The following is a 1,153,433-nucleotide window of genomic DNA, read 5'->3' as shown; positions in this document are numbered from 1 at the left end:
GCAAATGACAAAAATCTACTGTAAAGTAGCTTAAACACAAAGGAGAGCCGGCTCACTTAACAAAGTACTGTAGGCTTTTGCCATAATAGGATGTGGAGTAAAATGTGATCCTCAGGTCTTTACCTCTCAGCTCTGTTGCTCTGAGTGTTGACTCAATTCTCACTTGACAGTGGGCCTTCCCAAGTGTGGTAGGGAGAAGGCCCTTGGCAGCCCCCAAACCTACAGCATCCAGGTATGGACATCCATTAGAATGAGAGGCATCTGTCTCACAGCAACCAGTTACTATTCCATGAAAAGTCTCTGGCTGGCCCTGATGGGTCATATGCCCAACCCATGTACTTCCACGGCTGAGGGTTGAGTGACAGGACATCTGCCATGACCATACGAAATGAAACAGAACATTCCTCCAAAGAAGACCACATCCTATTGCTAGGATAGGCATGGAGCAGATACAAGGAAGAGAAAAATGACACTGACTGACTTCCTTCAGGCTGAAATTCCTAATCTAACACATGTGCTACCTTAACTGAGAACTTGACTTTAGGGTCCACACAACTCCTCAGTTCATTTAAAGAAAAATAAAGATAGAACAATGGTTGTGTTGCTCACACTCATGAAGATGTCTGATGCAGATATGTAAGGAGATATATCTCCATCCATGGGATCAGGACTAGGGAGCACTAAGACATGGTGTCCACCATGGCCTCCTATACGCCTGAAGTGGCATTTTCCCAGAGTGCTATGTTGCCAGACACAGGGACGACAATGTTGATCTTTGCAATCCCTCCACTCACTTTTGGAGTGACCCTGAAATTGTGAGGTTCAAGTTCAGATGTTCTGCTGAGAGGCTGGAGTCAATAGGGCAAATATCTCCATTCAAGTCTACACCAGGCTACAGCTTCTGTGTGCAGGATCACAGAACAAGTGCAACTTGAGGGACAAGTTTTATTATAACAATGGGCTCACGATGGGCACCGCAGGGCACAAGCCCTGACTGCCAGACACAGGAAGGTACTAGAAGGTCAGGACAAGTGGTTTAGGACTAAGGACATGAGCAATGCCAGTCTTGAAAGCTGATTCTGTGTAGTTCCTAAAATTCCCAGGGAGGATGGGCTTGAGGCTGAAAGAAACTGGAAGCAAAATGAGTGCAGCGGACTGTGTGTTGAAGTCACCATCTAAGCATTCATTTGTTTTACTTTAAGAGTTTTTTTTTTTGCATATTTTGTCATTATGATTTTGAAATGAAGAAAGTATATCTTGCATAATGACCTAGCATATTTTGCCTCAAGGCTATGATATTGCTTATTTTTATATAATTGGCATTCTAAACTTCATAGATTTACTTTCAGAGCACATAGAGCTCTATAGAGTATTTATCCAGTGGTTTTTCACTCTCATTTATTTTTTGGTCAATGAAAGAAACCTTTTTCTCCTTCCAAATAAAACCTTACAAGAAATTCCAATCTGTAAGCTGCTGTCATTCATTCAACAAATATCAGTGTTCCAGACACCATGCTAAGCAGTGAACAGAGTGATACTCAAACAAACTCTATTGGGACCACTCTCATTGAAGCCAGAGTGGAGCCTGTAGGGTCCTGGGAGCCACCAGTCACCTACTGCAACAGTTCTGGGGCCCCTGCGGCACCATGAAGATGGATTGAGGCCCCTTCTCTCACTCAGAAGGAGGACACCGAGGCCAGAAGGTAAACCACTCATGCCACATTTCATAACCAAACCATCAGAGTGTAATTGCATTTGTTGCTTTCCTCTATTGCTATAAAATAAAGAGAACAGCAGACGTTGCCTACTTCCCTCTTCTTCAAAAAAGAAAACCCTACTCCTCCTACATCTGCCTTTAAAATTCTTTTGCTTCAGATGGAGGAACATGATCTTTTTTTGTTGTTCTTTTGGTACTCGCTTTATGCCGTCTTTTTGTTTCTTGAAGGAAGTCGATGTGGGAGGATGAAAGCAGAGTTAAGTTGGCAGAGTTAAAAAAGCAAATAATGGTCCCTGGGGTGGCAGAAATCTTAGGTAAAGGAGTAGGAGGTGACAAGATGTAATTATAGTAAAATTATGAGAAGAAAATGTCTGAGAGTTGAAGATCAAGAGGAGGGTCACTCACTGAGGATGCTACATGGGTAACCAGAGTGTCCAAGTTGGAAGAAGAGCACTCTCAATGAGGAATATGTTGAAGAGGCCATGGTTTTACTAAAAGAGATTTATATAATAAAGAAACTTCCTTGGCGTGGGAACACATTTATTTTTTTTTTCTTTTTCTTAAGATCTATTTATCTATTGAAAAGTCAGAGCTACAGTCAGGAAGAGAGAGAGAGAGTATATGAGAGACCTGCCTTCCATTCATTGGTTCACTCCCCAGACGGCCACAATGGCCAAGGCTGAGCCAGACCTAAGCCAGGAGCCCAAAGCTTCCTCCAGGTCTCCTACATGGGTGCAGTGGCCCAAGCACCCTGGCCAAACTCTGCTGCATTTCCCAGGCCATTAGCAGGGAGCTGAATCAGAAGTGGAACAGCTGGAATATGAACTGGCACCCATAAGGGATGCCAGTGCAGCAGGCAGCAGCTTTACTCGTCACACCATGATGCTGGCCCCTGGGAACACATTTTCTTCATGGATATTTTCTTGTCTTGCCACTTTTGTGATCAAAGAAGCACTCAAGATACAATCGCTGGTCAAACTGGTGATCTATCTGTGACTCTGAAATGGAACATAATGTCATTCAAAATATACTAATAGAACCTCTAACCACATCACATACTGTGGGACACAAGAACAGACTAAAGGACTTACAGCCTTGCCCCTTAGGGACCCTCTAGATGCAGAGAGAGAAAAACCCAGAAGCAAACAAATATGACAGTGGCTCATTTGTTCCACCACTGTGTGCTCGTTACCCACTGTAAGCTAGCTGTTAAGCTGGGCAACTGGAAATACGTGCCAGCAACAACAAAAGCATTTCCTCAATTCCTGGCACACACAGAGGTAGGACAGGCAGCCAAACAAATAATCACACGAACAATTGCCTCTGTGCTGAGGCTGTGAGGAAGGGACCCAGGGAGCTATGCAGAAATAATATGAAGACTTTGATGTAGTCACAGAACTCAGAGAAGGCTCTCCCCAGATAAGTCTCTCCCCAATAAGAGGAAAGATCAGCCAGGAAAGAAGAGGAGAGAGGGCCTCCTGGGCAGAAACAGCATCTCTGTTAAGGTCAAGGAGAGATCGTCGGTATGAGACTGGTCAGGAAAGGTGGGAGCAGCCAGGAACTTGAAAAGCACATTGGGATTTCATCTTTATGCTAACAGTGATGGGAAATCCCGAATTCTTCATAAATGTTCTATGTGAGGTGTGCTATAGACATAGAGAGGATTTAATTCTCCCTGAGGGGTGGTGGAGTCTGAAAATGCTACTGAGAAGACGTGGCCAAAGGGCTGGGATGCCAGATGAGTCACTATTTTTCCAGGTGGTAAAACTGGGTAAAGCAGTGCTCACTTCAGCAGCGCATATGCTAAAAACCGGGTAAAGCCTTTCCTGGCAAAGCCCAGGAGCCACCTGTCACCTCGGTTCCTGAAAAAGGGAACACGGGAAAATAGGACTTGGACACGTTTGAAAAACATGGGCAAGTCATATGATACTCTGGTTGCATTGGCAAGTGTCTTCATGCGGCTGGAAGAAGGGCTCTTGGGTGTTGCTGAATGAGAAAGAGGAGTCAGAAATGATGTCAAAATGTTAAACTTGGACAGTTGAGGCATATGTCAGACATATGGAGGAAAGAAAGAAAAACAGATACGGAGGGAAAGACAAAGCCAGTTAGCCCAGAGAGACAGTGAACTGGACTCTCAGTCTTCTACCTGTCAAGAATTGTTTCCCCTCCCTCCTCTAGATAGCCAGGTCGACAAAATTGCCTCTGCCCTCAGAAGCAGACTCTTTGCTTTGATGCCAGCATTTGGTAGCCTAAATTATTTTTTCCAGGGATCTTGAACCTAAGTCATGTGGACTCCTTCCTTCTTGCTTTCATTTCCAATGTTCTCATCCTGGGTTTTTGGTCATCCTGCCTGACTTCTCTACATCCTTGTCTGTCACTTCCTCACCACCAAATCTGACCTCTTTAGGCTGTTGAGACTTCATGGAGCCACCAGTACCATTTGGAGCCTTTCAATGCCCTCTCTACTACTTCCCCAGCCAATTCTTCAATCCAGTTCATCCTTGTCAATTTCTCCCTAGTACCACCAAGAATCTTGTGATATGGTACCATGCTCAAACCCTGTGGTTCTTAACTGGATTTCTACTAGTTTATAACCTGAGTTTATACTATACCAGTAGTGGTTCATACTACTCTCCAGGGATCCCACTATGACCCCATCCTATGCTATATTAGCTCATTTACCTCTGCCCTTTAGACAGTTGAGGGGAATGCAGCATCTGAAACATTTCAGACATACATCCCCTACACACACCAGGTTCCCTAGCATCCAGTCAGTAACTGAATCAAATGAACAGAAACCTGATGCTGACATACATTTCTCAAGTTTCATGATTCTGGGAAAGCACTTTCAGTCAAATACTTTCTTTTTCAATCAAGATGGGGCACCGTCAGGGTTTCATGAGACAATGTAGGTAACATATTTAGCCCGGTGGCTGACACCCAGAAAGCACTCACTGTGGGATTGTTGCTATTAAATACTTTGGCAACAAATATACACATTAATGTTCTTCTCCTTCATATTTTCCTGGGACTAGGTTAGATGGCAACTGATTAATCAGCCAAACAAAAAGTGAATTATTTACATCAGGAATGAACAACCTTCTTTTGTAAAGGGCAAGATAGTAAGTATTTTAGGCTTTTCAGGCATTATAATCTCTGACACAATTACTCAATGCTGCTTTTGTAGAAAGAAATCAACCACAGGAGATAGTAAACAACTGGGTCTGTCTGTGTCCCAATAAGCTTTATTTACAAAACAAAAGGACAGACTAGGTTTTAGCAAGTGACAATCCACGGTTTGCTAACCATTGCTATCCTGAGATGCTCTATGATGAGCTAACAAACCAATTATAAGTTGAAAATATCATAGGTCAAAAATACAATCGATACCCTAACCTGCAGAACATGATAGCTTAGCAACACAGTGCACTGTAGAGCACTGATTATTTCCTCATGATCTCATGACAGACAGGGAAAGCTGCAGTTCTCTGCCACTGCCCATCATCATGAGAGAGTATCCTACCACGTACTGATAGTGCAGATAAAGGTACCAATTCAAAATTTTGAAGAATATCTTCTACTGAATACATAAGGCTATGACAAGAATGTGAAGTCAAAAAAATCATAATTCAAACCATCCTAAGTTGGAGCCCATATGCAGATGTTTGCCTGTGATACCACATTGATAAACAGATTCTTTAACAAATATCCATTGAGAGCATAAGAAAATTGAGTACTGGGGATATAACAGTAAAATAAATGGACAGGAGTCTATCCTGGAGATGGAATCTAAGTGGGGGAGGTAGACATACATGAGATAAGCACAAATTTAAAGTTCAAAAGGTAGTTATGGCTATGAAGAAAAGATAACGTGATGCTATGAGAATACTTCACAATGAGATTCTTGCTTGATTATTTGTATGTCTGGTGGAAATTGGCTGAAGAAGTTTCTCTAAGGAATTGGTGCTGGAGCTGAGATCTGAAGGATGAAAATGATTTAACCACATTATTGAAGTTTTGGGAGGAAACATGGAATAGCCAAAGAACTGAAAGTTCTTTGCAGCAGGTACACGTAGTCCCAAATGTGATGGAGACTGGCAGGGGCTTTAGTAAGGACAAAGGTCTTTAGTTTGAGACAAGGGGAAGCCAATCACAAGCTTATACCATGACCAGATTTGCATGTTGAAAATGTTATACTTCCAGATAGTGTTGAAAATGTATGGGAGGAGGACATACAACATTGAAATGAAAGAAATTTCCAGTAACGGATGGATTGTTCTTTTGAAAAAGGGAGATTGATTGATTTGATGATTTGCAAGTAAAAATTACTTTTCTACATCATGGAAAAGTCACTCAAACTCTTTCTGATCTATGGAAAATGAAGAAAGAAAAAATATTTGTATTTCATCAGTGCCAACCTTTTGATCTTCTCTGTGTTTCTCTTTAAGTGGCAAGATGCAGATAAATTTGCATAAAATTTATTCACACCTACTGACTCAACTTGTTTTTCAACTTGACTTATTTTCCACATGTGCAACATTTTGGCTCAGTTAGCAAACAGGTTGGACAATAAAATATCTCTCTGGTTGCCTGAATGAAAACACCATGAACCAATACTGTCTAGAAGTAAATTAAGCATTTTCCAAGATTAAAAATCAATAATCCGGCCAGCGTCACAGCTCAATAGGCTAATCCTCCACCTGCAGCGCCTGCACACTGGGTTCTAGTCCTGGTCGGGGCGCCAGATTCTGCCCCACTTGCCCCTCTTCCAGGCCAGCTCTCTGCTGTGGCCCGGGAGTGCAGTGGAGGGTGGCCCAAGTGCTTCAGCCCTGCACCCGCGTGAGAGACCAGGAGGAAGCACCTGGCTCCTGCCTTCGGATCGACGCAGCACGCTGATCGTAGCAGCCATTTGGGGTGTGAACCAACGGAAAAGGAAGACCTTTCTTTCTGTCTCTCTCTCACTAACTCTGCCTGTCCAAAAAAAAAAAAAAAAAATCAAGAATCCAACTGCTGCGTTTGTTATATTTAAAATGAGGTTAAATAAAAGAAATAATCTGGGGCCGGCGCTATGGAGCAGTAGGCTAAGCCTCCCCCTGTGGAGCCGGCATCCCATATTGGTGCTAGTTCGAGTCTTGGCTGCTCCACTTCCAATCCATTTCTCTGCTATGACCTGGGAAAGCAGTAGAAGATGGCCAAAGTGCTTGGGCCCCTGCACCCACATGAAAGACCTGGAAGCAGCTCCTGGCTCTGGCTTTGGATCAGCTCAGCTCCGGCCATTGCAGCCATTTGGGGAGTGAACCAGTGGATGGAAGACCTCTCTCTCTCTGCCTCTGCTTCTCTGTAACACTGCCTTTCCAATAAATAAATAAATAAGAAAGAAAGAAAGAAAGAAAGAAAGAAAGAAAGAAAGAAAGAAAGAAAGAATCACTAAGGCAGGTGTTTTGCAGAGTGGTTAAGATATCACTTGGGATGCTCGTATCCCATATCAGAGGGCATAGTTTCAGTCCTGGCTCCATTTCCAATCCAGCTTCCTGTTACTGTGTACCCGGAGTAGACAAGAGATGAAGTGCTTGAGCCCCTGCCGCCCACATGTGAGACTCACAGGGAGTTCCTGGCTCTTGACTTTGGTCTGGCCTAATCCTGGCTACCACAGTTATCTTGGAAGCGAACTACTGAATAGAAGATTCTCTCTCTCTCTCTCTCTCTCTCTCTCTCTCTCTCTCTCTCCCCCCTCCCTCCCTCAAATAAAATGAAAATAAATAAATAAAAAGAAACAATTTGTCCATGTTCCTTTATGGTACCGAAAATACAGAAAATCTAGAACAAAAGCTCCCATCAGTAGGTTGTTTTGCCTCCCCAGGGGAAATTTTTGGTTGTCACAGTTTTAGAGAGAGGAGAAGAGGAGTGTACCACTGGTATCTGGTATAGTGGCAGTAATATATCTGCAACATATACAACACACATGCAAGTAGCCTTTTAGACATATATACAACACATCTCCCATCCCCCCAGAAACAAAGAGTTACCCAGAGGCCAGCTGTAGCATAGTAGATTAAGTCTATGCCTGCAGTGCTGGCATTCAATATGGGCACCAGTTTAGATTCCCTGGCTGCTCCTCTTCTGATCCAGCTCTGCTTGTGGCCTGGGAAGCAGTGGAGAATGACCCAAGGGCTTGGGCCCCTCAACCCACATGGGAGACCTGGAAGAAGCTCCTGGCTTCAGATCAGCCCAACTCTGGCTGTTGCGGCTGTTTGGGGAGTGAACCAGTGGATGGAAGATCTCTCTCTCTCTCTCTCTCTCTCTCTCTCTCTCTCTCTCTCTCTCTCCTTCTCTCTGTCGTAATTCTACCTCTCAAGTAAATAAGTAAATCTTTTTTTATCTTTTTTTTAAAGATTTATTTATTTATTTGAAAGGCAGAGTTACCCAGAGAGAAGAGAGGCAGAGAGAGAGAGAGTGTGTCTTCCATCCGATGGTTCATTCCCCAATTGGCCGCAACAGCCGGAGCTGCACCAATCCGAATCCAGGAGCCAGGAGCTTCTTCCAGGTTTCCCACGCAGGTGCAGGGGCCCATCTTCTACTGCTTTCCCAGGCCACAGCAAAGAGCCGAATTGGAAGTGGGGCAGCTGGGTCTCGAACCGGCGTCCACATGGGATGCTGGCGCATCAGGCCAGGGCATTAACCCAGTGTGCCACATCTCCCGGCCCCTAAATAAATCTTTTTTTAAAAAAAGAGTTATCCAGGCCGGCGCCGTGGCTCAACAGGCTAATCCTCCGCCTTGCGGCGCCGGCACACCGGGTTCTAGTCCCGGTCGGGGCACCGATCCTGTCCCGGTTGCCCCTCTTCCAGCCCAGCTCTCTGCTGTGGCCAGGGAGTGCAGTGGAGGATGGCCCAAGTCCTTGGGCCCTGCACCCCATGGGAGACCAGGAGAAGCACCTGGCTCCTGCCATCGGATCAGTGCGGTGCGCCGGCCGCAGTGCGCTACCGCGGCGGCCATTGGAGGGTGAACCAACGGCAAAGGAAGACCTTTCTCTCTGTCTCTCTCTCTCTCACTGTCCACTCTGCCTGTCTAAAAAAAAAAAAAAATTTAAAAAAAAAAAAAAAAGAAAGCAAAAAAAATTAAAAAAAAAAAAAAAAAAGAGTTATCCATTCATAATGAAGGGGAAAGGGAGCGGGAAAGGGGAGGGTTGCGGGCCGGAGGGAAGTTATGGGAGGGGGGAAGCCATTGTAACCCATAAGCTATACTTTGGAAATTTATATTCATTAAATAAAAGTTTAATAAAAAAAAAAGAATATAATTTCAAACATAAAAAAAAAGAGTTATCCAGACCAAAATGTTAATAATGTTGAGGAACCTCATTGAGAATGATGTTAATCTACAAACTACCTTCAAGTCTTTTGCTCCTGGTGAACCCCACAGCCCCTGCTTTCTCTCTGCTTCTCCTCCCCCTTCCTTTCCTCCTCCTCCTCTTCTTTCCCATGTTCTCAACTTCCATAGCATATAATCTAACTCCTGTGAGCATCTCTCTTTATGCACTTCATGTAACCCCATTGCATTTACTCTCCTTCTTTCCATTAATGTGTGTTGTCTGTGGGAAAGCAAATCAAACTAAGGTCTACTAAGATGTTGGTTGAATGAGAATAGCTCTTGGAGCTCCTGCTTTGTGCAGAGTGTTACCCAGTCAAGGATATACTCCAGAAATATCATTGAAAATTATCTTACAGCCCAGTGCAACAGTACCTTCCACTATATCTAGCAATTAGCCTCTGCCACAATACTCCTAATGAGCTTGGTTTCTCTACCTCACTTAGAGGCATTTCCAACTGTTAAACACTTCCTCTACATTTTGTGTCCAGATCTGCAGTCTTAATGGGTGACAGTTTATCTGTGTTAACTCACCTGTAGGCCATCATCTGTAGTGAGACTATTCAGCTTTTTCAGAAGTCATCAACATATCCCATGGGCACAGATCACTTCCACTTTGCTATATATTAGAATCCGTAAGTGATTGGCTCAGCTCCAATCCAGCGACTTGTGTGTTCAGGATGCCAATCTGTATCTCTCACTGTGACTCACTCATCTCCTTGCATTCATTCCTATCCACTCTCCTCTGCCAATTAACCTTTTAAACATGAAAATTTAGTCTTGTCAATCTCCTGTTTACTAAAAAAGAGAGTTCAATGGTTTTCCAAAATATAGTTTACATTTTTAATGGCCTATGAGACCCTTCATAATCTCTGTTCCACCACCTCTCTCTCTGCCAATTTCATCTAATGCCATTCTTCCTCATGATAACCATGCTGAATTCTCTCAGTTCTTTGAGCATGCTCTGCTCTGGCTCAGCCATGTCTTACAGTCTCTTCCCTCTGCTTAGAGTGCTATTCCTTTTGTTTACTTAGCTAGCTTCTCCTTAATCTTCAAGTCTGAATTTCACCATAATCTCATAATTTCTTAAGCTTCCCTGTATTCAATATTAGATACATTAAAACACTAGAGAATATTTAAAAATTAAAGTATCATACTTTTTCTTGTTAATGTTGGCCCTCTTCACCAGACTACAAAGCAAACCAGGACTGAATGTTTAAAAGAACCTTGCTTTGGGGGCCAGCATGACCTTGCATTGGGATTAATAACAGGTTAAACAGGTTAAGCCGCCTCCGGCAATGCCTACATTCCACATAGGCACCTATTCAAGTCCCAGCTGCTCTGCTTCTGATCCAGCTCCCTGCTAATGTGCTTGGGAAAGCACTGGAAGATGCCCAAGTGCTTGGGCCCCTGTACCCACATGGGAGACCTGGATGAAGTTCCTGGCTCCTGGCCCAGCCTTGGCTTTTACAGCCATCTGGATAGTGAAGCAACAGATGGAAGATCTTTCTCCCTCTTCTCTCTCCCTTTCTCTCTGTAACTCTGCCTTTCAAATGAAATAAAGTAATTTTTTAAGAAAACTTTGCTTTTCAGTCAGTTGCAAACATTTTTGATCTTTTATTTGTAGCCATATATCAAGAAGTTAATGTTCCCTCTAAGAAAAGAGTAGACTTCAGCAAAATTTGCAAATAATCCTGGCACCTCACAAGAGCACTGCACAGTGAGCCACATTTATCAATCCCAATGCAAGGTCATTCTGTAACATTAGCCTTGTTGACTGTGTTACATAGTTAATGTGAGCAATCTCATTTTATTCTGCACCACTCTTTGCTCTAGCCATGGTGACAGCAATTAATTGATGTAACCTTACCTTAGCTGCTTAATACCTCTAACTTTCATCTCTGGATTTTCATGGTATATCATGGGATGCTTGAGGGAACTTGCCTTAATTCATGAATATGCAAGAGATTTAGCACCCTGAAGGCAACTCTTGGTCAATGGTTGACTGAGCTACTGTTCTACCAGCCCTACTACCTTGGGCAAAGTATTCTGGAACAAACTCTGTCTTCTTCAGAAGATAATGGCTGGATCAAACTCTAGATGCCTACAATGACAATCAAGCCAACAATATATCCTTTAATTGGTTTTTCTTCCTTTCCTCTTGTCTAAAGTCATCATCCATGTGCTCAGGAACCATTTCCAAAATAAATTGCAGACACGTAAACCCTTATCTTGGGCTCTCATTTTGTAAGGAACTCAGTGCAAAACAATGGCATTGAATGTTGTATGAGTTTGTAGGATCCACATAGCAAATGAATTCCACTTAATTCCAGAAATCCTGGATCCACCTCTGGTAGGCTAAATGATGACCTCCAAATCTGTCCACATCCTAATTTCTGGAATGTGCTGTGCTACTTTACATAATAAAAGGGATTGCAGATGGGATTAAGGCAATGATCTTCCAGAAGAGAGATTAGTTTGTATTATCCAAGTGGTCCCTAAATGTGACCAAATCCTTATAAAAGAGACAAGAGGTCAAAGTTAAGGAGTAGGGCAGGTGATGATGGAAGCAGATACTGAAGTGATGCATTTTGAAGATGGAGGAACCCCATGAATGCTGGCCACCACTAGAAGCTAGAAAATGCAAGGAAATGAATTCACCTTTGATGACTTTAGAAAAAAACCTTGACTTTAGCCAACTGTATCTGACTTTGGACTTTTGGCCTCAAGAACTAAGAAAATAAATTTGTGTTCTTTTAACCCACTAAATTGGTGTTAAATTTGTTAGTAGCTTTAATAATCTAAGTAATCTTAGATTACTCTCAGCTCCGTGCTCACAGTTTAACAGCTGACCTTCCACATACTCTATTAATACTGCTTAGACTCTTGAGACATGAGCTGCAGCATGGTTGGCTCTTAATCATCTGTAAAAGAAGATCAAACATGTCATAAGTGATATAACTGTATGCCCCTATTACTAAAAATAATGGTAGATGCTAATATAAGCCAATTGCTTACTTTGAGTCAAGTTTTTTGCCAATCATTTCTCCATTCTTTCCTTATCTTCACAGCAACCCTTTAAGGTTGGTTTCTTCCATCCACCATGGTGAACATCTTCCTTATGAACCTCTAGATCAACTCTCTTCCCCTCTCTGCCTTACACAGTGCCCCAAGAGGCAGATCCCCATAGACAGCCTCAAGTGGCTCCATTTAATCTCTAGTTTCCAATTAGGTTTGGCCCAGGAGAGGCAACAACAGGAGATCTGGAGGGAGGTAGGGGTGCAAGCTCCAGTACTCTCCCTCCAGGGATGTCAGAGGTTAATAGCATCCTCTCCTAATGTCAAGGAGTGTGTCAGGCAGCTCCTACACACAGCCTGCTCATAGGCTCCTACTTCCTGCTTCCCCTGGGAATCGACCTATCACGTGTTGCCTTTCCAGAACACTGTCCAGACCTGTGTAAATAGCCTCTTATAGACGCCCAGTTTGCATGTGCCTTTTGATTTCCGCCAGAACCCTGCCTGATAATCTCCACTTTGCAGCTGTGAAAACTAAGGCTCAGAGTGGCTAGCACACTCACAGATATCATCTGAGTATAAAGCAATCAAAAAGTAAGGAAGGTTTCAGCTGCTTTTGCTGCAGTGGGCTAGCATTGCTGATCTCCCAAACTTGAAGGAGAGAATCAAAGATATCGTTGTTACTACAAGGTCTATCATTCGCAAGCGCATTTCATCTGTCCACATTTTTATCACAATTGTTTCCCTTAAAGACTGTGTTCTCATTTCGTAAGTGCACTCTCTGATATTTTTAATAATATATGCAAATTTTGTAAAAATATATAATTTCCTATCTTGTTTTGATCATCTCGACACCACATTTTCCTGTTACACAAACATTTCACAGTGTGGTTTGTCCTCAAAGACTGTGCCAATTGAGAGGAAACGTTTCTGTGAGTTGTCTGAGTTCTCTGCGGCCATTTTTGATGAAGTCTGCAATTCTAACAGCTGTGCCCTAAATTAAGAAGATGGGCATTTCTCCAGAGATGAACCAATTCATCAAGAACCCATCTTGCTCATAATACAAAGCTTTAATAATTCAGCCCCTACTGGGGGGCTGACCAGACTGAAACATGTTGTTTAAAGAAATTCAGTTTGATGTCTTTGAAATACAAACAAGAACATGAACTAGGTAAATAGAATGTGACCAAGCAAAGTTCTCCAGAAATCTGCTTGAGTGAATAGCTAAGAAAGATTTATAATTGGTGTATCAATTATTTCTATGGGAGTGGATGTTTTTATGAAGCTTGAGGGTACTTAAAAAGTTTGTTCTCATAAGTAATTTAAACATTCCTCTTGAAATACTGTTTGCACTATTAATTTATTTAGCAAATTAATCATAGAATCATAACATTTTAGAGCTGGAAGAGGCCTCGGAGAAAATCCAGTGCAATTCTTTTTGCAAACAGATTCTTGGATCACTCTTCATTCTGTACTCATAGTACAAGACCCAGCCCTCTGCAACCTCCACCTCAATCAAGCTTAAACTTCCAAGACACTAGCTTTGGCACAACTGGGTCCTTCTTGCCTACAAAGGAAAACCAGTTATAAATGATACCAGACAACACTCCTCTCCCTATCCCCCAAAGCCTTTATTCTGTTCTACTCTCTCCTACCTATCTTTTCCACCAGAAGTGACATGTCTCCAGGTCTTAGGTTTCTTCCCAAGGCTTCCCTCAAGTCCACTATAGAAGTCTCAGAGGAGGAACAGTTTTTGTGTCTTCCCTTGCTAAGTCTTTTTCAAATCTTCAGCCCTCTGAAATTCCCATTCCACTGAAATGACTTCTGCTGAGGTCATTGATAACAGTTCTCAAGACTCATCTTGACTTAAGCACTCTTTGGTGATACTTAAGATGATTGGCATCTCCCTTCTTGACGTTCTCACCTCCTTTGACTTTTATTGCAGTAGCTCCTTGCCACTCTGATCACTCCTTCCCAGTCCCTTTTGTTAGCATGCCTGTTTGCCATTGTCTATTCTTCCCTCCCATCAGTCCCTCTACCAGTAGTCTGTCCACTCTCAGATTTAAGCCTCTGACCCAAATCTTTCTCCTGAGCTAACCACCTGCTGACACCTCCCGAAGTTCTACAGGCTCCCCAGACTCAATAGATATAAGACAGAGCTATTACTTCCCACAAATGTGTTCTCCACTCAATTTTTTCTGTTTGAGTAACCATAGCATTCTACACAGGTACTTAAGCCAGAAGTACTGACAGTTAGTAGATTCATATATCAATGGTTCTCCTTTTCTCCCAATACAAAACCCAAATTTGTCAGTATCACATATATAGGAGGCCTATTAAGATCTGTTTACTGCCTACTGTAATAGCTTCATTTCATAAAGCTCCTAGTCAGTCCCCATACCCACTCCAGCTACATTGTCCCTTCCATAACACTTAGACTAACCCTGACTCATATCTCAAGTGTGATTTTGAGTATTATCTCCTTTTTAAAGTTTGTGGGGCAACAACCTCCCACTCCCATCCCACCCCACCCCTGCTCTGGAAGATTCAGCCTTCCCTGTGTGTTTCCCTCTAAGACACTGAGCTACACGTATTGCTCCACATGTCTCTTTTTCTCTACAGGATTAAAAGCATCTTCAAGTTGGAAACTTGCATAGCTTGTTTTGATGCCCACCAGATTTAACCTAGTTGTTTGTACTATTTCTTCAAAAAATGTTTCTGAAAAGACAGTGACACTAAATGGATGAATGAACTGATTGCTGGATAGATGGATGACTAATCGGACATAACTGGAGGTTTTTAGCTTCCTGAGATTTCTACCACAGATCCCACTGAGCAAGGCTTTTGTTCCTAGAATTTTTTTTCTTCTCATTTTTTCAACTTTTATTTAATAAATATAAATTTCCAAAGTACAACTTTTGGATTATAGCAGCTTTTCCCCCCATAACCTCCCTCCCACCTGCAACCATCCCAGCTCCCGCTCCCTCTCCCATCCCATTCTTCATCAAGATTCATTTTCAATTATCTTTATATACAGAAGATCAACTTAGTATATACTAAGTAAAGATTTCAACAGTTTGCACCCACACACATACACAAAGTATAAAGTACTGTTTGAGTAGTAGTTTTACCGTTAATTTGCATAGTACAACACATTAAGGACAGAGATCCTACATGGGGAATAGGTGCACAGTGACTCCTGTTGTTGATTTAACAATTGACACTCTTATTTATGACGTCAGTAATCACCCAAGGCTCTTGTCATGAGCTGCCAAGGCTATGGAAGCCTTTTGAGTTCACCAGCTCCGATCTTATTTAGACAAGGCCACAGTCAAAGTGGAAGTTCTCTCTTCCCTTCAGAGAAAGGTACCTCCTTCTTTAATGGCCTGTTCTTTCCACTGGGATCTCACTCACAGATATCTTTCATATAGGGTTTTTGTTTGTTTGTTTGTTTGCCAGAGTGTCTTGGCTTTCCATGCCTGAGAAACTCTCATGGGCTTTTTGGCCAGATCTGAATGCCTTAAGGGCTGATTGAATTTTAAATGTCAATAGCTGGGGCCTGCGCTGTGGCACAGAGTGTTAACACCCTGGCCTAAAGCGCCGGCATCCCTTATGGACGCCAGTTGAGACCTGGCTGCTCCACTTGTGATCCAGCTCTCTGCTAGGGCCTGGGAAAAAAGTAGAAGATGGTCAAAGTCCTTGGGCCCCTGAACCCACACTGGAGACCTGGAAGAAGCTCCTGGCCCATGCACCCACATGGGAGACCTGGAAGAAGCTCCTGGCTCCTGGCTTTGGATCTGCACAGCTCGGGTCATTGCGGTCAACTGGGGAGTGAACCATCAGATGGAAGACTTCTCTCTCTGCCTCTCCTCTCTCTGTGTAACTCTGACTTTCAAATAAACAAATAAATCTTTTAAAAAAAAAATGTTGGTAGCTTGGCTCCAGAATTCACCTAGGGTCTGGTGTGGGGAGAGGGGAAGGGAAGGGAATTATGATGACTGAATAAAGTTTGTGGAAAGAAAGTTTTTTAAATGTTGAAGAAATAATGAAAAAAGTCTAGAAAGACAGTTGCAATTAGCCTACGATAAATCTTGAATACCTGGGTAAAGTATATGAATATTGAGAATTCATTCTAGGCTGATAAATAGCAGAAGAGCATGGCTCTGTTATTGGTTCATGAACAACAAGAGCAATAATACAATGAAAAGCATATCCCAAGAAATTTAATGTTGCCTCATTGTACGGAGGAACTAAAGACTAGAGTCAGGAGGAGGAGAGGCATGTGGTGGGGGTGTTTAAAGCCTAAAGTAAGATTCTAGATGAGGTTATTTCATAAGATCCAAGTCAAATGAAGAATCAATAGTTTGGGGGAAATTAAAGTTGTCTCAATTAAAGTAAACTATGCTTTACTTTAATTGAGACAACTTTAATTTCCCCCAAACTAAGTAAACTATGCAATGGGTGGCAGGCCTATTAATGGCTGATCTATACAGTGATCTGCCCTCAAGGAGACCCAACAGGCCAGTCCACTGCAGTGGCTTTCAATGTGGTAAGCCTGGGCTTCAGCAGAAGTCAGCTTGTGAAGAGCCCTGGCAGCTCTGCCAAGAGTTGGATCACTGGAAATGGACCTGCCCTGGAGTCGAAGGATGCCCAGGTCAGAGCCACAGATCTTATTGGCTCTAAGCTGAAAAGCCCTTCACTCAGCCCAACTTCCAAAGTGACCACTGCAGCTGAGGGTGAGGTCAAGTAGGGTCAGCAACATTGCAGGCAGAACTGTAAATTTCTTGTTAGAGTTGCCACCTGCCTTTACCTGGCCAGCTCTCCTCCCAGGCCAGCCAAGTAATGAAAGTCAACAGAGTGCCTTCCCCTAGGAGGTTCACACCTCCCTTAGGATATACCCCATGTGAAGAGATAGATAGGTCTGGGCCTCTTAACTTACAAGGCCTAAAGCCCACCAGATTATTATCAAGCCCCTTCTATCAGGTTCTATTTGCCTCTCAATCAGAAAACTTAATTGTAGCTTAGACAGCACCTTTCTTAGCTCCTCTAAGAATGACTCTGTCCTTTGTTCTAGACCCTGTCTAGCGTACTTGGGCCTCATTCCTTTGTAATCATAACCTCTACTCTACCACCAATGGCTCTACTCCCAACATGTGTGTACTGATGGTCCTCTTCCCCACTTAATGCTGTATAATTGTTCAAACCTGGTTAATGCCACTCTTAGGATCATTGGTTACTATCCTCACTCTGTCTTTTATGACCTTGTCTAAATATGATCAGAGTCGGCAAACTTGGAAGGCTTCCATAGCCTTGGCAACTCATGACGACAGCCTAGGGTGGTTACTGGTGCCATAAACTAGAGTGTCAATTTGTTGGGTCAACAACAGGAGCCACTGTGCACTTGCTCCTCATGTGGGATCTCTGTCCTTAATGTGCTATACATTTTGATTTGATGCTATAACTAGTACTCAAACAGTATGTTTCACTTTGTGTGTCTATGTGGGTGCAAACTGTTGAAACCTTTATACTAAATTGATCTTCTGTATATAAAGAGAATTGAAAATGAATCTTGATGCAAATGGAAGGGGAGAGGGAGCGGGAGAGGGGAGGGTTGCGGGTGGGAGGGAAGTTATGGGAGGGGAAAGCCACTGTAATCCATAAGCTGTACACTGGAAATTTATATTCATTAAATAAAAGTTAAAAAAAAAAAAAAGAAAAGAAAAAAAAAAATAAAGTAAACTATGCTAAGTAACCAGCTTTAAAAATGAGAGATGTTTAAAATTATTTCCTTAATGGTGCCTTTTTTTTTTTTTTTTAACTGAAAGTGAAATGGCTCTATGGCTCTGTTTCATAACTGTGGTTTCTTTTCTTTGGCTACTGAGCTCTGCAGACAACATCTTTGAGTTCTGTTAATAACAACCCTGTTAGTAGGGAGGAGATAGGAAGGATGTAGGTTGGGGACGAATAAAGATATGTGTTTCCCTATCTGATGTCTTCAATCTAAAAAGGCTAGACGCGTGGGAAGAAGCACATTGAATGACAAAAGATGCCAAGAAATCATAGGTGCAGAAGAGGGAATTTCATAGAACCAACTGCCCAGTGAAGGATAAAAGTTGGTATGATGAAGTGGAGGAAAGGATGTTTCTTGGCCGGCGCCGCGGCTCACTGGGCTAATCCTCTGCCTTGCGGCGCCGGCACACAGGGTTCTAGTCCCGGTCGGGGCACCGGATTCTGTCCCGGTTGCCCCTCTTCCAGGCCAGCTCTCTGCTGTGGCCAGGGAGTGCAGTGGAGGATGGCCCAAGTCCTTGGGCCCTGCACCCCATGGGAGACCAGGAGAAGCACCTGGCTCCTGCCATCGGATCAGCGCGGTGCGCCCGCTGCAGCGCACCAGCTGCGGCGGCCATTGGAGGGTGAACCAATGGCAAAGGAAGATCTTTCTCTCTGTCTCTCTCTCTCTCTCTCTCTCACTGTCCACTCTGCCTGTCAAAATAAAAATAAAAATAAAAAATAAAAAATAAAAGAAAGGATGTTTCTACAAAGAAACACGCTGTCTACAAAGAGCTGGGATGGAGTTGTCTGTGATGCTTGTGCCCATACTGTCTAATCAAATATCCAGACATCAATGCAATCTGCAAAGATTTTGCAAGTCACATCATTCTTTGCTTACTGTTTTCAAATTACTCTCAAGACCTCAAAGAATCATGGCTACTGCAGTCAGAGTTCTGAAGCCTGGATATAGCAGTCAGACCCCATGCCACACTTTCTATGTATACATGGGCATCTTATATTCTATCTCCTTGGTATTAAAATATGTCACATGGTTTTATCTGACTCTTGTATAACAGTTTGTAAAAGTGGGCATCCCATCTAAAGATACTTGATACATGATATCTGGGTTGGAAATAGAAATGTAAGGAACTCCTGAAATCTAAACTGGAGAAGCAAAAGCTTTCACTGCCATGTTTACCTGAGCAAGTCTTTTGGAGGTTTCTTACACTAAAAGGAAGGATAATAAGTGAGCTGCGAGAAAATCAACAAAAGCCCTTGGAGTTGAGGAGAAAGGAGGAAGCTCCTCCCTCAATTAACATCGCACAGTTGAATTGAGAGTTTCTGAATGATTAAGAAACTAAACTTGACTAAGTCAGAAACCATGTGGTCTATAACAGAGAACCTTCTAAATGAAAACAACATAAATTTACAGATGAAGCTAACAGATGAGTTCTGTAACCTCATAACTAAGTCCAGAACTCCTGTTTGTTCTCAGTTCTGGATAAAGTCCCTGAACTGAGGTCATTCCAGGACAAGGGGGTGAATTCTTGGAAAGGGAAACATTATCTATTGAAACTGAATCCTCTGAATTTTTTAATCGTGTCCCTATTTCAGCCAGCTGAATGAATGTGAAAAAGTGAATTTTCAGTTGCCTGCTTGAATAGTATAAATGGTTTGTAACTTGCATTTTTCTCATGAGAAGGAAAAACATGCAATTCTCATTAGAGGAAACAGTCCTAACCTTTTCTTGAGTCTGCCATGGGCTAGATGCTTTAAGAAAGATCCTTTTATATACAGTCTCACTTTTAGAAATAGTAACAATGATGGAATCTACTGGTATAGTTATCACTGATTAAAAACTTCCCGAGTGTTAGTCGGTGCTGTTGTCAAGGTTCACCATGTAGTAGCACGTATCAACCCTTCTTTCCTTTTTTTCATTACCTTAACTTCACATAAAATTAATTCACACTGTGAATGTCTTCTCCCATTGTAGCATCATTAGCACCTCTTGTAAAGAATGGTTTCCAAACAATCTCAGCAGCACTCATGTGAGAACAACCATATTCTCATCATTCATGTATATAAATGTATGTATATATTAGAAGATATACGACACTGTGCATCTTTCATTACTTTCTTTTTGAGCTCCCAGGTTAGTTGGTATATATCACCCATTTATAAATAAAAAACTTAAGAACAAAAAGATTCCACGTCTATCATAACTAAGAAGGGACAAGAAGCCAAATAAGGGGAGTCATTTTGTTTAATGTCTGTTGGGCCATGTGTATTTATTGCCCCCTGCTTATCAGGTATTTTGCTCTAGGAACACCAGTTCCAATTCATGGAAATTTGGGACTCCCACAAATTTCCTATTTTGATTCAATTATCTGACCTTTTTTTTTTTTTTTTAGATCTATTTATTTGAAAGGCAGAGTGACAGAGACAGAGTGTGATCTTCCATCTGCTGGATCACTTCCCAAATGACAGCAACAGCCAGAGCTGGGCGAGGCCAAAGCCAGGCAGCTCCATCTGGGTCTCCCATGTGGGTGATGGGAACTCAAGTATTTGGGACCATCATCTGCTGCCTCCCAAGTAAATTACCAGGGAACTAGATAGGTAATAGAGTAGCCAGGGCTCAACTGGTACTTCACTATCAGATGTCGGTGTCCCAGGAGGCAGCTTAACTCACCACGTCACAACACTTGCCCCATCATTAACTGATCTTACTGGTACAAAAATTCACATCAAGCAGCCAGATTAGAACTGGGCTTTTTTCTTTCACCTTCGTTAGATAATGTAGTCAGAAGGACTCATAGTGTTGGTGTGACCTTGGACAACTTTAAGAGGTCTATCAGAGTCACACAGCCAGTTTGTAGCCAAGCCCAGGGTAGATCCAAGGGGTCAGGTGATTTTTCTCTCATTGTTTCTTTTTTACTTGCTAGATCAGTTTTAGTTATTTAAAATAACAATATTTTTGGAATTTAGATAATTTAAATGAATTAGCATTTAACTATTAAGTTCTTTTCAACAACAAAACCTTTATATAGCGTGATGACAAAGATGATATGGGAAGTACTAACACATTGATATAAAGTTTGTAATTGTGGTTGTCCATTTGAGAAAAATTGTGCCATTGGCAATTCTGACTTTTCTTCATTTAAGGCTCTGAGTGAGAAAGATGAGGTCATTTTTCTTGATGAACAGAAAGCAACATGAATGTTCTTCAGAGTCAAAAGATCTAGCTTTGAATCTCCAGTCTGCCACTTCCTAGCTATTGGAACTTGCACAAGTTATTAAACCACTTCAAGTCTTTTCTTACCAAATACTGCACTCATTCAAAGTCTAAGTGCTCATTACGTGTTAACCACAAACTTCTTCAGGTTCGGGCACTTTGATTTTGGACTTTGAGAGGTCCCTCCCAGGTAGTTGGCCAAAACCCCCAGCTTCTGAAGGTTTCCTCCACTTCCAGAGCAAGCACGCCGGTGGTGGGCACTCAGATCACTAGGGCGATGCCCTTTGGTGAGTTGTAACCTAGGTGTCAGGTTTCACGTGCAGAACATGCAGTGTGAACAGAAGGAAGCCCATCCCGGAGACGCTTCATTTCAGTCCTGAAATCAGCAGTCATCTCTACCCCCGATGTGGTTGCTACACCCTGAGAAACTCTGGTAGACTCCTGGGAAGTATTTTTAATAGAAAATAAAAGTTTATTGTTCCCACTTTATGATTCCCGAGGGTGTTCATGAACCCAGAATGTTGCCTAAATGCTCTCTTAGGCCCCAAACACATTACACGATCATATACAACCCACTCCTTGTAATTGAATCATATTACAGTCAGTTTTCCCATTACAAAATATTGTCTTAATTTTCACTAACATGCTTACTCCTCAAGAATCTAACTAAAAACTTTTCATGCTACTAAAATACGCTAGCCAAATAAACATACAGGCTCTATCTTGCAGTAATGTTTCTTCCAAACTTTCTCCTTTTTCATAGGTGATTGACCCGGGGTACTTTAACATGCTGCTACTTTCCCAGATGTGAGTCTGATTGATGCTGAACCATATTTTCCTTAACTTGTGATCCTTTGCCCCTCCATTAACAGGGCTACTGCCCTGCTACTGTTGTTCCTCTTAGAGCTCTTCAGTGATAGTCCAGAGCTTACTTCAAAACTATTTGCCTTCACCATACCTCTGCTTCAGTCACACAGAAGGGGAAAAAAGGAAGCAATATCTATTGACAATCAACTATGCAACTTTTGAGGTGCCTATTACATGTGAAAACTGAACTAGATCCTGGCACTTGAGAGGTGATCTAGAACTAACTACTTAACATTTCTAGGCTTCAGTTTTTTTATATGAAGAATGGAGATAGTAATAATATCCATCATACATGGGATGGTTGTCCAGTATGAAGAGAGGACATGAATGTACAAAAGAGCTTGGGTAGGTTTCTGGCACATGTAAGGATCAGTACTAGAAGGTAAAGAGGGGTCTGGCACTGTGGCATAGCGGCTAAAGCCACTGCCTGCAGTGACAGCATCCCATATGGAGACGGGTTCCTGGCTTCTGATCCACTCAGTTCTGGCCATTTGGGGAGTGGAGCAGCAGGTAGAGGACCTTTTTCTCTTTCTACCTCTGCCTCTCTGTAACTCTGTCTTTCGAATAAATAAATAAATCTTTGGGGAAAAAAGTTATTGTTTTCATTAAACAATGAGTAATACAAAGATACTTAAGATATATTTCTTAACCTCGAGAGCCTTATAAAGATACAGAAAGTGACAAGACATAAGCATGTGATAAGATGACAACTCGAGAAATACTTGGATAAGTAGTGATACTGTTGTTTGTTAGATGAGTGAAGGATACAGTACTTTGGGCTGGAATAAAACCTGGGAGGCTACAGGAGCAGACTGATCAAGAAGTAAGGAGCTGGGTCGACAGAAGAATTGGTGGTGAGGAAGATGAGAACACTCCAGACAGATGAAATAGCACTAAGCAACATAAGAGATGGAAATGTACATTTGGCTGGAAGACCATGAGTGACAGAGTAAGTGGAGAATTCATGTCAGTATAAGCTTAAACCAGATTACAACATGTACTCAACATCAATGCACACTGGCCTTAGCCATTTAAAATATCACACCACAAAACTCTGGAAGCTTAATATGGTGACATATATGGAAAGGGTTTAGGAGAGGGAAACTACAACCGGAAGTGAGTATCTTATTGCAATAGTCTCATTTTTAAGGTAAAGGGCAGAGATTTGGGTGACTGTCTGGAAGTAGAAGGGAAGCCAGATCAGAAATACTTTTCTGAGAGGGAAAAATTGTGTCCTAATTTAATAGATAAGGACAAGATGGGTGGGGGTGTTATACAAGGGGAAGGCAAGCACAGAATACACGAAGGCTTTAATCCCAGGAGAGAGGGAGGATGGGATAGCATTATTAATGAACTATGAATATCATTCATTCAGTCATTTGTTCAAAACCATTACTTCTGCATTCTTTACCCCAGACCCTGTTCCAAGTCCCTGGGACCCAGAGACAAGTACAGTAGTTGCTATCTTCAAGAAACTAACAGTCCAGTCGAAAGCAGACACTCGCTTAGAGAAGAAAGATAAATATCTACTCATAAAATGATAGGTCTGAACAAACCTAAATGTCCTCTAGTGCAGTCTTCACCATGTCCCACCTGAAACAGACTTAAAAGGTGAGAAACTGCTGTCCAAAGTCAGGAACTGGTTGCCAAAATTCACACATCTAGTTACTGTCAGCTCAGAAGGTGAGCCCAGAATTCTTTCTTTCATACTATGGTGCCATTTCTCCCCATACGCAGCACTGACTACTGGGGCCAGATGCTTGACACTTGATCATGTATTCACTTGTGACATTGGCACAGGGTGTCAAACAAGGGAATGGAAGCCATGGCAAAATGAAAATTGGGAGGAAGGTAAACTACTAATAATTCACTTCTCATATGCTATGCTTTCCACCCAAGAAGAGCCTAAGTTACTCCCAGGGCCAATGCAGTCAAAGTTTGTGGCAATAAGGGTACCATGCCCCATCCAGAGGAAAGCCTGCCTCTCCCTCTCCCCCAATGCCTGTACCCAGATATTCCTGGAGTTACTTCACCCTGTCTCTTCAACCTTGTCCAAGCTGCCTATTTTGTTTATATGACTAACACTATTACCCGAGGCCAGGTCCTCATTAAAATTGTCTTCCAAGTTTGCCACCCCCACTATAATCTGCTTTTTACAATCTGCCATCAAACAGCCAAATATACCACTCCTCTGCTTAAAAACCAGCAAAGTTGGGGCCAGGGCTGTGGCATAGCTAGTAAATCTGCTGCCTGCAGTGCTGGCATCCCATATGGGTGCCAGTTCAAATCCTGGCTGCTCCACTTCTGATCTAGCTCCTTGCTGATGTGCTTGGGAAAGTAGCAGAAGATGGCCCAAGTCCTTGGGCCCCTGCACTCACATGGAAGACCTGGATGAAGCTCCTGCCTCCTGGCTTCAGCCTGACCCAACCCTGGCCATTGCAGCCATTTGGGGAGTGAACCAGTGGCTGGAAGACTTCTCTCTCTGCCTCTACCTCTCCCTCTCTGTAATTCTGCCTTTCAAATAAATAAATAAAATTTTTTAAACAAACAAAAAAAAAACATTGAAGTTTATTGATTGACTAGAAGATAAGGTCCAGTCTCCTCAGTATGACCAAAAGATCTCTCCCTTTCTGAAGTTCCTTGTTACTCCTATGCCTCTAAAAAGCTAGCCACCATAGCCACCGTGATCTCGACAGCCCAAGTTCTTCCACCTTCCTCTGCCTTTGTGCCTGCTATGTATTTTGTCTTTTTTCTCCTTCTTGCCGCTTTATTTCCTACACCTTCTCAGAATATAGATTTCTATTCATCGTATTATTCATGACACACACAGTGACAAAAACAAGAGTATATATTGTCATATACAGAGATACGAACTATAGAGCCAAGTAAAATATATGCAAGTTGGCAAGCGATAGGAAAGTAAGATGAAGACAGAAGAGATGTTAGGGAACTAAGTGCTTCTCATCAAACCCTCCACATCTGCTGGCCTTTTACTCTTATTCTCTTAAGCTTTGGAGGCCTTTGTGCATTTATGGATCTTGCTCCTACTCTAGGCTGCGAGTTCTCAAAGACAAAAAAAAAAAAAAAAAGAATCATTCACTTACCCCACTTTCTTAAATAATGCCTGGCACTTATTAAGCTCTCAATGGAAAGCTACTGAATAAATGAGTAAATGAATTAATAAATAGATATTGTACACATCTTTATGTCTTCCCATATTAAATATTTTATATATAATGTGTCAAATAATAGAAAGTCTCAGAAAATAACTAGTTACTGAGAAACAAGTCACCCTCTTTGGGAAAACAGATTAATCTTTGGGAATACATCGAATTAAGTACCAAAAGGGAAAATTTCTAAAGAAAAAAAAAATGGAGAAAGGAATCTGTGAAAGGGGGAAAAAGAGAGCATTCAAATAGGAAGGACAGAGGGAGGCAGGAAAGATAGGCAGAGTGATGGCTTAATAGCTGTGCATCCTCAAGACATAGAAGCTCTTCTTGAGTTTTGCATTCTCTGTGCCCTGCGTAGAGTAGATGTTAAGCTAACATTGTCATGTCGGGAGTTGACCAGTGGGACTTTAAGCCTCCAGTCAGAAGCACTGCCAGTCGAACAATTTCCTTCCCTCAGATCCAGTTTGGGCCTCTGTGTGAACCCATCTTCTTACAATATTCTGTACTTGGGTTTACTTCCGTTTTAACCCATTCCTGGCTAGCTGTTCTTCTAGGTTCTAAAGCTCTCAGAAGCTAATCCTTTATCTACATGTACTCATCTCGATTAATAATTCCATTTATAAGCACTCCTTTTAAACGTTCAAATATGGAGGAAATGTTTCATCTTGCCTGATTTACATAGAGGTAGCCTGAGTGTATGAAAATAAGTAAAATGACCACACACTTCCAGAAATAAGAAAAACGATGCACAAAGGTTTGAACTAAATGGAGTCGGGGCCTCATTAGGACGAGATGTAGCAGCCTGACCTGCAACAACTCGAGGCTTCAGTTGGGAGTCACCTACAGCACACTCTCCCCCTGTTCCCTGTGCCTGAGTACAGAGAAGTTGGGCAACATGACAGCAGTAAAGAAAGAAACCGGAAGTCTCCAAGCTAGTGAGAACTGGAAAATGGAGTAATGCGAGCTGCACAAGCCAAAAAAACTCATGCTAATGACAAGAACAGCACACGTACTAATCTTAGACAAATTATTACTGTAAATTGTACGACCACATTATAAACTCTCTTTCAAGCATGTAATTGAAAAAAAAAAAGTCCTACCTTATTTTTTAAAAGAAAGTGTCATTTTAAAATTCATGTTTGTCCTTTTTTTTAAGATTCATATGTTCATTTGAACTGCAGCAAGGCTAAGTGCCACTTGTTCAGAAAAGGAAGTTACACTATGGAAACAAGGGCTTAGCAAGAGCTTCAGTTTTGTTCTTTGTGGGGGTGGCGGAGTTTCTAGATTATAGGCATCAGAACTTAGTTTCTTTATCTCTTCCGAGCATCATGTCCTATCTCTACTATGCCTCAAAGTACGCATGGCTTTTGAACGTCTCTACAGCCAGAGCAGGCTGAAGGCCTTTGTGAGAACAGCATGCAGGAAGAGCTTGAGTTAGGTGAGGTGCTTGCAGTTTTAATAGTCAGTCCTTCCAAGCACCAGCGTTCGCTTTTGATGATGAAAATCATAAAAGGTATGTGGGGGAAACCCAAACAATTTCAAATAAACCTAAACTTCAAAAGCTTGCAAACCCAGAAGCTGGTAATTTGAGTTAAAGATCTTTTGTGGGTTGAGCTTGACTTAATTAATGCAGCACCCCTGCCTTTACCAACACTGCTCTTGAAAAAAGGAACCATGTAAAGTGTCTTTGGGAAATCATATGGAGGAAAATATTGGGTCCGTCTGGCCAAAGAAAAGAAGGTGGAGAAGAGGTCTTCCAGCCATCTTCAAGGACAAAACATGAAACCGTGCGAGAACAATGGGCCTGCTGCTGTTTTGTTTTTTTTTTTTTTTAATCGCCCTGTTTTCTTGACTTCACATTTTCCTTCTGCCTTGGCTGATCATTTCTTTGTCATGTTCATCATTTATCCTTCCTCTTCTTCATACTCTTCAAAAATGGAGACGATTTCCATTTCAGTCTTCTTCACCGGTTCTTACCTAGTTATTTTTCTCTGGTCGTGTAAATAGTACCTCTATATATGAATAATACATCCCTGACTTCCTTCAATATCAAATTGCTAGCTAGAAATCTGTAATTGGTCCATCTGTCAGTACTTCAAATCCATCATTTCTAAAAGTAGATTCTACACTATCCAGACTGCCTTTGTGTTTTCCCTGTGTGTCCCTACATATACCTCTATTCTTTTTTTTTAAGATTTATTTTATTTATTTGAAAGATAGAGTTACAGAGAGAGGTGGAGTTAAAGAGGACTTCCATCTCCTGGTTCACTCCCAAGATGGCCACAATGGCCAGAGCTGCGCCGATCTGAAACCAGGAGCCAGGAGCTTCTTTCGGGTCTCCCATGTGGGTTCATGGGCCCAAGGAATTGGGACATCCTCCATTGCTACCCCAGGCCATAGCAGAGAGCTGGATGGGAAGAGGAGCAGCTGGGGCTAGAACGAGCGCCCATATGCAATGCCGGCACTTCAGGCCAGGGCTTTAATCTGCTGCGCCACAGTGCCAGACCCATCCCCCTATTCTATATATAGTTTATGTTGATCAAGGTTCAGTCAAGAAAATGAAAATTCCATCAACTATTTTGATAGAGAGAATTAATATGGGAAATAATATGATTGGAAAATTGAAAAGGGAATATTGAGGTATAAAAATATAATAACTGCAGGAAGCAGCTTCCCCTTTTAGGGCTGGTGGAACAGAAGGAAGAGGGTAGAGTGATTAGAACCTAGAATCTTGCACCTCAGAAGAGCGCACTGCCTTGCTGATGCTGGTGCCTCAGGTACTTAGGGAGGAGCCTCACGGTGCCCAGACTCAAACTTCTGAGAAGTGGGCACCAGCCAGCGGGCACTGATGCTTCGGAAGCAGCTTCATTATGACTGGGTTCTGGGAATGCGAGAACAAGCTGGAAACCAGAAGCAATTGCATCTGCCAAGGTCAAAAATCACTATCATGATGACTCTGATAGGAACACCAAGCAACATATGAAGGAATATGCCCCTTTTCTCAGCTCCAGACCTTATAATGAGCACCTGGAAAAACAGAAATGTGACGTCTCGGCTCCAGCAATCCTGAGAAGCGACAAGAGCAAATTTAGAACTCAGTGGTGATACTTTCACAACTGGCACTGGCATCATAACCCTCTACACCAGGATTCAGCAAGTCACAGTCTGTGGGCCAGATGTTTGATAAATAGTTTTATTGGGATACAGATTTGCTCATTTGTTAAGATACAATCTGTGGATGCAGTCATGCTAAAATGGCCAAGTTGACTAGTGACCATGGAAATTGCACATCTCACAAAGCCTAAAATAAAAATCTGACCCCTTAAAAAATAAGTTTGCCTATCTTTGCTTTAAACTTCCAAGGTTGTATAACTTCATTACTTTGACAACTCTCTTCCTTTGACCCTCAACAGAGAATCACCTGTCAAGTTCTCCTGGCTACATCTCTATGATGTTATTTTTTCTTAACCTTGTTTTTTCAGTAGTTACTTCTCCTCTTGGCCATCTCCTTTCACTCTACTTACATGCTTTGCCAGATTATTCTTTGGAAAACCCACCCCTAGAAATGTCTCCAACCTATTCAAACACCTCAAGTTCTCCCTGTATTTAGTGAAAAGAAAAATTAAATTTAAAGCCCTCATCCATGTTTTTCCCCATTTCTCATCACTTTCATGCACACTTATCTCTAACAAACTCTATTCTTCACTATCTATTTTGCATTGGTTTCCTTTATTTGAGAAACTTCAATAATAATAATAATAATAATAATAAATTCCTACACATACCTAAGATAAAATCCAATTGAGAAATAGACTATTAAAGGGAGACCAAAAAATGGATATCAAGGCATAGTGTTTATTACTATAAAATCTAGAATGCAATATGTGGCTAATTTACATAATAAAAAGTGCATTGATATTCCCTATAACACTACCTCCCATTCATACCACAAATCATAGGAAAGCCCATCCAAGGGAAAAATTTGAATCTACAAAATAAAACATTGTGCAGACTCTCTGCCTCACACTGATAAAGAAAATAAGGGACTAACATTCTATGCTGGGAAGTTAGTGATAAATTATCTCAATGAAATAGATAGACATGGAACAGTGGATGCCTCTGACCAGTAAGACAGGGTGGAAAAGAACGAAGGTGGGTAAAAGGCAAGAGTGTTACTTAAGGATCCTCACATTTAAAAATAAATAAATAAAAGAAATGAGACTGATGAGGACATATTGTTCCCTAATCATATCTTTTTTTCTCTTATCCTATGGGACTATGAAGATTGTAAACCAAGAGTGTGACTGTCCTACACAAGACAGAGCAGCTAGGCATCAAACAGGTGGTTCTCACCTTCAGACAGTGCTTTCTCAATACCTCCTGCTGTTCTTTCTTACCCGCCTGTGACCACTGGCAGGAAGCATAAAATTGCTCCCTGACAGCACACTCCAAATCCACACTGTATCCAACGCTGAGAATTTACTCCCTTTTCTTTTTCCCATCCCAAATTATGCCCAACTAAACCACCCAATACAGCTCACCAGAGGTTATGCAATATGATTAAATGATAACACTAATATATTCCACTAATAAATTCTCAACAACATAAAGATGCCCAAAATTTGCATATAAACGCCCTCACATTGTGAAATTCCCTGAAGAAATTGAAGTCCAAAGATTAAATTCTCTTGCAAGTTATAGAGCAAATAATTTAACGTGCAAAAGCATTAACATCCTTAATTCTTCCTCCCCAAGTTATTATTCTACTTAGGCTCAGCTAAAGGGTTTAGGCTCAAACAGCTCAAACAATTTCAGAGAGAAGAGGTCTCCAGTCCAGTCTTGCCAGGAAGCCAGTCAGTTGATTAATTATCCAAAGTTCATGGCTATGAACATAAACCCAATTGGGAGAAATTTATTACATCTGAAGGAAAATCCAAGTATCTATTATCTCTTTTCTGAGAGACATACTGAAGACATTGTAAATTTCTTAGAAAGTTTAGAAATAGTACCAGTCACAGGTCTTACTTCCATTTCCTCTTCAAGTCTTGTTTTTCAGGTGCCCTGGTGCCATATCAAGTGTGGTATCTATTAAGACTATAATTTCTTCACCTTCTACTGAGTAAGCATTTTCAGTCCTATTACACAATGGCTGCTCCCTCTAACAGAACTGATGCAATAGAATTCCTTGAGCCAGTGGAACCCATTTCCTGGAAGATATTACTCTCCTCTCTAAATTTTTTCTGGGGTAGTTTCAACCTCAGCACACCTCTGAACTGAAGCTCCTGCTGATCTTTCTGAGTATTTTCCTCCTAGGAGTGACAGCTGATTTTCCTTCCCTGTATCCTCAAAGCACTTACTGTCTTCCATCAGCTTTAGGGTGCTCCAGGCTTTGCATGGCTTTGCATGGCTTTGCATTCTGCTCCATATTTTTCTGCAATAATAGAACACATTTCTGGTTGTTCACGTTGTTCTTCTGTTCTTTCAGAAAGATTTAGTTGTATTCAACCTGATGCTTCAATGGATATTTTCCTATGTATCACAAGTAAAGATATCATGACAGTTGGACCTTATGTCTTCTCTCCTTTTCTCTTGGCTTTTAGCATAGACTTTTTCTTATTTGCTTGCTTGTTTTAAATTATCTCAGATTTGAGACAAGAAAATAATCAGTAAATTACTGATCTACCAAAAGCTCTCATTGCTCATGTCTTGCTTACTTTCATCTACCTGACTTGGATAATTCCATTCCCTGGAGATATTTGCCCACAAGACCAATATTGAACCCAGGTCATGATTTAACCTATAACTTTCCTATCTTTATTTTTTATTTATTTTTTTTTTGACAGGCAGAGTGGATAGTGAGAGAGAGAGACAGAGAGAAAGGTCTTCCTTTTTGTCGTTGGTTCACTCTCCAATGGCCGCTGCGGCCGGCGCATCTCGCTGATCCGAAGCCAGGAGCCAGGTGCTTCTCGTGGCCTCCCTCGTGGGTGCAGTGCCCAAGGACTTGGGCCATCCTCCACTGCCTTCCGGTACCATAGCAGAGAGCTGGCCTGGAAGAGGGGCAACCGGGATAGAATCCAGCACCCCGACCGGGACTAGAACCCGGTGTGCCGGCACCGCAAGGCGGAGGATTAGCCTATTAAGCCATGGCGCCGGCCACTTTCCTATCTTTAATAGACCTCACCTTGCTAGGGCCTTCCTTAGAATCCTAATTTCACAATCCAAAGCCTTTGATGTCTGTTCAATCCAAGAATGGCAATGCTATCTTAAAATTTATCCAATGATCCTTTGAGTATTTTATGATGATATTTTGGGTCTTCCCCATCCACATACATCCGAATTCTGTTTGGTTAGAGATTGTCAAGCGACAATCTTCTGATAATTCCAACCATGAAATTTCATCCCAAGGTTCTAAGGAAGCCCATAAATCACATAGCATTTAATTTTTACCTGGCTCAGATACTGACCATGTTTTATAGTCTGTTTTATCTCCCTTAGAGTTTGCTAGATCCTGGAAACTTCTAGATAATCATTCTGACAAGTTCTCTGAAAGATTGCCTCCTTTCTTCTGTTTGATTACAATAGGTTACCGGCTTGTTTCTGACCTATTAACAAATATAATGCCTTCCATCTCTTAATTTACTGTTTAGGAACAGTTAAACCTAGATTTATCGCCTTTCTCCTTTATAACTCTTTCCCGCCTCCATATTGCCATCATCCAAAATGTCACCTTTTCCATCAAGGAAATATCTTGTCTCCTCCAGCTTAATAGACTGTCTTCCTCTATGATCTTCGTTCATCCATTTGTTCCATTTCAAAAAGGGAGATCAAGGCATATTTTTCAAACTACTTCAGTTTCTTCTGAATTTCTTGAGAAAATGTTATTCCTAGAGGCAGAGTGTCATAGGAGGAGATATTTTTAATAGCCTTCTTAGCGTTGGGTTTGCAATAACTTTGGTGAACTATTTCATCAATCATGTGATGAAATAATCTCTTTATAATAAAAATAACATTTTCTTCTTTAATATCTTCATTGAAGTATAATTCATATACAGTAATATGCACCAATTTTTGTGTTAAGTTTCATGAGTTTTGACGAATCAATGCCATTATGTAACAACCATTGCAATTAAGATGCAGAACATTTCCATAACTCCAAAAGCTTTCTCATAATTTGCTCTTTACTCCTGGGTCCAGGAAACCACAGGTTTTCTTTCTGTCACTAAAGCTTTGCCTTTTCTGGAATGTCATATAAACGTAATTACACAATATATTATCTTTCAAGTCTGGTTTATTTCAATGAGCTAAATGTTTGGAGGATATGTTCATGCTATTTCATACATCGGTAATTTTTCCCTCCATTTAATCAAGTATTATTTCATTGTATAGATCTTCTGTGATTAATTTATTCATTCATTAGTTGATGGACATTTTGGTTATTTTCAGTTTTAAATTATTATTAATAATGCTTTTATGAACATTTACATGCAAATTTTTGTATAGACATATGTTTTCATTTATTTTGAAAGGATTTTCATGAGAGGAATTGCTAGTTGCATGATAAAATTATGTCAAACTTTATTTAAGAGATTTTCAAGCTGTTTTCAAAAATGACATTACCATGTTGAATTCCCATTAGCAATCTCTGAGTGCTCTAGTTGCTCCATACCTGGCAACACTTTATTTTTAACCATATTTAACAATATATAGCCAAATGCATATTGGCATTTGTTTTTAATTTTTTTGTTATTGTTGGTTTATAAGAAGTCCATTGTCAGAAGGGGAGAAGGAGCGGGAGAGGGGAGGGTTGTGGGTGGGAGGGAAGTTATGGGGGGAAAAAAGCCATTGTAATCCATAAGCTGTACTTTGGAAATTTATATTCATTAAATAAAAGTTAAAAAAAAAAGAAGTCCACTGTCGGACATATGTATGAAATGTATTTTCTATGGTGATGGAAAATGTTTTGATCTTTAAATCCCAAGAAATCCAATCTAGGTATTCATCCTTTTAACAGCAATTTGTTTGGAATGATACAGAGAAGATTAGCATGGCCCCTGCACAAGGATGACACGCAAATTCGTGAGGCATTCCATATTTTTTGATTCCAATTCAATCCCATCAAGGTGGCATGTACCAATGCCATCTCACTAGTCAAAGTGATCAGTTTCAGTTCACAATTGATCCTAATGAAAGGATCAAGAGTCAAAGGGATCACATAAATAAGACTAATGTCTGCTAATACTAACTGAAAGAATTAAAAAGGAGAGAACGATCCAACATGGGAAGTGGGATACACAGCAGACTCATAGAATGGCAGATGTCCTAAACAGCACTCTGGCCTCAGAATCAGCCCTTAAGGCATTCGGATCTGGCTGAAGAGCTCATAAGAGTATTTTAGGCATGCAAAGCCAAGACACTCTGGCAAAAAAAGAAAAAGGAGACCTAAATGAAAGATCTCTACGAGTGAGATCCCAGTGGAAAGAATGGGCCATCAACGAAGGAGGTACTTTTCTCTGAAGGGAGGAGAGAACTTCCACTTTGACTATGACCTTGTCTAAATAAGATCAGAGTTGGCAAACTCAAAAGGCTTCCATAGCCTTGGCAACCCATGACAAGAGCCTTGGGTGATTATTGACACCATAAACAAAAGTGTCGATTGTTAAGTTAACAATAGGAGTCACTGTGCACTTACTCCCCATGTAGGATCTCTGTCCTTAATGTGTTGTACAATGTAAATTAATGCTATAACTAGTACTCAAACAGTACTTTACATTTTGTGTTTCTGTGTGGGTGCAAACTGTTGATCTTCTGTATATAAAGATAATTGAAAATGAATCTTGATGTGAATGGAATGGGAGAGGGAGTGGGACATGGGAGGGTTGTGGGTGGGAGGGAAGTTATGGGGGGGAAAAGCCACTGTAATCCAAAAGCTGTACTTTGGGAATTTATATTTATTAAATAAATAAAAGTTTAAAAAAACAGCAATTTGTTATAGAAAATATATGCAGATTATACTTCACAGATGTGACAATAATAGGTGTACTTCTGTCTACCTACAAAATAAAACACAAACTTTTTAAAAAAAATTATTACCAGTCTATGACTTGTCATTCATTTCCATCATAATATTTTTCAAAGAAAAAAAATTAAATTTACTATGTTTAATTGATAACATTTTTCTTTCTTGATTTCTACATTCTTTGGTTAAGTGCTCTGACAGGGTTGAGGATCTCTCATGGCTCATGCTTACTAAAACCCAAAACTTAAAACTTCCAAATCAAGGGGCTTCAATACTCATGTATTATTTATTGCTCAATAAATGTCCCAATGGCCATCACTCATCAATCAGGTTAGGAACATGTGGCTCAAAAGCTAGGAATATTACCATCATAGATTTCCCTACACATGCAATAAGAGCAAAGTAGGCTAATTGTTTCCTTCTAGGCTTCTCCACCTGGGACACCCCTTCTACACAGTGTATGTACTGAGACCACCCTCTTTCCTTGTGCAAAGTCCTATTCATCCTTTAAGACTCAATTCACATGTGGCTTATTATTTAAGATTCCTGCTTTTCTTGAATTTCCCAGTCTGTCAACAATATAACATTTAATTTTCATCTGCTTTGTGTATTTTCCATGTTATATATGGTCATTATATCTCCACTAAATTATAGTTCCTTGAATGCACAAACTGGGATTTCCACTTTTTAAAATTTTCCTATGGCATCTAGTAGACTGCCTTGCACAACAGATACAACAGATGTAATAGTTTTTTCCTTGAATAAACAAGGAAATGGAAGGAAGGGATAAGGACGAAGAGATGTATAGGGCTATCATAAGGAAGGAGGTTTGTTTTCTGATTCTCACTGAGAATTATTTGGAATTGTCATAAAATGGAATAGGTCCTCATGTTAAGGTGAGCTCTCTGTCACTAACTGTGCCCTAACAAAAGCTGAATGGCTCTTTCAAGGTTTATTTTTTTTTTCCTTTTTGCAGGATTTTAATAGAGAAAAGTTGGCATTGACTAAGAGGTCAGACCAGGATAGATGACACATACATTTCCTCCCTATTGAACATTCACTGTCACTCACATGTTGACTACTCAAGCTTTTGATTATCCTAGACCTGTGTTGTCCATTTCTCTTTTACGTGTTTATTACTTTAAGCCTGATCTTCCTCAAACTGAATGTGGTTTCCCACCTTCTCCCTACTTGTTATCAAACATCTAACTTTCACTTGTGTCCTTCAGTTACTCAAAATGACAGACTATTTCATCAACATTTGAGGTATAAAAAAGCAGACACAAAGCAATAGCCATCAAGAAATAGCAATTATTTCATGATACAATTATGCAATGAGAAAAGCTTTTATGCATCTCTACTTGGATCAGGAAACAATCCAAACTAGGGGCCTATATTATGATTGGTTTAGGTAAGCAAATATCACCTGATGGAGTTGTGATGGTAGAGGAAAATATTGATTCTGATTAGGCTACACTTGAGCTCTGAAACTTTATGGCTGACAGCATCCACTCATTTTACTCACAATGCTTACCAGAAGAAACCCTAGGCTGAAGGTTGATGTTAGCAAGTTATTTCTTGCTCGAGGGATGATGGTAATTGCATAACTCTCAGGTCTTAGCAGACCTGAAAATTAACTCAAAGGACATCATAGGGAGTAAAACGGTAGGGTGTGAGTCCCAGAACTTGGAGATCTAGTCTTCATTCCCATAGTCTCTTTCATTCAAAAGACATTTGTGTGGCAAGAACTCGGATGAGGAAGGGACTTACGTGAGTATCTCTTGGGTGAGGGGCAGGGTGGGGACTGGGGAGAACAATGGCCCTGGAGAGCACGGGTGTTCGGAGCCTCTGAGAAGCTTCTCCCAACGTTGGCCCTTCTCTACCTGCCGCTCTCCCAGAACCTTTTCCCCTGGCTTCCTTCTATATCCTCTTCCTAGTCTGCTCCTGTGGCTAGAAGGATGGAAGATAGAATAGAAGTGTAGGGAGAGGACATACACTATGTGAAGTTGGATTGAGTAGGAGAAATGAAGTGGAGAAAGAGAAAGGCAATACTTTCTGGTCTGCTTCTGACACTCACCAGGAATGCAATCATGGGAAATCATTTCACTTATTTGGGCCATCTACGAAGTTTGGTTGAGGATCCTTGGAGAATCTGTGCTTGAGGAGCCTCTGCCTTGTTGAGATTTATAATTATAGTAGTATTTTTAAGTCTTTGTGGAACAATGTTTTTAAAAGAGAAGATTTAGGATCAAAATCTCCAAATCTATACATAGTATATTTATAATATGCATTTCCATAAACTTTTTGAAGACCCCTACCTTGACATGGATTCAAATGGTGCAATATTTTTGCATCAAAATAGACAAATCTTCTAATTCCATTTTCATGAACTTTTTGAAATACTCTCATATCTACAAAGCTCAGCAGAAAAGAGACTGCTGAATCACCAAATCTCTAAGGATCGCAGACCCCTCCTACTTTTTTCCTGTGATCAGATTTGATGTCTCAGACCTTTCCTTCCCTCACATCTAATTATTCTAGAGATTGGAGAACCTAGACTATTGGATTTCTGTAACATTTTGATTAAATGGATCAACATAATTCTTCCTTTAGGATGAGAGAATGGAGTTAGGCAGGGGAAAGTAGTTTGATTATTTTAAATCATTCCTTTGATCATCACACACCAATGAGATTTATTCTCAAATCTTTGTTTGAGAAATGTTAGACTGGATCCAGGCTTCAGTAGGAAGGGAGTCAATGGTTCCCATACTTATGTTCATTCACTTGGGTTTCTTTCTGTAAAAGAGGAGAGCTTCCCAGAAATAGTCATTTTTCTTGATTGTTGCTAGGAAATAAACTCAGACACCATAGAATTTAATACAGATCAGGAGATGGAGAAAAATAGATGATACTCAACCTGATTTCCATTAGATGGAAAACTCTGACCCAAAATAATTGAATTAAGGGTAGCCCTCTTGCCGCTTTAATAAAGTGAACAAGCATTAAAAGCTAATGTCAACTTCTTTTAGGATTTTGGCAGGCTCTGGCCTGCCAGATGAAAACAAGAAAAAAAAAAAGTCTTTATATCATGATGATGGGGACCCAATGACACCAGATGCAGGGCAGGCCCCTGGAGAAGTATGGCGGTGGAATCTTTTCTAACATAGGCTCAGACTGTACTGAATCTCAAGTATAGTTTTCTGCTGAGAATGTGCTTACTTTGGTAGGTTAACAAGAAAATGAGCCACTGGACCTTCAGGTTCTTTTGGTAGAAATAACGAAAATGCAACTAGAAATGAAGGAGTTGAGTTCTCCATTACCCAAGGGACTGAAGGCCACACCCCCTGTCTTCCCTTTACCCATTCTAAAACTGAAAGTAATGAGCTTCAGCTGGAACTTAAAGTTCTGTTCATAGACTCAGAACCTGAACTTCGAATACTGCCCACTGGACAGAGAAAGAATCTAAAGGGGATAATAATCAGAGTTCCTTCAAAGAAGGGTATGGAGCTTGAGAGCAAGAGACTTAGCAGAAGGGGTGATGAATCCCAAGTACAGAAACTCAGGTTGGAGTAGGAGGAATAGTACTCAGGGCATTCCCCCACCCACCCCCAAAAAGCCTCAGTCTCTAGGTTACTTTCTTTTTGAAGCTCAAAGCATAACATAGTAGACAAAGTTATTCAATAGAAACCAAACACAAGGTGGGAAGTACAATACTTTCTCAGGAAGTTCTGGCAGAATGACCATGTACATTACGCACAAGAGTGTTTAAGGAGAGTGGGAGGAAGATTTTGAGAGGAAGCCTGATGGTTAGGGAACTCTGGTAGGCTGGATAAAGCTTGCAAAAGATCTACAGGTCCTAGTCCCTTGAAGCTGTGAAATACTGTATATGGCAAAAGGGACTTTATAGATGTGATCAGATAAGAGACTCGAGATGGGGAGTTTATTTGTGATTCATTGGTGGGCACTAAATATAATCACGAATGCCCTTATATGAGCAAAGCAAAGGGAGATTCAACTACAAACAATTAGGTAGCAATGTGTCTATGGAAACAGAGATAAGAGTGATGTGGCCACCAACTTAGGAATGCTGGCAGCTACCAGAGGTGGAAAGGGCAAGAAAATGGGTTCTTCCCTAAAACCTCAAGAAGAGCCAGCAGGGCTGGTCCTTGGACTTCAGCCCTGTGAAATTGATTCTGCACTTCTGATCTCCAAAATCATGAGAGAATAAATGTGCATTGTTTTAATCCACACACATTCTCAAGTTTATGGTAATTTGTCATAGCACCTACAGAGAACCAGTATAGGAACCATGTGAATAAGGGCGAGAGAGCATTCTAATTTATTAGCTGCCTTGAATAGGAAAATGTAGGCAAGAAATTCAACAGGTATGTAGACTACTTGGAGAAGGATTTAGAAGACAGTGACGGAGAAACTACTACAAGAACTGCCTCAAAGTGCATAAGAGGTATTCAAAGAATAAAAAAGAGGTGTTGTTTTTTTAAATTTATTTTTGCTATGTTTTGATAAAGAAATGTCCCCATTTTACCATGTTCTCAAAAGACTAGGAAAAATACACTCTGCAATGAATGTTTATTTCTGATTAACTGCCATTTCCTTGTAATCAGAGTGAACTCAGAGGTACCTGGAGCTTTTATTGGGAATGATAAAGGAATTTATGTGACATTTTAGACTTCCAGTCGGGCATTTGGCCCCAGGAGGACATTTTCACCATGGCTCCAAATTACTGGAATGGTGATGGGAGAGGCTACCACCTTCATTAGACATAAGTTGTCATCCTTTTGGATTACATTCACAAAGCTAAAAGAATGGAATAGAAAGAGAGCACATTAAGAAGAAACCACATTTTAGGATTCAGTATTTTTGTTGAAGAACTGTACTTAGATGCCAGTTTTCTATTTGTTATTCTATTTGTTAAACTCTCTTCCATGTCAAACTAGATATTCGTTTTTAAACTCTGCTTCTTGCATAGTCCCCTCTTGAGAAAGGAGATCAGATGTCCATAGCTTAGTTGAAGCCTTTGCCCAACTCTACTCTCAGAGACCAGATTCTTGTGAACTTCCCAGATCACAGCTTGCAACTTCTGGGGAACGAAAAACATTCATGGGAGGCACTATGCCAAGGAGACGAAGGGAGAAAAGATAGGTTTTAGTCATGGTTAAAGCATGTCCCTGAAATAATATAAGCATGGAAACATTTGGAAAGACCAAAAAAATAAGAGTCCACAAGGGTTGTTGTTGACTTATTTATAGGTTGGGCCACAGACCGTCTCACTGCCTTAGAACATATGGCAAAGTTGTGAATAGTTTAAATTCATATGCTAACTTCATAAGCACTCATCAACAAGGTAGAAAGAAATAAAACATGGCATGGAGTGAAAGACATACAAGCGTAAATGTCTTTTGGTAATAAAGACAGCAAATGCGCAACATTCTTCACCTTCCTAAACACAGACCCCTGCAGAGGGGATTAAATGTTAATACAGAAGCATTTATTCTCCTGGAAGATAGGTTTCATACTGGAGGACTGAACACATAAATTAGTGTCGAAACAGATGATCAATATTCCCCTTCCATATTTGGAGCCTATCAGCTCCTCTCCTTTAGTTCTTTATGTAGCATAAAATACAATTTTTAAAAAGATTTATTTATGTACTTGAAAGTAAGAGTTACACAGAGAGAGAAGGAGAAACAGAGGAGAAAGAGAGAGAGGTCTTCCATCTGCGGGTTCACGCCCCAATTGGCCGCAATGGCTGGAGCTATACTGATCCAAAGTCAGGAGCCAGGTGCTTCTTCCTGGTCTCCCATTTGGGTGCAGGGGCCCAAGGACTTGGGCCATCCTCTACTGCTTCCCCAGGCTATAGCAGAGAGCTGGATCAGAAGTGGAGCAGCTGGGACTTGAACCATGCCCATAAGGGATGCTAGCATTGCAGGCGGTGGCTTTACCTATTTCACCACAGCACCGGCCCCATAAAATACAATATTATGATCTATAGTAGACCTAATTTATATTATGTTAAAATATTACACTGTATGCCAAAAAGATGTGCAAGTATTACATATTAATCAACATTTAAAAAATAAATACTTGCCCAAAACACATAAGGTTCATACAGTAAAAAATTTTATATATAATAAAAATTATATATAGAGAGAATATGAGTCAGTTTTTTCATTATCAGAAGGACAAATAAAAGAAAGGATATATCTAGAATCAATCATGTAGCATTGCATGAATATTAATGGCATGAGTGCGAACTCATGGATTTATAAATTAGATAGATGGACATATATATATTCACACATACATTTGTATACACATATACATAAATATGCATGTATTTTCATCTATGTTTATATCTGTATCTATCTAATCCAGCTGGATAAACACATGGTCTCAGCTCTGTCCACTGACAGTGCCTGGGAGCAAGGAAATCTCAATATAAGAAAACATAACTCTTAAGAATAACTGTGTAATAATTACAGAATTCAACCAATAGTATTAAGTAGAACAAACAAAAAAAAATACTAGGAGGGATAAAGTATTAAGTTGTTCATCAACAGTCAGGGCAAGGGCTGATCAAGTCACCGTTTCTCATAGTGTCCATTTCACTTCACCAGGTTTCCTTTTTGGTGCTTGGTTAGTTGTCACCGATCAGGGAGAACATAGGATATTTGTCCCTTTGGGACTGGCTTATTTCACTCAGCATAATGTTTTCCAGATTCCTCCATTTTGTTGCAAATGACTGGATTTCATTGTTTTTTACTGCTGTATAGTATTCTGTAGAGTACATATCCCATAATTTCTTTATCCAGTCTACTGTTGATGGGCATTTAGGTTGATTCCAGGTCTTAGCTATTGTGAATTGAGCTGCAATAAACATTAAGGTGCAGACCGCTTTTTTGTTTGCCAATTTAACTGAAAAGTGATCCCTGTTAAATATAAGAGTGGGAATAAGAGAGGGAAGAGATGTACAATTTGGGACATGCTCAAGCTGACTTGCCCCAAACGGTAGAGTTAGAAACATACCAGGGGATTCCAATTCAATCCCATCAAGGTGGCAAGTACCAATGACATCTCACTAGACGAAGTGATCAATTTCTGTTCACAATTGATCATAATGATAGGACTAAGAGTCAAAGGGATCACATAAACAAGACTAATGTCTGCTAATACTAACCGATAGAATAAAAAAGGGAGAGAACGATCCAACATGGGAAGTGGGATACACAGCAGACTCATAGAATGGCAGATGTCCTAAACAGCACTCTGGCCTTAGAATCAGCCCTTAAGGCATTCAAATCTGGCTGAAGAACTCATAAGAGTATTTCAGGCATGGAAAGCCAAGACACTCTGGGGAAAAAAAAAAATGACCTAAATGAAAGATCTCCACGAGTGAGATTCCAGTAGAAAGAACAGGCCATCAAAGAAGGAGGTACCTTTCTCTGAAGAGAGGAGAGAACTTCCACTTTGACTATGACCTTGTCTAAATATGATCAGAGTTGGTGAACTCAAAAGGCTTCCATAGCCTTGGCAACTCATGACAAGAGCCTAGGGTGATTACTGATGCCATAAACAAGAGTGTCAATTTGTTAAATCAACAACAGGAGTCACTGTGCACTTACTCCTCATGCAGGATCTCTGTCCTTAATGTACATTGTGATTTAATGCTATAACTAGTACTCAAACAGAATTTTACACTTCATGTTTCTATGTGGGTGCGAACTGTTGAAATCTTTACTTAATATATACTAAGCTGATCTTCTGTATATAAAGAGAATTGAAAATTAATCTTGATGTGAATGGAAGGGGAGAGGGAGCGGGAAAGGGGAGGGTTGCGGGTGGGAGGGAAGTTATGGGGGGTGGAAAGCCATTGTAATCCATAAGCTATACTTTAGAAATTTATATTCATTAAATAAAAGTTAAAAAAAAAAAAGAGAACATAACTCAGGTCTAGATGTTGGCTTCTAAGAGCATTTTCCACTCAAAGAACCTAGAGCTCCCTAGGCAGCTTGATTCCTGCACTGAGATGGAAAAAACTCAAGCTGAAGCTGGAACATTTGTTCTGCCAAAAAGCAAGGAAATGCTGAAAGAATGATGAAGACATGATGGAACGAAACATGACCCAGATAATGGGGCTCCGCTGGCCAGGGTTGGGATCATGTTAGCATTAAAACAGAAAAATAATAGTGATAAAGTTTTATTCGATGTTTAAGATAGGACAGCATGATGCCATACAGACATAAATGAACAACTGAATATAATAAATTTTCATGAGGAACAGAAGAATTCCAAAGCCTCAAAGTCCTTTCCCTCAAAATCTTTATTAACTCTGCACCAGGGAAGCTTGAGAGACACCACCTTAGTCAAGCGATTTCAAAGAATATGAAGAGTAGTGTAACAAATCAAAATTATGAGCTACCCTAGGACACAACCAAAAAAGTACCACTACTTTGTGCTATTTCTGCCAAAGACGAATAATCTGATTTAATCATGAAGAATGCAAAGACTCAAACAGGTGATATTCTACAAAATAACTGTTTGTAATGTTCAAAATTACCAAGGCCATGAAGTCTATTTTTTTATTTTTTAAGGATTTGTTTATTTTATGTGACAGAGTTACTGATAGAGAGAGGAGGTACAGAGAAGGAGAAAAAGAGATTTTTCCATCTGCTGATCCATTTCCCAAATGGTCACAATGGCTGGGGACAGACCAGGCCAAAGCCAGGAGCCTGGAACTCCATCCGGGTGAAGGCCATGAAGTATAAATTGAGGAACTGTCCAGACTTAAGGACTGTTGCCGTTGATTTCTCAACAATGTTGCAGTGGGTTCGTTTCTGAGAGGAGCAGCTTGGTGGGGGCAAGAGGCGCGGAGTCAACACACAGACTCCGGGAGTCGGGTGAAAGCAGGCTTGAGGCGAGCAGCCCGCAGACTCCTTTATTACAGTTGGTACAACAGCTTATATAGCCAAGACCAGCCAATCTGGTCAAGGGGCGGTCTATGCCCCAACCAATCACAGCCTGTCGCCAGGCAGTTTCCAAAGCCATCCAATCACAGCCTGTTGCCAGGCAGGCTCTGTTGCCAGGCAGGCTCTGTTGCCAGGTGGGTTTCAAAGCCATTCCTGAGTAACTGATGCTCGCTTGCCAGTGGCCACCTCAGCATGGCCTTCTCATTCCACTACAAAGGACACTAGAGACATAGCGACTAAATACTAAGGGAGATTCTGAAGTGAATCTTTGGCAACAAAAGACATAGTGGAGACAATCTGTAAGTCTCAAATGCCATCTGAGGGTTAGAGGTAGCAATGTGTCAACATCGATTTTCTGGTGTGGATGACTGTATAGTAGGTACAGAGGACAGTGTACTTGCAAGTACTTTTCAGAGGTGAAAGGACATTTAGTCAGAAACAGGAAAAGCATCGTCCTTTGGCTATGCTTCCAACTGTTTTATAAGTTTGTGGTTACTTCAAAATGAAAAAGTCACTGGTTTAATCCATGTAACTCTCATCGAGAACAGTCAAATTCACAAGTGCTGGCTAAGGTAATCCGCTCCCTGCCTCAAGAAAACACTGTGACGTATTTTCAGTTGCTGAATATCAGACGTTTATTCTTTCATTTCCTACTATTGCTAAAATCTACTCCGTAAGTGGCTCCTCTGACAAACAGTTTCCATTTCACAGAAATTCTGTTCTGTAACAATTCACTTGGAAATGTCCAGTGCTGGGGATGAGAATGCTTCAAGGCATAGCTTGGGATCATGGGATGCCAGGGGCCACCACAAAGGTTGTTCTCCCCACCACGCAGCTGCCACACAACAAGCTGCAAGTAACACAGGGACCATCTCTGCAAGGCCACCCAGGTTGAACAGAGAACATCACACTTGATTCAAATTACACATTCAGTACTATACTGTACACATCTAGCATTACACATGCTTAAAATAATGTAAGTATGCATAATGACATATCGGGTCTCACTTTGAAAGTAAATTATTAGCAGGCAAGTACGTAGTTGAAAACTCCTAAATAACACCATTTTATCTGAAGTTTACAGTGTTGCTCTGCACACCCATAGGCTGCTGCAGAAGCCCTGGGCGTGCAGAAAGTGGCAGAGAGAATAATCACATGTTAACATGGATGTAGGAAGCCAGAGCCAGGTTCCAGGCTGAATGGGGTTCTATGGGAGGGAACTGTGCTTTCACAAAGGCAGACAGATGCACTCTGATTCCCAGGGTAACTGTGGCCTCGGGGTGGGGGAGAGGGCAGAGGAGCTGGCTGCCCCTTGCTCAGGGGTGTCTGTCAGACCTTGCAATTCCACCCTGGTCTGCAGGGCTGTGTTGGGCTGAATGGGATCCTTTGGACCTGGTAGGCCCAGAGGCACCGCAGCTATAGTTTGGCAGTAACCTCCAGTTCTTGCAGCTTTCAGACTAAATGGATAATTCGGTCTGCCCCCAGGAAAATGCTTGCCAATTAAAGATGTTTTTATTTGTTTGTGATTTTAATATGATCTACAAAAATAGCAAACTTTGTAACTAATAGGACCATGAAAACATGCATCATGGTAGAAAACAAGATAATAAAATGAATTGTTTTTGACTCAGGGCGATGTTCCCTGCCACTAACGTCAACAAAGTAAATCATTTTAACTGAATTTGGGGGAAATTAGATAACTTTTTGGAGCAAAAAAATATCCTTGTAGGGAGAATATAACCAAATTGGATCATGTATAAATAGATGTATACATATACAGGGGCAGTTTTAAAAGGTGTGGCAAATGGAAATAAAAGATGTGTTTATTTTGGTTGAAAACCAAATGTTGAAACCCATGCAAATGAGTTGCTCTTCAAAAAGTTCATGAAAAATGCACACAAGGAAAATACCACGCATGGGTGTAACAAAATGTTTTAACAAAATAAACTTGTCTTTTGTTTCCCACAAACTTTTTGATGTATCCTCATATATATATATACACACTTCTATTGCACATCAAAGTGAAAAAGTGTAGGTATTTATAGCTCCCTATTCATAGTGACTGCAGGCTTTCAAGTAGTTATGGAAAACTATTTACAGAAAGAAAATCAGGGGCAAAAGAAGGCATCTAACTCTTACTGATTGGTCAACTGGGTTTCAAAAATCAGGGGACAGTACTGTGTAGGTATTACTGTATTAGGACAGTAGAGCCTATGTGAACACCTGAGAGAGAAGACAGCTGCAGTTTTGAAACATCTCTTCCTATTGCCTGACTTTTAAAAGGAATGCCCAACCCCACAGAAAGAAGAGGATCTGTTAGTGAAGTGCAGACAGATGCTGGCTCTTCGCTGTCCATTTTCTTTGCAGATTAAGTTCATTTTTGGCATCTTTAAAGAAAAAAAAAATACACTTGTTTTACTGAGTGGTGCATTGCTGGGAGTGGGCCTGGACACAGGGATTCGTTCCCAGTGAGGTGTGTTTGTTGAGCGCACATGAGATGGGCTTTCTACAAAGCTAGTTGCAAGAAGGTGTTTGTTCTGAAAGGAAGCAGCAGCACCAAGGAAATCTATGCAAATCCCGCTGGCTTTCTGAGTCACTGGCCCAGACTGAACAAAACACCAGCAGGAGATGGATGTGGTCCAATCAAGTCAAGTCGAACTCTGTAGTCCAGGAAACAAGGGACTCTCTCACTTCAAGCTGGGGGGAACCGGCCAATGTGTGTCACGCACGGGTGCCAGAGAGTTCTGTACAAAATAACGATAACAACAAATTAGCATAAATGCTTTAAAAGCTCCATATGCCAATTCTCTTTACCAAGGGTGCGCCTTCTCTTTGCTTCCTGTCCACACACACACACACACACACACCCACATACACACACACCATCCAAAACTCATCTTTCTGCTTTAAGACCTAGCACTAATTTCATGTTCTCCACGGTTTTACCTAGCCCACTCTCTACTCCTTATCAGATATTCTCTGATTTCTGCCCACCTCTGACCCCAGCTGCTGCACAGTCTCCCTGTGCTGGCACAACCCCACCCACAGCTCAGTTTTTCTGCCTCTGGACTTTCTCTGAAGACTTCAGAGTGAGCTTATCCTAAACACAGGGCTCAGCTCAGTGGTGAGCAAGAGCTGATGGCCCCTGCAGGCCGCCTCAAATGAGTGAGGATTGAGCAGTGGGCAAAAACTCCACCAGGCTCTCTTCAGGGGAACAACTCGGGGAGGCACTGGAACACTTCTCAGAGGTCTGGGGCATGCAAGGACCTCCAGGCCTCTGGGCTCCGGGGCCTGGAGCTGAGCCCTTGGTATCACACCTTCATTTGCTTTTCCTTCTTGCTTGCCTCTCTCTCCCTGCCCTCATCCCTTCTTCCCCGGGGTCACCGCCCAAATAAATGACCTGCCCTGAATTGCCTATTTGAGGTTCTGCTTTGAGGGATCCAGACTAAGACAGAGCACAGTACTCTCAGCACAGGTGTGGAGAGAAAGAATGTAGTTTTTCAACAGCAAAGTAATAAAACACCAGCTCATTGCAAGGGTCAGGACAATGGGATGGGATTAACTGGGGAAGCAAACGAGTCACTAAATTCTCTGAGCATCAACTTCTGTCACCCAAAAACTGAAGAGCTGGAATAAAAGAGCATTTCTGACACCCTTCCCATGCTATGATTCTGTGACAACAGAGATTGTGTTTCCCTTCTCTGCAGTGGCCTTAACCACTGATGGTGACAAAAATGCAGTGGCTTCTGTCTCATTATGCGCCTCACATCAGGCCAGCCTCAGAGGTCTAAGACTCAGAAACCTTCCACAACAGACGCCTCAGACTTTCCAGGCGCTCCTCGGACTTGACAGTGTGCCTTCCAACACTGATCAAAAAAAGGTCAAAGCCCCATCCAACGGCCTTTTGAAACCACCCCAGTATTCTAAACGTGTACACTCTTTACATGGAAGTATCTGGACTATTTCTCTTTCTTTCCCCTTCATGCCAGCCCAGATCACTCTTCCTAATCTCAGTCCCAAATTCCCACACATCCTCCCAGAGTCTCACTCGGTAACTTAACACTTAACTGATATCCAGTAATGACTTAACGAACCTTTCAGCAAAGAAAACTTACAATCATGCCAGTATTAGAAACATAAATTAGAAAGCTGCCTTGATACAATCATGGTTTATGACCTTTTTATTTGTTTTTAATAGTGTTTATAAACATGGTTGTTTATTTTGAATATAGTGCAGAAAGTACGAATTCAGTTAAAGTGAAAACCCAGATTTTCCTAGAAAACAGGAAAATTAGGTTTTGTTTTCCTTCCCTTTAAAATAAAAAAACTGAAATTCCTGAATTAAAGCAAAACAACTTCTTCCCTACTCAAATTTCCACATGGAACTGTACCTGGTGGTGCAGGTTTTTTAGCTGTGTTCACTGCTGCCATGAACATGTACTCACTATTCGGGTCATGCACACTGGATTGATACTTCTGAAAGAAAAAAATCAGAAACATGGGTTGTCACCTGCTCTTCCCCATCTTCATCCCTGCCTTTTGATAGTCTGTGTGAAAGGCTTCTGACTTTATGCTAAGTAGGAGAACAACCAAAAAAAGACTTTAAATTAAAAAGAGCTTGCCAATCAACTTCCTTCCTCATTTTCACCATTTTGTTACTTCCCCAGCCATCTTAGATTGTGGGCCCAAACTCCTCCCTCTTCTCTATCCCTCTTTTCAGTTTCCAACCTGGCACAGTACACACACTGTCTGGTCCATGACCTCACTGTGGATATACTGAGTATAGCATCCTCACACAATATGCACAATGATACTGAGAACCTGTACTGGAAAAGACTGAAGAGAATATCCCATGACACAGGGTGATTTTTGTTGTCCATGTTTTATAATTGTTGTTTAAGTTTTCATCTATTTGAAAGACAGTGGAGGAGGGGGTGCAGGGGGAGAGACAGTCAGTTTTCCATCTGCTGATTCACTCCCTGAAGGGCTGCAACAGCTCCCACACATTCCTAAATGGGATGCAAGTGTCCCAAGAAGCTGCTTAACCCATCCCCCTGGCCAATGCTTTAACTTTCTAAACAACTTTTTAGTGATGCGATTTAAAAGCAAGGCGTCTAAGAATTTATCATGTAAAGAAGTTGGCCATTTGCTTCTCAGCTACCACTAGAAGCTCATTAAGACTTTCTCATTGGTTGTTTTTCACTTACTAGTTGAATGAAATTTTACTAATCAGTTGTTTTATCTTTTCCCTGACTCTTAGGAAGCTGGGACTCAAATTCACAACCTGCACCTAATAATTTTTAAAAGTCAGAGTTGGGAAGCCGATGCTGTGGCATAGTAGGCTAAGCCTCCACCTGCAGTGCCAGCATGCCGTGTGGGCGCTGGTTCCTGTCCCAGTTGCTACTCTTCTGATCCTGCTCTCTGCTTGTGGCCTGGGAAAGCAGTAGAAGATGGCTCAGGTCCTTGGGCCCCTGCACCCACATGGGAGACCCAGAGGAAACTCCTAGCTCCTGGCTTCTGATAGGCCCAGCTCCAGCCATTGCAGCCATTTGGGGGGTGAACCCATGGATGGAAGGCCTCACTCTCTGTCTCCCCCCACCACGGAACTCTACTTCTCAAATAAATTTTTAAAAAATAATAAAAATAAATTAAAAAAATTTAAAACCAGAGTTATTTTTATGCATTGACCTTTCTCTTGACCTTTTGTCTTCCCTTGGCCCTAACTGACTTTTTAAAAAATAATAATGGTAATAATAATAATAATAATAATAATAAGCCTCTTTGTAAGCAACAGTCTTTTTTGGAATAAGGTGGTCAACAAAATAAAGAAATAAATAGGCTTCTGTTCTGCATTATTAGTTAGGTATTACTTGGGGAAAGTGAGTTGTCTACCTTTTGACCAAATTATAGTGAGAGCATTATGTTATTTTGATGAATAAATAACCATTGGCTTTCCTCAGTAACTCATATATATGAACAGATAGAAATTGCTCACCTTTTTTGTAAGCCAAAAAATAAATACACATCCAAAAATGTAGACTACCGCAAAAGCTGCACATCCTATGGGTAACCAGAACTTCAGCTGGCAACAGAGCTGTGATTCTGTGTTGGAAAACAGCTATGTTAATAAAAACTCTGCGAATCGAATCCCCCCCCTTCAGAGCTGAATCACTAGTTCTTTCACCAAATTGAAAGGAGCTATTGAATCAAATCAAGCTTTCCTTCATTAAGATCACAAAATCCAGGAAATTGTAACTAACAGCATCTCAGTAGCACAGAAAAGATCCAGAAACTAAACTCAAAAGACTATGCACATACAGGTTTACAAAGTGCTTAATACAAATGGCTTTTCTGCCTGTATTTTCACAAAAAGAATAAACAGGAAAAGAATGGTATAAAACTATGACTTTCAATCATTTTACTTAATCACCAAAGCCCTGCACAAAACCAAACTTTAAACCTTAGGAGAATAGAGAAAATAGGCATTAAGCCTTGAGTTAGGGTATTTTTCTTAATTTTTTTCCTAATTCCTAATGGTATATGTACTTTAAAGGTAATAAGACCTATTTCTAACTTAGTAGCCTTTGTAATTAAATGGCACATCACTGATTCACACTAATTGTTATTATTAATGATAAATTTTATATTTTCATAAAAAATGTTTCCAATCAACTACATGTAAATGAATTTTGGCATGAAACATATATATTTGTTTAATTGTTTTCATTAGTGAGAAATGTTGTCAAAATGTGAAGGTACTCTTGAGCCAGAGAGATGAAAGCAATGTCTTACCATAAATATGCAAATATTCTCCTCTAAGAATCTCTACTTGAAAAGGAGGAGGATCAAAAATTGATAGTTTGCAGAAGTAATAGCTGGCATGAGAACTGTCCAAATTATACAGAAAAAAAGAGACGCTGTTGTTGAATAATTGATATTGACAGAATTTCAGAGCCTTAATGGACACCGTGTTTCCACTTTCCTTTGTCTGCCTGAGGTCACAGAGGACTTGTTTCCCTTTCAGCAGCTGCATTTTGAATTGCTGGACAATCTCGGGGTATTTGCATAAAATTTGAACACCTCCATTGTGAAATGTAAACATCTCATACTTGGCAGAGCCATTGATTTCTCCTGGATAAAAAGAAGGAAAACAAAGCAGGGGTGACATTTTATAAATATATGGCCCTAATAATGATATTTAAACATAGAAGTAATCTCTTCTCTTCATTAAGTCACCTCCAGTGCACTCAAATGAAAGAATTTCATATCCAAAGAACATAGCAAAAAGTTAAACCGTCCTAGAAAAAAAAAAAAAAAACTACCCAGAAGCTTGCCTGTCATACATGAATATATAATTTATAACACATTAAGCACTAACCTGTCATACATGAATATATAATTTGTAACACATTAAGCACTAAGTAACATTTACATCGTATGCATCAACTAGTATAGTGTTTGCCCTTTGGCATTTTGCATATTATAGACTAATAATAAGCTAATAAATGTGGGCTAGGAATGGGGTAAAATTCTAATAAAGGAGGTGCGGTGAGGATGGGTTGCAATTTTGATTAGAGGATCAGGAAAATCTCACTTTGAAATACTACTTTTAAAACTGAAATTTAAACATGAGTAGCACTTAGCCAAACAAGGAGAGATTTTGGAAACAAGACAATTTAGGGTAGAAAGGCTTTTAAAAAGTACCAAATACCTTAAACTCAACACGAAGGGTCATATATAAGTGTGTATTTCAATGATACCCTATTGTAAGACAGCAAAGAAATGGAAATCATTTTCAAATGATAGAAATATGTCTTCTCTGAACCTCATCCACTGAGACCTGAACCAAAGGCTCATGATAAAAGGCCTTAGATTTATGTTTATACTTTTTCACCTTTTGAGATATATGTTAAGCTTATAGGAATACAATATTGCTTTCCTGAGGTATATGTGGATGACAGAAGGAAAAAACTGAAATTGCTTTGGCTTGGTTGCAGATTCCGAACTATTAGACTAGAAATGCTAATTCCTCTGGGTCCAGCATTGTGGTATGGCAGGTTAAACAGCTGCCTGCGACACCAGGATCCCCTGTGGGTGCCAGTTCAAGCTCCGGCTGCTCCACTTCTGATCCAGCACCCTACTAATGTGCCTGAGAAAGCAGCAGCAGATGGCCTAAGTGCTTGGGACCCAGAAGAAGGTCCTGCAGCTATCTGGGGAGGAGACCAATATATGGAATTTCTCTTTCACTTCTCTCTCTCTCTCTTTCTCTCTCCCTATCTCTCTCTCTCTCTCTCTCTGTATGCCATCTTTCAAATAAATAAAAATATATCTTAAAAAAATCAAATTGCTCTTGCTTTTCTGTTTTTTTTTTTTTCCTTTTTGCTTATTGTGATAAAGTTGTATACTGAAACTGGGAGGAAATATTAGTATGATGATTTCTTATCTGAGTTTAAAAAATCTGTGTTTATTCCAGATAGATAGATAGACAGACAGATTTATTTGTTTATTTGAAAGGCAGAGTTACAGGTTTGGGAGGAGAAACAGAGAGTGCTCTTCCATCCATCTGCTGGCTGCAATGGCCAGGGATGGGCCAGGCCAAAGCCAGGAGGCAGGAACGTTATCCAGGTCTCCCAAGTGGGTTCAGGGGCCCAAGGACTTGGGCCATCTTCTTCTGTTTTCCCAGGTGCATTAACGGGGAGCTGGATCAGAAGTAGAGCAGCTGGGACTCAGAACCAGCACCCATATGGAATGCTGGCATGACAGGAAACAGCTTTACCCACTATGCCACAACACCAGTTCCTTGCCTTTATTCTTGTGAAGGCTAGAGGTTAATAAACTATGCAAAACATTTTTAAGGAAACGCCAGTAGCCAGTGGTCCTCTGAAATGGAAGTACTATTTGTATAGTTTTGCTTTTTATGTTCTAGATCACACTTATATACTAACAAATTATGTGGTGTTCTGCTATTATCATTTAATATTATATCATAAACACTTAATTTTTTACAAAGGCATAATAATTATCCTTGAAGACTATGTAATAGACCACAATGCTAATCTATCATAATTTAAAACTAATTCACTAACATTGAATATTAGGGTTATTGTCAGCATTTTACTTTTGTGTAAATATTATGACATCTGGCTAAAATGTGTAAAACTGTTGTAACAAAATGTATCACTACATTACTTTCTTAAGGAGCTGCTCCAATTTATAACAGGATAAGCATTAAGCAGGAGGATCCATTTGCTGCAACTCTGCTTGAATTAGTTGTGTTAATTTTATTTAAGATTCACCACAATTACTTATTTTTTTTAAAAATCTCTTTAGTTTATAGCTAAATTTAGTTTATAGCTCTCACATTACCAGGAAACAGATTATCAAGTTGGAAACATGATTGCAAAATTGAGCACAAATGTTCTAGTTTTCAGCAATGACAGTCTAGATGATTCAAAATAATTCAAACAACCAAAACAGCTAAAAGAATTAAACAATGGGTACAAAGAGAAGGAATTTTCAGGTGAAATTTGAAGACAAAACCAGAACCCAGAGATACAGCTTGGAGCTGCTTTTGCTCTATGAGCATATGTTGCTCCGCTGAATTCAATCTTTTTTATGTCTTATCTCCAAGAGTTTGCAAAGTGATGAATCTAAAAGACTATCTCAGAGTTAAATTCCTAGAGAACAAGTAACCCAGAAGTAAACCAGCCATCAAGGACATTAGAGCCCACCTTCAAATCACTCCAATTGTCCAGAAAAATCTCAATCCTTGAACCTTAAAACCTAGCACACCTAGGTTTTTTAATGTAAACTATTCCAAGGAGAAAATATTTATATCCTAAGTCTCAAATCACATCTATACATATTTATGTTACAATGATATGTAGCAATACTACAATGACAAGCACACCATAAAAATACTAAGACACAATGAAAAAAGGTCAGCAACAGAAATACCCTATAGAAACAAATCCAGGAACAATTTTCTTTTCTTTCTTTCTTTTTTTTCTTTTTTTCTTTTTCTTTTTTTTTTCTTTTTTTTTTTTTTTGACAGGCAGAGTTAGACAGTAAGAGAGAGAGAGACAGACAGAGAGAAAGGTCTTCCCTCCATTGGTTCACTCCCCAAATGGCCTCTATGGCCTGCGCGCTGCACCGATCTGAAGTCAGGAGCCAGGTGCTTCCTTCTGGTCTCCCATGGGGGTGCAGGGCCCAAGCACTTGGGCCATCCTCCACTGCCTTCCTGGGCCACAGCAGAGAGCTGGACTGGAAGAGGAGCAACCGGGACAGAACCCAGCGCCCCACCGGAACTAGAACCCAGGGTGCCAGTGCCACAGGCAGAGGACTAGCCAAGTAGGCCATGGCACCAGCTGGAACAATTTTCACATATGAATTATCAAATCCCCAAAATAAAAAAGCTGTGCTTATTATGTTTAAAGAAATAAAAGATAGGGTTGGCATTATGGCATAGCAGATAAAGTTGCTGCCTGTAACACCAGCATCCTACATCGGCACTGGATCGTGTCCCAACTGCTTTACTTCCAATCCAGTTCCCAGCTAATGTCTCTGGGAAGGTAGTGGAGCCCAACTGCTTGGGCTCCTGCACCTATGTGGGAGACCTGGAGGAGGATCCTGGCTCCTGGCTTTGGCCCGGTCCAGCACTGACCATTTTGGCCATCTAGGGAGTGACTCAGCAGATATATATATCCCTATAACTCTCTCTCTCTCTCTCTCTGCATCTCTTTGCCTGTCTTTCTCTGTAACTCTGGCTTTCAAAAAAAAAATCTTAAGGAAAAAGAAACAAAAGACAATCTTGTAAGAATATCCACAAAGAAAAAAAGTAAGTCTTCACTAATTTGAATAAGAACCAACTAAAACTGGCAAAAAAAAATCATGCACTAACAAATTAAAAATTCAATATACAGGTTTAATAACACATTAGCACTAAAGAGAAAACTGATGAACTGAAAGGTGGGATGTATAACGTATCAAGGATCCAGCCATTATCCACAGACTCAAGAAGCTCAACAAATCACAAGTATGGTAAAACAAACAAACAAACAAACAAAAAAAACAGGCCAATTTAGTAAAAATCCTAAAAGCAGCCAGAGAGAAAAAAAGAGCTCACTTTCAAAAAAAAGCACCTACTAGACTGACAAATGATGTTGCAACATAAACAATAAAAGCCATGATACAGTGAAATTATATATCTTCATTGTGTGTCAACCTACAATATATTGTCTAAGAGGACAGTAAAGCAAAGTGGGTCTGTTGTGATTTCTTGAAGAATCACTAAAATATTACAAATAGAACATATAACCAAATGAATATCACAAAAGTCAATATAATATTTCATCTGAAGAGAAAGTTTTATTCAGGAAGGCAAACACAAAGGTGGAAAGGCTTCAGTGTGCTGACAATGTTGTATTTCTTGACCCACAGTGATTGCAGGAGTGAGGTAGTATGCTTTAATCATATTCAGTAAATTGTACATTTATGTTTTATTCATTTTTCTGTAGAGATGGTTCGCTTTATAATGAAACTGCTTTTAAGCATACAGAAAGAAAATAATGCTCATTTCATTTTTTTAAAATAATACAAAAGGCAAAAGGGAAGAGCACTGACAGCATGAGAACAGGTGCAGTCTGCATTAGATTAAAATGCAGGGAGCTTGCGTTGGGGACTTATTTGAGAGTGAACTATGTTGCACTACTGTTGTTCTGGTGCTTCAATCTTCTACTATCTGCTGTAGCAGATAAAATCAGTGGACTGGTTCTCAGTTCCTTCAGAAATGTTCAGAGCAAATTTCCCAGAGACTTTAGAATGGTAACAAGTAAACCACAAAGAGATATTGGGGCAGAGGTGTCTGTGGCTAGTACGTACACGCACAGGCACAGATATGTTGACTTCCATTTCCCAAAACTATTTTGTCAGCAGCTTTTTTCCTCTTTTGCATTCACTCTATGATCTATAACCCAACACAAAATGAAATAAGATGGCTGGGCAGTGCGGCGTGGTAGAAAAGAAATGCAGTGTTTCCAAAGGAAAGCAGAAGCAAATCCTGGCTCTGCCACTGGAAAGGTTCTGTGACTACAGTACCCCTCTGGACTGCAGTCTCCTCACCTATGAAATATAAGACTGAAACAAAAGCATATGAAAGTTCTTGCCTACATTTACTTGCTGTGAATTCAGTACCCAAACATATTCAGGTAAGTCTACAAACTGCAAACAACGACAAAACTTTGCTGTTGGATGATTATTCCTTGTGAGGGAGGTCATGTTCCCATAATCCTCCTAGTGCTCCAGTATAGTAATGGGCTATTCCAAAAACTCAGAAGATATTAGAATGAATGAGACTGTTTTTCTTGCCCACAAGAGTATCTAGGTAGGGCTAGGAGGGCTGTGCCTCAGTTTATCTTGAATGACAATGTTGAAGGTGTTATGCCATTGATATCAACTGGGGATCCCAACACGTTATTCTTATCAGACACAATTAACTATTCATATTTTCAATTTTTGAAATATTTTAGTTATTTATTTTAAATTGGAGTTACAGAGAAAGAAGGAGAAACAGAGAAAGAAAGAGATCTTCCATCTGCTGGTTTATTCCCTCAGTGGCTGCAAAGGCCAGAACCTGAGCCAGACAAAAGCCAGGAGCCAAGAGCTTCCTCCAGGTTTCCCATGTGGGTGGCAGGGGTCATCATCCACTGCTTTTCCTAGGCCATTAGCATGGAGCTGGATTGGGAGTGGGAAAGTCAGGACACGAACCCATATCGGATGTCAGCACTGCAGGTAGCAGCTTAACCTGCTATGCCACAACACCGGTCCCTATTTTTTTCATTTTTAACCTTAAAAGCTGCTGGGTTCACCTTTTTATTATTAAATGCAGTAATAGGAAGGCTAGTTCAGATTTTCATATTCCCATTGTTGGTGCATTCCATCTGGAAAACTATTTGACAACTCTAACATTTCAATTTGAATGCTTTCAACTATGGTATTTAACTAGGCACTTAAAACTTACTTTGGCATCTATAAAATAGGTATGCTCAAATACCAAATCACAGATTCTCCTTAGCTTTTGGTAACATTTGACAAATAGTATCAAAGGAGACTATCCCTTATTCCCATTTAATGAATAGATTATTTAAAGAAAATCTGAATACATTAGTGTTTTATAACTGCAGAAGCTGCTAGCTACAATCTTTTTTTTCTATCTTCTCTGGGTGTTCTTAACTCAAAGAATAATATTCAGCTTGGAATAGTGATATGAAAGCACCAATTTTATAGCTGTTGTCTGTTCTGAATTGTTGGGTTTCAAATCTGTTTCATCAATTCCTCTGTCATACCAATAATTTAAAATTATTAGTGTCCCCCTAACCAATCTCTCTCATCTTGCTCTTTGTTTCTCTCATGTTTACATTTTCTTCACAAACCAGCTCTTAGAGTAAAATCCTCCTCCAAAGCACCATCTCTCACACTATTCTTCAACATGCTCCTCACTCTTCACTCCATTAATTTCTCACAGACGCTATCTGTCCACATTTTGGGCATCTGTAAACATCCTCATCGCCACACTCTTTGTTTTCTGTAACATGATTCAGTCACTTCCCATAATCATACATCATCACACCTTGTAGACTTAGAAATCATACAGCAAGTCCAATTCTTTTTTTTCTGCAGGCAAATGAAGGCTCAGTCAGGTTAAATTATTTGCCTGACGTCACACAAGCTTTGGATACATAAAAGATTTATAGGTCAAACCACAGTCAAAGAGCTGCCAGCAACAAGCGATGGAAGTGTAACAGAAGCAGGCAACCACATGAAGTCAGACAGTGGTAATTTATGATTGAGTGTTACAGGATCACTGCTAAATTTTCTGTCTGAGGGAAGAAGGCTTGATTTCCTATACTTCTGTTTTACATCCAACAGAATCTACTCACTGCCCCTCCACCTCGGCTGCAACTGGTCCAAATCACCATCATCTTTTGGACCACAAGAGTTCATAACTTTTTGCTCTCTGCCTTGTCCATTTGCAATCCATTCTCCAGAGAGAAGACAGAATGATCTTCTAAGAATCATAACCATATAGTGTCATTATCCTGCTTAGAAAACCTCCATGGCCTTTCCATCTCCCTTAGAATAAAATATAACTCCTCACCCTGGTTTCCCATAACCTATTTGACCTAACCCAATCCCTCTTGACATCACTTTACAGCATTCATTGATTACACACAGTCACACTGCCATCCTTCAATGCCTCAAACATGTAGAGATGCTTCTCAAGGTTTTGAACTTGATGGTTCTTTGCCTGGAATATTCTCTCTCATCTTCCCAGGGCTGCTTCTTTCTCAATGTTCAAGAGTAATGACACTTTTTCAGTGACCACCAGCCACCCAATCCAAAGTACACACTCAAGTAATAATTCTTTCTTCTACATGAGATATTTGCCACTGATTTATCAGTATTTAAAATCATCGGATTTATTTGTTTGCTTACTTATTTATTGACTTGCCACAACACTATAACATAATGTTTAAAATCAGGGACTTTGTTGGTCATTCACAGACTCATCCCAAGTGTCTACACAGCCCTGCCATATAGCAAATTGCAATAAATATTTAACAGATGGTTGGGTGGATGAATGGATTCATGGGTCGACAAATAAGTATGTAGATCTTGGTATTGTCAATCTAAGGAAACAAAGCATGGAATATAGAATATAAGAACCTAAAGTTCTCTTAGAAATAATCAAGTTAGATTTTTCATTTTACCTCTTGCATTTACATTTTTAAAGTTAAAACTGGAGCCATCAAAATGAAAACTTTGTCCAAAATTACATAGCTTGTAGCTGGGACATGATCCTAGGTTTAGGTAAACCATACTGTTTTTCTTCTGGAAACAAGTTAATCAAGATATATGAGTATAACCATGCCTACAAGACACCATCCCAACTGTGATATCAAGTTCTAATGAGAATCATCCATTGGAGCTTTTTTTTTTTTAAAAAAAGATTCATTTATTTATTTGAAAGTCAGAGTTACAGAAAGAAAGGAGAGGCAGAGAGAGAGAGAGAGAGAGAGGTCTTCCATCCGCTGGTTCACTCCCCAACTGGCTGCAATGGCTGGAGCTGTGTCAATCCGAAGCCAGGAGTCAGGAGCTTCTTCCGGGTCTTCCATGTGAATGCAAGGGCCCAAGGACTTGGGCCATCTTCTACTGCTTTCCCAGGCCACTGCAGAGAGCTGGACTGGAAGTGGAGCAGCTGGGTCTTGAACCGGCACCCATATGGGATGCTGGAGCTTCAGGCCAGGGCTTTAACCAGCTGTGCCACAGCACTGGCCCCTCATTGGAGCTTTAAAAAGGATTCTTTACCAGCAAATATCCACCAGGCTCATTAACACTTGTTTAAATGGTTGATGACTCTTTTGGCTTTTTTAATGCCCAAATAGGGGAGGAGAGTTTTAAACTGATTGATTCTCTAGATCTCCCCAAGTAAACAAAATTTGCCTACTATATGGCTACAGGGACCCCCGGACCAATGGTTGTTCTAATACACTCAGAGGTTTATAAACCATAGCATTTTAGTGATATATGGTATAAATACCTTGTTTATTATTTAGCATTTAATACACTGTTAAAATATGAATAAGAATATATTCTGCTGAATCTTGATGATGAGTAAAACCACAATATTTATATGGGGTGATTTCTTTAGGTTTTCAAAATGTTTAAAGGATAAGAATATTTGCATATTCTTTTTGTGGATGGAGCTGAAAGAAAAGCTCTGAAGAAAAATATTTCATCTAAGTATTGCGCTGTGGTTCAGAACAATTTATTTCCATGTTGATTCTAATAATATCTGGACAATTTCATTTCTCCCATACAAGATGGTCTTTTTAGGGCACATCCTGTTAGGACTATGGCTGAAAACCCTTTAGAGAAAGCATTGAAAGAACCCACATAATCTAGGGAGTATGAAGTGAATCAACAATGTGATTTTATTCTCTTTAAGGAGATTCCTAACCACAAACCTCCACAAAGATCACCAAGTGATAGAAAGATAAGATCTCCTGAGTTGGCAGTTGTTGATAGTGCTTATTAACCCATTCACTGTAGTCAAACAGTGATAAGCTCTAGCTTAGCATAGCACATGAATGTAGATAAAGTTGAATGGAGGTAAAGTTCTAAAAATTGCCATATCTATACTAAGCTTTAGTTACACTGATTTATTTGAAAGGCAGAGTGACAGAGAGAGAAAGGGGAGACAGAGAGAGATCTTTCATCTGCAGGAATACTCCAGAAATGCTGCCCAATTGTCAGGCGTGGCCACGCTAAAGCCAGGAGCCATGAACTCCAAGAACTTGGGCATCATCTGCTGCTTCCCAGTGGCATCAGCAGGAAGATGGATCAGAAGCTTGGAGCAGTTGGGACTCCTGGTGATATGTGATGTGGGTGACCCCAAGCAGTGGCTTAACTCACAGCCACAATATCTGTGCCATATTTAACGTCTCAACTAAGAAATTCTGGAATTTTCTAAAATGTGTGCTTCCTACCACTTTTTTTTTTTCAATTTTCTTAAAAGGCAATGTCATTTTTTTATTTATTTGACGGGTAAAGCTACAGACAGTGAGAAAGAGAGACAGAGAGAAAGGTCTTCCTTCCATTGGTTCACTCCCCAAATGGCCGCCACGGCCGGCACTGCACCGATCCGAAGCCAGGAGCCAGGTGCTTCTTCCTGGTCTCCCATGTGGGTGCAGGGCCCAAGCACTTGGGCCATCCTCCACTGCAGAGAGCTGGACTGGAAGAGGAGCAACCGGGCCTAAGAACTGGGCACCCATATGGGATGCCGGCGCCGCAGGCAGAGGATTAACCAAGTGAGCCACGGCGCTGGCCCTGGCAATGTCATTTTTAAGTAATTCTACTTATACTAGCTATAACTTTTAAGATCTCCATACTTAAATTACTCTTCAAAGGAACCCATTATCTAAAAAAGAGGTTGGAGTCAAAGAGGACATAGAGGGTGGGCAAGATAAACTCAACCCAATATAAATTCCTAGCTTGTGGGGGAAAGAAAGCCAAAAAATGTGAAGAAAAGTGAGGAGAAATCCAAAAAGACAACAAAGTACACATGAACACACATACATACACATACACAAGATGTATGTCATTATTACTCTCTGAGGAACTCTATAGGAGAGACAAAACAGCCCTTTGTTCTCGGGAAAGTTTGATTTTTCTCCTAGTTAAAACCTGTTTTCTTCTAGAAAACAGAAAAATCCCAGAGGTGTTATAGAACTCTGTAACAATATTCACAGAGTAATTAATTTGCAAATAAGTTACTTTATTAGTTATTTCCTTGACGCTGATATGAAATTATCATACAAGGCAATCACATGAGATTAAACAAAGCCAACTTTGTCCCACAAAGGGAGAGAACTTTGTCAACATCCCTGAATGTCCACAGTGCTGCTCACTCATCGGCTGTGCAAAGTTCTGTGAGCACATGAACAAAACTGATTTACACCTGTGGCTGCAGCTCTCATTTCTGATTCAGTAACTCGCTTCTTTATCTCCAGTCCTCGTGTCCAATTTCCTTTCTGGCATCTCTATGAGGATATACCCTTAAACATCAGTGTGTGCCATTTGCACACCAGACTTAATATTCACTCAGCAAACTCAAACACTAGCTTTTAGGGAGTCACTAGTCTGATCCTAGAACCTTCAGAATCTTCTTTTCTACGTCTCTCTGACTTTCCTCACCCAGTTGGCCTATGAGTCCAGTTGATTCCAGGTTTTAGATATTTCTTGATGTTGATCCTTTTCCCCCATGCATATTGCCCCAATACATACCATTTCCATGTCATCCCTCACCTATAGAAGTATCTTCACACCAGTCTTTCTCCCCTCATTCCCTCTTCCATACTTCTCTCAAAAAATCACATTTCTGTGTTTCTACAAAGCATTTCACTCTCCACCTTAAAAGTCTCCATTAGTCCCCTGTTGCTTTTAAGAGGAAAGAAAGAAAAAGAGAAAAGAAGGAAGAAACTAATTCTTTGGCAAAAGACAAAAAATGCTTCCACAATCTTGTAGACCATTCATTCAAACCACACTAAAAATTTAAGTCATCACTTTCACTTCATTCTTCTGTTTCCATAAACTAACCTATTTTGCCTTTATCTAACAAGAAATCTTCATTCATTCTTTAAGAATCATTTGAAATGCCAACTAATCTCTTGGGGAATTTCTGAGACTCCCAGATAAAGACTCCTATCTCTAGAATCTCAAAAATAATTTGTTTAGACCAAGATATTTATAATACATATTATCTTAGATCATAATTAATGTTATCTACATTCCTCATTTAGCTATGACTTCCCTAATAAAACTGCCATCATGGTTGCCTAAATAATCCTAAAACCTGGAACATAGAAGAATCTCAATAATATTAAATGAATGAATGTTTAGAAGAATTAAGCATAGCTAGCAAATATCCTTGGAATGGGTCGAAGAGAGGAGTGAGAAAGTAGATCAAGATGCTATGTGCTGAATATTGGAAAACTTGCTTCCCAATCCAAAAGCAAAGACTCAGACTGAATGATCCTGGCCAATTATCTGAAGCTCAGTAGTTATCAGGGGTTCCCATGGAACAGCAGCAGCAGCCACTTACAAGTGGTAAGTACTTATACAGAGCAGAGAGTGCTGGGTTAAGCTAATTATACACAGTGTATCATCTGACTCTCATAACAATCTTTTTTTTTTTTTTTTTGACTGGCAGAGAGAGACAGAGAGAAAGGTCTTCTTTTTTGCCGTTGGTTCACCCTCCAATGGCCGCCGCGGCCGGCTCATCGCGCTGATCCAAAGCCAGGAGCCAGGTGCTTCTCCTGGTCTCCCATGCGGGTGCAGGGCCCAAGCACTTGGGCCATCCTCCACTGCCTTTCCAGGCCATAGCAGAGAGCTGGCCTGGAAAAGGGGCAACCGGGATAGAATCCAGCACCCCGACTGGGACTAGAACCCGGTGTGCCAGCGCCGCAAGGCGGAGGATTAGCCTGTTAAGCCACGGCGCCGGACATATAACAATCTTTTAAGTCAGATTTTTTTTTTTTTTTGACAGGCAGAGTGGACAGTGAGAGAGAGACAGAGAGAAAGGTCTTCCTTTTGCTGTTGGTTCACCCTCCAATGGCCACCGTGGCTGGTGCGCTGCGGCCGGCAAACCGCGCTGATCCGATGTCAGGAGCCAGGTGCTTCTCCTGGTCTCCCGTGGGGTGCAGGGCCCAAGCACTTGGGCCATCCTCCACTGCACTCCCGGGCCTCAGCAGAGAGCTGGCCTGGAAGAGGGGCTACCGGGACAGAATCCGGCGCCCCAACCGGGGGTAGAACCCGGTGCGCCGGCGCCGCAAGGCGGAGGATTAGCCTGTTGAGCCACGGCGCCGGCCTTAAGTCAGAATTTTTTTTTAAGTTTGAATTTTTCTTTTTAACTGACATAAAAATTGTACATATTTATGGGGTATTATGGGATATTTCAACACGTGTATGCATTGTGTAATGTCCAATCCAGTAAATGTAACTAACTCCTCAAACATTTAACATGTCTTTATGGTGAAACATTCAAAATGTTTGCTTCTAGTTATTTTACTGAAATCTATAGTATATTAACATTATTTATAGAAAAAGACAAAAGACATCAAGTGCTGGTGAGGACACAGAGGAAAAATGGACTCCTCACACTGTGGGTGGGAATATAAATTAGTAGAGCCATCGTGGAAAACAGTATGGAGGGTTCTCAAAAAATTAAGAACTTTCACAGGACTCAGCAATCCCAGCACTGAATACATATCTAAGGGAAATGAAATCACCATAAGAGAGGAGACATCTTCACTCCCATGCTTACTGAAGCACTATTCACAGTAGGCAAGAAATGAAAACCTAACTTCATCAACTGATGAATGGATAAAGAAAGTGTGGTACCTATACACAATGGAATGTCCTCAACCATAAAAAAGATAAAAGGATGAAATATTGTCATCTGCAACAACATGGATGGAACTGGAAATCACTAGGTTAGGTAAAATAATCCAAACAAAAGTTGCCTATTTTTATCCCTATTTTACAACCTGGAATTTAAATAACTGGCACAAGGTTATAGAGTCAATGTGAGGTAGGTCATCATTTCAACCTAGATGTTCTGACACCAGAGTCCACACACTTAATGAATCTCTTAGTCTAATAATCAAATCCAACCTCCTCATTTTAGAGCAATTAAAGCAAGGAGCTAGTGAGACTTGCTGAGAAATAAGAAACAAAAATAAGCTTTTAACATTAGGCTAGATATGGAGATGATTTGCAGATACTCTTTTCCTTCAATATGTGTTAGATGTGTTATTGCCATAAATCCTTAAAATAGCATTCCCATTGATAGCACATAAGTATTCTGTGTTTCAAAGCATTATCATACACCAGAAAATATTTTAAAATTTCTTAGAGGTGAAATTACATTATGCTTAACACATTCATTTCCCTGGACATTTTCATTTATCAACCACTGTGTAATAAGCTGTCTTGTGTATTTGAACCAGCAGCAAATTCTGGGTCCTCGCTCTGAGAGTCTAAATTCTTAATGATTATCCTATAACTTATCTGCCTACAGAATAGGTAAGTTACAGAAATTGAATCATATATATAAGAAAACATCATCCTCATTAAATAAGTGCAGAGACTAATAAGAGATTTTTTGCTTTAGTCATAACTAGTACAAAATAAACAGAACTTTGTGAGTGCAGTAGAGGCACTGTTGATGCTATATGAAACTGATTCTTTAATGCAGAGTCCTAGAAGGATATAAACACTAACTGTAAAGTTGATTCTCAGATTCAAAAGTTACTTTTAAATGATCTTTAATTGCTAATTGAAAGCTCTGTGCCTCCATCAACATGGCTGGAACATATTATATCAGCACTGGTGGTCAACTGAATCAAAACTCTTGAGTCCATTGCCCTGCTTAGGGAGAAACCTATTTCTTCTTTGCTTTTTCTCAAGCAAAACAGATCTATCTTTATGTTAGGTGAGACCCACAGAAGTCCGTATCCCCACTTTCTCCCTCTCTCATTAAAACAGTCTTTGTTTTTGTTCAACCTTAAAGGCCAAACCAGTGAGGGAAAAATTATTTTTGACTAACAACTTGAATTTCTGTGTTATATTCTCCACATACTTATGTTCTATTTTCCAAAATATAATTTTTGAATTCTTATTTTTCAAATGCCAAAATTCTCATTTAGAATGATCAAAAATTGTCATTTAACAGCTTTTTCTCCAGTAGCACTGAGGTATGGTTTACAGAAAAAAGATGACCTCCTCTTTAGTTTTTGCAGCCTATAAATTTGTTGTTGTTGTTGTTGTTTGTTTGTTTGCAGAACTATACATCTTTATAGTTACAAACTTCATACACTTCATAATTACAACTTTAGGAACATGAGGATTCTTCCCACTATGCCCTCTCACCCATACTCCCAAACCCTCTTTAAAATACATTTCTGTTACAGTTACAAAGCCCAGTAAGTGATTTTATGTAGAAAACTCAACAGTCTTAGATTAGGGAGGTAGCATAAGTTGTAGGGTTTGGTCACTTTATGAATACCAGAGTGAATTTTTTGTTTATGACTTTAATTTTATTTCAAAGATAAAGTGGCAGGCACGGAGAAATGATCCATCTGCTGGTTAACTTCTCAAATGCCTACAACAGCCATGGCTGGGCCACACCTAAACCAAGAGCCTGGGTGGCAGGGATCCAAGCACTTGAGTACTTATCTGCTGCCTCCCAAGATGCATTAGTAGAAGGCTGGATGGTAAATGGAGGAGTCAGGACTCAAACTGAAGGTAATGACTTAACCTGCTATACCACAAGGCCCACCCCCGAGGGTGAATTTCTTAGGTCATATAACACTATGGGTATTACTGTGAGCAATTTCAGATGAAAAGTTAGAGCCTCCCTACACACCTACATTTTGTTTCTACCAAGAAATGGGAATATGATTGTAGTCATTTTAAAACTATGTTAGTCCATTTCATCTGAAGGTGCTGTGGTTAACAAGCACGGGCAGATCATGAAAGCCATTTTGTTCACTAATAATGAAAAAAACAAATGACTCAAGATTTTACCTGAGAGGAACAGGCATTTCTAGAAAGGGTGAGGTGGGTGGAGGTTAAAAAAAAAAAAAAAAAAGACTAAAACAAACAGCAGGGAAGGGGAATGCCTGAAATGAAGAAAAAAGCTTAAGTCCAGAGAGAGAAGCCTTACTCACTCCTAAGGATTATTAGTGAAAATTCACGTGCAGAGAAATAGAAAGGGAGAGTTAGGCAGACACTAGTGGGGTTCCTGAATTCCAGTACTAGACTGAATAGTTCTCAAGAATACACGATGCTAAGGACTAGCCACAGGACAGAAAAAGGAAGCCTACACCCAGAGAAGATATCAGTTCCCTGCAGGGTTAAAACAAAGACGTCTTTACGTGTGCTGGACTTCAGAAAGCTGGAGGAATTTGAAGAAAACAACATAAATCTTTTGACCACTGGATCAGAAAAGAAATGTCCAGCATGATGTTATCACTGAAAATATCTGATGTGCTCTAAAGAAAGTTATTGAAACAGAAAAAGAAAATACTGCAAGAGGGAACCTAGCAATTACCTGCAACTGCACGTTTCAAATTAAGTCAACAGAAACCAGGTGTGGGGCCGGAGTGCCCTAAGTGGGGGAAGCATGAGAATGGGAAGGGAAGAACATTCTGGAGTCCCCGTATCAGTGCAGGGGTCAGGGGTTAGACATACCAGGAAGGGCATCGTCATTATTTATTTTAACACAATAGCAAGTAAACAGACATTCAATTAGTATTCCCTGAACATAATGGCTTGGTAAATTAAGGAGAGTAGAGGGGCCAGCGCTGTGGTGTAGCAGGTAAAGCCGCCACCTGCAGTGCTGGCATCTCATATAGGTGCTGGTTCGAGACCCAGCCGCTCCACTTCCTATCCAGCTCTCTGCTCTGGCCTGGGAAAGCAATAGAAGATGGCTCAAGTCCTTGGGTTCCTGACCCACGTGGGAGACCCAGAAGAAGCTCCTGGCTCCTGGCTTTGGATTGGTGCAGCTCCAGTCGTGGTGGCCATCTGGAGAGTGAACCAGTGGATGGAAGACTTTCTCTCTCTCTCTCTCTTTCTCTCTCTCTTTTTATCTCTGTAACTCTGCCTTTCAAATAAATAATTAAATCTTAAGGAAAAAAAGAGTAGTCGACTGTCCAAATTCACCAAACAGCTCAAAGAAACTATCAAACCAACACAAATTAACAAAAGGACTCAACAACAAAGGAAAGTAAGTTGTAAAGAAATGTAATAATGAAGGAATAAAATCAAATACAGGCTCATGATGCTGAGTGGGAATGGCCTGGCTTCCTCTGTCCCAAGAAAGGACCGACCATCTGGACTTCTTCAACATCCAGCATGCATACTGGAAGGAGACCTTTCTGCGGCATCTGAGAAGCTGGAAGCTCTCAAAGGCCAGCCCGCCCCACCCAGCAGGCCTCTCTGAGCTCTGGGGGAGGATCAGGTGCTGAGACACACAGGAGTTGTTATTCCTCGGGGGGGGGGGGGGGGGGGGGGGGGGAGGGGAGGGGATCCAGGCATCCCCACAGCCATACTGGGTGAGAAAGCAGGGGCCCTTCCCCCAGGACGCATCACAAGACACACACGTTTATTCATTCCCCTCTGGTGCATTCTCACAATGCTTTCAGAGGGCGTGTTCCAAACTCAGACCGCAGGAGGACCCCCACAGGGCCCACAGCATCTAGGAGAGTCTTCTCAGTGCGGTCAGAGGTTCAGTTCTCCCAGACCCTGCTACAAGGAAGAGCCTCCAACTGTGCCAGAATCATTAAAAGAATAAGACTTTACGAAATTTTGCATTGAGATCCATAGAAGGCTGGAAATCACCAAGATTTCCCACAGCCTTTTTCAACTTTTTATTTCAGAATAAATTCACAGAAAAAAAAAAATGTGAAGTAGTGATGAGAGTTTTCAAATACCCTGCACTCCACTTCGCCTCTTGCTAACATCTTAGATTAGGGTGATGTATTATTTGTCACAGTCTGTAAACCAACAGTCATAATCCACCAATCAAATAACAAAATTGATTAGAATGTCCCTCCCATAAGATATTTGTTAAATCACTGCTATTTCAATGCTGTGGAAAAAACATGGATGCTGGAGTCCCCACACATTAGTGTTTAATTAATGTGTAACAAATCACTTAGCCTTTCCTACTCAGATTCTTCTACCACTGACTGAAGATGAGAGTGCCTACATCTCTACAGCATGGGAAAGACTTCAGAGTTCATAGAATTTAAAATATGACAAAGAAGATCTGCAGGTGCTTAATTGACTTGAGTTTGATTCTTTGTGTTGATTGCTTTTTAAATGGTAGTTGCTCGATACGTACAATGTGTTGGTACTTTGAGCATGATGATTGTTTGATTGTTAGCATACTTATTATCAGCCAATTGAGTCATTCTCGCCTCAGTTCTGCCATCTGTCACACAGGAAGATGATATGCCACATTCCATGATTTCCCATGTGATAAGACAAAGTATTGGTTCTATTCATATAAAACTCATGATGAATATTATTCCAGAAATACAATCTTTATAAGCTTATTCCTTTGTACTTGCTCTTTCCACACTAGGGACTGCTCTTCCCCAGCCTTCATACCATTCTCCCTCCTGACTGCTTCTCATTCTTCCAATCTCAGCTCAAATGTCACTTCCACAGCAAAGACAAGGAGCCCCCTGCTGCCAGTCTCATTTCCACACCTCCTCCGTCTGGCCAGCCTTCGTGGTTACATTCTCTCATAGAACTGAATTCTGCCGGTAATGATCACTACTTCATGGGATGACCCGGTAGTCCCATCCAGTTAGTTTCAGGAGAGCAGGGCCTGACCTGGTTTTGCTCAATGCTGTATACACAGCAGTTGGCACAGTGCCTCCTGGATGGCAAGTGCTCAGTGCTCAATAAATGAATGGATGAATGGATAAAGAGACACCAAGTCCAAATCTATCAGTGTGCTGCTTATGTTGCTAAAGGACTTTTATGAGGTGGTAGAAAAGATAGAAACAAGCAAGTAACCCAGAACTGTCCTTGGGACATTTACAAGTAGACCCTAATACCTTATTTAATATCACCTCACTTCTCCCAGCTTGAAGAACAAGGCTCAGACTTAAAGAAAATGAATTTAATGCAAAATGTACAGAGTGAGAAGGAGCAGAAACATGTTCACATGTGAAGTTACCTTGTAGGTAGCATCATTTAAATTGTTCAGATAGAATCTGATATATACCTTCTAAGAGAAAGAATCGAAGACTCCAGAATGATTTTTTTTTAAAAAATGTCCATGGGGGCTGGGGAGTATTTTTCCATAATCCACTCCGCCTTGGCCTTTTAGGGTGACCCTAATACTTAGTGTCAATAAAAACTCCATAGTAGCCTAGGCATTTCAGAAAACAGATCATCCAGGCAAGATTAAAATCAAAATCCTTCTTTTCAAAACCCTTCCATTTTATTTTCTACCACAGAAAGAATCCCCAACCCAAATGGCAGGACTATTTAATTTTCATTCTGTTGACACAAGTCATTTTGCCTTTCATCTTTCTCTGAGAACAGTAAGCTGGTCTTTTACTTTATTCACTGACAGGTAACTCCAAGCAGGTAATTTAAAAATGCAGTGGTCCCTTGAAATATATTGTTTCATCTTAACACACGGTATCAAAGGCAGCATGTATACGCAATGCCATCCACGGTGACACGGGTGACATGGTGCCCTTAGCCGTGATCTGAAATTGTTCCTACTTGCAAAAAACAAAGCCATTTTATATTTGGTGCCCAGTTCTTCTACCTTTGATTTTCCTTAATGTTCACATGGATTCTAAGTTAATAAAAAATGTTCAGTGGGCCACTTACCCATTAGAACTTCAACTTGGAAGCAGAAGAGAAAGAAATACCAAAGGTCTGACTTCATGTTTGCCAGAAGCACGCACCCTCCTCCTTCAGTCTTCAGAGCTGACAACGAATTCATGTCCTCGGTTGTTTTCTATTTGCTGGAAAGGAAGTGGGTTTTGTGGGAGTTGATGTAGCGTGACACTGCCAATTCAGGGGTGGTGTCTCCTCATTGATATAATTGGCTGTACAGGAGGCATCACTGCTTATGGGGAGTAGGCACTTAATCCAAGGATTATTGATAATTTTGCACATAGGAAAACTTTGCTCTTCCTCTGGTTCCAACAAAACAACTTAAAAAGACAATGCCTACTCTTTCAGAACCACCCTACTTCTCTGATTCAGTAGTTCCTGGGGATGATGACAGGATTGAAAAACGCCCCCAAGGTGAATAATGCATATATTTTGACACATGTCTATCTGGTGTTATTTACTGCAGAGAACAGAAAGCCTTTGGAATAGGACGAGAAATGCATGAAGTTATTAGAGAAACTGAAATGGAGAAATTTACAAGAAGACTAGCATAGAAATCTGATAAATAATTTTTATGTGGCCTTTGTTACAGATTGCAATTTTCCAAAGGATGGCATCATTTTAAACTACTTCAGCGCTGCCTTGCCTGTTTCAATGGTCTCCAGAAGAAACTGGGATTCTGCCCCTACAGACTGAGAAGAAAGCAAGAAAGTTAAAAATTCTGGAGCTGGTGTAGTGGCGCAGCAAGCTAGGCCGCAGCCTGCAATGCCGGCACTCCATATCAGAGCCCTGGATGGTGACCCAGCAATCTGTTTCCAATCCGGCTCCCTGCTAATGTGAGTGGGAAAGCAGCAGAAGATGCCCAAGTGCTCTGCCAACCAAAAGGGAGACCTAGAGGGAGTTCCAGGTTCCTGGCTTTGGCCTGGCTCAGTCCTGACATTTGCAGCCACCTGGGGAGGCAAACAACAGACAAAAGATCTCTCTCTCTCTCTCTCTCTCTCTGTCATTCTGCCTTTCAAATAAATAAATCTTTTAAAAAAAGTTAAAAACTCTTTCATAGCCTCTCTATACCTCTGGGGAGATAAAGTAGACAGTAACAACAATAAAGGTTTTATATGTACTTAAAGGTTTTATATACAATAATATATTTAATGCAATACATATATAAAATAAAATGTACATTAACATACATTTAATATGTATAAAATATACTATGAATCTAGCAAATATTACATTTGTGTTTTACATGGTATTTAATTGGATTACTATTTGTATAGATTTATGTTATTATACTTTACACATGTATTAATTCATTTCATCCTCTGAGGTAGGAGACCACTAATCTCTCCACTTTGTGGATGAGGAAAACTGAGGCACAGAGAGGTTAAAATACATGGCTTAAGTCACAGTTAGTAAGTATCAGTGCTAGTGTTTTTACAGGCTGCCTCCCACAGCTCCCTCTTAACTAAGCAGATGGATCCATCCACTGATGCTAAGGCGAGCTGCTCCTGCCATCCAGAGGGTCTGCCCCAGCTTCCAGGACTCTGGGACCAGGTGTGGGCTACCTGGGAGTGACCAACTCTCAGTCCACAGAGACAACATCCAGTTGAGAAGTTGAAGCCAACTGGGCAAGGCAATCAAGGTGGAAGTCCACAGCAGTTAAGATACTAGACCAGGGGCCTGAACTGTGGCATAGTAGACTTAGCACCTGCCTGTGGCACTGGCATCCCAGTTCGAGTCCCAGCTTTTCCACTTCCGATCCAGCTCCCTGCTGATGGCCTGGTAATGCAGTGGAAGATGGCCCAAGTGCTTGGGCCCCTGCACCCGCATGAGAAACCTGGAAGAAGTTCCTGGCTCCTGGCTATGGATTGGCCCAGCTCTGGCTGTTATAGCCATTTGGGGAGTGGACTAGCGGATGGAAGATCTTTCTCACTGTCCCTCTCTCTGCCTATAATTATGCCTCTCAAGTAAATAAATAAATCTTTAAAAAAAAAAAAGATTGGGGCCAGTGCTGTGGCATAGTGGGTAAAGCCACTGCCTGCAGTGCCAGCAACCCATACCAGTGCCAGTTCGAGACCCAGCTGTTCCACTTCCAATCTAGCTCTCTGCTATGGCCTGGGAGAGCAGTAGAGGATGGCCCAAGTCCTTGGGCCCCTGCACCCGTGTGGGAGACCCAGAAGAAGCTCCTGGCTCCTGGCTTCGGTTTGGCACAGCTAGGGCCGTTGCAGCCAGTTGAGGAGTGAACCAGCGGATGGAAGACCTCTCTCTCTCTCTCTCTCTCTCTCTCTCTCTCTCTACCTCTCCTTCTCTTTCTGTGTAACTCTTTCAAATAAACAAACAAACAAAAATATTAAAAATATATATATATATACTAGACCAAGGCCAAAGAGTTCTTAGAGTGATTTCCTAAGTTGCCCAGGTTCCTTCCCCTTCAGTATCTTGTTTAGGGCTCCTGAATCCCAGAAGTGGATGTGATGTAAGTTATTTGAAGCGACTAAGCTAACCTGAACAGCACAAACTGGGTCACCAGGATGAAATGGGAACTCTCGCTACTCCAATTTCCTCCATTTCCCTTCCACTGTACTCCCCAACCCCCCTCAGCGGCTTCAAGAGAAGGAGCTTCTAGACCTGTGGGCATCATGCTGGGGTCCTTTAACGTCATGGCATCAAAGCTGCTGCAAGTTCCAGAGTTCCAGAGGTGAGCCAAGCTGAGTCACAGCCAGGAAGCAGCAGGGCAGACGCCAGCAGGGAAGGGCCACCTGCTGAGCACACACTGTGTGCCAGACACTGTGCTGCCCACGCGGCATCCCGCTCTACTCACGCTCCAACACAGGTCCCATCCTTAGCCTCCTTTCATGGATGAGCAAACTGAGAGCTACAGAGATGAACTACCCCAGGGGCGTGTAGCTGATAAGTCATGGAACCAGGTCAAACCCAGCCAGTGAGGCTCTGGGTTTCAGAGTCCTGGTTTCCACTTCCAACTGTCACACCAGTCCTCCTTTGCTAATCAGACATTACTGGTAACACCTCACATTTTTGTGGTGGAAGGTACTCAGGTCCCAGAGGAAGTTCCAGTATACTTGAATGCAAGGAAAATAAGCTTTCCTAATAAAATTTAGGTGCAGTAGTTCCACCTCTAAGGAGGAACTACTGCACAGGTTATGGTTGAATTCAGCATGAGCTCAGCAGGCTGTATGTGTTTTCATTTGATATGAATCTGTTCGCTTTTTCCCAACCATCATGCTTCTTGGTTTGCAGGACACTGGGTGGTAACTGATCTTAAAGTGGAGCAGGCCTTGCTTCTCTGTAAACAGCGGTTTACATCAAAATCCCCTACATCTGATCTTTCTCATCTTCTCAAAAATCTCAGTTAATACAATTACTTATGCTTTGAAATATTCAGAACTGCTTTCCCTGTGCCTGGAAAATAAACTGCCAAAACTTTCCATTCACCCCACAGGAAGCACTTTTTGGTTTGCTTTTAGTTTATCACACACTTTTCATTCCATGACTTAAGAGGGTTTGATTTATGTGTGCAGATGCCTGGGGTGAGGGTGGGAAATGGAAAGTTTGGTACATTAAAAGTGGATGTTTATTATTTCTTGCTTTGTGGGCAACCAGTTTTGAGGCCCCAGGCTCGCTTTTCTGAAGCTCTGCAGGTGAATCCTTCTTTTGCTTTGCTCAAAACCTATTGAAAGCAACATTTGTGTGGGCAGAGCTCATCCAGTAGGTCACTGAGTCTAAACAACAGGGTTCAAAAGCACCCCACACATGCCTATGCTTCACCTAAACTTGGTTTGCCATTCTAGATGGACAGGCACCCAAAAGGAATTATCTTCCCTTAATCAAAATTGTTGCTCCTCCTCCATCGTCTGTGGGGTGGAGTGGCAGCTCCAACCACCCAAGCATTTAGCCAGCCCTCTACTACCTTCCACTGATTTCACCAATAAGCCCCAATTATTCCACTTCCCAACTGTGTCCCAGGTATTTTTGGTTCCTATCCTCTCAGGGTCACTACCTTAGATGAAGCCTCCAGCACCTGCCTCGTAGTCGTTCTGCTCCCATTCCTGTCCTATTTCAGTCTGTCGCCCCACTACAACCAGAGTAGTCCTTGTAAAACATAAATCAAATTCTTCTCTGCCCCGCTGAGCACCTTCTACTAGCTTCCTGTTGGTCATAGATAAGGCCCAAATCTTCCTAGTTCCTTTACGAAGGGCAGCTCCCTACCCAATCCAGCCCCATCTCTCGCCATATTTGCTCTTTCTTCCTCCTACACTGAAGGCATTAATCACATTGAATGACATGGTTCTCCAAATTCCCTAAGTTAACTCTTCTTCCCACTTCCAGAAGCCTTCTTACTGTGCACAATTTCCCTCCTGACCCACGCTTCCTTCTCCTGCAGAAATCCTACTGTCCTTGCTTATATACCCAACAAGTCAGTGAAGACGGCATCCCCAACCCATCTCACACATCATCAACCACTTCCATAACCACTGACATTTGGTGGCTTTTCTGCACCCTGCTATGTCGCTCTGTATCCTCAATCCTTTTTTTTAAGAGATTTATTTATTTATTAGAAAGACAGAGTTACAGAGAGAGGTAGAACCAGAGAGAGAAAAAGAGAGGTCTTCCATCGGCTGGTTCACTCCCCCAGATGACCACAATGGCCAGAGCTGCACCTATCTGAAGCCAGAAGCCAGGAGCTTCTTTCAGGTCTCTCATGTGGGTGCACGGACCCAAGCACTTGGGCCATCTTCTACTGCTTTTCCAGGCCATAGTAGAGAGCTGGATTGGAAGTGGAGCAGACGGGACTCGAACCGGTGCCCATATGGGATGCCGGTGCTGTAGGCCAGGGCTTTAATTCACTGTGCCATAGCGCTGGCCCCTGTATCCCCAATCCAAATATTCATCAAGCTACTGTCATGGCCTGTTTGCTCTTCTGCAGCCCCTCCAAGGCTATAAGCAACATCAGAACAAGGACTGAAGATCCATTCTTTACAGCTATATCTGCAGGACCTAGCACAGTCTTTGGTCACAGTGAACGCTTTGTAACTATTTGGTGAATGACTGGGTGTTTCAAGAATCCTTGACTTTTGAAAGAACCATATTACCTCGGGAATTCTCACCAATGACTGTTTTGCTCTTTGAATGATAATGCAAGTGCAGAAATCATCAAAATGTAGTTGTATTTCACATTGAAAGTAATTCAATAAGTATAACAATTCATCATCCTGATTCATCTCTTATCTGATCAGTTGTTGATTCTTAGTCATCAAACAAAAGAATATTTGATTTTAATAGCCAAAAGTTTTCTCATTTAAAGTTATTCATTAATCCACAAAGCCCAGAAAACTAATTGTAAACTTCCATGAGAGATAAAAATTATTGTCAGATGTGACTATAAAACAACATGATGGATATATTTTTTTTAAAATATCCCTTCAGGGCTGGCCCTGTGGCATAGTGAGTAAAGCCACTGCCTGCGTTGCTAGCATCCCATATGGCTACCGGTTTGTGTGCTGGCTGTTCCACTTCCAATCCAGCTCCCTGCTAATGCACCTGGGAAAAGAAATGGCGGATGGCTCAAGTGCTTGGGCACCTGCCACCCATGTGGGAGACCTGGATGAAGCTCTTGGCTTTGGCCTGGCCCAGCCCTGGCCATCGCAACCATCTGGGGAGTGAACCAGCCAATGGAAGATCTCTGCCTCTCTCTCTCCCTTTCCTTCTCTCTCTAGAACTCTGACTTTCAGATTAAACAAATAAATCTCTTTAAAAAAAAAAAAAAACCTCCCTTCATTCCAGGGATCCCATTCCTTTCAATGTCTCCAGGGTTCTTGCTCCCTTAGTCCTATCAGCCCCTGGATCACCATCCTTAGCTCCTTCCCTTTGGTTTACAAGCATACTAGAATCTTCCCAATCATTCACACACACACACACACCCTGCTATCTACTTCTGTCTTAGTAAAGAGAAGTCCACGTTCAATCTCTGCTCTTCATTTTTTCCCTAATTGCTCCTTGACCCACTGTAGATTGGTTTCCATCTGTCATTCCAATGGAAGTGCTTTTCCTAAGCTCACCCATGAGCCCCACACTGCCAACTCCAGTGTTCACTCTCTCCTTACTGCTCTTGACCTCTCTGATTCATCTGATGTTCTACCTTATGTTTGATGTTACACTTACTTTATGGAAATAGTCCCACTCACTCCTGACTGAGTTTTCAGAACTAAGAGATATCTGCTAATTTTAGGCTCCCTTGCATGCCTCACTAGTTATTCTATTCTGAATTTAAAGTCCAACTCTCAGAAGGAAATCTTTCTCCTCTCATCTCAAGCAACACTTCACTGAAGCCCCCAGGCTCTAGAAATGGGCAGAATCATTGCCTTCCTCTTTCTTTCTTCCCATCTCTCAGGTCCCTTTCTCTGTGTGGACTCTTTTGCCAGTTCTTTTAATTCTGCTCTCTTTCTAAATGGTGATATTGCCATTCCCCAGAACTCAAACTCCAGGTCTCCTTTTAACTCTGTATACTCCATTTAGTTCTATATACTTCTCTTGAGTGACCAAGCAGATGAGGCCACTTGCCAATCAAAAATAAAATGGGCTAAAATACTGTCGCCACTTGTCTTCTGTGTGACTCTTAACCTGATTCTGAAAGCTGTTCCAAACGTGTTTTGAACCACAATAGAATAGCTGGAATAAGTACACAATCATTCCCAAAAGATTTTTAAAAAACCCTCAAAACTTATAAGGATACAGGGCCACATAGACAGGCCTAATGAACGAGGTAGAGTGATGAAGGGGCAAGTTGAACAGCTCACAGGGGAGGCACAGTCAATCGGCTCCAGCTATACATTGCCACAGGGAATATCTTCTGACTTTTTCTGAATACACACAAAGTCTAGTTTCTGTTGTTGGAAGTAATGTGATTTTTAGATCTGCAACTCATTCAACAGAATTAAAATACAATGTAAGTCAACATTATGAAAAGCAAACAAAATATATCTGAAGATCCACTTTGGCCCATGGACTATTAATTTTCAACCTATGCTTTCGAGGATAACACTTGCTATGCAGTACATACTTACCCATATTCATATAAAGTCAGGGGACCCTTGCTCTAGACCTGACTCTCATTTGCTGGCTGTGTGGCCCTGAATCAGATGCCTAACCTCTCTGAGCAGAACTGCACTCATATGTAACCTCAGAGGATTCGTCTGAGGATCAAGTCATGTATATGAAAGTTCTTGAGAACTCCTACACGATGCCAAAAATCTAGTGATGATGGTTTGAAAATTTCATGACACTTTAATATGCTTTGATATTAAAAAAAAATCTTTTTACATTTGATTCACCTTGACTTTTCATATGCAGGATGAAGACTGGTGACTCCCTTGCAAAAAGCAGGCTTTTATGTGTGTTTTTGGTGGTCACATGACAACAGCCTCACTGGCTTCCTTCGGGTGGTCATCCAATAATTTCTCCCCAGTTGTCAATGTGTTTTTTTAGGATATAAAATGATAACTTCAAACTTAACGAAATTCATTCCATTTCAAAAATGCTTTGTTTTCTTTCTTTGCAAGAATCTAAAATTGGCAAAAGAAACCTCTTCTTCAAATAATATTTAGAGCCTAAGTGTCTTTCACTCGAGGGGCTCAGAAGGCTGGAACATATTATTAGAATACAGTGCAAACTACAGAGGTTAAGTCAAATCACACGGAGTTCCTCAGGCTGTGCTTTGTGTGAATGGATGACACCTACTGGTAAAAACTGAAAATCCACTTTCTCTCTTTAAGATGAAAAAGAAGGCTGAGAAAGAAATTCACACTGAGCAGAATCCAATACCGTCAAAAGCATCGTGGCCAGAAGTGCAAGCCAAGGATTTCATGGAATCATAAGAAAGTGTTTACGACACAGTAGTGGAGAAGCCAAGGTGTACGTCTGCCGTATCCCTGAGCTATTGCTTGAAAGTGCATATAAAAAGTTAGAAAGAACGCATTCAAATGATACATTAAAAAAGTAAAACGATAGGCATCAGAATATTTATTTAGTATTTAATTGGCAAGTATTAATCAGCATTTTTTTTGTTTCCATTTTTCTGCACTTTTGGTATTTTCTCCCAAAACCATGCATCATTCTCGTGACAGGAGAAATAAACACTCTGTGTGGGATGTTGTTTATTCTTCCTTAAAGTTTGTTATCTACATGTGAAGAAGTAAAATGTCTAAAGCACAAAGGTAGAGGTGATTAAACAGCTTAGGGGCCAGTGCTGTGGCACAGCAGGTTAATCCTCCGCCTGCGGCACTGGAATCCCATATGAGCACCAGTTCCCCGCTGCTCCTCTTCCAATCCCGCTCTCTGCTGTAGCCTGGAAAAGCAGTGGAGGATGGCCTAAGTCCTTGGGCCCCTGCACCCACATGGGAGACCAGGAAGAAGCACCTGTTTGGATCTGTGTAGCTCCAGCTGTTGGGGCCATTTGGGGAGTGAACCAACGGAAGGAAGACTTTTCTCTCTGTCTTTCCCTCTCATTGTCTGTAACTCTACCTCTCAAATCAATACATAAAATCTTTAAAAAAAAAAAAAAAACAGCTTAAGAATAAGCTTTAAACCATGGCCAGCCAAGGCCTCTGTTCTTGCAATACCCACTGTAACCGAATATTTCACAAATGAACCTGAGGGTCACTGTCAAACTATCAAGGGTCCTCTCTGCCCAACCTCACTGCTCCCCGAATCCACCAGGACTTTTGATTCTCTTCAGTACCAAATGCCTAGAGCTCTGTTACTACTTCTAAACCCCAGAAGCATCCCATAGCCTAGTAATTCACAGATTTCATGAGCCATTTTATTTTTAAAGGCAAATGGAGGATTAACAGATGCAGTTACAAGTGCTAGGAGAACGTCTAGATGTAAAACTAATCTCATACTTGCTATCAATTTCCATCTCCATTTCTTAATCACTACTTCACCTGTGAAGGCAGACTTTTTTTTTTTTTTTTTTTGGGGGGGTGGCTGTAAGAAAAGAACATGTAGCGAGAGTACTTCCCTTTAGTAAGTTCTGAGTCACCTGAGAAGAGAGGTGCGAGGGTCTCACAAAGGCTCTGGGAATTTGACAGAATATGAACAATGATAGCTGAGATAGGTCAACAGGTAGCTGTTTTGGGATCTTGTTGCATCAAGAGATGTCACAAATGTCTAAGAAGTTCGATGAAGAAGATGGAGTGACAGACCAGAATGTTTTTTTTTGTTTTTTTTTTTTTTTTGAAAGGCAGAGTGGACAGTGTGAGAGAGACAGAGAGAAAGGTCTTCCTTTTGCCGTTGGTTCACCCTCCAATGGCCGCCGCGGTAGCGCGCTGCGGCCGGCGCACCGCGCTGATCCGATGGCAGGAGCCAGGTGCTTATCCTGGTCTCCCATGGGGTGCAGGGCCCAAGGACTTGGGCCTCCTCCACTGCACTCCCTGGCCACAGCAGAGAGCTGGCCTGGAAGAGGGGCAACCGGGACAGGATCGGTGCCCCAACCGGGACTAGAACCCGGTGTGCCGGCGCCGCAAGGCAGAGGATTAGCCTAGTGAGCCGCGGCGCCGGCCAGACCAGAATGTTTTAAGAGATCAAGGCCAGTAAAAGTGACGATAACAGAAAAGGTATGGATTCACAGTTGCACAGCCTGGTACAGTGTGCAATGACTCATTCCCATTGTGTTAGAATGGAAGCCAGAGTCTCAGAGAAGTCCAATGTTTAGCCCAAATGTAGTTGAGACAGAGACAGAAACAGAACCAGAACTCAGACACGCTTGCTTCTAGATTAGTGCTGTTACACATGCCTCGAAAGAAACAGAGAAACAAACGTGTGGGGCTTACGGGCCTTTATCCTGAAGGCTCTACCTCTGTTTCTCACAGTTCACATTTTCCTGGGCCGAACGACAGCCACTATAAATAATTCTGGACTAGGCTTCCCCTCAGTTAACCATTGATCATTCCCCATGTCTTAGATGCACTGAAGTGTCTAGACTTGCCTGATGTTAGTTTTGTATAAGTCATTTGACATAAATTTGGCAGGTGCAATTTTAAAGCCAAGTAAATAAAGGTCACATTTTAGTTTCCAAACCCCTACCTTAAATTTTCAGAATCACTTAATGACAGATACACTACGTTTATTATCAAGTCATTGGGAGCTCAACCCTGGGGCTGGAGCTCAAAGGACAAGAAGCTTCTCTGAATGACATACAGATCAAAATCCCCAAGGAACAGGAGGCGGGTAGAGTGAGAACTATGAGAACATTGTCAGAGTGATAGCAATGTTCATACAGAGGAATATCTTTAATAAAAAAAGAATAAAGATGACTACTCAGCTTGCACATGTTAAACCATATTATAAAGTTATAATAATCAGATCTTTTTATACGTGGCACACAGGTAGACAACTCAAACAGAATACACATACAGAATTAGGTACTTCTGCATATAAGAGGATAAAGTTTGATAAAGTCAATATATGAGGTAGATTTAAGCTGCAATTCTCTCTAGTTCACCCCAAAAGGGATTTGTTACCAGGTACTATAAAATCTTTGGAAGGGCTGAAGAAGCAAATTCTACTCTTTGCTTCCAGAAATAACTCCCAGCCCCAGACTTATACAGGTTTTAGCTTGACTGTAAAATCTGCCATGGCTACCTTTGGGGGTTTCCCTGTCAGGAATCTACTTACACTGGGGCTTTCTCGCTTGTGCCATAATGTGTTATCAAAATACACATCTCCCACTAATGCAGTTCCAAAAGCAAGTGTCATATTGGCACGGATGATGGGTGGAACCAAAATTACTTCTGAACCACAGCAGCAAGAGACCCTGGGAAAGGCAGCTCTTAGATTGCTAGCCTCTGCATACAGAAAGCCTCACCCGGAGGAGGGAATGGAGCCGGAGTCAGCCAATTCCAGCATCCATCAAAAACAGCATTTCACACTGGCTATAAGGAAAGAGTGGCTTCATAACTGCTGCCAAAGCATTTGGGGAAGTCGTTGGAGAAAAGTTCATTTAGAAATAAGCCACATTCAAATGTAAAGGTTAGATTATAAAATTCACATTTAAAAAATGAAAGAATATGGAAAAGTATTTCCTGAAGACAAAAGCAATAAAAGAAATCCCATATACACATTAGTAGGTTGGATCCAAAAATAATTCTCTTCACATAAAATAGAATGACTGCAATTCAAACAAATTAGGAACAATATTTACAAGTCAAAGGATTAAAATTCTTATATTTAAGATGTTTACACAAATTGAAAGAAAGCATTAAGAAACCAGGATAAATAGGCAAAGCACTTGAATGTAAAAATAAAAATATAAAAATGCAAACATGTAAGAATGTATGTATGATAAAAAGTAACCAATATAAAGAAACGTGAAGTACAAATATTAACATATTGAAAAATTAAGCTAAAAATAGTCATATATTATTGGTTAAAAGTATAATTCTCAATAAAGCTTAGTAATTATACATTTTTATATTTGCATAATATTTAAATATGTAATGTAAAAGCTACCAGAAATATATGGAAAATTGACAGAAACACAATAGTTATGAGAGATATCTCTAAGTCTTTGACAGTTCTAGTAAGCCAAAAGTATTAAGCAGAGGGAATTTGAATAAAAATGTAAAAATTAAATTTATTAAATACATATTAAATTTTAGCATATTAGAGACTACATATGCTTTTCCATCACATATGGAGCATCTCTGAAAAGTAATGGTGTGCTAAGACTCAAATACATCTACAATATAATTCAAAGGCAGAAAGTATCTCTCTTGACCATTATTCCATAAAACCAAAAAATGACAAAATTTTAAATGTTAAAGCATAGCTGCTTATAAATTTTAAAAGTCACTCTCTGAAATGATTCTTTGACTGAAGACTCAATAATAAATTCCAATAATAAAGTATTTGGAGAATATGACAATAAGATGCAACTTACCAAACATTAGATGTGGTCAAAGCTACCACTGGGAAAAAATGAATTCACACAACTTTGATTCTTTTCACTACTAAACAAGAATGAAATGACACTAACAAAAAAATCAATGAAATTAATAGATACAAAAAAGAAAAGTGAAATAAGGTTTTCCAAAGCCTAAACACAGAAGCAGGCCTTTGCCTAAAGGCAGATCCACCCATGTCCCACTTCAGTACTCAGCTCCAGCCCTGACTCCACCTTCTGCCAGTGAAGCTCACCGAAGACAGTGGCTACTGTTCAAGTGACTGAGTTCCTGCCATCCACAAACGAAATTTCAATTTAGTTCCCATGTCCTGGTTCTGAGCCCAGCCATTGCAGGCATTTGCAGGTTCTGTCTCTCTCTCTCTCTCTCTCTGCATTTCAAATAAAATAAATATAATTTTAAAATAATAAATAGTGGTGGTGAAATAAGTTTATGTTTCAAAATTAAATGTAAAAAAAAGAACCATAAAAAAGAATTTGAAGAAAATTCATATTAGAAAAGTAGATTCTAACTGTCAAGAATGATAAACTCCTTCAGTTACTTCCCAGGCATTCTCCTTATCTGTATTGTTATTTTTGTTAAAACAATGATCATGTGCTTTAAAATAACAAAACATTTTTGAGAAAATACATAGATGAATATTTGCCTGATAGGGGTAAACAAATAACTCTGAATCTGAAAACAAAGGAAAAAACTGTGATACATTTAATTCATAAAAACTCACAAATTTCCACACATCACAAATTTATAATTAAAAGTAAAATGGTGAAGAATAAAAATATTTGCAACTCATATAACAGCAAAAAGCCAAAGAGATCAATCTAAAAACATCTTACAAGTCACTAATAATAAGATGGGCACTCTAATTTTGCAAACTGGCTTAAAAACTTCAATGGCTAATTTACAAATAAAGAAGGGCAAACCTCCAAAATCCACATTAAGAAAATAAAAATTTAAGCTCACTAGTAAGCCAAAAGAAATGATATATATGAAATCTGGAGACACAATTTTCCCACAAAGTTGGCAAAAACTTTTCAATGTTATTTGAAAGGTACTCAACGATGTTTAAAAGATATTAAATAAAATCTAGCGTTCTGTTTTGTTCAGGAGATAGGTAATGGGCACTTTCACCCACAGCTTGTAGGAGTCAGCACTGATAAAACTTCTGAGGGGTAATAAACAGGAGAAGTCTTTTAGTAAGTATTTTGTATTTATTTATTTTGAGAGGCAGAGAGAGAGAGAGTGGGGCAGATCTTCCACCTGCAGACTCACTCCTCAAATGCCCACAAGATCCAGTGCTGGGTCAGCCTGAAGCTAGGAGCCAGGAACTCAATCCAAGTCTCCCAAGTGCACAACAAGGACTTGATTACCGGAGCCTCCCCCTGCAGCCTCCCAGGATGCACATTAACAGGAAGCTGGAACGGAGAGCAGAGCCAGGACTTGAAGCCAGTCCTCGGATATGATGTGAACTTCCCAAGTAGAGTCCTAACCACCAGCCCAAATGCCTGCCCCACATTACACTAAAGCGCACCACAACACGGTCTCCTAATCCACCAGCACTCTCTCAGGAGGCTTGATCTATGGCTCTGCCCGGCATTTCCAAGCAGGCCAGACTCGCCATTGGCACTCAGGTTAGGACTCCAAACCCACTCACATGTATACGTCTCCATTATAAACAAACCTATAACTGCACAAACTGTAAACACGGAGACGCTATTTTATCTTCTGTCTAGCCATTTGGAATATTCCAGATGGCTACATGAATTTTATTCTCTTAATTGTTTAATAATAGAGAGACAAAGCCTAAAGAGTAATATGTCAGGGTATGTATCTATGTCAGCTTTGGGAAGTTTCCATGGAAAAGCCTTATTAACACACAGCCTGAAAAAGAACAACAGCAAAGCAAATAGGACATGTAATTGTTAAGTACCCTTTATCCTTCCTGGACTGAAGCAAAGATTCCCCAGAATATTTTCACAATAACTTAAAGATATATAAGCAACAGCAACTTCTAAATGTGCTATATTTTTCATTGCTCCTGTAGATTGTTGATATTACACAAATTATAAATTAATGTTACATGTTCCTGTGGATGGCCATGGATAGGTAACATCTATTCCCCAAAAATTGCCAGCTGACAATCTATAAAGAATTTCATTTTTCTGTTATCAAATGTATTTTCAACCATGCTAGTCTTTGTCTTATAACACAAATCACATGAAGGAACATGTAATGATAAATAAGATGTATAGAGAACAAGATAAAGAAAGATTGACTTTAAGACCACATGAATGTATTAGTTGGGAATTTCTATCCTAAGTCACAGAAATCCAAACTGGCTTAACAAAGAAAATGAATCATTGTCTCATGAACTAAAAAATAAGTGTAAGAGGATTTATCTTTGGGCGCAGTGAGATCCAGGAATCTCTTTATTTGTATCTTTTTTGCTGTTTTCTGTGTTGGCGTCATTCTTAACCAGCTTCTTCCAAGAATTTCTATGTTTAAATCTCCCAGCTTTGCAAATACAACAACTAATAGAGTTTTTGGCGTTACCTGAAGACCTAGCTGCACTATAGGTCTCATTCCTATTTTTCAGCAATCACTGTAGCAAAGGAAACGCAGAGCCCTGATTGGGTGGACCTGCTCATGTGCCCATCCCTGGAGCCAGAGGTAAGGTGAACCTTAACTACATGAACTAAGAGTTGCAAAAAAGTAGTCCCTTAAGAAAAACCAAGGTACCATTACCAGAAAAGAGGGAAAGTAACGTAGCACAGACAAAAATGCCAGAAGTTTGCACAGATGGGAAGACGCTTTCTTTATCTGCCATGGGAGATAAAATAAATGCTCGATACAGTATGAAAACTCATGGTGGTAGATGTATAAGGAAACTTTTAGACTAATGCGTAGTGATCGGCAGAAGCTTTTCCACAGTCCCTCCATCAGCCAAAATATTTGTAGGGAAGGAGAAAATGGGAGACTGCAATTAGCACTCATTGTTTTGACATGGGCTAGGCAGGCAGCAGTGAGGAAAAAGAAGCTAAGAGACTTCCAGGTGTCTCCTAGTTGCAGCCAAGCCCCACCGAAAGCCCCACCTCTGTGTCGATCGAACATGCCACCAGCTGGGAACAGCCACTTCCCATCATGCACCTGAACCTCCCTTCCCCATCCCCGCCCAGATGCCATTCTAACCACATGTGCGCTGAGCTCCAGGTGGGACCCCTCCATACCATCCCAGAGATCAGCGCTCGCACCGAAGCCAAGCTCTGCCCTGCTTGTATATTCAATTAGGACAGCAGTCCTTACCTCATTAAGGGGCAACCCGAACTTCTGTGGGCACAGCAGCAGCAGATGCCACCCTTCCCTCAAGAGGAGACACTCCCACATTCAAGTCTGTATGTGTACTAGCTCTTTAAATAAATCCTGCTCTCCCATTGCACTTGATCTAGGTCTCTGCTTTGAATTCCTAAACCCAGAGGGAAGCCTGTTCCTCCAACAACAGTTTGGTCAAAGGCCTGGCACAGTTCGTGCTCTGGTCCTCAGATTCAACAAGAAAGGAAAACCTTGGAGTGAGCCCTTTTCCACCCTGCTCTGGACTCTGGGAAGCTGACCCTTCCACCACCGGACCTCCCTAACTTCCTCAACCCCTGCCTTCCGTTTCCTTCCAGCCATGGGAGCTCTGGCCAGAAATTAAGAGACAGCAGGAGGAAAGTGAACCATAGTATTTACTCCCTGGGCTATCTCCTTTGGAAACCTCAGCTCCTGTAAGGGATCGATGCCTTCTCTCTCTCTCCCTCTCTCTCTCTCTCTCTCTCTCTCTCTCTCTCTCTCATACACACACACGCAGCGACTCCTACAGTTCTACAGTAATCCTCCTCCCCTCATCTCCTCCCCTTGACCTTTACACCTAGACAGCGCTGGTCATGATTTCCTGCTGCTGCTTGCCCTGGGAGGTTTCTCCATCTCTTGTTTTTCTTAGTCCTGTTCACACCTCTGCAGTCTCTTAATTAACTTTCCAGTTGCCCCTACTGGAGTTTTCCGCCCATTTCCTTCCAGGAGGGTAGGCGGTGCCCAGTTGATCCAAGGACCAATTCTGTAAGGAGATGAGTTTGGTAAGTGCCTGGCTCCATATTATTATTTCTGGGGTGAAGCCAGGAAAAGGCCTTTACTTCACTGACCCTTACCTACTAAGCTACGCGCTGATGCCTCAATTTCCTCTAAATGCAACCAAAACCTTTCATTACGCTGTCACAGGGAGGACATAATATGTGAATTTCCCTGACATAAAAACAGCTTTGCTGTACTAATGACTGAAAACAGATTCTTTCTTAAGAAATAGCTTTGATGACAGAGCGAGATAGAAGAGCCAGGCTGTCTGACTCAAGACAGTGGTCCCACCCCAAAGAATAGCCGCCTAGAAGAAATGAGGTTACCCACTGGGCTGACTCTGTCTCTCAAAGATCAGTTGTTGACATCGTAACCCCCAGTACCTTAAAATGTGTCCATATTTAGTAGGGCCTTTAAACAGGTAATTAAGGTAAAATGAAGTCATGTGGAGTGAGCTCAACCAGTAAGACTGGTGTTCTTATAACAAAAGGGTGGGACACAGACGCACAGGAGTAGAACTGCGTGATGATGTAGAAGTCAGCCATGTAAAGCCAGGGGTCCTGGCACAGATCCTTCCCCTGTGGTCCTCAGAGGATAAACAACCCTGACAACATCTTTTTTTTTTTTAATTTTTTTTTCTTTATTTTTGACAGGCAGAGTGGACAGTGAGAGAGAGAAACAGAGAGAAAGGTCTTCCTTTTGCCGATGGTTCACCCTCCAATGGCCGCCGCAGCTGGCGCACTGCGGCCGGTGCACCGCGCTGATCCGATGGCAGGAGCCAGGTGCTTCTCCTGGTCTCCCATGGGGTGCAGGGCCCAAGGACCTGGGCCATCCTCCACTGTACTTCCTGGCCACAGCAGAGAGCTGGCCTGGAAGAGGGGCAACCGGGACAGGATCGGTGCCCCGACCGGGACTAGAACCCGGTGTGCCAGCGCTGCAAGGTGGAGGATTAGCCTAGTGAGCCGCGGCGCCGGCCCCCTGACAACATCTTGATCTTGGATTTCCAGGCTCCCAAACTCTGAGAAGTTTCTGTTGTTCATACCCAGTCCACAGTAATTTACTGGGGAAGCCCTGGCAAGTTCATACACCCACTCCCCATTTCCGAAGGTAAAGCCTTCTCTTCTTAAAGGAAAAGTGAAGAAGCCTTCTCTCTCCACCGGACCAAGAAAACCAAATCAATCTATTTTATCAGCAAGATGAAGCAACAACTGGTGTATATAAACTCTAAAGTAAGGGGATTATTTTCTTACCTACCCTTTCATAATTATATGCTATCTGATCCATCATTTTGAGCAAATTAGTGCATTTATTTGGTTGGCTGTTTGGGGAATTAATGCTCAGCAAATACTGGTGCATTTGGGGGGTCACTTCCTATCCTACCAAATATTGGGACAAAGCCTTGAGCAAGAACTTGGCATTTCAGGACAAATGTGTCATCTCTTCTCACACAATGATATTATTCAAGGACCAACCACCCAGCAAAGAGGTATAAAGTCTCCAGGAAATTTTACTAATGTGAAAAGAGTAAAAAAAATTTAATGAATGAAATAAATGAGATCCCTGGATTGCAGAGGTCAATTCCCTTCCTGAGTCCTAGGTATTAGTACTCCAACAAAAGCTATTTGATAAGCACCTGGCTCCTGCCATCGGAACAGCGCGGTGCGCCGGCCGCAGCGCGCTACCGCGGCGGCCATTGGAGGGTGAACCAACGGCAAAAAGGAAGACCTTTCTCTCTGTCTCTCTCTCACTGTCCACTCTGCCTGTCAAAAATAACAAAAAAAAAAAAAACCAAAACAAAAAAAAAAAAAAAAAAAGCTATTTATATAGCCTTACCTGTGAGTGCTGGGTCTCTTGGAATCCACACTCTGGCCTAACTCAGACACCTTAATTTGCAGGATTTGCTTGCTAAGGATCAGTCTATGCGGTTTGTTGTCAGGCACTGCCCTGTCTGATCAAGGAAAGTCACAACAGCTACAGAAAGCCAAGCAAAGAAAGAGCCCCAGGCAGGCATAGTTATTTTTCTCTCCCTAGGGATAAATGCTCTCTGGATACCTTTGTTTCTATTGCAATTATTAAAAAGGAATGAGATTCGCTTCTGAAATTCGTGCTGGGGAACCCACTGCCTTAGAATAAATGTAAAAGCATCAGGTACGTTTGGCGCTGATTAAAAACTAACTCAAAATCAAAACCAAATTGTTACGGTTTTAAAGGTCTCCGCCTCAAAAACCAAATGTCAAAGGTAACAAATGCCACTAATGGAATCACTTGTTTTATTCTATCTCACTTTAGTTTCAAGTTCCAGAGCGGCTCATTTTTACTAGATTTACTGAGGTGTCATGCTCTTAACAATCGTTTACTCGCGTTTTCCCTTCAAATATACAAAATTAGAAGTGTTACTGCGTCCCTAAATGTGATTTTTATTACATTCCGTGCCCAGGAATTTTTCCAGCGAAACACAACTTGGTTTCATAACAGAAATGCTGGATTCCCTTCACACACTCTTGCTTGGCTACAAACTTTATGGGAGCAACAGTGTTCATTCAAAGAAGCTGGCTGGCTGGCTGGTTGGCTGGCTGGTGCGGAGGTTAAGTGCTGGCTGCCAAAGCAAGGCCTTCTGGGTTGGCATCCTGGCTTCCCCACCCTACCAACTGATGGTTCCATTTGACCATGATCCCAGATCCCAGCCTTCTCATCCTGTAAAATGAAGATAGTGACAGCCCCTACCTCATTACTTTATCCCAGGAACTAAGTTAACACGAGTGAGGCACGTATCTAGCACCTAATCTGTTTTATTTGCTCAAGAAATATTAGCTGCTGTTGTTGTCAAGGAAGAAGAAAAATTGTACTTCTCATGCTACTCATCAAGGGCACGTCTCAACCCCGCCGCCTACGCCATGCATTCAGCCAATGAGCAGACGGGGGCCGCCTTTGTGAATGAAAGGGTGACCTTACGTGGTTTGCCAGCCAACACCCCCAGCCGGCTGTCAGCGGCTCTGAGCTGGGGGTGTGTTGTGGTGAGGTTTTTGGCCTAAGCTTTCTTGGTGGGTTTGGCTTTGACGCAGTTGAGGTTGTTTACTGTTTTTAAAAAAGCACTTCAGCATTTTTCGTGTTCTGCCTGTAAGAGTTAGTAAAAACCTAAAGCTATTCCTTAATGGCTATGCATTACCATCTGAATATAGAAGTACGACAACTAATGGGAAGAGTGAGAAAGGAAAAGAGGAGCGAATGAAGCACAATGCCGAGCTCGACATTCAGGTTGGAGGTCAAACAAGTTTTCTTAGACTAATGGATAGTGGGAAAAACTCCCTTAAACCTTTCCTTCCTTTCCAACTCCATCCAGAACATTGGTGGAAGAGAAGGAAATCATAATTACTTTTTAAAAAGAGTTTGCAAAAATTACTGTATGGGATATGTTTATGTAGAGTCTCACATCGGCAATGTTCTTGCTAAATAACCCAGAATTGAATGCTGTAACAGCAACCCGTCAAGAACATAAGCCTGCAGTGCTAGCAACTCATATGGGCACCGGTTCAACTCCCAGCTGCTCCACTTCCCATCCAGTTGCCTGCTGATAGCCTGGGAAAGCGATAGATGGCCCAAGTGCTTGGGCCCCTGCACCCACCTGGCTCCTGGCTCCTGGCTTCTGATTGGGCCAGCTCCGGCCTTTGCAGCCATGTGGGGAGTAAACCAGCAGATGGAAGACCTCTCCCTGACTCTCTGTGTCTCTGTAACTCTGCCTCTCAAGTAAATAAATAAATCCTAACAAAATAAAACAAAAAATGAATGTAAATTACCTAAGTCAGATTTTAGAAAATTTCGTTGTACTCCCGCATTAATGTATAAAACAGGCAAAATGGCACAAACCTTGAAAACCCACCCTCTCCAAGGGCGTCAAGAACAAAAGCGTCATGGGAAGTAGTTCCCTCTGGTCACTGTTCACAGCCCTGCAGCTGTGCAGAATTGGAACCGGAAATTGCGAACGTTACCTTAAAGAGATTCCAACACCGGGAAGGAAGGGTCCAGGTGTCCGGGGTCCTCCGCTGAAGACCTCGCTGCCAAGCCCTAGGCGGTGGCTGCCGCTCCCGGATTGGTCGACCGCTGACGGCCAGCTGAGAGACGAGCCGTGATTGGTGGGTGAGGAGAGCCGGAACTGACGCCAGAGGGTGCGAGGTGAAAGGGCAAAACGTGCCGGGTGCAGAGGGCTAAGATGTGGGGGACGGGCCGAGAGACCGGCGGCGGCGGAGGGAGAGAGAGCTGTGAGGAGACGGGCAGTCCTTGTGGGGAAAGACGTGACGGGGAGGTTTCTGGAGAGCCCGGTCGTCTCCCCATCTTCCAAACCTCCTGGAAGGTCCTGGGTGGCTTTGGGTTTTAGCTATTTCCCAGTGCCACTTGGGCTGGGAGAATCTTCATATTTATACTTTTAGTAAACTTAGTTCAGATAGTTTTTATCTAAAGGTTAAATAAGTTCAATTTCATAGTAATCATGAAGTGGAAAGCCACTGGTGTTTGCCGTGAGTAAAAGGTGATGACAAAATAGTAACAGATAATTCATGAAACCCTAGCCAGATACTGTTGGGGTGGGGGAAGCTTACTTGGTGTTAGGGAGGTGTTAAAGGTATCAGGGCACCAAAGTGAGACCTCGTCTTCCGTATAATCAAAAGAAGCGAGATAGGAAAGAACGCGCTCCTTGTGCAAGGCAGTGTCGAAGTCACTTCCACTGGGACCGCCTGACACTGGTGCTGTCCGCTCTACCTTAGTGCTTCATTCTCCTAGAAGAGCTATGCTTGTGTAAATTAACCCAGTTTTCCTAGTGCAGCCGTCAGTGTTACTAGAATCTCGTTAACCTGAGGCGCCCGCCCCCCACCCCCCTTCACCAGACTTAATCATTTCCCCGGTTCTGAAAGGTTTACAGTAGAAGGCCCAGGACTAGAGCTGGGAGACCCCAGAGAAATGCCAGGGAGGCGCTGGGCCCCTGGATAACAGCCCATCGCTGCACCAGCCCCTGTGCCATCTGGGGTGGCAGGCAAGAGACACGTGCCCTGGAGAATGACTGGTCCAAGTTGAAATGTGCAGTGTAAAATACGCACCAGATTTTTAAAAATAGTACAGAACATTATTCTCATCAGTTTTATGCTGGTGGAATATTACTTGTTTTATTTGTGGAAGTTAATATAGGGAGAGTATACAAATTATGTGGATGTCATACCGTTTGATATATAGTTATAAATGTTACTTCACTGAATTATACCGTGTACATAAGAATGCACCCTTGTTTCCCCATGCTATGATCATTGTTATGAATCCCTCATTTGGTGATATTAATATTCCTGTTTGCAAGATACTCCTGTTTGCAAGAAAAAAATGGTATATTCGTGTACATATATAATACCTACATTTAAAGTGAATGTGGCAAAATGTTAATAATTGTTAAATTTTCAAACTAAAAACTTTAAAATAATTATCTTTATGCTGATTACACATGTAAATGTTAATTTGGATATATTGATTAAATGTACTAGTAAGATTAAATTCACTTCTTTTTAATTGTTAAAGTGTTTTATTTGACCAATTTTAGACTTCTTACAGAAAAAGGGCAAAATTGTAGAGCACTCCCACATGCCTTTTACCTAGCCTGCCTTTAAGTTACTATTTATATAACCACAGCAAAATTATCAAAACCAGGGAATTAACAGTGATATAATCCTATTAACTAGACTACACTCGAGTTTCAAATTTCACCGGTTTTCCCACTCATGTCTTCCCCGCCCCCGACCCCCTGTGCTGGTTGATACCATACACAGGTAAAATAATTAGTATGTGACTTAAAAGAGCATGTTCATAACAGAAATATATGGGTTTAATCATCTACACTTTTCTAGGCTCTTTGATGTATTTTGCTTTCAATACCAATGACACCAAAGGTTTATTGAGAACTGCTCTGTTAATCGCTTTTCTAAATACTTCGCATGTATTCAGCAATTTAATCCCTGTCTTATCTCTGCTTTGCAGCCAAGGATCCTGAGGCATGAAAGCTGTGAAGTGCACAAGACCCTCATTGAGCTCGAGAAGTGGCAGATCCAGAATCTGAACACAGAGGGAACTCCAGAGCCTGGACTTAGAGCCACTACGCTCTTTTAAAGGTACAGCATCAGTTAGTTCCCATTCTACAGCTCAGTCGTTACCCACTGTCAACTCTCTCTCTTCATTTTTCTCTCTTCCTGCATGACAGAGAGTGGGAGAATGGATGTGGACTCAGTGAGTATCTGTCCACTGCACTAAGAATTTCACAGCACAGTATCTTGTATAATGCTCACACAGTTCCATTTTACAGGTAAGAAAACTGAGGTTCATAAATCCCAAGGGGCAGTGGCTTGGATTCCCTTCTTTGACTGTCTGGCTTTCTGTTCTATGCACTTACCCCCAGTTAGCTGAGCAGCATACATGTTTTGAGTGCTTACTAGCTTTGAGAGATCAGTGCTCCCAGGGATTCTCTCCAAGACCCTGATGCGCCTTTGCAGGCAGCAGAAGGGGAATATAGCATCCCTTTAGCACAGAGTACAAAACTGGGTAAGTGCCAGATGTCGGTAGCCCGGTCACCTATGTAAAGGATGTGAGATAACTCTTGTTAGCCACACTGTCTGGTGGAGAAACTAGAGCGTTTGACCTATTTGTAACTAAGCAGGCTACTTCCTTTTACAAGCAGTACAAAGACACAGCCTAGAAAGTGATATTACAAGGGGTAGGTGCTGCAATGCAGTGGGTTAAGCTGCTGCTTTGTGCTTCTGATCCAGCTTCCTGCTGATGCGCCTGAGGCACAGCGGATTGTGGTTCAAATACTAGGATCCCTGCCACCCATGTAGGAGTTCTGGCTGGGGTTCCTGGCCCTGGCTTTTGCAGGCGTTTGGGGAGGGAGGCACCAGATGGAAGCTTGCTCTCTTGTCTCTGTTTCTGTCTGTGTCTCTCTGTGTCATTCTGCCTTTCAAATAAATAAGTACATAAAATCTTTTTTTTAAATGGAGCTGCTTATTGTTGAACGTGGAGTCTGTTATATTAATCAATGCTCACGCCAGTGGCTGAGTGACAGAATATTCTTTAATAAAAGGGTAGAACTGGGCACCACTTCCTGGGACTGTGCCTTCTAAGTGGAGACTGCCAAGAGTCTTCCAGTGACTCCTGAAAGCATACCAGTGGGGCTGCCTCAAAAAATATTTTAAATGGTGATGTGATTGAACGATTGAAAGGAGTTATATGCAACTAAGCCTACTTTGATAAGATGCAGGAGTGAGGTCTCCTTTTATTATCTATTAAAAAGAAAAAAATTTCTATTTCTAGGGGTTCGCTGCTCTGTAATCCCATTTCCTTCACATTATAGAGCCTTCTGTAGTTCCTAAAGATAGCCACTAGATGGAGCTCCTGAACCACATTTAACTCCCCAAACCCACAGCTGCACAAACGTTTTTGTTCCTTTTTGGAAGGAAACAAAAAAAGAAAAACTAACTCCCTAAGCCTGCATGCAATGCACTGTAATGGACAAGATATTCTTAAATTTTTTTTAAAAAACAGTTCTAGGAATAGGCCCAGGGAACAAAGAATTCCGTTACCAACAGAAGCCATGACTTATTGCCTGGTGTACCCTGACACCTGTCCCTTGAATTGTTCTCTTGAGAGAATTTTGTGTCTGAACTGAAGGAGAGGACTGCCAGGAACACTGCCTGTTCTGTTTTTGCTTTGCTTTGGGGGTGAGGGGTACACTTCCATGCAGACCGGAGAATGAAAGGGGAGTTCTGGGAGGTTTATGCTGGTGAGGGCAGTATTTTGCCCATCTTCCTGCACACACTCCACCATCCCAGAAGCTTGCATGGCCAGCGGCGGATCTGCACCCCAAAGGGCAGGATGAGTGATTTTGAATAGACCATGCATCCACGCCTAGGGCAGAAACAAGACAAGGTGACAAAGACTGCTAAGTACAAAGCAACAAGCATGGCCCCGGCACCCTCAGGGACCTGGCCTGAGCCACCTGAGGAGAATGAAGAGATCAGATGGAGGCTTGCACCAGTCAGTCCAGTCCATGCTTGGCATTGAGAGAGCACAAAGGATGGTGAGAGTGTGAGGCTGGCCAGTCAGTGGACCCTGAATTTACAGGCTGGGTTGCAACACTGGCAGGGGACCAGCCTGCGCTGAGCACCTGCTACACACGGGGACTCCCGAAGCTCTTGGAAAAATGGAATTAAAAGACAATGGTCATTTTTCATGAACTTTTTGAAGACCACCACACATCCATTCAGAAGATAGCTTATTTTTTCTCATTTAAAATTTTTCATTGATGTATTTTTATTTATGTAAAGGGCAGAAAAAGAAAGACATCCCCCATCAACTCATTCAGTCTTCAGATGCCTGCAGCAGGCTGGGCCAGGAATGAAGCTGGGAGCCTGGAACTCCGTCGAGGTCGCCTATGTGATTGGCAGAGAGCCAGCCAGCTGGACCATCACCACCGCCTCCCAGGCTGCTCATTCACAGGAAAGCGGCATCAGAAGCAGAGCTAAGACTCAAACCCAGGCCCTCCGATATGGGATGCTGGTGTCCCAAGCAGTGTCTCGACCACTGTGCCGGATGCCTCCCTCTTACTTTGCTCTCAAAGCATTTCCAGAATGAAGACTGGAATCTAGATGGCTCACAAGATCTTGCTCAGAGTCCAGCAGGTAGCGAACGGCAGAGCCGGGCCAGTTCTCAAAGCCAGTACCCATCCACTTCCGGCGACGTCACCTCAGTGCTTTCAGTGTACCCGCGTCAGTGCATTGTTGCCTTTACACCCAGGACAGGTGTGACAAATCGGTGTTACTGTGATCCCCACTTTGAGGATGCAGCAGCTGAAGCACCCAGAGGTCAGGAAGCTCATCTAATAGAACACAGCTAGGAAGTTACGGGCTTTAGATTCAGAACCAGGTCAGGGGGTTCTGCACTGTTGCTCTGAACCAAACCACCGCCCAGAGTCCCTCGGCCTCGCTGCAGGTGCTAAGGCTTTGGCCCAGTTACAAAGCCTTGGCCCAAAGGTCTTAACTGCCAGAAGGGAAAGGAACAGGGTTTGCTTTCCCCACGCTGGGAGTGAGACTAGGTAACACTTGCCTAGAGCCTCCTAATGGCCAGTTTCTGTGTTTCTGCTTTATATGGATGACATCATTTGGATCTCACAGTCATCCCAAGAGAAAAGAATCATTACCCTCACGTTTAGGTGGGGAAATCTGCACCAGAAAGTTTGCTTAACCTACCCAAGGACAACAATTAAAAAACAAATAGAGGCAGAATCAAAATGTAATGACTGTTTAACTTGAAGGAATTTCCATGAAATACTGTTGAATGAGAAAAGCAAAATGCAAAAATATATAGACAATGTACATGCATATAAATATACTGCCACGGAGAAAAATATAGGATGGTACATATCAAATTGTTAATCTGGCTTTTAGGGATGATGTGTTAAGAATGCAAAAACATTTATGCATCCATGAAATATACACAGATGTATATTTAGCCTAGGGATTGAAGCACTAGTTATGATGCCTGTTCCCCAGGGCCAGCACTGCAGGTATAGTAGGTTAAGCCTCCGCCTGCAGCGCCAGCATCCCATATGGGCATCGATTCAAGTCCTGGCTGCTCCACTTCCCATCCAGCTCCCTGCTAATGGCCTGGGAAAGCAGCAGAAGATGGTACAAATCCTTGGACCCCTGTACCAACGTGGGAAACCTGGAAGAAGCTCCTGGCTTCAAATTGTCTCAGCTCCGGTCGTTGCAGCCATTTGGGGAGTGAACCAGCAGATGGAAGACCTCTCTCTCTCTCTGACTCTACCTCTCTCTGTAACTCTTTCAAATATAAATAAATAAGTAAGTAAATAAATAAATATTTTTAAAAAGTCATGAAATACATACAAAAGGGCAGTATACAGAAATTAATTTAAACCAGTTAATTGATAAAATTCAGTAGCCAGTCTAATAAAATCTTTTGGTATATACTTCGTTATTGTGGATGAGTTCTTCTAATGCTGTATTAGAAATGAAAGTAAGCATTGTATTTTAAGATAGAAACTCCAACTATTTTCAAATTAATGTCAAACAAGATTGGGAATCCAAATACCATTCTCTCCTACTCAGCATTATTCTAGAAGTTCTAGTTAATGCAATACAATTAGAAAAAGAACTAAGAGGTAAAATCTTTAGAAAGGAAGACATAAAATTGCACATGAAGATAATTATGTTATAAAAGAGAAAATAAACATAAATACATCAACATAACACAGCCATCACATAACTTAGGACCAACCCTAGCATGTTAGTCAGGATTGTCTGGACAAAGAACAATAGAGAAAATGATTTATTATAAGAAGTTGGCTGGTGTTATTATGGAGACTAAGAAATCTCACAACCTGCCACCTGTAGGAGGCATAGGAAAGATGCCAATGTAGTTGTGGTCTAAACCCAAAGGCTGGAAAGCTAGCCAAGCCAGTAGTGTCGGAGCAGATCCAAGTTTGAAGTCTGAAGAGCCAGGAGCTCTGATGTGAAGGGCTGGAGATGGCTGTCCCAGCTCAAGCAGGGAGAGCAATCCCCCACCCTCTTCCACCTTTCTGCTCTATTCAGGCCACAATGGATTGGGTGATGCTCACCCACATTCTTGAAGGCAGTCTTCTGTGTTCAGTCTACCAACTCAAATGCTAGCCTCTGCAGGAAACACCCACATGGACAAACCTAACAAGTAATTTTTTAAAGATTATTTATTTTGAAAGAGCAGGATAGAGAACAAGAGTTTTTTCACCCACTGGTTCTCGCTCCAAATGGCTGTAAGGGCCAGCATTGGGCCAGGCCAAAGCCAGGAGCCAGGAGCTTCATCCTCACCTCCCACTTGAGTGGCAGGGGCCCCAACACCTGGGCCATCTTGTGCTGCTTTTCCCATTAGCAGGGAGCTGGATTGGAAGTGGAGCAGCTGGGACCTGAACCAGTTTCCATATGGGATGCTGGCATTGCAGGCAATGGTTCTACCCACCCATGGTGGTCACATGCTGGCCCCCATCAATAATGTTTTATCAGCACACTGGGCATCCCTTAGCTCAGTCAAGTTAATACATAAAGTTAACCATCATATTAGATACCATTTTTAAGTTGGCAAAACTTACTGACACTGTTTCACCTCCTCTGTTACCTACCACTGACCATATTTCTGCACTGCTACATTTCCCTAAGCCTTAAAATTACCATATTCTTCCTTTCTCTACCCATAATCATCAATTACTTTTTCCCTTGGTAGAGGGAAAAGGAACCCCCTCCCCCCACCCCTTATTTTGCTGAAGTATGACTAACCATTAAAATTCCCTTACTATGCCAAAATGTTTCCCTTTTTGTTGATAAATATTTTTAGAGCAGCTTTAGGTTCCCAGTAAAGTTGAACATAAATCACAATAAGTTACCTTGTATGAGTGTCCCTACAGTCCACACCACAGAGCTGTATTTTTTACCATCAGTGAACTTGCGCTGATGCACCAGCATCAATCAAAGTCTATAGTTTACATGGACTCCCTCTAGGTGTTGTACATTGTATGGGTTTGGACAAATGTATGATGACATGTATCTACCATTTTAGTATTATACAGAAGAGTTGCACTGCCCTCAAACTCCTCTGTGTTCTTCCTGTTCCTCTCATCCTCTCCCCATTCCAACTCCTAATCCTTCTCCTGTCTCTATCGTTTTGCTTTTTCTGGAATGTCATATAGTTGGAATCACATGGTAGGCTTTGCAGATTGGCTCCTTTTGCTTGTGATATGTGTTTAAGTTTCTTCCATGTATTTTCCGAGGCTGATGGCTCATTTCTTCTTAGTGCAGAACAGTATGCCATCACCTTAATGTACTATCATTTATTCATCCATTCACCTACATCTTGGTTGCTTGCCGGTTTTGACAGTTATTACTAAAGCTGCTATAAACATCTGCGTGCAGGTTTTTGTATGGATGTTTGTTTTTTATTAATTCTGGTAGATGCTAAGGAGTATGGTTGTTGAGTCATGGTAAGAGTACACTTGGTTTTGTAAGAAATTATCAAACCGTCTTCTAAAGTGGATGTACAATTATGCATTGCAACCAGCAATGGGAGTTCCTGTTGATCCACAACCTCGCCAGCATTTGGTGTTGCCAGTGTTTGGGATTTTGGTCATTTTAATGGGTGTTTGGTAGTATCTTGCTTTAATTTATAGTTGCCTTATAATTGACATGTGGTGTTGAACATCTCTTCACATGCTTATTTGCCATGTGTATATCTTCTTTGATGAGGTGTCTATGTAAATTCTTGCCAGTTTTTCATTTTCTCATTGTTGAATTTTAAAAGTTCTTTGTGTATTTTAGAAACAATCCTTTGGCTGAAGCCAGGAGCTTCATCTGGGGTTCCCACATGGGTGCAGAGGCCCGGGGACTTGGGCCGTCTTCTACTGCTTTCCCAGGCCATGGCGGAGAGCTGGATCAGAAGTGGTGCAGCCTTGAAATTGAACTCCAGTGCCCATATAGGATACAGGCCTTACAGGGAGTGGCTTTACCCACTACGCCACAGTGCCAGGCCCGAGACAGCTATTCTAAAAAAACAAAAAAAAAAAAAAAAAAAAAACAAACAACAACAACAAAAAAAAAACAATCTTTTATCAAATGTGTCTTTTACACATATTTTTCCCAGTCTGTGATTTGTTTTTTCATTCTCCTGATGTTGTCTTTTGAAGAGCATTAATCTTAATGAGGTCTAGTTTATCAATTTTTTTATTTGATGGATGATGCTTTTGGTGCAATACTTAATTTGATTTTGTCCAGAACAAATACTTAATTTGATTTTACTTTATGTTATATTCTAGGGATTTTATAGTTTTATATTTCATATTTACATCTATTATCCATCTGAGTTAATTTTTGTGAAAAATGTAAGGTCTGTGTCTAGAATTTATTTATTTATTTATTTGACAGGTAGAGTTACAGACAGTGAGAGAGAGACAGAGAGAAAGGTTTTCCTTCCATTGGTTCACTCCCCAAACAGCCGCCACGGCCAGCACTGTGCCGATCTGAAGCCAGGAGCCAGGAGCTTCTTTCCTGGTCTCTGACGCGGGTGCAGGCCCCCAAGCACTTGGGCCAACCTCCACTGCCCTCCCGGGCCACAGCAGAGAGCTGGACTGAAAGAGGAGCATCCAGGGCTAGAACCCAGCGCCCATATGGGATGCCGGCGCGCAGGTGGAGGATTAACCTAATGCACCAGCGCACCGGCCCCTAGAATTTCTTTTTTAAACAGGTGAATGTCTAGTTGAATTGGTTACAAAAGACTATCTTTTTTTTCCCCCCCACAGGCAGAGTGGACAGTGAGAGAGAGAGAGAGACAGAGACAGAGAGAAAAAGGTCTTCCTTTTGCCGTTGGTTCACCCTCCAATGGCTGCCGCAGCTGGCGCGCTGCGGCCAGCTCATCGTGTAGATCCGAAGCCAGGAGCCAGGTGCTTCTTCTGGTCTCCCATGCTGGTGCAGGGCCCAAGGACCTGGGCCATCCTCCACTGCACTCCCGGGCCATAGCAGAGAGCTGGCCTGGAAGAGGGGCAACCAGGACAGAATCTGGTGTCCCAACTGGGACTAGAACCTGGTGTGCCAGCGCCGCAGGCAGAGGATTAGCCTATTGAGCTGTGGTGTGGGCCACAAAAGACTATCTTTCTTCCATTTATTTGCCTTTCCTCTTTTGTCAAAGATCAATTAACTATATTTAGGTGGATGTATTTCATTTATGTGAGTCTATTCTTATCTGCTCATCTATTTGTTATTATTTCATCTACTTCACCCTGTCAATATCACCAGCTTCATAGTCTCAAAGTCAGGCAATGTCAGTCCTCTGACTTTGTTCTTCTTAAATACTGAGTTGGCTATTTTGTGTCTTTTGCCTCTCTGTATGATATTTAGAGTCAGTTTGTGGTTATTCACAAGGTAACTTGGTGACATTTTGATTAGGACTGTGTTGAATCCATGTCAAGTTGATAAAGAACTGGAATCTTAACAATATTGAATATTTCTATACAGGAACATGGAATATCTGTTTAGTTCTTTGCTCATATATTTTGAGTTTTGTAACATTGCATGTATAGAATTTGTAAGATAGTTTATTATATTTATACCTAAGTATTTCATTTTGGAAGGGTGTTATGTTATATGGTAATGTGTTTTTAACTTCAAATTCCACTTGCTCATTGATGGTATCTAGGAAATCAGTTGACTTTTACATATTAACCTTGTATCCAACACGTTTTACAGTAAATTCCTAGATTTTTTTTTCAAATCTTTCAGATTTCTACCTGGACTGGCATGTTGTCCTTGCATAAAAACAGTTTCATTTTTGCCTTCTCGATATATAGGCCTTTTGTTTCATTTTCTGTTTTATTGTATTAGCTAGGATTCCCGGAATGGTGTTGAAAATAGTGATAAAGGAGACATTCTTGCTTTGTTCCTGGTCTTAGTAGGAAAGCTTCCAGTTTTTGACCATAAAGCATAACAAAAAAGAATTTTTGTAAATGTCCTTTACCAAGTCTAGGAAATCCTCTCCTTCCTAGTTTGCTGAGTTTTTAATCACAAATGGGTGGTGAATTTTGTCAAATGCTTTTTATGCCTCTATTGATAGGATCATGTGATTTTTCTTTTTTAGCCTGATGATATGATTTGTTAATATTGAACCAGTCTTGCATACCTGCGATGACTTGCACTATCCCATGGTCATGTTGTATAAATCTTTGCATACTTTGTTGGATTTGATTCATAACATTTTGAAAGTGTTTGCATGTATAATCATGAGATATTGGTCTTTTTTCTTGTAATATCTTAGTTTGGTTTTGTTATTAGGGTATGTTGATCTCATAGAATGAGTTAGGAGATATTTCTTCTGCATTTATCCTCTGGAAAAATATGTAAAGTAGGGTATCATTTCTTCCTTAAATGTTTGCTAGCCCATCCCAATCTATTCTGTTCTGGAATGTTATTAATTATTGATTTGATTTATTTACTAGATAAGCTCATTCAAATTGCTGCTTCTTATGTGAGTTTTCAGAGTCTTTCTTTTAAGAAATTGGTCCATTTCATCTAGGTTATCAAATTTGTGGGAATTTGTTAGTAATGGCTTTCTTAGCCTTTTAATGTCCATGGGCTCTGTATTGATGTCATTGTGTTATCTCTTTTATTTCTTAGTTATCCTGGCAGAAGGACATTGAAGTAATTGATCTTTTCAAAGAAACAGCTTTCGATTTTGTTGATTTATTATTTTCAACCTCATTGATATATGCTCTACCTTTTATTATTTTTGTTCTTCTGCTTACTTTACATTTAACATCTTCTCTCACTCTCTCACTCTCTCTCTCTCTCCTCTCCTTCTCTCTCTCTCTGGCGAAAGCTTAGACTGTTGATTTTAGACCTTTCTTATATGCATTCAGTGCTATAAATTTCCCCCGGTAGGTAAAGCTCTGAGAAAACTCCAGTTGGTTAGGCTCTGATAAAATAGTTTCTCCTAAATGTAGGCCTCGCTAAGATCAGAATGCTCTGATAAACTTCAAAATGGTTTCTTTTCCCCTCTCGCCTGCTGGAAGCCTCTAGGGAGCCTCCAGCAATTACAGTTCAGGTTTTCCCACTCCAGCACTGGTTCCCATGGAAGTTTCTGCTCTAGCTAGTTAACGATTCTCTGAATCTGCCTCTCTGTCTCCAAACTGGGGACAGCCATTTGCCCTGGGACTTCAGTTCCTTGATGGATCCAAGAGGAGTTGTTAGGTCTTCAATGTGTTCAATTGTTCACTTGTTACAAGAAAGGAGTTGTGACTTCTAAGTTTCTAGTATGCTGGACTGCAAACCAGAAGTCTGTGTATGTGTCTGTGTGTGTATTATATTTTCTTTATATTTTTAATATGTATTTTAAATCTTGTTAAATTAGGCAGCAATTAATAGAATTTCAGTGAATGAAGCAAAATCAATGTTTAAAAAATACAGATAAATGTCAAGTTGGTCACCCGTGTATTAGCCATGATTCTCCAGAAAAATAGACCCGATAAGGTGTGTGTGTGTGTTATAAGAAATTGGCTCACATGGTGAGAGACACCAAGTCCCAAGATCTGTAGTCAGCAGTCAAGGGAGCCAGCACAGCCAATGGTATCACTCCACTCCAACCACTGTCAGACCCAAGATACAGGAAGAGCCAATGTTTCGTCTAAGAGTGAAGGCAGAAAAAAGGAAGGTCCAGTTTGAAGGCAGTTGGGCAGAAGGAGCAGTTCCCTGTGACTGAGGAGTCAGTTTGTTCCAGGGAAGTCTTCAGGAAGTTAGATGAGGCCCGTCCACATTGGAGAGAGCTATCTGACTCACTCAGTTCACCAATTCAAATGGTAACATCATCCAGAAACACCTCACAGATACACCCAGAAGAATGTTTGACCAAATATCTGGGGACCCTGTGGCTCAGTCAAGTTGACATATGAAATTGACCATCACAACCACATGGAAAACTGGAAGAATTGCCCTTGCTAAGAATTGAACTTCTGAATCAGCTCTAGGTTGTTTCATAGCATCTACCCTTCCTGTGCAGATTATTTAAAGTTCCAGATGGTTTTTCAAAGTAGATCCTAGGGTGACGGCAGCAACAGCATGGAGCTCTCACCTCAAGATGAGGCAGGGATTGGTATTGCCGGATGCTGCCAGGGTGAATCCTTTCTCTGTAGGAACAAGTGGTGAAATAAAATAGAAAAGCAAGGACTAAGTGGAACATTAACATTTTCATGTATATACATATGTTTGTGTTTCATGAAATATTGTTCAAAGTCCCACATGGGAGGCCCAAAAAAACTCCTGGCTCCTGGCTTTGGCCTGGCCTAGCCCCCATTGTTGGAGCCATTTGGGGAGTAAACCAGTGGATGGAAGATCTCGCTCTTGCTCTCGCTCTCTTGCTCTCTCTCTGTAACTCTGCCTTTAAAATAAAATAAATGCATCTTTTTAAAAAAATAATAAATAAAGACTGGGACTATGGTCTTGAAACTGCTCATCACAGAGTCAATGCCTTCACACAGGTCCCTGGGTCACTCGGGGTATTGAAGATGGAAGGAGTAGGTCAGATCCCAGCTCATGTACCCACCTCAAAAAAAAAAAGAAGCTCCACTTGAAACTGCTTCTTATGTGAATTTTTATGGAAGATTTCATTTGAAGAAAGAATTCTACAGTTTTGAATCACTGGGAAGTTTCTAGACTGCAGAGTCTCTAAAGTCCCCCAGGCTCCAACATTTCCCAAATCTATAAACACCGAGGAGTTTAATCACACACCATTTGTTGAAATCTGCAGTGCCAGAGCCCAGTTTCTACAAATGAAATCATAACATCTTTCATCAAGACTGAAAAAGCTCTTGAAGGTGAGCTGTAATTTTTCTCACCTAACTTGAGTCTTTCTCTTTAGAATTGACTTTTAAGAGCAAAATTCTTAGGAAGACAATTTGGTGCTGTAGAAAGAATAATGGTTTGTAAGTCAGAAAAACCTGACTTCCAATCCTAACTGTAGTATTTTGTGTGAGGTAGTTAATCTGTATAGGTCTTCACCCCTACCCTTGCCTAAACACAGAGTAGAGAACTTTTTTGGCTCAAAAACTGCAAAACAGAGTGCCATTCAGAGCAAGAGAGTCACTGCTTTGATTCTAAATCCAGTGTTGTAAAAAACTCTTGAGATACTAGTACTATTTATTTCACAGTGAAGATAAAGGAAAAAATATGCTAGGCTCTCCAGAACTTTTGCCAGCGTCTATCATCTTGAATAAATATTCATAAAATAACTGAAGTCAATATGACATTAAAAATTAAGTAATTCCAACAGTGGATACACTTGTCCAAACCCACATAACATATAACACCAAGAGTGAATCATCCCAGTGTTAACCGAGGCCTTTGAGCGATAATGATATCTCAATGCAGGTTCATCATTTACAACCAGTGTACCACAATGCAGATCATGGAGGAGATTCTGCATGTGTGAGGATGGGGTATATGAGAGCTTTCTGTACTTCTCAATTTTGCTGTGAACATAAGACTATTCAAAAAATACAGTTTATTAATAAGTATTTGGAATTGCAAAATAAAATGTTGTCTTTAAATGAAGTAGTTTGGACTCATACCATGGGTGCTATTCTTCTTTGTCAGATTTGCATGGGTTGAAGCACATTTTTCTAAGGCCATGGGACAGGGTTGATTTATAGACCATGCTTAGAGAACTTGGAAAGTTCAAGAGCACGCACTGATGTGAAAATCATATGGGGATTTTGGGTAGGTCATCAAAATGTTTTGTAATCCAATAGCTGGAATAATCCTCCAGAGGTTACCAGGGCCAGCCTCAGAGTTTGAATCATGGGCAGATGTGAATTGAGTTGAGCAGCATTCCAGAGACAGAAACTCGAAGCCAGATCTCAGTAGGCTGTTCCAAGGTTAATTAACTGCTCCATGTTATGAATTCCTTCTTGTTGCTCAATCAAATGCTCAGCAATTTTAAGCTAGTTCTTTCTATTTTGATCACTAAAAATATTCAAGGTCCATGCCCTTCACATTACAACCACTCTCCTTTTAGAGATGATACTGGGACTTCAAGTAAAGCAAACCCAGATCCTTCAGGCTGTCTTCTACTTCTTCCCCTACCACATTTTTCTAGTTCATATCAAGATAACACAGTCGAGGAGACAAGCTTGATAGACGAACGAAAGAGAAAAAGAGAAACTACAAGATAAATAGAGATACAGGCAAGGTGAAGCTAGAGAGCTAAAAAGCTTTGTAAACACAGCTAATGTACCATCCATCTGTGGTTTCCAGAGCCTTGAATTTCCCAAGATGAACTTTCAAGGTTAAATTAGTTAACCAGTAGGGAACTCAGCTTTTCACTTTACCAGTAATGACATCAAATAACTAAATTTTGAAAATCAACTGTAAACTACTGTGATGAATTCATAGGCAGAACATTTGACACCAAAAAAGTAGGGAGAGTATATTCCCAAAATAATGGCATGTTCTCTACACTGATTTTGAGGCTCACTACTTCCAACTATGTTTTTCTCATTTCATCGCAGGCAAATGATACTTTGCCAAAGGAAGTACTCCAAGGCCCTGACATTTGAAGTGTACTAAACTACTCCGTTCTGAACATGCAATTGAACAGAAAAGCCCCAAAGGCTGCAGGGAGAGGATGGAAATACCCAGGCACATGTAATTCTGCACAGTGGGCAGAGTCTTCTTCATCTGAACCCTCTTCAGAAAGTGAGTGCTTCAGTGAAGAAGGGCACCAACCAACCCTCGTTATGCTTGCAGTAGATACAGTTGGTTTTTCACATTGATCTTGCATTCTGTACTCTTGCTGAACTTAGGAATCAGTGCTTATAGTTTTTGTGGTGTGGATTCTTTAGGGTTTTCTATATAAACAATATGTCACCTGCAGAGTTTTTTTTCTTCTTTTCCAACATGGATATCTGTATTTGTTTTTCTTGATGACTTACCCTGGCTAAAACATTCTGTATAATATTGATTACAAGGGGCAAAAAGAGACATACTTTTCTTGTTCTTACGGAAAACATTTTTCATACTTTCACCACTGAGCAAGATGTTAGCTATGAATTTTTCACAGATTTTTTTTTTTTATCAGATTGAGGAAGTTCCTGTCTATTCCTAGTTTGATGAGAATTTTTTTTTAACTTGAAAGAATGTTGTGTTTTGTCAGATACTTTTGCTCTGTCTATTGAGATGACCCTTTGTTCTGTTAATAAGGTACAAGGTGTTGCTTGATTTTTGTATTTTCAACCAACTTTGAATTCCTGGGATAAATTCCATTTGGTCCTTGTGTATAATTCTTAAATGCTACTGAATTCAGTGTGAAAGTATTTTGTTGGGATTTTTTTTTTTTGCATTTGTATTCACAAGGGATATCGATTTGTAGTTCTCTTGTGATATCTTTATCTAGTTTTGATATTAAAATGATGTGGGTCTCACAGAATAAGCTAGAAAGTATTCTTTGGGGAGATACTTAATCAAGAAACAATGGAGAGAATCAACAGAAAACTCTCAAAATGAGACACAAAAATCAAGAGAAGCTATTCTTTATTAAAGAAATAATTTGCTACTAGGCATTTTGTATACTATCCTGTGAACAAATATATTTTCAGAAAGTTAGAATTTTATACAACTGGTAGCTACATGGTAAAGCTAGACACAAGGAAATGACCATTGTCACACAGAAAATACCTGCATGAACCAATGACTAATTCCTAATGGGAAAAGCCTGAAATTTACTCCTAAAATCCCACTGTAGGTTAGAATTTGTTGAGTAAAATTGTGTTCAAGTTTACGTAAAATGTGTATAAAATGTTCAGTCCTTAATCACAGTTCAGTTGTTTTCAATGAGTGTGGCAGAAACTTCTAAGTGTCCATCCATTTTCTGTTTTTTTGCTTTTCAGTAATAGAAAAATGGAGAGGGACACATAATTATGCAAAGAACACATTTCTCAATCACCTTTGCAGGTAGATAGGGTATGTGTCTGGATTCTAGCCAATAGGAAGTGAGAGGAAGTCCTATACAACTTAAAAGTTGTGTCCTTAAAAAGATAAGAATATGATCATCTCTCTTCCTGTTCCTACTTGTAGGAATGTGAAAGTCAGGGTGAAAAGTGAAGGAGCAATTTTAGACCACAAGACAGAAGCCATATGTGGAGCATGGCAGAGCAAGAATCTTGGATCCCCAATATCATTAATTTTCTTGAATCATTTTACTCAGGTCATTAAATAAGAGAAAAACAAATTTCCATCTTGTTTAACTGGCCTTTGTGATAGGAGCCAAATTAGTGTCCTAGCTAACACAATCTTTGTCTTTCTAACACAATTCCAGGATAAGACAAGAAAACTTTGATCTATTGTTGAAGACTAACATTGTAATCTAGCAGACTTTCAATTCTAGTCACGATTTTGATATTATAAAAAAGTGAACAAAAGAAAGATAATATCCTTTCAGAATTCTGCCTTACCAAGGATTTCTTCCACTATTTATTTCTCTCTTCTCGCCCTTTCTTGAACATAATTTAATCAAATTCCTTTTCCCTCCCTCCCCCTACAAAAACTGCTTTCATCAGAATCAACAATGACCTCCAAGAAAACAAAATTCGGTGGCTTACTCTCCACCCTGTGTGTACATGGCCTGACAGTGTCTGATGCAACTGTGTGTTTTCTCCTCTTTGAAACATCTCACTGTGTTTCCAGAGCACCTTTCACTCCAGGATTTCCTGCACCCTCACTGACACCTCTGTCTCAATTTCTTCCGCATCTCCCCCGCCACACAGAGTGCTCCTTGGTGCCGCCCGGAAATCTCTTTTCTGTCCACATGCACTTTCTTGGTGGTATTATGCAGTCTGGTGTCAGTTAGATGCTGCAAATCCATTTTCATTTCTGTCCAGCTAGAATGTAAACGTTATGAAGGCAGGGATCTCTATCACCTTCTTCTGTGGTACGTCTCCATGCCCAGAAGTAAGCCGGGTGTGTTTTGATGCAGCATATAAATTATTTGTTGAATGAATGAAGAAATAGATGCCACTTTGCCACCTAAGTAATCTCCTTCAAGTGTGTAATATTTACCTTCTCCTTGAATGGCCTACTGAAGGTCAAGGAGAACCCACATGCTTGCTCAGTGTGTGAAGTACGTGCAGAATAAATTTCAACTCTGTTTCTGGGGGCACAGCCAGACTGTTTCATTAGCATTGCTTTTGCCAGCTATACAGAGGGGGTAATGATGATGATTTCCTAAGTTGGTTCTAAGAATTTATGGCACTGCAGAATACAGAATGGCCTGCCAAAGTCAAGAATAGGCTTTACATAAAATGAATGCTTGTTAGTACTCAGCTCTTCTTGTCTGCAAATTCTAATCCACAATATGAACTCCTAGGCCCATAAACAATGCTCTAATGACGGCACTTTCAAAGCGTGGTTACAGGGTCTCCTTTTCTTCTGGGTAGAGTTAACAACCAGTTGCACTCAGTAGGATGCTAGAGCCTTCAGGAAAGAGCACGCTTGTCTAATTAGTTACATGCAGGCTCAGTGAGTCCTAAAACAACCTGTGCTTACCCACAATGGAGCCAGGGACACCAGTTGGCTCTTCCCTGTACGAGCCAAGCTAATAGTGTACCCAAGTTTAATGCCTGGTTGTTGTCTGAGTGAGCAGCTCCGAGTATATGTCCTCATGCACTCATATGTGTGTAAATGTGTACCTGAGAAAGTGTGTCTATGTCTATGTTCTGAAAACACTTTGTTCAGATCTCCAGGAAAAGCAAAAGCTGATGGACTATGATCTGAAAATCTATAAGTAAGCATAAAAGCAATATATTCAGAAAGGAAAATACTTCCTTTCTGGGAACCTAAATTCTCAGAAACGGTATCTTCAGGGCTTGGACTTCATATCTCATTGCCAGTGCTGCAAGTTGGCAGTAGAGAGCTCCCACTCACGTCGGAGAGAAATGGAGGGGATGAGAAGAGATAGTTTTGGGGACCCTATTGGTTGTCTACCCAAAAAACACGTTTCCTACTTCCAACAGATCTCAGTTTCTGTGCATATTTCCAAATCAACCCTACATACAGCTCACATTCTACTTAGCCAAATACCACACACTTTTCCTTCAAAGAACCAGATAGTAAATATTTTAGGGCTTATAGCTACCTAGGTTCCTGTCACATATTCTTTGATTTTTTTTAAAAAAAAATTGTTTGGCTTTGTTTTTAATAACCCTTTTAAAGTGTAAAAACTTTTTTTTATCTCATGAGTCAGACAAAGATAGGGCATGGGCAACTGGATTTGAGCCACAGACTATAGTTTGCCAGTCATGTCTATTTCCTTGTGCTAGCTCCATTCCCCTTCTGAGTAGATACTTTAGAACAGAACAGCTGATCCAATTCCAGCTAATGAGATGGGATGGAAAAAAAACCTGCTTGATGACTCTAGGGAAAATTTTTATTTATGTATATTTAATGTGTACAACATAATGCTTTGAAAGATTTATACATAGAAATGGTTACTGTAGTCAAGTAAATTAATATATCCATCATCTCACATAGGTACCTGTGTGTGTGTGTGTGTGTGTGATGGGTAGATGGGTGTGGGTATACATGGTAAGAATACCTTAAATGCATTCTCTTAGCAAATTTTCAATTTACAATACAACATTGTAACTATAGTCCTAACATTGTACATTTCCTCTTTACATTTACTCATCCAAAATACCTGCAGCATCGTACTTGAGGGCTTTTGGAACTAAAATAATATTAGTTCAGGTAATCTTTCTAAATAGCAATCTGAGAGGGGGATGAAGGGGTTAAGGGGAGGGCCAGGGTACACAAGGCTCTGAGGAACTGCGTGTTGCCACTTTATCATTTAAGTATTCTCTTTTCCCCTCCTCTTTTCAGTCCTATCCTCCTTACTTTCTGAATCAGTTACAAAGCTCTGGGATGCAAGTAACTGAAAATATCGATTCAGATTGGCCTGAATAGTGATAAAAGTTACTATCTCACAACTGTAGCTGTAGGTTCAGCCGCAGGATGGGCTCCCGGCATGGGACAGGTACTGCTCTGCTTTCACTTCCTGTGAGCCTCCTTGTCCTGCTTCCTCGTCATGTTAGCTAACTGGCAGATAGCTGCAGCAGACAGCTAACTGGAGGTCCAGGAGAACCAATGGTGAAGCTCCAACCTGAGCAGACGGGCCTGGGACTCAGGAGAGCCAATAGTGTCGTTGCAGTTTGAAGACCAGTAATCTCAAAACTCAGAAAGAGCTGACGTTTTAGTTCAAATGCAAAGGGAGGGAAAAAAAATCAGTGCCTCAATTCCAAGTCAACCAGGCAGTAAGAGTCCTCTCTTACGTGGGACAGGGTCTGTCTTACTGTGCTAGGCAGCCCTTCAATTGATTGGGTGAGGCCCACCCAAGCTAGGGAAGGACATCTGCTTTACTCAGTCTAATGCTTTATCCAGAATAACATTTAACCAAACATCTGGATACTTCATGGCAAATCAAGTTAACAAAATTAACCATCACAAGCTGTCATCCTTGAATTCCTGGGTCTGCATATGCAAAGCAAGCAGAGTTGCATGTATAGCCTCCAAACTTATCTTTGATCTTTGCTTCTGGCCCAGAAACTAGGGAATATTGGAATGTTAGGGGAAGCAGAGGTCATGGCCTCCTTTCTGAGCCTGTTCTTTTAGCACTGGGGAGAGCATGGAAAAATTAGAGTTAAAGATGATATTCCTGTTTACAGTAGGATTAGAAATTTAAATCCTAACATTTAAGAGTAAAACTTTAAAATAACAAAAAGACTATGACTTATAAACTTTTACTCTTCAGTTTTATTAGTTTATTAAATGCTACAGAGTAAACAGCCTTTTAGGCCCTTATGCTTGATCTTTATGTCACCAGATGAGCCAGGTAAAGAAAAATGAGACTTAAATGTACAATTCCACATTAAACTAGAATTTTCAAGAGTGGCATGATTTGGGAGTAAAGCATTTGTGTCTGAAAATTTACATGTGGCTGTGTAATTTTAAATATATATGAATTTCTTCTACTTCTCATTTTTGTGTGATAGGAGCCGTGTTTATAGGGATCTGAGAGTTTAAATTATTTTCATAAAAGAGTATGAGCTACCTTTATAAAAGGTGGAGCATGTATCTGAGTGAAATGAAATGGACATCTTTTCATTTGATTATCGTATAGCCCCTGCCTATATTCCTGCTGAACTATGGTCTCTTTACTTTTCCCTTGTTGAACTCTTCCTTTAGTGGAACATTGAGCCTTTGACTATAATGTAAATTAAAAATATGTTATCTCAAAAATTAGAAAAGATAGACTTTTAAATCATAGGAAGATTTTGAAAGACAGGAAGGTTTATGAGGATAGCATTGTGTCTGTGGTTTTTCTAGAAAGGGTCTTCAAATGTTGGTAACAAGGAGGCATTTTTCATTCTCCCAAAGCCTTCTGCTCAGGAGTATAGGGGAGCATGGAGCAGGGAAAGCCACAGTTAAAACAGTGCAAAAGATAGGACCCTTCTCTACTAAATGGAATTTTGGAAAACCACAGAGCTCTGTGCTGGAAGTTATAAAGATCTTGGCACCCCAACAGGGGATGATTAAAGAGCCACTGTTGGACTCATTGGTTTGGACACCTGACACCCTGTAAATATTCAAAAGTAAAAATAACAAGAAGAAAAAATAAAGAGCTCTATAGAAGTCACACAGCGTAATAAGAGCACAAAAAACATTAGAAGTAATGTCAGCACTTTCTAATGGGAAGTGAAAGACACATGAGGAACTCTATTTCAAGAAATCAAGCAAAGCTCTGTGAAAATGAGGGTACTGTTCATGAACTTAAATATTTTTTTTCTGGGGCTTTTGGGTTGTGAACAGGAATTATTTTTAGACAAGTGCATTTTGCTATTTCATTGCTCAGGCTGCATACTTAGTGAATTTTCAGGCCATCAAGCAGATTACATAGCCTAGAAAGCCCGAGAGGCAGGAAAGAACCTTAGCCATTACACAAGAATGTGATTATATAGATCCCACCAGCACGGTGTCAGCACCAATAATACCACAAGAGTAACACACCTAAGTAACAATATCCTGTTTTTAAAAAATTTAAGAGAAGACAGTTAATTGCCACTCTGCAGATCAAATCTAGTTACACCCTTCTAGACGGAAAACTTTCTTCCTACCAAATAATGCATCTAGAAACCTTCTAAAATGGTGTGTGTAAACCCCATCCTACCTAAGAATTCATTTCTTCACCTCCTGCCAAGTCAAAAGAAGTAACAACCAGTTTCTGATTCTTTCAAGGCCCACAGAAATAGTCCAGTGAACAGAACAAGTGAACAGTGAACAAAGGTTCACTGATCTTCAGAACTATGGCAAGGGGTAGGAACATGGGAAGCAAAATATTTGGAATTGGACAATTTTTTTTAAAATTTTGGTGTTAAATAAAAGAGAATAAAAATGCTCAGTATCTGCTCACTACCTAGGCCATAGTCAAGGAACTGGACCATTATCTGCTTACCAGGGGCAGGCTGTCAATATTCTCCCTGTTTGAACGCCTTCTCAGCACCCCAACGGGGTCCCCTCTAGAGACCTCCATGAGCAAGCCAATGGGAGAGTGGTCAGAAGGATCAGAAAGCTTAGCTAACAGTTTGCCAAGCCAGATTCATCACATTAAAATAGATAGACTGTATATTTTAATGTCAGATATAAGTTTTGGCTGTTTTTCATTGGTGGTTGTGTTTTTGGTTTTTGTTGTTTTTTTGTTTTTGTTTTTGTGTTTTGTTTTTCCAACAAGAATGAAATCTTGTGGGATTTAGAGACTTATTCTATAATTAGTATATGAGAAAAATATCTTTGTGCTCTGGCTTCTTAAAATGAAACTATTGGTAAGGACAAAAACAGGATCACATTTAAAACTCACAGCTACATTGAGAGGTACAATGATCTTCTGTCTATCCTTTATATATGTGTGTGTATATGTATATATGTATGTATATATATATATGTGTGTGTGTGTGTGTGTGCATATATATAAAACAAAAACCCAGTAAGTAAGACTCATAGAGACAAGTCAGCTGCCCCTGCACAATGGTGATTTAGAGCTCTGGCTGGGAGGCAAGTCTGTCCTGGGTCCAAGAGAGGTCATTTTTTTTTAGTAGAGGGAGAAAAAATATAAAAACTTTGAAAGAGATTCATTTCTTTTTAACTTCGTTGTTTCATACAAACTTTAAGTCTCCTGGACCCTTGGAAAGTGTGACATGTTGTAAATACCAATAGCTAATATGTGCATTAGCAATCTAGTGCTAAGGAGATATCACATTCTTAAGCAAACCCTAAAATAGATGCTTATTTGTCAAGTTTTCTCTTTTCAGGGTGAAATTGACAGAGAAAAATCATGGGAAAATAAAGCTATTGTTCTTTTTTGCTTTGCTTACAAATGTGTTCCACTGAAGATGAGTTTAAAAGACACTTCTTGCCTGGATCCCATGGGTTTTCATGATAGCCAGTAGGAAAAAAAAGTCATGTGGGAGAGACCGAGTTAATAACCCTCAGCGGGAAAGGGGTTGTGTGCTGCTTCTGCTGTGCACTTGCTAAGTCCAGTGTGTTCTGTGCTTTGAGCCAGTGCCAGTTCTGAAAAGGGCAAGAAGTATCTGAGGCTTGACCAGAGAGGTTCACTTGGTGGGTGGAGATTTGATGTCCTTTTTCAGCAGACAAGTTAAATGCCAGTGGACAAAAGGTAGTAATATAGCTCCTCAGGGAGGTATAGGCAAAGTCTGCTGAGGAAGGAGAGTCTGGATGAGTTCAAACTCTGCTTGCGTACTGGTGAGATGGGCAATGGCACAGTCAACACCCCCGTGTCTTAGGCTTCCAATCATGAAGTATTGTAGATGGGCTAGAGAGTGTAACCATTGCACCCTGGTTTCCTCTTCCAGCATGCCACCCTCATCTTAAGGAGTATGCTCATACTAGGAAGATGGAGACTGCCTGACCGCGTTCCTCAGCAGTGGTATGAGAGGGGACAGTTACCTCCTCAGGTAAGCCCTGGTCAGAAAAGAGTGGGACACTGGAGTGGAAAGACATGGACCAATCTTTGTCTTCAGTGACCCAGACCAAAGGCTTAAAAAGCCCTCAGCATTCTTGCCTGGCCCCACAGAAACTGACTGTGTCCACCCAAACTGTTGGTAAGGAATCTCCAAGAGCTGAGCCCGCATTCTGACTCATCATAGTTGTTTCCTGATCAATAATTTTTTATTTTTCCTCAGATTTCCATGAGTACAAGTGCCCATTCCTTAGTGTTCTGCCTCCTTCTTTTGATAGGTCCCATGTATGAGGCCAAAGAAACTCGATCAAAGGCCATCCACCCTCCACCACATTGCACCATAGCAGACAGCGTTATTCAGACTCTGATGCTGTAAAATGAAATACATTAGGCTTCTTTCAGATTCACCCAGCTCAAATTCTACAATGAATTACTTTAAGAGTCCCTGAAACTTGAGGTGGGGCAGCAAGCAGAACTATTTCCCTGCCCTGATTTTATCACACAGTGGGCAATGACAAGAGATGTCCAGTTCTTCAGTGCATGTTTGTTCTGATCTCATGCATTATCTGTGTTTCTCAACTCTGACTTGTTAGAATCCCCTGGGGAATATTTTCCAAAAATAATGTTGGTGTCCCAGCCCTGGTGGTTCTGATTCAATAGTCTGGTTGTAGTGAACAGTTCAGGTGGAGAACTGCAAATCCCCAAAGTAGTACATTCTCCATTTTTTTGAAGGATTTTATTTATTTATTTGAAAGGCAGAGTGCCTCTGCCTCTCTGTAATTCTGCCTTTCAAATGAATAAAATCTCTTAAAAGAGAGGGAGAGGCAGAGGCACAGAGAGAGAGGGAGAAAGAGAGAGAGAGAGAGAGAGAGAGAGAGGTGTCTTCCATCCCTGATTCACTCCCCCAAATGGCCACAGTGGCCAGAGCTGGGAAGAACTGAAGCCAGGAGCCAGGAGCTTCTTCTGGGTCTCCCATGTGAGTACAGGGGCCCAAGCACTTGGGCCATCCTCCACTGCTTTCCCACGCCATAGCAGAGAGTTGGATCAGAAGTGGAGCAGCCAGGACTCAAACCAGCACCCACATGGGATGCTGACACTGCAGGCGGTGGCTTTACCACCTATGCCACAGTGCCCGGCCCCTGAAATCCATTTTTATAGTCAGAATTCTGTGGCCGTGTCTGAGGGAAGTGGCTTAGTGATGTTTCCTGCTCTTGCCTCTTACATACATCTTCTTTATATTTGACTTAGAATGGTTCAATGACTTATTTCAAAACTCAGAAAAAGTCCAAATTCCATTTTAGGTAGATCTGAATAACTACAGTCCTTTTCATCCTGTTACAGTTGAAAAGTGCCCTCCTGATGTACATCAGATGTTATTTTTCCCATTTTAAAGATGAGAAAATCAACACCGTAAGAGATGGAGTGATTTTCCCCAGGGTCAAACAGGGGGAAGTGGCAGAACTGGTAGAACCCAGGTCTTGTCTCTATTCTTCCTACCCTAGGCTACTGTCAGGGTTTCTTTGCAATCCTGTCAAACCAGTACTGCAATCTGATACTGTTTTCTGTCATGCTTTTTATCTTAAAATACATGCAGGAGTCTTGTTAAAATACAAAATCTAAGTGATTAGGTTTTTAATTTTAACTTTAATTTCTATCCTCCTGCAAATGATACCAAGTCATTAAAAAAATCACAATATATGTCCTTTCAAATACCACTGAGCATCACTTGTCTTCTGGAAGCCCCTGATATAACACACATGTCCTGCAGTAAACCATCAGATCCTTGGCATGTCCCCCTGCTGGGATATGTATTACTCTTCCTGCAGCCAGACTATCATTATACTCATATCTGGAACTGGACCAACAGCTGGAGTTGCAGCAGCCACTGGCTGTAATTTCTCTCTCTCTATTCCTCCCTCCCTCCCTGCTTTGCTTCTGATTCTCTCAGGCCAGCCAGATAAGACCCATGAGGGCCACTGGGCCATCTGGCCATGCAGCTGGCCTGGGCTTCTGATTCTGAGAACATTATTGTGATTCACTCTGTGCAATCCAAATCCTTAGAGGACATCTTCAGTTCCTGGAAATAAACTGCCAAGGCCCAGTTACACTGACAAAGAGTTTTGTCTTTGAAACCCATTAAAATAGTGTTTTACTGACACTAATGGAGATGTTCTTTTTCCATTTCCCCTTATTCTTAAAATAACCAAATTGCTAATTATATGTGTAGTATATACAACATCCTGGAGAGTACCATGGACAGAGACCCCAACGATGGATTCGTTTCCATTCTTGCTATGGAGTAGACAATTTGGGACAAAACTTTTAGCTTTCTCATCCTTTAAAAATTTAGAGGATGGAAGCCTGCACTGCTCTCCAGCCGTCTTTTCCTGGTACTAATGTCCTTGACAGTGGCTCTATCTTTACAAAGTGAAAGAAGAAATTCTTTTAGAGAAAAATTTTCTTTCTTCCTACTACTTACTTACTTCCTACTACTTAAGTGTTTCCTCCTGCCCAATTGTTCTACAAGTCATTTGAACATTACCCATTGTACTACAGAGCCATCCAGTCTTAACCAGTCATGTTTAAGAACTTCTCACTTGTATGGCATCCAAATTGGAACAGGCATCATTGAGAATGCAGTTATGTCTTGAAATTCCAGAGTCCATCTCAATTCCTGAGTATCAGTTAGAGTCTTCTTTCTTCCTGATTATCTTTGCTCCCTCATATTGCTGGCATTTTGATGAATATGTAAATCCACATCCATGGGGATGTTGAAGAATACTAGTTTGAAATAATCAGTTTTTCCCTCCTAGGGTTACTCTGTTTCCCTTCTCTCAGACAGTCCCAATCCCATGTTCCCATAATTTGCCTCTGTCTTCATTGTCTTGAAGGAAGAACATGTTTGAGAAAAAGGCAAAACTATCCCCCAAGAGTCTTTTTTACCTTTACTTAACAAAAGTCCTTAGGATAAGGAAAGTTTCAAAGAACCCAAATAGCCCCTAAAGACTGTCCCAGGTGCCAGGGAGAAGAGAGCTAGGACAAGAGACAGAGAAGACCCGTGCCTCAGTCCTAGTACCACCATCTGAAAGGCAGCAAGCCCTCAGAGGAGAAAGGAAATTGGCTTTAGGGCACACAAAGACCTGTGGGGCCAGAGATGCCTCACTCCAAATTCATCTTCCCCAAGCTGGGGAAGTGACTGAGAATCAGCATTCCTGAAAGGCCAAAAATATGGAAAGATAGCAGTAGAGAGGTGTAGGGGCACCTGACAGAACCCTACCCCCAGGGTCTTAACATTGCACAAGATCCAGAAGTGTGACACAATCCTGGGGAGATGTGGGAAAACCCCAGTCAGGACTGAGGTTAAGATTTCTTTCCACTAGCCTAGCAGAATGAAGCTCACAGCCAGAAATTAAAATCTGTAGTTGAGTTACTAAAATGAAGAAAATTGTTAAACACATGATTCCTCCCTTACCCTGCATGAGCAATTCTAGTTGGAATCTACTCCAAAACAGGGGGAACTCAATGATTGTCCATTGAATGTGCTCCTTGCAAGTTAAAGAGTCCGTGAAGTAACGCATGGCACACAGTAGCCTCTTTGAACGTCAGCTGTCTGGTTCCCTGCTAGTCTGAAGAGCCAGCGTATTCAATAAAGCACTGAGACAGCTCCCTTCCTATATTTCATAGTCCAAGTTTGAATACAGAAAGAAAACTTTTTGACTCAGTAAAATGTGAGTGAAGAGTGAATCCTTCCTAATAGTTTTTCTTCTAGATCCATTTTCTCAAATTACTCCATCAAAGATCTAGCATGAAAGAATTCAACTCTTTTTACCAGAGAACCAACGCTGGCAGGCAGACAGCTGCTATCTGTGGTTTTACAAGGACTGTAGAGGCGTTAACAGTTTTGAAGCCCTAAGACCAACTGTGAAATCTGGAATGCTGGGGTTCCAAGTGAGAAGTTTGCCTTTGGCAGCTGTGCTATAACCAAGCATGCCCAGGTGTTAACTGAAATTGAAAACAGCCTTTCAACAGCCTGGGTCCTCATTAATTTTTGCATTATAGTTCATGTTGCTAAAAATAGTCCTAAGCCTCTCCCTTTTGATAATTTGGGAGGGGAGGTATTATACTGAGAAGCAGCCAAATAATCACCACCTTCCTCACAGAGTTCAGGGCACACCATAGAGAAGGAAGCAGATTCCCTCTGGGCGGCAGCCATATTGGACTGTGTCTGTCACAGCCATGATCTTTCTCCCTCTGCTAAGACGCACTTCAAACAGCAGCTTCTAGATCTCTTCTTGTCTGAAAGTGACATAGTTTCACAGTTTAGAATCATTAGTAGTCACTGCTTAAAATTACTAACTCATTACCCGCCCACCTATCCTGTTTTGTCACTTTCTTTCTCTTCAAATATTTTTAAATAGGACTTGAAAGTTAGGATATAAAGCAAGAACTACAAGGAAGAGATGCAATTTCGATACTCAATCACAAATGGCAGAGTTGTTACCTGAAGCTTATTCTAATATCAGCCTTCATACCAGATAGGAATGCCTTCATTAATGATGTTTTGAATCCCAGCTATATTTAGCTCATGGGGTGGATGATTTTGCTGGTTACTGTCTACATTAAACACCAAGCAACAAGGAAAAAGGCATGAGATGAATTTTTTCTGTCCTCTCCTAGTACAATTGCAAAGAGTCTGCAGATACTCAATGACTAACAAGAACCTCACATCTCTACTTCTCAAAGACAATTAGAAAAAGGAAGTCAGGTACCCACAAGTTTCTAACAAGTTAGAAACATGAAGGTACAATATAGGGAAATTATAGAAATGCTCTTAGTCAACCCAGACCAGACACCCTTCTTCAAACTTGGTTAAATCACTTGAAAATAAGTTGTTCTGTTGTTCTGTCTCTGAAATATTTCCTGTTGCTGAATGTCCACACAGTCACACAGTTCTTGGCTGTTTGACACTTGCTCCCTAGTTCTTAACTCCAAATGCAAAGAACACCCTTCAACATCTTTTTCTCTTGCCTGATGTCTTTACTCAATCACCTTTAGAATCCCCCTAGCTAGAATCAGCCTGCCTCGTTTTTCTCCATCTTTCCAATTAACAGTGAACAAATCACTAATATATCTCAATTTTCTCATCTTACAAATGAAGGTAATATTAATTTCTACCTCAAATTATTCTTATGAAGATAATCTAAATTCAATTCTAAAAGTTTAAGATACTTCTGCTACATGCAATCCCTGAATGTAAGTATTATCCATGGAGATTCCAAAAGATTTTCTCTCTCTCTCTCACACACACACACACACACACTCACACACACACAACACACACAAAACCACTTGCCAAATTATATAAATGTCATTTTAATGACTGTATCATGATTGTGCTAGTGCCTATAGGCTAATTCCATGGTTCTTGTCTGTGTCTTCTCTCAGTGTGGTTATGCCACTACCATTCCCCTAAAGTTCCTTGGACAAGGTGGCCTTTCTGATTCACCAAACTCACTTATAGTTTCTTCATAAAACAGTCAGTAAAAAACTCACTGGCATCAACATTGAATATAAGCTTGACCCCATTGACCCAGAAGACATCCCACCATTTCAAGTCTGAGAAAGTACTCTCTGTTGGCCTACCAGGGACAGGAGAAAATTCTGAGTCTGCAGTTGGACAGAGACAACAGAGGACTGTTGTACTAGATGCATAACCAACAAGGAGGTAGCTGGAGATTTTTCAGATTTAGCTTTTCTGGTAGAAGCTGTCCCAGAGAATCTTAAAGTATGGTTACATTGCAACAGAACCAACAAATGCTCTTTTCCTCTCTCTTTGCCCTCTTCTCCAAGACTATGATTTGAAACCAGACAGACTACCAAGGCTTATGTCAGTATAAATTTCTTTAGCAAGTAGACAGTAATTCTCAGATAAAAGTTATTGTTAAATAAACAAATAAGCGGAAAATATATAAAGTTGGGGAAGATACCACAGTTTCAAAGTAACTATAGAATCAGCCTTGTTCCTACTAAAAAATGGCTTCAGCGATATTGAACAGTCTCCTTATTGGTTCCCAGTCCACATTTTCAATACGCTTCCAAGGACTCCAGCCAACAGGCAGCCAATTCATTTCTCACAAATGTTTGATCACATTCTTTCAGCATGGCCTATCCCTCAACAGTTTCCAATCTTGAATTCAGAGCAATTCACCTTATTGTTTTAGACTTGGACTAACACAGTATGTCAAGATTATAAATAGTGATTTAGTTCCGACCTCTTCTTGAGCAGCCATAAATTAACAAATGATCTCTACCTGTTTCCTCTCTTCAACATTTCTCACCTCTCCAGCCTTGATCTCAATTCTTCTCTTCTGCCTCACAACATCTCATGCCCATGCTTTTCTTTTTTACTTAATGACTATCTGTGGTAAATGACTAGATTCTATGTAAGCCTCTAAGGAAGATAGGCTATGAAGAATGTTAATGCAAAATGCCCTTTTCAAAAATAATGAAGAATTTGCTCTGTTATCACTTTGCTAGCTACTATGAGAGGTTCAGCAGAAATATGTCACACAACCTTGATCTCAGAGAACATATAATGATTATTTATCTTCTGTAGTGCACATTAATCCTCACTGTATCATGTTCTAAGAGAATGGTTAGTAAATCCCAGACAAGGAGAGTGATGTACGGCATCATATGGTGGCAATAAGTGGATGCTAAATACATCCCCATTTTCCAACCCAACAAAAGCATTAAGTATGCCTAATAATAAGTGGGTTTTTGAATGAGAAAAGCTATCACATCATATGCTAGAGTTATCAATGCATGTATACACAGGAATGAGTTAGGGGCTTTTCTCTAAATCCATGAATTTGAAGTTCTTTTGCAAATTCTCGATAAACAGGCCAAGTTCAGGCTATGTGTCCTTTACAAAAAACTTGACATCTGTTTCTTGTAATTTATTAAGTGGCAAAATGCCATTCTACTAATTCTATGCAGCTATTGTTTAACTTGGCTCTGTTTTCAGCAGTCTGAATGGTATTCTTTCAGCTGGACAATGTGTTTATTCATGTAGCCATAGCTGTTCTGTTATTAGCAATGTGTTTCTGAAACAGACATCATGTCTGGGAGAAAAGAAAATGTCCAGAAGACAAAGGTAAATGTGTGTTATTTTTTCCTTAGTGCTCTTTGCCACTGTAAAATCTAAACATACCATACTCTCCAGGACACCTTTATAGAAGTCTCCTATAGCTTCTTTACAGAAGACAGCAATAAAAATAGAAGGCTATCTGAAGATTAGACCTAAATGGATGAGCTTCAATTCTGCATTGCTCAAACATTGATATCAGCTTTTGTGAAATGTCTCTTCCATATGGAAAACAAAATAATGTTTCTACTCATTTTGCAATGGCAAAAATGCCTAAATAAATCCTTTAGCTTATATCATATGAAACTTTTGGTTATAATTTTTGGTACAGCTTCTGATTCAATGCACCATTTTGTAGTGTGGGAGCCTAAGAGTTTGAATAGTAGTCTAGAAAGCAATTACAAAGAACTTCCTGTGAAATATTTCAACAGAGATGAGAGGGATTCTTGGATCCACCCGCCAAGAGTTTGGCATGGGAAAAACTGAATGACTGCTCCTGAGAGAATGGACTTAAGCTAAATGATGCCTGAGACCCTTCATGCTCTAATGTTGAGTGATTCCATACTAATGATATGACTGTGCTTTTAAAAAGTATTGTGGTGACAAGATTTTCTAAGGCGATAATACAAAGCAAATCTGAATAATGAGTGAAGCTGCCTGTCAATCATAATGTAATTCAATAGGTGAAACAGAAAGAGGACTCTTGAGAAATGGTTGGCCACAAGGTACAACACCTCATCAAGTTTCTTGCTGGCAAAACCCTCTTGCCTTGCTGAGAAGGTCTCATCTGCTGAGCTTTCACAGATTTAGAAATATGGACTCAGCAGTTTGCAAAGCCAATATGCAGTTTCAATCGTGTCACTTACAAGAAGAATTCGATAATCAATTCAGAAATGAATTGTACTCCTTTTCTCTCTTAATTAGCATACCTCACCAAACCCATTCTGACTGTTCCAAGTGTGTGGCCTCAAGTCTTATTTGTTGTGGAGCGTATTTATTGAATTCTTTCCAGATAACAACACTCTGAGGTCTTGAGGGGAGGGAGAAGGGAAGGACATCTATTAAAAAAAAAAAATCAAATGACTTGCCTTTCATTCAGTAACAAAAATTAACATTCTAGAAGGACCTAAGATTGAATAAATTTTATTTGCCCATTTCAAAACTTACAAAGCAATAATTTTATTATTATTTATGCTTCTTCTCAAATGGATCACAGAGATAGTACCATGATAAAAAATGAATCACAAAATAGATTGAACCAGTAAAAACATTCTGTAAAAAAGTCTTAAGCCAGTGTTGTGGAGTTGCAGGTAAAGCCTCTGCCTACATTGCTAGCATCCTATATGGTCGCTGGTTCAAGAAAATCATAATTAATATCCCTAAACCTTGATTTTGTCATACTCTTCCTGTACAACATACTTCTTATTATCATTACCTTCAACTACTGATGATGTACCTGATGTACATGAAAATACTTTTGAGATAGCAATGTGTTTCTCAAATGGAAGATAGTGAGAAATTTTGAGACCAGAGAAGTTTCCTGAAAGTCATGAAAGACAGCTAATTAGTAATGGGACTGGTACTCATAGCTTCCAGCCACTTGAAGAACTCCTTTAATAGAATTTTATGCTTGAGACTTTATCTTAAATATGCAGAATTCCATTCCACGGCTTGATAATTATCTAGGAAGTAGAATTCAGTTCCCTACCTAGTGAGTAAAGGCACATCCTTTGAAACTGTCTCCTTATACTGATCTCGAGTTCATTCAGTGGTGATCTTAGCCTTGTTTCTATATCCAGCCAGGCACTTATTTCACTGAAGGTATTCGTTGAAAACCTGTTCTCTACCAGTAATTGTTCAGAGTTCAAGCCATCACAGTGGGAAAAGTAGTCATAGTGAAAAGAAGTTTTCCATACACCTCAACACCACCAGTAACAAACTATTTAACAGCCTACAAAGTACTGATCATTGTAACTTATATCTAGGATTACATATATGATTAACCAACATGCAGCTTGCAGAAAGCTATGCTTTGAATATGGTTTGTCCTCTACTGGTTTGTGTGCTGAAGGCTTAATCCTCAATGTGATATTGAAAGGTGATGTAATCTTTAAGAGGGAGCTCATGATGTCACTGGGGGGTACTACCCTTGGAAGGGATTAGTGGTTCTTTTGAGGGAGTGTGTTAGGTCTCACAGGACTGGATTAGTTACAATAAGAGCAGGTGGTTATAGAGCATGTCAGCCTGTAAGTTTGGTCTCTTCTGCCCATACCACTCTCACATACATTCTCACCATGTGATGCCATCACCATGTCATGATTCAGCCTGTGCATACTATTTCCTCACCAGATATGGCCAGCTGAGGTCACTATATCCTCAGCAGGTATGAACACCTGAGCTTATAATTTCAGATTTAAAAACAGTGAGCTAAATAAAGAGTTCTTTGTAAAGAATGTAGTCTCTGTTATTTTGTTATAGCAACACAAAATGAACTGAGACAATCAACATAGTTCATATCCAGGATATGTAGAGTTGAAATATCCCTTCATATGAATGAGAAATACTCCTTAATTCTTCAGGCCCTTCACAAATGGAAGAAGGATGAAAAACAGAAGAAAAGGGCTTTTCTGTAAGCCTTTTCCAATTTCAGTTTAACTTTAGGTCTCTTTTCTCTTAAGTTTCCATCTTTCAAGTTACTAAACCACACAAATCATAGCACCCAGGCCCGTAGTACATAAGAATCTTCAGGGGATAGCCTTGTACTTCCTGCAGGTCACACCTCCTTATAGCGCCCTCCTTATTTGTTCAGTTAGAACAACATCATACACTGATTACTCATCTCTGTGTCTTTTGTTGATGTACTCATACATAACTGGGCATTTATTGCTGGTATTTTTGTAACTTGTTTTTCCTCCCAAAGAGCACTTCTCTACTTGTTTTTAATTGAAATTTGGCTTGTTTATGTCTGAAAATCTCTGCAGCTTATCAAGGTCACTCAAAATTCTAGTGATAGCTCTGTAGGCTCTCAGATCTAGACGGAACCTTAGAGCTAGCAAGTCTGACCAACACCCTTACACTATGGAGAAAAATGCAGATCCAGAAGTACAAAATGACATATCCAAGGATATGTGATGTATCAGTTCAGATATCAACAGAACTCATTCAGATGATCTGACCATGGAAATTTAAATTAAAAAATCACAAAAAGGTAAATATAAGAGTGGGAATAAGACAGGGAGGATATGTACAATTTGGGACATGCTCAATCGGACTTGCCCCAAATGGTGGAGTTAGAAACGTGCCAGGGGATTCCAATACAATCCCATCAAGGTGGCATGTACCAGTGCCATCTCACTAGTCCAAGTGATCAATTTCAATTCACAATTGATCACACTGATAGGTCTAAGAGTCAAAGGGATCACACAAATAAGACTAGTGTCTGCAAATACTAACTGATAGAATCAAAAAGGGAGAGAACGATCCAACATGGGAAGCGGGATACACAGCAGACTCATATAGAATGGCTGATGCCCTAAACAGCACTCCGGCTTCAGAATCAGCCCTTAAAGCATTCGGATCTGGCTAAAAAGCCCATGAGAGTATTGTAGGCATGGAAAGCCAAGACACTGTGGCAAAAAAATGACCTAAATGAAAGATCTCTGTGAGATCCCAATGGAAAGAATGGGCCATCGAAGAAGGAGGTACCTTTCTCTGAAGGGAGGAGAGAACTTCCACTTTGACTATGACCTTGTCTAAATAAGATTGAAGTCAGCGAACTCAAGAGGCTTCCATAGCCCTGGCAACTCATGACTAGAGCCTAGGGAGATTGCTGACGCCATAAACAAGAGTGTCAAATTATTAAGTCAGCAACAGGAGTCACTGTGTACTTACTCCTCATGTGGGATCTGTCCTTAATGTGTTGTCCAGTGTGAAGTAATGCTATAACTAGTACTGAAACAGTATTTTACACTTTATGTTCTGTGTGGGTGCAAACTGATGAAATCTTTACTTAATATATACTAAATCGATCTTCTGCATTATATCCCATAAACTGTACTCTGGAAAATTATATTTACTAAATAAAAGTTTTTTTTTTTAAAAAAAAAGTACATCTAAATAAATAAATAAATCCATCCTGGATCAGTACAAAAAAAAAAAAAAAAGAGAGAGAGAGAGAGAGAGGTAAACAGGATTAAAGGAAAATAGTGCATATTGAGACTCCCAGTGGCCAGCAACAGCAGACATTCCTTACTTTCCCTAGGACTCTGTAAGAAACAGAAAAAGTGTTACTAGAGCCTAATGAAAGCAGAAGAGGAAGAGTCTCCCAACAAGAGCTACAGTGAAGAAAGATGAAACTAGTGCCAAAGTAGAGATGAGTAGAAGTAACCTACCACCTTGTCTTCCCACTCTTCCACTTCCTGCTGGCACCTTCCATGGATCAACTGCCAGATGGCAGAGCAGGCGGATGATTTCATCCATTCAAGTCAGCTTCCCCAGGCACAGAGCAGAGCAGGGAGAGACTGGAAAACAAGTTTACAGGGGCTAAGGGAGAATAACCAACAGAGGTAGTGAATTCAAATGTCCAGCCTTACCATACATCTCCATTTTTTTTTATTTGGAATAGCAAATACTAAAGGAAAAATGAAGGAAAGGTGAAAAAAAAGCAGGAAAAAAGATAGAATTTCCCTAGGCCAGGCAATGTGTACAAAGTATAGACAATGGTGTTTGACTTACAATGATTCTTTTTAATGATTTTTCCAACTACACAATAGTGCAAAAACAATACACATTCAGTAGAAATATTGACTTCTTGTCATGTCTTGGACCAAAGATATGTGATAAAATGCTGTCTCATGATTCTGGGCAGCAGCAGTGAGCACAGCTCTGAGTCAGTCATGCAATCAGGAAGGGAAAACAGTTACTCCTCTGCAATGTACTATGTTACTAAGAATGATGCTCGATAGGGTAAGTGTATTGAATGCTTCATCCACTCGTGATAGAATCAGCTTACAATGGGTTTATCAGGTCATAATCTATCATTAGCTAAGGAGTATCTGTACTCTGTGGAGTCATGAAGAAATGATAAAAGTATATTACAGTAATGTAGTCAGTTCCCTATATCCCTGGGTTCCACATATGTATAGAGTTGACAACTTTGGACCAAAAATATTCCCAAAAAAGTTGTGTCCATACTGAACACATACAGATTTTTTCTTGTCATTATTCCCTAAACAATATAGAATAGCAACTTTGTTTTTCATTTTATTTGAAAGGCAGAGAGATACAAAGAGGCAGAGAGACAGAGACATAAGAAGACAGATCTTCCATCTGCTGATTCCCTCTCCAAATATCCAACAGCCAGGACTAGGCTAGGCTGAAGCCAGGAACCTGGAACTCCATCCAGGTCTCCAAGGGAGGCAGGAACACAAGTACTTGAGCCATCATCTGCTGCCTTCCAGAATGCACATTAACAGGAAGCTGGATCAGAAGGGGAGCAACCAGTACTCAACCTGGCCATTCTGATTTGGGATGCAGGCATCCAAAGTGATGATCCAAAAGCTCACCCCTATAACAACTATTCATACAGCATTTACATTGTATTAGTTGTTATAAGTAATCCAAAGTGATTTAAAGAATGTGGGAGGATGTGCATAGGTTAAAGGCAAATACTTTTATATAAGGGGCTTGAGCATCCACAGATTTTGGAACCAATTCCCCCAGGGTATTGAGGGACAACTTACTACATTTATTACTATATATTTAATGTTGGGCCCATCCTAAGCCCTTTATATACACTAATTCTTTTCATCTGCAATGTCATGTTACAGATGAAGAAACTAAGGCATAGAGTGTTATACAGGACAGCCCTGATCCTGTGCTGCAGAGGCCATGCTTTAACCTTCACTCCACACTGTCTCCGTAAAGTAAAATGAGCTCGTTATGTATTGGGAAGATAGTAACATGAATGCAGGAAAACTTACTTATGAGAGTTAGGCAATCACAAATTGTCTCATTGTAAGAGAGCATGAGAACGAGTTCAGGGGCAGGGAATTCCTCTTGGGCTGCAGCAATCAAGGTGACTGTATTTGTTAGCTATTCATTACAACAATGTAATACCTAAGACAAGCTACTTATAAAGGAAGGAGGTTTATGTATTTGGAGGTAGACCCTCCAAACCTGGTCAGGCCCCATTGGTTTGGCTGTCTGGTGAGACCAGAAGATGACAATGACAGAGGAACAATCACATGGCAAGCCAGAAAGCAGAGTTGGACCCAACTCAACTCATGAGAGCTACCCTCTAAGGGTGTGTCCCAGTGAACTAAGGATCTCCTATGAGACCCATTTTTCACTCTCTCTGCACTAGTACCGTAAGACTCTGGGGTTTAAACTTTAAGTGTCTACTTGAGTTCAGGAACTATGTCCTACTCAAACCATGGAAGTGACTATTGAAAAGAGCCTAACCCAGAAATGGCTGCAGGTAACTGAAAACTTGCTAGACAGAACAAAGAGCAAAGCTTAGGACTCCTGGTTCACCAAACAAGCCTCCTTGCCCTTGACAGTTCTCTTTTCAGAGCTCCACAGAAGGGTTCTCATGGGAAGGGTTGCCTGATGTGGGACTTCACAGTGCTCCCAGCTCAGGAAAAATTATCTGTGCTTTTGTCAAGTGATGAAACTCTCCTATATTCGTTTTCTGTCTTCTGTAAGAAGGCCAGTATGAATCATTTTTAAGGAACTAAACAGAGACTTGTAACTCTGTACACAGGAAAACATTCAAGCCATTAAATATAGGAAAAGTAAGATTAACTTCATGTATTATGTTTTTCCCCATTATGTCACTCTTGAATATAATTTAGACTTAAATAGATGATTACATTTACTCTTTTAACTATCTTTCTCTGAGAAGTGCACAATATTTAGTGAAAATATTAACAGTGTTTTTTTCGTTCAAGGACAATTTGTGTATATTTCAACCTTGAAGAGAATAAGCATCCCCTTTGGTATTATGATATTGCTGTGTGGTTTTCAATTACATTTCTGTTATGTTCTACAAACAGAAAAAACAGCCCATGTCTAATTTAATACCTACAAATTTCCACATATGGCCACAGAATATTGTAGAGGCCAGTGGATAAAGATTTTGTTGCATGTTTTCCAATTCTGACTTAAAACTCTGTTTCTACCACACTCTTTTTTATTAAAAATTTCCATTGACTATTTTTTTTCCAGAGAGGGTGATTATAAAATAATTTTCTCAGTTTCACTAGGCTAAAAGATGTTTGATTTGAAAGAGTCTACAGATTAGGCAGCCAAGTTAGACTGAAATGTTCAGCTGCAGCTGCATAAAGGCGAGAGTGTTGGGACTGTTGTCTAAAGTCAGATTCATCGAGACTAGTTTGATCCCAGTGTATATAATGCACCAGTGAAGATGGAAATGTCTGAAGTTGGAAGAGAGCAGCTCCACTTCCAGAGGAGCAATGAAGTTCCTTTTATGTCTGTCCAAACTCACAAATGCAACCTCACTGTCTTCTTAACCTAAGTCTATGCCAACACACTGAAAGGCACACAACAGAGTACAGGATTTAAGGAAAAGAACCCAGGGTTTGAAATCAGACTGACATCAATGCAAACTCATCTCTACAGCTTGTAATGAAGAGACCTTAGGCAAATTATTTGACAAAAGTCTAAATAATATCATTCTGTCAAAAGATTAGGATAGACTGGCTGGCTCTGTGACTCACTAGGCTAATCCTCCACCTGCGACGCTGGCACCCCGGGTTCTAGTCCCAGTTGGGGCGCCGCGTTCTGTCCCAGTTGCTCCTCTTCCAGTCCAGCTCTCTGCTGTGGCCCAGGAGTGCAGTGGAGGATGGCCCAAGTGCTTGGGTCCTGCACCCGCATGGGAGACCAGGAGGAAGCACCTGGCTCCTGGCTTCGGATAGGCGTAGCGCACCGGCCATAGCGGCCATTTGGCGGGTGGACCAACAGAAGGAAGACCTTTCTCTCTCTCTCTCTGTCTAACTCTGCCTGTCAAAAAAAAAAAAAAAAGATTAGGATAGACACACACTTCCATGGAAAGGACTCTTTCATTAGCCACAGTGAACTTAATCTTAAGAAGAGGTTAAGTCCATAAACAAACACTGAGACTGCAGAGTGGTCAGAGCCAAAAGAGTAAAGACAAAATGCAGTGAGAATAACCACACGTGAGAGTTTAGGAAGGCATGACAAAGGAGGGGACATTGGAGGTGGGTCTTAGAAAAGGTTGAAAGTAGTTAAAATCCCTAAGGTTGTCAATAACATCTTGAGTGCCAGCTGTGATAACTGCCCATGGTTCCTTTAGAGAACTGTGTTGAAAAAGAATCCAAGGATATGGTAGTGTACCCAGGCAAGGTGTCCAGGAGAATGTAGCCCTCCCCAGCTTACTGAGTTCAACTGAATATTGGTCTCAGTTAATTTACCCAGATTTCTAATTCTCACTGACACACTGCCTAGCCTCCGCCTAACCACAGGATCCTATTCTCTGTACCTCCAAATGTTGGCAGGAATCCTAATGTGAATCAACTGACCCACCAAAAGGTCAATAGTCATCTGGCTTTGAGTATTTCCTACCAGGTCCTTTCCTGCTATGGTACCAGCCTGCCAAGTTAGACCTCTGTAACAGTGATGCCTACTTGAATGGAACATGAACCTATTGTAAGTGCCTTCATGGAGGGAACCAGTCCTTCAACCAGGTCCATTTCCCAGTCCCCTTTACTACCTTGTTCCCTGACTCCTTCCCTTCCCCACTAGCTCATGTTATGATGTAGATGAGAATCTAGCAGACTTGCCCTGAGCCAATCTGGAATCTTGGACAATCCCATGCAGTCTCCTTGGCCCTGAATCCACGCCAAATGTAGGAAGAAAATGATGTTAACAATATCATTATCACCCCATTCCATCATATGCTTTTGTGGATCATTAGAGCTGAGCACTCCAGGAAGCCCACAAAGCAAATCTAATCCATCTTTCCTAGGATAGCCCTTAACACATTGAACACAGGTATCATGCCATCCTGGAATCATCTCTGCCAGGCACAAAAATTCAAACACTATAAACCCTCTCACTGGCTCAAGTACAGTCTGCCACTCAGATTTGTGTGGGCTTAAAGCACTGAGCAGTTCCTTGGTGATACTCCTGACTCTGCTCCCCCGTAACCAGCTTTCACTCATGTTCACTGCCCATCCAAACCCATACAACACACCTGTTACCAATACCACAGATCCAGAGTGCAGCCCTGGTTACATGGATCCAAAATGGAACCATAGCCACCATGGAACCAGAGTCAAGGCATCTAAGGATGAAGAGTAAAGCCATGGCCACCACAGAACCAGAGTGGGACCATGCCATGACAGATCCACAATGGAATAGTTGCCACCATGGACCCATAGGGGAGACAGAATGAAACCATTTCCTGTTAACGCTCATTCCCAACAGAAAATGTCTTTGGTTTTTACCCCAGATATTCTCACACTCCAACTTCTGGTAGAATTTACTTCTACATAGCTATCTCCAACATAGTCTCAGCTGAATGATCCTTGGTTCTGACTTGAGCCTCTCTCAAGTTTATACATGGCCGGTGCCATGAGTCCTGCTCTAATTTTATTCACTGAATACTAGTCCACTGAATTTGCCATTTTGTGGAATCTGTAGAACTCTGTCTTCTGCTGTTCTCTGTGTTTTTATCTCAAGGAGACTACCATTTCTCAACATCTCACAACTTCAACTCAAAGTCCCCATCTCCTCTTTACCCTCCACACCCTCATCCACTGCTCCAGGCTCATTATCATCCTTTTACAAACTAGCACCACTCCCAGTTATAGGTTGACATGCAGTGTAATGCCCATTGGCCATTACTTTTTATTATCTCCAGCCTGGTTTGAATGGGGAAATCACCCCCACATGCAGAGAGTGTGCTATAGGTTACATGAGAGTGTCAGCACCTCACTGGCTGTATTCATTATTTCTCTTTTCCCCCATCTCTGAGACAAGCACCAGTGTGGGGGCCAGAAAATCATGCCAGCCAGCAATGTGATATTTGACTTCAATGCCAGTGCACGGAAAGTAGATACTGGTGAAACTGTAGACTGGAACCAATGGTCCATCATTAAGTGTCCCAGCTGAGGCAAACATTTGGCATAGCAGTTAGGATGTTGATGGGAATGCTCAAATCCCATATTGGAGTACCTAGGTCCAAGTCCCAGCTCCTCTCCCAATTCTGATTTCCTGCTAATGTGCACAGGTGGGATCTTGCTCTCTCTTTTATATATATATGTATATGAATTTATATATATAATTTATATACATGAATTTATATATGTTATATTTATAAATATATAAATATAGAAAATAAATAATGTAATAATATAAATAATATATTATGTATGTGTTATATTGATAATATAATAGTATAATAATTTTACACTATATACTTTTTATATTTTATACTATAATATAATATTATAGTATATTAATTATAATCTAAATATAAAATAAATGTAAATATATATATTAATATAGTGATTTATATTCATATATATATATAAATTCATTACAAGAATTTACTCTAGGGGCTGGCACTGTGGTGCAGCAGGTTAAAGCCCCCATCAGCAGTGCTGGCAGCCCATATGGGCACTGGTCTGAGTCCTGGCTGCTCCACTTCTGATCCAGATCTCTGCTATGGCCTGGGAAAGCAGTAGAAAATGGCCCAAGTCCTTGGGCTCCTGCAGCCACATGGGAGACCCAGAAGAAGCCCCATGCTCATGGCATCAGATTGGCACAGCTCCAGCCATTGCAGCCATCTGGGGAGTGAACCAGCAGATGGAAGATTCTCTCTCTCTCTCTCTCTCTCTGCCTCTCTGTAACTCTGCCTTTCAAATAAATAAATAAATCTAAACAACAACAACAAAAAAAGAATTTACTCTAAACACATTCTCGAAGCATGCATTCAGATTAGCAGTTAAGATGTGCATACCCTCTATCTGAGTGCCTGAGTTCAACTCCTGGCTCCAGCTCCTGACTCCAATTTTCTGCTAATGTGAATCATGAAAGCTACTACTGGAAGAAGTCGTAATGCCTCAAGTAATTGAGGGCCTACACTCTCATGGGAGACCTGAACTCTTAGTTCCCAACTCCTGGCTCTAACCTGGCTCAGCCCCAGTTGCAGGCATTTGGGCAGTGAACCAGTGGATGGGAGATATTTCTCTCTCTCTCTCTCTCTCTCTCTCTCTCTCTCTCTCTCTCTCTTCTCCACTTTCTCTGCCCCCCCACACACACACCCTGCCATTTGGCATTTTTGTGACTTTGGCAAGTAAGAAAACCTCTCTTAACCTCAGTTTTCTCATCTGTAAGGTGGAGCTGATGGCACAATCCCTTTTTGCAGGGGCACTGTGGAACTGCTTTAGCTACTTCACATCCGTGTATGTAGTATTTGGGGCTTCGTTAACGGATGTCCTTTCCCTCTTCATTCAGAATAAGGAAAAGAATACAAGAGAATCATAGTCTTAATCCACAAACCCAAGCTTCCTTTCCTTAATGTTTGGCTGTGCTTAAAGAAAACTTTGAACTGCTAAGGGCAAAAAAGATGCTTGCAGGAGACTCGGAACTGCACTCGAGTTTCCAGCTAGCTGCAAAGAAGGAAAGCAGAACTCATTTTCAATAAGTTGAGGGAAATCAGCTAACAGAGGAGTGAATGCAGCATACACTAAAATGTTGTCAGGGTACAGCAAAAAGGAAAAGACAAAGTCCTTCACAAAAGTACTGCGCATAAGAATTCATTTGTGTTGCTTTCTAAAATTTGAACTTGCCTCCTGAGATATAGCTTGCAATTCCTCCAAGAGAGAGTCTCTTCTTTTTGTTCCAGTAGATAATAGCACACTTTGTGTTACTAATATCATGTTTTTGAAACACCATTGGTTGCTATGGTGACATGATTGTGTATGATAAAAAGAGCATGTATCATCTCCATGGTTGCTACATGACTTCCAGCAGAACTGAGAAACTTTCCCAGGGTTCTGCAGGCTTTGCTGACAGACTGCTGACTGTCATGGTCTGTTCTGTGTTCCCAGGAGTGTTTTCCTGTAGGATTGCTGAGGCCAGGCCAAGGACATTGCTAAGGTCATCTAAGACTCTTGCAGAAAGTCCTGGAAGGTTAAGAGAGAGAAAAGATGGAACCAGTATCAGGCTGGCAGCGGTGGTGATGATCACACCACAAACTTAACAGGAGCCCTGGGGTGGTGGTGGGAGTGAGTGGGTTCTCTAGGGGAGATGTGAAGGGGTGGCAGTGACCCTCTAGAAGCAACCGAAAGGTTCAGAGCATCACCCACTGCAGAGCCCTGGGCTGAAATCTGAACATGTGACTTCTCAGCTCAGTTCAAATACTCCGCAGCTCTGTGAACTTAGACAACTTTCTTGATGTCTCTGATCCTGATTGTTTTTCTAAAATGTGAAGATAATTTCCAAGATTCTTTCTCTAATCCAAATCGTCCAGGGTGATTGGATCCTGAGTGAAACCTGGGCTGCTGAAAGTATACTCCAAACACCCACTGAAGAATGGGGGTCCCCAGGCTCAGCTTCAGGTTCTATAAATGAGAAGCTCTGGGTCTGAAGCACTTTCTAAATGCTCCAGATTATTTTTATGCACAATAAATATAAAAACACCCATAATAAAGTGCACTCTTGAAAGCAAATATTTCCAGGAAAGGTCTGAATGTCCAGCTCCCCGCCATAATCACTAGAGTGGGTTGAACAACTTCTAGGAAAGTTGCTTACAAGACAAATGATTGCCTCCTCCTCAGGACCCGTTAGCCCCCAGTGCTACAAATCAATCCAGATGTACCCAGGAATAGGAACAAGACTTTGTGTTAGATCAGAACAGTGGTCACAGTCTTCATTTCTTCTTGCCCAGAAACTTCTGAGGAGGACCTCCAGCACAGTCTTTATGCATACCGCATTAGATGTATAAACTGTCCTGCTGATAGGGTTGTCAGAGTTAAATACAGGGTATACTGGATTTTTTATTTGTTTGTTTTTGTGGCATTTCTTTGAACTGAACCTTGCAAAACTATCTATCTACTAATCCCTATCCCAGTTTAGAATCAAGGAAACATTAAAAAAAGAAAAGAGGAGCCTTTGCTTCATTTCCATCAAGAGGGTGTGTCATTTTTCTGAACTGGAGAGAAATTTGACCTGAGACATCAGATAAACACATGTGAAATAAAACAAGGCCTCACAGGAACCTGAGTCATGGCTTTAACCAGGCACAAAAGAGAAGTGAGGCAATCAGAATAACTTTCAGAGCAACCCTTTTTCTCTCCTGCTTTGAGACCTGCCAAACAATAACTCAAATTTATAAATTGTTGAACTTCTTCATTGGCTTTGTTCCAGTTAACTAGAGCGTGACATCAACATTTGCAAGTTCAGCTCAACTAAGTTAAATTAAGTGTGTATCACCAGTGGATATGGAAAAAGTCCCAGACTGGATATAAAAAAGATATGATCTCTGTCCTTAATGTGTTTTACTATGAAACTTAAAAACACTACTAGTTGAACAGTACCCTATATTTTGTGCGGTTGTGTGAATGCAGCCTGTTGAAATCCTTGCTTAGTATATACTAAGTTGATCTTCAGTATATGAAGGTAATTGAAAATGAAACTCGATAAAGGGCGGGATGAGAGAGGGAGAGGGAGAGGGGAGGGCCACGGGAGGGAGGGAGAATGGGTGGGGGGGAAGCCACAACAATACAAAAGTTGCACTTTGTAAATTCACATTTATGAAATAAAAAAATAAAAGATAGTTGATTTTAGCAACAACCCACAGTTCAAAAGAGAGAGAATGAAATTGAAAATTTAAAAAAATATATACTGGAAGTATTTAAAGATAAAAGAGAAATGTGTGGGGCAACATAGTCACCTGTAGTTCACATTCCAGAGTCTTTTTTTTTTTTTTTTGGACAGGCAGAGTTAGTGAGAGAGAAAGGTCTTCCTTCCATTGGTTTACCCCCCAAATGGCCGCCAAGGCCGGCGCACTGCACCAATCCAAAGCCAGGAACCAGGTGCTTCCTCCTGGTCTCCCATGCGGGTGCAGGGCCTATGCACTTGGGCCATCCTCCACTGCCTTCCTGGGCCACAGCAGAGAGCTGGACTAGAAGAGGAGAAACCGGGACAGAACCAGCACCTCAACCAGGACTAGAACCCGGAGTGCTGGCGCTGCAGGCGGAGGATTAACCTAGTGAGCCCTGGCACCAGCCACACATTCCAGAGTCTTAAAGGCTTAAACCCAAATGTAGATACGTGTACACACAGTTCTGCTGACTGAATAGGGAAGAGATTAGGCTGAAGCTGCCTAAGGGAATACAGCTAGGTTATGCAAAGAAAACAGTTATCCTTCCCATGGTCTAGGATGTCCTAGCTCCTCAACTCAAGTAGCTCATTCTGTTCCCCTAACAAACACTCGTGCCTAGGACATGTGGTGCCTGGGACATGTCATCCCAGGGACAGGTGGTTCTGTGCAGGAGGGTGACAGTGCACGGGCTCCCCTTCCATGGTAAACTGAGCCCCCATTGAGAGATATGGAGCCTTTGGGCTTCCCCATGACCCTGATCTCACAGGTGACTATGATGATGGTTAGAACACCATGCAGCAGTTGTCCTCTGATTTGGTGCAATGAATTCTCTGAGTACTGCAGTCAAACAATATATGCCCACAAGCAAAATGAGGACTAAGCTTTCATTTGGCGTCTACCCTCATATTTTCTTTTGCCCTTGTCAACAGAACCCCAGATCACAATCTTTCTTGCCTAATTCTTCTGCCATAGGGGAAACTTCTCTGAGCTTCCTATTTTATTTTTGCAAGACTGAGACTGAGTGAAGAGGACAATACTCAATGGCAGAATCTCAGGAAATGCAGGAGACACTAAGATTATGTAAACTGGTCTGTTGTCTAACGGTGTCTGAAAGGAACCTCTGAGGGCCCTGTCTGAGACCTTCTCCATCTGACCTCTCTAAAGACATTTGCAGGAATGGAAATGGGATCGAATTCTACACAGGGGCTACCAAATTGTGCATTTCTTCCCAGCTGCCAACAAAGGCCGACAGAGCAAGCAGCATTGTCTTCCACATAGTAGGAGCTCATTCTAAGTAATAACCATTATCTTATTTAGAAAGACCTACTCATTTATGGAATGATAGATTTTGCTGTCTCATTTGCTTATTGGACCTGCTGGAGAAACTAAGAAAGATAAAGAGCAAGAGAATGAGAGTGCAAGGAAAAGAGAGATTGAGAGAGAGTGAGTTGTCCAAGCATCAGTTCTCTAAACTTGATGGATACATGAACACTAGGAAGCCTCTTGAAAGTGTAAATTCATAGCCTCACCATCCAAATATTTTTTATCAGTGTACCTGGGGTTAAGCCCTTGAATCATTGTTTTTAATAAATTACCTAGTGGATTCAGTTACAGGTGGTCCATGACCACACTGAGAATCACTACCCAAGATAATAACAGGATGTTGAGTGCAAGAATATAAAACCTTAAGTGGAAACCAAGCAGGCTGAAGTTACGGATTGGCAAACAAAAAATCAAGAATGCTCAGTGGGCCAAGCCCAAGTTTGTCAGCTGATAGCAACCTAGGACCACAGGTGTGTTTTCCCCACATTTGTGACACAGTCCATTTGGAAACCGCAAAGAAAACCTCCATTTGCCACAAAGGCAGACCACAATGGCTACTAGGGGTGCAGCTGACAACCTCAGGGTTGCCATGGCAACCCTAGTAGGTGTGCCTATTGAGCTGAGAAAGCTGTAAGAAAGAGGAGGTGTTAAACAGCTTGCCACATGATTATAAGGGACTGCCACATCTATGTGAACTCACATTATGTCTCTAGCAGTTGTGAAGAAATTAGAAGGAAGGAGGATGTATTCTTTCCAAGAATGGCATGTAGGCAATGGGCTGGGATATAGCTGATTCATGAAGCATTATTTTGTGTTTTTCCTGTTTGTCTCCAGTATTTCTGATATTGGAGACTCTACCAACTACTGAGTAAATCAATCAAAAACAAACTCAAGCACAAGGATGATAAAGATGTATCTGATATATGACCACCACCGATTTTTATTTAATTAAAAATATTATACATGTTGTTGCATTTTCACGGAAAATATTGAGTTAAAAAACACCAACAGTGTTAGTTTTCAGAAACCATGCACACATTCTGCCACCTGCTGCTTTCTTCCGTCCATGACACTAACCATGTGTGTGTAAGGAATCGAGCCCATGGAACTGGAGCTTCCTATTTGGTTCCACTTCCAAGTCTCTTGGATTGAGCCATTGTCTTGACCACAGTGTTCTGTTGAACAGATAATACCAGTGTGGGCTTCCTTGCAAACCACTGGAAGGAGCTGGCATAACAGCCCAAAGCTGTGTCAATTTAAATTACGTTTCAGTACAGTTGAGTATTCCAGTGACCTCCTCCAGTTTACAAACAAGTTAGCAGGTGACCTTGTATTCTACCTCATGTATTAGTGTCCTGAGCACCTCCACAAAACTTTCCCAGAATCCACAATGGGAAGACACTGCCATATAGTGTTTGTATTCAGACGATCAGCAAATACGCAAAAGCACATGTGACCCCCATGCACAATACTATCAGATTAAAAAAAAAAAAACATATTGGTACAATACAACCTTTGCAATCACAGGCCAAAACAGCCATGTGAGTATTTTTAAAGTCTTCATGTATTTATATATTTGTTAAGAAAAATAACATGACATAAAATTTAACTTGAAAAGATCATTTCAGCTGTAAATGTCTCACACGTCAAAAACAAGGTGTGGACAATATAGTCTCCCTCACTCCCTTCTGCTTTTTCTTTGAACTGTGCCATTCCTTAACTTATTGACTTGACCTTACATTGTAATGCTGCATCCTCATTTTGCTCCCAAGTGATGTTTTAATAAAACTAGATCAGACATGACTGAACTCTGCTTTCCTGCTCCTTTGCTTTAAATTTTAGCATGCTTAATTTGGATTCTGCATCCATCTTTATATTAAAGAGAGATGAATTGCCCCCAAAATACACAAACAAATAAAAATAGCTGGATTGCCAAAAAGTTACAATTGCCTCAGCTCTTGGAAATTGGAACATGGTCTTTCTTCTTCATAAATCGCCTCTCAATTAATAGGAATAAAATAAGGCTGGAATTGCTTTTCACACTCGGGCTCTGTTGGGGGCATTTTCACATAGACCCCTGTTGTGAGAGGGCTTCTTTTCTTTAGCTGTCAAAGACAAGAAGAAACAGTCATTATTATGGAAGAGTACAGAAGCCTAAGTAGAATAGAACCCAACAAATATTGTTGCAGTCCCCCTTTGAAAATGAATGTTCATAGCAAACAATTATAAACCCCAGGATGCTTTCTTGATTCAGCTATTAATTGCATTTTAGATAAATCGCTCCATGATTTTGATGTAAAATAGCTGTCATTTTCCCTGACTAGAAGATAGATGAAAGGGAATTGGAGAAAACTTCCCAAAGAACACTCATTCAGAATGCCTGTGATACTTGACTGGATCTTGTCTGTGAAGGACCAAGGTTGATGGTATAATAAACATTTGCTATTTTGTTTGAGAGCTGTATTTCTTATCAGCACCCTTCATATTTTCTTTATCATTTTTTCTCTGTCTAAAGTAGTTCCAAGTATTTATCACCTCAGTAAATTGAAGTCTAGTCTACTAGCCTCTGATTAGGTAACAAAAAAAGTAGGAAGAACCTACAGCAATATAACATCATTGTCAGACTAAGAGGAGGCTCGTACTAGAGAACGTGTCTTTATGCATGTGAGAGAGACAGAGAAGTATAGAGGAGGAGGAGAAGGCCATGGAGGAAGTGGAGGCGGGGTGAGTTTACAGTGGCAAAGCCAGTCTTAGCCAGGGTTGACTGAGAGAGACTGTAAAAAAGAAATTCTAACAGGCACCCTGATTCCATACCTCCGCCTTTTCCGTCACCAAAAATGGCAGTAAATAAAATCTAGGTCTTTCATTTAATGAGCAGGAGGGGAAGGCAAGATACCCTCATCAAGAAGATCACATAAAAGGAACAGGTGTCAGGTAGGCAGTGACAGCTTAGATAGGGAATCCAGAGCGCAAAAGCAATGGTTTCTAGGTGAAGTAGCGGGACATTTAAGAGAACAAAATCTATCCAGGTGGACCTCTCTAACAGTATTTTGCCTCAGCCTATCCCAATGTTTCAAGGGTTATTAACTTAAGTTCAGTCATCATGCAGACAAAGAACAAGACAGCTGCCCCATGTTGTTCAAATGCTTACTCAAACTGAAACCCTGTTCAGGAGCACACAAACATTCAATGCCAAACACATTCAACTAAAATATTAGTCATCCTGAAACCTCAAAAGTCAATACCTAGGGTTCTAGTGTGTTCTTTACTACTGTCCTTCCTCCTCTTCATTTATTGCTTTGTCTCAAGAAAACTAAGCTGAACACCATCGTTTGGTCAATTGATGCTACTAAAGGCATTCCCAACAAACATGGGACATTGTCAGCAACGCACTCACCATTTTGCTCAAAGAAACAGCTGTGATGAGGAAGCTGTAAAAAAACAACCCAGAACTAATGGCTGCAAGGATCCAGAGGAGGAAGTCAGAATCTGGACATGGTTCTGGATCTGCACAAAAGACAAAGCAGAGCCTCCCTGTAAATCTTCATTAAATCCTAGGGCCTTCATGCCCCCTCAGTTGGTGATTGATTCTTCCCCTAAATTATATTGGTAGCCCAAAGATAAGTCTGGCTGAGACTACTTCCATAGGAGTGTCACATGGAAGGAACGAGGCCAAACTTCATGAAGGCTAACACTCCAGGTGAGTTCCCAAACCTGTCAGGAGAACTCACTTTATCTTATAGTCACAATGCTGTTTAGGTTGCCATCCATGATAAGCAAGACTACTAGGTGGTAAAGAAGTTATAGAGAATTTCCATAGTCTTAAAAATATACCATGTCAAACTAAGGAACAAAACTGTTTCCATGCAAAAAAAAAATGCAAAATGTATCAATTAAGAGAAATGGCTTTGCTCACCAATGACATAAATCTGGGTTCCATTGCCCATGCCCACATAGTACGGTGGCGGATACATGAGCTCCACCTTGCAGATGTAGAGCCCCATGTCCATGGCACTCAGCCCTTGGATGGTCAGGTTCACTTTGTTTCCGTGGGAGATGCCAGTGCAGGTGGAATCATCAATGAAGGTCAACTCATTCTCCATGGTGTACGTCATGGCGCATACTTCAGTCATCTGGCTGTTGGCCTGCCGCAGCACTGTTACCCGGACCTCGGTGGCTTTGTGAGAAGATGCATACTCACACACAAAGCTGGCGACACCTCGGCTGCTGGCCAGAACCACTGCAGGCTGGGATACATGCAGTGCTAACATGAAAAAGCCAAAGGGAACTCAGTGAACTTGTGCTCATTTGTGGCCAGACGCAAGCAAAACCTTCAACTGGGGAAGGGTTACCTTTGATGAGCACCCTCCAGATTCTCCTTAAAGCCCTCCCCCTCCCTTCAGCAAACCTATCATCCTCTTTTACCCCTTCACCTCTCCACCCATCCCAGCTTCCCCTCCATCTCTTAGTGTCTTTCAGCTACTGTCCATAAATATGTTTCCCTGTTGGTAAATAGTTTCCTTAAAAATATTTATTGGTATTTATTTGAAAGGCAGAGTATCAGAGAGAGAGAGAGAGACAGAGACAGATCTTCCATCCACTGATTTACTCCCCAAATGGCTGCAACATCTGGGGCTGGGCCAGGCCAAAGCCAGGAGCCTGGAATTTCATCTGTGTCTCGCATATGGGTGGTAGGATCCCAAGTATTGGGGCCATCTTCTGCTGCTTTCCCAGGTGCATCAGCAGGGAGCTAGATCAGAAGTGAAGTAGCTGGCATGTGAACTGGCACTCCCGTATGAGATGCCAGTGTTACAGGCAGAGGCTTAACCTGCTGTGCCACAACGCTGGCCCTGGGAAATAGTTTCTTGAAGATAACTGGTTATGGCAGGAAGAACGCTGATGTGACAGAGGCCTTGTTCTCATTCTTTGATCAAATATATGATTTTGGGCAAACCGTGCTCCCCTGTGGCCTTCATTTTTCTCACATACAGTAAGAGATTAGATCAGCTGATTATCAAAGGGCCTTCCACCCTGATAGTCTAAGATTATGATAGAACTACAAGAACTATATTCAAGAACTACAGTGAGTAATGGAGGAAATTCTAGAGGTTGGGTACAGAATCTTTTCTTTTCTCTAAGCGCACCTCAGCAACCTCTGCTGGCCCTGTACCTCTGTCTCGGCAGCTGAGCCGAGGTTCACTGTGCCAGCTAGGCCCTCTCCAGTGGGAGATACTGTTAGATGAGGGAAGCCACAGAACTGAGGGCACCGGGTCGTTTCCTCTCTAGGTTGAGGCAACCCTGCTGTTAACTTCTGTGGGCTTCCCCTTGCACCGCCACCACCGCCTCTTCCGCCCTCCTTGTCTCCTTCACATGAACACTCTTATGCTCCTTTGTTCTTTCTTTTCCTTTTGACTTCCACAGGGTAAGGAGACCTGTTCTCCATACAAAGAGGTTTGCATCATCTACAAAACTATGGCTTCACTTCAAATGATCTTCCTGTAACTAACCTGGCCCTTCTCTGGTCAGCCTTCCAAGTCACACCCAAAACATGAATTAAATGATTTATTCATCTGTTGAAACCCTTTGACACTTCACTAGCATTGATTAGGAAGACAAATGAAATAAATAGCATCCAGTGTCCTCCATATTCAATCCCAATGCATCCCTCCAGTCTGAGTTTAAAGGGCTCCTTTTCCTGTCTATAAATCATCCTAAACAAAGGACATTAGTCCTTTCTACCACGCACTTACACCAGGCAGCATCTGCCATTCCAGCGGCTCTGGCTGGGTAGACAGCAGTCTCCTTTGCCAACCCTCGTTTATACTGTCAGAGGAGCCCTCTGAGCATCCTTTGCACTGTGATGACTCCATTGCATAACTAAATCAGCTTCTGCCCCGTATTAAGCTTCTGTGAGCTAGTCCTACCTTCCCCATCTTCTGCCTCTGGCTCATAAACTCTGGGGAGCTGTAGTTATACCCTGCCTAATCAGTGGCTTCATGGCAGATGGGCAGGATATAATCTTTATTGGAGGTGGTCATTCAACCTAATAGTTAAGACATCAGTTAAGATGTCCACATTCACATCAGTTTCTGGGTATAATACTCAGCTCCAGCTCTTGATTCCAGCTTCCTGCTAACACAGGCCCTATGAGGCCACAATGGATGCTCAAGTAATTGGATTCCTTTCACCCACAAAGGAGGCTTGAATTGAGTTCCTGGCCCTGGACAAGATCCAGCTATTAAAGGCATTTGGGACTTGAACCAGTTGATAGGATCTCTTCCCCCCACCCCCCTCCCCACCCACCCCCACCCCCTCACCCCCCGCCGACCTCTCTCTAATAAATAATCTTCTTGTATTGACTCTAAGGAAACCTAAATTTCCTGTCCTCCCTCTCGGTCAGCCTGCATGTGCCACACTAAATTAGTCACACTCCGATTTTCCAGGATCCACTGTGGGAGGATCCTAGTTACCAGTTGAAATAAATTTGCTAAAAAGGAAATCTGAACACTTCTACAGGTATGTAATCTTTGCATGTTTAAAACATGTAAAATAAGTTGTATGAGAATGTTTCTTCTCCAGTAAAATTTGTATCATCAAATATCTTTTGAGCATCTATTTACTTCATAAAAACCACATGGTTCCCTAATCCAGAAGGTCTAGAGAATCCAGAAGGTGGAGATTCAGTGGGAATGCTTAGCATTTTAAACTGGATTGATCGCAAATCAGGTACAAACTCTAAAGAGTCTTATTTCCTTTGAAAACTGGGTATTTGCATCTGAAATCCACATGGTCAGGCAGCAATTATGTACCTTGTGCCAGCAAGACTAATAGCTTCTTTCCTTTTTGTTTTGCAATTTCAAGCTACTTCATTTTAAAAATAATTGGCTAACTTGCTTTTAGAACTGATTAAGGGTCCTTCAGAACCTTGAATTAGCTTTAAAAGGTGTTTATAGCATGATTTCCTTAAATTTTAAGCAAGCTGGCTTATTCATTTATAAAATGAATTAGAGAATGTTAAAACCTTGAACTGTAGAGGAAAGGAACTCTTTCTATGATTTCTGTAAATCAATGTTTTTAAAAGTAAAATCTTGATATCAAGATCAAAATTATTATTCAGGACTGCAGATATCTTTTCCCTTTTAAATCTCTTACCTTTACAGTGTTTGCTTCCACTTTTATTAAAGTGTCTGAAATTGCCTGTGTCTCCCAAACCAACTCACACATATTCATTATACTGCTGCTAAATAACTGGCACTGTGCAGTGAGCTAGGTCTCCACGCATTTACTGCTGCCAGCTGCCCCCTGCTTGCCTTGGAAGACAGTCATCCAAGCCAGGAGACTGGAGTCTTACCTTTAATTTCTGGTGTTATCTAAATCACTGTCCTTGATTGCTGAAAGAAATGAAACCCAGGTGGGAGAAACACCTCCTCCACCTTCATGCTCCAAGAGTCTCACTCACCTTTGGAGAAGACGGGGAGGAAGAGTAGAGAAAACAGGGCAGCGCAGGACCAAGTCCTGGAAGCCAGATCCAGCTGAGTCTTCTGCCTCTGGAATCCAAGGCAAGCCATGGCTTTATGGGCGCCGTATTGGGTCTTCAGGAAGCAGAGCGAAACCTTTCAGGATCCTGAAGCTTTGAAATGTGTTTGAACCCACACAGAACCAAGGACTTTATATAGTCGGCTTTGATCCCAGATAGGTACTACACATGTGCACACACAGAAGGCACCTGAATAGAAAGCCTTTTTGTTTTGGTTTTACGAGAAAGGAAGCCGTGGGTTTAGCTGTTACGTCGAAAAGACAACCTCAAACACTCAAAGTAAAACTGAACAAAACAAGCCAATCCATGGATGGAAAATGTACTCAATTTGAAACTGAAGATTCGTGTTCATTTTGAAGATCTGGATAACTAAGTGGAGACTTGGAGAATTTCCTGGAGTACAGGGGTCCCCCTAGATCTTAGTTTTATCCAAATGTCTGGGCATCTTTACCCACCCAATTCATTTTGTTGACATCCCCAAAACAGCTGAACTGTCAGTTCTCTGAGCCCTTGGGCTAAAGACAAAATTAATCCATGGACATCATTATTAAAAGTTCTGTGTTCTAAGGCACCATGCTTCTAAGGGTCCCTTGGCATGCTTTACAAAGAACAGTTTATTTCTCCTAATTCATTCAGCATTTTGTTGAAAGGAAACACAAAAATTCCAATAAATAAACTGAAAAAAAATGAGCAAGAAAATTTGCATCTGGCTTCGCAGATTAGGAAAGAATCAAACATTCTTAAAAAGACTCAACTCAACAAAGACAAAACAGAGTTGGAGATGGTCCAGGAAAAGTCAGCCAAAATGATCCAAGAGAGTCAAAACTTCCATAAGGAGACATATTTGTCTCCTAATAGAAATTTTTCAGACAGAAAACTCCAAAAGCTATAGTTAAAGATCATCAGAGTTCTTAAATTTATGGAAGCTATAGATGGGACGAATGTTTATTCAATAAAAGAATACTAAACCTCAAGGAATTTCTTCAATCTGGAGAGTGTTCAAACAATGAAGGAAATATTTGTTGAGAATCTATATTATATCAGGAATTCTGTGTACTTGGGAGTTAATGAGGACGAGACAAAAACATAAGTGATGCCTTAAAACGCTTCTAGAGCGCTGACATGTCAGGAATGTGAGCACGGAGTGGCGTTTGCCTGCTCCAGTCCCTCCTGGTATCCCGTTGTCCATGCATCTCAGCACATCAAAGGAGGCTCTGCGGATGTGGCCCTAGGCTTTCCTTTGCAGCCTGTCTTCAGCACTCCTTCATGTGCTCCTTTTTCTGCTTGTCATTTCTCTTAACGTGCCTCTCTCAGCTCTTACCACCTTTACCCAAACTTCCTACTGCCTTTTTCCTCCCATTATCTCATTTTATCTTTCTTCTCCTTCTTCTCCAGGACTGAGCTAAGTTGTCAGCTTCTCCAGGGAGCCTCTCCTGAGCTGCCATATAGCACCTTACAGAGACCCTCAGCCCCCAGCTCAGCAGGCGATAACTGCCTAGTGGGCACTTACTATGGTACAGATCTCAGACTGGGCACTGGAGAGTTTTAAAAATGAAAAGTATATGTTCCTGCCTCTCAGAGGAGTCCACAAAAGTGGCAAGGACAGACAGATAACCCCTTGATCCTGATAGAGTGAGATAAATGCTGGGATAGAAGTTTATCTGAATCCATGGAGGAACAGAGCCCCTGGTTCAACCTTCTCAGAAGGGAAACATGGGATTATTATTGAGTACAAGAGCAAGGGGTGGATATTCAGACAGAAAGAACAGTGTGTGTCAAGGGTTTTTAAAAAGGACATGAGGAGCTCATTATGGCCAGAGGAGGCTAGTCTGGGTTTCAGCAGCAGGTGGAAGCTGATGCTCCTACCAGTGAGGGTCAGCGAAGCATAAGGAGGAGATCGACATGAGTTCACCTTTGATGGAAATTCCTCCTTACACAGAACAAAAAAGACTGGGGAGCATGGGTTCAACAAGGGACAAGATATAACCAGGAAAACCCGGATAGAGACTATTATAATACCCCAGGCATCAGGAATTGGAAAGTTGTTTCTGTGGAAGGTCAGATAGTAAATACATTTGGATTTGTAAACTAATCAATCTTTATTGACCCTACTCAGTAACACCACTCTAGTGTGAAAACAGCAATAGATTATAAAACAAATGGTTATGACTAAGTTTAAATAAAACTTCATTTGCAAAAACAAGTGGAAGCTGGATTTGCCCTTCCAGCCACAGTTTGCCTGTCCATGGTCTAGAAAAAGGTAACGACAGTTGTAGAGTCAAAGCCCCTAAGGACCCACTCCACAATCAGCACATGGAGGCAGATTAGAAAGACACCAAATTTGTGGTTTGGGAGATATTGTTGTGCTTCTAGGAAATGTTTGTTTCATCTTATTTAAGTCTCCCAACAATCCTATAAGGCAGGGGTTATTATTTTTCCCATTTTATAAGGAAGAAAACCAAAGCAAAGTAAGTGCTAGAGCCAAGATTTCAAGCCAGTGATACTCTTAATCACTACACTCAGGCAAAGCTTTATGAATTTGAAGCCACTGGATTTGGATCCTAAAATGAAGACTTGCAAGCTGTTGACCTGGAGAACTTAATATCCTCTAGATAATGGCATCTGATTCTCAAGGTTATTGCAAGGATCGATATAATGAATGCATGTAATATGTGTAAAATCTTTATTATGATGGTTGGCCACTCAATAAATAGGAGTCCTTTTTTTTTTTTTTTTTTTTTGACAGTGTCACCAAAAGACAAATGCAATTTACCATAAATAAAAGAATTGGAAGGGCAGGCAGATCAGGAAACAAAGATGATGACTTCCATGTGGACATGCTGAGTTTATGGTAGCCATGGACATTAGTGTGGAGACATCTGAAAGCAGTAGCTAGTAGGGATCTGGAGCACAGGAGAGGGATATCATCTGAAGGCATTTCTTTGTGCCACCATGATGCCACTCATGAAAATCTCCCAGGCCAAGGCACCAATTGAGCAGTCCAAAAACATTTGTCAAATCAATGAAAACAGGTTAACACAAGAAGATATGAGGATTGTAATAGGTACTTTCAAGGAGGTCTCACCAGGTTCCCTAATTATGCTTTTATGAAACTATTTCTGTCATCACAAGAAAATTCAATGATTGTAAAAGCCACAGGGTGAAAGAATGTTGGTGAAAAAAATACATATTCCTATAAGTCACCCCACAGTTTACTTGATAATTATAAAAAGGAAAAGATAATTGATAAGTCTAGAAGATACTTCCTTAACCAAGTAATCCAACTGAAGATCACCCACAAGGGAGTATGCTGATATCATGCACTTCCAGATACCGTGAATTGAGAAGGAAAGACTCCTCTGTAGTACTATTGCCAAACTTGCTTAAACTGAATCAGTCATGAAGAAATAATCAGACAAATCCATATTCTGAGAAACTGGCTAGGATTCTTCAAGAAGTATTAATATCATGAAAGAATAAACAAGGAAAAGCCTGGAAAACCATTCTACATTAAAGAAGAAGGAGATATGACAATGAGAGCCTATGTGTACTCCTGGCTAGAAAAAAAAATACTCTAAGGCACATTGAGACAGTGAGGAAAACCTGAGTCGTAACGTCAGATTTCCTGAGTGTGATCATCGATTGGAGTTCTGTAGAGAAATGTCCTTGGTTTTTCAAGTGATACTTAAATATTCAGAGTTTAAATCTCAGGATGTCAGCAAATAATTCTCAAATGGCTAAGGAAAAAATTTTGTGTATGTTTGTGTTAGTAAAGAAAGAAGAAAAGAATAAAGCAACAGTGACAAAATGTCAACAGTTGGTGAAGCTAGTGAAGAATATTGTGTGTGTATGGTACTATTCTTACAAATTCTTTGAAGTTTGAAGCATCTCAGAAGAAGCTGGAAGTGAAAACGATAAAGCCAGCTATTACTATGGTGGCACCATTCCACAGATCAGAAAATGGAAATTTAGGGAGGGAAATTGACTTGCTCAAGGTTGTTCTACATCACTTGTCCTCACATCCTTGGGAGACACAGCCCCTTGGACAACATCTCCTGCATTCCCTGGCATGGTCACTTCGGGGAGGGCTTAGCTGGATCAGCAGCAAATCAGAAAGCACAGGGATGGAAGTCAGGGTATTGCTTTCTTTCCTTTTCCCAGATTCGAGGCCCCAAATCTAGTAGCAATAATACCTCTCCACACGTACTGCCATTATAAATAACCCCCCTCCCCCATTCTATGATACCAGTTCTCATTGAGATCTGATAACTCTCTTTTCCTTTCTCTATCCTTTCAGTCCTAGGGCTGCTGTTATGCTTTGAATGCCCCCTACAAAATCTCATGGGGCAACCTAATCCCCATTGTGAGGTATTAAGAGGTGGGATCAGGAATAGGTGTTTGGTGTAGCAGTTAGGATGTCACCTGGAACACACCCATCCCCTAAGTTCCTGTGTTTGAGTCCCAACTTCATATTAACGTCCACCTTGGGAGGAGGCAGCAGGTTAAGGCTCAGGTTGTTGAGGTCAACCACCCACATGGCAGTCCAGGATTGATTTCCTGGCTTCTAGGCATTTGAGCAGTGAGCCAGATTCATTCATAGTCTCTCTCTCTCTCTCTCTCTCTCTCTCTCTCTCTTTCTGTCCCTCCCACCCCCATGTCTCTGTCTTGCAAATAAAATAAATAAAGAAAAAATGAAATGAAAAAAGAGGTAGGATCAAGTGGGACCTTTAAGGGCTCTGCCTTTGTGAGTGGATGCATCACCTGAAGATTAGTGGAATAGTGGAATGTATTATCTCAAGAGCAGATCTGTTATAAAAGCTAGTGGGCTGTCTCCTGTAGGTGTTCCTCTCATCATGTGATGCCCCGTGCAACCTCCTGTCTCTGAACAGAGGCCCCCCCAGCGAGAAGGCACACAAAAGATGCAGCCCCTCGGCCTTGGACTTCCCAGCCTCTGGAATAGTGAGATGAGTAAGATATTATTTTTTTAAAGATTGATTTATTTATTTGAAAAGTAGAGTGGGGGAGGGAGAGAGGGAGGAAGGGAGGAGGAGGAAGAGGAGAAAGAGAGAGAGAGAGAGAGAGCTATCTTCCATCTGCTGGTTCACTCCCCAAAGGCTGGCCATAGCCAAGGCTGGGCTAGGCCAAAGCCAGGAGACTGAAACTTAATCCAGGTCTCCCATCTGGGTAGCAGGGACCCAAGTGCCTGAGCCATCATCTGCTATCTCCTAGGGTGCACATTAGCAGGAAGGTGCATTGGAAGTGGAAGAGCCAAACCAATATGAAATGTGGGTGTCCTAAGAAGAACCTTAACTGCAATACCAACACCACCCTTCCATGAACTTTTTGAAGCACCTTTATATAGCTGACTATGGTAACTATCTTACAGGGTTATTATAATGATTCAATGAACTATGCCAATACATTGGTGAACACTGTGCCTGTAATATACTGGATACTCAGTAAATGTTAGTTTATATATATATATAATATATTATATATATATTATATATATGTATGATTTATTTATTTATTTGAAAGAGTTACAGAGAGAGGAGAGGCAGAGAGAGGTAGAGACAGAGAGAGGTTTTCCATCCGATGTTCACTCCCCAGATGGTTGCAATGGCTGGAGCTGCGCAGATCCGAAGCCAGGAGCCAGGAGCTTCTTCTGGGTCTCCCACATGGGTGCAGGGGCCCAAGGCCTTGGGCCATCTTCTACTGCTTTCCCAGGCCAAAGCAGAGAGCTGGATCAGAAGAGGGGCAGCCAGGTCTCAAACCAGCGCCCATATGGGATGCCAGCACTTTAGGCCAGGGCTTTAACCCACTGCGCCACAGTGCAGGCCCCATGTTAGTTTATATATTAAACAGAGAAGCTGAGGATTTCAAACTTCAGCTGTTAAATCCTTCTCTCACTATAATCTCTAGTAAATAGATGATGCACTAAATTAAAATCCGGTAGTAACTATTTGAATACTCATATGCCTACTGAATCTCTGCCCATCCTTGTTTCCATCAGTATCCAGAACCAAATAACTTACTGTTTTTTTACATGTGTTAGTCTGAAAACTCCCAACTCTAGATTTCTTCTAAAACTACACAGTGTGAGCTGTCAGTTATTCAGTGGGTTGCATATTCAGATGTCTGAAGATGCCACATTTTTGGATATTTGCAATTTACATTAGGAAAGGGAAATTAATTTTATTACTTACTTTCACCACTCCAATTCTTTAAAAAGGTTGATGGTAGAGGAAAGGAAAAAAAAAATTGGCTAAAATGAGGACTCTGAGATACACTGTGATTTCATTCACATACTATCTTTCTGTATCCCAACAGCTTGAGTAAAACCCAGATTGCTTTTATAGGACTCCCATTGGTAGTGGATTTGAAAGGCCTCTCACGATTTGCATAATTCACAGTAGTACCTACAGTGAAGTGTCTTCAGAATTCCAGATAAGATATAGTCTGGGAGGGGTACATGGGTTGTTTCAATTAATTGTGACATTTCTCAAGTTTTAAAGCTCATCTGCCCTTAATGCAATTTTTCAGATTTTGAACTTTTTTTGTCATTTCTAAACCCCCTCTTCCTAGCCTTTCCCCAATAAGCACACTCAAAAAACCAACTTTTGTTAAAAGATGTGCACCTGGCATTGACTGTGGTATATTCTGCAAAACATCCTTTGCTTGATGGTTTCAGATGTAATGGGAAGAATGAAAAATCTAATATTTGCATAGCGTGCAGTTTCAGGACATCCCGTGACGTTGAGCCTATAATCATGCCAATTAAGGTTATAGTCTCTGTGTTTTTGCACTAATTAGCTCATCACCATACAGCTCCTTTCAAAATCAACTTCAAAGGAAAAAGAAAATCATCAACCAAAGTAAGTGATTGCTGAAGAATAATCTATCAATCATCTCACTTCGAAAGAGAGTTAAAGAGAAAGGAAATGATATGCAAAGTGACTGGAAAGAAATGTCAGCTTCATTACCATTAAAGGGTGAAAATATGGGCTGGGCAAGAACCCACTTCAGTCAAGGTAATAGATTGATTTTCAGTCCCAAAGGAACTTTAATCCACATCCTAACATCAGGTAAAAATGGCTGCTTCTGAGCTGTGGGCTTTTGGGCAGTCCTCCAATGGGGACATAGAGTAGATTCCTGATGATCTTCCACTGTCCTGGGCTGGTGATAAAGTAGAAAGGGTTGTCAGAGAAGCAAAGCATCAATGCACTGCAGAGGTTGCTTCAGTTTATTTCTAGCCTGTCAGAGCTCTACTGATATAAAAATGAAAACAAGTATTCGGAATAAGAAAGCAATGTCAACTGCAGTCACAAAGCAATGTCCTGGAAGAATCTGTGTTCTAGTTGCCCAAGCTCCTTGCTTTACAGGATAAAATCTTTTTAAATATCTTTTCCTATTTATGGATGATAGTCTGTTTCTGGATTTCCAGTTATAGCCATTATCAATTCTGACTGTCCCAATCTCCTAACTTCTCACTCCTAAAAGTAAAATTGTTGTATGTTTTTCTCTCAATCCTTCAGCCCTGTTACAACACAACCAACAATGGATAAATTTAAGTAAGTGACTTTCTCTTTTTTTATTTATTTATTTGACAGGTAGAGATATAGATAGTGAGAGAGAGAGACAGAGAGAAAGGTCTTCCTTCCATTGGTTCACTCCCTAAATGGCTGCCACGGCTGGTGCTGCGCCGATCCGAAGCCAGGAGCCAGGTGCTTCTTCCTGGTCTCCCATGCAGGTGCAGGGGCCCAAGCACTTGGGCCATCTTCTGCTGCCCTCCTGGGCCACAGCAGAGAGCTGGAATGGAAGAGGAGCAACCGGGACTAGAACTGGTGCCCATATGGGATGCTGGCGCCACAGGCGGAGGAGTAACCAAGTGAGCCACGGCACCGGCCCCAGTAAGCGACTTTCTCAAAAGTCAATAGATACTTTTAAAATAGGCAACCCTGTCATTTTACAAATTGGAAAACTGATGCCAATGGACTTGCTGTAGGTCATACATTTAGAGCTTACTCCCTCATCATCATGGAGAGATGGGGGGCTGGTGCTGTGGCATAGCAGGTAAAGCCGCCACCTGCAGTGCAAGCATCCCATATAGGCGCCAGTTCAAGTCCCAGCTGCTCCACTTCTGATCCAGCTCTCTGCTATGGCTTGGGAAAGCAGTGGAAGATGGCCCAAGTCCTTGGGCCCCCACATCAATGTGGGAGACCTTGTGGTCATTGTGGCCATGTGGAGAATGAGCCAACAGATAGGAAGATCTCTCTCTCTCTCTCTCTCTCTTTCTCTCTCTCTCTCTGTAACTCTGACTTTCAAAATAATGAATAAATCTTTAAAACAAAAAAGGAGAAACAGATACAAAGAAAGGATAAATAGTCCCACATTTGCAGCCAATCACCCCACATGAATGGTACACTCAGAATATACCTGACTCCCACTTAGAACGAGTACAGATTACCTAGAACCACTTCCATTTCACCAAAAAAGGAAACTTTACAAGTCACTAATATTTTCTTGCCTTAGTGCAAGGAGGAGGAAACCTTTGAGTGTGACTCAAATGTTTTTGTTAATGGTAAATACATCACTCAGCCACCTACCCCCAAAAAAGCTGCAAGTGGTCTGTAGAGAGAGACATTGGCAGTGCCAGGTCTTTGGTGGAACCCGTTTCTCACGTGACACTTCCGGCTGCTGTAATTCCAGCCCTGTCCCCAAGAACGACTTCAGTTCCTTAGTCACAGGAACAGTCGCTCTTTTCTTACTCTGCCCTGTGTTGTTTAGGACCCTGCTGCCAGCTGGAGCATTTTAATGATTTGGGGGCCCTGACCTCCTTCACGCTCCCAGTGTAGGAAGCTGTTGTGTTCACACCTTGGGCATGGAAAGAAGCACCCTGAGCACTTTGCAGCGTGAGCAAAAGCAGCTGTGGTGGTGGAAAAGCTGTGTGAGGTGGTGAGGAATATGATGTGTCTGCTGAGCCTGTTGCAGGCATTCCCGGAGCTAGAATGAGTGCTAGTGAGCTCCACTCTCTCAGATGACCAGGAGGTGAAACACTCCACCTAACTTCACACCCATAGCCTGGAGGCAGCAGAACCAAGATGAGAGCCTCAGGGCCCTTGACTCTAGTTTCTGTTTTCACTTTGCCTTCGCCATCATTCAGCATCTTTCCAAGAACCCACTGAACTGTCATGGCTGCTGACTGCAATTTCCTGTCAGGTTGCGACTCGAAACAGCCTGCTAGGTCTTCAGTACCCACAAATACAAATCAGCAGGTTAGATTTTATTTAAGTTTAAAAAACGATCTCACGGGGCTGGCGCTATGGCATAGTAGGTTAAGCCTCTGCCTGCAGTGCCGGTTTGTATCCCAGCTGCTCCACTTCCAGTCCAGCTCACTGCTATGGCCTGGGAAGGCAGCAGAAGATGCTCCAAGTGCTTGGGCTGCTACACCCATATGGGAGACCTGGAAGAAGCTCCTAGCTTCTGGCTTTGGCCTGGCCTAGACCCAGCTATTATGGCCATTTGGGGAGTAAACCAGCAGATAGAAGACCTCTCTCTGTCTCTACCTCTTTCTGTCTGTAACTCTACCTCTCAAATAAATAAAATAGATAAATCTCTTAAAAACTTCATAGCAGTACTCATCACAGAATATCCAAAGTGAAAACATCCCAGCATCCATCAATTGATGAATGGATAGACAAACCATGATCTAGCCATACAACAAAATTATATTCAGCCATAACGAGTGATGGAATTGCATGCTACAACATAGGTAAACCTGGAAAACATTATGCTGAGTGAAGGAAGCCAGGCACAACAGAGCTCATATTGTGTGCTTCCATTTATATGAAATATCTAAGACAGGCCAGTCCACAGAGACATAAAGCAGAGCAGACTGCTGATGCCCAGGGACTGGGGAGAAGGAGAATGGTGAATGACTATGTGATGGAAATGAGAACATTCTGAAACTAGATAAAATGCTGCTATTCGCCTGATATTGGGAATGTACTAAATGCCACTGAATGGTACACTTTAATATGATTAAAATGTTAAATTATATGTTACATACACTTTTCCAGACCAAAAATAAGTGTTATAGATAGTATATAAACATACATATTTAATATATACTCACACTGACACACTCTTAGACATTCACCGTCTTCAAAAGCATACAGCTAGCCTTTCACTACATTTTGATCATATGTTCTATTCTCTGAAGGCAATCTGAACAGAACCTGAAGCTGAGTTCCACTCCTTTCTCTGGCTCTCTGTTCTCCTTTCCAAATGTAAGGAGAATGAACTGGTAGATACATCCTTAATGTACTGAGGCCAGGGAAAAAGATTCTGTTTCTCAACATCTGTAATTCTAACCACACATCACACTGAACCACCAGCAGCCAGAACGAGAGTCTGAGATATGGATCATTTGGCTCTGCCTTTCCCAGGACAGTTTTCAAACAGGTTACTCAGGTGTGCAGTAACTAAATGAGATGGAGGGAGGCCATGTTAGACAACTGTGCTTCAGTCAGCTCTATTATCCAAGTGTACTTTTGGAAAATATAATTTAGAAGAACTAATCACATGTAGCAGCTTTCCTAAGCAGGCACTATGTTATGGATTAAATCTCTAGCCCAGAGCTTCATCCATAATTAGGAAACTAAATCATTGCACTTACATGGTCACATCAGGGCCTGCTGAAGGCAATAAGAGTAATGCACTAGAACTAAAACCCAAAGTCTTTAGGTTTTGTCTGGCACATATACACAACCCAGTATCTGTACTCCCCTAATAGGATCATATTACTGCAATGGCACTGTCTATTTAGGAATGCATTGCTTATATTTTTACTTCTCAATATTATTCAAAGTCAGTCTGACCACATAAAGTTCTTGCCACGCGTCAAGTCTGAATTTTGCCGTGCTGGCCACCTCTGTTCCATTGTTTAAGAAATGCTGACAAGTAGAATAGACCAGAAATGTTTGTTTCCTGTCCTCTCAAAATATAAGCAGGTCAAGAAACTTCAGTCAACTGCTTCCTCTGCATGTTACCCTTTGGAAAAGACAGACAACCATGAGCTTAAGAAAAAATAAGATTCTTAGGAATTTTTAATTCACGATATAAAAAAGTGGTTAAAGGAAATTACTATATTTAAAAATTTGTGTTTGCTCCTGGAATTTATTATCCTGATTTATAGGATAAATTTAGTAGCCAAGTAATACTGTTGAGTAACTGCAATTTTTTTCTTATCATTTGGAGCCACTGTTTTCATTTGAGAAAATAAATCACTACCAAATTCTCTGGCTCTCTGTTCAGATATCCAGTTCTTCTTTTAATTAGCATCATAATATGTCTGTGTAACTGAATACCATTTGTGTAATCTAAGAATATGCCATGATTTCAGTATCTCTTGTAGCAAAGAAAGCTAAAAAACATAAAACCCTCAAGATCTGTCTTTTAAGAGAATGGGAGGAAAGACAAAAATGAGACAAATGAGAAATGAGAAGCAAATGGAAGAACAACAAAACCTTAAATGAAATATAATATGCCTGTAGTCAAAGAAGTGTCCATTCTGATCCATCTGACAGAATTAATCAAAGATAAGAGAACATTGGTTTTGATTGTGGGTGGAACTTTCATAAAATTCCAAAAACCTTTTGCTATCACAACACCTCCCAAAAGATGCCCTGTTAGAGGTTTTTATGCAAAGAATGCATGGACAATGTCACTCTTGTGCTAAAGTTAGCAAATAGAATTGTAATTGACAAGACTCAGAACATTTTAGAGAGTCTTTAACTGAAATTACAGCAGCACAAATGTTTTCTGTAAGTCCCAAACCCAAGCTATTACTTATATTTAACCATATGTCAGTTGATATTGGTTTATATAATAATTTTTTTGAGATTTATCACAATTTGAGATGTCACCAACATGCAGTGCCCAAATTCTATTGTTCCCGCAAAGAGACCTGTTTGAAACTTTAAAAAGCAACCAGTGAAATTCACACATTATTTTCTATAAAATACTTTCAATAAATTCTGAATTAATTGGTCTTTCCCAATGTGTTTCCCAGCAACCATTTGGCCAAGCTAATACATGAGCAGAAGGTAAGAACTCCTTTTGCTCTCTAATCCCAATTTTTTTTTAATTTTATTTAAGGTATACAAATTTCATATAATTCCTATATACAGATTCCGGAACATAGTGCTACTTCCCACCCTACCCTCCCTTCTGCCCACATTCCCACTCTTATTCCTCCTCCCTCTCTTATTCCCATTCTTAATTTTTACAAAGATCTGTTTTCTAGTTTCCTCAACAGTGGAGACAAAGGCCATAAACAATTGAGTCTCAAAATGTCAATTTCACACCTATAGATTACCTTTTAGGTACTCTTTTAGTTACCACAGATCAGGGAAAATATATGGTATTTGTCTTTTGGGAACTGGCTTATTTCACTAAGTATAATGGTTCCCAGTTGCATCCATTTTGTTGCAAAAGACAGGATTTCATTCTTTTTTACAGATGAGTAGTATTCTATAATATATATATATACACTATAATTTCTTTGTCTAGTCTTCAGTTGATGGACATCTGGGTTGATTCCAAATTTTAGCTATTGTGAGTTGAACTGCAATGAACATGGGAGTACAGATCACTCTTTCACATGCTGATTTCATTTCATTTGGGTAAATTCCCAGGAGTGGGATAGCTGGGTCATATGTTAGGTCTATATTCAGATTTCTGAGGTATCTCCATACTGTCTTCCACAGTGGCTGCACAAATTCTAATCTCAATTAATCATGTCAGATTAAGCTATAGTACATAGTGTAAGTAAAGTCACATGCAAAAGGTATAATGTTGTTCCCTGGGATTTAAGACTTTTTAGTAACAGGCCAACTCTGATGCTACCTAAGTGGAATCATTTTATTTATATATTCTCTGTAGAGTTTAATTTTCTTACCTCTGAAGTGAGGAGACTCAATTTAGAAGGATCTCTAACTTTTAGCTCTAAATTATTTTTAATTAAATTTATATTTTCCATTCATGATATGTAAGTGAAGCATGTTAGAAAATAGAGTATTTGTAAAACTAAAGTGAAAATATATTCAGAATTATATAAAGGGGCCAATGTTGTAGCATAGCGAGTAAAGCCACCACCTGTGATGCCAACTTCCAATCTAGCTCCCCTCTAATGGCCTGGGCAAAGTAGCAGAAGATGGGCCAATTGCTTGGGCCCCTGCCATCCAGGTGGAAGACCCATTTCAAGCTCCTGACTCCCGGTTTAGGTTGGCCCAGCCCTGGCCATTGCAACCACTTGGGGAGTGAACCAACAGATGAAAGATTGGTCTCTCTCTCTCCTTCCCTCTCCTTCTGTAACTCTTTCAAGTGAGTAAATAAATCCTTTTAAAAAATAATTACAGCAACACATTAATGGTGAGTATATAATTTTTACATAAAAATTTATTTTCTTATTTTATATATGTATATTTTCTGTTTTGTGAGTATATATGTATTTTGTGGTCAGAAAAATAGAAAACATTTTATAAACAAAACATTAAATCATTTTAACATTTAAAGATCAGTAAGTATCCTGTTTTTGGAAAAGTTTAAAGGACATAAGATGGATTTAGTTGCTCTTTCTTGCAGAGATACGCAGTCCAAGATGGTTCTATATGAAAACTCCAATTTCTAGAATATCAACTAAAGGAACAGTTTGTCCAGCACAACATACTGTACCATCAGGTTCTCTGCTTTTTAAAAAAAGATTTATTGATTTGTTTGAAAGACAGAGTGACACAGAAAGAAGAGAGAGAGAGAGAAGGAGAGAGAAATCGTCAGAGAGATATCTTCCATTTACTGATTCACTTCCCAAATGGCCACAGTAGACAGGGCTGGGCCAGGACAAAGCCAGAAGCCAGGAACTCTATCTAGGTCCCCTACATGGGTGGAAGGGGCCCAGGGACATGGGCCATCTTCCACTGCTTTCTCAGGCATATTTGCAGGGAGTGGGATTAGAAGCAGAGCAGCTGAGACTTGAACCAGCACTCTGATATGGGGTGCCAGTGTTGCAGATGGTACCCTAACCTGCTGTGCCACAACCCTGGTCCCAGCTTCTCTACTGTTGTTGCCCGATCATCATCAACATTGTAATCTGGAAGTATTTCTTCTGTTAATTTTGCTAGAACACTATAAAAGATAATATACACACTAAGAAACACATTCTTTTCCCCCAAAGATAAATAACATTATTGAATATGGTCAACTGAACAGGCCAAATAAAAGAATTATGTAAGCACTGTAGGAACAAGACGGTAGTGGAGGTAAAATGTAGTTAAGCTTTCTTAATATATAATTGGTATACCAAAAAGCTGCACTCAATTAATATATACATCTTGATGAATTTGGGCACATGTATAACCAAGGTATGCATTATGTAGAGAAAGTTTTAGAAAAAGGTGGTAAATTCATTTAATGTAGGCTTAGCTATTCAGGTCCTAATTCACTGAAAACTTGAATATAGGACCCAAAATGTTTTTAGACTTTTTTTTAGGGTTTTTTTTTTTGTTTGTTTTTAAAAAGTTTATTTGGGCCGGTGCCACAGCTCACTAGGCTAATCCTCCGCCTGTGGCGCTGGCACACCGGGTTCTAGTCCCAGTCGGGGCACCAGATTCTGTCCCGGTTGCTCCTCTTCCAGTCCAGCTCTCTGCTGTGGCCCGGGAATGCAGTGGAGGATGGCCCAAGTGCTTGGGCCCTGCACCAGCATGGGAGACCAGGAGAAGCACGTGGCTCCTGGCACAGCACCGGCTGTAGCAGCCACTTGGGGGGTGAACCAACGGAAAAGGAAGACCTTTCCGTCTCTCTCTCTCTCTCACTGTCTAACTCTGCCTGTCAAAAAAAAAAAAAAAGTTTATTTGAGGGGCCAGCACTGTGGCATAGCAGGTAAGGCTGTTGCCTGCAGTGCCAGTATCCCATATGGATGCTGGTTCAAGACCCAGCTACTCCACTTCCAATCCAGCTCCCTGCTAATGCACCTAGGAAAGCAATGGAAGATGGCCCAAGTACCTGGGCCCCTGCACAAACATGGGAGACCTGGAAGAAGCTCCTGTTCCCAACTTCAGATCGATCTAGCTCTGGCTGTTATGGCCATTTGGGGATTGAATCAGTAGGTAGAAGATTTCTCTCTCTCACTGTCTCCCCACACCCCCATAACTCTGTCTTTCAAATAAATAAATAAATCTTTTTTAAAAAAATTGAGAGGTAGACACACACACACATACACACACACCACAGAGAGAGGAAAAGAGAGAGCTCTCATCTGCTGGTTCACTCTCCAAATATACACAACAGCCAGGGCTGGGCCAAACCAAAGCAATAAGCTGGAATCAGAAGCAGGAGCCTGGTATCTAACCCAAGGACTCTGGTAAGGGACCACAGATGCCCTAACTGGTGGGTTAACTGCTCTGCCAAACATCTGCCCCAGAACCAGAATTTTCAGATCCCTTAATGGCTGTGATAAAAAAAAAAAAAAAAAAAAAAAAAAAAAAAAAAAAAAAAAAAAAACCCTGAACCTCACAGGCAGACAGTTAAGTGTGGCTTCATATTAGCTGAAGACTTTATGTTTTGAGTGTATGTCATTGGTGTCTAAATTTACAGAAATCAAACAAGATGCACTCAGCAGGTCAAACAGATTACCTTCATTTAGATTGGGGTCCCTGAGGTGTTAGAGATAAAAATTGTCACAATCGGATACCAGAGGATTCCTAGAAATTCCCACATTCAGTAATATCAACTGGACATGACCTTAGGCGTACCGTGGATTGAAAATTGGGAGACCCAATATTAAGCAATTTTAGAATAATTTTCTGATTCTTGTATATTTTTTTAAAATATAGGGGTGTAGTCCGAGGCTTCCAACCATGCCAGTCTCTTTCTGACAAGAGACTCATCTTTCCTTAGCACATGGAGCCCTTCCAATGACACAATGCAACAGCCAAGGAGACTCCGTGGAAATGTAAAGAAGGCCGGCTGCCCACAGCTCAGCAGAACTCCAACATCCCTCAGTGATGAAAGGCTCAACTTCTTCATCTTCATAGGAATGTGAGCATACAGCTGCAAATCCAAGTGAGCACAGTCCTTCAAACACAGCATTTTGGAGGACTGTATTTTTCCAGTGATGCTGTCATTGTTTGGAGAACCCTTAGGATGCCACTTCTGAACTACACATTTATGGAGAAGGAAAAATGCAGTATCTTCGGTATCTTATTACTTTGGAATCATGTCTCGTTTTGACACAAAATGATCAACCTTCCTCAGTTAATTAGATAATTGTTGGAGGGGAAGTCAAATTCATACTCAAACAACAAACAAGTTTTGCCTTTGAAAATGTTGCAAAGGTTGGGCAATAGGCTTTTGAATACCAAGAACATTTTCAGTAAAGGCAACATCAGTAGGATAAGGAGTAAGAAATCACATCTTGGATTTCAGCAGGACATGCAATCCTGCCCCACAGCCACACCGAATGTGAAGGTGGGGAGGATGGACATCCTCGTGTTACTGCCACTTGTATAGCACCACAGCTGAGCACCGGGCTGCCAGGAGCTCAGACTGGGAGTTATATCAAAACTTCACAAGGTGTGGTGCAAGTAACAGCCTTGGGACCCAAGGAAAAATCACATATAGGCAGGTTAGAAGCATGCAAGAAGTAGGAATCCAGGCAGGTAGAAGCCAGATCCTTCCCCTTCAAAAGGTCTTCCCACAAACTAATGAGCCTGGGGCCCTGGGATGGGAAGATAGAGTTCAGGTCAGTGCTTCTGGCCTCAGATAAAAATGCTGGGCTTTTTTTTTTTTTTTTTTTTTTTTTTGTGGAAAGCCAGGCCCTCTCTGAGTCTGGAGGGGGTCCAGTGGCCATTCCCAAGGCCAGGAGCTGTGTGAGTGTCCAGCGATCTGAAACTCACTGGACAGTGTCTAAGGCTAAGACTCATTTATTGAAGGACCAAGACATTCAGAACTCGTAACTTGCATTAGGACAGAAGTGAAACTGAGCCTGTGGGTGAGGCAAGAGAGGTGGGGGAGCTGAGATATTTGGGAACACAGATGAAAGAAAGGGATGAAGACAGAGATAAGAAGCATAAATAAGGTCTGCTTGGATGCCCATGACCTCTCTGAAGGGACCAGCACCCTGATATGTTTATTTAGAATATCTGTCACTTTAATCTATTGGCAAAACTCACATGGAAAATGCTGTACTTCCTTTCCTCCTGAGCTTGTCACCCTTAAAAGGGTGCTTTGTATTCCATGGATTCCTCGGATTTGCCAGTCTTTACTTTTTTTTTTTTTTTTTTTTTAATTTAGCTATCCAGTTTTAGTGGAGTTGAAACCAGACCGTGGTTTTCAAAGAGCAGATAAACTGAGAGCAGACTAGATTCTGACTTCCCCCACATTCTGGTTTCATTACACTCTTGAAACCCAAATCAATTTTATGAAAAAAAAAAAAAAGCTGATAAAACTGGGCTTGATTCTTAGCAAACCTGACCCAGTTAGAACCCAAAGTTGAATGGAATCCAGCTTTTAATTTAGGGGGCCTTGCTAGCAGAAATGAAACTAAATGTGTAAGAACTGAAGAGAAGGAAAAAATTATTATTATGTGATAAATTTATTAATGCAAATCTCTGAGCAATGAGTGGACAGATGGTAAGAAAATATTTCCAGGTCTAAAAACCCAGAAATTACTCTAAAGTCATAATTCTAAAATAACTCTTCTGATTAAGTTCAAACTTTCCAAGAACATTCATCTTTTATTTGAAACGAACCATGAGAAATCTAAAACTAAAAGTCATTGTAAACTGCTTGCATGAGAAGAATTATATTTTCACAATGGAACTATAGAGTAACCATTGTCAATTACTAACTACGATATTAAGGCAAGAGACAAAATATCATTGGGTCCAAGAGAGAGACAGAAGAAGAAACAGGAGAGTTAGAGGGAGGAGGAGTAAGGGGATAGGGAAGAGAGTGAAGGAAGAAAGGAGAGAATAGTGATTATACTGACTGATTCTCAGAACAAGTAGTTGTGACTAACAGGGTACTGGTAGCCTTATTATAAATACCTCTCAGATGTCTCGTTTTCCATGGTAAAGCATCTCCCTTCTGGGCCAGTCCCAGAGAGCTCTGTCTCCAGGGAATCACAGAGTAGCTAAGTCAATATTTAAAACCAACTCTTACTGTTATTCTCTCTCTAGGCCAGGATTTCTCGACTTCATAGCAATTAACAACTGAGGCCAAAATGGGATTAAACTTGAAAGAATTTTGTTGGGGAAAAGTCTGTGAAAGAAGATTGGAAGGCAGGTGGAGAAAGGTAGAACCATCAGGTCATGTTGTAAATTGGACCTCCAAGTAAAGGATGGAGGGGAGGAAGTTTGGGTGGAAGCATTCTAGGCCCCAGTGCAGAATGGAAGGTTTGGCAACTCTGTTGGGGTCCTTGAGCTGAATGAACCATCTGGAACAGGCTTACTTTAAAATTCCTACCCTACTCACTCATTGACTAGGAGCAGCCCATGGGAAGCAAAACTTCAGCATGAATAGTGTGCCATAGACTAAATGGGCCCCCAAATTTGTATTTCAAAATCTAATTCCCAAGGTATTTGGAGGCAGGGCTTTTGGGAGACTATTAGATCTTAAGGGCAAAGGCTTTATAAATGGGATTAGTGCCCTAATAAATGGGGCCCTGAAACTTCTTTTGCCCCTTCCACCATATGAGAACACAGGGGGGAAAATGGTCATCTATGAATCAGGAAATGAGACCACTGCAGATACTATGTCAGCCAGTGCTTTAATCTTGAACCTCTGAGCCTCTGGAACTACAAGAAATAAATATTCAGTGTTTATAAACCATCCAATCTGTTGCATTCTGTTGGTTCATCCAGAAGGGACTAAAACAGAGAAATGAATGTCACAGTGCAACAGCTTGTGCCTTTGGTCCCTTATACTCCTTAAAGTAGCAGATCTGTGAGGCTCATTCTCATGAATGTCTTAGTCCACCCCTTGTGCCATGTGGATCCACTTATAGATTCAAGCAGCTGCCTTTTCACAATTCTGGTGGATCTTTCTACCTAAAGGAAAACTCAGAAGAGGGAGGCTAATGAAGTGAACAGCAGTCTCTCTTGCAGCGATTGTTCTCATCCTCCTCTTCCTCCTCCACTGTCCATTCTAAATCCCTCACCCTCAGTCCTTAGCTACCACTTCAGCAGGTCTTGGAGGCTTACCTGATAGTTTGACCAAAACCATAATTCCTGAGGTCCGAGCCCTTGGTAATTCATACTTTTCACAGTCTTGATTGATATCCATGTTTGTTTACAATTACAAAGGGGCAAGAATACCAGGAAACACCCGAATGGATGACCTGTATTCCTTGCTGTCCCCATTGTGTAGAAGTAGCCCTACTTTGCCTTAATCAGAGTCATAATAGCAGTAACTAGATCTAGCTTGCTAAGTGAAAGCTCAGACTACTGGGCCAATATGCCATCTCCATCCCTTCTACTACATTCACCGTCAATGGCACTAGTTCTAGAGCAACCAGTGATGAAGCCTGGCCAATATCAACTGACCAAATAATTGTATTCATTTGGTTGGTTAGTGCTTCTTCTACACTCAGCAGTTTCTGGTGAGCATTAATATGACATACAAAATCTTTGCACTTTGTGCTTACTTCTAAATGTCCATCCAAAAGATTATCCTAGACCTCTTTTTCTCTAATATTCCCATCCTTTTCCTTCCAGATCTTTGACCAAATTGACAGCCATTGGACACCTCCCAGGATCAATTTTCTCTCTCTCTTTTTTTTAAGGTATTTTATTTATTTATTTGACAGGTAGAGTTACAGACAGTGAGAGAGAGAGAGAGAGAGAGAGAGAGACAGGTCTTCCCTCCTTTGGTTCACTCCCCAAATAGCCAAAACGGCCAGAACTGCTCCAATCTGAAGCCAGGAACCAGGTGCTTCCTCCTGGTCTCCCATACAGGTGCAGTGGCCCAAGCACCTGGGCCATCCTCCACTGCCTTCCCAGGCCACAGCAGAGAGCTGGATTGGATGAGGAGCAACCGGGACTAGAACTGGCGTCCATATGGGATGCTGGCACCTCAGGTAGAGGATTAACCAAGTGAGCCACGGCGCCGGCCCCCATATTCTCTTTTCAGGCTACCTCTTCTCCCTCTCCAATGGATGACTGTATGCATGACACACAGCTCTGCCCATCGGTAAGATGTTTCCTCCCCACAGTCCAGGACCACACATGAATGTGGATATAATACAACCACCATCAACTTTTAACTTGTACCCAAGTGCAAAGCTGAGTCAGCTTTAAAGAAAAACACCTCTGGATTTTCCTTCCTCATCAGGGGATTATACTGGAATATCCATTTGGCCATAGGTCCAAAATGGTGGAGGCACCCTGATGCAGCTGTGATAGGTAGCATGGGGTTATGCACCACCTGCTCGTGTGGCTTACTCATACTCTTTTGTTCTTTTGGGGCTTACGCCAAGATTTAGCTTTTACATTTTATGATAGTCTGATTTTAGGTCCATATAACTTTATGGTTTAGTGGATCCAACTCAACCCAGTTCAAAATGAGCAGTTTCAGATGTATAATCACTTGGAGTCCTTTGACCAAGAGTTTTGCATCTGTCATGGTCTAGTAACAAACCAAGTGCTAGTTTCCCAAAGGATGTGTTATTCCCTGCTGCAAGTGGGATGGCCTTAATCCAGAATCCCCAAGACTAGGTATGATTCCCTGTTGGAATTTACCATAAACACTGTATCTTTTTCTACCACTGGCACCTTTGTCACAATAGGATCTGCTGGATCATAAAACCTGAATGGCAGTGCTGGTTGCGCCACAGCATGGATCTTCTGCTATGACCTTTCCTGCTTTGAACTATACTCTTTATCACCTGGAGCACCAGTGGCAGGAATAAGTCTACACATGGGGCAGTTTGCCTCCAGAATCCAGAACTACAGAAGCCAACCAGAAACTGTTTCTTTTGTGTGTCTTTTATAAGGGATACAAGATGCAGCGATTTGTCTTTTTCTTTGGTGGAAGGAATATCTTAGCTTGCCCATGACCTCTGGATCCCTAAACATTTTTAATGAAGTTGGTGTCTTGTTGCTCACTAGAGTATATATGGTTTCCCAAGACCCAGCCTACAAGTCACCTCTCACTCAACCTGTCCAATCCTTATGATATTGTCAGTGTAACAGATCAGTGTGGTGTTCTGTGGGATGTCCAAGCAGTCTAGACATCTTCAAACTATACCTTCATATAACAGACTGTGGTAGAAACAGACTTGAGGCAAAACAGTAAATGAATGTTCTTGTCCATCCCATGTGAATGCAAACTTTCTGATCCTCTTTCCTAACTGGAATTGAAATGAACATATTCACTAAATAAATTCCTGCCTACTGTTAGCCTGAGTCCTTACTGACCTGCTCTAGGAATGAAACTACATCTGCTACAGTAGCTGCACATGGGGCTGCTACCTGATTAAATAGCAAAATCCATCCAGTTTCTAAAGTAACTAGACCAGTAAACTAAGTGAAGATACTGTAGGAACCATCACCCCTGCATCCTCTAGATCTTTTATTTTTCAAGATTTATCTATCCATTTGAAAGAGCCACAGAGAGAAAGAGACAGAGAGAAAAAAAGATCTTCCATCCAATGGTTCACTCTCAAGATGGCTGCAGTGGCTGGGACTGGGTCAGGCTGAAGCCAGGAGCTAAGAGCTTCATCTGGGTCTTGTACATGGGCCACATGGGCCCAAGCACCCAGGCCATAAGCAAGGAGCTGGAACAGAAATGGAGCAGCCGGGACTCAGACTGGCACCCATATGGGATGCCAGTATCGCAGGCAGCAGCTTTACCTACTATACCACAATACCAGCTCCTTCTTTTTTTTAAGATTTATTTGTTTATTTTAAAGGCAGAGTTACAGAGAGGAAGAGAGAGAGAGAGAGAGAGAGAGAGAGAGAGAGAGAGAGAGACTTCTTCCATCTCTTGTTCACTCCCCAGGTGGCCGCAACAGCTGAAGCTGGGCTGATCCAACCAGGTCTCTCACACACAGGTGCAGGGGCCCAAAGACTTGGGCCATCTTCTACTGCTTTCTCAGGCCATAACAAAGAGCTGGATCAGAAGTGGAGCAGGCAGGATTTGAACTGGTGCCCATATGGGATGCTGGCACTGCAGGTGGCAGCTTTACCCACTATGCCATGGTGCTGGCCCCAACAATCCCTTTTTGAGAACTTTAATGATGACATTGATCTCCTCTCACTCTAAGGTATGATTATTTTAATTTATTATCTTAGATGGGGAAAGAGGGCATCTGGAGAATATCAAAGGTTTTCATTTGGCCTTCCCTTTTATGACAGCTCTTATTCCACAAAGCAGGAAACCTATAAAGGGATTACTATAGTTTCCAAACATATCAGTCCTAATTGTGTATGTGGGACTGGGAAAATGGCTACCTCTTGGTGGGTCTTTCAGGATTCCATTTATTAACTGGCTCCCATAGACTCTCATGCTAACAGAGGGTTCTGTGGTGATACTTTGGGTCTGAAAGTAGTGATGTCAGTTTTGTGTCCACTGATCCTGGCTTTTATTCTCTCACATCTGAGTAAGTGGTCATATTTCCCTTGGGGAAGGATTGAGGGACTTGTCACAGTACATTCTTACCATGGTGCTGAAGAGTCCTCACTCCTAAGCATGAGCCACATCTCTCTTTTTTTAAGATTTTCTTTTATTTATTTGAAAGAGTTACAGAGAAGGAGAGGCAGAGAGAGAGTGAGATCGTCCATCCACTGGTTCAGTTCACAAATGGCCACAATGATCAGGGTTGGGTCAGGCTGGAGGCAGGAGCCACATGGGTGCAGGAGCCAAAGGACTTGGACCATCTTCCACTGCTTTCCCAGGCACATTAGCAGGGAGCTGGATCTGAAGTGGAGCAGGTAGAACTAGAACCAGTGCCATGTAGTATACCAGCATTGCTGGTGGTGGCTTTACTCACTATACCACAATGTAGGCCCTGAGATGGTGAGATTTTAATGGGGCAGTTGTCCTCAGCCTTCTGACGTGCAGCTGTTACCTTTGCTTTTTCTTGCAGTCAGTCTCCTGGTTTCCCAGAGCTCCAGCATGCTCATGGATGTTAACAAACCCAGCTCTCTAGCCGCCTCTCCATCATAGTCCCTGACCCACAAAGGTGGAAACCACTGAGATTTTTTTTTTTTACAGGGGAGAGTGCAAACGCAGTCCCCCACTACCACAAATTATGCAGTCAAGTTTCCCACATTTGGGGAAATTGCAGGGGTCAGCACATCCGGAGTGCAATGGATAAGCCTCGCCCTGGGAAAACCACCTTCGTGATCATGGTATCTCCCCTGCCAGGTAAGTATACCACTGAGATGCTAATTCCCCTCTCACTAGCTTATCTGTTAGACTATTGGTGAATGGAACATCCTCTATCCTCTATCGGGCTTTCTGATCTTACCTCGGACATCCATTTCAACATATTTACTTCTTCAGTTCCCTTGTTGCCCCCTCTACCATATTCCAGAACAACTCAGGCATTTCCTTTTCATGAGTGTTGGCTGTTATCTGTCGAGCCTTCTAACAATCAGCCAGCAGTGAGTTTGTCCCAACACCTAACAACTTGGCTATGATGTTAAATACCATGTCTTGAATATCCGGACTTACATTCTAGCCTCCTTATTCAATCACCCTCAAAAACCAATCCCAGGAGTACTCTCTCAGCTCCTGCCAGTACATGTTAGCTAATTACTGCAATTATTTGGACATAGAGTTTCTTTTTAAACCTACCAGGTCTAGCATCTCCTCAGTCATGGTATACTGGGGGTTAGCCCTAGTTAACGATTTGGCAGGCAGGATGGGAGGTGGGAACATGTCCTGAAGGTTGCACCTGTTATGGGCTTGAGATTTCTACATCATGCAGCACTGTAGAACTTCCAGCCCTAACATGGAAAGTAGGTTATCTCTTCAGGTCCAGATGGCTTGGAGAGGCTGAAAAATCAACATCCCCAGGCAGCATCCAGCTATCCCAGTCTCATGTTTCTATATTCTGTATTTGTCCACCAGGTCTCTAAGCTTTGCATAATAGAAATGGTTTGGCTGAGCATTCAGACATCTCTGGAGCTTTGTAATTCTAACAGATACTCAATCTACCCCCAAGCTGTATCTTTCCTACTGCAGGGAATAGGGTTAGGACTGGGATTAGAGTTAGGTGGGTCTATTTGAGAGATACCACAGCCGTTCTAAGGTTCTCATGCTTTGTAATAAATGGTTCACGAATACTCTCCAGTCTGCCAATATCCTTCTGTAGGGCATTAATATCACTTAGGAGTAACCAGTCAATCCCACAAACTCATATGCATTAATCCCCCACCCCTTCCATTTTTTCAGTAGCTTGGGTCATCACATCTTATTTAGCACTTCTTCTGTCTGGACATTTTCCCAGGCTACTGCTGGTGAAATATTTAGCAACTGAGCCTCCACATTGTGCCATGGAGTATTTGTGCTCATCTACAGCCAGGACTGTGTCTTTTTCACCTGCTGGTTGGTAGGAAAGCCAGTTGGGACAGCTTACAGCCTGTTTTCTCGGAAAAATAAATACCAAAATGAGACTGAACATGTAAGAATGTTTTTAGGGGATATGTCTTGAGACAAAATTATGAAGGAGTTGGGGGAGGCTAGGTGAACCATCTGACTACTGTGCAAATCTAACCTGAGCTAAATGGAGAAGGGAAGAAGGCTGGGTGGAAGTGGCCCCAGCTGCCAAGTAGTATCAGGGAGGGTCTGTAAGTCTGCTGGAGGAATCCTCATCCACAAACTGCCGTCAAAGGAGAATCCAGTACCCTGCTGCACTCAGTCAGTGGGAAGAAGCAATCTGGGGGAAGCATCAAAGATTGCAAATTTGGTAAAATCACAGTGATGGACTTCAGAATGCAGCATCTGGAGGCCTGGGTCAGTGAGGTTCTAGTAGGTGGAGGTGTGGAAGCCTGGAAGTGGGAACCTTTGTCCAGTGTTGGCATGCCAGGACATTCAGGTGCAGAGACGTCCTCGTCAGGCAGTTTCTAGCGTGCCTCTGTGGCATCTTCAGGTCTTCAGCATTTTGAACAAAGCATTTCAGGATTATCTCTGAGAAGAGCAAATTGTGGCATAGCCTTCCATTTATGTTTCTTTCTCTTGCGCTGTCTGCCCTCTCTGCATTTCTTTTCTTCAGCCGTTCAGCACACACATTCACCTGGGCCACCTGCCATTGTGATGGCTTCTCCAAGGGAACAGCAAAACTTTCCTAAAAGTGTAAACAGTCTGAGTTCATAAGTTTTGGAGGTGTCAGGTGAGTGTCAAAAATCACAAGGAAAACTCCAAAAGTCAGTCAGAAAGGCAGATTAATAACAAGTGTTGGTGAAGATGTAGAGAATGGAGGCCCATTGACTGCTAGAATGTTAAATGAAATATTAATACATGTATGACACAGATAAACCTTCAAAGTGTTGTGCAGTGTGAAAGAAACGCATCTCAAAGGATCACATTCTGCATGATTCCATTGATACACAATTCTCAGAGTAAGAAAATTGATGCAGAGAGAAAGTAGACTGGTTGCCTAGAATTGGGGCAGATAAGGGGATGAAGGAATTGGAAGATGACAGCTTGGAAGGCAAGGATTCCTTTTGGGATACTAAAATGTTCTAAAATTTATTTTGTGATAACTTACAACTCTGTTGAGTACATTAAAAGCCCACGGTGGATTCCACATCTTAAATATGTGAGTTGTGTGATATGTGGCTATCTTAACAAAGCTGTGTTTTTGTAAAAGAAAAAAGATAAGAATAATTTCAGTAAGCACTTAGATACTTTTTTAAATCCAACTATGTAGTGTTAAATTGAAAAATGTGGATACCAGATCAGAACTTCCCATTTTAATCTGAATATAGCCCTTTCCTTATTAGGAAGCTAGAAGGAATGTTGTTAACACTCACCGTTGCTTTTATGAATTTGTGACTCCCAAATTGCATTATAGTCAACTGTACTTGGTGAGCCTCCAGATGTCCAAGGAGGGTTTTAAATGATTTCCAGATGTCCATGAAAGACACTTTCAATGGCTTTGGGCTGAGAAGTTGAGTAACCAACAATAAAATGCTATTCTTAGGATTCATTCATTATAGCCTCTTTTGCTTTAGGTGAAGTTATAACCATCATGAACACACACACCCCTGGTCACACACAGAAAAGGCTTTAGTCATGTTCTCTCTCATGCCTGGGATAGTAGTAGCATAACAGAGAGCATGGAAAGAGGAAGGCAGGTCCCAAGGAGAAGACCTTCATCCTTCTTCCCTCCTACTCTTGGCATAACCCTTTCAAGGTGTATCTGTGCCATATATGCATCACCGTTTAATTGATTCTCCTGAGGCTGTAAGCCCTCACACTGGCCTGGAAGAAATGAAGGCTTCTCCTGTGCCTCAATGTGGACCTTCCTTTTTTTTTAAGATTTATTTATTTATTTGAAAGTCAGAGTTACACAGAGAGAGGAGAGAGAGAGAGAGAAGAGAGAGAGAGAGAGAGAGAGAGAGAGAGAGAGAAAGAGAGAGAGAGAGGTCCTCCATCTGATGGTTCACTCCCTAATTGGCTTCAACAGCCGGAGCTGCTATGATCCAAAGCCAAGAGCCAGCAGCCTCTTCCAGGTCTCTCACGAGGGTGCAGGGACCCAAGGACTTGGGCCATCTTCCACTGCTTTCCCAGGCCATAGCACAGAGCTGGATCGGAAGTGGAGCAGCCAAGTCTCGAACCGGCACCCATATGGGATGCCGGCGCTTCAGACCAGTGCATTAACCCATTGCGCCACAGCACCGGCCCCTCAATGTGGACCTTCCTAAACACTAGAAATACATGGGGCATTAGATCTCCCGGGAAGAAATGAAGCAAAAATGTCTGTGAGCTACAAATACATTGAAAACATAATTACCTAGAGTTTCTGTGGCTTTGCTAAGCCATAAAGAAGGAAAAAAAGAAAATACGTTTCTCATTTCTAGATTTGCATCACCTGGAGTAACTGAATATTTCCCAGCTGACCTCCTTAGGTCTCAGGTTCCACCTAATAAAGTTGAATTTAAAAGAAGTTGTACCTGCTCATTCTTCTCACCATTTATGAAGTTATACACCTATAAGGCAGAAGAGAGTCTGGAAGCCAAGTCCAGTCAATGGAGAAGAGGAAGGCAGGAAAACTGCTGAATGAAATTCCTGCTGCTCCCCTCTTGCCCAACAGCTCCTCCCTCAGAAAATACAGCTGAGTTCACAACGTGTCGCTGTGAAAGTCACTTGACTGACTGTAATTCCTATCCGGCTTTGTTTAGTGCTAGAAGAGGAACCAGTCAAAATGACCTAAAATTGCAGGGCACACTCACACACTACAGTAATGCCTGAAATACACTTGGAAGTATTGTCACTGACTCCTGCTTTCTTTACCAGGAATTATTACTCACTTGTGTACCAGTAAGTGCGAACTAGAAAGCAGCATTGGAGTGGAAGACATTACCCAAAATGTTTAGGAGAGGAGACAGATGGTCGTGAACAACATGTATGAAAACAAGAATTTCTACACTCATGCCTAATAAATGAGAAATGTGTTGGGGTCTTAAGCCTGAGACTGGCCCCTGACCAGCAGGAGACAGTACAAGCACTCCCCGACAAGGTGAACAGGAGAGGTAAGGTCGACGGGTCAAGCACACTGCAGCAAGCACCCATGAGTTCTGTCGAAGCAGGAAATACTTTATTGTGGAAGTGTACAGGTTTATAAATCTTAAGAAAGACATGCACAGTAGGGGAGCCAATCAGTGAAAAGGTCATGCAGGCATGGGTGGCCACACACAGGGGCATCTTAAGCGAGGTATAGGGATCATGCACGGTCCACGTGTCCGGAACTAAATCAGACCTATCCCTGCAGGTGGTCGGATCTCACGTGGTTTAACCACAGTGGCCGCAGACACGCCCCCCAATCATCTGCCAGGCGCCATGTTGTTAGGGACTATTTTAGGCAATGCCCAATAGAAATGAATTAAGTGAACTTGATTCTTCTTCATACAAAGATAGCGGGATAAGACTGATGGATATAGAAAAGAAAGGGCAGACCATTACCAAAAGAAAACAATGTAAAAGAAAATGGGGACAGAAAACTGCTGTTTTTTTTTTTTTAAAGTACCTGCAAGGAATATGATTCACACAATCAAAAATGTAGGGAAGGGTGTATATTCATTTTTTATTATTTTAATTGTGAAAATCTTCGTATGTTAACTACAGAATGGGAAAACTCATATAAGCTATAGAATGTCTATATCCATAAATAATGTGCTATCACAAAGATATATGTATGTGTACTAGATCTTGAGCAAAGGATCCTATCAATTTTTCTATGCATTTACACATCCAAAATGGTGCATATTATTCCACATACATTATTTTGCATTTGAGAGCATCATATATCTACATGTATTTCTATCTCAATATTATCCATCTACAGGATTTGATTGTTGTCTTAGGGCATGAACATTCCATAATTTACCTGACTGATTCCTCCTGTGTCTGGGCCCACTGGTTGGAGGCCTTTCTCCTGTCCTCATTCACTATCAGGATTACCGCTCTCTCCTCTGTCCCTCCTTTTTATTCAAGCTCTCAGAAGCATTCTCTTAACTGTCATGAGTATCAGTTTCCTGAAGAACTTGTTAAAGAGTCAGATTTCTGATCCCCACCCCAAAACTGAGTTCATTTGCTTGAAATAGGTCATGGGAAACTGTATTTCTTAAAAAGTATCCCAAATGATTTAAAAACTTTAAAAGGACCTGCACAGGGTGTGGGGAGACCGCTGTGTGAATCACTATTTTCTTGAACTTCAAAAGACTGTGGACATATTTTCCCTCCTTCTCACTATTTGCAGCCCTCCATCCTCAAGAAGTCTTGACCCAGTTCTAAGAGGAATTACAAAAGAGCTTCAAAAAGCTCATGGAGGACAGGTGGCCTGGCAATTACACTGTCACTTAGGATGCTGCATCTCATATCAGAGGGCATCAGGGTACCTGGACTCAGTGGCCAGCTCCACTCCTGACTTCCACTCCCTGCTAATGCAGCAATGATGCCTCAACTGGTTGTGGTCCTGCCACCATGTGGGAGATCCGAGTGGAGTCCCAGCTCCTGCGTTAGCCTTGACCCTGTCTCAGCTGTCTTGGGCATTTGGAGAGTGTGCCAGAAAGTGGGAGTTCTGTATTCCTCTCTCTTGTCTCTCAAGTAATTATTTTAAAATACAAAAATTTTAAAGTTCATGGAAAATGTGCATTATTTCTTTATTTCACTTTCTTCCATGAATTTTTTAAGCCTTCATGTATAATGTGAAGATCCCAGATCCCACAGATCCAAAATGAAAGACTTACATAGTCTTAGCCACAGGATAAGCCACATATATAGTCAGTCAGAAACACACAGTCTTACCACCCCTGCTGCTTCTGAAAGCAGCAAGCATTTGAGACAAACCAGTGAGAGAGGGACCCTTCCCAGGATCCTGATAAAATAAGAAGCTTTTGGAAGTGTGTTTGTTCAATTATACTTTATCCTTGATTGGTCCACAGAAAAATCCAGAAAGACCATAAAGCATCCAGAAAGACCATAAAGCATCCTCTGTCACTTGTTTCACTAACATATCCTCTCATATCTTACCTGACCCTCCATCACTGCCTATCACTGTTGTCTCAGTATTGGATGGCAAGGGGCTGCCATGTCACTTACAATAAAGTCTTTAAGTCGGTTCCTCTTTCACAGTTAGGCTTGGAATCCCAGGGCTTAGTGGAAGTCAAATAACAACTAATTCTCCCAGCATTTTGTGAACAAAAAAATCCCTGTGTTAATTCACACCTTATGGAAGTTGGCAGGAAATAGGATGGAAGAAGAGAAATCTGATCCCTGTAACAAGAATAGTGATGGAGCTGGAATCCTGGGACAGGAAGAGTAGCAACCAGCTAGCTCTAGCTGCCACCACCTCCCCTGGCACAGCCCAGTAACCCTTCAATGGACGGCTGCCTTCCATGAGCCCTCCACCTCTGTTTCAGAGGCTGGTGCAGATCTGATCACCTGAGATGCTTCTTAAAACCCTTTCATGACTCGCTGAATGAGATCCAAATGAGACTGCCTGTCATGGTCCCTCATCCTCTAGCCAGTGTCTTGACCTCTCCCTCTCTTCCTGACAGACCTCCTGCACAGCACGTGTTTGCGCACACATACACACACACACTCACACACACACACACACACACACTTAGGTGCTCCAGTCTTGGCCACACTCCATTCAGATTCTCAAATTTACCACAGCCTTTCCAACCCAGGGCTTGGCCACACATTGATTCCTCAGTATAGAACATTCTGGACTACTTCCTTCATCCTTACATAGGTTGAAAAATGGCCACCCAATAAATATTACATCTTAATCCCTGGAACTTGTAAAGGTTACCTTACATGGAAAAAGGGACTTTGCAAATATAATTAAGGATCTTGAAACGAGAAGCTCACCCTGGGTTATCTAGCTGGGGACCCTGAATGCCATCAGAAGTGTTCTCGTGAGAGGAGGCGAAGCGAGATAACAGAAGGGCACACAGAGGAGAAGGTGATGGGAAGCTAGAGGCAGAGATTGGAGTAATGTGGCCATAAACCCAGGACTGCTGGGGCAGCCGCCTGAAGCCAGAGAGGAAGGTACTGATTCTCCTCACAGCCCCCGGCGGGGGGGGGGGGGGGGTGGTTCTTCCAGATTTCCAGCATCTGGCACTGTAAGAGAACACATTTTGTTGTTTTAAGGCACCATGCTTGTAGTAATGAGTTCACAGCCTCAGGAAAGGAACACAGCTTCAACCTGGAGGAATGCCTCCTTTTCCCCTTCACCCAGGGCTTTTATACAGCTGGACTATGATCCTCTGCTTATTTCACTGTAGACTCCATGAGGTGGGGATTGAAGGACTGCCTGTTCTGTTACCCATAATAGTACAGCAGTCTCAGTGCCTAGCACAGGGCTTTTCACACAATGCTCAACAAATACTGGGACAATCAATCAATGAATGACCATCTATAGGAAGAATGAGGAGCAGGCATTTGGCACAACAAGTCGCCACTTAGGACACCCACATCCCATATTGGAGCTGCTGGCTCAAGTCCTGTCTTCTCTGCTTCTGATCCAGTCTTGTTAACACAAACCCTAGGAAGCACCAGACAATGACTCAAGTACTTGGGTCCCTGCCACCCATGTGGGAGATTGAGTTCCAGCTGCTAGCTTCAAGCTGGTCCAGCCCTAGCTGTTGCAGGTATCTGGGGAGTGAACCAGTGGATAGAAGATTGATCTCTCTCTCCATTTCAAGTAAAGTAAAAATAATTTTTTAAAAAATTAAAAATAGATTAATGAATGAATGTACAAGGAAAGCTTTGTTAGAGAAAACAGGAATACCTGTTTCTAATCACTATTAGAAAGGCTGTTATTTAAAGAAAGGGAGAGGAAATGAAAACACATTGAATGCCTAATGTTGAGCCACTATACCAGATGGTTAATGTATTTTATCTCATTAATACTTGGAACACCCCTGAAAAGCAGTTATTATTGCTCTGGTTTTACAAAATAAGTAGGCTCAAGAAATGAAGTAATTCAACTATGGTCACATAAAATGGAACAGACATCTGTGAGGACCGTGGAGATGTTAAGAGTCCCCAGGGGTAGAAGTCGCAGGGAAAGCAGAGCTCAATTTGGAACATGGCATGTCGCATCAATAATGAGAGGTATCCAACAGTGAAATAAGTTGCCTCAAAACTTGGAAAGCATCAACAGATAAGTTCAAGCAAAGGCAGGAATATTGTTTATCACCCAAAAAAATACCTGAATTAGAGGGAGTTTGTTGTAAATCATGAGATGACCTCTAAAACTTGTTGCAATTCAGAGTGATTTGATTGTGTGCAGTGAATTCAGTGAATGAGCAGCTTCATAATCACAGAGATTTTCCTTATGTGATGTAAAATCTAGGGAGGATTAGCAGCCTACAGTCCATGTACCAAACCAGAGGAGGGAGTAAACAAAAGAGCACAGGCCCTGTTGGGTCGCCTCTCCTGGATAGGAGCCCGTGACTCACTTTCCATTTCCTCCCTTTCTGAAACCTCACTCTTTCAAGGACCAGTCCTCAGCCCAAACCCCTCTCTCTCTTCTGATGCTAGACCAAGATTGGTTCAGAAAACCACTTTTGAGAACTCTTTGAGCCCTGTGCAACATTTCCCAGAGTGGTTGTAGGCCCACTAGACATTCCATGAAAGCATTCTTCCCTGGAGATGCTGTTTACTCTATGAGGACTATAAGACAGCCTATGAATAATTCTTTTTTTATTTTTAATAAAATGTCTAAAATTAACTTGTTCTCTCAATTTTATCTCTTCTTCCCAGAGGCAGACTACAAAAAATAAGATCAGTAAATCAAGAGTTCAATTGCACTTCAAATTCCCAGTCTGATATTAAACTCTCCTTCTGTTCAACACCCAGGGATATTTTGTGCTTTTTTTAGCATTCTTGTTGAATTAAATTCCTCCACTATGATGTATTATTGTTATTTGTCTTCCTTTCATGCTGTTAGTATCCCTATGAGATGGTAAGGTAAGCTCCTTGGGAACTGAAGTGATAGCTTGTCCCTAATTCCTTGCAGCATCATCTGCAAAGTAAGTGAGACTCAACTGAACAACTCAAAGCTTTGCTATATTATATTGTTTAATTTATGTAAATCTGATTATATTTCATGAATAGATTAGAATTTCTTGATGATAATTAGTATTTTGTGAATTCATATTCAATATGATGAACTCCCAGTATGGAAAGATTAAAAACTTACCACATGCAAAAATCATCAGAACCAAGATTTCAAGTTTTTTTTTTTTTTTTACTGTTTATCAATGTAAATATTTGCTTTTTTTCCCAGAGACACACCAGCATGTTTGACTGTTACTAGGTTTTTAATTTTATTTTTAAATAAATGCACAGAAAAATCTTTTAAACATGATTATATATTTTAAGACATTATTTGAAAGACATGACAGAGAGATAAGGCACAGCAAGAGAAAGAGAGAGAGAGACAGAGAGAGAGATCCTCCATCTGCCTTTTACCCCCCAAATGGCTGCAACAACCATTCATGGCATAGAGCCAGGAATTCCATCTTGGTTTCCAACGTGGGTGTCTGGGAGCCCAAGGATTTGGGTCATCTTCCCCTGATTTCCCAGGCACATGAGCAGGGAGCTGGATTGGAAGCAGACACTCTGATATGAGATGATGGTGTTGTAAGTGGTGGCTTAACCCACTGGGCCACAATGCTGGCCCCCAGTTCTGTGAATTTTAACACATGTGTAGAGACATATGCCTGTCACTATCAGAACACAAAACAATTCCATCATCCCCCAAACTCACCCATACTATCCTTTTTTAATTACCCTTGAGCCCTAAACTTAGTCACTGTCAACACTTTCTCTATCACTAGAGTTTTGTTTTTTGGAGAATGCCAATTAAGTGGCATCATATAATATTTAACCTTTCAAAACTGGCTTCTGTTAATAGCATAATGCCTTTGAAATTCATCCAAGTTGTTATATGCAATTGCTAAATGGTAATCCATTGGATGGATTTACATTGTATTCATGTAGCTACTAATGGGCATTTAAATTGTTTCTAGTTTTTGGTGGTTATAATTGAGCTGCTGTGAAAATTTTTGTACAGATTTTGTGTGAATAAGTTTCATTTTCCTAGGGTAAATACACAGAATTCAGGTTATGAGGTCATATGGTACATTTGTATTGAACTTCAAAAGAAACTGTCAAACTGTGTCATTTTGCTTTGTTACAATCAACACAGGCAAGTTGTCCTTGCTTTTCATCCTCATCAGCACTTGGTATTGTATTTTTTATTTTAGCCATTCTTTTTTTTAAAATATTTACATTAGTCAGATACATTTTTTAAAAATTTATTTATTTGAAACCTAGAGTTACAGAGAGGCAGAGGCAGAGGCAGAGGGAGAGAGAGAGAGAGAGAGAGAGAGAGAGAGAGGTCTTCCATCCACCGGTTCACTCCCCAAATGGCTGCAATGGCCAGAGCTGGGCTGATCCAAAGCCAGGAGTCAGGAGATTCTTCCAGGTCTCCCACACAGGTGCAGGGGCCAAGCACTTGGGCTATTTTCTACTGTTTTCCCAATCCATAACAGAGAGCTGGATGGGAAGTGGAGCAGCCGAGACTTGAACTGGCACTCACATGGGATGCTAGCACTAGCAAGTAGTGGCTTTACTCTCTGTGCCACAGCACTGGCCCCTATTTTAGCCATTCTAAGGATGTGTAGTTATATCACATTGTTGTTTAGGTTTTGATGAAATTTATAAATGAGACAACTCTATCAAAGTTGGGGATAGTATTGTCCACAGTATATGGTCCCATAGTCACATTCCATGTATGATTTTTCCAACACCTCCAAAGGTGTAATGAAGTCATTGCTTTATAAAACACCCATAGTTGAGCTAAGACCATATCATTATTTTCCCAACTATAATCTTTTTTAAATTTTTACTTAATAAATATAATATTTGAAAGTACAACTTTTGGATTACAGTGGCTTTTCCCCCCATAACCTCCCTCCCACCTGCAAACCATCCCATCTCCCACTCCCTCTCCCATCCCATTCATCATCAAGATTCATTTTCAATTATCTTTATATACAGAAGATCAACCTAGTATATACTAAGTAAAGATTTCAACAGTTTGCACCCACACAGACACACAAAGTATAAAGTACTGTTTGAATACTAGTTTTACCATTACTTCGCATAGTACAACACATTAAGTACAGAGATCCTCCATGGGGAGTAAGTGCACAGTGACTCCCATTGTTAATTTAACAATTGACACTCTTATTTATGACGGCAGTAATCACCTGAGGCTCCTGTCATGAGTTGCCAAGGCTATGGAAGCCTCTTGAGTTCACAGACACCAACCTTATTTAGACAAGGTCATAGTCAAAGTGGAACTTCTCTCCCCCCTTCAGAGAAAGGTACCTCCTTCTTCGATGGCCCATTCTTTCCATTGGGATCTCACAGAGATCGTTCATTTAGATCATTTTTTTGCCACAGTGTCTTGGCTTTCCATGCTTGAGAAACTCTCATGGGCTTTTTAGCCGGATCCAAATGCTTTAAGGGCTGATTCTGAAGCCGGAGTGCTGTTTAGGGCATCAGCCATTCTATATGAGTCTGCTGTGTATCCCGCTTCCCATGTTGGATCGTTCTCTCCTTTTTATTTTTATCATTATTAGCATACACTGGTCTTGTTTATGTGATCCCTTTGACACTTAATCCTATCTTTATGATGAATTATGAACTTAAACTATTATGAACTTAAGCTGGCGCCGTGGCTTAACAGGCTAATCCTCCACCTTGTGGCGCCGGCACACCAGGTTCTAGTCCCGGTCGGGGTGCCGGATTCTGTCCCGGTTGCCCCTCTTCCAGGCCAGCTCTCTACTATGGCCCGGGAGTGCAGTGGAGGATGGCCCAAGTGCTTAGGCCCTGCACCCGCATGGGAGACCAGGAGAAGCACCTGGCTCCTGGCTTCGGATCAGCGAGATGCGCCGGCTGCAGTGGCCATTGGAGGGTGAACCAACGGCAAAAAGGAAGACCTTTCTCTCTGTCTCTCTTTCTCTCACTATCCACTCTGCCTGTCAAAAAAAAAAAAAAACTATTATGAACTTAAATTGATTACTTTGATTAGTAAGATGGCATTGGTACATGCCACCTTAATGGGATTTAGAATCCCACGTCACGTTTCTAGCTGTACCATTAGGGGTAAGTCCGAGTGAGCGTTCCCAACTGTAATTTAAGTTTCACTGTTGGTATATAGTAGTAGCACAACTGTGTGCTCCAACTGTACCTAAGCATCAGTCACATACAGAGGAGAAAATGCTAGTAGCCCTTCCACAGGGAAGGGACAACGTGGTGCACAGTGTGGAAGAGGCAAGCCAGCCTTCCATGCCATCGTCTCAGGACTGGGCTCCTCTTCCCATGGCCCTCCATCCCAACACTGCAGCCACGCTTGACTGAATTCATTCCCACAAATGAGCTTTAGCAATACCTTGTCCCTTCTGTCTGCAATGTCCTTTGCCCATAAGACAGGTTCCTTCTTGGTAATCTGATTCCACTTAAACATCATCTATCAAAGACACCACTGACCACTCATCTCAATAGCAGCCTCACAGGTCACTCCCTATTTTCCTCATGGTGCTTCTCATCTGACATTATCTTGTTTATTTGTGATCCCTCTCTCTCAGTATCAACTCAATAATTCGAGTACCAGAAACAATGCTTCACACAGAATACACTCTCAGTAAATTTGAGTTGAATAGGCATGTGACTACACAGATAAACACACATGTAAGAACCTTTCTTTTTGATGACACTGCTGGTGGGATGTGTTACTCATGACATGTCAAGCATAAGCCCTGACTGTAACTTATCCTTCATATCTTTGAAGCATGGATGGAAAGGGTAAAAACTGGAACCATCTCTTCAAGGCTGTAAACCATTTTCCATCTTGTGAGGTGGAACCTCAAATGAATCTTTGGTACCAGTCAATCTGTCATTCCAGGAAAATCGCTAGAGTAGGCCTTTTGTTCATACAGCAGAGACCCTAATTATGAATACAGATATCTGAGACAGTGGCACTCCAGGAAAGCAAACTCCTTTTCTGAGAATGTAGAAAGCTCTCTGTAGGGTGGGAAGATCATGCTTCCTTTGAAGAAATGTTTCTTTTCTAAGAATGAACTCGGATGGTGCTGTACCCGCATACCTGCTTGGGTTCCCATGGAGCAGTGTTTTGTACGAGGGGAGGCCTGCAGCAAATCTGTTGCTAAGATCTTGAAATTACAAGATATACAGACTTGATTCTGTGTCATGTAATAGTGGACAGACCTAGGCTTAGGAGCACATGAGCAAGTTGCTGCCATTAGCGCCCTGCTTGCAGTGCTATTGAAATCTGAGTGACTCAGACTTTGGGAAAAGGTACAAATAAATGAATTAATACATAAATAAAGCTAACATTTACTTTTGTAATTTAGAATGGGAAAGTGTAAGACCTTACATATGCACTCCACAAGCACTCATTTACATACAAATACCTCTGTATGTACCTTGTCTATACCAGTACTGACTTTATTACATTTTGTTGTAGTCATCTGTAAGCAGTGATCTGGACAGGGGTAAACATCCCAGAAATAGTCCAATATGGGAAGGAAAAAGAGCACTGGAAAACTGGGCCTTGGAATGAGTGGCAAAGGAAATGTCTACCACTATGCAGGGACTCATTGTCTTGGACCTGGATCCTGAAAACTCAGCATGTTCTCAGAATGCTCCTAACAAGCTAATTCCTTTTAGTAAAGTGGCAGTACTTAACGACAATAGCATCCTATCACACTCTCACAAAATAAGTTGGCCAGCTACTACATCATGTGATAAATATTTGTTGAGCACCTACCACATGCCACACTTTGTAGGCACTAAGGAGACAGCGGGGAGCCAAACACCCATGTTACTCGCAGAACAGCTGGGAACCAGATACCAATCAAATACAACAATGCAATTACAAATGATGAAGAGTGCCAGGGAGTCATGAGAACATTTGTCAAAGAGGCATCATCTAGTCTAGGGACTAAAGGAAGCTGTCCTGAGGAAGTAATTACTCTTGAATCAAGACCTCAACAATGAATAGGACTAAGCTAGGCCTAGAGAAGGGAAGAACATTCTAGGAACAGAGAGCAACAGGTGCAAAAGCCTTGAAGTGGGGGACGGCACTGTGGCACAGTGGGTTAACGCCCTGGCCTGAAGCACTGGCATCCCATATGAGCACCGGTTCAAGACCTGGCTGCTCTACTTCCCATCCAGCTCTCTGCTGTGCCCTGGGAAAGCAGTGGAGCATGGCCCAAGTTCTTGAGTCCCTGCACCTGTGTGGGAGACCTGGAAGAAGCTTCTGGCTCCTGGCTTCAGATCAGCGCAGCTCCAGCCATTGTGGCCAGTTGGGGAGTGAACCATCAGATGGAAGACCTCTCTCTCTATCTCTGCCTCTCTTCTCTCTGTGTAACTCTGACTTTCAAATAAATAAATAAATAAATCTATATAAAATAAAATAAATTAAATTTAAAAAGTCTTGAAGGGGAAGGGAACAGGACACATTCAGGAACTGGAAAGGAGGCCAAGAAGGCTATGGAGAGAGAGGCAGACGTCCAGGATGCAGACTGAAACGTGAGCAGGGGTCAAACCACACTGGGCTTGAGGGCTGTATGAAGGCTCTGGGCCTTTAGTCTGAGAGTTGTGAGAAGCTTTGAAGATCATTCTGGTTCCAAGTGGAGCATCCACTAGAAAAGGCAAGCAGTGATTCAGGACATATGTAGGAGGTGTGCCAGTTATCTGGTTATGGTCTTCTCCACTCGGATTGACACTTCTAAACTATACTTTCTGATGCTGGCACCAGAAGTCCATGAACTACATTTCCCTCTTTTAAAAAAGTCCTATTTTTTCCTTGTAAGCTGACACATAATAATTGTATAGAGGTATGGAGTACAGTGTGATAATTCTATCCATGTTCACAAGGAAAAATGACCAAATAATGATAATTAGCATTTTCAACTCCTTATGACTTCTTTGTGTTTGGAGTCTTTGAATTCTTCTATTTGTTGATAAATAACATATATATATAGAGAGATCTACCCCAACGGCAAGGGCTGGGTCAGGTCAAAGCAGGAGCCAAGAACTCAGTCTGGGTCTCCCACGTGCATAGCAGGGACCAAACTACTCAAGCCATCACCTGCTGCTTCCCAAGGTACCCATTAGCAGGAAGTTAGAAGCAGAAGCAGAACTCGAACCCACTTGCTCTGATATGGGATGCCCAGTAGCATTTCAACTGCTGCACAAAATGCTCACTCCTTGTTAACAATTCTTGATGTTAAAATCTCTCTCTTTAAATAGGTGGTGTGATTTCTGTCTCCTGACTTGATCCTGGCAAATACAGGGAGCATGATGGCACCACAGCAAACAGGTATTGAGGTAGTTGGGAAAATGAGGAAGTAGAGTTTGTTTGTTTGTTTTTTTGTCTGAAGTTTCTATTTGAAATTAATTATATTCCATAATTGAGACTGTGAAGAAGGGGAGAGTGGGCATTTAGCCTAGCAGCTAAGACATCCTTGTCCCACACTGAAGTACCTGGATTCAATTTCTGACTCTAACTTATTAATGACTGCAGACCCTGGGAGGCAACAGTGACGGCTCAAGTATTGGATTCTTGCCACCCTCAAAGGAGGTCTGGATTGCAATCCTGGCTCCTGGATCCTGGCTCAGTCAGGCCTCAGCTCTTGCAGGCATTTCGGGAGTGAACCAGTAAATGGTAGCTGGCTCACTCACTTTCTCTCTCTCTCTCTCTCTCTCTCTCAAATAAATAAGTAAAAATTTTTAAAAAGATTACAAAAAAAGACTGTTTGATGAGTAATTGGTGAAAACTGAGTCCATAACATATACCTAATAAATATTTGTTAAATAAATTAAAATGAGCTCTACAAAGCTTAAAGAGTCTTAAGAGACATATTTATAATTTATTCTACCATCTTGAAACATAATATATACCCACATATGTTTAGAGATAGGTATATCTATCTAGGAATCAAAGTCTTTTTTTTAAGATTTATTTATTTATTTGAAAGAGTTACACAGAGAGAGAAGGAGAGGGAGAGAGAGAGAGAGAAAGAGAGGGAGGGAGAGAGAGAGAGAGAGAGAGGTCTTCCATCTGCTGGTCCACTCCCTAATTGGCCACAACAGCCTGAGCTGCGCTGATCCAAAGCCAGGAGCCAGGAGATTCTTCCAGGTCTCCCACACGGGTGCAGAGGTCCAAGGACTTGGGCCATCTTCTACTGCTTTCCCAGGCCATAGTAAAGAGCTGGATCAGAAGTGGAGCAGCCGGGACTTGAACCGGCACCCATATGAGATGCTGACACTTCAGGCAGCAGCTTTACCCGCTATGCCACAGTGCCAGCCCTGGAATCAAAATCTTGTAAGATATAAGAACTCAGTCCACTGTGCTAAGATAACATGGGTATATTAGTTAATAATTTTAATTCACAGTTTTACAAAATGTCCTTTAACCATACTGGTTGATACGAGGTAAAGCGATTTTTCCCAGCTTGACAACAGACTCACTTTCATAGATTCTTTCCCCAGCTGCACTGAAACACGCAGCTGCTATCTGACTTGAGGATACAACTCTAAATGTCTTGGGAGAATAAAAGCCATGAGCTTCCATTTATCTGGGTTATAAAAAAAGCAGACTTACATCCCCGGTGCTATTAATAAAAGACTTTAACTGCTCAATAAATCTTTAAGAAGTATTCATTATTTTTCAAAGAATGTAACTTTCATTAACTTTTTAATTAAACTTAAAATTATAATAATGTCTTTTAATGTTTGTTTCACTATACTAATCAAGGCAATCAATTCATAGAACCACTACTCTATGTCCAGCTAGTGAATTGTTTTCTCTTGAAATATGTGAATTTTCTATTTGACAATTAGCCTAATAGACTCTGGCCCATCTTCTCCATTATTGCATTTTAGGACATGTCATTTTTTCTTATTAGATGTCAACTCTTATTAATTTTACCTTTTCAATTCTTTTGCATCCATACTCTTCTATCAATTTCCCCTACATCACTCTGGTTAGTCCCTTACTTGGACCACTGCAGCTTTCTAACTAGAATTTTGAGATTTAGCAAATAAAAATATAGCACACTCAATTAAATAAAATTTCAGATGACCTACAAATACCTTTTTAGTGTATGTCCCAAATACTGCAGGGGACATATTATACCCCCCAAAATGGACTTGTTGTTTATCTAAAATTCAAATTTCAATTAGGCTGCCTGTATTTCACGTGGCACGGCTACTCCAACTTATGTCTTTATCCTCTCTTTGTTCAAATCTGGCCTTCCTATATTTCCACATATATCTGAAAACTACACTTCTGATCATACCACACCATCACTACAACCCTGTACCTGCTTTTAATTTGTCAGGCGGGCAAAGGAAAATCATTGATGATTTTAAAATACATGTACCATGTCCTAGCATTCAAGGTTATCACAAAACCTCCTAAAATACCACTTGACATTTTCACTTAATCAATCTCATATGACTTTCTACCATTCACCGACAGTATTGCTCAGCCCATGCTTTCCTTTCTTGTCCATATACAACAACTTCTAGGACATATTTTCTTCTTTTATATTAATTTATCTATTTGAAAGAAAGAGAGAGAGAATCAGAGAGGGCTCTTTCAGCCACTGGTTCACTCCCCAAATGCCCACAGCTTACAGAGCTGGGCCAGGCCAAAACCAGGAACCAAGAACTCAGTTCAGGTCTCCTGTGCATGGCCAAGTACTTAAACCATCACCTGCTGCTTCTGAGGGAAGCATTAGCAGGAAGCTGGAATTGGAAGTGGAGCAGGAACTCAAATCCAGGCACTCCATTATGGGATGCAGGCATCCCAAGCAGCAGCATGCTTAAAGGTCTGCATCAGAAAGAGAAATAATATCTATACAGAAAGCATTTTGTGTTTATATTTTTAATTTTTTAAGTTTATTTGCAGGCCAGAGAGAGAGAATCTTCGATCCTCCAGTTCACTACCCAAATGCTCACAATAGCTGGGACTGGGCCAGGCCAAAGCAAGGATCTGGGAACTCAAGCTGGGTCTCCCACATGAGTGGCAAGACCCAACTACTTGAGCCATCACCTGCTGCCTCCCAGGGTGGACATTAGCAGAAAAGCTGAATTAGAAGTAGAGCTGGGACTCCAACCCAGCCACTCCAATATGGGATTTGGGTATCTTAACCTCTCAGCAGTGTTTTCAGACTTCAAGCCAAGAAAAAAAAGTAGAGGTAGGCACTGGGCATAGTGGTTGGGACATGGCCTGGGATGCCCATATCCCATATCAGAGTTCCTGGGTTGGTGTCCTAACCCCACTTCCAATTCCAGCTTCCTACTGACACACACCCTGGGAGGTAGCAGATAATGGCTCAAATACTTGGTTCCTTACCACCCACGTGGAAGACCAGGATTTAGGTCTGGGCTCCTGGTTTCAGGTTGGCCTAGTCCTAGCTGTTGCAGGCATTCGGGAAGTAAACCAATTGAATGGAGGTTGATCTCTCTCTCTCTCTCTCTCTCTCTCTCTCTCTCTTCCTCTCCCTCCTTCCCTCCCTCCCTCTGCCTTTCAAATAAATAAATAAATAAATAGTTTTTTAAAAGGAAGTGGATGAAAGAAAAATATTGATCAAATTCTTCTTGCACATTTGCTATCTTGAACCCAAAGGCTCCAGCCTAGGGAAGGATATAGATAACTTATGTTAAAGTTATTGTGGTAACTAACAATGCTAAATCCTTGACACATGAGAAACCAGTTAGAGTTGTCTAGAATGTATAAACTTAGAAGAAAATTCCAGGCACCTATGCATTAATGAAATGAGAGCAGTCCCCCATACTTGTGCTGGCTCCAGAAATACACTGCAGTTGTTTTCCTACTATCCTTGAGTCTTAACTTGTTCTTTTTGTTTCTATTTTAGAGTCATTTTGAAATTTTAGAGTTCGGCCTTTATTGCAAAGCATGGGGTATTTCACTTGAATTCACGTTAAATACATGTTTTAATTTTCCAAATGTGGAAGTGTGGTTAAAGAATGAATTAATAAAATAATCTCAATTATCCCAAGTAAATTGTGTAAGTTTATCCACCATGAAAAATGCCATCAGTACCAGCTTTTAAATTAGATTCCAGTCAGGTACAGTGCCAAGCAGGTATATATTACCTGCATCTTTAATGGGACTTGCTACACCCTAGTCATGACAGTGCTTGAATTGTGCTCTTTTCCCCTTAATATCATCTAATATAGAGACATAACCCGAGAGAAAAGACTGCCTTCTGAGAAGTGATATGAAGCAACTTACAGTTCAGTGACTCAAGACAGTGAGGCAGACAACCTGCTTCTCTTACGTGTTAGTTTTACCAGTTTACACATTTGCAAATACTGCACATAGAAATTTCTCAACCTGCTTCCTTTGACAGCCTTTAAAAAAAGGGTTTTCTTACTTTATAACATTTCAAATGTTTTCCTATTAAGAATACTAGATGTCAGTCAAAATGGAATCCCCAGTGTCATCAAAGTGCCCTGTGAGAACGAAGTGTGGCCACGGTTAGGAGATGTGACCTCGCACAACGGGGAAATGACTCCTGTTGTCACCAGGGTCACTGGTCCCTATGACAATTAATGGATGAGCCAGCACCTTCCGCTTCTGGTGTTGCTGAGTGGGCCTCCAGGAAATGAAACGTCTCCACCGACATCAAAGCCCAAACCAGCGAGAGGAGCAGCATTTCTGGCCTTATTCATACCCCACTCAGTTCTATGGAAACAAGACTGCTGGCTTGCAAAGAAGCCAGAAATCACACTTCCGCTACTGCTTCAGGCAAAAGCTGAGAGATACTTGAGAGGTTACTGGGTTTAAGCTTCTCTACCTGGAACCACATCGTACTTGCTACATACTTTGGAGACTCGCACTTTTGGTCGGAGAAGGGAGAAAGCGTAGAGAGAGACTGTAAGCCCCATTCATACTCATCACTGTCTCTAATGCAGAGCACTGTGTATGGCCATAAGAAAAGCTCTGTAAATGATGGCTAAAGCCAGCTTGTCCCTGCTCAGGAGAGCCAGTTGTTAGCATCTCATCCCAAATCCTTTTAAAGGCAGGGCCCTGTGGAAGCAATCAGATCGGACTTGGTTTTTAGGTGGAGGTCTCATGATCGAATTGTGGTGGAGTTGTAAGTAGGGACTTAGAACATGCGCATGTGCTCTTTGCAGCCGCTCGGGACTCTGCCAGGAGGAGTCCAGCAGCAGCAGACGTTCGGCCAGGGGGGCCACCCGATCCTGGAACGTCAATCTCTAAAACTCTGTGACAAAATAGACGTCCTTCTTTCATAAGTAGCATAACACAGACCACATAGAGAGATTAGCCTAGATTATCCTGGTGGGCCCAATATCATCGCGTGACCCCTTCAAACAGAAGTGGGGAATGTCCAGCCCATGGGCTGTACAAGGCCCGTGAAATCACTTAGTGTGGTCCTGCCAAGGCAGCCACAGGCGGGACTTGAAATTCAATAAGTCCACAGCAGGCTGATTTTTAAGTTGATAACTTTGTATGGCCTGCAAATGATATTAAAAATACCCATATGGCCCTTAGCAGAAAAAAGTCTTCCCATCTTTACAAAGCAGAGAACTCTCTCCAACTAGAAGCAAAAGAGAAATTGAGCAGAGGTAAAAATCAGAGAAATTCAAAGCATGAGAAGATTTTGAGCCAATGCTGCTGGCTTTGAAGATGGAGAGAGGGGGTCATGGTCCAAGGAACATGAGGGCCTCTGCAAGCAGAGAACAAACCCTGGAAGACAGCCAGCGAGGAGACAGGAACTTCATTCTTACAGCTGCATGGAACAGAATTCTTCAAACCACCTGAATGACCTTGACAATGGATCCATCCGAGTCTCCAGAAAGGAACATAGCCCTGTCCCCACCGTGATTTGATCTGCTGAAACTTGAAGCAGAGAGCCAGGTGGGCCATGAGTGTGGACTTCCGACTTACCTGGCAGCAATAGAAACCCTAGAGACTCCACCGTGGCCCTAGGGCCTGAGCCCGTGTATGCAGGTCCATGCCTGGGTCTAACCTGTCTGTGCTCCGACCGCAGGGCTGGCTCTGGTTACAGCACTCAGGGAAGCAGGAGCAGCGCCAGGCATTCTACCTCCTGCCCCATCACTAACACCCCCATCACCAACAAGCCCTTCTAATCGATGTCCTCTCGCTGTCACTTGATGTGGTGACATCATGCTCTCCCCGGTCAATGTTAAGCTGTAGCCACATCCTTTATGCAGATGAGACCCCCGCCTATCCTCCCTACTCATGGCTGTGAGTAAAGGGTCGGGATGAAATTACCCCTGTAGGTTTACATTCTGGGAACGCAGAGATTTCTACCTTAACAACATCAAAAGAAGACACGATGGGAAGATCTCTTACATCACAAGTGTCGTAAAACTCTAAACGTGGCCAGAAAACAAAGCGGCATTCATGCTGCCCGCATGCCCTGGAGAAGGCTTGTGGCTGTGGTCATGCGCGAAGCACAGCAGCAACGTTCGGGCTGAGCATCGGAAGTCAGTACTCACAGTCAGCCTCATAGAGGAAGCAGGATCAGGAACGATGCTGAAAGCAACATTAAAATAAATGCACTTAGGGAGGGCTCGGCTGTGGCAATGCAAACAAGTTCTCAAGGGCTGTGGCACTGTGAGTGAATGACAGCGTTGTTAACTTTTCCTCCTGGTGGAAGTTGCACAAGTAACCAGCAACAGAGTATCCGGTGATAAAGGTCGCAAACTGATGGTTCCCAGACCTGAACAGGAATCTTCACGTGCACTAACTGGACGACAAATGAATGCATGCATATGCCTTCTCTACCCGTTGTTCTACATCTTCATTAACAAACTATCTGAGCCCAATATGGGCCCATGAAATTTTTAGTATATTTTTATCAAGTTTCTTACATAGACAGGGGCACAGCAGAAAATGCTTAGGATCCTGCAAACCAAGAAGAGGCCTTGATGCTGGGAAACCTGTCAGCAGCTGTGGTGGTGGCCATCTGGTTGTTCTTAGTGACATATTTGATGGCAAACCCTCAACCAGGATTCTCATGCCCTAGTCAGTGAGTAGAAGCCATTCATCCTCTCCCAACCCGGCTTTGGTTGAGGGAGTAGATAGACAAATTGTTCAGCTGAAGCTTCTCAGGCCCCACTCACCATCAGCTACGTGTAGCTTAAGGTTCTCCATGCCCCCTGCCTACATAAACAGGGAGTGGCAACTTCTGGCTGACTGTCATGTAGAGCTGAATGCTACACCCGACTGATGGAGCCTAATTCAGTCCAAATTCAGGCGTCAGATCAGAAAACACTAGAGCCAAAAAGTCCCTTAGAGAATCTTCTCCAAATACCACACTTTGCACATTAGAACATGGCAGCCAGGGAGCACAAATCGATTCCTCATGTCTCGCAGGTCATATCCAGGCGTCTGTGCCCAGTCCTAGCAGATACAGGTACAGGAGTCACAGAACACATGCGTAGGGGGCATCAGCTCTGGAGTCAGATCACCCGTGTTTGAACCTCTATGTCACTTTCCCCATGAAAAAAATGAGCATAATAGCACCTAATTTGTGATGAAAACTATATGGTTATATATATATTGCATATATATATATAAAATGGTTGGTGCTGTGGCTAGTGGACTAAGCCTCTGTGTGTGGTGCCAGCATCCCATAAGGGTGTCAGTAAATGTCCTGGCTGCTTCTCTTCTGGTCTAGCTTTCCACTATGGCCTGGGGAAGAAGTAGAAGATGGCCCAAGTCCTTGGATCTCAGCATCAACTGGAAGCCCCAGAAGAAGCTCCTGGTTCCTGATTTTGAATCAGCTCAGCTCCGGCCGTTGCGGCCAAGTGGGGAGTGAACCAGTGGATGGAAGACTTTTCTCTCTGTCTTTCCCTCTCTCTTTTTTCTTTCTTTCTTTCTCTCTCTCGCTCTCTCTCTCTCTCTCTGTCTCTGTAACTCTACCTTTCAAATAAATAGTAAATTAAAATATTTAAATATATATACATATATGTGTATATATATATATGTGTGTGTGTGTGTGTGTATTATGTATGTATAAGATTTAGCACAATGCCAGGTACCTAGAAAACACTAAACAAACGCTGCTGACATTACCATATTGGACAGCTTCATTACTCCAATGATGTTCATCTAACTCAGCACTTGAGACAGTGCTTAACAGAGTAAGACCATTCAGCAGGTGTTATTGGGAACTGACTGTGTGTCCCATGCTGGTCCCTGAGGGAGTGTGCACCAAGGAGTTCCCCTGGGATTACAGACACAGATGGCGGAGGCTAGGGGCCATGCTGGACTGTGAAACAGGATCCCTCCTCGTCCCGTGTGTGCGTGCAAGCCTTGAACTCACTCGGGTCTGACCTCCAGCCTCAGCACCTCCTTGTTCTGGCTCTTGCCGAGGTCATGAGGCTGCCGAATTCAGGGGCCCTTTATCTTTGTTGACATTGGTATTTTTTAAAAATAGTCTTTGAAACTCTCTCATCTCTTGGTGTACATCTGCTCAGGCTGCCATAACCAGGCTCCACACTGGCTGGCTTCAAACCATAGAAACTGATTCTCTCCCGGTTCTGGAGGCTGAAGTCCAAAATTGCCAGCAGGGATGGTGTCTGGGAGGTTTCTCTCCCTGGTGCCTTTCACTACGTTCTCATTTGGCCTTTTCTCTGTGTGCACTCAAAGACAGCCTTCGGATTCTTCTTCCTGTCAACACGGGATTCCAGTCTCACTCTGACTTCTTCCCTTCCACTTCCCTGATAGACCTTCCCAGAACAATCACACCCACATGCACAGTTTTCACTACCACATCCGTCAAGATAACATCCAAACCTCTGTCTCCAATGCACATGTCTCTCCTGGTTCCATGTCTGCAAATCCAGTGACCTGTTGGCTGTCCAGCAGAGTATCCCACAGAAAAGTCAAACTCAACACTTCCCAAGACTGGACCTCTGTTCACATGAACCTGCTACGTTTTCTGTTTCCAATTCCCATCATAAACTAGAAACTCAGAGTTATCTTTGATTCGTTCCTCTGTATACACTCAATATATGACCCATGAGAAGAGATGACTGTGCCCTGTACTTCCAGCACTTACTATAGTGCTTAGTTTAAAGTAGGTACTCAAGGGACCAGTGCTGTGGTGTAGCAGGTAAAGCCACTGCCTGCAGTGCCAGCATCCCATTTGGGTGCCAGTTCGAGTCCCAGCTGCTCCACTTCCAATCCAGCTCTCTGCTGTGGCCTGGGAAAGCAGCTGAAGATGGCCCAAGTCCTTGGGCCCCTGCAACCATGTGGGAGACCTGGAAGAAGCTCCCGCCTCCTGGCTTTGGATGGGCCCAGCTCCAGATGTTGCGGCCATTGGGAAGTAAACCAATGGATGGAAGTTTCTCTGCATCTCTGTAACTCTGTCTTTCAATAAATAAATGAATCGTTAAAAAAAAAAAAAAAAAAAAAGCAGGTACTCAGTAACTACCATGAATGAGGGATGAATGCATCCTTCATTCCCCAAATCTGATCAGTTACCAAATTCTGCTGAGTCTATCCTTGAGTAACTCTCAAATCATACCTTTTCTACATCCATACAGCAATCCATCTCTCCCCTGCCTTTTCTCTCTCTTTCCCTCTCTTCCTCCCTGGCCCCCTCCTCCCCTCCTCACAACTTTGTGCCTGTACATATAGTCCTGATGTACACAACTTGGCCATCCTTCATCACTCAACTCAAGTTTTACCTCTGAAAAGAAGGCTGCCAGGGCCTCTTTCATGCAGATCTTAGGCCAGGTTGGATACCACTCCTCCGGGCACCCAGACTATAGGAAGGATCACACTATAGACTAATGTCACTTCTCTTGTCTGATGGCCTGCCACCACTGAGGCTAGAAACTGTCTATCAGCCATCTCAGTGTTCACAGATCTTTAGAGACAGGGGCTGGAATCACAGACTTTGGAGTCAAAGAATTGTCGATTCAAATTCTAGTTCTGCCTCTTAAGCTCTTTGAGCTTCAGTTTTCCTACCTCTCAAATGGAGAGCAGGGTGGCAATTAAATATACCTCACAGGTGGAATTACTTTTTAGTATATATTTTTATAATATAAAAAGAATACAATTCATGTATTTCTTTTTTTTTTTTTTTTTTTTTTTTTTTTTTGAGAGGTAGAGTGGATAGTGAGAGAGAGAGAGAGACGGAAAGGTCTTCCTTTTTGCCGCTGGTTCACCCTCCAATGGCTGCTGTGGCTGCATCTCGCCGATCCGAAGGCAGGAGCCAGGTGCTTCTCCTGGTCTCCCATGCGGGTGCAGGGCCTAAGCACTTGGGCCATCCTCCACTGCACTCCCGGGCCATAGCAGAGAGCTGGCCTGAAAGAGGGGAAACCGGGATAGAATCCGGCGCCCCAACCGGGACTAGAACCCGGTGTGCCGGCGCTGCAAGGCAGAGGATTAGCCTGTTAAGCCACGGCGTTGGCCAGAATTCATGTATTTCAAAGATACAATTCTAAAAGCATAACGATACTTCCTTCCTTCTCTCCTTTTCTTTTTTCTTTTAATTTTTGTGATAACATATGTTCAATTTACTTTATAATCACAAGCTTAGTACTCCACTAAATATAGTGTTCACCAAGTAGAAAGTAGAAAGACCACTGTTCCACAGGTATATAGCCATGACCTATAATCAGATCTCAAGATGTTAATTTCACTCATATAATCAGAATTTGGGTTTATTTTGGTACTCTATCAGCTACCAAGATCTATGTTTCAGCTACCAAAAATCAGAGAAAACATATGGGAGGGGGCAGTGCTGTGGCATAGTGGGTAAAGTCACCACCTGCAGTGCCGGCATCCCATGTGGGCGCCGGTTTGAGACCTGGCTGCTCCACTTCTGATCCAGCTCTCTGCTATGGCCTGGGAAAGCAGTGGAAGATGGCCCAAGTCCTTGGCCCCCTGCACTAGCATGGGAGACGGGAAGAAACTCCTGGCTCCTGGCTTTGGTTCGGTGTCACTCCAGCAGTTGCGGCCAATTGGGGTATGAACCAATGGATGAAGATCTCTCTCTCTCTCTCTCTCTCTCTCTCTCTCTCTCTCTCTCTCTCTCCCTGCCTCTGCCTCTCTGTAACTCTGCCTTTCAAATAAATAAATAAATCTTAAAAAAAGAGACTAACGCATTTAACTTTGAAAAAAAAAATGCAATACTTTTCAAAAAGATTTATTTATTTATTTATTTATTTGAAAGGCAGAGTAACAGTGAGGCTTGGGGGAGAGAGTGAGAGACATTTCATCTACTTGTTCACTCCCCAAATGGCCTCAACAGCAAGGCTGGGTTAAGCTGAAGCCAGATGCCAGGGGACTCCATCAGGGTTCCCACACAGGTACATGGGCCCAAGTATTTGGGCCATCATCTGCTACTTTCCCAGGCGCATTAGCAGGGAACTGGATCAGAAGCAGAGCAACTGGGATTCAAATCGGAGCTCCGATACGGGATGCTTGTGTCGAAAGAGGCGGTTTAACCTGCTGCACCATAACAGCAGCCCATGAAGAGGGATTATTGCATAAGGTAATAAATGCAAAACACTTAGCACAGAGCTTAGTACACAACAGGGTCTTAGTAAATAACTATGAATCAATCAATTAACGAATTAATTAAACAGTGCTGTGCGGTAAGTATATGGGGTAATTTTCTTCTCCCTAAGCTTCCTGGGTCAGAACAGGCTATGGTCAATGGGAAAAGGGGATATTGCAATGACCCCCCCAAGCACTTGTTGCAACAATATTGGGCGAGGTGGAACCGCTGTCAGGAATAGCTAGGCCATCATCATCAGGCTTAGGCTGGGAGACTGCTCTCTAGAGGGCAAAATGGCCTGTACGGTGTGACTCAGGAAATTCTATTCCCTGCCTTCTCACTCCCCCGCCACACCACTCTTCTCTCCTCACCACTATGGCACGTGCCCTGTCCTCTGAGACTGCACCTCTGTGTAAAAGTGAATTGGAAGCCATGGGTGACAAAATGACACAATGCAAATCTAGCGAAATACGACACCTTTTTTCTCCTACGAAGTGACCCAGTGGCTCTATTTACATTTTTTTTTAATAAAAAATAAGGTGTTTGTTAAATTGAGTTAAGGAAGAAATATCCTCACAGTTGTGTTAAGGACGAAAGCTCTGTGGTTTGGATATTTCTAGAAACTTAACCTCAATGTGCAAATTAGAAATCATCACAGATGGAAAATATTCCGTTCCCACCCAGTACCATATCGTGCCAATAATGTCGGCTTCTGGAGGCAAGGGCAGAGAAAAAGTCCTTTCAAGAAGACATTTGGGTGAACCTGAAACTCTAGTCCAGTAAACTTTAAACAATTACATTTGAAATAACTCTTACAGTATTGAGGATTTTCAGAAGTAAACAGAAAGGGGATGAAATATCTGTTTGCTACCATGGTTACTACTGTCAGTTTTCTGTGTGGTTTGGTTTGGTTCTGAATCACTGGTGTGCAGCAAGGTTTTTAACTCCCTTTCTGGGGGCAAGAGCTGGTTCAGTCCACACCATGGGCAGCTGTCATTCCTTCTGGCTGCCTGCCATTTGAACCTCCTGCCTCTGTGGACAATCGCCTCTATTAGGAGTCTTCATGGGAGGCGGAACCCATTTTTCACCACAAAAGCTAACACGCCAGATACTACCTTTCCCAGCATCCCTTGCAAGTAGTTACAGACACAGGAGCCAGGATCCACTGATCAGAAGCACCCATTCTGGAATCTGAAGCGGCCGCTGGTGACCAAAGCAGCAGTGACTGCGAGACCCACTGTAGAGGTGGCGGCAGTTGCAGCAAAGCCAGATCCTGTTTCCATGGCGGCAGCAGCTGCAGTGCTGTCCCCATCTGCACCTGGAGTGGTTATTCTGTTGTGTCAACGGCAGGGCACAGCACCTGGCACGGACAGTGGGAGTGGCATTGTCACCAAAGCCCTGTGCGGTGTAACTTGGGATACTCGCCCTGCGACTGATGCTTCAAGCCTGGTTCCCACACTCTCCTAGCAATCTTAGGAGTACGCCCAGGGTTCTTTTCATAAATAAGTGTGAATCAGCTGGAGGCTGTGCTGCCTACAACTAGGAATTCTGATGGATTCTGAGAGCCTAAAGGGATGAACAAAGGAAAATTCAGAAAACTGGAGCCAGGCTGTCCCCACTTCAGAGAAGTCTAGGGCCAGTAGTGGCACCCCCTCCTCACCCAACCCCCACCACCACCATCAGAGAGCTGGCTGTGTATGGGGGACTTGAAGCACCTCTGTCCCCAGGCGAAGCAGTGGGAGCCAAGTGAATGGTTAGGATGTATGGGTGCATACATCCACGTGCTGAGTGAAGACAGAGGAAGCCATTCTCCGTGCCATCCTGAACATGGACGAGTCAAGGGAAAGCAAGCAACAGGCACTCAGAAGTGGGGATGTTTGAAGCCACAAATTGAAAACCCATGATCCCCTGGGTCTTTCTCTCAGTCTGTTTTGAGTAAGGCTCCCATTTCTGTCCATGGAACTCCACGGATGTTCAAATAAGTGGCTTATACTATTTACTTTTAAGAAATTAATTCAACAGAATTTTAACAAAGATATGTCACCTACAGAGTACAAGCGTGGTTGGTTAGTATCCGTATGTGAATTATATGCAAGCCTCAGAATCTGTATATTACAAAAATGTTATGTGCTCCAGTTAACTCCGTGTTACATTCTTTTGCTGTTTCCTACAGCACTTCTCATTCACCAAGTAGTCTTTTTTTGTTCTTTAAAACACTAAGTGCATAATGTTTATTCTCTTTTAGAATTTTTTTTATTTGATAGATAGTGAGACAGACAGAGAGAAAGGTCTTCCTTCTGTTGGTTCACCCCCCCAAATGGCCACTACGGCCGGTGCGCTGTGCCGATCCAAAGCCAGGAGCCAGGTGCTTCCTTCTGGTCTCCCATGTGGGTACAGGGCCCAAGCACTTGGGCCATCCTCCACTGTACCCCCCCGGGCCACAGCAGAGAGCTGGACTGGAAGAGGAGCAACCGGGACTAGAACCCAGCACCCATATGGAATGCTGGCGTCGAAGGTGAAGGATTAACCAAGTGAGCCATGGTGCCAGCCCCCAAAGTGTTTATTCTCATACACAAATAAAATACACCCGTGCAATCTTGTATGAACTTAGACAATTAAGTTCCAGACATTCTGAACAAATCAAGTATTCTGGACTTAGAAAATCTCTATCTGGCCCATAGTTTACAAACTTCCCAAAACAGAAAATAATAAAATGTGCTATCCCTTAAAATATGTGTTTCTTAGAGGAATTAGAAAAAACGTCTGCCTTCAAGACTCCTCAGGGAGTGCCTTTGGGGTGACATAATGGCCTCTGAAAAAGATGTGTCAATGCCAAAAGAAGACAATGAAATCATTCATTCTATGTGTTTAATACAACACCCTGAGAGCACAGTGTGAAGTCGGAGTTGCAGATTACACACTGTGTGCTCCAACCGTGGGGGTGAGAGTAAACAAGATGGCACTGCAAGCTGTGGGAGTGTGGCCGGCTGGTTCTGGTGTCAGCCTGGCACACAGGGAACCCTCCCAGCAGGACAGGCACAGTGCAGCCACAGGAACCCACAGCTGGCTTTGGCCCTGCGTTCTCCACACTGCCACGTAACATCAGTGCCTTGTTCCCACCAGGAAATCCTGGACAAGATTGACCACAGCCTCACAGGAATCTGAGAGTCCCGATCAAGTCCCCTGACCCTCACCCTTGCTGTTCCTGTGTTTCTGGTGTCTGGATCTTCGGCACCTGGCTTGCTCCCTGCCCATGGCTCCTTGGAACAGGTCAGTCATGAGAGACCACCACTGTCTGAGCGCCGCCAGACCCCAAACAGGAAACTCTTAAGAGAAGATACTCAGAGCGTGCTCTGCTCACCTCCCAGCTCTTTGTCCTCTATCTAGGTCTCTGAGTGACAGTGCAGACCTTCCCTTCCGGAGAGGAGTGGCTTGCAGTCCACTTGTCCCACAGTGGCCCAATCTGCCCAGCACCCTTACAATCAAGGTGGTTCAGCAGATGCCCCAGACAACTCCCTTAGTCTGTAACAATACCTTTGCAAGGTTTCCAAAGCCAAGGCTTGCTCAGAGAGCGGCCCCCATGGATCCTTCACACCCAAGACTGAAAAATGACCCATGCGGGCCAGTGAGGTGCAACAAGAAACACACTTGGATGGGACCAGCGCTGTGGCGCAGCAGGTTAAAGCCCTGGCCTGAAGCACTAGCATCCCATGTGGCCACCAGTTCTAGTTCCGGCTGCCCCATTTCCCATCCAGCTCTCTGCTATGGCCTGGGAAAGCAGTAGAAGATGGCCCAAGCCCTTGGATCCCTGCACCTGCATGGGAGACCTGGAAGAAGCTCCTGGCTCCTGGCTTCAGATCGGTGTAGCTCCAGCCGGTGCAGCCATCTGGAGAGTGAACCAGCGGATAGAAGACCTCTGTGTCTCTACCTCTCTCTGTAATTCTGTCTTTCAAATAAGTAAATCTTTAAAAAAACAAACAAACAACAAAAAAACACACACACACACACACTTGGTCATTGTCTGCTTTTCCTGGCACAGAGCTCCTGAAGCCCCCAGCACTCCCCGAGTAGTGGGAACTGCTTTCATAATTCATGATCAGCCCCTTCTGATTTGCCATAAGGTGACCAGGACGGGGCCACTAGGTAGCCTCAGGGTGGAGCCAGTTGCGGAAGGGCCAAGTGCTTAGAGGGTTGGCCATTTCAGCCCCACCCATCAACCTGGGGGGAGGGATGGGGCTGGAGCTCGGGATATGAAACCTCTTGAACAAGGAGGCACACTGAGCTTGCCGGGTTGGTGGGCACATGAGGCGCTGGGGCCAGGCACACCCAAGCAGGGCCTAGCAGCTCCATGCCACACACCCATACCATGGCCTATGACTCTCTCCCAGTTGATTGTTGCTGACTTGGACCCTTTATAACACACAAGTGAACATAAGAAATATGTTCCCCTGGGTTCCGTGAACCATTCCAGAAAATTACCAAACTTGACGAGGAGGCCGTGGGAACCCACACTTTATAGTTTTAAGGGCTATGAAGTACAAGGGAGCTGGGACAAACATGTGATTGGCATCTGAGGCAGGGCAAGCCAGGTGGCACTGAGCCTTTGCCTTGTGGGCACACACGCTAGCTCCAGGTAGGAGGTGTCAGAACTAAGCTGAACGGCTGGACATGCAGTGGTGTCAGAGAATTGGTTGGGTAGCAGATAAGGCTACAAAGACACCCACAACCCTGCCCTGGCAAAGACCTGGCCACTGGGGCTTAATAGACACAGCCCTGAAACTTCCAAAGCAGGGAGGGCCTTCGTTTCCAGGATCCGGTTTACTGTACTATTCTTTTGCCAATGAAAATGTGAGAGGCAGACTGCCCCAACAGACACAGACCATAAGTCATAGTCTCGCTCTTGAGGGATGGGGGAGGTGTACTGGTCTGCCCAGGCTGCTGTAGCAGAACTCCATAGGCTAGGGGCTTCAATAGCAGTTTTACTTCTTCACAATCTGGAAGCTGAAGTTCAAGATCAAGGAACCAATGGGGTTGGTGAGGGTTCTCTCCATGCGTTGTGACAGCCACCTTCTTCCTGTGTCCTCACATGGACTCTCCTTTGTGAAGACAGTAGGGAAGAGAGAATGGGGGGTAAAGGGAGAGGGAGGAGGTATGGGGGGAGGGAGGGAAAGATCTGCTCTCTCTTTTTATAGGGACACCAGTGCTATCAGACTAGGCCTCCACACACAAAATCTCATTTAACTTTGATCTCTTCCTCACAGGCCAGATCTCCAAACACAGATACTTGGGGATACGTGGTTTCAGTGTAGGAATTTGGGGGAAACATGATCCTGTCTATAGCAGGAGGCGAGCTTCTGTGTGTTTTCCACCACCAAGACCACAGGATGTTCAAGATAGGAGGAGCATTAGCTCCTGCATCTCATGGGGAGGAAGTGGGGTTCCAGACAGGAGAAGGGCCTTGCTTGTGGATAGTTCCAGCCCGGGAGGCTGGGAGTGGAACCAGGCTCTCTCTCTCCTGCCTGGCCAGTGCTCCTCTGCCTTGGGCAGCCTCCTGCAGACAGCTCTTGAGAGAAGACAGTTCTGGGGGCCATACTTTTGAGTTATTGGCAAGGGATGTCCTTAGACTATTATCTGTTGCAGGGAACCACGGAATGCGGTACAGCCAGAAAAATCCCAGCACGTGGCCCTGTATGCCCACACCACAGGGGGGTTTGCTCCTGTGGGTATAAGGGTCATGGTGTCAGCCAGCCTGGTTTCAAAGATTGCAGCTGACTCTGTGAGTTCAGCACAAGCAACGTGCTGTGAGCCAGTGAGGGTCTTCTACAACTTCCTGGACCCCAATCCTCAGGAACCTGACTTCTCCCTTGGTACAGCCACGGGGACCTAAATGACCAGGTACGCCCACAAATGCCTGCACCTGTTTGTGTCCCAGCTCTGCAGAGCCAGGTGCTTCCTGCTGTTTCTCTTACAAGCCACAAATAATGCTGACGGGACACTCACGGGGGCCTGGAACATATGAAGCAACAGTTTTCTGAATAACTCTGCGAATAGTTTTCCAGTACCTTCTTGACAGCGGCAGCTGAGCCGGGGGCCCTGATAGCTCAGCTCCTCCACAGGGGACCCTCAGTGCTCTGCACACTCTGAGCCCCAGGTCTTCCTCCAGACCTGCCTTGGGGATGCTGCTTCAGTCTTTCTCCTGGCCCCATCTCCAGCTGCCCCCAAACGCTGCAGCCTAATTAGCCTCCCAGAATATATTTTCTATTTCTTACCTTGAAAAACATTTTTTCTTCTTATTTTAAAATATTCCAATCATACAGAAAATTATAGAGAAGTTTGCTGAGCACACATAGATTTAATGATTTTTAACATTTTGCCATATTTGCCTCATGTGTAAATACTTTATACACACACACACACATGCATACTATTTTTCAAACAAGGGTGGATATATTAACACATAATGTGGGACTCATTACAAAGATCATGAATGGGGACAGAAAGGTACCTTATGGTACAGGGGTTACAGTTTGGTGAAGACAACATTCATAAATATCTATACAACAAATAATATGGCCTCCACACATTTTACCTATATAAACTTCCACGTATGACAGAAAACATATGGTCATTGATGTATGTGTCCTGGCTTATCTCACTTACATGATAACCTCCAATTCCATCCATTGTGTTGTGGATGTCAGGATTTCATTCTTTCTCTGGCCAAGTAATATTCCAAGGTGTATAGATACACCACATTTTATTCATCCATTGCTCACCTTCAGAGTTGAAAGAAAATTAAGGATTGCAGGGTGGCCATAATTAAGCTTTTCAGTTCTGCCCTGTACTCCGGGAGACAGCTTTTCTCCATTAAAGGAAGGGGAAAAGACTGCCCCTCTTCCAGATTCGGCGATCTTGGCATGTTCCAACCAGTGGTGTCTCCACACAGACACCATCTTGCTCCACCCAGAGGCAGAAGGGAAGACGGAGCTTCCGGCCCAGCATGCTGTCCTTCCTCTCCCCACCAGACCAGGGAAGGTCGGAACATAGGAGCCCACCCCACTGATGTGTTGGGCAAACTCTCTCCCCTGCCCTGCCATGAGGTGGGGTACATTGGTCATCTTTAACTTAGCTTCTAAAAGTAACCTCCAAAGAAAACTTTATCACGGACTACGTCGAGTTTTGCTGGACCAGAAGGGAGAGGGAGCTCAGCACAGAAACAGGCAGGCAGGAGGCACCGACTGGGCAATGCAGAGGCGAGCAGCCCCACAGGAAGCGGCCTGGGCCTGCAGAGGCCCTGTGTCCACTCTGCGAGGACACTCCTGAGGAGCAGAAAGCACAGGGTGTCTTGTCTGCCAGCCCAGCCCCCTGTCCTGCAACCCACATTTCTTTGAAAACCCAGAACCCACTCATCCCCTCCAGAAAGTTCCCCAACTGCCCATGCCTTTTGCCCACCTGCCGGCCCTGCCCCGCCCCCATCACTTCCAGATTCCCTTTGTCTAAATCAGGGCTTCCCCTGTCCCACCTGGGGCTAAGAATAAACCATTAGGACAGCAGGAAGCAGACATCGCGCCAACTCCTGGTCCCCCTTTCCAGCAAACTGTGGGAAAATGCAAGCTTCATGGGATTATTCTTAATGACATCTTGGTCATTTAATGCAGAGTGAAGAATTTCTGGACTATCAATGCATCAGCAAATGGAATCCAGGCATCAAGGTCCTCCCTCAGGCACGCCTGTATCTCAATGCAAAATCCCCCCTTATACTAAAGAGAGGATTTCTGATAATCATAAAAAACACTGCATCTACCAAAAACAAGATAATGAAAAAAAAAATGAAAACAGTATTCATGGATAAAAGGGGGGCAGGGGCGCGGAACCGGCAGCATTGCATCTGAGCTTAATCAGTCTATGCTCCTGTAATTGCAATGAAACACATTGGCCCATAGATGGCGCAAGGTGACTGCTAAATAAACACCTAAGGCCCACCTTCAGAGTCAGGTCTAAACCTCATGACTGGCCTAGGCGCACCACAGACATACAGCTACACACCACCCCACCACACACACACACCCACACTGGCCTCGGCGCACCACAGACCTACAGACACACACACTGGCCTCGGTGCACCACATACAGACACACCCCGCTGCTGTAGTAGCTTCCACGCCTCTTTTACAATCATGGAAGAGGACTCACATCCCCCAATTTCCAAGAGCCCTTTCTCGCATTTTAAATTCCAGGCTGATGAAAAGCAGCTCAGGTCCTCAGGCATGAGTGTTGGTCGACCCATTCCCATCTCCAGTGGCCAGTACTGGCGCAGACACCACTTAGGAATTCTAACCCTTCAAGTCTGTCCGTGGCCTGTGAACCTTCTAGATCTTTTCCACATTGTCCCTCATCTGCTTGCCAACACCTGCCCCTAAACACCCAGCCTGTCCGGGCAGTGACAATCAGAGCTGCAGGGCTGCTGCAGGCTGTGGGCTACGTCTTGATTTATCTGTTTAATGATAGTTAGGTTTATCAAACCTGACCTTGTCTCAGTAAATCCTCACAATGATGCAATGAACTTGGTAGAATTATCCCCAGTTTGGAAGTGAGGAATTTGAAAACTCAAGAGGTTAACATTTTCTAACCTTAGGGCACTGAAACAAAGATAAAATCCAGGGAATTTTCAACCCTTCTGACTTTGTATCTCCATACTTGGCTCATAACTTTGTTCTATTTTGTTTTCTTCAGAGTTACAGTGGTTATCTACAGTCAGTTTGCTATTAGCAATTGTATGCATAATTCACACTTCTTAGGTAGAATCCTAATGTCCAAACCACTGGCCCTGTCCCAATTACAGAGCACTATGGGCTGTAGGCGCCTTTCTATGGCAACTCCTTACACCTGTCAATGCATAAGATTCCCCCCCCCCCCCCAACAATCACAGGAAGTAAATAAAAGTGTTGTTACTCATCCCCAATTCACAGATGAGGACGCTGAGGCACAGCCAAGTTCAACAATTCCAATAAAGATGGAAGAGCCAGGACCTGAACTCAAAGCACCTGACTCCCGGATAACTGCTATCCTAAGGCTCACAAGCACAGACGAACTGAATTCCTCTTTCCTGTCCCCACTAACTGCAACAGCTCGTTTCAAAGTGTGTGTAATAGTGGAAGCAGCGCCTGCCACAACCACCTCAGGTGGTCTTTGAGAGGCCAGATTGGTCAAAGGGTCCAGGGTAGACCCCAGTATGGCTGCCCATAAGAGTTAGACAGTGAGAGACACAGAGAAAAAGGTCTTCCTTCCGTTGGTTCACCCCCCAAATGGCTGCTACCGGCGGCGCGCTGTGCCGATCCAAAGCCAGGAGCCAGGTGCTTCCTCCTGGTCTCCCATGCGGGTGCAGGGGCCAAGCACTTGGGCCATCCTCCACTGCCTTCCCGGGCCACAGCAGAGAGCTGGACTGGAAGAGGAGCAACCAGGACAGAACCAGTGCCCCAACCAGGACTAGAAGACAGGGTGCCGGCGCCGCAGGTGGAGGATTAGCCTAGCGAGCCGCAACGCCAGCCTTCTCATTTCTAAAATGGAGGATCAGTCTGGTGTGCTCAGTTCAGCACATAGAAAACAGGAATCCCCTACAGAACCCATGAGCAGCATCAGGCGGCTGAGGAGGTGAGGACCCCTCCGCCCCAGTGGTGATGTTTGGTGTCAGTGGTTCCAAGTCTGAAGGTAAAATAAAAGACAAAAGTGAGAGACGCTGGCAGCCCCTTCAAACGTTAGGTATAGCATTCCACACGAGCCAGCATCTCCACTCGTAACTTTATACCCCAAAGCCTTGAAAGTAGGGACTCAGGTACTGTATACCAATGTTCTTTTCCTCTGGCTGCAAATACAACCTGCGGGGTGTAGGCGCCTTTCTACAGCAATTCCTGACATCTGTTAAGTCGGCCGATGCCCACAACCAACGTTTGAAGTAAGTAAAAGCACTGTTGTAGTAGTGGGTAGTAGTGTTGTAGAGTTGGGTAGTGAGTGGAACATTCTGGAACATGGTTTGTGCGGACCGCTGCCCCATGCTAAAAGTGCAAAGAAAGCCGAGTAAGATCTGCCAAAATTAGACTTCTCGTGGCATTGTCTTTTCCCAAGAACACGCACTGTGATTCCCGCTGCCATTGCTTTTACTGTCAAGCAAGGGGCCCCAGGCCACGTCAGAAACACTGAGAGGACTAGACGTGGAAAGCGATTTCCCCACCGGCCTCGCGGATCTTCTCCTGAGCCGCAGGATCTGGGCAAACAGCCCTGCCTTTCCCGAAAGCCCAGTGCTGGCCCCTGAGGCCGCCATGTTGATTGACCGGCTGGCTCCTCAGCTGGGAAGAGTTTTCGCTCCACGGAGTTAAAAGGACCAGAGACGCCGCGGCTCCTCCCCTGTGCGGGATTCAAAGGGCAGAGCCGGCTTCTGTAGACGCGAGTCACAAGCTCAGATGCCCAGGCACTGGCCCGCGCTTTCGTCATCCGGGTGAGTCACCCCACCACCACAGGGCGCCTCAGCTTCCTGTGCTCCCGTGACCTATGCCCGCCCCCGCCCCTGCCAACAACTTCCGGCCGCAGCCACACCCACCGGATGTGCCCCTGCTGGCTGCCCCACCCCCCAGCAGTCTGCTGCCTGCGCCACTTGGGCTCCGTGGCCTCCCCACGGTGGTCAGTCACGTGGGAGTGGCAGTGGGCTGTGGAAGCACGAGCCTTTTGACCCCTCCGTCCGCTCCCTAGGTTTTTGTCCTATGGGTGACTGGAGTGTGCTCGCTACTTAGTTCAGGGGAAAAAATTTTTTTTGAAGACTACAAAGGACATATTGTGGGGATTTGCTCCGTGGCTAGGTTCGGTCCAGGTGCTTGTCTCCAAATGAGAAAGAATTCGGGAAGAGATAGATGAAGGTAAGCAGCGAAGCAAGGTTTATTTAAAGTAGAAGTATTAAAGTATTTAAAGTAGCAGTATTAAAGTAGAAGTACTTGAGGAATAAATGAGTTGCCCTCCACGAGGTGTGGGGCCAGCCTTTTATATGGTCTGGAGGCATAGGGGGTGGTGCCTGGGACAAGGCTTAATTAAATATTCAAGTGGGGGGGGGGGTATGAGAGGGGGCTTGAGTTTCCATGGGCTTTATTGGAAATCTCAGACGTGCCATGGTGTCAGGTGCGTGATGGGAGTGGGCGTGCCAGCCATTGTCATAACGACATCACAGGGACACAGTCTGCAGCCATATTGGCTATGCCTAGCTGGCACCAGTTCTAAGCGGTAAAACCCCCCACAGCTGAGTTCTGCACAGAAGGGGGTGGAGTTTGGGCGCTGCACGTGGGGCTCTGAGACGTGTGCTGGGATCCTCAGCTCCTCTTCACCACCTCCCTCCCTGCCTGCATCAGACTCATTAAATAAATTGTAGGACAGCCACAAAATTGAATGTCATGTGGCCAGTTAAAAAAAACTGAGGCAAATCCATACCCAGTTATATAAAATCTTTCCCAATATACACTTGTAAAGGGGGCAAAATAAGTTGATTATAAATATATACACACATTTGGAAACACATATGGACATGTACATGCATTATACCTTTAATGTGTATACATATGCAAAATATCTATGCCTAGTATGTATTCATATATAAATAGGGACATTGGAAAAGTTTGTGAAAGTGTGTATTAGGAAAATCTCATGCATGGATTTCTATTTTTTGCATCAAAATTATTTTATTTCCATTTCCTATAAGCTTCTTGAAGCATCCTATATACCTGTCCCTATATTTCAACACACGTACACTATTACGAGAGCCCATGACCTTAGAGGAAAAACCACTTAGCATGCCAATTCATCCTCCTCAAATTTAGTGTTTGCAATCTTACGCTAACTTCTCAGTGCTCCTCAAAATTCTAATCTGCCCCTTTCTCCTTTCCTTAAGCAGCACTTTCAAACTGTCACCGTTCAGCTCAAATCCAGTGTCCTCTGTCCCTCTTCAGAGTCACCATCTAGTCTCACTCGGAAAGGAAACTCCTGGTGACTTCTGCATCTCTGAGCTTCCCTAATGCTTACTGGTTTTCTGGGGCAAGTTTTCCGCTCGGAGCATTTCTTTTGTGCATGATACAGAATGACTCTATAACCAGACAACGGGGTCCACGTCCTGTCTCCACCACTCACTAGTCTTCGGACCATGGGTGATTGAGTGAATCTCACTCATCTATGACAGAAAGATGGCAATAGTCCCTACCTTACACAGTGGTTTCAAGAGTGAATGAACTAATACATGTAAAGCACCTAGGCCAGAGCCTGAAGGATTGTAGATGTTCAGTGTTAGCAGTTTAACGTGTTTTCCAAATGTTCTATAATACTTGTTATTTTTAGAATCAAAAAAGGATTATATGTGTATGCATGTGTTCATATTTCTATTTTGCAATTCGAACTGTTGCCTCCTTTCTTGGAAGACAAGAGCCCTCTTTCCCCTGGCTGACTCCTCCATCTGAACCCACTAACCTAGCCACTAAGACTGAACTATTGACTCTCCCTTCTGTCTTCAGTCTTTCGCTTTCCACTGAATCAGCCTCAAATATTTCTCACCAAAAACAAAGGCATCCTTCTATCTTGCTGTCATATAAAGTTAACTCTTTTCTTATTTCTCTTTTCTTGCTGTCTACCTTTCTCTTACTAGCCACCCAAATGAGACTTTCACCCTTACCATTCTGATAAATTCCTCTAACAATGGCATCCCATGACCTCGTCATTACCAATTTGTTCTCTTTTTAAAATTCTCTTCTTCTGGATCTTTTTCTGTAGCATTTGACAGTGTCAATGACTGCCTCTCTCTGTTGATTCACTCATCATGATTTATCGAGCATCTTCTAAAAATACTGCTTTATGTACTGTCATAGACACCAGGAGTACAGCCACAGATTTTCTTATATTGGGTTCTCCCACGAAGCAGACCCAGGGACAGATTTTATTTGGGAATTAATCCCTAGAGGCACTAGGAAGGAAGTGGGCAAGTGGAGAAGAGGGAGTAAGAGACCAATAAGGAGAGCTTCCTGACCTCTAGGGTAACTTGGCCCAGTCCTGCTGAGCAAGTCTCAGACATGGTAGGAAGCAGACCCCAGCAGTCCCCCCCCCAGGGGTGAGGAGGCTGGGGTATTCCTCCATCATCTCTCAGCTGGCATCCCGTGAGAGTGAGCATGCTAACCAGAGCATCAGACGGCAAATTGCAGAAGCTGCAGTGAGAGGCTGCTGGTATCCATGGTAACGGGGGATATGTCAGGGACCCTGGCAGGGACAAGTACGGTTCTGTTCCGCAGAGCTTCCAGAGACAAATAAGATGCCATCAAAAACTGAACAATGTGATTTCAGATGGGGATCCACATGGTAGAAGATGAAACCAAGTGATGTGATGGTGGTTGAGGATGTTATGAGTTGTGTTGTGCACCCACCCTGCCACCATGTCAAAGTTCTAACCCCCAAGACCTCAGAGCATGCACGGCCTTCTTTAGAGATAGGTTCCTTATGGAGATAATTGAGGTAGAGGAGCATCACTGAGGTGGGCCCTAATGCAGCGTGACTGATGTCCTCATCCAAAAGGGGGAATTGGGACACAGATGTGCATAGGTAAAGACCATCTACACACTGCTGGCCCTCTGCACACCAAGGAGAGGGGCCTGGAACTGATCCCCCTCCATCCCCTAGAGCCGGCCTTTCCTACCGACCCTGTCCTCTCAGATTGCCAGCCTCCTGAGCCGTGAGCCTGTCAGCCAGTCAGTGTGTGGTATTTTGTTACAGTGGCCCTAGCAGGCTGATAGAGTGGGTGGCTGCTAATTAGCTGGGATGGTCAGTGACGGCCTCTCTGAGAAGGTCATTTTGAAGCTGAGACCCGCCCTGGGAAACCTGGGGCAACCATTTTAGCCAGAGGAAGCTTGGAGGGGAATGGCTTCAGTTTGTTCAAAGAATAAAGGAAGGGGGTGAATGGTGCCTGCAAGGCTTGAGAACTTGGCAGGAGCCACATGGGTCTGTGTAGGCTGTGGTCAAAAGCTCGAATTTTAGCCAAATTGCAATGAGAAAGCATCAGATTTTAAGCACTGTCTGTTCAATAGCAAGTGGTCTAGGTAGCTGGAACAAAGATGGAAGCAGGGAACCCATTGCAGTCATCCAAGGGTGAGGTGTGGCGTCTGGGCCCCAGGGTCAGTGGCAGGGGAGGGAGCAGTGGAAAGTGAAACAAGTGAATATGTGCAAATATAATTAGGAGTTGGGTAGATAAGATTTGCTGAGATGGGGGAGGGCTGACCTGAAAAACACCTGCCTGCCTGATTGAGCCGAGCGGCCAGTGGTGAACCATTTACTACAGTGGAGAAACCTGGAGAAGACAGGTTGGGGTCAGAAGGGAGGAGAGGGGCAAGCATTTGATGCAGCTGTCAGGACATTAAGAAGACACTTAGGATGCCCACATCCCATTTGGGGTGCCTGGTTTTCACAGTCCTGGCTCCCCCACTTCCAATCCAGCTTGATGTTAAGACACACCCTGGGAGGCAGCAGGTGATGTCTCCTGTAGTTAGATCCCCGCCAACCACTTGGAGACCCAGGCAGAGTTCTGGGGTCTTGACTGAAGTCAAGCTCCTTCTGGCTCCGCCCTTCTATGGGTATTTGGGAAGTGAACCACTGGTTGGAAGGTCTTTCTGTGTCTGTCTCTTTGCCTTTCACAATTAAACTGAAACTGTGTAGGAGAATCTGTTCCTTCCTTTGGCTTTGAGGATACTGCTCTCCCTAGCATGTCTCTCTCTTCTCTTCTCTCTCTCTCTCTCTCTCTCTCTCTCTGGCTCTTCTTTCCGCACTCCTTGGCTCCTCTTCTACAGCAGTGCTGGCATTTTGTGTGCCTTTCACCTAATTCTCCATGCTCTGGGGTGATTTTATGCAGCGTGAGACTGTGGTATCCCCTGTATGCCAATCCGAACCAAATGTGCATGCCCAGCCCACCTGTCTCCGTCTCCAGAACCCCAGAACCGAATTTCCACCTGCCATGTAAATTTCACACCTAAAAATTCAAGCCAGTGTGTCCAAGCCTGTCTAAGCCCACGCTTGCCAGGCCCACCCTCAGATCTAATCCTAATGGCACCTCCAGCTCGGTCAGTGATTCCAGCCTCCCTCTGAACGCCCTGCTCTCACTTCCTCTCACTCCCACCTCACATAGTTCTCCAAACTCCACAGCTGTTAAAAATAGTAATGAAACTGTCACTGGGGGAACTTAAAAAAAAAGGATTGGATATTAAATAGCATTAGTAATGTAGCTAAAATAGAAAATCCTGTTTCCAGGACAATATTCTTAGGTTATGTGAAATATTGTGAGGTTATCTAAAATAGTGGTGGGATATTCACTTAATGAAAACACAGATATCCTAGAGGAGAATAGAGGAAAAAATGTCGAAACAGGAGCCAAACATTTACATCTTAGCTTTCTGCTTGTTTGCCATTTGTTCTTGAACAGCAGGTCATTTATCATCTCTGTCTCAGTCTTCTAATCTGTCAAATGGCTGTGAAAATTAATACCATCCCTACCCAACTCACAGGGCTGAAAAGGCAAGATTATCACCAAAATTATTAGGGAGCAACTAGATAGAATCAAATAGAATAATAATAATAAAAAAAAACAGTTCATCATGATCACGCATCACTTAAAAAGTAAACAGGTAATTTGGTATTTGGATTGAATATCACTCACCACATTAACAGAACAAATAATAATACAGTCTTTGAGAAAGACGCCTAAAAACCTTTTGAATAATTCAACATTAATGTATGGTTTAAAAGACTATCAAATCCAACAATTTTTCTTTTAATTCCTGCCTTAATTACATTGGCTGCATGTAGACATTGTTGTAGGATAAAGACTTTCAAACACCCTGGCTTTTAAAAAGGCTTTTTCAATTTTTTTTAGAAAAAGCCACAAAAAGTACTTTCCAGTGATAACAAGCATGAGGGAATAGAACTTGAAGTAAGATTTTGTTTTTTTAAATTATCTTTTTTTAAGATTTACTTATTTATTTGAAAGTTGGAGTTAAAGAGAGGTTGAGAGAGAGGGAGGGAGACATAGGGATACCTTCCATCTGCCGGTCCACTCCCCAAATGGCTGCAGCAGCTGGAGATGAACTGGTCTGAAGCCAGGAGCTTTATCCGAGCTGCCCATGTTGGGTGCAGGGGCCCAAGCACTTGGGCCATCTGCTGCTGCTTTCCCAGGCTCAGTAGCAGGGAGCTGGATTGGAAGTGGAGCAGCTGGGACTCAAATCCTCATTCATATGGGCTACCAGCACCACAGGCAACGGCTTACCCCTATACCACAGTGCTGGCTCCTTTTCTTTGAAGTAATTTTAAGACTTGTGCTATTTCCTTTTTGTGAATATTATTAATTATGGACTTAATTTATTAATATAGTGTCTTAAATCAGAAATGCCGTCTTCAGTTAGTAACTGTGTAAAAGAAAACCTGCTCTGGAAGTAGGGTGGAGCTCAGCAGACTAGAGGCAGAAGCACAACATGAATTTATGGCTATATTTTTTACATGTAAGAAATTGATTGCAAACATTCCTATCTCTATCTGACAACTCCAACTGACCATGTCTAACTGGAACACAAAGACCAGTCATTCAGCGCTCCCGTCCCGGCCTTTCCCACTGCTTCCAAATCGCCAAGCAAATGCTGGCAGCCCTGAATCATTTCCAAGTGGCTGGGAATGCGGTGCAGTCAGCAGAGCTTGTATTTCTGTCCACTTTCTTCAGTGTGAAAGTCATTTGCCTGTGTTTTCAGCCATAGAATCATCGCACATTATTACTGAAAGGGGTCTGGACAACCCAGGCAGACCCATGGTCTTCAGTCTCGGCTTCTCATTAGAATAGTTAGGAGGCTTTTAAAGAAAATGATGCCCAAGCTTCACCCTCCGAGAATCTGATTTACTTAGTCTGGTAAGAGATCCTGGCTTTGGTGTTTTTGAAAAGCTCCCCCTGATGATTCTAAAACATGGGCATGGTTTAAAAAACTACTCTGGTTTAATCTTTTCAGGGAGTAGGCCTGGAGTGGCCAGTTAGGTAATGGCAGATCTCATTGACTTATGAGGAATTTTTGTGTTGAGCAAAATGTTCCAGAAGTTGGAAATAAGGCAGAAAGAGGACTTGAGTATACTTCATGCCTCATTAGAACACTGTCGTAAACCCGCTCAAGGGCCATCTGACTCTTAGGGAAAGCAACTTTTATTTTTCTTGCTATTATCATTAAGGTTCAGACATTTTTAAGTCTGTAAAGGTTAAATGTTAACTTACAGAAAGCAAATATGATGCAAATGAATTGTAGATAAAACTGTTTCTGTTCAGCTGAAAAGATAACCCCAAAGTTTATGATTTTATTGCTCTGTGAGATGTTAACCCGTTTTGTATCTAATTTATTAATCTTATTTGAACATATTTTCTCCCTGTCTCTCTCACTCTCTTTCTCCCTCCATTCCTTCTTCTATAGGTCATTTGCTTTGTTTTTTCTCTGCTTCCTCATTGACTTTGATATTCTCAGTTTACCTCATCAATGAGGAATAAAACTTTGAAACTGGTATTTATGTGAAAACTGTGAGGATAAAATTTGGACAATTATGTTTGACACTTGAAAGTCATAGCAGTTTTACTAGGGTGTCTTTAATCACTCAGAAAGCTTTAAGTGATCATTCAAGGTGTAATTTATTCAGTTCTCCAAATATGTCACTCAGCAACCTTTAGAAGCCACACAGTTGGAGACTTTTACTTCAGTGACAAAGACCTAATTGACCATTGCCCTTGGGGGGGGGGGGCTAAAAATAAATGGCAAAGTATATGAAATTGCAGGTTTTAGGTATTAGGTAGCAGGCAGCATGGGACAATGATCCCTGAGAAAGGAAATAAATGGAGTGAATTATATGGTTGGAAAGTTTCTAAGATACAATGCATGGAGCTGAACCCCCAAAGTTGAGGACAAGTCTGGGAGACCAAGGCAGTTAGAATTTACAGGTTAATACATAAGAGAGAACAGAGCTGCACAGGGAGATCTACAGACTTCTGAGGGACACCCCCTTGAATCTTCAGCTGGGAAACATCAGTATACACATGGAGGAGACCACCTGAGGCCAGGAAAGAATGAAGGGGAATAGTAGTCGTCACTCACAGAGGAATGAAAATAGCTCCTGTTGCTATCAGCCAGAGTGGAAAGCTTCATATTTCATGGCCCTTTGGACAGAGATTCAATAGTGAGGCAAAATGAGCCCTAAAGATTGCTCTGGCTCTACTTAACAAAGTTTAATGAAAAATTTTAAAAGAATCAACTGTTTGCAAGTAGTTTACTGTATCCTAGAGCCAACATTGATAATTATGTGAATATAAAAATAACCAGCACCATCATGGTAAAATTCACAATATCTGGCATACAATCCAAAATTAACCAGGCACATAAAGACGTAGGAAAACGCAATCCATATGCATGAGAAAAGTGAATCGATAGAAATAGGCCCAGGAATGGCAAAGGGTTGGCAGTGTGGAACAGCAGGTTAAGCCACTGTTTGTGATGCTAGAGTCTCATATTGGATTGCCAGTTCAAGTCCAAGTTACTCTGCTTCTGATCCAGCTTCCTGCTAATGCACCTGGAAAGACAACACATGGAGACTAAAGTATTTGGGTTCCTGTCATCTATGTGAGAGACTAGAATGGAGTTCCTGGCTTCTGGCTTCACTTCAGCCTGGCACAGACCTGGCTAGCGCAGGCATCTGGGGAGTAATCCAGCAGATGGAAGATCTCTCTATCACTCTCTCTATCATCCTGTCTTTAAAATTACTAAGCCTTATTTTAATATTCTTTTTTAAAATTTTAACAGATATTAGAATTAGTAGACAAGAACATTAAAACATAGAGTTATTGTAACTATATTACATATATTCAAGAACATGGAAGAAACATTAAGCATATTTTTGAAAGCCATAAAATATATAAAAATGACCCAAATAGAACTTCCAGAAATGAAAACTTCAATGTTGAATTAAAAATATATTAGATAGGATAAAGATTGCTTCTCGGCCTTTTGGCTAAGATCAAGTGCAGATAGGATAAAGAGTAAACTAGACACTAAGTAAAATAGAATTAATGAATTTGAAGGCAGAGTCATAGAGACGCAAACGTCAATGACTGAGATAAAAAATGTACTAGATAGGATAAAGAGTATATTAGACACTACATAAAATAGAATTAGTGAACTTGAATACATAGTCATAGAAATGTCCAGGAAGTAGAGCTCTGGGACTCCTAGATCTAGAGAACATTGCTTTACATCTCAAGTAGAGTTCATAATGCAAAAAGAATTTCCATTGTGCACAATGAATTTTTTCCCTGTGTACTAATGTTTCTCCTTAGCTGGGCAGGAACTAAGATGAAGCAACACACCAGGTATCAGCTTTAAGGGATGACATAAAACTTAGTAATTAAGATAAGTAATATTTTTGTAATATTTTTAAGAGTCAAAATGAATGCAGGAAAATCCATGATTAAGGGCAGGCCTTTGGCTTAGAGGTTAAAAAGCCTGTGTCCTCCATGAGAGTACCTTAGTTGAACTCCTGGATCTGGTTTCTAATTCCAGCCTCCTCTTATGTGGAACCTGGGAGGCACCAGTGATGGGTCAAGGAATGGGGTTTCTGCTACCCACATGAAAGATCTGGATTAAGTTCCCAGTACCACAGGCATCTGAGAAGTGAATCAGCAGAGTCAATCCATCTCTCTCTCTCTTACTCTAACACTCACAATCTCCCTCTCAAATAAAAATAAATTTTAAAACAAAACTCATGACTAACAAAATGTCAACAATATGATCACAAACAGACAGGATCTGACCCTGTATGTACATGACTTGCTTCCCTGTCCGCAATCCCAACCCTACTCTTTGTAAAGAGTTCCCACATCCCTCCCACCTAGCATCATAAGGGAGTAATCTTCGTCAAGGGCAGAATACCTTAAAATGCTGACCTCTATACTAGAAAGGGTGAGCAAAGGAAATGAAATATTTTAAGAAGGTGTTCTTAATCAAATGGATTAAAAAGCAAATAAATACATAACATTGGCCAAAAAGTATGATTTTGTCAGTTAAGTGCAGTTGACCCAGATATTTGTGTTTTAACAGGGCTGTTACGTTGCTATGGTTGCAAGTTTGCAGTGGCATTTTCACTAGGAAATGGTGTGGTCTGATCATTTCTCCCACTTTTCACATCTGCCCACATATTCCAGACAGGGATTTGGTAAACTGGCTTCTAGCCCTGGCCGCCTCCATCACCCCCAAGGAAGGCACATTTTTCAGAAATCTTCTTCTCAGAAAATTTGAACTAATCTGAGATGTGCTGACGTGAGGCCCTGGCCCTTGCTCAGGGTACATGTTGTCAAACCCCAGGGCGCTGATCAGCGTCCCTTGCGAGGTTCAACAACCTTTCACCTCGTTGGCGTGGTGTGTATGTATGAGATCAGTATGAGATAGTTCATTTATTTTAATAATGAGTTCTTTTAAATGCATTTAGAAATAAATGTAATCACTAAAGAAGAAATCCAGCTTGAAGATTCTGGGTGTTTTCTAAAAGCAATCCTTATGGATTATTTTTCCAAGCAAAGAATAATCTCTTGATGATTCTCTTAAGTTTTAGACATTTGTGTGTGTGTGTTTTTTTTCTTCCCCACTCCCCTTTTTCTCACCTCTCTCCTCCTCTTACCAATTTTTCTTGTAACACTTACACTTGTCATCCAAGCCTGTGTGTGAAATCTGATCCTCAAGTTTATTCAAAGACACACTTCCCAAGAAGTAAAGAGATAGTAGGCTAAACAGCCCCAAGGATAGGGCTTCTGGAGGACCTGCCTGGTGGCAGAAACTGAAACTAGTTGTCCTCAAGCTTGGAAAGAGCTCTAACCATGACCTTGCTTCAGGCCTTCTCCTTCCTAACTGGTCTCTGTTCCTGCACCCCTTTCCCACTGTTCTTCATATCCCCACCTGAGTGATGATGCTCCTAAATCACAGTGGGTCAGCACCGCACCCCCAGTGCTTCCCCATTGCCAATAAAATGATGTCCAAGTTCCTGACAATAGTATTTGGGGCCCTTGGTGTTCTGGAATCTGCCTCTCCCACTCTGACCTCATTTCTTTTTTTTTTTTTTAATTTAACTTTTATTTAATGAATATAAATTTCCAAAGTACAGCTTATGGGTTACAATGGCTTCCCCCTCCCAAAATTTCCCTCCCACCCACAACCCTCCCCTTTCCCGTTCCCTCTCCCCTTCCAATCACATCATGATTAATTTTCAATTCTCTTTATATACAGAAGATCAGTTTAGTATATATTAGGTAACGATTTCAACAGTTTGCCCCCATATAGCAACACAAAGTGAAAAAAAATACTGTTGGAGTACTAGTTATAGCATTAAATAACAGTGTACAGCACATTAAAGACAGAGATCCTACATAATATTTTTTTTAAAAAATTAATTAATTTTTATGCCATTTCCATTTTAACACCAGGTTTTTTTTTTCATTTCCAATTATCTTTATATACAGAAGATCGATTCAGTATATAATTAGTAAAGACCTCATCAGTTTGTACCCACGCAGAAACACAAAGTGTAAAAATACTGTTTCAGTACTAGTTATAGCATCACTGCACATTAGACAACACATTAAGGACAGATCCCACATGGAATGTAAGTACACAGTGACTTCTGTTGCTGACTTAACAATTTGACACTCCTGTTCATGGCGTCAGTAATCTCCCTAGGCTCTAGTCATGAGTTGCCAGGGCTATGGAAGCCTTTAGAGTTCGCTGACTTTGATCTTATTCCGATAGGGTCATAGTCAAAGTGGAAGTTCTCTCCTCCCTTCAGAGAAAGGTACCTCCTTCTTTGATGGCCCTGTTCTTTCCACTGGGATCTCACTCGCAGAGATCTTTCATTTAGGTCTTCTTTTTTTTTTTTTTCTTTTCCATGGTGTCTTGGCTTTCCATGCCTACAATACTCTCATGGGCTCTTCAGCCAGATCCGAATGCCTTAAGGGCTGATTCTGAGGCCAGAGTGTTGTTTAGGACATCTGCCATTCTATGAGTCTGCTGTGTATCCCACTTCCCATGTTGGATCTTTCTCTCCCTTTTTGATTCTATCAGTTAGTATTAGCAGACACTTGTCTTGTTTGTGTGATCCCTTTGATTCTTAGACCTATCAGAGCCATCGAATGTGAACTGAAATTAATCATTTGGACTAGTGAGATGGCATTGGTACATGCCACCTTGATGGGATTGTATTGGAATCCCCTGGCACATTTCTAACTCCATCATTTGGGGCAAGTCTGATTGTGCATGTCCCAAATTGTACATCTCCTCCCTCTCTTTTTCCACTCTGAAATTTAACAGGGATCACTTTTCAGTTAAAATTTAAACACCTAAGAATAATTGTGTGTTAATTACAGAGTTCAACCACTAGTACTAGAACAACAACAACAACAAATACTAAAAAGGATAAAGTATTACATTGTACATCTAGAGTCAGGACAAGAGCTGATCAGTTCATTGTTTCTTATAGTGTCCATTTCACTTCAACAGGTTTCCCCTTTGGTGCTCAGTTGTCGCTGATCAGGGAAAACAAATGATATTTTTCTCTTTGGGACTGGCTTAATTCACTCAGCATGATGTTTTCCAGATTCCTCCATCTTGTTGCAAATGACTGGGTTTCATTGTTCCTTACTGCTGTATAATATTCTATGGAGTACATGTCCCATAATTTCTTTATCCAGTCTACTGTTGGTGGGCATTTGGGTTGGTTCCAGGTCTTAGCTATTGTGAATTGAGCTGCAATAAACATTAATGTGCAGATGGCTTTTTTATTAGCCAAATTAATTTCCTTTGGGTAAATTCCAAGGAGTGGGATGGCTGGGTTGTATGGTAGGGTTATATTCAGGTTTCTGAGGAATCTCCAGGCTGACTTCCATAGTGGCTTAACCAGTTTGCATTCCCACCAACAGTGGGTTAGTGTCCCTTTTTCCCCACATCCTCTCCAGCATCTATTGTTGGTAGATTTCTGAATGTGAGCCATTCTCACCGGGGTGAGGTGAAACCTCATTGTGGTTTTGATTTGCATTTCTCTGATTGCTAGTGATCTTGAACATTTTTTCATGTGTCTGTTGGCCATTTGGATTTCTTCTTTCGAAAAATGTCTGTTGAGGTCCTGGGCCCATCTCTTAAGTGGGTTGTTTGTTCTGTTGTTGTGGAGTTTCTTGATTTCTTTGTAGATTCTGGTTATCAACCCTTTATCTGTAGTATAGTTTGCAAATATTTTTTCCCATTCTGTCGGTTGCCTCTTCACTTTCCTGACTGTTTCTTTTGAAGTACAGAAACTTCTCAATTTGATGCAATCCCAAATGTTAATTTTGGTTTTGACTGCCTGTGCTCCTGGGGTCTTTTCCAAGAAGTCTTTGCCTGTACCTATATCTTGCAGGGTTTCTCCAATGCTCTCCAATAATTTGATGGTTTCGGGTCGTAGATTTAAGTCTTTAATCCATGTTGAGTGAATTTTTGTGTAAGGTGAAAGGTATGGGTCTTGCTTCAAGCTTCTGCACGTGGAAATCCAATTTTCCCAGCACCATTTATTGAATAGGCTGTCCTTATTCCAGGGATTAGTTTTGGATCTTTGATCAAATATAAGTTGGCTGTAGATGTTTGGATTGATTTCTGGTGTTTCTATTCTGTTCCATTGGTCTATCCATCTGTTTCTGTACCAGTACCATGCTGTTTTGATAACAACTGCCCTGTAGTATGTCCTGAAATCTGGTATTGTGATGCCTCTGGCTTTGTTTTTGTTGTACAAGATTGCTTTGGCTATTCGAGGTCTTCTGTGTCTCCATATGAATTTCAGCATCATTTTTTCCAGATCTGAGAAGAAGGTCTTCGGTATCTTGATTGGTATTGCATTGAATGTATAAATTGCTTTTGGGAGAATAGACATTTTGATGATATTGATTCTTCCAATCCATGAGCATGGAAGATTTCTCCATTTTTTGGTATCCTCTTCTATTTCTTTCTTTAAGGTTTTGTAGTTTTCATCATAGAGATCTTTAACGTCCTTGGTTAAGTTTATTCCAAGGTATTTGATTGTTTTTGTAGCTATTGTGAATGGGATTGATCTTAGAAGTTCTTCCTCTGCCGTGGCATTGCCTGTGTATACAAAGGCTGTTGATTTTTGTGGATTGATTTTATATCCTGCTACTTTGCCAAAATCTTCGATGAGTTCCAGTAGTCTCTTAGTAGAGTTCTTTGGGTCCCCTAAATAAAGAATCATATCATCTGCAAAGAGGGATAGTTTGAGTTCTTCCTTCCCAATTTGTATCCCTTTAATTTTTTTTTCTTGCCTAATAGCTCTGGCTAAAACTTCCAGAACTATATTGAATAGCAGTGGTGAGAGTGGGCATCCCTGTCTGGTACCAGATCTCAGCGGAAATGCTTCCAACTTTTCCCCATTCAACAGGATGTTGGCCGTGGGCTTTTCATATATTGCTTTGATTGTATTGAGGAATGTTCCTTCCATACCCAGTTTGCTTAGAGTTTTCATCATGAAAGGGTGTTGTATTTTATCAAATGCTTTCTCTGCGTCTATTGAGAGAATCATATGGTTTTTCTTCTGCAGTCTGTTAATGTAGTGTATTACGTTGATTGTTTTGCGAACGTTGAACCATCCCTGCATACCAGGGATAAATCCCACTTGGTCTGGGTGGATGATCTTTCTGATGTGTTGTTGCATTCTATTGGCCAGAATTTTATTGAGTATTTTTGCATCTATGTTCATCAGGGATATGGGTCTGTAATTCTCTGACCTCATTTCTCAGAGTTCAGGCACCCCCCCAAACACACACACACACACATTCTCTCTCACATACTCCTTAACACCAAACTCCTATCTCCCAGTCGCCCTAATGTACCAGGCTGGGCTTTCTTATGCAACCATATGAGGCCTTCTCTGTCTAGAACCCCCTTGCCCCTCACCCCAGACCAATAGTATAAAATTATAATATGGTTTCCAGGCAAATCTTTTATATCTGAAGAGTGCACATAGCACTCCATCTCAGACCTTGCACCGTCTGTCACTGTGCCCAAGTAGATTTATAACTATACTGACTGGGTTTTGGAATGCTCTGCAGTGTGGAATCATGTTGTCAGATGCCAGCAGGAAACTGAACACTTACAGTGGGGATCCACATGTTTGAAAATATTTGAATGCTTAACACTTTGTAGCTCTGGTCTAAAAAGATTAATTCATGTGACCTTGGGTGACTACTCCCTGAAATCTCCAGGTGCTTGCAAATATCCTCACTCACTGGTCTTCCGGCAGTGACCATGTAGCTTCATTCCCATTCTGGTGCTCTGCACAAGAGGCAGATAAAAACTCTGTGCAGCAACAGTGCATATTTTGGTGGTCTGCACCATGGGCAAGTGTTTGGGTTGGTTTAATGCTCCCTGATATATGGTCTACTGCTTCCCTGGGAACACCTGAGCTGTTCTCACCCATGTATATGAGAAAGACTATGAGGTAGTAGAAAGAACATAAGATTGCCAATGATGAGACCCAAATTTAAATTTCTACTCTATTCCTCTGCTTCTATCATGTAACCTCAAGTCACTTCTACTCTTTCTGTCTGAGATCTCATCTACAACTAGTAAGTTGAGCAAAACCAGTGTTTTTCCAACTGGCACCTTAGACTTGCCCACATTAGAATCCACAGGGCTACTTTCTATTTTTATTTAAGAGACAGAGTTCTTCTGTCCACTCATTCACTCCTCAAATGCCCACACTGACTGGGGCTGGGCCAGATTAAAGGCAGGAGCACCAGGTTTCCACATAGATGACAGAGGCTCAAGTACTTGACCCATCACCTGCTGTCTTCCACCGTGCACATTAACAAGAAGCTGGAATCAGGAGCTGAGCTAGAACAGTGGAAAGCTAGAATGAGATGCAGGCATCACAAGGACTGTCTTGACCTTTGCACCCAAAGCCTGCTCCCACCGAGGCAGACACATGGGACCCTCTTCTGTCCTACTGAATCACACTCTTCTGTGGAGGAATGAGAAGGAAGTTTAGAGAGTAGGAGGGATCCAGAGTCAACATTTCTTGATAGATTCTAAAGTAAGTTTTGTGCTTACCAAAATTTTGGATCCGCTGAAATAGATGATCTTCACCATGTTCTCAACACGTAGTTCTAAGTACTATCATGAGATGGGTCACGAAGAAACGTTCGTTAATTTTCCTTTTTAGTTTATTTTTGAATATTTAATTGAAAGAGTTTCAGAAAGAGGGAGAGAGAGAGATCTTCCATTTGTGAGTTCAATACCCAGATGGCCACAATGGCTAGGGTTGAGCCAGGCTGAAGGCAGCAGCTTCATCTGGGTCTCCTACATGGGTATGGGGGCCCAAATACTTGGGCCATCTTTCACTTCTTCCCAGTCACTTTAGCAGGGAGCTGGAGCAGAAGTGGAGCAGCTAGAACTCAAACCAGCACCTGTATTGTTGCCAGTGTGGCAGGCATCATCTTAACCTGTTTGTCACAACCCTGGCCCCATAATTTGGATATATTTTCCTAATACTACAAAAGCACAGAAATATACTAGGATTTTTCCTGAACTACAGATAGGATGTACTTCACAATTATTTTGAATATTCAATTTCCTCTTCATTGCTGTTTTTCCTTTTGTTGTTTTGTTTGTTTTTTTAAATGCTTTATTTATGTAAAGGGAACAAATTTCATGTATTTCAGATATACAGTTTTAAGAATATAATGATACTTCCCACCCTACACTCCCTTTCTTACTTATTCCCACACTTCTTTCTCCTTGCTTTCTTGTTTTTCTTTTAATTTTTGCAATGAGATATTTTCAATTCACTTTATAATCACAAGATTAACATTCCACTAAATAAAGAACATAGAAAGCAGTAAGTAGAAAAACCACGATTCCTCGGGAATATAGACAAGGGCTATAAGTAATAATCAAATCTCAAATGTCAGTTTCATTCACATATATTACATTTCTTGTACTCTGTGTATTACCATAGGTCAGGGAAAATATGATACTTGTCTTTTGGGGACTAGCTTATTTCACTAAGCATAATGAGTCTCCAGTTGTACCTATTTTGTTGTAAAAGACAGGATTTCATTCTTTTTTTATGGGCAAGTAGTACTCTGTAATGAATATATGCCATAATTTTTTATCCAGTCATCAGTTAGTGGAAATCTGGTTTGATTCCATATCTTAGCTATTATGAATTGAGCTGCTATAAACATGTGGGTACAGATAACTCTTTCATATGCTGATTTCATTTCCTTGCATAAATTCCCAGGAGTGGAATGGCAGGGTCATGTGGTAGATCTGTTTTCAAATTTAGGAGAAATCTCCATATTGTCTTCCATAATGGTTGTACTGCCTTTTACATTCCCATCAGCAGTATATTAGGGTACCTTTTTCCCTACATCCTCACCAGCATTTGTTATTTTTTTATTTTTGAATGATAGCCATTCTAACTGGGGTGAGATGAAGCCACATGGTGTTTTTAATTTGTATTCCCCTCTATACTAATGATCCAGAGCATCTTTTCATGTGTCTGTTGGCCATTTGTATTTCATCCTTTGAAAAACGCCTGTTCATATCCTTAGCATATTTCTTAACTGGGTTGTTTATATTATTGTTGAGTTTCTTGAGCTCCTTATATATCCTGTGATATATAGTTTACAAATATTTTTCGCCATTCTTTTTTTTTTTTTTTTTTGACAGGCAGAGTGGATAGTGAGGGAGAGAGACAGAGAGAAAGGTCTTCCTTTTTGCCGTTGGTTCACCCTCCAATGGCCGCTGTGGCTAGCGCATCTCACTGATCCGATGCCAGGAGCCAGGTGCTTCTCCTGGTCTCCCATGCGGGTACAGGGCCCAAGGACCTAGGCCATCCTCCAGTGCCTTCCCGGGCCATAGCAGAGAGCTGGCCTGGAAGAGGGGCAACCGGGATAGAATCCGGTGCCCCGACTGGGACTAGAACCCTGTGTGCCGGCGCTGCAAGGTGGAAGATTAGCCTGTTAAGCCAGGGCGCCAGCCACTCCATTCTGTCAGTTACCTTTTCACTTTTTGTTGTGTATTTCCTTTGCCAGGCAGAAGCTTCTTAATCAACACCATTTGTTGAAGAGCCTGTCCTTTCTCCGGAGAGTGATTTTAGCTTGTTGGTTGTAGATGTGTGAATTAATTTATGGGGTCTCTGATATGTTCCATTAGTCCATACATCTATTCTTGTGACACCAGGCTGTTTTGATTATAAGTGCCATATCTTGAAATTTGGTATTGTGATGCTTCCAACTTTATTATATAAGATGCTTTAGCTATTCTAGGTAGCTAGTAATTCCATATTAATAAATTTAGGGTCATTTTTTCTAGATCTGAGAAGAACTTAGGTATTTTGTTTGGGATCACATTGAATCTGTAAATTTCTTTGTTTAGTATGGACATTTTGTTGATATTAATTCTTCCAATCCATGAACATGGAAGATTTTCATTTTTTGTGTCTTCTATTTCTTTCTTTAGTGTTTTGTAATTTTCATTGTAGAGATTTTTCATGTTATGGGTTAAATTTATCCCAAGGTATTTAAATTGTTTATAGCTATTGTGAATGGAACTGATCTTACAAGTTCTTTCTCACCATGGCATTGTTTGTGTATATATAAAGGCTATTGATTTTTGTGTACTAATTTTATACCTTGCAATTTTGCCAAGCTTTCTTATGAGCTCCAATAACCTCATGGTAGAATCTTTTGATTGCCTCATGTAAAGGATTCTGTCTTCTGCAAACAGGTAATTTGAGTTTCTCCTTTCCCATTTGTATCCCTTGGGTTTCTTTTTCTTGTCTAATGGCTCTGACTAAAACTTCTAGAGCTATATTAAATAGTGGTGTTGAGAGTGGACATCCTTGTCTGGTTCCAGATCTTATTGCAAATGCTTCCTGCTTCTCTCCATTCAGTATGATGTTGGCTGTGGGTTTGTCATAAATTGCCTGGATTGTGTTGAGGTATGTTCCTTCAATACCCAATTTGCTTAAGGTTTTTATCATGAAAGGGTGTTGTATTATTAAAATGCTTTCTCTGCATCTGTTAAAATAATCATATAGTTTTTACTCTTCAGTTTCTTAGTTGGAGTTGTCATATTTATTGATTTGCATATGTTGAACCATCCCTGCATACTAGGGTTAAATCTCATTTGGTCTGAGTGAATGATATTTTTATTGTGTTGTTGGATTTGATTAATATTTTATTGAGGATTTTTGTATCTATGTTCATCAAGGATATTGGTCTATAGTTTTCTTTCTTGTATCTCTTTCTAGTTTTGGAATTAAGGTGATAGTGGTATCATAGAAACCGTTTGGGAAGGTCCCTCCCTTTCAATTGTTTTGAGTAGCCTAAGAAGAATTGGAATTAGTTCTTCTTTAAAAGTCTAGTAGAATTCAGCAGTGAAGTTATCTGGTCCTGGGCTTTTTTTTTGTTGGGAGGGTCTTAATTACAAATTTAATCTCTGTTTTCATTATTGATCTATTTATGTTTTCTATGTATCCATGACTCAATTTTTATAAATTGTATGTGTTCAGAAATGTATCCATTTCTTCTAAAATTTCCAATTTGGCAGTATATAGCTGTTTGTAGTAATTCCTGAAGATTCTTTTTATTTCTATGATATCCATTGTAACATCTTTTTCATCTCTGATTTTGTTAATTTCGATCTCTCCTCCCACCCCACCCCCCTTTTTTTTTGTTAGTTGGGCTAATGGTGTATCAAAAAATTTTTTTTTAAAAAAAAACCTTTTTTTCACTTCAATGATCTAATGTGGGATTTTTTTGTTTTTGTTTTTGTTGTTTGTTTCAGTTTTGTTCCCTGATTTTTATTATTTATTTCCTCCTACTAATTTTTCTTTAACATTTGCTATCCCTTTGAAAGTCAGAGCTACAGAGACAGAGAGGCAGAGAGAGAGAGAGAGAGAGAGACAGTCAGTCTTCCATCCACCTGTTCACTCCCCAATTGGCCGCAATGGCTGGAGTTGTGCCGATCTGAAGCCAGGAGCCAGGAGCTTCTTCTGGGTCTCCCATGCGGGTACAGTGGCCCAAAGACTTAGGCCATCCTCCACTGCTTTCCCAGGCCAAAACGGAGAGCTGGGTGGGAAGTGGAGCAGCCAGGACTTGAATCAGCATTCATGGATGCTGGCACTGCAGGCAACTGCCCCACCCACTACGCCACAGCTCGGCCCCCCATCCTACTAATTTTGAGTTTGGTTTCCTTCTTGTTTTTCTAGATCCTTGAGACACATTGTTAGATCATTTATTTTATGCCTTTCCATTTCTTTCTTTCTTTCTTTTTTTTTTTTTTTGACAGGTGGAGTTAGACAGTGAGAGAGACAGAGAGAAAGGTCTTCCTTCTGCTGGTTCACCCCCTAAATGGCCGCTTCAGCCGGCATGTTGTGCTGATCCAAAGCCAGGAGCCAGGTGCTTCCTCCTGGTCTCCCACACGGGTGCAGGGCCCAAGCACCTGGGCCATCCTCTACTGCCTTCCTGGGTCACAGCAGAGAGCTGGACTGGAAGAGGAGCAACCAGGATAGAACCAGCACCCCAACTGGCACTAGAACCCAGGGTACCGGCACCGCAGGCAGAGGGCTAGCCTAGTGAGCCGGCCTCCATTTTCTTGATGTAGGCACTAATTGCTATAAACTTTCCTCTTAAAACTGGTTTTACTGTACCCCATACTTGTTCATATGTTGTATTGTCATCTTCATTTCTTTCTAGGAGTTTTTTGATTTCTTCTGATTTCTACTATGACTCACTGTTCAATCAGGAGCATATTGTTCAATCTCCATGTGTTCACATATTTTCTAGAGTTTCTTAAGTTGTTAATGTCCAGCTTCATTCCATTGTGTTCAGAAAAAATACATCGTATGATTTCACTCTTTTGGATTTGTTGAGACTTATTTTATGACCTAGCATATTCCTAAAGAAAGTTCCATGCATTGATGGAAATACCATGTATCCTACAGCTATGAGATGTAATGTTCTATAAATTATCAGTTAGATCCATTTGGTCAATAGTGTAGATTAGCTCTGTTGTTTCTTTGTTGATTTTTTGTCTAGTTGATCTGTCCACTGATGAAAGTGGAATGTTGAAGTCCTCTATTATTAATGTATTGAAATCTAAGTCTCAGGGCCAGCACTGTGGTGCAGTGGGTTAATGCCCTTGCCTGAAGTGCTGGCATACCATCTAGGTGCCAGTTCTAGTCCCAGCTGCTCTACTTCAGTTCCAGCTCTCTGCTATGGCCTAGGAGAGCAGTAGAAGGTGACCCAACTCCTTGGGAACCTGCACCCACATGGGATACCCAGAAGAAGCTCCTGGCTCTGGATCAGCGCAGCTCCAGCCGTTGCAGTCAATTGGGGAGTGAACCAGCAGATGGAAGACCTCTCTCTCTCTCTCTCTCACTCTCTTTCTCTCTCTCTCTCTCTGCCTCTCCTCTTTCTGTGTAACTCTGACTTTCAAATAAATAATTAAATCTTAAAAAAAAGAAAGAAACCTTTGTCTCCCTTTAGATCCATTAACATTTCTTTTGATAGCCCTGTACTATATTGGATGCATATACATTTTTCTATAATCACACCTTTCTATTGAATTGATCCCTTAATCAATGCATAATGTCCTTCTTTTCTCTTTTAATAGTTTTTGTATTAAAGTCTATTTTGTCTGATATTAGGATGGCTACTCCTGCTCATTTTTAATTTCTATTAGCATGGAATATCTTTTTCCATCTTTTCTCTTTCACTTTGCATATATCTTTGATGAGGTGAGTTTCTTGTAGGCAACAAATGAATGAGTTTGTTTTTTAACCCATTTGATCAGTCTGTATCTTTTAATTGAATGATTTAGGCCATTTACATTCAAAGTTATTATTGATAACTTTGCTATTTTTCCATAAATATTGCTCCTGCTATTTTCCCATAAACATTTCTATCATTTGTTTTGGCTTTCCTTTGTACTTTTACTAGCAGATTTTCTGCCTTCTCATTCTTTCTTGTTGCTGACTGTCTTTAAGGTGGGATGAGTGGTGACAAATTCTTTTTTTTTTTTTAAGATTTATTTTATTTGAAAGACAGAGTTAGAGAAGGAGAGGTCTTCCATCTGCTGGTTTACTCCCCAAATGACCTCAACAACCAGGGCTAGGCCAAGCTGGAGCCAGGAGCTTCTTATAAGTCTCTCATAAGAAGTGCAGGGGCCCAAGCACTTGGGCTATCTTTTGCTGCTTTTACAAGGCCATTAGCAGGGAACTGGATCAAAAATGGAGTAGCCAGGACTCACACAAGTGTCCATATGAATGTTGGCATTGCAGGTGGCAGCTTTACTCTCTATGCCAGAATGCTGGCCCTGACAAATTCTTTTAATTTCTATTTGTTTTGAAAGGTCTTTATTTCACACTTCATTTATATATGAGAGCTTCACTGGGTACAGTATTCTGGGATGAAGGGTTTTTTTCTTTTAGGGCTTGGACTATATCTTTCCATTCTCCCATATCCTTTAGGGTTTCTGGTGAGAAATTAGATCTGTCAATCTAATTGGAAATCCTTTGAAAGTAATCTGGCATTTCTCTGATGCACATTTTAGGATCTTTTCTTTGTTTTACTTTTGAAAGTTTGGATATAATGTGTCCTAGAGAGGATCTTTTCAGATCATTTCTATTAGGAGTTATATGTACTTGGATATCCGTTGTTTTTATCTTTCTCCAAATTAGGGAAATTTTCTCCTATTATTTCATTGAATAAGTGTTATAATCTCTTCTATCTTTCCATACCCTCAATAATTCCAAAGACAAGTGTGTTGGTTGTTCAGTGGCATCCCATAAATATTGAACACTATTTTCAGTTTTTCTAGGTGTTTTTTTTTTTTTGTCTCAGTGAGATAGTTTGGAAGATTTGTCTTTCAGCTCATATAGTCTTTCTTCTGCCTCACCAAGCCTATTGTTAAAGCTTCCCACTGTATTTTTATTTGACATACTGAATTCTTCATATCTAATATTTCAGTTTGATTTTTCTTCAATATCTCTCTATCCTGCCATAATTTATCATCCATGTCATGTATGGATTTAATTTATGTATTTGCTTCTCTGTTTTTGAGTAATCTTTTGAGAATTCTTTTGAATTCCTTTTCAGACATTTCATCAACCTCTTCATCTTCACATTGTTTTTTTTTTTTTGTTTTGTTTTGTTTTTTGTTTTTAGATTATTTTATTTATTTATTTGAGAAGTAGAGTTACAGATAGAGAAAGGTCTTCCATCCACTGGTTCACTTCCCAAATGGCCACAACGGCCAGAGCTGCACCAGTCCGGAGCAGAGATCTTCTTCTGGGTTTCCCACATGGTTGCAGGGGTCCAGGGACTTGGGTCATCTTCTGCTGCTTTCCCAGGCCACAGCAGAGAGCTGGATCAGAAGAGGAGCAGCTGGGACGTGAACCGGTGCCCCTATGCAACACCAGTGCCACAGGCAGAGGCTTAGCTTACTATACAATAGTGCCATACCCTGTCTTCACATTCTAATATTGAGTGTTGTATTACTTTTGGGGAGTCATATTTCTTGTTCATGTTTCCTGTATTTATTTTTAGGCATCTGTGGAAACACTTGGTTTTCTCCTCTGAGGGCTTTTATTTTTTGAAATATACCTCTGTGGCTTAGTGGAATGTCTGCTCCTTCAGTGAATACCCAGAAGTGTGTGCTGGGTTGGCCCAGGGAGCTCTGGCCAGTGCTCAAGGGTGGGACAAGAGTCCAGAGTGACACCCAAGTTAGATAGATCTCATCTATTGGCAGTATGGGCGAGGGTGTGATCATGCCAACTGGCATGTTCCAGCCTCAGCCACTCTGTACCCAGGTAAACCAGCTGCTCAGGGTTAGTCCTGAGTGTCTGCAGGGCCCACCCACTCAGGTGCATGAACCGCTCAAAGGATCTATGTCAGTCCTCAATGTGAGCTTGGAGTCCTCAGCAATGTTCCCCCCTGGCACTCAGGGAACTCTGAGCTTCTGGAACCAAACCCAGTGACTGCCCAAATATCGAACCACACCTCACAACCTATTGCACAGTGACTGGATTCCTACAGTCACAGAGCATGGGGCTCCCACAGTCACAGGGAGCAGAAGATCCACTCTCAGGTCTGCAAGCCTCTGCGTCCATGGAGAGAGCTGGGGCATTCCTGGAGCCAGCTGCCTGTCCAGCAGAGGTCAGTTGGTGCTCTACCTTGGCAAGTTGAGTCCAACACCTTGATAGGGAATCTCTGCTTTGTTAGCTATGTGGTCAGCTAATAATTGGACAGAGATTCATTTAAATACCTTGAACCCATGAGTCTTCCAGCCTTTGCTGTGGATTCAACATGTGCTGGGACACACCTTCAACACTCCAGCAGGCTTCTTCCAACTCTTTGCCTTTGTTTTTATGTCTCATTTATGCACAGCTTTAGGGTCAGCAAAGGTGAGAGTGTTGGGGGCGGGCACCTTCTAGGCCCCTCCTGAGCATGTGCACAGCCCTGGGCATGCATATGCCTTCTAAATTTGTGGAAACATGGCAAACTTTTCAGAATACCCTGTAGACATCCAGTGCACCCGATATTTCCTCTTAAGTTTACAAATCAGTCTCTTTTTAACCTGAATTTGCAATGGTGTCTCAGATAATGCAACATTTTAAAAAATTGCCTCTTTTTTATTATTGGTTAATGTCCTGTGTTTTGGGCATTAGGAATAGATGTTCCAAAAACTATGATTTCCAGGACAGAAAAAGAACTATTAGCACATGGAGTTGGTGGCAAGGACAGTATATCTTTGTATGGTATAATCCCTGTGCTCCCTAAAGCAGATTTGGTAACTACAAAAGCAGTCTCTTTGCACCAAGTTCATTCTGCAGTCAATTAAAATGAGGCAAGAGCTTTTTAGTTGAGCCCTCAGGGCAGTGATAATGATGAGTTAAGGTATGACAACAACAGAAGCAATAGTTAGTTAGCGTTATTGACTGATGACCACACTAGGCACTTTGCATGCATTTTTCTCACCAAGGCCTCAGCACAGCCACTTGAAACTTAGGACTACTCCAGCTAATGAGTTACCACCTGATGGGAACATGCAGCTGAGTTGCCTTCCTTTCGCAGGTGCCAGAAGACCATGATGTTTGTCTGAATTGAATTTGAATTTACATAAGGTGCGTGAGACTCGTCAGATTCCCAAATGTTCTCTTAACTATATAAAACCTCATTTGCAGCATCCTCCCATCAGCAGATCTTGTTGCTATTCCAAGCAGCCCTAAGATGCATTTGCTGCTGGGATGCATGGTGACTGTTACCAAGTTTTCAGAGAAAACTGGCACCTTGCAGTTTCTACCAAGAAGCCTGGAAGGATCCAAGGGGTCCATGTCATTGCCTCACATCTAAGGAAGCGGGTGACTTGCCTACAAGCAAGGAGGCTTTCAGCTGTTACTGGACAAAGAGTTATGGCCTGTCTCAGTGGCAGAGCTGATGAAAATGTTGATCATGATTCATGGACCTAAAGGCATCTTTCAATTAAGTTTTCAACACAAACAGCAAAAAATTAGTTTTAAAATTATAGAGAAATATTGAATCTACTTTATGGGGTAAAACACATCCAGTTTTCCCTACTGTTAATTACTCTGATAGCATCTGACACACTATAGCACAAATTCATCCTCAATAGAATAATTGTGAAACCTTTGCCAAAAGTGGTTAGCATGGAACAGGATACATAATAATAATAACAATGTATAATAATAACAACAACAATAGGTTCTAAATTTTGAGTACCTATTAGGTCTAGGGACTTCACATTCCTTTTCCCTACCTTCAGAAGCACCCTGAAGGTAAGGTAACTCATGTGCCCAAATTGTCCCCATTTTATACACCAGGAAATTGCTATTCAGAGGTGGTAACTCACCTGGCTTATGTGATATTTGGTTGAATGAGTATTAGTAGGCAAGAATAAATGAGAATGCTGAACAGAAGTTAAATTCTTCCAGACTGGGTCTGTTAATGCTTCTGCTTTTCTCATATTAGTAATGAAACTTCTCTTTCTCCTCCTCCCTCTCTTCCTCCTCCTCCTCTCCTTCCTTATCCTTCTTATCCTCCTCCTCCTCCTCTTCGTCCTCTTAGTCCTCCTTTTCTTCCTCCTCTTTTTTTTTCATCATTTTTCTCACCTCCCTCTTCCCCTTCCTCCTCTCATTTCTTTTTTGAAATTTTGCTGCTTTTCCATACCTCATGCCAGGTTGGTAGCTTCTTAATAATGGTTCCAAAATGGTGATTTCACAGCATTTTGGTATTTTCCTATCTGCAGCATCTTCTCTACTGATTTTTGAATACAGAGAGTCTTGACCTAATTAAAAACATAGTGTGCATTTTTGCCCTTAATAGTTCACATATCTATGTAATGACAGAATGGTGGAAAGAAGGACTTTTAAAACCTCTAGAACATGCTTACAAATGCTTTTTGTCAAAACAAACTTGAATTTTTTAATTTTAATGGCTTCTTTTTAAAGTTCATTGGCTTTGCTTTCCTTTACAAAAATATTATACTCATTACAGAAAGTTTGACAAGACATAAAATAGTAGAATGGAGTATTTATTTATAAAGACATATGATACCATTTTTGAAAAACAACAGTTGGTCGTTTTATTGTTACTACATTTTCTTCCTGTCTTCTTCCTATGTATTGTTCTTTGAGATGGGGAGTATTTTTATACCTATCGTTTGTTTCTCTTAACCTTTAGTCTTAAAAGAGGAGTTGACTATTGTAAGGAAAAAGGGGGGTGCAGATTAGTGGCTCCTCACAGGGCACAAAATATAAGAAAAAGAGGCACAGAACAAAGAGGAGGCACGGTGCAAATTTACAGCCAGATTGAATTTATTTAGAGAAAATAAACTTGGAGAGATCGACCAACTGCCAGCATGTACACAGACCAAAAGAACACGTGGCAGAGGCCCAGACCCCAGCTGGCTGGGCCCTTTTATATCTTAGGTGGGCTGAGGTGGGGGTGGGGGCAGTAGGTGGAGATGAGCTTCTCCATACTGGTTCTTCAAGTTTGGCCCCCTGGCTCCCAAACCTGGGGAAGAAGGCAGGATGTGAGACTGAACTGGTCTCTTGAAAGAAGGTGGAGCAAACAAGAACCTAAAATGGCTGAGGCTTCTGTTCTTGTTCCATCAATCCTGACTCTGAGTATTGAAAAGGAGATGGGGCACCAGTTTCCTTCTGGCCACTTGCTGCTGATATGGGGCATTGACACAGGGCAGGGTATCTCTACTCTGGAGTGGATTGATTGAAGAGTGGTCATGTGTTGCTCTTGCAAGATGGCTTGGGATATAGCCATCATTCGTTCCTGCAAGAACTTTTGGAATAAGTTAATTATACATGGTAGAAATATGAGCACTATGTGGAAGGTGTTCGGTGTGTAACACATTTTCCCAGTCAGATGAATCAATTAATTCACAAGCTTTTATTGGAATTCCGCTCCCGGGCAAGGTTCACTGGTCCCAACAGAGTGGGGGCCAGAGAAGTCACGCGTCAGAGGTTGGAAGGGCTCCTTTTATAGATACAGAGAATGGGGGTTAAAGGTTGAGGCAGGTCTGATCCTCACTGGTTGACCTTTAGGCACCCGCGGGGACTTTGACAAGGACTTTTCTTCCCTGGTAGTGTGGGTAGGGACTCTCCATTGCTGGAAGTGTAGGCCTTCTCTCCTTGTGGATCCCAAAACTACCACTATGATTATGAGAGTAAAGGGAGATATTAGAGACATTACCCATGGTGGAAAAAGATGAGGAGGATAGAGGGGAAAAATAAGAAAGCAAGAGTCCTGTCCAGTTATCAGCAAGACAGATGTATGCATGGTTGCCACAGAGAAAGAACACTTCCATTTTGTTTCCAAAGCTAAGGAAAGAGTCATTAGAGAATCTAAGAAAGGTGCTGTCCAAGCCAGGAGGGAGTTTTTCCATTGAGAGGCAAACAGAAACTGACAGGAGGGGCTTGATAATAATCAGGTGGGCATTAAAGCCTGGCCACGTATATATGAGGTCCAGAACTATCTATCTCTTCACATGGATGAGACATCCTAAGGGAGGGGTGAACTTCTTAGGGGAGGCACCCTGTCAACTTCTATTACTCAGCTGGCCTCGGAGGAGATCTGGCTTGCACAGGAGGTTAGTGTTGAATAGGTGGCATCTCTAAAAGCAAGCCTACAGCTCTGCCTGGATTGTTACTGACCCTGGGCTGCCCCCCTGATGGCGGTGGTTACTTTGGAAGGGCGTTTTTAGCTTGGGGCCAACAGAGTCTGCGGTTCTGACCCAGGAGTCCCTTCAGTTCCATTTCCAGTGGCCTGGCTCGTGGCAGAGCTGACAGAGCTGACAGCTGCTTTCCCAATGCTCAGACTCCTCATATTGAAAACAGGTGCCATTTGCAGGTGGACTGGCCTTGTTGGGTCTCCTTGATGGCAGATCACCATGTAAAGCAGCCATCACTCAGCCTGCCACCTGTCCCTACATTGCTGCTGCTGCCTCAGTGCTCTTTCTCCTGGTCCCTATTAACGTAGAACACAGAGGGAAGCCTTTAGAAATGTTAGCCAAGGGGGCGCTCAATCCCATCACTAATCTTGGTGGCCTGAGCCAGAAATCTGTGGTCACAGGCATGTTATGACAGAATTCTTCCTGTGAGTTAAGACAATGCCCATGAGGAACACTGTGTACTTTCATGTAAGATCAAACATTAAGACTACCTTATCCAAACTGTCTTATGTAAGGTCTAAAGATCAAAATGTACATCCTGATGCAGAGTCCTTCAGAACAGAGTGAATTTTCCATCTTGATGAGAATCGAGAAACAAGGGAACAAGTCAGGCTTTGCAGATTGCTTAACATCAAGTGAAGGGCCAGTGCCGTGGCTCATTTGGCTAATCCTCTGCCTGTGGCGCCGGCATCCCAAATGGGCACCGGGTTCTAGTCCCGGTTGCTCTTCTTGCAGTTCAGCTCTCTGCTGTGGCCCAGGAGGGCAGTGGAGAATGGCCCAAGTGCTTGGGCCCTGCACCCGCATGGGAGACCAGGAGGAAGCACCTGGCTCCTGGCTTCGGATTGGCGCAGCACCAGCCGTAGAGGCCATTTGGGGAGTGAACCAACAGAAGGAAGACCTTTCTCACTGTCTCTCTCTCTCACTGTCTGTAACTCTACCTGTCTAATAAAAAAAAATCAAGTAAAAACTTAGTAAACAATTTTAACTTTGAAATGACCTACAAAAACATTGACCAAAAGGTCCAATGCCTTGTGTAAGTTTTAAGAGTACATGTCAGTGGAAATGTCTCTTGAATATCTAACCCAAGTGTAAGCCAGTTAAAACAGAGCTGTAATAAATTTTCCCATGTAGACACACAGTATGTACGCATGTATAATACATTACAGGAGAACAACAAAACAATTTCAGTGATTAGCAAAGAGATTTTGGCTGCCACTAAACAAAGCAGGGGGAAAGATAGGAGACAGCTGGGCATGGAGCATTCTTTGGAGTGAAGTTGCTCAGGACTTACCACTGTTCTGGAGTTTTTCTTTGCTAGCCCTGCCAAATATATGACTGGAGATGGCTGGAACAGCGATTTCATCTTCATGTGAGATGTGGTTCCATTATGTTAAATTTTAGGATTTTAGTGTTCGTAGAAGAAGAGGAGGTGGCTAGTTAAAGACAAGACAGAATGGATGGGGAGGTAAAGGGAGAGTAGGGGCTGAGCTCACCCGGACAGTGGGTGGGGGTGGGGCTGGGGGTGTAGAAGTCAGGCTTCACTGCATTTGAACAGCAGGCAGAGTCCTTTCTGGAGCTGCTTGTTGGGGGAGGTACAGAGCACCGCAGGGGCCTTGATAAGGTGGGCAGGCTGGAAGATGTGAGAAAGGCTCCTGGGTGAACTTTGTAAAGTTGCATTGTCTCAGGAGTTTGGAATGTCCCAGGTGCGATAAACATTCTGCTAGCCTTTACACTATCTAGCCTTTACACTATCTTTCTGCACCCAGGAGGAGAGAGTGGCAGGGTGGTGGGGGGAGGTGGCTCCCCCCCAAGAGCAGAGAGGCAGTGAGAGGGAGTGGGGAAGAGCCAGACAGAGGGGCAGGGCAGTCCTGTTCCAGAGGCGGCAAGCACCCCTGAGGAAAGAGCGAGAGTGGAAGAAGGGAAAGTCGAGGGTTCAAGAGGAATCCCCAAGCCTTTCTCCTGGCCTAGGGCTTGGAATGAGCAAAGTTGACCTCCTGGATGAAGGCTCAGATAGGGGAAGTAGGTGGGTCTGCCAGTGAGGAATCACCAGATAGAGGCTTGGGAAGGTCAGTGTCACAGAGGGAGTGGGGTGAGGGGGAGAGTGCTGGGGTGGAGGGCCTGCAGAGAGCCTTTTCCTCCTTGGAGGGAACAGGGTAGAGAGGGTTCAGGGGAGGAGAGTGTGGAGGGGTGGCAACTGCCCATGCTGATGTTGGCCAGATGCTGGGGGTGGGGGTGGGATGGAGTGAGTGGAGGGCTGTGGGTTCCTTAGATGCTGGCTTCTTGGGTGGAGAGGGAGAAGGGAGAGGTGGGGAGGTAAAAGATCTAAGGGTGTTACCGGAGAAATTGCAGGGTTCTTGTCTTCGCGCAAGAAAGAATTCAGGCGTGAGACAGAGAGTAGTGGAAGGTAAAAGTAGCAAAGTTTATTAGGGTAGGGACATCCGTAAAAACGGATGGGCACCTCTCCAGACAGGACCTGAGAGAGAGTGCCCAGTCGCTCAGACTGGGGGAGAGCGGGGCTGCATGGGTGAGTGGAGTACACCTGGCCCGGCCAGGCGGGCGGCTCAGCAAAGATGCAGAGAGCTGAGCGTGCATCTGTCTCACGCCTGAATTCTTTCTTGCGCGAAGACAAGAACCCTGCAGTTTCTCCGGTAACAAGGGGAGGCACCAGACTTTCTTCTTCCATGAGAACTTGGGTGTGGGAAGTTGACCCTGGAGGAAGAAAAGGGCTTGGAATAGAGGACCTCTGACCACTTGCCATTTCTCTGTGTATTAAAATCTTAGAGAATTTTGAGATGAAAATACCAAATTAGAGTCATTGTCCACTTCATATTGAGGCCATGTTTTTAGTGCAGAGATAGATTAATCACCTCTGCTTTACCTCCCCCTTTAGGACCCGCTTGCGCAAGTCTTTGAAGAGGCAGGCGAGAGAGGTGTTGAAATTTGGAATCCATGGATTAAGCAAAATTCAGCATGAGGGAAGAGGGTTCTTTCACAGGGAATCCCCCAGGAAAGAATCATCTCAACCAAGAACGTAAGTTCTGAGTCCTCTAAGAGGAGAGAGCAAGATTCCCCATGCTTAGACCAGCGTCCCAGTTCTGATCTGTGGCAGATGAGCATTGCACCTGTTGCATCCACTCGTCAGCTAAAACAAAATGTTACAAAAGCTAGTGACAGTCACACATGAATTTTATTGAAAATGAGAAGCAAATGAGAGACAAATGAGAGGCAAGGTAACCGATCAGGACCGGCCACCGATCGGGACCAACACTCCTTACCAGAGTGCGGCCCCCAACGGTGGGTTATACAGCTTTTTATAGTATTCTGTCCACTAGGGCTCACAATTTTGAACCAGACCCCTGGTATGCAGTGAACAATAAAGAGGAAAACCAGAATATCATTGTGAGATAACAATTAATAATAACAAACCCAATAACAGATCCAAGATATGGTTGTAGGATAACAGTCAAAGACACATTTCTGTCAACCTAGTTCCTGGGAATTTGGGCCCACTTAGTTTCACAAGATACACCCTTAGCCCTTAGCAAGCAAAGCTAATATGTACAGAAGCAAGAGATCTGCAATTAGCTTTTAGCCACACTCACTCCATTTTGATTCTGATTCTCCACACCACCCCACAGTGAGGGAAACTGACCCCGGGCCCTACGAGGGGGGACAAACCAGTCCTGAGCATTGCCCCAGTGTGCTGGAGGTGACAGAGACCTCTCTTACCAATCTGATGAGTTGAGAATTAGATCCAATGTGAGCATATAGTGATGAAATCTGGCAAAGAACTCTGGCTGTGAATTCACTGAGTAATGAGAAGTACAAGTGGTAGTGAGAAAGTTTTCTGGAGAGATGGCTGTGCAGGTCAGAAGAGAGAGACTGTAGGAAAGAGAAGGGTGGAAAGAAACAGTAAAAAGTGGAAGGAGTTCAGAGAGGAAAAGAGAGATGGGAGGAAGGGGGGGTGGCACAGCTCTTACCCAGAAACGGGTCCTCCACTCCCCTCCTCACACAGGGTGCCAAAATATAAGGAAAAGAGTGCAGATTGGTGCCACCTCACATGGGGCCCCAAAATATAAGGAAAAGAGGCACAGAACAGAGAGAAGGCAGGGTGCAAATTTACAGCCAGACAAAAGTTATTCAGAGAAAAGAAACTTGCAGAGGTTGACCCACCACCAGCATGTACACAGACCAAAAGAACAGGTAGCAGAGGCCCAGATGCCAGCAGGCTGGGCCCTTTTATATCTTAGATGGGCTAGGGGTGAGGGTGGGGGGCAGTAGGCAGAGATGGGCTTCTCCATACTGGTTCTTCAGGTTTGGCCCCCTGGCTCCCAAACCTGGGGAAGAAGGCAGGATGTGAGACTGAACTGGTCTCTTGAAAGAAGGCGGAGCTAACAAGAACCTAAAATGGCTGAGGCTTATGTCCTTGTTCCATCAGCTATGCTATGGTCCTTTGAAATATTTTTAATGATACCATGGTTTATTGCATGATTGGAAAATAATCTGTACATCCAAAAATTGTAGAACAGTTAGAATGTATCTACTTGAAAGCATTTAGTGCGAAGTATTCTTAAAATTTAGATTCCATTCCTTAGGATATGGAGATAGGTACATAAAATTCTTCACACCGAAATTCATGAGCTCTTTCCACTGTTGCTTTGTGGTGCTTTAGACTGTTAAATATTATCTTTAACAGGTTTTCTAAAGAGCTGTCCATTTATTTCCTCACTAGTTGTTTGCTATTTAACTTTTATCTTTATAACTGCTTAAGCATGAAGGCTTGAGAGAAAAGATCACAAATATTACTGAATGCTCTTCCAATTCCAACGTCCACCAGATAATCAAATTGCCATTTTCCAAGCCTATTGCAATGAGTGAAACAATACAGTTTAAAAATATATAAAGGCGGGGCTGGCGCCACAGCTCAATAGGCTAATCCTCTGCCTGTGGCGCCAGTACACTGGGTTCTAGACCCGGTCAGGGCGCCGGATTCTGTCCCGGTTGCCCCTCTTCCAAGCCAGCTCTCTGCTATGGCCCAGGAGTGCAGTGGAGGATGGCCCAAGTGCTTGGGCCCTGCACCCGCATGGGAGACCAGGAGAAGCACCTGGCTCTGGGCTTCAGATCAGCACGGTGCGCCGGCCGCAGTGGCCATTGGAGGGTGAACCAATGGCAAAGGAAGACCTTTCTCTCTGTCTCTCTCTCTCTCACTGTCCACTCTGCCTGTCCAAAAAAAAAAAAAAAATATATATATATATATATATATATATATAAAGGCAAAGCTAATTATATCTCTCCTTCCACTTCCACCTGCTGAGGTGGCCAGTACTAACAATCTAACATGTGTCTGCAACCTTTTCTATTTTTATTGGTTCATAATACTGGTCTCCATCCACAAAGATATGTGCTGGAAATTCTTACAGAAATGCTTCCGGATAAATTGTATAGTATTTGGGATTCACTGAAATTTTTATTTGTTTAATATTGTTGGCTTAAAATTTGCAAAAGTAGGCACTTTGACATAAATAAGATTATAATTTATATGCTGGATTCTTGTAAAAGAGCCAGTCTAATTTCTATGTACTTCTCTCTCTCACCTCCATCCCACTTTCGTCACCCTGACCTCTCTACCCTATACCCTCTGCTAACAACGAATATGTGCCTTTTTCTACTTCTCATATGCACATAAAAGCATATTTTTGCATATATGTATGTTTGTATTCATAAACTTTCACATGTGCGTACATTTTGTATATATGTTTTTTTTTAAGATTATTTATTTGAAAGGTGGAGTTACAGAGAGGCAGAGGCAGAGAGAGAGAAAGAGGTCTTCCATCTGCTGGTTAACTCCCCAAATGGCCACAATGGCAAGAGCTGGGCCAATCCAAAACCAGGAGCCAGGAGCTTCTTCTGGATCTCCCACGTGGGTGCAGGGGCCCAAGGACTTAGGCAATCTTCCACTGCTTTCCCAGGCCATAGCAGAGAGCTGAATTGGAAGTGGAGCAGCCGGGTCTAGTTTGCTTTATAAAATAGGGCCACAGTGTGCATATCTTACTTCTCATCTGTGACAGGACTTCATGGCAGTCCCTGCAAATGGATTGTTTTCATTTATTTTAGAAACTGATATTCCATGATGTGACTATATTTCCTTACGTTTAGGCATTTACTTTATTTCCAGTTTTTTGTCACTACAGCAATAGAGCACTAAATATCTTGTGCTCATATTCTTACCTATTGCCACTTTTAATATAATGTAAGTTCTCTATAAGGGGATTGCTAGGTTGAAGGGCATATGAATTTTTGGTTTTAAAACATGTATCCAGCAGAGCAATGCGGGGCCACTTGTGCGTGGCGGCCCGCAGGCAGCCAGCCAGGCCTGGCACTCCAGGCTGCCTGGTTTAAAAAAAAAAAAAAAAAACATGTATCCAAATTGCTCTCTTCAAAGGCTGTAAGAACTCACCACAGTGGATGAACATTTGTTTATCCTTGTGTCTCCATCAATGGTGGGTGTTTTCACACCCTTTATACTAACTGATGTTAGTTCAAGGGAAAGATCTCTTATTTTCACTTTAATTTGCATTTTCTGCTAGCTGGTGTGAACATTTTTTCACATTCTATGTCTATTTAGATTTACTTTTTTAAGAAATCTTTATTCATATCATTTGCTCATTTTTTTCAGTGAGTTGTAGATATTAGCCATCTGAATTGCAAATATTTTTCTAACTTTGTCATTTGCCTTTTGAGTTTGTATATTGTATCCTTTGCCTTGCATAGAGATTTTCTAATTTTTATACTGTCAATTATTTCTTTTTTTTTTTTTTTTTTTTTTTTATAGCTTCTGTGCTATCTTGTTAAGTCTCCCCCATCTTCTAAGTTTCAAAGCTAAGGCTCCTAGATTTTTCTAACATTTATTGCTTTTTAATTTTTTTACTTGTACATCTTCAATTCAACTGCAGTTTATTTTTGTTCACATTGTGAGATAGATACTTAAACCTTATTTTCTTCCAGATACATATTTAGTTGTTTCAGCCCCTTTCGTTAAATAACTTTTTCTTTTCTACTGAACTGAAATATCATTTCTGTCATATATGATCTATTCAGTTTCATTGATCGATTTGTCATTCATCCATCAAAATCATGCTGATTTAATTTCTCTTGTGTAGCAAATTCTACTATCTGGAAATAAGACCAGTGCATAGTGATTAACAATGGTGGCTTTGGAGTCAGACTACTTGGATTCAAGTCACAGCTCTACCATTTATCAGCTGCCCAATATTGTAAGAACAGTGATATCTCTAAGCTTCAGTTTCCCCATCTGTGAAATAGAAAACTAAAACCAACTTCATAGAATTGTATGAAAATTAGCCAAGTTAATGCATGTAAAGTGCTTACATAGTGTTCAATTAATAGGAGTTACTGTTTTTTTAAACTTTTATTTAATAAATATAAATTTCCAAAGTACAGCTTTTTCCCCCATAACTTCCCTCCCACCCACAACCATCCTATCTCCCACTCCCTTTCCAATCCCATTCTTCATCAAGATTCATTTTCAATTATCTTTATATATAGAAGATCAATTTAGTATATACTAAGTAAAGATTTCAACAGTTTCCTAACTACACTTAAAATTTCACTCTTCCATAGGTTTTCTTAAGTATTTCACACAATTAAAAAAAAAACTTATAGGTATTATAGTTGGAATTGCATTATATCCACATATTTATATATGTAGTTTGGGGCTTGATTTTACACTCAGAATTATGATGTCTTTCCATTTATTCAGATCTTGTTTTACACGATCCAGTAAGATTTTAGTCATTTGTGGAGATCCTGTGCTTCTGTTGTTATTTATTCCTAGGAATCTTATAGAGTTTTTTTCTGTAGTAAGTGGAGCCTTTCTTCTCAATTCCATTTTTAAATATGTATTGAAATATATAGGGAAATTATGCTTTTTATATTTATCCTTTCCCATTAGTTTACTAAATTATCTCCATAATTCTACTGGTTGCTTATTTTTATAAAAGCTTTTGGGTTTTCTAAGTATATGATTATCTCATCAGCAAAATTTTATATACTTTGTCTGCTTTTCTAATACTATTTAGTTTTGGTTTCTCAAATCTTATTCCATTTGCTAGTACTCTAAGATAATGTTAAGTAAGAATAATGCCATTTGGCTCAGTGGTTAAGAAACCTCTTGATATGTCAGCAATCCATATAGGAGTGCCTGGGTTTGACTCCCTGCTCCACTTCCGATCCAACTTCCGCTAAATGCACATCCTGGGAGGCAACAGGTGATGGCTCAAGCAATTGGATCCCTGCCACCAGTGTGGATGGAGTCGGGGCCTCCCGGCTGTTCAGGGCCTTTAGGGAGTGAACCAGCAGACAGAGGTCTCTTTGTCTATGTCTCTTTCTCTCTCTTCCAAACAAGTAAAAATGTTTAAAAAATAATAATAATCATGGGCCAGTGTTCTGGTGTAGCAGGTAAAGCTGCTGTCTGCGATGCTGGCATCCCATTTGGGCACTGTCCTGGCTGCTCTACTTCCAATCCAGCTCCCTGCTAAGAGCCTGGGAAAAGCAGCAGAAGATGGCCCAAGTGCTTGGGACCCTGATACCCTTGTGGGAGACCTGGAAGAAGCTCCTAGCTCCTGGCTTTGGCCTGGCCCAATGCTGGCTACTGCAACTACCTGGGAAGTGAACAGCAGATGGAAAATCTGTCTCTCTTTTTTTCTCCCTCTTTCTCTGTAACTATGACTTTCAAATAAATAAATCTTTTTTTTTAACTTTTATTTAATGAATATAAATTTCCAGTGTACAGCTTATGGATTACAATGGCTTCCCCCTCCCATAACTTCCCTCCCACCCACAACCCTCCCCTCTCCCGCTCCCTCTCCCCTTCCATTTGCATCAAGATTCATTTTCAATTTCCTTTATATACAGAAGATCAATTTAGTATAAAGATTTCAACAGTTTGCACCTACATAGAAACACAAAGTGAAACATCCTGTTTGAGTACTAGTTATAGCGTTAAATCACAATGTACAGCACATTAAGGACAGAGATCCCACATGAGGAGCAAGTGCACAGTGGCTCCTGTTGTTGACCCAACAAATTGACACTCTAGTTTATGGCGCCAGTAACCATCCTAGGCTGTCGTCATGAGTTGCCAAGGCTATGGAAGCCTTCCAAGTTTACCGACTCTGATCATATTTAGACAAGGTCATAAAAGACAGAGTGAGGATAGTAACCAATGATCCTAAGAGTGGCATTTACCAGGTTTGAACAATTATACAGCATTAAGTGGGGAAGAGAACCATCAGTACACACAGGTTATGAGTAGAGCCATTGGTGGTAGAGTAGAGGTTATGATTACAAAGGAATGAGGCCCAAGTGCACTAGACAGGGCCTAGAACAAAGGACAGAGTCATTATTAGAGGAGCTAAGAAAGATGCTGTCTAAGCTACAATTAAGTTTTCTGATTGAGAGGCAAATAGAACCAAATAAATAAATCTTTTAAAAAATTATAACTGGCATCTCTATGATTTTTTATTTTGATGGAAAATGTAGGCATATTGCTACTTGTAATTAAATCTGCTATTAGCTTTTAAAAGCAGATTTTGTCTATTTAAATTTGCTTTTTCATATTATAGTTTTTAATTAGGAATGACTATTCACATGTTATCAAATGTCTCTGGCATCTATTGATATGATCATGAGTTTTAATTTTCAATGTATTGATGCAACAAATGGTGCTGATACAGTCTTGTTTTTAAATAATTTTTAAAACATGGAGTAACTTCTGTATGAGGATAGTATATTACTTTGTTATGCATTTCTGGGTTTTATGTACTGTTTATTAGATTGTTTCTTCTATGGTGGCTTTATGTTTGTGTTTTGTCCTGTATCAAGTTTTGATATTAACATCATCCTGGTATCCTAAGAATGCTTCTATCACTTCATATGAGCTGAGATAGATACATGGCATTGAATTTAAAGGCTAAATAGAACTCAGCTGTATAAACATCAGATCCTGAAACCTTTTCTTAAATGGTAAGTCTGCAGTCATCTAACCTGTATCTACCGTGGTAGCATTTCCTTCCTTCAATACTGATAATAGGAATTAACTAGACTTTTTGCTAAATATAAAATTACTAGACCCTTACCCTGACGATCTGTCACTGGGAAAAGAGCAGTGGAAGCCATGGGGTTCTTGTCTTCATGCAAGAAAGAATTCAGGCATGAGACAGAAGCAAAGTAATAAGATTTTATTAGGGATAGGGCATCCATCAGAACAGAAGGGACAGATAGAGTGCCTAGTCACTTGGACTTGGGGAGAGCGAGGTTACATGGTTGAATGGAGAGAATACACCTGGGCAGGCCAGGTGGGTGGCTCAGCAGAGAGCAGAGGACTGAGCGTGCCCAGTCTTTGTTTAGACTGGGGCTTCCACAGTAGGTGCTGGTCTTCAGGCCCGTCTCACACACATAGACTAATTTCTAACTTCCTGCCTAACAGATCCTGAGTCATTGGATCAGGGTTAGGGTAAGATAAAGGAATTTACAGTTTTAGCCAGTACAGGTGATTCTTATCACAACTCTATAATATTTAAAGTAGTCAGGTTTTCCAATTAATTTAGGTAATTATATTTTGTTAGAAATGTCTATTTCTTCTAAGTTTTCAAAAGTGTTGCTGTTGGGTTAAATACAATATTATCATCTTACAGTCCTTTTAATCTTTTTCATCTCTACAGTTATGTTTCCTTTCCTTCCATATTATAAAATTTTGTTGTATTTCTTTCCTTAAATCCTCGAGGAACTTACTATTTTATCAGCTTTTACAAAGAACCATTTTTCAAATTTTTTGGCTTTTGTACTATTCTAAAATTTGTAGCTCATTAATTTCAGCTAGTTTCTGTATTGGTTTTCTCTTAGGTTATACACATTACAATGTGTTATTCCTTTGCCTTAACTTTATACTCTTTTTATTCTTCATTTGTTTCCAAAATTTTTTGATTTTTTTTCTACGACCCACTGTTTCAGGAGCGTGCTGTTTAGTCTCCATGTGTTTGCCTATATTCTAGAGATTCTTGAGTTTTTGAGTTCCAGCTTCATTCCATTGTAGTCCGGGAAGATGCATGGTGGCCTGCCAGATTCTGTCCCGGCAGGTCAGCTCTCTGCTGTGGCCCGGGAGTGCAGTGGAGGATGGCCCAAGTGCTTGGGCCCTGCACCCGCATGAGAGACCAAGAGAAGCACCTGGCTCCTGGCTTTGGATCAGCGCAGCACGCTGACCGCAGCAGCCATTGGAGGGTGAACCAATGGCAAAGGAAGACCTTTCTCTCTGTCTCTCTCTCTCTCACTGTCCACTCTGCCTGTCCAAAAAAAAAAAAAAAGATGCATGGTATGATATTGATTTTTTTTTAATTTGTAACTTTATAGTCTTAAGTAAATATGTTTATCCATTTTGATTTAACTATATGATACTTCAAAATGTTCATGGATATGGAATTAGAAGATAAGTTTACTTTGGTGCAAAAAGAAATTTAAGGGGCCTGTGTTGTGATATGGCAGGTAAAGCCATCACCAGCGATGCCAGCATCCCATATGGGCACTGGTTTGTGGCTCAGCTGCTCCGCTTTTGATCAAGCTCCCTGCTAATGACCTGGAGAAAAGCAGCATAAGATGGCCTAAGTACTTGAGCCCCTGCCACCCATGAGGAGTCTCATATGAGGCTCCTGGGTTCAACCTGGCTCAGCTCTGGCTGTTGGCGGCCACCTGGGGATTGAACCAGCAGATGGAAGATCTCTGTCTCTGTCTCTGTCTCTCTCTCTCTCTCTCTCTCAAATAAATAAATAAATATTTTTATGGATATTCAATCCATGCAGGTTTTTCATAATGTGCATTTCCCACAAACTTTCTGAAGACTCCTCATACATATTGCAAGGTTGCTTTTGTATCACTGCTTTCCCCCTTGAATATCTTCCCCTATCTTGAGGTCTTTATAGTTTGCTTAAAATCTTTCCTCAGAGAATTCCTCAGGTTTTGTTAAGGTCTGCTCTCATTGCTCTGCTCTTCTCCATGGGCTCTGGCCTCTGAAGAGCGGTGTTGTTTTTCTTTGTCTGCTCCTGAAGATGAGGTTGGCAGTAGCAGTGTTGATAGTGGTGGCAGCACACTACTCTGGTGAACGGATTTCCAATGCCTTGCAAAGAAATTGGGAGGATGTCTGTGTTCTCCATGGGCCTCTGAGGCTCTCTTAATTTCAAAAGTGAAGAGGAGGGGCCAGCACTGTGGCACAGCCAGTAAAGCCACCACCTGCAGTGCCAGCATCCCATAGGGTACCAGTTCAAGTGTTGGCTGCTCCACTTCTGATTCAGCTCTTTGCTGTGACCTGGGAAAGCAGTGGAAGGTGGCCCAAGTCCTGAAAGAAGCTCCTGGCCTTAGATTGGCCCAGCTCTGGCCATTGCAGCCATTTGGGGAGTAAGTCAGTGGAGGGAAGACCTCTCTCTCTCTCTGCCTTTGCCTCTCTATAACTCTGCCTTTCAAATAAATAAATAAATATTTTTTTTTAAAAAAAGGCGAAGAGAAACCAGCCTTCCCTTTCAGCTTTGTAGAGGCCAAAAAGCAAGTACATTCATGCTGATCAATGTCAGCCTCCGTGAGTATCCTGGGATATTCATGGGCAAAGCCCTCAGAAACTGTGTTCAAGTTTTTCCCCAAGCTTTATCTGGATTTTATCTGGTTTAGGGTGGGAATGGGAAGGAACCGGTAGCAACAGGTCTCTGACCTACCCACTTCCCATTCCCGGTACCTGCTTACCCCTGTGAGGTTTGGGAATGGAGTTACCAGTGATTAAAGAGAAAAGAAGGGGCCGGCGCCGTGGCTTAACAGGCTAATCCTCTGCCTTGCGGCGCTGGCACACCAGGTTCTAGTCCTGGTCGGGGCGCCGGATTCTACCCCAGTTGCCCCTCTTCCAGGCCAGCTCTCTGCTATGGCCCGGGAGTGCAGTGGAGGATGGCCCAAGTGCTTGGGTCCTGCACCCGCATGGGAGACCAGGGGAAGCACCTGGCTTCTGGCTCCTGGCTCCTGACTTCGGATCAGCGCGATGCGCTGGCCGCAGCGGCCATTGGAGGGTGAACCAACGGCAAAAAGGAAGACCTTTCTCTCTCTCTCTCTCTCTCTCTCTCTCTCTCTCTCTCTCACTATCCACTCTGCCTGTCAAAAAATATAAAAAAAAGAGAAAAGAAGGTGTAACACTGTGACCCATCATCTTCCCATCATGCCTCATTCCATGTTTAATACACACCTTGATTATGCATTACAGAGATTTAAAGTTGTCATTCACCAATAGGATATGTGCCTTGTGCATTATCCAGCTCCACCTCGTTGGAAAGCATCCTGCTTGGTTGATGCACCAGTAAACCTAACTTCAGCGGACCTGGTCCAAAAAGCCTCCTGGACTTTTTAAATTTGAACCTATTTTCTCTCGCATATAACTCCCCACTGTCTAGATTTTGAAGTAGAAGCCAAAAGGACCCAATAATTTGCCACCACCCTGATAAATAATGTAAAGGATACAGGTTTGGCTACTCTGACACTTTAATCGGGGACTTTGACTCTTCCAGTAGTAACAAAAAGATCTAGGGATGACTGCACCAGCCTCATGAGTCTAGTGAAAATGGGGTCAGAGGTGGTGAAATCCTGGCCATGTTTGCTGTAGCCAAAACATCCTTGATTCCTGTCTATTTTCCAAGCCTAATTTTTCCAATCACCCATTAATTTTTTGTTTTTTAAATTTTTAAAAAGATTTGATTTATTTGAGAGGTAGAGTTACAGAGAGAGAGAGAGAGAGAGAGAGAAAGAAAGAGAGAAAGAGAGAAAGAGAGAAAGAGAAAGAAATGCTTTTCATCTGCTGGTTTACTCCCCAGATGCCTGCAATAACCAGAGCTGGGCTGATCTAAAGCCAGGAGCCAGGAGCTTCTTCCAGGTCTGCCAGGTGGGCACAGGGGCCCAAGCGCTTAGACCATCTTCTGCTGCTTTCCCAGCCATAGCAGAAAGCTGGATCAGAAGTGGAGCAGCCAGGACTCAAACCAGTGCCCATATGGGATGCCAGCACTGCAGGCGGAGGATTAACCCACTGCTCCACAGCGCCGGCCTCAGATCACCCATTCTGTAAGTTGGCTGGCAGTTTCTTTTTCTTTCAATTAGCTGGAGTCAATTTCTTTTAAAATTTATTTATTGATATCTATTTGAAAGGCAGAGAGATGGACACATTTATAAAGAAATCTTCCATGCACTGGTTCACTCCCCAAGTGCCCGCAATAGCCAGGCAGGGCTGGGCCAGGCTAAAACCAGGAGCCAGGAACTCAATCTGGGTTTCTCATGTGAGTGGCAGGGACTCAGGCACTAAAGCTATCCCCTGCTGCCTCCTAGAATGCATATTAGCAGGAAGCTAAATAGGAAACAGAGCCAAGACCCAAGCTGACATTTCAATATGGCTTGTGGGCCTCCCAAGCAGTTTCATAACTGCTGCACCAAAAACCAACCCCAATTTTGCCCATATTTCTATTTTAAGATGAGGGTCATCTAGTTTTGTGAGAACACCCTTTGGGATATACACCATATTAAGATAATAAAGATTCAGGTTGAAACTGGATAAAGCGACCTGATAGATGTTGTTAGAAGTCACTATATTAGTAAGAAAAAATTTTATTTGGTCCACAAATTTGGGGGGGGGGGCTTGTCTCCTGCTATTAAAACCATAATTCATTCACTCTCAGCAGAGTTGTGTTTTCTCCCCATATAAACCTATGCTAAGAAAATAGCAAATATCAAGCAAAAATATCTCAGTCCCAAAAGTGTTAGAAAGTGAGAGTTAGTAAATTTGTTAATTTCGTATGTGAGGTTTCTCATCCTACATCACAACAACATAAACCAAAAGAATTAGCTTCCCTAAAGATGTTTAACTTGATTAGGGCATATGAAGTATATTCTGTTTTCTAATTATATACCCATAAAATACATGGATTATAGAATATCCAGTTTTCCATCTGTGCTGGTTGTTGAACTTCAATCTGTTATGGCTTTCAGGGTGACAGATAAATCAACAATCAGGGTAAATTTGACCAAACTTTGTCAACCTCATGGGACTGCCTTTAAGTTTTCTGGCTCAAATGATAGAAAGCTCTTGTTTTATTTGGCTTCCTGGAAAAGTAGCTAGTATTTTTCTTAACACTTATATCACCTCTGTTAAATCACAGTCTATCTTTCTGAATATATGATAATTATTTGATAATCTTTTAACTTTTCTCTATTCTACCTCTGCCTCTACAAGAAGTCTCCCAAAGCATTTTCAGGATCAGTGCATTCCCATTGGTGGCCACACCTGCCTCTTGCAGAATATTTCTCCTCCTTTATCTTTTTCATTTTCATCCTTAGGTTATAGAACCAGATCATAACTTGTCTTTGCGTAAGGATCAGGTGTTAACTCTGATCCTGATGCTGTACAAAGCATTTGATGCAAATTTTATCATGTGAGCTGCACAAATCTATTAGGTAACTATTGTTGGTTTTTAATTTTTTTTAGAATGTTATTTCCTTAAAAAAAAAAGATTTGACTTATTTATTTGAGAGAGTTAGACAGAGGGAGAGACAGAGAGAGAAGCCTTTGATCTGTTGGTTCACTCCCCAAATGGCCACAGTGGCCACAGCTGGGCCAATTTGAAGGCAGGAGCTTCTTCCTGGGTCTCCCACATGGGTGCAGGGGCCCAAGGACTTGAGCCATCTTGCACTGCTTTCCCAGACCATTAGCAGAGAGCTGGATCTGAAGAGGAGCAGCCGGGACACAAACCAGCACCCATATAGGATGCAGGCAGAGGCTTAGCCTACAATGCCACAGCGTTGACCCCAGTTTTTAATTTTGTAGGCAATGGTCTGAAACTGATAATTAAGCGATTGCCCAAGGTCACATAGTAAGTTACTTGAACTGGGACTAGAACCTTGGCCCAACTGCATCTGTGCTTTAATCACTGTGCATGTTAACACTTTTGCCTGAGCTGGAGACTTCTCATTCCCAGCAGAAAGGACAGAAAGTGAGCATTCTCATTTATTTAATTACTTGGCTTTATTGTGATAATCTAGGAAAGGCCTCAATCAAGCATTGGAAATATTTTTCAATTGCTGTTCCAAAGTAAGGCTAAGTTTATACCAAATCAAAAAATCATCATTAGCTGGGAGATGACTGCTCTTTCCCCAGTATTCAACAGATTGACTAACAACCTTACAAAGCAAGTCGAGATAGTTAGAGTATTCGCTTTTGATTATGACAATGGAATATCTGAAGCAAGTAATTTTATAGAAAGCAAAGGATGATTTAGTTCACAGTCTTGGAGATTCAGCTCCAAAATCAGGCCTCTTATGAGAGGGTAGAAGCAATAGTGGAGCGCATGCACAGAAAGAATCACATGATGATCCAGAAAGCATTTGTTACTCTCTGTGTTTTGGATTTTAGCCATCCTGAAAGGGGTGGGGTGATATCTCATTGTAGATTTGATTTGCATTTCCCTGATGACTAGTGATGTTGAGTATTTTTTCATATATTTGCTGGCCACTTGTATTCTTTTCAGAAGTGTCTATTGAAGTCCTTTGTCCATTTCTTAACTGTATTGGTTGTTTTCTTGTTGTTGTTAAATTTTTTGAGTTGCTGGTATGTTCGGGATATCAATCCTTTGTCAGATAGATGGTTTGCAAATAAATTTCCCCATACTATTAGATGTTCTCTTCACTCTACTGATCATTTCCTTTGCTGTGCAAAAGCTTCTGAGTTTGATATAGTCCCATTTGTTTAGTTTTGCTTTTGTTGCCTATGCTTTTGGGAGTCTTGTTCAAGAAATCATTCTTTATACCAATGTCTTAGAGTGTTTCCTCTATATTTTCTTCCAATAAGTTCATAGTCTTAGGTCTTAACTTTACGTCTTTTATCCATATTGAGTTAATTTTTTTACATGTTGAGTGATAAGGTTCTAATTTCTTTCATTCATATATATATATATCCTGTTTTGCCAGCACCTTTTGTTGAAGAGACTATCGGGTTCTTTGAGCTAACTTGTATCTGAATATCCATGTCTATTTCAAGACCTAGGAAATTTGCTTTTATTTTTAAACATTATTTATTTGAAAAGGGGGGGGTGTAACTTCCATCCACTGGTTCACTCTGCAAATGGCTGCAGTGGCTGTATATGGGGCAGGCTGAAGCCAGGAGCTTCTTCCCTTTCTCCCACATGGATTCAGGGGCCCAAATAATTGCGCCAACTTCTGCTGCTTTCCCAGGTGCATTAGCAGGGATCTGGACCAAAAGTGGAGCAGTTGGAACTCAAACCAGCACCCATATGGGCTGCTGGTGCTGCAAGCAGTAGTAGCTTTACCTGCTATGCCACAGTGCCGGGCCTGACCTGGGAAATTTTCAGCTATTATTTTGTTTAGCAACTTCTCAATGCCCTTTTTCCTTTTCTTTTCCCTCAGACATACCTATAATATGAATATTTGGTCATTTAATAGTTTTCCATATTTTGTGTAAATTTTCTTCGTTCTTTTTCATTCTTTTTTCTTTATTTTTGTCTTATTGGGTTATATCAATAATCTTGTCCTCACAGTCAGAAATTCTTTGTTCCACTTGGTCTAATCTGCTGTCAATGCTCTCAACTGTATTTTTTATTTCATTGACTGAAGATTTCATCTCCAAAATTCCTATTTGGTTCTTCTTAATGAATTCTCTCTCCTTAGTAGTATTTTAATAGTTCTCCTGCATTTCATTGAGTTTCCTTACAATCATTATTTTTGAATTTTATATCTGCCATTTCACAGATTTCCTAGTTCTGGAGGAGTATTGTGTTCTTTTGGAGGCGTCATGCTACCTGTGTCCCTGCATTGGTGTCTGCCCTTCTGGTGTATATGCCCCTTCTTTATCGAGTAGGTTTTATTGTAAAAGAGTTGTTGGCTTAGCGGGAATGCAGGATATCACTTGGCTTGTTGATTTGGTTCTTGGTGAGCCTGGAAGTGTAGTCTCTGAGTGATTTCTTTTGTCTTAACCAATGTCTGTCAGTGGCACAGTAGCCTAGTCTGCTGCAGTTCATAGGTATAGAAGTATGGCTTTGAGATGAATAAGGGTTTCCTTGGATGTGTCTCTTTGGTCCACAGAGAGTTCAGTGTCAGCCTGGCAAATGTGACAACCAGGGCCTTGTTCTTGTTGCCTAGGGAGACAAGGATATCGTCCACCTTGTCCTACTGGCAAGCCTAAGTAACACTAGGGTTTATGGCACCAGCTAATACAGTCATTTGGGGAGTAAACCAGAGAATGGGAGATCTTGATTTCTCTCTCTCTGTAACTCTGCCTTTCAAATAAATAAATAAGTCTTTTAAAAAGCAAGTTTATAAATTACTTCTGCTCACATCTTACTGGCCATAATTTAGTCACATGGTTATTCCTCACTGCCTGCATTCTGCCAGTTCTGCACCCAGATAAAAATTCTGTTGCTATGGAAGGACTGAATAAATATTGGTACAACAGAAATCTCACCATAGTTGATGGATAAAATCTACTTCCTATGGAAAAGTTTCCTATTTTTAGCAGCTTTCTGCACTGAAAATTTTGAGTGTAGTTTTTATGACAAACATTCAAAGCCTTGAGATTATAAATTAGCAGTCTTTGAAAGTATTAAAACTATTAAAATATTAATGTTTAGAGAAAGCCTTGGCTCTTTTTTATCAAAGAGCCATAGACAGAAACAGAATATAGATTATATTAACCCCAAATTTATAGTACCTGATATTCAAACATTTTCTTTTTTTTTTCTTAGCTTTTCTTAGCTTTCATAGATATTAGGAAACCAGATCAGAGTTTTTATTTTTCTTCCCAGAACACACTTATCAACGATTTTCTATTTCAAATTGCCCATTGCTGACTATTTCCAATTTCTGATTTCAGCCTGATTCTAGTCAAGGCTGAATCAATGAATTTGAAACATGCTCTTTAGGTTTTATAGTCATCAGTTCTTTTCTGTACTGCAGTCAACCTCTGCTAGTTGCACAAGAGCATCTAGAAGCTTTCTCTGCTGACCAGTATTCTCCCTCAGCACATAAATGGCAAATGAGGATGATTCTGTATTAAGATATAGATCTTCTTTTAATGCATTAAAGGCAATGACCAGCATAAAATATCTCCACTTACCCAAGTAGATAACCTAGAATTCACTGCTATTCCAGAAGTAATATTTGTGAAGGGCTGTTTTATTGCATTGACTACACTAAAAGTTTATCCTCAGATTAAATCAAACCATAAGAAACTTGGCTTATAGAATTAGTTTTACGGATATGAACTGCAGCATTATGTCATAGTCAAATATTAAAGTGTGTTGTAAAGACTGGCCTTATGAAACTTGTTATTGTACTTACAGATTGTGTCAAGGGTACAGTCAAGGATGTTATTTATTGACTTGCCCTATGATTCATAAATTATTACTGTCTTCTCATAAAGAATAGCAGGTGGAATCCAAGGTACGCTAGCCTTGGCTGCCCTAACACCTGGGCCAAAGGGCAGTTGTCAGGGAAATGAGTTTTCACACTGCCTGCAGTTCCTACGTTTGGAAAGTATAACCTTCGTCCCCAGGATATCCAGAGCATGGCTCCAAATGTTGAAATTACCTCTGTGCAGAGAGCTCCAAGTGTGTTTTGGGAACAGAAGAAAGAAAGAGATCATGATCTGAAGTATACAGATACATACATACACACACACACACACCAAAGAGGAGAAATAATAGCCATCCTAGTGCAGGAGAAAAATATACACCCCCCCCCCAAAAAAAAAGCTCCATTCCTATGAGAAAACCTGGGCACTGCTAATTATGCGAAACCCAGCCCACCTTCCTGTTTCTGTGAGACAACCTAAGGGAAAAACTTACTTTGACCATAATCATAAGCCTGATAAAAGCGTTCTCAACCCTTGGTGTTGGCAATGGACAGAAATAAGCACTGGACTGGTTTTTGATTTTTAGCCACTGCTACAACTGCAGACTGAAGGTCAGCCAGTAAAATGGAAATAAAAGAATTATATTCAGACTGACATACATACAAAAAGAAGAAGAACATTAGTATTTATAGAACCTACTTCCTGGAGATAAAAAAGCTAAACGACATAATAAACGTGAAACCTTTGCCCAACACATGGTAAAGCTGGTGATATGGGGAAAGCGTTTGGGAAGAAAGCATAAGCAGATTTCCAGAGGGAAGAATTTCTTTCCTGGGTATGGGAAGCAAGTGAATTGGCTGGGCTAAAGCAGAAAAACCCTGCTGAAGCGTACAAAGCTCCAGGTTCCTTATTGCAGAAGGTCAGAGTCTACACATCCAGTCGATCCCCACGGTACCCAGCTCAGGACCTGTTACGAGCAGGTAATAAATAAAGTCTGGTTGCTTCACTGAGTCAACCTGATTGCAGAGGAAGTGTATGTTAGCAGACGCTCACTCACTCAAATAAGAAATGAAGCTGAAGAGGAGGGGTACAGAAGTGAGTCATAGTGTGGAGGAAACAGTGTTGGCCTTCAATTCTGAGAAACGGGAGAACTGAAGCTAAACAATCTAAACCAATTCTTCCTAGTCTGTTTATTTGGGCCTGTCGAGTAAAGGGTGTGAGTTACCCAGAGAAATTGTCAGAAGATTCTGAATCAGAAAGACACCAGTGCCCTCAGTCCGCGCCTCTGCACCCATTCCTTGGACTGTTGATGCAATGTGCAGTCAGTCTCTCCTTTCCTACCTGAGGAGGGCGATGGCACACCCATGACTTCCAACTGGCTCACGGAGAGCCTCTTATTTTCCTCTCTTGAAACAGGGAGTTAGCTCCTGTGCAATTGGTTCAAGGTCATAAAATAACAAACGACATGTTTGTCCTTGATCTTTAGATTAAACGTGAACGTGTTTACATTGTCATTCACCTTTGTTGTTCTGCATAAAATGGGGTTTTTGAAGGAAGCCTCAACCTGTTAGTCATCAGTATATGTTCATAATTGATTTAACTTTAGAGGCCCATGTTGGGGCTCGACTTCCTGAAAACATACACAATTCCTAAAAATATCAGTTTGAATTATGAGTAATATCCAAAACAGATGTAAAATTGCAGAGCGTGACTAGATTCACGGTCTACAAAAAGCCTTTTATGGGTCTTCCCTTTTGACACAAATGCAGTAACACTGTGTTGTAATATAAAATGGAAACATTCCAGAAAAATCATCCTCCAAGTTGATCCAAACTGCTGGTTTAGAATTCAACTATTTTCTCTCAAATACACCCCAGAGCACCATGAATTGCCATGGGGCTTTCCATACTAAAGAAAGTTTCAAAGCGGCAGATTGAAAACCTCCATTGAAACAAATGTATTATGTCACTTGACAGAAGCGCATCTGTAAATACTTTGCAAAATGATTTTCTTTGTTCAGCAGAGGAAGGCCAGATGCAGCAGCATCCCACTCCAGCTGCACTGTCCTCACTGGTAATTCAGCCTCCCCTCTCAGTGCCATTTGAAAGACTTCTGACCACTTACTGTGCGGTTCTGATGATGTGCCTACAGAGTTCCCCAGCTCATCACTTAGAAGGAAGAGGGAAGAGAAATTGTAGGAGAGTACATGTGTCCACCAAGCAACGGAAAGATGGTTATCTTCCTCTCGGGCATTATTTGTTAAACACAAACCGTGCCAAAGGAAGGGGGAAATCGGTCAGAGGCCTTGGGGGATTCAAACTGCAGGAAATCCTTCCCCAGGATGGAGCTACACACATCCTATAGCAAGTCCATAAACACCACGATAAGCTGGAGAGAATTATGATTTCTCTGAAGTTTTTCATTTTCCAAGCTCTTTAAAACCATTCATTGTTTTATTCTGCCAAAATAGATGAGCTAAGAATTTGGCTGCTTGCTTTTAGGAGCTTAAATGACAAGCAGAGGGAAAAGTCCTCTGAATAAAACATAACTGAACTGTTTTAAAGATTTGTTTATTTATTTGAAAGAGTTACAGAGAAAGAGAGAGAGAAATTGATCTTCCATCCACTGGTTCACTCCCCAGATGGCTGCAACAGCCAGAGCAGGGCCAGGCTGAAGCTAGGAGCTTCTTGGTCCCCACATGGGTGCAGGGGTCCAACCTCTTGGGCCATCTCCTGCTGCTTTTCCCAGGCCATTGGCAGGAAGCTGCATTGAAAGTGGAGCAGCCGGGACTTGAACCAGCACCCATATGTAATGCCAAAATCACAGGCAGTGGCTTTACCTACTATGCCACAAGGACAACCCCAATTTATTTTAATTGATTTAAACATATTCTTAGCATTTTGAATTGACAATATTATCAGAGTCAAATGTTAAAAAACAAATAATCAAAGACTGTTGAGTTGAAACAGCTGTTTAATCAGCCATTTAGTGAAGTAAAAAAATATTTCAATTACTTCCTGCTGTGACAAAACAAGTATCAGATAAAACAAATGGCTGGTAAGATGATCTGACTTTTCACATTGGGGAGTGGGAGCGTATGGTGTACGGACTGCCACTGGGCAGCCTTTGGGCAGGCTTTTTCTATGTTTCTCTAACTTTGCCCTCAGGATACTGTCCTGGACGGTGGCAAAGGGAAAACATTGAAAAATCAGTGAAAAAGATTCATGACTCAGGAATGTCTTCTGTGCACCTTCAGAGCTTTTCAAGCATCCCACTGTTGCTAGGATGTGTCCTTGGCTCAGAAGCCCAGAAGCATTTGTGGATTTCTCACACCCCATCGAGAATAACCGTGAACATCAAAACCAGCCCCAAAGTTAATCACTCTTGACAGAAAGAACCATGTGGGTCTTTGCTTGTTTGTTTTGTTTATATTTTCAAAACTGGACTCCACCTGTGGATGGCAGAAATGGGAAGAGCAGCGGGAGCACCCTGATCTCGCCCCAAGCCTCCCTGGCCCTCCCCGGCCAGCTCCAGGCCCACAGGAATAGGGTGATGAGCTCTGGCATGCCTAGAGTTAGTGGATGTAGAAAGAACTTAAAAGCATGAATTCTTTTCAGGGACACAGGATTGACGCTCTGTGTTGTATAATTGTGAGCAGTAGAAAAACATGGAACCACTTAAGGATATACTTAACATTTTTTGGACTCTGGACCTACCACCATGCTCACATTAATTCTGTAGCTAGAATGGTTGAGTAGGCTTTTTGCTAGAAGCAATTCATGACAGGTACTTTAACCAGACATCTAATGTTCTTATAAAGAGCAACACTGTCTGTGGCCCCTTGATTCTTAAATAAATCAATATATGCACAAGGCATCTAGCACAGTCCCTGGCCCACATTAGATCTTAAAACCTTCCCCTTCCATTTGAGGGTCAATGTCCCTAGCCTCCAGCTGGTTTCCCACCCAGGGTGAACAGCCCATAGTCCTGCATGTGCTGAAAGTCCACTTACGTCACCCATCCATGTTTCTCAAAATCAAATCCAGAGCAGCCTCCATCTCACACAGTTGGTGGGATGAAGGCTAAAATGCAGAGCTTTGGCCCATTTGTCAGACCTACTCTATCCAAAGCGCCGAGGAAAGGGCCTAAGAAACCACATTTTAACCAAGCTTTCAAAGTGATTTCTCTGAAGCTTAAGAGTTCTTGGTAGATTCACAGTTTATTAACTTAGACCCAGGAAAAATAATTTTTGTACTATATCAGCAGAGCTATTGCAAACATGAATTCATTATTACTTCTTAAAATTATGCCCTGTATATTGGGTGACTGATCAAAAGAACCACCCAAGGTCTCATTTCAGTATCTTTTATTCTAAAGTTTAGATTCTGTTCAGTTGATAAGTCTTTGTGTTTTATACATGTCTGTTTTATACAAGAATGCCATTCATTCATGATTTGTTTGGGATGGGGGAGATCTGTTTGATGGATTGATTTGCTTCCTGTTGTCAGAAAATAAAAAATATATAACTGGTTTTCTCTTATAGCTTTTGCAACTAGAAACCACATAGCCATTTTCTTGACTGATTTTGGCAGTCAATTCAGCTCAATGGGATAAATATATTTACTCTTTTTCCTTCTTTTAGGTGAACTCTGTTTTGTTTTACATTTAAATGATGTATTGTAACCATTGTGGTCTGTGGTGACCTCTGAACCACTTTAGACAGAGTATACATTTTTTTTTTAAACTAGAGAATATATATTGTCTTGCAATGTTTAATTCTTAGCATACAACAATTCCAAATGGCCAATTAAACCAAGATTAAAAACTTGCTTGTTATAGGGTGTGTGACTCTTAGTACTATATTTTGTCCAGTTGAGTCTCTTAATTGTTTTGGATCCTTGGGTCCAGTTGTATTTGCTTTACTCAAATACTTAGACAAATGCAAACCAGAGACAGGGAGTTATGATGTACTCCTGACGCTTTCAAAACCCATTCCCTCTTTGTAAGCTATGAATTTCTGAAGCAACACAGTGTCTCCCCAGCTATGTGACAAAACTACTAAAGTTTCCAAAGCTTATTTCTTTCTTTTTTTTTTTTTTTTAATTTTTTGACAGGGAGAGTTGACAGTGAGAGAGAGAGACAGAGAGAAAGGTCTTCCTTTGCCGTTGGTTCACCCTCCAATGGCCGCCGCGGCTGGCGCACCGCGCTGATCCGATGGCAGGAGCCAGGTGCTATCCTGGTCTCCCATGGGGTGCAGGGCCCAAGTACTTGGACCATCCTCCACTGCACTCCTGGGCCACAGCAGAGAGCTGGCCTGGAAGAGGGGCAACCGGGACAGAATCCGGTGCCCCGACCGGGACTAGAACCCGGTGTGCCAGCGCCGCTAGGCGGAGGATTAGCCTATTGAGCCGCGGTGCCGGCCCAAAGCTTATTTCTAAGTGACTGAGTGTGAACTAGAATTACTCCATTTTAGGTTTGGCATCTCTAAGCCCAGTAGGGGGAGATATTAAGCATTCAACTAAAAGCCCAGTATACACAATTCCTGGCAGTGGCTGTATCAAGGTAACAGCCAAACCCTCATGCATAGAAATAGCACCATGGGGTCATTCAGCAAATATGCCACTCAGCCTCCCTCACACTTTGATTGGCGCCATATCTACATTGCTGGGAACAGAAATAATGTGTGTCACTTCTGGGCTGAGGCGGTCAAGAGCCAGAAAGCCTCGTTATTCCTCGCTTCCTCTGCTGTAGAGAGCTTGCGGGACGCAGTCTACGTGAAAGCAGCCATCTCATTAAATTTTGCATAACTAAGAACTAAACACACATTGTGTTAAAATCCCTCGGTTTGTCTGTTATGACATCTAAGTGTAATTAACCTGACTCCACAGTCTGGTGCTTGTGTAATTCCCCTGTTTACACTTTAATTCAGAACTTTATATTTCTGTTAAATTTTCAAAATTTTGTTCATGAATAATTCAACTATAATGAAGTACCATATCGTAAGTGAATTAACAATTCAATGACTTCAAAAACTGAATTCCCACGTGTAAATAACCAAAAAGAGAATATTACCAGAACCTCAGAAGACCCTTCAGGTCTCCTTTGAGCCACTACTTACCTAAGAGTGTAACCAGCACCCTGGTTTCTAAAAGCACAAATTAATGAATATTTGTGTTTTCATGTTTTATAGAAGTAGAATCATATAAAGTATACTTTTTTTGTCCAGTATTATATTTGTGAGGTTCATCCATGCTGTTGTGTTGGATACTGGTGATTCTATCTTATTGCTAGATAATACTCCATTATGTAAACATACTCCTCTTCATCCTCTTGATGGTATAGTTGATGAAGCAATTTCTTGATTTTAATATAGTACAATTAACCAATTTTTCCTTCATGCTTAGTACATTTTGTGTTTTAAGAAATTCTTGCCTACTCCAGAATGATGAGATTGTTCCATTACATTTCCCTTTAAAATTTTTGTTGTCTGTTTTTTTAAATTTAGATTGGCAACTCATCTAGAATTAACTTATGGTATGAGGCAGGGATCGAGATATGCTTTTTCCATTTGAGTATTCATCTGACTCAACACTACTTACTGAAAGGCCTGTTCTTTCTGTATTGCAGCGAATGACTCCTTTGTCATGAATCGGGTATTATGTACATGTGGTTCCTGTTTCTAGACTTTCTATTTTGTGTCTTTGGTCAATTGGCCTCTCTTTGGCTAGTTCCACACTTTTAATCAACCTTAGCATATCTGCTTGATATGTATCTTCCAACTTTGTTCTTCTGCTTCTGAAATGCCTTTACAATTCTTGATTCTTTGGGCATCATGTATATTTACTTTTATTCATTTATGGTGGGGAGAGGGGCGGCTCTCCATCTGCTGGTTCACTCACCAAATGTCTGGAACTGGATGGAGGCTGAATCCAGGAACCAGGAACACAATCCAGGTCTCCTTCATGGTTGGCGGGAACAATTTCTTGAGCTATAATTGCTGCCTCCCTGAGTCTGTGTTAGCATGAAGTTTGACTGAAAGCCAGAATGGGATGCAGTCATCTTAACTGATATTTTGACTCCTAAGCTAAAGGTCCACCCTTCCAAGTGTATTTTAGAATTATCTAGACAATCTCCAAATAACAATCTATTGGGTTTTTGTTTATTTTTATATGCTATTTTATTTTAAAATGTCTGGTTATCTGTAAGACATTTTTCTGGGGCACTGTACAATATTTCAACACATATACATAGTATAGATCAGAACAGGCAACTAGCCTTATCTTTTCCTTCAGAATTTTATCGAATCTGTACATTAATTTGTGTAAAACTGTCTACATTACAATATTGAATCTTCTATTCCATTAGCCTGTTTCCTTCACTTTTTCAGGTGCTTTTACATTTCTCTCAACAATATTTTGTGGAGTTTAAGGTAAAAGTCTTGCATATTTTTGTTAAATTTATTCCTGAATAGTTTTTGTTTTCTTTTGTTTTACTGCAAATGACTTCTTTCTTATTTTATTCTCATGTATATCTTATATCCACAGATCTTGAGGAATTCACATATCAGCACAGTTTATCGATTCTTTTGGACTTTATACATATGCAATCATGTTATCTTTGAATAATGACACTTTACTTTTTCTAATGTTAATGCCTATCTCTGTTGCATTTTATCTTTCATTTTTAAGTGTAAAATTCTAACTGGTTGAGATAATTTCTAATCATTATTTTGTAACAGAATATTATCTGCTTCTCCAGAAATTTATCAGATTTGTTGATGAGAAACATTCATTCCATGTACTCATTCAAATCAGTGTCCAATAGACATTTGTTAACTACAAAAAGCTGAAAAACAAAGCCAGGCTTATCCCCTAGGAGACTCATTTTCCAGTTGACACTAACTATGATATAGTACTCTTTGGATGCATCTATTCAAACTAGCATTTGACCCACCTAAAGATGTGTCAGCCAGCTACATCTCTTCACTAGAATATCACAAGATATTTTGTCAAACTTTACTGAAAATCCATATATGTTGTGGACCAACAGTTATCTGTCTCTGTAGACTGAAGATTCCATGTCAAATGTAAAAAGCTTAGCTCTTTATCCAGTCTATGCTGGTTCCTTAGGGATGTCCAGTTTTCTTTGTAAGTAATCATGAAATATCTTTTTAAGAATTCATTCCAGCTTTTAAATGGGAGCCTGTGTTTTCATGGATACAAATTTTCTGGAAGCCAATTTTCTGTCCTTGGAACTTCAAGGGCTATGACTGGTCTAGTTTCTATCATTCCTCTTTCAACCACAATTTTTTAAAAATTAATGACTCCATGCTAAAGCAAATGACCTCAGTTCTATGCATTATACTCTCTCAGTGAGTGGTTGAACAGCAAGGAGAGATGTCTTATGGTAGCCTCATGTTGTAAATCGGAGTCCTGGCAGGACAGAGTTCCCTCCTTACCCAGAGGGATGAGACTTCAACAGAAGAACTTTAATAGAGATTTTTTAAAAGACTTATTTATTTGAAAGGCAGAGTTATAGAGAGGCAGAGGCAGAAGCAGAGGCAGAGGCAGAGAGAGAGAGAGAGAGAGAGAGAGAGAGAGAGAGAGACCTTCCATCTGTTTCACTCCCCAAATGGCTACACAGCCGGAGCTGAGTGGATCCAAAGCCAGGAGCCAGGAGCTTCTTCTAGGTTTCCCCTGTGGATGCAGGGGCCCAAGGACTTGGGCCATCTTCTACTGCTTTCCCTGGCCATAGCAAAGAGCTGGATTGGAAGTGGAGCAGCCAGAACTCAAACTGGTGCCCATATGGGATGCCCGCACTGCAGGCAGCAGCTTTACCCACTATACCACAGCACTGGCTCCTTTAATAGATATTTTAATAGAAGAAGTACTCACAGGGATATGGGCAGAGTTATATAAACAGACAGGGATGGTGAAGCAGTGGGAAGCTAGTAAGACCCTGAATTAGTCAAGATACTAGCAGCAATTAGATGATACAGTTAAACTAGGTGACTGTGGGAAGAAACCACTTACAAAGCTGCAGGTGATATTTAGCATAAATAAGAAGCTATAGTACAGTGTCTTGGGGCTGGTAAGAGTAGAGGAGGGGAATACCCCTGAGCCTGAATTAGTAAGTGGAGGGAGCTTTTGCTAGAACCCAGAGAGACTGTAGTAGGAGGTAGCCCTCACAGCAGCTGTGTGTGACTTTGATAAGGCCTACAGCCAGCCCAGCATGGTGGAGGGTAGGAGGGTGGGGGTATGGAGAGAGAGGGGGACAGTGGAATAAATGCTCCAAGCTCACTCTCTCCACTCCAGCTCTCTGACATCCTGCTGATGCATCTTGTGAGGTGACCCCACCTGGAAGCCAAGGGAAACTGAGTTCTCTGGTGAAGTCCATACAAGTTAGCCTCCTGATTTGTGCAAGGTGGAGGTTGGGAGTGAGTAGATCCAGAAGAGTAAAATACACCAGTACAGAAACGTAAGCCCAGAGGGCAAGAGGAAGAAACGTGACTGCTGGAGCCCTCTGCAATCTAGAACTGGAGAGGAGGGAGGGACCTCCTGGAGGAAAGCCGCTGTTGGGAAGGAAGGAAGCACAGAGAGAGGAAGGCGTAGGGAAGAGGTACCCCACTCTCTCCTCCAGCTCTCAGCTTCTCACCAGTGCCTCCCCCTGGGCAAACCCAACAGACTCAGTTAGCAAGGGGACTTGTGTGATGCAGAGCAGACATGAAAACTAACCAGTGCATTTACCCTGGGGAATCCTCTTGCCTACGTTGATAGAGTAATTCTGTCTTCTTAGTGTCGTCCGATACACAAACTGGCCAAATGGTTCTGTCCTCCTTTTCCTCCTTTTGATTAGGAAACTCTTTAGACAGTTCTTTTTGTTATCCCTGAATTCCTCACAAGAGAGTGCATCCTACGTTTCAGACTCCCCCCATGTAGTTAGCCTTCACCAGGTAGCAAACTCCATGCTAGAAAATTGTGGGATATCATCTAGGATGAGCACAGGCAGAGAGCAGTAGAGGGTTCACTTCTACGAACCACCAGTCCCTCTGCCACCCTGGGGCGATCACTTTCTAACCTAGGAAAGTCACACCCTCCCCAGGCACTCTGCTGTCACCCAGGAAAGCTCTCCTCCTTTTTGCTTAGGGACTCAAACCCTTGGGAACAAAAGCCAGAGAGTCTTTTAGATATTCTACCATACCGCAAATTTCTTTGCAGACAACAAACCGTAGAGTCACTTTCTTGAAGAGAGAGAGGAGAATGAAAACAAAAAAATGGGGATAAAAATTAGTATCTCAAAATATGACCAAAGTATACAAAGGTACTTTAAAAAATCATGGAAAATTTGAATTTAAAGATAAGTCTATTGGTGCAAAACATTTTGAAATCCATGCATCGTTTTTTCATAGTAGGCATTTTCTAAGAACTTTTAGAAGTACCCTTGTCTATGGCTGTTTGCTCCTCTGTGATCTGAGAGTGGCTTTTTAACTCTGAGCTCCTCAGCAAGGCCCCGAAAACCATCCATTCTGTTAGTTGTTTTCACTTCCCATTGTAATCATTTTACAGCAGTCTCAATGTTTCTTCTTAAGAGCTGCCTACTGGCTTCGTGTTGTCCCCTTTTTTGGGGGACATGGGAAAAGCTCCCAAATAGTTTAAATCAGTTTTCATATCCTAGGATAAACCCAGTATTTTCTTTATTGACCATTGTACGAGCTCTAAAATGGCATATAGTCACTCGAAAATGGGACATAATCATTTTTAATCCAATGTTGGCTTGACTTTCACTGTTTCTTCAGTGCTGATCAGTTATTCCAGGGTTATGATTCTTCTCGTTTTATTCTTTGTCCCCCGAAGGATTGAGTCAGCAGTAAAGCATGTTTTTAAAAAAGACAACATTTCCGTTTTTTTAAGGACCCTGCGACTTCCAGCCAAAGTCCAGTGGAGCTATTGCATGTATTAAAGTAAGCAGACATATACCTGATGATAAACGATGGCATAATGAACCTGCCAGTCTGGAGGTCTCAGATTTGCCCATCAGGGAGTCCTGGATCTTGTGGAAGTAGTCCTGTATTTGCATTCTCATGCTGTAAAAAGCAGCCCAAGAGAACTTTGGCCTTGCCGTGAACATAGGAACATAGCGCTGGATCAAGTAGAGCAGCATGTGGGGCTATCGGCCAGTTATGTTCCCTGTAACAGGAAATCTGAATACCACATTTTCATGGCCATGGACTAAAACTGAAAAAGCTATAACATTAGTTTTAAGATATGAGGAAAAAGAACTTGCTTTAGTTCGATGTGCATTTGTGATTTTTAAGACAATCCTTAGCAAATAGGAAGATAATTGAACATACTAGAGAAAATCTCAAATTTAATGGTGAATGTCAAGGCCATTTCCTTTTAAATAAGGACCAAGACAGGAATACCTGTTCTCATCACTTCTATTCAATATTATATCGAATCTCCTAGTTACAGCAAAAGTTAGGACAAATAAATAAAGCAGTTAGGATTAAAAAGGAAAAAGAAGCTGTCATTGCTCATATGTGATATGATCATCTACCTAAATAACACAAAAGAATAGTCAGAAAAGTTTACCACAGTTACAAAGAGGGTTTGTTGAGCTTGTCGGATATAAAGACAATGAAAAGGGGAATGATGGGGTGGGTGTTTGGCCTCATGGTTGGGAAGCCCGTGTCCCACATCAGAGCGCCTTTATATGATCCTTTGCCTCCTGATTCCAGCTTCCTGCGAACGTGCAACCTGGGAGGCAGCAGCGATGGCTCAAGTAATTGAGTTCCCGCCACCCATGTGAGAGACCTTGCTTCTGGCTTCAGTCTAGTCCTGGCCATTGCAGGAATTTGGGGAGTGAACGAGTAGATGCAAATTCATTCTGTTTATCTGTCTCCCTCTCTCAATGCATCTCAAAAAAAAAGTCAATTACATGACTGTAGCAAAATATAAGAAAAATATCTAATAAAATTGGTTTTCTTCTTCATTATTGCAAATATTTTCCAGTTTTCCTTAGATATTATATATAGATATACTATCTATAGATACTATATATATTCCTTGATATTATTTTTAAAGAATTTATTTATTTATTTATTTATTTGAAAGGCAGAGTTGCAGAAGCAGAGGAAAAAAAAGGCCTTCCATCTGCTGATTCACTCCCCAAATAGCTGCAATAGCTAGAACTGGGCCAATCTGAAGCCAGGAGCCTGGAGCTTCTTCCAGGACTCCCACATGGGTGCAGGGGCCCAAGGACCTGAGCCATTTTTTACTGCTTTCCCAAGCCATAGCAGAGAGCTGGATCAGAGGTGGAGCAGCCAGAACTCGAACTGGCACCCATCTGGGATGCTAGCACTGCAGGCGGTAGCTTTACCCACTACGTCACAGCATTGGCCCCTTTATGTTGTTTTTAAAGTGGCGTATTTTAGAGGATGAAGTTGATGCTGATATATGCCATGTATTTAACCATGTTTAAATATGTTAATTCTCCCCTGAAATGACCTTCAAATTCAATGAAACTCCAACCCAAATGCCAGCATGATTTTTTTTTTCTTAGAACTTGGTAACTGAAGTCTAAAATTATACAAAGTGGGACTGGCATTGTGGCACAAAGCCACTGCCTGCAACACAAGCATCCCCTGTCAGCACCAATCCTGGCACTGGTTAAATTCACGTCCTGGCTGCTCCATTTCCCATTCAGCTCCATGCTAATTTGGCCGAGGAAGCAACAAAAGATGGCCCAAGGCCGGTGCCGCAGCTCACTAGGCTAATCCTCTGCCTGCGGCGCTGGCACTCCAGGTTCTAGTCCTGGTTGGGGCGCTGGTTCTGTCCCTGTTGCTCCTCTTCCACTCCAGCTCTCTGCTGTGGCCTCGGAAGGCAGAGGAGGATAGCCCAAGTGCTTGGGCCCTGCACCCACATGGGGGACCAGGAGGAAGCACCTGAATCAACGGAAGGAAGACCTTTCTCTCTGTCTCTCTCTCTAACTCTGCCTGTCAAAAAAAAAAAAAAAAAAAGATGGCCCAAGTGCTTGGGCCCCTGCCACCTACATGGGAGACCTGGATGGAGTTCTAAGCTCCTTGCTTCAACCTGGCGCAGTCCTGGCTGTTGCATCCATTTGGGAACTGAACCAGCAGATGGAAGATTCTCTCTCTCTCTCTCTCTCCTTTTCAAATATTCATTAAAAATTAATAAAATGAAATTCACAGCAAAAACCAGATAACCAAGATGCTCCTGATGAAGAAAACTAGCAATCAAGATTTATTATAAAACCATAGAAATTAGAAGTCAGTTTTAATAAACAGCTAAACAAGTGAAACAAAATAGACTTCCCAGAAATAGAACCACACCAAAAAATTGGTACTAAGTATTGGTGAGATGGTAGAACAAATGAAGATCTATGTGGGGGTGAGGGCACTATATCTCAACTTCATATTATGTTCAATATTCAATTTCAGAAATATTGTAGACTCAAATGTGAATGGTAAAATTTAAAAATCTTCAGAAAAAAATATGATATCAAGTGAAAGATTTTTGAGACACAAAACACACAAACCCCAAAGGGAAAAATATCTGAATAGAAATTGTTAATTTTGTCTTAGGTTCTGTAGAAGACTGAACAAGGTTTCTATAAAAGTAATTCACAAAAGAATAATATATGTTTGTAACACATATAAATAACAAAGAACTGGAATTCAGAAAATAAAGAGAAGTCCCTAAACAACCAATAAGAAAGATAAAACTGGTATAAGACTTGTACAGATATTTCACAGACAATATAAGTAGCCAAAAGAAAGTACACACAAACTTCATTTGTAATCTGAAAAAAAAAATTGTATTTTATTTTACACTCATCAGATATTAAAAAATTACATACAATTGACATATAAAGAACTATACATATTTAATGTGGATAGCTTGAGTTTGGACATTGCAAATATACCTTGATACATCACCCCGGTGAAGTGACAAGACTTCGCCAGCTCCCCAGAGTTTCCTTGTGTCCCTCTGTTTTTGTTCATTTCCTTTTACCTTCATCAACAGACGTTTGGGTTCTTGCCATATTTTGGCTCGTGTGCTGAGTGCTGCAATGAACATGGGAGTGCAGATGTCTCTTTCAGATCCTGACTCCAGTTCTTTTGGATCTATGCACAGGAATGGGATTGCTAGATTATGTAGGGGTTAGTTCTATTTTTAATCTTTTGAAGGAACATCTATACTATTTTCCGTAGTGGCTGTACCAACCATGTACAAACATTCTGATTTTTCCACATCCCTGCCAATACTTATTGTCTTTTGTGTTGTTTTTTATGAAAGTCATTCTAACAGGTGTGATGTGATATCTCATCATAATTTTTATTTACATTTCTCTGGTAAATTACTGATGTTGAACATCTTTTCATATATTGGCCATTTGTATATCTTCTCTGTAAAAATATCTGTTCAAGTCCCTTGCCCACAATTTTTAATTGGGTTGTCTATTTTTATTTTTGCTCTTGCATTAGAATTATTTATAATATTTTGGAAATTAACTCCTTGTAAGATAGATGGTTTACCAATATTTTATCCCATTCCATTGCTTGTGTTTTCATCCTGCCAATTCTGTGCAGAAGCTGGGTAGCTTGATGTAGTCCCACTTTGCTATTTTTGCTTTGTTGGCAGTGTTTTTGATGTGGTAGCCAAGAAATCATTGTCAAGGCCAATATCAAGAAGCTTTCCTCCTATGTTTTCTAGGAATTTTCACTTGTGGGTAATATTAAATGTCTCTGATTAGAAAGCAAATTGATGCAATAGCTAGAAAAAAAATTGTCATTCTCCAGAAAGTTGAAAATTAATATAACCTACAATGCAGTGGTTCTACTTCTGTGTATATGTCTTTTAAAGAAAATCTTCCACACAAGCAGAAAGAGGTATATAGTAGTCTCATCCCTTAAAATGGGGAGAAAAAAATCATAAAGTAAGCTCAAATTGGATACAGGACTGGAATATATTCAAATAAGGGAAAAATCATGACTTACTGAAAATAAATATCATCAATGTGGATAAATATCTCAAATCTAATATTGAGTGAAAAGCAGGTTGCCGATGGAAACATTCACTATGACTCTTTATATAAGAGTCAAAAAACATCCATATTTAACAAAATATAGTACTTGGAGATTCATATGAAGGGCAAGTGTTTTTCACCATTTTAAGATACCACTTGGGGGACTGGTGCTGAGGCAGAGCAGGATAAGCTGCCACCTGTGATACCCGCAATACATACAGACACTGGTTTGAGTCCAGGCTGCTCCACTTCCTATCCAGTTCCATGCTTATGTACTTGGGAAAGTAGCAGAGGATGGCCCGAGTGCTTGGTGCCCTGGACCCATGTGGGAGACCCAGAAGAAGCTCCTGGCATTGGCCTGATCCAGCCCCTGCCGTTGCAGCCATTTGGGGAGTGAACCAGTTGATGGAAGTGGATGCTGTCACTCTGGCTTGCTCTCTTTCTGTCTCCAACTCTGCCTTTCAAATAAATAAATAAATAAATCTTAAGGAAAAAATAAAAGATATCACTTGGCATATCTACATCCCACATCTGAATGCCCGGGTTCAATTCCTGGTTCTACTTCTAATTCTAGCTCTCTGCTAATGTGCACCCTGGGAGGCAGCAGATGATGGTTCATGCACTTGGGTCCCTGCCACCTGTGTGGGAGATCTGGATTGAGTTCTCAGCCCCTGGCTTCTACCTGGCCAAGTCCTGGCTGTTGTGGGCATTTGGGGAGTGAACCAGTGGATGGAAGATCTCTCTGTTTGTCTCTATCTTTGTCCCTCTGCTTTTTAAAATAAAGATTTATAAATATGTGATAAAATTAAAGAAAAGCCAGAAAGTGTTTAAAAAGCAGTGCTTTTCTCTGGTGAGGAGAGAGGGAGAAGGAATAGATGAGTGGCACAAGGAACCTTCTAGGTTACTGATCAGGATTCATTTCTTACTCTGACAGGCAGACTCAGGTTTGCATTATATTATTTCACTTTGAACCACATTATTACACATGTATACATACACAAATATTAATAGTATTTCGACTCTTTTGTTTGTGAAAAATATGGTAAAAAATGAAGAAAAAATACAGAAGCTCATGCAGTCTTCTCACCCTTCCGCCTTCTTCAGTGTTACATAGATAGGATTCCCAGAAATGAGGCAGACAGTATGCCAGCTCTGAGAACAGCCATCTGCTGAGGATGTTGACATGGGAATACAGGAGAAACTTGGGTTTTGATCCATGTGTTGAGCCCTGTAATCAGCCCTGGGCAGCCTACCGCACTGCTTGTGATGGGCGCAATTTGTTGCCTCAGTACTGCTGTTTCTTGCTTACTTTTTTTTTTTTTTAATTTTGACAGGCAGAGTGGACAGTGAGAGAGAGAGAGAGACAGAGAGAAAGGTCTTCCTTTTTGCCGTTGATTCACCCTCCAATGGCCTCCACGGCTGGCGTGCTGCGGCCAGCGCACCGCGCTGATCCCAAGGCAGGAGCCAGGTGCTTATCCTGGTCTCCCACAGGGTGCAGGGCCCAAGCACTTGGGCCATCCTCCACTGCACTCCCGGGCCATAGCAGAGAGCTGGCCTGGAAGAGGGGCATCCGGGACAGAATCTGGTGCCCCGACCGGGACTAGAACCCGGTGTGCTGGTGCCGCAAGGCGGAGGATTAGCCTGTTGAGCCATGGCGCCGGCCATTACTGCTGTCTCTTACTCTCATATAAATGAAATTTTTAAAGATAAGGTATCAATCAAAATCTTAGGAGGCTAGTCCCGACTACATTTTAATGTCAAAATTTTCTGATTTGTGTCAATGTGATATGTTTATCCACATCCCATTCTGGTATGAGACCCAACAGCAACAGACCAACTCCAAAGTACTTGACTCTGCTGCTGGAAGTCCCATTGCAAAGCACACTTTCTAATTCAACCACGTGTTCCACTAACCAAATACCATTGTAGCTCATTGTGCTCCTATCTATTAGTATATAGATCCATGCCAACGCTGAAATTGAATAAATGCAAAGGTCCTCTAGGGAAATGTGTTCTAGAATGCTATCTGTAAATGTCTCTTACAGAAGACTGTCTATGAAGAACACATTTTTAGAGATTGCCTTCCATTTTTAAAAATATTTATTTATTTATTTATTTATTTGAAAGGCACATCTATGAAGAGAGAAAGAGAGAGATTTTCCATCACTGGTTCACCCCCTAAAGTGGCTGCAGTGGCTGGAGCTGGGCCAATTTGAAGCCAGGAGTTTCTTCCAGGTCTCCCACATGGGTGCAGAGCTCATGGACTTGGGACATCTTCTGCCGATTTCCCAGGTACATTAGCAGGGAGCTGGACTGAAAGTGGAGCAGCCAGGACTTGAACCAGAGCCCATATGGGATGCCAGCACAGAAGACAGCAGCCTAGCACGGGCCCCAAGAGATCTCCTTTCGTGAGGCAGCAAAAATGTATGGCTTCTGGGCAGAGAGTGACCTGAATTTCTCCCCTCCATTACTCATACGTCTTTTTTTGACTAGTTTTTTTTTTTAAATGATTTATTTATTTGAAAGGCAGAGAGACAGAGGAGGAAGGAGATCTGGAGAGAGTGCACGAGTGCTCTTCCATCTCTGGTTCTCTCCCCCCGAAAGCCTGTGATGGCTAGAACTAGGCTAGGACGAAGCCAGGAGACAGGGACTTCAGCCAGCCCTCTACCTTGGGTGTCAGCAGCCCAAGCACTTAGGCCATCATCCTCTGCCTTCCCAGGTGCATAAGCAGGAAGCTGGATTGGAAATGAAGCAGCCAGGATTCAAACCAGCACATGCGTATGGGGTGCCAGTGTCACAAGCAGCAGCTTAACCCTCTGCACCATAACACTGGCCCCTATGGTTGTTTTTTTAAAATCACCCAATGAAAATCTATCCTTGAATTCAAAGGCTTGACTTAAAAACAGTGTTTCTTGACTCATCAAGGTCTTGTAGTGTTGTTATGCTAAGTTTCATAAATCTATACAAACACACATGTGTATTAGAGATTAAACCTCTTATTGAGAACATTACTGTCAAATTTTAAATCACATGATAGAAACATTAGAATTATTGTTTAGAAGTTTTGGTTATGATTATTTGGAAATCCTTTGGAGAACTATCAAGTCTTGCTGCCTATGTTTTGTCAGTGGTCTAATTAGCAAATACAGGGATAAAATAACTGCATTTCAGTAGTTTTTGTGTGTGTTCTTTCTTCTTAAAGTGTTTATATTTTTAAACTATTTTTAAAGATTTATTTTTATTTATTTGAAATGCAGGGTTACAGAAAGGGAGAGAGATCTTCCATCTGCTGGTTCACTCCCCAAATGGACATAACAGCTGGGGCTGGGCCAGACCGAAGCCAGAAGCCAGAAGCCAGGAGCTTCTTCCACACCTCCCATCTGGGTGCTTCTGCTACTTTCCCAGGCACATTAGCAGGAAGCTTGAGCAGAAGTGGAGCATCCAGGTCTCAAATTAGCACTCATATAGGATGCTAGCATTGCAGGTGGTGCTTCAACCACTATGCCACAGCACCAGTCCCTTTTTAAAAAAACTTTTAACTGAATAATTTAAATCATGATAGAAAAATAGTTATAGTAGAATCCAAGTAAATAAACAAAATGAAATATTTTTTCTAATGTCCATCAGAGATCTTGAAGATAATGAGGTTGTGCAGCCTGTGTATGATCAGTTCTTCCAGGGTAGCCCAGCCTACCTTCCATCCTTAGGCTACTTTGATCTTTAGGGCAATTCCCAGACCTGGATACCAGCCTAAGGAGAACAGCCCAGCCAAAAACCTTGTGGAAAAGTGGAGTTAAGAGATAATGTGCATTTTTCATGAACTTTTTGAAGACCCTTTTTACATTCAGTTACATAACATCACACAAAAACACTTTCAGCAGTTCTACCAATGTAGGTTTGCCATTTAGATGCAGCAGTCTAGGGTTCATTGCCATTATCTTCTTTATGTGTTGCCACCACGACCACTGAAACTCTGTCTTGATTTCCTTTTCTGTGAAATGAGAATAATAATGTCTACCTCAGAGCACTGCCATTAAGATCAACAAAGAAAATATATGTTATAGTATTTCATAAACTTTACATGAGGCGGCGTTGTGGCACAGCAGGTTAAACCACTGCTTGGGACACCCACGTCCCATGTTGGAGCTCTGGTTCAAGTCCCGGCTTCTCTGCTTCCCATCCAGCTTCCCAATAATGCACCTGGGAAGGCAATATATGATGGTCCAAGTGTTTGGGTCCCTGCCACCCATCTAGGAGATGTGCATGGGTTTCCAAGCTCCAGCCTCACCCAGGCCCAGCCCCAGCTTTTGCAAGTATTGGGGAGGTGAACCAACATATGGAAGATATCTGTGTATGTGTGTGTATCTATCTCTGCCTCTGTTTCTCCTTTTCCATTTCTGTCACCATGCCTTATAAATAAGTAAATCTTATTTAAAAATAGGCTGTACAGGAGCCGGCACTGTGGCGTAACAGGTTAAGTTGCCATCTGCAGTGCCGGCATCCCATATGGATGCCAATTGGAGTCCCAGCTGCCCCACCTCTAGTCAGTTCCCTACTAATGCACTTAGGAAGGCAACGGAAGATGATCCAAGTGCTTGGGCCCCTGCGCCCACGTGGGAGACTCAGGTGAAGCTCCTGGATTCTACCTGATCCATCTCTGGCCATTGCTGCCATTTGGGGAATGAACCAGTGCATTGAAGCACCCTCTCTCGCTCTCTCTCCCCCCTCTGTGTGTGTGTGTCTCCCTCTCTCTCTCTCTAATTCTGACTTTCAAATAAATAAATAAATATTTAAAAAATAAACTATTTTTATCATTATGTTAATTCTTAGCTTCAAATTGGGTGTTAGCAACCTTCAGTAGAGGTCAAGAAGAGTTTAACAAAGAAGGGTCCCTAGCAACTTCCCAAACTGTGATACAGAATACTAGGTCCATGAGTTATTAATAGATGTCATGGAAAAAATTAAAATTCAAGAAAGGAAGAGATGAGATGGAAACTATTGATTTAACAAGGTTGAATGAGTTTCTTAGTTATAGGACTTTTCAGGATCTTCAGCGTGCTCAGGTACACAGTGACAATCTGAAGAGAATGTCATCCACAGTGTTTAACCATCCCTAATCTACTTACTTTTGTAAAATATCTCTCTAGCAAATACAACTTTATCTTTTGCTTTCCATCTTTCATTTCTTCATCTCTGCTTCCTATTATCTGATTCTTAAATCATTGTCTCTTTTTGTTATGTGGGGCTTCTGGATATAGTCAGGAAATAAGAAACAGTGTTTTATTGGAGCAAAACAACTACACAAATAACTTCACCCTATACAGTATAATATAGTAAATAGCAGCTCAAGGAAACGAACTATTAACAAGAATCCAAAGCAACAAAAACCTTAATTAAACTGCAGCAACACTTCGCTCTTCCCAATCTACAGAGCAGATTTTCACAAAAATAATATGTTTATGAAACAGTTCTTTCACATGAAGTCTTAATCACAGTCATTTTACATAAATGTTCAAACCCTAGCATCTCAGAGCTGGCACTGTGGCTCAGTGAATTAAAGCCCCAACCTGCAGTGCCAGCATCCCATATGGCTGCCAGTTCAAGTCCCAGCTCCTCCACTTCCAATCCAGCTCCCTGCTAATATGCCTGGGGTACAACAGAAGATGGCTCAAGTGCTTGGGCCCTGCATCCATGTGGAAGACCCAGAAGAAAGCTCCTGGATCCAGGATTCGGCCTGGCCATTGCAGTCAGTTGAGGAGTGAACCAGTGGATGAAAGATCTCTCTGTCTCTGTCTCTCCTTCCTTCTCTCTGTAACTCTGCCTTTCAAGTAATAAATCTTAAAAAAAAAAAAAAAAAAAACCTAACATCTGAACTACATATTTTCAAGTTGCATAGTAGTTTCAGGTGTTGGTGGTCTGTATAAAGGTACTTTTAAAAATTAATGGAAAATTGAATTAGAAGATAAATTTATTTTGGTGCAGAAAAATTGAAATCTGCATGTTTTTTCATCACACACATTTTTTTATGAATTTTTGAAGGCTCTCTGTATGAATGGATTTCATTTTGTTTACCAAAATAAGCTTATCTTTAATTCCATATTTCACAAACTTTTTGAAGTACCCTCATATAACATGGGACTGAACCTTCATTGACTTGTGTGCTATTATAAAATAGAGCACAGAGTCAGCTTTTTGACCTGGCATATTTGGGACCTAGGTGGCACTACCTTCCTCATCTGGGTTCTGAAAATCTCCAGTGCAGTCTCAAAAGCACATATTTGCTGTCATGGATGTGTGCTCACATCATCCTGAAATCTACACCTTCCTCCTCTTGTCAATGTTTTCACATCTCTGTGAGTCACACCACAAGTTCTTGGGCTAAATTCAGCTCCCTTGCCCCTCTTTTTTTCCTTTCTCACAATCCTCCCCAAACACCCAGGGGGCCACGCAGGTGTAGGCTACTTCTGTCTGTGTTAGCTGTCTTTCTAACCACCAGCTCACCCTCCCTCAGGGCGACCCCCACACTCCCACAGTCAAGCCTGGCTCATTTTCTCCACCCTAGCTAGAACATCCACACACAAGCTCCACCTAATTTATAAATGACTACATTCTGCAAAGGCAGGCCTAGGATCAGAAAACAACCTTGGGTTTGATTTGAGTGTGAAAACCACCATGCCCCCTAGTGTGTTGAAAGAGTTGTAATGTGTTACTCTTCTATTTCTGGAACCCCTCCAAAAAAAAAAGGCGGGGGGGGGGTGGGGGAGACAAAAAAAAACAGCTGAGAGGGCTGGCACCACGGTTCAATAGGCTAATCCTCTTCCTGCGGCTCCGGCACACCGTGTTCTAGTCCCGGTCAGGGTGCCGGATTCTGTCCCGGTTGCCCCTCTTCCAGGCCAGCTCTCTGCTATGGCCCGGGAGTGCAGTGGAGGATGGCCCAAGTGCTTGGGTCCTGCACCCGCATGGGAGACCAGGAGAAGCACCTGGCTCCTGCCTTTGGATCAGCATGGTGCGCTGGCCACAGCGGCCATTAGAGGGTGAACCAATGGAAAAGGAAGACCTTTCTCTCTCTCTCTCTCTCTCACTGTCCACTCTGCCTGTCAAAAAAAAAAAAAAAAAAAGCTGAGAAGGAAACCTCATGCAATATTAGCTCATCCTCTTTTGCTACCATGCCTTGAAGCAAAAGATGTATAGAATCTCTGAATTAAAAGGAATCACAGACAAAGCAGCAGGTTGGAAAAAAGCACCATTTCTACTGCCATGACCATAGCACAAGGAATGGAGCAAACCATAGCAGAGGCTAGCTCTGCTCTGCCCCAGCAAGGACAGCAAGCTAATCTGTGCTCATATATGTGGAAAGGGATACCAGAGAAGTTCCTGAAGGGGGAGCCCAAAACTCTTAGAGTTGTGTAGATTATGATTGTTGTGATGAACATGAGCATTGGAATAACTATGATGTGTCACATTGCCATTTTGGGGCCATGTCCCAGTGCAGTGTTCATCTGTTACACAGTTTGGGGGTCAGTGATGTTTATTTTGTCAGGACCCTTCTCAGTTGCAGCAGGAACTAGAACAACAAAAGGTCTGGTATGAGGTAGCCTAGGATTTAACATTGCCAGTTATGTCTTGGCTACATCCCAGATCTTAGTGCATTGAGCTTGAGTATTTGTTCATTCCATCATCCTTACTGTAACTGTACTAGGGGACAAAACAGTTGCTTCATGACCATTTCTACTTTAATGGGTATGGATGGTATTGTCCTCCTTTTAAGTGTGCCGGAGTTCTGCATTGCTGTGTCCCTCCCTGCCTTTGGATGTAAAGTAATCTGTTGTAATCCTGGTGGGGTTGTACTCATTATGCCAACAAATTCACATGTAGCAGAAGTGGTATCCCCTGCACCATTTAAAGGGGATTTGGTGCCATCAACAGAAAAATTTTCCAGAATATCTACCCTGATCGTAATGCAAGAATCCCACTTTGAAAAGACTCCAGTTTAGACATATCTGTAAAATACATCCAGAAAACAAAAAGATTCTTAAGCTCAAGATGACTTAAGCATCTACCCCAGAATTAAATTGAAATATATACAGGTGAAAAGAGATCAGGCTTTGAAGCAGGACAAATTAGGATGGCTTTTCCACTTCCTGGTCACACCATCTTAAACATGTTACCTTCTGAATCTCAAGTCACACAGTAAAAACTGAAAATAATACATATGGTTATCATAAAGATACGAGGCAATGTATCTAAGATGCTTGACATTATCCCTAGCACCAGATAAATGGTAGCCATGATCTTATTTATGGGTTTACTTACTTCCTATATACCTGAAAAGTGATCACGCAGCTGTAGTGACTCCTCTTGAGTGATAATACATTGTTTCTGTAGTCAGACCAGTCCATCTTTGGAAAGCCTCCCAGAAGTTACAAAGTGCATCCTTATTGTTGGGAGTTCCAACTGTACAAGGAGTAAGATGCTGAAGGTGGATAATATCAAGGGCTCTATTAATGACTGATAGAAGATGCTATGGATTCAGATAGACAGGAAGGATAAATAAAAATTCAGGTCAGCATCTACTGATTCCTACTCATGCACACCCTTTCCTGGTTTAGAAAATATTGAAATAATGTGTCTAGTTGCTAGCAAAAGTGTGAAGGTTGGAGGTGGTGAACACTTTGGAAAAAGTGTCAAAGTGTCTGAACAATGTATATAAGCCTGTAATCAATGAAAATTAAAAGTAAATGTAGAATATATTAGCTTGGTTTCCACAGAAAGCAAAGTGGGAAACTAAGATTCCATATGAATGTTTTACTAGGGAGTGGGATCCAGGAAGCAGGAGCAGTGGCCAAGTGACATAAAACTGCAAAGTGTGGAAACCCAATTCAAGGATGAGTTACTAACTTACCACTGTATGTGTCCAGTTGCTTTATCCCACAGGACTATTTGGGACATTGCATAAATACTGGGAGTAGAAATGAGGAAGAATTTAACCATTGTCTCCCAATTCTCATTGGTTGAAAACTTATCCCCCGGGACATGGCACCTCACACTTCAAGGTTGGCCATGTATCAGTCAACTGTTGCTGCACCAATGCTGCAAAACAGTTCCAAAATTTCAGGGATTTGTGAAAGAAACACTCATTTTTCCCATTCATGGATCTGTAGGTCAGCTGGCCATGTCCTGCTTTAGGCTGTAAGTGGATTGAGTTCAAGTGTGCACTATATGTCTCCTTTGTGGACCAGAAACTTCCTGGCACATGCTCTCTCATGGTAAATGCTGGAAAATGAGACCACGTCCAACTACATAAAGATTTAAAGCCTCTGCCTTCATCCCATGAATTCACATTCCATTCACCAAAGTAGATCACATAGCAAAAGTAAAGTCAACGAGACAGAGATAAAATCTTCATCTGTTCTACTGGGAGGCACTAAAAATAAAACTACTTGACAATGAGTTTCAACGTACAATTCTACCAAGGGGTGGGAGAGCAGATCAAGGGCCATAATCTAATCTCCCAAGCATGCGTGGGCTCCACATGTGTTTCTGAGGAATTTACACTAAGGTATCAGCACAGGAGCCCCAGCGCAGTCCAGAGGCACTCTGAGGGCATCTGAGATGGCAGGCAAGCAAGATGGAACAGCACAAAGCTGCCTGCCTCAACAGAGGGGGTGGAAATAGACAGGCAAGGTTGAGAAGATTTCAAGTGATGCATAAAAGATGTTCAGGACATGCGTGTCATCAGCTCTGATATCAGTTAGAGTTTGTAATGTGACAAGGATAATTACTTCATCGTGATACATAAAAAGTGCCAGCTCTACTGGGAGTTCACTCTTCTGCTATTTCTTGAGTATTTGGGAGGGAAATAGTATGAACTGAAGCAAGGGATCATCATTTCCCCACACTGCCATCTTGGGAAGTTTGGAAGTGGAGCGAAGGAGTGGCTGCCTGCGTCACTTTTGTAAGAAACAAGTTGTTACTCAGGGCCCTGATGTCAGTAAAGGAATGCATTGTGGGAACCACATGCCCATTAAGCAACCAGGCCTCCCTCCTTACCTCTTAGACCTGGAGCGAGGAATTTGTGGACAGAACACCCTGGTCCCATATTTTATTTTATTTATTTTTTTAAAAGATTTACTTATTTATTTGAAAGTCAGAGTTACACAGAGGGAGGAGAAGCAGAGAGAGAGAGAGAGAGAGAGAGAGAGAGGTCTTCCATCCTCTGGTTCACTCCTCAGATGGCTGCAATGGCCGGAGCTGCGCCAATCCGAAGCCAGTAGCCAGGAGCTTCTTCTGGGTCTCCCATGTGGGTGCAGGGGCCCAAGGACTTGGACCATCTTCTACTGCTTTCCCAGGCCCTAGCAGAGAGCTGGATTGAAAGTGGGACAGCCGGGTCTCAAACTGGTACCCATATGGGATGCCAACGTTTCAAGCCAGGGCGTTAACTGCTACACCACAGCACCAGCACCACCTGGTTCCATATTTTAAACAATTCACTCCTTCTGAGTCTAACCACAGCAACTTATTCTTCCTTAAATACATCTTTCTTACAATTTTGAAGGAAAAATAGAGGGACTTCAATCTTAAATTGATTTTTCCAGATTTCAAGTCATTGGTCCTTATTCTCTATCTTTGGACCTTATAAAATGAAATTTGTCTGTCTCTTTTACCCAGAAGGTTTCCAACAGTGAGAATAAGTTAACAGTCAAATATGATATTAGAGTTTTTGTTTTGTTTTGTTTTGTTTGCCTGTAGTGTATCAAACACATGATGTCTGGAAGTACATAAGCAACTAACTGAATTTTTCCTTTTGTTTGAATGAAAATGTATTCAGACTTGTGTATCTTCCTGTGAATTGGTTCAACATGATGGATCTACAATGATAGACCCTTTTACATTTGTTAAGATGTCCAAATTTGCAACATCATTATGGTGCACAATTTTTCTTCTGAAAAATGCAGCCAGGTGTGGGTGCTATAGCACAGTGGTGAAGCAACCGCTTAGGATGCCCACATCCCATGTCAGAGTGCCTGGGGTCGGTCCCATCTGCACTTCCAATGCAGCTTTCTTTTAGTTCAGTGAGCCAGAGGATGGAAATATCTCCCCACCACCATCTGCAGCTCTGCATTTCAAATAAATGAAAACAAACTTTTTTTAAAATTTATTTGACAGGTAGAGTTATAGACAGTGAGAGAGAGAGACAGAGAGAAAGGTCTTCCCTCCGTTGGTCCACTCCCCAAATGGCTGCCATGGCTGGCGCTGCACCTATCCGAAACCAGGAGCCAGGTACCCCTTCCTGGTCTCCCATGTGGGTGCAGGGGCCCAAGCACTTGGGCCATCCTTCACTGCACTCCCAGGCCACAGCAGAGAGCTGGACTGGAAGAGGAGCAACCGGGACCAGAACCCAGTGCCCACATGGGGTGCCAGCGCTGCAGACGGAGGATTAACCAAGTGAGCCACGGCCTGCCCCAAAAACATTTTTTAAATGCAGATTTCATGTTGGCTTGTTCAAGAGTACTTCTCCACAAGTCTCTGAACTATAATACTATAAGATAATAAGAAAAAATGTACAAATTTGTGTTTTTTTTTTTTTCTGGGAAGAAGTTTTATGACTTTGGCAAAGGTGGGGGAAGTAGACAGACAGAGATCCTATTAGCTGGTTCACTCCCCCAAATGCCCACAACAGCCAGGGTTGGGACGGGGCCAGAGCCAGGAGCCAGGAATGCAATCTAGGTCTCCCACATGGGTGGCAGGAGCCCAATTGAGCTATCATTGCTGCCTCCCAGGGTCTGCATTGGCAGGAAGCTGGAGTTAGCAGTTGGAGCTGGGAATCAAATCCAGGAGCTCCAGTGTGGGGTGTGGAAATCTTAACCACTGGGAGCAATACCTGTCCCTCTCCCATGACATTTAGGTGATTCCCAGAAGAATCCGCACTCCATTAAATGGTCCAAACGCTTGGGCTTGGTATTGTGGTATAGTGGGTAAAGCCACCGCCTGTGACGTCAGCATCCCAAATGGCATTGGTTAATGTCCCAGTGGCCCCATATCTGATCCAGCTCCTTGCTAATATGCCTGTAAAGCAGTGGAATATGGCCCAAGTGCTTGGGTCCCTGCCATCCATGTGGGAGATTCAGAAGAAGCTCCTGGCTTTGGGCTGGCCCAGCCTTAGCTGTTGCAACCACTTGGAAGGGGGGTGATCCAGTAGATGGAAGATTCATCCTCATCCATTCATATTCTTTCTCTCTCTCTCTCTCTCTCTCTCTCTCTCTTTCTCTTTCTCTCTCTTTCTTCACCCCACCCCTCTTACTTGCAAATAAATAAATAAAATATTTTTTTAAAAAAGAGTCCAAACACTTGAATGTGGTAGTAGCTCAGATATATAATAAGAAAAAGTGCACACACAGTATTCCCTGTATGGAAAACAAACCAACAAACACGGAGCAGGATTCATGAAACTTTGCCAGTGAATGAGATGGTGTGACCTTCCAAGATCTCTATTTTCTTATAAGGAACCAGACATTGTTTAAATTCGTGTTAGATACATGTTAGATACATGTTAGCTAACAAAATTTCTCCAGAAACCATGCCTGTACTCTGCCTCTCTCCTTCCAACAAAAGTCTCCTTCCTTTGGGTACTTGATCAAATTGCACAAGTCAGAATAATTTACTGAGGTTTTTCAGGCAGAAGCTGAGAGAATCTTTTCTTTTCCTTTGCTTAATCTCCTGAAATGATGTGAGCAAAACAGGCAGTGTGACTGTGCAGTGTCTCATCTTACGGAGAAGAGAGGAGGGGAGAACGGAGCTTATATCCGGTAGGAAGCAGAAGCAAGGGATGGAGAGAGTCTAATGATATGGGGCCCTTGTTCCATCATCCCTTCTGTATCACAGATATATGAACTACTCCTCATTCACTTTTCTACTTAAGCTAGTTCAAGTCATGTTTCTGTCACTTGAAACCAAAAGAGTCCTGATCTCTATACTCAGCATTGGATGTAGCAGATATCATCATTGGGGTCTTTGGAAACAAAGACCCAAAGCAAATGTTTTTTGTCATATCACAATAAATACTATAGAAGCTACCTTATAAGAGGAGGCCGTCTGTCCTGGCCTCTCAGCACAGCTCATTCTCCAGAGAAGTGCTTCCTTCCACACAAGAGCCTCACAGGAAGAAGACATTTCATATTCATACCTATGAAAATTACAAATAGCCATAAATTACGGGTTTTGTGGCTGTCAACAAATTTAAAGAGATTATATAAAAGAAAATGATTAAGGATGTGGTTTGGGGGTTAGGCATTTGGAACAGATGCTGGCTGAGGCACCCACATCCCATGTCATATTGCTTGGGCTCAGTTCCCAGCCTTGCTCCCAATCCCAGATTCCCGCTGATATACACCCTGGGAGACACCATATGCTGGCTCTCAAGCAGTTGGGTCCATGTCACCCACATGGCCGACCTGAATTGAGTTTCCTGCTCCAGGCTTTCGCCTGGCCCAGTGTTACCCTCTACTGCCACCACAGGGGTGACAGGTACTTGGAGAGTGATGCAGTGGATGAGAGGTCCCTCTCTCCCTGCTTCCATTGCCTTCCTCCTTTTCAAACAATCAGTAATTTATAAGAAAAGCATATGGGCTACAGAAATACATTCTGTGGGTTTGAATCCTTGGTCTATGTTTAGACAGGTCGTTTGAATTCTTTAAGTCTCAGTTTCCCTGCTTATAAAATTACTAATGTAATGAGAAAATCAAATGCCCAAAAGATTTCCAAAGACTAACACTATATGAATAATATAGTTGCCATAGTGCCTGACTTACACAAATCAAAACATTGGCCATAATTATTATTATGATTGAAGGTGTAAATTGTAGTTCCTTGAATGTCAGTACATGGGAGCTAAATATATATGCATGGTACGCATAAGAAATCCGGGGTGTTACCACAGAGATGCGTACCATGCATATATGTTTAGCTCCCATGTACTGACATTCAAGGAAGACCCTGATATTGGGTTCTTTTTTTTTTTCATTTATTAAACTTTTATTTAATGAATATAAATTTCCAAAGTACAACTTTTGGGTTACAATGGCTTCCCCCCTCCCATAACTTCCCTCCCGCCTGCAACCCTCCCCTTTCCCGCTCCCTCTCCCCTTCCATTCACATCAAGATTCATTTTCAATTCTCTTTATATACAGATCAGTTTAGTATATATTAGGTAAAGATTTCAACAGTTTGCCCCATATAGCAACACAAAGTGAAAAAACTACCGTTGGAGTACTAGTTATAGCATTAAATAACAGTGTACAGCACATTAAAGACAGAGATCCTACATAATACTTTTTAAATTAATTTTCTATGCCATTTCCAATTTAACACCAGGTTGGTTTTTTTCATTTCCAATTATCTTTATATACAGAAGATCAATTCAGTATATAATTAGTAAAGACCTCATCAGTTTGTACCCACACAGAAACACAAAGTATAAAAATACTGTTTCAGTACTAGTTATAGCATCACTTCACATTAGACAACACATTAAGGACAGATCCCACATGGGATGTAAGTACACAGTGACTCCTGCTGCTGACTTAACAATTTGACACTCCTGTTCATGGCGTCAGTAATCTCCCTAGGCTCTAGTCATGAGTTGTCAGGGCTATGGAAGCCTTTAGAGTTCGCTGACTTTGATCTTATTCCGATAGGGTCATAGTCAAAGTGGGTTCTTTTAAAAGATTTATTTATATATTTGAAAGGCAGAGTTACAGAGAGGCAGAGAGTGAGAGTGAGAGAGAGAGAGAGAAAGGTCTTCCATCTGCTGGTTCACTCCCCCAATGGCCACAACAGCCCAAGCTGGGCCATTCCGAAGCCAGGAGCCAGGAGCTTCTTCCAGGTCTCCCACATGGGTACAGGGGCCCAAGGACTTAGACCATCCTCTACTGCTTTCCCAGGCCATAGCAGAGATCTGGATTGGAAGTGGAGTGGCCGGGACTTGAACTGGCAGCCATATGGGATGCCAGCACTGCAGGTGGTGGCTTTACCCGATATGCCACAGCACCAACCAATATTGTGTTTTAATGTCTCCACCTCCAAGCTTATAACAAAAGTGGTAAAGTGTTCTTATATAGCCATCATTAGTCATCAATTAGTCATCAAGTCTTGTCTCCTGATTCCCAATCCTATACCTTTTCCACTTTGCCATGCTTGTTTCATAGCAATGCTTTTGATCTGAGATATGGTTGTTGGAAAATTCTTTGACTCTTCTTCTATCTTGAGGAAGAGTCTAATTCTCTTGCCCTTGAGTGTGGGCTAGTCATAGTGACTCACTTCTAACTTCCAAAGCAAACAGCTTCTGCCTTTCTCCTTACAGAATCCTTGCCCTTGGAACCCCACTGTCATACTATGAGAAATCCCAGAATGTATATAGAGGCTCTGTGTAGGCCAGGGGTGGGGAGCGTCCAGCCCATGGGCCATATAACGCCTGCAAACTCTCTTGGTCTGGCCCTGCCAATATAACCACAGGCAGGACTGGAAATTCAATAAATCTGAAGCAGGCTAATTTTTAAGTTGATCATTTTGTATGCCCCACAAATGGTTTTATAAATATCCAAATAGCTCTTGGCAGAAAAAAAGGTTCCCCACCCATGCTGTAGGCCAACAACCTCCAGCTAACAGCCTTTCCTTCCTGAAATCCTGGCTGGCAGCCACCATCATCTGCCAGAATGTGTGAGGCAGCTTTCAAAATGACCCCAGAGACCCCAAGTAAGGATCACCAAGCTGAGCCCAACCACCCCCCAAAGTGTAAGAGATAATAGTAGTAAGTGGTTGTTGTTTGCACTATTAAGTTTTGGGTGTTTGCTACATATCGGTAGGTAATGAAAGGAGAGCAGGGTTACAGAGCGGGTGGAAAGCTCCCATACCTTTGGGCATTATTTGAAAGTGTAGATGATAATTCCTGCAGAACCAATGAGCTCCCTTTGGAGCAGAGGGGCACCTAGGGAAAGATCAACAGCTCTGGCAACGTAGAAAGGGAACATAGTGCAAGCACTGGTGATTTCTTTCTGTACCTCTGAACAAAGGAAGAATAAAAGAGTTTGCTCTGCAGAAATAAATCCCCCCAAAGTCCAACCCTTTCCATCTAACACACACTGCAGCATGCAAGTCAGGACTAACTCGTCAAAATGACCTTTTTCCAGGCTCTGAGAGTGGGTGCTCAGCGTGCTCTGGACACGTGTGTGTGTGTGTGTGTGTGTGTGTGGAGAGGACCAGGCCCCGTTAGGCCGAGATTCACTGCTCCACCCAACCCCAGGCCTCCCTAGCAACCTGCCATTCTCCCACCTTCCTCAACACCTTCCCACATCATTCCTCAAGGATCTTTCCACCATCATTGGTTTCTCTTCTTCCTTCCACTTTTCCATCTTCTTTCTATGGACTCCCTCTTCTTGAACATATAAACAGCATGGATCTTTGGCTTTATTAACAACAGACTGCTTTTACCTCCTATTTTCTTTTGCTCTCTAGTGAACAAACATTTGAGAACCTACCATGGCCCACTATGTAGTATGCTGGATGGTGGTGAGACCCATAGAGAGACTCAGGTGCCAAGAAAACTCTCCTCACAGGGAAACAGCTTGCCATAAGTTCCACTCTCTTGGCCTCCTCTTCTTCACTGTTCACAGCATCCCGCTAAGATCTCACTTTCAACACCACCATCCCATGGCACCTAGTCTTGCCCAGGTCTCCAGTTGCTACATCTAAAGAACTGAATTTATCCCGCATCTTCCTTATCTAGTGGGCGCTGGTAACCCTGCCCCTCAGACTTGGCAGCTCCTTCCCCTTCAGAGTAAATGTGGTCCTTTTATGTGAAGTAGCAGTTCCTATAACTGTTCAGGGGGAAAGGGATGAATAGGTGGAACGTAGGCACTATTCTTTCTGACACTCCAGTGGGAGATTACACTGCTATGAATTTTTCCAAATTCACACAACATACAACACCAAGAGTGAACCCTAATGTGAATATAGACTTTGGTTGAAAGTGACGTGCCAGTTGTGGTTCTTCTGGTGAACAAGTACGGGATGTTGGAAGAGGAGGCTGCTGAAGTGGGAGAACACATGAGACCTCTCTGTACTTTCCACTCAATTTTGCAGTGAACCTAAAATTGCTCTAAAATGAAGTCTATTAACATTTCTGTAAACATTAATGTCTGCAGTTTCTTCTGGTTTGACCTAAAAGTTCTCCTTCTGTTGCCTTCTTCTCAGCCACTCCTTCTAGATCTCAGGGTTGCCTCCTCAATGTTTTTCTTAGCTGTTGGTATTCATCAGTGTTTGCTTCTCACTCTGAACACCCCTAATAAGACAATGTGTTCTTAGGAGGTTTCTGCCCCTAACGGGAGAGAGCTCATGAGCGCTGGGGGATGTCTCGCTACCAGTATCAGACACAGACAACACTTCCAAGTTTGGGGAGGATTGAGTAGCAGAAACTCTTCAGCAAAGGAAAAGAAAAACTAAGTAACATTTAAATTCGTCCCTGGGATTGCATGAATGAAATAGGTTCTTCTTTTCTTCAATATTGATTTACTTATTTGAAAATCAGAATTACAGGGAGAGTAGGGAGAGAGTTCTTCCATCTGCTGGTTCACTCCCTCGATGGCCACAACAGCCAGGGCTGGGCCAGGCCAAACCCAGGAGCCAAGAGTTTCATCTGGATCTCCTGCTTGGGTGGCAGGGGCCCAACACTTCAGCCATCTTCCATTGGTTTGCCAGGCTAGTAGCAGGAAGCTGGATCAGAAGTGGATCAACCAGGACACAAACTAACACCCACATGGGATGCCAGGAAAGTGCATTAATGTACACAATAGCTGTACATTCTGCAGAAGAAATACTTTGCCTTTCTGCTGTGTGGCTACTGAACTTGGTTACTAAGACTCCTGTACGTGTTATCATTGGAGTCTGCTTTCACAGTGCAATCCTCAGAGTTGAGTAAGTGTAACAGACCGTATCATCATAAAGCCTAAAATGTTTTACTATCTGACCCTTTACAGATAAAATCTTGCCAATTCCTGCTCTAAGATATTAAAAGCATTAAGAGAAGTTAAATAAACACATCTCGAAGAAATAAACTTCAGGCAAACCCACAAGGTAAAGGCAATCAGGTAGACACATTAAGGTTTAAGTCCCACAATCAGCACTAAGTGGTTACCCTCAGGAGCAGGGTGCAAAGAGCAGGAAAAACAAAACAAAACAATGTATATGCAAACTATGCACTCTGCACTTGATGAGGACAGAGATAATCATGGCCATGTTGCTCGTTACCACATCCCCAGTATCTAGCCCACTTGGTAGGCCTGCGTAGGTGTTCCTTAAATAGTTATCAAATGAATGAAGTACGAGAAAGGAGGAAGAAACATAAAGGCCATGAAATAAAGAGTCACACAGGGTTGGGAGTGAGAGTCCCCAGTACTGTCCCGAAGTTTGTCTGCACTGTGATAGGTCACAGGTTCCCAAAAGTTAGCACAGATCCCCCAATTCAGAAGCTCAAGAGCGAATGTTAAGTACACGCACAGGAGGCGAAGAAATGACTCAATTCCTGGTAATTTCCCTGATGTCTGTTCAAGTCCACCTTTCCCACTCCCTTCCTCCCTTCCTCAGTCACCAGAGGCTGATTTATTTAATCTCCAGACTAAATGCAGATACAGAGATTGGTGAGGGGAAGGAAACAGAACCTAAAACTTATGAAATAAACAGCATCACTTGTCACTGTTGATCTCTGATTAACTGGCTCTTCTTTCCGAAATAGGGCCCCATCTTTCTCTCTCTCTGCTTGCAGGTGACACCCACACATATCCTTCGGTGTTGGTAGAGATGCTCACTCAGATAACAACTGGAGTTCATGCTGCACATTTTCATCTTCGTGTGTCATCACCGTGTAAAACCACAACTATAGGAAAACAAAGCTGTTTGCTGCTCTTCTGTCTCAACTGACATTTCCACCCAGCTCACAATTTGTTCTTTGGAGCCAGAGGAGTGTTTAAATCTGTCACTGAGATAGCTCTACTCGGGGAAGTGTAAGTAAAATCCAACCCACCCCTACCCTGAGATCAGTTCTCCCCTGTTGCCTCAAATTCCTGGCCCTCCAAGCCCTTTCAGAGTTTAAATAGGCAAAATGGATAGGGAAGTGGGCATTGGGAAGAATATGTGCTGGCCCTCAGCATTACATGGAAGATGAGATGCGCTTCCTGGAAAAGCTGATACGTCCTTGGATCACCCAGATGTCATCTGAAGTGCCTTGCAAGTGTTTTCGGTCTAGTGTCCACTCCCTGAAATGAACCAAGCACATGCAGAGAGAGTGCGCCACACTCCACTCTGGCCACTGGCCTGGATTTCTATGTGCTGGGAGCAAAATCTCCAAAGGGAAAGCACACATTGCTTTGGGTTGCCAATCAGAGAAGTGGAAAAGTCCATCCACTCTGGTGCATTCCTGAAGAACCACTTTGAAAAGTCAAGAGTTAAGCAGTGCCTCTGTTGAGGATTCATCAATAGACCTTAGAGAGGCAAACTACCCATCAAGGTTGCTGGCATGGTTCCCAGGCCATCCTCTTGGCTGCTGTTTAATAGGGCCATCAGGCCCCTATTCTGATGGATCTAGAAGTTTCTTTTGATTTTTCTCATCCATCTATTACCTCTGTTCCAGACAAGATGATAGAGGAGAAAAGTTTCTGCTTTAAAATGAATCGATCCATTGTTATCATGCTGGAGGGAAAATGTGAATTCAGGGTTGTGGTCAGTTAACGCTGGCCACACAATTGTATAGCTAGAATGTGGTGTGAGGTCTGGCAGGTGAAGTCATGAAGTTTGGGTTTCATTTTGTTTGGAACTTGAGTTGCAAGGTACTAGTATCTTTTCACAGAGCTAGGTTCCATTATATTTATCAGCATAACAAAGGAGTGCTTGTTGAACAGAATCATTTAATGGCCAATATTTTATCCATCTTGTTTCTTCTGGTTAATTAGTCTTAATTGAACTACTCATGAATGACCAGCTGAGTTCAGTCTTTCTTGGAGTCGTAGGAAACATGTAAACTCATCCTTTTCGAGTTGTAGTTACCTTTATTAAGTGTAATGAGATCCATTATAACAACACAAAAAAAGTCAATTGGGCATTGAATTCATTGCATGCCTATTTGACTCCAGGCCACCCTCAAAGTAAAACTGACAACAAATGAAATAGAGACTGCTACACAAATTATCAGTGCAGCTCTTGTGTCTGTTGTTCAAAGGCCCTCCCCTACCCACAGAGGATAGCAGTGAGCATATGTCTACTATGTCTGATTTGAGTTTTCAACTTGCTTCAAATGTCAAAAATTTGGTTTGTTGTTTTTGTTTTAAACTATTGCAAGTTACTAGAGTGCTCAATTATGACATGAGCATGACAGATGAACCTGAAGTTTTCTGTCCCCACTATTCCCATGTTTTTCAGCCAGTTTTGAATCAGAGTCAGGCAAGGTGTTTATAAAATTCACTGGGTAAAATCACTCCCTAGAAAAGAGCTGCAGTAACATAGGATGGGATTTCAACTACAAAGGAAACATTTTCAGAAGTCTTAATCTACAGAAATGTCTAAGACCAAGTCAGTACTCCATTAAGAGGGAATTTTGGGACCTCAGTGGAAAGTTAGCTTACTCCTGACTGTGGCTTATTTGGCAAGATTTTTAGTTTGTTTCTAAGTATTGGTTTTCCTCACTGCACAAATATTCCTAAAATGTAAGTGAACATTGGATTTTCTTAAAGCAAATTGAGCAGCATGTATGTTATATCTCCTATTTCTCTAGTAAAGTGATTTTTTGAACTTATTAACAAGAAATGGAAAATAGAACTGGCTCCCTCCTTCTCAGAGTGTGATTGGAATGTTAAAATTGACCATTAATGTGTAAGACCACATGAAACTCATTCCATCAATAAATATTCTTTACATAGTAGGCACTTTTCTAGGCACTGGAGATACACCAAAAAATAAAGCAGTTCCTTCCCTTATGGAACTTAGCCTACAATTTGGGGAAACCAACAGTAAACAAATAAATAAGTGAAATATCTATTGTAGGAGGTGGTAAAATGCTATGAAAAAAAAATAAGCAAAGAAAGCAGATGGCACGGGAAAAACCAGCTAGAATAGAAGGTGACACTTGAGTAGTGACCTGAAAGATGTGTGGGAGCAAGACAGGCAGATATCTCAGGAAGAATATTCCAGACAAAGGAAATAATACTGTGAAGGTCTTGCAATGGGAGCCTACCTGTGATGCTTGGAGAGAAATATGGAGGGAAGAGATTTTCTGAGCCTCTGTGGCCTTGCAGATACCATAGATTCTTTTGCCCCAGATCTTGAGAGTCCATGCCACTGACTTTGATGTGGGTTAAAGGTCTGTGGCAGGAATGAGCCTGGTTCTAGGCCCATCATGGGCATCATCTCCAGCCTCCAGCATGGAGGTAAATTTAACACTTTGAGATTGTTCCCCAGAACCTTGGTTGTTACCATGGCAATGCAAAAGTTTGGGCCAAATGGACCAGACAGCCATTTGACCATCAACAATCAATACTCTCTTTAAAATAGCCGTGAGGACTGGCATCTCAATTAATTAACCCATGGGACTGATGGAGTCAATGTCGAAGTATTCACATCACACAGAATGCACAGGGAAGCCCAGCCTGATGCCTCAGAGAAGAAAACCAGTGGTCTGATGAGAAAGTTTGAAGCCAAGCAAACAAAACAAAAATATAGCTTGCTTAAAGTAAAGTTACATTTGGAAATCTGGGATTTTTTTTTTTTTTTCAGAAAAACCTAAACCAGAGATTTATAAAAGGATTTATCGCACACCTCTTTTAAATAGCAAGTTTTCTCCAGATTCATTACTAAAGTGAAGCATACTTGCTCTGAAAGATAACATTCAAGCACAAATTTTGAAAAACAGACACACCATAGTTTAGCAATTTTATCACTGAATACACAGATCATAATGTACACTTTGTCCCCTTAACTTAGCATGCTCGGCCCAAAATAGTTGAGCTCACAATCAAAAATTACAGGAATACCATTAATTGTAAGACTCTTATAATAATAATAGCAGCAAATGACATTGTTTTCTTCATAATTACTATATCTGAAACTGTAAAAGCATTGCCATAACCACTGTTTTTAAACCATTTCTTGCTTCACACTAATAGTGAAAATGGACTTCCCTAGATAACATTTCTACTTTGGTCCTGTTCAGAGTGAGTAAGAAAAATCTCAAGTGTGATTCACCTTCAGGAAGCCTACTTTTCCAGTTAGACAATTCAACAATTTATTGCCAAAGATCAAATCTTTCCATTTTTTTTTTAGGTTTATTTATTTATTTGACACTGTCCTTTCTAAAAACTCTTCAGCTCTGTCATTTTAAAATACAATCTGATAACTTGGCTTGAAGAACTGTGAGCCAAGAGGCTGGCAAGCAGCACACGTGTTGGTGGAAATTCAAGAGTCCTTCATCTCCCGTGTGCTGCTGAATTTCACTTTCTTTGGATTCATCAAATTCTTGAACTGGAAGCCCATGTGAAAATCAACCGAGTAGAGCATTTTCTATCTGGAATAATAAGATTCCAACCCATCCCCTCTTCCCTACATTTAGGAAAATGGACCGGCGCCGCAGCTCACTAGGCTAATCCTCCACCTGCGGCACCGGCACCCCGGGTTCTAGTCCCGGTTGGGGCACCGATTCTGTCCCAGTTGCTCCTCTTCCAGTCCAGCTCTCTGCTGTGGCCCAGGAAGGCAGTGGAGGATGGCCCAAGTGCTTGGGCCCTGCACCCCATGGGAGACCAGGAGGAAGCACCTGGCTCCTGGCTTTGGATCAGTGCAGCACGCCGGCCATGGCAGCCATTTGAGGGGTGAACCAAGGGAAGGAAGACCTTTCTCTCTGTCTCTCTCTCTCTCACTGTCTAACTCTGCCTGTCAACAACAACAACAACAAAAAAAAATGTACTAAAGCTTCTTTATATACATAAAAGTGTGGAGTAAATGCCCTGTAATTTGTTCTAAGATGAAATATTCCAGGAAAATGATGGAAATTAAGAGGTTCTCATATTTTTATAGCACCTCATGCCTGCGTAGTGGGTTTAAATGTGTGTTACAGTCTTCCTTCCCTTCCTAGGTCATTGCCTAGTTTAATTTTTATACACAGTTTCTCTACATGGCAAAAATATTGATAGCTAACATTATATGTTGGGCATGATGCTAAATGCCAGTCACAAGCAAAGTCAAAGACAGACTTGGGCTGTGCCCTCATAGAGATTATAGTCTAGGAACAGACATCTGTGATCATTTATCTCCATTTTATCATTGTAGACTCTAGTGACTTTCCTGAGGACGTTCAACTAGCATTGGGACTTGAACCTTGTCTATCTGCCTCTGAAACCTACACTCCTCAAAGCCTGAATAAAGCAAAGCACTGCACAAGTTGTAAAGGCAGTAGTACAACCACCCCTCAAGGTCCACAAGTCATTCCTCTAGTTGACCCAAAGTAGAGGAAACAAAACAGCCATTCCAGGGATCAAACCTTACAGAGTCTCTTGGGAACTTTGATGCCATCTCAGAGACACACTCCAGAGTGTGTTTCCATGTCAGTGGTCATCCAGGGTGCAGAGGCAATGGGGTCCACAGAGTTCTGAAGCTCTGATCCCTAAAGCACATAAAATCCCTATAAAGGAATTCTCACCACAGCTCCTTCTGCCTAATATCTTCTGGAAAACTTCCACCCAAGACCGGCCACCTCCTCAGCAAATCGCATCATTCCCTCTTAATCGCTGTTTCACAAGAAGCTTCTCAGAACACCCTCCTTGTGCCCCAGTGAATACTAATACCTCTTTGTCACAGGATCATCACTTCCCTAGGGGACACTCTCTTGTCACCGCACTTCAGATCTCTACCCAGACAATAAAGAGACTAACTGTGCAAACATGAAAGGTGTGAAGCACAGGAGTCGCTGTATGATTTGGCTGGAATGAGCTGGCAATCAAATCATCCTTCATAGTATTCACATATCTTTGACATAAAGTGACCTTATTTCCTGCCACACTCTTCTTGGAGTGGGAGGGTTAATTTATTCATTTGGAATCATGTGAACATGAACACTGGATCCCCATCTCAGGGGGTGAGGAAAGCTAGTTGCTTTGCCTAATACTGCCTTTAAATGATTCCACTGGCCAAAGTTACTAAATGCGGTCAGATCTCATCAAAAGCAAGGTCTACATATTTCTAAACTAAAAAGAAAAAAGCATCAAATAGGAACTAAGTGGCTCATTTCATGAACAAGAGACAGTGTTTTAACGGTTTTAAAATATTTCATTCTCCCACACCCCCACTCTAACCTATCCCTACCCTAAACACCCATTTAACCAAAGGGAATGATTTTCTAGCCTTTCTTCTCCATCTAACATGTCCTTGAGTATGCCATTTTGCTTGACTGAGATGCTCGGGTGAGCGAGGAAGGAATTGGGCTCAGTCAGCAGCTGGGAAGCAGATTTCAAGGCTAACAGAAGCTACCCTATCTTCTCCATCATCAATAAATACATGGTAAACTTGAATTTGGACATGGCACTGCAAAACACAGTGTACCACCAGAAATTTCCTTGATTTCATTGTAGAGTTTCAAAGTGTTCTCAATCCTTGGTCCAGTCACTCAGGAAAAATTGGCATTGGTGGCCTAACAGGGACCCAAGGCGGCCGGCTGAAAATGAGGCGATTCTTTCCTATCCAGAGCAGTGTTGTTGAGCAGGTGGAGGGGTGCCAGCCGGCTGGCTTCTGGATAGGCGTCCATGTCAGGAGCGGTAGGCTGCGAAGTCTCGTGCTGGAGCATAGGGCTGGTAGTGCTTACGGGTGGGCCCAGGCCTCCGGGGAGTCATATTCATGTAGTCACTCTGAAGGAGCCTGTTCTTCTTACTCTTCATCTGCAGGAGAGAAGAGTGTCAGTGTGGAGGGGCGCAGAGGACACGTCATGGGAAGAGTTCTAGGACTTTGCACACAACTATTCAGAACACCAACTGTAGGTACCTATGGACACCAGCATCCCATGAGTCCCTGGGGCCTGGGTAAGGATTGGTTAATCAAACTTAACTATTGGCTATTCTAAATTCACTTGAGAAATCTCAAACGAAGGAAATAGTTTAGAGAAACTTATCCATATTACTCTCAATGCTGTCATTCAGTCTGAATTCTGAAAACATATCTAATTAACATATGCAATGTATATATTTAAGTGGACCAAAGCCCTTCCTGTTGGACTAGGCTAAGCATCCCCATTGTAATCTTTTTAAAAAATATTTATTTTATTTATTAGAGAGGCAGAGTTAGAGACAGAGAGTGGGTGAGACAGAGAGAGAGGGCTTCCATCTGCTGGTTCACTCCCCAAATGACCTCAGTGGTCAGAGCTGGGCAGATTCAAAGCCAGAAGCCAGGAGCTTCTTCTGGGTCTCCCACATGGATGCAGGAGCCCCAGAACTTGGGCCATCTTCTACTCCTTTCCCAGGCCATAGCAGAGAGCTGGCTCTGAAGAGGAGCAGCTAGGAAGCAAACCAGCATCCCAGCACTGTAGAGGGATGCTTAACTTAACTACGCCACAGCACCAGCCCTTCATTGTAACCTTACATCAGTTGTTTGCTTAACTATTTTTCCGTAATTCACCATGGCCTGGAAAATTCATAAATTCATGATGGTGGAGTCCAAATTAATGAGGATTTACAGTTCTGGACAACTAGTCACATTCTTATTCCATTCTGTGTTTGTATATTCATAAATTGTGTCATTCGGCACTGTCAGCATGAATTTCTAGCAGGAATGAGAGAGTTAGGAGTGATATTGAACTAAAGCAAGAGTTACCCTCACCATGAATCTTGGCTAAGTTTCATTTCTTGATCAATTTGATGATAAAAGTTCCACTTTAGACTAAAGGCCCATAAAAATTTTTAAAATTCTAGAAAGTCATCTATATTTCTGGGTTCCAAAGTCTCTATTATTGGGAGAAAAAAAAAACACATATTTACAGTATATAGGCCCAATATAGCAGTAGATACACCGGGCATGAGAGGCAGAAATACCCAAATAAACAAAGAAGAGAATGACTTCTGCCCTGACCTTGTGTCCAGGCACTCCCAAACCCTGCACACCTCCCTTGTCAAAGGGGCATGAGTAAGTGCTATAGAACAGTATGAAAAACACTGATCTCCATGTCACTCTGTACAGCCAATGTGGATTCAGTCCTTAGCTTCTTGAACTCTCAGCAGCACTCTCTCCTATTGATTATACTTTTTTTTTGGTAACAGATATTCTGTTTTGTCACCATGATGATTCTTATGGTATCTAATGGGAGGAAGCCAGAGATGCTGCTAAACATCCTCCCATACAAAGGGGAGTCCCCTACAACAAAGAAGTACTGAGCCCAAAAAAATTTCAATAGTGCCAAGACTGGGAGATCCTGATTTAAAGAGTGGTCATGAACAAGAATGGTATGAAAAGGAAGGAAAGTAAAATATGTTATGAAATTAGAATGACTGTCATCAGATGGCTTGAGTCTTCCTTGCTCAAGCTGAATGACCAATTATTTGAGTCTGGGTTTATTAGAAGGATTGTCATCATCCACAGAGGTAAGGCAAGACAGTAGGAGACATAGATTTGAAAGAAAATATTATAAATTCAGCTTGGATCATATGGAATCTGAGATGGTTATTTGGGTTATCTATCTGGAACTAAGCAGAAAGGATAGCATTATATATGCATAATTGAGGAATTCATTCAAATAGAAAGGCTCATGGAAACCAAGTATATGAATTAAGTTGTTCAATAAACATCTTGGTCCTTTAGTTTTTCTATGAATGAAATACTAGACCTCTCTTGGGAATAGTGTTGCCACAGGGCAGGGGTGAGGACAAGGAAGTGTTTTCCCCCAAATAACTGCTAGTGATACCCTGGGAAGGATTTTTAGTACTTACTCCAGCCCTGAGGACTCCTTTCACCAAGCCCCCCAGCAAGAATCTGCTTCCAGAAACCCTGAACACTACAGCGGGAAGAGAAGCCCCCCTAACAAAGAAGTTTTGACTCTGAGGTTTTCCAGTTTGCACACCAAGATAGTGAGGGACCTGCTGCAGTCAACTCCCAGACTTATTCTCATGCTAGTATCAGATGGTAGATTTAGTTATTATCAGTCTAGCTGTAAACACAGTCATAGGATGGAAATGACACATGCATGACTTTGGAACACCATACAGAGCCCCCAGTGCCAAGGTGCATCTAGCATATGCATATGTGTGTGTGTGTGCACGTGCACAGGGAGTACCCACTTTATATGTCCATGTGACTGTGTCAGTTATTCCACCCCTTCATAGCCAGTGTCTGTTAAAGATGTGTAACCTGAGAACCACACTCCCACTTTGCCTTTCCCTGCACTCCACTGTTACCCACTTGTTTCCTGGGAACAACAGCAATACACAGGGCAGACATAAGGCAATCTATTTAAAGACAATCTTCAAGACTCTACTGAATTTAAAGGTACATACCACCTATACATGTACCATCCACATTCCCTACATCGTGATCTACAGTAGGAAGGATTGTTTTTTTAAAGGCTCTTTTAGATTTGGAAAGGGAATTGGTTTAGCAGTTCAACTGAGTGAGTGAAGAATTGAGGGACAGTAACAGGTGCTAGTCTATGGCAGTCTCCCCAAGAGAGCTCTTTATCTACTCAAATGTCAGCATCAGGTCAAGAACTGAGATAGAATCTGCAGCTGCTCCCAGAAACCCACTCAGCCTAGAACTCACAGGCCCTAAGGAAGTTCCCCAAAATGGTAACTTATACCAGAGCACACTGCAGACCAGCCAAAAATAGGAGCACAGGAAAGGTTAAACTCTAGGGATCCCTAATGGCCTAGATGCAATATGGTGCTTGTTGCAGCAACAGTAAAAGATAAGCCCAGGGCAAAAATGCTATTTTGTGAATTATAGATGAAAGTGTATGTACACACTTTTGGTCAGAGAATATGAAAACCGAGGCTCATCATGCAATTAAAGGCTAGATCTTACTGAGCTATATGATTGACTACCAGAGGCCACGGGTGACAAGACACACTAAGCCCTGCAACTTCCCAATTCATGGGGATCCAGTGAGACAGAATAAAACCAAAATAAGTTTTCTCAAGCGAGGTAAACCTCCCCAAGAATTAGGAGTGTCATCAAAGACAAAGCTGTAGTGTCTACAGCATGTCTGAGCTGAAAGTGAACTGTTTAACACATTGAAAGTGTTAAGTTGCTTTTGTCCTTTTGGGTGATTCGAGTCACTCAGCAAATTAATGCCTCATTATAATATCTAACATTCTAGTTCATATTTATAATAAATTTTAAATGGTGAGCAGTACCCTTATGGCCACTGAAGGTTAAAGCAATTCCCAAATCAGCTTCATGCAAAGCTAGTTAATTTCTTTGACCTAGGTCAGCATATCACAGGGAAGCACCTTTCCAGGAAGGATACCCAAGGGGCCATTGTACCTGACCTTAATGTTAAGAAGTTGGGATTTCAGTGAGAGGATTGGAAAACCATATAGTAGGCAGAAAATCCATAAAAAGAACTGGGGAATAACCAGACTAAGAATTCTAAAATCATTGGCAAATACCACAGAGGGTTAAAGTGAAAAGGTGTTTGGGACGAGGACACCAAGCCCCAGAAAGATGCAAGAACTTGGCTAACATCAGAAACAGAACTTAGGGATTTTTTTTGTGTGTGTGCTAAAGCACCCCCATCAGAATTGAACAGCCTACAGAGGACAAGCCAGGCAAATTCCCAAGATGATATTTCATGAGGCCAGCGTCGTGGCGTAATGGGTTAAGCTGCCGCCTGCAACACCAGCATCCCATATGGGTACCAGTTTGAGTCCCAGTTGTGCCACGTCCAATCCAGCTCCATGCTGATAATGCCTGGGAAAGCAGCAGAAGATGGCCCAGATGCTTGGGCCCCTGCCACCCATGTGGGAGATCTGGATAAAGCTCCTGCTCCTGGCTACGGCCTGACCTAGCCCTGGTTGTTGCAGCTGTTTGGGGAGTAAACCAGCAGAGGGAATATCTCTCTGACTGACTCTCTCTCTCTCTCTCTCTCTCTCTCTCTCTTTCTCTCTTTAACTCTCCCTTTCAACTAAATAAAGATAAATCTTAAAAAAAAAAATCTCATATAAAGAATTCCCAGGGACAAGCAACCACTTTATTTCCCTACCCTGAAGAAGACACAGATTAGTTAATGTCAGCCTGACAAATGTTCATCTGCCCCCTAAGGGCCACACAGACCTTAAATGAACCACACAGAGCACGTGGGTAAACAATCCAGAGGCAATCCTTGCCAATAGACATCAAGAGGCTGAGGACCTAAGGCTGAATGATAGAATAGCAAGACTATGAATCCAGGGCCTTGCCCTCAGCATCCAGGCTCTAGCAAATAGGATGGCTTCACATGGCTTGAGTTTCAGAAATCACTGACCCACATGTGGCTTAGGTAAAGTTCTGGATTATTCTTTAAAGATCAATGCCATACTTCAGGCAGACTCAGTTAAGTCCTTAATTTGGCGTAGGGGTTGCCAGTTTGTCAACCCAATAAGCATGCATGCATTTCGCACTTAATGTACCTAATACCAAATGAATGGAGAACATCAAGAGAAATACTCCTTGCCTTGGGAAGCATGCGTTTTTCATTCAAGAAACTACTTGTGTATGCATTGAATTTCCAGGAAAAAAAAAAAAAAAACAAAGACAACATGGAATCAGTCATGAAGTTCTGTGTCATGTTGTGCACAAAAGAACAAGTTTTCTAAAAAAAAAAAAAAAGAAGACGAAGAAGAAAAAAAAGAAAAGAAAAGATCTTTGCTACAAAGGTCCCTTCTCAACAGTAAATATGGTCATAAAATTGTGTTAAAAACCTCGGCCAAAAATTCAGCATTAAGGAAGATCAAGAAAAGTGTACCAAGTTTACTGCATGATCGTTTGCAAAAATTGTTAAACTCCAATTCAGTGGTGAGAGCTAAGAAAAGCTTAGCTCCCATTACAGTTTCATAATGATAACACCAGACTTGGCCTCACAGAATTCAACTGCTTCAGAGGAGACAAAAATATGACTCAGATAAACAGACCTAGTTTCTTGCAGATTTGAATACACAATTTTAGTAGGCAAGTGTCTCATGATTTTTGTCCCTGAAGCACAGTTGTTCGTTGGATTCAGTTGCCTCGCTTCCTGAGTTGACTGGATTTTTATACTTTTCACAATTTTGTTGCAAAATGGGAAGAAGAAAGGTGACTGTCCATAACCCCTCACCCCTTTGCCCATTTAGCTTCTGATTCATTGTCTTCTGGAAGAGAGAATTAGTGTTGATTTTTATCTGAGATAAGGTTGAAAAGGTTGAAAGAGAACCCACCCAAGCCTAGCAGAAAAACAAAATAATAATTGCATATGTTAAACAGAAATCACCTAGGCAACATCCTTGAATAGGTTCAAATTGCATGTGCAGTGGAAAAGTTACATAAAGACAGGGCTGCTTCTCTTACCCAGCAAGAAAAAAGGGCCACCGTCACCAGCATGCTGTAGAAAGCCAGGACTCCGCCAACCACCACCAGAACCCAAAAGAGCGTCGATGATTTCGGAGATGGGTGAGCTGGGCAAAAATGTTGCTCTGAAAAATAAAATAGAGTGGGTTAAATGATATGGGAATGGCAGCTAAATCCCTTTTCTTCCTTCTGAACATCAGAGAAGAATGTAAAAGAAATAAAAATATGCAAAATGTTACTATTTAGAGCTTCTTCATCCCCACCACTGACCCCAGCCTGGCCAGTTTTCAAGACTGCAGGTGGAAGCCATTGCTCTAACGTGGTACAGGTAGAGTTGCATTCGCCTTTTTGAATCCACAGTATGATTCAAAAGCGGTGGTCGCTAATGGCTTTAATCTAGCTCCAACCCCTTGCCTACATCAGAAACCAGTTCATCCAGTGTCTAAACTCTAAGCCTGCCATAAGTGAAATGACAGACTTGGTTTTCAGCCTTAAGAAAATCGTCAGTGTCATAGGGCCTCGCCTCTGTCGAATAGATTATATGATGGTGGGTCCCAGGAAGAGCAGGAGAAGGAACCCAGGGTTCTATTCAAAACCAGAGGGAAATAGAATGAGAGAGGCTACCATAAACCATCTACCCATTTGATTTGTAATCACAGCTGCACATTAGAATTATCTGAGGAAGTTTGAAAATAAAAAAGCTTCCAGCAGATTACATCAGCGTCTCAGGGTTGAGCCCAGGCATCAATGTGTTTTTAAGCCTACACAGGTTTATAATATGCAGACAGAACTGAAAATTATTGAGTGGAGGATCATTGGTTTCCTCTGAGTTCTAATATCAGTGATATCCCATATGTATATGAGTACATAAAATATATAAAAAAAAACACTATTCCAATATAGTGTATCAGTTCTATAAGAAAATATGTTTCATTCAGCTTCGAAAACATAGTTTTTAAACTTTGGACCTGATCCAATATGAATATTCTCCCTAGACATACTAGATACTAGAAATCTGAACGAGAGTCAGCAAGCAGAGCATCCACACATGAACTGCCTCTATTCTACAAGAACACGAAAACTACTCTGCTACATTAAATTAATAGCTCTTTCCTTAGGTTTTTCACCAGCACAGCTCTGTCCCCACAAAGGAGGAAAAAACCACTTATTGAAATTATACTCTAAATCTGTATATGTGAAATTTGTATAACTTAAATTTTGAAGAGAAAAAAGGAAAGAAATTATACTAGCACTAAATATAAAAGTGAGCATGCACTTTCTTATTTATCATTCTACAGATAGGGAAAACCATAGTGTTTCCATAATTCTATATGATCTCTCTCAATTTTATTTGTTTCCACCAATAAATGATATTCTTCTCAGTTTGGGAATCTTATGATTTTACTACCCAATATTTAAAGAGAACATAATCTCAACATAAGCTGAGTAGATGGATTTATACTAATTTATGAGTACTGCTTAATCTAAGAGTTCAAAAGGTTCATGGAAAAATAGAATTAAAAAATAAGTTTAGGGGCCAGCATTGTGATGCAGTAGATTAAGCCTCTGGCTGCAATGCCAGCAGCCCATTCCGGTGCTCCTCTTCTGATCCAGCTCTCTGCTGTGGCCTGAGAAAGCAGTAGAGGATGGCCCAAGTGCTTGAGCCCCTGTACCACGTGGAGGACCTGGAAGAAGCTCCTGGCTTTGGCCTGGCCCAGTCCCAGCCATCATGGCCATTTGGGGAGTGAACCAGCAGACAGAAGACCTCTTTGTCTCTCTCCCTATCTGTAACTCTGCTTCTCAAATAAATAAATAAATCTTGTAAAAAAAAAAAAAAAGGATTTTTAGTGTGAAATTTTTTTTTTTTTTTGACAGGCAGAGTGGACAGTGAGAGAGAGACAGAGAGAAAGGTCTTCCTTTTGCCGTTGGTTCACCCTCCAATGGCCGCCGCGGTAGGCGCGCTGCGGCCAGCGCACCGCGCTGATCCGATGGCAGGTGCTTCTCCTGGTCTCCCATGCGGGTGCAGGGCCCAAGGACTTGGGCCATCCTCCACTGCACTCCCTGGCCACAGCAAAGAGCTGGCCTGGAAGAGGGGCAACCGGGACAGGATCGGTGCCCCGACAGGGACTAGAACCCGGTGTGCCGGCGCCGCAAGGCGGAGGATTAGCCTAGTGAGCCGCGGCGCCGGCTGAAAAAATTTTTAAAATCAGATGTATGAGATGTCTTTATAAAGTGCATGGAAATAGGCATTACAAAAAAAAAAAAAAAAACTGCATGGATTCAAAACATTTTTTACACCAATATAAATTTTTTCATTTTTCTATAAACTTTTTGAGGTGCTTTTGTAGTGGAGTTTTGGGCCATGAACATAATGGATGATTTATCCAAGCTCACAGAGTTGGTTAAAAGCAAATTTTATGTCCCCTGGTTTATAGACCTTTGTATGTTTTAGAAAATGGAAAAGTACTTTTACTGAAGAAGACCATGGAACCTAAAGAGAGAAATAATTAGAAATAGAATGTGTTTTTCTAAGTCCTGATCCATTAGATGCGGCTCCTTCCTCTGTTTACCTGGGCTTAGATTTGATGGGAACCTTCTTTCTATCATGACCCATTTGAATGAAGAATAATCTTGTGAATGACCATGGACTATAACTTGCCACTCATTGTCAGAGAACGTAAAAACATTCAAAACATACCCTTGAATCTCTTCTAAAATGGAAGATAATAATTTTTGGAAACCTTTTTTGCTTTTATTAACCTCCAATCACTTGGGACTTACCCAGCCTCACCCCTAAACGTGAGCTGGTTTTCAGGACTGCAATTGCAAAGCATTACTTTAGGATACTACGTTGGTAGAGTCGGGTGTTACCTTTCACATGGATAATGGTTCCGTTGCTCTTCTCGTTGTCTAGGTAAGGAGGAGGGTACATGACCTCGATTTTGCAGAAGTAAATATCTGTTTGGTTAACGTACAGATTCTTGAGGTAGAAAGTCACTGTTTCATTGCCCAATTTTCCATCACAGTTGAACCCTGTAGTTGAATGAAACTGATGTGGATGGGAGAAGTTCCCATTCACGACACAGACCTCCACAGCACTGTCAGCTCCCTTATAGAGGGATGCCCGGAACTCCTTGGAGAAGAGGTTGTAGGTATACTTGCAGCTAAGGTTGACTTCGTTGTTATTCACCACAAGCATGGGAGACTGCTTCACCAAAATCTTGTTCTCTGGAAGAAAAATAATTTGCTTAGAACAAGAGTATAAGGATAATTTTTTCCAGAAATTAAGATGTATTAATTAACCACATGGAAAGATCACCAACAAGTGCTTTCTCCTGGCAAATGAAGGTAACTACACCAAGAGTTCAGTAGTTTACATCTGAGCTTGTTTTCATTCTCCTTTGAATGGAACACGTTTTCACCTGGAAGGCAGAATATGGTCTTCTGTTGGCACTGAGCACCACAGCCAGGCTCTCAGACTTTGTGGATCTGTATGGAGATTCCTACAATGGCAATCAGGTTTGGGCTGATTTTCTGACTGAGTGACAAATTTGGAAGTGCCTTTAATGCTTGGCACATGCATAAACAGATTGGTTGTAAGTTGTGATACAGGCTTGTGTGAAGGCATGAAAATGTTTTTAAACATTTTGACTTTCAGTGTTGGCTATTCTAAGAGTGGAATAAAGAGGTCAGAAAACAATGGAAGCCAAAGAGTTCACTTTTGTTTCCCTTCCACAGCAAATGTGGAGAACAGGCTGCCCAAGAAATTTGCATATGTGTTCCTTTAAATCAGAGGCAGGAAGACTCCCACCAGAGTTATCACTCTGGTCCCTGTTCTACCTCTAAGCCATCTTAGCAAAGTACCAAAGACCTTGGACTCCATTTAGTTCAAACTCTTCACTTCAAAAGCAATAAACTGAAGCTTGATTTTCAACCTCACGAGAACAGGGAACACATCTGTCTTGTTTTGCACTGTGTTCCCATTGGCTGGCACATGACAATATATTTTTTTTTCAAAATATTGCATGAGGGCTGGAAACAACACATGGCTTAGTCTGAAGTCAGCAAATGGTGAGCAGAGCCAGAACTAAAGCCCAAGTCAGCCAGCACCACCTGAGAAACGGACCACCGAAGCACCATCCTTCGTCATTGAAGGATCCATTTTGCCAGCAAAAGACTCCAGACTTTTCCTAAAGTAGCGAATCACTATGTGTCTTTGATTCAAATTTCAATGCAAGCCAAAACATTTTTTGTTGTCATGGGGATGTGTTAATAATTGTCTATCCTTTGCATTTTTAAAATACTCATTTGAGGCAACACCTCATGTACTCACACTGAAGACCCAAATAAAAGCAGAGTCTGTAAAAATGAAATTTGCCATTTAACCTGAATTTGAGTTTGTGTGTTCAACTGTTTTGGTTTTGCTTTGAGTAGAAGGAAGCTGCACAGAACTAAACTGAAGGTGTTTGTCTCCTATATACTTAGGCAATGCTGGCTGTACATCAAGAAATTTAAAAAGAAGTTCTATGGCCAGGTGTTCTACTCCCAGACTGAGGATTTTTTTCAATAATAACTTTAATGATATATAATTCATGTACCATGAAGTTCACCATTTTAACATGTACAATCAGTGGGTTATTGGTATTTTCACGAAGTTGTGAATGAATCACCACTAAATGACCCCAGAAACCCCATACCCTTCAGTATTTTTTAAAGAGTTATTTATTTATGTGAAAAGCAGAGTTACACAGAGAGAGGGAGAGACAGAGATAGACAGAAACAGAGAGACAGAGAGACAGAGAGAGAGATCTTCTGTCTGCTGGTTTACTTCACAAGTGGTCACGACGGCTGAGACAGGAGATTCATCCAGGTTTCCTTTGTGAATGTAAGGGACCCAGATACTTGGGTCATCCTCTGCTGCTTTCCCGGGTGCATTAGGAGAGAGCTGGATTGGAAGTGGGGCAGCCGGGACTCATACTGGCAGCTCTGTGGGCTGCTCCTGTTGCGGGAGGCAGCTTAACCCATAGAGCCACAACAAGGGTCCCCACCCTGTGCCCTTTAGTAGTCACTTTCCATTCCTCCCTCCCTTCAACCCCTGGAAACCACTAATCTACTTTTTGTTTCCACGGATTGGCGTTTTTTTATTATTATTTTGTGTAAAGGGATTCGTGCAATACATGGCCTTTTTCTGCTTGGGTTCTTTCAGTTAGTATAGTGTTTCCAAGGTTCATCCATGTTGTAACATGGATCAGAGCTTCATTACTTTCTATGACTGAATAATATTGCATTGTATGGAGCTACTCCATTTTGTTTTCCACTCATCACTTCTTGGCTCTGGTCAATAATGCTGCCATGAACATTTGTGTTCAAGTGTTTACATGGGCGTGTGTTTTCAGTTCTCTTAGGTATACCCTGCTAGTGGAATTCCTGAATCATACGGTGACAGATGAAACCTCACTTCTTATTCTCAAACTCATAGACCTCTGCAGGCTTTCCAGTCTCATTTCCTCAGAACAAAACCCTCCTTAGTCGCCAGATCATTTACATCCCAGGAACACACCGTGAGCATTCCCACCTCTGTACTTTGTTCACTAACTCTGAGGCCAGAGTACCACTTCCTTCTCAGGCCTCCAAGCAAAGCTTGTTTATGTCACTATTTTGCCATTTACTCAGGTTCTCCCACATAAACATCTATCTTTTTTTTATATGATTCAATTTCTTTAACTTTTGATTCATGTGTATTTCCTCTAAGCCCCTAGTATTGTTTCTTTTTTTTTTTTTAAGGTTTATTTATTTATTTGAAAGGTACAGTTAGAGAGAAGGAGAGACAGACAGAGATTTTCCATCTGCTGGTTCACTCCCCAAATGGCTTCACTGGCCAGGGCTGGGACAGGCTAAAGACAGGGGCCAGGGGCCAGGGGCCAGCGCTGTGGCACAGCGGGTTAAAGCCCTTGCCTGAAGCGCCAGCATTCCATATGGGTACCGGTTCTAGTCCCAGCTGCTCCTCTTCTGATCCAGCTCTCTGCTATGGCCTGGAAAAGCAGTAGAAGATGGCCCAAGTTCTTGGGCCCCTGCACGCATGTGGGAGACCCAGAAGAAGCTCTTGGCTCCTGCCTTTGGATGGATGCAGCTCTGGCTGTTACAGCCATCTGGGGAGTGAACCAGCAGATGGAAGACCTTTACTGTCTCTATCTCTCTCTGTAACTCTGTCTTTCAAATAAATAAAGTAAATCTTAAAAGAAAAAAAAAAATACAGGAGCCAGGAACTTCATCTGAGTCTCCTACATGGATGCAGGGGCCCAAGTACTTGAACCATCCTCCACTGATTTTCCCAGGCACATTAGCAGGGAGCTGAATTGAAAGTGGAGCAGCTGGGACATGAATCAGCACCCATATGGGATGTTGGCATTGTAGGCATCACTTAACCTGCTACACCACAATGCCAGCCCATTTGGGGAGTGAACCAGTTCATGGAAGAACTCTCTCATTAATCTCTCCCTTTCTCACTCTATAAGTCTGCCTTTCAAATAAATATATCTTTTTAAAGAAAGATCTTCATTCAAAACTTGTGTTTTGACAACTTTAGCTTCATTTATCATTCACTCAACAAATACTTTATAAAAGTATTGAAAAGTAAACATGCAAATCAAAAAGTCCACAGTACCAGCATTGTGGCGCAGCAGGTAAAGCCACTACCAACAATGCCAGCATTCCATATGGGCACCTGTTCGAGTCCCAGCTGTTCCACTTCCAATCCAGCTCCCTGCTAATGTGCCTGGGAAAGCAGTGCAAGATGGCCCAAGTGTCTGGACCCCTGCACCCACATGGGAGGCCTGGAAGAAGCTCCTGGCTTTGGTCTGGCCCAGCCCTAGCTGTTGTGGCCATTTGATGGAAGAACTCTCTGTTTGCAACTTTGCCTTTCAAATAAGTAAAATAAATATTTTTTTAAAAATTAAAAAGTTCAAATGTCTTGATGTGAAAACCCCACCCATTTTTTTGTTTTTGTTTTATTTTGTTTGGCTTCTTTCATTGTTTACCTGGGAGTCATGGGGCCAGTTCTGACTGGATGGGCAACTGACCCCAGCAGGGAACGCCAGCATCAACCGTGCTGTTCAGACAGTGCAGGTCAGGCATTTATGTTGCTGCTTACTGAACTCTGCTGTTGCTAATTACTTTAATTCTATCTTAATGAGTATTCAGATCTGTCCTGATCTGTTTTTGAAAGCTGATAATAAGGAAACAAATGATGAGAATGGGACTTCTTTGATGAACAAGGCACAGGGGAGTGCAAGGGGGGAAGCTGAGTGAGGCTGGAAAAGAACACTAGATGGACCCCAGTTTGGCTTCCTCCTCCCGGCACCCAGAGGGAGGCAGGGAGAGAGAAGGGAGGGAGAGTAAGAAGAGAAGTTCCAGCATGTATCTTCAGTAGGTTGCTTAGTATGCCTTTTTTTTTTTTTTTTTTAACTCAGAGTGGGACACCTTTCCCAGGCACACACAGGAGAGAAAAGATGATTTCCCAAAAATGAAGAACACCCACCGTCTGTCCTTGGGCAGCTCCTAGTCTTGTGAGGGAGAAAGATACATAAACACAGGGAACTAAAAAGTAGTGGAACAGGGATCTGCCCAGCTTCTCAGGCCACCTGGGGAATCAGCTAAGGGTCTCTGGGGGACACAAGGACTGACTTGCTTCGTGCAGGATTATGCACCGATTGCTTCAGCAGATTTTTACAAAGTGAAAGTTAGCCTGGCTAAGAGAGGCCTTTGTTTTGGAAGAGAGGGGGAGGGTGTGGGGAAGGGCAGGGTATGTTGCCAAGGAGAAGGTGGGAAGCAGTATGGAAGGTGGAGAAGGTCATGGCTACCTTGGTCTCACTGGCCCACAAGTGGGGGAAGGCAAGGCTGGCAGAGCAGGCATCATTCAGCACATTAGGGAGCTTGGGCTCTCTCCTGCAGGTGATGGGGACCTACTGAAGGCTTGGAAGCAGACAAGTGGTGTGCACAACTTACTTTTCATTGTACATCAATCATTTTAGCAAAAATGTGGAAGATAGATGTGAAGGTTACAGGAGTGAAAGCATGGAGACCAGTGAGGATACAGACATGTTAGTCTAGGCAAGAGGTGGTAAGAGACTGAAATAAAATTTGAAAGAAGTGGATAAACTCGAGAAGTATTTCTAGATTAAGATTTGCAAAACTCAGCATTGGCTTAAGGGTAGTCAGTGAGAAGGACGGAGGAGTTAACGACAGTCCCCAGGCCACACAGACCCACCAGTAAATCATCATTTTCCTTTTGCCCACATCTTTTGCTTCACTCATCTCGTCTTCATTGCATTACCAGACTAGACAGCTCAGCCACTGAGGTGAAGCTTAGTCATCTGAGATATGCAGAAGACATTTCTTCCAGCCTGAGGATCATGGCAAAGAGAACACAAATTACTTCAAAGGCTGCTGGGAACCTAGTGGGCCCGCTGGAGCTGGTTTCAGTGTTTGCTGTTTTGTTTTTTTTTTTTTGTTTGTTTTTTTTCAGAAGGTGGGAACAGTGGGCTTTCTCTCCTGAAACTGTTTTTCCTTCACAAGGCATGATACAGTGAAGTAACCAGAAGATAGATTTTTCTCCTGTCCATCACAGGCCTCCAAATTTAAACTTCAGCACTGTTGAGACATGAGGGGTGCTGGGTCCACACTCCCCAACCACTACTAATTGAGAACTTTTCTCAGGGATGAGTAACCCAAGACCCCAGTATCTAGCATGTTCAATATTCTTGGGTGATGGCGTATTCACCAACTGAGCAAGGGAAGAAGTAATATTTTGGGACTCTTTGTCCTAAGATTATGTTGAGGACAAAAGCTTGAAAGCTTTTTGTTATATGGCTATTTGGCAAAAAGTGGATGTTCACTTTATCAGGGATTACTTTCCTCTCTTCTATGTCCACATAGATCATTTTTTAAAGATTTTATTTATTTATTTGAGAGGTAGGGGTACCAATAGAGGGAGAGACAGAGAAAGAGGTCTTCCACATGCCAGTTCAATCCCCAGATGGCCACAATGGCTGGAGCTGGGCCAATCTGAAGCCAGGAGCTTCTTCCAGGTCTCCCACGTGAGCGCAAGGGCTCAAGCACTGGGGCCATCTTCTACTGCTTTCCCAGGCCATAAACAGAGCTGGATCCAAAGTAGAGCAGCTGGGACAGGAACCGACACCCATATGGGATGCTGGCGTCTCAGACAGAGGCTTAATCTACTACATCACAGTACCAAACCCCACACAGATAATTTTTAAATTGGCTGACCTGACCCTTTGGATAGGATTTATAGTGCAGCTTATTAGGCTGTTGCTTGGGATACCTGCATCCCATATCAGAGTGCCTAAAATGGGGGGTCCCACCTCTGCTTCCAATTCAACTTCCTGCTAATGTACCTGGGAGGGAACAGAGAATGGCCCAAGTACTTGGATCCCTGCCACCTATGTGGGACACCCAGATGGAATTCCTGGCTCCTGGCTCCTGGCTCCTGGCTCCTGGCTTTGGCCTGGCCTTGCCCAGCCCTGACTGTTGCAGACATTTGGGGAATGAACCAGCAGATGGAAGATGCATCTGTCTCTCTCTTTCCCCACCTCCCTTCATCCCTCCTTCTTTCTTTCTCTTCCTCCCTTCCTCCCTATCACTCTGCCTTTCAAATAAATAAATAAATAAATAAATTTTAACTAGCTGACCTTTAAACATAGATACTATGCTAGAAATATTAGGCTTCCGGAGCCAGCACCGTGGCTCAACAGGCTAATCCTCCGCCTTGTGGCGCCGGCACACAGGGTTCTAGTCCCAGTCGGGGCGCCAGATTCTGTCCCAGTTGCCCCTCTTCCAGGCCAGCTCTCTGCTGTGGCCAGGGAGTGCAGTGGAGGATGGCCCAAGTGCTTGGGCCCTACACCCCATGGGAGACCAGGAGAAGCACCTGCCATCGGATCAGCGCGGTGTGCTGGCCGCAGCACGCTAGCCGTGGCGGCCATCGGAGGGTGAACCAATGGCAAAGGAAGACCTTTCTCTCTGTCTCTCTCTCTCTGTCCACTCTGCCTGTCAAAAAAAAAAGAAAGAAAAAAGAAATATTAGGCTTCCTTTGGCAGTATGTGACTAACAGTCTCCTGGTTTGGGGTTCAAGTTGCGATCAGGATTGGCTAATAGAACTTCTTGGTTTTCAGTATTTTGTATCCTTGTACTTGATCCCATCTTGACTCAAGTTGATAATTCAAAAAAGCCTCAGTGAAGAACCATCTCATAGTACCTCAAAATCCACATCTGCTTTGGAGACACTAGATAAAAGATGATTACTTCCTTTTGGTGGTAGAAAAAGATAGCCAGTTAGATGCAATGATTCTGATTCCTCTTACTTTCTGTTAAAATGAAGCACTGTGAAAATACATACTCCATGGCAGTGGCATAATAACATGAACAGCTGATAAGCCGGGCATCAGAAAACATTTTGCTTTAATATATAGTTTGACTCTCTGGGTTTTTGGGAAATCTGAAGTATTTAAAATCATTTAAGGACATACTGTAAAATTTAAGGACATGTCTAGCCTCAGAAGAAGTGGCAGAAGTATTCAACTTCCCCATACTAACTTCTGGTTGATGCCATTTTGCTTTGTAGTTCACTCTAGGAATGGAAATTATCCTTCTAGGCTACTTTGGTATTAACAAACCTAGCCCATTCCCTATAGATATTTGATTTTCCTCCTTGTGAGTGGTTATGCAATGTCTACCAAGGTCAAACCTGCTGGATTAAAAGAGAATCCATTTGTTAACCCGTTCAGTTGCATTTGCTCACAGTATCACAAGATTGGCTTGACTGACATGTCTCTAACTGAATTGACAAGTTGTTTTGATGTTGAATTTAGTGCTTTGCTTTTCAAAGCCTTTCCTAGCAGCTAAACCAGCAAAAGGTGTGGAGACAGGAAGCAGTAACCTCAAACCTCTTTCCCTCATGACTCCTGCTTGACAACAGGCAACATGAAGAGTAAGATGGGAGGTGAGAAGGTGCTGTCTGCTGCTTCTGAGCAAGGCAGTGAGAGCTGAAAGATTTCCCACAGATAATCTGTGAATCTTGTGACATAGCTGACTCTGGAAGCTCCAAAGTTGCCTGTACTTCCATGAGAATGGACCGAGGTACAGATAACTTGAAAAAGAGTCCTTCCCATTTTCCCTGTTGTAAATGGGTCAATTATTATATTTAGGTCAGCCCTCCCCATAGGTAGAGTGGATAACCACATCTAAGGTATGGCCTTAAGCATCAAAGAACCTTGACTTTAAAAGGACCCTCCCCAAAAGCTCATTTAATGGTTAGATTTCCATAGATGAAGCCTAAAATACAATGTGGTAAACATGTTGACTTAAATTAGTAACCATGGCCTACATTCAGAGGGCTATAAAATATATGGTCTTATTTTATCACATCTGAACTCCATATCAACCTGTGAAGTAAAGAGGCAGGATGATCATCCTTTAGCCCATTTTACAGACATAGAAATGAGGTCCAAGAGGCCAGTGCGTAGCCCGAGGTTTCAGGACAAGTTAGTGACTCTTGAAGATTGAGTTCTTGTCCCGTGAGGTCTTATCTGTTGCTTTCTTCCTTCTGCCGTGTTGTATCAAAATTTCAACACTATTTCAGGGATTCATTCTAGATCACTTAAAGCTGGACCTTGGTGGAGGGGGTGGTACCAGGTGTCTGCTGTGAGAGCTGGGAGGATAGCACTGAGCAGAGGAGTAGGGTGGGAAAAGGAACAAATCAAGATGAAGTTCATTGTCGCTAACATTTTGCTGGAGAACCAGCCTGCAAGAATTCTCAGCTGGGAGGAAACTTGGAGATGATCTAAGCCAACCTCTCATTTTACAGAAGAGGCAATTAAGAACAAAAGAAGCCATTGACTTTAAACAGAGTCACATGCCTGAAGGGCCAAGGTATAATTCATTTGCTTAGGCATGTAAAAGTAATGTTTAAATCATGAATGAGTAGAAAAACAACTTTGGTCACTCATCAAGATTGAATTGACACTGTACCCATATCTGGAAAATGTTTGGCAACTGGTACACATGCTGTAGTTTCCTGTCTCCTTATCCATGACTTTGCCTTCTACAATTTTACTTAGTCAGTTGTGATGTAGACGCATTAAATGGAAAATTCCAGAAATACATAATTCATAAATTTTTACATTCTTAGTTGTTGTGAGTAGCATGATGAAGTCTCATGCTGTTCTAGCCCAGATGTGGAACATCCCTTTGTGCAGCATATCCATGCTGACACATTTCCCACCTGTTAGTCATCAGGTCGACTGTCACGACATTGCACTCCTCATAGTCAAATAACTTATTGTACTTAACAGTGGCCCCAAAGCACAAGAGTAGTGATGCTGGAAATTTGAACTTGCCAGAGTCGCTGTAAAGTGCTTCCTTTAAGTGAAAAGGAGCAAGTTCTTGACTAAATAAGGAAAGAAAAAAGTCATATGCTGAGGTTGCTAAGATCTACATGAAGAACCAATCTATTCAGGAAATTGTGAAGAAGAACAAACTCTGTACTAGTTTAGATATCCCACCTGGAACTGGAAAAGCTATGGCCTCTGTCCCTATTAAGTGGTTTGTTAAGGTGCAAAAGGTGTTACCTTATAAGGTTTGGTACTATCTGCAGTTTCAGGCATGCACTGGTGATCTTGGAGTGTAACCCCCTCAGTTAAGGGGGTACTACTGTCAAAACATTGTGCTTACAATTTCAAAGACTTCCTTAATATCCCAGGTGGATCCAAGATAAGGGCTACAAATAGGGTCACATAAAACATCTCTTATAAAGTATTCCCAATGCACAAGAAACAACTGTACCATTGCATCTATCATTCCTGCTTGCCCGAGTGTACAAAAGGGTCATTGGTCAATACATGCAATCACTTTTCCATCTCAGTCTCACCAGACAATTCCTTAGCTTCAAGCTTTTGTGAATTGCATTGTTTGACATGTTTATATTTGTAATATCCTCTTTCCTTTTCTATATCGTCATACCATAGAGAAATAAAGTGGTAGACAGAGACTGCTGAACCAGAGACTAGAATAAGCAGGACTCAAGATTGAAGTGTGCATTGGGAAGCTAAAGAAGCAATTAGAAAGACACCATGCCTGTTTAATTAGCAATGTGATTTTCCTTCAAAACCTTGAAGAACTTTCTTGGGCTCCATGTATGCCAATCAGAGTTTTTTGTGTAGTGGAAAACTCAGGTTGGATGATCCTAACCACATGGTTTCTCTTTTAAAATTCCGACTGAACAGAACTGAACTTGTTGGGTAGGAACGAACAAAAATGAAAGCTTTGTATTTTCAACCATCTTGCCCTGTGATGTGTGTGAGCGTGTTGTGTAGGTGACGCTGGTGTCCCTGGCACAGAACACCTCCCTCCTGACCACAGAGCTGGGTAAGTTACTGTAACTTTCCTCTGAGCACATTTCCTGTTTGGGCCCAGGATACCCTCAGTATGTGTCCCTCTGACCACTTGCTCCTGCTCAGGCTCTACAACCAGCAGATCCTTCAAGACGAACCGCGCTGCCGGGATTCCGAAAGGGCAGTTCCACGGTCTGTCATGCTGGAGGTTCCCGCTGGTGGTTTGGCTTCACGTGGATATGGGAAAGAGAAATACACATAAGACTCTATGAGGTCTCATCAAAAAGTTTGTGGAAAATGGGTATGATTTTTTAAAATGCATGCATTTCAAAATTGGTTTGAAACAAAATAAGCTGCTCTCTTCATCCTACTTTTCCAGGAACTTTTTGAAGCCCCTGGTAGCACCCTTCACCGTCCTCTTTGAGCTACTAGTAAAATAAAAACAAAACTGTTTATGAGTTATCACACTTTGAATGGTCCCAGACTCTCTTAGAAATTCACATTAAAATAAAGAAAATAAAATGCAGGTTACAGTTTCTAGATAGCTGTGTGGCCACTTCATCTAGTTTTCTGGTTGCTTGTTGTCTTGAAATTCCCTATTTTCACAAGGAATGAAAATTTTAGGAATGTCTCTCTCTCAAAAAAAAATGCATGCATATACAAGTCTGATGTTTCATTCAGGATCCCAAGAGAAAGCATATGGAGCACTCATTATTGGGCAATCGTAGGAGGGTTTATTGACAGAGGTGTGAAGATAGCAAAACCACAGGCAGCACAGGCAGTGGTGCTGGAACCTGTGGCTTGTGGCGGCAGAGTTATGACCACTCTTAGGTCTGAGGCGGGGAAGGGACAGGAAGCTACCAGAACCAGAGGAAAGGGTTGTATAATGGAGACCACATGACAAAAGCACAACTTCTGCCTAGAGAGACAGGCTAAGCAACTACCACCATCCAAGACTGTATCACAGTTGCCCGTTAGATCATGCACACTCATTCTTTTCAAGAAAGTATGATGTTAAAACATAAGGAGGCATTTGATCAAATAAGGACAAATGATTATAAGTAACAATGTACGTGGAGGCCTGAATAATGACTTACTAAACCAGTGGCTTTGGGCCTGCACGAGCCGTAAGCACTGCCCTTAACCTTGGCAGTCACTGTAGTGTAGAGGACACTTGTCCTTGCCCTGTTATAAAATATCGTGCTACATGCAGCCTGACAGAAAGCAACTCAGAGGTCAAGCAGTTCCCTAGCAAGAAGTCCCATGTTAGCAAACATCCAAGACTTTAGTTTCCGAGAGACAAGAGTTATCAAAGTGATCAATGAGTACTTTCTAAAAGAACGTTTGGGATGTCAGATAATCGTTCTTTGATATTCTCACTTCTCCCATCACAGACTAATACACTCATTCAGCAAATAAACCATGGCACCTGAAGTACTTGGTTCTTGAGAAATAGAAAGTCAGAGATGCTTCATCTTATGCAAACTTCTGAGACAGGTACAATGTCATCATTCTATAAGCTTCTAGGAAACATCAACACAATTTCCTCATTGTAAATTGAGAGAGGTCTGAGTTTCCTTTTTATCTCTGAACATCTGTGGTTGCAGTCAATAATTCTGTAGATGCTGCTGCTTATAATTGCTTTCCAAAAATTAACTTGTGTGGATAGAGTAGTATTTATAATGTCTGAATTTAAAAAATAGATTTATAGGAAGACTTCACAATTCTCAACACTTTCTGTCTAAAAGCTCAAAGTGGGTTTTTTTAAGCCATCACAGAATCTAGAAAATAGAAATCATAGAAAATAGTTACTAGATACCTGTTGAATGAGTATACACATGAGGACCTGTCTTACCAAAGCACAAGCAAGAAGCAAGTGACAGGAACCTGCTAACACCCACTTTCAGTGCCCTCCATGTCTCATGGTAAAAGGTAGCATTCTCATCATGGATGCCCATCCTCACCCACTGGCCATGGTCAGGAATGGAAGCCAGCTGATCCGCAATGAGGTGGCCTCATTACTGTGAGTGTTCAGTATCAAAGAACGGCATCAGGTCACACAAGAGCTGCAAATACACCTAGGCTGAGACTCCACCAAGTGCCAAGAATCCCTAAGCTCTGAAAAGTACAACCTTGCATCTTCTCAGCAAGTGAAGAAAAAAAAAAAAAATTCCAACACCTACCTAAGTTCTCAATGAGGAAATCTGCATGAGTGTTAACACAAGGACGTGTCAACGCTTCAGATTTCTCAGATGCTGCAGAAAGGGGCTCATGAGTAGATCAGTGGCCAAAGTGAGCCGTGAGTGGATTGTTCTGAATGACATCACCAGGAACCATTAACCCTGGATAATGAAGATGATAACAGAGAAAAAGATGACAGTGACGGTGATGCCAAGATAAAGGAGCAATTCGAAGTTTCGTAAGAAATTATCCACCACGTTGCAGGCTGGCTTCCAGCCGTGAAAACAGAAAACACACAGAAACTGCCTGATGGCACACAGACTAAATCAACACTGAAATGCTAAGGCCAAAAAAGTCCAGACTCTTTTACAGAGCCTCTGCCAGGTGATTCGGAAGCTGTTCATCACCCCCCCCCCCCCCAGCACACCTCTCTTCAGGTGCTCAGACCAGCAATGTGAGCAACAAGAAAGAGTTAGACACCCACTTTACAATCAGTTCTCCATGGGCCTGGGTTACCTTTCCTGCAGCTTCAAGGAGCAATTTTCATGTAATGTTTCTCACTCTGGAAACTCTGTGGTTTTTATTTTTTTTTTATTTTTTTTTTTTTTTTTGGTGCTAAAACCATTCCATTGACCAAAACATGTCCAAGAAACCATCATAAAAGAGACAGAGATACCTTAACATGGCTTAGAAAATGAGAGGCCCCTTCATTCGATCACAAAGCCACCCAGATGTCATTTTTTCCCCCACTGTTCAGCAAAACTATCTGCTGAGAAGAAAAGTTCCGGCCTCTGTAAATACACTTCTCGAAGAAAAAGGAAAACAAAGCATTGGCTAAGATGGAAAGGAGAAAAATAGTTTATCCTTTGCAGTGACCTGCTGTGAAATATTCGTGCTTTTGTGGGAGTGCCTGCCCTCCAATTTTTAGACAAGAGTCTGAAAGGGGTTCTATAGCCTCGTCAATGCCTCTGCTCATCAGTAAAAAGCTATTGTTTTAGAGATGATAAACCACAAGTGGAATTTTCTTCTGGGATGTTGGTGACATAAAAAATTTCATTTTGCAAATGTCAGCACACTGCATGCAGGAAATACTTGGAGGATGATAGCCACACGAGATAAAAGCCAAATGGCAATCATATGACGTTTCTCCACTCATGAGAAAAAGAAGACATTAAAAAGGAGGGTGGCCTTTACTGAAGGAGGGGAGGCAGCAAGAACTCCTCCCCACCTAGAGAGGAGCTCTGGATGTGAGAGCTTCTGAGCTGCGACCACACATTCATTCCTAATTCTAACCTATTTGTCGCAATGACTCATTGTACTTCCTGGAATTGATATATTGATATTGATGTTACAGTGCTTGCTGTAAAGTCCTTGCTGCAATGGTTGCTTTGCAAAAAAAGTTTTTAGCTTAGAGCATAGAAGCGTGTTACAACTATATAACTATATATGCATATGCATTAACACATGTAACTTAGGGCAATCTATATTTTTTAAATATCCATCAACTTTACTTGAAGTGACAAAACACCCAGTCGATATTTTAACAGCCAGAAACTTGACTGCAATGCCTAAGAAGCCACATAAATACTTCCTATGGCTTACATCGCATTTTTCAATATTCATATTCTCACCTTACTGCCCCAAACCCAGCCCCTGAACAACATTTAGCCAGGGAAGTAAATTGCTTCTCTCTGTATACAGCTACCGCAGAGAAGTCATTTGCTAAAGACTGAACTAGAAATCAGGTTTTCAATTGCTCTGCTCTGCTGACGACGTTTCAGTAAATGCCCATCGTTTTCCTGCCTGCTGTGCTGCTCTCCAGGTGCTCAGGGGGTGCAGCAGCATCGGAGAGGTCAGTCGTGCCCAAAGTGGCCATGCTGACAGTCTGCTTGCTAAGGTCTGGGGAGGAAGGAGAAGAAATGCTCGTGAGGAAAACTGAATGCTGTGGTCTGGATTTTTATCTTTGTACTAGGGGATTTGCTTACTGAAAAATACCCCGTATGGACTGAAAAATCATGTCTCTGATGAAGCCCATGTTCTGTGCATACGCCTCCTGCCATCAGTCACAGATTGCTTCCCCGTCAGGAGTCCACAGTTCCAGTCTGAACTCAGATTCCAAAATCCAACCAAGTCCTCTCTGTGGGTATCAGCTCCAGGAGTATTTAATCCAGGTGAAGGCACACAGTGTTAGCAAAGAGCTTGTCCAGCTGGGAATGTGGGGGGGGGGGGGGGGTATGGTGGGGAGAATCACTGTATTCCTAAAGTCGTACTTAGGAAATTTGTACTCCTTAAATAAAAGGTTTCTTTGGTGGAAAAAAGTGAATCATAAAAAAAGTTTACCTGACTGTTCATGAATTCATTGGGCATCTCAGTGAAAAACTGTTACACAATGGTAAAAGAAAAGCAAAATAATAATTCTCCTAAAATAAAGAACACATGTTACAGATTTTATTTACTCACGAGGAGAAGAGACAGATTAGATTACTGGTTTGAAAATGACTGTCGGGCCGGCGCTGTGGCACAGTGAGCTGAGCCACTGCCCGCAGTGCTGGTATCCCATATGGGCACTGGTTTGAGTCCTGGCTGCTCCACTTCTGATATAGCTCTCTCCTAATGTGCTGGGGAAAGCAGCAAAAGATGGTGCAAGCGGTTGGGCCCCTGAATCTCTGTGGGAGGCCTGGAAAAAGCTCTAGGCTCCTGGCTTCAACGTAGCCTGGCTCCAACCATTGCTGCCATTTGAGGAGTGAACCAGGAGATGGAAGATCTCTCTCTCTCTCTCGCTGTCTTTCCCTCGCTCTAATTCTGACTTATACATAAATAAATCTTAAAAAAAAAAAAAACTCTGAAAAAGAAAGTAAATTTATAGACCAAGAAAAAGAATAACTTGTCCAAAATAATGTTTCCTCACTCTTCCTAAATTGTATTTTAATGGAACCATAAAGAACTTTTTATGGCATCATCCAAATCATGAAGAATCAGGCTAGGCTTCACAGAATAAGAATTTTAAGCTATGTTGTGAGCCAGTATGTTAAAAGTATTAAATGAATGGAAGCAAGATGGTTCTCCATGCACACACAGACATAACGCACACATCTCAACACGGGCACAGTAATTGTCACAGTCCTAGGGAGGACAATTTCCTTATCTGTAATTTCTTCACAGCAGGTGAATACAGAGAGGAATGAGTAGCACATGGATGCCTTTGCACTATTGGATTAGAATGGATTATGCATTTTTGTGTGTTGTAATGATTTTCTTTCTCACAGTTTTCTTACTGTAAAAGACATTTTGGTATAATTAATGTATTTAAAAGGCTGGGCCCAACTGAAGCCAGGAGCCTGGAACTCAATCTGGGTCCCCATGTAAGTGGCAAGGGCTGAACAACTTGACCCTTCACCTGCCGCTTCCCAGCATGCACATTAGCAGGAAGCTGGAATCAGGAGTGAGGCTGGAACTTGAACCCAGCCACTCTGATACGGGATGCGAGTGTTCCAAGTGGCGTCTTAAACGCTGTGCCAAATGCCTGCTCCCTGGAAGAGGCAATTCCACAGTGTCCCCAGACCCCTGTTCCTTTCCCAGTTCATAAATGGCCACTTAACTTCAGGTCCGAAGTGCTATTAGACAAGGGTTGGCCTTTAAAAAGTAAACATCTCAAAGTCGAAAACAAATGTTCTGCCTGAGTGAGCTCTCCAATTGCCTTATTAGCTACCTCTCTTTTAATAAGTACTTTAAAGGAGAAATATAAAACTTTGAGTCTTATACAAGAAATCTTCAAAAGAGAGTGAAGGGACCAATGGCAGATAACATATCAGAAAGGCATTTTGCTATAATTACCAATCTTAAATAGTTTTCAGCCAGAGTGGAGTTTCCCTCTATGGTCTAATAAGTTATAAAATGTTAAATATGCTTTAAAAGGGATTTTTTAAAGATCTCTAAAGCTTAAGGACCCTTTAAAATAAATTTTAATTTTTTAAAAAAATGTATCGGGTAATTCTAAGTGCTTAGTTCCAGATCTTGGGGCATAACTTATCTCATCACCACCTCATGTCTTTCATTGTATCAACACCTTTTATAAATACACGTGAATTTATATTCATCGGCACATCACACAGCAAAATAAATTGATATATATGAGAGTATTTCAAAAAGCTCGTGGAAAATTGAATTCATAATAAATATATGTTGGTGCAAAATAATTTTGAAAACCATGCATAATTTGCTCATAATCCACATTTTTTGTGAACTCTTTGAGAGCCCTTTGAATGCATGGATTTCAAAAAACTTTGCACCAAATAAACTCATCTTTTAATGTCATACTCCCAAGAACTTTCTGAAGTGCTCTCATATGTAACTATTGTACCACGTTGGGAAGTTATCCTGACTGCAGTGTATGCACCTGATTCCAAGGACAAAAGCAAATAATAATGTGCTCTCTGCACCACCAAACTACAAATGAGAAAGAACATTGAGGATACCTACTTTTTAACAAGTCTTTCAGAGGGAAGTAACTATTCTTATTTAAACATGCCTTTGACCCTATCAGTCCAAGTTTTGAGCCAAGTGGGACCCATTTCTCACTCTGAGAACAAGTTGACCAAACGTCTTATTCCTGCCCCGAAAAGAACAAGCTCTTCTCTTACAAATTGATTTTCTGAAGATGATTTAACCTTGGATTTCTCTGGGTCTGTGAAATTACAAACCACATCACATGGGTGAAATAGCATAATAGGTAAGAGCACAGGCTCTGGAGTCAGCAGACTGGCAGTTGGGACCAATAACTGGTACCGCTATATCCTTGCGCAAAAAATTTAATTTTCCTGCTCTCTTGATTCACCCAGAATGGGGTTGGCTGGAATACCTACCTCCTAATTGTGGAAATTGAATGCAACTCAAAACAAGCGCTCTGTAAGTGTTAAGTGCACTTTCTTCCTCATCATCATCTTTGGGAACTTAAAGAATTTTAATCCGAGATGATATATTTCAGCCAATAGTAAATGAAAGCTAATTGATTAGTATTTGTAATAGCGTCCATGGAGACACCAGGATTTATTTGTATACGTATTCAATTAAGATAAACATTGTAGTTACAATTAACATTTATAACGCTAACCAAGCACTTACCGCGCTAAGCATTTCACATAGATTATTTTGTTTTGTCCTTGCAGTGATGTAGAAATGAACTTATTATCATTCCCATTTTAAAGATTAAAAAACTGAGATTTAAAGAGTTTGAATACTCACCTAAGCCCGGGCTAGTAAGAACTGGGTATGTGATAGGAACCCAAGCAGTCTAAATTCAGAGCTTTCAGAACCAACCTACTTAGAGCAGTTTTCTTAAATTTAAAAAAAAAAAAAAAAGTGGTATATAAGTCAGAAGTCCTGGAACACTATCAACTAATAGCAAAATAAATGTTATTTATTTCTAAGGGATTTCTGTTAAAAATACTATGCTGTAGTCTGAGAATCAACAGGTCTCTAAATAACAAGTTACCGTATTAGAGCAGAACTACACTACATATGTCCCCATTTCACAAGCCATCTGAACTTTAAAGTAAAGCACATTGCTCACAAGCCCTACAGAGAAAAACTTAGAGGAGAAGACAAATCCAAGTTGTTTACCTGTTCCTTGAATTGAGGGGAAGAAGTTGAAAGCCAAGAGCAGCCTGACAATCATCGTCCTAACGGTGGGCCAGGGCTCCAGCCCCTCCTTCCCGAGGAACCCAAAGTGTGAGGTGAACTGAAGACGTGCCCGCCACAGCCTGAGAATCTCGGTCATCCAGGGCCACCACCAACCTACTTCCCTTAGGGCACATGATCAAGGGACTCAAACCACAAGGCATCGTGACTGCAACTTTTCACACAGGATATTACATTGTTTTGATGACTGTAGACTTTTATTTCTTCTTTTAAGTCAAGCCTTTTCTTATCACTAAAAGAGGGTGTCATTTACTATGTGATGGGCTCATGAGAATTATTCCCTCTGGATGATGGATATCAGAGATGTGAAAAATGGGTGCTTAAGAGCAGACGCACAGGGTGTTCTAAGAAGGACAAAGCCTCTGCAGAGGAGAGATTTTCATAGGGGGATGATAGACTTGGTCAAAAAGACAACAATGAGAATGATACTGAGGAGTGTGGAGAGATCTGCAAAAGTGTTTGAAGGAGATAGAAATACTAGGAGTCGAATGTGCGTGTTGGACATTAAGTGGTCTTATGGAGCACAGAGCCCACAGTGCTCAGTCTATGCCAAGACTCCTCCAACTCAGTTCTAAGAACTTTGCAAAACACATCCCACCTGCAAGCATACAGCTGTCTGAGTGTCTAGAGGAACTTCTTTAAGCGATGGGAAGGTCAACAAGCATAAAAAAAAAAAAAAAAAAAAAGCTTCAAAAAGCATATGGCATCCCATATGGGCACCCATTCCAGTCCCGGCTTCTCCACTTCCACTCCGACTCTCTGCTAGTGTGTCTTGCAAAGCAGCAGAAGATGGCCCAAGTGCTTAGGCTCCTGCACCCACATGGGAGATCCAGAAGAAAATCCAAGCTCCTGGCTTTGGATCAGCCCAGTTCTGGCTGTTGCGGCCATTTGCGGAGTGAACCAGTGAATGGAAGACCTCTCTCTTTCTTGGCCTCTGCCTCTCTGTAACTCTGCCTTTTAAATTAATTAATTAATATAGCAGCGTCATTGTTCTTCAGGGACAGTAAGACAACCCAGCCCCCCCACCATCTCATGTCCCTCAGGGAATTGTCTAAGGTTAAGTAATGGACCATGGAAAGAGGCTCCATAGCAGGAACTCCCAGAACTCTCCTCTGCACCCCTGTTCTGCATCCCTCTCCACCTCACAGCCCTCGCCAATGATGCCATTGCACTGACATGGCCAACTCCACTCTCCTCTTTGGGCAACCAGGGTCAGAGGTTTGTACCTGATGCCTTTCTCAAACTTTTCCCCCAATTTTTTTCTCCATTCCTGATAATCTAAGATTTATATAATTACCCTCATTTGAGGTTTTGTGATATGCTTTTTAAAAGATAACCTGTATTACTTTTTACTCCAACTATAAACACAAGACATATTTAATATAGAAATTTTAGGGGCTGTCACTGTGGCGCAGTGGGTTAACGCCCTGGCCTGAAGCGCTGGCATCCCACGTGGGAGCCAGTTCGAGACCTGGCTGCTCCTCTTCCGATCCAGCTCTCTGCTATGGCCTGGGAAAGTAGTAGAAGATGGCCCAAGTCCTTGGGCCCTGCACCCGCGTGGGAAACCCAGAAGAAGCTCCTGGCTCCTGGCTTCAGGTTGGTGCAGCTCCAGCCATTGCAGCCAATTGGGGAGTGAACCATCAGATGGAAGACCTCTCTCTCTCTCTCTCTCTCTCTCTCTCTGCCTCTCCTCTCTCTGTGTAACTCTTTCAAATAAATAAATAAATAATATTTTTTTAAAAAAGAAATTTTAGACAGACAAGTATAAACATTAAAACAAGATTCATCCATAAATAAGAGTTTCAATTGTTAAATCAACAATGGGAGTCACTGTACACTTGCTTCCCATGTAGGATCTCTGTCCTCAATATGTTGTACTATGCAAATTAATGGTAAAAATACTACTCAAACAGTACTTTATATATCTGTGTGAGTGCAAACTGTTGAAATCTTTACTTAGTATATACCAAATTGATCTTCTGTTTATAAAGATAATTGAAAATGAATCTTGATGAAGAATGGGAAGGGAGAGAGAGAGTGGAAGATGGGATGGTTGCAGGTGGGAAGGAGGTTATGGGGGCAAAAGCTGCTATAATCCAAAAGTTGTACTTTCTTTTTTTTTTTTTTTTTTTTTTTTTGACAGGCAGAGTGGACAGTGAGAGAGAGACAGAGAGACAGAGAGAAAGGTCTTCCTTTGCCGTTGGTTCACCCTCTAATGGCCGCCGCGGTAGGCGCGCTGCGGCCAGCGCACCGCGCTGTTCCGATGGCAGGAGCCAGGTGCTTCTCCTGGTCTCCCATGGGGTGCAGAGCCCAAACACTTGGGCCATCCTCCACTGCACTCCCTGGCCACAGCAGAGAGCTGGCCTGGAAGAGGGGCAACCGGGACAGGATCGGTGCCCCGACCGGGACTAGATCCCGGTGTGCCGGCACCGCAAGGCGGAGGATTAGCCTGTTGAGCCACGGCGCCGGCCAAAAGTTGTACTTTCGAAATTTATATTTACTAAACAGAAGTTTTTAAAAATTGGAAAAAAGATTCATCCATAATCTTACAACCCCAATAGTAACACTGTCAACATTCCTGTCCAGTGATTTCCATGTTTCTCTACCAATATTTTTACTTATTTTTTTTTAATTTGGCAGGTAGAGTTATAGACAGTAAGAGATGGCCACCATGGCTGGCACTGTGCTGATCCGAAGCCAGGAGCCAGGTGATTCTTCCTGGTCTCCCATGTGGGTGCAGAGGCCCAAGCACTTCAGCCATCCTCCACTGCCTTCCCGGGGCCACAGCAGAGAGCTGGACTGGAGGAGGAGCAACCGGAACTAGAACCCAGTGCCCATATGGGATGCCGGCCCCACAGGCGGAGGATTAGCCAAGTGAGCCACGACGCTGGCCCCAATTTTTACATATTTAATATCATATTTGACTTCTAGCTTTAAATAACATATACTATTATCTGTTGTATCTTGAACATTCCCCACTAATTTAAGCATTCTTTATAAACATGATGTATAATTGATGCATATTATTCCATGTTCCCATCTTATAAATCATTTAGCAATTGCTCAGTGTGTTACCTATTTTTTCCTGTTTAAAATGCTATAGTGAGCATCCTTGATGACTTAGCTATAGGTGAGACCGGCCTTTATGTCCCTTTCTCCTGATCTCATAAATGATGGATCAAAAGTATTTTTCTCCTGGAAGATTTGTTTTGTCCACATTTCAGTTTCCTCACAAACACTGTCTCTGTGACCATCCCCTACTAACATATCCTTTTGCTCTTTGGAGCAATTTGTTCTTGCAAATGATTTACTCATACAGTTGAACTACAGATAAGTAACCCAGTTGTGCCTCCAGTCCTGGAGAAGATCCACTTCTAGAACTTGACTCAGCATTCCCCGTTCAGACTTTCTGTCCAGTTGGGGAAATCTATATTTTTGTTTAAAAAATTATTTGAAGATTTATTTCTCTATTTGAAAGGCAGAGTGACAGCAAGAGAGAGGGAGAGAGACAATGAGAGATCTCCCATGCGCTGATTCACTCCCCAAATGGGCACAACAGCCATGTCTGGTCCAGGCTGAAGCCAGGAATGAGGATCTCCACCTGGGTCTCCCACATGAGTGACAGGGGCCCATTTATTTGAGCCATCTTCTGCTGGTTTCCCAGGTGCACTAGCAGGGAGATAAGATCAGAAGCAGAGAAGCCAATATAGGATGCCAACATGAGAAGTGGCAGATTAACCACCTGTGCCATAATGCTGGACTCCAGGTCAATTTGAAGATGGCAGAGTGACCTTAAAAAGTTGCTTCTCTTCTAGAGCTACCAGAATACCCACTTCTAGCATGAGAGGCTCTGAGACTCATATAACCTGAGAACCTGGACTGTAGAAGCAAAGACTTCCCACAATTTCCTGTGATTGACAGCACAAGGGTAAGGACTGAGTTAATAACTATCTCCAGGGGTGGCATTTGGACACGCAGTTAAGACACCTGCATCCTCTGTTGGTGCACCGTGTTTGATACCCACTCCTGGATCCTAACTCCAGTTTCCTGCTAATGCAGTCCTTAAGAGACAACTTGAAGGATGGCTCAGGTAACTGAGTTCCTGCCATCCCCATGAGAGACCTGGTTTGAGTGCCAGGCTCCCAGCTTCAGCCCACCGGCTGTTGTGGGCATTTGGGGAGTGAATCAGTGGATGGCAGCACGTTCTCTGTCTTTATCTCTCTCCCCCCAAATAAATAAATAAACAAATATTTTAAAAACTGCCTTCAGGCCGGCGCCATGGCTTAATAGGCTAATCCTCCACCTTGCGGTGCCGGCACACGGGGTTCTAGTCCCGGTTGGGGCGCCGGATTCTATCCTGGTTGCCCCTCTTCCAGGCCAGCTCTCTGCTATGGCCTGGGAAGGCAGTGGAGGATGGCCCAAGTGCTTGGGCCCTGCACCCGCATGGGAGACCAGGAGAAGTACCTGGCTCCTAGCTTCGGATCAGCGCGATGCGCCGGCCGCAGCGGCCATTGGAGGGTGAACCAATGGCAAAAGGAAGACCTTTCTCTCTGTCTCTCTCTCACTATCCACTCTGCCTGTCAAAAAAATAAAATAAAAAATTAAAAAAAAAAACTGCCTTCAAGCATATTAAAGAAGATTGTATAACATCTAATTAATATTATGTAAGAGGGTGTTTCAAAAAGGTTTATGGGGGCCAGCGCCGCAGCTCAATAGGCTAATCCTCCGCCTGCGGCACCAGCACCCCGGGTTCTAGTTCCGGTTGGAGCGCCAGATTCCGTCCCGGTTGCTCCTCTTGCAGTCCAGCTCTCTGATGTGGCCCGGGAGGGCAGTGGAGGATGTCCCAAGTCCTTGGGCCCTGCACCCCATGGGAGACCAGGAGAAGCACCTGGCTCCTGGCTTCGGATCTGCGCGGTGCTCCGGCTGCAGCGCGCCAGCCACAGTGGCCATTGGGGGGTGAACCAACGGAAAAAGGAAGACCTTTCTCTCTGTCTCTCTCTCTCACTGTCCACTCTGCCTGTCAATAAATAAATAAATAAATAAATAAATATTTATTTATTTATTTATTTGAAAGAGCTACAGAGAAAGGGGGTGGGAGAGATCTTCCATCTGCTGGTTCACTCCCCATATGGCCACAACAGCCAGGGCTGGGTCAGGCCAAAGCCAGGAGTCAGTAGCTTCATTTGGGTCTCCTATTGGGTGCAGGGGCCCAAGCTCTTGGGGCATCTTCTGCTGCTTTCCCTGGCACATTAGTAGGGAGCTGGATCAGAAGTAGCCTGGACTCAATCCACTTCCCATATGGGATGCAGGTGTCCCAAGAGGCCCCATTCTCCACTTCTAACCTATTGAAAGCAGGTCTCTCTGCAGTCTGTACAGCAGGGTAGAATGCCATGAAGAAAGCGTAACTACAAATGTGTCTGTGTCATTACCAGCTTAATGTCTGTGCCCCTCCCCCGTGGCCTACAAACAGGATGAGGATAGAATCCATGTCTTTTCCATTTACAGCTACATTCCCTGTGCCTAGCACTTAGTGAGTGCTCAGTATTTACTAAAGGAATGCAATACTCCTCTGTTGGCTCTCCAACCACCACCACCCCAAGCAATATGGCTGCAAGCGTAGGTTTATTTTCCTGACACTCCAACCAGGGTAATCTTGCTGTGCCTGACTTTCCAAGGATATGACACAGTTCAGAACACATCTTGTCGCGAGCTAGGACTTCAAGTCTGTATTGCTTGCTGTCTGTTCCCCTGCCCTGAGCTAGGCTCAACAATGTAGGAGACTCAAAAGGTCTTCACCACCCATTCTTCTTTCAGCCAAGGCCAGAGCCAAGCCTCATGGCTCGCTTCTCCTCTCTCTCCTGGCCCCTCCAGCTCTCACACCTGGCCCTTGGGAGATGATGGTGTTTCCTACACTGAGTACAAACCAAGACTCAGTCTACTACTTTAAATGCAGAAGAGGCCAGGTCATTGACTTGGGAATTCCAGTGGCTAAAATCACAGGACGAGAAGTCCTAAAGATTAATCCTAGCTGGGCCAGTTTTTAGCTATGTGATCTCAGGAACTCATAGCCTCAGTTCCTTGTGCACAAAACAGAAATGAAAATAACTCACTGAGTATGTTGTTCTTATCCCACATATGTGTGACTCTCCCTCACCCATAAGACAGAAATAAGACTGAATGAATCTGCGTTTCACACTTCTTGTAGAGACTGAATAAATGTTGGCTTGATAAGAATGAGTCACTGAATATATTTATGTGGATTGATTTCACTTTACAGCTTCAGTGCCTCTAAACACTGATTTAGACATTAACATAGTATTCCTCCTTGATACATAGTCCTTCAACAACAATATTTACCAGTGTAAACTACAAGTTTCACTGAAGAATATTCCAGAATTATAGTTGTCAAGCTAATCAACAACAAGCCCTGTGGCTATCTCCCATGTAAAGCAAGGTAACCAAGATGCTATCCTCTTTGATCTAAATTCCACCTAGAAACTTGCTTTTCATTTTCATTTCTGATTTTCCCCAAAGCTCTTCCTTACAGAGGTTCAAATGCTTGCATGATGAATGTGGAAAAATAGACTTCTGAAATTCTCTCACTGAACTCTGTAATATTATGCCAGATGTTGGTATGAAAAATTTATTCAAAAAATGTGGTGTGTATTATCACAAACCAGCAAGTCCAGAGCCTGAGACAAGAAATTATGCTAAACCTAAAAGAAATAAAAAGAAGAAATTGCCATATTGATTGACTAATCCCACTGAGTAACAAGTGTTACAAAAAACAAACAATGGGGTTTTATCAAGGATGACATGAAAAATTTGAGGAAAAGGAATTTAAAACAATTACTTTAAAATCTTTTTCCATTTTTGTTCCTTTTTATTTTTTGACATAAAAATTGTACATATTTATGAGGTACCATGCAATGTTTCTCTATGGGTATACACTGCGTAATGTCCAACCAGGGTAAATTTATCTGTCTCCTCAAACATTTAACATTTCTTTATGGTGAAACATTCAAAGACTTTCTTCTATTTTTTTGAGAAAATATAGTATACATTGTCACTATCTATAGTTTCCCTACTGTGCATTAGAGCCCCGGAAGTTCTTACTCTTATCTATTTGTAAGTTACACCTGTTAAATACCCCCCCCATCCTTCTCCTCTCCTGCCCACTCAGCCTCTGAAACCACCACTAGACACTCAATTTCTGTGTGATTAACTTTCTTATGCTCCACATATGAGTGAGATCTTGCAGTATTTGTATTTCTGCGCTTGGTTTATTTCAGTTAACATAATGCCCTTCAGTTCCATTCCATGCTGCTGCACATGACAAAATTTGATCCTTTTTATGGCTGAATAGTATTCCATTCTATATTTGTACCACATTTTCTTTGTCCGTTCATCAGTGGATAGATACTTGGGTTCTTTCTATTTCTGGGCTATTCTGAATAGAGCTGCAATAAACATGGGAGAGCAGGTGTCTCTTCAACAGAGTGAATTTATATATTCATCAGTGAGACTGCTGGATCAGATGGTCATTCTACCTTTATTGAGGAGGATTGGCCACCATGCTGTTTTCCACGATGGCCATACTAATTTACATCCTCACCAACAGTCTACAGAGGTTCCCTTTTCTTCACATCCGCATGAACACTTATTATATCCTTTTTGGTAACAGCTGTTCCAACTGAATGAAGTGCTGTCTCACTGTGGTTTTGATTTGCATCTCCCTGACAACTGGTGATATTGAGTTCTTTTCATGCACCTATTGGCCATCCATAGGTCTTCCTTTGAAAAATGTCTGTTTAAATCTACTGCCCATTTTTTAATTTATCATTTGGTGTTTTTGCTATTGAGTTGTTTGAGTTCCTTTTACATCTTGCTTATTAATCCCTTGTTAGGTATATAATTTGCATATATTTTTTCCCATTCTGTAGGTTGTGTCTTCACTCTGTTGATTGTTTCCTTAGCTGTGCAAAAACTCCCTAGTTTGACGAAACTCCATTTGTCTACTTTTTGCTTTCATTTCTTGTGCTCTTGTGGTCTGAGCCAAAAAATCTTTGCCCACCTCAATGCCCTGAAGCATCTGCCCTATGTTTTCTTCTAGTAGATTCAAACTTTCAGTTCTTAAGATCTAAAAACCTTTGACCACTTAGAGAGGCAGGTCTGTCACTCGCAAGTTATAAAAGCAATAGCTAATACTTGTTATATGCTTCCTGCTCCCAGATTGTGCATTATCTCATTTAACCCTACCTGCAACCCTGGGAGGTTGATACTATAACTATCTTCATTTTACATATAAGGCAGCTGAAGCTTAGAGAGATTAAATAAGTTGCCCACAATGACTTAGTAAAGAGCAAAGCAGGGCTTTGAACTCAACAAGGTCTGACATAGAAAAGTAAGCTCTAGACATGAGTGTCAGCTTAGCTATATGATTGATAGTACAGTGAATAGGAGCAAGGTTTTTAAAGAGACATACATCTTGTTTATTGATACACCTGACCTCCAGCCTTCAACTGAAGGTCACCAAAACCTTCATAAAAGTCTTCGTAATGATTTGGCTAGAATTCCACATATGAATTGCAAAGTCTTCCTATAAGGGGAAATGTAGCTCCCATTATCTCTCTGCTGGCCTCGTATTCCTGCAGACTCAATCGAGAGAAGAAGCAGAGTTTGTGTGTTCTTGACATCGTTGTAGAGGAATTAATCCTGAGCAGACCAGAAATTTGTGTGCTGTCAGCAGAAAGAATACATCAGGAAGCCAAGCAATGCTGATCTGAGCTTTACGATGGTTCCCTCACAAAAGATGCGCTCACTTGATCATCCGAAAAAAGGCAGAAAGGGAGTGGCAATTGCAGGACCATCAGCATTAAAGATCAAGAAAGACAAACCAGGCAGAGCCCAGCCAAGTCATTATGATAGGGTCTTAGGGCCCACAGAGATTATTATCAGCAAAGTCTACAGTTCTTAAAATTTTTTCTGAAAACCTAATGGCTTCACCGAGTCATGTTCTTTTCCTACAGAAGACCAGCTGCCCGCCTTGTTGCTGGCAGGACACAAAGGTTTTAAGGGCCCTATGTCCAAGAGATCTTTTTTTAACCCCTGGGACACTTGGATATTTTCTGGAAATGGGAATGTTAATTAAATATGACTGAATTTGGGGAGGGCAAGATAAGGAATGTATCTCACTCCACATCTTGTATTGAACCTGATTTGACCTTCTGTTCCCAACTGTGCAATCATTGGAATGGTAAGGAGGCAACCCCTGATCCCTTTGGGGACTGCAGTCTTGTCCCAGCCTTGGGAAAACTGTCATCCTAGGTTTTCCTCCTGCTGGAACAATTTTCAGGGCCTTCATTGCTCACATGCTGTTCAGGGCAGCACCTCCAGGAAACAGAGCTGCTAACTTCCACATTGCTCTCCTGGTTTCTCATGTTACTGGGCCCTCCTGGGAACCCTCTTGTCCTCCCCCTTGCTGAGTCTCCCTTCCCCCTCTCCTTCTGCACCAGTTCCCACACTCGCTGCCTAAGGAAGGTCAATCTGAATCCATCTGTCCACATCTCTGGAATGTCACAGAGGAGGAACAGCTGTTGACCCCTGTTCCAACCACTTTATCCTGTTTGTCCCGAAAGTAACTTGGGTGAACTCCAGCTAATATATGTACAATCTCTGCTTCCTATGGGGAAGGTAGAGCCAGGAGCGGGAAGGCCTTACATTTTATTTGGTCCTGGTAGAAATCCAACCCACTTTCAAGCACTGGATCCTATTGTGGCTAACAATAATGCTAATAATTATTGAATAACATTTATTAGGCATTTTTATATGCCAGATACAGGACCACATTTTTTTTAATCCTTAATTTTTCCTTTTAATTTTAGAAAAAGCAGTACTTTTCTTTCTCCCTAAGTAACCATTCTTCCACATCTGAACATATACACAGGTACACAAAACCTTTCCTGATGTCCCATAGGAACGGGTGCTAAAACTGAAGAATGTGTGCTTTCTCCCAGAAATATTAGAGGGTCGCGGGAAGGAACTTGGGCAGATAAAAAACAGAACTGAAGCTGAGACTTTATAGTCACAATAACAGCAAAGAGTAAGAACAGAGAGGCGACAGCAAGGCAAGGTCAAGAAAAAGCTAGCATTTGTCTAAGGATCCACTGAGAAATAGCCCACAACACCACAGTGCCTATGATACGTTGTGCACATGGTCTTGAGGAAAATCCCAGACTAACCTTGTTCTTACCAAATTCAGCTTCGTTTATACTACAAGTCTTTACTGGAGCGACAGAAGTCTGGCTCACCCTTCTCTTCACTGAGGGGCCAGAATAGGGATTGGGGACACAGGAAAATCTCATCTCCTTCAAGAATCTAATCTAAGCTAGCTTCTTACATTGTTGTCCACTGTGTGAAATAAACTTAGATTTGCTAAGCCATGTGCTTCTAGGAGTCTTCTAGAAAAGTCGAATTGTTTCGCTTGCTTCTAACAAGAGTAAGGGCAAATAGCACTCGTTCGCCCGACAAACCTGTGTTCAGTGACCATGACCACGCACAGAAGGTGATGCCTCACCGTGAGCTTACGGCGGCTACTAAGGCAGGCCCCTTGACCCAGGGAGCTCATTCCTGGAAAACACACTGAGGAAGAACTTGCCCGAGAAGCTTCTCAGGACAGGGACGCTATCCGTAGCAAAACTAGCCGGGCCAGCCATGGGGGAAGAAAAGGACTCCCCTTCCCGGCGACGTAGACACTGCTTACAAAAGCCTGCAAGTACAGAGTTTGCTCAGGGAACCGCAAGGCTCCCCGTGTGGCTGGAAGAGATAGGACACTGAGGTGACAGGTAGTCGGGGCTGGAGATGAAGAGCCTTCGATGCCACACAAAACGGTGCGCTCTCTGCAGGGAGCCCGAGGAGGAACCTCACAATGTGGCGCAGCGCCCGAGTCCAGGCTGTTGCCACAGATTTTAGACACAGCAGAATAGCAGAGCCGGAGTTTGCAAAGGGCTTAATCCCACCTCGCAACTCCGGATGACTGATCTCAGCTGCCTGAACCGCTGCGTTCACCAGGATTCCCGAGATCTCACAGCAGTTAAATGGGAGCCTGGGAAGAGGAAGGGGGGCTTAGGAAATGGCACTCGGGGGACGACTCTAGATCAGGATTATGGTGAAACCATAAATCCAGGTCAGATGGCCGGCTGCTCTTCGCCACCTGTCCCTTCAATCTTGGCATTGCTCCATTGCGTGGGTTTGAGGAGGTCAGTAAATTACTCCTTTCTACTTGTTAATTCAGTTCTAAATCACATAAGAGAGACTAAGAAAGAGGAGTCAAGCTGATGGCAATGAGACCATCACTGATAGAGGATGTTGGGAGAACTTGGCCAAGACACGTGGCCACAATGAGCACCCCAGAATTAGGCAGACTTACCCACCAGGCACAGGCATTGCTGGGAAACCACAGCCCCCACCTGTGGGGAAAGTCTTTACCACAAAGCTACCACATGGCTCAGAGCACAACCCTGGCACTCTGTAGGAAGGCAAGTCCCAAAGGTGGAGACAGGAGGCAGCAGAACCCGGAAAAAGACACGAGGCCAAGGAGAGAGGGCTGTTGTTAAAGTGGGAGAGATGCAAGCATAGTTTCACGCTCGGGCATGGAATACATCATCCAGAGAAAGGCTGAATCATCTGCAAGGGAAAAACAGTGCAGATGAGAAGCGGCCCAGGACACAGATTGACACTTTAGCATTCATTCAACAAACGGAATCTTCCTCTGAGACCATCCCCTTCTGTCTTGGAAAACAGAAGTTAACAGCAGTCAGGGACTAACATTGATCAGGTACATTTTTTAGTCATTTTTGGTTCTTGTGTTTGTTTTTTGTTTGTTTTTGCAAGAGATAGAAGAAGACAAGAGACAGACAGAGCATCCCATCTGCTGATTCATAGAAACTCAACGCAGGTCTCCCTTGTGAGCAGCAGGAACCCGACTACTTTACCATCACCACTGCCTCCCAGGGTCTGGAGTTAGGAGCCAGGGCTTGGAGTCAAACCCCTGTGCTCCAATGTGAGAGCCAGGTGTCTTAATGGCTAGGCTGAAGTCCCTCCCCGATCAGGCATTTTTCAATTCACACACATCATCTCATAAAAGCCCTATATAGGAACCAAATAGACAAAGGGACCTGGTAAGTAGCAGAAAAGGAGCCAAACACACTTTTCCTGGCTCTGGGATTGTGATCTTGGGAAAGCTGACAACTTCTTTTCTGTTTGCCATTAAACCGTGGCTTCAGAATGAGCTTCCACTCGACCCCATGAGCCACTGGGAGAAGTGTTGTCAGAAACCATCATTTGATTTGTGTGATGGATGCTGTTGGGCGTGAGTGAATGGCCTTTTAAGCTTCAAATTCAATTTGTAAAACCTTTGAAGAACTGCACGAACATCTCTTCTCCCTTTCTCACCTCCTTCCCTGCAAGGAGGTGGAAATGGGAGCCATTTCATTTCAGCCTAGGCCAGTGAAGGTACAGTGCTGGTCTCAGCATGTGCCCATGCATTTGGGAACCTGGCTCAGCTTCTCGGGGCTTGCTGTTGGTGCTGTGTCCCTGCTGAGAAAGGCAGGCTTCCTGGAAAGAGCATCCCTAAGGTGACTGGATAAGGAGCGGAGGGGTGCACACTGGCTAAGGATTTCAATGCTGCTTGTAGATGCCCTCCCAGAGGGCTCCCCCCTCCCCAGGGGTAGAGGGAAGGCTCAGGCTGGCTGAGTGCACTTTTTCCAGGCCCTACAGTGCAGCATTTCTAGAAACTGATGTTCTTTCTTTCCCCAAACCTCTACTTAGGGGAAGTTTGAGGAAATGCACAATTGGTACCCAAGAGTGTGGGCTTGTGCTCTCAGATCTCTTTCTAATCTCTTTAGATCCGTCACTCACTTTTTATCTCTTGGGAATTCAGTCTTTGAATTGGTCTATGAAGTGGTCAAAAATATGTACATGTTCCTGTGCAAAGCAGGGATTAACAAGTTTTTATTGCATTTTCCTTTTGCTACTCAAAATGTGAAAGCAGATGTGTTGGCATTTTGTCCCCAGTGTCCCTGTTCTATCCAACCGGCAGGGCTGTGCAGTAAGTCTGACAGTCCTCCCTCTTTCTTGTATCAGGGACACTCCGATGACCAGGAGGCCTAACGAGTCTTTCTCACAACCATGTTTCAAAATGCATAAAACAAAATATGTAAGATTTCAAAGGAAATCAAAAGTATTGAAATGCAGTCTTCAAATATATATTTTTAAAGATCTTATTTATTTATTTGAGAGGTGGAGTTACAGACAGTGAGAGAGAGAGAAAGACAGAAAGAAAGGTCTTCCATCTGCTGGTTCATTCCCCAAATGGCCGCAGTGGCCAGAGCCTAGCTGATCCAAAGCTAGAAGCCAGGAGCTTCTTCCAGGTCTCCCACGTGGGTGCAGGACCCAAGGACTTGGGTCATCTTCTACTGCTTTCCCAGGCCATAGCAGAGAGCTGGATCGGAAGAGGGGCAGCTGGGACTAGAACTGGCCCTCTTTTGGGATGCCAGCACCGCAGGTGGAGGATTAACCTACTGTGCCATGGCACAGGCCCCCAAGTACTTTTCAACAACAAATATTTATGATGTGATAATGAATATATTATTTAATATTAAATAGCAAGATCTGGTGATGGTGTGATCACTACTGTAATTGTGAAACAGTGGTAAACCCAAGGAATATCTTCAGATGCCTGCAGCAATTATAATGCGATATGAACATGTCTGTGACTTCTATTGATGACAGAGTCACTCGTGCTGTTAAAAGGACTGTTTTGTCGCTTAAATAATATTGGCATTTCAGTTAGAGAGGACAGTGAGGATGAAGATGTAGTTGTTTCCCAAGTCTATGACCCCGCACTAGGCACCGCTGAGTAGGTCAGTACATCTGGCTGCCATCCGCATCTCATCTACCTCCATGTAGCCCACAAACACAGACACACACACCCCTGCACTGCACCTGTCTCTGCGCTGGGATCTGACAGCATCCTGATGACAGCTATAAGGGAAGGCACTTCCCAGGTGGTTTATATCCTGAGAGAGAAAAGGGTGGAAAGTACGAATAGCACTGTCGCCCTTAACGTGAGTATTTTCTTAGCCTCCAGTTCCAGGTACTGGCTGGGTGTGGATGGCCACTCCCAACCCGTTTCCTTTTCTCCTCCTGATACTTGGGCCAGAATCAGAAGCTCTACAGTGTCACCTCTCGAGGTCTTGTTTTCCTGCTGCATTTTAGACGGAGTCTGGCTCTCCGGGCTGCTCTCTGTTACTCAGCAGAGGAGGCCGCCTCGTGCCTGGGAGGAGACCTTAAACTTCCAGAGGGAGGACCCTGGCCAGAGCGAGGCCTCTTGCTGTGGAAGACAGTGCCAAGCCCCCTGATGGCTCTGCAAACACTCCGCTTCCACCACCCATACATCCTTGACAGTGGATTTCCCGGAGGACATGGGCCACGGAGGGCACTCTCTGTCCCCCATTCACTCGGCCACTGACGCATGAGCATTGGCTCAAATTTGTCATTATTTTATGTGTTTATTTGTGTTTCTCTCCTACATTGGAAGCGCAGGAACCCAGACTGGCTTATTCACCTCTGCGTTCCAGCACCATTGGCTGCCGGGCACCTGGCAGGCACTCGGTAAAAATCTGGTTAGTGGAATAATCAGTAATGAACATTCCCTTTTATATTAAACAGCTGTATAATCTGAAATGTACACGTCTTCTAGGTTCTGTCCCAGAGCAGTTGTGGAAAATGAGCAAGGTGGAGAATCAGACAGTGTATGGTCAAAAGCATCTCCCTGCGTTGTGGGCCACACGTGGTAGCCCATTTGGCCTAGTTCGATTGTCTGTCACCTGTTGATCCAGCTACCATAATTTGCTCTACCTTACTGTGCCAGTATCTAACAACTGGTGTGGATCATTCGAGGCCTGCTGATTGCACAAAGGCTGGTGCGATGAAACAGAGGTATTTAATCTCCAGAACCGTGGAGTTTGGCACCTGAGGGATGGTCTAGCCCTGGTTGGCTAGGGTTCCTTCTGGCAAACTCTCTCATCTCAGTGTTGTGATACCAAGAAAAGTCAATTTGGGGGGAGTACTCACCTCCCTGGAATTCACTTTCTCCACAAGACATTCATTCACTTTCTCCACAAGACATTCATTCATTGAATGAATGATTAGTGAGAATTACACTTGGTGATCAACCTGTTAATATAGGCAGGCAAGACAAAGGCAAATAAAGCAGACCTTCAAGTGGCTCAAGACAGACAAGTAAACCAGTACCAATCTGAGCAAAGTAAGTTTCTACTTTGACATTGACACAAGCAGAGAGAATTATCTTGCCTCACATGGAATTACCTTCCTATAATTTCTGCAAAATTGTGTCAATGGACCAACACGGTGAGGGTACCCATAAATAATGTGATGTGTGTGTGTGCATAGACATTCACACGGGCTGTCTCTCAAAAGATCCTGAAAATATCAACTGGAAAATGACTCCCTCCCAGGGGCAAATGAAGCAGACTCGACCATTGAACACAATTGCTGTTGCTTTAAGGCGAGGTCCGGAGCGCTTGCACTGCCCTGCCCAGTAAGCACAATGGAACATTTTTCTTGGGATTACCTCACTCCTACTGACCCACACAGGAAATAATTATTTTGGTAGTCGCCAGTAAACAGTGAAACACACTGACTTGAAAAATAAGCTCTTTTTGACCCTGTAAGACAGTGGCTTCACAAGCCTAGCTGAACCTAGTTTCGATCCAAATGCAACAATTTCGGACGTAAATGGTGCCTTATTCTTGGATTGTGGGCTCCCAGAGCCAGGCCACACTCCAGGCTTCTGCCAAAATGCCATAGCAAACAGTGGTTTCCCTGTGTTTCTGGCTAAAGAAGAATGCAGCATCAAAGAAAAATTCAGTTTCTTTCCTAAGATAGAATATGGAAATTCCATAGCAACAGATTCAAACACTGTAGTCATGTCTGAGAAAGAAGCTCCCACTCTTCCAAACGTCCATTATGGGGCCCGCAGAGAAGAGCGCCAGCGTCCAAGGGAGGAGGTGGCAGTTGGGCACAGGAGTTTCCAGTCTCAATGGAAAGTCCAGCTATCTGCTCCCTGTTCTGGCTGAGGCCTAGTGTCCCAGCCCTTTCCTTCCCTATGGAGTCCCCCAAAGGCGGCATCTAGGTGGATGCCCAGCAACATCGAGTTTAAACACAACGGATGATTCTTCCTGGCTCGTAATCTAGAATTACGCTGCCCAGTACTGTTGTGGCCGCTTGAGGGTCAGGAAGCCAGGTGCCTTCTGGCATGTAGCTCTGCCACGCTTGGACCCGTACGGGGCCAGGACCCATAGCGCCCGCCTCATCCCTTTAAAGGCACAATGGCATCGTGTCTGCTTGTATCTCCTTGGCCAGAACGTAGTCGCAGGCACAGCAGAACTTCATGGCTGTTCACAGTGGCACTTGGGGAATTCCATGACTTCAGGAAAAAGCGAGAGAGGGGGAACCAATGCTGGGAGACAGCCAGGAGTTAGCTATGATGGTGCCTTTGAATGATGGATTAAGTTTTTGGAAGATGTGGCCTATTTTCCTGCAAAGATTTTGCAGTAATCAGTCCACTTCTCTGACCATCCTTGCCGGTAGGACACACTGATATGCCTACGGAAAGGAAGGCTGGGAGACAGAGCCACAGAGGCTGCACCTCTGTGTGGCAGCACCTGACAAGCTCAGCAGGCCCAGCTGTCCCTCCTCCTGGGAAATGCTCCTAATGATGGCTCTGCTTGGGGCTCAGAGTGTCGCCTTTTGTCCTGCAGACCAAAGGAGACCAAGAGGTTAGCCCCGGGTGGCAGGAATCACTTTGTCTTCTCTTTACTGTAGGAGAAGAATGATCTAATAGCATGTGGGAGACTCAAAACTCCTAGGTGGTTTCAGTTTGGAAAACAAAGGACAAATCTCTCCAACTGCGAAACCCTCCACGAGTAACCTGATCCAAGAAAAGAGCTGTGGGTCAGCCTGGGACTCTGTGAGTTTCTCAAGTCACTCCAAGAAGTAGGTTGTATCTAGAGGAAGCTTGAAATACTTGATCCAGCCCTCTTCTGGGTCATTTAGGAGTGAGACTCGTGGACACTGAAAGCTATAGCTAATTCCTGAGCAGGGACTTCCCAGAGATTTTCATTCACTACGCAATAAAGAATGAGGGACTCTGTGCTGAATGGATTAGAATCCCACCTGGTGTTTACACCAAGCCGCAGGATGTGCTCAATATCCTGGCATGAATAGGCCATCCCTTGGCAGTGGCAGAAAGCACCTGTTTACAGTGTCCAGTCTGGCCAAATAAGCTCAATGATACTCTGACACCAAGTCATATAAAAACTGAAGGTTTGACAGTACACCGTCTCTAGGGTAAGCTGACACATGAGTCATTGAAGGGAACCAAATTGAAATAATTTCTACCTAGACCGATGAAATGGAGAAGGGAAGTTGTTTTGTGCTATTAGTAGAAACAGTGATATATTACTATTACATGATGACTAAGTCACAGCAAAAAAAGCATTTGAAGTAAGAAATATTAATTCTACTTTAAGAAAAAACAAAATCATCTTTTGACATAGACCAGCAAACTATAGAAATGTTATGATTTAACCAGTTAAGCAGTCTATTTTATGATTATATGCATGTATAGTGAGTACACATTCATACACCCACACACACATAGGACAAGAAAATCTTAACAATAATTTTCTTTAAAAATCTATTACAAGTGCCAGCTTGGGTCTCTCAATGGGGAACATTAGGACATCCTCTTCCTGTTTCTGCCTTATCCAAAAGCTGGAACAGAACACTTGGAGAGGGTCCAGGATGTCAGGAAGAAATTATTTAAAGTGTTGTTATGTTTGGGAGGGACAGCAGGGCAACACGAGTTGACCTCTATATCTGAATCCATGTATAGTAATAATAAAGAGACTCGGCTATATTCCTTTCTGGCAGTAGGCAAGGGAACCTCCACAAACACATACAGACTGTTAAGTCACTCCTTCCTCTGCTCCTCCTTAGCCCTCCGTTAGCACTTACCTTGTGTGTTACACTGTCCTTATCTGCTTGCAGGCCTGCCTCCAGCACTGGCCTATGACCTGGGAAGGAGTTAAGAACACTAGCTCGGGCCAGCGCCGTGGCTCAACAGGCTAATCCTCCACCTAGCGGCGCCGACACACCGGGTTCTAGTCCCGGTCAGGGCGCCGGATTCTGTCCCGGTTGCCCCTCTTCCAGTCTAGCTCTCTGCTATGGCCCTGGAGTGCAGTGGAGGATGGCCCAAGTGCTTGGGCCCTGCACCCCATGGGAGACCAGGAGAAGCACCTGGCTCCTGGCTTCGGATCAGTGTGGTGTGCTGGCCACAGTGTGCCAGCTGCGGTGGCCATTGGAGGGTGAACCAACGGCAAAGGAAGACCTTTCTCTCTTGTCTCTCTCTCTCACTGTCCACTCTGCCTGTCAAAAAATAAAATAAAATAAAAAAATAAAAAAAAAGAATACTAGCTCTGGAGCCAACTGCTGGGATTGAGTCCCAGCTCTGCCACTCGCTAGTCTCTGACCTGGCGCGAGTCTCTTAACCTTGCCAGGCCTCAGTTTCTTCCTCTGCTCTAACAGTGTCTGTCCACGCTGCTGGCTGTGAATACTTTGTGACAAACGAATGGGAAACACATTCCAGCATAAGGAACACCTCCAGTAACTCTTGACTGTTCTTCCTCATTCCATCAGGAGATCAGTTGCATCCTATTCCTCTCTGTGTTCCCAGCATCCATCGTGTGCCTCACTCCTCAAAGTGTAAAAGTTCAGTAAATCGATGAATAAAAACCTGTGGTGGAGGAAAAGACCGTTTGCCCGCTGTTGCCCCAAATTCACTCTGCTCCAAAACAGGGGAAAGACTTCTCTGCCTCAGAACCAGGCCAGTGAGACCTGGCCGCACCCATCTTCTCTTGGGCATAAACTGTCCTCATTTGACATGTGCCGCAGTCTACATGTCCCGCCTTGCCCTGGTGGGTACACCTGCTCGTTTCCTCCCCGTCTTGTTGGGGCAGGAAGCAGTTTGCCCATAGACAGCAAACATTCTCTGCTTGCCTCCAGAAGCAAGCTCTGAGACTGTGCCACCTGAGACTGAATGGAAAAGACAGCAGTTCTGGGCTCAGTTGGTAGATTCGTAAGCCCTCACACAAAGCTGTTCCCGCCATTCTAACCTGATCAATCATGAATATGATACTTAGGCAACTACCTGCCTTCAATTGAAGTATTTCCCAGTATGTTATATTTATCAGGCTCTCTCCAAACCTCTGACACTAGCTTAGCAGCAACAAGAATTTTTTCAGATTTTCAGTTTTTCAGAATTTTAATTAAGTGTTGGTCTTGGGAACAGGGACGTATGTGGAATTCTGAAGGAAGGTACTGGTTGTTCTCTTTTTACCTCTCTAGATCTGTTCTGCTTTCCTCCACTTTGCTGTGCCTTGGAGTTGACCATTTTGGACTGCACCATCTGGGCTCTCTTGCCCCGTTGGTGGAACCCACCTGGAAGAGACTGGAGGGTGGAAGAAAGACCTGAGTATTTATTCTGTGTGTTCTTCCTCCGACTGGCTAGATTTGGGCAGTAGCTGCCTTCCACTACTTGGGGCCACCGCTCCTGTTGGATGGCCGCCTCCCGTGGCTGTGGATCTTGCTGTATTCTCCTATGAGCAATGACAGCTTTCTGATATCGCTAGTCTCCTAGGCACTTCATCATCTTTGCTAGCTCCCTATCCCTGTCCACACCCCTGTAAAAAGTCTCTGCTAAAGTCTCTTCCAGGAAAGCTTTGAGTGTGCCATCTCTCCCAGCCAGAGCCTTGTTGAAAGAGTTGAGGAGTAACTGGTTGATTAACAAGCTCTAGGTTACCATTAAACATAATTAAGACATTCTGGGGTCCTGTTGCACAGTGGAGTAACTACAAATAGTGTAATGTGTATTTCTCTATTTAAGGAAAAAAAAACTAGAAAGTAGGATTTTGGTTATTTTCACCATAAAGAAACACTAAATGTATGAAGAAACAAACATATTTGCCCAGGTTGACATTACACAATATATCCATGTACAAAAATATTACACAATATCCCATAAACATGTACAATTTTTACGTGACTATTAAAATGTAACAGGAAGACTCTTTTCAAGATGGTCAGGCAGGCATATGTAGCCTGATGTCAGTTAACATTTTTCACACCCCAAAAAGTTGCCCCTGTACACCTCCCCTAGCAGCCTTCTGATAACCTGGCTTTTCACATTGTTCTGACCAACCAGATAGAAGGCCCTGGTCAAACAGTCCCTAGCAGCAGGTTCTAGTGCTGTATCTCTTCTCGGGTCAGTAAATAGTAAATGGAAAGTCAAAAGGAAGTGAAAAGTGGCAGAATTAACTCAGTTAACTTTTAGTTCTCTCAGGGTGGAGGGGGGTAATCGCAGGTTTGAAAGAGTGACAGTCCAAGATGAAGGGATGAACGATCAGGGTTCTGAGACATCAGAGGTCTGCAAGACACCAGTCTCTGAGAATGCAGCCTCTGAGTGAATTTGGGCGCAGACTCAGTTTTTGTCTCCTAATTTCCTAATCTGTTTCCATCTGCCCTTTTGTAATGTAATGTGTTTGACTATTTACCTATGTTTACAAATGTAGGCAAGTTCTCACAGCCTGAAACTTCTCATAGGCTCAAAGGATAGCATCAGTAAAGATAGCACATTGAGAGAATTACAGAAGACAGCAACTAAACAAGATTTTCTACAGGGAAAAAAAAGAGAGAGAGAGAGAGAGAGAGAGAGAGAGAGAGAGAGAGAGAGAGAGAAACAAAAAACAAACCCCTCAGTCCAGCATCCCACACTTTTCACAATACAGACCCGCCACACCTCATAAACTCACTGGCAACAGAAACACGCCCATGCCTCATCCTGCCACTTGTCCTTTGCTCGTCCTCTGATCCACAGTATGAAACCCCCGTCCTCTCCTTCTGTCCCAACCTGACCCTTCAGCCTTCAGCACTCGGAGGAATCCCATTTCCTCCAAAACACTTTCCCCAACCATGCCAGCACACTGTGTCCTTTGTCCTCCGCGGACCTCTGCCACTCACCCACTTGCCACTTACTGAACCGCAAGACACTGTTCTTTGAGCCATTTCACCCTGTCTCCCTCCAACCCTATTCCTGGGCTCATTCTCAGTGATTTGGTATCCTTCCAGTAGCCTGTCCTCTCATGTCCTTCACTCACCCCTACTGAGGTGTCCACTGCAGTTTCAGTCACCCAATTCCATTTTGTCATTACCATTAACTGCACCCCCTCAGAATCGTAATTTCAAGCATTCCAGTCTCTAACCACCACCTGCAGTATTTCTAAAGACTGTTACCTCCAGTCAGCTAAGCCTCCCATCTTCTCACTCACACCCTTCATGTTGTTGTCATCCTCTCCACCCAGCCTGAAGTCCGATATCCATCACTATGTTCTCCAGCTGGTATACACCTTAACACCCTGTCCCTTCTGTGTCTCTTCCCTGCTCCTGTAGAGGACCCCAAGCCCAGCTAAATCCAAAGCTCTCAGTGCTCCCTGCATGTGCTTTAATGTGGGGGACAAACACACAGCCACTACTCTCAATGTAAATAGTGACCCCACTTCATTGGAGGACCAAGGATTTAGGTTCGTTTGCTTGCTTTTCCACTTTTCACTTTATTGTCTCTTTGTAAAGGCTTCAATTTGGATTTTGTAAAAATGAAAAACCTCTTTTGCATTCATAGACTTACCTGCCATTTCATTAAATAATGACCAAGCACAATAACAAACACAGCTAGTGTAGACAGGCTGGGGAACAAACCAAGGTAATTTTTTGGTAAGCATGGAACTCAACTGAAGAGAATGGGAGCATGGGACTACCATGGTGAGCGGCCTACTGGGCTCAAGTATTTCAAATGCCCTGGACCACAGCCAGGATGAATGCCAGAGGGTATAAAGAACCTCTTTTAATCTAGCAAGGCAGTTAAGATGAGGTCAGTTAAGAAAATGTCTATTGTACATGTATACCTGAAAACTATAGATTCTGTAAATTAAAATCTCTGAGTAAGCAAAAAAATTACCTCTTAGCATTTCTTTATTTCCACAATAAATAATTTGCGTAGGCCTATGTTTATTGTATTTACAATAAAACTTTTCAGAAGTCCACCAGTTTGCCTCAAGTTTAGTAGCCATGCTGTTCTTTTGGCTTCACCTCACCATGGTCCTTTCCTAGTTGGTGGTGTCCACAAATACCAAGTGCTTTAAGATTAAGTAGCTTTACCCGGAAGTCAATGATCTCCTCTACACAACACAAAAATATCATAAAGTGGAGCATTTTTCAATCATTTGTTTTCATTATTGCCCTCCTCCTAAAGAATCTCTTCAAATACTTTTTGCTAATTGAACTTCCATACATTTTTTAAATATGATAGATATACTACATATCTATGTGTTGTACATATATCTGTGCTTTAAATATTAAAAATAAGATTGCGCACACACACAGTTTGCACCTCTTTGGGGTAATGTCTCCCCTATTGAGAATGCATGATTTAAAGTATATGAAGTGCATCCTACACATTTTTCTTTTTATTATACTTATTTTTTAAAGTTTATTTTATTATTTGTTTGAAAGGCAGAGTGGCAGAGAGTGAGGGAGAGACAGAGGATGGGATCTTCCACCCACTGGTTCACTCCTCAGCTGGCTGCAATGGCTGGCACTGGGTCAGGCTGAAAGCGGGAACATGGAACTCCACCCAGGTCTCTTATGTGTCCTGCAGGGGCCCAAGTACGTAGGTCATCTTGCACTGCTTTTCCAGGCACATTAGCAGGGAGCTGGATCAGAAGCAGAGAAGCCGGAAGCTACACATGTTTCTGGTTTGGTTCTTTCTCTCTGGCTGACAAAGTGAAGACAGATGGGACATTCATTTGCAAAAGTAGTTTATTTGAGTGGCAAAGCTATCAATAGTGACCATACTTCTGGGTTGTTTTTTTTTTTTTCCCCATTTCTTTTATTCCATCTTTTTTAACTTGCTATCTTTATTCTGACCAGTGCAGCTATCATTTTTATTAAAATGATAAGCAATTCAACATCAGTCTAAGATATAAGGGACCACATGATCAGCAAATAAGCAAAATTGTAACAACAGCAAATAAGCTTTGCCCTGTTCAATTATTGGCAGCTTCTTTGACATAAGAAATGCAATATCTGTGAATAATATGATCCAGTGTTATCACGCCGTTCCGTGCACCCTCTCACCTCCATACTTGTTTGCTGGCAATAGCATGTTTGTCATTAATATTAGCAGTACAGCTCAGAGGTCCACTTGATAGCATTCAGAAGAAAGGAAGGAAAGGGGAGAAACTGATATGGAGGGGAAGGAAACTTCAGCCATTCCACAGGGAGCCACAAGACACTAATCGCAGTGGACTACGCTACTATACTAACGTCAGTTTGCTCTGCCAGTGTTTGCCTTCGAGTGAAAAGTCATAGTAAGTGATTTTCTGAGATCTGGATCAAGAAAAAAAAAATTTGGTGTGTTCTGTACAATTATTTCGTAATTTCCAAAAAAATAGGCCTCCTGACATTTGTTGCTTTTCTTTTTCTACCTATCAATCATTTCATACTCTTAATGAGCAAAGATACACAGCCTTGATTATGGATGTTGGTAATGTTTCAGAGCTCCAAAATTTCCATGTAAAATTGGATTCTGACTCACCAGATAATACGTTGAAAACAGGGACACAACTTAGAGGGAAATTCAGGCATCACTAACGATTAATTGGTGTTTACAAAAAAAAAAAAAAAAAAAAAAAGCAGTCAAGCCAAACCAAGCAGCTAAAAATTGGGGATAAATATTATTTTAGGCTGTTTCGCTATAGAACTTTTAAACATTTTAAATTTTAATTTTAATTGTAAATGCATGTTTCTTAAATGAAAGCATTCATTGCTGGAGGATAACAGGGGACAGAAGAGGAAAATGCCAGATGCATTTCTTATGGCATCCAAAAATCTGGGAAAATTTTACATTTTCCTGCCATTTTAGCTCAAATCTTTTATTTCCATTTTTACCTACATTATTTCCATTGTTAGAATTGAGAATCATGTACTTGAAGGATAATTTACATAATGTCTATCTTCATCAGACCATACACTCTACAAGAAACAGGGTCGTGTGTATTTTGCTCTCTATTCCATTCTGTGACAAACCAAGGACCTGTACACAGTAAATGCTCTACACCTGTGTTGAAGGATGGTCTAGATTGGATGGAAGGAAGGCTTTTTTTTTTTTTTTAAGATTTATTTGGAAAACAGAGTTACAGAGAGAGGTAGAGACACAGTGGATGGTCTTCCATCCACTGGTTCACTCCCCAGATGGCTGGAACTGCACCAATCCGAAGCCAGGAGCCAGGAGCTTCTTCCGGGTCTCCCACGTGAGTGCAGGGGCCCAAGGACTTGGGCCGTCTTTTACTGCTTTCCCAGGCCATAGCAGAGAGCTGGATTGGAAGAGGAGCAGCCGGAAGTAGAACCGACACCCATGTGGGATGCTGGCGCTTCAGGATAGGGCGTTAACCCGCTGCGCCATGGCACCGGCCCAGGAAGGCTGTTTTGATGTGACAGTGCTCTCAATGCAAAAGGAGGTTGTGAAACTATCTGTTGCTTTTATTCATCTATCTTGATTACTTTATTTATTCATCCTAGAGCTATGTTGTACCTGAAGAGAAACTAATAAGAATAGTCCCTGAATTTAAGTGGTTCACAATCCATGGAGAGACACAGACATAAACAATTATTAAATCATAATACAGCGAAATACAAGAAATGATAAACACCTACACAAGGGGAAAGAAGAGAGCTAGCAGTCCAGTTGTCTCCTGTTGAAGTCAGAATTCTATCTCAGGTAAGCAAGTATCTAAGGGAAGGGAAAAATAAATGACTTAGAACTGAATTTCGTTTTGTTTTATTTACAAGATCATTGCAAATGAAACTAAGCTAAGTTGAAAACTTTGTCCATCTAACCCCATTCAGATCTTAGTTTAAACATCACTCCTTCAACAAAATCTCTGATCACACACATACACACATGCACACATTGGGCTGGGTCCCCTTGGCCTTTCCACTGCACTAGGAAGTCTGTGAGGTCACAGAACATGTCTGTCTAGTCCACTGGCTCTTCTCTTGCCAGAGCCTTGAGCTTTCTCTGGCACATACCAGGTTCTAGATAAATATTTTATGAATCAAGTCTCCCTTTCAATGTATCTATTTTTCTGTTTTCAAGCCAATTTGTTGCGTTTTCCATTCTACAAGTGGAAAAGAAATTCCCCTCCTTAAATAATGTCATTTGCCTTTTCCTTCATGATTATCTTTCTTCTAACTTTTCAAGATATTATCATTCAGTCACTAGAAGTCGATTGCATTTTTTTTGCACCTGTACGTAGGGAGATTGGACCTAAAGAGTGTACCTAAGGCTGCTTCCTTAGAATGTCCCAGGAGCTGAACCTACGTGCAAACTTCCAGAGTAGCTTCTCCATGGGTTTTCTTCCCTATGGGATTTCATAGACACGCAATTTCTAAAGAATTTAGGCTGAGAGGGGGGATTTCTTTCAGAGAGTAAATATTAATGTTCTCTACTTTCTATACCCAAGATGAATTGTTGCCCTCTGCTTTCCCTAAAGGGAGGGGGCAGTGGAGAGCAAGAGTCTAGTTTGAGGCTGGAAGCGCTTCATATATTTACAAACAAATTTAGGAAAAGCCCTGAAAGAGCTTCCAGTCCCACGGCACCAAGTTCTAAAGTCAATGGAGCCTGTGTCTGGGGCTTCCCATGGCCATCTGGCAGCCAGAGAGAGATATTTTAAGTCACAGCGTTGCTTGTCGCAGCCTCAGAGACCACAGCCTTTGAATGTCAGCCTCCCCCACCAACATGGGACAAGTCTGACTTGGGGCAAGAAACAGAGGCTGTGCCGTGGGGATGGCAGCCCCACTAAATGCTGTTGACTCTTTAGGAAGTTTGCTTGATGGGTATAAATCCCTTATTTTTTTACTTACTGAATATTTTACTGAAAACCATAAAAGTCAATCAAATCTGGATGTTTCCAAATGTCCAGATGTGTCCTAGATACAGCCTGGATGTCAGGAAGAGACTTGAATGGATTTAAATATGGGGTAGGTTTTTTATTTTTTATTTTTTTTCATTGTCGAAATATCTTTCCCAAGTTACCCACAGTCTTTCACATGACCCTTGGAGGAAATAGGAAAATACAGTTAAGAGAGCTAATGATGGTCCTCATAATATTGGCCGGAAGCAGACACAGGATTAGTGGGGAAAAGTTTCAGTCTCTCTTAGTATCCTTTTCACACACACATAGACACACACAGATACAACTGAAATGATTACTAAAAGCAAAAGTGGAAATTTTTAAAAGTATGTTAACTATGTATTTGGTATTTTAGTTGCAATAAATAGGTAAGATGTTATGCCATTAAATACTAATTGTAACAACGAATATAATTGAGATGTCTTGGACTGCCCTATTGGTTCTTATTCCATGTAGAAATAGGGATTTCTTGGGGCCAGCACTGTGGTGTAGCAGGTAAAGCTACCTCCTACATTGCGGGCATCCCATATAGGCACCAGTTCCAATCCAGCTTCCTGCTAATGTGCCTGAGAAAGCAGTGGAAGATGGCCCAACTCCTTGGGCCCCTGCACCCTCATGGGAGATCTGCAAGAGGCTCCTGCCTCCTGGCTTCAGACCGGCCCAGCTCTGGCCGTTGTGGCCATTTGGGAACTGAACCAGCAGATGGAAGATCTCTGTCTCTCCCTCTGCCTCTGCCTCTCTGTAACTCTGCCTTTCAAATAAATTAATAAATCTTTAGAAAAAAAAAGAAATAAGTATTTCTCTACTGAAAACCATGTTAATTTTTAGGATTTGTTTTCCTTAGTGGAGACTAGTGAGGCATTAGCTTCTGGAAACAAACTTAAATAGGTTCTTAACTGAATTTTCCAAAATGGAAGCATTTAAACACTCTTGGATTTACACTGATCTTTTGTGCTTGCTTTTTAAAATAAAGTGCTTGTATTTGTATTCTCAAAAAAAAAAAAAGAGAGAGAGAGAGAAATAGGTATTTCTCTTAGTTTCTTAAAGTTAAAATAACTCCCATTTAAGGGAGGAGTTTCATGTTATGGCAGGAGTTAGAGCATCTCTGAATGACTTGCTTCTGTATTAGTTATGCTACTTATTATCCACCTGAAAAACAGACCAAAGTTCGCACTACAAAGAAAAAGAATAAGTATTCAATACATAGCTAAGCTTAGAGAACAACGAAAGTAAGGCCAACTCTGAGAGACGCTGTGGCGGTCAGGGGTATAAAGCTACCTTGCTGGGGCTGGAGTTGAGAGTTTCAGGAAGGAGACATGGCCGAGGCCTGCTCACAGAGAAAGGCTGGGACTACAGCTGCTATATGGAGCCTGGGTCCTCAATGAATTACACAGTCTATTAAAACTAGCCTGGAACTCTGCTATCCAGTATGACAGCCACTAGCTTTCTGTGACTATTTAAATTTATGTTACTTATTAAATAAAACTTAAAACTCAGTTTCTCAGTCTTACATTTCAAGTACTCAGGAACCACATGTGGGTCACTGAGCACCAGAGGCTACCACATGGCACAGCATGGACATCGAACACTTCCATCCACAGGGAAGTATGGATCAAGACGAGCTCTAGAAACTATCACAAAGATACAACAGGCAAGGGCGCTGTCTGCCTCAATCTTTGGGTGAAGGTGAAAAAACTCCTCCAGTGAGAAATGAATTCACCAAGTCTGTGTCCTTTCCAGGCACGAGGTTCAAACTGTATAGTTGGCTATGTGCCGTGATTGTGAATCCCAAGCCCAAATTCTTGACACTTCGAGTTCCCAAAAAAGCAAGTGCAGAAGTCATTAGTACTTTATCACAACTCAAGACACTTAGATTTCCACAGGAAAAATCAGTCCTATCTAAAAATGAGCTAATGATTAGCAAGTAAAAACCATGGAAAGAATTTGATCAGGTATTTCACAATCAGAAATTCTCATGCACTATTGGTAAGAATATAAATGGTTATGTCTTACGATACAGCAATTCCACCCCCAGGTGTACCCAACAGAAAAGGGTACATATGAACGTGTGCCTAAAAGCATGTGCCCAGAAAGAGTACAACAGACACATTCAATATGATCATCATAGACTTTTTTTTTTTTGCTTTCTTTTTTTTTATTTAATGAATATAAATTTCCAAAGTACAGCTTATGGATTACAAAGGCTTCCCCCCCACAACTTCCCCCCTACCTGCAACCCTTCCCTTTCCCACTCGCTCTCCCCTTCCATTCCCATCAAGATTCATTTTCAATTCTCTTTATACACAGAGAAATCAGTTTAGTATATATAAAGATGTCAACAGTTTGCCCTCACATAGTAACACAAAGTGAAAAAATACTGTTGGAGTACTAGTTATAGCATTAAATAACAGTGTACTTCACATTAATGACAGAGATGCTGCATGATATTTTTTTAAAAAGATTGATTACTTTTCTATGTAATTTCCAATTTAACACCAAGGTGTTTTTTTTTTCATTTTCAATTATCTTTATATACAGAAGATCGCTTCAGTATATACTAAGTAAAGATTTTATCAGTTTGCACCCACACATAACCACAAAGTGTAAAAATACTGTTTCAGTACTAGCTATATCATTGCTTCACCTTGGATAACCTATTAAGGACAGATCCCACATGGGACGTAAGTACACAGTGACTCCTGATGTTGATTTAACAATTTAAAACTCCTGTTTATGGCGTCAGTAATCTCCCTAGGCTCTATCCATGAGTTGCCGAGGCTATGGAAGCCTTTAGGGTTCGCCGACTTCGATCCTATTCCGACAGGGCCATAGTCAAAGTGGAAGTTCTCTCCTCCCTTCAGAGAAAGGTACCTCCTACTTTGATGGCCCCATTCTTTCCACTGGGATCACACTCGCTGAGATCCTTCATTTAGGTCTTCTTCTTCTTCATCTTTTTTTTTTTCCCAGAGTGTCTTGGCTTTCCATGCCTAAAATACTCTCATAGGCTCTTCAGCCAGATCCAAATGCCTTAAGGGCTGATTCTGAGGCCAGAGTGCTATTTAGGACATCTGTCATTCTATGAGTCTGCTGTGATCATAGACTATTTTTAATAGACAAACTACAGTCAAGTTTAAATGTCCATCAGTAGAAGAATAGAGTGGCTGGTGTTGTGGCACAGTGGGTTAAGCCACTGCCTGCTACACTAGCACCTCATATGGATGCCAGTTCAAATTCTGGCTGCTCCACTTCTGATCCAGCTCCCTGCTAATGTGCCTAGGAAAGCAGCAGAATAGCCCAAGAACTTGAGCCCCTGCACCCAGGTGGGAGACCCAGATGAGTCTCTTTGGCCTGGCACAGCCATGGCAATTGCAGCCATTTGGGAAGTAAACAAGGAGATGGAAGATACATCTGTGTGTGTGTGTGTGTATTTCTGTAACTCTTTCAAATAAATCTTTTTTTAAAAACTTTTATTTAGTAAATATAATTTTCCAAAGTACAGTTTATGGATTACAATGGCTTTTTACCCCCCATAACTTCCCTCCCACCCACACCCCTCCCATCTCCCACTCCATCTCCCATTCCATTCACATCAAGATTCATTTTCAGTTATCTTTATATACAGAAGGTCGATTTAGTATATATTAAGTAAAGATTTCATCAGTTTGCACTCACACAGAAACACAAAGTGTAAAATACTGTTTCAGTACTAGTTATAGCATTACTTCACATTGGACAACACATTAAGGACAGAGATCCCACATGAGGAGTAAGTACACAGGGACTCCTGTTGTTGACTTAACAATTTGACACTCTTGTTTATGGCGTCAGCAATCTCCCTAGGCTCTAGTCATGAGTTTCCAAGGCTATGGAAGCCTCTTGAGTTCACCGACTTTGATCTTATTTAGACAGGGTCATAGTCAAAGTGGAAGTTCTCTCCTCCCTTCAGAGAAAGGTACCTCCTCCTTTGATGGCCCGTTCTTTCTACTGGGATCCACTCACAGAGATCTTTCATTTAGGTGTTTTTTTGTTTTTGTTTTTGTTTTTGTTTTACAGAGTGTCTTGGCTTTCCATGCATAAAATACTCTCATGGGCTCTTCAGCCAGATCTGAATGCCTTAAGGGCTGATTCTGAGGCCAGAGTGCTGTTTAGGACATCTGCCATTCTATGAGTTTGCTGTGTATCCCATTTCCCATGTTGGATCGTTCTCTCCCTTTTTTATTTTATCAGTTAGTATTAGCAGACACTAGTCTTGTTTGTGTGATCCCTTTGACTCTTAGACCTACCAGTGTGATCAACTGTGAACTGAAATTGATCACTTGGACTAGTGAGATGGCATTGGTACATGCAATCTTATAAGTCTTTTTTTTTAAATAAAGATTTACTTATTTATTTGAAAGTCAGAGTTACACAGAGAGAGGAGAGCCAGAGAGAGAGAGATGTCTTCTGTCCGATGGTTCACTCCCCAGATGGCCACAACGGCCAGAGCTGTGCCAATCCGAAGCCAGGAGCCAGGAGCTTCTGGGTCTCCCACGTGGGTGCAGGGGCCCAAGGAGTTGGGCCATCTTCTATTGCTATCCCAGGCTATAGCAGAGAGCTGGAAGAGAAGAGGAGCAGCCGGGAATAGAACCAATGCCCATATGGGATGCGGGAGCTTCAGGCCAGGGCATTAATCCACTGTACCACAGCGCTGGCCCCCTCAAATAAATCTTTTTTTAAAAAATAAATAAGGTATATATGAATATATTCATACAACAGCATATTTTCTAGCAATGGTAATGAACAAATTACTGTAATGCCAAACATGTGGCTGAATCTCACAAAAATAATGTTGAGGAAAAGAAGCCAAACATAAGAATCCATATAAGTTTCAAAACAGCCAAAACTATGAAATATGGGAGAAATTAGGATAACAGTTCTTTAGGGGGGCATAGTGACTGAGATGGGTCATAAGTGGAGCGTCAAAGGCACAGGTACTGTTTCTCTATCCGGGTGATTGTTAGATGACTTATGTTCCCTTTTTGAAAATATTCTATGTTATATAGTTACAATTTGTGTGTTTTCTATACATGTATGTGAAATTAAAATTGTACTTAAATAATAGTGACTAATTGGGGCTAAAAACAAGGTGGAACTAAAATTCTAGACAGCAGTGTGTGAACTGTGGGTTGGGGTTGTCAATAGTTCAAGTATTCTATAGTACTTATATTGTGAGGGAAAACAAAAATGTTAGTGTTAAACCTTGTTAAACAGGTATCTTAAAAATGAAAAGGTAACCAAGAGAGCATGAGAAATAATGTACTACTGTGAAAGGAGAAAAAACATTTCTAAAGAAAAATTAATTGTGCTAAGAAGGTGGGAAAAAACACAGAAAAACCTAAAATCATTCCCCCCAAAAGGTGATAAAATATGCCCAAATAAATTAGTAATCACAATAAGTATAAACAAGTTACACTCATCGATTTAAAAATCAGTTATCTTCATATTGGATTTAAAAAAATTTAAATGCTGACATACAAGAAATGTACTTAAACATGATAACACATATTTATAGTCAAAGAGATCAAATCTGTTGACTTGGATGTTGGGTTGACGTAGGGTGGAAGTCTTAGTGCATGAGTGCAAAAGGACGAAAGGTCAGAAAACTAAAAGGTGAGAGAGAGGTCAAAAGAATAGATTACAGGTCTAGGTTAGCTCAGGTGAGGAAATGGAACAGTCAAGTTCATGACAGTCCAGTAGAGCCCTAAAGCAAGTATGTCGGCACTGAGAGCAAAGAAATAAGCTTGGGTCCATCAAATTTATATGTACATTTAAATGAGTTATTATTTCTTTGTTTTATCTTGTCCAACTCTTAAAGAATCTAGAGAGCTCTGCAAGATGTAAAGAAATAATTCACAGTGATGTCACATGTTGACATGTACCTACGGAAGTTGCCAGTCTTTATAGTTGCCTTGAATTCTATTTTTGAAATATGCAGGTGGGGGGTGGCAATCAACAGATGAGACATCTGATCAGCAACTAAAGTTGTACTGGCTCTCAGGGCAGTCAGAGCACAAAAACCTAAAAACATCTAAGCAGCCATTGACCTTTCATGTAACAAAACGTAACAATATTTCCTTTGGTGAACTTCATTTCTATATTTCTGCATCTTACACCACTAAATTGAGCCATAATCCTTACAATGTTAGAAAGGCACATTAAATGCAAACTTTAATTTCAGGTTCAGTACAATTATGACTATAAACTCCTTAGTGGGCCTCCATTTACTGAAATCCTTTCATTTTTTTTTTTAAATTTTATTCATTCAAAAGGTAGAGAGAGATCTTCCATCTGCTAGTTCACCTCCCAAATGCCCACAACAGCTCAGGCTAGACCAGGCTGAAGCCAGGAACCAGGAGCTCCATCTGGATCTCCCACGTGGGTGGCAGGAACCCAAGTATCTGAGCCATCACCTGCTCACTACAGGGTGTGCATAAGCAGACACTGGAATCCAGAACGTGAACTCAGGCACTCCAATCTGGGATGCAGGTGTCCCAAGTGGTGTCGAACGCCCACCTGTGAAATCCTTTTAATTTTTAAAGTCTCAGCCCACATGCCACATCCTCCTTAAGCTTTCTCCAATGTCTTCCCCCAAAACGAGTCACTATTTCCTCTGTATTCCCTCCTCACATGGTAGTGTTCATGGTTAATGGATCAGTTATCCTGTTCAGATTCTAGTACAACTGTCGACAGAAATCCTCTCCTCTCTTAAAATAGGAATATCCTGGTGCTTAGAACCACCCTTGAATTCATTTCCAAAGCATAGCGCATGGTTCTACAGGGGAGAAATGGCGGTAAACATTGAATACAAACAGTTGATCCATTTCTGGGATTAAGTGTGATTTTTCCATCAGTGCTTCACTTTTCTCCTGTGAACTGAAGGGGTTGTTCGGCCTAAGAGTCCCAGGCTGACAAGGAGGGTGACTGATCTTCCAGAATGTGCCAAAGTCTCTCCCTCTAGAGAATGGAGACTACCAATAAGCCTAGGAAGATTCAGTTTGGCATAGTTTGATATTGCCTCTTTTTGATGTTTGCTTTAATTATGGAACCAATGGACCTCCTGTCCTTATTTTTAATGATTTGCTCTAAGCCCTTGAGGAGTCACATAATCCATGCCAGTCACCCAAGTGTTTTTATACCAACCCAGAAATGTACCAACACGTGGTCCATGAAGAGAATTATTCTAGGGTGCTTATTTCTTATGGCAAAAGCTATCAAAATATGGGCCAGTGTTCAATATGCTTAATGAGAACCTTACCAAAATATTTTCCCTCTCTTCTTTGCCTTCAACTGATAAAATTACCTGTTCAAGAGCCAAAATCTCATTGACTGTCAGGGTAATCCTTGCCAGGAGTCCCAGATAAGGGTTAGATTGTGACTGCAGCTGTTGCAGACCAAGCAAAGCCCATAAGAACACAGTAGAGCCCATTATTGTTAAAAATGGTAATTAGGAGCAGGCATTCGGCCAAGCAGTTAAGAGGCAATTTAGCATGCTCAAGTCCCGGATCCAAGTGCTTGGGTTAGAGTCCCAGCTCCACTCCTGATACCAGCTTCCTGCTAATGCACACCCTGGCACGCAGCAGGTGATGGCTCAAGTAGGTGTGACATGGTGTAACTAGGTAGTTAGTTAAAGCTTAGGCAAGCTGGAACTCTTACATCCCTGAAAGTGATGCTATCTCTTTAACTGCCGGTTGGTATGCCCACCTTCCCAGGAGGCACCTGTCAAATCCAGGCCCAGGGCACATGCTCAGACCCCACCCTGGTTGTTTATCCCATTAGGGTGCCACCCCCTTCCTTACAAAAAGAGGTGGAAGGCGGGAGAACTCCTTCTGCCATGGATCCGGTTGGAAGTGCAGCTCTCCTTTTCTCTTTCCACTAGACTGGTCTTGGACGGATCGCTCCTGTGCTCACTCAGAGGTACTGTTTTCAAGGGTTTTTTTTTCCTCTCTCTCGTTTATGGGCAACTGTTTGGCCCACTCCTGTTGGGAATTTCTCAGTGTGGGGAGGCAGCCCACACTTACATGTAAATGTGTGTTTATTCCCTCACTATTAAATACATTCTGTTCCTATTTGCATACAATACTAGCCTCTGCATAGTGTTTTTACCTCTGCAGGAGACAAGAACCTGGAGTGTAAATTAATATATGCATTGCCCACATCAGCTGGGTCCTTGCCACCTCAGTGGGAGACCTGGATTGAGAGCCTGGCTCAGTCCCAGCCATTGTAGGCACTTGGGGACTGAGCCAGCAAAGGGAAACTGGCTGGCTGTCTCTGTCTAACTCCCTTTCTCTCTTTGCCTCTGAAATAAGGTAATTAAAAATAATTATATTAAATGTGTTTAGGCACCAGAACTAAAATCTGAGTCAGAGTCCAAGTCTTAAGCCTCCAATTCCTGTTTCCTGTAGTACAGCAATGTAATTTACTCTCCAAGTAAAACAAATCTTGTGTTTTCTAGATCAGTGGTTCCCAGATCCGCAACATTAGCATCACCTGGGAGTTTGCTGGCAAGGCACGTTCTCAGCCCCACTCCCACCCCTGACAGCAGGAGCTGCAGGTGCAGGGCCCAGCAATCATGTTTTAACAAGCCTGCCAGGAGACTGTGATGAACTGAAAGATCTGAGAACCACACTCTAGCCGAGACCAAAGTGAAGTCTGTGGGCCATGGCATTAGCATTCCTGATGATATTAGTTAGCAATGCGGAATCTCGGGCTCCACCCCAGCCCCACCACATCAGGAATTGCATTTGAAACAAGGTCCCCAGGTGATTTCTATGTACACTAAAGTTTGAGAAGCTCAATGGATGGTGAAGTTGAGGCTAATAATCTGAATAAATATGTATGGCACTGCGAAATTTACAGCACACTCTTGGACTTTCCTCATTTAATCCTCTCAATAACCTTGGAATCCAGCCAGTGTTACGATCTCTATCTTAGTTGTGAGACACAAGAGTGGCTATTGGACCAGATGGCACTAAGCCAGCCAACACAGGAGCCAGCGTCATAACTTGGCCTGTTTGACTGAAATACGGGCTCTTGACCACCAGCTATAATAAGTTATTCTGAAGTTATTGTAATGCCAGTGGGGTCTTTGTTCTTTTGTCACATCACTTTGCCTCTCCAAAAGCAATTTCATTCATGAGTAACCAAATAAACCTTTTCCTAAAACTAAATCTATATTTAATTGAACAAATATTTATCAAGGTCTATTTTATAGCAGAAAGCCCTGACGTGGTGAAGCTCATAGAGTTACTTTAATAAGTATAAGTGCTCAATAAATATTTGTGGAATCCATGAATGATTCTATTTTAAGTGATATGGGAACAGAAATGAAATGTCCTGTGTACATTCTGGGACCTCAGACACTTCCTGGAGATGATGGGTGCTGAGCGGCACCCATAAAGAGAGAAAGGATCAGCCAAAGAAGAGGGCAAACAGGATTGCAGGCATGCTAAAGAGCTGGAGCTCTATCCAAGGGTGTCCAAGAATCATTCACGTATCTAATGGAGTAATAAACTCTCAGATAGGTGTGGATGTGGGTATACATAGTTCAACACACACAAAAAAGTCAAAATACCAAGAATGCATACCCCCAAAGCCATCAGAACTTGATGACTGAAAAGAAGCGATCAGGATTAGCTTATTGGTGATCATACTCTGTCACAGTATCTGAAGGCGTGGATCGTGACCGAGGTCTCACCTCCATGTACCTGGACATGGGGAGAAAGGGCTTAATGGCCACAGTTGTCTGCAGGAGTAACAGGGCCCATAAGAACTGGTGGAAACAGAGGCCTAGGGCTGGGAGCCTTCAGAGAAAAATGGGAAGTCCCTCCTTTAGCGTCAGAATTGGCTCTTCAAAAGAGGTACAAAAGGGGCTGACATTGTGCCGCAGTGAGCTAAAGCCCTGTCCTGTAGCGCCGGCATCCCATATGGGCGCCGGTTCAGGTCCCGTCTGCCCCACCTCCGATCGAGCTCTCTGTTACTGCACCTTGGAAAGCAGCAGAGGAAGTCCAAAATCCTTGGGCCCCTGCACCATTGTGGGAGACCCAGGGGAAGTTCCTGGCTCCTGGCTTCAGATCAGCCCAACTCCGACCATTGAGGCCATTTGGGAAGTAAACCAGCAGATGAAAGACCTTTCTCTCTATGTCTCTACCTCTCTCTGTAACTTTCAAATAAATAAACTTAAAAAAAAAAAAAGCACAGAAAAGAGTAGTGGATACAATATGTTTGAGTGATGCACCAATTTTTCTTTCGACACCTAAGTGACACCCCATTAAGAAGTCTGTCCCTCAGAATTCCCCAGAAAGTAGAATTTCTGTCCTCCTTAGCTTCATGAGTACTGTCTTTCTATTAAAAAGTAGATTTCCAGGGTGATCATTTATCTCAGCAGTTAAAGGAGTCACTGTGCACTTTCTCCCCATGTGGGACCTCTGTCCTTAATGTGTTGTGCTATGACAATTAACGGTAAAAATAGTCTTCAAACAGTACTTTATACTTTGTGTGTCTGTGTGAGTGCAAACTGTTGAAATATTTACTTAGCATATACTAAGTTGATCTTCTGTATATAAAGATAATTAAAGATGAATCTTGATGAAGAATGGGATGAAAGAGGGAGTAGGAGATGGGATGGTTTGCAAGTGGGAGGGTGGTTATAGGGGAAAAAACTGCTATAATCCAAAAGTTGTACTTTCAAAATTTATATTTATTAAATAAAAGTTTTCTAAAAAAAAAAAAAAAAAAACAAAAAACAAAGCCTGTTAAGACACCCACCTCCTGGAGCAGGCATTGTGGGGCAGTGGGCTGTGCAGATGCCTGCGTCCCATGTTGGAGTGCCAGTTAGCGTCTCAGTTCTTCAGCTTCTGATCCAGCCTCATGCTGATGTGCCTGGGAAGGCAGCAGATGGATGGTCTAAATACTTGGGTCCCTGCCCCCACCTGGGAGATCCAGACGGAGTTCCCCAGTCCTGGCTTTGGCCTGGCCTCGCCCCAGCTGTTGAAAGCATTTGGGGGTAAACCTATGGATGGGAGTTATCTGTCTTTGTCCCTCTGAATCTCTGCATTTCAAATAAAATAAACATTCAAATAAAAAGTAGATTTCCTTGAGATTTTTTACTAGGAATTGCAGATGCCCTGGGAAGAATTTCCATACCTTCATGTGTTTTGAAGACAGTGAAGCGTGGGCACACACACACAAAATAAACCCACGTCTTTCTCCCTTCTCTCCTAACTTTGCTGATTCTACAAAGGATTTGAAGTTAAACAGATGAAGTCGCAGTATGTAGCGGGACAGGTTACTTGTGTCATCTGCTTTAGGCATCAAGGTATTTCCTCATCCAAGAAGCCCTCTCTTCTTCAGTTCTTTATTGGCGCTCCAGGAGTAAAGGCGTTTGTAAAGCACAAACCATTCAAAAGAAAATGCTTTCAAAGCTCTGACTTGTAAGGCCTCCTCTTCAATGGGGTGCGTTGGAACCCGTGAGGACCGGGACCGTGAGTGCAAGGACACGTTTCCGCTTTGTCCAGACGGCGCCGTGAACTGGACACCCTCAAAGCGAGACATGACCCGAGAGAGCGGGGTCACTTGTCCCGGCAGGGATCAAAGTGGGTTCTGAGGAGCAGCTGGGGCTCTGGCCGGTCCTTGTGGAACAGCAGCCGCAGTCTGTGCAGGGGCAAAAGAGAAGAGGACGGGAGGAGGCGGGGATGGCCGTGCACTTCCTGCCCAGAGGACGTGCAAGCACCCCAAGAACGTCTGGCCACCTGCAAGCGCCCTGTTGGCCTTAACTTCTTGCATCCACATCTTGGCAATCTCCTGTCAAAGTAATAATAGGACACCCGAATACTGTAGTGCGACTTCCCTAAGGCATACTTACCGCTCGGGAGCTATCTGAAACCAAACCGACAGAGCCGTGTATGAAATCCCTTTTCAGCTGATCCTTACATAAAGACTTGGTTCAAAGAACAGTTCTGGAGATTCTTTTGCTTATTGTAAAAACATCTACATTGAAGAGAAATGTGATGGATCCACTTTTAAAATTTTCTGTAAATTTCTACCATCTTAGCACAAATAGTTCCATGTGTTTGCATTTACCACAGACAATTACATGAGCAAGTAAATATTTATATCCATAGTGGGTCTATTTTTTAAACCAGCTGGGAAATGTTCTTCTATTTTATGAAGTACTAATGCCAAATAAAGCCCAAAGAGCACAGAAAGATTGTGTCTGCATTACGCTAAAAGTACTACTCATTCCTTTTACCTCCACATTTTGGAGACAGAAGAAAAGCTGAAACAAGCATTTCATAGATATCATCTGCCTGGTTTCGCATCCTTCAGAAAACTATGGACATCAGCTTGGGGCCTTATTTCTTAGTAGTTTAACATTTCTTGGCCATATAAACAAGTAGGTTATTGAAGTATCCTCACATTGATGGTAAATGATTTTCACCTCTAAGATAAAAAATTTTAAAATGTCAGTTGCCAAGCCATGTCAAGTGGTTGATCATCTAGTGTGATCCCTTTTGACTACAGTCCAAATATGGACCTGTGACACCATGGGGCCTCCATGAGATGGTAAAAGATAAATGTTCCTACCTACTTCCCAACTTGGAGAAAAAGTGCAGTTCTGCCTCCTAAAAGCAAACCCCTTTCTTCCATGCTCTCACTTCTACCTTCTCTCAGCATCCCTGGGAGCTTGATTTAAAAAAAAAATTTATTTGATTTATTTGAAAGGCAAAGTTACAGAGAGGCAAAAACAGAAACAGAGGTCAGAGGTCTTCCATCTGCTGGCTAACTCCCCAAATGGCCTCAATGGCAGGAATTGGGCTGATCCAAAGCTAGGAACTTCTTCCCATTCTCCCACATGGGTGCAGGGTCCCAAGGACTTGGGCTATCTTCCGCTGCTTTCCCAGGCCGTAGCAGAGAGCTGGATGGGAAGTGGAGCAGCTGGGTCTCGAACATGCGCCCCTATAGGATGATGGCACTGAGGAGGTGGCCCTGATCCCTGGGAGCTTTAGAGTCTCACCTTCACTTCCCATTTATCTACACACATGTCCAAATCCTACAAATGTCTCCACTCAACTTCAGCTACTACTTAAGCTCTCCTCCTCTATGAATCTCTTAGAATCTATATTCTCTGCCTCTGCTTCCTCATTTATCCCAAATCCTTGAAATTTGGCTTCAAAGTCTGTTAACTATATACCTAAAGATTCATTTCTCAAAGACACTGACATCTTTGTAAAATTTTTTAATGTACTGGAGACACAGAAAGAAATCTCCCATCTACTGGTTCTTGCCTCAAATGCCCACGACAGCCAGGGCTGGGCCAGGTGAAAGCCAGGAGACTGGAACTCAATCCACATCTCCCATGTGGGTAGCAGGGACTCAATTGCTTGAGCCATTACCTGCTGACTCTCCGGGTGCATGTTAGGCAGGAGTTGGAATTGGGAGTAGAGCCAGGACTCAAACATGGACATTCCAAGATGGGATGTGGGTACCCCAAATGTCATCTTAACCACTACACCAAACACCCATCCTGAGCAACATCCGCTTCGTGGCCAAATCCACCATCCCCCCTCATCCCATCAGCTTCTCTTTCTACCTGGAACTCATGCCACATCCCATTCTAAAAAACTCCTTTGCACTAACCACTGCTTCCTCCTGACTCTAGTTTTTCCTACCACTGTTTTCCTTGCAAGCTCCACTTTGTCATCTTGTTCTGGAAGTAAAGGTATTATGCATGGAACTATCTTGGCTTCTCATCTCCCTGGGCCCTGTTCCTCTGCATTTTCTCTCTAAGCAGTGATGTACAAATGTGCCAGTCCTGACCTCAGTTTCAGCTCTATATTTCTCACTGCCTACTAGGGGTCTCCATGAATACACATCTCATTTCAATATGTCCAGATTCAACTTTGCTCTCTAGCCTGATCCTCTTTCCCAGACTCAAGGAGAAAAAAGCTTCAATTATCTTCCATTTCATGACTCTTACATTTAATGAATATGCCCTATGTAGTCTTCTTACATGTTTCCACTCTCACATCACCAAGAGATGATTCTGCATATCCAGTCTATTTTCTGACCCCTACATCCGGCTTCCAAAGTAACCCTTGAAGTGATAGACTTCATGATGTCACTGTCACCCCTCTGTAACATGATGCCAGATACCTTAGCAAGCCCCACAAAATGACCCTGTCTGATTGCACCTGTTCATGGATCCTTCACTACCATAAATCTGGATGCTTCAACCCCCAGGGTACCCCCTTGCCATTGTTCAGGGCTGCTACTTCTTGAAATGTTCTCCCTCTCAAATACTCTTCACCCATTAAAACTAAGGTGCATCTCAGATTCTGCCTTTTCTATGTAGCTTTCCCCATTTTCTTGGGAATTTCTTCCTTCTTGATTAGACTTGGAACTCTGTGACATTCTGGTAAGGAAATGTTTTAATAAGCTCACAGGTGTGTGTGTATATTCTATTTTGTGCCAAATACCATGTTCACAATTTAGAGAATACACAACACAGTCCCTGCTTTCTAGAAGTTTCTGCACACAGGAGAGGTAATGCTAAACACACACTTCATTGGAATCTGAGCTTGGGATGCTCACAGCAGCACAGGGTAGGAGCACGGCCCCCAGCCTGGGACACCAGGATGACTTTCTCCAGGAGCAACCCCAGAGCAGGGTCTGGAGAGAAGGAGAGTTGTCCAGGTGAAGATGGGTGTGTAGCCAGTGTGCATTCTCATCTCGGCTGACTGCTCCCATGTTTGGGAGGCAGCTGGCTGTCAGCGCACTCAGGGTGTCCCTGCGTCCTCTCCACTTGTCTCTCATGCATCTTCCAGAGGTTAGCCTAGGCACCTTCTGATGACAGGAGCAAGATGAGAAAGAGAACACACCCAGTCATGCCGAGCTCAGGAGAAAAATCATGTGCTTTCAAGCCTCCGTTTGTCCCACGTTCACTAGCATTCCGTGGGTCAACACAAGTCACACAGATGAGCCCAGAGTCAGAGCGGAAGGGATTTACAAAGAGGGACAGGACACAAGCTGTGGAAACTGGGAAGGGCTATCCACGCCATCCATTTACCATAGTGCCCTATAAACTCTGAATTTTTGTGCTTACACATGTCGTTCTTTCTGCTGACTGTAAACTCTTGAGCACGGGAGTTGTCTCTTATTTATTATTAAATTCCCACTAGCCGTTAGCATAATAAGGTCAGTAATCAAGTTTGGTAGCACATAACTTAGTCCCTAATTTACATAATAATAAGTTATGTAAATGTGTGTGTGTGTGTATAGCCAGATCTATACCAGCTCTGCCTAAACCCTCTTCATTGCTAAATGTATTTTCCATCTATTTTACCTTCTAATGCACAGTTCTATATGATTGTTATGTAAAATAGCAACTCCTTTTTACTGCCTAAACATCACTTCCTTTACATTTATTTGGCCAGGCTAATTCTAACTTTGAAAGGGAGGGTGAACAAATACATAGGTTTTATTTCCCCCCAACACTTCATAATTTAACAAACAGATCTCTGTTCTGTGCATATCCTGCCTCCTTATGCCATCACTCCTGCTCCTCATGAGCCCAACGGCAATTCTCACATAGAAATTATTCCCAAGGCGGAGCATTTGGCACAGTGGTCAAGACACCACTTGGGATGCCTGCCTCCCATAGCAAGGTGCCCGAATTTGCATTCCAGCTCCACTCCCAGTTCCAGCTTCCTGCTAATCACATCCTGGAGGGCTTCAAGTACTCAAGTCTGTATACCACTCACAGGACACACTTGGACTGAGCTCCTGCCTCTGGCCTGGCCCAAATCTTGCTGTTTTAGGCATTTGCATTGTGAGCCAACCGATGTAAGATCAGTCTCTCTATGTTTCACATAATTAAATGTTCATAAAATGAGTCCTCTCCTGGAAGCAGTCTTTCTGCTGGTGTCAGGTGGGGAATCCCCAGGAGTCATCTTGGACCCCTGTCTTTCACATTCCACATTCAGTCTAATAGCGAATCTTGTCAATTCGGTCTTCAAAGTACAAGAGTCTGACCTCTTCTCATCACCACCACCACTAGTACCGTGGCCCAGACCGCTATCAGCTCTCACCTGGGTTATCAAGCAGCCTCCTACCCACCCTCCCTGCTGCCATGTTCCTGCACAGTAAGCCTGATTGTGTCACTCCTCGGCTTCAGACTCCCCAGTGGATTGCTCCTGTTCAGGATAAAAGATTTATTTTATATATTTGAAAGTCAGAGTTACAGAGAGAGGTAGAGACAGAGAAAGAGGTCTTCCATCTGCTGGTTCACTCCCCAGATGGCCGCAATGGCCGGAGCTGCGCCGATCCAAAGCCAGGAGCTTCCTCTGGGTCTCCCACAGGGGTGCAGGGGCCCAAGGACTTGGGCCATCTTCCCCTGTTATCCCAGGCCACAGCAGAGAGATGGATCAGAAGAGGAGCAGCCAGGACTACAACCAGCACCCATAAGGGATGCCAGCTCTTCAGGCCAGGGCTTTAACCTGCTGTGCCACAGCACCAGCCCCGTTGTACCAAGTTCTTACAGTGGTCTCTAAGGACCAACATGATTTGCTCCCCATCTCTTTCTCTTTTAAGATTTTCTTTATTTGAGAGAGTTACAGAGACAAAGGGATAGAGAGATCTCCCATCCACTCGTTCACTCCCCAGATGACCCTAACAGCCGGGACTGAGCCAGGCCAAAGTCAGGAACTTCATCCAGTTCCCCACATGCGTAGCAGGGACCCAAACACTTGGGCCATCTTCTGTTGCTTTTTCTCAGGCCATTAGCAGGGAGCTGGATTGGAGGAGGAGCAGCCAGGACCCATGGCAGGTGGCAGCTTTACCTGCTACATCCTTGTGCTGCTCTTTCCCTACCCATCTTATCACCTACCAGTTCCCCTTGCCACGATGATCTTCTTGCTGCCCTTGAGTAATGCCACCACGCTGCCCCCTCAGTTTCTTTGCCTTTGGTATTCTGCAGCCTGGAATACACTTGTCGCAGATGCCACAGGCTCAGTGGTTCCCTGATCAAAAGTCAGCTCATCAGAAACCCTTCCCTAAATCCGTGTTATGAATTAGCACTCCCAGCTCCCTCCTCACCTCGTCCCTCTGTTTCCTCCCTATCTGGCATGTGGTGTATTTATTTGTAAACTTATCGTTTTCCCTCCCACTAGAATTGCAGTCAGTATCAGTAGGACTGGATTGGTCATGTCTGTTTTGTCCCCAGAGACTAGAAGGTTAATTCCATCAATAGCAACAAATATTTGATTCAGGTGGGCTGTGACCTACCACATATAAGCATTAGGCACAAGGTAAACCCAAATTAAATTTGTTGGATTTTACTCATCTTTCTCTTCCTGGTCCATTTCTCAAAACTGCTCAGGATTTACATTTGCCTGAGATTCTAATAGACTTAAGGAAAATGACTTCTGCATTATTTTAAAGGGATCAGCTTTAGATATTTGCTTTAAAAGAAAAAAGGAAAGAAAGTTGCCAAATTCCTAAATTAATGTGCATAAGAATAAATAAACTTGCCTAATCTCCATGGAACCACTTGGGCAATTCTGAACATGGAGTAATAATACCACAAAGTTCTCCAAAGGTAAGGCAGGAGCTTGCCAATCTGATCCTTTAATACCAAACTAGTGCTAGCTTTTCAGTAAGTAGATTCAATGCTGTTTTCCTCATATTCACCTCTAGATTGCCAGATTATAAGAATCCCCTGAAATTAATGGCATACAATCCAGGCTTCACCAAGCTACCATGCCCGTATCTCCCCCAAAGCAGCCACCTCTGAGGGTCACCAAAAGGGAAAGCGACCCAGTGTTGTCAGCCCACAAGGTCAAGGGTAAAGGTCTACTCTGAGACGCTGCCATAGGACCCTGGAGCAAGCACCCTCAGCTGCGTTTCTCCTTTTTCCATCCTGCTCTTCTTTTTCTTGTGATTTACTGTTCAGGTGTAGCAGTGGTTTTCAAACAGTACTCTCTGGCACCCCCTTTACAAAACAAATTCCATAAAATGTGTTTTTGCTGCAACTGAGAATACATACTGTCACACAAGGTCTGTCAGAATTCACCTGGCAAAAGAGAAAGACATGTGGCATAATGGTAGACCAGCGACACTGAAGGGTTGTGTGTTTCCTGAAACATGTAAACCCTTGGTTTCATGAATGTATAAATGAAAGGTGAGCATTTGGGCCAGGCCCTTGCTATAGCTACTTTTCTGGGCACTGTGAGATCCCGTTTTATCATAACGGAGCTGGTGTAGTGTTGACTCTGTGAGGTCTTTCCATCGTGTGGCCAGCAGTTACAGCACTTGAAAGCTTGACACAAACACAGAATATGGAGCTGCTCTGGTGTAAGAGGAAGCTACGTACTTCCATGGAAGACCTGGGGAGCGGGCGCAGATTTATTCTGGTTGTGGTTGCCTGAGGGTACTCCTTCATATGAATAAGGAATAAGGAGAAGGCCTGGTCTAAGGATGGACTCTGCCTCCTGAAAGCGAATCAGACCAAGCTTAAATCTGACCTCTATCAGAGGACATTATAGGGTCCCAGAATGCTCGGCAGTCCTCGCTTTGAGATGAAGTGATCCCTCGGCGTGGAGACTATGGACATCAGAGTGCCCGAAATTCCTAGAAGTGTTCCTGTCACTTTGCCTCTGTTTCAACCAAACGTTACTGGCAGCGTTCTTTTTCTCTGAAGGTTTGGATCTGAGCCAAAGGACAACACTAGGGCCTCTCTCCGAGAAGTTTCTGCTTCAATACACTTTATAAGAGAAATAAATGTGAACACTTCTCATCTCTGTCAATCATATTCATTCAAAAGTACAGTCCTTGCCAGGCCCGGAAATTGTGGAAAGGGAAGGATGCGAGTGGGGAGAAGGTAATGTTGGGGATTGTAGCCTGCAGCTGGTATTCCTCAGTGACAACTGTTCCTGCAAAACAAAAGATCGCTTCAGCAAGCCAGAGCCAGAGCGGCCAGCGGCAAGTGATAAATTATGTCATACCTCAGAGATCAAGCAGCTTGAATTACATTTGTTTGAGCCTAGTTCAGTTCCCTCATTGGTTCATCCATAACTCGGCAATCCAATATGCCCCCAATTTAATGCAAGTATAATGGCAAGCACGCATGTTATTCCAGGCAGAGAGCAGGTTTCTTCTCTTCTACTTCTGACCTTCCATGGTGTGGAAGATAAAAGATACACCAACACAGGGAGGCAGTATAGCACAGTGGTTAAGAGCCAGGCTTAGTCACATCAGGATAAAGTGCAAGCTTGACCTCTTAACTCCTTCGTGACTTTGGGCAGATTGCTTAACCTCTGCAAAGGCTCTGTTTTCCTCCGTTGCTAAATGGAGATTGAGATGTGTCTAACTGTTGGTTATTGCAAGATGAAGAGAGGTAATGCATGTGGGGCACTGGGCACAGTACTGGTCCACAGAGTACTTAAAAGGTGTTTGCATAACCAAATACTCGCTTCTTCCATCATCATCCACCCCTAGTCTCGGCAGAAAGGAGGGCAGCATGTCTGTCCTGTCAGTTTGCTGAAGGAGAATGAGTGGACTTGAACTTGCTAGGCTCAGCTTTGCTGCTAGACCAAAGGCCTGCTACACCGCTGCACCTGTGGCAACAGAGTCCTCCCCTCTCTGCTCCTAGCACGTCCCTATCTGGGCTGCACAGCTACAGCACACAGCAGCTAGCATGCCTGTGCACATGGCAGGCAGCACGTGGAAGCACCTGGGTGGTTCCCTTTCAGGAAGTAAGGATTGCAAAAGCTTTATGGAGAGACACAGTCTCCTGGGGCAAAAGTCCGTGGTAGTAACAAGAGACAGGCGGGAGGCGTAGGGTCAGAAGGTTCTGGGAAAAAAAAAAAAAGTCATTTCTTTTTTAGTAGACGACAATCTGAAGTGTGCAAGTGTTTAGATCTTAGACATTTCCCTTGGTTGTTTACTTAACTACCCATAACTTCTTCAAAACAACATCAGAATGACCACATACCACATAACCAGAAAAAAAAAAAAAAATCAGAGAACTTTGTTTAGGTCCATGTGAACACTGAAATCAAGGAGGAATTTTACAATTACAGGTTTCCTTTGACAAAGGAACCAAAGGGCCTTCTTCATGCCAAACTGCTTTTACGAGAGCTTGGCCTTGGCGGTGGGTGGTACTTCCACTTGCAGTGGCTTCTAGACACTCTGAACGTCCACACCCTGTTAAGAAAACTGGTTACATGCAAAAGCCAACTGCTGCATCTAAGGCTGAGCTGCAAAAACAACGTTTTGAAAAGGTGTCCTGAAAGCATACAGAATGCCTAAACGTCAAGAGGCCTGTGTCAGAAGTTAGATACACTCGACAACACAGACCTTCACCTGCCAAGAGCCGAGTGCAGGCCTTCACACTGACGGCAACTGTAGGGCTGCCGTATTTGTCATCAGCCTCCATAAAATAGCATTGTGCTTCTGCTGGGGCTGACCAAGAAATGAAGCAGGAGCTGGCTTCCGTAGAGGAAAGGAGTGAAGTGTAGTTTTGTTCTCATGAGGAAGATGTTATTCACAGTTTGCTCCTCTTCTGGAAAATTCTGCCTTTCCCAGGGAGCTGTCTATGACCCACGTATGAAAACACTCGTGTGCAGAACTCGTCATTATCTCCTGCTCTGTAGGTTTTTACAAGAGCGCTTGTTGCTTATACCTGGCTTGATGGGCAAGCAAATCAGGTAGAGGAAAGCCCGTCTAGGCGGGAAGACACACAGGTGCTGTTGCATTTCTCGGAGCCATGGCCAGCTCAAATTCAGAAACCTGCTGCCAACCGCTAGCTGGTCCACAAGATGGGCTCACATGTTTCAAACTCTGTCCTTACCCCCCCAAAAATCACCTTGGGCACGTATGCTTCAGTACAAAAGCAAACATGGGACAAAACAGGCTAAAGATTGGAGACCAAACACCAAGGTCACTTTGCTACAACTTCAAACATTCTTACTTGTTTTTAGTCCATGGATTTCCACAAGGTCATACTTTAGGGTAGAGGCTGCCTAAAAGTAATTTTTTACCCTAATGAAGTACTGTTAATGGTTACTGCAACCTAGTCCAATTCTATTCTTCACCTGTGTCAAAACCCTGAGCGCTTCTTTCAGTTTTGAAAGCTCAAAGACCTGATGTTTATCAATTGGCATATGTTCCAAATTGCTTTGATTGAGAGCGTCAGCCCCTCATATCTATGAACTTTTAGCTGCTGTTTGCCTTCAATCGAGAAGTTGACATGTTAACCAGAATGGAAGGCATGAAATAGTTACATTAGGATGTCTGTACCTTTGAGGAAATAAGTCGCAGCTATCATTTATCAAGGGTTACAGTAGGTACCTTGCTAGAGGCTGGAAACATGATCTCCTTTAATCTGTACAACGCTGTCTGATGTAGAATCTCTATTTTCATTTCACATTGGAGGATATTAGGACTTAAAGGAATCAAGTAATTTGTCCAGCATCACTGATATAATAAATCAGAAAGCCAGGAGTTAAATCAGGCAGATTTAACATCCATTACACAACACTCCCTGCCAGGCTCTGAGTTTGTTTGCCTTGGGCAAATATTATACTTAAATATTCCAAAAGCTAAGGAAAAGAGAGGTGGAAACTGCTAAAAGGAGAGAAGCAAATGGAAAATTTTGTGATTATGTATTCACCCACAAACTTTGCTGAGGGACAAATACAATCTGTGAAATCTTTGCAGGGATGCCGTGTAGTCTCTGCCTTCAGGGAGCTAATGCTTTAATTGGAAAGACACCTAATAATGTAATTAAAAATAAGTGCCACGAAAGAAGTAGACCCAAAGTATTGTATGTAAGAACACAGAGCAAGAAGGCACTTTTATTCCAATTGCTTAACAAACTGCTGGAAAGATTGTTTTACCTATTAATCATTAATATGGCATCAATTTTAATCTCACCAAGAACATTTAATAGTGTTTTCCAAAATTAATGTACTGTATGTTAATTTTGAATATTTGACGATTTTCAAGTCAGTGAAAAAAAGTCTACTTCTGTACTCTGAAATGTTGGTAGCAATAAAAATGAGTCAAGTTAAGTTTTTGGAAAGCAAACCAATCACATAGATTTATAGGAATTTATCTACTTAACTGGTAAGCTCTTGAGGTGCAGATTTATGTATAGGAATGTTAATTCAGTCTTCACTTATTATAATAAATTGAGAATAATCAATGTCTACCAGTTGAGGATTACATAAATTCTGGTACATTCATAAATGGGCTCATTTGCAACTGTTGAACAGAATTTAGTATTCATTAAAGGAAATAAACTCTCCATTGTAGATTGTTGAATAAAAAAAGTACCAGGGGCCAGCACTGTGGCGTAGTGGGTAAAGCTGCCACCTGCAGTGCCAGCATCCCATATGGGCACGAGTTCGAGACCTGGCTGCTCCTCTTCTGATCCAGCTCTCTGCTATGGCCTGGGAAAGCAGTAGGAGATGGCCCAAGTCCTTGGGCCCCTGCACCTGTATGGGAGACCAGGAAGAAGCTCCTGGCTCCTGGCTTCGGATTGGCGCAGCTCCAGCTGTTGCAGCCATCTGGGGAGTGAACCAGTGGATGGAAGACCTCTCTCTCTCTCTCTCTGCTTCTGTGTAACTCTGAATTTCAAGTAAATAAATAAATCTTTTTTAAAAAAGTACTAGAGAGTATAATGTCTTACATGAAAAAATATATATGAAGCTATTTCCAAATGTTGGAAGAAAAATGGAATTTCAAGTCAATATGAAGGACAGATACTTGGTACAGCAGTTAAGATGTCACTTGGGAAGGCAGCATGCCATCTTGCAGTGCCTGGGTTTGCGTCCAGCTCCACTTCAATTCAAGCTTCCTACTAATGCACATCCCGGGAGATAGCTGGTGATGGCTCAAGCATTAGGTCTCTGCCATCCGTGATGGAGACCTCTACTGAGTTCCAGACGCCTGGCTCTGGCCTGGCTCTGCCCATCCTGGTTGTTGCAGGTATTTGGGGAATGAACTTTTAGATAGACGATCTCTCTCTCTCTCTCTGCCTTTCAAATACATAAAAATAGATTATATTTTTTTTAATATAATGTGAGATTGATTAATGGACACTAAGTTATCTCAAGAGTAAGAAATTCTGGGATTCATTTACACGGTAGGTTGATGTAAATAATGTGCTGTATATTTCCTGTCTAAACAAAACTAAAAGAATTTTGAGTGTTTTACTATCAAGAAACATTAAATATGGGGCTGGTCTGTGGCACAGTGAGTTAATGCCCTGGCCTGAAGCGCCGGCATCCCATATGGGTGCTGATTCGAGACCCAGATGCTCCACTTCCCATCCAGCTTTCTGCTATGGCCTGGGAAAGCAGTAGAGGATGGCCCAAGTGCTTGGGCCCCTGCACCCGCATGGGAGATCTGGAAGAAGCTCCTGGTTCCTGGCTTCAGATCGGCGCAGCTCTGGCCATTGCGGACAATTGGAGAGTGAACCATCAGCTAGAAGACCTCTCTCTCTCTCTCTCTCTCTCTCTCTCTCTCTCCCTCCCTCCCTCCCTCCCTCTCCTCTCTCTGTGTAACTTTGACTTCCAAATAAATAAATAAATCTTTAAAAAAAAGATTAAATGTTTGACGAGATGGATAGATTTACACTGATTGAATTTTATACTATGTATATAGAAATCCAAGCATCACATGTTACCCCATAAATATGTACAATTTTTATATGTCAAAATATTTAAATTTTAAGAAAGAAGATAATTATATTTCCATGAACTTTGTTTTTAAGATTTTGTTTATTTAAGAAGTAGAATTACAGACTGAGAGAGGGAAAGACAGAGAAAAAAGTCTTCCATCCACTGGTTTACTCCCCAAATGGCCACAATGGCAGGAGCTGAACCCTTCCAAAGCCAGGAGCCAGGAGGTTCTTCCTGGTCTCACACATAGGTGCAGGGGCCTAAGCACTTGGGTCATTTTCCACTGTTTTCCCGGGCCATTAGCAGAGAGCTGGATCAGAAGAGGACGAGCCCAGACACAAACCAGCACCCATATGGGATGCCAGTGCCGCAGGCAAAGGCTTAGCCCACTACACCACAGCACTGGCCCCTCCACAAACTTTTTAAAGAACTCTAGTATGTATGTACACACATATACAAATAGATGTACAGTGGATAAAATAAATGCGTGAAGAGAGATCAGGAAAGATGGTTTCCAAAGAGTTAACACTGGTCAGGAAGCAGAATAACTTTTTTTTTTTCCCCAGAAACCTTTTATTTAAAGTAAACAAATTTCATGCATTTAATAAATACAACTTTTAGGAACATAGTGATTCTTCCCACCTTACCCACATTCCTACCTTTTTTCCTCCTCTCCTATTCCCATCCTAATTTTTTACTAAGATCTCTTTTCAATTAACTATGTATACATAAGATTAACTCTATACTAAGAAGTCAACAAATAGTATGAAAAAAACTTCCTCAATAGTCAAGACAAAAGCTGTTCAAAGTCTTCGCATCTCAAAGTGTCAATTTCACTTCTATAGTTTACCTTTTAGGTGCTGTACTAGTTACCATAGATCAGGGAGAACATATGGTATTTGTCCTTTGGGGACTGGCTTATTTGACTAAGTATGTTGTTTTCCAATTTCATCCATTTTGTTGCAAACGACAGGATTTCTTCTTTTTATGGCCTAGCAAGTGGTCTATCATAGAGAAAGTTCCAGGCACTGGGGAGAGGAATGTATATTTTGTAACTGTAGGATAAAAAGTTCTGTAGGTATCTTTTAGATCCATTTGGTCTATAGTATTGATTAACTGTTGTTTCCTTGATAATTTTCTGTCTGGTTGGTCTGTCCATTGCTGAAAGTGGGGTATTGAAGTCCCCTATTACTGTTGTATTGACGTCTATGTTTCCCTTTAGATCCATTAACATTTCTTTTAAATAGCCAGGTGCCCTATAATTGGGTGCATATACGTTTATTATAGTCATTTCTTCCTATTGAGTTGATCCCTTAATCATTATTAGTGCCCTTCTTTGTCTCTTTCAACAGCTTTTGTGTTAAAGTCTATTTTGCCTGATATTAGGATGACTACACTAGCTCTATTTTGATTTCTGTTAGTATTGAATATCTTTTTCCATCCTTTTACTTTCAGTCTTTGTGTATCTTTGTTGGTGAGATGTGTTTCTTGTAGGCAGCAAATAGATGGATCTTTTTTTAAGATTTGTTTATTTATTTGAAATTCAGGGTTACACACAGAGAGAAGGAGAGGCAGAGAGAGAGAGAGAGAGAGAGAGATCGATCTTCTATCTAATGGTTCACTCCCCCAGTTGGCCACAATGGCCAGAGTTGTGCCAGTCCGAAGCCAGGAGCCAGGAGATTCTTCCAGGTCTCCCACACAGGTGCAGGGGCCCAAGGACTTGGGCCATCTTCTACTGCTTTCCCAAGCCATAGCAGAGAGCTGGATGGGAAGTGGAGCAGCCAGGACTCAAACCAGCACCCACATGGGATGTTGGCACTACAGGCAACACCTTTACCCACTATGCCATAGCACCGGCCCCAGGTCTTGTTTTTTAATCCATTCAGCCAGTCTTTTTTTGTGTTTTTATTTATTTATTTATTTATTTATTTATTTGACAGGTAGAGTTACAGACAGTGAGAGAGACAGAGAGAAAGGTCTTCCTTCCATTGGTTCACTCCCCAAATGGCTGCTACGGTCAGCACTGAGCTGATCCGAAGCCAGGAGCCAGGTGCTTCCTGCTGGTCTCCCATGCCCTCCACTGCCCTCTCGGGCCACAGCAGAGAGCTGGACTGGAAGAGGAGCAGCCAGGACTAGAACCAATGCCAATATGGAATGCCGGCACTGCAGGCAGAGGATTAATCAAGTGAGCCATGGCGCCGGCTGGCCAGTCTATCTTTTAACTGGAGAGCTGAGGCCATTTACATTCAAGGTGACTATTGGTAAGTAACGATTTTACCCTGCCATTTTTCCATAAGTATTCCTATTGTTACTTTGGATTTCCTTTGTACTTTTACTGGGAGATTTTCTGTCTTCGTATTCTTTTATAAAGATGAACATGTTTCTGTGTTTCTGTGTGTAGCACATCCTTAAGCATCTTTTGTAAGGCTGAATGAGTGGTGACAATTTCCTTCAATTTCTGTTATGGAAGGTCTTTATTTCACCTTCATTCATAAATGAGAGTTTTGCAGGATACGTATTCTGGATTCACAGTTTTTTTCTCTTAAGACTTGGCATATATCTCCCATTCTCTCCTAGCCTGTAGGGTTTCTGATGAAAAATCTGCTGTGACTCTAATTGAAGATCCTCTGAAAGTAATCTGGCATTTCTGTCACACACATTATAGAGTCTTTTCTTTATGTTCTACTGTAGTGAGTTTGACTACAGTGTGTCATGGTGAAGATCTTTTCTGATCATGTCTATTAGTTCTATGTGCTTCCTGTGCTTGGATGTCCCTTTCATTCTCCAAATTAGGGAAATTTTCTGTTATTATTTCACTTAAAAGTCCTTCTAACACATTCCCTATTTTCACACCTTCAGGAACTCCTCTAAGACCCATATGTTGCGTCATTTGATAGTATCCCATGAATCTCCAACACAGTTTTTTAGTTTTCTAATATCTTCTTTATTTTGCTCTGACTATAAAATTTCCAGAGATTTGTCTTCTAACTCGGATACTCTTTCTTCTTATTCACCAAGTCAGTTGTTAAGGTTTTGCACCACAGTTTTTATTTGATCTATTGAATTCTTCATTTCCAATATTTCATTTTGATCTCTTTTTTAAAAGATTTATTTCTTTTCTTTGAAAGGCAGAGTTTCAGTGAGGCAGAGAACAAGAAAGAAAGAGAGATAGAGAGAGAGGTCTTCCATCAGCTGGTTCACTCTCCCAGATGGCTGCAGTGGCCAGAGCTGAGCCAATCCGAAGCCAGAGCAAGGAGCTTCTGCCAGGTTTCCCACATGATTTCAGCGGTCCAAGGACTTGGGCCATCCTCCACTGCTTTCCCAGGCCATAGCTGAGAGCTGGATTAGATGTGGAGCAGCCGGAACTGGAACTGGCACCCATATGGGATGCCGGCACTGCAGGTGGAGGCTTTACCCACTACACCACAGCACTGACCCCTTGATTTCTCTTTAAAATCTCAATTTCATTGGAAAATTTTCATTTGTTTCCTGTATGAATTTCTCTAATTCGTGGATTTGCTAATGATTACTTCTAAGTAATCCTATGGTCATTTTTTTAAAATTCTGTTTCTGGCATTTCTTCAATCTCTCATCTTCACATTCTAGTATTGAAGTGTTGTGTTCCTTTGGGGGCATCATGTTGTCTTCCTTATTCTTGTTTCTTGAATTGCTGCATTTATTTTTAGGCGTTTGTGGAAATACTTGCTGGTATTTTTTTTTTCCCTTTGATGGTTTTTATATTTAGATTATGCCTCTGTGGCTTAGTTGAGTGTCTGCTCTTTCAGTAAATACCCAGAGGCATGTACTGGGTGTGGCCAGAGAGTTCTGCTCAGTGCTCCAGGGTGAGGAGAGTGTCCAAGGTGACACCCAAGTTGGGCATGGTAAATCTCTTCTTTTTTTTTTAATAAGAGGAGTTTGATCTGCTCTGTTGGCAAAGTCTCATGTCTACCCCCTCTCCTCCAAGGAGTCCAATGTCTGGGCGCTAGCTCCAGTGGGTACAATATGCATCCGTGCTGCCACAAGAACCATACAAAAGATCCCTGCAGACCTTAGTGTGAGCACGGATCCCAAAGCAATGACCCTCACCAGGAAATCAGGGAGCCATGAGTGTGTGGAGCCACCCACAGTGACTGCCCAGAGACCAAGCCGCACCCTGTGCCCTCCCATGCAGCCACAGTCCTTAGCACACAAGGCTCCCACAGTCATGAGCACCCAGCCCCCTGTCAGTTCTCCCAGCCAGACTCAGGCATCTCCTCTCAGCTGGTTGCTGGGCTCTCAGACACAAGCTGGTACAGCTGTTACAAATGTCCAAAATGGTGGCTTCCCTCTCTCGGCTAATGACAGGATGCTGGGTGGTCGGGGAGAGAGAAACATGCCCCTATTTTTTCCTTTAGGTTGGCAAGGTACACTATCTCCCACAAGGCTCCAAGTCGGACCTACGCCAGGCTCTTCCTGCAACTTTATCACCAGTGGCTTGGGCTGCTGCAGTCTGGTCTTGACTCACTCTCCAAAGCTGGTGCTGAGGCTCTCAGCTGCTGGGGTCCTGAACTGTGCATGTTCACATCCTCCACATAGATCCACAGTGTCCCTCTAATTTGCATGGAGTTTCCTCTGCTGTTTGCAGAGCAACTAACTCTTCCCTGAGATTGCACCCTCTCCACTTTTTCCTAACTATCTTCCCCTAGACTAGAGCAGCAAGCTCCCTCCCTATTCCGCCATATTGGAATATAACTTACTCTTTAAATACTTTTCTGTATTGCTTGCATCTTCTGTACCAATCTATTATTTTTGTAATCTGGACAGAAAAGCAAGAAAATAACATAAATTTGTAGAGGAAAGGGAACATATTTCCTTTTAGACTTGCATATTATAAAGTGATATATTCCAGAAATAAAATTTCAAAATATATTTCTATTGAATTAGTAGTAACTCACCTTGAACAAAGCATTTTCTTCATCAGATAATAGATTTGAACTTGCTTTGAGCATTTGTCATTGTCAGAAATTCATAAACACCTCAAAGCTTGAGGACATGAAGTTAGGCTTGGCTATCTTACTCTTCCATGCAAACCAACAGTCAAAGAGCAAAAGGTTTCCTTTAACACATAATGCATACTCTAGCAAGGAAAATGTCAGTCTTTGCTTTTTATTTAGGTCTACCCTAGCGGCAACAAGGAATAAAATATCATTCACTCCTAGGGCTTTTCTATAATGATTCTGCTAACGTTTAACCTGGTTTCATGCCAAAGAGCCCAAGCAGCTGAAAAAAACATGCTGAGCTTTTGTTCTCCTTTTCTTCTTTTTTGAGTAGTGATTCTGTGTTTACAAACTAAATACCAAGAAAGTCCAGAAAGCACTCCCAGCTTTGCATGCCTTCTAATACATACTTCTAAACCCAGTTCAACTAAGGACATAGGTATTGCAAATTCATTTAATTAAGAATAGAAAGACATCATTAACTATAGGTTACATGCATCACTGCTCATTGATGGAAGAAACCAATTTGCAAAAGATGTTTGGGATATGATTTCCTTTGCTACAAAATTAGTTGTATTCTATGGCTCCCATCTACAGTTCTATTATTTACACTTTCAGGAAATATGCTCTTGAGGGCTGGAAAGTTGTATAGTCCTCAATAGTGGATATTGCAGAACAGAATTTATTCCAATTATGGGAGTGAACTGATTAGGTCAGGAGTATGGGTTCTTGCTGCATTCCTGCCATTCCTAAAAGAGCACAATTATCATTTTCTAAAATATGCTTAAATGGATTTGATGTAAACAGTCTCATGCCAGGAGTGGAGATGTAATGAAAACATATACAACTCAGTAATGAGAAGTGCAAAAAAGAGCATCGTGGGGTTTGGCGGGGGGAGGAGATGAAATGAAAGAAAAATGTTTTTTTAAAATAGAAACTGTAGAAAACAGGGACTTGAGACTTTTCTCATAAGTTAAATTGAGGGGAAATAGCCAGAAAAGGGAAGGCCAGTCTTTATAAGAAAAACTATACAGAGGTTTGTGCAACTCATACTTTTATATGAATTTTCCTAAATCGTCCCAGAGCCGCCTCTCTGGCAACTTGAACCATTCTTACCACCCTTCAAATCAATAATATATCATTCACAAGTTCCAAAATAAAGAAAATCCTTAAACCTCATACACATATCTGAGGTTAGAAACCAAATCATTTTCTATAAAAGCATGTAATTTTCATGTTGCCCAGAGTCAAAATGGAAAAAAAAAAAATGTTCTCCGACTCTCAAATATTTCACCCTTTAGTGAAAGTTAAATATATGACTCATTGTAGGAAATTTCTAGAAGTTTCTCCAACAGTAAGCCCTCACTTATATTCTGGGATGTAGGAAAGAATGACTTCGTTGGATATCCTGAAAATTAAGTGGAGGGGAAGTGGGTTGTTGAGCCGAACAGTGGACGGGAGCCTGGTGGCCTGGGAGCCACTTGTCCAGAGCACGAGCTTGGTCACTTCAGACAACTTCTGGACGTCACTTTTTTCAGCAGTCTCTCTTCAGAATTAGAGTTAGAACATGAGGGCCAGAATGATCTCAGTTTAAATCCCATCCCAGTTACTTACCGAGTGTGGGGAGATGTGAGCAGTTTTCTTTCTTTGTATTTGAGTCGGTCTCATTTTCTAAAATAGGATAAAAGCATCCATTTCATAGAGTCATTAATAATAAAGAAACAGAGCCCACTATTTTGTAATATCTTTTGAATTCAATAATTTTCATTCACTTTTTAAAACTTCCGAATTGCAGTGTAGTTTGCATTCAGTAAAGGAAACAGATGAGACCATTTTTATTGTATTCACTACTCAGAGACACATTATTAACATTTACAGCACCCCAGAAGATTCCTGCAGGCCACCTCCAATCACTACCCTTCGAGAGTCGCCATTAATCTGACTTCCACCATTAACACTACTCTGAAGTATTTTTAAATTATATGACAAAGAAATGCAGTATATCTGTGCCAAGGAATAAAAAATTCAGTAGTTGAACTGAGTTGTATAATAATTCCGTATTATATGTGGGATATACATTTCAAGACCACCAGTGCGGGATATACTCCACACCTCCAGGGAATACTGCAAACTGTGGATGGTTCTGAACTTATAGGCAAACATGGTGATAGCTTGACATTGGACCTGATAACTATGACTGACTACTAAGTGACTAACGGGTGGGGAACACATAGCATGGATGTGTTTTTGAAGGGGTGAGTCACATTCCCAGGGAAAGATGGAGCAAGCTAGCATGAGATTTATTCCCTGCATGCAACTTAAAGTTCCAACTTTATTTCTGGAGTTTTCCATTTAATATTTTTGAACCCTAGTTGACTGCAGGTAATCGAAATTTAAAAAAAAAAAAAAAAGCAATAAGGGAGAGACTGCTATATACACTAACGTGGAAAATTCCTGATAAATTGTTCTGTGTTACTGATGTAATTGAAAATCAATGACAGAAATGATAATAGAGAGATGGGAAAGGGAAAGAAGAGGAAGAAGAATATCGTAGGTACAGCTCTTTGTCTTTGAGTCAAAGGTGTCCTCACTTGGCAAAGGAAGAAAACAAATTGAAGTCCATCTCCGGCCACCAAAACTGGAATCCCAGTGGAAAGCGCTGAGGGACCACCTGCTTCCTCTCCCCATCCTGAGCTGAAACTCCCCCTCCTGATCCAGGAGGGCCCCAGCGTCCCTACCTGCAGCCAGAGAGCTGCAATGAAAGGCAGGGAGCCCTGTGGCTTCAGATCATTACAGCCTTGCAGTGCAATCATATGGATACCAGCTCTGTAGTCTATCCTAAAAGCCATAATCAGAGGTGGTCTCTGCGGATACGCAGTGGATAAGTGCAGCTTCAGAGAGCCGGGTGACTTTACCTGGCAACCGGCCAAAACCAGGCAAAGGGAGCAAGGCCTGCTCTCAGAAATTTCTGTCTCTACTTAATTTGCCTGTATACCTTCGAACTAATTTTTATTATTTATTGTTATTATTTCAAAGAGTAATAGGCTTGTTTTCCAAATAATGTAAAAGCTGATATTTGAGTATCAACTCCATTCTTCCTTTGTGGGTAAACGTGAATGGGAGGGCAAGTGGTAGTTGTACTTTAACCCTCTTTTCTGAAGGATTTATTTTATTTATTTGAAAGGCAGAGTTACAGAGGGAGAGGGAGAAAGTGATCTTCCATGTGCTGATTCACTCCCCAAATGGCCACAATGGCTGGGCCTGCGCCTGGCTGAAGCCAGGATCCTGGAACTTGATCTCCATCTCCCACATTGGTGTCAGGGGCCAAGTACTTGGGCTGCCTTCCTCTGCTTTCCCAGGTGCATTAGCAGGGAGCCATGGAGCAGCAAGGACTTGAACTGGTGCACATCTGGGATGCTGGCATCACAGGCAATGGTTTAACCTCTGTGCCACTATGAGGGCCCCATACTTTTTCTTTCTCAGTTACCAGCATGAGCCTTGAGACATCCTTGTCCCCAGTTCCCACAGTCCAGAGCCTTCTCTTCTCCAGTGTGAGGCTAGCATCTTTCCTTTGCTGTGCTCCTCTTATTTGTGGGGATGGGAAATAACCCATGTCTTTCTTACAGTGACCCTTCAGATCAGCTGGGCCTTTATTCGCTAAGCTGAATGACTCTACATCTTTTTGGCCTTTCTTCACCGTCCTTCTTTTCCAAGCCATAATTACATTTCTGCTCTTCTCTGGAGCTCTGCCAGTTCCCCACATCCGCCTTAAAGGGGAGACACAAAGTAGCCATGGCTGGGGTCAGACCAGTGCTGGGAAAAGCTGACAGACCACTTCCTGCCGCTTGCCTTCTGTATGTCCCACTACTTTATTAGCTTTAGAAATACACTTACTGAACTAATTCTATCATGGCTGCCGGGAACAAGTTGAAGTGCAACTTTCCCCACCTTGTGTCTCAGCATTTTTATGTCGTCCTGTCGACTCTTTTGCGCTTATGCTTTTGAGCTTTTCGTCTAATTCAAGACGTCTTACTTACTCAACGAATTGTCTGGGGCTCTTCACATTTCATCCCTCCTTTCTCTGCTTTCTCACAGAAGTTTCACCACGGCGGGATGCGCCCTCCCAGAAGCCACGCCACCCATCAAGGGTACTGACAGGCTCCCTGTCGCCCCACACCGGCCACAAGGCAAGTGCTGCGGACACTACGGTGAGAACCACCATGGTTTATTGGAAGATGGTGCTGGGAAATGTGACGTCCTTTTATTATTTCCTCACAGCAACCATGGGAGCCATAATAATAGGATCTTCTTATTCCCATTTTATTAAAGATCCTGAGATTAAATCATTTGCCAGTGGTCACCAAGCAAGTGCGAGATTCAAACACGAGTGTGTCTGCCTACAGAGCGTCCTGTCCACACTGCCCTGAAATCAGTGCTCACTAGCATTTGCATGTCGCCACCGGGCATGTGTGACTGTGGAGCTTCCCTGTGGCTTACCTCCTCAGCCCACGACAGTCGTGGCTGCCTGGCAGACTTGGGAAAGGAAAAAGAAGGGAAGAAAAGAAAGAGTGAAAGCAAAAGAGAATAGGAGAGAGAGGGCAAACAGGAAGGCAAGGAAAATGAGGCGTGGTTGAAGGTCAAGGTCGCGGTAATGAGTTTTTCAAGATCCCTGTTCTTCCTGATTAGAAAAGTAATAACGTGCCACAGCAGCAGATTATTGTGCGGTCCTGACAGAATGTAGCACACGTCTCCTACATTCTCCTGGACGCGAAGAAACAATTATCCAATAGTGGACAGGAGAAATACGGTCAGAGAAAATTCCCTAATGAGGTGTATTGTTTAATTGGTAGTGCTTCCCCTCTTAATTTACCCCCACATAGCTTGGGCCAGATACACATTGTTGATCGTATGAACCTGAAAGCCGTCTGTCCCCACGTGGTGATGGAGCTGCAGGTACATGTAGACACCTAGAAAGAGGACTGGAAGGTCGGTCGCATAGAACTGCTGCCTGCCGGAAGGGTATGGTAGAGGGCGTGGTGACGCTCTCAATACCATTTGTGTCTTTTAATGCAAGATGTTTGTCTACCACATGAGATTAGGATATTTAAAAGCAAAAAAAGGAGGAGTCGTTTTCAATATTTCATGGGCCCAAAACCTAGCAATAAAACCTTGAAAGAACCTTATTGTTTAAACAGGAAAAAAATACTCTCCCGTCTGTGGACAAAGTATTAAGGAAAATACTATAAAATAAAATTTAATAAGAAATGTGGATTTAGGGAAGGTTGGCTTTTAAAAATTGATTCTCTGAAATCAATTTTTAAAACTCTTAAGCAGAAATGGAATGTTTAGTTCTCGATCAATATCAGTCCTACAAGCCCAATATTATTAGGAAGAGTGACCCAAATGTTAAACTTCTCCTCAAGGATTAGATGAATTTTCTGTACTGTTAAAAAAAAAAAAAAATGTCCTACTTTTACAATTCTGACTAAAGCTAGGCCCATACTAAATCAAATAAGGACTACTTGAGATTTTTTAAACTTGTTCTATGAGTTTTCTAATAACCTTAACCTTACAGATCTCAGTAACATTTTTCAGGCCCTTGACACATTCATCCATGTCTATTTAGATGTTGACAGCTAGAGAAATTTATTATGTAGCCGCTCTGATTGACATGTTCATCTCATGGAATAAAGACATTTGTTGAACTTTCTAAACAAAATGGTTTCAAGATTTCTCAATAGTCCTTTTAAGGCGGCTTGTCTCTGTAATCTGCTTGCATGCAGAAATAAATCCATCTCAATCAGTGCCTGGCCAAAGTTTAAACTTAAAAATAGACTCAACAGTTAATCAATAGGTTGATCTGCTGATGCAGTAGTGGGTGGCTAGGCCTGAGCAGAGGCCATTCTGCTAGAACAGTAAACAACCTCTTCTGGATGTAATTCGGCATAAAGAATCCAGCCTAGCAATAAAACCTCATCACACAGATTTGGTTTGATGCAGATCCTCAAGAAATGTTTGCTGAAACTGATGTTGGATCAAATATGTGTGTATTAAGTTCCTCTGTTGCATGACGTGATGTCCACACAAAAGTAGATCATGTCTACAGTTAAGCTATTCTTTGTTTGTCTGCAACAGAATTTCTTTAACCATGGTGTTTATTATTAGGTAGTGTTTAAAAAAAGTAAACATTATAAATCTAAAGCCCAAACTAAAATTAATAGCTAATCTTTGTTCAGGGAAATGTAATAATGAGAAAGAACTCTAAATTGTCCTCTGCAATCTATAAGGAATTACCTTGATTTAAGCGTGATCTAATTAGGCCACCTTCTGGGTAATACTGCATTGGGCTTTTAATTTGTAAGAACAAGTTTTAAAAGAAATTTTAACAGCAAACAACTACTCTTGGCTTTTTTCTTACAAAGCTACATGAGTTCGTATCATCTACAGGCTCAGAATACTTGGGAATCATTCACAATAGCTTTCAGAAAAATATGGAGTCACTTTGAGTTCACAAGTTTTCTTCATCTCATGGTGACTAATGCATGCCAATTAAACACAAAGGATTGAACATCAAGTTAGCCCCAAACCTCCCACTTTGAAAGTAAATGTATTCTAAAGCCACTGAGCCCAGGCCAGCAAGGCCAGGTGGATAGCATCATTACCACCACCACAAAGCGGCAGCTAGGAAGACCAGGATTTCCTTCCTGCCTCTGCTGGAATGTGGTGAGCAGTCGTGGGAATTGCTTTGCTTCATTTTTCATTTATCTGGAAGGCAGAGACAAGGAGAGAAAGATGTTTCCATCTGCTGGTTCGCTCCCCAAATGTCTGCAACAGCCAGGGCTAGGCCAGGAGAAGCCAGGAGCCCAGAATCCGATCTGTGACACTACACGGGTGGCAGGAACACAACCACTTGAGCTGTCACCTGCAGCCTCCCACTCTGTGCATTAGCAGGAAGTTACAGTCGGGAGTGGTGCCAGAATTCGAACCCAGGCACTCTGAGACGAGATGATGGAGTCTCAAGCAGCGTCTTAACCTCTGTGCCAAACACCTGCCCCAATGGAGAATATTTTCACAGTGTTTGTGCCTCATCTTCGTCCACTTCTTTGCTCACAAGTCTCCTTAGATGCCTCTGTACAAGCATAATATTCGATGTGGCAGGGTGATATCTAGAGTCTCAGCCTGGGTTCCAACCCTATCACAATGGCAAAGGGAGGAGGAGGAGGAGGGACCAATGCTTTGAGCTCCAAGTTGTTGAAGGGCTGCGTGGGGCATGGCTGAAGGCCAGTGCCTTGGAACCAAACTACCTACATTTGGAGCCCAGCTCTGACTTTTCTACCCAGGTAATACTGAGCAAATTTTTCCACCACCTTGAGTGAAATTGAACCTTAATTTCCCTTTCTGACAAAGAGTAATATTTGATAACATCAACCTCAAGATGCTGCTGCAAACATTAATTGATGCATATACTGCACTTACCGGCAGTAGCTGGCACACGGAGAGCATGTGTTTAACATTAGCCATTCCTCATTATAACCTGGTGTCCAGCTGTCACTTTCAAGAGTTTAGATGGTTTAACACTTGGACTTACTACCGCCGATTTCCACCTCAAGTCTCTCCATCCTCTGCACCACCTTGCAGAGCCAAGTTCAGCTTTTCAAAAAGTCTCTTTCATCATTTCACTTTCCTGCTCAAAACTTTCAGTGGTCTCCTACTTCCAAACTCCTCAGTCTAGCCTGAGAAACCCCTTCTCCATTGGTTCTGAGCTATTATTCCAATCTTCCAATTACCCCCCTGAAACAGTTTTCCATTTCACTTACCGTGTACACACTACTAGATATGCAGTAAGTGATTAGGAACTGTTTGCTAGTGTTGTTTTTTGCTCTGGCAGCCTGGAGTATGGATGTCTGTGTCTGACTGGGGCAGAGGATCCTATAAGTGTGGTCTAGCTGGAGGAAAGGCTTGCACAGAATTCCCAGCTTGGTAGCAGAGGTGTGACATAGCTGGTTAAGCCACTGCCTACGACATCAGTGCTGGTTAGAGTCCCGGCTGCTCCACTTCAGATCCAGCTCCCTGCTAATGTGCCTGGAAAAGCAGCAGCAGATGACTCAAGTGCGTGGGCCCCTGCCACCCATGTTGGAGACCCAGATAAAGCTCCTGGCTCCTGGCTTTGGCCTGGCCCAGACCGGCTGATGCAGCCATTTGCAAGCTCCCTCCCTCTCTCCAACTCTGACTTTCAAATAAATAAATAAATCTTCAAAAAAAATCCAATCTGGTCCCAGCAGATCCTGGAAAACTCACCAGCACTAACAGAGTTAAGCCAAATCTGTGGCATGGATTGGCCACTGTGTTTCTTCTTAGATGTTCTCATATATATACTGTATATTAAGGCTTTTTTTTTTTAATAATATCTTGTTGAATTTAGAGAGAGAGTCTAAGGTGAGAGGTCTAAAAATAAGGCTTGAGCCCTAAAGGATTTTTTTTTTTTTTTTTTGACAGGCAGAGTGGATAGTGAGAGAGAGAGACAGAGAGAAAGGTCTTCCTTTTGCCGTTGGTTCACCCTCCAATGGCCGCCGCAGTAGCGCGCTACGGCCGGCGCACCGCGCTGTTCCGATGGCAGGAGCCAGGTGCTTCTCCTGGTTTCCCATGGGGTGCAGGGCCCAAGCACTTGGGCCATCCTCCACTGCACTCCCTGGCCACAGCAGAGAGCTGGCCTGGAAGAGGGGCAACCGGGACAGAATCCAGCACCCCGACCGGGACTAGAACCCGGTGTGCCGGCGCTGCCGCAAGGCAGAGGATTAGCCACGGCGCCGGCCGAGCCCTAAAGGATTTTTAAAACACAGTAGCCATGTACTTGGATAAATGCTATCCCAGCTGTAAATCTTAGTCATGCAAATTTTTTCCTATTGTGGCATCCACTTTAAGAGGAATTTATTCTGATTTATTTATACAAAGCAACAAAGTAATCTATCCTTTTGATCAGCAAAAACTTCCGGCCTCATTCACAAAGCTGACTTAAAACTCCCTGTTATGATGGTTTGCTTCCTTTATGGTGCCACTGGGGCCTGGGGCGGACGTGGCAGGGAGCCGAGCAGACCTGGGGTTGGGGAGAGGCGCAAGCGCTGGGCTGATAACCCCCAGGGTGGGGCTGGGCTGCAGGGGGGCTCTCCCTGTGTTTATCCCTTGCCATTCATGGAGGAAGCCAAGGGAAGCCCTCTAGACAACTTCCAAGATGAACATCTTCCTCCCAAGAGTGTGTCCTTCATTTCAAGACAATAGGAAAAGGACAAGAAGAAAATCTACATAATTTTTGATCATGACAAAGTTTGCAAGATAGTTTCCATTGTATAAGGCATTTTTGGAACCCCCCCCCCCCCATTTTTCTTTCCTCGAATTCGGCCTTCAAGAGAAGGACTTTTTTTTTTTTTTTTTTTTTTTTGACAGGCAGAGTGGACAGTGAGAGAGAGACAGAGAGAAAGGTCTTCCTTTTGCTGTTGCTTCACCCTCCAATGGCCGCCGCTGTAGCGCGCTGTGGCCAGCACACCGCGCTGTTCCGATGGCAGGAGCCAGGTGCTTCTCCTGGTCTCCCATGGGGTGCAGAGCCCAAACACTTGGGCCATCCTCCACTGCACTCCCTGGCCACAGCAGAGAGCTGGCCTGGAAGAGGGGCAACCGGGACAGGATCGGTGCCCCGACCGGGACTAGAACCCTGTGTGCCGGCGCCGCAAGGCGGAGGATTAGCCTGTTGAGCCACGGTGCCGGCCGGACTTTTCTACTATTATTTACTTACATATGTATTTTTAGTTGAAGGGCAGAGAGACAGAGAGACACAGGGAGAGTTTCCATCTACTGGTTCTTTTCCTGGATGACTGCATCAGCTGAGACTAGGGCTGGGCCAGGCTGAAGTCCAGAGCCAGGAACTTAATCTGGGACTCCCATGTGGGTGGCAGGGACCCAAGTACTTTGGCCATCACCTGCTGCCTCCCAGGATGCACATTAGCAGGAAGTTGGATTGAAAGTACAGCCAGGACAAAAATCAGACACTCTGATATGGAATGCGTGCAGCCCAAGTGGTATCTTAACCACTGAGCCAAACACTTGTCCCTGTAAACTACTTCTGACAAGTAAATATAGCCCAAAACTCAGACCTTTAATTTTAAGCTCTTACACGATAGCAGGCACAAATTGGTAGCCCTCAAGCAAAATACAGCTTGCAGTATATTTTGTTTGGTCAGCCTAGTATTCTTACTTTTTTTATTTAAACACATTTACACTGGATATGTGCTCTGCAATTTGACACAGTCCCCACTGTTCCCTTTTGTCTTGTACCCTGTCACATTTACACTGTCATCTCGTACCTGTTCATACTTACACTATCCACCTGGACACATTTGAGTTTGCAATTCCTACTGTAGAGTTTGCCTCTTTGTCTACCAGGCTTCTGAGAGATGGACTCTGGTGATACATCTTAGCACACATACGTTCATCTCCCTTCTACCTTTGCACATCATCATCTTCAAGACTCCATCAAGTTTATGCAAAGGAACATCAAAAAGTCTGTGGGGAAATGTAATTGAAAGATACTACCCATTTTCTGTCAACTTTTTGAAAACTTGCCCTCATACTAGGCTCCTTTTGGACACAAGCCCCTGAAGACTTTTGTTTTTGTGCTCACCCAGTGAGAAGGGCCAGATCTCACCTCATACTCCAACCCCAGCTAGCTCAATCATCGCTTTAACCAAAAGCTCAACAAGGGTTGAAGGCAGGTGGGGCTTCTGGATGTTGACTTCTGGAGGTCATGCAGCAAAGTCTGGCCTTGCAATTGCCATCCACAGCTTTTGGCTTCGCAAGATTTTAATGAAGAAGAAGTCCTTATCTTCTAAAAGCAGGTGGAAAGGGTGCGAAGCTGGGATTTTAGTTGTTCAGAACCTCCAGCCTGTCCTGAACCCTTTCCACCTGCCTTGCCTGGGTCTCCCAGAGAATGAGGCCTTTAGTGCTCCTGGCCACGCCAGAACAGTTCGTGTTATGTGAAATGCCCGTGCATTCCACTTCTCAACCTTGAAAGGGGCCGGAGGACAGAGTCCAGAGTCAGCCTTTGACATAAACAGGCCTCATGCAGTAAGTGGCCAGAGGGAAATGTTGGCAACATGTAATTAGCCAGCCGGTCATCCTCTATTTAAATCCACCCACCACTAAATGCCAAGTTTTGAAGGATTCAGTATTTTAGCATGCCAGGCATAGCTCAAAACCAGATTTTTAAAATCTGTTTTCATGTTGCCTCCTTTCCCCTCAGCCAGTTTCATGTACAAATGCAAGGTCAAGTAAGTTAATACCTCGAATAAAAGGGTGCTGAAGTGTTCGGTTGAAGCCAATAATGAAGTTGCTATAAACTTTTCCTGAACTCTTGCTCAAGAGGAAAACATCTTGGATCTGAAATATCTTGGAGGCTGGAATGCCCTGAGTCCATATCACAATCTAGTCCAGCTCCTTCAGTAGGACACATAGTTTTCCTTTTGGCCTGGGTTACAAAAGATATGCTTGGTTATCAAAACAGACCCGAGGCGTGCATGGAATATCTGGAGACCATCGCTGCACTTGACAAGGCCCAGCCAGGCCTTTGCAAATCCCGACCTCCTCCTGTTCAGGAGTCTGGGAAGCATCCTTTCCTTGGATTTTGATGCCTCCATATCCGAGGTCTCCCCCATCTGTGGGATCAGGCTGCCTGCATGCTGCCTTCTCCTTGGCCTGCAACTTGCTTACTTCACTGGACACAACTCAAATGACACACTCCTAATCAAAGCAATAGCATTTCAACTCATTAATTTTTCCTTAGCCCCTCTGATATGCAAGTCTGAAAATCGCCATCAGCTTGGATAAATAATTTATAGTAAGAGATTACAAACATAAGAGTTGAAGTCTCTTCCCAAAGAAATGGGAAAGTTCTGTCATACGTTGACAATAAGCAGTGGACAGTTTTTGCGCGATTTCAGGAAAATTTATTCTCACAAAGGAATAGTGTATGGGAACTGTTCCACCTTAGGGCACTCATTTACAGAGATAATTTCCAATTTGTTACTATTAATTACTCTTTCTAATGAGTAATAAATGCTTTAAAAATTCTAGTTTCAAAGAAAAATGACAGCATGTCTTCTTTTACTCTTCAACTCCAGGGCCATATTTCACATATAAAATTTGCCATATAGTCCTTATCTGAATTGAATCTCTGCCAAACATTCTACCAATTCTTCTGGGCTTTCTTTGTCAGATGCTTAATGACCATTAGGACAATCGTGTAGTTCAGTTTGTTTCTCAACGATCCTTTTATACGTGGAGCCAACACATATTTATTTTTACGCTTCCTAAGAGAACAATCCTTACCTTTCTTTCCTACCTGCTTCATTTGACATCCAACCCCTAATGTATATGTATTTGGAATTAGTTGTAGGCGGAGACTGTGAACCAATGACCACCAAATATGCAGTTGTTAAACATGCTAGGATGGCTGGCGCCACGGCTCAGTAGGCTAATCCTCCACCTGCGGCGCCGGCACTCCGGGTTCTAGTCCCGGTTGGGGCGCCGGATTCTATCTCAGTTGCCCCTCTTCCAGGCCAGCTCTCTGCTATGGCCCGGGAAGGCAGTGGAGGATGGCCCAAGTGCTTGGGCCCTGCACCCGCATGGGAGACCAGGAGGAAGCACCTGGCTCCTGGCTTCGGATTGGCACAGCACCGGTCATGGCGGCCATTTGGGGGGTGAACCAATGGAAGACCTTTATCTCTGTCTCTCTCACTGTCTAACTCTGCCCGTCCAAAAAAAAAAAAAAAAAAAACATGCTAGGACAAGAAGGAAAATGTTTGATAGCCTAGCCTCTGGCAAACGGTTCTTCTCTGCTCAGAGTCCTGTCTCCCCATGCCTGGCACCAGGGCTCAGTTTCTGAGATGCAGTTTCTTTCTTTCCTGTTTTCAGTGTCTACCTGCTTAGCTCGCTGCATCCCTGCCCAGTTGTACCTTATGCATCCCAGGTTGAAACAGTCACCTGTTCCCGCCCACAGAGGGCTGATTCCTTCTCAGATGGCCTCCCTGCCAGTCATTCTATTATGCAGGGTGATCAGCCTGCCGTTGCCACCTACTCAGGATGTAGACCATACTACATAGCATCTATCGATAACTATAGTTTCTGTAGCGGGCTGGGTGAATTGTGTCCCCCAAAAAAGACATGTCTACCTCTTAGCCTTGGTACCTGTAGATGTGACTTATTTGGAAATAGGGTCTTTGTGGGTGTAGTCAAGCTAAGATAAGGTGAAGCCCCAAATCCAGTATGGCAAGTGTGCTTACAAGAAGAGGAGAATGTGGAGAGACATGGAGGAAGAATGCCACGTGAAGAGAGAAGGTTTGGTGGTACAGCTGCAGGTCAAGCAACGCTCAGCATTGCTGACAACCACCAGAAGCTGAGAGAAGCCTCTCCCTTGGAACCTTCCAGAAGGAACCAACCTTTACCGATACCTTGATTTTGGACTGCTAGCATCCAGAATTGTGACCGAATAAGTTGTTATTAAGCCATACAGAATCACAAGTGTTAACACAATGCCATTTTTTTCTTTATAGATATTTTTGCCCTTTGAAGACACAAAAGGTTTTAAATCCGGACTCATTTTTTCAAGTTTTTTTACATACACAGTAGTATGTGGACTGGGTGCTTATTTATTTTTACCTCCTTGAAAGGCAGAGAAATAGAGAGATAGAGATCTTCCATCCATTGATTCACTCCCCAGTTGCCTCCAACAGCTGGGATTAGACCATGCCAAAACCATGAGCCCGGAACCAGACCCAGCCTCCCACATGGATGGCAGGGACTCAAGCAGTTGTCCCACGGTCTTGGTTTGGGGTATGGTTCCAGGATCCTCTGTGGCCACCAAAACCATGGATGCTCAAATCTCTTAGATAAAAATAGCGCAGTGTTTGTGTACAACCCAGGCACACCCTCCAGCATGCCTGAAATCATGCCTATGTTACTTATAACACCCAATACAATATAAATGCTGGGTGAATAGTTGCTATACTGTATTAGCAGGGAATAACAAGAAAAAATATCTGCACATGTTCAACACAGACACTTCAAAAATATTTTCAATCCAAGGTTGGTTGACCGTGGATGTGAAATCTGTGGCTACAGAGAGCTGGCTATAACTTGTTTTGGTGGCAATTAAAACAATTTCTCTCACACTTTGGGAGAATGACTCAGCTCACTTACACATTTATTTGACCCTGCTATCTGCCGGGGGCTCTGCTCGGGGTTGGGACAAGCACTATAAATAAAGTACAGTCTCTCTGCTTGGACGCTCTCGCAGCCTCTCTCTGGAGTGATGTCATGCAACACGCCCAGGGAAGGGGCCTGCACAGGGTCCCCAGGGTGCAGGAGGCCGCTTGCTCCAGCTTGGGGTTCTGAGAGGAGCTAGCCCCTGGGGGAAGTCTTGACGGACTCGGTCCCAGGAGGAGCTCTGCAGGCTGGGAAGACAGCCACGGCGTCTCTTCTCCACACCCTTCTCTAAAAGCACCCGCAGCACCAGGGTCCGGCGCAGAATGAAAGCGAGTCGCAGTGCATCGGGATCTCCTCCACAAGCTGTTCCAGTTCTTGCCAGTTTGGCTTCAGGGAAGAAGAAAAATACTAAGTCAGTTTCTCCGGGGGCTTGAATTTTGTGGGTTGGGAATATGGGTTTTTCCCTTTTTTGTCATTATATTTAGAGCTCACAGATTTCCAAGCGTTAATGCAATGTCATTTTTCTTTGTAGATATCTTTGCCCTCTGAAACACAAAATGTTTTAAATCCAGATTCATTGTCTCATCATTGGTTTTTCCCTCTACAATGTCATTTTGAAGGTATGCTTATTTATTTTTGTTTATTTGAAAGAGAGAGATTGATCTTCTATCCATTAATTCACTCCACAAATGCCTGCATCAGCTGGGGATGAACTGGGCTGAAACCGTGAGCCCAGAACTCAGCCCTGGTTTCCCACATGAGTGGCAGAGACAACTACATGAACATCACTGCTGCCTCCAAAGGTGTGCATGAGCAGGAAGCTGGATCAGAAGCAGAGAAGTCCAACTTTTTTTTTTTTTTAAGATTTATTTATTTGAGAGACAGAGTTACAGACAGTCAGATTGGTCTTCCATCCGCTGGTTCACTCCCCAAATGATCACAATGGCTGGAGCTGCACCAATCTGAAGCCAGAAAAGCTTCTTCTGGGTCTCCCATGTGGTTGCAGGGGCCCAAACACTTGGGCCATCCTCCACTGTTTTCCCAGGCTATTAGCAGAGAGCTGGATCAGAAGAGGAATAGCTGGGACGTGAACCAGTGCCCATATGGGATGCCAGCGCTGCAGGCAGAGGTTTAACATATTACACCACAGTGCAGGTCCAAGTAGTCAGATCTTAAAGTAAGATGTTCAGTGGGAATTGGGCACAGTGGTTAGGATTCTGCTTGGGATGCCTGCGTCCCATATCAGGGTGAATGAGTTCAAGTAGAGGCTTCTGGTTTAGCCTGGACCAGCTTCAGCTGTTGCCGGTGTTGGCAGAGTAAACCAGCAGATGGAAAATGGATCTGTGTGAGTGTATGTGAGTGTGTGTATGTGTGTGTGTCTGCCTTTCAAATAAACAAAAATACATAAATTTGAGAAAATGCAAGCTCTTTCAGAAAGAATTTATTGGGTCCTTCCTATGACGTGTAATACATATAAAATAGGAAAATAACTAAAAAGAAAAATGATGCACAGATAATTTGGAAAACAGAGACGATAGATGCTTTTTAAAAAAAATTTAAGGACTATTTTATTATTTTAAAGGCAGAGTTAGAGAGAGGGGGAAACATAGATCTTCCATCCACTGGTTCACTCCCCAGGTGGCCACAGCACCTGGAACTGTGCCAGGCCGAAACCAGGAGTCTGGAGCTTCTTCCAGGTCCCTCACGTGAGGACAGGGGCCCAAGCTCTTGGGCCATCTGCTGTTGCTTTCCCAGGCACATTAACAGAGAGTTGTATCAGAAGCGAAACAGCTGGGTTTTGAACCAGTGCCCATATGGGATGCTAGTGTTGCAGGCAGCAGCCTAACCTGCTGTACCACAACACCAGCCCCTAAATTTTTAAAAATTCAAAACCTTTCTCACCAGCAAAAGGCTATCACTGTATTAACATTTTGATGGATTTCCTTCTATATATTTTCACGCAGAGCTTTCATTTTGTTTCCTTATTCTCTATAATCATGTGCCCTGCGTTTTTCACACAGCATTACAGCATAAACATCAACTCAGGCCTTTAGAAACTCTTTATAAACATAATTTTAATGGCTATAGCATATCTGGTTGCATAGATGCCTGTAGTTTGCTCAACCAGGCCTTGGGTTATTTGGGTTATATCATCATAATTTTTTAAATAGCCTTCAAATAAACTTAAGTGAAAACTTTAACTAATTTCATCATTGACAGTTGTCAATATAAGGTCCATATATTTTTAAAAATGTATTTATTTGAAAGGCAGAGTTGCAGAGAGAGATATCTTCAATCCACTGGTTTACCACCCGAGTGGCCACATCAACCAGGATTGGGCCAGGCCAAAGCCAGGAGCCAGGAACTTCTGCAGCATCTCCCATGTGGATGGCAGGGGCCTAAGCCCTTGGGCCATTTTCTTCTGCTTTTCCTAGGCCATTAGCAGGGAGCTGGATCAGAAGTAGAGCAGCCAGGACTCAAACTGGTACCCATATGAGATGCCAGCATTGCAGGCAGCGGCTTACCCTCTACACCACAATGCTGGCTGCAATACAAGGTCCATTTGATCATCAGAAAGTTAGCTGTAAAACAAAACAAAACAAAAATACAAAGGCTTTGACAATATTAGCAATTCACATATACACATATACACACTTTCCCTTCATTGGCCTATGGCTGCCTATTCATTTTCCCACCTTATACCCTACTTAACCTGGTCAAGCTAGGTGTCAAGAACTAAGAACTCAGCCGGCGCCGCAGCTCACTAGGCTAATCCTCCACCTGCAGCACCAGCACCCCGGGTTCTAGTCCCAGTCGGGGCGCCGGATTCTGTCCCAGTTGCCCTCTTCCAGGCCAGCTCTCTGCTGTGGCCCGGGAAGGCAGTGGAGGATGGCCCAAGTCCTTGGGCCCTGCACCCGCATGGGAGACCAGGAGAAGCACCTGGCTCCTGGCTTCCGATCGGCGTGGTGCACCAGTCACAGCGCGCTGGCCGCAGCGGCCATTGGAGGGTGAACCAACAGTAAAGGAAGACCTTTCTCTCTGTCTCTCTCTCTCACTGTCCACTCTGCCTGTCAAAAAAAAAAAAAAAAAAAGAACTAAGAACTCAGGGGGCTCAGCCCCCTTGTTGAGGTGAGTATTAGCCACATCTCCCTGTCATTCCAGCCAGGACAAGTGCTTCAATAATGGCCCCAGCTCCCAGTGTCCTGACAATTCATTTCCTTGTAGGGGCCCCTCAAGTTTGTTTTGCTGCTGATCTGGTCCAGGATCCTGGCAGAGTCTGAATTCTCCCCAAATCATCATTGTCACCTCATGTCTCAATGTTCTGTAATAAACACCTGCCTCATACAAGCACCCTAGCCAGAGTGACATGCACACACACACACAGTCATACAAGTGCATTTCTGTATCAGCTTCTTTTGTACTGTCTCAGTCCATTTACACTGCTATAACAAAATAGACTAGCTAATTTACAGACAACAGAAATTTCTTTCTCATAGTTCTAGGGGCTAAGAAATACAGGACAGGCACTAGGAGGTTTGGTGTCTGGTGTGGGCCCAGTCTGCTTCCAACATGGCGCCATTTTGAAGCATCCTTATATGGCAGAAGAGATGGAGGGTCAAAGCTGTTCTCCATATCCTTGTGTTTAAGGACATTAACCCCTCGGGCTCATGGCCTGATCATTTCCTGAAAGCCCGCTGTTATTGCCATCACCTTGGAGTTTAAATTCCAATGTAAGAATTCATTGTAAGAATTCCTTCAATCCACAGTGATAACCTTATCTACTGCCAATGTCCTCTGATGCCCTGGCCCTTGCCCTAAATCTCACCTGATCCCTGTTTATTTCCCTGTACTCTTGTTGAGAGTCACCTCTCTGTGGAGATAACAGCTTCTTCCTGAATCACAGAGGCTGGATACTTCTGTACCCTGTGGGGAAAACACCCTACTCTCCCAGCTCAAATTTTGCTACTGGGGAGGCCCACCCTCCTGCCTTTTCCAACATGACCCAGTGTCCATCTTGCCACCATAAGAAATGCTGGCAGAAGTTCTAGGCTCCTACCCTCCATTCTCTTTCTCTGTGAATGAAAAAGATTGCACAACCACCACTTCAAAAAACACTTTGATACCAGTCCTAGATATGTGTCCAAAAAATCTGAAGACAACATTTGTTTCATAACTTGTTTGGCAGCAAAACCTGACTGTGCTAGTTTCCAGTGATTGCTACAAACTTTGTGACTTAAAATGATAGAAATGCATGCTGTTATAGTCCTGCAGGCTGGAAGTCCAAAATCAGTTTCACAATGCCCTTAACTCTTGAGGCTGTAGAGGAGAATCCAGCCCTTACCTATTCCAGCTTCTGCTGGCTACCAGCATTCCTTGACTTGGGGCCACATCACTCCAATCTGTGTCTGTGGTCACATTGCTTTCTCCTCTTCTTTATATGTCAAATCTCTACTTGCTGTAAGAATATATGCAATATAGCCCAGGTTATCATCTGGGATAACCTCACTTGTCAACCTCCTTAACTCAATCATGTCTGCAAAGACCATCTGTTCTTATACATTCCAGGGACTGGGACCTGATATCTTTGGGTGGCCATTATTCAATCTACTATACCAATGTAACCAAAAATGGGAGTATTTATGATCCTTAGCTCTCTGAATGGGAATAGCCATGTCTTGTGGGAGAAGAGGATGCTGTTTCAGACCTTAATGGGGTGTTGAATAATGGGCACCACGGGCACCACTCTTCCTTCTGAAAGCAGTCATCATTCCCAAACACACTTGACTCTAAACATTTCAGATGGAGGCTTGTGGTTCAGATTTCCTGTCTCAGGAACACCAGGCTTCACCCCCTGCCTGGTGTTTTATAGCCCTATAGCCCTTTGACTCACACATGATCCTGCAAAGTAAGCAGCGCAGGCCTACCATTCCTCCTGCTTACAAGTTAAGAACCTGGAGGAGCGGAGTGTGTTGCCAGGTTCCCATATTTAGTCAGTAGCAAAGACCAGAACCAGAATCCGTGTGATTCTAATATGGTTCATCAGAGCTGCCTCCCAGAGGGAATCAATCTAAAATGAATTACTCTTTACAGCATATGATTTGAATATTTTTACCAGCGAAGGTTAGAAATAGCACTTTGAATCCTGTCAAATGACAAAACGGGCACCTGAGCCAAGATTAAACAAAGAAAACAGGAAAGGTATAAGAAAATATTGAGAAACAAAAGACATCTGTGAAGGTTCTATGCTTATTGACTTGCCTTTTTATTACTGTGTATTTTTTTTTATTTTCTATATATGCCTGTCTAGTTTGGGAATTTGGGAAGAAAAATCTGTACTTCTATAGAAATTCACATTATGGTACAGGTGAGTTGACACGTCATTTGTAAACTAAAGATAATAATGCTTTTCTTTTGTAAGATTGTAATGAAAAAATCCAATGAGAGTATGCAAAGTGCCTAAAACAGATCCTTAATAAACATCGGTTACCTTCCCTCTCCTTTTCCCCAATCCTTCTTCCCAGTGCAATAAGCCAATAAGCCATCCTCATAAAACAGTCTTTTTTTTTTATTTGAGAGGCTGAGAGAGAGACACAGAGAGCTCTCACGCTCTGGTTCACTTCCCAAATGCCCACAAGGGCCAAGTCTGGGCCAGGGCTAAAGCTGGGAGCTGGGGACTCAATCCCTGTCTCCCATTGATGGTGGGAACCCAGTTACTTGAGCCATCACATGCTGCCTTACTGGGTGCTCATTAGCCATAATGAGGAATCAGGACGAGAGCTGGGGCTTGAACCCCGGCACTCTGATATGAGATGCATCTTACCCACAAGGCCAAATACCCACCCCAAGCTGAGTCTTTTGCAACTCAGCATTCCCAACATCCAGGCTGTGGAGGCTGTGTAGACAGTACCAGCCCAATTCCCCAGCCTGACCAACTCCAGGGCAGTATAACCCAGCACACTGTCCCATTTGGAACCTGTATGCATCCCTGCTAACCTTGACCATGAGCCAATATGTAATCATCTCCATCACTCTCACCATATACATCCCTCCATAAATGATACAAACGAAATTTTTTTTACATATTCATTTATTTATTTGAAAGGCAGAGCCATAGAAAGAGAGAAAGAGCTTCCATCCGCTGGTCTATTCCCCAAATGCCGCAATGGCCAGGGCTGGGCCAGGCAGAAGCCAGGAGCCTGAAACTCCATCTGGGTCTCCCACATGGGTGCAAAGGCCCCAGGACTTGAGCCGTCTTCTGCTGCTTTTCCAGGCACATTATCAGGGAACTGAATTAGAAGTGGAGTAGCCGGGACACAAACAGCGCCTATATGGGATGCTGATATCATAGGTCACAGTTTAACCCGCTGTGCCACAACACCGGCCCCTACAAATGAAATTTGGATAGAATGCCCAGAAGGCTGTGTCTTAAATAAGAAAAGGGTTTTATATGGTGTGATCAGGTTTTCTCTTTTCCTCAAGCCCTATGTTCTCCTTAATTACTGGGTATGAAATCTAATCAACCTGGCACCAACTCTAATCTGCACTTCCATTCCTTACTGTTAACCTTCCACCTCCTCCCATATGTCTCCAATGCCCTCTGGTACACTTCAAAGGCAATAGCTTCTTTCCAGCTCCTCGTACAGCACTCCCACCCCTGCCAGGCCTTAGCTGAAACCCAATTCTCCCTACAGGACCCTGTTTCTTCCCCTGTGGTACTCTCTCAAGGGAAACTGTTCACTCTCCTAAATTTGGAAGACAGATCGGCATTCCCTGAAATCCCCAAAGTTGATTCCAAACTATAACTTCCTGCTTTCACATCAGAGTCTTCCAAGTATCTGAGGACATGATCAGGAGATTGCAAGTGATAGAAACCAAGACAGCCTGGATGCCATGGCCAGGAGGCTTATTCTTACATGGTCTTATCAGATTTCCTCTTCTGCAAGCCCTGGGTTATCCTTTAACTACGATGTGTAAAATCTAACCAACCTGGATATCAAACATCCATGACTTCCTCCATGCTAATCTGCACTTCCATCGCCCCTCAGTCACTCACTCCCAGGGCCTCATCACCTTAAATCTTACTCTGGTTATGCAACTGCTTTCCTATGAAATCTTGAGCAACAATGTCCAGGATTCTCCTTTCCATCCAGTTCTCTCCTATACAACCTCCAGTTACTGATGCTCTGACTTGACGTGTCCAACCTATCAGAGTGAATCCGCCCTTCCTGGCATCACTTCTACCCCTATCCAACCTCCAAGCCTACAGCCCATTGCTGTAGGATCCTCTGCTCTACTGTTATCTGCACTCCCTTACACACCTGTTCTTCTAACCACTTGGCACACAAGCACCAAGACTCCCACCCAGGGCCGTTTCTCACAGATGATCTTCTCTGTCTACTACCCGAGCTGCTAACTTCTGGAGTTGGATTAGGGCAGGGAGGAAGGGGAGAATTCACATAACCTTGTAGATTTTTACCATTCAATGTTTATACTCAACAAACTTAGCTTTGCCCTTGTGGAACTAGACAATTATTCTGACCAAGCGGATCAGCAATCTCCCTCATTCTCTTAAGCGGTTGGTTCCTCCAAAATATGAACACTCTCCTTAAATCCCCAAGCTGCATTCTTCTCCCTACATCCTCAGTATGTGGTTTTGTCACTTCATAGAAAATAAATCTCAGTGTGCCTCAGCATCCCAGTTACAGTCTCGCCCGTGTCTGCCATTATCTCCAGCCTCAGAAAATGAATCATCCCACCACCAGCCAAGGCCATGCCCTCCACCTGTGCTCTTCAGCCCAGTCCTCTGCTTGCACCATCGTCCTGTATTTCCTGTCCTTCCCCCTCTGCATTCTTTAATGAGTCTTTAAAGAACCCCAACATTCTTTAAGGACTTCTGTTGAAAACAGTGCTTGACTCCAAATCCCAGTGTAGCCACTGCCTGTTCCCTTGCTTCCCCATCTCAGCTAAGCTTCTAGAAAAAGTCGTTACACTCCTCTCTCTCTGCCTCCACTTCTTCACCATCACCTCTCAACCCTCTCCAATGGGAATCTCTTGAATGTAATCCCACCTGTGGCCTCCAGTTTCGAATTCCAAAGGACACTCCCCAGTCTTTCATTTTTTTCTTTTTTTTTTTCTTTTTTTGCTGCAAATGTTGTTAACACCACCCTCACCTTTGATTTCTTAACAAATACAAACACAGTGATAGACAGCATTTAGATGGTCTGAAATCGCCACGAGTGAAAATGCTGAGCTCACCCTTGATAGTGTCTAGAGAAGGAAGGACAGTCAGACAAGAGAAACCTTAAGCTTTCAGGAGCCTGCTCCAGCTGTCTTCTGGGTATGTCTGTTCTCATACGGTGAGCAGTGTGCAAGGACTCTGTGGCTAGATACAACATCCTCAAGACCAGCACCCCAGGATACTCTGCCCGAAGGGCCCCAAGCCTTCCAAGTCCTTATACAGCCCTCTTGTCTGAATCCTGAGGGTGAAATGCACCACCAGGCACTCACACCCAGGCCCAAGACATGGCAGGGGTATCTGTTCACAGAAGTATGGGCAGAGGTTTGCCATGCAGGTTGAGGTGTTGACTGGCTTGCAGCGGGGACCCTCATACTATGAGCTTCATCCAGGTACAAGAAGCAAATGGGATAGGCTGTGGCCAGTGACTGTTTCTCCACATGCACTTGTATCCCAGCATGGAATTCCAACATGGAACTCTAAGTAATAGCATAATTTGAAATTCAAACCTGGAAATCCAGTTTATTATGAAGCTATATTTTTCAAGGTAGGGAAGTAAAACATAGTATTTAACAGCTTGTTATGTGGGCATATAGTCTTTTTGAATAAAAATATCTTTCTTGTGGCTTCTTTACGTTAGTATAGAAAGTATAGAGATAGAGTTTAAAATTGTCAGGTTTTTAATATAACTTTGTTTTTTGCTTTTTTCAAATTGTGGTAGAATAGAATAGACATAACATAATCCATTCCAGATAAGCCATTTTTAGGTACACTGTTCAAGGTCATTGAGTGGACGCTGTTATGCTATCTGACCACAGAATTCTTTTCATTTTGTAAAACTGAAACTCTTTACTCATTGAATAATAACTCCCATTCCTTTCTCCCCTCAACCCCTGGTAACCACTCTTCTCTGTCCTTATGAGTTTGCTCAAAGTACCTGAGATAACTGGAACCATAGAGTATTGGTCCTTTTTTGACTGGCTTATTTCACTAAATATGATGTCCTTAAGGTGCATCCTTTTTGTTTTACTTTTTTTACTTTTTTTACTTTTTTAAATTTTTTTTTTATTTTTTGACAGGCAGAGTGGACAGAGAGAGAGAGACAGAGAGAAAGGTCTTCCTTTGCCATTGGTTCACCCTCCAATGGCCGCCGCGGCAGGTGCGCTGCGGCCAGCACACTGCGCTGATCAGAAGCCAGGAGCCAGGTGCTTCTCCTGGTCTCCCATGGGGTGCAGGGCCCAAGCACTTGGGCCATCCTCCACTGCACTCCCTGGCCACAGCAGAGAGCTGGCCTGGAAGAGGGGCAACTGGGACAGAATCCAGTGCCCCGACCGGGACTAGAACCCGGTGTGCCGGCGCCGCAAGGCGGAGGATTAGCCTATTGAGCCACGGCGCCAGCTAAGGTGCATCCTTTTTGTAACTTATATCAGAATTTCCTTTCTCTTTAAGGTTGAATCATATTCCATTGTGTTTATATACCATATTTTGCTTATCATCCATCAATCAATGGACTCAAGGTTGCATATGTACCACTGGTACCCTTGTACCTGGACCCCACAATGCGGAGAGCAGGCCTGGGTAGAAGCTGAGTGCTATATTTGCCAAAGACAGCAACAGACTTTCAGTTAGGTGCCAGTTCCTTTGAATCCATCAAAGCCAACAACAGATCTGCACTGAGTCAGCAGGGAGAGATCCTGGAGTGATTAGTGATGTCTGCCCTGGGCAACTCTAACACTTTCCCTGACCAAGTCACGTAAGAAGAAACTGGAGTCAGGAGCAATTAGAATACTTTCCCGCTCTAGTGAAAAGCAGGATAGGATGAAGATTTAGGTCCCTGACACCAAATCAGAGCATTTATTCTTTTTTTTTTTTTTTTTTTTTTTTTTGACAGGCAGAGTTAGTGAGAGAGAGACAGAGAGAAAGGTCTTCCTTCCGTTGGTTCACTACCCAAATGGCCACTACAGCCAGTGCACTGCGTCGATCTGAAGCCGGGAGCCAGGTGCTTCCTCCTGGTCTCCCATGCAGGTGCAGTGCCAAAGCACTTGGGCCATCCTCCACTGCCTTCCTGGGTCACAGCAGAGAACTGGACTGGAAGAGGAGTAACCAGGACAGAATCTGGTGCCCCAACCAGGACTAGAACCTGGAGTGCTGGCACTGCAGGCAGATGATTAGCCTAGTGAGCCACAGCACCAGCCACATTTATTCTTTCAATACTGGAGGTGGGACTTCATCCCCAGAAGGCATGAGAAAGAAATTCTTCCCAGGATTCTCACAGAGCTGCTGAACTTGTGCTCAGAAAATAAGATATAAGAGAATGGAATAATTAATCCAAAAAGATGTCATATGAGAAAAATGCAAGAGCGGGTTCTCTAACAAAGCCAATAGTGTTCTGAATTATGTAGAAATTACTCTGGCTTAATTTTAATGAAAAGAACGTGAACAATCAGTTGAGAGACACAAGGAAATATTTTCAATAGCAAGATGGATTTTAAATGAGAATAAACTGGCTAAGTCTCAGAAAGGGGCTATTTTAAAGGGAACTATATAAGCTAATACTGACTGCTATTCTTAGAACAGTGAGAAGGCAGCAAGTAGGTGAGCAGAGAGAGTGCCAGGCATTGGTCTGCAACAGATGATGTGGCTCACTGGCTGTATGGCTTCTGCCTTTGTAACACAGGTGCAATGGCACTGCCTTTTACTGTGGCTTTGATAATTAAAAACAATAATGAAATAGAAAACATAGCAGGCATTTTGGTCACTCGCTATATAGACATTATATCATTCAGTCAGTCATACAATGACATTTTACTGAACGTCGGTTATGCACCAAGCATGGCTGAGCTGTGGGTCCCCTTCTCCATCAAGGGGAAGAGAAGCAAACACGGGAGCTACCAAGAGTAAGCCAGTACCCACCCAAACAGATTGCAAGTTGTTTTTTGTCTATTCAAGCCTTGGAAATCAGGCTGATTTTTGAAAATGTTTCTATTCTTCCTTTTGGGAAGGAAACAAAGTTCTATGGACAATCCCAACAGAGAATGTGAGGCAGAACTGTGGACTGGTTAGACACACACCATGCTGGAGAGATCCAGAGACAGGCTGCCTGGGTTCAACATTCAGCTGTGCCTCTTAGCACATGAGCAGGTAGCTTCATTGTGTCTCAACCTCCTCACCTGTAAAATGGAAATAATAATAGTACCTTGTTGGAGTTGATGTGAGGTCTAAATGAATTAATATGTATTAATGGAGCTATGGGCACATGCTCATATCATTAGGATGCTCATCCATCTGCATAGAAGAGTCCTATTGCCATTACAAACATGGGCCTTGTTCCTTTGTATCTAAGTGTCACTTAGAAGGACTATAGTGTGAAGAGCCTCAAACTACGAGCACTAAACAGGTAAGCAAATTCTAGAAAAGCTCCAGTACTGGCACCGTTGAACACAGAGCCTAGCCTCTCCATAACAACCTGTTGTTCCCCTTCAGTCTCCAGGCTGAGAAAAACAACCCTGAGTTTAACCTGAAAATCCTCTTTCCAACTCCTTCATGTCAGTGAATCCCCTTCTGGCAAACCATCCTATGGTAAATTACACTCCTAAGAGAAATGCAAAGACATATTTAATTTTTTTGTAACAGGAATTAAGACTAAAATTTCAACTGAGGTACAAAAACAAAGAAAGGAGGCATAAATCCAAATACAAAACTTTTGAAAGTTTTAACTGAAAATTGGTTTAATTCTTTTTCTTAAGCTTTATTTGCTTTACTTATTTGAAAGGCAGAGAGACAGAACTCATCTATCCACTGGTTCGTTCCCCAGATGTTCACCACAGCTGGAGCTGGTCCAGGCCAAAGTCAGGAGCTCAGAACTCAATCCTGATCTCCCATGTGGATAGCAGGGCCCCAACCACTTGCTCAGTCACCACTGCTCTTCAGGGTGCATAATAGCAGGAAGATGGATTTGGAAGCGGAGCCGAACTTGAACCAGGCACTCCAATATGGGATATGAGCATCCCAAATGGCACCTTAAGCACTATACCAAACTCCCATGCTCTTAAACTCCTGACTCCTATTGAAGATATGAAAGGACAGAGAGAGTGGGGAGAAAGAGGGATTTTATGTACATATGTATGTATGTATTTGAGAGGCAAAGAGAGAAACAGAGAGAGGTGGGGCCAGCGCTGTGCTGTAGCGGGTAAAGCCGCCGCCTGCAGTGCCGGCATCCCATATGGACGCCAGTTTGAGTCCCTGATGCCCCACTTCTGATCCAGCTCTCTGCTATGGCCTGGGAAAGCAATAGAAGATGGCCCAAGTGCTTGGGTCCCTGCACCTGCATGGGAGACCCGGAAGAAGCTCCTGGCTCCTGGCTTTGGATCAGCACAGCTCTGACCATTGTGGGGAGTGAACCAGTGGATGAAAGACCTCTCTCTCTCTCTCTCTCTCTCTCTCTCTCTCTGCCTTTCCTTCTCTCTGTGTGTAACTGTGACTTTCAAATAAATAAAATAAAACTTTAAAATAGAAAAAAAAAAGAAACGGAGAGAGGGTGTTCCTATCTGCTGGTTCACTCCCAAAATGCCCACTGTAGCAAGGGCTGAGCCACAGTCTGGGTGGTAAGCAAGGAGCTGACCACAGCCTGCGCCTGCACCACCTTGGGAGGAGCCTTCTCTTCAAACCAGGGTTAACAGGGGCTTCTTATTTTGGAGCAGACATTTTTATTTCTGACTGGAGCTCATGAGATGTGGAGCAACTTTGCAATGAGAAAAGTCATAGCGCTCAGTTTTCATTCCGTGTCAAGGAAACACTTTTGTCCCCTGGATGAATTTTCAGAAGTCCAAAATTTGAAAGATGAAAAACAGGGCTTCCTTCTGACTGTTTCCTGTGAGTCCAATTTCTTAGATGTGCCATTGACATGTTATTTTTTCACAGGGGAGAAAAACTGGAATAATTGAAATAGTAACAGCAAAAAAGTATGGAAGTACTATAGTTTATCTTTTTCAGTACATGGATGAAGTATTCAATTAAAAATGCAATGTCATGATATATTAATATGGCTACAATCATAAAGTATGTATACACATCCACAATGTAAAACGACCAGAAGGAAACACATTACAACCTAAAAATATTACTTCTGAGTGATATGGAGCACAAATGTTAATTTTCTGTGTACTCCTGCATTTTCTCAGTTTTGTCTCCCCCTTTTCTTTCTGCTGTCTTCACAGCTGAGCCACAGGAACACGTGGGGTCACCCAGTGGCCAGGCTTAACCACTGGTATCCATAGATGCCCTAGCACAGGCCACCTCTGTACCGCTTCTCGCCATTACCTGATGTTCCCCAAATTGTGTTGTGCAAACCGTTCACTCTGAAATTTCCTGCAGAAAGACATTACTTGAAATTGTTTCACCCAGAACCTTCCACCCCACCCCACCCCACCCACTTTTTTTTTAGCCATACCCAATGGTTAAAACAAAACAAAACTGTTAGCAGTTTAAGCATCTCGTGTGTCAGGACCCCTGTTTGAGAAATACTACCATGATTTGTAGTTCACCAAGGAGTAGTAGTAGTGACTGCAGCTGGAAGGTTCTTGCTAAGGATCTGGGGACCCAGGGAGGTCATGCAATCTTTTCAGGAAGCCTTCCTGATACCAATCTTACTTCACTGCCCATTAGTAAGAAAACCGGAGACATCCCCTACTGCCATCTATTCAAAGAACCCCACCCCACCCATTGTGGTCAAAGACAGTTAAAACAGAGCGAAGCTAGTCCTGTGACTGATGGCCACACTGAACTCAGAGGACTTTTAGAAGCCAAATTAGAGGTTGGAGAGTTTCTCCAGACTCCATTGCTTTATACCCAATGCTTTATCATGTTGAGGGTGATTCTCCATGGTGTCTCTGGCAATGCCACCATTTTTCTTGTTGACATCCAAAGTTGGGTTGCCTTAAGTGAACCCTGTAACTGTTCTGCACCACAGGCAGGAAGACCATATTGTGCAACAGGAAGGAGTGAATATTTATCTGACCCTAGAAATTCAGGCACAGGGACCTCTGTGTTCCTTTAGGTGTGAGGAAGAGATGAATCGCTAACTCCTTTCCTGCTGGCAAGTCTGCCAGGAAGCCCCCTCCAAGGGCGAGACACCTGTCACAGCACGAATGCCTGCAGAGCCACTCACACAGAGGGGCATCTGCGGTGGGCCCAGGTACCTACACTACCTGATGGGTCCTTTTCTCTTTGTCGCACAATTTCCCACGGGATTCCACTCAGAAACCTAAGGGCCTCTGTGCCAGTTTATGTGTCACTCAGGACTCATCACACACACACACCCCTACGCTTTACCCTTCTGAATACACAACTTCATTCCTCCTGATCACACAGGGACCGTGCCCTGCAATCCCTCACACGTCGGCTGTTGCTTTACGCTTGTTTGGTGGGGTGGGGAGGCACAGTCGCACTATATGTAGTGCTTAAAACTTCCTCCTTATAGAAGTGCAATATTTAGCCCACCAAATTTTATGTTTCCCAGACGTTCATCTCTTAAGACATTGGCTTTACTCCCCATGTTTCCACTTTCAAAACTGAACAGGGAAAGTCCCAAGTGATAGGCATTAGCAGATAAACGCTTACATCCAGGGGGAACTGGAGACACTTTTAAGACCAGCTGGAAATCATTTTATAAATGTGTGGGGAGTGTTTTCTTTTGTAATCTATATTTCATGTATAGAGCCATGTGAATGACTCATGGTGGCAAGAAGTTTCTAGTCCAAACCCAGTAAATGAGCAGTCAAATATTGTGACCAGAGAGGGGAAAATATGTTGTATTAGCAAAAACACAGGAGACATAAATGATATACCAAGGAGGTTACTCAGTGTGAGCTACTAAGTCATCCAGAGTTATTAATATCACTTGTTATTTATAGACCCATTTTATAAACCATCATTCTTTCTTCCCTCCCGCCTCCCAACCCCCGGACTTATACTCTGAATGAATGAGAGAGAGCCCGTGCTGTTCTCTTGTGCTATTCTGGTTAATTCAGAGGTTTGGTAATTTTCCTAATGGAAAAAAATCAAATTCATAAAAAATGTGCACTGACTACCTGGCAGAGGGCCTGAGACCACATTCAGGATGTGATACAACACATTTATTTGATTGCTTTCTTTTTCAACACACATTGGAGCTCTCCAAAATTAGCTTTGCCTCCATTCCAATCTCTCTTGGCACAGCTCTTCCCCAGGTCCTTGGATGGAGTGAAAGCCTCTACTGTTGGTGTCTTATGCGAGGAAACAGACGCTCACACTCGTGAAAATACACTAGTGAAAAGACTGAAATGCAAACAATCCAATAACGACTGCCATGTGGGAACTTAGCTTGGGGCAGAGGTTGAAAGCCTCGAAACTGAATGTCCCCAATTTCATGGCTTAGTACACCAATGTAAAATACACCATGAAGAGCAAAGGGCAAGAAACAGGGTAAGTGAACACACTTAGAATAAGATATAAGTAGGCAGAAGGACACACCACGTTGGTCCCAAGGTGGGCAATTTCATACCTCTCTCTCTCTCTCTTTCTCTCTCTCTCTCTCCCTCTCTCCCTCTCCCCCCATCTCTCCACATCAGCCTTCCAAGTTGAGGGAGTGGTTATGTGGACCAGAGATAAGGTGATGAGGCTACAGCAAAGGAACTCTGGAGAGAAGGTTCCCCGGGCCAATGACCAAAACTTGTTTCAGAGAAGTTCAGGAGCAAGTACGCTGCCCACAGCTGTGGCTTCCCCACTGGTTTGCTGAACAGCTCTGGGTTTTATGTGGATTTCTTGGAGAGAGGACTTGGGGGACCCGAATGGATGTCACCAATGGATGGTCAGTTTAGGGAGGGCACAGCTATCAGCCCAGATGTGGCACATTCAGAACTTGATCTCTCCATTCCTTTTTATCTGTAGGCAACATTCTTTCTTTTCATTTATCATGAAAATCATATATTTCATTTGTCCCCCTTCTTTAATGCGCTTTACAGATTACTGGCTTATTATGTGTATTTAACATGGCTTATGAGTTCTGTTTCGGTATTCATTATCTGAAGTTAACATCTGGAGGTTTCACAACCTCTCCTAAGCTGCTAGCTCACCTCTCTGTTTCACCATTTCCTGTGTGCTTCAACCTTCCCATTTGCTTTCTTCCATAGGAAAGTCAAATAAGCTTCCCATCTGGACCTCTTGCACCTGTCAACAGAACCCACAGAGGACATCACAAGACGCAGCAAAACAGAGCACAATTTTCAGTTTTTTTCTTATAGGAAGTTACTTCAAAATTCATGGAAATGGAATTTAAAGATAAATTTATTTTAGTTCAAAAAACATCTAAAATCCATGCATAAGTTTCTCATAATACATATTTTCCATGAACATGTTGAAGACTCCTCATGTGCATGGATTTCAACATTTTTGTACCAAAATTAATTTATCTTTTAATTTCCATTTTTCTGTGAACTTTTTGAAGCCCTCTTGTAGTTCAAAGGCTAATTGCTCTTTGCAGGAGAGCATAAATTTTAAGTGTTTTAAGTACTCATCTTGGGTGCCTGGCCAAAAACAAGGAAGACTGATATCCTATGAAATCTCTGGGTTGTAAACTGTTTCAAATCCATCCTGGGGTCATTTACTTTAACACATACAAAAACACAACCTGTGGTCTAATTTGCCTTGGAAAACTCATTCGGTATAAATCATCCGCGTAGGCGGAGAAGGAGCCTGGGAGCCCCACTCCACAGAGGATCTGATTGAACAGAGGCCCTGGTGATCACAGGACCCAGCAGTCCTCACGCTGAAGTGCCAGAAATGGTCATTTCACTGCTCTTTCTGTGAGATGGAGCCTCAGTCCAGGTCCTCTGCTACCTGGTCTGTGTTTATGGCCCTTTGTGCAGAAGGACAGGAAAATGTGCAGAAAGAAAGGCAAGGAGGACTCCTGGCTTTGCTCCCAGGGGTTTCCCCAAAGCTTGACTTTCTCCAATACAGTAGCCAAGGTGACTGACTCCCCGCTCAGTGTCAGAAGACACACAGCCTAGGGTCAAACCCCAGCTCTACCACGGCCTCTCTGAAGGCTCCTGTGCAAGTCTCTGATATATAAATAATTACGGGAGTGCCCACCTCAAAGGCTGCTGTGACAGTTGAGTGCAGTTCTGTAACTCAAGGGCATAGCACATGCCTTGCCAGTGGGTGCTGCCGCCATCGTTATTATAATTATTGCTGCTAGGAGTATTTTGTAATTAGAATTTCCAAAATGTCTCAATGCCCCACATCTCTTCAGTGAAATCAAATCTCTTATTTTCAAGTTGGCAAAACATTTTAAGGCGGAACACTCTATCTGGATGGAGGCCTTGAAAACGATGATGTGTTTGTCAGTTTCTTCAGAAACAAAGCCAGTAAGATAGATATAAATATAAAAGAGGAGGAAAAAATATATAAAAGAGGAGCTCTATCATGGGAATTGGCTCATGTGATGGTGGAGGCCAAGATATGTCATCTGAAAGCTAGAGAACCAGGGAAATTGGTGCTGTGATTCACTTTGAGTCTGAGGGCCTGAAAACCAGGAGGTCTGACCCGAGGGCCAGAGAAGATGGATTTGCTATTTCAAAAAGAGAGAGAGCAAATTTGACTTTCCTCTGGCTTTTTGTTCCCTCATCTGCAGAGAATATATTCTATGACCCCAGTGAATACCTGAAATGAAAAACACTATAGATACGGTTTATCTCATTACACATACTTTCCTAAGATAAGGTTTAATTTATAAAGTAGGTACAGTAAGAGATTAACAATAATAACTAATACTAATAACAGGAGGGTAGCCTATACAGCCTGGATATAATGAAATGGGGGGATGACTCCTGTCCCAGGGAGGATGGAGCGAGATAGTGAGATTTCATCCCACTACCCAGAACAGCATGTAATTTAAAATTTATGAATTGTTTATCTCTAGAACTTTCCATTTCATATTTCTAATCTACAGCTGACTGTTGGTAACTGAAACCACAGACAGTGAAACTGTACATAATGGGGACTAGCGTATTCTGGCCCTCAATGGACAGGATGACACCCACACACACACACATTAGTGAGGGCTGACCTTCACTCAGACTACTGATCCACATGCTAATCTCTTCCAGAAGCACCCTCAGAGACGACCCCAGAAAATGTTTACCTGCAAGCTGGGTGTTCCTTAGTTGACATATAAAATTACACCTTCACAAATGAGAATAAGGAATAGAAAATGGCTGGAAAAGAGGAAGTCGAAAGAAGACGAAACTTTCTTTTTTTTATTTTTTGACAGGCAGAGTGGATAGTGAGAGAGACAGAGAGAAAGGTCTTCCTTTTTGCTGTTGGTTTATCCTCCAATGGCCGCTGCGGCCGGCGCATCTCGCTGATCCGAAGCGAGAAGCCAGGTGCTTATCCTGGTCTCCCATGCAGGTGCAGGGCCCAAGCACTGGGGCCATCCTCCACTGCCTTCCCGGGGCCATAGCAGAGAACTGGCCTGGAAGAGGGGCAACCGGGATAGAATCCGGCGCCCCAACCGGGACTAGAACCCGGTGTGCCAGCGCCGCAAGGCGGAGGATTAGCCTGTTAAGCCACGGCACCGGCCTACAAAACTGTCAATCAAAAATCAGACAGAATGGAGTTCAATTGCAGATACCAACGCTGTCAGAAGTTAGCAAATGGGGCTGGAGCTCTGCTGTGTTCTACGGTCTGGAGCCCTCTCTGAGCCGGTGGGGCTTCCTCAAGGACTGGGTTAAGAAGAGACCCTGGCGTTTCAGCGGTTCCACAAGAACCTTGGAGCGATCCCTGAGCCCTCAGGGCTACGCAGGGCAAAGGGCAGCCAGGAGACAGCGGCTGTCAGGACTCTTGCTCAGAGTAGGTTTCTGGGTCCCCCACTGAATGTGCCCCCCGACAGAAGGGAATGGTATCTCAAGGGTGTTGTGAGCTGAGGCTTTTCTAATAGCTCAAATTTTAAGAGAGTATGACCCATACAGTTTGAAAATTCCAAAACTAGGGGTATGAAAGAGGAGGAGACAGGGAAACCATTGGATCCACAGAGTCCTAACTACAGAATAATGAAAATAGTTAATAACACTCACCGTGTGCCTAGCAGAATCCTAACAGCTTAATTCATTCTCACATAACAATGCAGGTAGTTGGCAGTTTTCCCCCATTTAACAGAGGAACAGAGAAGTTAGGTAACTAGCTGAAAGCAGCAGTGCCAGTAAGTAGCTGAGGCAGGATCCAAAGACAGACACGCTGGCACTGGAATCTGCAAGCTTAATCACTGGGCTGAACCGTAATGACAGCAAATGTTTATTGAGCCCATGTTCTCTGCACTCTGCTAAATACCTGTTTTATGTGGATCATCTCATTTGAGCCTCCTAGTTAACCCTGTATGATGTTATCATGTTCCCCATTTCACAAATGATTTAACTGGACTTTGGATACACTGAGTGACTTGTCCAAGGGCCCAGCAGTCTACTTCGGTCTCCAAAGTCGAAAAAACTACTACTTAGAAAAACTACTAAGTTGAAAGAATTCCTTTGCCATCCCACACCAGAAACCAGACATTCTGAGCTGTGCAATATCTACTTCAAGGCATCTTCCTTTTTGTTGTCTGTGGATCTCACTGGTATTCAAACCTAAAGAATCTAATGGAGGGTACGGAGCTTTGGTGCTACTCAGTAAAACCCCATCTGTTTCTGCTGCTTCATACCTTGTTTGATTTGTGTTATTTCTACCCAGATGTGAAAGACATTAACTAATGAGGTCTGTGCTCAGGTCAAAGAAGGAGGGGACAGAATTCTTCCTTAGAACAGTTCCACTGGCAACACTTTCCACTTCCTCTGAGCACCCAGAATCCATCCCAGCTGATAAGTCTTAGCTTCAGTAACTGGATCCAGTTTTCCTACTGAAAAAAATTCTTAGATTTCCATACTTCTAATGAGTTTTTCATTCTTTCTTTTAGCAACTGGTGTTGCGCAGTCACTCTTCAGATATGTTCCGGCTCCCCCAGTGACTTCCTCAAGAGTGGTGAGTTGATGGTATTTTTGGTTTGGGGTTTGAGGTAGGGGAAGTTTGGGGGAGGAAACAATGAGGCAGTCTGATTTCTTCTTAAATCACATGCACAGTTGACCTTGACTCTGAAAAAAAGAGAAAGTGAATGTGAGGAGGTCAGCCAGGCCTGACTGACTCAGGCGTCTGAGGTGGGCCCCAATAGAAGGTGTGGTCGGCAGAAGACAAAGCTGTGCCCGAGTGATGACAAAGGGAAACCTCACTCAGCAATGTGAAGGGGATGTTGTGTAGGAATGGAAGGGTGGCCTTGGGATTTTTGCCACAGGATCCAGTGAGACAGGTCGGATCACCTCTCAAAGATGGTACTGTAACTTCTATAACCCCAGGGTCACATTGAGCTCTGTAGTCACCACTCAGACCCCCAACCTAGCCCTGGCCACCAGCAGGAATCTGACATTGCTAAGCATAAAGCCCCACAAACCCAGCCCCTTAACTTTCCAAGGTGACCTTCTCCCTGGTGTCCAATTGCCTTGCACCAAACTAGACATTGAGAGCCCAGAAATGCTGTGGAAAACCAATCTGCCCTTGGGATGCAGGAGAAAAAGCAGGGCCAATAGACAGTCTCTGCCTTTGCCAACTCTGCAGCTTCTGCTTGCTTCCCAAGGCCTTCTCTCTCCTTTGCTCCCACCTCTGCTTTCTGTTCCTTGTGGGTGTTCAAGCCAAGTGAACAACCATTTAAGGAACCCAAGGCCCCATGGGAAATGCAGGAGATGAGACTCCAACAGGCTCCTGCCCTCAAGGGCTATACAGACTCATAGGGGATATATTGTGACCCCAAGGGTAGTGGGTAGTACTTTGGGGACAGTCAGGGCCTCCACTGACCCATTTGGTGCTTTGTGAGAAAAGGCACCCGAAGCTTCCTCTAGGTGGACCACAGGCATGGAGAGAGGAACATGAGTTTGATCTGAGCCCCGCACTGGACCTATTAGTCAGGTGCCCGTGAGCAGAACACAGTATGCATAGCCTTGTGGGACAACCCTAGGAGCAGTATTTCAACTGTTCAGCCCACTGTAGTCTACTGCAAACAGGCACAGCATGGAAACTGTCTGACAGTCAGAAAAGGGAGAAGGGAAATGCTGCTTTTATTGGGAAGCTCTTGTGTATGCGGTAGGCTTTGGACTGGCGTCGTGAGCCCCTCCTAGGTGTGAAAGGGCATTCCAGAAGCAGAAACAGGGTAAGTAGAGACAGGAGGTAACAGGGAGCAGCAGGCTCCAGATCTCTGCAAGCCTTTCTCGCTCTGCTTTGCTCTTCGTCGCCATCATTAAGGATGCTCCTCGGATGGCTCAGTTTCATTAATTCCTGGATTCCCCAGATCCCCTTCCTGTGCGTTCAGCAGATGCTCTGCTGGCGTGAGCAAGCCTGTTCTGATTCTGTCGGTGGCAAATACTCCGGTCTCCATAGTTACTAACCTCACGAGCTCCAGGCACAGTGAGAAGAAAGATACCCAAGGCCGCACAAACACCACATTCTGTGGTCTCTGCAGTGAATGATGCTGGCCTAACCCTCAGTGCAGCCAGCTCAGCTCCCGAAGCCTGATTTCTCAGGATTATTCCCTACTTCTTTGTCTTCTCTGTGCATCCAGTGTTAAGGAATATGGCTGGCGTGCAAGAGCCTTCAACACCGTTGTACCAGGATTAGGGGAGAAGCAGAAATAAGACTGGCATAAATGTATCAGTGCACCGTTAACCTGCCGGCAGTCTGCGCAATAGTTTTTCAAATGAAATACTATTTTCAGATCTCAGCGCTAGCTAGCAAAGTGACAAATGGAAACATAGCAGGTCCCCAGCATGCTTATGTGTTTGTCTCCTTCCCAGCCCCGGACAAATACAGCACCCATTAAGGAAACAAAGAGGATTGTCTCATGTCTTTTTCCACACGGGGGTCTGGTCTACCGTATCCCTGGAGGACCGTTATCTGACGCCCACTGGAAGGCCACCATTCACAGGGGCCATGCAGCCATGACGGGGCCGTGTGCTTGGGGAGTGGCTGAGCAGCCAGCCTCCAGCGGGAGAGGCTCAGAGGATAGCTGTGTTTGTGATGATGGCAAGGTGGGGGTCCCCAAAGAAACTGCCTCGCTGAGAAGCAGTTTGTCAGGGCTTTTACAGGAAGGGTTAGGGGTTTCTTCCAGCAAGAAAAGCAACGCACATCTTCATGCACCGTTGATTAAAACCCTGATGCAGACTTTTTTTTTTCTTCAAGATTTATTTATTTATTTATTTGAAAGGCAGAGTTCCGGGGGGGGGGGGGGGGAGGACAGAGATATTTCATCTGCTGGTTCACTCCCAATATGGTCTCAAGGGCCAGAGCTTAGCCAGGCCAAAGCCAGGCACCAGGAGCTTCATCCAGTTCTCCCTCGTGGATGGCAGGGGTCCAAGCACTTGGGCCATCCTCTGCTGCTCTCTCAGGCGCACTAGCAAGGAGCTGCATTGGAAGTGGAGCAGCCAGGACACAAGCTGTTGCCCGTATGGGATGCCGGCATTGCACACAAGCAGTGGCTTTACCCACTACACCACAGCGCCTGCCCCACACACTGGTTTCTACAGCTTTCCTTGGTTCCCCAGTGTTCTGGCCCCTTCCTGCTCTGTCTCAGGATAAGCTTTCCCGAAGCATCCCCTGAAAAACATGCTGAAACAGGTGAACAATTTCAGATTCCCTGCCTGGGACCCTGTGCCCTTCTCTCACCTAAATCCTCCTCTCGTGGCTACAGGGTCACCACTTTGGGTGGCTACCCAGTTCCATTGTTGGAAAACACTTACTGTTTGTTTGTTTGTTTTTTTAAAAATCTTCTTTATATTGAATTTGCTGTCTTCTGCTTGCTGACACCCATAACCTTAGGCTTGCCTTCCACAGGAGCATAGAACATCTGATTCTATGCTCTATGGTTCTATGATTCTATATAAGGTAATTGAAAGAATAGCAAGCACGGGTCAGGAGACCTGTGTGCTCCAGTGCTAGCAGCCCCTTTGATTGCCATGTTACTTGAGCAAAGTAAAATTCACCACTTTAAGTTTCAACTTCCTCATTTATAAAATCAGATCAGAGGCCCGCACTATGGTGCAAAGCAGGTTAAAGCCCCAGCCTGCAGCACTGGCATCCCGTATGGGTGCCCGTTTGAGCCCCAGCTGCTCTACTTCCAATCCAGCTCCCTGCTAATGTGCCTGGGAAAGCAGCGGAGGATGGCCCAAGTGCACCCATACGGGATGCCAGTGCTGCAGGCTGGGGCTTTAACCTGCTTTGCACCTCTGATCTGATTTTATCTGCTAGCACTGGAGCTGCTACCAAACCAGACCTACCCTTTCCTGAAAACATTTTATGTCATGGCGCGCATCAAGGACCAGTTTTCTTTCTGTTCATTGAACTTATATCTGCTGAATTTCATCTTATTGCCATCAGCTAATTGTCAAGGAATAGAGAATTGTTCCTTAGCCGCATCAGCTGACTGATCCTCGTGTATGGATTAGGGGTTTCTGGGCCAGCACGTCACTGGAAGGCTTCTGAAAAGTCCCCAGATGTTCAGTAAACAAAAACACTTGGAGAAAGATCTGTGCACAGCAGGAAATCTCCCTAACTGGGCTTTCATAACTGGCATTCTTGTGGTGAGAAAAGATTGTTTTAATCAGATGTTATTATTAAGATGATTGATCTAGTCAAGTATTTTTAGCTTTAATAGATATTTCTGTTTCTAGAGAGTTGCAAACATAATTGCAGTTCAAATGTGTTCTGAGCACTTAAGATAGATTTTTAAAGTTTTATGTAAAGATTTATTTGTTTATTTGAAAGGTAGATTTATAGAGAGATGGGGGAGAGAAAGAGAGCAAGAGAGTAAGAGAGAGAGAGAGAGAGAGATCTTCCATGCACTGGTTCACTCCCCAAATGTATACAACAGCTAGGGCTGGGCCAGGTTGAAGCCAGGAGCCTGGAACTCCTCAGGGTCTCCTACATGGGTGGCAGGGGTCCAAGCACTTGGTCATCTTCCACTGCTTTCCCCAGGTGTATTATCAGGTAGCTGAATCAGAAGTAGAGCAGCCGGGACTAGAACCAGCACTCTTACAGGATGCCAGCCTTGCAGATGGTGGCTTAACTTGCTTCACTACAATTCCAGCCCCAGATTTTTTTTTTAATGAAAACACTTTTTAACTAAAACAATACCTACAGATTCACGTTATCCGTGGTGCGAAACAGGAGTGATGGCACTCTTCCCTGAGTTTCACAGCACGGAGGGCGCTTGGCCTCTCCAAAGCGAGTTAGTGACAGCCCAGCAGATGGGACATGGTGTCCCTCACTCCCACAGCCAAAGATTTGCCCAGGAGTCCTTTGGTTGCAACTGTCATAAACTTGTTGCTGAGTGGCTTAAGCAAGAAAAGAGAACACACTGATTTCTGTAGTAACTAAAACATCCAGAAGTTAATTTCAACATCTTTACTTCTGGGTGTATCCACAAATACACAGAGATGTCAATGGTAGCAGGGAAGTTGAGTTAACACAGGAACTCCAACAAACTCAATAGTCAAACCAATGAATTATGTATAGTAATGTGGTGAGAACTCCAAAATGCAGTATTAGGTTAAAAACAAAAGAAAGGAAGAATCCTAGTGAAGTCTACAATACAGTGTCATTTACTTCCACTAAAAACTCATACAGGGTGGGTGTGGTGGTAGAGTAAGCTGCCGCAGGGGACACCCACAGTCTGTATCCGTGTGTCTGGTTTGAGTCCCAGAGATCCAGCTTCCTGCTGACAGGATCCTGGGAGACAGCAGGTGATGCTCAACTGGTTGAGTCCCTGCCACCAACATGGGAGACATAGATGGAGCCCTGAGCTCCTGCCTTTGGCCTGGTCCAGCCCCTGCTATTGCAGGCATTTGGGGGAGGAATGAGAAGATGGGAGAATCTCTCTCTCTTTCTCTCTCTCTTTCATACTCTGCCTTTAAAATAAATAAACTTTGAAAACAAATGCATACATACACAAAGTGATGCCAATGTTATGTTCTTGGATTTGTATGTTCCTTTGAAAATACATAATTCTGTTTAACTAGATGCCTGTCGTGGAAGAAATATGGAAGAAAAAATGAGAACTAAAGAGGAATAATACTTTTTTTCTTTTTTTTTTTATTTTCTTGGTTCTTTTTAAATTCTTTTAAATTGTTGATTTAACAATTGACACTCTTATTTATGATGTCAGTAATCACGCAAGGCTCTTGTTATGAGCTGCCAAGGCTTTGGAAGCCTCTTGAGTTCACAGACTCTGACCTTATTTAGATAAGGCCATAATCAAAGTTCTCTCCTCCCTTCAGAGGAAGGTACCTCCTTCTTTAATGGCCCCTTCTGAGGAATAATACTTTTTAAAATGATAGACTTCATTTGGCCTCTTTCACAGGCAAATAGTTATATATGCCAAGAACTAAGCAGTATGAATAACTCAACTCCATGTATTAGTGGCTCAAGAATTTAAAAAGAAACAAAAATCTTTGGATTTTTTTTTCCTTCATCAAACTCTTTAATCACAAATTCGGTGGTTTCTATGTCTGTCCCTCAACTCACTTCTCTCTGGGTTGGCTTCATTCTCCAGCAGACTCTCTCCACATAGAAGGAAAGATAATCCTGGAAGCAGCAGGTGCACGTGGTGTTCACAGTTCATGTTCTCCAGAGAGGGAAATCTTCTGCCCTCCCTATCCTCTGTGGACAAGGACTCTTTGGCCTTGCTTGAGTGAGTCATGTGCTCGCTTCTGGACCCATCACTATCACCTGCAAACAGATGACACCTACATTAGTGATAGAGGAGCAAGGTCCTTGGATGGGCAGCCCCACTCAGCAAAGCCCCTCTGCCATGGTTCTGGGGTCTGAAGAAGCCCTAAGCACTCCGACAGAAACGTGTTTCTTAATTGGGCCGGACTCTGTAGAGTATCATCAGGGAAGAGCTTTAGTCTTATTTTGAGGTATTGCACAGGTTCAATCTTTCACATTCAGATTCCACCGTGTACTCTTCTTTGAATCTTTCTCTCCCACATTCTAGACCAGGCCCCAGTACCCCACAGTGGGGAGGTAGGACATAGTCCTTCCCCAGCTGCATCCCCGTCGCTCTCTTGTCCGCTGCTCCACCCCAGTTGAAGGGTAAAGGAGAGAAGAGGAGGAAAGAAGCAGACAGGTCTTGGTTACGTAGCTAACGCTGTTTTATGGAGCTATTGTGTCCTCTGGGAAGCATGTGTTTAAATACCCACCGACTCTTATGTCAGGGGATTATGCATGGTCTCTAGAAACGCTCTCAACTCGGTGAGAATCCAAGTACATTCCTGTTCCCTCAGGTAGATGGCAACCTCCTGTTAACCACTGACGATTCCCTAGCTCTTCCATCTTCCACACAGATGATATTCTTGGTGGTTATTACACCTTCCATGGTATCCCCGCTCGTCTTCATGAAACACAACCTCTACCTCACTCGCTATAGAATTGTAGCTTTTGCCCACTAGTCTCCTGTCTTCTCCTTGCTCTGAGGGGCACCTCCAGCCAGCTCCTCATCTAGGCAAGGAGCAGACTCCATATTCTTTGCTTACAAACTCCAGGGAACAGAGGTCAAATTCCCCCAAGACCACCCAGAAAACCTACACATGAACGTGCACAGCAGCATTCTTCACTGTGGTCCGAAAGTGGAAGTAGTCCAAATGAGCACCAGCAGGTGACTGGGTAACCGAAATGTGGCGTGGGCACACCGAGAATGTTCATTCAGCCGTGAGAAGGGTGAAGCTCTGTAGGACAGGGATGAACCCTGAAAACGTTATTCTAAGTGAGAGAAGCCAGACATGTAAGGCCACAGATTCCAGCCAAATAAAATGTCCCCAGAAAGCCAATCCATAGAGACAGAGAGCAGATTAGTGACCACCAGGGGTTGAGAGAATAGGGAGTGCCTGGGAACGGGCACAGGGTTTCTTGCAAGAGTGATTAAAGATATTCAAAAATAGATTGCGGGGGCCGGCATTTGGTGCAGTGGCTAAATACGCCACTTGGGACACCCTGATTCCATATCACACTGCCTGGGTTTGGGTCCCAGTTCTCCCAATTCCAGCTTCTAGCTAATGTGCACCCTGGGAGGCAGCAGGTGATGGCTCAAGTACTTGGGTCCCTGCCACCCACGTGGGGGACTCAAACTGAGTTCTGAGCTCCTGGCTTCGGTCTGACCCAGCCCTGGTTATTGCAGGTATTTGGGGCATAAACCAGCAGATGGGAGATATCTGTCCGTTTCTGTCTCTCTGCATTTCCAGATAAGTAAAAATAAATAAAATTAGATTATAGCGATGGTTGCACAAACCATTGAAGTGTATACTTTAAAATGGATATTTTGATGATATGTGAGTTGCATCTCAATAAAACTGATATTTTAAAAAGATTCTCCCAAGAACTCTCTTGTTGGAGGAGGGTGAGGGATCGGACTGTACAAACCATTTGGGGCACCTCTTGCCAGCGCTATTGTAAGTGTAGCTCCTTTCAGCACAATGTGGAGGTACTTGTCCCTTACGGTGCTCTGCTTTGGAGTCTCAACCTGAGACCACAGGAAAGTCCCATGTGGAAATTTTACACTTGGTCTATTTCCAGACCCTACAAGTAACCACAATGCTTAGAGTGTCCTTGCCAATCTCCATATGGGATATTTGCTTTTCCAAATTTTTGACAGAGGTGGAAGTCCCTGGCCACATAGCTAACAGAAACTATTCCACTGTCTATTCAAAATCCAGGGGCACTCCATGGCTTTATGATCTCAGAAATAAAGGAAAGACATTCACTAAATATCACCACTGACAGCATTCCATGCAGGTATACCTCACAGAGAGGTCAGTTCTTATTTTACTCACCGTGTAGCAACACACAGCTGTTACCCCAGTAGTTGAGTACAATCATGATATTGTCATTTTTAGGAGGAGTACTGTTTATTCACTCATTATTTTATTGAGGATCCACTGGTGCTGGGCACTGAGGTGCGAAGGGGAATGACATAGGCAGGCTTGTCCACGCTGAGCTGACCTCACTTAGCCATCAGTTAAGTCCTCCAACGATTCTGCCATATTTCTGTTGGTGATAACCAGTGCTCCAGAAAAGATGATGGCTTTAACAGGGACAGTGATGTCACTGTATAGTCAGTAGAAGCTGCTAAGCTATTAAACATAACGCAGAGACACACACACACCACCGTGCAAGCACTAGAATTCAAATCTGTCTGGATTAGGTGTAGCAAAACAGCCATTCCTGTGGCCGTGCCCTTTTTTCGCTGTTTGAACCATAACACTGTGACTAACACAGTAAGAGGAAGCGCAAGGTTCCTCCTTCCCAAAATGTTACAGAAAACTGTCGTGCAAAGTCGAATAAATGCATTGCTTTTACAAAAGACACTTCAGTTCTGCAGGGCTTTTTTTTGTTTTTTTCAAAATTCTACTGGTTAGCGCATTTCTATTATTCTGTTTCTAGTCAGTGAAGCTTTGCAGTTATACAGTTTATTTCTCCCCCAAAAGGAGACTCTTTCCAACCTTCTCCCAACCTCTAATTTTTTTTAAGATTTATTTTATTTATTTGAAAGGGTTACAGAGAGAGGTAGAGACAGAGAGAGAGGTCTTCCATCTGCTGGTTCACTCCCCCAGATGGCCGCAATGGCCGGTGCTGTGCCAGTCTGAAGCCAGGAGCTTTCTCCCGGTCTCCCACATGGATGCAGGGGCCCAAGGACTTGGGTCATCTTCTACTGCTCTCCCAGGCCACAGCAGAGAGCTGGATCAGAAGAGGAGCAGCCGAGACTAGAACTGGCGCCCATATGGGATGCCAGTGTTTCAGACCAGGGCTCTAACCTGCTCCGCCACAGCGCCAGACCCCTCCCAACATCTAATTTCTCCACATTTGTACTGAAATGGATCAAAAGCATTCATATCAAGTTCTCTACCTAGAAGAAATATCCAGTGTACCCTTGCAAGAACAAAATCACATCTTCCCACATGCCCAGTTCCCTGGTTCTCCCAGCCCAGAAGCAGTCCTTAGGCCACTTCAGGGTCGTTTGGCCTCAACTCTTGGGCCCAAAGATGTCTTTAACGTGTGTGTGTGTGTGCGTGTATTCCTCACCTGTCAGAGGTTAGACAGGGAAAGTGAATATGAATATACGTGCTTAAACAAACGTCATACAGACTTAGGGCTGCAACAAAGCCTCATCTATGTCCCTCACTTTTTATATGAACAAAGAGGTCTGAAGAGGTTAACAAACTGACCTAGAAGCACTCAGCCAACAATACCAGAGCTGCACGCGGCGCTGGCCCCCAGGCACCCCCACTGTTATTTCCCATCAGTAGCATTAGGAATGATACCAGTTCTGCCCACCTCGCAGAGCTGTGGGGGACACCGGGATGACATACGGGAATGTGCTTTAAAACCCTTGGGAATGTCAGATGCCATTGCAAAGGAAAAGGATTTCAATCAAGAAAATAAATGCATACCATAAAGATGAATAATAAAATAACTCACAAATGAAAGACACTCTGCAGACAACTTCTCGCGCTTGTAATTAAGTTTTCAATTAAATCTAAGTACCGCACAGAACTGAAGGGAAAAGAAAATAGTCTCTGTGCATGGGGCTAAAGGAAATCAGCACGTGTCGAATGGAAATTAGGCAGCTACATGAGGTCTAATGAAAATGCAGCCGCGTCGTTAAAAGCGTGGAGATGATGTGAGGCCCTTTATTTCTCTCTCCCTATCGCCTCACTTGCATGACACCCTCGCCAGTAATGGAGCCTTGAGGTTGTGGCTGTAATGGAGAGGATTGGATTGCTTATCCAAAAAGAAAGTAGCCAGTGCTCAACCCGAGTCCCAGGCAAGAGGAACCCTCTGGACTGACATGCGAGTTTTGGAAAATTCTGAGAAGCCAGGGAACGTACATGGGGGGGAAGCTGATGGCTCTCTGAAACATTTAACCTGCGGGCCAACACTAAGGAGGAAAACTCCGTGGAAAGAACTCAAGTGGGCAACTGGGACCACGATGCTGAGACCATGGGAGTGATTGAGAAGCAGTGAGACCACATGTGGGATGTATTAGGGAAGACTGGTGATTCAGGAAGGTAAATTACCAAAGGCATGTCCTTAACTTGGACGTCGTGTAGCAAACGTTCTATCCATACATACACTGAGGCACAGTCATTCATTACCACTGCCTCCTAGTACACAGCCCCCCAAGTCCCTTTGAACCAGCGACTTAACTGGCCAACTAAACTGGGCCACTCCATGAACGGTACAGGGGACGTCTGACCCCGCCCTGCACCCTTCTTTCCGTCAGTGGGGAGGATTAACAGGTGGCAGAGTAAGTCCTAAGTGAGATGAGAGCAGAGCTTCACTACGTGCCCCAGAGGGCCGGGCAGACACTTGAGATTCAGGCAATTAGAAGAGACCCTCCAGGCGGACAGGGCCCAGTGTGCAGAGATCACAATGATGGGCAGGCGGGCCGCTGACCCAGTGGAAGAAGCAAGACAATGGAGAATCCTGGGACGAGTGACACTCAGAAATCCAGACAGCCAGAGGGCCCGATGGCTGGGAGCTGGAACCTTGCCTGGAGAGTGGAGAACGCCAGGGCCGAGTGGCAAGACCACGGCAGGACCTCTGCTCCATAAGGACCTAGGGGCTTGCCTGGAAATTATGGTGGAGACTAAGAATGCAGGAAAACCAGGTGCAGGGTCTCTGACTGCCACGAAGATCCAAAGGCAGAAGCCTCCTTTCTGGGAATGAGGTGGAAGAGCAGGTCCAGCTGGCCTGCACCAGCACTGCACTGATGCTGAGCAGCCAAGCTCTGGCCCCGCCTCTTTTTTCCCAGTCTCCCGACTTGGAGGAAACCCCCAGCCTTGGGCCAGAGCTGAATGGGAGCAGGCGTTTGATCGTGCGCATTGGACAAGGTGTTTCTCTAGCACCCTGTGTATAAATCCCTGTTATTATACTTATTGATGAAACCTATACCTACAGAGCCCTTGGGAGGACACCTCAGAAAGTTTGTGAAAAATGTGCTCTACAAAACCCCTATGAATTTCAAAATGTTTTGCACCACCAAAATGAACTTCTCTTTTCATTCTACTTTCCACAAACTTTATCAATACCACCATATGTTGCAGACATTCTCCTACATACATATCCATGAATATAAACTCTTACAACAACTCTGCGACATAGGGACAGTGATGGGCAACCATTTTGCAAATAAGGAAACTAGGCACAGAGAAGTTAAGCAACTTGTCCAAGCTCACACAGCCAGCAGGTGGCAGAGCAAGAATTTAAGCCTAAGCACTCAGGCTTAAAGCACCCATTTCTAACCCCGCTAATTCACACCATATTGGTACCCTGGTTGTGATCCATCTGTGTGTCTCTTTCCCTCTAGAGTCTAAGATATGGTCCCTGACATGGAAAATTTCCATCATCTTAACCCCAGTGGCCAGTGCAATAACTCATACATAGAAAGTCTTCATATACAGGCACTTCACCAATTTCATGGTAAATAAAAGATGTTTATTTTGGTATGGAGGAATTTTTAAAATCCCTGCCCAGTTTTTTCATCAGGCACCTTTTCTGTGAGCTTTTTAAGGAGCCCTCATGAAGACCTAATGGAAGAACAAGCACACAAATGCATAGGTGCCTGGCGTGTTCAATTTACAACCAAAAGGGACTGCAGGGCCTTCGAGGGAGGGGATCCTGGACTCCATCAGCTCGATCTGCAATATGGGTGCCAGGAAGCAGGCAGCGTCCGGGCCAGGGAGCGACTGGTGCAGCTGCCCCAGGGAGGTGCTAGAGGTATGGCTCATAAGAGTAGCTGAACAGCAAGAGCTTTCAAAAGTCGCTGAGGATGGGGATTTAGAATAGCTATTAAGATGGTAGTTAATATGCCCTCATCTCGTGTTAGAGTGCCTGAATTCTGTACCTGCTTCTGGCTCCTAAATCCAACTCCCTGCTAATGCACACCCTGGGAGGCAGTAGTGATGGCTCTGGTAGCTGGGTCCCTGCCACCCATGTGGCAGAGTTGGATTCAGCTCCTGGCTCCTGGCTTTGACCTTGATCCAACACAGTCCAAATTGGCCTGGCCATCCCAGGCATTTGAACCAGCAGATGGGAGCATGCTTTCTCTCTCTCTCTCTCTCTCTCTCTCTCTCTCTCTCTCTCTCATTCTGCCTTTCAAGTAGTTGAAAATAAATAAATAAACATTTTTAAAAGAACAGGATGGTATTAAATATAGATCTGATCTGCCAACAGCATAAGAGCAGAAAGGTGACTTCTGAGAAATGACTTCATAAATGTTTTAGCATTTAATGGGTCCTTGCTCGCTTTTGTGCACAGATATGGATACACTGGGAAGTTAAGGTAGACAGATGGTACAGTACACATGTGTCACTCTCTGACCAGAAGCATCAAGCGCACCATGAGTCAGCATCACTTAGAATTTCAAAAGAAAGAGAAAGTTGAAATAGTTAATATTTCATTGAGCATTTGCTTGGTGCTGGGTGCTATTCTAAGTGCTTCAAATGTATTAAATTATTGAAACTTCCTAATTCCTATTTTGCATAGCAAACTCAGTGTGTCTAGCTTTACTGCCAAATAATGGACAAAGTTCAGACCAAAGACAGTTTGTCTCCAGAGCCCATGTGCCCAACCACGACCCTATACTGCACATATCCTCTGAGGACAAGCAGTACTGGAATGACAGGAATGTAAAACTGACTCCCAGCACCACCCTCAACTCACATGCAGGCACCGATTTAGAGCCCACGGACTCTGTGTGCTCACAACTGTGTTGAAGCGCCAGAACGCACAACCTCGTGGTTTAACCATGAGAATCTCAGAGGCTTCTGTAGAGGCACAGAGCCTTCCCTGATCAGAGGTGTGGGGAGAGGAGCCAATCCCAGAACTATTCTTCCCAAGGCATGACAATGTACTCAGCTCCACACTCGTGGCTGGCACAGGCTGTTTTGCACGGTGGTTTGAACACCTCTTGGAACACCTGTGTCCCAAATCAGAGTGCCTGCGTCCCAAATCAAGTCCCAGCTCTAGTCCCAATTCCAGCTTCTTGCTGGTGACTACGCTAGAAGCCAGCAGGTGATGACTCAAGTAATTGGGTCCCTGCCACCCAATTGGTAAGAGACCAGAATTGGGTTCTAGGCTCCAGGTTTTAGTCTGGTCCAGCCCTAGCTATTGTAGGCATTTGGGGAGTGAATCAGGAGATAAAAGATAGGTGTGTGTGTGTGTGTGTGTATTTTTGCCTCTGCCCTTCAAATAAAAATACAAGAGTTTTAATATTTTTTCAACAGCCAATATTTAAAATGACAGTTTTTTTCCAAGCCACTCCTTCCACCTCTGCCACTCCCCAAACTTATCCCAAGTACAAGATGCCTCAATAGGACAAGGAAGCCCTTGACATCAAATTTCTGCCCTGGCGAGAAACCAGAGTAAGAAGGCCCTCTCAGCCCATGTGGACCAAGCCCTTCCAAAGCAAACAGTTCCCATAACTGTTTATGGTAGAACAAGCTTCTTCCTTTAAACAAGGCAAATGTGGAAAATCACCCAGCCAGACATTGCTTGTTATTTTGGCACTTCTTGGATACAGGGAGGAGGCCCTCCCAAGCCCAGAGAGCCCAGCCCTCTTCGAGTGGGATATGCACAGGTTGGGAAGCTCATCAAATGTCCTATCAGAGGTTGTAAAAGTCTTCTGACTTCATAGTATCACAACTACTCAAGGTGACTGCGTTAATACCCCCACCTAAATAGCACTTCCTGGCCTGGCTTATTAATTCTCCCTGCTTTTCTGTGACATGACCCAGGGGAATTTCATAATTTGCCTGTGTTCCTCTAGTCTGACCTCAGCAAGACCAGGGAAAGACATTGGCGATTGCCTCCTGGTCACAGGCCGCTGGACTAGCCTAGCTGTATAGTTATAAATAAGGACTAGTACATCACTCACTGAAATACTGAGACAAGTAGGAACGTATGCTGTTATTTAAGAAATTATTGCAAGCATTCATAGTCCCAAGTCTGAAATTTCTTTTTTTTATTTTTTTACTTTTTTGACAGGCAGAGTGGATAGAGAGAGAGACAGAGAGAAAGGTCTTCCTTTTTGCCATTGGTTCACCTTCCAATGGCCGCTGCGGCCAGCGCATCATGCTGATCCAAAGCCAGGAGCCAGGTGCTTCTCCTGGTCTCCCATGCAGGTGCAGGGCCCAAGGACTTGGGCCATCCTCCACTGCCTTCCCGGGCCATAGCAGAGAGCTGGCCTGGAAGAAGGGCAACCGGGATAGAATCCGGCGCCCCAACCGGGACTAGAACCCGGTGTGCCGGCACCACAAGGCAGAGGATTAGCCTGTTAAGCCACGGTGCCGGCCCTGAAATTTCAAATTCAGCCACTTTTGTTTTTTACTTTTTATTTTCTTTATTTTAAGAGGCAGAGAGACAACAGAGAGAGGGAAAGCACTCATCCTCTGGTTCACTCCCCAACAGCCAGAGATAGGCCAGCCCAGCGCCAAGAGCCGGGAGCCTCATCCAGGTCTCCCACTTGGGTAACCAAGACCCACACTTGTGTCATCACTGTTGCCTCCCAGGATCTGAGTTAAAAAGGAAATGGAGTCAGGAGTCGGAGGCAGGACGTGAACCCATGTGCTCTGATACGGAATGCAGGCACCTCAAGCTGCATTTTAACCACTGGGCCAAACATCTGGGCCCAAGTCTCAAATTTAGTGAGCTAAAACAAGGGCTAGGAATGATATGCAGGTTACTTGACAGCTTTATGAAACACAGGATAATGTAAGTATAAAGACTGGTGGGGGCCAGCGTTGTGGTGTAGTAGGTAAGCCTCCGCCTGTGACGTTGGCGTCCTGGCTGTTCCTCTTTTGATCCAGCTGCCTGCTGATGGCCTGGGAAAGCAGTGTAAGATGATCCAAGTACTTGGGCACCTACGCCCACGTGGGAGACCCAGAAGAAACTCCTGGATCCTGGTTTTGGATGGGCTCAGCTCCAGCCATTGTGGCCAATTGGGGAGTGAACCAGCAGATGGAAGACCTCTCTCTCTGTCTCTCCCTCTCTCTGTCAGTAACTCTGCCACACAAATAAATAAATAAAATCTTTTATCTGTGTTTTAGTGCATAAATGATGTGAATGAAGCTACACGGATTTGAACTTTTGTTGTTCTCATTTCCAAAGCATCAGACATCCCTAATGCAAGCTTGACTGAGGCCTTGCTGCCTTCAAGCCTGAAAAGGCCAGGACAATTTAAGAAAAGACTGTATCAGATGTATTGGGAATAACAAAACAATGCTCAATTCTTATTTCTGTGGAACCTGGTCTAGACATGGAGAAGAAGAGGAAAAAATCACCTGTTTAAAACTCCATGTTCCACACCATTAACAGGCGAGGATTTAAGGCAGCATGGAGAAGCAATCTTTTTTTTTTTTTTCTTTTTTTTTGACAGGCAGAGTTAGACAGTGAGAGAGAGAGACAGAGAGAAAGGTCTTCCTTCCGTTGTTTCACCCCCAAAATGGCCTGTACGGCCGCTGCGCTGTGCTGATCCAAAGCCAGGAGCCAGGTGCTTCTTCCTGGTCTCCCATGCAGGTGCAGGGTCCAAGCACGTGGGCCATCCTCCACTGCACTCCTGGGCCACAGCAGAGAGCTGGACAACCGGGACAGAACCCCAGTGCCCCAACCAGGACTAGAACCCAGAGTACCAGCGCCGCAGGCAGAGGATTAGCCTAGTAAGCCGCGGCGCTGGCCAAGAAGCAGTCTTAAAGAGGTGCCTATTTACTTATGTTTAAAATAAAGTAGCTAATCAGATGCTTTATGGGGGTTAACTTGTGATTACCTGACATGTTGAGAGCTACTGATCCAGGAAAAAGCAGGGACCACAGGAGCTGCTGGCTGTATGCTTCTGTGTACACCATTCAGGTGAGGAAGGCCTGGGGCAGCATCTGCTTCCCTTTGCCCTTAAGTGAAAGGCTGAGAGTGGCGGGAGGCTCTGCTGTCACACTGGCTAATGTGCTGGCATGCGCTGGCGGCAGCTGCACGTGTCTCTGGAAAACCCTCTCTCGCTCTGCACAGATCAGCCTTTGTCTTCCTAATCCCAGGAATCAGGGTGTTGGGAACTCCAACCCCTGCCGTATCAGGCAGGAAATGACAGCACCAACTCCAGGTCCTGGCACTATCCATCTGTTTACCATTCCCAAAAGCTCTAAAAATGCAAATAGGTAAACCTTTGTATATGTCTTTTAAATGAGGATTATTTGAAATATAAAATTTTTACCCTGATATCTCTGTTTCTTTTTTTTTTCAAAGTAGAAGAAAAAATTGTAAAGTTTTGGCTGTTCTTTGAAAAGAGAAGTTGTAGCTTTCCACAGAGGAAAAAGGAGGGAATAGTTTGATAATTAATGCTAGATCATTTACAATTACAAGCAGAATTTGGAAGCACACGCCGTGAACGATTAGCGCGCTAATGACTATCATTGGTCTGTTTTTATCTGATTTTATTAAAATGCCCCATTCACTATCATTTCATAGTCTCATTTGCAGATGCAATAATCGCTTGATTATTACAAGTCCCCAGCACCGCATATGAGTCTTTTAGCTACTGTGGAATGGCGATTGCAAGCTTTTAGTAATTCACAGAGGTCCAGATCCCTCCCTTGTCTCTCAGGCTACATTGAGTACATCCACCACATCAATCCAGAGCCACAAATTTCAGCCTGAGTCAGGTGTATTGTTTTCTGTTTATTTTTGAACTGTCTCCTCCCAGGAAGGACTTGAGGCGGCTGGCACAGTCAATTAGTCACACCAGGCCTTCTGAGCCCAACAGGTAGGAGAAACCAGTCTTTCTGGTTCCTTACTGCCTGTGGAACCTTAACAAGTGCTGATTCACTGCCATCAGAGACCTGTGCAGACTGGCTCAGATAACCCCCGGTAGCACTGGCTGGCCGTTCTAGCTCGCTTCATCCAGCAACTCATTCAAGCTTGCATTAGGGAAATCTGATGCTTAGGAAATGAGAACACCAGCAAAAGTCCTGAACTCTGACATAGACACGATGTGGTTCGTATTAGTGTGAAACAGTCACTTCTACTACAACCCCGAAGTCCTTCAGGAAAGATGTAGACCCAAGCTCAGAGATGATTTCTCAAAGACAGCGTGTCCTAGGCTAGGTCACTGTCAGCCCAGTGAATACCTCTTGCATACCACTTGCAGTGCACTTATGCCCACTCACAGGATACGTATCTGTGTTCTCTTGTCTGTGCTTCCTGCTCAAACAGTTTTCCAAATCTCCTCATCCATGTATTTCCACCATTTAGTAGGAGCCAGAGATTTTACTAGGGAATCCCTGCTAAATGGCTGGATAAGTGATTAATGGTTCGATAGCCCAGAGACACAATGTTCCCTCCTGGCTATGAACTTGTCGCCTTTCATCTAACTCTGGACAATTCTTACATAAGAGCTTTTAGAGAAAGGAGAAAAAAGTCTGTTTCCACAGAAACTGGGGTTGATGATCCAAGTGGCAATTTTTTTCTCTTGCATAAAAATGAAATCAATGCAGTAGTTGAATCACGATCCTCCAGTCTTGGCATATCTTGATTTTTTGAAAATGCACCATTGCTCTAAAAGAATATGCGAGAAAATATGTCTTGATTCACTCCTAACTGTTCTCCTGGTCTCAAATGAGAAACTCCTTGATTTTCTCTCTTTGACCTTACTGTGAAGTTTTGTGGGGTTTTTTGTTTTTGTTTTTGTTTTTTTTCCTTTGGTGCAGAATAACCAATAGCACAGGTCACCAACCATTTACTGCGGCCCAGGTGTGCTCACCTCAAAGCTGCACTGGGAGCTTTCTAATCTTCCTTCTGCGTTCTTCCAGAGGTACACCAAGGTTCTTGGCGGAGAGAAAAGAAGCTGGCAGTGGAAGTCCCCTCCCGATTCTGTTCTGGAATGTCACCATCACTCTCCTTCCCTTCTCTACTCTTTGAGCTGCTGACTGCCAGCAAAATCTTTGCTAACAGTAGAGTGAGTTCAAGGTTTTCAGGAAAAACTGTTCCTCTCCAAAGAATACTACGTCCTCTTTCTCTTGTCAGAAAAATCCAGCAAAGTATCTCTACGTCCCAGACCTAGCACAATTCCTGACACGTAGTGGAATCAACAAATATTAAATGAACAGATGAGTGGAAGAATTCGTACGTGGATAATGCTCCTTCGCTGTAACTTCCTCCTGTTATCTTCAGTCCCCTTCCGTAAATACCTGGGACTATTAATCCACCAAGAAATGACTTTTATGTAAGGGTTGTCAAACTGAAAGGCAAGGACACTTCAGGAGTAAGATAAAGTTGAGCTGCCTCACTCCAACCTCTTACATTTCTGGAATATTCCACATGCAGTAATATTCAATAGATAAATGGAATCATAAAATTTCATCTCAGTGATGTTCTCATTGTTTTTTTTCTTTTGCACTGAATATCAATATTCTCACAGATGTCAGAGTTTGAATCTAATTACTCAATATCTATGAGCACATAAGCATTTATTTTTTATTTTTTATTTTTTGACAGGCAGAGTGGATAGTGAGAGAGAGAGAGACAGAGAGAAAGGTCTTCCTTTTTGCCGTTGGTTCACCCTCCAATGGCCACTGTGGCCGGCGCATCGTGCTGATCCGAAGCCAGGAGCCAGGTGCTTCTCCTGGTCTCCCATGCAGGTGCAGGGCCCAAGGACTTGGGCCATCCTCCACTGCCTTCCCAGGCCATAGCAGAGAGCTGGCCTGGAAGGGGGGCAACCAGGATAGAATCCGGCGCCCCGACCGGGACTAGAACCCGGTGTGCTGGCACCACAAGGCGGAGGATTAGCCTGTTAAGCCACGGCGCCGGCCGAGCACATAAGCTTTTTTTTAAAAAGGCATAGAATATTATGTATCGATGTATCTTCAATTTAACCAGAGATAAAAAATAGCCTTAGTTAAAATGTAATGTGGGGGCCAGCGCTGTGGCACAGTAGGTTAATCCTCTGCCTGTGGCACCAGCATCCCATATGGGCGCCGGTTCGAGTCCCGGCTGCTCCTTTTCCAATCTAGCTCTCTGCTGTGGCCTGAGAAAGCAGAAGATAGCCCAAGTGCTTGGGCCCCTGCACCCACATGGGAGACCAGGAAAAAGCACCTGGCTTCTGGCTTCGGATCAGCGCAGCTTCAGCTGTTGCAGCCATTTGGGGAGTGAACCAATGGAAGGAAGACCTTTCTCTCTGTCTCTCCCTCTGTCTGTAACTCTACCTCTCAAATAAATAAATAAAATCTTTATAAAAAAATGTAATGTGATGGCTGAAGTAGTTGGGTTTCTGCCACCCAGGTGGGAGACCTGGATTGAGTCCCTGGCTCCTGGCTTCAGACTGGCCCTGTCCTGGACATCACAGGCATTTGGGTAGTGAATCAATGGATAGAGAAGTGCTCTCCCTCTGTCTCTCTCCCTCTCCGATGAATAAATAAGTAATTTTTGAAGATAGTATTTAGGATGGTGCCAGACAGAGTCAGTAAGCAAATCCTACACTACCTGTGTCTCTTTGTTCACATCCAGAAGAGTTCTGTTAATCCCCATAATACTGATTTGAGGTCAAAGAGAACCTCGCATGCAAATGTGTTTTGAGAGGTAGAGAGAAACATAAAAATAAGAGATGTCTCTGCAGTCTTGCTGTTTCCCTAATCACCAGCTGGTTAATCACACCAAAGAAGACAAAGGAGATGGCCATATAGTTTTGTAACCATTGTCCCACTACTTCATCAGCAACCACTCAAAACACCACCAAGGAAAAGTTTGGGGTCCTAAGAGAAGCACACAGGTCAGGAGAAACAATCATCAGAGAAGAATCAATGGCCAAAGTGGCATCACACCCTAAGCCCTTTGAGTAGAAACTTCTGGGCTATTTTCCACACCTACAGGAATCTGTCCTTTCTATCAGTGGTATTAACAAGTGTGAGGAACAAGTGTGAAGACCAGCCTCTCCATTATCTCAAGGAAGGGTTAAATTAGCATGAGTGACAGACACTCCGATAACTTCACCAAACAGAGTTTTGTAATGTGTAATTCATAGTGAAAATACTTCCTCTGGCTGTAGCAGCAATTCCCTGACATTGAAGGTTAGAGTAGTGGTCCTCATGGACAGTGTGCGGTCTTTATGTCACTTGCTTTGGAATTTGCTTCAGCAAATTTTTCATAATTAATTTAGCGTTTGCCCCTACCCTTCTACTAAAGCCTGTCTTATCACTTGCTTTCCAATCATTAAATCCCATTTTCCTCTTCTGTCTTCGCTCGTCTTCAGTCTCCTTACAATCCCTGGTATTGTACACTTCTTCCTGAAGTCCTCACTTAAATTCCCTTCCACTGCACCCTCTAGTTTCTCCTACTATTCAGACCATTACTTCAAGATCTTACTCTTCCAGCCTCCAAAACTGGGTTTTCCTTAAAAGTTGCCGGTTCTCTTCCTTTTTTCTATATGTGGTTTCTCTTGATGATCTCACTTCCTCCACAACTTCCACTATCCCTGCATGTCCATCTACATCCCTAGTCTCAAATTCTCTCTGGATAGGTTTCCACTCACCTCCGGGACATCAAAGCCATTATATGCCATTGATTTCTCAACACTCAGCACATTCCAAGGCAAACCTACTCTTTCTCCTGACTTTCATACCTCCATGGGTGAGCCTAAGCACCCAGATTCTTGAGGACCCAAAGCTAGTTCTTCCTGTGCAACTTTTCCTGGACAGTCTTCTGCTTCAAGCCAGCATGGTACATCTACTGCCTGGAAGCCCATGTGTGGCATGTAACATGGGTTCCTTTGTAATCTAGTCCACTGTGTCTCTTGCTCATTGAGAAAAAGGCTCTGCTGTATTCAACTCTATGTCCCCTGCAGAGTCCAGAACAGTCTGATACATAGAGGTATATTTAGTTGAAAAGGTAAAAGGGAGCATTCTTTGATACAGTTGCATTCATACCTTCCACTGCCCTTTGTCATCTATAGTCAGCAACAGTGAGTTAAATTATATTTCATCTCAGTGCTCTAAGGAAAACTATCAAAGAAACATTCCAAGTAATATAATATGCAGAGTTCTTGCTATGCTGAATTTATTGCGTGTGTGACCCACATTTTCAGTCACTGGTACCACATGAAAAAAAAATCTATATTTGGAAGGTACACAGAAATGTGTGGGGACCCAAATGCATGCCTCATGTGGAAGCTATTGCCTTGGTTTGCTTCCTCAGTGGTGGAATCCCCTCTCCAGTTCCCTGTAATTTGCTGTCCTGTTATTACTCCCACACTTGGTTATGAGAGCTCTGTATTGTTAAAAGCTACGTTCAAAACACTGCAAGTTTAATTCAGTGAAAGCACGAAGCTCTGAGGGTGACTCAGCAGGATCCTGGAGCCCCTGCTCCTGCCCCACCAGCTCTGGGGTTGGGGCTTCTTGGGGCTAACAAGGCACAGATGACAACTTTTGGATTTCGAATTTTTTGGTTATCAGGTTTGGTTGTTGTGGTTGTTTCTTTTGGTTGTTTGATAACAGAATGAGCAACATAATGGAAGGCAACATGGCCAAGCTCTCTAATTTCCTGGCCTGCATTCCGATGCCAGATGCAAGGCTTTATCTCCACCAATAAGAAGAGAGTGGACGTTGGGTTTGTTGTAGCCTGAGGAACTGAAGAGAAGCTTGCATCAACCTGTCCTCCGCCCAAGCAGAGGTTTAAGAGAAAATGAACAAATCCTTCCACTGCTCTTTTCACCGAAAGGGCTAAAAACAGGCAAATGAGTAGAGTCCTACCTCTGCCCGAAGGATTGTTCCTGATTAATTATTTTATAGTATTAAAAAAATGGATTATCCATGCTGGAGGTGTTTTCAAGAGCACTTTTACCAAGCTCAACACCTATTTTTCTTTTATGTCCAGCTAGTGGGCAGTGTAAAGCTAACACAGACACAAAGACTATTCACCTGTGCTAATTTAACGTACCAAGGTGGTCTGGAATACTACCACCACCACGGATTAAAAGGCATTTGCAAGTCAAGTGCAGTTCACACCTAGGCTGACAACATCCCCAGCTAACGTTTGGATGTTAACTGACTGTTGAACATCGGAGAAAATGGTCCTCTCCCTGAAACAGTACTGCCAGACTGTTTTTGGTGAAGTTCGGATGGTAGCACGCGTCTGTCCACTCCTCCTCACTCCCTACAATTTGAGTTTCATCTACCCCTCCCACCTCATTTCTAGCTCCTCCTTTCCACACTCCCACACTCCAGCCAACTGAACATCTCACTCTTACCCCTTGTGGATTTTTGTTTCTACATATTTGATGAATTTTATGTACCATTCTCTGATCTCGCTCTCAAATCTCAGTTCAAATGTTACCTCCTCCATGGAACTTTCCTTGATTCTCCTTTCTCTAACCAGTTGTTCACTCGATCTATACCTTCAAATAATGTTCACCCACTTCTGCTAGATATTTTTGTTGTTATTTTGCCTGTCTTGATTTCTTCTGCTAACATGTAAATTCCTTCACATAAAATCCAAATAGAATTCTTTTGTATACTTAAGAGTACATGGCAAATATTTGCATATAGAAGTCTGTTTATACACCTTGGAAGAAAACTACTAATGCTTTCCAAGTTATAAATAAGAAAGGAAAGTTCTTGGTGGCTTGACTATACAAGTCAACAGATTAGCATGGCCTCTGGTTACTTTCTTTCCTCAAAATTAGCCACTCCATGTTTGCCCTGTGGCAAGATCTCCATTGCCAGTGGTGGTTCTTCAGGGGACAGTGGCTTCATTACAGTTCCCATTAAGTTGCATCAGAAGCAAGCATGACACACACATTAATAAGTCGCCATGAAAAAGAGCAAAAACCTACCAGCAAATAGTAATTTCCTTCTTTGTTTCTAAGGCAGTGCTAGCAATCCCGAAGCAGCCAGCTTGTAATCACTAGTGGCTTGCCAAGGCTTCTTTCAGTATCAACTCCACTGACCTCAAAGCCAGGCGTCCTCATTGTCCATTCTTTATTAAGTTGCCACAGAGTGCTTGGCATCATACTGAGCTCTGGAGTACAAATGGACCTTAATTGTTAAAGTACAGCCCCTAAATTCGTGGACTTTCCTCCTGAGTCAGTCCACGCTGGCATGAACTATCACTAATAAGTTATAAGACTGAATTTTCGTAAATGAATCAGAAGTTAAATTTTTAAAGTACTCACCTTGGAAGGCAATGTCATTCCAGTGATGTTAGCATCCCCTAAAGTTATTTTAGAATTTCTTTTTTCACTTGTTTTTCAAGTCAACCTATATGTCATATTTATCATAATCTTTTATCATATTTTATACTTACCAGATTTTGCTTTGGTTTAACCTCAAATGGAATTACCATAACAGAGGCCCTTGAGGTTATTATAAAAACATTTTAAACAATAGCAGCATTACTACAGTAAATGTATAATCCTGTTTGGAAAGGGAGAAAAAGCTTAGAAAGATTGTGTTTAGACATATTTGTAGTCACCCTAAGTATGTTTTCCCAAAAGAACTACAAAGGCAAGTAAAAAAGTCATTTCAGAAATTTTCTTGCACATAAGTATATTGCTTTCTTTTATTCCAGTTTTATTAAGGTAAAATTAAGAATTATATCTAATATACAGAATGTGACATTTTGATATTTATATACTCTGTGAAATGATTATACCATAGTCAACCTAACCAACATATGGATCATCCACATACCTTTCTGTGTATCTCCAGAACTTATTGTAACTCAAAGTCTGGTCAAAGGGTGTACAACAACTAAAGAAAGTATTCAACTAAAAACACATCTTTCTAATGAAGATTAACTTATAAGGGAGCCAAAACATTGGGTGGGAGGGCTACACCAGACAGCAAAACCTCCAAACTTGGTCACAGCTCTGTCGTTGTTGGAGAATGGGCCACAAACTTTAGTTGTTTCTTGTGACACATTTTGATTGAGTTTGGGGATTAGAGGATCTCTTGCTGTTTCTCCAAATCATTCCAAACATTTCATAAATTAGTGCCTTCGGCATGGACATTTTGCTTCTCTATAGACACTCTCCACACCCGACACTTAAGACACTCCACACCCTCAGCTCCATTTGAACCTGGGAGTCTTAAAGATGGCACAATCTATGGAATCCAGAGGCACATGAGAGAGCACACTGAGTCACACTATTTGACCACATTATGCTGTGACACGATGGGAAAAAGTTTACCAAGAGCCATAGGTAGGTGACTAGACACACACTTTCTTATGTCATATATAATGTCTGCTTTGCAGGTATTCTTTTTAATACAAATACATTTTCAACTGCTTAGCAGATCTAATGGAATATAAAAATCTACCTGGGATGATCAAAATAATATAAGTTATGAATATGCTAAAGAAAAGCCAAGACAGTAATACATTGCAATTGGAAATATGTAGAATTATTATTATAAATATCATTCCACACATACTGCCTTAATATTTTAAAGGTCTAGTTCTAAATCTGAGGACTAGCCTTGATAATATGGACAAGATCTATGCAGTGTGGCTAGATCCAAAAAAATATTTTCTAGAGACTAATTTCTATAAAGCTATCTCAGTTTCAAGAATAAATTGAGTGGTTAGGAGAAAACAGGAGGAGGGAGGGAGGGAAAGAGAAGTAAGGAGGGAAGAAGGAAAAAAGGACAGAAGGAAGGAGGGGAGACTGACACATAATATCCATCAGACATACTCTATGGTTTCATTTATTCCATCTGCCAATTCACAACCCGTCTATTTGCTATTAGTTCTCTGCTTTTGCTGAGCCCTAGGGAGGAGAGAGTCATTTGCCAAAATGCAAAGGTGATTGTGACTGGTATAAAACAATGCTGGCTCATGCATTATAGTCCCTGTCTTCCTAGAGTTTATATTCTGCAAGCCAGCATGTCTGTTCTCTCACTAACACATCCCCAATAATTGTGTCCAATGAATGTTTGTTGCTGAAAGCATGTCCCAACAGTGTTCTGAGGGCAGTATGGATACATTTAAGGAAGTGGCTGCTTGAAACAATCAAACAGCAGTGGAAACTGCTCCTCCAAAGAACCTCTCAGAGACATTCTCCACTCCAGTCAGTTGTGTCAATCACAGGTTTCTTTTTGAGGAGGTGAGCATCCCAATCATTCACCTGTTGGTGTCAATGCTTTCCATCAAGTAAGCATATCTGGCTGGGGTGGGGGTGGCAAATTAGAAAGTGTAGCTATCACAGCCTTGGCAACTCATGATGACAGCCTAGGGTGGTTACTGGCGCCATAAACTAGAGTGTCGAAGATGGCGGAATAGGCAGGGAGCACACTATTCGTCCGGGGGGAGAGAAAGTTTAATATAAGTGGAGATACTGCAGGGTCAAGGAAGAGTAGGGGATGAAACAGCAGAGGAAACTCTTCCGGAACTAGTGATTCACAGTGGACCTGCCTGGAGAGCGTGGGAGCCCAAGTTCAGGACACCAGCGGCAGACTCAACACACCAGCGCTGGAACGCGAGGTGAGCCGAACCTCAATAGCCCGAGACACCAGCGGGCAAGCGGAAAGAGGAGGCTAGAGGGAACGAGGCTTGAAACTCCATGGGGAAAAGTTCACCAGGCTAACTAGAAGAGAGAGAGGAAAAAAATAAAAAAGTGACCGATACAGACACAAGTTTCTCTCTCTCCGCTCACCTCTCAAAGGCGAGCAAGACAGAGCAGGCGCCATTTTGGACATACGTCATAAGCAGGGCGACCTCAGGTCCACACCAGCCCTGAGCCTAGCAGAAAAACCTGACTCTGGGGGGAGGGGTGAAATAACAGGAGATTAGCATTTAACTTGGCAACCCAGTGGGAGACTGCAGGAGAATTGGAGCCCACACTGAGGGCAGCAGAGATTCCCTGTGTGGTCCTTGGGAAAGAGCTTCCGATCTCTGGCTCCTGTGGGTATATCATTTGCCTGAAAACTACCTCCAATTACGTTCAGCTGTGCGGAATTACTTCCCTTTTAAATCAAAAAAAGAGAGATTTACCACACCTAACCTGGGAGTGTCATCTTTGACACACCCTCAACCCTGAGGAACCAAACACAGCTCTCAGTCCACACTCATCTCAAGCCTCTAAGGCTCCACTGAAAGCAGACAGTCCACTTAATATAGAGCCATAGTGTAACAAGAAAAAACACCACAGTGAAGAAACCAAATATCTCCAACATGCCAAACAACAAATGCAAAAACCAAGCTAACAAGAACAAGGAAGACACTATGACGCCCCCAAATGAAAAAGACACCCCAATTCAAGATTATGAAGATGATGAGATCGAAGAAATGCAAGAAGCGGATCTCAAAAAATTGGTAAGAACATTAAGAAGTTCTCAAAAACAAATTCTTGAACTACAGAAATCCTTAATGGACAAGATAGAAAATCTCTCTCGTGAAAGTGAAATATTAAGGAGGAATCAAAATGAAATGAAACAACTAGTGGAACAAGAAACTCTGATAGTGACGAGAAATCATAATGAAATGAAGAATTCAATACATCAAATGACAAACACATTAGAGAGCCTTAAAAACAGAATGGGTGAAGCAGAAGAGAGAATATCAGACTTAGAAGACAGAGAACAGGAAAGGAAACAGGCAAACCAAAGAAAAGAAGAAGAAATTAGAAATCTAAAAAATATTATCGGGAATCTACAGGATACTATTAAAAAACCTAACATCCGGGTTCTAGGAGTTCCTGAAGGCATGGAGAGGGAGAAAGGATTAGAAGGCATTTTCAGTGAGATACTAGCAGAAAATTTCCCAGGTTTGGAGAAGGACAGAGGCATCTTAGTACAGGAAGCTTATAGAACCCCTAATAAACATGACCAAAAGAGATCCTCACCACGACACGTCGTAATCAAACTCACCACAGTGAAACATAAACAAAAGATCCTAAAATGTGCAAGAGAGAAACGTCAGATTACTCTTAGAGGATCTCCAATTAGACTCACAGCAGACTTCTCATCAGAAACCCTACAAGCTAGAAGGGAATGGCGAGACATAGCCCAGGTACTAAGAGAGAAAAACTGCCAGCCCAGAATACTATATCCTGCAAAGCTCTCATTTGTGAATGAAGGTGAAATTAAGACTTTTCATAGCAAACAGAAACTGAAAGAATTTGTTGCCACTCATCCTGCCCTGCAAAAGATGCTTAAAGATGTGTTACACACAGAAACACAGAAACATGGTCACCAATATGAAAGAAGGTAAAGGAAGGAAACCTCACAGCAAAAGATCACAGGAAGCTCAATTTCTCTTTGACATAGAATTAAACTCTGATGCTCTGTTAAAGCAATGTGTTAAAGTAATCTATTATGTTCTCTTGATGTCTGTTAAATTCTAATTGTTCAAAAACAGCTGAATTTTTATTAAGAGCTAAGGGTTATTTAAATATGTGCTTATTTTCAAAGATTTGAAGAATCACCTTGTAACAATGATCAAATTTGGTCTATGTTATGTCATGATTTTAAGAAATCTTATTTCAACCAGATATTTTGGATTTTGAGCCTTCTTGGCATTCTTAACAGGCATTCAAAAAATCAAAGTTTCAAACAATCTGGTCTCTAAAATTTCCAGTAAATCCTGGACTTCGGTTTTTCCAGTTTGGGCCCAACTGAAAAAATCGAAGGACCTATGTCTCTCATCTTATAGAGACACCAACTAATCAGTCTATTTGGATTATATTAGAAGGACTGTCAAGATGTGATGTGGTACCAGACTTTAAGTTTCTATAATGGAAAATGCTATTAATACAGGTGCTTTCAAAAATACTGTGAAGTAAGCAAGTGCCTCTTGTTGGTTGATGAGTTTATAATTTTAAACATGGTGACTTAAAGTCTTTTGTCATCCACAGTTATATATGATGTGCTGCTCATAAAACTAAAGCCTTGTTGGTTCTGTGTTTAGCTGTCCTCCTATAGGTTCCTATGGACTTTTTCCAGCCACTTCTATTGTATTCAGTACTTTGGGATGGCTCTGTAAACAGATGAAGCCAATAATGTATTAACAGTACCAACTGAGAGAAAGTATGGTTAACTGAGGTTACTAAAAACAAAAAGCAATTCAAATCAATTGGCAATCTACAAAAAGAGTTAAAGATTTTAAAAGCTATTATTAAAATTGCTATTTTGGTCTATTATGCTATGTTATATGTGTGTACATACTGTATGTCCACATGGGGAAATTTTATTAAGAGTTTTATTTTAAATGGCTTATAGATAAGATTGTCCATAAATTTAAGCTGCTAAAATCAATCAAAGATACATTTTAATTTGAGTGACCTGAATCTGTGTATCATATGTTTTAAACGTGTTGGTAGAAAGAAACTAAAAACATTTTAGATGGTTGTGCTTAAGTTTACTGGCTAAACAAACTACACCATGTTAGATAATTAAGAGGTGTTTTCAAATACATGATTCTTAAAATTTATAGAAGGCATTGGACCTTCTGGTAAATGTTTTCTTAAGTTGTTATCTAGTGGTTGAAACGGTTTGCTAAGTATTCATGTGATATTGCTATTGTCAGCAAGTGATCTAGGACTTGCTCCCTCATTTCTCTATTCTAAGCCCAACTTGTTCTTTCATTTCTCTATTCTCTTCAAGGTAGGAAACTAATTCTATTATGAAGGAATCTGTAGGACGCACAATTTAATCTTTAGACCTTATAAAAGAGATGGCTAACATTTTTCTGCAATAGCATAGCCAAAATAAGAACTTAAATAATAATCTCATAGCTAGATTCACTTCGCCATCAGCGAAGTATACAGTAAGTAGAAAAAACCTCCCTTTCAGACCAAAGGGAAAGAAAGTTTTAAAGTGAGAATATAATTTTCCTCATGGGCATTGTCTACCTTAGAAAAACTACTACAGAACATGCCTGTGACTATAGACTTGTAGTTCAGGCCACCGAAGATTAGAGATGGGATTTAGGCACTCCCTTGACTTGCATCCTCTGGTCTGCTTTAACACAAACCAGGAGGAAAAGAAAGCTAGGCATCAGAAGCAATGGGTGGCAGGCCTATTAATGGCTGATCTGTAGAGTGATCTGCCCTCAAGCAGACCCAACAGGCCAGTCCACTGCAGTGGCTTTCAATGTGGTAAGCCTGGGCTTCAGCAGAAGTCAGCTTGTGAAGAGCCCTGGCAGCTCTGCCAAGAGTTGGATCACTGGAAATGGACCTGCCCTGGAATCGAAGGATGCCCAGGTCAGAGCCACAGATCTTATTGGCTCCAAGCTGAAAAGCCCTTCACTCAACCCAACTTCCAAAGTGACCACTGCAGCTGAGGGTATGGTCAAGTAGGGTCAGCAACATTGCAGGCAGAACTGTAAATTTCTTGTTAGAGATGCCACCTGCCTTTACCTGGCCAGCTCTCCTCCCAGGCCAGCCAAGTAATGAAAGTCAACAGAGTGCCTTCCCCTAGGAGGTTCACACCTCCCTTAGGATATACCCCATGTGAAGAGATAGATAGGTCTGGGCCTCTGAATTTACAAGGCCTAAAGCCCACCAGATTATTATCAAGCCCCTTCTATCAGGTTCTATTTGCCTCTCCATCAGAAAACTTAATTGTAGCTTAGACAGCACCTTTCTTAGCTCCTCTAATAATGACTCTGTCCTTTGTTCTAGGCCCTGTCTAGTGCACTTGGGCCTCATTCCTTTGTAATCATAACCTCTACTCTACCACCAATGGCTCTACTCCCAACCTGTGTGTACTGATGGTCCTCTTCCCCACTTAATGCTGTATAATTGTTCAAACCTGGTAAATGCCACTCTTAGGATCATTGGTTACTATCCTCACTCTGTCTTTTATGACCTTGTCTAAATATGATCAGAGTCGGCAAACTTGGAAGGCTTCCATAGCCTTGGAAACTCATGACAACAGCCTAGGATGGTTACTGGCGCCATAAACTAGAGTGTCAATTATTTGGGTCAACAACAGGGGCCACTGTGCACTTGTTCCTCATGTGGGATCTCTGTCCTTAATGTACTGTCCATTGTGATTTAATGCTATAACTAGTACTCAAATAGTATGTTTCACTTTGTGTTTCTATGTGGGTGCAAACTGTTGAAATCTTTATACTAAATTGATCTTCTGTATATAAAGAGAATTGAAAATGAATCTTGATGCAAATAGAAGGGGAGAGGGAGCGGGAGAGGGGAGGGTTGCGGGTGGGAGGGAAGTTATGGGAGGGGGAAGCCATTGTAATCCATAAGCTGTACACTGGAAATTTATATTCATTAAATAAAAGTTAAAAAAAATAAAAAAATTAAAAAAAAGATAAAAAAAAAAAACTAGAGTGTCAATTTGTTGGGTCAACAACGGGAGTCACTGTGCACTTGCTCCTCATGTGGGATCTCTGTCCTTAATGTGCTGTACATTTTGATTTAATGCTCTAACTAGTACTCAAACAGTATATTTCACTTTGTGTTTCTATGTGGGTGCAAACTGTTGAAATCTTTATACTAAATTGATCTTCTGTATATAAAAAAAAAATAAAGCCCTGCACAATCAAAAAAAAAAAAAGTGTAGCTAAGAAAAAGCAGAGAGATTCCAGTCACAATAATAACCTATTGCCTCATGCTCCCCCAACTTCTCCACTCTGAATTTGTTAATGAGTCCTCTCCTTGAACAAGCTGGTGCTTTATTAAACAGGATTGAAAAGCATCTAACAGCATCATCAGTGCTACAAGAATATGCTTCAGATATGCATGACCTCAGATCTAACTTCTGCTCTTCTGTGTACATCTACAAGCGTGTACTCTCTTTTTTTTAAAAAAGATTTATTTATTTATTTATTTATTTATTTGAAAGGCAGAGTTATAGAGAGAGGAGAAACAGAGATAGATCTTCCATCTGCTGGTTCACTCCACAAATGACTACCACAACCAGGGCTGGGCCAGGCTGAAGCCAGGAGTTTCTTCCAGGTCTCCCACGATTGTGCAGGGGCCCAAGCACTTGGGCTACCCTCCACTGCTTTCCAAGGCACATCAGTAGGGAGCTGGATCAGAAGTGGAGCAGCTAGGACACAAACCGGTACCCATAAGGGATGCTGGCACTCCAATGCCACAGCTCCGGCCCCCAGATGTGTACTCTTAGCATAGGTTTCCTAATATATCAGTATTCAATACTTAGTCTTTTTACTTTTGCTTTAATTATATAACAATATCTATATCTGAAGCTGTGATTCTCATGAATTATTTTTCCAAGTACATAGGATACAGATATAGATAGATGGATGGATAGATATAAATACAAAACTTAGTGCAAAACAGTATGTACTTTCAGATAGAAATTGGCTTACTCTGAGACTTAAGTGATATCATAGGAAAAGTGATGATCTTGGGTTTTTAAGCCATCACATCCGAGCCCTGCTATATAGTATGCATTTGACCTTGGCTATGTCACAGTCCTTGAACTTCATGCTCCTCTTCTGTAAAATTTTCTAGTAATGCATACCCCATGATGTTGTTGAAAAATAAGTGATAACATATGGGAAATGATACTATCCCATGCAAATATAAGGTACTAATTCAAAAATTTTATTTATTTCATCTTCTTTGAAAATAAAAGAGAGATCTTCCTTGCAACTGGTTCACTCCCCCAGATGCTCCCATCAGCCAGGCCAGAGACAGGCCAAAGGCAGGAGCCCAGATACTAATTTGGGCCTCCCACATGAGTGGCAGGGACCGAAGCACTTGAGTTGTTATCTGCTGCCCCCCAGAATGTACATTAGCAGAAAGCTGGAGTCAGAAGCAGAGCTGGGCTGCAAAGGTAGGCACTCCTGTATGGGATGTTGGTGTTCCAAGCAGCACCTTAACCCACTGTGGCAGACACCCACCTCAGTATAAGGTACGATTGTTGTTTGAAGAAGCAGAATTACAGGAGTGAGAAAACCTTGGGCTCCACGACTTTTAATCTGTATGACAATAATCAATTATATATCCAAATTTCAGTTTCCTCTTTTGTTGAGGAAATAATACTCTCTCACAGATGTGTTATGAGGATAAAACTAGAACATGTTCCTGGAGTCCTGCCTGGCACACAGTAGGTACTCAGTATGCGTTAGCTTCCTTTACCATCTCTGCTGTCATTTTAAATGCCTGCGTTTTTCTTAAATCAAAATAGTTTCCACCATTCGCTGCTGCCGAATACTAGCCAAGATGAAGCATGCCAGCGAATGCAACAAGAAAGCAGCAAGTCAGTGATAAGATATTAAGTCATGGTGCTTTCCCATCCAGTGGCAACCTCTCATTGTGCTGGTACCATCAACAGCAAATCCACATCAAATGCCACACATAAACAGCCAAGAAAACAGCATGAAGCCACCACAGCAAGGGAAAGCACCCTGGAAAGCAACCATAAAAATGTGAGGATTAATCCTGGAAATACCCTTCTAGTCACTCAAAAAAAAAAAAAAAAAAAAAAAAAAAAAACAATTGCAAATTGCTTAGGCAAGCAAGGTATTTTCAAGCTGATCCCTTAAATATTACCAAATGGTTTTGGCTCTCTCCGAGACCTTGTGGTGTCCTGGGCTCACACTGCACAAGCTATTGTGCAATTTCTTGGGGATTGCTTTCTACCACAAACAATAAAAAATGCATAATATTGCATAGTCTGCCACTACGCTCTGCTGTGTGTTATTTCCTAATTAAGCACGCAGACAGGCTGCGCAGTAATGATGATTGATGTCTGCTGCACATCTTATGAGAAGCAAGGTGAGAATGAGCATTAGCTCCAGCCCACAGGAGAGATGCGGTAATTGCTATTCCTCACTGCACTGCCGATCACGTCGTCCTAGAATTACAGAAGAAGCACTTAAGGATAGAGAATTATCTCACATAAAATTGCAGTTCTGCTCATCGTAGGAACAGTCCTCTGAAGCAATTATTTTTAGTATATAAATTAGCGTGATCGTGCTCATTGTTTCATTTCAGTTGGGGCATCACGGTACCAATAGTAGTTCATTTTTGACTTTCTGACTTGCACTTCTGTTCATCTCCTGTGTTTTAGGCTTTTCTTTGTGTCTTATCAGTCTTCCAGTCTGTATTTATACCTGTCAACTTTAAACCAACTATTTTACTGGTGGGGGTAATAACTGTCCTTGAAATAATGAGAAGTTGTTAATGAGTAAAAAGCAAGTTCAACAGCCAACTACTGGCTTTTGCCCCCCACCCTTCTCCTGTGGCTTGATCTCCCAGTAACTCACTTCTTTCCTCTCAAATGAAATACAGTAATTATCTTCAATTACCAAATGCCAAGCACAGGTAAGACGTGTAGCTGTGCCAGGTAGCACATAGATTTCACAGCACAGAAAATCTTTCCCTACAGAGACTGTGCCTACTATTTACCAAGCAACATAAAAATGGATCTTAGCTCTGATGGAGATAGCCATTCTCCTCAACGTTAATTGTATCAATCAGACTTTCTGAGAAGTATGGGTTCTTTATCAATACGCTCCAACTCTTCTAACAAACAAATCAAAGAGAAGAGCTGCGATGTTCTTTGGTTGGGAACCAGTTCCATTCATTACAGCACACTCAAACAATGAAACAGTATTTGGCCATAGAAAAGAAAGCAGATGGATGGTATGAGCTCATTTATGTCGAAAGAAGGAATGTGAATATATGTATGTGTGTGTGTTTATATGCATTGAAAACTTGTAGAAGAGTATCCAGAGGGTGTTTGTAGAACCTCTTCTGCTGCTTGTATTATTTGCCTCATTCTCTTATTAATTATCTTTTTAATTGGGTGGAAAAAAAAACAGAGCTTATTGGGTCCATAGTTCACCAAGTTCTGGAAATCACTTTTACCCTGATGCTGTTTGGATCTAGAGCAATAGCTCCATTCCAATCTGAATTCTGGATGTTTGCTTTCTTCTGAAGAGCACATAGGTGAAGAGACATGGGCAGCAGGCCTGGCCTCTCTCTGACTGTGACAGGAAGCATGACAGAAGGGGTTTAACTCATACATTTTGCCTAATGATTTAGGCAAAAGTCAGAAAGAACACAGCATCTGGATTTTTAGAAAAGATTTATTTATTTATTTATTTGAGAGGTAGAGTTACAGAGACCAGGAGGTGTCTTCCATCTGCTGGTTTACTCCCCCAAATGACTGCAACAACCAGAGATAGGCCAATCCAAAGCTAGGAACCAGGAGCTTTTTCCAGGTCTTCCACGTGGGTGCAGGGGCCCAAGGACTAGGGCCATCTCCACTGCCCATCTGGGAGCCAGTGCCCATATGGGATGCCGGTGCCACAGGCAGAGGCTTAACCTACTGTGCCACAGCACCAGCCCCTAGCATCTGGATTTTGTACAAGGCTGGTAGGTTTCTCAAGGAAGAGAGAGGAGGAATGCCTCTACCATTGAAAGGGGTGCTAAGCGAGTCAGTACTAGACGCAGATAAACCCAGTGCAAACTGGAAACCATTATACTTAGTGAAATAAGCCAGTCCCCAGAAGACAAATATTGTATGATTTTCCTGATCGGTGGTAACTAACAGAGTACCAAAAAATGTGATGTATAGGAGTGAAATCGACATTTTTAGCTTGATGATGGTTTACAGCCCTGAACAGTGTTGTTTTCTTCTTCTTCTTCTTCTTCTTCTTCTTCTTCTTCTTCTTCTTCTTCTTCTTCTTCTTCTTCCTATTTGTTGAACTCTTTACTTATGTAGGGTTAATCTTATGAGTATAAAGTAAACTGAAAGTAGATCATTGCAAAAATTAAGAGAGGGAATAAGAGAGGAAGGGTGGGAGCACTCACTATGTTCCTAAATCTGTATACATAAAATACATGAAATTTGTATACCTTAAAAAAATTTTTTTTTTGGCTGGCACCGTGGCTTAACAGGCTAATCCTCCGCCTTGCAGCGCCAGCACACCGGGTTCTAGTCCCGGATGGGGCGCCAGACTCTATCCTGTTTGCCCCTCTTCCAGGCCAGCTCTCTGCTGTGGCCAGGGAGTACAGTGGAGGATGGCCCAAGTGCTTGGGCCCTGCACCCGCATGGGAGACCAGGAGAAGCATCTGGCTCCTGGCTTCGGATCAGCGAGATGCGCCAGCCGCAGCGGCCATTGGAGGGTGAACCAATGGCAAAAAGGAAGACCTTTCTCTCTGTCTCTCTCTCTCACTATCCACTCTGCCTGTCAAAAAAAAAAAAAAAAATTTTTTTTTTTTTTAAAAAAGAGCAAGTTTGACTTACTCTGAAGAGAAAGGAAGTGGTAAATCAGGGATGCAGCACTCAATAAAGCAGAAGAAATGGAAGCATTGGGGATATTTCGTGCTCAAAGCAAAGAACAAAGTGTCATTGAGGAGTGCACTCACAGACTTTTTTTTCCAGTTAAAAAGCTGAGCACAAGCCAGGCTAGGTGGGGCTCAACATGAGGTAAATCTAACTGGTGGACTTTGCTCTCTGGCCAGGAACTGCCATTCACCTGAGAAAACAACATAAGATCAAGACAACAGCTCAGGCACAGAGCTCAGTGCAGATTGGAAAAGTGCTGTAGCCTGGGAAGGCAATAGAGGATGGCCCAAGTGCTCGGGCCCCTGCACCCACACTTGGGGCCAGGAAGAAGCTCCTGGCTTTAGATCAACACAGCCCCTGGCCGTTGTGGCCATTTTGGATAGAGAACCAACAGATGGAAGACCTCTCTGTCTCTCTCTCTCTCTCTCTCTCTCTCTCTCTCTGCCTCTACCTCTCTGTAACTCTTGCCTTTCAAATAAATAAATAAATCTTTAAATACAAAAGAAAGTATGGTGTATATATACACTATGGAATACTACACAGCAGTAAACAATGAAATCTTGTCATTTGCAACAAAATGGATAATGAAATCTTGTCATTTGCAACAAAATGGATGCAACTGGAAACCATTATACTTAGTGACATAAGCCAGTCACAAAAAGACAAATACCATATGGTCTCTCTGATCTGTGGTAACTAATGGAGAGTACTTAAAATGTAATCTATAGGAGCAAAACTGACACTTTTTTTTTTTTAAAGGCAGAGTTACAGACAGGCAGAGTCAGAGAGAGAGAGAAAGAGAGGTCTTCCATCTGCTGGTCTACTCCCCAGATGGCCACAACGGCCAGAGCTGCACCAATCCAAAGGCAGGAGCACACAGGTGCAGGGGCCCAAGCACTTGGGCCATCTTCTACTGCTTTCCCAGGCCATAGCAGAGAGCTGGATCAGAACACGAACCAGCACCCATATGGGATGCTGGCATTGCAGGCAGCAGATTTACCAGCTATACCACAGCACTGGCTCCAAAACTGACACTTTGAGAGGGGACGGTTTTGAACAGCCCTTGCCTTGACTGTCGGGAAACAATGTTTTTCTTGTTTGTTTTTGTTCTTTACTTCTTTTTTTCTTTATACTAATTGGTGAACTTTCTACTTAGAGTACGGTTCATCTTATAAGTGCAAAAAATTAATTGAAAATTGATTTTTGTAAAAAAAAAAAAAGAATGGGAAAGGAAGAGGGAGGAGTAAGAAAGGCGGAATATGGTTGGGAGGGAGGCAGGGAAGGGGCAGAATCAGCATGTTCCCAAATCGTATATATTAAATGCATGAAATTGTATTCCTTAAACAAAATAAAAAAGAATCATAATTTAAAAAAAAAAAAAGTGTTTAGGACTTGACCTTCAAGCTCTCTCTCTCTCTTTGCTGGGACAGAACTGTCAGGATAGCAAGACTCATTGCTACATGCACCCAGCATACATCACTCTGCCCATTCTTCCTGAGTAGTCATGGAAATTTGAAGTGGGACAATTTCCTCACTCTACCAGAGTGTAAAGACAGGCTGGGTAGAGGGAATGACACAGTCGAAGTCACACTGCCTGATTAGCAGAGTGGTAATGAGAGTTCGAGAGTTCTGATGTCCAGAGTCCCCTGGCCAGCAATTCTAACTGTATCAGTAGCCTCCCATTCTCAGGTCTCCTAATGTCTCCCAAAATCAATGAATTGCTTATCGGATGTTGCTTTTCACCCAGAGGCTGCTGCATTTTAATCTGCCCCTCCTGGATTAAAATAGTCAACTTCAAAAAGTGAATCTCAAATGATGGGAATTACGGTGGCAAAGCTGTTATCAGTGCTTCCTTTTATTTCTTTGCCTGCTTCCACTGAGGTTCCACAACCAGCAATGATGTTAACACACTGAATTTAATGGAGTTGGAGGGTTGATGGCATGAGTTTCCATGAGCAGCTCCAAACTTCAAGGTTGTACCAATTATGTATGACTTTGTAACTAGTGGGGTTTCCAACAGATGCCAATGCTGTTTTTCTGAGTTGGTTCCATTATTTGGAAAGCAAATAAAAGAAGTATTTTCATCCCTCAAACTATTTTAAATTCAGATGTTTAGAAAAATGTTTCAAAAAGCAACTGCAGAAAAGAAACAGGCATTGAATAATAGCATTTTCAGACAGAGCAGGAAAAAGCTACTTTTTCAAATCAAGGATTAAGAGTTCTTTTATTTACATGTGGAGAAAAATGACTAGATAGTGGGGCCAATTTTTTCCCCATCATCAGAATAATATACACAAGAACTGGTTGACTCTAGGTAAGTCAGACCAATGCATACCTAAAACACTTCTCTTTCCATTTGTGCAATAATACCATGGAGGAAGTTATTATAAATATACAATCCCCATAACTCTGAACTAGCAAAAATTACCCAAGCTTTTTCAACTATAAAAAGATGATCTCTTCGGTCTTCTCCAGCTCATAGTCGTCTCCTCTCTCCATAGGGGGAAAAAGAGTTCATCCAATTAGCTAATTGCAATGAATCAGTGGCAATATGACTTTTACCTTGGGCGATTCTTTTGCCATGTTAATAAAGTCCCTAGACTTAAATGAAAACCCAGATGGCTTAATTTGTAACTGAAGAAATAGGAACAAGATATTTTTCCTTGTAACAAACCATTTATCTCAAAAGGGCTGAATAGCTGAAAATACTTCCAGATTTTTTATATTGTTTTTACAGCTTCCATTGTGTTGAAATTTATTAGCTAATATTCAAATGGGGCACTGTAACAGGATAGATTCCTTTCTGGATGCCATGGTGTTTAAGAAATGTAGGATATCATTTTTGTTAAGATTATTGCCCTCGGAGCCAGCGCTGTGGCGTAGAGGGTAAGGCTGCCGTGTGCGGTGCTGGCATCCCACATGGGCGCCGGTTCCTGTCCCAGTTGCTCCACTTCTGATCCAGCTCTCTGCTGTGGCCTGGAGAAGCAGTAGAGGATGGCCTGAGTACTGGGCCCCTGCACCCACATGGGAGACCCAGAGGAAGCTCCTGGCTCCTGGCTTCGGATCAGCGCAGCTCTGGCCGTTGTGGCCATCTTGGGAGTGAGCCAGTGGGTGGAGGACCTCTCTCTCTCTCTCTCTCTCTCTCTCTCTCTCTCTCTTTTTCTGTCTCTGCCTCTCCTCTCTCTGTGCAACTGTGAAAATAAATAAATCTTAAAAAAAAAAAAAATTACTCCCCCCACCCCAGAATGATGAGTGAATTCCCATTGCTATGGGAAAATCGGATTTATTAATTTAGAGTGTTAAATTCTTCTGACCATCTTCCTTTTCCTTTCTATCATACCTGACTTTTTTTTTTTTAAGATTTATCTATTTATTTGATAAGGCATAGTTACAGAGAGAGAGAGAGAGAGAGAGAGAGAGTGAGCGAGATCTTCCATCCTCTGGTTCACTCCCCAAATGACCATAATGGCTGGGGTTGGGCCAGGCCAAATCCAGGAGCCCAGAGCTCCATCCAGGTCTCCTACATGGGTGCAGAGGGCAAAACATTTTCCTCTGCTTTCCTATTTCCTGCATATTAGCAGGGAGCAGGATCAGAAGTGGAGCAGCCAGGACTTGAACCAGCACCTATGTGGGATACCAGCGTCATAAGTACCAACTTAACCCTCTGTGCCATGACCATGGGCCTGTGATTTTAAATTGACTGCATTGAGCATTAAATTGGCTGTAATAAACATCTTAGTGTCTGCTACATATCAAAACAACTTGATTTTTACATAGTGGGTGTTCTGAAAAAGTATTGGAGAACTTTTGTTTGTTTTCAGTACCTCCTGCCCAGTTAAATGTATATCCTATTTGGAGGGAAATTTACCACCACTACCTCAAATTTTGGATTGCAAACACAATTGTAATGCTAATGTTGGGAGAGCACAGAACTCACTAGTGCCCTAAAAAGTGAAATTTGAATTGTATCAACATCATTATTTCCTGCGTAAGAAAGAGTGTTGTTCAAAAAATGGAAAATAGGGCCAGCATTGTGGCACAGCAAGTTTAAGACACTTCTTGTGACGCCTGCATCCCATATCAGAGTGCAGGTTCCAGTCTTTGCTCTGCTTCTGGTCAAGCTTCCTATTAATGAGCAGTGGATGATGGCCCAAGTGCTTCGGCCTCTGCCACTTATGGCGGAGACCAGGATGGAGTTCCTGGCTCCTGTCTTTGACTTGACCCAGCCCTGGCTGTTGTAGCCATTTGGGGAGTAAACTAGCAGACGGAAGATCTCTTGCTTGCTTGCTCTTGCTCTATTCTCTCTCTCTCTCTCTCTCTCCCTCTGTTGTTCAACTTTTCAAATAATAAATACATAAATCATTTTTTTAAAGATTATTTCTCTTTTTTTAGAAGGTTTATTTTATTTATTTATCTGAAAGAGTTACCGAGACAGGTAGAGACAGATAGTGTGAGAGAGAGAGGTCTTTCATCCACTGGTTCACTTCCCAAATGGCCACAACAATTGGAACTGGGACAGTCTGAAGCCAAGAGCCTGGAACTTCTTCCGGGTCTCCCAAGTGGGTGCAGGGGCCCAAGGACTTGGGCCATCCTCTGCTGCTTTCCCAGGCACATAAGCAGGGAGCTGAATTGGAAGTGGAGCAGCCAGGACTTGAACCAGGACCCATATGAGATGCTGGCACTGCAGGCCAGGGCTTTAACCCACTAAGCCACAGCACTGGCCCCCAAAAATCATTTTTTAAAAATGGAATACAACTGGAACCACTGACCATAATGCTTTGAGTGCCTACTTAAGAAGACCATTATAGTTTTCATCCATTCAGTAAATTATCCCTTCTGAAAAATTAATTTCATTTTACAACCCTTTACAAATAATCTTTCCATACATTATCTCATATATTGCTAACCGCAACCCCACCAAATAGGTAATGATCATTCCTGATGTATAGATGAGAAAACTAAGTCCAAGAGGGTGCTACTCAAGGCAGTCCTTGGGACTCGAAGCCCAGTGCTCTTTCCACTACACCAATTGGTTTAAATTGGTTAAAACATCAAGTTTTGCATGAGATTTGTCAGTGATGAAACTTGTGTAAGACCAGCCGTCACTGAGGGGCATTAGTGAGTGTGACTTCGAAGGCTCGGCCTGCTGACATCTCTTTGTGAGCCTCAAAGACTAACCATCGTAGTGACTCTAGTATATAACCCTGGACCTCAGATTATAAACTTTCTATAATCTTGATTGGAAAAATGAAAAATAATTGAATGGACTTGTGATTTATAATTTAATAGTGCCTCTCCTTTTATTTGTTGCCCTAAAACCCTGTTTTCCAAGCCATGCAACTCAGAAAGTCCCAAAAGATGCTAACAGGTGTAGCCTAAGAATGGGTTCTGCAGCTAAGAGAGCTTGGGAGATGTAATTTATTTAAGACCCTTCCAGAGAATTTACAAGGCATATTAGATTGCTAGAGGTTCTGGGGGGTTCTGTGGTAGAGAAGCTTGTTTCTAAATTTTATTTAGCCAAACGATTTCTCACAAAAGCCACCCTTTCTTTTCATAGAGTCTTTTTAACATCCCTCCACACACCAATGTTCCGTGGAATATGGTTTCAAATTAACCCTTTGGAATAAAAACCCAAAAGATAACTGTGGCAGAATAACACCACAAAAGAGGGAAATCAGAATATTTTGGAAAAGTTAAAAGATAGGAGTAGAGCAACATAACTGAAAGTCAGTTGGTATGAGCAGGATCAGACTTAGAAGGGCCAGAGAACGTAGGATGTGGGGACCCAGTAGAGTCTTCCTGTGGGTCTGGAACTCTGAGACTGCTCTAGGTTGAGGCGTCAGGCAGAAGCCCTGATAAGGACGGGGTCAATGTCAGCAAGATTCAATGTCAGAAAAGAAGAAGCCAAGCACAAGAGGAACCTGGGAGCAGGCTGGCAGCCGAGGTGGAGGAGGATGGCCGTCAAAAACGGAGAGGTTTTAGCAGGGACCGATCTGGGCTGCAGGACTGGGGCTGAAGGCCATAACTCCTCCCCCAAGAGGGGGCAGCACCAAGTCAAGGATGTAGGCAAAGGGGACCGAGTCAGGAATCCAAAGACTCTAATGGACTGATGTTGTACCATATAACACTGTGTAAAATTTTATATATTGTGCTATCAGTATAATGCAGTTAATATGGGTGCTCTGTTACTAGACCCAAAATGTGGAGCTCCTCTCTTCACCCTACTCCTACCCCTAGGGTCTGGGGCACCCAGAAATGCCACGATTCCCAACTCACAATGAAGATCACGATAAAGCCATGTTGGCTTGGGTCTCCTTAGCGGATAATCAGTCTAGGTCATTTTCAGCCCCTTTCTGAAAACTAGGTCTCTCTTTCCCCTCTGATTTCTTTCTCTTGTTTGGGGGAGCTTGCAGTCGGCTGTTTCACCAGGGCTGTCACCCAGGGCTGCACAAAGGCTGTGCACGACTCCAGGGGACACCATTACAAGACACTGGCATTCTGGTTTGGTTACACATTGACCTCCTGCCCCAGGTAATCTCCTGCAACCGCTTTCTCTATTTTCACCCAGGATTCACCACTTCAGCCACTCCCCTCAGCTCTCTTGTTGTTACCTTTTCACTTCACCCATCTGATAAAATCCCAGTCCTGTTTCTCTACTCCTATATTCAAGCTTTTGGAGACTGCCAGTGTAAAAGACGCAGGTATGAGGCTCCGTACCTGTACCTACAGAGGGTTAAGCAACTGCTTGCAATACCAGCAGCCCATACTAGAGTGGCAGCTTCCATTCCAGCTGCTCCACTTCCCATCCAGCTTTCCACTAATGTGTCCAGGAAGAAAGTGGGTGATGCCTTAAGTTCTTAGGCCCTTACGATTCTTGTGGGAGACCTGGGTAGAGTTCCTGCTTCATGGCTTCAGCTTGGTTGTTGCAGCCATTTGGGAAGTGAATCAGTAGATAGAAGATTCTCTCTCTTCTCTCTCTCTCTCTCTCTCTCTCTCTCTCTCTCTCTCTCTCTCTCTCTCTCTCTCTCTCTGTCACTCTTTCAAATAAATAAATGAATGAATCTTAAAAAAAAAAAAAGACACAAGTATGCAACCATGAAAGTTGCTAAGATGTCCCCTGGCTTACCTCTTCAACCGTAAATAAACTTTCTACTGTGATAAACCATTAGGGAAAAAAAAATGTGGTCTCCAAAAAAATACCAGGTCATCAAAAGTTCTTACAGGGAACACTTATTCTTCTGCATTTGTCTCCCTCCTCCAACTTCCCAATCCATCCCTGCCCCCTCCCTCTGAGCTGCAGACTCGGCCTCCGGCTTCCTCAGACAGCAGTGATCACAAGTCAGCTCTCTCAGCTGCATGCTTTGTGTATCCTACCCATCCCTGTGTCTTGCCCCCTTGCCCCATGTACGAAATGGCCCCTCTCCTACCCAAGGTTAGCCCCTCTCCACCTCATCCCTGCCCCACCTTAGAGACATTTTTCTCCCCAGTCATCACCTTATCTTCTTTGTCTACTGGTCCTTTACCGCCAGCACTTAAACAAGTGCCTCCAACTTCCACATTCCATCTCTTCCTTGCTACCTCTACATTTCTTGAATTCTCTAGCCTCCCAAGCCCATGTCTTGAATCTACCTTCCTGAACTCTTTTCCATCTCTTAGACTCTCTTCCGTTCCTCACTTCCTGTTCACCCTTAGCCTGTTGCAACTGGTTTTCAACAAACATTCCACTAAAAGTCTTCTTGCCAAAGTCCTCCCTATGGCCAATGGATCGTTTTCATTCCTATCCTGTTACGTACTTTCTAAGCAGCAAGGGACACTGTTGATTATTGCTGCCTGCTGAGTTTCCTTTGGCTTACCCAACACCAGCACTTCTGGATTTTCTCCTGCCTCTCCGGTTACTCCTTCTCAATAACCGTCAAGAGCTCTTACTCTCTGTTTCTCAATCTACTCGCACTCCCTGGATGATCTCATCTCTACTCCTAGACCTTCAAGTACCCTCTTAGTGCTGACTACTTCCAACAACTCTTGTCTTCAGAACCAAGTATCCACCTGCTTAGGAGACATATACACTTGTTTCCATAGCACCTCTCTGTGTTCTCATTTTCCCAAAGCATCCTGTTGCCCTAGGCATCATCTTCCCCAGGGGCCACTCAGTGGAGTAGAGGATGGACCAAGAAGCCCATCCTCTCCCCAGCAGCTGCTTTGGACAGAACATATTTTTCCTCCACACCCCTCCAAACAAATGTCTACACTGAAGCAGAGGGAGCTGCTAAAGCGGTTATCAAGTAACATCTTTTCCCTGTTTATCCTGCAAGCAACAGGGATTTAGTGGATGACTTTAAAGTGCAGACTTCTTACCAGGGTACACAAAGTTTTCCTTTGGCCCTTCTCTGTCTTTTATTCTCTGCCTTTCATTTGTAATAATAATAATAATAATAACCCCTTATTGTTATGCTATTTTCCAGGCACCGTGCTAAATAGTTGTACATATTAGGCTTATTTCTCACAACAATCCTATAAAGCAGGTTCTATTATTATTTCTAGTTTACAGATGGGAAAATTGAGACTGGTAGAGATTAAGTTTCTTGCCAAAGGTCACATAACAGCAGTCATAGTTCAAACCTAGGTGATCTGGCTTTGAGATCAGGATCTTATCTATTACGTTATGCAGTCAAACAGAGCCATTTAGAGCTCCTGGAACATGCAACACTTTGCTTATCCTCTGGCTTTACACACACAAACACACATACCGCTATGTGCAGTGGTAACTCCTATTCATCCTGTAGAAGTTTGTGCAGAAATCAACTCTTCTCTGACCGCCACTCCATCCACACTCTCCTAAAGTTTGTGACCTGGGCACGCCCCTGTAACTGCACTTATCACTCTAGTAAGGCATAATAATACCAATTAAGTACAAAATAAGATGGTTAATTTGCACATCTACCTTTATTTTATGGATTAAACAGCATTTGGTTCCCCAGACTCGGGCAGATGTTTGAACCCCAAAGCCTTAACAGTTAATGGAGTAATGCTAATGGTTGATAGGTTAAGGTGGAGGTTTGATCTGATTATGGTGTCTGAAGGTGGGGCTTTGGGGAAGTGATTGGATTGGATGAGGCTGCTGGGGTCGAACCCCATGATCAAATCATGGATGGCCTTATAAGGAGAGACCACAAGAAGGTAGAGGAAGAGTGAGCTCCCTGTGTCTCCCTGCTTCCTGGCTCCCCTGGGAATTGGTCCCCCACACGTGTTCTGCCATAGTCAGCCTTCATAGACACCAAACTAATGGCGCTTTCCCATCTTGCCCTGCGAACCTCCAAACCATAAACTAAAATAAACCTTCTTTCCTCCTAAGTGGCTCCTGTCAGATATTTCAGTTGAAGTGATGAGAAGGTGACTAATACACATTCTAACGTGAAAGGCCCTCGAGATAAAGACTGTCTTGGTACACTGTATCTCCAGTGGTTAGCACGGCACCTGGCAAATGGTAGGGAAGACGGATGGGGGTGGTAGTTGGTGAATAAATACAAAGCAAGTGTTAAAATGGTGACAGCAGACAGACAGACTGACTTGAGGCTAAGTCATCCAGATTACCGGCCTGGGGCTTTGTGAATTCCAGATCTGATTGAGAGCTGTTCCCAATATAAGTGTAGAATGAGTCTGCTAGCGACAGCTTCATGATCCCAGCTGCTGAGACTAAAAAGAGGAGATCTCAGAGAGCCCAGAAGAGACTAAAGCTTTAGCCTTGATAGGAACACGAATAGATCTTATAAAGAGGATTAGAATATAAGAACCAATGAAAGCGGATAAGCAGGAAGGAAGGCAAAGGATTAAAGAGAATATTATTCCGGGAGGGTAAAATTGAGGGGGGAGGGTGGGAATGTGATATGGGAGCTCCATCTAAATTTAAACTAGAGAGTTTAAGATTCCCCATCCCACACAACTGATCTGGAAAATGCAACCAAGCCGGATAGCAGCAATGGTGTATTGAAAGTGGGCATTTCTGTATGATTTGAAACATGCTCTGGCAGTTTGCGAGTATTCCCTTCTTGTGAGTAGGAGAAGCCCTGGTGTTTTCCTCTGTTTCTTTGCCACCCTGCAGAGTACCTGTTGGAGTCAACATGGCCGTGTGTAAGACTCCTGTTCAGGTTGAAGGTCCGTTAGTAACCCTTTGATTTGCTTTCTGGGTGAAGACTGAGCCTAGGTGATTATCACTCCATTCGCCAACTCCCTTAATAGAATGCCTGACTCTAGCATTAGTGTGCTGGGGCAGCAAAGACTAAAGAAGGCATCTTGGCGAGAAGAATTGCTGCAGCTACCACCACAAGCTGTCAAATACAAGAAACATGCCACGTGTATTTATGTTAAAGAATATTTATATTAATAACACACCTTACAATTATTTTCAGCATCTTTTGTATTAAACTCCATTAATTAGAAATATGTAATAATAAGATTCATTTTGGATTCATGAAACACACAATAATCAGTCCTAGGTTTGGTATTGAAAAGGAAGTTCACCTCTAAATATGCTTTTATTCTACCTCCCATAGAGGTCTTGCACATTTTTGTTGTTGTTTTAAATTAAAATAATATATAAAAAGCCCTTTGGGGTGGGCAGTATGGGCAGCAAGTTAAGCCAGTGCTTGGAACACCTGTATCCCATACCAGAGTGCCTAGGATGGAGTCCTGCCTCCAATTCTGATTCAGCTTCCTGCTGATGCACACCGTGACAGGCAACAGATGAAGGGTCCATGCCATTCACATGGGAGACCCAGATGGAGTTACAGGATCCTGGCTTTGGCCTAGTACAGCCCTGGACTGTTGTGGGGCATTCGGGGGATGAATCAACAGATGGAGGATTTATCTCTATCTCTATCTCTATCTCTATCTCTATCTCTATCTCTATCTCAGTCTCTCCCCATCTGTCTGCCTTTCAGATAAAAAATAAACAAATTTTTTTCTACAAAGACACTCAGAATAATGCCTGGCACCTATGAAGAGCCATATAGTGCTAAATATTATGATTTGCTTCTACTGAAATTAAGACTTCAAGAAACCTTTTACTTCTCTAAGACTGTAATGTTTCTTTGAAGACCTTTAAAATTCATGTCCGGGGTGGGCATTTAGCCCAGCAGTGAAGATGCAGGGTCCCACATTAGAGCACCTGGGTTTGACACCAGCTCTGGTTCCTAATTCCAGTTTCTTATTAATGTCGACCCTGGAAGACAGCAGTGATGGCTCAAATAATTCTGTCCTTGTAAATCACATGGGGGAATTGGATTGAATTCCTGTCTCCCAGCTTCATCCCCAGTTATTATGATCCTTTAGAAAGTGAACCAGCAGATGGGAGTGCGCTCGCTCTCTGTCCCTTTCAGATGAATAATTTTTTAAGGATTTTTTTTTTTAAGGCAGAGCTACAGAGAGAGAGGAGACAGTGATCTTCCATCCACTGGTTCACTCTCAAGTTTGCCGCAATGGCCAGGGCTGGGCCAGACTGAAGGCAGGAGCCCTGAGTTTCATCTGCATCTCCCACAAGGGTAGCAGGGCCATCTGCACTTGGGCCATCTTCCGCTGCTTTCTCAGGTTCATTAGCAGGGATAGAAAGCAGAGCGAGCAGCCAGGACTTGAACTGGTGCTCCACTAGGGTATGCCAGGGTTGCAAGCAGTGATTTAATCCACTGCGCCACGATGCCAGCCCCAAATAATTAATTTCTTAAATCTGTTTCCAGTTGTTCATTAGATACAGGCTTTAGTCATGCAAGTTAAAAAAGTTCTATAGCTATGCTCTACAATGATATATAGTTAATGATATTGTAATGTCCGCTTAGAAATTGTGGAGGATAACCCTCTGTTACACAGGTTGTTTTGAATAAAAAGTTTTTATTTAATAAATATAAATTTCATAAGTACAACTTTTGGATTATAGCGGTTCTGCCCCTGAAACCCGCCCTCCCACCCCAAACCATCCCACATCCTACTCCCTCTCCCATCTCTTTCTTCATTAAGATTCATTTTCAATTATCTTTATATATAGAAGATCACCTCTATAGTAAGTAAAGATTTTAACAGTTTGCACCCACACAGACACACAAAGTATAAAGTACTGTTTGAAGACTAGTTTTATCATTAATTCTCATAGTACAACACATTAAAGACAGAGGTCCTACATGGGGAACAAGTGCAAAGGGGCTCCTGTTGTGGATTTAACAATTGACACTCTTATTTATGACATCGGTGATCACCTGAGGCTCTTGTCATGAGCTGCCAAGGATATGGAAGCCTCTTGAGTCCACACACTCTGACATTATTTAGACAGGGCCATAATCAAAGTAGAGGTTCTCTCCTTCCTTCAGAGAAAAGTATCTCCTTCTTTGATGGCCCGTTCTTTCCGCTGGGATCTCACTCACAGAGATCTTTCATTTAGGTCATTTTTTGCCACAGTATCTTGGCTTTCCATGCCTGAAATGCTCTCATGGGCTTTTTAGCCAGATCCAAATGCCTTAAGGGCTGATTGAGGCCAGAGTGTTACATGGTTTTTACTACAATTATAATAGAACAACTCTGGTCTAAAGGGTGCTATTAACCGCAAATGAGTCTCATCTGTTTATTAAAGTAAGTCCAGCAGAATCTCTTATTGGAAATTTCCAGTAATTCCCAGTGAATGACAATAAATGACTGGTGTCCCTGGGGAATTCTAACTGCTGTTGTTAGCATTGCCTTTTAGCTTTCCACATTTTGGGGCCTGTCTTCTGTCCATGTGGTATTTATGGTTGACAGGTAACTTTCTTCCAGATGATAATTAGAGGACCTAAGTCCAATGCGTCTGTGGCTCCAGCTCCCTGAGAACCCCATCGCTAAGTGCTTCAGCCACTTGGAGGAGGAGGAAAAGAAGATGGAGGCGGAGATTACAAATGGAAAAGATGCACCTGTTTCTTAAAAAATATTGGTCCAGAAATGACAGTGGCCACTCCTGCTCCCATTCCATTGGCCAGATCACATGGTCACACCTAGATACAAAGGAGGCTGGGAAATCTAGGCCCTGACTAGGCCATGTTCCAGCAACAGCTTTTACCATAAGAGGGAGGATGAATTTCAGGGGACAAGAGGCCACTTCTGCCACAGCAATCACTGAAAATGCCTAAAAACACATTCAATCTTAATTTCAGACTTCTCATCAAGCCAAACTGTTATTTCTTTTCAATATACTAAATGTACTTTAATGACAAAAATCCTACAAAATTGTTTTAGGAGTCTCTTCATAATTTTTTTCTGTCCTTAATTTTCACATATATCAGCCTTTTAAAGGGCATTTAAAATGATTCAAAGATCACAAACTTTCTAGACTCTAAAAAAATAAGGACCCCACGATGTTGACAGAAATAGCCTCCAGCACTCTTTTCTAGTTATAAAAACACATTATTTTATACCATGCCCATGATATATTGATTGTATAAGAGAAAAAATAATGTTGGCCAAGTTTCAATTTAATTCATAAGGAGCATTCACTTATTCAGACTTCTGCTTTCAGCTTTCACATCAAATGCATAATGTAATACTTTTTTGAACAGAGATGTATGTTAACTAATATCGAAAAAACATAATTGACTTAGGGATTAAAATGGAAAATAAAGCTCATGAGTTGGTAATAGAGATGAATTCCTAAGAATTAAAGGTGAATGGAGACAGAATATCCCAAATGTGAGAATAGATAATACAATTTAGCTTCTTCCTATTTAAAAAGGAGATTGAGCCAACAATTTGAGTAAATTATCTGAATTTGCAGATTTTGTGTGTTTCTGTCATAACTAGTATGTGGTTATATGTACATTTGTATTGTCATTTTTAATTAATATAAATCTTGATTAACAGCAATTAAATAATGCTTTACTATATAAGTCTGAACCTATTCTGTCTGGAATGAAACTGCTTTATAGTGAAATGGGCCCTGTTTAAATCACACACACACACACACACACACCCTTCTACAATAATGAGAACTGTGCAACTGAAAAGCAATATTCTTGAGTAAAGGACATTTGCCTTTAGAGTCCTCTTCTCTCGCTGTTTATTTTTTTATTTATTTATTTTTTTTGACAGGCAGAGTGGATAGTGAGAGAAAGAGACAGAGAGAAAGGTCTTCCTTTTTGCCGTTGGTTCACCCTCCAATGGACGCTGCGGCCGGCTCATGGAGCCGATCCAAAGCCAGGAGCCAGGTGCTTTTCCTGGTCTCCCATGTTCTCTCGCTATTTAATAAGATGCATCCCAGTTTCCTGCTTCATGTAGGCCTCTCTCCACCTCATTATCTATTTCAAGGACCCAGTAACTTCCCCCAGATCAGTAGGTTAGGCTTGTTGATTAACTGGCCTGTTACCCTGGTACAAATGCATTTCAATCAGTGTACCTCTTCAACTAGGCATTCTTTTTTTTACTTTTATCTCTAATTGTCAATGAAAGCAGTTGTCAAGTAAAAGAATTTCAGGCATAATCAAGCAAGCAAAGTGATCTCTGTGGGCACAGGAGACTCTGGAATGGCCTAAGCACAGGCTGAACGAAGAATTCATCATTTTCCTGTATGATAAATGTAGCAGGGTCCCTACCATGCTTTATGCTTGTCCCTGGCTTGAAGATGCAATGGTTGTACACTAAGAAGGATTCTTCTGCTAGGTGGAACACAAGGCTCCTCAATGCACTCCATCTCCCTGAGAAAATGGTCACCTATATGCTCCAGCTCCAAATTACGTCAGAAGCCAGGACCTCCTTGTTTATTCATGTTTCTGATCAGAGTTCTTGTCGGGGTCAGCGACTGAATGCTGCCTGCAAAGCTTTCAGGGAGACTCAGTTTGAGAACCAAGTTAACAATAGAAGAGGAGGATCTTTTTCAGCAAGAAAATGGCCCTGCATGGGTGACAAACCAAGCAACGAGGCCAGGTTTTCTAGGAATGAAATCTCAGTAGGACTTCAACTTTATTAGGGACAATTCATATCCCTAAGCCCTGCTCAGTGGATCTAGCTCTCTCTGGATGGAGCTCTTATAGAACACAGTAGATAAGAACTTTCTTTGGGTGGGCCTGGAACTTTGATACTAGAAATACCCAAAATCAAGGGAGTGAGCATCTCTCCAGGAGAGAGCACAGCCTGTCCTCAGAGCTCCTGTCTCCTAGCCCTTCACCTACTCTCTCCAGCACCATCTACGTCCTCACCTCTCAACCCTAACTTTATCCTCTGTGCCAAGACTCCGAAATATAGATGATGGACTCCCAGAATGTTAACTTTAGTCATAATTTAATGACATATTCAAATGATAAGCCTTATTTTCCTACATACTATACCTCTTATATCATTTTTACATTTAATAATCAAGATTTAACCATCTTTAAATGTGGTTCATTTTCTTTGCTAATAAAAATACTAAATTTATATTATTATACTCTTTTGACTGAATTGTTGGGCTTCATTAATTTTAGCCCTGTAATATCTCTTGACTCTGGTTTTTATAATTTAGATTAATAACTTCAATAAATATTTTAATCAACTTGGAGTTTTTAAAAATGAGATGAAAATTTTAGAGGAATTTGACAGTTCCTCTAAATTTGCTGTTTTTCTTCCCTTAAAACTTCCCCTGCCCCAAGCTAGATTCCTTATCACTCTCCCGGGTGCTGAGTGCAGTTCTGTTTTTGTCCGCAGGGCATTTACGAAATCTGGAACTCAGCATCCAAACCAATTATTATTTGTGTGGATACTTCCTTAGTCTTTTTTTTTTTTTAAGATTTATTTTATTTATTTGAAAGGCAGAGTTCCAGAGAGGCAGAGGCAGAGAAGAGAGGCCTTCCATCCACTGGTTCACTTACCAAATGGTCACAACGGCCAGAGCTGGGCCAATCTGAAGCCAGGAGCCAGGAGCTTCCTCCGGGTGTCCCATGCTAATGCAGGGGCCCAAGGACTTGGGCCATCTTCCACTGCTTTCCCAGGCCATAGCAGAGAGCTGGATTGGGAGTGGAGTAGCCAAGACTTGAACCGGTGCCCATATGGGATACTGGCACTGGAGGCGGCGGCTTTATCTGATACGTTGAAGCACCGGCCCCACTTCCCTGGTCTTAATCACTGAGTTCCCACCTAGTTCTCTGTAACTTCCATCTCTACTCACACATCAGTAGCTAAATCCCCATGACTTAACAAGCGTTCATTTTGTTTTTTCATATGAGGAGTCTGGAGACAGGCCATCCAAGGCGGAGGCAATGACTGTACTGGGTCAAACACCAAGCTTGCTTCTCCCTTCTTGCTTTACCATCCTTAGCATGTGGTGCCCTTGATCACTATACACTGATGCAGCATGTTTGTATACTAGGCTAAAGAACAAAAGAAGAGGGGGGACAAGTTTTTGCCAGTTATGCTTAACCCTATGTATCAGGAAAGCAAAAGACTTCCCAACAGTCTGTCTTACTCCCAGTAAATATCCCATACCATCTCTTGGGTCCCATGGCCACCCTTAATGTTAAGAGAGGATGGGGAGGCAAAAAATAATATATGCTATATACTTCCCCCTCTAATTACTCTAGGCCTGGGACCCCCTGCTTTTTGTTCTTAAAGTTGAATAACACCCTAAACCCTAGAAACCCTAAACCCAGTGCTACCCACTTCCAGAACTAATCATCTTCCAGGGTTCTGCTCATTGCAGTAACAGGACTGCAAGGCTGTTACTCCCAGGAGACCATCTAGCTGAAAAACTTCCCATTGTCCTCGTTGACCTCATCCTCAAAATACCCACTCTATGCCAAGACGAGTTAGTCAATAGAGCTGAGTTCCCACAGTGCCCACAGCACTTCAACTCTGGCCTATATCTGCTCTTCTGTTTCTAGGAATCTACCTAATACATGGTAAGCCTGCAAAGTAAGGTGTTCTTAATGAAGGAATGCCTGAAACTATCTGATGGACATGGGTTAGAGTGAGAGAAGATTGTGCAAAATCAAAAATCCAGAAGAAATAGTCTATGATAATTCTTTATCCCATGAGATTCTCTGGGAATGCAAGTTTCTATGTGATAAAAACTCACAAGGATAAGCCGGCGCCATGGCTCAACAGGCTAATCCTCCGCCTTCAGCGCCGGCACACCGGGTTCTAGTCCCGGTCGGGGCTCCGGATTCTGTCCCGGTTGCCCCTCTTCCAGGCCAGCTCTCTGCTGTGGCCAGGGAGTGCAAAGGAGGATGGCCCAAGTCCTTGGGCCCTGCACCCCATGGGAGACCAGAAGAAGCACCTGGCTCCTGCCATCGGATCGGTGTGGTGCGCCGGCTGCAGCACGCCAGCCGCGGCGGCCATTGAAGGGTGAACCAACGGCAAAAGGAAGACCTTTCTCTCTGTCTCTCTCTCTCTCTCACTGTCCACTCTGCCTGTCAAAAAAAAAAAAAAAAAACTCACAAGGAGATGATTTCTTCTTCAGTGGCTATGCTGCTTAAAGAATGCTGGAGGATAAAGATTTTTCTCCCTCTTCTTGGAGACTTAAGGAAAGAATCAGATGTACATCCTCACATGGCACTGAATGCTGACAGCTTTTTTTGGTTGGCCTTCCACGTGTGTCATTTTAATGTCCCTGATTCTATGAACCATGAGATGTGGGTATTGATAATTGGTGGCAGATGTACCCATCTTCTCTAGGATAAATGCAAGGAAATGTGTTCTAACTAAGGAATGGCTTAAACAAATACTAATACTTACCTAAAGGTCCCTTTAGATAACACTTAAAGGAAAGAACATTTTTGCTACACAAAAACAAAAAATACAAATAATGACAGCAAAAATGTTTAGGAAAAAATCATTTTTCTTAGTACAGGATAGAGCTTTGAACAATATTCTACATGGATGGCCCTTCAAATAGAAAAATGTATAAGAAGTCCTCGTGGTTTCTCATTATGTGTGGTAATAGCAAAGAAGCTTATATTTATATGTATACATGTATATATATAAACTGATTGTCAGGGCCATGACATTGTAATTATAACTTTTACTTAGCAGTGCTATCACATGTAGACGTGTAGCCAGAACTGGAGCAGAGGACAGAAAATCTAAAGTCATCAGAGACGAAGTGGGAACTCCTATGTTTCCTTTTTGTCAACTCGTGAGCTCCCAGGAAAAGGAAAACAATAATTATAGAGCAAAGGCTACTACAGAAGTTGCACATGCATCACTGAAGAAACTACTGATGGTGATTTGTTTTGCTCTTTACCACATTATTTTAGGAAAATTAAAAATCAGTGAATGTGAGCTAAATGTAAATAGACGGTGCGGAGTAGGGGGACTTACTACAACTCATCGAGTCTCCTTACAGTATGATTGTAGCTTCCAAAATTCATTCCTCGGCAACTGTTCTAATGGGAGAGTCAGGCTCTCAAAGGACAGTCTTTACTGAAATTTTCTAACTTTGCCAACTGACCCAGATTTTAGGGGCTCATACTTGTGACACTTGACGTTCGAGAATTAGACTTGTAGCAAAATAAACGTGCTATGGGAACAATTCTGGGTGCCTATTTTCCTTCTCTGACCTTTGGCTTTTCCTTCTCAATCAGAATCTCTGACTGGTTTGTAGCAGGTGTCAAGCAGCTCACTAGTGGCTTACCCTCTTGCATTAAGTCTTCAGGCAAAAGATGCCATGTTCGCTTGGCTGAACAAGCTGGGGCGACCTCACTGTGTGGAAAGATGAAGTTTTGAGCTATGTATTTATGGCTTCCTCCATGTCTTTTCCTCTTTCTTATTCCATATCCAGGAAGGTAGTAAGTAAGCCTTGGGCCTTTTTTGCTTCGTGGGGGTGTCCGTATGTCACCAGGAGGAAAGCGGAAGTTGTCAGCAAGATTCTCCCCTTCTTGGTTTGTGTTTGCGACTTCCTGAGTCCATAGAGAAGTCTACACCAGCTTCCTTGGAGGAAAAAGAGAACCGGGTTTGCCTGTGTGAGAAGTGGGTGAGTGTGGCTTGAAAGTGAGAAATGCCTGTGCACTCCTGTCATTCTCCTGCCCTCTCTTACCTGGTGTGGTTCTTGAAGGGTGGGCAAAAACTCCTGTACAGAGCCTGGCTCTGAGGACTTGGGGCTTAGACAGAGGGCACCTCCTGGAAACACAGTGTGGATGGATGGTAAGGGGCCTCCTGTGTTTTAAGGTTGGGTAAAGGCCTCTGCACAACCTTGGGGGCAAGTTGGGAACAACATGAGAGGAAAACCCCAGCCATGAGGTTGAATTTCTGGCTTATCCATGGAAGGGTAGGTGAAGAGTCAAAATAAATTCAAGAAAACAAAGCAAGATGAGTTTTTTTTTTTTTTTTCCACCCATGAGGGTTTCAATCATGGCCAAACTACTGAAATATAGTTGCTTGAAAAAAATGAAAGAAAGAGAGCCCTCCTTCCTCTATTAAGAAGGGTACTGTACTGTTAACACAGTGTACTATGAAACCAAGTCTATAGTCCACCTGTGGGTTCATAGTTTATGTTATTACAGCCTGTGAATTTTTGCCAAATGCCTAATGTCATGGGTCAACCATTACAGTGTCATACAGAATAGTTGTCCTGCCCTAAGGATGGTCTGTGCTTCTGTTCCTCACTGACTGCCCTTGGATATGGGCTGCAGCACGTTGTTGCTCTGCTAATCCGGAGGCACCTTGCCAAGTGTGTGTGTGCAGGAGGGGGCGTTCCACTTTGTGTCCATGTTAGATTTATCGGGAAAGGGTGATCAGTCTCCAGGAAGGGAATATTGGTGACCAGTTTGTTTTGTTCATTTGAAATGGAGAGTTACAGAGAGGTAGAGGTAGTGAGAAAGAAAGATTGCTCTTCCATCTGCTGGTTCACTCCTCAAATGGCTGAAATGGCCAGAGCTAGGCCAATCTGAAGCCAGGAGCTTCTCCCAGGTCTCCCATGTGGGTGCAGAGACCCAAGCACTTGGGCCATCCTTTACTTCTTTCCCAGGCCATAGCAGAGAGCTGGATTGAAAGTGGAGCAGCCAGGACTCGAACCGGTGCCCATATGGAATACCTGCGTGGAAGGTGGTGGCTTTAGCCACTGTGCCACAGCACCAGTCCCTGGTGAGTGTTTTTAATATATGATTTTGACTTAAAATTTATACTTTTACTTGATGCAATAAAAAGGTACAATTTCAAAGCCAGGAACAGGGTTACATCTGAGCATAGTTAACATTTGCCCTTGGAAGAAAGTGGATAAATAGTTCAGGTGAAGGTTTTTAATTTATCCCTGTATGTGATTGGAATAGTAGATCCTCTTTTCATGGAGAAAATGATAAAAACATTTGCATCTAGGGCTATAATATTTCAATGCCATTTAAAATTCTTCTCCCCTGTGAATAAGATCAAAGCTTTACAGAATAGATTTATAGAGTTTGTGAGAATTTTTTGCAGTCATCTCATTCAGATCCTTCCCTTTAGGAAAAATGCTCAACCATTTCAAAAGACTGTCTTGAGAATCCTGGAGAAATATAATATATGAAGCTCAGGACTCATTTCATTGTTTGACTTCCACGTGGTGAACAATCTGTCTAGACATATTTGATTTTCATTATGTGATTATATGCATATTCCCCATCTTAGTCTTTATTTCTAGGAAGGAAGGACACTTCTGAATAGTCAGTTTTCATAAATGTTCAGATTGCTAAGTTCTCTTCCATTTTCTCTTCTCAAAGCTAAAAAATTCCGATTTCTTTTCCACCAGTTTTTACTTCCCATTCTTAAATTATCTTTGTGGAAATGATGAGAAAACCTGTAGAGTAAGGATGACAACTTAGTGTCATGATACTGTTCTCCAATGTAGCAGGCTATTTATAACTTAGAAGTATTCACAATAACCATTGTGCTATATCTTAATCATGACTGTATCTTAATACTTCTGATTTTTCACTCAGAAAAAATTAAATCAGATAATTAAATCCATAACTAATGAACATGCATGGATAGTTCCATGAACACAATATGTAAAACGTTGCGTGGTTCTTGCCCTCGTGGGCACTGCAATTTATTTGGAATGACCTCAAACCACAAAGAAGTGGACATAGTCTTAGAATGCATGGTACAGACTTTGCATGTTATAAATGTTTAGAGAAGGAAGACTTCCCTGGCTGATTTGAGGGTGTTTCATGGAGATGAACTGGAGGTGGCTGGGGAGGCTGGGCAGGATTTGGGTGGGCAGAGAGAGGTGGGGAGGTACACCAGACAGTAAGTTTTGACAAGAGCAAAGCCACAAAAGCAAACTCCATAAACAGTAAGAAGAGATGTGAAGCCAGCAGGAGTGATGTGGCGGTGGAGAAAGACGGGGGTTGTGAACAGCTTTGAAGCCAGTCAGGGGAGCTAATTTGAGACAGTTACAGGCTACCGGGAATTGTGGCAGGCTTAGAGACATTCCTAACTATTTTAATCCTGACTCGTCCATTGCAAATGATAGAAAGAGCCAGTTTTGCGGAAACAGGGATCTATTGATCTCTATATCCCAACCGAGGGAAGGAGGGGAGTATAACTGGACCTCAGACAACCGAAATCAAGGATACAGATACTGTGAGATTCCGCCTGTTTTCCTCATCTCTGCCTTGCTTTTCTATTTCCTATGATATTGGACTCCTAGACACCCACATTTTCTGGTTTGTTTTCTAAGTGCCTTATCAGAACAGACTTTTTCTCCAAGTTCAGCTAAAAGGAAGCAGGGGGAGGGAGGAGAATACTGGAATGGCTCTGCTATCCCAGCACAAGTCACACACTGTCTCCCGTGACCAGAGTAAAGGAGTACCAACATTGGCAGCTGCACTTAGAACCCCACTGTTGGGTGGGAGCTGGCTTGGGAGGAGAGATTCATGTGTGTGTGTGTGTGTGTGTGTTTAAAGATTTATTTATTTTAAAGGCAGAGTTAGAGAGAGAGAGAGAGAGAGAGAGAGAGAGAGATCTCCTATCCGCTGGTTCACTCCCCAAATGGCCACAATGGCAAGAGCTAGACCATTCTGAAGCCAGAAGCCAGGAGCTTCCTCCAGGTCTCCCACATGGGTACAGAGCCAGCACACCTGGGTCATCCTCCACTCTTCTCCCAGGAGCACTAGCAGGGAGCTGGATCAGAAGTGGAGCAGCCAGGACTTGAACCTATGCCCATATGGGATGCCGACACTGCAGGCGGTGGCCCCACCCACCATGCCACAGCGCCAGCCCCAGAGATTCCTTTTAAATGAAACTTGCTGTCTGCAGGAGAAGAGAGGAGAGCAGGGCTGAGGAAATGAAAGAGCAGATGCCCTGAGAGTAGCATTCACGGAATCGTTCTTGTTGTTGACATTTTCTATGAATGCCAAACTAAGGTGAGATTGTTTTGGCTCTTTTCTTTTCTTAATTTTTTTTAACAATTTGTAACACTTTGAAATATTCACTTCATAGTCAGACATTATATACATACATATAATACAGTTCTTCTTGAAAAAAGGGATATTAACATTACATAACCTGGGATTATAATGATAATCTTAAAGTGATGACAGGTACAGATCACTTTTGAAAATGGGACTACTGATCAAACACAAAAAAGTAAAACTTAAAATCACCAATAACCTGGAGCTAATCTGTTAATATTTTGGTATACTGCCTTTCAGTTTTGTGTGCTTGTGTGTGTGTTTGGGTGTGATACAGTAATGCCCCCTCCCCCCGGACATACACACACAAAGTTACTCATATCCTAATTTTTGGAAACTGTGGACATGTTACTGTGCATGGTGAAAAGGACTTTGGGATTATGATTAAGCTAAGGATCGTGAGATAGATCTGTTTTTGCTGCTGTAACAGAGTGCCACAGACTGGGTAAATTATAATGAAAAGAAATTGAGTGGCTCATCGTTCTAGAAGCTGCAAAGTTCAACACCGAGGTGCTGGCCTCGGGTGAAGGCCTTTCTGCTGTATCAGCATGTGGTGGAAGGCACAAGGGCAAAGGCGGCACAGGAGTGAGCCCACTCCCATCAGCCCTTTATGAAAAGGAAGTTTGCCAGTTAATGTATTTGAGAGTCAGAGGTGGGGGGAGGGGAGGAGAGAGAGAGAGAGAGAGAGAGAGACTCCCATTTGCTAATTCACTTCCCAAATGCCCACAATGGCTGAGGCTGGGTCAGGCTAAAGCCAGGAGCCAGAACTCATCCCAGGTCTCCCGCATGAGGGGCAAGGATTCAATTGCTTGAGCCATCATGGCTGCCTCTCAAGGTTTACATTAGCAGGAAGCTGGAATCAGGAGCTGTAGCCAGGGGTTGAACCCAAGTACTCCAGTATGGGACATGGGCATCCTAACTGCTAGGTCAAACACACACCACCCCGGCAGTCATTTTTATAATGGCATTATTCTATTCATGATCATAAGCCTCTCACAGCCCGGACACCTGGCTTTTAGCCCTACCTTCCAGCACTGCATTGGGGATTAAGTGTCCAAAGAGGAATTTGGGGGGATGCATTCAAATCGCAGCAATTATCTTGAATTATTCAGACGGGTCTTTTGCAATCACTGTGGCCCTTTTCAGAGGAAGGCAGGTGAGTCCAAGCTGGAAGGAAATTGAAAGATGCTCTGCTGCTGGTTTTGGAGGTAGAAGATGGGACTGTAAGCCAGGGAACACAAGAAGCTGCTGGAAGCTGGAAAAGGCACAGAAACAGGTTCTCCTCTAGAGCCTCCAGAAAGAACTCAGCTCTGTCACACCTTGATTTTAGCCCACCAAGACCGATTCTGGACATCTGACCTGTAGAACTGCAATAACTTTGCATTGATTTAAGCAACTGAATTTATGGTGATTTGTTATAGTAGAAACAGGAAATTAACCCAGTGGATATATACATTATGCATGTTTGTGGTTTAGGTTTTTTATTTTCAGCAATATAAGAATCATACTGCACATGATATTTTGTGCTATGCATTTTCAAATTTAAAACATTTTTTAAATTAATTTGAGAGGCAAAGAGACAAAGAGACAGATAGAGGGAGAGCTCCTATTTGCTGGTTTACTCTCCAAATGCCTACAGTGGCTGAGATTGGGCAGGGATCAACACTGAAAGCTAAGAACTCAATCCAGGTCCCCCATGTGAGTGGCAGGAACCCCAATGCCTGGGCCATCACTGCTGCCTCCCAGTGTGCACACTGGTAGGAAACTGGACTCTGGAACAGAGCTGGGACTTGAACAAGTACTTGACTAAGGGATGCAGGTATTCAAACTGGGGTCAACTACTAGGTCAAACACCCACTCCTATATAGTAATTTGTTTTTTACAGGTTAAACTACCATGATTATTTCTTTTGAGATGTAGTAAACATATTTATTTATAGATCATTTGAAGCAAAGAATCGCAGATGGATTCTTTGTACAGTGGGGTTGACGAATCAAGTGCATTAATGCACCATGTTCATTGCCATTTTGCATAGTGCATTGAATTGTACGTTGTCAAAGAACAACACACTAAACATTCTGTGACACATCACTAAAGATGTAAAATATTTAATATCAATAGGCCATTTGTTGTTAATAAAATAGGCATATATTTGTGTGTGTTTCCAGCCTTTATGGCCACTGTGTGTATATTCACATGCATACATTTTCCTCTTCAACCTTGATTTCTCACCTTGAATGCAGTCTCTTCAACAAACATTTATTGGGCAATTGTTAAAGGTTGACTTGTGATCCCTCAAGTCCCATATGTTGAAGCACTAATCTCTGGTACTTCAGACTGTGACTGGATTTGGATTCAAGTTCTCCCAAAAGGTAATTAAGCTAAAATGGAGACCATTAGGTGGGTCCCAGTCCAATATGACTGGTATCCTTAAAAGAAGAGGATAGGGGCCGGCGCTGTGGCACAGTGGGTTAACAGTCTGGCCTGAAGCGCTGGCATCCCATATGGGTGCCCGTTAGAGTCCCAGCTGCTCCACTTCCCTTCCAGCTCTCTGCTATGGCCTGGGAAAGCAGTGGAAGATGGCCCAAGTCCTTGGGAACCTGTACGCACGTGGGAGACCTGGAAGAAGCTCCTGGCTCCTGGCTACGGATTGGTGCAGCTCTGGTTGTTGGGCCAATTGGGGCGTGAACCATTGTTTGGAAGTCTCTCTCTCTCTCTTCTGCCTTTCCTCTCTCAGTGTAACTCTGACTTCCAAATAAATAAATAAATCTTAAAAAAAAAAGAGAGAGAGAGAACAGAACACAAAGTTTGCTGACACCTTGAACTTGGACCTCCAGCCTTCTGGACTGTGAGAAAATTCATTTATGTTGTTTAAGCCACCCAATCTGTGTTATTTTGGTATAGTAGCCTGAGAAAACTAATACAGCTATCTACTATGTCCTAGACACTGTGATACAGGAAAAAGATTGGGTATTCAACAATAAAAAAAAGCACAACCCTCAACCCTGAGGATAGTCCAGTTATTTACTTCAAACAACCTGAAGATCAAGTCCCTTGGAATGTCCCACCATCACATCACATGCAGGTTTACCAAACTGAACGCACACCCTCAGCTTTCCTTCCGTCCAGTAGGCATTACTTTGTAGGGCACTGAAGGACTCTGATTCTTCCTTGCAGCGTCCCCATCACTGAGCAGTGCCCTGAACTTGACAGGAACTCAGTATCTGTTGACTTAGCAATGATGTCAGTCCCCTGCATTCAGCTTTCTTCCAGTCTAGACATCCTGAGGTCATCTTGGATTCTTCCATTCCTTCTTATCCTTGTCCACTCTGTCGCCTGTGCCTGTCAGCTTTTCCAAATGTAATTTTGTTTAACTCCTTTCTCATTTCTCATCACTTAATGCCTAGATTAACACAACTGGCCTTCCAATTGTTTCCCTTACTCTAACCTAGGTTTCAAAATGTTGCCAGACCTTTTTTTTTTAAAAGAGGGAATGGCAGATGGGAGGGGCGTGAGTGGGAGGGAAATTATGGGGGGGGGGTCATTGTAATCCATAAACTGTACTTTGGAAATTTATATTTACTAAATAAAAAAAAATTTTTTAAGATTTATTTTATTTTATTTTATTTTTTTGAAAGGCAGACTTAGAGAAAGAGAGGGAGAGGGAGAGGGAGAGGGAGTGGGAGAGGGAGAGGGAGAGGGGGATGGAGGGAGGGAGTCAGAGAGAGAGAGAGCCTCTATCTGTTGGTTTACTCCCCCAAATGACCACAATGGCTGGAGCTGGGCCAATCTGAAGCTGGGAGCCAGGAGCTTCTGCCGGGTCTCCCACTTGGGTGCAGAGGCCCAAACACTTGAGCCATCTTCCACTGCTTTCCCAGGCACATTAGCAGGGATCTGGATCAGAAATGGAGCAGCCGGCCGGCGCCGTGGCTCAACAGGCTAATCCTCCGCCTTGCGGCGCCGGCACACCGGGTTCTAGTCCCGGTCGGGGCACCGATCCTGTCCCGGTTGCCCCTCTTCCAGGCCAGCTCTCTGCTGTGGCCAGGGAGTGCAGTGGAGGATGGCCCAAGCGTTTGGGCTCTGCACCCCATGGGAGACCAGGAGAAGCACCTGGCTCCTGCCATCGGAACAGCGCGGTGCGCCGGCCGCAGCGCGCTACCGCGGCGGCCATTAGAGGGTGAACCAACGGCAAAGGAAGACCTTTCTCTCTGTCTCTCTCTCTCACTGTCCACTCTGCCTGTCAAAAATTAAAAAAAAAAAAAAAAAAAGAAATGGAGCAGCCAGGACTCGAACCGGTGCCCATATTGGTATGCCAGCACTGCAAGCTGCAGCTTAACCTGCTATGCCACAGCACCAGGCTTTTCTCTACTGTGTCTTTTGCTATCCTTTTATTTGTCAACTATTGCATGACGCCATGCCAGGTGCTAAATAAGATAGACATGAGAGTAAGCTGTGATCTCTGTCCTGTGAGGGACTTCTGGTCTTCTGGATGAATCCAACATATGCACAGGAAGTTCTAATACTACTGTGCGAAGTTTGGGGGGAACACACAGGATGCGGCAAATAAATGATCTAGAAAAACTGGTTATCAAGTAGGAGACAGCTGAATGGTAATGAATAGAAGCAGAGAAGGGGGAAAGAGCATTCCAGACAGAGGAGGAGTCCTTGCAAAGGCTTGGAGCTGGGGAAATGGCTGGCACACTCAAGTATGGATTTGATTATTGACTGCACTGCCTCACAGCCCATGCCTTTTGTTGGGACTCCAAAGGTCCTAATGATTTGTTTTCCTTCCATCCCACTGTTACTCAACCTTTCCTCTTTGGTTCTAGGAAAACGGTTTTCCCCATTGTTTGCTCCTTTCTGCTTGTTAGGTTTGCTATGCCATCTTCCCACCTAGAATGTTTTCTCCTTTTTAATAGTGACAACTTAAGACGTGGCAATACCCAGCACTCCAGGAATACTTGGTGGAAGTTCATGCTGCACCCACCTTTCCCATTGCAAACGTTTTTTTTGAAATGGCAATAACCTTTTGACTTTATCATTAGGCACTAAACACAAATCATTTACTCTTTCAATGAATATGTGTGGCTAAGCTTCAAGCTAGTGTGCACCCTGGGAAGCAGCTCAAATACTTGAGTACCTGCCACCAGAGTAGGAGACCCTATTGGAGTTCTCAGTTCCCTGCTTTGACCTGGTCCAGCCCTGGCTGTTGTGGGCATGTGGAGAGTCCAGTGGATGGAAATTCTGTCTCTCTCTCTGACTTTCTAATAAATAAATAAAACTTTAATGTGTGTGGCCAATACTATTACTAGCAATTTAGTTATCACATGGAAAGTTAGCTTTAAAACAGCACTCTGTAACATGCACAGAATTAGAGAGTTGCTGAGTTCTGATTGGCTACATTCATCTGTGGTCTGACACAGACGTCAGAACATTCACAAGAGTTTAGGTTGTTGTGATAACTGCTCTTGCATAATAGTCTGTATTTGTCCTAAGTAAACATCTGGGAATGTCCAGTTCAACAGATTTTGCAGATAAAAATGTCTCCTACAAAGGGCTACCTCTAAGAAACAACTACAGTAACTTTTAAAATATCACAAAATATATGTAGTACTCCATTTACAGCCTTATTACAGAGTGTTTGAGAGTCTCACATGTGTGGAAGAAGGGGAAATACATTTGCAGGCAAATGCCAAGTGTTGCACAGCTATGAACGTTAGACTGAGGGGGCGAGGATCACTAGCGTGGGCCATGTGAAATCCTCGCCTCCCCTTACATTTCTATCCCAGCTCAGTTTCTTCTGCCCTTGGCATTCAGGTTCTGAGTGCCAGCTAACTCTCGTTCCTGCCATGAAGTCATCTTAACCTGCCTGGACCCCACTTGAATTCTCTTTCCTTTATTCCTATTATAGTTTGTATTAGAGCTTAGTATTTAGTTATTATCTGGTTATTTCATATATTCTTGTCTTATGAACAAAATTCTTTGAAGGTGGAGATCATATTTTAACTTAAATTTGGCTTTATTTTCTATGAAATAATATACATTTTGTGTTGGTGCCTCAACATTTTTTAGAGACTTAGCATCTTAAATATTGATTTAGTTTACTCTTTTTCATTGTCAGTGAGAGAATACAAATCTACTGTCAAATGATAAAGTATCCTAATCATACCACTCTGCAATAAGCACTGTGTCTTCTTTTATTTCCTTCTAGATTTTTCCTATGCAAAATGGCTTTTCATGAATTCACAATATACAAAATGTTTGTAACTTTTTCATTGATTGACATAATCTGAAATTTTTTCATACCAATAAATCTTTTACAATTCATCAATTTCTAAAGCAATCTCAAATGTCTAGATACTTATAGAATTTCTACTTATTTGCTATCTTCCCACAATATCCTAGGTAATATTTTGTTCTTAGTCTTTAAAGTGTATGTTGCCAAACTGCACTATAAGGATTTATGTTCCCACCTGCAAGGTATCCACATGCTGTTTCTTTCCATCCTGGCCAACAACAACAGGGAGTATCATTTTTAAAGACTAGAGAATATTTCTTGTATTTCTCTAGTGATTCTAGACAAAGTGGACACTAAATAAACAGTTTTGATAAGTCAACCTACAATAATGTTTTCTCCACAGCTAGTGACTACTGAATTCTCTAAGTATTCACTCAATATATAAGGGTCCTTGATCTGCTTTCTAAAAATGTATACAGCAGCAAATACTTGATGACTTTTTGAAACAATTTAAACACTGCTAACTAGTTTCAAAGTGCATGGATACTACTCTTAAAATGAAGATTGTGCCAGAGTCCTGAGAAGTCTCTTGGGAACAAACAGTTTGTCTCTATTTTCTAAGAATAGGAAGTACTGAACTTCTCCGGGGATTAGGACCATGAATGTAGGATAAGAAAACCCTCTGGTTCATTAGCTATTGCAGCCTTCAGAAACTGGGGAATTGTGACAGAGAAGGAGACAAAACCTGGTGTGGATTCTCATAGCTCTGAACATTTTGTTCAATCTGAAGGAGGAAAAAAAAATCAATAAAATTTCTGGGGAGAGTTTTAATGTTTCCATCCATTTCTAAAAGTTTATTTTATTTAAAGTTGCCTCAGGGCTAGGATGACTAGACAGATGTCCTATTTAGTTAGGGGCTTTAATTTTATAAATCTCTTACACAATTATCAGAAAGATTATATTGAAGTAACAATTGGTCCCATTTTCCAATGTACAGATCTTTTCATCTTATGCAAAACAGTAATCATTCGAGATTAGCTTTAAAATTAAAGCTAAATTTGCTTTAAAATTAAAGCTAAAATAGGCTTTAAAAATTACTTATTTGAAACCTCATTCAAAAGGATAGATTTCATAACTCTTATCTACTGTAGAAAAAGAATGCAACTGGAGTCAGAAGTATGGATTCTAGTCCAATACCTGCCAATAATAGCTATTTAACTTTAGGTAAGTCACTTCACAACTTGGGGCTATAATTTTCTACCATAACCCAACTACATGGTGTTGATCAGCATTCCATTTCTATGGAACACGTCTTATGAGTTGTTCCATTGGAAAAAGGATTTCATAGTTTAGTACATTTGGGAAGTGCTTCTATAACGTCAACCTTAGAAACTCACAGTGCACATTATCATATTAAAGCCACTGAAAACCTCTCTAGTTTAGAAATCCACTGGATTTTATTTAACCTAGCATTTCTTATATGATTAAAAGAATTTGTAAACCATTTTTGGAATCAATCTGCTAAAATCCTATAGGATTAGAGTTCGAATTAGAGTGGAACACACTTTGGGAAACGATGGACTAAGATCCTTTGACGTACCCGGATCTATGGCACTACTCTTCTCATGGTATCCAGCCAGTTCCCTGAAACCTGTGCTGTCTGTATTCAGAGGTCACCCCCAAACCAGAATGCTGAGGGTCGTATTGAATGTACCCGCTCACTCCCTCCTTCACCCCCATTTATATGTCATATCCTGTAGATTCAACTTCCTTTATACACCTTCCACCTAGTCAGTCTCTCCTTCCCACTGTACTGCCTCTGCTCTTCCTGAAACCTGCAGCACACTTCATCTGGGTCATTGCCATTACCTTCTAATTTTCTCCTGCTCCACTCTGGTCTCCAGAACACAAACCTAGTTGTTGTGTGGCTAAAATACTTAAATTTTTTTTTTTAAAGAAAGTTATTTATTTGCTTGAAAGGCATGAGGTGGGGTGGGAATGGGCAAGATCTCCCATCCCATCCACTGGTTCACTCCTCAAATGCCAGCAACAACAGCAGGGCTGAGCCAAGCCAGAACCAAGAGCTGGAAACTCAATCTGGGTCTCCCACATGGGTGGCAAGGACCCAACCACTTGAGCTAGCACTACTGTTTCTTAGGATATGCATTAGTAGGAAGCTGGAAGACAGCAGAGATGGGACTGGAACCCTGGCACTCTAACACAGGATGAGGGGATTCTAAGTGGCATCTTAACCACAGCCTGTTCCCAAAGACTTTCTAATTATTATAATTCCCAGGGTGTCAAGTTCAAACTCCTTAGTTTATCACATGGGCTTCTTTGTTGTTTTTCTTTTTAAGTATTTATTTATTTGAAAGGCAGAGTTACAGAGAGAAAGAGAGATCTTCCATCCACTGGTCCACTCCTCAAACGGCTTACAACAGCTGATGGGGGTGCAGGGGTCCAAGCACTTGGTCATCTTTTGCTGCTCTCCCAGGCCACTAGCAGGGAGCTGGATTGGGAGCCAGGATTCAAACCGGATCCCATATAGGATGCTGGCACTGCATACAGCGACTTAACCCACTGTGTCACAATGCAGGCCTTGTGAGCTCCTTCGTTAATGAAGTCCTTCCTCTCCTCTTTGTTGCAACTCTTTTTTTTAATTTATTTTTTTTTTATTTTTATTTTTTGACAGGCAGAGTGGATAGTGAGATAGAGAGACAGAGAGAAAGGTCTTCCTTTTTGCCGTTGGTTCACCCTCCAATGGCCGCTGCGGCCGGCGCATCATGCTGATCCGAAGCCAGGAGCCAGGTGCTTCTCCTGGTCTCCCATGCAGGTGCAGGGCCCAAGGACCTGGACCATCCTCCACTGCCTTCCCGGGCCATAGCAGAGAGCTGGCCTGGAAGAGGGGCAACCGGGATAGAATCCGGCGCCCCAACCAGGACTAGAACCCGGTGTGCCGGCGCCGCGAGGCAGAGGATTAGCCTGTTAAGCCACGGTGCCGGCCGTGTTCCAACTCTTTGACCCTGCACTGTGCCCGTGCTGACACACGGCACTTTACTTGCCAGCCTCTGCAGTGCCGCTGGGGGCCTCCCCAGGTGCCCAGATTTGTTGCCTCTGCCTGGAATGAGTGCTTCTCCCTCATCTAGTTAGCTCTCCCCACCACTGAACATTCAGTCCAAGAATCTCTCCACTGACTGGGCAACAGACTCATTATCCTAATTGTGACTTCTTTATAGATTGTATGTATGCTCTTTGAAAGCAGGAAGAATTGTGCCCTTTTTTGTCTCGTGTTTTCCTAGGCCTTAGATGGAGTTCCATAAACTTTTTTTTTTTTAAAGATTTATTTATTTATTTGAAAGGCAGAGTTACAGAGAGGCAGAGAGAGAGAGAGAGAGAGAGAGAGAGAGAGAGAATATGAATCTTTCATTTGCTGGTTCACTCTCCAATGGCTGCAATGGCCAGAGCTGGGCTAATCCCAAGCCAGGAGCCAGGAGCCTCCTCTGAGTCTCCCATGTGGGTGCAGGGGCCCAAGGACTAAGGCCATCTTCCACTGCTTTCCCAGGCCATTAGCAGAGAGCTGGATCAGAAGTGGAGCAGCCGGGACTCAAACCAGCATCCATATAGGACGCTGGCACTGCAGGCAGCAGCTTTACCGGCTATGCCACTGTGCCAGTCCCGTTCCATAAACTCATGAATGAATAACTGGTTAATGAACTGATGAGACCCTGCTTACTTTTTCCAGCAGTTGAAAGTAACTGTTGTCTTCTAATTAGTCTTGACAGACCTAAGCACTTGGAGGAGCCCAAGTTGGCTGAGAACAATCTAAGAAGCACTAAATGGACACACAGAGAAAGAGACAGAGAGAGAAAGGTCTTCCTTTTTCCATTGGTTCACCCCGCAAGTGGCCGCTATGGCCGGCGTGCTGCACCCATCCGAAGCCAGGAGACAGGTGCTTTCTCCTGGTCTCCCACGTGGGTGCAGGGCCCAAGCACTTGGGCCATCCTCCACTGCCTTCCCGGGCCACAGCAGAGAGTTGGACTGGAAGATGAGCAACTGGGACAGAATCCGGCACCCCAACTGGGACTAGAACCCAGAGTGCTGGCGCCGCAGGCGGAGGATTAGCCCAGTGAGCCGCGGCGCCAGCCAATGGTCTGTTTTTTAAAGTAGTTTTCCACAAAGTGATTGGTGATAACATTTGATAACAATAATGATAGATTAGGTTCACCACCCAGGTATTTCTAATCTCAACAAACCCGGTCACAAGGAAATGAGGTGAGAGGCCCTGGACAGATCTGTGGGACATTACCATATTTTAAAAGTATTTATTTATAAATATTTATTGTGCAAAGTACTATGCTGATACTGCAAAAGACGTAAGAATGAATACATTGTATTAGATTCATTTAGGGAGGATCACAAGTTACTGAAATATTAATAATAATTATGAGAGGCAGAATAATGAACTCCACGATAAAAGAAGAGAAGGCCCCAGGAACTGGTCAGCAGCATCACCCTCGCTTCTAAGGCCCAAGTGCTTGGGCCCTGCACCCCATGGGAGACCAGGAGAAGCACCTGGCTCCTGCCATCGGATCAGCGCGGTGCGCCAGCCGCGGCGGCCATTGGAGGGTGAACCAATGGGAAAGGAAGACCTTTCTCTCTGTCTCTCTCACTGTCCACCCTGCCTGTCGGAAGGAAGGAAGAAAGGAAGGAAGGAAGGAAGGAAGGGAGGGAGGGAGGAAGGAAGGGCATTATTTTACAGATGCCAGAAGCACCTGGTAAATTTAAAGTACAAACGTGCAGTTCAGATATCCGCGTGTGAAACGCAGCCAGTAAGTGTATTGTGTGGTTCTAAATACCAGTTTGAAACAGATTGTCTACCAGTTTGGAATAGATTGTGCAAAAAAGACTGAAACCACTTGAAAGTCCTCAAGAATATCAGGAAGTAAGAATGTAATTAACCAAACCAGGATTTGGCCTTAGCACAGGGAAATGAGCACTCTGGTTCCTAGAAAGGGAGCCAGGATCTCAGAAATATACAGTCAATTCTTTATCTGTGAAAATTCAAGATACGGAAACTACCAGCCGATGGGAAGACATGAAAAAGCAACGTTCATCACAACCAATTCCAGGTCACACTCCCAATTTCTCAATTGTTTTAATGCTGTCAACAAAGTTGCTCTACATGTAGCCAGACAATAAGCATTCGATTCCATTTTTTTTCTTTCCTTTGATCAACTTTCGGTGAAGGTCAAAATAAGGACAGGAAGTTAAAACGTGTAAGTCTGCCTCAATGAAGCCTGCTACAAAATAAGCAGTATCCGGGTAATTTAGACCTTGGTGATCAGGAAAAAAACGCCGACATCCTAGTCCTAAACAATTTCAGTCAAGGGAGGCCACACATTAAGAACACAGGGCAAAAAAGACTTCGAAATTACAAAGTAATTAAAGGTAACTGCGATGTCCAGTTTCCAAAAGCTTGGCATTCACACACGGCATGAAACTGCAGTTTTGGGCCACACTGGGATTTCCCGAAGAAGGGCCTCACAGAGTCCAACGGCAACGATCCCGTGGGTGCCCGAGAGCCCCTGTGAGCCGCTGCTGGCCTCAGAGCACACCGCCGGCCGCAGGTGGAAGCCCCAAGCCCCGAAGCACGTCTGCTCCAGCCTCCCGCGGCTCCCAGGGCCCTGGGACAGAGGCCGCCCGGCCCGCTTCCCGGGGGAGGCGAACCAGGGGTGCGGCCGCACCGGGAGTTTCCTCCCCACTCATTCATTCTCTGATTCACTCGTTCCTGGAGGCGGTTCACTGGGACGCGCGGAGGAAAGGCGGGGCACCGAGGACAGCCCCGGCTGGGTGCGGTCGGCCCGGCGCCCCAGGGAGCCAGGGAGAGCAGGAGGCGAGCGAGCGGCCGCGGGCTGGGGGCTCGGGCCGGGGGCGGGCGGGGCCGCCCGACCGGAAGTGAGTGGTCGGCGGCGGGCGGGCGGGCGGAGCGCCTGGCCGGGCGCGAGCGGGGCCGCCGTTCGGCCGCCCGGCCCTCAGCCCCGCCTTCTGCGTCTCGGCCGGACGCGGCCGCACTCGGCGCTGCCGCCGCGGGGCGCTGCGGCCGCCCCGCCCCCGCCTCTGCCCTGTCCCTGCGGCCGCGCGTCCGCCGCCGCCGGGTCAGTCCGGCAGTCTGTCAGTCAGTCAGTCAGTCACGGAGCGCGCGGCGCAGGAGCTGCGGGCGCTCGCTGCGTCTCCGGGGGGGAAGGAGCGCCGCGTCTGGGGCGGAGGCTGGAGCAGCGCGAGCGGCGGTTGTCCTGCGCGGGGCCGCCGCCGTAGCCGGGGCCGCCGGAGGGCCGAGCGGCAGCCGCGGTGAGTAGTCCGCCTGGCCCTCGCGGGCCTCAGGGGAGGGAGCCGGGCTGGCACGGGCGGTGAAGCGGTGCCCCCCGCTCCCGCCTCCATTTTCCCGGTGCCCGGCCCCGCCATCCGGGCGCGGTGCGAGCGGCCGCAGTCCGGGGCGGGGTCGCTGCCGGGCTCGCGCCGGGGCCGGGGCCAGCTGGACCGCGCCCGGCTAGGCGGCCGGCCGGGGGGTGGGGGCCGGAGGGGCCTGGGCTGCACCCTGCGCCCCTGGGGGCCGCCACAGAGGGAGACAATGAGGTATGGGGCCGCCTGGGGAGGGTGCGGCGGGGCTTCTCCCACCCGGCGCCGGGGGAGGTGGCCCCGTAGCGCGAGGAGGAAAGCGGTCGTCCCCCGCCAGCCGCGGGAGCCGGTGACTGCTGTCGGGTGCCTGGGGTCCCCGCGCCCCCGCTCTTTCACAGCTGGATTCAGTGCAGAGATTTAGAAAGGCGGGGCGCCGTCTGCGTCTTCCTTCTAACGAAGGAGGCGAAGTAATTGCTCCATGGCTTTGGAGCCGCAGCTAGTCTTTCGGTGCACGTTCCCGCCGGAAATCCAAACTGCCATTCCTGGGGGTGCGCGGGGCAGGAGGGGGCTGGGCAGTGGTGTCAGGTAGGATGCCTTCAAGATGGGGTTTTCTCATTCAGACAGTGCCTTAGGGTGGCCCCACGGTGAGAGCTGGAAACTGCAGAAGCCGTATTGCCTGGAGCACGAAGACGTGGCTGAGTAGGGAATCAGAGCTTTTTGGAAGGGTGTGAGTGTTGCACGTGTCGTGTGTGTGTGTGTGTGTGCATTTCTTGTGCTCCGTGGGAAGAGCAAATCGGGGCTTGCTGGGGGAATGGAGAGGTCCCCCGCTCCGTCTCTGCGGGATTTCTCATGGAGATGTGGAGAGCTGTCTGTATATGCAGAGGAATAGGAAAGGTAACGGGCCGGCGGCGAGGCGTGATCCGACTGTTAACGGGTGGGATGGCGTCCGTGGGAACATTCAATTCAGCCAATATTTGTGGAATACCTAGACCGGCAGCAGGCTGGGGGGCCCACCGCGAGCAGACCCACAGCCTGGTGTGGTGGGAGGAGCTCTGCCCGGCCCGGGAAACCAGCGTCCCGGGAGCCTGGCGATTGGCGAGCGGGGTGATGTTGGATAAGCGGTTGACCTCTGCAGTAGTTCCCTGGCAGCAAAACGGGACGAACACCACCTGTTTACTTCCCCAGATGGTTGTCAGTGAGAGCAAATGAGCTAATTATGCAAAATGCGTAGCACCTAGCCTGGCTCGGAGGGGTTTAACAAATGTTAATTCCTTTGCTGGCTTCCCTGCTGCTGTCTGGAGATTTTCTTGGGGAGAAGTGAATTTGGCCCATTGGAATACAGTGTGTCCTGTTAGATAATAAAATGTTGAGGTGGTGGTGCAGACCAGGGGAGCAAAGAAGAAAGGGTGATGCCCGATTGGGGACTTTGGGAGCAGATTCACCGAAGCCGCCGCAGCGTTTAAGTGGAGCCTTGCAGGATTTCAGCAGGAGCAGCTGGGGAGGAGGAAGATGTTCCACATGGAGGGAGTGCTGGCCTTTGAGAGCTGTGCTGAGGAGGAAGACCACTGGGGGAAGGGCAGAATAGACACGCTCGAAGCTTTCTGGCTCTTGTTGAGTCTGACCTTCAGAGCTTGTCCCTATATTTTGCTGCTTGTGTCGTGAATTTCGCAGAAACCAGATAGAGCCCTCGTCCATAAGTACAAGAATGTCTGCAAAGCTTAGTGCGTGACTTTTGTTTTTTAGACTAGGCATTTCGTGTTATTGGCTTGCTGCTGTCTTTAATAAGGAGTTATTTGTAGCTGTTTCTTTGTGAAGAATATTAACTCCGGTGGAAGCAGGAGCTGACTTGTCAGACTCGGAGGTCTCCCTAAGATTATATAGATAATTGGCTGGAAGGAGTAATGTAGCGGGCTCATGTCTGCTGTATTTTGACAAATATTTAAGACTTTTTTTAAATAAAGATTTATTTATTTATTGGAAAGAGTTACACAGAGAGAGAGAAGTCTTCCATCCGCTGGTTCACTCCCCATTTGGCCGCAAAGGCCAGAGCTGTGCCGATCCAAAGCCAGGAGCCAAGAGCCTCTTCCAGGTCTCCATGTGGGTGCAGGGGCCCAAGGACTTGGGCCATCTTCTACTGCTTTCCCAGACCATAGCAGAGAGCTGGATGGGAAGTGGAGCAGTCGGGACTCGAACCAGCACCCTTGTGGGATGCTGGCACTGCAGGCGGCAGCTTTATCTGCTATGCTGCAGCGGCAGCCCCAAGACTTTATTTTCTTTATAAAGAGGCGTTTTTAAGCATTGTCTTTGAGGATAACTGATTTTTTTTCTTTTGGTTTTGCTCCCTACCTCATAAATAAATACTTGTTAGATTAATATTGTGGATAACCTTCACTGTTACTGGATTCTTTTTTTTTTTTTTTAATATTTATTTATTTGAAAGAGTTACAGAGAGAGAGAGAGGTCTTTCATTGGCTGGTTTACTCCCCAATTGTCCTCAATGACCAGAGCTGTGCCAATCCAAAGCCAGGAGCCAGGAGCTTCTTCCGGGTCTGCCACGTGAGTGCAGTGGCCCAAAGAGTTGGGCCATCTTCTGTTTTCTCACGCCATAGCTGAGAGCTGGATTGAAAGTGGAGCAGCCGAGACTCGAACCAGTGCCCATATGGGATGCTGGCATTGCAAGCAGCGGCTTTACCGCTATGCAATAGCGCAGGCCCCTGTTAATGGGTTCTTAGAAGCACATTGTAGGATCTCATGGCCTCCCTTGCTTTTGTATGGGCATAGTTGAGTGATGACATTAGTATTGTTATCCTCAATCTCTTATTTTAGGCAAATTAATACAAGTGAAATAAAATATGTGAACTGAGGCAAATAACTTACCTTAGCTCTTTAATTCTTTTACCATAAGAAAAGAAGTTTGTATTAAATTACTGGTTTTCAAACCATGGTCTACTGATTGCAAGAATTTTGAAGAGGTGCTTCAGAGAGATTCTGTAGATGTTTGACTTCAGTCTCTCTAGGCGTATATTTTAGACTTGTAATAACAAAAAGTTATGCAGTGTTTTAGACACCTTATGTGGATTATTTAATCCTCACGATAACCCTATGAAGTAAATTCTATTAATTGAGAAAATGAGCAGCCAGTCACCAAAGACTACGGAGCTGTTGTATGGCAAGCGGGGTTTGAAACTGGGCCACCTAATTCTTAAACTTGTTTTCTTAACCATCTTCCCATACTGCCACTGTAGTAAAATAAACAACACATGTGCACTTTTTTTTTTCATTTTCTTAGTAAAATGTGCATAACATAAAATTTATCATTTTTAAGTGGCTGATTTTTTCCAGTGGCATGATTAAGTGGTTAATTTTTTTCAGTGACATTAAGGGCATTCACATTGTTGTGCATCATGTTACCCATCTCCAGAACTTTTTCATCATCTCTAATTGTGATTCTTCCCATTAAATAATAACTCTCTCCCTCCCCTCCCCTTAGCCCTTAGTAAAAACTTGTATTTTCTGTCTCTGAATTTGCCTACTCTAGGTGCTTCCTATAAGTGGATCTGCAATATTCTTATGGGCTTATGTTGCTTAGCATGATGTCTTTAAGATTCATCTGTTTTGTAGCATGTATCAAAATTTCGTTCTTTTTAAGATTGAATAATATTCTGTTATCTGTGTATTTCACATTTACAGAGATTTGGGTTGTGTGTACTTTTTTGGCTGTTGTGAATGCTGCTGCAAGGAACATTGGTGTACAGCTATCAGCTTGAACCCTTGCTTTCATTGCTTTGGGATGTATACCCAGAAGTAGAGCTGTGAGTCATATAGTAATTATATATTAACATTTTTAAGGAACTGCCCTATTTTTTTTTCTCTTAAAATTTTTTTATTTTAAGAGACAGAGCTCTCTAATGCTGGTTAACCCCCCAAATGCCCTCAATGACTGGACTGGGCCAGGCCCAAGCCACAAGCTCAATCCAGGTCTCCCATGTGAGTGGCAGGAACCCAAGTATTTGAGCCATCACCTGCTGCTTCCCAGGCTGCTCATTAGCAGAAAGAGCAGAGCCAAGACCTGAATCCAGGCACCCCACAGACTGGAAATGTGAGTGCCTCAGCTGTCATCTTAGCCACTGGGCCGAAAGTCTGCCCTCCGGCATCGGCATCTTGTTTCCTACAGCAGCTGGAACATTTTATATTCTCATTAGCAAAGCCCAGGAGTTGCAGTTTTCCCCCATCCTTGCCAGCACTTGGCAGGAGAGAGAGGAGAGTTTCCACTTGCTGGTTCACTCTCCAGATGCCCACAGTGGTGGAGGCTGGGCAAGGTCAGAGCCAGGAACTGAGCTCACTCCCCTATACAGGCAACAGGAACTCAATCACTTGAGCCATCACCGCTGCCCCAAGGGTCTGTATTAGCAGGAAGCAGTAGTCAGGAGCCAGAGCCAGGCATCTGGGTACCTGGACATTGGGTGGAGAGCTTCCTCCTAGGCTAAATATCTACCCACGTTTACATGTTTTTAATAAGTTCACAATCTATTGAAGCTACCAGTCATTCAGAAAGTTAGAAAGGGTTTTTGAGTACTGGCACTGCAGCACTGGCAAACCATATAGGCGCTGGTTTGTGTCTTTGCTGCTTTTCTTCCAATCTAGCTCTCTGCTTAAGCCCTGGAAAAGCAGTGGAAGGTGGTCCAAGTGTTTGGACCCCTGCACCCACGTGGGAGACCCAAAGGAAACTCCTGGCTCCGGACCGGCCTTGCTCTGGCTGTTGTGGCCATTTGGGGAGTGAACCAGTGGTTGGAAAACCTTTCTCTGTGTCTTTCCATCTCTCTGCATATAACTCTACCTCTCAAATAAATAAACAAAATCTTTTTTAAAAAAAGTTTTTGTGTTTTAGTGTGTACAAATATGAGTGTTTGAAGGTGACCCATGTTTCTAATCATCTATATGCTGGTTCACTCCCCAAATGACTTTAACAGCTGGGGCTGGTCCAGGCTGAAGCCAGGAGCCTGGGACTCCATCTGGCTTTCCCACCTGGGTGGCAGGGCCCCAAGAACTTGGGCCATCTTCTGCTGCTTTGCCACATACATTAGCAGGGAGCTGGATCAGAAGTGGAACAGCCAGGACTCTGACTGGCACTTTGATATTGAGTGCTGGTATTGCAGGCGGCTACTTAACTTGCTCTACTACAAGCCAGCCCAAGATCCTATGTTTTTGTTTTTAAAACAGCCACCTGTCATCAGAGAATATCAAATTTGCCACGCATGTATTTTTGTAAAAGATAAAAGCTTGGGGCTGGCACTGTGGTGTAGCGGGTAAAGCTGCTGCCTGCAGTGCCAGCATCCCTTATGGGCGCCAATTCAAGTCCTGGCTGCTCCACTTCCAATCCAGCTCTCTGCTATGGCCTGGGAAAGCAGTAGAAGATGTCCTAAGTCCTTGGGCCCCTGCATCCTCTAGGAGACCGGGAAGAATCTCCTGGCTTTGGATCGACGCAGCTCTGGCCATTGCGGCCAGTTAGGGAATGAGCCAGCGGATGGAAGGCTTCTCTTTCTGCCTCTCCTTCTCTCTCTGTGTAACTCTGACTTTCAAATAAAAAAAAAATACATTAAAAGAGAGATTGGTATTTTTCAAAAAAGATAAATGCTTAACTCGTTTTTAAATTGGATGGCTCTTTTTATATACTTTGTCAGGAGACAACCAATATACCTGTTTGCTACTAAGTATGAAGGTTACTCCTCAGCTCCTTCAAGAATATGCAGTAAGACCTTGCTTCTCTTTTACTGCAATGTATTGCTTTTGAAATTAAACCCTTTTTAAAAAGACTTATTTATTTATTTGAAAGGCAGAATTGCGGGGTGGGGGGGAGTGTTATCTTCCATCTGCTGGTTCACTCCCCTGGCTGCAACAGCTGGGACTGGGCCCAGCCAAAGCCATCAGCCCAGGCACCTGGACCATGATCTGCTGCCTTCCCAGGCCCATTAGTAGGCAGCTGGATCGGAAGTGGAGCAGCCAGGAATCAAATTGGTGCCAATATGGAATGCTGACATTGCTGGTGGCCGCTGAACCTGCTGTGCCACAGTACCAGCCCTGAATCCTTACTCTTGTCCTCAACTTTATTATCTTGAGATCAGAGCAGCTATTTCATGATGTAGTTTCCCCATAGAACATTGTTTCTATGAAGGCAGCCGTTACTATTGAGAATATGTCTTCTGTGGAACACCAGTCTCTTATAGCAGCTTATAAAAACTTTACCTTCTTTATCTCATATTGAAAAAGAGTCTTGCCAGTACTGTCTTCCCTCAGAATACTTAGAATTAATTAGAACAAGACTATTTAGATTACTTTACATGTGTGACTGAGAGGTGGTTACAATGAAGATGTATCATTTTGTATGTTAAAGATAAATATGATACTTGAAATACATCTCTATATTAAGATAAATATTAAATTAAAATAGAACTCCTGATATGTTCTTTTACCCCAGTGAATCATCAGTCATACTTCCTGGGATATGATCACCTCCATTTTGGAAATCACTGAACAGTCTTAATTGAATTACTCTTGTTAATAGTGAGCCTTTCATATGAAGTTCCATTTCATCCAGCTTTACATGCAGCTGTCTTAAAAATAAAGCACTTGTGACAAGACATTCTCTATTTGGAAAGTAATATTTGTGGAAGAAAAGTACATACATTTCAGCTGGATAAGACTTTAATAAATCTTTGTTTGCCACAGTTGGAATCACAGGTTTGTTTCAGAAGCCTACATTTGGATTTTGCAGTGTACTTTCAGGAACTATTCAAGGTGAATTAAAAATGCCCTTTAAACATTTACTGTAATAATTCATTGGTGTTTGGTAGACTTAAACTTTTTCCATGTCTATAGTGAGAATATATTTTTAATACACCCAGCAAGATATAAAACATTTCTTGTGGCCCCTTTAGCTTTTCCCACCTTTTCTGTTTCTTCTCCCCATCCCAGAAGCAGCTGCGGTCATAGTTGCTTCACCACTGTTGTTATGCCTGTTCTGTAACTTTATATAATTGAATCATAGTTGTACACTTTTGTCTCTGGTTTCTTGCACTCAGCACAATGTTTTTAGATTCATCTGTGTTGGTGCATGTATCTGTAGTTCACGTCTATTACTGAGTAGTATTCAGTTGTACAAATATGTATGTATACCATAGATTGTTTATCTGTTTCCTGTTGATAGGCAGCTGGGGTGCTTTCAGTTTGGGACCGGTAGGAAAAAAATGGCTTGAATTTTTTTTTTTTTAAGTTTTTTTTTTTTTTTGAAAGGCAGAATTGCAGAGAGAGAGGGGTAGAGAAGAGGAGTCTTCCATCCGCTGGTTCACTCCCTAAATGGCCACAACAGCCAGAGCTGAGCCAATCTGAAGCCAGGAGCCAGGAGCTTCTTCTGGGTCTCCCATGTGGGTGCAGCAGGGCCTAAGCACTTGGGCCACCTTCTGCTTCTTTCCCAGGCCATAAGCAGGGAGCTGGATCGGAAGAGGAGCAGCCAGGACTAGAACCAGCGCCCATATGGGATGCCATGCTGCAGGCCAGGGCTTTACTCTGTTGCGCCACAGTGCCAACCCCATTGAAGTTTTTTTTTTTCCCCTTCCTTAGATTTATTTATTTATTTAAAAGAGTTACAGAGATAGAGGGAGAGACAGAGATCTTCCTTCTGCTGGTTCACTTCCCAGATGGCTGCAACGGCCCAGGTTGGGCCAAGACAAAACTGAGGCCGGCGCCTGTGGTGCTGGACTAGGAGGAAGTACCAGGATCCTGGCTTCGGATTGGCGCAGCACACTGCCTCAGTGCGCTGGCCTCAGCGCGCTGGCCGTGGCGGCCATTTGGGGGGTGAACCAGTGGAAAAAGGAAGACCTTTCTTTCTGTCTCTCTCTTTCTCAGTGTCTAACTCTGCCTGCCAAAAAAAAAAAAAAAGACAAAACTGAAAGCCAGGAATTTCATCTACGTCTTTCACGTGGCAGGGGCCCAAGTGCTTGGGCCATCTTCTACAGCTTTTCCCAGGTCATTAGCAGGAAGCTGGATCGGAAGTGGAGCAGCCAGGATATGAACTGGTGCCCACGCGGAATGCCAGCGGCATTGCAGGCTGTGGCTTGCTGCGCCACAACACTGGTCCCAGATGTTTTTGCTCAAGTCTTTTGTTTGCAGATTTTTCATTTCTGTTGGTTAAAGGAAGGGATTGGTAACCAATAGTGTGACATTCCTTCTTTTAAAAGTTTTGTATTGAAGAATAATAGATATTCAGAGAAATGCGCATTTTTCTTGGTCAGCTCCTGTATATAACTAGTACACAGATGAAAAAGTAGAAAATTACCAGCATGCCTGAAGCCTCCCTCATAATTTGCTTCTCTGTATCCTAGCACCTTCATTGGGTAGTCAACTACCTTGAATTTTTTTTTTTAAAGATTTATTTATTTATTTTGAAAGTAAGAGTTGGAGGGAGGGAGGGAGCGAGAGAGGTCTTCCATGTGCTGGCTCACTCCAGATAGCCACAATGTCCAGGAGCTCCGTTCACATCTCCAACATGAGTAGTAGGGGCCCAGACACTTGGGCCATCTTCTGCTGCTTTTCTCAGGCCGTTAGCAGGGAGCTGGATCAGAAGTGGAGCAGCCGGGACTCCAGCATTGTCATCACAGGTGGAGGCTTAACCTGCTGCACCACAATGCTGGCATCATTACTGTGTTGACTTTTAACTCTAATTCTGCTGTAAAAAAGTTTTGTTTTTTTTTTTTTTTGGCTTGCTTATTCCATTAAAATAATTGTTTAGTACTTTATTGAGGTAGAATTACCACATGTTAAAGTATATAATTTGATACATTCCCATACACCCAGGAAACATTAATGTAATCAAGGTGGCAAAGATTTCCATCATTCCCATGTTTTTTTATGCGCCTTTGCAGTTCATCCCTCTCTTTGCCTCTGTTTCCTGCAACGTGTGAATATAGATTAGTTTGCATTTTCTAGAATTTTATATGAATGGAATCATAAAGTATTCTCTCAGTGCCCTATGCCACAGGTCTGGGTTGTTTTCATGCAAAATATTGATTTTTTTTTTTAGACTCTTCCATGTTTGGATTAGTTTCTTTTTATTGCTGAGTGGTATTCCATTATGTATATGAGTATATCCCACACTTTGTTTACCCTTTCACCTTTGATAGATTTTGGACTGTTTAGATTTTTGACTTCTGCATTATAAAGCTATTACAGTATTTGTCATCACATTTTTATTTATCTTGGTTAAATAGCTGCTGTGAAGACATTCTGGGTTTTACAGTGAGTGTATTTTTAACTTTATAAGAAGTGGGCAAATCTTTTCAAAGTTGTATCATTTTTTATTCAGTAGCATTATATAATATTTCTGCTTGCTCTACATCCTTATGCTTAGTATTGTTTCATCTTTCTCATTCTGGCCATTATAATAAATGTATAGTGGTATTTCAGTGTAGTTTTCATTGCATTTCTTCGATTATGAAGACTGTTGAGTGACTTTTTGTGTCCATAATAATCATTTAGGAAGTGATTGTGCAGGCCTTTTATACAAGTCTTTTATCTAATATATATATATATATGAATATGTTCTTAGTCTATGGCTTGCCTTTTTTATTGATATCCTTCAAAGAGCAGAAGTTTTTATATTGGTTATTATCAAAATTATCAGTTTTTACTTTTATCATTAATATTTTCTATGTCCTAATAAATACAGAAAAGTTGAAATGTTCCTTTGTTTTATTTATTTATAATTTTAGCTGTTCTAGCATCACTGCTTCAAAGACACATTCCTTTCCTCATTAACTGCTTTGATTTTCAGAGTTGAAAATCATTTAACTGTGTGTGAATCTATTTGTGGACTCACCATACTATTACATTGACGTAATTCCCTTTCCTTTTGCCTGTCTACATTGTCTTGATCACTTAGCTTTACAGTGAGTCTTAAATTAAGTCAAGTAGAATAAGTCTTCTGATCTTTTAGGTTATTTGCTTTTCAATGTAAATTTTGGAATCAGCTTGTAAATTTCAATTTAAAAAAATCTGGGAGGGTCTGCGCTGTGGTGCAGTGGGTTAAAGCCCTGGCCTGAAGTGCCAGCATCTCATGTGGGCGCCGGTTCTAGTCCCGGCTGCTCCTCTTCCAATCCAGCTCTCTGCTATGGCCTGGGAAAGCAGTAGAAGATGGCCCAAGTCCTTGAGACCCTGCACCTGCGTGGGAGACCCGGAAGAATCTCCTGGCTTTGGTTTGGCGCAGCTCCAGCTGTTGCAGCTATCTGGGGAGTGAACCAGCTAATGGAAGACCTCTCTCTCTCTGTCTCTACCTCTATCTCTCTCTGTAACTGTGTCTTTCAAATAAATAAAATAAATCTTTAAAAAAAAAAAAATGGGGCTAGCACTGTGGCGCAGCGGGTTAACACCCTGGCCTGAAGCGCCGGCATCCCATATGGGTGCCGGTTCGAGACCCGGCTGCTCCACTTCCGATCCAGCTCTCTGCTATAGTCTGGTATAGCAGTAGAAGATGGCCCAAGTCCTTGGGCCCCTGCACCCATGTGGGAGACCCAGAAGAAGCTCCTGGCTTCAGATTGATGCAGCTCTGGCCGTTGCAGCCAATTGGGGAGTGAACCATCAGATGGAAGACCTCTCTCTCTCTCTACCTCTCCTCTCTCTGTGTAACTCTGACTTTCACATAAATAAATCTTTAAAAAAAATCTGAGATATTGATTATAATATCAAATACCTAGTTCAGTTGAGAGAAAACTGACAATAGTTTTGGGTCTTTCAGTCCACTAGCATGACATATCTCCCTATTTCTTTAGATATTTAGTTTCTCTCAGCAATGTTTTCTATTTTTTATTTGCCCTAAAAGGTATTATATAAACATTATATGCTATCTTATTTCTGTGATCTCTTATAGCCAAGTAATTATTTATGCACACTTTATGATATAAATTAAGGTTTGGTATGGTAGTTTTCCATATGGTAATTTCATCTAATGCATAAAGGGATCATCCATTCTGATGTGACAGTGCTAGAAATAGAAGAGACTAAAACAGATACTTTTAGAAATGTAACACCAGAAATTTTAAATTGTCGAGTTGTTGGCACTATTCTATCTTTATTTACATGGTCCAGTATTTTTAGAATTATAAATAGAGTCTTATCAGTCACATTGGGGCACACATGTTTACCAAAGGACTTTGAGTTCACATTTTATAGTTTGCTGCTTTTTTCTTTCACTAATAATGTCAATGGAATATACAACACAGAGATGTATAAAAAAAAATAAACACAATCTATTTAGCATGCAGAAGTGACTGCAGTTAAAAAATTTTAATTTTGTTTTCATTTTATTTGAAAGGCAGAAGGAAAGAGAAAGAAATCTTTCATCTGCTAATTCATTCCTTAAGTGCCCACAACAACCAGGGTTGTGAGTGACAGGGACCCAAGTACTTGAGCCATCATTTGCTACCCCCTGGGACACACATTAGCAGGAAGCTGTATCAGAAGCAGAGCAACCATTACTCAAACCAGGCACTGCAATATGAGAAGTGGGTATCTCAAGCAGCAAATTAAACTCCTATGCCATGCCCACCCCAATTAAAATTTTGTTATTTACTCTTGTGTTGTATATGTGTATTTGCATAACTCAGTATATGCGCTATTTAGTTCTGTGTCTTTCATTGAAACTAATATTTGACTTTGGTTAGGATATGGACAACTGATGTCCACATTTTGAATTTCTTTTTAAAATATAGTTTTAATTTTGAAATAGTTTAAACCAGCTATAAAAGCATAGTAGACATCTATGAGCTCACCAACAGTAGTAATTGTTTATATTTTACTTCAAATAATTTGGTTTAAAGATATATATATCTTTAATATCTTTATAAATATATAGGGCCAGCACCGTGGCTTAGCGGATAAAGCTGCTGCCTGAAATGCCGGTATCCCATACGGATGCCGGTTCAAGTCCCCCAGATGCTCCACTTCCTATCCAGCTCTCCACTATGGCCTGATAAGGCAATAGAAGATGCCCAAGTCCTTGGGCCTCTGCATCCCCTGGGAGACCTGGAAGAAGCTCTTTGCTCCTGGCTTTGGATCGGCGCAGCTCTGGCCGTTGCGGCCAAGTGGGAAGTGAACCAGTGGATAGAATACCTCTCTCTCTCTCTGCCTCTCCATTTCTCTCTAACTCTTTGAAATAAATACATAAATCTTTAAAAAAATAAAAGAGGTATACAAGGAAATCCTCTCCCAGGTAATTTGTTGTTCACATAGACATTTTAGTACCTTTGACACACATATATATATACACACATATCTCCATAAAATCTTACTGATTACTGTTCTGTTCTATTTTATATAAATACTGTTTATACTGTATAAACACGTTCACATTTTATATAAACACTAGTTTTTAAAATTTTGCATTTTTGACTCAGTTGTATGATTGACATTTCTATGTTGATGCTTACAGGTCCAATTCATTCTTTTTATCAGGACAGTAAGTTAGGCTTCCACAGGAAACATCATTTTATGTTTCTTCTGATGCTTCTCTCTGAATTGGACACTTAGAAGTGGTATTACTGAATCATAAAATTTGTAATCTCCAAATGGCTCTTAAATGGTGAGGACTGTATATCCCTATCAAAATGTTCCCTCTGCTCAACATCCTTCACAACCCCTGGTTTTGTCACACTTAATATTTTTGCCAACATGATGAGTATGAAATGTGTATATGTACACACTTTTTCTACATTATTTAGTATGTTTCTAGAAGTACAGTTATTAGGATAAGGTGTTTTTTAGTATTTTTATCCATGGAAGTTGTATTATAAACGTCTATGTTAATCAGAAACTAAAGCTTTTAAAAGAGTTTTGAGTAAAAGCACTGTTGTCTTTGTTTATTCACAGTAGGATAAAATTGTTTCCTCTAAAGAAATACTAGCTCTTCTGGTTGTAGACTTAGATCTTGGAGAATTGCCTAAAATGAATTAACTCTTATGTTGTGACATTTGCATAGATAACTTATTATTTATATTTTAATTTCAGTTTTAACTAGTTTTTAACAGATTCAGTGTGCTTTGTAGATACAATTCTAAGAACATGATGATATTCCTTCTGTCTCCCTCCCTTCCTCCTTCCTTTCTTCTTTCTTTTTTAGCTTTTGAAATAAGATTTTTTACTGTAAAATTTAAAATGTTAATACTTCACCAGATAAGAAGCTTAATAAGTAAAAAACAAGAAGACCCTAGTTTAGTGGGAATATAGACAGTTGGCTCTAGACAATAATTGAATAGAAAAATGACTATTTGATCCATATACAGTAAATTTTAAAGTAATCATAGATCATTAAAACTATAGTAGTATAACGTTCTTTTTTTTAAGGTTTATTTTATTTATTTGAAAGAGTTACACAGAGAGGAAATGAGAGGCAGAGAGAGACAGAGAGAAGGAGGGAGGGGAAGGGTCTTCCATCTTCTGGTTCACTCTCCAATTGGCTGCAATGGCCGGACCTGAGCTGATCTGAAGCCAGGAGTCAAGAGCTTCTTCTGGGTATCCCAAGCAGGTGCAGGCTGAAGGGCTTGGGCCATCTTCCACTGCTTTTTCAGGCCATAGCAGAGAGCTGAATTGGAAGTGGAACAGCCGGGACTCTAACTGACACTCATATGGGAAGCTGGCACTGCAGGCAGTGGTTTTACCCACTACGCCACAGCGCCGGCCCCTAACATTCTTAACTATTGGTTTCACAAAGGTATAAAACAGAGTTTTACAAAACTATATTTGCAGCAGTACTGATATAGACATTTCTTTTATCTTTTTTGTTTGTTTTTTGAATTTTAGCTCCCATGTATATGGAGAACATGTGGTATTTGTCTTTCTGGGTCTGACTTCTTTCACTAAACATGTCTTCCAGTTGTGCCCATTTTGCTTCAAATCATAGAATTTCATTTTTTTATAGCAGAAAAATTTTCCATTATGTATATATACCACATTTTCTATATCCATTCATCTGATGAACACCCTGGTTGGTTCCAAATTTTAGCTACCTTGGGCAGTGCTGCTATGTACATGGTGATGTGGATGTCTCTTTGATACATAGTGTTCAAGTCTTTTGGGAATATACCCAGTAGTAGGGTTGCAGGATCATATGGCAAGTCTATTTCTAGTTTTTAAAGAAATCTTCACACTGTTTTCCACAGTGGCTGCACTAATTTAATTTCCTACCAACAGTATGTAAGTGTTCCCCTTGGTCCACATCCTTGCTTGCATTAGTTACTCTCTGTGTTTTGGATTTTAGCCACTCTGACAGGGGTAAGGTGATATCTCACTGTGGTTTTGATTTGCATGTCCGTGATGGGTAGTGATGTTGAGCATTTTTTCATGTATTTGTTGGCCCTTTGTATTTCTTCTTTTGAGAACTGTCTATTGAAGTCCTTTGCCCATTTCTCAACTGGATTGGTTGATTTTTGTTGTTGAGATTAAGTTGTTGATATATTTGGGATACTAATCCTTTGTCTGATAGGTGGTTTGCAAATATTTTTTTCCCATTCGTTGGCTGTTTCTTCACTCTGTTGATCGTTTCTTTTGCTTTGCAAAAACTTGTGAATTTGATATAGTCCCATTTATTTAGTTTTCATTTTGTTGCCTGTGCTTTGGGGGTCTTATCCAAGAAGTTATCCCCTACACCTATGTTTTGGAGTGTTTTCCCTGCATTTTCTTCCAGCAGCTTCATAGTCTCAGGTCTTAAATGTATGTTTTTAATCCATCTTGAGTTGATTTTTGTATATGGTGAGAGGTATGGATCTAATTTCATTCATACGTATATTTATATCCAGTTTTGCCAGCATCATTTGTTGGAGAGGCTATCCTTAACTACACTGTATGGTTTAAGCACTTTTATCAAAAATCAGTAGGCTATATGTATGATTGATCTAGTTAGCAGTTTTTATGCCAGTACTAAGATGTTTTAATCACTACAGCTTTGTAGTATGCTTTGAAGTCAGGTATTGTAATGCCTCCAGCTTGATTTTTCTTGTGCAGGATTACTTTAGCAATTCTGGGTCTTTTGTGATTCCATATGAATTTTAGGATTGTTTTTACTACTTCTGTAAAGAATGTCATTGGTGTTTTGATAGAGATTGCATTGAATCTGTAGGTTGCTTTAGGTAGTATAGGCATTTTTTTTTTTTTGACAGGCAGAGTAGACAGAGAGAGACAGAGAGAAAGGTCTTCCTTTGCCGTTGGTTCACCCTCCAATGGCCGCCGCGGCCAGCGCACTGCGCTGATCTGATGGCAGGAGCCAGGTGCTTCTCCTGGTCTCCCATGTGGTTGCAGGGCCCAAGTACTTGGGCCATCCTCCACTGCACTCCCTGGCCACAGCAGAGAGCTGGCCTGGAAGAGGAGCAGCCGGGACAGAATCCAGTGCCCCGACTGGGACTAGAACCCAGTGTGCCGGCGCTGCAAGGCAGATGATTAGCCTATTGAGCTGCGGCGCCGGCTAGTATAGGCATTTTTATGATATTGATTCTTCTGATCTGTGAGCAAGGAGTATCTTTCCTTTTTTTTGTGTGTGTGTGTCCTTGATTTCTTCCTTCAATGTTTAATAATTTTCATTGTAGAGATAATTTTCATTGTAGAAATCTTTAACTTCTTTGTTAACTTTTTTCCTAAATATTTGATTTTTTTTGTAGCTATTCTGCTATTCTGCACGAGATTTCTTTATTTATTTCTGTTTTGAGTTCATCATTAGCAAAGATTGCATATTTTGTAATCTGCAACTTTACTGAATTGGGTTATAAATTCTAACAGCTTTTGGTGGAATGTTTAGGTTTTTCCATGCACAACATTTTTTAAAAATGTTTAAATTTTTTTTATTTATTTGACAGCTAGAGTTATAGACAGTGAGAGAGAGACAGAGAGAAAGGTCTTCCTTCCGTTGGTTCACCCCCCAAATGGCCGTCACAGCCGGCGTGCTGCGCCGATCTGAAGCCAGGAGCCAGGTGCTTCCTCCTGGTCTCCCATGGGGGTGCGGGGACCCAAGCACTTGGGCCATCCTCCACTGCCCTCTTGGGCCACAGCAGAGAGCTGGCCTGGAAGAGGAGCAACCGGGACTAGAACCCGGTGCCCATATGGGATGCCGGTGCTGCAAGCAGAGGATTAACCAAGTGAGCCACGGCGCTGGCCCCTTCCATGTACAACATATTATTGTCTGCAGACATAGATAACTTAACTCTGTTTTCCAATTTTGATGCCCTTTATTTCTTTCTCCTCCCTAATTGCTCTTGATAAAACTTCCATTACTATATTAAATGAGAGTGACAAATGTAGACACCTTGACTTGTTCCAGATCTGAGGGTAAATGCTTTCAGTTTTTCCTCATTCACTATAATATTACCTGTTGATTTGTTATATATAGCCTTTATAATTTTGAGAAATGTTTCTTCTATACCTTATTTGTGGAGGATTTTTATCATAAAGGGTTATTGAATCTTATCAAATGCTTTCTCTGCATTTGAGTTTACCATATGGTTCTTGTTCTTCACTCTTGATGTGATTTATGATGTTTATTGATTTGCAAATGTTGAACCACCCTTGCATTTCAGGAATAAATTCCACTTGATTGTGATGTATGATCTTTTTGATGTGGTTTTGGATTCGATTTGCTGGTATTTTGTTGTGAATCTTTGCATCTGTATTCATTAAGAATATAGGTCTGGGCCGGCGCCGTGGCTTAACAGGCTAATCCTCCGCCTCGCGGCGCCAGCACACCGGGTTCTAGTCCCAGTTGGGGCGCCGGATTCTATCCTGGTTGCCCCTCTTCCAGGCCAGCTCTCTGCTATGGCCAGGGAGTGCAGTGGAGGATGGCCCAGGTCCTTGGGCCCTGCACCCGCATGGGAGACCAGGAGAAGCACCTGGCTCCTGGCTTCGGATCAGCACGATGCGCCGGCCGCAGCGGCCATTGGAGGGTGAACCAACGGCAAAAAGGAAGACCTTTCTCTCTGTCTCTCTCTCTCACTATCCACTCTGCCTGTCAAAAAAAAAAAAAAAAAGAATATAGGTCTGTAGTTTTCTTTTTGTGTCATGCCTTTGCTTGGTTTTGGTATCAAACTAATTCCAGCCTCATAAAGAGTTTGGTGGAGTTGTATGCTGTTCAGTATTTTGGAATAGTTTGAAATGTATTGAAGTTACTTCCCCTTTGAATGTTTTCAGTAGTAAAGCCATTAGGTCCTGGACTTTTCCTTGATGGAAGACTTTTGATTCCTACTTCAATCTCATTGTTCATTATGGGTTTGTTTAGGTTATCTATGGTTGTTGAATATAGGAATTTATCCATTTCTTCGATAGTTTCCAGTTTATTACCATATAGTTCTTCATAATAGTTTGTTATGATCCTTTGTATTTCAGTGATGTTAGTCATAATGTCTCCTTTTCCATTTCTAATTTTGTTTGAGTTTTTTCTCTTTTTTTCCTTCATTAGGCTGACTAGGAATTTATCAAAAAACTACCTCTTATTTATATTTTGTATTTTTTGCATTTCATTGAATTTTATTACAATCATGATTTTAAATCCTATGCCTGTCATTTCATAAATTTCCTTCAGTTCAGAATCTGATTCTGGAGGAGTATTGTGTTCTTTTGGATGCATCATGCTACCTTGCTTCTTCATGTCTCCTGTGTCCCTGTGTTGACATCTGCCCATCTGGTATATTCGCCCTTTCTTTATGGAGTAGATTTAATGGAAAGAGTTTATGGTTTAGCTGGAATGCAGGGTATCACTTGGCTTGTTGCTTTGGCTTTGGTTCTTGGTGAGCCCAGAAGAGTAGTCTCTGATTTCTTTTGTCTTAACCAATGTCAGCTGTGTCAGTGACACGGTGGCCTAGTCTGCTGCAGTTCATAGGTATGGAAGTGTGGCTTTGATATGAATAAAAGTTTCCTTCCTTTATTTTGTTCACAGAGAGTTAAGTGTCAGTATCCTTGGTGAATTCCAGGGTGGTGTTCTTAGTGCTGAGGGTGACAAGGGTGGCTGCCCTCTTGTGCTGTTGCCAAGCCTGAGCGATGCTGGGGTTTGTGGCACCAATTGCTTTGGCTCTAGGACTGTGTGATACAGTTGGACCCTTCCTCAGGTCCAGGAGAGTCCAGCTGGTGCTTTGGCTTATAATACCAACAACTTAGTCCTAGCACTGCACGATGTGAAGTGAACGCTTTTCCAGTTCTACAGGTGACTATAAGATATACAGCAGATTTTACTCTGGAGGGTATGAGTCCAGAGAGGTGGAAAGCGGGTAGGTTCTTCTCTGTCCACCACGTAGATTCCAGTGGCACTGAGAAATTTAGAACAAATTGTTACAGTCCTGGTTTTGCAAGGTATAGCGGGGTCATTACCCAGGTCTCCCATTGTGGGAGCAGATTTTTTTACAGGCTGTTTAGCTGGATCCCCTGGCTCATGTAGAGTGTGTAAGTGTGGCTCTGGGGCTAATTCTCCAAAACTCCACAGTCACAGAATGCAGGGATCCGTCCTTTGCCTTACACATTGCCCTGACTCTGACTGTGATGCTGGTAGGAGCAGGTTAGAGGCACACTGTGTGGCTTTTTACTGCCAAATAATGGTGCTCTGTGCAGGTAAGGAGAGGAGGAGAGGGAAGCAATGGGACTTCCTGCTCCAAGTTGCTCAGATCCCAGTCAGCTCTTCAGGCTGAAGTGAACGTCAGTGGGTGACTGGAATTCCCTCTCACCTAGAACTGTGAGCAGCAGCAGGATGCACAGCATTTCTTTCCTCCCATGGCAGACGGCGGCTGACAGCCTGCAGCTGGCCCAGAGACCCCTAAAAATGTAGTCCTTGCCTTGTTCTTTTCAAATGCCAGAGCAGCTTCAGTTAGTGTGACCATACCCTATTCAGCCATCTTGGATCTCCCTGTGTAGATAATTTAGATGAGTATTTGGCTAATGGAACTCCTAACTGCTTTTACTTTCTGTGAACACTTTTTGGGGAAATATTTTTTTAAAGATTTATTTTATTTATTTGAAAGAGTTACAGAGAGAGGTAGAGACAGAGAGAAAGGTCTTCCATCCGCTAGTTCACTCCCCAGATGGCCGCAACAGCTGGAGCTGCGCTGATCTGAAGCCAGGAGCCAGGAGCTTCTTCCAGGTCTCCCACATGGGTGCAGGGGCCCATGTACTTGGGCCATCTCTAACTGCTTTCCCAGGCCGTAGCAGAGAGCCGGATCAGAAGTGGAGCAGCCGGGTCTTGAACTGGTGTTCATATGGGATGCTGGCACCGCAAGTGGCAGCTTTACCCGCTAAGCCACAGCGCCTGCCCCTTTAATCCACTTTCAAATAATATCATATCACTTTCCGGTGTAGTATGAATACTTTAAAATAACAATCCTAATTTCTCCCTCCCATCCCTGGGTCACTGCAGTCATTCAGGTCATTTAATCTTATAAACACACATAAGGTATATCTGTAATATATACCTAAACATACATAATCAGATATATTGTTGATGTTATTATTTTGAACACTCTTGGGCCCATTCACAATAAGAAAAATGAAACTTTTTATTATACCTTCACTTATTCCTTCTTTGATGCTCTTCCTTTTTTCATGAAGATCTGAGTGTCTTTACTTATCTGTATTATTTTCTTTCTTTCCAATGAGCTACTTTTAACATTTCTTGCAAGGCAGGTCTCCTCATTTGTTGAGAAAATATTACATTCTCAAAAATTTTTTTCTATTTAAATTTTTTTATTAATGTATAGTACCCATGCACTATCACAGGACATGGTACAGTATTTCAGCAAATGCCGAAATGAAAATTGATCAGAACAGACAGCATACCCACCTCCCCACTCTTTATATTTGGAGCCAACTACCTTCAGTTCTTTTTTTTTTTTGTATTTAAGAGTTATTTATTTATTTGAAAGTCAGTTATACAGAGAGAGAAGGAGAGGCAAAGAGAGAGAGAGAGAGAGGTCTTCCATCCACTGGTTCACTCCCCAGTTGGCCGCAACAGCCAGAGCTGCACTGATCCAGAGCCAAGAGCTTCCTCCGGGTCTTCCCACACGGGTGCAGGAGCCCAAGGTCTTGGACCATCTTCTACTGCTTTCCCAGGCCACAGCAGAGAGCTGGATTGGAAGTAGAGCAACTGGCACTCGAACTGGCACCCACACGGGATGCTGGTGCTGCAGGCTTTACCTGCTATGCAACAGCACCTGCCCCTCCTTCAGTTCTGTATGTAGTACATAATACATTATGGTAACCTGTTGTTCCACTGTGCTACAGAACCTATAACTTCTGGCAGTGTTTTGGCATCTTTAAATCCAACCTCTGTCCCTCTACCCTGCCCAGTCTCTAGTAATTACTATTTTAATTTCATATTGACTTTTTATTTTTAACTTTCATGTGAGAGACAACACACAGTATTTGTCTTTCTGTGGTTTATTTCATGTAAGCATTTCCAGTTCCATACATTTTGCTTTTGTTAGGATTTCATTCTTTTTCATAGCTCTTGTGTGTGTGTGTGTGTGTTTGTGTTTATATATATCACCCCACACTTTCTTTATCCATTCATTCATGGATGTACACTTAGGTTGATTCTGTATCTGGGCTAATGTTGCAGTGAACATGGGAGTACAGGAATCTCTTTAATTTGCTGATTTCATTATGTTAGTGGGCACACTAACATCCATTTGCTTGGCTTTTTGCCGGATTATCGGCCTCCACTCAGAGTTGCTTAGAGGAAAGCTTTGTTTACTTGTGACATTAAAGGAGATAATAGGATGGTATGGTTCCCTAAAGAAGTTACCTTCCTGAGCAGCAGATTGCCAGGGATTTTATAGCAAGTGTTAGGACAATGTCTAGGATGCAGAAAAGACAAAGCAGGAGTATGCTTGCAGTATATGTCTTGATACATTGAATAGTCAAAACTCTGACTCAAGACTGGTTCTTTTTTGCCCTCTTTGAGTACAGCTTTGCTAGAAGGGATTTTTTTGGAACCTGCTTGAAAAACAAGCTGTTGAGTTCAGGTTCTCTGCTTCTGTTCCCTTGCTGTATCCCCCTGACCCCTCCCCTTTTATTTTGCCTAAATTCTAAACTCTTGGTTACAGTTTCCTTTGGATATAAACCCAGAAATGAGATAGCTGGATTGTGTGGTTGATCTATTTTTATTTTACTTTTTTGTGGAACTTCTATACTGTTCTTTATAATGTCTACTAATTTCCATCTCCACCATCAGTGTATAAGGGTTCCCTTTTTAGTGTGTCTAGCATTTTTGTTTTGTTTTGTTTTTGTCTTTTTAATAATAGCCATTCTAACTGGAGTGAAATGATACTTGATTGTGATTTTGATCTTTCTTTCTCTGATGGCTTGGTGATATTGAACATTTTTTTCCATATATTTGTTTTCCCTTTGTATTTCTTCTTTTGAGGAAATTTTCTTCAGATCCTTTGCTTATTTCTTAACTGGATTCTTTGCTGTTTTTTGAGTTCCTTGTATTCTAGATATTAATTACTTGTCAGATGCATAGGTTGCCAATATTTTTAGCTAATGTGTCATTGTATATGCATGCTGTTTGTTTCCTTTGCTATGCAGGAGCTTCTTCATTTGATATCCCATTTGTCTAGTTTTGCTTTTGTTGCCTGTACGTGTTGGGGTCATATCCAAAAGGTTAGTGTCCATCAGAATGTCTTGAAATTTTTGTTTTCTCCTGATAGTTTCATTGTTTTGGGTCTTAGAGTTCGATTTTTTATCTGTTTTGAGCTGATTCATATAGGATGAGAGCTAGGGTGTCAAGTTTCAAATCGTCTGCATCTATATAAACAATTTTCTAGCACGATTTACTGAAGAGACTGTCCTTTCTCTAGTGAATTTTTCTGACTCTTTTGTTGAGAATCAGTTAGCTATAGACTTGTGGACTCATTTTTGAGATCTCTGTTCTGTTTCATTGGTCTATAGGTCTGTTTTTATGCAAGTGCCATGTTGTTTTGGGTGCTGTAGCTCTGTAATATGTCTTGAAATCAAATATTGTGGTACTTTAAGCTTTGTCTCTTTTTGTACCTGATTGCTTTGGCTATTTCGGGTCTTTTGGCTTTTTGTGAATTTTAGGATTATTTTTTCTAGTTGTGCAAAAAATGTCGTTGGTATTTTGGTGGGGATTGCATTGACTTTGGATTGCTTTAGGGAGTATTTAGTCAGCTTTTTTTTTTTTTTTTTTTTTGACAGGCAGAGTGGACAGTGAGAGAGAGAGAGAGACAGAGACAAAGGTCTTCCTTTGCCGTTGGTTCACCCTCCAATGGCCGCCGCGGCTGGCGCGCTGTGGCCGGCGCACCGTGCTGAGCCGATGGCAGGAGCCAGGTGCTTCTCCTGGTCTCCCATGGGGTGCAGGGCCCAAGTACTTTGGCCATCCTCCACTGCCTTCCCTGGCCACAGCAGAGAGCTGGCCTGGAAGAGGGGCAACCGGGATAGAATCCGGCGCCCTGACCGGGACTAGAACCCGGTGTGCCGGTGCCGCAAGGCGGAGGATTAGCCTGTTGAGCCGCAGCGCCAGCCAGCTTTTCATCACTGTAAGAAAATACTTGCCTCAGTCTACTTTTGAAGGAAAGAGATTTATTTTTGGCTCATAGTTTTGAATATTCATAGTCCAGTATGAGTTGGGCCTCATTGAATAGGGTCTTTGCTGTTGGCAGAGTTCTGAGGTGACACAGAGCATCTTGTGGCAAGAGGTAGTGCCAGTCTGTGTGGTCTCTTACAAAGGTTTAGACCTGGGGGCTCCACCCTATTGACCCAGTCATTCAGTCACTTCTCAAGAGCCCCACCGTCAGATACCATATATTGGTTTAAATTTCCACACTTCTAGTGTCATTAATTTAAGACTTTAGGACCATTGGGGTACATTCAAGATACAGACTAATATGCAAATGATAGCAAGTAGTATGAATGTTTTAACAATTTAATTATTTTTTAAGATTTATTTTCCGTTTGCTTTTTTAAAAGATTTATTTATTTATTTGAAAGGCAGATTTATAGAGAGACAGGGAGAGAGAGAGGTCTTCCATCCACTGGCTCACTCCCCAAATGACTGCAACAATGGGAACTGAGCTGATCTGAAGCCAGGAGCCAAGAGGTTCTTCTGGGTCTCCCACACGGGTGCGGGGGCCCATACACTCGGGCCATCTTCCACTTCTTTCCCAGGCCATTGCAGAGAACTAGATCAGAAGTGGAGCAGCCGAGACTCAAACCAGCATCCATATGGGATGCTGGTACTGCAGGAGGTGGCTTTACCGGTTGCAACAATTTAATTCTTTCAATGAATACGTGAACATAGGCAGTCTTTCCTCTGTGTGTGTGTGTGTGTGTGTTTAATTTCTTGTATCATTGTTTTGTCATTTTTGTTGTAAAGGTCTTTCATATCCTTGAGTGAATTCATTCCTACTTTTTTTTTCCCCTTGTGGCTATTCTGATTGGAAATACTTATATCATTTCTTTTTCAGTGAATTTTTATTAGCACATAAAAATGCTAGTTTTATGTGTTTAATTTGTATCTTGCAGCTTTACTGATTTTGTCAGATCTAATAGTTTTTTTGGTGGAGTCTTTAGCTCTTTCTTTATATAGAATCATACCATCTATAAACAGGGATCATTTGACTTCCCTCTTTCCTGTTTGTATATGTTTTATTTCTTTTCTCTTGCCAATTTCTTCAGCTAAGACTCCAAAACAATGTTGAATAAGAGTGGTAAAACTGGATATTCTTGCCGGCGCCGCGGCTCACTAGGCTAATCCTCTGCCTTGCGGCGCCAGCACACCGGGTTCTAGTCCCGGTCGGGGCACCGATCCTGTCCCAGTTGCCCCTCTTCCAGGCCAGCTCTCTGCTGTGGCCAGGGAGTGCAGTGGAGGATGGCCCAAGTGCTTGGGCCCTGCACCCCATGGGAGACCAGGAGAAGCACCTGGCTCCTGCCATCGGCTCAGCACGGTGCGCCGGCCGCAGCGCGCTACCGTGGCGGCCATTGGAGGGTGAACCAACGGCAAAAGGAAGACCTTTCTCTCTGTCTCTCTCTCACTGTCCACTCTGCCTGTCAAAAAATTAAAAAAAAAAAAAAAAGTGGATATTCTTGTCTAGAGTGCCAGATCTTAGAAGAAATGTTTTCAGCTTTTCCCTCATTCAATATGATGTAGACTGTGGGCTTGTCATATATAGCTTTTATTAGGTTCAAGTATGAACTTTGTATACCTAATTTGTTGAGGATTTTAATCATGAATGGATGTTGAATTTTATCAGATACTCTACATCTATTGAGGTGATTATATGATTTTTATCATTCATTATGTCAGTGTGATATCTGGCATTGATTGCTTTGGTATGTTGAAACATCTCTTAAACATCTCACTTGATCCTAGTGGATGATCTTTTTGATTTGTTGGATTAAATATATTAACGTTTTGTGTTATATAAGGAAGATTTTGTGTTCATAAGGAGGATTGGTCTTTAGTATTTTGTAACGTCCTTGGCTGGTTTTGGTGTTAGAGTAGGCATTGGCTTCGTGGAATGAATTTGGTAGAGTTCCTTACTTTTCAGTTTTTTGGTTTGAGAATTAGAGTTAGTTATTCTTTATCAGTTTGGTAGAACTCAGCAGCAAAACTTTCTGGTCCTGGGCTTTTCTTTGTTGGGAGACTGATTTTGAGTCTTCTGATTTTATTTATTTATTGTTAGTCTAGTGAAAGGCCTACAGATTTTGTTTATCTTTTCAAAAAATCCCAATTCTTTAATATTTTTGTGTTGTTTTCTTAGTCTGTATTTCATTTCTGCTCTGATCTTTGCTATATTTTTTTTTCTTCTGCTAATTCTGGATTTGTTTGTTCTTGCTTTTCTGGTTCCTTGTGATGCCTCATTAGATTGTTTATTTGAGATCCTTTTGTTCCTTTGATATATTCACTGATTTCAGTAAACAGTACCTGTTAGTTCTGCTTTTGTTGTATCCTATATGTTTTGGTATGCTGTGTTTCCATTTTCAAGAAATTTTAAAATTCCCTCCCTTATTTTAATCTTAAGTAACCCATTGTTTTTTCAGAAGCATGTTTTTCAGTCTCCAAATTTTCTTTCATTGTTGATTTCTAGTTTTGTTCTTTTGTGATAAGAGAAAATATGTGAAATGATTTCAATTTATTTTTTCATTTGTAGAGACTGGTTTTGTGGCCTAATATATACTGTATTCTAGAGAATATTCCATATGCTTGGAAAAAAATGGTCTGTATCACATGGAATTTTCTATAAATTTTGACTAGGTCTATTTGATCTATAGTATAGTTTGATGTTTCTGTGTTGAATTTTTTGTCTGATCTGTCCATTGAGGAAAGTGGGGTATTGAAGTCTCCACTATCATATTGGTATCTGTTTCTCTCTTTAACCTAGTAATGTTTGCTTTATAAAATCAGGTGCTTTAGCATTAGGTACATTTACATTTATAGCCATTAAGTCTTTTTGAATTGATTTTATTTTAAGAGGTTTTTTTTTTTTTTTTTTTTTTTTTTTTTTTTTTTTGACAGGCAGAGTGGATAGTGAGAGAGAGACAGAGACAGAGAAAGGTCTTCCTTTTTGCCGTTGGTTCACCCTCCGATGGCCGCTGCGGCCAGCGCATCGCGCTGATCCAAAGCCAGGAGCCAGGTGCTTCTCCTGGTCTCCCATGCGGATGCAGGGCCCAAGCACTTGGGCCATCCTCCACTGCCTTCCCGGGCCATAGCAGAGAGCTGGCCTGGAAGAGGGGCAACCGGGATAGAATCCGGCGCCCCAACCGGGACTAGAACCCGGTGTGCCGGTGCCGCAAGGCGGAGGATTAGCCTGTTAAGCCACGGCGCCGGCCTATTTTAAGAGTTTTTAAAAAGATTTATTTAAATATTTGAAAGGCAGAGTTACACAGAGAAGGAAAGGCAGAGAGAGAGGTCTTCCATCCGCTGGTTTACTCCCCCGTTGGTTGCAATGGCCGGAGCTGCGCTGTTCCAAAGCCAGGAGCCAGAAGTTTTCTCCAGGTCTCCCACATGGGTGCAGGGGCCCTATGACTTGGGCTACCTCCTCCTACTTTCCCAAGCCATAGCAGAGAGCTGGATCGGAAGAGGAGAAGCCAGGACTCGAACTGGCACCCATATGAAATGTCGGTACTGCAGGCATCAGCTTTACCCACTACACCACAGTGCTGGCCCCCCTTCAATGAATTTTTTATTAGCATATAAAAATGCTAGTTTTATGTGTTTGTTTTATATCCTGCAACTTTACTGAATTTATCAGAGCTAGCAGTTACTTTTTCTTTGTGGAGTCTAGGTTTTTCTATATTATATAATCATGTCATCTGCAAACATGAGTTGGCATTCCTCTCTTGCAGATTCTAGTACTCTTTGTGTTGTATTTTTCAGAGTTTGACTATAAGGTGTCATGGTGAGGCTCATTCCTGGTTATAACTGTGATCCTGTGGGCCTCCTCTATATGGATGCCCATATCCTTCTGCACAGTGGTGAAGTTTTTCAGTCATTACTCCATGGAGTAGGTTTTCCATGTTTTTACTCCTCTCTTCTCCCTCAGGGATTGCTAGTGTTGGAGTATTTGCTAATTGCACCCCAGATGTTTTAGAGGGTGTCTTCATTCTCTTATTATTGTTACCTTTTTTGTTTGAGATGCTTCCCAATATTTGTCTTCATTTTAGATATTCTTTGCTCTGCTTGATGTATTCTGTTGATGAGGCTTTCAATTGTATTTTTTTTATAAGATACATTTTTTTTTAAAGAGAGCGGGAGAAAGAGAGAAGGATATTCTGTCAGTTAATTCGCTGCCCAAATGGCCACACAGGCCAGAGCTGTGTCTGGCTGAAGCCAGGATCTTTATCCAGGTCTCTCACATGGGTCTGGGGGCTCAGAGACTTGGGCCATGTTCCACTGCTTTTCTAGGCACATTAGCAGGGAACGGGATTGGAAGTGGAACAGCCGGGACTCTAACTGGCACCCATATGGGATGCCAATATCCTAAGCAGTGATTTAACTTGCTGTACCAGGATGCCAGCACTCAATTGTGGTTTATTTTTTAATTTTCAAAAATTTTTATTTATTATTTGACAGGCAGTGTTGTAGAGAGAGAGAGAAAGAAATCCTCTGCTTTATTCCTCCAAACAGCTGCAGTGCTGGGGCCTGAGTCAAGCTGAAGCGAGGAACTTGGAACCTCTTTGGGGTCTCCCACATGGGTGCAGTGGCCCAAGCTCTTGGGCCATGTTTCACTCCTTCACAGGCACATTACCAGGGAGCTGAATCAGAAGTGGACAACCAGATCTCCAAATGGGCCCCATATGGGATGCTGACATCACGGTTGGTGGCTTTACCTGCTATGCCATAATGTTGGCCCCTTTGAATTATATTTTTAATTTGACTCAATTGAGTTCTTTATTTCCAAGATTTGTTTTTGGTTCTTTTTTTCTTAGGTCCGTATCTCCTTGCTGAATTTCTCATTCCTATCATACATTGATTTCCTTATTGCATTAAACTGACTTTTTTCTCCTCTGTCTCTGAGTTCCTTACAGTCATTCTTTGGAATTCTTTATCAGACTTTTCATCAATTTCCTTTCTTTTTCCCTGTAGTCTGTTAATAAAGTGTTATTGTGTTCCTTTAGAACACATTCTATTATCTTTTTCATACTTCTGTTCCTATATTTATATTTGTTCATGTGGTGTATCTCTTGTCTGAATCACCTTTAATGACTGGCTTTTTGTGCTGAAAGGCTTTTCCTAAAGGTTTCTTTTCCAGGTTTGACAGCCTGCGCAAAACCTGAAAAACCTGTGTGGAAAAACTCTCCTCTGTCTACTGTCCCCTACCCCAACTCCAGTCTAAGATCTGTAAGGCCCAGCTGGCTGAGGACTGTGCCCTCTGCCCACGTGTTCAGTCCTTGTGCGTGCTGGCAGTTGGTGAACCACCTCTGTGAATAAATTGGTCTGGCTGTCAGTTCGTATCCTGTCTCCTCTCTGTTCCGCACTCCTTTTCCTTACAGGTGTGTGTTCAGGTGTCTGGTAGACATCTTTGGCTTTCATTCCAGTTGGATGCCATGGTGTAGTCTCCCTATGCTTGCTTTTTCGCTGTATTCAGTGATAGCACTGAGTGGCAGGAGTCGGAGTCGGTTGCTTCTGGGATTCAGCAGTGTTGGCTCAGTTCCTGTGTCAGGTGGTACACAGTACCCTGGCTGCTACCTGAGAGGCCAGAGGTGTGACAGTGCTGATGGCTATCAGCGCGAATCCAGCACATGCACAGTCCTGAACACTGTTGGTGAACAAGCTGGCTAGGGTCATGGGATCCCTGTCCAAGAGTCTCAGCATACACAGGTCCCAGCAGCAGCAGTTGATATCCTGGCGATGAGCCCCACCCCCACCCCCAGCTCCATGTCGAGAATTCCGGGGTGAAGATCCCTCTGCTATTCTGCATTCCTGTCTTTGCTAGTGTGGTGAGAATATCTTTGGGGTCCCAGAGATGGGGATACATGGTGACTTTGCTCCCTAGAGAAGTATGGATTTGGACTTCTTTTTCAAGATGGCAGGACACTGCCACAGCCTGTGCTATCTGGTTTGAGGGGAAGACAATAGAGGTTTTTTTCCCTGACACAAAGCTGCCCTAAGATTTCCAGGTAGCTCCCTTTCCTGGGCTCCCAGTCTATGACTGGATTCCTCTGAGAGAAAAACCAAAAATAGGAGAAAAATCTTAGAAGTATTAAATTAGAAGTAAAAGCAGGGGTTGGCGATGTGGCTCACTTGGTTAATCCTCAGCCTGTGGCACCGGCATCCCATATGGGCGCCGGGTTCTAGTCCTGGCTGCTCCTCATCCAGTCCAGCTCTCTGCTGTAGCCCAGGAAGGCCGTGAAGGATGGCCCAGGTGCTTGGGCCCTACACCCACATGGGAGACCAGGGGGAAGTGCCTGGCTCCTGGCTTCGGATCGGCATAGCGCCGGCCGTGGCGGCCATTTGGGGAGTGAACCAATGGAAGGAAGACCTTTCTCTCTCTCTCTCTCTCACTGTCTATAACTCTACCTGTCAAAATTTAAAAAAAAAGAAGTAAAAACAGCCTGAACCAGCTCCAGACCCTGGCTGAGACAGTTGAAACCAAGGAAGCTGTGGTTGGGAATTTGGACTCTGGAGAAGGTAGGAAAGCTGGCTCCCTAAGCCTCTCCCTCCTGGTAAGCACTGTATGTGAACAGTGCCTGGCAGCAGCCCCCTTCCTCTGGAATTAAGATTGGAGAGAGAAGACCGATAAATTGGGAGGGATTTAGAGTGATGTCAGTAACTAAGCAGTAGAGCTGAAGAATGAATTAGGAGGCCTTCGGAATCAACTAGATCATCTTTTTCTTATTTTGATCATGAAAATGAGAGCTGAGGGTTTAAATAACTCACAATTCTACCTAGTTACTGGCAGAACAAGGTGTTTAGGTCTCCTGACTCCTTGCTTAGTCCTGGATGGTTTAAGACCGGTGAGCTCTTGCAGAATATTTCTCTAAGCTGAGCCTTTTCAGTGGTATAAGATAATGAAGGTCTGTTCTTTTTTCACAAGATTTATTTATTTGTTTTGAAAGAGTTACAGAGAGGGAGAAGGAGAAGGGGAAGGAGGGAGGGAGAAAGAGAGAGAGAGATGGATCTTCCATCCGCTGGTTTACTTCCCAGATGGCTGCAATGATCGGCTGCTGGGTCAAGCAGAAGCCAGGAGCTTCATCCTGTCTCCCATGTGAGTGGCAGGGGCCCAAACATTTTGACCATCTTCTGTCACTTTCCCAGGCCATTAGAAGGGAGCTGAATGGGAATTGGATCAGCTGGGACATGAACCGGCATCTGTGTGGGATGTCAGTATCGCAGGCAGCGGCTTCACCTGCTATGCCACAATGCTGGCCCAATGAATGTCTGTTCCTAATAATTCAAAGTTAAGGGCCGGTGCCGTGGCTCACTTGGTTAATCTTCCGCCTGCAGCGCCAGCATCCCATATGGGCACCGGGTTCTGGTCCCAGTTGCTCCTCTTCCAGTCCAGCTCTCTGTTGTGGCCTGGGAAGGCAGTGGAGGATGGCCCAAGTGCTTTGGCCTCTGCACCCGCATCGGGGACCAGGAGGAAGCACCTGGCTCCTGACTTCAGATCGGTGTAGCTCTGGCCATAGCGGCCATTTGTGGGTGAACCAACAGAGGGAAGACCTTTCTCTCTCGCTCTCGCTCTCTCGCTGTCTAACTCTGTCAAATAAAAGAATTCAAAGTTAAGACATAAAAATGAATGATTCACTTATTTGAGATTTTTTTGTTCAGCATGTATTGATTAAACACCCAACAAACTCATTTGAAAATTTCAGTAAATTTAGTTAGACTTTTTTTCATTCAAAATAATGAGAAACCTTTAGGAAAAGCCTTTCAGCACAAAAAATAATAATGATTGGATTTCTGACTCCTGCTGGAATAAAGTATTAAGACATGCAAAGGTAGAAGGAGAACTACCAGATGTGGGATTTATTTGCTAGTAAAGTGATTTATCCCTAACCTTGAGTATCTATTTAGAATACTAGATGATTTTTTTAAAATTATTTTTACTTATTTGAAAGGCAGAGGTACAGAGAAAGAAGGTGAGTCAGAGAGCAAATAGTCACAAATAGCCACAGCAGACAGTTCTGGACCAGGTCAAAGCCAGGAGCTTCTTCCAGGTCTCCCATGCATGTGCAGGGGCTCAAGTACTTGGGCCATCTTGCACTTCTTTCCCAGATGCATTAGCAGGGAGCTGGATCGGAAGTGGAGCAACCAGGACTCAGACCAGCTCCATATGGAACGCTAGCATCGCGTAAGTTAACCCAATAGGCCACAACACAGGTGTTTTTAGTTACTGTGAATTTTAACTTTTCCTATGCAGAAATTGGGAGCAGAACTACTTAGGGGTGGGGGAGAGAGAGTGAAAAGAGAATGAATGCTGGAGATGTAAAAGAGGTTACAGAGCAGGAGTAGAGAATTTTGGAATGAAACCTAGGAAAGGAGAGAAGAAATACCTGTGACAAATGTACTGATAGGCTTTCTCATACTTTGATTTTTAATATCTTTGCTACATTTCTCATACTTTGATTTTTAATATCTTTGCTTAAAACTAGTTTGAATTGGGGTTCTATCAGATGCAAGAATCTTATCAATAGTCATTTGTTATATTTTTATCAGAAAGTCATATTTATTTTAAAGGTAAAGAGAGAGAAAGAATGTTGGAGAGAAAATTATCTTCCATCTGATGGTTTAGTCCCCAAATGCCGAAAACAGCCAGGGCTGGACCAGACATAAGCTGGGGGCCAGAAACTCAAGCTGGGTCTCCTATGTTGGTGGCAGGGACTTAACTATTTGAGCCGTTACTGCCACCTCCCAGGATGGGTGTTAGGAAGCTGGAATCAGGAGCCAGAGCCAGGACTTGGACATAGGTCCTGGGATGTGGAATGTGGTCCCAAGCAATGTCTTTACCACTGTACCCAATGCCTGCCCCTAGAGAGTCATTATTATCATAGCTATCAAATCCTATGTCTTGAAACTCAGCCTTATAGAAGTATTATGAAAATATTCTAAGTTAAAATACATTGCAGAATTCTCTGATTTTTCTAAACCATTCTTCTATCAATGGAAAAACTTATTTTAAAATGTGTTTCTTTATTTAAAAACAGATCAGTTGGCTCACCCCTCCCCCCCCCTGAAATGTACCTTTAGCTTTGAGCTATCTTAAACTAGAGTATTTAGTGCAAAAAATTTGAAAATCAGGACAAGAAAGAATATGAAACTGTGGTAATAGCTCTGGGGTTAAAAATGAGAACCATATGGTGTCTGTCTTGCCAGAACTTGGATTTTACTTGGGTGTGGAAGATGATAAGGCAAATAACCACCACATACAAAGCTGATTAGCTATAAATGCCATAGAGAGTTACAAAGTTCATGGGTCTCTAAGAGAGAGAAAATGGTGTTAACTCTTCTTTTGTTTAACTAGCAGAACACTTGCTGCCAGTGTGGCGCAGCTGGTTTCGTCGCCATCTGCAGTGCCGGCTTCCTGTAGGCAGTGGTTTGATTCCTGGGAGCTCCACTTCTCAAACAGCTCCCTTCTCATGTGCCTGGGAGAGCAGCAGAAGATAGCCCAAGTGTTTGGGCCCCTGCATCTGTATGGGAGACCCAGAAGAAGTTCATGGCTCCTGACTTGGGGCTGGGCCAGACCCAGCTTTTGCAGCTATTTGGGGAGTGAACCAGTAGATGGAAGGTACCTCTTTGTCTCTCTCTGTAATTCTGACTTTGAAATAAGTAAGTAAATGAATCTGTTTTTTTTTTTTTTTAAAAAAAAGAACACTTAAAATGTTTTTGTTTTTAATTGGGATAAATGCAGAACATTTACCCTTTCAAAGTGTTAATTCATTGGAATTTAGTAAATTCACAGGGTTGTACAACTTTCTCCAGTCTCTAAGTCCCAGAATGAGCTTGTTTAACAATTCTGGTTTTGTTTGTTTGTTTTTTGCTAAGATATGACTTCCACAGTTCTCAGACTCCACCTTTCCTTACTGGTTTACATCTGGCTACCACCAATATTTCTATTTACTGGCTCACTCCTGGTTGCATTTGAGTTTGCAACCCAGGCTTGAGAAGAGTTGTTTTCCCAGTTTCACTAACCTGAAAGCAGATGCCTAAATTGTCTAGATACCAGCGCCGGGGGTTATGGCAGCTGTTCTGTACAGAATCCTTTCCTCCCACTTTATTTGCTTTTCCGGACTCCTTTAAAAGAGTTACCATGTCTGTACAGACTTTAAGATTTTTTTATTTATTTGAAAGAGTTACAGAGAGGCAGAGAGACAGATCTGTCTTCCATTCGCTGGTTCACTCCCCAAATAGCTGCAATGGCTGGAGTTAGGCTGATCCAAAGCCAGGAGCTGGGAGCTTCTCCGGGTCTCCAACGTGGTTTGGGGGCTTTAAGGACTTGGACTATCTTCTACTGCTTTCCCAGGCCTTAACAGAGAGCTGGATTGGAAGTGAAGCAGCCAGGACTCAAACTGGCAGCCATATGGGATGTTGGCACTGCAGGCGGCAGCTTGACCTGCTACACCACAGTACCAGCCCCCTGGTACAGCCTTTTGTGAGGGATGACTTCCTGTTACCCTCAATAGGGCTTCTTTAGAATAAAATCCAAACTCTCTTGGTTTAAAAATCCTTGTATGATCTGGTGTTTGACCACCATTCTTTTTAAGATTTATTTATTTATGTTTTTTTATTTATTTGAAAGAGTTACAGAGAAAGGTGGAGACACACAGAGAGGTCTTCCACCCACTGGTTCACTCCCCAGATGGCTGCAATGGCTGGAGCTGTGCCGATCAGAAGCCAGGAGCCAGGAGCTTCTTCCGGGTCTCCCATGTGGGTGCAGGGGCCCAAGGACTTGAGCCATCTTCTGCTTTCCCAGGCCATAGCAGTGAGTTGGATCAGAAGAGCAGTAGCTGGGACTAGAACCGATGCCCATATGGGATGCCGGTGCTTCAGGCCAGGGCTTTAACCTGCAGCACCACAGCACGGGCCCCAACCAGCATTCTTATCTTGTCACTTTTCACTCCATCTCTTCCTATCAGACTAATCTTTTTCTGTTTTCTGCACACCAAACTTGTGCCCTGTGTCTGAAATGCACTTCTCTCTGATCTTTATGTATTTGATTCCTTCTTGTTATTCACATCTCTGCTTAAATAGCGTGGCTAGAGTGGTCTTACCTGTTCATCAAGCATAAAGCAGCTACCAGGTCACTCTCCATAAAATTCTAAATTATATTGCACTTGTCCCTTACCTGATTTTGCTGTTTTATTTAATGTAGTTATCAGATCCCTCATTTGTCATATTTAGAGTTGTGTCTTGAACTCCTGGAACAGTGAGTGGCACATAGTATGTGCTTAATGCATATTTGTTGAGTAGATGTCGAGTGACAATGCATGTTCTGAGCCATGATTGCTGCTGCTCTGGTTCATCTGCCTACCTGATTCTACCTGTTTCTGCCTTCTAGAAATTTGCCAAAATCTTTGTTCTGTCCATGCCTGTTCTCAGTTCTTAATGAGTTTGTGCCCTTTTGTAATTGTTTGCTCTCATTTAAATGAGATTTTGAGGAGGGAGAGGAATTTATTCTTGTCACTCTTTTGACAAGTTAAAGTGTTTTAGGTTGAAAACAGTAATAGAGCCAAGGATGGGAAAGGATGGCTTATTTTTGGAGAATAAAGTTGAAAATTTAGCTTGAGGCCATGTTAAAAGTGTCTGAAATCACTTGATGAAGGGTTTGTACTTAGTTTAGATTGTCATGGGGAACTGTTTTGGGTTTGAGTAGAATGACACAAAAAGATTCTTCAAGAAGATGAGTCTTACAGGGATGGATTAAAGAAGAAGGTCCAGTTGGGAGGTTGCTACAATAATCTAAGGACAGTATAGTGCAGATCTGAACCAAGGTGAAAGGTCATTGAGATGCAGGGAGGACGGAAATCAGGGAAATACTGGACCTATAGGCACAGACACTGATGAATTGCTATGTGATGAATACATTTTAGCAGCGTGACTTGTTTTGGTGGATTGGTTGATTGTACGGGGAACAGTATTGAATGTATCTTCTACCAATAATGAGTTGTAAAGTATTTTCCCAGGAATTTTACATTTTTAAGATAAATGAAACGAAGACATCTGAAAACTTTGGGAGGAGGATATTTGATCAACTCTGATACTCTCTATGGATTTTGGCAAGAAGTCAAAGTATATTAATGAACAATGCAAAGTGCACGTGTTTAACTCCTTTTATTCTCACACTTAGTAATAGCTTTTTAAATCAAAATGTTTCCAAAAAATCTTGAAGTCCTTATTTAATTTAACTTAAGCTTTTCTGTTTGGTTAAATACTAGCCTTTGATTAGGAACTGGTTTCTGATTTCTTCCTGACCTAGTAATGTTAACCATATTCTAAAAGTATCTTTTTTTTTTTTTTTTCATTTAAAGCCTAGAAATTATCCTTTACTTGTATGACATAATTGTATGGGGAATAATTTTCTGAAATGATAAACTTTTGATTTTTATTAAAAACTATTTTTATGACGACCAAAATAAACTTAAAAACTTGGCTGAATAAGCCAGGCAAATGTGCTTTAGGAAAGATACGCACCTATGCATACGTAATGACATGTACTGGAGAAACTTGCAGTTATTTTCTAGTGTCCCTAAACTGTGCATATAATTTGATAAAAGTGTTTTGTGGCTCTTTTTTTTCCTTTGTAAGTTTACTTCTGATTTTTAAACAGTCTATTTATGGGCATACCATTTTCTTGACTAAACTACCACTTCCTGAGGGCTGAGACCATTCTTTTCCCTTTATTATCCACCCTTCCTCCCACTCCTCCTTGATTTATTTTGATGTAGAGTCAAACTGAAAAGTTGTGAGATTACAAACAACTCCCATATTCCCTTTATCCAGATTCACCTATTTGTTTACATTTTGCCTACTTATCATTCCTCTCTTCCTATCCCCCATGAAGAAATACACACACATACACATGCACACACATGTTCTCTACCTATATGCATGCATGCACTTTCTTTCTGAGACTTGAGAGTAAGTTGCAAACATTGGGTCCCTTAGTGACAAAATTCTTCAGTGTGTTTCCAAAGATTGAAGTTATTGTCTGCTACAACTGCCATATTATTATCAAAATCAGGAAATATAACATAGATTCACTACTGTGATCTAACCCTCAATCCATACTCCAGTTTTTTCAGTTGACCCAAGATTGTCCTTGATGGCTAGTTTTAAATATTTTCCCTAGGTCTAAGATCCAACCAAGATGTGCATTGCCTTTAGTTGTCATGTCTTTTTAAGTTCCCTTAAGTATGAAACATTCATTCAACTTTTCTTTTGTTGTTTTGGCCTTCATATTTTCGAAAAGTATAGGCCAGATTATTTTGTGATATGTTTCTTATGATTTGATTCAGGTAACACAGTTTTGGCTGGGATACCACAGAATGATGTGTTGTCCTCAGTGCATCATAACAAGAATCATGTGCCTCAATATTGGTGATCACTTGGCAAAGCCAGTGTCTTCCCAGTGATTTGTGGGGAGGTATTTTGATTCTGTGTGAATAATCTCATTAATTTTTACCCACCTGTTTTAAAATCTATTAATGATTCTTGCCTGGGTTATTTTTCAGTTGCTTGGTTTTTTAAACTACAGTGCTTTTTTAAAAAAATTACTGGTAAGGCAGAGCTTTCTCACTCATACATTTTTGCTTATATCAATATAGATTCATTGATTTTATACAGTGTGATAATTCACTTCCATCATCATTTATCTTGGTTTAAAATTACTGTCCCAGATTAGGGTCCTGAGACCACCCCCTTCAGGCTGACTCCTCTCCCCATTTGACATATGCTCATCATTAGTTCAGCACTTTGTGATAGGATGTTACCAGAAACTGGGTACTACGTGTGCTAATTGTTACTGGGGTATCACTGCTGCTAGGCTCTGAGTGGACATACTACAAACATTGGGACAAAATCTTGTATCTTTGTCCCTATGGCTCCTTTTACCTCCATCCATTTGAAACCTTGCTCATAACTGCTAACTGAAAATCCAGTCCAAGTGGCTTCCAAGCTATAGTCTGCATGAGTTGCCCTGAGGATCAGATTTCTTGCCAGTTGGCTTGAAAGGGGGTAGAGGGCAAAAGTAGAGAACACACTGGTGCCCCCCTAGCCCTGCCACATGACTCCTCAGTGAGGCTTTGGAGAGTTTCAAGACAGTTTGCCCATCTAAGAGAAGTTAACAGCCTTTTCAACAAGAGAGGTAGGAGAGTACATGCACGGTGTCAGTATCTGTAAAGATAACTACATGTACATGAATGGTATAGCAGGAAAGGTTGGAAGTGTGGGACATAATGAGCAGGATGAGGACCTCTGGAAGCAGTCATAGAAGCCCCTTGTCTTCAGAATGAAAATCATGCTTCTCACACACACACACACAAACACACACACACACCTTCCTAGGGCTGCCATAACAAATTACTATACACCAGTTGGTTCAAAATGACAGAAATTTACTTTCTCACAGCTCTTGAAATATAAACAATTGTCTTTTATATTTATTCTTTTTTTCAGTTTTCAATTGTCTTTTAGCTTCTCTATAGTTTCAGATAATGGTGTATGGTATATTGTATACTAGGTTATTAAGATTGATCATTAAAGCTTTTTATTTGTTGGAATGTTAGGAATTTCTTTCCAGAACATTGAACTGTTTTTCCCACTTTAGATAGGGAGTTCCTGTTTGAAGTTTGCAAGAGATTAAGAATATCCAGTATTATGAAAATCCAATGTAAATAAAGAAATACTTACTCTTCTTATTCTGTAAAAGGAATTCCTTTTTTTTTTCTTTTTTTTATGATTTATTTATTTATTTGAAAGTCAGAGCGAGAGATCTTCCATCTGCTGATTCACTACCCAGGGGACTGCAATGGTCAGGGCTAAGCCAGACTGAAGCCAAGAGCTTCATCTGGGTCTCCCACATGGATGGCAAGGACCATCTTCTGCTGCTTTTCCCAGGCCATTAGCAGGGAGCTGGATTAGAAGCAGAGCAGCTGGATCAGAAGCAGAACTGTTCATGCCTGTGTGCAATGCTGGCATCGCAGGTGGTGGCTTTATTTACTATGCCACAACAAGGCCCCTGGAATTCCTTTTTTAAAGGATATATTTAAGTACTTAATAAAACATTACATTGATCTTTGATTTGACTTATAAAGCTCTTAGGTATTGCAGCTCCATGAACTATTAAATACTTTGTTTTCATGCCTATTTCTTTGATCTTTGATAATCTCAGAGGTAATATAGGTAATATGCATAATAATGAATAGATTATGTTAGCTCTTGGCTTGTCAGAAACACACATAAAGAGAAGGCGGAAGGATGTAAGTCATCTCCCCTAGTACAGTACCTCTTCTCATCCTCTGAGCAAGGAAGACTTCCCCATGGCTAGCTCAAGAACTTTATACTTCTCTGTTAGAAAGGTTGAGTTTCAGGTGTGCCTAGGGTCAGGTCAATGCCAGAGTGCCAGGCTATCCATGCAAATTTCCTGGTGGTCAGTTAGCTGTGGCTTGCTCCTGTGAAGCCTCTGAAGAGTATAGTGCATTGCTTACTTCCTGATCCGCTTTAACACTTAGAAGACTACAACTGTCTTTAAATTTGCTTCGTGCACAGGCCAACAGAAGAAACTGTTCCAAGAGAATTTGTTAGGCAAGAATCAACTTACCATCTCTTCCACAGTTAGTCCTCATGTTCTTTGAAGTCATGGGATTGGATTGATTTTTTGCTTTTGTTCTAAGAACAGGCACAAAATGAAAAAGAATCTACAGAGAAGGAACCTTGCATAGGCAGAAAATAAAACATACCAAGGGGGAGTGGGCATTTAGGGTTCAGTGCTGGCTCTGGCTCCTGACTCCAGCTTCCTGTTCATGCAGACCCTAGGAGGCAACAATGATGGCTCAAGTAACTGGGCTCCTGCTACCTATACCCATATAGGTAACCCGGGTTGAGTTTCTGGCCTCCTGGCTTCAGCCTTGACCCAGCCCAGTTGTAGACATGTGGGAAATGCACCAGTGGGAGCAGTTTCTCTCTGTGACTCTCAAATAACAAATCTTTCTTTAAAAAAAAATACCAAGGAATGGAAATTTAAAAATTTTAGTTAGAAACCAATTGTTGTCACCCAAACTAAGTTATGTAAAATTTAATTATTACCTAAAAGAATGAATGAGTAAAACATTTACATAAACATTTATCTGATTTCTAGCTGGAAAAGAATTTCCACTGAACAAAGCAGTGGAAAAATTCACCAGGAAAAGAATTTATATACATGGTAACTTAAAACTAGAACTTGGAGCAGGTATTGGTTAAGACACCACGGGGGATGCCTACATCCTGTATTGGATTGTGTTGGTTCAAATCCTAACTCTGCTTCTGATTCTAGCTTCCTATTAATGCATACAATGGGAGGCAGCAGTTGATGGCCCCAAGTACGTGGATCCCTGTGAACCACATGAAAGACCTGGATTGAGTTGCTGGCTCTTGACCTTGAACTGGCTCAGTTCTGGTTGTTGTGGGCATTTGGAGAGTTAACAAGTGGATGGAAGATCTCTCTGTATCTGTCTCTGTTGTTTCTTCTCTACCTTTCAAATAAAATGAAAACAAATAAAAATTAAAATAATAAGCCTAGGGTCTGGAATTATGGAGTAGCACAGGTTAAACCTCCAACTGCAATGTCAGCATCCCATGTGGGTGCCAATTCAAGACCTGGCTGTTCCATTTCCAATCCAGCTACCTGCTAATGCGCCTGGGAAAGGTGAATGGCCCAAGAGCTTGGATCCCTGTACCCATGTGGGAGACCTGGAAGAAGCTCTGGGCTCCTGGCTTTGGCCTGGCTCAGCCCGGCTGTTGAGGTCATTTGGGGAGTGAACCAGCCAATGAAAGATCCATCTGTCTATTCAACGCTCTCTCACTTGCTTTCTTTCTCTTGCTCTCTCTTTCTCTGTCTCTCCTTTCTGTAACTCAGTCTTTTAAATAAAATCTTTAAATAAATAAAACTTTCTTTAAAAAAGATGTTGGGAGTGTTTTTTGTTTTACCAATTAAAAGTTGAAAACCTGAAGAAAATGTTGCTACACCTATAGCATGGTTAATGTCTTGATTCTCTGAGCATTTCATAAAACTGAGGTTTAGAACTTGTAAAACTGTTAAATTCCAAGTTTCCATGTGGACAGTTTTAAAATATGACTTGGTTCACAGTAGAACCAGAACACAAAGTCCTGTGTTAAAATAATAGTTGTAGGTCAAGGGAAAAAGGGATCAACCATAGCAGATGCTGTCCCATTCTCATCAGTAGTCCATGGCCCACCGTTCTCCAGTTCTCACTGTCTTTTGCCTTATGCTTTGTATCCTAAATCTCTCCGTTTCTTCTCTGCTTTGACTTCCTCCCTCTTTATGATAGGACCTCTTCCTCTTTTTGTACTTTACTAAATTTAACAGTTGTTTTTCCTTATTGTTTCTTTTGTCTGATTTAGATTTCCTTCCTCTTGCCTTTATTTAAAACAGTTGTATCTTGCACAGTTGGGGGTACTCCTTGAATATTGAAGTCTTCACCCCCCCCATGTATATTTTTCCTTAGAATTATTTATCAAATTACAGCAGCATAGGTGGTGTTTGCCTCTTTGGAACATTAAGCATACTGGACCCAAAGAAATGCTCTCGTGGTGGCTCTACTTTCCTGTATTCTGAGAATGTTCACATGACTTTAAGTACTGAGTACTTATTTTTTTAAAAAGCAATTTTCTTAAATCATACAAGGAACAAAAAGAGCTCAGTTGTAAATAAGGCACCCTGGCTATATGTCATGTTTTTCTTACCACTCTTTAAGTAGCAGTGTAAGTCCGTAGTAAGCTCCACTGCACATAATAAAACTATCTACTATGCCTTAGAGTGAAACGGTATTATTCCTGCTGAATGTTCTAAGTTAATTTTTCAAGTCTATTTTACCGGTTAACCTCCTGCTCAGGAGATATTTTGGTTTCCTATTTAATTTCCTCACGCTTGATAAAATGGTGATCCTTTATCAAGAAGGCTAGGCTCAGAGTGTGCCTTAAAATTTGCATAAATATGTCAGGCATTTGGCATAATGGTTAAGACTTTGCTATGTCTGCCTGCATCCTTTATCAGAGTGCCTGGGTTTGAGTCCTGACTCCACTCCTGATTATAGCTTCCTGCTAATGGGTACTCTAGGGGAAGCAGCAGGTGATGGCTCAAGTATTTGGGCCTCTGACACCCACATGGGAGACCAAAACTGACTCCTGCCTTTGGCCTGGCTGTTGTGGGCATTTGAGGAGTGAGCCAGTAGGTAGGAGATCTCTGTCTCTCAAATAAATAAAAATAAAGAATTTGGCTAAATACATTACAGATAGGGAACTTGTGTACTTGTGAGACTGTTGTGAGATTGGCTCAAAGCAAGAGGGTGGACACAGTAAGATTTAAAAATGAAGGACTGGCCAGTGCCACTGCTCACTAGGCTAATCCTCTGCCTGCGTCGCTGGCACCCCAGGTTCTAGTCCTAGTCGGGGTGCCGGATTCTGTCCCAGTTGCTCCTCTTCCAGTCCAGCTCTCTGCTGTGGCCCGGGAAGGCAGTGGAGGATGGCCCAAGTGCTTGGGTCTCCGCACCCCCATGGGAGACCAGGAGGAAGCACCTGGCTCCTGGCTTCAGATTGGCACAGTGCACCGGCCATAGCGGCCATTTGAGGGGTGAACCAACAGCAAAAAGGAAGACCTTTCTCTCTGTCCCTCTTATTGTCTAGAAGTCTCTCTCTGTCTCTCTCTCAGTGTCTAACTCTGCCTGGCAAAAAAATAAATAAATAACATAAAAATGAAGGACTAAGGCAGGACAGGGTCAAATAGGACCTGGAAAGCCAAACTTACTTAAAATTTTTCCAGAAGCCACCTGAATTCTTCAATGTAGAAGCAAAGCAAGGAGGAGAAGTAATATTTTAGTCAGAAGAACATGGTTACTGTGAATGCATTTTTAGAGAAGGGAAAGACCATTAGAAGGCTAATGTAGATATCTGATATTGAATGCCTTGACTTACAGAAGTCAAGCACCTGGAATATATTTAATCAAATTCTTTTTAAAAATTATCTAATTTATTTGAAAGACAGAAGGAGAGACAGATAGAAAATGACCTCCCACCTACTTGCTAACTCCCCAAATGTCCGGAAAGGCTGAGACTGAGCCATATCAGCCAAGAGTCCAGAACTCCATCTAGGTCTCCATCATGGGTGGCAAGAATCTTACTACGTGAGCCATCACCTGTTGCCTCCTGGGGTTTGCATTTGCAGGAAGCTAGAATGAGAAGTGGAACTGGAACTCGAACCCATGCTGTCTAATAGGGTATGAGGGCATCCCAAGCAGCAACTTAACTGCATGCCAGATGCCTGCCACTAACCCAAAATCTTAAGGCTTAATCTAAGCCCAAACTTAGTGATTTAAAAAAGCAAAAAATTACATTCTATCTCAAAATGAGGAAATTGAATTGAATCTCATGAGAGGAAGGTTAGTAGGTTAGTTCTAATTCATAGAACGTTTAGTGGGAATAATATTGCTTCATACTAAGGTGTTCTGAATGGGTAATTTTATGTATGGTACACCTACAATATAAAAGTTTTAGCCTATAATAATAAAGCACAATTATTTACTGTTGTTAGTGAAATGATCACTCAATTATTACTATTTTTACTTCATTAATATTATAATTGTAGATTTTTAAATATTAGTTAAGGGGCCGGTGCTGTGGTGTAGTAGGTTAAGCATCTACCTGCGACACCAGTGTCCAATATGGGCGCCAGTTTGAGACCTGGCTGCTCCACTTCCTGACCATCTTCTTGCTGATGGCCTGGGAAAGCAGTAGAAGATGGCCCAAATGCTTGGGCCCCTGTACTCCCATGGGAGACCCAAAGAAGCTCCTGGCTCCTGGCTTTGGATCAACTCAACTCCAGCCATTGTGACCATTTGAGGAGTGAACCAGCGGATGGAAGTCTTCTCTGTCTCTCTGTAACTATGCCTTTCTAGGAAATAAATAAATCTTTAAAAAAAAAAAATTAGTTAAATCACTCTTAGCTGTATTCTGTGACTTTTTTTTTTTTTTTTAATAAGCATTGCTTTGAAACAATCAGGTTAAACTAAGCCTTCTCATTAACAGAGTCTTTACCATTTCTCATTTTTTTTTCCAGTAGGATGCTTGCCAGGCATCCTCACTCTTATATTCAAAACAGGACTCACCCTGCCTCCAAACCAGCTCTCACTAGTCTTCGATAATGGATCAAATCTCACTCAGTTGCTGAAACTAGAAGTCTAGGAATTATCCTTGGTTTCTCTTTACCCCCTGGTCCCATTCAGTCTTTCCTCAAGTTCTTTTGGCTGTATCTCAAAAAGATAGTCTTTAGTTTGGTCATGTTACTTCAGTTCATCTCTCAAAATGAAAATATTTCAGAGGGCACTTCAAAAGTCCATGGAAAATGGAATTAAAAGGTAATGCAGATTTTCCACGTTCTTTTTTTTAAAAAAAAAGGTTTATTTATTTATTTGAAAGAGTTTAACAGAGAGAGAAGGAGAGGCAGAGAGAGAGAGAGAGAGAGAGAGAGAGAGGCCTTCTATCCGCTGGGTCACTCCCCAGATGGCCACAGTGGCCAGAGCTGTGCTGATCCAAAGCGAGGACCAGGAGCTTCTTCCAGGTCTCCCACATGGGTGCAGGGGCCCAAGGACTTGGACCATCTTCCACTGCTTTCCCAGGCCACAGCAGAGAGCTGGATTGGAAGTGGAGCAGCTGGGTCTCGAACTGGTGCCCATTTGGGTGCCAGTACTGCAGGTGGCGGCTTTACCCGCTATGCCACAGCACAGCCCCTTTCCATGTTCTTTTTAAAGTACTTGGTATGATGGTTAAGAGCATGAACCTAACTATCAACATTTGGAATTTTGGTTGTGCAGTCTGGCCTCATACAAACTCTGTGCCTTTTCTTTTTAATCTCATCGGTAAATGAAGTTTATAGTGTCCACAGAGTTATTGTAAGGATTAAATGAATTAATGTATAAAAAACAGAATAGAGCTTGGTCCATGTTTACTCAGTAAGTATTAGCTATCATCATCATCATCTTTCATCTCCATTGTTGAGGTCTTTATTCTTTCCTACCTGAATTATTGCAGCAGCCTACAAAGTCTTTGTTCTGGCTCCCCTCCCCCCACTTCAGGCTTGTCTGTTCAGAGAACAAGTAGATCTTTTTCAAAAACATTAATGCCATTATACTAAGACTTGTTTATACTTAGAATAAATTAAGGACTACAGTTAAAATAAAACTCCGAATGAGGCTGCAGAATCTCTGTTCCTTGTCTGCCTCTGTGACTTCAGATTCTGCCACTCTGACTAGGTGATTGAGTTCTGGCCATAGCATAGTCTTTCCATTGCGTGCACCTTGTTCTTGCTGTTGTGTTTTTGTGCTCATTCTTCTCTTAGAGTTACTGTAGCTGACTCCCTTCATTCTTCATGCCACTAGGGTAAGAATGCGCTAGGAAAGACACTTTATCCGACTTATTTCACTGCTCTGTTTTTAGTACCTAGAAGAGTGCCTGGCAATGGTAGCTGCTCAGTAAATATTGAATGAATGAATGAATAAAAGTGAGTTTTTAGTGTACTCTTCTCAAACATTAGCACATGGCAGCCACTGAGAGCTCCTCCTCCTCGGAAGGCAGTTTGAGAACCACTAGTATAGTAGAGTAAGTCATTCACACTCATTCACATGCTAACACTGCCACTCAGTAGTTGTGAGCCTGTGGAGAAGTTACCGAATCTCCTAGCCAACTCATTTATAAGTGAGAACAGCTGTTTCAGAGTTACTGTGCGATTAAACCGAGTTCCTCAGGAAGCACCTGGTCCTAAAGAATAGCACTATGGTAATGTTCATTTCAGTCTTTTATTATTTGAGTTTCTGTGCACCTTGGCTTCAGTTGGCTCTTTAGAGACCTTTTAAATAAGCCTACATGGTATATATGTGGATACACACACACTGTGTATATGAGTATAGTTGGATAACCATTCAGAGGATATTTAGTGACTGATGTGAACCAGGCACCTTTCCAAGCATTGTAGATGTAAAAGGAAACCCAGTTCTTCACTGTTACAGAGCTTTCCTTCTCTAGAGGAGAAGGAAAGACAATAAATGTGACAGACGGTGATAAGTTCAATGAAAAAAATAAATGTATACAAAGGAGAGAGTAATAAGGGTGAAGTGCTGTTTTGATAAGATTAGCATTTAAACAGAGACATGAATGAAGCAAGGTAATAAGCCATAGAAATATCTGGAAGAGAGTTTCAAGCAGAGAATATGGTATTGGAAAGGCCGGGGTTTGGAGCAACTCTGTTCCAGGGAACAGTAGGGAGGACAATGTGGCTGGAAGGCAGGAGGAGCTGGGGAGATTGGGAGAAGAGGTTGCTGATGGCTAGGATCACACATGATTTTGTCTGCCTGCCAGTGACTTTGGATTTTGCTCTGTCTTCAGTAAATCTGCACTTGGGAATCAAGACCTTCTCAGTTGTGGTATGGTATGTTTACTCTTTTAGGACATAATTTCTCGAGCATGTACCAAAATACCTAATAATCATAGACTAATAGGCTTTGTTATAATATGCATTATAGTTTCCTTAGGCCTATTTGGATATCATTAAGGAGAAGGATCACATTAGAAGTTATCCATTTTTAAATCTAAATTATTTTAAAGTAAGATTTATAAATTCTCTAACTTTTCTCTCTGGAGGAACAGTTGACGAGTTACTTTCTGATGTCACTGTTTCTAGTAAGGGCATTATATTAGTGAAATTCATGTTTAGAATGGTAATTTAGTTGATATATAACAATTACAACTGATTTTTACAATAGATGAGTTGTGGATGTCAAGGAATTGGCAAGCAAGAATGAATTTCCTTGCTAGATTTTCTGTCCATAGAGTCTAGGTAATGAAGAGCCTATTTAAAAAAAAAAGTTGCTGGGGGTTCCTCATTCAGTATGGATAGTTAAGTAGAAATGATGTGATATTGGGTGTCAAAGAATAAAGATTATCAATAACAGCTTCTAGAGAATGGGATTTTTTTTTTTTAAATGTGAGAGAGCGAGCATGCCAGCTCCTGCGTCCACTGGTTCATTCCTTGCAACAGCTGAGGTTGGGTTGAAGCTGAAGCCAGAAGCCAGTAGCCAGTAATGCAATTCAGGTCTCCTGTATGGGTAGTAGGAACTCAATTATTTCAGCCATTACTGCTTGCCTCCAGGGTTTGCTTTGGCACGAAGCTGGCTTCAAGAGCCAGAATGGGGAATTAGACTCAGGCACTCTGATATAGGTCATGTGCATCTTAACGGCTAGTTTGAATGCCTGCTCCAAGAATGTGTTTTAGCATGTAAATTCTCTGAATAATTTTTTTTTTAACTTATTTACTCCCAAGGGAGAGTAAGCAAGCGAGCTTGCCCATCTGTTGGGTTACTCCTCAAAGATCAGCAACAACTGGAGCTGGGCTAACCTGAAGTCAGGAGCCAAGAGCTCAGTCTGTGTCTCCCATGTGGGTGGCAGAGACCTAATAATGTATTTGAGCCATCACTGCTGCCGGCTATGGGGAGCTGGAACCAGGCATTCAAGGGAGTGGCTTAACCGCTATGCCAAATGCCTACCCCTAAAGTATAAATTCTTTAAGAAATGATGTAGGGCCTAAGTTTTTATTGGAGAAGTTCCTGAATTTGTTTCTTATTTCCTTTTCTTTCTTTTTTTTTTTTTTGGGGGGGGGGGCAAGATAATCCACTTGGTGACAAATTAAGAAAAAATTGTCAAAAGTGACTTGGTAAATGTTGAGTAGTTACTTCAGAATTTGCAATTTTTTTTTTTTTTTTTTTGACAGAGTGGATAGTGAGAGAGAGACAGAGAGAAAGGTCTTCCTTTTTGCCATTGGTTCACCCTCCAATGGCCACCGCGGCCGGTGCATCGTGCTCATCCGAAGCCAGGAGCCAGGTCCTTCTCCTGGTCTCCCATGCGGGTGCAGGGCCCAAGCAGGGCCATCCTCCACTGCCTTCCCGGGCCACAGCAGAGAGCTGGCCTGGAAGAGGGGCAACCGGGATAGAATCTGGCGCCCCAACTGGGACTAGAACCCGGTGTGCCGGTGCCGCAAGGCGGAGGATTAGCCTGTTGAGCCACGGCGCTGGCCCAGAATTTGCACTTATTTTATGCTGTTATTCTTCCCTAGCCATATTTTCCTGCCTGTTCTTGGGTCTGTAGTAGTCTAGATAAAAGCAAAACTATTAGTTAAAATACTTAAAGGGCTTTTTTCAGCCTCAATAACTTGCTTGAATAATATTAAATAACACAGAATGTACTAGATTGATATAGAGTATATAGTTCTGTTGGCCCCATGATTATTAAAATAATAGTTCTGAGCTATATTATATTTACCTTGTAAAATTTTATTTTCTCATATTTGTATACATATATTTTTTATATATTATTTTCCTCCTGGACAATTATGGTATGCTCAGAAGAGAGTTTAGACTTCATCCCTTTTTATTTTAATGTGACCTTTTGATTTAAATGAAAACCTATGTGGAAGCCTTATCTGAAGTCCATGGTGGTATTTATACCAGGGGACCTGTATTGCTGGCCCCTCAGTCCTTTGAGAACACCTAGCACTCACTACCATCTACTTTCCTCATTTATAAAATAGGAATGATAATAGCTACCTGTATCACAATGTTGGCTTTATAGAGACCTGCAGTGAATATTCTTTCCCAGTCTTCTTTGATTTTAACTTCCTCATACTGTGTGTTACAATGTTCATACATCACAGATCTTCCTGTTGATGAGTCATCTGGATAGATGCACTGTCATGTGACCAAAGTTTTACTGTGGAGAATATGATCACCATAACTGTAGTGCTTTATATATTGTTGCCTGAAGCATTCATTAAAGTTGCTAAAGCTGCTGTTTCTGCCAAAAGCAGGCACAGTTGCTTAAATGTACTGGGAGATGGGCAGTGTCAACTAAGCATAAGTCTCATTATCTTTTTTTTTTAATTGTAAATCATATGAAGATTATCACAAGTCGGCAGGTTTCAAGATTTTTTTTTTTTTCAGATTTTATTTTTATTCATTTACTTAAGAGGCAGAGTTAGAGAGAGAGAGAGAGGCAGAGAGAGAGGCAGAGAGAGAGGCAGAGAGAGAGGCAAAAGGTCTTCCATCCACTGGTTCACTCCCAAACGGCCGCAATGACCAGAGCCGGGCTGATCCAAAGCCAGGAGCTAGGAACTTCTTCTGGGTCTCCCATGCGGATCCAGAGTCCCAATTCTCCACTACTTTCCCATGCACATTTTCAGGGAACTGGATCAGAAAAGGAACAGCTGAGACTCAAACCAGTACTCCTATGGGATGCTGGCACCACAGGCAGAGGCTTAGCTCACTACACCACAGCTACAGCCCTAAGTCTCATTATCTTAAAGCAGAATTTTTCCTAGAATATTTGATCTTCTGAGCTATTCCAGTGTATTTGCTTTTGAAGATCAGGGAGGAAGAGGAAGTTGACTGTCTATTCCAGAGTCTGTTGCTTATTGACCTTCATTTTGAAGACTAGGTATGTTACTACTGCTACATCTTCTCCAACTTGCTGTTATTATTTGAGTGATTAAGTTACCAGCTCATAAGTACTATGATATCAGGTTTCTATGGAGATTGATGTCAATTATTCAGCCATGAGTAAAAAAACCTATCTTAGAGATAGTATTGTCACAAATGAATTATAAAAACTAAATCTCCTTTAGAGTCAAATTTATAAATTGGAGAATTAGTAGATCATTTTCTTCTTGCTAGAATAGAGTGCCTGATTTATACATGATTTGGGTGATGAAAGATTATGAAATGGAGGGTATCAGTTTATAATAGAAATACTAATGAACTGTATTTTTTCCTGGTATTGGGCCTAAGAAAGTTATTTCTCTTAAATGATTAAATGGAAAAGGCTCTGATTTTCAGTATCCTTTAGAACTAAGTTCAGTTTAATTTTGCAACATTTGACCTTTTCTGTAAAGTTTTGTATAGTGAAAAAAGTTTAAAATTGGACTTTACGATTTCTCATTAGATAACTAGATTTCTTACATGTTTCATAAACTTTAAAGATCACAGAGGCTGAGTTTTATTGATCGCTGCTTTAGAGTTTTAGGATTTTGTCTTAGTTGTTTAGTGCTGCTGCAACAAGATTTCTGAGATGACAGAATTTATAAAAAATAGAAATGAATTTTCTCACAGTTCTAGAGGCTGGGAAATCCAAGATTAAAGACAGTGGCATTTGGTGTCTGTTGAGAGCCGCCTTGCAGTATTCTGAGAGAAGAAAACACTGCCCTCACATGGCAAAAGGGCAGAAGAGCAAGCTAGCCCATTGCTGCCTTAAGCCTATTTTTAAGTCTTAATCCCATTTACAAAGAAGGAACCTGCATTGCCAGTACTACCACTTGAAGGCCTCCACTGTTAGTACTATCATGTTGGCAGCACCTGAATTTTAGATGAGATACATTTAAACCAAGGCAGAAGTACCAGAATACTTCACAAATTTAGTGGAAAAATGGAATTAAAAAATAAGTATACTATGGGTGGGCATTGTGGTACAGTGGGTTTTTGCCACTGCTTGGGATGCCCACATCCCATATCAGAGTGCTAGTTTGAGTTCCAGCTCCTCCATTTCCAATCCAACTTCCTACTAATGCATGATGAGAGGTAGTGAATAAAGGCTGAAGGCAGAAGAGCCTGGGGTTCTACCACCCGTGTGGGAGATCCAGCTGGCATTTCAACTCCCAGCTTTGGCCTGGCCTGGCTCTTGCTGTTGTAGTCATTAGTTCAATGAGCCAGCAGATGGAAGACTTCTGTCTCTCTCGACATCTTTAGATTTATTTTTCCATGAGCTCCCCCACCCCCAATTTTGTTTGAGAGATGGAGATCTTCTGTGCACTGGTGCATTCCCCAACTGGCTGCAACAGCCTGAGCCAGGCCAGGCCTAAGTCAGGAGCCTAGAACTCAATCTGGCTCTCCTGAATTGGTGGCAGGGACCACTTGAGCCATTACCTGCTGCCTCCCAGGATACACATCAGCAGGAAGCCAAATGAGAAGCAGAGTACTCAGAACTCATGAACCAGACACTCCATGTGAGAGGTTCAAGTGTCCCAAGCAGGAGTTTAAGCACTGCACCACATGCCTGCCCTTCCATCAGATTCTTATCTAAGATTAAGGATATTTTTGCTAATGGGATGCCATGTACTCTCTGATCTCCAAGGTATTGTTTGAAGTATTTATAGACTATATTGCAGATATTGCCTGGATCTATGGGAGAAAAATTTGTGTTTTAGAAATGTGAGTCAAGAGAATTTAATGTAACATGGTGAAATTCATCATGTTTTTGAGAAAATGAATCAGTGTTACCTGAGGTTGAAGGAAAAGGGTTTAATGGCCAAATGGATTTGGAATATGCTGGTTTATCGAAGCTAAGCTTCATTTGAAGACTTTCCAGAAGGTTTAATATTGAAATGTTTTATATCAATAAGATTAAGCCAGTCATTTATCTCATTTTGTATAATTTTTTCCTCTCATCACAATAATGTGCAAGTTTCATGTCACATGTTGCATTATTAATGTGAAGGAAAATATCTTTTAATATTTGAAAAGTCACCCCATGTAGGAAATTTTATATAACAATTAGAAAGTTTTCAATTCTGTTTTCTCTTTGAATTTTTATGGGAATTGATAAGGACATGAGTAGAGAAGGAAAATAAATGAGGTAGGAAGTAAGAGTAGAATACAAGGAGAAACTAATTCAACAGAACAAACTATATTAAAAATTTTGTTTTGACTCTTCTCTTAGATGCTTACTGACTAAGATTTTTCTAGGATACATATTTATATATAAACAGATTTTTACAGTAAAACAGTATAATAACTTGCTGTATTAAAATCTGAAATTGTTTCTTTGTGATGTTTGGAGTATTACAGAATCTTAGTGGAGAGAATATACTATGGTTGTGTTCTCTGATGGTTAAAGAGAATGTTCTATAATTTTTAAATTGTTACTCTTGACTCTGGTCATAATTTGCTTTACTTCACAGTTTCCTAAAATTTTGAGACTTTGTTCTTCATTGCACCTTATTTACACTGTGACTTTAATTGCCTTTTGCAATATAATTTTTAGTTTTAAAGGTTTGACTCCAGAGAGTTGCAGTGTGTATCAGAATGTTTACTGCATAATTTTTCAGTTAAACCTGTAACTATTTGTTTTGCACAAATGTCTGTATTTCAGATGGAGCAGCTATCAGATGAAGAAGTTGACCATGGTGCTGAAGAAGATAGTGACAAGGAAGATCAGGACTTGGACAAGATGTTTGGAGCCTGGCTTGGAGAACTAGATAAACTCACTCAGGTTAGAAGAAGTGCTTGGAAAATTCCGTGGTCATTTTTGCATAAAAGGCATAAGGACATGGACATGATTTAAATTTTATAAATATGTCTAGATAGGAAAAATGTCCAAGACACTCAGTAGGACATAAAACAGTTTCTTTGGTATTTGTTCTACAAATGTTTTTTAAAGAAGACTGTGACCAAGATTCTGTGTATCTAGTTGGGTTACTTAATGATCCGTTTCAAAATTTGAGATTGCTAGCTAAAAAGTTTTAAGACATAAAATTTAAAGTCTAAATTTTAGCAAATTCTATCCCATAGCATAGTAAATTTGAATAAGTTTTACAACATGAATAATTTTCCTCACATGTAAGTATTTTCTACTATGTGATTCCAGAATATTGGCAAAATTTCTCAGCTCCTAGCTTTGGCCTGGCCCTAGTCTTCCTGTTGGGATCATTTAGGGAGTGATTCAAAAGCACAAGGTATTGATCCCAGGCATTCCAGTATGGGATGTGAGCATCTTGATTACGAGGCCAAATGCCTGTCCTCATTTAAGTCTTGATTTTTTGAAAAACATAATTGTGGCACAGAGGTAATAACTGGGGGAGAAAGAGGAAGCAATGCAGGGGAAATAGAAAATGATAGTGTTTGAAGGAATGTGCTGACAAGATTTTACTGTCCATATTCGATGGGGGTGGTGTTAAAAAGAGAAAAGACAGATAGGTATCGGTCCAGCCACTCTAGATGAAGTTAGATTCCGTCCTGCTCCACGGCAGATGGCATTTCTACTGGTTTGGTACCTTGTATTCTCCCCCCTGTTTTAAATAGCCTGAGATAAATTGAAGAGCCACTCACCAAAAAGTTGGCTCCCAAACTAATGCTGGGGCTATTCTTTTCATCATACAAGTCTGTTTTTGGAGAGAAAAAAGACTAAACCTTTGCATAGTGTGTCTTGCTATTAACATTTAACATGTTACTTTTTAATTTTTTTTTTAAGACTTGCCTTATTTGAAAGGCAGAATTACATGGGGTCGGGGGAGCGGACAGAAAGAGATCTTCCATCCACTGGTTCACTCCCCAAATGGATGCAAAAGCCAGTACTGGGACAGGCTGAAGCCAGGAGCCTGAGACTCCATCCAGGTCTCCCGCCTGGGTGGCAGGGACCCCAGCACTCAGGCCATCTTCTGGAGCTTTCCCAGGCACATCAGCAAACCAGTGCCCATAGGGGATGCCAGAGTCTCAAGCTGAAACTTCTGCACCCACCACAATACCTGCCTCAACATGTTACTTTTTAACACTTAGAAAATTTTCAAGAAATATTTGACATACTAAGTTAGTGGCTAAAACCTCAAGTTTCTTATTAACGTCACTGCTTTAATTCACTATGGTATTGTCTGTTCACATATTCAATATTCATGGTATTTTCAACTTTATATTAAATCAGGTTTAAATTTTTAAGTAGTTAATGAATCTTCTAAAATAGTTTGTAAAGTTTTGTGTGTATGTATGTATGTATATCTGGAAGAGGAGTCATGGTTTTTTATCAAATTCTTAGTGCCCCTCCAAAAAGATTAAAAGCCGCCCTGCAGATTTTCAGTTTCTTGGCCTAAAGAATATATACCCCTTATTTCCCTTACTGCCTTAGTCTAGTGCCATAGACACAGCAGAAAATTATAATAGATATCTGTTTATTTGAACTGGTAAATTGACTTTTAGTTTGTCCTCATATAGTCAAGTTATTTTTTTTAAACTTTTATTTAATGAATATAAATTTCCAAAGTATAGCTTATGGGTTACAATGGCTTCCCCCCTCCCATAACTTCCCTCCCACCCGCAACCCTCCCCCCTCCCGCTCCCTTTCCCCTTCCATTCATGTAAAGATTCATTTTCAATTCTCTTTGTATACAGAAGATCAATTTAGTATATATTAGGTAAAGATTTCAACATTTTGCCCATATAGCAACATCAAGTGAAAAAACTACCATTGGATTACTAATTATAGCATTAAATAGCAATGTACAGCACATTAAAGACAGAGATCCTACATAATTTTTTTTTTCAAAATAATTAATTTTCTATGCCATTTCCATTTTAACACCAGGTTGTTTTTTTTTTTTTTCATTTCCAATTCTCTTTATATACAGAAGATCACTTCAGTATATAATTAGCAAAGACCTCATCAGTCTGCGCCCACACAGAAATGCAAAGTATAAAAATACTGTTTCAGTACCAGTCATAGCATCACTTGGCTTTAGATGACACATTAGGGACAGATCCCACATGGGGTGTAAGTACACAGTGACTCCTGTTGCTGACTTAACAATTTGACACTCCTGTTCATGGCGTCAGTAATCTCCCTAGGCTCTAGTCATGAGTTGCCAGGGCTATGGAAGCCTTTAGAGTTCGGTGACTTTGATCTTATTCCGATAGGGTCATAGTCAAAGTGGAGGTTCTCTCCTCCCTTCGGAGAAGGGTACCTCCTTCTTTGATGGCCCCGTTCTTTTAGTATTTGTTGTTGTTGTTGTTGTTCTAGTACTATTGGTTGAACTCAGTAATTAACACACAATTATTCTCAGGTGTTTAAATTTTAACTGAAAAGTGATCCCTGTTAAATCTAAGAGTGGAAAAAGAGAGGGAGGAGATGAACAATTTGGAACATGCTCAATCGGACTGGCCGCAAATGGTGGAGTTAGAAATGTGCAGGGGATTCCAACACAATTCCATCAAGATGGCATGTACCAATGCCATCGCACTAGTCCAAGTGATCAATTTCAGCTCACAATTGATAGCTCTGATAGGTCTAAGAGTCAAAGAGATCACACAAACAAGACAAGTATCTGCTAATACTAACTGATAGAATCAAAAAGGGAGAGAAAGATCCAACATGGGAAGTGGGATACACAGCAGATTCATAGGATGGCAGATGTCCTAAACAACACTCCGGCCTCAGAATCAGCCCTCAAGGCATTCAGATCAGGCTGAAGAGCCCATGAGAGTATAGCAGGCATGGAAAGCCAAGATATCATAGTCAAGTTATTTTATAGGAAACATTGCCTACTTGTTATCTCTGTTTCCACCAGAAGAAAAAGGGTTATGTCTACTGCAGAAGAATTAGGTTTTAAGTTAAAGGAGAAGTTCCTAGGCCGGCGCCGCGGCTCACTAGGCTAATCCTCCGCCTTGCGGCGCCGGCACACCGGGTTCTAGTCCCGATCGGGGCACCGATCCTGTCCCGGTTGCTCCTCTTCCAGGCCAGCTCTCTGCTGTGGCCAGGGAGTGCAGTGGAGGATGGCCCAAGTGCTTGGGCCCTGCACCCCATGGGAGACCAGGAGAAGCACCTGGCAAAAAAAAAAAAAAAAAAAAAAAAAAAGAAGTTCCTGGCTGTTTTACGAAACTGAAAAAAAGCACTGAAGAGGTTATGAATCTCTTTCATTTGATCACTTTAGAAATAGGATGAACACTATGGGTTCATCTCATCTTGAGATAAATGAATAAAGAAGATAGCATTCTACTCCAACTCCATGGTTCCATAAATAGAATATTCAACATTCTTTCTCAAATTTGAAGCTTACTTGATACTTACTTTAGACAGACATTTAAGGTTTTATTTTAAAAGATTTATTTTATTTATTGAAAGAGTACAGAAAGAGGGAGAGGTCTTCCATTCTGCTGATTCACTCCCTAAATGACTGCAATGGCCAGAGCTGTGCCAATTTGAAGCCAGGAGCTTCTTCAGGTCTCCCACATGAGTGCAGGGATCCAAGGAGGACCTTCCCAGGCCATAGCAGAGAGCTGGATTGGAAGAGGAGCAGCCGGGACTTGAACCAGTGCCCATATGGGATGTCAGCGCTGCAGGCTGGGTGGGGGCTTTGACCCGCTGCACCACAGCACTGTCCCCAACATTTAAGTTTTTTTTTTTTTTTTTTTTTGACAGGCAGAGTGGATAGTGAGAGAGAGACAGAGAGAAAGGTCTTCCTTTTTGCCGTTGGTTCACCCTCCAATGGCCGCTGTGGCTGGCGCATCGTGCTGATCCGAAGCCAGGAGCCAGGTGCTTCTCCTGGTCTCCCATGGGGTGCAGCCAAGCACTTGGGCCATAGCAGAGAGCTGGCCTGGAAGAGGGGCAACCAGGATAGAATCCGGCGCCCAACCGGGACTAGAACCCGGTGTGCCGGCGCTGCAAGGCGGAGCATTAGCCTGTTAAGCCACGGCGCCAGCCCAACATTTAAGTTTTAAGAGACCAAATTTAATATTTGTTTATTCAAATAGACACTAAATCACTGAATTTCTTTTCTTTTTCTCTTAATTCCTCTGCTGCAAATATCTTTTCCCCTTATTGTTAAAAGAGGATTTTGAAAAAATACTGTTCACAAAGGTAATGTGAAGCCACATCGACCCCAAAGTGCAGAATATTTCTAGTTTCATCTCAGGCACTGCAGCTGGGTTATTTACAGTTTGCCTTCATTTTGATAGAGTTTGAAAAGAACAGGGATCTTTCATCCTTGTTTGATGTTGTAGTCGCTCTCTGTTAAGGTCTTGGGTCTGACTGAGAGAATGAGAACTGAGTCCTGAACTGTCCCTTGTTTTGGGAGGGTACTTCACGCCCAAGAATGAGGCTGTGATGGACCAAAAGCAGATCTGTTTGAGGAAAGATGACAGAACTCTACTTGCTTCTTTTCTGTTTCTTACCTTGCCATGTCCATGTTACATACTAAGCGTATTTTCTGGTGGATTTATATAAAATGAGGTCAGTCAGTGTACTTGATGTATTTTAAAAAGATAATTGCACCAAGCTATGACAGTCTCAAGTCTCAAGTGTCTTGAAAGTAAGTGAATAGGGGTGAGCATTTAGTCTAGCTGTTCAGACCCTGCTTGGATCACCTGCATCCCTCTCTCAGTGTCTGAGTTTGAGTCCTGGTTCTTATCCCAATTCCAGCTGTCTGCTAATGAGCACCCTGGGAGACAGTGGTGATGGCTCAATCATGTATTTGGGTTCCTGCTGCCCCCATGGGAGACCTGGAATGAGCTTCCAGCTTCTGTCTTTAGCCTGGTTGGGCCCTAGCTATTGTGGATGTTTGGGGAGTGAACCAATTGATGAGAGCTCTGTCTGGCTGCTTCTTAAATAATAATGAAATAAAAGTAAGAATTAGGCCGGCGCCGTGGCTCAACAGGCTAATCCTCCGCCTTGCGGCGCCGGCACACCGGGTTCTAGTCCCGGTCAGGGCACCGATCCTGTCCCGGTTGCCCCTCTTCCAGGCCAGCTCTCTGCTGTGGCTAGGGAGTGCAGTGGAGGATGGCCCAAGTGCTTGGGCCCTGCACCCCATGGGAGACCAGGAGAAGCACCTGGCTCCTGCCATCGGAACAGCGTGGTGCGCCGGCCGCAGCGCGCTACCGCGGCGGCCATTGGAGGGTGAACCAACGGCAAAAGGAAGACCTTTCTCTCTGTCTGTCTCTCTCACTGTCCACTCTGCCTGTCAAAAAAAAAAAAAAAAAAAAAGTAAGAATTAAAATAACTGTAATAAAAAGAATGTGAAAACCAATTAGTCTTTTCCTTAAGGCTGTTACTTAGAAGAACTTTGGTTTTATTCATTATTGTGTGTCAGTTCACTTTATCATAAAGCAAATTTTATTCATCTTTTCATATAATTGGAGCCTGAATTTAATATGACTTATTAAACTGTCTTTTTTTGAAGAGTTTGGATTCTGATAAGCCCGTAGAACCTGTGAAAAGATCTCCTCTTCGCCAGGAAACAAACATGGCCAATTTTTCTTACCGCTTCTCCATATATAACCTGAATGGTAAGATGTTAATGGAAATAAAATATAAAGTAATAGTCTTTAAGTTATGTAGGAAGAATGCATCTATAACTACAAATATAAAAAGTATACGTATAACTTGACCGAGTTCTTATATTTCTTCATTTGTGCATTGTATTAGTAGATCTTACTATGACAGAAAGAAGCAAACTGGAACATAACTAAAATAGTTTCCTAGTTGATTTATTAATAATTGACAAAGTATATGCTCAGATGGAACTCTACAGCAAACTTAATGGCATTGTTGTTTTCTCACTGGTTTAAAAAGTCTAGTGGAATTATTTGTCAGAAATTTTTGAATCAGCCCCTTTGGCCTTTAATGTACTCTACCTAGTCACTTCTGTAGTAATTGGAATTGACACTGCAATCTGTAAATTTTTAGACCTTTCATTTTTCTTTTTATGTCCTTAGCCCTTTTTGTATTTAACGTCTCCACAAGGTCACTGATTATACTAATGGTATACTAAAACCTCTGGTAAAAAGTTGTGCAGGGGAAATGGTTAAAGTCATGAAACAGTATAAGATTTTTACAGCATTTTTTGTCGTTGAATTCATAATTTTATTCTCTGATTACCACAAAACTTAAAAGATGGATTATTTACTTCTAAAAGTTTATCTGAGAATTTAAAAAAAAATTCTAAATTCTAAAATAAGTGTTAGAATTACTTAATCTGATTGGCATTAGGCCCAGTGAGAGGAGTTACTTTGCTTTCTACATTTATTTACTGACTTATAATTGAATTTTTAAGTTCTCGCCCAGTGTGTCCTGGAAACATTCTGTGTGTTGTTCATTGCAGAAGCTCTCAGTCAGGGAGAGACTGTGGATCTGGATGCCCTGATGGCCGATCTTTGCTCTATTGAGCAGGAGCTCAGCAGCATTGGTTCAGGAAATAGTAAACGTCAAATCACAGAAGCAAAAGCTGCTCAGAAATTACCTGCTGGCCGGCACGCATCGAAACACGGCACCTTGAAAGGCTTATCTTCTTCATCTAATAGGGTCACTAAGCCTCCTCAAGCTAACTATTCCCTGGACGACATCACTGCGCAGCTAGAACAGGCCTCCTTGAGCATGGATGAGGCTGCTCAGCAGTCAGTCCTGGAAGACACGAAGCCCGTGGTGACCAGTCAGCACCGGAGAACGGCGTCTGCAGGCACAGTGAGTGACGCCGAAGTGCGCTCTGTGAGTAACTCCTCTCGCTCCAGCATCACCTCTGCAGCCTCCAGCATGGACTCTTTGGATATTGATAAAGTGACGCGCCCTCAGGAGCTGGATTTGACACATCAGGGGCAGCCAATTACTGAGGTAAACAGATGGAACTTTTCCCCTGTATTTCAGTAGTAAAATAAGGGGTAATGATATAAAAGTATGTAGTTTTAATTAGCTTTCTTAGTTCTATGTTTAAAATTTGTCAAGGATATTTCTGAGCTAAGCTTTCAATTCAGACTACAGAGGAATATGTTACCAGATATGGAAATGCCATAAAGACGATTTAGAAGGTTTACTTTCTTCTTGTGACTATTTGGAAGTCCTTGAATTAGTTAATATTGGTTGTTTCACATGATTTTAAAAATTGAAATGTGATTTGCCAAGCCATTTAGTAATTAAGCTGATAATAATTGCTTGTTCATCGATACTTGTAAAATAAAACTTAAGAACACTTGTGTGTTCTATTATAATCCACCAAGATTGTAGTTTTCAGGTTTTACTCCATTTTATTGTCAAAGAATTAATGTGGGTAGTGGAAAGAGCGCCTGGATTGGAATCAGAAAACTTGGTTCTGGGTTTTTTCGTTGCTGCTTACTACCAATGGAACTTTGAATTATTCAGCCTCTCTGAACAGGAATTTCTCATTATGAAAATCAAGTTAGTAGCGCTTGGTTTACCTCCGGAGAGGGTGATCCAGAGAATCAAAAGTGATACATCTCTACAGATTTTTTTTTAAAGATTTATTTATTTATTTGAAAGTCAGAGTTCTAGAGAGAGAGAGGGAGAGAGAAAGAGGTCTTCCATCTGCTGGTTCACTCTCCAATTGGCTGCAACAGCCAGAGCTGTGCCGATCCAAAGCCAGGAGACAGGAGTTTTTTTTTTTCAGGTCTCCTGTGTGGGTTTAGGGGCCCAAGGACCTGGGCCATCTTCTACTGCTTTCCCAGGTCATAGCAGAGAGCTGGATCGGAAGTGGAACAGCCGGGACATGAACCAGCGTCTGTATGGGATGCCAGCACTCAGGCAGCACTTTTACCCGCTATGCCACAGCACCGGCTCCCTCTACAGATTTTTTTTTGTTTTTTAATTTTTTAATTTTTAATTTTTTGACAGGCAGAGTGGACAGTGAGAGAGACAGAGAGAAAGGTCTTCCTTTACCGATGGTTCACCCTCCAATGGCCTCTGCTGCCAGCGCACTGTGGCCGGCGCACTGTGCTGATCCAAAGCCAGGAGCCAGGTGCTTCTCCTGATCTCCCATGTGGGTGCAGGGCCCAAGCACTTGGGCAATCCTCCACTGCCCTCCCGGGCCACAGCAGAGAGCTGGCCTGGAAGAGGGGCAACCGGGACAGAATCCGGTGCCCCGACCGGGACTAGAACCCGGTGTGCCTGTGCCGCAGGCGGAGGATTAGCCTATTGAGCCGAGGCACCGGCCCCTCTACAGATTTTTATAAGATGAATTTTTTTTTTTTTTCTGAAATGGACTTGTGATGATGATAATAAGTTAAACAAAAGTTAAATTTGGCAGAGGAGAATTCCTGTATTGAATTGTTTTCATCAAGGAGATGATAGTTACGTTACAGGATAGCAGCAAGAAAGAAGAAAATGAGGGGGCAAAATAAAATAAGCCTTCCCAATAAGCTTGTATTTACAGTGCTCTTTACAAAACAGTAAAAGGAATTTACTTATAGATACTAGAGCAAAATCTTAAAAAGCATTGTTTAAGGAATTAAGAGTTTATTTTTGTGATTTATCATTATTGCATTTTCCCCCGATTGATTTCATTCTTTGGATTAATTTACATCAGCCAGTGTAACTCTTGGTCCTTACCTGGAGGGTTAGCTTTTTAAAAAATACCTTTATTTACATGAGATAGAGAGGCAAGCAGACAGAAAGCTCCTATAGGCTGGTTCACCCTCTCAGATACTCGGAATAACCTACACCTGGGCTGGGGTTGGAGCAGAGCTGGGAATGCAGTCCAGCTCTCCTAACATGAGAGGCAGGAACCCAATTATTTAAACCACCGCTGGTGCCCCCCACATCTGCACTGGTGGAAAGCAGGAGTCAAGAGCCACAACCAAGAATTGAACCTAGGCACTCTGATATAGGCTGCCACAAGTTAACTGTCAGGCTAAATACCTACTCTACTATTGTTTTTAATTGGAGAGGTGGAGGGAGAAAAGGGAGAGACGCAGAGGGTCTCAGCTTTGTTCTAGGTGTTAAAGAACACAAAAGAAGCATTGAAACATGGTATTTGGAGATAAAGTTGAACTTTTTTTTGCAAAGAATCATACTAAACTAAACAATACACTTTATTTAAAATGAAACTTACCTAAGTGGTATATATTTCATAAAGAAGTTGAGCCTGATTTCTACTTTATGATACCTGAGAATTATATTTAGCACCAGCTTCTTGAGAACGTCATTTCATGTCTTTTAGAGTTACCTGCTGGGAAAGATGAGTGATAGTTTATTAGAGATATTTTCTTGATGATTCCTTGTTTTGTATGTTGATATTACTTCCTTCTAATTCAATTATTTTGGGTTAAGGTGCCTAAGGCAGGTTTTGAACTAATCATTGAGAAGCTTACGTTTATGTGTATGTGTCTGTCTGTCTGTAAATATACTTGTTATAAAAGTTTTAAACAACTTAAGGGCAAATATAGTAAAAAGTAAAAAAATACCCCCTTTCTTCACAAGCACACTTCAGATAGTATCAGGTGATACCCATGTGCAGGGAACCAGTGTTCAGTGGTGTAATGTTTACTGTAAAACTTCACAGTTTGGTGAGTAAACCAGAAATAGAGCAGGGAAAGGAGTTTAAGTTTTATCTGTCTAACTGGTTCTTTTACCTTACTCAGAGGGATACATGAGTGATTTAGCAAACCCAGAACTTGCTAGTATTTATTTTGTCTAGGTCTAGTATGTTCTGATTCAAATCATATAAGTTGAGGCAAGCTTAATAAGCTCTCAAACCCATCTATCAAATTATCCTTAAAATAAAATTCAATTTAAAGAATATATATATGTTCAGAGATTTATTTTTTTGAAATTCAGAGTTACAGGAGGGAGAGACAAAGAGAAAGATATTCCCTATCTGCTGGTTCACTCCCTAGATGGCTGCAACAGTCAGTGTTGGGCCAAGCCAAAGCCAGGAGCTTCATTCAGGTCTCCCATGTGGGTGGCAAGGAACCAGACAAGGATCAGAAGTGGAGCAGCTGGGTTTCCAACAGGTGCCTATATGGAATGCGGTGCTGCAGGCAGCGGCTTTACCCATGAGGTCACAGTGCTGGCCCCTTAGTATTTTAATTCATTTTTCATGCATGGAGTTAAATAGTTCTGTGAGACCGTTGGAAAAATACTCACCTGTCCATGGACATGTTATGTTCTCCCAGAAGTAAGTGCTTTCTATTTATTTAGCTAATTTTTTTTTTTTTTTTAATTTATTTGAAGGTCAGAGTTAACAGAGAGAGGAGAGGCAGAGAGAGAGAGAGGTCCTCGATCTGATGGTTCACTCCCCAGTTGACCGCAACGGCCAGAGCTGTGCCAATCCGAAGCTAGGAGCTTCTTCCGGGTCTCCCTCATGGGTGCAGGGGCCCATGGACTTGGGCCATCTTGTACTGCTTTCCCAGGCCATAGCAGAGAGCTGGATAGGAAGTGGAGCAGCCGGGTCCCAAACCGGCACCCATATGGGATGCCAGCACTTCAGGCCAGGGCTTCAACCCTCTGCACCACAACGCTGGCCCTATTTAGCTAATTCTTACGGTGTTTACCTCCATATCATTAAATCCATGCTAATGTAACTAGTTCTTGATTTTTTTTTTTTTTCACTTGATGACTTCTTATTCTGGGGATGAAGATGTATCTGTCTTTAGGCAGTTTCCTCAAACTTCTCCCCTACTGTTGCCTCACCCTCAGTATATTTTGATTGAATGAATCTTCAGTGTTTGTTATGATGGCTATATATTTTCAGTTTTTTCTTTGTTTTAAAGATTATTTATTTATTTGAAAGGCAGAATTGGAAAGAGAGAGATAGTGGGCGAAATCTTCCATCCACGGGTTCACTCCTCAAACGGCCACAATAGCTGGGGTATGCCAGGCTGAAGCTAGGAGTCCAGAGCTTCCTCTAGGTCCCATAGGTGGATACGGGGGCCCAAGTACTTGGGCCATCTTCCACTGCCTTCCCAGGTGCATTAGCAGGGAGCTGGATCAGAAATGGAGCAACTCTGACTCAAACCAGCACCTGTATGGGATGCCAGCACTGCAGGCGGTTGCTTAACCCACTGCACCACAGTGCCAGCCCCTATACTTGCAGTTTACTGCTCAACTCTGTGCTCTTACTGAATTTCCTTTTTGAGAAATCATCTTGCTTTTCCTGGAATTATAATTAATTATCTTTAGCGTTTAAAAGAAATATCTAATTTTCTACGTGTTTATCACTCCAGTTTTCAACTCCAGACTTTCCCCCATCTTATTATTAAAGCCCTCAGTTGATTCAAATAAAATAAGTGTTCTATTAATTTTATCTTAAAATTCTTTACTGCTTTTGTAGTCTGTAAGCTTGTTCTTAGGGGGCCGTTGTGGCACAGCAAGCTAAGCTGCTGCCATCTTTGATATCAGCATCCCATGTTGGAGTATCAGTTTAAGTCCTGACTGTTCCATTTCTGATCCAGTTTCCTGCTGTCGTTCCTGGGAAGGAAGCTGAAGATGGCCCAGGTACTTGGGCCCCTGCTTCCATGTGAGAGTCCAGGATGGAGTTCTGGCTCCTGGCTTCAGCCTGGTCCAGACCTCACTATTGTGGCCATTTGGGGAGTGAGCCAGCAGATGGAAGATCTCTGTCTTTCCCTCTCTTGCTCTGCCTCTCATATAAATATATGACTCTTGGGGGCCGGCGCTGTGGCACAGTAGGTTAATCCTCTGCCTGCAGCGCCGGCATTGCATATGGGCACCGGTTCTAGTCCTGGCTGCTCCACTTCCAGTCCAGCTCTCTGCTATGGTAAAGCAGTAAAAGATGGCCCAGGTGCTTGGGCCCCTGCACCCATATGGGAGACTGGGAGGGAAGCGCCTGGCTCCTGGCTTCAGATTGGCACAGCTCAGCCGTTGTGGCCATTTCGGGGGTGAACCAATGGAAGGAAGACCTTTCTCTCTGTCTTTCCCTCTCACTGTCTGTAACTCTACCTCTCAAATAAACTCTTTTTAAAAAAAAAATGTATGACTCTTGAAGGAAAAAAAGATTATTGTAGGTCTTTTCTCTTGGGCAGATGAGCTTTTTCAGAAAAGGTCCTTCAGATCTCCTACATAGATGACCAATGCCTGGTTGCCAGTGGTTTTAGTAGCCTACTTGGGGAAGATGAGTTGGTCATGGGGGTAATCATCAGTGTGTAGTATTTGAGTTTTCATTCAGTCCTTCTAGGTTAGCACTATTGACATTGTGAGCTAATTTTCTGTTGTGAGGGGGCTATCCCATGCACTTAGCACCTTACCTGGCTCAACTTGTGAGTCCTTTTTGTCGTGGGAAATGAACTTTAGTTTTCCTTTTCCTGGCATTCTTTTCCTGACAACATACTGGATTAAGATTAAATATAGGGGCTGACATTGTGATATAGTGGGTAAAACCTCTGCTTACAACACTGGCATCCCATATGGGTGCTGGTTTAAGTCTCAGCTGCTCCACTTCTGATGCAACCCCCTGCTAATGTGTCTGGGAAAGCAACGGAGGATGGCCCAATTGCTTTGGTCACTGCACACATATGGGATACCCAGAAGAAGTCCTGGTTTTCGCCTGGCCCAGCCCCAGCCATTGAGACCACTTGGGAAGTAAACCAGTGGATGGAAGATCTCTCTCTCTCTCTCTGTGTTTCTCCCTCCTCTCTGTAATGCTGTCTTTTTTTTTTTTTTTTTGGACAGGCAGAGTGGATAGAGAGAGACAGAGAGAAAGGTCTTCCTTTTTGCCATTGGTTCACCCTCCAATGGCCGCTGTGGCCGGCGCATCGCGCTGATCCGAAGCCAGGAGCCAGGTGCTTCTCCTGGTCTCCCATGCGGGTGCAGGGCCCAAGCACTTGGGCCATCCTCCACTGCCTTCCCGGGCCATAGCAGAGAGCTGGCCTGGAAGAGGGGCAACCGGGATAGAATCTGGCGCCCCAACTGGGACTAGAACCCGGTGTGCCGGCGCCGCAAGGTGGAGGATTAGCCTGTTAAGCCACGGCGCTGCTGTAATGCTGTCTTTCAAGTAAATTTTTTAAAATTTTATTATTTGAAAGGCAGGGGGGGGGGGAAGAAAGAGGTCTTCCATCCACTGGTTTACTCCCCAGATGGCCGCAACAGCCAGAGCTGGGCTGATCCAAAGCCAGGAGCTTCTTCTGGGTCTCCCAGGTGTGTGCAGGGGCCCAAGGACTTGGGCCATCTTCTACTGATTTTTCAGGCCGTAGCAGAGAGCTACATCGGAAGTGGAGCAGCCCGAACATGAACCGGTGCCCATATGGGATGCCGGCACTGCCAGCAGCTTTACCCACTACACCACAGTGCCATCCCCCAAATCATTTTTTTTTTTGAAGATTAAATATAGAATATCTCTAGGTAATATTTTTATACTAAAACTTACTGCGGATTAGTGTGAGTTTATAGGAACCAGGAAGACTGTCCATAAAGAACCACAGAGTACTACGAAGAAACAACGCTTAACCTCTTGGTGTGCAGTGTAACTCTTGTAAATGAGCATGAACATGTCCCTTGAAGGACCCTGGGACTTATCCTCATTAGATGTTACAAGGTATTGCTGATCCTATGGAACATGAAGTTTCTGTATGCCAAAACAATTCCTGCACTTGTCTGTCTACATAATCTCTTTCCCTTAAAATGAGCTTTCGTGTTATGTGTGGTTCCCAACAGTGCCCCTGCTGGGCTGTTTGGACTCCCTCAGAAGATGGCCGCTCTGAGGCTAACTTGCCTGCCTGCTGTGTTTCTGCAGAATTTAGTGAAGCTCATGCCAAGCTGCAGTCTGTCGGATCCTTTGCGTAGATATCAGTCCACACTGGAGAACACTGTTGGTGGACACGTGAAGGAGGGGCTCTTGGAACTAACTGCTTTCTCTCAAACGTGCCTTCAGCCAATCCTCCTTCCGTTAGTCTTGCCATCACTTCTGCTTCTGGGGATTTTGAGATTACTTGATGCAAGTTGAGGTACTTCCTTCTTTTTCCCAGTGCTTCCACAGCATTCAGCTTTTCTTGGGTCTGCTAAGTTGGTTCACACTCAATCGAATGCTTTCTGTCTTCTGATACTTTGTCATTGTCATTTTGTGAATGTGTCTTTTTTTTTTAAAGGCAATATATTTTTGTTTTAGTGGGATCTGGGAAGAGAGTAGAGCTTCCTCATTAGCCATTACTTCTTGTGTCCATAGCCGCTGGGTATTGGAATGCTCCAAACCACAGGGCTCAGGCTATGTTTCCATTCTACATCTTTTTGGTCTCATCCCTGTGCACTGACAATTGCCAAAATGTAATGCCTTATTTAATGCCATATTTAAAACACACTTCCTTCCCCCACTCCCATTATGCCATTAAACAATGATTTACAACTCAAGGGCCATTTTTGTCCCTCAGGGGGTGTTCGGTATTTTTGGTAGAGGGGCTGTGTTGTGGTGTAATGGGAGAATGCTGCTGGCATGTGGTTGGTAGAGGCCAGAGTGCTGCTGAACATCCTATAGGACAGCTCCCACAAGACCCAAAGTAGTGTCGAGGTTGAGAAACCACATTCTAAAATCAGGTGGCATCTGTCAGTTCTGTCAGCAAGGGGGCAGGCATAGTACATTGTGTGAAGTCTTCTGTTGATGGTTGCAGATACAGATGAAAATCACCTGACATTCAAAGAAATACGGTTTCCTTCTGCAGCTCCTCTCCCCTGAACTCCAGGACCATATATTGCATCTCTAATCAGCATCTTTATTTGGATATCTGGTAGATAGCTCAAATCACCTGGGCTAAACCTGAAGCCCTGATCTTTAGCTCCTTACTTGCTTGCTCTCCCTCTTTTCCATCTCAGCTAATGACTTTTCCATCCTTCTCATTCATCAAGTGAATTCCATGGATTCTTCATCTACTTTTTATCTACCTCCCTTCCAATCTGGCACCAGATTCTGTTTACCTTCAGATTATATACAGAATCTGATCTCACTACCTTCACTGCCACCAAGCCACCACCATCTTTTTTTTTTTTTTTTTTTTAAAGATTTAGTTATTTATTTGAAAGACAGGTTTGGGGGGGGGGGGTCGTCTGTATGCTGGTTCACTCCCCAGATGGCCACAATGGCCAGAGCTGCACCAATCTGAAGCCAGGAGCCAGGAGCTTCTTCAGTTCTCCCATGTGGGTACCAGGGCCCAAGGTCTTGGGCTGTCCTCCACTTCCTTCCCAGGCCATAGCAGAGAGCTGGATTGGGAAAGGAGCAGCTGGGACTCGAACCAGTGCCCATGTGGGATGCCGGCACTGCAGGCGGCAGATGTACCTGCTACACCACAGCGCTGGCCCTGCCACCACTATTTTGATCTGGATTTTTGTAGTAGCCTCCAAACTGATCGCTCTTGCACTCACTTGACCAATGACAATCTGTTATCCACACTATAGCCAGGGTGGTCCTGGTAAAAAAAAGTCAGATAATCTCTTTTCAAACCTAAAGGCTTTGAATCTTACTCATAGTAGGTCTGACCCCCTACAGTGGTCTGCAGAGCCTTACCTGATCAAAGTGCTTTCCTATTACTTGTGACTTTGTTTTCCTTCCCTCCCTCCCTTACCCTGCTGAACATACTGCTGCCTCCTTCTCTGGCAGCAGTACAGCCTGCCTCAGGGCCTTTGCATTTGCATGGAAGCCCTCTCTGCCCGATAGCCCTTGGGATTTGCTCAAACTTCACTTTCCCAAGGAGGCCTTTTGTACTATTTAAAAAAACTAAACTCCCCTTCTGTCCTATGCTGCTTTTTTTAAAAAATCTTCCTTTTCAGACCTCCCTCTCCCTCTCTGCCTCTGCCTCTGCTTCTCTCTCTGTGCAACTCCGACTTTCAAATAAATAAATATTTAAAAAAAGAAATCTTCCTTTATTTTTTTCTCTTTAGTTGCTGATCACCATTTCATGTACTATATGTTTATGTTTTATTTTGTTCATACTCTTAACCAACTTAAATAGAAACTTCATCAGGAAAGAGAGATTTTTCATTCCTTTAATTCCTGATGTCTCTGTCCTTAACAAGTAGAATATTATTTAGCCAACAAAAAGTACTCAGATATTTGAATGAATAAATATACCCCTGTGTTCAGTTCACTGTCTTTGTCTTTGGAGGCTGCGCTCCAAAATTAAAAGCAATTGTTTTTTACAAGATGGCAAATGGAGTGCCACAAGTGAAACATGTAGAAGGCTCTTTAATGGTGGAACTGTTGTTTTTCCACAGCCAGGTTCCTAGGAGGCAAGTAGTTACATTTGCTAAAAAGAAATTCAGGATAGAATAGTTAGTTCTTCTAAAGTTTGCTGGTACAAATATCAGAAAATTCAGTTTGAAATTGGTGCTGCTTCTCTTGGGGATATGGGTAATCGAAAGTAATACTGTGGGTTAGCTTTCTGTCTCCTTGCTCCAAAGGCAGGCACAGGATGATGTCCCATCAGAAACAATTTGTCTATATTTCCCTCCCTTTCTCTTTCTTGACTTTTGTCAAAATACTATCTGTTCAAGAACTTGACTTGGCCGGTGCCGCGGCTCAATAGGCTAATCCTCCGCCTTGCGGCACCGGCACACCAGGTTCTAGTCCCGGTCAGGGTGCTGGAATCTGTCCCGGTTGCCCCTCTTCCAGGCCAGCTCTCTGCTGTGGCCCGGGAAGGCAGTGGAGGATGGCCCAAGTGCTTGGGCCCTGCACCCGCATGGGAGACCAGGAGAAGCACCTGGCTCCTGGCTTTGGATCAGCGAGATGTGCCGGCCGCAGTGGCCATTGGAGGGTGAACCAACTGCAAAAAGGAAGACCTTTCTCTCTCTCTCTCTCGCTATCCACTCTGCCTGTCCAAAAAAAAAAAAAAAAAAAGAATGATTTCAGTCAGTATTCCAATGAAGCCCATCAGCATTAATGATAATCTGTGAGGTTTTTGAAAAATTAAAATTTTTGTAGTTGTATAAAACTCTAGTAAAAGTTCTTTATTTCTCAGTGTGAAATACAAGTTATAGCTGATTTGTTCATCATTATGGTACTTTTATTTGTACTAATTCATTAACAGTACTTTATTCAGTAATACAACAATTTGCAAATCTGATTAGCAATTACATGTTACGAATTTCATACAGAGTTTATTAAAAGTGGATGCTAAAATGTACCTTTGTATTATTCTGGTGGAATTTAAGGACTCCTTTGAATTTCAAATCACTTTACTTTGAAAATATTTTTATGTTCAACAATTTTTAAACTCATTACCACAATTAATAGCAGATTCAAAAGGTTTTGCTGCATCTTAAAATTTGATAATTGTATCATGAATATTATGATGGAAAAAGACTGCCTGGCACTTGAGTTACTAAAACTTTTGAAATCCACAACTTTGCTGCATAAGTAAAGAGTTTTTAAATCAAACTTTTAATGGGCATGCTGTTAAAACTTAGTGTGTAACACAGCGTATCATAGCTTCATGCAATTCCTTCATTTTCCTCACCTGTCAGAACTATTTCAATAGTTAATTTGTACAAAAAAGTTGAAGTGTGAGGAGGTTAAAACAGCAGTTGTGTTTCTTGTAGCATGGAGTAGGGGAGGTGAGGCACCACTGACAGCCAAGCCCCTCATTATTCTTAGCAAACAGAACCTTTTATTGCTCTAAAGTAGTAACTCAGTAAGCACACAGGGCTTTCTAAGCACTTTTAATTAAAAGTCATACATCCATGCCTGAGTGATTGGAGTTATCACTTGATTTCTCAGTTGTTGCAGCAGCATGTCTCTTAAAATTCTAACTGCTTCATTTCACTGAAGTGTGGTTATGTGGAACACCTGAGTGTTTAATTCCAGATTTCACTGACCTGGTAAGGTTAATAATAGAATGTGTATCAGATGCAGGAAGAGACTGAAGACATGGTGAAAGTTAGGGGAAAAGTCTAGGGGATTTTTTTTCTTTTTTATACATTTATTTTTTTTAAAGATTTTATTTATTTATTTATTTGACAGGTAGAGTTACAGACAGTGTGAGAGAGAGAAACAGAGAGAAAAGTCTTTCTTCCGTTGGTTCACTTGCCAAATGGCCGCAATGGCCAAAGCTGTGGCAATCCGAAGCCAGGAGCCAGGAGCTTCCTCCTGGTCTCCCATGCGGGTGCAGGGGCCTAGGGACCTGGGCCATCTTCCACTGCTATCCCAGGCCACAGCAGAGAGCTGGACTGGAAGAGGAGCAGCCGGGACTAGAACCAGCACCCATATGGGATGCTGGCACAGCAGGCGGAGAATCAACCTATGCCACCATACCGGCCCCTAAACATTTATTTTTTAAAGGCAGAGTTACAGAAAGAGAGCTTACAACCTTTGGTTCACTCCCCAAATGGCCTCAATAGCCAGAGCTGGGCTGATCCGAAGCAAGGAGCTAGGAGCTTCCTCTTGTGTTTCCCAAGTGGGCACATGGGTCCAAGCACTTCAGCCATCTTCCGCTGCTCTCCCAGGCACATTAGCAGGGAGCTGAATTGGAAATGGAGCAGCTGGACTTGAATTGGCAGCCTTCTGAGATGTCAGCATTGTAGGTGGTGACTTTACCTGCTACACCACAGCACCAGCCCCTAAAAACCTGGTTTACATCAATATTTTTCAGGCACTCCCCTAGTCAACACTGGCATGTACATGAGTACTTAAAAGAGTTTCATGGAAAATGGAAATAAAATATAGGTTTATTTGGTGCAAAAATAATTGGAATTCATGCATAGTTTTTAATTTTAATTTTTATTTTTTTGACAGGCAGAGTGGATAGTGAGAGAGACAGAGAGAAACATGCATAGTTTTTAAATAGTATGCATTTTCCAGGAGCTTTTTGAAGATTCAGTATGTCTTACTGTATCTATTTCTTGGAAATCTGCTATTTTTCTTCTCTGCAGAAGTCAAAAACAACTTCATTTGGTTTTAGGTTTGTTTTATTTGGAGTTTGTTGGGGGGGGGGGTCTGTAAAGGACCTCTTTTTTTTTTCCTAAGAGAAATATGTTCATCTTTTTTAAAAAATTTAATAGTAGCTATAAAACATGAAGGAAACAGCATTCAGGTATTTGCTGGTTATACATGTGTAATTGCTAATAAGAGAAGGAAAGAGAGAAAAGGGGGGAAGGAAACAGCAGCTAGTATCTTGAGTGCTTCTTCTGTGGTAGGTGGGCGTTGTGTTTTATGTGCCTTCACACGCTGACCCTGCCACAGCACCTGTGGAATATGAGTCATCACCCTACTCTACCGTAGCAGGAACTGAGGCAGAAAGTGAGTAAGAGTCCAAGGATTTGAAGCAGTCTGGCTGTCCAGCGAGCTGTTCCACCCTATCAGGCTGCTTCATTACAACACTGAAGGAGAATTAAGGGCAGATTGGCCAGTGACCTCAGAGCCAGACCCCAAGATAGGACTGCATGGACAGGATGGGGGGGGACGGCAGAGATTTCTGCAGTAACATCCCCATCTTGTGGTGGTTTCATATATTTTTGAATATTTTAACAACTCTATAAACTAGCTCTAAAGTAAATAAATTAAGGCTTAAAATTAAGATGAGATTGGAATAATAATTTTATCACTCAATTCTTTCAGCAGACTTTGGAGATAAGTGCCAGTATTACTTACATTTTATATTTAAGAAAACAGGTTAACTAGTAAGCCATCTACATTCGCAGTAAATGGGCAAGCTGGGGCTTAAACCCAGGCACTTCAGCCCTGGGATCTGCTTTCATAACCACTATGCAATGCTTGTTTCAGCATAGTATTTATGAAAAATGCATATGTATGTCAGTAGAAGGTGTTTCACATCTATTTTATTGAAACATTAATGGATGGTCATAAGCCTGCACTTCATTTTTCTAGTTGTGATCTAAAGTGTTAGCTTTCATAAGGAAGTGTTTTATTTGTAACCACTACTTTGGCAGAAGACCATTTATTTATTTATTTATTTTGACAGGCAAAATTAGAGAGACAGAGAGAAAGGTCTTCCTTCCGTTGGTTCACCCCCCAAATGGCCGCTACAGCCGGCGCACTGCACCGATCCGAAGCCTGGAGCCAGGTGCTTCCTCCTGGTCTCCCATGCGGGTGCAGGGCCCAAGCACTTGGGCCATCCTCCACTGCCTTCCCGGGCCACAGCAGAGAGCTGGCCTGTAAGAGGAGCAACCGGGACAGAATCCGGCTCCCCAACCGGGTCTAGAACCTGGGGTGCCAGCACTGCAGGCAGACGATTAGCCTAGTGAGCCGCGGCGCCAGCCAAGGCCATTTATTGATTATGGTTTGGCTTCTATATTAAGATCAGTGCTTTTCAATATGTACCCTCCCCATTCTCAAACCAAGGATTCTGGTGGTAAATGGTACTTCATTTTAACATGTCAACAGATGCAATTCAACAAAGTGGTGATCCATAACTTACTTTGCAGAACTTTGTGGCAAGTTTTAGAAAGATTGGAAGGCAGTTTGATAACTTCATAACACAGATTAAAGTATTTGGAACTGAGAACGCTTACATAAAAATTTGGAGAATTAACTCTAAAATTTATTGTATGTTTTAGGCACCACTTTATACATTTATGAAAGTAGTAATAAAGAGTAGATAAAGATTTGATATAAGGCAGATAAAAAGATTTGGTAGGAAAGTTTAAATGCTTTATGGAGATGTGATGTAATTAACATTAAATGAACTAGTATTCTTTAATCTCTTTGTCTTTGCTAATGTAACAACTTAAATTTTCAGTCTGTTTATGTGTATACTGTTTTATGTTGTTTTTGTCACTTTATGTACATATAATCATTTTTGTTAAGAGTATGTTTTCAAAACTACATAGCATTCTACTGTCTGTTTATTGTTTAATGTCTATTGTTGAATACTTTAGATTTAGATATTTTAAAAATTTGACCAAAAAGCATTTGGAAATATAAGAATTTGTACAAGATTGAGCGTAGAGGAAATAGATTTTTATACTTTTTATTTTGAAATAATGTCAAACTTAGAAAAACTTGAATGAATGTACAAATAACTCATCAAATTAATTAACCATATTCATTAATTTTTACCATTTTGCCATATCGACTTTATCATTCTTTCTGTTTGTACCTTTTCTCCCCTGAAGCATTCGAGTGTTGGCTGTGCTTATCGGGCTCCTTTACTCCTTAATGATTCAGTCTCTGCTTCCTGAGAATGAGGATATTGACAACATAGATTTGATAGGCTGCCTTTTAATGTAGCATTTGGAACAATGTTTGTTTTTAAAGATTTATTTATTTATTTGAAAGGCAGCATTAGAGAGACAGAGAGGGAGATCTTTTATCTGCTGGTTCACTCTCCAAATGGCCTCAGTGGTGGGGGCTGGGCCAGGCCAAAGCCAGGAGCTTCTTCCATGTCTCCCACATGGGTGCAGAGGCCCAAGCACTTGGGCCATCTTCCAGTGCTTTCCCAGGCCATTAGCAGGGAGCTGGATCCAAAGTAGAACAACCGGGACTCCAACCATTGCCCATCTGGGAAGCTGGTGTTGCAAGAGGCAACTTAACCCACTATGCCACCACACAGTTCCCCAGCAGTTTTCTATAATATGTTTAATGAGATAATACAGAGAGGCAAAAAAAAAAAACCAAGAATAGTCTTGATCTGGCCAAGCATGTGACTTGAAGGCCAAGGAGAATAGTTATTTATACATTTAAAATATATTTGAGGCTGATGCTGTGGCTTAGTGGGTAAAGCCACCATCTGCAGTGTTGGCATACTATTTGGGTGCTGGTTTGAATCCTGGCTACTTCATTTCCAGTCCAGCTCTCTGCTAATGTTCTTGGGAAATCAGTGAAAGATGACCTAGATGAAGCTCTTGGCTCCTGGCTTTGGTCTGGCTCAGCCCTGGCCGTTGCAGCCATTTGGAGAGTGAACCAGCAGATGGAAGATCCGCCTCTCTCTCTCTCTCTCACTCTCTCTCTCTCTCTCTCTCACTCTCTCTCTCTCTCTCTCTTCCTCCCTCTCCCCACCCCTCCCTCCCTTCATCTTTGCCTCTCTGTAACTCTGACTTTCAAATAAAATGAACATATCTTTAAATATGTATGTATGTGTGTATGTTTGAGTGCCTAGGCACTGCACTGGACAGTAAAGGATAAAAATTGGAATGTAATACACAATGTCCTTATGAGGTTATAAGTTAGTGTATGCTTGAGGTAGTTTTGTAGATAAAACAACCAATTTCAGGATAGTGTAGTAAGTATTATGACAGAAAAAATAAAGACTTTATGGTTAAAAGGCCATTGGTGACTTTGAGAATAAATTAAAGGATGTATTTCAACTCAAAAAGATGAAGGCTTTGGGAAAGAGATTGCAGGAAATTAAGGGGTAAATTAGTGGCTAGGAAGTGGGTAAAGTGCGCCATGGCATGAATTCAGGGGGCAGCAGAGAAAACAGCTTAACAAGAGGAATGTTATGTTTTTTTGTTATCCCCCTACTGGCAATGGGCTGGCCTAGTTGAGTGTCAGGCACTGATGATAGAGGGAGAATGAGTACGATATGGGATGTGCTTAGCTTTAGAAAGGGAAATTGCACATTTATTCACATAGAACTATGTAAGAATATGCGTGTAGTTATGGGGCACATTTTAATGGTGTGGTTCATCATGATTGATGGGCATGATTTTCTTAGTAATAGATGGAGGTACAGTTTTAAGAAAAGAGGAAAGGGAGTATCCAAAAGCTTTAAGGATTTAGAACAGACTTCGAGGAGTGACTTAGCAAAGTGAGGGAATTAAGAGTACTGCCAGGCTGGCGCTGTGGCTCAACAGGCTAATCCTCCGCCTTGCAGCGCCGGCACACCGGGTTCTAGTCCCGGTTGGGGCGCCGGATTCTGTCCTGGTTGCCCCTCTTCCAGGCCAGCTCTCTGCTGTGGCCAGGGAGTGCAGTGGAGGATGGCCCAAGTGCTTGGGCCCTGCACCCACATGGGAGACCAGGAGAAGCACCTGGCTCCTGGCTTCGGATCAGCGCGATGCGCCAGCCGTAGCGGCCATTGGAGAGTGAACCAAGGGCAAAAAGGAAGACCTTTCCCTCTGTCTCTCTCTCTCACTGTCCACTCTGCCTGTCAAAAAAAAAAAAAAAAAGAGTACTGCCAAACAGTGTTGAAGGCCCAGATGAGATTCATCAGCATGGCCTGGTACTGGACACAGTGTTTCTGCATAGTTCTGTGGAGCTCCACTGTTCAGAAGTAGAGGGAGATTGTTCTTAACTTTTTCAAAGGTTAGAAGCATCCGGTCCTTACTTTTCTCATTTTTTCTACTTTTTACATAAAAGAATGGTAATTGCATGCGACTTTTCATTACTGTTTCATTTCAGTGATCTTTTTCTCTCCCTGCATGAGAGCCACCCTTTTCACCTCCTTTATCTATCATTTTCTTCCTTCCTGCATTTTCACAGCATGCTCTTTCTCTGAGATGTCCCAGCAAGCAGGCCAAGCGTCACATTGACTTCACAGAAGAACAGGCTGAGCTGACACCTGTAAGTTCTGTAAATGTCTTGGGACTACTTAAATAACAGCGAAAAGGAATGCATTCATTATATTCCAGTGATTGAACCTTGGTCATGTAGCCTTCATATTTCAAATGAAAATGGAACCAAAAAATTTAACAAAAATGAGCAACTCCATGATATGGTACCAGTGAATATTAATACTCATGGTAAGATGATACAGTTGGTAGTATATCTGATACAGAGAATTTTTATATTGGAATTCGAAACCATGTGTATGCTTCCCTTTTTTGTCTGATGCTAATATGATATTAAGAGATTTAGTTATTCTTCAGATTGGGGATATCAAGTGGAATAATTCCTGCACTAATGCTTAGCTGAAAACTAAATTTCTTTTTCCAAAAAATATATTCTGTGGTCAGTGGTTGACATATCTGATGTTTCAGAGCTGCCCTGTTATGTTAACCACTTACCACAGTGGTATTAAGTACTTAAAATATAGTCTAAATTGAAATGTGCTCTAAAGATAAAATACAGCATTGATTTCAAACACAATGTTAAAAATAATTGATCTTGTAATATTTTATAATTGTTAAAACCATAATATCTTAGATATTTTTGATTAAATGTAAATATTTCAATGTTTTCTTCTTATGCTTTTTAAAATTAATGTAGTTACTATTAAATTTTAAATTAACATCTGTGGCCTATATTATGTTTCCCTTGGACAGTGCTGCCTCGGAGTCCTCTGTGAAGCATAAAAAGAAAGCAAAACCTGACTCCCTGAACCCCACTGCCTGAATCATGCTTCCTCTTACCTTCCCTCTCTTCTTTCCTGTTCTTTAAGCATATTGGAAATAATAGTAGTAACGCCATCAACTGACTTCATGGCTCCCTCTAATAGGTTATATCTTGAAGAATGAAAAACACTTCTACAACCTCTCCTCTGGCCCCAGTATTCTTCATTGTCTGCCTCACTTAATCTATAATACTTGCTATAATACTGTTTCTTCTGCCTAAGCAGTTCTTAATCCTTTCAGTCCCAACATTCCTTTATATAACAAACAAGTTATAATGCCATTTTTGTCCCAAATGAAATTCACAGGCTATACAACCTGCCTGCCTACTTATTTTATTAAATGAATGTAAAATCCTGATACCTACTATGAAGGAAAAATAACTGAAAAGTATAATAAAATCTTCCAGTATGTAAATACTTAGCCACAACTATTAAAAGGCAACAAAGTAGTCAAACCCATATACTCACTTAGAGTCAGGATTGGATTTAAGAGATGTGAGATCAGAAATCTTTCCTGTACTTCTTGTGTTTTTTTTTTTTTTAAAGCAGAAACATGAGTGGACCCCAGAATTAAAAGCCTATTATGATGATGACATTCATGATGTACCTATGTGTAATTAGAGGAGAAGGGAAATATCTAAGGTGGAGATAATGTGCTAAGACAATTTTCAAAGGAGAGAATATAGGGAAGTATAAAATTCTTGCAGATGAGATGAGTGTTATTTATAATACTAGTGACAAAAATCATTGCCAGTGTGACAGTGTTGGATGAGGCGGTGATTAAACGATTTTTGTACTTGATTTGTTACAGTGACTTCAGATACACACAATAGCATGGCAGGGGTCTGAAGCCAGAGCCAGTAGCTCAATCCAGATTCCCTGTGTGGGTGGCAGGAAACCAGTCATTTGAGCTATCCCTGTCTCCCTGGCTCCCAACCCCCCACCCTGCCGCCATGTTATTAGCAGGAAACTTGAGTCAGGAACTGGAACAAGCATCAAACTCAGGCAGTCCACTCTGGGATGTGGGCAGCTTAACTAGCATCTTAAATACTAGACCAACATTCACTTTGATGAACCATTTTTAAACAATCTTTATTTATGAAGCTCAGTGAAATTCTTGTGTTTCATGTTTTCACTGATTTAGTAATTTTTAGTTCCTAATGCTACTAAGAAGGAAATATAGATCTCCTCTATCATTTCCTTGCACATGACAGAATATACCCTGATACTGCCAATTGTGTACTAGCCACTCTTACTTAAAGCTAGGTTTGCTTTATTGAAATAATTTTGCAGCATTCTGAAATAGTCTTTATAAATTCTGAACAAAAAGTGTACACTTCAATTTATTATACTGGGTAATATATTGGATATTAAAAATATATAAAATACTTTTGTGTTTATACCTAAAATGGAGTTCGGTTCTAAGCTCAGATTATTATAAACAATGTTTCCTATCTCTTTTGATTTCCCATGTAAGTGCACTTAAAAATCAGATGGGATGTGAGACTTTTATTGTTACGTGATGTTTTTCCATGTCTGCCAGACATCTAGCATTTCTGCTTTAGCTCCAATATGTACGAGTGACTCTTTCCTGCTTCTCTTCATCATGACAACCCAGAATGTCCTCCCTGTTTTCTGAAATGCCTCCTTGAGGGAAGCAGGACCCCCATAGGAGAACCCCTGGTTCAAATGTATCTTATTTCCTTTCTCTGCTCTCATACTCCTGTCTCTCCCACTCAACAGCAACCTTTACTCACCCTCCAGGACCTGAAGTGCTCACCTCCTGCTCGTTTCCATCCCTCTGTATTGTGTTTTCCAGTTGGTCTGTGTCTGCGGGGTAGACTGTCAGTTCTGTGAGGAAAGGAGCACCTATCTTGGTGGCCATTACATTTCCAATGCCCGGAGTAATTTCAGGCTCACAGTTAGAATCCAATAAATAGTTGAATAAAGAAAGAGGCAAAAAAGACAAAAAGAATTGAAATGGATTAAAAATAAACTTCCGAATTTGCATTTCTAGTGGTGGCCAACATATAAGAAGGCCCCGTGTTTATGAAGCTGTGCATTTTTGTTGCCTCATAACCCATGGCAAGACTGAAGGCTGATGGATGACGTGACCAAGCCAGTCTTGCACTCTTCTCGTCCCTCCGGCATCCTTCTGCAGTGACCAGTTTCCCCTTCCCCTGCCCTCTCTTTCAGAAAACCAAAGAGCTGTAGAAGTAGTATGTGACTGTATCAGTGGGGAAGATAGATGAAGCATTTATACAGGGGAGGAGTTTGCTGCTTCTGGTTTCTAGATGTTATTCTTAAAGCTCCAGACTCCCGCAGTGTAGATGGGAGGAACATGGAGACCTGAGCTCCCCGCCTGCCCGTGCAGTAACAGCTACATGAGCACAAAGCGCAGTGTAATTTATGACCACTCTTTGTTGTGTCATATTTTAGATGTGGCATATTTTGGGGTCACTGACCATAATGATTACCTGTTTTTATTTGTATCTGTTTAAATATTTTAATGTTTTGAAATGGAGAACTGCTGGGTCTTTATACAAATACAGTTAAATATCATTGCTTCTTACTAATCAAATTATAAGTTTTCTAACAAATTAAAGTCTTGAGGTGATAGGGGTTTGAGTACATCATGAGTTGTTTTTTTTTTTTTTTTGTAACTTTGAATTTGGTGTCTGAAATTACACTTTCCAATCATAGTTTGTTTTAATGGCCTGGAGCACATTTCATTGCTTAAAATTTGAAATAAATATTCTACTCGTTTGGAGATTTTCTTTTCCTGAAATGATAAGCTTTATAAGTAAGCTAAATAGATTAATATTATCCTCTGTAATGTTTATAATCTCAAAGTAGTGTGTTTATTATCTATGACCACATACATTTTTAAAAATTTTTTATGTGAACAATATCTTCCATCCACTGGCTTGCTCCTCAAAGGTCTATAACAGCTGGAAGTGGGCCAGGCAGAATCTAGGTACTAGGAACTCAGTCTACATCTCCCATGTGGATGGTAGGGATGCAAGTATGCGGGCTATCACCTAACCATCCCGTGGTGTGTATTTGCAGAGAGATAGAATTAGACACTGAGGGGGCCAGCGCCATGACGCAGTAGGTTAATCCTCCACCTGCGGCGCTGGCATCCCATATGGGCACTGGTTCTAGTCCCGGTTGCTCCTCTTCCAGTCCAGATCTCTGCTGTGGCCTGGGATAGCAGTGGAGAATGGCCCAAGTGCTTGGGCCCCTGACCCGCGTGGGAGACCAGGAAGAAGCACCTGATTCCTGGCTTTGGGTCAGCATAGCTCCGGCTGTTGCAGCCATTTGGGGAGTGAACCAATGGAAGGAAGACCTTTCTCTCTGTCTCTCTCTTTCTCTCTCACTGTCTGTAACTCTACCTCTCAAATAAATTAAAAAAAAAAAAAAATCTTTGAAAAAAAAATAATTAGAAGCTGAGCCAGGACTCAAACCTAGGCATTCTGATAATGGGATATGGGCTTCCCCCAACCCCATGAACTTTTCTGAGAGTAGATGCTACTCCAGTATTTGTTTACATGTTTCTTTCCAAATGATTTCTTTGTCAAAACAACTTGAAACAGATTTATTAAATACTACATTCTCTATAAGCTTTAAATTGTGACTAGTACATAGTTATAAAAAATACTAAATCAGAATTATTTAGGGATAGGCAAATCTGAATTATATATACATCAAAGCATCTGCAGCTTAAAGATAAATAGCACAAACTTACATTAAAACTTGTTACAAAAAAGTTATTAAGGATGAAAATGGCTGACTATATATAAATGAATTCAGTTAATTTAACCAGTTTAAGGAACAGCAGTTAATATTTTGTTCAGTTGATTGATTTGTTGTGTAAGTCCTTTCCTGTGCACTACAGTCCTGTTAGTATTCTCATATACCGAGTGGGTTAATAACATTTTACTGAAATGTGTATGTTGAGCAAAATATTCATGGGTAGGCTCCCTTCTTGTAGCTATCATTGAATTGAGAAATGTTTGACAGAAGTTTTTAAAGTGATATAATCTTTAGTCTTACTTTGTTTTCATCAGAATACACTAGGTCTTTTATTGGCTTTAACAAGAGGAAGGTATATGTTTAGTTGCTGGTCTCTGATGTATTTGTGCTCTGTGTAAAACACTTAGGAGCACTAGCCTATAAGGCATACTGGCTCTGTGATCTTCACAAGTCTAAGTATTACCCATTTTCCCAAAGAGCCAAGTATTGGCAGGAGTCTACTGGGCCAAGCCTGTGGGCATAGATGGCATCTTTCCTTCAACCCTCCTTTTCTTTTCTTTTTTAAAATTTTCTTTGTGGACATACTTCATTTAGCTTAAGAAAAATAAGATTAATTGTAGAATATCATTCTTGCTTTGTCTATTTTATTTATATTTTATAAACACATTAAACCTCCACTGACTTCTATTATTGCCTTTTGTTTTGTTTTGTTTTTCTCTCTCTCCTTCACAAGCACTCCTATCTGGACAGGGAAACCTCCCTTCTTCTGAGAAACATTGCAGGAAAACCTTCTCATTTGCTGACCAAGGTGATTCTTCTTTCCACATGCATGTAACTATTTACTGCCTTGTAGGTAGAGTATAATTTCTATTTTTGATTGTGCTGTTGGATTATTGCTTTCTTATTTTGGCATTTTTTTCCTTAATAGAGGTACATTTTCTCTTAACCTAGGTAATCACCTACTGATCTTAATGATTATTAGACAATATTGAGAGTAGAAAATATTTTCAGTAGTGTTCACTAGTTTTTAAACTTTAATGCCCGATTATCTTCTCAAGTATATTGCACATTTTCTAGTTTAACATTATATTGCATTGTGAAATCTAAAAAACATTGCTCTAATTTTAACTTTCACTTCTAATGGTTATCCATATTACAAGTTTCCTGAACAAACTTTGCTTTCTAATTTTTTATTACATTATCACCTCATTTAATTAAAACATTTACTTTTGAAATCAGAATCTCAATTTATGTCAACTTTGTCAAACTGGAAGAGAAAGCTGCAATTTTAGGTTTCCACTTCTCTGCTGTAAGAGTGGTTTGAATTAGTCCAGCTAGGCATTCACCTGGGTGGTATTTATATCAGTCTAAATTCTAGCATTACCATCAAACAAGAATAATAGTGAGCTGAACAGCTTTCTATCTGTTTTCTAATCATGTGTCTATGTTTCATTGTCTTCTCTAAATACTATAATGTTAAGTTCAAGAATTTTAGGCTGGCTTATGGATTCTGGTGTATACAAAGTTGTTATTGTGTTTAAGATGGTTTTTTTAATTCATTCCTTCCTAATCTTGTAAACATAAGAAAGAAGATGATAGATGGAAATTAAAATCTATCTAAGAAGCAGCTGAAAGAAAAGACCCTTTGATCCTTTCTCTCGCCTGAGTTTTAACCAGGGAATCCAGGGAATCGCAGAAGTCTGAGTGGGCAGGGTGTAGCTGTGTACTCTATAACAACAGCAAAGTTTTAGAGCTCTCTTCTCTTCCTGCTTTGTATTCTGTCTTCCTCGAGTCCAAACTCATAGCTTCTGTTCTAGATCAGATCTCTCCCCTGCAAACTGTTCGGAGTGTCCTGGAAGATCACCAGCATCTTACCAGCACCTTAAATCCCCTGGGTGTTTGGCTTGCTTTCCCACACTCTCCCTGAGGCCCCCCAACTTACATCTATCTTCTCCTTTTGACATTTATGCTCTGCACAGGAGGCTGCCATTCTCCTGATGACTCAGGCTTGCGCACTCTGATGACCCCCGACACCTTTCTTCCCACTGAGTATCTCAGATCTCTAGGGAAGCTTTTCATAATCTGCAGGATTTACTGAGTTTACCCATTCATTTCATTCCTGTTGCCACTACCCTAATTATAGGCTCCTGCCAGAGGTACTACGGTGACCCCAGTATTTTCACGTTTCCCTCCTCCAGTCCACTTTTTCCCACCACTCTCAGATTAAATTTCACAATTTCCCATTTCCATTGCTGATTTATCCAATGGTATTTATTGAACCGTATACTGTGTTGTGTGCTGGGATACAATGTTGTACAAAATGCTCGTATTCCTCGCCCTCAGGAGCTCACTGTTTACTTATGAAAGTGGATAATAAACAGTGACAAGCAAGTGTATGGAAAAACCCCGTGAACCCTGTCCAGTGTGAGGAAGGAAACAAGGTAAAGGAGCAGAGAATACAGGGGAGCAGGGCAAGGCTCCGTGTCACCTGGTAGGTGTGATCAGAAGAGGCCTCCTACAAGGCTGAAAGGAGTGCTGCACACAGAAGGTGGAGGGAGAATCGAGCTTAGCCTGGTTGGGAAGCTAAGAACCGCTGTGTTGGTGGAGCCACGGGAGTTGTGAAGGTACACATGTCTTGATTTGGAGACGTAGGTAGGAGCCAGATCACCTAAGCCATGCAAAAGCATTGCCCTTTTTTTTTTTCTTTAAGATTTATTTATTTCATTTGAAAGGCAGAATTACAGAGAGAAAAGGAGATCTTTCTGGTTTACTCCACAAATGGCCACAACAGCTGGAGCTGTGTCATACTGAAGCCAGGAGCCAGGAGCGTCTTCTGGTTCTCACGCATGGGTGCAGGGGCCCAAGCACTTGGGCCATCTTCCACTGCTTTTCTCAGGCCATAGCAGGGAGCTGAATAAGAAGTGGAGCAGCCAGGAATTGAACTGGCACCCAGATGGATTGCGAGCACTGCAGGTGGCTGCTTAGCCCACTATGCCACAGTGGCAGCCTCTATCTTTTTCTTTAAAAGCAGTGTAAACTACTTGAAAAGAATGACTTCATTTATCCGTTCAACAAATCTTTTCTGAGAACCTTCTATGGGCTAGTGAGTGTTTACAGCCCTGAAGATATGACAGTCAGCAAGGCAAAGTTGCTACCATGGACTAACAGGGAGAGTTGTGCTTTGTGAGTTTTAGATAAATACAGGCAGTAGCTGCTTCTCTCTCTCTGCCCAAGAGACAGTAACATTGATTGTAGTATGAGAGCCATTGCTGCCACAGCTTACCTTCTCCCAACATCTAGCATTAACTACATCCTTTATATTGCCCTGTCTATATGCAAAAGAAATTTGAGCAGGAATGTGATAGAGTAGCATAGGACCTAAGCAGGGTGGGGTAGGGAGAGAGCCACAGAGGACTTGGCAGGAATTCCTGCACAACCCAAGCCAAGGGGGCCTGTTAGGTGAGCCTTAGTTATAGTGTTAATCTAAGTGCCCTCTACCAGAACACCTAGCTGTTTGGAATTTAAAATGAATATGTAGTTCTTATATACCATGTGTGGAAGTCTTGCTCTCCTTACAAAGAGCTTGGTGCCACAGTTCCTAACAGGCTTCTGGGGTATCTGATGGACCCAGTAGAGCCTGTACTCTCACGCATTGAGTCCATGTAACACTCAGTAGTTAGTACACAACAGAGTGACCCCAGTAATGCTGTGTTCAGGCCAGACCAGCAAAGAGGGTGGGGATTTTTTCATCATCACTGATACAGTTGTCACCATTGCCGTTGTCAGTGAAGTAACATCTCACAGATAGTTCTGACCCAGGAGCCTCTGCACAAACAGTGCCAAGCAGGTTTTCCTTGGAGTGTGAGTAGTGCCAGCACAGGGCTATTCTACCACCAATGGGAGCAGTGGGAAAAGGTCAAATAGCTGATTTGATGCCCTTTATCTCTGGTGCTATTCTAAAGAGCTCCTCTGACCTGTGACTTCACAGGATGGAGCAGTCTTTGTCCCTCGTTACTCTTTTACCCCCCCCCCCCATAGCTCTTGTTGCTATTACATCTCATAACCATTTCTATATGTCTTATCTCTCCTAGTACATAAATGTAAGCTCCGTGGAAGCATATACCCTGTCCGTGCTGCTAAATCCAAGTCTGGTACCTAGTCTCAGCAAACATCTGCCGAAGCAAAGAGTGGTCCTTTAGAGACCATCAGAGTTTAAGAATTGCTCTAATGTTACCTGCCTTTTCTTTTTCTTCAAATAGTTATTAAACTGCTGTTACATTACTGAATGTTCCTTGTTTTTGACAAGCAGTTTTTATCCACTGATATCCCAAAAGTTTAAGCTGTAGCCCTATGGACAAAAGAAACTAGACATTACAGTGGGAGGAACAAGTGGTCAAGCCTAAATCCACCTATTTAGGCTTAGAAAGATAAAAGTCTGAGTCTCAGTCTGTATAGTGGATATAATAATAATATTGCATTATTGTTGAGAATTAGTCTATCAATTTCATGGTTTCTTCAAGAGAAATAAACTAGTTGTTATTTCTTTGGCTCTAAGTATTGTTAAAGAAGAGAGCATTTAAAGGACATTAAACTGTTTGTATCACTCCAGGTTATCTTTGGATCATTTAATTTATATAACTTTTAAAAATTGCGGTATCGATGAAAAAACTAGATCCTGAAGAAACTGCTGAGCACTCTGTAGCCTCTTAATTTCAATTGGCTTTGTTCTGAACTCGTAGAGACAATTTCTCAGTGGAAGGAATTCACTAACCATCACTTAGCAACTGTAACTTTCTCAAAATACACGTATTCTGAGTTCTGCACCAGAGCATTCTAACATTTTGTAACCACAGTGTTGACTTTCATTTAATCAAAAGATCTTCACTCAGTTTTTGTCCTTTATGTAAATTTGAGGACACTTGGCATTTGATGGTTATTGATAGCCACACTGGAGTTTTTCAGTAGAAAATGGGTTGTCTCTTGCTCTTCTAAGAGGAGGGCAGGAGGGAAAGTTAAGTTTTCATATGTGTGAGGTATCTTTTACTCATGTTTAGGATAGCTGTGAGACAATGTGAAGAAAGAGATAATTGAAAGATACAGGGAAAATGTCTTAAAGACCTGACTTTGTCAGCAGAATTTGAGATGAGGAAGGCTTTGTCCTTTGTGTTAAACTTGGGCTTCAAATACTGAACATAGATTCTCCCTGCTCTTATAAACTGTTGGAAGTCTTCTATCATCCAAACATATCAACAAAGATTTATTGATCTCTCCTGTATTGCATAGCATTCTGTAAGAACTTAAGATGGTTTCTTTTTTTCTCCTCATGTTGTTAGGGTTAAAAGACATGGCTATGGCCAACTATACCATATGCAAATAGAACTCACTGAGAAAGAGTTTGTCACCCATAGGAAGCATAAAATACTATTAATCCTGTAGTTTGATACATATATTTTCATGTCTAGTTTTGTTCCAAAGGCCTTATGATCAATTGGCTCCTCAAAAAATTTCTAGTGAGGATTATCTTTGTGATAAACTGGAGAAGAATTAACTAAAATTTGCCTATGTTGAAATTAAACAAATAGTTCTTAAATTTGGATTTGATAATGTTTTAACACAGGTCAGTATATATAACTATTAAAGAGTTGCATTTTGAGCAACTCAGTAGCTAAATTTGGGTTTGATAAAATAGCCCCACCTAAGTGCTTTATGTAAATATGATTTCTTCTTGTTAGGAAATATAATTTGTTTAATATGTTAACTGATTGCTCAGGACTCTTGTCTATTTAATCTTTACTTCCAGTATATGGAATAGAAAGTGATCTTTGAATTAAATGACTTTTTATGTCAGTGCTTAAAAAATAGCACTGGTTATATTCTATTGTATTTGACAAATTGAAATGAAAGTATGAAATATTTTCATATTTATAAGCAATATCAATGTGATGTTTAAATTTTTATATTCCCCCCCCCCTCTTTTTTAAAAAATATTTATTTGAAAGGCAGAGTTACACAGAGGCAGAGAGAGATGTCCTCCATCCACTGGTTCACTCCCCAAGTGGCTGTAACAGTTGGAACTGGGACAGCCTGAAGCCAGGAGCTTCCTCCAGGTCTCCCACATGGGTACAGTGGCCCAAGGACTTGGGCCATCCTTTACTGCTTTGCAGGCCATAACAGAGAGCTGGATTGGAGGTGGAGCAGCCTGGCACCCATCTGGGATGCTGGCACTGCAAGCTGTGGCTCTACACAGTGCTTGCCTCTCCTGGTTTTTTGTTGTTGTTATTGTTGTTGTTGTTTATATTTGACAGGCAGAGTTAGACAGTGAGAGCCAGAGAGAGAGAAAGGTCTTCCTTCCGTTGGTTCACCCCTTAAATGGCCGCTACGGCTGGCGTGCTGTGCCGATCCAAAGCCAGAAGCCAGGTGCTTCCTCCTGGTCCCCCATGCGGGTTCAGGGGCCCAAGCACTTGGGCCATCCCCCACTAACCTCCCAGGCCACAGCAGAGAGCTGGACTGGAAGAGGAGCAGCTGGGACTAGACCCTGGCAGCCATAAGGCATTCATATGGGATTCTGGCACTGCAGGCAGAGGATTAACCAAGTGAGCCATGGCACCGGCCTGCCCCTCCTATTTTTTAGTTAACTATTTGTTAGAGCAGTTTTAGATTCAAGGCAGTGCTGAGCACTGCTCACCTCTCCATACACGTACGCACACACACATACTTTTACCCTTACCTTACATGGGGAACCTGTACTACAGTGGTTCCTATATTTGCTGCACTTGTTCAGACTAGAGCCACACATCATTGCCACCCAGAGTCCATAAATTACCTTAGAGTTCTCCCTTGTTGGCCTTTTACAAGTGTAAACCATGTAATGTACAGGATCGTTTCACTGCCTTCAAAATCCTGAGTACTCTTCTTGTTCTTCCTTCCTTCCACCTTAACCCCTGGCAACTGATTTTTTTTTTTAACTTTTATTTAATGAATATAAATTTCCACTGTACAGCTTATGGATTACAATGGCTTCCCCCTCCCATAACTTCCCTCCCACCCGCAACCCTCCCCTCTCCCGCTCCCTCTCCCCTTCCATTTGCATCAAGATTCATTTTCAATTCTCTTTATATACAGAAGATCAATTTAGTATAAAGATTTCAACAGTTTGCACCCACATAGACACACAAAGTGAAACATACTGTTTGAGTACTAGTTATAGCATTAAATCACAATGTACAGCACATTAAGGACAGAGATCCCACATGAGGAGCAACTGCACAGTGGCTCCTGTTGTTGACCCAACAAATTGACATTCTAGTTTATGGCGCCAGTAACCATCCTAGGCTGTCGTCATGAGTTGCCAAGGCTAAGGAAGCCTTCCAAGTTTACCGACTCTGATCATATTTAGACAAGGTCATAAAAGACAGAGTGAGGATAGTAACCAATGATCCTAAGAGTGGCATTTACCAGGTTTGAACAATTATACAGCATGAAGTGGGGAAGAGGATCATCAGTACACACAGGTTGGGAGTAGAGCCATTGGTGGTAGAGTAGAGGTTATGATTACAAAGGAATGAGGCCCAAGTGCACTAGATAGGGCCTAGAACAAAGGACAGAGTCATTATTAGACTCTGTTTTTTTTTTTTTTAACAACCAATCTTTTTACTATCTCTGTGGTTTTGACTTTTCCAGAGTATCATATAGTTAGAAATGAGTGTGTAGCTTTTTTTTTTAGATTGATTTCTTTGACTTGGTAATATGTATTTTGAGGTTTCTCCATGTCTTTGTGTCTTGATAACTTCCCTCTTTTTACTATAGAATTACGTTCCGCTGTCAGGAAGCATCACCATTGGTTTATCTGATCATTTATGGGAGGACATCTTGGTTGCTTCCAAGTTTCGGCAGCTATGAGTAAAGCTTCTTTCTATAAATGTCTGTGCACAGGTTTTTGTGTTTTTCTACTCATTCGAGTAAATATCAAGGAGAACGATTACTGGATCATATGGTAAAAGAATGTTAATTTTGTAAGAAACTGCCAAAGTGACTTACAAAGTGACGATACCTTTTTACATTTTACATTTCCACTGGCAATGGGTACATCCCTGCTGTCCTAGCATTTGGTGAGGATGTTTGTCAGTGTTTGGATTTTGGCCATTCTGATAGGTGTATAGTGCTTGACATCTTGTTTTAATTTGCAGTTCTCTAATGACAGATAATGTTGAGCATCTTTACACGTGCTTATTTGCCACCTGTATATCTTCTTTGCTGAGGTGTCTGGATTATTTGTTCATTTTTCCAATTGAACTGTTCATTTTTTTGAGTTTTTATTTTTTTGTTTTGTTGTTGTTGTTTAAGATTTATTTATTTGATAGGCAGAGTTACAGAGAGACAGAAAGGTCTTCCATCTGCTGGTTCACTCCCCAGATGTCTGCAGTGGCCAGAGCTGATCTGATCTGAAGCCAGGAGCCAGGATCATCTTCTCAGTCTCCCATGTGACTGCAGAGACCAAAGCACTCGGGCCATCTTCTGCTTTCCCAGGCCATTAGCAGGGAGATGCATCAGAAGTGGAGCAGCCAAGACTCTTAACAGGCACCCACACACAGAGGTTTAACCTTCTATGCCACAGCGCTGGCCCCAGTTTTCTTGAGTTTTTGGGAGTTCTTTGTACATTTTCCACAAGTCCTTTATCAGATACATCTTTTAGAAATGTTTTTCTCCAGGTCTGTGACTTGTCTTCTCATTCTCTTAAATAGTCCCCTTTTTGTTTAATTTTTTAAATATTTATTTATTTATTTGAAAGAGAGATCTTCGATCCCTGGTTCACTTTCCAGAGGGCAACAACAACCAAGCCTGGGCCAGGCCAAAGCCAGGAGCCTGGAGCTTCTTCTGGCTCCTGCACATGGGTGCCAAGAACCAAGCACTTGGACTCTGCTGTTTTCCCAGCTATCAGCAGGGAGCTGACTTGGAAGTATGGCATGCCAGCATTGCAGGCGGCTTTACCCACTTCACTACAATGCCAATATTCCGTATTTTGTAAAATGTTTTCAGCTTTGAGGACATCTTCTAAACATTTTTTATGTCCATTCAGAAATTCGTGTTTGTATTCCAAATAAACAAAGCATTAATTCCAAGTGTCCATTTTTCCTCATCAGACTTGAAATTTACTTCTCAGGGTCAGAGAAGTGAAATTTGCAAATACATCTTGATAAATTTTCTTTCTCTTTAACAGCCTTTCATGCCAGTAGAAAATGCTTTCCAGTGGTTTTCATGAGTCAGTTACTTAACAGTTGAAAGTATTTTGGATCCTTTTAGAATAGTGTTCTGTGCATCAAAGGTAGATATAAGATTTGGTAATTTACAGAATAATTATTTTGTTTCTCTAAGACACATAGCCTTTATAGAAAAAATTTTATGTTAAGATGTAAAAAAAAAAAAAAGATGTAATCACTGTTATAGTTCTGCCATTTATTTATTTGTATAAGGAATTGGAAGCAGATAAGGTAATTTACTCTTTAAGGAATATATAATAGTATTAGAAATGAGTCTTCCCTTCTCCATTGTTAAAATAAAATTCTTTATTCTCTGCTAATTGGGTTTACAGGTAGTATTTCCAGACTCTGGTTATTATGTTAATTTACTAGCTGCTTTCATTGAAAGAGATCAGGTTTCTGGCAAGCCAGCCCAGTGCCTTCCCCAACCACTGTTTTCTTCTGTGTTCCACAGAGTAGTAAATACTGAGCTTGCCATGAGCTGGGAAGGAGAAGCGGTTCATAAACAAGAAAGCAACAGGATTTAAGCAAATGGAGTAAATCCAATACATGAATTCAGTTTTTGTTTTTTGTCCAGGAAACTTTAGCATTTTAATGAAGAGAAATACATGGATTATGGTTTTTTTAAAAAAAAAGGGTTAAAATGGGCCCTTTTTTTTTGAAAGGCATTAAATGAAGTAATATGTAAGATTGCAGTTTATGTTTTTCTTAGCTATTTTCTGGAGTAGTCAATGGCTTAGAAATAGTAAATAATCCTTCATAAATGAAGGTTTACTTACATAATTTTTTTTTCAATTGGAGATTAATGCTACAGTATATTATGGCCTATTGCTGGAAATTACAAGTAAGTACTGTTGTTAGAGTACTATTTGCTATCTTAGAAAAAAACAAGACAAATGGCTTAAATATATTTTTAGTTCTTTATGGTTTTATTACTGTTCATTTTCTAAGTTACTAGAAATTACATTATTTGGAAAATTACAGTTATCATTTAAAAATCTCATGAATGAATTAATAGAAACCTAAGTTTACTGACAGTATTGTATTGTGTAATTTTTCCAAAGCAGTGTAAATTTGGGATTTTGAGGTAGCCTCTTGTATTTGTATTGTTACACTAATGAGAACATTTCTACAATTTTTATATATTAAAGACTTTCAAATAGTAGCAGATAAGTAGTTTCTGTTTTGTTTTTGTTTTTGCTGTGGATACTTCATGTAGCAATGCTTTTCAATGAAACAGTAAAACAGTAGTGTGCAAACACTTGCTTGTACCTTGGAAGGAGTATAGATTCTGAACTGAGGGATCTTGCACGTGTAACAAATTGGCAGGCCCTCAGAGGGCAACTCCTGTTTTCCCTGCCCCAGAACCTGACGTCAGTCTGCTTCTGGTTGACACAATCAAATTTATGGAATTTAATTTTATTGTAAAATATTTATGTGTAAGTCATCTACATCTGTAAAAATGCTCCTTTCTGTACAATATGTTTGCTCTCACTTTGTAAACCAGTTTATTTTTAAAATGTGCTCTATGTAAGTATGTGAAGTTATCTTCTTAATAAAATTCAATGCTGGGAGCATCCCTATGGATAAAAAAAACACTTCTCAGATAATTCTTATCATCCTAGCTAGCATTCGTTTATCTGAAATGCTTTGTGTTCACAGGAAGAACAGGCAGCAAAAGTGAAAGCTGAGAAGATCAGAGTTGCCCTAGAGAAAATTAAAGAGGCACAAGTGAAAAAGGTGATGTGTGGCTTTTTCCTCGTTTGGGCTTTGTAGTAGTTTTAGGGGTTTAGTAAAAATCGCCTTGTGATGTTCTTCTAAGACAGGGAGAGGTGGGAATGTATTTATTCTTAGTAGTAATTTTTTACATGGAGTAGTTTTTGTGGGTGAAATCCATTTTAAGTAACTTTCTGGTTCTAAATTCTAAAAGATAAAGAGGAAATTGTCTTAACATTATAATCTTACCTGTTAGTACAGACTTTTACAGGCTTTCATTTGATTTAGTTAGTGTAAAATCACCTATCTTTCTTGTTATTGGATAGTAAGGTCATTATTTGTGTTTTAATTTATATTTAAAAACACAAGTTAAAATGTTGTTTGGTATTAGAATCCTTTTCTAGAATATATATTTTGGTTTGTTTTTTAATTTCCTGTTTACCTATTGTAGCTGGTGATTAGAGTCCACATGTCTGATGACAGTTCTAAAACAATGATGGTGGATGAGAGACAGACAGTGAGACAGGTGCTGGACAACCTGATGGACAAGTCCCACTGTGGTTATAGTTTAGACTGGTCACTGGTGGAAACCGTGTCTGAATTACAAATGGGTGAGTAACTTCATTGCTCTAATTTCCATGTGATTCCAATAGTTTTCACAGTGATAAAAACATTTTGAGGCTTCTTTGTATATTCTTTCTTGTAAAAATAGCTTATACAATGTGGCATTTTTACCTTTTTTTCTCAATTATTTTAAGAATTTCTTGGATAAGGCCGGCACCGCGGCTCACTAGGCTAATCCTCCGCCTTGCAGCGCCAGCACACCGGGTTCTAGTCCCGGTCGGGGCGCCGGTTCTGTCCCGGTTGCCCCTCTTCCAGGCCAGCTCTCTGCTGTGGCCAGGGAGTGCAGTGGAGGATGGCTCAAGTGCTTGGGTCCTGCACCCCATGGGAGACCAGGATAGGCACCTGGCTCCTGCCATCGGATCAGCGCGGTGCGCCGGCCGCAGCGCGCCAGCCGCGGTGGCCATTGGAGGGTGAACCAACAGCAAAGGAAGACCTTTCTCTCTGTCTCTCTCTCTCACTGTCCACTCTGCCTGTCAAAAAATAATTAAAAAAAAAAATTCTTGGATACGAGATTATTTCTAGTTCACTTCAGATTTTATAATGGCTAAAACAAAAAATTATTTTAAAGGAAACGACATGTTTATTCCTTTACATAGAATTGCATAGATGGGGAGGTATTTACTAAAGACAGGGTTATTTCAATTTGTGCCAAAGTCTTTATATCAGCATTTGACTTTCAGAGGAAATATAAAGCATATCATCAGTGTTCAAGGAACCAGCATCTAGAACCATATATATCTAATATGTACGATATGTTCTCTGACTCCTAATTTGGAAATTAGGAAATACTTCTATGTTTAAAATTAAATGACACTCACGAATCAAAGAACAATCTTGGAAATGTCCTAAATGCCCAGAACTAAATACTACTGGAAATCCTTAATACCAAAATTTATAAAATACAACTGAAATGTTTTACTTTTGAGGGTGAAATGAGAATAAGCTAATGGCTGAGGAGTGACAGCCTACAAGTGAGAAGATCTGAGTCTAGTCCTTACTCTTCCCCATCTCATCCGTGTGGCCTGGCTCAGGTCATTTCACATCACTGGGCCCTGTGTCCTTATCACCTGTAAGGGCCAAGAGCTGTGGGGTAAAGATTCTGTGGTTCTGATGTGAACTACCTCACAAGGTTTCCTGTCTTTCATGCGATTTTGATGAATACTAACAAAATATTGACATCTTATTTTGAGACAGAGAGAATCTTTGAAGACCATGAAAACCTGGTTGAAAATCTTCTTAACTGGACAAGAGATAGCCAAAACAAACTTATATTTATGGAGCGTATAGAAAAATACGCCCTTTTCAAAAACCCACAGGTAAGACTGAATAACATGGAGATCAGGACTTTTAGACGTGTGTCTTATTTTATTCAATAATTGCTTAGTTAATAGAGTTAAGACAGGCAACCACCAGGTTGGAACAAAGTAGCTGTAAGACTCATAGGAGCATTTACTACTGTTGAGGTGGAGTCATCTGGGGCCCGAGTGTCCGGCCTCAGAGAGGCCCCCAGGACAGCAGAGGCACAGGGAGTGAAGCGGTGTAGGGGCAGAGCAGCTCAGCTTGCTCTGCTCTGTAGTGTAGAGATGTAGTGAACCCACATCCTGATATGGGGAATTTCTCATTTCAATAAGTAAAAATGCTTTTTTGCTTCAGTCATTTATTCAACCAATACTTTGATTTTTTTTTCCTGAGATTTAAAAAATATCCCAGTAGCCTTGATTATAAATTGTTCTACATTCTAGTATATGTTACCTTGATTTATTTGTCATCTTTCCTTATTCCAGAATAGTGTTTGAGTTAGTATTTCCCAAAACCCAGATACTTTATAAAAATTAGTAGATAAAAACAAGAACTCCACAGTAAAATGTACTTTTTTTTCTTGAGGAAAAAAAAGTGTTAAAAATATTGAGTAATTATCTTTCATATGGCTTAATCGTGATACAGCTTTCCTGGGTATGTTAGTGATGAAAACATATTTGGGTACAGCAACAGATTTTTTTTTAGACAATTATAAATCATTATACTAATGGTTAGAATTCATGTATTAGTTTAATCAAGCAAATAAGATTATTACAGTCTCAGAGAATCTAAATCCCAGAACATAAATTGGTCAGTTAAGTCCAGCATGTTAAAGGTAATTGGCCTTATTTGTTGTACTTAGTAATTTGGAAACCTTCCAGCTCCTTTAAATGTAGCTTTTGTTAGATATCTCAAAACATACTTATCAGACTCATTAGCCATTGTGTGTGATGGCATCGTGGGATTTGTGAGAGGAAAGTTGATGGAACCATTCATGGCAAATATGTAGGCAAGGAGAAGGATAGAGTTGAACGTTTTGTGCCCATACTCACGGAGCTTTTCAAAAGAATACTCCCCTCACGCAATACTGGCAGCCGTGAACTTGGAAGTGACTCGAGAAATCATACAGGTGCCTGTGCCAAGGAAGTGATACAGTGTGTTTTTCCTTTAACTTTCATGTCATTGTTTTCCAGAATTATCTTCTGGGAAAAAAGGAAACTGCTGAGATGGCAGACAGAAACAAAGAAGTGCTGTTGGAGGTATGATCTCTACCCCCATTTTATTTCCTGTATGCCTTGTCAAACTGTATTTGTAGTCACAGTTGTAAATAGAAATGCCTGTTTTCTTTGATAGCATGAGGAAGAGAATTAACTGTTTGTATGAACACATTAGGCTACTGAAGAATTTCTTAAAAGCTACTATTTTACCTAGTGATATTCTAGTGGCCAACAAGGAGTAAGGCTCAGGAGCTGCTGAGTGGGAGAAAGGGCTGTGAAGGATGTGGTTGTTATCTGCCCACCCAGAGAAGAATTTGAATGTGTATTAGCTGTTTACAAATACTTTAAGCATTATCCTTAAATTATTCAAATAAATTTTTAAAATAATGACCATTTTTTGGATACTCTTCTTATTTTTAAGATTAATAAATTTAAACATAATTGAATTTTTGGCTTTTGCTACTTTTAAATAAATCAAAGAAGTTAGTATTCCTGAAACTCTGAATAAAACCTGAGATGACAACAGGGCAGCCAAGGAAATGAAGATCAGCATTTAGTTTCTCACACTGATAACAGCCATAAGTAGGTAAAAATCCTCTAAAATTCATAATTTTCTGTGTACTTTGGGGAGAAAGAAGCTAGTTGAGGCCCAGAGTGTTCTATGTTAGTGTTTAGTAAGGATTTTTTTTCCTTTTAGAAATACATGATTCTTTTTTTAGTATTTTAAGCTAAGCATAATCATAGAATTCAGAATTTTATGTTTGTTTATATTCCTTTCAACCTTGTATTAAATAGTTTGAAAATAAATGCCTTCTTTATCTTAACATTGTATCATTTTTAAAATTGTTAGTCATGTTTTAAAATGTATTCCTATTCAGCCTGACAGCTAATGTAAATGTATTATTAATTTACAGGAAAACAAAGGTTAATGCTTATGTTAGCCCTGATAATTTTAATAAATTTGTCATAACCGTAGTTTATACATGCATTTAAGTAATATTCAGTTTATATTTCAAGTTAGTTTTTACAACACTTGATGATGTTTATAGGTAGGAATTCATTATTAAACTTATGATAGACATTTTTACTTAGTAAACATGTTAGTATTGCCTTGCTAGATCAAAAATAAATTCATATTTAGAATAGAAAGTTCTATTTGAGATAAAATTAGCATGATACTTCCTTATTAACCATTATTACAGGGCCAGCCATTTTGTAGGGATAAGCACAACTTTTTTCTCCAAATCTAGGAATTATGTGTTTGCAAATCATCTTGTTATTTTAGGAATGTTTTTGTGGAAGTTCTGTAACTGTACCAGAGATTGAAGGAGTACTGTGGTTGAAAGATGATGGCAAGAAGTCCTGGAAAAAGCGTTATTTTCTCTTACGAGCATCTGGTATCTACTATGTCCCCAAAGGAAAAGCAAAGGTGTGTCCCTCTGTAGTTGGCTTTGGAACTGTCTTGTTAACACTAATTGCCTTTAATTTTCAGTTTGCATGCTGGCAAGCCGAATCCAGGTTATGATCTGGTTCAACTCATGTAGAACACACAGAATATTGTTTTAAGTTGAGAATCACTGTACTCGAGATATGAATTTATAGGAATTGAATGAGATATTTTCTTGTTATTTACAGACAGCTTTATTAAACTATTTTAATTAATATACTATGCCATATTTAAAGTTTCTAAAATACAAATATTTGCAAACAATTTCGTGTTCATCATGAATGACCAGACACTAAGGGAAATGGACTGCTTTTTTTGCTGCATTCCAGACTAAAGAAAAACGTCCACAGAGACTCTCATTGTCTTCTGCAAAAAAGCAGTAATTTCTGCTTAGCGAAGTTGATACTGAACTAGAAGCCGTTACCAGGTAGGACATTTGCTTGTTTGTGCATTGGTGTTCATTCAGTCTTTCGGATGTTTTATCTTAGGTCTCTCGGGATCTGGTGTGCTTTCTCCAGTTGGATCACGTCAATGTTTATTATGGCCAGGACTATCGGAACAAGTACAAAGCACCTACAGACTACTGTTTGGTGCTGAAGGTAAACATAGATCTCTTTTTAGGAATTTTAATTGGTGGTAAACAGAGCAAAGCTTACTGCATGTCCTAGAACAGTTTAAAACTCCCTCAAGTATGCTATTTTTCCTTGGTGGATTTTAAAAAAAGGAACAGTGAAAGATGGTAAGGAAAAGCAGCATATGCCACAGCCGGTCTTTAGCCAATGAGCCCTTAATTAGGCTAATTTAATAAGGAGTGGATACGTGGTACGTGCTGAGTTGTAAGCATTGAATCATAATCTGTGAAATATAGTTCATTATAAATTTGAGATTCATTTAATAGCAGGCTTATTTTAGGAAAACTTAGAGCCAAATGTGGAACACTTTTTTTTCTAACTGTCCTTACTCAGCAGAACCATCAGAGGGCACCCAACTTCAAAAGAGACTGGATCTCATCCATCCAGAAAAAATTTTTGTCTTTTTTCCCTGAACATAGCCATGAGATCTCATGCGTGGATTATGACCCATCTGAGCTGTTTTGGGGGAGATTATTTTTTCTCCTTTATCCAAGCTTGTGAGCATCTCACACATTGTATCTATTCTTTTGAGAAGAACTAATATTACTAGTTTATGTTTAATGATCATTGGAAATTAATAAAGACAACATATAAGAATTTGGAAAAATTAATGATATAATTTTTTTCTTATTGGTGCCATCAAAGTAACCCCTTGATAATTACTTAGCTTTACATGTTTATATCATCACATTTGATTTCACTTTTCTTTGAGAATTGTTAGTTGGGTTTGGAGCATAGCATTTGTCTAGGATGTGGAGGTGAGGTTTTGATTGACAAAATCTGGCATACTGTTATGTCAGCCTCTTACTAAATAATCCTTTCTTGGCAAATACTGCTGTACTATTCCAGTTACTTTTAGGAATGAATAATTTTTAAAACATTTTTACATTTTATTATTCATATATTTATTTATTTTCTTTTATTGAAAAGCAGAGAAACAGAACCCTCCATCTACTTGTTTTTTCCCCAAATGTCTGAAACAGCTAGGGCTTGGGCAGGCCAAAGCCAGGAGCCTGGAATTCAATCTAGGCCTCTCATGTGGGTGGCAGGACTCAAGTACTTCAGCCATCATCTGTTGCTTTCCAGATTGTGCACCAGCAGGAAGCTAGATAACAGAAGCATAGAGCCAGGAATCAAACCAGGTACTCTGACAGGGCATGTAGGCATCCCAAGTAATGACTTAACTACTATGCCCACCCCTGGGAGCAAATCATTTTTTAAAAAGTCAGTACAAAGTTGCTTAATCCACTATGTTCACAACAAGGTTACTGTGGTTGGCTGAGACGAGTCAGAACTCACCCCATGAAGGACATGAGTGTGGGGTGCTGGGGAAGGGGTGCAGAAAAGATGTAGGGAAGAGCAGATAGCTGTAGGCAAGGCAACCAACAGCATCTGCTGCAACCGATGTTAATTATGATCACTAACTTTTTAATTTATAGAAATGTAATACATTTTAATTTATATACTATATAAATATATTACATATTTACATATTTTTTTAAATCAGAGAATAATCCCATCTGCTGCCTCACTTTCCAAATGCTGGCAACAGTTAGGGCAAGGCTGGACTGAAGCTACAAGTTGGGAACTCAATCCCTACGTGTGTGGCAGCTCTCCCACGTGTATGGCAGAAACCCAATTACTTGCCTTGTCATCACTGCCTTCTTAGATCTACATTAGGAAGGAAGCTGGGGTCAGAAGCTGGAGCTGAATATTGGACCAGGGACTCTGATGGAGATACAAGCATCCTAACTGGTGTCTTAACCACCAGGCCAAACTATGATTTAATCCCTTTTGCAACTACAGAATTCTCAGGTTCAGAATATTTTTGTGCTAAGGTTTTTTTCTTCTGTTTATTTTATAGTAATGAATTTTGTATTCCATATTTGTTTTTAGTGAAACTAAACTCATTTTTATATAAAAAATATTCACTGTATTAGAATGAAAAGCATACTGCTAGATAGAAATAGTAAAAATAATGGCTACCACTTACTTAAGAACTTTAAGGTAATGGGCCTGCACTAGGCACACTAAGACAGATTGGTCTCAAGTCTGTCCCTACTTCCCAGGTGTGAAAACCGAGGTAGATGAATCCATCTGCCCAAAGCCATACAAATGCTAGGATTTATTTGTTTGTTTGAAAAGCAGAGTTACAAGGAAAGAGAGAGGGAGGGTGACACAGAAAGACCTTCCATCTTGTGGTTCACTCCCCAAATGGCAGCAATGGCTGGAGCTGGGCTGATCCGAAGCCAGGAGCCAGGTGCTGTTTCTTGGTCTCCCACATGGGTTCAGGGGCCCAAATACGTGGGCCATCTTCTGCTACTCTCTGGGAACATCAGCAGGGAGCTGGATCAGAAGAGGGCAGCTGGGACTTGAACAGGGGTCCAGATGGGATACTGGCACTGCAGAGGTTGGTTTAACCTGCTACCCCACAGCACCGGCCCCTAAATGTTAGGATTTAAAGACATGTCTTGGAGTAAGTATTGGTGTCATTTGGGGATGTGCCCATCCGATGTTAGAGTGGCTGCATTCTAGTTCCAGCTCCACTTCCAAGTCCAGATTTCTTCTGGATTTCACCCTGGGAAGCAGCCGGTGATGACTGACATGGTTGGGTCCTGCTACCCATGTGGGAGGTCCAGATCGAGTTCCTGGCTGCTGGCTTTGGCCTTGCCCAATCCTGGCTGTTACAGGCATTTATGGAGTGAATCAGCAGATGGGAAATAAAACATAAAAATGGCATTCCTTTTTTCCCGTGAAGCCTTTACTAGATTTTGCCTGTGTAAATATTATTCTTGAGCATGTGAGTTCCAACAAATAAAATTATGCTGTGGCAAAATGTTTAATGCAAATTTAACTATATCAGCCTCAGTGTGAGTCTTCCAGTGAAATGCAGGATAGGGGAAATATATACACACTGTAAAAAGAAAATGTTGATAATTTATTTTCTAAAAGATTAATAATAATGGGAGGAAAAGTTTATTTATGGAATTTGATAATTTTAGAACATTTCTGAAACTTAGGGGAATATGAGATTAAAAGGTAAGTTTATTTTGGTGCAAAAGAAATTGAGAGGATGAGTGTTTAGCCTCGCAGTTAAGACACCCGCATTCCACATCAGGGTGCCTGGGTCCAGCTTCCTGGAGCTTCCTGACCTGCTGACTTCCTGCAGACTGGGAAGAAGTAGTGATGGCGCAAGTGACCGAGTCCCTGCCACCTATGCATGATACCTGGATTGAGTTCCAGGCTCCCAGCTCTGACCTGGCCTTGTAGTGGCCGTTAGAGGCATTTGAGCAGTGAACCAGTGGATGGGTACTTTGTGTGTATATCTTTTATTTTTTGTTTGATTATATATATTTTTAGTAAAGTTCACTCTTCAAGTGCCCAAAAGTGATAGCCAGGGCTGGGCACACCAAAGCCAAGAACTCAACCCAGGTCTCAAGTGTGGGTGATGGGGACCCAAGTACTTGAGCCATCACTTGGAATCTGCAATCAGAAGCAGCATCTAGGACTGGAACCCAGGCACACCAGTATGGAATGCAGGTGTCCCAAGTAGCTGCTGCTTTTTTTTTTTTTTTTTTTTTTTTGGACAGGCAGAGTGGACAGTGAGAGAGAGAGAGACAAGGAGAAAGGTCTTCCTTTTGCCATTGGTTCACCCTCCAATGGCCACCGCGGACGGCGCACCGCGCTGATCCGAAGCCAGGAGCCAGGTGCTTCTCCTGGTCTCCCATGCGGGTGCAGGGCCCGAGAACCTGGGCCATCCTCCACTGCACTCCCGGGCCACAGCAGAGAGCCGGCCTGGAAGAGGGGCAGCCGGGACAGAATCTGGCGCCCTGACCAGGACTAGAACCTGGTGTGCCAGCGCCTCAGGGGGAGGATTAGTCTATTGAGCTGCGGCGCCAGCCCCAAGTAGCTTCTTAACCACTGCACCAAACACCTGCTCCTCTCTATGTAGTAAATTTTTAAAGATGAGGCAAAGTAATTTAGTATAGTAGGTAGAAAGGGAAAAGTGGTTTGCTTTTAGGGAAGGAGTATGAATTTTTTTTTTTAAGATTTATTTATTTGAAAGGCAGAATTACAGGTAGAGGAAGACAGATCTTCCATCCATAGGTTCACTCCCCAAGTGACTGCAACAGCCAGGGCTGGGCCAGGAAACCAGGAGCCTAGAACTCCATCCGGGTCTCCGATATGGGTGTCTGAGATCCAAGTACTGAAGCCATTGCCCATTGCTTTCCCAGGCACACTAGCAGGGAGCTGCATCAGAAATGGAGCAGCTGGGACCTTAACCAGCATTCATCTGGGATGCCGGCACCACAGGCAGCAGCTTAACCCACTGTGCCCCCATGCTTGCTCCTGAAATGAACTTTAAAGCACTGCTTCTAATAGAAATATGCTGTGTGTGATAATCCTGGAAGAAATAGGGTGAATAGCTAGTCTTATTTTTGAACTTCTAGTATGCCAGTGTAAGAATTAATTTTCAAGTTCTATATGTACAAAGTGATAGGGATAGTATACATACTCACTTGTTCTCCTTTGAGGTATAGTATACATACTCACTCTCTTTGGACTGTGGTTTTAGAGTACCACTTCTAGTGACAGGAGTTAGCTCTCTAACCCTAGTTTTTACATAAACAGAGAAAAGTAATCTGGTAGCATAGGAGTAATCCAGGGTTCTTTATATATTCTCATTGGAATTTTTAAGAATCTCCATTTGGATAAGGGTCAGTGGAGACTTCCAAAAAAAAAAAAAGAATTATGCAGGATATGAATCATTAATAAATATAAATATCAAGTTATATTTAGGGAATCATCTGGAAAAGGGTTGACTTATGATTGCTGTCAAGAACAAAAGGTCAACATATGTCTTTGATTTATATGTATATGTAAAATATATAAAACAAAATCAGGTACCTGTTGAATTCTCTACATTTGCAGAATAACAACGCTGTGAACGCACGCATCTGTTGTTAGTATGGCTACATTTTCTATTTAGTTACCGTGCTCAGAAAAAAAAAGCTCATTCAGTGGACTTTTAGAACTGTGACAATGAAGGGGTAATGAAACCTGTTGCTGTATGCCTTACTTTCACAATTGTAATAGAATTCATACTGTAAAGTAAATCATTAAGAACAACAACAACAACAAAAAAGAATCTCCATTTGGGCTTCTAGATTTTAGCAGTGAAGGTCTCCTCCATACTTACTCTTAGCCCTTGTGTGATTTTGGAAGTGGTGGTGTAATATTGTGGGGAAAAGAGATGCAGAAGCAGGAAATTCAGAGGAAGATTTTATCCTAATAATATTGGGGGGGGGGGAGAGTACAGTGTCATAATAGGTTTGTGGCCTTGGAATGAAATTGCCTGGATTCAAATCCCAGTTGTTTACATACTGAGAGCAACTTTAAGTGCTGTCATATGCCTTGCTTTCTTCTCAGAATGTGGAGACAATGCCATGTAACTCAGAGTTTTCACAGGGATGGAGTGCTCTGGACTATTTCACATAGTGTCTGATCCATTGTAAGTGCTCAGTAAATGCCACTGATACTAAAAATAACAGCATATTAGTGGAATAGGCAACCTTCTAAGGTTCTGATACAGAGTGTGCATGACCATAAGGAAAGTTCGAAATGCCTTTATTATGTGAATGAAGAATTTTGAAGGTTCCAAAAATACTTTAAACTAGCAAGTAATCTGATGTGTGACTTAAAAGTACCAAGTAATTATATTATAGTACTCTTTAGGGTATTACCTGGATTCCCAGGTTAAAGGGATGAGGAGAGAAGGATAGAGATGAGTTCTCTTAGTTTACCCCTTTTGTTGATTTTAAAAACAAAACACCTTCTTTATGTAGAGACTGAGTAGAAGTGAATGCGTGAGCACACACACACACACACACGCAGGGTTTCTACAGCAGCTGAATTCCCCTCCATCAAAAGTGGTTTTTAGGGGCAAGATGCTGCTTGGGATGCCCACATCCCTTATCAGAATGCTTGGGTTCGAGTCCCAGCTCCATGTCCCACTCTAGCTTCCTGCTAATGCATGCCTTGAGAGGCAGCAGGATTGCTCAAGTATTTGGATTCCTACTAGCTATGTGGGGGACCTCATTTGAGTTCTGGATCCTGGCTTTGACCTAGCCCAGACCCAGCTGTTATAGGCATTTGGGGAGTGAACCAGCAGATGGAAGATCTCAGTCTCTATCTCCTTCTGTCTTTCAAAAAATGGCACTATGGCCTAACAGACTAAGCTGCCACCTGCGAACTGGGTGCCAGTTCAAGTCCTTGCTGCTCTACTTTCCATTCAGCTCCCTGCTAATATGCCTGGGAAAGCAGCGGAAGATGGCCCAAGTGTTTGGGCCCCTGCACTCACATGGGAAATTGAGATGAAGCTCCTGGCTCCTAGCTTCTGTCTGGCCCAGCCCCGACTGTTGTGGCCACTTGGGGAGTAGACCAACGAATGGAAGAGTTGTTTCTCTCTCTTCCTCCCCCTCTTTGTAACTCTGCTTTTCAAGTAAATAAAATAGAAAAAAAAAAGGGGGGGGGGGACAGTGTTTTGACACAACTGGATGAGCCACTGCCCACAATGCCAGCATCCCTTATGAGTGCTGCTTTGTGTCTCAGCTGCTCCTCTTCTTGATCCAGCTCTGTGCTATTGCACCCAGGAAGGCAGCAGAAGATTGCGTAAATGACTGAGCTCCTGCCAGCCACGTGGGAGACCCAGATGGAGTTCCAGGCTGTGACTTCAACCTGGTCCAGCACTGGCTTCCGCAACCGTTTGGGGAATGAACTCGTGGATGGGGGATACTCTGTTTTTCTCCCCACCCCACCCCCAACTCTGCCTTTCAAATAAATAAATAAATCTTTTTTTAAAAAAAATTGTAACCAAAAGGCAGGTGGTGATAAAGAAGCTACCTTATAGCCCTTGTTCTGATCTGAGGCCTGTCCAAGAAACAGTGCCTCCACAAAGCAGCAAAACAGACTTCCAACCCTAGTTGGCAACACAGAGAAGGCTCACTTTCAGTTACCCAGTCTGCAGCACAAACTGTGACTTGTTAAGGTCAAGGACATTCTGTTTTGGTTATCACTGAATCCCAAAACCTAGTTGAATCATCTGGCAAATAGTTCTTGTTCAGTAAATGTTGAGTGAATTGAGGTAAAACTCCCCTTCTTCCTTTTACCAAGAAATACCACTTCCTATCCTGCTTTGCTCATTCAAGATTGCTATGGTGGTTTATTATATGGTGGTAAATTATATTTATTATATGAACAAAGAGTAAATTCGGTAGAGGACCTATATATTGTCAGAGGAGAGAGCTATTCAGTGTTCATTTGCCAATCTCTTATTGTTAGGGATTTATTCTTTTTTTTATTATAAAGGACAGGGTTTATTCGTGGGGAAACCCGACAGACTGGAGAGAAGGGGTGAAGAAGGAAAAGAGGGAGAAGGAGAGCATGAGAGAGAGATCAGGAGACAGCACCACGTGTTCAGGAACAGGTCCTCTTAAAATTTTGCTGGGGGGCAGGCAGGGAAGTAGGATCAGTGAATCCCATTAGGATGGGGGTGGTGCTGACACTGGAGGTTGGGCCATGTGGTCACCTGGCTTCCAGCAATGGCGGTTGGAGCTAGAGTCTAGGTGGTGTTGAGGGTGTAGATCACGCCATAGATACCAACACTTGACCATTTTACTAGCATTTCCCTACTTTTGTTTTTTATAAAGCAACAGTTGTATGGGATTACATTAGCCCCCAAAGTCCAGGAGCAGTAGAGGAACAATGACCTGTCTTTAGAGCTACTTCCTGCTGGTATGGGGTGATGTCTCAAGCCACTGTCTCCTGAGTGGGAAACTGAGTATATCCCTGTAGCAGCATTTGGTTGACCGCCTGGTTGGTGAAGGCCTTGGTTTGTTCCATTATCATCTTCTATAAACACTTTAGCAGACATGGTAGTATAAAAGACAGGGTGAGACTAGCAACTGGTAATCCTAAGAGAGGCATTAACCAAGTAATGAGAAGATTTCATAGAGGAGAGGAAATGAGGGGAGTCTCTGGACCCTTGTGAAGACTGTCTGATGGACATGGTTAAAGCTGATCCCAACCAACACCAGGAGAAAAGCCACTCATCTTTTGCAGGTAGAGGGGTTTGTCTGTAGAGAAACTCTGAACAATCATACAGCATTAAATGGCGGGAGTAGAGCCATTTAATACATACAGGTCGGGAGTAGAGCCATTGATGTTAGAGTAGAGGCTATGATTACAAAGGAATGAGGCCCAAGTGGGCTAGACCAGGTCTGGAACAAAGGACAGAGTCATTATTGGAGAACCTAATAGTACTGCTCCCTAAACACAAATAAATTTTCCAATTGAGAGGCAAACAGAACCTGACAGAAGGGGCCTGATAATAATTAAGTGAGCTTTAAGGCCTTGCCAGTTATGAGGCCCAGACCTATCTATGTCTTCACATGGTTACATCATAAGGGAGGTGTGAACCTCCTTGGAGAAGGCACCCGGTTGACTTCCACTACCTAGCTGGCCAGGTGAATGCAGGCGGCATCTCTTAACAGGAAATTTACAGTTCTGCCTGCAGTGTTGCTGACCCTACTTGGCCATCCCCTCAGCAGCTTCCTTCGACTCCAGAGCAGTTCCATTTCCAGTGATCCAACTCTTGGCTGGCAGAGCTGCCAGGGCTCTTCATAAGCTGAATTCTGCTGAAGCCCTAGCTTTCCACCTTGAAAGTCACTGCAGTGGACTGGCCTGTTGGGTCTCTTTGAGGGCAGATCACTGTGTAAGACAGCCATTAATTGGCCTGCCACCTATCTTTACATTGCTTCTGCAGCCTAGCTTCCTCCTCCTGATTTTTGTTAAAGCAGACCAGAGGATGCAAGTCAAGGGGGTGCTTAAATCCCATCTCTAATCTCGAAGGCCTAAACTAGATGTCTGTAGTCACAGGTGTGTTCTGATAGTGGGTTTTTGTGAGGTAAGGTAGACAGTGCCCATTAGGAAAGCTATGTCCGCACTTGAAAACTTTCCCTTTGTTTGGTCTGAAACGGAGGATTTGCCTGTTTACTGTGCCCATGGTGAAGTAAATCTAGCTGTGAAGTTATAATTTAAGGTCTCATTTTGGCTATGCTATTACATAAAATGTTAGCCATAGGGATTTATTCTTTAAGACTTTGACTATATCCCTCAACAAGCAAGTAGTTTTGGTACTAAATGTTATATTAGAGGAGTTGAATTCTGTAAGGCAATGAATAGGATAAATGAATTTACATTTTTTCCCTTTCAATGTAGACCAGATGAATGATCAGTAATAATGCAGATAATTTTAGTGACTTTTATTGGTGACCATCTATTCCTGTTGTATTGAGAATATAAGGATTTTCATGACAAATGAATGTGGTTGTGGAATTTTGTGAAAACTAAATTCTTTTAAAGCTGCTGTTTTTTTAATAATAGAATATATCCATTTAAGAATTTTTCAGAGTGACTAAAAAGAAAGGTAATCATAGGTCATTACATCCAGAATGAAGTATGAGTTAAGGCTTTTCTTCCTAAGATTGAGCCCCCGTGAAGTTAAAATACCTTAAATCTGTTCCTAACACATGCATTTTATAGCCACGGTCAAGTGAGCCACTTCTCTTCCAAGCCCCAGCTGAAAAGTACAGTGAGTTCTGGAAACTAAATACGATGATGCCATCGAAAAGCTGCTTGTTCTGCTGCGGGCACGTGCTGCAGGCCTGAAGTTGGTAGTCAGAGGATCCTACAAGGCCAGACTCGTCTGTGTGACCACAAGCTCTAGTCCTAAATGCCTGGTGTTCACCTCCAGAGAATCCCTGAAAGCTTTACCAAATACCCTGTGTCTTTTGGAGTTTTCTGAACCCATCATAGTAGGTTCAAAGTGAAATCAAACACTGTTTTTTCATAGTCTTAAATATTGAGAATTCTATGAACTTTATCAACCTTAATGGACTTTATTTCTTTGAAATGTAGAAGGGATATTTGAGGATTTTCCATGATGTGAAAGTAACTTGGATATCTTGATCTAAAATTTTGCATGTTTCTTTCTCATTCACTTCATAAAAATACTTAAGAAACACTTTATTTGGTCTTATGGCCAAACAAGAAATACAGATTGGCCATTACTCTAATTTACCAGGGTATAAGCTTTGAACTTGAAAAGATATGTTTAAGCCTTGATAGATTCTTTCTTTAGTTCTCCAAGGGACTTAGTTGGATTTTGCTTTTAATCCTGTAGCACCCACAGATCCAGAAGAAATCTCAGTATATCAAATACCTTTGCTGTGACGATGTGAGGACACTGCATCAGTGGGTCAATGGAATTCGCATTGCCAAGGTCAGTTTCCCTTTGGTTTGATGATGGACTAAGAGGTGTTGAATGATACAGTTTTGCTTGTTGTTACATTTCCCTGATTATTTCATGTTCATTATTTTGTTATTGTCTAGTTTTCTCAGGCCTAAGTTTTATGTTTGCTGTCTTTTTTCCTTGGTAATAGGATTAAACTTTCAACAGTTAGTATCTGTGGAATAATACTGTTGATAAAAGCTTGGATAGCATCAAAGTGATTTATTTTGGCTTTGGGGAGTATACTACATGATTCTAATATAGCAGGATTTAGCCAGAGGAAAATAAATTTTTTTGATTGACTACTTGAATAATGATCATATACCAACCCAATTTGGAGCAATATCCTGAATAGTGCTGAGGATAGAGAATTTGGGATGAAAAAATGTTTATAGTGAATATAAATTAGAATCAAGTGTTGACTTCTTACTGCCTATCTCAAAATGAGGAAAAATAAGAGATTATAATTTATTGATATTAAATGATGTTTTGAAGTCTTATTGGTGTTAATTTTACTACAAACTATGAATCAGCGCAAAGTGTCCCTCTCTCCCACTTCATCCTTCTGTGTCAGACCTACCTAGCAGAGTTCAGATATAATCATTCACTGCCTTCACTTTAGTATGGGAAGCAGCTCTACGTGAACTATCAAGAAGCCTTGAAGAGGACAGAGTCTGCTTATGACTGGACTTCCTTATCCAGCTCTAGCATCAAATCAGGATCCAGTTCCTCCAGCATTCCAGGTAGTTCAAAATGCTTGGCAGTATCACTTTTTTATTATGAAAGTCTCGAGGGACTGATAGTTGACCTGATAGTTTCAGCTGGTTTCTTAGAAACCAGAGTCAAATCATAATCAACAGATGCCTTTTTAATTTTTATTTGTTAGAGAGGACATTATCTTGGGTAGTTACAAATGAATTTGAAATGGAAAATCAGCGTATAAACTTCTAAATCCAGGAATTTGGGATATTTATATTAATAAAATTCATTAAAACTCAAACAGCTGAAAAACAACTATTAATGTGTAATCTGTCAAAGAAATTGCTCTGGGGAGTCAGAATCCCTGGTGAAACTGGCCTCCCACCACACAGGTTTCCTGACATTGCAGTAGAAGGAGATTCATGGAACTAATTCAGTATCCCAGCTCAGGAAGCCACTTAACATCAGACTTTCTTACATTCTCATGGGAAATCAGTGGTACTCAGAAGGTGCTTATCTTCAGATTCCATATCATTTAAACAAGTGTACTGTTACCATATGTTAAGATTAATGCTCCTTTCCCTTCAGAATGCTCCTTGAGTATTCATAGCCTCTAAAAGCAATATTTTTATTGTTCTGGCATGTTTTTAGTGAAAAAAATCACATTAAATAGTATTGGTTTAAAAACAAGATATGACTTGTTTATAAACAAGTAAATATAAAACAAATTCAGAAGTATATATACCTGGGTTAATGTATATTTGCATGTATACCCTGGTTCTGTCCCTTGAGGGGCTAAGAAGCAGTGACATCCCAGGGACAGTGAGGTCCTGGTTTCTCACCATTTGCCAAACTGTTACACCAAACATGCTACCAACTGTGGTGTGGCATCCTGAGTCAGAAAAAGAACATTAGGAAAAAGCCGATGAAATCTGACTAAAATATGGAGTTAATAGTAACATACCCAGTATTAGCTCCTTATTTGTGACAACACCATAGTAATAAGCTGTTCTAATAATCACATATCTAATATGTGAGTATTTAAAACTGCACTTTTATTAAAATGGAAAAAGTATCTTGAGGAAGATGGATTGAAAAGACAAGGGTGTAGCAAGTGGGATTTCAAATAGTGATTGTTGTTTTTCACTTGAGAGGTAGAGAGATCCACAGAGACAAGACAAATTGATAGCCCTTATGCTGGTTCATTTCCCACACGCCCACAGGCAGGAGCTGGGGACTCCACCCAGATCTTCCCTGCGAGTGGCAGAGGCCCACCTACTTGAGCCATCACTTGTTACCTCCCAAAGTACACATCAGCAGGACGTGGAGTTGGGAACAGAGTTGTTGACTTGAACCAGGCACTCCAACATGGGACATGGGCTATCCAAGTGATGTCCTTAACTGCTGCACCACTCTCCCCATCGGTAGGATTTTAGAAAACAAAATTTAAGGGATAGATGCTTGAGAAAAGATTAATATTTAAAATACATACATATATAGCATTTAACAAGTCAAGTACCTCCACATTTTATGAAATGGCACAATGCCTTTTCCCACTCCAGCATCATTCATATACTTTTTGTGACGTGTTGGGCAGACTTGTTAATGTAAACCATAAAATCAAATATATTAATGTTGAGGAGAGCTCAAGGGTTCATGAGTTCCAGCCTCCTGTCCTATTTGGCTGTTGTCCTAGATACTAAATAGAGATGATAAATGAGGCTAGTGAAGTTGTAGTTTTTCCAAAACTACTCAGCTATTGAACCACCAAGAAAGAAGAGAGGTTTTATTTTACATCGCTTTCATTTTCTTTCAAAGGATTTTCTTAACTTTATTCAGAGAAGTTCGGGTTAGGATTTCTCTGTGGCTGTTGTATCTGACTTTACTGGCTAACTGGGCTGGACTTAGTTACTACTGCAGTGCAGTAACACTCACCCATCACAGAGGATTGAGTGGGGTCACCTTTCACAGCTCAGTTTCCCCGAGATGCTGGGCACTGAGATAGGAGCACCTGCATGGTGGTTTGACCTGACCTGAAGTCCGGGAAATAATCATGCCAGTTCCCTTAGCCCATCTGTCTGTTGAGAGACATACCATTCACTCAGCCCTTCCCACAGGCCCTGCTCACATGAAGATCTTTCTGTGCCTTACTGGAGGGCCAGGCTATGGCATGCCTGCTGGCCTACTGGGCCAACACCTGGGTCTCCAGGAAACACATTTCTCACTTGGAATTCAACTTCTAAATATTGTTCATCAAAAACACGTAATTACTGTGTATGAGTTGAATGTTTTGGATATAGCTCTGAGATGGCCTGGAGCGGGGAGAGTAAATAGCCTGTTTCTCCACGTAATGAACACCTGATTGAAAACGCCCCTCCATTGATCGTTCATAGATAATCTTTAACTTTTTAGAAGTTGATTTCATGAAAAATGGGTTGTCAGGATACCAACATTGTAAATCTTTTATTGTTGTGGTGGTGAACTGTTTAAAAAGAATCCAAGATTCCCCATTTTCTAGTGAAAAATATTGGCTGGTTGATCACGAGTGGATTGAGTAAGATGAACTTGCTATTGTATATGGCACTTGGCTTTCTGTAAAAGCTCTGCACATCCATATTCATACTTTTATAATAATGCTGATGGACTTAATTATATTTTTTGGAAACTGTTGTCAACAGAGTCTCAGTCGAATCACTCTAATCAGTCTGATAGTGGCGTCTCGGACACCCAGCCCGCAGGACACGTCCGTTCCCAGAGCGCCGTGAGCTCCATCTTCTCTGAAGCCTGGAAGCGAGGCACTCAGCTGGAAGAGTCCAGCAAGGTAACACATCGTCTAATTCACATAGAAAAATCGGTCATGCTCCCTGGGGCTAACTGCTTACTCTTTTATTCCTTTATTCGGAATCTTGTTTTGGTCCTATTTCAGTTATCTTTAATCTTCAGTTTTCATGATGATAATACGTGGAACTGTTTCACAGAGACCTGTTGCTCTGACTGCCCCTTCAAAATGAGTATTTGCAAACTGACCCAAATGACCTAAGATCGCAAAATTAAACAAACCCTGGCAGCGTAACTCCTTTATTTGGATGAGTAGTACCAGTGACCTAAATACATCCCAGAGAAGCTGCTTACACCTAGTTTTTATTCATAGTTAATTAAATATATTCAGACCCATCCTTTATCTTTTTCTTTTTGACGTTCGTGGATGGATTTTCTCTAATTATGCTGTACTCTTAGATGTTGGATTCCTGAGCTTTGCTAGTAGATTGTTTAGTGGCACTGAAGGATGAGTGTACTTAGTAAGCCTGTAGATAATATTTGGAAAAACACAGAGGTTCTTAAAGTGCAGTTGAAAAACATGGCAGTCCTCTGTCCAGTCAGGGCTACTTCAGAAGGTTCATGGGAAAACAATGAAAAAATGTTGTAGCAAAAAAGATTTTGAAATCCATACGTAGTTTTTTCATAATACACATTTTCTGTGAACTTCTTGAAGACTACTCATATGCACGGATTTCAAATTTTTAATCTGTTCTTCCCGAACTTTGAGCAGTACCCACAGAGCCTCTAGTTCTGTGGGCAGTGTGACCTGCTGCAGTCCCCACTTCATGACGCCGCGCTCACCTCATCCTGAGCCCAGCATCGCCTCTGGCCTGACAGTCTTGGGGTTTTCCCAGGGATCACCTTGATTGTTGTTGTTCATTTGGTCTGAGTCACTTACACATAAAGTACAACTACAAAGGAGACATAAATGGACATTTTAACTTATTTATTTCTTAAAATAAATGTTTTCTAGTTCTGCAGAGGTTGATTACCTGGAAAGGGTGGGGCAGGCATCAGCTGCAGTTCCCTCAGCAGCGAATATTTGAGAATTGGTTCTAATGACCTAAATGCTCAACGTGCTGACAGTCCAACTCCCTCACCAGACTCAGACTTTTAACAAACAGCTCTCTCTCCCTCCTCCCATTTAATCAGTTTGGATGGAGCAGCTATTCTAAGTACACACTGGAGAAGCTGGTTTGCTAATTGATTAAAGAAGAATTCTTTGCCTTAGTGAATGATTCATGGTGAGATCCGTGTGCACTTTAAGTCATGGAGCTACGTTCTTGGTACGTGTAAGGCCAAGGGCAACAAAAGCCCAGATGCTCCGAGCTCAGCGTGGTCTGTCCACGCGTGGAGTTGGGAAGGCGCACGCGCTGCCGTGTGTGCAGCACTGACGTTTGCTTGTGTCCTGATGCCCCTGTGTTTCTTCCCTGTTACCTCAGGCTCAGGTGCCCAATGAGAAGGCCAGCGCAGCTAAGGTCCGCACCCCCGAAGCAGCCAAGACAGGGTCAAGTTAAGGTCAGGGGCTGTTCTGTGGAAACACATTAACCTGGGTGGCTCCTATAACTGATTTTACAGACTAATACTTCTACCTGGAGGTGTAATTTTTCAGGGAAACCTGAGTGTCCTGATGGGCGTTAGAATTGAGCCCTATCACGAGCCTTCTAGTTCACTAACCCAAGCATTCTCCACGCTAATCAGATGCCGTTCTTACTTGAAACCAAATGGTTTATCTTGGATCCTCGACGTTTGTTAAAAGCCTAAAAGATGTACTGGAAGTTATGAAACCGGGGTCCGTCCTTCCTTCCTTCTCTTGGAAAGAGCTTGCGTTACAGTCCTGCATGATCGGCCGTGTGCATCCCAGCACCCGAGGCGCACAGGCTGGGTTTCCTCTCCTCTTCCGTGCGCTTTCACGATCAGTTGCTGTAGTGTTTACGGAGCATCCTTCATGGATTTTCCAGTAAAACAAACGTGAAGACTGTCCCCCAGCCCTTTACTGGCTTTGCTGGGTTTCTGTGCATGTTGGCTGCGGGTGTCTCCCGACCACCAGCGCGTGCTGAGCGCCTCCACCCCGTGTGACTGTGCACGCCTGCTGAGCATTCTCACTGCGCTGTCTGCTTCTTAGCACCCGGGAGCCATCTCGGTGCCCGGCGCGGCCCTCTCTGCCCTCCTGCTAACCTGCCTGCTGCCGACTCGGTCATGGGCCCTCACAGCTCCCTAGCCAGAGCCCAGCAGGGGCGGTGCTCAGAGGCTGTCCACACGGGCCTGCACGGAGCGCAGCCCGACGTCCGCGTGACCTCGGAGCGTGAGGCAGTTTGCGAATACTTTTGGGGTAAAACGGAATCTGTGTGGTTCCTGCGCAGGGAGTCGGATCTTAGCCTTCCCGACGGGGTCTGTCTCCCGGATCGCCAGGTGCTCCGACCTTTTAGGGTCACGTAACCCAGGCCTTCCTCCGTAACGGTTCTGTTTGTTCTCTCCCCCACCCCAACGCCTTTAGGCCAGAATGGAGTCTGTGAATCGGCCCTACACGTCACTTATGCCCCCTTCGTCCCCACAACCCAAGATGGTGACCCCCTACACGGCTTCTCAGCCTTCGCCCCCTCTGCCGCCGCCCCCACCGCCGCCGCCACCCCCGCCGCCTCCGCCACCCCCGCCGCCTCCCCCGCTCCCCAGCCAGTCTGCGTCGTCTTCAGGCTCGGCCGCCACCATGTTTGTCAAGTACAGCACCATCACGAGGCTGCAGAACGCGGCTCAGCATTCGGGGCCCCTGTTCAAGCCTCCGCCCCCGGCCTCGCAGTCGGCTAAGCCTCAGGTCCTGGTGCCCCCCAGCGGCGTTGTCCCCCCACCGCCTCCCCCTCCGCCACCCCCAACCCCCGGCTCGGCCATGGCCCAGCTCAAGCCGGCCCCCTGCACCCCATCCCTCCCGCAGTTCAGCCCCCCACCGCCTCCACTGAAGATCCATCAGGTCCAACAGGTTACTCAGGCAGCTCCTCCCACGCCCCCACCGGCTCCCGCCGCCGTGCCCGCGACCCTCCCTCCTCAAGCACCCCCCAAGCCCCAGGTGACCATCCCGCCACCGACCAGCGCCAAGACCAGCGCGCCGCCCGCCGCCACCCAGGCCGCGCCGCCTACACCCACCCCACCGGTGCCCCCGGCCAAAAAGCAGCCAGCTTTCCCCGCGCTTCACGGCCCGCCCGCCCCTCCGGGCCCCGTGCCCCCTCCCACGCTACCCAAGCAGCAGAGCTTCTGTGTGAAGCCCCCTCCGTCTCCGCTGTCGCCCGCGCCCTCGGTGGTGAAGCAGCTGGCCAGCCAGTTCCCCCCGCCCCCGGGGGACCCCCAGCCCGCGAAGCCCGCGGCCCCACAGTCCCCCCCTGCAGTGAAAGCAAAGCCTAAGTGGCAGCCGAGCTCCGCCCCGGCCCCTTCTCCCGACTTCCCGCCTCCCCCGCCGGAAAGCAGCCTGGTGTTCCCGCCGCCGCCGCCGCCGCCCCCACCGGCCCCGGCCCCGCCGCCCCCGCCGCCGCCCCCCCCACCTGGGCCGCCCACAGCTGCTCCCGCCCCGGACCGAAGCGGATCTCCCGGCAAGAAGAGCAGCAAGACCTCCAGCCCCGGGGGGAAGAAGCCGCCCCCGACCCCCCAGCGCAACTCCAGCATTAAGTCCGCCGCAGGCGCGGAGCCGCCCGAGCCCAAGCGGCCCTCGGTGGACAGTCTGGTCAGCAAGTTCGCCTTGGCCGCGGAGCCGGGCCCTCCGGCAGCACCCCCGAAACCGGGGAAGCTCAACCTCTCCGGGGTGCACCTTCCCGGGGCGCTGCAGCAGGGCGGCGCGCCCGCCAGAGCCCCGGCCCTGGGCGCACGCAAAGACTCGGCCGCGGAGTTCCCGTCCCCGCCCTCGGACTCCGACTTCCCGCCGCCTCCCCCCGAAACCGAGCTGCCTCTGCCCCCGATAGAGATCCCCGCGGTGTTCTCGGGGAGCACCTCGCCCAAAGTGGCCGTCGTCAACCCGCAGCCGCAGCCGCAGCCGTGGGCCAAGTCGTCGGCCAAGCGGGCCCCTCCGCCCACGCGGCCCAGGCGGAACGACAGCACGCGCCTCACGCAGGCCGAGGGCGCCGAGCCGCCCCCGACGGCCGCGGTCTTGCCCCAAGTGCCCACCTCGCCCAAGGCCAGCCTTAGCGTGCAGCCCGCCTTCCTGGCCGACCTCAACAGGACCCTGCAGAGGAAGTCCGTCACCCGGCACGGCTCACTGTCGTCCTCCCGCGCGTCCCGAGCAGAACCCACGGCCACCATGGATGACATGGCCTTGCCCCCGCCGCCCCCCGAGCTGCTGACTGATCCACAGAAGGCTGGCTACGGAGGCAGCCACATATCGGGCTACGCGACCCTGCGGAGGGGACCCCCTCCCGCGCCCCCCAAGAGAGACCAGAGCACCAAGCTCTCGAGAGACTGGTAGCCACCGTGGGACTCTTGTCCGTGGTAGCTGTAGTCAGTTCTACAATCAGCTCAGCTGCGTGCCTGTGGACTCAGGTGCGCAGAGGCTCCGGGTGTGATGTTATTCAGGTAGTGTCCAGCTGTGCATGTGTGCGCGTACACACACATGGCTAGAAATAGATTGTGTGTATGTATGTATGTATACATATGTGTATATAGCGCGCGCTGAGAGAGAGTCTATTTATTTCTTTTTCTCTCCTGGTCTGAAAAGTGAGTTTCGTGTATTTTGGTTTGAAGAGGCATGGAAAGGGGCTCTGTGTGCTGTCCTATATGATTTTTTTGATCTGTCATACGGATTGGACCAAAAGCTAGCTGACATAGAAGGTGTTTTGTAAGCGTGTGTCCGAGCGCGGCCTCTCTGCATGTTGTGTATTACATAACCGAGGAGTAGGTGTGCAGTGTGCTGTTCCTCACTCTGAGAGGCCACCAGGTGGCTGGCGGAGCTGCAGGGCTGCCACACGTGTGTCCCCCATCGCCGGAGGTTAGAATGCTGTGGCTGACACTTCGTTACTGAACATGAAGGGCACTTTAACACACAAGAACCTCTCAGCTTCCCAGAACAGTGCACAGAGCAGGAGGGAAGTTTTCAGGGTGCATGTGGTTGTGCACACAAGCAAACCCATGGTGTAACTCAGCTGTTGCAGGTGCACGGGTCCTTTCTCGGGAGGGGCTTTGGCCTGCAGCACGTGGGTGGTGTAGCCCTGCAGCCCTGCTTGGTTCCTTTCCAGCAGCGCTTTATGAAGCTTCACCAGCGTCAACAGCTCCATGTCGCGGTCCTTGTTCTGATTCACTGTGAGATTGTGCAACACAGTAGCCCCAGTATGCTGTGTCCCAGCGCGTCCTTGGGTCACCGGTGCACACCTTAGCTGGCTGCTGCTGTTGGGTATCCGTAGACTGTGCCCAGCGTGACACAGTCAGGACAAACAAAATCACCTTCTGAAATGCCAGCCTTTGTGTGTACCGCTCTCTGAGAGGGGAAGGGTGGTAAGACAAATGAGTACAAAATGGGCTCTGGACAGAAGTCGCATCAGGGTGGTCGTGGGCGGTAGCATGTCGTACAAGGAAGGGTTAAGTGCGGCCTATCAGGGAGAGAACAGTTTGACAAGTTGGTCCGCAGCCACTAGAGCTCCTGGGACCTTTGCCGGTTGCAGCCTGGTTTTACTTGTCTAGGTTCCCAGGTGTTGTGACGGAGCGCAGACGCACGTGCGGGGCGCAGGGCCGGAAGCAGCGCACCAGCGGCACACGAGACTGTGCTTCACCCGGTGCCGCCGGGCTTTTTTCCCTATGAATTTTCCTCGGTACATGAGGGGAGAGTGTACTGCCTTGCCAATTTACCATGATAAACTGATGAATAAAACGCAATCTTAGCGCTGCTCTTCAACAAGGTTAAAAACGGCCACGCTGCAACTGGAAATGAGCACGTCTTGTCCTGAGCACCTGCGCCTGTTGTGAGTAAGGATTGGGGGGGTGGGGGATGCCGGCGAAGCGGGGCAGATGGCAGAGGGCGAGCAGGCGGGAGTGGTGCCGTGTGCACAGGGAGTGAGGGCTGGCGCCTCGGCTGCTGGCCGCCCAGGGCACTGGCGAGAGATGGCTGTGGCTGTGAAGCGGGAAGGGCAGCCCTGCTTCTGGAAGGTACTGGCCGTTTCAGAGTGGCCGCAGAGTTCTGTGTGCCCGACAGCCCCGGGAAGTGGCCGCGGACTGCCTGCCCCGGTCATTTCTCCACGCACAGCAGTTTGGGTAACCTTTGCGTTCAGATTGCCAAGCTCCTCTGTGGCAATTTCCTACTATTCTGCCTTCATAATTCTGAGGAGCACCGGTGTCGTGGGGTAGGAGCTGACGACAGTGCGAGTCCTCTTCTCGAAATAGCCATCTCTTGAGTTTCGAGTCGAGTGTTTTGTTGTGGGGCTTAATTTTTTTTAATACGGAAGTGACAAGTTTTCCTTGAAGGAAAAAAAAAATTGTGTGCCCCTGACCTTGCACTGGTGATCTGAGCGTCTGTTCTAGTGTGGGATTTCCTGTCTGCCAGTCCCGACAGCCGCTCTGCACCGGGGCTTGTGGTGTGGCTTCCTGGGACAGCTGGCGGCCTTCTGAGCATCAGTGACGCCACACGGATCGCGGGGCAGGAGCGATGTCACTCACGGCCAGTGGCTTGGCCGGCAGCAGCTGTTTCCCCTTACATTTCTCCAAAGAGCTGTTGAATTTTTACTAAATGTGAAACTGAACCAAAAAAAAAAATATGTTAGATTATGCTCCTAGTGTGTAACTTCCTAGTGGTTTTTCTTTAATTTGGATGTTTGTTGGGATGTGGTTTTTTTTGGTTGGTTGGTTTTTTTAAAAAAACATTGATTTATTTGAAAGGCAGACAGAGATCTTCACCCACTGGTTTACTCCCCAAATGCTGGGCCAGGCTGAAGCCAGAGCCAGGTACTCTCTCTGGGTCTCGCCGCCTGGTGGCAGGGACCAGCTATGTGGACCATCATCCACTGCCCTCCCAGGTGCATTAGTAGGAAGCTGGATTCGAAGAGCAGCCGGGACCCAAAGCAGCACTCAGGTGTGGGATGCCAGCTCTCCAGTGGTGGTGAGCCTGGTGGGAGGCAGTTCAGTGAGAGCCCTGTGTTCGGTAGCGCTCTTCGCCTGTGGGAGCGCCCGCTGCCACGGGAGCCTGGTGCTAAGCCTCTTTCACTGCCACTCTGCTGGGCTTCTTCAGGCCCAAGGAGATGGGGACAGGGGACAAGGCCATACTGACCAAGTGCAGTGACACCCATCATTTTTACTATAAATAATTTGAAAATTGACCCATTCTATGCTTAAAAGTCTTGGCATCAGCTCTGAAGGGCAGCAGTACCTGTTGGTTAGTAGAACAGCTTACTTCAGGTTCATGGTGCTAACGTAATTATTAGACTATTCCATATTCATTGTAGAACCAACTGGGCTACTCAAGCAAATTTAAATACATTTTTTCCCTTAGTGATAATTCTCACTTGGGCAAAACTTGAAGTTTATACAAATAACCACTTAACTGTACATCAGGCTTTCAAACATTTCTGGAACTGTTGACAGTGAGGAAGACTGCCTTAGGGAATGAGTGCAGCCTGCACCGCCGTGCTCCACACGCCTCGGCCTCCGGGTGCTCCGCCCACTGGGCGTCCGCTTCTCCCTAGAAACAGCGCTGAGCGGATCCAACACAGCGGGTACAGCGATTCTGACAGTGCTGGCTGTTAGGAGGAAGGTTAGCAGGCCTGTGTGTTCGGTAAGTGTCGGACGCCGGCGTTCTGGAGAACACACACTGCCGGTAAGCCTCGGTCCAGGGGGTACGGTTCGGAGTTAGTCTGCACAGGATTCCAGCTAGCGGTGTGGACGGGTTTGATCTGACTGCCACCTTGCTCCTCAGCTAAAAGCAATTTTGTATTACAAACACAAGGTAATTCCAAAACAAGAAACCCATTGCGATTTTAATATGTCACCAAACTTTCACATCAACGCAGCTAACAAATGTGTAGCTGGCGTAATCAGACTTTACTCCAGGCGAGGCCAGGTGAGCCCCAGTGGCCTTGGATGACTGTGACTGTGGTGACTGCTTGCAGTAACGCGGGCCACACTCTTAATGAGAAGATGAGTATCTCTTTAAAACAAAACTCCCTTAGACTGCAGGTGGTTTTTGGCACTTTTTGTTTTGTACACTTTGCATTAGTTGTGTAAATGAAGCAGGGTATCCCTGTCCCTGGAGGATGTGTGACCTCTCACAGAGACTGGATCCAAAGAGAACTGCAGGTAGAACAAAATTAAACATCCCACTGTCTTCTGAGATGTTCACTTTGAAATCCAGTGAGAACATTTCTACACCTTTCCCAGACTATCCTGCAAATAAAAAGTGCTCCGTTCTTATTGTGCCCTTGTCTGTGTGTACAAGAAACCTGAAATCTAGCTGCACAATCAATTCCAAGCAAAGATCAGCAAAACATACTTGGTAACATTAGGAGAAAAACAAAACCTCTAATTGGTTTGCTCTTGTAAACCATTTACAAGAGAAAACCCTTGCTGTAATCCCCAGTGCCTTGAACTCTCGGAGGAATAGCATCACACACACACGCACACACACACACGCGCACACACTCTGAGGTGCTTACTGAAGCAAAGGCAGATGAGGGTCCTGATAGGAATGGAAGGAGTGCCGGTCTTACAGGAGATGGCTTCATCACTGAAATGAGGTCTGGCTCTTTTCTACCAAAGACGCTGGGAGAAGGGCCTCGGGGGCAGAGCGCCCGAGGAGGGGCTGTGTTGACAACAGGCGGCTTCCAGTCGCAGGCTCCCGGCTACTGAAGCCTCAGCCTCTTCCTAGGCAGTAGAACATGTCTGCAGCACTTAGGGGACAACGAAATGAAACAAACCTACTTTCTGGAACCGTCCCTTGTTCGTTAAGTTTATTGTAACCTGATACCAAAAACTGCCATTTGTCATGACTGTCCACCTCCGGAATTTTTTTTCTTCTTGTAAATAATCCTTCTAGAAAATAAGCATTAACTGGAATGTTTCAAATGAATTTACTTAAGTTCTATTATGAGTCACTAGTGACTTACAGAGATGTACATTTAAGGTAAAATACCATTAGCTTGTGCTCAGTGTTGTAAAAACGTTGTTTACTGTTTTAAAGGAAAGTTGCACATAAGTGGGGTTGCCCCTGCCTCCGTTCTTGCCCTACTTCTTTAAAAAATGGAGTCAAAGCTTACACTGACTTCCAGCTTTGCCATAGATAGATACAGTGTAGAAATATACTTTTCTAAAGCATGAAAAAGACAACCTGAACTGTTACACAGAGGACATTATTCAAAGGATTATGCACAGCTCAGTGAAGAGGGTCAATTTTTTCTCAGCTTTGTTGTTTTCCTCTGCATCAATGTATGCTCTCATTTCATTATGTGCCTTGCTCCCTGATTGTGCAAAGCTGGAGAGAGAGAGAGAGAGATATGAGAGATTCAGTACTACTGATCACGTTCTGCTGGATGAAGTTATTTTCCAAGTGAACTCTTGCCAGTTACTGTCAGTAAACTATTGTAATGGCTTAGGACAGTGGTTGTACAGTCAGCTAAATTGGTTTTTCAGTTACATGTTTGCATTTTGTCACCTTACCTGGTCACTGATGATAATAAACCAACACCAACCAACCATAGATTCTCATCCAGATGGTGTGTGTGAATTGGCACCATTAAGAACCTGGTTTTGCTTCATGTTGGGGGTACCCAAAATTAAGTTGTACAATAAGAACAAACTAAGTGTGAAGGTGGATAAACTAGTTTGATGTGTTCAACTTGTTAACTTTTAAGGATAGTCTAGTTTATACCAACAAACTGGGGAGCTTGGGCCATTAAATATATTAGCAATTAAGAAGTACTAGCTTAAAATTTTCTTTAAATAAAGTACAACTAGTAAAAAGTAGTACAAAAAAGGGATGTTTTGTTTCAGCGTTCTGGAGTCACGGTATGTGTTGGGCTGCCAACTTCAACGTATGTGTCTGTGTGTGCTCCACTCTGTCTACAAACCATGTTACCATTTCCCCAAAATGGAAAACATCACTGTCACTCACCAGCTGCCAGTCCTGTCTGGTTTTGAAAACTACACCTGCACTTTGGCCTCAGAGGAAAAGGGTCAGTGCAGTAAACACGGACTGAAAAGAGGATGGAATTAGGGCTTAGACCCCCTCCACAAATCCACAAAGCATTTTGGCCAAATGTGTAATTCCAACATAACCCAAAAAGAGCCAAGTAAGGCTCACAGAAGACTGGCTATTGAACTTAGCTGTTCCCTTGCCTGAGACTCCTCCTAGTCGCGCTTTCTAAGATGTAAATGGCATTATCCAGGTATTCCATAGGATTCTGTCACCTGAGGACATCCAAGGATAAAGGTGCAGAGGGCAGGGGAGGGGGGACTGAAACATTCTTGGGGTTCACGGGAGCATGGCTTTGGGTCCAGAGTTACTCAGACATAACATCAGAAAATTCTGAGCCAACAACAGAACAGTCTTGCTAGTTTTCTTTTAGTCACAACTTGGACCATCTGCAGTACTTTTGTCACTCCCATTTTCAGTGTTAGAAAAACACTGACATTGAGAATTTAGATGTAGTTGGGGGGAAGTGGGAAGAAAGCAGTTCATAATCAGGGCAACTGCAGGAGAGGAAACTTGACACATTATCCTTATTGCAAGCTCAACATTTTCATGGTATCCCAAACCACCTAGAATGGTTACTTACGATAAATAATTTCATAAGACAACTGAATATACTTTGTGGGATTTTTATTTAGGTCAAGTTCTTAGTACACAGCAATAACCCCAAATACAATTAAAAAATTAAAAAGTGAATGTTCCCCCGCTCATCTGGAGGTGGTTTAATGGCACACACAAGAAACAGTACTGGCAACTGCTCCCTCAAGTTTTCCTGAATGAATGGATTTTGCTCAATACCAGCTCTCCCTCTGGGAGCTAAAAAGCACAACTGGCCAGATCACAATTGTTGACATTCTTTTTTGTAAACCATTTTCTTAAGAAAAAAGGTACATGGACAGAAGTATGATTAAAAACTGCTTTTCCATAGATTTCTGAAGTTGCAAAAGAGGTTTCATTTTAATGTGAAAATAAGTTTTTTTTTTTTTTTTTACAAAAACCTTATTTAGCAAGGATCATTTATACACAGCTAGGCCCTGTCGTTTCATTCATAATTTCATTTAGAATTACGAGATTCTCAAAATAAGAACAAAGATCAGCATAAAGTAAACTTAAAGGTTGATGAGCTCAATGCCTCCACTTAAAAACTTTACTAAGGCTCTCAAATAAGGCTGGCTGCTGTGCTCCTGCCACTGCTGAACTAACACTGTATTTTTGCTCCACAGACCTTATGGGAAAATGTATTTAATGACAGTTTTAGAAGGGGTAAATGATTGTTTTCACTAAGGTTGCACTTAGTACAGTTTTAGAGAGTCTGAATACTCAGAGGGCATTTATTGAAACATGGTGGTTCAAGTATATTCCTAAAGACATCCATCAAGTATAATCTTAAAGAAAAATACAGCACATTTAATTAAGACAGTTGTGCAGAGAGGACCACTGGGCGTTGAGTCAGGAGTTCTGTTATCAGCTGTTCATCTGAAACAAAACATCTAACCTTACCAGTCAAGAGACGGAACCAGAGATGCTAAAATCTAGCTTTAAAATCCTTTGATTCAAAGTAACTCAGGGTGGGGAGTTCCTGGCGAAAGAAGTTCAGACGTGAACAGGCCCCATCCTTTTCAAAGACCGGCAGTCACCTGCCCATTCCTGCAGCAAACCCTCTGCAAAGGTAAAGGTGGCCCTCAGGACACAGCAATGCCCATGGAGGAGAAAAGGTAACCGAGGGGGAGGTAGCTCCTAGAGGTGCAGAAATGGCAGCTACTAAAATAAAATAAAAACGAAGATAACAGCAAACTGTATTTTGATGCCTCCCAAACAGAAAAATCAATTTACTCCACACAAAGCACAGCTATGTGGCACAGCCACGATACAGACAGCGCTGGGAAGACGTACACAGCGGCTGCTCTCGCTGGGACCAAACAGTCGGAGGAGGAGGATGAGGACGCTCATCCCCAGTGACTCTCAGCAACACAGCGGAGTTAGCAAGTTCTCCCCAGCCCTAAGGTGAGAACAGCACATGCTACTGAGGGAGAAAGGAAAAAGGCCGAGACAGAAAATACGGAACGAGACGTCTTGGCAGATTAGTATTTATTCCGAACACATTAGTCTGGATGTCTCAGGTCTAGATTTTGATGCGCTGGTACTTTGTTTCCAATTTATTGTCTTGGCCATAGTTCAAAAACAAAAACAGTGTATTTTCATTCATATCTCCACCAACTCTGGAATATTAACACCAAAAAAAAAAAAAACCCATTATGCAGTGACTTTTTAAAAAAATTGTAATGAGATGACCACAGTCTAAATGAACTTCAGAGGGAAGAATCTTTTCCCACCAGATTCTATCCTTACAAAATGGTTGCTTGCTGTTCAGCAGATCTGCGACTTGGATCATCCTCGCTGTAATATTAAAAGCATGTAAGATTTCTCTGCATTCATTTGGAATTCCTAATACCAACCATCTTTTAGTTTACAGGAAGATAAAGGGGGAAACACAACAGGAAATATTACCCTCACAGACTATTAATAGCATGCAATCTATGAAATATTACATACATTAAAAGTCTCCAATGCAGGCCTGGCCCATCATTACATTATATCCTTCTGAGACAATCTATAGAATTCAAAACTGTACAAAAGAAGTGGGCAGAAAATCCAACAAATATCATTTGTTAAACAAAAGTCACACACACACAACAGTACCAAATAATATAGAAAATATTGGCTAAGTCATGGACTCCTGCCACCGCAGATGTTAAATATAAAGAGGCCTTCACCAAGTATCTGGCATACTCCCATCCAGCAAGGGTCCAGCAGGCGCACTGCACAGGGGTCTCCTCTGGTGGGGAGCCGGGAGCTATTTGTTGGATTTCAAAACACCTTAAACCACAAAATACTCTCAGCAAAGAAACTACTCAAAAATATAGTTGGAACACGTAATTTCAAAGCTGTTTGTCCAGTTGCACACCAGCACTAAGCAGGGTTTACCCGATCCAAACAGTCTGGTTTGGGTGTCCGATGGGGTTGAAGGCTCAGCGGCACTGACTGTGAAGGAACACTAAGGGACATCAAGATGACTCAAGAAAGCACGAAGTGGAATGTGGACTGGAGGCAAGTTAGTAAAGCTAAGACCAGTCTGGGGAAATCAGGAAGCAAAACAGTTAAGCCCAGTTACCTTTCTTCTTCTTCTTAATTACAACTTTACAAAGTCTTGAGTAGGAATCTCTACAGCTGAGTCTGTTGCTCAGCAATGCAGGGCTCTGCTCTGAGCACAGATGTGCAATAGGAACATTAACTTCCGCCTGCTCATTTTGCACTCAAGTTCCTGCCTGCACTGTGTGCCTTGCCGGGGGTTCCCAGTACTTAGGGGACAGCAGGCGTGACGAAGGAAGCCACTGGCCTGCAAACTCCACTCCGTGTAGAACCCTAACAGCTGAACAAATGGAAGTAAAATTCTTCTGTTACTGCTTCTAAATTAGTGAGGGGGTCAGTACTGTGGCCTGTTGCTGTTCTCCAGCTAGGATGTTCTGAGTGTGAGATGGGTTGGGGCTGAGAAGCCCCTCAGGGTCCCATCACAGTGAGGCTCCCTCTCCCAGCGCCCCAGGGTGGCCAGGAGGAGGCTGGGAACAGGGTCTTTCTATGTAGGGAAAAGGAGGGCCCCACACTGCACCTCTGGCAAGGTTCGGGATGCTCTCGGACCCTCCCGCCGCCTCCCCAGGAACCACCCCCCACCCCAACTGCTTCCCGGCTGCTCCCCGGCAGCGTGGTGCATCACAGCGTGCAGTCTACCCAGCCCGCCATGTCTGCAGACTCCCAGAGCAGCATCCTGTCACCTACACACTGGGGAAGGAGGGATACAAGTGCGTTCAGGGTCAGCTCGCTGGGCACACCCAGGTGCTGAGGAGGCGGAATTCAGTGTCCAGGAGGAACAAGGCTGCTGAGACAACGGAACCGTGGTTACCGTGGAGTTAAGTATCGATTTCCTCCTCCTCTTCCAAGCGGAAGGAAGTGCGGGCACCAGTACCCACTGGGCATGAAGCTAACCCCTTAGCACAGGCAGAGAACACCCAATGCCACGGGTTTTGTGGGAGGAGGAATCCGAGGGTGTCCAGTATTCCTGAGAACGATCCCAGTGTCCCGAATCAGTCAATCTGATGTGTTCAGCTACACGGTTAGGCGGTTCCCGCTTTGCCACCTCGGAACCAGTCACAGTGCATCACTCGATAGCTCAGCGTGGCATGAATCACTGCAAAAAGACCCGTCTGCTCAGCGTTGGCTTTCTTTTTTGTTTTCAATACTCGGGGATTAAAAAAAAAAAAAAAAGTCGTTTTATCGTTTGTATCCTTCGTTCTGTTTCACTGGAAGGGGCGCCCCGGGCCGTGAGTACTCCGGGGAGACCTGACTGTTCCTGCGAGGGCCGCACAGCCCCGCCGCGTCACTCGGAATAATGCATGATGGACTCCACGTAGTTGCCCGGGAAGAGCCCCGTCACTCCGTTCATCACGCCCTCGTACCAGCCGTCGTCATTCTTCTTGATGACGTAGATGATGGCTCCTTCCTGGAAGGACAGCTCATCCTCCTTGTCTTTTGTGTAATCATAAATTGCCACAACTAAGGGAGAAAAAAAAACTAGGATATAAAAAGTCACTATTCTTAGAGAAAACCAAACATGCAGATAACCATTCTTCCTTGTCATCTGCATCTCTTTAACATCCTGACTTTCTAAACAAGACCACAGTTTGGACACTTCTCCCTGGTTCCCAGTCTGACACCACGGAATCCCCTTTTCCTACAGAGGGGAGGCTCTGCACAGTACAAATAAATGGCAGTTATCAGCTTCACCCTTCCATACAGAGGGGAAAGCGCCTCCTTGAAGACAACCTCAGAACCAGGAAGATGGCTACCTCTTCACTTGAGCTTGTGCTGTGGCTCCACACTGGGGAACAAAAATGCACACCACACAATCCAGCACTGAATTTTTTTTTTTTTTTTTTTACAGGCAGAGTGGATAGTGAGAGAGAGAGAGAGACAGAGAGAAAGGTCTTCCTTTTTGCTGTTGGTTCACCCTCCAATGGCCGCAGCGGCCGGCGCATCGCACTGATCCGAAGCTTGGAGCCAGGTGCTTCTCCTGGTCTCCCATGTGGGTGCAGGGCCCAAGGGCTTGGGCCATCCTCCACTGCCTTCGCGGGCCATAGCAGAGAGCTGGCCTGGAAGAGGGGCAACTGGGACAGAATCCGGCGCCCCAACCGAGACTAGAACCCGGTGTGCCGGCGCCACAAGGCAGAGGATTAGCCTGTTGAGCCACGGCGCCGGCCACCAGCACTGAATTCTACAGTGCAGTGAAGTCAACTATGAGGCGACTGACAACAGACTGAATGCCCACAGTGCTTGGATGAGGGGAGTCCACTTGTAGATGCGTTCTTACAGAGGGTGCTACATTGTGTCACCAGTTTAATATATCCACAGGAACAGTGTCACAGTGTAAGAAAGCCAGACTCCTACAAGCTCCCCTGTGATCTGCACTGCTCACATCACTTGCTAACTGGGCCTTTCAACCACCCCCTCGGATCAGCTCTGCTTCCTAAGGATCACATTTATCTCGGTCATTTTAGAGCTTGCTAGATGCCCCTGCAGAGTTCTAGTCTACTCCAGCCCCTTCACCTCCTGGACCTTTTTGGTATCATTCAGAACTCTGTCCAGGGAAACCTCCATCTGTTCATGGTTAAAAGCATATATTGCTGGGGCCGGCACCGTGGCTCACTTGGTTAATTCTCTGCCTGCGGCGCCAACATCACATATGGGCGCCGGGTTCTAGTCCCGGTTGCTCCTCTTCCAGTCAAGATCTCTGCTGTGGCCCGGGAGGGCAGTGGAGGATGGCCCAAGTGCTTGGGCCCTGCACCTGCGCGGGAGACCAGGAAGAAGCACCTGGCTTCGGATTGGCACAGCGTCGGCTGTAGCGGCCATTTGGGGAGTGAACTAATGGAAGGAAGACCTTTCTCTCTGTTTCTCTCTAACTCTGTCAAGTAAATAATAAAAATAAAATAAAATAAAACAGCATATATTGCTAACATGTCAGCTTCTTACACAACCTCACCCTTCAAAGCATAAATGAGAAACAGCAACCACAACAGAGACTTTGAATAATACGCGACCTGTTCTAGTTAAAGAAAATCTGTTTTTATGGCCTGCTTTACTAAAAATTAAATGACTTCCTTAAAGAGAATGTTTTCCATTGTAGCGATCTATTAGGGACACCAGAAAAAACTAGCTAGGAAGACTTACCAAACACAATTAGATGTAATTAAATGACATACAAGTTGAACTATAAGTCCAAGAGAATACAAGTTAATAGTATTTAGCATTTTCAGACAACCCAGTATTTTCTAGCATTTTTAAAAAGAAAAGACAACTTTATGATGCTTAGAGAAATATAAACCCACTAACAAGTAATTCAGAAGAGAACACAAAGGCCTTGCAGCAGAGAAGCTGGGTGGGATTGGGAGTGCCAGGGCTCTCGGAGCACCCACATCCTGGCAAATGCAGCGCCCTGGGCAGGACCCCGAGGCCGCATCTGAAGCAGCACTGAGCCGAGACCTTTAACAACTGCAAAGCACTTTTAGTCAAAATTAGTGATTGCTATTTTGAAAGTGCTCATTTAATCTAAAAGGTAAGCTGTTGAGAATATTCCTCCCCACTCCAGGGAGACGTACACTAGTTGTTTACTTCATTTAATTCTTTGCCATAAAGCTGTTCACCAAAAAGAAAACAGGCTGGACTTGTTATCAAAGTTTTGAGACTTTTTATCAAAAATAACTCTGAAGAGGTAAATAGGAAATCTGAGGATCTTGCCGTTTTCCACAAGTTCTCAAAATACTAATGTGGAGAAACGTAAAATCTGTCTTAGCTTTTACTCCGTCTAGAAAAATGATTTTGGCAGTAGTGAGGAAAATTCCCAAATACTTTTCAACTATCCACGTACATCACACACAGAATAAAAGGCACACGAGGAATTTAAATGGCGTTGAGGGAAACACAGCTGCAGCGATGCTCAGCCTTCGGCTTCTGTGCAGTTATGAGAAACAGGAGGACTAACGGGGCCCGACTGGTTTTCCTCAGTGTTCCTGCTCCAGTGAAAACTCATTCCCTCCTTCGAAGTACACTGCTCAGATCCAGCATTTCAATCAGAGGCATGCCACAATATTTTATGAAGATCTGTAACTGAACAAAACTTAACCTGAACGCATCTCTGTGCAACCCCGACACCAAACGCAGAGCCCAGCACTGCCGGTGCCTCTGAAGGCATCGATATTCCGGGGCGTTCCAACTACTGGGCTGGTAGGAAATGTACTGAAATACACACTGGATAAAAAGTTGAAGTGACACTAAAGTAACAACCATGGGGAAAAATGCAAAATGAGAATGTTACACACAAGTGACTGGTGCGAGCTAAAACCAATGACCATCACATCGCACAGTAGCCAAAATTACAAGGAAGTACTTCCAACTCACTGGCAAAATCAAAATGTTGGCAAGATTATCTACTTCAATGAACTCTTAGTAGTAAGTCACATATCTTAAGTTGAGATAATTTTAGTTACATGGAAAATGGAAAGTTTATCTGGTCAGCAAAACCTCCCAGTTTTCTTTCCACTCCCCGAGTTGCCGCCAGAGTCAGGTCACGAGCCGTGCCCCGGCTCTCCCCTCACCTCCTCTGCGTCTCCCAGTCCGGCCCACTCTACCTCCTGAACAGTCACACCCCGACGCTCCTCTCCATCATCAGTCACTGCGCTTATCCGTGACCTCTAAGCTGGGATGTTGGCAGGTGCATCACTCAGGACACAGGGGGTTTTCTGAACAGTGTGATGACAGACGAGAGTATGACGACTCTGTATTCCCAACCCCTGTCAATCCTGCTTCCTAAAACAGCAGGTGGAGGATCTTATTGCTTATTCTAATGTTTACAATATACACATTTATCTCACTCTATCTTCAAAGAGTATACTACACTTCACAGAAAGTATATAAATTTTGTAAGCATGTATTTGCAATGTTTCATCTCACCTCTCATTATCTGTGTAGTGAAATATCGTTTATATTTATTCTAAATGATAAAGTGCTATTTTGTTTATTTGCGACCTTTGCAAGCGACTGAACTCTGGGGAAGTGTCTGTGGACTGCCTATGTGTTCACCCCTTTGCAGACTGCAGACTGCACGTAGCTTGCTGGGTGAGGAATTCTAGGTCAACACTTCCCCTCAGGACCTCAGAGAAGCTGTGCTGGCTTGCACATGTTTTTGATGAGAACTATGCAGTCAGTCTTATCTTTGTTCCCCTGGGATGGAAGGTGCCATTTTCGCTGATTATCTGTAAGATTTCTATTACTTCCTGGTTTTTGTTTTTTCTTGTTGGGATTTACTGAACTCTGGATATGTGCGTTTGTTGTTTCTGGGATGGACAACTTCTAAATGCGCTCCCAGGGAGTTCTACCTTGTAATACCCAGCCTTTATGCAATGCCCAGGCCTTGAGTGTGGGCTGCACCCACTGACTTGCTTTAGTGAATGGAATAGGACAAAACTGATAGGTTGTCACTTCTGAGACTAGGTGGGAAGACAAGCTTCTTGTCTCGCTTGAAGTCTCCCTGGGTCTCCTTACCATCAGTGCAGCAGGCCCTGCACCTGCCAATGTGCACATGAGCGCCAGGTCAGAGCTCTCCCAGAGGCAAGCCTAGAGCTCAGTGCGGCCCGGCAGCCCAGAGACACCACCAGGGCAGGGGTCGCGCCGCCTGGTCTGCGATGGGGAGGCCTCGCAGAGCCTGGAGACAATGCCAAAACTCAACTCACCACGTTCTGGAATATTTTTGTTAGGCAGGAAGAAAGCTTTCATCAAATGTGGAAACATTTTGACCAAGTTTTTTTTCTTTCCTATCACTACTCCTGGGGAATCCAATTATAGAGAAGATACAATTTTTTAAATATTTTTTAATATAATTTTTTACATTTTTCTTTATATAAAGATTATTTGATCTCTCCTGTGGCGGAATGAGAAGGCCATGCCAAGATGGCCACTGGCAAGCGAGCCTCAGTTACTCAGGAATGGCTTCGGAAACCACATGGCAAACGGCACCTGCCTGGCAGCAGGCTGTGATTGGATGGCTTCGGAAACTGGCTAGGGCATAAACCGCCCCTTGACCAGATTGGCTGCCTTCACTATTTAAGCTGCTGTACCAACTGAAATAAACGAGTCTGCGGACTGCTCACCTCTGGCCTGCTTTCATCCGACTCCTGCGCTCCTCTTGCCCCCGCCACGCTCCTCCTCTCAGAACAAATCCACAGCAACACTCTCTCATGCACATGTTCTTCTGTTTTGTTTTCTTTCTTTTTTCTCTGTGCTGCCTTCTGGATAGCTTTACTGTCTCGGTGTCAGGGCCCCTCATCTCTTCTGCACCATTTCAGAGCGTTTATTTTCTATCTCCAGAAACTCCAGGTGGTATAGGTGCTTTGTCTTTCACAATCTATTTCACTCTCTCTCCTCCCTCTACTAGATGTCATGAGCACATGCAGCATTTATAAACACTACAAAACTGAAGAGTTCTCGGATTGCCTCCCCGTGTGGTCACGGGCTTTTGCTGCCTGTAGCTCAATGCACGAAAACCAGCTCTGTGCACTTTTCTTCTGAATTCCTATTTTCAGAGAGAGTGACTCTCATCACTGTGCTCTATCTTGGCCAGTCAGTAGAAGTCCACGATTTACTAATAAAGAGCCCCTGGAGGATGCTAACGGGCAGCCAGATTGGAGACCATGTGGGTTAGTAGCTTCCACTTCCTTAACAGAAAACCATCCTTCCAAGACAGCACACCTTTTTCAGGGTGGTTAGGCCTGATGAGATCTGAAAGCCCCAAGCTTCTATCTATATCATGGATCACTAGCGTACTCGGAAACACCTTCTACTAGAGAAAAGCCGGAGGCTACTCTGCAAAGAAGCCGAGACTACTGTGCCTTCAAGGAAAGTTCCAGGTGGAGAGACGTAAACTGAAATATGCACATAGTGGGAATGCTGCGGAGCTGGAGAGCGGGAAGGATTCACCTGGAGAGGCAATCTCCCTGCAGCATCCCACAGAGAAAGCGCAGTCCTCTCCTCCGTGACTGTTTCTCACAGAAACCGTTCATAAAAAAGCACATCCAGCAGGAATAACACATCTAAAAATTACTAATACAAAATTTTACCAGTGTGACTTTCAAAACCATTCACCTTATAAACTCAATTAATCCACATGAACAGAAAATACAAATAAAACTTTACTCATCAGTAAAAACGACACCAGAGTCTCTATGCCGCTGCAGGCTTCCTCCCGCCCCCGTGGGCACCCTTCGGAAACTCACCCTTCTCCAAGTACGCCCTGGGAGCCCAGGGCGGGTCCTCCTCGGCGTAGGGGTCGCTGTACTCCACCACAGCTGCTTCCTCCTCTTCATAATCTTCCGGGGGAGGCGGGGGAGGCGGGCACTCATCGAAGACAGGTTCTTCCACAGGTGGTGGCGGAGGCGGTGTATCTGAAACTGAGAGTGCACCAAGCTGACAACAAACTACACATTAGGCACAGCTCCCTGCTCCCTATCCAGACTTCTAGGCTCCTGGACTCTAAATCCAGCCATGTAACAACAACTACTTCAAACAGGAGCAGGCAGCCTTCCTACAATGCTCTCAGTCCTCCAGCATAGCTTCTGCCTCCGACTTGGGTCAGCGCCGAGAGATGCTGAATAAAGTCTAACCAAAATAATTATTATTAACTGAGTCTCTGGAACCTGTTTATGCTAATAAATAAAGCTCTTTTCAAAGAGGCCAGTACAATATAGTTTAGGTTTATACTATAATCAAGGAGCATTTGTTACAACAACACTAATAATTTGGATATTTATAACAACTAGAACAAGTCCAGGAAATAGTCAGATTTTAATTAAAATAGCATTTTACCAAAGTGGGAAGAAAAACTTATGAACTACTTTGAGTAAGTTCATCCATAAAGATACCGTGTTTGCTTACAAAAACCTCAACTAATTCAGACTAATCTGTGATTCAGAATTCCTTTAGACTGAGTGTCCAAGTGTACCATGAGAGTGATTTAAAATATTTAAAATGTCTTCTACCATGGGAACAGCATTGTGGCATAGCAGGTAAAGCCGCTGCCTGTGACATCTGCATCCCATATGGGCCCTGGTTCAAGACCCGGCTCCTCCATTTCCGACCCAGCTCCCTGCTAATGAGCCTGGGAAAGCAGCGGAAGATGGCCCAGGTGCTTGAGCCCCTGTCACCTCTGTGGGAGACCAGGAGGATGCTCCTGGCTCCAGATTGGCCCAGCTCCAGCCAATGCGGTCATTTGGAGAATGAACCAATGAAACAGTGGATGGAAGAGCTTTCTGTCTCTCCCTCTCTCTGTGTATAATTCTACCTTTCAAATAAATACATTCTTAAAAAAAAATCATCTCCAAACTCAGAGAACTCAAAGCTTTCAAAATGCCAGGGACACACTTGATCGTCACTCAGCCAAGTGAAATGAGGAAGTCTGCACTTACCGGCTGCATTTATCAGCAACACTAATTACTTGTGAGGTACCAGGACTGTTCCCATGAAGTTCACGTGATCCTGTTTGCTTTCTACTTTTATCTCAGCCTACACAGAACTTTAAAAGACTGCTGATGCCCAGGTGAATCAGCCACATCAGCACCACTGGGTCCTGTTTATTCCCCACCCGCTAGCCCCTCTACACGTGTCTGCTTTATCAGCTGTAACATTTTACTCATCCAACAGGAATGCTTCTGTCTTACAATTTTTTAGTAAACAAAAGACACAGATATATGATTTTAGTATATCCTGTATGGAAAATTAGAGATGGAATGAGAAATAACATGCACCTTATTCACATCTGTGTGGTAAAGAGGTAGACTGTCAACAACTGCATACAAACAGATACAAAGGAAATTTCAAAACAATCACCTTGAGAAGTCACAAAGATTACTGAGAGATGCTCTCGCTGCTTTTCTTGCAACTGCTTCACGGTTGCATCAAACTACCATCACCTACTGTTTTTTACTCCAAATATTCCAATTACTCAGCTAGCACTTTACAACACATTATTTCACTTCATCTTCGCCTCAGAATGTGATAGCTTTAATCCTCATTTTATGGACATGGAAACTGGCTTCCCAAGAGTAAGCAGCCCCACTGCAAGAAAGGGAAAGAGCACCTCACCCCCAGAGCTCACACCTGTTACCTGCAAAGCTACAGCACTGTGGGATGAAGCTGACTAAGTAATTCTTTTCATCACTCCTCCAGTAGACAGCATCTGAGGCACCGGCGCTCAGTGCTGAGAAGAGCAGTGGCCACAGCCACGCAGACCTGGGCAGCCAGACTTCCGTGGACAATTAAGTACGTGGCGTTTGCGGCGATGCTGGGAACACTCAGCACAAACCACGGGTCTTGCATGGCTCAGGGAATGCCCGGGGATAGGATGGCTTGGGGGACGAGAGAGATTTCATTCATGTCAGTTATAAAGAAAAACCTGAGTACAAAGGCAGCAAAGTAGAAATCCTTCAAAGAACAGTTCCAAGTTCAGCACAAAGAGGCTCAAGGAAGCTGAGAGGACTGGGCAGGAAGGCCCTGCTAAAGAGCAGCTTGGACTTTACCCAAAGAGCACGGGAGTCACTGGAGGATTTTAAGGAAAATAATAAGATCATAACCGCACTTCTTACCCAGGAAGACTGCGTCACTACCACTGGCTCCAAATGATTCCAGGCTTCTTCGAAACATTAAATTTAATGCAGAGTAAATATCTGCTAGGACAGAATATCTTCAAAATGTTATATCTGAAAAACTTTGAAGATAATTCCAAAAGGAAGGTTTACTTCTTTCCAAGGTGAATGTTTTGAAGAGGACGACATTTATTTGAATGTCTAAGTCCTGCTATGTCTATAAAATCAGTCACAGGACACTTCATACACAGTGTTTCTTATTGTATATTTTAGTACATGTCAAATGTTTATGATTACAAAGAGATGAAAATGACTGTCTCAAAAGGCAATCATGATAGGACGGCTGACTTTCTAAAATACTTACAGGTGCAAGCTAGCCTAGTGGCTAAGACACGCACATCCCACACTGCAGCACCCAGGTTCCACAACTGGCACTGGCACTGGCACTGGCTCCTGACTCCAGCTCACTGCCAATACAGACTCTGGGAGGCAGTGGAGATGGCTCAGTTGGGAGAACTGGTTTCAGTGTCCAGCTCCCTATGAAGGCCTGGGCCAGCCCCAGCCATTGCAGGCATTTGGGAAGTGAACCAGTAGATGATGCTCACTCATGTTTCCTTCACTTCTCCGATTTTTAAAAGACATTAATTGTTATAGTAACAGTGCTACTATAAAATATTCTACAATCATCTATGTAAGTCCTAAGCCTTGAGTTGGGACTCATGCACTACAAAACTATATTAAAACTACCTTTTGGGGTCTGTTCATGAAATATTCTGATGTTTCCAGAAATTCTGCAATTCACTAATTACTTACAAAAACGACACCTCGTTTTCCAAGTAAACAATCAACTTTCAAACTTAATTCTTTTTCAGAGAAAGTAACCTTTCAGTTCCCATACAAACATTCTTAATTGCTAGTTACTCTTCAATGTCAATGTCAGTATCTGGCCTTTGCTACAGAAGCTGCTCAGAACCCTTCTGTTGAGAATGAGTGACATCATATCGTGAAACATGCAGTAACAACTGATTGGTGAAATTCTCCAAGATGCAAGCCCATCACAGTAGTAAAAAAAAAAAAAAAAAAAAAAAAAAAAAACTGGCCGGCGCCGTGGCTCAACAGGCTAATCCTCTGCCTTGCGGCGCCGGCACACCGGGTTCTAGTCCCGGTCAGGGCACCGATCCTGTCCCGGTTGCCCCTCTTCCAGGCCAGCTCTCTGCTGTGGCCAGGGAGTGCAGTGGAGGATGGCCCAAGTGTTTGGGCTCTGCACCCCATGGGAGACCAGGATAAGCACCTGGCTCCTGCCATTGGAACAGCGCGGTGCGCCGGCCGCAGCGCGCTACCGCGGCGGCCATTGGAGGGTGAACCAACGGCAAAAAGGAAGACCTTTCTCTCTGTCTCTCTCTCACTGTCCACTCTGCCTGTCAAAAATTAAAAAAAAAAAAAAAAAAAGTAAAAAAAAAAAAGGCCGGCGCCGTGGCTTAACAGGCTAATCCTCCGCCTTGCGGCGCCGGCACACCAGGTTCTAGTCCCGGTTGGGGCGCCGGATTCTATCCCAGTTGCCCCTCTTCCAGGCCAGCTCTCTGCTGTGGCCAGGGAGTGCAGTGGAGGATGGCCCAAGTCCTTGGGCCCTGCACCCGCATGGGAGACCAGGAGAAGCACCTGGCTCCTGGCTTTGGATCAGCACGATGCGCCGGCCACAGCGCCATTGGAGGGTGAACCAATGGCAAAAAGGAAGACCTTTCTCTCTGTCTCTCTCACTATCCACTCTGCATGTCAAAAAAAAAAAAAAAAGTTTGAAATTGGTGCTGCTTCTCTTGGGGATATGGGTAATCGAAAGTAATACTGTGGGTTAGCTTTCTGTCTCCTTGCTCCAAAGGCAGGCACAGGATGATGTCCCATCAGAAACAATTTGTCTATATTTCCCTCCCTTTCTCTTTCTTAACTGTTGTCGAAATACTATCTGTTCAAGAACTTGACTTGGCCGGTGCCACAGCTCAATAGGTGATGCTGGCATCAAAGTGATGGTTTAACAAAGCAAAGGGAGGCCAGCACCGCTGTGGCTCAGCAGGCTATTCCTCCGCCTTGCGGCGCCGGCACACCGGGTTCTAGTCCCGGTTGGGGCGCCGGATTCTATCCCGGTTGCCCCTCTTCCAGTCCAGCTCTCTGCTATGGCCCGGGAAGGCAGTGGAGGATGGCCCAAGTCCTTGGGCCCTGCACCCCATGGGAGACCAGGAGAAGCACCTGGCTCCAAGCTTCGGATCAGCACGATGCGCCGGCCGCTGCGGCCATTGGAGGGTGAACCAACGGCAAAAAGGAAGACCTTTCTCTCTCTCTCTCTCTCTCACTATCCACTCTGCCTTTAAAAAAAAAAAAAAAAAGTCCCAGGGTATTATCTAAGTGACTATCCTGATTAATCAATGTGCTTCAATTCGATTTGTGATGAGAGAAAATTTCTTTTATGTAATGACACTTGACTTTCCACCTTATGGGTGTGTAGAATGGAACTAGCACAGGACAGTCCTTTAGTTCTGGTGCTCTGATTAAATCCTTTTCTACTTGTTCTAATTCACCTTGTTTAGATGCAGTACAAAGTTTACAGACAGCAGTGAGCCACCTCACTTAACTCACAAGCCTGGCAAAGGGTCACCCTGTGGCTGTGCCCACTGCACGCTACGCCCACTGACCCCTGCTTAGGCCCTTTTCTCCTTGAGCTGCTGCGGGTCACACACAAGCTAAAAAACACTGTGGTCCTAACAGCGTAATCCAAGAACATGTGAAATATCCACCTGATTAGATAATAAAATAGCTCTTAAATTCAACAAAACATCTGAAAAAAATCGGAGTGTGGTAAGCGTCAAGGTGTTCTTGGCTAATTTTACAATAAATAGAAACAGGTAAAATAAATATATTTTCAGAAATCAGTAAATAAAGATGCCAAGGTACCTGAAAGAGACAGTGAGTCCTCAGGCCAATCACACTGGCTTATAACCAGTTAATAAAAAGCCAGACTGTGTCAGCAAAAAGTATGTATAAAGCACAAATACTGAGAACGCAAAAGTGTCTTCTACTTTTCTAAGTGCTGGGGAAACAGGAAAAAAAAAAAAAGACAAAAATGCCCGCCCTCATAGAGCTTATGTTCTTGTACTGGCAATGCCCATCTCCAGAGAAGCAGGAGTCCTGAGTGACAGTCTACAAGAAGTTCCAGTCCATCAGTGAGGCCACTCTTCACCCGGGGCTACTTTGGCCAGATGAAATTAAAACTTTAAGGTAATTCCCTAGGTAAAGATCCCATGCCTATCATGCAACCTTATGACTGCATGTGCTCCCTCGTGTAAACTGTTCGCAAGAAGACATCTCAACTCCCAGACAGTGCTCACTAATGAACGCTGATACGAGCCTCTGGGTCTCTGGGCATTCCCAGCTTCCTTTATGCTTCCCTAACCAGAAGACTCAGGGAGTCAATAAAACTAGTTGCCTCATTCTACCTGGTTCAACACCAGCCTACAGACCACGATAAATTCATTGCCAATTTCTGAGGTCTCTTGGGAGACAAGGTAGCAGGTGGTCCTCTGGGCCTTCCCAGAGCATGGTCCTTTTACACATGGAAACCCAGGCCTGTCAGAAGATCCGCAGGCATTCTCAGGCCATCAGAACACCCCTAACACTCCAGGAACAAGAGAACTGGCTTCTCTGTGTTTGAGCAACCAAAAGAAAAAGGCACCTGGGGATTAAAGAGTATCACCTCAGTTACACAGGATCTTTTTTTCTCACATGTACTTTATTTTAACTTATTATCTTTATTACTTGATTTGAAAATAAGGAATCTCATCTTAATTATTTTGTCATTCCCATTAGCCATTCATACAGTGACTTGTCATCAAATTCAAATATCTGAAGTATCAGTGAATGAATGACTATTCAATCTTATATAAATGACATTTAAACCTACAGTCTGATCTACAGCATAAAGAAGACATAAACTTACTATTTTCTTGGACTCTGGCCACAAATCCCATTAAAGGTAACTGAGGAGTTACCTGTAGGATGGAGGGAGGAGGAGGAGCAAGAGATACTGCAAAAACAAAAAAGGTGTGAAGGATAAGGGGTAAGGGCGAGTTACATTAAAAGGAAAGGATAATACAATAAAACAAACACATAAAGAAGGAAACCACTCTTCTTTACAAACATTTACTAAGCTATTGCAATGAACCTCTTTTGAGGGATAATTCATCAACACACATGAAACAAAGTATTAGGGGAGTTTTTAATACATTTTTAAAAATTACCTCAGGAAGCATTTACCATACAGATGTAGACTAACATCTATAACAATGTGCCTTCTCAAAGAAAGGATGCAGGTCATCATGAATAATTTGGTTTTCTGAATTTTTTTCCTTCAAGGTTACAAATTTAACAGTGTATCAATACAGGAGAAAAAAATTGTATCATGAACTTGGACTTTTTAGTATTTCAATAAAGGCAAATTGATTCTTCATTTATTAATTAAACAAACAGTTGCTGACTTCCTACGAAGTGGCAAGTACTCTTCTAGGACATCATTATCAAAACCTTACACTGGGGCTGGTGTGGTGCAGGCGGTGGCATAATCATAACCATATGGATACTGGCCAAGAGTCCCAGCTGCTCCACTTCCATTCCAGCTCCCTGCTAATGGCCTGGGAAAGCAGCTGAAGATGGTCCAAGTCCTTGGGCCCTTGCAACCACGTGGGAGACGTGTTTGAAATTCCAGCTCCTGGCTTTGGCCTGGCCCAGCCTCAGCTGTTGCAGCTGTTTGGAGAGCATACCAGCAGAGGGAAGAGTGAATCCTCTCCCTCCTCTCTCTAACTCTGCCTTTCAAATAAACAGATAAATCCTAACAACAATAAAAACCTTTCGCTGAGAGTCTGGTGATTTGCCATTATAATTTTTTATCACCCCATTTGGTACGATGCCTAGCACCAGTAAGCCTTCAACAAATGCATAAATAAGCCAGGTGTGTGCCAAACAATTCTACAAGATTAACTCTACAGTCAGAGTTTCCTTCAGCTTGGGTGTAAAATATTGTATGCATCTTCTTTAGTAAGAATGCCTTTAACAGCTCAAAATTAGTTAAGACTAATAGAATGAGAAAGACAAAAGTGTCTCTGCTCTCAAATTCAAAACAGAGGAGAAAATAATCAACTTAATCCAACAATATTTGCAGCAGTTCCCCGGAAGTGACTGGAAGGCTACAGAGCAATGACCCTTGAGCAGATACTTGGAGAAAAGGAGTTCACCAAGCATCTGGTTTCAGAAAGACCACCCAGTGAGGGCAAAGGCTTGAAACATGACCAGTTCACATGACTGGAAATGTTTCCACGTGTGGATAACACAGATAGCCCAAAATGAAAGTCAGACTCTGGAACAAAGAATGCATAGACAGGAAGAAAAGGGTCCTGTACGCCAGGTCAGAGAGAGCTCACTGGAAAGATCCTGGACTTTAAACTATGCAGCCTCAAATCCCTGCCCCAGCTTTTCCTTGCTGTTTGAAAAGCAATTAAATTCTTCATGTCTAACTCATCCATGCAACATGAGAGCTAATGACTCCCTACTTCACATACTGTTTGCAGAGATAAGAAGATAATGGGTACACATAATCGAGGTAGTTTCCAGAAATGGAACGGAGAGAATTTAGTGTGGAGGAAGAATGCTTGGTAACTAATAATTTAGCTACCATTTAAAGGAGAGCAACAAGCTAACAGTGATTCTTAGACTGGAAGCCTTCATAAGGATGAAAGCGGAGGTGTCATTAACTACATTAACCTTAACAGGCAGTAATGGGAAAGCACAGGTGGGGAGCAGGGAGGACAGGGAGAGAGAACAATACATAAGTGAGATGTGTGGAGAGACTTAAACATAAAATGTGGGCGACAGCTAGGTAATTTGGGCTGCAAGTACGTGAAAAATCAAGAGATACAGAGTTAGTAGTCATCAGTAGAGAGGTAACAGTTGATGCTGTAGACAGATACAATACATTCAATGCTAGAGAAGAGCTAAGCATATAACTGAAGAATTTCTGTAAAGGATAGCAGTATTACTTTAGAAATCAATCCCTTCTCAGGTGATTACTGACGTCATAAATAAGAGTGTCAATTGTTAAATCAACAACGGGAGTCACTGTGCACTTACTCCCTATGTAGGATCTCTGTCCTCAATGTGTTGCACTATGTGAATTACCGGTAAAACTACTACTCAAACAGTACTCCATATTTTGTGTGTCTGTGTGGGTGCAGTCTGTTGAAATCTTTACTTAGTATATACTAAGTTGATCTTCTGTATATAAAGATAACTGAAAATGAATCTTAAAAGAATAGAATGGGAGAGGGAGTAGGAGATGGGATGGTTTGCGGGTGGGAGGGTGGTTATGGGGAGAAAAGCTGCTATAATCCAAAAGTTGTGCTTTCAAAATTTATATTTATTAAATAAAAGTTTTCTAAAAAAAAATTATCATCTTTGCACTTTAAAAAAAAGAAATAAATCAATCACTGTCTTGGAATTGCAGCATAGTGGGTAAAGCCACTGCCTGAAATGCTGGAACCCCAAACAGGCACTGGTTGGTGTCCGCGCTGCTCCACTTCCAATTCGGCTTCCTGCTGATGGTCTGGGAAAGCAGCGGAAGATGGTCCAAGTGCTTGTGCTTGGGCTCCTGCCACTAACATGGGAGACTTGAATGACTCTCCTGGTTCCTGGCTTCAGCCTAGCCATTGAGGTCATCTGGGGAGTGAGCCAGAAGGTGGAAGATTCTCTCTCTCTTTCTCTTTTTCCCTCTCTCTGACTTGCAAATAAATAAATAAATCTAAAAAAAGCAAAGATACCTTTGGTTAAGTTTTTCCCTAATCATAAATTCTTGGTGGTAAATCCTTAACTCGGGGGTTTGTGGCCAGCTCAGAGGCTTAGAACAATTGTTGCCATGTTCACAATACTAAGTTTACAATACTTAGGCTAAGCAGATTTTCCTGACACAGCAGTAGACAACAACTAGCACTAGAAAAGCAGAAAGGAGAGCCATGGTCACACTAAGTAAGCCAGGGTGCTCCTCTCCTGTTAGCACACACCCCAACCTTCCTTGGAAGAGAGAAGCAGGAAACTGACCACTTCTGTTACTGTTTCTTACCAAATAAAAATAATACATATGGTCTTTTGGGACCCAGCTTAAAAAAAAAAAATGAATAGGTGCTCATCTTACAAATCTTTCCGTGCATAGGTTAACTTTACTATTCTTAACAGGCTTTGGATTTTTTCTTTCTTTATCTGAAACCATAGTTGTTTTCAGAAGTCCGGAAACAGAAGCCAAAGAAAAACAAAACCCAGATCTTCCTTTTGTTAAAGCTATTCTAAGGCATGTTCAAAAAATTCAATTTCATTTTGGGTCTACAAAGGTCATTACAAATTCTACTTGTCCACTGCAAACTTTTACCACGGTGATCCAAATTAATTCTCCTATCATAGCATTCTCTTTTCAGACCCATTAAGATTTCACCTGACCAGAACTCCTGTGAATCAGAAATAATATAGCAAGGTTCTTCAGACCAGATTTACCTTCCTTTGAGCTGAGCTTCCTTTGAGTTTTCTGATGCAAAGAAATGTTTGTGATATTCAGTCTAAGTCCAGGGCATCTTGTGAATGGGCAAGAACAGAAAGTAACTATAAACTTGTTGCCATTTATCCAAGTAAGATGATTCCTCACATGACAAGACCCTTTCCCTCATAACCACCTACAGGTTTCCAAACGTGCACTCAGTTACCTTATTCTCACAATATACAGGACTAAAAGGTGAGCTCACCAAGTGAAGTTCACTGTGAGAAGAACTGCTATATGTACAGAGCAGCATTTAGGTATGAACACAAAAACCTATCCAAGCAAACCACACAAAGAAGGTGAGTCTGCTGATGAAACCCACTCCCCAGGCTTAGCCTTCCTGGTCATTTATGAAGTCGTTCTTCATAAATGGAATAATCTTTGAGGCTTGGTGTATTACAAAGTCCAAAGAACTTTATAAAATTAGCTTCTGCAACTTACTTTTACAGCTTTATACTCTGAAAAACTAAGACACTCTAACACTATCTTTTATTATTAAAAACATCACTTTAAGAGGTCACATATATTTATAATACCCCATTTGAGTTTAGCTGCTTATATTTTACATTCTAACAAAGGAAATAAATTCAGCAATTTAAAGTGAAATATTTTCTAAACATGAATACTAACTTAAAACAATGGGTATTTAAAAGTGAACTTAAGTAATCCATAAGAGCTTTTCTGATCATGATAAAACTGTGGTTACCAAGTAACTATCAGAAATGTACTCTTAGAATGCAAAAAAGAATTATCATTTTTGTTATATCCTTTCAAACTAAAAAAATGTTATGCCAAGAAAAAGCAAATTAACATGCATAGTTATTATAAGTTCTCTTTCATAGTCACTGTGAAGGTCTATTTGGTTTACTTGGTCATGAGACTACACTTACCCATTTAAGATCTTTTCTGGCTCTGCTGGTCTTCCTAAATATTCCCTAATAAGCCCTAACAGTTGCCTAACATAGGATTTAAAAAGCGCTTCTTGCTACTATTCCCTATTGACACTGCTAAAACCTACCACATCTGAATTCTGGAGATTCATAGTGACATTGTAATATATCAAGTCACTTACAGAACATGTGATATAGCTGTTCTTTTGCAATATCACCATCCCAATGGCATTTTTTTCATTGTTCTTCTTAATGAATTTGAATAGCAATCTGAGGTTAAACTTGACATTTTTCCTACATAAAACTGCATACCTGGGGCTGGCACTGTGTGTTGCAGGTAAAGCTGCTTCCTTTTGTGCCAGCATCCCATATGCGCGCTGGTTCACGCCGGTACAAGTCCCAGCTGCTCCAATTCTGATCCAGCTCTTTGCTGTGGCCTGGGAAAGCAGTAGAAGATGGCCCAAGTCCTTGGGACCCTGCACCCATGTAAGAGAACCAGAAGAAGCTCCTGGCTCCTGGCTTCGGATCAGCCCAGCTCCAACCATTGCAGTCATTTGGAGAATGAATCAGCAGATGGAAGACCTCTCTCTCCTCTCTCTCTGTCTCTGCCTCTCTGTAACTCTGTCACTCAAATAATAAATAAATCTTTAAAAACTGCATACCCATTTAGAAATTCTTCTTCTTCTTCTTTTTTATTTGAAAGTCAGAGTTACACAGAGAAAGAAGGAGAGGCAGAGAGAGAGAGAGAGAGTCTTCCATCCGATGATTCACTCCCCAGATGGCCTCAATGGCCAGAGCTGCGCCGATCCAAAGCCAGGGGCCAGGAGCCTCTTCCTTGTCTCCCACACAGGTGCAGTCCTTGGGCCATCTTCTACTGCTTTCTCAGGTCATAGCAGAGAGCTGGATTGGAAGTGGAGCAGCCAGCACTAGAACCGGAGTCCATATGGGATGCCGATGCTTCAGGTCAGGGCATTAACCCGTTACACCACAGTGCTGGACCCCAGAAATTCTTCTATCTCATATAACTATATACACAGTCACATTTTTGGAAGCAACATTGACTTTATAAATTATATTTCTTTTTTTATTTGAAGATTTATTTTATTTTTTGAAAGGCAGAGTTAGAGGGAGAGAGGGAGAGACAGAGAGAGATCTTCCACCCGCTAGTTCACTCCCTAAATGGTCACTATGAAAGGGGCTGGGCCAGGATGAAGCCAGGAGCCAGGAGCTTCTTCCATGTCTCCCATGTGGGTGCAAGGGTCCAAGCACTTGGCCCATCTTCTGTTCCTTTCCCAGGTGCATTAGCAGGGAGCTGGATTGGAAGTAGGGCCACCAGGACTCAAATAGGTGCCCACGTGGGATGTCGGCCTTGCAAGCAGCTTAACCTGCTATGCCACAATGCCAACTCCAATTATATTTCTTTTTAAAAAAGCCTTTGCTGTAAGAAAATATGATCAGTAAAATGTAGGCTACCTTCTACTAAAAGTCTTACAACTTAAATTCTACGTCATTGATTCCTTACCAACCTAGGTTCATGAGTGCATATGTAAATATATATATATATATATAGATACATCTATGTCTACATTTATTCTTCTATACCACTAAGGCACTTCATATTTACCTTCAAAATAAACTTATCTCAGGACTAGCCCTATGTATTTCTATAACTCTCCTCACTACTGGCAAGATGAAAGATAAATTGGTATTCCTAGTTCTTTGCATGGATCAAACAATGAGAACCAAAAGCGTCTCAGTTAGCAAAGCGTACTTTTCAACAACTTGCTAAAAACCATCTCATTAGAAAACCTAGGACTTAGTACTACACACAGTGTCCGTTTATCACTTCTGTATTATAATGCCTTCTTTCAAATTCATGCCAAATTGGACAGTAACAAATGCAGTACCAGTGCTGCTAGACCTGGAATTCACTAGACTCCCACTACCTCACCAGCTCATTTCAGTAGCACATCCATGGCAAGGCTCCAACTGTACACACAGGCTCATAAAACACCACCTGAGACCATTTTGTTAAATCAGGGAATTAGCCACTTCAAGAAGTATAAAATATCTTCTCATTTTAACTGTGACAAAACAGGGGCCATCATAAGACCAGTGGGAGTAACTTAAGAGATTTATATTTAAAGCAAATAAAATGGAGATAAATTAAAAAGCCTTAGAACATTGACTCACAAAGTAGTAAGTCTCAGAAAAAGAGCTTTCCAAAGAACATGGTTTAGTTAAAAAAAATTTAGTGTAGAAAAAGCACCCTGATTATCCAACTAATAAAGCTACTGAAACAGTTACCAAATCCCTGGAGAATAAAGGCAGACCTTGATAGAGAAGAGTACAGAAAAACTAATCACAAGTTAGCTGCCTTACATTATACACCAAAGGCCCAATAATTTCAGCTCACCTTACTTCCATGAGTGTGAAACATACTTTCATTACAATCATTCCATAAAAGAATCTGTTTCTACTCTTAATGTGTACTTTCAAGTATGTGAAAATCAGGTTTACAACAAAAATATTGAAATACTTATTTAAAATGCATTAAATATGTACTTAAAGAGCTTTCCAGTAAATTCTACCTACGAAGTTCTCACAGAACTATTTTAGTATGCATACACAGGGCATGAAGTATCTCCACATATACTCATTTATCATATCCTATCTACTTGGTCTCAAGCTGTAACAATACAGTGTCTCAGCTCCCTCATGAAACCGATTCCCTCTGGACTGACACCATTCATTCAAAAACTCTATGTAAGGATAAAAGAAGGTACATAAGAGCCATAAGCAATAATTATTCAGAATTCTATGAAGATCAAGGACAAAATCTTACCTTCAGCACAACCCTAAAACAGGCCACATCAGAAAATTGAGGAATAAAAATTGAGGAATAAAAATCTATGTAAGTGTGAAACAGCACCTGAACAAATGTGGATTTATAAAACATGGCTTGAAAGCAGAATGTGTGAAAGACACAGGTAGTTTTGTCAAACTTCAGGCTCCAAATGAATAAAAGAATAGTATGGCCAAAAGCAGAGTGACCAAGGACAGCAGTAAGAGAAGTGAGTGCAATTAGGGCAATGTAGAAGACTGGCAAAGTCTAGGCTCTCCTGCATTGTACATTATAATGAGGGCAAAGCTCCTGCCCGATACACCCCCATCCCTCAAAAAAGAAAAGATACAGGAGAGTAAGAGAAAGATTAACTTAAAATCCAGAGGAAGGTAGGACAACAAAGAACATGGACCTGAAAGTCAGAAGACCTCGGTTCAGTCCCTAACCTAACCATCGTTTCATCCTTAGTTTTCTCACCTGAAAACTATACATTAAAAATAATCACCAATCCTATTCTGTACATGATTACAAGAATCCTGAGGTAATAAATATAAAACATTCTTTAAATTATATGTATTTAGGTAGGAGGAGGACCAAATTTCTTTTTAAAGATTCCAAAGGAAATAATTTAGGTTTCCTCCATAGTAGTAGCCACAATAAGCAAATTTCAGCTCCATAATTCAGGGCTTATCAAAGAGGTAAGAAGTTGTCCTAGTATCAGAAGTATTCACATACAGACTTACTGGACTCTTGGCAAAAATCTAGGAAGACACAGTAAGGTGATACACCATATCTGCAGTGGTAATAAAGTCCAATATGTGCTCCTGCCCCTTTCTAGGGAATGAGCAAAATAATGACTGTGCACAGCATGACGGATGTGCCAGGTGAATTCTTCTGTACGCATGATGCAGTTGTTTTATAACTAACTGTTCCATCTAAGTCAATTTCTCCAAGTCCCGGTTTCCCCATCACGGGTCTGGTAAGAGAATTTAAGTAAGTATAATTGCCTAGCACAATGCAGCTTCAAAAATGTCATTTTCTTTTTCCTTTGCCACTTTTAGATTCTGTTCATGTATACCCAACTTTTCATTTTTTGTTATTCAGAGCATGGTATACAAATAAACAAACAGGAAATACTGTTCACCACAATACTATTTCAAAAAGCAAATGACTAACACATTCAAAAGGAGTCTGTTCAGAAATGTAAATTCTAGGTTACATGGAAATTATGCATTGATTTAAAAACAAAAAGGATTAGAAGGCATTGCTAAGCAACCCAGGATTCATTCATTGATCACTCATTCAACAAATACTACTAACCACCTATTATGTACTAGCTATTTGTAATTAAAGGTTTCTTTTAATTGAAGGTTTTTCATTAGATAACACTTTACAGAATGCAGAAGAAAATCTAACCTGGATTCTGGTTATAAAATGGTCCTCCATTGATCTGATTCTGAAGGCTTGTTTGTGAAGTTATAGAAGGAGGGCGTCTGTAGGGCAAGGAGCCCCCTATGGTTGGGGGAGTATGGCGAGAGGCAGGCCTATTCATGCTGTAGAACTGAACAGGATGACCTGAAAATGGACAGAACATGAATCTTTCAGTTAAAGAAAATCATCTTAGATAATGAACTGTTTCATGTACACAGCCTGGATCCTACTGAGATTATTAAAAATAACAACATTTAGCCAATTGAACTACTATCTAAAAATGCAATGCAAGCCAACAGTTACTGCTCAGCATCACGATATCAAAGTGCAAAAGGAGAAAAGTAAATAAAATTATTAAGTCTGGAAAACCTACAATTAAATAACCAGTTAACATTAGGTTCTTAGTAAATTAATTAGATGAGGTTTTAAAATCATCACAATTAAAAAGTTATGGCCCCTGCTATAGTTTGTATGTGTCCCCACAAAAGCTCCTGTGTTGAAAATAATCCCCACTGCCACAGTTTTAGAAGGTGAGACATTTGGGAAAAAGAGAGGGAGGACACGTACAATTTGGGACATGCTCAATCGGACTTGCCCCAAATGGTGGAGTTAGAAATGTGCCAGGGGATTCCAACACAATCCCATCAAGGTGGCATGTACCAATGCCATCTCACTAGTCCAAGTGATCAATTTCAGTTCACAATTGATGACTCTGATAGGTCTAAGAGTAGAAGGGATCACACAAACAAGACTAGTGTCTGCTAATACTAACTGATAGAATCAAAAAAGGAGAGAACGATCCAACATGGGAAGCGGGATACACAGCAGACTCATAGAATGGCAGATGTCCTAAACAACACTCTGGCCTCAGAATCAGCCCTTAAGGCATTCGGATCTGGCTGAAGAGCCCATGAGAGTATTGTAGGCATGGAAAGCCAAGACACCATGGAAAAGAAAAAAAAGAAGAAGACCTAAATGAAAGATCTCTGCGAGTGAGATCCCAGTGGAAAGAACAGGGCCATCAAAGAAGGAGGTACCTTTCTCCGAAGGGAGGAGAGAACTTCCACTTTGACTATGACCCTATCGGAATAAGATCAAAGTCAGCGAACTCTAAAGGCATCCATAGCCTTAGCAACTCATGACTAGAGCCTAGGGAGATTACTGACACCATAAACAAGAGTGTCAAATTGTTAAGCCAGCCGAAAATTAATTAATTTTTAAAAAATATCATGTACGACCTCTGTCTTTAATGTGCAGTACACTGGCCGGCGCCATGGCTCAACAGGCTAATCCTCTGCCTTGCGGCGCCAGCACACCGGGTTCTAGTCCCGGTCGGGGCACCGATCCTGTCCCGGTTGCCCCTCTTCCAGGCCAGCTCTCTGCTGTGGCCAGGGAGTGCAGTGGAGGATGGCCCAAGTCCTTGGGCCCTGCACCCCATGGGAGACCAGGAGAAGCATCTGGCTCCTGCCATCGGAACAGCGCGGTGCGCCGGCCGCAGCACGCTACCGCAGCAGCCATTGGAGGGTGAACCAACGGCAAAAGGAAGACCTTTCTCTCTGTCTCTCTCTCACTGTCCACTCTGCCTGTCAAAAAATAAAAAAAATAAATAAATAAATAAATAAAAATTAAAAAATAATGTGCTGTACACTGTTATTTAATGCTATAACTAGTACTCCAACAGTATTTTTTCACTTTGTGTTGCTATATGGGGGCAAACTGTTGAAATCTTTACTTAATATATACTAAACTGATCTTCTGTATATAAAGAGAATTGAAAATGAATCTTGATGTGAATGGAAGGGGAGAGGGAGCGGGAAAGGGGAGGGTTGTGGGTGGGAGGGAAGTTATGGGAGGGGGGAAGCCATTGTAATCCATAAGCTGTATTTTGGAAATTTATATTCATTAAGTAAAAGTTTAATAAAAAAAAAAAAAAAAGGTGAGACATTTAAGAGGTGGTTAGACCATGAAGGTTCTGCCATCCATGAATGGACTAATGCCATTATAGCAGGAGTGGGCAAGTTAGCTCTGAAGTGGGTTCCAGATAAGAGGCTAAATGTGACCCCTTCCCTCGCCCTTCAAAGTGTACACCAGCACTGTGCTGCCAACTGATGCCTTCTCCCACGTTACAACCCAGCAGAAGGCGCTCAGCAGATGGGGTCATGGGCTCCAGAACCACACTCTGAAGAAACTCCTATTGTTTATCTATCACCTAGTCTGTGTTTTTCTGTTACAAGAGCACAAAACAAAGAGTGCCTTCTCTCTGCCCTAAAAAAAAAAAGCTACCAACACTGAAAACTAAACTTAAAAAGAATGACATTTAGGAAGGCAAAGAAAAAAATGTTTGGTTGTCAAAAAAAAATGTTTGGCACAGTCTTTTTCCAAAATAATAAATAATGGTAACAATAAATTTAAGTAGTAATTTAAAGAACATAGTGTTCCAGCAAAAGGTCTAATGATGTAGCTCTAAAATACATGCCTATTCAATCAAAAATATTTCTCTGAAGTAAGATTATTTTGTTTTACAGTCTAAGAAACTGAACTATCAAAAAAAACTGGAGTATAAAAAGTAAATAAAAATATCTCATTTTTAGTATCACCCCAAATCCATACATATTTATTATTAATTTCACTAGATTTTAATCTCTAGACATTTCTTTAATGGCTTATGCCATTTGGAGATACTCTTTCTGAATCCATCCAACTTCCCAATTCAATCCAGAGAGTTCTTAAAATTCTACCTTGACTTCACCCCACTTATACTCACTCAGCTGAGGGCTTTTGTAACAGAGAGTGCTGAAAGCACCCTGAGAGAGCGCTCGGCAGCAAGAGAGATGGAGAGGACAGAGGAGAGAGAGGTGGGGCCAGGAAGAGGAAGAAGAGAAGGGGAGGACTAGGAAGGGAAGAAGAAGGGGAAGAGGAAGACAAGAAGAGAAGAAAGGGCACAGCAGGAAAGGATTGGGAGGCATCTGGCCTAAGGGCTAGGATGCTGTTGGGATGCCTGCATCCTACATCAGAGTGTCCAAGTTTGAGTCTTTGCTCTGCTCCCTATTCCAGCTTCCTGTTGACGTACAACTTGTGAGGCAGCAGGTGATGGCTCAAGTCTTTAGGTCCCTGCCACCCAAGGAATAGACTCAGAGGGAGTTCTTGGCTCCCAGCTTCACCCTGGTCTAGCCCCAACTATCGCAGACATTTGGGGACTGAATCAGAGGATGGATGATCTGTTTCTTTGCCTCTCAAATAAAAAATAACAACAGAAACAACAGTACCAAATAATAAGAATGTGACTGGAAATTTCATGTTTCTGGTAAAAGTGCAAAGTTTTATAGCCACTTAGGAAAACAATTTGGCAGTTTTTAATACAACCTACTGATCCTTCTCTCTAGGTATTTATTTACTAAAATACATGAGAAACCCATGTTCAGGAATAGATATTTTGTCCAGTGTTTAGAATATATCTATCCCATTCATGAGTGCCTGGGTTTGAATCCTGACTCTAATCCCAATTTTAGCATTCTGTTCATGTATACCCTAGGGCTCAAGTGACTGGGCCCATGTCACCCACATGGGAGACCCAGAGTGGGTTCCTAGCTCCCAGCGACAGCCTGGCCCAGCCCCATTTGAATAGAAAACCAGCAGACAGGAGCACTGTCTGTCTATCTCTTTCTCTCTCAAATAAATTAAAAAATTTTAAAAACCCCTAAGTTCACACAAAAACCTGTATGTGAATGTCTATGGCAGTTCTATTCATAATCCCTCAAAACCATAAACAGTCCAAGTGGCCTTCAACTGGGAAAGAAAGGACAAATGTGATCCATCCATACCACAAACCATACTCAGCAATAAGAAGGAACACAGCACTTCCACGTGCAACAACAAGGATAAATCTTAAACGTATCTGGTCCAGATACGAGAGGCTGTACATTGCAGACTTCCATTTATATGCTGTTCTTACAAAGGCATACTTTTAGGGGACAAAAATAAGCAAACAAAGGGTTACTAGGGGCCGGGGCAGCAGGAAAGGAGTGTGAAGGAAACTTGAGAGAGCACAGGACTGCTCTACATCGTGACTGTGTGTGGTTATAGGACTGCACACCTGTGCCAGAACTGACAGACTTACACAGTTACTTCAGAAAGTTCATGGCAAAATACAAGGAAAGGCGAGTTTACTTTGGTGCAAAAACAATTTCAATCTATGTAAAATGTTTTCACAATACACACTTTCCAAATATTATGAAAAGACTTTTTATATCACCTAAGTTTTTTGGTACCAAAACAAACTCATTCTTTGAATTCTGTCTCCCACAAATGTTTTGAAGTTTACTCATATATACGAAAGAGATGAATTTTACCGTACATATATTACACCTTAATTTTTTAAAAAAGGAAAAAAATAACTGGTGACTCAAACTCTGAATAAGAGATTATATGGATATAAGTTGTTAATAAGGCACTTATCTTGCTTTTTTTAAAAAAAATACAACCATTAACTCATAACAACTGTTTATTTAGTGAACATTAAAAGCTAGACATCTGTTACTAAATCATTATTTAATTACTAAAATGTTGACTCGGGGCAATTTTTCCTTTCAGGGACTATAGCCAATTTCTTTTTTTTTGACAGGCAGAGTGGACAGTGAGAGAGAGAGAGAGAGAGAAAGGTCTTCCTTTTTGCCATTGGTTCACCCTCCAATGGCCGCTGCGGCCAGCGCATCTCGCTGATCTGAAGCCAGGAGCCAGGTGCTTCTCCTGGTCTCCCATGGGGTGTAGGGCCCAAGCACTTGGGCCATGCTCCACTACCTTCCCGGGCCATAGCAGAGAGCTGGCCTGGAAGAGGGGCAACCGGGACAGAATCCGGTGCCCCAACCAGGACTAGAACCCGGTGTGCCGGTGCCGCAAGGCAGAGGATTAGCCTGTTAAGCCACGAGGCTGGCCTGACTATAGCCAATTTCAAGATGTACTTTTTATTCTCTTGAAACAGGAGGAACATAACAAGATTCCACTACTTAGTAGCTTGTCTGGCCTAACACTCCTGTATGCAGATCAAAGAACAGCTCAGGTTTACATTTATCCACTCTCAAAAGTTTTTTTTTTTTAAAGTCTATTACAGAAGCCATTCCATAATACACAATCCAAAATCTATTTCAGCTGAAAGTGTCTTGAAACATGTAAACAACTGATTAGAAGAGCAAAGCTAAATATTTATTCTGTGAAATACTTTACTGGCAAAGTTAAATGCTAATGTGATATATATCCAAACACATTTTTAACAGGTAAGAACCTGCTTACTAACCAGCATCACTATTAATTTTTCAAATATATGCTGTAGTAATTTTTTATCTCCTCCCCCATTAAAACAGATTTCACGTTACAATTTAAAAATAAACCTGAATTTCTTTAAAAGTTCATCATCTAATAATTTCCAATGTGGGGCTGGCGCTGTGGCTCACTTGGTTAATCCTCTGCCTGTGGCGCCAGCATCCCGTATGGGCGCTAGGTTCTAGTCCCGGTTGCTCCTCTTCCAGTCCAGCTCTCTGCTGTGGCCGGGGAAGGCAGTGGAGGATGGCCCAAGTGCTTGGGCCCCTGCACTCACATGGGAGACCAGGAGGAGGCACCTGGCTCCTGGCTTCGAATCGGCGTAGCTCTGGCCATAGCGGCCATTTGGGGGGTGAACCAACAGAAGAAAACCTTTCTCTCTATCTCACTCTCACTGTCTATAACTCTGTCAAATAAATTAAAAAAAAAAAAAAAGAATTTCCAATGCTGCTAAAATAAGTAACAGATTCCATAACAGACTAACAGAGGCTTTCAATTGTTGTATCAACTATTTCCTATAAAATATACCTTAGAATTATTGTCATACTTTCCTTTTTATTGATTTAACCTATAACAAACAATTTCTAATGACAACTTCTTGAAAGCATATAGAAGATAGCTCCATACTAAATTTACAAATCTCTAATTTCAAGCAGTAAAAAAACCGTATTTGTGCTACCTTACTGGAAGTGCGTATAAGACACTTTACCCCGATTTTTTCAGGAAATTCTAATCTGTCATATGCCACTTGCTAGTTACTATATTACTCTTCATACTTTTTTTTAGAACACAAAACAGAAACAAAGGCAAACAAACAAGAAACCCCTAACGCTGGCTCCCAGGTACTAGAAGAGCAGATGACTGCGCCTGCCTGCAATGGATAAGCCATACTCACCTGCAGGGGGAGCGGAAGAAACAACAGGGGGAGTTGGAGAAGTGAAGCCATCAGCCAGGGTCTGGGCACCCCCGGCGGCAGCGTCGGGGGCAGTGGAGGAAGGGACAGCAGCAGGAACAAGAGGGGCAGGGGCGGATGCGGAAGTAGCAGGAAGGGGAGGAGTGCCAGCAGAGCCAGCGGGGGCTGAGGGAAAGAGGAAGAGCCAGCGTTAACGAGGCAGTCACAGTAGGCAGGATTAGAAAAGGCAGTGGAATATTTACTGTTAGATTTTCAGTGCTTACCATTAATTGAAAGAATAGAGTTGAAAGAAAAGAATGAAGCATATGTTAAAGAACTACCAGGTATGCAGCAAATAATTCAAGATGCTCAGGGTAATATGCAGATTTTTAAAAATTCATTAAAAACAAACTGCTTTTTCTATGAAAGCCACTAATTTGGAGGAAAAAAAGTGCTTCCTGTATAGTGCCACTTTTAGCCCAACATTTGTAAAAAATACACAAAACTAAACACAATACACCAAAAAACATTATTACTTTTTGAATTACACAAAAAAAATATATACCCTCCGGACAACATCATCAGGTAAAAATAGAACTTAAACACAAATCTTTTTCATGATTTTTAAAAGGTGTAGCTACTTGTCATATTATACATAAATATGGAATATTCTATCCTGTCTTTGTGCCATGCTCTTAAAATTAAAATTTAATTTTGGGTGTTCTCAGACCAAATAGGAACTACTAAATTCCAACAGCCCGCTAAATTTAACTGTCAAAGCTAATTTTATATTTGCCCAGTCCTTTGTTTAATACAATTCTCATAAAGAATCCCTCCTGTGTCCAAAGATACACAATATCGTAACAATAGCTGGAATTAAATGTGTAACTTCTACAAAGTGGTGCTAAAAATCAAAGCACCAACTGAGCTCCAGCCCCAAAGGCAGAGAACCAAATAACAAAGAAGTGCAAAGTGAGCCAAAACTTACAAATCACTTCGTTAAAAATTAAAAATATATAAAGATTACCCAACATTCATGAGTCCTAAGGGGGAGGGGGATTCTCAAACAAAGTCCACTGTAATTGTAATTCAAATTCAGAAAGAAAACCTGAAGATGAAGCACCATTAACGCTTTACCTGGAAAGACACTGGGAGGAGATGGAGTAGGAACAGCAATAGGCACCCCCACACTCCCACTTCCACTGTTTTCCCGACTGCTGCTCCGACTACTGGGATGGCTTCCTCCACTACTCCCACTGCTGCTAAAGAAATGAAAGCCACCAAAACGTGAGTAGTTTTATATAAGACATCATCATTTCCCAAAATTTTCTGAAATGAATATTGTTACAATAATGATAATTCACATTTGAATTTCTTAATAAATCCAGGGGGAAAGCTGGGTTCAGTAAGTTTGTTTCGACCACCTTTTAGTATGATGTAAATAACAAAACTGAGAGAAGAAAAACATTCTCCATAAACATAAGCGAAAACTACTGGGGCTCAACATATGAAAGTAAATATTGCCTTCGTATATTCCAGTTTAATACTTATCTGAAGAAACTTCTTTTATAATAAAAAAAATTTCTTGTATAGATGATTTGATTGACTTTAATTTGCAATGGTACCTTGATATACTATCCCATATTAATATTTCATTATGTATAGTTTTTCATCTGTAAAGTTCCACCAAAAAACAACTAGAAATTTCCCACATTTGGCCCATAATTTTTTTGCAGATCAATTAAACTAATAACCTCATAGAGCAATTCGTACTTGGTTATGTCTCTGCTTGTATTCGGCTTCCTGACTGTTCAAAGTTGCATCAGAACATGAGGAGAGAGAGGTGGAATCAGATGAGGTTTGGGAGAATAGAGTGAGGAAAAGAACTTAGCGTGTAGAAAATGAGAGAGACTGAATCGAGGTTAGCTAACCGGATCATGGTACTATGACCATCACATTTTGCGCTGAGGTAGAGAAAATACCTGTAAGTTCGATTTCTTTGATTCACAGAAGCTGTCCTCACAGGGCTCTGCTGCGAGGGAGCCATATTACGGGTTGGGCTAGGTACGTAATCATTTGGTACCACTGGAGGACGCACTGGCTCCAGTGTGCGATAGGGGGAGTGCCGCCTACAAAAAGAAGAGCGTATGTAGTGTGTGATTAAGCAAGTTTCGGCACAATAAACTCAGAGCTGCCAGTAGTGAAATACAACTGGAAAATGAGAGAGGAAATGTCCTTTAACATAACCCAGCTACCAATTGCAGTCTTTCCTAAAGATTTACTTCTCCATCATTAGGGTTCTGGTGAGCATGTATTGTTAATTTTCCATCTCCAACCTCATTTCCCTGTGCTAATGCAATTTTGTCCATTTACTTTTCTGAGAACACAAGGTTCTCCACCACTTATGCCAATGTGTCCTAGACCCAACTCTTAGAAGAGATTGTTGTAGTATGTCACTGTCTCCCAGCTGTACTGCATGAACTTTCCAACTATCGTTCTCCCCCTCCCTCCCTCACCTAGGGTAACCTAACGGGGGACCACAATCCTAGAGTTTTGAATCCATAACCCCCATACTGCCTATCGACACCACCCACAACAACTCATTTCCCTTTCTAGATACTAAATACATTAAAGTATATGTGTACACAAAAATACACAATTTAATCTCATCTTCCACACTCACAACCTCACTTTTTCCCTCAACTTATACCTTGATATCCCTTTCCTCTTCTCAACCTCAGAGTTCAACATTTACAAGTGGTAGAGGAAAAAAAAAATTTTAACAAGACCACCAGAGTGGCCGGCACTGTGGCATAGTGGGTAAGGCCACTGCCTGCAGCACCAGCATCCCATATGGGCTCCGGTTTGTATCTTGGCTGCCCTTCTTCCATTTCAGCTCCCGGCTTATGGCCTGGGAAAGTAGTAGAAGATGACCCAAGTGCTTGGGTCCCTGGCACCCACATGGCAGACCCAGAAAAATCTCCTGGCTCCTGGCTTTAGATCAGCCCAGCTCCCCAGTTGCGGCCATTTGGGGAGTGAACCAGCAGATGGAAGACCTTTCTCTGTGTCACTCCCCCTTTCTGTAACTCTACCTCTCAAATAAATACATAAAATCTTTTAAAAAGCTGACATCTTACAGATGAGACTCGTATTTAAAAAAAAAAAAAAAACTGGCATCTCAAGGTTTAAAAATTAAAGTTTTGTTTTCCTGAAATAATGCTACTCAAATGACTTACGTATTTTTCTCAATAATTCATTTATCAAAAGGCTCCAAGAGTGCTTTTAAACACTGTTCTCCTGGGCCCTTAAATTATGGCTAATTGATTTTGAATGAGATAATTTTGCAACAACCCTGCTGACTCTGAGACGTACAGATTCTCCTTGCATAAATACATACATATAAATAATTAAAAATAAATATGGTGCACTTGATGGAATATTGGGCCAAAAGAAGAAAAAAGAAATGTCAGGAGTTTGGTTTAAAATACTAAAAAGAATGTCAAACATCTCTGAAATTTTAATGCAAATATAAATGACTAAGCAGAAAACTGATCAACTTCCAGAGACATGATTTTTAGGTAATTTTTCCCAGACAATAAAAATGCTATTTCCTTCAAGAAGAAAACCTTTACTGACTGAGAACTATAGAGTGGAAGCAATGATACAATTAAGGTACAAAAACCAACAAGAACACCACCACTACCACCAAGGCAGAAGAACAAATATGGTGATTAGGCAGACTATGCCCAAAAAGGAGGCTCTGACCATCTAATGGCCACGTGGTGCTCAGCAACCCTACAGTCTACAAAGATGCTACACGACCAATGCCAATACACAAAGAAAACAAATACTGATGCATGAGTAAATCTTCAAAATATTCGAGTAAAAAACTTTCTTCTTGGACATGCAGCAGGTTATCTTGCTGACTTAATATCTACTAAAACCCTCTAGGCCATATATGTGATAGAAATGCAAATGTTCTACATGAATAAACAGTTCCTCTTGATCACTGTACCCTCATCCCTGTACCACTGTGCATTAACCAACTCACTTGCATGCTACCCTCAAGTCTGGTCCATTAGATTAATTTCTTTCTATTAATTAATTCTTTCTATTATTAATTTCTTCTATTCAAAGAAGAAAAAATTTTTGTCTACCTCAAATAAAGCCATCCTATTCCTGATTGGAAATCATTTTTATTCTTTTATTCTTTTGTCTCCCATTGTCTTAACTATACTTCCTCCCCCAACATTATCCTCCCTTATATCCCAATCATCTTTATCCTGTCCTGACCCACAGTGCCACAGTGCTTGACTGGATTTTCGGTTTTATTGTTTATCTTGGTTTTGTACTTTATGTTTTTTGTTTTTTGTTTGTTTGTTTTTGGTGAGGGGGCCAAAAAAAGATTGTCAATTAAAATTTGTTTGCCGTATATCCTATAGCCAATGGTAATCAAAACATATTGTCTTTGTTTTATACATTTTTTAAAAAAATCCAAATTGTGGTACAGTGACCCTAAAAAGTTTATAAAGGACAAATATTACCCCCTTTTACAGATGAAAAAACTGAACTGTTTAGAGGCTGAGCAGGCAGGAGCACACAACAAGCTGCAGAACCGGCCCACAGGTGCACTCCTCTGGCTTCTGGGCTACATTATGCCCAAGCAAATACAAATCTCGATCAAGATAAACCATGTTTACAGTGTGAGGCCACGGAAGAATGTCAGGCTTTTCCATTAATTGACCATTTCTGCTTGCAAAAGTCAAATCCAGAGCCTAAATCTGTAGGAGCAAACTAAAGCTCAATATTCTCATAACAGGTTAGACAGAACTTTATCATCTATACAACCTTCTTGAGAAAGACAGTCTAAGTTCAAATGCAATAAGAAAGACCGCAAAAATTTTCTGGAAAAAAACGGAAATTAAAAATTAGACTGCAATTTATAATAAACCATTACCTTGGACTAGGATTTTACCCCCAATTTGAACTGTATTAGAAAAATAATTTCTAAACAAAATATTTCTGATGTATAAATGTGTGTTGTCCAGGAAAAGGGAAAGTTATACCCATAATATAATCAATTCCAGGAAGGAAACATTCTCTCTTCAAATACTCAAAAATAATTTAAATACAGGCTCTGCTTAGCTTTTAACACAACTTTAGGTGAAATCAGTCTGCAGTTACTGAGTTATATACTCACCCAAGAGTCCCCTTCCCTGACATGGGGGGACTGGGAGGTTTCTGAGTTGGAGGTGTCGTACGCGGCAGCCCACCCATCTTCATATTCTGGGTACTCACCTAAAAAATGGTTAAGATTACCTTGTATGCTTCAAATGAAATGGCACTTTTGGGAAATAATGTTACACTATTTAACAAAAGAGGGGAAGGTTTAAATATAGGAAAAAAATTAGAGGCCATGCATTTCATATGCAATTTCTACTCTACTATTATTCTACAGTTGTACTCAAAGGACTCTTCCTAAGATGAGATTTTCAAATGGAAGACTATTTGCCATTAGGCCATCACACCAACAGATCACTGGTTAGACTGTTTCATATTACATTCAGTAGGTATTAAATAGGACAACTATAAAAATTTCAGTTTTAATTACCAGTATCTCATTCAGAAAAAAAAAATCCCTTTAACCAATTCCTCATTTTTTTGATAGCTTCCTTTAGATAGCAAGTATATCAGAAATAAAATGCTTCCCAAGTAAAAATACACACCTATGCATATGACCCATTGTAACTAAACAATATGAAGGTAAACTGCAAAATAGAGAAAATTTTAGGTTTTAAAGTTATGGATCAGCCTTTTAATTTAGATTGCTTTAATGTTGTCTTTTAAGGGAATCACCTACCTGTAAACTGTGAGAAATTCAAGTATGTTCCTAAGCATATGAACCAGAAAGTCAGGGCTTATATAGCCCACTAAACTGTGAGCAGTAGAGGAGTCACTGGCAACGTCCCAGTCCAATGGGAATACAACCCACTCATGTCCAAACTGAAGCTTAGTTCAGGTATGAGAAAAATGTGGCACAGTCCTAAGTCAGAGCTATTCACTATTCTTTCCCCCAACTGAAAATGCAAGCATAGCAAAGATGTAAATCTGGAAATAATGGACATCACCAAAAGAGTATGCCAGCAGTTATATGGAAAGCCCTAGAAATCTGATTATGTTAAGGAGCAAAAAAATCTCATTTACAAATGTAGTTTGAATGCAATTTCAAGTTGTGTGAGTTAGTTCACCATATAGGTTCATAATGTGATCCTATTTTAAGCTCCTAATATTTTGGATTGCCATCTTCAAAACACACTTCAAAAAAGGATTTCAACTGTTCTAATATGCTTAACACATTCAAATTATACTTGTAAAATGAGACTGCAAGAATTACATCATTGAATTAGAATGCACTGATAACTGCAATTTTAAAATATAAATTAAGGAAACATCATAATTGTATACAGAATACAAGAAGTCTTCAAAAAGTTCATGGAAAATGCACATTATGATTTAATTCTATTTTTCAATGAACTTTTTGAATTATCCTCATGTTGAGGGTGTCAAAATTAACTTTGAATTAGATGGGATTTTTAGAATTCCTATAATACTATTTATCATTCTGAATAGGCAAGAAATAATTAGTTTAAAATTCTTCAAATTAATAGACCAGTGAACAAGTTGTGTGTGATGTTAAAACAATCTTTAATGACAAACAATACCTTCAAAATGTCAATATTTTAAAGTGAAGCATTTATCTTTAATCCTTTTTGCTGCTGCTTTAAAAAAATGCAAAACAGATTATCAAGAGTAAAAATGAACTTGTCCTTGCACTCCCTCTCATTAATAAGCAGAGGGTACACTAATTATATCTTAGAATGAAAATGGCAAAAGCTTTTTTTTAAAAAAATCAGTTCACATTTGGGGAAATTTTTAGAAGAAATATTACAAATAACCAATAAGTTTAAAAATATAAGTCTTAATTTCTGAAAACAGAAGATTTTAAAAGTGGTAACCAAAGTCCTTTAAGCTCAACCTTAAATAACATAAAACCCAAAGTTATTTTAAGTGATGAAGGAGAATTGGACCAAACACTAAACTACATCAATTTGCTGGAAATAGGAAGGAAAAGGAGCAGGAATAGAAAAAGAGTAGAAGAGAATTTTATTCTATACATGGAATAGCTAAAATATTTGACAAGCTTTCCAACTTTGATTTTCTTTAGGCTTTTGGTATGTAAGTTGTTTTTATTTAAGTTGCAGTATCATCTATGAGACTTTGCACGTATCCAAAATATAGTGAAAAAGTATCAATTAAAATCTGGTGGACATTTCTATAATAAAACTTTCCAAAATATGTACAAACATCAAATGACTGTATTTGTTTAATTAATGGATGACTAACTTAAATCACTTAAATCACTGTAAAATGTCCAAACAACCTAATTTTCTACTTCAATATTATATTACCTTTCTATTAAGCTAAAACAATTCTTTTCAAGTCAGTTTTTCTTTGTGAGAAATTTTTATGCCAAGTAAAACAGTGAATACACTGCACATAGTATAAATATTGCCATCTAATTTAAGCAAAAGGAAGAACAGGAATAAATGATGAAACTTAATTTCTTCATAATAGGTGGGCTCTATATTATAACTAGAGTTAAGAAACTTTACTTCAAATCCAAAATATATTTTTACTAAATGCCTCTCCTCCCCTCCCCAGGGAAATCAAAGCTGAGACCAGTAATTAAGAGTATGAGTTAAGGACAGAGATAAAATTTCAAGTGGGCTGAAAACGCAGAGGAGCCAATAGCCCTAAAACAATCTATACAGAGATGGACGAACAGATCTGGAGAAAGAGGGCAGGGGGGAGGTGGGGAAGGAGATGTCACAACAGTTACTTAAAAAAAAAAAAAAAAGAGAAGTAAACAAGAGATATAAAGAAAGACAAACTTCTTGACTATTGAAAACAGTTTCTAACAACTGGCTTTTGCCAGAACAGAATTCACGGCTCAAGATTAGAACTGACAGGCAAAAACAGATGAGTCACCTAAGGGTTGCCTGTATTACCCTTTTTTCTTCCAAGTGTTGTGGCCAATAAATGTTTCAAAGTGAACCTACAGCTGTACCTAAAAGAAGCTTAGAGAAATTTATCCTATTTCTGTAGGGAATGACAAATATTTGTTATAGAAAATACTCAAGGAAAAATCTTCCATCATTTTTTTAACATGGCGTTAAATTATGGGTCTTTAAGATCCTAAGCAAAATTTTCAAGTGTTACATTCTTAACTTGCTAGTTGTAAAATAAACTCCTAATGTCTACTTATTAATTATTCAAAATATGCTTGGGCAATGCTCCACTTAAATAACAACACTATATTAAAGATCAAAAGTCATAACTTAAGTTTTTGTTTTCCTTTTTTCAGACAGAGAATGCACCCATCTGCTGATTTACTTGCCAAATACCCCCAAGGACTGGGGAGCTGAAACAGGAAGCTACAAATTCAATTCTAGTCTCCCATGTGGCTGGCAGGGACCCTATTACTTGAGCCATCACAGCTGCCTCCCAGAGTCTGCATTAGCAGGAAGCTGGTGTCAAGAGCTAGAGTCAGAAATCAAAGCCAGATACTCCAATACGGAATAGAGGGTCCTAACTGGCAGCTGAAATGCCAGGCCAAATGCTGGCCACAGAACTCCACTTTCAATTAACCTGATACACACATTCTATAAGTACTTAAGCTTAGCTTCATTAGTAACATCTTCACCCCTTTCAATAAAAAAAATCCATTACAAAGACACCACAGGGTCTTAAAACTTTTTCTTATATTTATTATTAAAATAAAGAGTAGAAAAAGGGAACTTCTGTTAAAGGTCTGTTTCACTTTTGTAAAGATGGCCTCAGATACATATTAAAACATCTCCAGGAGCAGATATTTAGCCTAGCAGTTAAGATGCCTGATGCCTGTATCGCACATCAGTGTGCCTGGGTTGGATTCCCAGCTCCAGCTCTTAACTCCACCTTCCTGCCAAAACAGACCCTGGGAGGTATAACTCAAAAAACTTGTGATGATGGCTCAAATAACTGTGTTAGAAGATAGTTTAAAAAAAAAAGTGGAGAGAGTATAATCCCAGTGAAGAGTTAGGGAGAAAACTGCAGAGGAAACACCATGCAAATTACAGAGACACTCTGGATCTCTGTGGAGGGTATGGATGTGCACCATGAATACAAACACAACACAGGACCCCAGCAGCCAGGAGCCTCAGCACCAGCTTCAGAGAGTGAGGTGAGACTAGACTGCAGCAGCCCAAGCCCCTTGCGATAAAGCTGCCTGGCTTGAATCTGGCTTGGAGCACTGCCGGGGAGAGTATACATGCCAACCTGAAGGGGAAAATGGGGGGGGGGGGTGGTGTTTCTCTCTCCCTAGCCACCTGCCATCAGCATCCTATAACTAGCCAAGAGATCCATTTTGGACATACATAACAACTGTGCCAGTTTGTGTCTGTGCACCCAGCAACCAGCCGAGAGGAGACACTTGAATCTGGCTAGGGGACGTGACAGGGAGGTGAGCACTCGTGACTTCGGGAGCCTTGTGTGCCGGGAACAGTGAAAACACTGTGGCTGTGTGGGAGGGCACAGGGTGGGGCTGTGTATCTGAGCAGTCACGGGCAGCTACACACTCGGGGCTCTGATTCCCTGGTGAGGGTTGCTGCTGCAAGATTTATGTGCACACTGTGGACTGCATGGTTCTTGTGGCACTAAAGATGAATACTGCACCTACTGGGGCTAACCTGGGCATTGGTCTCCTTGGAGGAGAGGAGGTGAACATGAGACTATGCCAAAAGAGCTGACCAAACCTCCCCTCTGTTTGGAAAAAAAAAAAAAAGAGAGATTTACCATGCCCAACCTGGGTGTCACCAGGGACACTCCTCTCACACTGCAGCACTAAACAGAGCTCCCTGACCACACCTACCACATACCTCTGGGTATGCACTGTAGAGCAGACACTCCAGTAAGCCATAGAGGCATAGTTCAAATACAAAGCCATGGGGAGGGGGGAGCAAAAGAAAAAAAAGTATCTCCAAAAATGCCTAAAAATAAATGCAGAAATTCAAGAAACAAGAATAAGAAAGACAACATGATGACCTCAAAGGAACACAACAACACTTCAATACTAGAATGTGAAGATGAAGAGATTGAAGAAATGGCAGAAACACAATTCAAAAAACTGTTCATAGGATTACACAGAAGTACTTAGAAGCAAATTCAGGAATTAAAGAAATCCAAATATGACATGAATGAAAATTTTTCCCATGAAATTGAGATTTTAAAGAGAAATTAAAATGAAATATTAGAAATGAAGAATTCATCAAATCAAATAAAAAACATGGTAGAAAGTATTAACAGACTTGGTGAGGAAGAAGAAACAATATGCCGCGGCTCAATAGGCTAATCCTCCGCCTAGCGGCGCCGGCACACCGGGTTCTAGTCCCGGTCGGGGCACCGATCCTGTCCCGGTTGCCCCTCTTCCAGGCCAGCTCTCTGCTGTGGCCAGGGAGTGCAGTGGAGGATGACCCAAGTGCTTGGGCCCTGCACCCCATGGGAGACCAGGATAAACACCTGGCTCCTGCCATCGGATCAGCGCGGTGCGCCGGCCGCAGCGCGCTACCGCGGCGGCCATTGGAGGGTGAACGAACGGCAAAAGGAAGACCTTTCTCTCTGTCTCTCTCTCTCACTGTCCACTCTGCCTGTCAAAAATAATAAAAAAAAAATAAATAAATAAAAAATAAAAAAAAAATAAAATAAAATAGAAGACAAATCTCTGGAAATTTTACAAAAAAAAAGCAATTAGAAAACTAATAAACAGTACTGGAGATTTATGAAATACTATCAATTGACCCAACATACGGGTCTTAGGAGTTCCTGAAGACATAGAAAGGGAGAATGCATTAGAAGACCTCTGTAGTGAAATAATTACAGAAAACTTCCCCAATTTAGAGAAAGAAAGGGACATCCAAGTACAGGAAGCACATAGAACTCCTAAAAGACATGACCAGAAAAGATCTTCACCATGACATACTATAGCCAATTCTCTACAGTAAAACATAAAGAAAAGATTCTAAAATGTGCATGAGAGAAACAACAGATTACTCTACAGGATCTTCAATTAGACTCATAACTGACTTCTCCTCAGAAACTCTATAAGCTAGGAGAATGGCAAGATATATTCCAAGAGAGAAAAACTGTCAACCCAGAATACTGTACAGTGCAAAGTTCTTATTTATGAATGAAGGTGAAATAAAGACTTTACATAACCAACAGAAATTGAAAGACTCTGTCACCACTCATTCAGCCTTACAAAAGATGCTTAAGGATGTGCTACACACAGAAACATAGAAACATGCCATCACTATGAAAGAAGGTAAAGGCAGAAAATCTCCCAGTAAAAGTACAAAGGAAATACAAAGTAAACAATAGGAATATTTAGGGAAAACTGGCAGGGCCAAGTCATTAGTTACTGTGAATGTAAATGGCCTCAACTCTGCAGTTAAAAGATATAGACTGGCTGAATGGATTAAAAAACAAAACCCATCTATTTGCTATATACAATAAATACATCTCACCAACAAAGATACACAGACTGAAAGTCGATGGATGGAAAAATATATTCCATACTAACAGAAACCAAAAAAGAGCAAGTACAGTCATCCTAATATCAGATAAAATAGACTTTAACACAAAAACTGTTAAGAGAGACAGGGGTACTATATAACATTTAAAGGATCAATTCAACAGGAAGATGTGACTATAATAAATGTATATGCAACCAATTACAGGGCACCTGGCTATTTAAGAGAAATGTTAATGGATCTAAAGGGAGACACAGACTCCAATACAACAGTAATGGGGACTTCAATACCTCACCTTCAGAAATAGACAGATCAATTAGACAGAAAAATCAGCAAGGAAACAGAGTTAATTGAAACTATAGCTCAAATGGACCTAACAGATATCTACAGAATTTTCCATCCTACAGTCACAGAATACACATTCTTCTCACCAATGCATAGAACTTTCTCTAGGATTGACCACATGCTAGGCCATAAAGCAAGTCTCAGCAAATCCAAAAAAGTCTAAATCATATCATGTATCTTATTGGACCACAGTGGAGTGAAGCTGGAAATCAACAACTCAAAAATCTCTAGAACTTATGCAAACACATGGAGACTCAACAACATGCTCCTGAAAAAACAGTGGGTCACTGAAGAAATCAAAAGAGAAATAAAAAAATTTATGGAAACAGATGAAGGCAAACAACATATCATAACTTATGGGACAGAGTAAAAGAAAGTGCTAAGAGAAAAGTTTACAGCAACTGGTACCTAAATCAAGAAATTGGAAAGGCACCAAAAAATGAGCTATCAATACATCTCAAGGACCTAGATAAACAACAGCAAACCAAATCAAAAATTAGGAGAAAAGAAATAATTAAATTCAAGAACAAAAAAAAGTGAAACCAAAAAAGCAATACAAAAGATCAGCAAACAAGGAATGGGTGTTTTGAAAAAATAAACAAAATTGACACATCATTCGACCACCCAAAAAGAAAAAAAAAAAAAAAGACCCAAATCAAAAAAATCAGAGGTGAAAACAGAAATATAATAACAGATACCACAGAAATAAAAAGAATCAAAGAATCATCAGAAATTACTACAAAAAAATGTATGCCAACAATCAGGAAACCTACAAGAAATAGAAATCTACTTAAATTGAGCTATGAAGACACAGAAAACCTAAACAGACCAATAACTAAGACAGAAATCGAATCAGTAATAAAGACTCTCCAAAGAAACTCCCAGGACTGGGTGGTTTCACTGTTGAATTCTACCAGACATTTAAAGAACTAGCTCACTCCAATTCTTCTCAAGCTATTCAAAACAATTGAAAGGGAAGGTATCTTCCTAAACTCCTTCTATGAAGCCTAAAAAAGGATACAACAGAGAAAGAGAACTACAGATGAATTTCCCTGATGAACGTAGATGCAAAAAGCCTCAACAAGGCTGGTGCCGTGGCTCAATAGGCTAATCCTCCGCCTTGCGGCGCCAGCACACCGGGTTCTAGTCCCGGTCGGGGCACCGATCCTGTCCCGGTTGCTCCTCTTCCAGGCCAGCTCTCTGCTGTGGCCAGGGAGTGCAGTGGAGGATGGCCCAAGTGCTTGGGCCCTGCACCCCATGGGAGACCAGGAGAAGCACCTGGCTCCTGCCATTGGATAAGCGCGGTGCGCCGGCCGCAGCGCGCCAGCCGCAGCGGCCATTGGAGGGTGACCAATGGCAAAAAGGAAGACCTTTCTTTCTGTCTCTCTCTCTCACTGTCCACTCTGCCTGTCAAAAAAAAAAAAAAAAAGCCTCAACAAGGCCAGCGCCGTGGCTCAATAGGCTAATCCTCCACCTGTGGCGCTGGCACCCCAGGTTCTAGTCCCGGTCGGGGTGCCGGATTCTGTCCCAGTTGCTCCTCTTCCAGTCCAGCTCTCTGCTGTGACCTGGGAGTGCAGTGGAGGATGGCCCAAGTGCTTGGGCCCTGCACCCCATGGGAGACCAGGAGAAGCACCTGGCTCCTGGCTTCGGATCAGCACGGTGTGCCAGCAGCAGCATGTTGGCTGCAGCATGCTGGCCACGGCGGCCATTGAGGGGTGAATGAACAGAAAAAGGAAGACCTTTCTGTCTGTCTCTCTCTGTCCACTCTGCCTGTCAAAAAAAAAAAAAAAAAGCCTCAAAAAAGCCTCAACAAAATACTAGCCAATCAAACCCAAAAACACATTAGAAAGATCATTCACCCAGACCAAGAGGGATTCAGCCCTGGTATACAGGGATGGTTCAACATTCACAAATCAATGTAATATATCACATTAAGAAACTGAAGAACAAAAACCATATGATTATCTCAACAGATGCAGAGAAAGCATTTGATAAAATATAACATCCTATCATGATGAAAACTTTAAACAAATTGAGTATAGAAGGAATATGCCTCAAAAGAATCAAGGCAATTTATGACAAACCCACAGCCAGCATCCTATCGAATGGGGAAACATTGGAGGCATTCCCAGTAAGATGCAAAACCAGACAAGGATGCCCATGCTTACCAGTGCTATTCAGTATAGTCCTAGACATTTTATCCAGTGCCATTAGGCAAGAAAACAAAATCAAAGGGATACAAATTGGGAAGGAGGAAGTTAAACTATCCCTATTTGCAGATAACATGATTCTATATATAGGGGATCAAAAGACTCCAGACAATTGGAACTCATAAAAGAGCTTGGTGAAGTGGCAGGATATAAAATTAATACACAAAAAATGGCCTTTGTATACACAAACAATGTCATGGCTGAAAGAACTTCTAAAATCAATCCCATTCACAACAGCTACAAAAAAAAAATTCAAAACTTTTTAACAAATTTAAACAAGGACACCAAAGATCTCTACAATGAGAATTACAAAACATTAATAAAAAAATAGAAGACATAGAAAAAATAGAAAAATCTTCCATTTTTATGGTTTGGAAGGATCAATATCATCAAAATGTGCATATTACCAAAAGCAATTTATAGATTCAATGTGATACCAATCAAAATATTAAGGACACACTCTCCTCAAATATAAACAAAAAAAAGATGCTGAAATTCATATGGAAACACAGGGGACCCAGAATAGCTAAAGCAATCTTACACAACAAAAACAATTGCAGAGGCCATCACAATACCAGATTTCAAGACATACTTCAGAGCAGTTATAATCAAAATGGCCTGTACTGGCATAAAACAGATTGATAGACCAATAGAACAGAATATAAACTCTAGAAATCAATCCCCGCATCTACAATCAACTTTGACAGAGGAGCTAAAAATCAATTTCTGGAGCAAGGACTATATCTTCAACAGATGGTGCTGGAAAAACTGGACATCGCATGTAGAAATATGAACCAAGACCCTTACCTTACAGCTTTCCACAAAAATCCATTCAAAGTGAATCAAAGACCTAAATCTATGACTCAATACCATCAAATTAGTAGAGAACTTTGAGGAAACCTTGCCAGACACTGGCATAAGCAAAGATTTCTTGGAGAAGTCCCCAGAGGCACAGGCAATCAAAAACAAAATTGACAAATGTGATTACATCAAATCAAGAAGCTTCTGTACTGGAATGGAAACATTCAGAAAAGTGAAAAGGCAACCAACAGAATGGGAGTAATTATTTGAATACTGTGCAGCTGATAAAGGATTAATATCCAGAATATACAAAAAGATCAAGAAACTCAACAGAAACAAAATAAACAATCTGGTTAATAAATGGGCAAAGGACTTAAATAGGAATTTTTTTCAAAAGAGGAAACCCAAATGGCCAACAGATACATGAAAAAATGCTCAAGATCACTAGCCATCAGGGAAATGCATGTCAAAACTACAATGAGGTTTCATCTCACCTCAGTTATGAATGGTTTTCTTAGAGAAATCAACAAACATCAAATGCTGGCAAGGATGTGGGGAAAAAGATACCCTAATCCACTGTTGGTGGGAATGTAAACTGGTGCAGCCACTGTGGAACAGTATGGAGATACCTTAGAAATCTGAGTATAGACCTACCATAATGACCCAGCCATCCTACTCCAGGGAATTTACCCAAGGGAAATGAAATCAACATTTGAAATAATTATCTGTACCCCCATGTTTATTGCAGCTCAATTCACAATAGATGAGACATGGAATCAACTCAAACCTCTGTCAACTTCAGACTGGATAAAGGAATTATGAGATATGTACATCATGGAATAGTACACAGAAGTTGAGAAAAAAAAATGAAATCCTGTCATCTGCAACAAAATGGATGCAACACAGTTAGTGAAATAAGCAGTCTCAAAAGGACAAATACCATAACTAACAGAGCATCTAAAAGGCAATCTATAGAAGCACTTTGAAATGCAATGACTTTGAATAGCCCTTGTTTCAACGGTTGAGGAACAGTTTTTTTAATACTATGTTGAACTGTTTACTTAGTATAGGGCTAATCTGATGTGTATAAAGTTATTGAAAACATGTCTTAATAAAAGGTAAGAATGGGAATAGGAGAGGGAAGAATAAAAAGGGTTGGACTGTGGGTGGGAAAAATCACTATGTTCCTAAATTTGTATTTATGAAATACATGAAATTTGTATATCTTAAATAAAAAGTTAAAAGGGGGAAAAATAGATGGAAGAGAGCTGGACTGTATCCCAGCATCCTGCTCTGGCCTTAGCCCAGTCTTAGCTACTGTGGGAATTTGGGGAGTGACAGTAGACGGGGGCTGTGTCTATGTCTGTCTGTCTGTCTTTAAGTTTACTTAATTATAAATAAATAATTCAACTTTTAGTTAAGGAAGTCTCTTGTGAGTCAAATCTCTTATGTCTGGTCCCAAAGTATGATGGTTTTATTGGAGTCTGACTGAAAAGCATTAAAAGTCTGACATCAATAGGAAGAAAGAGAGATCTCATAAACTAAGAGAAGGAAAAGGAAAAAAGGTCTAGATTTTAAATAAATTTTAAATTTTAAAGTTCTGCTTAAACAGCCACCCTAATTAAAATGAAGATAAAGAATCTGTAATTCTATCAACCACCAGTAGATTTTCAGGGCACTTGATGAAACCCATAAGTTTCCAAAAAGCTCAGGTGGAAAACCACTGGGCCGATTTGTATTTGTTGTCCCTTCCAACCAGAACATATTCGATTATTCCATTAATCATCCTTCCAAAAATACTAATTTAACATTTATCAGAAGAGTAAATAATCTGCTAATTACTGAATTTTTCCCCACTTTTACTTTCTTCTACTTTGGGCTCACTCAAAATTATAAACTATATGCTACAGGTTTATAGGGAAAACAGACATATTCACAACAGGGCAGAGCTTTGGCACATTCCAGTTTCCAGGCTGAACTAAGGTGCTCTCCTTACCTTGCCAACTGTACCCTGACACATGGCAACACTTACATAATACTTCTAGTACTTAGAAGTGGACCAGGGCCCACGCTGTGGCATAGGAAGTTAAGCTGCTGCCTGCAGCACCAGCATCCCACATGGGTGTCAATTCAAGTCCCAGCTGCTCTGCTTCCAATCCAGCTCCCTGCTGATGGCCTAGGAACAGCAAAAGATGGCCCAAGTCCCTGGATCTCTGCCACTCACGTGGGAGACCTGAAGTAGCTCCTGGCTTTGGCCTGGCCAGGCCCCAACCATTGCAGCCATTTGGGGAGTGAATCAGCAGATGGAAGATCTGTCTCTCTCAGTAACTCTTTCAAATTAATAAGTAAATCATTAAAAAAAAAAAAAAGTGGCACCTTGTGGTGCAGAGAAGACATGTTAAGGGATCTTATCTGTGTGATTCTTTATTAGACCTTTCCATCAGCTCCTCGGTTTGGCCCATCTCCTACATGGGCACAGCCTCTAAACCCAGGAAGGTCAAGAAGGAAGCATAGGGGTCAGCACTGTGGCACAGGGGGTTAAAGCCCTGGCTTGAAGCTCTGGCATCCCATATGGGTGCCGGTTCTAGTCCTGGCTGCTCCTCTTCCAATCTAGCTCTCTGCTATGGCCCAGGCAAGCAGTAGAGGATGGCCCAAGTCCTTGGGCCCCTGCACCCACATGGGAGACCCGGAAGAAGCTCCTGGCTCCTGGCTTCAGATCAGCACAGCTCTGGCTGTTGCGGCCAACTGGGGAGTGAATCATCGGATGGAAGACCTCTCTCTGTAACTCTCTTTCAAATAAATAAAATAAATCTTAAAAAAAAAAAAAAAGAAGGAATCATAGTGAGGTCTGGATGAAATCAACATAGAATAGTAGCTTGGGCAACTACTTCAATCACTTTGGAAATTAACACAGCAATTGCTGAAATTTGAACACAGACTTCAGAGGAAAAAGGGAAGAGCTTGTTTTCAAGTCTAGATCACTGAAACCCTATCTTAAGCAAAATAATTTCCCCAAAATTCTACATACTTTACCACAACTGAGAGTTTGGAGCCAACACATAACACAAGTAGTACACTGGCCTGATCTCTGGTCAATCTATCATGAACAGGTGAAATTTCTGTGGCCATGGCGAGTATGATTTAGTGATTCAGAACTCAGTCATCTTGACACCTTGTTATCATTTCTACACTGAAGATAGGGCAAACAACAGGGTTTCAGACAGAAATAACATATTTGAAATGAAATTATAAAATACAGCTAAGGAAAAAAGAACAGGGCAAGCATTAGGCACAGTAGTTAAAATGTTGTTTAGGATGCTTGCATCACAAATCAGATTGGGTTCAAGTTCCCTCTCTCCTTCCAATTCCAGCTGCCTGCTAATGTGCACCCTAAGAAGGAGCAGTGTTGACTCAATTACCTGGTTTCCTGCCATGCATATGCAAGACCCAGACTGAGTTCCCAGCTCCTGGCTTCAGCTGGCCCTATCCCAGCTATTTTAAGTATTTAGGGAGTAAACCAGCAGATGGAAGACAAATCTATCATCTATCTACCTAATCTACTTTCAAGACAATTTTAAGATTTTATTTATTTGAAAGACAGAATTACAGAAAAGAGGAAGACACACAAAGAAGTCTTCCATCTGCTGGTTCACTCCCCAAATGGATGCCAAGGGCTGGAGCTGAGCTAATCCAAAACCAGGAGCTAGGAGCTTCTTCCAGGTCTCTCACATAGGTGCTGGGGCCCAAGAACTTGGGCCATCCTCCACTGCTTTCCCAGGCTCATTAACAGTAGCAGGATGAGAAGTGGAACAGCCAGGACTTGAACCGGCACCCATATGGGATTCTGGCGCTGCAGGCCGGAGCTTTAACCTGCTATACCACAGCACCAGCCCCTCAAAAAAATTTTAATAAGTTAATAAATCTTTTAATTTTCAAAATTTTTAAAAAACACTAGTCCAATGCAAACTAGTCAAACATCTCCAAAAAAAAAAAAAAGAACAAAGGAAAAACATGCTAAATTTGGTGATAGTAATTTTAATAATCTATTTGAGGGACAGGCAGTCGGCACAGCACTAAAGCTGCCATTTAGGACTCCCACATTCTATTATCATGGGTTCATGTCCCACCTCAACTTCCAATTCCAGCTTCCTGCTAATGTGTACCCCAGGAAAGAACAGTGTTGCCTCATGTATTTGGGTCCCTGTTCCAGCTGGGGGAGACCTAGACTGAGGTCCTGGCTCCCGGCTTTGGCCTGGCCCAGCCCAGCTATTGCAGGCATTTGGGAAGTGAACCAGAGGATGGTTCTCTGCCTTCAAAATAAAAATTTTAAGTTTAAAGAAATACATAGCTGAGTTTCTTTTACCATTCATCCTCCAAAATACAGTTACAGGAACAAATTCGTCTGTTATTTTTAATTTTGTTAAACACTATCAAACTTTTGCTGTTTCATATATATTAAACTTACCCTTAAAAACTCTTAAAGAAATTTATACTGAAAATATTTTATATAGCTATTTTTTAAAAACTAATTTTTTGTCAAAATACATGATACTGCAACTTTCAAAAAGCAAATTGAATGTTTTCTACTTCTCAATTTCTTAAGAATCAAAAGAAAATGAAATATTGTCCACAAGGTATATAATAAAGCATACCATTTATAGAATAAAAAGGTTATTACACAGGGGGAGGATTTAGTGAGGCACATTATTCGGACCTCCATTCCAAAACAAAATTTCTCTAGTTACAAAAATCCAGCAATTTTATTCCAATACAACATTTTACGATAGGATAGATTACATTTCTGCTTCGCAAAATGTAACACCATTGCAAAATGACCATTCACTCAACAAATATTTACAAAGTATTTAATGCATGTCAGACACTGGTTTAGGCACAAAGGATAGAGTAGTGAACAAAACAGACAAAAACATCTGCCTTCAAGGTACATGAAGACACACCGCAAACTTGGAAGACAAAAAAAGTACAGTAAAAAAGAGGAATTACTTGTTTGTTTAAAAAGGCCAAGTGCCAAATATCTCATGACTCCCCATATGTAATATTCTACATAAGAACAAAGAATGGAAATCCAGCCCTGGAATCTCTTACCTTAAATCTAAGCAACCACTTAATGCATAAATGGAGCAAATAAAAGAGGTAAGGAAAAAAAGCATTGAAAGGTTAGTTGAAACTTCAGGATGTGAAGAGAAAGGAAAAAAAAAAAACGAAAAAACAAGTTAAGCATTCAGCATTAACAAAATAATGTTTCAGTAGATCATAGAAAGAGTGGTTAAAGCAGAATGTGTCATGAACAGGAGTTTCCTGGATGAAATTATTTAAGATACTCTTATTCAAAAGCGTAGTTTTACTAAAGCCTTCTTCACATTAGTGACTCCAAACAATGAAAGGACTACAGAGTCCTAAAAGAGTAACATTGACTGTGAGGACCAAACAAAGAGGGAGGAGAATCATCTTCTTACTGTAGAAGCAGGCAAGCACAACTGTGATGTCTGTACCACAAAACTGTCTCTTGGCATTAGATTCTGGCAGTATCCTAACACTCTATTAGCAGTTGTTAGCCTTGAATAAATTTTCCCAAGTTAGAATAAATCCCAGCCATTAATTAACCATCCAATTAAACATCCTTTTTCAACATGCTCTAGTTAGGACAATAATCTGAATGCATTTAGGTATCAATTATAAAGTTAAATACAAAATTCCAGATAATAATGGCTATATCTAAACTCTGAGGGAGAAAAAGATTTTAAAAATGAATTTATATTATATGTTTTTTCAGTCAGATAAATTAAATTTAGATTTATTTTATTTCCAGCCATTATGGTGTAGGTGATTTAACTACACTTATATTAGAAAAAAACAACTGTTTGAACTGTACAGTTTCATGACAGGCATTTACGTGTATTTATTCAAAGTCACATTTGACAAGTCACTGTCCTTCAAACCAGCAGATGCAAACTTCAAACAACTTAATATTTATCCGAAGGTCTGAATAGTTTAAATATAAATACCAATTAAAATGAAATTCGCGTTTCTCAGTACTAATTATAATACATACACCAGACACTCAAATACATCTTAAAACACAGCCAAAATGTATAATGTCCACATACTCAAAAGCACTGGGTAGCTATACTACTCTCATCCAAAATACTGATAAAATAATTTTGTAAAAATTCAAAGTACATATTTATTAATATATCTTGTTTCTGAAAACTAATGCCAAGTCTGCTGATAAACTGAAATGAGATAATCACTTTATTAACAGGTTGAGTAATTTTTAATCAGTCAATAATCATTAGAAGATTATACCACATATACTCAATATATTATTTGGCAATATAATGAAGCAGATGCAATTCAAAGGTGACTGTTTAAAACTTGAGAGTACAGCACTAAGAAAAAAAAAGGAAAGATAAAAGAGTTACAACAGCAAGCAATCTTCACAACCACAACTGAGTTAAGACTTGGTTCTCTAGGAAAGGAGAGATAAAAGCTTAAAGAGTTAGTTCCATTATGGGCTACTGTTTTAAAAAGCTTGACAAAAATCATACCTACCTTTACTCCATGTCCAATGTCATCTAGAATTGTATAGTCAATAGGTTTTCTAATATAACGAACTGGCCGTTCAAGGTTGGCTGGAGCAATAATCTTATGTGTCCTTGAAGTGTTTTTATTGGTAGTTAAAATTCCAATTTCTCTTCTTGCAACTTTCTCTTTATGAATATCAACTGTCTGTAAAATATAATACAAAAAACACAACCCGAAAATGTATAGGGCTGATAACTAGAAAAACTCATAAATACCCTCAAATTTAACATTGCTTGCTTCTATTCTCAACTATGCAAGTTAAATTTTCTCCTTTCTGAACTACTGACTTTATCCATTTTTTTGGCTAATGCAAGGGTTGGCAAACCACAGACCACAGGCCAAATCTGACCACCAACTGATTTTTAATATCCCACAAGCTAAGAGTAGTGTTTGTGTTTTTTTAATGTTTGATGGGAAAAAAAATATATCAAAAGAAAAATAATGTGGTGACGTGAAAATTACATGAAAATCCAATTTCAGGGTGAGGCATTTGGCACAGCAGCTAAGACACTGATGGGACACGTGCATCCTAGACTGCAGTGCCTGCTTTCAAATCCTGTCTCCCAAGTTCAGCTTTCTACTAGCAGACACTCTGGGGGCCAGATGATGGCTCAGGGGCTTCAGGCCCTGCCACCTACACAGCAGATCAGAGTGGAGTTCGGGGTCACTGGCTTTGGCCTAGCACAGCCCTGGCTGTTGAGCATATTTGAAAAATGAACTAGTGGATGGAAAGTCTAACTTTGTGTCTCAAGTAAGAGAAAAACAGAATAATTTTAAAATGATTGTTTTAAGAAGGAAGCTCAAAATTCAGTTTCCCTAAGTAAATATTGGAACAGTCACACTGAAGTAAATAACTTGCTTACTCCCCCATTGCTGGCTACTTTTATCCTACAAGATCAGACAGGAGCAGTCCCAACAAAGACTTTATGAACCACAAAGCCTTACCATTCATTAGCTTGTTCCTTTATAGGAAAAAACTGCCAACTTCAAGGTTAAAGCATGCAATCCTTCCTTTACATTAAACTGGGGAAGAAGGGAGGGTAACCATATGGCACAGCTATTTTTGGGCCCCACAACCTATTTCAGAGTGCCAGTTCTAGTCCCTACTCTTCCACTTCTCAACCAACTTCCTGCTGGTGCATTTTGGCGGGCAGCAAATGGTAGTTCCAGTGCTTGGGCCCCTACCACCCAGTCTGAAGACCTGGATGAAGTTCCAGACTCATGGCTCTTGTAAGTACTTGGGGAGTGAACCAGGAAATGGAAGATTCATTCCTTTTCTCTCTTTCTCTGCCTTTCAAGCAGATAAAAATAAATATATTTTAAAAAATTTAACAGAATATGATTATGAGGACCCCAATGACTAATCTGGTTACATTTTAAAAAATAATTAGTACAATTTCAGTTACTGTTTAAATTTTTTTATGTAAGAAATGGGAGCGAGTTAAAAATTAAATACAGCATCAAAAATGAGTTATTAGTGACAAAAACTTTACTGAACAAATATTTCATTAATTTCTATTTATTAAATGCTCACATAGCACATAATTTACAATAGAATGACACTGTTTTTACTCAGTTTTCAAAACACAGTGAAGTTCTCCAAATATGCAGGTAATTAACACACTAAAAAACAGTTTTTAAAACTGAAATTTGCAATTTAGTGGCATGTAAACATTAATTATTTCAAGTGAAATAAGACAGAAACATCACATTGAATGTACCACAGTAAGGTAAGTACCATTCCAAAAGCATGTTTGTCACAGAAGTCCTTCACAAAGTGTGAAAGATAACAGAATTAAAAAGATATGGGGCTGGTGTTGTGGCTGAAAGGGTTAAGCTACTGCCAATGACCTTGTCCCAGCTGCTCCGTTTCCAATCCAGCTCCCTGCTAATGTGCCTGGGGAAGCAGCAGCAGATGGCCTAAGCATGTGGGCCCTGCCACCTATGTGGAAGATCCAGATATAATTTCTGGCTCCTAGCTTTGGCCTGGTGCAGTCCCAGTCATTTTGGGAGTGAACCAGCCAATGGAAGATCTCTCTCTCTCTGCCTCTTCCTCTCTCTCTGCAACTCTGCCTTTCAAATAAGAAAACCTTAAAAAAAAAGAATTAAAAGACATTTATTTTGGTACAATAACTGTGCCTTTCAAATAAATAAATAATGTTTCAAAAGAATTAAAATGTTTATTTTGGTACAAAAAATGTAAAATCCATGCATAAATGGGTTAAACATGAAAAGTTATGAAAAAGCTATCTATGGACTTCAAAAATTTTTTGCATTACTTTAATTCCACTTTCCATGAACTTTTTGAAGAATTTTTTTATGTTTACATCTATGAATTATTTACTAGGTACAAATGGAAAATACTTTTCCCCCATGGATTGCAGTCAAAGAGTTTGAAAAACACTTCATTAAAATTCTTCCCATCTTTTACCAACATTCCTGGTGGAAACAGCAACAGACGTTTTTGCTTTTGTGTTTAGCTAATTCCTCAGTCTTCTATTTCCCTTTCTCAGAAAAGTAGATGGTAACAATGAAAAGAAACGGTAAACATCATGTCATTTAGTAAATACCACTTTAATAAATACAAAATTGATCATCTGTCCTTCTCATCTACCCAAAGTAAACTCAAATCCAATTTAAAATCTCTTAATTCTCTACAACCAAGAGATTTTTAAAAGCAATAGAATCTATGATCCAGAATAAATCTCTAAATGAAGCATCTAATTAAAAACTGACCAAAGTAGTAAGCTTATCTTTTAAGTGTTTTTTTTTTTTTAAAGAAAAATCTGTGCTTTTCCTGTGCTTAATAGGTAAATTATGAGATTATCTTTCCTTTCCAACTGTTTACGGGAGCTGTAACAGAAAAAGAGGTTTGCATATTAGTGATATTAAAATTTACTTAAATTTTAAATTCAAGAAAATGAAAATTAATCATATTACCCCATATTCTTACCAGTTGCATTTAAATTAAAAAAGGGCCATAAAAATGATAACTTTGGGTCTGCACAGCGGCTCACTAGGCTAATCCTCCACCTGCAGCACTGGCACACCGGGTTCTAGTCCTGGTTGGGCGCTGGATTCTGTCCCGGTTGCCCCTCTTCCAGGCCAGCTCTCTGCTATGGCCCGGGAAGACAGTGGAGGATGGCCTAAGTGCTTGGGCCCTGCACCCCATGGGAGACCAGGAGAAGCACCTGGCTCCTGCCATCGGATCAGCGTGGTGCGCCTGCCGCGGCGGCCATTGGAGGGTGAACCAACGGCAAAAGGAAGACCTTTCTGTCTCTCTCACTGTCCACTCTGCCTGTAAAAAAAAAATGATAATTTTGTTTTATATAACTGGTCTTTGTCAGATCAATAAAAAAACTGAGAACATAATCTTTTTGTAAAAGTTTTTACTGCCCTCAGTTTTCAGAAATGTCTTTAACTTATTCAGAAATGAATCTGTAAGAATGAAAGCCTGACCAACCACAACAGAATTCCAAGTTTAGAGCAAACTGGGATTTCAGTGGATATTTTGGGCCCAACAGTTTTTTGGTGTCGGGGGTTGTATTGAGCACTGTAGGACATACAGAAGCATCCAGAGAAATTATACCTGTGTCATTCTCCCATCGTAAGTTGTGACAACCAGAAATGTCTGAAACCACCAATACCCCTTGAGAGAAAACTGTCCTAGTTGCGAACCAGTAATCTAAAGAAAAGACTAATTAGCCTGTCCTGAGCATTAACTATAGGTATTTGGACTTATTAACCTTTTTAAACATCCACACCAACACAAGCAATATATGGTAAAATGCTTGCCATCCCACTATCATACTGCAAAAGTTCCCATGGATAGAATCAAATATACATTTTGAAAATGGGTAGGTTGAGGCTGGCAGCGTGGCATAGCAGGTTAAACTGCTGCCTGCAATGCTAGCATCTTGTACAGGGGCCAGTTCGAATCCTGTCTACTCCACTTTCAATCCAACTCTGTTAATGTACGTGGGAAAGTAACCGAAGAGAGCCCAAGTGCCTGGGTCCCTGCACCCACGTGGGAGACACAGAAGAAGCTCCTAGCTTTGGACTGGCTCAGCTCCAGTCATTATGCCTATCTAGGGAGTGAACCAGTGGATGGAAGCTCTCTCCCTTTCTCCCTAACTCTGCCTTTCACATAAATAAATAAATCATTGGGGAAAATAAAAACGAAAATGGCTAAGTTCTATGTCAAGTTTGAGTAACCACCTAATGGAGAGCTTTAAATCTATTCCACAAATAGAATGAGAACATTTGGTCCAGAAGATTCTGAGGTTTTCAGCAATTACCTACTTCAATTTTTGTATAGCTTCCTCTTGCAGAGAATATAAATAAGCATATTTAAATTAAACAGAATAAAGTAATGAGAAACTCCCAGCACCTATCACTCAGCTTCAACACTCATTATAATCAGTTTCAAAAGAAATTTTGTAAAGCTCCTATTTTTAAATAAAAAACATGGCTATGTTTTCCTTAAGTCAAATTCACAGCTTTCAATAATCATTACTGCCTTCCATCTTAATATTCTTTGACACTGCATTGCTGTTATGTTTCAAAAGTACAAGTTCAACACTGATATTTAGGAAAAATTATTAAGGTACTTCAAATTTACCCTAGATTTCTAAAGTTAGTAGTTATTATGACAATAAACTTGCTCTTATTTAAAAGAGGCCTAAACAGCACTCACCTGTGGCAAGTAAAAAATGTGTTCAGCTAGCAAAGACAACCAAAACCAATGCAGGTATACTGCTATTAATACTACTACTGTTTGCTACAGATCCTGTTAACCAAAAACACACCACAAAATATCACTGCAGCTGTGTAGGATTTAAACATGTTTTCCCGTGGTTCCTTACTGGTTTCCCCATCCTTTTCACTGCTATTGCCAAGCTGGTCTCGCATGCTGCAGGCTCCCCCCATGACACTTCAGCCAAACAGTGCCAGACCCAGGTTCCCTCCAGGACACCTCTTACTTCCTTGGGATAATCACACTGACTTGTGCGCTTTGCAAGCCTGAGCCCCACTCCCAGGTCTCCCTCATGAACCCAAGCACATGCTCAGGCCACAGCAATGACAGGAAGGTCCTGGATAAAACATTTTGTTTCAGGATTATCCATGCATTGTTGCTTCCCATTACCACAGATAATTGAGAGGTGACTGTACTGGATAGCACTACCTCAGTTAGCTGCCCATCAGTGGGGAAAAACATCTGCAATTAAACAGTTACAGTAAATTAACTGAAGTAGGTGTTTTTAAAAATCTCAGATTTTTTACTAGTAAGCTAATGTTTCAAATAAGCATTTAATTATTTAAATTACAAATATGCTTTAAACTATGCACCTTTCAAAAAACAAAGAGCAATTTTCAGTTATTCATTTTTAACAAAACAATGTAAAGCCTATACAAAGGAAAATAAGGAAGTATACAAATCCTACTTTCTGTGCATAATTACATACTGATAACTTTCAGTAGTATTACCTGAATTTTAAGTTAGGAATTTTAAGCAAGGCTATATATAAGGTTTTTAAACAGAAATTAGCCCACATGTTAAATTCTTCATGATTTAGGCCTCCAAGTGCCTTCTGTACCTACTTGTTGAGAAGAATTACTTCCATTCTTGTATTAGTTTACAACCATCCCTTTCTATCTCTGTGACTAGCTTACCTGCTAATTAATTCAATGCCTGTCCCAAAATGTTCTAGTCAGCTGTTGGGGGGCTGGCAATGACACTACTTTTTAAAGTTCATGTTGCCTTTTCACCTCTCTTGATCTTTTATTATAAAGCCATGATGACCTGAACACAGACAGTACCAATTTTACTAGCTAAGAGAAAAAATGGGGCTGGCTCAGAAGAATCTCAGTTTACAAGTTTAAAGAAGTTTGGCTTAAATAATATTTTGTAAACTTCTTTTAAAACTTACCAGAAATGGATAAACCATGGACACAGTAATTAGCATACATCTTATACATTATGGTATACTGACTTAAAAATATGTGTACTTGTTCAATTACTCAATAAAATTAAGTTTATTCTGAAAACTACATATTCTCAAAAAATGTGTAATGTTACATTCTAATCAGTTTTAAGATAAAAAATTTCAGTTACTTTTTAAAATAATATGCTTCCAAAAAACTGCAACACAAACAACAAAGCTAGAGATGTAATTTCTTTAAAATTTCCCACCTCTGACACAGTAATCCATGTCAAGAACCTATTCTAATCCTACTTTAAAGATACACTGAGCATGATATATATATTAGTATACTACTTAATGCTAGATTGTCCTGTTAGTACAAAAAAAAGCCTGACATTATGTATTCCTAATCAAATCTGGCCTGTTTTTCAAAATATTTGACTTGAAGATAGAATGAATGAGTGATTCCTTTAAGTATTTTTCCTAACACATAGACAGTAGAGTCAACGGAATTCCTGCCCTCAGATACCAGTTTAGAGTATTTCAGTTAAATCAGAATAATAGAGGCCAACAGAACAGATAGCTAAGCAAATATGAATCAAGGTCACTTGTGAGCCTCTCAGAAAAAGAATTCAAGACAAAAGACAGCTCAGAAACCATCTTATCAGTTCCAAAATCTCACAGATGAGAAAACTGAAGTTCACAGAAGTGTCAGATAAGCCAGCAGAAGCCAGAGTAAAGCCTAGATGCCCTGACCCTCCCTTCTCTACTCCTCTGTACCTCTACGGAGAAAAAGGCTTGAGTACTGGGATTCTGAAAAGTGCTAAGGTTCTTTCCCAGGAGATAGAACAAAAGATACTGGGGGAAAAACACACTAATAGCCTAGATATCTAACATCACCAACCTTACAATGCTAACAACCATACAACCCTTAAAAAAAAAAAAAAAAAAAAAAAAACCCTGAAAGCTTTTGCCATTTCAATAAACACATGAATTTGTCTTTAATATGACTGAACCTGTTTGTTTCTTCAGCTCAATCTTAAATATAAATTCTCATTTTTTGTCCAAGCTGCACAAGTCTGGATTCATCTTAAAAAATGTAATATTCTGGCCAGCGCCGTGGCTCAACAGGCTAATCCTCTGCCTTGCGGCGCCGGCACACCGGGTTCTAGTCCCGGTCGAGGCACCGATCCTGTCCCGGTTGCCCCTCTTCCAGGCCAGCTCTCTGCTGTGGCCAGGGAGTGCAGTGGAGGATGGCCCAAGTGTTTGGGCTCTGCACCCCATGGGAGACCAGGAGAAGCACCTGGCTCCTGCCATCGGAACAGCGCGGTGCGCCGGCCGCAGCGCGCTACCGCGGCGGCCATTGGAGGGTGAACCAACAGCAAAAGGAAGACCTTTCTCTCTGTCTCTCTCTCTCTCTCACTGTCCACTCTGCCTGTCAAAAATTAAAAAAAAAAAAAATGTAATATTCTGATAACAACGCAAAGCATTAAAAATAATAATAAAACTTAAGACTCAAATATCTGAAAAAAAAAGTTTGGATGAGGGGCTGACAAACTTCAGCTACATGTCAGACAGATCTAACCCAAAAGCTAAGAATGATTTTAACATTTTTAAACACTTGTTAGAACATATGAGCCCACAATACCTAAGATATTTTCCACCTAACCTTTACTTTAAAAAAAGTATGCTAACCTGTTTTAGGGTATTTACTGAGTACTCACTTTGTGAGCAGAACCTATTTTCTTCTATGCTTCCAGTCTAAAGAGCAACAAAGTATTGATATTCAATGATTTCAAAAGAATTCTATCTATACATTAAACATAATTGAAAAAAATTTTAATCTTTGAGGCACATACTACAAAACAGTAACATTTTAAAAGCTATTCTTATTCCTCAAACACAGCCTCCATCAGGTCATTTCTCCTGCTCACTCCCTCATGGACCATAGTAAGATGCACTTTTTAATATACTTAACAGCTGCTATGGAGTTGTAGCTCCTTCAACGCTTCAGGTGTTGCCCTTTAGATACTCAACTCCAAATAAGGAAGACTCAACACACTCTTGACAGCTATGATCAAGGTCTGTTATTTCTGGCCTACCAACCTATCTCTTTCTCTCCTGCTTTTTAACTATCCTATCAGAATAGCTTAAAAGACAGTAATTCCTAGACCATTTTAATTGCCTACCTACATGATACACACACACAAAAAGAAAATGTTCTTATTAACTAAACCAACACATATCCTTACCATCCTCCTCCCTCCTAACCAGAAAAATCAGTTACTTGCTTGTTGTCATCGTTCATCCACCTCATCTCTCCTACTTTCCCATACCAACTTATTAATAAAAAGTCCCTCTCTTTTCAGAACTGATATATTAATTTCTCTTCTATGTTTGCTTTTTTAAAATCCTCTGCCACACTTTAAACATGCAAAAAATTTTAAAACCCTCAAGTTTTAAAAACCTTGAAATTCTTATCAGATTAGCAACTTGTCAACCTCTCTCCTTCTGCAGAAGACCAAGTTCATCTATTTCAGCATTCTAAATACTATTTATTTCCCTCCAGAGGCCTTTTCAAAACAAAATCTACTTCTAATTAAAACTCACCACTTCTTGCTTTTTTAACTTAGAGAGAAAACAACAATACAACAAAATGTCTAGGGATGTGAAAATAACTTTATAAAGGCAAATTCTGATCTAAACTAAAAAATGCTAAGAAGAAATCCCTTTTAATCAGTCTGTTAAGTTTTCAAATAGCCAAAATAGAAGGCCTACTACATTTGAGTTAATTATATGGAATAGAATATATCTCATTACAGAAATCTGCTAAATTTCAGGCTCTCAAAAATGGTTTGTTGATTTCAAGAATCCTAGTCTTAACCCTCAAGATATACAAAAGAGAGTAATATACACTTTTTTAAAAAGATTTATTTTATTTATTTGAAACTCAGAGTTACGCAGAGAGAGAGAGAGAGAGAAAGAGGGAGAGAGAGAGGTCTTCCATCCGCTGGTTCACTCCCCAATTGGCCACAATAGCCAGAGGTGCACTGATCTGAAGACAGGAGTCAGGAACTACTTCCGGGTCTTCCATTCGAGAGCAGGGCCCCAAGGACTTGAGCCATCTTCTGCTTTACCAGGCCAGAGTAGAGAGCTGGATCGGAAGTGGAACAGCTGGGATTCAAACCAGCACCCACATGGAATAACAGCACTGTAGGCGGTGGCTTTACCCGCTACGCCATAGCATCGGCCATAGTATACACATTTTCAAAGATTATATTTATTCCAGAAGAGCTCTAATCATTCACGTCTAAAGAGTAATGAATGCTACCAAATTTACTCAAATGACAAGAGTCTAAAATATATAACTTCAAAGATCTTTCTAAAAATTCTCAGGCAGAGGCACAGCTGGTTAAGCCACCGCTTATAATGCCAGCATCAGAGTGCTGGTTCCAGTCCCAGGTGCTCTGTGTATAATCCAGCTTCCTGCTAATGCACCTGGAAGGCAGCAGATGATGGCCCAAGTGCCACCTGCCACCTACGTGGGAAACCTGAATGGAGTTCCTGACACCTGGTTCAGCCTGGCTGCGATCTGGCTGTTGCAGCCAGTGAACTAGAGGATGGATGAAGGTTACCAACCTCCCCTCCACTCTCTCTCGGCCCCTCTCCCTCTCCTCCTCTTTTCAAATAAATAAATGATCAAAAATCATTTTAATGTTTTTAAAATTGCCTTTTTAATTGAATTAATTTTTCACTTAAGTATTACTTAAGATGGCCCCAAAACATAGAAATGGTTATGAAAGCTATGATAGGGACTGGCGCTGTGGTATAGTGGTTAAAGCCACCGCCTGCAGTGCCAGCATCTGACACAGGTGCTGGTTCAAGTCCTGGCTGCTCCACTTCCAATCCAGCTCTCCGCTGTGGCCTGGGAAGGCAGTGGAGGATGGCCCAAGTCCTTGGGCTCTTGCACCCACGTGGAGACCTAGAGGAAGCACCTGGCTCCTGGCTTCGGATCAGCGCAGCTCTGGCCGTTGCAGAGTGAACGTTGGGAGTGAACCAGCAGATGGAAGACCTCTCTCTCTACCTCTCCTCTCTCTGTGTAACTCTGACTTTAAAGTACATATATAATTCTTTAAAAAAAAAAAAAAAGAAAGCTATGATATACACATACAACATTATGCAGCCATTGAGAATATTTACTAAGAATTTTAAAACATGTTTATATCAATGCTAAGTTAAAAGGGCAGGGCTCAAAATTCTGTATTGATTATAATCACAGGTATACTTTAAAAACTATTTACAGAGAAAATTATTATAAAGAAATATGCCAAAATATTAACAGGGAAAAGCTTAGGAGGCAGAGAAAGGGTTTTTCTTTATTTTCACGAGGATGACTTTTATAATGAAAAAAAAAAAACATTTAATTTTAAAAGTTCTATGTAAAGAAATCTTAAAACATCTGCTAACTACTTAGCCTTTCCATTATTAAGTATTCCATTAAACACACATTCCATTCTAGTAAACATGAATCTTTTCAACAGAAAAAAAAAAAAAAACTAAGTCACCAAGCTACCAACTACACACTTAAGTGACAAAGATGTGTGAAATTTGGAAAAATTGAAAGAAACAGCAAGTTTTCATTGTAGAGCTGATTGTGTTACCATGACAACTGACTTGTTGTAAAATTTAGTTTCCTGCCAGAATCACAGAGAAGGTAATCATCCCACAAAAAAAAAAAGACTCAACATGAACCTCATACCGAAGTTTGTATCTTCCAAACCATACATATGCATGAATCACATAATAAAGGCTGACAGCATTAGGAATAGCCTTTGTTTACTGTTAAGTGTTCCTTACAAGCAAATAGGAAAATAGTGTGGCCTCACTTGTGAAATATGATTGATTGAAGATTCCATCCTCCGCAGCTGAGAGGCCTGGATATCCAGCATCTGCAGGACATTGTTGGCCAAGGTGTTTATCAGATAGGCAACACTTGCTAAGGACTGGGTGGTGTAGGCTTTGGTTTCTTCTAGGGCACGCTGCTTATCTGCTGACTAGGGGAAAAAACAAACCAATGATCATTAATTCAAAAGCAGCCCATTTCCAGATGAGTAGCCTACAAGTGTATTCATAAAAATCATGCTGCTGAATCTACAAATATTCCAAAAACAAATTATCAGTATCACATTCACTCAAAACCCACCTATTAATTGAGTTCACTAACAATTTCATATTAAACATACACATCTTTGTACAGATGCACATCAAACCCTTAAGGCATTATTTTAAAAATGAAAGCCAATGGATTTCTGTTAACAAAGAGTTCCCATGTACCCTTCATCCCACTTCCTCCATTATTAACATCTCATATTTGTGTATCTGTAGCAATTAATGAATCACAATTGGTTTCCTCTATTTTTTTAATCCAAACTCCTTTAATCCATCCCATCCCATCCCAACCTCTAGTAATCAACATTCTATGTTCAGACTGCCTACATAGATGGGAAAGCATGCAGTATCTGTCTGTCTATATCTGGCTTATTTCATTCAACATGATGTCCTCCAGCTCCATCCATTTTGTTGCAAACAACAGGATTTCATTTTTTTCATAGCTGAATAGTGTTTCATTGAGTGTAAAATTATTTATTTGAAAGTCAAAGAGATCTTCCATCTACTGGTTCACTCCCCAAACGACTACAACAGCCAGGGCTGGGGCCAGGCACAGGAGTGCCATCTGTGTTTCCAGTTGGGTGGCAGGAACCCAAGTACTGAGGTCGGCGTGTACTGCCTCACAGGCACACGAGAACGAAGCTGGATCAGAAGCAAAGGATAAAGGACTCAGGCCAGGCTCCCAGACATGGAATGTGGGCATCCCAGGCAGTGGCTTAATCTGCAGCACCAGGAACAACACCCCCCCCCCCCCAGTGGATATGTTAAGCAATGTCAGCAAGTATACATACAGCTTCTCAAAGTCACTGCTTGGAAAGACACCATTAATTAGAATGCTGGCATACTTGCATACTTGTTTCTACTTCCATTTAATTCTTCCTTTCACTCTAACATCTGAAATGTGGCCATGAATTCTGATTAATGTTATTACTAAGATAATGATAAACAAAAATGGCAGTCACAATGATAATAATAATAAAATAATGAAAGGCTCCTTTTTTTTGAAGATTTATTTATTTATTTGAAAGCCAGAGTTACAGAGAAGCAGACAGAGAGGTCTTCCATCTGCTGGTTCACTCCCCAACTTGCCACAACGGCCGGAGCTGTGTCAATCAGAAGCCAGAAGCTAGAAGCTAGAAGCTTCTTCCAGGTCTCCCACGTGGATGCAGGGGCCCAAAGATTTGGGTCATATCCCACTGCTTTCCCAGGCCATAGCAGAGAGCTGGATCAGAAGTGGAGCAGCCAGCGCCAACTTTAACCACTACTCCACAGCGCCAGCCCCAAGGCCCCCCCCCCTTTTTTTTTTTTGGACAGGCAGAGTGGACAGTGAGAGAGAGAGAGAGAGACAGAGAGAAAGGTCTTCCTTTGCCGTTGGTTCACCCTCCAATGGCCGCTGCAGCCGGTGCGCGGCATCTGGCGCACCGTGCTGATCCGATGGCAGGAGCTAGGTGCTTCTCCTGGTCTCCCATGGGGTGCAGGGCCCAAGCACTTGGGCCATCCTCCACTGCCTTCCCGGGCCACAGCAGAGAGCTGGCCTGGAAAAGGGGCAACCGGGACAGAATCCGGCGCCCCGATCGGGACTAGAACCCAGTGTGCCGGCGCCGCAAGGTGGAGGATTAGCCTGTTGAGCCATGGCACCAGCCAACCAAGGCTCTTTTCTCACCAAGAATTTTAAGTGTTATAACTCTATGGGATATAAATTACCAAGAATCTTAAACCCCACTAGAAACAATAGAGACCCCAATAGAAACAACAGAAAAGTGGCTGATTATTTCAAAGTCTGTACATATTCTACGCTGCTAAAACACCATCTTGCGCTAGTTCTGGCTCAGCCGAAAGCACACAAGCCTCTGACCCAGAAACCTTTTACGCTAATATCAGCACTGCCATTTACTATACTACATCAACTTAGACAATCAGGAAGTAAATAAATTCCTGATGTAACCATTATGAGAAGCTGTGACCATCAAATATGATAACTTATAAACCATTTTCAAAACGTATAAATCGTAATAACGGTCATCTCCTTGAGTGATTTTTAAAAAAAAAAAAAAATTATTTGAGGGGAAGAAACACAAAGAGCAATAGAGAGAGGGAGATAGAGAGACTCTATCCATTGGTTCACTCCCCAAATGCCTGCCAAGGCTAAGGCTGGGCCAAGCTGAAGATTCAAGAGCTGGGAATCTAATCCAAGCCTCCCATGTTGGTGGCAGGAACCCAGTTACTTGAGCAATCACTTGCTGCCTTCCTGGGTCTACAATATCAGGAAGCTGGAGTTAGGAGCTGGAGCTGGGAATCAAATCCAGGTATTTCCATGTGGGACAAGGCCTCTAAATCTGTAATCTGAACCTTCCAATCTCATCTCATCCACAGACTACAGAAATCAGAATCATTTTTCCCCAGGATGTGGGAAGTGAAGGTACCAAACTCTTTAGAAGAAGTAGGTAACAATCAAATAATAATTTTAACTTGAGAAAAGTTAAGACTCACTCCCAACTTTTTTCCTTTTCTATTCCAATCCTTAATTAATTTCAGGCTTATCAAAGGTTGAATTAACAACAGTTACCTTCAAGCTTGAAGATACTTTTAAAAAACAACATACATTCCAGGATTCCATATACCTACTTTGAAAAGTTATATATGTTTCAAATATCATAACTGCTCATGCCAAGGGATGCTAAAAATTATATTATTAAAATTACATAAATTAAAACTGCACTTATAAATTTTATCTACAAAATTTAAATTTCTTTTTTTAACATTTAACATGAATATCCTACAGTTAAGAATAACAATTTCAGTTCTTCTATTTGCCTACCTTTTTCACATTAGGGCAGCCTAAGCAGATGATTCAAACAAGTTCCATGGATTTTCCAATTTTAATATTATCAGATGGCATCAGTATAATAATTACTATGGGGGCCATATATTGTGGTGCAGTGTAAAGGCAAGCTGCTGCCTGCAATGTCGGCATCTCATATGGGCGTCAGTTCGAGTCCCAGCTGCTCCATTTCTGATCTAGCTCCCTGCTAAAGAGCCCAAGAAAGCAGCAGATGGCCCAAGTACTTGAACCCCTATCACCGACATGGAAGACCCAAATGAAGCTCTTAGCTTCAGCCTAGCACAGGACCTGCCCGTGCCATTGCAGCCATTTGAGGGGCAAACCAGTGGATAGAAGATGTCTCTCCCTCTAACTCTGCCTTTCAAATAAATAAATCTTGAAGAAAAAAAAAAACCTAAGAAAAACTATGAATACTAGATAACTGTTTTCCACAAGATTCAGATATTCTCAAAGAACCAGCAGTTTTCTTTGTATTCTTTACCTTTACAATTTCCACAGTAATTATGAGAACACCCCCAAAAAGGCTGTGAAAAATGGAATTAAAAGGTAAATCAATCTGGGTACAAAAAACTTGGAAACCCCGTTTTTCCATAATAGACATCGTATATGAACTTTTTTGAACACTTTACAAAGTTAACAGAATCTGCAAATTGACATTAAAAATTTAAATATTTCTTTATTTGTAAGGTAGAGTGAGAGAAGAGAGAGAAAGAAAGGCAGAGTGAGAAAGAGAGAAGGAAATAAATCTTCAATCCACTGGTTCACTCTCCAACTGCCCACAACAGCTAGGGCTACGCCACGCAGAAGCCAGGAGCCAGGAACTGCATCTGGGTTTCCCACGTGGGTGGAAGAATCCCATGCACTTGGACCACCTTCTGCTGCTTTCCCAGGCGCATTAGCAGGAAGCTGGATCAGAATCACAGTAGCTGTGATGCAAGCTGGGATGCTAGTGTTGCAAGTAGCAGCCCAACTCACTGTACCACAACACTAGCCTCAAACATAACAAAATGTGTATACTCTGGAATGACTAAATGATAACTCTAAAACATAAAGCAAATTCAGCACTTCTTATGGTGATAGTATTAGGCCCAAGTCATGTTCCCAGGATGGAGTTTCTAGGCTCTTGGCTTCAAAGAGGCCCAGACCTGGCAGCTATGGACATTTAGAGATTGAACCAGCAGAGGGGAAATCTCTTTTGATCTTTTTTCTTTTTCTTTACTTCCTTCCTCCCTTCAGTCTTTCTCTCTCTCCTTTCTGTCTTTCAAGTAAGTGAAAATAAATGCCAGTGCTTGGGCCCTGCACCCCATAAGAGACCAGGATAAGCACCTGGCTCCTGCCTTCGGATCAGTGCGGTGCCGGCCACAGCGCGCCGGCCGCGGCGGCCACTGGAGGGTGAACCAACAGCAAAAGGAAGACCTTTCTCTCTGTCTGTCTCTCTCACTGTCCACTCTGTCTGTCAAAAAATAAATAAATGAAATAAAATAAATTTTAAAAATTAAATAAAAAAATAGTCACAGCACTTTTATCAAAGTTACAGTGCACACTTAGGAAAATATAGATGTCTCATTGCCCAATCTCCATACAGCTCCTGGTGGCAAATCTCTTGAGGGTGGGCACTCATCCTTCTGCATCTCAAACATGAGCTACACATCATCTGCTGAAGTATACCTACTTTAAGGTTCCCAAGAACCACAGTTACTTCAGTCACATAAAGAATGCAGCAAGGGGGTAGAATGTTTAACAGATTTTTTGGACTTTCAGAAGCTGTGGCACCATCCAAGCTGCTCAGGTCTTACTATACAGTCTCTAAGCAGAAAATCTAAGCTTGCTTCTCAACTTGATGTTCTGGGATTGATACTGGCAAATAAGAAGGGGAGCCCTACATTCAGGGGCTGGCACTGTGGTACAGGGATTAAGCCACTGTTTGTAACATAAGCAACCCACATTGAAGTGCCAGTTGGGGTCCCAGCTGCTCTGCTGTGCTCTGCTTCCCATCCAGCTGCTTCCTAATGCACCTGGGAAGGCAGTGGAAGATGGTCCACATATCTGAGCCTCTGTCACCCATGTAGGAGGAGTCCCAGATGAAGTTTCTAGGTTCCTGGCAGTTGTGGACTTTTGGGATCTCTCTCTCAGATATATATATTCTATCCACTGGTTCACTTCCTTTGTTCCTCTATCTTTCAAAAAATAAATAAATCTTAAACAGAGTAAAGTACTAAGAAATAGGCAACAAAAAAGGGAGTGAAGGGTTAAAAGGCTATACATGCAATAATAAATTAGGTCAGTCTATCATGCAATCATTAAAAATGTTGATAGGGGATCAGGCTTTGAGCCTAACAGTTAAGACCCCTGCATCCAACATCAGACTGCTTGAGTTCAAAGCTGGTTTGGCTCCTGATTCCAGCTGCCCACCAATTCCAACCCTGGGAAGCAGCAGGGAAAGCTTGGGGCCAGCACTGTGGTATAGTGGGTAAAGCTGCGGTCTGCAGTGCCAGCATCCCATATGGGCACCGATTTCAGTCCCAGCTGTTCCACTTCTCATCCAGCTCTCTGCTATGGCCTGGGAAAGCAGTGGAAGATGGCTCAAGGCCTTGGGTCCCTGCACCCGCGTGGGAGACCTGGAGGAAGCTCCTGGATCCTGGTTTCAGATCGGCACAACTCCAGCCCTTGTGGTCATTTGGGGAGTGAACCATCAGATGGAAGACCTCTCTCTCTCTCTCTCTCTCTCTCTCTCTCTCTCTCTCTCTCTCTGCCTCTCTGTAACTCTGCCTTTCAAATAAATAAATAAATGTGTGTGTATGTGTGTGTGTGTATATAAAGAACTGGATTCCTGCCACATGGGAGACCTGGATTATTGTCCCAGCTTCTTCCTTTGGCCGTGGCCCAGATCGAGGCATTGCAGGACTCTGGGGAGTGAACCAGCAGATGGAAGCTCTGTCTCTGCCTCTCATATTTATTTCACAGTCACATATTGCTTCAATATATGTTTATCACTTAAGGAAATGAACTACAAAGAATGAAATGTACAGTATATATTTAATTATGTAAAAACGTGTCTAACATGAATAGGGAAAAGGGAAAACTTTACATCACTTAAAGTGTTAGGGAAATAGAACAGTAATGCTTTTTCTTTGAAAAAATGTTTGAATGTGATTAAAATATTGTATTACTATAGTAAGCTAAACAAGTTTTAAGAGGTGACATAATACCATTAGCACAGGCAACAAAGGAAAAAACTAGGTAAAATGTATTTCCTCAGAATTAAAAATCTGTGCAAAGGGCATTCTCCACACAGTGAAAAGACAACCCACAGAATGGGAGAAAATACTTGCAAATTTGGCAAAGGTTTAACCAGAAATTACCAAAATCTTCTACAAACCAACAACAAAAAACAAACCAACTGTAAAATGGGCAAAGGACTTTAACAGACATTTCTCCAATAAGCAAATGAACAATAAGGACACTAAAAATGTTCAAGACCATATCATCAGAAATATGCAACTGAAAACTGAGATACTACTTGATACCATTAGAATCATTATTATTAAAATCCCTGGAAAATAACAAGATTTGGTAAGGATGTAGACAAACTAGAACCTTGTGCATTGCTGCTAGGAATGTACAATGGAGCAGCCACTTTGGAAAATAGGCAGTTCCTCAAAAAAATTAAAAACATAGAATCACCATATGATCCATTTGTAGGCATATAATCAGAAGATGTGAAAGCAAGCACTCAACAAGCTACTCATCCATCAATGTCACAGCAGAATTACTTACAACAGTGAAAAGGTAGAAATGGGGGCCAGCGTGTGAGATAGTAGGTAAAGCTACCACCTGCAGCACCGTCATCCCACATAGGTGCCAATTTGTGTCCAGGATGCTCTACTTTCAATCCAGCTCCCTGCTATTGGCCTGGAAAAGCAGCAGAAGATGGCCCAAATGCCTAGGTCCTTGCATCCACATGGAAAACCTAGATGAAGCTCCTGGCTTTGGTAGGGCCCAGACCTGGCTACTGCAGCCACGTAGGGAGTAAACCAGAAGATGGAAGATCTCTTATCTTTCTGTCTCTCCACTCTAACTCTGCCTTTTAAATAAATAAAATAAATCAGAAAGAGAAAGAGATTGAGAGGTCCTAAATGTTGACAGATGAATGGAAAACAGAATGTGGTATCCACATACAACAGAATATTGTTCAGCCTTAAAAAGGAATGAAATTCTGATACCCATTACAACATGGATGAGCCTTAAAAATGTAACATTAAGTGAAATGAGCCAGACGTGAAAGGATAATATTGTGATTCCACTTATATGAGGTAAGATAGAACACACAAACCCACTAGGACAGAAATTAGAGCTGAAGTGTCTATGGGATGAGAGGGAACAAGGGAAAATTATCACTTAATGGATAGAGAATTTCTGTTTAGGATGATACAAAAAGTTCTGGAAATGAATAGTAGTGACAGTTTACAAACATCGTGAATGTAATTAATGCCACTGAATTGTACAACTAAAACATAGCAAATTTCATGTTAAAGTATATTTTATATTCTAGATATGTTACTTATATTTTATCATAACAAAAACCACCAAGCTGAAAAAAAAAATTATATAATGATAATCTCTTAACAGGGTGTGCGTGTGTCTGTGTGTATATGTGTGTACATCTATATATAAGTATTTTTTTGACCTCATATCCTTCAGGTTATAATAGTGAAATCAACTAACAACTACATTCATGGTACATGCATTCATGGTATATCATTCATAGTATATCATTTGGGTAAATAAAATTTTTAAATCTGTAAAAAACAACTGAAAGCTGTAGACATTTTCAGGCCACTGGATCAATGTCACTGTAATGTACAATCTAGGACTGTCCCACTCTAAAACCAAATGAAGAATGTAAAAATTTTTGAAATTATCCTTTAGATTTTTTTCCCTAAGTTTCTCCATTAGCACAGTAAATGGTATACTTAACACTGAACTCACCAGCATGAACACACTTCTCACAAATCATCAGTGACTGATTTCTAACATTTCTGACAGTAAAATCAACAAAAACTACTTTTACTTACCAATGAAGCTTCAACATTACGGTGTTGGCACTATACTTAGCACAATACATCAGAAAAGTACTGAAGGAGACACAAATGGCTTACTACACATGTACACATGTAACCTACAAAACAGAATTCACAGAAAAATTGACAAAGAACCCTTCGCTATCTCAAAAGCTAGGAATTTCATAATTATGTGTAAGGTCACATTTTTGTGATTCCTATTTATCACTTGCATTTTTTCTAAGGATTTAAAACTAAACTCTTAAGTCTGTTACCATTTAGGTATTACCTGGAACACAATGGATTTGAGTTATAGATGATTAAAAAAGCGAAATGGACTTGGTGGCATATCTGAGACACATATTTGGGCTCAATAAATTTAGAATTAAATGGGATATATCTGGCATCTTTAAAGTATGGCAACCTAGAGCAATGTTATACCCATCGCACTTCCTAGAAAACAATCTGCAACACAAAGTAGGTGTGCCAAAATGGCTGAACAGGGACAGGCATAGTGCAGTGGGGTAGGCTGACACCTATAACACCATCATCTCATATCAGAGCACTAGGTTTGAATCCTGGCTTTCCCACTTCTGATCCAGCTTCCTGCTAATGAGCCTGGGAAGGCAGTGGAAGATATCCCAGGTACTTTAGTCATTGCAACCCATGTGGGAGACTAGGATGGAGTTCCTGGCTCCTGGCTTCAGTGTGGCCCATCCCCAGCCACTGTGGCCATTTGGGAGTAAACCAGCAGATGAAATATATATATTCTTTCTCCCTCTCTCTCTTTCTCTCTCCCTCTCTCTCTCTCTCTGTATGTGTGTGTGTATGTGTGTGTCTGTGTCTGTGTCATTCCTATCATTTTGCTTCCAGATAAAAAAAAATATTTATTTAAAAAAAAAAAAAAAAAAAAACGCCAAACAGGGAAAAGCGCTGTGGCACAGTAGGTTAAGCATGCAATGCCAGCATCTCACATGAGGGCTGGTTTGTGTCCTGGCTGCTCCACTTCTGATCCAGCTCCCTGCTACTGGCCTGAGAAAGCAGCAGAGAATGGCCCAAGTGTTTGGGCCCTTGCCACCCACATGACTGACTCAGAAGCTCCTGGCTTCAGCCTGGCCCAGCCCTGGGCATTGTAGCCATTTGGTGAGTAAGTCAGCAGACTGAAGATCTCTGTCTTGCCCTCTCTTTTCTCTCTGTAAGTCTGCCTTTCAAATAAATAAAATAAACCTTTTAAAAAAAGTAAAGAAAGCGTATGTTGATAACTATCTGAAAAATGGCCATAAAAGTAAACAAATGGGCCCACAGCTGTAATACAGGATTAAAGAAAGGCTTGTTTTAGGATGAGACACTGGCACACACCCACATGCTGACATCAATGATCCAATGGACGAGAAAGGCTGAGAACACAAGAGAGCTTAAGCGCAGCAACTAAATATTCAAGAAGAGAAGAGAATATGGACTCCAGACCCCAAGTGAAGTCACTGGTCTTTGACAAGAGGGGAAGAAACTTTTGGTGGAAAAGAGAAAATGGAAAAAGTTGCTACAGAAAATAGAAAAGGGCTTATAGATGTGTAAGGTGGGAAATGAAAGAGTTTATTCAAGTGGATTTCATGTATGAAGTATGAGGAAAATAATCACATGAGAATTAAAAGGGCAGAGAAATTTGGAGACTGGAGATGGATGAAGACACCAGAGTTATTTCAGAGAGTGGAAAATACAGAGGATTAAATGAGATTATGTGTGTTGAAACCTCTGCACAGAACCTGGCACAAAGAAAGAGCTCAATAAATGACAGCCCTTTTTATATTATCTGATCTCCAGATGGACAAAATTTTCTCAATACAAAGAAATGTTTAAGAAAAACCACTCTCACATCTAAGAGTGACACTATGAAATTTTTAAATCAAAATTAAACTTCAAAATGTTAAAAATAAACACATAAATTGAAAGACCTAAATTTAAGATACAGAAAATTAAAAACTTTGACTCAATGAAAAATTTATATTGAAAAGACAAGCTACAAATGGGGAAAAATATTTGTAAAATACATATTTGCTAAAGCACTGATACCCAAAATATGGAAGGAACTGTTAAAATTCAGCAATAAGAAAACAAATAAAAAAGCAAACAAAAAGCTGGCATTGTCGAGTAGCAGGTAAAGCCACCGTCTGTGATGCCGGCATCCCGTATGGGCACTGGTATGTGTTCTGGGATTTCTGATCCAGCTCCCTGCTAACGGCTTGGGAAAAGCAGTGAAAGATGGCACAAGTGTTTGGGCCCCTGCACCCACATGGAAGATCTGGAAGAAGCTCGTGGCTTTGGCCTCAACCTGGCCCAAGCAATGGCCACTGCAGCCATCTGGAGCGTGACCAGCAGATAGAAGACCTCTGCCTCTCCTCACCACCTTCTAACTCTCACTTTCAAAACAAATAAATCTTTTTTTTTTTTTTTTTTTTTTGACAGGCAGAGTGGACAGTGAGAGAGAGAGACAGAGAGAAAGGTCTTCCTTTTGCCGTTGGTTTACCCTCCAATGGCCGCCGCGGTTGGCGCGCTGCGGCCGGCGCACCGCACTGATCCGATGGCAGGAGCCAGGTGCTTCTCCTGGTCTCCCATGGGGTGCAGGGCCCAAGCACTTGGGCCATCGTCCACTGCACTCCCTGGCCACAGCAGAGAGCTGGCCTGGAAGAGGGGCAACCGGGACAGAATCCGGTGCCCCGACCGGGACTAGAACCCGGTGTGCCGGCGCCGCAAGGCGGAGGATTAGCCTAGTGAGCCGCGGCGCCGGCCATCAAAACGAATAAATCTTTAAAAATAAAAGAAGCAAGCAAAACAACACCAAAGGTATACTAAAGATGGCAAGTAAGCATACAAAGACACTCAACATTATACGTCAGAAAGGCTTTATTGCCAATTAAAATCAGATGTCATTACACATCTGTTAGAATCCTAGGCCAAAAATCCCCTGAACTAGTAATACCAAATGCTGGAAAGAATGCAGGAGGAAAAGCAAGAACTCATCATTGCTCAGGAACACAAAACGTTACCACCACTTTAGAAGAGTTCTGCAGTTTCTTGTAACACTAAACTCACTCTTATGATGTAGCAATTAACTTCCTTGGTATTGACCCAGATGAGCTGAAAACATATATCTGCACAAAAATCAACATACAATTTTTTTTTTTTGACAGGCAGAGTGGATAGTGAGAGAGAGAGACAGAGAGAAAGGTCTTCCTTTTTGCCGTTGGTTTACTCTCCAATGGCCGCTGCGGCCGGCGCATCTCGCTGATCCGAAGCCAGGAGCCAGGTGCTTCTCCTGGTCTTCCATGTGGGTGCAGGGCCCAGGGACTTGAGCCATGCTCCACTGCCTTCCCGGGCCATAGCAGAGAGCTGGCCTGGAAGAGGGGCCACCGGGATAGAATCCGGCGCCCCAACCGGGACTAGAACCTGGTGTGCCAGCGCCGCAAGGCGGAGGATTAGCCTGTTGAGCCACGGCGCCAGCCCAACATACAAATCTTTACAGCAGCTTTATTCATAATTGCCAAAACTCAGAAGCAACAAAAGTTTCCTTCAAAGAGTAAATGCAGAGACCAAACTATGGTATAATATACAAGGGAATATTATTCAGCAATAAAAAGAAACGAGCTAACAAGCCAGAGAAAGACATAGAGGAATCTGAAGTATATGTATATTGCTAACATTCTGGGAAAGACAAAATTATGGAAATAATACAATGATCATGATTGCCAAGGAATCAGAAATGAACAGGTGGAGCACTGGAATTTTATAACAATGAAGCTTCTTTTTAATACTATAATGATGGGCATGATCTGTCAAAACCCATGAATATACAACACAAAGAGTAAACCTTCATGTAAACTACAAACTTTAATATCTATCAATATTGGTTCATCAACTATAATAAATGTATGACACAAGATATCAATATAAGAGAGCAATATTAATAATAGGTGCTGGTGTTGCAGTGCAATGGGTTAAGCTACCAGGCTGCAATGCCAACATCCCATATGGGCACCAGTTCGAGCACTGCTGCTCTATTTCTGACCTATTTCTCTGCTAATGGCCTGGGAAAGCAGGGGAGGATGGCCCAAGTCTTTGGGCCCCTGCACTCACGTGAGAGACCCGGATAAAGCTCCTGTCTCCTGGCTTTAGCCTGGCCCGGCCCAGCCACCGTGACCATGTTGGGAGTGAACCAGAAGAGGGAAGATCCCTATCTTTCCCTCTCTAACTATGGCTTTCAAATAAATAATAAAAATAAATCTTAAGAAAGAGATATTAATAATAGAGACAGGGACCAGCATTGTGGTAGATCAGATTAAGCCACCACATACAATGCTGGCATCCCATTGTATGAGCACTGGTTCGAGTTCTGGCTGCTCCGCTTCTGATCCAGCTCCCTGCTAATGTGCCTGGGAAAGTGGAAGATGGACCAAGTACTTGGGCTCCTGTCACTCACGTGAGAGACCCAGATGAAGCTCCTGGCTCTTGGCACCAGCCTGGCCCAGCACCAGCCCCAACCCCAGCAGCCGTGACTATTTGGTAAGTGAACCAGCAGATAAATTTCTGTCTCTCCTTTACTCTGTAACTATGCCTTTTAAATAAAATAAAATCTTAAAAATAGTAATAATAATAGGGGCAACAAAATAAGCTTTTTATATTTCCAATCTTCCATAGGCTTAGTCTAAAAACTAGTCTACTTGTCCTCGATGAGTTGTATTATGAGAGTTAACTGTAAAACTGGTTCTCAAATAGTTTTTTTTTTGTGTATGTGTGTGCATGTGTGTGCAAATTGTTGAATCTTTACTTAGTACAGAATTGGTCTTCTGTGTACAAAGTTAATTGAAAATGAACCTTAATGGAGAATGGGACTGGGAAGGGGAGAGGGAGAAAGAAGAGGGGTAGTAGTATGGGTGGGAGGGAGGGTATGGTAGGAAGAATAACTATATTCCTAAAGTTGTACTTCTGAAATAAACTTATGAAATAAACACTCAACATGGATTAAAGACTTAAATCTACAACCCGAAACCATCAAATTATTAGAGAGCATTGGAGAAACCCTGCAAGATATAGGTACAGGCAAAGACTTCTTGGAAAAGACCCCAGAAGCACAGGCAGTTAAAACCAAAATTAACATTTGGGATTGCATCAAATTGAGAAGTTTCTGTACTTCAAAAGAAACAGTCAGGAAAGTGAAGAGGCAACCGACAGAATGGGAAAAAATATTTGCAAACTATACTACAGATAAAGGGTTGATAACCAGAATCTACAAAGAAATCAAGAAAATCCACAACAACAGAACAAACAACCCACTTAAGAGATGGGCCAAGGACCTCAATAGACGTTTTTCAAAAGAAGAAATCCAAATGGCCAACAGACACATGAAAAAATGTTCAAGATCACTAGCAATCAGAGAAATGCAAATCAAAACCACAATGAGGTTTCACCTCACCCCGGTGAGAATGGCTCACATTCAGAAATCTACCAACAATAGATGCTGGAGAGGATGTGGGGAAAAAGGGACACTAACCCACTGTTGGTGGGAATGCAAACTGGTTAAGCCACTATGGAAGTCAGCCTGGAGATTCCTCAGAAACCTGAACATAACCCTACCATACAACCCAGCCATCCCACTCCTTGGAATTTACCCAAAGGAAATTAAATTGGCAAACACAAAAGCCGTCTGCACCTTAATGTTTATTGCAGCTCAATTCACAATAGCTAAGACCTGGAACCAACCCAAATGCCCATCAACAGTAGACTGGATAAAGAAATTATGGGACATGTACTCCATAGAATATTATACAGCAGTAAGGAACAATGAAACCCAGTCATTTGCAACAAGATGGAGGAATCTGGAAAACATCATGCTGAGTGAATTAAGCCAGTCCCAAAGAGACAAATATCATTTGTTTTCCCTGATCAGCGACAACTGAGCACCAAAGGGGAAACCTGTTGAAGTGAAATGGACACTATAAGAAACAATGAACTGATCAGCTCTTGTCCTGACTCTAGATGTACAATGTAATACTTTATCCTTTTTAGTATTTGTTGTTGTTGTTGTTCTAGTACTAGTGGTTGAACACACAATTAACACACAATTATTCTTAGGTGTTTAAATTTTAACTGAAAAGTGATCCCTGTTAAATTTCAGAGTGGAAAAAGAGAGGGAGGAGATGTACAATTTGGGACATGCACAATCAGACTTGCCCCAAATGGTGGAGTTAGAAATGTGCCAGGGGATTCCAACACAATCCCATCAAGGTGGCATGTACCAATGCCATCTCACTAGTCCAAGTGATCAATTTCAGTTCACATTCGATGGCTCTGATAGATCTAAGAATCAAAGGGATCACACAAACAAGACAAGTGTCTGCTAATACTAACTGATAGAATCAAAAAGGGAGAGAAAGATCCAACATGGGAAGTGGGATACACAGCAGACTCATAGAATGGCAGACGTCCTAAACAACACTGTGGCCTCAGAATCAGCCCTTAAGGCATTCGGATCTGGCTGAAGAGCCCATGAGAGTATTGTAGGCATGGAAAGCCAAGATACCATGGAAAAGAAAAAAAAAAAAAAAAGAAGACCACCTAAATGAAAGATTTCTGCGAGTGAGATCCCAGTGGAAAGAACGGGGCCATCAAAGAAGGAGGTACCTTTCTCTGAAGGGAGGAGAGAACTTCCACTTTGACTATGACCCTATCGGAATAAGATCAAAGTCAGCGAACTCTAAAGGCTTCCATAGCCCTGGCAACTCATGACTAGAGCCTAGGGAGATTACTGACGCCATGAACAGGAGTGTCAAATTGTTAAGTCAGCAACAGAAGTCACTGTGTACTTACATCTCATGTGGGATCTGTCCTTAATGTGTTGTCTAATGTGCAGTGATGCTATAACTAGTACTGAAACAGTATTTTTATACTTTGTGTTTCTGCGTGGGTACAAACTGATGAGATCTTTACTAATTATATACTGAATCGATCTTCTGTATATAAAGAGAATTGGAAATGAAAAAAAAAAAAAACCTGGTGTTAAATTGGAAAGGGCATAGAAAATTAATTAATTTAAAAAAAAAATATTATGTAGGATCTCTGTCTTTAATGTGCTGTACACTCTTATTTAATGCTATAACTAGTACTCCAACAGTATTTTTTTTCACTTTGTATTGCTATATGGGGGCAAACTGTTGAAATCGTTACCTAATATATACTAAACTGATCTTCTGTATATAAAGAGAATTGAAAATGAATCATGATGTGATTGGAAGGGGAGAGGGAGCGGGAAAGGGGAGGGTTGTGGGTGGGAGGGAAGTTTTGGGAGGGGGAAGCCATTGTAACCCATAAGCTGTACTTTGGAAATTTATATTCATTAAATAAAAGTTAAATTAAAAAAAAAGAAATATGTATTTCTTAAAAAGTAAATAAATTTTAAACCATACAACCAACATAGATTAAAAACATATATAAATCCATAAGAAAAACATAAAAGTAAAGCAAATTCATGGGAAAAGGTAAGTAATAAACAAGAAAAAACTTTAATTTTCAATTTCAATAGCACAGAAAGATTTCACATTTAAAGCCTGGAATCAACAGTCATGGCTCTGCTACTTTTTAGCTGTGTGACCTTGAGCAAGATTTTCAACCTCTCTAAGCATTTGTCTCTCAAAGCACATAGTTTTTTGTATAAATCAAAAAAATTTTGAAATGCAGAACTGTGGGCTCAATTCCAGAATCAGAATCTAAAATCCAGATTCTAATTACCTATATAGGCAATTTTTATGCCCATTAAAGTTTGCAAAGTCTCTTTTAAGCTTCAATGTCTTCATCTCTAAAATGAAGATAAATTTACTCCAAGATTGCTCAAATTAAATAAGGTAAAACATACAAACATTTAGCAATCACCAAAAACTTGACAAATGTTGGCTGTTACAGTGTAGTGGCAACTGAAGAAAAATAAAACAAATTTTTGCATGTTAATTAAATTACAAAATCTTTTTAAAAAGAGCAATCAAGCCTGGCTAAAACTAAAGTGAGGCAGAAAATCATACACAACTGGTTAACATGTATTCAGGATACAATCTTTCTGGGAAGCCATTTGGTGAGATTTACTAAGTCTTTAAAGTGTTCAAAATCCGTGAAGCCACTTTTAGGAAACTATGCTAAAAAATTAGAGAAAAGTATAGACAAACATTTTGTTCACATCTGGTCTTTGCAGTTATTTACATAAATATAATAAAATGAACTCTGTACGGTATAACCATGAACTAATTAATCTTCCCTCCCACCCCCAAGCTATATTAGGTCTCATTTTTCTGTTCCTGGATTATATTACCAGTAGATTTTGTTGCTTTTCTATTAACTCTCAGGTATTAACAGTTTTATCCTCAAACATTAAAATGTTCAGTTCAGCCTAAATCAAAACTTCAATTTGCATTCCAATTCCCCAGCTCAGATCTAAATTAAAAAAATCCACAAAAGTGAAAAATGGAAGGAGGAACTTACTATATTTTTTTCATGATTCTTCTATTTTACTTTTCCACTCCTCCTGCCTTTTACATTATGCTGCCTCTAGCTCTCTCCTCCAGGACTGGAAGAGCACAGGAAAGGAAAGCAAAGACAATAAGGCGAGGAAAAGTCCAAGGTTTGGGGTGACTGCGTTGTAGCATAGCAATCTGATGTCAACACATTCTATGCTGACACCAAACATGTCTTTTCGTAAAGCACTTTATGGTTTGCTCAGATCCTTTCTAATGTGGCAGATGCATTTTCCTGGCTGGCATCCCACCCTTTCACCTCAGCTTAGAAGACACAAACCACTCAGCCTCTTTGGATGGGGCACCTCCCCCACAAAAGGCAGGGTTTTTTTTTAAGCAAGATTCTCGTAAATAATCTCTCCCAGCTACCCTCTGTCCACTAAACTCATGAAAGGAGAGAATTTCAGAATTTTTCCTCTCCAAACTCTGAAAGCACTAGATCCACACATCACAGTCTTCTCCCTTTTCTCTACACTAGCTGGCTTTAGACTTCACACTTTTGTGCAGGAAAGTCAGGCAACACTTTTTTTGCCCACACCCCAAACCACCCCTAATTCAGAAAAAGCACACATTCTAGCAAGCATCATCTCCCTGCACTGCATAGCTCAGGTGCTTCCGCAGAGCAGCAGTCCTCAAGCTAGGCGGTGGAACTCTGGTGCCTTTTTAGGAGACAATTCTTATGGTTCATTTTTTTTTACTTTTTAAAAAATGTTTTATTTATTGTCTTGAGAGGCGGAAAGAAAAAGACAGAGGTCTCAGCCATTGGTTCACTCCCCAAATGCCCACAACAACCAAGGCTGCAACAGGCCAAGGCTGAGAGCCAAGAACTCAATCCAGGCCTCCTATGGGCAGGAACCCAATTACTTGAGCCATCACCTGCTGCCTCCCTGCATGTGTGCATGAAATGAGGGCGTCGTGACCACTAGACAAAGCACCCACCTATATGACTTGATTTTCTTCAAACTTGCCCAACTTAGCTGGAAATAGGAAGAGAAACAGCACATCTATACCTTTTAAGAAATCTTTTTTTCAGGGTAGTGGTGTGGTACAGCAAGTTAAGCCACATTCCATGTCTGAGTGTCAGTTTGAGCCCATGCTGTTCCACTTTTTTTTTTTTCAACTTTTATTTAATAAATATAAATGTCCCAAGTACAACTTTTGGATTATAGCGGCTTTTCCCCCCGTAACCTCCCTCCCACCCTCAACCATCCCATCTCCCACCTCCCTCTCCCATCCCATTCTTCATCAAGATTCATTTTCAATTATCTTTATATACAGAAGATCTACTTAGTATTTACTAAGTAAATATTTCAACAGTTTGCACTGACACAGACACACAAAGTGTAAAGTACTATTTGAGTAGTAGCTTTACCGTTAATTCACGTAGTACAACACATTAAAGACAGAGATCCTACATGGGGAGTAAGTGCACAGTGACTCCCGTTGTTGATTTAACAATTGACACTCTTATTTATGACATCAGTAATCACCCGAGGCTCTTGTCATGAACTGCTAAGGCTATGGAAGCCTCTTGAGTTCGCCGACTTCGATCTTATTTAGACAAGGTCATAGTCAAAGTGGAACTTCTCTCCTCCCTTCAGAGAAAGGTACCTCCTTCTTTGATGGCCCGTTCTTTCCACTGGGATCTCACTCGCAGAGATCTTTCATTTAGGTCTTCTTTTTTTGCCACAATGTCTTGGATTTCCATGCCTAAAATACTCTCATGGGCTTTTTAGCTGGATCCAAATGCCTTAAGGGCTGATTCTGAGGCCAGAGTGCTGTTTAGGATATCTGCCATTCTATGAGTCTGCTGTGTATCCTGCTTCCCATGTAGGATCATTCTCTCCTTTTTATTTCTGTCAGTTACTATTAGCAGACAATAGTCTTGTTTATGTGATCTATTTGACACTTAATCCTATGATTATGTTCAATTATGAACTTAAACTGATCACTCAGACTAGTAAGATGGCATTGGTACATGCCACCTTGATGGGACTGAAATGGAATCCCCTGGCATGTTTCTAAGCTCTACCATTAGGGTAAGTCCATGTAAGCAAGTGCCAAATTGTACATCTCCTCCCTCTCTTATTCCCACTCTTATATTTAACAGAGATGACTTTCAGTTAAATTTAAACACCTAAAAATAATTGTGTGTTAATTAAAGAGTTCAACCAATGGTATTAAGTAGAACAAAAAAATACTAAAAGGAATAAAATACTAAGTTGTTCCTTGACAGGACAAGGGCTGATCAAGTCATTATTTCTCATAGTGTCTATTTCACTTCTACAGGTTTCCTTTTTGGTGCTCAGTTAGTTGTCACCAATCAGGGAGAACATATGATATTTGTCCCTTTGGGACTGGCTTATTTCACTAATTATGAAATCTTTTTTCAGGGTGGTGTTGTGGTACAGCAAGTTAAGCCACATTCCATGTCTGAGTGTCAGTTTGAGCCCATGCTGTTCCACTTCTGATCTAGCACCCTACTAATGTACTTGGAAAGTGAAAGAAGTGCTTGGGTCCCTGCCACCCATGTGGGAGACCTGGATAGAGCTATGGCCCTTGCAGTCATTTGGAAAGTGACCCAGTGGATGGAAGTGTGCCCTCTCTGTCACTCTTTCAAAATAAATTAATCTTTTTAAAAGGAAATCATTATTTATGTATATATTTACATTAATAAACATACAGAGAATAAGGAATTATAGAAGCAGTCTCATCTCTCAGCAAGTCCTATATGAATGATATAATACCCCTTATCAAAATATAGAGGTACCTGCTGCTTGTTGTTTTCAGTTTGAGGCCTAAATTATAACTATAAGATAACATGAAAAGTCTCATTTAACATCCAGTTACACAAGTGAGACCATCTGAACATTCAACAACAGCAGGAAAGCTGGCACAACTATACCATGAAATATTTAGAATTAAAAACCAGATATGAGAGCAGGCATTGTGGCACAGCAGGTTGGGCCACAGCTTACAATGCCTATATCCCATATCAAGAGTGCTGATTCAAAGCCCCACTCCTCTGCTTCAGATCCAGCTCCCTGCTAAATGCATCCTTGGCGGCAGCAGGTAACAGCTCAAGTGCTTGGGTCCCTGCAATCCACTAAGGAGACATGGAGAGAGCCTCCTTTGTCCCACCTCAGACTTGCTTTTTGTGGGCATTTGAGGAATGAACCAAAGGATGCACAATTTCTGTCTGCCTTTCAAGTAGATGAAAACTTTTTTTTAAAACCCACACATGAACATTCTTCATTTTCATGTGAAAGAACACAAACCTATTTAAAATACAGCATAATAAAAACTCAACAGAAAAATATTTAAAATGTAGAACATGATATTTAAGATATATTAAAACCCAGTTATTATCAAAAAGTCAAGAAATAACTAATGGTGGTAAGGATATGGAGAAAGGGAACCCTTATACACCAATGGTGGAATGTAAATTAGTATGGCCATTATGGAGGTTCTTCAAGAAATTAAAAATAGATCTAACATTTTGACTCAGCTATCACACTTTTGGGTATATCTGAAGGAACTGAAATCAGAATATTAAAGAGATATTCACCAGCTCTCTGCTGTGGCCTGAGAAGGCAGTGGAGGATGGTCCAAGTGCTTGGGTCCTGCACCCCCATGGGAGACCAGGAGGAAGCACTTGGCTCCTGGCTTCAGATCGGCACAGTACGCTGGCAGCAGCGCGCCGGCCATAGCGGCCATTTGGGGGGTGAACCAATGGAAAAGGAAGACCTTTCTCTGTCTCTCTCTCTCTCTCTAACTCTGCCTATCAAAAAAAAAAAAAAAAAGAGAGAGAGAGAGAGATTCATACTTCCATGACTACTGCAGAAGCATTCATAGTAGCTAAGATATGGAATCAACTTAGGTGTCCATTAACAGACGAGTAGTTAAAGAAAATGAGCTGTAATAAAATATTATATAGTCATAAAAAAAGAATGAAATCGTGACATCTATGGTTAAACAGATGGAACTGAAAAGCACTGTGATAAGTTAAATGACCTAGACACAGAAAGACAAACACTACATTCTTCCACATATGTGGAAGTTAAAAAATAGCTATTCTAAACTTAGAGTAGTGGTAACAACAGGCTAGAAAGAGTGGAAGGAGGAAGAATGGGGGGCGGGGTTGGATAACAGGACTAAAACACAGTCAGAAGACACTGGTTTTACTGTCCCACTGTAAGGGGGTACCTACAGTTCACAAGAATGTTAATTTTTTTTTTTTTTTTTTTTTGGACAGGCAGAGTTAGACAGTGAGAGAGACAGAGATAGAGAGAAAGATCTTCCTTTTTCTGTTGGTTCACCCCCAAGTGGCCGCTGCGCCAATCCGAAGCCAGGAGCCAGGTGCTTCTCCTGGTCTATTATATACCGTGTAAGGAAATGTAGAGAGGGCTGGTAGGCAGCAAACACAAGGCAGAAAGAAGAAGGTGGAAACGACTGACTTGATGTGCTTATGTTGTGTCTAACTGTTGAAGTATTGCACCATACCCTAGGAAAATATACAAAAATACCACACATGAAGCAAAAATTTTAAGTAACAGGGATGGGCTTTTGGCACAGCAGTTAATACACTGCGTGGGATAGCCACATTCTATATTGGAATGCCTGGGATCTAGACCACCAAACTCCATTCCCGATTCTAGCTTCCTACTATCGCACACACTGGGAGGCAGCAGGTAATAGCTCAAGCACTTGAGTCCCTCCCAGTGTGGAAAGTCACACGGAGCTCTGGGATCCTGCTGTTGTTCTTTCAGGGAATGGACTAGTAGGAGAGGTCTCTATTTATTCTTCAATAAACATGTGTGTGTTAAATTTTAAAAAGAGAAATACATGTTTTTTTAATTTAAAAAGGGGCAATTATTTGGCACAGCACTTAAGATGCCGCTTGGGACACCAACATCCCAAATCAGAGTGTCTAAGTTCAAGCACAGACTCCACTTCCAATTTCAGCTTCCTGCTAATACGCACCCTTGGAGGTGGCAGATGATGGTACAAATGCTTGGGTTCCTACCACTTAACATGGAAACCCAGATTGAGATCTTGGCTCCTGGCTTTGGACTGGCACAGATCCAGCTGTCCTTGTCATTAGGGAAGTGAACCAGAAGACAGAACATCTGTGGATAATGTCAGGAGGTCCCAACTTGGCAGTATAGCAACAGGACAATCTGAGTCTTGCAGGACAAAATCAATAGTTAAAAAGGAGAGAAGACACATGCCAGACATAGAGCCGTGGAAAATTCTTGACAGGAAGCCCAGGAGAGCAACAGAGGCTGCGCAGGTCCTCACCGAAAGAGCAAATAAGACTAGGAAGGTTGGAGCCAGCCCCCAGCAGACCAGGTAAGACAGGAGAGCTTGGCAAACTGCTTTTGAAGTTTCACGCAGGAAAAAAGAGAAGGTATAGAGGAACAAAGAAGTCGGCATCCTCCTGTCCACCTCCCACCCCTACCTTTCCCAGCCAGACCTGCAGCCAGCTGGGAAAAGCCATTTTGTTTGTTTACAGTTTCAAAACTAAGCACACGACTGCCGCCTCTGCCACTCCCACACATGTCCATCAATTGCAGGAGCCACCTCACCACCCCCTCTCCCACAGGAATGAGGACCACGACATTTCAGAAGAATTTCTTCTCCACCATGCAAGCTGTACAACGAGAAGTCCTGAATACTGAAAACTCAAGCGGCTCCAACCACCACTGAGAACTGAGCCCGGCTACAGTTGGCCAGGCTCCATGCATGGAGCTCACACCTGCCTCCACCAACACTGAGAAGTGAGCTGGACCCCCAGTAGGCGGGGCTCCGTGCTTTCACTTGCAATGCACAGACACAGTGCAGCTCATAACAGAGGGAAACCTCACCACAAGAAAATTTCCACAGGTAAGAGGTGCGGTTTCTTAAGCAGGGTGATATATCCCTGAACACGCCAAACACGAACACTGGAGCGTGCCACAGCTGTGAGGAAAAGGACAGCTAACACCAACAGAAATGAACTACCTCCTCTAACCAACCAAGCAGAGGAAAGCTACAAGCCCCACGGGAGTCTTACATTGGATAGCCCCCTCCATCCTGGAATACTGAACAGAGCACCCAGGCCACATCCAGCACACATCTCTTGGAATTCATTAAAAGTGTAGTCATCTCACTAAATCACAAAGACACAAATTAAAGAGAAAAGCAACCAGACCAAAAAAAAAAAAAAATACACAAACGCCAGAAAACAAAGGAAAAACCCTAAGTAAGAATAAGAAAGACAACATGAGCCTCCAAAAGCATACTACAACTCATCAATAATAGAAGATGAAGATGAAATGAGATATGCCAGAAATGGAATTTAGAAAATTAAATCATCAGATTACTTAGAAACAATCAGAAGCAAATTCACAATCTAAATGAAAAGTTCTCCCAAGAAATTGAGATATTAAAGAAGTCAGAATGAAACACTAGAAATGGAGAATTCAATAGACCAAATAAAAAATGCAGTGGAAAGTCTTAATAACAGAATAGGTGAGACAAAAGAATTAATATCAGAACTAAAAGACAAAGTTCTGGAAATATTACAGTCAGACCCAAAAGAAGAAGAAATCAGAAAACTAAAAAACAAAGTTGGAGATCTACAAGATACTATCTAGTGACTCAACATACAAATCCCAGGAGTTGCAGAAGGCTTGAAAACAGAAAAGGGGTTAGAAGGCTGTCTTAATGAAACAACAGAAAACTTCCCCGATCTGGAAAAAGAAACAGGCATCCAAGTACAGGAAGTACACAGAACTCCCAATAGACACAACCAGAAAACATCTTCAACGCAACAGACTGTAGTAAAACTCTCCACAGTAAAACATACAGAAAAGATCTTAATATGTGCATGAGAAAAATGCCAGATCACATTCAGAGGAAACCCAATTAGACTCACTGCAGACTTATCAGCAACTCTACAGGCAAGGAGAGAATGGTGAGATATATTCTAAGTCCTAAGAGAAAAAAAACTGTCAAAACAGAACACTGTACCCTGCAAAGCCCAGAGGCATCACAATACCAGACTTCAAGACATACTACAGGGCAATTATAATGAAAACAGCCTGGTACTGGTACAAAAACAGATGGACAGTCCAACGGAGCAGAACAGAAATGCCAGAAATCAATCCAAGCATCTACAACCAACTTATATTTGACCAAGGAGCTAAAAGCAATCCTTGGAGCAAGGACAGTCTCTTCAACAAATAGTGCTGGGGAAACTGGATTTCCACATGCAGAAGAATAAAGCAGAACCACTACCTTACACCTTACACAAAAATCCATTCAAAATTGGCTGGCACCGTGGCTCAACAGACTAATCCTCCGCCTTGCGGCCCCGGCACACCAGGTTCTAGTCCCAGTCGGAGCACCGGATTCTATCCCGGTTGCCCCTCTTCCAGGCCAGCTCTCTGCTATGGCCCGGGAAGGCAGTGGAGCATGGCTCAAGTCCCTGGGCCCTGCACCCACATGGAAGACCAGGAGAAGCACCTGGCTCCTGGCTTCGGATCAGCGCGATGCACCGGCCACAGCAGCCATTGGATGGTGAACCAACGGCAAAAAAGGAAGACCTTTCTCTCTGTCTCTCTCCCTCACTATCCACTCTGTCAAAAAAAAAAAAAAATTCAAAATGGATTAAAAACCTAAAACTACAACCTGATACCATCAAATTATTGGAGAACATTGGGGAAACCCTGCAAAACATTGGCAAAGGCAAAGACTCATTGAAAAAGGTACCAGAGGCACAGGCAATCAAAGCCAAAATTGACAAATGGGATTATATCAAATCGAGAAGCTTCAGTACTGCAAAAGAAACACTCAGGAAAGTGAAGAGGCAACCAACAGAATAGGAGAAATTATTTGCAAATTATGTAACTGATAAAGGATTAATAACTAGAATAAATAAAGAGATCAAGAAATTCCACAATAACAAAATAAACAACCCACTTAAGAGATGGGCAAAGGACTTAAACAGACATTTTTCAAAAGAGGAAATCTAAGTGGCCAACAGACACATGAAAAAATGCTCAGGATCACTAGCCACAGGGAAATGCATATCAAAACCACAGTGAGGTTTCACCTCACCCCAATTAGAACAGCTTTCATACAGAAATCAACAAACAGCAAATGCTGGCGAGAATGTGGGGAAAAAGGTACACTAATCCAGGTAAAGCCACTGCCTGTGATGCTAGCATCCCATAAGGGCACCAGTTCAAATCCCAGCTGCTCCACTTCCACTCCAGCTCCCTGCTAATGGCCTGGGAAAAGTAGTGGAAGTGCTTGGGTCCCTGCTATTGACATGGGAGTCCTGGAAAAAGCTGCTGGTTCCTTAACACAGAGTTAATCGTATGTGTATAAAGTCAACTGAAAATAAATCTCAGTAAAAAAAAGTAAGAGTGGGAATAAGAGAGGGAGGAGGAAGTTTCTAACTGTAAAACTGTCTAGTTCTGCATACATTTCTATGGACTTACATCTAAGGGTACAGTTTAAAAACTTGCCATGGAACCCCAAATCCCATTAAGCTGGGTGGTAAAAATGCCATCTTAAGTGTTAAAGTGATCATATTAAGTGTTAAAATGAACATATAAAGTGTTAAAGTGATCATATAAATAGGATCAAGTGTCTGATAATAATAATAGATAGAATTAAAAAGGAGAGAATGTTCCAACATGGAAAGCAGTCCACAAGCAAACTCATAGAATTGACAATCACTCTAAATAGCACTCTGACCTCAGAATCAGCCCTTAAGACATTCTGTCTGGCTGAAAAGCCTATGAGAGCATTTCGGGCATATAAAGCAAAGACACTGTGGCAAAAAATGTCCTACATGAAGGATCTCTGTGAGATCCCAGTGGAAAAACTGGCAATCAAAGAAGGATGTACTTTTCTCTGAAGGGAAGAGAGAATTTCCACTTTGCTTATGGCCTTGTCTAAATACTGACAGAGATTGTGGATTCAAAAGGCTTCCATAGCCGTGCAGCTTATTTCAAGAGCCTCGGGTGATCACTGATGTCATACATAAGAGTGTTAATTGTTAAATTAACAACAGGAGACATTGTGCACTTACTTCTCATGCAAGACCTCTGTCCTCAATGGGTTGTATTATAAGAATTTAACTGTAAAACTTGTTCTCAAACAGTTTTGTGTGTGTCTGTGTGTACAAACTGTTGAAATCTTTACTTAGTATAGACTTGGTCTTCTATGTATAAAGTTCATTGAGAATGAATCTTAATGAAGAATGGGACAGCAAATGGGAGAGAGAGGAGGAGGTGGGATGGGAGTGGGGACAGAAGGGCAGTTATGGTGGGAAGAATCATTGTATTCCTAAAGTTGTACTTATGAAATTTGTACTCATTAAATAAAAGGTTTCCTTGGGAAAAAAATAAAACATTGATCACTATCTCTTTCATATTAAATGAAAACATTAAAATTACAATCACTGTTAAAATGTTTTAATAAAACATATAATAAAAATACAATATCATAAAACCCAAAGATAATGTATCTGCAATAACATGAACCTTATAATGCAACTACTTTCACAACTTCCAAGTAGCATGACCTCATATTGTATGTGATTTAATTTTTAAACTCATTTCATTATGGTGAGGTTTTACTATATCTGAGCTACATAAAATGGTAAATATATATATTTTTATAGTATGGATATGTATATAAAGCTATGCACCTATTAATAAATTAGAATGAAATATACTACTTATATATTAGCAATAGTTATAAGTAAGAAATTGCTTCCAATTTTTCCTAATAGTAAAACTACAGATAATTTTGTTTGTGGGGTCAGGGCTGTGGCATAGAAAGCTAACCCTCTGCCAAAATTGCCATCATCCCATATTGGTGCTGCTTCAAGTCCTGGCTCCACTTCTGATCCAGCTCCCTGCTAATGTGCCTGGGAAAGCAGCAGAAAATATACCAAGGCCCTGGGCCCATGCACCTACATGGAAGACCTGGAAGAAGCTCCTGGCGTTGGCCTGGCCCAGCCCTGACCATTGTGGCCATTTGGAGAGCGAACCAGCAGATGGAAGGTATCTCTCTCTCTCTCCCTCTCTCCCCTTCTCTTTGTATCTCTGCCTTTCAAATAAATAAATAAATCTTCAAAGAAATTTGTTTTTAATTTTTTAGGATTTATTTACTTGTAAGGCAGAGTAACATAGAAAGAAGGAAAGGTGGAGAAAGGCTGGGCCAGGCTGAAACCACAAGCCAGGAACTAATTCTGGGATTCTCACATGGGTGGCAGGGACCCAGTGACAACACAGGCATGATGTGCTGCTTCCCAGGAACACTAGCAGAAAGCCAGATCAGAACCACAGAGCAGCCAGGACCAAACCTACATTCCGACATGGGATGTAGATATCCCAAGCAGCTGCTTAATCCACTGTACCACACCAACATCCCAGATAATTTTGTTAGTTGTGCTTTTCCATGTATTCCTCTAAAAATTAAAAAAAAAAATTTAATAACCACCTTCCATGCCTAGGTGGAAAAAGACCAACAATTGCCCATTATGGATGCCACAGTATCTGTACCTCTACTTGTTCTAGTAGAAAAGATTATCTTTACTGAAACAATAGAAATTAGTTACTACCAGAATGATCAGGATCACAGAAACAAAGTCATTCATGGTTCAGCATACAAATGAAATAACAACATATCATCATGATGCTCAACTGCAGAGCTTTTTTCTTTCCAAACTGAAAACAGCAGAGCCCATCAGAACCACTTCCTCTAAAACAAAAAGTATATATTTTTAGTTTTATCTCCTGAGGATTCATGAAGGGCCAAGAAGGAAGCAGTAACTCTTTACTAGCTTTCCTCATTAATATGGAATCACTCAAAATGGCTATCGCCACCAATTTAATACACGCAGCTTTGTGAAAGGGTACTCCTTCCTCAATAAAGGTACCAGCTGTAAGACAGAGGACACAATGCAATCTAAGTGACCAGGTGGAAAAGATTTATATTACTGGTTCTTTAAAATCCCTTTCTTTGCATACAGCAGTCATTTTTAAAATAGCTATAGAGAACTGTCCAGCTGACAATTGGGTCATTCCTTGCCTGATTTTATTGCCACACAATACAGCAGACTCTGGGTTTCTGTTTGCTCTCGATTTTTATTCTGCCTTTATGTTTTAGCATTCTGTCTCCTATATTGTCTGCTACCAAAAAAAAAAAAAAAAAAAAAAAAAATTCAGTGCAGCAAAGCACTGAATTCTAGAGAACAATGTTTCTTGCTCAGCATCCATTCCTGTCCTCTGACAAGGTAATTCCACTTTCATGGGGGGAATCTGCCTATGTGGGTCGACTCTCCACCTCCTCCAAATTACCCTTAGCCACAGAAATGGACACACATGACCCAAGCCTGCCAAAAGCGCATCAACCCCTTGGACACTAAGGCGAAAGGCACAAAGACAAGTCCTAAGAGTCAGCTCGGGGACTCTACAAGACGCATGGGAAAGTGTTACTTCAGCAAGGGTGGCAGCCACGAGACACACATTCAGACCTCTCCTCCAGAGAAAAAGCTTTACACAACAGTTCACCGACAGCCACAGCTGCACCTTCACACCTGGTGCTACGCGGATGCTGCAGTTCTCCTAAGTCACACATCCCTCTTGAAAAATTAATGCATCTACAATGCTTGAAAGCAATTACCTCGATTTTTCATCTTTGCTGATTTTATAAATGCTATCAGCCAAAGAATAAAAGCCAAAGGGAACTAGACAAGAATCTTATTTAACCTTGTGTTGATTCAACATTCTCAACTAGGAAGTCATCTGATCTCAGACATGCCCCTGAACACTGGTCTGGTCTCTGGTTTGCTAAGCACTTGTTTTCTGCATGCTAGGCTTTTCACTCACCAACTGTTTCTTCAGACCTAAACCAGTCCTAAGCCCCAACTCTACTAGCCAAATTTCACTTGCTACTCTTATTCAGATCATTCTGGGTATCTAAATCCTCAGACTTTTTTTGTTTGTTTTTACTCGAACACAAAATAGACTGCACAGCATACTCACAAGTGCCTTTAGGGTAAAGCTGCTTCAAATTCTAAACAAACACTACTATGGTTTGAAACTGTCACCCAAAAACTTTTATGTTGAAACCCAGCCCCACTCCATGACAGTATTAAAAGGTGAAGACTTTGGAGACAATGAGGTCATGAGGCTTCTGCCCTCATAAACACAATCAGAGCTCTTGTGAAAAAGAGGCCCGAGGGAGGTTGTCTGCCCCTTTCATGATGCGAGGACACACAGAAGGCTCCATCTATGATGAATGGGCCCTCATCAGACAATGAAGCCAATGGCAATGGCACTTTGATCATGGGCTTCCCAGCTTCCAAAACTGTGAGCAATAAATATCTGTTGTTTTAAGTTACACAGTCTATGGTGTGTTGTTTTAGCAGCCCAAATAGACTAAATAACCACTTTTACAAACTTAAAAGATTTGCACACACCCCCATCCACATACAAATCTATGCTGCATACAACAGATGAACAGTCTTGATTCTTTGTGATCAAAGTGTGGACTTGCGATCTTTGTAGTTTCTTCATATACAACAAATGAATATTGTAAAATGTTTACTCACTGGAGGTTTAAAAGACTTAAAGAATGTGCCCTTCTATGCCCACTTCACCTACACAAACCATCCCTCAAAGAACATAAACATTTATGCACCTAACAGCAGAGATTCAAAACATATGAAGGAAAATCCGACAAACTCCAAAAAACAGGGGCAGCTTTTGCAGAGTTAAGGCCCTCCCAAATATGTCCAAATATGATATCCCATGTCAGAGGTAGCCATCTGCTTTGCTTCTGATTCAGCACCCTGCACTTGGGAAAGCAGAAGATGGCCCAAGTACTTGGGCCCTTGCCACTGACATGGGAGATGTAGATGAAGATCCTGGTTCCTGGCTTTGGCCTGCCTAAGTCCTAGGCATTTTGAAGACAACCCTGTATTGACTCTATAAACAGATGCCACGCTTTTTTTTTTTTTTTTTTTTTTTTTTTTTTTGACAGGCAGAGTTAGTGAGAGAGAGAGACAGACAGAGAGAAGGGTCTTCCTTCCATTGTTTCACCCCCCAAATGGCGCCATGGCCGGCACACTGCGCCAATCTGAAGCCAGGAGCAAGGTGCTTCCTCCTGGTCTCCCATGCTGGTGCAAGGCCCAAGCACTTGGGCCATCCTCCACTGCCTTCCCGGGCCACAGCAGAGAGCTGGACTGGAAGAGGAGCAACTAGGACAGAATCCGGTGCCCCTACTGGGACTAGAACCCGGAGTGCCAGCGCCACCAGCGGAAGATTGGCCTAGTGAGCCATGGTGCCGGCCAGTCCTAGGCATTTTGGCCACCAAGTGAGTAGACCAGCAGATGAAAGATCTCTCTTTCTGTGTCCCCCCTCTCTCTGCAACTCTGTCTTTCAAATAAATAAAAATTTTTGAAAAAAATTAGAAACAGGTAACCTGAACAGTCCTGTGGCTATTAAAAAAATTAAATTTTTAATTACAAATCCTTTCACAAAAAATACTCTGGACTCAGACAGCAGTGAATTCTACTAGAAGTAATACCAATTCTACATAAATACTTCAACAAAAATGAGAAAGAGATAATGCTTCCTGACTAATTTTATGAGGACATTTCTCTAACACATAACATGTAAACTAGAGACAAGTATTAATAGTCCTTCCAAATATGGATGCAAAAATCCTCAATGAAACAACAGCAAATCAAATGCAACAGTGTATGCAAAGGATTATGACACCATAAACAAGGTATTTATCCCAGGAATGCAGAGGGTTTTCAAAACAGGAAAACAAATCACTGTAATAAGCCATATTTTTAAAAGTGAAGAGAGAAAAAACAAAATCATTTCCACAGATGCATGAAAAGCATTTGACAAATTCAACATCTTCAGATAATAAAAATATCAACAAACCAGGGCCAGCACTATGGTGTTGTGGGTTAAGCCACTGCCTGCTTGGGCAACCTGATAAAGGAAATTTATGAGCACACACAATAACATCTAACTAACAGTGAAAGATCCTAAGATCAGGAACGAGACAAGGAAGTTCACTCAACATTTCTATTAAAACAATTCACTGAACTACCTAGCCAGCAAAATTAAGAAAAAAGACAGCCAGACTGAAAATTAAGACGTCAAACTATGACCACTTATGTATAGCAAGATTCGATATGTAAAAGTCACCCAAAGAACCCACAAAACAAGGCATCAGAGCTAATCAGCAAGCTCAACAAGGCTGCAGATCACAAACCAGTATTTTTTAAAAGTTCTATTTATTATTTTTGAGACAACATATTTTTAATATGTTTTAACAAAGGAAAAGATGTTCAACTTCACATGCATAGAGTAAATTTTAAAATAGTCACAAAATCATTAAAACTATAGTAGTATATAATTCCTATCAATTTGTTTTATAGGTATTGAAAACAAAGTTTGACATACTCAGTTGTGGGATGAGGTTTGGTCTAGCAGTTAAATCTCTGGTTCAGATGCTCATCCCATAATGGTGTACCACGGTTCAATCCTTGCCGGCCCCTAACTCCAGTTTCCCATCAATGCAGACCCCAAGAGGTAGCAATAAAGGCTCAAGCCATTAGGTTTCTGCCACCCATGTAGGAGATCTGAATTGAGTTCCTGGCTCACAGATTCAGTCTCAGGCAACCCTCAAGTATCACAGGAATCTGGAGAATGAAAGGACAGACAGGAAGGAGCCCCTTCCCCTTCCTTCCCCTTCCCTCTCTCTCTCTCCCTCCTTTCACTTCTCAAATCTATGGTTTAAAAGAAACGAAGTCAGTTGTACTCTTACATGAATTTCAAATAGTCTTTTCACCAAAAAACAACTTGGGGCCAGCGCCATGGCCTAAATGTGGTAAAGCCACATCTGAGACACGAACATCCCACATGGGTGCTGGTTTATGTCCCAGCTACTCTTCTGATCCAGCTCCCTGCTAATAGCTGGGGAAAAGCAGCGGAAGACGACCCAAATGCTTGGGTCTTGCACTCCTGGCTTCATTCAGCCTGACTCAGCCCTGGCCACTGGGGACACCTGGGGCGTAAACCAGCAGATGGATGGATCTGTCTGTCTCTCTCTGTGTTACTTTTAAATAAGTAAACAAATCTTTAAAAAAACCTATCTTTTCAATCCATTTTTCATAAACTTTTTGAAATACCTTCAAATGTCTATAGACTTCCAATGAATAATATGTAAACAGGGGCTGGCACTGTGGCACAGTGGGTTAAACCCCAGCCTGCTGCACTGGCATCCCATTTGGGCACCAGTTTGCGTTCCGGCTGCTCCTCTTCTGATCCAGCTCTCTGATATGGCCTGGGAAAGCAGTAGAAGATGGCCCAAGTCCTTGGGCTCCTGTGTGGGAGACTTGGAAGAAGTTCCTGGCTTCGGATCAGCTCCTCTCTGGCCATTGTGGTCATTTGGGAAGTGAACCAGAGAAATGGACGACCTCTCTCTCTCTGACTCTACCTCTCTCTGTAACTGTCTTTCAAAGAAATAATTTTTTTAAAAAATTATGTAAACTAACTAAAAAAACTGTAACTCCATTTATAATAATATCAAAACAATGAGTTTGAGGATGGCGCTGTGGCGTAGCCAGTAAAGCTGCCCATTTGGGCAGCCCCGGCTGCTTCACTTCCAATCCAGCTCTCTGCTGTGGCCTGGGAAAGCAGTAGAGGATGGTCCAAGTGCTTGGGCCCCTGCACCAGCGAAGGAGACCTTGCAGAAGCTCCTGGCTCCTGGCTTTAGATGAGCCCAGCTCCGGCCATTGTGGCCATCTGGGGAGTGAACCAGCAGATAGAATACATTTCTCTCTCTCTCTTCCTCTCTCTCTCTCTCTGCCTCTCTGTAACTCTGTCTTTCAAATAAATAAATAAATCTTAAAAAGAAAAAAAAGGAAGAAACTACTGCATTGTTACCACAGGAATGAACCTTGAGGTTCATCGAGGTAAATAAGAGGACAGTGTAACACGCTTACAAGCAAACATAGGTATAAATCTTCATGGCCCTGGTTTAAGTAGTTTCTTTTTTATTTTAATGTTTATTCATTTCCACCTATTGAAGGCAGATAGAAAGACCTTCCACTCACTAGTTTACTTCCCAAATGCCTAGAATTCCATCCAGGTCTCTCACGAGGGTGGCAGGGACCCAAGAATCTGACCATCTTCTGCTGTCTCCCAGAACAGCCAGTTTCCTGCTAATGTGCACGCTGGGTGACAGCAGGTGGTGGCTCAACTTGCTGAGTCCCCACATCCCACATGGGAGACCCAAACTGAGTTTCTAGCTCCCAGCGTTGGACTGACCCAGCCTTGGCTGTTACAGGCATTTGGGTAATGAAACAGTGGATGGAAGATCTCTTTCTCTTTCCAGTAAGTAAAACAGTTTGCTTAAAAAAAAAAAAAAAAAAAAAAAAAAAAAACGGAAATTAATACATGGAGATGGACAATACATGCAAAACAAGATGTCCAACATTATTAGTCACCAGAGAAATCCAAATCAAAATGACATACCACTTCACACCCAGTAGATTGGCAGTAATTTAAGTAGGTAGGGGGCGGGGGAAGGGGACCAGGTATTGTCAAGGATCTAAGAAAATTAGAACCCTCATACACTGCTGGTAGGAATGCATTCCTAAAATGGTGCAACTGGGGCCAGCATTGTAGTACAGTGGGTTAAGCCACCACCTGAAATGCTGGCACCCCATATGGGCACTGGTGAGTGTCCTGGCTGCTCCACTCTGATCCAGCTCCTTTCTTATGGCCTGAGAAAGCGGCAGAAGATGGCCCAAGTGTTTGGGCCCCTGCCACCCACAAAGGAGACCTGAAAGAGGGTCCTGGTTTGGCCTGGGCCAGCCCCAGCCATTGTAGCCATCTGGGGAGTGAATCAGCAGGTGGAAGCTGTCTCTGTCTCTCTCTCTCTCTCTCTCTCTCTCTCCCTGTCTTTACCCCTTTCTGTGTAACTCTGCCTTTCAAATAAATAAATACAATCTTTGAAAAGCAAATGGTGCATCCACTGTGGAAAACAGATTCTTTCAAAAGTCTAAACCCGAAGTTACCATACGAACCTGTAATTCAACTTCTAAGTGTATATCCAAGAAGATTAAAAACATCTTTAGAACAGTGGAGACATCCACATATCAGAGTGTGTTGATTAAAAGTCCTGGCTCCTGACTCCAGCTTCCCACCACACAGATTTTGGAAAGCAATCGTGATGTTTCAAGTAATTGGGTTCCTATCTCCCATGCTGGAGACCTGGAATGCTTCCCAGACTCCTGGCTGGCGTTTGGGGAGTAAATGCAAGTTGGGTCTGCATCTGTCTGTCTCTCCCTCTTCCTGTGCATCTCAAGTACATCTGTTTACATAAAAGCTTGTCCACCAGTGTTCGAAGTAACATTGCTCACAATGGTAAAAAGCTGGGAACAACCCAAATGCCATCAATTAGTAAATGGTTAAACAAAATGTGGTATATATCCATTTAATGGAATATAATTCAGCCACAGAAAGTATGACATACTGATACAAGCTACAACATGGGTAAATTTGAAAACAGTATGATATTAGTGAAAGAAACACACAAAATGCCACATAGTATATAACTTCATTTACATGAAACATTCAGAATAGACAGAATGTAGGTTAGTAGTTGTAAGGGAGTGGGGAAAATGGAGTGAGTTTTAATGGGGACAAGCTTTTTCTTCTGTGAAAACATTCTGGAAATAGATTTGTTGATGTTCACACAAGTATACAAATACTAAAACCCACTGTATTTCAATGTAAAAATGGTGAGTTATATATTAATTAATTTTTGTTAAAAAAAAAAACTTCTAAAACTATCAGTGCTTGACACACCTGCATCCCCTATCAGAGTACTAGTTTTTGAGTCCTGGCTGCTCTGCTTCCCATCCAGCTTCCTGTTAATGCACACAGGAAGGCAGTGGATGATGGTCCAAGTATTTCGGTCCCCGCCATGCACACAAAAGAACCAGATGGAGTTTCTGGCTCCTGGCTTCAACCTGGCCAAGACGTAGCTGTTGCAGACATTTGGAGAATGAACCAGCAGATGGCAGATCTCTGTCAGTCTGCCTTTCCAATAAATAAATAGTTAAAAAAAAATTTTAAGTAAAAACAAACAATGAAACAGGGCTTTAACAAACTGCTATCAACTTTTATCTTTGGAAAGGCAGAGAAGGGACCCAGATTAAGACTAGTAGCCATCACTTCTCAGCCTTTAGACTGAGATCAAAGGTGGAGAATAGTAGCCAAACAGGATCTAATTCATGTATTTTTTGTCAGAAGAGCCTTTCTACAAGTAACATCAAGTAATACTGGACCAAGCTGAATTAATTAGAGAACTTCTAATCCACTTCTGACATACTCTCGTTAATAATGTTAATAATCCCAGACAGCCAGTCTTTAATAATTCAACCCCAAAGAAAGAAAAAGTGGGGTATAATGCCTTATCACTGCACGTGCATGTTTTTTTTTAACTTTTATTTAATGAATATAAATTTCCAAAGTACAGCTTATGGATTACAATGGCTTCCCCCCCATAACTTCCCTCCCACCCGCAACCCTCCCCTTTCCTGCACCCTCTCCCCTTCCATTCACATCATGATTCATTTTCAATTCTCTTTATATACAGAAGATCAGTTTAGTATATATTAAGTAAAGATTTCAACAGTTTGCACCCACATAGCAACACAAAGTGAAAAATATCGTTTGAGTACTAGTTATAGCATGAGGGGCTGGCACTGTGGCATAGCAGGTAAAGCCGCTGCCTGCAGTGCTGACATCCCATATGGGTGTCAGTTCGAGTCCCGGCTGCTCCACTTCCGATCCAGCTCTCTGCTATGGCCTGGGAAAGCAGTGGAAGATGGTCCAAGTCCTTGGGCCCCTGTACCTGCATGGGAGACCCAGAAGAAGCTCTTGGCTTCGGATTGGCTCAGCTCCAGCCGTTGCGGCCAACTGGGGAGTGAACCAGCAGATAGAAGACCTCTCTCTCTCTCTCTCTCCTCTCTCCTCTCTCTCTCTCCTCTCTCCGAATAACTCTGACTTTCAAATAAATAAATCTTTAAAAAAATTGTTGATTGTACTATTTTTACATGAAGAAAATTCATAATTATACATATTATGAACAAATCCATAAATGATAAAAACAGTATTTTTAAGTTTTTCTTTATTTATTTGAGAAGTAGTTACAGAGAGAAGGAGAGACAGAGAGAAAGGTCTTCCAACCGCTGACTCATTCCTCAAATGATCTCAATGGCCAGAACTGGGCCAATCCGAACCCAGGAGCTTCTTCCAGGTCTCCCACATGGGTGCAGGGGCCCAAGGACTTGGGCCACCTTCTACTGCTTTCCCAAGCCATAGTAGAGAGCTGGATCTGCAGGACTTGAACCAGTGTCCATACGGGATGCTGGTGCCGTAGGCAGAGTAGCCCACTACGCCACAGCACCGGCCCAGAACAATCTAAATTTAATGTTGCAATCCGCACTGTGGCGTAGCGGGTAAAGCCGCTGCCTGCAGTGCCGGCATCCTGTATGGATGCCAGTGCAAGTCCTGGCTGCTTCTCTTCCTATACAGCTCTCTGCTATGGCCTGGAAAAGCAGTACAAGATGGCCCAAGTGCTTAGTCCCTGCACCCAGGCCAGAATCCCAGAAGAAGCTCCTGGCTCCTGGCTTTGGATCGGTGCAGCTCCAGCTGTTGTGGCCATCTGGGGAGTGAACCAACAGATGGAAGCCCCCTCTCTCTCTACCTCTGCAACTCTGCCTTTCAAATACATAAATCTTTTTTTTTTTTTTTTTTTGACAGGCAGAGTGGACAGTGAGAGAGAGACAGAGAGAAAGGTCTTCCTTTTGCCGTTGGTTCACCCTCCAATGGCCGCCGCGGTAGCGCGCTGCGGCCGGTGCACCGCGCTGATCCGATGGCAGGAGCCAGGTGTTTATCCTGGTCTCCCATGGGGTGCAGGACCCAAGTACTTGGGCCATCCTCCACTGCACTCCCTGGCCACAGCAGAGAGCTGGCCTGGAAGAGGGGCAACCGGGACAGGATCGGTGCCCCGACCGGGACTAGAACCCGGTGTGCCGGCGCCGCAAGGCGGAGGATTAGCCTAGTGAGCCGCGGCGCCGGCCTCAAATACATAAATCTTTAAAATAAATAAATTTAATGTCAATTTAAACTTCCTCTCCCTGCACACACATACCTCTATTGTACTAAAAGACTCAAATTCATTTTGTGAACCTAGCCTGCTGTTCTGTATTTAGGACACAAACTTTTGAGGGAAAAGAGAAATTATTACTCAAACACTACTCTTCAAAGACGTGTTGAAAAAAGCACTGTCCACTTCTCTATTCAGGCTGGCTGTGTGGATTCTGGAAATTCCTAACCATGCATCTCCTTACCACTACTCTTAAGTAGTTAAGGGGATAAGGAAATACATCAAGAACAAAAGAAAAAACAATGCCATGGAATATTTAGTTCAATCTCATTAATTCAAAGTGTCTAACAACGTTCTTCACAGGAATGAAAATGCTAACAGAAGGATGAGTTGGGTGCAGCAGGATAAGCCGCCACTTGTGATGTCCGAATGCCATACTGGAGTGCTGCTATCGCTCTGGCTCCCCTGCTTCCAATCCAGCTTCCTGCTGATGCATCCAAGGAGGCAGCGGACAATGGCTCAAGTGGCTTGGTCCCTGCCACCCATGTGGGAGACCTGGATGAGTTCCTGTTCCTGGCTTTCACAAATCCCAGCCCTGGCTGTTACAGGCATTCAGGATGTGAATAAGCAGGTAGAAGATCTCTCTCTCTTTATCCCCCATCTCCATCCCTCCCTCCCTCCCTGTCACTCTTTCAAGTGGATAAAAATAAACATTTTTAAAAATGTTAACAGAACTTGATTGTTAGTCTATCAGTTAGTTACTACTAAATTCCTTGCATTAAAAGTTGCTCAATAAACGTTTTAAATGACTAGTAAGAGAAAAATAAAATAAAATGAACGGTGTAATTCCTAAGTTCATTTTATTCAATAAAATCTTGCTGAATATTGTGATATAACAACACACATATTTTGTTTTCCATCCATGGTTCCCAGCTCATTACTCACATAGCCCTTGTATTTCCTAAATAAGTAGATAAATGTTGGGACACTTTAGATCTCTGAAAGCAAAGTCCGTTTCTTTCTCTTTAACCTCCTCCTGCCCTCCTCTCACCTGCTCTTTTTTCTGCCCAAGGCAGGCCATGGAAACTTAAATTTCTCTTTTCCCGGCTAAGTCCCAAAAACTCTAATCTTCTTTAATGTTCAAAAATTCCTTGATTCACTTTATTTAGATGGTTAGTAAGAACTAGTAAGAACCCCGCATTTCAGGTCAGCATTGTGGCACAGCAGGTTAAGCCAATGCCTGTGATGCCAGCATCCCAAATGAGGGCTAGCTGCAGTCCTGGCTGCTCCATTTTTGATCCAGCTCCCTGCTACCATGGCTCGGACCACAGCAAAAGAGGGCCTGCGCACTTGGGCCCCTGCCCCCACGTGGGAGACACAGATGGAGTTCCAGAATCCTCAGCCACAACCACTCAGCCACTTGGGGAGAGAAGCAGCAGATGGAAGATGTCTCTCTTCAGGGCCGGCGCTGCGGCACAGCAGGTTAAAGCCCTGGCCTGAAGTGCCAACATCCCATATGGGCGCCAGTTCTAGCCCCGGCTGCTCCTCTTCCGATCCAGCTCTCTGCCATGGCCTGGGAAAGCAGTAGAAGATAGCCCAAGTGCTTGGGGCCCTGCACCCACGTGGGAGACCAGGAAGAAGCTCCTAGCTCCTGGCTTCTGATCGGCATAGCTCTGGCCGTTACAGCCATCTGGGAGTGAACCAGTGAATGGAAGACCTCTCTCTCTCTACCTGTCTCTGTAACTCTTTCAAATAAATAAAATAAATCTTTAAAAAAAAAAAAAAAGATGTATCTCTCCGCCCATTCTCACTCCATAACTCTACCATTCAAACAAATTTTAAAATGCCCCCATTCCAGAAGGAGCCATGGCTGATGCCTATAAGGAAGGAATGTGTGTGTTTCCCTCACCCAGTATCTTAGCACTGAATCATACGCTCTCAACCCAATCACTCAACGTGTAGCCCACACTTCAGTCATGCTTACACAATGAAGTCTCCGTGAGAACTTTTAAAAAACGGAGTCCAGAGGACTTCTGGCCAGCTGAACCATGGCGTCTTACAGAAAGGCATGCCTGTGCCGAGAGGATGGACAGCCTTGAAGTCCCCTCATTCAGGACCCTCCCAGACCTCATTCTATGTATGTCCTCATCTGGTTGCTTATTTGCATATTTTAAAATCTGTTGTTTTTCACTTATTCATTTGAGAGGCAGTCAGACAGCTCCTATTTGCTGGTTCACCCCACAAATGCTCACAATGGCCAGGGCTGGGCCAAAACCAGGAACTCAATCCTGGTCTCCCAATGTGAGTAGCAGGAACCCAATTATACGAGAGCTTCTTCCCAAGGTCTGCACTGGCAGGACGTCAGAGTCAGGAATTGAACCCAAGTACTCTGATGCGGGACAGAGCATCTTAACTGCTGGGCCAAGTGCCTCTGCCCTTTCTGGTGAGCCAATATATTTAAGTGTATGTTTCCCGGAGTCCTGTGACCAGCTCTAGCAAATTAATCAACCCTGAGAAAACGGTCACAGGAACCTCAAGGTGTGGTAGAGTTGGTAAGGTAAGGAGCTCCAAGGCACCAGGCCTGCAACCGGGTCTGACATCGGCAGTCTCAGGAACTGAACCCCCAACCTGAGAGATCTGACACCAACTCCAGGGAGACAATGTTATTGATGAACTGGAGTAGAGCACATCCAGCTGGCAGCTGCTGCTGTATCAATGGTTGCCTGCTTGCTAGTTGGAAAAATCCTCCTGTTTTTTGAGGTCACAGAAGCCTCCTGGGTTGGTGACTGTAACGTCAAGTCAGAGAAAAAGCTTTTTTTTTTTTTCAAACACACTAAGAACTGAGGACATTTACAGGTGAAAAAACAAAACAAAAACACCATAATTCTTTTCTTCTATTCCTAGCTCTGGCTGACTGCAGCTTCCCACCAATGCATACCTCAGAAGATAGTGGTAAAGGCTCACATAACTGGGTTCCTGCTACTCACATGCAAGACCTAGACTGAGTTACCAGTTCTCAGCTTCGGCCTCGTTGGCCCAGCCTAGCCCAGCCACTGCAAGCATCTGGGGACGCAACCAGTGGATGGGATATCGATCTCTCTATCTCTCTCTCTCTCTTTCTCAAGTAAGTAATTTTATTTAATTTACAAAAAAAAAAACTGCAAAAATAATCTATTTCACTGCTTTCAATTATTTTCTGCTTACCAGAAAATCTCTTATATGTCTATTTAACGAATATGTATTGAGAGTCTATTTGGGGCCAGACATTGCTCTAGATGCTGGAAATGAAAGAGACAAAAAAAATTCAAGTCCTGACATGTCAGGAGAGGAAAACAGAAAATTAAATAAGATACACTGTGTCTTAAGGATAACATCTAAAGAAAAAAGCATAGAAACATACAAGGGATATTGTGAGCAAGAAGCAGAAATATACACACATGGGGCTGCCTATGTGATATATGGGGTTAAGCCACTGCCTGCAGTGCTGGCATCCCATTAGGGACGCCAGTTATAAAGTCCCAGCTGCTCCACTTCCAATCCAGTTCCTTGCTAGTACACCTGAGAAAGCAGCAGAAGATGGTCCAAATGCTTGGGCCCCTGTATCCACGTGGGAGACCCAGAAGCAGCTCCTGAGTCCTGGCTTCAGCCTGGCCCAGCTGTGGCTTGTTGCAGTAAGTTGGAGAGTAAAATAGCACATAGAGGACCTCCATCTCTGTAATTCTGATTTTCAAATTAAAAAAAAAAATTATAAAGCATAGCTAGGAAAGGGTCACCAAGAAGGTGACGTATCAGCAAAAGACTGAAGGAGGTAAAAGAACCAGACCCAGCAATGCAACCATCTGTGGGTGCAGTACTCCTAACAGAGGGCACACCAGTTGAAAAGTAAGAAGGCCCTGGGGCAGGCATGGTATGTGCAAGGAAAGAAAGCCAAGGAGGTTAGAGTAAGTGAACAAAGCAGGGCAGAAGAATACAACAAGAGATAAGGTCCAGGTTAGAAGCCCAAGCATTTGCTATCTGTAGGTAATTGATGTTGTTTTGGGTTTTATTTTTTAGCTTTATTAAGGTGTAACTGACAAAGTATACATTTAAAGTACACACAACATGATTTAAGTATAGAATATGAAACAACAAAATTAACTAATGCATCCATCACCTCAGTTATCTTTAGATCTATCAGTAAATTTCAAGTATATGTTATTATAAGCCACAGTCATGATGCAGTACTTTAGATTCCAAACTTACTGATCTTATCAACTGAAAGTTTGGGCCCTTTGACCAATACACCCCTACCAGGCCCTGGCAACCACTGTTCTCTGCAACAGTTTTTTAGATTCCACCTATAAGGGAGATCATACAGTATTTATCTGGCTTATATTTCATTTAGCCTAATGTTCTCCAGATTCATTCACGTTATCGCAAATGGCAAAGCTTCCTCCCCCCCCCCTTTTTTTAAAGGTTTATTTTATTTTGAAAGGCAGAGTTACAGAGAGGCAGAGGCAGAATGAGAGAGAGGGACAGAGAGAGAGAGGTCTTCTGTCCACTGGTTCACTCCCCAGGTGGCCAAAATGTGCCAATCCGAAGCCAGGAGCTAGGAGCTTCTTCTGGGTCTCCCACATGGATGCAGGGACCCAAGGATTTGGGCCGTCTTCCACTGCTTTCCCAGGCATAGCAGAGAGCTGGATTGGAAGTGGAGCAGCTGGGACTTGAACCGGAGCCCAAAAGGGATGCCGGCACTACAGGTGGCGGTTTTACCCACTACACCGCAACACTGGCTCCCAAGGCTCCCTTTTTTTCCATGGCCAAATAATATTCCACACATATACACCCCACATTTTCTTTATCCATTCATCAACTTATGGACACTTAGGTTGTATCCATATTTTGGCTATTGTGAATATGCTAAAATGAACATAGGAGTACATTATCTCTTTGAGATATTGATTTCATATACCAAATATATAACAGAAGTGGGACTGCTTAATGGCTCCTTCAATTTACATTCCTACCATGTACAAGGGTTTCTTCTTCATATTCTTGCCTATTTAATAGCCACCCTAGTATTGGACAATTTTTATATATCAATTGGCCATTTCTATCTTCTTTGGAAAAACATCTATTCAGGTGCTTTGCCCATTTTTAAATCTGGCTATCTGGGATTTTTACTATTGAGTTACATGAATTCTTTATATATTTTAGATAAAAGCCTCCTATCAAATACATGGTTTGCAAGTATGTTCTTCTATTCCATCGTTGCTTTTTCATTTGATCGTTTCTTTTGCTGTACAGAAGGTTTTTAGTTTGATGTAGTTGTTTTCATTGATTTTTTTAGTCTGTGCTTTTGGTGTATCTAAGAAAACATTCCTAAGACCAATGTCGACAGCATTTCCCCATGCTTTAGTTTTACAGTTTCAGGTCTTTAACATTTAAGTTTTTAATTCATTTTGAGTTAATTATTGTCTCTGGTATAAGGTAAAGATCCAATATCATTCTTCTGCATAAAAAAATACAGTTTTCCCACAGCATTTACTAAAAGGCTATACTTTCCCCATTGTGTTTTCTAGGACTATTCACTAAAGACTGGTTAACTGAAAATATGAGTGAGCATGTAATTCTGGGCTCTCAGTTCCATTGATCTACATATCTGTTTTTATGCTGGTATCATACTGCTTTAGATACTATAGCTTCCTAACATGAGAACAAGTTTCTGAAAAATGTATTAAAAGTATGAGTTTATTTTTCTGCAAAAAGAACTGAGTGTAAAAAGGTTTTCTCATACATGGAAAATCTGTATTATGAAAAACTATGCACAGATCTCAAAATTGTTCACACCAAAATAAATTCATACTTGTAATTCTATCTTTCCACGAACTTTCTGAAGTAGTTCCACATAGTTTAAAATCAAGAAGTATGATGCTTCTATGCCAGCCTAGTCACAGGTCATGGTAGACATTGGGGAGTGAACCAGAAGATGGGAGTTCTCTTTGTATGTGTCATGTGTCTGTGTACATGTGTCTGTCTCAAAGATTTTTTGGTAAGATTTATTTATTTGAAAGGCAGAATTACAAAGAGACAGAGATCATGCAGCTGTTGGTTCATTCCCCAAATGGCAGAGCCTGGAACTCTATCCAAGTCTTCCACATTAGTAGCAGAGGCCCAAGTACTTGAGTCATTCTCCACTGCTTTCCCAGGTGCATTAGCAGGGAGCCAGATTAGAAGTGGAGCAGCTGGGACTCTAACCTGAGCCCATATAGAATGCTGGCACCCCAAGTGGCAGCTTAACCTGCTGCACCATGCCAGCCCCACAAAGATTTTTTTAAAAAGAAATCAAGTGTAAGTTATCAAAGTTTACAAACAGCCTTATTTTCACATTTCCATTCATCCACTAACACATATTTACACTCACTGCTACTGCACACTATTCAATTTTCTGCATGTAAAAAAAGAAGGTGCACCAAATGGGTCTCCTGCTCAAGACTGACACTACATCCTTCCCATAAATAAATCAATTTGGCTTATACATTCTTCTCTGGGAGAGGAAAGCAAATCTGAAATAAGCAAACCTATCATACATTCCCCCACATTAACTGTACGAAGGAAAGAAGAAAAAATGAATGTCAAGTTTATGAATTGTTGGATAAAGAGCAGTTTTGTACCAGGAAGGGCAAAACAAAGTAGTGTTAGATTTCTTGGATCACTAAAGGGAATTAGGGAGCCATTTAAGTACCTTGAACAAGGAGGCACATATGACAGGACTTTTTCTTTAAAGATTTATTTATTTCAAAGGCAGAGTTACAGAGAGAAAAAGAGAAACAGAGAGAGCGTGCTTCCACTTACCAAATGGCCACAAGGGGTGGAGCAGGTTCAATCCAAAGCCAGGAGCCAAGAGCTTCTTCCAAGTCTCCCACAGAGCAGCCAAACTTGAACCGATACCCATATAGGTTGTCAGCACTGCAGACAGCAGTTTTACCCGCTATGTCACAGTGCTAGCCCCAATAGAATTTTTAAAAGAACAAGGGCAGGGCTGGCGCTGAAGCGCCGGCATCGCATACGAGCACCAGTTCTAGTCCCAGCTGCTCCTCTTCCAATCCAGCTCTCCGCTATGGCCTGGGATAGCAGTAGAAGATGGCCCAAGTCCTTGGACTCCTGTGCCAGCGTGGGAGACCTGGAAGAAGCTCCTGGCTCCTGATCAGCACAGCTCCGGTCATTGTGGCCAACTGGGAGTGAACCAGCGGATGGAAGACCTCTCTCCCTCTCCCTCTCCCTCTCCCTCTCCCTCTCCCCCTCCCCCTCCCCCTCCCTCTCTCTCTCTGCCTCTCCTCTCTCTGTGTAACTCTGATTTTCAAGTAAAATAAATAAATCTTAAAAAAAAAAAAAAAAACAAGGGCTCAGAATAGCATTTAACCTGTTTTTCATTTTCTTTTGTTTTTTTAATCTTGACAAAGGTCTCTTAATGACTGATTTGTCACTAAAGATCCAGTCACCAAATGTCTCTGCTGGGAAATCAAAGCTAGCTTCTTTAGGATGATAAACCCTGATCAAGGAGCCAACGTAGCACCGTAGGGGGTAAGGCCACTGCCCATGACACCAGCATCCCATATGGGTGCCAAACGGAGTTCCAGGTGCTCCACTTCCAATCCAGCTTCCTGCTGGTACACCTGGGAAAGCAGCAGAAGATAATCCAAGTCCCGGGGACCCTGCACCCACGTAGGAGACCAGATGAAACTCCTAGCTTTGGCCTGGCCCAGCCATCTGGGAAGTGAACCAGAAGATGAATGATCTGTCCCTATGTGTCTCTCTCTCTATTTCTCTGTCTCTCCCTCTAACTCTTTCAAATATGTAAATCTTTTAAAAACAATAATTACAAACCTTGATCAATGCCAAGTTGAATCCCCTCAATCTAAAGGAATTTAATCCCTCAAACAATTCAGCCAGCTGCCCACCTGTTCAGCTCATATCTCTCTGGGGAGATCAAAGACAAAAATCACAGGAAGGGATGCAATTAATAGTCATCAAATTTCTACTCTCAAATGACCTGCTTTCTCCTTCACTCTAGGTACTGTGAAGATTCCCTGGGGCCAGAGCTGTGATGTAGCGAGTAAAGCTGGCACCTGCAGTGCCAGCATCCCATATGGGCATCGGTTCAAGTCCTGGCTGCTCCACTTTCGATCCAGCTCTCTGCTGTGGCCTGGGAAAGCAGTAGAAGACAGCCCAAGTGCTTGGGCCCCTGCACCCATGCTGGGGACCTGGAAGAAGCTCCTGGCTTCAGACTGTCCCAGCTCTGGCCACTGCAACCATCTGAAGAGTAAATCAGTGGATGGAAGACCTCCCTCTCTCCCTTCCTCTCCCTCTCCCTCACTTTCTGCCTCTGCCTCTCCATAACTCTGCCTTTCTAATAAATAAATAAATCTTAAAATATACACAGTCTTGTAATTCCATTTTCCACAAATTTTTTGAAGCCACCCCATGACATGTTAAAAAAAGGGTCAAATCTAGCTTAATTTAAATGTACAAGAAGGTATTAAATTGTTATATCATTTTGATAATTACTATTTTGTGAAACTACAGTATGTCATGATTCTATTGTCCCCTTATCAACTTTTGATACCATTTTAAATTTATTCTGGGGGTACCTATGTTGATAAGGAAAAGCTACTGATGACATATCTATTGCTCAAAATAAATACTTCTGATAAAATTTTAAAGTAAATTCTTAATTTTGTTCTACTAAGTAAACGTGTATTATGGGATGATTCTGCTCCTGATCTAAATGGGATTTTACTACTTATCTATTATCACTCACCAAAAAAGAAAATGAACAAAAAAAAGCAGTAACTTTCTTTTACCTAGTAGAGAGAAAATCCCACACACAAACAAGTTGGGTTTTCGTATTTATCTTATGAAAATAACAACTGCAGGAGGCAGGCCGTTCGCCTAGAGTGAAGACATCAGTTGAGACACTCGAATCCACACTGAGATGCCTGGTTCAATGCCCTGCTACAGCTCCTGACTCCAGATTCCTGCTCATGCAGATCCTAGACGGCAACAGTATTGCCACCCATACACTGGATGCCCAGCCCAGCTCCCATCATTGCAGGCGTTTGGGTAATGGACCAGCATGAGGTGGCTCTTTCTGTCTGTCTCTCAAATAATTTTAAAAATAAAACCATACAAGTTTATTTCACCTAACAAAATATTAACACAACTCGTTATTTTAAACATCCTTCTGTGTGGGGCCAGCATTGTGGTGTAGCATGTGAAGCTGCCGCCTGCAACACCACTTCCAATCCAGCTCCCTGCTAATGGCCTGGGAAAAGCAACAGAAGACGGCACAAGTGCTTGTGTCCCTGCCATTCATGTGGGAGACCCAGATGAAGCGCCTAGGTCCTGGCTTCCACCTGGCTCAGCCTGAGCCATTGTGGCCATCTGGGGAGTGAACTAGCAGATGGGAAAATCTCTGTCTCCGTGTGCGTCTCTAACTCTGAGTTTCAAATATTTTTTTCAAATCCTTCTATCTGTAATTCCAAGTTAATTAAAGGAATGGAGAAAACTATGCCATCCTCAGAGAGTTTGTAGAGTCCAAGTTAACCAAAAAAATACATATTTAATTCCTGGACATTTTCTAATAGACAAGTCATAACACATGTCTCAAGAAAGTCTTTACCATTCACTAAATTATTTTTACAAGCAAGAAGAAAATCAATCTGATAAATATGAACAAATTATAGTCATTCTTTTTTATTATTATATTTTAGGGGAAAAAGTTTGACTTCCTTAGTTTTAAATAATAAAACTGACTAAATTTTTATTAATGATTTTTTTTAAATGTAGAGAAAGGAATGGGTGTGGCAGGGGTGTGAAGAGAGAAACCTCCATCTGCTGATTGACTCTCCAAATGCCCACAACAACCATGGTTCAGGGTTGGGCCAGGCCACAGCCAGGAGACCCAGATTTCAGTCCGGGTCTCCCAAGTGAGTGGCAGGGACCCAAGTACTTGAGTTACTACCTGCTGCTACCCAGGGTACACGTAACAAAAAGCTAAAATTGGGAATGTTGAGCCAGGACTCAAATCCAGGCACTCAGATATGCGATGTGGGTGTCCCAAGAAGCACCTGAACCACTGCCCATCCCTAAGGAGGATTTTCCAAATTTCTAATTTTGAGTGTACTAGTAAGCTGCAAACAACCATTCAGAATCCTGCTGTATCTGTAAACTTTATGTGCATTCAGAGAGGCATCAGAAGATCACTCCTACTGCCAATGACTTTTCTGCAGAGTACCTTACCAAGAAACAACTTAGAATTCAACTGTTCAACAACAATGCAATCATTTCCCTTCCTTCGATAAATTTTCACAATAAATGTAAGCCACATTTATTATTGACCTTTTTTAATATTCCTAGGCATAAAGTTAGTTTATAAGAACACTCAGCAAAAATACTTATTACACATGATCAACATTTTTTTGCTTTATAGGCAAAAATTACATTTCCATGCAATGAAATAAGTGTTGGGTTAGATAACTCAAGTTAGCTATTAAGACTGACACTTTAACAAGGCCAAACTGACCATCTGATAACTGATCCTGCCAATTAATTTTCATCTATTGCAGGGTGTCACAGGCAGCATTAAAAAAAAAAAAACAAAAAACACCCTGCTGGTGAGTTCTTTGGTGACAAAGACAAGCGGCCAAATGTACAGCTGGATCAGCACAAATCCACGATCACTCTGTTGTATCTATCAACTTTACTACAAGCAAATCATGTGAGAGCTATCATCCTGGGAGAGTGCACCAATAATATACCCACCACATCCTAAAATAGCTGGTAACCTAAGAAGTCAAGTAATAACATCTGCTTCAGACACTAAATTGAAGAAATAAGATACCCCACAATTCAAATCCATTCCTATTAAATCAATATTTATACTTTAAATTTTAAAATTCTACCACACTAAATTGTGCATTCGGTGTAGCAGGAACATTTTTTCTCTTTGCACCTGAAGAAACGTGTAAAATACAAAAATGACAACGGCTGATACCTCTAACCTCTCAGCTCTATGAGAGGTATTCATCCATGTACCTTCACCTAACTGTAACCTAAGAGAACCATACCTTCAAATGACAATAAAAGTAATCTTCCAAAGGGAGACTGCTTATTACTTACTGGTAACACCTGCAACCCAATCACTTTCCAGTCTCAATTTCTCTTCTGACCTACAAATCTTTCCCATTATACACTGCACACTGCAATGTATCTGGCACTTCAATCATCTAGGTTTTGCCTCTCCTGTAGATTACAGATCCCTGGGGATGGCATAGCTTCCTCCAGTCCTTCTTCCCGCCTGCAATTCACTGCAAAGTATAAATTAACCACAGCTGAACCTCAGTAACCTCAGGAGATTGGTTCCAGAACCTCCACAGATACCAAAATCCAAGGATGCTCCAGTCTCTTATGTAACATGGCTTAGTGCTTGCTTATAACCGACTGCACTTCCTCTAGTACACCTTAGATCATCTCAAGACTGTCCATAATACCTAACCCAATGAAAATGCCGTGTAAAGAGCCGTCCCGCTGTATTTCTTAGAGAATAAAGACGAGAAAAGCCTGTACATGTTCAGTACAGACCCAATTTTTTTCCGAATATTTTCAATTCTTGGTTGACTGAATCCATGCATGTGGGACCCTCTAGCTGGCAGGGTCAAGTGCACATGACACTGATCTGTTCGCAGAGAAGCCTCTCCTACTAACTGGACTGGGAAACTGTGTAGACACTAGGCACCTACCCTTAACCCCTGACACGGTTCTGGGCCACTGAAGACTTTCAAATACATTTAGCAAAACAAAAATAAAAACAAACCTCAGCAACTGAACCTTTCAATCTCTCCTCCACTCAGTATCAGCAAGGAAGGCTGCAAACATTGACATCTGTATTTATTTATTTTTTTTGCATCAATCTTTGACCCAAGATTTTTCTACAAGCCAGACTTTCAACGGCTTCTTTGGAGAAGATTTAGATTATATCTAGCTCTTTGTCCAAAACAAATGTTCCCTACAAGATAATTCAGAGTTCAGGATGTCTAACCAAGTAACATCAACCTTGATTGGCCATGTGGTCCTAACAACATTTATGAACTAACAAATCTGGCCATTATTTTTTTTTTATTTCCACTGAGATGTAGGAATGCTTTCCAATAACCGATATTAAGAAAGATGCCTGGAGAGGTGGGGGTGGGAGCAAAGAGAAAAAAAAAATCGTGAGGAAACAGCCTAACAGACTGTTTCCACCTTTACCCCGAGAGAATTAAAATGGGGAAGGGGGGGGGGGGGTGGCAGAACCTGTGATTCAGATAAGCCATAAAGAAATTAAGGTGCTGGATTCGCAAGCTGTGCGTTTTAACCCGCTACCCTTTGAAGAAATTTTTTTAACGCACTGCTTTAACGCACCGAATCTCTCGCCTCGTCCAAGAGCAGCTGGATCTCATCTCCCCAACAGCCCCCGCCTCCCCCACACACGCACACGCACGCACGCACACCGCTGCCACTATGAGTCCCTGTGCCAAAGCAACCATCACGGGGGGGAAAATCAAGCCGTGAGGTTCCTTTTCCTAATTCTCTCTCAAAAAAAGTCACAGTTCTTTTTCCCACAGAAAATCAGCTATCCTAACGGGACTGGGGAAGGGGTGGAGCCGGGTCATTAGCATGAAGCCCATTCCCCCCCAGGGAGAAAATGGCATGAACTTCCACAGGAGACAACCGCTCTTCCCCTGTCGCCCTTTAGAACCTAACAATCTTTCCTAAAAAGGGTTTTTGAGGCTCTTCACTTTGCAGCCACATGGCTCCTTCAACATGTCCCAGAGTGCGGGGGGTGGGGGAAGCCAATCAATCCCGCCCTAGGAGGGAGCAGGATTCCGTTAAATAGAAAATGCCACTCTCCGCCTCCTCCGCCATCCCGAACCCTGACTGGCAAGGAGCGCGGGGGCGGCCGCGGGCGGCCGCGGCGAAGAGGCGGGACGCGCCCGACACACGCACCGCGCCGAGCCCCGGCTCGCGGCTTTCAGGAAGGCTTTGAAAATGCCATTCCCTCCAGCCGGAGGGTCCTCGCCGTGCACCAGCCCGAGCCCGGGCCCCGTCCCCCCCACGCCGCCCGCAACGAGGGCTCGGCCGGGCAGTGTCCTCAGCGCGGCCTCGGCGCCGGGCGCCCTGCGCCCCGAGGCGCGCGCGCTCCTCAGCTCGGGAGTTCCCCGGGCGCCCGAGCCGGGGAAGGCGTCGCACCTGGATGTAGTTGTTCTCGCAGTAGTCGGCCACCCGCTCCAGGTTGGTGTAACTGTCGAAAAGGGCCCGGCGGCCCCCCGGGATCTCCTCTTCCAGCAGCATCTGCAGCTCCGCCATCTTCACATCCTCCGCCGCCTCCTCCTCATACAGTCCGCAGAGGTAGCGGCGGCGGCGGCGGCGGCAGCGCCAGGGAAACCCAAGACTGGGAGAGGAGGAGCCGCGGCGACCGCGGCCGCAACTCGGGAGGAGCGAGCGACACCCCCAGCGCGCGACACAGGGGAGGGGGCGGCGGGGACGGGGGCGGGGCGCGAGCCGGCGGACGGCGAGGCCGGTCACCGCGGCGACGGCCGGCCGAGCACGCGCACGCGCGCTCCCCGGCCTCCACCCCGGAGCGCCCGCGAAAGATTCCCACCCGCGCCCGCGCCGCCCGCCCCTCCCCCACTTCCGGCGTCTCCTAGCGACGGCCGGGGCGGGGGCCAGGATGCGCGCGGGAGTCCGGTGCGGTTAACCCTTCGGCCCTCTGTGCGCGTCGGGCGCTCGGGGAGTGCCCCGCGCGGCCTTTGTTACCCGGGCGGGAGCGCGCTGCGCGGCGCCCTCCGCGGGAGGCCCTCGGCCTGCTCCTGGCCGCGGGCCGGAGGCGATGACAGCCCCGGCTCTCGGGGCCGTCGTCTGTCAAAGATCACACCTCTTCAGCTCGGGCGTAAAGTTCTCGAAACTTGGCCCCTGAGTTCGTTTTCCTCTTTATCTTGACCTCAGCCTCTGGGTTTGAGCGTCCACTGCGGTGACCGCATCCCCTCGTTCCTGCGCCGCCGCCCCCCAAGCCCGTGGCCCCCGCCGGGTTGGCCCCGGTTCCGTCCACCCCGGTTTGCCGGCCTGGCCTCAGCCTTTTGTGCTTGCCTTCTGGGATTCCGTTCCTTGCTGACCGCCTTCGCTCTCCTTACTGGGGTTCTGTCAACCTCGATTTTTATCCTTGGTAGGATCAGTATTTAAAAAATTTTGCTGGTACTGATTTTCACAGTGCTATTCCGCGGATAAAATGATGTGAAAACACCTTGAAAAATGTTAACTACTAGTAAAAAATGCAAGGCAGATCATTTGGATCTTGCAGATTTGTAACCCTGTTCTTACTCGGCAGATCCTGTATCTTCTTTCCTAAGTCTGACCACCCTATACAGTGTAGTCGTGAAAAACTAAATCTCCTGACAACTTCTGAGGTAGTGAGCCATGAGCTTTAGTTTATTCTAGGGCAGAAAGTCAAGGTTAACTCCAGGGAATACCATCTTAGATTAGAACAGGTCTATGGCTTCAACACTTGTTCTTGCCCTAGCAAATTTATCCTGTTTTCAGATGAGAAGAAAAACTATTAGACCATCTCAAAAAGTCATTTTAATACACAACTGCAAGTTTCTGGAGCAGACCTTAATGTTATTGGCTTTATGATATGTGCCTCAGCAAAATCTATGATTGCCACTGAAAATGTTGGCCTAGTACCACTGGTTTTATTCTCAACCACTTTAAACATTTCCTGTATTAGTGGCCCTCAAGAGTGAGAAGCTTATTAAAAATAAAAACTGCAGGGTCATACCTAGAGGCTCATTAGACAGCAGGAATGATGGAATTGGGGTAGTAGTTACTTAAATGCCACATCAGCTTGCTTCAAGGAATAAGACATGGATAACCAAGTGACTAAAACATTACCTCAAACTTTTCTTTCAGACTCAACTTCAATGGATAAAAACCTCAAGTTTAAGAAGCCCACCAGGTGAGTTAAAGGGTGGACAGAATCTTCTCCCAGCCCCCACTTGGTTCCCACCAGCATCCTTTCACATACTGCTTAGCAGTTGGCCCAATAAACGCATTTCACTGGGAGATGATTCATCATCCTGGGAATTACTAAGGGAGGGGTCTAGCACTTTTATTTGTAACAACCTCTGTGACTTTCTTTAATATAAGAGATGAAGGGTTAAACTCAGGACAGCGTTCTCATTGTGGAATCACCTGCAGAGCTTACTAAAACAAACTGCTGGGCCCACCCTAGGAGTGCCTGATTCAGTTGGTCTGGCCTAGCTTGTTTCTAACAAGTTCACAGGTGGTGCCCATGAGACGCCCTTCTGCCCACGAGGGGCTGTGAAGCCGAAGTCTGGAGGCTGGAAATCTCAACCCAGAGTGGCTTTTACCACTAAGCAGATCCAGACATTCGTGGACACTTTCACTGCCACCAAAATTGGTTAAAATTAAAAAAAAAGGAAACAACCACAAAAGCTCTAAAAGAGACATAATTCTTTGAATCAAACATACAACTGAGTAACTCATGCAAATCCTCCAGCAGTTACCCATACTTGTGTAACTGGATAAAGGTACCTGAAATCTGCTCATTTGGACAACTTTTCAGCTGAACCGTCATACTAACATACAGTTAGGACCTCAGAAAATGACCATGATGATGGTAGTGCACACTTCAGGTGAACTTCTCCATATAGACACACATAAATAAATAAGCACATTCGGGACGAGTGTTGGAGCACAGCAGGTTGACCCATTGCTTGTGACAACAGTGTTCCATATCAAAGCACTGATCTGAATCCCGACTGCTTCACTTCCAATGCAGCTCCCTGCTAATGCACCTGGGAAAGCAGTGGAAAATGTGTTGGGTTCCTGTCCATAAGGAAAAGCAGTGGAAAATGTGTTGGGTTCCTGTCCATAAGGGAGACCAGGATGGAGTTTCTGGCTTCTGCCTGGCCCAAACCTGCTCATAGCTACAATATGGGAAGTGAATCAGTGTGTGTAAGATTTCTGTCTCTACCTCTCTATCACTCAGCCTTTCAAAAAAAAAAATATATCAATCTAAAAGTAAACAAACTCATTACCTTTGAGTCAAGCCACATTTCAAGGCCTCTAGTATAAGAATTTTTTTAAAAGACTATTTGAGAGGTGGGGTCACAGAGAGAGAGAAACAGAAAGGTCTCTGCTGGTTTACTCCCTAAATGACTGCAATGGTCGGAGATGGGCTGATCCGGAGCCAGGAGCCAGGGTGCAAGGCCCCAAGCACTTGGGCCATCTGCTGTTGCTCTCCCAGGCCACAGCAGAGAACTGGATCAGAAAAGCAGCAGCCGAGACATAAACCAGCCCCTACATGGGATGCCGGTGTCGCAGGCAGAGGCTTAGCTTACTATGCCACAGCGCTGGCCCTCAGAAGTGTTTTTTTAATTTTTATTTATTTGGGTGAGCTTTTGGCAGCAGCCCATCAGAGTGCCTGAATTCAAATCCCAGCTCTGCATCCAATCCAGTTTCCTGCTGATGTACACCCTGGAAAACAGGTGGTGGCTCAAGTACCCGGGTCCTTGCCACCCATGTGTAGACCCAGATTGATTTCTGGGCTCCTGGTTTCAGCCTGGCCCAGCTCTGGCTGTTTCAAGTTTTTTAGGAAGTGAACCATTCAATGGAAGATCTCCGTATCTCTGATGTTCTTCTTCTTTTTTTTTTTTTTTTTAATTTGAAAGGCAGAGTTAACAGAGAGGAAAAGTAGAGCAGCTAGGACTCAAACTGGCCCATATGGGATGCTGGCACTGCAGGCGGTGGTTTTACCTGCTATGCCACAGCGTCGGCCCCATGTCTCTGACATTCTAATAAAGGAAAAATAAAATTTTTTAAAGTATGTATTTATTCGAAAGGCAGAGAGATAAGATAAAGAACTCCCATTCTCTAGTTCATTCCCCAAATGCCAGCAATGGCCAGGGCTGGAGTGACACCAAAGCCAGGAGTCAGGAGGTTAATCCAGGTCTCCCACATGAGTGATAGAAAACCGATTACTTGAGTCATCACTACTATCTCCCAAAGTCTGCATTACCAGGAAGCTGGAGTCAGGAGCCAGAGCTGGGTATTGAATCCACTCAGATATGGGACTAACTGCTAGGACAAACACAGAAGATTTTTAATTGTACCTAATATGTCTAATTGTATCTAGTATGTCCACTTATGAGTTTGTGAGGATATATAATCCAAATTTGTTCCAGTGTTTTAAAATTATTAGCTCCTTCTAATCCATGTAAGATTAAGCATTTTACCTTTAAATTCATTACTTTTGTATGTGATTAAATAGTTCCTGCTTTCCTCATATAACTGGTTAAGTAATCATTTTTCACAAGTCACAAAGCCATCTCCAATAAAAGAACAAGATGCTGTTCACTTCAGTTTCAAAACAGGTCAGGGGCCAGTGTTATGGTTGCAGCTGGTTGAACCACATCTTGCTACACCGGCATCTCATATCATAGTGCTGGCCAGAATACCAGCTGCCCCACTTCAGATCTAGCTCCCTGCTAATGCACCTGGTAATTCAATGGAAGATGGCCCAAGTACTTGGGCCCCTGTCATCCACATGGGAGAGCTGGATAGAGTTCTTGGTGTCTGTCTTTGGCCTGGCCCAGCCCAAGATGTTGCAGGCATTTAGGGATGAACTAGTACATGGAAGATCTCCTGTTTCTCTTTCAAATAAATAAATTTTAACTAAGATAAAATAAAATTTAAAAATGTTTAAAAGCTAGAAACAAAGAGTATCCAGGATATTTCTGAAAAAGAATAATCAAGGAGAAAACTTGTTCTAAATAATAAAAGTGCATAAAGTAAAATTAATGGTTATCAAGGGAACAGAATAAAAAGTCAATCAATTCTAATAAATGTAAGAATTAAATGATTGAGGTAAAATTTCAAATCAAAGAGAAACAGAGTGCTAGAATGACTGCATAACAGTTGGAAAAATAAGTTAGATCATGATACAAAAATAAATAACACATAAATTGAAGATTTAAAGTCTAAAAGAATATATATGTAAATAGGAAACACTGGAATGCAGATGGCCTTTTTAGATTCTATTGGGGAAAGTGGTAATAAAAATTTTAAATTACTATATAAAGATAGCACAAATAGTTGAGAACACAATCAGCAAAAAGTCTGATGTTTAAAGGGTTAATTTTTTTAAAAAAATATTTATTTGAAAGGCAGATCTACAGAGAGGAGAAACAGGGGGAGAGAGAGAGAGAGAGAGAGAGAGATCTTTCATCTGCTGGTTCACTCCACAAATAGTCTCAGTGGCCAGGGCTGGGTCAGTCCAAAGACAGGAGTCCAGAACTCAATACAGGTCTCCACACTGTTGGCAGAAGCCATTTCCTGCTGCTTTTCCCAGGCACATTAACAGCTGGATCGGAAGTGGAGTAGCTGGGATTTGCAACGGTGCTCACAAGGGATGGCTTAACCCACTATGCCACAATGCTGACCCCTAATACAGTTAATACAAACAGAATATATTAGAACTTAGAAATCAAATGTGCAATAGAGAAATGGACATGAATAGGCAAATTTATAAAATAAATACAAATGGTTGATTAATGTGATAAAAATATTCAATAACACCAATAATCAATGGCATTACTCACCTATCAGATTCACAGAGTACAAAGAATGACAATACTAATCATACATAGTACTTATGATTATAATGTGGCATTGTCTTTCACAATGGCAACTGACAAATATATCCAATGTTTAAAGTAATTTTATGTAGCCCCTTGGAAAGAAAGGAGCAGGGCAGAAAAAAAATTTGATGTTTTGAAATGGCAGAGAACACTGAATTTAACTGCACCTAAAATACAGCAGTAGAGCTTCTTCCTTCCTCCTCCACAGGAATTAACAATGTATTTCTCACGGTTTTCTGTCAACTACTTCTATTATCTAAATGTCTGCCCCTAAGAATAAGTGAGTGACTCATATCACTGAACTATTTCGTAGGGTCTTATGCTGTTTCAGGAAAAGATTCCATTTTACTTTTCAGAAGAAAAATCTTGTCCAATTAATAACTAAGAATTTCACGGGTGAAATGGGACTGAAATCTATAGTGCACCCAAATGTTTTGCAACTTTAATAAATATGCATATCACAAGATCATTTTCCTTTTTTAGAAAAATCTGAGTGTCTTTTCATTGTGCATTGTATAAAGAATTCTAAGCCATTCTGGAAAGGCTTAAATCACTTAAAGATAAATCATAAGTGAGACATGTATGGATATTTGCAAGGACAACTAGCATAAAACCTGTAAGTATAGCCGTCAGAAACCACTGAGCCACAGCACCAGGCTGTGTATGGTCAGATGCTTCCAGAGGTGCATAGTCATGCAGAGGTGCTTAGAGGTGCTCTATGCTTAGGGTAGAATGCTTTGCAGACATCATCATGAAATACTTAATAATCTTATCTTTAAATCTGTTTTGTAAAGGAAGTCCTATGGAACCATGGAATATACACTAGGGACTTGGAGCACACAGGCTCTGTGCCTCCCCTAACAGGTTCTCAAAGACCAGCTCCCTGTGCCTTGGTGCCTTGCTGGCCTCCCTCTCCTCACTCCTCCTCAAGGCATAGCTGCCTTCTGCCCAGAGAAATCAGATTGCACTGGCAGGAGAGGGGGGAGGGAGGTGCATTCTCCTTGGTCACCCCCAGCCCTCTGCGGGAGCCATGGAGCAAGCCGAAGAGGGTCCTGTAAGCAGTCTGCTCTGTATGCCTTAAGGTGGAGAAGGAAGCAGTCACCCCTGCCTGGGGCTGGCAGCACCAGGTGACAGGGCAGGCCTCTCGAGCCTCTCTGATTCAGGTCAGGAAGGGTCCCAGTACAGGACACTTCAGTCCCTTGGGGGTCTCATCCACCACAGATTGAAAGTGTTGGTGAAGGAGAAGAGGAGACTGACATCTTGCCCCAGCCAAGGCCCTATATTTTCATTCTGCACTGGACCCCACAAATAATGTCTCTGACCCCGGTCATGCCTCTTGCAATAAAAATAAACCCAAAACTTTAAAATCATCTTATCATGATTGATTGGACATGTCTTTTTAAGGGTTTGCTTTAGGAAGGTACCATCCCAAGTCTTACAGTTACCAATAGCATATTATACTAATTTAGACAGTTCTTGTTTTAGGAGGCCTTTTCTTGTATCTAACTCTTCCTTTAGAGAATTAGATGAAACCAAAAAAAATTTTTTCTAATTTTTCATGTAGTTTGATTTATTTAAAGAGAAAGAGAGAGAGAGAGCACCCCAATCTGCTGGTTCACTCCTCAGTTGTGCACAATGGCTGGGGCATGACCACAACAAAGCCAGGAACTAGAAATTCAATCTAGGTCTATCCTATGGGTGGCAGGAATCCAATTACTTGAGGCATCATGTTTATGGGTGTCCCAAGTGCTATGCTAAATGTCTAGCCTGAAAATCATATTCTGAACAAGTAAAATGAAATTTAAGAAAACACTGACAGGACCAGCACTGTGGCATAGCAGGTAAAGCTGCTGCCTGCAATGCCAGCATCCCCTATGGGTACCAGTTCGAGTCCCAGCTGCTCCACTTCCAATCCAGCTCTCTGCTATGGCCTGGGAAAGCAGCAGAAGATGGCCCAAGTCCTTGGTTCCCTGCACCTGCAAGGGAGACCTGGAAGAAGCTCCTGGCTCCTGGCTTTGGATCGGTGTAGCTCTGGCCATTGCGGCCATCTGGGGAGTGAACCAGCAGATGGAAGACTCTCTCACTCTCTCTGCCTCTCTGTAACTCTGCCTTTCAAATAAATAAATCTATTTAAAAAAAAAAAAACTACTGAAACCATGCTACATAGCAAAAAAAGCTTTGGACTAGGGAGTTAGCAAAAACAAGTAGTAAGTGCCAAGGCCACTTCTCATGTAAAATAACCTCCCTCACCTTTGACTTCTTCCTTTTAAAGGAGACTGGATTAGAAAATATCTATGGATTCTCTTAAATGTTCTATAACATTATACAGTCTATTAAAATTTAAGCATATCAAAGCTAACAAATAGATCATACTTCTGATCTCAACCATCCTGAGGGATTCTTAAGTTAAAATAAATCATTAATTTTTAAAACTAAGCTACAGAGTAATTAAAATCTAAAACATTAACAAACATAGCTCTTTAGCAAGCTTCTCCAAGTTTCAGGCACCTATGTTAAAAGTTCAGGGGCCAGCACCGTGGTGTGGTGAGTAACGCTGCCACCTGCAGTGCCAGCATCCCATATGGGCACCTGTTCAAGTCCCAGCCGCTCCACTTCCCATACAGCTCTCTACTATGGCCTGAGAAAGCAGCAGAAGATGGCCCAAGTCCTTGGGCCTCTACATCTGTGTGGGAGACCTGAAGAAGCTCCTGGCTTCTGGCTTCAGATCAGCACATCCCCAGCTGCTGCAGCTATTTGGGGAGTGAACCAGATGAAAGATTCTCATTCTTTATCTCTCTCTCTCTCTCTCTCTCTCTCTCTCTCTCTCTCTGCCTCTCTGTAAGTCTGCCTTTCAAATAAAATAAATCTTAAAAAAAATTCATAAATAAGAGCCATGGTTACTCTTACTAAAAGGTACCAGTGGCTACCCCCTTACTCCACTGCATTTGTATAACCAGAATTGAGGATGAAAATGCTTTTCTCTTAAACTGTGGGTCTCCAGAATCCTGCTCCTCTTCTCCTGGTCCCTAACAGGCAAAATGAAGTCTGAGAGACAAAGGTATGAGAAAAGGGGCAAGAAGATGCAAGGAGGTATGGTAAAAGTATCTTGCTAGAATTGTTGGACTTCAGCACAGGCCAGAAGCAGCCCCCGGGTTTGTCACTGTGCCCATGTGTGCCATGGTAGAGAGGTGTCTCGTGGTTCTGAGTCATCCTGTGATATCAACTCAGGATTAGATTTAGAAGATACCAGAGGCTGGATCAGTTTTAGGACTAACCAGATTTGGTTCGGAATTTACCAAACTTTCTAGGGCCATCCTATAAATCCTTTAAATAAAACAGAAGCATAGAAGAGATTCCAGGTTTTACATGAATTTCTTCTTGGCTTTGAAACCATTTCAATCTCCTATCAAAAAGAGAACAAGGTGACATTTACCTTTGTGGGATCACCAGGCTACAGAACTGCCCCAATGCTTGGTTTGTATTTTCCAAAATTATATACTTTCTGCAGGGCACCATCCAGATAGAAATATATCACAGTGCTCAAATCTTGTGATTAGACCCTATACTGGAAAAGATGAAAATCTCAAGGAGACAGACATAAAATTTATACACACATTAAGAAAGGTTGTCATGGCAACTTTGCTTGAAGATACATATTTTTAAATCTAAGTAAATTTAGCATTCAAAACACATTTGCATCTCCCTCAAATGTTCTGTATCAAGAACATTTTAAAAAATTACTTTCAAATTCTTCCTGAATCTACACTTTCTTGAAAGCCTAACGAAATCCTGTGAATATAACAGCAGCATACTTAAGCACATGTTTTCAGAAGACCGTCTATGAGAAAGGTTCAAAGTGAAATCCTAATTATACTACTCATCTTCTCTCAAAAGCCCTACCAAGACTTCTCCCTCTAAAACTTTAAATTGTGAGCATCTACATCTCCTAAAAAACCACATAATCTACACAGTCCTTTTAAGCTGACAACCTTACAACTTGACAAATAATGAATATTAAACATACAAATGACTAGGCAACAGGTGTGGTTCAGGTACTTGTTCAGGAGACCCAATTGAGTTCCTGGCTACTGGCTTCAGTCTGGCCCTACTCTGGCTGTTACCAAGCATTTACGGGATGAATCAAAGGGTGGGAGATCTCTCTTTCAAATTAAAAAAACTTTTTATCAAGTTCTCCAGTATTTGTAATCATCATTAGTGTTGACAGTTTTCCTTGATAAGTTACCTCATTTAAGTATCCTGCTTATACAATAAAAATATTGGTTTGACCCCCAACAATTCCTTATTGCTTCTTGCCCCACTACCTGTAACTGAAGCCTCCTGTGTTCTTTGCCATGTAGTCAGCTACAAGTTACTTCCTATGTTCCTTTGAGACACTAACCTCATGGATCCTTGAGTTACTTCCAAACCTAGGAACCAGAGTGCTCTAGGTAACAGAAGGATTTTAAAGCTTTGGACATGAAATGTGGGGCTCTTTCTCATCAGGTGAAGTCCAGAAGACAGAACATGGTAATGATGCCGTTATCTGTTTTGCTCAGTGCTGTATCCCGTGCCCAGCACAGCATCTTGTACAAGTTTCTGACAACTGGATTCCATCTGGGTAGGAATAGAAAAGTAAAGAAATGGTTGGGCGAGAGTCAGCAGAGGTAGAAGGTGCTGTGCTGACAGAGCTAAGGGAGAGAATGGTGAATCCAGATGGTCTGCTTCTAAGACTGTGGTCATTCTTAGGCTAGAATATCTCTGGACCAGGCACAGACAACGAAACTAGCTAAGACAGCTGTTTCTTAAAACTCCTTGTCTGTAAATCATGTTGACAAAATGGTTTTTGTACTAGCAAACACTACTTAAATAAAACACCGGTTTCATGGAACATTTTTTTATAGGTGTTACTGGAGAAAAGGGTGCCTTCATCAGATTCACTTGGAATATTCAGCTTAACCATGGTAACTTCTCAGCACTTCCAATGGCAATATGTATTCTAAATACCTGAGCAAGAATATAGTATGGAGAATCTAAGAACGAATATGGATTAGGAAGTTTGTTCCAGAATCTCTCACAGGATAGTGTTCCATGAGATACATACTAGGAAATAATCCTCTTAACTACCTTGTAAAAAAAAAAACAAAACTATTTTAAACAGTTCCTGGGGCCGGCGCTGTGACGTAGTGGGTAAAGCCGCCACTTGCAGTGCTGGCATCCCATAAGGGTGTCGGTTCAAGTCCCGGCTGTTCCACTTTCGATCCAGCTCTTTACTATGGCCTGGGAAAGCAGTGAAAGATGGCCCAAGTCCTTGGGACCCTGCACCCACATGGGAGACCCAGGAGAAACTCCGGGCTTCGGATCGGCGCAGCTTCCACTGTTGCGGCCAATTGGGGAGTGAACCAGTGTACAGAAGACCTCTCTCTCTCTCTCTCTCTCTCTGCCTCTCCTTCTCCCTCTGTGTATCTCTGACTTTCAAATAAATAAATAAATCTTTAAAAAAAATTTCCTGGTTCAATGATAAGCTGGGGATAAAATATAGAAGGGACAAGTGACTCCTTGTTTACCAACTGTTTTGGTGGATACTGTGTATAACTAGACTATTACTAATCTATGTTCTCATCTAACTCTGTGTTTCAAGCATCACTGTAGAGAACTGCACATCACTTTATACTCCCAGTAACAGGATACTCAGCAAATCACAAGGTACTGTTACAAGTAGTTGACTATCTGGACATTTTTTTTCACTATTAAGCAATTTCAATTCTAAGTGCTTTACTCCACATACACAGAAGACCCCAATAAAGATTTCATTCTTGTATTCAAAAATACTTGCTGATTGCCTGTTTTGGAGACAGATACTTTGTTACTTTATTTATCACATAGTTACAATGGTGAAGTAAAAAGGTTTCAATCCATACTATCATGTGGTTAAATTAAAATACTTTGTAAGCATTTTAAATGTAAATACAATTACCAAAGAGTGGTAAAATTAAGGTCACCACTCTCAACTTATTCATTTATGGCATTCTACCACATGATATAACAAGACTCATTCCCAGTCTCAAGAAAGACAGCCCCCAGACTGCAGACCAATTAAACGGGGAGAGGAACTGGAAGAAATGTCACAACTCACCTGTCTATTGCCTGGACATTTTATTAAGTGGCCCACAACTCAAGTTTTACAATTATCAGTTTATAAAATTCTACAAACCAGAGATTAAAATTAAATTTTACTCATATTTTAGAGCTTTATTCCTTAAAAAAGTATTCACTGAAGCCCTTGTAAAAGTGAAGTAAAAACAAAATGAAGTTACAAAGAAAAATTTTTTACATTTATTAAGTGTAAAGTAGATCATACTGTTAAGAATATAATAAATATATAGGAAATAGGAAAAACATTAAACAGGTGTACAACATGGTTGGGTTGGCAGTATTCTCTTTCTTATTATTTAAGAGGTAGAGAGAAAGAGAAAGTGAGACAGGAAAGAGAAAAAGAATGCACTCTCATTTATTGATTTGCTCCCCAAATGCTTCCAACAGCCAGAACTGGGCCAACACTAGAGCTAGGACCTCGATCACTTGAACCTCCACCCCACAGGTTCTGCATTAGAAAGACGCTGTGCAGGCTGGCACCAGGCCCAAGCACGCAGATACGGGAATCAGACACTAGGCCAAACGCCAATTTTTTTTTTTTTAATATTTTATTTATTTGAGAGGCAGAATTACAGAAAGAGGGAGAGAAAGACAGAGAGAGAGGTCTTCTATCTGCTGGTTCACTCTCTAAATGGCTGGACTCTAGTAATGGCTGGACCTGGGCCAATCCAAAGCTAAGAGCCAATGCCTACTCCAGGTTTCCCACGTGGGCACAGGGGCCCAAACACTTAGGCCATCTTCCACTGCTTTCCTGGGCCATGGTGAAGAGCTGGATCAGAAGAAGAGCACCTGGAACACGAATGAGCTTACTAAGTCACAGCGCCAGTTCCTTCCTTTTCCTTTTAAAAATTTCCATCCTTGAGGCAGGCATTGATGGTATAACAGGTAAGGTTACTGCCTGTGACACCAGCATCCCATATGGATGGTGTTTCATATCCTAGCTGCTTCACTTCCGATCCAGCTCTCTGCTAATGGCGTGAGAAAGCAGAAGAAGATGGCCCAAGTCCTTGGGCCCCTGCCACCCATGTGGTAGACTAGGAAGAAGCTCCTGGCTCCTGGCTTTGGCCTGGTCCAGCCCTGGCCATGCAGCCATCTAGGGAGTGAACCAGCGGAAGATCTCTCTGTCTCTCCCACTCTAACTGTGCCTTTCAAATAAATAAAAAATAAATCTTAAAAAAAAAAATGCAATGACTTTCAACAGCCTTTGTCTCAACTGTTGAAGAATAGTTTTTTGTTTTTGTTTTTCTTTTCTCGTGCAAATTGTTGAACTCTTTACTTAATATAAAGTTGGTTTTCTGTATATAAAGTTAATTTAAAATGGAAAAAAAAATTGCCTTCCTTTAAAATAATTAAAATTTACCAATAAACCCCACAGAAGAGATTAAGATAATCTGAAGTTTAGGTCTTATGCTTATTTTTTGTATTCTGTATTTAGTTATCTTTGTTTACATTCTCCTAGCAGGAATGAATACTGTTAGTTGGTCAGTGAACCTGCTGTTATGCTCTAAGAACTAAATGTGATCTGTATATAAAGGAGTTGGCTCATAGCAAATTCATCCCAGCCCCTTGTTCTACTTTCAGGTTCCCGCTGCCAGTGTCAGTGTCATCCCTGTTGTGTCCGTGCAGGTCACTCACAACGGCCCACTGCAACACCGTCCTAAGCCGTCTGGACGGATTTCCTCTGACTGCAGTAGTAACAGTAACGGCTTTGTTCTTCCAGCCTCCCAGCTCTTTCTGCTTCTGCCTTAATCATTAGTCCTGGTAACGTAGCAAACAGCCACAGTACCGGCTCAGAAGAAAATGAAGGTCACCATGATCAATTTCTTGACATGACAGAAGTCTGCCCTTGAAAATGGCATCCATTCCTCTCCCAGGTTATCTTTCCATTGCTACTAAATGACTGCTACACCACTCTGTAATGCTGCTTTATACGCTCAAACTGTTTCTGAGGGAGTTTTCAATCTGCCAACCACATGAGAACACAGACATTTTATAGGTTAACAGTGCTTTTTCTGGACTTAGAGAACAAAAACAAAGAGAGTTACAAGAATCTTAAAATGTTTGCCCCAGAGTCTATAGACACCCCTACAGATTTTTAATAACAATTCTTTTTTTTTTTTCATGGTTTATTTATTTGAAAGGCAGACAGTTGTGAGAGGGATAGACAGAAAGAAAGAGGAACAGCAGATGGGAAGAGGAGATCCATGGGTTCACTCCTCAAATGCCCACAGTGCCTAGGGCTAGGCCAGAGCCAGGAACTCCATCAGATCTCCCACATGGGTGGCAGGAATCCAAGCCAGGGTTTGGATGCTCTACATATACAAAACCATAGAAAATGACAGAGCGTGGGTGGAGGTTTGGTGCCGCGGGTTAAACTGCCACTCGGGACACCTGAATTAACTCACAGTGCACTGCTGGGTTCCAGTCCCCACACAGCTTCTTGCTAAATGCACACTGGGAGGCAGCAGATGATGGCTCAAGTGCTTGGGCCCCTGCAACCCACATGGGAGACCTGGAAGGAGTTCTCTTTCTCTCTCTCTACCTCCCCACCTTCAGTCTGCCTTCAGCAGGTGAAAATATACATTAAAAAGAAAATAAAATGATAGGTGCAAAGGGACAGATTTAACAATGGGCTTTTTTAGAAACATGAAAATATAACTAAGAAAAAATTTCACTTAAAGTGTTGAAATTTAATTATTCTATATTTCTTCAGAAATAAAGTCTGCATCATATTAGTCAAGTTCTATGTTAACTGGGCATATCTATGTCTAAAATGTTAGCCAGTTAACCATAACCATAAACATAGCATGAAATAACTAGGGTGCATTCGTGAAACTAAAAACTAAAACTAAAAATGAAATTCAGCAGTATTAAAAATAGGCTCACTTGCAAACAATTCTCATATTTTTCCTTTCCTCTCTATTTGCACTTGGCATATCAGAGGACTTCAACAAGTTCATGGAGAAATTGAATAAAAAAGTAAGTTTATTTTGCTGCAAGAGAGTTTTTAAATCCATGAACAATTTTTTTTCATAATACACATTTTCCAGGAACTTTTGGAATATCCTTCATATTTCCTTCAGTTTAAAATTTTTTTAAATTCATAAATAATGAGGGCTGGTAGATTGGCATAATGGGTTAAGTTGCTGCCTGCAATACTAGCATCCCACATGGAAGCTGGTTTTTGTCCTGGCTGCTCCACTTCCTATCCAGCTCCCTGCTAATGCGCCTGGGAAAGCATCAGAGGACAGCTCAAGTGCTTTGGCCCCTGCACCCATGTGAGAGACCTGGAAGAAACTCCTGGCTCCTGCCTTCATCCTGGCCTAGTTCTGGCTGTTGAGGTCATGTGGGGAGTGAACCAACAAAATGGAAGCTATCTCTCTCTCTCTCTTTCTCTGCCACTGCCTCTCCCTTTCTATAACTCTGCCTTTCAAATAAATAAAATAATCTTTTTTAAAATTTCATAAATAGTATAGTAAAAATAACTGGATTAAAATACAATGCTATCAATAAAGTATCAAACATAAATGTTATTGGTGCTTAAAGTTTAACTTTGAAACATACTTAAAATATTCTTGAAATAGCCCTAATAATTCTTTGCCTAAACACTTTTCATTTATTTATTTTTTATTTATTTATTTGAAAGTCAGTTACAGAGAGAAAGAGAGAGCGAGCTTAACCCACTGTGCTACAGTGCCAGACCCAGTTAAACATCTTTTCTAAAAGCTTACTGGTCATTTCATCCTACAAAAGCTGTTTATTGTATCTTTTCTGAAAAAAGATTTATTTGTTTATTTGAAAGTTACAAAGGAAGAGGGAGAAACAGAGAGAGAGAGAGAGCTATTCCATCCACAGGTTTATTTTCCAAATGGCTGCAACCACCAGAGCTGAGCCAGGCCGAAGCCAGGAGCCAGGAGCTTCTGCAAGTAATCAGACCATCTTCCATTGCTTTCCCAGATGCATTAGCAGGGAGCTTGATTGAAAGTGGAACAGCCAGGACTTGAAACAGCAACCATATGAGATGCCAGCACTACAGACAACAGCTTAACCTGCTAAGCCACAGCACTGGCCCTTCAGAGTTCTTAAGTATGTCTTTTGCCATCTTTTATTTCCCTGTCTGGCCAAAGCCAGTCAAAAACTGGGAGTCCAGAACTCAATCCAGGTTTTCTATGTAAGTGGCAGGGATCTAATTATCTGAGCCATCACCCGTTGCCTCTGAGGGTGAATATCAGCAAGAAGCTGGCATCAGCAGTGGAGTCAGAATGTGAATCTAAGCATTGCAATACGGGACATGGGCGTCCCAGCTGGGGTCTTAACTGCTCCACTCCATTAAAAAAGTAAAGACATTCATTTTAGAGATGAAACTAGGAAAAAGAAGATGAAAATAATAGCATAAAAAGGGATGAAAAATTAAAAGTAAATGCTTCTAAAATTTTCAATATATTGGTATAGACATTATAAATGTTTATCATGCAATTAAGACAAACTGATATATAAAAATCAAATTTACATAATAAAGTACTAATAGGTGTTTATATTACAAAATGATTCTTGGTTTATGAAAGGACTCAACACAAATTTTCTAAATGGTTATTTTCCTCATTCTATTTAACAAAGATTTTAAATGCATAAAAGTTTAGTATCTCTTTGAGACAGTGATCCAAGCTTCTTCCCTTGATGATGTTACCAGTTCATACTTTGTTTCGATAACTTGTCCCTCCACGGGAAGTAGGTGCAGCCTCCTCACCAACACACTCAGAAGTACAGTGCTCACCATGTACGCAAACCTAGTCGGGAAGAAAATTAACTCATTACTAAAGATGAAAAATTATTCTTCTCCTATACATGTTGTTCATTGTCATCAATAGTGATTATCAAAATTCCAAGATCTGCCATCTCTTCCTTCTGCATGACTTTCTCTGTCATTCACCTCAACTCTGGACATTCCTGTGTGCCCGAAAATCCAAGCAAGGAGAAAGTCTTCATTGCTGACTCATCTGCAAACCGGTCTGGATCAAACCTACAAAGGAAATTTGGAGTTAATCATACTGTAGCTCCACTGGTAATTTACATCCTGACACCAAAGGACATTGGTATGCAACACAGTTTGGAATCTAAAATCTACAGACTAGAAAACACTCCCACATTGTATTTACGTGTAACCTATTATGCTCCCAAATTACTGAACATATATTTAGTCTCTTGATGTTTCTTATTTTATTATTTCTACACAATAGAAACAAAATGCATTTCTCATAACTATAAGGAAATGAGATTGTAACAAAGGTTTCATTCATTTTATGAGATATAATACTTCGTATGAAGTACTATACAAAACCACAAAATGAATATTTAATTAAATGTAAGACTTATTACATGAAACCAACTAGTCAATGTAAGGCACTTCACCCTGCCTTTTCCACTAATATTTATTTCTTAAAATTGGAAACTCTGGCCTTAAAACTATAATCATCAATTATACTGTACTTAGACTTTTTAATAAATAAGAGAAATGAAGAGCCCGAGAAAGGCTTTTTGTTTTCAGAACTTACTCTGTATAAAGTCACTGCGGGAATGGATATTTTTTTTAAATATATATGTATATTTATTTTATTTATTTGAAAGGCAGAGTTACAGAGAGAGGGAGAGACGAGACAGGGAGTGAGATCTTCCTTTTGCTGGTTTACTCTCCAGTGGCTGGAGCTGGGCTGGGCTCAAACTAGGAGCTAGGCGTGTCCTTCGGATCTCCCACAAGAGTGCAGGGGACCAAGCACTTGGGCCATCTTCTGCTGCTTTCCCAGGCCACAGCAGAGAGCTGGATTGGAAGAGGAGCAGCCGGGAGTAGAACCGACGCCCATGTGGGATGCTGGCATCACAGGCAATGGCTAAACCCACTACAACACAATGCTGGCCCTGCATGGATATTTCAAAAACAAAACAACCTACCAACTTTGGAACATAAAAATACCTCTAAAAATGTTGGGCTTTTAAAATTGTTAATTTTAAAGTATTTGTTGGTTAGAGATACAAAAAGACAGACAGAGAGAGATCTGCTTTCTGCTGGTGCATTCCCCAAATGCCTGCAGTGGCTGGGCCTGGGCTAAGCCGAAGCAGGGAACTCAGTCCAGGTCTTCCATGTGCATGGCAGGGAGCCAATCTCTTGAGTCGTCACTTGCTGCCTTCCAGGATCTGTATTAGCAGGAAGCTAGAATCCAGACTGGAGATGCAAATCAAACCAGGGACTCTGAAGGGGGATGCAGGCATCCCAACCAGCATATTAACCACTCAGCAGAACGTCTGTTCCCCCAAAAATGCTTCTGAAAGACCTAAACTGGGCTAAAATAAAAAAAGAAATTCTGATTTCACTTTATTTAAAAAACGTGAATTACTTTTCACTCTTGGAATATATTCGTACTATGTTTATAATACAGTTTATTTTAAAATAATATGAAATTTAATCATTTTCCCCTTTATTCTGAATTAAAGACTCTAAATGTTTACTTGATGGTATTGATGTATTTTCAGATTAAAAGTAAATCAAGGAGGGTCAGGGCTGTGGCACAGCAAGTAAAGTTGCCTCCTGCAGTGCCAACATCCCATATGGGCAACGGTTCAAATCCCAGTTGCTCCACTTCCGATCCAGCTCTCTGCTATGGCCTGCAAAAGCAGTAGAAGATGGCCCAAGTCCTTGGGCCCCTTCCCCAGCATGGGAGACCAGGAAGAAGCTCCTGGCTCCTGGCTCCTGGCTCCTGGCTTCGGATCGGCGCAGCTCCGGAGTTGCGACCAACTGGGAAGTGAACCAGCGGATGAACACCTCTCTCTCTCTCTGCCTTTCCTTCTCTCTCTGTGGAACTCTGACTTTTAAATAAATAAATAAGTGTTTTTTGTTTTTTTTTTTTTTTAAAGTGATAATAGCAAACACTTGTGAGGCTGGAGAGAAACTGAATTTCTTTTTTTAGAAAAAAGATTTATTTTTATTTGAAAGGCAGAATTACAGAGAAAGAGAGAGGTACAGGCAGTGAGACAGACAGACAGAGAATCTTTCATCTGCTGGTTCACTCTACAAATGGCTGCAACAGCCAGGACTGGGCCAGGCTGAAGCCAGGAGTTTCATCTGGGTCTCCAACGTGGGTACAGGGGTCCAGGTCCTTGGGCCATCTTCCGCTGCTTTTCCCAGGCTATTAGTAGGGAGCTGAATGGAAGGTGGAGCAGCTGGGACATGAACCAGTGCCCACATGGGATACCAGGACCTCAGGCAGTAGCTCTACCCACTATGTCACAGTGTGAGCCCCTTAAACATAAATCTTTAAAAAAAAAAAAAAGCAACTTGAGAGACAGAGAGTGTTTCCATTTGCTAGTTCCCTCCCCAAATGTTTTCAACGGCTGGGGCCAATGGCGGGATCCAGGAATGCAATTCAGATCTTCCATAGGGCAGGAACCCAATTACTTGAGTCATCGCTGCTTCCTCCCAGTCTGCACTGGCAGGAACCTGGAATCAGGGGTTAGAGCTATGAATCAAACCCAGGTATTCTGATGTGGGTATCTCAATTGTTAGGTAAACAACTCTAAAACTTTATTTATTTTTTGCCATAAAATCCATTTGAAATATAAAATTTACCTAACAATTTTTACACATTTTACAAATGTTGAAGGAATTGTGTTTTAATTACTAAATTTCCCTTAATGTCATTATATTATTAAAGGTGTGGGCATTTTTCCTAGTGGTTGACACCTGTGTCCCATATCGGGTTATCTGGGCTTGATACATGCCTCTGGCGCCCGACTCCAGCTTCTTGCTAATGCAGAGCCTGGAAAGCAGTGGTGAAGGCTCCAGTAATTGAATTCCTGTCACCCATATAAGAAGCATGGATTGAATTCCTGACCCCTGGACTCTGCCTCAGCCCAGTGCTGGCCATTATAGCTATTTGGGGAGTACACCAGAAAATGGGAGTCCTCTCTTTCTCTCTGTGTCTCTCTGCCTCTTCAATTAAAAAAAAAAATGAAAATAAAAAAAAATTTAAGATGAGATTTAAAAAATCTCAAATGATAGAAGCACTTAATATGCCCCTCTTTATACTCCAGAAGTCATGCACCTAGTACTCCATCCATGCCACTAACCCTCCGCTCTTGCACACTACATCACCATCTGACCCGCAATCAACTCAATAGATAAACTTCTTCCAGGGATGTAAATCCTAGCCCATCACCTTATGGCTGATTTTACTAGATACCCATGTAGAAGAAAACCGTAGCTTTGTTCTTCATCTTTCCCCTTCCTTGTCCTTTGCACACAAAACACACATACATACAACACCTACTCTGAATTCTACTAAAGAACTGAATACTTGAGAAAGACCAACAGAAGGAAAAAAAAGAACCTGCATGAGCAATACCCACTTTAACAACAACAAAATTCTAAATCCTACTGAAGTTAAAGGAGAGTTGTAGAGATCAGGTAATTAAGCAGATCTTAGCATACAAGTGATAATAATCGAGATTTAGAGAGCAGATAACACATTCATGGAAGAGAAAAAAATAGTAAACAGAACATATAAAGGGAAGGCAGAGGCTTTTTGTTCTGTCATTGCCACATACTGAATGTTCTCAAAACCTAGAGGAACAATGCACAACATGTAAGTACATAAAAATGAACAATGACAAATGCTGCCTACTTGTATGGTGATGGCCAAGTACTGGGGTCCTGAAGTACCACTCCAAGGGCATAAAGAACAAGAGTCTGCAAAAAACAACCAGTCTCGTTAATCAGCGCCTACCATCGGCAAAATCACTCCCAGAGAGTCAGTTCACCCTAAAGCTCTTTTAATACAGATAATGAAAATCAAATAAAATATAAAATAACAGAAGAAAACACAGATCGCTATTTTGCTATTTTATTACACAGGGGAAAGGCTTGTTAAGCATATCACAAAATCTGGAAGCCATAAAGAAATAACAAACTTAATTAACTACATGAAAATTTAAAACCTGCATCCAAATTAAAAAAAAAAAAAAAAAGAAAAGAAAACAGAAACAAAGCATAAACAATAGTAAAAGGAAACAAAGGCACGAAAAATGTATTTGCCATATAACTAACAAAATTTGATTTTATATTATACAAAGACATAAATTCACCAGAAGGAGACTTAAAGTTGTAAAGAGAGAATTCACAAAAGAAAGAATACAAACTTAATTACATATTAAAAGTTGTTCAGTCTCTCCAATGATCAGATAAAAGCAAATTAGAATAATGAAGTGATTTTTTTCATATAAGATTCACAAAATATGTAGAAGATTCATAAATCCAGAGGTGGCAAGGATTTAGAGAAAGGAAGTACTCTCACTCATGGTTGCTAACATCACAGATTGCCTTTTAGAGGACAATTTTAAATGTAAATACACATGGACTTTGAATACTCATTTCTAAGACTCTACTCAAATTCTGAACAAGGATATAATTTGTAATTTACAAAAAACACATTAAACTGTTAACAGTAGTACCTGTGGGGAAGGAAGATTCTCTATTGTCTGAACTTTAAAATAAGCATATATGATTTAGTAATTAAAATGACTGTGTGTTCCACCTAACAATGGGTAGTATTTATTGGACACTTCAAAGAAAAAAAAATTTAAAACAGACACCAAAAGAGTTAAGAAAAATAACTGGATGAGTTAAATATACCAAATGTTTCTCACCTCTCTAGGAATAATGAACTGGTCAATTCTTCCTTCAATATCCTGAAGCCGGGCAGAAACTGGGGTCAGTTTGGCAGTCCGAACAGTTTCACAAAGTATTTGGCGGCAATATCTAATAAAAAAAATTGTTTTAAAGATATTTAATTTGGGAGAGGCAGTTTGAAATATAAGTATTTTTAAGATGTTATTGAACAACTTCTCAAATCTTGCCAATTTAAAATAATTCATCATAACTTTTATTTGCTTAAAGATATGTTATATATAAGTATAAAACTTTCACATATAGATTTAACTAAATTAAAAACACTTGTAAAAGTACCAGATGAAAGTGCCAAACAATGCAATTTTTTACTAGAGACATCCTTTATTTTTAGCATGACACAATGACAGAAACCATAAAGAATAATATAAACACTCTAACTATAGACACATTTTGTAAAATGAAACACAACTAGGAAAAAATATTTTTAGTAAATATATCCTTAATATACAAAAGCTCTTTTAAAAAGTGAGCTTCTTAAAAGTAATTAAAATAATCATATACTCTAAAAGAAAAATGAACAGAGACTATAAAAAGGCAATTTACTGGGGTCAGCATTGTTGCATGGTGAGTAAAGCCACTGCCTAGAATAACAACATCCTATATTGGCACCACTTCTGATTCAGCTCCCTGCTAATGAGCCTGGGAAAGCAGTGGAAGATGGCCCAAGTGCTTGAGCCCCTGCTATCCATGTGGGAGACCCGGAAGAAGCTCCTGGCTTTGGTCTGGCCCAGCCCTAGGTGTTGCACCCAACTGGGAAGTGAATCAGCAGATGAAGATCTCTCTCAGTCTCTCCTTCTCTCTAACTCTGCCTTTCAAATAATTAAGTCTTTTTTAAAAAAGGTAGTTCACAAAAAATACAAATGGCAAGATATATGCAATCAAACTCCACCTCCTTAATAATCTACAGATTGCTGATCTAAGCTTTTTTTTTTTTTTCACTTGCCAGACGGGCAAAGATAACAAAGAATGACAACAGACATTACTAATAAAAGATAAAAAAAAAGATACTCCCAAATCCAATTGGTGTAAGAATAAATAAGTATCTCTCTGAAGTGTAATTTGGGGCTGGTGCTGTGGTGTAGTAGGCTAAGCCTCTGCCTACAGTGCCAACATCCCAAATGGGAACTGGTTTGAGTCCCTGCTGCTCCTCTTCCGATCCAGCTCTTTGCTGATGGCCTGGGAAAGTAGTGGAAGATGACCCAAGTCCACCCTCATGGGAGCTGCAGATGAAGCTCCCAGCTCCTGGCTTCCATTTGGCCCAGCTCCAGCCATTGTAACCATTTGGGGAGTGAACCAGCAGATGGAAGACCCTTCTCTCTGTCTCTCCTTCTATCTGTAATTCTCTCTCTCAAGTGAATAAATTTTTAAAAAATTCTTTAATTAAAAAATACTAGGTATGCATCACAATACAGTAAAAATTAAAACATATCATGATCCTGCCATAAGCTAGTTCACTTAAACACTTTTATATTCAGGACTGTATTTAATCCTTATAAGAAACTCATGGACACTATTATTGTTCTAATTTTACAGATTAAAGTTAGAACAATTGTGTAAGATCACACAGCATCTAAGTGGTATCGACAGGATTCAAACCCATGTCTGTTTTACTTCAGAGCCCCCTAGTCTTAACCACTGTAGTACTGCATACATCCCTAAACTGTTAGTTTGCTTTTAGGACCTTATTATACAGAAATATTTGGAAACAATAACAAAGGTCTAGATACAGTAGTGTTGTTTATAATATCGAACAACAACAAAAGAGTAAATATCGCTCCTTCCTTTCCTCTTTGAACAAATACTTACTGGGGATCCATGACATCTGAAACACTGTGCTGGATACTGACCTACAAGACTGGTTCGTTCGTTCGTTCTTTCTTTCTTTCTTTCTTTTTTCTTTTTCTTTTTTTTTTTTTTTTGACAGGCAGAGTGGATAATGAGAGAGAGAGTCAGAGAGAAAGGTCTTCCTTTGCCATTGGTTCACCCTCCAATGGCCGCCGCGGCTGGCGCGCTGCGGCCGGCGCACCGTGCTGATCCGATGGCAGGAGCCAGGTGCTTCTCCTGGTCTCCCATGGGGTGCAGGGCCCAAGCACTTGGGCCATCCTCCACTGCACTCCCAGGCCACAGCAGAGAGCTGGCCTGGAAGAGGGACAACCGGGACAGAATCCGGCGCCCGGACCGGGACTAGAACCTGGTGTACCGGCGCCGCAGGCGGAGGATTAGCCTAGTGAGCCACGGCGCTGGCCAAGACTGGTAATTTCAAGGAATTCAGAATGGAGTTGGCAGAGGGAAGGAGCGTAGAGAGCATATAGAAGATGATCAATTACACCAGCACAGTAAATGTCATGATAAAGGGAAGTCAAGGTACACAGGAACACAGGCAGGAGCACCTAACATGAGAAAAGGCTTTGCAAAGAAACACACGCTTAGGCTGAGTCCAGCAAAAGGAAAAACCTCTGGAGTTAGTTAGAAGAGATGAAAAGAGAACCTACACAGATTAGTCTGTGCAAAAGCCAGGAGCTAAAAAAAAAAAAAAAAAGTGTTGTACCTTCACAAAAACGAAAGATCAGAGCTGAAACCAAGGGTACAAAGAGGCACAGTAATGAAAAAGGAGGTGGGAGAGGGAGCCTAGCCCCATTTTTTTTTTTTTTTAATTTGACAGATAGAATTAGACAGTGAGAGAGAGAGAGAGACAGAGAGAAAGGTCTTCCCTCGTTGGTTCACCCCCAAAGTGGCCGCCACGGCGGCGCTGTGCCGATCCAAAGCCAGGAGCAAGGTACTTCCTCCTGGTCTCCCATGTGGGTGCAGGCGCCCAAGCACTTGGGCTATCCTCCACTGCCTTCCCGAGCCACAGCAGAGAGCTGGACTGGAAGAGGAGCAACCGGGACCAGAACCCGCACCTGTATGTGATGCCGGTGCCGGAGGGGAAGGATTAACCAAGTGAGCCATGGCATCGGCCCTAGGCCCAGTTTTTTAAATTTGTTTGTAGATTATTTGTTTATTTGAAAGGCAGTTACAGACAGAGAGAGAGAGAGAAAGAGGGAGAGAGAGATCGATCGATCTTCCATCTATTAGTTCACTCCCCAAATGGCCGCAACGGCCGGGGCTGGGCCAGGCCAAAGCCAGGAGATTCATCCAGGTCTCCCACAAGGATCCAGGGGCCCAAGGACTTGGGCCATCTTCCACTGCTTTCCCAGGAGTATTAGCAGGAAGCTGGACTGGACATGGAGCAGCAGGGACTCGAATCAGCACCCACTGATGCCAGTGTTGTAGGTGGCACCTTTAGCCCATTATGCCACAGTGCAGGCCTCATTAGGTCCAGTTTTTGAAATGGTACAGAGTTTAGTAAGTTATGTAAGTAAACAATATTGGGGAGGGCCAGCGACTAAAGCCCTGGCCTGCAGTGCCAGCATCCCATATGGGCACAGATTTGAGCCCTGGCTGCTCCACTTCTGATCTAGCTCCCTACTAATGCACCTGAGAAAGTCCTCGGGCCCCTGCACCCATGTGGGAGACCTGGAAGAAGCTTCTGGCTCCTGACTTTGGATCAGCTCAGCTCCAGACACTGCAGCCATTTGAGGAGTGAACCAGTGTATGAAAGACCTGTCTCTGTCTCTACCTCTCTCTGTAACTCTTTCAAATAAAATAAAATATTTTTTTTTAAAAAACGTAAACTGTATCTGAAGAACAGTGAAGGACTTTAAAATTCAGAAATTGGTTGATCAGATGTGACTCTCCAGATGTAGGAAAATCATTAGTCTCCCCTGCCCCCCAATTCTAAACTTTGGATACACATTAGAATCATCTGAGAAGCTTATGAAAACTTGATGTCCAGAGATTGTGAAACAATTGGTTTGAGATTTGTCCCAGATATATCTGTTTCATTTATTTATTTACTTATTTATCTGAAAGGCAAAGTCACAGAGAGAAAGAGAAAGAAAGACAGAGAGGGAGAGAGGGAGAGAGTAAGAGAGGGAGAGAGGGAGAGAGGGGAGGGAGAGAGAGAGAGAGAGAAAGAGAGAGAGAGAGAGAGAGAGAGAGAGAGAATCTTCCATTTGTTGGTTCACTCTTCCCAAATGTCACAACAGCCAGAGCTGGGCCAGGCTGAAACCAGGAGCCAGTAACTCCATCCACAGGGTGGCAGGAGCTCTTGTATTTGGGCTATCAAGCTGCCTTCCCAGGCACAATTGCAGGAAGTGGGACTAGAAGTGAAGCAGTCAGGACTTGAACAGGCACTCTTTTCTATGGGATACTTGCCATGCAAGCAGTGGCTTAACCTGTTGTACCACAACCACAATGCCAGCCCCCCAGATATCTGTATTTTGAAAGCACCTTTGGTGATGCAATGTGCAGCCATGAGCTCCAGCAGCAATGTGGAAGATGGGCCAGAAAGGAACAAGATTCAAGGCTGTTGAGGTATCCCAGTCACGGAGTGTTTAGCCTTGTAGTTAAGATGCCCTCATCCCACATCTGGATTGGGATGCACTGGGTTGGATTCTCAGCTCTAGCCCTGGTTCTAGCTTCCTTCTAGTGTAGATCTTGAGAGGCAGCAGTAATGGCTTAAGCAATTGAGTTCCTGCCACCAAATAGGAGACCTGAAGTGCATTATCGACTCATGGTTTGGCTTGTTCCACAACTGGCCCAGGGTATCTGAATACTGAACCAGTAGATAAGAGCTTTCTCTCTCTCTCTCTCTCTCTCTCTCTCTCTCTGTCCCTCAAACAATTAAAAAACAAAAACAAAATACCCTGAAAAGCTAATTGAAAAGTAGAATCAATAAAACTTGATCATTGCTTGGACATAGTAGAGTCACTAGATATGAGAATAATATCCACAAAATAGCGCAAAATTGGAATTTATAGAAGAGTCATATATTGTGTATTTAAAATGTTTAAACTTATTGTTTTAAATATATTTGGGGGGGGGCAGGTGTTTGGCACATGCCATTTGGAATACCTGCATCCCTTATTCAAGTACCTGATTTTTGTTCCAGATACTCGCTAGCGATCCAGCTTCCTGATAATATGCACCCCGGGAAGCAGCCGATGACGGCTCAAGTCACTTCAGTCCCTGCCACATATGTGAGACACCAGGATTAAGTTCCAGGCTTCTGGCTTTAGCCTGGAACTGGACTGTTCTGGGGACTTGAGGAGTAAACCAATGGATTAAAGATCTCACACTCTCTCTTTCAAGTAAAAATGAAAATAGGCCGGCGCCACTGCTCACTAGGCTAATCCTCCGCCTGCGGCGCCGGCACACCAGGTTCTAGTCCCAGTCGGGGCGCCGGATTCTGTCCGGGTTGCTCCTCTTCCAGGCCAGCTCTCTGCTGTGGCCCGGAGTGCAGTGGAGGATGGCCCAAGTCCTTGGGCCCTGCACCCGCATGGAAGACCAGGAGAAGCACCTGGCTCCTGGCTTCAGATCAGCACAGCGCCGGCCGTAGCTGCCATTTAGGGGGTGAACCAACAGAAGGAAGACATTTCTCTCTGTCTCTCTATCTCACTGTCTAACTCTGCCTGTGTAAGAAAAAAATGAAAATAAACATTTATAAGTACATATGTATATGTGCATGGAAAAATAGCAAGCAAAGATATGTAACAAGTGTTCTCTCTCAATGGTGCATTTACAAAGGACCTTTACTTTCTACTTCTTTACTTGCATATTAATAAACTAGTAATTTTGTACATGAAACAAAATTCATGTACACTGAACCAGCAAAAAGCAAAAATGCCACCTTTTTTAAAATATTTTTTTATTTACTTGAGAGGCAGAGTTACAGAGAGGGACAGACAGAAAAGTCTTCCATCCACTAGTTACCCACCCCCCAAATGGCCACAACAGCTGGAGTTGGGCCAATCCAAAGCCAGAAGCTTCTTCTGGGTCTCCCACATGGGCCCCAGCACTTTGACCATCTTCCATTGCTTTCCCAGGCCATAGCAGAGAGATCAGAAGAGGAGCAGCCGGGACTTGAACTGGCACCCATTTGGGATACCGGCACCACAGGCAGTGGCTTTACCCACTACAGTACAGTGCCAGCCCCCAATATCTTTCTTTTTTTTTTTTTAAGATTTATTTACTGGGTCTGGCACTGTTGTATAATAGGTAAAGTCACCACCTGCAGTGCCAGCATCCCATAAGGGCACCAGTTCAAGTCCCGGCTGCTCCATTTCCAATCCAGTTCTATGCTATGGCCTGGGAAAACAGTAGAAGATAGCCCAAATCCTTGGGCCCCTGCACCCAAGTGGGAGACCCAGAAGAAGTTCCTGGCTCCTGGCTTCAGATCGGCACAGCTCCAGCAGTTGCTGCCAATTGGGCAGTGAACCAGCAGATGGAAGTCCTCTCTCTCTCTCTCTCTCCCCTCTCTGTGTAACTCTGCCTTTCAAATAAATAAATCTTAAAGAAAGATTTATTTATTTATTTGAAAAGCAGAGTCACAGAGAGGCAGAATTTCTTTTTTTAAAGATTCATTCATTTATTTGAAAAGCAGAGTGACTGGGAGAGAAGGGAGAGAGAGCAATGAGAGAGAGAAAGAGGCAGAGTGTTGGTTTACATCCCAAATGGCAGTAACAGCTGGGGCTGGGCCAGGCTGAAGTTTGGATCCAGGAACTCAATCCCGGTCTCCCACGTGGGTGGTGGGGACTCGGGTAACAAGCTATCATCTGTCGCCTTTCTAGGTGCATGAGCAGGAAGCTGGATTGGAAGAAGAGTAGCTGGGACTCTGATATGGGATGGACAAACATCTGTGCCCACATGCTTCTTTTTAAAATTAGTTTGCCAATCTCCTCATTTTTAGAGCACTTTTTCATCACAATTTGCAAGAATATTTTATATAACAAGAAATATTACATTCTTCCTTTCATTGTTATTGCCAGCTGGGACTCGAACCAGCGCCCATATGGGATGCACTGTAGGTGGAGGCTTTACCCACTACACCACAGTGTCAGCCCCAGATGCCGCTATCTTAGCAACCCATATGGATAATCAGTGGTGGCTTGGCAGCACCATCATCCTGACTAAATTGATATGCTACCCACTAGCAATCATTTTCTTATACTTAGTAACAAGTAAGTACCTAACAGTAAAAAACATGACATACCACATTAAATACAGCAAAAAATATTGTTTTTAGGGTAACTAACCAGAACATTATAATCACAAGAATACCTGCATTCACTAGCAAACAAAGCAACAATAAACAAAGGCAGACTCAATCTCCACCTAAGAAGCTCAATCTCCACCTATACACCTAAATGTATATATATATATATTTTTTCTTTTAGATAAGAAGAAACATCAGAAACAGCTGAGGGAACTAGGAAGTGGGTCCTCTATGGATGAGGAGGCTTCTGGAGGATGCTTTTTAAGACATTTCCTCTATGGGGCCAGTGCTGTGGTGCAGTGGGTTAATGCCCTGGCCTGAAGTGTGGCATCCCATTTGGGTGCTGGTTCGAGACCCAGCTGCTCCACCTCCGATCCAGCTGTCTGCTATGGCCTGGGAAACAGAAAATGGCCCAAGTCCTTGGGCCCCTGTACCCGCTTGGGAGACCTGGCTCCTGTCTTCAGATTAGCACAACTCCAGCCATTGCGGCCAATTGGGAAGTGAGTCATCGGAAGGAGGACCTCTCTCTGTCTCTGCCTCTGCCTTTCTCTCTGCCTCTCCTCTCTCTGTGTAACTCTTTCAAATAAATAAATAAATCTTTTTTAAAAAAGACATTTCCTCTAGAGTCATCTGCCTCTTTAACAGTGCTTTTAATCTTAGAAGCCTTTTCTGGCTTCTATAAATGTCCATGATTTCTCGTTCTGAATGTATATGGCGTTAGTACTTCAGTAAGCCCAGCACACATTTTCGCCACGTCTATAGGCAATTTTCTGCAGTGTTAACATCATCCTCATTGTCACTATTATCACCATCAGCCTGATTCAGAACCACTTTGCTATTTCACCAGTCAGTGAATGAACAATTGGAGCCTCACTATTGAGGTTGAAAACTTCGATATCCTCTTTTTCCAGCTTTCTGATGGACTCTAAGGCTATATTCTTTGCATATGTATGTATGTATGGGCATACGAAATCTGAAATTTCAAAGTCACCACCTTGTTTATCATCAATGTAAGACCAGAAGTTGTGAAAGAAATGCACTGTACTCCAGGTGTTGGCAACTGTATCTATAGTATCATTCCTGCTAAATTCCTTTGGAAAACCTTGCAGGAGCAGATGTTTGGCCCAGTGGTGAAGCCACTGGGGTCAATTTCCAGTCTGTCTTCTAATTCCAGGTTTCTGCTGTTGTAGCAACTGGGAGGCAGTGGAGATGGGTCTGGTTGCTGCCACCACGTGGGAGATGTGAATTGCCTTCCCAGCTCCTGGTTTTAGCACCAGCCCATTCCTGTGGTTGGAATCCTTCGGGGGAATGAACCAGCAGATGGGAGTTCTTTCCTTCTGTCTTTAAAATAAGTTAATTAAAAAATAAAACACAAAATCTTTCCATACCCATGGTTCTGCTAGAATGCTCACTACTACTGGCAAGCAGTTCAACAAAGTGTTTTTACATTCCCTCTTCACTGACCTAAGAATACCCTAGGCACATTGCTGAACTAATCAAGTCACATTTAGGGAGAAGGTATGTGGCATAAACATTACCTTTGATGAGAATTTCATATGGAGAATGAATAGAACAGTTGTAAAGGAATAATAAGATCTTGCAATCATTATCTGGTCCAGCTTCCTTGCAGAGTACACAAGCCACGGGTATAAAATATTTGTGAAACCAATCAGAAAAAGAGGCCCCTGGGGATTCATGCCCTTTTTTGTTTATACAGAAAATGAACTGAAAAGAAATTAACTTCTTTAAAACAGCTAGGACATTAGCTTTGGTCTATCACAGCAAAGTTTACTCTTATGTGGGCCTGCTGCATTAGTGCATTCCAGCACAGCTATTCTGTCCTTGGCATCCTTTCTCTTTTCTTTTCTTTTCTTTTTTTTTTTTTTAATATTTATTTATTTATTTACTTGAAAAAGCAGTTACAGAGGGAAGAAGAGACACAGAGAAAAGAATCTTCTATCCACTGGTTCATTTCTCAGATGGCCACAACAGCCATGGGTCAGGCTAAAGCCAGGAACCAAGAACTCCATATTGGTTTCCCACATGGGTGGCAAGGGTCCAAGTTCTTGGGCCATCTTATGATGCATTAGCAGGAAACTGGATCAGAAGTAGAATAGCCAGGTCTCCCACAGGTGCGGCATGTATTCAACTACTTGACCTGCCACTTGCTGCCTCCCTGTGTGTACACTAGCAGGATCCAGGATTTGACCCCAGGCACCTCAAGGTGGGATGCGGGTATTTCAAGCACCTTCTTAGCCCTGTGCCACATGCCTGCCCCCCTGGCATGGGTTTTCATCAGCAGTGATCGTGGCAAACTCATCAATGAACTTCTCCATTGCTTTCAGATCACCAGGTGCTTAATTACCAACTCTTTCTGTAGTTAGCCTAGTGAATATTCATAGTTCTCTTCAATTTTTAGTTCGCAGTGACAGATCTCTGCTTGTTTATGGATCAGTATACCATTAAGTGGCATGAGTTCACTGTAACACTAACGGATCCAGTCTTTCAATACATAAGCAACACCTTTATATTTAACTTATGTGAGGTTTTTCTATTTTTCAAACTTCTGTTCATCACTTTCAGCACAGAACTTCAACGGCTTATTCTTCTAATGGTCACCTATGGTGGTCATTCTTCTTTTAAAAAGTTATTTATATTTACTTGAAAGGAAGAGTGACAGAATAAGAGAGCTTGAGAGAGAGAGGGAGAGAGAGAGACAGAGAGACAAAGAGACAGAGACATAGAGAAATATCTTCCATCTTTGATTCACTACTCAGATGGCCACAACAGCTAACCCTGGGCCAGGCCAAAGCCAGGAACTCCATCTGGGTCTCCCACGTGGGTGGACCCCTCCCAACTATATCAGTCATCATCTGCTATATCCCAAGGCATGTATTAGCATGTATGAAATGTGGAAACAGGACTCAATTCCAGGCACTCCAGTATAGGATGCTGGCATTCTAAGAACAGTTTAACCTGTGGTTCCACAAAGCCTGCTGTATATAGTAGTTGTTCTAACATCATATTCTTTTTTTTAATTTATTTTACTAATTTATAAAAAGAGAACAAATTTCATGTATTTCATATATACAGCTTTAAGAGTATAATGATCCTCCCCACCCTACCCCCCTCACTCCCAGCTTCTTTTAATTTTTACAATGAAATATTTTCAGTTTTCCTCATAATCACAAGCTTAACCTTCCACTAAATAAAGAATTCAACAAGTAGTGAGTAGAAAAACCACTGATCCTCAAGAGTATAGACAAGAGCTGTAAACAATATTCAAATCTCAAAATGATGATTTTGCCCATATACATTTTTTTGAATCTGAGTATTAGTTACCAAAAATCAGAGAAAACACGTGATATCTGTCTTCTGGGGACTGGTTTGTTTCATTAAGCATAAAAGTCTAACAGCATATTGATCTATGAGACGTTTCACACTTATACCACTGTCCGTTTCACCAACATCTAGACTTTCTGTGTTGCAGATAACATACACACTTTCCCTTTTTCTTATTACTATTATTTAGAGGGGTATTTGCAGTCCTTTCTGACATTTTCAACAGTATCTTTACCCCACAGAGAGTAAGCAAAAAACAGTGAGTAATGCCTGTAGGTCTTGACCCTTCAGGGGCATCATGGGGAATCCGCCATTGGCATGTCCGGCCTGCACACAAGCCGCTTTGTCCTGCTTTATGGGCCTGCTTATGGAGCTGGGGAGGGCATGAAGTCTTGGTAAGCTCAAAAAAGGTATGCCACAGCTGAAGGGGGCTGTGAAAGTCCTTTTTCCCTTGGGACACTGCATAAACTATGGATTGTGTGCCTGCATTTTGACCGTGCCCCATCACACAAGGTCAGGTGTGGAATTTTTCACTTGCAACATCACATCAGCACTCATATAGTTTCAGAGGGCTGGGCATTTGACCCAGGGCTTAAATTGCTGGTTAGAATGCCTGCATCCCAGTGCCTGGGTTTGACAGAGTCCTAATTGCAGCTTTCTTCTAATGCATACCCTGAATGGCAGCAGGTGATAGTTCAAATAGTTAGGGTCTCTTGCCACCCACATGGGGGACCTAGATTGAGTTCCTGGCTCCTGGCTTCAATCTGGCCGGGACTTGGCTGCTATGAGCATTTAGAGAAGGAAGCTGCAGATGGGAGCTCGCTTGCTCAGTCTGCCTGGCTGCCTGTCCAAAAAAGGGGGAGGGGACTTCAGATTTTGAATGTTTGAATTAGGGATGTTCAACCTAAAATTGTATATAAGCATGTAACCACAACACAAGCAAGGTAGTCAATAGTTTTCCTCCCTCTAAAACTTTTACCCATGCCCTTTGTAGTGGATTTTTTCCTCATTCCTAGTACTACATAACCAGTGACTGATTTCTGTAACTGTAATCTCACTTATCAAGAACTTCACATAAATGAAACCGTAGAGTAGGTGTTTACTTCTTTTACTTAGTGTAATAAGATCTATCTGTGTACTATGTTGCATATATTGATACTGTGATCCTTTTTATTACTTAGTAGTATTCCATGGTATGGCTATACCACAGTTTATCTATTTACCAGTTGGTGAACATTTGAACTGCTTCCATTTGGGGGGGGGGACTATTTGAAATACACTGCTGTGAACACTTGCCCATTTGTCTCTCCCTGGACATGCATTCATTTCTCTTGGGTAAATACTTAGGAGTGCAATTTTTGGGTGATAGGGTAAGTGTATGTTTAACTTATTTAAAAGATTCTCTCACACTGTTTTCCAATATGGCTGTAGCATGTTTTATTCCCAAGAGATTATGAGTGTTGCACTTCACTTGACATCTCTGGTAATATTTTATACAGGCCAATTAAAATTATTTATTTATTTATTTGGGAAGCAAAGAGATGGAGAGAGAATACTCTTATTTTCTGGTTTTTTCCCCAAATGCCCACAACAGCTGAGGCTGAGCTAGGGCAAAAGCCAACAGCCAGGAATCTAATCCAGGTCTCCCACATGGACGTGGAAGTCAGGAGCTAGAACTTAATCCAAGTACTCTATGTGGCACCTTAATCACCAGGCCAAACATCTGCCTCTATACAGGCTGTTAAAGGTTTCCCAGAACCACTATTTGATTTTAAAAAGCATATCAAGTTATTTATTAAGACCTATATGTAAACATTTTAAGATTAAAAAAAAAAAACCCTACAGATTTCCTAGATATTAAGATTAGTGTTATATTAGATAAGTCAGTTCAAATTTACCTTCCAATGATCTCCTCTTCCTTTCAGAAATTTCTTACCTGAGATGTTCAATTTTCTCTGGAGTAACAGGACCCTTCCCAAAAACTTGGTCTATCTCTTCATACAATTTTTTTTGAACTTCTTCAGAGGTGGCCAAAAAATAGATTGCCCAGGTACATACTAGGTGAAAAATTTATAATAACAACAATGAAAATAGCTAACTCGTGGCCAGCCTGAGTACAAAATAAGAAAAATATAACTGTTTTTGCATTCTTAAATTTTGATACAGAACAGGCTGGGAACTTTTTTTCTGCCAAGGGCTCTCTGGATATTTATGACATCAATCACGGGCCATACAAAATTATCAACTTAAAAATTAGCCTGTTGGGGCCAGTGGTGTAGCAGGCAAAGCTGCCACCTGCAATGCCAGCATCCCATAGGGGTCTTGGTTCTAGTCCTGGCAGCTCCACTTTCAATCCAGCACCCTGCTAATGGCCTGGGAAAAGCAAGAGAAGATGGCTCAAGCGCTTGGGCCCTTGCACCCACATGGGAGCCTGGAATAAGCTGCTGGTTCCCAGCTTCCGGCTGATCCAGTCCTGGTCAATACAGCCATCTGGAGAGTGAACTGGCAGATGAAAGATCTTTCTCTGTCTCTCCCTCTTTCTGTAAGCCCGCATTTCAAACAAATAAATAAATCTTTAAAAATAAATAAATACAAATTAGCCTACTACAGATTTATTAAATTTCAAGTCCCACCTAGAGCTGCCTTGGAAAGGCCAGAACAAATGATTTCGCTGACCTTATACAGCCTGCAGGCCAAATGTTCTCCACCCTGAATTACAGAAGATACATAAGGCCATAAAAAAGAATGCAATCCTTCATAGGATTTGTATTTCAATGAATGGGACATAAATATTTATAGAATACTGTCAAAAATAGAGTGCAAACTGGAGACTTTTTTTTAAAAGCTCTATATACTTATCTGAAATGTACTGAGACAGAGAGAGGGGGAATAAGAGAGAGAGAGAAAGAGACACAGAGAGAGAGAGAGATCTTCCATTCACTGGTTCATTCCCCAGGGCTAGGCCAGGCTGAAGCCAGAAGCCAAGAACCCATGCACGTCTCCCAAGTAGGTAACAGGAATCCAAGTCCTTGGGCCGTAGATGATACACTGCCTCCCATGAGCATTAGCAGGAAGTTGGATTAGAAGTATGGAATAGCTGGAACTGGAATCTGCTCTCTGATATGAGATGCAGGCACCCCTGGGGACAGCTTCACCTCCTGCATCACAACACGGGTCCTGGGTGCTTTCTTTCTTAAAAATGGCAGTAACTAAAGTCATGTAATGCATTTCACCATAGACAAATCAGTAATAAACTTCTCATCTGAGGAAGGGGGTGTTCCATGTTGGTGATTGTGATAAATGATCTGGTTCACTCATCCTGGTTAAAAAAAAAAAACATTTATAGCTCATTCAGCAGCAGCCCTAATTAAATGATTCATAGGAGTCAAATTAGCAGACAGTTAACCTACAAATCAATATTCTAAATTTTTGTTTTTAATGGTAAACGAACTGGATCAAGAACTGGTTATTACATAGAGTATTCTCAGAAATCAACTGGGAGCTGGTTGATGACACAATCTCACACCCAGATTTGGATTCGCTAGATTTGGGGTGAGGTCCAGGAATACACTTTTTGTAAGTATCACAGTCATTTTGATGAATTCCAAAACTGGAAAATCACTGGCTTATGGCTTACTTTTGCTTAAACTGGGTTACTGATTATATTCAGTGAGGAAATGAAAATGTAAGAAAATTATACAATGAAAATGAAACAGAGGAAAAAATTTCTTTTAGGAATAAACTGAGATTATAACCATTCAAAGAATGGAACCATCTGGATACATATTGCTTCTTTCCCTAGAATATGCCTGAACCAATACTGTATATAGCTCTATTTTTTTCTATAGCAAAGATTTTTATATGCTTACTGCAGTGTCCACTTCTAATTACCAATTATCTGTTTTCTGAGATAACAGCTGATTTAAATATGTCTCTAAGTTAATTTTAAAAAATATTTGCCGGATTTGCCTAAAATCCATATTATTATCTCTAAAATCAATAACCACCTGGTATTCAATTATATTGGTAATTTCCTTATACGGAAAGTTCATAAAAAGCACGAGTGGCTATCCCAAACTTTCCCTGCATATGCTTCTTCATCATGGCTTTTGAGTGAACTGTAAATTTTTTATTTCACAAAGGACATGAAAATGTGTGCAGTACACAATATGGACACATAATACAAATTTACAGTACTACACAGCTGAAGGATTCTGCACTAGGATTTGTATACAGTGCTTCCCCATATGTCCTACTTAACTAAATTATCACTTGAAAGTGTAACTGAATAAGCTTAATAATCTTGAACATTGGTTCCTTTTTAGAATTCTACTAAAAAGCATGACTGGAAATAGTTTAAAACTGTGATTTTAAGCAATTTAACAATCTTTAAATACAATACTGAATCAGACATGATTTCACAGTTGAAAGACACCTCAGAGGTCATCTGGAGCCAAACCCTTATTTCAGAAAAGGAGAAAACACAGAGATACCTAAGTATCTTGCTGAAGGCAAATAAATGGCAGACCAAGGACTTTATTTAAGGTTCTCTGTCTCTCTTACCACTCAAACACAGTAGAAGCACCTTAGAAAATAACAAACCTACTTGCAAAGAAACAGCATTACTCTTTTTTTTTTTAATTTTTTTTTTTTTTTTTTTGACAGGCAGAGTGGACAGCGAGAGAGAGACAGAGAGAAAGGTCTTCCTTTTGCCGTTGGTTCACCCTCCAATGGCCGCCGCAGCTGGCGCACCGCACTGATCTGGCAGGAGCCAGGTGCTTCTCCTGGTCTCCCATGGGGTGCAGGGCCCAAGCATTTGGGCCATCCTCCACTGCACTCCCTGGCCACAGCAGAGAGCTGGCCTGGAAGAGGGGCAACCGGGACAGAATCCGGCGCCCCGACCGGGACTAGAACCCGAGGTGCTGGCGCCCCTAGGCGGAGGATTAGCCTATTGAGCCGCGGCGCCGGCCCAACAGCATTACTCTTAAAATTCCTTCTAAAAACTAAAAGTAAGATGAAAATATTAATTGAATATTGGAAATGTTGATTTTGTGGTATTTTTGAAGGTCTTCAGCAAAGATATTATGTAATACACATTTTTAAAGGAAGTAAACATTATTTGAAAATAATCAAATACATTAGATTTTTGACAACTGCTTTCCTAAATTCCTTTCAACTATAATATCTGAATATCTGTAGTTCTCAAAGAAGAAAGATTTATGGGAAATGTACATCTCTATTCATCATTTTAAAGAAAATTTCCTGAAAGAGAGAGCTGTAAATGAGATTCAAGTGAACATAAATTTTGTAGATTTTAAACTGATGTCCTATTTTTTCCTTTAAGTACTTTATCTTAGTGTATTTTATGTATATAAATATTTTTATAAATATTGTAGAAATGAAGGGTATTCCACTAATCTAAAAACCAGTGAGTAAACTTAGAAACATATCACACATTTTTTAATTTTAGATAAAAGTCAACTTCAATTCCACCAAGAGAGGAGTTCTTTTAAACTGTGATTTCTGTGGCCTGCATCTTCTGTTGGTAGACCTCAATAAGCAGGCCAGCTTGGAATCACAGTGGAAAGCAGCAGCAGGAAATGGAAAAGCTTGCTGCTCCCGCTGGAAAGGTGTCAATGGCAGCTCCTGCTAAAGGCACTAACTAGAATTCACAGTCCATAAAATGTGTCAAAAATTTTATGGCACTATTCAGAGGTGGCATTGAGCACCTTGGCTTAAAAAAAGGTACTAATGTGAATCCAGCCTTTAAGAATGAAAAGGAGGAAAAAAATTATAGAGGTCAAATAGACAATGTTTCCTTTATTTCAGAACAGCTTTACCCTGTAGATTTTGTAATCTATCTGAAAAAGAAGCCAATTTTACTTACATTTTGCAGTTATTATGCACCCGGCCAGAGAAAATATCATACCGTCTTCTAGAATCTAGGAAACAAAAATAAATTTAGAAAATGTGAAATGCAATGTGACCAAATAATCTAGACTATAAAATTAGGATCAATGAAAGGAAAAAATTGTACTGTTCCCTTCTGATGTTTTTAAGAAAAAATTTACATAATATGAAAATCAACTTAAATACTGCACTGCCTTTTGGATACATTAAATATTTAATTTAATGGCTGAAGACACACTTCGGCATAATGGCTAGGTCTTAACCTTCTGGCATGGCCTGGTCTGATAACAAAGCCTTGACAAGTGGAAAAGAGCCTTCCACTGGCCTCAGAGTCTAATTCAATTTCTGTACCAATATATTCCCAGAAAACCAGTTCTGCTTTTGAGCACTGGCATGGATGGAGTGGAGCAAGAGTCCTACAGTGAACGGGTGCTGCAGTACTGGCTCCATCTGCGGTTTGCCTGACCACACACAGAGGCAGTGTGCGCTGGTGGTAACAGGCCTGCACCGTGAACAAGCCAAGCTGCCACACATGGTCACAGGGCAGAGTGGCTTAGTCTATGAAGGCTTTGACCAGTCTTTCTCCTCTTTTATGATCACAGGATTCTGGCTCAATTTTTGCTTATTCAAATATTAAATAATATACTGCTAAGTAACCAGAGACTATTTTTACTACTTAAAATATACAATAAAGGAGAAGCCATTCAATTTTAGAGTATCTGGATTAAAATGAGTGAAAAGCACATTCCATATATGTGTGATTTTTTTAAGATTTATTAATTTATTTGGAAGGTGGAGTTACAGAGGGCAGAGACAGAGGCAGAGCGAGAGAAGTCTTAAATCCTCTAGTTTACTCTTCAAATGGCCACAAGGGCCAGGGCTGGGCCAGAGTGAAACCAGGAGCCAGGAGCTTCTTCTAGGACTCTCACATGGGTGCAGGGGCCCAAGGACTTTGGCCATATTCTGCTGCTTTCCCCAGGCAGGGAACTGGATCAGAAGTGGAGCAGCTGAGATTCTAACTGGCACCCACACAGGATGTTAGCGCTGCAGGAGTTAGGGGGAGGTTTAACCTGCTATGCCACAGTGCCAGCCCGAGTTATTTTTTATTTGATAAGCATTTAACAATTACATCACCTGTTGGTCATTAAGGTTCCCATGTACTAAGGAGTCGATGAAAATATGTTGATTAAAATTCCTTCCTTTTCGTTCTTTTATGATTTTCTTTAAGGTACATTCCAGTTCCATAAAGGCTTAGAGAGGAAACACACACAATTAGAATACAAGCATTTGTGGAGACTGAACTGTTTAAGGGTAAATCTGCACAAAGTTATTATGTGCAGAATAAAGCCTTCAAAGGTAATAAACAACAATAAAGATACTATTTTAACTCATGTATTTCCTTTCCTTCCTTCTTTTTCCTAAACTTAACACACTTAGAAAAATATATAGACATGTAAGTACAGGTTAAGGAATAATTATAAAGCAGATACCTATACCATCACCACCCAGGTCAAGAAGTTAGAGCCCTGCCAGCACCTTAGAGGCCTCCAAACACATCCATCTCTCCCCTGACACCACCCATCTTCCCTTTAAATTCTTTCCTCCCAACAACTATATTCCTTCTTCCGAATCAGGCTCACTTGTTGAGGAACAGAAACAGTTATGAAATAACCAGAAAAGAAAACTTCTGAAACCTAAAAGATATAAATAACTGACAAGCGAAGGTTAACAAAATCATCCAGTCCTCATCTTTCTTGACTGTCATGTCACTGGCCAGGAATGCTTGGTCACTTGGTTCCCAGGACCCCACACTTCCCTCCCTCTTTCCCACCTGATCATCCTCAGTCTTTTTTGATTCCTTCTCATCTCTTGGATTTCCGAAAGATGGCATGTTCTAGGACAGCACTCCGCTTCTGAACCTCTTCTCTTTTTCTATCTGTATTTATTACCTTGGTATTCTAAATTTACATTTCTAGTCAGGACCTCTTTCTTCTGAATTCTAGACTCATACATCCAGCAACAAACAACATTTCCACTTGGATGCCTGAGGCACTTTAAACATAACATACCCAACACACTCAACTCTTGATCCTTCCCCCAAAACTGGACCTTCCAATACTCCTCCCTATCTTATTTCCTAATAACCTCATCTTCCAACTACTCAGGCCTAAAAAGCATTGGTGTTGACCTCTCTGATATTCTGCATTTAAACTGTAAGCCAGCGTTGGTGATTCTATCTTCAAAATAAGAATTACTCTTACTTTTTTGGGGGAAGGAGGATTCTGTTGTTCTAACCCATGTTATTAATCTTCCTGGTTCACTGCAATAGCTCCCTAATTAGTATCCCTAGGGGTGAGCCTCTGACCAAGTGGTAAAGACACTGCTTGGGATAATACCCACATCCCCTATTACGGTGCCAGGGTTCAAATCTCAGTGCTGCTCTTCATTCTGGATTCCTGCTGATACGTACTCTGAGAAGCAACAATTGACACTCTTGTTTATGGCATCAATAATCTCCCTAGGCTCTTGTCATGAGTTGCCAAGGCTATGGAAGCGTTTTGAGTTTGCCGACTTCGATCTTATTTAGACAAGGTCATAGTCAAAGTGGAACTTCTCTCCTCCCTTCAGAGAAAGGTATCTCCTTCTTTGATGGCCTGTTCTTTCTACTGGGATCTCACTCGTAGAGATCTTTCATTTAGGTTTCTTTCTTTCTTTTCTTTTTTTTTTTTTTTTTTTTTTTTGCCACAGTGTCTTGGCTTTCCATGCCTAAAATACTCTCATGGACTCTTCAGCCAGATCCAAATGCCTTAAGGGCTGATTCTGAGGCCAGAGTGCTGTTTAGGATATCTGCCATTCTATGAGTCTGCTGTGTATCCTGCTTCCCATGTTGGATCGTTCTCTCCCTTTTTGGTTCCATCAGTTAGTATTAGCAGACATTAGTCTTGTTTATGTGATCCCTTTGACTCAGACCTATCAGTATGATCAATTGTGAACTGAAATCGATCACTTGGACTAGTGAGATGGCACACTTGGACTAGTGAGATGGCATTGGTACATGCCACCTTGATGGGATTGTATTGGAATCCCCTGGCACATTTCTAACTCCACCATTTGGAGCAAGTCAGCTTGAGCATGTCCCAAATTGTACATCTCCTCCCTCTCTTATTCCCACTCTTATATTTAACAGAGATCACTTTTCAGTTAAATTTAAACACATAAGAATAATTGTGTTAATTACAGAGTTCAACCAATAGTATTAAGTAGAACAAAAAAATAAAACAAAACAAAATACTAAAGGGAATAAAGTATTAAATTGTTCATCAACAGTTGGGACAAGGGCTGATCAAGTCACTGTTTCTCATAGTGTCCATTTCACTTCAACAGGTTTCCCCTTTGGTGCTCGGTTAGTTGTCACCATCAGGGAGAACATATGATATTAGTCCCTCTGGGACTGGCTTATTTCACTCAGCATGATGTTTTCCAGATTCCTCCATTTTGTTGCAAATGACCGGATTTCACTGTTTTTGACTGCTGTATAGTATTCTATAGAGTACATGTCCCATAATTTCTTTATCCAGTCTACTGTTGATGGGCATTTGGGTGGATTCCAGGTCTTAGCTATTGTGAATTGAGCTGCAATAAACATTAAGGTGCAGACAGCTTTTGTGTTTGCCAATTTAATTTCCTTTGGGTAAATTCCAAGGAGTGGGATGGCTGGGTTGTATGGTAGGGTTATATTCAGGTTTCTGAGGAATCTCCAGACTGACTACCATAGTGGCTTAACCAGTTTGCATTCCCACCAACAGTGGGTTAGTGTCCCTTTTTCCCCACATCCTCGCCAGCATCTGTTGTTGGTAGATTTCTGTATGTGAGCCATTCTAACCGGGGTGAGGTGAAACCTCATTGTGGTTTTGATTTGCATTTCCCTGATGGCTAGTTATCCTGAACATTTTTTCATGTGTCTGTTGGCCATTTGGATTTCCTCTTTTGAAAACTGTCTATTGAGGTCCTTGGCCCATCTCTTAAGTGGGTTGTTTGTTTTGTTGTTGTGGAGTTTCTTGATCTCTTTGTAGATGCTGGTTATTAACCCTTTATCTGTTGCATAGTTTGCTGTGTACATTTTATAAGGTGCAATCAATGCCATGCAAATTTGAAAATGATATTACTCTATGTTCTAATGGTGAGAATTTTTAATCTTGTTACATTTTATAAAAATCTGGGTAATATTTAATCAGGTTGATATTATTTCCTTCGCAACTCCTATAATGCTGAACATTTAGGTTGTTTTCTACTTGCAGAAATATTTCTACAAGTAAAATCTTCATGAATATTTCTTCTCTAAGATAATTTCATCCTTTATTTATGGCTCTTCACATGTATTGTCAAGTTGCCTTCTTAGGATTATACCCTTAAACTTTCTACAGATTCTGTAGTGTGCACCAGCTCTATGCTGCCCTCATTCCACAGTGAGTACTAGAGTCTCTTTAACTAACTTACTGTTCTTCCCTCTTTTTTTTGTTAAGGAAGAATTTTATTGTACAGAAAAAAAAGCACAGAGGGAGAAATATAAATGATCTATGGATCTACAGATCTATATCTATCAAGAGATAACGCAGAGACATATATGCTTTTGTCCTAACAATTAGGAGTAGACAAACTTACCACCTTCATATTGTTTTCTCCAAGTTGTATTTTTATCAAGTGACCCATCTAGAAAGCCTTTTCCAATCTCAGCCCAAACCTGAAAGTAGGAAAATATATAGACCCATTATCCAGAACATAGATTTTCTTTTCTTTTTTTTTAAACTCTTTTTTATTATTATTATTATTATTTTTTTTTTGACAGGCAGAGTGGACAGTGAGAGAGAGACAGAGAGAAAGATCTTCCTTTTGCCGTTGGTTCACCCTCCAATGGCCGCCGTGGTAGGCGCGCTGCAGCCGGCGCACCGCGCTTATCCAATGGCAGGAGCCAGGTGCTTCTCCTGGCCTCCCATGGGGTGCAGGGCCCAAGCACTTGGGCCATCCTCCACTGCACTCCCTGGCCACAGCAGAGAGCTGGCCTGGAAGAGGGGCAACCGGGACAGGATCGGTGCCCCGACCGGGACTAGAACCCGGTGTGCCGGTGCTGCAAGGCGGAGGATTAGCCTAGTGAGCCGCGGTGCCGGCAGAACACAGATTTTCTAAATATTACAGAGCAATGTAAACTAATAATTAAGGAATTCCTTTTTCACCAACAACTCTGATAAGTACAGTGCTCTCTTTTAAGTACGTTGCACAATTATTTACTTGAGGATAAGATACAAATATATTTTAATGATTTCAGTCTACTGGAAAGGAAAAATTTCTTTAAAAGGAGTAGGAATAGAGATGAAGAAAAACATGGAAGTAGAGTTAATCCCCAATTTTTCACTATAATTGCAAAAGTGGATAAATAATCTTTTATTTTGTCTATGATACTGACAAACATTGGCTGAGGTCCAGAAAAAGCTTCAAAATTAGGAACCAGCATTGTGATGCAACAGGTTAAGCAGATGCTTGCCAACCCTGACATCCCATATCAGAATATGAGTTTGAGTCCTGGCCATTCTGTTTTGGATCCAACTCCCTGCTTATGAGCATGTGAAAGCAGTAGAAGATGGCCCATTTGGGACCCTGCCCTCTACAGGAGAGGTCAGATTTAGTTCCCGACTCCAGGCTTTTGCCTGGCCCAGCCCTGGCTGTTGAGGTCACTAGGGAGTAAACTAGCAAATGGAAGGTCTCTCTCTTTCTCTCTCTCTCTCCCCACCTCCCTCTCTGTCACTGCCTTTCAAATAGACAAAATAAAACTTTAAAAATGAGTCTAAGGTTTGGTGATGATAAGCAGTAAGTCAGGCTCCTACTATTGCAAAACTGGGTCATGAGCCCTTGAAAAAAACATGAATTATAATTCAAAAGTTCAGCAAGAACTTTTGATATATATTGATCAATGACTAAATATTTGAAAAAAATATTAAAGAATCTTCAACTCTTTTTTATTTGACAGATAGAGTTAGACAGTGAGAGAGAGAGACAGAGAGAAAGGTCTTCCTTCCGTTGGTTCACCCCACAAATGGCCGCCACAGCCGGCACTGCGCCGATCCGAAGCCAGGAACCAGGTGCTTCTTCCTGGTCTCCCACGCGGGTGCAGGCATCCAAGCACTGGGCCATCCTCCACTGCCCTCCTGGGCCACAGCAGAGAGCTGGACTGGAAGAAGGGCAACTGGGACACAATCTGGCACCCATATGGGATGCTGGCGCTGCAGGCAGATGATTAACCAAGTGAGCCACGGCGCCAGCCCCATTCAACTCTTAAGAGAGATACGTGTATCAGTATACTAACATGTAAAAAATTGAGCTCACATGTAAAAAAAATATTATAAAAATGTAGAGCAAATGTTCATATTCGGAATAATCTTCGAGTGCAAGAAGGGTTTCAAAGCACATTGTAAAGCACAAGGCAAAATTTATAATGAAAAAAAGGTGAACTGGTTCAGCTATATAAAAAGTCAACATTGTGATAATCAAAAAGCACTATAAAGTAAAAAATAAAATGAAATTGGGATAAAAATAAAGAATTATTTCAGACTATAAGGAAAAGAAACACATGAATAGAAACATGGCCAAAAGATATGAGGAAGCATTCCACAAAAGAAACACATCTTTGACGAAAGTTACAAAAGATGTTTAACCTCACAAACAAAAGAATTATTTTTAATCATCAAATGTTGTTTTTGAGCTATTAAAAGCAAATTTGTATAAGGGTACTCCAAAAAATGACCAGAAAATAGAAAATTGGTTTATTTTTTAGCAAATAAATTCTGAGGTCCATGCAGTGTGCACCGTGCTGCAGCAGTTACACTGCCACTTGGGACCCCCACATCCTACATCAGAAGGACTGGGATGAATCCCACCTCTGCTCCTAATCCAGCTTCCTGCCAATGTGCACACTGGCAGCAGGTGATGGCTCAAGTACTTGGGTCCCTACTACCCATGTGCAGCTAGATGGAGTTCCTGGCTCCTGGCTTTGACCCGACTCAATCCTGACTGTTGTGAATGTTTGGGAAGTGAACAAGCAGATGGGAGATATCTCTCTCTCTCTCTCTCTCTCTCTCTCTGCTTTTCAAATACATTTTTAAAAAAATAAACTGTAAAAAAAAGTTCATGAAAACACATAGTGTAAAAAAACTGCACGGATTTCAAAACTTTTTGCATCAAAATAAACATCTTTTAATTCCACTATTCTTGAACTTTATTAAATACCCACACATAAAAGACCAATAATTCTAACTGTTGTCCAAAGCACAGGGAAAGGTGAGGGTATTTGGCGCAGCAGCTTAAACCACTGCTTGGGAACCCACATCCCATACTGGAGCGCCTGGTTTGTAATCTGCTTGCTTTGCTTCTGATCCAGCTTCCTGTTGATGGCTATCCTCAGGCAGCAGATGGGAGTGGCAGGGCCCTGGCTTCAGCCTGCCTCACTCCCGGCCGCTGTAGGCATTTGGGGAGTAAACAAGCAGATGGAAGATCTATCTGTCTCTCTCTGCTTTCAAGTAAAAATAACAATATAGAAACAACATTTTTTTAATAAAAGCACAAGGAAAGAACACATAATGTTGGTGGGAAAATTACTGGAATAATGTTTTGGTAGTTCAGAAATACAGTACTGCAACTGAATATCATACTGAGTTGAACTGAATGTGGGGTGTACCTTTTTTCACATTTTAACACTTGTGAAATTAGCATGCATCCTACAACTGATGACATCTCCCATCTGTTGTCAGCACAGCAGCGGTCATGATGACTGCATCATTGCCTCTGAATTCACAAACTGGTTATTACTCCTAGTGACACGACTGGACAGTAATAATCCCTTGGTGTTTCAGACATTGAAAGATCATTTGAGGATGGTTATTAAATGCTGTTTATGGTCTGAAAACTTTCCTTGACAACTTTTAGTAACATTAATACCTAATTCCTGCCAAAATACATAGTTAAATCTACTCATGAAATATCAGACATAATCAATTAAGGAATAGTCTACAAAATAATTGTCCCATACTTTCCAAAAGTGTCAAAGGAAACCAAAAAAAGTTGCCAAACTGTTCCAGATTAAAAAGGTTTGATTATTAAAAAGTACGGAAAGATTTAGAGATGGGTCCTGGATTGGAGGGGCTGGGAACTTAAATGAATATTATTGAAATAATTAAAGAAATTTTAATACAGGCTCCAGATGAGCTAACAGCATTGTAGCAATGATAAATTTCCCGGGTTTGATAACTGTATTGCTAAAAGAGACAGAAAGGGTTACAAATAGGCAGGGTACAAGGGTACAAGCCCCGTTGGTATACTGGTTGCTGAAAAAAACACAGGCACCCACAAAAACTTGCTTCTCAGAAAGTTGAAGGATGAGGAGCTGGTGGTGTGGTACAGCAGTTTAAGCCTCCACCTGCGACATCAGCATCCCATATGGGCTTGGGTTTGAGACCCAACTGCTCTACTTCTGATCAACTCCCAGCTAATATGCCTGGGAAAACATGAGAAGGTGGCCCAAGTATTTGGGCCCCTACAACCATGTGGGAGACCTGGAAGAAGCTCTTGGCTTTAGCCTAGCTCAGCCCTGGCCGTTGGGGCCATTTGGGGAGTGAGCCAGCAGATGGAAGATCGCTCTCTCTCTCTTCTCCTCCTCCCCCTCTCTCTATGCCTTTCAAATAAATAAATAAGAAAGTAGCAGAATGCTAGCAAAGGTGCAAGATGGTAGAAGTTTAAAATGCCCCTAGATGCAGAGAGCACCTAGCTCACTGCCAGAGACTCCTGTGAAAACAACAAGCTAACTAGCCTGACTACTGGCCATTTTCTTACTTTCAGGATTGACATCTTAGACAGCCAATCAAAAGATGTTTCCCATTTAGCAGTATAAAATTATGCCCCAAAGTAAGCCAGATGGCTTCCTGTAATATGGAATGCTGGTGTTGCAGGCACGGATTTAACCCACAGTATCACAATGCTGGCCCTTCAATCTGTTTATAGATATAAATAATATAAGGAATAATTTCTCAGATCTGAAATGTGGTAGAGTGAGTGGCCTGCTATGGAGTGGATAATAGTTTGAGTGTCCCACAAACGCCCAGTTGTTACAGGCCTGGTCCCCAAAGCTTCATGTTAATAGTATTGAGAGGGGGCCGGCGCCGTGGCTCAATAGGCTAATCCGCCACCTGCGCTGCTGGCACACGGGGTTCTAGTCCCAGTCGGGGCGCTGGATTCTGTCCCGGTTGCCCCTCTTCCACGCCAGCTCTCTGCTGTGGCCCAGGAGTGCAGTGGAGGATGGCCCAAGTGCTTGGGCCCTGCACCCCATGGGAGACCAAGAGAAGCACCTGGCTCCTGGCTTCAGATCAGCGCGGTGCGCCGGCCGCAGCACACTGGCCACAGCAGCCGTTGGAGGGTGAACCAATGGCAAAAGGAAGACCTTTCTCCCTGTCTCTCTCACACTGTCCACTCTGCCTGTCAAGAAAAAAAAAATAGTATTGAGAGGGTAAAAACTGAATCCAGTTATGGTTTCTGAAGGTCATGCCTTGGGAAGTGACTGGATTATTAAAGACCACACAGGCACAGACAAACATACACACTCCTTCTTGCTAAGCAATGCTCTCCGCCAGCAAGGACATCCTTTCCAGATGCCCAACCAATGGAGTCACCCAATCTCGGACTGTGAAACTCCAAAATTGTAAGCCAAAATAAACCTTTTCTGTTTATAAAGGTAATTTTCTCACTGTAGTAATGGAAAGTTGACTAATATACATAAGTGATTTGAACTAAATAATTTAATTTGGAAACTGATAAAAAGAGAATAATAAATCCCATATGTGAATCTGGTGAAAGAAACAGTACTTCAATTTTAGACAGAGTTAGCTTTGGTTTCCATCATTTTAATCTCATTAACATTTGCATGCTCCATTGACTTTAACTTCTTTCTATACGGGACATAACATACTTTTATTAAATACTACTTTTCTCTTCTACTCTGGAATTCATTATGACTTTATAACAGACTTGCTAAGAATTAAAAGAAAATTTCTTTACTCTTGCTCTTTTAACATTTCAAAAGTAATTGTTTAAAAAAAGCAATTCTTAACTTTTAAAAAGGCAACAATTTTCTTACTTGCATTGTTATTTTCAGTCCCAAACAAGGTATTTTTATTCAATAGAATCTTAAACGTTCTTCTTTAGAGGCAAAGTCTGTGTTATTCAACTATCCATTCTGATGACAGCATAATTTAAAACTTTCCCTTAGACTTACTGTGCCATGATTCTTCTGGAAACGAATGACTTCCTGTTCATCTTCAAATGTACTACCTAGTACCAACTGTGTCACACACTTCATAGCAAAACCAAGCATATGCTGGCTGAGGGGTACATGCTGGCTCTCTGGGTAGGAAAGCCACTTATCTAATAATTCTTCTGACAGCTGCAAGAGAACACAAGACCACAATGATTTATTATTTCTACTTGCTAAATCTTAGAAAAATTCAGCAAGCAGGTTAATGTCATAGCACACACAGTTCAATGCTGTAAACACTGGCTCCACCTATAACTGTCTCCTCAAGGGCTCGGGTTCAGCTTCCATCAAAGGTTGACTTCTAAAACAAAACACAATCATCACCACAGCAGTATGATCAAAAATAGATGGAAAATTCAAATATAGAAAAACCTGAAACCTACTGGAAACTAAAAGACCAAGGTGTTATTATCTAATAAAGAACAGTAAAAGTTCACCTTAGAAAGCCTGTTATGGGGGCAGGCGCTGTGGTGTAGTAGGCTAATCCTCCACCTGTGGTGCTAGCACCCATATGGGCACTGGTTTGAGTGCCAGCTCCTCCACTTCTGATCCAGCTCTCTGCTGATGGCCTTGAAAAGCAGCAGAAGACGGCCCAAGACTTTCAGCCCTTGCACCCACGTGGGAGACCAGGAAGAATCTCCTGGCTCCCGGCTTTGGATCAGCCCAGCTCCAGCTATTGCAGCCATCTGGGGAGTGAACCAACAGATGGAAGACTTCTCTATCTCTTTCTCTCTCTCTTTCCATAATTTTGCCTCTCAAATAAATAAATATACCTTTTTTTAAAAAAAGAGTGCCTGTGATAAAAATAAGTCACTAAATATATAAATATGTAAAAGTCCTAGATATGCTTCAAAACCTCTCAGAGTCTCTGCATCCTTTGCCAAGTATTTATTAAATCCATTGTGGAATGAAAACAGTGTGTAGTAAAAAGATCACAAGCTTTGAAATCAAAATAAGTGGTTTTACTGAAAAAATAATGAGTCTTAAAAGTAAAGGAGCTTTGGGCAGTTTGTTTAACCTGAGGTTCAGGGGTCTCAAAGCCAAACTGGAGATGACATTTCCTAACTGGCTACATTGGGAATAATAATACCCTTGTGACATAATTTGGCAAAGGTTTTGTGAAGTATAAAGCAAAGGTGCTTCAAGCAGCTTGTGGAAAAATGCAATAAAAGTATGACCTTATTTTGGTACAAAAATCTTTTTGAATTCCATACTTAGTTTTTTTTAAATACAAATTTCCATAGTATGGAGGGAAAAAGCTTTTTGTATCAAGTAATGATGAAAAAAACTTTTACACAAAAAAATCCTTTAAAAATGTTTGTGCCAAAAAAATTCATATTTTTAATTCCATTGTACCCAAGAAATTTTGGAAGAACTTTTATATAAAGCTTCTATTATGTTAAGAACTCATATTTAAGGTCTTTTCTCATATCAACCCCATGAAAATTTATTCATAGTATAAAGGATTAAAGTTCAATTTTGTGTGAAACAATATTCAACATGAAAAGATTAAATATTGCTCAGATTTATGCCTAAAAAGAAACATATGGAATATAAAACTTACTTTTGGAAAAGAAAAATCGAAGCCTTAATGACTCCAAAGTATCAAAACGAATGAATTGATCCAGTTAGCATACATTAAAAGAACTCTGAGATTTGGGATAAGTATGAAGAAAACAGCAATTAAAATGGGACAAAACTATAAAGTTCTTTAAAATATTTATTTATTTGAAAGGCAGAGTTACAGAGAGAGAGAGAGAGTCTTCTATCCACTAGTTCACTCCCCAGACAGCTACGACGACCGGAGCTACACTGATCTGAAGCCAGGAGCCAGGAGCTTCTTCTGGATCTCCCTCTTGGGTGCAGGTGCCCAAGGACTCAGGCCATTCTCTACTGCTTTCCTAGGCCATAGCTGAGAGCTGGTTTGGAAGTGGAGCAGCTGGGACTCAAACCATCACCCATATGGGATGCCAGCACTGCAGGCGGCAGCTTTACCTGCCATGTCACAGCACTGGCCCCCCCAAAAAATTATAATTTTCAAATTATTTTCATGTTACCAAAAAAACAGTCCTAGACACATTAGGCCCACTTATCCATGGCCTAGTTTTCATGGCTTCAGTGACCCAGCCAACCAAACCTGAAAACCACTAAACTTCTAGAGAGGTAAGCTTCTGGTACAGTGATTAAGACATGGCTTGGGAAGCCCAAACCCCATAAACAAGAGACTGAGCTAGGGTCACTGCTCTGTCCCCAATTCCAGCTTCTTCCTAATGTGTACCCTGGGAGGCAGCAAGTGATAGTTCAAGAAGCTGGGTGACTGCTACCCATGTATGGGACACAGCTTTGAGTTTCTGGCTCCTGATTGGCCTGGTCTAGCCCCAGCTGTTACTGGCATTTTGGGAGTGAACTAGCAGACAGGAGATTCCTGTCTCTCTGTCTTTCAAGTAAAATTAAAGACATGTAAACAATTAGTAAGCTTTAATTTACTCCGAGTAGCATGATGAACTCTTGCACTGTCTTTCCCAGGATACGAATCATCCTTTCATCCCACATTGTATGTTGTATGTGATAACATATCAGTTATCACATCAACTATCGTGGTGTCTGCTGTGTTCAGTTAACCTTTGTCTTACTTAATAGTGACCTCAAGCATAAAGTAGTGATGCTGACAATTCAGATTGCCAAATGGAAGCCATAAAGTGCTTCTTTTAAATTATTATTATGAATTTTCATTTCATTTGAAAGACAGAGAAAGCTTTTAGGGAGCAGATGAATAGATGGGTGCTCTGTGTATATATCTTAAAAAATAATTTAAAAATTAGATATACACCCATTATATGACCCAAACATTCCACACCTAGATCTCTGCCCAAGAAAAATCAAAGAAGCTATAAACACAAAGATTTGCATATGACTATCAAATAGCACGTTTGTTTGTAATGAGCAACTGTATACAACCCAAAATTACGCCAATAGGTAAATGGATAAATGGTGGTATATCCATGCAAGAGAATACTACTTAGCAATAAAAGGAGTGAATTATTGCTATAACCAACATTATGAATGAATCTCAACATAATGATGCTTAGAAAAGCAGAAAAACAAAACATACATACTGTATGATTCCACTTACATAAAATGCTAAAAATGTAAACTAATTTTCAGGAACAGAAATGAGATCACTGGGCACCTGAAGGTGATGTCAAGAGGCAGGAGAACAGAGCATAAAGAGGCAAGAATGAGATTTGATAGATATGCTCACTGTCTTGATTGTGATGATCAAAACTTGAATCACATACTTTGAAAATGTACACTTTGGAAGAAAGTGCTTTGTCTATCAGTTAAGACAACTGTGTCCCACATCAGAGTGCTTGGATTCAGTTCCCAGCTCTTGCTAATGACTAAGGATTCCTGCCAGTGTACACCCTGGGAGATGGTGATGGCTCAAGCAACTGAGTTCCTGCCTCTGACACCGGAGACCTGGATTGAGTTCCCAACTTCTGACTTTGGCCCTGTCCCAGCCCTGGCCATTTGCAGGCATTTGGAGAATGAACCAGCAGATGGAAGCTCTGTCTCTCCACTTCTTCAATAAATAAGTTTTTGAAAATGTTCAGTTTATGGTATTTCAGTTGTTTCCCAATTTAATAAACCTATTAAAAAATGGGGGACAGCAATCTTATACAAATTCTTTCACAATAAACAGGAGGAAAATGCATTCCTCCTCCTATTGAAGCTACCGTAACCCTGGCATCAAAATCTGACAGAGGCATTAGAAAAAAAGAAAATTATAGGCCAATTTCCCTCATCCACACAGAGGTTAAATCCTTACAATAAATAAGCAAATAAAATCTGGCAACACATAAAAAGTAAAAGTAGAGGCCGGCATTGTGGCTTAGTGGGTTAAGCCACCATTACAATGCCAGCATCTCATATCAGAGCACAAGTTTGAGTTGTGGCTGCTCTGCTTCTGATCTAGCTCCCAGTTAACATACCTGGGAAAGCAGCAGCAGATGGCCCAAGCACTTCAGGCCCTTACTACCCATGTGGGAGACTTGGATGGAGTTCCAGGCTCCTGAGTTCAGGCTGGCCCTACCCTGGTGGTTGCAGATTTATTTGGAGAGTGAACCAGTAGATCGAAGATCTCCTTCTCCCCCTTTCTCTGTCCCTAACCTTTCAAATAAATAAAATAAGTCTTAATAAAAGTATATCACTATCAAGATCAATAATCAATGATCTAAGCATCTATCTCGAAGCTAGAAAAAAAGTAGAAAATTAAAACTAAAGAAAGTAGATGAAAGGAAATGAGAAATATAACAGTATATATAACCTGAAGTAGGGGCCAGCACAGTGGCATAGTGGGTTAAAGCTGCCGCCTGCAGTGCCTGCAACCCATATGGGTGCCAGTTCAAGTCCCAGCTGCTCCATTTCCAATCCAGCTCTCTGCTATGGCCTGGGAAAGCAGTATAAAATGACCCAAATCCTTGGGCCCCTGCACCCAAGAGGGAGATCCAGAAGAAGCTCCTGGCTCCTGGCTTCAGATTGGTGTAGCTCTAGCCGATGGGACCAATTGGGCAGTGAACCAGTGGATGGAAGACCTTTCTCTCTCTCCCTTTCTTCCTCCCTCCTTCCCTTTCTCCCTCCCTCCCTGCCTCTCTCTCTTTCTCTCTCTCTCTGCCTCTCCTTCTCTCTGTGTATCTCTGACTTTCAAGTAAATAAATAAATATTTTTTAAAAATGGCACTGCATCCTTCAAGTAATTTTTCCTCTGCCACCTGGCATGATGCTGAGCTCTCCTAGTAGGTGTGAGAGAGACATTTGCTGGAGGAAAGGGTACTGCTTCCAGGCTCCCCGTGCTTGCTCAGCTGGCTTCTGCAATGTGTACAGCTTTCTAGTGCCAAGCTCCTGCAGTGTGCTGGAAAGCATTCTTCCACCAGCCCTCCCCGTGATGCTTCTGAGGCATCCATCTCCTGCAGCACTCTAGCCTTTTTGGTGCTTGGCTCCTAACACTGCACAGCAGCCAGCTGCAGGGACGAGCCAGGAGCCTGCCCTGCCATCTCTCTCAGACCACCGTGCCTCAGGTGAGACACATCCTCCAGGACAGCTTCCCTTATTACTCCAGAGGACAGCACTTAGTGGACGGATTTCCAATAGGTTCCAGAAGGCAGATTTACAGCAAGTTTCACTTACATGGCGCCACAGAAATGTCTCTGCCATCCACAACTGTGGTCTCTCCAAAGCGTCTGGAGCTCAGTCCTAAAGAAAAGGATCTTGCAACGGCCCTCGAACCAGCTCCAGATTCGGTAACTGGCCCATGTATTTGCAATGCTATTCCTTAGAAGATTGTTTTCTTCTGACCAATCTTTCACTATGCCAGTCCTTTGGTACTATTCTTTACATCAAACTTTCTCTTTTCAATTAATTGTGTGCTTTCTCTCTCATAGTTGGTCTCACCTGTGGGACACAGGTATCTTAGCCACTAAGCTAAACAGCTACCCCTAGAAGTAAAGTCTTTGTAGATTATCAAGTGAAGATGAGGTTACTGAGTGGACCTCAATCTAACAGAACTGTATTCTTATGAAAAGGGAAATCTGGACACCAAGACAGACAGGGAGACTGCCTGGTAACATGAAGACCGAGACTAAGCATCCAGCTACAAGCCCAGGAACACCAAGGGCTGCCAGCAAACTGCCAGTGAATCGGAAGGAGACCCAGAACAGGTTGTCCCTTGGAGTCTGGGTTTTTCAAAGAAATAAAGCCAGTAAGAGATATATATGAGTATGAATCATATGTAGGGTTATACAATATCTATATATCATAGACATATAAAGAAACAGGAGATTTATAATAGGAATTAGCTTACACAATTACGAAGTCCAAGAAGCCATACAATTTGCCATCTGAGAGCTGGAGAACCAGCAAAGTTGGTGGTAAAATTCAGGCTGAGTCTGAACGCCCAAGGACCAGGGGAGCCAAAGGTGTAAATCCCGGTTTGAGTCCAAAGGTCCAGGAACACTGAAGCCTGAGGACCGGAGAAGAAGGATGTGCCAGCTCCAACACAGAGAGCAAATCCATCCCTCCTCCACCTTGTTTCTAGTCAGGCCCTCAACAGATTGGATCAAGTCCACTCTCACTGGTAAGGCTGATTTTCACTCAGTCTACGATCCAAATGTTAATCTCTTCCAGAAACACCTCAGAGGCACACCAGAAACAATGTTCTGTCAGGTATCTGGGCATCCTTATCTCACCCAAAGTAACCATCATATAGCCCTCAGAAGGAACCAATACTTGCTGACACCTTGGACTTGGGCTTGTGGCCTTCAGAACTGTGACATAACAAATCTCTGTTGTGTCAGTCACCAAGTTTGTGGTATTTTGTGACAGCAGTCCTAGCAAACTAATACATCGCCTTAAAATTAGCTTTCCAATAATGCCAATAAATGCACATTTTTGCCTTCTTTAAGGTTTTCATTCTAATCCATATTACAGATTTCTCATCAACATTTATTTACCTAATTCTCTATCATTAGACATTGAGGTATTTACCAATTATAAACAATGCTTAAATGATAATCGTTGTAGTTGTATATATATATATATATATATATATCTATTTGCATTTAGCTTCTGAAGATGTGCAATTGCTAGGTTAAGAAGTAGTCATTTTAAGCTTTTGACATATTGTTATGCTGCCAAGAGAAAGCTTGTAACAATTTACATTCTTATCAGAAGTACAAAATGCCCATTGCCCACACTTTTGACAGCACTAAGGACTGCCATTTTAAAAAACTTGTTGGTCTAGGCTGGAGCCGTGGCTTAACAGGCTAATCCTCCGCCTTGCAGCGCCGGCACCCCAGGTTCTAGTCCCGGTTGGGGCGCCGGATTCTATCCCGGTTGCTCCTCTTCCAGACCAGCTCTCTGCTATGGCCCGGGAGTGCAGTGGAGGATGGCCCAAGTGCTTGGGCCCTGCACCCCATGGGAGACCAGGAGAAGCACCTGACTCCTGGCTTCGGATCAGCATGATGCGCCGGCTGCAGCGGCCATTGGAGGGTGAACCAACGGCGAAAAGGAAGACCTTTCTCTCTGTCTCTCTCTCTCACTATCCACTCTGCCTATCAAAAAAAAAAAAAAAAAAAAAACTTGTTGGTCTAACATGTAAAAAATATTTCAACATGGCTTTAATTGGCTTATTATTTTGTTAATTATTGGTACAGTTTATATCTGTTTCATGTATTTAACGGGCATTTACATGCCTACTTCAATGCATTGTACATTCACTGCTTTAGTCCAAGGTCTGCTTTTTTTCTATAAAAAAGATTTATTTATTTGAAAAGACAGAGTTAACAGAGAAAGAGACAGAGATCTTCCGTCTGCTGGTTCACTCCCCCAAATCACAACAGCCAGGGCTATGCCAGGCAGAAGTAAGGAGCCTGGAACTCCATCCAGGTCTCCCACATGTTTGGTAGGGGTCTAAGTACTTGGGCCATCTTCCACTGCTTTCTCAGGCACATCAGCAGGGAGCTGGATTGGAAGTGGAGCAGCTAGGATGCAAACTAATACCCATGTGGCTGTTCCAGGTGGTGCCTTAACCAGCCCAATAAAGCTATTTTTAAATGGAATCCAGAGTACATATTTTATGAATTGTAAATAAGTGACAGAGGGTGGGCAATGTGGCACAGTGGGTTAAGTTGCTGCTTGTGACAACTGAATTCCATGTGGGAGTACCAGTTCAAGTCCTGGCTACTCCACTTCCAATACAGCTTCCAGCTAATGCATCCTGGGAAGCAGCAGATGTTTGAGACCCTGCTACCTGTGTGGGAAACTCAGAGGGAGTTCCTGGGCCTGGCTTCAGCCTGACACATCCCTAGCTGTTGAAGGTATTTGGGAGTAAACTAGCAGACAGAAGATCTCTCTGTCTCTGTCACTCTGCCTTTCAAGTAGATGAAAATAAATTTTAAAAATAAACATTAAAAAAAAGAACACTGGGGCTGGCACTGTGGCATAGCAGGTAAAGCCTCTGCCTTCTATGCCAGCATCCCATATGGGTGCTGGTTCGAGTCCCAGCTGCTCCACTTCCAGTCCAGCTCTCTGCTAATGGCCTGGGAAAGCAGAAGAAGATGGTCCAAGTGCTTGGGCCCCTGCACCCACACAGGAGACCTGGAAGAAGCTCCTGGCTTCGGGTCGGCCCAACTCCAGCCGTTGCAGCCAACTGGGGAGTGAACCAGCGAACGGAAGACCTCTCTCTCTCTGCCTCTCCCTCTCTCTGTAACTCTGACTTTCAAATAAATAAATAAATCTTTAAAAAAAAACACACAGGTAATTAAAAGAATAAAATGAATGGTAAATAGTCAAAGATTTTTCTGGTAACCTTTTCTTCTGAGACAATACACAACAGATAGAAAAAAAAAAAAGCTACAAATGGTTTTCTAAATAGAAAAGCTTACTCTTGGGACAATACATGACCCAGTGGATATTTTAAAAGAGCCTGTCTTCTCATAGCAGATCATTGGTGACTAGTTAACTAACAGGTAAAACCTGTAAAGCCTATGCTGGTCAAGTTCTTTATTTTATTTATTTAATTTATTTGACAGGTAGAGATGTAGACAGTGAGAAAGAGAGAGAGAGAGAGAGAGAGAGAGAGAGAGAGAGAGAGAGAAAGGTCTTCCTTCCATTGGTTCACTCCCCAAATGGCCACCACAGCCGGCACTGCGCCAATCCAAAGCCAGGAGCCAGGTGCTTCTTCCTGGTCTCCCATGTGGGTGCAGGGGCCCAAGCACTTGGGCCATCCTCCACTGCCCTCCTGGGCCACAACAGAGAGCTGAACTGGAAGAGGAGCAAGCAGGACTAGAACCTGTGCCCATATGGGATACCAGCGCCGCAGGCGGAGGATTAACTGAGTGAGCCGTGGCGCCGGCCCCAAGTTCTTTATTTTTTTGAGCCACGACTATAGATATTTTGTAACTAATACTGTCACTTGTATCCCATAACTGAGTTACGATTTGCTCATCGCTTAATCTATTCATTTTGCAATACTATACAAACAATGCAAGTATTATAGATGATTCAACAGCATTTTCTATAGGAATACACAGAGCAGTATCACTACTAGAGGATTAGATGAATCCTTTTCAGTTTGTGAATCCTGACTACATCTGGTGCAAAATTTTTAAATTACTATTTATTCTAATTTTATTTGGAAGGCAAAAAGGCCAGAGACAAAGAAAGATCTTTTGTCCACTAATTCAAACCCCAAATGCCTGAAAGAGCCAGGGCTGGGCAGGCTGAAGTCAAGAGCTGAGAATTCAATCCACGGCGTGGCAGAGACCTAACCACTTGAAACATCATCTGCCAGCTCCCAAGGCGCACACTAGCAGGGAGCTGGAATCAGCAGAGCCAGAACTTGAACCCATGCCCTCCACTAGGGGGTGCAGGAATCTCAAGCAGTGTATTCACTGTGCCAAACATCTGCCCCTGGAGAGAATTTTAATGAGCTTTATTTGACAGTCAGTTCAGTATTACTACTACTTGTTATTGGGAGAAATTTCCAAGAAATGACATGCTTTCTTTTCCTAATAGACTTAAGAGTATCTCTTCAAATTTTGTCTCATGTGACAGACATACATTTACATGGAAACTAGGACTATCTGGTACTAGGAAGAATGTTTCTGTGCTGGAACATTCATTTATCAGGTATATTTATGTATGGAACATATTAAATATATAAACTTAAAGACTCCACAAGCGGATGCTATTAATCTTATGATGCACCTTAAATAAGCATAAAATTACAGATATCTTCATAATGTTCACATTAAAATATTACACTAATTTCAACTAACACAAAACTGTATGACAGAAAAATAAGGCCAAAGATAAAAATAAATCGAGAGGCATTTACAATTTAACATGTAAGATTTTAAATATGTATGTTACATAAAAAGAAAAAATACAAAGTTTCTTTTTGAAAAAAGTCTTTAGGTAATTATTCAGTAACTACTACAAAATTATTAGAATTTCCGAGAAGTGATTTTTAATTCCACCTTATATTAGGATACTCTAAGAGTTGTTTAAAAACCTAGCCAAGCAAACCTATAAAGAGGACAAACCTATAAAGAGGCAAAATGGCTTTGTGCTAAGTGTATAAATTCTGGGTCAAATTCTAATCCTACTGCTATTTATTACTGGCTGTATGAAGCTGGACAAGTTACTGAACTATTCTGTTTCCTTTTCTTTATCTGTATAAAGGGAAAATAATACCCATCTAGGAAAGATCCATCTCCAAGGATTAAATGAGCTAATAACACAAGTTATCAAAGCAATTAACTCAATGATTTTGGCATTAATATTATTACCAAGCTGTCAATTAAGTAGATTCTGTACAACAGCCATGGATTCCAAAATTTAGAGATACTTGATTTAGGTAGAATTTAGCCCCAAATCACAGGAAAATATGAAATTGAAGCACACAGAAAAAAGAAGCTGAACTCACAGTTTAAAGATGAGGTTGAGGCCTTGAAGCAAAGGTAGTCAGAGCAGGAAGGAGCCAGAACTCACAGGATGAAGCTGAGAGGATTAGAGTCTTTAGAGGATTTAGTCAGAACACAGAATGACGATCTGTTAACAAACAAAACCCCAAATGCCAAAAAGTTTATTGCAGCAATTCAAGCTTACAACTTACATGTGTGTGTGTTTTAAGATTAATTTATTCATTTGAAAGTCAGCATCACAGAGAGAAGGAAGGAGGGAGGGAGGGGAGGAAGGAGGAGAGAGAGAGACAGAGAGAAAGAGACAGAGATAGAGACAGAGAGAGATTTCATCTGCTGGTTCACTCCCCAGATGGCCACAAGGGCCAGCGCAGAGCCAGGCCACAGTCTCCCACATAGGTGCAGGGACCCAAGCACCCGGGCCATCTTCCACTGCTTTCCCAGGCCTTTTGCAGGGAGCTGGATTGGAAGTGGAGCAGCTGGTACAGGAAGAAGCTCCCACATGGGATGCCAGCATCTCAGGTGGCAGCTTTACTCCCAGGGCCACAACTTGGGTCCCAGCATACAACATACGGTGCTAACTCTGGTAAACAGCACTGTTCTAACCAGCCTTAAAGAGTTCATTGGTAAGGGGGAGAAGGCTGCCCTGACAGCATCACTCTTCAGTAACATTATTGCTGATTAATCATTTAATCGCTATTTCAAAGTAATGCTTAAGTGTCTGGCTTATGCTGTAATACTGACAACATAAAAAGCAGAAACAAATTTCTCACATACAGGCCCAGTCAAGTAGCCAAAGCTTGTAAACATTATGGCAAAAGCATACATAAACTGAGAAATAATTTTTCACCTGGAATTGCCTTTGACAGGAAAAGAAGAAAAAAGGCCGGAAGTTTAGAAAACAGAGCCTGTGATAAAAGATTAAGGAAGGGGCTGGTGTTGTGGTACAGCAGATTAAGCCACTGGCTATGACACCAGCATCCCATATCAGAGTGTCAGTTTGAATCCCAGCTGCTCTGCTTCTGATTCAGCTCATGGCTAATGTGCCTGGGAAGGCAGTGGATGATTGCCCAAGCACTTGGTCCCTGTCACCCATGTGTGGCCTGGATGGAGTTCCAGGTTCTTGGCTTCAACCTGGCCCAGCTCCCCCACCACTAAGGACATTTGGAGAGCAGATAGAATGTCTGTATCTTCCTCTATCTCTGTCAGTCTGCCTTTCAAACAGACAGACAAATTTTTTCGATATTAAAGAAGTTAGGAGCTGGTGTTGTGTGGCCAGGTAAGCTGCCACTAGCAATGCTGGCATCCCACATCAAAGTGCTGGTTCAAGTCCCAGCTACTCTATATCAGATTCAGCTCCCAGCTAATGCATGTGGAAAGCAGCAGCAGATGGCTTGAGTACTTGGGCCCTTGTACAGGCTCCTAGCTTCAGCTTACCCACACCTGGCCATTACAGCCATTTGGCGATCTCTCTCTCTGTCACTCTGACCTTAAAATAAATCTTTTTTTTTTAATATTTATTTATTTATTTGAAAGGCAGAGCAACAGAGAGGCAAAGGCAGAGGCGCTGGGGGGTGAGGGGAAGAGCGAGAGTGAGAGAGAGAGAGAAAGTCTTCCATCAACTGGTCCACTCCCTAAATGGCCACTACAGCTAGACCAGGGCCATCTGAAGCCAGGAGCTTCTTCCAGATCTCTCACGTGGGTGCAGGGGACCAAGGACTTGGGCCATCTTCCACTGCTTTCCCAGGCCATAGTAGAGACTGGATCAGAAGTGAAGCAGCTTGGACTTGAACTGGTGCCCACATGGGATGTTGGCACCCCAGATGGTGGTTCTACCCACTATACCACAGCTCCGGCCCCAAAAAGAATCTTTTAAAAAAGAAAAGAAAAGAGAAGCAAAGACAGGCGACAGAATAATTTCTAAAAAAATTATTAAATTGTGGAACACAGACCAAACTACTAATCACCTTACCTTTAGCAGGAGAGTAAAATTCTTCTGCAGAGAATCAGTCACACCATTTTCATACAATTTTTTCCTCATGTGGTTTTCACTTACACTCTCCCCTTCAGACTGATACCTTAACAATGACTTCAGCATGGTTTCAAAAGGATCCGCTGAAACAGATAGAGTAAACATTTCTAAGTGAAAACAATCACTTGTTAAGTGTTTCCAGCAAGACAAAGAAATCAGGGAGGTAAGGTTTTCTAGCTGACAGCATGGTCTTTCCTTCCACAATTCCTTTGTCTTTCCTAAGGATGAAAAGTCAATGGAAACTGGCAAGAATGCAACACCTTGACCAGGAATTGCACTACAAGTCATTCATACTTGTATGAGATTTCTTCCAACACAACTATAGTATCTTTGAATTAAAAAAAAAAAAAAAAGGCCCATTCCAATGATGTTAAAGCCATTAAAATGGACAAATTCATGTGTGATTGTCAGGCATTACAGTTCAAATGAGCTGAGTTCAACATTTCTTTTCTTTCTCCTTCATTCTTTTTTTTTTAACAAATGTTTCTTTTATAACCATATTGTTCTATCTATCTTTTTCTGCCAAACACACACACACACACACAAAATATCACTGTAAACAACTCAAATACGAAAAAGAAAAAAAAGTAAAGTTTATCCTAAAGCTCAGTACACAGAAATATATTTTATTATTTTAGCTATTTTTAAATATGTAATTTCTTAAGAAAGAGAGACAGACAGGGGGAAAATATCTGTCAGATTTCACAAAGAACTACAGGCCCTTGGTTTCAGAGCACATCTCTCCACCTTAGCACAATCATTTTATTTTTTTTTACAGGTAGAGTTAGACAGTGAGAGAGAGAGAGAAAGGTCTTCCTTCCATTGGTTCACCCCCTAAATGGTCACTACGGCTGGCGCTGCGCCAATCCAAAGCCAGGAGCCAGGTACTTCTCCGGTCTCCCATGCGGGTGCAGGGCCCAAGGACTTGAGCCATCCTCCACTGCCTTCCCAGGCCACAGCAGAGAGCTGGACTGGAAGAGGGGCAACCGGGACAGAATCCGGCGCCCCAACCGGGACTGGAACCCGGGGTGCTGGCCTGCAAGTGGAGCATGTGGCGCCTAGTACAATCATTTAAATAATGTTCACACTCTTCCCTTGCTCCCCAACTCTGGCCTGGAAACACCACAGGAACAAAGATCACGTTGGGTTTTATCTGTCATTGCATTCCCTGACAGCGCCTTCTTTGCATGTTGCGGAAAGGTGGGTGATCAGCATTAGCACAATCTTGAACCTCCCTGCCTGGCTTCAAGTTCTCCGTCCTCCACCAATTAGCTGTGTGACCCCAGGCAAATGACTTACCTTGTCTGCCTCTCAGTTTTCTCTTCTGTAAAGCAGGGACACATAACATCGCCTTCATACAGTTATTATGGGCACTAAATATTTTTTTTTTTTTTTACAGGCAGAGTGGATAGTGAGAGAGAGAGAGAGACAGAGAGAAAGGTCTTCCTTTTTGCCGTTCACCCTCCAATGGCCGCTGCGGCCGGCGCATCTCGCTGATCCTAAGCCAGGAGCCAGGTGCTTCTCCTGGTCTCCCATGCGGGTGCAGGGCCCAAGCACTTGGGCCATCCTCCACTGCCTTCCCGGGCCATAGCAGAGAGCTGGCCTGGAAGAGGGGCAACCGGGATAGAATCCGGCGCCCCAACCGGGACAAGAACCTGGTGTGCCAGCGCCGCAAGGTGGAGGATTAGCCTGTTAAGCCACGGTGCCGGCCTAAGTTAATATTTATTAAGGGCTTAGAACAATGCTGGCATAAAATGACTGCTACTTGTAATGCTACAAGTAGTCACACATAAAAATAAATTCAGATCATTATATTAAGGCTTGGAGGTATTCTTTTATTCAGCAATTGATAAAAATTTAAGTTGCTTCAAGTTTTTATTATAAATACTGCTAATATGCATCTTTTCTCATTTATGTGATTATTAACTTAATATAAACTCCTTAAGATGTTATTAAGTAAAATGTCATTATCAAAGTTCTCTCTAGAAAGTCTGCACATTTATACTCCATGTTTCCACATTCCCTCCTCCACAATGAATTCTCCCAATATTTTTCATATCTTCTAGCTACTGAGATATAAATCTAGTTTTTATTTGTCCCCAACTGGTTATTAGTGAGGCAGCAACCTTTTCATTTGTTTGCTGGCAATTTTTTTCTTCTTTCTTAATTTTCTGCCTATTTTTCTACAAGAGCATTTTTTCTTATTAGTTTTTATTTTACTAGTGGTAAAAAGTTTTCCTATCTCTCTTTTTCCACAGTGTCTTTTTATTTAACAGAAATACAGCAATCAATTATCAAATATCATGTGTAATAATGTGTGGCCAACATTTTCCTATTTCTATTCTTCCTTTATCAAGCTGTTCTTTAATTACACTAAATTTTCCATTTTTCTATAGACAGATTTAGCTATCTTGGGCTTTATGGCTCCTAGATCTTGGGTCATTGAAGGATAGGGTTTATCTACATGACCTCTTGCCAAAATAACCATAATAATGATATTTAACATGGTTTTTCAATTACTTCAATGAGTTCATATTTTAATCATTTAGAATTTATTTTGATTGGGGCCAGTATTGAGACACAGCAGGTAAAGTTGCTGCCTGCAACACTGGCATCCCATGCGGGTGCCGGTTCATGTCCCGGCTGACCCACTTCTGATCCTGCTCCCTGCTAATAGCCTGGGAAAGCAGCAGAAGATGATCCAAGTCCTTGGGCCCCTGTACCCATGTGGGAGATCCAAAAGAAGCTCTTTGCTTCTGGTTTCAGCCTGGCTGTTGTGGCCGTCTAGAGCGTGAACCAGTGTCTGGAAGATCTCTGTCTTTTTCTGTCTCTCTATCTTTCCCTCTCTCTCTGTAATTCTTTCAAATAAATTTTTAAAAAAAAATTTCTTAAAAAAAAGAAAAAAATTAATTTGATAGGCCGGCGCCGCGGCTCAATAGGCTAATCCTCCACCTTGCGGCGCCGGCACACTGGATTTCAAGTCCTGGTCGGGGCACCGATCCTGTCCCAGTTGCCCCTCTTCCAGGCCAGCTCTCTGCTATGGCCAGGGGAGGCAGTGGAGGATGGCCTAAGTGCTTGGGCCCTGCACCCCATGGGAGACCAGGAGAAGCACCTGGCTCCTGCCATCGGATCAGCGCGGTGCGCCGGCCGCAGCGTGCCTACCGCGGCGGCCATTGGAGGGTAAACCAATGGCAAAAAGGAAGACCTTTCTCTCTATCTCTCTCTCACTGTCCACTCTGCCTGTCAAAAAAAAAAAATTAATTTGATATAAGGACAGGGATTGAGATTTATTTTTTCCAAAATGTTCACTAGTTTTCCCAAAATGTATTATAACTTTGTGTCTGTCACAAAATGCTATGTTTAACAAACATCCTTGATTTGTCACCTGAACTACCTATTCTATTCTGTAAATCTCTCTAGTCCTATCACAGTACAAGATATTTAAAATTAATCTAGCTGTGTAATACATTATCTGAGCCAATGTTACAATGTTAGAAATTTTTCCCTCAGGGGCCAGCACTGTGATTGGTGTAAGTGGTAAAGCCACCACCTGTGATGCCTGCATCCCACATGGGTGCCAGTTTGAGACCTAGCTGCTCCACTTCCAATCCAGCTTCCTGCTAAGGCACCTGGGAAAGCATTGGAGGATGGCCCCTGACACTCACATGGGAGACCCAGAAGAAGTGCCTGGTTCCTGGCTTCGGACCGGCCCTGCTCTGGCAGTTGCAGCCATCTGGGGAGTGAACCAGCAGATGGAAGACCTCTCTCTTCTCTGTCTCTCGCTCGATCTCTGTAACTCTGCCTTTTAAATACATAAATAAATCTTTATTTTTTTTTAAGTATTCCCTCAGTTGGATCTCTTCTAGATTTTTCCTGGCAATTCACATACATTTATTTACTTTTCCAGATAGAATAGAAAACTATTTTTTCAGGTTCCCAAAAGAACCCGGTTGGGATTTTAGTGTATATGTCTATAAATTAAAGAAATAATTATAATACTAACTTCTTAATTGTGGTAACGAATATAAAAAACATTAGCACATCCCTAGCAATAGCATAGAACACTGAATTAAGCATTGAACAATGGATAGTTCTTTATCTTTTCAAAGATAAGGATCAGAAAGTTAAAAAGAAAATCAGACTTACATGTCTTGTTGGGATTGATATGCTGCTTTAGTACATCCACGGTGCCCAAACTAACCACGAGCCGTCTGCCAAACCAGAAAGAGACCACGGGCCCAAATCTCTCATGCAAATTAACGAGGAACTCATGCAAACTTCCACTGTTCACAATATCTGGAAGGTTACCATCTCTGATAAAAGATTAACATTTCACAAATTATTAATTTAACTTGGAAAAATAAGAAAAAAAACATGGCTTATTCTGAATTAACTGTCTTAACAGATAAGTACAATGGCTCAGGAAACTCAAATTATTGTAAAATCCAAAACTCAACTATATGCCTTCTCACCAAGCTTTTAGTCATATTGGGAATATCTGGTATTTTCATTTATTTAATTCTGAAAGGCAGAGACAGAGAAATAGAGACGGAGATTTCCCATACACTTGTTCACTCCACAAATGCCCGTAACTGAGCCACTGGCCTTGGCTGGGCCAGACCAAACCTAGCAGCCAGTAACTCATTCCAGGTCTCCAACGTGAGTGGCAGGAACACAGCTACTTGAGCCCTCACTCCTGCTTTCACAGGGTACACATTAGTGGGAATCTAGAGTCAGGAGAGGAGCTAGGACTGAAACCCAGGCATTTGGTCATGAGATACAGGTATCCCAACTAATGTCTTTTTTTTTTTTTAACTTTTATTTAATGAATATAAATTTCCAATGTACAGCTTATGGATTGCAATGGCTTTCCCCTCCCATAACTTCCCTCCCACCCACAACCCTCCCATTCACATCAAGATTCATTTTCAATTCTCTTTATATACAGAAGATCAATTTAGTATATATTAAGTAAAGATTTCAATAGTTTGCACCCACATAAAAATACAAAGTGAAACATGCTGTTTGAGTACTAGTTATAGCATTAAATCAAAATGTACAGCGCATTAAGGACAGAGATCCCACATGAGGAGCAAGTGCACAGTGACTCCTGTTGTTGACCCAACATTTATGTCTTAATCACTGTGTCAATGCCCATTCTAGGTTTGCCTGATATTTTGAGAAATCGTTAACTCTTTAAATCGAATAAAAAAACTACACAAGGTACATCTGACTTAGATCCTGAAAAGCTACCCAACTTCAACAGCACCTCATTCTGAGATAGCAATGGATATTATCATAGGCCAATTTGAAAATCACCAGATCAGCAATGGTAATTTTTCTCTTTCCTTCTATCTTAACTTTGTTTTTAATTTTTCAGCCTTCTCTGGCAACAAAAAGCAAGTAAAGATTTTTATTTATAAAGCCCTCCTTTCTGTTCTGAAGAACGTTTAGGGGGCCAGCACTGTGGGGTAGCAGGTTAAGTTGCTTCCTGCAACATCGGCATCCCATCCCATCCCAGCTGCTCCACTTCTAATCCAGCTCCTTGCTAACGTGAATGGGATAAACAGCAGAAGATAGCCCAACTGCTTGGACCCCTGCACCCACCTGGGATACCCAGAAGAAGCTCCTGGTTCCTGGCTTTGGCCTGGCCCAGCCCCAGCCATTGTGGCCATTTGGAGGGGGGTGAACCAGCAAATGGAAGAGCTCTCTTTGTCTCTCCCTCTCTGTCTCTCCCTCCCTCTCTCTCTCTCTCTGTAACTCTGCCTTTCAAATAAATAAAATAATTTAAAAAAAAAAAAAAAAAAGAACATTTAGGTAGGGGCTGGCATTGTGGTGCAATAGGTTAAGCTGCGGCCTATGACTCCAGCATCCCATATGACCACAACTTTGAATCCTGGCTGCTCCACTTCTGATCCAGCTCCCTGCTGGAAAGGCAGCAAAAGATGGCTGAATTGCTTGGTCCAACCTGCCACCCACACAGGAGACCCAGATGGAGTTCTAGTCTTCAGGTTTCAGCCTGACCCACCCATAGCCCTTGTAGTCATTTGAGGAGTTAATGAGTGGATGTTAAGATCTCTCTCTGTCTGCAACTCTGCCTTTCAAATAAACAAACGAATCTTAAAAAAAAAAAAAAATAGAAGAAGAAGAAAGTCTATCTAGGCAGTATGCACAGAAATAAACTAAGACTAAACAAAGGAATTAAATAAGATAGGTACTCTAAAAATAGGTGTAGTTTTTTTTTAATTTTTGTTTTGGTTAACTTATTCTTTTAAAAAACAGATTTATTTACTAGGAAAGAAGAGTGATGGAGAAAAAGTGAGAGACCTCCTGCTGGTTCTCTTCCCCAAATGGCCACAACAGCCAGAGCTAGACCAGATCAAAGCCAGGAGCCAGGAGCTCCTTCCAGGTCTCCCACAAGGATGGCAGGGCTCAAGCACTTGGGTCATCATCTGCTTCCTTCCCAGGTAGCAGGAAGCTGGATCAAAGTGGAGCTGCTGTGACATGAACTAACATTCAGATACAGAATGCCAGTATAGCAAGTGGTGCACCACAATGCCAGTCCCTATGGTACAGTTTTGATACCAAAAATGAAGAGTTGTTTCTAGTTTATTTTAAAAATTACTCACTTTTCTTCAGTTGGAGTAAGTCCTGGAATTCCTGCAGCTTGTCTGGAAGCCTTAAGGACAAATTAAAAAATAGTTTAATGTAATGAATTATCATATATACTTTAAATTAGAAGTATTTTTAAGATTATTTTTATTTAAGACACAGAAAGCTCCCATCTGCTGATTCACTCCCCCAGTAGTCACAACAGCTGAGACTGGGATAGGCAGAAGTCAGGAGCCAGGAACATAACCCAGGACTCTCATATGGGCGCTGAGAACCCAGTTACTTGAGTCATCACCACTACCTCCTGGGGGCTGCATTAGCAAGCAGCTGGATTCAGGAGCTGGAGGCAGGAACAGAACCCGCGTGCTCCAATGTGGGATGCAGCTCTGCCAGCCACCCACAGGGGCAGATGTGTTTTATCAAGACAACTGCACGACCTTGAACAAATGGCTTTCCAATTCAACTGAATCTAAGGAATTACCTCTGTATTAAAATATTTTTAAAATACGGGTTCTTTGCATGGAAAAAATTTGCCTTAATAACCCTATCTGTGAATTAAACTAAAGTGCTTGAAGAATTTAATATCCATTCTACAATACATACCAAGTATATTTTTCCTTTTTCTGATTCTACATATGGTACCAGTTGGCTTGACTTAAAAAAGTCAACACCCATGCTTACAATACCTTCACTTCTGAAATAATCATGCTTTTTTTGATCAATCTGCTAAAATATTATTGCTATGTTCTGAATATTTTTGTGTTCCCAAAATTCATGTTGAGACTTAATCCCTATGTGATGAGATTATGAGGTGGGAGCCTGTGTATGATTAAGTCATGAAGGAAGGTCCATCTGAATGGGATATTATAAAACAGGCACAAAGGAGCTTGTGTGCCCCTGCTACCAAGTGAAGACACAGCAAGACCGCACCATCCATGAACCAGGAAGTGCGCCCTCACCAGAAACTTACTGCCCAGGCTCCAGAACTAGGAGAAACAAATTGCATACACAAGCTACTCAGATGATGTTATTCTGTTATAGAAGCCCAAACCAACTGAGTCAATGATAGTCATCTTTTGCTTTAGAACAGCCATCTCTTACCAATGCATGCCCACTAGCCAGTGAGACATCTGGCATATGAATACATCAAATGATAGAATAATGCATGGCAAACCACTACAATGATGTCTAAGGAATGAACTTTGGGAACATTTGGGAAATTTTAACGTTAAACAATTTTGTACTAGGTTTATGTTTGCTGGGGTTTGGGGTGTTATTTTTTATTTCACAATAAGCATAAAACCTAAAACACTCTATTTTAGAATCAATTCTGAAATTTGTTAATGATTTTGACTAGCACTAATCAGAGTTTTATCTATTTGGTATTCTGCCTTTTTTCTATTTAACATTATATATAAATAAATATTTGGACATTTCATCAAAATCACTTTATTGCACTGGCATTGTGGTATAGTGGGTAAAAGCACCACCTGGCGATGCCAGAATCCCATATAGGTGCTGGTTCCAGTCCCTGCTATGGCCTGGGAAAACAGCAGAGGATGGCCCAAGTGCTTGGGCCTCTGCAGCCACATGAGAGACCCAGATGAAGCTCCCAGCTCCTGGCTTCGACCTGGCCCAGCACTGGCTGTTGAGGGCATCTGAGGAGTGACCAGCAGATGGAAGACCTCTCTCTCTCTGTCTCTTCCTCTCTTAATTCTGTCTTTTTTGAAAAATTGCTTAATCATTTTCCTATTATATTGCTGTAAAATATCTGGCCTAGTTCCTTGGTTTTACTATTATAAGCAAGGCTATGAAAATCTTAGTACAACTTTATTTAGTCCTCTTGTTTTTCCCCTATTGGGGTATGCGCCCCTAAAATAATATGGGTTGAATTATACTAACTGAAGAGATTTCTATAATTTCTACAAAATACTACAAGATTATATCTAGGCAAAAGTTTGTGTAATTTCCTTTAACTGATTACAATGAAAGCTACGATGTATAATTTTATACTGTACACACTGTCAATATAATACTATAAATAGTGGGAAAAGGAATGAGAAGCCCTATATTTAAAAAAAAAGATAGGGGCCAGCGCTGTGGCGTAGCAGGTAAAGCTGCCGCCTGCAGTGCTGGCATTCCATATGGGCACCAGTTCAAGTCCCCACTGCTCCACTTCCGATCAAGCTCTCTGCTATGGCCTGGGAAAGCAGTAGAAGATGGCTCAAGTCCTTGGGCCCCTGCACCCACGTGGGAGACCCAGAAGAAGCTCCTGGCTCCTGGCTTTGGATCGGCACAGCTCCGGCTGTTGTGGCCAACTGGGGAGTGAACCAATGGATGAAAGGCCTCTCTCTCTCTCTCTCTCTCTCTCTCTCTCTCTCCTTCTCTGTGTGTAACTCTGACTTTCAAATAAATAAATAAATCTTTAAAAAAAAAAAGATAAAGTCAGTGTCATAAAAAAAAATCTAGCTTTTATTTTCTAGGCTAAACTTATTAATGGCTAAACAGTTTTGTGATTTTTAAACATGCTAAATTGATGTCATCTATTTTCTCTTCCTCCTGAAATTACAGTAAAATAAAAGTAAAAAATTATGAATAGAGAATGGGAGAGGAAACGTAGTGGGTGAACAATTCGACCAAGCTCTTCCAAGCGTGATGCTCTTAGTGGGGTGATTCACTGACAAGCAGACAGTCCTCTGCTCTGGGCCTGCCCTAGAGGAGACAGGAGGGCAGACAGGCCAGAAGGGAAGACGTAATAGTGGTCCACTGGAAAGAAGCCCATCTTCCGTATCCGAGTACCTGAGTTGGAGTGCTGACTTGCTCCTGATCCTACCTTTCTACTAATGTGGACCCTGGAAGGCAGCAGGCGATGGCTCAAGCTAAGTTGGGTTCCTGCCACTTACGCGGGAGACCTGGACTGAGTTCCCAGCCCCAGGCTTCAATCTGGCACAGCCGCAGCCATGTGGGCTTTTGGGATGGGAGATCTCTTTCTGCTTCTTAAATACAAAAGAGAGAGAGCGATAAGACTTGAGTAATTAACAAAAATTCTGTATACAGATCCCTTAGGCCCCCTAGGAGTGCTGTTTCGATGAAGGAGACTTTGAGACACTAGATTTAGGAACAACAGCCTGAGGAGTGTTGACAGCTACAATGCTAATGGAAAGCTAAAGCCAAGCTGTTAATTAAGTGTGGAGGTACAACAGAGGTTTTTTTTGTTTTTGTTTTTGTTTTTTTTTAATTTTTTTTTTTGACAGGCAGAGTGGACAGTAGAGGGAGACAGAGAGAAAGGTCTTCCTTTTTGCCGTTGGTTCACCCTCCAATGGCCGCCGCGGTAGGTGCACTGCGGCCGGCGCACCGCGCTGATCCGATGGCAGGAGCCAGGTGCTTCTCCTGGTCTCCCATGGGGTGCAGGGCCCAAGGACTTGGGCCATCCTCCACTGCACTCCCTGGCCACAGCAGAGAGCTGGCCTGGAAGAGGGGCAACCGGGACAGGATCGGTGCCCCGACCGGGACTAGAACCCGGTGTGCCGGCGCCACAAGGCGGAGGATTAGCCTGTTAAGCCACGGCGCTGGCCTCAGAGGTTTTTTTTTTTAATGGATTGACTTATTTATTTGAAAGTCGGAGTTATGGGGAAAGAGGAGACGAGACAGAGAGAAAGAGATCTTCTACCCACTGGTTCATTCCCCAAATGCCCTCAATGGCCAGAGCTGAGCCAGGCCAAAGCCAGGAGCCAGAAGCTTCATCTGGGTCTCCCACATGGGTGCAGAGACCCAAACACCTGGGCCACCTTCTGCTGCTTTCCCAAATGCATTAGCACAGAGCTAGATCAGAAGTATAGCATCTGGGACATGAGCCGGTGCCCATATGGAATGCCAACATCATAGGCAGCAGCTTGACCCGCTATGCCATAACACCAGCCCCTAATAGATTTCAAACAAACAAGGTCTTATAAAATGTTTTCCTTTTTTATATTTTTTACAATGCTTTTAGGTTACCTATTTATTTTTTGAAAGAGTTACAGAAAGAAAGAGAAACAGAGAGAGTGATCTTCCATCTCTGGTTCACTCCCCAAATGGCTACAATGGCCAAGGCTGGGCCAGACCGAAGCCAGGAGCTTCTTCCAGGTCTCCCACAGGGTAGCAGGGGCCTAAGCAAGCATCCTGTGCTTTTCCCAGACCATTAGCAGAGAGTTGGATCAGAAGTGGAGCAGCTGGGACTCAAATCAGCTCCCGCATGGGATACCAGCCCTGCAGGAGGCAGCTTTACCCACTATGCCACAACAGTGGCCGCATAAAATTTATTTTTTATGCTTACTTCCTTAGAAAGCTACTGGAAAAATAACGTTCTTTAACAAAGAAAGCGACAAAGCGAGAGAGAGAAAGGTGCGCCATTTGGCAACCAGGAAATGAGAGACTACAACACAGGTATAAAGATTCCCCCACAATGATGGTGAAGGGACAAGAGCTGCGAAGAGGATAGAGATGGTAGCCAGCACTGACCAGGCAAGGGTGATCCAGGGCTCCAGAATGGATGTCTTCAGGGGAAACAGATACAACTCACGCGTTTGACTAGTGGGACAATTTCACTGAGTGGTGTCACGACAGGAATGTTGAAATATTTGGGAAAAAAGTGCTGAGAGGCAGGTGTGAATAAGCCCTGCTGCTGTGCAAAGAACAACGCCACTCCCTCCCTCCACCGCCAACCCAAATCTGTTCCCGGCAGCTACAGCTCTCCTGCTTTTCTACATCTACATCTGCAACAGGCAAAACCCTGGAGACTCCAATCTCCCCAGTAACTGTAATTCTCACCTCTACCACTGCCTCAGTACATCCGGGACAATGTTCTTACCTTTTTCACGACTCTTTCTGACTCTCCCCTCAAGGTCCAGACGCCTACTCCTACAGAAGTTTATCCTTTTTTCCTGACCCTTTTCTCCCTGACTCAAACCTCTACCCTACCTCAGCCATTACTGGCACAGTTACACACTAGCTTTTATTAGTAACTTCTTACACCTCCCAAATCGTCATTTCAAGCATCCACATCTCTGACAGCCTCTTATCTTTCCTTCTCAGTATTTCTGATATTCTAAACTCAAAAATATTCCTATCCCAAAGGGACAATTTGCCCACCCACTCATATCAAGACAGCTTAGATTTCACCGACTGCCATTATAACCATTCCTCTGTGAGTTCCTTCCACTCCTTTGCCCCAATTGTTTTGTCAAAATAAATCAGGCAAATTTCCAATGCTCAGTCACTTCTGCCCTGGATTCCCAGAGACAGAGAAACACACTATCATGCCAACAAGTTTCACTTTAAGTTCACAAACCTCAAAGCACAAACTTCACACATTTCCCTGCTCCACTTACTCTCCTAATCTTCTAAATACTACCTCACTCCTCCTCTCTCTTCAAACCCTGTCTTCACCAATGACTGATAATCTTGCTTCTGTTTTGCTGAAAAAATAAATGCAAGCAGGAAATAACTTCCCCACTGTCTGCCTACATCTTGATTTCATTCTTGAAGTGAGAGTGTGTGTGTGTGTGTGCGCGCGCCTACATTGTGCCCTTACAGCCCCCTTGCCTCTACATTCTGGACAGATTCTCTATGCTTCCAATGAAAAGTCCCTCATTCCTCCACAAAGTCCCCTCGCCTCCCACCTACACAAGAACATGGCTCCAAAAATGCTGTTTCTGACGTCATCAAGTTTCTCTTCATGACGTGACTGCCCTGACCAGCACATGAACACCTTTCTTGCCTCCCTACTTGTCAGCCACCTACGTGGTATCTCTAAACCCACCTTCTGTTTATCACCCATGCCATTCCACTGACAGCTGCTCTTCTGAACATCATCACTGTTACTCAACTCTCAGGCCTTAACTGACCTGACAAGTTTGCACATTAGACTTAGCCAATCACTCTAAACAGGGTGGGCATTTGGTGCAGCAATCAGAACACCGTTTGAGATGCCCACATCCCATATCGGAGGCCTGGGCTGGAGTCCCTGCTCTGCTCCCGTTCCAGCTTCCTGCTAATGCACACCTTGAGAGGCAGCAGGTGATGGCTCAAGTAGTTGGGCCCCTGCCACCTGCAAGGCACACCCAGACTGAGTTTAAAATCCTAGCTTTGGTGTGGCCCAGCTCCAGCTGTTACATGCATTTGGGGAGTGACTGAGAGCTAGGAGGTCTCTCTCAGGCTTTCTCGCTCTTCCTTTCAAAGAAAATAAGCAAATTTTTAAAAATAATCGGCTTCCTTCTAAATAGCTGGCTACTCCTTAGCTGGCTTACTCCTTCACTGGCTCCTCTTTCTCTTCCCAGCCTCTAAATAGCGCGAAGTCCAAGGTTTGGTCCCTGGGCCTCTTCTCTCCCTTGTCTGAATTTCCTAGAAAATGGCAACAAGCTTTAAATACCATCCATACACTAACAGCTCCCAACGTTACTCCCTCCAGCCGGACTTTCCCCTTAAACTGGACTTACATAACCAATTATCCACATATATCTTCACTTGGATCTAATTCCCCCAACACAAAACTAATCAAAAACCAAAAACTGAACCCCTGGCTTTCCCTGCACTCAAGCCTTCCTTTCAGCCTCCAGCTACAAAACTGGTTTCCCTTGATGCCTCTCTCACCCTTCACATGCAGACACTGGGAACTCACTGGCTCTGTATTCACAACGAACTACTTCTCACCCTCTCTGCCACTGCCACCCAAGTCAACACGATCTCTCACCAAAGTGATTATACAACATCCTAACCACTCCGCCCGCTTCCACCCTTACCCCAGGCCCTTAAGTATAGGCAGAGAGGAATCGCCTATAGGCTGGTTCGCTCTCCAAGCCAGGCAGAAGCCTGAAACTCCATCCCACGCAGATGGCAAGCACCCAACTACCTGAGCATTCACCTGCTGCCTCCCTGGGACCACATTATTAGGAAGCAGGAATTGGAAGAGGAGGCAAGACTTGAACGAAGGTATCCCAAGGGGTCTTAACCACTAAATCAAACATCCACCTCACCCTCTTCTTAATACACCAGCCAGAATGATTCCTATAAAACTTATCCAATAAAATTCTATAGTAATTCTCTTAAATGTCAAACGTCACTCATCTGTTGAAACCCTCCAGCGGCACCTGCAGGTCCAGAAACTGGCCCACAAGCCACTTCCCCAGCTCGCTGCCGGGTCTCCTCCTCCCCCTGAGCTCGCCCTCCCTGGTCCCCCGGCTTTCGAGGTCCCCAGCAGCATGCTTGCTTCCCTGAGGGTTTGCCTTTGCTGCTCCCTCTGCCTACACCGCTCTGTTCCGGATCTGAATCGCTTGCACCTTCGCCTTCTGCAGGTCTCCGCTCACATGAACCCTTATCTCTTGACAGCCACCCCCCATTTTACTTGCCCCCTCTTTGGGGATGACCAACAACCAGGAGATGCGGAGATGAAGCCCCGCAAAGGCCGCAGCGCGTGGCTCCGGCAACAGCGCCTCCACCTGCGACACCCCAGAGGCAAGACCAGGACCGCCAGCCCTTTGGAGCAGGGCAATGGCCAAACTGCAGCCAACCAGAAAAGCGGACGACACAAGCGCCGGGGAGGGGGAAGAAAGGAGTGGCGCGTTCTGGCATGTCCTCCCAGACACGCGAGAAAACTGGCATTTGGGTGTGGCTGGTTTATTGTCAAAAAGCGCCTGCAAGAGCGCTGTCAGGGGCGGGCGCGCTGAAGCCGGCCCGGCCCGGCGAGCACCAACCCCGCGGCCCTCCCGCGGCAGCGCGGGCTTTCCCCCCACGCAGCCCACGCAGCCCACGCAGCCCACGCAGCCCACGCAGCCCACGCAGCCGGAGGGGTCTGCAGCCGCGCAAGGCGTCACGTGGTCCTGCGTGCGGGCCCCGCGCGGGAGCTCTCGCCTCAGCCCCGCCCCGCTGGGGCCCGTGGCCAGCAAGTCGACGTGGATGCGGGAGAGAGGGCGGCGGGGGCTGCGGCCAGCGCCCCTGAGGGCCGGAGAGGCAGTTACCGGGTAGAGGTAGAGCACCGCTCCCACTAACGCCAGCAAGAAGGTCACGGCGAAGATCGCGAAGTCCAGCATGTTTCCCCGGCCCGGGAGCCACGTCTCGGATCCAACGCTCGGCCAGCCGCGCCTCTGCCTGGCCGGTCTTGAGGAATTAGCGTGTGGGCGGAGACAGCGGGCGCGCCCGGCCAGCGAATGGGCCGCCGCGGGGCGTGACCGAGGGCCGCTGACCGCGGGGAGAGCAATGGATCGCCGAGCAGCGGGCCGCGGGCCGCTAAGCTCAGCCTGAGGCGGCCACGGCCGTCAAACGCGAGCCTCGTGTGCCGAGGCCGCGTTACGGTGACTCGAGTTCCGAACGCCCCCCGCGACTCGGGAGCGGAGTTGCTGGCCAAAGCAGAACCCAGGCTTCTAAGAAATGCTAGGAGTTGACCTTGCTCTGCCCCGGGCGACACTTTTTCTAGTGGGTGTAAGGTCGGACTCTCCAAAGACTGTGTGGTGCTCGGCTGAGAGGACCCGCGTCGAGGTCGCTGGGTCAACGTCGTCCCGGAGCTGGGCCTCAGCGAGCCCGCGGGGGGCTCCTCTCAGCACTTAGATCTGAGTGGCCGCTGACCCGAGCACCCCTAACCTGGACGGGGCAGTGTCTGGCGAGCACCCCCAGACGCTCTCTTTGGCGGAACCATTCCTGTTCGAAGTCCTTGACGCTGGAGCGCAGTGGTGGATAACATTTGCCAGCTCTGCCTGCTCTGACTTGGGCATTTCTAAGCTTTCTCTTCCGTCGATGTAACACAGTGTTAATACCGCGCAGATTAGAGACCTTATGAATAGGTCAACACTTAGCAGGTGCTGGCTGCGTCAGCATTTTGCATTCGTTTCTCTGGGCAGAAAAAACCTGGGGCCCAGCCTTTCGGCCTCACCGGTGACTCAGGAGTTTTGACCCCGTGATAGAAGGCGAGGCCTTACTGCCGCTTACTGCTCCATGTAGCGGAAGCGTCCTCAAAGTCTGCATGGACTTCCTGGCTTTAATAACACCGAATGTCAAGAACGGGCAGCAATTCAGCAGGAGAAATCATTCCAGCTTGCATTTTAGAGCTCCTATGATAAATGGCTGTTACATAAGCACGGAACATACCTCACGGAAAATGCCACCGTTTTGGCATCTATAGCAAGTGTAATGAAACATGGAGACTTAATATTTCATTTGGCAGAGATCACGCTATAACAATCAGTTATTTATTTATGAGGCGGAGAGTTACCAAGGGACGAAGACACAGAAACAGCTCCCTCCTGCTGGGTCGCTCCTGAGCCGCTCTGCAGCCAGGAGCAGGAACTGCAGCCGCTCCCACAACACCCGTGGCCCCTGAGGTGGGGACTCTCCCCCGACGGCCAGTCCTCTGAGCACTCTTCTCTCCTTGACCCTTCACACCTAGGAGAGCCCGTGGTTTTCCCTGTTGCTAATCTCCGGTTATTTCAACATCTCCCTGATTCCCTTAGCCTTTTCCACGCCTCTGAATAGAATTTCTTTATTCAAGTGTTTTGAACCTTCTGGGTCAGTGAGTGACTGTTTGCTGTCAGATCTGATTCTGGTTGACACAGAGCGTGACTCCCCAAAACAGTTCCACAAGATGGAATTCCAGGATGAAATTAAACGCATTTGGCAACCTGTAATGAGGTCCATTCTTTTTTTCTTTCTTTTTTTTTTCTTTTTTTTTTTTTTTTTGACAGGCAGAGTGGACAGTGAGAGAGAGACAGAGAGGAGAAAGGTCTTCCTTTTGCCGTTGGTTCACCCTCCAATGGCCGCCGCGGTTGGCGCGCTGCGGCTGGCGCACCGCGCTATTCCGTTGGCAGGAGCCAGGTGCTTCTCCTGGTCTCCCATGGGGTGCAGGGCCCAAGTACTTGGGTCATCCTCCACTGCACTCCCTGGCCACAGCAGAGAGCTGGCCTGGAAGAGGGGCAACCGGGACAGGATCGGTGCCCCGACCGGGACTAGAACCCGGTGTGCTGGCGCCGCAAGGCGGAGGATTAGCCTAGTGAGCCGCGGTGCCGGCCTCTTTTTTTCTTTTAAGAATTATTTATTTATTTCAAAGGCAGAGTTAGGGAGCAGGAGAGACAGAGAGAGAGAGAAATAGAGAGAGAGAGAGAGAGAGAGAGAGAGAGATCTTCCATCTGCTGGTTCACTCCCCAAATGGCTGCAGTGGCTGGAGCTGAATTGATCCGAAGCCAGGAGCCAGGAGCTTCATTCAGGTCTCCCACATCCACGCAGGGGCTCAAGCACTTGGGCCATCCTCTGCTGCTCTCCCAAGCACATTAGCGGGGAGCTGGATCAGAACTGGAACAGGCGGGACACAAGCTCGTGTCCATATGGGATGCGGGCAATGCAGGCAGCAGTTTTACCTGCCAAGCCACAGCACCGCCCCGAGGTCCACTCTTGATAGTTTGTGGCATGCAGTGGCATGGGGCAGTCAAGGAATTGTTGATGACAATGGAGATGATGAAAGACCTGTGGGGTGGATTGCTATACTGGATCACATTGTAAAGCTTGTGAATACAAAAAATACGTTTAAGACCTTGAAGTAAAAATTCCCAACATAAAAGGTATTGCAGATGAAGAACCAGGAGGCTTCCACTGTGCTTTCAAAATAATCCCTTATGCTGTGTGCAGCTGCAGGGCAGCTACAGTTTTGTCAGGCCTCCAAATCTAATTGTAGGAGTTGTGGAGTTACAGTGCCATCTCAAAGCCCCACCTCGTCAAGACTTTTATTCTCTATTCAGGCACTGAGAAGGACTTCGAAGTCAGGCCATTTGGTTCAAGAAAGATAAAGCTGAAATCTCAAGTCCCCATGAAGCTGTCCTATCTGAGGAAACTAACTACCCTCAGGTAAGGGCCTTCCAGAAACTTCTCTTGGGACAGTTACTTCACAAAGGAATCCCTATTGAGGCCAGCACTATGGCGTAGAAGGTTAAAGCCCCTGGCCTGCAGCACCAGCATCCCATATGAACACCTGTTCAAATCCCAGCTGCTCCACTTCTGATCCAACTCCCTGCTATGGCCTGGGAAAGCAGCAGAAGATGGTCCATGGCCATTGTGGCCATTTGGAGAGTGAACCAGTGGATTGAAGACCTCTCTACCTCTCTCTGTAACTGTGTCTTTCAAATAAATAAAATAAATCTTAAAAAAGGATTCCCACAGCAGACTCCTAGAATGGCATTCACTGTAAATAACGCTCTGACCTCAGAATCAACCCTTGAGGCTTCCTGGTCTGGCTGAAAGGCCCGTGAGAGCATTTCAGGCATGGAAAGCCAAGACTCTGTGGCAAAAAATATCCTACATGGAGGATCCCTGTGAGACCTCAGTGGAAAGAAAGGGTCATGGAAGAAGGGTGTACTCTTCTCTGAAGGGAGAACATCCACTTTGCTTATGGCCGTGTCCAAATACCAATGGAGTCTATGGTCACAGAAGGCTTCCATAGCCTTGGCAGCCCATGGCAAGAGCCTCAGGTGATCACTGACATCACAGATAAGAGTGTTAAAGGAACAATAGAAGTCGCTGTGCACTTACTCCCCATATAGGACTTCCGTCCATAATGAGTTGTGCTTTGAGAATTGACTGCAAATTTTGTTCCCAAACTGTACTCTATATGTCGTGTGTGTGTGTATGTGTGTCCACGTGTGTGGGTGCAAATTGTTGAAGTCTATGCTTAGCATGGAGTTGGTCCTCTGTATATAAAGTCAAACCAAAAATGAACCATAATGAAGGAGATGCAAGAGGGAGAGTGAGGTGGAATGGGAGTTGGCGGGTGGGCGGTGGGGAGGGTGGGTATGGGGGAAAAGAATCAGTGTATTCCTAAAGTTGTATCTATGAAAAAATGCATTCATTAAATTTAAAAAAGGGAGTCCCTATTGTTCCTGAAGAATTCTCATTTTGCCTTATTATCTCTTGAGCAAAAAAGAGAGTTAAACCTATGGCAGCCAACTCAATTCTTAGAGGAAATACATCCAAGGGAAAGGGGGCAGGGGACAGAGCACAACATGGAGAATAATTTATCGCTGATATTTTGGTCTAACAGTCATTTCAACTAATTTGTATAGAGGTAAGAGATCATTGCATTCCATATGAATAACCAGTTCCAACACCATTTGTTGAAAAAAATGTTCTTCCCCCACTGGATTATATTGGCGCATTTATACCCAGTGACTCATACATTTGCGAGTACATCTATAGGGCTTCTGTTTTCTTCACTGCAGCTCTGTACGAAGTCTTGAAATCAGAGAATTTAAGACCTCCAATTTTGTTCTTGTTTTTGAAAATGGTTTTGGCTATTCTTTTTTTTTTTTTTTTTTTTTTTGACAGGCAGAGTGGACAGTGAGAGAGAGACAGAGAGAAAGGTCTTCCTTTTTGCTGTTGGTTCACCCTCCAATGGCCGCCGCGGTAGCGTGCTGCGGCCGGCGCACCGCACCGATCGATGGCAGGAGCTAGGTGCTTCTCCTGGTCTCCCATGGGGTGCAGGGCCCAAGCACTTGGGCCATCCTCCACTGCACTCCCTGGCCACAGCAGAGAGCTGGCCTGGAAGAGGGGCAACCGGGACAGGATCTGTGCCCTGACCGGGACTAGAACCCGGTGTGCCGGTGCCGCAAGGCGGAGGATTAGCCTAGTGAGCCGTGGCGCCGGCCGGTTTTGGCTATTCTGGTTCCTTAGCATTTCCATATAAAATTTAGAATCAACTCTTCATTGTCTTCAAATCTGTTTATTTAGCTTTTCTTTTTCTCAGCAAAAACTTTCTAGTGTGCTGTGAATATCTCTTGCTATATTTTATTACATTTATTCCTACATATTCCACATTTTTAAATGCTGTTGTAAATTTTAATGTTATGAATTTCAATATTATTACTAGTATATAGAAATACAACTTTTAGGCCCGCACTACAGCACTATAGGCTAATCCTCCACCTGTGACGCCAGCACACCGGGTTCTAGTCCCGGTCAGGGCTCCAGATTCTGTCCCGGTTGCCCCTCTTCCAGGCCAGCTCTCTGCTGTGGCCTGGGAGTGCAGTGGAGGATGGCCCAAGTGCTTGGGCCCTGCACCCGCATGGGAGACCAGGAGAAGCACCTGGCTCCTGCCTTTGGATCAGCGCGGTGCGCCCGCTGCAGCGGCCATTGGAGGGTGAACCAATGGCAAAAGGAAGACCTTTCTCTCTGTCTCTCTCTCTCACTGTCCACTCTGCCTGTCAAAAAAAAAAAAAAAAAAAGAAATACAACTTTTGATAAAATAGTATTAGAGAGAGAGAGAGAGACTTCCATCCATTGGTTCATTCCCCAAAGGGCAAAAATTCTGTTTAAGACCAGGAGCCCAGAGAGAGAGAGAGAGAGACTTCCATCCATTGGTTCATTCCCCAAAGGGCAAAAATTCTGTTTAAGACCAGGAGCCCAGAGCTCCATCTGGGTCTCTCACATGGGAGGCAGTGGCCAAGCACTTGGACCATGCTCTGCTGCTCTCCCTGGCACATTAGCAGGAAGCTGGATCTGAACTGGTGCACCAATATGGAATACCAGCATTGCAAGCAGCAGCTTAACCCACACTGCCACAACTTATTGTTGTGTATTGACCTTGTATTCTGTGACTTTGCTAGGCTTCATTAGGTCTGGTAGTTTTTGTAGATTTCTTATCATTTTCTATACATATATTACACTAACAGTAAAGAAGCATACTTGAGTTTCTTTTCCAATATGTATACTAGGTTTTGTCCTTTGCCTTATCACACTAGGGGATAGGGAACTTTTTTTCTGCCAACTGCCATTTGGTTATTGATAACATCATCCGAGGGCCATAAAAGTTATCAATTTAAAAATTTGCCTGCTGTAGATGTATTGAATTTCTAGTCCCACCTGCAGTTGCCTTAACATTATACCATGGTAGAGGCCTTTGTCTTTTAATTCAAGTTGTTTCTAACATGATTAAAATAGTGATAGAGGCTTTCCCAAGATCAAAGGATGAAAAAGGGAGGAACCTGCCCTGGGACTCAAATATAGTTAACTGCTTGCCTGTGAAGTTACTATCTGCTTGGGTTCCTGCTTGTTAGCACCAAAAGATGCTGTTAACTTTTGCTAGAGAGTGTACAGCTCAGTATGTGTGGAAAAAAAATCAGTAAATATGTATGCATGTGCATTATCTTATCAATTCCTGTGGCTGCCATGTAACATTAGAATATCCAATCAAATGTGTGCACACAGCCATATAAGAGAGACAAAAAAGCTGAAACCATATATAAGAATATACCCCTTTGTTGTAGGCTCAGGCTTTTGGATATAAGTCTACCTGGTCCTTATGTTGACATGAGTAATAATAAAAGACTTCTTCCTGTTAAAAGTCTTGGTGTCTCGTCTCTGTACACGAATTCCACTACAATATGACCCACGGGTTGGACGTTCCTCACCTCTATCCAGTACAATACTAAAGCAGCGAGAATGGTATTTTTGCCTTGTTTTGATTTAGGAAGTAATTTAGTCAGGGGAAAAGGGCCCAAGAACTTGGAGCTCCGCTATCTCGGAGCAGATGATGAACGTCCCAGCTCCAGAAGAAAGCGGATTTGCCTGTCCTCACCTTGTTGTTTTAAACTGCCTTGTGTGGGTGGAATAATGCTTAACCAGGCTGGTGGGGGTGGGTCTTCTTTACTGCCCTCCGATTCAGTCCTGATCTCTTCTGAAAACATCCTCAGAGACACATGCAGGAATGCTTTACCACTTACCTGGGCAAATCTCACCCCAGGCAACTTACATGCCCAGTCACGCTGCATTATCCATTTTACAGACTGTGACTAGGTCCCTGTGTGTTCTCTTCAGGACTTCTGCATGTTTGTTCATGACAATGAACTCCTTTTCTTTCCTGTGTGTGGGGCTGAGGGTGGGCATTAGATTACTTGTCTCCTAAAGTTTTTCTCTGTTGCCTGCAGGATCCTAAATATTCATTTCCCCTGCTCCTCATCTCTTCCCCTTCACCATCCAGTTTCCAGAGACTGCCTTTATACAGTCAAGAACCAATGCCTCGGAGGCTGTCCCGTCAAACCTCACACACTACAATATCCTTCTATATCAGTTCTCTGATCCACAGACTCTTTTTGCACTTAGGATAGCCTCTTTCTGGGAGTCTTTTTTTTTTTTTTTTTTTTTAATCTTAGGCTCTCCATTACCCTACTCTCTAATTTCTCTGACATCCCCACCCCCTCACTGTCTGCAAAGGTTTGTTATAGAAACCTAAGGGGTAGCTTGCTGAAATTTAAATCATTTTACATTTGTATTCTTTGTTTTCTAGGTATCATGAAGGCATGGGATTTGTGTAAGGCAGTGTGTGTTCTCGCTTATCTGTATGGCTTTTTGAGAGTGTAACATTTTAGGATGGAGAAAAAGCACACACAGTACTTACATGTAATCTGTTCTCTTTATCCTGAAGTGCACAATCTTTTTAAAAACCTGTAACCAACCATGGCAAATGTTAAGTGGTAAGAGCTTCTTCTGGTTGATCTGTTTTAAATTTGACTCCAAACGCCTAAAAGTAAAATATTTCGTATCTTTTAAGACACTGAAAAAAGTAATTTCTGTACTTTGGATGCTGATGGAACTAGTAACACCTTTTCATGCTGGTTAACTGCATATAATTAATGGCTAAGATTTATGAGCTGATTGCAAAATGAAGCAAAGTATATCATCTGGTGAGGGGTAAACGGCTCTGGTAGACAGGAATGCCTGCCTGCTATGTGACCACTGGCTTTTCATATCATTACTGACTTAGGCTGAAAAATGGCTGCCAAAGATAAGCACATCTTAGTCCTTAGACATCTGTGACATCACCTTACATGGCAAAATGAACTCTGAAATTGTGATTAAAAATGATACTGAGGAGCTTACTGCTCTAGACTAGGGGAAGGTAGTATAAAAAATGGAGAGTGCAATCTCAGGGAAGAGTTAGGGAGAAGACTGCAGTGGAAATTCTATGAAAGGAAGAGGGACACTGTGGACCTACGAGGAAGGTGTGGACACAGGACGAGCGCAGACACAACACAGCTCCCCAGCAGCTGAGAGCTGGAGTGCCAGCTTTGGACCAGTGGGGTGTGGAACTCAGCCCAAGGCTTCATAAATTCTTGTTTATCAATGGGATGGCCACAATGCAATGACATGATTTTTTTTTTTTTTTTTTTTTGACAGACAGAATGGACAGTGAGAGAGAGACAGAGAGAAAGGTCTTTCTTTGCTGTTGGTTCACCCTCCAATGGCCACCATGGCTGGTGCACCGCGCTGATCCGAAGGCAGGAGCCAGGTGCTTCTCCTGGTCTCCCATGGGGTGCAGGGCCAAGCACTTGGGCCATCCTCCACTGCACTCCCGGGCCACAGCAGAGAGCTGGCCTGGAAGACGGGCAACCGGGATAGAATCCGGCGCCCCAACCGGGACTAGAACCCGGTGTGCCGGCGCCGCAAGGCGGAGGATTAGCCTGTTGAGCCACAGTGCCGGCCGACATAATTCTTAAAATGAAACTGAAGAAATGTTGTTTCTGTATGTTGATGATTATGCTAAATATAAAAATCCTAACCCAATAAAAAAAAATAAAACAAGGACCTTGAGATGGGGAGACTAACTTGGATAATTCATGTGGGCTCAGTATTAATTCCAATAGTCCTAATAAGAGGAACACAGCGAGACTCAGAGGCAGAGAAGGGAGCAACGGGATGAGTTTACCCATTTGTGAATACCTCTGTGATGTACTTTGTTAATATTAGGACCAAAAAAATATGCTTAAGGAGGATTCTGAAACTTGTTGTAGGCTGAATAATTAAATCTCTCTTTATTTTCTCCTTAAACACCACAAATATCAAACCAATATGAATGTCTTGGCATGTTGATTTTCTTCTAAATATCCATGAATCATTAAAGAATTTGAGCTATAAAATATCCATGAATCATTAAAGAATTTGAGCTATAAAGTGGAATGTAAGAATGAATCTACTTTCAAAGATTATTTCATATTACTAAAGCATGAATAATGGTAATGTAGTTTTTTTTGGTAGCTGAGTCCCTAACTTTTCCAAGCTCTTTAACGTTATAACTAAGCTATCTTTCAGAGAATACCCTAAATAATATTTAGGTACAGAGTTTAAAAAAAAAGCTGAGTAGACTGTCAAAATCATTGCAATAAAAATCAATGGTGAGTAAAAAATTAGCAAAAATTTATCTAAAAAATTGTATATCATTGTTTAATCTGAGACACTCATCAAATTAATAATATATGGTCAGAAAATATAAACTCCAGTATTATGTGAAATGAACACATTTATCTGATAACTAATATGACGTTACAGACTTGTTTCAAAGAAAGTATGGTAGTCTTTACTGATGCCTATACCTAATCTGGCTTTGATGGTTCGATGACTGATATTCTTACCAAATTAATGCAGGAAGTTTCCAATTCTATTGGTGTGTCTGGATAAGGTGCTGGATAGTGGATAGATGGTGCAAGAAGATGAAGGGTAGTATTCATTTCTATTGTTTTGTTATTCTGAGTCCAGAGATAAAACTAAAAGAATCTTAATTAGGATTCTTACTATGGATTAAGTTCTAGTAACCTTAATAAAAGAATTTAGAATATCAAAAGTTGACAGATAAAAGATTTTAATTGTGAAAGGAAATAAGGTTAAAAAAACCCCTCAAACTGATATATTATTTGGTTAACTACAAGTAGAGACTTATGGCACATGGTCATTTGCTAAGAGATAAAAATGCAAATGTTTCTGAGATGGCTTTAAAATGAAAAGCTAACCAGCTTATATGAAGGGACTTCAAAAAGTTCATGGAAAGTTGAAACTGAAACATAAGTTTATCTCGGTGCCAAACATTTTGAAATCCATGCAGTTTATTTCAAAACATACGTTCTCCATGAACTTTTTGAAGACTTCTTCTATGTAAGAATTTCACAATTTTTTTGCACCAAAATAAACTTACCTTTTAACTCCATTTCCCATAGGCTTTTGGAAGTTCCTTTGTATATGACAAAAAGTGGTTAACATAGTACTTGTCTTGTGAACACAGAGGTACAGAAGAAAAGCTGCTGGTAAGGGAAACAAACAGTATCAATTTTCTGCTTAAGAAACACCACATTCAGTCTTTAGTCTAACCAAATAACTTAGACTTACAAATCAACTGATGAAAGTAACAGAAATTTTTTATTTGATTCAAACCCATTTTCATATACAAAGCTAATTTATATGTACAAAATACATGTACATTCTTAAAAACTTTTAAAATACAAATTTCCAAGGGACTAAAAAAGTGCAAAATTTTCAATTATTTTCTTCAATCATGCTATACAAAAACAAATCACATCAAACATTAGCTCATATACACATTGAATTTTTAATACATCACTTAATGTAACAAATAAAACATAATCTTATATATTTAATTTTAAAGAATGAGGAAGGAAAGAATGTATTGCACCAAACTAACAGTAACATCATTATAAGAATACTAATCAAAATTATTTACACATTTATAAAGTCTAAACTTGTTCAACTTTAAAACTTTTTTTTTGGCATATACATATCCACTGAGTCTCAGTTTGCACAGTCAATAATTAGATATAAATAAGACTTAGTATTCTCTTTTCCATGGTCAATTCCAGTAGAACAAACAAGAAGGAACATTTTAAGATAAATATACAACTTTCTGAATTTCTTAAATATTTAAGTAGCAGCACAATTTCCAAGTACTTTTTTAAAGACAAGTCATTCTCAATTTTGAGTTAGCTCACAATGAAGCAACTATGTGCATACACGCGCATTCAGCACACCATCAGCATTTTTAACACTGAAATGCTATTTAATCTGGGTCCCAGAGAAACCGACCAAACAGACGAATCCCATATGTATGACACTTTTCTGCCTACTGGAACTGCTTCTGTAGCAATGAATCTTACACAAAAAGGGTGTCTGGCCAGATACCTGACTATTTTTTTGTGAAATGTTTTATTCCAAGTTTATAAAAATCTTTAGCGGAAAGAAAGTTCTACCTGTTAAGAGCTTCTGCACAGAACAGAAGAGCAACATGGTTTTCTAACACGTCTTCTTATATAAAGATAAATAGAAAGTAAGAAATAGCCACAAAAATAACTTGTGGATGATGTTTATGAATCACAGGCTTTCAGAGTAGTAAAAAGCAGAATAGGAAAAAAGTAAAAAATATAGAACTTTGATAGTAAGATCTACTGTAACATACCACATACCACAGCTTGGGAAGTAGTATAGAAATTATTACAAATTACTGAAATTTATTTAAGAAAAGCAATCAAAATCTCAAAGAAATAAAGTTATGCTTTGTAAATCCTATATAGTAAGAATGTATAACCTTTTTTCAGTTGAATCTGACTACTGTTATTTCCCTACCAGTCCACTTAAAAGTGCCAGTTGATTAAGACAATTTTAACATTCTGAAGAGCCAATTAATTCTATTAAAGTTGTTTTTCCTCCTTTAAAGTATAGCACTTATGAATCTGTAGATGGAGCCACTAAATCATAAACACATTGCTTAGGTAATGTGGGAAAATGTTATGAAAAGAGAAAACATCAAGAAAAAAGGCATTTCAGTATTAACTAGTAGTACACTACCACCAAACTTCGTTTTAATACATGTTAAACTGAATATATTAGTTCCAAATTAAAATTTTAAAACTGAATATATTAGTACCAAATTAAAATTTTAAAACATTCAATTGAAAAGACTTCTCTTTTCGAAGTTAATCAGTAAAGTATAATTGTTTGAATCACACCTAAGTCCTAACTTTTCTGTTTCTTATTACAATGCTACATAATAGTAGTAGAAGTAGCTAATCACTTCATATACTGAAAAACTTATAAATGTAAATAATGAAATAGGCATCATTTAAGTTGAAACACACATAACTCCACTACCAGTCCTCTTTGAAACAATAATGGGTCATTTTTTAAATGGTAAAATTATATTGTTATTATTATTGTGATTATATTTGCAAAATTTTAAGTTTCTAAAAAAAACATACAAAAACTGTACCATGGAAAACAAATGTTAAACAAGTGACTTTCTACTGTTCTTTTCCTTCTGAATTTTCAGTTCATAAGATTATGGGTATGAAGACAAAGGTAAATATCATTGACTCTGTGTCCTCTACTTAGCACGAAGGCATTAGCTTCAGAGGCCAAATCCTGCAGTGTGCATAGAAATCACCACAGGGGATAACTGTCAGTGAGAGACCATCAGCAAAACATCTGGTAACAAAGCCATTAATACAAAGTTCTTACAGGGGAGAGAATCTTGCAACTTCTGTGTTATCAGATGGCCTTATAGATTTTAAAAGGAAACTAAATCATTTGCATTTTAGTCCTCAGTGTCTTCAATGTTAATGCTTTATACCTTGTAACACCTATTGCAAATTCAAGATTATCTTCCTACAGAGCTGTACCAGTAAAAAGTCATTGGAAGTACCTAGAGAAGTTATCCAAGGCTTTCAAATTAGAAAAATTCTATTGATTACAAGCCTCAAGACATCTAATTCTGTTTTAAATTTAGCATTTGTTACTCGTGCTTTTTATTATTTAAAATGTTACCCAATTTAAGTGTGCAAAATATTCACTGATAGTCACTAAGAAGTAATATTAGCAAACACACTTTTTTTGAGGTAAATATTAATTATCTGTTTCAAATGTGAAAGGTCTGTAGAGTGTTCTTGGGAAGAACAATGCAACTGAGAAGGGCATTTGTTTGCCTGTGCGGCATGAGAAACAAAGATAATAAAACCTCTCCAAGCACATTTCAGACAAAACTCGCAGAATAATAATGAAGGCTATGAACATGAGATCTAGTTTATAAAAAAAAAAAGGGACTATTTCCTATAAAGGAAAATATCTTAAGGTATAATATATAATCATCTTTTTTAAAGACAATTTTATCTAATAAATATAAATTTCAAAAGCACAAGTTTTATAGATAGTCATCTTGAGAAATAATTTTTTATACTAAGAACATCAATGAAAGGGATTCTAAAAGTCCCAAGCAGTGCCTACACATCTGTATATTTATAAAAGCCTAAGGAAAAGTTTGATCTGCAATTTCAATTAAGAATTACTGGCCTAGAAAATGTGATTTAATTAAACAAAGGCTGTGGCACACATTTTAAATAATATTGATATGATGACTGACAACACTGTATTTCTGTCTATAGTCATCAGAAAAAGTATCTCCATGTCTTTGATAAACACAAGAAAACTATAGAACAATGTTCTGGATGGAGTTAGATTTGAACAAATCAAATGTTGGGTGTCTAAGTATGTAAAAATAGGCAAAGAAAGTATTTGGAATGGATAGTTGTTAAGAGTGATAAAAATGTTTAAGATTGATCATTTGTTGGGGAAAAACAGTTTCAGCTGAAGAGAAGAACAAGCTGTAAGTCTGGATGATAAATGAAAACATCAGATTAAAATTATAAAGCAAAAATAAAATATTTCATTTCTATAACCCAGTCAAAAACTGAATCCTTAAGACAGGCTTAACAGTATACTTTAAGAGATCAACTTTACACACATACAAACACATACACACATTCACATTACATATTATATTTACACTTAATATAGTTTAAGCACTTAACATGTCTTCAGTGGTAAAGACAATGTCATTCATTTTATAGATATAAACATATAAAAGGAGTGAAGTTTAAATTTAATTAAAAGATGTCCTTAGTGATTTCTTTAGTGACAGCAATATAAAATGCATTTAAGGCAAGAACTATATCTGTATTATCATTAAATCAAAATCTGGTATCTCAGTTAATTTTCTCTGCCTACTCCTCTTTAAGCGAATTATAAAAAGTCTTAGGTTAAGATTCAACCTTCAAATCTAAATTCTAATTATGAAGGCACACTGATTTTCTTCAAAAGCACATAACTGATTTTCAATACCAGTTTGCTGAAGGACAATGTTGATATACCCTAGAGAAAAAAAGGAAATCTCACTAATGGTTCTTGCTGATGACAAAATAAAAACTTGGCATTCTTTTCTCCTACAAATGAATGCACTGTCACATAGAGGAAATTGATAGAACCTCTTCATAACTGAAATAAGCTTCACAAGCTAAAAAGATCTGAAGCCACCCAACCAACTTTCATTTTGACACAATTTCCTGATTCTCAAGTTGTTCCTTCTCTCCTCCAATTTCACCTAAGATATGCCAGAATACAGAATGAGTTGTAAATAATTTGATAAAGCTTCTTCATTTAATAGATTACTGTCTAGAAGTACCAATCTTCATCTTAGTATAACCCTCTCCTCATAGCTAACACACTGAGATTTTTATTTCCATCACCAGTGTCAAGAAACAAAAGTAGACGAAAAGTGCCGTGAACATAACAGACTTCATAACAGCCAATCAGATACTAAATGGATCAACTACATGCTCACCTGTTAGTCCATTCTGATGATACTGTTTATTTCTCCTATCATATAATATAGAAATAACTTCTATGGATAACATATAAATATTCCTTCCAGTGACTTTTAAAGAATTTTTTTAAAAAAAATTGATTTATTTCAAAGGCAGAGTGACAGAGAGAGGGAGAGACAAAAAGAAACATCTTCCATCTACTGCTTCACTCTCCAAATGGCTGCAGTGGACGGCACTGGGCCAGGCTGAAGCCAGGAGCCAAGAAACCCATTCAGGTCTCCCACAAGGGCAGCACATGGAACCATCAGCCGCTGCTTTCCCAGGCTCGTTAGCAGGGAGCTAGATGGGAGGTGGAGCAGCCAGGACTTGAACAGGCACTTTGGTAAGAGATCCTGTGCTGCAAGTGTGGCTCAACCAGCTGTGTCAAATGCTGGCCCTTTCTAATGATTTCATCTAGTGATTTTTACTTCAGAGGGCTATACTGTTTAAGTGAGGAATATATTACTCAGCTAATGGTTCTATATTTGCTTATTTTAATGGATAAAATTTAAGTTTCATTCTTCTAGACTGTTGCTAGTATTCTAAAAATTCCACAATTTTGTTTCTACTTTTTGGGAGAGGTAATAAGAGGAATAATTTCATTATCTTGAACATTTAGTGCTATTTTTAAAAAAACATCTATTTGAGAGGCAGAGGTGGAAAGAGGGAAAGACAGAGGGAGAGAGACACAGGCCAAGAGAGAGGCAGAGAGCTCCCATATGTTTATTTACTCCTCAGTGCCTGCGATGGCTGACACTACGCTAGGTTCAATCTCAGTCTCCCATAAGGGAGGCAGGGACTCAATTACCTGAGCCATCATTGCTGCCTCCCAGGGTCTGCATTAGTTGCAAGTCAGAGTCAGGAGCCAAAGCAGGGCATCTAACATGAGTACTCTGATATAGAACACTAGTGTCTCAATTGGCATCTTAACCACTAGGCTACACACCCACCCCTGACCATCTAGTATTCATCTGGCTGGGATATCTATTATAATTAAGTTTTAACATCTTCAACACAAACACCTGAAGTCCTCAGAAAAGGAACCTTAATATTTACATATGTCTATTTTACATTCACTGCACCAGTTCACTTCTGTATCATTTACCTAAAACATTACTAAGTAAAATAGGATTTAAATTTATTGGAAAGTAAATCTTCTGTAACTTTCATTAGTCCTGACTCATAGCAAATCAAATCTATTCACAAATTTACCCAAAAAGAATTCTTCATTTCACACATAGGATTATAAATAAAATGGCACTGCATACTGTGGTCAATTGGAGAAAGAAATTGCAACGAGAAAATTTTTCCAAGATTCCATTGAGAAGACAACTGGGTTTAAGGAAAGCTATGATTTGTGGGACAAAACAAAGAGTACTACTATTTTAAGAAGCTGCTATTGTAAGAGTCATTTCTTGTTGCTTGTTTTGGAGGCAGGGAATCACAGCTCCCTTTCAGAAAACCATGCAACCCTTCTTTCTTAAAAATGCATTTAACATCCAACTTTCTGCACAATTTCAGGGATTCATGAATTCAAAACCCAAAGAATTTCAGATTAATAACACTGGTAGTGTAAAAGCTCTCTGACCTAACTCAAAAGATGCTCAATAAAAAACAGGTTTACCAATTTTTTTGAATTCCAAATTAAATCAATCAGGCCTTTACTTTAAAATTTTCTATAAGCATACTGTAACATTTAACTATCTATAATAGAATTGGCCATAATCCAAAAAGTTGTACATAATATGAAATAGCAATTTTTTAAATAATATATCTAAGCAACTACTTTAAATTATGCATACCTTCTCAATTCACCCATCAATCTCACAGATATCCTAGGTAAAAAAGTAACTTATTTGGATATGATTGTTAACTACTCTAACTGGGAAACCAAAGTACTTGCTTTTATTAATGAAAAAACCAAGAGATTCTGAACTTTGCAGATGTAAATTGTGCTGCAAATTCTACTTAAATGACCCCACTGTCAAAATCGGCAATAGACATTTTAAAATTATGCTACTAATGAAATACTTATGTAAAAATGTATTTCTAGTTTCTCTTTTTCCTACTCAACTTTTATTGCTGAAAAATAATACATCTCAGTAGGTTCTCATTAATAAGACACTAAGTAGTAGTATAATGAGCCAATGTATCAGTTTCAATATTCTTATTTTAATCTTACCACATAAAACTAGAACTTTGCTGAGTTTTGAAAATTCAAGTGTGCCATAGATTCCTTTAAAGCATACCTCCAATTAGGAATTCAACAAATAAATTGATATATTGGCTACGTTGGTCAGTAAATAGGAAAATGATTAACTAGTCATGTCTCTCAACTGTATAATTTTCTGAACCTTGTTATTAGAAAAAATATCTTAGAATTTTTATATTTAGAATATGCAAACTTAACCTAATTTCTTGATTTTGAAATTTGTTTTAGAAATGGGCTATTAAATTGAATCAAATGATTTTCTCAAATCTATCAGTGTAGATCAACAATTGGTTGATAAGACTGGATTCATGAATGTTAATGAGAAATTTTAAAAGTCGATAATAATAACCTATGTCTTTATAAGTACCATACCAAATTGTGGTAATCCCTAGACGACTTTCAGGGATAAAAGCATTAAAACATTTCAGAGAGTTGAAAGATGTGTTAAAGTGGCAAAGGAATAAATCAGGTTTCAGTTATCCATGACAGACGACGGAAACACAATCACTGGGAATCTTGTGTATTATATTCAGTTTCTCCAGCTGAAATCTGGCTGAGTCGCTTGCTAGATCCCCACAATTTTCGAGAAAGTTGACCTGACCGCATCTGTTTAAAGTAATCCAGAGGAATGAACAAATGTTAAAGAAAAAAAAAAATAAATAAAATGAATACGTAAGACATTGATTTTGTAGAATACAGAATAAACAGGTTTTGTTAGCATAATCATAAGATTCTTCATTACTAATAAAGATTTCTATATTGATTAGATCTTTCAAGTGAGAAAGTCTAATCCCAATGAGTAAATTTAAAAGTAAAATGTCTGTTACATCAAAATTACCAGTCACCTGTACTTTAGAAATCAACAAAAATATGTACCACTTCATAACAATAAGCTTCTCAAACTATACTTAATTAGTAAAAACATGATTTGGGATTTTTTTTGTCTTTTAAGTACTATTAATGCCAATCATAAGGATAAAAAATGTGAAATAATATTTTGATTAAAAAGTAATTTAAATAATTTTGATAAGAATTTTCAAAAATAATATTGTAATCATTCGATCAAGAATGCTAAAAAGTAATTTAGAAAACAAACATAGGCCCTTTGAAGGTAAGAATCATATTTTGTTCCCTAATAAATGTGTACCACCTACCATTCTTCCCAACATAAAACAAATATTAATTAAACATTAATTGAATTAGACAATAAGTATCCTTGAAGAGTGCTTATACTTCTATCTGGATGGAAAAAATCCTATCTGATCTGTTGTAATTATTTTCCCCAAGCACAATCTACATGCTTTTCAGTTACTAATTAATTTTATTTATTTAAAAGAGAGAGCTGCAGCTCTCTAGGCTAATCCTCCGCCTTGCGGCGCTGGCACACCAGGTTCTAGTCCCGGTCGGGGCACAGATCCTGTCCCGGTTGCCCCTCTTCCAGGCCAGCTCTCTGCTGTGGCCAGGGAGTGCAGTGGAGGATGGCCCAAGTGCTTGGGTCCTGCACCCCATGGGAGACCAGGAGAAGCACCTGGCTCTTGCCATCGGATCAGCGCGGTGCGCCGGCCGCAGCGCGCCTACCGTGGTGGCCATTGGAGGGTGAACCAATGGCAAAAGGAAGACCTTTCTCTCTGTCTCTCTCTCTCACTGTCCACACTGCCTGTCAAAAAAAAATAATAATAAATAAATAAAAATAAATATAAGAGAGAGCTATCCTATTTGTTGGTTTACTCCCCAAATGCTCTCAACAGCCAGGGCTGAGCCAGGCTCTGTCTCCCACATGTGTGGCAGGTATCCAAGCTATTGGGCCATCATCTTTTGCCTTCCAGGACCATCAGCAGGCAGTTGGCTTGGAAGTGGGGAGTAACCTGGACTCCAAATGGCACTATGGTACGGGATTATGATATCCCAAGTGGCTTCCTAAAAAACTGCACCACAATGCACACACCTGCCACCTTTAACAGCAATGTTCCTAGGATGCTTGGATTGATCGAAGATACACCTCATACAAAGACATCAGTGCCTTTGGCAAGCTTGTTGTCCATTTCCATTTCCAGATGCATTTCCGGAAACATTGTTTCCATTACTTTACCATCTTATTGATAAACGAAGTTCACACTGACAGAATAACTTGGTGCATTATTTAAAAATACACATTAATCAAGATTCTGATGTTTTAAATAAAAATGAATCTTGAAAAATTTTTTATAACTAAATATGAATCTATATCATATTCTAGAATGTCACATTTATAGAATGAATTATAATTTAATTATACAGAATTTTTCTAACTACTGAATTTGCTAAATTAGTTATATAATTGAGCGGACATATTCAAAGATTATATATTTTAGAGACTACATATATCTTTCAATGATGGAAAATTACCAAATTTATTTGATGAATAGTCAGAACACTAATTTAGGCCTAGAAAATGAAACTGCTGAGGTGTTTTTTCCAATCAATTTTAAAAAGAAAATGCAAATAACAGTAATTTAAGTTAAAATCTTATTCAGAAAAGTCAGAAGCGGACAAATGTACCTAAGGTGAAGGGAGCAGATAATTTTACAAAGCACCTGAATAAATGACAGAAACGGAAATGCACTTAAAGAGTCAAGTTTGAATAGAGTCTTTATATAATCAACACATCAGCAGAGGAAAGGAGGGTGTTGCAGACCTGAGTGCTCAATAAAAACATGCTTAAAATGCTTTAAGTAATTAGGAAACAATGAAATAGAATTGCTGACACTGTTTGGGGGACTGTAGCTTCTGAAAGTAAATATAGTCACTTTAAAAACTATAAGGATTGAAGAAATTTAAAATATTTATAAAACAAAAATTCTCAGGATGCATTATAGATTTTATCAAAAATTAAACAGTAATTTCTTCTCTTGAAATGACTGCTACCAATGCCATATTAGATTTGTCAGAAAAAATTAGGTGACTGCAAAAAATTTAAAATGTTTAATTTAATTCTATATAATAAAACCAATTTTTGGAAGAATTACTAAATTACTTGGAGTATAGACACTATGTTTTTCTAGGAATAATAATTAGATTCATGATATCTGAAATTCAGTGACTGACAGATCAATAGCAAGTAAATTTAGTTATTACAGAAAACTCACTGAGAATAATCACATTATTTGGAGATATATGTAGTTCCAAACAAAAAATGATGGTTCTACAAAAGGATAATGTATTTACTGTCATGCTGCCTATTTGTTAAAATGAGTAATTTTATTGAGACTGTAGTTTTTTTATAACGCCTTGGATATACTGAAAATCCAAGTTGTGATCCTGAATCTAAATTTGGAACAAAAGAATTTTCTGACTGATAAACAGTGATAGATGGAAACTACTAAATTTGTGCTTCTAATTGTATCATAATATAAACATTATTAAGAGGCAGCTTTATTCTCTGTTTTCTTCCTGCCCTTTGAAAAATAAAATTTGTCTTTTAACTGGCTTATCCACAATGGAGACTTTTGAGTCAGCTGGAACAAAGGAGAACCAAAGGACTCTCTGACAGTGCGGGCAGTCAGGTTTCCAAGGCTGGGTTTTACCTCAGCTGGCTTGCCAACGCCCACCACAATCAGTTTGCCATCTTCTAAGCCCACAAGAATATGGCTGTTTTCTTTGGTTACACACACACAGTGGATAGACAATCGCATGAATAATGGGTTGATGCTGAGATTCAAACTAGAAGAGAAATTAAAAAACACAGATATAATTACACGTGTTAATATTGAATCAACAGAAATTATACCTGTAAGATAACTTAACAGTCTTCTGCTCCTGTGTTCTAACTTTGTAGTTGTGGAATTCAGGCTCAGAAAGTGGAAGTGACTCACATACATTTACAAGCATTATTGAGGTCCCTACTGTCACCATCTGTTTTTCTGCTAAAATCATAAAATCAAACAACAGCAACAACCACCAGCCTAATATATAAAAAACATTTTATTATTCTCCAGACAACCTTATTCTGTTTCTTCAACTTTTCATCTATTACAAATCTTCTGGTTCATCATTTATCTGAGTAAAATACCCTTGTCTCTTTGACAAAGGAATACTGCTGAGTTTAGAGGAAAGTCAGACACAAGTAAAGAAAAAAGAAAATAGGGTTCTGTGGAAATTAACTACATTCTTGTCTTTAGTGTCCTTCCTAGAACAGGTAGAAATAAATTTCTAGTAACAGTCATCATATTCTGAACCTCAGATTATCAATGGGCATTTGTTGTGGTCTCGCCTTGACTTTGGCCCTAAAATCAAGTACAGTACTGATTCTGTACATTGCTCTCCTTGGGCCTTTGTGCTTTGTTTTCTCAAAGCTTGTCTACCTCTACTTTCCAGAGAAGGCCCTCTCACTTCCTATTTCTATTTTAATTCCTAATCCTTCCTCAAGTCTCCTATGACTACTCAGATCCTTAATGTCTTTAAAATTCCTCCTGTACACATAAACAGTACTACATGATTTAGATTTTAAATTGTTCTAATTAGTACACAAGATATTGCTGTTTCTCCTACTATTCTTTTATTTATTTATTTATATTTATTTGACCGAGTTAGACAGTGAGAGAGAGAACAGAAAGGTCTTCCTTCCGTTGGTTCACCTCCGAAATGGCCGTCATGGCCGGAGCTACGCTGATCTGAAGACAGGAGCCAGGTGCTTCCTCCTGGTCTCCCACGCAGGTGCAGGCGCCCAAGCACTTGGGCCATCCTCCAGTGCCCTCCCAGGCCACAGCAGAGAGCTGGACTGAAAGAGGAGCAACTGGGACTAGAACCTGGTGCCCACATGGGGTGCCAGTGCCGCAGGCAAGTGAGCCATAGCGCCGGCCCCTTCTCCCACTACTCTTAAAATCCTTCAGAGTTATTATGAGGTAGTCTCGCAGTACTGAGCACATAGGCATTCTAATTAAAGTGCTTTTCATAGAGTTGATTTATAAGTAAAAGTTGGATAATGTGGAAAAAAATCTCAAAAACTATGTGTATGTGTGTGGGGGGGAGGGTACTTTGAGGTGGGTTTGCTTTGTCTGATGTTCCATTACGAAAAAATGTTTCAGGGCCGGGGCTGCGGTGTAGCAGGTAAAGCCATCGTCTGCAGTGCTGGCATCCTATATGGGCACCAGTTTCTGATCCAGCTCTCTTCTATGGCCTGGGAAAGCAGTGGAAGATGGCCCAAGTGCTTGGGCCTCTGTACCATGTGGAAGACCTGGAAGAAGCTCCTGGCTCCTGGCTCCAGATTGGCACAGCTCTGGCCATTGTGGCCATCTGGGTAGTGAACCAGCGGATGGAAGATCAATCTCTCTCTCTCTCTCTCTACCTCTCTGTAACTCTGCCTTTCAAATAAATAAATAAATCTTAAAAAAAAGAAAAAGAAAAAATGTCTCTGCTTGTTTAATGATTAATAAGAAATTCCTATCATCAACACACTATGCCCTAAACTATAAAACAATCTCACTGAGTTTTCTACTTTTTCTCCTAACAGTATCCCCTAAAACAAAGGGTTAAAAAAAAAAAAAACTGTTGGGAAAGACATGAATGGAATGGGGACTTGATGCTCCACCATAGGACAAAGAATGACAAAAATAAGAAGGAAGCTATAAAAATAGGAGATTTTGTTATAGAAGTGAATCTGATATGGACGCAATAACATAAAAATACCCTAGACTAGGAAATTACAAGAAAAGTTTTTCGTTTTTTGGTGGGGGGAGGGAAGTCCAATATAGTTTGAGGCATTTAAATGGAAAAAAATAATGTATTTGGGGCACATATGAAATAACAATGCTTTATGTGCTAAAAATAGTAAACAGGAAGAACATCAATGTTGAAAACAGATCCACTATTCAGACTTCCCTCTCCTTCTCTGGACTAAATAACAAAATATTCTCCCATCAGTTTTATACAAGCATCTATAGATACATGGACAAATATATTAACCCTACAAATATCTGGTTTTCCACAATTAAAAAAAAGCATTTTAGTTCGTAAAATTCAAAACACAACTTGGACAGATTTCCAAATCCATAATCTAGACTTGGCAGCATAAAATTTTTTTTCTGGCTCTACATATTTTTTAAAGTGATTTTATATTGTGGTAAATATATATATATAATATTTTATATAATACTTATATATATATATACACACATTTAATTTATTAATTCAAGAATACTTTAGCATCCCTAATTTTTTCCACAGTCATCAAAAGAGGTATATCTTATAATAAATGTTAAACTAAAAGATTAGAAATGTTTGACTCCTGATTTCCACTCTAGGCTGGAAATACTACCACCTTTTTGTAAGTGATATTTCAATAATTTTTAATATTTACCTGTGGAGATCTCTTATAGACAGGAACCCCTGTAGGCTGCCCGTGACAATGTGTTCTCCAACTATACACATATCTGATACTTGTTCCTTCAGGATCTGAGACCCCAGATACTTGCCATTTACAGAAAACAGATGTAACGCATTTTTGTCCTGTGAAGAATTGATGAGGAAAACTGAATTATCACAAATAAAAACAGATTTTAAACTGTCAAAGTTATAACTATAACAGAACAATTTATTGATTTAAGATTTTGGAATAAAAATATGGTTGTATTTAACCAGAAACTTTGGGGATAATATTACTAAAGTGATTTTAGATCAGACTGGAAAATAAACACTCACTTTCTACAAAAGAAAAATTAAAATTTCATCCAGCCCCAAAAGTTCCCCCATTCTTAAAACAAAAGAAAAATATTCTATTAAATTTAAAAGCTTTATCACTGAAAGGAAATAAACATAAAATTCAGGGCTTGTTTACTTACACAATTCCTTCTGCAAAATTTAAGCTGGCTAATATTTCTATTTAAGCTTATGAATTCCCACATCGTAAGAAATTATAAGAGGCATCTCTTAAATATAACAGAAATATAGACCAAAACAGTAGTAGAAGTCTGTCTGATGGCAAAAAATGAACAACCAAATGCTGAATGGAAAAACATCTTCTTTATAATGTTCTTTGGACTGGCTCATTTGACCTGTGTTGGAGGCTGGGTTTTCAGGATCTCCTGGGTTATTTAGTTCTTTTAAGGCTACCTTGGAGTAACCTGAATCCAGCACTCCCTGCCTTGAGTTCCAAAAACAGAAGAGCTATAACTAGACTGTCATGGACCCACCACAAACTTAACCCAGCCTTGACCCCAGAGGCTTTTTTGGGATGTTGAAGGAAGAAAATTCTGAAGACTCCGCATCTCATTCTGGCTATCCAAAAACGTTAACCTAGGGCCTTAGTACGTTGACGTTCAACCCTACAACCAAATTCTCTTCCCCTGGCCCAGAAGACCCATCTCTGGAGAAGAGAAATAAGGACACTGTTATCTGAGTGGCAAAGCTGAGATACCTCTTAACATGCAAGTATTCTCAGCTATAAAAAAAGAACAGAGAGACAGTGCTTTCAATGGAGTTGAGAGTGAATCAGAAGTGAGGCATTCAGATGTTGCTGCAGCTACTGCCTCAATCACGATGGCATTCTTCACAGAAAGCTAGGATAGCTATGGACAACGACAAAGAGTCAGTTTAGGCATAAGCCTTATTCTTACACTGTTCTTGCTAATAATTTTACATTGTAGATACAGAAAGCTATTCTATACCTAGACTTGTATACCATTAATTTTGATAACCTATGATATTAGCTGTAATATCTTTTTCTTCCTACCTTGATACCAGTAATGTATATGGAATCTGTAGTTTGAATGTATTTGAATGACTTCCAGTATACTTTAGTTCTTTCTGTCTTTTTGATTTGACTCAGAGAAGCATCAATAAGTTTTAAGGATTCCCATGCATTTTAGAAGACCATTACCAACAACTGACATGCAAAGTAACTTGTGGAAAGAAATGTAAAGAAAACACTGGGTATTTTGGCTGGAGCATAATAATTAGGGCAGAAAATTAGATATTCTGGTTTTCAAATGTTTGAATTTCAGTAAAGGAAATTCTGATCTGCTGTTTCAGTTCTCAACAGCAGATAAATGTGTATATAGAGGACCTTATTAAAATCAATTTATTTGGGTATTTTAAAAAAAAATACAATGTTCTTTCCTTCCTCACATCCCAAATATAATATGGGAGGGAAAGAAACGCTATTGGTAATTTATCCCAACTGCATGAAAATGTTGTATACCTTGAGGGTGGTCTTTTCTTCAATGCTGGAGTAGATGACAATATGTCCTTCCCAAGACAGAGCCAAGTTGGGAATAGTCAGGAGTAGTGAACTCTCACAAGGTGGTCGTAAAGTCCTCAGGTACTGGCCTTTCTGGATGGTATGTATAATCACAGTGCCATCCTACAAATGGGACATATTTGAAAAATGAGAAAGACAAAAGAAAAGAACAGCAAAAAGTGGGCTGGGTAAAGAAATCTGGAAAAAGAACTTTAAAAAATGATTATGAAAACAAAGATACATGCACCTTAGGAAAAATCACAATTGTGAAATTTAAAATAGTAATTTATTTCATAGGATGCCCTCTGTTCCTAGCTAAAAGGGGCAGTAAGAACCAAAACAGAACCCAATCTAAAGTTTTTATGTTACTGCACTTTGGCAATGTACCACACATTTATCATACAGAATTTCTACACTTTTACCAATTGTTCTAGGAAAATGTTTTAGATATAAACATTGCTACTGAATTTGTTGAAAAAATAATTAGTATTTCCTAAAGGAGAAATCTTACCCTTGATCCTGACACTGCCATGTCTAGTTCAGTGCTGATGCCGACACTCAATACTTCATCGGTGTGTCCATAAAGAATCTGAGATGGTTTAGAAGCTAAGCCAATGGGAACACCTCCCTAATATTAAAATACAAAAGCAAAGGTAAAGGAGTTTTCTGCTATGTACTTTTTAATAAAAGATTTATTTATTATTTGAAAGGCAGAGTGAGATTGAGAGTGAGAGTGAGAGAGAGAGAGATCTTCCATCCACTGATACACTTTGCAAATGACCGAAATAGCTAGGGCTGGATCAGGCTGAAGCCAGGAGCTTCTTTCTCATTTCCCATGTGGGTAGCAGGAGCCTAACCACTTGGACAATCTTTTGCTGCTTTCCCAGGCTTTAGGTAGTGAGCTAGATCTAGAAGTAGAGCAACCAGGACACAAACTGGGGTGCCCACATGGGATGCTGGCACTGCAGGTGGCAGCTTGACCCACTATGACACAATACTGGCACCTACCTCTTTTTCTTTTCTTTTCTTTTCTTTTCTTTTTTTTTTTTTTTTTTTTTTTTTTTTTTTTGACAGGCAGAGTGGATAGTGAGAGAGAGAGAGACAGAGAGAAAGGTCTTCCTTTGCCGTTGGCTCACCCCACAATGGCTGCTGGGCCGGCGCACTGCGGCCAGCACACCGCACTGATCCAAAGCCAGGAGCCAAGTGCTTCTCCTAGTCTCCCATGCGGGTTCAGGGCCCAAGGACTTGGGCCATCCTCCACCACACTCCCGGGCCACAGCAGAGAGCTGGACTGGAAGAGGAGCAACCGGGACAGAATCCGGCACCCCGACTGGGACTAGAACCCGGTGAGCTGGCCGGAAATTTCTCAACATAATATATTACATAAAGAAAAATGTAGGTTGGGGCTGGTGTTGTGACTGTCACCCACAATTCCAGCATCCCATATGAGTGTCACTTCAAGCTCCGGCTGTTCCACTTCTGATCCAGCTTCCTGCTAATTATACCTGGAAAAGCAGCAGAGATGGCCCAAGTACTTGGGCCTCTGCTATCTTTGTGGAAAACTCAGATGGAGTTCCTAGCTTCTGGCATTGGCTTGGCCCAGCCCTAGCTATTGGGGCCATTTGGGGAATGAACCGGTGCATAGAAGTCTCTCTCAAGTGCGTGCATGAGGATGGTCTCTCTCTCTCCTCTCACTCTCTGTCACTTTGCTTTTCAAATAAATAAATAAATCAAGTCCCGCCTGCTCCACTTCTGATCCAGCTCTCTGCTAGGGCCTGGAAAAGCAGTAAAAAATGGCCCAAGTGCTTGGGCTCCTGTACCCACATGGGAGACCCAGAGGAGACTCCTGGCTCCTGGCTTTGGATCAGTGCAGCTCCTGCTGTTGTGGACAATTGGGGAGTGAACCAACAGCTGGAAGACATCTCTCTCTCTGCCTCTCCTTCTCTCTGTGTGTAACTCTGACTTTCAAATAAATAAATCTTTAAAAAAAAAAGTAATGAGAATTAATAGTGAATCTGACAATTAACCCAAGTGATTAGGACAGGATAGACTATAGGAAAAAGATTACAAACTAGCTCAGTTATTCACTGTCAGAGAAAAATCTATTATCTAAGTAGCACTTCAACAGTTTTCTTGGGGTGGTCTAAACAAAAAAGTTTAAATGTATGACTACCTGTTGCGTTATTTGCCATATCATACATGTAGTATCTCTGGAGCCAGAAATCAAATGTATTCCACAGTAATCTGTAGCTAAGCAAGTCACAATATCTGTAAGAAAAAGAAATTAGATAAAATGAAAGTTTCATTTTTCTGGAACAGAACTATTACTACATTAGTTATTCTATCAGAGAGGAAGGCAGGAATGGCACTGGGAAAGAACAACACAGGAAAGAAGCAATGTTAAAATCGCCTAGGAAAGCTTTCTTTGAGGCCATCCTTCTTTGACCATAAGGAATAGATGCTGGGTATGTAGAATGTCTGCTAGAATCTTGGGAGGATGTCAGACAGCTTGAAATGGACCCCCAATTAATTCCTATACACTTCTCTGCACTCTCATTCCCATAAAACTTCAACTCCCATCGGAAATTACAAGACTATGGAATATGCATACTCAATAAAAACAGTACATATTATGGGATAAATTTGCAACATAAGAAAATCTTTCCTGAACTGCCAACAGCTGAGCTAAGTGAGCTAAGTGACACAGTGGCACAGAATTAGCAACAGGCTGCAATTCCTTTCACTAAGGTGCTTCCTAGAAAAAAAGGCTACTCTTGGGGGCCGAGGCTGTGGCGCAGTGGATTAAAGCCCTGGCCTGAAGCACCGGCATACCATATGGGCACCAGTTCTAGTCCCGGCTGCTCCTCTTCCAATCCAGCTCTCTGCTATGGCCTGGGAAGGCAGTGGAAGATGGCCCAAGTCTTTGGGCCCCTGCATCCATGTGGGAGACCTGGAAGAAGCTCCTGGCCCCTGGCTTTGGATCGGCGTAGCTTCGGCCGTTGCGGCCAACTGGGGAGTGAACCAGTGGATGGAAGCCCCCTCTCTCTCTGTCTCTACCTCTCTCTATAACTCTGCCTTTCAAGTAAATAAAATAAATCTTAAAAAAAAAAAAGAAACTACTCAGTATTTTCTTTTCTTTTTTTTTTAGTGCACACAAATTTTAGATTATTTATTTTAAACTGAATCAAAAGCCAAAGCTTTAACATTTCTTACACTAAAACAGCAAAGGAGATCATTGCCCAAATCACATGGAGACCCTAAGGAGGTTGAATGGTGTTACATGCACCATATGTGAAAACCCAGTAATCTTAATCTCAGCTTCCTGATTTGTTAAGGAAACTGTCATTTAATCAAGTCCAAATATTTCATTTATTCTTCCTAACCCATTTATAAGATATGTTTCTCTCTAACACAAATAAAACACATTCTAAGGCAAATTCCTTCTCATCATCTTGTTGACACATGACACCCAGTCAAACTTGACTTTCAAGGAATTAATGCTCTTTTTCTTTTTTTTAATTTAATAAACTAAGATCTTTAATAATTTTCATATTCTCAAATAAAAGTGTTAAAGTACAACCCATCATATTATAAAGTATGCATCATAAACTTACTATTTCAATAGTACAATAATCTTTTATATGCATTTTTTTTCAATTTGAAGAAAACCAGTGTTTTCAATATTAATCCCTAATCCTCTAGATACTTCTGACTACTCATTATATTGTAATATACAAACATTACGGTCATTTTAATTACTTCCTTTTTTTCATCTTGCAAATCATTTAGTACCAATGTATTATTTGGATATTCAAACCCGCAGGCTAAATATACGCCAAAAAATATTGTAACAATAGACACAAAGGCCAGAATAGTAGTTAATTCAGAGGAGGATATAAATTATTTAAGGAATTAGAAAGATACTTCAATTGTAATTATAATATTCCATTCCTTTAACTATATTAGTGATTCACAAATATTCATTATAAAGTTATTCTTTATTCTTCACATGTATTTTTGTAATCTTATTTAAGTTATACAAGTTTCATGTATTTCATAATACAGATTTAGAAACATAGTGACACTTCCATTCCTACCCTCCCCCTTACCTGTACTCCAACCCTTTCTCCTCCTCCCTCTCACATTCCCACTCTTAATTTTTACAAAGATCTATTTTCAGTTTATGTAATGATCGAATGGTTAATCTTACACTAAGTAAAGGAGTTCAACAAACAGTATGAAGAAAAAAAAAAACACTGTTTCTCAATGGAAGAGACAAGGGCTATCAACAATCATCAAATCTCAAAATATCTATTTCACTCCAATACACTACATTTCAGGTGCTCTTTTAGATACCTCAGATCAGGAAAAACATATCATATCTGTCTTTTTGGGACTTATTCCACTAAATATCATTGTTTCCAGTTGCATTCACCTTGTTACAAAAGACAGGATATCAATTTTTGTTACGGCTGAGTAGTATTCCATATACCATAATTTATTTATCAACAGTTGATGGACATCTGGGTTGATTCTTTATCTTAGCTACTGTGAATCATGCTGCAATGAACACAGGGGTACAGATAAGTCTTTCATATGCTGATTTCTTCTGGTTTGGGTAAATTCTCTACAGTGGGATGGGTGGATCATATGGTATGTCCATACTCAGACTTCTATGGTATCTCTATACTGTCTTCAACAGTGGTTGCACCAGTTTATATTCCCACCACTGTGGACAAGGGTACCTTTTCACCAAAACATCCTCACCAGCATTTGTTGTTGACTTTTTTTTTTTTTTTTGACAGGCAGAGTGGACAGTGAGAGAGAGAGAGATAGAGAGAAAGGTCTTCCTTTACCATTGGTTCACCCTCCAATGGCCGCCGCGGCCGGTGCACTGCGGCCGGCACACCGCGCTGATCCGAAGCCAGGAGCCAGGTGCTTCTCCTGGTCTCCCATGTGGGTGCAGGGCAAAAGCACTTGGGCCATCCTCTACTGCACTCCCGGGCCACAGCAGAGAGCTGGCCTGGAAGAGGGGCAACCGGGACAGAATCCAGCACCCCGACCAGGACCAGAACCTGGTGTGACAGCACCGCTAGGCAGAGGATTAGCCTGTTGAGCCATGGCACCGGCCCTGTTTGTTGACTTCTGTATGAGAGCCATTCTAACTGGAGTGAGGTGAAACCTCACCGTGATTTTGATTTGCATTTCCCTGATGGCTGATGGCTAGTGATCTCAAGCATTTTCTCAAGTATCTGTTGGACATCTGAATGTTCTTTTTGGAAAAATGCCTGTTCAAGTCCTTTGCCCATTTTCAAACTTGTTTGTTTTGTTTTTGTTGAATTTCTCAAGCTCTTTTTAGATTCTGGATGTTAATCCTTTATCAGTTGTGTAGCTTCCAAATATTTTCTCCCATTCTGTGGGTTGCCTTGTCATTTTGTTGAGTGTTTCTTTTGCAGTGCAGAAGCTTCTCAGCTTGATATAATACCATTTGTCAATTTTGGCTTTGATTGCCAGTGCCAGTGCCAAGGTATCTTTGCCTATGCCAATGACTTGCAGAGTTTCCCAAATGTTCTCTGGTAATTTGATGGTATCAGGTCACAGATTTAGGTCTTTGATCCATTTTGAGGGGATTTTTGTGGAAGGTGTTAAGTTATGAGTCTGGTGTCATCATACTACTGCACATGGAGATCCAGTTTCTTCTCCAGCACCATCTGTTGAGACTGTCCTTGCTCCAGGGATTGATTTTAGCTCCTCTGTCAAAGATAAGTTGGTTGCAGATGCATGGGTTGATTTCTGGAGTTTCTACTCTGTTATACTGGTCTACATATTTGTTTTGTGCCAGCACCAACCTGTTTTGATTATAACTGCCCTGTAGTATGTCTTGAAATTAGGTATTGTGATGCCGCTGGCTTTGTTTTTGCTGTTTAAGACTGCATTAGCTATTCGAGGTCTCTTGTGTATCCATATGAATTTTAGGATCATTTTTTCTAGATCTGTGAAGAATGTCATTGGTAGTTTGACTGGGACTGCATTGAATCTATAAATCGCTTTCAGTAGTATGCACATTTTGATGATGTTCAATCTTCCAATCCATGAACATGGAAGATTTTTCCATTTTTTTGTGTCTTCTTCTATTTCACTCTTTAATGTTTTGCAATTTTCATGGTAGAGATCTTTGACATCCTTGGTTAAATTCATTTTTGGTGCTACTGTGAATGGGAATGATCTTAAAAGTTCTTTCTCAGCCATGGCATTGTCTGTGTAGACAATGGATTTTATATGCATGGATTTTATATCCTGCTACTTTACCAAACTCTTTTGAGTTCCAATAGTCTCTAAGTGGAGTCTTTTGGATACCCTATACATAGAATCATGACATTTGCAAATAAGGATCGTATGATTTTCTCCTTCCAATTTGTATCCCTTTGATTTCTTTTTCATTTCTAATGGCTCTGGGTAAAACTTGCAGGACTATATTAAATAGCAATGGTGAGAGTGGGCATCCTTGCCTGGTTCTGGATCTTAGGGGGAATGTTTCCAGTTTTTCCTCATTCAATCAAATCCTGGCTGTGGGTTTGTCATAAATTGCTTTGTCTCTGTTGAGGAATGTGCCTCTATACCGAATTTGCTTAAGGTTTTTATCATGAAAGGATGTTGCATTTTATCAAATGCTTTTTCTGCATCTATTGAGATAACCATATGGTTTTTGTTCTTCGGTTTGATAATGTGATGTATCACATTTATTGATTTGTAAATGTTGAACCACCCCTAACCCCAGGGATAAATTCTACTTTGTCCAAGTGAATGATCTTTCTGATGTGTTGTTGCATTCAATTAGCTAATATTTTGTTGATGATTTTTGCATCTATGTGCGTCAAGGTTATTGGTCTTTAGTTCTCTTTCTCTGTTGTATCTTTTTCTGGCTTAGGAATTAAGGTGATGAAGGCTTCAGATTTTATTTTTATTTATTTATTTATTTTTTGACAGAGTGGACAGTGAGACAGAGAGAGACAGAGAGAGAGGTCTTCCTTTTGCTGTTGGTTCACCCTCCAATGGCCGCCGCGGCCAGATTGCTGTGGCTGGTGCATTACGCTGATCCGAAGCCAGGAGCCAGGTGCTTCTCCTAGTCTCCCATGGGGTGCAGGGCCCAAGCACTTGGGCCATCCTCCACTGCACTCCCAGGCCATAGCAGAGAGCTGGCCTGGAAGAGGGGCAATCAGGACAGAATCTGGTGCCCTGACCGGGACTAGAACCTGGTGTGCCAGCACCACTAGGCAGAGGATTAGCCTGTTGAGCCGCAGCGCTGGCCCAGATTTTATTCTTATATTAAAGACTGACATACTAAGAAATGCCAGGCTAAACAACATCCAGCAATTTTACATTGCTCCAACTTTACTGTTAATATACTAATAGGGCAGTTCATGTTTCGCTGACCGACAAATTTTGTTACCATTTTGCCTTAAAAATTCTTGTTCTTGTAAGTCAATTTTTTTATAAGAGTTATTTATTTACTTAACAGGCAGTACAGAGAGAGGGAGCGACATAGAGAGAGGTCCTCCATCCACTGGTTCACTGGCTGCAACAGCTGGGCTGATCCAAAGTCAGGAGCTAGGAGCTTCTTCTGGGTCTCTCACTTCGGGTGCAAGGGCCCAAGCTTGCTGTGTTTTACTACTTTCCCAGGCTGTTAGCAGAGAGCTGGATCAGAAGCGGAACAGCCGGGACTTGAACCAGCGCCCATATGGGTTGCCAGCATTGTATGCTTAACCTACTACAACACAGTGCCCGTCCCTGTAAGTCGATTTTTAAAAGACTTAGCTTATTAACATCTTCCAGATATTATGAAGATGCACTTAACTTACACCGTCCTTTAATATAGTGCCAATACATTAGATATTCTTATAGAAAGCATATAAAATTTATAATATTGTACTATCAAAAAGTCTACTCAGCTCCAAAGGTAAATTTTAATACTCTTTACAAGGAACATATATGACTTACAGTTAGAAAAAAACAAAAAAAATTAGTTTTCTTTTATAAAAAATGTTCAATGCTTACCCATATGTCTGATATGGTGTGAGATAATTTTGCCTTTTGTAAGTGACATTACTTGGATGCTATTATCCCAGTGTCCAGCACTGAAGAGCAATTTTGCATCATGTGATACTACAAACAGTTTGGAAGTGACCTCCAGCCCTGGAGCAAAAGGACCATTGATACTACGTTGAGTTCTGTAAATAAAATTAAATAATATTAGACTTTTCCTTAAAAGGTCACTTGGACCAATAGCAACTGTTTTGAAAAATCTCTCTAAAACAGATATAAAAAATAAGTTCCAAATGTTCTATTTGGAATGTCCATTACTAAATGATAAAAAGACTTTCAGAAAATATATTAATCTTACTTTCTTCATGTTAATTTTTAAAAAACTGTCAATTTATTTATTTGAAAGGCAGAGTAACAGGGAGGATCATGAGGAGGAGGAGGAAGAGGAGGAGGAGGAGGAGGAGGATATGAATAAATTAATCTAGTTGTTCTTCCTGGCAATAAGGTATATGTTGCAGCTGCTATGCTTTAAATGTTGATTTACTTACTTCGGATTTGTCACAGTTTGATCCTTGATGAATGTGAAGTAATTAGATATGTTTCTGTCATAAGGCAGCCATCCATGTGTTCCAATAACATAATTCATGCTTACTGTTACCTGGAAAGGAACAGATAAAGACTCAAAAAAAGTAGCACAGAATACCCAAGATGTCAGCATTTACTATTTAGAGAATACTGTGGGACAGTGCACTTAAATCGGGAAACTCAGTAAGAAAGTCTTAAATGGGAAAAGCTCTTTATTTTAAGAAAAGCTGTCAAACACAATCTCTAATAGGATTATTTTCCTTATAATTTCTTAAAAATTACTAGCACATAATAATTGGTAATAAAAGAATTTCAGGAGTAATTCTTATCAGAAAAATATATGATATAAATCTATGTATCATTTAGAATATGTCAAAAGTAGAACTGAAGGTCTCCCTACAGTGACACTTCTCAGAACGAAAAGCTTTTAACCACCTTGATTATAAAAGCATTTTGCCCCCTCCCACCAAATTTAGGTAAGTTAAAAAAATACAAATATCAAAAGTGAGTATCATAAGAATTCCAGCAGTGAAAAAAAATAATTATTTTTATTTATCTTTCTAGATCTCTTTTTGAAGCAAACACAGCAGCCATAACTACAACAAGCTCATTTCTGAATTCTCTGCTGTTTACTGTGTTATATTCCTTTTTTATCATGTCTAAGTGACAAAATTTAAATAAGATAGCCCTAGGTTTGATGCTAGGGTCCCAGATCCCTTAACTTTCTAGCTCTGGGCAAGCTTACTCTTGCTCTTGGACAAGTTCCTTCTCTGAATTTTAATTTTTTATCTGTACAAGGGAAATAATAATAGAGCCTACCTCACAGGACAGATAGGTGGATGAAATACAAAAACCATAGAAAGTATTCACTAATGTGCACCATATGTATACTTTAACACATTCTGTGTTGTCATATCATTATTACAACTTTATAATAAATTTTACTGCTACCCCTGCTTTTCTTATATAAAAACTCCTAGTTATTAACATGTACTTATTTTTTCAGATAAACTTTTAGAATTATAATAACTTAAAAACTATGTGTATAGAGAAGATATATTTTTATATTTGGCAATTTTTTTCTACAAAATTTCTCTACCATTTAAAAAAAGATTTTTTTCTTTTCTTTTTATTAAGTTGTAATGGATATAGTTATAGGGTGAAAAAGTAAAAAATCTACTTACCAGTAACTCAGGGCTGCCTTGAGACATAAAAGAACGTGACTGATTTTTGGGAACAATGGCCTTTAAGAGTGGAATACCATCACTAATTCCCTATGAAATAAAAGAGGCATAGTGGCAGATCTGTTCATATTTATTAGGCACAATAACGGACAATTTTTATCTCTTGAAACAAGGATGAATTCTATGACATATAGCACTTTTACTCTATCAAAGTATATAATCAGTCAACGTAAAATGTGGGGAAGAAGTATATACCATATTTGGATGATAAACTTGAAACTTCTAAAACCTATCACCTTCTTAAACAGAGACGTACATTTCTAGAAGCAGTGATTATTTAAAATAGATAGTAATGTACAATCTTTCCTCTTCCCTTGCAATACTGATAGGAACATGAAATAGAAAACATAGATTATGTAAGAATACATTTCTCAAATAAGTCAAATGGTAAAATTGGTTAAAATGTATAGAAATTTCCTTATGGGTCTAATTTTCAAAAATTCCATTCCATTCACTGAGGTACTTCTTGAAAGCCACAAAAGCACCAAATATAGTTCTCAGAAAACATCTGCCATTATTTTACTACAATGTGAAAGAACAATGATTTGAACTCAGTTCCTCAATAGATCATAAATAATCCCTAACATTTATTAAGTAAATGATAACATAATGGGTTTATACTGTGTACCAGGTCTTGTTTCAAAAGCTTTAAAGGAACTATTATAAAAAGTGCTTATCTTTTCTCTTCACACTGTGAATTAATAAAGGGAAGAATGACTTGAACTTGAACAAGGTTAAATGAAAATGGTGTCTGAAAACAATCCATTTATGAAGACTTTGCTGTCACTACTACCTTACTTTTCTTCACCGTTTTAATATTTATGAAGAGGCTTACAGAAGACCTTCTCTCTTCATACGAATGCATGAGGAAACATCTCTTAAGACGATGATGGATTTAGGCCGGCGCCGTGGCTCACTTGGCTAATCCTCTGCCTAGCGGCGCCAGCACACCAGGTTCTAGTCCTGGTCGGGGTTCTGGATTCTGTCCCGGTTACCCCTCTCCCAGGCCAGCTCTCTGCTATGGGAGTGCAGTGGAGGATGGCCCAAGTGCTTGGGCCCTGCACTCCATGGGAGACCAGGATAAGCACCTGGCTCCTGGCTTCGGATCAGCGCGGTGCGCCGGCCACAGCGCACCGGCCACGGCAGCCATTGGAGGGTGAACCAACAGCAAAGGAAGACCTTTCTCTCTGTCTCTCTCTCTCACTGTCCACTCTGCCTGTCAAAAAAAAAAAAGATGATGATGGATTAAGAAATTACTGGCAGGTCGGCGCCTCGGCTCACTAGGCTAATCCTCTGCCTGTGGCGCCAGCACCCTGGGTTCTAGTCCTGGTCGGGGTGCCAGATTCTGTTCAGGTTGCTCTTCTTCCAGTCCAGCTCTCTGCTGTGGCCTGGGAGTACAGTGGAGGTTGGCCCAGGTCCTTGGGCCCTGCACCCACATGGGAGACCAGGAGGAAGCACCTGGCTCTTGCCTTCGGACTGGCGCAGCGCGCCGGCTGTAGTGGCCACTTGGGGGGTGAACCAATGGAAAAAGGAAGACCTTTCTCTCTGTCTCTGTTTCTCTCTCTCTCACTGTCTAACTCTGCCTGTCAAAAGAAAAGAAAAGAAAAGGAAAAGAAAAAGAAAAAGAAAAAGAAATTACTGGCAGTCAAAGAAACTGTGCTTTGTATCCTGTTCCAGATCCTGTTACTAGGGAGAGCTACTGTTGAAACATGGTAGGTACAGATGGGCAAATATGTACTGTATCTGTAGATGGAACTCAAACAATCTCACTAATCAGTACACATAATAAAACAGTTCTATCAGCATTATATAATAGAGTGTCATCAGATTATGGGTAAATAGGGATTTAGGGGTTCCCTTAAGTGCAAGTAAAGAGTTAACACTGCAGAGCTAATACTGCTGTGCTTAGAAATGCCTGCTACAAGGTCAACACTTGCCTAGATCTGGGACTCTGCTGGCAGATAAGTTCTTTACAATGATAAAACTTTCCCTGAATGCTAAGCATGCCTCATTATGTCTAGAAAGTCTGTGCAAACAATATGGTTTATGCTGAACACTTGCTTTTCTTCCAGAGTCTAGAATATTGGTATGTGCTAAGCACAGCAGTGCTTATATGACCAGCCTCCAATAAAACTTTGGATGCTGAGTTTTGAATGAGCATCCTGGATAGATAAAAATGTATTTTCACATTTCATTACAAGGGGAATTAAACATGTACTGAATGACTCCACTGGGAAAGGACTCTTGCAATATGCTTGTCCCTGGCTACTTCTGTGTTTTGTTTTTTTTTCCCATGTGTCTTTTCTCTTGGCTGATGTTGCTTTGTATCCCTTCACTATAACCAGTGTTAGCCATTAGTACAACTCTTACTTTGAATCCTGTGATTCTTCCTGGCAAATCATTGAACCTCGGGGCTGTTTGGGGAGCCACAACACATCCTAGAATCATTTCTGAACTTTGTTTCCATGTGTTGTGAGTTCTAACCAACTGTCTGAGACACTTCTGGAAAACAAATATCTCAAACAACATGAACCTGGAAAAAGAGTAACAGATTTCCTTGTCAAAATATACTGGGGGGGATGGCGCTGTGGTGCAGCGGTTAAAGCCCTGGCCTGAAGTGCCGACATCCAATATGGGCACCGGTTATAGTCCTGGCTGCTCCTCTTCCGATCCAGCTCTGCTATGGCCTGGGAAAGCAGTGGAAGATGGCCGAAGTCCTTGGGCCCCTGCACCCCCATGGGAGACCCAGAAGAAGCTCCTGGCTCCTGGCTTCGGATCGGCACAGCTCTGGCCGTTGCAGCCAACTGGGAAGTGAACCAGTGGATGGAAGACTTCTCTCTCTGTCTCTCCTTCTGTAATTCTATCTTTCAAATAAATAAAATAAATCTTAAAAAAAATATGCTAGAACTTAAAACCATTCATCTTAGGAAAATTCATTATAATGCTATAACAGTTATAAACCTCAACAGATTTTTATATTAAATTCTCCAAAAAAATCTGTAATGTTTTCCCATGGCATTTCCTATGAATGTAAGAAACACATTACAGTGGTAGTTTAATGCAGGATTTTACAAACTACAGCTTGTGGAACAAATCTAGCCCACTGCCCGTTTTGTAGACGGTAAATAAGCTAAGGATGATTTTTACATTTTTAGAATGTTAAATTTAAGTGGTTATATATGTACCTACATAGCACCCTTCACTTTGCCTCAGCCTACAAACCCAGAATATTTACTATCTGGCCTTCAAAGAGAAAGTTTACCAATCCCTGCTATGTTGTATGAGAGAATATTTGTTCTATGCACATCTTCACAATATTCTGAATAACAATAACATTTTAATTTTCATTTTTCTTTCTGTTCTAATCATAAGTATGAATGTACCTCATAACAACATTCTGAATTATTGAAAGTAATTCAATATGTATATTAAAATGTTTGTTTTTTTTTTAAATCATTTATCTCCATTTTATTTGAAAGGTAGAGATAGAGAAAGATCTCCCATCCACTGGCGCATTCTCCAAATACCCACAAGACCCAAGGCTGGCTGGGCCAGGCAGAAGGCAGCAACAACCCCAGATCTCAATCTGGGTTACCCAGGTGGGTGGCAGGGACCCAGGTACACAATTCATCACCTGCTGCCTCCCAGGGTGCACTTTAGCAGAAAACTGGATAGGAAGCAGAGTCGGGACTTGAGCTCAGACACTCTGATATGGGATGCAGGTGCCCCAAATGGCATCTCAATCCTTATGCCACAAACCCAACCCACATTTGAATTTTTCATTTGAATCTGAATGTACTCTTTCAATTATAGCATTAACTAGTCTATTTTACCTGGCTATTCCTTCTGATACTATCAATTAATAATATGATTTACTGGGACATATTTTATACATGAGGAAATATTATATTTAAGAGTTATTAAAATATAATCTCTTTCTACATATAATCTCAATTGTCACAAAAAGCATTTTAAACCAAAGCATATTTTCCTCTTCTTCTGGAAAACACGAAGTAGAAAAAAGCAGGCCAGCAGAAACAGCTCAGAATACCATTCACCAACAAAGCTTTCAATAAAGTCCATAACAAGATTATTACAGTGTAATTTATTAGTACTATTTAATTACTATTATAACCCTTCCATTATTTACTATAATTACTATTGTAACCTTTTTCATGAAAAACTGAAAAAAACTTTAATGTATAGAATTCACAGAGCAAACTTCTTGATATTACTGAGTTGCATTTTACCTCTATAAAAAACGACTTGAGTTCAGGGAGGTGTTGAAAGAGGTTTAGGGTTGAAGTGTCCGATTTGGTCTGCTTCTGAATTGCCTCCTCTGCTGACAGTCTAGGAGGGTGTGGTTCCTTCAAAATAATTTTAAGGAAAAATAATTCCACAATTATATTAAAGCATCTCTTGCTAGGTTCCTTCACACACACTGGGCTGCAGCAACAATGGGTTACATACCACGCACTGTTTGCAACTCTGTACTATTCCCTCCGCAGTCACTACGCCTCCTCTTCCTGTCCATGGAAAGCCAGTTCTACTGTAAAGTTTTTTCTACCGATCTCTCTCCTAAATTTCTAGGTCAGAATTAATTATTCTCTTCTGTTTTTCCCTTGGTGAATTATTTAGTACTCATTTCTTTCTATATCAGATTACAAATGGTTGCTATGGTCTGTCTTCTCCAATGAGGCTATGTTTTCAAAGAAAGAGTTTACTGATTTACATGAAAGGCAGAGAGAGAAATAGATAGGCAGATAGACAGATACATACATACATACATACATGCATGCATAGATACAGAGAGAGAGAGAGAGGGAGGGAGAGAGAGCGAGCAAGCGAGCTACATCTGCAGGTCCTCTCCCCAGATGCCTTTAAAGCTGGGAGCTGAAGCCAAAAACACAACCACAGTCTCCTACGTAGGAGGCAGGAACCTAAATTCTTGAGTCATTTCCTCTGACTCCCAGAGTCTGCACTATCAGAAAGCAGGAGTCAGGAGCTGGAGCTGGGAATCAAGTCCAGCCAGTTCATTGTGGCATGCCAGAATCTTAACCTGTGTTTTAATCACTAGGCCAAATGCCCACCCTGGGCTATAGTTTTTATTTTTACTTTTTTTTTTTTTTTGACAGGCAGAGTGGACAGTGAGAGAGAGTCAGAGAGAAAGGTCTACCTTTGCCATTGGTTCACCCTCCAATGGCCACTGCGGTCGGCGCACCGCTCTGATCCGAAGGCAGGAGCCAAGTGCCTTTCCTGGTCTCCCATGCAGGTGCAAGGCCCAAGGACTTGTGCCATCCTCCACTGCACTCCCTGGCCACAGCAGAGAGCTGGCCTGGAAGAGGGCAACCGGGACAGAATCCGGTGCCCCGACCGGGACTAGAACCCGGTGTGCCGGCGCCACTAGGCGGAGGATTAGCCTATTGAGCCGCGGCACCGGCCTTCTTTTTACTTTAAGATTTATTTATTTATTTGAAATTCAGAGTTACAGAGAAAGAAGAAGAAACACACAGAGAGAGGTCTTCAATTTGCAAGTTCACTTCTCATGTGGCCACAACTGCCAGGGCTTAGGCAGGCCAAAGCCAGGAGCCAGGTACTTCATCTAGGTCTCCCACATATGTGGCAGGGGCCCAGATACTCAGGCAATCTTCAGCTGCTTTTCCCAGGCTATTAACAGGGAACTGCCTGCAGTGCTAGCATCCCATATGGGCGGTGGTTCGAGACCCAACTGCTCCACTTCCAATCCAGCTCTGTTATGGTCTGGTAAAGTAGTAGAAGATGGGCCAAGTGCTTGGGCTCCTGCATCTGTGTGGGAGACCCAGAAGAAGCTCTTGGCTCCTGGCTTTGGATTGGCCCAGCTCTGCCTGCTGCGGCCATTTGGGGAGTGAACCAGCAGATGGAAGATTCTCTCTCTGCCTCTGCCTCTCTGTAACTCCGCCTTTAAAATAAAATAAAATAAAATAAATATTTTTTTAAAAAACCCATATATAAGCCATACTTATTTCTGGATTTTCTACACCTAGAACACTATTGGAAACATGGTAGATGCTTAATAAATGTTTTTTAAAAACTAAATGCAGTATTCAAAATTTACAGTTTGGTTGAATCTTTAATTCCTGCAGCAAGATTGAAACATCAACATTATCAGAATCAAACTACAGATAATGTGCATACTTTTCAAATAAATTATTAATCCCTCTTAACTTTCATGTCAGAGACACAGAATAATATCTCTGAATTCTTATACATATATGAAGAAAATGACAAATACAGTTAAAGACACAGAATGCAAAATACAATTCTGTCTACAGGGGATTCTTTCTTCTCTATCACAAAGTATTACATCGCAAGTAACAGTTATGAGAGCTTAAGTATTTAAATGTTCAGCTCGTAATAAGTATTATTCACTTTATATGTTTAAAAGATTTATTTTTTTTATATGAAAGGCAGAATTCAGGAAGGAGAGAGAGAGAGAGAGAGAGAGAGAGAGAGAGAATGAATGAATGAATCTTCCATCTGCTGGCTCATTCCCCAAATGGCTGCCAAAGGCCAAGGCTGGGCCAGGCTGAAGCCAGGAGCCTGGAACATCATCTGGGTCTCCCCTGTGGGTGGCAGGGGCCGAAATACTTGGACCATCTTCTACTGCTTTCCTAGGCACATTAGCAGGGAGCAGGATTGAAGTGTAGCAGCTGGGACATGAACCAGCTTTTATGGAATGCTGGCATCACAGATGGCACCTTAATCTGCTACACCATTTATTTTAAATTAAAGGCTGATTTTTATATATTTTTTAAGTAAGTAAAAACTAATCAGCATACTCTTGCAAAACAGAGCTGCATAACAAGTTCTACTTTATTCTTTTACTTTTGCCTTCTGACTATACTAGAAGTTACATCACAAGCTAGGGCTTAGACATACTACTGCTGTAATAGTTGTGGAGATTTCAATTCAAGAAGTATTTTTATTGTACACATGCTATGTGTAAGAAACATACAAAGATGATTAAGAGAAGGCTGCTGCCTTTAATATATTTATAATTAACTGAGACAAACTGATAAATATAGAGAACTATGGCAGAAAGTGACAATATGAAGGCCTACAAGAACACAGAAAAGACATCTAGTTTAACAGAATGCTTACAGCTATCAATTCAGAAGGCACATAGCATGGCATAAAATACAATGGTCTTGCCTGTAAATCCTGCCCTACTCATTTTCTGATTATGCAAACTTAGAAAAAGTATTTCTGTAAGGTTACTGCATTACCAAGTATAATATTCTGGGATGCTTGGCTTTATCATCTCAAAAATGAGAATAACTGCATATTTACTGTGAACACTAGGTAAAGCAACTAACAGTGATTAGAATATAAAGGATCCATTTAATAAATGGTATATTATTGTGTATTCCTTATCTCTAAATTCATATACTAAGGAAGATCAAGACATTTTTGAAAATAAACATAAGATTAATATTTAATAATTTTATATTTTATAGACTTTATAATATGATTCCAAGGACTGGGTTTGGGCTCTGTATGTTAAGTACCATTTTAGGAAAGATGTGAACTAGCAGAAGTCAGCATATGACAAAGTTCAAATATAAGAATGTTTTAATGGCTACCCTCATTGTCATATTTTTTCTCTCTTGGAAATGATATAGAGTTGGGGCTGGCTCTGTGGCATGGTAGGCTAAGCCTCCATCTACAGCACTGGCATCTCTTATGGGCTGCAGTTTGTGTCCTTGCTGCTTCTCTTCCAATTCAGCTTTCTACCATGACCTAGGAAAGCAGTAGAAGATGGCCCAAGTGCTTAGGCCCCTGAACCCACCTGGGAGACCTGGAAGAAGTTCCTGGCTTTAGCTTGGTCAACCCTAGCTGTTGCAGCCACTTGGGAAGTGAACCAGTGGATGGAAGACCTTTCTCTCTGTCTTTGCCTCTCTCTGTCTGTAACTCTACCTCTCAAATAAATTAATTTTAAAAAAAAGACATAGGATGACTAACTTTCTGAATAAATATTTTCTGTGACAGAGTAATTAGCTAAATATGTGGGTCTTCAAAGACCGTTTAAATTTATTCTATTTATTTGAGAGGCAGAAAGACAGAAAAAGAGATAAATTTCCTATTTGCTGGATCACTCCCCAGAAGCTGACAACAGTTAGGTTGGGCCAAGACATATCCAGGAGCTGCAAACTCAATTTTGGTCTCCATGGGTGTTAGGGACTCAACTACTTAAGTCATCACTTGTTGCCTTCCAGGGTACACATTAGCAGGAAGCTAGAATTGGGAATGGAACTCAAACTTGAACTCAGGTGCTCAGAAATGAGATGTGGCATCCCAGTAGCATCTTAACCACCACAACAAAAGCCCAACACTATATGTGGATCTTGACTACAGTATTTTGTTTTGCCTTTTTTCCCCAATATGAACACAATCATTTGAATGTATTTAGTTTTAAGTCATAATATTTTTTTCTAAATTCTACATTATAATTCTGAAATAAGATTTTTAAACAATTAAAATCCTTAAAAATACTGTTAGTCCTATTCCTTAGTTATTCAATTCTAAACTGAATTGTCCATAACTTCTATGATTTACCTTTAACAGCTGACAAGGTGTTTGCCCAAAATTATTAATCATTCCTTCTAAGGCTTTTCTTTCCTTCTCATCTGTCAAGGCATCCAGATCTACAGCTCCTAAAACCAGAAGAAACAATCAACTCAGTCTAGAGTGAAAACAAATCAGCAAACCATATCATTCATTAACATATGAGACACTGGTTACTATATTTTCAATAAAATTATTCTCTTCTCCAATCTGTAAAAACACTATGAAGAGGTAATTCTTTTTAAAATAGCAAATCTCCAATCATTAAATATATATAAATTTCATCCATTCCTTAGAGCTAAAATGTTTTTATATTAAAAAAATTTAATGTATATATTTATTTGAGATAGAGTGAGAAAAAGACAGAGAGAGAGAGAGAGAGAGAGAGAGAGAAACACAAGATCTCATCCAGTGGTTCACTCTCTTAAACACTCACAGTGGCCAAGAGAGCTGGAAACTCAATCCCACTCTCCCACATGAGTGGCAGGAACCCAGCTACTGCAGCCATCACTGCTACCTCTGTGGATTCCTGGTACTCTGATATGGTATGCAGGTGTACTGACCAGTATCTTTACCACTAGGCCAAATGCCTGCCTCTAAAATATTTTAAACAATTAAATGCTAACTGGTACTCCTTAAAGTTTCATTTGGGAAAATATAAAAATATAAGTTATACTTAAAATACAATTAATTGTCTTCTTCATGACAGGCAAGTCTCAAATTAGAGTAGTAACTACCTGCTCAAAGATACAAAAATTTTTTAAACAGGTTTTACATTCTTTTTAAAGATTTATTTTATTTATTTGATAGAGCCACAGAGAGAGGTAGACAGAGAGAGAGAGAGGTCTTCCATCTGCTGGTTCATGCCCCATATGGCCACAGTTGAGATGATATAAAGCCAGGAGCCAGAAGCTTCTTGCAGGTCTCCTACATGGGTGCAGCAGCCCAAGGACTTGGGCTATTCCTCCGATGCTTTCCCAGGTGCATTAGCAGGAAGCTGGATCAGAAGTGGAACAGCTGGGACTCAAGTCGGTGCCCAAATGGGATGCTGGCATCCCAGAAGGCAGCTTAACCCACTATGCAACAATGCCAGCTCCCTAACTGATTATACTTCAGTCACATCTAATGTGGATGGTTGCACAGTTAGTAATTAGCCACAGTAGTTAGGTCCATGCTCTTAACACCCAAGCAATAGTACCTCCCTACAAACTGATTTCCTGAATGGATATGGTATGGTAAATATATGCTTGTTTATTTATCAAAAATCACATTAGCTCTGCTTAAATTCATGTAACTTCATACTAGTCATAACCTTAGAAGTGGAAAAAAGAGAGCTACTTTTAAAATCTACCAGAAAAAGTTCTTGATACTGAGCTAAATGTCACCTTATTTATCATTTGAAGAATTTATCTGTAATCCTGAAGGCTTTCTTTCAAAGTCTACTAAAAGTTTGCAATAAAATAGATAGTGCCCCTTCACTGAAAATTTAATTTTGAATATTCATTATAGGACCCAACTGAATGGAAACCTATTCCAGAGATCAGAAATCAGAAACTCTTATGACACTACTGACATTTATAATTAGTTTGCATATATTTATTTAATTGCTACTAATCCAAAAAAGTAGCAGATTCTTAATCTCTTAAACAGAATGCTGTTTCTTAAGATAGTCTTTCTCATATTGAATAGTTCAAAATACTATATATAAACACATATTAAACAGTTTCTGTCAAAGTAATGCAAGAGGGGTGGGTGTCTGGCCCAGTGGTTGTGATGCCTGAGTTCAAACTTTGGCTCTATTCCTGACTCCAGCTTCCTGCTAACAGGCATCCTGTGATGCAACAGGTCGTGATAAGAATAATTTGGTCCTTGCTACCCACATGGAAGTTTACTAAGTTCCTGGCTCCTGGCTTCTTCCTGGCACAACCCAGGGCACTGTGGGCATCTGGGGATACACCAGCAGACGATAGCTGTTTGTCTTCCCCTCTCTCGGTTTCCTTCATTTTTTGTATCTCTCTGCCTCCCAAGTAAATTTTTTCTTATAAATACTTTTATTTATATATTCGAGAGGTAGAGCTATAGACAGAGAGAGGGAGAGACAGAGGGAAAGGTCTTCCATCTGTTGGTTCACTCCCCAAATGGCCACAACAACCAGAGCTGAGCTGATCAGGAGCCAGGAGCATCTTCTGGGTCTCCCATGCGCATACAGGGGCCCAAGCACTTGGGCCATCTTTCACTGCTTTCCTAGGCCATAGGCAAAGAGCTGGATAGGAAGAGGAGAAGCCAGGACATAAACTAGTGCCTATATGGGATGCCAGAACCTCAGGCAGAGGCTTTGCCTACTACTGCAGCACCGCCCCTCCCCTCAAATAAATTTTAAAAATAAAAATCATGCAAGAAAAGTATATAGGTTTATACCTTCATAACTACAGTAATAGAAAACATTGAGTGCCTCCACTGCCGCTGGACCTCTCTGTTTGTAGCCAAAAATTAGATCTATCCATTCATGAAGATGAGCAGAAACATATTCAGACTCCTAAAAAAAGAACACATTTAAGAATCAATAGAGATACTTTCCAACTACAGTATAAATTCAGATACTTAAAAAAAAATAAAAGCAAAAGAAACATTTCCATGTACAAATCTATATTGCTATAAATAAATTCTTAAAAATCATGTTAAATAGTTATTCAATATCCACTATATATATTGACTATTCATACCTACTATGACATGGGTATCATATTTATTAATATTGACATAGTCACTTCCTAAAGTAATAGGTGAAGAAAATAACACAATCTAATAACAGCCGAATATCAACAACTACAGAGTTAATAACTGAAATGCTTCTTCGTGGTAAATTTCAATTGAGAAAGCTGTCCAGAAATTTTCAGTTTAAGAAAAAAGACAGGGATATACATTTGATACAGTGGTTAAGATGCTGCTCAGGATACCTGTATCCTGTATCAGAGTGTTGGGGGTTATAGTCCCAGCTCCACTTCCCACTAATGTGCACTCTGAGAGGCAGCAAGTGATGGCTTAAGTACTTGGGTCCCTGTCACCACATGGAAGACATGGATTGAGCTCTGGGTTTTTGATTTCCACCTAGCCCTTTCTTGACGGTTCCAGAAATTTTGGAAATAAATCAGTGGATGGATGATCTCTCACTGTCTGTCTCTCTGCCTTTTAAGTAAATATAAATAAACACATTTAAAAAGGAAAAGAAAATAAACAATTCAAGGAAACTATGAAACCACATTGGAGTAGAAAAAATAGCTTCAAATACTATCCCTCATCAAACAGGCTCAAGAGGTGGACTAGGTGGCAGGCAGAGCCTTGAGCATTCTGTTAGTGTTGGCTTAAAAGACAGTGAGGAACTTGGTATTGGAGATGGGGAGAAAAGGGACTCATGGTTTAGACATTTGAAATATAGAACGGGTACTGAATGAACTCATGGACTTAGGTGTGGAGACATACCAACAGAAGTATGACAGGGCCAACTGACTGCTTTTAGCTACCTATCATAAAGTGTAGGAGGATAAGATGGGTTAAAAAAATGAACTACCTGATTTTAAAACACAATTAAAAGAAAATAAAAAGGAGCCAGACCTTGTTGATTGAAAACTATTTTTTAGTTTTGAACATAGAAAAGATGTTTGAAATAAGAAACAGTCAAGAAAATAACTGAATTAGAATATCACCATTAAAATACGGCCCTAGAAAAGTTTAGTTCAAGGGTTGGCTATAAAACGACTTGCTGAAACCTCCTAAGAATTAAAGTTGTGCCTCACAGGCCCACTCAACTAGAAAACAGAAAGGTTTAAGGGCATTTTTTCCAAAGTAGCCTCCCGTCTAGTCCAGAGTAGAGAAGGGACTGTTTTGTAAAGTAGTGTCCAGTAGAGTTGATAAATGAGAAGTCTGAAAACGAATTATACTAGTTCAGACTAAAAGAAACTGTTCATAAAAAGAAGAGAAACCTTCGGCTTCCAACTTCCTGGGGTTAGGAAAGAAGTTGACAAAAGAAACTGATGCAAACAAAGGTCTTTTCCTTCAAAATAAAGAATTAGAGAGGAAGCCCACAACTCAAAGGTAGAACCAAAAGTCATTAAGAACCACTTTTGGGAAAGGCATTGTAGCATGGTGGGTTAAGCCCCTGCCTGCAATGCGGGCATCACAGGTGGGCGCCAGTTCGAGTCTTGGCTGCTCCACTTGTGATTCAGCTTCCTGCTAATGCACCTGGGAAAACGGCAAAAGATAGCCCAAGTACCTGAGCTCCTGCCACCCATGTGGGAGACCCAGGTAAAACTCTTGGCTTTGGCCTGGCCCAGCCTGGGCTGTTGTACTCATTTGGGGAGTGAACCCAGTAGATGGAAGATCTCTGTTCCTCCTTCTCTTTTTATAACTCTACCTTTCAAACAATACATAAATTGTTAAAAAACAAACAAACAAAACAAAATACTCTCAGGGAATAGGTCAGAACCCTAACAAAATATGTGACAACATGTCTGTACAGCCATTCTAAACTGATAGAAACCAGTGACTACTAGGAGCCTCCTGTTTTGAATGGAGGAGTGACTACCACAGTTCTCCTATTCTGTCGCATCTGTTTTGTGGTACATGGCAGCAGATTACTTGTCTCGTTACTTCAGTCTGCAAATCCAAGGAGTCACATCTGAGTAATGTCACTCACACATGGACTCAGTTTGCCAATCCTTGCCTTAATGAGATGGGAGAGGGTGAGGGAGAGGGGAGGCTTGAGAGGCAGAAAGTATATTTGCCTACAGGAGGACCATACATAATCTGTGGCCCAGAGAGCAGACTCTTTGGAGGAAATAAAGACAGAAGCAAAGTCCTTTTCAGTCTCACCATTAAGAGGGTAGAGTGTTTTTCCCCCTCCTCGTTTGAACCTATACTGATCTTGTTACTGTTTAACCTTTTAAGAGAGAAGTGATACTATACCAATTCAGAACTTGAACTGTTAAGAAAGCAAGGAAGCTTCTGCTTTTGGACTTTGGGGAACCCTGAGTTGACATGTGAAAGGTCTGGGATGTCTCCACAAAGAGGAGATAACCTGAGACTACAGGAGAGAGAGAACAGTCTAGCATCCCAGTGTCTTCATGCAGCCTCCTGAGTATTCCGCCACAGCTGCCATACGACCACAACTGCAGGAGATCCTCAAGCAAGAGCCACAGAATTGCCCAGCCGAGACCAGTCAACTCAGAACTCAGAGAGGGAAACATGGCTATACTTTTAAGCCACCGAATTTTGGGGTAATTTGATTCACAGCCATACATAACTAAAACATATATTTCTAACATCTTATTAACAGGGAGCACATGCTTCTAAAATCCTGGATTTCTACTTCAGGTCTTAAGTAGTACAGTAGTAAAGGACCTAAAAAGTTTCTGGCCATTAAGTAGCAGGTTATTTTTCAAAGTTAGCTTATTTTTTTGTAATCCCTTACTCACATATAAGCTTATTGTTTACAAACATAATAATCTAATGTTATATTTTGTAAATTTGACAACTATGTACTAATGACAAGGAATGTTTCCAAGTACTGGCTTAATTAGTTTTAGAATCTGTAACATTTCAGTTTAAACATAAAGCTAACTGGGCTACTATGTGGAAAAAAATGGAGCATCTCCAAGACAGTAACACACCATCAATGTTAACTTAACCCTCCCTACTTCTTCAGTTCTAACTGAAAATTTAGCTAAAAACCTGCCTTTCTTTTTAGAAAATTATTGAGATGCTTCAGAAAAATAAAAAATATACTCATCCTTGTTAGATTTGAAATAAACATGGAAACTTCAAAACACCAAACTACACCAGCTTAGTAACGAGAATAGTTACTCATACAGGAGTGAACAGCTTATAGAACTGGAACATTTAATACAGGTTGAATGTCCCTTATCAAAACGGCTTGGGACCAGAGGAGTTTCCATTTTCAGATATTTTTAATTTTGGAATATTTGCACAGACTTTACCCAACTGAATATACAAAATCCAAAAATTTTTAAAATATTTAACTATGATATTTACTTGAAATAGCCACACAGAGAGGCAGAGTGAGGGAATTAGGGAGGAAAGAGACAGAGAGTGAGAAAGAATCTTTCATCTACTGGTTTACCCTCCAAAAAGCCACAATAGCCAGGTCTGGGCCAGGCTGAAGCCAGAAGCCAGAAGCCAGGAATCCCATCCTGTTCTCCCACGTTGCTGGCAAGGTCTTATGCCTTACCAGGCAAATTAAGTGGAAGAGTGAGGACTTGAACCAGTACTCCGATATGGGCTACCACCATCACAAGCACAAGTGAGTTGCTTAACTCACTGAGCCACAACATTGTCCTCTTATGTCCAAAACATTGAGCATCATGATGGTACTCAAAAAGTTTCAGATCTGGGGTCATTTTGGATTAGGGATGCTCAACCCATATGCCAGTTATATATTCATGGGACTGTGCTATATTCTCACTATATCAGAAGATTCATTTCTTCAAAATAAAGTATTATATTATACTTTCTAAAAGACACATCTATGATAGGTTACAAATTAATAAAGGAAATAATAAATGGGCATATTTTATTTCATCCTCTGGAAAACATATTTATCTTATTAACCTGACAACTAAAAAAAAAGTCTTACCAGAGCTTTCCTATGTTTATAGATGAAATCTTCAGCTGACTTAGCCCATTTGGGGAGAATGACATCATTTACTAGTTCTTTGGAAACTTGTAGGCGACCCAAGTTAAAGTCTAAGACATGTAAAAGATAAATGGATCAAATAATTTTGCTTCAATTATTGAAGTAAAACAAACACAAATGAAGGCACATTGCTAAGCAAAAGGATGGCTTTTTTCTTATCTACTAATGTGTAGTCTATCAGTTAATTAATAAATAAAAATAAAATAGTAGATATAATGTAAATCAAAACAAGAATTGTTGTTGTTGAGAAAAGCATGGGAAAACTATGTAACACTCACTCTAAATTATGTGCAATACCAAGTATTCCTCTAATACTAACAACAAATAACACAGTCCTTCTAATGGCTAATTTACAAAATACAGCTCCTTAGAGCTTTTTGTTGAAACTTATAAATTAAACTTACTAGTAGACTTGTATTTGTCTTATGGAATAATAATAATATACTTATATATCACTATTTTAAGCAGATTCTTGCGTAACAAAGTTTTGCACATATAGTTAAAACACAACATTTTGACAAAATTTTCCCAAGTATAAAGTTTTCTTGTTCATACAATGTGGGAGGAAAAGTGTTAACATGAAAGAGCTTCAAATAAGAGTCCTAAAATTCCAGTCTTAGAATAGCAGTGAGCTGTCTTGAAATACCAATGTCTCAAGCTGGAGAGGGTTTAATGCCATAGGATGACAGGATGCAAAGAGTTTTGGGCAATATTAACCCCAATCGATGTGAAGCAGATATTGCTTGCTCTCCACTGGTGGCCATTGCCCCTTTTTATTTGCTATTCAAACCTTTATTTCATTTGCATTTACAGCTTTGGCATGAATCCCAGAGTGTCCATTCCAGGTGACTGGTTTAGGGGTTCAGTATATGACTCTACCCTGGAGAATGAGAAGTTATGACAAGGGGTTTCTCACTCTTAAGGACATAATGGATCAACACTACCTGTTATTTCTCAGATGCCAGTGTATCTATCTATGATGCCTTAAATTTCTTCAGTCATCTGTAACCATGAAAAGAACCAGCCAAAGACAAAGAATGGCAGAGTGAAAACACAGAAAGAAATTGACCTTTATAAAACCACCACACCTCAAGGTTTTTATTACAGAAAACGCTACAATTTCTTGGTTTTTACAGTCTGAGTTGATTTTATTAATATCTATTCCTGAAGGCATACTAACTTATTTATTTGCTTTCTCTCATCACCTCATTTCTGACAAAAAGGCAATATATAATGAGAAATGGGAATGATCAGGGCAAAGTGCTAAGGACAGCAACTGGCTCTGATGGGTATCACAAATTGTGAAGCAAAGAGTACTTTCAATTCTATATCCAAATTTAGTCTGTGCTTCTGAAATAAGAGTCTAGAATAAGACTCAAGCCAATAGATTTTCCTTATTTATTTTTTCTTGAAGTCACCAATCCTGACCACCTTGCTCTGAGAATCCAATGCCCTGTCTCCCATACCCTGTTCCACAGTGCATTATGGAAGCGAGACCAAGCCCTAGACATGCTCTCCCCAGCATGACAAGTAATTATACTGAACAAGAAAAGGGTGGGGCATTAATATCACACATAACAGAAGAAAGAAGAAGTCAGTTATGACCTCCTAACACTGTGGAATTACCCTGTAGAACATCAATCATAAAAGTCTTACCAATTTTTTATGCTTAAAAATGAATGTAAGGGGGCCAGCATTGTGGTGAAGCAGGTTAAGCCTCCACCTGCAGTGCCAACATCCCATAGGGGTGCCAGTTCGAGTCCCAGCTGCTCTACTTCCCATCCAGCTCCCAGCTAATGCACCTGGGAAAGCAGCAGAGGATGGCCCAAATGCTTGGGCCCCTTAGCCCATGTGGGAGATCCAGAAGAAGCTCCTGGCTCCTGGCTTTAGCTTGGCCTGGCCCTGGCAGTTGTGGCCAATTTGGTAGTGAACCAGCAGATGGAAGACCTCTCTCTCTGTAACTCTGCTCTTCCAAATAAATGAAATAAATCTTAAAAAAAAAATGAACAATGTAAAACTACCACAAATAAAAAGTATTTGTATATTTTTGAATACTGTATTTAGCTCCAAGCTTCTTGACTTCAAAAATATAGTATGAATTTTCAAATAGTGTAATAACTTATACTCTGTTATTATTTTCAGTTTGCTTCCTTGTAATTTTTTTTAAAAAGATTTATTTATTTATCTGAGTGGCAGAGTTACAGAGAAAGGGAGACACAGAGAGAGGTCTTCCATCCACTGGTTCACTCCCCAAATGGCCACAACAGCTGGAGCTAGACCAATCTGAAGCCATAGCTTCGTACAGGTCTCTCAGGTAGGTGCAGGAGCCCAAGAACTTGGGCCATCTTCCACTACTTTTCCCAGGCAATAGTAGAGAGCTAGATCAGAAGAGGAGCAGCCAGGACCCGAACCGGCACCTGTATGGGATGCCAGCACAACAGGGAGCCTATATGCCACAACTCTGGCCCAGGTTGCCTTCTCTTATATACTTAAGTCAGGCGTCAACAAACATTTACTACTAAGGGCCAAAATAGAAATACTTTTGGCTTTGTGAATGATGTAGTCTCTATTGTAACTATTCAAATATGCCATAGTTTGAAAGTAGCCCTACATAAATGAACTGGCTGGCTGTGGTCCAATGAAAATTTAATAAAAACAATTGTTTGCCCATGGATTTGGCCCATGCACCTGTAACTTGCTGATCCCTGGCCTAAATCCTCACCTTTTCTAACTCAGAAGACTTTTAACACAAGTGGGATACATAGCTGAAATAGTATATGGCCATTTGTGTTCTTCTAAAAAACACTGTACTCTGATAGATTCTCTTACCCAATTAAGTTTGACTCATTTAGCTCAGTTCCTTATAGCACTTCCCTGGCAGGTGAGACTGGTACCTGGTACCCTGTTACAGAGTAATCTATAAACAGAATGAACCTTAAATAACCCATAGAACACTATAAAAATGTCTTGAAAGATACTTTTCAGGGTTATCCATTAGGACATACTCAAATTTTTAATCCCTATTTCTTACGATTTTGATTTTCCAAGAACTCTGGGAAGTAGAAGAATTCAGGAATCAGTTCTTTCACATCATTTGGATTATCCATGAGAGCTTGCCAGGTAGCAGGGAGAGAATGGAACTGTCTATCTGCGCAGTCAAACCTGCATGGGAAAAATGAATGAGAGCAACAACAAGGCGTGAAGCAAAATCTTTAAACTCCCCTGAGATTTTCTAACAATAACTCTTTTCTTAATCTTTCCCTTTAAAGTCTAACATACCATTTGTTTCCCTTATTATGATAATCTATCTTTCAAATTCTGTTGTCATGAAATGTATACTATAATTTTAACCACTAGTGCCATCTTGGTAAAAATAGTTGAAAGCAAAATCACCCCTGAGAAAAATTTCAGGTAAATTTTTGAAAGTTTTTTTAAAAAAAAACAAAACTGTATTTATTTGGCAGTCAGAGAGCGAGAGACAGAGACATGGAGGTGGAGGAGGGGAGAGAGAAAGAGATTCTCCATCTGACAGTTCCCTCCCCAAATGGGAGCTGGGCCAGGGCCAAAGCCAGGAGCCTAGAACTGCATCTGGGTCCCCGTGAGGGTAGCAAGAGCCTAAGCACTTGGGCCACCTTCCACTGCTTTTCCAGCTGTACTAGCAGGGAGCAGAATCAGAAGTGGAGCAGCTGGGACTTGAACCAGGAACTGGAGCTCATATGAGATGCCGGCACTGCAGGCAGTGGCAGCTCAACCCACTGTCCCGATACTAAGACTCAGTATTTGGGGGCTGGTGCTGTGGCGCAGTGGGTTAACGCCCTGGCCAGAAGTGCCGGCATCCCATATGGGCACCAGTTTGAGATCCGGCTGCTCCACTTCCTGTCCAGCTCTCTGCTATGGCCCGGGAAAGCAGTAGACGATGGCCCAAGTCCTTGGGCCCCTGCAACCACGTGGGAGATCCGGAAGATGCTCCTGTCTCCTAGCTTCAGATTGGCACAGCTCAGGCAGATGCGCACATTTGGGGAGTGAACCATCAGATGGAAGACCTCTCTCTCTGTGCATCTCCTCTCTCTGTGTAACTCTGACTTTCAAATAAATAAATAAATCTTCAAAAAAAAAAAAAGACTCGGTATATGTTTACTGGACATTTGTACATCTTCCTTGGAGAAGTGTGGTCAGATCCTTTGTTCATTGCTATTTTATTTTTTGCAAATTCATTTGTCTTTATGCATTTGAAAGGCAGAGGAAGAGACAGAGAGAGAAAGTGAGAGAGAGAGTGTGAGAGAGAGAGAGATACCATCCTAGTTCACTCTTCAGGTGCACACAACACTCATGGCTGGGCAGGCCAAAGCCAGGAGCCAAGAACTCCATCTAGGTCTGCCAAATACTTGAGCCCTCATCTGCTGTCTCCCAGGGTGCATGGCAGCAGAAAGTCGAATTGAAAGTAGAAACAGGACTGGATCGCAGGCACTCCAAAGTGGGATGCTGACGTCCCAAGTGGCAGCTTAACGAGCTGTGCTACAACAGCTACCTCCTCATCTTTGCTCATTTTTAAATTCAGTTGTCTTTTCATTATTTAGTTGTCTTTATATGTTCTAGAATCAAGTCCTTTGATCTATCTACAGTTTTCGATTTCTTGTTGGTGTCTTTTGACATCAAAACAGAATCTATTTTAGAAGCTTTAAAAAACCTTAATCATAAAATCATTAAAAGCTGAGAGGACTCAGTTACACTTCCTTATATCTTATCAGAGGGAAGATGACCTGTTATTTTCGTAGCTAAATGAAACATCTGGGGATGGTTACTGATCTTGGCGACAGAGTCTCTCTTTCTCTCTTTTTAAATACATTGTGTGTTTATTCGAGAGGTAAAGTTAAAGACAGAAAAAGGGAGAGACAGAGAGAAAGGTATTCTATACGCTGGCTCATTCCCCAAATAGCTGCAATGGTTGGAGCTCGGCCAATCCAAAGCAAGGAGCTTCCTTGGGGTTTCCCACCCATGTGCAGGGGCCCAAGCACTTGAGCCATCTTCTGCTTTTTCCTGGCCGATAGCAGAGAGCTGGATCTGAAGAGAAGTAGCCAGGACATGAACCAGCGTCCACATGGGATGCCAGTGCCACAGACAGAGACTTAGCCCACTACATCACAGCACCAGTCCAGAGTCTCTCTCTCTAATTAATTAACTTGTTTATTTGAGAGGTAGAGTTATAGACACACAGAGAGAAATAGAGAGAGAGAAATACACGCCTCAAATGGCCACAATGGCCAGAGCTGATCTGATCTGAATCCAGGAGCCAGGAGTTTCTTCCAGGTCTCCCATGTGGGTGAATAGGCCCCAGCACTTGGGCCATCCTCTACTGCTTTCCCAGGTCATAGCAGAGAGCTGGACTGGAAGAGGAGCAGCCAGGATACAAACCGACACCCATTTGAGATGCCAGCACAGCAGGCGGAGGCCTTAGCCCACTACACCCCAGCCACGGTGCTAGCCCCCCAGAAACTCTTCTTAAAAGTCTTTTTGTATTTCAGACAGGAATAACTGTGAGACACAGAAGCTACAATGAAACAAAATAGAATAATCAATGCTTAAATAGCTCTTTATTAGGTGGCAAAGGCAAAATGGTAATGTTAAAGAGTAAGGCAACACAGAAACAGGAGGTATATGAATAGGGATACCTACAGGACAGCAGTAGGAAGGGGATTCATGGAGAAGTTAAGTCTCCTGAGGATTATTAGGAAAACTGGAACCATAACAAGTAATACTATCCACAGGTAGTATGTTAATACAGTGGTATCACAGATCTGTTTGAGCTACTCTATAATGTAAGGGTCTCTCTTTTTTTCTGCTTGTCCTGATAAATATTCTTGAGAGAACTACATAGGCATTGGTTAGGTTTGACTCTCAGGTAGATCAAATCTAACTCTATGTCTCTGGTAGATTCCTCAAAACAGTATGAATCACAATGGTACACTGAGATAACCATGAAGAAGCCATTTTCCTTAAAAGTTATCTGTGTCAGTCAGTTTGAGTGATTCATTCTCAAATTAGCTTGGCTACTTATTATCTAAATCAAAACCTAATAGAGGGGGCTGGCATTGTGGCTTAGTGGGTAAAGCCACCGCCTGCAGGAACAGCATCCCGTATGGGCACTGGTTCGAGTCTCAGCTGCTCCATTCCCAGTCTAACTCTCTGCTTTGGCCTGGGAAAGCAGTAGAAGATGGCCCAAGTCCCTGGGCCCCTGAACCCATGTGGAAGACCCGGAAGAAGTTCCTGGCTCCTGGCTTCACATTGGCTCAGCTCCAAGCTGCTGTGGCCAACTGGGGAGTGAATCAGCGATGGGGAGTGAATCAGCGGATGGAAGACCTCTCTCTCTCTCACTCTCTCTCTCTCTCTCTGCCTCTCCTTCTCTCTGTGTGTAACTCTGACTTTCAAATAAATAAATCTTAAAAAAAAAAAACCTAAAAGAGGACATAAAAGACACATCCCTGAAACATAATATAAGACATAAAGGCACATGGTTTGCAACCTAACCTATAATAGGAAACAGCATATTTACCCAAAACATACCTTCCACTCTGGAGCTGGATATGGAGGGTGGTGAATGGTTCTACACGAATCAGATAGTGCATGACCCCCGCAGAATTTGAATAGTGAGTGCCATAATGAAACTTATCAATAGTTCCCATAGGATCCTCAAAATTTTCATATCTAAAAATAGAAATTAAAGCCTTATAACAAAATAGTAAAATTACATAAGTGAGCCAGTTTGTAACATATTGCTAAAAATCTAGCTTTTTGAGTCAGTATATTTGCATCATCATCACATCATAATGAATAAAGAAAGTTTTATTCCTTAATACTTTTTCTGAACAAAGAAATATCAATAATACTGGATTCTAGAAAAATTTAGTACTATGCAATAACATATTCACTATCAAAAAATTAAAAAAAAAAAGAGAGAATTAAAACAGAAGAAATTTGAAATCAACTGTAATTCTACTTCCCAGAGTTGATTAGTATCAACTTTTTGGTTAATATTTGTCCATCCTAATGTACGAGTTAATATTCAAATATTTCTGACATAAAAGCACTATACAGGGGCCAGCACTGTGGCACAGCGCGTTAAAGCCCTGGCCTGAGGTGCTGGCATCCCATATGGGCACTGGTTCTAGTTCCAGCTGCTCCTCTTCTGGTCCAGCTCTCTGCTATGGCCTGGGAAAGCAGTAGAAGATGGCCCAAGTCCTTGGGCCCCTGCATCCGCATGGGAGACCTAGAAGAAGCTCCTGACTCCTGGCTTCAGAGCAGCGCAGCTCCGGCCATTGCGGCCATTTGGGGAGGGAACCAGAGGATGGAAGACTTCTCTCTCTGTCTCTACCTTTCTCTGTAACTCTGTCTTTCAAATAAATAAAATAAATCTAAAAAAAAAGTACTATACATAATGTATTGTTTACTAATTATTTTTTGATTTAATGATACTTTCAGGTCAAAGTTGCTTATATCTATGCTAACATGTACCACTAAAATTTAAAACAACTTATATCTTTGATTGCCGATAAAATAAGTTGTCTAGGGAGCCCAGTGCTGTAGTGCAGTGGGTTAAAGCCCCAGTCTGTGGCTCCAGCATCCCATAAGGGCACCAACTTGAGCTCTGGTTGCTCCACGTCCAATCCAGTTCCCTGCTAATGGGCCTGAGAAAGCAGCAGGGGATGGCTCAAGTCCTTGGGCCCTGAACCCACGTGGGCGACCCGGAAGAAGCTCCTGGATTCTGGCTTCACATCTGCTCAGCTCCAGCAGTTGTGGTCATTTAGGGAGTGAACCAGCGGATAGAAGACCTTTCTCTCTCTCTGTCTCTACCTCTCTCTGTAGCTCTGTCTTAAAAAAAAAAAAAAAAAAAAAAAGTTATCTATACTGGGGCCAGCATTGCAGTGCAGTGGGTTAAGCTGCCACCAGGAAGGCTGGCGTGGCATCCCAAATTGGAACCAGTTCAATTCCCAGCTACTTTTACTTCTAATCCAGCTCCTTGTTAATGCACCTGGGAAAGCAGCAGCAGGTGGCCTCTCTGCCACCCATGTTGGAAACTCATCTGGAGTTCCTGGTTCCTGGTTTCATTCTGGCACAACCATGATCACCACGGCCATTTGGGGAGTGAAGCAACAGACAGAAGGTCTCTTTTTCTCTTGTCTCCCTCTCTTCTTACTCTGTGTAACTATGCCTTTCAAATAAATTCATAAATCTTTTAAAAAATAATTTATATGAGTATTTCCTATTGCAGTCCCCCCCCCCCATCTTTGTTTTTCTTTTTAATTTGAAAAGCAGAGGGAGGGAGGGAGGGAGGGAGGGAGGGAGGGAGGGAGGAATGAAGGGAAGGGGAGGCAGGGGGTGAGAGGAAGAGAAATAGAGTACCCACCCACAGGTTCACTCACATCTACTGGTTCACTCCCTAAATCCCTGCAATGGCCACAACCAGGCTGTGCCTGGAGGTGGAAACTCAATCCAAGTCTCTCTGGTGGGTGGCAGGAACCCAGCTACTTGAGCTATCACTACTGCTTCCTGTAGTCTGCATTAGCAAGATGCTAGAAATTGAACTCTGGCACTCTGATGTGGGTCACATGACACATGGATCTTAAACACCAGACTAAACACCCACCCCTACAACAATGGTAATTTTTTTTTTAATTTTTTTTTAAATTTTTGACAGGCACAGTGGACAGTGAGAGAGAGAGAGAGACAGAAAGGTCTTCCTTTTGCCATTGGTTCACCCTCCAATGGACGCCGCGGTAGGCGCGCTGCGGCTGGTGCACCGTGCTGATCCGATGGCAGGAGCCAGGTGCTAATCCTGGTCTCCCATGGGGTGCAGGGCCCAAGCACTTGGGCCATCCTCCACTGCACTCCCCGGCCACAGCAGAGAGCTGGCCTGGAAGAGGGGCAACCGGGACAGGATCGGTGCCCCGACCGGGACTAGAACCTGGTGTGCCGGCGCCGCAAGGCGGAAGATTAGCCTAGTGAGCCGCGGCGCCGGCCCAACAATGGTATTTTTTTAAAAAAGATATACATATTTATTTGAAAGGCAGAGTTAGAGACAGAGGCAGAGAGAGAGATGGCTGCAACAGCCAGAGCTGCGCCAGTCTGAAGCCAGGAGCCAGGAGCTTCTTCCAGGTGTCCTGCGTGGGTGCAGGGCCCCAAGCACTTGGACCATCCTCCACTGCTTTCCCATGCCATAGCAGAGAACTGGATCGCAAATGGAGCAGCCAGGACTTGAACCAGTGCTGGCCCTGACAATGTTATTTTTTTAAAAAGCTTTTTTAGGTTACTGCTAGGAAAAAATGTTGACTTACAGTGGTGATGGAATAGCAAAGTTCCAGTGGTAAATTACATAAAACATTAAATATAACCAAAAGCACTGAGGAATATTAGCAAATGAACAGTTTTAAAAATATGCCACAAAGAACCATCCACTTTCAAATAAAACCGTAAGTTAGTTTGTAAAATAGATTACTATCTTCCAAAGTGACCACTGCAGCTGAGGGGACGGCCAAGTAGGGTCAGCAACATTGAAGGCAGAACTGTAAATTGCTTGTTAGAGATGCCACCTGCCTTTACCTGGCCAGCTCTCCTCCCAGGCCAGCCAAGTAATGTAAGTCAACAGAGTGCCTTCCCCCAGGAGGTTCACACCTCCCTTAGGACATACCCCATGTGAAGAGATAGATAGGTCTGGGCCTCTTAACTTACAAGGCCTAAAGCCCACCAGATTATTATCAAGCCCCTTCTATCAGGTTCTATTTGCCTCTCAATCAGAAAACTTAATTGTAGCTTAGACAGCACCTTTCTTAGCTCCTCTAATAATGACTCTGTCCTTTGTTCTAGACCCTGTCTAGCGCACTTGGGCCTCATTCCTTTGTAATCATAACCTCTACTCTACCACCAATGGCTCTACTCCCAATCTGTGTGTACTGATGGTCCTCTTCCCCACTTAATGCTGTATAATTGTTCAAACCTGGTAAATGCCACTCTTAGGATCATTGGTTACTATCCTCACTCTGTCTTTTATGACCTTGTCTAAATATGATCAGAGTCGGCGAACTTGGAAGGCTTCCATAGCCTTGGCAACTCATGACGACAGCCTAGGGTGGTTACTGGCGCCATAAACTAGAGTGTCAATTTGTTTGTTAGGTCAACAACAGGAGCTACTGTGCACTTGTTCCTCATGTGGGATCTCTGTCCTTAATGTACTGTACATTTTGATTTAATGCTATAACTAGTACTCAAACAGTATGTTTCACTTTGTGTTTCTATGTGGGTGCAAACTGTTGAAATCTTTATACTAAATTGATCTTCTGTATATAAAGAGAATTGAAAATGAATCTTGATGTGAATGGAAGGGGAGAGGGAGCGGGAGAGGGGAGGGTTGCGGGTGGGAGGGAAGTTATGGGAGGGGGAAGCCATTGTACTCCATAAGCTGTACACTGGAAATTTATATTCTTTAAATAAAAGTTTAAAAAAAAAAAGATAATAGCAATAAAGAAAAAAAATTAAAAAAATAGATTACTATCATCAGAAGTCATTAACTGAAAAGTCACCTACAAGTTTACAGGGAGACAAAAGGAAATTAAAATCAGATTATTCTTTTGCCTGAAAGCAGTTTGATTTGGAAAACAGAAAACAGAAGTTTATAGGGTAGATCATAAATAATATATCAGAATTATAGAAATTTCCATTTGTTATTTAATGACACTTTCCAAATTTCCACAACTTCACTATTCTTTTTCATATTATTATTGTATAATAGTAAATATTAATTTCTTATTTTCCAAAATATTGCCATATTTTAATGTTAGATTAGTGGATGATAAGGTCTAAAATATGTAGGGGAAAAAAATTCAGGAACCTATTTCTGTTTAGCACATACTGATTATAAGGCAGAGAGAAACTCAAAACACTGTAGATTTAAATTTCACAAAGAAGGGAAATCAACAGAACCACAGATAGGGCTGATGGCAACATAGATATTTTCAAGAAAAGTTACTGAAGTAATGATCAGACTTAGATGATCAAAAAATAGTTGTTCATTAAAAGAAAAAAAAAATATTAGGTTGGCCCTCATGGAAATCAATATAAATTCAAACAAGCAATGGTAGCTTTCAAAAGACACAAAAAGCACTTACTTTTCTCTCATAGCTTTGGCATTTTTATCATTAACTACTCCAATTGGTTTAGAAAGATCTCGAAATACAGCAGGGTTATTTAGGTCCAATTCTTCTGAAGTATAATCTTGTAAAATCCAGGGAAACTAAAAGAGCAACAATTTACAATACAGAAATTTCTTCTTGGGGTAGCTAATGTTCCCATATCTAGTATCAAATGCTTATCTAAACGCAAACAGTCTTTAGATATATTTTTCTCTGTTACAAGCACTTATTAATCTTTAGTTCAATAACCAGAAACCTTAGTTCCTATAAATCCATTGGAATATATACAATGAAGTGAAAGAAAAGATTTCATTTTTAAATCACTCTTTACGTTTACAGACTTCTTAAAAATAACAGGGTGTAAGACATACAGGAAGGCAACTTCACCTTCATTAGATTTACATAAGACTTACCACAGGATACTGTGCAAGGTCATTATAGGTTCGGCCTGCCATTGTATTTATTTGAATGAGGTAGTCAAAATTTGATATCTCTCTGTTCACCCATTTCTAGAGGGCACAAAAAAGAGCAAAATCATAATCAGGTAATTTTTGTCTTCAGAAATCAGCAACTATCACTGACAGGACTCATGCTATTTTTTTGTAAACACTGACTACCATATGCATAATAAAAGGAATGGAGCCCATCAAAAAACAAGTTGATTAACAGAGCTACATCTGCATACATTTCCTAAATTCTTTCTTTTAAAATTTAGAAAAGGAATAAAAGACTGAACATAAATCTTTTCTTTTTAAAAGACACTACTTCAAAGAGTTAGAGAGGGAGAGAGATCCATCTGCCACTTCAATCCTCAAGTGACTGCAACAGCTAGGGCTGCACTAGGCAGAAGTAGGGAGCCAGGAGCTTCATCTGAGTCTCCCACGTGGGTGCAGGGGCCAAAGAGCTTGGGCCATCTTTCATTGCTTTTCCCAGGCCATTAGCAGAAAGCTGGATCAGAAGTAGAGCGACCAGGACTAGAACTGGAGCCCATATGGGATGGCGGCATGGCAGGCATCAGCTTTACCTGCTATGCCACAATGCCAGTCCCAACATAAATCTTACAAAACTTTTTGTAAACTAAATATAAATGGAGTATTTAAAAATTCTTAATTCTATGACTGTCCTACTGTGAAAATTTTATAAATGGAAATATTCAGAAGCATATATATTTTAAAATACCTCAATATACAAAAACTTCAAAATTTTAATGATGCATTAATTATCCTTAGAGAACTACCTTAATATAGAGCAATGGAATTTTTTTTTATTTATCTATTTGACAGATACAGTTAGACAGTGAGAGAGAGACAGACAGAGAAAAAGGTCTTCCTTCCATTGGTTCACCCCCCAAATGACTGCTACGGCCGATCTGAAGCCAGGAGCCAGGTGCTTTCGGGTGCAGGGGCCCAAGCACTTGGGCCATCCTCCACTGCCTTCCCGGGCCACAGCAGAGAGCTGGACTGGAAGAGGAGCAACCAGGACTAGAACGCGGCGCCACAGGTGGAAGATTAACCAAGTCAGCTACGGCGCCGGCCTCCAATTTTTTTTTTTAAGATTTATTTATTTATTTGAGAGTGCACAGAGATGGGAGAGGCAGAGAGAGAGAGGTCTTCCATCTGGTGGTTTACTCCCCAATTGGCCGCAACGGCCAGAGCTGTGCCAATCCGAAGCCAGGAGCCAGGAGCTTCCTCCAGGGTCTCCCACATGGGTGCAGGGGCCCAAGGACTTGGGCCATCTTCTACTGTTTTCCCAGGCAATAGCAGAAAGCTGGATCAGAAGAGGAGCAGCCAGGACTCGAACCAGCACTCATATGGGATGCCAGCACTGCAGGCAGCGGCTTCATCAGCTATGCTGCAGCACTGGACCCCTCCCACCCTTTTTTTTAAAGATTTATTTAGATGGAATTTTGCTATACTAGAATATTTTTTTTTTTTTTTTTGACAGGCAGAGTGGACAGTGAGAGAGAGAGACAGAGAGAAAGGTCCTCCTTTTGCCGTTGGTTCACCCTCCAATGGCCGCCGCGGTAGCGCGCTGCGGCCGGCGCACCGCGCTGTTCCGATGGCAGGAGCCAGGTGCCCATCCTGGTCTCCCATGGGGTGCAGGACCCAAGGACCTGGGCCATCCTCCACTGCACTCCCTAGCCACAGCAGAGAGCTGGCCTGGAAGAGGGGCAACCGGGACAGGATCGGTGCCCCGACCGGGACTAGAACCCGGTGTGCCAGCGCCGCAAGGCGGAGGATTAGCCTAGTGAGCCGCGGCGCCGGCCTATACTAGAATATTTTTAAAAGCAAGACATAATAATTATTTTCTCTTTTTTGACAGGCAGAGTGGACAGTGAGAGAGAGAGACAGAGAGAAAGGTCTTCCTTTTTGCCGTTGGTTCACCCTCCAATGGCCGCTGCTGCTGGCGCATCGCGCTGATCCGAAGCCAGGAGCCAGGTGCTTCTCCTGGTCTCCCACGCGGGTGCAGGGCCCAAGCACTTGGGCCATCCTCCACTGCACTCCCTGGCCACAGCAGAGAGCTGGCCTGGAAGAGGGGCAACCGGGACAGAATCCGGCACCCTGACCTGGACTAGAACCTGGTGTGCTGGTGCCACAGGTGGAGGATTAGCCTATTGAGCCGCTGTGCCGGCCATAATAATTATTTTCTATTAATTACTTAATTGTATCTAAGCTTCTAGTTACTCTACACAGTAAGGTTGTACTTGAGAATTTTTGCTGACAGATGAACATTCACTTTGATGTTTACTGTGTAACTTACACAAAAGATATACTTAGGGGAGTGCCACTGTGGTACAGCAAGTTAAGCTGCTGCCCGCCATACTGGCATCCCATATTGGAGCTCTGGCTCTATCCATTTTCCGCTGCATTCCCAAGGCTCATTATAGAGGAGCTGAATCAGAAGCACCAGCAGCTGCATCTGCTTCTGATTCAGCTTCCCACTAATGTGCTGGGAAAGCAGAGAAAGATGGCCCAAGTGCTTGGGCTCCTGGCAGCCACATGGGAGATCTGGATGGAGTGCCAGGCTCCTGGCTTCAGCCTGACACTTCTCCTGCTGTTGTGGCCATTTGGCAAAAGTGAAAGGAAAGCTCATTCCGCTTTTCAAATAAATAAAATAAATTCTAAAAAAAAGAAAGACAGACATTGACGGGAAAAGTGAGAAAAGACATGTATCAGAGAAAGTCCAGTAATTCTCGGGTGCCAGGTTGAGGAATTAGTACTTAAGTTTATTGCTCAGGCAACAACAGAGAATGCACTTCATTAAACAATACTTGTCTTACTGACATCCATAAAGAATTATTGATGACTCTTGAATAAGACCACTTAAAGATGATATATTTGTGGGAGAAAGGAGACAGCCAGGAGGCAAGCACCCTGATTAGGAGAGTACTAACAGTCCTAAGAAGAAGAGGAAAGAAAAAAAGAAAATCCACAAAAAACCAAAACCCAAAAAACAATGGACTTCCTTTGGGTTCCAGCAGTATTAGATCAAGAGATGTTGAGATATAGTAAAGGTATAATTTACAAGGGCATTTACTGGGGCCTGTGCTGTGGTGCAGTGGGTTAACGCCCTGGCCTGAGGCACCGGCATCCCATATAGGCACTGGCTCTAGTCCCAGCCACTCCACTTCTGATCCAGCTCTCTGCTATGGCCTGGGAAAGCAGTGGAAGATGGCCCAAGTCCTTGGGCCCTTGTACCTGCGTAGGAGACCTGGAGGAAGCTCCTGGCTCCTGGCTTTGGATTGGTGCAGCTCCGGCCGTTGCGGCCAGTTGGGGAGTGAACCAGCGGATGGAAGACCTCTCTCTCTCTGCCTCTCCTCTCTCTGTGTAGCTTTGACTTTCAAATAAATAAGTAGATAAACCTTTAAAAAAAATAAACAAAAGCATGTATTAAGCCTGGCTGGAAGAAGTATTGATAACAATTTTTTTTGCCTTTTTTTCCATGACACTTTTTTTTCTGCTTTTTTAAAAATTTGTTTAAAAAGAGAAAGTTATTGAAGGGTATAGGTATTAACTGACTGATATGGGAGGTGGGGGAAGGTACTGTGTTGGGGAACCAAAGGAAGATTCAAAGATCGTCAACCTATAATAATCAAAAGAAAACAATCAGAATAGGCAAGTTTTAATTTCAAGCAAATTACACTCTAAACAGTGACTTTAAAAATCTTACCTGTGTCAATCCTGATGCTTTGAATAATTCCTGTGGTGATCTGGATCTGTAACTATTTGGAGAATGAAGTGACAATAGTCTGCTATATATTTTGTTTCTAGCCTATAAAAAACCCAGGATTATATTTAATTGACACATATATTTGTACATGATAATTTGAAACAGGTATACAATGTGTAATGATCAAATCAAGGTAATCACTATTTTCACATCCTCACACATCTACCATTTCTATTATTCAGATTATTTCTAGTTATTTTGAAATATAAAAAATTTTTTGTAGACTACAGTTAGCTTGCCATGCTGTAGAACACTAGAACTATTTTGGTAGCCATTATTTAATCTCTCTCTCTCTCTCCCTCTTTCTTCTCCATAATGTTTCGATCCTCTAGTGACCACTTCACTATTCTATTCTGAGATCAACTGCAGAATTCTATATTTTAAAAACTGATGAAGGCGGCGCCACGGCTCACTAGGCTAATCCACCGCCTGTAGCGCCAGCACATCAGGTTCTAGTCCCAGTCTGGGCGCCGGATTTTGTCCCAGTCGCTCCTCTTCCTGTCCAGCTCTCTGCTGTGGCCCGGGAGTGCAGTGGAGGATGGCCCAAGTGCTTGGGCCCTGCACCCTCATGGGAGACCAGGAGAAGCACCTGGCTCCTGGCTTTGGATCAGCGCGGTGCGCTGGCTGCAGCACGCTGGCCGCAGCAGCCACTGGAGGGTGAACCAAAAGAAAAGGAAGACCTTCCTGTCTCTCTCTCTCACTGTCCACTCTGCCTGTCAAAAAAAAAAAAAAAAAAAAACCTGATGAAGATAATCTTGGGATGTGGTCTTTATGATAGCTTTTCTTTATTTTCAAAAAAAAATTTCTAAAGATTTTATTTATTTATTTGAGAGGCAGAGTTACAGACAGACAGGGAGAGACAGACAGAAAGATCTTCCTGGTTCACTCCCCAAACGGCCACAACTGCTGGGGCTGGGCCAATCTGAAGCCAGAAGCCAGGGGCCAGGAGCTTCTTCCAGGTCTCCCACTTGGGTGCAGGGGCCCAAGCACTTGGGCCATCTTCCACTGCTTTCCGAGGCCATTAGCAGGGAGCTGGATCTGAAGAAGAGCAGCCAGGACACAAACCAGTGCCCACATGGGATGCCAGTGCCATAGGCAGAGGCTTAGCCTACTATGCCACAACACTGGGCCCTATGATAGTTTGATTAAGATAATTCACCCTTTAAAGTATACAATTCAGTGTTTTTGTAGTATGTTCAGAGTTGTGCAACTATCAGCATCAGTGTAATAAGTCAGCCTTTTGTCACTGTAAGTAAGTATCTAATATAGACATCCCATGAAGGAAAGAGGTTTATTTTGGCTCATAGTTTTGGAGCTTCACAATCCATGATGGGGTGGACCCCGTTGGTTCAGCTGCCGGATAGCAACGGCAGGGCATTTGTTGAGAAATAATCACATGATGAGCCAGGAAGCAGGGAGAGCAGTTCAGACCCACCTTAGATTTTGTAACCAATCCTCTGACAAGGATTGCCTCTCAAGGATATGCCCCAGTGAACCAAGTATCTTCCACCATGACCGTCTCCTAACATCTCTGCAGGACTGGCATTGTGGCATAACAGATTAAACCAACGCCAGCATCCCTTGGGGTACTGGTTCTTATTCCAGCTGCGCCACTTCCAATCCAGTTCCCTGTTAATATGCTTGGGAAAGTAGCACAAGATGGCCCAAGTGCTGGGGCCGCTACTACCCACGTGAAGCTCCTGCCTCCTGGCTTAGGCCTGGGACAACCCTGGCCACTGGGGCTATCTCGGGAGTGAAGCAGCAGATAGAATCTCCCTTTCTCTAACTCTCTCAAATAAATGAATAAATATTTAAAAAACAACTGTAAAGTGAGTTGGGCATCTGGTATAGCAGCTAAGACACTGCTCAGATACCCACATCCATGCTGGAATGTCTGTGTTTGAGTCCCAGCTCTGCTCCTGACTCTAGCTTTCTGCTCATGTGCACCCTGAAAGTCAGCAGATGATAGCTCAGTAGTATGGTCCCTGCCACCCATGTGGGAGACTTAGTTTGGGATTCTAGGCCCTGGCTTTGGCCTGGTTCAGTCCTGGCTATTGTGGGCATCTGTGGAGTGACCCAGTGGATGGAACATGTATGTGCATTGCAAATAAAAATAATCAATTTAAAAAACACTTATTTTTATTTTATTTTATTTTTTTATTTTTATTTTTTTGACAGGCAGAGTGGATAGTGAGAGAAAGAGACAGAGAGAAAGATCTTCCTTTGCCGTTGGTTCACCCTCCAATGGCCGCTGTGGCCGGCGCATTGTGCTGATCCGAAGCCAGGAGCCAGGTTCTTTTCCTGGTCTCCCATGCAGGTGCAGGGCCCAAGGACTTGGGCCATCCTCCACTGCCTTCCCGGGCCATAGCAGAGAGCTGGCCTGGAAGAGGGGCAACCGGGATAGAATCCGGCGCCCCAAGCGGGACTAGAACCCGGTGTGCCAGCGCCGCAAGGCGGAGGATTAGCCTGTTAAGCTACGGTGCTGGCCAAAACACTTATTTTTAAAAACCTGATAACTGGCCGGCGCCGCGGCTCAGTAGGCTAATCCTCCGCCTTGTGGCGCCGGCACACCGGGTTCTAGTCCCGGTCGGGGCACCGATCCTGTCCCGGTTGCCCCTCTTCCAGGCCAGCTCTCTGCTGTGGCCAGGGAGTGCAGTGGAGGATGGCCCAAGTGCTTGGGCCCTGCACCCCATGGGAGACCAGGAGAAGCACCTGGCTCCTGCCATCGGAACAGCGCGGTGCGCCGGCCGCAGCGCGCCTACCGTGGCAGTCATTGGAGGGTGAACCAAAGGCAAAAAGGAAGACCTTTCTCTCTGTCTCTCTCTCTCTCTCTCTCACTGTCCACTCTGCCTGTCAAAAAACAAAACAAAACAAAACAAAACAAAAAAAACCTGATAACTAAAATATAGAAATGTATGGCCTTAATATATAGAAATATATGGTATTTATCAGGCACAGACTTTTTTTTAATTACATGACACAGCTTGCTTTTTTTTTTTTTTTTTGATAGGCAGAGTGGACAGTAAGAGAGAGACAGAGAGAAAGGTCTTCCTTTGCCGTTGGTTCACCCTCCAATGGCCGCCGCGGCCGGCGCGCTGCAGCCGGCGCACTGCGCTAATCTGAAGGCAGGAGCCAGGTGCTTCTCCTGGTCTCCCATGGGGTGCAGGGCCCAAGCACTTGGGCCATCCTCCACTGCACTCCCCGGCCACAGAAGAGAGCTGGCCTGGAAGAAGGGCAACCGGGACAGAATCCGGCGCCCCGACCGGGACTAGAACCCGGTGTGCCGGCGCCGCAAGGTGGAGGATTAGCCTATTGAGCCATGGCGCCGGACAGGACACAGCTTTTGATAAAACACTTTTTATATTTTCATATAAAAATATTATGTGTAATAAAAAAGGTGTCCTCTTATGAAAATGGGAAAATGATCTTTAAACATCTAAATCAAATTATCTGAGTAAATCTTGGTCCCATATAAATAGAAAATTAGCTATTTCTGTAAGAATCAGATTCTCTGAGATGTGATGCCAAGAAAGAATTAAACATGTTAGGATTTTGTTAAGGGAGATGCCTATGTAAAGAAAGAGGGCCCCTGAGGCAGGGTTAAGACAAAAGAGTGGACCCTGGGTGAATTCTGGAAAATTCCACCCCTCCAGAAAAAACACAAAGCTTAGGGGAACACAAAATTAACATAGACCAAAAAGACAGGAAGAGGGGCAGGACAGCACATAAGATGAGGTTATGGAAAACAGCAACCGATTACCGACCTCTTCCATACCACAAACAGAGGCAGAGGAGCCAACCCAAATATGATCCCTACTGTATGAAGTAGGTGAAGGTCAGTACCTCACAGACAAGGTGGGAGAGAGAAGGAAATAACAAAGGAGGGGAGTCCCTCCTTTGTTACTGGTGATGTACTCTCAGCTCCAGGGCTCCACTTCTGCATGGGAACCTTTTGTCACTGGTCCCAAATAAACTTGCTTGCTTTTGCACACCCTTTGAGACCTCTCTCTTCATTTCTAAATTGAGCAACAAGTCCACGGACCAGGGGGAGCTACTCTCCAAGCAAGACGGGACAAGAGAAAATGGGTGTGCTAGGTAAGTTGGCAAGAACTGTCTGGCTTTGTAATACAAGTCTAAGTCTAATTAAGGAGAGAGGGAAGGAAGGTTGGGACCAAGTGTCTCAAGTAACAGACCCAAGATTAAACAGCTAGTAGTGGAGACAGTACTTGGTCCCAAGTCATCCGGCTTCAAAGTCTGTGCATCTAAATAGTTATGCTAATTAAGAATTTATTGTGCAGCTCAATTCACAATAGCTAAGATAAGGAATCAACTCAGATGTCCATCAACTGATGACTGGATGAAAAAATTGTGGTATGTAGAGTATGGAATACTTCTCAGCCATAAAAAAGAATGAAATCCTGTCTTTTACAACAAAATGGATGCAACTGGAAACCATTATACTTAGTGGAATAAGCCAGTCCCAAGAAGACAAATACCACGTGTTTTCCCTGATCTGTGGTAACTAGTAGACTCCCAAAAACGTGATGTATAGGAGTGAAATTGACATTATGAGATTCAACAATAGTTTACAGCCCTTGTTTCTGCTGTTGAAAAACAGTGGTTTTGGCCGGCGCTGTGGCTCAACAGGCTAATCCTCCGCCTAGCGGCGCCGGCACACCGAGTTCTAGTCCCGGTCGGGACGCCGGATCCTGTCCCAGTTGCCCCTCTTCCAGGCCAGCTCTCTGCTATGGCCAGGGAGTGCAGTGGAGGATGGCCCAAGTGCTTGGGCCCTGCACCCCATGGGAGACCAGGAGAAGCACCTGGCTCCTGCCTTTGGATCAGCGCGGTGCACAGGTCGCAGCACGCTGGCCGCAGCGGCCATTGGAGGGTGAACCAACGGCAAAAAGGAAGACCTTTCTCTCTGTCTCTCTCTCTCTCAATGTCCACTCTGCCTGTCAAAAAAAAAAAAAGAAAAACAGTGGTTTTTTTCTTACTATTTGTTTAATATTTTATTTAGTGTAGGGCTAATCTTACGAGTATGAAGTAGATCATTGTAAAAGTTAAGAGAGGGAAAAAGAGGAAGGAGGAGAAAGGGTGGGAGTGTGCCTGAGAGGGAGGGTAGTGTGTGAAGTGTCAGTATGTTCCTAAATTTGTATATATGAAATATACAAAATTTGTTTACCTGAAATTTATTTAATAAATTAATCTTTTAAAAAGAATTTATTATATTTATAGAAGAAAAAGATGTCCCAAAATTATTGAATTTGGACTATGAGGCACCTACTAGTTCACAGTCAATATTCTACTGACTTCTTTATATAGTCATATATTCAGAAACTGAAAACTACCATACTTCCAACACTCAAACATAAACTCCAGCAAAATTTCATATACTGATTAGTGCCGATGTATGTATTTTTTTCTCTAATATTTTGTCTTGATACAAGAGTATATATAGTCCAAAGGATCATTAGAGCTCCCTAGCCAGAAAATTACTTTAAGCTAATACTTCAAGATGGTCAGAAAGGTATCACATTACATCACATACCTCTTTTTTGAAATTGAGAAAGTAATTGGATTGGTCAACATGAAAAATCTCAAGGGCTGATCTTCTCAAGTTATAACGTCGTAAGTGAATCTCTCGAACTTGAGAATGAGGCCACTTGAAATCAAAACCGACTCCTGAAAAAGAAGAAATCTTGTGATGGCAATACCATACAAAGTTATTCAGCTAAGCAGAAAAAACCTCCTTTTTCTGACAAAAGTAGCACTTAAGCAAAAGGAATTCACTTGCTTGATTTCCTTATAAAAATCATTTATTAAAGTTATTGGATGTTTAAATTGGTCCTTTCAATTGTTTTAAAATTCTACAACTATTCTCCTGCCTTTCCATGGGAATAGAGAATCACTCAGAATATTGTATCTTAGAAATAGTTTTCCTTTTCTCTTAATATTGACACCTTAGATTTAATCATAGAAAGGATTAGATGAGATGACTAGAGGAATAAGTATACATAAAAAGGTTTGAAAAAATAAGATTATGTCTTGTAGCTTTAGGTCACAGTAATTCCCTGTAGCCATATCTTTTAAATGTAAGTATTCTAACACACTGTTGAATAACAGACTGAACCCCACACTGATATTCCACTTCTCCGCTTGCACGATACACCACAACTCCATGTTCTCATCTTTTGCTTTCTTCTTTTCATCCACGATTGATAAACTATGTCCTGCATGAACAACAGAACTCATCCTATCGGAAGTCCTCACCGTCCTCTTTTTCAATGCTGCAGTCATGAAAGTAAAGGTGATGTGTTGTGATTTCTAATCTTCCAGGAATTACATCAATTGCTGTAATGAGTTCACAGTCTTCCATCAACACCAATTTTTCTTTTTGATCCTGTTCTTCTTTCTCATCACTATTATAAAAAACACCCCAATAAACAAATACTTATCAATTTGTTCTGCTTACATGGAGAATAATCATATTCAAATATATGTTTGCAAAATTAGTGTGTGAGAAAGAATATTTGACTGCAAGAGTAGCAACTGGGACTAGAACCGGGCACCCATATGGGATGCCAGCACCACAGGTGGAGGATTAACCAAGTGAGCCACGGCACCGGCCCTTAATTTTATAAAACCCATTAAAACAAAATATACTAAATCAAATATAACTGAAAGGACAGTTAAAAATGCAACAATAGTGGTTGTGTTGTTTTAATTATATTCTAGAAAGTATGAATTGACTCAAGGACTATACAAATCAGTGAATAAGAATTGTATTATTAGTCTAATATTTTCAGAAGTATTATAATTTTCAAACTGTAAAATAGGGTTTTCGAGGCCGGTGCTGTGGCGTAGCGGGAAAAGCCGCAGCCTCCAGTGCTGGCATCCCATATTGGTGCCAGTTCTAGTCCCAGCTGGTCCACTTCAAATCCAGCTCTTTGCTTTGGCCTGGGAAAGCAGTTGAAGAAGGTCCAAGCCCTTGGGCCCGTGCACCTGCATGGGAGACCTGGAGGAAGCTCCTGGCTCCTGGCTTCGAATCAGCGCAGCTCCAACTGTCATAGCCATCTGGGCAATGAACCAGAGGATGGAAGACCTCTCTCTCTCTGCCTCTGCCTCTCTGTAACTCTGCTTTTCAAATAAATAAATAAATCTTAAAAAAAAAATAGGGTTTTCAAGAATAACTAAAAACTGCAACATCAGGGGCCAGTGTAGTGGCATAACAGGTAAAGCCTCCACCAGCAACACCAACATCCTATATGGGTACCGGTTCTTGTTCCGGCTGCAAAGGGTGTGGGAAAGCAGAGGAAGATGACTCAAGTGTTTAGGCACCTGTCACAAACGTGGGAGACATGGATGAAGCTCCTGGCTTTGGCCCTGCCCAGCCTCGGCTGTTGCAGCCATCTGGGGAATGAACCAGTGGATGGAAGATCTGTCTTTTTGTCTCTTTCTCTGTGTAACTCTGACTTTCAGATAAATAAATGAATATTAAAAAAAAAAAGAAACTGGGACACCAATATTTTAGCATCCTCCTGACAATGGAACTTAGACAATACAAAGGTCTACAAATACCATACTTCACTTAAACTCAAGTCACCTTGTATTAGGTGCAATGTTTTAATTGGAAGGAAAAACTGGAAAGGACCATCTTCTGGTGGCCTAGGTGACTTTCACTGTCAAGTATACAAATGGGAACTCCTTCCACTAATATAATGTTATTTTAGTAAATATCTCAAGTCAGTTCTCTCCAGTTCTAAATTATTTCACATCTGCCTCAAGTCCAGGATAACAATGACTAAAACTAATTTTGTTCCCAGTGGATTTACATGAGAAAGCTCTGCAAGTATCACCAACTTACCTATTTATATTGAAATCTTTTTCTTAAAGCATTAAAAAAAGGTTTTTAACAGAATTTCTGGAAAGAATATTTTGCTAAAATGTGAAATTCTAATATTTATCATGGTAAGTAGAGAATGAATGAGTAACCTAAAGTAATACATAGTATGAAGGTTACTCAAACTCAATAATAGAAAGTATTTTGGCTCTTCAGTTTAAGATGAGTAAGTCTGTGGTCAGTGTCTTGGCACAGCAGGTAAATTCACCTCCTGCAGTGCTGGAATCCCTATGGGTGCTGGTTCGAATCTCAGCTACTCTACTCTGATCCAGCTCCCTACTAATGGCCTGGGAAAACAGCAGAAGATAGCCCAAGTCTTTGGGCCCTGCGTGTGAGACACAGAAGAAGCTCCTGGCTCCTGGTTTCAGATCAGATTTGGGAAGTGAACCAGAGGATGGAAGATTCTCTCTCTATCTCAGCCTTTCAAAACAAATAAATCTTTAAAAAAAAAAAAAAAGATGAATAAGTCTGATATTCATTAACTCAGGCTAGAAGGCAGATACACATTCAAAATGCTAAAAGAAAAAGAAAAAAAACCCTGTCAACCAAGAATTCTATATCCAGCAAAAACTATCCAGCATAAATTAAGGCAATGGTGCTACGACAACTGGGTTAATCACATGCAAAAGAATGAATCTGTACTCCTCTATCACACCATACACAAAAACTCAAAATAGATCAAAGCCATAAAGATTAAGAATTAATGAACAAAACTCTTAGAAGAAAACATAGAACCAAACCTGTATGACTTAGAATTACACAGTTGTTGCTTACACATACAATGCTAAAAGACTAAGAAACCAAAGAAAAAACAAGCTGGATTTCATCAAAACTAATAACTTCTGTATATTAGAGGACACCACTAAGAAAGTGAAAGACAATCAATCCAATTGTATGGTATTCTTTGATACACAAAAGTTTTTAATAAAATGTTTCCTAAATGGATAAAAGATTTGCATAACTGTTTCTCCAAAGAAGACATATAAATGGCCAAAAAGCACATGAAAAGATGCTCCAACTCATCAGTTAGTAGGGAAATGAGAAAGTCATTCATCAACCCCTTTAATATGGCTATAATACATTTTTAAAAAGCACAACAAGCAGAATAACAAGAGTTAGATAGCTACAGAGAAATCAGACCTCTTATGGTTTAACACAATTACTATATGACTAAGTAATGCTACTCTTAATGGAATATTTAAGTTCACATAAAATCTCATACATGAATACTCATGGAAATATTATTCTTTATAGCCAAAAAGAATAAATAACCCAAAATACTCAATGACAAATGAATGGATAAAAAAATGTGGTACTTCCACAAATGGAATACTATTCAGCTATAAAAAAGGAATCAGTTACTATTACATGCCACAATATGAATGAACCTCAAAAACATTACACCAAACGAAGCAAGCAAGACACAGGCCACATACTATATGATTTATAAGGAATGTCTAAAATAAGCAAATCCAGAGATAGAAAGTAGGGCAGTGGCCGGCGCTGTGGCGCAGTTGGTTAAAGCCCTGGCCTGAACCACTGGCATCCAATATGGGCGCCGGTTCTAGTCCCGGCTGCTCCTCTTCTGATCCAGCTCTCTGCTATGCCTGGGAAAGCAGTAGAGGATGGCCCAAGTCCTTGGGCCCCTGCACCCATGTGGGAGACCCAGAAAAAGCTCGTGGCCTCTGGCTTCGGATTGGCACAGCTCCAGCCTTTGCAGCCATCTGGGGAGTGAACCAGCAGATGGAAGACCTCTCTCTCTGTCTCTACCTCTCTCTGTAACTCTTTCAAATAAATAAATTTTTAAAAAAACAGATTTATTTTTTTAAAAAAAGTAGGGAAGCAGTTACAGGGAATGTGAGGAAAATTCAGACTACTAATAAAAGGTTTAGGATTTCCTTCTGGAATGACAGAAGTGTTATTAAAGCAGGAAACAGTGATGGTTGAACAACATGATAAATATAACAAGAAACCACTTTAATTTTATGTTATGTGAAGTACATCTTAAAAATATTTTTTATTTGAAAGGCAGAGTCAGAGAGAGGGAGACACAGAGACAGATCTTCCATTTGCTGGTTCACTCCCCAAATGGCTGCCATGGTCAGGGCTGGGCCCGGTGAAATCAAGAGCCTGGAACTCCATGCAGTCTCCCACATGGACAACAGAGGGCCCAAACACTTGGGCTATCTTCTGCTGCTTTCCCAGGCACATGAGCAGCCATGACTAGATCCAGCACTCATATAGGATGTGGGTGTTGCACACTGTGGCTTAACCCACTGTGCTGTAATGCCAGCCTCCTTGAACTACACCTTGATTAAAAAGGATTCAAAAAATGAAGGCAAAGGAAATATCTTCCTGAAAAGAAAGTCTAAGAGAATCTGTAGCTATCAGATTTTCTTTACAAGAAATACTAAGGGAAGTTGTTTAAGTTAAAAGGAAATAACACCATATAGTACCTGAATTCATACAAAAAAAAGTACCCAGGAATGGTAATTATGTAGACAAATATAAAAGAAAGTATAAACATATTTTTCTTTTTCCTTCCCTTAACTGATTAAAAACCAACTGCAGGCCAGCGCCGTGGCTCAATAGGCTAATCCTCTGCCTGCGGCACAGGCACACTGGGTTCTAGTACCGGTCAGGGCACCAGATTCTGTCCTGGTTGCTCCTCTTCTAGTCCAGCTCTCTGCTGTGGCCAGGGAGTGCAGTGGAGGATGGCCCAAGTGCTAGGGCCCTGCACCCGCATGGGAGACCAGGAGAAGCACCTGGCTCCTGCCTTCGGATCAGCGCAGTGCGCCAGCCGCAGCGCGCCGGCCGCAGCAGCCATTGGAGGGTGAACCAACAGAAAAAGGAAGACCTTTCCCTCTGTCTCTCTCTCTCACTGTCCACTCTGCCTGTCAAAAAAAAAAAAAAAAAAACCTGCATAAAACAGTTAACTATAAAACTATTTTGTTATGTTTAAAAATGTCTAAAGGTCTAATATATGAGACAATAACAACAAAAAAAGTAAGGAAATAAATATATTTTATATATTTTTAAGAAAATTTTTTAAACTACCAATTCAGAATTTGAAAATATGTCTAAGACTATTCAAGATATCTGTTGTTTCAGTGAGGGAGATCAGGTAATTTGTGTCTTTCAAAGAAATTGAAATTTGAATTTGTTTCATTTGAGTTTTCAAATGTATTGGAATAAAGCTGTCACTGTCACTAGTATTCTATTGAATCATTTTAATATTTGTGGTGATATTTCCTCTTTCATCCTGGAGACTGACAATTTACATGCTTTTCTTATATTCCTCAGCAGTTTGGCTATAGGTTTATGCTTTTTGCTAGTTGTTTATTTTTTAATATCCAGTTTTTGTTTTCTTTCATCTTTTTGATTTTCATTTTTCTCTTTCATAGATTTCTTCCTTTATCTTCATAATATTTCTTCTGCTCTTACATTTCCTGCTGCCCTTCCATCTATGCACAGCTTTAGCTGTATCTCACAAATCTGATACACTGTTTTGATTACCAATTGATCTTGAATTATTTTCTAACTTTAAGGTCTACCTCTAAGTTATCCCAGTTTAAGAAGGCTTCCCCAATATCTCAATAGACACTGATAAGATTCCTAACAGCTGACAGAGCATCAACTGTTAGAATACATAGTGTTAGAATTTCTTTCTTTTTTTTTTTTTTTTGACAGGCAGAGTGGACAGTGAGAGAGACAGAGAGAAAGGTCTTCCTTTTTGCCATTGGTTCACCCTCCAATGGCTGCTGCAGCCAGCGCATCACGCTGATCCGAAACCAGGAGCCAAGTGCTTCTCCTGGTCTCCCATGCGGATGCAGGGCCCAAGCACTTGGGCCATCCTCCACTGCACTCCCAGGCCACAGCAGAGAGCTGGCCTGGAAGAGGGGCAACCGGGACAGAATCCAGCGCCCTGACCGGCACTAGAACCCGCTGTGCCGGCGCCACAGGCGGAGGATTAGCCTAGTGAGCCACGGCACCGGCCTCATAGTGTTAGAATTTCAAGCAAGTATCTTTCACAATTCTGCAGTGCTATTTCTCAGAACAAAATAATTTAAAATTCTACCAAGTACTTAAACATACATATTTACTCTGGCTGCTAAGTCCTCTTCAAGAAGTTCCAATTTGTCTTCTTCCATATCACTAACTTTTACTTGTTTTACTACTTCCAAAAGCAATGAATCATTAGAAGGCTGTGAGTGTTGGACACCTGTTTAAATACAAAATAAAAAATGATATTATAGCCCTTCTATAATTTCTGATGGGTACTTTGATTCAGAATAATCTCTAATGTTTAGTGGTGATCTTAAAAATTACCATATATGTGATAAAAGGAATAAATGTTTTAACAGTATGGTATATAGTTTCACTGAGGTACTTTTTTTGGAAATAAGCCAATGACTTTCTTTAATTATATTTGATTCTAAAGCATGCCAATAATTAGATCAAAGAAGGAATTATTCTGTGTTAATATAATAAACAAAATATACTAAGAAAGAACATATGATAAAACTGAAGATAATACAGAACAAGAGTTGAAGTGTTACTCTCTGGAGCACATGGAATGTAACAGATATTTCTGATATATACATATGCAATCAATGTCATATACCTATAAATACAAATATACACATACATACATGAATATATATAAATAAATACATGTACACATGTATGTGCATATATACATGACAGAGAGCACTCCCATCTGTTGGTTCACTCCCCATGTGTCCACAATAGCCAGAACTAGGTATGGACAAGCCCAGAAGCCAGGAACTCAATCTAGGTTTACCACATGGGTGTCAGGGACCCAACTACTTAAGCCATCACTTGCTGTCTTCCAGTGTTTGTATCATTACGAAGTAGAATTAGAAGCCAGAGCCAGGAATCAAACTCAGGCACTCCAATATGGAAAGTAGGCATCTTAACTGCCAGGCCAAAAGCCTGCCCCTAAATGTAGTATTTTTTTTTTTTTTCAGATTAATTGATTTATTTTGGGAAGAAGCACCTGGTTCCTGGCTTCAGATCGGCACAGCTCCAGCCGTAGCAGTCATTTGGGGAGTGAACCAACAGAAGGAAGACCTTTCTCTCTTTCTCTCTCTCTCTGTCTATAACTCTACCTGTCAAATAAATTAAAAAAGAATAAAAAATGCCACCTTTCCTTGTGTAAACTTTTTTTTTTTTAACTTGAAAGGTAAAGTTAAAGAGAGGGAGAGCCAGAGAATAATCTTCTATCTCTGGTTCAGTCCCCAAATGGCCACAAAGGGCACAAGGAGCCAGAAGCTTCAACAGAGTCGCCCACGTGGATGGCAGGGGCCCAAAAACTTGGGCCATCTTCCCCTGCTTCTGCCAGGCCATTAGCAGAGAGCAGGATTGGACGTGGAACAACCAGGACACGAACCAGTGCCTATATGGGATGCTGGAATTGCAGGTGGCAGCTTTACCCACTATACCACAATGCTGGTCCCTGAGCTAATATTTTAAAAACAGTAATAACCAGCTGCATCAACACCCTATCTTCAATGAATAAATAAACAGTCATTGGAACTCACCTAAATTATCCCTCAAAGCACTAGCTTCTTCATGGGTTTTGAAATTATAGTTTGGAATCAGTTTAAGTCTCATGCGGGAATAATTTTCTACATTAGCTAATTTCCAGTGAACTGGATTCTGTTTCCTAGGAATATTCAAAAGCATAAAAGTAAAATTAGATAAAGTTATAAACCTTGGCTGACAAAAATAGTATAAAATATACCAAGCACTTCAGATTTGCTTAGTACCATTTTATTGAAAAGTTCACATGTTATTGTCTTATTTGATAAACATCAAAATAAAAACTTGGCATTTCAAAAGCTACTCTAAAGAAGATGAAAAATTGACATATTTGCAAATTATATTATCAGATAAGGATGTATTATAGAAAACAGATTTTTATAAAAACTCTCACAAATCAGCAAAATGTCAAGCAACTCACTTAAAAATGGGCAAATGACTTCAGTAGGTGATCTACAAAGAAGCTACAGAAATAGCCAACAAGCACATGAAAGATGTGTGACATTATCAGTCATTAGCAAATTGGAAAGCAAAATTAAAAATCACTTCTCACTCATTAGAACAGGAGTGGGGAACCTTTTTTCTGCCAGGGCCCTATGGATATACACATCATTCATGGCTATTCTATATTACTCATTTAAAAATCAAGCATGTTACAGATCTATTGAATTTCAAGTTCCTTCTGCAGTTGCCTTGGCAGGGACAAATCAAATGATTTCATGGGCCTTCTACGGTTGGCAGGCTTTATGTTCCCCATCCCTGTACAGGAAGGAACACACACACACACAAATCAGACAATAACAAGTATTGGTAAGGATGTGGACAATTGGGAACACTCCCACCCTATTAATGGGAATATAAAATGATGCAGTTTCTGTGGAAAATAATTTGGTGATTCCTCAATAAGTCAAACATAGAATTAACCTATGATCCAGCAATTACTCTCATAAGTATTAAAACAGGCTTACAGACAAATATTTGTACCCAAATGTTCACTGAAACACTATTCACAATAACCCAAAAGTGGAAAACAACCAAATGTTCATCAATTGGTGGAAGACAAACCAAATGTGGGATGCCTGCACAACAGAGTAGTATTATTTGGCCACAAAACTACTGATATATGCCATGACATAAGGAAAACATCATGCTAAGTGAAATAAGCCAGACACAAAGTCTACATACTGTTGAGTTCCATTTATATAAAATACTCATAATAAACAAATCACAAAGGCAGAAAGGAGAATGGTGATTGCCAGCAGTACCGAAGGGGATAACTGGACTTACTTTAATGGGTACGAGTTCTTTGGAGTGATGAAAATGTTCTGAAGCCAGACAGTGGTGATTACTGTACATTACAAATATACTTAATACCACTCAACTGTACATCTAAAATGGTTAAAATGACAAACTTTATGCTATGTGTACTTTACCATATATTTTAAAAGGTATGTTTTAAAAAGAATAATCAAAACAAAAATAACTTAGGGTCAATTAAATAAATTATAAAATATTCAAATACATATCTTCCTTAACTTAGCTCAAAGAGGTGGTGTCAGAAAGAAATAAAATGGGTCAATACATAGTAAGAGTACAAAGTCCAGTAAACTTTGTAGGGTAAAAATGAGGGGAAATAATTGTATGATAAAAAACATATACACACAGACCTTCAATTATTCCAAACCTAATTCACAAAAAGACAAGAAATTGAATTAAAGGTCTTTTTCATAAACTGAACATTTTAAAAATCAGAATGTGAAGGCATTGAAAAATGAGTCAGAAATGAGGTACTCCTACCTTTCAGCCCAAGGTCCTCTTTCACATGTAAGGTAGAGCTGTGTTGCCTTCCAGCGTCTGAAAGCAGCTAACTGCTGACTGCTCAGTTGTTTAAGCATATTATTATACCTCAAGTTCTCATGACGTGCTTTTCGATTAAAAGGTTCCACAAAAAACTCCTGCGAGAAACAGCAATAAATAAGAGCAACAGAATCATACTTACGAACTTTAAAAATTTAACCAATAAAATCACGCACTGCAAGAAAGAAGCTTGTATCACATGCTTTTCTTATTCCATTAGAATAATTCTTTGATGAAGCATGATATAATTCTGTATTTATGGAATTATAATTGTAGCTATAATCTAGAATTCTAGCTATAATTTATTTTTTAAACCAAAAATATAACTAACAATGAATACCTATTTATGTTTTCTTAATCACTAATGATTTGAACATATTTTATGAGCTTATTTGTTATCTATATATCTTCTTTGGTGATATGTCATTTAAAATAATTTGCTCATTTTTTTAAACTGGTATTGCTTGTTCTCCTCTTTCTTTTTTAAAGCTTTATTTTATTTATTTGAAAGGCACAAGTTACAGAGAGTGAGCAAGGGGAGACAGAGAGACAGGTTTTCCAACCACTGGTTCAAATGGATGCAACAGCCTGGGCTAGGCCAGACTGAAACCAGGAGCCAGGAGCTTCTTCTGGGTCTCCCATGTGGGTACAGGGGCCCAGGCACTGAGGCCATCTTCTGCTGCTTTCCCAGGTGCAAGAGCAGGGAGCTGGATGGGAAACGGTGCAGCTAGAACTTGATCCCACACCTATAAGAAATGCTGGCATCACAGTCGGTGGCTGTACCTGCTACACAATGCCAGCCCCTTATTGTTTGTTTTTTTAAGAGGTGTGTTTTGTAGATTCTTTATATGTTCTTTGTCACAATGTTATCTGCAAGTATTTTCTCCCAGTCCATGGCTTGCCTTTTTAATTCTTAACGTATTCCTTCGAACAACAAAGGTTTTTTAAAAATTAAGGGGCTTAATCAGCCCTTAAGGCATTCAAATCTAGCTAAAAAGCCCATGAGACCATTTCAGGCATGGAAAGCCAAGACACTGTGGCAAAAAGTGACCTACATGAGGGATTTCTGTGAGTGAGATCCTGGTGGAAAGCAAGAGCCATCAAAGAAGGAGGTACCTTTCTCTGAAGGGAGAAGAGAACTTCCACTTTGATTATGGCCCTGTCTAAATACTGTCGGAGTTTGTGGACTCAAAAGGCTTCCATAGCATTGGCAGCTCATGACAAGAGCCTTGGGTGATCACTGACGTCATAAATAAGAGTGTCAATTGTTAAATCAGCAACAGGAGTCACTGTGTACCTACTCCCCATGTAGGACCTCTGTCCTTAATGTGTTGTACTATGAGAATTATCGGTAAAACTTGTCTTCAACAGTACTTTATACTTTGTGTGTCTGTGTGGGTACAAACTGTTGAAATCTTTACTAAGTATAGAGTTGGTCTTCTGTATACAAAGATAATTAAAAATGAATCTTAAGGAAGTAGCGATGGAATCCCCTAAGGGTGCTGATTCAAGTCCTGGCTGCTCCACTTCTGATCAAGCTCCCTGCTAATGCACCTGGGAAGGCAGTTAAAGACGACCCAAGTGCTTAGGGCCCTGAACCCATGTGGGAGACCCGGAAGAAGCTTCTGGCTCCTGAATTCAGATTGGCCCAACTCTATCTGTTGCAGCTATCTGGGGAGTGAAGTAGCAGATGGAAGATCTCCTCCCTGTAACTCTGCCTTTCAAATAAATAAATAGATCTTTTAAAAATTAATAAACAACATATCAATGTCCAGTTTCAAATATCACTTGTTGAAAATAATGTTCCTGAATAGCGTTGTGGCACAGAGGGTTAAATACTGCCTATAGTGCCAGCATGCTCCACTCTGATCCAGCTCCCTGTTAAGATGCCTGGGAAAAGCAATGGAAGATGGCCCAAGTACTGGGGCCCTGCCACCCAAGTGAGAGACCCAGTGAAGTTCCTAGTTCCCTGGCTTCAATCTGGTTCAGCCTTGGTTGTTGCAGCCATCTGGGGAGTGAACCATGGTATGGAAGATCTCATCTCTGTGTGTATCTCTCCATCTCTCTCTGTAACTCTTTTTAATTAAAAAAAAATTATTTATTTATTATTTATAAATAAAAAATTTATTTATTTATTTGAAAGTCAGAGTTACACAGAGAGAGGAGAGGCAGAGAGACAGAGAGAGAGAAAGAGAGGTCTTCCATCAGATGGTTCACTCCCCAATTGGCGGCAACGGCCAGAGCTGTGCCGATCCAAAGCCAGGAGCCAGGAGCTTTTTCCGGATCTCCCACGCAGGTGCAGGGGCCCAAGGACTTGGGCCATCTTCTGCTGCTTTCCCAGGGCATAGCAGAGAGCTGGATTGGAAGTGGAGCAGCCGAGTCTCAGACCAGCATCCATATGGGAGGCCAGCGTTTCAGGCCAGGGCATAACCCACTGCACCACAGTGCTGGCCCTTTCCAGCTTCTTAAAGTTAGAAACTTAAAATTAATTTGAGGCCTCTCTTCTTTTCTAATATAAGTATCTAGTGCTACAAATTTCACACTAAACAATGATGTTTCCCATATACTGGGGAGGTTATCTACTAACGTGCTTATCATTGTTAAGCTGATAGCTTAACATAATCAATATGACTAGAACATTTTACTATTAAGTTATTTTAATTACTGGTAAATATTTTACCCAATTATGAATTAATTTTCAGAAAAACAATAAAAATACTATTTGTATTCAAACTACGGGCTTATATACTACTCTTATTTGAATATTAAGTGCTTGGAATCTATAGAAAAATTAGTTATTATAACATTTAATAATTTTACCTGGAATTTGAGCTTGCTTTCCCCTCCTTCCCGATCTCGTTTATGCATATTCACCATTAATGCTTCGTAACAACCCTTCCAATAAAGTGCCATATTTTCACGATCATCATAAAATGTATGGGTTTCATACTGCTTCATATAAGGTACAATCTTATATAAAGAACATACAGAATTTAATATACATTTCTATGAAAATGATAAAATAGTATAAACAACTCATTTAAAAAAGACAACTTACATATTTTTCTATGTAAACTTGCCATTCATTTGAACTGCAATATGCTTGAAAGTCTTCAAAAAATGAGGAGCTACCATTAGTCAAGGGCAAAGAAGGCAGGTGCAAGTTCATGAAGAGAAGTTCATAAATTTTGGAAACCAGGGTCCGGACGAGAGGAATCAGAAATGAGTAGATTTCAGTTTGTTCCTTAACAGACTGACTTAGAACATGTTCCAGTTTCCCTAAAATATAGCATGCTTCATCCTGATTTTCAATCACTTTGGACTGAAGAAGGGTGTTTAGCTTTGCTGATGCCATTGCACAAACCTGGAGGAAAATAATTTAGGTAAGAAAAAGTGAAATAAAGCATTTAGTGACAGCAAAAGTTCTGCCTCACTCTTTAAATTTAGAACTTTTATATACTAACTGACAAGATCTGTGGAAGGTCTCAGATCTTATTTTACTTGCGAGTTAATAAGTCAGCCTGCCACAGTCTCACAGATACTAGCAGAAAACATGAGACCCCTGAGTCAGAGACAAAGATCTACAGCAACAGCAAGGGGCAAAGTGTCAGCATTTAGAGTGGTTCCCCCAAGGACAACACCCACAGCGACAGCTGAAGTGGACTAGATGATGCCTGCAAATGGACTGCTTGTATCATAGCAGAGGAACACCAACCATAGGGAACACAAATCCTTTTTTAAGTTTATATATTTATTTTTGTTTATTTGAAACGCAGAGTTAGTGAGAGGGAGAGGGAGAAGGAGGGGGAGGGAGAGAGAGAATCCCATCTGTCTGCTGGTTCATTCCCAAAATGCCTGCAATAGCTAGAGCTGGGCTGGGCCAGACCAGAGCCAGGAGCCCCAGAACTCCATCAGGTTCTCTCATGTGACTATCAAGGACTCAAAGCTAGAGCCATCATCCGCAGCCTCTCAGAGCACACATTAGCAGGAAGTTGGGCCATCAACATAAGCAGGACTTGATCCCAGGCCCTCCGATATGGGATATGGACACCAAGTGGCAGCTTAAGCCCGCTGTACCACAACCCATGCACCAGGAACTCAAAAATCATTTACACTGAATCATTTTGTTATAGAGGCAGACATTGTTTTGATTAAACTGGACAGTAAATTAGCTCACTTTTTTGCTCTAGAAGGAGATATCTTCCAAAGTTGTTCACTAAACAATCTCAAAAAATATATTTCATAACAAGGTAGTCAGAGTCTTACTCAGAAGATATGCAGGAACACAAGAGACCCAGGAAGAAGAACAATTTACCAACAATGATTGTTGGAAGAAGCATTATTTTGCTCAGGATACAAATAAAGTAGCACATACCCACTGCTGCTGGTGGTCATTCTGTGTTCCTAAGTGAGGCCACCTTAAGATACACTAAAAAGAGACCAGCGCCATGGCTCAGTAGGTTAATCCTCCACCTCTGTCGCCAGCATCCCATATGGGTGCTGGTTCTAGTTCCAGCTCTCTGCTGTGGCCTGAGAAAGCAGTAGAAGATGGCCCAAGCACTTGAGCCCCTGTATCCGGGGAGACCTGGAAGAAGCTCCTGGCTCCTGGCTATGGATTGGTGGAGCTCTGGCCACTGCAGTCAGTTGGGGAGTGAACCAATAGAAGGAAGACCTCTCTCTTTCTGACTCTCCCTCTCACTGTCTATAATTCTACCTCTTAAGTAAATAAATAAATAAAGATATGCTGACAAATGCTCAACAGCAGAGCTTTAGGGAGCAGCACTGTGGTGCAACATGTTAAGTGGCTGCCCGTGATGTCAGCATCCCATATCAGAGCATAGTTCAAGTCCCAGCTGCTCTACTTTTGATTCAGCTCCCTACTGACATACCTGAGGAAACAGAGGATGGCCAAGTGCTTGCACCCCTGCCACCCTGCCATCCAGGGAGACCTGGTTGGAATTTCTGGCTCTTGGCTTCAGCCTGGCTCAGCCCTAGCCATCTGGGGAGTGAACCAGCAGATGGAAAATCTCTTTCTCTCTGTCTCTTCATCTTTCTCTGTCATTTTGTCTTTCAAATAAATAAAATAAACAAATAAATCTTTTTTGAAACTAAAAAAGATCTCTGAAAGATCTCTGCGAGTGAGATCCCAGTGGAAAGAACGGGGCCATCAAAGGAGGAGGTACCTTTCTCTGAAGGGAGGAGAGAACTTCCACTTTGACTATGACCCTATTGGAATAAAATCAAAGTTGGCGAACCCTAAAGGCTTCCATAGTCTTGGCTACTCATGACTAGAGCCTAGGGAGATTACTGATGCCATAAACAAGAGAGTCAAATTGTTAAATCAACAACAGGAGTCACTATGTACTTACGTCTCATGTGGGATCTGTCCTTAATGTGTTGTCTAATGTGAAGTGATGCTATAACTAGTACTAAAACAGTATTTTTACACTTTGTGTTTCTGTGTGGGTGCAAACTGACGAAATCTTTACTTAGTATATACAGAATCTATCTTCTGTATATGAAGATAATTGAAAATAAAAAAAAAAAGAAACCTGGTGTTAAATTGGAAATTGCATAGAAGATTAATTAATTTAAAAATTTTTTTTTTTTTTAGACAGGCAGAGTGGACAGTGAGAGAGAGAGAGACAGAGAGAAAGGTCTTCCTTTTTGCCGCTGGTTCACCCTCCAGTGGCCGCCGCGGGCAGCGCGCTGCGGCCAGCGCATTGCGCTGATCCGATGGCAGGAGCCAGGTGCTTCTCCTGGTCTCCCATGGGGTGCAGGGCCCAAGCACTTGGGCCATCCTCCACTGCGCTCCCTGGCTACAGCAGAGAGCTGGCCTGGAAGAGGGGCAACCGGGACAGAATCCAGTGCCCTGACCAGGACTAGAACCCGGTGTGCCAGCGCCGCTAGGCGGAGGATTAGCCTATTGAGCTATTGTTTGTTTAGCTTTTCTGCATTTCCCAAATTTTTTACAATTTGTACATGTTAACTTTATGATAAAGGGGAAAAAAATCTTTTTACAAAAGCAGCATGGGGAAATGAGTTTTATATATAGTAAAAGAAAATGAGTTTTATATAGTCAGAAAAATAAAAAAGAAAATTATCCATATATATGGTAATTTCAATCATATGAAAAATATACATTCATAGAAAAATAATAGGAAGGAAATAATACACTAAAAGACTAACAGCTGTTTTCCTGTGGGCTATGGAATATTGAATAATTTATTTGTTTTTTCTTCTTTATGCTAGTATTTTCCACAATGAGCATGTTACTTTTCCAATCAGAAAGAAATGTTTATGAAAAAATAGAATCATTAGGCCATGTCTTTCAACTCTGTTCAGAATTTTAACCTCTCCATTTTTTTAAAAATTTTATTTATTTATTTGAAAGTCAGAGTTACAGAGAGGGACAGACAGAGATCTTCCATCTGCTGGTTCATTCCCCAAATGTCTACAATGGCCAAGGCTGTGCCAAGCCAAAATCAGGAGCCAGGTGCCAGGAGCTTCATCAGGGTCTCTCACATTAGTGGAAGGGGCCCAAGCACTTGGGCCATCTGCTGCTGTTTTCCCAGGCCATTAGCAGGGAGCTGGATTGGAAGTGGGAGTGGCTGGCATCGCAGGTGGCGGCTTTATAGGCTATGCAGCAATACCAGCAACACTCTCCATGTTCTTAACAACATTTTATCTAGTTTATATCTAGTTTATGCATAGTTTTAGAAACTAGTCCCATCCTGACCCCCTTTACCAAATACTAAAATTGTACCATCAATTATCCTTCTTTTATATATATATATATTTATTTACTTGAGAGGCAGAGTTACAGAGAGAAAGACGGAGAGACAGAGTCTTCCAGCCACTGGTTCATTCCCCGAATGGCTGCAATGGCCCAAGCCAAGAGCTTCACTGGATCTTCCACATGGGTGCAGGGGCCCAATCTCTTAGGCCATGTTTTACTGCTTTCCCAGGCCATAGCAGGGAGCTGGATCAGAAGTGGAACAGCCAGCATAAGGATTGGCACCCATATGGAATGCCAGCGCCATAGGCAGAGGCTTAACCTACTAAAACCATAGTGCTGGCCCCAATTTTCTTTATTTCTAAAATCAAGCACAATGCTCAGCACTTACATATTTGGAATTTGGTGAATGAGAAATATATGAGATAGAGTGCATAATTATGAATCTGTAAAAAAGCAGAAAATTTTCTGAAAGGAAGTTTAAATAATAATAATTCTGGGAACCAGCATTGTGACATATTAGGTAAAGCTGCCACCTGTGATGCTAGCATCCTGTATGAGCATGGGTTTGTGTTCTGGCTGCTCTACTTCCGATCCAGCTCTCAGCTAATGCTCCTGGGATAGCAGTGGAAGATGGCCCAAGTGCCTGGGCCCCTGCACCCACGTGGGAAATCCCGATTAAGTTCCTGGCTCTTAGCTTCAGAATGACCGAGCCCCAGTTGTTGCAGCCTTTTGAGAAGTAAACCAATGGATTTAAGATATATCTCTCTCTCTCTGTCTCCCCCTCTTTCTCTGTAACTCTTTCAAATAAATAGGTAAATCATTAAAAAATAAAAAAAAATTTAAAATTCTCCTAAAAATGCAAATCATAATCCACATATATAAATAGTCTATGCAGACCATCCAGCACCTAGCTAGCTATAAGGATTACAGATAATATGAGTAATGTTTCTAATATAACTTAAATGTAAATCTTGTAACAAGAAATCTTTTTTTAAAATATTTATTTATTCATTTGAAAGGCAGAGTTGCAGAAAGAGAGAGACAGAGAGAGAGAGAGAGAGGTCTTCCATCCGCTGGTTCACTCTCCAGATAGCCACAACGGCCAGAGTTGTGCCAATCCGAAGCCAGGAGCTATTTCCGGGTCTCCCATGAAGGTGAAGGGGCCCAAGGACTTGGGCCATCCTCTACTGCTTTCCCAGGCCATAGCATAGAGCTGGATTGGAAGTGGAACAGCCAGGACTCAAACTGGTGCCCATATGGGATGTGGGCACTGCAGGCCGTGGCTTTACCCACTATACCACAGCGCCGGCCCCAGGAAATCTTTAAATTATTTGAAATGATAGTATTAGGAAGGTAAAATTAGAAAGGAATAATCAATTAGCTGCCTTTCAAGCTCCCTTCTGATCTCATAAAACTAAAACTCCAAGTGAAATCATCAATTTTTAAAACTAATAAAACGATGAAAATACTAAAAAGATATCATTATTCAGTTATCACATACATAATATCTATACCACATGCAAGTATAGAAAATAACATAAAAGAATCAACAAACCTGTAGATTGCCCCTTCCAATGAATCCTAGAAGCAACTGGATCTGAATTTGAGAGAGTTTTCCCCATACCGGACTTTCAGCAAACCAGATGGACAGACAATCAAAGAGCAGCATGACATCCTCTAAAAGCTATCTCAATGGAAAAATTGAGGGAAAAAAAAGACACTCAGATTTTAAATCTACAGATGATGGCTTTTTCCCAACACCAATACAAATCACAAATATTCCAAAACTAGTCTGATGTTCAGTTGGCAGAAGTCAAAATAATTATCTTAGTAACAGTTAACAAATTCTTTGTTGATCACATCTTATCCATGCTTACTGGGTCTCATTAAGTATTAATGCTCTAAAAAATGTGGAAGCGTACAAAATTTCTTTCGTTGCAGAAAGTCCTTAACTATTCAAACTGTAATTGCAAAGGGCTATTACTGCACCTTCTCAGTCCACATGTTTGAATTAACTAGTCCCTCTGATTGCAGGAAGTCCTGTGTGATCAGCATGAGTCGGAAGGCATTTTCAGCAGCTACTGGATTTGTTTTTGCGTCTCTGTTTTCTGTGACTGCCCATTCTAACATCTTCTGTAGCAAACTAAGTGTAAAACAAAGTCCTCTTAAAACCACCATAAGCTTGGAAAGGTAGAAAAACATGAAAAACAACAATACTTAATTCTTAGTAGCTATCTACTCACCTCTCCAATGACACACCATCATTGCAAATATAATTAAGACATTGTGGATGGAATGTAATAATAGAATAACTTTTTAATGTTTGGATTATATATCTTTAATATAGTGTTAAAACTAAAAGCTATCTGCTTTATTTGACTATAAAAAAGCTAAGGCAATGATTTATTGCCCAATCTCCATGAAATACTTAATATAGTTTATTTAAAGTTGAAAATTGGGAAGGTTAGGGAAGAAGGCCTTACTATTCCTTACAGACGGTCCAGCCTGTGAAACCAACTAAACTAGCTTTCCTAGTATGCTACTGCTACAGAGTGTCATCATCCACAGGGGACCTACCACGCTTCAGAGAAGTGCTTTCCACGAAAACACAACTCCCTTCCCTTAGCATGGAAATACTCGAATATGAACAATACTGTAGAACACAATGCAACAAGTCCTCAGATACTGCAGAACTTAAGACCTGAACTGATTTAAGATTTCAATCTCCTCACACTGTAGTTAGTTTTTGTTTTCTCTCTAGATGCCATGAGAATAGCAAAAGATAGGAAAAGGAAATGAATACACAGTTTCTCCTTTTCTCCCTCTATACTCACTGAATACAATACTATTACTATTTTCGACTCTTGCCCACTCCAAAAGGAGCGTGAGAAATCACTAAGTGATGGCTTACGTAAGTTTTATTTCATCTGGTGGTCGAAGCAGTTCACTGGATATTCCTGGTTTGGTTAATGCTGAAAACACTTGTCCTCGTTCAACCCAAGTATCATCATCCGACTTTTCTAGTCCCTTACACATTACATAATTCAAAATACTTGTCAGTAACTGAAAAAGCTCTTCCTCACATCTCTGTAAAAAAGACAAAGTAATATCAAATTCCTGGAAGGAGAGTGTATTATAGCATATCAAAGAACTGTCCCATACACTGATTTTTAACTGCTACGCACATTTTCTAAGTGCCTTGATAAAACTGAACCTAACTAGGCCCTAAAGATACAAGAAAAGTAAGACACTGGCTTTCTTCTCAAGATACAATGTAGTGACTTCTAAGCTACTGAACCTTAGCTCATGAGACATGGAATATGAATATAGCACGGAACTGTTAAAAGTGCTTATATATTTCTGAGGATTCAAGTATATGACGGACATGAAAATATAAACAGAATTTAGAAAAATAAGGAATTTACCTCTTGGCTTTCAAGTAAAGAGTAATCATCATTAAAGCCTGTATCATGTGTGATGTTGCTGTCTCTGTCAGACTGCACAGAAAAAGGTTTCACAGACTCCATTGGGGATGGTGTGCTAGGCAGGCTGTCTGGCATTTGACTTCCACTATCGCTCAGTTCACATGACTCAATTCCACTGAGATCTAAACTCAAATGTGAAGGGATACTAGGCCAAAATTCTTCTTGATCCTCTGATTTGAAAGACAATTCTCCCACAGAACTATCTTCCTGAAAAAATGGTGTGTTTGAGTCGAGCGACTGTCTGTCTTCCAAACTCCACTGATCAGACGACACATTCCCTGATGCAAAAGAGCTGGTTTTTTCCTCATCAGCCTTTTCATCAAAGTTCCTCTTAACATCTTCAGTTGACACATTTTTATCGTTGTCTTTCACTGGAACAGCCTTACTGTACTTTTGAAGAGTATTTCCATTTTCAAAGTTTGCTTTTAAAAACAGCCTAACTAAAGTGTCTTGCCAACCCACTTGTTGTGACATTTGATGTGCTGCATCTGGTTGGGACCTCAAAATCTGTAAAATCTGCAAAGAGATTAAGAATACAAAATAATTTTAAAAGTACATAATAATTTATATAAAAATATGGTCTTTTCAGTTATGTAAATGATACACTATCTTAGGATAGATTTTCAAAAGATTACGTTCTTAATGAGATTAGAAACTTGTTGGAGGACTGATATTGCTTCCAACCAATATGCATATTACTTATCATATACAGTAGAGATATACTTGAAATATCCACTGAAAAACAGGCAGGAAGAGCAGCAGCTGCCAGGCAGCCCAGCTTCATGAAAGCTCTTAGCATGCCCTGGCCTGCAGATACCCAACACATGCCCTCCCTGTTGCCAAGATGACCAAGAGGAAAGTAAGTGAAGGAGGAGCCCAAGAGGAGATGGGTGAGGTTGTCAGCTAAACCTGCCTTGCCAAAAGTGGAAACAAAGCAGACAGGCTGCAGGAGGGGTAGGCACTGGAACACAGAGGGTTAAATCTCCTGCTTGGGATGCCTTTGTCTCACACCAAAGTGCTAGGTTTTGAGTTCTGCCTCTGCTTCCCATCCAGCTTCCTACTAACATGCACCCTGGCTCAAGTACTTGGGGTCCCTCTCACCCACGTGGGAGAGTTAGATGGAATTCCTAGCTCCTGGCTTCAGCCTGACTCAGCCTTAGTTATTGTGGGCATTTGGGGGAGTACACCAGTAGATGAAAGCTCTATCATTCTGCCTTTCAAATAAATAAAACTAAATAAATAGACTTAAAAAAAAAAAAAAACAGGTCAAAGTGGGTAAGTAAGAAACTAAAGATTTACCTGTAGGAAAACAGTAAAAATAAAAATCAGGAGATTACAGTCTCTCAAGGGCAGAAAGAATCAAGTCTGATTAATACTAAATACCTTGTCATCTCTGTAATCTCTATCTCCCTTCTTGTATAATCTAGAGGAATATTTTTAAAAATTTTATTTAAGTTATAAACGTTCCAGGTATTTTATATATACAGATTTAGAAACATAGTGACAATTCCCTCACCTTCCCTCCTGCCCACACTCTGACCCTTCCTCCTCCTCCCTCTCACATTCCCACTCTTAATTTTTACAAGGATCTATTTTCAGTTTACTTAACGATCATATTATTAACCCTAAACTAAGTAAAAGAGTTCAACAAATAGTATGAAGAAGAAAAAAAAAAAACAAAAAACAAAAAACACTATTCCTCCATGGAAGGGACATGGGCTACAAACAATCATGGAATCTCAAAATGTCTGTTTCACTCCAATACATTACATTTCAGGTACTCTGTTAGTTACCTCAGATCAGGGAAAACATGTGATATCTGTCCCTTTGGCACTGGTTTATTTCACTAAGTATAATAGTTTCCAGTTGCACCCATCTTGTTGCAAAAGACAGGATTTTTTTTTTCTTTTTCTTTTTTTTACAGCTAAGCAGTACTCCATAGTGTATATATACCATAATTTCTTTATCCAGCCAACAGTTCACAGACATCTGGGTTGACTCCATATAGTAGCTATTGTGAATTGTGCTGCAATGAACATGGAGGTACAGATAACTCTTTCAGATACCGATTTCTTTTGGTTTGGGTAAATTCCCAGGAGTGGGATGGCTGGATCATATGGTAGATCTATATTCAGATTTCTGAGGTATCTCCATATGGAGGAATATTTTTGTCAGCTATTTTGTAAATGCAAGTTAGTTTGTTTTTGAGAGGGGGAGAAAGAGAAAGCTTCTTTCCTATGGCTCATTTTTTTCAAATGCCTGCAAATAACAGGTTGAAGCTAGGAGCTGGGAATACAATCCAGGTCTCCCATGTGAGTGGCTTGAACCCAAACACTTGAGACATGGCTGCTGCCTCCTAGGGTCTACATTAACAGAAAGCTGGACTCAAGAGATGGAGCCAGGAATTGAACATAAGTACTTTGATGTGGAAGGTGGGTGTCCTACCTGGCCATTTAATCACTAGGCCAAACACTTGCCTTAATGCAAGTTTTTTGTAGGTCTAGAAACATTTTTAAGAAGGACGGAGTCCCAGTTCATCTCATTTTTCAGATGTAAATGACTTTTTTTAAAGAGGTGACATAATTTGCTGTTATCTGTTTTTTGGTACAACCAGAAAATAGTGGGATACTGAATCAGGGGAGGTTTTGTCTGTTTTGGGTATCAGTGTAACTTTACATACACAGGGGTAGTTTTTACATCCAACAATTCAAAGCATTCTAAATGGCAATTTGGGGTCACAGTCATGCATATGTTATATCTTGAACATTTTCAATTACTTTTACTCCCATGATGTTGTTTAGTAGAATTGTTTCCTAAAGAAAATCACTTCTTGATTGCCATCCTGTCAGAATTGTGCACTCTGTAAACTAGAGCCAGGAATCAAACCAAGGCACACCTAAGTGGAATGTATGCGTTTTAACCACTAGGCAAATGCCTACTCCTCAATACTTTCTATGATCCCAGTAAATTTGTTTAGCAAATACCTTAGGATACCTACTATGTGCCAGGCACAGTTCTAGGAAATAGGGTTAGGGTCAGAAGAATGACTAGAAAACAGACGATACTTTGATAGAAACTGGCTATGCCAAGAATATTTTCCTGTCTCATTTTTTCTAAGGCAAAGTTTAGGATTAGTTTTGTAAAATATTTTTTTCAGTTAAGTCTGTATTGTAGAAAAACAAAAACTAAACCTTAATTCCAAAATACTGATATCAGCAAGATAGATGCCACTGCTTAGCTGGAATAAGTTGAAATTAAAGAACAGAGACTGACATGGCAATGTATGTGATCCATACTATTTAACTGATTCTAATGTTTTAAAAAATAAAAACAAGTGTTCCTTTTTTTCTTTTTTTTAAAAAGAGTTACTTTATTTATTTGAAAGGCAGTTACAAAGAGAGGGAGAGAAAGAGAGTGAGTGAGAGAGAGACAGACAGACAAAGGGAGATCTTTCATCCCCTGGTTCACTCCCCAAATGGCCGCAATGGCTATGGCTGGGCCAGACTACAGCCAGGAGCAAGGACCTTTTCCAGATCTCCCACATGGGTTCAGGGGCCCAAGCACTTGGGCCATCTTTCACTGCTTTCTGAGAAGCTTCATCAGGTAGCTGAATTGGAAGGGTAGCAGCCAGGTCTCGAATCTGTGCCCATATGGGATGATGGCACTGCAGATGGCAGCTTTACCCACTATGCCACAATGCTGGTCCCAGAAAACAAGTTTTTAAAAAACATCAGAAATTTAGTTAAGATCTTTAAGACATTTTTTCCAAAAAGCCATGTAGATGAAAAGAACTTTCTTGGGGTTTTGAATCTCTCTCTTTTTTTTTTTTTCTTGAGTATCTCTCTTAAGGCTCACAAGTTCTAACTCTGACAAGCTTCAAAGCAGGAGATAATGAATGTTGGTAAGAACTTAAGTGTGACAGCACGAATGTGGAAAGCAATGAGTCACAATGACATGCTGTTTGTCACTAATGTTATTTAACAGGAAGCTACCAGTACTCTAATGGTGCAGAATCCCATTTTTCCCTTCCAGATTAAGCTTTGCTTGGGAAGAAAAACTCAAAACAAAAAACAAAAAAAAAAAACCCACAACTTTTTATGATTTTATGACTTGGAAGGATTTCATTAAAAAGGACTTATTTTATGTGTTTGACACACATATGGGAGCTGTTTTAATCTAACTGCATGGAAAAGAACCTGTACAAGCTTCTTCAAACTGTCAAGGGTTGAGTATGTTAGGAAAAAAGTTAACATCACACAGTATATGGAAATGTATACTAGTACAGTTAAAGGACAATATTGTAAAATTTATCAAAATGTGAACACTGACACACCAACTATATTTCATGGAATATTCCCTACAGGGGTATTATTACAATTTGACAGAGAAATACATAAAACAATATTCTTAGTAGCAGTTTTTAACATGGAAAAAGAAGAATAACTCAAGTATCTATCAGTAAGTGCCCAGATAATGTTCTTTGTTTTCGGAGAGGCAGAGAGAGAGAGAACACACACCAGAGCCAGAGACAGTTCCTGTTCATTGGTTCACCTCCCCAAATGCCCAAAGGCCAGTGTCAAACCAGGCTGAACCCAGGAGCTGGGAACTCAATCCAGGTCTTCCATGTGGGCAACAGGGAAACAGCCATGTGGGCTATCACCTGTGGATTCCCATGGTGCACACTAGCAGGAAGCTGAAATCAGGTGGAGAGTACCAAGAATGGAACTCAGACATTCTGATACGGACACAGGTATTCCAATTAGTAGCTTGACTGTTAGGACAAACACCTGCCTCAGACTTACCAGACAACTATATAATAAAAACGATGCAGCCATTAAAGAGGAAAATACATACATATTTATATAGATAACTTATGTACATAATTTACATATATATTATTTATTTTGAACTGACAGAAAAATATCATGACATAATTAGAAGGTAAAACTGAAAAGAAAAGCAAGGGAGCAGATAAAATAATAGACAGGTCAGGGGTTAGCAGTGGAAGAGAGATATGATCACAGAGAGGCACACAGGTTAGTTAAAGGTTAAACATGTGCTAAAGACGTGGTTGGCAGAATCAAAAAAATTATAGAAAATTCTTTCTACAAAGTTCAGAAGATTCAGTAACTCTAAAATTCATACAAATTGGAAGTAATCATTGAAGATTTTATATAAACTATTCTTTGGTAATAAATTTCTTACTCTTGACAGAGAATATTTCCAGGGGGATGATGTAGGGCTATGAATAATAATTCACATGTGTATTTCTTGTGATTACATGAAGTTAATTCACTTCAAAAAGAAAATTATTTATAAAATTATGTCATTTATAAAATAAGAGAAATGAAAACTTGCACCTGCTGTAAACAACTCAATGCAAAAGTTACTTGCAGTATGATGATGACGCAACTGTTAACATGTGTCTGGGAAGTTTACTAACCTTTCTGCAGATGATCACTCTGACATTTAAATATGTTCTGTGAGACATATATACCACAGATAACAGGTCTTTGAAATTAATAAAGGAATCTATGGTGGGAAAAAGCAGAAAGTTAAAATTGTATTTCAAATATAAACAAAGAAAAAACTAGGTAGTAACTGTATAAATGCAGACACAATCATTTCATTGTAAAATAAAATTTACAGATATGCTCAAATTCCACAAGCGTTCCTAGTTAGCCCTAAATAACTGTTCTTTTCCCTTCACTGCCTGAACAAACTGCCATGGTATGCAGCAGCTTCTCTACTATTATTTACCTTTTCTATACATGTCTTATCAACAAGATTATAGATTACTCAAGACAAAAAACCTTATCCATGCCTCAAAGGTAAGTACTAAAAAATTTACATTAAAATCAGACACAAAAAATAATATCTGAAGTTAGTTTTTATTTTGCCTTTAAGAATTTAAGCTTCTTGGGGCCAGCACTGTAGTATAGCATGTAAAGCTGCTGCCTGCAGTGCTGGCATCCCATATGGGTGCAGGTTCGTGTCCTGGTTGCTCCACTTCCATAGCTCTCTGCTATGGCCTGCAAAAGCAATAGAAGATGGCCCAACTGCTTAGGCCCCTGCACCCACAAGGGAGACCCAGAGGAGGCTCCTGGCTCTTGGCTTTAGATCGGTGCAGCTCCGGCTGTTGCAGCCAACTGGGGAGTGAACCAGCAGATGGAAGACCCCTCTCTCTCTGCCTCTCCTTCTCTTTCTGTGTAACTCTGACTTTCAAATAAATAAATAAATCTTAAAAGAAAAAAAAAAGAATTTAAGCTCCCTAAAGAAAAAGAATCTTTTGCACATAGTGTGCCTAGTTTCCCTTTCTTGTTCTGTAAACTCAATTATTAACTTAATCTTTCAATCCACAAATGTTTATTGAGTAAGGCACTGTACCTTACTCCTGTACAAAACTACATGAGACACAGTTTCCAAGAAAGGCCCTTCTAAATCAAATCCTAGGTAGTTTAAAAAGCAGGAAAGGAGGGGGGAAAAACTTCCAGGAAAAAAAATTCTTAAATATATTAGTAATGTCAGCCTTAGTCATACCTGTATTTATGATTTGATTGGTGAGGTTTTTAATAAGAGAAGTATTAATGGGTGATTCATTAAGAAGGAGTCCCAATCCTGAATAGCCAACCTCTCTGAGTCGAATACGTTGCTTACTACGTTCGTAAACGTTTGTGCATTTCAACATCTGCTCCATAACCTAGTCACAACAAATAATACATTCATCTCAATATAAAAAAGTAAGAATAGTTTGTCACTTAAGTTAATCTTGAATACAATATTATTGTACGTTGGTCTGTACGGCATCATTTTATTCTTCAAGTATAAAAATACCTACAGCACAAATAGAGAGGAATATTTCATAATATATTATTGTGAAAAAATGGATTTAAGAATAAACTGGGCTGAATTGCATCTGTAATTGGATAATTATTGTTTCATATGTTAGTTGAAATACGGCAAATTGCAGAAATTAAAGTTTTCTTTCTTGAGGGCTAAGGTTTAATGAAAACAATCTAAGTACCTTGCAAAAGGAGTAAAGACATATCAAGAAACCTTTGGATTAACCCATTTATGTAACAGTTATCAAAGTAATTTTCAAAAACAAGGAAACATTTGTAAAACAACTCATTCACATGCTAAAATGAGGGACTGAATCAACCATCCTACGCTTCTGGAGGGGACATCAATATTTTATAAGTGTGATACTGCAAACCCCAGATAGGAAGGGTAAGCTTTACAGAATATCATAAACAATCCCTGGAAAGTCACTTTTTGGAGGAAAAAACACTGAACCTCCACAATGGAACTCTTCTGAGGGCAGCTTTTTTAAAGAGCAGCCACAGGTGTCATCTTCCTCAACACTAGAGAGAGATCAAGTCAGCCAATTTTTACCATACCTTTGTTTTCCAAAGTTTAGGGATTTTAAACTTAAAAATCTAAACACACCCCATAAATAGACTTTATGGTATAACTCTAATAATGTAAGAACAAACAACTGTCACTAGGCAATCAGCCATAACCAAAGAGAATAAATTAAGAAAAAAATGCATTTGCTCGTAGAAATATGATTGACTCTTTTACTTGTAGGAACAAAAAGGTAGAGTGGGTGTTTCAGCCAAAGTTCAAACTTTTAGATACTTTGAATAGCTCAATAAAATACATTCTACATCCTGTGATAAATTATTAATCTCTCTGGCTATAGTTTTCATCTGTAAAACAGGAATAATAGTGAACACTCATTTCATAAAGTTGTTGCAAAAATTAAGAAAAGCTAACATATGAAAGGTGCTTACTGCATGACACACAGTGAGTGCCATATAAGGTTAGCTCTTATTATTAACTGATAAAACGTCCTGAACTGCCACAGAGACTCACCAGAAGGTAAAAAGGAGATGAGAGGCTTCATATCGAGGATGGTACAAAAATGGGAGTGTTCCACTGAGATGATTTATCAAACTACTACACAATTTTTAAAATAGGCAAACATTAAAATGTCAAAATAAACTGAACAACATAAAATCAGAAATAGACATGAAAAAAGAACTCAGTTATAGAAAAGAATATGCTGAAAGTAAACTCATAAAATTATAAATGCTCCCAAATATAAAGATGCTCATGAACTGTTTGTACCTTAAAAATTATTTCTCGCAGTCTATCAGAGTACTTCTGATTTAAGAGCAAGGCGTAAAGGATATCAGCGTTTCCTGGTTCAAACAGCAGTAAGAAAAGCTGACCTCTAGTTGGGCTGGTTCGTAGGAGATTGAAGAGTACATCCAAAATTCCTAAGAGCTTTTGACATTAAACAACACAGAGCAAACAACCACACTCAAATATATTAGCATAATAAAGTCATAACCCACAAAAGTTACTTTACTAATTCCCATGTATTCTAGTATTTTTGCTTAACTGAACTCTGAGATGCCTTCTGAAACTATTCCTGCTTTTTCCCCACAAACATGCTTTTGGCTTATTCCACTTCCTTTTGTGTACCTTCTAACTATCCATATTAACCCACTGAAATTATAGGTACTCTGCTTTGTTTTTATGAAAAAGCTTCTCTCAGACTCATAGAATGGCAGATGTCCTAAACAGCACTCTGGCCTTAGAATCAGCCCCTTAAGGCATTCGGATCTGGCTGAAGAGCCCATGAGAGTATTTTAGGCATGGAAAGCCAAGACACTCTGGCCAAAAAAAAAAAAAGAGGACCTAAATGAAAGATCTCTGCGAGTGAGATTTCAGGAGAAAGAACAGGCCATCAAAGAAGGAGGTACCTTTCTCTGAAGGGAGGAGAGAACTTCCACTTTGACTATGACCCTATCAGAATAAGATCAAAGTCGGTGAACTCAAAAGGCTTCCACAGCCTTGGCAACTCATGACTAGAGCCTAGGGAGATTACTGATGCCATAAACAAGAGTGTCAAATTGTTAAGTCAACAGCAAGAGTCACTGTGTATTTACTCCTCATGTAGGATCTCTGTCCTTAATGTGTTGTCCAATGTGAATTAATGCTATAACTAGTACTGAAGCAGTATTTTATACTTTATGTTCTACGTGGGTGCAAACTGATGAAATCTTTATTTAATATATACTAAATCGATCTTCTGTATCTAAAGATAATTGAAAATGAATCTTGATGTGAATGGAATGGGAGGGGGAGCGGGAAATGGAAGGGTTGTGGGTGGGAGGGAAGTTATGGGGGGGGAAAAGCCATTGTAATCCATAAACTGTACTTTGGAAATTTATATTTACTAAATAAAAGTTTAAAAAAAAGAAAAAGAAAAAAAATAAAAGAAAAAGCTTATCTTTCAAAAATCCTTTCCTGGTCTCCTATGATAACCTGAAAACCTCATATAAAATGCTTCTATGGAAACCACATAGGACTTTCTATCTCTTACAGATATTATCATACTTTTTTTTGATTGATAGTTATTCGTAAACTTCTCTTGATCCCTACCCAATTAGGCTAAAAGTAAGAATAATTGTTTCATCATTGTATTACCTACAATCTCTAATATCATTCTGTGTATACAGTAAGTGCTTAACAAATAACATTTTAAAAATATCATTAGCAGTGAAATATACATACAGCTATCAAAAAAGAAGTTATCTATCATTCTAAATGATGAGAAACTTTTGAAGCAGGGCAACATTAAAGGAAAATACTCTAAGTTAACTCATCTATATAAGACCAATTATGTAGTCATATAACCACTGAGTATACAACTAGTACTAATTATAGAGAGCAAAATATTTTAGGCAACATAAATTAAGGCTGTGCAAAGCTATGGTGTTGAGACTGTTACACAGAAAGAGCTTAAAAGTAAGAGTAAATGCACTTGGATGTTAGTTCCAGGCTTACCAGTTGTTCGACTTTTTAAAGGCATACTATCTCTGAATATTTATTTCCAAAAGTATATTTGTGCTCCCATGTTTACTGCAGCTCAATCTACAATAGCTAAGATATAGAATTAACTCAGATGTCCATCAACTGATGACTGGATAAAGAAAATGCAGTATATATGCTTTACAGAATACTGCTCAGCCATAAAAAAGAATGAAATCCTGTCTTTTGCAACAAAATGGATGTAATTGGAAACTATTATGCTTAGTGAAATCAGCCAGGCCCAAAGAGACAAATAAATCATATGTGCTCTCTTATATTTAGTAGTTAATATAGAACATGAAAAATTGTAAAGGACATCTTGTGATTTTATTGTTGTGTTTAGCCCTTGAAGGAGGGAAGGAAGGAGGGAAGTTTCTATGGAACTGTGGTCTTTCTACTTTTTACTTATTGAATATTATGCTTAGTAGTGTGTTAAGCTTGTGATTATAGAGTAGACTGAAATGAAGTTTTTATAAAAATTAAAGAAAAAAAGGAAAGAAGGAGGTAGATTGAGGGAAGGAGAGAGAGGAACATAAGTATAATTATCTTCTTGGAATCTGCACCTATGAAATACAAGAAATCTGTTCTCATCATATTAATAAAATTTTTTTTTTAAAAAAAGTGTAAACGGGAAGAGTTAATTCCTGGTCTGTGTATCTAACATCAGTTTACCATGTGTACACTAGTCACCTGCAAGACTTGATTCAATAGTTGAATCAGAAGTATATCTGGATTTTTAACAAGCCCCCAGGTAAGGCTGGTCAGGGACCATACTTTGAGAACTAATGCCTTAAAGGTTATTTCTCAGGATTAAATGAGGTAATGAATGTAAAGCATTTTAAAAACAGACACACATTTATAATGTATGCAACATTTTTATGACCTATGCTATGTTAAAATTCATGTTCAATATCTACCTAGTGGGGACGGTGCTGTGGTGTAGCAGATAAAAGCCACTGCATGCAGTGCCGGCATCCCATATAGGCACTGGTTGGAGTCCCGGCTGCTCCACTTTCCATCCAACTCTCTGCTGTGGCCTGGGAAAGCAGTAGAAGATGACCCAAGTCCTTGGGCCCCTGCACTCACATGGGAGACCTGGAGGAAGCTCCTGGCTCCTAGCTTTGGATCGGCCCAGCTCCTGCCATTGCGGTCAATTGGGGAATGAACCAGCAGATGGAAGACCTTTCTCTCTGTCTCTCCCAAATAAAATTTTAAAAACAAATTCTACCTAGTAACTCTGAAGAGAGATAAACACTGCCATTGGATGTGAAAACAGACTTCAGAACTGCCAGGCAAAGACAGCTACTTCCACATTTTCCCTCTCCTAACTAGCTACAATATTGAATCATTCTGTCATCCTTTTTATTCAACTTTCAATTAGCAATTAAAATTTTTTAAATTATACAAGCATTGTGACACCATATATACTTTATTATTGAAATATTTAATTAAACAAACATGTATGTTTGTAAGAAGATGACATGGCAACCTAAATATTGAAAAGAAAAAAACAGTTTCTTCTCAGGCATAATACCTGCTCTTCTTCATTGGTGGCAGCTATGTAGCCTATGATACTTTGTATTTCCTCATGAGTTCCACCTCTACACAGAAAATATTTAATTAGTCCATACAAAGAAGTCCTTATTGTTCGAATATCATCAAGTGACAGCTCATTATATTTACAATTACTCCTGAAAGAGAAAACAAAGATGAAGAACTGAAATTTTAATATTTTGCCAGCAGAAGGGACCTAAAAGACACCCCTGACTAATGCAAATAAAGTTTGGTTCATAGATGGAAGCAGCTTTGTCAGACAGGACCTGCTTCTCAGGGTATGCAACAGTTACAGCATGGCACGTTATTGAAACGTGCTCTGCCCCCAGGAACTTTTGCTCAGCTAGCAGAACTGATTGCCTTAACCAGAGCTCTAGATCACACAAGGGATTTTTAAGGCATCTTCACTCTGCATGGAGACCTTAGTCTTCTGGTAAGGTAAGAAGAGCCAACCAGGCTCTATAAAAAACATCAAGTATAAAAGTGTGTGCTTGGTAAAAAAGGTTTAAAAAAAAAGAGTGTTGTTGGTAAAAAGGGCTAAAAAGGAAAGAGCTTTTTAAATAAGAAAAGGACATGGTTTGTAAAAATGACTTTATCCTGATGGCTAGTTTACTCTAGACTGAAATGAAAATGGTAAAATGTTTAAAGTAAGTTAAAGAGGGTGTGTGAAAGTCACAAAAGATTACTGCTCCAGGGGGTATCTGTGCCATGCTCCAGGAAGAATGTTGTCTCTGAGTCAATCAGACTGGACAGGTACAAACCCAAATTTGTACTTTTCCTGGACAATTCCAAACAGCTCCAGGGCCAGGCCAAGCAGGGCTGGGATTTCTGGCCTGAAATCTGGTCATGGAAATCCTGACTATTTCCTCTCCTTGGCCCAATAACGTCTGTAATCTTGCTGCTTCTCTTTGGACTGTGTGTTTTTAATGCCCTTGTTCCTTTTGTCTCTAACAGACTAAAGGCTGTCAAACTCCAAATGGTCATCAGACAAGGCTTCCAGCCCATTCCATTGGACGACCTGAGCAGCCCTCTGGACTGAGCAGGACAGTCTTTCCAAGGCCACTGTCACACGCCATAAGACAGATAGCAAGAGGAAATACCCAAATCTCCCTCGACGCCCACATGCCAGCTTTGAAGAAGTTACAGAAGACGGAACTCCATCCATAATCCCAAAAAGAATTTTGGGTATTCCTCTTGAGGGGAAAATGTTAGGTAGGAAGTCAGTTATGAGCTTATGTGTGTGTGACAGGCCTAAAGAGGAGACATCTATATGCATCTGCATCTCAAACACCCTGCTCCCTTCCTTTGTTTCAGACCTTCAAGAGAAGTTTTTCTATTTACATCCAAAAAGCCCTTTGTTCCAAGAGGAGCAGAGGTGGGGAAGCAAGACCCATCTCCTTAAAAACCCCCAGCCTCAACTGGACTCGGACAAATACTAATGATTTCTGTGTCCTAGTCTAAGAACAGAGGATATAATAGAAACAGGGGTTAAGGGTGATCCCTAAAATTTTAAGATTAAAATTGGTCAAAAACAAAAAGGGGGGAATGAAGGACTTCTGAAAATTTACCTGCTAAAAAAACTAGGAAGTGAACAACCCTGACAATGGTCACGCCATTTTAACTACCCCAGCACTATCTTAGGGAACTCTAGTAAAACATTTCCTGGAAATTGGGCCGAAACCATAAGTCAAGGGCAGGCAGCTGCGGTTTGAGATAACGACGCCAGATAAAGGCATGGGAAGCACCCAACCGCCCCTTATCTGTGGGTCCCGGCAGATGGCAAAAGTATGCAAGGTATTTTCTGCATGCCCCCACCCCATTGTCTTATTGAAACCCTGTAACCACGCTTTTTTTTTTTCTGCTTCTGTATCCCCTGCCCTGCTTGCTTAAGAAACCGACCGCACTACCCCCTTCCCTAGCCCCTTACCCAGTAACCATTAACATATCCAATGAAATTGTGACATGACTAGATATGCTAATGTTGTGGTTTTAAGCTTTAAATACCCTGTAAAGCTGATGTTCGGGGCCACTCTCTCTGCACTACACTAGAGGGTGCTGCTGAGACAGCCCATTTGCAAATGAAATAAACTTTCCTCTTGCCTTTGCAAAAAAAAATATATATATATTTTTGAATTTTTATAGAAAGAATTCATAGTTAAAAGAAAAATTTTTCCATGTAATTATTAGAATTCATGGCAACTTTAGTTTTTTTTCTTTCTAAAACTTAATCTGTTAAGAGGTAAGAGCTTCAATGACAAAAATGGACTATACAACACTGAATTACATAGCAGACATTTTAAATACTTTATACATAATGAATTCATTGAATTTAATCCTCAAAACAACCACAGGAAATCATAGTTTTATTATCTCCTTTTCACAGATGAGGAAATCCAACACAGAGAAACTGAATAATTTGCTTACCGCTACACAATTAATGACACCAGGATTCAAACACAATGTATGTGTATCCACTGTTCATTTTAACCTCTATAGTATCCTGTCTCTCTAAAGTTAAAAGATGTTAGAATTGCTAGTGAAGAAAAAATATAGATGTTCTAATCAAGTAGCAGACAGAAAATAAACTGAGAAGGAGCAAGAACACCATACCCGTAATAAATCCTAAGCGTATCCAGGAGAAACTGTACACCATACTTTTTTCGGAAAACTCTCCTGCTGTCTTTAATGATGGTTGAAAGATACTGTATATGACCTAAAATAGGAAGATCGCTCATAAATTACCTGTCTAAAGTGAAGTCACATAGGTCTTTATAAATTTCTAAAATACTATAACATTTTTTCAGTCTGCTCTCACCAATTCGAAAGGGAAAATCTCCACGGTTCCAAATGCGGAAATCAAAGAGCAAATATTGATACATTTGTTGCAGAAGCTGCGAATTTTTCTCTAGTGACACCTGTTCAATTAGCAATTGAACTGCCATCAATACATTAACATCCATCATGGTGCTTGGCACCTAAAACCAAAGAGGGTTACATAAACTTCAGTATCAGTAATCATCATTAAGCTATCTATAATTTCAAGTCAGAACATCTACTAAATGTAAAAATATAAAAATCTAGGTTAGATAAATATAAACTTAATTTTTAGCTTGTCTAATGTATCACTGGAACATATTTTCCCAATGTATTATTTCTAAATTATTATTTCTAAATTCTTATATTTCTAAAATATCCCAAATACCAAAGCTAATAAATAAGGTTATATGCCATTATATAAAATAATTGTAAAAAGTGATTCCAGAAGTTTCTGTAAGTTGCCTGTGAAATATATCATACCCATTAACATAACTTAAGATGTAAACTATAACCTTTACATATGTATCTATTTATTAGGAAAAAAAGATCCCAGCACTAACTCTAATTATAATCTAGTAAATCAACATCATATTAGATTGGTTCACCTTCTGAAGTAAGGTACCAAGAGTTGCAACACCATGGGAGTGAATCAAATTTTCTTGGTTGATAGGATGCCTCTGAATAAAGTGCTTCACAATCAAGATAAATGTCGCAACTAGATTCCTCTCTAGTCTTGACTCTGCAAGTGAGAATATGCAATTAAAAATCATAACTAAGACAACCACTTTTTTTTTTTAAAGATTTTACTTATTTATTTGAAAAGTAGAGTCACAGATAGTGAGAGAGACAGAGAGAAAGGTATTCCACCCACTGGATCACTCCCCAAACGGCCACAATGGCCAGAGCTTCTTCTGGGTCTCCTGCATGGGTACAAGGGCCCAAGAGCCTGGGCCATTCTTCCACTGCTTTCCCAGGCCATAGCAGAGGGCTGGATTGAAAGAGGACCAGCTAGGACTAGAATAAATGCACATATGAGAGGCTGGCACCACAGGTGGAAGATTAACCTAATGTGCCACAGTGCCGGCCCTAAGCCAATCACTTTCAAAAAAATTTTATGGCCGGCGTCGTGGCTCACTTGGCTAATCCTCCACCTGAGGTGCCGCCACACCAGGTTCTAGTCCCGGCTGGGCGCCAGATTCTGTCCCGGTTGCTCCTCTTCCAGGCCAGTTCTCTGCTGTGGCCCGGGAGTGCAGTGGAGGATGGCCCAGGTCCTTGGGCCTTGCACCCACATGGGAGACCAGGAGAAGCACCTGGCTCCTGGCTTCGGACCGGCGCAATGCACTGGCTGTAGCAGCCATTGGGTGGGGTGAACCAACGGAAGGAAGACCTTTCTCTGTCTCTCTCTCTCTCTCTCACTGTCTAACTCTGCCTGTCAAAAAAATAATGATAAAAATTTTTTATTATTATATTTATTTGAAAAGAAGAGAGAGAGAGAGAGACAAATCTCCAATCTGTTATTCACTTTCTAAATGACCACAGCAGCTAGGGCAGGGCCACACTGAAACTAGGAGGCAGGAATTCGAGAGAGAGAGAGAGAGAGAGAGAGAGAGAGAGAGAGAGAGAGAGAAATCTCCAATCTGTTATTCACTCTCTAAATGACCACAACAGCTAGGGTTGGGCCACGCTGAAACTAGGAGGCAGGAATTCAATCCAGGTCTCCATGTGGGTGACAAGGACCCAACTACCACCTAAGCCACCACCTGCTGGTTCCCAGAGTGCACATTAGGAGGAAGCTGGCATCAGGAATGGAACTAAGACTCAAACCCAGAACTCCAATATGGAATACAGGCAACCCAAGCAGCATGTGAACTACTATTGCAAATGCCCACCCTATTAATCACCTTTATATCACATTTGTCTGTATCACAATACATACTGTAACAAAGAAGAAATCTGGTTCACTAGTTTGCTGTCTTATACAGTGGACTCAGAAAAAACATCAATTGCATACTGCATAATTATATGTACATGTAAAATATTTTCTCTACCCCAGATTAACAATGTGGTCATATTTCCACTAAGAGTATAAGCTAAGGATACTCAACAGTAAAATCAACATCTTTGGTTTTTTGACCAAAGTATTATAATAAACTTACTGAACTGTACTGTAAGATTAGGGAAAGCTGCTATACCTCCAAATGCTTGTAAGACATTTTAATCTATTTTCCAATTAATTCTCAAATGTTCAATGACAATTTTGTTTTAATTTCATCCTCATACCTGATGCCTTTGTGGAGGTCAACACCAGCCGATCTTCTTCTACAGCTGTTACCAATTCAGGAACTGCTGCTTCATTCAATCCCCCAGGAATCAGTCCCTCATTAAAGTGGCTGATTTGTTCCAACAGAGGAAAGAGTACATTTAATCCACCTATGCAGTTTATGATATCCTAAAAAGAAAGTTATAATTTTTTAATTTTATAAAACAGGGACAATTTTGCCACTTAATATCTACACAGCATGTAGGAAGTTATAATTTGCTAAACCTGCAGGCAATGTCTAGATAGCCCAAGCAGAAGGAATGTTTGTGTGAGAAGATGCTTTAAAGAGCAGTGTCAGAGGCCACTATTTGTTTTCCAAACTTTAGGGATCCCAAACAAAGGCGATCCAAACATAACTCCATGAAAAGACTTAAAATATAATTCTAACAATGTAGAGCAAAACAACCATCATCAGATAATAAGGCCTAACAAACAGGAGAATAAATCATGAAAAAAATGCATTTCCTGGTAGAAATATGTTTGGGAGCCAGTGTGGTGGCATAGCAGATAAAGCCGCTGCCTGCAGTGCAGGCATCCCATATGGGCGCTGGTTGGAGTCCCGGCTGCTCCACTTCCAATCCAGCTCTCTTTATGGCCCAGGGAAGCAGTGGAGGATGGCCCAAGTCCTTGGGCCCCAGCACTCTCCTGGGAGACCCGGAAGAAGCTCCTGGCTCCTGGCTTTGGTTTCCGTTGTGGCCAGTTGGGGAGTGGACCAGCAGATGGAGGTCTCTGCCTCTCCTGCTCTGTGTAACTCTTTCAAATAAATAAATAAATAAATCTTAAGGAAAAAAAAAGATATGAGGCCTAATATGTGTGGTCTAATATGTGTTTTTTAAAAAAAGAAATATGTTTGATTCTTCTAGTTTTAGTTAACAAAAAGGTGAGGTAGGTGGCTTCAGTCAATGTTCAGTGTTTAGGATAGCTTCATGAAATATTTTCTATATCCTTTGATAAATTAATTATCTCTTGGGCTTTTGTTTCCTTATCTGTAAAATGGGAATAATAACACCCACTTTAAAACTTGTTGCAAGGACTGGGTAAACTAATATATGAATGGTGCCTAGAAACTGATATACAAGGTTCACATCTAATATTGGAGGGCCTTTTGATTCCTGGCTACTATGCTTCTGTTCAACTTCCTACTAATACACCTGGGATGGCAGCAGACAACAGTCCAGGTACTTGGGCTCCTGCCATACAAGTGGGAAACTGGGCCGGCGCCGTGGCTCAATAGGCTAATCCTCCGCCTTGCAGCGCTGGCACACCGGGTTCTAGTCCCAGTCGGAGCACCGGATTCTGTCCCAGATGCCCCTCTTCCAGGCCAGCCCTCTGCTGTGGCCCAGGAAGGCAGTGGAGGATGGCCCAAGTCCTTGGGCCTTGCACCCGCATGGGAGACCAGGATAGGCACTTGGCTCCTGCCTTCGGATCAGCGCGGTGCGCCGGCCACAGCACACTGGCCATGGCGGCCATTGGAGGGTGAACCAACGGCAAAAAGGAAGACCTTTCTCTCTGTCTCTCTCTCTCACTGTCCACTCTGCCTGTCAAAAAAAAAAAAAAAAAATACAAAAAAAACAAGTGAGAGATTGGATGAAGTTCCAGGATCCTGGTTTTGGGCTGGTCCAGCCAGTCTTGGCCACTGTGCCCAACTGGGGAATGAACTAGTGAATGGTGATCACTTCTCACTCCCTGTCTCCTCCCTCTCTGTAACTCTGCCTTTCAAATAAATGAATCTTAAAAAAAATATTTAATTTTAAAAAAATGTCTTCCTCTTGACAACTGTTTCCTTTTTAATTTTCACAGCAGGCAAAATTCTGACAGGATAATTCACATAGCCATGCTCAAGACATCAAAGACTGAATTTTCAGGTATGCATGGTGTACCTCAAATAATCTGATTTTTATATTTTTATCAAAAATACATAGAACTAGCTTCATAAAAACCAACCTTACAAATAAAGCCAAAGTTAACTTTATGAATTACCAATCATGTCATAAATCTTATTATGTTGACAATGTACTTACAACAAAATTAGAGAGAAAATTGCTTTATGCACCATGAATAACATAAAATTAACACTGAATTGATAGGTTCATTTCTACACAGGAAAAAATACTATTTTTTTAAAAAGATTTATTTGTTTATTTGAAAGACAAAGTTACAGAGAGAAGGACAGAGATCTTCCATCTGCTGGTTCACTCTCCAAAATGCCACAACTGCCAGGGCTGCGCCAGGCCAAACCCAGGACCTGAAATTCCAGCTGGGTTTCCCCCACAGGTGGCAAGAGCCCAAGTATTTGAACTATCCTCTGCTGCCTTCCCGTGCATTATTACAGAGCTGGCTCAGAAGTAGAGCAGCCAGGGATCAAACCATCACTCTTAAGGGATGCAGGCATGGTAGGTAGCAGCTTAACTGGCTGTGGCACAGTGTTGGTCCCAGGAAAAATTAGTATAATGATTTTTGTTCCACTGAAACAAATAAGTATGCTTAACTGGTGTTAACTGTCTAAAAATATTTTTTTGATTTACCACAAACTTTCCTTATATATGTTTCACATTTGCAAAATTTTACTTAGGCTATAACTTCTATTTAAGAAACCTTTTTAAAAATTATTTTATTTTGTTTAAGGAATACAACTTCATGCATTTAATATATGCAGATTTCGGAACATGAGGATTCTTCCCCCCTAACCTCCCTGCCACCATACTCCTGTCCTTCTTTCTCTTCCGCCTTCCTTTCCCATTCTTATTTTTTACAGAAATCAATTTTTCAGAAAATGCTTATACTCATAAAATTAATACTTTTTAAACTCATAAAATTAATCATACACTAAGTAGAGAGTTCACCAATTAGTATGAAGAAAAAGGAAAAAAAAAATTCCTTGACAATCACAGGACAGACTGTTCAAAATTAACACATCTCAATGTGTCAGTTTCTCTCCTATATATTACATTTTAGGTACTCTATTAATTACCACAGATCAGAAAAACCATATGGTATTTCTCTTTCCATGACTGGCTTATTTCACTAAATATAATGATTTCCAGTTAGGAAATACTACATTTTAGAAGTAGAGCATCTCCAACTTTCATATCAGCCTAAATACTTCTACTAACTTAATCACTCAATCAAAAATTATTTATTGCATATTCCTGTATCATCCTGTAGTGAAAAAAAGCAGTTAGAAGTCTGTAAATACTACTGGAGAGTCAAGCAAGTAGAGTTACTATCCAGCAGAGGTAAGTGACATGATAACGTGCTACAGATACCAAGATAAGCGCAGCTAATTTAGTCATGGAAAATGAGCAGCAGTTTCCAGACAGAAGCAATGTTCCATCTGTACAATTTACATGAGATCAAAGAAGGTAGCCAAGAAATGATAGCAACAGGGCAATTTGGGGAAGACAAAATGTTATTCATTTTTACTCTGAGAAAAGAAAAAAGTATGAGTTAGTTTAAACCCAATGGATATGGGGCCAGTGCTGTGGCATAGCAGGTCAAGCCGCCGCCTGCAGTGCCAGCATCCTGTATGGTTCAAATCCTGGCTGCTCCACTTCCGATCCAGCTCTCTGCTATGGCCTGGGAAAGCAGCAGAAGATGGCCCAAGTCCTTGGGCCCCTGCACCCAAAAGGGAAGACCCAGAGGAAGCTCCTGGCTCCTGGCTTCAGATCAGCACAGCTCCGGGTGTTCCAGCCAACTGGGGAGTGAACCAGCAGATGGAAGACTCTCTCTCACTCTCTCTGCCATTCCTTCTCTCTGTGTGTAACTCTGACTTTCAAACAAATAAATAAATCTTTGGAAAAAAAACCTCAATGGATAAAAGACTACAGAGAAGTATCTGACACAGAAGGAGGGACTGAAATCTGTCATACAGTTTTAGAGATTAAATACCTTAAGAATGGCGCACTACTAACTAGCCTATTTTTCTTATGCAGATCATTAGGCCCATAGCAAAGTTTAGGAAGGCAATTCAGTTTCAAGCAACTAAAACAGTCATTCAACTGCTGTAGTCATTCAACTACTTACTTGCGTATCTTTTCAACTGCATATCAGTGTAACATTTTAACTGAGACCTATCACTCAGATCTGATGGTGCTTAAAAACAAATCTTTAAAAGGATAAATTAATAATATAATATGTTGGCCATAATTTCTTATTTATTTACCTTAACGTCCCAATTCACCACTTTATTTCCTGTTAATCGTCCATGCAAGCAGTTAACAGATAAATCAAGACAGATGGAGTTTTTGCAGGCCTGAGGAAAAAAAGAAAACCATAGCAAATAATTAAGTGCAATTAGAACAAAATATAAACTTAGCCATACATGGAACATTTCACCATAAAGTTAAAAGTTATATAGTATAGTCAATAATAAGAAGCCTACCATATGAAGTTTACCATTACTGATTGTCTCTTAAAAGAATCAGGAACTAGATTTCAAAGCATTCACTCATCAAAAGTAACTGTTACTTGTCATCTGAGGCATGAACTACAGCAAGAACTCAGTTCAAGTGACAGCTATGCCACTCCTGATCCAGCTTCCTGCTAGTGCACCTGAGAAGCAGCAAATGAAGGGTCATGTATTTGAGTCCCTGCCACCCACAAGGGAGATCTGGATGGACTGAGTTTCTGGCTCCTGGTTCAGCCTAGCCCAGCCTTAGCTACTGTGGTCAATTAGGGACTAAACCAGCAAAGGGAAAATGTTTGTCTCTCTGTCACTCTTTCAAATAAATAAATGTATCTTAAAAAAAGAAAGGAAAAAAAAAAAGAGGCAGATAGAATAGAAAGAGTTCCCACATGCTTGTTTACTCCCCAAATTCCCACAACACCATAGCTAGGCTGGGCTAAAACCGAAAGGCCGAACTCTATCCAGGTCTCCTACATGGGTAGCAGATACCCAACAACTTGAGTCACCATCTACCTCCTCTATGGGTCTGCATTAGCAGGGAACCGGAATTTGAAGCATACTGATGTGGGAGGATACAATTATCTTTTTTTTTTTCTAAGATTTTATTTATTTATTTGAGAGGTAGACTGCAGAGAGAGGGAGAGACAGAGAGAAAGGTCTTCCATCCACTTGTTCACTCCCCAAATTGTCTCAATAGCTGGAGCTGGGCCCATCCAAAGCCAGGAGACAGGAGCTTCTTCCAGGTCTCCTACACGGGTACAGCAGCCGAAGCACCTGGGCTATCTTCTACTGCTTTCCCAGGCCATAGCAGAGAGCTAGATTGGAAGAGGAGCACCCAGGACACAAACCAGCACCCATATGGGATGGCGGTGCCAGAGGCAGAGGCTTAGCCTACTACACCATAATGCTGGCCCAAGATACAACAGTCTTAACCACTAAGCTAAACATACTCACCCTCCTAAACATTTTACTTTCAGCAGTAAAACAAACAGAGAAAGTAAAAAAAAAAAAAAAAAAAATCTAACCTTAATGTTATAAAGGTCAAGTTACTTCGTAAAAATATTATGATTACTATGTCAAGATGACCAGCTGATGATGATCACGTCTAGAATATGCTACTAAATATGCTACTGAATTTAATATTAAATCCAAAGATTATTTAACCATCTACACTAGACAGTATAGAATGAAAATAAGTAATAATATGAGGGCCATCAGTGTCGGGTAGCAGGTAAAGCCGCCGCTTACAGTGCCTGCATCCCATTTGGGCACTGGTTCAAGTTCTGGCTGCTCCACTTTCAATCCAGTTCTCTGCTATGGCCTGGGAAAGCAGCAGAAGATGGCCCAAGTCCTTGGGCCCCTGCACCCGTCTGGGAGACCAGGAAGAAACTCCTGGCTCCTGGTTTTGGATTGGCCCAGCTCTGGCCGTAAGGCCATTTGGGGAGTGAACCAGCGGATGGAAGACTTTGCTCTCTCTCTGCCTCTCTGTAACCTGCCTTTCAAATAAATAAATAAATAATCTTTTTTTAAAAAGGAAATAAGGGTCGGCGCCGCGGCTCACTAGGCTAATCCTCTGCCTGCGGCGCCGGCACTCTGGGTTCTAGTCCTGGTTGGGGTGCTGGATTCTGTCCTGGTTGCTCCTCTTCCAGTCCAGCTCTCTGCTGTGGCCCAGGAAGGCAGTGGAGAATGGCCCAAGTGCTTGGGCCCTGCACCCACATGGGAGACCAGGAGGAAGCACCTGGCTCCTAGCTTTGGATTGGTGCAGCGCGCCGGCCTTAGTGGCCATCTGGGGGGTGAACCAATGGAAGGAAGACCTTTCTCTCTGTCTCTCTCTCTCTCACTGTCTAACTCTGCCTGTCCAAATTAAAAAAAAAAAAAAAAAGAAATAATATGAAATATAGTTGGATAAATAGTGTAGCTTTTGGGAAAAAAGTTAAAGAAAACTAAGAAACAAAAAACATAAAGATTCCAGGGGTGAGCTTTTAGCCTGGTGGGTAACACGCTAGTTAGGATGCTTGTACCCTGTATCAGGGTTCCCTGGTTTGAATCCCAACTATACTCTTGAATGCAGCTTCCTGCTAATATATACCCTGTGAGACACTGGTAAATGGATCTCTGACATCCAAATAGCTTCAGCTAACCCTGGCCTTCACAAGCACCTGGGAGTGAATCAATGGATGGCAGCTCTCTCTCTGCCTCTGAAATAAATGAAAAATGCATAAATTACAAAGTCACTGTTAAAAAACAGATGACTCAAGAGGCATAAGCAATGCATTGAATGAAACTTGACTGGGTCCAGAATTAGTTTATTAAAGGCTAAACAATTTGGGAAAATCTGAATATAGACTATATATTAGATAAATCATGTTCCATTTTCTTAGGTAACTGGTTATATAAATTATCAAATGATAAAATATCTTTATAGCAAGGTCAATATGCTTCCATAGATGATTAGAGATGGATAAATTTAGTATGACAAAATGTTAGTAACTCGTGAATTTAGGTGGAAAGTATATGGGATATCACTTTATTACTCTTTGGACTTATATCTAGATTTGAAATTTATCAAAGTAAGTAAATTCTATTAGGTTAAATATAATAAAACACTTAAAAGTAATAAATTATGATCCAGTGCCAGCTGCCTAATCCAGGAAGCTTTCACAACCCTAATCTCACAGAGGAAGCACTGCTGAGTCAGTGTAACACTGAATGTAGCAAAGGCAGGTGAAATTGTTTATGCCATTTCTCCCTTTTCTTCCTCCTAATGCTACCTTTAGTCTTCTCTCCCTCTGTCTTCACTGACTCAACTTTCAGTAGATAAGGCCTTGAAAGAAAAAGGACTGTATAAAGCACACATATGGTTTCTTCTCTCTTCTTCTGAAGTAAACATTTTTTCTTTCCTTTTTCTGTTTTCTGTATCACATTTCAAAAACACACAAAAGGTTGAGCACAATTGTGTCTCATCTCTCCTCCCCAAAAAACTAGAACACAAATTCAAAAAATTTCATTTGCTGAAGAGTCAATTAATTCACACAAATTCCAACTACAACCATTCCCATTCATGCTGTTGGCATGACACAAAATAACATCAATACCCTAGTAAAGGAGATGCACCTTAATTTTTACTGCTTCTCACCTTCCTTTGAAAACTAATTAATTTTTTTTTTTTTTTTTTGACAGGCAGAGTGGACAGTGAGAGAGAGAGACAGAGAGAAAGGTCTTCCTTTTTGCCGTTGGTTCACCCTCCAATGGCTGCTGCTGGCGCATCTCGCTGATCCGAAGCCAGGAGCCAGGTGCTTCTCCTAGTCTCCCACGCGGGTGCAGGGCCCAAGCACTTGGGCCATCCTCCACTGCCTTTCCGGGCCATAGCAGAGAGCTGGCCTGGAAGAGGGGCAACCGGGATAGAATCCGGCGCCCCAACCGGGACTAGAACCTGGTGTGCCGATGCCGCAAGGTGGAGGATTAGCCTGTCAAGCCACGGCACCAGCCGAAAATTAATTAATTTTTAAAAATAGTATTCCAATTCCAGCCCCTCCTTCTCAATTACCTACTGAAATCACAAAAGGAACAGAAGAGGAGTTTTAGTGCACACCATAGTTATAGGAAGACGGGCAGTTCTACATTTGCTCTGACCTTTGCTGTGTAGTGAAGAAGGACGTTACTAGGCAGGTCGGCCATGTCAGACTCTTGACATTTCCAAGGACTTAAACAATTTGGACCTGAAAATTATTTATACACATACACACACATCATTGAATATACATGGCCTACTTGTTCTCTATTATCAGAACAGATTTAAAATTGAGCTGTTTAAAGTTATTCAAATAACACTGTTAAAACACATTAAGACGTGTGTTTTTAACACCTCCAATTTATCCAAAATCCAGAAAAGTTGGGAAATGAATCAATTTCCACTACAGAAAGAAAATTTTACATGGCATTCAAAAATTAACAGAAAGAAACTGATCTGTTTATCTAATGTAAAACAATTCAAATGTCTTAGAATAGCAAAACATTCCATCAAAAATCTGAATACACATCACAGAAATGGAACAGCAGGAAAATATTCTCAACTGTACTAAAAATCAAACAAATATGAATTAAAACAAGGTTCTATTTCACATCTAAAAATAGAGGAAACAGAATGGACCATTCTACTTCATTGAGGCTATGGTGAACCAGAACACTTAAGTGTTATTGACAAGGCCTGGGAATTGACATATTTCTTCTGGAAACTGATTAGGCAATATGTATTCAGAGTCATAAACATATTCACTCACTTCAAATAATTATCTTGGGAATTTATCCTTAAATGCATAAACAGAAGAAAAACCATAATTACAAACCGATCAACATATTTAAAATGTGAGGTTTGTATCAATATTAAAATTTATAGAAAACCTAAGTACAGCATGCATTTTGAACCCAAGGAAATACACAGCTATAAGAAATAATCATTTAAAAATACCATATAACATTTCCTTGTAAGAGCAGAACTGCATGTAAGACAAATTGTAAGAACAAAATCTAAACTACGTAATTGTAATAATTACATTAAATGACTTATCAACCAATTTTTCTATAGATGATCTTGAAATATTTTGGTGAGTTTCAAAGTAATGATAAATTTCTAACATAAAACTTTGAATGTCTGGACAGTCTCCTTCATCTCAAAACTCCTCTGCAATCTATAAAAGATTGACAAAAAAATAAGCTATTCTGCAATGTAAATGACTCCTAATCTTAACTCCTGAACATCCTGATATATTAAATTAAATGTAGTCAGGATCCAATGACACCAATTAGTATGTATGCTTAAAATAATTCCCAAATAAAAGAAAAATCCAAAATAAAAAAGTTTATAATCTTATCTAAGGTCTTCTAATTTTACTGCCTTTGTGAATTCTGGGTATATTAATACACGAATTGTAAAAATTTTACAAGTTTAGGGGCTGGTGCTGTGGTGCAGTGGGCTAAGCCTCCACCTGCAGTGCCAGAATCACATATGGGTGCTGGTTTGTGTCCCGGCTACTCCACTTCCAATCCAGCACTCTGCTATGGCCTGGGAAAGCAGTAGAAGATGGCCCACATGCTTGGGCCCCTGCCCTGTATGAGGGAACCAGAAGAAGTTCCTGGCCTCTGGCTTTGGATCAACTCAGCTCCACCCATTGCAGCCATCTGGGGAGTGAAAAAGTGGATGGAAGATCTTTCCCTCTGTCTCTGCCTCTCTGTGTCTGTAACTCTACCTCTCAAATAAACAAATAAAATCTTAAAAAAAAATACAGGTTTCAAAAAATTTTTTTAAAAAATTACAAGTTTAGAATCTACAAGACTTAGATTCTGGAAACAGATGGATGACCTTCTATGCAGAAAGGCTTATATTTTGTTTCATCAATTCATTACTATCTGGCAGAATTACCAGCAGTCTTATGGACTGAGCTGGATCCCCTAAAATTCATTTTTGGAAACAGATCCTTTAAAGAGGTTTAAGTTGAGTATCCCTTACCCAAAATGCTTTGGACCTGACGTGTTTCAAATTTCAGAGTTTTCCAGACTCTGGAATATTTGCACTGATTTTACTGTTTGAGCAAATATGATCTAAAATCCCCAAATTTCACATTAGAAATACTCAACTTGTAACTAAGGTTAAATGAATAATGGTCACATCCAGATTGGATAAAATCCTTATAAGGAATGTAAGAGGTCCCAGAGATACACAGAGGGAAGAACATGTAAGAACACGGAACCTATAAACTAGCAAAAGAAGCCTCACTAGAAACCAACCCTGATGGCATCTTAATCTTGGGTTTCTATCTTCTAGAACTGTCAGAAAATAAACTTCTGTTGTGAAAGCGACTCTCTCTGCAGTACACTGTTATGGTAGCCCAAGAGAACTAATACAGTATTATGGATATTTGAAATACTTCCCAGGGGCCAGTGCTGTGGTGCAGCGGGTTAAAGTCCTGGCCTGAAGCACCAGCATCCCATATGGGTGCCAGTTCTAGTACCGGCTGCTCCTCTTCCGATCCAGCTCCCTGCTATGGCCTGGGAAAGCAGTAGAAGATGGCCCAAGTTCCTGGGCCCCTGAACCCATGTTGGAGCCCTAGAAGAAGCTCCTGGCTCCTGGCTTTGGAATGGTCAGCTCTGGCCGTTGAGGCCATCTGGGGAGTGACCCTGCGGATGGAAGACCTCTCTCTGTGTGTCTACCTCTCTCTGTAACTCTGTCTTTCAAGGAAATAAAACAAATCTTAAAAAAAAAAATACTTTCCAAAGGTTTGCTCTATTTATGTCTTCAACTGGTATATGATGCAACTTCTTCCCTTTCAGCTTCAATTAAAGGTAATATACCCATCAAATAAAATACATTTCTCAGAATATATTCAGATAACAGGAAAAACTCTAATAAGTTTAATTAAATAGTATATTTGCACATGCTCACCTGCTAAATATAATGTCTTCACTTGAGGAGGCTGTAGTGCTTCACAGAAGACAATAACAGACCCTAGCTGACCCTCCAGAGATGTGGGACATCCCCATTCACTGTCTTGGGTTCCAGCTGATATCAATTTGGTAGTCAGTTTTGACTTTTCAGCTGTTCCTCCCCAGGAGGCTGATGACAGAATTCCACCAAATGATGATCGATGAGGGGAAATGGGAGATGAAAAGGGTGGATCTGGGATTTGGGATGGTGGAGGAGTGGTGGTTCTTTGCCCAGCTGAACCAATGCAGCAGGAAGTAAAAGGCTAAAAATTAAGAAACATACAAACAATTCAATTCAATTTCTATCCTCATACAATTAATCAAATAGATTGAAAATAAAAATGGAATAGCTTTATTGTCAGTGTATCACGGGGTGGACATGAACATGTACACATAAGAAATCACTAACAAAGTTACCTTTGACCAACAGAATTCGGATACATTACCTTTATGACTCACTTTATATTCTTTGGTAAGATTTTGAAATTAGAAAAATTTTATTTATTTTTATTTGAGATACAGAGAGCAAGCGAGAGAATGAGAGAGCACTTTCACCTGCTGGTTCGCTTTCCAGGTGCCTGCCATAGCCCTGAGGGCAGGCTGAAGCCAAGAGCCAGGAACTCAGTCCAGATCTCCCATGTGGGTAGCACAAATTCTTCTACGTGAGCTATGACCCCTGCCTCCCAGAGTCTGTATTAGCAGGAAGCTGGAGTCAGGAGTCAGAGTTGGGTACCTTAACCAATGTTTTAACAGCCAGGCAAAATGCCTACCTCTGAATTTTTAAGGAATGTGTATTGTGAAAAAATTTTAACAATGTTACTGTTATAAAATAGAGAAATCTTCCTCACAATTTATAAACACATTATGATAATTCTGTTTACAGTTTTTCCAGAAATGGTCATCAAGATGAAAAGCAACACAAGATTACCTGAATTCTGGACTTGAGAAATAATTTACTCCATTCTACCATTTTCAGAAAAGGCCCTCTCAAAATTATACAAGAATTCTCAAAGAACTTTTACACTAGTCTTCTTTGAGAACCATCACAGTAAATAACTTCTATCTTACATTTAACTACAATGTGAAGACTTCAAGATTTCTTCATTATTGTTTCAAATTTAATGGGGATGGAAACAAATGGCTATCACAGTATTCTCTTAAGAATTTTGTATACTTGAAGTTCTTTATTAAATAATACTTTGTTCTGCTCTATTCATTTTCCAGGCTTTCCCATTTTAAGTCTTTTTATACAAGCCCTAACTACATTTTTTTCCTTGAATTCTTTTCTCCCTTTTACACATTCTTTGAGATCATTTAATGAAAAGAATATTAACTTACTGTTGTCTTGGTATATAGAAAACAGTTTGAAACTGTGAGGCACATATTCAGAATAAGCAGAGCCTTCTACACTAACTGAAATTTTCAAGAGTTCTCACTCAATGAGCCTGTAAAGAGTAGGCTACACTTACTTCATTCATGGCAGGAAATCTCAGAGGGGCAGATACCTTCTGTTGTCCATTGTCGTAGATATACACTAGGCTCTGACCAAAGGGCCTTTTTCCAGGCATGTGAACAATGGTTATGTTGTGCTGATGAAGTAAAACATATATTTAAAAGGCTAAAATTACATAAGTCTTTGGAATAACAAAATTTTTCAGAGTACTACTCTGTAATTGTGTATATGCACTGTAAATATTAAGGTTGAGCATAGCTAAATGCTGATTAAGATGATGTTCTCAAAATGAACATCAGTTTTTTCTATGGTACTCCAAAGCCACTTAGGCCTATGCTAGAAAATTTATACAAATTATAACAGCATCTTTTTTGCACTTTCAACCACTAAGTATTTTTTAGAATCAATTTTCCTAATAAGAAGCATTGTATATTTATAGAAAAGCAATAGATATGCATTTGACAACCTATCATCTTGTTTTAAACTCAAATTCAAAACCATAGTTGCTTCTAGAAAATCATAAAGACATTATAACACTTCATTTTAATTTTTAGCAGAAAAATGATCACTGCTGAATTTAACAAAAGAGTAAACAAAAGTAAACTCTTTATAGATAAGCTTTAATATGAACAGAACTTCTAAAGTGAAAATTAATGGTCTCTCAAAGAATTCGTATGTTAACTGTGTGATTTTTAAAGGAGAGAATCAAGAAGTTCACTGTGATGACCTAACGCCTTACCCAGAGGGAATCGCAGAAACTGTGATCAGGAAGCATCACTGTTGCATATTCTCTTTTTGTGCACACTGCCACAACCAACATACCTGAATGGGTAATAAAAGCTTCAAAACCCATTCCACTTCCTGTAAAAAAGCTAACAAAAATATCTATTATCAGAACTTTTGAATTCAGTTGTTCAGTTTCATCATCACTGAAAGCACCAGAACCTTAAGGCTACCAGGAATATCTTTAAAAACAATTATGTGGGCCGGCACCGCGGCTCAACAGGCTAATCGTCCGCCTTGTGGCGCCGGCACACCAGGTTCTAGTCCCGGTTGGGGCGCCGGATTCTGTCCCAGTTGCCCCTCTTCCAGTCTAGCTCTCTGCTGTGGCCCAGGAGTACAGAGGAGGATGGCCCAAGTCCTTGGGCCCTGCACCCCATGGGAGACCAGGATAAGCACCTGGCTCCTGGCTTCGGATCAGCGCAGTGCGCCGGCTGCAGCGCACCGGCCGCAGCGGCCATTGGAGGGTGAACCAACGGTAAAGGAAGACCTTTCTCCCTGTCTCTCTCTCTCTCACTGTCCACTCTGCCTGTCAAAAAAAAAAAAATTATGTGGGGATCAGCATCATGGCTAAGCAGGTTAAGACACCGCTTGCAATGTGGGCAGCCCATAATGGAGCAATGGTTCTATTTTCTTTGCTTCCAATCTAGCTTCCTGCTAATGCACCTTGGAAGGCAATGGAAGACGGCACAAATACTTTGGCCTCTACCACCCACATGGGAGACCGGGATGGAGTTCCTGGCTTTTGGCTTCAGCCTAGCCCAAACATGGCTGTGGTCACAATTTTGGGAGTGACACAGGGGATGCAAGATCTGTCTCTTTGTCTCTCTGTCACTTGCCTTTCAAACAAATAAATATTAAAAAAAAAAAACTGTGACTTAAATTTTACTTTCACACATCATTCTAACATTGTTTCAAAGTCATTTTAAAAATTTTTTGGGTATAAGAGTTCAAAAAATTATAAAAGGCAGCATTATAAGAGGAATTCCATTAGCAAACTATAGCAATACTAGAAATTTTCAAAATTCTCCCAAATAAAATTCAAAAAGTATAATTAAAGATCTTAAAATAAAAAGTCATATTAACAATTATTAGCTACGTAAGTCTGGATGGGCACACACATGAAGACTTTCTGATTCTTCATATAAATATACAGCACCTTCAGGGGAACTGAGAGATCAAGATTCAAGTTTATTATTCTTTTTTTCTCTATGTTTACACTACTTTTCAGCAGAAACTATTTCCAAACTAGTCTCAGAACTTGACCAGAAAAATATCTGAAATATGCAACTGTCATTATGAAAACAAAAAAGTACTTTCAATTAAAGTGTGCATCCTAAGGATGAAGAAGTTTCAGATAAATTTTTTAAAAACTAGATCCTTGCAAACGCTTTTTTCAGTTTTAAAATCACAGCACATATTGTTGTAACAGTATTCATTTGTATTCTACAACTTGTACCAGTACCTGTACAACTGTTTTCTCTTTCCTCCTTTGTTAGCAGCGCCAACAGTCAACTGGTCTTGATCTAAGCAAAACCATGCACTAAAAGAAAAGGCAGACCCGGGCCATTTCTGTATGGAAGGCACAGAAATTCCTGCCATACTATGTGACAGATTAAAGTACTGCAGTGCACTCTCTAGACTTAGTTTCCGGGCCATTGTCAGGATTGCTCGAGTGACAGGAATGGTATAAGGGTGAATATGCTCAGCTTCATCCACTCTCAGCAATCTCAACAGTCGACGGATTTCTTCTGAGCTCACTGACTGACTCCCCAAGGAACCAAGGATTGCAATCAAGTTCTCAGCACAAGTTTGATGGAGGGAAGAATGAGAATCAAGAGTTTCGATGATTCTAATTCCCATGTTTGCATTGACACAAGTAGTTCGACTCTGTCTATTAATACAACAAATTCTTTTCAGCCAATCAGAGATGAAGATTTGCAAATCATGTGATTCTAGTTCTGGAAGCCACTGGATGAGAAGCAAAAGAGGATGGACATTACTTATGCCCAAAATACCAACAGAAGTGTGGTCACCCTCTACGGCCTGAAAAGCAACATAGAAGATAAAAGGTTAGTTCCCATTTATGAAATTTGAGATGTGGAATTTCTTTTAATAAAGCATAGAAACTCACCATATTCATTAGTTCTTTAAGTAGTTCCAATGCTGGCTGACCCATAGATTTTAATACTTCAAACATATGTGTATAACCAATTCTTTCTTTAAATACTTCCTAGTAGAGTGGGAAACAATATATTAAAGCACATTTTCAAAAAATGAATTTGATGGAATATTAAATATATTGAATAGTATCCATTTAAGCTAATTAACTTAATATTTCAAAAAGATTATGAATTAAACACTTTTTAGATCACATCTTAATCTTAAAACAGATTCTATTATATACATATATGGAATAAAAAGTTATCATAATCTACTAAAATATAAAATAAATGAAAATAGGAATAATCATGTGTTACAGAAATATACTATTTGCAGATTAGGGCATATAGCACTTCCATTAGTTTCTTCTCTTCATTTATTATTAGTAGAGTATTAGGTGAAGTCAAAATAAAAATAGAGAAAATACAAGGATACTTTGGGAATAAGAAGAAACAGACAGCAGGCTCGAAGGACTAAAGAATCCTGACAGTTCTGAGTACTGACTAGCAAAAAAAGTGATTACAAAATGTTTTCTCTCTGCTCTTTGTATCTAAGTAGTCTAAATTATTTGGAGCACCAAGTTCATTAAGTCACATTTATTTCTGAAGCAATAAGCATTCAAAACCATGAAGTAAAATATAAAGACAACTGGGGCTGGCATTGTGGCATAGCAGGTTAAGACACCACCTGCAATGCCAGCATTCCATATGGATGCTGTTTGAGTTCCAGCTGTTTTACTTCCTATCCTTGCTAATGGCCTGGGAAAAGCAGTAGAGACTGGTCCAAGTACTTGGGACCCCACCACCCACTTGGATTGGGGACCTGGATGAAGCTCCTGGCTCCTGGCTTTGGCCTGGCCCAGCCCTGGCTGTTGCAGCTATCTGGGGAGTGAACCAGTGGATAGAAGATATCTCTTTCTCTCTCTCTCTCTCTCTCTCTCTTTTACTCTAACTCTGCCTTTCAAATAAAAAACCTGGAACTTAATAAACTGGTCTATTAATTTAGACAGAAACGTAGACAATCAAAAGACTTAAAGCCAATAAGATCGACTGTCTCTGAAGAGAACTAGTTGAACATGGATCAAAGATAGGAAGGAAAACCTTTTTTCAAAAGATATTACTACGTAAAATAAAATTAAGGTACTGTTACATAGTTTGACATTTAAACCAAGCAAGGTATTTCATAGTCCAAAAAAAATGTATCTTCTAAAGAGACTTTTTAGTTTGATTTTCAGTATACAATACAAGCAATCTGCTGTCCCATAAACCAATTATGCAAAACTAAAATGACTTCTTCCTTACAGAAACTATATTAACTTGAGATTAAAGTCACAAATCAAACTGTCAAAGCTAAGGAATCCTGTTCCATAGGAACCTAACCAGTAGTTACAGCAACATGTCTAAGACAAAAGTTAAGTCTTCTACAAAAACCAGTGAAAACTAAGGCATACAACTGAAGGAATGGCTCCGGGAACAGAATTCATCACTGTACTTTCGGTACCGGAAAGGTGAGGCGTGAAGTATCAGAGAATACTTAAAAAGTTCATGAAAAAATGAAATTAATGCCGGCGCCGCGGCTCACTAGGCTAATCCTCCGCCTTGCGGCGCCGGCACACCGGGTTCTAGTCCCGGTCGGGGCACCGATCCTGTCCCGGTTGCCCCTCTTCCAGGCCAGCTCTCTGCTGTGGCCAGGGAGTGCAGTGGAGGATGGCCCAAGTGCTTGGGCCCTGCACCCCATGGGAGACCAGGATAAGCATCTGGCTCCTGCCATCGGAACAGCGTGGTGCGCCGGCCGCAGCGCGCTACCGCGGCGGCCATTGGAGGGTGAACCAACGGCAAAAGGAAGACCTTTCTCTCTATCTCTCTCTCTCACTGTCCACTCTGCCTGTCAAAAAAAAAAAAAAAAAAAAAAAAAAAGAAATTAAAAGATGAATTTATTTTTCTGCAAAAAACTTCAAAATCCACACATAGTTTTTTTCTAAGACATTTTTCATAAACTTTTTGAAGATTCTTGTATTAGAGGTGGCAGATAAGAATGTAAGGTAATAATAATAACAGTTAACATTTACTGAGCAGATACCACATGCCTGGCATTATGCCTATCATTTTACGTGCATGCCTCCACTAAATTTGTAATTACTCATGCGCTAACTACCAGTGTTAACTGGACAGGACACTAAGTGGTAGTGAGTGAGGAGAGACAGAAAACTTTGAGGATAAGTGACTATAAAAACAGTGAATCAGAATTTTCAAGATCATTCAACCTTGAAAAACAAGCATTGAACTGATCTGGCTGTTCACACATAAGAAATATTGATATTATAGTGAGTCATGAACTGATAAAACAGGTGAAGAATGATCATATCATTAATAAAGGAAAATTATGATATAAAAGTCCCTTCAACTAACTAGCCATAGAGTACACTTAAACTGAGCATTTTCCTATCTCAATACCAGAGCTATCTTCCCATTATTTGAGCAACATTATAAATCTCTACTAGTTTGTGGCTTGGTCATAAATGGTCTTTTTAAAATCCTAAGGTAGTGCCATCCAGGTCTTTAAAATTATCAACAAAATAACGCTTATACTAATATATTTTGTAAGCTATTTAATCAGGAATGAAATCATTTGTGTAACAGACTGTGTATATGGCACTACGGGACCTTTATAGTGAAAACTGGTACATCTGACACCTTTTAAAGCTTGCGGCTATGTTTCACCTTAGCAGCTGGAGACTTGTTCATCACTGCTGTCAAAGCCTGAATGGTTGAGACGGCCAAACAATCCAACTGTCCCTGAAACACCTACCAGAAGAAAACAAAACACAAGATATCAACAAATGTGTTCAAGATTTTGTTCAGTTAGGAAACCTTTTCTCTGAAAACCTGAAAAAGTAAGTATTTAACATGCACTATAGTCGTCTTTCAATGAAATGTATTTCTGAAACACTAAAACCTGCAAAAGAAGTTACCTACTTAACAGAAAATAAGTCACGGTAAGGGCACATTCACTCATTACATTGAAATGTTTTGAGGAGAAAACATCAAGCTTAATACATGCTTTTTGAAAACAATGGACAATCTCTAGAGGAAGGGAGGGAAGTCTGTAATTGGAAATTCTATTTTAATTTATTTTTAAAAATATACTTGAACTTTTAAAGTTTCAATCCATTAGCATGTATAAAAGATAGCTAAAATAATCTTGTGCACTGAAGTTTCCAAACCTTAGGTTAAAAGTGAAGTGCTAGGTATAGACTCTAATTAATCTTAATATTTAGAAATGATAAGGTATACCTATTTTCCTATAAAATGAAAAATTTGAGGCAGATACAGAAAATGAAATACATATCTATGAACACTGTCATCTTCTGGAGAAGGCAACCTTTAATGCCAAAAGCTGTTACAGAAAATAAAAATTAGCTCTATTTTGTCTAATATTGTCCAATGTGTTAAATTTCAGGGCAGTGCATTCATAGAAAAAAAAAATAAAAAACTAACAGCAACAGTATTAAAAAAATGAACATGACTATTATACCCATACTAGGGTCAGTCACCATGAAATAGAACAAGGACTAGAATGTTGTAAAAACAAACAGTTCTAAAAATTTCCTTTCAAGAATTCTCATATATACTATGATCTGAAGCAAGTCATTCCAGCAAAAGAATTGAGTACAAAGAGAACTGCTTAGATCCTAGTAGTGCTGAGCTTAGCTCTCCACTTTTAGGAAAATCATTTACTCTAGAATTTTGGTTTTTGTTGATGTTGTAAAACAAAGTTATGAGGCCGGAACAATGACTTAGTAGGCTAAGCCTCCACCTGTACTGTTCCACTTCCAATCCAGTTCCCTGCTAATGGCCTAGGAAACGGTGGGAAGATGGCCCAAGTACTTGGGTCCCTGCACCCATATGGGAGATATGGAAGAAGTTCCCGGCTCCTGGCTTCAGACTGGCTCAATTCCAGCCACTGTAGCCATTTAGGGATTGAAACCTCTCTCCCTGCCTCTCAAATAAATAAATCTTTTAAAAAAAAATTACATAGAATTAACATATCACATAATATAGGTAATAAATAATAAAATAGTGTAAACATTCTGCATACAGCAGAATTCCACACAAATAAGATCTGTGCTACACTTTACCCAGGGAGAGCAAGAAAAAAGAAAACCTCATTTCACCTACAATGTTGAATTGTAACATAAGCTTCGAAGAGACTATTAAAATTGTTCTATTAATCTATATAAGTAGTCCGTCAGAAGGACTAACACTTTTGAAGAAATCTGAAATAACACAGTACTCTGTAACTTGATACTTGACATCCAGAATAGAAAATAATAATTATAATGTCTCTTTTTATACAACTCTTATTTTCAAATTCAGACATTAAGATAATGTTAACAAAAGAGATCATGTGAGAATTCTCACAAACATTTTAAGAAAAAAAATAAAGCAATTTTATATGTAGCAATTTTTCTACAACAAAATTACCTAATGTATTGTGAGAGCATAAATGACATATTTTGGCTTATTATATCCATCTGGAGTTGAACTTTTATAACATAAAACTATCAAATTTTATATCCTAAATTAACCCTTGAGGAATTCATCATATTCTTCCCTTCCTCCAGGATTCCAGTTGTCCATTGAATTATAATCATTATTGTCAATAAGAAGCAAAGAATCAAGATGTTAACAACAACCACACATTTTCACAAAGCCCTAAGATCCCAATACACCACAGTGCTTAGAGAAGGAAGCTCCCAAAATATGGAGTCACCACCAGGTGAACAGCTTTGATATTGGCATACCATTCCTGTACTTCATATCTCCTTAAACCAAAAAGAGCACACACACACACACAGATGGAATCCTACTGATCGCTTCTATCAACCATAAAGATACTTGTCCTTTAGATAAAGGAATTTTTAATTTTTGAATTATTTCAAACAATAATGAATATCACAACTAAATAACATTTGTATATTTTAAGAGAAGATGAAAAGTACAGGAATAGGTGCTCTCATTGACTGATTTGAACTTCAGCTGAAACAAGATGCAGGCTTTGTAGATACCTGGTCCTCATTCATTTCTGTCAGTAATTTGTTGGCAAGGTCTTTCTGGTTCTTGTCTGCCACCTTATTGCTAGCATTTAAAAATAGCTGTTAAAAACAGAGACAAGAATAAGAGAGACAGAACATTAAATTTTTACCTATAAGCAGGAACGAAGCTTAGATGGATTTCCATGCCTCTTGAGAATAAATTTTAAAAGCCACTTGAGAAGTATACCACTTTCAGAAACTGAAGATTAGTTGCTTTGGGATTATAAAATAATATTAGTTTTATATACTATGTAATCAATTAGAATTAGTTAATATTCCTAAATTATTACAGAATTAGCAGAGAGGCCTCACAGAAAAGACATAAAGCTTCTACTGAAATAGACTAAAGATACTATATCAAATAATGCACAGTATGGGTTTAGTCAAGTAAGTTAGTGAAATGGCATTAAACCAACTTTAAAAAGATTTTCTTTCCAAAAATACTTCTCAGAGTCTCAAGTATGCTACAAGGAATGCCAGTGCTCAGCAAGCACATTTCATTAAAACATTAGTAGTCTCCAAAGTCATGAAGTATTTGTTTTCTGGGGATTACCTGCTTCTGCATGAAATAAAAGAATCAATAAGCATCCCAAAAGGCCTTAATCTTGGCCACACTTTGTGTAAGGGGAAAAACAATTAAAAAAAAAAAAAAAAAGAGAGAGCGAGAGAGTGAGAAAGACAATTCACATGAGAGTAAAAGGGAGAGAAAGATGGATAGAGAAGCTTATTAACAGCACTTAAGAAGTTCTTAAGGAGGTTTAATATTTACGAAATGAGAAACCAAAAGTTCAGTTACACTGTGAAATAATCTAATATAAAATAAAACAGAGGGCCCGGCATTGTGGAGTAGCAGGTAAAGCCACTGCCTGTGATGCTAGCATCCCATAAGAGCACCAGTTCAAATCTCAGCTGTTCCACTTCCACTCCAGCTCCCTGCTAATGGCCTGGGAAAAGTAGTGGAAGTGCTTGGGTCCCTGCCATTGACATGGGAGACCTGGAAAACGCTGCTGGTTCCTTAACACAGAGTTAATCATATGTGTATAAAGACAACTGAAAATAGATCTCAGTAAAAAATAGTAAGAATGGGAATAAGAGAGGGAGGAGGAAGTTTCTAACTGTAAAACTGTCTAGTTCTGCATACACTTCTATGGACTTACTTCTAAGGGTACAGTTTAAAACTTGTCATGGAACCCCAAATCCCATTAAACTAGCTGGTAAAAATGCCATCTTAAGTGTTAAAGTGATCATATTAAGTGTTAAAATGAACATATAGATAAAGTGTTAAAGTGATCATATAACTAGGATCAAGTGGCTGACAATAATAATAGATAGAATTAAAAAGGAGAGAATGTTCCAACATGGGAAGCAGTCCATAGAATGACAACTGCTTTAAGTAGCACTCTGACCTCAGAATCAGCCCTTAAGGCTTCCAAGTCTGCCTGAAAAGCCCGTGAGAGCATTTCAGGCATGGAAAGCCAACACACTGTGGCAAAAAATGTTCTCCATAAAGCGTCTCTGCGAGACCTCAGTGGAAAGAAGTGGCCACCAAAGAAGGATGTATTTTTCTCTAAAGGAAGGGGAGAACTTCTACTTCTACTTTGCTTATGGCCTTGTCTAAATATTGATGGAGTTTGTGGACTCAAAAGGCTTCCATAGCCTAGGCAGATCATGTCCAGGGCCTCAGGTGGTCACTGACATCATACTTAAGAGTGTTACTTGTTAAAATTAACAACAGGAGTCACTGTGCACCAACTTCCTATGCAGGACCTCTGTTTTCAATGAGTTGTATTATGAAAATTAGCTGTAAAACTAGATCTCAAAAACAGTTTCTGTGTGTGTGTGGGCAAATTGTTGAAATCTTTACTTAGTATAGAGCAGGTCTTCAATTAACAATGTTAACTGAAAATTAATCTTAATGGAGAATGGGACTGGGAAGGGGAGAGGTAAGAGAGGGAGGAGTGGGAGTGCAGGTGGGAGGGTGGGTATGGTGAGAAGAATAACTATGCTCCTAAAGTTGTATTTATGAGATTTGTATTTCTTAAAAAATGAATGAACGAATAAATAAATAAATAAATGCTACTGGTTCCTAGCTTCAAGCTGACTTAGCAAAGGCCATTACAGGCATCTAGGGGAGTGAATCAGTAGATGGAAGACCCCCATCCCTTGTCTCTCCCTCTCTCTATACAACTCTTACTTTCAAAATAAATAAATACATAAGCATGACAAATAGAGTGATAGTAGTGTATACAATGTAAGGGGTCTTAAAAAGAAAAAGATTATGCATGGACTTTCAATATTGCTGCACCAAATCAAACTCATCTTTTAATTGCATTTCCACTAACTTTCTAAAGTATCCTTATACAGGCTTTGGACTTGCAGACATGGGTTTGAATCTTGATTATGCTATTTACTACCAGTGAGATGTTAAAGGAAAGCTAATTAATTTCTCTAACCTTGTTTTCTCAAAAATGGGAATAGTTCATCTTGTAACTGTAAATATTAAATTAAATAACTCATGCTAGTTTATTAGCACAACATCTGGCACCTAGCAGGGACTTAAATGAAAATGGCATCATTATTATCAACTAAGATCTAAAAAGTACAAATATGCCATATTATCTAGTTGCTGGGAAAGAGGACAGCTCAAAGATGATGAAATTAAAGATGATTAAAGTCTTTCTAGAAAGAAATATAGTAATCTGTATGCAGAATCTTGAAAGTTCCTAATCCTTAAATAAGTCCCTGTATTTCTAGAAACCTACCCTAAGAAACGGAAAAACACCAAGATTTTGGCAGAATTCTATAAATCGTGGCATGATTTGCAATTCCTTTTCTTGATACTAAAAACATACTGTGGGGTTTTTTTTCTTCTCATTAATTCAAATATCTTCGGAGTGCTTCAGAAGATTTTTACATTAATTCAAATAACATCTTCGAAGTACTGTAAAGCAAAATAGCAGTTACATGTTTAAAGTTAAATATATGATTCAGGAGCTGGCGCTGTGGTATAGCAGGTAAAGCCGATGCCTGCAGTGCTGGCATCCCATATGGGGATAGTTCAAGTCCTGGCTGCTCCACTTCCCATTCAGTTCCCTGCCACTTCTTATCCAGTTCCCTACTAATGCACCTGAGAAGGCAGTAGAAGACAGCTCAAGTCCTTGAGCCCCTGCATACATGTGAGAGATCCAGAAGAAGCACCTGGATCCTGACTTCAGTTCACCCAGCTCTGGATGCTGAGGCCATTGGGGAGTGAACTAGCAGATGGATGATGTCTCTCTCTCTCTCTCTCTCTCTCTCTCTCTCTCTCTCTCTCTCTCTACCTCTACCTCTACCTCTGCAATTCTAACTCTGCCTTTCAAATAAATAAATAAATCTTAAAAAAAAAAGTATGCTACACTGAGTCATGTTGTAAGTACTTAATGGTATGAGAAAACTCATTTTGCCTAGTTCAGAAGGCTTTACACAAACAGTAAATTCATTCATAGACTGGCTATTGGATCTATGCAAAAATAAAGCACGGAAACTTTAGCAGTCAGCTTAAGGTTTTCCATCTGATTCATAAATTTTTTATGATATTTTCAGTTTAATTGCCTGACAATGTTTAATATGGGCCTACATGTTTAAACAGCAAAACTGTTTAGAAACTATACAACTGTATAGTACAAAATAAAAGATTTGGAGCTGGTGCTGTGGTGCAGCGGGTTAAAGCCCCAGCCTGCGGTGCTGGCGTCCCATATGGGCACTGGTTTGTGTCCTGGCTGCTCCACTCTGAGCCAGCTCTCTTCTGTGGCCTGGTAAAGCAGTGGAAGATGGCCCAACTCCTTGGGCCCCTGCACCCACATGGGAGACCTGGAAGAAGCTCCTGGCTTTGGATCAGTTGTGGTCATTTGGGGAGTGAAACAACGGAATAAAGGACTTCTCTTCCTCTCTCTGTAACTCCGTCCTTCAAATAAATAAAAATAAATCTTTAAAAAAAAAGATTCATTCATTACTAACAATAAAAAGTTAAAAGAAAGCAATCATGGAAATCTGTACCACCACACATACATTTGGAGACTTAAGTTTTCACAAAACTTTATACATTTTTATGTTTCAGGAAAGGTAACAACCATGTCCATAAAATGTTTATGTATCACTAAAACCTGTAATTCTCCTGTATTTAATGTATAAAAAAAATTATTTTTCTACTGACTAAAAAGTGACGTTATGTAATACAATAAGAGAACTAGTAACACAATCAGAAAGTAATACCTTATAATGGACTTAAGAGTCAGAAAACCAAGGTAAGAGATCCCAGGTCATTTATTAATATTGACCTTGCATTAATCACTTAATACCTTAGGATATTTTCTTTCATTTGTATAATGTATAAGTTGGGAAGCTTATTTGAAAATTTATCCTTGTTTAAAAGATTTAATTACAATAATGTATAATGAAGAATTTATAGTGATTCTAACAAAAAAATTCCGGAAATGAGGTAGACTACTGGGTTTCTTCTGCAGGATTTCCTGTTTCAAAACAAAATAAGTGGTATCAAATAATTAACTTAAAAGACCAGATAAAAATTTTAAGAAATCTGGGCTAGGGCTGGCGCCATGGCACAGTAGGTTAATCCTCCGCCTGGGGTGCTAGCAACCTATATGGGTGCCGGTTTGAGTCCCGGCTGCTCCAGATCCAATCCAGCTCTCTGCTATGGCATGAGAGAGTAGTGGAAGATAGCCCAAGTCCTTGGGGCCCTGCACCCACATGGGAGACCTGGAGGAGGCTCCAGGCTCCTGGCTTCAGATCGGCACAGCTCCAGCTGTTGCTATCTGAGGAGTGAACAAACAGAAGGAGGTCCTTTCTTTCTGTCTCTCTCTTTCTCTCACTGTCCGTAACTCTACCTCCCAAATAAATAAATAAAAATCTTAAAAAAAAAAAAAGATAAAGAAATTTGAGCCTTCAGCATACTAGAAAGAATAAATTATCAGCTCATCATCATGATAACTGTAACAAAAAAAAGTAAGGTCCATATCAAAGATGTATTGATCATATCTGAGTTTCATAAGCAGAGACTTTGGGAGCCTAATTAATTCATCTTTCTTTTTCTTTTCTTTTTTTTTTCTTTGTTTCTTTTTTTTTTCTTTTCTTTTTTTTTTTTTTTTTTGACAGGCAGAGTGGATAGTGAGAGAGAGAGACAGAGAGAAAGGTCTTCCTTTGCCATTGGTCCCCCTCCAATGGCCGCTGCGGCCGGCTCATCGCACTGATCTGAAGCCAGGAGCCAGGTACTTCTCCTGGTCTCCCATGCGGGTGCAGGGCCCAAGCACTTGGCCCATCCTCCACTGCCTTCCAGGGCCATAGCAGAGAGCTGGCCTGGAAGAGGGGCAACCGGGATAGAATCCGGCGCCCCAACGGGGACTAGAACCCGGTGTGCCGGCGCCGCAAGGCGGAGTATTAGCCTGTTAAGCCACGGCGCCGGCAAATTCATCTTTCTATACTCAGAATTTTTTTTCTCAAAGACAACATTTTCATAGCAAAAAAAAAAAAAAAAAAAAAAGCTTTACCTTCAAAAACAATAAATGCTGTTTCTCACATGACAAATTCTAAGATGAAGTAAAATTACAAACATTCAAACCAATTATGTGGTAACAATTATTTTTAAATAAGTATGTATTTATTTATTTATTTATTTTTACAGATTTATTTGATGTATTTGAAAGGCAGAGTTAGAGATAAAGAGGGAGAGACAGAGCAAGGTCTTCCATTCACTTGTTTACTCCCCAAATGGCTGCAATGGTCAGTGCTAGGCCAAGCTGAAGTCATGAACTTCCTACAGGTCTCCCACATGGATTCAGGGGCCCCAGGACTTGAGCCATCTTCTGCAGCTTCCCTCAACAAGTTAGCAGGGAGCTGGATCAGAAGTGGAGCAGCCAGGACTCATACTAGTGCCCATATGTGATGCTAGCGTTGCAGGCGGCAGCTTAACCTACTATGGCCACAAAGCTGGCCCCTAAAAAATATTTTAAAATGTCAATCCATATATCAGAAAATTAATCTCCTGGGGCCAGCACTGTGGCACAGCAGGTTAAAGCCCTGGCCTGAGGCACTGACATCCCATATGGGTGCCAGTTCTAGTCCAGCTGCTCCTCTTCCGATCCAGCTCTCTGCTATGGCCTGGAAAGCAGTAGAAGATGACCCAAGTCCTCATGTGGAAGACCCGGAAGAAGCTCCTGGCTCCTGGCTTCGGATCAGCGCAGTTCCGGCCGTTGCGGCCATCTGAGGAGTGAACCAGTGGATAGAAGACCTCTCTCTCTCTGAATCTACTTCTCTCTGTAACTCTGTCTTTCAAATAAATAAAATAAATCTTTAAAAAAAAAAAAAAGAAAAAAAACTAATCTCCCATATAGCTGTTTTAAATTATTTCATGGGTAGTTGTCTCAGGATATGTTCACTGCGAAAGAAAGAAAGGTTTTTCTGAAATTTGACCTTAGAACATTTTCTTCAAAGTGGCAGCAGACAATATTTCTTACCAATTACATTTTATTCCTTTGAAGGTTAATACTGAAAATAAAAAGAATCACTTTCAGAAAAGAAAAAAAGCAGAGATGTGAGTACATTTATTCATCTAACACAAGCAATTAATCTACTGTAACATCCACGATATCCTAGGGAAAAATGCTGAAAACATTTGATGCTGCAAACAAAAGTTAATATTTTGAAAAACATAATAATTATATCACTGCCCTCATATCCTTAACAGCTGTCAAAGATAACTGTGCTTCTTTTGAATTTTAGACCTCAAATTTGTTAACAATGATCCCTAACTTTCACATCAATCATGCTCCAATACATATCACACCAGGCAGTTTAAAACCTTTAACATATTTCTACATAAAAGGAGAGTAATCTCCCTTATAGTTTATATCATTTAACCTACAATTCTACTATTCTAATACTTTTGAAATAAGCTTATATAATAATAATACTTTTGAAATAAGGGCCAGGTACTACAATGGTGAAAATGAGAAAACAAGTGCTTTTTTTAAAAAAATAAAATTTATTTACTTATTTGAAAGTCAGAGTTACAAAGAGAGAGGAGGAGACAGACAGAAATTCTACATCCGCTGGCTCACTCCCCAAATGGCCACAGCACTGGGGTTGGACCAGTCCGAAGCCAAGAGGCAGTAGCCTCCTCCGGATCTCCCACGTGGGTTCAGGGGCCTAAGCACTGTGCCATCCTCTGCTGCTTTCCTAGGCAAACTGGTAGGGAGCTGGATGGGAAGTGGAGCTGCTGGTTCTCAATCTAGCACCCATACAGGATGCCAGCATCACACGGCTTTACCCACCATACCACAGTGCTGGCCCCAAGAGGTGCTTTTGTGCCCCGAGAGTTGAACAGTTAAGCAAAACTTCAAACTAAATACATTTTATTTCTAGTATCTCTACTGCTGTCCCAACCTTTGTAATACTACTGTTCCAAGTCTCCAACTTTAATATTAATAAATCCAATTTTATTTATTTAGCTTCCACTGTGTGCCAAAGACCTAATGATGGGAAAGGAAAGATTCAAGTCAGAATATTTATCTTCAAATAGTTCACCATTTATATGAAACACAAAAAGTCTAAATGTCACTCTACAGACTTGTAATAGGCACTACAGGGACCAAAAACATAGATCTATCTGAATCTAAATCTAGCAAACCAGAGAATATTACTATTAATAAAAAAAAAAAAAAAGGAGAAGCAGCAGAAGATGAATAGAGGAGTTGTCTAGCCTTGCAGTGAAGAAGCCTATGCTTCCTATGGGAAAGCCTGGGTTTGATTCCTGGCTCCAGCTCCTGACTCCAGCTTCCCACCAACGGGGACACTGGAAGGCAGCAGATGATGGCTCAAGTGGGTGGGTTCCTGCCACTCAAGTGGGAGATCTATATTGAGTAACCAACTCCTGGTTACACCACCCAACCCAATTGCAGGTGCTGCAGGCATTTGAGGAATGAACCAGTGGATGTGAAGTCTCTAAAGTAAAATTTTGGAAAATTTAAAAGAAAGGAAAAAAAAAAAAAAGAACAGGAGAGAAAGTACTTCAAGTAGCTATAACCACATCAAGGAGACAAATGAGCAAGAATAAGCATGACTGGTTCAAGGACCATGAAAGGTTTAATAAGGGCTTACGTAATAATAAAAGGCTCAGAACATAGATTTCTGAGCCAAATTTCTTAGAGCCTTGGTGCAAATCATGGTAGAGACTTAAAGATCACGCAACCGTTTTAATAGCCTGCAGAGGACATTTTAAACAACAGACTGCTATGATGACATCAGTGTGTTAAAAAGGTGGTTTTGGGCCGGCGCTGTGGCTCACTTGGCTAATCCTCTGCCTGCAGCGCTGGCACACCAGGTTCTAGTCCCGGTTGGGGCGCCGGATTCTGTCCCAGTTGCTCCTCTTCCAGTCCAGCTCTCTGCTGTGGCCCGGGAGTGCAGTGGAGGATGGCCCAAGTGCTTGGGCTCTGCACCTGCATAGGAGACCAGGAGGAAGCACCTGGCTCCTGGCTTCAGATAGGCGTAGTGCGCCGGCCGTAGAGGCCATTTGGGGGGTGAACCAACAGAAGAAAGACCTTCCTCTCTGTCTCTCTCTCTCACTGTTTAACTCTGCCTGTCAAAAATAAATAAATAAAATAAATAAAAAGGTGGTTTTGGCTTCAGTGTGGAAGAGAGTAAGACCAAACAGTTACAGAGCAATTAAGAAAATACTGTAATAATCTGACAAGAAGACTCTGAAATAAAGGAGCCACATGAATGAAAGGCTGCATTTGAGAGGTGTTTAAAAAGTAAAATTGTCAGAAGCTGGTAACACAAGCAAATGTGGAAAAGGAAAGGAAAGGTCTAGACTGATTCTCAAGTCTCTCCCCTGAGAAACTGAGAAGGTAATGGTGCCTCACACTGAAACTGGAAATACACAAACAGCAGCTGGGGGATGACAGAAGAAGGCATGATCTAGTCCATTTTAGATGTCATATATTTGATTTTTCTGAGACCCGAAAGACAAGCTTTAGAAACAAAACTTTGGAGGACTATAAATGATATCTAAAGCTGTGCACATAGTTGACAATATCCCAAGGATAAGCAAATTAAGAAAACAAAAAGCACCTAAGATCAAACAGGTAATGTCAGCATTTGTAGAAAGGGAATATTCTAAAGAGACTTAAGAGTAGGAAGTGACACACAGAAAAAAAAATATGCAAGGAAAAAAGAGTAAGTGTGTGTCTATCTTCAATGTTTTAAGAAGGGAATGATCAAAAGTCACAAACAAGCGTGAGCTAAGATAAAAACTAAAGTCCATTAGACTGGGAAACTACAAAGTTTTCAATGACGTTGATTAAACAGTTTCAATGGAAATGCAGAAGCAGAAGCCAGATAAAATTTTAAATGAATGGAACTCCATCCAAGTCTGTCCTACCTCTCAAAATACTTCAGAGCCGATACCTACACATACTATCTTACATTTGGAGCTACAGGGGACCATATCATACCTAAGAATTAGGAAGCAAACAATCTTAATTAGGTGAGAATAATTGTGTGATAGTTCCTGGCAGACATATTAGTTGTCTGACATTTCCATAGACTTTAAGGGCGTCTTCTGTTGGGAGCACAAATAAATTTCTACATGGAGGAAATTATGTCAATTTGAGAAAACAAGGAGCAAAACACAAGCAATTTGGAGATGAAGCACTTTGGAACAAATGCCTCAAGAGCAGTCTGACCAGCGGTGTCACAGTCAGCATTTGAATGCCTCAAGTATTTTTCACTGCCTTTGTTTTTCCCTTTATGTCTTATCAAATAATTCCCTGTGGCAGTGGGACAGTTATTAAATTTTATAATTAAATATTTACTACCAAAGCAAAATTCACATAACCCAGTATACTATCTGCTGGTTTATATCCCAAATGACCATAACAGTCAGGGTTAGGCCAGGCTGAAGCCACAGGTTGTAACTCAATCTGGGTCTCCCACATGGTTGGCAGGGTGCCAATTTCCTGACCCATCACCTGCTGCATCCCAACATGCATATTAGCAGAAAATTAAATCAAGAGTGCAGACAGGATTCCAAAGCAGGCACTCCATTACAGGATGCAGGCATCTCCAGCAGTGCCATAACTGCTGCACCAAACACATCCAGATGACTCTTTTAAAAGTATAGCACATAAAATGTAAAGCAGGGGTCGATACTGTGGCAAACAGGTTAGGCTGCCAGTGGGGACACCTGCATCCCATATCAGAGTGCCCAGTTCAAGTCCTAGCGTCTCTGCTTCTGATCTACTGTATCATGGGGGGCAGCAGATAACAGTTCAAGTGCTTGGGCCCTGCCACTCATCTGGGAGACCCAAATGGAGTTGCAGTTTCCTGGCTTTAGCCTGGCAGAGCACCAGTTGTGGGCATTTGGGGAATGCACCAGCAGACACGGGATTTCTCTTTTTCTGTTGTTCTGCCTTTCAAGCAGATGGGAGGCAGATTACATTTTAAAAGGGTATAGGAAATAAAACTTATCTATAGTCTTTTGGTCATTGTTTATTTTTAAAGGAGAGAAAATGTTTATTATACTAAGTAGCAGAAAAAAAGAAGAAAAAAGAGTTGGACGCCAAGAGATTGCTAACCTTTTAACAAAGGGTGTGAATTCTTTTTTCTATTTCTTTACAAGGCATTCTTTTCCTTATGTGTGTTATTTTTCTTAAATAAAGTCACAATGTGGTGTACTTCACTTGTAAAAATAAGCAGTCAAGGTTTCCCTTTGTGCTTTTGCTCCTTAGCATTTGTATTATTCAGTTTTCTATACAATCTGTTCTCCAGCTCTCATATTTTGTTATCAAAATACTTTTACACTGAAAAACACAATCTTATAATGTTCAAAATCTACTTATGAGAATAATAAGGTTTTTACAAGTCTGCAATAACTTTTATAATCTCTAAACAAATGCTAGGGGGTAATCTTGACACTAGAATAGCAGCAAAAAGGTGGCTGCTTAAAATTTTGTTTGTATTAGTATTAGTATATGGTTTAAAGACATCAGAAAGGGGTTGGCATTGTGGCACAGCAGGGGAAGCTGCCGCCTACGACACCGGCATTCCATTTGGGTGCCAGTCTATGTCCTAGCTGCTCCATTTCCGATTTAGCAACCTGCTAACACTCCTGGGAAAGCAACAGAGGATGGTCCATGTCCTTGGACCTCTGCACCCATGTGGGAGACCCAGAAGAAGCTCCTGAGCTCATGGTTTCAGCCTGGTTCATACCTGGCCACTGCACCATCTGGGGTGTCAACCAGTGGATAGAAGATCTCTCTTTTGCTCTCTTTCTCTCCCTCTCTCTGTCTCTCCTTCTCTCTGCGTAACTCTTTCAAATAAATAAATAAATCTTTTTAAAAAATATTTAGATAATTACAAATGATATATTAGCTTCAAGATAAAATTTGGTTACATGATTGAATGAAAACACAAATACCATAAAACAATAATTATATGCACAAATTTGAAATAATAAATAACCAAAACAATAGCTTTTTAAAATCATAGACAATAACAGTAACAGAAAAATACCTTGCAGTTCTGTAGCAGTCGTATGAGATGTTCAAAGCAATTACTGTTAAGAAAAATGGCCTGAAGTACAGGCCTATCTGTACAATCTAACATGGTGGTGATGGTATCTAAGGAAATAAACACAAAATCACCTATGTAAAAGTGAAAATTTGAAATCATACACTCATATATATTTTTAATTGAAATTTTTCAGTTGACAAAGTAAATGTAAATTAATTAGGAATTAATATGGATAAAGAGTAAAATACCAAATCTATAATTACTATTTGATAGGAAAAGTAAAAAAATTTAATTTATTTAAAATATTCAAAATTTATATATAAGTAACATACATTTCCCAGAGATTTATTTAGTTGTTTTATCATCAGGCTCAAGTCTAACCAACTGTGGTGCCCAACTTACCATTAATAAACAATAACTGCCTACGTCTGGGAAAATAGTTTAACTTATATACTATCAAATTAACATATGGCCATTTTGAAAATGAGACTCAGGTAAGTGATCCATTTGTGACAATGTTTTGCTCACATTTCCTACTAAAAGGATATACTCATCTAAAAATAAAGGACATCTGGCACAGGCAATAACACAGCTCTTAAAAGTCTATTCAATATAGACTCAAAATTACTTATAAACTTATAACTATAAAATATGGCATTATATAATATAATGAAAATCATATGAGTTATTTTCCTACACAAATGAATGTTGCAGAGGATCATGTTCAATAAGACTTCTTGATCCTTATTATTTTTAAACGGACACCACATATACACAAACATATAAAAGTATTTTTACCCTCTAGAAACTACACATCAAACCAGTAAAGATTATATCTCAGTGGCAGGCTATAAAGAACTTATTTTCTTCTATTTATCTGAATTTCCTAGTTTAGCTGTAACAAACATATTTTACTTCTATAGTAAGGAACTATGTTATCAGTTAATAATATTTGTACTTAATGTCTAACATGGGAATACAATAAGAAATCATATAGAGAGGTGTAAATAAGAACAAAGTAAAGCAAAACAACCAGCACAGAGAGAAGGAAAGAGAAACAAAAACACACATACACAGAGGCCTTGAGGAAAAACAATAAAAACAGAGGATGGCTAGAGGAAGGAAGGACTGAAGGGACTTAGCCAGAGATGTCAGAGAGACATACAAACTGGCTATATGTCCTTCTGCCATCAGTTAAAAACCATAAATGGCAGTTTCTAAAATTTTACTTCTAAAATTCTGAAGTCATGGCTGATCTTCTTTTTAGTACTGATGCGTTTAGTTGTTTATATTTTCAAAACAGAAATAGGGCCTTGACTATCATTGTTTCAGATAAAGATGTTACAGACAAATCAATTCTATATTCATTATTTGGAAGTCAAAATCTAAACAGTCACATAATATCTAAATCAATCAATACTTTCCATATTAACAGCCATGTACTTGAAATGAAAGTGGGGAATATGGGCCGGTGCCGCGGCTCAATAGGCTAATCCTCTGCCTTGCGGAGGTTGGCACACCAGGTTCTAGTCCCGGTCGGGGCGCCGGATTCTGTTCCAGTTGCCCCTCTTCCAGTCCAGCTTTCTGCTGTGGCCTGGGAGTGCAGAGGAGGATGGCCCAAGTCCTTGGGTCCTGCACCCACATGTGAGACCAGGAGAAGCACCTGGCTCCTGACTTCGGATCAGTGTGGTGTGCTGGCCGTAGTGCTCTGGCTGCAGCGGCCATTGGAGGATGAACCAATGGAAAAAGGAAGACCTTTCTCTCTGTCTCTCTCTCTCTCACTGACAAAAAAAAAAAAAAGTGGGGAATATGAAAGTAAATATTAGACCCACAGCAAACTGTCTCCATGGAATACTTACTCAGCATTTTGATCTGGAGAGCTATGAACCGGCTTTCCCACTGTCTAGATCTCCTTTGTTTGGGTAAAGATGAATGATCTGAATTTAACAATTTAAAATAATTCTCCAAAATTGTACTAGTTTCCACTTGACGCTGGTCAGAGCTGCTTGTGAGAAGTATATGCACCACTTCTGTAAGGCACTTCAGGGTTAATTCTATCTTCCTACCCACTTCCTCAGGATCTCCATCCTCCCAGGAATCACAATCTGCCAAAACTCGCATAAGAACTTCCATGGTGGCCGGAGAAATTGCTTGCAAAGCATTCCTCTGAAACATTAAACATTTAAATAAAAATGAACCTCAAACCTGAATCAAATATTATCTTTGCAACCACAAATGTAAATTTAATAAATCTGTAAACAATTTTCATTTTAACAGATAAACACAGTAAAAAACTCAGGGAAACTTTGACAGAAACTGCTAGTGTTTTATACCTATTAAGTCTTCTCTTTTTCACCACCACAGAAAATTCACTTTTGGGGCCAGTGCTGTGGTGTAGCGGGTAAGGCTCCGCCTGCAGTGCTGGCATCCCATATGGGCGCCAGTTCGAGTCCCAGCTGTTCCACTTCTTATCCAGCTCTCTGCTATGGCCTAGGAAAGCAGTAGAAGATGGCCCAAGTCCTTGGGCCCTTGCACCTGCAAGGGAGACCTGGAAGAAGCTGACTCCTGGCTTCGGATCAGCACAACTCTAGCCTTTACGACCATTTGGGGAGTGAATCAGCGGATGGAAGACCTCTCTCACTCTGCATTTCCTTCTCTTTCTGTGTAACTCTGACTTTCAAATAAATAAATAAATCTTCAAAAAAAATTCACTTTCTACCTTTCCTGGAAGCTATGGATACCTATGTGACCTAGTTCTGGTCAAAAATATCATGGGGAAGAACCCTTAGCCCTTGGCCCTCTCACCTTGTTCAACCTTGAATGCAGATATAATGCCTGAATCATCTTTATATCACAAGAAACCCAAGAATTAAAGCAACAAGTTACAGAGAGCAGAACAAAATATCAAAGGACCAGTGTTACTGATGTTGTCATTGAGCTGCTGGATTAGCCCAGAACTACCTATATATCTGGATTTCTTAAGTATGCATAAAAACAAAAGAAAAACCAAACACCCTCCCTCAATTTGGTAGTCTCTCTCAGGTTTTCTGTTGGTTAAAGTTAATCCACACCAACTGATTTTATTTATACATATATATATTATTTATATATTTATATATATAATGATTTACTTGGCTCTGATTCTATAAACGCATTTTTGAAATTTCATAAATTAAGTAATTGGTAGCTCTCTGAAACTGAACTATTAAAGTTGAAAATTTTAAAAAATTATTTATTGCCATAAATCATCCAATTGAAATACAATAGAACATTATGTGAGATCATCTGCAAATAATATCACTTCGGCCATTAAGTCTTGTTACTATCAATAATTATTATAATAATTACTATCAATAATTATCAATATAGTAAACGATATCAAAATAACAAGTACAATTACTACTGTGGAAGAAACTACTGGTGGACCACATAACATTCAATCGGTACCACCATTCTTATTAATAGAAGCCCTAATGTTTTCTCAGACATACAGCTACCCAGAATAAATATTACATTCCCTAATCACCCTCTGGTGCTGAGATGATTGAGGAAACAGGCCTTATAAAACTTTAATCTGGAAAATTTTTGCCTTCTTTGCAGTCACATGACTGAGTTTGGCAAATGAAATCAAACCCAGATTTTTACTATCTTTCTTCTTTTTTTTTTTTTTTTTTATTAAACTTTTATTTAATGAATATAAATTTCCAAAGTATAGCTTATGGGTTACAATGGTTTCCCCCCTCCCATAACTTCCCTCCCGCCCGCAACCCTCCCCCCTCCCGCTCCCTCTCCCCTTCCATTCATGTAAAGATTCATTTTCAATTCTCTTTGTATACAGAAGATCAGTTTAGTATATACTAGGTAAAGATTTCAACATTTTGCCCATATAGCAACATCAAGTGAAAAAACTACCATTGGATTACTAATTATAGCATTAAATAGCAATGTACAGCACATTAAAGACAGAGATCCTACATAATTTTTTTTTTCAAAATAATTAATTTTCTATGCCATTTCCATTTTAACACCAGGTTGTTTTTTTTTTTTTCATTTCCAATTCTCTTTATATACAGAAGATCACTTCAGTATATAATTAGCAAAGACCTCATCAGTCTGCGCCCACACAGAAACGCAAAGTATAAAAATACTGTTTCAGTACCAGTCATAGCATCACTTGGCTTTAGACGACACATTAGGGACAGATCCCGCATGGGGTGTAAGTACACAGTGACTCCTGTTGCTGACTTAACAATTTGACACTCCTGTTCATGGCGTCAGTAATCTCCCTGAGCTCACAATTGATAGCTCCGATAGGTCTAAGAGTCAAAGAGATCACACAAACAAGACAAGTATCTCCTAATACTAACTGATAGAATCAAAAAGGGAGAGAAAGATCCAACATGGGAAGTGGGATACACAGCAGACTCATAGGATGGCAGATGTCCTAGACAACACTCCGGCCTCAGAATCAGCCCTCAAGGCATTCAGATCTGGCTGAAGAGCCCATGAGAGTATAGCAGGCATGGAAAGCCAAGATATCATGGAAAAAAAAAAAAAAAAGACCTAAATGAATGATCTCTGTGAGTGAGATCCCAGTGGAAAGAACGGGGCCTTCAAAGAAGGAGGTACCCTTCTCCGAAGGGGGGAGAGAACCTCCACTTTGAGTATGACCCTATCGGAATAAGATCAAAGTCAGCGAACTCTAAAGGCTTCCATAGCCCTGGCAACTATCTTTCTTCTTAAAAAAAAAAAATGTGTTTATTTATTTATTTGAAAGTTACAGAGAAGGAAATGAAGAGGCAGAGATAGAGAGAGAGAGAGAAAGATCTTCTTTCTATCTGTTGGTTCATTCCTCAAATGGCTGCAATAGTCAGGACTGGGCCAAGCAGAAGCCAGGAGCTTCATCTGGGTCTCCCACGTGGGTGCAGGGGCCAAGGATTTGGGCCATCCTCTGCTGCTTTCCCAGGCCATAGCAGAGCTGGATCATAAATGGAGACTCCAACTGGTGCCCACAGCACCCATATGGGATGCCGGCACTGCAGACAGCAGCTCTACCTGCTATGCCACAGCACTGGCCCCTTCACTGTTTAGTTTTTTTTTGTTTTTTTTTTAATTTTGACAGGCAAAGTTAGACAGTGAGAGAGAGAAACAGAGAGAAAGGTCTTCCTTCCGTTGGTTCACCCCCCAGTGGCACCGCGCTGATCCGAAGCCAGGAGCTTTCTCCTGGTCTCCCATGCAGGTGCAGAGCCCAAGCACTTGGGCCATCCTCCACTGCCTTCTCGGGCCACAGAAGAGAGCTGGACTGGAAGAGGAGCAACTGGGACTAGAACTCGGCGCCCATATGGGATGTTGACGCCGCAGGCAAAGGATTAAACAAGTGAGCCATGGCATCGGCCCCCTCACTATTTCTTTAAAAGACAGTTGACATAGGGCCAGCACCATGGCACAGTGGGTGTGGGTTCAGGTACTGGTTGCTCTACTTCTGATCCAGCTCCCTGCTAATGGCCTGGGAAGGCAGTGGAAGATGGCCCAAGTTCTTAGGCACTTGCACCCACAAGGAAGACCCAGAGGAAGCTCCTGGTTCCCAGCTTCAGATTGGCCCAATTCCAGACATTGTGGCCATACGGGGAGTGAATCAGTGGATAGAAGATTCTCTCTCTCTCTCTGTCTCCATCTGTGACTCTGCCTTTCAAATAAATAAATAAATCTTAAAAAAAAAAAAAAAGATAGCTGATATATGCCATCTGCCTCTTTCTTCATTACCCCCTCCATCTTTGTGGCCTAAATGCAAACATGATGGCCAGAAATCCAGAACCTATCTTGTAGCATGAGACAAAATGGTAAAGATCACACACTGATATTCAAAAGGAACCTGAGTCGCTGGAGATCATGAAGCCCCCAGATAACTTGGGATTGTCTACTATTTTTTTTTTTTTAATGAGGGAGACAAGTAAACTAAGTTACCACAACTGTATGATTAACTGCTCTTCATGGAAAATCATAAATCTGATACATTTGGCTTTATTTTCACTAGCACAAGCACCTGTCTACTGCTTTACTGACTTATATGTGTCATTTAGTTCTTACAACTAATATGCAATAAGGTAGGTAGCTGAGCTGGAGATCACAAACTACAAGTCCCCCACATGAATCATATAAGTCTATCCTATTTGTCCTCTTTCCTGTTATGCCCTGTTTTCATGCCAAATTTCGGAAAAAGTTGCCATGTAACTATGTATATTAAGCTCCATATGGTATTTTATGGAGGTATGAAATTCCCAGGTAACCCTACTATTTCACAGGAGGTGCTGGGAGGTGCTTGTCCCTCTTTGTCAGAGACCAAGTCTAAAGGAGGTGCTGAGCTGCTCCCTCTCTACTTCCTTCCCCCTTGCCTTTTCTCCCTCTCCACTCCTCACCTATCCCATGGAGTGTGTGTTTGCTTTCTCACCTTTAAAATAAACTTTACCACTTTGGGCACCATATATGTGCCTGTACTTAGAATGCTTCTCTAAGAAGAAGGCAAGAACCTGGAATAAAAAACTAGACCCTACTGCCCCTGTTTCACAACCATCCTATAAATGTTACTGTTTCCACATAAAATATAAAGAACTAAAACTCATATAAATAGCTTATAAGGTCACATAACATAACTAGTAAACGGATGGACCTAGGTCAGTCCAGCTTCAAATGGTTTGATCTTAACTTAACACAGAGCAGAACAGAGTTGTTTTTAGTTTGTTGGTTTGGGGTATGGGTTTGTTTTTGGTTTTTGTTTTTGCTATTCACAGATCTAAAGAACGAATATGCCAATGGGTTGATGACTTGGAAAAGGAGCCTAGTCACTAGATTTCAATTTTTATGTTCTTTGTAACATCATTTTTATTCCTTTGGATATTCAATTCATCTAAATATCCCTGTACTGACGGCATATTCAACAAACAACCTTCTGACTTTAATTTAAATGTAGCTATGCGCTGATCACAACAATCTGAGGTATTTGCAATACACAAAATAATAAATTTGGGTTCGGGGCCAGTGCTGTGGCGCAGTGGGTTAAAGCACTGGCCTGAAGCACCGGCATCCCATATGGACACCAGTTCTAGTCCCAGCTGCTCCTCTTCCGATCCAGCTCTCTGCTATGACCTGAGATAGCAGGAGACGATAGCCCAATGCCTTGGGCCCTGCACCCGTGAGGAAGACCTGGAAGAAGCTTCTGGCTCCTGGCTTCGGATTGGCATAGGTCCAGCTGCTGCAGCCATCTGGAGAGTGAACTGGTGGATGGAATACCTCTCTCTCTCTCTGTCTCTACCTCTCTCTGTAACTCTTTCAAATAAATAACATTCAAAAAAAATAAATTTGGGATCTAGTATCTTGATTTTCATGTTAACTTTTCATTAAAGTGGTCTCTTTGGACTTGACAAGCCCTAAGTACTAACAAGAACAAGTCTTTTCATAATCAAAAAGAAAATGGGATTCAATCAGCTGTGCTATTAGTCAGTAACAATGCCACTTCCATGTTCATTTATGAATACTTATTAATTCTAACAGTAGTAGAGAAATTATGGAATATTGATCCAAAAGAAGGATATCAGTTCATATAGAAATGTCACTAAGCAAACAAACTCTAAAGACTTTTGGTTATCATCCTTTTCACTACAAGGAAACTTATGTTCTACCAGAGTGAAAAGGAGAAGGCAACACAAAACGCAAGGAAACCCAAGTAGGGATTATGGCTGGGAACCAAAACAGGGACAAGATAAATTAAACAAAAGAGAAGGACACTTCAGTGGTACTCTGGAAGCTACAGTAAGAGTAAACACAAATAATTAAGAAAAATACCCATTGAGTACAAGGGCCTTTAGATGAAAATACACAAAAAAACAAAACAGAAAGCCAACACAGGGAGAAAAGGAGATTTGCACAAGTACTAACAAAATTCTTAGGATGGTTTTTACAAGATTAAATCAAAGTAAATATGTCAAAATTGTACACATTAAATAAAAATGTGATCATCTAAACATATAAAGTTATTTGTTTATGATGTTTCTCTGAAAAGTGAAAACTGCATTTTCTGACATCTCCAAGTAGAACAGGAAATGACAAATAAATTACCAAATAAATAGTAACTGCCTATTGCTATAATATTTAAAATTTCCTATTGATACAAGATAACACAAATAAATGTCTAAACATTCATTTGAACCTCCATGGCACCTTCCTGAATGCAGACAAGGATATTCTCCTAATGCCCAAAATGATAATGCCTAGTGTACTATTGGTATCATTTTTATATCTTTAAATAAAATTATAATTTTTAAAATTATTATTTGAGAGGCAGACAGAATTCCCATTTGCCAATTTGTTCCCCAAATGCCCACAGGGCTAAGATTGGGTTAGTGCCAAACCCAAGAACTAGGAAAGCAACTCTACCTCCTACATGGGCGGCAGGAATTCAACTCTTTCACCCACCACCACTGCTACCCAGGGTCTACATTAGCAGGAAACAAAGTTAGGATTGAGAGCTGGATATCAAATCCAGATACTCCAACGTGAGATGTGGTGTCTAAATCACTAGGCTAAATACTCATCCTAAAATTATAATTTAAGCATTTTATGTTTTAACAATATAAAGAACACAGGACCCTGATGCCAGTAAGAGAATGTTTCACATGAAAGAGAAAAGTAAGAGCTTAAAAAAAGGAAATTAAAAAGGAAGGAGAGAAGAGGAGAAAAGGGAGAATTCGGGAGATATTCAAACTTGGATGGAAAATCACTATCTACTTCTGTTCATCACTAGTGCAAATTTAGTATCACCACCAAATTTACATGTAAGCAACAAAGAATAGCTGTATAAGTAATAGTTATGATTTTATCACCAAACAAAATAATATACATTTTCTTTCTCTTTTTTTAAAAAGATTTACTTACTGATTTGAAAATCAGAGTTATAGAGAGGGAGAGGCGCAGGCAGAGAGATCTTCCATCTTCTGATTCATTCTCCAAAGGGTTATCATGCCCAGGTCTGGGCCAAGCAGAAGCCAAGAGCCAGGAACTTCCTCCTGATCACTCACGTAGGTGCAAGAGCCCAAGGACTTGTGCCTTCATCCGCTGCTTTCCCAGGTGTATTAGCAAGGAGCTGGATTGCATAGTATGTCAAAGTATCCTTTATGATCATTACTTACTGAAATTATATTAGTTATTAAACTTGCTGTTCTTTTCATGTAATGAGTTATAAAGATGCAAACATGGAGTAGATCTTTATTTGGCCCAGAGGTTAAGAAATCACTTGTGGGGGTCGGCGCTGTAGCATAGTGGGCTAAGCCTCTGCCTGTGATGCCATCATCCCATATGGGCTCTGGTTCGTGTCCTGGCTGCTTTCTTCTGATCTAGCTCTCTGCTACGGCCTGTGAAAGCAGCAGAAGATGGCCCAAGTGATTGGGCCCTGGCACCCGTGTGAGAGACACTGAAGAAGCTCCTGGTTCCTGGCTTCAGACTGGTTCAGTTCCAGCCATTACGGCCATTAGAGGAGTGAACCAGCAGATGGAAGACTTTTCTCTCTGTCTCTTCTTCTCTCCGTCTATAACTCTCTCTCAAATAAATAAAATTTCTTATAAAAAAAAAAAGTTAAAGAAAAGAAACAACTTGAGATATTTGCATCTCATATCACAGTACCTGGGTCCAAATCCCAGCTCCATTTCCAATTCCAGCTTCCTGCTAATGTGCACCCTGGAAAGAAACAGGTGATGGCCCAAGTACTCGGGTGCCTATCACCTACATAGGAGACCCAGATTAAGCTCCTCACTCATGGTTTCAGTCTGGCCTAGCCCTGGCTATTATAGGCATTTGGGGAGTGAAACAGTAAATGAAAGTTCTCTGTGTGACTGTGTGTTTGTCTTTCAAGTATATAAAAAATACAAACAACTTTTTAAAAAAGGTTTCAAGGGCAAGAGCTGTGGCGTAGCAGGCCACAGCTACGTGCCACTCCACTTCGTGCAGTGCCAACATCTCACAAGGGCACAGGTTCAAGTCCTGGCTCTTCCATTTCCAATCCCATTCCCTGCTGATGTGCCTGGAAAAACAGCAGATGTTCCCACACAGAAGACACAGATGAAGCACCTGGCTCCTGGCTTCATCCTGGCCCAGCCTTGGCTGATGCAGCCATCTGGAGAGTGAACCAGCAGATGGAGGATCTCTCCGTCTCGTTCTCTAACTCTGCCTTTCAAATAAATAATAGGGGTCTGTGCTGTGGTGCAGTGGGTTAAAGCCCCAGCCTGCAGCGCTGGCATCCCATATAGGCTCTGGTTCGAGGCCCAGCTGTTCCTCTTGCTATCCAGCTCTCTGCCATGGCCTGGAAAGCAGTAGAAGATGACCCAAGTCCTTAGGCCCCTGCACCTGTGTGGAAGACCCAGAAGAAGCTCCTGGCTCCTGGCTTCAGATCGGTGCAGCTCCAGCCGTTGAGGCCACCTGGGAAGTGAACCAGCGAATGGAATACCTCTCTCTGTCTCTACCTCTCTCTGTAATTCTGTGTTTCAAATAAATAAAATAAATCTTTATAGTAATAAAAAAAGCAAAAAGTGTTAGGAATCTCTGATCTAAATTGTACGGTTAAGACATGTAGAAATTCATTTTGGGGGCCGGCACTGTGGTGTAGTGGGTGAAGCCACTGCCTGCAACACCAGCATCCCATATGAGTGCCGGTTCAGGTCCCAGCTGCTCCACTTCCAACCCAGCTCTGCTATGGCCTGGGAAAGCAGTAGAAGATGGCCCAAGTCCTTGGACCCCTGTACCCACACAGGAGACTCAGAAGAAGCTCCTGACTCCTGGCTTTCAGACTGGCACAGCTCTAGTCATTGAAGCCAATTGGAGAATGAACCAGCAGATGGAAGACCACCCCCACCCACCTCTCTGTAACTCCGTCTTTCAAATAATTAAATAAATCTTTAAAAAAAAAAGAAATTCTTTTGGAGTTACAGTCCTATTGTAGTTACACTTGTAGTTATAACTTGTAGTTACACTTTTACTACAGACAGCTTGTAAGATGCTCAACTTAAAACATATGTTTTCTTGCAAAGAAAACACTACTTAGGTTTGTTGAAAAAATGCATACATGTGATACATGCATACTGTGATACATGGATTTCATGATAGTAATTAGGTATAAGAATAACAGAATTCATAATCAATTTGGGGATTAAACTACTAGAGCTTGATTTTATCAAGTGGATAATAGGGTTGACTTTCTCTATACTCTAAAATAAAAATTAGTAGCTCAAAGTCAATAAAATAAAAACCTACAATACCAAATAAAAGTTAATATGGTTATTTATCTAACAATTTTATTATAGGTGCTAATGCTATTAATTAGGATTTTTCAAAGATAATAAAAGAAGAAATAACTATGTAGTTTAGCTTAAACAATATATAAACATAACTTTATGGTTCATCAAATTATAAAAAGACAAAAATATATTACGTAAGCCATGGAAAGCTGTCCATACTGTTAAATGTTATTTTATATATAAACTTTCAACATTTTCCTCACCTGCCCACCGGCTACAATGGCTCCAAATAGGTGTAATAAGCAACACTTAAGACTTTCCTTGAGATGTTCACTTTCCTGAAAACATTCTGTGAATATAATACACAAATAAACAAAAATAAGAATTCTCTTTTACAAGATGTTTTACCTCTAAAAAATTTCTAATATAGAAATATGAAGAACTAGTTGAAGAAAGCCTAAGATGTTTTTAAAAGAAAAGCTGATATGCATTTTGTCACAGGAAGGAAAAGAGAGACCAACTATCAGGTAGCATTTTAAGTATCTTATGTTATCACATTTAATTCTCATAATACTTCATATAAGAATGATAATTTCCCCTACTTATAAATGTACATACAGAAGTTCTAAAGTTAATACCTTGTCTGAGGAGGTCACATGATTATCAAGTGACAGAGCTAACAATTAACACAAACCTAACATAACTGTGTTTTTTTCACTACTACTATGATGACCACCACCACCACCATCACCACCATCACCACCTTTATTGTCTCCATTCGAATAACTACCTATAGTTAGCCGATTATGAAATGAAATAATTAAGCAAAAAGATTTCCTAAGTCTATTGCAGGGCAAGAATTCCAAAATTCTAGAACCAACAACAGTAATCTTTCTCTTAACATTATAGATTATTTTATTCTTTTTAAAAAGTTATTCATGCATATGACAAAGAAAACTAAAGCAACATAACAGAGCTGACAAGGGAAAGCATGTCTTTCCCTTACCTATTCCTTAATCCATCACACTACATCTACCTTTTAAAAAAAAAAATCTATGCAATGTGCAGGCATCCCATGGTATCCACAGATGACTGGTCCCAGGTGTCTTTCCCACCCAGACAGAAACCATTATCTCATGTATGCTCAAGGTCTTCTATAAAATGGTTTAGTATTTGCAGAGAACCTTCTGTATATCCCCTCATTTACTTTAAATCATCGCTGAATTACTTGTAAAAGCAAACACAAGGTAAGCTTACTGTAAATAGATGCTGTTCTATATTATTAAGGAAACACACCAAAAACAAAACAAGCTGTACATATTCAGAACTAATATAATTTTTTAATGTTTTTACATCTGTGGCTGGCTTATTCTGTTGATATGGAGTTCACAGATGAGGAGGCCAGGCGATATTCCTGCATCACTGTTTTTGTTTTCTACCTCAATACATTCTGTACATAATTATATCTTTTTAAAAAATTTATTTATTCATTCAACAGGTAAAGTTACAGACAGTGAGAGAGAGAGACAGAGAGAAAGGTTTTCCATCCACTGGTTCACTCCCCAAAGGGCTGCAATGACTGGAGCTGGGCCAGTCCAAAGCCGGGAGCCAAGAGCCTCCTCTGGGCCTCCCACACAGACAGCTGGATCGGAAGAGGAGCAACCAAGGCTAGAACCAGTGCCCATTCTGAATGAGGCGCCGGAGACAGAGGATTAACCTACAGCACTAGCCCCCATAATTACATCTTAAGAGGTAACATCTGGGGAGCAGCACTGTGATGTAGCAGGTAAAGCCACTGCCCGCAGTGCCGGTATCCCATACGGGCGCTGGTTTGAGTCCTGGCTGCTCCACTTCCAATCCAGCTCTCTGCTTTGGCCTGGGAAAGCAGAAGAAGATGGTCCAAGCCCTTTGGTCCCTGCACCCATATGGGAGGCCCGAAAGAAGCTCCTATCTCCTGGCTTCGGAACAGTCCAGCTCCAGCTGTTGTAGCCATCTGGGGAGTGAATCAGTGGATGGAAGACCTCACTCTGTCTCTGCCTCTCTGTAACTCTGCCTTCCAAATGAATAAATAAATCTTAAAAAAAAAAAAAAAAAAAAAAAACCACAGATAACATCTGGGACTGGGACTGGGGCTGGGGCTGGGGCTGGGGCTGGGGCTGTGATGTAGCAGGTAAAGCCGCTGCTTGTGGCACCAGTATCTCATATGGGCACCAGTTCAAGTCCCAGCTACTCTACTTCTGATCCAGCTCCCTGCTAATGCACCTAGGAAACCAGCTGAAGATGGCCCAAGTCCCTGGGCCCCTGCACCCATGTGGGAGACCCTGAAGAATCTCCTGGCTTCTAGCTTTGGATTGGTCCAGCTCTGGCCACTGCAGCCATTTGGGGAGTGAACCAGCGGATGGAAGGTCTCTCTCTTTACCTCTCTCCCCCGTCACTCTCTGTAACTCCACCTTTCAAAAATAAATAAATAAATAAAATCTTAAAAAAAAAATCTGCCTTACTCTTTTTCATGACTAGAGAGGATGCACCAATACAATGAATTATCATTTTAAACCAGTTCCATACTGATTAACTGTTGTGCTTTTTCACTTTCTTTGGGTGCTGTTAATCTTATAATGAATATTCTTTTGCACATGTCATTTACACATGTAGGCTATAGGGTAAAGATGGAATTATTTCCAATCTTAAACATAACAAGTTAACCAAACAGATAACAGCTCTGAGGTAAAACATACTGATAGAAACTTAAATAACCACAGCTATGTAGAATAACTGGCAACACATATGCCTTTTGCTATAAACTAGGAAACTGGACAAAACAGGTTCCAGAATTGGGTCAGAGAATGGTGACAAGAGAGAATACAAAATGAGCCCAATAATCGCTTTAGATCCTTTTTGGAGATGCTTTCTAGACTACTACATGGACAGAAAGAAACTTAAAGAACACGGCTACATGCCATGGAGAAGCCAGTTTAGGGAGGCATAGGCAACTAGCTTTTGTGAAGCAGAGTACTGGAAAGGAGGAAGCTATTCACAAGAAGTGCTCTGGAAAAATGTTCAGGACTCATTTTGAGTTTGAGTATCAATTCCCACATGTTAGCATGAAATCCTATAGGACAAGCCAGAAAAAAAAAATACAGTCAAGCTACAGGTTGAATAATTCTCTAATTTCACATTGAGTCCGAAGCCGATAAAGTTCCATTTAGCCACAATGGACACACAAAAAAAGTAATACAAATAATGGATGTAGAAAGACATACCAGGGGCCAGCACTGTAGCATAGTAGGTTAAAGCCCCAGCCTGCAGTGTAGTGCTGTGGCGTAGCGGGTAAAGCCACTGCCTGCAGTGCTGGCATCCCATATGGGTGCCAGTTCGAATCCTGGCTGCTCCACTTCCGATCCAGTTCCTTGCTAATGCACCTGGGAAAGCAGTGGAAGATGGCTCAAGTCCTTGGGCCTCTGTACCCAAATGAGAGACCCAGAAGAAGTTCCTGACTTCTGGTTTCAGATTGGCTCAGCTCTGGCCATTGTGGCCATTTGGGGAATGAATCAGCAGATGGAAGACCGCTCTCTCTCTCTACCTCTCTCTGTAACTATTTCAAATAAATAAAATAAATCTTTAAAAAAAAAAAAAAAGACACACGAGATAAACTCTGATCATAAGACTGCTTGAGTGGCCATGTTAGTATCTAATGAAGTAAGCAGAGTATTATCAAGGCAAGGCAAGGAATATTACCATGAAGAGAGGAAAATATCATTGTTGAAAATAGGACATGAAAATAAGACTCAATAAAAAATTAAATTGATTAAACTTATTCAGAGTATGTTCTCTCATCATATTAGAATTACATTAGAAAGTAATGAGGCCGGCGCCGTGGCTCACTTGGCTAATCCTCCACCTGCAGGGCCGGCACTCGGGGTTCTAGTCCCAGTTGGGGTGCTGGATTCTAGCCCTGGTTGCTCCTCTTCCAATCCAGCTCCCTGCTGTGGCCCAGGAGGGCAGTGGAGGAGGGCCCAAGTACTTGGGTTCCTGCACCCATATGGGAGACCAGGAGGAAGCACCTGGCTCCTGGCTTCGGATCAGCATACAGTGCCGGCTGTGGCGGCCATTAGGGGAGTGAACCAAAGGAAGGAAGACCTTTTTCTCTGTTTCTCTCTCGCGTTGTCTATAACTCACTCTCTCTGTCTTTCTCTCTCTCACTGTCTAACTCTGCCTGGCAAAAAAAAAAAAAAGAAAAAGAAAAAGAAAGTAATGAAAAGGGTCAGCAGAGTGGCATAGTGGGTAAAGCCGCTGCCTGCAGTGCCGGCATCCCATATGGGTGCCAGTTCAAGTCCTGGCTGCTCCAGTTCTTTTTATTTTTTTTTTAAGATTTTATTTATTTATCTGAGAGGAAGAGTTACAGAGAGAGAGAGAGAGAGAGAGAGAGAGAGAGAGAGAGGTCTTCCTTTTGTTGGTTCACTCCCCAAATGGCCACAACAGCCGGAGCTGTGCCGATCCGAAGCCAGGAGCCAGGTGCTTCTTCCTGGTCTCCAACGTGAGTGCAGGGGCCCAAGGACTTGGGCCATCTTCTATTGCTTTCCCAGGCCACAGCAGAAAGCTGGATTGGAAGAAGAGCAGCTGGGACCAGACCGGTGCCCATATGGGATGCCAACACCACAGACGGAGGATTAACCTATTGCGCCACAGCTCAGGCCCCAGGGAGCTGGATCAAGTCCTGGCTGCTCCACTTCTGATCCAGCTCTCTGCTATGGCCTGGGAAAGCAGTAGAAGATGGCCCAAGTCCTTGGGCCCCTGCACCTGCATGGGAGACCCGGAAGAAGCTCATGGCTCCTGGCTTGGGATAGGTGCAGCTCCAGTCACTAAGGCCAATTCAGGAGTGAACCAGCAGATGGAAGACATCTCTCTCTCACTCTGCCTCTCTTTCTCTCTGTGTACTTTGACTTTCAAATAAATTAATAAATCTAAAAAAAAACAAAAATCCTGAGGGTTGAAAACCGTAATTATTAAAATTATTAAAAAAAAAAGAAAGTAAGTAACAAAACACACATATCTGGAGGTCCGTTTCAGGAAGACGGCACCAAAAGCAAAGGAAGTCCCTGTCCCTCCAAAAACCAACACCAAACAAAGGCTTCAAAGGCCAAGTAGGCAATGCTGAAAGACTTCAACAGCCACACACACACAAAGATCCACAAACCATCCCCCTTCAAGTGGTCCAAAGATAGGCCAAATATCCTCAGATGAGTACCTCCAAAAGAAACAAGCTTAATCACCACACCACACACCAGACCAAAATCCCCAAATCACTGAGTCAACCATGAAGAAAACACAGCACAATTGTATACTGTGGATGTCAGGACCAACGAGAACTAGATCCAACATGCTGTGAAGAAGCGCTGTGACAGTGCTGTGGCAAGGTCAACACTTTGATCAAGCCTGATGGAGAGAAAATGGCACACGTTCAATTGGCTCCTGACTACAATGCTTTGAGAATTGCCAACAAAATTGGGACCACCTAAACTATGTCTACTTAGCTAATTCTTTTTTATTTTATTTTTTTGACAAGCAGAGTTAGACAATGAGAGAGAGAAAGACAGAGAAAGGTCTTCCTTTTCCGTTGGTTCACCCCCCAAATGGCCGCTACAGCCGGCGCGCTGTGCCGATCCGAAGCCAGGAGCCAGGTGCTTCCTCCCAGTGCAGGGCCCAAGCACTTGGGCCATCCTCCACTGCCTTCCCAGGCCACAGCAGAGAGCTGGACTGGAAGAGGAACAACTGGGACAGAATCCGGCGCCCCAACCGGGACTAGAACCCGGAGTGCTGGCCCCACAGGCAGAGGATTAGCCAAGTGAACCGCAGCGCTGGACTAGTTAGCTAATTCTAAATATAATTTTTTTTTACCATAAAGAAGAAACAAATCTAGAAATTCTGCCCAGATCTACAACACATTAAACACATTTCTTTTTCATTAAATTAATGATGTTGTAACTAACATATACAAATTGGAATTACTTATATGGTGTATAACGTAACAGTTAAAACACATATTTGTTGTGTAATGAGTATAACAAGTTAATATATAAATTACCTCAAATATAATATTTTTATTTATATTTTTGTGCAAATACTTAAAAATTGGAGCAAGCATTGTGGCATAATAAGTTAAGCTGTTACCTCCAACACCAGCATCCCATACGGGTGCTGGTTTAAGTCCCTGCTGCTCCACTTCTGATCCAGCTCCTTTCTAAAGTGCCTGGGAAAGGAGCACCAGATGGCCCAACCAGGATGATTGGGCTCCTGTACCAACCTGGATGATCCATATGAAGCTCCTGACTCCTGGCTTTGGACTGGTCCAGCCCCAGCCTTTGAGGCCATTTAGGGAGTGAACCAGTGAATGGAAGATACCTCTCTATCTCTCCCTGTCTCTCTGTAACTCTGTTTTTCAAATAAATCTTTAAAAAAAAAAAAAACAGCAAGAAAATACTTAAAAATTACTACTCTCAATTTTTTAAGAAGATAATACATTGCTGTTAACTACAGTCATTACATTGTACAACAGAAACCTTGAACTTATTCTTGTCTGACTGAAATTTTTTTAAAGATTTTATTTATTTAATTGAGAGGCAGAGTTACAGACAGAGAGAGGGAGAGACAGAGAAAGGTTCTTCCATCTGCTAGTTCACTCTCCAAATGGCCGCAATGGCAGGAGGTGGACCAGTCCAAAGCAAGGAGCCAGGAGCTTCTTTAGGGTCTCCCACGTGGGTGCAGGGGCCCAAGGACATGGGCCACCTTTCACTGCTTTTCCCAGGCCACAGCAGAGAGCTGGATCGGAAAGAGAGCAGTGGGTACACAAACCAGTGCCCATATGGGATGCTGGCTTAGCCTACTGCACCATAACTGAAAGTTTGTATCCAGAACCCTCACACATTCCCTAATAACCATGATGTCAAAAAAGAAAGAAAGGAAGGGAGGAAGGGAGAAAGGGAGAAAGGGAGAAAGGGAAGGAGGGAGAAAGAGGAAATATTTTAAATCAATGAGAAGTAAAAAGTATATCAAAATCGGAGAGACACAGCTAAGGTAACACTTCATGAAAAATGTATAGCCTGAAACATTCATAATAGAAAAGAAAGCCTAAAAAAAGAAGGCATAATTAAAGATTAATGCTTCTACCCTACAAAGCTAGAAAAAGAAGAAAATTGTCAGCAAAGGGAATAAACAATAAAGAAAAATCTATGAAATGAAAACTTAGTTCATAGAAAAGAGCAATATAACTTTAAAAACCTCTAGCTAAACTGATCAAGAAAAAAATGAGAGAAAATGTAAATTATCAGTATCAGAGGTAAAAAGGGGGATATCAATTCAGATCCCACAGACAAAAATGACAATAAAAATTATTTTTAAAAAGCCTTTACATCAATAAATTCAACAACATAGATGAAAAATAAATTATTTAAAAGATAGAAATTACAAAACCAACACAAGAATAAATAGGAGATCTGAATGGCCCTATATCTAGTAAAAAAACAACTGACTTCATAATCTACAAGCTTCTCACAAAGTAAACTCCAGGCCTAAATGGCTTTGCTAGAGAATATTTAAAGCATCATAAGAGCAATATCAAGTCAACTCTCACAGAAAGTGGAACACTTAACAATACATTTAATAAGATCACCATTATCGTCTAAGCCAACCAAATATGGCTTTTTGTTATGCCAGTCCGCGCCAAGTGAAGACAGATTTTGGTAGCAAGAAATGCAGTAGTGCTGTGACAAATACATGAAAATGGGGAGGCAGCCTTCAAACCAAATAAAAGATAGAGACTGAAAGAGTTTTGAGGTGCACGCTAGCAATATGGACCTGCCAGTAATTCTGGTGAGTTCTCAGACAGAACCAACGTGTCTTTGAAAACAGGAAGATAATCTTAGTTAGAAAGTGGCAAAGACCTTGGTTAAAGTGTGTCAAGGCAGGACTGGTAAGTACTGAAATTGAATCTACCTGAGACAATTTCGAGGTCAAGTGTTGAAGGAACATTTACATTTTTCCTGATTATGTATAGTAAAATGTGAAAGGAAAGTAAACTGAATGAATTTAGCCCAAAAAGGACCAGAACTTGAAGATTCTGACAGCTTTCAACCTATCCATATGGTAATAATGACAAAGCCTGTACTGAAGAAAAACACCAAGAGTGTGGCTAAACAACCATTTGATAAAAAGACCTTTTGTATGATTCATGGCCTTAATCTGCTATCTGGAACAGAGGCCAGGAAGAGAGATAGGATTATATTAGCAAAGACACTACCATTTTGAACTAAAGGAACAGGGAAAAGTAGGAAGGCGTGAAGGTAGACTGTTGAACTTCTTGGATTCTACAGGACCAGACCATAGAGCTATCCAGTCGTGAACAGGTGCTAGCCTTCAAGAAAAGGGAAGAATGCCTTTGAAAGGCAGTCAGCTCAGAGATCATGAGGGCCACCTCTGCCTCCACAGTGCCAGTGGCAAGGGCATTTGCTCCTCCTCAGTTTCAAAGGGTGGAACCACTTCTCAGGTTACAGACAAACAGGATGACCCCATTCAGTGCCTCAGGAGTGAGGGTCCTCCCAAGAACTGAAAGATGCATGGCCAGAGGGTGACTCTAGCACTCTAGTGAGCCTGTCAGGTAGGGTATCAAACCAAAGAGAACTTTCTCAAGCCTAAAGTTTTTTGTTTTTGTTTTTTGACAGGCAGAGTGGACAGTGAGAGAGACAGAGAGAAAGGTCTTCCTTTGCAGTTGGTTTACTCTCCAATGGCCACCGCGGCTGGTGCGCTGCGGCCGGCGCACCGTGCTAATCCGAAGGCAGGAGCCAGGTGCTTCTCCTGGTCTCCCATGGGGTGCAGGGCCCAAGCACTTGGGCCATCCTCCACTGCACTCCCTGGCCACAGCAGAGAGCTGGCCTGGAAGAGGGGCAACCGGGACAGACTCCGGTGCCCTGACCGGGACTAGAACCTGGTGTGCCGGCGCCACTAAGCAGAGGATTAGACTGTTGAGCCACGGCGCCAGCCCTCAAGCCTAAAGTTTAATGGAATTACCCTTACCAAGTTTGGGTCTTGTCTGAAACCTGTCATCCCTTTCTTGTTTCCAATTTCTCTAATTTTGAATGGGAATGTGCATCCTAGGTTTGTCCCACCATTATATTTCAGAAGCAAATAACTCATTTGGTTTCACAAGTTCACAGCTGAAAAGGAATTCTGACTGACAATGAACTGCACCTTGACCCTCACACATATCTGCTTTAGGAGATATTTAGCTGAGACTTTAGATATTACATTTTATAGAGTTGAGGCTGGAATGAGTAAACACTTGGGGCTGTCAAGACAAAATGAATATATTTTGTCCTTGAAAAGTTCATGAATTTTGGGGAATCAAGGAAGGAATAATATGGAATAAGCTCTACGCCCCACCCCAGATTCATCTGTTGAAGCCTTGCTCCCTCTCCCCTGCCATGTGAAAGTTTAGAAGACAGGCCTTTTTAAGGTTAGATGAAGATCATAAATGTGAAGCTTTCATCCACTGGAATTGATGTTTATATATGTATGTATGTATGTACTTTTTAAAAAAATTATTTGAAAGGCAGATTTACAGAGAAGGAGAGGCAGAGAGAGGGACAGAGATCTTCCATCCACTGCTTCATTCCCCAAACGGCCTCCATGGATGGAGCTGCGCTGATCTGAAGCCAGGAACCAGGAGCTTCTTCTAGGTCTCCCATATGGGTGCAGAGGCCCAAGGACTTGGGCCATCTTCTACTCCTTTCCCAGGCCATACCAGAGAGCTGGCTCGGAAGTGGAGCAGCTGGGACTTGAACCGGCACTCATATGGGATGCCAGCACTGCAGGCAGCCCCATATTTACGTACTTGAAAGGCAGAGACAAAGAGAGACACAAAATGACAGAGAAAGATCTCTCATCTACTGGTTCACTCTCCAAATGCCTCCAATAGTCGGTGCTAGGCAAGGACAAAGCTAGGAACTGGGAACTCAACCCAAGCCTCCCACACTGGCAGCAGAGACTCTAATACTTGAGCGCTCTATCACTGGCTGCTTTCCAGGGTATGCATTAGCAGGAAACTGTTATTGGGAGTACAGCCAGATATTTGAACCCAGGCATCACAAGCATTAGCTTAACCAGTACGCTGAACACCCTCCCGATACCCTTGTAAGAACAGAAAGGAACACAAGTCTCTCCTCTTTCCAGCATCTGAAGGCACAGCAAGAAGGTGAACATGTGCAAGCCACAAAGAGAGATCTCAAAAGAAACTGAACTCTCTTGGACACTTGTTCTTAGACTTTCTAGCCTCCAGAACTATGAAAAAATAAATTTCCATAATTTAAGTCACGCAGTCTATAGTATTCTGTTATGGCAGACCAAGCAGACTAACACAATTACCTTGATATAAAACTACATAGATATAAAAGGTTAAATAACCTCTACCAACCTATATCTTGCTTCAACATTAAATATAAAAATCTTTAACAAAATATCAACAAATCAAAAGCATCATGTATCATGTAACCATGACCAAAGGTGGTTTAGTCCAGAAATGCAATGTTCAGTTTCACATATGAAATCTATGTATTTCACTAATTAATACACGAAAAGTAAAGAAGCATATAATTACCTCAAATGGATACAGTGAAAGTATGATAAAGAAAAAAAGCCAATATCTATTCATAATGAAACTATAAACAAATGGTAGAATAAAATGTCCTCCATTTAATAAAGGCAATCCATAACAAAATCTGGGGGCCAGTGTTGTAGCATAACAGGTTAAGCTGCCATGCTGGCATCCCACCAGCATCCCATATGGGTATCAGTTCCAGTCCTAGCTACTCCATTAAAATCCAGCTCCCTGCTAATGTGCCTAGAAAAGCAGCAAAAACTGGCCCAAGTGCTTGGGCTCCTCCGCCCATGTGGAAGACCTGGAAGAAGCTCCAGGTTCCTGGCTTCAGTCTCACCAACCCCCAGCCACTACAGTCATTAAGGGAGTGAACTTGCAGGTTGAAGAAAAAAAAGATATATGAGATTTTGTCTTTAAAAAACATTTGTAGTTAGAATGATAATTAATGATGAAAGGCTGATTTTTTTCCCTCTACATGTGGAAATGAGGCTTAAGTGTCTTATTATACCACTTCCATTCAAGAGTATAAAAACGCATATAGTTTGAAAAGAAAAAAGTAAAACTGTATTTTTTTGCAGACAACATGTCTATATAACCTAAGAGGGACTACACTATAGAACTAAATTTAACAAGGTCACATGAAACAAGATCAATATACAAAACTAAACTGTATTTCCTTGTATTGGTTAACAACTGGAAAATACAATTGAATACCAATCATTTTCAAAAAAAAAAAAAAAAGTTCTTCAGATAAGTTAACAAAATATGTTTAAAACCTATAAAAGGTCAAAAGATTGTGGAACCTGAATAAAAAAGTAAGTTTAGGGGCAAACAGAAAGTCTAGAGGTTAACTCACTGGTTAAGATGCCTAAGCTAAGACGCCTAGTAATTCCCGGCTCTGGCTCATGACTCCAGCTACTTATTAATGCAGACCCTGGGAGGCAGCAAAGAAGACTCAAACAACTAAGACTCAACCGCTTGGGCTAGAAAACCTGTATTGAGTTCCTAGCTCCTGGCTTCAACTCTGCCCAACCCTGGCCTACTTCCATTTACTGTGGAGTGAAAGTAACTGGAATATCTCTCTCTCTCTCTCTCCCTGCCTCACCCATCCATCTCAAATACATGAGGGGAAAAATTTTTTTTAGAGATTTTGTTTATTAGAAAAGCAGAGTTACAGAGAGAGAGAAGCAGAGATCTTCCGTCTGCTCATTCACTCCCCATATGGCTGTGACAGCCTGGGCTAAGCCAGGCCAAACTCAGAAGCCAGGAGCTCCATCCAGGTCTCCCACAGAGGTGGCAGGAACCTAAGCACTTGGGTCATCTTCCTCTGCTCTTCCAAGCCCATTAGCAGGGAGCTGGATTGGAAGTGGAGCAGCCAGGACACAAACACCACATGGGATGCTGGAGTTGCAGGCAAAAGCTTTACCAGCTATGCCACAACACAGGCCCTGGGAAAATTATTTTTAAAGATAAGTTTATTTTAGTGCAAACAATTTTGAAATCTATACATGTGAAGGGTCTTCAGAAAGTTCATGAGAAATGTATTTCATGAAAATTTTGGAACCAAATTTATCTTTTTTTTTTTTTTTTGACAGGCAGAGTGGACAGCGAGAGAGAGAGACAGAGAGAAAGGTCTTCCGTTTCCATTGGTTCATCCTTCAATGGCCGCTGCAGCCAACGCGCTGCAGCCGGTGGACCGTGCTGATCCGAAGCCAGGAGCCAGGTGCTTCCTCCTGGTCTCCCACGCAGGTGCAGGGCCCAAGCACTTGGGCCATCCTCCACTGCACTCCCGGGTTATAGCAGAGAGCTGGCCTGGAAGAGGAGCAACCGGGACAGAATCCGGCACCCCGACCGGGACTAGAACCCGGTGTGCCAGCGCCGCAAGGCGGAGGATTAGCCTATTGAGCCGCAGCGCCGGCTGTAAAGTACTTTCATATATAAAACATAGAAAGGCTTTTATGGGGTCCTGCACTTTTAAGCCAGAGTGGTGCCCACGTCTACCAATTCTGTTTTGTTTTTTTTGTTTGTTTGTTTGTTTGTTTTTTGACAGGCAGAGTTAGTCAGTGAAAGAGAGAAAGACAGAGAGAAAGGTCTTCCTTCCATTGGTTCACCCCCCAAATGGCCGTTACAGCCAGCGCGGCGCGCCAATCCGAAGCCAGGAGCCAGGTGCTTCCTCCTGGTCTCCCATGCGGGTGCAGGGCCCAAGCACTTGGGCCATCCTCCACTGCACTCCCGGGCCACAGCAGAGAGCTGGCCTGGAAGAGGAGCAACTGGGACAGAATCTGGCGCCCCAACCAGGACTAGAACCCCGGGTGCCAGCGCAGCAGGTGGAGGATTAGCCTAGTGAGCTGTGGCGCCAGCCTACCAATTCTGTTTTATAATCTCACCGAAGAGGCAAGTATTGTGGCACAGCAGCTTAAGCCACTACCTGCAATGCTGGCATCCCACATTAGCACCACTTCAAGTCCAGGCTGCTTCACTTCTGATCCAATTCCCTGCTAATGTGCCTGGGAAAGCAATAGCACTTGGGCCCCTGCCACCCACATGTGAGACCTGGATGGAGCGCTGGGCTCCTGGCCCCAGGCACTAGGGTCATTTGGGGAGTAAACCAGCAGATCAAAGATCTCTCTCTCTCTCTTTTTTCTCAGAGCCAGTGCTGTGGCCTGCAGCACCAGCATTCCATATAGGTACCAGTTCAAGTCCTCGCTGTTCCACTTCTGATCCAGCTTCCCTGCTACTGGGCATGGAAAAGCAGTGGAAGATGGCCCACATACTTAGACCCCTGCATCCACACAGGAGACCCATATGAAGTTCCTGGTTCCTGGCTTTGGCATGGCCCAACCTGGGCTGTTGCGGCCATTTGGAGAGTGAACCAGCAGATGGAAAATTTCTCTGTCTCTCCCTCTCTAACTTTGCCTTTCAAATAAATAAATAAATCTTGAAAAAAAAAAAAAAAACTCACCAAAGAATAGCCCTGGGACTGCCATGAGGATACCTGCTAAATAGCAACTCCTTTTACTGTTCTAATGGCATGCTGGGTTTCCTGTCATGTACCCTTAAGAGAGGCCAGTTCCCTTCATGAACTATTGTGAATATATGAGTTTGATTATCTAGCTAGAGCCAGCTTCACTATTGTTGGCTAAGTAGAGTGAGCAAGGCAATTATCTTTACCAAGCAATCGAGCAGAAGACAATTTCAAAGGCAGAGAGACAACAGAGAGACCTTCCATTCAGTGGTTGACTCCTCAAACACCCAAAACAGCCAGGGCTAGGTCAAGCGGAAGCCAGAAGTCTCAAACTCATTGCAGATGGGTAGCAAGGGCTGAAGTCCTTGAGATGTCAACTGTTACTCCCAAGGTAACAGTTAGACATGCATTAGTAGGAAGCTGGATCACAAGAGGGGTAATGGCAACTTAAATCAGGCACACCAATATGGTATAAAGGCATCCCAAGTGACAAGTTAAGACCCTGTGCCAAATGCCCCCAAAAGATCATTTCTGTCTTATTTTATTCCAGAGGAAAAAATATAAGAGAAAAGAAGTAAATATGGCAAAATATAAAGATCTGACAAATCTGAGTGGGAAACACATACTTGTATTCCATTTTTATTCTGCAAATTTTACTACAACCTTGAAAGATGGCATGATCATCCTTCAATAAAGAAAACTATGCTCTACAAAAGTCACAAATCTAGTGGCTAACTCTCTTAAGTATCCTATCTTAATTAAAAATGCTAAAGTTCTAAAATATACATGAGGGTGGTTAAGGCATTGGGTACAGTGGCTAGATACTGTTTGTGATGCCCACATATTTGAGTGCTTGGTTCAAGTCCTGGCTATGCTCTTAATTCTAGTTTCCTGCAAATGCACACCTTGGGGGGCAATAAGTGAAAGCACAATTATCTGGGTTCTCATCATCTATATGGGAGACCTGGAATGAGTGTACACTGCTAGCATCAGCCTGGCCTAGTCCCAGCTATTGCCAGCACCTGGGTAATGAATCTGCAGACGGGCAATCTCTAAAAGAAAATAATTAACTAAACAATTAATTAAAATACATGAGAGTACCTCAAAAAGTTCACATAAAAGGAGGGTACTTGGTCTAGTGATTAACACCTGCATCCCATACCAGAGTGTCAGCTCCCGGCTCTAGCTTCCAGCTAATGTGAACCCTGGGAGGTGGCAATGACAGCTCAAGTAACTGGATTCCTACCACCCATGTGGGAGACCTGGATTGAGTTCCTGGCTCCTGGTTTCAAAGGCACTGTAGGCATTTGGGGAGTGAACCAAGACTGATAGTCAGTCTTGTCCATCTCTCAGCTAAATAAAGGGAAAAGGTCATAGAAAATGGAATTACAAGGCAACCTGATTTTGATGTAAAAAGTTTTAAAATAATATATGCAAAGAGGTCCTTAAAAGTTCATGTAAAACTTGTATTATGAAAAAATTATGCATGCACTTCAAAATTATTTTGTACAATGTTATATCTCAAAAAGTTTGTGGAAAACAGAATTAAAAATCTGTCTATTTTGGTGCAAAAAATGAAGCTCATGCATGTGAGGAGCCTTCAAAAAGTTCATGAATAAAACATATTATGGAAAGACTACACATCGATTTCAAAATGGTAGCCAGATTAATCACATTTTCCACAAACTGTAAAGTATTCTCATAAACTTTTAATTCCAGGTTTCCAGGAACTTTCTGAAGCATCTTTATAATACTGTATTTTTTTTTTTGACAGGCAGAGTGGACAGTGAGAGAGAGAGAGAGAGAGAAAGGTCTTCCTTTTCTGTTGGTTCACCCCTCAAATGGCCGCTACGGCCAAAGCGCTTGCGCTGATCCGAGGCCGGGAGCCAGATGCTTCCTCCTGGTCTCCTATGCGGCTGCAGGGCCCAAGCACTTGGGCCATCCTCCACTACCTTCCCAGGCCACAGCAGAGGTCTGGACTGGAAGAGGAGCAACTGGGACAGAATCCGGCACCCCAATCGGGAATAGAACCCAGGGTGCCGGCACTGCAGGCAGAGGAGTAGCCAAGTGAGCTGCGGCGCTGGCCATAAACTTTTTTTTTTTTTTATTTGACAGGCAGAGTTAGAGAGAGAGACAGAGAGAAAGGTTCCTTTCCGTTGGTTCACTCCCCAAATGGCTGCTACAGCCAGCGCACTGCGCCAATCCAAAGCCAGGAGCCAGGTGCTTCCTCCTGGTCTCCCATGCGGGTGCAGGGCCCAAGCACTTGGGCCATCCTCCACTGCCTTCCCAGGCCACAGCAGAGAGCTGGCCTGGAAGAGGAGCAACTGGGACAGAATCTGACGCCCCATACAGGACTAGAACCCGGGGTGCCGGCGCCGCAGGCAGAGGATTAGCCAAGTGAGCCGCAGCGCCAGCCTTATAATACTGTATTAAATTATTCAGCTCTTCTCAAAAGGGAAACACTCTGTGAAGAGAAAATTCAATAAAACCAGAACAATAGTCAAAACCAAACCAAATCAGGTCCTCCAATAACAGGTTCTCAAGATCTTTATCTTATAAATTCACAAAGTCCAAATCAATCAAGGTCAGAATAAAGAATAATCAGAATAAGATGAAAAGTCAACGTAAGAGAAATCAGAGGTGTTACTTACGATAAAAGAAAGGGACAAACTCTACTGTGAGAGAAGCTGGTTTATATTTCTGTCTGCTCTTTTCCATGGTACTAAGGATTCGTCTATCATAAAAAAGAAGATAATAACAAATTATAACATGGGTGGTGAGAGATGACACATTACCAAAACAATTATACAACAAATTATATTTTTACTTTTGATTTGTTTACTGAACAATACATCTCCAGCACTGGCATCATCTTGAAAGTCTAGCCAATAACTGAAATAATTTAAAGAATTTCTTCTGAATTAAGCAATATGGTGGTTAACACAGGTTAAGACTTAAACTAACTGGAAATTGAAAAAAGGACCTAGCTCTTCAATGTTTCAATCTTTAAAAGAACTGTTTATTAGTACTGCTAAATTAACAGCTAAGACCAGTAGCTAATTATTACAGTATACTTGAAATTGATCAGAAATCAGGCTAATCTACTACTTTCTGAAGTTTAATCTGAACACAATGGGCTCACGCAACTAGCTTCATTCTAATGGTATAATTCCATGATGGAAATCATTTTTGTTTTTAATACCAACTATAGTAGTTTTGATGGATGTAATGCTGTCTACAGACTTGGTTTGGGCAATACAAATTGCATGTGTTTTTACCAAGAACATCACAATTCAAGAAAAAAAATCTGAATCTCTTAGATGGATATGGTAGTACAGATATTGGTGAAAACTAAATAAATAAATAAACAAGACATTTTCTTCTGCCCTGAAAAAGTACTTAACATCATTAGATAAAAATAAATATGATCTACTGGTAATACACAGACTTAATATGTAACTTTTTCTTAATGATTATCACTGAGTTACTGAGATTCCTTCCCTCATAATTAATTCAAAGCTAGGAAGAAATTCAACTGACCACAGAATACACCAAATAGGAGGAGGACATCTGGACTCACAGATGGCAAAATACAGAGTCCTAAGATCCAGATGTAATATCTAGACTCAACAGGAATTATTTCAGACACCATTTGCTATTGCATGCTTTCTAGTCTATGTTCATTCCCATAATGAAGCAAAAAATGATCATATTTCCCATATTTAATGTTAAACATAACACTAGGATTAGATCTTCATAGTTAAGACCATTACCAAAGATTTTTTTTGTTTTTATGGCAATGCAAAATTTATTAGAGTTTGAAATTTAAAACTTCACTCAAATGATAGAATTTTAGAAGAATAAAATGACTTAGCATTCAGGTAGATTTTTCCATGAGATTATTTCCATTTTGTTAAGTTATTATACAGCATAAATAGATTGGCTATTCCCTATCCAGACACTCTGTGCTTAACATCTTTACCTGATTAACATAATAAAAATCCGTTCCTGCAATTTGTGATCAATGACTCATTCCAAAGTCCCCATATCAGACATAATATATGAACAAATAATGTTGATTGTATTTGTGGTAAAAACACAATATGCTAACATAGACAAAAGGGCTGAGAACTACTACACATTTCAGAACCCAAAAATTAATTATCAAAATGAATTAAAAATAATTAAAACTAAGTGGAGTTGGCATTGTATGTTTTCAGTAAGTTAGTAAAGTTAAAAATGAACTCATCTTGTACTATTTTCAGAACATAGCATACTTGACTATCCCATCACGATTTAATATTTGGGCAAAACATGTAGTACTTGGCAGACACTAATACATATCAACCGGTTTCTCAGACAGCTGGAAAACACTTGTCTGCCTCTCACTTTTCTAAGCTCAGGTCCTCCAGTTAATTTAGCAATGCTTCTTTTTATGCTCTTATTACAAATTAATTTTTTTAACTTCTTTGGAAACAAATTTAAGCTCCTGCAAAAGTTAAAATAACAGTACAAAGAATGTGAAATATAGTATATACAGGTTTCATTAACATTTTATACTAGATCTTTATCAGCTTTCTCCCTTACAGTGTACATATTTTTATATATACATATGCTCACAAGTATCTTTCAGAATCTTTTTTAAAGATTTATTTATTTAAAAGGCAGAGTATCATAGGAACAGAGGAAGAAACAGAGACAATACAGATCTTCCACCCACTGTTTCACTCCCCCAGATGGCCACACTGCCAGGGTTGAGCCAGGCTGAACCCAGGAACCAGGAACTCCATCTAGGTCTCCCATGTGGGTGATAGGGACCTAAGTACTTCAGCTATCATATGCCAATTTCCCAAGCATATTAGCAGGAAGCTGTACCAAAAGTAGAGCAGCTATGACTTGGACTGGCACTCAGATACGGATACCAGCTTCCCAAGCAGCAGCTTAACCTGAGGAACCACAACACTGCACTCAATTTTTGAGAACATTTAAAGAGAAGTCACATATATCATAGCCCTTTACTTTTCTTCTTTCTCTCAACTGATACTGATTTTTTTTTCTCTTTTATTCTTTTTCTTCAATCTTGAGATGTTCTATGGAAGGTCAGGCTGTGTATTTTTTCAATTCAATTATTTTTCAGTAATTCTTTAAGCAAATGACTGCAATTCACACTGTACTGAATATTCGCTAATACGGATATTGCCTTCTACAACAGTACAGTATCAGTTCAATAAATTTAATACATCTACTTTTACCTAATCCATCACGCAGATTCCAGTTTTGTCAGTTCTCCCAAACAACTCCTCTACTGCACTTTCCCCATTTCCAGGACAGTTTTCCCGAGGCAGGGGCAGGTTACTGCATCTGGCGTCTGTTTATTCTTCTTGAATCGGAAATATTTCCCAATCTCTCTTTGTGACATTTTTAAAGGATGCTAGCCCCCGCTACCTCCCTTTATTTACCATGTTCTTCATTTTGGAGTTGCGGATATTTCCTCATAATTAGACTAGGAAGACATATTCTTGGCTGGAATAATTAGCCAAGCAATGATGTGCTCTTCTCATGGTATCACATGTGAAGACACATGGTGCCCATCTGATTCTCACTGGTGATATTAAAGCGGATCATTCAGTCCACTGTGTTATTTGGGTACTATCCCCCAAAATGCTAATTTTCCATTTGCAAGTAATAAGTAATCTCTTGGAGACAATTTAAAACTATGCACATTCTGTGTTCCTTACTAAAATCTTCCCAGTGATGTCTGACCAAGTATTTACAATCACATTGCCAAATGCCAATTTTTTTTTCCCAATTCTAGCACCAATTCCACATTTACAGTTGGTATTTAATGCTCTACTACAGGCAAGGGTCTTTATTTACCTATGTATGTGTGTATCTACCTATCTATCTATCATATCTCTGGCAAGGACCCATGAATTCCCTTTGTTTTATTTTTGCTACTGTAGTGATTTTTTGCACATACATTGCCCCAGATTTGAAAAGTAGGAGCCCCAGGATGACATTTACCAAAATTAAATTTTTCTCAGTGGTCAGGCAATGAATCCTACTAAATGTGCACTTAGCATGAGCTAAGTAATCAGTAGATTTTTGAATAAATGAGTAAGAAATTTTGAGAAAATTTCTTTCTCCATACTTATTTAGTTCCATTCAAAGAAGTCTGAGACACTGCAAGCTAAGTTAAAATTGAGCTAATAGGGGCCAAGGTTGTGGCATAGCAAGGTAAAGCTGCCGCCTGAGATGCTGGCATCCCATAGGGGTACCAGTTTGAGTATCAGTCGCTGCACTTCTAATCCAGTTCCCTGTTAACAGTCTAGTAAAAACAGCAGAAGATGGCCCAAGTATTTGGGTCCCTGACCCCACGTGGGAGACCTGGTTAAAGCTGCTGGCATCGGCGTGGCCTGCTAGGACCATTGCAGCCAACTGGGGAGTGAACCAGCAGATGGAAGACTCTTGTCTTTCTCTCTCTCTGTAACTGTGCCTTTCAAATAAATAAATAAATAAAAATTAAGCTAAGGGCCGGTGCTGTGGCGTAGCAGGTAAAGCCACCGCCTGCAGTGCTGGCATCCCATATGAGCGCCAGTTTGGGTCCCAGATCCTCCATTTAGAGAGTGACCCAGTGGATGGAAAATCTCATTGTCTGTCTTTCCTTCTTTCTCTGTTAACTCTGACATTTAAATATTAAAAAATGACAAAAGTTGGCCAGCGCCGTGGCTTAACAGGCTAATCCTCCGCCTTGCGGCGCCAGCACACTGGGTTCTAGTCCCGGTTGGGGCGCCGAAGGTCTATCCCAGTTGCCCCTCTTCCAGGCCAGCTCTCTGCTATGGCCCTGGAAGGCAGAGGAGGATGGCCCAAGTCCTTGGGCCCTGCACCCGCATGGGAGACCAGGAGGAAGCACCTGGCTCCTGGCTTCAGATCAGCGCAGTGTGCTGGCCGCAGCAGCCATTGGAGGGTGAACCAATGGCAAAAAGGAAGACCTTTCTCTCTGTCTCTCTCTCACTATCCACTCTGTCTGTCAAAAAAAAAAAAAAAGACAAATGTTGTATATATTTATGGTGTACAACAAAATATTTTGAAATATGTATATATTGTAGAAAGGCTTAATCAAGCTAATTAACAAATATATTACTTCATATAATCTGTGCAAGATAAGAATGACATGTAAATTTAAAAGCCAACTCTTGGGGTGGCCTGTTGGCAAAATGGTTAAGATGCTGCCTGAGATGCCTGCATCCCATACTAGAGTGCCTGGGTTAGAGTTCCAGCTCCATTTTGATTTTAGCTTCCTGCTAATGTGTACCCTCATGGGAGACCTGGATTGAGTTCTAGGCTCCTGGTTTCAGCCTGGTCTAGCCCCAGCAATTGCAGGTATTTGGGGAGTAAACCAGTAGAACCATTGGAAGTGAACCAGTGAACCAGCAGAAGATTCATTCTCTACCTCTATCTCACTGCATTATAAATAAAACATTTTATCCCTCCCTAAAAAAACAAACAAACAAAAACCACCTTAACTTTTTTGAACTCCACTGGTAATTAAGCTACAATAAACTACTATAATTGAGCTACAAATCCACTAGTCTATACTCTCTCTGCCTTCCAATGAGACTAGGATAGGCACTTTTTAAAATGTCTTTCTCCTTTTTCAGTTGCCTCCCTTTTGGGTTCCCCAACACTGGCACTAGACAGAAATTACAACAAAGAATGAAAAGGGGAGTGGTTCCATATTCCTCTTTTCCACTGTACTCGTTAGCAGTGAGCCAGCAAAATTCTTCACTTAAAGTAATAGCAGCTGGTTCCTGCCCTCAGCTTATTTTTGGCAGTCCTAGAACAAGCTTCCTCATTGGCCATTCAGGATACCAGAATCAGCTAAGCAATGCTCCCTTCCTCAGAGGAGCTTTCTGGCTGCAAGGGCTTCTTCAAATATCTGGATTAAATCCAGTACCATCCCTCTGTTCCCATCTCCCTAGGGAAGGTCATTGTTTCCTGAAGTCACTATCTCTGAATTACCCCGGTGTTGCACTATTGCCTTTTTAGTTCTCTAATAGCTCTGTTTAATAACTTCCTTGCCGGCACACCGGGTTCTAGTCCCGGTCGGGGCACTGATCCTGTCCCGGTTGCCCCTCTTCCAGGCCAGCTCTCTGCTGTGGCCAGGGAGTGCAGTGGAGGATGGCCCAAGTGTTTGGGCTCTGCACCCCATGGGAGACCAAGATAAGCACCTGGCTCCTGCCATCGGAACAGCACGGTGCGCCGGCCGCAGCGCGCTACCGCGGCGGCCATTAGAGGGTGAACCAACGGCAAAAGGAAGACCTTTCTCTCTGTCTCTCTCTCTCTCTCTCACTGTCCACTCTGCCTGTCAAAAATTAAAAAAAAAAAAAAAAAACTTCCTTGCATTACATTCTCTTAAATATCTAGTTTGGTTTCTGTTTTCCTAAATGGATTCTGACTGGTACAAGATCTCCAACTAAAAATAAATGTAAAAAATACTGACAAAAAGTATTTTTAAAATTATGAAATACACTTTTTGAAAAAGAAAACATTTCTTGAAAAATATGTTCACTATACTTGTTGCTATTGTGCTTTTAACATTTCTTATCAGATTATTAGTATTCAACTGCATTGAAAAATACAAGTTCAGAGGAGGAATGCACTGAATTATCTGAAAGTATCACTTAACAATTAACTCATTACCTCTAACATGTTTGTTTATCTGAGTTAAGCTTGTGGGTCTTAAACAAATCTTTACAATTGCTTTCATAGAAATGACTTGCTTTAAAGAATCACATGTATCATGGAATTTATGTTTTATATGAAAATTATGATTTTATAAGACATACCCTGAGATTCTATGTCGCCAATTCCTATAAGGATCATACAAACTTTCACAAAATGCCAATGCATGAATCACAAATTCTTCAATAGAAGTCTGATCCGCCATTTCCTTCTCCTTTTTTTTGCTTTTTAACTGAAAATTAAGTTAAAAATAAAAAGGCATGATCATTCAACACCTAACAATAAATTATTTTTGTGCAAAAAAAACCTAATTTCCCCATTGAGTCTAAAAGAGCCATTGGATCATATGGACCAAATATACCATCGTAAATTTTAAATTTTTCCTAAGATACGTATTAAACAGACAGCCAATATCTTTTGAAATAACATGCTTTCTGTAAAAAGAGGTATGCAATAAAATCACAAACTATGTCATTAAAAAAACTAATTTTATAAAACAATGAAACTGTTTAATTAAAATAACTATTCATTCTACTTTTAGATAATACAATATCTGAAATATATACTACCCAATGATAATTTTAATTCTCTTCTCAATTAGTAACCCCTCTAAAAACATTTAACTATATTAACTATAATATAAAGAAGTGAAATCTTTTTAGTCTCAGTAAAGCAATAAAAAGAAATATATTAGTTCACACCTACTTGCTGAATATAGAGTGTTGTCATGGTGATGACATGATTAATATACGAGCAAGTCCCAATTTCTTCTACATTTGATAGATTTCTATGATAAAAAAAAATCACAAAACAGTGAATAAAATGTATGTTCACATATTCAGTTTGAATTTTGAAAACATGTTGGTAAACAATGTACAAATGACAACTGTTAAAATATAAAATCACTATAGCTATACAAATGAGTGCCTTCCACTGAGATTGTAAAATACAGCTCAAGCACCACTTAACTATGCTGTATAAGAAGTACATGCCCAGGGCCGGCACTGTGGCGTAGCTGGTAAAACTGCCTGCAGTGCCGGAATCCCACATGGGCATCGGTTCGTGTCCCAGCTGCTCCACTTCTAATCCAGCTCTCTGCTATGACCTGGGAAAGCAGTAGAAGATGGCCCAAGTCCTTGGGCCACCTTCTGTTGTTTTCTCAGGCCATCAGCATGGAGCTGAATCAGAAGTGGAGCAGCCAGGGATTGAACCAATGCCCACATGGGATGCTAGCGTCACAGGTAGCAACTTAACCCGCTGTGCCACAACGCCAGCCCCTAGATAAGATTTTTAAGATATAAAACCAAAAACATAACCCACAAAAAGCAAATTGATAACCTGGACTTCATTAAAATTAAAAACATCTGCTCAAAAAAGACTATTAATCACAGACTGTGAAAAAATATTTCTAAAACAGACACTTGATAAAGAATTGAATCTCAAAAAATTCAAAAATCTTTTAAAGCTTCACAAAAAAAAAGCCATCCAATTTTTTTAAATGGGCAAAAAGCTTTAAGTAGAAATTTCAAAAAAGAAGATATAAGTGGCAAATAGCCAAATGAAAAAATGCTGCACATCTTCTGTCATTCAACAACTGAAAATGAAAACAAGATATCCACACTTTTATTAGAATGGCTAAAATCTAAAAGAATGGTATCACCAATTACAGGAAAAGATGAAGAGCAACAGGAACTCTCAATTATTGCTGGTGGGAATCCAAAAAGATAACAACCACTGTAGGAGACAATGTGAAAGTTTCTAGTAAAACTAAACATAAGCTAATCATATGATACAATAATCATGTTCCTGGGTATTTACCTAAATGAATAAAACACTTGTCCACACAAAACCTGCAAATGGAGGTTTTTTTTTTTTTTTTTTTTTTTTTTTTTTTTTTTTTTTATTAAACTTTTATTTAATGAATATAAATTTCCAAAGTATAGCTTGTGGGTTACAATGGCTTCCCCCCTCCCATAACTTCCCTCCCGCCCGCAACCCTCCCCCCTCCCCCTCCCTTTCCCCTTCCATTCATGTAAAGATTCATTTTCAATTCTCTTTGTATACAGAAGATCAATTTAGTATATATTAGGTAAAGGTTTCAACATTTTGCCCATATAGCAACATCGAGTGAAAAAACTACCATTGGATTACTAATTATAGCATTAAATAGCAATGTACAGCACATTAAAGACAGAGATCCTACATAATTTTTTTTTTCAAAATAATTAATTTTCTATGCCATTTCCATTTTAACACCATGTAATCAACTGTCAGCCTTTTGGCTAAGATAAATTGTAAAATTTTATTTATTTGATCTTTACTTAGTATATACAGAATCGATCTTCTGTATATAAAGATAATTGGAAATGAAAAAAAAAACTGGTGTTAAATTGGAAATTGCATGGAAAATTAATTAATTTTTTAAAAATATCATGTACGATCTCTGTCTTTAATGTGCTGTACACTCTTATTTAATGCTATAACTAGTACTCCAACAGTATTTTTTCACTTTGTGTTGCTATGTGGGGGCAAACTGTTGAAATCTTTACTTAATATATACTAAACTGATCTTCTGTATATAAAGAGAATTGAAAATGAATCTTGATGTGAATGGAAGGGGAGAGGGAGCGGGAAAGGAGAGGGTTGCAGGTGGGAGGGAAGTTATGGGGGGGGGGCATTGTAATCCATAAGCTGTACTTTGGAAATTTATATTCATTAAATGAAAGTTTTAAAAAAAATATTTATTTGAGAGGCACATGTGCCCTCACACACGGAAGCAGAGGTGAGGTTAGAGGGGTAGAGAGAGATTCCACCTGCTAGTTTACTCCCCAAATGCCTTCAAAGGCCACAGCTGAGCCAAGCCAAAGCTGAGAGCTGGGAAATTAATCTGGATCACCCATACAGGTCACTTAGGGCCTCCCAGGATGTATACCAGCAGGACGGTGGAAAGCCAGGCACTTTGGCATGGAATGCAGGTGGCCCAAGTGGCATCTCAACCACTAGCACAAGCACCCACCTCTCGTATGTTAATGTCTACAATACTTTCATAAGTAATTGTGAAAAGTGAGATGTGACTCAGTCCTTCAATAGATGAATAAACAAACTGGAGTTTTCCATCAGTGGAATAATATTCAGAGATTAAAAAAGAAATGTGATGGGGGCGGCGCCGTGGCTCACTTTTTGTCCTCTTGTCTGTGGCACCAGCATCCCATACGGGCGCCGGGTTCTAGTCCCAGTTGCTCCTCTTCCAGTCCAGCTTTCTGCTGTGGCCCGGGAGGGCACTGGAAGATTGCCCAGGTACTTGCGCCCCTGCACCTGCAGGGGGGACCAGAAGGAGGCACCTGGCTCCTGGCTTCAGATTGGTGCAGCACACCGGCCGTATCGGCCATTTGGGGGGTGAACCCACGACTTTCTCTCTCTCTCACACTGCCTAACTCTGCCTGTCAAATAAAAAAAAAAAAAAGGTGACATCAAGCCACAGAAAACAAGAAGTAGCCATAAATATATATTGCTAAGTGAGAGAAGTCATTTTGAAAAGGCTATAATATGAAGGTACTTCACAAAAGTTCATGGAAAATAAAATAAAAGGTAAGTGTTATTTGGTGCAAATGTCAGTATCAATTCACAGTTTTTTCACAATACGCATTTTCTCTGAGCTTTTTGAAGTCTCTTGCATTGAATGATTCCAAAAACATGACATCTAGAAAAGGCAAAACTAGATTAAAAAGATCAAAGGTTGCCAGTGGTTGGTGGGGGCAGAGGGAGGAGCATAGAGAGAATGAATAGGTTGAGGAAGGTGCTTTTTAGGATGGTGAAACTGTTCTGTATGATACCATGACGGCAGATACATGACAATATGCATACGTCAAAACCCATAGAAATCTACAACACAAATGCAAACCCTAATCTACAATACAGACTTTAGTTAATAACTGGTTCATCAATTATAACAAATTTACCAAACTAACGCAAGATATTAAAATAGGAGAAACTAGAGGATGAAGCAAGAACCCAAACTACTTTAAAACATAAGATCTACTAAAATTTAAAAAAGAGTTTAAAAAATTTAAAGTAAAAGCAACAACATCAACAAAAGTCAAGTCTCTGGAAATAGAAACATATCCTGCGATTGGCAGCTACTGAGTATGAAATTTATCATTAGAGACTAATTTCTACTGAAAAAAATTCAGCCAAAAAATGTGCTGAACATCTTTGTGTGTCCTACTATTACCAAGAGACAGACATAATGGATTTAAAACATTTATCTATAGAATTTTCAACTTATGCAAAATTGCAGTAGGTAGTTAACAGCAAGGAATTCAGCAAATAACAGAAAAAGATTAAGTCCAACATATGCCTTACTGCCTGACTAAATATTTTTTCCCCCTCAACCTGTAAAATTTTTATTCTACTTTTCTAAAGATGATGAAAAATATGAAAACAGAAATATGCCAAAGGTTCCCAGAGAGGGCTGGGGTAAAATGTTTTTCAACAACTTTGCTTCAATCATTCCATCATTCCTTCAATCAAAAGCAAAGAGGTACTAAATCAAACATGATTAAGAGATCAGTTAAGTCACTATTTATCTGCTAATTCATTATAAAATATTTACAAAACATAAAGTGTATATGATAAGAAGTTACTTGGAAAAATAAGGCAGATTTGCAAGACCATTTTATGCTTTCAACTCAATGATTCTCCTATTTTCAATTTTTATACACAGATTAGTATTCAATTTTTGAAAACTCCAAGTGTGTGAGCTCTTTTGAATCAGAATTTCTATAAATAAGCCTCAAGCTCTCTATTTGTAAGCTTCCAAGTTGATACTCATGCACCTCAAAATTTAAGTATCACATAGTCTGTAAACCTGGAAAATATGACAACTTCAAGAATAATTATAATACATTTAGTAAAATGTTAAAAGGAAATATTTGGAAGACATGAAAAAAACATTTTCATAAGCAATAACATACCATAATAAAAATATGCATTCAGTTACAGATGAGAACCACAGAGACAAAACTGGTATAATTTCCTTCTTTAATTTCTTTTTTTTAAGATTTTATTTACTCATTTGAAAGGCAGAGTTAGAGAGAGAGAGAGGAAGAGACAGAGACAAGTATCTTCCATTTGCTGGTTCACTCCCCAAATGTCTACAATGGTCAGGGCTGGGCCAGGACGAAGCCAGGAGCCTAGAACTTCATTCAGGTCTCCTACGTAGGCAGCAGGGGCACAAGCATTTGGGGCATCTTTTGCTGCCTTTCCAGGTGCATCAGCAATGAGTTGGATCGACAGTAGAACAACCAGTACTCGAACCAGCACTCATATGGGATGCTGGTGTTTCAGGCCGAGGCTTAACTCGCTGAGGCACAATACCGGCCCCTGGTGTAATAATTTCTTGCTTTAGTAAAAATTCCTGTCACTGATTAACACTATAAAGCAAATTTTAAAAGTCCTGGTTGGTAGAAAAAAAATCTTGGTTGAATATCTTTAAACTAGGTTTAGTAACTAAAAAGCTTTCCAATATACTAAAAAACCCAAGCGTATTGCAAGAGGGGCATTCACTCTTTAAAGCTCCATATGAACAACAAACATCATTAGTGCATTATTATTATTATCAAGTTGGTAACAATTATTTTAAAAAACAGATAATCAATTTATTTTCTGTACCAGTTACCTGCAAAGAATAATGAAGAACTTGACAAGCAAAATGGACAAGGCCTGTTGTTGTTCCTCTAACCCATCGGCCATTTTCTGAACACACTGGAGGAGCTGGATCCTCAGAACCTGCAGAATATTATCAGGAAGCAGAGATATTCCTGGAGGCATATCATCTACCCTACAATATAAGGGGAAAAAATTAAGAACAGTAGTGTAATATAAGAAAAAAAACTCTGTCACTTCAATGAACCACATTTTCAACTCTAAAGAAGTCCTTTTATTCTTCCTACATAGCTCTGTGCCTTCTCATTTACAAGGCATCACCAGATGATCATCAGAGCTAAGCAATGAGTTTGACTTCAGAAGAGTCTTGCTGAGGAAGGAGTAGGGGGAAAGGTAAGCAAGGGAGGCACAGAGACAGGCAGACAAGGAGAAGAAAGCCTGAGACAGGGAAGGGAAGACAGAAAGAGAGAGGCTAGTATCCTTAGTTGCTGTTATTTTGTACTTTTTTTTTTTTTTTTGACAGGCAGAGTGGATAGTGAGAGAGAGAGAGACAGAGAGAAAGGTCTTTCTTTTTGCCATTGGTTCACCCTCCAATGGCCGCTGCGGCCGGCACATCTTGCTGCTCCGAAGCCAGGAGCCAGGTGCTTCCTCCTGGTCTCCCACGCAGGTGCAGGGCCCAAGCACTTGGGCCATCCTCCACTGCACTCCCGGGCCATAGCAGAGAGCTGGCCTGGAAGAGGGGCAACTGGCACAGAATCCGGCACCCCAACCGGGACTAGAACCCAGTGTGCCGGCGCTGCAAGGCGGAGGATTAGCCTGTTAAGCCACAGTGCTGGCCTAGTTGCTGTTATTTTTAATTGAAAGATTTAGAATTTATTTTAAGCTTTATTTGTTTATCTGAAAGGCAGCGTTACAGAGAGGGAGAAGCAGAGACAAAGACAGAGAGAGGTCTTCTATTTGCTGGTTCACTCCCCAAATGGCTGCAATGGCCAGGGCTGGGCCGGGTCAAAGTAAGGAACCAGGAGCTTCTTCCAGGTCTCCCACACGGGTCAGGGGCACAAGGACTTGGGCCATCGTCGACCACTCTCCCAGATGTATCAGCAGGGAGCTAGATTGAAAGTGCAGCATCCAGGACTCAAACTGGCACCCATATTGGATGCTGGTGCTGCAGGTAACAGCTTTACCTGAGATGCCACAGTACAAGCTCTATATATATACTATTTCTAAAGAAATCATAACTAGTGAATAAAAATAAAGTATCTAAAAAAAAGTTTAGCATTGTGTGATTGAATGTAAGCTCCCATGACTAAATGACAAACTTTATAGTAGTCTCTTCTGCAGACAATGTTTAATGTGAAATATGACTAACATTTCTACATTCAATAAAAGACCACTTGATTCACTGCAGACAGAAGAATTTGAAGCATATCAGTAGTAATCACACAAATTCACATGATAAATATATTTTGCCTCTTTCTGAACCATTCTACAACATAAAGGAAGTGTTTTATAAAATGAACACCTTATTTTAATTAAATTACACAGAAAATAAACCACAAAGAACATTACAAAGACTGCCAAATTCTACTATCAAGTTACAGAAATACCATGTCTCATTTTGGCTTTGGCACCATGTCACTTGCAGGTTTGGATTCTTTAACTGTCTCTCATTTATAGGCAGTATCAGAAAACCTCTCATTTTTAACACAGTCTTCTCCTTACAAGCTAAAAAGTAGTGGTTAGAAAAATCATTGTTGCTTCCAGAGAATAAACAAACACTTAAACATAATTTTCAAGACTAAGCTAAACTATTTCTTCCTACTTCTCCAAAAACATGTCACCAAAACGAAAACATTAGATTTCTAATATTTCATCCTATTTATTTTTTACATAATTTTTAAAGATTTATTTACATGAGAGGCAGAGTTACACAGAGAGGGGGAGGCAAAGAGAGAGAGAGAGAGAGAGAGAGATATCTTCCATCCACTGGTTCACTCCCCAAATGGCTATATCAGCTGGGGCTGGGCCAGACCAAAGCCAAGAGCCAGGAGTTTCATCCAGGTCTCCCGCATGGGTGCAGGGACCCAAGCACTTGAGCCCTCCTCTGATGCTTTCCTAGGCACATTAGCAGGGAGTTGAATTGGAAGTGGAGCAGCCAGGACTCCAACTGGCACGGCTATGGGATGCTGACATCGCAGGTGGTAGCTTAACCTACTAAGTCACAGCACAGCCCCCATCCCAATCCTAGTTATTTAAAAGAGTATTTCCAGCACCAGCATCCCACATGGGTGCCAGTTTGTGTCCCAGCTGCTCCACATCTGATCCAACTCCCTGCTACTGGCCTGGGAAAGCAGCAGAGGATGGCCCAAATCCTTAGGCCTCTGCACCTGCCTGGGAGACCTGAAAAACGCTCCTGGCTTTAGATTGGCTCAGCTCCAGCCATTGCGGCCATTTGGGGAGTGAACCAGAGGATGGAAGACCTCCTCTCTATAACTCTTTCAAATAAATAAAATAAATCTTTTTTTTTAAAAAAGTATTTATTTTTGCCCTTGGTCTTCACATTCTCTATTTGTACCTTTTTTTAAAAAATAAATAAATAAGTAGACAGTCTAAAAATTTAGCTTCTAAAAGAAGAGAATGTTTACTAATTCTCATTGTAAAAGTAAGGCGTAATTAGAACGTTTTAGAGATGAAGTTGAGATTTTAGGCCATGTTCCTAAAGTAATGAGCACTGTAAGAACTTGGAAGCATTTCCCACCTCTGGGGCTTTACTGTCCAAAATTCCATCCTCCTTTTGGTGCAATTTCCTAAACTTCAGAAATCTGTTTCATGTCTCCACTTGGCTGTTGAATGTCTATTGTGAAAAGCAACTAATGGTTGTCTGTGTCTAACATGAAGAAGTCTAAAGTCTGAGGTTTTAAATTCTGGTAGAAAGCTCTGTCTGTGTTATGAATTCTCTCTTTGGAAATTCTTTAAAGTCAGCTTAAACGAGGATTATGATTTTCTCATCATTAAGATGATGTGACTAACAATATACTATCTTGTAAATAACATCCAGTTGAATTTTTAATGCTTTTACTAGTAAAATCTATTATTTATGGTTTAGGATTGGGGAGGTATTCATTTGTTTTTGACAGGCAGAGAAACAAATAGAAAGAGAAGTTTTCATCCATGGTTCATCCTCCCTGCCCCAAATTCTAGCAATGGCTGGGATGGTATAATATTGCAGTTGGGAGCCTAACACTCAACCCAGGTCTCCCATGTGAGTAGCAGGAATCCAATTACTCAGACCATCACTGCTGCCTCTCAGGATCTGCATAAGCTAAGCAGTTCAAATTGGGAACGAAGCCGGGACTAAAAGTGAAGCCAGGACTCCAATGTGGAACACAGGCATTTTAACCACTAGGCCAAATGCCCTGCCCACACTTTAATTTTTTGACAAAGATATCAAACACAGTTTAAACCACACCAAGTATATCATAAATAAAGTAATGTTTTCTTGGTATTCTGTCCTGTCTTTAGACATAGTAGTAATAGAAGTCAAAATAACATGTTTGGAAATGATCTCCCAACAAAAGAGACATTTATAATGTATGGATAATAACAGTTGCATGTTAGAAACTTCATACTTTTTAAAAATTTATTTGAGAGCTACACAGAGAAACACAGAAGAATAAACAGCTCCCATCCACTGGTTCACTCCTTAAACAGCCAAAACAGCTGGGGCTGGGAGCCAGGAATGCAAGTCTCCCACAGTGGCAGGAACCCAATTATATGAGAAATCATTGCTGTTTCCTGGGAGTCTGGCTGGAAACTAGGGTCAGAGATGGAGCCAGGAATCAAACTCACACTTAGATGTGGTAACTGCTAGGCTAAACATCTGTTCTACGTTAGAGACTTTAGAAGATTTCATTCCAACATTCCAAACATTCAAAGGTCAAAATCCTTACTCAATAAAATCCTTAGACATATTATTTAAAGTGAGTTGCAAATCATTAAAATAAAAGTACTTCAGGGAAGGCATCTGACACAGTGGTTGGGACATTAGGATACCACATGCCATACTGGAGTGTCTAGTTCAAGTCCAGGATCCTTCACTTCCAACCCAACTTCCTGCTGGAAGGCAGGAAATAATGGCTCAAGTACCCAGGTCCTTCCACCCATATGAGAGAATTAGACTGAGTTACAGGTTCCTGGCTTCAGTCTGGCCCAGCTCTGGCTGTTAATGGCATCTGGGGAGTGAACCAGGGGTAGAAGAACTCTGTTATTTATGCATCTCTCTGCCTTTCAAATAAAGGAAAATGAATACAATTTTTAGAAGTATTACTAGGAGGGCTGGCGCTGTGGCACAGTGGGTTAAAGCCCTGGCCTGAAGCACCGGCATCCCATATGGGTGTCGGTTCTAGTCCCGGCTGCTCCTCTTCTGATACAGCTCTCTGCTATGGCCTGGAAAGGCAGAAGATGGCCCAACTGCTTGCGCCCCTGCACCCACGTAGGAGATCCAGAGGAAGCTCCTGGCTTCAGATCAGTGCAGCTCCGGCCTTTGCAGCCATCTGGGAAGTGAACCAGTGGGTAAAGACCTCTGTTTCTGTCTCTCTCTCTCTGTAACTATGTCTTTCAAATAAATGATAAAATAAATCTTTAAAAAAAATACTACTAGGTACAAACAACAAGCATACTTTTATTAGAAATAATTAAACATAATCTTATTTTGATGACAGTTCAAGATTCAATTCTTTCCAACCTTTATAAACTTACCACAAATAATGTAACAAGGAAAAAAATCGGAAACTATATATTTATTAATAATAAAATAGTAGTCCTTCCTCAGCATAGCCATATCCTTTCTTGAGTTCAATATCTTGTCCATAGTCATAATGATTTCCTCTCTGGATTAGCACTATTATTTCTTAACAGCGTTTCTTGCTTTAAATTTAAACACTCTCGACCAGCACCGCGGCTCACTAGGCTAACCCTCCACCTGCAGCGACAGCACCTCGGGTTCTAGTCTCAGTCAGGGCGCCGGACTCTGTCCCGGTTGCCCCTCTTCCAGTCCAGCTCTCTGCTGTGGCGCAAGGAAGGCAGTGGAGGATGGACCAAGTGCTTGGGCCCTGTACCCACATGGGAGACCAGAAGGAAGCACCTGGCTTCTGGCTTTGGATCAGCGCTGTGCGCCAGCCGCAGTGGCCATTTGGGGGGTAAACCAACGGAAGGAAGACCTTTCTCTCTGTCTCTCTCTCTCTCACTGTGTAACTCTGCCTTTAAAAAAACAAAACAAAAAAAATTTAAACACTCTCCAGAACGATCCAACATGGGAAGCGGGATACACAGCAGACTCATAGAATGGCAAATGTCCTAAACAACACTCTGGCCTCAGAATCAGCTCTTAAGGAATTCAGATCTGGCTGAAGAGCCCATGAGAGTATTTTAGGCATGGGAAGCCAAGATACTCTGGCAAAAAAAAAAAAAACAACTAAATGAAAGATCGCTGCAAGTGAGATCCTAGTGGAAAGAACCGGCCATCAAAGAAGGAGATACCTTTCTCTGAAAGGAGGAGAGAACTTCCACTTTGACTATGGCCTTGTCTAAATAAGATCAGAGTCAGCAAACTCAAAAGGCTTCCATAGCCTTGGCAATTCATGATGAGAGCCTAGGGTGATTGCTGATGCCATAAACAAGAGTGTCAATTGTTAAGACAACAACAGGAGTCACTGTGTACTTACTCCCCATGTAGGATATCTGTCCTTAATGTGTTGTCCAATGTGAATTAATGCTATAACTAGTACTCAAACAGTATTTTACACTTTGTCTTTCTGTGTGGGTGCAAACTGCTGAAATCTACTTAATATATACTAAATCGATCTTCTGTATATATAGATAATTGAAAATGAATCTTGATGTGAATGGGAGAGGGAGCGGGAGATGGGAGGTTGCGGGTGGGAGGGAAGTTATGGGGGGAAAAAGCCGCTGTAATCCTAAGCTGTATTTTGGAAATCTGTATTTATTAAATAAAAGTTAAAAAAAAATAAACACTCTCCATGCAACCTCTGCAAAGTGAGACAGAGACAGAGCTTCCACCTGCTGGTTCACTCCCCAAATGCCCACAACCACCAAGGTTGGGCCAGACCAAAACCAGGAGCCCAGAACTCAATCTGGGTCTCTCAAATGGGTGGCAGCAATCCAACTGTTTGAGACATCAAGGCTACCTATCAGGATGTGCATTAGCAGGGAGCTGGATTGGAAGTAGAGGCAGACCTTGAAAAAAGGCAGCCCCCGAAATGACTTGAAAAAAACAAAAACAAAGCTGATCATGATATTCTCATACAGAAAACTTTTTAGTAGTACTCTTATCTATCGCAAGCAAAACAAAACAAAACAACAACAACAAAGAGCAAGGGTGGTGGTGGTGCTTATTTGCTTCTCCAGACAAAATTCTCCTGTACCTTCCCTCTAACTGCCTACCTACACCCTCAACTGCAAATACTTTCCCCCAACCAGGCTGTTAAATCTCCAGGTACTCTTTCTCATCATCTACCAATACCTTAACTTCCCCCTTTCTCTCTCATCATGTAACTACGACTGCAGCTCTTTTTATGGCTAAATACTTGCCTCAATTCTCCTACTTTTCATTCTAGCCAACTTCTCTAGCCTAACAACTACAAGGCTTTCAATATAGCTTGAGATATAGAAAACATATTACCTGGAAAGTGGCCTGGGAACTCTGAGAATCTAGAAACATGAGTGGGTATAGGAATGGTATAAAAGATTTGTACTTTCAGTTGTACTTTCTTAAAACATTTGACATTCTCCTCCATCTTACAATTTTTAAATCAAGTTTTAAAAAATTTAAATACTTTTCTACTACTGTCTTCAAAGCCTCTGCTCTAAGACCAGAAATGGAAATAAGTCTGAACTTGCATATCCATGTTATAGTAAAGAATACATGTCTAGTCTTGGTCCTAGGTTCACACCACTGAGCTTCAAAATCTCTGGAATTTCTGAGTGACAGGAGTATCTTTTGTCTCGTGGGACTACTCCTGAGTTTATGTAAATGAAATGATTCAGTTTTCATGGGAGGGCCAGAAAGACCAAGCATGAGTAGGATGGAACTTTCAGTCTCCCACCAACATCCTGGAAAGGGAGAGGGGTTATAAATGGAGTTCAACTACCCACATGGTCAATAATGTAATAAGACCCCAGTAAAACTCTGGCCACTCAGAGCTCCCAAGAGTTTCATGTGGGCAGGGGGAACAGCTGGCACTGTGGTATAGTATGCTGAGCAGAAGCCAGCATCCCATATGGCACTGGTTGGTGCCCCAGCTGTTCCTCTTCTGATCCAGCACTCTGCTATGGCCTAGAAGAGCAGTGGAAGATGGCCCAAGTGCTTGGGCCGCTGCACCAGCGTGTGAGACCCGGAAGAAAGCCCTGGCTCCTGGTCAGCCCAGCGCTGGCCATCGAGGTCATTTGCGGAGAGAACCAGTGGATGAAAGACTTCTCTGTCTCTGTCTGTAACTCTATCTGTCAAATAAATAAAACCTTTAAAGAGTTTCTGGAATGGTGAACACACTGACGTTCAGGGACAATGTTCAGGGACAAACATCAGCAGTGATGCTTCTGACCCCAAGAGGAGAGGGCAAGAAAGTTCTACATCTAGGAGGACCTTTCTACATGTGTCCTATAACAAAACTAGAATCCTAAGTGCAGTGCTTTCTGAGTTGTCTAAGTATAGTGAGTTACAATTCCTGAGAGGGGCCTGAGAACCCTGAATTACAGCTGCTTGGGCAGAAGTGTGGGTGGCCCCAGGACATGATGTCTGAAGTGAGGACAGTCTTGTGAAGGACTCTATCCCTCCATTGTCAGACTTAGTGCTATCACTGGTTAGTTAGTGTCAGAAATGAAGTGACTTGCAGGACACACAGTTGGTAGTGTATCATCAAAGCAGAAAAGTAGCTTCTAGAAGTCAAGTTTAGTATCACCAAGAAAGACTACTGTGATCAATTAGTAGTCTGCCATAAGAGAAATAGTGTAAGAGTGTAACGTAATTGCCATTCTTGCCATATGCCATCAAGGAAACCTTTGTACCAGAAATGAACAAACTTATCTAAGGGTGAGAAATTAGTATTTCTACATACCTGGTAGGCAGTTTTTCAAAGTCAACATCTAAGAATTGTTCATAGCTAGAAACAAAATTGTCCAACCACAGCTTCAGGTAATCTGGATCTTTCTGAAATAAGAAAACCATTGTAATATTAAGTATGCCTGCTGGGGGACGGAGAGGGAGACTTTCACTTTAAATAGATAAATAAAGAAGAAATAATGAAATCTTTAAGTGATACTGAGGAAGACATACTTGTAGGTCTGTTTTAAAATATGTTAAATACAATGACAACTCAAATGACTCCCCACATCACTGAAAGCCAATCTTAACAACGCCCTATCAGATTCTAAACAACTGGCCTTCTCATATCACTGTAACCTTATCCAGTTACCCCATATAACACTGGCCACCCTGGCTGTTCCGGGGACATGCCAGACATGCTCCCACCCAAAGGCCTTTACACTGGTTGGTTTTTCTATCCCAAATAACTGTTCTCCTAAATACAGGAATGGCTAACTCCCTCATCTTCTTCAAGTCATTCCTTAAATGATGAATTTTCAATGATGCCTATTTTTAACCAGCTTTCTAAAAACTGCAAACATTCTTGCTGCCCTTGGTCTTATCCAATCCTGTTTCCGAGCCCTGTGGTCCTTCAACATATTCTATAATTTAGTTATTTATTAGTTCACTGACTGTTACCCTAGGAATGTAAGTTTTATAAATGTGGGGATTTTTCACCTTTTTGTTTACTAATAAATACTTAGTACCATAAAAGTGACTGACGCCAGGCCGGTGTCGTGGCTCAATAGGCTAATCCTCCGCCTGTGGCTCCAGCACCCCGGGGTCTAGTCCCGGTTGGGGCGCTGGATTCTGTCTTGGTCACTCCTCTTCCTATCCAGCTCTCTGCTGTGGCCCCGGAGTGCAGTGGAGGATGGCTCAAGTCCTTGGGCCCTGCACCCTCATGGGAGACCAGGAGAAACACCTGGCTCCTGGCTTCGGATCAGCGCGGTGCGCCAGCCACAGCACACCGGCCGCAGCGGCCATTGGAGGGTGAACCAATGGAAAAGGAAGACCTTTCTCTCTGTCTCTCTCTCTCATTGTCCACTTTGCCTGTCCAAAAAAAAAAAAAAGTGACTGACGCCAAAAGGGTGCTCAATAAATATTTGTCCAACGAATTAATAAGAAGTGTAAAATACACAAATAAGATCAAATTGGAAACAGTTCAATATTAGTAATATAAAAAATCTTCTGGGATATAAAGTATCTTTCCTACCTAGGGATAAAGAAAAAATTTCTCAGAACATAAAAGTCGTGAGTCAAAAATTTTTAAAAAATTGTTACTGATTAAATGTAAAGGCTATTACTCCTCAAAAGGTACCAATAAGAAGACAGACAGGCTCGGGACAGACTTTAGCTTATGGTTAAGATGGTGGTGAAGACGCCTATGTCCCACATCAGGGTAAGTAAGTTCAGTGTCTAGCTCCAGCTCCTGACTTCAGACTCCTGCTAATGCAAATTCTGGGAAGCAGCAGTGAGGACTAAAGTATTAGATTCCTGCTACCCACCGGGAGACCTCGATTGAGCTCCTGGCTCCAGGATCTGCCAAGCCCTATTCTGGCCATTATGGGCAACTGGGGAATAAACTAGCACATGAGAACTCTCTTTTTCTGTTTCTCTTTCTCTCAAATAATTTTTTAAATGGTACCATCACTTGAAAAACAATTTGACAGTTTCTTTACAGTTAAACATACACTGATCATATGGCCCAGCCATTTCTCTTCTAGAGAGATGAAAACATATATCCATAAACAAACTTATACAAAAATATTCATAAAGCTTTATTTTTAATAGTTTAGAAACAAACAAAAGCTCTATCGGTAGGTTAATGAATAAACATATTGTGGAATATTTTTACAATGGAATGTGATTCAGGAAAGAAAACAAACTACTGATACAACATACAAAAGCTTCAAAAGCATTTGAGCAAAAGGTGCCAGCCTTCAAAGCATATACACAGTAGGGTTTAATTTATAAGAAATTCTAGAGCAGGCTATGTTGACAAAAAAATCGGATCCATGGCTACTTTGGGAATGACAAAAACGGGGAACAAGGAGACACAGAAAAGAACTTTTCTAGGTGATGGAAATTTCCCATTTTTTAAAAAAGATTTATTTATTTATTTGTTTGTTTGAAAGAGTTACACAGAAATGAGAGGCAGAGAGAGAGAGGTCTTCCATCTCATGGTTCACTCCCCAACTGGTTGCAAAATGGCCGGAGCTATGCCAATCCGAAGCCAGGAGCCAGGAGCTTCTTCCGGGTCTTCCATGCGGGTACAGCGGCCCAAGGACTTGGGCCATCCTCCACTGCTATCCCAGGCCATAGCAGAAAGCTAGTTCAGAAGTGGAGCAGCCGGGTCTCCCAACTGGCGCCCATATGGGATGCCAGCGCTTCAGGCTAGGGCGTTAACCCGCTGTACCACAGCACCGGTCCCATTTCCCATTTTTTGATTAAGTAATGGTTACAAAATGTTTGCACATATCAAAAGTCATCATTTTTGGCTTGGGCCCCTGCCACCAACATGGACTCTTGACTTCTGCCTGGCCCAGCCTGGCTGTTGAACACACTGGGGAAGTAAATCATCAGATGGAAGATATCTCTTTTTTTTCTCTTTCTCTCCTCTTTTTCAAGTAAAACAGTTTTTTTTTAAAGGTCATCATTTTTGACATCTAAAATTTGTGTACTGGCCAGCACCGTGGCTCAATAGGCTAATCCTCTGCCTGTGGCGCCGGCACACCGGGTTCTAGTCCCGGTCAGGGCACCGGATTCTGTCCCGGTTGCCCCTCTTCCAGGCCAGCTCTCTGCTGTGGCCCGGGAGTGCAGTGGAGGATGGCCCAAGTCCTTGGGCCCTGCACCCACATGGGAGACCAGGAGAAGCCCCTGGCTCCTGGCTTCAGATCACTGCGGTGCACCGGCCGCAGCACGCCGGCCACAGCGGCCACTGGGGGGGGTGAACCAACAGAAAAGGAAGTCCTTTCTCTCTCTCCCACTGTCCACTCTGCCTGTCAAAAAAATTTTTTTTTTAAATTGTGTATTTAGGGTTTGTAAATGGCAACTCAATAAAGCTGAGTTAAAAAAATAATCCCTCAGAAAGAGGGATTTCTATTTCATGAAGGAGTGCCAGTTCAAGTCCCAGCTGTTCTGCTTCCAATTCAGTTCCTTGCTAATGTGCCTGGGAAAGCAGCAGCAGAAGGGCCATGTACTTGGGTCCCTACCACCCACAGGGGAGACACAGATGGAATTCCAGAATCCTGGCTCTGGCCTAGTCCATCACCAGCTGTGTTGCTATTTGGGGAGTGAACCAGCAGATGAACAATCTCTCTTTGCCTCTCCCTCTGTTACTTTGCCTTTCAAATAAATAAATCTTTAAATAATTATATATATATATATATATAAGAATATATATACACACACATATACAAGCTGCATCATACAAAATTTTTTTTAGTGCTTTCTCAATACTTCAATATGTGATTCAGGAGTTTTAGTCACTTAGTAATTGAATAGTCTTTTATATAAAATATACTTTATATATATATGTGTATATATATCTTTATTATATATTATATATATATATATCTTTATTAAAAGGCAGAGATAGAGAAAGATCCTCCATCTGTTGGTTCACTTCCCAGATGGCCACAATGGCCAGGGCTGGATCAGCCCGAAGCCAGGTGCTTCATCTGGGTCCCCAAAATGGATGCAGGGGCCCAAGCACTTGGGCCATCCTCCGCTGCTTTCCCAGGCACATTAGCAGGAAGCTGGATCAGAAGTGGAACAGCCGGGACACAAACCAGCACCCATATGGGATGCCAGCACTACAGATGGCAGCCTAACCTGCTGTGCCACAGCACCAGCCCCAGCCACTGAATAGTCTAAGCACTGGTTTTGCATGAAAAGAATCTAAGCAATGTATTTCTGAAAAAGCATTATACCACAAATCAGAATCTAAAAGAATGTTCCCAGAATATACAGGAACTGTTGACCTTTTGTGTATTTGGTTTTTTCTATTAATATACTGTTCCAAACTCAGCTTGTAAATTACCACTATTTACATCATCACTGAAAATGAAAGATGGAAATATCTCAGACAAAGAACCACCTCTTGTGAGAAATTTCCTCAAGTTTCACTAGCTGCTTTTTCTACTTCCAATCAGAATGTCATTCATTTAGTCACTCATTCATTTTTCCATTCAAGATAAAATTCTAGAAAATACAAGTAGCTGGAGTTTCCATTCAAGATAAAATTCTAGAAAATACAAGTAGCTGGAGTTTTTCCTTATCGTTGTTCCTTTTTAATAGAGTATTACCTCTCAGTAGAAGTGAGACATAAAATAGTCTCCCAACATTACAAAGAATTCATGCATTTCTTTTCATATTTTATTGAGGAACTCTATAGTATCTGGGTCAAATTCTAAAGGTCAGGGTTACCAAGTGTTTGGCAAGCACAAAGTTCTCCTAAGACACTGAGCAACTATAAAGAAAAGAAATGGTACTTAAATATGGAATTTTTTCATTTACTGAGAAATGAAATTTCAAGAAACTAACAATTTCTTGAGCATTTGCCTCCCTCAGAACTATTCAGAGAAGGTGACTTAATTTCCCCCACTTTAGAGGTTAGAAAAGGGAAGTTCTAAGATACAAAACTTATCTAACGTCTCCTATCCACTTATGATAGTGCTTGGAGAGGAAAAGGGGAGTTTAGTCATAATCACCAAACCCAAGGCCATAAAAAGTTTAACACAGGGGCTGGCACTGTGGCGTGGTGGGTACAGCCTCTGCCTGCAGTGCCGGCATCCCATGTGGACACGGGTTCAAGTCCTGGCTGCTTCACTTGTGATCTAACTCTCTGCTTTGGCCTGGGAAAGCAGTGGAAGATAGTCCAGGTCCATGGGCCCCCGCACCCACGTGGGAGACCCAGAAGAGGCTCCAGGATCCTGGCTTCATATTGGCCCAGATCCAGCCACTGTGGCTATTTTGGGAGTGAAGCAGTGAATGGAGGACCCCCCCCCCCCATCTCTGTCTCTGCAACTCTGTCCTGCAAATAAATAAATCAATATTTTTTAAAAATTTAACACAATAAAATAGTCACATTCCATACAGCCCAGGAAAAAACCCTCAGAAGAGTTACACTGTGCTCCAAAGGCTGTAAAAACAAAGATCTCCACACACCAGGAACAACATTAATTAAACATCATGCTTAAGATGTTTCATATGATGAAATACCACAGTACTCATTTGTATAATATTTATTAAGCCAACTCACAAATGTTTGAAGTAGTGCAGGAGTGCTGGGGCCAAATTATTTGGACTGTAATCCCTGTTGTCTCTTCAATGAGTCACGCTATGTTTGTACATTAGGTTTTTCCTCCATAAAAATGTATTATGGTAGTGCCTATCTTACAAGACTGCTGTGAAAATTATATAAATTAATAAATGCCAAGGGCCTAGAACATGGCTTAGCATATAGCATATACGCAAAGCATTTCAATATTATCTTCATAACCTACATATGCCAAAATCAGGAAACTCCCACAAAAAAGGAATGTACTATGATATACATATTTAGATCTCATGATCTCCTTTGTCACCTCATTTTAATTTTTTTTCCCCTCTAATCTCTTTGAATTTACTATCTGTATGACTTTGGGAGATTATTTCATGCCTCTAAGCTGTTCTTCATCTACAAAATGAAGACAAATACTTCCTACCTTGTAAGGTTAAGAGATAATATCATTAGGCACTCAGCAGTGCCTGGCATTTAGCAAGCATTCAAAATATGTCAGCTACCGCAACTATTACTACCAGAGACTCTGCTATCAAGTCTTTTTCATTAGGAGTGCTTTATGGAAAAAAAAAATCTTGCAAGTTCCTTATAAAATCAATAGAAAAATATGCAGGAGGGAGAGTTATTTATTTATTCTCAAATCTACTTCCAGATTCTCAATTAAAAAGTATATCCAAAGGGACATAAGCCTAGCCCAATGGTTAAGATGCCAGTTCAGACATCGGCAGCCACTTCAGAGTGCCTGGGTTGTTTGACTCCTGGGTTTGGCTCCAGACTCCAGCTACCTACAGACCTGCTAATGCTGATCCTGGAGGCAGTGGTAATGGCTAAGTGATTGGGCTGCTCTTTCCTTTTCTCTTTTTTTTTTTTTTTTTTTTTGAAAGACAGAAAGAGAAATCTCCATCCATAGATTCCCTTCCCAAATGCCCAGAGGAGTCAGGGCTGGGTGAGGCTAATGCAATGAGCCAAGAAGGCAATCCAGCTCTCCCACTGGCAGGGACCCATCAACTGTTGCCTCCCTGGATGCATATTAACAGGAAGCTGGAATCATAAAGACCTGAGACTTGAACCAGGACATTGCAATAAGGGATTTGGACATTCCAAGTAGTGGCGTAAACGCTGGGCCAAATGTTCACCTCAAGTGAATGGGTTCCTGCCATATACTTGGGAAACCTGGGTTGAGTTCACAGTTCCCACTTCAATCCCAGTCTAGCCCCCGGCCATTGTGGGCACATGGAGAGTGAACCAGCAGATGGAAACAATCTCTGTTTCTTGAATTTTTTAAAAAATTTGTGTCTATATATATAATCATTGCATTTATACCATTCATTGCAAGAAGATGGTAGATATTAATATATGATATTTATATTTTTACATTTATTTGAGAAGCAGAGAAACAGAGAGATAGAGAGAAAGAACTCCAACCTGTTGGTTCACTGCCCAAATGCCCCTAATAGCCAGGGTTCAGTAAAGCCAAAAATGTGAGCTAGGAACTCAGTGCAAGTCTCCTATGTGGGTGGCAGGAACCCAATCATTTAAGCTATTATTGTGGCCTCACAAATACACATTAGCAGAAGTTGGAATCAGGAGTTGAAATGAGAAATAGGACCTACTCTGATGAGGGAGGTGAATATTTTAAACAGGGAAGTGGCTATCTTAACCAGTGGCTTACCTGGTTGGTTGACCCCTCTGACAATATATTAAATTTAAACCTATTCTTTAATACATGCCAACCTTCTGATACATGTATATTCCATGCAACAAATTTAAGTACAATAAATTTGAGAATTTCCACATTAAAAACACTCCAATTCCCTTTTCTTTTGGTTTTGTCCTCTTCTGATCTTCTTAAATGTACTAGTTACCCATTCCTACATAACAAGCTCTCCTAAAACAACAGTTTAAAACAACATTTTATTATCTCACTCCTCCTTGGCTCAGAACAGTGATGGCTCAAGAGTGGCTCAGATAGGTGGTTCCACCTCAGTCTTTCTCAAGAGTTTGTAATGATTATGTCACCTGAGGCTGCACTCATATCAAAGCTTCACTGGACTGGAGGAACCACTTAAAAACTCACTCATGGTAGTTGGCAATAGTCTTTAGTCCTTCACAAGACGGGTCTCTCCATAGGGATATTCACAATAGAGCACACGGCTTTCCTCAAAGAGAGTGGTATTTTAAAACAATAACCACAATAAAAAACAACACCTGAGATGGAAACTACATTGTCTTTAATAATCTAATTTCAGAAATGATACACTATTACTTTTGCCAAATTTTACTGATGGCAAGGACTAACCCTGGTATAATGTGAGTGTGAACTATATAAGGCTATAAATACCAAGAGATAGGGATTGCAGAGGCTGATTATCCCAAACAATTAATCCATCAATTTTCAACCTTTATCTATTATGTGTGTGTGCGTGTATGTGTGTATAGCCACAAATTTGCGAAAGTAATGCTATAGTGTCCTTCCCACAAACTTTTTTATTTATCTGCCTATTCAGAAAGAGAAAAAGAGAGACAGAGACAGAAATAAAAGAGATCTTCCATCCACTGGTTCATTCTCAAAATGGCCACAACAGCCAAAGAAAGGCCAAGCTGAAGCCAGAAGCCCAGAACACAATCCCATGTGGGTGGCAGGGACCCAAGCACTTGGGCCACCACCTGCTGCTTCCCAGGGTATTCATTAGCAGCTATCTAAGTGCAGCTTGGACTTGAATCCACCCCAAGCAGCATCTTAACTCTGTACCAAATACCTCCCCCCCTCCCAATAACTTCTAAAATGTACTTTTAAAAAAGTATAATTTTTTCTTATTGCTTGTTTTCAACCAAGGTTTAATTTTAAAGTGTATTCCTTGGCTTCCAAATACTGAGTTTTTTTTGTTTGGTGCTTTTTTTTTTTTTAAATCTTCTTGCTATCATTTTTGTCCATACAACTACATTGGGGTCAAAAACAAATTGACAGGGACAGGCATTTGACATGGTAGCTAAGACATGACTTAGGACACTCTCATCCCACATCAGACTGTCTGGTTTCAAGTGCCAGCTCCACTACTGATTCCAGCTTCCTGCTCATGTGCACCCTGAGAGGCAACAGATGATGGCTCAGTACTTGTGTCCTGTCACACATGAGAGACCTGGGATGAGTTCCCAACTCCAAGATAAGGCCTGGCCCCACCCTGGCTATTAACAGTCATTTGAAGAGTGAACCAGAAGACAGGAGTTCTGTCTCTCAAAGAAAAATTATACTCCAATATCTCAAAAATTTCAAACTAGCTTTAAAGTCTGTTTAACCATCATTTAAAATATCTGCACATATTTAAAATAATGTATATTGGGTACAGAATCTACATAAATTCATTGTAATAAATCTGTCAATTCTATTGTTTAAATCCTCTTTTCTAGCCGGCGCCGTGGCTCACTAGGCTAATCCTCTAAATGCTCAATCCTTCTGTATAACTTTTTTAAAATCACTGATGGCTTTTAAACGATTCATTTTTTAAATTTTTACAAAATCACTATGGTTTCATTATGACGGAGCTAGATATCGATTTTGTTTTACTTATCCTCCTCGATATTCATTGGGATTCTCATCTCTATAGATTGCTATCTTCCATCAATCCTGGAAAGTTCTCAGCTGTTATCTTCAAGTATTACCTTGTTTTGTTCTTCCTCTATTCTCCAATTTATTAAATCCTTCTCATACTGTCTTCCAACTCTCTTAGTCCTCCATCTATATTCTCCATCATATGACTTCCTATGATATATTCTAAAAAATTTTAAATTATTTAATTCTCTTCAGTCACCTAAATTAAGACCATTCAATAGTTTTTAATGGCCATTATTGGCTTTGGGAGTTTCCCCTCAAATTTCTAGACATTCCATTTCTTTTTTATATCTGCCAACTCATGTTTTTCATTTCTACGGTTCTAAGATAACAGACCTTTTAAAACATTTTGATATCTTTGAAGTTAAAATGCATGATTGCAGCCGGCGCCGCAGCTCACTTAGGCTAATCCTCCGCCTTGCGGGGCCGGCACACTGGGTTCTAGTCCCAGTCGGGGCACCGGATTCTGTCCCGGTTACCGCTCTTCCAGGCCAGCTCTCTGCTGTGGCCAGGGAGTGCAGTGGAGGATGGCCCAAGTGCTTGGGCCCTGCACCCCATGGGAGACCAGGAGAAGCACCTGGCTCCTGCCATCGGATCAGCGCAGTGCGCCGGCCGCATCACGCTGGCCGCGGCGGCCATTGGAGGGTGAACCAATGGCAAAGGAAGACCTTTCTCTCTGTCTCTCTCTCTCACTGTCCACTCTGCCTGTCAAAAAAATAAAAAAATAAAATAAAATAAAATGCATGATTGCTCTTACAGCGGTACCTGACATTTATCATTGCCTCAGCAGTGCAAAGACGGCAACAGGTGTTCACATTTAAGTCCCTTCACAGTTGATATTGCATATGTTAACTGCTATTCAAAATGTCTTCAAAAAACTTACATTATGAATAGCAATAGAATGAAGTTATTGTGTAGGCAGAAAGGCATAAAAACAGAGCATCAGGTATAATTTGACATTAATTACTAAATGAATCACCAAAACTGGATGTTTTCTTCCTAACAACAGCTAAATGCTTACAAACTTGAAAATAAGTCATACAAATACAGGAACTGAAATACATGCAAAAAAGATTATCTGCCTATGCCAACCAATGCAAACAAAGAAGAGAAACTGATAAATCCCTAGAAAACAATGAAAATTTTCCAAACAATGAGAAACTACTATAGTCAATTCATGTATCATGACATGAGTATTAAGCTGTAGTTTAACTGTATTTTTTCCATGTGTTACATGAAGTAATGGTCTAATTTACAAACAACTTTTTTTTTTTTACAGATTTTATTAATTTATTTGAGAGGTACAGCTACAGAGAAATGGACAGAAAGAAAGGTCTTCCATCCGCTGGTTTACTCCCATAATGGCCGCAACCGCCGGAGTTGAGCTGATCCAAAGCCAGGTATCGAGAGCTTCCTACAGGTCCCCCTCCACGGGTGCAGGGACCCAAGCACTTGGGCCATCTTCTACTACATCTCAGGCCACAGCAGAGAGCTGGATAGGAAGAGGAGCAGCCAGGACACAAACCTGCACCTATATGGGATGTTGGCACCACAGGCAGAGGCTGAGTCTAGTACACCACAGCACCAGCTCAACCTTTTTAGTTTTTTGAAAAGATTTATTTATTTGAATTACAGAGTTCCAGAGTCACAGACAGAGGGAGAGACAGGGAAAAAAGTCTTTCATCTGCCAGTTCACTCCCCAAATGGCAGCAATGGCTGGAGGTGGGCTGGGCCAATCCAATCCGAAGCCAGGAGGCAGGAGCTTTTTCCAGGCCTCCCACAGGGGTTCAGGGGCCCAAGCACTTGGGCCATCTTCTACTGCCTTCCCAAGCCATTAGCAAGGATCAGAGCTGGATCAGAAGTGGAATAGCCAGTACTGGAACCAGCACCCATATGGGATGCTGGCATCGCAGGCAGTGGCTTTACCCAATACACCACAGTACAGGCCCCTACAATCAACTTTAAGGTTCCATAAAATATACAATTTGTTTGGAGTTGACTTTTACTTTTTTAAACATAATAAGCATATTTATGTTACACACTGTGCCTTGTACTTTCGTTTTCTATTTCTGTTGGTTCTCTTTCACAGCACTTTTCCCTCAAGTCCACTAGTGAAGGTGGGAAACTGGAGTGGGTCTGCTTGCGGTTACACTGAAGTTGTGTAAGCCTTTGTGATCACAGGGAAAATCTGTTAAGACTCTCATTCTGTTTAATCCCTTGGCTTTGACTTCTATCCAGCCACAAGGCAACAAAAACAAAAGTTCAAGTTCACCAGGCAAAAGTGGCTTCCATTAAACTACATTGCTACTTTTAAGACTTGGCTTTATAACAGCTTATCATCCTGCTAGTTTTTCAAAACTTTTAAGATGTTTCCTGGGGCTTGCGCTGTAGTGTAGCAGATAAAGCCGCCACCTGCAGTGCCTGCATGCCATATGGGTGCCGGTTTGAGTTCTAGCTACATCATTTCCGATCCAGCTCTCTGCTAATAGTCTGGAAAAGCAGTGGAAGATGCCCCAAGTGCTTAGGCCCATGCATCCATATGGGAGACCTGGATGAAGCTCCTGGCTACTAACTTCAGACCATCCTAGCTCCGGTCCTGGCTTCCAAACTGTCACTCCATTTGGGGAGTGAATCAGAGGATGGAAGATCTCTCTGTTTCTCCCTCTAACTCTGCCTTTCAAATAAAAAAATAAACCAATCATTAAAGAAAAAAAATCATGTTTCTTAAATTTTATCTAGAATTTTGTATAATTTTCAGGAGGTTTAGTCTAAACAACCTAGCCTACTGTATTACTAAAAAATTAAATTTATACTAAGACCACTTTTCCATGGTACTTTTTGGTCATGCCTTATGCCACCTGTAACATTTTTTGCGACTACTACTTCATTCTTTAAAACCTTGATCAACGCTACTTCTTACACTAAGCTATCCTTGATGACTTCATCCATTTACCTTGGGAAACTGAGTCTAGCTGGAAAAGCACACCCTCAGATGAAAGCATCATCAATTAACCACACAGAAACAAAAATTTTGATGAAAGGAAAGCCAGCGGGGCCGGTACTGTGGCACAGTGGGTAAAGCCACCAGCTGCAGCGCCAACATCCTCTATGGGCATCAGTTCAAGTCCCAGTTGCTGCACTTCCAATCCAGCTCTTTTCTATGGCCTGGGAAAACAGTAGAAGATAGCCCAAGTCCTTGGGCCCCTGACCCAGAGCCGTGCTGATCCAAAGCCAGGTGCCAGGAGTTTCCTTCGGGTCTCCCACGCAGATGCAGGGGCCCAAATACTTGGACCATCTTCTCCCGGCATCTTATCTGGGCGCTGGTTCAAGACCCGGCTGCTCCACTTCCCATCAGCTCTCTGCTATGGCCTGGGAAAGCAGCAAAAGATGGCTCAGGTCCTTGGGCCCCTCCACCTGCATGGGAGACACGAAAGAAACTCCTGGCACCTGGCTTTGGATCAGCACAGCTCTGGCCATTGAGGAATCTAGAGTGAGTCAGCAGAAGGAAGACACCGATCCCCGCCCCGCCCTCCCCCCACCCCCCACCCCCGCCTCTCTGTAACTTTGCCTTTCAAACAAAAATAAATCTTAAAAAAAAAAAAAAAAAAAAGGAAAGCCAGCTTTAGAAACCATGCTTGCACAAACAAAAGGAATATTCTAAGTTAAAAAAAAAAAGACCTGCATATAAAAATAGGTTTAGAGGGGCTGGTGCTGTGGCATAGCTAGTAAAGCCACCGCCTGCAGTGCCAGCATCCCATACGGGCACCATTCAAGTCCAGGCTGCTCTACTTCTAACTATCTGCTACGGCCTGGGAAAGCAGCAGAAGTTGGCCCAAATCCTTGGGCCCCTGCACCCATGTGGGAGACCAGGAAGAAGCTCCTGGCTCCTGGCTTCAGACTGACATAGCTCCAAACATTGCATCCAACTGGGGAGTGAACCAGTGGATAGAAGACCTCTCTCTCTCTCCTCCTGCCTCTGCTTCTCTGTAACTCTGCCTTTCAAATAAATAAACAAATCTTAAAATAAAATAAAATAAAATAAAATAAAATAAAATAAAAATAGGTTTAGAATACACCAATCCCAGGGCTGGCATTGTGGTGTAATGGGCATTTCTTATGGGTGCCAGTTCAAGTCCCAGCTGCTCTACTTCCAATCCAGCTCCCGGCTATTGCACCTGGGAAAGCAACAGAAGATGGCCATGCGACCTATGTGGGAGACCTGGAAGAAGCTCCTGGCTCCAGGTTCTGGCCCAGTCTTGGCTGTTGCAGCCATCTTGGGAGTGAACCAGCAAAAAGAAGACCTCTCCCTTTCTGTCTCTTCCGTTCTCTGTAATTCTGCCTCTCAAATAAATAAAATAAATCTTTAAAAAAAATACCAATCCCTAATGAGAAATACTCCAAATTTCATCTGAGATATTTCACTTTCAAACAGCTATTTATTAACACAGCAAATGAAATTCCAGGTTTGAACAATATAGTGTAGACAAATCACAGGTAAAATCAGGGCATGAAAAAGTCAACATCTGCAATGTTAGTTAAAATAACGTCTCAATGCATGAACTGTGTGTTCATCCTGGAATTTCACACATAGTGGCCAGGTAAAGAAATTTTTGTTCAAGTGTTTTGCAGAAGTTAAATGATCAAAGATATCACTGTGGTGCAGGATATCAATAACAGGGGAGATTGTGCAAGTGTGTGGACAGGGGTATATGGAACTCCTGGACTTTCTCCTCAATGTTGCCATGACCCTAAAACAGCTCTAAGAAACAGAATTTAGGGCTGTCGCTAGGGGAGTAGCCAGAGCCAGTCAGAGGCACCAGGCTCAAGGACTGCCGACATGCCCTTGGCTAGAGAGTTACTCCATCCCTCTTTGGAGGAGGAAAGAAGAAACATAAAAAGAAACAGCTATTTCAAAGTCCGAATTCTTATTTTATGGACATAAAATGCCCAGGTTGCTACAAGATCACCAGTTTTCAGCCATGCTCAGACAGTGGTTCTTTGTGTAGGCTGTTCTACAGTTTTGTGCCAGCCTACAGGAAGAAAGGCCTGACTCACAGAAAACTGTTCCTTTAGAAGAAAAAACACTAGTGACCCACACAACTTCTTGGATTCGTGTTTTCTCACGTAAAGCCTTATCATAAGTTCAGTTATTCTAATGAATCTAAGATAATGTGATTTTGTTTGATTTTATAAGGCATACAAGTTATCCCCTATTTTGATGTCAGTTTTTCAATAAAGTTTTTGATTATGTGCAAAAAAAAAAAAAAAGAAATAGATTTTAGAATCTTTAAAAGGAACTAAGTAAAAAATTAGGGAAATATAAATCAAAGGAATGAAATAACAGTAAATAACATATATACAGGAGGCACCCAATAAAAACCAGTTGAACTGATCATTATGTATTAAGTAAATAAATTAACAAGTATATGTTGACATATGCATATATTATTATGACACTGACACTTGTTAAACAGATTTTAATTTAGTATCTTGATGATTTGTAGCACAATCTGCCCCATTATAGATATCCTACACACAAATGAATTAAATGAAAGTTTTTTAATCATTCATATTTAAAAGTTTCTGAATAATGAAATTTCTCAGATTGATTTTCTGTATCTATACATTCTAAATTTTCTACAATTAATTTGTATGCTTTAGGTAATAAAAATTTAAATTAGCATAATAAAACATATAGATTACTCTTTCACAAATCTAATTAGAATATAATTCTTCTCCCAAAAAATGAAGTTCACTCATTAAAAAAGTTAATATTTTATATTTTGAACAAACAAAAATCTTAAGTCAAAATTAGTCAGTTAAAAAAACAGGCATGGGGATAGGTACTTCAGCCTAATGGTTAAGAAATCAGTTGGGGGCTGGCGCCGCGGCTCAATAGGCTAATCCTCCGCCTTGCGGCGCCGGCACACCAGGTTCTAGTCCCAGTCGGGGCACCCATCCTGTCCCGGTTGCCCCTCTTCCAGGCCAGCTCTCTGCTGTGGCCAGGGAGTGCAGTGGAGGATGGCCCAAGTGCTTGGGCCCTGCACCCCATGGGAGACCAGGAGACGCACCTGGCTCCTGCCATCGGATCAGCGCGGTGCGCCGGCCGCAGTGTGCCAGCTGCGGCGGCCATTGGAGGGTGAACCAACGGCAAAAAGGAAGACCTTTCTCTCTATCTCTCTCTCTCACTGTCCACTCTGCCTATCAAAAATAAAAAAAAAAAAAGAAAAGAAAAGAAATCAGTTGGGGGCCAGCACTGAGGCCTAGTGGGTTAAGCTGCTGCCTGCAGTGCCAGCATTCCTATAGCACTGGGTCTAGTCCCACTGCCCCACTTCCAATCCAGCTCCCTGCTGGTAGCCTGGGAAAGCAATGGAAGATGGCCCAAGTCCCTGGGCCCCTGCACCTGTGTGGGAGACCTGGAGGAAGCTCCTGGCTCCTGGCTTTGGATTGGTGCAGCTCTAATCATTTGCAGCCATCTGGGGAGTGAACCAACAGATAGAAGCTCTCTCTCTTCTCTGTCTTTGGCTCTCTGTAATTCTGCCTTTCAAATAAATAAATAAATCCTTTAAAAAAAAAAAAAAGAAGAAGAAGAAATCAGTTGAGACCGGTGCTGTGGCACAGCAGGTAAAAGCTACCACCTGCATCTTCAGCATCCCTTACAGGCACCAGTTTGAGTCCTGGATGCTCCTTTCAATCCAACTCCCTGCTAACTGCCCAGGAAAAGTAGCAGCAGATGGCCAAGGTGTTTGGGCCCCAGTACCCACATGGGAGGCCTGGAAGAAGCTCCTGGCTTCAGCTGGGGAGTGAACTAGCAGATGGATGATAGACCTCTCTCTCTCTTAACTCTTAAACCTTTAAAAAATACAGTACATTAGTGTTATCTCTACTCACACTATTGTGCAATGGAACACCAGAGCTTCTTACTAGGATCTAACTATAACTTAACACTCGTTAATCTTTCCTCATGCCTCCTTCCTGTTTCTGTTCTTTTTAATAAAAAGTGATAAGGGAGGCCGGCGCCGTGGCTCAACAGGCTAATCCTCCGCCTTGCGGCGCCAGCACACCGGGTTCTAGTCCCGGTTGGGGCGCCGGATTCTATCCCAGTTGCCCCTCTTCCAGGCCAGCTCTCTGCTATAGCCCGGGAAGGCAGTGGAGGATGGCCCGAGTCCTTGGGCCCTGCACCCGCATGGGAGACCAGGAGAAGCACCTGGCTCCTGGCTTCGGATCAGCGAGATGCGCCATTGGATCACCGCAGCGGCCATTGGAGGGTGAACCAACGGCAAAAAGGAAGACCTTTCTGTCTCTCTCTCTCACTATCCACTCTGCCTGTCAAAAAAAAAAAAAACAAAAAAAAAAAAAACAAATGAGAAGCCTAACATGGTAGTGTAGAGAGTAAAGCCATCACCTGTGATGCAAGCTCCTGTATGGGTGCTGGCTTGAGTTCCGGCTGCTCCACTTCTCATCCATCTCCCTGCTAATGTTCCTGGAAAGGTCACCTGGGCCCCTGCCATCCAACATGTGAGATCCAGAAAAAGCTCCTGGCTCCTGGCTTCAGACTGACCCAGCTCTGCTGCGGCCATCTGGGAAACTGACCAGTGAACGGATGAGCTCTCTCTCTCTCTCTGCCTATCAAAATAAATCTTTTTTAACAACAACAACAAAAGACCAAATGAGAAGAGTGGTCTAGACAGCTTTTCCCAAGGCACAGACTGAGTCACGTCATGGAACGCTCCTTCTCTAACTTAAGAGGGAGCAAGCAGGCAACATTTGCCCACAGTATTCAGAGACCTAGTACCTCATATGTGCCTTTCATTGGCCCCCCTTTAAAAAAATAAAAGCTTTATTTATTTGAAAGGCAGAGTTAGAGAGAGGCAGAGGCAGAGACAGAAAGAGAAGTCTTCCACCCACTGGTTCACTCCCTAGATGGCTGCAACGGCCAGAGCTGTGCCGATCCAAAGCCAGGAGCCAGGAGCTTCTTCCGGGTCTCCCATGCTGGTGCAGGGGCCCAAGCACTTGGGCCATCTTCTATGGGATGCCAGCACTGCAGGCAGCAGCTTTACCCACTACACCACAGTGCCCGCCCCTCTCATTGCCCCTTTTAAAGTCTTTACTGTGGCATTCCTATTCCAGTTTTGCCACTAAATGTTTAAATTGTGGGGGGGCAGATATTGATGGTGCCTTCTGAGTTCAGAGATTTCAGGATCAACAGAACCACAACTGGACCTGATGCATATCACAAGATCCTTCTGTTTCCAGACTGAGATCAGCATTAAATGAGATTTGGAGTTCCTGAGATGGACATGGAAGTACACTTTGCATACGGGAGAGGTAGTAATAATTGTGGCCAAGAAAGACTGTGGAAGGTTGGATTCTTGGTCCTGACCCTTCACTCCTTTGTGACAAATTTACCAGATAATTTTAAGACGGTAAAGAAAATTCTAGAAAAGTCAGAACAGCAGAATGTCAGATCTAACAACCGATCAAGCTTTGTGTTTCTGAAAGTGAGATCCATGAATTCCAAAGAAATATCTTCAAGGATCACTAAGTTCTATAAAAAAATTCTTTAAAGCTCGTGTTCTTATTTCTATCCATTTTTAATTACTTCAAGCATACTAGGGATGCCTTCCTTGGACCTACGTGGCTCCATTTCAAGGGTCATATCTGCATTGATAACAAGTGACAATCAGTGGCTATTCAATTTATAAAGGAAAAATTTTCAAATTACAGATCTCTGAAGTTACAGAGAGATTCTTGGGAATCTGAGAGTTTCCAGTTCCACTAGAGTCCCATGCAAAGTGCAGTACACAGACCAATCAAGATCCTTGACCAGTTTAGTACAAAAAATTAACAGAAAACATTTTAAAATATTCATAGCATTTTGGCAGCAATTTTAAGGTTGTTTAATTTAATAACAAAAAATTAATAAGGGCAATTATTAATAATTAATATCTGGTACAGCAGTTAAGATGCCACTTCAGATGCTGGGGTTGTAGTGCAGCAGGTTAAGCCACCACCTGTGATGCCAGTATCCCATATGAGTGCCAGCTCAAGATTTAGCTGTTCTGCTTCCAACCTAGTTCCCTGGAAAAACAGTGGAAGTTGGCCCAAGACCTTGGGCTCCTGCCACCCACGAGGGAGACCCAGACAGAGGACCAGCCTCCTGCCTTCAGCCAGGAACGGCCTGGCCATTGTGGCCATCTGAGGAGTAAAGCAGTGGATGGAACCTCTTTCTGTCTCTCCCTCTTTCTCTGTAACTCTGCCTCTCAAATAATAAATCTTTTTTAAAAAGACACCACTTGGAAGGTCCACATTCCATCAGAGTGGCCTGGCTCCATTTCCAATTCCAGCTTCTTAATAACGTGCACTCTGGGACACACGGTAATGACTCAAGGAGTTGGGTCCCTGCTGCCTATGTAGAGGATCTGGATTGAGTTCTAGTCTCCTACCTTCAGTTTGGTTGCTGCAGACATATGAGGGAATGGATCATCAGATGAAAAAGATCTCTGTCTCTGTCTCTCTCTGCCTTTCAAATAAATTAACAAAATGCTCTTAAATTAATAAAATTAGGACTTGTATTTTTAACATCTTTGTTCCCCACTCATTTCAGAACTTCTTTTGTTGAAGACACTAGCAATCTCTTAACTGTCAAATTCGATACATTCTCTGTAAAGCTTTTCTTGAATGCTATGTTGAATTTGACCCAGCTAACTACTACCTTCTCTACAATATCCTTCTACTTTCTGAAGCAACCACTCATTCTTGGAGTCCTCTCATCCAAACTCCTTACAAACTGTTCTTCCACTATCTTCTTAAATGACAATGTTCCAGGACTTCTGACTTTGAGCCTCTTCTCTTCCTACACTCATGCAGCTCTCCAATGACTGCTAATATGATTCTCAAATCTTTTTTTCTAACATAGATCTCATTTCCCAACCCCAGACCCATATGCATGGTATTTCTGCCCAGATGTTCTACAGACACTACAACTGAGCATGCTTATCTGAAACCCTACACTAGGCTAATTTTGTGAATGGCATGTCTAAGCACTGGTTTCCAAAACAAACAAAAAACCTGGAAATTATTTTAGCCTCTTCCACATCTAAACAGTATACTATATGACTATACATTAAATACTATCATTCTATTTTCTGAAACTCTCAGATACCCAAAAGGGAAATTTAAATTTGGTACTCTAAAGAATAAAAAATTGTCATGCATCTTAATTTTAAGAGTACTGCAAAAGGGAGGGTTGTGGGTGGGAGGGAAGTTATGGGGGGTGGAAAAGCCATTGTAATCCGTAAGCTGTACTTTGGAAATTTATATTCATTAAATAAAAGTTAAAAAAAAAAAAGAGTACTGCATAAGCTCCTCAAATCACAACAGTAATATTCATTTCCTAAGTGCCACCTTCAGCTGATATAAAATATGCATTTCTTGTTTTTACATTTAATTTCTTAAAATAAGTAATTATAACCATTACTATTTACTGTTAATGATTTGACTTTTTTCTTTAAAGAATATTACCTCCTTACATACACTATCATTATTAAGTCACAAAATATCAAGAGCCATTTTCATACTTTGTCCATATCAGACACTTATTAAATGGGGTTAAATTATAAGAGTTGATGTGTTTGGTCCATCTTACTAAAAGCTTCCCACAAGATCATAACCAATACTGTATTGTTAAACTGATCATTTTCTCATTAATTGAGTACTCATTCAATTTTTTCCATATCTATATACAAAAAGTACTAACCTTTGTATCTGAATAAAACACCTCTAAAAAATCCTATTTTCTTCATGAAAGAAAACTTATTCAGAAAAGGAAATTTACTCTGAGCTCACTGCAAAACTATCTATTTCAGTCATATTCCAGATTTAGCAGGACAAAGGGCAACAGCAGGAAATGCAGCATCACCAAGGTCCAAAACAAACTTGGTTTAGAGTAGGGGAAAAAACCCTCAAATCATTATTCAAGATAATTAAGCACTACACTTGAAAGGAAAAATAAATTAGTACAGCTTAAAAATTATATAAGACATTATGAGAAGAGCCTCATTTCTACCAATGAAAAGATAAGGGACTATTGCCTTCAACTATTATATATAAAGGAAAATGGAAGTAATCTTGATACACACACTAATGCACATGTTTTCTTAGGGGATACAAATAGACTACATTTTTATACTTCCTATGTTTAACATACATTCAAATACAAAAATCAATTCATTTTATTTTTCTCCACAATTTTGAGAGATATGTAAAATAGTTATTTTTTCCATTTGACAGATGAAAAAGCTGAAATGTAAGGAAACTAAGTAAATTATTTTCAGGTCCTTAGGATCAGAAGTAGAACTCCAATTCTGAAGCTTCACAGAATTTTTCAATGTAAATATAATTTTTTAAAAAAGATTTATTTATTTATTTGAAAGGCAGAGTTACAGAGAGGCAGAGGCAGAGGCAGAAACAGAGAAGTCTGTCATCTGCTAGTTAATTCCCCAAATGGCCGCAATGGCCGGAGCTGCACTGAACCGGAGCCAGGAGCCACTAGCTTCCTCCAGGTCTCCCATGTGAGTACAGGAGCCCAAGTACTTGGGTCATTTTCCACTGCCTTTCCAAGCCATAGCAGAGAGCTGGATCCCAAGTGGAGCAGCCAGGTCTGGAAACAGCACCCTTATATAAGGGCTGCAGGCACTGCAGGTAGCGGCTTTACCTGCTACGTCACAGCGCCAGCCCCTGAAGAAACATGTTGGGGGCCAGTGTTCCGGCTCAGCAGGTTAAGATAGTTGTGGTCACACTGGCATCCCATTATCAGAGATGGTTCAGTCCCAGCTGTTCCTCTTCCTAGCCAACTCCCTGTTAATGTGCCTGAGAAAGCAATGGAAGGTGGGCCAAGTACTGGGGCTCCTACCACTCACATGGGAGACCAGAATGGAGTTTTAAGTTCCTGGGTTCTGCTTGGCCCAGCCACAGCCATTTGGGGACTGAACCAGCAGATGGAAGATCTCTTTCTCTCTGTTTCTCCCCCTCTGTCACTCTGCCTGTCAAGTAAGTAAATCTTTTTTCTAAAAACAAAAAAAGCTAATAAACTATGTATTACAATGCATACTGCCACATTTCAAAACTCCATGATTTTTTTTTTTAAGATTTGTTTTATTTATTTGAAAGACAGAGTTACATAGAGAGGTAGAGACAGAGAGAGAGGTCTTCCATCCGCTGGTTCACTCCCCAAATGGCCGCAATGGCCGGAGCTGTGCCAATCCGAAGCCAGGAGCCAGGAGTTTCCTCCGGGTCCTCCACGTGGGTGCAGGGGCCCAAGGACTTGGGCCATCTTCCACCACTATCCCAGTCCACAGCAGAGAGCTGGACTGGAAGAGGAGCAGCCGGGACTAGAACCAGTGCTCATAAGGGACACCAGCGCTTCAGGCCAGGCCTTTAACTCGCTGTACCATAGCACTGGCCCCAAAACTCCATGATTTTGAGTAATTTTTTTAACTCAGTTAATACATCTGATACTTTACACTAAACAGAACAAAAGTAGCTTAATCTTACCTAAGAATCTGAGAAGTCCTCTTTCTTGCTTCTGCATACTCCAGTGACCAATTTCAGCTCTCCCAAAAAGCTAAATGTCTAACAAAAATACATCCTTATGCCTGTCAAAGGGTAGCCACTGAGATATGGAGTTTATGATACATGTATCTTCCTCTATGCAATACATGAATTACAAAAAGTTTTTTGATAACACAGAAACAGAAACTGTTTCTACATGGTCTCTCCTACCTTAAGGTACATTAAAGAAAATAAATAGCATCAGGGCCAGCACCCTGGCGCAGTAGGTTAATCCTCTGCCTGCAAGGCCAGCATCGCACATGGGCACCAGTTCTAGTCCCAGCAGCTCCTCTTCCAATCCAGCTCTCTGCTAGGGCCTGGGAAAGCAGTGGAAGATGGCCCAAGTGCTTGGGCTCCTGCACTCATGTAGGAGACCAGGAAGAATCACCTAGCTCCTGGCTTCAGGTCAGTGCAGCTTGGCCATTGTGGCCATTTGGGGAGTGAACCAAGAGAAAGAAGACCTTTCTGTCTCTCCCTCTGTCTGTAACTCTACCTCTCAAATAAATAAGTAAAATCTTAAAAAAAAAAAAGTAGCATCAAAAGATAAAGTTAACAACCTGATGCTGACTACAGATAATATAAACTAAAAGCTTCAAACATTAACAAATTAAGTCATTCTTAGCTTCTCTACTTAAGAAAAATGTCAGACACTGACTAGGTAGCTACTAAACTAAAATCCAGATACAAGATTACAACCTGTTCAAATTAATATTTAACTTCTAAGAGCTATATAAAATGCCTTGTTAATCAAATCTTGGCCCTGGGTGGGGATGCTCACTAGAAGGCAGGAAAAGCTCAGACTACTGGTGAAAATCACTAGAGCACATCAGAAATGACCTCACCTGTGTTATCTAATAACTACCAGGTCAACAACCAATTGGGAAGATACATGTTTCTAACAATGCGATTAAATCTTATTTCCATAAGAAAGTGAAAAATTAGAACTGAAAAGTCTGATGGCAAATAAACTGCACACTATAAGGAAAAAGTGTGTGAGATGATGATGGATATGCTAGCTAGTCTAATTTGATCATTCCACAATAAATACATGTATCAAAATATCACACTGAACCCCACAAATATATAATTAATTACCTGTCAAAAATCAAAATTTTTTGAAAAAAAAGTTGCAAAGTTTTTAACCCAAGTTCTCTTTAAATGTTGTGTTTAATCCATGAGGCTCCATCTGCTAAAAATTGAATAATTTATCTCAATTTTACTTAAAGGACTTCAATCACAAGTATTTAGGCTGGCAACTGAACCCAGACTAATAGGTAAAAGACATATTCCACTGACATTCTTTTGACCAAGCAGTATTACCCAAGGAGTATTTCTGATTTAGTCCTTCTATCTACCACAGCTGCTAAACTTTTATAATACCCAAAAGTAACGGGTCCCCTTGGGAGAATGCTAATAAATCAAGTCATTGTTCAGAAAAACTAACAAAGAAAATCAAACATTTATGCTATCTGCCTTCTCTCTAAGGAACTGTCACCAAATAATTCATGGAGGAATATATATCTGTGTGTTCTACTATTAAATACAGAATTGAGAGGAAAGTGTTAGAGTTTTTGCAAAATCCTAATAAATTAATGCATTTTAAGAAAAATCACTGATAGCCACTGCACTTATGAGTTACCTTCACCTTTCCAACCCAAAACAGAACCTGAATTAATCATACCTCTATATCTGCCAGTTCACAGACACCAGAAGAAAGGAACAATTAAATAAATGCAAGGAAATACAGTAAGTAAAATCTAGACTACAGAAAACCTAAAGGTCAAAACCTGCTTTCTTCAACAAATAAGTAGCAAATACTAAAATAGTACAGTGAGGAGGAACCTACAGATTCAACAGCTTAACAAACACTTTCAACAAAATATGTATACTTTGCTTAAATAGTGAGTCAAACAGTGGGAAAATAAGATTATGACACTAGCAGGAAAAGTCTGCACTGCTGACATATTTGACAAATTGAAGAATGAATGTGCTGTGATGGTTTTAATGCTTATTTTATAGATGTATTTTTAAACATTTATGGGTAAGATCCTAAGTTATCTGAGATTTGCTTTAAAATAATTTAAGGGTGGAGTTGGAGAAATGGAGGGTTATAGATGAAAAATGACTGAAAAAAGTGGTAATTGTTAAAGATGCATGACAGATACAAAATGGTTCACTATAACTGCTTCTCTACTTTGTACATGCTTGGAATTTTCCATAATAAAAGTTGACAGAGAAAGAAAACTAAAGCATCCTAAAAAAGAGGATTAAAACAAATAAAAATTTAAATAAGCTAAACAAGCATTCTCCCCCCATACTTACATTCTTACTCAAAAAACAAGAAAACTGAGACCAAAAGAGGTAAGTCTTAGTCAAGGTAACAAAGCAGTATCAGAGGTGAAACTAGACTCTACAACGTAAGACTGCTCCACAGAGAGGTCTAAAAACTCTTAGAACTAAGAGATACAAAACATCTTTATAAGATCTGAGCAGTCCTGATGTCTTCTGAAAACTCACCAAAAGCATTTTTTAAAAAGTCTTAAAAGTTTATTAGATAGAGGGGAAAAAAGTCACACACACAGGGCTTAAATCTGAATTTGTAAATTTATAAATTTATAATATTGAACACCTTAAATGCTACAGTGGAACAATAAGGCTAGAAAGTATAGAGAACTAGGTATTGGTAATCACCCTCACTAGGGTAAAGAGTTACCTCCATGAGGTATGTCTGGCAGTTTTCTAATTCAAGGTGTCTGTGGAAGACAGCTGTCCAGCTCACAAGTAAGCTTACACATGGATTGGTAAAACATAAAACCACGTTTTAAAATAACTAATCTCTGAAAACAATTGAAAAACATTTTTATCCTTGTTAAGCCCACAAATCATTTAAGTCTTAAACATAAAAATGAGATTTATCTTCCAGTCCAAGATAAGCTTCAAAATTTGACCATGAAAGACTTTCACTGTTGAGGACAGACACTTCCAAAGAGTAAGCATTCACCTTTGCATTAAAAGTCATTAAGAATATAATTTTGTGTTCGTCAGTGAACTATACTATCTTTTCAATAAGTACTGCCTCATTTAAATATTAAATCTCCCTAAAAATAGCATAATTAATTAACCCCATTTACCTCATTATTCTAAAAATGGTAAACGGTATTAAATTTAATGTATTTTAATAAATGATTTTCACACTATTGGGCATTTATACTACAAATTCATTTTATTTTTGGCAAATGCGTTAGTGACTATTTTGAAAAGTATCTGGTAAACTGGGTTACTTTTTTATTAGAAGAAATGTCTATTTTTAAAGATACTTTAAAATATACTTTTGGCATTAAAGTACTCAAAACAAAGTTATTTTAAAATCCATACTAAACATTTCAACATATATGTCCTTTAGTAATTATAAAATATATCAAACCAGGATGTCAAATAAAATTCCAGTGCGATCCAAAATTCAAAATAACATATAAATGACATCACTGTGAAAAAATAATTTGCTTTTTAAAGAGCTGAAATATAAGAAAGACACAGAAGGAGATAATACAGAAACAGAGGCTGTGACTGGAGAACTTCACCACAGAGACCAAAACGAACTGAAACACATTTGTGTTTCTCGACCCTTGTCAGTATCCTCAAGTTAGTAAAACAGCTCCTCACTTGCAAGACATGTTTTTAAGTGGTACCCTTTTCAGTAACCTACAATCAAAGTCGCCATGCAAAAGTTCACATAAAGATAAGGAAGGAAAAGAAAATTATTTCTGAATGGCAAAAACAAAAACATTAAAGAGTCATAATATATAAAAGCGTGGACTTGAATCAGGAAGCAGTACTGAGCTCCAGGCGCACTTCTATTACTCCCTGTCCATGTAATCTCCACATCAGTCTTCTTGTGAGGAAAAGGGGGGAATCTTAGTGCCTACCTCACAGCACTGCACTAAGGATCAAACAAGACAGTGTGCATGAAGTGCTAACACAGCAGCTATCACAAAGTAAGCACCTCAATCAATAACCTTTTTATACAATTTAAAAGGTTAACTATGAGAAAAATGTTGAATGCCCTTCTCACAAAACATGTCTACCTGCTCCTCCTTACGAAAGAAAAAGAAAAGCATAAGTAAAAATAAAAACATTCTATTCTTCCTTCAAGAGCATAATTTTACTCATGCAATTTTGAGATCATTGAAGTATCAAAAGAAATAAAATAAAACCCACACCCTACAGTGTTTAATAGTATGCCAATATTATGTATGTGTTCAACCCTGAAAAGGAAAACAGCCCCTTACCCACGTTTTTAAGCCTGGAGTCATTAACATGAATAAATATACTACTGTTCAGTAAATAAAGTGATAGGAAGGCCAGTTACAAATTTTATAATAAATATTTTTAAATGATGTTAATAAAAAGGAAAGCAGTTACCTTTGTACAATAAAGCATCCAAAGTTCAAAGAGCCTCTCTCTGGATGCCATTCTGGCTTTCACTCTGGCACTTTTATTTTTCCTCAAAAAAAAAAAATTATGTTCAATACCACAGCATGTTCATTTTATTTTCCAAGTTTTTCAGTCGTTACAGTAAAGCTCAAAGGACTTAGGAAAACAAAAAAGTGAAATAGAGAGACTGTCTTCTGGCTAATAACAGGCAGTCTCAGGAGTTACTCCAACATATCTTCATCAGCGGTAGTCGGATTTAAATAAACCTGTAAAAGAAATACCCAAAGGTTGGTCAGGAAAAAGACACATTTAAAAATCTGAAACCAGAGATTCATCTGTTTCACTCGCCAGAAACAATCGGCTGAACTTCTGCACCGATTGCTTAGGCTGCACAGAAACCTGTGTTTCAGGAAAACATTCAACACAGTATGTCACATCAATGCAAAATCAGAGTCCTCTGGGGCAGACTCAGAGAGATGAGCACTGATAACCAGACACGCGTTCAGCGATTAAAAAAAGTAAGATTCCCCTGCCACGCACAAATCTTCCACAGACGTATACTCCCCAGGCAGCTGTCTCGAACACACAGAATCTCTCAGAATCTTCTAGTCTGCTTCTTGGAGTCGGGAATGTCTGCTGGTGGCAGGGCAGGGCAGGGCGCGGGAGGGGGAGGAGGAATTCCTGGCTTGTTTGTTCTAACAATCCCCGGGGTGAAAGTCAACCTGCCCACCTGGCCTCTCCACCTCTCCATCCAGGAAGGAGAGAGGAGCGCGCGCACCCCGGCGAGGAAAACATCCCGAGAGAAGCCCCCTCGGTGTTTTCCGGGTCTTTACAGTTCCTCCCGGCATCCCACACAACCCCACCGGAGGCAGCCTTCAGGTCTGCCAAGCTGTCACGAAAAGCTTTGGGAAGGCGGCAAGGCGAGCGTGGCGCCTCCCGACCCCGCGCTCCCCGCCAGCCCGACCGCACGGGACACGCCCGGGGACAGCCTCGCCCCCTCACAGCCGCCCCTCACTCCGCGGCCTCCACACCCGGCGCCCGGGCCCTCCCACTTCCCGCCTCGCGGCCCCCCGCGCCCCCTCACCGCGCTGCCGGAGGGCGCCCACCGCAGAGCCGGGGCCTCCGCCTACTTTGCTTCGGTCGCCCCCTTCCTAAAGTGAAGCCCCGTGTCACCTCGCAGCTAGGGAGGCGGGGCGGCGAAGGCGCGAGGCGGGGCGCGAGCGCGGGGAGGAGCCAGGGGCGGGGCGGCGCCCTCGGCTAATCATTCCGGCCGCTAAGGATTCACCCGGCCCTCGGGCGGCGGCCCTTCAATGGTCGCGCCGGCAGGGGAGGGGCGGGGCGCCGTGAAGCCCCGCCCACAGTACCCGCGCAGCCGCGGTTACCCAGTCTCCTGCAGCCCTTCGGGAGACTGGCGCCAGCCGGGGCGCTCGGGTCAGTCTCGCCCCAGCTGTACGTGGAGGAGGGCCGGCGTGGTGACGTACACGCCCCGCCCCTCTCGGGGACGGACAGACTTGGCTTTCGGATGATGGCGTCATTTCCGCGAATCTTCCAAGAGAAAGCTGCTGTGACTAGAGGGCTTTTGGTTTTATTTGAAGAAAAAGGACTGGTACTGAGAGTTTATAGTGATGTAAAAAGACAACACACAGATCCCGGGGCGCGGAATCCTTTTCGCTGATCATGTTTGTGCCTCACACTTCTGCCCTCACGGAGTGTCAAATCCAAAGGGTTTGTTTGATCAGCACTGAGGGCTCCAAAAAGGCAGAAGGCCGCGTTTACTATTTCACAACTTTCAGATTTTCGTTTTGTTTAAGGGAGGAAAAACGCATACGATTCATCACTTTTGTTAAATCTAAATATTTTTAAAACTTGTAACTGTGAAAATGCTCAAGCATATGCAAAAGCAAACTAATCTACTGAAGTCCCGTATACCATCGCCCAGCATCAGAAATGATCAATTAATATCCCATCGAAAAAGGGTTAAAAAGAGAAGTTTGGCCTCTGCCTTCATACGTCGCCTTTGCTACCTTAAGCTTTTGGTCCGACCTTTCTACTCGTCCCTGCAAGCGGACAAATGCTCGCTAGAGGAATTCTGCCTGCAATTTGAGGTTTCTACAAACAGGTCCTTACCTGGAATTTATGATAAGGAGATACGCTCAAAAACAATGATTGTTAAGGATTTATAGGACCAGAGCCCATTCACCCCAAAGTCAACTAACCAAGGACAAAAAGTTTCATGACCTTTCTGGGACCCTTGCTGGTGCCAAAGTGTGTACTGTCGTTCATCCCCTCTTGACCTCCCTTCCCATGCGTTTTGCTGTCAGGTGCACCCACAGTCTTTCACAAGGAACAGGCAAGATGGTCCCTTTAGTTGTCCATCTTCGCAGGCTCCAGTACTCAGACGTTGCGGCAACATCTCCCCCTTGAGTTTTTGGCGTTTTCATGCCGTGGGCAGACAAGCTTTAACTCAATACCACCTTATTTCATCTACAGCAGTCTGCACTTTTCCTCTAAAGAGTGAGTAAATATATCGGGCTTTTCAGATCATTCTGCTTGCAATTTGCTTAGCAAAAATCAAAATAAGAGGAATGGGCTTTTGGTGTAATAGTGCACTTGGGATGCCTGCATCTCTTATTGGAATGCCTGGTTTCAAGTCCCAGCTCAACTCCCAATTGCAGCTTCCTGCTGATGTGCACGCTGGGAGGCAGCAGGTGATGGCTCAGGTAGGTGGGCCCCTGCCACCTGGTTCCTGACTTCCTGGCTTCAGCCCCAGCCAGGAGCCATTGCAGGCATTTGCAGAGTAAACCAGAAGGTGACAGAGATATCTGTCTCTCTCTGCCACTTTCTCCCTTCTCTGGCTCTCAAATAAATTTTTAAATGTTTAAAATAAACAATATTTTGTAATACATGAAAATTAGATGAAATTCAAGTTTCAGTATCCAAAATTTTATTACACTATAGCCATGCCTGCTCCTTTACTATGGTCAGTAGCTCCTTTCACTCTATCATGACAGAGTTGAGAGGAGTTGCTTGCAAATTAGGCCTTCAATTTTTGTATACTGAAACTACATTTTACATTCAACATTTCTCCTGGGTCGTCTAGCAAGCACGTGAAACTTAACATGTCAGGGCCGGTGCTGTGGCGTAGCTGGTAAAGCTGCTGCCTGTAGTGTCGGCATCCCATATGGGCAATAGTTAAGGTCCTGGCTCCTCCACTGCTAATCCAGCTCTCTGCTCTGGCCTGGGAACGCAGTAGAAGAGGGCCCAAGTACTTGGGTCCCTGAACCCCTGTGGCAGACCCGGAAGAAGCTTCTGGCTTCTGGCTTTGGCCACTGCGGCTTGGGGAGTGAACCAGCAGATGGAAGACCTCTCTCTCTCTCTCTCTCTTTCTCTCTTTCTCTCTCTCTCTCTCTTTCTCTCTCAAACTCTGCCTTTCAAATAAATAAATCTTTAAAAAAAAAAAAACATGATCACTTTAAAACAATAAAAAATTTTAAAAAAGAGGGGGGCCAATGCTGTGGTGTAGCAGGTAAAGCCGCCAACTGCAGTACCAGCAAAAATATGGGCACCAGTTCGAGTCCTGGCAGCTCCACTTCCCACCCAGATCTCTGTTATGGTCTGGGAAAGTAGTAAAAGATGACCCAAGTCCTTGACCCCTGCACCAGTGTGAGAAGACTCAGAGGAAGCTCCTGGCTCCTGACTCCTGGCTTCAGGTGGGCCCAGCTCCAGCCATTGCAACCATTTGGGAAGTGAACCAGTGGATAAAAGCTCTCTCTCTCTCTCTCTCTCTCTGCCTTTCAAATAAATAAATAGAACTTTAAAAAAAAAAAAGAGAGAGAATTAGTAACCTGTCTTCATCCTCACTTTCTTTTCCACCTGTAGGACTTATCAGTTGACATAGAATTTGCCTAGTTAGTGTGTGTTTCCCCATAGTAAAAATGTAAGCACTGTGAACAGAGACTTTCTTCCCCACTATTTTCAGATCATTGAACAATCTTATACACAGTAGGAGCTCAAAAATATTTGCAGACTACATGAACAAAATTAGCTGTTTCATTCTGTTTTTATACTGTCCCAACCCGTTTTCCTATAAACTGCTCACAGCATGTTGGACACTTCATAGAACTACCACTATAGAACATTAATCAATCTGTAAGAGCAAAAAGCATTAAGTGTGTTGCCCAGAAACAAAGAGTGACAAAACTGTACACACTGCTTCTCAACTTTTTAAGTGCATACTAACCACTGTGGCTCTTAAAATGCTAATTTCAATCCAGCAGGGCAGGACTCAGTGGCTCAGCAGTGTAGCAAGCTCCGAAGCAATGCCAATGCTGATTCATAGTCCACACTTTTAACACTAAGATCCCTGAGGTTAGTAGATTTTGCCTTGTTTGGGAGGTGGTATTGGTAAATTTGCCTGGATCCATCCAACCATTCTCAATTCCCTCCTGTGATGAGTGATACTAATACTGAAGAGATACAAAATGACACCAATTACTCTGTGTAGGCATTGAGTCCTTTAGCATGGCATTAGTGCTGTTACACTTAAAAAAAGATAAATACATCACCTAGGACGCCACATGATGGCCTACTAGGTCTCCAAGGTTAACAGGACAGGCCTCAGCATTGCCCTCCCACCCCAGATTAAGCCTTTGCTTTGTTTTTTTGTTTGTTTGTTTTTCCTTTTTTTTTTTTTTTTTTTTTGACAGGCAGAGTGGACAGTGAGAGAGAGAGACAGAGAGAAAGGTCTTCCTTTCTGCCGTTGGTTCACCCTCCAATGGCTGCTGCGGCTGCTGCCGGCACACCGCGCTGATCCGAAGCCAGGAGCCAGGTGCTTCTCCTGGTCTCCCATGCGGGTGTAGGGCCCAAGCACTTGGGCCATCCTCCACTGCACTCCCGGGCCATAGCAGAGAGCTGGCCTGGAAGAGGGGCAACCAGGATAGAATCCGGCGCCCCAACCAGGACTAGAACCCGGTGTGCTGGCGCCTCAGGCGGAGGATTAGCCTGTTAAGCCACGGCGCCAGCCTCCTTTCCCTTTTCCCTCAGACAAAATCACACTCTCTTGCAGCAGAGGATCAAGCAGTTCTTTTGCTTAAGGGGTAAGCCTTCGCACAGCTACAGAGTCAGGGAAGGTGAGGCATTTCCTATTCATTTTGTTCTTTGTACCACATACAAGGCAACAACCACAACACCTTGCTGCACAGCTTTCAGTAAGATGTCCTTCCTAGCCAATCTCTAGCTTCCTAGCTCTCCCAATTCTCAGTTTTCCTTTAGCCCCTCCCCAAAGTCCTCTCTGTAAGTCATTCCCTCCCAGCGTCCCCGTTATCCTCCCAGGATATGAAAGTGTGGGCTCATGGCCCTCCTGGAGTCTTCTGGATTCTGCTGTATTTAGGTAGCAGCGAGGTGTCAGCCTTCTTCCTCTGTGAGATGTCTGATGATGCGGAGGGGTAGGGACAGGCTTTGGTTGCGTGTAGGCCCTTCAACAACATCTGGGCATTGCTTCACCAATGAAGCTACAGCTACGTTTTCTCCTGTAGTACCTCAAGGCAAACACATTTACCAACCTTAGAACACATTTTCTTTATAAGACCATTGCCCATAAGCTTTTAAAAATAGCCTGGCCTTTTATGTTAAAAGCATATTTCTGGCCTGATTTTCATGACAGAAGCTCTCCACATTAACTTAAATGGTCCTGCCTGCATCCACTGGATGTTCCTGTGCCTTAGTTGATGGCAGTTAGGAGTTTCAGTTCTCCTCACCAGGTACCACCTAAGCATGCCATGAAATTAACAATAAAGACTACATCTGCTGAAGTATTTTAACCATTGCTACATATTGGCCAGACTGTTATTTCCCCATAGAAACAACTAAACGAGGAGATAAATTATAGTCTTAGGGTTGCTTGTTCATGATTCAGGACACGTAAAATAAATTAGATTAATTTAATGCATAATGTCATCCTGTATAATAGCCTGTATGCAACCTGCCAATGGAAGAGATATTCAATTCTCCTAGAGATGGTACATTTTCTGCTGGACAGAGCTGGAGATGTACTGATATGTTTTTCTTCTTTGAGCTGTCCTTTCTGAAATCCTATCTCTGTTCTCTGAGCTTCCTGGATCTCTGGTTTGGCATCTGTCATCACTTTGGGGAGATTCTCCATTATAATTGCTTCAAATATTCTGTTTCTTTCTTATCCTCCTTCCAAAATTCCCATTCCACATATAACACATTTTTGTAGATATTCCATTGTTCTTGGATGTTACTTAAATATTTAATAAAGGAAGAGAGAAAGAGAGAGAGAGAGAGACTGTTGGAGAGATCCCATCTGCTAGTTCACTAGCCAAATGCATGCAATGGCCAAGTCAAGACTGAACCCAGGAGCTGGAAACTGAGAACTCAGTCCAGGTACCCCATGAGGGTGGCAAGAACTCAATTACTTGAGTCATTAGCCACTGCCTCCCAGGGTCTGCACTAGTAGGAAGTTAGAGTCAGGAGCTGGAGGCAGGAATTAAATCCAGGCACTCCAGCATGAGAAAGGGTCATTTTTACTGGCATGTCAACTATTAGGCCAAATGCCTGGCCCTGTTCTTGGATATCCTGATCCATTTTATAACATTGTTTTCCCCTTTTTCATTTTTGAAATTTCTACTGGCATATCTCCAAGCTCAGGAACTGTTTCTTCAGCCATCACCAATCTATTTAATGAGCATTCTTGTTTTTTTTCTGCTACAAATTTTATAATTTTGACCTGTAGCATTTTTATTCTCTTAGAATTTTTATCTCTCTGTTCACACTGCCCATCTGTTCTTGCTTATAGTATACTTTATCCATTAGAGCTCTAAACATATTAATCATAATGTTTTTTAAATTCACAATGTGATAATTTCACATCCCTGTAGGGGTGGGTTTTTGGCTCAGTGTTTTAAGTTGTATGCTTGAGACATCAGCTTCCCATATGAGAATGCCTGGTTTTTGTCCTGGACTCTCCACTTCTGCTCCAATTTCCTGCTAATGTGATTTCTGGGAGGCAGAAGATGATGTTTCAACTACTAGAGTCCCTGTCACCTATGTGGGAGACTTGGGTTGACTTCCAGGCTCCTGGCTTCAGCCTGGCCCAGCCCTAGCTATTGTAGGCATTTGGGGAGTAAACCAGTGGATGACAGCTCTGACTCTCAGTAAATAATTTTTTAAAAAATGGAAAAGAAATGGAATAATGGGATTCTTAAAGGAGGAAAAGGTTCAATTAGTGGGGAAAGTTGTAGAGAGATACCACTCCTTCTGAGAGGAGATTCTACCTTGTGGTGCGAAGTGGGAATGGAACGGGGAAAGCCTGTGGGCTGGTGAGTTAGAGAAGGGAGTCACTCTGGCAGCTCATCTCCAGCACTGCTGGAAGCCGAGCACCGTGGAGAGGGTGGAGAGCCACCAACAGCTGCGGCAGGAGCCACGGAAGCAGTGCACAGCACCCAGAACAGTGTGACCTACAGCTCTCCAAGTATTTGAATCCTCTGGGCCTCAGTTTCTTTTATTTGAAAACGGAGATGGTGATAAGAGCATCTATTAGTTTCCTAGGACTGTCATACTACCACAAACTGGGTGACTTAAAACAACAAAAGTTTCTTCTTTCACAGTTCTGAGGTGACAAGTCTGAAATCAAGGTGTCAGCAGTAGCATAGTGCTCCCTCTGAGGGGTCTAGGTTCTGCCAGCTGCTGGCAATCCTTGGAGTGCTTCAGCCATCCCTTAGTCTGTGGCAGCTTAATTCCAATCTCGCTCGCTCTCCATCTTCTTTCGGCTCTCTTCCCTCTGGGCATGTTTCTCTTGTGAAGACACCAGTCACTGGATTAGGATCGGAAAGAACTCTAACTAGGGTATCTGCCAAGACTCCAAGGTTGCACAATAGAAGTCTAAGTGAGGATTCAGACCCCAAGAAGTAGGCCCCAAAGTCACATTTTTTTTAAAAAAACAGATTTATTTATTTTTTTAAGATTCATTTATTTATTTGAAAAGGAGAGTGGGAGAGACAGAGATCTTCCATCTGCTGATTCATTCTCCAAATGCCCACAACTACCATGGCCATGCCAGACTGAAGCCGAGAGACAGAAACTCCATCCCAGTCTCCCATGTGGGTGGCAAGAACCTACGTATTTAGGCCAACATGCGCTGCCTCCTAGGCACAGCAGGTTAAGCTGCTGCTTGGGACACCAGCAGTCCTGGTTACTCCACACTTCTGAGGCAGCTTTCTGCTCATGTCCCTGCAAGGTGGCAGATGACGGCCCAAATATCTGGGTTCTTGTCGCTGGTGTGGGAGAACAGATGGGGTTACTGGTATCTGGCTTCAGCCTGGCCTTGCCCAGCTATTGTGAACATATGGGGAGTGAGCCAGCAGATGGAAGATATTACTGTTTCTTCCTCTCTCTCTCTCTCTCTCTCTCTCTGTCACTCTACCTTTCAAACAAAATAAACACTTCTTTTTTAAAAAGAAAAAAGATCATGTCTTACTGTGATCATTAGAGTGAAAGGAGAAGAATCATGTATGAAGTTCCAGGGGTGGAGTGGTGATTATTTAATTGCTCTATATCATAGTGGCTTCCTCTATAAGATTGGTGGTATGGAATTCACTCACATATCCACAAGATAGTGTAGGTCAGTAGGGAAACAGAAAGTCTGGATTCCATCCCAACACTGTGTTACCTTGAATTAGTCACTTCATCTCTCTAGATCTGAGTTCTACCCTGGCATGGCACTGGGGTAGGGGTAGGAGCTAGTATGGGGCACACAGATGCTAGGGAAGAAAGGGCTCTATGTGCCTGCCCAAGCATGTGGCCCCACCAATCAGACCTCACTTCAGTGCATACCCACCCCCACATCCAATATACTCACAGATTCTTCGGATCAAGAATTTGAGAATGGCAAAGCAAGATGGCTGTCAACTCCACAACTCCTGAGATGGAAGATCCAAAGCCTGAAGACAATTCTGTGGTCGGGGCTGAAATAATCTGGAGATATCTTCATTTACATGCCTGGTGACTGACTGTTGAAGGTGACTTCAGTGGGATTGTCAACATCAAACACTTTCTTGTAGCCCTTATGTGTGATCTATCTGCATGGACTAGTATATGGTTTAGTCTCACTCACAGCATGATTGCTAGGTTCTAAGAGAGCAAGATGGAGTGTATGGTATTTTTTATAATCTAGTGTTAGAGGTCACCTAGCATAGCTTCACATATTCTATTGGTCAAGATTGTCATAGTGTTTACTCAGTTTCAGAGGGAGAGGCATAGGCTCAATCACCTGATTGGATAAGCATCAAGGTTATACCATACGGAAGCATTGGGGTGGGGAGAAGTGCTGTGTTACAGCAGGTAAAGCCACTACCTGAAGTATCAGCATCCCATATGGATTCCAGTTCGAATCCCAGCTGCTGCTTTTCAGATCTAGGTTTCTGCTATGGCCTGAAAAAACAATGAAAGATGGCCTAAGTCATTGGGCCCCTGCACCCATGTGGGAGACACAGAAGATCCTGGCTTTGGATCGGCACAACTGTGGCCACTGAGGCCAACTGGGGAGTGTACCAGTGGATGGAAGACCTCTCTCTCCCTCTCTGCCTCTGCTTCTCTGTAACTCTGCCTTTCAAACAAGTAAATAAACCTGAAAAAAAAAAAAGGAAGCATTTGCGATGGCAGATATTGTGGCCATCACTGGAAAAAAAAATTTTTTTTCTCTTGGAAGAAAATCACTTTATTCTACTCATAAACAATAACATTACAACAGTTTGTTCAAGGAGACCAAACATCTGTCCAGCCCCAAATCCAATATCATCTCAGTGGATTTCCACACGGTAAGGATGCCTTCTTCCACTGCAATGCTGGACCAAGGAAGCTCTTCAAAGCAGATGACAGGTTGACCAGGTGGCTTTACACTTTACACTGTCACTACCGATTACATCTGTATGCTAAAGTAACTTGGTCATGAGATTCAATCTTCTGCTTCATCCTGAGCTTCCGAATTAGATTAACCCATGTGCAATTCTGCACTGTCTCAGGACTTCACTGAAACCCTCATAGAGCTTAACATCATTCTGATTCTGGCCAAACTCCTGCTACTGTGCTAACTGGGCTCCCTGGTGATGTCTGGCCTCAAGGGCTTAGCATTGCTCCCTCCACTGAAGCCCCCAGTGATGGCATGGGCCAGCGTGTGCCCAACAGCAGAGCCCACAGCCACGCCAGCTGCAGTGGTGGCCATCTGGGCCAACAGGCCTGGCTGTCCGGGTGCCGCAGCAGGTGAGCTGATTGCATATGGTAGGGTTGCTGCAGGGGGCTGAGCTGCTGGTGCTGGCCTCAGCGCAGCTCTCATCTGAGGAGCTGGACTGCCCGGAGGGGCCAGGCAGGAGGTACGGCTGTGGCTTCTGCGCGGCGTTGTCATGGCAAAACTACTCTGTCTACGAGGGCAAAACTCTAAATGGAAAAATTCAATCAGTCACAATTATCTTAAGGTATCCTCAATATATACAATCAAGGATGGGATTAAATTAATTATGGCATATGCATTTGGAGGCAAACTATGTAGCTAGAAAATCATAAAAATCACATGTAAATATGGGGAAATGTTTAGAATATACTGGTAGCTGCAGTAGATAAGAATTACATTTGCCTGCTACTGACAATGCAGGATTAATAACAGCGGCTTATAAAGGACAGTGGTTTACTTTCTCTCCGGTAACATGAGGCCCAGAAATAGGTGACTGTTTGGCATTTGTTCAGTGATCAATCCTCTTGGGCTTGCGGTCGGTGCTGTGGCGCAGTGGGTAAAGCTGCCACCAGCAGTGTCAGCATCCCATATGGGCGCTGTTTCGAGTTCCAGCTGTTCTTCGAATCCAGCTCTCTGCTATGGCCTGGGAAAGCAATGGAAGATAGCCCAAGTCCTTGGGCCCCTGCACCCGTGTGGGAAGACCCAGAAGAAGCTCCTGGCTCCTGGCTTTGGATCAGCCCAGCTCCGGCTGTTGCGGCCATTTGGGGAGTGAGCCAGAGAATGGAAGACCTCTCTGCCTCTCTGTAACTCTGCCTTTCAAATGAATCTTTTTTATTTTTTTTTTTAAGATTTATTTGAAAATCAGAGTTACACAGAGAGAGAGGTCTTCCATCCACTGGTTCACCCCTCCACTGGCCGCAACGGCTGGAGCTGCGCTGATCTGAAGCCAGGAGCTTCTTCCGGGTCTCCCACATGGGTGCAGGGGCCCAAGGACTTGGGCCATCTTCCACTGCTTTCTCAGGCCATAGCAGAGAGTTGGATAGGAAGTGGAGCAACTGGGTCTCGAACCGGCATCCATATGGGATGCCGGCGCTTCAGGCCAGGGCATTAACCTGCTGCATTACAGCGCCAGCCCCTCAAATCTTTAAAAAAATATCCTCTTGGGCTCTATCCTTCTTAGTGCCCAGATGGCTGCTAGAGCTCCAGTCATAACACCTGAGTTCCTGGCACAACAAAGGAGAAAAGACAAAAAAAGGAACTTGTTTACTGACTAAAGAGGAATCCTTAAAGACATTTGGTAGAAATTCATTGACTTCAACTTGCATCTCATTCAACTTACCCATAAAGATGACTGAGAATGTAGGGTTTTAGCTGGTCACCTTGCCATCAAATCCAACATACGATCCTTTAATATGGATGCAGTGGGAAGTGGCAATCAGGTAAGCAATCAGTGCTCTCTCCTGCAGTGGATATTTTTTTTTTAAAAAAAGTTATACAGCACTATAAGCAATTTTGTGATGAAAACAGTTACTCATTTTGGTGGGCACTTGTGGTGTAGTAGGTTAAGCTGCCACTTGGAATGTCAGCACCCCCTATGAGAGAGCCTGGGATCAATCTACACCTCTGCTTACAATCTAGCTTCCTGCTAATGGGCCTGGGAGGCAACAGAAGATGGCTCAAGCACTTGGGTTCCTGCCACCCACATGGGAGACTTGGATGGAATTCCTGGCCCCTGGCTTTGGCCTGGCTCAGCCCTGGCTGTTACAGCAATCTGGTGAATGAACTAGCATATGGAATCTCTCTCTCTCTCTCTCTCTCTCCCTCTCTCTTTCTCTTAGTCTCTTTCTGTGTCTCTGTCACTCTTTCAAATAAATAAACCAACAAAATATTTATTTACTCATTCAACAACACAGTAGAGTTACTATGATTTGTAAGCGCTGTAGTAGACACTAGGGGTACAGAAGTGAATAAAACAGCCAAAAAACTTCCTGCTTTCAGCTGTATTTCTACATAAGGAACACAAAGAAAAATGAAAAGATTTTAAAAATATATCTTAAAATAGTAAAAAATACATTCCACATAATAGAAAAAAGAAAAAATATTTCTAAACACATTCCATAAGATGAGTATCACCCTGAAACCAAAAGCAAACAAGACATTTTAAGGAAGAAAAAAACAATTTGCCATAAAGATAACCATAATGAAGTTGGGTTTATCCAAGAGTTATTATTTAAAAACATTTAATAGCTATTTAAGTTCATTCATATGCTAAATATCTCCATTTTCTTTTTTTTAAAAAAAAGACATATTTATTTGAAAGGCAGAGTCTTACACACACACACACTCTGGAAACTTCCAGAGAGAGACAGAGAGATAAATAGAGATCTTCTATCCACTGGTTCACTCCCCAAATGGCCATAACAGTCAGAGCTGGACCAGGCAGAAGCCAGGAGCCTAGAATTGCATCTGGGTCTCCCACATGGGTGACAGAGCCCCAAGCACTTGGGCAACCATCTGCTGCCCTTCCATATGCATTAGCAGGAAAGTCATCAGAAGCAGAGGCCCCAAGACTCCAACCAGCCCTCCAACACTGAATTGTCAGTGTTCCAAGCAGTGGCATAACACACTGTACCACAATACATGGCCAGCCTAAAGTTATTTAATATTAGAAAACTATAAATGTAATTCTCCACATTAACCAATCATAAAAAAAAACTTCAGTTATATCAGTTGATACAAATAAACATGATAAAGTTCAACATAATTCTTAATAAAAAAAATTTTTTTAGCATATTTGGGCCCCTTCACCCAAGGGAGAGATCCAGATACAGCTCTGATCATTGAGGCCATTTGGGGATTGAACCAGCAGATGAAGATTTTTTTCTCTCTCACTCTCTTTTTCTGTGTGTGTGTGTATGTGTGTGTCTCCCTCTCTCTGTTACTCTAATATTTTAAATAAATATTTAAAATAAAGAAACTCATTACCTTTTATTTTTGAATGAGATTCTACTGCAGGTATATGTCATATCTTATTTATCCATTTACCCATTTATGAGCATTTGGCTTGCTTCTACCTTTCAGCTATTGTGAATAGTGCTGCGAGGGAAAATAGCATAAGTCTCTGAGCTCCTTTTTGCAACTCTTTTGGGTAATTACCTAGGAATGGAATTTCCAGGTCATATGGTTATTTTATGTTTAATTTTTGAGGAACTGTCAAATCAAAATGTTTCTTAAGCAAAAAAAGAAAAACACTAGCCATAAAAGGAAAAAAATGATAATTTGAACAACATAAACAAAGTCTGTTCCTTAGGAGTGCCATAGAGTGAAAAGACCACAGATGCAAAAATATGTATTTTTTTAAGATTTATTTATTTGAAAGTCAGAGTTACACAGAGAGAGGAGAGATAGAGAGAGAGAGAGGTCTTCCATCCAATGGTTCACTCCCCAGTTGGCCCCAACAGCCAGAGCTGCGCTGATCCGAAGGCAGGAGCCAGAAGCTTCCTCCTAGTCTCCCACACGGGTGCAGGGGCCCAAGAACTTGGGCCATCTTCCACTGCTTTCCCAGGCCATAGCAGAGAGCTGGATGGGAAGTAGAGCAGCCAGGTCTTGAACCAGTGCCCATATGGGATGCTGGCGCCTCAGGCCAGGGCATTAACCTGCTGTTGCCACAGTGCCGGCCCCAAAAATAGATTTGTAACAAACATATCTGATAAAAATTGTATGAAGAACACACAAAATATTCCAGTAAGTTATATAAACAAGTCAAAAACTTTTTAAATGGGCAAAATATTTGAATTGGCCATTCAGGGGAAATGCAAATGGCCAACAAATACTGGAAAGGCATTCAAACTCAGTTGCAATTAAGGAAGTTAAAATTGAAACCACCACTAAAAATCATTGTTTATTTATCAGTTTTACAAAACTTAGAAAGTCTGACAGTTGAGAGCATTGATAAGATATACAATAGGCCGGCGCCGTGGCTTAGCAGGCTAATCCTCCGCCTTGCAGCGCCGGCACACTGGGTTCTAGTCCCGGTCAGGGCACCGGATTCTATCCCGGTTGCCCCTCTTCCAGGCCAGCTCTCTGCTAGGGCCCAGGAAGGCAGTGGAGGATGGCCCAAGTCCTTGGGCCCTGCACCCGCATGGGAGACCAGAAGAAGCACCTGGCTCCTGGCTTCGGATCGGCGAGATGTGCCGGCCGCAGTGGCCATTGGAGGGTGAACCAATGGCAAAAAGGAAGACCTGTCTCTCTGTCTCTCTCTCACTATCCACTCTGCCTGTCAAAAAAAAAAAAAAAAAAGATATACAATAACTACAATTATTGTACAAAGTCAGAGTGTAAATTGCTGTGACCAATTTGCATATCAATTTGGCACCATCTGGGAAGTCTAAGATATGCACAGCCTATGATCCAACCCTTGAGAAACCATACATGGGGTCCCAGAAGATACATACACACTATCTCTACTACTCATCATCAATTTGTTCAGTTTTGTTTTCTGTTGCTATAACAGGACACCTGAAAATGGATAATTTACAAACAAAAGAGGCTCATTTGGGTCACAGTTCTGGAGGCTTGGAAGTTCAAGATTGGGTGGCTGTGCACTGCTTCAACTCATGGTGGAAAAGCAAAGAAGCAGCAGGCAAGGGTGAAAGTAACAAAACAAGAGAGGCAATCTCACATTATAGACACAGCATGTTGTCCCTGGTAACCAAGTGAGTAAAGCCAGTCTTGCAAGAAAGGTATTAATCCTCCATAATAACCTGCTTTTTTAAAAAAAATTATTTTATTTATTTGAAAGACAGAGTTACAGAGAGAGGTAGAGACAGAGAGATGTTTTCCATCCACTGGTTCACTCCCCCACTGGCCACAACAGCTGGAGCTGTGCCTATCCAAAGCCAGGAGCCAGGAGCTTCTTCCAGGTCTCCACGGTGGGTGCAGGGGCCCAAGGACTTGGTCCATAGTCTACTGCTTTCCCAGGCCGTAGCAGAAAGCTGGATCAGAAGAGGAGCACCCGGGACTAGATCCAGCACCCATATGGGATGCTGGCGCTTCAAGCCAAGGCTTTAACCAACTTCGCCCCAGCGCAGGCCCCCAATAACCTGCCTTTCTAAAAGACCCATCTCCCAAGATTGCCACAATGGCCACCAAATTTCAACATGAATTTTGAAAGGGACAAAATTTCATTCAAACCATAATGACTATATAATCATCTCAATAGATGCAGCAAAAGTATATGACAAGATTTATATTCAAAATGTAAACTCTTGGTAAACCAGAGACCTTAAATTTAAAGAGTTCCAAGGCCTGCACTATGGCACAGTAGGATAAGTCTCCGCCTGTGGTGCCAGCCTCCTATGTGGGCAACCGGTTCATATCCCAGCCGCTCCACTTCTGGTGCAGCTCTCTGCTAAGGCTTAGGAAAACACTGAAAGATGGCCAAAGTGCTTGGGTCCTGCATCTGCATGGGAGTCGTGGAAGAAGCTCCTGGCTCCTCTGGCTTCCACCTGGCCCAGCCCTAGCTGTTGCAGCCACTTGGAGAGTGAACCAGCAGATGGAAGCTCGCTCTCGCTCGTTCTCTCTCTCTCTGGTACTCGGCTTTTGAAATAAAAATAAATGGATATTTTCTTTTAAAAAGATTTATTTCTTTATTTCAAATTCAGAATTTGTGTCCCAGCTGCTACTCCTCTGATCTAACTCTTTGCTTATGACCTGGGAAAGCAGTGGAAGATGGCACAAGTGCTTGGGCCCCTGCACCAGTGTGGGAGTCCTGGAAGAAGCTCCTGGCTCCAGATCTGCTCTTTGCTATGCTGAATGTTGATAGTTTACATATTGTTAATTTACAGTAAAATATTGCTATAACAAGAATTTTGGAATAAAAACATCTTGGGTTCAGATTCTGAGGTCTGGATTACTAGACATATAATCTTGACTAAGGTATTTAATCTTTCTGAGCTTGTCTCTTTTCCATAAAATTGTGATAATAATATTCAGAAAAGTTGTAAGGATTAACTGATAAATACAAATCATCTGTCACTCAATAAGTGTTATTTACTACATTTTGAAACTAAGTTAAGTAAATGTATGCCTAGTGAAGAACATTTTGCTTCCTAGGATTGCTGATGGTACAAACTGTTGTAGAGCTTGAGGAAGGGCGGCCAAGTGAAAAGGAAAGTACATGCTGCAAGCTAGCAAATCATTGGGTAATTACAGGAAGGCTGGTATTCCAGGTTCTACATCCATTACTGGAAAGTAAATGATTAAACATATTGCCATTCACTGTGCATTTAATTTTATAGCTATGAACAAAGTCCATACAATACTTCATAAAGTGAATATAATTCCTTTTCCATAACAAGTGATTCAGCACATTTCTGCTCATTTTCTAAAATAAATGCTTTTGGTTCTTCACTGTGAGAAGAATTACTGCAAAGCTAAGGTAAGTAAAGAAATTTTAGGGGTGGACGTTGTGGTGCAGTGGGTCAAGCTGTAGCTTGCGATGCCTGCATCCCACAGGGGTGTGCCTGGTTTGGGTCTCTGCTTCCTACCCAGTTTCCTGCTGATGTGCCTGAAAAGGCAGCAGATGATGACCCCATTACTTGGGAACCTGCCACCCACATAGGAGACCCAGATGCAGTTAACAGGCTCTTGGCTTTGGCCTAACCCATCCCTGGCTGTTGTGAGCATTTGGAGAGCAAATCAGAAGATGCAGAACTCTCTTTTGCTCTCTCGCTCTCTCTCCCTTCTCTTCCTCCTTGTCTCTCTCTCTCTCCCTTCCTCTCTCTTCTATGCTTTCAAACAAATAAATAAATTTAAATATTTTTAATTCTAAGATTTAATGATTGTGGTTTAGATCATCTCAGATATAAAAATTAGCTAAGTATTAGAAGACTAAGTGATTATGAATATATAATTTCAACTTCAAATTATTACACATGCAGTATAAACACAACACTTATTCCCTACAATTCAATGTCTTCAGCTATAAATTAGGAAAATAATACTTACAATTGTCTTGATCACAGAAATTTTGTGAACACAAGTTAAACAATATGTGAATATAATTAGAAATAAAGTGAACAATAAATTCTACCTATCTTATTGGGAAAAAATAAGCTCACGTGTAATATAGTATACAGAATATAGTATATACAATGGGTATTTTGGAAACTCTACAACACTTTGCAAGGTTTTACTACAACTACTACTATAATAGGACATTAATCAAATACATTAGTATTTAAAAGGAAGATAAAAATATAAAATTGGGTATAGGGGCCGGTTTGTGGCATAGCCGGTAAAACCGCTGCCTGCAATGCTGGCATCTCACACAGATGATGGTTCTGGTCCTGGCTGCTCCACTTCCAATCCAGCTCCCTGATAATGCACCTGGGAAAGCAGTAGAAGGTGGCCCAAGTGCTTGGGCCCCTGCATCCATGTGGGAGACCCAGAAGAAGCTCCTGGCTCCTGGCTTCAGATTAGCCCTGGCCATTGGGAGTGAACCAGTGGATGGAAGATCTTCCTGCCTCTCTCTCTCTCTGTAACTCTGCCCTTCAAATAAATAAATAAATCTTCAAAAACAAATGATAACAAGGGCAGACTTTCAGTGCATTGGTTAAGATGTCACTTGGGACTCATCACTGGAGTCCCCGGTCCAGGAGTCTTCTTTTCTCATTCCTATCCAATTTCCAAATAATGTGCACCCTGGGAGACAGCAGATGATGGCTCAATTATTTTGGCCCCTACCACCCACATGGGAGATCCGGACTGAGTTGTAAGCTCCTGTCTTTGGACTGGCCCAGCCAAGCCCTGGTTGTTAAGGACATCTGCAGGTTGAACCAATGGATGGGAGATCTCTATCTCTCTGCTTTCCAAATTAGCAAATCTGGTGATAACAATATTTTCCTTATTACACATCAAACTGCTAATTCCTTATAACCTATCTATGCTTTGGAAGGATGAATCTAAACAATGAAAAATTTATTCCACTGTATTAGGAGAATTGATTAGCTGAGGAAAACAAAACCACATTAGCTACACTTATCCTATGCACCAAAAACAATTCCAGTACATGAAAAATAAAGATATACAAAGGCAATACATAAGTTTAGATAAATGTTTATCTAGTTGAAGGAGGAAGATTGTCTAAATATAGAACAGTCCAGCTCTCTGCTGTGGCCCAAGAGTGCAGTGGAGGATGGCCCAAGTGCTTGGGCCCTGCACCCACATGGGAGACCAGGAGGAAGCACCTGGTTCCTGGCTTCGGATCGGTGCAGAGCTGGCCGTGGCGGCCATTTGGGTGTGAACCAACGGAAGGAAGACCTTTCTCTCTGTCTCTCTCTCTCACTGTCTATAATTCTACCTGTCAAATAAAAAAAAAAATAAAAGATCGCAATATAAAAACAGTGAATAAATTGATATTTCATTTAAGAAAAATATGAAAAACATCCCAAATAAAAAATATTAATTTTGCCGGCGCCGCGGCTCACTAGGCTAATCCTCCGCCTTGCGGCATCGGCACACCGGGTTCTAGTTCCAGTTGGGGTGCCGGATTCTGTCCCAGTTGCCCCTCTTCCAGGCCAGCTCTCTGCTATGGCCCCGGAGTGCAGTGGAGGATGGCCCAAGTGCTTGGGCCCTGCACCCCATGGGAGACCAGGAGAAGCACCTGGCTCCTGCCATCGGATCAGCGCGGTGCGCCGGCCAAAGCGCGCTGGCCGCAGCGGCCATTGGAGGGTGAACCAACGGCAAAGGAAGACCTTTCTCTCTGTGTCTCTCTCACTGTCCACTCTGCCTGTCAAAAAATTTTAAAAAAAATAAAAAATAAATGTTAATTTTAGCAAATTAAATATTTCAAAAGTCTGAATTATCATACCTAATTCTAAGGATGCATAAACTTTGAGATAGAGTAAAATAATTTATGGAAATAAACTTGATAACAATGTCAAATATGTAAAAAAAATTGCTCTCTAAACAGTAATTCCATGAGTAGGAATCTAAATCAGATATAGTAATCAGAGATGCAAGAAAAATTTATACAAAAATATCTGGCATAAAAAACTAGACATATTTAAAAGTCCAATCTGGGGAATACTTAAAATGATACAATATACCTACATTATGTAATATTATACATCCATTAGGCAATGGAAAAACACAATGTTCAGTTTTTAAAAGGGGGCAGGAATTGTAGTGCAGCATGTTGGGTCACTGCTTGGGATGCTCACATCTCTGGTTTGAGCCCCAACCACTCCATGTTTCTGACAAAGCTTCCTGCTGATATGCCTGGAAGGCAGCATATCCCATGCAAGTACTTGGGTTCCACGCAATGGGGAGACCCAGATAGAGTTCTTGGCTCCTGGCTTTGGCCTAGCCTCAGATTGGCTGTTGTAGGCATTTAGAGAAAACCACATATGCAAGATCTTTTCTCTGTCTCTCCATCACTCTGCCATTGAAACAAATAAACAAATCTTTTAAAAAAATAAAATAAAAAGCAGAATTTAGGAGTGAGTGTTTGACCCATCAGTTAAGACACTTGTTGGGACACCTGCACTCTGTATCTGTGTGCCTGGGTTCAATTCCTGGCTCTGACTCCTAATTCCAGCTTCCTGAAAGTACAGGTTCTAGGAGACAGCAGTGATGGCTCAAGCAGTTGGACCCTTGCCATACATGTGGGAGACCTGAATTGAGTTCCTGGCTCCTGGCTTCAGCTTGGCCCAAACTCTAGCAGTTGTGGGCATTTGGGGGAATCAACTAGAGAATGGGATTTATAACTGCATGTGACTGAAATTACATTTAAAGAACATAAGTAACTACTACTTTTTTTTCCTTAAGATTTATTTATGTATTTGAAAGAGTTACATACAGATAAAGAAGGAGAGGCAGAGAGAGAGATCCTTCATCCATTGGTGCATTCCCCAGTTGGCTACTCGGCCACAGCTGTGCCAATATGAAGCCAAGAGCCAGGAGCTTCTTCTGGGTCTCCCAGAGGATGCAGAGGCCCAAGCACTTGGGCCATCTTCTACTGCTTTCCCAGGCCATAGCAGAGAGCTGGATCGGAAGTGGAGCAGTCAGGACTTAAACCAGTGTCGATATGGGATGCTGGCACTGCAGGCAATGGCTTTACCTGCTACGCCACAGAGCTGGCCCTGACTACTAGGGATTTTTTTTTTTTAAACAGAGTTATAGACAGTGTGAGAGAGAGACAGAAATGTCTTCCTTCTGTTGGTTCACACCCAAATGGCCACTACAGCCAGAACTACGCTGATCCGAAGCCAAGAACCAGGTGCTTCCTCCCAGTCTCCCTTGTGCGTGCAGGGTCCCAAGCATTTGGGCCATCCTCCACTGCCTTCCCGGGCCACAGCAGAGAGCTGGACTGGAAGAGGAGCAATCGGGACTAGAACCTGATGCCCATTTGGGATTTCGGCACCGCAGGCAGAGGATTAACCAAGTGACCCATGGCACCAGCCCCCTACTACTAGGTTTTAAGTATAATTATTTTCCTTTTTTCCCAAGGTTTTTTAATGGGAACTTATTACTTTTATAATTTTATTTTTTCTACTAAATTTACCCCATAGCATTTTTAGACAATATTTGAGACAAAGCAGTTGTCTGTTTAATCTTTGTTTATTGATAAAAACCTAACTCAATGCAATAAAGACATTTTAATTTAGTGGCTAAAGCATGAAACGTTCCAAAATGTAGGACTCTGAGAAAATTATTTAACCTCTCTCAATCATATTGACTCACAGGCTTTTTAAAAAAGCACTGGACTGGATTCACAAGATTTATTCTAGGTCTAAAAATGTTTATGATGCACTATTTAGTGATATTACTGATAAAGTATAAATCTCTTCCTTCTACTCTAGCTGGAAAGTTTGTGCATTTGTGAGGCTCATTATTAATGTCAGTGAAGTTGAATAGTGTTGCATTAGGATTTTAGGGTTAGAATAATGTTTTTTAGCCACTTGCTATTATACAACCATAAAAACTGAGACCAGGGGTATTAGCTGAAAGAAAAAAACTGAAAGGCAAGCACCAAAGTAGAAAATCTCCCATAGCTATTGAGGTAAGGGGCTTCCCAAACTGTTCCTCCTACACATCAAAATAGTTGTTTGATTGGGACACTCTGAACAACAGAAATTCCAAGAAGTAATACTTTAATATAGTTTATTACTTATCTTACATTAATTTCAATGATATATTAAATCATATATATGAGTACATGTAAATCATAATTTTTTTAGAAAAAATATTAAGTTCCCAGATCTCTCTGAAATTACACTACAACTCCACAAGGGGTCTTGGCCAATAGGTAGAGTACTAGATACAGGTAAGTAGCAGATAAGAAGAAACTAAGAGCCAGAGACATGAAGTGATTCTCTCAAGATTCCTAGCTAAGTGGCAAAACTAGTTCCCCAGTCCTTCTACTCCTTTTACTTCATAGCAGTTTCGCTTATCTCACAAACTACTTATCCTACAAGTATCCAATGCTATGTTTTCTATAACAGGTTACTATTAGAAGGGTATAGACAAAGTTAGAGGAGTAAAGTAGATATAAAGTTACAGGATGGGTTTAAGAGATATTAGAAACAATATACACGGAAAGGTTGTAACTAAATTAAATTAATGTCACTTTTTGACAGGCAGAGTTAGAGAGAGAGAGAGAGAGAGAGAGAGAGAGAGAGAGAAAGGTCTTCATTTTTCCATTGGTTCACCTCCCAAGTGGCTGCTACAGCCAGCGCGTTGTTCCCGGCGCGCTGCACCAATCCGAAGCCAGGAGCCAGGTGCTTCTCCTGGTCTCCCATGTGGGTGCAGGGCCCAAGGACTTGGGCCATCCTCCACTGCCTTCCTGGGCCACAGCAGAGAGTTGCACTGGAAGAGGAGCAACCGGGACAGAATCCAGCACCCCAACCGGGACTAGAACCTGGGGTGCCAGCGCCGCAGGCAGAGGATTAGCCTAGTGAGCTGCAGCGCTGGCCAAATTCATGTCACTTTAAATCATCTTTTGTTCCTTTATAATTTTTATAGTGGAAATAGGTAAAGCTCTAGTTCTCTATTCACCACTACAGAGTTAACCTCTATGGAACTGTAAAACCTAGTGTAATTAAAAATCAAAATGATCCCAGTGGTTTCCATGGAGATTAAAGGACATCACAAATAAAGAATTACAACTGATACAGAAGTCTTGTTGCTCTGAAAAGCCATACACTGGCTATCACTAGTATTTTTTTTTTTTTATCTTTTAGTTCAATTTTTCTTGCAGGTCTAAATATACCTACATTTTTTACAAATGTAATTTTCATTTCAAATCATTACTAAGTATTTTCAAATGTTAATCAAACCTGAACAGAAAGAAAAAAATCTCAAGACAGTTAATATATTTTTAATGTTTTTTAAATGCTAGAATTTATACTGCTATCTATCCATATTTTAGGTAAAGGAAAACATAAATGAAGTACTTTTAATAGTTATTCAATATCAAAATTAAATAATGCATAAACAAGATAAATATTGGTAGTTTAAGGTAATTGCTTTTTTAAAAAACAAGCAAACAAAAAGACTAGAAAGCAGACAGACTTTTCTGATGGTTTTACCATCAAGCCTAGAAATGTTTTCACTTGCAGAAAGTATTCCACATAAATATGGTACTTCCCAGGACTATTAGACTGGAGTTACCATCTATCATCATGTCCCTGGTTAATAACAATATATATTTGTTAAGGGACTGAAGAGACTGCCTTAATGAGCAAGTAATCTAATTTGAAGTCTTTTGGCACCCACATTCCCTCAGACATTCCAAAGTGGACTCAACTGACAAGTCTGAAGTATTCTTCATGTTTTAACTTCTTAGCCATTATTCCTGCACCAACCAACCTAAGTGTGGGAAGGCCCCAGGGCCAGACCCTGAGCTTTCTTCTCTTCTTTAGGTTTTCTTCTCAGGTGCCTTCTCTGTTCCCTAGTATTAAATACCATCCATGTTGATAGGTGATAAAAATGTTTGTCTAGGCCTAAGCTCTAGTTTTGTAGCTCATCCAGCCTAGTGGTTAAGACTCTGATGTCCCACACTGGAATACCTTGGTTTGATTCCTTGCTCTGATTCTTGATTTCTGTTGCCTGCTAACACACATCATGGGCAAAAGTGGTGATGGCTCAAGTAATTGAGGTCCTGTCACCTATATGGGAGACCCAGATTGTGTTTCCACCTCCTGACTTTGGCCCCAACCTGTCATTGGAGGCATTTGGGGAGTGACCCAGGGGTGTAAGAGCTGCCTTTCTACCTCTCAAATGAATAAAGTTCTTAAAAACTGTAGTTTCACTCTTCCATTTGAACATTTCTATAATGTTCATTATACTTAAAATGAAATTATTCCTGTGATTACCAAGGACTCCAAAGCCTTTTGTACCTCTTTAATCTCATTTTATAAAATCTCCTCTATTGATCTCTAAGTTAGGCTACACTGGCCTTCTAATCTACTGGTAAAGCAAAACTGAGTTTCCTACTTACTGCAATAGGAAGAACACTACTTTGACAGATCTTAGCAGTGTCTCTGAGGGAAAAGGTCAAAGATCAGATATTTATGAGGCTTTGGGTATCCTGTTTATATTGGGTTTTCAGTGCAAGGACATGATTGGTATATTATTCACCAGGCTAACAGGCCACAGCTTCTCATCAGAGTCCTTCTTAGAAAAATGGGCCGGCTTAGTACCTCTGGGAGCAGCCTGTGGGAGGCATAGCTCTTATATAGCACAGTAGCTGGAGCCATTCATCAATCATCCATGCACAGCAAGGGCTCTGGGAGACTCATTTTCATAGCTATCACAGCCCATCCTTTGCACAGAGCAGTTTTCTTTCTACAAGACCAGGGTGAGGTTCCTGTGGGCCTATTTTCCTAAGGGCGAACTCTGGTGGAAAATTTGGACATTTCAGTTGATATTCCAGATTTCAAGAAGTATTCACACTCTTCCTCTTCTGCTAGCTATGCTAATTCCCTCACCCTAAGATATCAGCTCATCAGATTTTTGTGGTTTATTGGTGGTATGACCCAAATCTTAATTCCTGAAGGGTCTGAGCAGTCATATTGTTCTCAGGTTAGCACTGTTGCACATGTCTTTTCACAGTTACAATGGGGCATGGTAGTACCAAAAGGTGCTCAAATGGATCATGTGAGTATCATTTTGTTCTCTTGCTTTATTTTTTCCTGCTGATGTTGGCATTACCATTGCCAGAATGTCTATGCCTTTTCTCACCTGCTGGTCTCTGGACATGACAGTTCCAAAGTGCATTGACACAGATATATTGTAGGTCAATAAAAACTTTGTTTCCATGGCTGGCACCATGGCACAGTAGCTTAATCCTTGGCCTGTGGTGCTGGCATCCCATATGGGCGCCAGTTCTAGTCCAGGCTGCTCCTCTTCCAATCCATCTCTCTGCTGTGGCCTGGGAAAGCAATAGAAGATGGCCCACGTGCTTGGGCCCCTGCACCCACGTGGGAGACCAGGAAGAAGCTCCTGGCTCCTGGCTTCGGATTGGTGCGGCTTCAGCCCTTGTGACCATTTGCGGAGTGAACCAACAGAAGACCTTTCTGTCTGTCTCTCCCTCTCACTGTCTGTAACTCTACCTCCCAAATAAATAAATAAAATCTTAAAAATGTTTCTCCTGCCAAAAGTGTCCTCCTGCTGAGGACCGTTCTTTTTTGTATCTCCACCCTACAGGGCCCAGAACTGAAAGGACACAAAGCACATCATTCCCCTGTGCATCACTGGAAACAACAGTACATAGGGCTACTCCTATTTCCACCCCTTGGATCCTGAACCCGAATATTCTTTCCTGTTGAGAACACTCAAAGAAGTCTCTGATTTAGTACATACACTGCATCTTCAAGGATGCTACCAATCTTTTCAGAGTGTTGCCTCCAAGTTAATGCTGCAGTTGTCTCTTTAGAAGGCCATTCCAGCATTCTATTTACTTACCATCTTAAGAGTGCAGTAATTTCTTTAATAAATCATATCAATCATCTTGCATAAATATTCATATCTTCCTATAATTATGCTGAACATACTATTAATTGTACTCTTTAACAAAGATGACCAACTTTAATCCCCTTAGAAGGGTGAAAACTACAAGACAGAATACCCAGAAATATTTAAACATTTTTCTCCATAAGCATGCCTTTCATATTATATTAATAATTTTAAGGAGTCCATGTAAGTAACAAAATCCAAGAGTGCTTTCATATTTTATAAATCTATATCTATTCTGATTAAAATTTTTTAAGTTTTTTGAGAAGCAAATAGAAGAGTGTGTTGCTTCTGGTTCACTCCCTAAATGTCTGGAATGGCCCCCACTTGGGGCTGAAGCTAGGAGCCAGGAACACAATCCAAGTCTCTCATACTGGGTAGCAGAGACTCATTTACTTGAGCCATCATTGCTGCTTCCTAGGGCCTACACTAACAGAGCACTGGAGTCAGGTATGAAACCCTGGTACAGGTTATGGATGTCTTACCCACTAGGCTAAAATTCTGCTCCCTATATTTATGTTTATTTGTATAACAATGATAGTAAAATTAAAGTGCTTAATGCTTAGTGACCCACATTTGGTCTTTTTTTAATTTTTTTATTTTTTGACAGGCAGAGTGGACAGTCAGAGAGAGAGAGACAGAGAGAAAGGTCTTCCTTTTGCTGTTGGTTCACCCTCCAATGGCCGCCGCGGTAGGCGCGCTGCGGCCGGCGCACCACGCTGATCCGATGGCAGGAGCCAGGTGCTTCTCCTGGTCTCCCATGGGGTGCAGGGCCCAAGCACTTGGGCCATCCTCCACTGCACTCCCTGGCCACAGCAGAGAGCTGGCCTGGAAGAGGGGCAACCGGGACAGGATGGGTGCCCCAACCGGGACTAGAACCCGGTGTGCTGGCGCCCCAAGGCAGAGGATTAGCCTAGTGAGCCGCGGTGCCGACTCACATTTGGTCTTTCATTTTTTGCTTTAGATTTTGTTCAAGTAAGCATTTGGTGCAGTGAGTAAGATGTTGTGTGAGAATATGTCCCATATGGGAGTGCCTGGGTTCAAGTCCTGGTTATACTTCCAAATCCTGCTTCCTGCTGATGAGCCACATGGGAAGCAACAGGTACCCAAGTACCTGGGCCCCTGCCACCATGGGGGAGACCTCAACTGGGTTCGGGGCTACTGGTTTTGGCCTGGCCCAGCCCCAACTGTTGTGGGCATTTGGGAATGAGCAGATGGAAGATCTCTCTTTGCCTTTTAAATAAACAAAAACAAAACAAATAATTTTTAAAAGTTAATGGAAAAGTTACTGGGGTTGTGGTTGTGGTGGAGATTAGCTGCTAATTATGATGCTGGCATTCCCTATCTGAGTACCAGTTTGAGTCCTAGCTGTTCTGCTTCAGATTCAGCTCCCTGCCAATGAGTCTGAGAAGGCAGTGGAAGATGGCCCAAGTATTTGGGGCTCTGCCACCAATATGGGAGACCAATACTGAGGTCTTGGCTCCCAGCTTCAGCCTGACCAAGACCAGGCTGTTAAAGCTTTTTTTTTTTTTTTTAGATTTATTTATTCATTTGAGAGGTAGAGTTAGAGAGAGAGAGAAAAGGAGAGACAGAAAGAGAGAGAGATCTTCCATCTACTGGTTCACTCCCCAAGTGGCCACGACAACAGGGTCGGGCCAGTCTGAAGCCAGGAGCCAGGTGCTTCTTCCAGGTCTCCCATGCATGTGCAGGGGCCCAAGGACCTGGGTCATCCTCTACTGTGTTCCCAGGCGCACTAGCAGGGAGCTGGATTGGAAGTGGAGCAGCTGGGACTTGAACTGGTGCCCATATGGGAAGCCAGCATGCAGGCCAAGGCTTCAACCCATGGAGTCGCAGTGTTTGCCCCTGTTGCAGCTATTTGAGTGAACCAGCAGATGGAAGATCTCTTTGTTGTTCTTTTATATAAATAAATATTTTTTAAAAGTTATACATAGATTTAAATAATTTTTACACCAAAATAAACTTTTGATTACATATTTCCATGAACTTTTTGACATACCCACATATGAAGTTTATATATCAATTTATCAGTTCAACATTTATCTAAGTTCTTGAAGTTATGTACCCAGAAGCTGTAATTTCAACTTATTTTATATCTGACTTAAATATAAAGTTCTTAAGAATTTCAATAACATAGAAATATCCAAAGATTATAAACCCTTTTAAGAAATCTATCATTGCAATTTTAGTTAGTCATGATTCTAAATTCTTGTAATCTTAAAAACACTTTACAGAAATAATTATAATACCAATGTAAGATGTTAGAAAAAGTTTAAATTACCAGGCATTTATGTGTCTTGTATAAAACAGAATATTGTGTTGCCATTATTTCACATATTAAAGTTAGAAATATCACTGTGTTTTAAACCATTAAACTAATTAACTGATCTTAATTCATGTATTTACCAGGATTTTAATAAGCATTTTCCATACAATTTGTAAACTCTGTAGTCATAAACCAAATTATAAAAACACTTAAAATCCTATCTAAAACTGCTTTATTGGGGCAAACATTTAGTCTGTGGTAAAGATAGATTGCATCCCACATTGAAGTACCTTGGTTCAATTCTTGGCTCTGAGTTCTGACTTCACCTTCCAACTAGGGAAGACTCTTTGAGGCAGTGGTGATGGCTCAAGTAACTGGGCTCCTGCCACTCATGTGGGAGACCTGGATCAAGTTCCCAGCTGCCAGCTTCATGTCTGGCCCACCCCTGGCTTGCTGCAGGGATTTGAGGAGTGAACCTACAGTCAGGAGCTCTCTGTATGTCTATGAGTGTATATGCATCTCTCTCTCTCTAACTCTTACATAAATGGAATAAATTAAACCCCTTTATCTTGGGATCAAGGCATTTTCTTCACTTCCTACAGGTTTTTTTTTTTTTTTTTTTGACAGGCAGAGTGGACAGTGAGAGAGAGAGAGAGAGACAGAGAGAAAGGTCTTCCTTTTTGCCGTTGGTTCACCCTCCAATGGCCGCCGCGGTTGGCGCGCTGCGGCCGGCGCACCACGCTGATCCGATGGCAGGAGCCAGGTGCTTCTCCTGGTCTCCCATGGGGTGCAGGGCCCAAGCACTTGGGCCATCCTCCACTGCACTCCCTGGCCACAGCAGAGAGCTGGCCTGGAAGAGGGGCAACCGGGACAGAATCCGGTGCCCCGACCGGGACTAGAACCCGGTGTGCCGGCGCCGCAAGGTGGAGGATCAGCCTAGTGAGCCGTGGCGCTGGCTCATTTCCTACAGTTTTAACCAGAAACATTTTTAAAAAGCAGTTTAATAATCTTTCTTTATATTTTAGGAATTCTTTACCAGATATTCTTAGAACAAACACATTATGACAAAATAACTGTTTTTGACAATTAATCTTTAAAGTCTCCCAAGAGAGGGCAAAGAGGGACAGAAAGAAAAAATGAGAATGAGCCAGCTTCAGTCAAATAAAAAAATTACCACTATAAAAGATTATCTTTTCTTAATTACAGAGAAAGAAAAGTTAAGATTCAGGAAAACCTATATTTTAAAAAAGATTTATTTGAAAGACAGAGTGACCAAAAGAAAGGAAAAGCCGAGACAGAGATCTTGTATATGCTGGTTCACTGCCTAAATGGCCACAAAGGCCAGGGTTGGGCCAGGTGGCAGTCAGGAGCCTGGAACTCCATCTTGGTCTCCACATGGGTGGAAGGAGTCCAGGGTTGTGAGCCATCTTCTGTTGCTTTCCAGGTGCATTAGTGGGGAGCCAGATAGGAAGCACAATACCTGGGACCTGAACCCTCAGGATGCTGACCCTGCAAGTGGTGGCTTACACTGCTGTGCCACAAAGCCAGTCCCCAGGAAAACCTATTCTGTGTGCATGTCAACAAACAAAACATAACTGATACAACAGGTTTAAACACTAACTCAGGCTCTTGACAACTTGATTTTGTGCTATTAAAAAGCCAGGAATTGGCCGGCGCTGCGGGTCACTAGGCTAATCCTCCGCCTTGCAGCGCCGGCACACCGGGTTCTAGTCCCGGTCGGGGCACCGATCCTGTCCCGGTTGCCCCTCTTCCAGGCCAGCTCTCTGCTGTGGCCAGGGAGTGCAGTGGAGGATGGCCCAAGTGCTTGGGCCCTGCACCCCATGGGAGACCAGGAGAAGCACCTGGCTCCTGCCATCGGATCAGCGCGGTGCGCCGGCCGCAGCGCACCTACTGCAGCGGCCATTGGAGGGTGAACCAACGGCAAAAGGAAGACCTTTCTCTCTGTCTCTCCTCTCTCACTGTCCACTCTGCCTGTCAAAAAATAAAAAAAATTTTTTTTAAAAAAGCCAGGAATTATTAATAATGGAATTAGGGGATTGAGGAGGGGGGAGGGTGTCTTCTACATTAAACCAAGGAATCTTTCTCTTTCTGACAACCAGAACTACTTCCTCCTGAGGTGTTTTGGAAACAAGAATTAGGAAGGCGCAACGGGGCAGAAGGAAATGGCAGAACATAAAATGGGGAAGCAGAATTCAAGGGTGAACATTATATTCAAACTGATCTGGAAGGATCTAAAAAGTAGTTTTAGATTTTTCACATTTTTCTTTTGTCTTAGCCAAATCTTTCAGAGGTCATATCATAATATAAATGTATTTTGAAAGTTTCTTCTTTGTCTAAAATGTTGACAAGGTGTTTGGGATTTTGGCTTCCATTTGCTTCAAGTTGCCTCCCAAAAGTTCTCCCAAAAAAGTATGTAATTCCAAATAATCTTCATATCATTTAGAAAGTTAGGAAGACACAATCTGATTCCAGTACAAACACAGATAAGACATAGGAAACTGGCCCAAAGAGTTCATAAAGACATCTGAGGCTGGCTGGCAATAGCCAATCAAATCTTGTGCACCTTGGTTCTTGGGGACCTCCATTACCCCACCACTAGAACTACAAATTTATGGACAAAATAACATAGTAAGAGTTCTAAAAATATTTTCGTAAATGACCTGAGGTGGTTTCCCAAAAGATACCAGTTTGAATAGAAATCTGAACACCTAAGCTTCCACTCATTTTCATCCACCTGCACAATAAAGAAATGACAACCAACAGCTACATAGTAGGATCAACAGTAATAATGCAGATTTCTACTAAGATAAACATTTTCAAAATTTGGTCAACTCATCACAGATTTTGTTTTATTTTTATTGCACATATTTAATATATACAACATGATATTTTAATATACTTGGTGGAGTGATTATTACAGTCAAGCAAATTAACATATCTATCATATCATATAGCTATATTTCTGTTTTAATGGTCAGAGCACCTAAAATCTACCTCCTTGGCAAATTAACAGTATACAGTCAGTATCATTAACTACAGTTCTCACATTGTTTAGTAGATATCTAAACTTATTCATCCTACATAATTCAACTTTGTACCCTTTGAATTCTATTTTCCCATCTCCTGCCAATCCCTCCCACAGCTGGCTCTCACGGTTCACTCTCTATTCCTATGTAAGGAAAAGGTTACTTAATCCTTGGTGTCATTTTCAAACTAAACAAATGAAACTCAGCACTTAGTTGATTAAAAAAAAAATCAGAGCTGAAACTCCACATGAACTTACCTCATCACAGTCATTGGACAGACCTGTGAGGGAGGCTCAACGGCCTCGGAAAAGCACATGGTTTCCAACCTCCAGGTCTTAGGTCTTGATCCGAAGCTGATGAGACCTCTAAGATCATCAAAAGCTGGCTCCTTTAAAATACCTCCAAAATAGGCCGGCACCGCGGCTCACTAGGCTAATCCTCCGCCTTGCGGCGCAGGCACACCAGTTCTAGTCCCGGTTGGGACACCGGATCCTGTCCCGGTTGCCCCTCTTCCAGGCCAGCTCTCTGCTGTGGCCAGGGAGTGCAGTGGAGGATGGCCCAAGTCCTCGGGCCCTGCACCCCTGCTCCCTGCACCCTGGCTCCTGCCATCGGATCAGCGCGGTGCGCTGGCGGCAGCGCGCCTACTGCGGCGGCCATTAGAGGGTGAACCAACAGCAAAAAAAGGAAGACCTTTCTCTCTGTCTCTCTCTCACTGTCCACTCTGTCAAAAAATTAAAAAAAAAAAAATTAAAAAAAAAAAAAACCTCCAAAATAACCTGTGGATTAAGTACAACTAAACTTTGCTTATTGCAAAGAGGGAAAATACTATGATGGTCTCAGCTGTGTCTCACAGTTGGATGTCAGAGATGTTAGTATTAATCAGGTTTCTGGTGTCTGGTTTAAGTGGGAGATCTGACTGAGATTGGGCATAATCTTTTAGGATTGAACACAGGAATATGAAAGGTTGGAAGTCTTTCACAGTCTTCTGCCTTCTTAGACAAATCTGCCATTCCTTCCACAACATCCTATGCTGCTAACTTGAACTGTTCACCAGCTTCAAACTTCCTCTTTGACTTACTTTTCCCTTTGTTTGGACTGATAGTATTTATCATATTACAAGTGGATGATTATGTAACTGTCCTTACACTGCTAGTCCCCACAGGGACAGGATTAGATCTTACAAACCTGTCTACAGCCAGCAGATAATAAAATGTCAGGTTCTCATTAAATGCTGTCATGGTTGATCATGACTGGATAAAAAGCATATAACCATGCTAACCTCTTTTTTTTTCTTTTTTTAAGTTTTATTTATTTTATTTGAAAGTCAGATTTACAGAAAGAGAGAAGGAGAACCAGAGAGAGAGACAGAGAGAGAGAGAGAGAGATAGGTCTTTCATCTGTTCACTCCCCAGTTGGTCAAAATGGTTGAAACTGCACCGATCTGAAGCCAGGGGCCAGGAATTTCTTCTGGGTCTCCCACACAGGTGCAGGGGCCCAAGCACTTGGGCCATCTTCTACTGCTTTCCCAGGCCATAGCATAGAGCTGGATAGGAAGTGGAGCAGCTGGGAATCGAAGTGGCACCCATATGGGATGCCAGCACTGTAGGTGGTGGCTTTAACTGCTATGCCACAGCGCTGGCCTCACTAATCTCTTTTCTAACTTATGAATATGAACTTCAAACAAGCCCTTAATCAAGAAGGTCCGGTTATCTATTCCCTAGCCTATTTGCTCTCCCACTCTCCTACACAACTATCTTTCATTTCTTTTCTCCTCAACTCCTCAGGACCTCTACCCACCACACACCCATCTTCACTCTTAAGGACCTTGCTTCTTATTTATTTAACTGAGAAAACTGAAGCAACCAGAGAGAATTTCCATAAACTCTCACTTGTATCCACTTACTAATCTCTCTACCCAAGTAGACTGCCTCATCACCTACCCATAGATGAAATATTCGTGTTTCCATCTAAGACACCTGACATGGGCACCAGAGCCCATCCCCTTTCTCCTGTTCAAAAATTCAGCAATGTTCACCCTCAACAATTTTTCCATCTCATTTAGGTTGTTCTCCATTTACTTACTATAAGGATAATCTAAAACCTTCAATGTAGATAGCCATTCTCTTGAAAATAATTTCTAAGTATCTACCACTGTGATAAATCAACAAAAAAGACAAAATTCTCATCCATTTTAGAGTTTATAATCCAGTAAAATTTTTTTTTTGACAGGCAGAGTGGACAGTGAGAGAAAGAGAGAGAGAAAGGGCTTCCTTTACCATTGGTTCACCCTCCATGGCTGCTGCAGCCGGCGCACTGCGCTGATCCAAAGCCAGGAGCCAGGTGCTTCTCCTGGTCTCCCATGCGGGTGTAGGGCCCAAGCACTTGGGCCATCCTCCACTGCACTCCAGGGCCACAGCAGAGAGCTGGACTGGAAGAGGGGCAACTGGGACAGAATCCAGTGCCCCGACCGGGACTAGAACCCGGTGTGCCGGCGCCGCAAGGTGGAGGATTAGCCTATTGAGCTGCGGCGCTGGCCTAGAGTTTATAATCTAGTAGAAGACATATGGAACTACAAAGTCTTTTTTTCAAGACAATGGCCAAAGTGACCTTTTCAAAGGTAAATTATGGAGCTGGTGCTGTGGTGTTGTGGGTAAAGCTGTAGCCAGTTTTTGCCGGCATTCTATATGGGTGCCGTTCATGTCCTGGATGCCCCATTTCTGATCCAGCTGCCTGCTAATGGCTTGGGAAAAGCAGTGGAGAAAGGCCCAAGTGTTTGGGCACCTGCACCCAGGTGGGAGCCCTGGATGAACTTCCTGGATTCTGCCTTCAGCCTGGTCCTGTGCTGGCCCTAACAGCCATTTGGGGAGTACACCAGCAGATGAAAGAGCTCTGTGTCTCTCACCCTCCCTCTTTGAAACTCTTTCAAATAAATAAATAAATAAATAAATCTTAAAAAGAAAAAAGATGTTAAGCAAATACAAAAAAATTAAATTCCAAAAATAAAAACTACAATATCTCTGATGAGAATTAATAATACCAAGTTAATCTGGTATTAACAAGAGATTAGACACTACAGAAATAAAGAACAATAAATTTTAAGACAGAATAACAAACCATACAAAATGAAGAGATTATTCAAAAAAGATGGAAAAATGTACAGAACATCAATGACTTCAAGCAACCTAACATACATGTTATTAGAATCCTCAATGAGTAACAGGGAGGAAAAGATAAAAAACATTTTAGAGGGAAAAAAATGGCTGAAAATTTCCCGAAATTTGATAACTCTAAATCTACAGTTCTAAGAAACTCAACAATCTCCAAACATAAGAAACATGAAGAAAATCAAACCACTTTATATCACAATCAAGTTACAGAAAACCAGTGATTAAAAAATAATAAAATGCAATGAGAGGAAACAAGATACATATGCTAAGGAAAGAGGATAAGAATGATAGCAGATTGCTCATTGGAAATCATTCAAGATAGAACACAGTAGAGCAACATTTTTAAAGTACTAAAAGAGAAATCCAAGATGGCGGAATAGGAAGGGAGCACATTGATATTCTTCGGCAAGACACAGGTTAATAAAAGTGGAGATACTGCAGGGTCAAGGAAGAGTAGGGGATGAAACAGCAGCGGAAACTCTTCCGGAACTAGTGATTCACAGTGGACCTGCGTGGAGAGCGTGGGAGCCCAAGTTCGGGACACCAGCAGCAGACTCAACGCATCAGCGCTGGAACGCGAGGTGAGCCGAACCTCCATAGCCCGAGACACCAGCGGGCAAGCGGAAAGAGGAGGCTAGAGGGAACGAGGCTTGAAACTCCATGGGGAAAAGTTCACCAGGCTAACTAGAAGAGAGAGAGGGAAAAAAAAAAGTGACCAAAACGGACACGAGTTTCTCTCTCTCCGCTCACCCCTCAAGGGCGAGCAAGACAAAGAGCAGGCGCCATTTTGGACATACGTCATAAGCAGGGCGACCTCAGGTCTGCACCGGCCCTGAGCCTAGCAGAAAAACCTGACTCTGGGGGGAGGGGTGAAATAACTGGAGATTAGCATCTAACTTGGCAACCCAGTGGGAGACTGCAGGAGAATTGAAGCCCACACCGAGGGCAGCAGAGATTCCCTGTGTGGTCCTTGGGAAAGAGCTTCCAATCTCTGGCTCCTGTGGGTATATCATTTGCCTGCTAACTACCTCCAATTACATTCAGCTGTGCGGAATTACTTCCCTTTCGAATCAACAAAAGAAAGAGACATTTACCACACCTAACCTGGGAGTGTCATCTTGACACACCCTCAACCCTGAGGAACCAAACACAGCTCTCAGTCCACACCCATCTCAAGCCTCTAAGGCTCCACCAAAAGCAGACAGTCCACTTAATCTAGAGTCATAGTATAACAAGAAAAAAAAAAACACCACAGTGAAGAAACCAAATATCTCCAACATGCCATACAACAAACGCAAAAACCGAGGTAACAAGAACAAGGAAGACACTATGACGCCCCCAAATGAAAAAGACACCCCAACTCAAGATTATGAAGATGATGAGATGGAAGAAATGCAAGAAGCGGATTTCAAAAAATTGATAAGAACATTAAGAAGTTCTCAAAAACAAATTCTTGAACTACAGAAATCCTTAAAGGACAAGATAGAAAATCTCTCTCGTGAAAGTGAAATATTAAGGAGGAATCAAAATGAAATGAAACAACTAGTGGAACAAGAAATGGTGATTGTGACGAGAAATCATAATGAAATGAAGAATTCAATAGATCAAATGACAAACACATTAGAGAGCCTTAAAAACAGAATGGGTGAAGCAGAAGAGAGAATATCAGACTTAGAAGACAGAGAACAGGAAAGGAAACAGGCAAACCAAAGAAAAGAAGAAGAAATTAGAAATCTAAAAAATATTGTCAGGAATCTACAGGATACTATTAAAAAATCTAACATTCGGGTTCTAGGAGTTCCTGAAGGCATGGAGAGGGAGAAAGGATTAGAAGGCATTTTCAGTGAGATACTAGCAGAAAATTTCCCAGGTTTGGAGGACAGAGGCATCTTAGTACAGGAAGCTTATAGAACCCCTAATAAACATGACCAAAAGAGATCCTCACCACGACATGTTGTAATCAAACTCACCAGAGTGAAACATAAAGAAAAGATTCTAAAAGGTGCAAGAGAGAATCGTCAGATTACTCTCAGAGGATCTCCAATTAGACTCACAGCAGACTTCTCATCAGAAACCCTACAAGCTAGAAGGGAATGGCGAGACATAGCCCAGGTACTAAGAAAAACTGCCAGCCCAGAATATAACAAAGCTCTCATTTGTGAATGAAGGTGAAATTAAGACTTTTCATAGCAAACAGAAACTGAAAGAATTTGTTGCCACTCATCCTGCCCTGCAAAAGATGCTTAAAGATGTGTTACACACAGAAACACAGAAACATGGTCACCAATATGAAAGAAGGTAAAGGAAGGAAACCTCACAGCAAAAGATCACAGGAAGCTCAATTTCTCTTTGACATAGAATTAAACTCTGATGCACTGTTAGAGCAATGTGTTAAAGTAATCTATTATGTTCTCTTGATGTCTGTTAAATTCTAATTGTTCAAAAACAGCTGAATTTTTATTAAGAACTATGGGTTATTTAACTATGTGCTTATTTTCAAAGACTTGAATAATCACCTTGTAACAATGATCAAATTTGGTCTATGTTATGTCATGATTTTAAGGAATCTTAGTTCAACCAGATATTTTGGATTTTGATATTGGTCTATTATGCTATGTTATACGTGCGTACATATTGTATGTCCACATGGGGAAATTTTATTAAGAGTTTTATTTTAAATGGCTTATAGATAAGATTGTCCATAAATTTAAGCTGCTAAAATCAATCAAAGATACATTTTAATTTGTGTGACCTGAATCTGTGTATCATATGTTTTAAACTTGTTGGTAGAAAGAAACTAAAAACATTTTATATGGTTGTGCTTAAGTTTACTGGTTAAACAAACTACACCATCTTAGATATTTAAGAGGTGTTTTCAAATACATGATTCTTAAAATTTATAGAAGGCATTGGACCTTCTGGTAAATGTTTTATTAAGTTCTTATCTAAGGGTTGAAACGGTTTGCTAAGTATTCATGTAATATTGCTATTGTCAGCAAGTGATCTAGGACTTGCTCCCTCATTTCTCTATTCTAAGGCCAACTTGTTCTTTCATTTCTCTATTCTCTTCAAGGTAGGGAACTAATTCTATTATGAAGGAATCTGTAGGACGCACAATTTAATCTTTAGACCTTATAAGAGATGGCTAACATTTTTCTGTAATAGCATAGCCAAAATAAGAGCTTAAATAATAATCTCATAGCTAGATTCACATCACCATCAGCGAAGTATACAGTAAGTAGAAAAAAAAAAAACCTCCCTTTCAGACCAAAGGGAAAGAAAATTTTAAAGTGAGAATATAATTTTCCTCATGGGCATTGTCTACCTTAGAAAAACTACTACAGAACATGCCTGTGACTATAGACTTGTAGTTCAGGCCACCGAAGATTAGAGATGGGACATGGGCACTCCCTTGACTTGCATCCTCTGGTCTGCTTCAACACAAACCAGGAGGAAAAGAAAGCTAGGCATCAGAAGCAATGGGTGGCAGGCCTATTAATGGCTGATCTGTACAGTGATCTGCCCTCAAGGAGACCCAACAGGCCAGTCCACTGCAGTGGCTTTCAATGTGGTAAGTCTGGGCTTCAGCAGAAGTCAGCTTGTGAAGAGCCCTGGCAGCTCTGCCAAGAGTTGGGTCACTGGAAATGGACCTGCCCTGGAGTCGAAGGATGCCCAGGTCAGAGCCACAGATCTTATTGGCTCTAAGCTGAAAAGCCCTTCACTCAGCCCAACTTCCAAAGTGACCACTGCAGCTGAGGGGATGGCCAAGTAGGGTCAGCAACATTGCAGGCAGAACTGTAAATTTCTTGTTAGAGATGCCCCCTGCCTTTACCTGGCCTGCTCTCCTCCCAGGCCAGCCAAGTAATGAAAGTCAACAGAGTGCCTTCCCCTAGGAGGTTCACACCTCCCTTAGGATATACCCCATGTGAAGAGATAGATAGGTCTGGGCCTCTTAACTTACAAGGCCTAAAGCCCACCAGATTATTATCAAGCCCCTTCTATCAGGTTCTATTTGCCTCTCAATCAGAAAACTTAATTGTAGCTTAGACAGCACCTTTCTTAGCTCCTCTAATAATGACTCTGTCCTTTGTTCTAGACCCTGTCTAGTGCACTTGGGCCTCATTCCTTTGTAATTATAACCTCTACTCTACCACCAATGGCTATACTCCCAACCTGTGTGTACTGATGGTCCTCTTCCCCACTTAATGCTGTATAATTGTTCAGACCTGGTAAATGCCACTCTTAGGATCATTGGTTACTATCCTCACCCTGTCTTTTATGACCTTGTCTAAATATGATCAGAGTCGGGGAACTTGGAAGGCTTCCATAGCCTTGGCAACTCATGACGACAGCCTAGGGTGGTTACTGGTGCCATAAACTAGAGTGTCAATTTGTTGGGTCTACAACAGGAGCCACTGTGCGCTTGCTCCTGATGTGGGATCTCTGTCCTTAATGTACTGTACATTTTGATTTAATGCTATAACTAGTACTCAAACAGTATGTTTCACTTTGTGTTTCTATGTGGGTGCAAACTGTTGAAATCTTTACTTAATGTATACTAAATTGATCTTCTGTATATAAAGAGAATTGAAAATGAATCTTAATGTGAATGGAAGGGGAGAGGGAGCGGGAGAGGGGAGGGTTGTGGGTGGGAGGGAAATTATGGGAAGGGGAAGCCATTGTAATCCATAAGCTGTATACTGGAAATTTATATTCATTAAATAAAAGTTAAAGTACTAAAAGAAACAATCTGTCAACTTGAAATTCTTTATCTAGGAAAAATTTCATTCAGAAAGGCAGGCAAAATAAAGGCTTTCACAAATATGATAAACCTGAAAGAACTTATAAGCAACAGAAGTACACCACAAAAATGTTAAAGACTGAGGTGGGCATTGTGGCACAATGGGTTAATGAATACATCACATATTAATGTTAGTTCAAGTTCCAGGTTCAAGTTCTTGCTACTCTTCTTCTCATCCAGTTTCCCACTAATGCACCTGGGAAGGCAGCAGATGGTCCAAATACCTGAGCCCCTGCCACTCTTGTGGGAGACCAGATGATGTTCCTGGCTCCTGGGTTCAGTCTGGCCCAGAACTGGCTGTTTCAGCCATTTGGGGACTGAACCAACTGACAGAAGACTTAAAGTCACTCTGCCTTTCAAATGAATAAATAAATATTAAAAAAATTAAATATATACCTGCCATGTCATTCCCAGTCATTCCACTAGATATTTACCCGAGAGAAATGAAAAGCATAGGTCCATTCAAAGACACTGTATACACATGTTTCCAGCAGCTTTATTTGAAGGAGCCAGGCACTATTAACAACTCAAATGCCCAACATAACATGAATGAATGAACAAAGTATAGTATATTTATACAACGCAATACTGCTCAGCAGTGACATGAGCTATTCATTCATAAATGCTCTGACATACATGAATCACAAGATAACTATGCTGAGCCACAAAAGCCAGACCAAAACATTTTCTTACTATGTGATTTTCTTTATTATAAACTGATACCAAGTGTCTGAGGATGGTGGGGTACGAGGACAGAGAGAAGTGAGGATAGATTACAAAGGTACTAGTTGGGCCGGTATTGTGGCTCAGAGGGTTAAGCTACAGCCTGTAGTGCTGGTATCCCATAAGGGCATTGGTTTGAGTACTAGCTGCTCAACTTCTGATCCAGTTCCCTGCTAATGTGCCAGGGACTGCAGTGGAGAATGGCCCAAGTGCTTGGACTACTGCACCCATGTGGGTGACCTGGAGCAAGCTGGCTGTTGTAGCCATTTAGGGAGTGAACCAGCAGATAGATGATTTCTCTCTCTCTTTCTGCCACGTCCTCTCTCTCTGTAACACTTTCAAATAAATAAGTCTTTAAAGAAGAAGATTTGAAATAAAAAAGGAGGTACTAGGTAACTTTAGGGGGTTACTGATATGTTCATTGTCATAATTATGGTGATGGTTTCATAGCTGTATAGATGTGTCAAATCTTACCAAATTGTATACTTCAAACATGTGTAGTATATTGTATGTCATACTTATTATACTTCAATTAAGACATTTAAAAATAAAAACCCTCCTTGTATGTGATGCCTACCTTTTTCTCTGCTTTAGTATTCTTACAACCATATTATATTCCCAAAGGTTTTCCACATTAACAATTTACTTTTCTCAGGAATCACTTTAGCATCCATTAATAAGGGAGTTTTTTGTTAAATTCTGATTCTATTACTAAGGTTTTAAGAATCCAGTCAGCAATGAATATGCTTTTTGTTTAATGATGGAACTCATAGCTAACATGTATATGTGAAAAGTATACTCCAGCTTTGTCCTTATGACTAAGTTAATAAAGTAGAGTGACAGACATTAGATAGCAAAGAAGTACACTATTTAAGGTGTCTAAAGACTAAGTCAGCTGATATGAAAAAGCCAATGCAGTCCTCCTTCTAGAGATAGATTAGGATTCTCCTATGGTCCTGAAAAAAGGCACAGGAAAGAAGAAAGCAAAGAGAGCAAAGAGGGGAAAACAATGAATGATGACCTCTTTTAATCACATATCTGTCATCATTTTAAAATATAAAGCTGCTCTGCTATGGCCTGGGAAAGCAGTAGAGGAGGGCCCAAGGGCTTGGGCCCCTGCACCTGCGTAGGAGACCTGAAAGAAGCTCCTGGCTTCAGATAGGTCAGCTCTGGCCGTTGCAGCCATTTGGGGAGTGAATTAGTAGATGGAAGACTTTCTCTCTCTCTCTCTCTCTGCCTCTCCTTCTCTCTCTGTGTAACTCTTTCAAATAAATAAATAAATAAATAAATCTTAAAAATATATTTTATATATTATATAATATATTATATATAATTTATATTCATATAAATTCATATTCATATAAATAATTCATATAATTATAATTATATATTATATAATGTATATTATATAATATATATTATATTATATAATATATAAATATGTATTATAAAGTATGTATTTATATATAAATTATATATAAATATAATTATATTCATATAAATAATTCATATAAATATAATTTATATTCATATAAATTTATATTCATATAAATAACTATAAATTATATATTAATATTATATACTATATACATTTATTTATACATTTATAATATATAAAATATATATTATATATAATATATAAATATTTTATATATATATAAAGCTGGACTCAAAGATGTCCTGGTGCCAAAACATGGGAAAAACAATTATTTATACTTTATTAAACACATTGTTCTAAAATATTGATGCTAGGGTGGGCTTTTGGCCTACTGGTTAAGACACCCTCCCATGTCCCACGTCAGAGTGCCTGTGTTCACAACTGGGCTCTGCTCTTGACTCCAGCTTCCTGCTAATGCAAATCCTGGGAGGCAGCAATGGTGGCTCAGATGATCGGGTTCCTGATACCTATATGGGAGACCTTGACTGAGTTCCTGGCTCTAGGCTTTCTAGGCACTTGGGGAATGAACCAGCATTTGCAAGCTCTCACGCTCCCTGTGTGTATCTGGGTTTTTTTTCCTTCTCTGTCCCTCTACCTTTCAAATAAGTAAGAAACCGCCCCCCCCAAAAAAAAACAAACCCCAAAACAATATTGTTACTAGGCTGAGGTGCAGAGGATTAAATGCATTGTATCTCCAAACATGATGCATAACATAATGCCAACATGAGTTACTGGCAGTTATGCTTAAAAACTTACAGGATTCTGGGGCCGGTGCTCTGGTACAGAGGCTTAAGCCTCCGCCTGCTGCGCCAGCATCCAATATAGGTGCTGGCTCATGTCCCAGCTGCTCCTCTTCCAATCTAGCTCTCTGCTATGGCCTGGGAAAGCAGCAGAAAATGGCCCAAGTGCTTGGGCCCCTGCACTGGTGTGGGACAAATGGAAGAAGCTCCTGGGTCCTGGCTCCGAATTGGCTGAGCTCTGGCTGTTGCAGCCATTTGGGGAGTGAACCTTTCTCTCTCTCCATCTCTCTGTCTGTAACTCTGTCTCTCAAATAAATAAATAAAAACTTTCAGGGTTCAAACTGAACATAAATCTCTACACCAAATTCTTAGGTATTGAAGTGTTTATTCACCATCTTCAAGATGAAGAAAATTGCCAATATCTCCAGGAAAAGTGTGTATATGTATGTATGCATGTATATGCATAGTTCTTTAAAAAAAAACTAACAAGCATAAGAAAAAAAACACAAGTTTTTTAATGAAAATTACATTATAACAAGGACACTGTACATTAACTTACAATATATACACACATACTTTGTTTTTTTACCTGTTTTTAAACTTGGTACAAATTAACATATTTCTTATTACCCACATGATTGAGTATATATTTTAACAGGGTATAAAGAAGATGAAACACAGGCTGGTGGGCCTCAAAATTAGAAATTCTAACACAGGACCCTATCCCCAAACCTATGTTTTCTATCACTTTTGTGACTTTTAGGAAACATTTACCTTGCATAAAATATAAAACTTTTTTCTTTTAAGTATAGTAACTGTTCACATAGAACACTACTACTGAGAGAAAGGTCCATTGTGGCTGTATTTATCTATAATTATAAGTCACTGTAGGATATATAAAGCTCACTAGCAAATTTGGAACAGGAAAACTATAATAATGAAATAAGCAAGCTGTAATTATGAATTTGCAAGTACTTATTTTAAATATACAACTCTTTACTACAGATATTACACCTTGTAATACATAATAAAAAAGAACAAAGGTCAAATTTTGCTGTAGAGCTGTTAGGAGAATGCCAAACACAGGAAGTGAAAATTGTATGCACTTGTATTTAACAGCCTGTGCATTTAAAAAATAAACACTTAAAATATGTAAACATAGTTTTCAAAAAGTGATGCCAAGCACCTTTAAACACAATACTTACATGTTGTGACTAAACATGCATTTAGGGGAAAAATTAATTTTTAAAAAATCATTTAAAAACCATTTTGAAAGAGCTATTCATTTAAATACTTACATGAAATACTGATAGTTCCAGTTTCTACCTAAAAACCAAAAGAGTATATAATTAGGGATTTATATCTTCCTTCATGCTATTGGTTTTCGTGTTTTTTCTTTCTTTGTTTTTTTGCAGGAAAGATGTGCTGTAACTTTCTGTCCTCATGATTAAAAATCAGTATCAGAAGAGACATTCACAAATAATTGAGAAAAATATTTTCTGACTATGTTTTGATCAAGTACTAGAGTCTGAATCCTCTGACAGCTCTCACTCTCAGAGGTAACTTACTAGAATTCATTTAGTAAGCATTTCTCCTTAGCAACTCAACATCAAAAAAAAAAAAAAAAAAAAGGAATGTCTCTAAAAGAACATAAATTGGTGAAATATATAATAATAAACCATTATCTATACTGAAAAGTAAAGATCTATTATTTAAACTTTTGAAAAAGTTTCCATTAAAAGCAGAAATAAGAGAAGAATATTATCTATATTGCAGCACTAAATTATAAATTAAGTTGGACTTACTTGTTTTGAGAACATACAAAATGAGTAAAATCTGGGTTTGAGGTAACTAAGTGTTGTGTTGAACTCAGCATAACACAATCAAATTCAGCAGCTTGTCCCTAATAAATGCACTTACATCAAATATTTTTACTTAGGAAAAATAAAAGCAATTCTTAATAAAAATAACATAACTACTAACTTTGCATTAAATAGGATATAAATAATTTATATTAAATAGGATATAAATCTAAAGAGCAGGGTATAAATCCACTTATTTCTAATATAACAGTGCCTTACATTTACATATACATTTCATACCTAAAACAATTAAAGTAAATAAACAGTGGGATACTGGACTTCTTTAGAAAGGACAAAAATGACTCATATTCATGTAAAGCACTAAGGTTACATTTCACATTGTATTACATACGCTTTGAATATAAAACATTAATTGCTATTTGAAATTTTTTTTTAATAAAATTTAAAACATACCCACATATGGTCTCTGGAAAAACAAAAGCCTTTAGGTTGATTTCTTGACAGTTATACTTCATATTTCTTGTTTACTAATCTTCCAGAAAACAGAAGCTTATAATGAATATGCTTAATTGTATTTGAATATACAATTATTTAACAAGCAAACATATCAGATTAGATGTCATAAAATTTTAAATAAGAACTAAATTTTAAACTATAAATACTTACCTTGAAATACTATAAATCCTAATATTATCAATTCAGTAAGAACTCTGGTATAGAAAAATGTAAATATAACTCAAATTCTTTTCTAATTGGAGATGAATCTTCAATACAAAAAAGGGAAACAAATCCTCTGCTGTCATCAAAAAGTTGCCCAAATTATCTGTAAACATCAGGGAATTGTTATTATTTCCAAATTCTCTCAATTTCTACATCTTTCTATGCAAAAAGTGTTTTACCTCCACTACGGTATAAATTCATGCTACATACTGATTTCTGTTGCTCATCTGAATAATTCATATTAAAATTTTTCAGCACTTACCAAAACATTTTAAACTTTTATTAGATGACCTTTAGTATGTCATTGAAATCAGAAGGGAAGAAGCCAAAATGCAACTGCATGGTTTCCACAGACGTGATTGTGGGGCTTTATGTTGTGATATAAAACCTATTGCTTTATCTTTCTAAATGAGGCAGACTACAAATATTCTCTCACTTGTCTGCCAATTAAAATTTTCTTCACAACCTTAAGGTGATAATAAGTTTTTCCAGGACTTCACACACACACTCACTCACACACAGTTTTGTTGTTGTTCTTTGTCTTCTAAATTCCAGGGATGAGTTAGATTAACTATCTGAGTTCAGACTGTATTATTAAGCATAAACTCATATGATCTTTTGAACTAATAACCTTTTTAAATAATCAAAAAACATTAGAATTATACAAAATAAGAAGAGTTAAATATCTTGTAAAGAAGGAAAAATATGGAATTGGCAACAAATACTCAGTTTTTAATCAAAGCTGATCATCAACCAGTCTTCAGTCCAGTTAACACAACGCTGAGCTTTGACAATATTCACCTTCTTTGCTAGGACATCAGAAGCCACCAGAGTTGTAAATCCTGAAAAGCTTCAGTAATTTATATGGTAGATAATATCTTACAGTCCAATTTTTTTTTTGCTTCCATGGACAATGTTGTTTCTTTGGGTTCTTGCTTTACTTGGCTCACAGAAACAGTACCTTCTGTATTTTCTTCAACTTTAAAATAAAAGAAAAATCCTAAAGGTTAGCATACTGTATGCTATGGGATCTTTATTAATCATATTAATTTAGAAGCAAATCAAAAAACATAATTTAGAAAAACTAAGCTTTAATTGAGAAAAGCAATTGGTATATTTGAAAATTCAGTGTTTCTAACAGCTTAACAGTCATTACTAAATTTCTTCAGTTTTCTTCTAGTAATGAAAACAAGAAAATCATAGTTATTTTCTATAGATAGTCTTAGAAAAAAGCAGGCTATAATTTGACAAAATTATGAGAACACGTCACATTCAAATTTAATCATTTTCAAAATGTGTTAATAAAAGTCACAAAGTTTCCTATTATTTGAAAATAATTTGTTTTATAAATAGCAGACACATGTATTACACATATAGACTTATGTTATTCCCATATGGTTTCCATATGTGGTCCTGTATTAAGAAACATGTTCCCTCTCTTACGTACCTTTACCACATTAGAAAACAACACGGCACATTTTATTTTTTATTTTTTTTATGTTCAAAATAAATAGGTAGATGTCCCCTTTAACATCTTCATGTAAAAATTTCACATTGCAAGAAAGTGATCACTTTTAAGTATGAAGACATCAAAAGCCAGCCAGTACTTAAGTATAGCACAGTATATTTTTTCTATCACTTCCTTAAAAATGTTGGCACATTACCTGCTTGGGTTTTAAAAATTAGTCAGTATCTACTTTCTGTCCTTTAAAACACTTTAAATCTACACTGTATCATATTAATCCTGGTGCTCCAAACAGCTAAGAAGCTCAAAAACCCCTCAGGAAGCTCAGATGGCCTGATACCAACTGGTAAAAGGTAAACCAGAATACTTTGCATGTAATTTTCTGTCCGTTACCACAATAACAAAGTATAAAGCTGTTATACTTTAAAAAAAAAAAAGCTAAAGGAAAATAATTTCAGTTTTCCTTTGCAAACATCATGTCTTAGCTCTTAGGAGAGGAAAAACTTTCCTGGAGGGGGAAGTATTTTATAAGTAAAAATATCAGGTGTAAGTTAGTCATTACAAATGTCTCATTTAGGAAAGAAAGTGAACATTTTGATTCAAAGGATTCTAAAATTTTCATCATTACAAGCTTAATTTAAAGCTAAAAACTGTAACATGTCAAACTAACATAACTCCATATAAATCAGTAAATTCTATTGTTTTTCAAAGAATCCATAATTGAGAAACAATAATTTATGTAGGATACCTGTTTCCAACATTTGGTCAGAATAAGAAGCCCTAGGCAAAGGATACTCCTCTGAGTTTCCAGGTCCTCATTTCTTCAGTGAGGGTAGCAGACTGAGTGCCCTTTAACAGCCCTTCCAACCTACAGGTTTATATAGAATTGTTAACCTTGTGTGATCAAGAATAAGGTGTTTCAACTCAATGTTATTTTCCAGATAAATACAGTTCTCCCATTTAAGTGGCAAAGCTGTTCTTTAAATGTTTAGCTGTTTACTTTAAAATTTATTTTCAATGTATCTGTCATCTTAAAAGAAGATAAGGTATGACTAACAACACAGCCTCCTACATTTGGCTCTCGTTCTAATCCTGGGCAACTTTGGGCCAAGCTCTGTGTGAAAATGAGGGTGGTGTACCTGCTAGCTGCCTTGAAGACCAACAGAGTGACCATAATATATCAAAGTATTTGTAAACTACAAATTACCACATGAATGCAAAGGATTGTCATCATAAATCTAGGTTGTCTTTTCCCTGGTTAAAGAAAAAAAAAATCTGGGTTTTAGAAAATAGGCATTCTTTGTCAATACTTAATACAGTTATGATTCTGACTCTGATTACCTATCTTTTCTCCTACAGTCACTCTATTCTGTCTAACCATGCTTCTATTCACACCAGGCCTAGACTCAGTTTCTCTCTCCTGGAGTCCAGAAATTGGACCTTGAAATAGGCAGAGAGCACCTTAAAGATGGCTCTGTTACTTTAGCAATATACTGTCATCACTATGCACTCTACAGGAGAATCATAACTAGACTAGCAGCAGACTCACCTAGGAGGTGTTTTCTCCTTTTTTTTTTATTTTTTTTTATTTTTTGACAGGCAGAGTGGACAGTGAGAGAGAAAGACAGAGAGAAAGGTCTTCCTTTTGCCGTTGGTTCACCCTCCAATGGCCACTGCGGCCGGCACATAGCGCTGATCCGAAGCCAGGAGCCAGGTGCTTCTTCTGGTCTCCCATGTGGGTGCAGGGCCCAAGGACATGGGTCATCCTCCTCTGCACTCCCGGGCCATAGCAGAGAGCTGGCCTGGAAGAGGGGCAACCGGGACAGAATCCGGTGCCCTGACCGGGACTAGAACCCGGTGTGCTGGCGCCACAAGGCGGAGGATTAGCCTGTTGAGCCGCGGCGCCGGCCTAGGAGGTGTTTTAAAGACTCAGCTCTCTGGGCTCCTGCCCACAAGATCCAGATCCAGCATGTCTGCAGCAGGACCTGGAAAAACTTCTTAAAAGCTTCCCAGGCAACCACCAACAATCAACGGATTAGGTCAATTTCAGGAATTCACTGCTCTGTCTTCAATTTCTTCTCTATAATTTTAGCAGCTGCCAGTTCATGTTTAATACAAAGTTTTCCCCTTGCATTGGTCACCAGCACATTGAAAAATATTGACCATGATCTTGGCTTAGATCCACAGGGAACTAGTCATCACAATCTTTTACAATAAAAATTTAAGATTATAAATTAACTTCAGAGCTAAGACAATCCATGTAAGCAGTGAAAGGTAGCTGGTCCTAGGTTTACATGGTATATGTGTTCTGCTTTATTTGTAGTTGGTCACCACCTTATTTTAGTTGTCATTCCTCAATAAAAGATAGCAGGAATGCCTCCAAATCACAGAAAGATGGTTAACCAACTACAATCAATATTTATAAAATGCTTCTAGTTGACATAAATTAAAAGTATTTTTTAAAAAACCACAGCTTCTTATAGAAACCCAAAGACATGCACACTTCTGAAGTCTACAGAAAGAAAAAACTGACCAAAACTACAGTTGTTTAAAATTATGTCCCAATGACTGTGAAAGTCTAAGTACAAAGCAGGTATAGTTTCATCCTTTAGGAGGTTCACCAGGCACAAAAGGGACTCAGCTTCCATTTGTCCTACCCAAAGAGTTAACTCTGAGAACGACATGTGAAGTATTTGATATAATGTACTGCTGCATGCCATCCCTCCCAAACTTAACACAAAAACCACAGTTTGTCCCCAGCGCATTCGGGCACTGAGGAATGTAGTAATGTCCTTTGGCTCTCAGCTGGGGACACACCAGTCTTCGGCCTCGTGGTTGGTGCTGTAACACTTCCAGGCAGCCTTGTCATACACTGGCAGTCTTGCTGAGGATTCTGTGGACAGAGCCTTAATGCAAATCACCACATCTGTCCCATAACCCTCCAAGGAATATGGCTTAGATCTCCCTGGAAGTACCAGGAATAAAGATGGGACATTGATAATCTGTAACCCAAACCAGCCAGGGCCACTGCATGGGAAGTCTCTACACAAGGCCGGGGTGCAGTTGAATACATGTAGTAGCTAGAAGAGTCTGTCCATTTTCCTCAAAGGAACGCCACCTCCTGGGTCACTCATCTTCACAGTCAAATCCTCATTACCCAGTGTGACATGAACTTGAATGGGGGTTGGAGGGTAAACACCTTTGTCGGCATGGCGTTCCATGGTCGCTCTCACCGCATTCTTGAAAAGTTCAAACACCATGTGATGGGGCAGTATATAAATCACTTGTATTGACTGTCCTGTGATTTTGCATTCAATTCTTCAAGTTCTAGTTCAGGAGAGTTAATACAATACAAATCACACAGTGGCCTAGCATTTTCATAGCCATCTTTTTTTTTTTTTTTTTTTTTTTTTGATAGGCAGAGTAGACAGTGACAGAGAGAGACAGAGAGAAAGGTCTTCCTTTGCCATTGGTTCACCCTCCAATGGCCGCTGTAGCCGGTGGCGCACCGCGCTGATCGGAACCCAAGAGCCAGGTGCTTTTCCTGGTCTCCCATGCCGGTACAGAGCCCAAGCACCTGGGCCATCCTCCACTGCCTTCCCGGGCCACAGCAGAGAGCTGGATTGGAAGAGGAGCGACCAGGACAGAATCCGGCGCCCCAACTGGGACTAGAACCCTGGGTGCCGGTGCCGCAGGCGGAGGATTAGCCTATTGAGCCACGGCGCTGGCCCATAGCCATATTTAATAACTTCAACTGCACTGCAGTTTGGATTTATGTTTCCAAATGTTTCCAATGTGTTTTCGATGATAGCCTTCCTTTCCCGTCAAACAACAGAGAGCTGATTGAGCAACATTCTAATTGAAATGCGACGCATGCAGAATCGATCCACGAAGTACTGAACGTGAAGCTCTCTGTCTTCAATCACTCCCTGAGCCATTGTGGGAGTGACGTCATTGTGGCGGTTCCTGATCCGGATCACGGTATCTGTAAAGTCATAAACAGCTTTTGCGTCTTCAGTGCTTTTGTCCTTAAAATCAGGACGCTCCTGAAGGCTCTGGATAGACCAGCTTTGCACCAACCGAACAGATGGCGTCCTGAGACGATTACCTGGAAGGAGACTTATTTTTTCCATTATATCCGCCAATCTAACAGGCAGCTCCTTCCGCAGAAACAGAAACGAGGTCATTTCACAAGCATTCACCAATCCGAGGTCCAGGAACTGCTTCATGGAGAGCTGGGACGGCGAGAGGCACGTGGAGAAGTCCACTTGGCTCGGTATGCTGTGCTCCGACACTGGGCCGGAGCGGAGGCCGAAGCGAGGCTGTGGTGGTCGCAGGGGCCGGCGGTGCGCAGCCCTGAGCCCGAGCCAGCCACGGCGACTCCACGCAGAGGCCGCGCCAGCCTCCTGCCGAGCCCCGCCGGAGGAGCTGGAGCTCCGGTGCCAAGTCGCCGCTCCGAGCCTCGGCCGGCCGGTACGTTCTAAATGACATTCTAAATGATGGCTCTGACTCAGCTATGTGAACCATGTGTTTACATGCTTGAAATATTTCAGAAAGCATTTACCGTTCTGACTTCAGAATACTTATGATAAATGAATCTACACATGGCATGGCAGAAGCACTACGTGAACCGGCAAATGGGACGTGTAAAACCAAATCTTCATTTCTCTTTTTCAAGAATATCAGTTTTAAGGTTGCTATGAGAAATAAAAGTTAAGGGAACTGTCATTTGCTCAGAGAAGTTGCTGAACTCACCTAATGCTTGTCACATACAAGTCCCTCGGGGCTTAGCCTGAGCCACAGAAAAGCAGAGGGCTGAACTGAGTGACTGAAAACCCACCCAAGTGAAGCAGTCCCTCAGATTATGGACTAACCTGATAAACTATGCAAACCTGGATCCACAGAGGTCTTCTTTAAGGCAATCTGGATTAGAATTCCCAGAAACACCATGATATAACACCAAGGGAGGAAGGATGTTAGAAAGGAAACAAGCTTTGGAAGCCAGAGAGATGGGGCTCTGTCACTCACCCAATGTGAATTTCAAGCGACTACCTAACCTCCCTGAGCCTTAGTTTCCCCAGCTATAGAATAGGGACACCACTGTCTAGTTCATGGAGTTGTAAGAATTCATGAACAATTATTCCTCTTTCCTTCCTGTCTACTAAAGTTTGGCATAGTTACAACTGTCACAGCACTCTGGACACATTTTCTTAAAAGAAATTTTTCCAAATTTAAAAGACAATGCTCTTCCTGGCAGGAGTTAAGTCACACTTTTCATTACCCAAAAGAATGATGATGAAGACAGAGTGACAGGGACTAGTGCTGTGGCGCAATGGGTTAAGGCCCTGGTCTGCAGTGCCAGCATTCCATATGGGTGCTGGTTCAAGTCCTAGCTGTTCCACTTCCAATCCAGCTCTCTGCTATGGCCTGGGAAGGCAGTAGAAGATGGCCCAAGTCCTTGGGCCCCTGCACCCACATGGGAGACCCGAAAAAAGCTCCTGGCTTTGGATCAACGCATTTGGAGAGTGAACCAGTGGATGGAAGACCTCCCTTGTCTCTACCTTTCTCTGTAACTCTTTCAAATAAATAAAATAAATCTTAAAAAAAAAAAATAGAGTGAACAACACATATTCTAATTTCTGTAAAGAGTTTTGATCTTCAAAGAAAGCTAAATTTTTCCTATAAAAGTGCCCAATCCATTAATATTTGTGTTAAGTGATAGAATTAGATCAAGTAGGATTTAACAGAGTTTACTACTATATTGACTGGGTTAGTAATAAAGTGAAGAAAATAAGATCTTGAATGAAAACCAAGTGCGCAAGTCTTACTAGTTCCCCTTCAACTTCCAGAGAACTCAACAATTAAGTTTATAACTCAAAATCTTCCTTTAATCCTTTATACTTTGCCCACTCTTCTTTGTATATGTGCATATATCATTTTTCCATTATAAACTGGACACTGAAAGTTTTCCTTGTTTTATTTACTTCTATCATTTTTTCCCCATACATTTTTTTTTTTTTGACAGGCAGAGTGGAGGACAGTGAGAGAGAGACAGAGAGAAAGGTCTTCCTTTTGCCGTTGGTTCACCCTCCAATGGCCGCTGCAGTTGGCGCGCTGCGGCCGGCACACCGCGCTGATCCGATGGCAGGAGCCAGGTGCTTCTCCTGGTCTCCCATGGGGTGCAGGGCCCAAGGACTTGGGCCATCCTCCACTGCACTCCCTGGCCACAGCAGAGAGCTGGCCTGGAAGATGGGCAACCGGGACAGGATCGGTGCCCCGACCAGGACTAGAACCCGGTGTCCCGGCGCCGCAAGGCGGAGGATTAGCCAAGTGAGCCGCGGCGCCGGCCTCCCCATACATTCTAAAATGACCTTCTTGGTTTCAGAGATTTTCCATGGAAAATTGGTAATCAGGGAATGAGTAATTTTAAGTGGAATAAATAATCAGAAATAGGAAGATGAAAAAAAATTAGAAGTTCTTAAACTCAAGCTAGTGAAATTTCCCCCTTCCCTCTAATCATGCTTGATTTATATATTATTGCTAAATGACAGGGTAGATGTGATAGTATTTTTTTCAATAACGTAGTATAATAGATAGTGGTGGTAGCTCATACAGGTAAAAAAAATGACACCACAAGTTGGTCTGAACTTACTAAGAGCTGGGTGGTTGTCCATAATCCGTATTGGAAGGGTCTGCACATCTTCCAAGAGAATCTGATGAACACTTCCTTCCAGATTTACTGTACCTTCAGCATCTTCAACTTCAGCTAGTTGATCAACTTCAACTAGATTTTGATCGGGTTCTGGGAGGTTAGCAATGGTAGAGGCAGTACTGTTGTCTGGGGTTAGGCATGTATCTGTTTGAAGGCTGTGACTTTGACCAAGCAGGAGAGAATTATTATTCATTACAGCACTTCCTATTGAATCCAGGAGTCTTGACGGACTGGAGGATGGGTGATTATCTACTGGTAGCAGAGCTGGTGATGTGTCAGGAGAGGCGAATCTTGGCTGTAACTGCAAACCCTTTAGATCAAAAAGAGTTACATTAAAATGTGTGAATTGACTATGTATGATATTTTCATGGGATATGTTTTTCTTTTAACAAAAAAATGAAACAAATAAAATATTATGAGTATAGCTATTAAACAATATTAACTGATAACAGAAACAAGAACCAAGAGAAAAGTACTACAACTAAATTTTTCTGCAATCATCAAAATATAGTTTGAATTACCTTAAATCAAGACACAAAGAGGTCAGGAAATTAACAATTACAACACATTTTGTCATTATTAAAGTTCTATAATAATTCCCTAAAGTCCCTAGGAGAAGAGGAGAGATTAAGGAAGAAGTTCCTCAAATTTGGCTGTTTTACTATATACTTACCTGTAGTTGTGTAAATAATTTGGGCTGAAATGAGGAAAGTGAGGAAAGCAACTGGGTTGGATCTGGAGACAAAGAACCCCCTGTCTGATTTGTTTCCACTTTGGTGGTAATTGATTCTCCTGATGAATTTCCTAAATCATATAAAATATAAATTAATTAAATCAAAATAATTTTTCTTTTTTTTTTTTTTAAATTTTTGACAGGCAGAGTGGACAGTAGAGGGAGACAGAGAGAAAGGTCTTCCTTTGCCGTTGGTTCACCCTCCAATGGCCGCTGTGGCCGGCGCGCTGCGGCGGGCGCACCGCGCTGATCCGATGGCAGGAGCCAGGTGCTTATCCTAGTCTCCCATAGGGTGCAGGGCCCAAGGACTTGGGCCATCCTCCACTGCACTCCCTGGCCACAGCAGAGAGCTGGCCTGGAAGAGGGGCAACCGGGACAGGATCGGCGCCCCGACCGGGACTAGAACCCGGTGTGCTGGCGCGGCAAGGCGGAGGATTAGCCTAGTGAGCCACGGCGCCGGCAAATCAAAATAATTTTTATAGCTCCTTGGATACTATATGTAATTACAACTCTATATATTAAAACTGGAAGAGAAAATATTGTCAAAGGTATGCTAAGGATAAAAAGTCATTTACAAAAAGCCACTAAGCTCCTTATTTCCAAAACCTGCAGATTATCAGAATCACTAAGGGAGCTTTAAACATATAAATTCAGGGGACAGTGCTGTGGCAAAATAGGTAATGTGATGCTGGCATCCCTTATGGGCACTGGTTCATGTCCTGGCTGCTCCACTTTGATCCAGCTCCCTGCTTATGTTCTGGGACTTCTAGTCCTAACTCCACACACAATTCCAATTTCCTGCTAAGTTCTACCCTAGGAGGCAGCAGTTGGTAGTTCAAGTAATTGGGTTCCTGCAAACCCATGTGGGAGAACTGGATTGAGATCAGGGCTCCTCGCCTTGGCTTGGCCCATCCTAGGCTGTTGTAGGCATTTGGGAAGTAAACCAGTATATGGGAGGTTTTTAAAACAAAGACAAAAAACAAAAAACAAGGTCACTGAATTCTACTTTTAAAATAACTCCTTAATCTGTTTACTTTTAATATATATGTCACCAACTGTGGTTTAAACTACTATCAACTTTCATCTGTACTGCCAAAATGGCCTTTTAAACTTGCTGATTACCCAGTGTTAACTCCAAGTACTATCTTCACTAAACCCACATTAGCCTTCTTAAGTGCCTTAAACATGACAAGTTCTTTCCTACTTGGCCTTTGCACATGCTATTCCTTTTTTTCAAATATATATATATAATATATATAAAGATTTATTTATTTATTTTGAAAGGCAGAGTTAGAGAGTGGGGGAGGGACAGGGACAGAGAGATCCTCCATCTCCTGGTTCACTCCCCAAATGGCTACAACAGCTGGGGTTGGGTCGGGCCAAAGCCAGGAGCTTCATTTGGGTCTACTACGTGGATGGAACAGGTCGAAGAGCTTGGCCCATGCTCCACTGCTTTCCCAAGTACATGCGAAGCCAGTGTTGCAGGCAGAGGCTTAACCTGCTATGCCACAATGCTGGTCCCAATATGTTATTCCTTTTATTGACAGATTTCTATTCATTGTTCATTTATTTGCTCAAAAATCACATTTTTAAGTATCATTTCCTTACTCCTGGCCTAAATTACACATCTCTACCACTATCTTGATATAATGTTGTCTAATTCTTTCATAGTAATAGTTTTTCATAATAGTAATTAATTAGAATATATTTGTTTAGTATCCTTTACTCTTGCTAAACTTTTTTTTAAAAAAAGATTAATTTAATTTATTTGAAAGGCAGAGTTATAGAGAAAGAGGGAGAGAGAAAGAAAGTGATCCACTGGTTCACTCCCCAAATTGCCACAATGGCCAGAGCTGGGCCGATCCAATGCCAGGAGCCAAGAGCTTCTCGTGGGTCTCCCACTTGGGTGCAGGGGCCCAAGGACTTGGGCCATCTTCCTCTGCTTTCCCAGGCACATTGGCAGGGAGCTGGGTCAGAAGAAGAACAGCTAGGACTTGAATTGGCACCCATATGAGATGCTGGCACCGCAGTTAAGCCACAGCATTGGCACCCTCCTGCTAAACTTTTGAGAAACACTGAGCAGGAACTACCTGTTTATTCTACTTGCCTGTTTTTTCTATGTATTTAGCACATATTCCGAAATATGTGCAGAAGAAATGAATAATGAAAAAGAATTTGAAAGTGAACTGTAAGCAAAGTGACTTTACTGATAAGTTAAAATTTGAAAAATAACATTTATAGCTATTAGTTATTCATTAATGGATTCTAAAGCATTTATTTAGGTATTAATTTTAGCAGGCATTGTGCCAGGTACTAGATTCACTATTTTAAGTAAAACATATCTGCCCCTGAGGAACTTAAATCATAATGAAAGATATAGAATCATTAAAAATAAAACAAGGTTAGCATGCTAAATGCAGAGATAAAAACGAAAGAATGAATAGTTAACTATATTTAAAGAATAAAGTTAAAAGAGCACTTACAAACATAGACTGCTGTGTGAGGAATAAGAGGAATTTGTGATGAAGAAGAGAAAGAAAAATGTTTCCAGGAGAGAGAACACATGTTGAAGGACGAAAATAAACTTGGCATATTGAGAGAACATGGAAGTAGAACATGAGAGAAAGCAAACCAAACGACAGTCAATAGTCTCCAGATCAAGGTATCTTAGGGTTATTTCTTCTGGAATTAGCCAGCCTTCTAGTTTACTGTGCTAGGAATCAGATTCAAAATATCAGTCAGAAACAAAAAAACAAAAAGTCCAATTCAGGAGGAAATTTAAATATCTAGAAACACCTTGATGAACACGGCTGCTCTTAGCTTCTATATATATATATTTATCTATAAAGTTTGGCTAGATGAGATAATATCTTAAGTTCTTTCCAGTTTTAACATTGTATGATTTTATATTTTAAGATATTCAAGATAACCTACCTTCTGCAAATGTAACTGTCACAGTCTCTCGGAGAATATTCCCACTATCTGTAGTCCACTGAAGCTGAAATGAAAACATTTACTTCAGTAAAAATAAGGCAGCTATACTGAAAAAAAAAAAACTTAAAGTGTCAAATTTTATTCAGTAATAGTACAATTGCATTTTATTCTGTGACTACTCTTTACTTGCTTTTTTAAAAAATTTTTAAAAAATTTATTTGAAAGGTAAAATTACAGAGAGGAGAGATGCAGAGAGGGATCTTTCATCGGCTGGTTCACTCCCTAAAAGGCCACAATGGCCAGGGCTAGGCCAGGCTGAAGCCAGTAGCTGGGAGCTTTTTATATGTCTCCCATGTAGGTGTAGGGGCCTAGGGACTTGTGCCATCTTCCCCTGCTTTCCTAGGCACATTAACAGAGAGCTACATCAGAAGTAGAGCAGCTGGGACTTGAACCAACAGCCATATGAGATGCTGGTGCTGCAGGCCAAAGCTTAACCTGTTATGCCACAGCGCTGGCACCCTTCACTTGTTGATATTCTGAAAGCACAAATATTTAAATACATTAGGTTCCCAAGTTCAGAGAGCAAGAACTGGGATAACAAGTATAGATGGCAAGGACAGGGGCTGGCACTGTAGTGTAGCTGGTAAAGCCACCGCCTGCAGTGCTGGCTTCCCACATGGACACTGACTCAAGTCCTGGCTGCTCTACTTCCGATCCGGCTCTCTGCTGTAGCCTGGGAAAGTAGCAGAAGATGGCCCAAGTCCTTGGCCCCCTGCACCCACGTGGGAGACCTGGAGGAGGCTCCTGGCTCCTGGCTTCGGATCGGTGCAACTCTGGCCACTGTGACCACCTGGGGAGCGAACCAGTGGATGGAAGACCTCTTTCTCTCTCTCTGCCTCTCTGTAACTCTGCCTTTCAAATAAATAAATAAATAAAAATCCTTAAAAAAAAAAAGATGGTAAGGACAATTGCTAACCAAATCTGTTTTAGCTACTGAATTTTTTTTTTTTTTTTTTTGACAGGCAGAGTGGACAGTCAGAGAGAGAGAGAGAGACAGAGAGAAAGGTCTTCCGTTGCCGTTGGTTCACCTTCCAATGGCCGCCGCGGCTGGCGCGCTGCGACCGGCGCACCATGCTGATCCGATGGCAGGAACTAGGTGCTTCTCCTGGTCTCCCATGGGGTGCAGGACCCAAGTATTTGGGCCATCCTCCACTGCACTCCCTTGCCACAGCAGAGAGCTGGCCTGGAAGAGGGGCAACCGGGACAGAATCCAGTGCCCCGACCGGGACTAGAACCCGGTGTCCCGGCGCCACAGGCGGAGGATTAGCCTAGTGAGCCACAGCGCCGGCCTCAGCTCCTGAATTTTGCATATTGAATAATTAAGAGTTGTGGATAGCAAGAAATGGCAGTTGTAGCTTTAAAAAAAAAGAAATGCAAATCTACCCAGTTACTGAAATTTGATAGTAAAAGGAAAGCAGTGGACATTGCTAAACAGATTTTAATGCCATAATCACAGTCTGCATTGCAATTAGCAGTTTTTGGGTGATTATAGTAATTTATTCAGAGTAGACAAAATTTTCACAGAATGACTAACATTCAGATGGAAACTATAGCATCAAAGTACCCATATATCACATATGGAGCCCATATCTTTCCTTTGTATATTCAAGTCTGAACTACTCTTTTTTAACTTGTCCATCTATTTAAATATGAGGGAGGGATGATATACAGTGTACACTCGATAAATGTCCACTAAATGAAAAAATTATTTTATTTTTTAAAAAGATTTACTTATTTATTTGGAAGGCACATTTACAGAGAGACAGACAGACAGACAGAGAGACAAACAGTGAGAAAGATATCTTCTATCCACTGGTTCACTCCCCAAATGGCTACAACAGTCAGGTCCAGGTCCTGGTCCAGGCTGAAGCCAGGAGCCAGCAGCGTCTTCTGGGTCTCCCACGTGGGTTCATGGGCCCAAGCACTTTGGCCATATTCTGTTGCTTTCCCAGGTGCATTAGTAAGGAGCTGGATCAGAAGTGGAGCAGCCAGGACTTGAACCGGTGCCCATAAGGGAAGCCAGGGATGCAGGCAGCTGCTTTACCCACTGTGCCACAACTTCAGCCCCAAGAAACAATTTTTACTGAGAAAAAAATATTGATTTTAAAATGATGATTATAGTATTTTTATTAATAGATTTGTAAATTTACTGATTTTTTTTGTTCTTGTGTGGTGATAAAAATATTTAAACAAGTCATCACCTGAGAGTTTAGTGTTTAGATTTTTAAGAAAAACAAGCCACTGTTTTACATAATTGTTCAAATGTTCTAATAGTAGCCATCTTAATTAGGGTAAATATTAATAGAAGCTGAGGAAGAATCTGTAATAAAACAAAGAACTGTGGTTGTATTTATACCGTTGCTGGAATGATGTCTGAATTAAATACCATGTCTCCATTTCCCAAGGATTTCTGTACTTCATGGATGTGATTTTTTATATCATTTACAGTTGGAAAAAAAGATAAATTATGTCTTTCAGGTATCTCATCAGGTTTGAACAGTTCCCTTTCCACAAATTTTCTGCAGAGAACATAAAACAGAATAAAAATATAAACCATCTAGCAACAAGCATGTAGATCAAAAGAGATAAAGCTTCTCTTTCAGCATAAACTTCTATAATATATGATTTACAGCTCCATAAGCAATTTATACTTTTTCATTTTTAATTTTTCCCATACACTGAATCACAGAATTTATCCAGATTAAAGAAATAAAATATTTTCATTGGTCAAACACCTTCATATATTAGAGTGAGCTTGGTTATTTCTGCGAATTTAAATGAAGGGAACCATTATTTTTCACTTAATTATAATAATGCTTTTAAGTGTTTATTATGTCAGGCACATACTGAACACTTCACATTCAGCATCTCCTTTAACCTTTACTGTGGTCCTGTGACATAGGCAGAAATATATTCCTACTTCACAAATGAGGGAACTGAAGACTACAGATATTAAATAATTTGACCCAAGTCACACACTTTTCTAGGAAACAAGAGATTTGGGGCCTCTACCCAAGTTATTTGCATAAACGTTGTGTTCTACTGCTTCCATAAAGTGTTAATAAAGATTATGTGGGCTGGCGCCGTGGCTCAACAGGCTAATCCTCCGCTTTGCGGTGCTGGCACACTGGGTTCTAGTCCCGGTTGGGGCGCCGGATTCTATCCCGGTTGCCCCTCTTCCAGGCCAGCTCTCTGCTATGGCCCGGGAGTGCAGTGGAGGATGGCCCAAGTGCTTGGGCCCTGCACCCGCATGGGAGACCAGGAGAAGCACCTGGCTCCTGGCTTCGGATGAGCGCAATGTGCCGGCTGCAGCGGCCATTGGGAGGGTGAACCAACGGCAAAAAGGAAGACCTTTCTCTCTGTCTCTCTCTCTCTCACTATCCACTCTGTCAAAAAAAAAAAAAAAAGATTATGTGAAGTGTGATATACTTGAATTTTATGAGTAGAAAAAAAAGAGAAGATAGAAATAGAAGGTAATATTGCTATATAATTTCATAAAAAATAAATACATAAAATATATGATTAAATTGAACATATGTTTACTTTCAGCATTACTTTTGGCAAACCAAGTTGTACAGCTTTATTACACCTCTGTTCTCAAGATTCAGGTTTCATAAATAATGTATGACTACACCAAATTTTGGCCTTGTTCTAAAGATGTCCCAGTGAAAATAAATATAAAATGCCTAAGAAAGCTGGTAAACAGGCCAGCGCCGCAGCTCACTAGGCTAATCCTCCGCCTGCAGCGCCGGCACACTGGGTTCTAGTCCCTGTCGGGGCGCCGGATTCTGTCCCGGTTGCCCCTCTTCCAGGCCAGCTCTCTGCTGTGGCCCAGGAAGGCAGTGGAGGATGGCCCAAGTGCTTGGGCCCTGCACCCGCATGGGAGACCAGGAGAAGCACCTGGCTCCTGGCTTCGGATCAGTGCGGTGCGCCTGCCGCAGCAGCCATTGGAGGGTGAACCAACGGCAAAAAGGAAGCCCTTTCTCTCTGTCTCTCTCTCTGACTGTCCACTCTGCGTGTCAAAAAATAAAAAAATAATAAATAAATAAATAAATAAATAAATAAGAAAGAAAGAAAGAAAGCTGGTAAACATAAAAGCTATGTATTAACTGAGAAATAGTTCTTAACACATTTTGTTGCTCAGATCAGACGGCACAATTACCGATAGGAGCAAGGCTAAGTATCAGCAATCAAGGCAATAAACACAGCTGTGGAGTTAACTCTAAATTTCAGTTCTGCCTCTGCCTCCCTTTTTAAAAACTTTTTGTTCATTTCTGAAAGATAATTTTTTTTAAATTAATTTATTTATGTGAAAGGCAGAGTTCTGGAGAGAGAAGGAGAGACAGAGATCTTTCATCTGCTGCTAGCTCACTCTCCCAAAGAGCCAAGAGCCCAGAATCCCTTCTGGGTCTCCCACATGGGTGGCAAAGGTCCAAGCATGTGGCCACTCCTTTGTTGCTTTCCCAAGCACATCAGCAGAAGAGGAGCAGCCAGGACTTGAACCAGTGCCCATAGGGGATGCCAGAGTCACAGGCAGTGGCTTAACCCATGGTGCTGCAACAATGGGCCCAGAAAGATATTATAAAAATTGCATTTATTTTCACCTTACTTGAAAGGCACAGAAAAACAGAATCATTAGAGAATAATCTTCCAGCTGTTATTTCACTTCTGATATGCCTGCAAAGCTAGGGCTGGGAGTCTGAAACTCGATCCGGGTCTCCCATGTAGATGGCACAGAGTCAACAATTTGAGCTATCACCTGCTCCCTTCCAGAGTGCTCACTGGTAGGAAGCTGGAATTGTAAGTAGAGCCAAGATGCAAACCCAGGCACTCCAACATGGAAGGAGACAACCCAAGCAGCATCTTAAGGGCTGTGTGAAATTTCTGATCTGCCTTTAGCCAATTATTTAGCCATTCTGAGTCTCTATGTTCTATTTAGAATGGGATAAATATACAACTTTATAGAGCTGTTGTAAAACTAAATAAGATCACTCACCTAAAGAGCTTATCACAATACCTGGCACACACGTAAAAGTGTTACATAATAAAAATAATATTATTATCCTGAGTATCAAAAAAAAAAATAGAATACTACAAACAAAAGATCATTGGGGAAAAAACTATCCAAATTCTTTTGTAATAATAAAACTTAAACTGCATTTCAAATAATTTGAGAATAATGTATTGATCTAGGTTTTTAAATCTTTGGTTCTACAAGACTTTTTATTATATAATTAAATTCACACATCATTCAGAAATAGTACAATTTGCTAACCTGAATATGGAATCTCAAATACTCAAATCTCAAACATAATGATAAAAAGCCACATTATACATGGCTTATAAAACATTTATTAGAAAGTGATCAGTCCATAAATATTAATAAACAAGCCATATTCCTTATCTACCTTGGTAACATATATCCAAGAAAATATCTGTAATGTTAAGTATTTTACTTAAACTAACAAACAAAAATGAAAAATGCAGAGGAATAATTTGCTTCTACTGTACCTTAGTTGTTTCCTTACTGCATATACTTGTTCTATTCCCTGTGACACTAATTCTTGAATTTTATGTGCTACTTGAGGATGTAGACGGGAGGGTAACGCACAGTTCTCATCTCTAACTGCAGCTTCCTGTTCTTCAAGAGAAGACATGGGAAAAGGGGAAGGCGACAAGGGGAGGCAGGGAGCCTCAAATTCATGATACTGATGGGCTTGCTGGGTAGGTAACTGTACATACCACCTGATAAGAGAAAAAATTAATTTGAATGATTAAAATTAAAATATTAAATTATGAAAACTATTAACATTATTAGACAAAGTATGAATCACCCTAAAGTTAGCAATCATGAGGGGAAGAAATAATATCTTAAGGAAAAATTACACGTGATTATACCATATTAAATAGAACTTGAAATGCCCTCTGTTTAACACTTTTAAGATAAATTTTATAGTCAATTAAAATAAAATCTTCATAAACCCTTTCAGAAATTCACTACGACGGGGCTGGCGCCATGGCTCACTTGGTTAATCCTCCGCCTGCAGCGCCAGCATCCCATTTGGGCGACGGGTTCTAGTCCTGGCTGCTCCTCTTCCAGTCCAGCTCTCTGCTGTGGCCCAGGAAGGCAGTGGAGGATGGCCCAGGCGCTTGGGCCCTGCACCCGCATGGGAGACCAGGAGGAAGCACCTGGCTCCTGGCTTCGGATCAGCGCAGCACGGGCCGCAGCGGCCATTTGAGGAGTGAACCAACGGAAGGAAGACCTTTCTCTCTGTCTCTCTCTCTCACTGTCTATAACTCTACCTGTCAAATAAAAAAATTAAAAAAAAAAAGAAATTCACTATGACACTAAGGTAAAGATGATGTAGGATTTAAGAACCTGTGACAGTTGGGGCAGGTGTCATGGTATAATGGTTTAAGCCACTGTCTGCAATGCTGTCCCTGCTGCCCCACTTCTTTTTCTTTAAATATTTATTTGAAAATTAGAGTTACAGAGACAGAGATCTTCCAATCATTAATTCATTCCCCAGTGAGCCCCAACAGCCAGGGGTGGGCCAGGCCAAAGCCAGGAGCTTCATCCAGGTTACCCATGTGAGTGGCAGGGGACCAAACACTTGGGCCATCTTCACTGCTTTCCCAGGCCTTTGGCAGGAAACTGAATTGGAAATGGAGCAGCTGAGACACAAAGTGACATCCATACAGGACGCAGGCTGTGGCTTTACTCGCTACACTTCAGTGCCAGCCTTGCTGTTCTTCTTCTTCTTCTTCTTCTTTTTTTTTTAAGATTTATTTATTTATTTATTTATTTAACCGGTAGAGTTACAGAGAGTGAAAGAGAGAGAGAAAGGTCTTCCTTCCATTGGTTCATCCCCCAAGTGGCCGCTACGGCCAGCGCTGCGCTGATCCAAAGCCAGGAGCCAGGCACTTCCTCCTGGTGTCCCATGTGCAGGGGCCCAAGCACCTGGACCATCCTCTACTGCTATCTCAGGCCACAGCAGAGAGCTGGACTGGAAGAGGAGCAACCGGGACTAGAACCCGCTGCCCATATGGGATGCCAGCTCCACAGCGCCAGCCCCCCTGCTGCTTCTCTTCTTATCCAGTTCCCTGCTCATGCAGCTGGGAGAGCAACAGATGATGCTTCAAGGACTTAGGCCCCTGCCATACTTGTGTGAGACCCAGATGGAGTTCCTGGCTCCTGGCTTCAGCATGGCCCAGTCAGTCCTAGCCATTGTAGCCATCTGGGGAGTGAGCCAGTATATGGAAGATTTCTCTTTCTCCCTCTCTAAGTCTGCCTTCCAAATAAATAAAATAAATCCTTCAAAAGAATTCATGAAAGTAGTATTTTAAATTTCAGATTAACTAAATTTTTACCTCAAAATATACACCACTGTAAATCATCTTTTGAATTATCTATTTTCCCATTCATTAAATATCTCTCATACTACATTTCTGTGACACACCTATCATTCTTTCAGCCAAAGAGTACATATAATTCAGAACCAGGGGCTGGTGCTGTGGCATAGCGGGTAAAGCCACTGCATGCAGTGCTGGTATCCCATATGGGCACTGGTTCGATTCCCAGCTGCTCCACTTCTGACTATGGCCTGGGAAAGCAGCAGAAGATGGCCCAAGTCCTTGGGCCCCTGCATCCACATGGGAGACCAGTAAGAAGTTCCTGGCTCCTGGCTCCTGGCTTTGGATCAGCCCAGCTCTGCCATTACGGCCACTTGGGGACTGAACCAGCAGATCGAAGACTTCTGTCTCTTTCTGCCTCTGCCTCTCTGTAACTCTTTCAAATAAATAAATAAATCTTAAAAAACATTTCAGAACCTGACAAAACTGAGCTAGACAGGAAAAACTTCCCTTGTACTGCCTCTACAGTATTCACAGCTCCTGCTGGCCCAATGAGCAAGAAAATCAACTAAAAAGTTGAATATAGTTCTCCTGGACAGCAGTGCAATAAAACACAAATGCTAGAAAAATGAACTGACTTGGCATAGTTGTCTTAATTGATATTGCTACACCCAATGACTGACATTACATAAAATGGAGCCGACTTAAAAAAATGCAAAGGGGCTAGCGCTGTGGCACACTAGGTTAATCCTCCGCCTGCGGCACTGGCATCCCAGTTGCTCCTCTCCCAGTCCAGCTCTCTACTGTGGCCTGGGATAGCAGTAGTTGATGGCCCAAGTGTTTGGGTCCCTGCACCCGCATAGGAGACCAGGAAGAAGCTCCCTGGTTCCTGACTTCAGATCGGTGCAGCTCCAGCCAATGCAGCATTTGAAGAGTGAACCAATGGAATGAAGACCTTTCTCTCTGTCTCTGTCTCTCTCTCTGTCTGTAACTCTACCTGTCAAATAAATAAATAAAACTAAAAAAAAAAAAAAATACAAAACAGGGGCTGGCACTGTGGTATAGTGGGTAAAGCTTCCACATGCAATGCTGGTATCCCATATGGACACTGGTTAAAAAAAAGTCCCAGTTGCTCCACTTCTGATCCAGCTCCCTGCTAATGCGCCTGGGAAGACAGCAGAAGATGACCCAAGTGCTTGGGTCCCTGGACTCACATGGAAGACCCAGATGAAGCTCCTGGCTCTGGCCTGGCACATCCCTGGCCGTTGTAGCCACTTGGGGAATGAAAAAATATATGGAATATCTCTCTCTCTCTCTGCCTTTGCCTCTCCCTCTCTGTAATTCTGCCTTTCAAATAAATCAATATATCTTTAAAAAAAGATACAAAATATTCTCCAAAGCAAAGGATCTAATTATTATTGACTGAATTCTTTTTCCATAAACCAAACATTTTTTTGAAAAAAACTATTTCCCATACACTTATCCTCATATGTATACAATAGCAAATTCTTTACCTGGACTGACACATACAGCAAAGTAGGAAAACCAAGTATTTTTTTATCATTTAAAACCTGAATCATAAAAGAATTTTACTTAGGGCTTAGAATTCATTTTTGCTGCCATAAGTAATCAAAGATGGGTTAAAAAGATACACGTAGCTGCAAGTTCTGCTCCCATTAAGTGTCTGAAGCAAAGTACCAAATCTACGACTATAATGAATGTGTTGCTTAAGAAATATTTATCATTTAGAGATAAAATTTCCATGTGGTATATAGTACATGACATACAGCATGCATAATTCTGAATTCTCTAGGACCTTTGGCAGATAAACTCTATGGCTTATGTATTTGGTGGCAAATCAATTTCATTCGTAGAGAACTGCTAGTGAGGTATCTACCTTACAAAACCATTTCTTAGTGAGATAATTGGAAAATACAATTTCTCTTACAAGATAATTCTTGGAACCAGAGCTATTTAATTTGTAAGACAAAAGGACTCTATAAATGTCATACCTTAGAACACCACCAGCATCTACCATGTTCTTCTTTAGCATGTTAAAGGCTTTCTCCTGCTCCATTCTGATTATTTTCTTATCAATTTTAGGGTCTGTAGGAACTCTGTATTCAGGAAACTTCTGTACCTTTTTAATGTAAATCCTTTATACAAGAGAAACAATTTGTTTCACTATATTATAATCTTAAAAAAAAAACAACCAACATCAACCAGAAGCTTACTGTAAACATTTAACTTCACAGAAAACTCAGTTTATCTAGAAAGTATTCAAAGGCTTACATGAAAGATATCCCATATGTTCAATACTACTTAGCAAATTAACAATAATGACTACCAATAATCATAACTTGAATAAAATATCTAAGTATCTATGGATTTTTTTCTGGATTTGTCTCTTCTCCATTCTCTGGAAGACATAATCACCCCATGCCCAAGGTTACCATCATAGCCTTCTTCTAAGCTACTGTGCCTCCAAGATTTCATTATTAAATCCACTTGATACATCAACTCCACAGTGACTCTTCACATTTGATTTCCTAATGTGAAGAAAATTTCTGCTCCTTAATAAAGGATAGATTTTTTGGCAGCACTCAAGGCACTCTATATGATTCTAATTTGTTTACTTAATCTTGCCCTCTATTACTTTAAAATTTCTTTTCCTATGAAGTTCATTTCTCAAAGTCCCTTCTTCCTCTGTAGTTGTGTCTCATCTTTATTTATATGGTTTTCGCAACCTATAACATTTTGCCTCTAAATCTCCACCTACTCAACTTCAATCTAAACAGAAACATCCAGATTCAATTTGACCTTCTTTCCTATGAATTTCCATGGACATATTTCTTTTTGAATACCTTTAAGAGGTAGTTAAGAAGCTGGCATTTTGAGATACTGAGTAAAGCCACTGCCTGCAATACCAGCATCCTATAAGGGCAGTTTGAATCCTGGCTGCTCCACCTATAATCCAACTCCCTGCTAATGTGCCTAGGAAAGCAGCAGAGAATGGCTTGAGTACTTGGGCCCCTGTGCATGGGAGACCAGGAAGAAGTTCCTGGCTTTGACCCTGCCCAACCCCCATACTGACCATTTTTAGGGGCCTGGAGTTGTGATGCAGTGGGTTAAGGTATTGCCTGCATGCCAGCACCCCACATGGACACTGGTTCACAGTCCAGCTGCTCTACTTCCAATCTAGCTCTCTGCTAGTGAGACTGGGGAAGCGGCAGAAGATGGCCCATATGTTTGGGCCCCTGACACAGACATGGGAGCCCAGATGGAATTCCAGCCTCCTGGCTTCAGCCTGGCCCAGCCCTGGTCTTTGTGGCCATTTGAGGAGTGAACTGGTAGATGGAAGATCTCACTCTCTATGTCTGTCTCTTCCTAACTCTGCCTTTCAAATGAATAAATAAATCGATAAAAAAAAATTTAGGTACTTGTCCAGTGACAAAAATAAAATTACTTCTGCACTTTTCCCCAAGTTATACGTCAAGTTTTTATATTGTTTACATTTAAAGAGTAGTTGAAAACTTGTTTCATGGTCAAGTTAAATATTGCCCAAAGGGGCTGGTACTGTGGTGTAATGGGTAAAGTTGCCGCCTGCAGTGCCAGCTTCCCATGTGGGCACTGGTTTGATTCCCAGCTGCTCCATTTCCAATCCAGCCCTCTTCTATGGCCTGGGAAAGCAGTAGATGGCCCAATGCCGGTTAGAGACCTGGCTGCTCTACTTCTGATCCAGCTCTCTGCTATGGCCTGGGGATGCAGTAGGAGATGGCCCAAGTTCCTGGGCCCCTGCACCCACATGGGAGATCCCGAAGAATCTCCTGGCTCCTGGCTTTGGATTGGCAGAGCTCTGACCATTGCGTACAATTGGGGAGTGAACCATTGAATGACCTCTCTCTCTCTCTCTCTCTACCTCTCCTGTCTCTGTGTAACTCTGCCTTGCAAATAAATAAATAATCTTAAAAAAAAAATCTTTCATTGGTTCACATTTTTCTTTCTCATCCAGGGCAACAACTATCCTATATTCCTATTCTCTCAAAAACTTACTGTGCTGTTCTCATACATTGCTAAAGTGAATGTAAATTGGCAAAATCGTGCTACAAAGCCACTTTGTAATATTTTTCAGTGTTTAAAAAGGAATATAACTTTTTCCCTAGCAATTGCATTTCTAGAAATTTATTTTAATACACTTGCACTAATGCACAATACCATGAATTGCAACTTTGCATATAATGAAAAATACTTCTCATGGTTTACACGGTCATCATTAGAAGGCTAATAATAATCAGTTCAGAACTGGATCATAATATGGCTACTAAAGAGAAAGAAATAATGCTCTTTACAAGAATACTTCAAAGTGTTTGTGGAACACCATACTTAGCGAAATAAGCCAGTCCCAAAGGAACAAATATCATATGTTTTCCCTGATCTGTGACAACTAACAGAGCACCTAAAAGGAAACCTGCAGAAGTGAAACTGCCACTATGAGAAGCAATGACTTGAACAATCCTTGTCTTGACTGTCAAGGAACAGTTTATTATTTTTTATTATTTTCTTTTTCTATTTAATACCATCAGTTGAACTATTTACTTAAAACAGAATTACCATAATTGTTTAAATCCAATTGAAAACAGATGCCAGTAAAAATTAGAGTGGGAATAAGAGAGGGAGGAGATGTACAGTTTGGCACACGTTCCCACGGACCTACCCCTAAAAGTAAAGCTAAAAACTTGCCACAGGACTCCAAATCCTATTAAGCTGGGTGGTACCAATGCCATCTTACAAGTTAAAGTGATCATTTTAAGTGTGTAACTGATCATATAGATCGGAATAAATGTCAAAGAGATCACATAAATAAGACCAAGTGTCTGGTAATAACAACTGATAGAATTAAAAAGGAGAGAAGGACCCAACATGGGAAGCAGGCCACACACCAGATTCATAGAATGACAAACTCCCTAAATAGCACTCTGATCTCAGAATCAGCTGTTAAGACATTCGGATCTGGCTGAAAAGCCCATGAGAACATTTCAGGCATGGAAAGTCAAGACACTGTGGCAAAAAATGATCTACATGAAGGGTCTCTGAGTGAGATCTCCGTGGAAAGAAGGGGTCATCAAAGAAGGAGATACTTTTCTCTGTCTAAATGCTGAGAGAGTTTGTGGACTCAAAAGGCTTCCATACCTTTGGCAGCCCATGACAAGAGCCTCAGGTGATCACTGACATCATTTAGAGTGTAAATCATTAAATCAACAACAGGAGTCACTGTGTATTTACTCCCCATGTAGGACCTCTGTCCTTAATGAGTTGTACTGTGAGAATTAACAGTAAAACTAGTCTTCAAACAGTACTTTATACTTCGTGAGTCTGTGTGGGTGCAAACTGCTGAAATCTTTACTTAGTATAGAGTTGCTCTTCTGTATAAAGGTAATTAAAAATGAACCTTTTTGTTTTGTTTTGTTTTGTTTTTTGACAGGCAGAATTAGACAGTGAGAGAGAGAGAGAGACAGAGAGAAAGGTCTTCCTTTTTCCGTTGGTTCACCTCCCCCCCCAAGTGGCCATTACAGCTAGTGTGTTGCGGCCGGCACGCTGCGCTGATCCGAAGCCAGGAACCAGGTGCTTCCTCCTGGTCTCCCATGCGAGTGCAGGGCCCAAGGACTTGGGCCATCCTCTGTTGACCTCCTGGGCCACAGCAGAGAGCTGGACTGGAGGAGCAACCAGGACTAGAACCTGGTGCCCATATGGGATGCTGGTGCCGCAAGCAGAGGATTAACCAAGTGAGCCACAGCACTGGCCCCAAGAATCATTGCCTTAAACGGTACACAGAGCGGCCAACATTGTTGCACAATTGATTAAACCTCAATCATAATGTTGGTTCCAGTCCAAATTACTCAGCTTTCAATCCAGCTCCCTGTTAATGTGCTTGGGAAAGCAGCAGAAGATAGTCCAAGTACTTGGGGACTTGTCACCATGTGAGAGACCTGGATACAGTTCCAGGATCTTGGCTTTGGCTAGGCCAGTCCCAGTCATTATATACATTTGGGGAGTAAACCATGGAAGATGGAATGGATGGATGGAAGATCTCTCTCTCTCTCTGTCTCTCTGTCTCTCTCTCTCTCTGTCTCTCCCTCTCTTTCTCTGTAACTCTGCCTTGCAAATCAATCAATCAATCTTAAAAAAAGAAAAAAGATGGGGGCCAGTGCTGTGGGATAGCTAGTAAAGCTGCTGCCTGCAGTGCCATTATTCCATATGGGTGCAAGTTTGAGTCCTGGCTGCTCCACTTCCCATCCAGCTCCCTGCTAATGTGCCTGGGAAAGCAGTAGAAGATGGCCCAAGTCCTTGGGCCCCTGCATCCATGTGGGAGACCTGGAACAAGCTCCTGGCTCCTAGCTTTGGATTGGTCCAGCTTTAGCCATTGCAGCCATCTGCGGAGTGAACCTGTGTTGGAAGATCTATCTCTCCTTCCCTCTTTCTCTATAAATCTGCCTTTCAAATAAATAAATAAATAAATCTTTAAGAAAAAAAGGAAAGAGGGGGACACAGTGAGCAGGGGTGAGAGAAAATTTAAGAATTCAATGAATACTTTTTGGTAATGTTTAAACTTAACAAAAATGTCATATCCACTATTCAAAAAGTCAAAACTTAATTTAAAAAAAAAAGGAAAGAAAATAAACCTTACCGGGCTGGACAAGTGGCTTTGTAGAGCTGACAGGACCTGCTTTCCTGCTCACTGATTTTTTTTAACTGGAAACCTTTTCTCCTTGGCCCATACTGACACTCCATTACCACAGCTCTACTCCCTGTGGGCCAAAAACCAGTTGTTGATATTAATTCAAGTGTCCGTCTAATTTAGACCCTGGATTAAAAACAACTTGGTGGTAGCAAAGGCAAAATCTACACTTTCAACTACACAACTTTAAGGAAAGAGAAGACTGGTAGATTTTATTAAGATACACAAACATAAAGGTTTGAAAGTTTATTGTAAAATGTACCAAAGATAGTATAAAATTATGGTAAAGAAATGAGCAAAAAGCATATTTATTGATACTTAGACACACAGAATTTTTTAAAATAATAAAATTTAATACTTTATAAATAGAAATTATCAAATGTTTCATTTGGTTAACAAACACTAATATTTTTTATAAATATAAATTTTGAAAGTACAATTTTTGTTTTTATTTATTTATTTATTTAAAGATTTATTTTATTTACTTTAAAGATAGAGTAACAGAAGAGGTAGAGATAGAGAGAGAGGTCCTCCATCCGCTGGGTCAGATAGCTGCAACAGCCAGAGCTGTGCCAACCTGAAGCCAGGAGCTAGGAGCTTCTTCCTGGTCTCCCACGCAGGTGCAGGGGCCCAAGGACCCAGGCCATCCTCCACTGCTTTCCCAGGCCACAGCAGAGAGCTAGATTGGAAGAGGAGCAGCTGGGACCAGAACCGGCACCCATATGGGATGCCGGCACTTCATGCCAGGGCATTAATCTGCTGCACCACAGCGCTAGCCCCACAAACACTAATATCATTTAAAAATTCATTTCCTGGGGCCAGTGTCTTAGCATAGTAGGGTAAGCTGCTGCCTGCCTGTGATGCTGGCATTTCATATGGGTGCTGATTCAAGTCCTGGCTGCTCCTCTTCCTATCCAGCACCCTGCTAATGTGCCTGGGGAAGCAGCGGAAGATGGTCCAAGTTCCCTGGCCCCTGCACTCTTGTGGGAGATCAAGAAGAAGCTCCTGGCTTTGGCCTGGCCCAGCCCTGGCTGTTGCGGCCCTTTTGGGAGTGAACCAGGGGATGGAAGATCTCTGTGTCTACCTCTCTAACTCTGCTTTTCAAATAAATAAAATATATTAAAAAAAAAAAAAAGAAAATGCTATAGTCAAACTTCTACAATATATGACTTCTGATGAACAAGTGTAATTGACTTTTCAAGAGTAAACACCATAAAGCTGGTTGTAAAGTATGCACATTTTGTCTTTAAAAGATTACTTCAGGTGGGCGCTGTGGCTTAGTAGGCTAAGCCTCTGCCTGCCATGCTGGCATCCCATATGGGTACCAGTTCATGTCCCTGATGCTCCTTTTCCGATCCAGCTCTCTGATAAGGCCTGGGAAAACAGTGGAGGATGGCCCAAGTGCTTGAAACCCTGTGATGTAGTGGTAAAGCCACAGCCTGCAATGCTGGCATCCACATGGGCACTGGTTCAAGTTCTACTTCCAAATCCAGCTCCCTGCTAATGGCCTGGGAAAAGCATCATAAGATGGCCCAAGTGTTTGGGCCCCTGCTACCCACGTGGGAGACCTGGAAGAAGCTCCTGGCTCCTGGCTTTGGATTGGCCTAGCTCCAGTTGTTGCAGCTGTCTGGGGAGTGAACCAGCGGATGGAAGATCTCTCTCACCTTCTCTTTGTCTGTAACTCTGCCTCTCAAATAAATAAATAAATCTTTAAAAAAAAAAAAAAGATTACTTCAAATTGCTCTCTAAAGTTGTGGTACCGGTCCAGAATCGCTTTTCTGAAAGTTTTTGGACCAAGTGTATTTCAGAATTCTGAATATTTGGAACGTGCTATGATAATATTAGAGAATACTCCTACCAAGTATTATGTAGACAATAGCAAAAAACTTAACAGTAGTTCTTTATGAATAGTTTCAGTAAAAGGAACAAAGACTGCATACAGCCTTACAATGTTCAAGTCAAATTTTCAAGTAAGGTAGATTCCAAAAATCTTTGTTTCCTAAGCATTTCTAATACCTTTTAAAATCTTTTTTTAAAAGAATTTCTTTCCCTTTCTGATATTACCCATGACTTAGCACAAACTGTTTTTTTTTCTTTAAAAAGATTTATTTATTTATTTGAGAGGCAGAGTGACAGGGAGAGGCAGGGGAAGAGAAAGACAGAGATCTTCCATCTGCTGATTCACTCGCCAAATGGCCACAACAGGGGGGATTGGTCCAGGCTGAAGCCAAGAGCCTGAAACTCCATTCAGGTCTCTCGTGGGGATGGCAGGGGCTCCCCAACACTTGGACCATCTTCTGCTGTTTTCCCAGGCACATTAGCAAGGAGCTAGACTGGAAGTGGGGCAGTCAGGATTCAAACTGTGCTCCAATATGGGATGCTGGCCTCACAAGAAGCAGCTTAGCCCACCGCCCCACAACATGGGCCCCAACACTGCTAGACTATTAAAAATCTATGTATTATGGAAATTTGCATATGTATATAAAAATAGAGGTAACAGTATAAGAAACCCCATCACTCCAGGTATCTCTCATTTAGCTTCAACAACTATCAGCATATAGTCAATCCCCTACCTGCTTTTTCATTCCCCCAGATGGCTTTACAATAAATTTCAGATGCCATATCATTTCATGTATAATTCTAAAGTATATGGTATATATTAAGTAAATATCTCTAAAAGATAGAGACCCTTTAAAAAAAAGTGATCTTGGGGCTGGCGCTGGGGTGTGGTGGGTAAAGCCGCCGCCTGTAGTGCCAGCATCCGCTATGGGCGTTGGTTCAAGTCCCAGTTGCTCCAATTTTGATCCAGCTCTTTGCAGTGGCCTAGGAAAGCAGTAGAAGATAGCTCAAGTCCTTGGGCCCCTGCACCCATGTGGGAGACCCAGAAGAAGCTATTGGCTCCTGGCCTTGGATCAGTGCAGCTCCAGCCATATGGGGAATGAACCAGCAGATGGAACACCTCTCTCTCTCTCTCTCTCTCTGCCTCTGCCTTTCAAATAAATAAATACATCTTTAAAAAATAAAAAATTTTCATGGTGATTCTTTTTTTTTTTTTTTTTTGAAAGGCAGAGAGACAGAGATAGATCTTCCATTGACTTCACAGATGCCCTCAATAACTGAGACAGGGCCAGGCTAAAACCAGTAGCCAGAAATTTAATCTGGGTCTCCTATCTAGGTAGCGGAGACCTTAATACTTGAATCATTGCATGGTGCCTCTCAAGGTGGGCATTAGTAGGAAGCCAGAATTGAAAGCAGAGATGGGATATAAACCTATGCACTCCATTAGTGGTATGGGTGTCAAGTGGCCTCTTAACCCATGCATCACAGACACATACCTGAAAGGCTCTTATACACACATGTACACACATTTGACAATCCCATTATTACATTTCAAAAAAATTAATGGTGGGGTTGGTGCTATGGCATAGTGAGTAAAGCTGCCGCCTGCAGTTCTGGCATCCCATATGGGTGCTTTGGAGCCTTGGCTGCTCCACTTCCCATCCAGCTCTCTGCTATAGCCTGGGAAAGCAGTAGAAGATGGCCCAAGTCCTTGGGCCCCTGCAACCAGAAGAAGCTACTGACTCCTAGCTTCAGATCAGCTCAGCTACAGCCGTTGCAGCTATTTGGGAAGTGAACCAGTAGATGAAAGACCTCTATCTTTCTCTGCCTCTACCTCTCTGGTAACTGCTTTTCAAATAAATAAATAAATCTTAAAAACAAAATTAACAGTAATTTCATAATGTTATGATTTCCAATATTTACATTTTTCTGTCTCACAGGTATCTTCTCCCATAGGTTTATTCAAAATTTTTAAAGATTTTTTTAAACATTTATTTGAAAGTCAGAGTTACATAGAGAGAGGGAGAGACACAAAGAGAGAAAGAATCTTCCATCTGGTGGTTCACTCCCTAGAAGACCACAACAGCCAGGGCTAGGCCAGCCCAAAGCCAGGAGCAAGGAACTTCATCTGAGTCTCTCACGTGGGTAGCAGGAGCCCAAACACATGGACCATCTTCCGCTGCTTTTTCAAGGCCATTAGCAGGGAGCTGGAATGGAAGTGGAGCAGCTGGGACACAAACTAGAGCCCATATGGGGTGGTTTTACCCACTAGGTCACAACACCAGCTCCTTCAAATTCTAATCCAAACAAGATCCACTGACTGCATCTGTTTAATAAGTATCTGAAATTTCTTTTCATCTACAGATTTTTCTCCTCCATTTCCACAGGTAGTTTGCTGCATTCTAGATTTTTCTGATTCCATCTCTGTAATATAGTGTGTTCTTTTATCTCTTATATTTCCTATAAACTGTTAGCTCCAGAGCTTTGATTAAAAACAGACTTGATTTTTGTAAGAATACCCCACAGGTATGCTGTCTACTTTTTATTGCTTCCTGTTTGTCTATTTATGATGTTCACATTGATTGTGAATTAAAAGTGTTTAAGGGTGTTGTGAAACTTTTTTTTTGTCAGTCTGAGAAATATGACATATTTTCCTGTTATTTGCTAGTGAAGGTGAACATGTTTGTGCTCATTTGCTACCTTATTTAAAAAATCAACCTGAGGGGCCAGCACAGTGGTGCAGTAGGTTAATCCTTCACCTGCTTGCCAGCATCTAATATGGGCTCCAATTCTAGTCCTGGCTGCTTCTCTTCCAATCCAGCTCTCTGCTGTGGCCTGGGAAAGCAGTAGAAGATTGCCCAGGTCCTTAGGCTCCTGCACCCGCGTGGGAGACCAGGAAGAAGCTTCTGGCTCCTGGCTTCAGATCAGCACAGCTCTGGCCCTTGCAGCCATCTGGGGAGTGAACCAATGAAAGGAAGACTTTTCTCTCTGTCTCTCCCTCTCACTGTCTGTAACTCTTTCAAATAAATAAATAATAAAATCTTTTTAAAAAATCAACATGAAAAGTGATTATTGTTAATTTTTTAAAGGATTTATTTATTTATTTATTTGAAAGGCAGAGTTACATAGAGAGAAGGAGAGACAGAGATCTTCCATCTGCTGGTTCGCTCCTCAGATGACCAGGGCTGGGCCAGGCCAAAGCCAGAAGCCAGGAGCTTCTTCCAGGTCTCCCATGTGGGTAGCAGGGGCCCAAGCACTTGGGTCATCTTCCAGTGCTTTTCCCAGGCCATTAGCAGGGAGCAGGGTTCGGAAGTGGAACTCAAATAGGTGCCCATATGGATGCCAGCATTGCAGGCTGTGGCTTTATCACTACATCTCAACACTGGCCCTCATTTGTCACCTTTAAAAAAATACTGTTTATAGCCTTTGCCCATTTTTCTATTTAATTCTTTAATCTTTAAAAAAAAGTATGCTTTTTTATGTTCTCCATAGAAATTCTTTATTATATGTATTTTGTGTGTGTGTGTGTGTTTTAAGATTTTTATTTATTTATTTGAGAGGTAGAGTTACAGACAGTGAGAGAGACAGAGAGAGAGGTCTTCCGTCTGTTGGTTCACTCCCCAAAATGGCCGCAAGGGCTGGAGCTGAGCCAATCCGAAGCCAGGAGCCAGGTGCTTCTTTCTGGTCTCACTTGGGCATCTTTTACAGCTTTCCCAAGTCATAGCAGAGAGCTGAACTGGAAGAAGAGAGCAGCCGAGATTTGAAATGGCGCCCATATGGGATGCCAAAGCCACAGAAGAAGGATTAACCTATTGCGCCACAGTGCTGGCCCCTATCGTATGTATTATATAATGCTGTTTATAAAATTGCTGCTTTTGTTTTATTTTAGTTGTGGTCTCTTTTAAACAGAGTTTTAAATTTTAATGTCAAATTTATCAATATTTTATTGTGATTTTTTTTTAATTTTGAAGTTTTTTTTTTAAGTTTGCTGTACCCTACAGTACAGTAGGATATTCAGCTTAAAATATTTATGCTTTATGGTTTTCTTTTGTAAAAAGACTTTTTTATTTATTTGAGAGGCAGAGTGATACACAGAGAGAGGAAAAGACAAAGAGATATTTTCCATACACTTGTTCACTCCCCAGATGGTCACAACAGCAGGGATTGGCCACACCAAAGCCAGGAGCTTGGAACTCCATCTGTCCCCAAGGGTTTCAGGGGCCCAAGTACTTGGGCCCTTACCTGCTGCTTTCCCAGGAGCATTAGAACAGAATAGGGAGCAGAACAGCGAGACTTGAACCTCTGCTCCAATATGGGATGTGACTTAACCAACTGTATCACAAACCAACCCCAGTTCTATTGTTTTCACATCTATTTATTTGTATTATCTATTGCTACGTAACAAATTATCCCAATCTTGGTGGCAGAAAACTACAAATGTTTAAAATCACAGCAGACATATTAGAAAATAATAAAATTGTCCTTTTTATATATTCTTAAATAGGCCTATTAGAATTTACATGTTTGGGGCCGGTGTCGTGGCTCACTTGGCTAATCCTCCGCCTGCTACGCTGGCATCCCATATGGGCTCCTGTTTGAGACCCAGCTGTTCCACTTCCTATCCTGCTCTCTGCTATGGCCTGGGAAGGCAGAGGAAGATGGCCCAAGTCCTTGGGCCCCTGCACACATGTGAGAGACCAGGAAAAAGCTCCTGGCTCCTGACTTCGGATCAGCACAGCTCTGGCCATTGCAGCCATCTGGGGAGTGAACCACTGAATGGAAGACCTCTCTCTCTCTCTCTCTCTCTGTCTTTCTCTCTGCCTCTCCTCTCTCTGTGTAACTCTGACTTTCAAATAAAATCAATAAATCTTTAAAAAAAAAAGTTATCTACTAAAATGAAAATAAATCATTTTAAGAAAAAAAATCATTTTTAACTATGGACTGTGACTTCTGCTGAACCTTTTAAAATAATTATTTAAAAAGTACCTGCATTGACAAATGGGATTCCATCATATGGGACATACTGGGATTTCCACATCAGGCGAGTGGCTGGCTTCGCTGGGCTTGGAGACTGGCGGGTCCCCCAAACACTCTGAGTCTGCTGCTTGTGGAATGTTAGGACACTTTCTAATTCAGTCTCACTTACACAGTAGCCACGGTATGAATCTCCAATTTTCTGCAAGCAGTAAAATTACGTAACAAAATTAGTAGCAAGTATGCTTCACTACATAGTGCATTTAATGAGATGGTTGTCCAAGAGAGACTCATCAGCTTTCACAAGAGAAAAGTTCTTGCCATCAGATCATTGGTCTATTACAACCAGTAGGTCTGATCTCAGTTCAACCAGGATCATTAAAGAGATATTCTCCAGGTATGATTTAGGGAAATATGAATACCATACTGATATCCTATCTTTATATTTTGTTTGACAGGGACAATAGACAATATTTAGAGAGGGTAACTTCAAGAACATATAGTGCACACACTCTTCTGGATATTAAAAATCCTACCCCTGGAACATTTTCAGATAAGCATCAAATTAGCCAGAGCACTAGTTTTCAGTGGGGTTTCTTTGAACTGAGACTGATTTTGATACAATGCCATGAATCTACCTGAAATCCTATGAAAATTGTGATTGTATTTCCCATAAAATGTTGTAGAAGAATTGACTCATTAAATTCTTTTTATGATGATTCTTCATGGAGAAGAAATCCTGTCTGGACTTAGTACCAAAAATAGTAGTATGCTCTTTATTTTATTTAAAAAAAAATTAAAATGTATTCAATTCTTTCAGGAAATTAGCATAACTCCTCTTAATTAATAGGTACAGAATTTAGTTACCAACTTGGATTTCCCTTTTGAAATGTAGACTCTTAGATTACAGGCAGGTGTGTATATGTGTAAAGAGCATACACATACACACACTTCATTAAGATATGTACTTTCTTATTGCTATTTTACATTCCCATTCTTGTTTTTATTTATCCTTTACCTCCCACTCTTAATATTTACCTTGCTAGCATATTTTATATTTTTTGTAAGCTATATTAAATTTTTTTCTGAAACATGGCAAGGCATAAGTACAATTTCCCTTAAAAATAATGAAAAGAGTCACTTACAAACTTTCTTTTTGTCTGGATATTTCTTTATCAAAATATCTATCACAAATAAAAGTAGGATTATAAAGTTTAACTGTACTACTTTTAAATAAAATAAAATGGACAGAATGCATAATGTCACTTAAAAAAAATTGAATTAGTACAACTTAATTAGGTATATAGACAGGCCTATAGATAAAAGTTTAGGCCGGCGCCGCAGCTCAATAGGCTAATCCTCCGCCTTGCAGCGCCGGCACACTGGGTTCTAGTCCCGGTCGGGGCACCGGATTCTGTCCCGTTTGCCCCTCTTCCAGGCCAGCTCTCTGCTATGGCCCAGGAGTGCAGTGGAGGATGGCCCAAGTCGTTGGGTCCTGCACCCGCACGGGAGACCAGGAGAAGCATCTGGCTCCTGGCTTAGGATCAGCATGATGCGCTGGCTGCAGCGCGCTGGCTGATGCGGCCATTAGAGGGTGAACCAACGGCAAAAGGAAGACCTTTCTCTCTTTCTCTCTCTGTCCACTCTGCCTGTCAAAAAAAAAAAAAAAAAAAAAAGTTTAATAGAGTATTTGAAATACTCTGGTCAAATCAGAAAAAAATGTCTATAGAAAAAGTTGTTAAATGAGAAATACTAAAGTAGAACTAAAAAATATTTTGAAGTAAAAATGCATAAAATATTTCTTTACTCATTAACCAAAAATTGATATTGCTTGGGAGAAGAGAGAAAAATCCTTAACTGGGAGCCAGCATTGTGGTATAGTTTGTAAAGCTACCACCTGTGACACCAACATCCAATATGGGTGCTAGTTTGAGATCCAGCTGCTCCACTTCCAATCCAGCTACCTGTTAATGCACCCGGGAAAGCAGCGGAAGATGGCCCAAGTGCTTGGGCTCTTGCACCCAAGTGGGAGATCTCGAAGAAGCTCCTGACTCCTTGCTTCAGCTTGGTCCAGCCCTGGTTGTTGTGGCCATTTGGGGAGTGAACCAGTGGATGAAAGATCTCTCTCTCTCTCTCTGACTTTCAAATTAGCAAATAAATGGTAAAAAGAGAAATCTTCCATGGAAGAGAATATTCCTGCAGGATGGTCTTAACCAGTTTTATATAAGATGTATGATTTTAGGTAAGACACATAATGCACTGAGTTGTAAAATAAGGTGTTTGACCACATGTCTGTGAGTATTCTAAAACGCAGAGCATTCAAAAAAATGCAAGGTATCACATCATAAAACTTATTATTAGAAATCTTCTCAAAATATTAAAACTGAAAGAGAACGTTTTTGTTTCCACATTTCATTTAAAACAATGAAGCATGGGGCTGACGCCAAGGCATAGTGGATAAAGCCACCGCCTGCGGTGCCAGCAACCCATATGGGCATTGGTTCTGGTCCCGGCTGCTCCACTTCTGATCCAGTTCTCTGTTGTGGCCTGGGAAAACAGTAGAAGATGGCCCAAGTGCTTGAGCCCCTGCACCTGCATAGGAGACCCAGAAGAAGCTTCTGGCTACAGGCTTCAGATTGGCACAGCTCCAGCCATTGCAGCCACATGGAGAGTGAACAGCTGGATGGAAGACATCTCTCTCTCTCTCTCTCTCTTTGCCTCTTCCTCTCTGTAACTCTGCCTTTCAAATGAATAAATAAATCTTTTTTAAAAATAAAAAAAAAAATGAAGCATTTTAAAAACTTATTACCATCTTTAGTTTGATCACTTCCCTCAAAAATCTACTTGTTGAGTAATGAAGAACAATTAAAGTTAGTAAATAATTAAGAATAATAATGAAAATAAATACTAAAGAATATAAAGAAATAGGTAACAGCTAAAATAATTAGATAATTGCATTAGTATTTGAAGAACAGTTGTAAATGGTAAGTAGGAAAAAAATAACATGTAGGAAGAGAAACATGACAGAGCTAAAGAAAGTCTAACATGTTTCTAGAAAGTAGGAGGACTTTGGCCGGCGCCGTAGCTCAACAGACTAATCCTCCACCTTGCAGTGCCGGCACACCGGGTTCTAGTCCCGGTTGGGGCACCGGATTCTGTCCCGGTTGCCCCTCTTCCAGGCCAGCTCTCTGCCATGGCCCAGGAAGGCAGTGGAGGATGGCCCAAGTGCTTGGGCCCTGCACCCGCATGGGAGACCAGGAGAAGCACCTGGCTCCCAGCTTCAGATCAGCGCGATGCACAGGCCACAGCGGCCATTGGAGGGTGAACCAGCGGCAAAAAGGAAGACCTTTCTCCTTGTCTCTCGCTCTCTCACTATCCACTCTGCCTGTCAAAAAAAGAAAGAAAAAGAAAGTAGGAGGACTAAGCTAATGAGAAGCAAAGGTCAGAGAAAAGAAGGAAAGTAGGACAAGATAGGACGACACAAGATTATGGAAGGCCTTGAAAGCTAGCTTCTACAGCTAAGCACTCTGGAAAAAATGACACTGAACTTATTGGACACTAAGAAAAGAGGGTGAAAGTAACGTTTACTGACAAGTTGTTTTAGAAAAATAAATTTTAGCGACAAGAAATGGAAGAACTGAAGTGATTACCTGAATGTAGGAAAGGAAAAAGCTAGACTAAAGCTTGTGGCTGGGTGTCTGAGGAGATGGTATTTGTCATTACACAGACACAGAATTCAGGAAGTAGAGCTCATTGTGCTATTGTAGATTATTTCAGTTTGAGATACAATAAATTTTTTAAAAGATTTATTTATATTATTTGAAATGCAGAATTACAGAGAAGACAGAGACAGGGAGAAAAAGAGTATTCCATCTCCTGGCTCACTACCCAAATGGCTGCAATGGCCAAGGCTGGGCAGGCCAAAGCCAGGAGCTTCATCTGGGTGGATACAGAGGCAAAAGCACTGCTTTCCCAGGCCGTTAACAGGGAGCTGGACCAGAAGAGGTGCAGCCAGGACTTGAACCTGTGCCCATTTGAGAAGCTGGCATCACAGGTAGCCCAATCTGGTACACCACAACACTGGCTCCTGGATACTGTAAATTGGAGATGAAATTCAAAGAAAGTTTCAAGTAATGATTAGAGACCTCCAAGAGCGAGGGCAGAATTAAGAAAGTGATGACACACATACAGCAATTAGTGTTATAAATAAGAGACCTGAAAGTTCACAAGACATAAAATGTAGAAAAAGACAAAGTCAAGAATTCTTAAAAATTCCTACTGAGCAGGCCAGCACTGTGGCACAGTAGGTTAATACTGACATCCATATGAGCACAGGTTCTAGTCCTGCTCTACTCCTGATCCAGATCTTTACTAGTGCACCTGGAAAGGCAGTGGAAGATGGCCCAAGTGCTTGGGCACCTGCACCCACGTTAGGGACCCAGATGGAATTCCATGCTCCTGGTTTCCATCTGGCCAATCCCAGCCATTATGGCCATTTGGGGAAATGAACCAGCAGATGGAAGATCTCTCTTCTTCTCTGTCTCTCCTTCTCTCTATGCAACTCTGACTCTGCCTTTCAAATACATAAATAAATCTTTTTTTTTTTTTTTTACAGGCAGAGTGGACAGTGAGAGAGAGACAGAGAGAAAGGTCTTCCTTTTGCCGTTGGTTCACCCTCCAATGGCCACCGCGGTAGGCGCGCTGCGGCCAGCGCACCACGCTGATCCAATGGCAGGAGCCAGGTGCTTCTCCTGGTCTCCCATGGGGTGCAGGGCCCAAGCACTTGGGCCATCCTCCACTGCACTCCCTGGCCACAGCAGAGAGCTGGCCTGGAAGAGGGGCAACCGGGACAGAATCCGGTGCCCCGACCGGGACTAGAACCCGGTGTGCCGGCGCCGCAAGGCGGAGGATTAGCCTAGTGAGCCACGGCGCCGGCCCATAAATAAATCTTTAAAAAATAAAAACTATTTCTACTGAGAATATGAAAAGAAGTAAGAGTAAGCAAATAAGGAGTAGGAATGGTCAAAAAAAAAAAAGTAGAGAAACAAGTGGGTGAAGCTTTGCCAAAAATATGGGAAGAAGAGATACAAGAGAAGAAACCTTAGTGAAGTATGAAGGGATTTATATGACTTCTGCTTTAATAGAGCTTTTATTCTCTAAAGAATAAGAGAAAAGATGAGATCAGATTTAGCATGAACACAAAGAAAATATTATAGATGCAGTCTATTCATTATACTCAAAGGTGGGCATCTGGAGGTGAATTATGGTTATAACCAGTTAAGTAATTCTAGATAAAGATTATTTTTACCTCACCTCACAGCTCCTAAGGCGGCAGGCCCAGATAGGTGTATTAGAAGAAAGTGGCTGAAGAGGAGCCAAAAAAGGTTCTTCAAGCATTCTAGAATAGAAGAGGAATATGTTTAATATATAGCTCTACATATACACACAAAAGGCATTCAATTGCTCTATCCTCTTATAACTATAGAGTAACCTGATGGTATAATTATTTTCTTTAATTACCTGCTAAATTGAAGGCCTGAGTTTGCTCTTGCAGGTACCTATAGTCACAAAAAATTCATATCTCTCCTAAAGCTTATGTGTACTATTTTCATTATATGATTATTTTCCATTTATCAAAAAATAAAGTGGGGAGCCAATGCTGTGGTATAGTAGGTTAAGCCTCTGCCTGCGGCACCAGCAACCCATTTGGGTACAGGTTTGTGTCCTGGCTGCTCCACTTCTGATCCAGCTCCCTGCTGAGGGCCTGGGAAAGCAGTGGAAAATGGTCCAAGTGCTTGGGCCCTGCATCCATGTGAGAGACCCGGAATAAGCTCCTGGCTTCGGATTGGCCTAGCTCCAGCCATTGCCACTGTGGCCATTTGGGGAGTAAACAAGCGAATGGAAGACCTCTCTGTCTGTCTCTCCCTCTCTCTGTTTGTAACTTTGCCTCTCAAATAAATAAATAAATCTTAAAAAATAAAGTGGGGGCCGGCGCCGTGGCTCAACAGGCTAATCCTCCGCCTTGCGGCGCCGGCACACCGGGTTCTAGTCCCGGTCGGGGCACCGATCCTGTCCCGGTTGCCCCTCTTCCAGGCCAGCTCTCTGCTGTGGCCAGGGAGTGCAGTGGAGGATGGCCCAAGTGTTTGGGCTCTGCACCCCATGGGAGACCAGGAGAAGCACCTGGCTCCTGCCATCGGAACAGCGCGGTGCGCCGGCCGCAGCGCGCTACCGCGGCGGCCATTGGAGAGTGAACCAACGGCAAAAGGAAGACCTTTCTCTCTGTCTCTCTCTCTCTCTCACTATCCACTCTGCCTGTCAAAAAAAAAAAAATTTAAAAAATAAAGTGGGTTCTGCTCCCATCTCAGGTTCCCGAATCCAGTGTCCTGCCAATGCAGACCCTGTGAGGTAGCAGTGATGGCTCAGGTAAATAAATTCCTGCCATGCAAGTGGGATACCTGGATTATATTCCCTACTCCTGGCTTTGGCCAGAGCCATCTCAGCTCTATTGGGAAACTGGGCAAATCAACCAGCAGATGGCAATTCTCTTCGTCTGTTCAACTGCCTTTCAAATCAATAAGTAAATAAGGTTTTGTTTTAAAATGAACTATAAGAATATTTTCAGGTGACTTAAGAGTAACATTATATGGGGCTGGCGCCGTGGCTCACTTGGTTAATCCTCTGCCTGCGGTGTCGGTATCCCATATGGGCGCCGGGTTCTAGTCCCGGTTGCTCCTCTTCCAGTCAAGCTTTCTGCTGTGGCCCAGGAGGGCAGTGGAGGATGGCCCAAGTGCTTGGGTGCCTGCATCCACACGGGAGACCAGAAAGAAGCACCTGGCTCCTGGCTTCGGGTCGGCACAGCACAGGCTCTAGCAGCCATTTCGGGGTGAACCAACGGAAGGAAGACCTTTCTCTCTGCCTCTCTCTCACTGTCTATAACTCTACCTGTCAAAGAAAAAAAAATTTATAAAAAAAAAAAGAGTAGCATTATGTAATTTCTAAGATTAAATGTCAAATATTATCTTAATTCAAAAATACTTCTGTAGAGCAATTAAAAGATAAACATATATATCTAGCACATATTTCCCTAAATTACCAACAATATATTTTAAACCAAAAATAAAAACTGTAATAAAAGTTGTTTAAAACATTTTAAAGATTTATTTATTACTTGAAGGAGAGAGTCTCACACTTTCACACACACAGAGATTTTCCACCTAAACCTTTCTTCTTTTTTTAAACATTTTATTTATTTGAAAGGCAGAGTTATAGAGAGGCAGAAAGGGTTAAAAAAGAGAGAGGTCTTCCATTTCTGGTTCACTCCCCAAATGGCCATAATGGCTGGAGCTGCACGGATCTGAACTCAGGAGCAAGGAGTTTCGTCCAGGTCTCCCACACAGGTGCAGGGGCCCAAGGACTTGGGATATCTTCCTGCTTTCCCAGGCCATAGCAGAGAGCTGGATTGGAAGTGGAGCAACCAAGACGCAAACTGGCACCCATATGGGATGCTGGCACTGCAGGTGGTAGCTTTACCTGCTATGTCAGACACAGTGCCAGACCCCATCTATTACTTTATCACAGAGGAATTATAGGCATAAAAATGTGACAAAACCATTAAAATATTTAGTAACTAGAATGGATTTTTTTTTTAAAAAAGTTTTTTTTAAAGACTTAATTTATTTATTTGAGAGGTAGAGCTACAGAGAGAAGCAGAGACAGAGAGAAAGATCTTTCATCTGCTGGTTCACTCCCCAAATGGCTGCAACGATTGGAGCTAAGTCTATCCGAAGCTGGGAGCCAGGAGCTTCCTCCAGGTACCAGACCCGGGTGCAGAGGCCTAAACATTTGAGGCATCTCATACTGCTTTTGCAGGCCATAGCAGGGAGCTGGATCAGAAGAGGAGCAGCCAGACATGAACCAAGCCCATATGGGATGCCGGAACTGCAGGCGGAGGCTCAGCCTACTATGCCACAGAGCCAGACCCTAAAGATTTATTTAGTTATGTAAAGACAGAGTTACAGAGAGAGAAAGAAGGAGAGAGAGAGAGAGAGAGAAACAGAGACAGAGAGAGATCTTCCATTCATTGGCCCACTCCTCAAATGGCAGCAATGCCCAGGGCTGGCCAGGCCAAAGCCAGGAACCAGGAACTTCTTCTGGATCTCCCAGGTGGGTGCCGGGGCCCAAGCACTTGGACCACCCTCTGCTTCTTTCCCAGGTACATTAGCAGAAAGCTGGACTGGAAGTAGAGCAGCTGAGACTAGAATCAGAATCCATATGGGATGCCAGGATTGCAGGTGGTGGCTTTATCTGCTAAGCCACAGCACCAGCTCCTGGATATTTTATTCTAAAAACTCTATTGGTGTTGGGATCAAAGCCGTGGCACAGTAGGTTAATCCTCCGCCTGCAGCGCTGGCATCCCATATGGGCACTGGTTCCAGTCCTGGCTGCTCTACTTCCTATCTAGTTCTCTGCTGTGGCTTGGGAAAACAGTGGAAGATGGCCCAAGTCCTTGGGCTCCTGCACCTGCATGGGAGACCAGGAAGAAGCACCTGCCTCCTGGCTTCAGATCGGCGCAGCTCCGGCCCTTTCGGCAATCTGGGGAGTGAACCAGCAATCTGGGGAGTGAACCAACAGAAGGAAGACCTTTCTCTGTCTCTCCCTCTCACTATCTGTAACTCTACCTCTCAAATAAATAAATAAAATCTTAAAAAAAAAAAACAAAAAAACAAAAAACCTCTGTTGGTGTTAAAAGTTTTAATATTGCTTCAAAAGATAACAGGCAGTTCCACTGAGGAAAATTAGCATTTTTAACACTGATATCTCCTATAGCTGCCTCCTTGTTGCCAAGATAACACTAAAATAATTAAAGATGAGGCCTGCATTGTGACAGTCGATTGGACAGCCTCCTATGACAATGGCATCCCATATGGGAGCATTGGTTCAAGTCCTACCTGCTCTGCTTCTGATACAGCTTCCTGATAATGTGTTTGGGAATCAGAGGATGATGACTCAAGTGCTTGGGCCGCTGTTACCCAGGTGGGAAACATGGATGGAATTCTAGGATCCTGGCCTTGGCCCGGCTCAGCAGTGTCACTGGCCTATTTGGAGAATGAACCAGCAGATGGTTGATCTTTGTCTCTCCCTCTCCGTCATTATGTATTTCAAATCGAGTAAAAATAAATCTCAAAAAAGAGAGAGATTTGATCACAGTTTCTTCTATTTTCTAAATTTTTGTCCTTTTCTATAGTTTGCCAGCTTTAGCTGTGAACATTTACGGTGACATCAAAAGAGGAGATCCTTTTTCCTACTGACTCACCTGGCCACTGACTTTTTGGGCAATGTGAGGGTTGCTTGTGGAGGAAGAATCAAACTACTAGTATCATCTGCTGGAGCATCCACTCTTACAGCTGGTAAGTTTCTGTCACTGGACTTCTCTTCAGGGACATCTTAACAACAAGAACAACAACAACAAGGCAAAATCAGATCTTGAGTTTATCTATCTAGAACTTGTGTATTTGTAATATGAAAAGGAAGAACTGCTTTGAAACTAAAGATAACAAAACTTACAAGGCTTTATTGAGAGTTGCTATGACAAACTTGTTTACCATTAAATTATGGCTACTGGAACTTTGTAATTAAGTTTTTGGAACTTACATTGAACAGCAAGGAAATAAAAATGATAAAAATAAATATAAAAGTTTCACAATAGGACAATGTAAAACTTTTTCTCAATCTGTATACTATGTTTAAAATGTCTTCAACAGATATCTTTCTTCTTATGTTTTAACAATTTAACCAAGATGAATCAAAACACTATGGTAAAAATATTTATTTTTAACTATTTGCTATGAAACAGCAACAAAATAGCTGTAGCTATTATGTTATAGATGAGATTCAAATAGATGGAAAAGAGAGGAAAACAAGGAATAGCAATTATCAAATAGAAAAAAAAAGAAAAAATGGTGCATATGATTCTCCTTTCTGAATCTGAAGGAACAAGAAAGAAAAAAGCAAGGGGCTAAAAAGGACAGTTAACAAAAGAAATGACCACATGGTTAAAAAAAATCAATGAAAATAAAAATGCAAGAAACTGCTTTAGGTATTAGCACTATACTCTCATTATCGCTGCTGTTATTACTGTTACTAAAATTAAGAATAATTTATTTTATGCTCACTGGTTATTTGAGAGGAAGCAGGAGCCAACCAGCTTCACAGAATTCCAAAATGAAATAGATAGCTAACCTAGACAGGAGTTGAAAAATGAACTTGAAATTTATTTGGGCTAAGTAACTTTTCTAATTATTCAGTTTACAGTTACCTAATAAGATCAATTTCAGGACTGATTTTTAGGAAGTGATTCTCTAAAACATATACTTGTTTTTTAAAACATTCTCAAATCCTCCATATCCCATTATTACTCACCCTGAGGACTGCTGACGTCTGCAAGCTGCCTCTGTGGTATAATCATTTGCGTCATTCCTGTCTGGGCGGATGGAATCACGCGAAGCACCTGTCCATTTTCTGATGGGCTGGCAACAAGCATCTTGGAGGATTTAAAAGAAAATCAAATACATGTGCCTATACTGATTTTACAGACTGTTAAATTATTAAACACATGCCTATCTCTAATTGTTTCCAAGACCTCACAACTGATAAATGGTGAAGCTAAGATTCAAAGCATGGCTGGTGCTGTGGCATAGCGCTTAAAGCCGCTGCCTACAGTGCCGGTATCCCATATGGGCACTGGTTCAAGTCCCAGCTGTTCCACTTCCAATCCAGCTCTCTGCTGTGGCCTGGGAAAGCAGCAGAAGATGGCCCAAGTGCTTGGGCCCCTGCACCTGCGTGGGAGACCTGGAAGAAGTTCCTGGCTTCAGATCAGCGCAGCTCTCGCCGTTGAGGCCAATTGGGGAGTGAACCAGTGGATGGAAGACCTCTCTCTGCCTCTGTCTCTCCTCTGTGTAATTCCAACTTTCAAATAAATAAATAAATAAATCTTTAAAAAAAAAAAAAAGATTCAAAGCAAGCACCTTGACTCTCGTCTGAACCATCTATGGTCTTTTGTTTGTTTGTTTGTTTTGACAGGGAGAGTGGACAGTGAGAGAGAGAGAGAGACAGAGAGAAAGGTCTTCCTTTTGCCGTTGGTTCACCCTCCAATGGCTGCCGCGGTAGGCGCGCTGCGGCCAGCGCACCGCGCTGATCCGATGGCAGGAGCCAGGTGCTTCTCCTGGTCTCCCATGGGGTGCAGGGCCCAAGCACTTGGGCCATCCTCCACTGCACTCCCTGGCCACAGCAGAGAGCTGGCCTGGAAGAGGGGCAACCGGGACAGAATCCGGTGCCCCGACCGGGACTAGAACCCGGTGTGCCGGCGCCGCAAGGCGGAGGATTAGCCTAGTGAAGCGCTGCGCCGGCCCCATCTATGGTCTTAATCATTATATATCTAAGTGGCCTAATGACTTAAAATCAGAACATGGTTCCAATTGAGCTTTATACACTTACTTTTTGCTATTTATTATATTATTCATACACATTTGACATATTTGTGTGGCAATCATGTGTCCAATATTTTAAGTCAGTTTCATTCATTATTTTAAAAATGGTAACTTATGGAGCTGGCGTTGTGGGATAGTAAAGCTGCTGCCTACAATACTAGCATCCCATATGGCTGCAGGTTCAAGTCCTGGCTGCTCCACTTCTGATCCAGCTCCCTGTTAATGGCCTGGGAAAGGCAGTAGAGGATGGCCTAAGTGCTTGGGCCCCTGCCACCTACGTGAGAGACCCAGAAAAAGCTCCTGGCTTCAGCCTGGCCCAGCCCTGTCTGTTGGGGCCATCTGGGGAATGAACCAGCAGATGGAAGATCTTTCTCTCTGTCTCTCCCTCTCTCTGTGATGCTTTGCCTTTCAAATAAATAAATATTTTTTTAAAAAGGTGACATTCTAGATTTCTAGCCAAAAGGCATTTTTTTTAAAAAAAAGATTTATTTATTTATTTGAAAGGCAGAGTTAGAGAGAGGCAGAAGCAGACACTGAGAGAGAGAAAGAGAGAGAGAAAATCTTCCATCTGCTGGTTCATTCTCCAAATGTCCGTAATGGTCTGAGCCGGGCCCATCGAAGCCAGGAGCCTGGAGCTTCTCAGGTCTCCCATGCGGGTACAGGGGCCCAAGGACTTGGGTCATCCTCCACTGCCTTCCCAGGAAATAGCAGAGAGCTGGATTAGAAGTGGAGCAGCCAGGACTTGAACTGGCACCCATATGGGATGCTGCAACTGCAGGCAGTGGCTTCACCTGCTAGGCCACAGTGCCAGCCCCTAAACATCACTTTTTAAAAAATCTCTGCATTTATATACACCTGTCTTGGTCCTTAAAGAATACTACAGAATAACTAAAAAGTCTAAAAACAAAGGAGAAATATTATATTTATTGTACTCTTCTTCAGTTTAGCAACTGAAAGCACTGTCTCAAATTTAGAGGAATTAAAAGCAACTAAAAAGACATCTGAAGTTGAAGAAAAATATTCTGATCCTCTATTTTGAAAATTTAACTAATACATTATTTGAAGGTAAGTCTACTGAATGGTCCCAGATTTTTTGGACACCGTATACATTTTATCACCTAACATATAGCTCTCCTGCTGAAACACCTTAACTATTTTATCCAAAGTCTACTGTCCATTTTAGTAAGTAACTCTCCCTTGGTCATTCCGATTAGATTTTTCTCTCCCATTGTAAAACATGAAAACAATGCTGATTGAAAAATCAAGAGCAGGGGCCAGTGCTGTAGTGTAGCAAATAAGATCTCTGCTGGCGGTGCTGGAATTCCAGATGGGCACTGGTTCAAGTCCCAGCTGCCCCACTTCTAACCCAGCTTCCTGCAAATGGCCTGGAAAAAGCAGAAGATGGCCCAAGTGTTTGTGCCCCTGCCACCTATATGGGACACTCGGATAAAGCTTCTGGTTCTTAGCCATTGCAGCCATCTGGGGAGTGAACCAGAGGATGGAAGATCTCTCTCTCTCTCTCTCCTTTCCTCCCTTCCTCCCACCCTCCCCCTATCTGTCTTTCCCTCTCTCTAACTTTGACTTTCAAATAAATAAATAAATATTAAAAACAAAAACCAACTGAATTCCAAATTTTTTTAAAGATTTTATTTATTTATTTGAAAGTCAGAGTTACACAGTTCTAGTCCTGGTCGGGGCACCGGATTCTGTCCCAGTTGCTCCTCTTCCAGGCCAGCTCTCTGCTGTGGCCTGGGAGTGCAGTGGAGGATGGCCCAAGTGCTTGGGCCCTGCACCCGCATGGGAGACCAGGAAGAAGCACCTGCCTCCTGGCTTCGGATCAGCGCGGTGCACCGGCCGCAGTGCGCCGGTCACAGCGGCCATTGGGGGGGTGAACCAACGGAAAAGGAAGACCTTTCTCTCTGTCTCTCTCTTTCTCTCTCTCTCACTGTCCACTCTGCCTGTCAAAAAAAAAAAAAAAAAAGAAAGTAAGAGGTCTGCCATCTGATGGTTCACTCCCCAACTGGCTGCAATGACCGGAGCTTCACTGATCTGAAGCCAGGAGCCTGGAGCTTCCTCCAGGTCTCCCATGCGGGTACAAGGATTTGGGCCATCCTCTACTGCTATCCCAGGCCATAGTAGAGAGCTGGATTGGAAGAGGAGCAGCCGGGATTAGAACTAACGCCCATATGGGATGCCGGCGCTTCAGGCCAGGGCATTAACCCGCTGAGCCACAGCAATGGCCCCCTGAATTCCAAATTTTAATGGGAATCAACTCCACTAAATTTTGGAATGTGAATTTAAATTTGAAAATAACTAAATTGGGATAAAAAGCTTTAATAAAGCAGAATTCTTTAAATAGAATCATAAACATTTCCCAGAAATTGAGAGTGGGAATTGTTTCCTTTCCCCAATATTTATTGAGTATGAGATTAAAAACATCTTACCATTTCCTGGTAATATCACTTCATGAAAAAGCAATTTTATACTTTGATGATAATAACTGCTTAGAACACATACTAACTTGGCAAAACTTCAGATATATTACCACCGTTAATTCTCATGATATATATCAACTAAATGCATCTTATAAATGAGGAAACTCTCACACAGAGGTTACAAAACTCATGCAAGATTACAAAGAGCTATTAAATGGTGAGCTAGTATTCAAACCCAAGCAATTGGACTCATTTTAAACACTACTCTGTACTGCCTCCACATATTTGATGTTACTAAGTAACCTTAAAAAATTTTTCAAAAAAAACCCTGGTAAGCATTAAAAGGCAAAAAGAATAACATCATTTTAAGTTATTTACCCCTTAAAATGAAAATATGATTTCATTCTCAGAAAATAAGACAGGGATATTTAGCAGTCACTTGCCTCTGGAAAGAACAATCTTTATTCTTAAGGCAGGAATTTTGCAGCCAATAGGTCAGAGGCCCCAGGCAGACTATTTGTCTCATATTTACCAGACTGAATTCATCACAAATTTACCAAATCAAGAAATGCAGATAGAGGCCAGTGTAATGGCATGGCAGGTTAAAGTCTGGCCTGCAGCGCTGGCATCCCATATGGGTGCTGGTTCGAGTCCTGGCTGCTCCATTCCCCATCCAGCTCCCTGCTAATGTGCTCGGAAAGCAGTGGGGGATGGTTCAGGTAATTGGTCCCCTGCACCCAAGTGGAAGACCCGGAAGAAGCTTCTGGCTCCTAGCTTCGGCCTTGCACAGCCCTGGTCGGTGGCGACCACTTGGGGAGTGAACCAGCAGATGGAAGACCTCTCTTTGTGTGTCTCTACCTCTATCTGTAACTCTGTCTTTCAAATAAATAAAATAAATCTAAAAAAAAAAAAAGTTGAAAAAGAGAATTAAAAATTTGAAAAAAAAAAGAATTCCAACTAAAGTATTTCAGTTTTCATCTGCAGCTCATGAAAATGTGGAAGGGAATGTGTAGTCGTGGCCGAGTGGTTAAGGCAATGGACTAGAAAATGTGGAAGGGATTCACAGCACCTTTATAAACTGCCTATCATTACTAGAATAAAAAATATAACAAGATGCCCATATTGTGAGGAAGATAAAATAAAGATGCCTAGACCTTTAGAATACCCTTTCATTGAATACAAAACTGAAAATGGTTAAACTTGTGGTAAGAATCAAGGTCCTGAAATTGCCACGAAGTCTTCCAACAGAGGACCTAACACCTGGCTCAGAGCACTAGGGAACTGTGAATGTGGCGGCATCTAACCTTTGTGGGGCAGCAGACAACTAAGTCCTGATGCCAGAGCAGTTTCAGATTCAAAACGCTAGACATTTTCACTTAAGAAAGTATTTTCATTAAAATATATCTGAAATATCAAACACTGTCAGTGAAAAAAAGGAAATAAGACTGCTGTGGTTATTTTAAAATCTAAACTAAACAAATACAATTTTTATAATCTACTCAGTCATGAAAATTTTATAACTGAAATTGATTCATGAAATAACCATTTAATTTTGCAACTTTTTTTTCATTAGGTTTATTAAAAAAGTCTGTAGAAATTTGAGTCCCTTCCACTCCAAGCATTTTTTTTTTAAGTCAGAGTTACAGAGAGAGACATAGGGAGTTAGAGAGAGAAAGAGAGAGAGATCTTCCATCCACTGGTTCACTCCCCAGATGGCCCAATGGCCAGGCCTGGGCCAGATCAAAGCAGGAGCCAGAAGCTTCCACAGGTCTCCCATGTGGGTGGCAGGGGCCCAAACACGGGGTCATTCTCCACTGCTTCCCCAGGCACATTTGTAGGAGCTGGATTGGAAGCGGGTCAGGCAGGAAACAAAACAGCATCCGCATGAGATAAAGGGGTTGTAGGCCAGTGGCTTTACTGGCTATGCCACAATGCCAGACCTCATTTTTCTTCATTAAACATGGAGTCAAAAACATACTTCAAACTATAAACTGAAAAGCAATGGAAAAACAAGAAACTGCCACTCTTTTCCAGTCTATGTAATACAATATAAACTCCAGTTGACTCAATCCTAATGCAGTAACAGCATTGGTTGTATCCACATCTCAAAACACAGAGTATGTGCGAGACAAACAGAACATCATTCTTTTTCCTTTGCTGTCATTTATTTATATATATAAATATAATATAAAGTATAGTTTATATAAAACATATTTATATAAAACATATTTATATAAATTATAATTATAAAAATATAATTTTTTAAAAGACACAGTCTTCAAGGTTTATCTTTTTTGACTTAAGGCATAAAATGAAATTGTACATTAATCCAAAGCTTAATTTTGAAATGAACTAGTTTAGTGTTATCAAACCCTGTTTGCATTTACATTACTTAAATTACATAGTATTTTATTTATGTTCTTGCTGTACATTTTAATGCTATTCATGGACCGTGCAATTCCTAAGCAATCAGTCTTTGCCTGCTGACAGTTATTAACAGTGTCATATAGAATCCAGATATTGAGCTGTTTCTCAGTTATCATTTTAGTTCAATGCATGCTACTTAACTGTGTGGAAGATGTGTTATAAAGCTTATCCAGCCTTTTGGCAGCATGCCGATCTCATCATAAATCATTTCTCAGTACTTGGCTCTGGAATGCCAGAATTACAGTCTTTTGATGACATTGCATATATTTGAAAGAGCCTAGCCTTAGATAAAACTGAGCAGTCAAGTTTGGAATATTTCATGAAATAAGTGAAAGATGCACATCACGGAGGCTGGGTAACAAAAATGAATTGCATCTTCCAGATCTCCCTCATGGGTACAGGGACCAAAGCACTTGAGCCATCTTCCACTGCTTTCCCAGGCCATAAACAGAGAGCTGGATTAGAAGAGGAGCAGCCAGGACACGAACCAGCATCCATATGTGATGCCAGCACTGCAGGCAAAAGCATAGCCTACTCCACCACAGCACCAGCCACCAAACTATTTCTTAAACAGCGCAGAATAGTCTCCTCCATTTTCTCCCTCTATAGCTTACTACACCTATTACCTTAAAACACTATTTTCAATCCATGTTATTTGACAATAATGATGCTACATTTCTAAAAAGTCACATGGCAGGGGAGGGTTTTGTAGTGTGGCAGATTAAGCCACCACTGGGACACCTCCTCCCACATTACTCTGCTTCCAATCCAGCTTCCTGCTAATGAATCCTGGTAGACAGCAGATGATGGCTAAATATCTCTCTTGGCACAAGCATTTGAAAGGTGAACCAGCAAATAGAGTCTTTCTCTTCTCTTACTCTGCCTTTCAAATAGATGATAAACATTTTTAAAAACGCCTTATGGCAGGGGTGGGTATTTGGTGTACTGGTTAAGACTATTGCATTCCACATCCTCGTGCCTGGGTTTGATACCTGGTTCTGGCTCCTGATTCCAATTTCCTGCCAAATGCAGACCCTGGGAGGCAGCAGCGATGGCTCAAATAAGTGGGTTCCTGCCACTCATGATGATTCCCTGGTTCCTGCATTCAGACTGAGCCAGTTCTGATCATTGCAGCTATTTGGGAAGTGAAACTAGTAGATGGCCGCTCTCTCTCTATATATATATGTCTCTGACTCTCAAAATAAATAAAACTTCTAAAAAGTAATATTGCCAAAAAAAGTGATATTTCTCTCAGAAAATTCCCCTTGATGGGGGATGTTGATAATGAATGAGTCTATGCACGTGTTTGAGGACAGGGAGTATATATACATTGACATCTCTGTACCTTCAGCTCAGTTTGGTTGTGAATCTAAAAGCGCTGTAAAAAATAAAGTCTATTAAAACAAACGAAACAAAAAACCTAAGTTTCCCAAAATATTTTCAGTTCTTTGAAGAAAATTCTTATTTTATTAAATTTATTTCCAAGTTTCATACCATATATTTTTTACTTGAAAAATTCTTTGAGCCATCTACTACTTCAATATCTTTATAACCAATTTATATAGATAGAAAGTTTAATCTCCAACTACAAAGTGTATGGTAACACAACTTTTTTTTCAAATAAAATAAATTTGCTTTTAAGGGAAAATGTAAAATGTAAACTGACTGTCATTTATATATCTGGATTCCCTGATTCTTCTGTTGGAACAGACTTTTCTTTTGGATTTACTTATTTATTTGAAAATCAGCATTAGAGAGAGAAGGAGAGACACAGAGAGATCTTCTAACCACTGGTTCACTCCCCAGATGGCCACAACAGCTGGGCCAGGCTAAAGCCAGGAGCTTCAACCAAGTCTCTGACATGGGTGGCAGGGGCACAAGCACTTGGGCCATCCTCCACTACTTTTCCCAGGCTATTAGCAGGCAGCTAGATCACAACTAGAGCAGATGGTACACAAACCAGTATCCATATGGGATGCTGACATTGCAGGTGACGGCTTTACCAGTTATGCCATAATGCTGGCCCCACTGTACAGACTTTCTAACTGTTCTGACAGAAATCATAACAAATGTCAAATATTAGGGAAAACCGCCAGAGTATTTAGTCTGGAACATGAGAAATTAAATGCAGTTGATTCACATCTAGATTATCTGTTGTACAGTAATTTCTGTTGGTGCAGTATGGTCACAGCAGCTTACGCTTTTTCTTTGCTTTTCAGTCCTGGTGTAGGCCCATAAATACGTTGAGCCTGAATATAAACACAGGAAACTGCTCTACACTTAGCCATTTGTCAACCAATTATGCTCAACCCCAGAATCCTGGTAGCTCAAAATAGCTGTATCATAATGCAGCAAAATAGCACAGGTGAACTTGAGAACACTTTAGACTAGAAGCAGAAACAAAGATTCATTCCAGGTAAAACGGCTTCTTATCTGCGGTAACTGTAGAAATTTGGAAACCTCAATTAACTCTCCATAGTATTAGTTATATATGTACATTATACATACTTATATGTATATTATACAAGTATATAAGTATATGTATGCATAATGTATAATATGTATGTATAATACACATGTATAATTATTATACATAAGTGTGTATAATGTTATTATTAAACAGTAATTTCCCTTATTTTTAAAAAAGATTTTAATTTATTTGAAAGGCAGAGCAACAGAGGGTGGGGGTGGCAGGGGTAGACAGAGAGAGAGAGCTCTTCGGTCCACTGATTCACTCACAAATGGTTACAATAGCTGGGGCTGGGCCAGAACAAAGTCAGGAGCCCAGAAGTCCATCCACATCTCTCCTGTAGGTGGCAGGGGCCCAAGTACTTGGACCACCCTCCACTGCTCTCCTATGCTCAGTAGTAGGAAGCTGGATTGGAAGTGGATCAGCCAGGATTTGAACCAGCACTCCAATTCAGGAGCCAGTGTCGTAGATGGAGACTTAAACCTGCTGAGCCACAATGTCATTTTAATTAAGGGCATCGTTCATCATACTCAAACTACGAACTTGGACAAAAATATTTTTAGCTAACAGTTTAAGGCATTTTTCTTTTTCCATCTTTACGTATTTTTATTCACATGACACTCACATATCTACTATAAAGATCAAGGCTATGTCTAATTCCCAGTTTATCAGTGGTATCTCCATTGCTTTTTCTTTAAGAAAGCACACTAGCATTTCACAGACAAGTCAGTGAGTAAGATGTTGATAAATCAACAATTTATCACTCAGTCTAATGTGTATATCAAAAAAAACATAAATTACATGTAAACTACCGCATTTCAGCACTAGAGATTATGCTGTATTTTCAACTGATCTCAAGGCACAAGTATGCCTAGACATAAGTGGCTATGAAAATATTAAACTACTAATTATAGTTCTAATGGGAAATCTTTTAAAATCTTTACATAAAAATTAAAGTCATGGAAACAGTATTTTTAGTACCATGTAAGCCAATAATTCAATTATGAAGCCAAGAAATTAACGCTGTCTAGTAAAACTAGTACATTTTGCTAAATAGAATAAAAAAACTGGTTATTCATAAAATATACTTACCATTTGTGCATTAGAGTCCCCCAATGTCTGAAGTTCATATTGAATAGGATGGCCATTTTGGTCCACTAGATGGAACTGCTCTGTAGAAAGAGTCTGCGTCTGAGTCAGAGGCCCTGCGATATTCTGTGATGTAGGTGAATTATTTGCCTCAGGAGTAGGGATGGGCAAAACTGCAGGAGAATCATTTTGTCCAAAGGAAGTATCCCCAGAGTCCATACAGGTTAGATGCTTTTGCAGAGAAAAAAAAAAATCACTTTAATCTTTGTAAGAAGTATCCTATTTTTTAAAAAATGGAACATGTACAATAAACATGTAAAGACATTTATTTTTCAGTTAACTGTTCATTTTACTTTTTGTAAGAGTTGCCATTTCTCATACTGAAAGTATTTAAGTTACATTACTGATTTTTATTCTATAATCTCAATTTTATCAACATAAAATTGTCCACAGAATGCAGCCCAAAATGATCAAGTATAATTCCATATACACATCTTTATTGGCATATAAATTTTTGTTAATACGTCTAAGCATTACTTTAAAGCTCTGCATCATAAAATTAAATATATAATAGAATAGTGGATAAATATTAAACTCTTGAATCATAAAACATAACAATTTCTTAAGCATAAAAAGCTGTTGAATGCCATGCTATTTTTCTCTAGAATAGAAAAAAAGGTTCCCCCGTAAAGCCTTACCTCAAATTCTTGAGCATCTGTTTTTGAATCTTCAACATCATTATGGTTGACTTGTAATGCATCATTACACTGTTCCATGCTGACATCTTATTCAATTCCATTTTCTTCTATTTAATAGCTATAAGAGTTTAAATATCTAATCAATCAAAATAGTTAACTTTTTAAAAAATGATTTATTTACTTGAAAAGCAGAGAGAGAGTTATCTTCCATCTGCTCACTTGCCAAATGGCCTCAACAGCCGGAGCTTGGCAAAGACAAACTCCATCCAGATCTTGTATGTCAGGGAAGGGGGCCAAGTACTTGAGTCATTTTCCACTGCTTTCCCAGACACATTAGCAGGAGCCAGATGGGAAGTGGAGCAGCCAGTACTAGAACTGGCAGCCATATTGTTGCAGACAGCAGTTTAACCCTCTGCACCACAACACTGGCTCCCAGTTAACATCTCTCTCTCTTTTTTTTTTTTTTTTTTAATTTGACAGGCAGAGTTAGACAGTGAGAGAGAGAGACAGAGAGAAAGGTCTTCCTTCCATTGGTTCACCCCCAAAATGGCCGCTACAGCCAGAGCTACACCGATTCGAAACCAGGAGCCAGGTACTTCCTCCTGGTCTCCCATGTGGATACAGGCGCCCAAGTACTTAGGCCATCCTCTACTGCCTTCCCGGGCCACAGCAGAGAGCTGGACTGGAAGAGGAGCAACACGGACTAGAACCCAGCGCTGATATGGGATGCCAGCACCACAGGTGGAGGATTAACCAAGTAAGCCACAGCACCGCCCCCCCCCCCCCAGTTAACATCTTTTAAAAATATTTATTTGTTATTTATTTATTAAAAACAGAATGACAGAGAGAGAGAGATGTAGACAGAGAGAGAGAAATATATCTTCCATCTGCTGGCTTACTTCCCAAATGGCTACAATATCTGAGGCCAGGCAATGCCAAACCCAGAAGCCAGGAACTCCATCTGGGTCTCCCAAGTGGGTGGCAGGGACTCAAGTACTTGAGTCATCATGTGCTACTTCCTAGGTGCACTAGCAGGAAGCAAGATCAGAAGCAGAGTAGCTGGGACTCCAGGACTCAATCCAATACTCTTATATAGAAGACAGATATCCCAAGTAGTAGTTTAATCTGTTGTGCCCAGCACTTAGTTTTTTTTTTTTTTAAGATTTTTATTTTATTTATTTGGAAAGGCGAGTTACGCAGAGAGAGAGAGAGATCAATTTTCCATCCGCTGGTTCATTCCTCAGATGGCTATAACAGCTAGGGATGGGCTAAGCCTAAACTAAAGAGCTTCATCCAGGTCTCCCACAAGGCAGGCAGGGGTTCCAAATACTTGGACCATCTTCTGCTACTTTTCCTCCAGGCCATTAGCAGGGAGTGGATCCAAAGTGGAGCTGATGGGACATGAACTGGCATCCATATGGGATGCTGATGTCACAGGGATTGGTTTTATCTCGTATGCCACAATGCTGGCCCTGAGCACTTAGCATTTTTATAGAATGTTTTATGTTACAGAAATCTCTCATCCTTTTTTTTTTTTTTTTTCTGACAGGCAGAGTGGACAGTGAGAGAGAGAGACAGAGAGAAAGGTCTTCCATTTTGCCGTTGGTTCACCCTCCAATGGCCGCCGCAGCACGCGCACTGCGGCTGGCGCACCGCGCTGATCCGAAGCCAGGAGCCAGGTGCTTCTCCTGCTCTCCATGAGGGTGCAGGACCCAAGCACTTGGGCCATCCTCCACTGCCTTCCCGGGCCATAGCAGAGAGCTGGCCTGGAAGGGGGCAACCGGGACAGAATCCGGCACCACGACCGGGACTAGAATCTGGTGTGCCGGCGCCGCAAGGGAGAGGATTAGCCTATTGAGCCGCGGTGCTGGCCAGAAATCTCTCATCCTAATGTGGTTTCTTATTGTACAATTTAGGTGAAATATTTCCATGCTATATAGATAAGAAAACTAACACTTTTGGGGCCAGCGCCATGGCTCACTAGGCTAATTCTCCACCTGCAGCGCCAGCAAATCATATGGGCTCCGGGTTCTAGTCCCGGTGCTCCTCTTCCAGTCCAGCTCTCTGCTGTGGCCTGAGAGGGCAGTGGAGGATGGCCCAAGTGCTTGGGCGCCTGCACCCGATGGGAGACCAGGAGGAAGCACCTGGCTCCTGGCTTTGGATTGGCATAGCTCCGGCCGTAGAGGCCATTTTGGGGGTGAACCAACGGAAGGAAGACCTTTCTCTCTGTCTCTGTCTCTCTCTCTCTCTCACTAACTCTGTCAAATAAGAGAAAGAAAGAGAGAGAGAGAGAGAGAGAGAGAGATAGAGAGAGAGAGAGAGAGAGAGAAAGAAAAGTAACACTTTTATTAAGTGACTTCCCAAGGATGGGCATGTGATGGAGTATTGAAGTCACTGCATGGGATGCTAGCATCCCGTACCGGAGCATTGGTTTGTGTCCTGGCTACTTCACTTCTTTTTTTTTTTTTTTTTTTTTGACAAGCAGAGTGGACAGTGAGAGAGAGAGACAGAGAGAAAGGTCTTCCTTTTTGCCGTTAGTTCACCCTCCAATGGCTGCTGCGGCCGGCGCGCTGCGTTGATCAGAAGGCAGGAGCCAGGTGCTTCTCCTGGTCTCCCATGTGGGTGCAGGGCCCAAGGACTTGGGCCATCCTCCACTGCACTCCTGGGCCACAGCAGAGAGCTGGACTGGAAGAGGAGCAGCCAGGGCAGAATCCGGTGCCCTGACTGAGACTAGAACCTGGGGTGCCGGCGCCGCTAGGCAGAGGATTAGCCTGTTGAGCCACGGCGCCGGCCCCTACTTCACTTCTGATCCATCTTAGAGCCAATGCCCACCCTGAGAGATAGCAGATGATACCTCAAATTCTTGGGTCTCTGCCACCCATGAAGAATTATGCAGAGCAGGCCAGCGCCGCGGCTCACTAGGCTAATCCTCCGCCTTGCGGCGCCGGCACACCAGGTTCTAGTCCTGGTCTGGCCACCGATCCTGTCCCGGTTGCCCCTCTTCCAGGCCAGCTCTCTGCTGTGGCCCGGGAGTGCAGTGGAGGATGGCCTAAGTGCTTGGGCCCTGCACCCTATGGGAGACCAGGAGAAGCACCTGGCTCCTGCCATCGGATCAGCGCGGTGCGCCGGCCGCTGCGCGCCAGCCGCAGCGGCCATTGGAGGGTGAACCAACGGCAAAAGGAAGACCTTTCTCTCTGTCTCTCTCTCACTGTCCACTCTGCCTGTCAAAAATAAAAATAAATAAATAAATAAATAAAAAATAAAGAATTATGCAGAGCAAATAAAGTTCTGGGCTTTTGGCTTTGGTCTGACCTGGCCCTGGCTGTTCTGGCATTTGGGAAGTGAAAGAGCAGTTGGCAGATCTATCTCTCTCTCTCTCTCTCTCTCCCCCTTTCAAATAAAATTAAAATTTAAATGACTTTCCAAGGCACCAGAATACATTCAAAGAAGAGCAGATTGGTATGATGTAATCCCTTTATTCTACCCTTAATTACACTCCTGTACTGGCTTATTAAAATTGCTTTTATGTGACAGGGTGCTGGTATACACTTTCATATATTTCTATTTTTTTAATGTTTATTTATTTTCATTTACTTGATAGGCAGAGCAAAAAAGAGAGGAGAGGAGAGGAGAGAGAGAAAGAAATATTTTCCAACCACTGCTTTAATTCCCAAATGCCCTAAGCAACCAGAAGCCAGGGATTCCAGCCTGGTCTCTCACATGGTAGCAGGGACCCAAGAACCTGAGCCATCATCTGCTGCCTCTCTGTATCCATTAGCCGGAAGATGGACTGAAGTGGAATACCTGGGACTCAAGCCAGAACTCCACTAAGGGATGCAGGTATTCTGAGCAGCAGCTAAATCCACAGTGCCACAATGTCCATCCTACTATACTTCTAAAACATTCATTTTATAAAGATTTAATACAAATAAAGTTTTTAAGTTTATGAGCTGAGTGTTCTCTATTGTAACACAGAATTTTAGAGAAGATGTCTTATTCCCCTTCCCAAAGACGCCCCATTTCAGTGTGAAGCAGCCAGAGCGATCATCTTCCAGTCCCACCTAACAGATGTTAAGGGTTCAATCTTTGGGAGGTAGGAGTGTGAGAAGTCAGATGGGTTAATAGGTAGTCAGGGGATCCCAATGGAATTTGGGGTGTAAAATATTTGCTTCCTTCCCCAAAACTTTATCTTTAGCAAGAACAAACAAGCCACCAGCCCTCCTTCCTTCACAATCTCCAAATTTACCATGAGAATAGCAGGGGAGTTCTTCCTGAGCTCACAGCTTACTGTGAAAACAAGTTACCTATCCCACCCTTAGCAGGCCAGACAGGATGGAGAATTATAAATGAGGTCTTTTGATGGTTTTTGTCCCTGCCTGGAAGCTGAATGCCAATCTGATTGTCAGGCTTTTTTTTTTTTTTTTTTTTCCCATCAAAACTGTACTTAAAAAGCCCACTAAAACCAGTCCCTTTGGGTTTTCCTCTCTTGGAAGCCCCCCACTCGATGCCACTCTGGCTAGATGTCCTTGATTCTAATAAATACTTTTCAATCTCAAAAGAAAAAAAAGTCTTAGAGTAGATGGGGGTAATGTTTACAGTTGTCTACCTGAATCCCTGGAAGATACATTCCAAGACCCCCAGTGGATGTCCGACAACCTCAGATAGTACTGAAAGCTACATTTATAGGGTATTTTTCCTATATAGGCATACCTATGAGATAAAATTTAATTTAAAAATTAGGCACAGTGAGAGATTAACAGCAATAACTAATTTCAATGGAAATTTATAGCCTTAAACTCTCATTGTAGGACAAAGGATACAAAATTTCAGATATACAGGAGGAATAAGGTTAAGAGAACTACTGCATATCATGGTGATTAAATCATTAACTCTATTGTGTATCCGGAAACTGCTGACAAGGTAAAATTTTAAGTGTTATCACCACAAAAAGTAAGTATACAAGGTAACAAATATGTTAATTGGCTCAATTTAGCCATTCCTCCATGTATACATACTCAACACATAATATACACTGTAAACTATGTAACTTCTGCTTAAAAAATAATTTTTTTTAAAAACCAGGTTTCTACGGGAAAGAATAAAGACTGAATTAACAAGCTAGGTATTCAACTAAAGAGTCAGAAAAACAAGAAATAAAAACACATTAAGGGGCCAGCACTGTGGGTTAGCGGGTAAGGCCACAGCCTGCAGTGCTAGCATCCCATATGGGAACCGATTCGAGTCCCAGCTGCTTCACTTCCAATCCAGCTCTCGGCTATGGCCTGGGAAAGCAGTAGAAGATGGCCCAAGTTCTTGGGCTCCTGCACCCACGTAGGACACCAGGAAGAAGCTCCGGGCTCCTGGCTTCGGATCAGCGCAACTCTGGCCATTGCAGCCAACTGGGGAGTGAACCAGTGGATGGAAGACCTTTCTCTTTCTCTCTCTCTCTCTCTGCATCTCCTTCTCTCTCTGTGTAACTTTGACTTTCAAATAAAGAAATCTTTGAAAACACACACACACACACATTAAGAAGGAAACCTAGGGCTGGTGCTGTGGCATAGCAGGTAAAACCACTGCCTGCAGTGCTGGTATCCCATATGGGTGCTGGTTCTGTGTTCCAGCTGCTCCACTTCTAATCCAGCTCTAGGCTATGGCCTTGGAAAGCAGTAGAGGATGGCCCAAATCTTTGGACCCCTGCACCTGCATGGGAGACCCAGAATAAGCTCCTGGCTCCTGGCTTTGGATCAGCCAAGCTCCGGCTGTTGTAGCCATCTGGGGAGTGAACCAATAGATGGAAGACCTCTCTCTGGCTCTGCCTCTGCCTCTCTGTAACTCTCTGACTTCCAAATAAATCTTAAAAAACAAAAAGGAAACCCATAATAAACAGTGTAATCCAATGAAAGAGCAAAAAAGACACAATAGAGGTCAATAATGCCACAAGTTATTTCTCTGTAGAAAGAAGAAAAGATAGACAAGGAAGGAAGGAAGGAAAGGAGAGGAGGGGAGGTGAGGAAGGGGAAGAGGAGACGAGAGGGAAAGGAAAAAAGAGCTTCTGGGGCCAGTGGTGTGGCGTAGCAGGTTAAGCTGTGGCCTGAGACTCTGGTATCCCATATGGGTACCAGTTTGTATCCCAGCTGCTCCATTTCCTATCCAGGTCCCTGCTAATGTGCCTGGGAAAGCAGCAGGAAGATGGCCCAAGGAGTTGGGCCCCTGCCACTCATATAGGACACCTGGATGGAATTCCGTGCTCCTGCCTTTGGCCTAGCCCGGCCTGGCCTTAGGCTGTTGAGGTTACTTGGAGAGAGAGCCAGAGGATGAAAGGCATCTCTCTCTGCTTCTGCCTCTGCCTCTCTGTAACTCTGCCTTTCAAATAAATAAATAAATAAATAAATCTTTTAAAAAACAACTTACCAAAACAAATGCCAGAAGAAACATAATTGATGAACAGCCCTATATAAGTTAAAGAAGCTGAATGGAAAGTAAACAGTGTTCCTATAGTGTTCCCACGTCATGACATATTTATAGGCAAGCTTTTAAAAACTAAGTAACTTCAATTTTATATAAACTCCTCTACAGTGTAAAGATAGATTACTCCCAACTCATTCTATAAGGAAAGTATAAATTGGATGCCAAAATTGACAAGGACAGTATAAGAAAGAAAAACCTTGGTTCAATTTTAATCATTATATTAATCATGTTTTCAGGTTTTTGTGTATGATATTTTGATCTCTGGGGTCTTGCTGACCAGGGAAGGACTACTTGTCCAAGGATTAACTAATTCTAGAGATGGCAAAGTCCCTCCTATATAAACTTGCCTTTTTTTTTTTTTTTGACAGGCAGAGTGGATAGTGAGAGAGAGAGAGACAGAGAGAGACAGAGAGAAAGGTCTTCCTTTTTGCCGTTGGTTCACCCTTCAATGGCCACCGCGGCCAGCGCACTGCGGCCGGCGCATCGCGCTGATCCGAAGCCAGGAGCCAGGTGCTTCTCCTGGTCTCCCATGCAGGTGCAGGGCCCAAGCACTTGGGCCATCCTCCACTGCCTTCCCGGGCCATAGCAGAGAGCTGGCCTGGAAGAGGGGCAACCAGGATAGAATCCGGTGCCCCAACCGGGACTAGAACCTGGTGTGCCTGCGCCGCAAGGCGGAGGATTAGCCTGTTGAGCCATAAACTTGCCTTTCTTATGCAAGTAACCAGCTAACTAAGAGCAGCCAATACACCCTGGAATGATTTGAACTAACTAATCCTAGGCCTGTTAGCCCGTTTACTCACTGCGTTGCTCTTTCCCACCCAGGAAATGACCAAAAAGGTTCCCTTGCTGTACCATGTCCCGTGTCTGCTACCAACCTTGGTGTTCTTTTGAATGGCCCTGCACTGGGGGGCATGCTCCCCTCCTCCTAGGAACTGTGATGAGCAAACTATCTTTCCAATAGCATTCCTCTCCTGATCTGTCAGCTTCACCATACCTGAAGAGAAAGAAAATTTATTTTGTACAATTGTTAGCATACAAACACAAAAATCCTAAATAAAATCTTCTTAAAATTTTTATTTAATTTACTTGAAAGGCAGAATAACAGAAACAAAGGGAAAGATAGAGAAAGAGATTTTCTGTTCATTGGTTTACTCCCTAAATAGCCGCCATTTTCTGCTGCTTTTCCAAGGCACTTTAGCTGGGAGCTAGATTAGAAGGGGAGCTGGGTTAGAAATGGAACATCCAGGACTCAAGCAGCAGGTACTTGAACTGGCACCCATATGGGATGCCAGAATCGGAGATAGCATCTTAATCTGCTACACCACAACACCAGCCCTTGGTCAACTGCTTTTTGACAAAGGTACCGAGGCAATCACAAGAAAAAGGACATTCTTTTTATCAAATGGTACAAAGAGGGGGAAAAAAAAAAACTTAAATAGCTATATGCATAACAATAAACTTTGACTGCTCCACAACACATAAAAAATGAACTTAAAGTCAATCATAGGCACCAGTTCATGTTCCAGAAATTCCCTAACTCCCTGCAAATGGCCTGAGAAACGCAGCAGAAGATGGCCCAAGCGCTTGCGCCCCATCACCCATGTGGGAGTCCTGGAAGAAGCTCCTGGCTTCAGCCTAGCCCAGCCCTGGTTGTTGCAGCCATCTAGGGAGTGAATCAGTGGATGGAAGATCTCTCTCTGTCTCTCCTTCTCTCTCTGTAACTCTTCCACATAAATGAAAAACTAAAAACAAAACTCCTACAAGAAAACATGGGAGAAAATTTTTATGATCTTGGGCGTGGCAAAGATGACAAACACTAAACAAAAACCACACAATATAAAAGTTGAAAATTTATAAAAGTTAAAAATCTAGAACAGGCATTGTGACACATGGGATTAAACTATCCATCTGGGAAGCCTGCATCTCAAATCAAAATGCTGGTTCAAGCCCTGGCAATTCTGCTTCCAATCTAGCTTCCTGCTAATGCACCTGGGAGGCAGATTACCATCCAAGTACTTGGGTTCCTGCTATGTGCATGGGACACCTGAATGTAATTCCTGGTTCCTGGCTTTGGGCTGGCCCAGCCCTGGCTGTTAAAGGCATCTGGAGAGTAAACCAGCAAATGGAAGATATCTCCATATCTGTCTCTCCTGCTCTGTCACTCTGCCTTTTAAATACATACACATACACATACACATAAATCTTTTTTCAAAAAAGATAAAAATGTGTAACTTCAACTTCATAAAAATGTAAAACTTTTGCTCATTACAAATGGGGAAAAAATCCAAAAAACATATCTGACTTACATGCAAACTCTGTAAATAGCTGTTAGAACTCAACAATAAAATATCCCAGTTTTTTTAAAAAACATGCAAAATATTTGAAGAGACACTTCACTAAAGAGGTACAGCTAGTAAATAGGCATACAAAACATGCACATAAGCACTAGTCATCAGGCAAATGGAAATTAAAACAACACTGCAAAACCACTATATACCTATTACAATATTTAAAATTAAAAAGATGGGGGTAGGCGTTCAGCTTCACAGTTGGACCACTGGTTGTGACGCCTGCATTCAGAGTGCCTGAGTTAAAGCACCTCTGCCACCCATATAAGAGACTTGGGTTAAATTCCTGGTCCACAGCTTTAGACCCCCTACTGCCACTGCAGGAATTTAAAAGGTGAGGGGCTGGCACCATGGTGCACGTTAATCCTCTGCCTGCAGCGCCAGCATCCCATATGGGCTCCGGTTCTAGTCCCAATTGCTCCACTTCGAATCCAGCTCTCTGCCATGGCCTGGGAGAGCAGAAGATGGCCCAAGTCCTTGGGCCCCTGCACCTGCGTGGGAGACCTGGAAGAAGCACCTGGCTCCTGGCTTCAGATCGGTGCAGTTCTGGCAGTTTCGGCTGTTGCAGCCATCTGGAGAGTGAACCAGCTAATGGAAGACCTTTCTCGCTGTCTCTCCCTCTCACTGTTTGTAACTCTACCTCTCAAATAAAATCAATAAAATATTAAAAAAAAAAAAAAAAGAAAGTTACACTTCCAGGAGAGGGCCCTAGATTTAGCTAAGTGGGAATATGCTTTTATGATTATATTTAGACTATAAACCTCAAAATATGCCTGTACAATGAGCCATATGCCCTATCAGCACATAGTGATTTAAAAAAAGAGAGAGAGAGAGAGAGAGAGAGAGAGAGAGAGAAAGCAATCAGGCTTAGTGTTAGCTAAAACCAGTAACAAACTCATACAAGGAGAAAGCCATAATCTGAGTATCCATAAAAGAAACTCAATCAGTAAATAATAACCTTCCAAAATAGAAGGCATCACGCCCACTCAGTTTCATGTGGCAGCAGGTTAACCCACTACCTGCACTGGCATCCCATATGCCAGTGTGAGTCCCAGCTACTCTGCTTCTGATCCAGCTACCTGCTAATGTGCCTGGGAAAGCAACAGAAGATGGCTCAAATACCTGGGCCCCTGCAACTCAAATGGGAGACCACCATGGAGTTCCTGGCTCCTGGCTTTGGCCTAGCCCAGTCCTGGTTGTTGTGGCCATTTGGACAACAAACCAGCAGATGAAAGATCTTTCTCTCTCCCTCTGTCTTTCAAATAAAGAAATAAAAATAAATTCTTTTCATTTTTTAAAAAAAACATTTTTCTTTCTTTCTTTCTTCTTTTTTTTTTTTTTTTTTTTTTTGACAGGCAGAGTGGATAGTGAGAGAGAGAGAGACAGAGAGAAAGGTCTTCCTTTTTGCCGTTGGTTCACCCTTCAATGGCCACCGCAGCCGGCGCATCGTGCTGATCCGAAGCCAGGAGCCAGATGCTTCTCCTGGTCTTCCATGGGGTGCAGGGCCCAAGCACTTGGGCCATCCTCCACTGCCTTCCCGGGCCATAGCAGAGAGCTGGCCTGGAAGAGGGGCAACCGGGATAGAATCCGGCGCCCCAACCGGGACTAGAATCTGGTGTGCCAGCGCCACAAGGCGGAGGATTAGCCTGTTAAGCCTCTGCGCTGGCTTAAAAAAAGCATTTTTAAAGTCATAAATACTCTGAAAAAAATAATTTGAATGTACTGAAAAGAATTACTCCTTCCTCTCTGTTTTCTTCCATCAATTTGCATTACCTCAATCTTGACAACTGCAGGGAGACATAAGATTTTCTCACCTATCCTCAACTGTCAGTACATGATATAAACTATCATCCCGGAATCCCAACTAACTCTGTCAAAAGAAAATTTTGAAGAATTAAGATAGTAATATTAAATATGTATTTTTTTCCAACTAGTAGTCTCAAATAGAACAAGGTACCCATATATATAATTTGACTTTTTCATTAATATGTAATAGACAACAGTTAGCATTTGTGAAGCTGTAACTTTTGAGAAGTTAAAAGTAAGATTATTACCTTCAGGCAGTGGCTCAAGTCTAAATGGCCGGCCTTCAACATTCTACTGCCCCCAGAAATGCCCCTTCTTATCCATTGAAGTTCCTTCTTTTGGGGGCACTAAATCATGATAGTTTTAGCTTCTTTTATGCAAGAGCTACAGCTGTGTCTTCACAGTGGCGTTGCTTTCTGTAATGAGAAAGTATTCAATCTAAAGATCAGAGAAATTTTAGAAATCCTATCTCTAAAGAAAATGACTAGATCTCGTGATGCAGATTTTAGTTAGTCATGATCAGTCTCAGATGGGAGAACCATCAGCAGATTCAGCTGAGAGAACTACAGATCATGACTAACTCTAGAGATAACTCTGTGTGTCTTAAAATAGGTGATTTCACCTCTCCACGCCTGTCACCTCACCTAAAATTAGGGAATCAGAATAAGTTTTGGTTTCAATTCTCACATTTTATAATTACCACTGAAACAAAGACCCCTGTAGCAAATTACATTTCTTCCCCCTCAGTGAAAATATTTACTAACAGGGTATCCTCTTTTGGAGGCACAAGAAGCTAGAAAGTAAAAGCTCCCCTATTCAGTAACCTCCTCACATATCCTAGAGTTGACAAACTTTTCTTAAGCAAAAAATACTAGGACTGGGTAAAGGGAGCAAAAAGAAGAAAATAATGAAAAATTAAGTCCAGGTGATTAATGATTGGAGTTCAGAAAATACCCTACAGGGATCTGGCGCTGTGGTGTAGCAGGTAAAGCTGCCACCTGCAGTGTCGGCATCCCATGTGGGCACCAGTTCTAGTCCCAGCTGCTCCACTTCTGATCCAGCTCTCTGCTATGGCCTGGGAAAGCAGCAGCAGATGGCCTGAGTCCTTGGGCCCCTGCACCCGTGTGGGAGATCTGGAAGAAGCTCCTGGCTTCGAACTGGCCCAGCACCAGCTGTTGCAGCCATTTGAAGAGTGAACCAGTGGATGGAAGACTTTTTTCTCTCTCTCTCTCTCTGCCTTTCAAATACAGAAATAAATCTTTTTAAAAAATACCCTACGTAATTAAATTTTGCTAACAAATTGCTTCCTAGAATGCGTTGTATCACATTACAAAAGTGGATTTTATCTTACATCAAAAGATTAGGAAGAAACTAAAATTCATGCTTCTGTTTTTTGATGTCCAGAATGAAGGGGATCTTTTGATTTACACCTAGCGAACACGTGACAGGGGAAGAGACTATTCAGGTTGTAATCACCCATCTCTATGAAGGACCATACTTGGGTTACTGCAGTTTTGATTTTATTCTATTTGTTGAAAAACTTTAATTTCTTAGGTGTATACATTTATAAAAAAATTATCTTGGGGCTGGCATTGTAGCACAGAGGGTAAAGCCCCTGCCAGTGATGTCAGCATCCCATATGGGTGCCAATTTAGGTACTGGCTGCTCCATTTCGCAATCCAGCTCCCTGCTAATGTGCCTGGGAAAGCAGCAAAAGATGGCCTAAGTGCTTGGGCCCCTGCACCCACATGGGAGACCTGGAAGAAGCTCCTGGCTCCTGGCTTCAGCCTGGCCTACTCCTGGCTGTTGTGACCCTTTGGGAAGTGAACCAGCAGATGGAAGATTCTCTCTTTCTCTCTCACTGTAATTTCAAATAAATAAAATAAATCTTAAAAAATTATCTTTACATCTGATTATGTTAAATTTCCCCAAATAGATCTCTGTATATTAAAATATACCTGTTAAAACTAAACAATTTGAGGGACTAACGCTGTGGTGTAGCAAGTTAACGCCCTGGCCTGAAGCGCCAGCATCCTATATGGGTGCCTGTCCGTGACTTGGCTGCTCCACTTTCGATCCAGCTCTCTGCCATGGCCTGGGAAAGCAGTAGAGGATGGCCCAAGTGCTTGGGCCCCTGGACCTACATGGGAGACCCGGAAGAAGCTCCTGGCTCCTGGCTTCAGATCAGTGCAACTCCAGCCATTGTGGCCAATTGGGGAGTGAACCATCGGATGGAAGACCTCTCTCTGCCTCTCCTCTCTCTGTGTAACTCTTTCAAATCAATAAATAAATCTTTATAAAAAAATTGTGCTTAAAAAAAACTAAACAATTTGAGAAAAAAATCTCCAAATATGGTAGCTGAATGATGAGGTCACTTGAAGTTTAAAGTCTCTTTTAATTCCAGGTACCTAGAGTAATGTCCCAAGATTTAAAGGGTCTTGAAATGTATTCAATATTAATGTATCATCTTATTTTTTTTATTTTTGACAGGCAGAGTGGACAGTGAGAGAGAGAGAGACAGAGAGAAAGGTCTTCCTTTTGCCGTTGGTTCACCCCCCAATGGCCGCTGCGAGCGCACCACGCTGATCCGATGGCAGGAGCCAGGTGCTTCTCCTCCTGGCCACTGCAGAGAGCTGGCCTGGAAGAGGGGCAACCGGGACAGAATCCGGCGCCCTGACAGGGACTAGAACCTGGTATGCCGGCGCCGCTAGGCGGAGGATTAGCCTGTTGAGCCACGGCACTGGCCTGATATGTTTCTTTTATAGTAAGTACAATTGTACTATGAATCAGGTTGTCAAAATTAAATGAAGACTCAATTTACAAATATTTTAATGGGATCATTTCTTTTAAAGATGAGTTTTAAAAATTACAATCTGCATCAAAGTTAAATCTGCATCAAAATTTTAAATCTACATGAGTTAAATCTGCATGAAAACTTTAAATATATGCTGATATACAGAAACAATAGCCTATTTTAACTTTATTTTTTAATTGTCTAAGGCTGGTGTCTGCACACTTTTTTTTTTTTTTAAGATTTTTATTTATTTCTTTGAGAGGCAGAGTTACAGAGAGGAAGAGACAGAGAGAAAGGTCTTCCATCTACTGGTTCACTCCACAACAGCCAGAGCTGGGCCGATCTGAAGCCAGGAGCCACTTCCTGGTCTCCCATGTAGGTGTGAGGGCCCAAGCACTTGGGCCATCTTCCACTGCTTTCCCAGGCCATAAGCACAGAGTTGGATTGGAAGAGTAACAGCTGGGGCACGAACCGCTGCTCAAATGGGATGCTTGTACCATAGGCAGAAGCTTAGCTTACTAAGCCACAGTGCTGACCCACAATCCTGCCCCAAGTCTTTTTTGCCTAAGCTTTGCACTCCCTAGAAGCTTCTCTATAATCTTGGTTTCTTCCCTTTTCATTCTGAACATATGTATCTCTTTTTATCTCTTTGCTTTTTAATTGAGATTTTCATAAATGTTGTTTAATTTTTACAATAACTCTAATGTAGATCTTATTTTTTTTTTTTATGTGTAAGAGAGCTGAAGTTATCAAACACAGTAGTCATCCCCTTATCCACAGGGGACATACTCCAGGATCCTTAATGGATGCCTCAAACCTCAGATGACACTTTTGTTTTCTCCCAGATATTCAAACCAATTATACAGGTTAGTTTACAAATTAGGCATAATAAGAGATTAACAACAATAAAAATAAAATAATATCATCTCTGCCTCCCCTAAATTTTTTCAAACATTGGACAATTATAGCAGTGGCATTGCAGTACAGCGGGTTAAGCCAACATCTGCAGCACCAGCATCCCACATAGGAGCCAGTTTGAGTTGCAGCTGTTCCACTTCTAATCCAGCTCCCTGCTAATGCACCTGGGAAAGCAGCAGAAAATGGCCCAAGTCATTGGGCCCCTGCCCCAATGTGGGAGACCTGGAAGTGGCTCCTGGCTCCTGGCTTCAGTCTGGCCCAGTCCTGGCCATTGCAGCCATTTGGGGAATGAACTGGCAGATGGAAGATCTCTCTCTGCTCCTCCCTCTCTAACTGTGCCTTTCAAATAAATATTTTTTTTTTTTTTAGAAAAGGACAATTATAATGGCATGCTTTAATAAAATTTATGAATGTACTCCCTCTCTCAAAATATCTTACTGTACTGTGAACCACAGCAACTTCAGAATATGGTGTTTTTCATTTCCTCATTAAGTCATCAATTTTCACCTTCTCACTTAAAGGAAGAAACTATGGCTTCTCTTTGGCAACATCCCTACTCTTATGCTTTGGGGTCACTATGAAGCAAAATAAAGGTTAGTTGAAACAAGTGCGCCAATTCTGACCTGATAACCAAGGCTATCACTTAGTGATTAAAAGATGGCTAGTGTGGATACCCTCCCTGGACAAAGGATTGATGCCTGGACTGGACAGAGTGAGATTTCCCTATGCAATTCTGTTTACCTTTGAAGTTTTGATGCCATATTTTCACACCGTGATTGACTGCAGGTTACTAAAATCAAGGAAAGCAAAACCATGAATGAGAGGGGACAGCTGCAACTTGCTTACCATCACAGTGTCAGGTTCAGAATCAGAACCAAATCATGGGAAAAGCACAAAGTCGGACTCTGAAGACCAAGCACGTGCCGTAGCGCACTACGCCATTACACAAAGGGAAAGGACAGCTACAGTTAAGAGAAATACGTTTTCCAAGCTATCATACCTCAGATAACAGTGTCGTTATGAGGATCATTGTAAAAGAATCCTACAAAAAATGATTAAAAACCAAAGCTTGCAGTTAATATTCTAGTTAAACTTAAGAAAAACACTCAAAGTAAAAGCATGTATCTGTTACAGGTATTTCTTTGAGGCATCAAACAAATCACAGTTGAAGAAAGCTAAAAACATCATCCTGGGTGCTCAGTATTTTGGAACTGATTAATTAATTTTCACTTAACTAAAGGTTTTGGTAAAATGAAAAATGCATTTTGGTTAATTCAAGATTTCTACTTTGCAAATTGAAAGTCCTTGTTAACCAAACACTATATTCAGGTTCTGTAACTCCTGGCCACATTTTTCAACTTAAATTCAGACCAAGCTGAATGGACTATATCAGGTATTATACATTATGATTTGGATAAACTTCAAATCAATGAGTTAAAATGTATTAACACCTGCTGATTATACATTTTCAAAAGATATTTTAACCAACAATATATTATCCAAAAAAATACAGATTCAATAGCAAGACTTCAGTTAAAGTGTTTCAAGCTTCAGGTACCACCCAACTCATTTAACATGAATCAGATGTTTTAAGTGGCCAGCTCCTATTATCGAGCCCAGGCCTAACAAAAGTGATTTCCTGGGACTTCTGCACAGAGGTTTTCTCATCGGATTCGTCCACTTAGGTGGCTTTTCTCTTTTACTTGTTCACATTGGCAAAGCTTGGAGTCAAACTGGAATTGAAAACTATTACAATGGTAACAATTAGCCTTTTTGTAGGTGCTTCCTATGTGGCATTCAATTCTCCTTGGTGACCAAAGCGCAGCACAGATAAGTTAAGCAAGCAACAAAGGCACTTTGAACCCAGGCACTCTTATTCCAGGGCTCACTTTCACTGTCACTGCTTTCTAATAAAAGATCGCATTTTTGGCTTCCATTGTGTAGATCGCGTCCCACTGTCTACGGTTAAGTACTGGACTTCTATTCATAGCAGTGCGACGTTTAGCAACGTCCAGAACGGAAAGCTTCCGTAGTCTTCACCTGCACACACCCCGCCCCGCCCACACATTTTGCAATCCAGTTCTGCCTGATCCTAAACTGCTGTCTCTCGAAGACCCCCTCTTGGGAGCTTTTCTTAAAAAGTGACTTTGGGATCTGGATGGTGCATCTCCATCCGTGCTCCCTCAGAAAAACCACGATATTGGAGAGGATTTCTCCGGACCATCGAGGGCAGGACATAGGCCTCTGGGTTACTTCAAGGCAAAAATAAAAAGCCGGAGAGGAGGCGTACGAGGATGCTTTTCCCGCACTACACCTAAGATAAAAGGGCTCATGAAGGGGGAGAGGGGACAGGAGGACCCTAAAGAGCGGGGCGCGAGCGAGCCTGGGGAGCCACAGACCGGGCGCTCCCGCCCGAGGTGTCCGGTGCCCCTCTGCGGCGGTGGCCACTCGGCGGGCTCGGCAGCCCTCCTCGCGACACCTAACCTCTTCCCGTCTCCAGCCTGCCTCCCCAGGGCCCGCCAGCCCCCTCCCCGGCCGCGGGTGGTAGGCCCCGCCGTCCAGGGCCGGCAGAAAGGCCCCGCGGCGGGTCGCGCAGGGCGCCGCTCCGGCCGGGCAGCGGCGAGGGGCGGGGGCCGGCGGCTGCTGCGAGCCCGGGCGGGTCAGGAGGTGACGGGGAGAGGCTGCAGGAGCCACCTAGGGAGGCTGGGAGGTAGCGTCCGGCTCGTCGACTCAGACAGCTCTGCCAAACCTCCGCCTCCCTCGGTCCTGCTGCCGCCGAGAGCCCCACAAGGCAGGGAGGGAGGTCCGCCGGAGCAGAGGGGAGAAAATTCAAAACGAGTCTACTCAACCTCGTCTTGGCTCCGAGGCCCCGCCATGGAGACCAGCACAATGCGCAGGCGCACAGCTCCGGGAGCGCGCTGCGCAGCGCCAAGGGATAGGATCACTATCGGCCACCGTCGTCCGTTTCCCTTAGATTGCTTCTTTTTTTTCGTGTTTCCGCCTCTCGCCGGGATCTAGAATCTGAGGCCACCGGCGAGAGCCCAGGAAAGATCTTGACAGATTCTGGCTGGGAAATAATGCACTAGAAGAGGAACTGGGCAAGGCGTTAGTCAATCAAATCTGAAAGCAGCGGCGACTTAGTAAATACCTGGCTGGAGACAGGAGGTTTTAATGCAAATTAACGAACCGTAAGGGGATCGTGGCAAAAGACTACAATTCCCAGGGATCACAGCGTGCCAGTCGCGCTGCTTTCTGGGAGTTGTGGACTCTTAAGTGCTGCGTTTGCGGTACCCGGTCTCAGGAGTTTCTTTAAAAAAAAAAAATGCTAAGGAGATTTGAGATGGGCCTTTTTGTATCTTTCTAGTCTATTAGAGGCCTAAATGTGTGGGGATAAATCTAAAAAATAATAAAGAGACACGCTTTAAGTCTGTGCCTTAGTGATCGATGATTCCCGAATCTAGGAATCGGTAGTTGATGTTTGTGGGCTGGGCCTCTGCGGAAGGGCAGCCTCGTGGTTCCTTCTGAGGAGATCTGAGGAGAGCAGGCGCGAGCCGGGCTGCAGCGGCGTCTCGTGGCTTACTAACCCTGCAGTCTGGTTTTGAGCCGCCTGCTTTTGTAGTGCGGGAAGACAAGAGCTCTCGTTCTTCACCAACCCGTAGGTGCCTGTGGGCAGGTACTGGGTGTCCTGCCCGCCATGGCGCAGCTCCAGACACGCTTCTACACGGAAAACAAGAAGTAAGTAGGTGTCCTTCTCTCCTCTCCTCTCCGGGCTCTCGCCCGACGACCCCTTCCTTCGTCACGGCGTTGTGGATCCCTGGTCATCTTGGCCGGCAGTGCTCTGCCTCCTCCCTCGGACTGGACCCCTCGCTTGAACCGTCTCTCTCTGAGGTGGACCAGGGTTTCTCGGGGCCCCCTGCCGGCGCCGCCTTTCGGGCCACGTTCCCGGGCTCCACGTACTTGGGTGGTGAGTGCGGAGGGCCAGGGGCTTCAGGCTTGCCTCTTGAACGCAGCACGCTACGAGCAACGAACGACGGGGCCGTGTGGTTGCGGGCTCCTGGGTAGTGGTGCTTCACAGTTTCTGAACGTACAGTTTCCTTTTCTTTTTAGGTAGAAGATGAGAGATGCCCTTCGAAACCAGGCTCCAAAGTGGAGCTGTAAACAGGGGATTGGATTGGCAAAACCCATTTTTGATAAGAGTGCCAAATCAAGTCAGTTACGGATTTGAAAAACTCGTACATAGAAAGTACATCTTAGAACGGAGTTCTGTGTAAATAAGTCATATTTGTCTACATGTGAACACACAGACATTTACCTATATCTGTATAAACATTTTCCCAGCGGCCCCTGGGTCCGTGGTAGTACTCATTTGAAACCTTATATGCTCTTTCTGTGTGTATTGCACTATTTATGTTTCTTGTGTTTAGCTGGTTTCGTCAACAATGTTCTAAGTCCCTTGAAGTCAGAGACAGTGTTAAGCTGCTTGTATTGAGGAGGTCAGCAATTTTATTTGTCAGGGTTTTCCAGTGTTAAGCATAATTAACAGGTGTTAACATCAGCGGTGAACTAGAAGAATCACACCTGAATTGTGACGATGCCTTTTGTGAGTACACCTGGTAAATCATAGTCACTCCTCTTGTGCTGTTGCTTACTGTCCACATAAATTATATTACCAACGAACATGAGTATATTTACTTACATACTTAGTCCTTACTACCTCTCACGGAATGTGGTTGTAACATATGAACTTATAAGAAATAACAGACCACTATTTTTTTATTTTTTATTTTTTTTGACAGGCAGAGTGGACAGTGAGAGAGACAGAGAGAAAGGTCTTCCTTTGCTGTTGGTTCACCCTCCAATGGCCGCTGCAGCCGGCGCACCACGCTGATCCGAAGCCAGGAGCCAGGTGCTTTTCCTGGTCTCCCATGGGGTGCAGGGCCCAAGCACTTGGGCCATCCTCCACTGCACTCCCTGGCCACTGCAGAGAGCTGGCCTGGAAGAGGGGCAACCGGGACAGAATCCGGCACCCCGACCGGGACTAGAACCCGGTGTGCTGGGCCGCCACGGTGCCGGCCCAGACCACTATTTTTTAGAACCTGAAATGGACAGATAAATGTCACATATGTACCAGTCTTCAAAGAGCTCCTGTGGGGAACAGGCGTTTAGCTAACCTAGCAGTTAAAATGCCTAAGCCCTGCCTGAGAGGACCTGAGTTGGAATCCTGGCTATAGCCCCTGACTCCAGTTGCCCCCTAATGTGGACCCTGGAATACAGTGGTGATAACAGTACAGTGGTACCTGGGCTCCTGCCACCCTCAAGGAAGACTTGGAATTTGTTCCTGGCTCCTGTTTGGGTCACTGCAGGCATTTGGGTAGTGGAATAGCAGATAGCAGCTGTTGAAGTGCCCTCCTGTGTGTGTGGGTGTGTATATGTGTGATCTAGTTCTCCAGAAGGTAACAAAAAAAGGTTCTTGGCTTCTTCCTTGCAAGTAATAGGTTTTGGCCAAATGAGGGAGGAAAGTAGTGTTATACGTATATGAATATGCATGTAATTAACATATGCTGTGTAATGTATGAGAACTTTGCTACCCTCCCCCCTTTGTTTTACTGACCATAATATTAAATGAAAAGAAGATGTAAAAATTTTAATATTTGGGTTTTTTTTAACCTTTTGGAGAACATCAATAACTGCCTCCTTTTTTGGCATGACTATTTTCTTAGAGTGTGGTTTGAAGACCAACAGCATTACATTTGTAGAGTTTTAGAAACAAAGCCATAGTCAAATTTTTTTAAAGATTTATTTATTTATTTGAAAGAGTTACACAGAGAGAGGAGAGGAGACAGAGAGAGAGAGAGGTCTTCCATCCGCTGGTTCACTCCCCAATTGGCCACATTGGCCAGAGCTACGCCGATCCGAAGCCAGGAGCTTCTTCCAGGTCTCCCACACGGGCACAGGGCCCAAGGACTTGGGCCATCTTCCACTGCTTACTCAGGCCATAGCAGAGAGCTGGATCGGAAGAGGAGCAGCCAGGTCTAGAACCGGCATCCATATGGGATGCTGGCGCCTCAGGCCAGGGCGTTAACCTGCTGCGCCACAGTGCCGGCCCCATCACAGTCAATTTTAGAACATTTTCATCACCTGTTAACTATCATCTTCTGATCCCTTTAGTACCCTCAGCCCTAGGAACTGCTGCTGTGCTGTTTGTCACTACGGATTTATCAATTCTGGACATTTTGTATAAATGGAATTGGAGTTTGTGGTATTTTGTGACTGACTGGTTTCTTTCACTTAGTATTATGTTTTCATGATTCATCTATGCGGTAGTGAATGTTAGTACTCCATTCCTTTTAATGATGGAATGATAATCCATTGTATGGATATAGCACAGTTTTCATCAACTGGTTGACGTTTGGGTTGTTTATACCTTTTAGCTATTATGAATGGTGGTTAGGTGAACATTCATGTGTAAGTTTTTGTGTGAACATATGTTTTCATTTCTCTTGGGCATGTGAATGTATTATGAATATAAAGTTCCTAAGTCAGATAATAATTCCTCAAATAATTTCCTGAGGAACCACCAGACTGTTTTCCAACACAACTGCATCATTTTATATTACTACTGGCAGTGTATGAGGGTTTCAATTTCTCCATATCTACAAAGCTTGTTATTACCTGTCTCTTTTTTATTATGGCTATTATAGTGGGTAGGAAGTGATACTGCGTTGTGATTTGATTTGCATTTCCCTGATATCTAATGATGAGCATTTTTTTCATATGCTTGTTGACTATTTTTACCTACTCTGGAGAACCATGTATTGAGATTCCATACCCTTTCCTAAAATTTACTGAGTTGTGTTTATTGTGTATAAGTTCCTTATCAGAGATGATATTTTCTCATATTCTCCCTTGTAATTTGCCTCCTTTCGTGTGTTCCTTTAATGCAGTCTTCATTGTACAGCCAGAAGATCTAACTAAACAAAATTCCAGTGAAGTTATTCCTTAACTTATTGAATGAGTGAACATACATTGGTTAAATATTGTAGACTTGATCATGATAATGTCATTTCCTATTTACAGATACGCAGTAGATGATGTTCCCTTCTCAATCCCTGCTGCCTCTGAAATTGCTGACCTCAGTAACATCATCAATAAGTTGCTGGAGGCCAAAAATGGTGGGTATATAAATATGTTCAGAGAAGTTCGGAGAGGGCATAGTGCCAATCCTCATGTTAAAATATTTTTATTTTACTTTTTGTGCTTATTTTATGCTGTATGAATTTTTGTTATGATCAGATTCATAAATTATAACAAACAGGTTTCCCTGCTGGGTAAGTTGAAAGAAAAGCTTTCAGAAAAAAATAAGTGTTTCTGTTTACTCAGGTTTTAAGGCAAATTGGAGATAAAGTGATTATAATTTAGGAATAAAGATTTAGTATAATAGCTGTGATACACAGGGACATCGAACATCTTAAATACAGACACAATTAGATATTATGTGCATGTTGATGTAATACAATATGAAATACATAATTCTGCCTGTGAATATCCCCCTCCCCAATCAAACCTCTAATTTAATCAAGCATTTGAATCTGACTAGTTTTAAGTCATAGAGGAACCTGTAAAAGGACATTTTGGAGATGCAATCAACCAAACAGAATGTAAGAAATACTTTGTTTACTTCAAGAAATAAATGGCAATGGCAAAAAGATGAAGGGATTGTGTACTGTTAAGATTAAAAGAAACATGATAATCAAAATAATATATGGATTTTTGACACTGCCTTTAAAAAATCTACTGTAAGACATCTGAACATTGACTAGCTAATTGATTTAGGAATAGGAAGGGGCATTTGTTCTAATGGTTAAACTGCCCTTTGGGATACCTGTATCACATATTGGACTCCCTGGGTTCAAATCCCAGTTCTCCCAATTCCAGCTTCCTGCTGATGCACATCTTGGGAGGCAGCAGGTAATGGCTCATGTAATTGAGTTCCTGCTGCCCACGTGGGAGACCTGGCTTGAAGTCCCAGCTCCCAGCCTTGGGAGTCCCAGGTGTTGCCGGCATTTAGTAAGGGAACCAACAAAGCAGATAGAGAGAGCTCCCTCTTTATTCTCTTCTCTCTCTCTCTCTCTCTCTCTCTCCCCCTCTCCCTCTCTCTTTCATATAAAATAGAAATAGGTTAAAAAAGTTTTCAACATCATAACTTTTTAAAAGTCATTATATTTTAGAGATACATACTAAAGTATTGATGGAGGAAATGATCTCATTTCTTGGGTGACTGGTTTACTAAGATGCCACCCGGGATGCCCACATTCCATATCAGAGTGCCTGGGATTGTGTCCTGGCTGCACTTGCAATTCCAGCTTCCTGCTGATAACTTCTGGACAGGCAGCATGTGAAAAGCTTAAGTACTTGAGTCCCTGCCATCCACATGGAAGACCTGGATGGAGCTCTGGGTGCTTGGCTCTAACCTGGTCTAGCATCAGCTATTATTGGCATCTGGGGAGTGAACCAGCAGATAGAAGATCTCTTTCTGCTCCTCAAATAAATAAAATAAATAATTAAAATAAACGACCTCATTTTTGAGATTTGTTTTAAAATAAACAGGTAGGGGAAGGAAGTAGAGAAAATAAGTGATTACCGTGAGTTGGCAAATGTAAAGTGGGATTTGTTGTTATTTCTGCTTTTGTGTACATTTGAGATTTTTCATAGAATAGATGTTTTAAAAAATCAGAGTAATCATTCCCCAAAAGAACCATTTCTGTTCTTAAAAATTACATTGTATACTGAAATATGTGGCTTGTTTGAGCCATGAGAAATTTTGGAGACACTCAGGGGCCACACTGGGATAGTAAGTGCCTGTTTGTTTTAGAGACGCCCATATACTGTTTCCAGTACATTTGAGACCCTATGAGTAATAATAATTGTACCATGCATTTTCTTCAGAGTTTCACAAACATGTGGAGTTTGATTTCCTTATCAAGGGCCAGTTTCTGCGAATGCCTTTGGTCAAACACATGGAATTGGAGAACATCTCATCAGTAAGTTCAGATGCTTACCTACTGTATTTTCCTTAAGGCATTATCAGATATTATAGGTAAACTGCTTCTATCTTTAGCACTAAAGATACTTTTGATTATTGCTTTTCCTTAGAAATTTGAACTTTAGTTTCAGTATATTAAATTTTTACACCTCTTGTGATAGTATTTTATTCAAGAAGATCCTATTTGTGGAATAACTGACAAGAAAGAATAATATGTGTACTGCTAATACAGATGTAAAAGATAATTGTGCACATGTGAAAGCTATGGATTAATTTATTTTAACTCCCCCCAATACATTTCAGACTTGCTAATATTGCTTTTACAATTAAAATATAACTTATAATTTCATTTTTTACAGTCTAAAATACTGCAGTAAAATATACATAACATAAATTTATCATTTTAACCATCTTAAAATATATAATTAATTTTCTTTGTAGTCACAATATTGTATAAACATCACCATTATCCATCTTTAGAAGTATTTTAATTATCCTAAACCAAAGAGCTGTACCTATTAAGCAATGTGCTTATAGAAATTTGTCAAGTTTTAAGCACTCTGGCCTCGGAATCAGCCCTTAAGGCATTCGGATCTGGCTGAAGAACCCATGAGAATATTTTAGGCATGGAAAGCCAAGACACTCTGGCAAAAAAAAAAAAAAAAAAGAGGACCTAAATGAAAGATCTCTGTGAGTGAGATCCCAGTGGAAAGAATGGGCCATCAAAGAAGGAAGCACCTTTCTCTGAAGGGAGGAGAAAACTTCCACTTTGACTATGGCCTTGTTGAAATAAGATCAAAGTTGGCGAGCTCAGGGGGCTGCCATGGCCTTGGCAACTCATGACTAGAGCCTGGGGAGATTGCTGTCGCCTTAAACAAGAGTGTCAATTTGTTAAGTCAACAACAGGAGTCACTGTGCACTTACTCCCCATGTAGGATCTCTGTCCTTAATGTGTAGTTCAATGTGAATTAATGATATGACTAGTGCTCAAACAGTATATGGTACTTTGTGTTCTGTGTGGGGGCAAACTGATGAAATCTTTACTTAATATATACTAAACTGATCTTCTGTATATAAAGATAATTGAAAATGAATCTTGGTGTGAATGGAATGGGAGAAGGAGAGGGAGATGGGAGGGTTGCGGGTGGGAGGGAAGTTACGGGGGAGAAAAAGCCATTGTAATCCATAAACTGTACTTTGGAAATTTATATCTATTAATAAAAGTTAAAAAAGAAATTTGTCAAGGTTTCTTTTCTCTCCCCTTCCCCTTTTAGCATAAGTTTTCCAAGGTCGTTAATATTTCTCAATATTACTGTTAGCAAATCATTAGGTCAGGTAAAAGTTTTAGACTTTTTGTATAGTTCCAAGTTTTCTGGGCTATGAAGGTGACTAATATGAAAGAGGTGATTAATTGGGAGTCCGTTGTTCTCATGATGCGACATTCTAAGGCTGCACCACTTGACTGATTTCTGGTTTTCTCTGTGACTAGGAAGAGGTTGTGGAGCTAGAGTACGTGGAGAAGTACACTGCACCCCAGCCAGAGCAATGCATGTTCCATGATGACTGGATCAGTTCAGTTAAAGGAGCAGAGGAATGGTATTAAAATAAATAATCTTCTCTTTCCTTGTACACCTCCTTCAGTCTTTTAAAACCACTCTGTCAGTGAATATTCATCTCTGATTCCTTGCTCTATCGAAAAGTAATTTTGTGGTGCTTGTATTGGTGAACATGCCAAATAGACAGACCTTTGCATTCAGTGTATTGATGAAGAAACAGGTATTTATTAATTAGTAGATTGTCTTTTCTTTCTCTGGATGTAGTGACATTTGCCTTCTGAATAAGTCAAATATCTTAGGGCATTAATTCATTTTGGTTGAGTATGTTCCTTTTAAGACCAAAGATATAGTTCATGGAGAAAAAAAGTATCTTTTTTTTAAGATTTATTTTATTTATTTGAAAGTGTTATAGAGAGAGGTAGAGACAGAGGGAGTCTTCTATCCACTGGTTCACTCCCCAAATGGTGGCAGTGTCCAGAGCTGAGTGAATCTGAAGCCAAGAGCCAGGAACTTCTTCCAGGTCTTCCATGTGGGTGCAGGGGCCCAAGAACCTAGGCCATCCTCTGCTGCTTTATGAGGCGCACCAGCAGGGAGCTGGATCAGAAGTGGAGCAGCCAAGACTCAAACTGATCCCCATTTGGGATGCCAGTGCTGCAGGCTAGGGCTTTAACAGTGCCAGCCCCAAAAAACATTACTTTTATAGTCACAAATCTCTGGGCCCACTACCATGAAGATGCAGGTCATGCTATTTTTGGGAGAAAAAGGGCAGATTGGAATCAAGTAAGAAAGTATGGGGGCTGGCGCTGTGGTGTAGCAAGTGAAGCTGCCACCTGCAGTGCCGGCACTCCTTGGGCCTCTGCACCCATGTGGGAGACCTGGAAGAAGCTCCTGGCTCCTGGCTTCGTATCAGCTCAGCTCCGGCCCTTGCGGCCATATGGGAAGTAAACCAGTGTATGGAAGACCTCTCTCTCTCTCTCTCTGCCTCTGCCCCTCTGTAGCTCTGCCTTTCAAATAAATAAATAAATCTTAAAAAAAAAAAAGAAAAAGAATTCCTCCCTGCAGTTATTACACAAAGTTATGTTTTTATTGGTTTTAGTTTTACTTTAAATGATGTTACTGTTTTTTCTCTTTCTCTGTTTTTTAATGGTTTTCACTGGTTAAGGACTATTAGGCTTTACAAGCAATTTTTAGAGTCCTTCAGAGTTGTAGTATGAGGGTAATTCAAAAAGTTTGTGGAAAATGGAATTAAGTGATGCTTATTTTGTTACGAAGTTTTTGAAATCCTTGCATAGTATTTTTGTAATACATATTTCCATTGAATTTTTTGAAAACCTTTCATAAACAGTAAAAATGAAATCTAGGGTTTGTTGTTATTTTTATGAAGTCAAGAAAAGCCGAGTGTAATATCTGATCTAGTGTATTTTGAAGTCCTAATCTTCATACTAAAGAAGAATTTAGGGGCCAGTGTTGTGTCACAGTGGGGTTAAGACACCGCCTACAATGTCGGCATCCCATATTGGTACTAGTTTGAGTCCTGGCTGTTCTGCCTTTTTTTTTTTTTTTTTTTTTTTTAAAGATTTATTTTACCTATTTGAAAGACAGAGTTAGAGAGAGACGTTGAGAGAGAGAGAGGTCTTCCATTCGCTGGTTCACTCCTCAGATGGCCACAACGGCTGAAGCTGAGCCGATCTGGAGCCAGGAGCTTCTTCCGGGTCTCCCACATGGCTGCTCCACCCTTGATTCAGCTGCCTGCTAATGCACCTGGGAAAGCAGCACAGGATGGCCCAAGTGCTTGAGTCCCTATACCAACATGGGAGACACAAAGGGTGTTCCTGGCTCCTGGCTTCAGATTGGCCCAGCTCAGGGAGTGAATCAGTGGATGGAAGAGCTTGCTCTCTCTCTGCAACTCTGCCTTGCAAATAAATAAATTAATTTAAAAAAAAAGAAAATTCTTTTGTATCTCATAGAATTTTTTTCTCATCATAGGATCTTGACCGGTTCTTATGATAAGACTTCACGGATTTGGTCTTTGGAAGGAAAGTCAATAATGACAATCGCAGGACATACAGATGTTGTAAAAGATGTGGCCTGGGTGAAAAAAGGTAAGGACTCTTTACTTAAACTGAGAGGAATCCTAGATAGGGATTTGGAAATTAGCTACTTTCACTGCTGACGCAGAATGAGACATGGGTGAAAATGTCTTTTGTCTCAGTGTGAGATCTTTCAAAAATACAGTGTTCAAGAAGAAAAGAATTATAGAAAAAAATTATAAATTGTGGGAAGTGAATCTTTGCTAAAATTACATCAGATAATATTCATGTTCAGGTTTATATTGTGTTAAACTCATATTCTGTTTCTGAAGGACCTCTTGATAGTGTGTTAGATTTCTTTTTTCTTTTTAAAAATTTATTTATTTGAAAGGCAGAGTTACAGAGAGACAAAGGCAGAGAGACAGAGAGGTCTTCCACTCCCAACGGCTGGAGCTGTGCTGATCCAAAGGCAGGAGCCAGGAGCTTCTTCTGGGTCTCCCACGTGGGTGCAGGGGCCCAAGGACTTGGGCCATTTGCTTTCCGAGGCCATAACAGAGAGTGCTGGATCGGAGGTGGAGCAGCTAGGACTCGAACCGGCACCCATATGGGATGCTGGTACTGAGGGCGGCGGCTTTTCCCACTGTGCCACAGAGCTGGCCCCAGATTTCTTTTTTAAAAGTTGGTCATGGGACAGGCGCTGTGGCATAGTGGGTAAAGCCACTGCCAGCAGTGCCAGCATCCCATATGTGTACCAGTTCGAGTCCCAGCTGCTCCACTTCCAATCCAGCTCTCTGCTATGGCCTGGGAAAGCAGTGGTAGATAGCCCAAGGGCTTGGCTCCCTTACCTATGTGGGAGACCCCAAAGAAGCTCATGGCTCCTGGCTTTGGATTGGCGCAGCTCTGGCCATTGCGGCTAATTGGAGAGTGAACCAGCGGATGGAAGACTTATCTCTCTCTCTGCCTCTCCTTCTCTCTCTGTGTAACTCTGACTTTCAAATAAATCAATTTTTAAAAAAAAGAAAGTTGGTCATATGAACTCTTGTTTTTTGACATCTTTCCCAGGAATGATTAAATATTTTAATTCTTAGATTTCAGAACATGGTATATTTAAAGTTTTATACTAATTTGTTCCCTACACCTTCCTTTTGACAGATAGTTTGTCATGCTTACTTCTGAGTGCCTCTATGGATCAGACCATTCTCTTATGGGAGTGGAATGTGGAGAGAAACAAAGTAAAAGCCCTGCACTGCTGCAGGGGTCATGCAGGAAGTGTGGATTCTATAGCTGTTGACAGCTCAGGCACCAAAGTAAGTAGTGTGTTATTCTGTGTTAAATTAGAATTTGAGCTTCTTACTAAATTTTTTTCCTATGTTTATTCATTGTGATTGGCCTTCTTTCATGATGGTTGGCTGATTTCAAAGCAAAAGTAAATACTCATACTAACAGATACAAAGATTTACTTCCTTGGTCTGTGTTCTCTAGCTTTGAACCTTATATAAACTGGAAAAGCTTTAAGAAATCAAATAAAAAGCGATTTCTTCATGTAACCTGAAATCATAGTAATTACTGTATTTTTCATCCTTCAACTACTCTAAATGCTGTCATCAGTTGAAAATGCCTAATTGATCATCTAAGGGTTAGTGTTAGTACAATTTGTTTTGCTCTCAGTGCTAATCCCTTCGTTAAGATTATTTAAAAGGCAGAGAGAGAGATCCTTTATCCCCTGGTTCATTCCCAAAATGGCTGAGCTGGGCCACACGAAACCCAGGAGCCAGGAGCTCCACCCAGGTCTCCCAGGTAGAATGCAGAAACTCAGATGCTTGAGCCATCGACCACGGCTTCCCAGGTTCAGTAGTTGCACCACAATGCCTACCTCCTAATCTACTCTTTATTATAAAAGATGGTTAAAGTTAATTAAAAGAAAATCAACTTCTCATGGGCATTGTGGCGCAGCAATTAAGCTGCTGCTTGGGATACCTGTATACATACGGAGTACCTGGGATAAAGTGCCACCTCCGCTTCTGATTTAGCTTCCTGCTAATGTGCCTGGGAAGCAACAGACAGTGGCTCAAGTACTTGAGTTCCTGGCACCCATATGGGAGACCTGGATGGAATTACTAGCTCCTGGCTCCGGCCTGGCCCAGCCATAGCTGTTTTGGGCATTTGGTAAATGAATTAGCAGACAAAAGATTTCTGTCTCTCTGCACCAGCCCCCTCACCTGTCACTCTGCCTTGCAAATAAATAACAACTTAGAAAAACAAAAACAAAAACCCTCAAGGGAAATAGTATAGTGACTTAGGAGGGCTTACAAGCCCACTTACATTTCGGAAGTTTCCTAAGCCATGTTGACACATTCTGTACTTAAGAGTGTTTCTTCAGTATTTCTTTGTTGGTAAGGGAAATGGAGGATATTTGGTACATTCAAAAGTAAGATTTATGATTTTTCATACTGAGCCAAAAAAGTTTACATGTTGAATCCAAGCTTAATGAATGAATTCTACCCTATCTTTTGTCATTAAGAGACAGAAACTCATCATGAACTTGTTTAATCTTTTTTTTTTTTTTTTTGTAAGATTTATTTATTTATTTGAAAGGCAGAGATAGAAGCAGAGAGAGAGAAAGGTCTTCCATCCGCGGGCTTACTCCCCAGATGGCCACCAAAGGTCAGAGCTGGGCCAATCTGAAGCTAGGAGCCAGGAGCTTCTTCTGAGTCTCCCATGTAGGTGCAGGGGTCCAAGGACTTGGGCCATCTTCTACTGGTTTTCCAGGCCATATCAGAGAGCTGGATCTAAAGTGGAGCAGCCAAGACTCAAACCGGTGCCCATTTGGGATGCCAGCATTGCAGGTAGTGACTTTGCCTGCTACACCATAGTGCCAGCCCTACTTGTTTAATCTTAAAAGAAAATTTAATGGATTGTGAGATCCAAGGAAGAAATGAGCAACCATATCAAAGAAGGGAAGTGATAGTGCATTTGGGCCTCAGGAACCAGTGGGATGGAAGCTTGAATGTGTCCTGCACACGGTCTCCCTTTTTCTTCCCCGATTGACTTTACTCTTACCTCAGGTTGGCTTTCTCCACGTACCAATAAGTTTGGCTTTCAGTATTGCTCGGTTTTTACATCCTGAACTGCACCTAGAAAAAGACTAACTTGAATTTTCTGGAACACAAGTTTTTAAGATGTGCAGGGGGCAGATGTTTAGCCTAGCAGTTATGACACTGGTCAGGATACCCTGACTTGAGTTTGATTCCTGGCTCTAGCTCTTGATTCCAGCTTATTTGCAGACCCTGAGAAATAGTGGTGATGGCTCAAGTAATTGGGTTCCTGCCACCAACATTGGAGACCTGGATTGTGTTCCTAGCTCCCAGTTTCAGCCTTGGTCATTGTAGGTATTAGGGGAGTGTAGGAAGAAGATGAGAGCTCTAAACTTCTGTCTCAAATAAATTAATAAAAAAAATTTTAAGAAAGATTTTGAATGAAGAAGAGTCCTGGTATAATGTAGGTCACTTGTCCTTCCTGTAACCGTCGCCACGGCACAGAGCCACCTAGAAATGGCAGCTCCCTCGAATGCCATGCAGACTGAGCATACAGCTTCCAAGAGACTAGGAAGCTAAGCAGGTGATGCTACAGTAGTGAAGGATTTCAGAGCCTGTGCACTACAGAGATTAAGCAAGCTTAGTAAAGGGTTTTAAATTAAGTAGAAAAAAGACACAATACGGATTATATCATGGATGCCTTTTCCCTTCATATGTATCTGTTTAGTTTTGCAGTGGCTCCTGGGATAAGATGCTAAAGATCTGGTCTACAGGTAAATTAAATCTTTCTTCTACTTTGTCTTGTTAATGATATTTTAAGAATTTCAGTGAACTTGTTTTACACTACATTTTGCAATCAAGATGGACCAGAGGGACTGATGTTGTGGCACGGCGGTTAAAGCCACTGCCTGCAACGCCAGCATTCCATATGGGCACCGGTTTATGTCATTGCTGCTCTGCTGCCAATCCAGCTCCCTGCTAATTGCCTGGGAAAAGCAGCAGAAGATGGTTCAAGTGCTTGGGCCCTTGCTACCCATGTGGTAGACCTGGATTAAGCTCCTTGCTCAGCCCTGGCTGTTGGGGCCATCTGGGGAGTGAATTCTCTGCAGTTCTGACTTTCAAATAAATAAATCTTAAAAAAAAAAAAAAAAAAAAACTTTAATAAAAATAATGGACCAGAGTGGTATAAGATACACATGAAGAGCCGGTGCCGCGGCTCACTAGGCTAATCCTCCGCCTTGCAGCGCCGGCACACCGGGTTCTAGTACCGGTCGGGGCACCGATCCTGTCCCGGTTGCCCCTCTTCCAGGCCAGCTCTCTGCTGTGGCCAGGGAGTGCAGTGGAGGATGGCCCAAGTTCTTGGGCTCTGCACCCCATGGGAGACCAGGAGAAGCACCTGGCTCTTGCCATCAGATCAGCGCGGTGTGCCGGCTGCAGCGCGCTACCGCGGCGGCCATTGGAGGGTGAACCAACGGCAAAAGGAAGACCTTTTTCTCTGTCTCTCTCTCACTGTCCACTTTGCCTGTCAAAAATTAAAAAAAAAAAAAAAAGATACACATGAAGGAGCATGGTATGGTGACAAATGAGTAGATTTTTTTGTGTGTCAAATAGTATCACTGAATTGTTGCTAGTATTAACAACATATTTGGTGCAATGGGACCACACTCCATCGTTCTGAGTTTCCATATTTAGGAACCTCAAAATTAAAGGAGAAAAACACCTGTGAGTAATTTTGACTAATTTTAAGTCATTTAAAAATGACTTTTGAGTTCTTTTACTGTTTATTTATTTTTGACAGGCAGAGTGGATAGTGAGAGAGAGAGAGAGAGAGACAGAGAGAAAGGTCTTCCTTTGCCATTGGTTCACCCTCCAATGGCCGCCGCGGCTGGCGTGCTGCGGCTGGCGCACCGCGCTGATCTGATTTAAAGGAATTGTGAACAGAGCAGTAGGAAGGACTTTAAGAGGAAGATATCATAATAATAGAAAGATGACAAATGGGAAGAAAAGAAGAAAACTCACAAGCATAAATAAATTTTAAAACCCAGTAAGAACTATTTGCCACACAGTAAACAGACCAGAATACCGCTGTTAATTCTCAAGGAATTGCTGTGATAGAGTAGAATACCCTAAATACAGATCACAAAATAGATTTCAGGTAGATCAAGAAAAGCTTAGCCAGTTTTACATAAGCATTTATAAGATGTCAGGAAATAGATGATATGTTTTTAGTAGAGTTTACAAAAATGAATAAAGCAAACAATTTTGAGTTAAAAAGTGATGTAGTTTAGAAATGTCTCATTTTGTTGAAGACTCTGACTCTTGGAAAAGATTTCCTTCTTCAGGCCTAACTCTGAAAATCTAGTGCAGCGATATCATGAATTCTCAGAAGCCCTTTCAGGGAACCAGGGAATGAATCAACAGTATCCATAGTTGAGTCACTTAAAGCAGATGTCAGTATAGGAAACATTCATAATCACTGGGCAATCACATTGTATTTTTTTTCCCTTTCTATCCCTGCCTCATTTATTTCTATCCTTGAGGGGTTTTTTTTGTTTTTTGCAAGGGCAGGGCATACATCTCAAAAATTGGATTGGGAGACATACTCAGCTGTGTAAGAGCTGAGCTTTAAATTTTGAGTAAAAATGTACATCAGGAGCAGCTGGGGAGGGTCTTTTCTCAAAAAGAATCTTTCAGATTTGATTTTCTGTGTGTATGGCTGTTCTGTAAATACTTCGGGACTTTTTCATTTTTTTTGAAAATGGGCAAAAATCTGTGGATTTTTTTTCCAAAACATAAAAGAATATTTACATGCAAATAAACTTCTTTGATAAAAAGCAGAGAGAAAAGGAGAGGCAGAGAGAGAGGTCTTCCATCTGCTGATTCAATCCCTTACTGGCTGCAATGGAGTTGGGCCTATCTGGAGCCAGGAGCTTCTTCCGGGTCTTCCCACACAGGTGCAGGGGCCCAAGGACTTGAGCCATCTACCACTGCTTTCCCAAGCCATAGCAGAGAGCTGGATTGGAAGTGGTGCAGCCGAGACTCAAACCAGCACCCATATGGGATGTTGGCATCTCAGGTGGCGGCTTTACCCGCCACACCATGGCGCCAGCCTCTAATATGTATAGTTTCAATTAACCTGAATATGCTATCTAATCTAATAATGTACAGCAAAGATCTTAAGAAATGAAACGCAAATTAAGTATGACACATTTGTTAGAAAAGTGAAATAATCAAGGAGAATAAACATGACTGAAATGTATCTCCTTTTAACAGGTGTTTATCATTTTTTTCCTTCATAATATAAATTCATTCTGGTCATAACTCTCCTAGAGCTAACAGTAAGCAATTCTCATAACTATGGTAAAGTGATAGATATTCATAATGATAATTTTACAGCAAGATTTCAGACTAATTAGGTTTCAGGTGGTTTTTTTTTTAATTTGTTTAAGATTTATCTATTGGAAAGGCAGGATTACATAAGGAGAGGGAGAGAGAAAATATCTTCCGTTACTTCACTCTCCAAATGGCCAAAACAACCAGGGCTGAGCCAGGCTAAAGCCAGGAGCTTCATCTGGGTCTCCCACATGGGTGTAGGAGCCCAAGTACTTGAACTGTCTTCCACTGCTTCCTATACACATTAGCAGGGAGCTGAAGTGGAGCAGCCTGGACTTGAACCAGCACCCATATGGATGGATGCCAGCATCACAGGTGACAGCCGTAATGCCTGCTCCAGATTTCAGTTTTTAATGTACTTTATTTTTACTTTCTCACTTTTGAAGATTGGTAGATCAGCTATTGTTTTTATAAAACGTAAATTTTCTGTTAACTAGAATTATGAGGCATACCCATTCCCTAACCAGTTGAGATCACATGGTGAAACCATATACCCAGAAATGTAAAGAATTCTTTCAGGTTGTTTGTGATAATATTGACAGGATTTCTAAAATAACAGTCTAATTCTCTGTGATGCAGTCCCTACAGATGAAGAAGATGAAATGGAAGAATCCACAAATCGACCAAGAAAAAAACAGAAAACAGAGCAGTTGGGATTAACAAGGGTAAGTATCTATGAGAAGTGACTTCACTTGGCTTACATCTATATTGATGAATATCAAACTCAGAAAGTTCATCCAGTTTTTTTATTTTTAATTTTTTTAAGATTTGTTTATTTATTTGAAAGGCAGAGAGAAAGAGGTCGGTTTTCCATTCTGCTGGTTCACTCCCCAAATGACTGCAGTGACCGGAGCTGAGCTGATCCGAAGCCAGGAGCCAGGAGCTTCTTCCAGGTCTTCCTCGTGGGTGCAGAGGCCCAAGAACTTGGGTCATCTTCCACTGCTTTTGCAGACCATAGCAGAGAGCTAGATTGAAAATGGAGCAGCCAGGACTCAAACCAGTGCCCATATGAGATGCTGGCACTACTGGCAGCGGCTTTACCCGCTACACCACAGAATCAGACCCATCCAGATTTAAAAAAAAAAAAAAAAAATTAACTGGGGCTAGTGTTGTGGCATAGCAGGTTAGGCCACCATCTCATATTGGCGCTGGTTCAATCCTGCCTGCTCCACTTCCGATCCTGCTCCGTGCTAATGGCCTGGGAAAGCAGTGGAAGATGGCCCAAGTCTTAGAGGCCCTGTACCCGTGTGGGAGACATGGATGAAGCTCCTGGCTCCTGGCTTTGGCTTGGCCCAGCCCTGGCCATTACAGCTATTTTGGAAATGAACCATTGGATAGAAGATTTCTGCCTCTCTTTCTCTCTTTGTAACTCTGCTTTTCAAATAAATAAAATCTTTAAAACAATTATTTTGATTGATAAAGACTAAACATATTCAAGGCATATAACATGATGATTAGTTATATGTATACAATATGTAGTGATTAACATAATAAAATTCTGCTGTGTCGATATTAGATCCCCCCAGAATTTGTTGATCTTTTCACTAAAAGTTTCTATCTTTTAATCAGCATTTCCCTTATACCTTATCTCCTGGTTATCACGGTTCTACTCTCTGCTCCATGAGTTTTGACTTTCCTTTCAGGTTTTTTTTCTTCATAGGTTTATTTGCTTGTTTGAAAGGCAGAGTTACGGAGAGAGAGAGAGAGAGAGAGAGAGAGAGAGAGAGAGAGAGAAAGAAAGAGAAAGAATCAATCTTCCTTCTGTTGATTCCCTCCCAAATGGCTCTAACAGCTGAGGCTGAGCCAGGCCGAAGCTGGGAACCTGGAATTCCATCTGGGTCTTCCATGTAGGTGGTGGGGCCCAACAACTTAGGCCATCTTCTGCTGCTTTCCTAGGAGCACTAGCTGGGAGCTGGATCAGAAATACAGCAAGCAGGACTTGAATCAGTGCCCACATGGGATGCTGGTGTCACAAGGGAGGACTTAACCTGCTATGCCACCACACCAGCCCCTCATCCAGATTCTTGTTTAATTACAAAGATACTTGTTATAATATGATCTGTATACTTATACTTAATGAAAAGGATAGGACTGAATCAGATTTAAGAAAACACTTTTCATTTAATTTCTAACAGCTGTGAAGACCATGCAGTAAATCAAGTACACGTTTGCTTTTGTAGTCGCCATCGGGATATCTTATAAAAACTGAGAACGAGGAATATGGTGTGATCATAAAAGATTCACTAAATTCATGTAGAATGCAATGAACAATAATACTTACTGGTTTCAACTGAAAGTAGTGATTTGTAGCTACTTAATACATTTAAACATAGATTCCTAAATTGCAAGAACAAAGATCTGGCAGTTAATTCAGCTCCCTTACTCTGGTACAACAAATTAAAGCTGGAAATGCCTTACCAATTGAATATTGTGCCACTGTTAATTTACAGTGATGTATATTCCTGAACTAGAGAGGTTTACCAGTATAGTAGAAGACCACCTCTAGATTGCTTCACAGTCAGTAGCCCCTAAAGTAATCACTTCAGACCTACACTATATTAGAATAGTTTTTACCTAATTTAAACTTCATATTTTATCTGTGACATTTGTTTATACTGCTACTTGTAGTAGTAGTCCTTTTCATTAATAAGAACATTCCATTGCATGTACATACCTCAATTTATCCATTTTTCCTTTGAGGTTGTTTCCAGTGTTTGGATACCATGAATACAGCTGCTATCAACATTATTCTAGTTGTCTTTTGGTATACAAATGCATATGTAGAATTGCAGAAGTAGAACTGCATTGAGGGGGTATATAAATGTTGTGCTTTCTGAATGTTAGATATTGCCAAAAAGTTTTCCAAAATGGGTTATATCAGTTTTACTTGAACAGTATATGAGAGTTAAAGTAAATCCACATCCTTACCAGTATGTGATATGATTTTTAAGCCATAATTAGCTTCATTTCACTAGTATATACTTAAGTTAACTTACTTTTTAAGAAGTGTATCATTGTATTGATTTCTGGTGGTATGTAGAGGAATCTAAGCCCCAAGCCTCTGATACTCAGTTGTGAAGTACCTATTCATATTTTTAGCCCCATTTTTAAAAATACATGCCTTTTCTTAGGCCACATACTTTTAAAAATTCTTTATAAATTCTAGATTCAAGCTTTTGCTAGGCATATGTATTGCAAGTATTTTCCCCCACTCAGGGAATTGCTGATGTCTTTTATTTTAATGTATGTATTTTATAAGCTCACTTTCAATGTTCATTTTATTTGAGAGAAATAATAGTGTATTTCCTTTTTCCATTTAGCAATTTATAGGGCATTCATAAATTAATAAAGCCATGCCAGAAACACTTGAAGTGCTAACTGTGGCAAAAATGTTGCTGCAGTACAAAAAAAAGTTTGGATTTTTAGAAAAATAGCAAAAAGAGATGCCATACATCACAAAGTTGCCTCCTCTCTTTACTTCTTTCTAGCACCTGACTTGTATTGATGTGAGTGATGCTGTCAGTTAATTTACTTGTCATTTGCTTCATGTATTACTATACAATTGGGTTTTTTCCTTCAAAATGCTCAAAATTGCTTTTTTTCCCCTTTAGTACTATTCTGGTTGTTTTTTTGTTGTGGTGGTAGTTTTGTTTTTGGTTTTTTTTTTTTTTAATTTGACAGATAGAGTTAGACAGTGAGAGACAGAGAGAAAGGTCTTCCTTCTGTTGGTTCACCCCCCCAAATGGCCACTACGACCAGAGCTACACCGATCCGAAGCCAGGAGCCAGGTGCTTCCTCCCGGCCTCCCATGCGGGTGCAGGGGCCCAAGCACTTGGGCCATCCTCCACTGCCTTCCCGGGTCACAGCAGAGAGCTGGACTGAAAGAGGAGCAACCGGGACTGGAACCCGGTGCTCATATGGGATGCTGGTGCTGCAGGCGGAGGATTAACCAAAGGAGCCATGGCACTGGCCCTTTTTTTTTTTTTTTTTTTTAAGAATTATTTATTTGGCAGATAGAGATACAGAGAGAGGTCTTCCATTCTGCTGGTTCACTCCCTAAATGACTGTAGTGGCCAGAGATGAGCTAATCTGAAGCCAAGAGCTTCTTCCAGGTCTCCTGTGTGGGTGCAGGGGCCCAAGGAGTTGGGCCATCCTCTACTGCTTTCCTAGGCCATAGAGAGCTGGATCAGAAGAGGAGCAGCCGGGACTTGAATTGGTGCCCATTATGGGATGCCAGCGCTGCAGGCTGGGGCTTTAACCTGCTGCGCCACAGCACCAACTCTAGTACTATTCTGTTTTAATGTGTTTGTAGTAATAATGCCAGTGAGTTTTTTACATTTCAAAAATTCACTCTTGTTGGTGAATAGTGCTTGAATTTTGATGAACATATAGAATCATCTAATTATTACACAATCAAGATACAGAACTGTCCACTTTTCCTTCCACCTATATCCCCTTGACAAACACTGATCTGTTCTCTGTTGGTATAATTTTTTCTTTTTAAGATTTATTTTGAAAGACAGGGTTAACATACACACATACAGAGAATGACAATCTTTCATCCCCATCTGCTGGTTCACTCCCTGAATGGCTGCAGTGGCCAGGGGTGCCAGGCTGAAGCTAGGTCTGCTGTGCCCAATACCCCCCCTGCAGATTACTTTTTCCGGAATGTTATATAAGTGAAATAACATGGTAGATAGTCTTTTGTATCTGGCCCTTGCACTTAGCATAAAGCATGTGAGGTTCATCTGTGTTGTTGGCAGTATCAGTCAATTCCTTTTAAATTCTGATTTAATTATTCACTAGTCATAGGGTGTTTGGGTTGTTTCCTATTTGGCAGTTATGAATAAAACTGCTATCAAGACTTGTCTTGAGGTTTGGAACAGCTTGTTCATATGATTGGCTTACCTATTGTTTTAGATCACAGCAGAAATTATTCTATTCCTCATTTCCCTATTAAGTGTCTTTACCTGTTTCAAGAAGATTTTAGAGCTGGAAGAGAGATTTTTAGGGATCATTTGCTCCAGGTGTTGGCAAACTACAGCCCAAATACCTGTTTAGCTATCATTTATGTTTGTACTACACAGAACTAAAAAGAATATTCTTTACATTTATAAGAGGATGGAAAACAAAGAGGAATGTGCAACAGAAACTGTATGTGGCCTGCAAAGCCTAAAATATTTACTTGCTAGTCTTCTAATGAAGAGAGGAGAAAGACTAGATCAATTCAAGGTCATCTGAGGCCCTCCTAGCACGAACCCTCAGTGTTTGTCAGCTGGGAGAATTAAGTTAGTAGTGTTCAAAATAGAAAGTAGAGCAATTGGTGAAGCAGCAGAATGGGGGAGTGACTGAATTTGGGGCTGCATTGTGGCATAGCGGGTAAAGCTGCCACCTGAGATGCCAGAATCCCACTTATGTGCCAGTTTGTGTTCTGGCAGCTCCACTTCTCATCCAGCTTCCTGCTAACAGCCTTGGAAAAGCAACAGAAGATGGCTCAAATGTTTTGGCCTGTCCCCCATGTGGGAGAACTGGGTGAATCTCCTGGCTTCAGCCTGGCCATTATAGCCATCTCTGGGGTGAACCGTAGATAAAAGATCTGTCTCTCTCTCTCTCTGACTTTTAAAATAAATAAATTTTTTTTGACAGAGTTACAGTGAGAGAGAAAGACAGAAAGGTCTTCCTTCCATTGGTTTACCCCCCAAATGGCCGCTATGGCCGGAGCTATGCCGAAGCCAGGAGCCAGATGCTTCCTCCCGGTCTCCCATGCGGGTGCAGGGGCTCAAGCACTTGAGCCTTCCCGGGCCACAGCAGAGAGCTGGACTGGAAGAGGAACAGCCGGGACTAGAACCTGGCACCCATATGGGATTCCGGCGGTGCAGGCAGAGGATTAACCGAGTGAGCCACGGCACTGGCCCTAAAATAAATAAATCTTTAAAAATTTGACTATTTTGTATATATTTTATATTGAATATAAAAACATGAATATTTTGAGTAATATTTGGATTCAGTTTTCAGTTTGCTACTTATAAACTGTATGACCTTGGGCATGTTGTCTTTCTCAGCTTCAGTGTCATCATGTATAAAATAAAAGCAAAGTTGAAGGATTGTTTTGAAGAAAAAATAAGGCAGGGTATGAAAGCTAAAACACCTAGCAAGTATCTGGCATATGAGTTTCTAAAGTCGTAACTACTGTTATTGTTTGAGTGACTCTGAAATGAATATACCTTTTCCTTTTGGGGGTCTTTTGTTTCTAGACTCCCATAGTGACACTTTCTGGCCACAAAGAAGCAATATCCTCAGTTCTGTGGTCGGATACTGAAGAAATATGCAGTGCCTCTTGGGATCACACGATCAGAGTATGGGATGTGGAGTCTGGCGGTCTTAAGTCAACTTTGGTAAGACTTACAAATTTAGTGGTCCTATGATTAACTTTGGTCCTTTAAATGATAAACTTATAGAGGTGTTTTACTTTTAGCCCACCATGATTAAATATATTTTCCTTTTCTTTTTCAGACAGGGAATAAAGTATTTAATTGTATTTCCTATTCTCCACTATGTAAACGTTTAGCATCTGGAAGTACAGACAGGCATATAAGACTGTGGGACCCCCGAACTAAAGGTGAGTCATATAAACCACGGAGGAAAGGTAAGTGTATAAACAATATGAATTTCTCTACTCACCAGAGATGTATAAAATGTTTTGAGTTTGTTCTGCCTACTTTTCTAAAATTCTTTTTTGCTTTTGTTCAGATGGTTCTTTGGTGTCCCTGTCCCTGACTTCACATACGGGCTGGGTCACAACCATAAAGTGGTCTCCTACTCACGAACAGCAGCTGATTTCAGGTTCTTTGGATAACATTGTCAAGCTCTGGGATATAAGAAGGTAAATCCTACTTACAATTAACAAGAGAAAGGTATCAGTTGCTGTTACATACAGAGAAATGAGTACTGAATTGATTACCTAAAATCAGAAAAGTGCAAAGCAGTTCTTGGCTGAAGTAGCTGATATTCAGAAGAAAAGCCAGGATCAAAGGAATTTTTTTCATGTGAATATGTTGTTTTGTGCATTCTGAAAGAATCTAGTTTTGTGTTACTTTATTTTTTACCACAAAAGCAAGTTTATTAACTCCATCTTTGTGACTTTGTTACAAAATAGGAGAAAAAATAGAATTTAGAAAAATCATCCCAGGGTTTCGTTTGGCCTAGTGGTTAGACCCTGGTGGGGATGCTCGTATCCCATAGTAGAGTGCTGGGTTCCTTACCTGCTCCAGGTTAGACCCTGGTGGGGTGCTCGTATCCCATAGTAGAGTGCCTGGGTTCCTTACCTGCTCCAGGTCCCGGCTCTGGCTTTCTGCTTCCGCAAACCCGGGAGGCGGTGGTGATGGTTTAGATGGTTGGATGCCTGGATGCCTGCCACTCTGTGGGAGAGCTGGATTGAGTTCCCAGCTCCTGGATTTGGCCTTGGCCCAGCCTTAGTGAACCAGCAGATGGGAGCTCTCTTTATATATATATATCTGTCTCTCTCAAATAAGAATGTTTTTTTATTTAAAAAAAAGACAAATTATCTTGAACGCTAATATGTTATATGTTAATAGAAAATTAAATAAATATCCATATTTTAAAAATAGATATTAAAGGTAGCTTTCTTAGTTACTAGCTAATGCTGTAATAATGTATACATTTTGCCCCAATAAAATGCATAGTTTATTTACATATCTTTACAGTACAACAGAGATGCATTAGCCACATGCTTATTTGTGTGTTGTTTATCTTAAATTTGGTTTCCAGCATCCTTATACCATCTCATGATACATGAACTTATTAACATCTAGAGGAATATACTTTTTTTTAATTGAAAAGGAGAGAGTGAACAATCAAGCAAATATGTGAGAGAAAAGGAGCAATTGTATGTGTGTGAGCTCCCATCCATTTGTAGTCCCTAGTTCCCTGCCACAACCAGGAGTAGGCTGGGTGGAAGCTGAGAGTGGAGAACTCAATCCAGGTCTCCCACATATGCACAGACCCAATCACTTGTGATATCACCACTGCCTCCCAAGGTCTGCATTACCAGGAAGCTGGAGTCAGGAACTCAGTATCAAACCTAGGTACTCCAACATGGGGTGCAGGCATCTTAGCTGCTAGACCAAACACTTGCTCCGGTATGTAGATTTCAATTATACATTTTCGATAACAATTAACATACAGTTTCTGGTAATTGTAGTAAATGCTATGATGAAAGCAAAGCATGGTAAAGGGATACTTATTTGAGGAAGGCCTCTTTGAAAGTGATAGGAAGTGAGACCGGCGCCGCAGCTCAGTAGGCTAATCCTCCGCCTTGCGGCGCCGGCACACCGGGTTCTAGTCCCGGTCGGGGCACCAGATTCTGTTCCGGTTGCCCCTCTTCCAGGCCAGCTTTCTGCTGTGGCCCGAGAGTGCAGAGGAGGATGGCCCAAGTCCTTGGGCTCTGCACCTGCATGGGAGACCAGGAGAAGCACCTGGCTCCTGGCTTTGGATCAGCGCAGTGCGCCTGCTGCAGCAGCCTTTGGAGGGTGAACCAACGGTAAAGGAGACCTTTCTCTGTCTCACTGCCCACTCTGCCTGTCCAAAAAAAAAAAGATAGGAAGCGAATTAAACAATGTGAATGTATGAGCCATGCACATATGGTAGAAGGAACAAGAGAAATAAGATGGAAATAATCTTGGCATGTTAACAAAATAGCAGAAAGGCCACTCTTGATGGAATGCAACAATAAATAAGGAGTAGAATGACAGGGCATGAGTACAGGTAGTGGTTATATCAAGCAGGATCTTTTTTTTTTTTTTAAGATTTACATATTTATTTGAAAGTCAGTTACACAGAGAAGAGAGGCAGAGAGAGATGTGTCTTCCATCCACTGGCCACAACAGCTGGAGCTGCGCTGATCTGGAGCCAGGAGCCTCCTCCAGGTCTCCCACGTGGGTGCAGGGGCCCAAGGACTTGGGCTATCTTCCACTGCTTTCCTAGGCCACAGCAGAGAGCCGGATCAGAAGAGGAGCAGCCTGGACTAGAACCAGCGCCCACATGGGATGCCAGCGCTTCAGGCCAGGGCATTAACTCGCTGTGCCACAGCGCTGGCCCCTCAGGCAGGATCTTAATAGCCCATGGCAAAGAGTTTGGTTTTCATTCTAAGTGTGACTGGAAGAATTTTGAGCAAGGGAGCAAGAATGGGAGCAGAGTCTTTTTTTTTTTTTTTTTTTGACAGGCAGAGTGGACAGTGAGAGAGAGAGACAGAGAGAAAGGTATTCCTTTGCTGTTGGTTCACCCTCCAATGGCCGCTGCAGCCGGCGCATCATGCTGATCCGAAGCCAGGAGCCAGGTGCTTCTCCTGGTCTCCCATGTGGGTGCAGGACCCAAGGACTTTGGCCATCCTCCTCTGCACTCCCGGGCCACAGCAGAGAGCTGGCCTGGAAGAGGGGCAACCGGGACAGAACCCGGCGCCCCGACCGGGACTAGAACCTGGTGTGCTGGCGCCGCAAGGCGGAGGATTAGCCTAGTGAGCCAAGGCACCGGCCTTTTTTTTTTTTTTTTTTTTTTTTTTTTTAAGATTTATTTATTTACTTAAAAGGCAGAGTTACACAGAGAGAGAAGAAGAGGCAGAGAGCGAGCGAGGTCTTCCATCCACTGGTTCACTCCCCAGATGGCTGCAACAGCCGGAACTGCGCTGATCCAAAGCCAGGAGCCAGGAGCTTCTTCCGGGTCTCCCACATGGATGCAGTGGCCCAAGGACTTAGGCCATCTTCCACTGTCTACTCAGGCCATAGCAGAGAGCTGGATCAGAAGTGCAGCAGCTGGGACTTGAACCGGTGCCCATATGGGATGTCAGCACTGCAGGAGGTGGCTTTACGCGCTACGCCACAGCACTGGCCCCGGTAGCAGAGTCTTTAATTCAAGAGACAGTTAATGATGACTTGTTCAAGCGACAGTTAATGATGACTTGTTCTACGGTGGTAGAAAGCTCTTTGGCTTAGGGATTGAATATAGAGATGGAAATCAAAGATTGTACCCACATTTTGTGCCTAAACAACTGCTGATTGGTAGTACCATTTATTCTGAAGGGAAAAAGTAGAAAAACAGGTTTCTAAGGGACAATCCAGAGTTTTATTTATTTATTTATTTTTAATTACAGGTGCCCAAAAGACAGCTGTCAGGCAGTTGCATATAAGCATACAAGGGCTTCAGATTTTTTTTTTTTTTTTCATTTTCAATTGTTTATTTATTTGAGAGGTTGCAGACATTGGGATGGAGAGACAGAGAGAAAGGTCTTCCATCTGCTGGTTCATTCCCCAAATTGCCACAATGGTCGGAGCTGAGCTATCCAAAGTGGAGCCAGGAGCTTCTTCCAGGTCTCTCACACGAGTACACGGGCCTAAGCACTTGAGCCATCTTCTGCTGCTTTCCTAGGCCATAGCAGAGAGCCAGATCAGAAGAGGAGCAACTGGGATTAGAACTGGCTCCCATATGGGATGTTGGCACCACGGGTGGAGGATCAACCTACTCTGCCACGGCGCTGGCACCTAGGGCTTCAAAATGTTTGTGAAAAATTCAGTCTTTTAATTCCATTTTCCACACACTTTTTGAAGTCTCTCCTATCAAGCTTAGGAAAGTTCGGACTAATGATAGAAATTAACCAGTTACCAAAATACAGATGACTTCTAGAAAAGTGGCGTATAAAACAACCGTGAGGTTGGGCCAGTTATACATTTTTATAACTTAGTAACACTTTTCTTTGATATTTTTGTTATGGTAAATCTCTCTAGTACGCAAATGATACAGAAAAACAGGAGCTAGTCAAGTAAATACTTGGAATTTTAATATTAAATGGTTATTGGGGCAAAGATGGTAAACTCAAAGTTTTCAGCATGGTTATTCAAATATGCATGTTCGCAATGCTATGAAAGCATGTTACATGTTACTGTTTCCGTCTTTTAGTTGTAAGGCTCCTCTTTATGATCTGGCTGCTCATGAAGACAAAGTTCTGAGTGTTGACTGGACAGACACAGGGGTAAGAATTTTTTATTATTACTTGGTGAGGAAGAAAATAGAATAAATCTGTTTATAAAATTACTAATTTCAACATATCTTCTTTTTATAATTTTGTATTCTGTTTCACTTAATATTATTCATAAGATCTCATACTTGTCCCTTGATAATAGCAGTAAAATTTGAAATTTTGAGCCAATTTTTTATTCATGAGTATTTTGATGAAACATCTAAGTACATGTACTCATTGATCCAGACTAATTGGATAAAAGTATTTCCTAAGTAGGAAAATATTATGTAACAATTCTGGATTATAAAATGTATTTAAAGTATTGCAATTTATTTTTATGTATATACATAAGCTCTTCTGCCTAAGAATTCTTTCCAAATGAAGTAACATGCAACTAATGTGCTACTCCTTTAGAAACTTAATTTTTTTAGATAAATAAAACTGTATCATCTTTCAAACTATTTTATTGTTTAAGCAAATGCTTCATAGAAAGTACAGGTGCATTTTGTGCTTCAAATTCAAATGATCATTTTTAAAGCTTTAATATGATACAGTATTTAGTAGAACTTGATCTAATTAGTCCCTTTAGGTACTGACTTTAAATGTAATAACTGCTCATCCATATTCCTTTTGTAATAAAAATCACCAGTTTTTCATTAGGTTTAGCTATTATATGAAATAATTTTATTTTTGTATTTTTCCCCTCTTTTATGCAGCTACTTCTGAGTGGAGGAGCAGACAATAAATTGTATTCCTACAGATATTCACCTACCACTTCTCATGTGGGAGCATGAAAGTGAATGATAATTTGATTATAGAGATTCTGTCTATAGATGAAGTCGGTAGAGAACTGTCAAATTACATTGATGCAGATGTAGAAAGCACTCTGTTAGGTAAAAGTTTATAAAATGTTTTCACCCTTTGTAATAGCTAATATATCACTTTTTCTTTATTTTGTATTTATAATAGTTTATATTTATAAAATGTAAAATGTGGCCTGCACTCTCTACCTTATGCAAATCTTTGAAATTAAACTCTTTATTTGTCTTAAAGGAATTGGTTTGAATTCAGGTTTGCTTTTGAAATGCAAATATAAGGGCATATTAGAGATGCAGTAAACAATTGTCCAGACCTACTTTTGCCAGAGAAACTTAGGTTTTTAAAATCATCCAGAAAAGACTAGTAAAAAAACTTAATAGAAAAAAATTAGAACTACAATTTTCATTTGGCAAAATAACTGTTAAATTATTAGAAAACATGACTTTAAGTGTTCAGAACATTAGAAAGTGTGTTGCCAGTTCATTGACAATTGTTGAAACATTTTAAATGAAGTGTTTCATATTAAAGGCATGTCAGATCTTTTAGAGACTTCATAAAATTTAATGATGACCGGAAATCTCCTCTTTCCCTAATGTATCCTTAAACATAGGTAAGAATAAATTCTTTACACAAAACCTTTCATTTGTATTAAACGTCCCACAAATTTTTTATCATTAGTTTTTTCTCTTCATATGTGATGTGAAATATTTAAAATAAGTGTCTTTTTAAAATGTGACTTCTATTTTTAATGGATTGACATTCAAGTGGAACATATTTATAGCATTTACAACCTCTCAGTAATAAACGATGTGTCCCGTTTGGTCCCATCTTAAACTGTAATAAATATTATCTGGTCTTGCTGTCATGCTTGACTGAAGTTGAAAGCCAGGTTAACAATGGGTTGAACACATCAGGAGTTTTGTTCTTGCAAATGTAGAAGTCTAGAAGCAGGCCAGGCTTCGTATAGTGACTTCCTTCCACATTCTTTAGGAACCCCAGTTCTCTCCAGCCCTAGGATGTTGTCTTCATTTTCAGATAGACTTAAGTACATCATTTCCTAAAATGTATTTTAATGTCAAAAAAAATGAATAAAGGCAGCCAGAAAATTCCGAGTCCTTGTTTTTCTCATTTTATGGTAGCTGGTGTAAATTTCATACCTATGGTCTTTGAAAGTCTTAACTTTGAAAAAACAAAGATTAATTTATAATCCTGTTTTGGATAGTCTCTGAAGCAGTTATTTGGGTTTTTGTTTTTTTTTTTTTTTTAAGATTTTTATTTATTTATTTGACAGGTAGAATTCCAGACAGTGAGAGAGAGAGACAGAAAGAAAGGTCTTCCTTCCTTTGGTTCACTCCCCAAATGGCCACAACGGACAGAGCTGCGCCGATCCAAAGTTAGGAGCCAGGTGCTTCTTCCTGGTGCCCAAGGACCTGGGCCATCCTCCACTGCTTTCCCAGGCCACAGCAGAGAGCTGGACTGGAAGAGGAGCAACCAGGACTAGAACCGGTGCCCATATGGGATGCTGGCACTGCAGGTGGAGGATCCGCCCATTGCGCCACAGTGCCAGCCCCTATTTATGTCTTAACTCATTCAACCTAGAGTGACAAGATGTGGTATACATTACACTGGGTGGTTCAAGTAAGGGTTAAGAGACCCCCATTTTTCAGATACAGTAGACAAAAAAGGAAGTAGCTTCTAAAAAGCCCTCATCAATTCTCAACCATAGTTCTACAGCAGGACGCAGCTGTGGTTCAGGCGTTCTTCCTTGGGATGGATATAACTTTAGTGACCAAGTCTCTTAGACAAGGGTTATCTGTGATCAGTTTCTGCCAGACTCCTCTCTCTCGGTAACTCCTGTAGATAAGTCTTAATCCCCGTATAGGAGGAATGTGAGAAGCCAATAGAAACCTAGAAGTGGAGTGGGTGTTGTGGTACAGCAGGTGAGTCCCTGCCTGCTATACCTGCATCCCATATTGGAGTGCAGGTTCAAATTCTGGCTGCTCTACTTCTGATACAGCTCCCTGCTAATGCACCTGGTAAGCAGTGGGTGATGGCTCAAGTACTTGAGTTCCTGCCACCCATGGGAGGCTCAGATGGAGTGCCTAGATCCTGGCTTCAGCCTGGCCCAACCTTGGCTGTTGTAGCCATTTGGGTGGATGAAAGATACAGACGATTGCCCATCAACTGGAGCTTCTGCCACTGCATGGGAAACCCCAAAGGAGTTCCAGGCTCTTGGCCTCTATCTGGCCCAGCCCCAGCTATTACAGCCATTTTGAGGGAGTAAAGTAGCAGATGGAATATATTTCTCACTTTGCCTTTCAATCAAACAAATCTTTTTTTTAAGCCTAGAAGATTCAGCCTCCTTTATAACATTGCTCTTCCTTTTTTCTTTCCTCCATCCGAGGCACCAGAGGTAGTTGCATTATTTGCACTTACTTGCCTCTAGAACTTACTGAGAGAAATGAATAGAGCTGTTTTCCTCCACTGGGAGAAGCTACCTGGCAGTGCTGTGTTCGGGACCTGCTGACTAGTATGGGGTTATTTATGCTGTCTTACCACAGAATTGGAGTTCATAAAGATATTGATAGCTGCTCTCGTCATCAAGTAAAGTTTTAAGATTGTTTTATTTAAATTGCTTAGCAGTAAACTTCCTAAATGTAAAATAAGGCTAAAGGTTTACTTAATTGGTGAATGAGTCAGTTCAAGGAAAAAAAATTGAACTGTATACCAGCATTTGCAGTGGTGGAAGAAAGTGCAAAAACACAAAAATCTAGGACACAGACATTCCCTTCAAAAAGATCACATGCTCACATGGGAGATCCTCATTAGAAACTGAGCTACATGAGTGTCCTAAGTGTAAAAGAAAGATCTAAGTGAACGAGCACAGAGGAAGGAGCAGTTAGATTGTGGGAAGCAATGCTGTCTAAGAAGGCATCATAGAAGAAGCCGTTCCAGCTAGATTAGGGCAGATGGTTAGGGGCAGGGTGAAGACACAGATTTCTAGCAGAGGGAGCAGCACGGAAGCCTCAGAAAGACTAGTTTAGAAATACTGTGAGTAGGGTCTGGCACTGTGGCGCAATGGTTACGCTGTGGTCTGCAGCACCAGCTCCCATATGAGTGCTGGTTCAGGTCCCAGCTGCTCCACTCTTCCTATCCGGGTCCCTGCTATTCCCCAGGGAAATCAGCAGAGGATGGTCCAAATCCTTGGGCTCCTGCATCCGTGTAGAAGACCCAGAAGAGGCTCCTGGCTTCGGTTTGGCCCAGCCCTGGCCATTGCAGCCTCTTGGGAGGTGAACCAGCAGATGGACAATCTCTGTCTCTGCTCTTTCTCTCTCTCTGTAACTCTGCCTCTGAGGAGTGAAATGGGCATAGTATTTGTTCATACTCCAAAATTTAATTTTTAAATAATGCTACCTTCTAACTCTTATTATAGACATTATGTTTTTATATTGGAAAAGATGAAAACCTTGCTGTAGTGACAGCAGTGGCACAGTGGTTAACCTGCTACTTTGGATGTGTGCATTCTATATTGGAGTGCCTGCGTTTGTGTCCTAATTCCAGCTCTTGATTTTAGCTTTCTGCTGTTGGTACTCTGAAAGGCAGCAGGGGTTGGTTCAAATCTTTGCATCCCTGCCACTCATATGGGAAACCCAGACTGAGTTCCTGGCTACTGGCTTCATCCTGGCTCCTCCCTGACTATTGCAGGCATTTGGGGAGTGAATCATGGATGGAAGACTTTTTTTTGTTTTTTAAAGATGTATTTATTTATTTGAGAGGCAGAGAGAGAGAGAGATGTTCCATCTACTGGTTCACTCCCCAAATGGCTGCAGTGGAGCTGGGACAACATGAAGCCAGGTACCAGTGGCTTCATCCGGGTCTCCCCCGTGGATAAAGGGGCCCAAATACTTGGCCCATTTTCTGCTGCTTTCCCAGGTGCATTAGCAGGAAGCTGGATCAGAAGTGGAGCAGTCAGGATTGGAATTGGTGCCCATATCAGATGCCAGCACTGCAGATGGTAGCTTTATCCGCTATGCCACATCATCTGCCCTAGATGGAAAATCTTTCTGTCTCTCTGCCTTCCAAATAAAGTGTAAATAAATATTCAAAAATGTTTTCATCCCACACAGAAGTTAAAAAAAAAAAAACTTCTCTGTGAATACAGGAACAATATTTGCTTTGTAGATCCCTTTTCTTGGAACTGTTGTCAATAATCTGTAATAATAAATGAGAATTAGCATTACCAAGGGGAAAAGTAGAAATGAAAGTTTGGGGCCGGTGCTGTGGCACAGCAGGTTAACGCCCTGGCCTGAAGCACCAGCATCCCATATGGGTGCCGGTTCAAGTCCCGGCTGCTCCACTTCCAATCCAGCTCTCTGCTATGGCCTGGGAAAGCAGTGGAGGATGGCCCAAGTCCTTGGGCCCCTGCACCCGCGTGGGAGGCCCAGAAGAGGCTCCTGGCTTCAGATCGACACAATTCCAGCCATTGCAGTCAATTGGGGATTGAACCATTGAATGGAAGACTGATCTCTCTCTCTCTCTCTCTCTCTCTCTCTCTCTCTCTGCCTCTCCTCTGTGTAACTCTGACTTTTGAATAAATAAATAGGTCTTTTTAAAAAAATTTAAATTGATACAAAATGTACTTGATTGCATAATTGAGCAAATAACCCAACAAAACATATCATCTAGGGATTTCTGGTAGTAACAGCTGCTCACACAGCTTAAAATTCCTTTTTTTTTTTTTTTAAGATTTTATTTATTCATTTGAAAGAGTTATAAGAGATAGCTTCCATCCACTGGTTCACTCCTCAAATGGCCACAATGGCCAGGGCTGGTCCAGACAGAGCCCAGGAGCCAGGAGTTTCCTCCTGGTCTTCTACGTGGGTGCAGGGGCCCAAGCACTTAGGCCATTTTTCACTGCTTCCCAGGTGCATCAGCAGGGAGCTAGATCAGAAGTGGAATAGCCAGAACTTGAATTGTGCCCACACGAGATGCCAGCATTGCAGACAGCCGCTTCACTTGCTGCACCACAGCACTAGCCCCTTAAAATTTTTGTAATGTATTCTATTTTTAAAAAAGATTTATTTATTTATTTGAAAGGCAGAGTTAGAAAAGTCTTCCATTTGCTGGTTCGCTCCCCAAAAGGCCATAACTGCTAGAGCAGGGCCAATCTGAAACCAGGAGCCAGGAGTTTCTTCCTGGTCTCCCATGCAGGTGCAGGGGCCTAAGTACTTGGGCCATCTTCTACTGTTTTCCTAGACCATATCAGAGAGCTGGATTGAAAGTGGAACAGCTGGGACTCGAACTGGTGCCCATATGGGATGCTGACACCGCAGGCATTGGCTTTACCCACTATGCTACAGTGCCAGCCACTGTGTTCTAATTTCAAAAAGTCACTGTTGCTTATATAAAGCAAATATAAGGAAAAATAGTAGCTTTTGTACGACAGTTTTTAAGACTATGCAAGGGATATACAATTAAGTACCTTTTAAATAAAGAAGCTACTAATTTAAAATCAGGTTTCATTTTTCTAATCAGGAAATGCCAGTTAACAAAACAGGAACTTTTTGTTATTTCACTTAGAGAAAAAAAAATAGTTTTTGAATTTTCATCCCTGCCAACTACCATGGCTGGACCAGGAGCCCAGAACGCAATCCAGTGCTACCAAGTGGGTGGCAGGAACCCAGTACTTGAGCCATCATATGCTGCCTCCAAGGGTGCACATCAGTAGGAAGATGTAATTGGAAGCTGAGCCAGGACTCAAACTAGGCACTTTGACATGGAATATGGGCATCCTAAGCAGCCTCCTTTTTTTTTTTTTTTTTTTTTTTTTGATAGAGTGGACAGTGAGAGACAGAGAGAAAGGTCTTTCTTTTTGCCATTGGTTCACCCTCCAATGGCCGCTGCGGCCGGCGCACCGCGCTGATCCGATGGCAGGAGCCAGGTGTTATCCTGGTCTCCCATGGGGTGCAGGGCCCAAGCACTTGGGCCATCCTCCACTGCATTCCCTGGCCACAGCAGAGGGCTGGCCTGGAAGAGGGGCAGCCGGGACAGGATCGGTGCCCTGACCGGGACTAGAACCCTGTGTGCCGGCGCCACAAGGCGGAGGATTAGCCTAGTGAGCCGCGGCGCCGGCCCCAAGCAGCCTCCTAACCACGGTGCCAAATACTTGCCACACCTTTAGTTACTTCTGTATCGACATTTTAACTAAGGTGACTTCAGGTATCAAACATAATGCTAATATTTTGTTACATAAACCAGACATATCTTTAATGTAACTTGATAGTACAGTGATTTTGGTTGCTTTCTTTAGAATTAGACAGGGGTAGGCATTTGGTGCAACAGTAAAGATGCCCACATCCCATATCACAGTGCCTGGTTCTGTTCCTCCCTCTACTCTTTTGATCCAGCTTCCTGCTAATGCACACCCTGGGAGTCAGCAGATGATGGCTCAAGTACTTAAGTCCCTGCCACCCATGTGGGAGACCCAGATTAAGTTGTGGGCTCCTGGCAATCACCCGACCCATCCTGGCTGTCGAGCATTTGAGGAATGAACCAGCAGATAGAAGCTCTGTATCTCTGCCTTTCAAATAAAATGAAAATAAAAATTAAAACAATTAAGTTGTTTTTGTTCTAGTGTCTTCTCAACTGATTCACAGATTTGTGAGAGTATATTATTGTGGTGTCTATAAGAATGGCACTGGGGCCAGTGTCATGGCATAGTGGGTAAAGCTACAGCCTGCAACGCTAGCATCCCATATGGGCGCTAGTTTGAGCTTCTTCCAGGTCTTCCATGTGGGTGGCAGGGAACCAAACATGTGGAGCATCCTTTACTGCTTTTCCCAGACCATCAGCAAAGTGGAGCAACCAGGATATGAACTGGTGCCCATAGGGGACACTGGCATTGCAGGCGGCAGTTTTACTGGCTATGCCACAATGCTGGCACCTATCTCTAGTTCTTAACCAATACAGTCATCACTGGTATCATGATAGATGGGTTTCAAGATCCCCATAGATATCCAAATCTTCATATGGTCAAGTCCCTTATGCAAATAGCATAGTATTTACATACAGCAAATGCACATCCTCGTGAATACCTTAAATCATCTCAAGATTACTTTTACTAGGGCTGGATATTGTGCTGGGAGTTAAGCTGCTGCTTGAGTTGCCCACATCCCATGTCGAAGTGCCTGGTGGAGTCCTGGCTGTTTTGCTTCCAGTCCAGCTTCTTGGTAATATGCATCCTGGAAGGCAGTGGATAATGGCTCAAGTGCTTAGGCTTGAGCCACCCCTGTGGGAGACCTAGCTGGAGTTCTTGGCTCCTGGCTTCAACCTGGCCCAGCGCCAGCTGTTGTGGCCATTAGGCATTTGGGGAACGAACCAGTGTACAGAAGATATCTTTCCCTCTTTCCCTCCCTTTCATTTCCCTCTCAAATCTTTTTTTTAAAAAAGAAAAAGGTTACTTATGCTTACTAGTATATTACTAATTACTGCAATAATATATAAGTATATACTTTAAAGGGTTATTACTTTCCTATAGGAATTGTATTTAAGTAAAAAGGAACTTTAGAAATAAAATAACTCATGTTACTAAAGGAAAGCACAGTCCAGGCAGGTTAGGGAGCCAGCGTACAGGTACACAGCCAGTTAATAATGGAGCTAGGAGGACTGCTGCTGAGTAATAAGAGCTGCAGAGAAACGATCTTGTTAGATACAATCTGACAGAAAGTCCAGAAGCATGTCAACAATTCCACGTGTTAATAACATCAATACAATATTAAATGTAACGGTTGTTTCAAGGAAAGGAAATACTTCCTTTATATTGTCTATAACATTTCACATTTGTTAAAAAAAAAATCTTATTACTGTATCTAATTCTAGTCTTGAATAAACAAAAATATAGTAGGGGAGCGAGAACATGTTTAACTTGCATCAAAGTCCTGGCTCCTTGGAAGACAGTTCATCCACGCCCTCACTGCCACTTAATGCTTCTGACTTCTTTGGTAAGACCCCAAGATCACAAAGGGGAGCACCTGGAAGAAATGGGGTTATTTCCATGACATACGGCCTAATGATTCACTGACCCTTTAGTAAAATAGTGCAAAAGGGTGAAGTAACTTTTAATGCATTTTCTAATATGAACTGAGGTTTTATTTGGGACATGAACCAGAAATATGCCTCCATAATGCAAAAAGTAAAGATCACCACTCTAAAGAAATGGGGCTTTGGATCTACCATGTGGAGCCCCACATTCCAAGTCATCTAATACTCTGTTCTAGTTAGCTTGTAGGCCTACATGGAGAAAACCACTGCTTATATTTATACTAAGTGTTCTACATTGATAGTGAAATGTCAATTCTATTCATGTTTGTGCTTCTCAATAAAATTAAATCCTCCCATATAGAAATATTTTAAGTGTTAAATTTTCATTAAAATTTTTTAGTGGAACACTGGAATTTAAGTACTGTGTGACCTCATTTATTTGTTAAGGGACTAGTACAAACCATTTAAATATCTCCTTATCAGTCCAACAGCTAAAGGAAGATAATTCATTCCATGTTTATCAAATATCATGTCACCTGATTCCTGCCCAGGACCATTAGTGGCTCTATCTACATCACTGCAGCCACTCCTACACTGTGCCATCACTTGCAGGAGTTTCTTAACAAATTGCAAAGAAGAAAAAGTGATTATCTACAAATGCCACATCTATGGCAGTTTGGAAACATAGTGTATCTTTCTATAATCTCCCCCAACTAAGTGAACAAAACCTGCACTCTTGGCCCCTAGTAACCATTCTGACTTCTGGTATGTCCCTTGGAGGACCTGTCTCTGCTTTAGATTGAATTAGGCTTCACTCTTGGAAAGCACATTACCTAAAACATCCCAAGAAACATACCATAGGGCATAACAGGCCTTGCTTACCAGATGACAGTCCCTGAGGAGAAAGATGTTCAGTTCTTCAGGGGCCCACTGGCTGCTTGTCTCCATTCATTCATCGATGGAGTAAACAATCCTTGAGGACCACACTGTGCTGGGTGATGAGGCTGTGGAAACGCCCAAGGTAAGAGCAGCTCTGCATCTAACCAGGACAGCCGGTTATCAGCCAGGCAGATAATTACTTTTACTTTTCTTTTTTAAGATTTCTTTCTTTATTTGAAAGAGTTACACAGAGAAGGAGAGGCAGAGAGAGAGAGGTCTTCCATCGCTGTTCACTCCCGGGACAATTGGCCATAACAGCTGGAGCTGCACCAATCCGAAGCCAGGAGCCAGGAACTTCTCCCATGTGGGTTCAGGGGCCCAAGGACTCGGGTCATCATCCATTGCTTTCCCAGGCCATAGCAGAGAGCTGGATAGAAGTGGAGCAGCCGGGTCTCAAACCGGCACCCATACGGGATGCTGGCACTGCAGGCAGTGGCTTTACCTGCTCTGCCACAGCACCAGCCCCACCTAATTACTTTTAGGTGTTGACCGGCAGAAGCCTTATCCCCTTAGGAAGGAGGCCAAACTTCCCCAAGTCGGGGCAAATCCTGATGAAGCACAGCAATATCCATGTTTGCCAAATGCTAATTCTTAGCTGTCAAGGATCTGGGTTTTGAAAGATTGAGGAGACCTTTCCTTTAAAAAAAGACATATCAACATTTTGGATATACTTTCTCAAGTAGTCACCATTCCACATCTTAATATTTTTGTTCTAAATTATCCCTTTGTAGCATAATTAACTACTCCTTTTCCTATTCTAAAATGACTTTTTCAGGTTTTTAGGATGAGTACGTTGTAAAATGAATATTCTAGAATCTTACCCCATCTTTATGCCTTGCACCTTTGAACGAATGTAGTTACTACCTCAAATAGAAGGTTTTTCTTAGAGCCTGTGTGTCACAGCTGTAATTAATTCACATTCTGCAAAGTGTTAGGAAAGCTGCTGTAAATTTGGGAGTCATCTTTTGAAGTAAAGCACCTGGAATTTACTGCATTATCGCCCCACAACAGTTTCACTTTTGCTTTATTCCTTTTTTTTTTTTCTGACATTTTCCACCAATTTCTTTTTACTCTTGTGGACACATTTATCACAAAAAATGACGGCTATGAATATGCACCCTTAAGGTAAGTTATCAGGAATTGTTAACTTAGTCATCCTTCAGCCTATAAAATGGGAGTTAGCTCAGCGCGTGAACACTCCCCGCGTGGCGAGCGCCCGAGGAGGCGAGCGCCGAGGGCCCAGCAGGTGCATCGTGGGTTGCGAGGACGCTGGGAGAGACTCGGGCTAAGGACTCCTGCCACTTACCCACGCCTCAGAGGCCTCACAGTCAGTCCCGCCCTGCCCAGTTCTGACCGGTTTTATTAAGTAGCGAGGGCCCCGGACAGGGACAGGGGGTGGTGCGGGGCCGGGCCCCCAGCGGGGTTCTGCTAGAGCACAAGCGGGCGCAAACGCGGGCGCGGGGTTGCAGTCCCCGCCTCCCGCAGCGGAGCCCGACACCTCCACGCACTGGCGCGGAGGGGCACGGGCGGCGTCGCGGGGCTCGCGGGAGGCCGCCGGAACGCGTGTCGGGACCGACCCCCGCGCGGCCGAGCGCCACCCGAGGCGACGGAGGAGCGGCGCGGCGCGGCTCTGGCGTCGCGGTGAGCTTCTGCGGCCTCCCGTCCGCCCCTCCCTTGGGGGCGGCGGTCCGGCCGGGAGGCCAAACCCTGGGTTCCCATGGCGACGCCGGGAGGTGGGGGCGCCTCGGGAGGCGCTGGCCACGCGCGCATGCGGGTCTCCTGGGGCCCGGCCGGCTCCCTCGGGGACCTCGGCCCCGGCGGCCTTTCGTCTGGGCGAAGCCTTGGCCCAAACAGCTCGGCCGGCTCCCGGCGCGCGGAACCGCCAAGGAGTAGCCCGTGGCGTGGCTGGGTCCTCTGGGGTCCCCAGGGCGCTTCCACCCACGCTGGCCCTGGCTGGGGGACCGAGCGCAGAGGCCTGAGGCTCGTTTGGTGATTTGTCTCCAAGGTGGGGACGGCTTCTAATGGAGGCAGGTGCTTCGCTGCTGGCCTCCTGTCCGTGATGTGCTTCTTTTTATTATATTATTATTATTATTATTATTTTATTATGGGGCTGACATTAATCGGCTCCCCATTGGCAAAAACACAAACTAGTTACAAGTGCGGTTAGGGTGAGCTGCGGAATGCACGGGCTCCCGAGGGAGCCCACTGCGCGGATGGGTGCCCCGGAAAGGCGGATCGTCCGGTCAGGTGCCCTGGATCCGTCAGTGGTCACATACGTGACGCTCCGAGGAGGATGGAGAGGGCGGGGAGAGCCACCTTGGCAGCTCACCCGCGATGCTGTGGCTTTGCCAGCAGAG

General features: G+C 41.7%; 10 protein-coding genes, 1 long non-coding RNA gene, 2 other non-coding genes and 3 pseudogenes across 34 annotated transcripts; 6 read left to right on the top strand and 10 right to left on the bottom strand.

Annotated features, from left to right (window-relative positions):
• The first annotated feature begins 33,124 nt into the window (after positions 1-33,124).
• On the top strand, positions 33,125-33,228 carry LOC133768475 (U6 spliceosomal RNA). Its single transcript, XR_009866977.1, has one exon. It is a non-coding gene; the product is annotated as a U6 spliceosomal RNA (small nuclear RNA).
• Positions 33,229-45,804: 12,576 nt separating this feature from the next.
• On the bottom strand, positions 45,805-69,173 carry ICOS (inducible T cell costimulator). Its single transcript, XM_062201481.1, has 5 exons — positions 69,116-69,173; positions 49,928-50,266; positions 49,131-49,237; positions 47,527-47,611; positions 45,805-45,879 (listed from the first exon to the last, which is right to left on the bottom strand). Exons 1-5 carry the CDS (start codon positions 69,171-69,173, stop codon positions 45,857-45,859), a joined length of 612 nt encoding a protein of 203 aa, XP_062057465.1. The 3' UTR covers positions 45,805-45,856.
• A 67,997-nt stretch (positions 69,174-137,170) lies between these two features.
• On the bottom strand, positions 137,171-142,738 carry CTLA4 (cytotoxic T-lymphocyte associated protein 4). 2 transcript variants are annotated; one of them, XM_062201458.1, is made up of 4 exons: positions 142,630-142,738; positions 139,087-139,434; positions 138,568-138,677; positions 137,171-137,275 (listed from the first exon to the last, which is right to left on the bottom strand). In XM_062201458.1, the coding sequence occupies exons 1-4, from the start codon at positions 142,736-142,738 to the stop codon at positions 137,171-137,173; spliced, it is 672 nt and encodes a 223-aa protein (XP_062057442.1). The 2 variants fall into 2 exon arrangements, with proteins under 2 accessions (XP_062057442.1, XP_062057453.1); XM_062201469.1 differs by lacking the exon at positions 138,568-138,677 and having other exon boundaries at positions 137,208-137,275.
• A 23,240-nt stretch (positions 142,739-165,978) lies between these two features.
• On the bottom strand, positions 165,979-166,142 carry LOC133768757 (U1 spliceosomal RNA). Its single transcript, XR_009867073.1, has one exon. It is a non-coding gene; the product is annotated as a U1 spliceosomal RNA (small nuclear RNA).
• Positions 166,143-273,182: 107,040 nt separating this feature from the next.
• LOC133763343 (membrane-spanning 4-domains subfamily A member 4A-like) lies at positions 273,183-273,943 on the top strand (annotated as a pseudogene).
• A 16,836-nt stretch (positions 273,944-290,779) lies between these two features.
• CD28 (CD28 molecule) lies at positions 290,780-317,955 on the bottom strand. The gene is made up of 4 exons (XM_062201446.1): positions 317,854-317,955; positions 299,403-299,757; positions 296,532-296,656; positions 290,780-290,908 (listed from the first exon to the last, which is right to left on the bottom strand). Exons 1-4 carry the CDS (start codon positions 317,953-317,955, stop codon positions 290,780-290,782), a joined length of 711 nt encoding a protein of 236 aa, XP_062057430.1.
• Positions 317,956-477,260: 159,305 nt separating this feature from the next.
• Positions 477,261-606,836, top strand: RAPH1 (Ras association (RalGDS/AF-6) and pleckstrin homology domains 1). 3 transcript variants are annotated; one of them, XM_062190104.1, is made up of 17 exons: positions 477,261-477,472; positions 528,444-528,563; positions 534,232-534,337; positions 535,153-535,658; positions 552,148-552,228; positions 557,487-557,561; positions 567,673-567,750; positions 568,178-568,337; positions 569,545-569,666; positions 570,843-570,908; positions 572,152-572,295; positions 572,802-572,912; positions 583,189-583,287; positions 583,919-584,039; positions 586,674-586,816; positions 588,258-588,333; positions 589,313-589,397. In XM_062190104.1, the coding sequence occupies exons 2-16, from the start codon at positions 528,444-528,446 to the stop codon at positions 588,330-588,332; spliced, it is 2,007 nt and encodes a 668-aa protein (XP_062046088.1). In that variant the 5' UTR covers positions 477,261-477,472; the 3' UTR covers position 588,333; positions 589,313-589,397. The 3 variants fall into 3 exon arrangements, with proteins under 3 accessions (XP_062046088.1, XP_062046091.1, XP_062046085.1); XM_062190107.1 differs by lacking the exons at positions 588,258-588,333; positions 589,313-589,397 and adding an exon at positions 605,967-606,836; XM_062190101.1 differs by lacking the exons at positions 552,148-552,228; positions 557,487-557,561; positions 588,258-588,333 and having other exon boundaries at positions 589,313-597,943.
• On the bottom strand, positions 598,035-711,556 carry ABI2 (abl interactor 2). Of its 11 annotated transcripts, XM_062190137.1 has the most exons (11): positions 711,305-711,386; positions 669,285-669,388; positions 661,085-661,252; positions 650,242-650,418; positions 633,886-633,983; positions 630,668-630,814; positions 629,823-629,947; positions 622,466-622,624; positions 613,682-613,768; positions 607,333-607,506; positions 598,035-601,564 (listed from the first exon to the last, which is right to left on the bottom strand). In XM_062190137.1, exons 3-11 carry the CDS (start codon positions 661,145-661,147, stop codon positions 601,389-601,391), a joined length of 1,206 nt encoding a protein of 401 aa, XP_062046121.1. In that variant the 5' UTR covers positions 661,148-661,252; positions 669,285-669,388; positions 711,305-711,386; the 3' UTR covers positions 598,035-601,388. The 11 variants fall into 11 exon arrangements, with proteins under 11 accessions (XP_062046121.1, XP_062046097.1, XP_062046095.1 ...); XM_062190113.1 differs by lacking the exon at positions 669,285-669,388 and having other exon boundaries at positions 629,823-629,944; positions 711,305-711,555; XM_062190111.1 differs by lacking the exon at positions 669,285-669,388 and having other exon boundaries at positions 711,305-711,553.
• On the top strand, positions 711,257-724,594 carry LOC133759241 (uncharacterized). The gene is made up of 5 exons (XR_009865884.1): positions 711,257-711,346; positions 713,021-713,066; positions 721,674-721,733; positions 722,411-722,475; positions 724,507-724,594. It is a non-coding gene; the product is annotated as an uncharacterized LOC133759241 (long non-coding RNA).
• Positions 722,909-786,626, bottom strand: LOC133759224 (cytochrome P450 20A1). Of its 2 annotated transcripts, XM_062190172.1 has the most exons (13): positions 786,479-786,626; positions 778,502-778,551; positions 776,019-776,185; positions 771,813-771,955; positions 759,322-759,489; positions 753,672-753,750; positions 750,144-750,259; positions 748,987-749,041; positions 745,036-745,156; positions 732,619-732,730; positions 731,598-731,662; positions 727,856-727,945; positions 722,909-727,712 (listed from the first exon to the last, which is right to left on the bottom strand). In XM_062190172.1, exons 1-13 carry the CDS (start codon positions 786,548-786,550, stop codon positions 727,562-727,564), a joined length of 1,389 nt encoding a protein of 462 aa, XP_062046156.1. In that variant the 5' UTR covers positions 786,551-786,626; the 3' UTR covers positions 722,909-727,561. The 2 variants fall into 2 exon arrangements, with proteins under 2 accessions (XP_062046156.1, XP_062046162.1); XM_062190178.1 differs by lacking the exons at positions 776,019-776,185; positions 786,479-786,626.
• Positions 786,627-796,702: 10,076 nt separating this feature from the next.
• NBEAL1 (neurobeachin like 1) lies at positions 796,703-1,000,636 on the bottom strand. 2 transcript variants are annotated; one of them, XM_062190098.1, is made up of 56 exons: positions 1,000,525-1,000,636; positions 999,429-999,706; positions 973,475-973,566; positions 965,356-965,517; positions 960,384-960,465; positions 959,783-959,910; positions 953,585-953,667; positions 937,587-937,672; positions 927,904-928,210; positions 926,045-926,151; positions 914,453-914,539; positions 912,105-912,188; positions 909,356-909,454; positions 908,687-909,267; positions 907,181-907,313; positions 906,458-906,577; positions 904,948-905,251; positions 902,142-902,227; positions 898,266-898,355; positions 894,064-894,232; positions 892,389-892,522; positions 891,782-891,941; positions 891,577-891,679; positions 888,947-889,103; positions 885,661-885,819; positions 884,068-884,227; positions 882,971-883,059; positions 877,468-878,043; positions 876,954-877,129; positions 876,032-876,185; positions 875,598-875,726; positions 870,362-870,667; positions 870,124-870,273; positions 867,244-867,401; positions 865,446-865,570; positions 863,977-864,103; positions 858,252-858,400; positions 857,530-857,663; positions 851,922-852,023; positions 848,165-848,260; positions 847,728-847,852; positions 843,133-843,273; positions 839,603-839,733; positions 836,512-836,621; positions 832,281-832,398; positions 829,854-829,951; positions 825,509-825,625; positions 821,199-821,288; positions 819,978-820,087; positions 819,442-819,614; positions 813,560-813,654; positions 811,898-812,014; positions 811,348-811,509; positions 809,509-809,657; positions 806,738-806,873; positions 796,703-803,780 (listed from the first exon to the last, which is right to left on the bottom strand). In XM_062190098.1, exons 2-56 carry the CDS (start codon positions 999,477-999,479, stop codon positions 803,679-803,681), a joined length of 8,169 nt encoding a protein of 2,722 aa, XP_062046082.1. In that variant the 5' UTR covers positions 999,480-999,706; positions 1,000,525-1,000,636; the 3' UTR covers positions 796,703-803,678. The 2 variants fall into 2 exon arrangements, with proteins under 2 accessions (XP_062046082.1, XP_062046080.1); XM_062190096.1 differs by lacking the exon at positions 914,453-914,539 and having other exon boundaries at positions 796,704-803,780.
• On the top strand, positions 987,232-987,522 carry LOC133756186 (small ribosomal subunit protein eS27-like; annotated as a pseudogene).
• An 8,808-nt stretch (positions 1,000,637-1,009,444) lies between the features above and the next one.
• LOC133763337 (coiled-coil-helix-coiled-coil-helix domain-containing protein 2-like) lies at positions 1,009,445-1,009,860 on the bottom strand. Its single transcript, XM_062196857.1, is given in 2 exon segments — positions 1,009,445-1,009,563; positions 1,009,566-1,009,860. Coding segments are annotated over 2 exon segments (414 nt in total).
• A 31,586-nt stretch (positions 1,009,861-1,041,446) lies between these two features.
• CARF (calcium responsive transcription factor) lies at positions 1,041,447-1,114,113 on the bottom strand. 7 transcript variants are annotated; one of them, XR_009865883.1, is made up of 19 exons: positions 1,114,042-1,114,074; positions 1,111,934-1,111,982; positions 1,107,729-1,107,896; positions 1,104,202-1,104,320; positions 1,096,859-1,096,976; positions 1,096,164-1,096,391; positions 1,086,673-1,086,793; positions 1,085,567-1,085,696; positions 1,081,567-1,081,651; positions 1,076,266-1,076,455; positions 1,069,390-1,069,510; positions 1,064,717-1,064,860; positions 1,060,863-1,061,096; positions 1,057,708-1,057,870; positions 1,055,292-1,055,355; positions 1,052,298-1,052,428; positions 1,051,565-1,051,934; positions 1,044,249-1,044,426; positions 1,041,447-1,043,550 (listed from the first exon to the last, which is right to left on the bottom strand). XR_009865883.1 is itself a non-coding variant. In XM_062190060.1 (18 exons), the coding sequence occupies exons 5-18, from the start codon at positions 1,096,934-1,096,936 to the stop codon at positions 1,044,308-1,044,310; spliced, it is 2,178 nt and encodes a 725-aa protein (XP_062046044.1). In that variant the 5' UTR covers positions 1,096,937-1,096,976; positions 1,104,202-1,104,320; positions 1,107,729-1,107,896; positions 1,111,934-1,111,982; positions 1,114,042-1,114,074; the 3' UTR covers positions 1,041,447-1,044,307. The 7 variants fall into 7 exon arrangements, 6 of the variants coding, with proteins under 6 accessions (XP_062046044.1, XP_062046050.1, XP_062046061.1 ...); XM_062190060.1 differs by having other exon boundaries at positions 1,041,447-1,044,426; XM_062190081.1 differs by lacking the exons at positions 1,041,447-1,043,550; positions 1,044,249-1,044,426 and adding an exon at positions 1,045,598-1,045,780.
• LOC133756113 (pyruvate dehydrogenase (acetyl-transferring) kinase isozyme 1, mitochondrial-like) lies at positions 1,046,864-1,049,518 on the bottom strand (annotated as a pseudogene).
• Positions 1,114,114-1,114,186: 73 nt separating the features above from the next.
• WDR12 (WD repeat domain 12) lies at positions 1,114,187-1,143,203 on the top strand. The gene is made up of 13 exons (XM_062190091.1): positions 1,114,187-1,114,927; positions 1,118,270-1,118,364; positions 1,120,139-1,120,233; positions 1,121,725-1,121,831; positions 1,123,778-1,123,893; positions 1,124,974-1,125,128; positions 1,127,584-1,127,629; positions 1,130,829-1,130,914; positions 1,136,504-1,136,644; positions 1,136,763-1,136,868; positions 1,137,000-1,137,132; positions 1,141,218-1,141,290; positions 1,141,995-1,143,203. Exons 1-13 carry the CDS (start codon positions 1,114,887-1,114,889, stop codon positions 1,142,070-1,142,072), a joined length of 1,272 nt encoding a protein of 423 aa, XP_062046075.1. The 5' UTR covers positions 1,114,187-1,114,886; the 3' UTR covers positions 1,142,073-1,143,203.
• Positions 1,143,204-1,153,433: the final 10,230 nt, after the last annotated feature.

The sequence above is a fragment of the Lepus europaeus genome, chromosome 1 (genome assembly GCF_033115175.1).
Source record: "Lepus europaeus isolate LE1 chromosome 1, mLepTim1.pri, whole genome shotgun sequence".
In the NCBI taxonomy this organism is placed as follows: Eukaryota; Metazoa; Chordata; class Mammalia; order Lagomorpha; family Leporidae; genus Lepus; species Lepus europaeus.
This window is presented reverse-complemented; position numbering and strand designations above follow the sequence as displayed.

Bases quoted from the DNA above. Each gene is read 5' to 3' on its own strand.
- RAPH1 (XM_062190101.1), top strand. From the start codon at position 528,444: ATGGAGCAGCTATCAGATGAAGAAGTTGACCATGGTGCTGAAGAAGAT. The intron at 535,659-567,672 runs GTAAACAGATGG...TTGTGTTCACAG, and splicing joins AGGGGCAGCCAATTACTGAG to GAAGAACAGGCAGCAAAAGT. The intron at 584,040-586,673 runs GTAGTTCAAAAT...TGTTGTCAACAG, and splicing joins CAGTTCCTCCAGCATTCCAG to AGTCTCAGTCGAATCACTCT.
- ABI2 (XM_062190111.1), bottom strand. From the start codon at position 711,421: ATGGCGGAGCTGCAGATGCTGCTGGAAGAGGAGATCCCGGGGGGCCGC. The intron at 630,815-633,885 runs GTGAGTATATAA...TTCTTTTTGTAG, and splicing joins TCAGGGAAGGGGACTCTTGG to GCGGCACTCCCCCTATCGCA. The intron at 601,565-607,332 runs GTGAGTTTCCGA...TTTCTCCCTTAG, and splicing joins CAGGGCGTACTTGGAGAAGG to TTGTGGCAATTTATGATTAC.
- NBEAL1 (XM_062190098.1), bottom strand. From the start codon at position 999,479: ATGGCATCCAGAGAGAGGCTCTTTGAACTTTGGATGCTTTATTGTACA. The intron at 898,356-902,141 runs GTCAGAGCAAAT...TTTTTTCCTCAG, and splicing joins TTCTTCACTACACAGCAAAG to GCCTGCAAAAACTCCATCTG. The intron at 812,015-813,559 runs GTAGTCATACAT...TTTTAATATTAG, and splicing joins TATGGCAAATAACGCAACAG to GGAGGTGTTCCCATTGGCTT.
- CTLA4 (XM_062201458.1), bottom strand. From the start codon at position 142,738: ATGGCTTGCCTTGGATTCCAGAGGCAGAAGACTCAGCTGGATCTGGCT. The intron at 139,435-142,629 runs GTGAGTGAGACT...TTTTCATGTTAG, and splicing joins CCTCCCCGTCTTCTCCAAAG to CACTGCATGTATCCCAGCCT. The intron at 138,678-139,086 runs GTGAGCAAAGCC...TCTTTTGTGCAG, and splicing joins AACCCAGATTTATGTCATTG to ATCCAGAACCATGTCCAGAT.
- WDR12 (XM_062190091.1), top strand. From the start codon at position 1,114,887: ATGGCGCAGCTCCAGACACGCTTCTACACGGAAAACAAGAA. The intron at 1,114,928-1,118,269 runs GTAAGTAGGTGT...TCCTATTTACAG, and splicing joins TTCTACACGGAAAACAAGAA to ATACGCAGTAGATGATGTTC. The intron at 1,127,630-1,130,828 runs GTAAATTAAATC...TCTGTGATGCAG, and splicing joins GCTAAAGATCTGGTCTACAG to TCCCTACAGATGAAGAAGAT.
- CD28 (XM_062201446.1), bottom strand. From the start codon at position 317,955: ATGCCTTGTGGTTTGAGTCCCTTGATCATGTGCCCTAAGGGAAGTAGG. The intron at 299,758-317,853 runs GTTCACCTCACA...TTTCTTCCAGAG, and splicing joins CTGTGGCGGGCACGTCTTCA to AACAAGATTTTGGTGAAGCA. The intron at 290,909-296,531 runs GTAAGAGAAGCA...TCTCTCCTGCAG, and splicing joins TGGCCCTTTTTTCTTGCTGG to ATGAAGAGTAAGAAGAACAG.
- ICOS (XM_062201481.1), bottom strand. From the start codon at position 69,173: ATGAAGTCAGACCTTTGGTATTTCTTTCTCTTCTGCTTCCAAGTTGAA. The intron at 49,238-49,927 runs GTAAGACATTGC...TTTCCAACACAG, and splicing joins AGAATATTTGCATATTTATG to AATCACAGCTCTGTTGCCAG. The intron at 45,880-47,526 runs GTACAGTTCCAT...TATTTTGTACAG, and splicing joins TAAAAAACCTGCACCACCAG to AACTCTCTGGCACCCGTGCG.
- LOC133759224 (XM_062190172.1), bottom strand. From the start codon at position 786,550: ATGCTGGACTTCGCGATCTTCGCCGTGACCTTCTTGCTGGCGTTAGTG. The intron at 753,751-759,321 runs GTAAGTCTAAGG...TCCTACTTTCAG, and splicing joins TCCAGAAGAATCATGGCACA to GTTTGGGCTGAGATTGGAAA. The intron at 727,946-731,597 runs GTAGGCAGCATT...TTTCCTTTGTAG, and splicing joins ACTTGGCCATCACCATACAA to GTTTGATCCAGACCGGTTTG.
- CARF (XM_062190066.1), bottom strand. From the start codon at position 1,096,936: ATGGAACAGTGTAATGATGCATTACAAGTCAACCATAATGATGTTGAA. The intron at 1,069,511-1,076,265 runs GTACTTTTTAAA...TTTGGCCCACAG, and splicing joins AATCCCATTTGTCAATGCAG to GGAGTAGAGCTGTGGTAATG. The intron at 1,052,429-1,055,291 runs GTAGGTTATCTT...TATATGATTTAG, and splicing joins GACAGTTACATTTGCAGAAG to GAAATTCATCAGGAGAATCA.